At 39.9% G+C, this 1,144,286-nt stretch overlaps 67 protein-coding genes and 1 long non-coding RNA gene across 151 annotated transcripts; 39 read left to right on the forward strand and 29 right to left on the reverse strand.

The window, feature by feature from the left end:
- Nucleotides 1–364: 364 nt before the first annotated feature.
- Nucleotides 365–3,095, reverse strand: LOC122400781 (pescadillo homolog). Its single transcript, XM_043402434.1, has 8 exons — nt 2,959–3,095; nt 2,620–2,853; nt 2,036–2,543; nt 1,811–1,950; nt 1,437–1,696; nt 1,180–1,367; nt 959–1,122; nt 365–875 (listed from the first exon to the last, which is right to left on the reverse strand). Exons 1-8 carry the CDS (start codon nt 2,980–2,982, stop codon nt 612–614), a joined length of 1,782 nt encoding a protein of 593 aa, XP_043258369.1. The 5' UTR covers nt 2,983–3,095; the 3' UTR covers nt 365–611.
- A 155-nt stretch (nt 3,096–3,250) lies between these two features.
- Nucleotides 3,251–6,330, reverse strand: LOC122400768 (protein pelota). Its single transcript, XM_043402402.1, has 10 exons — nt 6,076–6,330; nt 5,695–5,762; nt 5,527–5,619; nt 5,295–5,445; nt 5,111–5,224; nt 4,895–5,035; nt 4,062–4,284; nt 3,798–3,990; nt 3,487–3,593; nt 3,251–3,401 (listed from the first exon to the last, which is right to left on the reverse strand). The coding sequence occupies exons 2-10, from the start codon at nt 5,733–5,735 to the stop codon at nt 3,301–3,303; spliced, it is 1,164 nt and encodes a 387-aa protein (XP_043258337.1). The 5' UTR covers nt 5,736–5,762; nt 6,076–6,330; the 3' UTR covers nt 3,251–3,300.
- Nucleotides 6,331–6,677: 347 nt separating this feature from the next.
- Nucleotides 6,678–11,002, reverse strand: LOC122400760 (DNA ligase 1). Of its 2 annotated transcripts, none has more exons than XM_043402389.1 (16): nt 10,833–11,002; nt 10,661–10,717; nt 10,391–10,471; nt 10,171–10,253; nt 9,722–10,074; nt 9,405–9,651; nt 9,220–9,343; nt 8,976–9,148; nt 8,692–8,915; nt 8,492–8,620; nt 8,292–8,431; nt 8,017–8,218; nt 7,724–7,930; nt 7,435–7,651; nt 7,139–7,374; nt 6,678–7,052 (listed from the first exon to the last, which is right to left on the reverse strand). In XM_043402389.1, exons 1-16 carry the CDS (start codon nt 10,850–10,852, stop codon nt 6,678–6,680), a joined length of 2,868 nt encoding a protein of 955 aa, XP_043258324.1. In that variant the 5' UTR covers nt 10,853–11,002. The 2 variants fall into 2 exon arrangements, with proteins under 2 accessions (XP_043258324.1, XP_043258323.1); XM_043402388.1 differs by having other exon boundaries at nt 10,391–10,474.
- A 259-nt stretch (nt 11,003–11,261) lies between these two features.
- On the reverse strand, nt 11,262–16,173 carry LOC122400822 (ubiquitin-like modifier-activating enzyme 1). Its single transcript, XM_043402495.1, has 2 exons — nt 15,546–16,173; nt 11,262–15,177 (listed from the first exon to the last, which is right to left on the reverse strand). The coding sequence occupies exons 1-2, from the start codon at nt 15,910–15,912 to the stop codon at nt 12,395–12,397; spliced, it is 3,150 nt and encodes a 1,049-aa protein (XP_043258430.1). The 5' UTR covers nt 15,913–16,173; the 3' UTR covers nt 11,262–12,394.
- Nucleotides 16,174–19,076: 2,903 nt separating this feature from the next.
- LOC122400727 (kinesin-like protein KIF12) lies at nt 19,077–30,145 on the reverse strand. Of its 2 annotated transcripts, none has more exons than XM_043402335.1 (16): nt 29,650–30,145; nt 28,217–28,421; nt 24,131–24,223; nt 23,944–24,022; nt 23,480–23,692; nt 22,909–23,046; nt 22,686–22,827; nt 22,290–22,384; nt 22,075–22,216; nt 21,539–21,657; nt 21,362–21,466; nt 21,158–21,287; nt 20,745–20,970; nt 20,537–20,675; nt 20,242–20,456; nt 19,077–20,012 (listed from the first exon to the last, which is right to left on the reverse strand). In XM_043402335.1, exons 2-16 carry the CDS (start codon nt 28,411–28,413, stop codon nt 19,661–19,663), a joined length of 2,385 nt encoding a protein of 794 aa, XP_043258270.1. In that variant the 5' UTR covers nt 28,414–28,421; nt 29,650–30,145; the 3' UTR covers nt 19,077–19,660. The 2 variants fall into 2 exon arrangements, with proteins under 2 accessions (XP_043258270.1, XP_043258269.1); XM_043402334.1 differs by having other exon boundaries at nt 20,537–20,690.
- A 3,431-nt stretch (nt 30,146–33,576) lies between these two features.
- On the forward strand, nt 33,577–54,818 carry LOC122400784 (unconventional myosin IC). Of its 3 annotated transcripts, XM_043402442.1 has the most exons (21): nt 45,902–46,069; nt 47,553–47,579; nt 48,316–48,535; nt 48,602–48,717; nt 48,811–48,881; nt 49,021–49,229; nt 49,558–49,740; nt 49,818–50,024; nt 51,171–51,433; nt 51,504–51,673; nt 51,745–51,899; nt 51,973–52,101; nt 52,176–52,329; nt 52,442–52,673; nt 52,762–52,992; nt 53,067–53,226; nt 53,296–53,541; nt 53,621–53,836; nt 53,912–54,012; nt 54,087–54,189; nt 54,269–54,818. In XM_043402442.1, the coding sequence occupies exons 2-21, from the start codon at nt 47,575–47,577 to the stop codon at nt 54,281–54,283; spliced, it is 3,186 nt and encodes a 1,061-aa protein (XP_043258377.1). In that variant the 5' UTR covers nt 45,902–46,069; nt 47,553–47,574; the 3' UTR covers nt 54,284–54,818. The 3 variants fall into 3 exon arrangements, with proteins under 3 accessions (XP_043258378.1, XP_043258376.1, XP_043258377.1); XM_043402443.1 differs by lacking the exons at nt 45,902–46,069; nt 47,553–47,579 and adding an exon at nt 33,577–33,902; XM_043402441.1 differs by lacking the exons at nt 45,902–46,069; nt 47,553–47,579 and adding an exon at nt 44,793–45,189.
- A 1,517-nt stretch (nt 54,819–56,335) lies between these two features.
- Nucleotides 56,336–57,762, forward strand: LOC122400840 (peroxisomal membrane protein 2). Its single transcript, XM_043402521.1, has 5 exons — nt 56,336–56,742; nt 56,835–56,930; nt 57,046–57,193; nt 57,272–57,391; nt 57,469–57,762. The coding sequence occupies exons 1-5, from the start codon at nt 56,645–56,647 to the stop codon at nt 57,541–57,543; spliced, it is 537 nt and encodes a 178-aa protein (XP_043258456.1). The 5' UTR covers nt 56,336–56,644; the 3' UTR covers nt 57,544–57,762.
- Nucleotides 57,763–59,391: 1,629 nt separating this feature from the next.
- Nucleotides 59,392–73,716, reverse strand: LOC122400839 (serine/arginine repetitive matrix protein 2-like). 3 transcript variants are annotated; one of them, XM_043402518.1, is made up of 10 exons: nt 73,579–73,716; nt 72,775–73,016; nt 72,371–72,475; nt 66,536–66,814; nt 64,445–64,570; nt 64,301–64,379; nt 63,442–63,497; nt 61,356–63,356; nt 61,104–61,274; nt 59,392–59,833 (listed from the first exon to the last, which is right to left on the reverse strand). In XM_043402518.1, exons 2-10 carry the CDS (start codon nt 73,002–73,004, stop codon nt 59,683–59,685), a joined length of 3,198 nt encoding a protein of 1,065 aa, XP_043258453.1. In that variant the 5' UTR covers nt 73,005–73,016; nt 73,579–73,716; the 3' UTR covers nt 59,392–59,682. The 3 variants fall into 3 exon arrangements, with proteins under 3 accessions (XP_043258453.1, XP_043258454.1, XP_043258455.1); XM_043402520.1 differs by lacking the exon at nt 59,392–59,833 and adding an exon at nt 60,221–60,823; XM_043402519.1 differs by lacking the exons at nt 72,371–72,475; nt 72,775–73,016; nt 73,579–73,716 and adding an exon at nt 69,606–71,503.
- A 206-nt stretch (nt 73,717–73,922) lies between these two features.
- On the forward strand, nt 73,923–76,341 carry LOC122400844 (exosome complex component RRP40). The gene is made up of 2 exons (XM_043402537.1): nt 73,923–74,474; nt 74,559–76,341. The coding sequence occupies exons 1-2, from the start codon at nt 74,284–74,286 to the stop codon at nt 75,097–75,099; spliced, it is 732 nt and encodes a 243-aa protein (XP_043258472.1). The 5' UTR covers nt 73,923–74,283; the 3' UTR covers nt 75,100–76,341.
- Nucleotides 76,342–78,608: 2,267 nt separating this feature from the next.
- Nucleotides 78,609–92,428, reverse strand: LOC122400843 (contactin-2). 7 transcript variants are annotated; one of them, XR_006259397.1, is made up of 8 exons: nt 92,347–92,428; nt 83,271–83,552; nt 82,179–82,469; nt 81,708–81,898; nt 81,504–81,633; nt 81,252–81,392; nt 79,865–80,164; nt 78,609–79,803 (listed from the first exon to the last, which is right to left on the reverse strand). XR_006259397.1 is itself a non-coding variant. In XM_043402533.1 (8 exons), exons 3-8 carry the CDS (start codon nt 83,311–83,313, stop codon nt 80,549–80,551), a joined length of 981 nt encoding a protein of 326 aa, XP_043258468.1. In that variant the 5' UTR covers nt 83,314–83,552; nt 83,759–83,875; nt 92,347–92,404; the 3' UTR covers nt 80,196–80,548. The 7 variants fall into 7 exon arrangements, 6 of the variants coding, with proteins under 6 accessions (XP_043258470.1, XP_043258471.1, XP_043258468.1 ...); XM_043402533.1 differs by lacking the exons at nt 78,609–79,803; nt 79,865–80,164 and adding exons at nt 80,196–80,733; nt 83,759–83,875 and having other exon boundaries at nt 92,347–92,404; XM_043402535.1 differs by having other exon boundaries at nt 78,610–80,164.
- Nucleotides 92,429–93,108: 680 nt separating this feature from the next.
- Nucleotides 93,109–97,085, forward strand: LOC122400895. Its single transcript, XM_043402630.1, has 4 exons — nt 93,109–93,130; nt 93,504–94,136; nt 95,782–95,939; nt 96,868–97,085. Exons 1-4 carry the CDS (start codon nt 93,109–93,111, stop codon nt 96,988–96,990), a joined length of 936 nt encoding a protein of 311 aa, XP_043258565.1. The 3' UTR covers nt 96,991–97,085.
- Nucleotides 97,086–101,014: 3,929 nt separating this feature from the next.
- Nucleotides 101,015–114,521, forward strand: LOC122400841 (protein retinal degeneration B). 9 transcript variants are annotated; one of them, XM_043402525.1, is made up of 21 exons: nt 101,015–102,161; nt 103,646–103,831; nt 104,821–105,157; nt 105,244–105,380; nt 105,899–106,016; nt 106,088–106,463; nt 106,555–106,760; nt 107,054–107,083; nt 107,624–107,671; nt 107,746–107,931; nt 107,992–108,154; nt 108,239–108,619; nt 108,693–108,979; nt 109,055–109,168; nt 109,281–109,543; nt 109,628–109,736; nt 109,802–109,958; nt 110,032–110,181; nt 110,253–110,433; nt 110,511–110,785; nt 113,778–114,521. In XM_043402525.1, the coding sequence occupies exons 2-21, from the start codon at nt 103,754–103,756 to the stop codon at nt 113,920–113,922; spliced, it is 3,741 nt and encodes a 1,246-aa protein (XP_043258460.1). In that variant the 5' UTR covers nt 101,015–102,161; nt 103,646–103,753; the 3' UTR covers nt 113,923–114,521. The 9 variants fall into 9 exon arrangements, 8 of the variants coding, with proteins under 8 accessions (XP_043258460.1, XP_043258457.1, XP_043258459.1 ...); XR_006259396.1 differs by having other exon boundaries at nt 101,016–102,161; nt 109,055–109,207; nt 110,511–111,232; nt 111,841–113,920; XM_043402522.1 differs by having other exon boundaries at nt 101,016–102,161; nt 109,055–109,207.
- A 2,950-nt stretch (nt 114,522–117,471) lies between these two features.
- On the forward strand, nt 117,472–118,395 carry LOC122400922 (RPA-interacting protein-like). The gene is made up of 3 exons (XM_043402693.1): nt 117,472–117,671; nt 117,775–118,003; nt 118,067–118,395. The coding sequence occupies exons 1-3, from the start codon at nt 117,543–117,545 to the stop codon at nt 118,393–118,395; spliced, it is 687 nt and encodes a 228-aa protein (XP_043258628.1). The 5' UTR covers nt 117,472–117,542.
- Nucleotides 118,396–118,559: 164 nt separating this feature from the next.
- On the reverse strand, nt 118,560–148,057 carry LOC122400921 (MLX-interacting protein). 9 transcript variants are annotated; one of them, XM_043402685.1, is made up of 16 exons: nt 147,806–148,057; nt 143,849–144,212; nt 130,653–130,759; nt 126,184–126,257; nt 125,268–125,393; nt 124,556–124,769; nt 124,257–124,352; nt 123,917–124,184; nt 123,304–123,859; nt 122,998–123,180; nt 122,193–122,337; nt 121,824–121,927; nt 121,065–121,528; nt 120,856–120,979; nt 120,638–120,767; nt 118,560–120,528 (listed from the first exon to the last, which is right to left on the reverse strand). In XM_043402685.1, exons 2-16 carry the CDS (start codon nt 144,193–144,195, stop codon nt 120,407–120,409), a joined length of 3,060 nt encoding a protein of 1,019 aa, XP_043258620.1. In that variant the 5' UTR covers nt 144,196–144,212; nt 147,806–148,057; the 3' UTR covers nt 118,560–120,406. The 9 variants fall into 9 exon arrangements, with proteins under 9 accessions (XP_043258620.1, XP_043258621.1, XP_043258618.1 ...); XM_043402686.1 differs by having other exon boundaries at nt 118,561–120,528; nt 123,304–123,844; XM_043402683.1 differs by having other exon boundaries at nt 118,562–120,528; nt 121,824–122,035.
- Nucleotides 148,058–149,302: 1,245 nt separating this feature from the next.
- Nucleotides 149,303–151,045, forward strand: LOC122400814 (dehydrogenase/reductase SDR family protein 7-like). The gene is made up of 6 exons (XM_043402482.1): nt 149,303–149,757; nt 149,850–149,993; nt 150,074–150,293; nt 150,359–150,443; nt 150,528–150,688; nt 150,756–151,045. The coding sequence occupies exons 1-6, from the start codon at nt 149,611–149,613 to the stop codon at nt 150,953–150,955; spliced, it is 957 nt and encodes a 318-aa protein (XP_043258417.1). The 5' UTR covers nt 149,303–149,610; the 3' UTR covers nt 150,956–151,045.
- Nucleotides 151,046–152,904: 1,859 nt separating this feature from the next.
- On the reverse strand, nt 152,905–154,820 carry LOC122400761 (transmembrane protein 11 homolog, mitochondrial). 2 transcript variants are annotated; one of them, XM_043402392.1, is made up of 4 exons: nt 154,759–154,820; nt 153,834–154,051; nt 153,419–153,754; nt 152,905–153,243 (listed from the first exon to the last, which is right to left on the reverse strand). In XM_043402392.1, exons 1-3 carry the CDS (start codon nt 154,779–154,781, stop codon nt 153,468–153,470), a joined length of 528 nt encoding a protein of 175 aa, XP_043258327.1. In that variant the 5' UTR covers nt 154,782–154,820; the 3' UTR covers nt 152,905–153,243; nt 153,419–153,467. The 2 variants fall into 2 exon arrangements, with proteins under 2 accessions (XP_043258327.1, XP_043258326.1); XM_043402391.1 differs by having other exon boundaries at nt 152,905–153,754.
- Nucleotides 154,821–155,886: 1,066 nt separating this feature from the next.
- Nucleotides 155,887–366,894, forward strand: LOC122400846 (protein outspread). Of its 6 annotated transcripts, none has more exons than XM_043402539.1 (17): nt 155,887–157,196; nt 211,893–211,973; nt 270,988–271,053; nt 342,823–343,011; nt 347,862–347,934; nt 348,579–349,118; nt 353,715–353,887; nt 354,054–354,194; nt 354,267–354,428; nt 355,210–355,382; nt 355,698–356,653; nt 356,717–356,873; nt 356,934–359,765; nt 359,839–360,118; nt 361,833–362,241; nt 363,880–364,035; nt 364,463–366,894. In XM_043402539.1, the coding sequence occupies exons 1-17, from the start codon at nt 157,056–157,058 to the stop codon at nt 364,609–364,611; spliced, it is 6,678 nt and encodes a 2,225-aa protein (XP_043258474.1). In that variant the 5' UTR covers nt 155,887–157,055; the 3' UTR covers nt 364,612–366,894. The 6 variants fall into 6 exon arrangements, with proteins under 6 accessions (XP_043258474.1, XP_043258476.1, XP_043258475.1 ...); XM_043402541.1 differs by having other exon boundaries at nt 361,833–362,144; nt 364,463–364,600; XM_043402542.1 differs by lacking the exon at nt 155,887–157,196 and adding an exon at nt 202,164–202,355.
- On the reverse strand, nt 284,338–286,641 carry LOC122400847 (peroxiredoxin-6-like). The gene is made up of 5 exons (XM_043402545.1): nt 286,445–286,641; nt 285,670–285,826; nt 284,913–285,130; nt 284,656–284,731; nt 284,338–284,480 (listed from the first exon to the last, which is right to left on the reverse strand). Exons 1-5 carry the CDS (start codon nt 286,525–286,527, stop codon nt 284,352–284,354), a joined length of 663 nt encoding a protein of 220 aa, XP_043258480.1. The 5' UTR covers nt 286,528–286,641; the 3' UTR covers nt 284,338–284,351.
- Nucleotides 366,895–367,191: 297 nt separating the features above from the next.
- Nucleotides 367,192–372,199, forward strand: LOC122400896. Its single transcript, XM_043402631.1, has 13 exons — nt 367,192–367,284; nt 367,643–367,785; nt 367,865–368,041; nt 368,203–368,496; nt 368,687–368,804; nt 368,913–369,076; nt 369,327–369,566; nt 369,714–370,080; nt 370,148–370,298; nt 371,072–371,269; nt 371,340–371,482; nt 371,559–371,777; nt 371,840–372,199. The coding sequence occupies exons 1-13, from the start codon at nt 367,192–367,194 to the stop codon at nt 372,197–372,199; spliced, it is 2,667 nt and encodes an 888-aa protein (XP_043258566.1).
- A 662-nt stretch (nt 372,200–372,861) lies between these two features.
- Nucleotides 372,862–376,108, reverse strand: LOC122400823. Its single transcript, XM_043402496.1, has 3 exons — nt 375,983–376,108; nt 373,389–373,538; nt 372,862–372,982 (listed from the first exon to the last, which is right to left on the reverse strand). Exons 1-3 carry the CDS (start codon nt 376,106–376,108, stop codon nt 372,902–372,904), a joined length of 357 nt encoding a protein of 118 aa, XP_043258431.1. The 3' UTR covers nt 372,862–372,901.
- A 17,106-nt stretch (nt 376,109–393,214) lies between these two features.
- LOC122400918 (RNA binding protein fox-1 homolog 2-like) lies at nt 393,215–718,179 on the forward strand. Of its 7 annotated transcripts, XM_043402678.1 has the most exons (16): nt 393,215–393,578; nt 458,195–458,239; nt 477,628–477,661; nt 518,720–518,763; nt 622,471–622,758; nt 633,045–633,308; nt 634,406–634,459; nt 651,959–652,051; nt 662,733–662,787; nt 672,526–672,546; nt 697,055–697,208; nt 700,259–700,322; nt 701,138–701,164; nt 709,392–709,561; nt 710,966–711,029; nt 711,710–718,179. In XM_043402678.1, the coding sequence occupies exons 5-16, from the start codon at nt 622,474–622,476 to the stop codon at nt 711,752–711,754; spliced, it is 1,296 nt and encodes a 431-aa protein (XP_043258613.1). In that variant the 5' UTR covers nt 393,215–393,578; nt 458,195–458,239; nt 477,628–477,661; nt 518,720–518,763; nt 622,471–622,473; the 3' UTR covers nt 711,755–718,179. The 7 variants fall into 7 exon arrangements, with proteins under 7 accessions (XP_043258613.1, XP_043258614.1, XP_043258612.1 ...); XM_043402679.1 differs by lacking the exon at nt 458,195–458,239; XM_043402677.1 differs by lacking the exons at nt 393,215–393,578; nt 458,195–458,239; nt 477,628–477,661; nt 518,720–518,763; nt 697,055–697,208 and adding exons at nt 539,960–540,649; nt 692,321–692,468.
- A 1,432-nt stretch (nt 718,180–719,611) lies between these two features.
- LOC122400916 (ATP-binding cassette sub-family C member Sur) lies at nt 719,612–733,885 on the forward strand. Its single transcript, XM_043402672.1, has 29 exons — nt 719,612–722,027; nt 724,506–724,766; nt 724,832–724,934; nt 726,364–726,591; nt 726,747–726,929; nt 727,007–727,153; nt 727,216–727,419; nt 727,484–727,621; nt 727,744–727,906; nt 727,995–728,173; nt 728,242–728,370; nt 728,443–728,677; nt 728,755–728,860; nt 728,936–729,197; nt 729,256–729,393; nt 729,462–729,704; nt 730,050–730,291; nt 730,359–730,424; nt 730,485–730,592; nt 730,679–730,773; nt 730,836–731,056; nt 731,173–731,394; nt 731,473–731,654; nt 731,739–731,910; nt 732,250–732,487; nt 732,558–732,873; nt 732,996–733,099; nt 733,159–733,355; nt 733,438–733,885. The coding sequence occupies exons 1-29, from the start codon at nt 721,807–721,809 to the stop codon at nt 733,615–733,617; spliced, it is 5,283 nt and encodes a 1,760-aa protein (XP_043258607.1). The 5' UTR covers nt 719,612–721,806; the 3' UTR covers nt 733,618–733,885.
- Nucleotides 732,011–741,376, reverse strand: LOC122400919. The gene is made up of 3 exons (XR_006259400.1): nt 741,139–741,376; nt 737,399–737,614; nt 732,011–732,109 (listed from the first exon to the last, which is right to left on the reverse strand). It is a non-coding gene; the product is annotated as an uncharacterized LOC122400919 (long non-coding RNA).
- LOC122400917 (cGMP-dependent protein kinase, isozyme 1-like) lies at nt 735,499–746,991 on the forward strand. Of its 2 annotated transcripts, none has more exons than XM_043402673.1 (14): nt 735,499–735,876; nt 742,657–742,814; nt 742,892–742,963; nt 743,335–743,585; nt 743,669–743,811; nt 743,883–744,020; nt 744,094–744,272; nt 744,356–744,603; nt 744,670–744,993; nt 745,068–745,299; nt 745,362–745,468; nt 745,605–745,844; nt 745,979–746,045; nt 746,419–746,991. In XM_043402673.1, exons 2-14 carry the CDS (start codon nt 742,701–742,703, stop codon nt 746,512–746,514), a joined length of 2,211 nt encoding a protein of 736 aa, XP_043258608.1. In that variant the 5' UTR covers nt 735,499–735,876; nt 742,657–742,700; the 3' UTR covers nt 746,515–746,991. The 2 variants fall into 2 exon arrangements, with proteins under 2 accessions (XP_043258608.1, XP_043258610.1); XM_043402675.1 differs by lacking the exon at nt 735,499–735,876 and adding an exon at nt 742,232–742,397.
- A 1,669-nt stretch (nt 746,992–748,660) lies between these two features.
- On the forward strand, nt 748,661–751,759 carry LOC122400808 (cGMP-dependent protein kinase 1-like). The gene is made up of 11 exons (XM_043402476.1): nt 748,661–748,895; nt 748,964–749,106; nt 749,208–749,345; nt 749,451–749,620; nt 749,683–749,927; nt 750,019–750,330; nt 750,519–750,750; nt 750,827–750,933; nt 751,017–751,256; nt 751,330–751,396; nt 751,479–751,759. The coding sequence occupies exons 1-11, from the start codon at nt 748,720–748,722 to the stop codon at nt 751,572–751,574; spliced, it is 1,926 nt and encodes a 641-aa protein (XP_043258411.1). The 5' UTR covers nt 748,661–748,719; the 3' UTR covers nt 751,575–751,759.
- Nucleotides 751,760–754,426: 2,667 nt separating this feature from the next.
- LOC122400856 (ribonuclease P protein subunit p25-like protein) lies at nt 754,427–775,794 on the forward strand. 3 transcript variants are annotated; one of them, XM_043402569.1, is made up of 6 exons: nt 754,427–754,549; nt 755,199–755,286; nt 774,965–775,075; nt 775,140–775,318; nt 775,388–775,498; nt 775,568–775,794. In XM_043402569.1, exons 3-6 carry the CDS (start codon nt 774,965–774,967, stop codon nt 775,785–775,787), a joined length of 621 nt encoding a protein of 206 aa, XP_043258504.1. In that variant the 5' UTR covers nt 754,427–754,549; nt 755,199–755,286; the 3' UTR covers nt 775,788–775,794. The 3 variants fall into 3 exon arrangements, with proteins under 3 accessions (XP_043258504.1, XP_043258503.1, XP_043258505.1); XM_043402568.1 differs by lacking the exons at nt 754,427–754,549; nt 755,199–755,286 and adding exons at nt 759,372–759,478; nt 759,726–759,728; XM_043402570.1 differs by lacking the exons at nt 754,427–754,549; nt 755,199–755,286 and adding an exon at nt 759,395–759,496.
- LOC122400853 (zinc finger protein 595-like) lies at nt 755,445–758,815 on the forward strand. Its single transcript, XM_043402564.1, has one exon. It carries the CDS (start codon nt 755,830–755,832, stop codon nt 758,638–758,640), a length of 2,811 nt encoding a protein of 936 aa, XP_043258499.1. The 5' UTR covers nt 755,445–755,829; the 3' UTR covers nt 758,641–758,815.
- LOC122400857 (peptidyl-prolyl cis-trans isomerase H) lies at nt 759,744–760,578 on the forward strand. Its single transcript, XM_043402571.1, has one exon. The coding sequence runs from the start codon at nt 760,024–760,026 to the stop codon at nt 760,576–760,578; it is 555 nt and encodes a 184-aa protein (XP_043258506.1). The 5' UTR covers nt 759,744–760,023.
- On the reverse strand, nt 762,068–764,647 carry LOC122400855 (tyrosine decarboxylase-like). The gene is made up of 2 exons (XM_043402567.1): nt 764,447–764,647; nt 762,068–763,551 (listed from the first exon to the last, which is right to left on the reverse strand). Exons 1-2 carry the CDS (start codon nt 764,645–764,647, stop codon nt 762,091–762,093), a joined length of 1,662 nt encoding a protein of 553 aa, XP_043258502.1. The 3' UTR covers nt 762,068–762,090.
- On the reverse strand, nt 768,293–771,545 carry LOC122400854 (aromatic-L-amino-acid decarboxylase-like). Its single transcript, XM_043402566.1, has 13 exons — nt 771,345–771,545; nt 771,155–771,268; nt 770,939–770,990; nt 770,793–770,863; nt 770,248–770,490; nt 769,995–770,120; nt 769,700–769,938; nt 769,283–769,457; nt 769,047–769,212; nt 768,924–768,976; nt 768,653–768,849; nt 768,497–768,574; nt 768,293–768,431 (listed from the first exon to the last, which is right to left on the reverse strand). Exons 1-13 carry the CDS (start codon nt 771,543–771,545, stop codon nt 768,293–768,295), a joined length of 1,854 nt encoding a protein of 617 aa, XP_043258501.1.
- A 180-nt stretch (nt 775,795–775,974) lies between the features above and the next one.
- Nucleotides 775,975–779,211, reverse strand: LOC122400754 (MOB kinase activator-like 4). 2 transcript variants are annotated; one of them, XR_006259389.1, is made up of 5 exons: nt 779,077–779,211; nt 778,242–778,615; nt 778,024–778,158; nt 777,716–777,928; nt 775,975–776,765 (listed from the first exon to the last, which is right to left on the reverse strand). XR_006259389.1 is itself a non-coding variant. In XM_043402383.1 (4 exons), the coding sequence occupies exons 1-4, from the start codon at nt 779,134–779,136 to the stop codon at nt 777,832–777,834; spliced, it is 666 nt and encodes a 221-aa protein (XP_043258318.1). In that variant the 5' UTR covers nt 779,137–779,211; the 3' UTR covers nt 777,422–777,831. The 2 variants fall into 2 exon arrangements, 1 of the variants encoding a protein (XP_043258318.1); XM_043402383.1 differs by lacking the exon at nt 775,975–776,765 and having other exon boundaries at nt 777,422–777,928.
- A 1,173-nt stretch (nt 779,212–780,384) lies between these two features.
- Nucleotides 780,385–782,016, reverse strand: LOC122400769 (acyl carrier protein, mitochondrial). Of its 3 annotated transcripts, none has more exons than XM_043402405.1 (4): nt 781,758–782,016; nt 781,231–781,302; nt 781,029–781,154; nt 780,385–780,629 (listed from the first exon to the last, which is right to left on the reverse strand). In XM_043402405.1, exons 1-4 carry the CDS (start codon nt 781,914–781,916, stop codon nt 780,450–780,452), a joined length of 537 nt encoding a protein of 178 aa, XP_043258340.1. In that variant the 5' UTR covers nt 781,917–782,016; the 3' UTR covers nt 780,385–780,449. The 3 variants fall into 3 exon arrangements, with proteins under 3 accessions (XP_043258340.1, XP_043258339.1, XP_043258341.1); XM_043402404.1 differs by having other exon boundaries at nt 781,195–781,302; XM_043402406.1 differs by lacking the exon at nt 781,231–781,302.
- A 440-nt stretch (nt 782,017–782,456) lies between these two features.
- Nucleotides 782,457–789,313, forward strand: LOC122400927 (TBC1 domain family member 9). 2 transcript variants are annotated; one of them, XM_043402700.1, is made up of 19 exons: nt 782,457–782,640; nt 783,362–783,528; nt 783,679–783,852; nt 783,930–784,026; nt 784,102–784,291; nt 784,375–784,451; nt 784,523–784,579; nt 784,650–784,854; nt 784,940–785,145; nt 785,254–785,543; nt 785,624–785,827; nt 785,901–786,232; nt 786,390–786,545; nt 786,624–786,809; nt 786,886–787,074; nt 787,234–787,396; nt 787,468–787,803; nt 787,878–787,999; nt 788,062–789,313. In XM_043402700.1, the coding sequence occupies exons 1-19, from the start codon at nt 782,597–782,599 to the stop codon at nt 788,278–788,280; spliced, it is 3,414 nt and encodes a 1,137-aa protein (XP_043258635.1). In that variant the 5' UTR covers nt 782,457–782,596; the 3' UTR covers nt 788,281–789,313. The 2 variants fall into 2 exon arrangements, with proteins under 2 accessions (XP_043258635.1, XP_043258637.1); XM_043402702.1 differs by having other exon boundaries at nt 783,933–784,026.
- Nucleotides 789,314–789,375: 62 nt separating this feature from the next.
- LOC122400928 (40S ribosomal protein S21) lies at nt 789,376–790,416 on the reverse strand. Its single transcript, XM_043402703.1, has 4 exons — nt 790,342–790,416; nt 790,198–790,255; nt 789,832–789,967; nt 789,376–789,746 (listed from the first exon to the last, which is right to left on the reverse strand). Exons 2-4 carry the CDS (start codon nt 790,245–790,247, stop codon nt 789,681–789,683), a joined length of 252 nt encoding a protein of 83 aa, XP_043258638.1. The 5' UTR covers nt 790,248–790,255; nt 790,342–790,416; the 3' UTR covers nt 789,376–789,680.
- A 590-nt stretch (nt 790,417–791,006) lies between these two features.
- On the forward strand, nt 791,007–806,970 carry LOC122400935 (ankyrin repeat domain-containing protein 29). 3 transcript variants are annotated; one of them, XM_043402717.1, is made up of 11 exons: nt 791,007–791,303; nt 795,445–795,540; nt 795,615–795,714; nt 795,801–795,997; nt 796,557–796,667; nt 798,069–798,167; nt 804,968–805,066; nt 805,143–805,241; nt 805,787–805,984; nt 806,118–806,213; nt 806,693–806,970. In XM_043402717.1, exons 4-11 carry the CDS (start codon nt 795,950–795,952, stop codon nt 806,888–806,890), a joined length of 948 nt encoding a protein of 315 aa, XP_043258652.1. In that variant the 5' UTR covers nt 791,007–791,303; nt 795,445–795,540; nt 795,615–795,714; nt 795,801–795,949; the 3' UTR covers nt 806,891–806,970. The 3 variants fall into 3 exon arrangements, with proteins under 3 accessions (XP_043258652.1, XP_043258654.1, XP_043258653.1); XM_043402718.1 differs by lacking the exon at nt 791,007–791,303 and adding an exon at nt 795,143–795,340 and having other exon boundaries at nt 795,445–795,714; nt 795,828–795,997; XM_043402719.1 differs by lacking the exons at nt 795,445–795,540; nt 795,615–795,714; nt 795,801–795,997.
- A 1,325-nt stretch (nt 806,971–808,295) lies between these two features.
- On the forward strand, nt 808,296–815,239 carry LOC122400897 (syntaxin-1A-like). Its single transcript, XM_043402632.1, has 10 exons — nt 808,296–808,715; nt 808,978–809,073; nt 809,169–809,262; nt 809,322–809,396; nt 814,223–814,420; nt 814,496–814,569; nt 814,650–814,787; nt 814,901–815,011; nt 815,079–815,141; nt 815,204–815,239. Exons 1-10 carry the CDS (start codon nt 808,683–808,685, stop codon nt 815,237–815,239), a joined length of 918 nt encoding a protein of 305 aa, XP_043258567.1. The 5' UTR covers nt 808,296–808,682.
- Nucleotides 809,479–813,716, reverse strand: LOC122400731 (condensin-2 complex subunit D3-like). Its single transcript, XM_043402341.1, has 2 exons — nt 810,010–813,716; nt 809,479–809,950 (listed from the first exon to the last, which is right to left on the reverse strand). Exons 1-2 carry the CDS (start codon nt 813,546–813,548, stop codon nt 809,479–809,481), a joined length of 4,011 nt encoding a protein of 1,336 aa, XP_043258276.1. The 5' UTR covers nt 813,549–813,716.
- Nucleotides 815,240–815,339: 100 nt separating the features above from the next.
- On the reverse strand, nt 815,340–817,052 carry LOC122400899 (lymphokine-activated killer T-cell-originated protein kinase). Its single transcript, XM_043402633.1, has 5 exons — nt 816,568–817,052; nt 816,268–816,501; nt 815,869–816,162; nt 815,572–815,799; nt 815,340–815,494 (listed from the first exon to the last, which is right to left on the reverse strand). The coding sequence occupies exons 1-5, from the start codon at nt 816,689–816,691 to the stop codon at nt 815,340–815,342; spliced, it is 1,035 nt and encodes a 344-aa protein (XP_043258568.1). The 5' UTR covers nt 816,692–817,052.
- Nucleotides 817,053–820,160: 3,108 nt separating this feature from the next.
- Nucleotides 820,161–824,843, forward strand: LOC122400752 (thioredoxin domain-containing protein 11). 2 transcript variants are annotated; one of them, XM_043402379.1, is made up of 10 exons: nt 820,161–820,765; nt 821,012–821,222; nt 821,542–821,772; nt 821,848–822,054; nt 822,177–822,374; nt 822,442–822,881; nt 822,942–823,251; nt 823,319–823,549; nt 823,639–823,832; nt 823,905–824,843. In XM_043402379.1, exons 1-10 carry the CDS (start codon nt 820,554–820,556, stop codon nt 824,401–824,403), a joined length of 2,733 nt encoding a protein of 910 aa, XP_043258314.1. In that variant the 5' UTR covers nt 820,161–820,553; the 3' UTR covers nt 824,404–824,843. The 2 variants fall into 2 exon arrangements, with proteins under 2 accessions (XP_043258314.1, XP_043258315.1); XM_043402380.1 differs by having other exon boundaries at nt 823,976–824,182.
- A 2,843-nt stretch (nt 824,844–827,686) lies between these two features.
- On the forward strand, nt 827,687–841,306 carry LOC122400779 (transcription factor stalky-like). Of its 2 annotated transcripts, XM_043402429.1 has the most exons (8): nt 827,687–827,984; nt 829,041–829,196; nt 829,913–830,364; nt 830,681–830,927; nt 831,812–831,997; nt 832,080–832,329; nt 832,450–832,649; nt 832,725–841,306. In XM_043402429.1, exons 1-8 carry the CDS (start codon nt 827,847–827,849, stop codon nt 832,857–832,859), a joined length of 1,764 nt encoding a protein of 587 aa, XP_043258364.1. In that variant the 5' UTR covers nt 827,687–827,846; the 3' UTR covers nt 832,860–841,306. The 2 variants fall into 2 exon arrangements, with proteins under 2 accessions (XP_043258364.1, XP_043258367.1); XM_043402432.1 differs by lacking the exon at nt 829,041–829,196.
- A 637-nt stretch (nt 841,307–841,943) lies between these two features.
- Nucleotides 841,944–845,809, forward strand: LOC122400807 (serine/arginine-rich splicing factor 2). 2 transcript variants are annotated; one of them, XR_006259392.1, is made up of 5 exons: nt 841,944–842,237; nt 842,442–842,585; nt 842,665–842,862; nt 842,951–843,040; nt 844,858–845,809. XR_006259392.1 is itself a non-coding variant. In XM_043402475.1 (4 exons), exons 1-4 carry the CDS (start codon nt 842,056–842,058, stop codon nt 842,955–842,957), a joined length of 531 nt encoding a protein of 176 aa, XP_043258410.1. In that variant the 5' UTR covers nt 841,944–842,055; the 3' UTR covers nt 842,958–844,850. The 2 variants fall into 2 exon arrangements, 1 of the variants encoding a protein (XP_043258410.1); XM_043402475.1 differs by lacking the exon at nt 844,858–845,809 and having other exon boundaries at nt 842,951–844,850.
- Nucleotides 845,810–846,004: 195 nt separating this feature from the next.
- LOC122400805 (lysophospholipid acyltransferase 7) lies at nt 846,005–848,592 on the reverse strand. The gene is made up of 6 exons (XM_043402473.1): nt 848,343–848,592; nt 847,408–847,679; nt 847,181–847,332; nt 846,900–847,108; nt 846,515–846,836; nt 846,005–846,443 (listed from the first exon to the last, which is right to left on the reverse strand). The coding sequence occupies exons 1-6, from the start codon at nt 848,552–848,554 to the stop codon at nt 846,249–846,251; spliced, it is 1,362 nt and encodes a 453-aa protein (XP_043258408.1). The 5' UTR covers nt 848,555–848,592; the 3' UTR covers nt 846,005–846,248.
- A 378-nt stretch (nt 848,593–848,970) lies between these two features.
- Nucleotides 848,971–850,451, reverse strand: LOC122400806 (28 kDa heat- and acid-stable phosphoprotein). The gene is made up of 5 exons (XM_043402474.1): nt 850,253–850,451; nt 850,015–850,112; nt 849,571–849,690; nt 849,373–849,503; nt 848,971–849,298 (listed from the first exon to the last, which is right to left on the reverse strand). The coding sequence occupies exons 1-5, from the start codon at nt 850,260–850,262 to the stop codon at nt 849,073–849,075; spliced, it is 585 nt and encodes a 194-aa protein (XP_043258409.1). The 5' UTR covers nt 850,263–850,451; the 3' UTR covers nt 848,971–849,072.
- A 188-nt stretch (nt 850,452–850,639) lies between these two features.
- On the forward strand, nt 850,640–922,489 carry LOC122400914 (ADP-ribosylation factor-like protein 4C). 9 transcript variants are annotated; one of them, XM_043402667.1, is made up of 6 exons: nt 850,640–850,700; nt 855,296–855,454; nt 901,288–901,363; nt 913,400–914,207; nt 917,827–918,042; nt 919,567–922,489. In XM_043402667.1, exons 4-6 carry the CDS (start codon nt 913,997–913,999, stop codon nt 919,761–919,763), a joined length of 624 nt encoding a protein of 207 aa, XP_043258602.1. In that variant the 5' UTR covers nt 850,640–850,700; nt 855,296–855,454; nt 901,288–901,363; nt 913,400–913,996; the 3' UTR covers nt 919,764–922,489. The 9 variants fall into 9 exon arrangements, with proteins under 9 accessions (XP_043258602.1, XP_043258599.1, XP_043258603.1 ...); XM_043402664.1 differs by lacking the exon at nt 850,640–850,700 and adding an exon at nt 899,349–899,405 and having other exon boundaries at nt 855,420–855,454; XM_043402665.1 differs by lacking the exons at nt 850,640–850,700; nt 855,296–855,454 and adding exons at nt 860,394–860,570; nt 899,349–899,405.
- Nucleotides 922,490–944,764: 22,275 nt separating this feature from the next.
- LOC122400900 lies at nt 944,765–949,529 on the reverse strand. Its single transcript, XM_043402634.1, has 7 exons — nt 949,495–949,529; nt 948,807–949,011; nt 947,703–947,960; nt 946,793–947,159; nt 946,360–946,589; nt 945,925–946,248; nt 944,765–945,079 (listed from the first exon to the last, which is right to left on the reverse strand). The coding sequence occupies exons 1-7, from the start codon at nt 949,527–949,529 to the stop codon at nt 944,765–944,767; spliced, it is 1,734 nt and encodes a 577-aa protein (XP_043258569.1).
- Nucleotides 949,530–952,007: 2,478 nt separating this feature from the next.
- On the reverse strand, nt 952,008–959,411 carry LOC122400798. Its single transcript, XM_043402465.1, has 4 exons — nt 959,033–959,411; nt 954,315–954,557; nt 953,727–954,110; nt 952,008–952,801 (listed from the first exon to the last, which is right to left on the reverse strand). Exons 2-4 carry the CDS (start codon nt 954,552–954,554, stop codon nt 952,061–952,063), a joined length of 1,365 nt encoding a protein of 454 aa, XP_043258400.1. The 5' UTR covers nt 954,555–954,557; nt 959,033–959,411; the 3' UTR covers nt 952,008–952,060.
- An 8,273-nt stretch (nt 959,412–967,684) lies between these two features.
- Nucleotides 967,685–969,274, forward strand: LOC122400803 (thioredoxin domain-containing protein 15). The gene is made up of 5 exons (XM_043402470.1): nt 967,685–967,807; nt 968,111–968,170; nt 968,244–968,458; nt 968,532–968,758; nt 968,844–969,274. Exons 2-5 carry the CDS (start codon nt 968,125–968,127, stop codon nt 969,196–969,198), a joined length of 843 nt encoding a protein of 280 aa, XP_043258405.1. The 5' UTR covers nt 967,685–967,807; nt 968,111–968,124; the 3' UTR covers nt 969,199–969,274.
- A 562-nt stretch (nt 969,275–969,836) lies between these two features.
- Nucleotides 969,837–973,735, forward strand: LOC122400748 (zinc finger protein 271-like). The gene is made up of 7 exons (XM_043402373.1): nt 969,837–970,485; nt 970,555–970,657; nt 970,729–971,057; nt 971,134–971,502; nt 972,110–972,464; nt 972,548–972,852; nt 972,924–973,735. Exons 1-7 carry the CDS (start codon nt 970,225–970,227, stop codon nt 973,470–973,472), a joined length of 2,271 nt encoding a protein of 756 aa, XP_043258308.1. The 5' UTR covers nt 969,837–970,224; the 3' UTR covers nt 973,473–973,735.
- Nucleotides 973,736–974,749: 1,014 nt separating this feature from the next.
- On the forward strand, nt 974,750–978,018 carry LOC122400901 (neuropeptide Y receptor type 2). The gene is made up of 5 exons (XM_043402635.1): nt 974,750–974,848; nt 974,921–975,330; nt 975,408–975,633; nt 975,696–975,898; nt 977,719–978,018. Exons 1-5 carry the CDS (start codon nt 974,750–974,752, stop codon nt 977,999–978,001), a joined length of 1,221 nt encoding a protein of 406 aa, XP_043258570.1. The 3' UTR covers nt 978,002–978,018.
- A 406-nt stretch (nt 978,019–978,424) lies between these two features.
- LOC122400718 (tyrosine--tRNA ligase, cytoplasmic) lies at nt 978,425–987,058 on the reverse strand. Of its 3 annotated transcripts, XM_043402320.1 has the most exons (9): nt 987,027–987,058; nt 981,300–981,343; nt 980,372–980,758; nt 980,038–980,300; nt 979,742–979,957; nt 979,472–979,666; nt 979,123–979,387; nt 978,909–979,050; nt 978,425–978,831 (listed from the first exon to the last, which is right to left on the reverse strand). In XM_043402320.1, the coding sequence occupies exons 3-9, from the start codon at nt 980,746–980,748 to the stop codon at nt 978,718–978,720; spliced, it is 1,572 nt and encodes a 523-aa protein (XP_043258255.1). In that variant the 5' UTR covers nt 980,749–980,758; nt 981,300–981,343; nt 987,027–987,058; the 3' UTR covers nt 978,425–978,717. The 3 variants fall into 3 exon arrangements, with proteins under 3 accessions (XP_043258255.1, XP_043258253.1, XP_043258254.1); XM_043402318.1 differs by lacking the exons at nt 981,300–981,343; nt 987,027–987,058 and adding an exon at nt 981,147–981,220; XM_043402319.1 differs by lacking the exons at nt 981,300–981,343; nt 987,027–987,058 and adding an exon at nt 981,091–981,220.
- A 7,981-nt stretch (nt 987,059–995,039) lies between these two features.
- LOC122400797 (snRNA-activating protein complex subunit 1) lies at nt 995,040–997,891 on the forward strand. The gene is made up of 5 exons (XM_043402464.1): nt 995,040–995,361; nt 995,616–995,913; nt 995,984–996,321; nt 996,387–996,540; nt 997,754–997,891. Exons 1-4 carry the CDS (start codon nt 995,219–995,221, stop codon nt 996,508–996,510), a joined length of 903 nt encoding a protein of 300 aa, XP_043258399.1. The 5' UTR covers nt 995,040–995,218; the 3' UTR covers nt 996,511–996,540; nt 997,754–997,891.
- LOC122400902 lies at nt 997,044–998,105 on the reverse strand. Its single transcript, XM_043402639.1, has 5 exons — nt 998,088–998,105; nt 997,765–997,889; nt 997,592–997,704; nt 997,351–997,471; nt 997,044–997,269 (listed from the first exon to the last, which is right to left on the reverse strand). The coding sequence occupies exons 1-5, from the start codon at nt 998,103–998,105 to the stop codon at nt 997,044–997,046; spliced, it is 603 nt and encodes a 200-aa protein (XP_043258574.1).
- On the forward strand, nt 997,794–1,002,899 carry LOC122400796 (testicular acid phosphatase homolog). Of its 5 annotated transcripts, XM_043402459.1 has the most exons (9): nt 997,794–997,926; nt 998,004–998,227; nt 1,000,452–1,000,504; nt 1,001,003–1,001,091; nt 1,001,416–1,001,514; nt 1,001,590–1,001,829; nt 1,001,910–1,002,095; nt 1,002,171–1,002,506; nt 1,002,589–1,002,899. In XM_043402459.1, exons 2-9 carry the CDS (start codon nt 998,124–998,126, stop codon nt 1,002,763–1,002,765), a joined length of 1,284 nt encoding a protein of 427 aa, XP_043258394.1. In that variant the 5' UTR covers nt 997,794–997,926; nt 998,004–998,123; the 3' UTR covers nt 1,002,766–1,002,899. The 5 variants fall into 5 exon arrangements, with proteins under 5 accessions (XP_043258394.1, XP_043258396.1, XP_043258397.1 ...); XM_043402461.1 differs by lacking the exon at nt 997,794–997,926 and having other exon boundaries at nt 998,066–998,175; XM_043402462.1 differs by lacking the exons at nt 997,794–997,926; nt 998,004–998,227 and adding an exon at nt 999,003–999,349.
- Nucleotides 1,002,900–1,003,000: 101 nt separating this feature from the next.
- On the reverse strand, nt 1,003,001–1,006,328 carry LOC122400795 (probable ATP-dependent RNA helicase DDX23). Its single transcript, XM_043402458.1, has 9 exons — nt 1,005,521–1,006,328; nt 1,005,117–1,005,449; nt 1,004,614–1,005,036; nt 1,004,406–1,004,532; nt 1,004,198–1,004,321; nt 1,004,018–1,004,133; nt 1,003,667–1,003,927; nt 1,003,412–1,003,586; nt 1,003,001–1,003,337 (listed from the first exon to the last, which is right to left on the reverse strand). Exons 1-9 carry the CDS (start codon nt 1,006,093–1,006,095, stop codon nt 1,003,114–1,003,116), a joined length of 2,358 nt encoding a protein of 785 aa, XP_043258393.1. The 5' UTR covers nt 1,006,096–1,006,328; the 3' UTR covers nt 1,003,001–1,003,113.
- Nucleotides 1,006,329–1,007,202: 874 nt separating this feature from the next.
- LOC122400730 (DAZ-associated protein 2-like) lies at nt 1,007,203–1,021,272 on the forward strand. Of its 2 annotated transcripts, none has more exons than XM_043402339.1 (5): nt 1,007,203–1,007,334; nt 1,016,535–1,016,609; nt 1,016,690–1,016,793; nt 1,017,462–1,017,626; nt 1,017,712–1,021,272. In XM_043402339.1, the coding sequence occupies exons 1-5, from the start codon at nt 1,007,319–1,007,321 to the stop codon at nt 1,017,883–1,017,885; spliced, it is 534 nt and encodes a 177-aa protein (XP_043258274.1). In that variant the 5' UTR covers nt 1,007,203–1,007,318; the 3' UTR covers nt 1,017,886–1,021,272. The 2 variants fall into 2 exon arrangements, with proteins under 2 accessions (XP_043258274.1, XP_043258275.1); XM_043402340.1 differs by lacking the exon at nt 1,007,203–1,007,334 and adding an exon at nt 1,008,486–1,008,909.
- Nucleotides 1,021,273–1,021,811: 539 nt separating this feature from the next.
- Nucleotides 1,021,812–1,022,568, reverse strand: LOC122400829 (protein FAM136A-like). The gene is made up of 3 exons (XM_043402505.1): nt 1,022,392–1,022,568; nt 1,022,089–1,022,229; nt 1,021,812–1,022,012 (listed from the first exon to the last, which is right to left on the reverse strand). The coding sequence occupies exons 1-3, from the start codon at nt 1,022,476–1,022,478 to the stop codon at nt 1,021,812–1,021,814; spliced, it is 429 nt and encodes a 142-aa protein (XP_043258440.1). The 5' UTR covers nt 1,022,479–1,022,568.
- Nucleotides 1,022,569–1,025,676: 3,108 nt separating this feature from the next.
- Nucleotides 1,025,677–1,028,625, forward strand: LOC122400923 (ATP synthase subunit beta, mitochondrial). 2 transcript variants are annotated; one of them, XM_043402695.1, is made up of 7 exons: nt 1,025,677–1,025,832; nt 1,026,611–1,026,811; nt 1,026,996–1,027,259; nt 1,027,337–1,027,680; nt 1,027,756–1,027,981; nt 1,028,082–1,028,311; nt 1,028,390–1,028,625. In XM_043402695.1, the coding sequence occupies exons 1-7, from the start codon at nt 1,025,727–1,025,729 to the stop codon at nt 1,028,558–1,028,560; spliced, it is 1,542 nt and encodes a 513-aa protein (XP_043258630.1). In that variant the 5' UTR covers nt 1,025,677–1,025,726; the 3' UTR covers nt 1,028,561–1,028,625. The 2 variants fall into 2 exon arrangements, with proteins under 2 accessions (XP_043258630.1, XP_043258629.1); XM_043402694.1 differs by having other exon boundaries at nt 1,025,681–1,025,832; nt 1,026,605–1,026,811.
- Nucleotides 1,028,626–1,029,048: 423 nt separating this feature from the next.
- On the reverse strand, nt 1,029,049–1,030,941 carry LOC122400819 (non-structural maintenance of chromosome element 4-like). Of its 4 annotated transcripts, none has more exons than XM_043402487.1 (8): nt 1,030,866–1,030,941; nt 1,030,448–1,030,567; nt 1,030,178–1,030,270; nt 1,029,977–1,030,107; nt 1,029,779–1,029,893; nt 1,029,411–1,029,701; nt 1,029,237–1,029,340; nt 1,029,049–1,029,165 (listed from the first exon to the last, which is right to left on the reverse strand). In XM_043402487.1, coding segments are annotated over exons 1-8 (915 nt in total). In that variant the 5' UTR covers nt 1,030,867–1,030,941; the 3' UTR covers nt 1,029,049–1,029,105. The 4 variants fall into 4 exon arrangements, with proteins under 4 accessions (XP_043258422.1, XP_043258425.1, XP_043258423.1 ...); XM_043402490.1 differs by having other exon boundaries at nt 1,030,435–1,030,567; nt 1,030,866–1,030,939; XM_043402488.1 differs by having other exon boundaries at nt 1,030,750–1,030,913.
- A 1,660-nt stretch (nt 1,030,942–1,032,601) lies between these two features.
- Nucleotides 1,032,602–1,040,041, forward strand: LOC122400755 (H(+)/Cl(-) exchange transporter 7). Of its 2 annotated transcripts, XR_006259390.1 has the most exons (14): nt 1,032,602–1,032,981; nt 1,033,072–1,033,246; nt 1,035,303–1,035,431; nt 1,035,528–1,035,726; nt 1,035,803–1,036,056; nt 1,036,146–1,036,323; nt 1,036,390–1,036,914; nt 1,036,976–1,037,145; nt 1,037,211–1,037,390; nt 1,037,476–1,037,685; nt 1,037,780–1,038,025; nt 1,038,093–1,038,173; nt 1,038,244–1,038,604; nt 1,038,686–1,040,041. XR_006259390.1 is itself a non-coding variant. In XM_043402384.1 (12 exons), exons 1-12 carry the CDS (start codon nt 1,033,088–1,033,090, stop codon nt 1,038,343–1,038,345), a joined length of 2,433 nt encoding a protein of 810 aa, XP_043258319.1. In that variant the 5' UTR covers nt 1,032,602–1,033,087; the 3' UTR covers nt 1,038,346–1,040,041. The 2 variants fall into 2 exon arrangements, 1 of the variants encoding a protein (XP_043258319.1); XM_043402384.1 differs by having other exon boundaries at nt 1,032,602–1,033,246; nt 1,038,244–1,040,041.
- Nucleotides 1,040,042–1,040,925: 884 nt separating this feature from the next.
- Nucleotides 1,040,926–1,045,518, forward strand: LOC122400756 (protein PELPK1-like). Of its 2 annotated transcripts, XM_043402385.1 has the most exons (3): nt 1,040,926–1,041,063; nt 1,042,483–1,043,099; nt 1,043,529–1,045,518. In XM_043402385.1, exon 3 carries the CDS (start codon nt 1,043,749–1,043,751, stop codon nt 1,045,012–1,045,014), a length of 1,266 nt encoding a protein of 421 aa, XP_043258320.1. In that variant the 5' UTR covers nt 1,040,926–1,041,063; nt 1,042,483–1,043,099; nt 1,043,529–1,043,748; the 3' UTR covers nt 1,045,015–1,045,518. The 2 variants fall into 2 exon arrangements, with proteins under 2 accessions (XP_043258320.1, XP_043258321.1); XM_043402386.1 differs by lacking the exons at nt 1,040,926–1,041,063; nt 1,042,483–1,043,099 and adding an exon at nt 1,041,396–1,041,442.
- LOC122400759 lies at nt 1,041,060–1,041,781 on the forward strand. The gene has a single exon (XM_043402387.1). The coding sequence runs from the start codon at nt 1,041,236–1,041,238 to the stop codon at nt 1,041,779–1,041,781; it is 546 nt and encodes a 181-aa protein (XP_043258322.1). The 5' UTR covers nt 1,041,060–1,041,235.
- Nucleotides 1,045,519–1,046,113: 595 nt separating the features above from the next.
- Nucleotides 1,046,114–1,046,931, forward strand: LOC122400785 (cyclin-dependent kinase 2-associated protein 1-like). Its single transcript, XM_043402444.1, has one exon. It carries the CDS (start codon nt 1,046,297–1,046,299, stop codon nt 1,046,573–1,046,575), a length of 279 nt encoding a protein of 92 aa, XP_043258379.1. The 5' UTR covers nt 1,046,114–1,046,296; the 3' UTR covers nt 1,046,576–1,046,931.
- A 981-nt stretch (nt 1,046,932–1,047,912) lies between these two features.
- On the forward strand, nt 1,047,913–1,049,193 carry LOC122400786 (diphthine methyltransferase). The gene is made up of 3 exons (XM_043402446.1): nt 1,047,913–1,048,522; nt 1,048,600–1,048,735; nt 1,048,807–1,049,193. Exons 1-3 carry the CDS (start codon nt 1,047,922–1,047,924, stop codon nt 1,049,168–1,049,170), a joined length of 1,101 nt encoding a protein of 366 aa, XP_043258381.1. The 5' UTR covers nt 1,047,913–1,047,921; the 3' UTR covers nt 1,049,171–1,049,193.
- Nucleotides 1,049,194–1,049,417: 224 nt separating this feature from the next.
- On the forward strand, nt 1,049,418–1,095,775 carry LOC122400728. 3 transcript variants are annotated; one of them, XM_043402336.1, is made up of 16 exons: nt 1,049,418–1,049,542; nt 1,086,038–1,086,256; nt 1,087,128–1,087,432; nt 1,089,688–1,089,759; nt 1,090,585–1,090,808; nt 1,090,889–1,090,986; nt 1,091,460–1,091,771; nt 1,092,027–1,092,413; nt 1,092,531–1,092,769; nt 1,092,842–1,093,122; nt 1,093,192–1,093,348; nt 1,093,430–1,093,632; nt 1,093,705–1,093,853; nt 1,093,923–1,094,234; nt 1,094,313–1,094,722; nt 1,094,885–1,095,775. In XM_043402336.1, the coding sequence occupies exons 2-16, from the start codon at nt 1,086,143–1,086,145 to the stop codon at nt 1,095,444–1,095,446; spliced, it is 3,825 nt and encodes a 1,274-aa protein (XP_043258271.1). In that variant the 5' UTR covers nt 1,049,418–1,049,542; nt 1,086,038–1,086,142; the 3' UTR covers nt 1,095,447–1,095,775. The 3 variants fall into 3 exon arrangements, with proteins under 3 accessions (XP_043258271.1, XP_043258272.1, XP_043258273.1); XM_043402337.1 differs by lacking the exon at nt 1,049,418–1,049,542 and adding an exon at nt 1,077,770–1,077,907; XM_043402338.1 differs by lacking the exon at nt 1,049,418–1,049,542 and adding an exon at nt 1,083,632–1,083,729.
- Nucleotides 1,095,776–1,100,511: 4,736 nt separating this feature from the next.
- LOC122400745 (RING finger protein unkempt) lies at nt 1,100,512–1,118,149 on the forward strand. 3 transcript variants are annotated; one of them, XR_006259388.1, is made up of 12 exons: nt 1,100,512–1,101,952; nt 1,102,217–1,102,426; nt 1,105,782–1,106,204; nt 1,106,276–1,106,499; nt 1,106,814–1,106,956; nt 1,107,036–1,107,212; nt 1,107,285–1,107,477; nt 1,107,566–1,107,837; nt 1,107,930–1,108,139; nt 1,108,231–1,108,386; nt 1,108,530–1,108,710; nt 1,109,005–1,109,145. XR_006259388.1 is itself a non-coding variant. In XM_043402367.1 (12 exons), exons 1-12 carry the CDS (start codon nt 1,101,894–1,101,896, stop codon nt 1,115,884–1,115,886), a joined length of 2,247 nt encoding a protein of 748 aa, XP_043258302.1. In that variant the 5' UTR covers nt 1,100,512–1,101,893; the 3' UTR covers nt 1,115,887–1,118,149. The 3 variants fall into 3 exon arrangements, 2 of the variants coding, with proteins under 2 accessions (XP_043258302.1, XP_043258300.1); XM_043402367.1 differs by lacking the exon at nt 1,109,005–1,109,145 and adding an exon at nt 1,115,869–1,118,149 and having other exon boundaries at nt 1,108,549–1,108,710; XM_043402365.1 differs by having other exon boundaries at nt 1,108,549–1,108,710; nt 1,109,005–1,110,010.
- Nucleotides 1,118,150–1,119,187: 1,038 nt separating this feature from the next.
- LOC122400715 (histone H3.3A) lies at nt 1,119,188–1,120,798 on the forward strand. Of its 2 annotated transcripts, XM_043402312.1 has the most exons (3): nt 1,119,188–1,119,326; nt 1,119,722–1,119,851; nt 1,119,936–1,120,795. In XM_043402312.1, the coding sequence occupies exons 2-3, from the start codon at nt 1,119,724–1,119,726 to the stop codon at nt 1,120,216–1,120,218; spliced, it is 411 nt and encodes a 136-aa protein (XP_043258247.1). In that variant the 5' UTR covers nt 1,119,188–1,119,326; nt 1,119,722–1,119,723; the 3' UTR covers nt 1,120,219–1,120,795. The 2 variants fall into 2 exon arrangements, with proteins under 2 accessions (XP_043258247.1, XP_043258248.1); XM_043402313.1 differs by lacking the exon at nt 1,119,188–1,119,326 and having other exon boundaries at nt 1,119,718–1,119,851; nt 1,119,936–1,120,798.
- A 1,506-nt stretch (nt 1,120,799–1,122,304) lies between these two features.
- On the forward strand, nt 1,122,305–1,125,665 carry LOC122400716 (histone H3.3A). 2 transcript variants are annotated; one of them, XM_043402314.1, is made up of 3 exons: nt 1,122,305–1,122,522; nt 1,123,632–1,123,767; nt 1,124,618–1,125,664. In XM_043402314.1, exons 2-3 carry the CDS (start codon nt 1,123,640–1,123,642, stop codon nt 1,124,898–1,124,900), a joined length of 411 nt encoding a protein of 136 aa, XP_043258249.1. In that variant the 5' UTR covers nt 1,122,305–1,122,522; nt 1,123,632–1,123,639; the 3' UTR covers nt 1,124,901–1,125,664. The 2 variants fall into 2 exon arrangements, with proteins under 2 accessions (XP_043258249.1, XP_043258250.1); XM_043402315.1 differs by lacking the exon at nt 1,122,305–1,122,522 and having other exon boundaries at nt 1,123,634–1,123,767; nt 1,124,618–1,125,665.
- Nucleotides 1,125,666–1,125,797: 132 nt separating this feature from the next.
- Nucleotides 1,125,798–1,134,508, reverse strand: LOC122400713 (nuclear distribution protein nudE homolog 1-A). 5 transcript variants are annotated; one of them, XR_006259382.1, is made up of 9 exons: nt 1,134,162–1,134,508; nt 1,133,312–1,133,502; nt 1,132,818–1,133,108; nt 1,132,594–1,132,730; nt 1,132,339–1,132,521; nt 1,131,435–1,131,562; nt 1,130,871–1,131,079; nt 1,130,586–1,130,656; nt 1,127,019–1,127,065 (listed from the first exon to the last, which is right to left on the reverse strand). XR_006259382.1 is itself a non-coding variant. In XM_043402310.1 (8 exons), the coding sequence occupies exons 2-8, from the start codon at nt 1,133,395–1,133,397 to the stop codon at nt 1,127,008–1,127,010; spliced, it is 954 nt and encodes a 317-aa protein (XP_043258245.1). In that variant the 5' UTR covers nt 1,133,398–1,133,502; nt 1,133,922–1,134,508; the 3' UTR covers nt 1,125,798–1,127,007. The 5 variants fall into 5 exon arrangements, 2 of the variants coding, with proteins under 2 accessions (XP_043258245.1, XP_043258246.1); XR_006259381.1 differs by having other exon boundaries at nt 1,133,922–1,134,508; XR_006259383.1 differs by lacking the exon at nt 1,134,162–1,134,508 and adding an exon at nt 1,133,684–1,133,883.
- Between the last annotated feature and the right edge of the window lie 9,778 nt (nt 1,134,509–1,144,286).

Raw genomic sequence — 1,144,286 nt, forward strand, 5'->3', positions numbered from 1 at the left:
GCGATTTGAACAATTGCGGAACCCACTTTGTTAATATTGTTTGTTTAATCGGAGAGTCTGTGAAACCTATCGCTCACTTTATAGGTTAATCGCCAAAAGCGTAATGAAGCAGACCTATCGATATATCGATCGAAAGTAGCACGCAGAGCCACATACGTGCGAACGATGGAAACTTTTGCATACCCCTAATAGATGTTAATGGCTGTTATATAAAAGTTTTGACTGACGCACTTACGAAGAACCGAAATGATGTAACTATTATAAATGGGAAAGGTTTGAATCAATGCTCCGGTTACGATTCTATAAAATCGATATTGTTGGGTTGAGTCATACGTAATTACCGTTTTCTCATGTGTACTTTGCTTTTCTTTTAACACGGTAATATTTGGCACTAAATGATCTTTATAACTTACTCGCTGATCCATGGGGTAATTCAGAAACTCGGAGGAAGAAGGTAACACAAATGTATCCACGCTATAGACTATCTTGCATCTAATCAACATAAAAGTACAAATTCATGATACTTAAGATTACTGTTGTGTACATACACATCAAAAACAAGTTTATTAAATATTATATTTATACGATAACTCTTTATTGTTATTTGTTTTTTATTTAGCAGATGTAGCTTTTCTTTGTTTGCGTTGCTCTTTGCGCTTTTGTTTCTCAGCAGCATCATGGAGACGCCTCTTCTTTCGGAGCAGCCGCATTTCTTTAGTTCTCTCCTCGCGACCTTTCATCATACTCCTGTACAAGTTTCGGTGTTTTTTCTTGATCATCCGTTCCCGAAGTCGATACTCCTGCCTCTCCTGACGATTCTTCTCCCATGGATCTTCTTTCGTCACCTGTCCACTTTTCACCTTCATTTCCTTTTTCTGCAATTAATAAACACACAGATGATAAATTAATATCGCGAGAACTTTCGTAACATTATATTTCACCGACGATAATAGCTAACCTTTTGCAACCGATCTTGTTGCTTCTCTTTGTCTATGTTTGACATCTCTTCGTCAGAATCTTCTTCTTCGCTCTTCACAGTTTCTTCGCCCACATTTTCTTCCACATTTTCGTCTCCTTCTTCATCAGCATTATCTTCTGATACTTCGTCGGATTCGCTTTCCGCTGATGAATAAAACAACGATTACTCTCCATTATAATATAATATACACGAAAACATACCATCCTTTAATTTAAATCCAGGGTCCAAGAGAGTACGTTGTTCTGGTGGAATGTATACTTGATCGTGTCGACTGATCGAGAATGGCGAAAGATGCGGCGGAAGTATACAGCCCATTAGATACTTTTCCACTGGCAACAATTCCCTAGCATTAACTGAATCAAAAACCCATTGTGGTTGTACATAATATCTGTAAGTGCGTAAAGCGATTAAAATGACTGGAAGTACCCATAAGTAAAACAAGGAAATCACGCATTACCTAGAAATATATTGTTTCGGCATCCTAGGTCTATCTACTATGTGATGAGTTATTGTTTCGTCGCTTTCGTCGAACGTTGCTCCGACATAGAGCAACTTATCCCAAGACACCTCCGCGCCAAAACAACGCAGAATAAAAACCAATGGTTCTCTTGGTACTTCTCTGTTTAAAAAAACCTTTAAGCCTTTGAACAGTGTTTTCAATTTTTTAATTTTTTCTGCTTCTATCCTGGCTTCTTCCAATTTTGTGGCGTCACCTTCCTAAAAAAATCCCATACATGTGAGTTTGCGGACTCCCAAATATCTGCAGCCTCCTTAAGGTTCGCCGACCACAATTAAATTCTAATAAATTATAATAATTTACTTCATAATTACATTTGAAAACTGATCCATCTGTAGCTCTTCATCTTCTGCATTCTGCATGGAAGGATCCAAACTATTTAATGGTACATTCAATGCACTTATTCTCTCAGACACGTATGTCTCCTCATCAACAAGCATCTTTTCATTATGTTCTATCCATAAAATATTAAATATTATACTAATGAATACATTGTTTTTGTAAAAACAAAAAAAAAATATAAAAAAAAATCAACTTACCACTAGTAGTAAATTTTGGTGGATAATATAAATTAAGTGTATGATAAAGTCTATAATTAACAAAGCCTAACAATACAATGTAGAATTCCACGAATATAGACATGATTTTAAAATCTACATCATCCTTTACTTGTGGTTCAAAACAAAAGTGATGAGGTACAATCCAAGTTATTGTTTGTCCTTTAATTTCAGCTTGATAATAATATCCTTTAATTGATACAAATACTTTGCGTAATGCCTTAGCATTAATCACAGCATGTAAAAACTCAACTGTCAATCTTCTACATAATAATGATTGATCTCTAGGTATACGATGAAGAGATGGAAATGTGCTAAACAAAAAACACAATGTCAAACAATCATCCAGATCTCTGAGAGCATCAATGAATGTTGGATAACGTTCTTTAACAATGTGATCTAATTTTAAAACAGGATGATTCCTTAAATGTCTCTTCATTTCTGAAAATTCTCTTAAAGCTTTCGCCCTAGCAACTTTCTTATTAAATATCTGAAAGTATGACATTTTGTTAGAAGTTTGAAAATTTTTATCACAACTTTTGCGACAATGGATCGATTCAATGTACCTTGTAGTCGCGTAATTTCCATATTATAGGTTCATGCAATAAAAATTGAATGTCTTTCTTGTGATATAGTGTTTTGATACCAGGCTCACCCTTCTGAGCTCTTTTACGGTTACGCGGTTCTCTTGGATATATACCTTTTAATATACATAATCGCCGAAAATCATTCAAGGAAAGCTGCAACTTTTTCAAAGCAGCTTTCCTTGACATAAACTGTGCTCCCTCTCCAACTTCATACTACAAATATAAAAATATTATGTCGACATTAACTTACGATACAAAATAACCTCAATTGTTTCAGCATTGTTATTTACAACAGAAATAGAAACCATTTTAACATACCTTTTTCTTCCCTATTACGACCATTCTTACTTGTGATTTTTAATACAATTAACCATTTAAAGACTATATTAACAAATTATAAATAAATTGTAGAAAGATTCCACGTGCTCCCCTGAAGAAAACTGTAAGTTTAGAACGTAGACTCAAGGATTCAGAAACATCGCATAGCGCCACCACGTGATGCTAAAATTAATCAAAATTATTCAGACCAAACAAAAAGTATGCATGTATGTAACGGGATATTTATAAAAAACAATCAGTATTTTTATTTTTAATATATTTTGATTGCGCACAGCACAAATTATATACAAAGTTATACGTTAGCACATTGTATTAACCTTTTTAATCATCTTCGTTTGAATCGCTTTCACCATCACTTTCATCTTCTAATTCTGGCATAGGAAAACGTAGAATAGCTGCTATGCCCGTAACTTGTTCTAATTCTAGGCACAACATAATTAAAAACGTTGTAAAAATGTTGAGTAATGCCAAAACTTAAGTTGTTAAACTAAAATACGCGAAACTTACGTTCGCCAGATACATGGAGACTCGAAAATATTTTCACGTCCCCGTTAGACTCTCTTACACTTTCGACTATCTCAACATATTCTTTTCTCAAAGCAATATCTTGACACCTGGATGTAGGGATTATTACGATAAATAAATAAGTAAAACTAAATTACAAAAATATATTATTTTAGTATTCATGACTTCTACGTGGATGCCGCGTCTAAGTTCAGCAAGTTTTGCTGATTGTTAGACACGGGATCCATCCGAAAGCCATGAATACTACTATTAACTCCGACCACGAAAGCTTTAAATCTTGATTATTTATTTACCTAAATAATTTGTCCGAGATAAGCAACGTTTCGACAGCTTGTGATTCGATAGCTTTATTAATATGCTTTTTTCCATAAAACGCTCTAGAAGGATCAGTTTGCAATATTGTATAAAATGCTTCCAAAGCTTTCACCTCGCCTGCTGCCTTCGTATCAGAGATTCGAGAGATGACAGCTGGTTCAGCCAGAACCTCTATTGTAAAAAATTACGAAAACATGTACCATTATATTTTCTTTACTTTCTTAAAACAAAAATTAATTTACCTTTTAACGAGTGTTTGAAACCGGAACTCGAATGGACAAGTAAGAATTTACCCTTATTTTCTAATATTACTTTGTTGTCTGTTTTAATGGCCTGTTGTATCATGTAATCCATATACTGATCTTTAACAAAACCAGGACTAGCAAGAATAATACATTTCACAATATCAAAATTGATGTGTCTCAAGATTCCTTGCATTATATTATCATAAAATCTTGCTAAACCCTAAAAATTATCTAATAAACTTCTATTTCGTATAAACACGATCAAAATTTATTTAACCCTTACCTGGTATTGTGGGATATTTTAACACCCTAACGATTACATTTATTTTATTCGTAGTTAACCCTTTGCACTCGGCTGCCCCTTCTGAAAAGATATCGCAAATCCAACAAACAACTCGAATGTCTTCTCTAAGGAGACACAAAGAAATTTTTGGTGACTATAAACGACAAAATTACGCAAATATAATATTTTTTAAAAATTATGTCGGCACCCACTGCCGCAGTTACTGCATTGCAAATCTGTGATTGTTTCAAACGTTATCACGCATTATAAAAATATAAGTTGTAAAAGTTTGATTTTTTTGTCAATAAATAAGTTCAGTAAGATTGTAAAGCAAATATCTGTTGCTGGTAACTGATCAGAGGAAAGTCTCAGAGTGCAAAGGGTTAATATTATGCTCTAGTATTTTGTATAATCAACTGCATAAAATAAAGACAATTATACGAGAAAGTTGTCACTTTTTATTTTTTAAGACTATATTTTAAGAGATTGTAATGTCTCACGATTCCAAATACGATACCGGTTAAAGGTTAAAATTAATAACTGAAACCTTTTCATGCTGTGAAACGTTTCCTTTCCTTTTTCTAGGAATAACTTGGTCTATTTTAGCACGTACTATTGTCATATTTGAAGTTATTAAACAAATATGCGCTATGCCTTCTTGCATCACCACAGCTGCAACATCTGCATTCTGAAGTAAAATATATAATTGCTCTATGAATGTGGTTTGTTGTTATTATTATTATTTTTATCATTACAATTATACCTGTGTAGGATCACATGCTGTATCAACTCTTTCCAAAGAAATAGAATCCCATTTAATTTTACTAATTGTAAATTTTCGATTTTGTTCTACATCCAATGTGTGATATGCTCCCATCTACAAAGAATTATGGTTGCATATGATGTGCACTCTTCATAAATTTTTTGGTAATTGTAAATTGAATTACCTTAACATGTTTATTTTCTTCTACATTTCTACCTTTCAGTCTTAAAACACATGCTTGTGTATCAAAATCAATGCCTTCCACAGATATAGTAAGGGTAGTCCTCACCCTATAATTATTAGAGCTACCAGTTGCAGATTCTGTTTGCACTTTCCTATAACAAATACAATCCAATATTAATCATTATGCTTTCTATCACTTGTTTCATAATAGTAAGCAACATTAACATTCATACCTAATAGTAGAGCAAGTAATAAGATCTCCTTCACTAATTAGATTATATGCATGCCACATATCTTCTGTATTTTCTGGGACAAGGGTCACACTCCTAATAATTTTTGTTCACATTGAATTTTAACAGTTCTTTGCTCTCAATATAATAGTTTATTACTAGTCTACTTACCCTTTTCTATCTTTATCAATATACTTTGATACAAGCTTCATTTTATACTATTTATTTTTATATTATATCTGAAAATGTAACACATTAAACGTACGTATAAGTATCGTACCAAGTTTAAACAAATTGTATTAACAAATACGAAGTGTATTAAAACTCTGAATTGGTGTTATTTCAATTTTGTAATAGACTTTCTCGTGATATTTTAAACTCATTTTAACGTATCAAAGAGTTAAAAAGAAACGAAGCACAAAACACAGAAAACATTTATCTAATAGTAATTACGAATCACATGGCATATTAAAATAAGAGCTGATTCATAGGTTAGGTTCGGATCAGTTCCGCTTAACGTTTCGTAACGTTTGAAGAATGTCACGTAATTACCTCAAGTATAATTGCACTGATTTGTATTTTAAAAAATCATACATTCCGTGTTTTACGCTTGATTGGAATGATGTAAAATAAATTGTGCCATATGTCAAACATGATACTTTTCCGCCGATCAACAGCCCCATTCATGGTTCGATTACCGAATTATCTCTAAATACAGGTTTACAGATGGCGTGTGAACGATATTCTACAAATTTAATACAACCAAAAATTCGTTACTTCGTTCCATTCGAGGGGAATACGGCATGCTAAACACATCCCCCTACTCTTTGACTAGATTCTAATTGCCCCACGTCCCACAGCTGGAAATATATAGCGTTCTTTAAGCTTTATAATAGGTTATGAATCAAATGCAAAAATGTTTAGTCTAGTCTAAAACACGCATATCTATAGTTTTTTAGTTTAAAAATATAATTAATATCATTATTTAATTTTACATTTTAATAAAAAATATTCTTTAAAACTGAATATTCATTCATATGACAATTTATAACTAATACAGACAATTTATCAAATGCAAAGTTTCCGAACATATAAATTTACATAATTTTATTTATAGTAACTTATAAAAAATTGTATCCTTTTTAGTGTTCAATCTAATAAAAATCTTCTTCTGCTGTATTTTTTGTTCCTGATGTTTGATTTTTGATCTGCTCTTGGCTTCTGTACATAGATGCTACTTGTTGCGCTGAAGTGGCTTCCTCGTTAGTTTTATCATCGCGAATGCGAACAAATCGTGGAAATCGCAAAGATATACCCTTTTCTGGGTCAACAATTCCACTGGCTGCCTTATGAACAGGCGAGACAGACAGGTCCGCGCATTTAACTTCCCAAACTTGAATAGGTTCGAACCAGTGATCGGGTTCTTGGGATGCGTCGTAACGATAGTATGTCTTAGTTTGAGGTATTTTATGTTCTTTAAGAAATTCAGTGTGTTTCTGAAGATCCTCTTCGCTAAATCCAGTACCAATCTAATCAAAGAAATAGAGGATAATACGATCGAGGAATTACACGCCTCTAATTGCTGTGAATTTATTGCGAAGTTAACGATATTCACCTTACAGATACTCTGATATTCTTCGTTCTCTTGATCATAACAAGCCAAAAGAAATCCTCCATAAGTTCCTGTTCTCTTTCCTTTTCCTACGTATCCACCAATAACCACTAAATCTAATGTGTCGCCTACACCATCCAAGTAATCTTTTTTGAGTTTTAACCAATTTCGAGATCGCTTAGCAATCTCGTATGTTGCATCCTGTTCCAAGGTCTTTACCATGAGACCCTCACAATTACCTGTTTAAATTTTATTATGTATATTTTGATACTTAATCACTTTTATATAAAGAATCTAACCTTTGACCGATTCGTCTAAGAAATCTTGTACTTCTTCCATGGTTGATGTATCTAAACTAGTTGCGAATTTCCATTCTCCTTCGATTTCTTGAAAGTTTTCTTTCAATAGCTCGCGACGTTTTATGAATGGTTGCTTCACTAACGATTCGTCATTTAAATACAGTAAATCAAACATAAATACACATACATGTACTTTAATATCTGCCTCATTTGCATCCTGTAATAAAAGAACGCATATAAAACTTCTGAATTAATTAACAATACGAACTCTATGTAAAGTTGATACTACTTTGCGTTTTCTTGTACTGAGTATTTGGAACGGAAGTATTTGCTTATTTTCATTATCCCATGCAACCGCTTCGCAGTCGAGTATACAACTTTTAATACTCTCCCCTCGTGTATTTTTGAATCGTCCTATAATATCAGGGTATTTACTAGTATTGTTCTCCTGGTTCCTACTGTAAATACTAATATCACCATTTTCAGCAAAATGAATCTGTAAAATATTTATTTATAATTAAACTTCACTCTATTTTTGACAGTATGTAATCACGATATTCTTATTGACTGAGGAAAATGAACCTGAGCTCTTTCTCCGTCGTACTTCCACTCGCAAGTAAATTTCAATCCTTCGAAACGCGTTAATACTTCTTGAACACCTTTCGTGGGATGTGCTAACATAGGTTTCATAGGTATACCAGGTGTGATTTTACATTTTTTCGGTAGCTCCTTAATTCCTTCTTTCAACAAAACTGGAACTATTTTATCGTAATTCGGGCACTCGCTAGAAAAATATGTCTCGTATTAAATATATTAAAATGTCAGTTCAAGTAATCGTAATAGAAGAAAACCATTACCAATATGTTGTTTTAAGAATAAGCGACGTCTCATCATACTTTTGCTTAAAGGAATCGCTCGACATACTTTTACTTGCATCTAAAACCTCTGGTGAAGAGCCCTGCTCTGGTGGAGTCATTGTACATGCCAATGCTAACGCCTAAAAATATTGATCGTCCATTAGATTTATTATAACTCTATATAGTATATGTGTACTTACTTGTAATACAGATTGTTCTGCTAGGCCGATTCGAAGCTTACCCGCTAAAGACCTGATTAAATATCTGGCTTCAGTGAAACGACACGCTACGAATAACGACTGAATTTTATCCAATTTCTTGGTTAAAGACTGTAAACAAAGATTACATTTACACATACGTGGAACTGCGACATATACGTCAATGTTAACAAGTGTCATACCGCAGAACCAGTCATTTGCGCTATCTCCTTCAATTTAGAGTACACATTAGATACTGTTAGTGGAGGTGGTTGAAACATTGTTCTTTGATTAGAACGACTACCCTCTGCCACAATACCTAAGTCCCCAACTTGCTGTACATCTACTTTTATTTGAGCTAATGTTCTACCAGTACATTGTGCAATAGCTTTCATAAGATTTGTCTCTGCTACACCCAATTCAATTCCTGGAACAGTTTTGCGTACATAAATCTTTTCCGGACAAATACATTTTTATACGCGTTTACCTTCGTAAGCGGGTGCTAGCTGATTGAGACACAAATATATACTTGGAAGTAAATCATTTGGACTTAAAACTATGACAGAACGGAAGTACTTCGATAAAATTTCTATTATCTTCAATCGCGCACTTGTTTCTTCGATCAATTCCAATGTACGTGTTAGCGCGATGTATGGTACTCTATTAAAAAAGGTTATAAAATAATATGTTCATACGATAAATAAATTATTAAAGAAAGATATAAAACATACTTTTCTCCCTGTTTCCAAAATGCATCATTTATTGGATGATATTTTGAGGCACTAGGATTATAGGAATGACTTCCAGGTTTCTTCTTCTCCCCATCATTTTTTATATTTTCTGTTTGTTTTGGTGCTAAAAAATATATATTACATTAAATATGTCGTTTCTTTAATATAAATAATTAAATATTTACCAAAGAAATTATGCATCTTTTTAATAGGCTTCTCTTTTTTGTCTTCTTTTTTTTCATCTTCTTTTTTTTCATCTTCTTCTTTTTCATCTTCTTCTTGTTCATCTTCTTCATTGTTTTCAGTATGGTCTTCAATTTTCTTATCAGATTCTTTTTCCTCATTTAAAACTTCTTCGTCGGATTCGTTTTTTTCGTTAACCAAACTGCTTTTTTTTCCATTGAGATCTAATTTTTTTGGACTATCTGGCATCTAATAATTGATGTAGTTAAATGTTAAATTACATTTACATTTGAAAAAATTGTACAATGAATGAACATACTTTCACTGGCAAATGACCATCTTCATCGCTGGAGTCATCAATGGGTGCTATTATTCTTGATCTTTTAACAATTTTCTTAGTAGCTTTTTTTGAACTTGTTTTAATATCAGACTTATCAGAAGATTTCGGAAATTCAGAATTAGGAGAGCTAGACTGATTCTCATTTCCTAAATCTGAATCATTCTCTATTTGAGCCTCATCAGGTGTCTCACTTTTTGTAATATTTTTCTTTTCAGTACTTTTTGATCTATCAGTCTTTTTCTTTTTTTTAGTACCACTACTTGGAGTTTTTGCTTTTCTTTTTTCATTTTGCTTAGATACTTCAGGTGACAATTTGATTTTAGGTGTTTTTCCTTAAATATTTGGGCAATATTAAAAGTATGTCACATGTAACTTATTTTCAATGAACTATTAATTGTGAAAATGATGCAAGTCATTTAACTGTTTACCATTTTTCTTTGACCGCGAAGGAGTCTTTGATGTGGTATTTCTCTTTGAAAGTTTATTTTCTGATTTCTTTGTGGAAGGAGGACTGCAACAAAATTATCATGAAGAAATGTGTACTATCAAAATAATATATAGAGCCATTATTCAAAATACTGATACCCATTCTGGAATCAATCATGTACATAGTATATTTTTGTAAATATTTATTTCAATTCCACTTACCTCGATTCGCTGTTCTCCGTGCTATCTTCCCTTTTTCGTTTAACACTCCCGGGACTGTCATGTTCATTGTCAATAACTTTGCTGCTAGTATGTATCCAATTAAAAACATTGTTTACTGTCAGACGCGAAACATTGTTCGATCGTGATACTTTATTCATACATACAATATACCAAAAACACTTAGAGCATACAGTTACCCGTGCACATGCCACAAGTTTGAACATAATTGCAGAATCTGATGAAACAACAAAGACTTAAATTATAACATACCTTGAATTACTTGCATCGCTGCTATCTTTCTTCGTAGTCGCTTTCGTGAAGAACGATCTATGATTAATTCAAAAAGAAATGAAAAACATATCAAAGAATTTGTATACCTATTAATTCGATACAATGCAAAGTTAACAAAAATTTAATTTCAATTTTTCGTCGTTTTACTTACGTTATGCTACGCTGTGCCATTTTCGCGCCGTTTCTAACCTTAGCATCGCACTGAACATCGTCTTTTCCCGCGTATTTCCTCCAACATAATCGCAGACATATTGAAATTTAAAATTTTAACGTACGCAACAATTTATTAACGTGCAAAATGAACAAATTTAAATATATAGATCTGAAAGTTATTCATTTTTATTACGCAAGTTTGGTTTTGTTTGGCAAGAATTTCATTGGGAAACATTGGAAAGTTGGCATTATTCTTTACAATGACAAACACAGCAAGTTTCTTGTAATTTAATATTAAATAAAAAATTGAACGATACAATTGGTCCATAATTAGAACGTAACTTAATCGTATTTTTGTAGTAGTTCGTGGACATTAAAATTTTTTTTAAATCAAATAAACGGAAAGGTCAGGTAACAAAAAACAATTATCGTATTTTTTGTTACTATATTTCTCATGTCTCTTGAAATCCAAACACATCTATTTATTATCTATTGATAAAATAATACAATAAATATCCGCATTATCCTAAAATTAACAAAATATCTTCCTTTTTTTTATTTTTTATTCCTTGGTCTAAAGTGTGCAACTCTTTTTTCGAAGCTTTTTCAAAATCGTGTTCTTACAAATTTAAATGCAGTATTCTTTGTAACAACAACCAGCCTTAGCCAATAGATCATTCGGTGTTCGAAAAATAAAGCGGACAAATTAAATTTATTGATAACGTATCGATTATATAAAGTCTTAAAGTATCAAGTCTGACAACAAGAGGCAAAAATGGAGTGAAAAAATTCGTGATTTTTTTTGTCTCTTTTGCTTACACGCGCCTGACAATACAAAGTAACTGTAAATAGAAAAAAAAAACGAAAATTCGACGGAGGCAAGATATATTTGCGCTCATTATTTTCACGTTTATCTATGGTCTATATTAACTGTGCTAGCGTTATTCGTCTAAGGATCATTGAGTTATCATCCAGTAATTTACATTCGATTCTATACATAAAGTTGTGAAGGGTGAGCCCTAAGAAAATTCTTACCATGACAATTCCCTTATGATCCAACATGGACTTAAATTCTTTAGTAGCTTTATTATCTTATTTTCTTTTTTTTTCATCTCAGAAACAGTATAGCGCAGATTCACTTGTACAAATTTTTACCCGCTTATCTTTTTATCGACAGTTTGAATTATTTAATATTATTTCTTTTTTTTTTATTCGAGAAACATAGCTGGCCGGGAGGCAAAAGAAACATATTAGCAACGAATTTATGAGTATCAAACGAATTAAAGGATCACAGGGGTGATAACAAAGAAACAGTTAATAGCTTTAAAATTGATTTTCAGCAAAAGGGAGATCATAGTAAGATAAACTCAGTGGATCCCGCGCTCGCTTCCTATAAATGCTACAAAGCATTGGCGATAGAAATGAATCTTTACTTTGAGAGCCTTATATAGACAAAGATTAATATTCTCCTGTACCATATTGTAAAATAGAAATTTGTAGAAATTACTACGGCTAAGTCAGTTAAGTAGACATGTCTTTATCCAGTGATTCCAACAAGCTTCAGGGCAAGGTGTAACGAACATATGGGACTTCCACGTCGTTACCATCAGAATCATTACAGCAGAGTTCGAATACCAATGCGCGTACATGGGGTTCTAGCTTCTTCTTTGATACCTTTTTCACTACCTCCGACATCAGAAGGCCCATGCGTTCCTGGCATTTAGGTTTAGCCATGAAGAACGAATAAAGCATACAGACACCCTGCGACAACATAGTGACCTCCAGATTGTGATGTTCTTTGAAGTAATCTAAAAATTCTTTGAGCGTTAGTTCTCCCTTTACTTCGAACCGGTCCCACAGAGTCCATTCTGTGTCGTAGTATTTCAGTTTTGGCGCAGCAATAGGTTCGGAAAACCCAAAGAATGGTAGAGCCAGATTGACAAATCCATTCTTGTAGATAGCCAAATCTCTGACGCCACGAGTTAACTTGATCAATTCGAGACATACCAGACCAGCCACTACCGAAGTGGTGGTAGCGATTGCTGGTATGATTTTACCAGCGATGAGTTTACTCTTATGCCTATCGGCAGGTGGAATTTTATAGTTAGTAGCACGGAGATTTGAGGCAGCCACGATAAAGTCTATGTGGAAATTAGTATCGTCATCCTTCTCGAATTCTTGCGGATGAATTACTAGACCATTAAGTTCCTCAACCTTTGGCAGTTCTTCTTGTAATTGATTAAGTCTCTCATGGTCGATATTTCCGCTGCCATTGGATACTTGAACCTGTGAGTCCGTCTCGGCGATCTTCACTCCAGACTTCGGCGTAAATTCTGGTACTTTCACGGTAGCCGCGATCCTAGCGATTTCTTCCCGGTTTCTATTTATAGGAATACTGTAGACTTTTGCTTTCAAGTTAGCAGCAGCTACAATATAATCTAAATGCAATGGATCGTTAACGTTGAATGTGAGCGGATCGGGACACCGTTTAGGACCAGACCAGAATGGTTGGCCACTGGATGTTACTTGATCAGGAGGAAAGTTGAATAGAAGTTGTCTAATCTGATTGCTATATTGTTCTTGCCAATGGCAACGAGCCCATGCGATACAATCTGCGAAAGTTTTTGGTCTTTCATCGATCAATGCCGTTTTAACAAATTCTAATACTTCTAGAGGTTGTACCCCAGGCAGTTTTAGCGTTCTGTCTACAAATTGTGGATCAGATATATATTGAGCGGCATTTTCCGCAGCCTGACGGAATAAACCTTCGAAATTATCTCTAGCCCATTGTAGAGTATGTTCTATGGCATTGGGGAAATTTTTTAATGTGCAAATTGGTATACTCTTTTCCGGTGGATCTTGAGAGGAGCTATAAGATTCAGTTAAGAATGGAACAACAACTTGAGTATTGCCTTTTGTACCTAAGGTACCAGACTCTAAAAGAGGTTTTCTATAGTATACGCAACGGCGGTCCATATAAATACGAGCATTAACGTTATCTAGAGCATTTGCAACTCCATCTAGAACCTCAAAGAAGTCATCGTTGTATATCTTTTCCGTTTCTGGACAAACTCTATTTTCATGAGCAATTACTTTCATATCTGGATTCATGCCTCTTATAACTCTAGCTGCTGTTGACGATTTAGATTGTTGGACATCGGATGGTCTGAATAGAAATTGTCTATTCAAATTAGATTTTTCAATTAAATCCATGTCAGTGATTGTGACACTACCATTCTGAGCACCAACACCTAACATTGCAAAGTTTTTGAGCAATTCGCAACCAATGGCTCCTGCTCCTACAACAAAATATTTTAAGCCTCCAATCTTTGACTGAAATTTACGACCGAAAACGGCGACTTGTGAATCGTAACGTGATCCGGTGGGGGCGCAATCTTCTTCTGTGAGTTCAGAACGATCTACGGGCAAACATTCAATAGCATCAAAATACAACCACTGATATATAGGATGGAATTTCCCAGAACAGGCCTTCATAACTTCTTGAGCTACGATTCCACCAATAGTAGCATTCATTGGATTCAAATTACCAGAAGATATCTTTGCAAATATTTCAAGCAATTCTACATTAATCTCAATTTCACTGCCTGTTTCTTCTTTCATTGCTTTAGCAAGAGACAAAAATTCATTTGCATCTTCTTGATTCCATGGTTTGGGTAGTTTCCCTTTTGTTTCTACGTAACGGTGCAACACTGAAAAAGCAAAATGCATCTGCTCCGGATAGTTTAATTTTCCGAAATCTGTGATTTGAAACTTGGAATCCTTTAAAGCCTCTGTCAAAGAAGAAAAACGTAGGGTCTTTGGCATCTTCACTTCTGTTACTATGCCACCGCGTATGTATTCAGAATATTTAGATGTATCTCCAATACTGAAAGTATATGGGCCAAGAACTTTAATTTTTATTGGTTCACAACCATTTAACTCTGTCATCCCTTGTACTTCAGAAAATGTGACGTAGTCACCATCTTCCATGCCGTGACGTGTGTCATCCAAACATGTGACAACACCTTCAATATCTTGAGAGATACTGGCAACCATTGCACTTACAGGTGGTTCACCATTGGTATCAACTACTGCAAATGATTCCCCAAAGTCACAGAACACTTGAGAGAAAAGACCTCTGGTATCTGCTATAATAAGTGCTATGTCATTTGCATGAGTAATTTCAGAGATGCGTAATTGCTCTTTTAATGGGGTTTCAGTCAGAACAACAACCTTGAACTTCTTGATGTAAGAATCTGTTAAAGGTCCAGAATAATGGCGGGTAGGGACATAATTATTGAGCTCGGACAAGCGCTGACAACAAGCAGCAGCTCTGTTTTTATCTGAAAATAAAACAATAAAAAATGCAGTTGTGCTCCATTTAACCATACGATGATTAAATACTATCAAAGACTGTAATTATTCAGATCTTCGTTTAAGGATAAAACAAAACTACGGTTGGTATGCAAGTGTGCTATGCAGAGTGTTAGTTGCAACAGTTTCGTATTTGTATTTACATTTACCAAGGGTCGCGTGTACATAATATTTGAAAACAATATTTTCTAACATCAATCGGCGCAACGATCGATTATATCATCGAAGTATCCTAATCGATCGGGGCCATTGAAATCCTGACGTCAACTCGAGAGAAAAAACTGTGGCCGTTAAAGGCGCTCACGTGTGTCCGTAATTCGCAGTTCCGGATGCTCACCTATGTCTGCTTCTTTGAGATAGAACTGCGAACCAAGGTCCGAGATCTGGCATAGCGCGTCATCGTGTAAGGTAACGGATTTGACGCCGCCGAGGATGACGTTCTTGGCGATTTCAACGCCGAGACCACCGAGACCGGATATCAGAACATCTGATGATGCCATGCGACGCATAGCGTCATGGCCGAGGACATAAAGCTGCCTGGAGTAAAGACCCTCATCGATTTCGGCGGGAGCCCGGGACGTCGAGCCATTTTTCGCCATGTCTGCGATCGTCGTCGAGTCGTCGCCTCCTCCCGTAGTGGCAGCAACGCGTCGCTTCTTGGCTGGGGGGTCAACGGAGCTCTCCACCACCTCAGCACTAGACATCGGACTTCACGGGGCGCCGTATTATGTCCGTCGATTGTTTTTTTCAACCCGGCCGACTGCACTTTAATAAAGCCCGTAAACTTCACCGCACGCCACACCGACCTTGCCACACGCGCCCGCTCTCTCTTTCTCACCGCACCTCTCTCCTCTTCGTCGCTTCCAGTCTACCCTTTCTAGACTGAGACCGCACTCTACCACGATACCACTGTCCATCCAAGAATGATTCTCGTTCTTTCATCCGCTCTGTTGCTGCTCTCTCGCAGTCGCACCAGCAGCGATCGTAGGTGTCGTCGATGCTTTCCCGATAAAGTGGGGATGAGGATTTGCACGCTCGGTAAAACAGCGAAACCGCCTTCTACGAACACCGAAGGTGTACCTTTTTCTCTCACGGGGAAACAAGTTCCACCTTTCGATATTCACGAAGTAGTACGTCATAGGGGATCGGGACAAAGTCACGAACCGATCATTTCTACGATTAAATTTTGTTGGTTGCCGTTTCTTTGTTTTCGCCTTTCAGTATCATCGGTTAGAGTTACACTGTGAATTTTGCGTTTGAACGTTGCACGTTGATTGGTTCGCGAAACAAGCGAATGGAGCAGTACGGTTGACGAATAGATAAAAACGATTGGTTATTCGACGTTTGTACCGATTGTGATTCCGATGACTCGAACCAATGCGTATTAGTAATTTGATTCTGATGTTTTAGCCAGCAGATGTTCTACCTTACATGGACGCCCTCTGCAGTACGCGTTACTCCATGAGCATCGTGGTCTAATCTATCAGTTTCTATGTTTCTGCTTATCTGACGTGGCAAGATACTTATCTAATAAATTATGCACGCGACGCCGGCAAATTATTGGCACGCAATTGCAGAATCGTTCGAGTTGTGTCGATAACGAGCACAATGGGTCACGTTGTCTTTTTATAGAGTTTTCTTATCGAAACATACACGAGAGACAATGTTTTGTACGTTCTTCTTTGTTTGAATGCTTTCTTTTCTATTGGATAGATTATCTCCAACGACGTCCAGTAACGAACTCAAGACTTTCAAAGTAATTAAGATAGGAACCAAGAAATTTCTTTTATTTTTTTTTAGTGGAAGTTTAACGTAGTATCGACATCTAGATCATTAGCGACGAAGCATTTTATATTGAACGTTTAGATTTTGTGCAGGAGATTTGTATCTGTTACGTATTTAATGGTGTTCTTTGTATGCCTGAAGTGAGGACATTGTTTGAGTTGATTCTATGTTTTCATCTTTGTGCTTGAATTTTCTGTATTCTTATAGGAGGTGTTGGATTGTTATTTGTTTGCAACAGATGATGCAGAAGGGTTCATCAAAAAACAAAGACTGATAAAACAATCAAATATATACTCTATTTCACATAAAGTGGTCCACACAAATGCAAAGCATTTTGTTCGAATAAAATCTTAGACTATTCGTAGAGGTAGAATTCAATAATTTGACCATGACCATTTGAATTCACGCCTAAATCTCACACACAATTATATATACTCTACATGGATATATTTCCTCGACTACACGTACTACGTTTCTTTGTTGCTTCGAAAGCGCGATGTTATTACATACGTGATTGAAAACAAATACTCGCCTGTCTCCTCTTTCGACACTGTTTACATTCGTATGTAGTGAATGTTCTTCAAAACAAACCTAATTTCTCTATATTCAGACTATAGAGTAGGAATAATATCTTTATTTTTTCTAAAGGTTATTTCAAGGTACTCTCGAGTCGTTTAAAAATTTAATGATGTATGATACAATTACGTTCATGGTCACAGGAGGTCAGAAATGAGATGAAATATAATGATCGCCTTCAACATATAGGAACAACAGAACCATAAAAAATGAACAAGAAATCAACAAAGAGAACTTATGCATCAATCTATAGTTGCAAAAAAATCCACTGAAGATTCGAAATGATTTATCCTTTCATATAATTTTACTACTACTTTATCATGCATCTCTTTGTTCCATCCATTATGCAAATTTGAAAGTAGGTACTCCTTGTTTCAGAGAAATAGGCAAGCCAGTATAAAGGAGCCTCTACACGATGAGACTTGCCTCGAGGCATGTCTCGAGACAAGCGATGGGTTTGAGATCATTTACACAATATGAAAACTAAAGAAAGTAAAATTTTATGCAGGGTATTCGGCTACCCCTGGGAAAAATTTTAATGGAAGATTCTAGAGGCCAAAATAAGACGAAAATCAAGAATACCAATTTCTTGATAGAGGCTTTGTTCAAAAGTTATTAGCGTTTAAAGTTCCGCACGTACTGAATTTTTTTCTCGAAAATGCGCAAGATTTCAGGGGTATGTCTATTCACCAAAAATGATTGTAATTGACCCCAGCAACCAAAAATAATTTTTTTAGGACTATTTGAAATTTTTTAATTGTGTCGAAAAATTTCACACATTCTCAAATTTTTTTCTAGAAAGTGGGTTGGATTTCGGGAGTATGTCTATTCACCAAAAATGATTGTAATTGACCCCCGCAACCGAAAATAATTTTTCCAGAATGATTTGAATCTTTTCAATTTCACCGAAAAATTTAGGCTACACCTGTCGATTTTTCTTAAAAATTCGTTTTTGATTTTTAATAATTTTGTTTGACGCTCTACAGAAAAGTTGTTTAATACTTTTTTGTAGGTAACCGTCAGCTCTACTCTCGAAAAAAGTTTCATTGAAATATGTTCGCTATTGTATGAGTTATGGCCATTTGAAAATTGAACCATTTTTGTGGGGTTTTTCTCATTTTACGGGGTTAAGGAACAACTTTTTGGATATTTTTGGAATTTTTACATATTCTGTATCAAAATACGCGTTGTTTGCATTTTGAAACTTTAAAATCCTCCAATCCGTTCAGAAGTTATGACATTTTAAAGATACGCATGAAATTTCGGGGAACCATTTCAGGCCTCAGCTTATATTTTCAGTAAGGAATTTTTTTCTCGAAAATGCATAGGATTTCGGGGGTATGCGTATTCACCAAAAATGATTGTAATTGACCCCCGCAACCGAAAATAATTTTTCCAGAATGATTTGAAATTCTTGAATTTAATTGTTAATAACTTTTTAACGAAGTTTCCATCAACAAATTGGTATTCTTGATTTTTGTCTTATTTTGGTCTCTAGAATCCCCCATTAAAATTTTTCCTAGGAATGGTTGAACACCCTGTATATTGCATAGCGACATCCTTTTTAAGTGTCAAATTTCGACCGTTGCTCGACTATTACATCCATCTCGTCTCCTCCCGTTATAATCATTCTCTTCTTTTGTCGAGCAATGTTCGAGTCCGATTTTACAACAGATACGCTACCCTACACGCGTAACTTTCACTGTCGAGCCCCAAATCTTCGAAAAGTTGACCGTGCATTACTGTATCCGCTTTGATGCCTGAAGAAATTTACGACTTCGCTGTATCGTGAAGACTACAGCGTACGAAGCAGAGAGTCGAATTGATTCCATATGGTTTCAAACCCATTGTTTGTCGCGAGCATGCCTCGAGGTAAGTCCCATCGTGTAGAGGCCCCTTAACATAAAAGCAGGAGTCGTGCTTCGAATGACTCACAACGAGGAAAGTGGCCTTGAGCGGCCAATTAAGTTTGATCCAACTATGGTTCGACAATCGTACTCTTCGCCGACCAACGCCGATGGCTGACCCGACCTAGGTCAACGTATCGAAAATATATCATCCATTACCATATTCAGCTGAATTTTTTTTTATTCAAAGAGGATGGTCCTCGTCGATTGGAACCGGACTTCCAAACGCTCTTTGCGTGGTCTCGTCCTCTTTCTCCTTTGTCGAGTGTCTCGAATGGACCGCGTCCTCGGGGTCCGGAGTCCCAAACGGCGATGAGGAGTGCGACAAAGGCGGGAAAGGGACGGTGGGAGCCTCGGATTCCGCCGTGTTCGGCGCAGAATTCCCTATCTCCAAAGAACCGCTGAGAATCGAATCCGGGGACTCGTTGTACGAATGATCGGTCGGTTGAATCGATTCGCCCAGAACGTCGATGGTCTCCGAGGGTCTTCTTTCCTCCGGGACCGTCGAAGTGCGACGCGTGTTCGTCTTCTTGTATCTAGTACCACGCATTCCTCCAATTAATGCATAGAATAGCAACGTTTGCATCGCTTAAGATAACACATTGTGGACAGAATATCAATGGCTGACTTCTAGTCCACAATGTGGACTATGGTATTATGTTTTTTCCAAATAAGCTACAGACAGTCGGAAAAAGTTATCGTCCCGTAAAATACAGAAGACCCACTTTATCGTCTCGGAACGTCGACTTATCGTATATAACTTACTGATTAACGTCTACCGGCGACATCGTTTGATCCGGACTCATTCTCGTCACGCCGTTTCCATTGTCCCATGAATTGTGTCGGCGATGTTGACTCTTGTCTTTGTAAGCCTCGGCTACGTTATTGTAACTCCCTAGAATTCTTCGTTTGTCCAATTCTTTCTGGATCTTTTCCGGCATGTTGCCTGCGGATCTGTACAATCCACGCCTGATAAGATCCTGGACATTCGACGTTACGATTTAATACCAAAAGAAAGATATATATGCATTTTCTTTTATTTACAGATGTTTCTACGTACGCTCGAAAGGGGAGTCGGTTCCACGTTAGGGTTGGTCCAAACGTTCGTCGCGCCAGGTGCGTTCTCGTTATTGTTGTCGTTCAACATTTCTGCCGAATAAGTAGGCCTGGCAGGTATGATCGGCGAGCGACAGCACACTCTGCGGTAATAAAACCTACGGGATTAATGAAATATCGACTGTCGCGGTACTGGAGTGTATCGTGCTTACGAGTTAACGTCCTCGAGCTTTTTCAGCAGCCTCTCGTTTTCTCTGCAGACCAGCTCCTGGTCTCGTATCACTTGCTCCCTGGTGGCGTACAATTCCGCGTTTTCCCGACGAAGGGCCTCATTCTCGGTGATGTAGGCGTGGATCAGTTGACTCAATTCCGATTGCTCCATCTCGGACAACTTGTCCAGGTCCACGACTGGCGGCGTCATTGGCACCTTGCTCTCGGCTGGGTTCATTATCGAATGTCGAGTAAGGAAAATAGAATTAATTCTACGGGATGATTCTCCCGCTGGATAAAGAACTACTGAACCAATATTATAATCAATATGAAAGTTTTTTTACTTTTAAAACCAATTTCATTTCTACTTGTCGACGGATACCTATCGATTTTTTTACTATCCATTCTAGATTACCTTTGGACTCGCTACGAATTACGTTTTGAGTGTCGCCGCCGAAATGAAGAGCCGCCTTCAGGTGCTCGTTTTCCGTCTGAAGAGCTCCCACCTCGCGTTTCAGACTGAGAATCAGAGCTTCTCGCGGATCCTGGACGATTGGATTTCGTTTATATAGCTTTTTTAGGTTTCTAAGCACTATAGAAACAATGTTTCCTCACTCACCATCACCACGATCGGTTTCGTGCGTATCTTCTTCACCCTCGCCGCGTACCTCAGAGTGTTCAACGTCTCGCTCGCGTTCGACCGAGCCGGTGAAACGCAGGCAATCTAAGAATCCAACAAAGTCTCTCAATCTAAGAATTCAAAATAGTATCAGAAAAATTAAATAACTCGATTTACCATCAGCGTGACGCCATTGCCTGCCAGGCTGTCTGCTAAAAGTTTGGTCAGCTTGCTGTCCCGGTAAGGAATATGGCCACCTTTGCGCTTTCCGTCGCTCAAAGAAGATATACAGTAACCTTTGACGGGGAAAAAGTGACATCACAAACACATTAATCAAACGTCACCGTAAGAAAGTTACTTTATTTTACAATGTTTCAAGGGCTTCCTATGTAACTCGTGCTATTTCGTCCGATTATCGATTGTCTCAAAGACGTTGACGTCGTGGGAAAAACTTGTGCCCTACCGATTCACTAGTGAACGACTGAGAGAATCGATCCTCACGAATGCTTCTGCATAATTAACGCCGTAAAGTTTCCGGACTCGTAACATTAAACGCAATTCAATTTCGCATTATCAATACGGTGCAATTTATATTAGCCGAGCAAACATTTAAATGTTACTCCGCGTAGGCTCGTCGCGCGAAGGCGAACGTATCAAAGAAAGTGGAAAATAAATATTTGAGGCATCAATTAATGAAAATTCTATGTTTGTACCAAGAACCATGAGACTCTTATTGATGTTGTTCGCTTCCTCTAAAGTTTTCCCCTCGCTCTGCGTCTTCTTTGTCATCTCGCTGCCCGCCAAATCGACGAAGTTGATTTTCCCTTGTTTCGATATGAACACACTGTTGTCCATCTATCGACAATTTTTAACGTAGTCTCATTTTTTTCAGTTTCACGGAACGTAAAACTACCGGGATTTTACTCACTTGTTGCTCAGAAGTGATGTTCACGGTGAGAATGCTGTGACTTCTGCTGGACTGTTCGTTCATGTTGTGCGCGCCGACAGATCTGTTTCTCATCCCTGAGCAGAAATTTGTTTTCACGTAACTTCGAATAAGGTAAATTCTATGATTTCTATCGACTAAGAATGTTTCTACAGGGTTAGGCGAGTCCTGGCTACTATTCAAAGCCCTGAAGCCCTTTCTTCGAGCATTCTCTAGACAGAATAAAAGAAACGATAACCAGAATGCTATAATTAGAACTGAATTTACTGCGCGCCTTTCTCCGGCGCCGTGAAAATGAGCTGTTGCGCGCAGGGGATCGATTAAAAGGGGTTAAAGTCCATCTGTCCAGGCGCAAAAGCGAAGATCGATAACGGATACCTTCTTCGAGAACCGCCAGAAGGTCATCAAGCTCCTCGCATTCGACGGTGAAAAGATTCTCGACGAAGAAGCCTCGCGTCTTTTTGCTCCAACGAACCATCAGAGGTTTTCTCGACGTGCCGGGATTCAACAAATCTATTACCTGCGGTCAAAACCGTACCGTGAAACCGGCGATCCGGCGATCCAGCGATCCCGCTGGTCGATTCGATCGATATTCACCGACCTTCTCATTGTAGATCTCTAAGAACGAGGCCCTCAACACGAAGTTGCACTGTTGTCGTTCCTGCAGGAGTTTGAATAGGTAGACGAAAGACCGGAAGACCAGACCGTTATCCTCCGAGTAATGTTTCATTCCGTCGAACTGTCGTCAAGTAGAAACACACATACATAAAACATAGGCGGTACAAAGCAAATACAAACAATGCGAATGTTGTACAGAAACGCATCATGAATATAAGCCACGAATAAGCCCTGTATTAGATGATGTTCAGTCATTCAGGATAAAAGCTAGAAATTGTTTGACCTTTTTTGTGGTCAGTTTTGGTAGTTTTTGTACATGTAAAAACGTCGGGTATAACTAAGAAACAAAACAAGAATCGTCTACTATATCATTATCTTATCTACGTACGCCGATTAGCATTAACTTTTCCACTACGTTGCTATCGGCCTTCGATGCAACCAGTTGCTTTAATACATTATTTGTTGTACCCTTTGGTAATTACTTCCTGGATAAAGTTTTTAAAAACGACGATTTCCTTGGAAGACACGGTCCTCTTCTACTGTCCCCTACTCACCATTTCTGGAGGTCCTGTGAGGGTGTGAGTTTTCCCGCTTCCGGTTTGCCCGTAGCAGAACGCGGTGCAGTTAAACCCTTCCACCGCCATTTCGATGAGCTTCTTAACGCCGGAAAATTGTAGTATGTCTTCCTGAGTGGCTGTGGGCTCGAAGACGACATTGTACGAAAATAGTTTGCCCTTCTTATCAGCGCTGCTTGGAAATCCATCGCACTAAGGTCGAAATTTACTGATCAACTCTCTTCTTCGATGTTAAAAACAACAATTAATAAACATTGTGTTTATAATGATATCGTTTTAGTTGTTTCAGGGTTTTAAAATACTTTTTATCGTAAAATAATTCTAACAAAGTGCAAAACAAGTTTATGTTTATGTGCAATTGCCTATGTTCCTCGAGTTTGAGCAGTTTCCGCAGCCATTAAACAGTAGCCATTCAACAAACGAAGATAAGACGGATCGCTTACGTATATCTGTCCATCTCCAGGAAACTGCACGGCCATATCATCGCCGGCTTTGACTTCCTTATTGCTAAGTGGACGAACTCTGAAAGAGAATAGACCGGTTGTAAAGTCGAATCGATAACGAAGGTTGTGTAACGAATTCCGTGTATTCCAAGAATGCAGTCGTTAAAGCGATCTTCGTTTTCGATACCTGACGACGACATTTATGTTATTCTCTGGAAGCAAATGTTTCGTGGCGATCACCCTTTTGTCACCGTCTACCAGCCTCTCGATGCTGCCGGTCCTGCAAACAGAATTAACGAAATCACTGTTAACAATCCTCACTCCCAGCGAACCAGAAACTAACAGTTTTCTGCACAGACGCAACATTCTGCTCTTTCATGAACGAACGTTTCAACTAGAGTAACCGTTCGCCTGTTTCGTGATTGACCTCCTATCATGGCGCCTCAATAATTGAGAAGATTCAATCAATCGGGCAACGCGTGACCGTCGAGGGAAAAATCGCGTGACTGACCAAATTATTTTATTATTTCGTTCGTTTTTACCGGGTTCATGCTATTGAAAAATCGTTGCGGCCTCTGTTAATGATTTACGAGAGTTTGATTGCTAAACCGACGAACCGACTGATTGACCGGATGAATAATGATCGGTAAACTCCTTGTTAATTGCAAATTTTCTAAATTTTAGTAGACAGTGGAAATTTTTATACAAAATCTATTACTCTGTAAGGTGGACTTGCAGCTCGGGGTTATAAGTTACCAGAGAAACGCGTTTCTATTCCTGTTAATTTTTTTTGTCGACATATTGATTATCATGTCAGTTTTCCATGTCTAGGGGCATCCCTAACACCTGTCTCAGATTTTATTCATTTGAAGTATTTGAAAGGAAGCTAATTTCAATCTTCAAAATTCCAGAAGAAAGGTATTTTTTTAAATAGAAATTTTAATTTAACTCGCTGCATTTTATTATGTTCTCATGCATATTTGTTTTTTCCAGGTGTCGTCGCTCGATCATATCTGCCGTTATTATGTCAAGGTAAAGTCTTCTATAAATTACATTTATTTACAACATACAATGCATCCTAGCCACGGTAAAAATCAATGCATTCAATTAACTCATTCAACAATTATTTAAAAGCGTGCAGGCCCTACGGTTTGCTCGTTCTAAACGTGTTAACGTTTAGCGAGTCACCCATTAATCGATTGTCCAGTTAACGCACAGTGTGTTTCGCGAAACTTTTTATCTGCTCAGATAGATTTAGTGTCGGTTAATGCACCTTGACGAACACGGAGACAGGAACTATACGTTTAACTATTTTATTATAGCATCGCGTATGACGTAACAGTATTACACATAGTACTATTACGCGATCAATTTCGCGACAATATAGTTTTTGCTTCTACATAGTTATATTATATTGCGGTCATTTCGAACGTTCGGGACTATAGCCGTCGTGGCTTATCGCGTATCCGCCATCGGAAATTACAATTATGTTAAAAGCCTGATAAAACGCAAGGTTTGCGCCGTTAAACGTCGCAGAGACAACAAGGACAACGTTGCAGTCGTCGCCATACGACTTCTGAAAATTTTCAATTATTTTAAGACAGTTGGTTTTCGCGAATAGCAATAAAAATTTTCGATAAATATTGGAATACTGCATAATCAAAATATTTGCACTATAATAATGCAAGGTCGCTACAAGGGAAGGCAGTTTTTTTTTATTGACTCTCCGTATGAGTCATCTGTCGTAAATCCTGCGTTTGTCTCATCCAGAAACTATCCTGGCGTATAGCTTCGTTTCTGTCGTGTAACAGCGTACTTCGCTGGCTCGTAATTCGTCTCGCAATTGGTATCTGGATTGCAATAAAAACTGATAAAATCGTCTGTCAGTATTATACGATAATATACTACGTGTCCGCGTAGAAAAGAGTCAATATGTATATCATTCGACTCTTTTTAATCTTTCTAGACCATTTCTTGGATTAGCCTTTTTCCACGAAGACTATCAGATGCACTTTTGGAAAAACTACTGTTGGTGAGAATGGAATTCTTTAAATTGGGAAAGGTTCGTTAAACCATTTCTTGTTTCTCAAATTGCAAATAACGTGACCAACGATGTAACGCGATGAATCCAACGCTATTACGTTGCCTCGACGGTGGTTTCCAAGCAACGAGATCTAGTTGTCCTGGTTAAGAAGATAAAGCATTCTTTCGCGGAGACTTCAGAAAATTTATGCATTGCAGAAGTTTTTCAGTAAACGATGGAAAATTGAACACGATACGTGTCATTCCAAGGATTCGTGTCTCACTTCGTTGCTTCAAATATTCTTATTTAAATTGCAGTTATGACAGTGGAACCTCGTAAAGAAGGAGGAATGTCGATGAAAGTATATAAAATGCAGAACTGTTACTTTTCGCTAATCGAATCAGGTCAACTTCATGATTAGATATAAACTTCTACCGGACACTTGGCATTTCAGACGACTTTGATCGTGGCAGGTAAAATGACTGGGCTGATACAGTTTAAATTAATATGTAACGTATATAAAATTCCATTATGGGATGCCCTGTACGATCGATGGATCAGTTCTGCGCGCGTCTATCCACGGGCAGCGCATTAACAACCTTTTTAACCGATTTTACGGATCGAAATATCGTTTTGCACGTTGGTTGCACGTATTCCTCGTGTCTGAATGTTAAGATCTCTTTACATAGCCGCGCGTTGACGATTGTCGCGATATTGACCGACAGAACAGAGACAACCAGGCAAGGTCCCGTAATCGATACACGACATCGAAATGTGTCGCAACTGCGACGCGTGTCTATCAATGTCCTATACCTACGTCCACGTGGGGGTGAGTTTGCACAACCACCCCTTTCCCACCGCCTGGAAAATGGAATCTAACGGCGAGTTGAAGTCTTCTTCGACACGTCACGTTGGACTTATCTGCGGCCTGGATCTACGGGACAATTTCCACGGAACGATTGCGTTCGCTTTCAAAGTATTTTCCCTTTGGCGCTGCTCACCGGGTGGTAATTCGCTTATGGAGATTTCGATTTCACGTAGATTTACACAGGACAATTTTTCTGCGTCCCGAAACGTTCTAATCGCGAAACACCATCGACGATTCCGAGCGGTAGCTTTCCGTTAGTCGATACTCTCTTTTTTTTTTCCTTCCCACCTTATTTAATATTCTATTTCTTCATATGGTGCAAGATATTTTTACTCTCAGGCGTTGTAGTGTATTTTGTACGCTAATGTAATATGTTGTTATTCGCTTGTTCTAGTGATTCGGCATTCCTCAGACTTCTATATGGCGAACTCTACGTAAAGACTTAGGTTTTCGTCCTTACAAGATCCAGTTAACTCAGGAATCGAAGTCTGCTGATCATTGTATGCCCCGTGAACTTGCTGATGGCTTTGCCAATAACATGATTAAATAAAAAATTCAACATTTCTTTATATCAATATCATCCAAGTTTCGCAAATATCGAAGTCTACATGTATACTTTTTGTTTTTTAGAGGGCGTCTTTACAAAATGCAAACCACTGAACCAAATGGAAAGTTTCCTTGTCCTGTCCCGTGTTTTCTTTCTATTGTTCTTAACAATAGTTCGATGTCACTGCAAATCCGATGCATATTCCCTTATCTCCGAGGATCAGAATGATAAGATGTTAATAATCGGAATCGAGCCGACGTTTATTATCTGTAAGTTTTTCATTATCGTAAAGGAAAGTCGAACGTTGATAAATATTTGCTTCTACAAAGACGACGATGCAACGATATTGCATGTTCGATATTTGTAATATTCATAAATTAATCAATAGCGAAACGTCATTTGAATAAACATTGACGTGTAGTCCATTTGTATGGTAGAAAGAACAGGAATGTTGCCTCGACTAAATATCGCCCACCCCTCATTGATTATTTCGAACGCTATATTACTTTACCGATAGAAATATTTAAAGAGATCGATAACATCGACGTGAATGTCCGTTTGCACTCTTCATTAACGCAAAACGGTGATGGAAATATTGATGTTCTGTCAGACGCTGTCAACGCGAATCATTGGATAGACTATTGGTGAAGATAGCGAATTTCAACTTCATGGTGTTGAAGTAATTTACGTAAATTTACCTACGCGGAATAGCTTTGGTTCGTACGATCGCAGAGGGTGTAAAAGGCTTACGAATGGTCAAACGAGGCGTCCGCAAATTAAAGGTAATTCGCGTTACGACACCGATATTAGGGACAGTGTGTCGACGAATGCTTACTCGCTTCCTCTGGACTGGAGCAAACTGCTTTTCACGACCCTCTTCGAGCTTAAACTGCTGCTCCTTCCCGGACTATTCCCCCTGGAGACACTGTGATCGATCGGACTATTGCCGCGCGATCTTCTTTTAATCTTCTTCGCATTTTCTTTTTGGGGGCTCTCGCCTCGGGTGGGCGACGGATTTTTCACAAGCACCATTCGTCAACCTTGAAATAAAAACAAACTTCTATGCAATCTATGGAATCTAGATGCTTTGAATTTTCATTTAGTCAATGACAAAGTACAGATTCCACTTTCGTTGACGCCTAAATACAGAGTCTAATTTTTTAATGTTTACGGAGTTTGGTGCACCAAATGCTCGTTATAATTCTAAGTACATCTATTCGACTACGTTCGAGGAGCAAATAAAAAGGTGTACAGGGAACAGAGTTTCGCTGATTTTTCGTTGAACGCGATTTCGTGCGATTCGTGTCATTCTCATGAAAACGTTCGCCGCGTATCGTCGCGAACAATTAGAAATGGTTCATTTTCCAAGGATCACAATAGTGAAAGCCATTATGTTTCTGACGAAAATTTATACAATACAGGCCAGTTAATTACCAGCGGTTGCTTACGGGACGAGGCCCCTAACGGATGGTAATTTCGCGTTACCATAATTGCAGCGAAAGTTCTGACTAATTGCGATTCCATAGAAATTCTAACTCGCGATCGATAATTGAATCGCGACCAAAGAACAAAGGTGAATTAGCGCGCGAGAATCCGCGAAGCATCAAACCGTTTCTTCTCGATTTTATTTAAATAAATACGAGATCATAATGGAAACGAAAGGGCAAGTGTTTCTAGCTGCAATGTCCCGAATCGGCCATTTCGCGATCTCGTTCCGGTCGGTTCGCTTTACACCTTTCATTTTGCACCTTTCCTTTTTACAACAATTAACGTAAACGCGCCCGTTTGCCGCGATTTTGAAAGTGAAAGCCAATAAGATCGGCGGTAAAATTGTTCCGCTCGAGTCGTTGTTTCGTGCACCGTTCGATAAAAAATCTCCGTTTTTCGCGTTGACAAATCGCATCGGGCGTTTAACGAGCGGATAAAAGCGACTTTAACGGATAATGAACGAAATGGTTCCGCGGCGATGTAATTTCTTTCAAGGCGACGGCGATCGAAGGGCAAGAAACTTCAAACGGGAAGCAGTAAATCTTTATCTCTACGCGTTTATTGCGTCGATAGAGTTTTTTTGCTATTTTTACTTGAAAAAATACTAAATACAAAACAGTCTCAGGATATTCTCTTAAGTATTTGCACGATATAACATTACGAGGTAGGATCAGATTCGTTTATACATGGTAGAGCTCTTTCGCGTGTTTAGCTTTTTCAAATAAATTTCGAGGAAGGTTTGAAACAATGGATCTGTAAACGGAAATGAAATTCGCTTACATTCGAAATTTCATGGATCGTTCAAAAGTGTTCCATTACTCGAACGCGTGTCACTGGTTCGTCGATCAACCCTCTGATAATAGATCGATTTCTTCGCTATCACTGGCCCTGGAGGATCCCAGAATTCTTATCAGAACCTTCTTCTTTTCTTATCCGCAAAGTGGGTACCCAATCAATTGGTATAAAACTCGAACAACCTTGTATTCCGGTTGGACAGCGGAAACTCGTGCAATAGCAACAACAGACGGCACGCTACTGACACTTGAGGGATGGTAGTTTCAAGGATGGGTGGTGGTTTTTCCTATAGTCGGCGTTGGCCACCGATCGAAACACTGTCTAATGTTGTATGTATATTCAGACGCATTCGTCGAGTCCTCTTCGCCCGCGCGACCGGTCATCGTCCACGTAGACGTCGATGTTACGTCAGAGTGAACTTGACACGTCGTGTACGAGGTGCACGATCGCCCTGGGTGATCAATGGGCCAGCAGCTTCAACTTGAACTTCCATGCAAATTGTGAGATAAAAATAGACGTTGCTAACGACTCGCGGGACAGCGGTAGACGCGGAAAAGGCATAAGTTCCTAAATTATTTAACAGTGTTTCATCACTGAAAGATTCATATTTGTCGACCTTGAGAAGCATTTCTACAAAGATCATGAAATATGAAGGGCGGAGAACATTCCAGGGATTTAGTTACCGTACGAAAATATTAGAGGGTTAAATATATTCAACGAATCGATTGATTTTCGTTCTCTTAGGGTTACCTTCCCTCGTTCCTCGTCGCTCGAGAGAGTTTGTACCTTAGTATTCTTGCAATTTCTACCACTTTTGTTGTCTAGATTAATTTTCTCTTGTTTTCTCGCAGCTCTTACGACTCTTCGACGATGCGAGGCACGAAAGCCTCGAGGAGAGGCTCGCTTCGAAGCTCCGAGAACAAGTTTCCCCCGGAGTGGACGGGGAAAAAGCCGAAACGAATCGTCGACGTCCAGAGTCGTTCGGGCCGAGAATTACGGGAGGATCCTCGCGGAAATGACCAGCTATAAATACACGGGAGTCGGCGCTGTAAACTTTATTGCGGCTCGTTTTCCGTCGCAGGTTTGCCCGCCGAAGAAAATGCGCGCTCTCGAAAAATTCCACGTTGCTGCAACCCTCATTCGCGAACGTTACGCTCGCTGGCAGTATTTTTAATGCGCACAGTGTGGTTTATTCCTGGCCCAAGACTTCGTTTCACTGTCATCCTCGGGACACCCTGCGTATGGTTACAAACCAAATTTTACCACCGTGACACGCAATTGTCGTGACTTTGAGTCACCGTATGTATTTTTTGATACTTGAGCGTAAACAAAAGGAACTTGTAAACGAGGGTAGTCCCCTGTCTCGTGCGTTTTAGTTACTTCAATTAGGAGGGTAAGAAATCAAGATCATCGGCAGTCACGTTTCGACCGTTATCTAACTAACGGTCACAAAACTACGATAGCGGTATTTATCGTAGTACTATGTAGAACACGCGTGGAATAATAATCGATCTGCTCTTTGCGCGCTTTAGAACGGGACCACCGGGGCGATGAAATTATCTGCGGGGACGGGCGAGTCTTACGTTCGAAAACTAAACGTAAAATGGACATTTGAAATTGTATTGCGGAGGAAGAGCAACGTCGTGGAAAAGGAAACGCGGATATTGAGATATTTCGTCTCGTTACAGGATTCCTGCGGAGCCGCAGTTGTCACGAGATTAATGATGGAAAGCTGATTACCTCGGAAGTACTTTTTGCCTGACTGCAACCTTCGGAATCGCGAGTCACCGGTAATTTCACGAAAGCAGGAAATTGTTTCGTGAGTTCGTGATATAAGTAAGCGACAGCGTCCTGCTAGGAGGACCTCTTAAGGTATCGTTAAATTACTCGGCAACAATTAAACGACTCTCTGCATTCTGGCTAAGTATCGTTAATACCTTGTAGGACGAGAACCATCGTATCTAATTCGTAACTATCTATAGATTATAGTATTATATTATTTATATACAGCGTTGAAAACAATTTATCAAAATGATAGGACTATCTTGATCAAATTGTAATTGATGAATATCAGCTGATGATCGTCACTGCAATCTAATCTTCCTAAAATAAAAACTGTCAACTGTCGTTGTGAGGTCGCGTCTACTATATTGATTATGAAGCTACGCTATTTGTGTATGATGTAGAAAACAAGGTAAACGTTAATATGATACTAATTTTATTCGCGATTAAAAGTTTATGTATATTTTCAGGTTCGACGAATTCCTAGATCTCGCGTGGCTGGAAGTCGTTACAGTAGCGTTCGAAATAACCGAGAGCAAAAAAATTGCAATAAATATGATTCGACAGTGCAAATTATTATTGCAAACCAGGGGATACCCGAGAGCTATAGGTTACTCCAGGGCGAAAGTGGCATTTATCGTACTTCGTGCCAACTTGCTTGGCTGACATTAAGCCGAGTACAGACGATGCAGCCTTAATACCGGTTTAGTACGAGGGATCGTGTTGCAAGTCAGTTACTTTTCATAAATAAATGATTGTTGAAGAAGGTAACCGTGACGTAATGAAGATTCATTTCGGCTAGATCTGGGTTAGTTCTCCATTAGTATGAGTTAGGTCTTAAATCATGGTTAGCTCCGAACGGTGTACCGAGTAAGTGTGCTCTGTACGACGATTGGGCTTGGATTTGGCCACTTCTGCGTAGGCGTAACATCGAACAATCTTTGCTCAATGAAAGTCCAAGTGTCCTGCAAATAGAAACGATTTTTGTTAGTTAAGGGCTATATTTTAATAACTGAGAAAGGGTAAGGTGATGCAAATATTATCGTAGGTGTATATATCCGGAATGGAAGAATGGGTTATAAGTAAATTACTGTATGTAAGGGCGATGCACATTTGGGCCTCCTAACGTAGACTTGCACTTTTCCAGCCCCGTTCGTCGTACGCAACAATTGGTTGCAAGGTATTATTGGCTACTTCGAGCATCTTTTTCTCGGTATTCCTTTAATCGACGCGCGATCGATTAGTTTCGATTTCTTTGCAGAATCGTCCCATAACTCTTGGAAGGTTCAGCGAATTCGCGGAAGCGCAACGAAGTTGAGCGCACTCAATTATGCAGGAAGTGCACTTAGGTCGTTAGGGAGAAACGTTTTATTCGACGAAAGGAAATGCGCGCGCGCCTTTTCATTCATCTAGATTGCCCCGTGAAACGCTTCCTTTGTATACTATATGACGTTTACTTCTTTTTTCTCTGCCGCGCCACTAGATATCGATCAGCTATTTAAACGAAGTTCTCGCGCGAGGTAATTTAAACCAATTACAGAACCGTCCAGTTTAACAATTCATGTAACAGTTGTACTTTTTTTACTATTTCAGCATGTACGCATCTCCGGATTATTATGAATCAAGAGACATCGTTCTGACGTAGCCAAGGTTTTAAAATATCCCCAAAATATTCTCAGGCGAGCGAAGCAGCGGGCAAAAGCTAGTTTATAAAAGTCTTTGGCCTCGATGTGCTTAACGTACAATCCCACGGATCTGTTTCAAAATATTGTTGATTTCGCCACAATTTCGAAACGGTGGTTTCGAACGTTGGCTGCGCGAGCACCATCTGCCTTCGGTGGAGGCGCGCGGGAACAAAGTGGCTAGATTTCCTTGTGATTTTGAAATTCCCCCGAAAAAAAGCATTCCCTTGTGCACTGGCGCTCGTGCACGGCTGCCTGTCCGTTGAAACTCGACACGTACACGCGCTTATACACACGTTGCACACACAAATACGCGGTCACACGGAGGGAATGGGCCGTTTCTCCTTCTCTGTTCTGCCTGCGAACGCGTTCCTTTTCTCCTCCACCACCTTCTTTCTACGGCACAGAGAGTTCCTTTAAGCCGGCAGTTTCGTGTGTTACACCGTGGCGTGTGCACACAAGATCATATAAGTTTACGCTCTGGAGGCAAACACAAAAGGCGCCTCGACATCGCCGGAACGAGTTCTCCAGGTGTCATCCAGGTGTACGTACGTCGATAGTTGATTCTCGATGCTCGTGGCTCGGATCGAACAGCATAAACAAAAGTAAAAGTAACCAGGAATCTTCTTTGACGAGTCGAACCACGCGATCACGAAATTTCCAAAGTGCACGCCTTTGTTTCGGTAGAAGCCGGTTGTGATCGAGTACTGTGATGTGACAAGTTCCGTGGGTGGACGCTGTGTCACGTTTTTGGAAAGGGTGATCCAGTACAGAGTAAGTTCAATCCCTATTTTTCGATTAGATCGGAAAGGTGTCCGAATCGTCACGTGGCTTCGAACAGGTGAAGAAGTTTCTAACGGTCGATCGCGACAAAATTCTATGCGGTTTCTTCTCAACGAACCGTTAACAAAGATCGATACGTATGACATAATGTCTCAGATGTTTTTTTTTTATAATAAACAGAAAAAGCAAGGGTCACACGAACCGTGCTTTATGCCATTGACATCTGGAACATGAGTCACTGAAACGAAATTGCAAACATCTCGTACTTTTATTAGGAGATGCACGGATTGCCACAGATGCGCCACGAGGTGGTCTGCAACATCGTGCTCAGTACATCTTTTTCTCGTAAATCAACTCTGTACGGGGTCGTTTTCGCGTGCAATTTATTTTCCAGTCAGTGTTCGCGACAGTCTCGAACAATTTCGCAACGTAAAATAATTTCCGTTGTGTAAAATGAAATTGACATTCGGAAGCAACAATTTATTACACGCAGCTATTTAAAGCAAGCACGTTGCAATTTGCTTTGCGATCTGTATTCTTGTATCTATTTTTCGAAATGTAATTTGTTATTCGTTACAGATTGTTATTGATTATAGTCTGTGACGTCTATAACGTTTTCAAAGTCGAAGCGTTGAAATATTGATGTATATTTAGAACTCGATTTACAGCGAACTATAATTGACCATGTGCGAGTGGAAGTTCGGTAAAAGGGTCAAGCGAGTTTATTAAGGCAACGTTCGAAGATCCCACTGAATCGTTGTCTGGTTCGACGTGTGATTAACGGTTTAACTGTTTTGATAAAGATGTCATTGGTCAGTCAAGGTTACTTTTGAATCGCCTTGGTATTATACTTTCAGTAGGTGTGCACGTAATGTGTGTCATTGCACAAAGAAAAATAACAATGTTTAAAATGTATGCAGGTAAAATAATTTTTATATGTAAAAAAAGGGTATTGCATTCGAATTATTCATTTTCACAAAGATAACGCTAATTTCTGATAATTTTTTTATATCAGTCGCTTATCGTGTTGTTTAAACATCCGCTACACCTTCAAGGGGAACGTGTCAAATAATTCTATATACAGGGTGTTCAACCACTCCTGGGAAAAATTTTAATGGGCGATTCTAGAGGCTAAAATAAGACGAAAATCAAGGATACTAATTTGTTGATCGAGGCATCGTTAAAAAGTTATAGAAACATTTCCGGCCATACAGTATATTTTCGGTAAAGAATTTTTTTCTCGAAAGTACGTAGGATTTCGGGGGTATATGTATTCACCAAAAATGATTGCAATTGATCCCTGCAATTGAAAATAATTGTTTTAGAACGATTTGAAATTTTTTCTTTCCGCCGAAAAATGTTACACTTGTTCGAATTTTTTTCTCAAAAGTGGGTAGGATTTCAGAGTTATGTCTGTTGACCAAAAATGGTTGTAATTGACCCTCGCAACCAAAAATAATTTTTTTAGAACGATTTGAAATTCTTTAATTCTGTCGAAAAATTTCACACATTCACGAATTTTTTTCTAGAAAGTGGGTAGGATTTCGAGGGTACGTCTATTGATCAAAGATGATTAAAATTGACCTCCGCAACCAAAAGTAATTTTTCCAGAACGATTTGAATTTTTTTTTTTCGTGGAAAAATTTAGGCACTGTCGATTTTTCTTAAAAACTTGATTTTCATTTTTAATAATATTGTTTGAAGCCCTACAGAAAAGTTGTCTAATACTTTTTTGTAGGTACCTATGAGCTCTACTTCAGAAAAAAGTTTCATTGAAATATATTAACTATTGTAAGAGTTATGGCTGTTTGAAAATTGGACCATTTTTATGGGATTTTTTTTCATTTTACGGGGTTAAGGAACAACTTTTCGAATATTTTTGGAATTTTTACATATTCTGCATCAAAATACGCGTTGTTTGCATTTTGAAATTTTAAAATCCTCCAATCCGTTCAGAAGTTATGATATTTTAAAGATTTGCATGAAATTTCGGGGGTGTATTTTTGGTCTCACATTAAATTTTCGATCGGGAACTTTTTTCTCGAAAGTTCATAGGATTTCGAGGGTATGTGTAATGACCAAAAATGGTTGTAATTGACCCCCACAAACGAGAATAATTTTTCCGCGAATGATTTGAAATTTTTTAATTTAATTCAGTTAATAATTTTTTAACGAAGCCTCAATCAACAAATTGATATTCTTGAGTTTCGTCTTATTTTGGCCTCTAGAATTTCCCATTAAAATTTTTCCCAGGGGTGGCCGCGAACACCCTGTATATCTTCAAAATACTGATCGATCGACATTAGTCTTCGATTTCTAGTACAAAAATGTCAACCCTCGAAAAAGGAACACTGATAAAACCCAGGCGTCTCTTTCTATGATCCATTGAATGTGATCAGTCGGTACGATCGGCTATCGATACATTGGTACTTGCTCGTTACAACCGACAGTGACGTTGAACTATTGTACCCATTGCGATAATACTTATCCAACATCGTCAAGTCAAATTTCTTCGATAAGGAATTATTATCGATGGTTCCATTAGTTGTTCATGAATCATGTCGTCAGAGTTTCTCAACTTATTTTTTTTTCGTTTTCTCCGACAATTTTTAAAACATTTTGACACAAAGTCTATTTAATTAACTACAAATTTTTTTTCGTTAGCAGGTGTCTAAAAACTCGGACAAAAAACGAAACCAATCAGTGTATTTGGTAACATTAATTTTTTGCCGTGACCGATGATCCCAAGAAAATATCGTGCGAGTGGCTCGTAAAAGATTTCAAGATATCCTCACGATTCTGCGAACCTACCAGCAAACTATCTTTCTAGGAAACCGTAGAGAAAGAACCGGGAGAAAAAACTGTGCATTGTTACTCTGTCGGATCGCGTTTACCCTATAACGTGAAACCTGTCTTCCACGTTTTTAGTTCTGTTCGAGGAAGCAGAGCGAACCCGGATTATAGGTCATTGTTTAGGCAAAGATTCTTGACCTCAAAACGTATGCAACTGTTCGAAATAGATATGAATAGCCACCAAGCCGTGATTCTCAGTACCGTTGCGTTTCAATCCTAAATTCGTAAAGTAAAATCTAGGGCTCTGACAAAGCACCGATCAGGAAGATGCCCTTAAAAGTAAAAGAAATTAAATATGTCTTGTAGTCGGTAATTTTTTTGTCTGTAGAACGTTTTCTACTTTTATAGCGTATAAATAATTTTATATATTGTGGCATATACGTCTGTATTAATTTCAGGATCGAGACCCACGTTTTAATCCGCACAGGGAGTTTAAATTGTTCTTAAGTTCAACAGTTTGAGGTAGACGACCGCTATGACTAATCTTTGAGAAGACAGTGTGGTCATCTTGACTCCACCCTGCCGGTTGAAGGTTGAAACGCTTGCAACTCCTTGAAAGAGGAGTAAATAACGAGAAAGAGGAACGTCTCACCTTCGCGGCGTCGACCTTTTCTTCAAAACGTATGCGTGTAGGCTGGTCAGTCGAGGCAAGATAACACAATTAAATGTGATGAGTCACGATAGTGGCTGCTGTGCAGTCTCTTTTTTTTTTATGGGGCAACCAGGTCTATATTCAACCAGGTCTATTAGTCATGTCCGGATGTGCCTTTTTCCCTCGACCAACTAGTTCGATGCATGCACCATGTCTGGTTTTCTAGATGAGGAGTTGAAGTGCTCGATACTCGAGCGTTTCGAGGATCGGAACCGCGATAGGTTTCCTCTAAAGTTAGAGAACTTAAATAGAATGGGTCGCTTCTAGTTGTTATCACCGTAAAAATAACGAAAAGTCAACTGTGAGATCTAAGTCAGAGACCTTGAACGCTCGGCGCTAAATGGTATCATTAGTACACTTGGTACCATTGGTATAGTCCGGGCCACGATATAGTGACGTCGTAAACTCGAATAGGTGTTAAAGTTTACACGTTTCAGCTCCCGAAACAAGTGAATTGACAGAAATACGAGCAGCTAAGAGCCTTAGACCATAGTCAGGGCCGTACAAAGAAATGTTTATCTAGTGTCGCCATTTTTAGAGGTATCGTAACAGGTAAAGGTCTTATTCGAGTCTTTAATATCTTAATTTACCTGCTTATAATATATGCATGTAGAAAATGAAAAATGGTAATGTAGTTACGGGCACAAAAAGACATTCAGAAAGGCACCCTCAAGTCCCACAACAGTAGTCGGTCCCAACTCTCAAGAGTTTAATTTACGACCTCGCTATATCGTGGCCCGGACTATACCAGTGAAATTTCGAATAAGCTGGAGCCTCGAAACATCCGAAGCATCTCAGTTATCAGAATCAAGTGGGTCGACGTCTTAGAATAATTAACAGTTTTGACATTTGTTTGCGAAGAAACAACCTGTGCACCCTGTTGTGTGCTCTAACAACAAAGTTTCCGCTAGCTGACCGCGTGCAGTGATATTTTACGGTTCGCGAATATCCGGTCTCGCCTCGCAAGCTCGGGAACCACTCGCGATAGTAAAGTTACATAACAACGGGCCTCCTTAAAAAGATTTTTATCGCGAACGCCACGTAACCGGTGTAACCGACCACTTAGTATTTTTCAAACCACTTTTCACTCGCTATCTATCTCTTTCTTCTTTTCTCTCTCTCTCTCTCTCCGACGTGTGACTAGTTCTCGATCTTTGTCGGTCGCACAAAGCTGCCTTAAAACATTAATGATCTGTTCGGCGAGGAATAATCGATATAAATTGGTTCAATGCTAGACGAGACACCTACACGCATACGCAAAGGAAGAAATTGAACTTCTTCGAACGCTTAAAGGTTAATTTGTATCTGTTTCGTAATCTTAATTACTGCGAGCCCGAGCAAACCTGTCCGACTGTTGACCGAATATCCGAAGATATGAAAATTGATTAATCTACCGACACGACGCCGCATATCCGCTGCACTTTCTAACTAGTGCGTATCCGGTGCTGTTACTTAGATCGACACCTGATAGTCAGGATCGTGTAATCTATGGTTTTTATATCATTTGTACGACTGATTGTTTTATCGTGTAAACCTGTGCATCTTTTCTTCCGTTGCAACGCATTGTACAAAGTATTATCTATCTTTGAGAAGAGCACGCGTGTGCTGTCTTTGGCTGTAAGATAATTCGCGACGGCCGTAGGGTCGAAGGGGCGATTTAATTCACAATGTACAGCCCCGGTAACCAGATTTAAACCGTTTCGGCGAGCCCGCGGAGGCGTAACCTTACGTTACTTCTCCGAATCTTCTCCGAAAAACCGGTTGGTCGGTTCTGATTCAGACCGACCTTGAGTCAGTCAGCATCGGGCCTGTGAAGTTCAGGGCTCTCAAGGTGCTCTGTCGTGAGTCTTAATAAGCACCGCGAGGACAGAGAAGCACCAAGAGGAACGGCTTCGTAGGACGTTCGCGGGGTACGCGGGAACACCATGTGTAATAATAAACCGAACTCTGGGCGCATGACGTCTCGGGACCGACCAGCGAAACGGTGGACGAACACAATAGGAATGAAAAAAAGAAAGAGGAATCGGGTTGGGGAGAGAGATGAGCGACTGATTCACCGAAATAAGCACCGATCTATTTTCGAGGCGGCTTTCGTACGATGCGGTGTAGGAAAAACACCCGGAGCTTGCGCGACATTTGAATCGGTCGAAACCACTCGAGCGACCATTAAAAACTACCGTCTTTTTTTAACGTCTTGTAGGTGTCATTGAGTCCACTCCAGTTTCACTTTCTCATTTTATTGTTCCCAATTAAGGCGTGGCAACGTAACGATACGAATTAATTTCCTAATTCAGTATCTTCCAATTATACATAAAAGGTACAACTATAGGAGAATGGTGACAAATGCGTAAGATGTAATAACAGAATTACATATACATTTGCTTTTTCTAGGAATCGAAGGTACTTTCAAATTTCGAGGACTTAGAATGAAATATTGTTGGTAGTGGACAGAAGTCTATTTACAGACAAGTTCTGATTCAACGAAGATCGTACGTTCGAATCCACGAGGAGGAAAATGAAAGACCTATCGTTCGTCGGATGGCACGTTACTCAATGGTCGAGTATAATGCGAAGTTAATGTTCTTAACGGACACCCAGTGTGTATGGTATAAAGCGTGGTCGTCTTCACAGTTTGTAACTCAAGTCGTTGACTTCTTGGCATTCAACGTGTTAGAAGAGTACAAAATTGAGATCTCTGCTTAGTTGCGGCCGCGTTGAGTAACACGCGCTTGCTACATAATTGTACGTAATTATTCCTTTCAAGAACGTGACCTCGTTGCCAAAAAACATACCTTCGGATTGCAATTTTCCATTCCAAAAATTGCATTACTCAAGAATTACACGTTTCTGAACATGGTTTATTTTACCATTCAGCGAACCGGAACCATGGCCTTAAATATTACGTTTGTTTGACGTTCCACTCGCGATTATTCGCACCTGGGTTTACATATCGAATCATCAATTTTGCCTAGAGCACCCACGCGTCTGCGTCAATCCTGATTTTCTTGCAAAACCCAGTTATTCATTGCTGTAATACACTGTCATACGCACGCGTCACCAATTATGTAATGACAATGAAGAACGTGTTTCAGGTTGGATGCAATCGTTGGTTCCAGAAAAAAGGTCTTTAAACGATCATTTGCACCACCTCAATTACGCGAGAATAATGGTCTCAGCCAATTACACGACACTTTTCTTGCGTGCTCATTGACGTTGGCAAAATAATCTGAAATCTCTCGTTAAAACATCGTGGGATATACCTTCCACCTTCTCTTACTTAGTATTCTTCGAATAGTCGAAGAAAATTTACTCGTCAAAGGGTTGAACTTGGCTTGCAGTTCAACGAAAGAGATTCTGAGATCGGTGTTACTCTTTGAGTGGATAAAATCGACGAAAAAAGAAATGGTCTGGACGTTAATTAATTCGTATAATGGAGGACGATCGCGTGCAATTAAGTTGGCATGATCGCGCCGGCCACGACCCGGTAGCTTTTACCGTTTCTGATCCCGCCGATTGTTTCTCGAGCGTGAAAGTCGTAAATGATTTCGTTTCGTCGTGCATGCATGCGTGCTCGCGCGAAACCTCACAGGCTAACAGTACCCGCGGAAAGGAAAAGGAACAGGGACCGGAAGTGTCGCGTGAGCCGCAATGCGGGACTCGTGCCTTCCTTTTATCGCGAGATAAGGGGAACAACGCTTTGCCATGCACTGCGAGTACAATAATGGACGCAACCGGAAATTCATCGATGGCGATCGAATGCGTGCCACGCGCCATCGCGAATTCGAAATGACGCTCGAACCAGGGATGGATTTGTTTCATCTTCTATGTAAGACGGAATGATCCTTCATAATTTGTAAATTTAAACCCGTTAATGGATCGACGAGTGCAATAGGTCAAGGAATAGTAAAATAAGGTTGGAGGAAACAGTGTGTGGTAGAAAGAATGCGAAAATAACGCAATTGGATAGCGTAGATAATAGATGAAGGAAGTAAACAAAGCTAAACGAAAGTAAAGTCAGGTACTAAGATACATAGGAAGTGAAATAGGATAAGGAGTGATATTTTGTATCATATAGGAGGTATAAATATGGGAGAGGATAAGGAATCTGGGGTTCTAAACTGTTAAACAGGGCAAAATAAGGGTCCTAATCTGGTCTTCCGCATCAATAAACTATTTCCTAGCTAACCAACTAAAAGTATCGATTGTTCGAGTAAACTTTCAATTTAGAAACACACCTGGCGAGATATACTTTCTGAGCAAACTACCGTGTTTCCTATCGCAGTTCGCGACTCTATTTATGGTTTACCAGTTATACATTTTTTATTTCCGGTGAAAACGACGAGTTCGAAGGTCGAGAAGTTTGCGGTGTTTGTCGGTGCAAGAAAGTGGTAAAATTATCATCCACGAGATGCGTTTACTATGATAGCGTCGCTATTGCTGGTCGAAGGCTGGCTCTAGAAAATGGAATAAAAAATGGTTTGTCGACGATCTGGCGCGATGTAGTGGAAACCCGTCTTTCTTCGCGCCAAACCTGGCAGCCGACAAAAGGTCGACCGGTTTTCGGAAATGGGTAATTTCTTCATCATAGCTATTCGTACACGCGTAATGCTCTTCACGCGGTTAATTCTTGTAATTTTTATTCGAGTTAATTACTTAAATCCAAGTGTGCTAATACCTTGTTTCCTCCACGATACAAATGAGTTAACATATTCTTTTCGATTCACAGTGCCAAATGTAAGCTGTACTGTCATTTTATTCCGGAGTGTACGTTTATATTGCCACATACAGCAAGTCTGAAGAGGTTGAAGTGGCTCGCAATTTGTCCGCGGCAATTCTCGCGAAGGTGACGGACAACCAGAAGGCCTCGAAGGCCCTTTTTCCTTTGAGTCATCGGGAGATGACGCGAACCGCCGACGAGCGTACGCGACCCCGTTTCAGCGATGAAAAACACCGCGATATAACCACTCGTTTACGCGTAAACCCACGACGCTAGAAAGTGTAGCCGATCGAATCGCGGAGTCGCGGGAGAGAAAATTGTTCGTCGGATTCACGACCCGGTTTTACAATGAAAAGCGAAACACACAGGTTGAAATCGATACAGAATCGCAAGAAATTCTCATAGCATTGCAAATTGTAAGACCTGAAGAGACTTTCAGCTCCCTAATTGGCCGAGTTAGAAAGTTCACTTCGAGGCTGATAAATTTAAGACGATTCGCGTGTCGAGACGAAAAACCGTGTAGCAACATATTAAAAAAAAAAACAGACTCCGCTTATTCTATCGACAGCGCAAGCACTCGCTTTTACATATCAGGAACAAGATATTTCGCGGTTCATCGTCACGTGGTCATTTCATAGATCGTGATCTATCATTCGAATCAAATGTTACCAAAATTCTGGTTGCAGAACTCATTTATCTACCCGCAGGCAACATTGCATGCTGTTCGTTTATTAGTATGGTGGCGTTTGCGTAATGAAACGGCAATTGAGCAACCGCTGGTCTATCGTTAATTGTTTCTATCGTTGGGAAAGTCGAAACAGGTCCCTGACGCGGTTTGCGCGGGCAGGGTTTCATTAAGCGTTAAAACGAGTCGAGAAACCAGGTGTTCAATTAATTCTTCTCCAGCGAAAGGTGAATATTTTTCCGTCACGAAGCGGAGGACGGCTGACAGTCGAGTCTCGTCTTTCGTACGCATTTCGCCGACACATCTCTGACGAGTATGACGGCATCGTGCATGACTAGACGGAACAATGAAAACCGCCTTCACAACGATTGTTCCTCCCCGCGTTGGCTTCACGAAAGTATACGCGGTGCTTTTAGCATAAGATCAACCGAGAAATTAGTCATCGAGCGAAAGGTCATGACCGAGACAGTGACTCAGATCTATTCCCCTTTTCGCGGAGAAGAAATATCGATACCCAACCGAGTTATAATAAGATCAATCGATTGTGTAGCTCCATCGTTCAGTCTTCTAGAGATACAAGCGCTATGACCTACGAACATGATTCACGACAATGGCCTCAGAATCGCTACAGGTGCTCGGAACTAAACGTAATGCTTGAAACACGAGATATTTTTCTATATTGTCTGGCGATAGACGAGACTTCTGAAGAGTGTCGCCGTAAATCGTGCGGTCGAAAATAGATATCGCGTTAATCAAGACTCGCGGAGACGTCGAACAGTGATTTTAACAACTGGTCTCGTCTCGGTGTATTTATATCATTCGTTCTGCCACGAGCCTTGGGTGCAAACCGAGTCGTTTCAATTTCTCCCGTTCGAAATTGCATTCTGTGTTTATAAAGTAGCTGCGTTTCGACGATCGGGCCGTAAATATCGCGTTTTAAATATGGCACGCTACTATGTGTCGGGTGTAAATTATCTCCAGACGTTCATGGCCGATTTTTCGAGCCACTCGAAATAACTGTTTCGGTGTCTCGTTATTGCACCGCTCGAAATAATTAGGTACACTCGTGCCGATGAGACAATCGGTATTTTAGAAGTTCAAAGACACTGTGCGACATTCGTTCTTTTAGGAGCAAGAAAAAAGAAATTCCTTACAATTTTGGTAAATCGTACGACCAAATTTCGAACAATGGTTCATTACGTACAATTAGGTCAATTGATCTGTTTGCCCGTGACGAATTTTTCTGTGCTTGAATAGATACCGCGAAAGAATTCAAAGAAGAACGAATGCCTTTTCAGGAACGGAATAGAATAGAAGTGACGCAAAGGTGTTTCCAATGGTAGGTAGATTAGCTCATTTCCGCGCGATGCGAAGAAGCTCGCGAACGACTGTACAACATATCGTTTAGGGTCAGAGGTTGAAGCGACAGCATTATGACTTCCGATTCGCGGAAATTGTCATGCGATTTAGAGACTTATTGAAACGGAGCTTGGCCCGAGTCGTTGACCCAGCAGAAAGGATTGATTAGATGCGACCAACAAATCGCGTCTCTTTGGTTGCCTTTCGAAGATCCGTCACAATACTTATTGAAGATATTTAGGAATTTCTGAGACGCAAAATCGTCATCGCGTACAAAACAAATCTTATAGTAGCAATAACTAAGATTTGGCATCGTGATAAAGAATTGAAAATTATTGTTAAACAACGTACTCAGAGTATGCCAAGAGGAATTCGTGCCAAAACCATCCTCTTTTTCCAAAAATAAAACCACGAATGCTCTGTTAAAACACAGTTACAAATAGTTTTTTTTTTTGTAAATTACTTATTGTATGTCTCAGTTTGTGTTCCGATAATCAGTCGTTCGAATAATCAACGTTCTAAGTAGTGTAGCTAATTCGCGTAGTCGATAAGACATTGTGCATAACGATTGCTTGGCTATACGCGCAACGTTCGTTTTTTAGGAAAGAATTACTGTTGGTTCGTAAATACGCGAAGAACGACAACTAATATTTTCCTTGCGATAACGAAGAAGTCATCGTACGTGCAGATTGTCTCGAGACGTAATTTCGTTAGGAGAAAAAACTGTTGTTTACTTTGAAAAAGAATCGAGTTTTGCATATAGACGATTCGACGAGCGGTCATCGATTGACTCCTCGTGTCGATAACGAGGTCACGAAAACCATTTACTTGAGAGCTTGTTGCATCTGTGTTTCCTCTCGGCACACTCGTACCAGTATTCTTGCGACATTCGTTGCGATTGCACTTAAATGGCCATTATTATTCTTCAACTGGAATCGGCTGTTGTTTGTCCTTCGAAAGAAACCAACGACTATATTATTCACCCTAGAAATCTGGGAACCATGAGACCAAGGTAAAATCCGTCTACCACATAAAGCTCGAGTCGAATCGTAAAGATAACCGTATCTTTTTTAATTACATTGTTTTAGTTGTTTATGTAATAGTCGAAATAGAAAAAGTACCGATTGCGTTCGATTGGCGAGCGAGAAACTATGGATAAGATGCATCAAGTTACTTTGAACTAGCATAATCGCGGTCGAAAGAAAACAAACGACGATACGATAACGATAAAGTGTTTGTACCAGTGAAAAATTCTATCGTTACGGTTTCGTTATTGCGTGAATCGCTTCTGAAAAATACGAATCGATTAGATTAGATTAAACACAGCTCTTTTGGCATTAATTAGGATTTAGATGTCGATTAAAATTGTTTACATTCCGATTTTAATTACGAAATGAATTTTTAAAATTAGCGGTAAGCCGTTGCTTGTGGAAACGAATAATTCAATTTGTTCTGTTTATGGCCCTTTCCGAAGTACAATTTTAATCTCTAATCTCGTTTCGATCAATGTCCATTTACCTTCGATTTGGAAAATGTTCCAAAATTTAGTATTCGATTGCTTTTCCGGGCGAAGATTGAAAAATTACTTGTATCGAAGCATCCTTGAAACTTTCGTTCTCGAAAAGACGAATTTCGATCTAGATCGAATGATTTCTCATCGGACCTCGTGTGGATTTGTTCCCGTATCAGCGTCGGATGAAGGAATGGTGGCGAGGAGGTAGGAGAAATCGCGCACCGTGTGTGATAAACTGAAGGTGGACACTGTTAAGTCATTCTTGAGTGGCAGTCGTAGGTGAATCGATCATCCGGTGTCTCGATCCCACGGATCTCATTCTGGATCCCCAGTGAGCGTGCATAGTCCACCGATCGCCCCTAAAACATCAAAAGTGCCTGTTTGTACAATAACTGAATGAAAAAAAAAACGGAAATGTGACACTGAGCTGTTCTCGCACCTGGTGGCTCGTTAATCTCCTTAAGTGATCGTCTGTGACGTTGTTCGATCGGCCGAACGAATCTTAACGAAATAATATTTTTAAAAGGTACCAAAGGGAGAAACAATTTTTAAAAAAATTGTGGTACAACTTTAGATTCGATCGCGAGGTTCAGTGATCGGTTTATCCTATTTCCACAGTGACGAATATTTTCTAAACGCGTCGCTTTTAAAAATCGAAGCTGTACAGAGCTCGTCTATGGGAAGAAATTGTAGAAAGAAAAATTATTTATTGGATTTATTCGCGCATGTAACGAACGCACGCTAATTTCGTGATATAACGTTCGAAAAAAATTCCATAACATGAAGAGTTACGTTGCACGCGTACGTACAAGTACCTTCTTCATTGATGAAACTGTGGATATTTCGATAATGATTAATCTTAACTCGATAAGGAAGCTCCACGATATAATTTTCGCTTAATTACGCTCGATTGGTCTATAAAAATTTTCCGGTCCGCAGATTGAACGATAACGCGTTTAGCTGATAAAAATCTGAATATGGTTCTCGATTAAAAAGACTTCTCGTTCGTTTAAAGGGGTATTCTACAGTGAACCTTTAAAAAAATAGCGAAGGATTAAGAATCCTTTTACGGGGGAAAAAATCAATATTCCCAGAGGTCTCGGCGATGACAATGACCGCGATTTGTCAGTGGCCTTTATGGAATAGTAACGACCCGTTGATTAATCGGTGCAGTTTTCGAGCGGATCACGTATATCTGTCCTTGAAGTTTCGTTTTTCAAATGTTGCATCGCGTCGAAACGGACACAAGTTGCAACAGAATTCGCGTGGAATCGCGTCGCGGGAACGTTCGCGTCAATCGGTCGCCTTTAATGTCGCGGTTTAATTGGTTCGAAAGAGGGGGAATTGGGGAGAATTAATTGGAACACAAATCGAAGCGAGCAACGTTCTTATGTAATCTTGCATTCTGCTAGGTGGATACCTCCGCTCTTCTCTCGGAAAGAATACTCGCGCAAACAGTTAGCAATCTAATAAAACGCGATATAAAAACCACTATGCAGCATTCGCGACGATAACTGGCGTCTTTCTTTATCAGTGATTATACACTGCCGTTCAAAAGTTTGAACCACCCTTCGATCTCTAAAATGAACATTTATCTTCGTACGCGTATAGTTTAGAGACGGCTGTTTGGCAGAGAGGAATTCGGTGCAAGGGATTCGATCGTAAATTGATCGTAAATCACTGAACGAAATCGAAATTAACTTTCCACGTAACTCAGCCTATCTTATCTCGCGATCGTTAAGTTTTCGCAGGGAAGCACAACGAGCATCAGTTGCGAGAACACCAGCGCCGGTTCCGTGCTTACGATAACAATAACGCGCGATTATTATTTAATTGCTTAATCTCTGTTGGATGTTGTCCAGGGATCAAGAACGACGTTGAAACATGGGGTGAGTGCGACTATGATTGCTGTTGTTAGACGAAACGTTCGCCGAATCGAATCTGGAACTGAAGTGAAATAACATTGAACGACACCAGATAAGAACAAAATTTTATTCGAAGAATGGAAAGTATTGGTAGTCGAGTGCGCGGTAGATCATTTTAATTCCGATGGATCGGATTCTCCTATTACGATTTCACGTTGTACGGTTCACAATTATGAATTTTCCCTTCGAAATCAGTCGATGGAACCGATCGACGATGTTCCTCTTCCGTATGGTGCTTTCTCCATGATGGAAACATTCTGTTTCGCGGAAAACTGTTATCGATGCAATATCATTATCGATAGCGCTCGAAAACCCCTACTCGTGGACGTCACATGATATCGAACGCGAGAAAGTGCGGACTCCGAGTATTGTTCGACCGCCGGAAACGAAATCAACACCCTGAACTTCAATGGCGCTTCACGCGATCGGTGTCGATTTTCCGCGTGCGGTCGCGCCGCGGTCTTCGATGACACGGATACACGTGACGCAAAAATCAGCGAAAATAAAAGAATGCCAAGCCCGTATTTATGCGTCAGGTGTTAACACACTGGCAGCAAAGTTGGGCGAATTTCATTTTCGAACAAATAAAAATGGTAGTTAAATTTGCAAACTATCGCAAGACATTTTGTCTCTTGAGTTTGAATTTTCTGCATGAAATTGTGAACACGTTGGGCTTAACTTCATCCTGGTAATCTTGCAGCGAGAAACGTGCGGTCTCCGGCACTGGAGGCGGTGTAAGAGGTTCCGGTAGGGCGCCGGAAGTCACTCGCACCAACACCGAGGTACGCAAGAACATGGAACGTGGTCTGCACGAACGCGACCGCGTCGGTGTCCAGGATTTCGTTCTCCTCGAGGACTTCGAGAGCGAGAAAGCCTTCATCGACAATCTACGAAAACGATTCAACGAGAACCTTATTTACGTGAGTAAAAGTTGATTGCGCTTCTTACATTTAAATATTCAAGGAATCGTGATACCTTCGTTACAGACATACATCGGCCAGGTACTCGTGTCCGTGAATCCTTACAAAAAGTTACCGATTTACAATCCAGAGACCATTCAGTACTACCATGGAAGGAACTTCTTCGAAGCTGCACCGCACATGTAAGAAACAATCATAAAATAAGCGATGTAGTATGTATTTTGATTTCTTCCACCAGTACATACTTACATTTATAAAAAATTCCTTTGTTTCAGTTTCGCACTCGCCGATACCGCGTATCAGTCTCTTTCGAAGGAAAATTTGGATCAGTGCATCCTCATCTCAGGTACGAAGCAACTTTGCTTTACCTACAAATGAATATAAGTATTAGACTAAAAAGTATTTTACTGCTGCAAGAATCGTTGCAGCAACGTGAACTTACTACGTCGAAGATAAGTTTAACGTTACTTGCACTCTTTGTGTAGGCGAATCCGGTTCAGGGAAGACCGAGGCATCGAAGAAAGTCTTAGAATTTATCGCAGCCGCTACTGGACACAAGAAACAAGTGGAGGAAGTAAACGATAAGTTGATCGGTAGCAATCCCGTGCTCGAAGCTTTCGGAAACGCGAAAACTAATCGGAATGATAACTCGTCCCGTTTCGGCAAGTACATGGATATCCAATTTAATTTCCAGGTACAAACGAAAGAACGTTTCGTTGTTTTTTTTAAAAAGCTTTTAGATTATCAATAAAGAAAAACTGATCGATTGTAGTAGAAGCATTACCCTTGATAAAGTGACACGCGATTTTTAAAATAATAATGATTATTATTAACTATATCTGTTGGGTTGTGTGGCAAGCCTGTTCACGTTTCTTTACAAGACTATTAACAACTATAAATTTTTAATCCATGAAGTTGTCTTTATAACCTGATCATATTTATTAAAAAAAAAGAGATACTATAAAACGGAGGCGTATAACATGATAAACGTCGATGTTTCTTCGATAACTTTATTTTTGCAGGGAGACCCAATCGGTGGAAATATCTTGAATTATCTGCTCGAAAAGTCGCGAGTGGTTCATCAGTTTTCGGGAGAACGAAATTTCCACATTTTCTATCAGCTGCTGGCTGGAGCGAGCGACGAGAGTTTGCGAAAGTTGTTCCTTAAAAGGAATTTGGATACATATTATTATCTTAGTAACGGAGTAAGTTGCTGTATTTTTAAATAATACAATTTTAATGGCACTGCAGAATGTGTTAGAAATTTCCGATTCGTTTCTAGACAAAGGGCACGGTAAACACTATCGACGATTCTTGTCAATACAAGGAAGTAATAAAGGCTATGAAGACCATGGAAATGACTCAAAAGGAACAGGATGATTTATTCGCGATAGTCGCATCGGTATTGCACATGGGAAATGTTGGATTTACCGAAGAAGATGGCGTAGCACAAATTTTAAAGCCAGCTTCCGTTGACGCTGTAGCTATTGTAAGTATGTAAGATATACAGGGTGTTCGGCCACCCCTGGGAAAAAATTTTAAATGGGGGATTCTAGAGGCCAAAATAAGACGAAAATCAAGAATACCAATTTGTTGATGGAGGCTTTGTTAAAAAGTTATTAACGTTTAAAGTTCCGCCCGTACTGAATTTTTTTCTCGAAAATGCGCAGGATTTCGGGGGTATATCTATTCACCAAAAATGATTGTAATTGACCCCCGCAACCAAACATAATTTTTTTAGAACGATTTGAAATTTTTTAATTGTGTCGAAAAATTTCACACATTCTCGAATTTCTTTCTAGAAAGTGGGTAGGATTTCGGGGGTACGTCTACTGACCAAAAATGATTGTAATTGACCCCCGCAACCAAACATAATTTTTTTAGAACGATTTGAAATTTTTTAATTGTGTCGAAAAATTTCACACATTCTCGAATTTTTTTCTAGAAAGTGGGTAGGATTTCGGGGGTACATCTACTGACCAAAAATGATTGTAATTGACCCCCGCAATCAAACATAATTTTTTTAGAACGATTTGAAATTTTTTAATTGTGTCGAAAAATGTCACACATTCTCGAATTTTTTCTAGAAAGTGGGTAGGATTTCGGGGGTACGTCTACTGACCAAAAATGATTGTAATTGACTCCTGCAACTAAAAATAATTTTTCCAGACCGATTTGAAATTTTTGAATTTAATTGTTAATAATTTTTTAACGAAGCCTCCATCAACAAATTTGTATTCTTGATTCTCGTCTTATTTTGGCCTCTAGAATCCCCCATTAAAATTTTTCCCAGGGGTGGCCGGACACCCTGTATATTCTAGAAACTGGGCCAAATTGTAATTATTTTCTAAAAACAGATACAAAAACTTATTTATTTTAGTTAATGTAATTCCTTACGTAATATTTATTTACATTTACTAAAAATATTCCGTAATGGGAAAACATTAACAGACAAGATAGTCGCTGCATCATTGATTAATTAACCAGTTCGTTATGAAAGCGATGCAAGTACTTACATTTATCGTCGTTTCGAGATATAACAGGTTTTGCATTTCAATCGACTGAAAAACCTGACTTTGGATAACCGCGTTATTTTATTTTGATTTTTTCGTGAACGAATCGAATTCGTTTGCAGTTATTGGGTTGCGACGTGAAACAATTAGCAGAAGCTTTTACACACCGTACAATTGACGCCCGTGGGGACGTAGTTGTTTCCCCGTTGAACAGAGAACTCGCAATTTATGCACGCGATGCACTCGCAAAAGCTGTGTACGACAGATTGTTCACGTGGCTGGTAACCAGGTTGAACAAATCATTGCAACCGATTAACAATCCGCGGCACAAGATGGTTATAGGAATTTTGGATATTTACGGTTTTGAAATCTTCCAAAAGAATAGGTACGCAATATCTCTGGAATTCAACGGTATTCCTGTCAACAACTGCTAATTGAAAATATTTTCCTGATAGCTTCGAGCAATTCTGCATAAATTATTGTAATGAAAAATTACAACAGTTATTTATCCAATTAACGTTGAAATCAGAGCAAGAAGAGTACCTAAGGGAGGGAATAACCTGGGAGAATGTTGAGTTCTTTAATAACAAAGTTATATGCGATTTAATCGAAGAGAAGTATAAAGGTATTCATTATTTCACATCTTTTGTTGTTAACTTTGGTTTAGTTATTATAGATATGATGCGTCTTTTACAGGTATAATATCACTGATGGATGAAGAGTGTCTTCGTCCCGGTGATCCAACAGATTTGAGTTTTCTGGAAAAGTTAAATGTAAATTTGAACAATCATCCTCACTATATAAGTCACATGAAGGCGGACTTGCAAACACAGAAAATCATGGGGCGAGATGTAAGTCTCGAATTGTATAATTTACTGTACAATTTATGGTTTCCGTTATCATCGATACACTCGTACGTTTTAGGAATTCAGATTAGTACATTATGCTGGCGACGTAACGTACAATGTTCGCGGATTCCTTGAGAAAAATAACGATTTATTGTTCCGAGATTTGCGCGAAGTGATGTCACATACAACGAATTCGATCACCAAGGTATATCCACGGATTTACTTGCGGACATTATAGTTTATCCAACTCTCTAGATCAAAAATGTATGTTTCTCGTAGACTGTGTTCGATGTAAAAGATTTAACTAGCAAGAAGCGACCAGACACGGCCATCACACAATTCAAAAACAGTTTGAACAATCTTGTAGAAATTCTTATGGGCAAAGAACCTTCTTACATTCGTTGCATCAAACCTAATGACTATAAGATGTCCAGTAAGTTCTACAAATTTTTTTAATTTGCACCTATTATCTAAGTTTGAAAGATATTTTCGCGCGTACAAAATATTATCGAAGCATGTCGAGTCATTTAAACGTATTATTTCAGATAAATTTAATGAGAAGATTGTGCTGCATCAAGTACAGTATTTAGGACTTATGGAGAATTTACGAGTAAGGCGAGCTGGTTTTGCCTACAGAAGACCATACGAACAATTCTTGCAACGTTATAAATCCCTGTGTCCACAAACTTGGCCTAACTATCACGGTGCGGCTAAAGATGGTGTACAAATCCTTGTATGTTCCCTTAGATTCGAACGTGATGAATACAGGATGGGCAAGTAAGAGTTACTCAAGCAATAATCATGTAGCTCTAGGATACTACACATTCACAGACACTTCTAAAACTGAGTAAAATCTTTCGTGCAGCACGAAACTGTTCATTCGATTCCCTAAGACATTATTCGATACAGAAGATGCCTTCCAAAGAAAGAAACACGAGATAGCAGCTATTATCCAGAGTAAATGGAAATGTATATTAGAGAGACGAAGGTACTTGAAAAAGAGAAAAGCGGCAATCGTTTTCCAAAAATATATTAGGAGGTGGCTTGCAAAACGCGAAGCTGAAAAGAGGCGAAAAGCCGTTATTACTATTCGAAGGTACTGTGAATCAATCATTTTTGTTTTTCTTGCTCCCTTTATATTTGATTTTAATTTTAAACAATTTTGAATAGATTTATCGAAGGATTCATCACGCGAAACGGACCACCAACTTCAATTAACATAGCTTTCATTGAATTAGCAAAATCCCAATGGTTAATTAAGCTCTCTAAAACACTTCCTTCTGGTGTTTTAAATAATTATTGGCCTCCATGTCCGTACTCTTGCCGAGAAGTAAGATACACATCTATTACTCTTACATTTAAAGGTTTCCGTTTTAAAACAACTAATAATAATTAACAGGCTTCCGAACATTTACGCATCTTGCACAAAAAATGGAAAGCACGAAATTATAGATTGGCTTTGCCAAAGGAGGACAAGGAGCATTTCGAATTAAAAATTTTAGCCGAATCTCTGTTTAAAAACAAAAAGAAATCATATGCAAAGAGTTTAGGACCAAGGTTCCAAATCGATCGACTCGGTGCAGAGCATAAAGCGCTAAGACAAAGTTTCATTAACAATATTCTTCCTAGAGATGAAATTATAAAAGTAAAATATTGTTATTTATTTGATGTTTTAATTAAAATAGCGATGATAGTAACAGTATTTCTTCTTTCTTTTTCTTTAGTACGCGACGCCTGTGATTAAATACGACCGACACGGTTACAAACCCCGTGAAAGGGTATTAATTTTAACAGAAAATGCGGTGTACATTTTAGACACTTTAAAAACATTTAAGCTTAAACATCGATTGCCTTACAAATCTATCGAAGAATTGGTTGTTACCGGGGAATCGGATAATGTACTGATAGTCAGGATACCACCTGAATTAAAGAAGGACAAGGTTTGTTCCTATTGTATTACTGTAAAATATACATATGTTATCTGACATTATTTTTTATATTCATATTTTACTTAGGGTGATTTAATATTGGAAGTACCTCATATAATAGAAGCATTAACAAAAGCAATTGATATCACTAATAATCCAAATATTCTGAAAATTGTTCATACCGAGTCGTAAGTATACGGACAAAAACAATTTAATTTGATCGTAACGGGTATGTTAATAATGACTTACGTTATTTATTTAGGGTCTCACATAAACTAGTCAGTGGAAAGGAAGGTGTAATTGAATTCAGAACTGGTACAACACCAGCCATTAGTAAAAATAGACAAAGTGGACATTTACTAGTGGTGAATATAATTTATACAACGTAAAAAAAATCATATTAAATTTTACTTCGTGACTTGTATTTACGTGTTCGTATTTTAGGTGGCCTCTCCATAATATCTCAAAGAAGTTTCAAACAAAACTAATTGTGTACTTAGAAGGAAGAGTTCAACGCGGAAAGTACGATATATAAAACAGCCTTAATTCATGTGATTTAGAATGGAAGACTATTAAGAAGAGATAATATATTCAAATTTAGTACATTTGTTGAATGATACTTGCAGTTTTGTACCTTGTTATGATGATGTCAGTTGTGTAAAATATCTTGTGAAATAATGTTTATTTTTGTAATTAGTGAATCACCGGCAAAATGGGAAACTTTCGCGAATGATACGAATTGTCTAACTATGATATATGGGTGCCTTCTTTAAAATTAATATCATATAATCGCACAAGAAAATAATTTATTACTGGACATCTTTCAGATGCACCTATAGAAAATATTTCTTTTTTCTATATTTGTATTGTATAAGTCATTGTGCCATTGATAATATTTCATGTTCAGAATTATCCTATGGAATATTGACAATATAAAATTAAATTAAACTAATAACCTTAATTGTTCAGAAATAAATAACTGAATTTACTCATTTCTCCTACTATATGTATATGTCCTTATTCTAAAGGTACATTTTGAATATGAGTAAATCTATTTTCCTGTCATTATTGTAAAATATTTCAAAACAAAACATTGCTATATTTTTAGGAAAAATAAATATCAAAGTTTGCGTGGTGTTTGTTGCTATTCATCTAATTTCTTTATAAGTGAATGGATGTTATAATAATGCAAAATTTGATATTATTATTTCTATTTGATGGTGATATTTATTTCAAATAAAATAACATTTACTTGTATGATAAAATACTTTTCATTCCTGTTAAATAATACAAAATTGTTTGTGAAAATACCTTTAAATATAGGTAACATTAATACTTAAGTAAGGAAAGCAAGTATCCCTTTTCTTAAAATCAACATATAATTTACATACTTAATTATTTCTTTTGAGAAGTAGAAGCTTTCCTTGTAAGAGACTTTTTTCCTTCCAAAGCTTTCTCCCGTAGTTCATCTTCCATTGCTTTGTTTACTGTTCTAGTAATCATTTGTTTCAATTTATGTGCCTCTTCAAACTTCTTTTTTTTAGGTTGTATGGGTGCATCTATAAACCAAAAAATTCAATTACGTTAATAATATATTAACCCGTAACTTTGCATTGATATTTGTAATTTTTGTTTAATATTTACTTTTTTATTTAATTAATTTTATTAAATTTATTAAAATTGATCTTTTACATATACTCTTTTACCCTTTTTCCGAATAATTATTTTTGTACGTTATTTTCGAATATACTAATAGTTATGGAGTCGAAAGTATCTAAATATTACTCACTATTTCGGCGCTGAACAGGAGGACTCTTTTTCTTTTTATCCTTGGCTTTTCCTTTCTTAGATGCAGGCAATTTAGCCTTCACTTTCAGTTTTCCCTGGGCCATTTTTTAAGTCTTCCAATTAATTTTGAAAAGTTACTCAATAGCAAACACGCAACATGTGCAACCACATGTGCATAAATATAGACAGGAATCCTTTATAGTTGCCATTTGAGGGAAATACGCCACGCCACAGCCGACTTCAGTACTAGTCATATTGAACGAGAAAGAATAAAATCGCGAGCATCTGATTTTATACTTGATAGGAAGAGTACACAGCATTTGTGTGTTCTGTCTATCCAATGAACATTTTGTATAATTTCATATAAAATTAATGATAACAAAAATTATTAATAAATAAATTGATATCATATCTATGTACTTATAAAAGTATGCGTTAGATAGCTATACCATTTTACTACACATTTTAAATGTGGATATATTCCTTTTATTAGCACATGTTCATAGTCTAACAAAATATTATTCCGTATATGACCTAACAAAGTAATAATAAAGAAATAATGTTGAGAATGATGTTGTTTGGCGTACCATATTCCCCTTGAACTATAATACTGAAATGGTCCTGTTTGTAATTACAAATTGTATACATAATTTGACCTTATTTACACAAAATATTCAATATGTAAAATTATATGCGTATATGATTGGCTATCGTAAAACTATTACAGTTAATTCATTTCGTACATACAACATCTAATAAGAAAGTTTATTACTATTAGAATATTTAGAAATGTTTAGAAATCAGTCGACTACAAAATAAGAGAAAATTAAGATTTTCTCTTTAAATTTCCTTTGACACGATAATATTTTCAAGGACACGTTAAATTATATATTTGAGTATCCAAAAATTAGCTTAAAAACATTGAAACTCAATCGTTTGAAACATATTTCGGAAAAGATTGCTTTTCAATTCCATTTTTTTTTTTTTGTATGCATCAATTACATGACAAACATACGCAAGTAGAAGTCAACAATGGCACTCTCAAAACCGTCAAACTTATTTCTTCACTTTATCGGTACTTATTTCGAGCAACTCTATATCAATCCTGTAAAAACTAAAGCGATTACCAGGTGTGTTGATATTTTTCTGATTAATGTGAACATTAAACGATGATTTTGCATAATTTGTTTATACTAATTTTTGTGATTATCATACTTTTCAGTTGTATTCTTGCAACTCTCAGTAATTATATATCGCAAAAAATTTCTGGGGCAAAGCATATGAACCATGACAGTTTACTCGCGTATGCACTTTTTGGGTAAATTTGAGTAAATTAAGATTTAAGTTTTTAAAGTATTTTACAGTTAGTAAAGTACTTTTACTTAATTTATGTACAAATTCTTCACTGTATCAAAGTGCCAATGTTTTTGTAGATTATTTTTTGGAGGTCCTGTTCCACATTATTTCTACACATTTATACATCCATTTGTGAAAAGTCCTTTTAAGCTTCTGTTGATTGAAAGATGTATATATTTACCATGTTTTCAAGCTTTAGCATTGTACATGTTATCTAGGCTTCAGGTAGACCTAATTTGTTATTTTATATGCTGATACTTTTCATAATTTAGTGGATCGTGTAACAAATTTATTTTGTTGCAGGGTAACACACATAAATATTCTTGTAAAGAGATGAAGAGATTGCACTGGCATGTAGTCAGTACAAATTTAAAATATTTAACATTGTTACAATATATCAATTTTAAATATGTTCCACCAGGGGTAGGTTTGAGTTTTCTTAAATTATTTCTTATTTGTACCCAACAAAATATATTCTAAAGTGTTCTTTAAACTTTCAGTTACGTGTTCTGATGATAAATTTGATTAGTTTCTTTTGGACCATATATATTGCACAACTACAATCATACAAGTAATGAGAATAGGGAAATAATATATTAATATACATATAAATTGGGTTTGTCAGCTATAAAGGTTAAAGGGACCATGTATATATATATAAAGGAGAATATATTTTGTATAAGGATTATGTAAATAATCATTCCAACTAGACATTTTATTTTGTAGTTAGAATATAGCAGACTATTTTGTAAATTTATACTATTCAAAGAATTTATAAATAAATCCTGTAAACGGTTTTGGGGAAAAATTAAATTTTTTAAGCTTTTCGATTTAATCACACAACAACAATACAGAGTATATTACAGATATAATCAGAATTTCTTCCATTTCAACAATGGTAACATTCGATGACTGTAAATTATGAATAATAAATATTACAGTCAAAAGCCATGGTGGGCAAAATTTAACAAGTTTTACTTTTTTTACGTTCGTATAAATAAATTTCATTTTACACTCTGTTAAGATATATATCATAAAATTTACTATTCAATCGACAGAGTGATGATTTCAGACTTTCCTTTGCGTTAATTTTATAAAACAATTTTGTGTGATAAGTATGTACTTATGTTTCAGTTTGTTTTTATAGATATGCATCAATGAAAGGTCAATATTGCAGCACCATAGCAGTTGACAATTCTTTTCAATAAAACTGACTCAGTCATTATGCAATAGCTAATTCTACGTAGTTTTCCCTTCTAATTATAAACAACGTAGACTTTCCAAATATGACTTTTAACCCTATACATACATCTTCAAGACTTAACTTTGAATAATCAAGACTAGTCTAATTATGTCTTTTGGTACGCTGCCTGGCCTTACAGCCAAGAAAGTAACTTTCTGACTAGCATTTAGATAAATTGAGTATTGCAAGTAAAGGAAAGTTTAAGAGTATAACATCACTTATACTTTTGTCTTGCCTTTAAAGTTGACTAATGACTAGCAATTTGTGACACAAGTAAATAAATAAATAAATAAATAAATAAATAAATAAATTAAATAAATAAATGTACAATTTTATCAATGTTGAGTATATAGAATGAAAAGCAAATGAGCAAAATGCTAAGCTTCATTATGCATTGTAATATCTATGTACAAAAGGAACAGGTGTAGAACATTGCACTAAAATATCAGTTACTTATCCCTTGGGAAATTGGTAGATAAATTGAAAGAATGCTAGTGTTTTAACGATTGATGGAATGTCTAAAATTTGACTAGCTGGTGTTTGTATAACAAACAATTACATGATTAACTAACTAATCACGCAGATGTAGAACTACTAACGTAGTTTAAAATGAATGTTTAAATAATAGAGTAACTATTGAATAATAATGCGAGATCTTAAAAAGCTGCAACCAACACAATTGATGATGTTTATAATCATCATCGTCTCCTTATTGCTTAAGTACTCAGATGAATGTAAGTTTGTAAAGAACAACATCACATGGAGACTTAAAATTCTCAAAACAGTTGAGAGACAACATAAATTATGGCAATAATATCCTTTAAAAAACAATAGTTTTACAAAATGTTGCCAAGATATTAATCCTAATATTAAAATATCTTCTTTGGATACTCTTGCACGTATACCTTTGAAATCTCATTCGAATTCAGAAAATTATAGAATGAGTAATTGACTAAAACTTGTCATTCTCAATTTTCTGTGGTTCGGTAAATTCATCTTAACAATCAATTATAAAATACATTGTACCTACAATCAAATCATTAATTCTTACTACCTAATTGAAATAAGAATGATGTTAGAGAAACAATATTGTTGTTAGTCGACAAGAAAATATTGTTCCGAGAAACGTACGTACTGAAATTGATGGCATTATGGACAATCACCACTGATGAGTATTATTAAGACATGAGATCAGAGGTGTAAATGCATATTAAGACTTTACAAAGACTTAAAGATCATGCACCAAATTTAGAATGGCATCTTCCCTTGTATCTTTAAATCATGCTTCCTAACACGAGAAAATACTTAAAATTCATCCGAAATGTGTCATGGGAATGTTCAACATCACAAACATGATTTTCATAATGTAGGACTGTTAGAAAAAGCATCAGAGGATCATGGTGATCCGCACCATTCCAAATCTGATACATAAAAGGAACGTTAACTGTCTTTAGGGATCCGCTTGATCACTTCAACGCGTGTACGATGGACTCCGACTCGGAGAACAACTTGATCGATGGCTTGGACTTGACCAATTACTATGTCTGCTGCTATCTGAACTACTCGGTGACGAAGGTGGTGTCGGAGTAGGTCGGTGATATGGAATTGGTCGCTTCCTGGCGCTAAAATGAATCGCCGTCAATATCGTGATAACAGAGTCGTAACATTTATACGTATTAATAAAAACACATTTGTTCAAATTCAGATAAACATATGGGCATGTTAATTGTGAAGACTGTTGAACGAATTAACGTATTATCATCTTAAAATCAATATCACAACTCATGAGTTAGTTTTCATTATTAATATTAATATTACAGTATGAGGAAAGGATGCGTGCAAAATAAATCGTGCAATGCAACAAAAAACAACATGCAAAATAAAAATGTGTCACTTACCTTGCACTAATGTATATCATGGAAGGCAGTGGGCCAAAAACGATTCATAAATCACAACAAAAGAAATATTGAACTAAAGAAACAGGCTTGCTTTATAGCGGTAAATACATTTTATTTGCGATCGACATAAAATAAAAGAGAATCTCTACTGTAAATGTTTAATTTACAATAATTTATGAGGGAAATACACACATGCTACATCTACATAATATCTGTAGATTGTTTGATAAGCAATTAGATACAAATGAAAAGAAAAAAAAAATACGGGGAGAAATCATACAAACATAAGTATACTTGATTGGCTTGAAACAAATTCGTGTATTGATGCGATTGAGTAAATACGCTTACTCCGTAAAATAAAGTAATATCAGGGTTCGCTGATTGAACATATCCGTTTACAGACTGAAAATTTATATAGCGCCTAAAATATTCTCTTAAAAAATTAGTGAAGTTATACTGATAAACTGGTAATATAATTATAGTGGCCACAAAGTTATAATAAAACAACAGGATCCGTTGCACTTAATAATCATTACGAACTAATATTCGCAACAGCAGCTAAACTGCTTATCTCGTATCTGCTATTTATTTATACGAAAAGAAACGAAATTCGATTATTCATCATGTTTACTACTACATGAACCGTAGGAAAGTAATAGAAACGTCTGTGCGAAGCCGTAACTTTATCTTCTATGCCTGTCCCTCGATCTGTCCCTGTAGGACACAACACAAAATGGCATTAGAATAATCAATCATACAAATCAAGAATGGTAAACTTATCGATATCGTCATTTTATGATTGCCTGCAATTTAATCAAAGTTTTCACGGGATCGTGAAAGGCACATGAATGACGAGAAATAACATAAAAAACGCAAAACAATAGTAGGTTGAAAGATAAACATTTCTACGACTGATGCAGTGGGCCTACGAAATTTGGTGCGCTGTAAAAAATCTGTTGCTACGTTTTTTTATACTACTGATCGGGATACCTACCTTGTGATACGGCGTCTATCTAGGAAACTGGGTGAACCATGGCGCCGTGGTATTGACGGAGAACGAGACCTGCTAGAAGCTGAACTGCTAGATGTTGAACGAGAGGACCTGCTAGAAGCGCTACTCGATGATCGCGAGGAGCTAGAGAAACTTCTACGACTGTGCCTTGAACTAGAGGTAAGAAAAGAATGTATTACGTTAAAACGTTTCGACGTAACTTGTGCAACGGGACTTGTACAACAACCTATTTACCTTAAAGAAGAACGCGAGCTGCTTCTGGAGCGACTTCTTTTCTCTTTTTCCCGCGATATCCTGGATAGCGATCGTGAACGACTTCTTGACTTCTTCGACAGGGATCGACTCCTTGACTTTTTCGACAACGATCGACTACGCGATTTTTTTGACAAAGATCGGCTCCTCGATTTCTTCGACAGAGATCGGCTCCTCGATTTCTTTGACAAAGAACGACTCCTAGACCTTTTCGACAACGACCTCGTTCTACTCCTGGATCTTGATTTTGCCGGCGAATGGGAGGGGGACTTCTTCGATCGCGACGGCGACCTCGACATGGAGCGTTTCGATTCCGAGGAAGACCTCGACCTGCTCAACCTTTTCGTTCTAACAGGGGATTTCGGTGATTTTTTGGACCTTGCTGGGGACGCAGGTGATCTGTGTCTAGGAGATTCCGATTTCTTACTTCTTGACGGAGAACGTGATTTCTTGTCCCTGGAGAGGGATCGCGAAGAACGACGTCTAGGCGATCGAGAGGATCGTTTCTCCAACGACATCGATCTTGTGTAGGACCTCGAACGTGATCTCGAATAGGACTTATCTCTCGGAGAATGCTTTCTAGAAGCTGGCGAACTCTTTTTCGAAGTACTCGGTGAAGCGGACCGTTTTAGTTTAGTCGCGTTGCTAAGTATAGGAGGTGGTGGCGATTCACTGGGAGAACGTAATTTTATGGGCGCTTCCTTGTGGGAGATCGGTGGTGAATGCGAGGACGACTGGCTTTCCGATGAATGCTTTCTTAACATAATTGGAGAATTCTTAGAGGTACTTGGAGACTTGGAGCAATGATTCGTCTTGGTTGTTATACTCGGTGACCTACAGTTCATTTTATTTAACATCGGCGGTAACGGTGGAGGGGACTCGCTGGGCGAACGTATCTTTATAGCTGCTTCTTCTCGGGTCAATGGTAACGCGGGTGAAGGTGATCTGCTTGATACTGGCGACTGAATAGCAGGTAGGTGCGATATAGGTGAGTTTGATTTAGACTTCTCTTGAACGGGACAAATAATAGTTTGTACCATTTTTGGTGGGTCGTTTGGTAATGCAATATCAAGTATGCTATCCTCTTTCTTCTCTAATTTGATCTTTACAGGACTAATTACTTTCTTCCCTATACTTTCCCTAGCTTTTGCAGCCAGTCCACTTTGCAAACGTTTCAGAGTATGCAGCTCCTTCAACTTCTCTTCGTCTTCTGGTTTCGGCTCGTCATCCGCCATGTCAGTTTCGTCTTCGCTGGAAGATCGCAGTCTGACCCTCGGCGTGATCGTTCGGATTTTTCTAGTCCTAGAATTCGATCGAGATTTCCGTTTAGTCTCCGGAGTTTTCTTTTGATCTCGTTTCTTCTTATCTTCCAATATGTGCTTGTACCGCTCCGGATTCTTTCTCACGGGAGAATAGCTCAAGGTGGATCGTCTAGATCTACTTCTCGTCCTGCTGCGGGTTCTACGACGTTCTCTCGATCTCTCTCGTCTGTCTCTCTGTCTCCTTGGTGACCTTGATCTTCTTCGAGAATCGGACCTTCTGCGTCTAGGTGGAGGCGATAATCTGCGGCGTGATCCATAACGATCGTATCTCGATCGACTTCTGCTTCTGGACACCGAGTATCTGTTGTATCTTCTAGGAGACCTTGACATCCTTCGTCTTCTTGGCGATGGATTGATACGCCGTGACCTTGAATATCTTCTAGGAGATCTCCCTCTATCGATTCTGCTTCTTGACGGAGATCTGTGTCGTCGTGGTGGAGGACTCTTGTGTGCAACCGGTGACTTCTCCCTCTTCTCCGGAACAACTTTTTTGATCGGAGAATCTTTCTTTTTAAGGGGTGGGGTTTCATTTCGACTTTTCTCTTGCTTCTTTGGTGAACGATTTGGCCGAGGCTCTTTTGGTGTAGTATCCCCCTCATCAGATTTTGTTTTTTCCACAACTTTATCAGATTTTACAGACTTCCTCGGTCTTTCTGGGGAGCTGGAAATTTCATCGATGTATATATATTTTTCGAAGCGCTAAAACGAGAATTTTGAATTAAATTCAAGGGATACTTCGGACATACCTGTCCGAGGAGCTCTCGGATGACTGATGCTTCCTCTTGGCAGCTACTTTTTTCTTCTAAAATAAGAACAGTACAGATTACTAAGTTAGACAATATTAGCTAGTGAACACCAATCATGCATATGTACTTGTCAGTAGGATAAAAAAAGATATCGCAATTCGTCAAAAACTTTCTGGAGTCTGCTCATTCGCTCTAGTAAAAGTATGTATTTGATGGATAATTTAAAATGTACACAATGTTCAGGCTGAAAATTGTAATATGTCAATAAAACATAAACATCGAGAAAATAGAGATCACAAACTAATACGTGATTATTATATGCACTAATTCTTTTTCGCATTGCACCTATATCAAAGAACAAGCAGTCTCCTATTATTACTTTCTCGTAAATGTGATGGTGCTTGACACAAAACGAGTGAAAGGCAACAACAATCGTAAGTTTGTACGAATATAAATCACAAATTATTATTACATTGAGTAGCGGCATATCTGGTACTCACTCAGGGAATATATCCTGTCAAATGGCGCTGATAATTACAAACAATACTGAGATTTACACTTTTGAAATAATGACTGTTAACTTGAAATCAGATAAAAATCTTTACAGAAACAAGCAATGAATCATGCTTATTCAAAGATAGGCAGCAACACAAATTTTTGATAATCCAATGTTAATTGACAACTAATCAAGGGAAAATGAACGCAAAGTAGATGTCACATGCTCCTGCTTCACGTGCTAAGGTATATATGGATATATATATATATGTATATATATATATATTTATAAATATGTATATGTATAGAAAGAGACAGGAAGATAGAAATTTCATATCTGTTTCCTTCGCAATATTTTTCCTACCTCGTGCTTTTCTTTTGCCTCTGCCTTAGATTTCTTCTTCTTCTTTTTCCGTTTCTTCTTTGATTCAGTTTCGGAAGAGCTGCATAACAGACAATTAAATCGCGTTAGAAGATAAAAACGCACTAATCCTCAAAGGAATATTACCTGCTATCATCTGAAGCTTCGCTAGAATCACTATCAGAGGAACTAGCCTCAGTCTTTTTGTGTTTCTTGTCCTTTTTCTTCTTTTTAGATTTATCTTTTTTCTTACTAGCCTTTGGAGATTCCGACCTAGGAAATACATTTATCATTATTCTACGAGTTTCGCCGAGCGACGGTTTAATTTTGTTGTTTTAATAATATTTATTTTTTAATTCTTGCAGTGGGCGTCTTCCTGTCGACAAGTGCATACCTTGTGCTGACAATAAAGAAAGCTGTAGTACAATGTATCCGTGTGTGAAACAAATACTTTGTTCTAATGATACAAGCTACCTGCTTTTAATGAGCTCGATCAAAGTAATGAATAAATATTTGAAAGTAACTGAGAACGCGTATTCTGATGAAAGTTTGCACCGAACTATTTCAGCATCTGGACAAGGTTTTAAAGTCAAAAATAGAAACTAACTTATACATACATGTATATGTATAGGAAATGCAGTGTGTAGACTTTAATGTTTATCGATATTAAACAGAACAAAATAAATTGTCTCTTTCTTTCACTGCAATCCCAAGTGAATTAAGTAATAAAAAAAAATATAAATACAACGATACATATACAGGTGAAAGTCACAATATTGGGCTATAGCTAACAAACCGACTACATAATTCGTTTATTTGAAAGATTTGGTTTTTCATAGTCATATGAGATGTATATTAAATTGGTCACGATAAAGCACGTATGTAAAACCACATCTTTCAAAATTTACAAAAGACAAGTATACAAAATATGAGGAGTATTGATATAATATGGGATTAGCATTACCTTGATAACCATCGATAGGGACGGACTTGTCAGAAAAAAATAGAGAGATGACATTAACAACAAGCTTTATCGATAACAACAACAAAGATAGAAATGCATGATTTACGCGTCAGATTGATTAACGTTATTTGTTTTTAAAAAAACCGCGTTTATTTTGTATGTTAAGTAAATGTTTGCCTATCATGTATACTGCTACTATTATCGTATTTTATGTAAGTACAACGTTTTGATTACGTTATGGATATCAGAGTATAGCAAACATTTACCTCTAATAATTGCGCCTGTAAGACGAAATACCCAAACATAAGGCAATGGACGAACTCGATTGTCTTTGTTTCTCAATACAGAGATTATAATGCTTTTTGAGAGTGTTTTGGAAAGTAGACGCGACGACCACACTTACCTACTGAGCCTACTCTGGGTAGGCACTCAGTCCTCCTCAGTTCTGTTTGAAACAGAGAAAGGTGTATGGGACATGAAATAGTAGGTGAGTCATGATTCAGTATCTGACAAGAGGTGTGTAGTAAGCAAATGAACGTGTGTGGACTTGCGGTAAATGAATAATTAACTGGGGAGGAGAGGAACTACTACAGGGGGACGTCCGTTCGGTCTTGAAGCCTGGATTCTTGTACACCTTAGCAACAGTATTCCATAAATAAATCAATTACATGTTCCACGATGCAGTCATTCACCTATAGTATATGTATTGCTACATTGTATTACAATATAACATAATATATTAAGTTGAGTAATAGGATCGTTCACTTTTCAGCGCGGTATGCAGCTCGAGGTGTGGTATTTCAAAACGCTGCTTATAGAAGCTCCAATGGATAAGCATATCGAGTTACAGAGAATGTGGAAGCGTTTCATGTACGGTATCAGCTTTTCTATTTGCCTTTGCCCGAACGAAGTCTCTTTTTTCAAAGACGTGCGATATTTACTTTTTAAATTGGACGCTGTTTTATTTCTGAAGGGAGTCTCGACCTGAATTTAGCGTATACATAACGCTTGTCGTTCCAAAGAAACGCAAACGAACTCATTACTCGACCAAATACATCGAATAGGTACGTGTAACTACTATACTATAGTATGCTGTAGTATACCATAATAATACTACTGCTACGCTATAGTATACATGTTGTCATTTAATATACCATAGTACAATGTAGTAATATCACTACTACAGTTTATCCGTGCTCCATTACTCGTTTATAATTAGCAACAACATAGAATCCAGCCTCCACTGACCCGTGCACCGTTACGTTGTCTTTTACCTTTCCTTCTTGTGCTTCTTCCCCTTTTTCTTTTTGGTCGTGCTGCCGGAACGTTTTCGTTTTTTCTTCTCCGGGACGGACGTCGTGTCCGGAGTAGGACTCGGAGTTCGCACCAGTTCGTACACTTTGCTCGCAGCAGCTCTCGCCTCTGCTTCGCGCGCGTGCCTCTCGGGATCTAGGCTACTTCCCTCCACGAAGAACTCCGATATTCCAAATGCCTCCCGTAGCTTAGCATTTTTTTCTTGTTGCGCCTCAGCAATCTGGTGGGTCTCCCGGACACTGGAACAACGATCATTATTCGTTTCTATCCGTAATGAAAATGTTTAAAACACTCGATGGACTCTGCTATCGCCGATCCCGATCCTCGCCACAACGCGACGCCTCAACGTTCACCGGAAAGTTTGCTTCTCGACAGTCGCTATCAAGAGCAAGGTTTCGACGAAACAAACATCCAGCACAAAGGCTCTGTTCGTGCGAAAGATCTCGTATTCTTGATATCGACTCTCGCGCGTGAAACTCTCGAGCGGACGGCAGACATTGCCATCGACCCGAAGGAGAAAAGCCGCGTGCACCAATTGAAATCCAACGCAGCACACCATATGCGAGAGCACACAGAGAGACCCAAGCGACACGTGATGATCGAAACTATTCAAGAACCCTCGGCCACTTGGTCGCGAGAAAACGAGCACGATCGACGTTACAAGTAGATAAAAATAAACACACTCGAGGGGGTTGGTGGCAGGACTTCGTATGACCTATTTCGATATTTTACAGGTTTCCTGGGTCCAAAGGAAGGCGAATTAGAGCAGGAGAATTAGTCGAGAGACGAGATATCGTACCGCGTCGAGATTTTCACCGTCATCGTCGCGCGAGCGGGACCCGAGGTGTTCACTGAGCTCGAGTTTCGCGACGATCCATAGAGACTGGCCAGCTCCGGCACGGAGCGCCGAAGGGTGCAGTTGGATGCCGTGGCTCCTTCAGACCGTTCGCGACGAAGGTTGACAAGAAGGCGTTCGGACAATGCGGCAAACCAGTGACATAACACTGGAGAGGACTATACGAGGAGAAATCGAGGCGGCCCCTCTTCTGCCCCGCGAGTGAAAAGCAGCAAGCAAGCGAGGCCGGGGTCGGTCGAGAGCCACCCCTACGCCAACGCTCGAGCGCGGATCAATACAATCCAGCTGTTCTCTTTTCTGGTATCCCTTTCGCGCCACTCGCCCGCTACACGCTCAAATTGAGGAGCCAACCGCTTGCCTCTGAGAGTCAACCCTTCTCCCCCCCCCGCGAAATCCCATCTGGGGTCAACGGGAAAATATTTTTTTCGCCCTTTAACCTATCGCTACGCCACCCTCCTCCACCTTCGGGGAAAGGTGTATCGACAAATTTATCGTCTGGTTAATTTTGTAACTCCCAGATGCCTGCAAGATGTATTTTCCACCTAACTCAACATCCTCCGGGTCCATCTGGACCCATGCAAACTGTTCAAGAAAATTCAACCGAAAACCTTGTACTGAAATTCAGATTTAGGTCAAAATGAACCCGGTGTCCGCCATTCGAGGTCTAAACAACCCTTAAGCTGTCTTTCTAAATTTTAGAGAGTAGTATATTTTGTTTTTTTCATCCTCTAATCTACCGCCACGACCCTGTTCTTTATCTCCGAGGAAAAGTCGATCGAAAAATGTATCGTTCGTAAGGGGACGCTACTGCTGTGCCATGAAATATTTTTGCCTTCCTCCATTTTATGGGTAAGGTTGCTGTACGATATATGTGTGTCCCCCTGTTAACGTGCAGCTAATATTTTATTCACCCTGTAATCTACCACTACGACGCCCTCCTCCATCTTAAGCGGGAGGTATACGGAAAAGTTCATTGCCCCGTTAATATTACAGCTTCGTGTATTTTACATAGGGAACAGTTTTGTTAATATTATTTTCTATAGCCGAGGGTGAAAATAATTTAATCCCTCAAAATACTGAAAACTACTCGGAAAACAGAAACGCAACGTTGCACGTTGCATTGCGATTAATTTGGTAAATTATGGGGTTTTAAAAGTAACAGTTGTTTATGCGGAAATGTTTTCCTCTCGCGAGGGATTGGGGATCAACAACATGAGTCACCCCCGAGCTTAGCATACAGAGGAAGGTTGTTTGCCTTTTAAATCCATCTAGCCCTTGTTTCCCCACCGATCCTCCGCAGAATTTAAATTTTTCAGCAGCTTTAAACACTACTTCTACCAGATATCAAGACACCTTTCTTAAATCTATTAAAAGACTCCTTTTTAAATCACAAGATAAGTCTATATATAATTGTGAAATTTCTGAAGATATACGTGAATCTGTTTTCTCAATTTCTATCAAAGTGAATGCCATTAGATGTATCAGATATCCTGGCAGATCAAATGGGGACGATAATCTGTGGTCAGAGGTATCCAATTTCACTAGTTACTCTTCTAATGCAAACATTGAGTATTAACCCAGATTTATCGATAAACTTGGCCCGTGCCTTCATCTTGTGACATCGAAACATTCAATTTTCAATTCATTACTGTAATACTATTATCAACAATTAGATCTATATTTCTATCTAAGTCTAAACGCTAATTATTGGTACTTCTATCAATTATCTACATTTACAGCTTTTTGTATTTAAACACGTGCAAGTCAAGTGTCAACGACAAGAAAAATTTCTAATGATTCACGCGGATCTAAAATGACCTCAGAAGATAAATATAGCACAAGTTGACCTAGGGTTAATACACAGACAATTGAAGAGCTTATTTCCGAAACGTTTTAAGTCAAACGATCGTACTTACGGCAATAGCGTGCGAAACATGATCTTTATTTGTTAAGTGTCTCGTAAGCTATGGCGCGTCTAATCGAATGATCAAACGTGAATCGAATGTTTATAAGTTTTCTGTCTACGATCAAGGTTTTCTAAACTTTTAAGGCTTCGAATCAGATTGGAAGTAATGCTTCCGCCATTTTATTGATTCGATGCGTTCTAAATCTCGTCGCTAGCTAAAATTCAATTCTAGACCGCCGTGTTCAATAAAAAACTTGAATAAATTCACCTGACGACGGAGCGCATGTTGCTTCGCCGTCCGGCGAGGAGGTGGAGTTGTATGCGCTGGCAGCAGCAACAATGCTGTCGCATCTGCAGCTGTGCGCGCTTCTTTCCGTTCGCCGCTTGTAATTTGCGTTTCCGGGACCGTTTGATCACTTTCTGCCGGTCCAGGAAAAAGTTCCCTCGCCATAGGGTTTCGAAAAAGGCGCGACCATCGGCGGGACCGCGTCCGCGCGCCGGTTTCAGCGGTGACACCGTCACAGACATAGTCATTCGTCGAGTCTACGATTCCGATAGCACAAAGATCCTTCCCCCTCTTCGTTGATTCTCTTATCGTATTAGCTCGGATCCAAAATAAAATATTAAACGTGGTACTGTAAAATTCACTTTTTCTGCCTACAATTACGTTTCTTGATCCCTCGATTAAAATGTAACTCGTTGATTTTTGTTCCTCCCGAATCTCCTAGATTCCAAACCCTTACAAATTGTTGTACGATCGATATAGTAATTCATCGACGTCCACGATGATCTAAAATTCCCCGGTCTTGTTGCCAATAAATCGTCCCGTTTCGTTTAGCATCCAATTTGTTGGGCCAACGGGAGAGCCAGAGGACAATCTTGCGCCCCTGAATAATTAACAGCCAAGCAATTAGACGAGCATTAAGCGCGATCGACCGCTAATTTACGCTAAGGAGCTCCGTCGGTCGGGCTGCACGCTGTGCAAGTAGTCCCGGCGCGGCTTAATCCCTTCTCGAGGGAAGCTTTGATAGTTTAGGAGGGCGGAAGGGGGGATGGGCGAGGGTGGAGGCGAAGGTAATGGCTTCCTCCCCCGATTACACCAGCACCGACGCTGCTGCTATTCGGAATTTCTGCTGTCCCGGCGCAAGAACAATCATCCGGCAACGATGATGAAAATGTCAGCTTCGTTTCTCGCTGGTTCCTCCTTCTTTTTTTTTGTCCCTGTCTCTTCACAGTTCGTTGATCGATTGTTTCTCTCCCAAGAGTAATCAGCGTTGAAGCAAGTTTCTCCCTTGAATCGTCCCTACTCTTCTACGTTCGTCTCAACTTGGAACCGCTCCATCAGCGAGAAGGTATCCTTGATTAATCTCTCTGTTGCACGATTCTCTCTTATACGTTCTATGTTTTAAACACTATGTGTATATTATATCGTATAGACGTATATATCTTAGTGGCTCGTGTAAGAATATAGCAATGTACGGTCTTATTCTAGCTTAACCAGACTAAGGAAGACTTCAGATCAGGCACACTATATCGTCTTACTTCTTGCCGTATACTGCGTATACAGGCGACAAAGTATAACGGTTTATCTTAATGTAATCGTCGATTTATCGACCTGGAGACACATGGATTTATATAGAAAAAAGTTGACCTCTTACGAATCTTTCGTTCGATCTGCGACACGTGTAGATCTTCTCGCTATTATCTTCGAATATCCTCCTTACTCGTTAGTAAAATTCCCATAAAATCCTTTCTCTTGTTTCTTCGGTCGATTAGCAAGCCTCTTTCTGCTGCTTGAAAATTTCGATGGATGCGTGTATCTATGTGCCTGAATCGAATGAAAATCGAGGTCTCGTTGATTAAAATATTCAAGATCTTCTTCAGACGAATCTTTCGGATACCTTAGGGCTACACTTAAACGCGATTACTTGTCGCTTACGGTTAAAGCTTAAAGATTACTAATATCGTTAACGGACTACACGCTAGTGGAAGACTTTTGTGATTTTTTTTTGTCAAATGTATCACGTAAACGTTACATGTTCCCTCGTTACTTGTTTTCTCTCGGCACTCTCGATTATTTCCCGACGATTCGTGCACCCGACGGGAGTCGTCGACGCGCAGCGTCGCAACGCCGGTCCATCCTCGCACTGAGGCGGAAAAGTCGAGTGGGATGCTGGAACAAACTCTCTCCCTCTCCGCGGTCCCTCCGTCGTCTCTGTTTCTCATTCCGTGCCACCCCCGTGTATCTCCCTTTTCGTGGGTGGCGCCGGCGCCATGGGGTACGTCGATATCGGCTGCGTAACACCCCTAAAAGCTGACCCGAGAATGCGACCGTCTCCACCCTCCAATAATATTGGGCTTAGCGGGAACCTGCGTTCCGACGAAGGGGCGCGGATGCTCGAATTGCACTTACACAACCGTTCGCTGTGAAAACCGTTCTTGCCTCTCGAAACCCCTCGAATCACCCCTGATATTTTTAATTTCTTGCGAATTTTTAGCATCTTCGTGCGTACCGGAACAATTTAAATAACAGACCGGACGGCACGGCTGAACGAAAGTTTTTGCTTGATTGGAATCCTTTTGTAAATCAAGGTAAAACGATCTTGGAAAGAGGAATCTCTTTTTTAATATTTGAACTTAGGCCCGGATACGTCCACGACGTTGAGTAAACATTCGTAGCTTCCCTTTCATATAAAACCTTACCTGTGGATCTTTCTGAAGGCAAGCTCTAGCGCACATAAGATACGGACGCTAGTCGTCTCGTATCATCTATGTACTATATATAGATACTATGATAGATTACCAGGGAAGTCACCGAAATTAATTCTTCGTTTTCGTACTGTCGTTTTACATGCTTAAAAATACAGTGTTGTATTATACATGCCATTGATTATTACAAGGGAATTTTAATATTAGACAATTTATTTTGTTTATTTGTTTTACTTAGTACCTAGCGTAAATCGTTAATATTACAGACTATAAAGGTGGACAATTTTAGGATGAAGATGAATAATGAACAAAAGCTGTACTTACTTAACGCGCCCAAATTCATCGCGAGGTACAGATGGCTTCGCGTCGCTTCCCATTAACATAGATCTGTACGATTCTACTTTCTTTTTTACTTCTTCGGTCGTAAATCTATAAAATATAACAAAGGTCCAAGTAAACAAATATCCTAGTATTAGTTGCATTGTAGATGGCAACCTATGCAGGAACTATACTGTGTGGGAAGAATATATTGAAGCCAAAGGTAAGCTAAATCCAATTGAAGTTTAGAATCTCATTTAGTATTGGGTTCACGGAGTCAGCAAAGCTTTATATTTGTTATATATGCTATTTTTTTAAGAAAATTTATTACTTTATCTGTTAAAGGCAGACACTGTATCGCAATAACAACAAAATTTACATAATATTTAAATAATTAAAATAGTGCTTACCCTTGTTCCTCCAGAATATCTGCAAATTCAGCACATTTAACTTCAACTTTTCGTTTTCTGACATGATCAAGAATTTCTTTATTAGGTTGCTTATTAAGTTGATCTAATTTTCCTTCATCAGTTTTGTAAGTAACCTTTTCTTTCGTTTTGCGTACAATTGCCCAGTTCCTTTGGACGTGTCCGTTGGTACCAGAACCACGTGGCGTCTGTAATCCAATACCATTGTACATCTTGTACTACACCTGCAAATATAAGATACCAAAAGTTTTCAAGATAGGGTTAACAAAAATATTGGCAATCAATGAATCAAGAATAATGTTTACTACATGAGTGATTGTAAATAATATTTACATGATAATTCAACCTTGTCCTTGTATAATTAAACAGTAATGTCTGTTAGATTGACACGTAAAGTTTTTGCTTAAACTTAAAGGTTTATAAGGAATAAAAATTTCAAGAAAGAGCTATACATAAGTTTTCGTGGTTGTACAACGACAAGAATAGGAGGCACGTTTCAGTAATGACAGTAAATGCATAACAACAGCAGTGGTTACGTTTAGAAACCTGAATAAAGATCCTCCCTATTATGACTGCGGAACAAAGTAATAAAATCGCATAAAATGTTTAACGTCGAATCTCGGCTAAATAGCAACGAATCGATCGACAATATGACGTGATTGAACTAATAACTTAGGAGGGAGCGGGAAGGTAGGTTAGAATAGAATACACGCAAATCAATTATCGATCCGGCGAGTGGTGCGCAAATCTTGTGTGGATGGATGTCACAATATCGTAGAACGTTACCTTTGCATTAGTAACACCCTCGACGATCTCGCTGTGCCATCCACGCGACTGTCGATCTTTCGACTTGTCTCAGAATAAAATTGATCAGTGAAAAAAACACAACGAGCACCACAATTTCCGTGGCGTACCGTTTCACGCGCAAACCTCGCGACATGTCGTGTGGTGGCGCCACTGTTTCCCATAAGCGTGGGATTTCCAGGATTGCATTAATCGCTCCATAATCGGTTCGCGCGGCAACAATATTATTCTACTCGTAGATCGATCCAATTGCAGAAATGACCTGAAATTTGATACTGTTATCATTGAAAGTAATTACTGCTTTCAATTAAAGCTTTATTTTATAACTGGAATTAAGTACAATTTTTATAATAAATATTATACGATCGAGTGTATCAATTAATGGAAATTATAACTGCGCAATCGCGTCTCATTTTCGAGCGAGCGCGCGAGAGCTAGCAGAACGCACTGGAACGCATACTGAATTTGTCACACGACAAAACGCACGTGGCGGTTGTAATGTAACCAAAAAGCTATGTTCACAAAATATACTGGCAATATAATTCTATTAGGAGATAATACATCTTTTTAATAGATATTGTTTATGAATATGCGTTAGTAAAATGTATCGATAAATGCTACACATTTATAACCGCTAATATCGAATTTATACTGTAACTCGAAGAAGTTATTTACCTTTAAAAGACAATGGAAGTTAACTTAGGAGATGTAATAATGCCTGGAGATATTGTAAAGGATATCGCAGAAGTTATGAAAAAGGAAACGATAGTTTTGGGACCTGGACTTCGTCGTGAAGTTGATACAGTTTACGCGTATAAAGCAGGCGTATTGAAGAAAAGAGATCCAGCCATATACTATGTAGATTGTTATCAGAAACGGTAACTAAATTTTATCTAACAAAGTTCCTTGTACTAGAGATGGGCTAAACGTTTATTTATATAACAAATAATTACAATTTACAGATACGTACCAAGTCGCGGAGAAAATGTAGTTGGTATAATAACACAAAAAGCAGGTGACATTTTTAAAGTAGATATAGGAGCCAGTGAACATGCATCTCTTTCATATCTTGCATTTGAAGGTGCAACTAAGAAAAATCGTCCTGATGTACAAGTTGGTGATCTTGTTTTTGCCAAGCTTCTAGTTGCCAGTAAAGATATGGAAGCAGAACTTGTATGCGTAGATTCTCATGGCAAAGAAAAGAATTTAGGTGCTTTGACTTCAGATGGCATGCTTTTTAATTGTTCTTTGAGCCTCATCAGAAAAATATTGAATCCCACTTTTTCGTTGTTCAATAAACTGGCACATAGTCAGGCATTTGAACTAGCAGCTGGAATGAATGGTAGAATATGGGTTAAAGCAAGAACTATTCAAGAAACAATAGCAGTGGCAAATGCTATTTTAGCCGCAGAATATGCTGCACCTAGTGACATAGAAAAGCTATGTTCAAATATTGAAAAAACCTTACTTTTAACGCAATCGAACAACATAGATGAATCATAATAAATAGAAACAGCCATCTGTTACGAATGATTATTTATTATACCAATATATTTAATGAGTTTTATAAATAAATCTGTATGATTTCTTATATGAAACCTGGCGATTATAGCGACAACCATCGTGACAACCATCGTGATAAAAATGTAGAATTAGAACTACACGTAGTACATACAGTATCATTATGTATGTTGGTCATGTACACTGCTATGATAATAGAAAGAAAATGCAAATATCACTACTAGTAATGAACTTCTATTAACGAAAATATACTTGAATTCTCATACTACTTGTATTTCTTATTCTGATTGCAATTTAATAATGAACATTATTTGATACATAAATTATTTTGATAAAAAATTAGAATAAATATTGAAAAGTATTTTCATGAAAATGTCATTATAAAGCACTCGTTTCTAATGATTTTGTAAAATATTGCTCACTATCAGTGTCTACATGTAAGTGTAAAAGTGAATAAACCGATTTTCGCTATATTTTCTGATATGTAGCTAGTATCTTTTAACTGTAGTGTGAAAGCTACACTCTAATGATAGTATCAGTTATTCAAGCACAACCTTGACTTTCTTTATTTTTGCCCCACAAAAATATTTAATCAATTTTTAAATCAAGCATATTACACAGTTTCATATTTTGTTTGTTCGTAATACAGATTTTGTACGTGATGGAATGTGCACTGTTTATAATTTATAAAATAAAGTGTAAATATGTTGGTATCGGGAAAACATTTTTCTAAACACTATAACCACATATAATGGCTATAGAATAAATTCATACAATAGTTAAAAACTAAAATAACACTGATTTAACATGAAGAATAATTCTAAATGTATGTGGAGTATTATTAGATTTTAAATAACAATAATCTGACACAATATATTTGGCATAAATAAAGTAAACTAATATAATCAAGAGTGCATGTTTAACAATTTATACAAAATATAGAAATAAAACAATAATGTGTAATAGTATATACAAATTTCGTTTCCTACCTATCTTTTTGTTTTTCTATGGAACAAACATTTACTTAAAGAAATCATCAAAAACGCTTTGGGTGTGATAGATAGTACACAATATGGTAACTTAACATAAAACTAATTCAAAGATTAATACTTATTTCGTATAACATTATTTCTGGAATTATCGTTATAAATCTCTTTTACCATCACTTAATGTAAGGATATAAAATTAATGTTATTACTCTAATAGACAATGACATGACAGACGTGTAGTTTTTACAAAAAGTAAAGAATTTAAAAACATGTTAGTATTTACAATTGCTTTTGTTTGTAAATACATGTTATATAAAAATCTTACATGCGAAACTGAGAAGAGTTAAAGCTTTTTGTAAAAACCACATTGAGTTTTTCTTTCTCTGGTATGTCATAGGCAGGCAATATGTATGTTAGGGACGATTCTTGGTGCTACCGGCAACCATTATTACTATTCTATGGTATCGTGCATTACTTAGTATATATTTCACATGAGTGTGCTATGCCAAGTAAATATATTAATGCAATACCTTTAACTACTAATGTGTAATGGTCAATGCTATGCACGCGTTGTGCTTAATAGCGTTTGTATTTTAGAGATGTCTAATCTTAGATGTGGAACAAAATTAAGTCAAAAAAATCGTCAGATAAAATAAAAATAATTTTGCAGTCAGTAATTTGACAGATTATAAATTTTTTGTGGGATTTATGTAACTTGTAATATAAACATAAAATATCTGCCATCATCACTGTAGATATAGATTTTAGTTTATATAATCTTCATCTACCTCATAAAAATATATCTATGTTACAATGTTATAGCATCAGAACAACTTTTTGGCATAGAAAGATAAAAAACATTCTATTGCAAAATTAAATTTAGTGGTGTGTTTTTGATTTCAACATTATTATTGCAGTCAATTTGAAATACCTAATTAATAAGAAAAAAAAAAAGAAAAAAAAATATTTCACATGATATTAACAAAATACTATTATATTATTAAAAAACAAATCGTGATCGTTACCTTACTCTTTAATGATATTACTTTAATGATTGTATTCCTAACATGATAAAAGTCATTTTATGAACATCCTATATTGCATAGGTAGATATGCAGATCTTCTACTGTATGCAATGGCAGAACCCTAAACACAGAAGACTAAGCTTTATTGTTAGTTCTTGTAGCAGCTGGTAGTTATAAGAATAATTTTTCATTTCATACACCAAGTTACATTTATACTTTTTTTTCATCAGGCTTCGCCATGTTAATGCTACTAAATGAAAAACCTATGCCTTCACCAGATAGCTTTGATAGAGACAATTAAACATTTAATTTATAGTACACCTATTGTTATATATGTCAGCAGAAACAGGTGATTATATTCGTAGCTGAATGTGCATGAAACGCGGTCGTGTCATGAAGTACTATAATTTGTTAAACAAAAAATAATCTCTTTATAGGAAAAGACTGCAATTGTCGCATATGCAGTACTGATTTTTAAGAATATATCACTGATCAAAATTTCGTGTTGTAAAAAATCTTTTAAAAGAAAAATTTCGAAAATGACATTTTAAAAGAAAAGAGGAACATGATATTCTACATGAAATACTCTTAACGAGCAAATCTACTAGATCACTCTTGAAGCTCGATATTATAACACAAAATTACCTATATGAATATGTAGATAAATATTATCATTGCATTCCAGCATAATTATTATTTATATAAAAAATTGTCTTTGCTTATAGCTAAAATATTATGATGCCTCGGCTATATAAATATATATATTTATATCATTATCATTATTATTATTATCATATTATTAATTTTCATTAGCGCGTATATATTTATATACCATTCACAACACAGAGTGCATAGTACGAAGCCGAACTGAATCTGTTCACCCCTATAAGATTATGCACAAGGGAGGAACAGATCATAAAGCTTCAATGTAACAACGCACAACCAATTTTTATACAACCTGCGTGCACCAAATTGCTTTTTGTCAGTTTCTCGTATTGACAAAAGCAAGACTTACATAATTGTTTTAAGTAGAATCGTTAAGATATTATGTTTCTGACGTTATGAGCTTTACTAATAACAGGTGAAAGACTAATATAGACGAGAATCAATTTCCACAACCATTTCCATATTCATCACTTGGAGTATTTTAATAGAAATTAATTCGAGAAAGAAATTAACGTAAAATAACATATATTCTAATTTTTCTTCTGAGAAGAAAATCATTCAAAATATTCACAGCAATCGTTAAAATAAATTTGTTCTTTTTTCTTTACCTACAAAATATCTCAACTCTAAACACTTGCTACTATAACTTTTCTATTAGTAATGAATGTTATGCAATGACAAACTCTGATATGGTACTACTTGTAAATTGTGGAAAATAATTGTATATTTTTTTGTACAGGAAGAACTCTTATCAAAATCATCAACCTTATTCATTGACTAAGTTAATTTTTGTATGTAACTTGAGTAGATGATAATATGTTTCATTACAAATGAATACTTGGAAAAGACCTGTTTTAATGATTGATTATCAAACATGATTCTATCAAAGATGATATCCAAAATATTTTAACTTATTCTACTTTTGCTCTATATTTACTGCTAACTTGAATGAAGTGATCCTAACCGAACTGCGTAGTGTCCACGAGTAATGATTATTTGCTGAATATCACGGAGACTAATGGATTTTTTGTTTTCCTACAACTTCATGTACTGAAACTTATCGTTTATGCAATTGTGCTATTTTGTATTTTGTAAGATTTCGTTTTTGATGAAATTTGATTTTTCAGCTTATTATAATTCAGTAGCAGTATTGCATTTGTTATTAAAGTAGTGCAAAAGCATGTTGAAGCATTAAACATTATTTGTATGATCACATGCAAAGTTAAAAGTATAGGGAATATAATGTCGCTATAAATAACGTTAACATAGTAGAATTATCTTTACAATTAGAGTACTATGGTCTGTACATTGTACACTCTCTGATTCGCAGGATTTTACCAGAAAGAACATACGGTGCATAATGTTTCGTAACGTTAAGTTCTTTGGGAAAAATATACCAAAATATTCTCTAAAAACAAGCGCATTCTTATAATAATAAATAAAAAAACAATAACCTTTGTAAAGACACAAAAAAGGAACTTTTTTACCAACGACTTCTGCACACCTTAAAACGGCAGTAAGCAAGCCTTTATCGTACCTCATGTCTAACGAAATCTCTCATTGGATGATCTGTATTGCTGACAAAATCTTACTCCTTGTATGATATTGTCCATTAAAATTTCGTTTATGCTTCATAGTAACGATTAAAAATAATTGTGTACAAAACACGTTACATTCGTGCCGAATGTAAGATGGAAGTTTTGCCACTATTAATGTCATGTGAGTTCAGTTTCCCAAAAATGTCGGTTTTCGTTCTTAGAATTACAGTCTTACCAAGAATATTTTTCGGCTTACAGGAGTTCTTTATTTTAAGCTCGATTAATGAGCAATGGCATATCGAATTATAGTGGTAGAACATCCTGGTAAACTTTCTCAAAAATATGCTACTCCGTTTCACAAAACTTAGCAGAGTCTTACATATGCTTTGAACACTTAACATTGTATTGTAAGTGAAAAATTTGCTTCCTTAGAACACTCAGAATGAACGATGTCAGTTCCTCAGTTTCCTGGTTATAAATATAAACAGGCTTAATTTCCACGATGACCGCCGTTACTTTTATCGCTTACCTGACTCTAAGTATTGCAACGCTTCACGGATTCGAGGCCTTTTGTAATCCCAGTTACTTACGTTTAAGGTGACACATAAATTGTGCTCAAGCCACTTGTTAATAAAAAAAGCCACAAAAACCTAAGTATTTAATCGCTAAAGTCGCCTAGGTTGTACGACGCTGTTATTGTTCAAACGTGTGGTTGTTTGGTTGTTGAAATTTTCGTCTTGTGGAATGTGTTCTGTTCTTTCGTCGAAAAATCCTGGATTCAGAATGATGTTGGGAACAAGTTCAATCACTTCCTGCTCCTCCAGCTGCGCTGCAATTCGGGAACGGAGATTAATTTTCATTGGTCTGGGCCACGAGTTATATTAGCTTCTACCCTCTCCCTTGTACCAGTATTTTGCTGGGCTATGTGCATATCTTGTATCTTATTTGTTATTAATCGAATATTTCAATTTAAAGGTAAATTTTATTTGTACATCACACGTAATTGATACGGAACAAGTAAATTAAACAAATTTTTGTTTAGGAAATTACGAATCGACACATTGCTTACCCAGCAAATGTATGTGCCATCTTTGACCTACATTTTATACAGTCAAAGATTTACTAATAGCACATATTATTATCTAGGCCATAATGCTCTATTACTATTACAATACTTTCTATTCATGGCACTAATCATTCTGCATAACAAATTTTATACAAACCACCAAAGCTTATTATTAATTAGAAACATAACGTATCTTACAAAATTAGTAAAAGGTAGGGTAATGAAGTTCCTTGTTAGTAGACAGATAGTAAGTTTGGTGGTTGATGAAGTCCATTCATAAGTTTCAGGTTTCATTCCTATAAGGAGTGTAAAAGGTGCTACTGACAGGCAAACTGTATAGAAAAGGTAAAAATATGTTATAGATTATTTTAGTGCCTTATGTTGTAAAGTGTTTAGTGCAGAAGTTAAGAAAGTGTTATTGTTAAATTTGTATCGCAAGAAAATTGATTAAATGCTAGTAAATTTTTAAAGTTAAATACTAGATAATTCGTCAAACGCTAATAAATTTGCAGAGCGCTTGCAGTAGGGAAATATCAGTGGAAGATAATTGGCACTGTATTAGAATAGCACTAAATTGATTGAAGGGAGAATGGCTGATGTAAAGAAAGCTAGAGATCAGGGCCATAGATAAGTTAAGTGGTTAGTGATGCTATCGTTTCTGCTGCGGATCTTCTCCACTAGATAAGTATGTTACGAATTTATATTCATTTTTAAAGTTAAATGATGTAGCATTATTCTACGTCGGTTTATTTGCGTGGAAGAAAGTGATTATTATCAGCAGAAATAAATAGCATGAAAGAGAAAGAGTAGAAGCAAAAGCTCTTAGATAAAGTTACCAGGAAATGCTTACAGGGTACTTTGCACTCACGATAGAGGAGGTAACAAGTACCTATACCAAGAATCATAAGTGTACCCATAACTATGCCTACCGCTGCCACCCAGACACGAGTGTCAAAATTTTCTACACCTGTTAAGAAATGTCTGGCAAGTTCTGAAATAATTGTCAATTATAAATAATAAGCTATAATATAATTTTGTATGAATATTAAATTATTTACATGCAGTTCATATTCCAAACTGTAACTATGTTCAAATTGTGTACCTAGTTCTTCGATACTGTGATGAGTATGACCTTCAACTTCAACAACTTCCCCTCTTCCTAGCTGATTTGTTGCCCACACGCGGAAAGAATACGTTGTGTTTGGCACCAAGTGATACACATCAATTTGCCTCTATAAACCCATAAGTTTAAGTAACAGTTGCCAATAGTAAACGATTTATTTTGCTTCAGAGAAAGGTCATTTACAGAATTTGGAGGAATGTGCGTCGGAACAATAGGCTTCCAGTCTTCTGGTTCTTCACCCACATTCGGTTTAAGACGATATTCGGCAGTGAAATCTATGATAGGATAACCACCTGTGCCAGCTACTTCCCAAAGAATATTTGCCAATATTGTAGATGGTTTTACCCATACATTGTGTAAGGCTGGAGGAGGAGCTGAAGATACAATAAAATTATAATTATTTTATACAGGTATCCCTCGAGTTACGCGATACTTGAGTTACGCGAATTTCGAGTTACGCGGTTTTGGAGCAATTTTATTTAAAAAGAAAATATATATGTAATTATAGATGAATGTTTTTAAATAAAAAAATATAGAATATTTCAGAGACTAATTCTGAGCCTCGACTTACGCGGAACCAATTAACCGCGTGACTCGAGGGATACCTGTAGTGTAAATTATTTTACCATAACTGTTAAAAATTTAACAGCTTACTTCTAACTTGTACGTTTATTCTAGTCTTGACAGCATCATGATCATCATCCAAAGTGCATGAGTAGTTCCCAGCATCATCTGTACTAACATTGATAAGTTCCAAAGCTCCATTAGGCTCAACCTTTAGTCGTTCAATTTGTCCATCTTCGCGTCCCTCCCTTATCCACATCATTCCAACAGATTCTCCTGAGTGTGGTAGTGCATCTTCTTCTGCACATGGTAAAGTCAAGTTCTGACCAATGTCTATAGCAACAGAACGTACTGGCACCAAAGTCACTGCTTCCTGCCATGCTAAATATCACAATAAATTATTTGACTAATGCAATTAAACATAGACTGTTTAATTAAACATAAATATAAATCTAAAGAAATATACTACAACTTAATAAATAAATAATATATAATAAATACTTAAATATATTTTAGTATTTCTTTTCATTAATATACTTTTTTAAAACGTAATTGTTAGCACAATTTGTTAAAAGATGTCCTATGGAAATGTTATTCTAGATCTGTTGTGAACTAACTTAAAATAATTTTATAATCATTTTTGACATAATAGAAAACTGTAAAGTTATTAAAATTGTATAAATAGAATATAAATGCGTGTCTGTAAATTCATTATTAAAAAAAAAACAAAAAAAAAGAATCAAAGCGTATCAAAATATTAAACTCGTCCGGGCAACAGATATGGTGACCGTCGCTCGTCGCTCACGATTTGGATGTTTACGATGCGTCGTGTAATTTAACATAAAGGGTATATATTTTGTTGTAAATAGTTGTATTTATTTCATAGAGGTATTCAGAACGTGCAATTTATAAAATCGAATAGAAAAATTAGAAATTGTTGCGACGTTCTGGCGATCAATGGACTTGGCGAAACGCAAGGATAAAGATCGCTCAAAAGGCAGATTAGACGTGTGCAAAAACAAGATACTCTGTTAAATTTGCATAACTCGACCCTGAATCGTAACGATCGTGCACTTAGCCCGATTTGCACGGTGCACGTATACAAGCGCACAAAGACCGAACATACAGTGTCACATTGATCGGCAGGTGCACTTACGCCTGAACGAATCTCTCGCTTCTTACCTGCCAGAAAGAGTATCAGCGTGATAATTCTATGCCGAACCATTCTGCCATATTAGACGGTCTTGCGTGGATGCATACGGAAACGTGTTAAGGACCTCTTTTCGGTCGCATCTTTTGATTGATTTATTTTTCACTTTTGAACGACGTTCAGTACGCGGGAGCTGTCAAACTCATCACGCTTCGCGGAACACCGCCCGTCCGGCGCTCTTTGGATTTTATTGAGTTGCCGATGCCGCGCTCTGGTGGCGACGCTACGAACCTTATCCGAAAACAGGGCTGCAACTACACAAAAAATGAAAATAACAGCTGTTAAGGCGATATGCGTATTGAGAAAACATTCTGATAAAAAACTTCGTCACAACTACCTCATCGCACGCGTTCGAATGCCAAGCAATTTCCGATTGATAATCGTTACGCTCGACGGGTTGGCGTGTCTATAATTGTTGACTGTTTCGAGCAATCGAAAATGTCTAGAAATGACTAGTTACCTCGTTAAATTGGATCACTGCACACGCGGGAACAAGTGCATCGATACTCGTATCATAGAACTGGTTGAATCTGCTTTACTGATTGAGGAAGAGATGCTCCATATTTTTTCTCTATCTCTGTTAGGATTAACCAGACAAAAACGATAGACACCTCGCAATGGGATAATCGCGGTAGTTGCGTATGATTGCTCGCGTTTGTATGTGTGCATATGTGAACGCTATTATACAAGTGAACCGATGAAACAAGAGGACTGGTTGAATTCTGTACCTGAATTGGTATGTATGTGCATGCATGCCGCACGCGACACACCGTACCATGATCGATTTCGTTTTTCAAAGAATTTAACAATCGGATCTATTGCCAACTACGTACTTCCGGTTATACAAAAACACAGATTGTTGGCTAGATGCGAATTATCTATTTCTATGCACCGAAGATCCTGATTTTATGTAACGATCAGAAGTAGACGGTCTTTTGTTGGTGATGGAACAAATGCTGCTTTATAACTGTGCGTTATTATCGAATATAATCGATGAAATATTATGTAAATGTATTTCATCGCGCGCAAGAAATTTTTCATAAATTGTAAACAATGTTTCTTTATTTTCGAGAAACTATTTATCGTAGTCGGGAAATACTTTGCTCTTCCGTTCGATTAGTTTTCTTATTCGCCGCGTCTTTAAAAGTACGTAATTAGAACGAGGCCCCGCCATAATGTTTACTGTCATAAGCGTCTAGAAACCAGTCCAAACAACATTGATCCTTTTTAAATCCATCGCTATTCACCGTTCTTCTCGTTTGTTTTTCTATGCAATTATTTATGTTGTAGCGTTATCGTATAATAACTAGAAAATTGATTATGTGTATGTAATTATGTCCGACGGATCGAATAACAACAATCTTCACGAGAAAGAGATAAATCCTTGAAAGTGTTAACGAATATGAAAAAGTTTGCAGAATATTTTTATTCGACAGGATAGAGATCTGGACATATAATCCGAGATATTGTATTCAAGGTTGATGGAACAGAAAATTTAACTTTTATGCAGAAAAGAAGGTAATGAATATTTGTTGAAAATCGTGCGCTATGCATCACGCAGATCAACGCTAATCCAGTTGTTTATTTTTGTTATATCGAATCAGCGTTTGAGGTCTTAGAATTAGAAAACCCCGCTGCGTCGCTGACGTTTCACCAGACGTTCTCCATCTTTGTCTATATGACGTAACTAGTGACGTCAACAAATTGGAAGATCGATCGAATTCAAATCTGCCTGGCCGCAGATCTTTGACATATACCTTTACGTTTCAATTGTTTCACGACAGAAATGGACAAAATTGTATTCTGCAAATAGATGACGTTTATTATACGGTATTTTTGTTTATCGATTTACAAGAAAGGAGAGTGTTAAAATAGTTTTTTATGGAAATACACGTTTTAAGACCATTTGGGCATGTCTATTAAAACGTTCACTGCTACCTCAGTTTTCTTAATCTATCTATATTCTCTACTACTATTTTTGACAACCATAAAAACGCTATTAAGGTGGAATAATTCGATCAATTTTTACCGGTAATGGTGTTCATTAAGCTTACCAGAGATTCAATGTACAAGAATAGCCTATAATCAGTGGCGCACCCAGAGGTGGTGCAAGGGAGCAGTTTCTACCTCGTTGTTACAAATATTCATTTCTTAACTATTAAAATTTAATTATACGCAACAAGAGAAGAATAAAACTCAGACGAGAATATCTTCGGGAACTATATGTAAGTAATCAAATTTTTCGAAACATCAAAATGTATCCTGACGAATTTGTTTCTGTCCATTTTCAGTTGCATCGCCGTTCCTAAATTTCTGGTTGCGCCACTGTATAATACACCTCAATGTCAGTGTAATGCACTTTGCTGATAATGAACCGTAAAGGGAGGTAATGCAATGCAGTCATACGATAGCTCGTAATCAGGGCAATGTAAATCCTCTTATAAAATCTATACCGCGGAGTCAATATCGGAAGGTTCGCTGAACTCTTATGGCTTTTAGTCCCGGAAACTTCAACTCTAAAAATAATTCATCGATATTCTCTCTTTTTTTCCTTTCCAGTCTCGTTCGTGAGAGCCTGGTTGATTAGAAGATCGGAGACCCGTTATTTATAGGCAGTTCCTTCGATTGGAACTTTATATTATCGCGCTTTCTTCTGCTACATTGCAACCGAAATCGTTCCAGTTTCCAAACGTCGAAACACTTCGAAAGAGATACGCTTCCTCTGTTTGCTTTCGAGCCACGGATATAAGAGCTGATAAACAGAGTTCATTCGCGGATGATATTTCGATACCTGGAAACCTGGCTCCGCCGTTTGCACATTGTGCAGTTGCAATTTGCGGTGGCGGTAAAGCTGGCGCGTTAATTGAGTTTTCCGAGAATCGATCTAATGCGTACGTGGCACGGATTTACCGATTGACCCTTTGCCGATGGACATTTTGGAGCACGATCGTTAGAACGTAAAGAATGCATGTCTAAAATGGGAACAGTAGAGTACACTGTTTCTTAAATTGAGGTTTGTGAATCCCTGGGGGTCCACGAACGTGCTGGTGGAGGTCCTCAAGCTCTCAGAAGATAACAATTCCTTATTCATTACTTTTCATTCTGCTTCTGTTACAAATAACATTGGATGGATGTTCAAAAGAAAGTAACTTTAAAACTATAAATTAATAATTGTTAATTAAATAACTAATATCTTTGTAGAGACAGAATGTTTGATGTTTCAACGCATACATCGTAAAAGATTTCACTTATTTCGAGATTAGTAGTTGACTATGAGTAACACCGGTTACACAATAGGAGAAAGATGATTGAAAAATTACACAGAGCGACGAACAGGAGATATTGTCTCTCTGGCAGTTTTTGATGTATTAAAACATTTGTGGCGTAGCTGTCTTTTAAAAAATTTTGTTCATCTTATATTAAAAATTTGTATAAAGTTTCACGGTGTTCCTAGATCGCGATGAGATACCACGGAAGATTTATTTGTTCGTTTCAAGAATCGACCGTGACTAATGCCGCAGTACACCAACAGGAGAAAGTTTATAAGAAAATTATTCGTTTCTTGAACGCTATTTGTGAGATTGGTAAGACAGTTGTACTATATCGTGTAAATGTAATAACGTCGTTAAGTGTTATAACGTCGAAGAAAGCGAGATCTGCTCCAGACGGAGCAAAAATATTTTACATCTACTTTACGAGTTCGTATCAGTACTCGGTGCAGAATAGGTTGGAAAAGGTTACGGGGTTTGTCGTAAAAAGCTAAAGGTGATCTCGTCGAACCTTCGGGCAGAAACGACCCGTGAAATCTACCGAATCATTAAAAATAACGAAGGAGCAATCGCGACAGGCGCGTATGGTACCGTTCTCGATATTTTGTGAACTTTGGTGACCAAAATGGTGGCCGCCAGTTTGGAGAATTTCGTGGCCCCGTGGTGTTCGTCGCGCAATTACACGTAAATTGGAACGTTCGTTAAAAAAAAATGAAAGGGCAAAGAAAGTTTTCATCGACCTAGTTCCTCCTTGGTACCGGGTTCCTAATTTCGTTGGTAGCCGAAGGATTTTAGCGCGACTTTCCAATTACGATCTCCCTTCTGAATGGAGAAAAAAAAAAGACTACCCTGCATCCCCGCGCGAAAACTCCTCGGTTTTTCAGGAGCGTTTCACCACCCGGCCCCGCCTTCTTCGCTCGATGTATGTATACACGTTTTCAGCCGGATGTCGGGCTGCTGGGAAACGGGGTATATCTACGGGCACCTAGGCCAGGAGAGGGTGGAAACTTCGACCCGTCCTCTCGAAATGTCAAAGGTTGCCGCGCAAGGCGCATCGACGTATCCCCGTTTTCCAGGAGCCACCCGGCGAACCCGATCCGATTCTTCCTGCTCTATCGTCGATGAATGATTATCGTCATTTCCATTACGCGTCCCTCGATCGTCGAGGTTCCCCGACCACAGCCTGGTCCTCCGTGATCGGAGAACTCCAAGCGTTTTTAAATTATTTCCAAACGAATGAAAACGATGCTCTCACAGTACTCTATAACAACGTTTCTCAAACTTTCACGGATTTTCTCGATAAACTCAAGTCCTTTCCACTTCGTTCGATAAAATAATAAACAAAACTAAATGTCACTCGTTTTACTTCCTTACACTGACTACTGGTCACTCTTCTACTTCAATGCATCAATTACCTAACAGTCCTCTCACTCAACTAACTTCATCGAGAGGATCATGCTCTTCGCTCGACTCTACTGCTTCATCTGTCTCTGCCCAACGACCTCCTACTCGTCGACCGGATTCTCTACTTCTACTTCATCTAAGTATTCAGCCCCATCGTTTAACTTCACAACCTCCCGCCGTCTGCTTCGTTGGAATCCCAATTTGCTTGCGGAGACACGTCCGAATGTTTTCATTCTAAAACATTCCTTTTATCTGATTTCCCGTGTAATTACTATTTCGACACTTTTACTTCTAATGAAACTTGATTGTTCATTTTCTCAGTTACATAACGTTCAGGAGCGTCTTACTATCTTTCGATCTTGTTAACTATTTTGTTCTAGGACCGAGACTAGTTAACTCCTCTGAAAAGAGCACTTAATAATTCATTAATTATTGCACATTAGAAGAAACAATGAATAAGTATTCAAACCAGGAAATGGTTGACAATATTTGATGTATGGACTTGCTGAATGTAATTCAGCAGAGGCAAGACGTCTGTATGCAAATCGTTTTCCCAATAGACGTCTGCTAGATAAGAGAACGTTTCAGAGAATACACGAATGCCTCTTGAACACAGGTTTGTTTAAAAAATAAGGCTCGAATTCGATAAACAGCTTGAATTTTTGAAAGATTGAAAATACTATTGAGGATGGCAATTTTGAGTACGCTCTATAAAGGTAAAACGTTGTACATTATTTAAAGAAAAAAACTGCCAGAATGTTTTGTTGTTTTTGCGCCTTAAAATAGCCTACACAAATTTTCGAAACATTCGGTCACACTGTTTGTAAATAATTTGATACTCTCATGATTTTATATACGTGTGCCACGGGTTCTGTTTCCAGAATTGTAATCGATACATTTCAAATAGGACGAGGATAGTGATCTTATTTGCGGTAGATTTTCATTGCCCAATTTATAGAAGCTACGAGGCTCGAAGCTAATTGTGTGCCATTAATTAGCGTCGATGCTTCTGAAAATCCGTGATCTCAGAACTGGGTCTATCTTGGAAACACGGTGTGTATTATCGCGTAAATTAATACGATGTCCTATTTACCGATCGTGTTTACTCTGAATGTATAAATTTGGTACCGTTTATTAAATTCGTCGATTGATTTATAATCGCAGTTCATTCGCGCTATATCCGTTGAATCAGTGACGCGTCTAAGTGTCTTTAGTGTCTGCTCTATCGACAGGTCTATTCTCAGAACTCTACTTCCTTGCTCCAGCTCTATTGTTAGAGTCCAATTGTTGCTTTCATTTTTCGTCGCTTGGTAATTTCACTTCTCGAGTCTCGCCAGTTCCAGTGGATTATTTTCACGTAAGCGAGCAACGCTGTTATTTCTCTTTAATGTTGGAGCATTGTCGCTTCTAGAACGAAGAAAACGACGGCCGCATAATTTATCAACGAGGTTCTTCTTATAGGTAAATATAAACAGGTTGTTCGGCCACCCTTGGGAAAAATTTATTATTTCTAGCCAGACATTAGATTTTCGGTAAGGAATTTTGTTCTCGAAAGTGCGTAGGATTTCGGGGATATGTCTATTCACAAAAAATGATTGTAATTGACCCTTGCAACTAAAAATAATTTTTTCAGAACGATTTGAAATTTTTTTTTTCGACGAAAAATTTTACACATACTCGAATTTTTTTCTCGAAAGTACGTGGGATTTCGGGGGTATATGTATTCACCAAAAATGATTGCAATTGATCCCTGCGATTGAAAATAATTTTTTTAGAACGATTTGAAATTTTTTCTTTTCGCCGAAAAATTTTACACCTGTTCGAATTTTTTTCTCGAAAGTGGGTAGTATTTCGGAATTATGTCTATTGGCCAAAAATGGTTGTAATTGACCCCTGCAATCGAAAATAATTTTTCCAGAATGATTTGAGATTTTTCAATTTCGCCTGTCGATTTTTTTTAAAAATTCGTTTTTGATTTTTAATAATTTTGTTTGACGCCTTATAGAAAAGTTGTCTAATACTTTTTTGTAGGTAACCGTGAGTTCTACTCCCGAAAAAAGTTTCATTGAAATATGTTCGCTATTATAGGAGTTATGGCCATTTGAAAATTGAACCATTTTTATGGGGTTTTTTTCATTTTATGGGGTCAAGGATCAACTTTTCGAATATTTTTGCGATTTGTACATATTCTTCACTAAAATACGCGTCGTTTGCATTTTGAAACATTAAAATCGTCCAATCTGTTCAGGAGTTATGATGGTTTAAAGATTTGCATGAAATTTCGGGCAAACTTTTCTAGCCAGAAATTGTATTTTCGGTAAGGAATTTTTTTCTCAAAACTGCGTAAGATTTCGAGGGTTTGTCTATTCATAGAAAATGATTGTAATTGACTCCCACAACTAAAAATAATTTTTTTAGAACGATTTGAAATTTTTTAATTTTCTCGAATTTGACCACCTTCTCGATAGGACATTACTTCAAATATTCCTCCCTCTATCCTCGCGATGTTTGAGAACGCACGGGAATAGCGTACTCCTTGAACTTTAAGTTTTACGGGAGTCGTAAAAATTGTAAAACGAACGAGAGGACTTCCTTGGAATTTGTACGATAATGTCAAAGGAGTTCGGAGTTACTTGGCGAACTTAATATATTACGGGTTTCGCGAAGGAATGGATTTATTGAAAGAAATGGATCTCGAGAGTCCTTCGTGCATGCGACATTAAATTACTGTCATCGGTTCTTTCATAACTCTGCTGCTTTGCGTGCCATTCTGCACTTTCGATACTTGGACGATGTCATTGAAAACTATACTTCACTTCTATCGATGGACCAGCGAACGTTCAACCAGTTGCAACGGAAAAATACAATATTTTTCTCCATTTGTCAGCTTTACGCGATGTTCGTTAAATTCATTTTTAATTGGGTATTTTCCTGTAACTGATTCCGAGACTTTTTCACCAAAAGCTGAGCTAGCATAGCAGATTCTATTAATCTTTAGCCAATTTCTTGAGTAATCGAATGAATTACTGCAAGAAGTTCCCCTAGACGTTGTACGTCGCATGTGATTTATATATCGCGATGCATCGTTCCATTTTAGTCGCGTAGTCGGCTTGTACGAACGAAGCGATCGTTTCGCAAGGAAGAAAATTTTCATACAGGAATTTTCAATATTTAAAACCTTTTTATCAACGAGATCGAACTCGTTAGTCATCGGTGATTGCTGCGTACTGTTCGTACGCGTAATAAAATATGAATTGCAGTAACCGCCGATATCGTATCGATCCATCCGGTTTTATATGAGAATTAAGAAAAGCGCAAAATGTAAACGCACGAATGGAATAAATTAATTTGTAGAGTGTTATTGGCGAGGAAAGTGCCTCTTGAACTACTTTATTTGCACGAACCGCGATCGTGAATTTCTTTTGAAACGCGTGGGAGGAAAAACTAACGAGAAAATAATTTTCCCAGTATCGCGCTTGTTAGCAAGGGTGTGATATACGATCGACTACGTGTTTACTACTCTCTACCGATCCCAGACACTCTGGCGCTTCGATAAAACACATTTTAAGCTACACATTGTCCCATTTGTCCTGCTATAGATTTATTCCCACGAGATGTCTCACGGATCCATTAATCTTATTTCGTAGAAATTTATAATGATCGCGTGTAAGAATTTCTTCTCAAAATATTTAGAAATACCGTAGAGTTAAGAAAAATATTGGGTCATCGTGTACAATTAGTGCATTTGTCCTCCTCAGATCGACAAAGATAAAAGTCGTACGAGAAAAACGAAGTTTATCGATTTGGCTGACGCATAAAATTTGAAATATACCAATTTAATTTCCCGAAACGTCATATAATGTGTTTTAAAGAAAAAAAAAGAGATTACACGTCATAATTATGTTTTGAGTTCGGTGTCTCTAACCAGTGTAAATGGCATAAGGGCCCTTGGCACTTTATTTACCTCATTTTTCGCATTTAACGAGCATTGCTACAATATAGCTGGAATAGCTTTTAAAGTTCTTGGTCTTATTATCCGTGTCTCTCGTCGCTTTAGAAACGTATCTATTATTAAATTTTTATACAACACACTAATTCGCCTGCGCCTTGAAATTGTTCATTTATCTGATATTACGATCGATGTTTCTGGAAAAACACAGAATCCTAGCCAATTTATTACTCTTGCGCGAATTAATTAACTGCCACGTTACGTGTTCTGATATTTTACAACACGTCGAGTTCTACGCGTCAATTAGAAACCTGAGATAATCTCTGTTTATTTATATATCGAATATTATTATCGATGGACTGCTCTTTTCATTAATAGGCAACAAACGAATAAATAAAGTCGATCGATAATATTGTACGCACGTACCTGGAGAGATCGCGTGTTGATTGCTCGAATCGCACCACGTATATTCCGCGAAACCGAGTACAAAACTTCGCAGCGAATACAGACGGAAGAGCGGAAAGATTGCTATAAATACGGTCGTTTTACAAACGTCATACAAGCTACGTTCGTCCACAGGAAGTCCGACTCTAGTCACGAAATCGAGATAACGCGAAAGGAGCGTTCCTGCTTCGTTCTGGAAAATGAAACGAGAAAATTTAACGAAATACGCGACCTTGACATACCAAATGGAAGCAATTAGATACGACGGGAGCAACGCGATTCACGATCATAGTTGTACGAGAAACAAAATGATAGTGTCGTCGACTTGCTCCCCAAATCGAATGTGACGCAGAGGAATTGCATTTGGAGTACTGTTTGGTATACCAAAGTATCTAGAAAATTACTAACGTTATCTAATTTGTAACATCGCATGCTTTCTATTTTGAAAAATTCCAAAAATTGTGATTTTCCAAGTACAAACAACTTTTCAGCTTGACGAGTTGAATCGATTTGTTATGTTACATTTGGAGAGAGGGGAGGAAAGCCTGTAGTCGAGGTATGAAAAATTACTGAAACGTATTCCGTGAGAAAAGAGTCCGCGTGCATCGCGATCGGGATTTAAACATCGCGTCCTCGAGTTGATGACACCTCGCGCAGTTTCCTTTGAAAGAAAAAAAAAAAAAAATGAATTAAAACCGGAACGCGACCTTATTCGCAAACCGACACGATAAAACAAAATGCAATATGGCGATGGTCTATCTCTCGCGTAGGTTAAATATCTCGTTGGCGTCACGCGTTGCAAATGCCAGCAACGTATTGCTTTCTTCGTCGATGAAGCTGAAGATTCCGATTGAAGACGTTTGGAGACGCGAATCGTTGGGAAGAAAATTGTTAACGATAAACGGAGGTACAATTGATCCTCTTAAAACAGTTCTCAAATAAACAGAGAATTTCCCGTGTATTATTTAGCGCTAGCGAAACGTTGAGTTTTCGTTTACTTTAATTTTAATCTAATCTGACTAGTCTAAAAGGAACGCGTTTCACGATTGCAAGCCCCTAACGGTATCGACACTGAGAACTTTTATAATCTTAACGCTTTCCAATCGAGCACGTTGGCGTCATTTGAAAATTGGTTTCAGCGGGAAATGTATCTGACGGTGTATCATCGAGGAACGCTTTCATAGTCGAACGCCAACGACGAATCGAATCGAAGAATTGCCCCGGAAGAAGGGTTTTCTTGCTCGGCAAGGGAACGTCGATTCCCTTGCAGTTCGCTTTGGCGACGATTTACCACACTTGGAAGTTCTCCAAGGCAATTTGTCCTTCGGTAGGATACGTCGGTCTGTGCACGAGGAAGTTATCGCATCCGACGACGAACATTTATTCCTTCGCGAACAATCCGGCTTGCAGGAAGTTCTCGTCGTGTGGGAACTCGGAGAAGGGCGTCTTATGTAGAACGACGTCCCGTCGCGATACTCTTTGCAATCATTTTTCCTCCGAGGATAGCTCCTGCAACAAAAAATCGCCGTCAGATGGGTGTCGCGATCAAACGACATCCGCACACCAGGAACCTTCCAAGAACCAATGCTCGAAAACGGAGTCTGACACGGGCTTTTTCACGAGCTTTCCCGTTGAAGAATGTTCCGAGCCATCGACTACGTGCACCACGTCGGTCGAGCATCCTTGCGACGAGTCCTGTCCTCCTATCGAGTCCGCAGACCCAAAGAACCGTTTTCGTTGCATGAACGTGGATGATTACTGCGACACCGCAGGTAACACTATCGGTTCTTCAAGAAAGCTATCCTCTTCTCAATATACACTGGTTCGAAAATGTCTCCGTGCACCTGGAGAAAATTTATTATTAACGCCGGTACAACGGATTTCAAAATGAATAGGATACTTCTTCCTAGAAAATTTTTCTCGCGATCGGTTTTCCAGCGTACTTGTAGGGTAGAGTCTCCTTTTTCCAATGATTCCCTAAAAGTTCCTGTACGATTTTTTCTCGCACTTCGACTATCGACCATCCACTGATGAGTCCGGATTTATTGGGTCGAAGATGGATAAATCTAGAAATAGTTAAAAAACAATTCGTAACGGTTATTTTTAAAGCTATTGTACAAGAATCTTCCCTCAAGGCCGAAATGGGCTAATTTCTACTACTGTCCTTTATCTATGTTTTTCTCTAATCAATAATTGAATGATTATGTTGTTACCCTCGAGGAACGTATTCTTTTTATTGCAATCCATTTTCCCGGCACGTTTATAATGTGCCATCGCGATACCATATCTGCTAATAGATGTGTATATATATACAAGTTATCACGCTAGATAACCGATATAGTTTAACAGCATGTTTGCCAGGTCATTCCGAATCGAGAATCTCGTGTACACTGTGAATCAACAATTCTTTTGTTTCTCGTTGCGTCTCATCACTTTTGCATATAAAATCTAAAGATGTTGTAAATTGGCAGCCTTTCGTCTGCAAACGCAATTCGTACTCGTTGCGAAACGTGACTTTTGACGAACGGTGCACGCGAGTTGGACCGAGATTGTTTGCACGGAAACGGTGCCAACTCAACATCGAACAGTACCTTCATCGAATGTTTTATTTCAGTTGTTGCAAAGAATCGGGAACGAACAACGTATTACAATAGAGGAACATTAATTTGTAAGGACGCAAACAGCGAGGTAGAATGACCCGTTGACACACATTTTTGAATCGTCCAAAATCATTGTTTTATAGACTAGACACGAGTTTCGTTATTATTTAATAGACGTGTTTGAAAAATATCACGTTTCAACGTCCGTATCCATTGAAATGTCCTAACACGCGAAGCGACGAGAAACTTTGCGGTTTGGGTAGCCGTCGTTGATATCCGACCACGTTGGTTTTCTCTCGCCGCTACTAGAATCAGATACGAATAAAATATTAGCGGTTTCCGCGTATCAAAACACGACTCGATATCGTGAATAAAAGTTGAGTGTAGTTGAGACGGGAAGTAGACTCGAGCATTATAGGCCATCTACGTCTTCGCCCATAGCTAGTGAATACCGTCACGCTTGACGTCAAGGTTAAACAATGCTTATCTCGATAACGGATAGAAATAGACTTATAATGGATATGACCTTTTTGGTCTAAAGTGACCTGGGAAATGTGCTGGAAAAGTTTATGGATCGCTCCGTTTGGCGTCCTGTACAAAAAAATCTTTCGACGAATGACCTGGGCTCATCATCGGGCCCGATACAATTAATTGTTTTATTTTTTCTGTGCACTTATAGATTTACTATTGTTTCAAATTACTGTAATTCTTTGGGGGTATTCATCCAAGAGTTGGGAAGCACGCAGAGTTGAATTTTTATCTCTGGTAATTGGCGACGAGACGAAGTAACGACGCGACCATGTTTGTACGAATGCAGACTCGCAGAAGGAAAGATTCTGGCGTTTCCTGGTGTTTTTCGTGGCGATGCCGGCATTAATAGTCACGTCGTTCTTCGTTTACAGAAGAGAAATGGAAAACAAAAAACAACCCAGACCCGAGTTCGTGGACGTTCCGTACCTGCGTCGAATAATTAAGGTGCCCCCTTTTCGTTTCATTCTGCAAAGATTTTAGCCAGCCGTGCACCGGCATTCTTTCCGCGAGCCAAACGGATTCCGCATGGAAAGAACGCTGGTTAGTACGCTATGAAAGGATTTTCATCGTTTTACGTACGATCGTTGTTATTTTTGCCATTTCGATATTCACAGCGGCTGATTTTCCTTTGGGACAGAAATCCTTTCAGTTAGTGGCCGAGGAAACGATTTCTCGTTGTTATAATAATCGCGTATATTGTGAAAACATCTCAGTGGAAACCTCTAGAAAGCAGTTGAACGTGAATTTTATCATGGAGAAAGATAATGAAGTAATTGATCTAATAAGATAATGATATAATAACGAAGTAGCGCAAGATTCGGCCACTAATTGGCGCGCATTCCTTCCACGGTAAAAGAGCAATAACTTTCGAAAACATGTTCTCTGTTAATTAGAATCAATTGACTGTATACATTTATTTCTACGCGACGAGTACAAGTTTTAAACCGACACTTCCTTCCAACGAAGCATGTTGTTCCGCGCATCTCGGAAACCGTAATCCGTTTGTGCTTCACTCGTCATAATCGATTAATGAAGTCTTACCGACTACGACCGCCTTCTTTGTCGCAGGAATATGATATTTTTTTTCTTTCTTCGTTCTTTCGGCCTCAGTTACACGTCTTCTTCCGTTTTTTTTTTATTCTAACAATCTCCGTTCCAACGATTCCGTACGACGTTACTAATTTATCTTTTTAAAACGTGTATATCGGAAACTTAGGAACGCGAGATTCGCGTAACGAACTATTCTGAAAGGCAGCGCATAATAAAATAATTAATTGAGGATTAAGTATCGTCGCGTTTGATAATATTGTGGAGATCGATTACGACACCCTCGTCTCATCGCTGGTGATTTATTAATATTTCTCTTCGATAGCCTTTCCCATGGGGCAACGGCGTACACACCTTCTTCCACAATCCCGTGCTAAATCCAATATCCCCGCACGGATACGAAGTGGAAGACCCAAATGCAGTGAAGACAGGCGAACCAAAGGATTAACGAACGCGCCGCGGTGCACGTAAGAGAAAAGGGACAATGAGATCGCTTTAACCGTGCGGGCAGATTCTCAGTTTTATTGTTCGTTCATTGTCCCGGAAATTGGCTCGAAATAGATCGGTTCGCCGACGCTGAATCCACCTGAAATTGTTGAACGGAAACGTATTATAAAATTTCTGTACGAATATTTGAACCCTTTCATATTCAGAAAGCTTTCAAATTGAGCTCGAGTATGCAAACGAGCACCGCCTAAAAGTATGCGTTTTCCTATGATGTTTCCTCTCGATGTTGCACGCTAAATTATTCGCAACGGTGCGGTATTCGAGTGCCGGATACGACATATCCGGCGGTTCAATGAAAATAACGCACCGATTATTGCCGCCTGACCGCATTCGATCTTTATAGATTAGTTCCTCGTTTCAACAACGAGCCCGATAGAATGTCCATTCTTTCATAATAGAAATTGTCGCAAAAATTATTTAATCCCTTGTTGCGTAATACGATACGATCGGAAATCCAATAAAGAAATTAACAGAAACGAATGCACACGGTCGCGTTGCAACGCGTCGCTTCGATACGATCTTGAAACGAAAAATAAATTGTCAACACTTTCCTACATAACAATACCTTGCTTTCTTTTAGGACAGAAACTACAGACCCGTGTTAAATTTGTCGAGGGAAATTTACGGAATTTGTACACGATGTTAAGACGTATTGAACCAAGACCTAATCAGTACTTGACCTACTCTCCGTAGAATGTAAACCTGAATATCAAACCACATTTATGTTCCCTCTGACACAATATAATTACATTAAACTATTGTACGTACACGTTTGAATTTATTTGTGCCATTTCACCAAAGTTAAGGGTTTGTTAAGTTTCTAGCGTCGCTTCTACCCTTTCTAACGTCGTAAAGAGTTTCAGATGTTGCGTATCGGACAATACGATCGTAAAACTAGGTTCTTTTCGTTTGTCGTAAGTTGAATGCGGAACATGTGGATCCTCTGAGAAGGTCAACGTTGGACGAGACTCCCCGAACACGTCCATGCCCCTCCTTTCGTCGCCCGGAGAAATCTTTCGCTTGCGTCACTGTACATGTGCATATTGTGACGGCAACTTCTCCTAATGTTCTTTGACGTCACAGACGTTTACTCTGGCCTAGTGGTGGGACTTTGAATCTTATTGTATGTTGCGGCACAGCCAAAGCGATTCGAATACGATGTTTAGAAACTCTTGATCGTTCTGGTAATCTCGATCGTATAATGTAAGTATGTAAAACATTGAATATTTATTTATAAATAAAACTTACAAGAGAATCAAGATGACCAATACACGACCAGGATTTTCTGATTTTTTCGCCATTTTATCGAGGTAATTCGAAGCGTTCCAAATTCCATCGCTGCCCTGGCCATTGAGGGACGGGAATATACTGGTGCGGGTTCGTTTCTCTCCGTTTGATTAATTCGAATCCGCGGAACAATATCCGGTGCCGGTTCGTGATCGTCCGAACGATTGTTCTAATTTTATGCCAGCAGCATAATAGCCTCTCGCATTCATTTGCTTATTCGCCAAAGATTAATGTGCTGCCTGTTCGGGATATGTACCTCGAAATATTGTGTAAAACAAAAATTTTGTATTTAGATGATTGGAATCTGCGTATCCCGAACTTTAAATGATAATACTTATTTTCGTATCCTCGTTGAAATTGTTGGAACGACAGAAATAATATCTTTATCTTGCCATCTAGCGAGCGTTCGCTTATCACGAACATTGTAGCTGCGCTCGTTCGAAGATTGGTGGCATTGGTAAAAAAAATCGATAGATTAAAGGTCAAGGTCGTTTCAAAGTCAACGCCGCTTTTTTTAAAAGGACAGTTCTACGACCTATCGTACCAGGTCATTCAAGGTCATAAATATTCAACGAGACCGTCTGGAAAGCAGACTTTGTAGACGAGTTTAATCGTAGGCGACCTTGCACAGAATGTTGATAATGCCTCTAAAAATAAAAATATAACTTTCTATTGAAAAACGTATTTAGCTTCGAAATGCCCTCGACCGCCTACGCCTATCAATTTCCCGCGGCTCGCTTCGATTCTCGTTTTCATCAATTTTTTCTATTCTATTCCCATTTACAGATTAAATCGCGAATAATCCCGCGTTCAGGTTTTATGAAAGCCTCGCGAACGAAGTCAGCAGGGCGTCTCGAAGACGAGGCCTTCGGTCAAATCCAAAGTACTTGGCGCGTCCTTGCCGTTAAAAAAGGCTGTCTCGAATTATTATTGAAACGATCCTCGAGACCTCTGCTCGAGTGCAATTTTTTTTGTCCTTTCGGCGTTTGAAACTTTTGTAAGAATCAAACCGCGCTTGTCTATTCATAAAATGTCTCTTATATCGCTCGGTTCACCGAAGAGAATGGTTTTTACCGTCCATCGAGCGCGACCCCCGGCGCTTTTGTGCGAAATCACAGGGAATAGCGCCTCTAACCTTTCCCCAATCTCTATCCTTTTGATAGGCGAATTTTATTCTTCCTTTCATCTGCCGTAAATAGACCGAACTCGGCCCGTCTCTGTATGTAACATTGTTGATTTCCACGACAAGTAGTATCGAGAGACCATGAGAGACAGAGAGAGAGAGAGAGAGAGAGAGAGAGAAAGAGAGAGAGAGAGAGAGAGAGAGCGAGAGAGCGAGAGAGAGAGATTTCTCATCAGACGGATTTCTCTCCGCTAATGTCAAAGGTCAATTTTGCCAGCGACGCGTTCGAACGAACCTTCCAGTTAACGCGGTACAAATTTCAGGGGCGTAACTTTCAGAAACACTTTGTATAATTGCACGCATGCCCTGTTACGAACATTCAGCCTCGATAAATGCATTTTATCTTCCATAATAATGCTACTACTTCGTTGTCGGTTTCGTGGCTGCTTCTGAACTTTGTACTTTGTTCCCGAACCGTATCATTAATCGTTTCTTAGCTCATTTTTCATTCCTCGATGTCGTTCTACATTTTCTGCTTGCTATTCGTTATCCTGCAATCATGATTTGTTCTTTTATTTGAGGTTGAGGTCACCTACTTAGCAGCGTAGCTGTGACTATGTTATACCGGTTATCTTGTTTGAGTTACTTCGTTAGTCATTGTACCTTGTCTAACTCGATACCAGACACGACGTATTATTATTATAATATGCTGTGCTTTTTTTGCTTCTCATAAATATGTATGCAAATTGTGACGATAGAATATACCATTCACAAGGATTTGGAAATTGTGAAACGTTGAATCGTTGGAAATCTGGTAATAGTTGAAGCCTTTTCAAAAGAACATCGTACGGAGATTTTAAAAAGTTTCCACTTTAAAAAAGAAGATTATACGATCAAAGAATATCGCTTGAAACTTTAATCGATTCTCTTGAAACGAGTTTTCCCGTTAATACAAACTCCAAGGTACGGAAGTTACTCTAAGTTTTAAACTACAGTGTACATCTTTTTCGCATTTGGCATGCAATTGTGCCACCGCGCGGCGTCGCAAAGTTACACAGAACGAAAGAATTAAAATAAGGTTCGCGCGACGTTATTTTTACTTCCCTGCGCCGATTACTAGCAATTTCCCTCGACCCTAAACCGCCTTCTTTCTTTACTCTATAAAAAAAAGTAATTCTCGGAAGGGCGTTTGAAAGAGTTGACGCGCGAGAATAAACAAGCCTCGTCCGCGTTCATCCTCTCTCCCTTGTTCGCGTGAATGACGAGCGGCTTTCGCGTTTAACTATTCAGAGGATAAAAAGAAAAAAAGAAAAAAAAAAAAGAAAGATCCTCGCCTCGGCAAGTGGCACGCTTCCCGTCCGTGGGTAGGATACAACGTTCATCATTTTAATAACGTAAAACGCGGGTGTGGGAACCGCATAGCCGCTCCCGAAACGATCCTTCGACCGGCCGATAGACGCGTGCATCTCAGACGGCGAACGTGCGTCGAGTCTCGCCTCCGCGGGAGTTCGCTGGTGTTATGGCGCATCTGGTCTCGCGTTTTCTTGCTCGCTCGGGGATCGATCAATAGGCCAGGGAGGCGACGGAGGCGGCTAACGGCGGCTGTCCAGCCAGTGACGGCTTCAGCAATTTGCATTGCAAATCATTCGTAATTAAGAATCTCGAGCAATCGCTTGAAATTCACCTCGTTACATCCCCGGTCTCCCTGTCGGCGCTAACTGCCATCTGCATCTTCCCCCGAAACCCGTAACAACCACTCTCGTAAACATTCGTGTTTTAACGTCCATGCAAACAGCATTTCAACGCGTGAATTTCTCTAGTACCTGGAAATTTACCTTTGCGTTAATTTCTCGGTTACGTAAATTTCTATGGATTAAAGTAGCAAATTGAATATCGAAGCTCGACGTAAGTAAGGAATTAAGGGTGCTCTGAGGAGACCCAAAGGAGGCGCCCGTGTTTGACGGCACTGTGTCCGGATCGCTGGGCCGCGGGGGCGGCAGGGGGCGCTCCGATTGGTCCAGCTCGATTTCGTGGATTCGAGAAGTCGCGCGTGCCAACGGGCCCGCCAATCGGAGCGGCCTCTGGCCCGTCAGTCGGTGGCCGCGCGTTGCCGACGTAACGTCGTGACATCTTTGTGTCGCGTTAACCCTTTCTTTCGACGAATGTTCCAACGCCTGCTTTCCTGTGCGTTGCCTTATCAAACACGTTTGACAGGAACGCGCAACATTGTTTCAGCTTTCTTCGTCTCGTTCGTTCTTTGCCAAGTTCTCTGCCCCGCCTGGCAAAAGAAAAAAAAAAGAAACAAGTGATATTTCGTAATCTCGTGTACCATGCGTGTCGGGGACTCTTGCCTGGAATTCGAACGATGTGACTGTGCAAAGTACGCGTGAAAAAGTCACGCGCGAGTGTCTGCTACTCGAGCGGAGCGACGACACGCTTCATGCACGATACGTTTTTACGGAAAACCTAATCGAGCAACGTCATTCGTGATAAGTACGGGCAGATGCCTCGATAATCATTCGTTTCGCGTCCTTTATCGACTCGGACGCTTGCCGGTCTTCCCGCGATTTGTCCGTACGAAGGTGTGGCGCGAAAAGCACGGTGCACCAGTGAGAGGAAGCAGGACGAGCGATCGCCTCGTTGCACCGACCACCAATCTGCCCTATTTCCGTGATGCTCAAGGTTAAGGAAACCCCTTGCTCGTAAGTACGTCGATGCGGCGTCGGTCCGCGGTTTCGCGTGCCTCGACGATTATTAAGATCTTAGTAGACATCGAGCCGGTGTCAAACCGTCGGAGACCTGTCAGCTGAGCTCGACGAAAACGATTGGTCCGATCTGACAGGTTGTGGCCCAATCGTGAACAGTGGTTCAAGCGTTGCGACGGACTATCGTGGATTGTAACTGTTTTTCAGTGCTGCAAAAAGACGAACGTTTTTAAAATTCGAATAGAAATTACGTTTCAATTCTTTTTTTTCTCGATCGTAACGCACGACACAAATTTTGCGCCGATTCTGCGATTAGAAATAAGCATATACTTAGTTGTGTTTGTTGACAGCAGTCTCTGTTCTATCGCAAGCGTGTTTGGATATTTGAGCTGTAAATCAGAGTAATTTTGAGTTATAATCTTTATCATCAGAGGTGGGATAAATTTTATTCAAGCAGCGTATGCGAATAAAATCGTACAACAATATTTGATAAAGTTTTTAGAAATAACAGATCGCAATTATAACTTTCTCGCCGAAGGGCAGCAATTTCGCGTAAGATTTTATGATCGACGTAGTTCAGGTGGGTATAAATAAGCGTCTTACGTAACATTTTGTTTATTGGTCTTTTGCAGCTCCGAGGAATCCGTATTCCCGTTTCGTGAGGCCGCTCCATTAGTATTTGTAGTTCATGAATTGCTTACAGCTTCGTGCGAAATCCAATATCTGCGTGACTGTTTAGCACTAATGTATTTTAGACGAGCCAATATACCTGGAATGAAACTAATTACTACGCGTTCGAAGAAAACTATTATTATTTTTCATCATTTAATATGCATTTAATGCACTAGGTACAAGGTTGTTAACGGAAAAAAAGTTTTTGAGTCCGTAATCTTTAAATAATCTACTTTAAAGATCAACAACAATTTCTATATTAGACCAATTTAACGTGCTTCTTGGTGATCCCATCGCGGTATTCGGAAAATGCAATTTGCTAATATTAATGACATTACTGAAATCGATTGTAACATCGTTATTAATGCCTACTGAACTGTCCGTGGCCGACCCCGAGCGAGGATTTGCGTGGAAACGTGCGGTAGAATCGCAACGATTCAGCATTTGACGTGCTTCAATTATAGACTGGGAAAATCAGTCAGTCGATCCACGGGGAGGTCTCTATTTCTAATGCACAAGAATGCACCTACAGATAGCCACGAGCTTTCGTGCTGCGCACTTTTTAATCGAATATCTGATAAAACGAACACGTATGTAGATAGAAACCTCCACGAATCGTTTCTAGGCAACAATACGCGCCAACCGGGGCTGATAACGCGCGACATTCGAGACGAAAGTTGATCGGATCGCTCGAACGGTAATTCGAGTAACATCGATCACCGTCCTCAGGGAAATCTTGATAATGTAGCGTTCTTTCTAACGTTCTTTGTGCGCCCTAATGGGTTTTGTTATTTCTTTTTTTCTTAAAGGATCGCGTCTGCGTTACCATGAAGTTGAACGACAAAGAAGAGACGGCAATCTTCGATCGACGAGTGTCTTTCACGAGAGCGGGTAGAAGATAAATAAGATCAGCAAAAATGTTGATAAAAGAGTATCGAATACCGTTGCCTCTCACCGTGGAGGAATACAGAATTGCTCAGCTTTATATGATTGCGGTAAATGTCTCAGAAATTGTACGATCGTCGCACAACCGTTCATCAGCAATTAGAGGATCATGTTTCGGTAGATTGGATCGAGTACCATTAACGGGAAGCTGGACCGTGTGTACTTAACACGTTCAGCGTTCAGATTAATGTCCACGTGGGGATTAGAAAGCAATAAAGATTAAAAAATATGTATTGAAACGCTCTGCTATAGAGAAGTATCGATTCCATTGAATTCAATAGAGGCAAACGATCTTTGTTTCTTGTTTTATTCCAATGCATTAAGACCAAGTTTTATTCCGTTCGTTTCTTTGCAAATTGAAAAAGCAAATTGTAAGCTTCGTTTAAAACGGTTTCAATGAATAGGACGCTGATGAGTGCAACGTAAAAAGAGGTCAGTTTTTGGTAAATATCATGGGTCACCACATTGCATCCAATTGCAGTAATTGCCTAACTAACGTGGCATGTCGAAGCTCTTAATGTATTGGATACCTTGCTCGAGGATAAAGTCATTTGTGTAAGTGATCGTCTAATTACTTTGATTGGTAGATGCGAAAGATTCTATTAACTGGCGTTTGTTCAATGCGTTTAGCGATAAATAGTTAATCGAGTCTTCGTTCAACACATTGAACCACCGACTAAATACATCGAATGTCTTGAGTCTTAACGTTTAATGAATCGCCCAACGATCAAGCAAACGGGCAATTAAAAGCGCGTTAATGACCACGTTGCTGTGTCTAAGACCACACAGTATCTGATACGATTTCAAACTGTCATTATAGAACAATTATTAAACCATCGTTCTTAATGGCTATCAGCATCGATTTAGATCTCGTCGATAACTTGACTCAGGCATGTTAAACTCATTTTTGTAAACAGATTAGCAGTTTTACACCGTTTTCAATTGTTTGACATGCTTGATTCCGGTGATCTCCAGACAGTAGCGTGTCTACTCCGCTTTTAAAGTATAGTTTATCGCAACGTCGTGTAATCGTTTGCAGAAAAAATCTCGCGTAGAGAGCCAAGGAGCAGGCAGCGGTGTAGAGATCATAGTAAACGAACCTTACAGCAACGGACCAGGTGGAAATGGACAGTACACACACAAGGTTTACCACGTGGGCCGTCATCTTCCGGAATGGTTCAAGAGTTTGTTACCGAGATCTGCGTTGATAGCCAAAGAAGAAGCATGGAACTCTTATCCTTACACGAAGACACGTTACACCTCTCCCTTCATCGAAAAATTCTCTATCGAGATAGAAACGTACTATTTTCCTGACAATGGCTACCAGGAGAATGTGTTCAAGCTCAGCGGTAGCGATCTAAGGAACAGGATCGTTGGTAGGATTCCACTGCTTATTCCTGTACCTAAAATACAATGACATTAAATATCGTGGACCTTTATCGGTTACGTAATTAAATTTCAGACGTAATCGACATTGTCAAGGACCAGCACATGGGCGACTATGTGAAAGAGGAGGACCCAAAGTTATACGTATCCCAGAAAAGTGGCAGAGGACCGCTCTCCGAATCATGGCTGGAAGATTACTGGGCTGACGTAAAAGTATGACTCTTCCGCAATTTAAACAATTTCTCCTTAGATGTAATTGGATTAAAATCAACTGGACGCTCGAGGCCACCGTGAGCTTACCCTCGCAATATCGTTTAGCTACCCTAATGGTCTAACTTTAACGTCAATTTCGAGTTTGACACTAATATGATCCTGTAACTTATAGAGAAGTTTATTTCTCAACGCATGAATACATAAACAGTGGCGTGGTCCCTACTTTATAATGCATACAATATGAGCTTGGCTTTAAAATTTTATCAAATAAAGCATCGCATGCAAACGTTCAAGGCCTGTCAGACACGTTTTCCATTATGCAATGAATCTCATATTGTAAAGATTATTTCTGTATGTATTGGAACCATTCCAGAGACCAAGAAAATTCGTAAAAAACATATCAAGTTGTATGTACCCAAGAACCACTCTAGTAGACCCCCTTCCAAATTCATCGACGATTTCCAACTGCTATTAACAAGTGGTAATCGATAAAGATACAGTGAGTCACTGTTGTTTAGGGCAAGCAACAGCCAACGCCGGCCGGGAAGTCGTTGATGTGCGCCTACAAGCTATGTCGCGTAGAATTCCGTTATTGGGGCCTGCAAACAAAATTAGAAAAGTTCATACACGACACGGGTCAGTATTATACGTAAGCACATTTTGTTTACTCGTTTCTCGGTACAGCTGAGCCTCCTTTTAAATTTCAGCTCTGCGGAAAACCATGTTACGCGCGCACACGCAAGCTTGGGCCTGGCAGGATGAGTGGATCGGCCTGACGATGGAGGACATCCGAGAAATCGAACGTCAAACTCAGCTGGCGCTGCAGCGAAGGATGGGAGCCGTCGAGGGCGGCGAAGAGGCCACCGAGGATAACCAAGATATGTCCACGTCCAACGCGTCTCCTCAGGACTCGGACGTCGCCATGACTTTAGCCGCCACCCTGGGAAGCATAGAGAAGAACGAGGACCTGCAGAGTCCGCAAAGCGTCCGAAAATCGTCCGACATACCAACGACGAACACGACAGGTAGCTCCGAAGGCGAGGTCAGCCCCGAAGACTCACCGACCGAAGTACCTGAACTCAGGTAAAATAGGATGTAAAATCAGGAATCTTTTTCGCTTTTCACGAACCCGGTTCGAGTTGCGTTTTATTCACTGGTTTATTCACTGTACCAGGAATGCCCTCACCGAGGATAAAGACGCCAAGAAAGGATGGAAGAAGAACAAAACGTCGGTGCATTCGCCCTGTTCGAACAAGAGTTTCGACATGCAGATAGCGAACTGGCGGATGGAAAGCATCGTCAGGGAATCCGAGTCGGGTAGCGAGGACGAGTTCTTCGATTGTCAAGGTAAAACGCCAGTTCATCTTGCACAGCATGACGGTAATTCCTTCCAAGGTTCTAAAAAGTAATACATTTGGCTTATGGAATTGTATAATCAAGCAAACGCATCGGCGATTTTCTTGGACACCGCCGGCTTTCTCTTTTACGCCGAGCTTCTAAACAAACAAATTAGAAAAGTAAATTTACGAAGGCAAATATAGAAACCGCGGTTCGTTCGGAAATTCGCATCGTGCGAGTAGAAATATACAGCATGAGCAGGTGTTAACGTTTTCTATTTGTTTTATGTGTACCCTCTCTGTTTCTTTTTTTTTATGTCGCATTCCACACTGCAGCTGGGTTCGTTATACCTATTATACGCGAAGGTAGGACACGTAGATGAATTTTTAGAATTACAAACATTTTAAAGCATCCGTTGGAAGATATATTCCAAGGATTTAAAGATCAACATTGACACTAGTGTTAGTATTGTTTACATAAGTCTCGAAACATTGCATGATTGCATCCATGCCTTTGCAATATACACAAAAAGAAACTTGTTGCACGACGATATGTACATATCTATGGAAATTATACATAACATTGAGCATGGAACTTCTAAAAACAGCTCAGCATGGCTACGCAGACTCCAAAAACAGCAGACCTTATCTAGAGTCGATACTTGAATTTAATGCAGCATAACGCTGTCAGTCTCCTTGCGTTACCGTTTCCTGCTTCTTGTGACGTCTATTCTAATCTGAGAGGGGAAGCATCCCGATTCGTGTTCTTCTAATTCCTCTCTTAACACGTGTCACAATTGTACAAAAAGGCACGATGCATAAGCAATGTTAAAATTTCTGATTACACAGAGGGCTTCGGAGATAACTCTTCATTAGCTAAATGGAGTTCTTTGGATCTTCTAGCAGAAGAGGAGGACAATACGTTCACTCCGACCAGCACTACGAACAAAGAAGGTAAACAATGACCAGTGAACCAGATATTAAATCTTTAACTAATGTTACGAGTGATTTTAACACCTTACTTGCAGACGACACAATATTCTCGCCTTCCTACCTCCAACGAATGGCTTGTGAACGTAGCAGTAAAAGATTGCAGATCTCGACATCGGCCAGCATCGACGTCTCGTGTCCAGCTTCGCCTCAACATTCACCGACCCATCATCCTTGCAAAACTACCGTGCTTCTTATCGTGATGCATGCTGGAAGCGTTTTAGGTAAGTAATGTAAATTTTAAAGATTGTTCGATCGGTCTCACAATTATTTGAATATTTCAGACGCCAACGTTGACTTGACCGCGAAGAAATCGGACATTACAACGTTCAAAGGAGCCTTCGAGTCGGTCATGAGACAACACTATCCCAGTATGGTTGGACACGTCGCCATTAAATATGTTTCCTGTCCCTCTATCTGTACAGAAGGTCTGGGTATCTTGTCCAGGTAAAGCTGAAAACCAAAGAAACGACCTTTTAAATAACTTGTATGTAGCGTTTCTTCATGGGAATCCGATGGTTTCTCTTTTAGTCTAAGTCCATATAGTTTTGACGTGTCACCTTCTTCTACGGATGCCCCTCAAGTGACGCACGACACTATCCCAATTGGTGCGATACCATTGTTCGCTAGTTCCACTCCTGAATATCAAGATGCTGTCTCGCGAGTCATAGCTGGAGCTAATCAAGTTTACCACGAGTTTATTAAAAGCGAAGAAGGCCGTGGTTTCACAGGGCAGATTTGCTTCGTCGGAGACTCGGTGGGAGCGATTTTAACGTTTGACGCTTTGTGTAGATCATCCCATTCTAGGCATAATAACGAAAACAATATTTTAACCAACCAAGGCGTCGAGAACAATGAAGACGGTAAACATTTGGCTGCACCGTCTCCTAGGAGAAAATCATCCGGCTCGAGGTGAGAGGTTTATTAGAGGTTTATCAGAGATACTGCCGTTAAAAGATACTAAACACATTCTTCTTTTGTTTAGCGATAGCCAACAGCTGTGTAAATTGGACTTCGATGTAGGAGAGTTTTTTATGTTCGGCAGTCCGCTTGCTTTAGTTCTGGCGTATAGAAAAATTTCTTTGGGCGGCGATAAGAATAGTAATATAAAAAGGCCGTTTGTAAATCAGGTGTACAACTTATTCCATCCTACGGATCCCGTAGCTGCTAGGCTAGAGCCACTGATCTCAGCGAAATTTTCTCTCCTTCCACCCGTTAACGTGGCTCGGTACCAAAAGTATCCACTCGGGAATGGCCAACCGTTTCATTTGTGTACGTATCGTCTGAAAATCGTTAGAATGAAATTACTGGTGAGAAATTATCGATCGAACGATGTATTATTTTTAGTGGAAGCAATTCAGACAAACCCACAACTATTTACCGATAATCTAAACATTCCAAATGTATCGATGTCTCACGTGAGGCGACTGTCCGATATATCGATTCACAGTACCATGTCCGGTATGATTGAAAATGTTCCTTTACAAGTAGTATCTAATTGTAAGTGAGAAGTAAATTATGATACTTAACGGTAGTGTTTGAAACATTAATATTACTTTGCGACTACTTACAGTAACGCAAAAATGGTGGGGTACAAAGAGATTGGACTATGCTCTCTACTGTCCAGAAGGTTTAGCGAATTTTCCTACGAACGCTTTGCCGCATCTTTTTCATGCTAGTTACTGGGAATCTTCCGACGTGATTGCATTCATTGTACGACAATTAGGGAGATTCGACTCACCGATACTTACTAACGAAGAGAAAGAATTAACTTCCTTCCGTCCAGGTCAACCTAGAGAAAAGTGGAATAAGAAACGCACTTCTGTTAAGTTAAAGGTAAATCGAAGTAAACAAAATTTCATATCGAGATACTCGAACAGGCGTCTGTTCGATTACACCAATATGAATTTTCATTTTCAGAATGTTGCTGCCAATCATAGAGCGAATGATGTAATTGTTAGAGAAGGAGCACCTCAAGTGTTGGTTGCTAGATTTATGTACAGTCCGATCGACGTTATCGCTTTAACAGGTGCGTTGAATATAATTTCATGCAAAACATTTATGAAACATACTTTACATAATCTGTTTTCACAGGCGAGAAGGTGGACGTACACATTATGAAGGATGATCCTGCAGGAGAATGGACGTACTTATCGACCGAAGTAACTGATAAAAATGGTAGAATAACGTATAAAATACCTGATGACAAAGCGTTAAGCTATGGACTTTATCCAGTTAAAATGATTGTTAGGTAATACGATTGATCTGCACACGAAAATAAAGTATCGCCAAGATGTGTTTAAAATTGAACCATCGTTTTTCAGGGGCGATCATACATCCGTAGACTTTTTCTTGGCTGTGATTCCACCTAAAACAGAATGTGTGGTATTTAGTATAGACGGTTCGTTTACGGCAAGCATGTCTGTTAGTGGGAAGGATCCAAAAGTTAGGGCAGGAGCTGTTGACGTTGTCAGGTACATTCGAAGCTGTGATATTCGAATACAAATTTTCTTTTCATCTACTGATCTGAGTGTGTTCCATCAAGGCACTGGCAAGAACTGGGCTATTTAATTATTTATATTACCGCGAGGCCTGACATGCAGCAGCAGAAAGTTGTTTCCTGGCTGTCTCAACATAACTTTCCGCATGGACTCGTGTCCTTTGCGGACGGTCTTTCGACGGACCCTCTTGGTCACAAAGCTGCGTATTTAAACAAACTCGTTCAGGTAAAAATAATTAATCTTCGTGCCGTGTTACACGCCAATTTTTACATTCTCTTAATAATTATTTTTTTTCTTCTCAGGAACACGGTGTAATAATTCATCACGCGTACGGCAGTAGCAAAGATATTAGCGTTTACACTGCAATTAATCTTAGGCCAAATCAAATTTTCATCATCGGAAAAGTGCCAAAGAAGCACCACACTCTGGCGACGATTCTTCACGATGGTTATGCCGCTCATTTAACCATGCTACAGGCGCACGGTGGTTCGAGACCTGCTCAGGGTAATGCGCGCATGGTGATCCCGAGAGGTCAGTTTGGTTTACCCGGACTAAATGCTTCTCTACGGCGGAGAAGGTAAGCTATCTAGTCCCTGAATACAATCAATGTGGATATTGTGTCTTATCAGCTTACACGTTGCCGTGATGTGGGAATTTTTAAGGTAATGATTCATTCGATCCTTGCTATCCTCGACGTTCAGATGTTTCGGTCGCCGCAGAACGCTGGAGGTGTCATGCGTGTGCGATAAGTGTTGTCTCCTAGAAAGAGGACACGCTGGCCGTGTGTAAGGCATTTCGGAGATTAATCAAAAACTCTATTGTCTGTACATAGATAACGCTGTATTTTTATAGCTGGACATACTGTGATGTCAGTATGAAAATTTCAATGCGAAAGTAGTTATTTCAGAGGTAATCGATGATGGTGCGATCTTCGTATTCGAATCGCGGCCGAATCAATGTTAACTAAAACCCGTGTATGTCGAGAGATTTCTCTATAAAAACAATCCTAGACTACGAGAACAAGGTACTTAAACCACGAATAATCTAAGTAGTCTTGGCATGGTATAATCCATAAGAAAACAAACGATATAGACCAGCGAATGTCTTCGATACTCTGGTTCGGTGTTTCTCAAATTTGATTCGAGTTTGAGAAACGCTACTTTAGTCTATATCGTATGTTCGGGTATAGAAATCATCCTTACGTGACGTCCGCTGTATACAGTAATAAGCAGCAGTTGGATCGCGACTACGTCCAATTTCGATTGGGAAATATTTCTGTAGTTGCATCTAGTACACACCACCATAATCTATGTACAGTACTGTCATCCATGTTGGTACACATCATTCTCATCTTCCCTTTTTCTTCTTTCGCTTTTTGCGTTAGAATGAGACGCTGCGTTTACGGATAGAAAGATAGCATTTTGATCAGTTCTGTTTATTATCGTAACCGTAGGCGTGCATATGCCCTTAACGTTTCACGTTGGATCGGCGTAACCTTTCATTTTCCAATGTTAGGAGCGACCTTAACGACAATTAATTTTTCTATTTATCTAATACGTATTTTTCATTCTCTTTAGCTGTTAGATAAAGAGTTTGAACAATGTTTAAAGCTTATAAGTTTCTTCCTTACAGGTACCTGTTATGAAGATATGTCTAGTCACGCAGCGTAGTCGATATCATGCTCTCGGTAAAAGCCGCCGCCAATTCTACGCTCAAACTTAATGTTTTATCTGTCAGCCATACATATGTCCAGTATTTATGGTTAATCAACATATGAGTGTCTAGATGTACAGAGACTAAACAGTTTTTTCGTTACCTCCAGAAATGGTCTGATCTCACTCTTTAACGACCAAGGTAAACCAGAGCCCCTTACCGCTTGAAATCTGTTAGGTGGAATGTTTGTGTTACAGAAAACATTAAGCTGGATCCACCACCGACGATCGAATCATCTTTCACTAAATAGGAGTTCACAAAAATTTTTATACGAGCACAATTGCGTCATAATCGAGCGTCTTCTTTTTCAATTTAAATTATTCTTTGCGTTTCGATTCGGTGGTAGATCGGGCTGAGATATCTGCTTGTACAAGAGACTAACAGCACGACTGAACATTTAATACAACAGAAGCTCTGACACGATGCACGATTATACTTGTGAATGCCGTTACAAAAACACTACGATACACGGACATAACGGTGTACCGTCGAATCGACAGCTATTTTCACTAATTCACGCGTTCTACAACTGTCTTTCAATATGCTTCTGACACGATATTTAAGTATCCTTTCTAGCTATGTATCAAAACCCTGCAGACGGAGCGGATATGCAGATCCTACAGCGACTCGAGCCACTCTTTACACACGGTATTGCCTCTCTTTTTACAATCAAATCGGTACTTGACTAAACGCAAACAATGATTGGGACGAGTCCGTCGCAAGTATCCCTAACGTATACTGATGTAAGAAACGAGGCAGAACTGTATTTGGAGCCAGTCAGCTTGTATTTTGAATTAGATCCAGCTGAAGGGACTTTTTCTTATTTCGTGTTTCATTGTACCCATTCTCTCTACTAAAGCAACTTCCATTGTAGAGGCTCCATTGAAGGAAATTGTTAACTACGTACGAAACAAATCCTTCCACAATGGAAGGTGTGCTCATACACATACGTTTGTTTACTCATTCAAGGAATGTACGAATAATCCACTCTGCATCGCTGTCATTCCAGACGAGACAGCCTTCATCGTCATTCGATCATTCATTCGTGCTTCTTTACTCACGGAGATGTTATATTTCTATCACGCTTTCAGTATTAACATCCAAACACGCCGCTAGTTCTTCTATGCTGTTAATCCATGTCCTCATCTGCTTCCACGTTCGGCGATCTACGCACGTCTCGTTGATCGATGCGGTATATTACTTGTCACGATTGTGCTACAACATATTTAAATAACGTTCGAGAGATCCTTCGTTGGAAGATACACGTCTTAGATTTAGACTCGTAGATTTTAGTCGAATCTAATTATGTTTAATGAAAAGTAATCGGGGACGATTGTCGATTTAGAGTTAGCAAGACGAAGCAGGGACCACTACGCAATGGATTTCGCTCGATAAGAAGAACGTTAACCGGACATTTGATTCTATCTAACGCTGGGAACTTGAACGACCGATTCAATTTCCTAGCGCGGTTTTGCGGAGAAACATCTACACGTCAATAAGCAACAATAACTTAATTCTTCAGGCATGATTCATGATAACCCTGCAGCCGATAGTAAATCAGACTCGTTTAACGCTTATCCTGTTTGCCAGTTTTTTAACAATTTGATCGTATCTTTAACTTTTGAGGGTGCTTAAGGAAACACGCTGCTCAGAACAATTATGAATATTTAAAAACTTGAAGATCAAAAGTTTGGTTTGTAGTCTTTTAGTGGCAAGCACGGTCTAATTATTCTGAGCAACGTAGTAGACGACAGACCCATATTGACTAGCAGTACGTTATACATGCACAAGTATATAAAATTTTGAAACGCACGGAGTTTATTCGACAATAATTTACTAACACCGACGAACGATAGCTCTTTCAGGCTGGTCAAGCGGGCAATGACGCAACCGATTCCAAGCAGGATGCTGTTGCCTTTGGAGAGATCAACGAGCGTCGGTCCTTCGATTTCGTCGCAGACTGGACCAGCCAGAAGAACCACGGCACCGGAGAAACTCTGACGATTCGCTCGCTGCCGGTCGTTCTTCGAGTCCCGGCACTGAACGATAACGTTCTATCGCGAGGATAGCTCGGATATAGCTCTTAACGCGCGTCCAACCAAAGAGAGATCCTCGTACGTTTCGACCGACGCGTGCTCAACGATCTAAAGAAGACGATTCTACTTTGTTACTCCACTTTTGTATCCTCTCTGTGTATACCTGTAAAGTTAAACGCCGTGGTCGTCGTTCGTGACGGTTCACGTGTACATACGAATCGCGAAATCATACAGACCCTACCCCTCCGCCACCCTCCGAGAAGGATCTCTCCGATCGAACAACGGATCGAACGTACGAGGACCTTCCTCTTCCGGCGATAATCCGCGCGATCAAAACTTTTCTACCGGCGTGACCAGACCTTTTTTTCTAACGACTTGGACCAGCGTCTCGCGAGCGTCGTGACGCGTATTTTCGACGCTCGCGCGATCCTGGGCCTCACCGAACACTCTCTGTAAGCGTTTCAGAGATAAACGGACGCGGTGTCGGCGTCCTTCGCAAAGTGATCGAATATGATCAAAATTTTTGATAAAATAGTCGGAGGATAAAGTGTCTAGTTCCTACTGTGAATGACGAATAAAAGGAAGCACGTTTCCCTAGAAGAGCACCGGATTTTTTAGAGTTTCGTTCCCGCGTAGTCCCTCGATCGGTTTCGCGATCTGCAAAAAAAGAAAAAGAAAAAAAAAAATAAACAAAACGTGTATGTACAATCATCTTTTACCGTAGTCGCACCGCTCTGTTTGTAGTTTGTAAGACGCGGGCAAATATTCGTTGAAATTGTTACCTGAATCTATTCGTTGTTATCGAGGCGAAACCGATATTAACCGTGACATTAACTGTTAGCGATAATTAGCGCGTAAGTCCTGTTAGTGGTCCGATCGATCGCCAAGATCCATCGGATGTTGCAAATGCATAATGTCGCGCCCAAGTTCCTTCGGTGCTATGTTATTTTCAATGTGCTGTCCGTATCGATTTCTAAAATGAACGGAGGATTAGATTATTTGCAAAAGTATAACACCGTTTTGTATGTTGTCTATTTGAGCAGTTTCGTGGATACGACAGGGCGTTTCCCGATAATCGTTGGTACAAAGACACTTCCCTCTAATCGCATAGTTCCGTGTGTCGTGCCCGACAAATGTAAATACGAACAAGGTGTACATAAGTCGCTGCAATGTTCATGGATAATGGTTAGAATATAATTTATTAGTTAGCCACGATCTTCGTCGACGGGTTTGCTGTCCAGATGATAATAACTGTAGCTATTCTCGCGTGAACAAACGGATAGCTCCGCGACGAAGGGTGTTGACGTTAGTTATCGATGCGTTTTGTCGACAATTGTGCGCTTAAACATTTTCCAATTAGATGAACAATTTATCGTCCACATATCGATCGAGGAAATGTATCTAATTTTGTAATTGGTAACAATTAAAATCATTGCGTCGCTTATTGTTATGACTAATTACTGACGAGATAGTTGCTCGACGCGATAGTAAAAGCTCAGCCGATTCGATCGTGTAAACCGTTCGTTGCAACGATGTCTAAAAAGAAACGCGTTTAAGAAACGATGCAACTTGATTCTTTGAACCTCGTGTCGCCGTAGACGATGGATCATTTCTTCTTTTCTTTTCTGAGCTGAGTGTTCCGATAGCAGACGAAATTAGATTAACAATTAATTAAATCATTGTTGTACCATCATTGTTCCTTGACTGTTTAAATAATATTGTAGTCGGTCGAAGATCTGCCATCGATCTAGTTCTGGCGTATGAAAAGATAAATCATGTATTATTACTCGGCGTTGTATACGCGTTGTGATGCGGTACGTGAAGCAGATTTATTAATATTAACCGAAATACTGACTGTTTGTATCGTTGTAAAGTGGCACGAGCGTAGTTCTGTATACAGGTACATGATATACTGTGTAGGTATATACATATACATACGTCTATCAGAATGTGTCCGTATACGTGTATATAACTGTGTATATGTATGTATAGGGTGTTTGAGAAGCGCGTAACTTTGTTGGATCGTCGACGGATCGTTGTTACAAGATTAAAAAGGAAAGAGTTCTATATGCAGTACTTGTATCGTTTATTATATATTCACGGATCTCAAACACTTTTTACAGCGTTCAGTTTAATACGTAAAAAATGTTAAAAGTCGTTTCTATGGATACCGAAAAGATTATTTATCAACGCCAGAGTTCAAATTATGTCAGACTAACCGGTAAAGTTATCCGCGAAATACCTTATACATATATGTATGTATACGACGACGTAAATGTTAAGATATATTATATATTTATTCGTAGACGTGACTGCAAAGATATTTTACTTATACGGATGAACGATTATTATCACTGGTAATAAGAGTTATATTTTTGTTAGCATAACTTAAATGACATGTTGTAATAACTAATCAAGAGTCATTGTTTTATATTATGCAACCTCGCTCTAACGTAATGATTGTTTTATATATCGTTGACTCATGATTTTCTTGATCAGCCTTAGCTGGAAAGGATTTCAGATATCTGAATAGAACGCCTGGCCAACAAAACTGTATTCCACTTTCTTCATTGGGTATTACAATAAATGATAAATCATTGTCGTTTAAATTGTACTCTGTTCATTGTTATTTAATACAATTTTTACATCGTGTTTACCTTTAACATACTATCACAGACGAGGTATACGAGTAGACCTTTCATCTTATGGACTTTCGCGGCCGAATCTGACTGACATAGAAGAATACCTATCTTTTATTATGCTAGACTCCAGACAGGACTGAACAGGTCGAGATCGAGACACGTCTCGTTCTCCGTCAAAGATGCCAAATTCAGTATCGGGTGCACTATTCACACTATGCCAGATCACACGTACGTGAGCTCGTAGAGTTTCGGTAAGTCGACAAAGGCAAACAACTGACGCATGCCCTCTTTCTCCATTCTTCGAAGTTGCCCGAAGTAATTTCGGACCGCCTCGTGGGAGTCGAGAGAGAAAGACTCACATGTCTTCTCGCTCTGGAACAACTGAAATCTGACCTTCCGTCATCGGCATACGATTTGGAATCTCGAGCCGAGATTCTCGACTGCCCAGGCATTTTTATTTGCCGACCTATGTAGGCGCACATAAGCAAAGTACCCATAATGAAAAAAAATTTTCTAAAATTTATTTCACGGAAATACACGTTTTAAGACCCCCTGATCATATTTTAATTATTGAAAAAAAAAGAAATTTTTTTTATTATTTCTATGTATGAGCGTACATATGTATATTATTAATACGATTTTTTAAACTCAAAATAATTATAAGAGCAAGAAGCCAAATGTGAGCCTTTCTCTTTCGACTCCCACGAGGCGGTCCGAAATTACTTCGGGCAGCTTCGGGGAATCGAGAAAGAGAGCATGCATCAATTTGCCTTTGTCGACTTTCCGAAACTCTACGAGTTCACGTACGCGTGATCTGGCATAGTGTGAGTAGTGCAACCGGTGCTCAATTTGGCATCTCTGTCTGATACTCCATACTACAGATTCGTTTAAAGTCATTCAAGTCGGATACCTTGCGTTTTCAATTTTCTGAACAATTTTTGAAATGATAGAGTTTACACAAGATATGGAAAATATCACATTAAGTCCAACAATGACGACGAAATTGAAAAATCGAGACATGGTGAATAAAATTAGACACGGGTCACCAAAGTTGCAAGAGATTCTTAGAGAGGTTAATTGTCTTGTCATTTTACGTATTTTAAAAACATCGAAAATTTAGTAGCAATACACTAGTTGAGACAATATAGTATGTTAATATTCAAATTCGATTTTAGAGGTGTCGGCAGAAAATGCGAGAGAAACGGGGACAATTGTTTAACAGAGGTAGATTCGGTTTAGAAATCAACTCGAGAAATGTACAAGATACGTTGAACGATATTGTACGAAATGAATTGAGTGATATCGCTGCTACAAATTTAGATCTAGACGTGAATCCTTTTTCTCATGAACCTCTTAATCCGGAAGAAGCACTAGAACTTGAAAGTGAAATTCTTGATGAAGAAGGTAAGTCTAACAGACCTGTAGTATTTTACATATATTTAGAATTTTACTATCTATCACTTACAGAACAATGGATTTTGCAAGAGTATGAAAGAATGTCACAAGAAGAATTAGAATTCCTAGCATTAACAGCAGATAGTGAATTTCAAGAAGTTATTTGTCCAATGTGTCAAAGATCTAATCTAACAGAAAACATAAATCAAATAATTTGTAATTCTTGCAACTTTATGTTAAACAATATCAGTTTGAAAAACTTGGGGAATCTAATAAATAAGTGTGTAAATTCTCATTCTGTAAAGTGTAACGAGTCACCTGGTTTCTTACCACTTTCAGAGAAAAATATGTGTCTATTTCTGGTTTGTGATAAGTGTTCAACTTTTACACCAATAATATAAATTGTGCTATTTTCTAATAAGTAAATAATTTATGAATTGTTCTTAAACTTAGAAACTTCATTGAAAAACTAAGAGTAACTGTTTCTATATTTTTATACAATTGTTGTTCAATGTAAATTATTACTAGTAATTTATTAACTAATAAAGTATTTAACAATAGATGTAAAGAAACATTATAAAAGCAATGTATAAAAAACAAAATTGACAATAGACACTTTGATGTCTGTATAAGACAATCTCAAACATGTAATATTTCTGTCTTATAAATAAGTTCTCATGGCAGGTTAATATAGGAGTACAAGAGGAAATGAATAAAATTTAAATTTTTTTTATGGAAGTAAACATCTGAATAACAGTACATGAATTTTTATATGATTATATGATACATATTGTACAAAAAAAAACATCCCTTTGTTGATTTGTTTATATTATTTATCACTTAAACATACACAATGAAAAATTGTAAGTAAAAGACATCTGCATATTGTAAACATTAATGGAACAGGCATTTATAAAATGTAAATTTTGTTTTAACAATTGTTACAGGAAGTAGTTTAAGTTGTTTCTGAAGATTGTTCACCGCTTACAACGTTCTGTTATATACAATTATGTAAAAGCAATAACATTGTTACAATATACAGAAGTCTTTTACATCTTAAGGTCTAATATTTGAACCTTTATAAATGATTTGTACATTATCACATGAAATTTCGCATTAAAAATTTCACATTTTATAACATTATTTGTATATAATATACTTTTAATTTGTGAGCAACCCATTTTTTATCTTCACGCAGTTGACTTTTTGTAATATAAAGTTTTTCATTATTCCAAAGTTATACTACTATGCAAATATTAACGGTTATAAATTTATTATATAAGGCAAAGTCATAATTGAAAATATTGTACAATATTTAGTTAAAATTTAACTGCATTTTTCACAGCAAGAAGGCATTAGTTTTTTATTACAATATAATTTCATGGCACCGGTTTTGATTAGGTATTTTGATACGTAGAATTAGTAAACTTTGAACAATCGTTCGCATTGTGCGACGTAAACAATTATTTTATGTGTCAATTTCGGTAAAAGAATATTCAAAGCTGATAGATTTTTTAACATAAAGTTACGTATATTTTGATTATTATAAAAATATACCGACAATTAATATATCCTCGGGTCCGCAATATATTTTTACAAATGTTTTCATCTTATAAGTAAAAAAAAAAAAACATTACTTAATGAAAAATAGAACAATTTCAAGAAACACTAATTTTTTTTTAACGCAACATACATTTTGTAAAATATTAACATTTTAGTCATTGCCAAGAATGTCATATTTAGTCCAAAATAAGCATAGTAGAAATTGAATGGAATGGTTTGCTCTACATAGTTTTCTTTTTTTCCTTTTAAATATTATGTAAACATGTAGGCAAGTACTACAAGAAAATTCAATGAGAAGAGAACGAACATATGTCACGAAAGTTTCGTTACCGCAATTTGTAAACGTAAATAATTCCTTAATGCCAAATGAACGTAAATAAGTGATGTACACAATTATGTAATAAATATAAATGTACTTCCAGCTTGTTAACATTCAATACGAATAATTGCGATAACTTATAGGAAAAAAAAATGTTTTTAAAATCTCAATGTGTTCCAATTTGTAACAGTCTGTATACATATATAATAGTTCATTAAACATCGTTCACAATTAAATTCATTTACATTTTCCCGCACTTTTTTAATGTTGTTACGAATCTTATGATCACAATTTTGATAAGGACACGGGGAAAATTGCACTTAAGTGTTTTCCATCCTCAACCACGATCGTTGCGGAAGGAAATCTGAAAGTCTACTATAAAAAAAGACCGGTTTAAGAATTCCTTTTCACGTAAGTTTCTCCTAGAACGACTTAAGCTACGGTAACTGTTTCTTTTCCTGCTCGTACGCGACTAAATCTTAAACGTGTATGCAAATCCGTTTGACGACGTATTTGCGTAACATAATTGGTCACTGAGTTGATCGTCGCCGTTCCGTGCGATTTACTGCTGCGAGTGCTTCTTCGGGTAGACGACCAGGATCTGATAGAATATCAGTGGCAGTACACAAATTCCTTAGGGAGTTCAGAACGGCTAAAATAATAATAAAAAAAAAAAAAAATAAAAAATAAAAAAAAAACAATATATAAGGGATAATAATATAATGTTAACAGCAAATCATATTTAAAATTTCTTGTTTTACCTGGTCTGAGATCGACGAGCGAGCAATGCTGCTCAACCCATAATATTGTACTTCTGTATAGATCCTCGATACTCGCTGTTGATACCGATGTATTAAAAGAAGTCATCAGAGGTTCAAGCAATATACTGAACTAATTATTTTGTCAAGAAATATAAATTATAATAATCGAAACACGTTAACGCGAATTCGTCAGAACTTCTTAAAAAGAAAAAGGATACAATCCAAAATTTCCAATTTTCTCGCGTACGCGTGCGCACGTACTCGTCGAACATCTCTTTCATTTTGCTAGTTCTCTGTCTAGAAACCGGAGCACCCGTCGCAGGAAGCATAGATTGAAAGTTACTGCAACAATATCCAATTTGTAAATTAGTGCACAACCTTCCAACCATTGGAATAGAAATTTTGTTCCTTGCGAGACTCTTGTTACCTAATCGACTTATTAAGGTACTCAATTTGACGACTTAAACTATCCATTTCCTCCTTCAATTGATTCCTTTCCGCCCTCAGCTGTCTGATATAATCCGCCCCTTTTTGCAGCATAGCAGCCTTGCTCAGTTTCGGGTTCGGATTCTGGCTGAGCTGCGGTATCAAGCTATGCAGCATGTCGAATCCGTTCTTAATGTTGTATCTGCGCTTTTGTTCCGCGTGAATATGCCCGACCCTTCTCTGTTCCTTGTACTGTCCCCGTTCTGGCTCGCCCTTTACGTAGACACGAGTAGGCGACAAAGGGCTTCCTATACTCATTGGACTGTGCAAAGGGCTGAGACTCAACGCCTGGGGGCTGTGCGCGTTGGAACTATCTTTCGGCGACCCGGGGCTATTTTGTGGCTGGTGTGCTTGGGTGGTTGTATTTAATAACATTTGTTGGCTGCAAGAAGACTGTTGCATTGCCTAATATGCAACAGACAGTTAAAGTATTATCGATTACATAAGGTGTGGTTTTATTATTGTCGATATCAATGTTATGTAATTCAATGCATATAGATGTTTAATATACATATATAACATATGTAACTGGCTGTGTTCGCGAATGCCCTTCGAAAAGTGATACGTTCAAATGCTTGCAATATGCGATCCTGCAGTCGGATCAAATTTAATTGAACGATGACTTTTCAGAGATCGAGAGGGGATTCAGTATCGAATCATGAACTGGTTATAAGGCGAAAGAAAATTTGTAAAGCGTTACCTGTTGTTGCAGTTGCGGTTGCGCTTGCACCGTAGATGTTTGCATCGTTTGAACAGTGACCGGCGTGGTAATATGGTGTGTGGTCGTCACCTGCGTAGGCGAAGCTGAAGGTGGAAGCATGGGTAAGATGTGTTTCATAGTGGTGGCTGTTTGGTTCATTGTCGGCATTATATTATCAGCCGGACTATTCATTGTGTATACACCAGATGTGTCTAAGTAACGATATTTAAGCTCTCATAATATTCTGTACCATCAAGAAAAGGTATAATACCATGTACGATTTCTCAATGATCGCGCATCAGCGCCGATACGAGTAATGTAATAGCATAATTATAACCGTGCAATTATTACGTTTCGTAAAATACATACTATTCGTGAGTAACTGCGCGAGCAAAACATTGTTATTTAGATTTAGAGCAGGATCGCTCGCTGCTGACACTAATGGCGGCGGGTGCATTCTCGGCGCGGTTAGAGAGGAGCTACTTCGAGATCTGTTCCTCGCTTTCATTTGATACTGAAACGAAACATGATCGGTAACGTGAGAAAAAATTCATTCCTTTACTTACGATAAAGAATTTTATATTAATTTTTTCCTAACAAGGGGAGCACACTGTCAGGATAAACGATTTCTGGACAGATTCAAAATGTAAGTGGTTGCAAAGATGAACAAATCCCAGAATAGTAGCCACTAATGGTCAGCCATTTTTATACAAAACGTGTTCAAAGCAACAAGTGTTCTCAACCATTGCCCCAGGCCAGTCTTTTTACGTTACACAGTGTAGTAAACATCATCCGTCTTTTAGTACAAGTTTTACGAGCATTCAATTAATGCGAGATATGCTTTACATAATTTATTCAACAAACCAAGTAGAAAATTCATGCAGACAACTTATGTAGAATTAACCGAGATAAACTTGAAATATTTTTATTTGTAAATCGTCGACCAAAAAAAGTTTGGAAACTATAGGTCCAGTCAATCACGGCGGTCGAGGACCACTCGAGATTTTAACAAAGTTGAGCAGACACGAACGCGTGAAATTGTTCTTTCTTAAAATGGCCGACTATAAAATATTCTAGGAGTCGTTTACCCTCGTTATCGTTTACTGTTCGGGTCCTAGTCCCGCTCGAAAAGCTTTCCCGATCGTGCACTCCCGTTGCAAATTACGCAATCAACCTTGGGTACAGCGAAAACTTCCTCCTTCTCCGTGCTCGAGGCGGTGGGCTGCGGTAGCAATTTGGCGGGTTGCGTGCTCGGCGTGGTGAGATCTAGGCCCGAAGGTCTGCACTGCAACAGTATCGGTGACTGGGCCGGTTGCTCCACGGAAACCGCGATTAGTTGTTGCGGGTGTGGGTGTGTCTGCGAACAGGCACAGTTAATGTTAATCGAGTTCGGTTTGCTAATCGTTCAATAACGATTTTCTCGTTCCGTCGATGCATTATTCAAACGAAACAGCGCGAATCATCGCGATATCACGAGTACCTTGAAATTGTTCGCGTTGAATTTGCATTGCTGCGCATTAAAGGTTTGCGGAAGACCGGAGAACTTGTAGCACTGCTGCGGTTGAACGACTTTGTACGGTTTCGTGGACATCGGCGCGACCGGTGGCAGGGGTCTGATGGCTCTGTGCTGCGTGGCTACCGTTGAATTCGTTTGTGCGAAGTTTTGCTGCACCGTCACCAGATTTTCGACGTGTCCAGCGATGGGCGAGATTTGATTCGCGTGAACGGACTGCTCGTTCAACGCCGGCATCTGCACCGGATTCTGGACCGTCGTCAGCTGAACGCTTTGAATCTCCATGGAGAACGGTTGCTGGGCCGTCTGCTGAAACCCGGAATTCTGTTGCTGGCCGGTTCGTTGATACGCAGTTTGCGGTTGTTGTTGTTGCTGAGACTGTTGAATCATTCGACTGTTTCTTGCGGAGTTTCTGCTGGATCTACTCTTCTCCCTGACAGGCTGAGTCGTTGGAGGCGGCGGCGGTTCGTAGGGCTGGTGCAGCGGGCTGTAGTTCTCGCCCAGCGCACTGAAATGATCGACACTTGAAATACAATTGCATTCCACGAATGAACAAAGGATCGACGGCGTGCAGACTCACATGCTGTTCCTGAACGTGCTCGTCGGTTCAGGCTGAGTATATATTTTAGCGGTGTACTGAAGATTCTGTATAGCGGTCCCTTGCTCGTCCTGCGGCAGCGTAGCCTGCTGCGAGGCCGGCGCATTTTTCACCGACGAATCCTGACCCAACTCGTTCATCTGATTCATGGGCGTCATCAGATCGAGATCCGAATAGTTCGAGTTCAGCGCGCCGCTTCGAAACATGTCGTCCTCTTCGGGGACAGGAGGCAACTTCGAATTTAAAAATTCTAAAATACGATCAATTAAATTATCGCCTAATAATTCACGCACGTTACAGCTATTTTATATTAATCGTTTACCTTGCAACGGTTCGAGTGTGTCCATAAAATCATCTAAATTCGGTTGGAGCGGTCCAAGACTGGGTTGTATAAAATCCGCCAGACTAGCTCCACGCGCTGCAAATCCAAACGAATAGTTCAGAACATCATTCGTCGATGCTTATGCATATTTTTTACATATACGTTTCCCTAGATCGTTCCGATAATTTTGCTTTCTTTCGTCCTCGTTCGTTATTACGGTGCAAGATACACCGGTGTCTCTTGGCGTTATTAGTTTTTCGAAACGTATTCTCGCGCATCAATTTTAATTAATGAGTTACCAATTTCTCTCGGATCGGGAAAGTATATTGGTTGATTCGAACTGATTGTTGAAAATAACGTATCAGTCATAAGGTCCATGTAATCCTCATCAACCATCATACTCTCTCCACCTGGAGTCCCACTGGTCCCTCCGTGTGTGTTGCCTATACCTGCTCCGAAGTTTCCCGAGGTTCCCAATCCACTGCCCCAATCTGACACGTCCATTGATTCCATCTGAAACGATCCCATTTTCTACTATGAATAAGAAACGAGAGTAGTCGCTGCAAATCCTCGAGAATATACATAAACTAGGAATACTAGTTGCGTTGTTAAATCAGTGATTTCCAAAGTATGGAACATCTTACGATGCAACGTAAGTTTTCATTAATACATCGTAACTAAATTGTTTGAGATTACATTTTTTGTAGGCATCCAAAATGTTTGGAAATCGCTGCGTTAGTTACGTGAGAGTTAGTTACGTCAACCCTGCTGTGTACTGTTTTGCGATGAATGTACAGGATATTAGAAACAAATATAAAAATTAAGCTTGACCTGAAATGGCTCTGATCATATTTTTTGTAGATCCATGCTTTACAAAATTTCTCTTTAATTTCTGAGCGTTTCGGTTGAACGAGGGATAAAGTTTAAAGTCGCGAGAAGTGGGAGTAATAAACAGTAGGGTTGCAGGAACGATAAAGTAAATTGTTTTAGAGTTGCATAATGGTTGAATACCATCTCGGTGCCATCCTTGTTCGTCCAGCCAAGGATCTTGTTCCGGTAAAACATACGCCATTTCTTGTATTCCGCAGTAACCGCAGCAAGTTTTCGCTTCCAGTATTTGCCCTCTAAGACCACCGCCTGATAAGAGATACCGTCGTTGATTTACACTTACATCGAGAGCATCTTGCGCGCGGGAACAACGAGACAACGTTTATTATACAGCTTTGGATTTCTTTCGCGTTGTGAACTCGCGATAAAGGTTTGCGCAATCTGAGAAAAACTATCGCTTCCTCGAAGGCATTTGAAATTTACTTCGTTGGCAGCGAGTTAACGCCTCGCGTATGCGATCAAATGATCTCGAGTAGTCGGATCTTGTTAATCGCTTATACAGGGTGTCTTGCAAATCCACGCGAAGGAGTTGTTAAACGCAAGGAGGCGCTAAGCAACGCGACAAGGTTTTTCTTCCGCATCCTTTATTTTCTGCCAATAATGATTTGTTCGAAACTCTTTTTTTTTTATTCAGTTTATGAGTTCAAAACACATAAATTGCAAGATGCTATTACTTCCTGATTAGGTATCGAAATTGAGTATGCGTAAATCGCGAACTTGATAAACAGGATATTTAAAAAAATTAAAATATAAAACCTGAAGTAATAAATAAGACGATTCCGTGTTTGACGATGACGTGTGCACACTGCTGAGTCACTAACATGCTGAAACGTCGTTCGAATAAAAATTTCACTCGTAAACACGAGATCTCCGTCGTTAAATTTCGATGCTCTCGCGTATCAATAAGACTGTCCGCTAGTTTTTGTTTTAAGAGCAACCTAACAATTCTAATTAAAAGAAGAAGAACCATGTCGCGTTTCCTCCTTCGTGGAGACAATCTGTATAACTCTAATTAATTTCTTTGCATAAGTGAACGTACCTCGGGTTTATTATGAGTATCAACATCCAACGGGGATGCGAACTGGCACACCAACGTGTTCTGCTTCAGTATAACTGAAACGACACGAAATCACATTGTATCGTTAACCACTTCGGTGGTGAGATTCGAGGGTTTAACACGCACACACACACATACACGCAACGCCACGTACGGAGATCCTGCAATCGTTATCCTACGTTCGTTAGCCGTACTCTTGGAACGCCTGTAGGCGTTCACCGCACACGACGATGCGCTCATAAGAGAGCTCGCAAACGTTTAAGTCGAGCACGATCGGAGGCTTGTCGCGTATGTCCATCGTGCCTCGAGTAAAGCTTATTTCAACGGCATGAAAGAATTGCAATTACACCCGCCACGTGGTCCACTGTCGTAGCGAGTGAACCAATCGGGTACACGTATACCGATTCAAAGGAACCACAACGAACTCAATGCAGTTCTAAAAGTAGCAGCCACGGTGTCTTTTTACCTAACAAAGCCTTTGTTCGACCGATTAATACGCCACTATTCCTTAAACCAGCGTTTCCAAAACTTCATTTCATAGAACACCAGTGAACCGTGACAAGTTGGAGTTGATAATAATTCATTTTGCGTATTTGCAGTGTAAAGCGGTATCTTTATTTTTTATCTCGAGTTACCGATGTATTTCAAATATATTGGCGCATTTTTTATAGACTGAATAGCATAGAAATGTATTGTTTGTTTATATCACGAGTTAGAGGCGTAATCTTTCTTTGGTTTGCAAGAACGACTGCAATTGTATAATAAAATAAAATAAAAACAACAAAAGATAATTTAGTTCTTACTGTTTTATTTCGATGTACATTCGATGACATTATATACGAAATAAATATTTAAACGACCAGCACAATTGACTTTGATGGAAAGAATCTCGGTGGCTGCATTTCTCGAAACGATAAGTGTTCCATGGGTTTAAAAGTTTGGAAAACGCTGCCTTAAAGGGAGTATTCTACTGTATAAAGCTATCAACGATTTCTGCACGTATCGTAAATGTAAAAAAAATACGTGTTACAATGGAATAGCCCCTTAAACTAACAAAGAAGATTGCATACGAACCCCCGTGTATGTATTCCAGACAATCGAACCGCAACACGTCGCGATACTCCGGAATAGTTAGCTTGCTTTTAACCTAAGACTACGTTCGATGTGGTCGGTGTGCTGGAACAGAGACGCGGACGTCCCGATGCCGACCTTACGGCGACGCATTTTGTAGCGTAGTCGCGAAATAGTCGCAAAAATGGCCGACAATAGGTAGAGACTTCCGCTTTCGACGAACGAACCAACTTCCTGTGGACGTCGACGCCGTGTGCCCTTCGTTCGACGCCTCGAATTTACCGTAGCTACGGGTTTGCAAGCCGATGAACGCCTATATTGGTACACCTTTTCAGAGAAAATCGAGGCGTTGTGACTTTAAGAAAACAACAAAACTCGATCGAAAGCCTCAAAGTGCATTCCATGTATTCGCCTTTAATCGCTTCCGTATTCGTAATTACTATAGATTTAAATTTTGCAATATTCTCGTGTTATCTCTCGACAACGCTATTCAAACGATGAACCATTATGATTCGCGCTCGGCAAATATACAAATTCGATAAACGGAACTAATCGACGTTAATCGATCAACGAACAATATTGAAATCGTTTGCACAGCCGTTTGGCAATGGCAGCGATTCATTAAATGTTCTGGCACCGCGATTCGTTTCCGTGTCAACGAACGAGGAACTCTTTTGCTCGAGTACGCGCGAGGAAAACTACACGCCGTCGATTCTTTTTCTTGCTCCGATTTTTACGTAACGGCGTCTAAAACGCTAAAGACGTTGTTAAGCAATGAACGAGACATTGCGCGTTACACAATCGGGCTAGGAACAACATCTCTCGTCGGCCACGTCTACCGATTCTCTGTGCTCCTAGCGATTTACGCGATCGAAAGTTCGCGGTCGCGACAAGACTGCAAAAATAACACCGGTTGGCAACGTTGTGATCGAAATGTCAGTGAACGCTGTTGCACAATTCCAAATCGTTTTATTTAAAAGCAGAAGACACGCGCTTCTTTCAAAATTTCTATCGTCTACGAACGACGTTCAGTTTAGTAAATCCTGGTTTTCCAGCGCACTATTCTCTGCGAAAACAAACCAGGCGAACATCTTCGACCAAGTGTCTGTCGCTTCGTTGATCTTCCGGCGAAAATACTCGCGAGTGTTCCTCGTTCGTTGGGCATAATTACGAACCCGTGAAGCGTTTTCGACGATCAGGCGTTGTCTCTCTAGTTTTACCTCGATTTTCTCCCGTGGTGCACTGATCCGAATCGAACGACTCGTGCCAATCGCAGGGGCAAACGAAGCGCGCGAGACGATCGAGACGGATTCGAAGTTGTCGAGTTGATCGAACGAAGATGGACGCGATTCGACGAGGGCAATTTAAACCGGGTGATCGGTGGTTTCGTATAACGAGTCGCAACGGTGTTCGCGAAACTGAGATCCCTGATAGTTTGATGGAAGAAAATCGCGAAGTAACCGCGAGCCAGCGATGCTCTGGCGGGGATTCTTTGTCACTGCCGTGTCACGTGCAAGATATTTTCTTTATCTCGCGGAACGCTGAAGTTGAGCGTAGTATCTTTCTCGTATCGTCTTATTTTCGCGCACGGATATCTTGAATCAATTTAATTTGGCTTTAGATTACGGGACTTTATCGCCGCCGCCTTTGTTTTTCGACGGGAAAAAGGCAGGGCTGCCGTTCTCGGACGGCAGGTGCGCGTATCCGTCATTTCCCCGAACGGTGATAATCGTTAGAAAATTACGCGCGAGCCCAAAAAAGATCGTCGACTTTATCACGATCAAGATACACGAAAGAACGCGAACAGCGAGAGCGAGGCGTTCGATGTTTCGAAAGAATTTCCCACGGTTGCGAAACGGCCACGATATCGGATCGTTTCGTAATCACGAATTTATCACACGTTACTAGAGAAACTTCTGCGCTCGATACACTAAATATAAGCGCTTAAAAATAGGAACGAAGGATCGAGGCAACTGGGACTCTTACGAATTTCTCTTCGATCGTTGAAGAATATCGCGCTCTACTATTGTTGATATCTACGTATTGTGACGATAATAGATAGGCGATATCTATTCGTCGAGTCCCTTTGCTTACGTCTGTTCTCGATCTTGGGCCGATTAGAATCGACAGAAATTTTATTTTGATCGACGCGAACTTCGGACCAAAGAAACTGGGGAAAATATTAATTTTGTCACTATGCAGCTTTGGACCGACGTTACAGTCCAGGCGTTAATATCGGTTTGTTTAATATTTAATTCAAGTCACCTTTGTATAATCGATTTTTCGTTTCGTTACGTCCGTTAATCGATGCAAGCTCCGAAATAGATTCGAAGCACTAATGTCGTGTGGCTTTACTGCACCGATACTTTAAAGGTAATGTTTAATTCAAACTGTGCCGGTCACCTTTACAAAACCGACCTCTTCTTTTACCACACTCGAAGCGTTATAGCCCAACTTAAAGCACGAAAGCATCTCGTGGTTCGTTCGAACGAAAAATCGACTTTTTTACTAATTAGAAAAACGACTGACTCGAATTTTTACGCGTTCGTTCAGAAAATTCAGCAATAATAAAGTAACATTTAAATCAAATTGAACTAGTCACCTTTGCAAAGGTGGCTTCTTTGTTATGTCTGTCGATCGATGTGAACTTTGAACCGACATGCTCGTAAGTCGAAACGCCGCGACGCGACCTAACGCGTCCAGTCTCGAAATATTAATATCGTCTGTCTTGTTTCCGCGACGACGACGTTTCGAGGGAAATATTTGATTCAAACCTTCACAACAAACGATTCCTTTTGTTACACACGGCGAACAAAGCGAGCTCCGACGCGACTCGAACTGATACACCCGGACTCCGAACCGTTAATATCGTTCGTCTCTATTTTGTAACAATAACAAAAGTAACGTATGTATAATTCAGGCTGAAGCAATCGACTTTTTCAAAAGAAGAACAAACTTCCACTCCTAATTGCGTCCGTCGATCAGCGACGTGACCCTCGAACCGCGACTGTTGACCATGGCGTCTCATCCGAGGATACAGAAACTCTCGTGTACGCGAGAATAAAAAGACCCAGCGACGTTATCAGCGCGACGTTGCGGGTTATCGTGCGGAACGATTGTTAAAGGTCAGCAAAATTAGCCATCCGACACGTTTCGCGCGCCGTCCACCATTTCCGGTTGTTTCGTACCGGTTTTTCTGATGTTCTCTACGCCGTTCAAAACAATTATAGAATCGTGGTCTTCGTTCATTGCAAAACACTTGATAAAATAACCAAGATTTTCTGCGATCGATGAGGTAACTTTGTTCCTTTTTTTCTATAGTTGTTTCGAAGAGGCACGTCTCGATCCGCGGATCGTATTTCTCGCGAGCGTTTTCTTACATTGCATGTGCCAGCACCTCCAAATCACGTTGTTCAGTCTGATCTTGTCCTTCCATCTCAGCCTGATTCCTTTGAACCGATTCCACTTGGGCGATGTCAATTTCTGTCTGGAACAAATTCAAATGCCCATACGTCATACCCACTGTAGGCCAGTCTCGAATAATCGAACGGTGACATTTATTAATAATTCATAAGTATTTAGTAGTCTTTCGCTAGCCGACCTCATCCGCGAACAGACGGAAAATCCTGATTCATCGTTGCTCGTTCGATAAACGTAAAAGCTTCAATAATAAGACGAAACATTTTGCAATAAACATGGCGAACCAAAAATGGAATTATGTTTTATGGTTGTAGAATTATATGGGGCAGCATCCGTTCCTTTGAAAATGCTTACCTTCAGGTAAACACGCAGGCTTGCAAACATATTTATCTAGGATAGTACCCGGAAGTTGGACGAATCTCTATTATAAATGGCTGAAGCTTGATCCACGGAGCTTTCGCCTGATAAATTTCAAAGTCATCGCGGAAGCTAATACAACTTTATCTCAAAGTTTCTTTGATCTCTGAATTTGTTATCCCCGTTACGAATCGATCGGTTAGGCAGTCAGACTTCCGTGAAAACTGGTTTTTCGAGATAGGGATCTTTATCTCCGAAACCAGGCGCTCGAGAAACTTTCGATTCGGGAAAAGTGCAAGGATTTATCGTCAAACGGTGTTTACTCGACCGTAACAAACGCTTTACCATTAGAAATATTAAAAGCCTTCGAATATTTCTGGCATTCATCCACAATTTTCAATTATTTCTATCGAATACTAATTGGAACTTAACCGTTGGCTGCACAAATCACCGAAATTCACGGATACCGTGATTTACGTTGAACCAAATCTCGGTTATCAATGTTCGCTGATACCATTGAGAATTCAACCAAGATTCCACTATGCACGTTTCGACAAATGTCACAGATGTTCTCCTTGACATAAGACCCTGGTCACATGAGCTGCTCTGCTAGCATTTTCATTCTTTTTGGTGCGACGATTAGATAAGAGACCAAAGAAACATGGCCAGAACGCGGAACACATCACGAACGACTTTATTTTGCGTGAGAATTCACGGAAGCATACCCTGTAAATAGTGCTCCAAGATAAAAAAAAGTGATAGATAATTAAAAATAGTCGAAAAAATATACAGAATATAAATATGAACAAAAAAAAATGAAAGTGGTAAAGTGACTTGTAAAGTGATTCACTTTCGTGAAAAAAAGAAACATTTGTAGGGATATCCAAGATTCGGTGGCACAACGTTGTTTTCGTTTTGTCTACATCGTTCTGGATATAATTAATATTTGTCATATTATTTTGAAAGGATATTGCTTTAAAGGAAAAAGAATCCTTAGATCGTTGAACGATGTATAAACTACTTGCATACGCTCGACAACTTCTAATCCGCCTCAAAACTGAAAGTGACTTCGCTTTTCTTGCACAAACTTTAACCATGAATGTTCAACGACTATCTAGAGGCCAGAAATTATTCACTTTGCAAGTTGGTAAACGGGTCTAGAAGCGGCGAACTATTCTTATCTCCGAAACTGAAATGTATATTACTACATATGATTTCTTAAGAAGTGACTTCATTCTTTTATCTCTGTCAATGAGGAGCTAAAAAATAAAAAATAGATTCCAATACAAAATGGATACGAAGCAAGCAAACCGTTTATCAGTCGAAGATCCTTGACCTAAAATTATCAAAATTAACGACGATTCGAATTTTTAGGAATGCAGTAAACGGGACAGATTTCTAACCTTCTATAAATTCTCAAACGTTCTGTAACGCAGCTATTCTTAAACGTTTCGTTTCAAAGAGCTTACGTAATTTTTACTTAATTATCAGGACTGACTATTTTGTAAATATTTTGTAAATATTTCTCTACATTCTTAAACTGTTGTTACTAAGTTCGAACGCATCAAAGAGTTCGCCACTTTAACGGATAACGATAACCAGTTAAAGATTCCATCACTATACAGGGTGTTCGGCCAGCCCTGGGAAATATTTTAATGGGAGATTTCAGAGGTCAAAATAAGACGGAAATCAAGGATACTAATTTGTTGATTGAGGCTTCGTTAAAAAGTTATTAAAAAATTTCAAATCGTCCACGGAAAAATTATTTTTAGTTGCGGGGTTCAATTACAATCATTTTTGGTCAATAGATATACCCCCGAAATCCTATTCACTTTCGAGAAAAAAATTCGAGTAGGTGTTTTTTCGGCGAAAAAAAATTTCAAATCGTTCTAAAAAAATTATTTTTAGTTGTGGGGGTCAATTACAATCATTTTTGGTGAATAGACATACCTTCGAAATCTTACGCGGTTTTGAGAAAAAAATTCCTTACCGAAAATATAATTTCTGGCCAGAAATGTTTGCCCGAAATTACATGCAAATATTTAAAATATCATAACTCCTGAACGGATTGGACGATTTTAATGTTTCAAAATGCAATCGACGTGTATTTTAGTGAAGAGTATGCAGAAATTCCAAAAATATTCGAAAAGTTGATCCTTGACCCCGCAAAATAAGAAAAACCCCATAAAAATGGTCTAATTTTCAAATAGCTATAACTCTTACAATAGTGAATATATTGGAATGAAACTTTTTTCTGAAGTTGAGTTCCTGGGTACCTACAAAAAAGTATTAAACAACTTTTCTGTACAGCGTCAACCAAATGAATTAAAAATAAAAAACGAATTTTTAACAAAAATCGACAGGGGTGCCTAAAATTTTCGACAAAATTAAAAAATTTCAAATCGTTCTGTGAAAATTATTTTTCGTTGCGGGGGTCAATTACAATTATTTTTGGTCAATACACATACCCCCGAAATCCTACATACTTTCGAGAAAAAAATTCTTTACCGAAAATATACTGTTTTTATAACTTTTGTTTTGAATTGTTTCTATAACTTTTTTACGAAGCCTCAATCAACAAATTAGTATCCTTAATTTTCGTTGTATTTTGGCCTCTAGAATCTTTTATTAAAATTTTTCCCAGGGAATTATTCCACCCGTACTGAATTTTTTTCTCGAAAATGCGCAGTATTCCAGGGGTTTGTGTATTGGCCAAAAATGCTTGTAATTGACCTCTGCAACTAAAAATAATTTTTCCAAGACGATTCGAAATTCTTTTTTTTTCACCCAAAACTTTCAACACCTATTTGAACTTTTTTCGAAACTGAGTAGGATTTTGTGGGTACGTGTATTTATCAAAAATGATTCTAACTGACCTCCACAACCAAAAATAATTTTTTCAGAATGATTTGAAATTTTTTAATTTAATTTTGTTAATAACTTTTTAACGAAACCTCAGTCAAGATATTGATATTCTTGATTTTCGTCTTATTTTGGCTTCTAGAATCTTCCATTAAAATTTTTCCTAGGGGTGGCCGAACACCCTGTATAGATAAGTAGTTTTAACTGTAAGTGCGTTTAATCTAATCTTAAGAACCTACTTATAAGTTATGAAGTTTAACACTCGTACCTTTCAAGTATAATAATTAATTCTAATTGTTTCGCCTATTCAATTTATTCGTAGCCATCATGGGCAAAATTTTTATTTAGTGGAAAAGGATTATAATTACTCACTGTACCGCTATATAAATTAAGATGATTTTTATTCAATATAGTCGTGATTGTGCTATCGTGCAATTGTACTCCTATATTTTTAGATATCAATGTAGTTATTTTTTGAAGACGACCCCCAAAAAAATGACTCGAAACATTTCTATCAATTTTAAAAACTATAGTGTTTTAAAATTCTGGTAATCACGTTAAAAGGGATGTTCTTTTTAGAAATTGCAAATTGCTATTCGGTTATGTAAGATGCGATTCCACACAGAGCACGAAAGGTTTTCAAAGCAATTTATCAGCAATCTGACGATAATACGATCGCGCTGGTTTGTCCAAACGGTTACCCTAACGTCATGGAATGGCCTACTTACTCCCCCGATCTTGAATCTCCATGATTTCTTTCTTTTTGGCTGTAACGAATAATGTTCAAAAATAGCCCTATAAGCGCGGTAGAGTTCGAAACATTTTGCAAATGTAAGGAGTCAGTGAAACGACGCACCCTCTTTCGCTTTCGAAGTGAACGATAATTTTTTCAGTTCAGATAAGGACGAAGCCATAATATTTATTTTACATTAAAGAAGAAAAAGTGTTCGATAGAATCGGAATCGTACACACCAAATTCGCTGAGTCCTACTTAATTTCCAAAACAAACAAAATGTATGATTTGAAAAACTCTGGATCTCGAAATAAACATCAACTGGAGCCAACTCTAAAAGGGAATTTCTTTACGTTAATAGATAATCAACGATTGTCGTTAATAATCACCTAGGTGTTATCGACGAGTCATGAAACTTGGCATAAAAAAAAACAGATAAAATACCTTACGTGATATGATTTTGCCCACTTTCCCCGATATCTATATCTCTACACTTACGTAACAATAAAAAAAAAAAAAAAAACAACAGAAAAGTAAGATTTAAATTCCTTTTTCGATCGAAAGAACCAGATCTCATTTACGTGAATCGTTTCTTCGAAAATCTAGATGTTCGTTCGTTCAGAAAAGTTCTGTGTAAAGTTAGGAGGGAAATGAACGAAAATAGAACGGGAACCTAGATACTGGAAAACGCAATAACAACTGTAGATAAGGCAAGATACGAAGAATAAGAAGCACAGATAAACAAGATAAACGAGGAAAAGCTCGAAGAATCGTAACGAAAGTTTCGTTCGAACTGGATTAATTAAAAGTTTCTAACCTTCCAAATCTATTCAACTAGTAAACGGTTTACCTGTGCATGGTATCACGTTAGTTACGATAATTAAATCGCAGTACTTTTGCAGATACGTCGGCTCGAAGTTGCCAATTTTATAAAGTGGACTATTTCGACCAAGCTTAACGAGCAATTCTGTGATTTATTCACAGACTATCGAAGCTGTTAGCACATAATAAATTCTGATATTATATCTACATTGATTTCACTAATACAGGGCAACTTTTTAAACCGTTGTCGATATGAATATAAAAATGTGTATTTTCCGTTTCCTTCGGCGAACGTTATCTATCAAACAAGATCAAGCGCCAATTACTTTTTTTTCTTCGTCGAAGCTTAAAGTGTATTAAATAAGTTTCTGTCACAATTACCTGCGATAAACCGCGACCTTATCAGCAAAATAATCATTTTCTTTTTTACGTGCGTGTTCGGTATTAATGTACTCGAGTCGAATAGACAGAATAACAATCATAATATAATATTATGATATTCCTGATTGCCCGGGTCTCTTATTACGGGATTCCCGCAGCTTTCGAGATTTTTATCAGGATTACAATCGCAGACTTTGATTCATCTTTGGAGATAATTTTTAAATACTCCACTAGTAAATCTGAGAAAAAATAATTAATAATTAATGACGGAACCTTCCTACTGTAACATTGAAGAATAAATTTTAAATTCTGGCCCTCGATTCTCCTAAAGACGTGTTTTCGGGAGGAAAAACGAAGGGAAAACGGAGTCTCGATTTGCACGAGTGCAGTCGGCGTTGCACGGATATTAACGCGGAACACAGCAACGTGGATGTCTGTGTTCGATGACGCAGTGGCCTTGCATGATAAAAGACACGTTGACACGCACTCGCGCGCATATAGGCCTTTACGGTAATTTAGCTCGATTCACTTTTTCGTGTTATGCGCGTCGCACGAGAGAAACCGTCACCCGAGAGACACGCGTTCCACGATCCCGCACGAGACCAGGCCACTCGATTGCCAGGAAAAGCCGAACAAAGTGTGCATACCGAGGTCAAATCTATTTCCACGGCACACGAAATTAAACGAGTACACAGAGCAGTATACGGTGCATTAAATGAAATAATAAACCCAAATTAGAAACGATCTGTTAGTCAAATAAACTGGTAAATCGTTCCTCGATCCCAGCGAATCTCTCGACTTCATTATTTTTGCCAATCTTCAACTATGACGTCCTTCTAACAACAAGAGAAATATTTCTAATTAAATGTGTCTAAATTGCTTGCGGTAAAATAATACTTATCTGGGTTAAGAGAAACTCTGAGAAACAGAGCAGAGAAGTCGAGCATCGGACAAGTATTCATTTTAAAAATGATGACAAAATACAGAAATAAAGACGGAAAACTGAACGTGAAGAAGTTCAGGAATGGCGAACAGAAATGACCGTTCGATATTTGATGTAGCAAGATTCCAATTGTAGACAACTTTTCGTTGGCTTTTGCATCGATCGATGATCGATACGTTATCGCGCGGGCAATCTTACGCAAAAATATTTATCTTTGATCTGTAAGCCCCAGTTGAGGACCCTCTTGAGGATAAGAAGCTAAAATTACGAAATACGAAACTCAGGTATTGTTTTTTAAAACTTCGCTCTAACTTGTTGGAATTGAAATTTAACGTGCTCCATAATTAAGATTGTTCTGCTTGATGTTTCATAAAAAATATTATTACGGTAATATTAATATTAAATTCGTAAGTTATTCTCGTAGCAGTTTGCGCAGTATCGAGCAATAAAGTTATTCGCGTGATCCTCCGGTTCGAGAAGCGCGCGCTTCACGAATGTTTATCGAGTGAAAATGCTTGTCGAAACGTCGAATTGAACCAGCCAACAGAAGGATTACGCGGTCTGGGCGTAATAACGTATGCAAACACGTGTTATAAAGTCTATTATCAAGTTAAATAAAGAATCATACGGCATTAGGGATGGCTCAGCAAGTGTCGCATAATTGTATGCGTTGCCACTTTTACGGCGGACGAATTAAGTTCGTGACAACGCAGAAATATACCGCGATATCAAACAGTTTCACAAACTGTATTTCGCGGCAAACTTGGTCAAATTTTGTTTTCGAAAGACGATTACAATGCAATTGAAATTTATTCGTTCGAGAAAATGGTAACAAAGAAGAATTGTTTAAATACTGTCGCGAAGCAATGGAAATCAAGGATATCGAGAACGGACAATCATTGGGCAGCTTGTCATATGCTAAAAACAGTCGACTGGCTAAACTGTTTACTCGCGATACATTTATTGCAGAGGTCAGTGGCAATTTGCATGACCGATATTACCATCTAAACATGTGCGTGTTCGCTTTTTAGAAACTTGGAAACAACTTACGTGTCCGAGAAAAAACAGATTTATCGCGAATGAAGATGCAAATCTATGAAAAATGAAAAAGTTCAAAGAACGAATAGATATATTTTTAATTTTAATTTCTACCTAACGAGTAACGCATAAATAGTCATTTATCATTTAATCGCTGTTCGAAATTATAGTTTAGATAAGAATTACGCCCATCTTTGCGCCAGAGGTGAATAAATAACTAGATGTTCCGTTTCTGCCGGGTCATACTCTACATTCTGATCGCGTTCGAAGCGTAACAATTAAATGTTTCGACGTTTCGATAGGTCTGTATTACGTTGCGTGAATTATTGTCGAGCATACTGATAAGATATTACATTCAACAACGATTTCGTGCAGATACGCGCTCAAAGAGATTCGAAGAGCAAATTCACCCGATCCTTTTACGAACGTTTTTACAATACGTTCCGTATGCACCTAATCTCGAACCGTATCGATAACCGTGCATTATCGCGAAGACTAACAGAAACTTATAAACTCTGTTTTTATTGTTGTTGTCTGACGAGCACTGTAAATGAAATTTACGAGCCTGTTGTTCAGGATGGACGCGTACGTTGCGTCATTGTGACAATTATATCTCTCTTCTCTCGTAGATAAAAATACATACGCCTTTTCACTTCGCGCGTCCAATTGCAGTTCCGACATAAATCATCATCAATCGATTAACCCTCTCATCGCCAAGACGGAACAATAATAGCGAAACGTTATCGGCGGAATTACGATATCGGTTCATTTATTATCCAATCTCGATTGTGGTTCCAATGCACCGGCATCGTTTTACTCGAATCCACGCCAAATTCCAGTTGAACGGAATAATGCATTTTCCGACACACAGCTACCACTGTACACTGTACAAATACGTACTGCTTCTCGATCACACCTAAAAACAGTTTTAAGAGTAAAAGATTGGGAAGTACGACCAAACTACGAGTGGACATAGTTAAATAGACGTTCGTAATTAGCTGTACGAAACCGTGTAACAAGAAACTCTTTGTTAAGAGTTTCTTAACTCTCTGTCAATTACTAAAGTTTTAACACCGAACTGTGTTCGAGGGAAATATAAAACCGATTGTTCGGTTAGCCTTGGAAGTTCAAAATTATTCACACGTGCGGTCTCCGCGGACAAAAGTGGTTCTTGATCGACCAGTTCTTCCGAATTATCGCTTACAAAATCTGATAATTATCCTTCGACGATAACCGAGCGGCATTAATGGGGCTATTTTCCAAACTGTTAACCCTCAGGGTTGGAAGTTTGCTAATTTCAACTCCCTAGTTCATTGGTAAGCGAGTTTATTATTATAAGAAATAATTAAAAATAAGAAAGATATTTTAAAGAAAGTATTTTAGAGCCAGATTAGCTAGTTGATATATTTCTTGGATGACTAATTTACTTTTCTTTGTAAACGCTATTTATTCAAGCGATAACTTCGCTTAGTCATCTTTTAAAAGCATTATCTGGTAATTAAGGGCTCTACTAAAGCGAAAATAAGTTTGACGAGCTCGATTTACAGATTTTATATAACTCGAGGGTCTTTAATAGTATCGTTTTATGGAAAGGGGTCACGAATGAAAAAAGTTTAAGAAGCCCTGCTCTATTGCATAATGTGCCCGATCGGGATCGCAAGAAGAATGTTCGTAAAGTTCACTCGGTAGAATTTCTAGAACACGTACCTAAGTAAGCAAAAAAGAATTTACGTCTCGAAAATAAAATTGATACGGTAGAACGTTAAAATTTATTTCGCGATTGTTGAGAATTTACGGATGACACTCGCGGTAATCCTCTAATCGAGAACACGCGTGACAAGTAAACACATTTGTTAACATAGTCACGCCTCCGCATGAAGCATCTCTTTCCGAAGAACTCATACATCGCGAATACAGCGTGAAAAATTCGATCGTGGATGTTTATCTACTCTCAAACTCGGCACATATATTCGTTCGACAATAGTTTGTGAATTTAACAAAGGAAGATGAATTTGACAGCCTCAATAAAGCTTCTATTATGTTTTTTTTTTTGCCCACAGAATGTTTGTAATTCTCGACGGAGATATGCAATACAGAACATTGTCTTTTGTTACGCAATAATCAATTCTGAACACACGTGCCTTTGTTCTACGAAAAAAATGGCTTCCTACTTGTATAAGCGCTAGCTTCTCAATCCCTCCTTAGAATTTCAACCTTCGGTTAAGCAAATTTTGTTTGTGCATACGAGTTTCGTTATAGGTGAATCTTTGTTGGAACAATTTGTGCATATTTCAGCGGTAGAATTCAGACAATTTAGCACAACAGTACGATAATAAAGAACGATAGTGTAATGCAAACTAAGTATGGATATATATCATTATCTATAATCATTTACTACCGTACAGATAATTTGTTTCTTGTTTTAACTTATTACGTAACAAAATTTAGTTTCCGTTAATGTTTTTAATTAATAGTCACCGTCTGTTAGATTTATTTTTGTGTGTTCTGAAGATGATCCAAAATTGGGACCTCGAGGCGTTATACAGGATGTCCCACGCAATTGGAACAGACTATACCTCCTAAACGGTTGGGAATAGAAAAAGATGTTATAAGTCAAAGTTAAATGGTGTCAGACAATGCGCAATATGCAACTAATTTTATACACTTTTGTGCATTGATGCATCGAAAAAAATGCAATTGAACCTTCTTTTTTAAATGGAAACCTACATTTTTGATTGCACCAGTCGGTGTAGTTTCTTATGCTCTACATAAGAGTACTAACATACTTATGCCCTAAACTTATTCGTTAGGAAGTTATCGAAGATTATTGTTCTGCTGCTTTACAATGTTCGTGCTGTCTTACAATGTTTCGCAACTGCTAATATTAGTCACTGTAAGATTAAGATTTCCTTCAGTAACTATTTACTACTCGTGTGCGACCGTTTGCTGTCCCAGTATTTTGAAATTATGGCATTTACGAACAGTGAAGCAGTTGATATGTTCATTTTATTTAGCAAATGCAATCAAAATGGTACCGAGGCCTCAATGCTGTATCGAGAAACGTATCCCAATCGGCAACAGCCCTCGCGTTCGTATTTTTACAAACCGGAGTCCAATTTACGTCAATACGGGTCTTTCCACAAACCAAAACGCGACGTGCCCAAACCAGTTGTTAATGATGAAGGTAGTGTGACAGTAGTGCTGGCGAACGTCGAATTAAATCCACATACGTCTGTGAGAGATCTGGCTAGAGAATGTGGAATTTCCAAATTCTCGGTTCAACGCATTCTAAGAACACAGAACTTTTATCTCTATCGGTTTTCTGTTGGGCAAATATTGGGGCCTAGAGAGGAAATCCGAAGAATGAACTGTTGTCGATATTTCTTACGACGTATTCAGGAAAATGGAATTTTTGTATTTCAAATCCTGTGTACAGACGAGGCGACATTTACGAACAATGGGATGTTCAATCGACATAATGAACATACATGGTCCGTTGAAAATCCACGCCTTAGAAGGAACACTAACAATCAAATACGGTACAGTGTAATAAATGTTTGACGTACCAATTCTCTAGCACGATACAGAGATTCCCCCAAGTGTACGGCAAAACATAAGGTACTTTCAACAAGACGGTCCTCCGGGACACAATTCACAGATAGTTGCCAGACATTTAAATAAAACTTATGGAGCGAAATGGATCGGTACATAAGAGGGCTGATCTTATGGCCAGCGCGATCACCAGATCTCACACCCCTCGACTTTTTTTTATGGGGATCTCTAAAAGATAGGATGTATTCACACCCCATTACTAATCTTGAGGAGCTCCTGCAACAGCAAGAAATATCCAAAATTACGGAAAGAGACATCAGGAACGCATTGAGCACCGTCAAGAAACGGATGGAAAGATGCTCGAATTGCAATGGAGGACCGCTCGAACACTTGTTGTAACGTAAGTATGTACTTCGGAACGCTTGCTGAGAAACCGAAATAATTCAGAGAACTTTTATCCTAATGAATCAGTTTAGGGCATAAGTATGTTAATACTTTTATGTAGAGCATAAGAAACTATATCGACTGGTGCAGTCAAAAATGTAGGTTTCCATTAAAAAAAAAAATGCACTTGCATTTTTCTGATGCAGCAATGCACAAAAGTGCATAAAATTAGTTGCATATTACGCATCGTCTGATACCATTTAACTTTGACTTATAACATATTTTTCTATTCCCAGCCGTTTAGGAGGTATAGCCTGTTCCAGTTGCGTGAGACACCCTGTAGAAGCTCGATTAAGACCGTCAAATTTACTTTCCTTTATATATTTATTTATAACCACGGGACAGAGATACTCGGCGCCTGACCGATTCGGCGTTAAAAATACTCGAAGACCGAGTGTCATTATTGATTTAATTAAAAGCCGACCGTATGCGGACCCTCGATAACAGTACATTCGCGAAACTGATTTTTCTCGCCACAAATGGCAAATGTAAAACATTTTTCACAAATAAAGCGAAACCACAAAATACAGATAAGTTTATTTTTATACGGTGGCGTTAATCAATTTTAGACAGTGTAATCTTTCATAATTGATCATCAGATTAAACTCCCCTTTTTTTGTCGCTATAAAAATATCGACTTTTGTTTTTGTATTTTCTTGAACGTATGCTCCCAAAATCGTTCTTGGAAATACCACGAGATAACGGAGATACAGATACTTTACGAAATTGTTTTGCAATAGAAATTAAGTTCCTTCGTTCGCTTTGCAACTACACGATATCTAGAAGAAAAATTAGTAGCATTTTTATTTGCTTTTATTTAAAAAAAAAGAGAAGAGAAATATGTTTATATTACCAGGGTGTGATTGTTGAGTCTGTAAGAAAATCTATATACTAATGATTTTTAGATATTATTCGGTTATAGAATACACAGAATACTATTAGTATATAAATTTACCTACTTACAGACAACATGGTTACTCAAACTTGGTATGTGACCCAATGACAAGCATGGTTAACTTCAATCCTCAAATAGCCGCGCTCATATTTGTAACATATTTAAATAGGCGCGAGGCAGTGTGCCAATCTCCGAGTTTCTTTTTTTCTTTAACTCTTTTCTCGGGCTAGAGTAATTGTAAGATAAAGTGCAATCTCTTGATTCGATAAACAAAAGCGTTAATAAGCGTTTGTACGCGCAACAAATCCATCAAACTGTATGGAATTAGATTGTCTATTACAGAGTGTTGACAAAATTCAGCATTTAAATGGTAAACAGCACACTAGGCTCGAGTAAAAGAGAAACGTAAAATTTGGAAGGTCGTTATCCGATCGATACTATTTTCATATTTTTTAAAAAATGTGTCAATTGTAGTAGATCTGTGGCTTCCAAAATAAAGGTTAAGTTTGAATAAAAAAAAGTGTTTCAAGGGTTCGATTCGAAAAAAAAAAAATAGCTTTGCAACGAGAACGGAAATTGCCGCAAAGTCAGCCACGGCTTCACCGAGGACAAGCTTAATTGCGATGTTGTCGTTTGGTTCTACGGCCTCTTCTTCATTAATTCAATTGTCTCTTATCAGCCGGAATGCCGGCGGTAAGGCATTTGTCCGGTTGCCGAGCTCAAAATACAACTGGAATCTGTACTGGCCTACTAATATCACGAAGGACCCGATTGCGAAAACGAGCTATGGGTGCATTGTTGCAAAACAAATCGACATTGTAAAACAACAGGACCGACGTCGTTACGAAACGCACGCACTTCTTTCGTCTCTGTGCGTCGTTATCGTGGTGCAAAGTACGCTCTTTCTTTTATTAAACGTGCAGAGATTGCGCCTGTATTCTTCCTAATCCACCCGAACGTTTCTGTGAAACTCCACACACGGTACGTAAACTAGACCAGTGTTTCTCATAATCGTGGTCCGCCAATCCCCAGCAGAAGGAAACAAGTACATTATACAGTGAAACGAATAATATTTTCCTAATAATTAGCGATACGATGTAGGAAAAACCGAGGGAAAAGAGAAACTCACCTGTAGGCGAGGGTCATGCACTGAAACAACTTGTTCAAGGACGTCTCGATGCTCAGCTGTTGAGGAGTCTTCTCGTTGCTAGAACTGCTGAAGAATCTCTGTTGCAACAGACCGGCGGGTGCGATGATCGCGAGTTTCACAGCTTCCTCGTCCGGTACGGGTACGGCCAGCTCGTCCTCGTCGTCCTGGGCCTCCGCCTCGAAATCGGAAACCATGAAGTGTCCAGAGTGTATAGACTCCCTGGAGTCCCTTCCGCTGGTCTCCTTCTTCTCCGTCCCAGGACGATGAAAACTCTGGCTGGGGGTCGTCATCATCAACGGTTTTCTGTACATCAGTTCGGCCTGCATCCCTCTTTGGTGGCACTCTGCGGATCAGAGTCGCGTCGAAACGTATACGCACACTCGAGGTCGTTTTATCGTTTACAGAATCGCGCTTTTCCCGAAACCGTTCTCAATGGTCCATGTAATCTATCACCTGGGAAACTTCTTTACAAATCTCAGCATCCCCTATTTCATATTTCATTACTTACTTCTCTCAAGCTTGATTTGAAGTTACCGTGATTCCAAAATATTTCTTTAACACAGTATCAATGATAATTGTATTACAGCCAGCACACTGTCGGTATTTTAGTATAGTAAATAGTATAGTGGTGTGGTAGATAATACAGTGTCAGTAACACTATCGATATAGCAATCTAGTTGGTAGTATAACAAGAATATATTAGGGTATACGATAATTGCAACGTAGTTGTCACTACAGTGGTATCATAGGCATTATAGCGACAGTATAGTAGCATTATCGTGTGTAGTATAGACATTGTATACTAACGCAGTAAACGATACAATAACAGTGTAGGAAGCAAATAAAGGATTGTTTCCGTGCGATCGGTCGAGCATATTGGAAAGATAAGGTGAAAAAAACTGGTTTATTACGCATCCACGATTTTCCTGTGTTCGATTCCTCGAGCATTCAGAAAGCGATCTCGAAATTTATACCGTGAGACAGGCCCGTTCGCAAACGTGGAACGAGGTCGCTTACGCGGAATTCAGTGGTATTAGTCGACCCCGTTTCGTGAAATCATTAGCTGCAAAGTCTATGCTCGATTCCCGATAGAACGAGTCCTTTCCGCCAGACACAACAAACCGTCTTTATCGAGTGACCGATAAGGTTAGAATGCTCCGTACAGTACTTTCCTATCGTTGCCTGTTCATTAATCTGAACTTTGTTTCCGCTCGATGTTTTTCCGTTCACCCCGTCACGAAACAATTTTTTTCACGATGCTTGCCGTTTATAAATACAATCGGAGAGTACGCGCACTTCCTGTCAAACACTTTCCATGCCGATGCATGAATTAACACTGTAAACAACTTGAGAGCCCGGTTGAACGACCGGACAAAATGGTTACAATCGTTGGTTTTGTTGTGTACGTTTCCATGAAAATGCAGTCGCGCGCCAGAATCCTCGATGGTCAATGACTTCTACGCGGGAACCGCGGTTACACTCCGCCTAAAATTAAACGCGATGCATATTTTGCGATTAATTCCAAACGCATACCGATATCGTTAATTATTTACCTTTCAACGCAAAACTAACGTACTAACGTAACAATTATGACTTGTAAACATTCATTGATTGTGTCAAGCGTCATTACTTCGTAACAAAACTAGTTGGAGGTTAGAAAGTTACCGAGTCTGGATTCCGGCGACAGAATTAATTAACGCGTCGAGTGACAATGTAGACAGCCACGCGCGTAATTACACAGATCATAAAGAAACTGGGGAAATGTAATCGATACAGAAACAACAGTATTCCCCAGATGTATCCTCGTTCCTTTTGCGTGGCTGTTGGTATGCTGTAGAACGTGTAAAGATAAGATCAGATGATTTACTCGAATAGGTCACGAGGAAATGAAACTTTCCACATATCTTAGAAGCTATACCAAGTTTTGCTACAACTCCTTGCCGATCGGAAATGTTTACGAAATTAACCGTTCGATAAAAATCGAATTTGCTCAAGGACCTTCGAAAGGCTCCTGCTCGAGCGAGGTTAGAATAATGTTCGACAGTTTTAATATGCGGCACGTGTTGCACACTTCTAATAAGCTACGCACAAACATTCACCGAGATACGTGTTACCTAAACATCTAACGGAAATCGAAGTCCAATCTAATCGACATCGCGCAGTCGGTATCGTAAATTACGAGTTAATCCATTATAACCGGTTTCGAGAATACGAGATTTTTCACCAAGTTATCGACCAGGCATTATCAGCTGACGATATTTCTCCGAGAATCCGTTGAAATTTACTAGCAGTATCTATCGTAACGTATTCTGCCTGCATGTTTCTAGCTATATCTATACGTTCGTGGAATGAATTTCACATCGCGCGTCAAATAAATTTTAACACGGTAATACGCGTGTATTGCTATAAAACGTTCAGATGTTTCGATCAAAGATGCTGCAGTTAATCTAATGGCGCCTATGATTTTACAAACATAATTAGCTAATTATGTGTTATTTTTTTTCTTATTAAAGCAGATTTATCTTGCTACAGTTCCATTCAATAATTTCTCTTAATATTCCACGACATTATTATCTTAAAAGTGTAATGCCCTTTCACCCCGGAGTCACTTCGTATCGGTAAGGTTAACCGCCTTATCCAATCGTTTGTGAAGGATTCTGTCTTTCCTTCTGGTTTTTAAAATGGCGATTACACTTACAGAAATGAAATATTATATTCTGGAATATCATTATTTTCGTCACCGTCGTTGAAACCGCGTAACGTAACCGTAGACTCTACCGATAATTCCTCTCTATCGATAAATTAGGAGAGCAGACAATTTACGCGATAGTGCAAGCAGCTAATATATTATGTCGTGATGTAATCGTATAATACGACGAGTATTTCCCCATTAGTCCTACTACCGTAATTTTATTTTCACTAGAGCGTCGTTAGCTTTTCTATGGAAGACATGTGTGTATATCTACCTCTTTATAAGACGGAAACGTCGACGTACATATGTACTTCCTTCTTTTTCTTTTCCCAATCTGTCTTGATCTCACGCTGACGAAGCGTCGAAGATAGCAATGGACTTAGTATTTCTTTTTTTTGCAAGACGCCGAGAGAACCCTTTCAAATGGGCGCATCTCAATCTCTTATGCAACCGTCAGTCGTATTTAGGAACTCGTCGCGGCGCAAACAAAAACATTCTGCTTCGCCCACACGTGCGCGTGCTGCGAGAAACGTGTTTTTTAACTGGGGAAAACATGGCCGTCCTGATTACGCGATAACAATGATATATTTAAGCAGTCTGTCAGAATAACGGAATTAGAAAAATTTCCATGAAACACGATAAGAAAACATCCAATCATCGAATACGATAAATAATATCTATCCTGAATTGTGGAATCATTTTGGTAAACGATGAAACAGCAGATGGTAATACACATTCGGTTTTACGTTCGTACAATGAAACTTTTCGATAGTTAATACCGTTAAAATATATACGAAATGATATACCGTTTTAAAGCGTCACGATGCATTTGGCAACGATACACGCATGGGCACCTGTCACGATAGAATACGATCTAAACTACTGTACTACGTGTACGTTTAACCTTATTTTCGTTTCTTCTTATTCGTTCTAACTCGCTTTAAGAAAAATATAAAAATGGTCTTGGTCTTCAACGTATTACTGACAATGTCTGTATTGCGTTTTTATTCTTCGCAGAATCCCGTGAAAATTCTTCGCGTTAAACATCGCAATTGAAATGCTGCGATTAATAAGATTCGTCGTTTGTTCGAAATATAAATTTTTGGACCATCGAGAACATGTTTGAAATGTATTTAATGGCCAGATATGTTTATTTCGCGGATTACGTTCACGTATGTGTAACACGGCACTTCTCGCAAGGGTCACAATTCTCCTCGTCGACTTTTTTTCTATCTCGCACTCACCTCTCTTTCTCACTGCGTGTCACCACTTGTCGTTGATACGTACACACCGTTGCAACTTCGATGGCAAATTTAACGATCCCCTTGTATGATTTATTTCTTCGATCTTGACCAATATCGTCGCACTCACACTCGCCGTCAGGCTGGGCCGCACGGCGCCGCGCCCGGACGAGGCCCGTACGCGTTATTAGACAGCATACGCTCGCTCATACTGGCAGTGACGCCATTTGCACGAATCCGCGTCTACGACGGACAACGGGCGACTCTACAGCGCAGTGCGCTGAGCGCACAGCTGACAGGGGCACGATTACTACGGCCAATCACGGAACAGTATCGAACGTAGTGCTGTCTTCCAATGAACGAATGAATGCGATCACTTTCAATCAAATTGCGTGCGAAATATTCAAATCATGAATAAACTTTGAAATACATATACTATCTTACCAAATACTAGATCAATAATATGCTAAACAGTGTAATAATAATATAGTGTTAATTACCATAACAGAATTAACATTTACAGTTTAGTAAAAAAATGAATATTACGACTTTATTTTTTACCGAATTATTCAACTTCACATTTGTTTTTCTCGTGTTAGTAGGGAAATAACGTAATAAGAATTCGTTGTACTTATTACGGAAAGCGATCTTCACATTTATACAATTTGGCGCGCTTTCTTGCAAATCAATTACAATAGTGTTAGTACATCGTGAATTCGCGCCAAATTTCCACCAATCGTAGTGTAGCACACATACTCACAATCGAACTAACGCGACCATTTTTAATTTCGTGTTTCCGTCGAGTTTAAAATGTGTCTCGATATTCTTTTTTGTTGATTATTAAAGTTTGTCGAAATAAACAGTTGTAGAAAACAATGTAAATCTAATTTGTGAATATTGTTTGATGAGGATTAACTGTTTTGGAGTTCATTTTCCATTTCCTAGGATTCCGTTCGTCCCTTTTCAAATCTCGGAGACCTGGCGATATTCACGACGAACAACTTTTCGAACTTAGCACACTTTCTTGAAATGTAAGAATGAATATAATACTGTAATATAAAACTTTTGTAACGCATAAGAATCTATAGAACTAAGAATATTTGTATGAAACATAAGAATATGTGAGCACTTCTACACTGTTGTATGCTTGATATATTTCAATGAATTCATTCCTAGTAATAAGAACTCCTTGCCTTCTTTCCTTGTACGTAATTCTAAATAATAAACTAAGGAAAGAGTCTTCAGTATTACATTTTTAAATGTTGTTCGATCGTTTCTCCGTTAAAATATAAAATATTAGAGGATCTTGGAACAGAAAATCGATATTAGGGTGTCACTAAATGTGTCTTGGAAAATTTTAATTATTTGCTGGAGTAATTAAAATATTAAAAATATTTATAATTTTAATTCTTACCGCTAATTATGCAACACTCTTATTCCATTCTGAATCGATAACGTTGGTATGATACCGAAATGAGGCTCTGAGTCTAAACAAAGCCACCAAAGTATGTGAGCCCACAAAGTACGCGAATTCGCTACTAAAGTTGTTAAATAAGCAACTAGTATTGCAACTAGTTGCATTTATATGTTACATAACTAAATAAATAAAGCAGAAAGTATAGATCATTTTATTTGCAATGCATTACCATGTGGCCATTTGCAAGTAATGCAAAAAAGGTTAGGTATCATTGATTCTACTGTCGATATCATTTTAAACTTGTTTAAAGGTATGTGAAACATTGATATCGAGAGCAATTAAAAAGTAATAATTCTGGTGCATTTGTTAACTTGTAAAAGTATTTAAAAATATGAATCAAGAATCGGTAAAAGGTTGCACATTATATGTCTGGTGGTTGTTCAAATTATTTGGCTTTCCAATAACTATTCCATGGTTGATATATCATTTATTCGATATCATGCAACAAAAACGAAAAAAAGCCATGCTCAGTGGAAAGGTAAACAACACTTTGGTTTAATTTTCCAAAATTAATATTGCATTTTTTTCAATTAAAGATGCCATGATTTTTATATTAAATTTAAATTTTAGGTTGTAATTATAACTGGGGCTAGTTCAGGATTAGGAGAAGCTTTAGCTCATATTTTTTACGATTGTGGTTGTAAAATTATTTTAATTTCTAGAAGAAAGGAAGAATTGGAAAGAGTAAAAAGTTCTTTGATAAATACTCATCACGTATGTTTGAACTCATTAAGGAATTTATTATTTACTTTCATTGTTTAGAAATGATGTATTCCATAATTCAATTTTTTTAGACAATACCTACTCATCCTCCAATAGTTTTACCATTGGATATAACTAATATTAATTCTCTGCAATCTGAAATGGGAAAAATAATTGAGATTCATGGAAAAGTTGATATTTTAATAAATAATGCTGGCATTTCTTATAGAGGGAAAGTTATTAATACTAATGTAGATGTGGATATAAAAGTTATGCTTACAAATTACTTTGCACAAATAGCATTAGCAAAAGGTAAATAGTGGAAAAAGTTTAATGAAAAATGTTGAATAGTTATTTAAAAATTTGTAATTTTATAGCTGTTCTTCCATTTATGGTGGAACGACAATCTGGTCACATAGTGTGTATAAGTAGTATACAAGGAAAAATTTCTATTCCATACAGGTTAATATAATTTGCATTTATTATTGTAATGTTACATAGATATATAAGATTTTTATATAAAAAAATTTAATATTATGATAACAGAACTGCATATGCTGCCTCTAAACATGCATTACAAGCATGGTGTGATGGTTGTAGAGCAGAACTAGCAAATCAAAATATAAAAGTTAGTGTTATAAGTCCTGGTTATGTACGAACTGCTCTTTCTCTTAATGCATTAACAGGAAGTGGGCAAGTTTATGGAGGTCAGTAAATTAGAAAATGTAGTTTTAATATAGCATAATTATTTACACAAATCGCATTTTATTGCAGTCATGGACAAAACAACACAAGAGGGTTACTCTCCAGAATATGTCGCAAATTGTACTTTAAAGGCAATATTAAAAGAGTATAAAGATGTATTAGTATCTCCAATAGCACCAAAGCTTGCAATATATTTACGAACTTTATGGCCATCACTTTATTTCTGGATAATGCAGAAGCGAGCAGAAAAGTTAGAAAAAGACGCGTAATTTTGTGTAAATTATTGTACGAAGCAGTGTTTTTATAGATTACTATTGTACTATATTCTACGATTTTATTATTTGTACAAAACAATTTATATTTTTATTTTTGTATTAATAACATTTTCTTTATATTACATATATTGTATAAACATTAAAATATGAATGATAATAAATTATGTAACTATATCAGCAGTAAGTGTACAATACAAAATTTCTTAACATAAATATTAAAAGGTAAATATTATTGGCGAATGAAAGAATCAAAATTATATCCAAACTATATTTTATTATGCCACTCAATAGTGGAATATGTTTACATTATATACAATTTAATACTACAAACATTTGAATGGAATTGAGATTGAAGCACTGTCAAACACATGTGTCATCCATTACTTGAAACGCGAAATATATTATAGCTTAATAATAGTGATTGCTAGTAATTACTGAAATTTAGTTTTGTAAATATAATAAAAATTCCAAAAGGATAAAAATATATAATTAAATGCGCCTAGATCAATTTCAAGCGAGTACAAAATAAATGCTTCAGAATGTTAAATAATGAAATCTTCTCAAGTTATAAATGACACAACAATGAACCTATCTAACATGCAGTTTATCAGAAATACGGTTTTACTTATTGATGTTTTATTATGTATCAATTCGTATATTAAAACTATACTGTTATATTATGACAAATATTTGGCTAGTAATTGAGACATTTACACTGTCGCACGTAATGTACATTAATTGGTATGAACTTTGTTGTCATGGCAGGATTATTAACACTTATTTATGCTTTTCCTATTTAGTAATAGTATTTCAAATTTTTATATAATATTTTCAATTATTGGAACACAAATTAATTGACATTAACTTTATTAAAAGTCAAATGTATTACACTCACATACTTTCTCACGCGACTATAATAAAGTATGTGCCTGTAATATGCATGAAACGATAGATAACATATAATAATAATAATAATATAAATTAATTAAATATCGAATTCACTGTTAAACGTATATCGTGTAAGAAAAAGATAAACTTTTAATTTTATTTCGAATATTCTGTGGTTGCTGATTTTATCTATATTTATTTTTTTAATATCAGAATTAAATAAATGAACATTATGAAACACAATTTCTTAAATAAACTTTTATATTTTTCTATATCTTAAAAAAGTGTATACAGTACTTAATGTCTTTAAAGTAGTAGAGTTTTTAGTTGTGAAAAGTGGCAACTTTTGTGCTATGGCTGTTATATAGCTACACATTAATTGTAAAAGATGTTACTTACTTTTTATAGTTCGAGATTGTCAAAACAAAAGTTTGAAATGCATTATATGTGATGTTATTCATTAAGTAGTTTTATAATGTATATACAAATACATGCAAGATTTTATTCGTACATTATTAGACTGAAAATTCTTTCAAAAAGTTTTTTCATACTAAATTACATAATGTGTGTTATTATACTTGCTTGCAGGAATGTTTGTGACATTTATCTTTGATATTCCATGTATTTGTGTATTGCATAATAAGAGTCTTATATAATCGATAGAAGTTCTGTGTATTATGTTAATTAACCCCTTCCCGTACTTTAACGTGTCTGACTCGTGATAAAGATTTTGGCCCAAACATGAATGTCACGAACCAGACTCGCGAACAGAAAGTTGGCCCAAACGCAAACATGACGAGCCAGGCTCGAGGACAGTAAATCACGATCGTGATTGAGTTTTAGTTCCTATCAGTACGCCACAAGAGTTGGTCACGATTCTTATAATCTTTATCGCTTGGGCCCGGATTTCGTCGAACTAAATGGCATGGGAAGGGGTTAACATGTATACCAAACAGCAAGATTAAAGGAATATACTCCTCAAAATATTTCAGATAGATATTACTTTTCTTAATGTGGGCTATACCTTTGGGTGAGAAAATCTAGGCAACATTTCCTTCAGTATATCATATGCAATGTATTCTATCTACTTTATTTACAATCTAAAAATATGTAATTCTAAATCCAACTTTCCAGGTGTATGGTTGTAATGTATAACTCTAAGAACACTTATATCAGTAGTTGTTTCACTGAAGTAATTATGTACGTGAATACGATTGCGTCTTTCATCGCATTAAAATTAACCATGACAATAGAATCAACAAGATGTAGATTATAGAGTAACAATGCAGAGCTTCGTGAAATATCAGATTTTATATTGAAAACGTTCTTAGAATAGGTTACTTTTAATCTGTCTTGTTAGATATTCCCCTCTCTATTGTAAAATCAGCATTCACCTGTGAGGTAGTGTCAAAACATAAAAAAAAATATAAACATAAATGAAAATAGATCCTTCGTGTTGCTCAACAATTCCCATTAATATATGTGAAAACATATCTGTAATTCTTTTTAATTCACAGATTTCTATGCTAGGCCTTATTACGATCATATATAATATATCGTATGGCCTACCTTACTGCTTTTTACAAGTTAGTTTCTTTCTTTTCAGACATTAATTGTTTCATTTAAATGCTTGGTAAACTCTCCAAGCACTAATGCTGACTGCTATAACTGTAATAGTTGTGTGAAGAATCCTTCTTCTTGTGTCATCTTTTCTTACAAGGAAGGTCGGAGATGATGGGCCTAAGACGGCTAACAACTCTACATGCGGTAGCTTACTTGTGTCAGTTTCAACTTGGTATTGGCAACAGGGATCAAACTGCCATGAAACAGTATAAAGTCCACAGGATATTACAGATATAAAACCTAGCGGACCACAGATATAGGGCCGATCACCCCAAATCAGACCTAAAAAATATGTAATAACACACATTAAATATATAATAATGCTTACAGATATGGAACATAAAATATAATCTCTATAAACCTGTAGTTATGGTTGCAAGACCCGACAGTGCTGCAGTCTTGTGAAGGCAGTTTCCTACTGCTATCCATCTGGAGGTCTCATCACCTAATTTAGATGGCTCGATAACGATTAAGCTACATTCAGATTCTAAGGCTCTTTCTAACTCATATTCGAATGTTTCATGTGCATTTTCATTATCATATACCTCCCTAATAATGGCGACATTCGAGGAATCATCCCTGTAAGAAATTAATATTTTTCGAAATAATTACTTTATTTAAATTATATGACTTATAGTTGTAATAAATATAATTATCATTGGTTTCTTTTTAATACCTCTAATACAATCATTTAGATATATTCAAATTATATTTAATATAAATTTACAATATATTTATATCGATTGTTTCGGTAATTTGAACCAATCTCTATGAACTTTATCATTCATTAATTCTTTTGTGTGTTATGTAAGATGTTGATTGGAACTAATCAGCGTCAGATTTGTTTGAATACAAATACTTTTGTAGCAGAGGTAACGGTATTATTCGCGTCGTTATATATTTAGATAAATAGAATTTTATCGAATTGTAGCAAAATCCGGTAGGTAATTAATATGTGTTTTAACATCGAAAATTTGTAGGAAAATTGACAGATGAAGTGAAAAATACACAAAAATAATGAATAAAAGGTTTAAAAATATTTTATCGCCGGCACAAAATTATTTTCGGTCCCGCCTTTACATGGAAATTTACGGTTTAGCAAAATTTTCATGGACATCTAGTAGAGATTATGAAAGATTAATTTCTCGAATGCGAGGGAATAGATGTGAGGTTATTTTATTTCAAAGTAAATATTATACCATCGTAATGAATTGCGTTGCCTACATTGGCGCTAGTTAGAGGTATTAGATTTCGTATATAAGCCGAAAATAATTTGGCCTACGAACCTGTCACCAGCTTCATCTACCATCTTTACAGTCAGTCTTCCAAACACTGGAACGTTGATCTGGATGAACCGGAAGAGAAATCTTGAACATCGAACCGGATGCAAAAATCAGCTGATTTTATTCAAGCCTTCGTTTGACTCAAGTCGTACTTCATATTCCGGAGTTTGTTCGAACGTGTTCCTTTGCAAAAACGCGCAATCTTTTTCTACAATTTTCTACAGAATTTAACTGAAATTGGAAGCGAACATGCGGTTAAATTATTCATCGTAAAGACATACGTAATTTCTAAATCTGTTTATACTTTTATATTTATATATTTTCTAGGATAAGTAACATTAAGATATGCTTTTTTCTATCGAGGATACTTTCTCAGAATTTTTGATATTCAAGATGGCTCAATTTTAATTCTAGCACTTTAACAGAATAAAAATATTAATTCCATTTGTTGTTTCATGTTTAAGGTTTTCTGGCAATTTCCATGGTACAGAATCTAAACGTAAGTTATCGGCATTTGCATTTGTTTCCCTTTTTACAAAAGGCGTCCATTAATACTCATACACTATTTTTGGTAATCAACCTTTCCTAATTTTCGACAAATTGTGCTAATCATGATTGTAACTATAATCAATTGAACGCATTAAGGTATAACATTTCATATTGCTCTTATTACTGATTCTTTGTCTGCTACTCTCATTTGTTTCAGATAGTTTCATCGAATATCCTTTGTTTATGTTATTAATCGGCCAGACTAAAACTATTTGGCAGTTTAATGCGTACGATTCGTTAAAAAGTATTTTGAAAAAGATCAACGATACATTTCATATTTATTATTTTTAGGGGGGTTGGGAGAGGAAAGCTGTCTCGCATTCGAGGTGATTTAGAAAAAATTGACGATAATTCGCACGAACGAAATACATAGTACGAAAAGGAAGACAAAAGAGAAACGAGAAATCGTTGGTTGAAATTCCTACGCCGGCGCTGTATTCCGTAGACAGAGGGAGGGACTAGTTTCATGGCGGCGTAGTAACGGGCCTTGGTATGCGCGCTGCGGTCGATCGAGCGAGAGTGAGCGCTGCGGACGGCACAGAGGCCGAGTTAAACGGGCCAGATCGCAGATGGACGTCCGCGGGAGCGTTCTGTCATGGAGAGCGCGACGCGACGTGTCGTAAGTGTGCTCGAGTGTCGTCGTCGTCGTCGTGGTCGTTGTCGTAGCCGTCGCGTGTGCAGCGTTTCGGGTCGCGTCGCGGGATTATCACAGTGACAGTCGACAGAGACAGGCGTGCGCGAGGATCGTGGTGCTCGTGGTGCTACTATCGATACATCGTGAACTGTGGCAGCCGAATAATTACATAGCAGCCACGTCCCTCTGGACCCGAGGCGGGTTCTCGAGAGACGGGATCCGTGATCTTCCATTGATCGAGCAACAGCACGCACGTGTGTTCGACGCTCGGTTCGTCAAACTAATCGATAGATCGGTGAACGGTGCTGTGACACGTTAACTACGGTGGGCGCGAGTGTGTCTTTAAATAGCTTGCTGTGATTCGTTGTGTCCGCGTACGATCCACGTGCTTTTTCGGAGCGGGCCACGGAGAAAAGATTGTCAACAAGAAGCACGGACCGTTGGCGCAGCCGAGCGAAGGAAAACGAGGACAGAGAACAGTCACCTGCTGTCGGATTCGGGACGAGCCTTTTCGCGAACGAATTGAGTCGATGTCGACAACGGTACGCGTGTGTTTCCTGCCCGCGTGCACATAAACGCATCGTAAACACGCGCGACTCGCTCTCGCGTATTCGTTACGAAATTCCGACCGGTCCTCGTTGTACGTTCTTCCTGTCGCATATGTAAACAAAAAGGGTGTCGGAACGCCGGGTGGAAGGTGTCTCGTTGATAATCGCGATACGCGATACTTTCGATAAATTGGAACGATCCTTTCGCTCGCGGTAGCTGAACCTCGATAGTCACGGTATACGCGAGGAGGAACGATTACTCGGAGCAGCGTGGTCCTCGCTCGGGACGGGAATACGAAATCCTGTTAACTCGATCCGTTAACGTAACGGGCACGAAGACTGGCCGGCGGAGTCGTCGACGGCGCGTACGAACCGTACGAAATCGCGCGTAAATAAAAGTTGTTGTTCCTGGGAGAAACGAAGGGTACCGGTCGCGCGAACAAAACAGCGGAAGAAGAGGAATCGGACACGCGGAGCGGGTTGCCGTGGCTCGTAACGGCGGACGAAGGGAGGGGGACAGGAGGCGTACGATGCTGTCCGGTCGTCGCGGTTAATTCGCACGTGTCGCGATGTCGGGCGGCACGGCGGCCGTCCGTGGCACCGGCGCCGAGTGCAGGAAGTTCGCGCCGAACATATTCAACAAGAGCAAGTGCAGCAGCTGCTTCAAGCAGAAGGAGGAGCACAGCGCGGAGGCTCTGGAATGCAACAGGGTGAGTTTTGCTTGATGGACTCTATCCGTCTCCTTCTTTCTTTCGCGGTGTGCGTGCATGCGTCTCTTTCTCTCTCTCTGTTTCTCTCTCGCGCCCTCTGGATGGATCGCGCCGTAGCTCTTTCTCTCTCGTACTCGCGCGCGTATATGTTCTACTGTCTCGCTCTCGCTCGCGTCGTGCGTACCCGGTCCATCGCGACCAAGCATTTTCTCTTTCTTGCTCGCCCTCGAATTCCTTGCCGCGTCCGTGATCGGGACCGGGTTGAGAAGGACGAAGGTCCTGTCGGGAGGGACGTCGAGGTTATGTAAGACGAGCGTGTACCGGTGAACGCGATTAGTATACGCCGGCGGAATGAATGGTTTCGAGTCGTCTTGCGATTCTGTGTTGTCTTTCTGTATTTTTTTTTCCTCTCGATCTGTATTACGTTGATACGGTTCTGTATCGCCATGGATCTTTTGCATAACGGTACCCCCGATGATAGATCACTGAATTAAAGGAAAGATATCGCGGGATTAACTGTTTATGACGTAAGCGAGCTCGACCATACCGACGCGTACGAACGACTTTACCTGCAGATTTTTCTTATCTTCTCTGACCGACGCACTTTTCGACGTGTAAACAAAGCAATGCACGGAGGTGTTTGGTTTTAATCGCAGAGTACCATACATCATTTTCTGACGCGTTAATTATTATTCGTATTTCGTTTACGATCGTAGTTTTTGTTTTAAAATATGTCGGAGTGCTAAATCATGGTTTTTATTCTTAGCTGTTTTAAACAAAGACGAAAGCCCATGCACCCTGCATTCATCGATTATAGGAAAAACGCTGGGCGAACTCGCATAGAACTTTATTATTTAAGTCGAGTTAATTTTTTTTTTCGTTGTTCGAACTCTCCGTTCGGAGTCGAATTGTAATTACTTGGTGATGTATAAATAAACACGCGAGGAGTAGCGCCACCACGACCGAGGACGTAAATACCAGGCGCAGCATAAGTTAGAGGATGTTGAAAAAAAGAAAAAGGAACGAGGAACTTTTATCGTGCTGTGTTTTTTCTTCCCCCGTGGTTTTTATTTACAACGGAGCCCCGGAGAGCCGGTCGATGAGCAAAATTGCCTCGTAAAAGGCGAGGGGTGGGGGGGCGTGTGGGTGGGGAGGGGAAGGAGGGTGGGTGCAAAATAAAAGCGTTAAAAATCAATTCACGCTGCGGAGCGTACGGTACTGCCGAATGGCAGCTCGGGAATGTATACGTATATGTTAATATCGTGGAACGGTTCTCCGTTTAAAGACCATCCGATAAGACGATATTGTCTTCTCGATCCTTTCGCCTTTTCCCTGATATCTCCACGATTATCGTTCCTTATCTCGTCTATCACGATACCTTTTTCGAGGGTTAACAAAGCTATTCAAAATGCTGTTAGAATCAATACGGATGCGCAACAAACGAACCAAAGGATGTTGCGTAAGCTCCGATCCTGTGCTTCCTTCTTCCCTTGAAATTGCATCCTCTCGCGTTACGCGTAGTCGCAAATAGACATAGTGGAGGCGTAGCGACCGACTCTGCTAGGAACATGTTCGTACATCTTTCAGACAACGACGAACTTATGGAATGGTGATTTTTGATCAGTTGTTTTTTAATATGTCTATATTTGAAAAATGAGATCGAGGGCCGCGTTGTAGGCGTTCTGGCATAATTCACTCGTTCGTAGAACACGGTAGAACGACGAACGGTTACGGTTCGTTTCGGATTTTTTCTTCCGGGGCCCAGGGCGAATTTCGTGCGCTCACAATGGGACACGTTCCCCGTCCTTTACGCCGTTGCAAATTTCGGAATGTCGGCAGCCTTGCGACCTGTTCTCGGTGCATTCCAGCCGTCTTCTCCCAGCACCCCTGCAACAGGCCCTTTCGAGAGTTGTTGGCTTGTCGGCTTTCGCCTGGATGCGGTATCTCTGTATCGGTTTATTCTCCTCCTCTCCCTCTCTGGCCCCATCTCCGGGGGCCACGTACCTCTCTTTCCCTCTCTTTATCCCCCTCTTGCTCAGCTGTCCCCCATATAACCGCAAATAACGAATGCATACGCAATCCAACCTTTCTTTGCTCCTCGGTCGCACGGTTCTTCGTCTCGTGGCTCGTAATTTGACGAGGAGAGCCTCGAATCGGAGGAATTTGACCTTTTGCAATCTTTCTCGCGGCCCTCTCCCCGAGATCGTTCGCTACGCTCGGACTATGTATCGTTTCTCGCGGAAGTTGCGGCCGGTTGCGTCTGGATAGCCGCGAAACGCGTGTTCCGCGGCGATTTAAGCCCGATTCACGGCGCCTCTGTGCACCGCGACCATCAACAGAAAATATTATAACAGAGGCGGTCGTAAAGCGGCTCGGGAGTTTTTTCGGTGGCTCGCAAACGATCTTTTTGTCAAATAAGCGATATTTTATTATATATAAAGAAAACAAACGCGCCGCTCTCGTCGGATTCCACCGGTTTTATTTTGGCGTGGCGTTTCCCCGAGCGTCATCAATTTCATTATTCCAACGGTCGACCGTTTGACCGACACGGGTAATCATCGAAACCGTGTCGAATAGTGTCACGCGGCGCGATAACGTTTTTACACAAAACTAATAGCATTATTAGGAGATCGAGTTTAATTCGCGCGAAACGCTTACGACCAATCCCGACATTTTTATTCCTCGAACGCGAGTATCGACGATTACACGGTTCGAACGATTCTTGAGCGTTATTTAAACGCCGCGAGCGTCGATCGCGGAGCGGAAACGCGGCCGCGATACGGACGCCTCGAGAGCCTATCTCGATTTCCTGCGCGAAACAGAACGGCGACTTAGAAAGTCCTCTCGGGGAACTTGAAATCATTAGGTAAACGTACCGGTTGGTTATTTAAGAATTGGACCATTCTGATGCAAACGCTGCTCTCTCGAGAATAGCGAATAAAAAACAACGCTGGCTACTTTTTGCACGAAAGCGACGAAGATGCAATTAGGAGACGTGTAATTTTGTTATCCTTTCGTACCGAATTCGAGATTGCTCACCCTTATCCCTCCTCCTAAGTATCTCGCTGACGTCTGTACTTACCATTCTCTTCCCGTTTATCTCCACTACTGTGTACTCGTTCCTTCGGAAATACTTCTACCTTTCTATTACTGTTCTTGCTCGAGTTTTTCCCTCTCGTCTCGCCTCGTATATATTCTTTAATCAACGACATTTTTGCTGGCAAATTATTGGGAGATAGTGGCCATTAAGGCGTGTCTCCCGAAGCAGTTGCAGATACTCGCGATGCCGCGCGGAAATCTTCGTTTTAATTCAGTTTCCTTATCCTCCAGCGGATAAAAACTCGTCGTTTTACGTTTTGATCGTTTGATATTCAATGTGACGCGTACCGTGAATTCGCGGTTCCGCGATAAAACCGATTACGCTCCAGGCGACAATAGTTCGCGATGATGTTACGGATATCTTCGGTTGCAAGTATAATTACGCGACGTCGATTCCTCTTTATCTTATCGTACGATCCCGAGCCACTGTGTGTAGCTTTTAAAGCACACGACACCTTCCGAATCCACAGAGTCGCTCAAGGTTAGCCATTAATTGTCGTTGCGAAACGGTATTAGTCACTGTGGCTGAGAATAGGCGAAACGAAACAATTGTCGCGGCTGTTCCTTTCGAATGGCAATTTAAACACATTTTACGAACACTTTTCTGAAATATTTAAATCGCTAACTCGTACACGTTCCCTGATATTTGTCTTGTTTTATATTATAAAATATATACAACGTGATGTTTTTTAGTTACTAAACAAAGAAATTTACTAAAATTTTATTTAAAGAGAGCAACTGCTAGTTGAGACACGAAAAAAACATTTTTAACGTAGAATTATGTGGATAACTTAAACATTTCTTTATCAGAGTTTAGTATCTATCATTTATCTTGGGTGCTGAAGTATTCTTGTTATATAATGTTAAACTATTGTTCAAGTTTATGTTGAGTGTATTGCAAAGAAACTCACGATATCGAATTTTTCTCATTTTAATCTCCTGAATCTCAATCGAGTTTCACAGTTCATATTTTTGTTACAACTTATTAACAAAGCATTTACGGATTTTTTGTTATATAACATTTTAGTCTTAGTTTTACTCATAGAACACACCGTTGAAGTGTGTACGGAAAAATACGAAACACTATGCATAATTGGGAAGGAAACTCGTGCAGATGCACTGATATTCGTCTCCTTGTTTCATAATTATAGTTCGTACGAACCAAAGAAAAAATTACAAATCTAAAAAATAGATATGTATTAGGCGTACAAATGAATAATCCAAATTATCTTAAGCAGTTATAAACTCAAGTTTAAGGTCAATAGATTTTCCCGCTCTATTGCGGTCGTATAGTGTTGACATATAGCTAGTTAGAACAAGAGATAGTTTAGCGAAAGGCCCAACATAACCTTGAAAAGTATTTAATTCAGTAGAATCGAAAATGGCAACAGATAAGGTGCCTATCCGACACTGCATTCTTTACGAATTCTAACAAGGGAAAAATGCTGCAAGGGCATGCGAATCGATTTGTTCCTTTCTCGGTGAAGGTGTTGTATCGTATGGTGTGTGCTCATTTTGGTTTAAGCGGTTTAAAAGCGACGATTTGAGTCTAATCGACAAACAACGCCCTGGAAGTCCTCGAAAGTGCGACAACGATGATTTGGAACAATTGCTTGTTGAGAATGCGGCACAAACGCAAGAAGAACTTGCAGAACAGTTAGGAGTAACCCGGCAAACGATTTCCAAACGCCTACGTGAGATGGGAAAGATCCAGAAAGAAGGAAAATGGGTTCCGCATGAACTCACTGCAACCAACAAAAATCAACGAGTGGCAGCGTGTCTTTCTCTTCTCAATAAGCAGCGCCGAAAGTCTTTCTTGCGGAAAATCGTTACGGGCGATGAGAAGTGGATGCTCTATGACAATTCGAAACGCAGAAAGTCACGGGTAAATCCCGGCAAAGCATCAACATCGGTTTGCAAAACCCAATCCCTTCGGAAAGAAGGTTCTTCTCTGCATTTGGTGGGATATCAAGGGCGTGGTTTATTATGAGATGTTGGAACTGGGTGAAACAATTACTGCGGACTGCTACTAACGTCAATTAATCTGCTTGAGTCAAGCATTGGGACGAAAACGTCCATATATGTACTGGCAAAGGAGAACGTCCAGTGAAATTGTTGCATGACAACGCCAGGCCACATATTGCTTCCCATACAAAAGACACCATAATGAGTCTTGGCTGGGACGTCTTGCAGCACCCGGCGTATTCACCAGACATTGCTCCATCTGATTATTACCTGTTCCGGTCGTTGCAACACGCCTTATCCGATATGCACTTCCAATCAGTGGATGAGATCCGAAAATGGCTTGACGACTTTATCGGGTCCAAAAACGTAAAATTTTTCCGAGATGGAATTCATCAGCTGTCTGAAAGATGGCTGAAAGATATAGAAAGTAACGGCGAATACTTTGATTGGACAATTCAATTTACTTTCTTTTAAAATAAACATTGAATATGGCTGAAAAAATTGGATTATTCATTTGTACACTTAATAGAATTGGGGAGGCGGATTCGTAGGAAGGGGTTAAAGATGGCGCGTGGATTCAAGGAAGAAGCGCTCAAGGTGGATGGCGTAACCGCGTTTGATTACGATTTTCTCGCGACTGGGGGCACCGAACTCGATTCGTGGTTTAATTCCCGGTAATCAATGGGTTCGAACGGACCGATCCGTTCCGGGTTCGCAAACGTGAGAAAGTGATCAAAAGTAGCCGTGCGCGCAAAGATCGAACGAGGGACGATCGATAAAAGCGAGCTGCGTATATACACGGTTCTGTTGCGTTGTTTCTGGCCGAGAGAACGGAGGGGCCCGCGGGCCACGTTGCGCCCGACCGGCCATTATCGGTCCGCGGCTCCGTATTTTCAGTCCGATTACTTCTTCGTGAGCGCCTCGGTAAGTGGCCGCCGAGAAATAATTTCCTGTGGCCCGATCGAGGGGCTGGAACAGCCCCTGAAATTTTGATCCGGCGAAACGATCTCCTCGATGCCTTACGGTACCCCCTTCTTTGCACGCCGCCGTGCGTGCATAGATATCCACGACTATAAGTCATCGTACGATTCGAAACGGAGAATGAATCCACGAAATTATGAGAATTACCAAACATAGACGAACTCCCCAGTCATCGATACGCTTTGAATTAATTTTTTTGGGAGCTTGATCATCGAAGCAAATTTGATTTTGTCTTAAAATTAGGAATACATGTAGGATCTAAACTCTGGGAACATAAAGTTCCCCGTACGAGACAAGTGTAACGATACTGTTCCCGTGATGGTTGTGCATGTGACGTTGCTTCAAGCGCTCGTGTAGCCACGCTTGCGCGCGCGCGCGTCTAATTAATTAACGGTGTTCACGATCAGGAGGTAATTCCTGATTTCCTGATTCGACCGTTGGTAATTAACGTGTGTTATTGCGCAATCGTTAACAGCGTATCTGTAACGATTTTCTTCCCCGGTTTCTTTTATCATTCTCAGATGAGATCGCTCGATGATGCCAGACAATGGGACACTCGCGCATACGCGACGCAATTGTTTCGTAACAGCGGCTGTTTTTTGAGACGAGACGCCGGCGAAACTACGATAAAAATAAAGTCCTTTCGCGGCAAAACATTTGCGATACTAATCTCGGGCAGGCGTTGCATCGTTGCATCGATCAGAGTTTTGGAAGTATGGGTATATGTACTGTTATATTGTTGACTAGGTCAAAGAGAATAGACAAAAAAAAAATAGTTTTCTATAGTTCGGTAGTGCCCTCTTACATCCCCAAAAAGCTCAATCCAAACGAACAAGAATTCTTCCAAAAAAACTTTCATCAATCATCGGTTCACAATCCCCCCTTAATGTTAGATTCACAGACATTGCACATATTTAAGTGCTATTTCTCTTTCAATTAGAGTATATGTATACAGGTTGTTCGGTCACCCCTAGAAACAATTTTAATGGGAGATTTTAGAGGCCAAAATAAGACGAAAATCAAGAATATCAATTTCTTGACTAAGGCTTCGTTAAAAAGTTATTAAAAAATTAAATTAAAATATTTCAAATCATTCTGAAAAAATTAGTTTTGGTTGCAGGGGTCAATTACGATCATTTTTGGTGAATACACATACCCCCGAAATCCTACCCAGTTTCGAGAAAAAAATTCAGTTCGGGCGGAACTTTAAACGTTACTAACTTTTTAACGAAGCCTCCATCAACAAATTGGTATTCTTGATTTTCGTCCTATTTTGGACTCCAAAATCCCCCATTACAATTTTTACCAGGGGTGGCCGAACACTCTGTATACACTTCGTTGTATACATAAAATCTTATCGTTTGAGACACAAATATTTATTTCTAGATTATTTACACGAATTATACAATTAGACGCTATCACAATTTTACAGATCACAGAATATGATCTACTTCACGACACGTGCCTACTTCTCGAATGTTCTCTATTCTCTTTCTTTGCATGTCCTGTACGCTCGCAGTACCTGACTCTATCGCGATCGTTACTCACAACAAAATCCAAATTGCAATTAAATAGTCTCCGAAGCTCTTAGAATTGGGTTCCCAGAAATCCAGCGTTAAAAGCTGTTCTCTGAGCAGTTTTCGCGGAGCAGAGACCGCTGTTTCGTTCATTTCTCGCGGAGGTAACGCGACCCGGTAGCAACGGTATTTCGCGATGGCGAAATGATCGCAAGCGGGACGAAAACGCGACGGCAACTTGTAATTTAGCGGCGTCGCGAAAAGCCGGAGTCGTTTCCGAGGAGGCGAGAAAGAAATATCAAGATCGTCGCGGCGATACGTCATACGCGGCGCACCACCGCGGATAACAGTACTTCGCTTATGGCCGGCGTCGTAAGCAAAGTAAATATATGCGGCTAACAATGGACAGGTTACGCTCGACCAACCCGGTGGAAATATTGTCCGCGTTCGTGGCTATGGCGAACACGCGTGGATAGGGACAATAGTTGCACGTTCTGTGAGACGACGAGCCCAAAATTCTTGCCGCCGCGACCTTCTGCATACTGATGCCCTTTAAAGCGACGCCGTATCGCCTTCGAGCGTCAAGCAAAACCTGCCACAGGGACTTCCTATCAGTCCTTATTTCCATAACTTCGATTCCTTCCAATGGGTCCTCTGCGTTATCCTCTGCTTCGTTGGCCTCTCGAGCTCGCTAAACTCCCGCCTACGCCCTGTCTCTTCTCTCGACCTCAGAGTGTAAAAGATTATGCTACATTTTCGAGGCTCATAATCTGTATGGAAGGCTTAATTTGTAATAAAGATCTTTTGGAGTTTCGCGGAGAATCAGGTCTGCGTTCTTTTCGCTAGTCAACTTTTCGTCGATGCATAGTACTTATCAGGACGTTTAAAACAGCGTTTTTTAAAGAGCTTTGAAGGAAAGCTTTCATTTACCAATTTGGTAAAAATAAAAAATCAACATTAAGTAATAATTCAGTTGAGATTCAGAGTCCACTTAACCCAGACCTCCAGATTAAAATTTATCCCCCTATCGAGCGGAACAGTGTCCGGGCAGAGTTCTTCCGCGGTCGAAAGAAGGGTAACGCAAACTCGTAAATTAAAAAACCGACGAGGGTACCTGCGATCATGGTTGCAGACAACGAGCATAGTTTTTCCATAGAGCGTGACGGTCGAGCCGTGGCCACGGTCCGATAGGAGTCGCGTTGAAATCCGCCGCGGCAGCGAACGTGTTAAAGCGGGCGCAAGAAAGCCTACGGTTCTATCTCCTCCCACGACGGTGCCCGTGTCCGCTTGGAAACGCGCGTGGCCATTTCTTCCCGTTGAACACAAACGCGAACAGGTATTTGAAGCTTTTTGCAATGTCGTGTTGCACGACACGACCTTTCTGTGAAGCGAGCCCGATAACGATCTCTATTGCCTGTCCATAAGATCATCAATAATTTGTCGTGACTCCGGCGAAAACGACGAACCTTTTTAACGTGAAATTTATGTCCGACTGGCACGCAGATCTCCGCGTTATCGACATCGCGGCGGTATACCCGCGTGTACAGATAATCATCGAATTATAAATTGTCTCGGACGAAGTATCCCGCGTGTCTGACCGTGTCGGGCTTTTCAAGCGGTACGTTTAGATCTCCCTTGGCAATTCCGAACAATAACCACGCGCCAAGGTGCAACGATCTCACTCGAAGCGTACACAAGAGACTCTGAAACGACTTTCAACTTTGAAACGCACATTTTCGATCCGATTCTTTCGACGCGGATCGAAACGGTAGGCTCCTAGCTTCGAAAAGTGTAAATCATCGCCCCGAATTCCCCTTTCGATCAAACAGCGTCGAACAGATATTTTTAAAGGAGACTTTGTCGCGCGTGATCGAGCTCGTCGATCGAGGGAGGTGATCGTTTTGTAAACACAGGCCCGTGCGCAGATAAATTTATCGTCAACAACTAGGAGTAGGTGATTCGTAACTACCTAAGCAGTATCCGAAACCGGACATTACGTTCCCACCGGCTCGATATCAGAAAGGGAACTGCAACGATCCTAATCTCGGTGCGTTTCGATGGCAACGATCTAACAATTCCGCAACCGACTACCGACATTGCGTCGTATTTCATATCGAAACTCCTATTCTTGTCCGCCAGGAACCTACACACCTATCGATGACGACGCTCCATCGAGCCGCGCGATCTAGAGGCGATCCAGAGGCGAGCTCGACCGCGTGATTAAGTTAGACTAGTGTTTTTCAAAGCGGGGCGTGTCTCGCGATCCGAGGGGGTGCGAATATTTTAAGATACTTAACTTTGTTCGTCCCGATGTGAATTTTATAAACATTCTATTCGCGTTAAGTAACTCTAAAATGTCGACCGTCGAGGTAATAGTTTTCCAGGATTTCATTTATTTCGAGTTCATTAGGGCCGCTCGTTTTCATTATTTGTTCCGTTACGCGATGCAACGACGAGGCTAAAAAAGCCCCCATTCGCGTCCACGAAGAGGCACCTTTTCGGCACGTTTGCCCCCCTTATTAACCTTAATGACCCAGTGTTGCTGATAAGTTGATTCGTTTACGGCGGATGGGCGTCCCGAACTCGTTAATTTCACGGTTTACGAAAATGTCTACCGTTGAAACATTGAGAGACTTGAGGACCAAAGTATTCGCAAGTCTAGGAAATGGTCCCAGGTTTGCAAGTGGACGTCGGTGTGGTCGCGTTCGTTATGAATCGGGCGTATAGCGATCGTTGATCTCGATCGAGCCTCGCGGACGAAGTTGAGACGTGCCGGTTGGAAAAAGAACGCCGCAGAAAATCGTAAAGACCGGGCATCCAGTTGTAACGGTACACCCGTAAGCATCGACGACGGAAAGAGAAAGAGACGAGCCCGGTGCACCAGGTATACGAACGGAAAGCTTTAAACGAAAGCTCCCGCGTCGCAAAGTTTTCTAGTGAATGGAGCACCGTCGGTGGCCGTCCCTTGCGGTGCATTCATCCTGGTTCGATAGCCCCGCGGCGATTAAGCGAATCTGGGAACCCGTAGTGGCCACCGCTTCTCCTTTCCTTCGAATCGAACGTTTTTCCTTGCACGGGTGTCTTCGCCGTAGAAGCCACGCACCTTACCTTTATAAGGACTTCATTGAAAACGCGATCGCCACGAATCTCGGACTGCTACCGAGCCCAGCTGAACACGGCTCCTCCGACTCTTTCATTCTTGCTCTACGGAGAACCAACGTGACGATCGATTCTTGGAAAACAATGTGGTACCGTTGTTGGTAACGCGAACCGTTCTTCTAATATCAATCTCGGATATCAAGCGATTTTAACGAGATCCGGAATCAATTGCCAATTGCTTCGAAAAGTTTAGATTTAACGTTCCTTCCAGAATGGAAGCCTTTATAGTTTCTATAACCCTTATAATCATTTGTTGATTCACGCGAATACTGCACATGGTTTGATCGATGTTTTTAACCATTCAATCCTACCATTTAAATGTTCTTTACTTGGCATCTTCTTGTAATTATTCACAGTCAGTCTCATACGTCATATCTTTCAATTTTGTATTTCGGTTTACCTTTGTTACGTATCTCTTTTTGTATTAATGGGTATTTAATCCCTTGAATAAATAAATAAGCGTGAGTGGAACGGAGATCTTCACATTTTCAGTTTAGTTATTAGCTTGTCGAATAAATTGGCTTCTCTCGTTAACTCTGTAAAGGGCCTCTTAAAAATGGAGGGGAACAGGTCGTCGCTATTTTTGCACCGTCGACTCTTAATCGAAAATAAAACGCCTGAATGGGCGATGTTTGGAGCAGTCGGTCGCGGTGTTCCCAGGAAAGCCCGGTCGGGTTTACGTCAATGAGCGATCTGTACCGGTCGACTTTACATTTACGGAGTTTCTCTTAACGAGAACCTCTCGTTCCCGGTAACGCGATTTCTGCGTAGCCGCGTCTCGGAAGGAGCGATCCCGACAACTTACCTGACCGAGGCGGTTTCTTCTTGCCCCGCCCAACGAACCTCCTATTTCTGATCTCTCCGCGAGTACGTTCTTAAATATGTATCCCTCGATTCCTCTAATCATCCGCGAAGCCTCGAGACTTTGCACGTTGTCAGTTTCTCTCACCCCTGAGATCTTTAAATTAAATTTGAACGAAGCAAACATAGTCCACCGCTAAAGCCAAACGGTTGAAAGCAAGTACTGAAACTAATAATGGTCCGCTGGATTCGAACAATGAATACGTTCAGTTTGCTATTATATTCTAATGTACCAACAAACTTTCCATTCCTTCGCGTACATTTCCAAGACAATGAATACTTTGTACGCACAGGGTCAAGGGTCTCGGAATTTAGATCAGCGATGCCTAACGACTCCCGGAGTCGGCTGCACCGTGTTGGTGAATCTTTTTCAAAACTCTGCCGTGAAATTGAAACGGTTGGCGATCGAGAGTAATACGAGAACTGGTTGTTGATTCGTTGAATTCGATAGGAATCGGCTGTGTCGAGGAACGAGGCCATTTCGGAAAAATGGCGGGATCCTGGCCCCGAGGAACCGGGAGTTTAAAAACTCGAATCTCGGGAGTCATCCATCTTTTTCCATCTTATAAGTGACCGAGGGGGGATCGAGTCGGTAGAGGATGTCCTTTCGGAGGACCAGCGATGATGGATGGTGAAACAGCGAAGCAAATAAAGCAGCTCGATTCCGTACGGTTCGGGCGACATCCACCTCGGAATCAACGCGATATTTTCGCCTTCTCGGTTGTTGGTATCGTCAACACCACCGTCGCTATTTATCGTCCGACGACGTTCGTTCTCCTGCTGACCACCGGCAATTAGCCTCACGGCCACGTCAAGGACATCCACTTCGTGATAGGCTAAACACAGGTCCGGCTGCTCTATGAGATATTGCCTGTCGATCGGTGACTCCGAGGATCGGACGGATAATTTGTGATCGTCGCGGTTTTCTTTCGTTCCCAGAAACTCCACCCTCCTTTGATCGCGCTCGATCACGAGATCTTCGTTCCTCGAAGTTGAAGTCGAAGTCGATCGGTTACCTTTTACGGTCGTCAATTTTCGACATCCTTCTTTTACGGGGCGTCTCGAAGCCTTCAGAATTCTCGCTTCTCGATAACGCGGTGCAGTGGACACAAGACATTTTTATCGATGACGGTGATCCGTATAATTTGCGAGGAAGGTCGCTTGGAACTTCAGAAAATAGCGAGGCTCTTTCGAAACTACGTCTCAAAAACACAATAGACAACGTCAGGCTCGCGAGTAGTTAGCATAATACGCATGCATTATATACTCTTGCTTGTTAGACTTATATCGTCTATTGTGTTTTTCGCGAGCCTTACAATCGTGGTAATATTCAACTTGAAAATGCGGAAATTTCAGTTTAAATTGTACTTTTGGTACCAAAGTAACGCGTTGGATAATCGTTTTGTTACCCATTGTTTTTCTATAAAATACTAGTCATGGCAGTCCACGACGTACAATATTTACCGCGACAAATGTCGCAACGGTTACTGTCACGGCCGTAAAAGTCGAAATTTTCCATCGCAGAGAAAAGGTGGGCAGAACGGTTGTTCGAGAAAGAAATATAATTTTTTTTGCTGCTCTAGCATATTTTAGAGCACTTTCTCTTAATTGTGAGATGCAAATAGAAGTTTCAACAGATTGGAAACGCGTAATCTAAAATAGCAAATAAAGATCGTGGTCTCGTTGCTCGAAAGTTTTGATCGTGAGAGGAATTTTGTGCATCCTCGATACGGGAAACGGAGGAGGGGAGGTCGAACACGAGTTGAACACGAACGAAGATCGAAATCGAACGGAATGCTTCTGTTCGCGGCGAAGATACGAGCTCGTCGTTGTTACCTCGCGTGGACAATTAACTTTGAACGTCCGGAGTGCGAATCGAATTCGCCGTGTTTGCATCGATACCGGTTCCCCCGCCAGCTATCTCTGCGATTAACGCGTTCTTTACGATCTCGATCGTGGTTTCATACGTCCGCGGAACACGTGCGGCCACGAGAAATAATCGTACATTTATGCCCGGCACGATTGGATAACTCATCAGGCAGAAACCGCCGCTACTATAAGCGCTTCCCCGTGTCGATTTATAGGTCGATGAAGTTCGATCGGGACGCGGAGGGGTGATTATCTGTAATCGAACGGGCATAACGTAGCGCCAGATCTCGTTTTCTCGATACCACCTCGTCTCTCTCTCTCTGCTCTTCTCATCGCCTTTATGCCGCTCCCTTCCTTTGCGATGTGTTGTAAACGTCCGGTGTTTATGTCGCGTCGTAAGATCCTACGTTCTGTGCCTCTTCCTGTGCAACCAACTTCCACGCTTTCTCGAGCAGTTTTTTTTTTTACTCCGTTTCGAGACCTACCCTCCGGGCTCTGCCCTTTTTCCATTCCTTTTTCGTCAACCGTTTCTGAGAGTTTCCAGAAGCGTTCCAAGAAGGAGGAAACTCCGGTCCCCCGACCTCTGGATCTCTGGCGTTCGTCGTTTCTCGCTGGAATAGATTCTTCCTAACAAATGTTAAATTCGAAAGTTTGAAAATTCTACTGGCAAAAGATCTACTCTTTTAACTCTTGTTTATTATTTATCTTGAAATAAACCTGCACGCCAATAAATATTTATCGGAACGATGAGAATCTATACGAAAAACGCCCAACTCCGCTTCGTATGCAGCGAGCTTGCACGCTTTCTCGAACCGTTCTTTAAATTCCATTTCGAGACCTGCCCTCCGGTTCTCCCCTTTTTCCATTCCTTTTTCGTCGGGGAATTCTGAGAGTTTCCAGAAGCGTTCGAAGAAGAGAAAATTCCGTTCCTCTGGATCTGGCGTTCGTTGCTTCTCGCTAGATTAAATTCAGGACTCGAGTTTCGAGGGGTTGGACTAGGGATGGGAGGCCTGCAGCCGTCCAAGGCGTTCGACGAAGTCTTTTAGCATACTTTATAAACCGTGCGTCCTTTTTTCTTTGTAAATTCCACAGCAGGTATGTTTTATAATTTATATACTATAATGGATTTCATACTTGTAACGAACATAAGTACTATGCTTGATACGAGGCCGTGTATTTATGGGGATCTAAAATTTGTAAATAAGAATTTTCTTTCTATCTTCGAGGAGCTCTGGGTCGATATTTGCGTTATATCTTCCACTTGTGTATTTATTATTAACGAAGCACCTCCTATGAATATATAACAGCAATAAAGCTTTCCACTAAAATGCTTTATTCCAAGTAGTTCGGGTAATAGGAATCGTCGCATGATTAAAAGTAAGAGGTAGTTCCCCCGTAGTTACAGTCCAGTAACCATGTGGTTAAACCACTCAAGGAATTGAATTCATTTTCCTAATTAAACCACATACTGAATCCGCGCCTAGAAGGTTGTCTTTATAAATCACAATTACGAAGGGTCTTAATTTGTATTAATTGATTACTTGTAAGTTTAACTACTCTTAAATTTAATACCACGAAGTATCAAGTAACACCATATACTTCTACATCAATACGATCTCTGGCAAATTACATAGTTTATGTTAGCCTCTCATCCTGTTATGCCTCAATCTACTTAAACATTATTTATAACAGTATAACATGGCAAACGTATATACGAAACCCCATCACAGAGTATAATATAATTGCTATCCTCTGCAGAATGCCTTGAATATAGGCCGTAGAACCGTGGTTAGTATTGTAAAGTGAATATGATCTGCAAAAGAGATAATTTGGAGTGCAAAACGTGTATTTAAAAAGAGTGCAAATGGTCCTAATGGAGTTCCGTCTTTTAAAAGTTAAATCTAGGCTCTTCGAATCGTCGTGAAAACATACTTTGAGTCCTCCATCGAATTAGATCGAACGTATCGAAACGGGAAGCTTCGATTCCGACGAATCGAGTTTATCGTCGACACGGGGCATCCGTAAACGATTAGAACGAATTATTTTCTCGTCCCGAGCGACGAGAGGACTCGCCAGGACGGTAGGTCACTCCCAGGATCATAAAAGCCAGGCTGTATCTCTGTTTTCCGCGGACCTTAGATCCTATCCGACCTTGCCGTTGGTGCATAAGCGATTTATAAATAATGTATGGCCGTTTATTTATACGCGCGCGCGTACGCGCGTAGTCCTGTGCGAAGTGGGCCGTGGAAGGAGCGGATCGAGCAAAAAGAAGGATCGCGAGAGGGAACACGGGATCGAGGGGGAGAGAAGAGACACGCGATTGCCCGTATTCGTTTTGGTCGAACGTGATTCATTCAGATGTTACGTCCGTGTGTGCTCTCTTTAAACCGGTCAACCGATACCAGGACGCGCTCTCGACCACGATTTATTCATTTTTCCGCGACGCTCCGTCACGGATTCTTCCGTTTCGCGTCCTCCCGGGACTGCTTTTCGGAGAATTCCGCCCGATGACACGCGACACCGACGATTTTCTGCTTATAATACACGCTGGTCGCCTTATTTGTCCAGACGCGCTCGCGTTGCCAACTCTCGGATCTCAGCCACCGTCGCAATTCCAACCGGGAAAACTCTTTCTCGCTATTTAAAGGTCTCGATCAGCTCGCGAGATCTTCACGTATTTACTCGATATTCACAAATTGCAAAATTTACTTGGAAAATATGGGATCGTGACGTTAGCTAAAGGCTATGGATCAAAATGCTTAAATTAATTTTCCATCATTAAACGGCAGTAGATCTTTCGAGGAACTTTGTAAAATTATGGAAACATTAAGAGAGAAAAAAGTAATTTTGCGCTACGACGTTTCCTTATTTCTGAAGTACGTTGGTGAAATGGATCTCGACGAAGGAAGATCCGGTCTCTAGCGCTCGCGTCTGCGCGGAGGAGCCCAGGATGAAACCGCCGATCGGTCGTACTCGCATTTCCAATGGTCAATCGTCCAAGACGAGGGCAATTTTTATGGCAAAAACGTTCACGCTTGGATGTGTTCCGATCGAAGACGTCTTCCCTCCTTCGCAGACGGTTTTTCGCGTCATTTGCGGTTCGATGTAAGCTACTACCTTGCCGTAATGACTCATCCTGCCATGGAGAAGTTGATCCTTGTCTCTCGCGCGAGCGCGACGTATCGGACGACGATCCGGCTCTCGAGTACCGTAATGCACGCAAGAAAGGGGCAGACTTGATTTTGTACCGAGGGCTTTACGACGTCGGACCCGACCGAAATCATCAATGAGCCGCGCTTGGGATCGGCTTGACCTGGCCTGGGCTCAGCGACAAAGGGACCAAACGAGACGGAGAGACGCGAAGCACGATAATGCCAAGAGTATCATCGCCTGGACGTGCTCCGTATGTAACCAAACCCACAACGGGCACGCAGGAACTCCAACACTCGATCGACGTGATCAATACTTGAAAGTACAGTTCTGTACCTTGCGCCTTCTCTGGAATTTCTATGTTAAAAAATGGGGAACGACTTTGGAAAAAGATAAAGTTGCCATGTAGCAACGTTAGAAAATTGCACGAATCGATGTGCTAATTATAGCGTTTACTATTGCACGCGGTCGTTGTACACTTGGAAATAAATTTTCTTTCAACGAACCGACGCGAAAAGCAGAGACTGTCAACGGCACAATGGAGGAGCGCGCTCGATCGTTCGCGATCGATAAAATAATTCGAGGCTCGACGCACCCCGTGTCGTCGGAAACCGAACGAGACACGTAGACGATCGATAAAAACGCTGATTGCATTCTTCAGCGGCGTGGAACGAAGCGAAGATTTTTTCCGTCTGTTACGTGAAGCGAAAGCAAGAAGAGATAATGCCTGGACAGGTTCCTGGGGCTCTCTTTCGTGCCACCGGGAGGTTCGATATTTTTCTCGGCACCGGAACGACCCAGTTTCGTAGTCGCCTCGCAGCACAGTGGGACAGAATTACCCAAAAACTAGCGAAACTACTAGGAAATTTAAAAACTGCACTGGATCCACGTATTTCCGTTTCTGGAAGTGTCCAACTGTCGGTGTTTCTGCTCGATAAGCTATCGAAAGTTATCTAATCGAAGCAACGCGATCGCGAGGGGCCGTTGATCTTTTAATAAATACATCAAAGACTAAAATTAATCGTTTTTTAGAGGCATTTTATTGCCCGGTGACACGGCTACGCCTCCAGAATCTTAACACTGGGAGCACAATCGTGTCGCCAATAAATTTATAGTTCCGTAACGAGTAATTTATCGGAGACAAGATTGCGTTCCCAGTGTTAAAATTCTGGAGGCGTAGTCGTGTCATCGGTAATAAAATGCTCTTTAAAGTCCATTCGTTTTAATTATCTATTAAGACAGCGATGGGTACTCGATACACTCAACTTATTTGTTATTTTCGGGGAATATTCAAAATAAAAAAATTGGTATTTTAAGGTATACGCGTAAAGGATTGAAGTTTCGTAGCTTTTGTCGATAGTTGGGCAGAGAGTGCGCCGCGTCGACCTAGTTTCTTCGAAGTCTTCTCGCGGCTTCGATCGTTCATTCTCACGTTCGTACGCTCTTCTGGTTTTAATCCCTAGTAGGACGCGACACGACGCCTAATTCTAATCTTCCGGCCCGTCGGATCCGCCGTTGTCCTCGGCTGTCTGAACGTGGTCAAACACGGAGTCGCGTGGGAGCCAAGAACTTTCCACCTGTCCTCGATCTTATCTCCGTCCGGCAAGAAGTCGGAGCGAGAGGCTCTCGGCGTTGCACGTGCATCGCTATGAATGGCACGGTGCACGCTGCGAACCGATCCCACCGTCGATCTACACGACTGTTAATTTCGGATCCGGCCCCCGAACTCCTTTTCTCGCGACCAATTAGAGTACGCGTCATCGAGGCGTTTTTTTTTCGACGCTACGTTACCGCGAAAACATTTATTCGACCGTCGTTTCTATATTAGGTCGAGCAGATCGTCTACTATAACCTAGACAAACGATCCGTGAACGCTTTCGATTTACCAAGGAAAAAAGGATCAGGATCGCGTTGCGTAACCAAGGACACACGTGGATCGTTCCTTGTCTCCGAGCGTAACAAAAGATGAGGTCAGAACTGCTGAAACGTTCGAGTATTACGTTTACGTTGGGAATGGGAACGGTCGTAATATAACAGCTCCGTTAAAAAACGTTTGCTTCACGGTCAACCGATCTTTCCCGATAAAATGTTTAAATCGAGACTTTTGGCTCGTAAAAATTCTTATTTCAACAAGAGATTGCGTATAGTAGCGACGAAAACGTGAACATACGGTTGAAGCTGCACGGTGTAACTGGTAGGGAAAGGTCATCGCAAATCACAGATGACTCGGCATCCATCATGCATGATAGAAAACGTGATGCTAATTTTCAAACGCTGCGATGTCTAACATCGCGGTATTCTAATCTGATCGTTGTTGTTTCTTCCTCAGAATGTCGAGTCGTTCTCAACACTTTGCCGGCGTCGATGCATCGCGCCGCGGTTAGTGAAAAATCGTCGTCTGTTTCGCTTCGTTAATTAGTTTCGTCCTCGTGAAACGCGAGTCGTTCGCCATCGTGACGTCACAGATATTTTTAACAGTGAACGTTCGTGCGCGTGAGGAAATATATCGGTAGCTGATGCAACGAGGTGCAAGCTGAAATATCTAACTCTATAGTTAAAAGAACGTGTTGAAGGCACAGAAGCTTGGTTCTTAACGCTTGGGTGTCGAGACGTTGCGTATGAAAAATCGTTGTCTTCTCCCTTGTTAATCGGTTCTGGGCCGCGAGACGAGGCTCGCCCGGTATCATTCATCTTCCAGTAGCATCGCAGAAACTGCTACCACCGGCGTGTACGTAACAAATATCGTCGACCTTCGATACAGGATCGAGGTGTTCCTGTAAATGAAAAACTGATCCCGAAGCGGTCGCTGGAAGTCGTTCCAGCCGTGCAGAAGAGGAGGGGGAGGTGGACAGGGACGCAGGGAGCGTGTTGAACCGCAGGACTTTCCACCTGCTCCGGATCTTATCTCGAACGATGAAACGCGAGTGGTGCATGGGTGCACGTGCACGCGGAGCGCAGCAGCCCTCGGCGGTGCATCCTGCGGCGTGAATGGAGGGCGAACGTGTGCGCGTGCGCGTGCGCCGCCGCGGAAGATTAATTAATATCGCAATATCGTCGGTCGTACGCCAATGACAAATTGGAGAAAGTGAGCGGCCCTCGCGGTGGCCGTGGCTCCTCCGGCTAGGCACGTCATCGTGATAAAGGAACCATAAAGGGATTATGCTCCGTGGAAACCTTGAGCGCCTCTATTACGAGAGGTCGACGTCTTCTCTCTTTCGATACCCGGAGAGAAGTTGAAAGTCCGCCGAGTCGACTGGAAAACCAGCATCGAATGGAAAGCGTCGCGAGAAAGGGGAGGCTAACAAGGAGGATACAGAATCGTCGGCTCATCGATTTCATTGAGATTTCGAGCACTGGTAGATCTTGCTACCTCATTTACAAATATACAGGGTGTTTAGCCACCTCTGGGAAACATTTTAATGGGAGATTCCAGAGGGCAAAATAAGACGAACATCAAGAATACCAATTTGTTGATTGAGGCTTCGTTAAAATGTTATTAACGATTAAACTTCTGCCTGTAGAACGACAATTTGCGAATAGATGCACGGGCGCGATAGTATTTCTCACCACAGGCGAGGTATATGAGTAGACCTCTTACAACTTATGGACTTTCGTGACCCAATCTGACTACCATACAGACCGGAAAATTTTTCGGCGAAAAAAAATTTCAAATCATTCTAAAAAATTTATTTTTGCTGCGAGGATCAATTATAATCATTTTTGGTCAATACACATACCCTAGAAAGCCTAACCATTTTCGAGAAAAAAATTCCTTACCGAAAATATAATTTCAGGCCAGAAATGTCACTCGAAAATTTCATGCGTATTTTTAAATCGTTATAACTTCTGAACGGATTGAAGGATTTTAATGTTTCAAAATGCAAATAATGCGTATTTTAGTAGGGAATATGTAGGCTAAGTTTTATTCTCGAAAATCTGACCAACTTTGGCGGAGCATATATACTAAAGTCGTATATGTATAATACAGTCGATAGAAGCAAATTTAGTTGTGATAGGAAAATGGGGAAGACGGGGTTTGAGAAGCACTGGTCGAAGGGTTAAAGAGTCTGTGGCGCTGCTTCGCTGCGGGTAGGGGATCTCGTGAGAATTCCGTAGGAGGGCAGAAAAGGAAAGGAGGGGGCGCGTTTCGTCCGGGCCTGCCAGTGGACTCATCAGTAAGGCTTTCTAGCAGGCCCTGCCTTAGACGACTGGGATATTGGGAAGTCGTTCGAGGAGTGTATATATAGCAACGGAGGGGTCGGTCGAGCGCTTGTGAGAGCGCGACCCCTCTAGTGGCGAGCATGGGAGGCGACGCCACATTACCCCCCTGCCAGTGCTAACGATACCGGATTAAGTCTACTATTTACAGGACTTATCGAATACTATGTACATTATCTACAGTTGTTCCGTTCCTCTGGGACTTGTCGTCGTCGTCGTGTCTTCGTATAGCGCCTCTATCTCGATTGACGATCACTGGAGATTTTTCTCTGATCCTGGCTAGAACTTCGATTCTATTGCCGTAGGATATTGCGTGATTTCTGGCTGCTGCGTGGTCGTTCTCTTGATCGTCTGGCGCGGCGAGTCGTCCTCGTGCCTTGCGCTCCTGAAGTCATCGAGCGTATATGCTGCTGTCCTACCTGTGGCCCCACTATGCGTGCTATTGCTGCTGCTTCGAATCCTGCCAATCTGTGTCCTCCTGGAGACGACGGCCTCGTCAGGTAGATTTGGTCAGGACCGAGCGATCGAGTGAACGAAAGGCCACCTTAGGAGAGGGATTACGAAAGAGCTATTTGCTAGTACGATTAGACACGGTTGTTCGGCGCTGCCTCCTTCGTCCTACGCTGCGTGCGGGTCTGCGGTTTCCTGGAAAATTCTCGAGCTGCTTCCTAGTTGTCCAATTCACCGTCCGGGTCACCAATTGTGGCGCTGCTTCGCTGCGGGTAGGGGATCTCGTGAGAATTCGTAGGAGGACAGAAAAGGAAAGGAGGGGGCGCGTTTCGTCCGGGCCTGCCAGTGGACTCATCAGTAAGGCTTTCTAGCAGGCCCTGCCTTAGACGACTGGGATATTGGGAAGTCGTTCGAGGAGTGTATATATAGCAACGGAGGGGTCGGTCGAGCGCTTGTGAGAGCGCGACCCCTCTGGTGGCGAGCATGGGAGGCGACGCCACAAGTCCCGTAGTAGCCGCCTCCGAAGGAGTCGCGTAATTCCTCGAGTCACGTATGATCGGTTTAGACGAGTTCTCGTGTCTGGTCGTTTTGCTATGGGAGGCACGCTCGATCCTCGCCTACGACGCGCGTTCCCACGTGAGATTCCACGCACACGCGCGTTGCGTAAACGCAAACACGATCGCGATCCGTTGGCCGTCGCGTATATCGTCGCGGACGTCGATGTCGATCTGGCCGCGTAGGAAGACGACCGTCGGGGCGGAAATGTCGCAGCGAAATTTCATCGCGACTCCGGTACTCGGACAATTAAGCAACGCGGTCGTAAAAGCCGATTACAAGTTCCTTACGAGCACCGTCTTTCGTTAATAACGATATTTAATCCAACGGCGTTCCCTCGAACACCTCCAGCCCCAATTTACGTTCGTGGCTCATTACCGTCACGGCGAACGCCTCGACGACAGTCTCTGAAACCGATAAAAGTCACCGGCTCGCTAATTTACACGGTCGTTTCGACGCGCGGCTAATTCGCCTCCTCTCGAAACGCAACGATTGCGCAACCTCTTCGACGAGGAAGCGTCGTAGGCGTGTTGCACCGGTGCACGGTCGTCGTAAACTCACTCGTAAACGGCCCAGCCAGAGCTACGCTACCCGGCGAGCGACCGGCACGGGGAACGATCCCAACCGGGGCAGTATTTTCCACAAAATCCACCGAGGACACCGCCGGTAATCGTCGAACAAGCCGTTCCGGAAATTTAGCGACGACAGGTGCCAGGGAATCGCGATGAACTTTAACGAGCGAACCGGTGCGCTCTGATTTTAACCCCTTCGCGACCAAAATTATCCCAAGATTCTAGAAAGCGTCGATAATACCAAGCTAAATTATTTTATATGCAGGAGAAACGGTTTATTATCAGTACTCTTATTTACTATTTGTTAAATTACTTGGATACGTAAATGGAAGTAGATCGTGAGTTGTTGATCAGACAGGAATAGGCGTACCGTGCGATTACAAGGAATTAACGTTTTCGTAATAGTTTCTAATCTTTCATTATGTCGTGTCGGAACCATATTACGCTTCGTTTGAATTTATACGCTGAATACTTCTCGGTTCTCAGTCGGTGAAGCTTCATTAAAGTCACGTGGGTCCGTCCGTGAAAAGATTCCCCGCTGGATGAAGACTACGCTTGAAAGAGTTTCGTTCGTGACTCTGTAATTACGAGTGCACTGTAAGGTTTGATCGAAGAGTGAGCGATGTTTAATTACGAGCCCCAAAGGTCAAGAATTGCATACAAAGAACATTGTCAATGAGGCATCCGAGCAACGGCGATATTGAAAAAAAATTTTAGCGAAAGGAAAGCGTGTGCCTCGACTAGCACAATCGGTACTAAACGTTCCATCTTGGAAACTAGAACTGAGCGTACGATTGTGAAAAAACTGGGAAAGTATAGGATGCGTCCCGATGATTTCATACGAGCGGAAAAAAATTTCCCATCGATTTCCTTCTGTGCTTTCTACGAGAAAGAGTATTTAAAAAATTGCATCTTGACCTAATGGAAGGACTCGAGTACAATGTAAGAGATAGTTCTTTTATGAGCAGTTTGCAAGGTGATCTCCCATTTCTCTGAAAATGGTGGCTGCGATCTTATCTGCGATCGAAAGTGGTTCGAGTAAATACGCGTCGCGCTCGATCGCCAGAAGTATTCCGGTCTTAATAATTTCCAAAGAAATCTCCACGCCTTTCTCTTGTCTCCATTTAAGAGTAGCCGGGCGACGAAGTGGAGCAGGAAGTGCCTCCGCGGAGCCTGAGAACCGTTTACCCAAGAGTTTCCTGCCCCGGGACTGCGAATAATTTTCTGCGAGCCACGGCAAATCCGATTGCCACGACGCCGCTCGAGCACAGGGACCCGCGATCGTTATCGGTTTCCGAAGAACGCGAATTTCACAACGGCGACGGAACGCTGGCTGCCGGCTACGCGACCAGCTGTTGCGAATTTCGAGTCGAGACGTTTAACGCACCCGTGATCGACAGATCTGTTCACGCTGCTCGAAAAGTCGTGCGCGGCACGGGAATCGCTAGATCAAGATTCCATCCGATTATAATTAAATGCCAGTTACTCGAACGCCGAGTGCAGAAAGATCGATTCACCGGCTCTCGATTATCTGGATATCCTCTGGATCGAGCATGTCGATCAACCGGTCCCCGATCCGTTCGATCTTACGGTCGGCTTGACCTTTCTGTTATTGTTTGTTTTATTTGTTTATTTGCGGGGAACAGGGGGCCTTTGCCATACGCGGCGGAAGGCGATACAATTCCTTAGTCACGAAACGAGTAATCGCGTTATCCCACGATTACACGTAACGTGATCTTCGGTGACTCTGGCGATCCAGGAAATAAGTTGACACGATACGATTAATAAAATATAAATTATTTAAACAGTCTGTAAGATGATTGGAATTTGGAGAAATTAACCGTAGTTGGTTCCTCGAGTAATAACAACGCAACGCTCCGTGAACAATCCGTCGAGATAACCGGTGGAATAAAATCACGGCTATTACGCGTGTTCCACGTCGTTCGGTTTCTCTCGCGGCGATTTATGTACCGCGACAGCGGTGTCCCTGTTTGGACAGTAGCCTAATTGTAGTTTACCGTAAATTGTGGCCAGAAGCGGCACGGTCGCCGTCGTTGCTACTTCCTGCAACCGTTCCAATGAACGCGATAATTCAGCCAGAACCAATCACGAAATCGAGCACCGTTTTACAAGCAACGGCTCGCCTCTGTCCACCAGCCTTTACCACTTGGAGGTTTCGCGTCCCGGAGCCAAGCGCGAGATTGCTGTCGTTTTTATTGTAGCCATTATGTTTGCCGGTCGCTATCATCAAGCGCTACCATTATTATCGCCAGCGCGCACTCGATCGTGTGTCGCCGCTGGTGAAAATTAATGATCATTTTCTGGCGCTGGTTCGCGATCGGCGCGCGTTTGATCCCGTCCAGCACGTATCGCGCCTTCCTTCTCTCCGACCGGGGCAATATTTCCTCCGAGACCTCGCGATGACAGGAAACGATCGTTCAGGCTCGCCCGTGACGCGGAGGCCTCGATAAATCCACGCTGTCCTCGCGATTTCTGTCGCGGTCCTTCGAGACGAATCGCGACCGTTTCACGCGCGAAATAGTTTACCTCTGCTACGTCCTGGATCGAAAGCGTTCGGCGTTTTACGGCTTAAGAAACGCTCTCGTATTGTACGTCCCACAAAAAATGAGCCTTCGGACTTCAATCGGTCGCGGCATCAAGAAACGCTCCGTCAACGTCCACTTTCGCGTGATCTCGCCGGACTATTTTAGAAACACCTTGCACTTTGTACAGTAAGCGTTGCAAAAGATTCACAAAACATATCAGAAATTCTATTTTTCTGCAAGTATACATTAGAAGATGTTTTGACGTTGAGAATCTCAATTAAAAATTTGATTACACCTCGAGAACTTTAAGATCGATCGTCTCGAAGACGAAGTATCACCACGGGAAAACTTAATTCCACGCGTTCGATTAACTTCTGCGCGACGAGTCGCGCGTTTAAACGTTATTTATGTTCGGTTTATGTTATTCTACGGTTATGCAAACGGGATAATAACGTAGAGAAGCGACGCGTGGACGATACGAGGACCGTTAATGGTATCGTCGATATCCTTTGGCTAAGCCTGCCTTTAGAATCTTTTTTTCTCGGACGGTAGAGTTTTCGCTCTTACTTTCTCGGATACCAGGCGCGCCGGTTTTATGGACAGGACAGTCGGAATAGTAATGGTGCTTAAGCGAGTTCCGTACGCGCGGTTTTTTTCATCGCGCGTCGAACGCGAAACGGCCGGTAAGGTTTATTTACGTTTAGACGCGTTGCACCGCGCGTGGATTACGAAAGAAGTGAAAATAGTCGTGCAGGGGTCCGCCGAAACGGTCCTCGGCTATGGAAAAATTTAATTAAAACGCCGCCAAAAGAGCAGAAGCAGCGACTACGTTTAATCCGTCGAGATAGAGGCACGTTCATCCCGATTTTCTCTCATACTCGCTTATTGCGAACCAAGCGACGAGAGGCGTTCGCTAATCGCCATAGTAGCGGGTTTTGCTAGGTTTACGGCTCGTGGTAACTGAAATTGATTTTATTTTTTCGTTGGTCGAAAAGGAAATTCAATTACTATCCCCTTAGTTCGGGGGAAATTATTTTAATTGGAAAATACCTTAAGGAGCTTAAATTGGAGCTGATAATATGCAAGGAATAAAACAGTTTTGTTTCCCTATTTGGTCGTTCGCGAAGAAAATTATATGGACCATTGGTTTATTCCTCGAAATGGTCAATTTGTAGGAAATAATTGAACTATTCTTCCGAAAGTGCAGTAAAGATTCAATGACAAGAACGCTATCTCGTACGTGTATCTTTAAATTATGTTAACGTTATCGCGTGTATTGAAAATCCTACGAATTCCCCGGACGACCCAGTAAAATAGTATCGGTACCTGGTCGAGACTGGAAAAGGTTGGATAACTGTAACGTAGATATCGGATAGATAGCCGTGGATATCGGAGAAAGCGTAATTTTGTCGCGTAGCGAGACCTAACTGGTCCACATTCTCCTCGTTATACGAACAGAATAACTGCGCAAGGACGTTGTTTAATAGATCGTTTCTACGGGACTTTAGAAGACAATGAGTCCATGATCCTTTCATGATATAAATTCTACTGAAGGTGCAGACCGATCCAAGGATAATTCATTGATCTAACGTTCCATAGAAAGGATCCGTAAGCTCCCTTGGACCGCCAAGAAGGGTTTCTCAAGAAAGTTTCCAACAAACTACCCTCGCGATGGTATTCTACGAACGTTGTATCGGTTCACGACTCGTTTCGACTCGGCCTGAATCGGTCATCGGTCAATAATGCCGCGACAGAAGAGAGTTTTGCGAGCGGAGAGTATTTGTCGGATGATTCAAAGCCGGTCGTCGGGGATCGGAATGCGTTCGGGGTAGAATTTTCGAGTCGTGACTTGAGAGCGTATCGTCGACAATCGCCGTCGACGGAATACGGAATCCTCGCGTTCTATAAATACGTTTTCCGCTGGCAAGACGACGCTGGCAAGGCCTTAAAACAAACGTTGGAACCGAACGACGAGCGCCAACGACGAAAGGATTCTCGAGGAATCGCGTGCCCGACGAAATTCGATTTTCTCGATCACCTGTGCGAAATAGAGTCACGATCGCGGATCGGGTTTTCCTCGAATTCGATCGTTCGTCGCGACAACGCCCGAATGGATTAGCAAAACGCAAATGAATCGCAGCCGCATATTTGCGTAGCGCGCCATCGACTCGTACGCAGGCCTGTTCTTTACGAGTTAATCCCCGTGCGATGCTGTCCCCCTCCTCGCCCGGTAATACAATATTGCCATAGATACGGGATCCCGATCGGTAATCGATAGTTTTGGCCCCGAGACTGCGTCTACCGGTGACTGCATTTTAGTCGAACACGACTGCGTTTCTCAGCTCTTTAATGTACACGCTTCGCACTTCCGTCGACACCGTTTCAGGAACAACGGTATTCTCTTTTCGGGCGTAGCGGAATCGACCACCCCTTACGTTTGCGCTTAGGAGAAAATTTATGGTAGAGAGTTCGAGTTACTAGTTAGAAGACTAAAATTCGAGTCTATAGCTGCTAGATTCATTGTTTACTCGCTCGGTTGAACTCTTATTATTCGTTTGTGAAACTCTTCACCGGTGGCTACCAGCGTGCAATCCTCGAGTACAAGTTACAGTCGCTCGTCGGCCATTATGGCGAACGATACCACGATACACCTTGGAGAGGCGGTTGGCCTGTTTCCAGAAAACGGTTCCCAATAATATTGATCCCTCGGGGAGGGCATCGTCAGGTGGTTCGCGGTCTCAGGACATTCTTCTTAGCGAAGTTCCTTGCTCCCGGTGAATCGATGGGAATGAAGGAAGAGGGGCACACAGCAGCGTGTTGGGAGAAACAACCTTTGAGCAACACGAGGTAGCAGGCTGCTGCGACGTATCTGCGCAGGGAGGAGACGAAGGGGTCGGAAGGGGCGGGGGAGTAAGACGAGAGGAGAGAAGGAACGAGCGAAGAAGGTGGATCACAGGAGGGTGAGGAGGAGCCAGTGAGATAGAAGGCGTCCTTGATAGACAGGATGCCCCTGCCTGTTGCCTTTCGTACCGTATAATCTTCTCTCTCATCTCATTCGGACCCTTGGACGGGGTGTCGGGGAACGATTTGCACCCGTGCCGCGTCGGGGGCAGCGGTGGCGTGTTACTTGGACGTCGAGTTGCTCGCGGGTCACCGATTCCCTTACAACTTGTCACTTTCCATGGACAATGCTGTGCTAGATCTGGCTAGACGAACAGGGTTTTTCAATTACAGTTTATTCGTAAGGATTTCGAAGAAAGTTCCAGTCCACCCGTGACCACCGTCACAACATTTACAAGACCGAGGAAATAGCTTGATAGTCCCATCAGTGCTATTCGTCGATTTCCTTTCTTCCCACGCGTTGAAAATCGACTAAAAAGCGTCGACGGTGGAAAATTTTCTCGCGATGACCTCGATGAAACGATCTCGTCGAATGGTGGATGATGTTCGGGGCAGCGAAACTAAGCAGGAAACGTAACTAACGCCAGCAACACTTTCCTTCGAATTAACAGCCGGCAAAAGTTTACAATTTGTTCGTAATTGCGACGCGGTTTTCTCCTCGTTCGATTCCGCGCCTCTTTCTCTTTCTCTTTCTCCATACCAGCGCAGCCTGTTTTTGCAAGGAAACAGGAATCGGTTACGATGTTGTTACCGTTATTAATGTTATTGACGAGTCGCGTTACGAGAAATTCCACTCGTACGCTCGCGGGCGAAACCTGCTTTCGACTCGTATCGTAGAATAATGAAGTTTTATCAGCCACGCCCACAATTGGGATCGCGGCGATCAATCTCTGATTCCGGTCTCGCGGAAGAGGTCGTATCGTTGTTTACGTCGGTCTCGCGGCGGAAAAATCGCGGCCGTTCCTTTTGCTCGTTTTTCCTTGTAAACGAGCACGAGTGTTTATAAATCATTCTAACAACATTCGAAACGGTGTCACTGTACGGTACATCGTTGTCCAGCTGGTTAATGGACCTTCCAAATGTTTATGCTTCGTGGACCGTAAATGTGTCGAGAATTCTAGGGCTCGAAATAAGTTAATTTCGTTCCGGTCGAAATATGGCGCGGTCAAAGTACGGACCTTCGAAGACAGCAGTTTCCAACGATGGTTTACGTAAATTGCTTCGCCAATCAATATTTCTCTCCGTGATCTTTAAATGTACGAACTTACTTTCAGCCATAGTGTCGCGTTAATCCCCGATTGTCGGTCGCTGCTAACGGATAATCGGATCGTACTTTGCATGGAAACGATCCTGCTCCCCTCGATTTCAGATTTCATTTCGCTTTCCCGCCTTTTTTGCGAGCCACGGTAACAGTAGCGTAACAAGAATCCGATCAGTGGGTGCGCCCCGTTAGTTGCACGGAAACGAGTTCCCCCCTCGTTCCCTTTCCTCGTTAGGTGTTTCCGACTCTGATACGCGCCGGATATCAGCGCGATATCGTTGCATGCAATTAGGAAAAACGTCGACCGCGACGCCGTGCACAGTTAGTCGTTAATTACCGACACCGTAAGGATTCCTTCCGTCAACGTTTCTAGGTAAACGATAGGCTGATATCAAACTCGCAACATCAAGTGGGACATTTTCCACCTGGTCATTCTAGAGATTATTTAAACAGTTGATATAAAATTGTTCTTATTTGCTAATTCTGTCTTTTCTCTTGTTTCAGGTAAGTCACTCGCACGCATCATACACGAATCCACAGCTACTTTCGAAAGATATTTCTCATCACAGGTATTTATTAACATAGGTAGTAGCTTCGAAATATAAAACACAGCGCGACAAGTTACGGAGCACGCATATTTTAATATTTTTAAAACGGTTCAACGAATTGTTCGCGCGGTAACCGGCGCGATGATCGTTAATCGATGCGATCGTAGGCCGTTCGTGGTTCAGTTTCACGGAAGAAAGAATCTATCAGCCCCATCTATAGATAGCTCGTTTCTTGTTCGTATTTTCTGGTCGCTATTAACGCTGACGATTTCACGATTGTAGCCTCGTAAGTACAGTTCTGGCAGACGGAATTCCATCTTTCCGTCCAACTGCAGATCGCTCGGATCTCAGCCCGGGTCGCTTGATTATAATCTACCCGGCCACTATGGCGGCATGCAATCTGAAACTCGACGGAGAAGCATGTCACTCGGCTGTTCGCAGCTGCCAAGGCCTATGGTTATCCCATCGTCGGACATCCTGTTCGTTTTGCTGGTCGCGGATCCGCGGAATCCCGATCCGTGGATCGGCAGTCAGCCACCAAGCTACCCCGGCTCTCTAGCTCGTAGATCGCGTCGATCGATAGATCTCCCCGGTCGCTCGGTAGCTCGGATCACTGTAATATCGACCCCTTGCCTCCGTATTCGCGCCGTCGAAGGGTCGGGATGCCAGAGAATGGGAGCTCGAACCAGACGGATGCCCCCAGGGTGTATTGAACTCGATCTCTTTAATCGTTCGATCCCTCGGCCGGGATTATCGATTGATACGTAACCGGTGAAATATTTGACTCGGTACCCGGAGGAACGCTGCGATCCTTTGCGTGGAACGAAGAATCTCGCCTTGGTGCTTCCTCGATGGGTTCTCCGATCGTTCTCAGATCGTTTTTTAAATAGTTTTCTCGGGCAGTTATTTATTTATTTACGCCTACGTTTCCTTCGTGACTTCGTTGCACATAATTATACGTGTTTCCTTAGGTTTCCGTAAAACTCAAAGTTTGCTAGGGCGAACCAAAGAATGATTTGTATTTAATAAATCCCCAGTGGTTCGCGACGATCGTGCAGAAACCGCTCGTCTTGTTTACAGAAAGCATAAAGCCCGAGTCTATTATCGTATAAATAACTCGGGATACTTTGCGAGCGGCGTGGCTAATACCTGACCTATAAAACCCCCGGCTTCGAGATGTTTACACTTGGCCATTTTCGCGTGAGTACCCTAGAAACGTTTTTGCGTCTCTCAATTGGCAATAAACGGTGGCAAAAAGCCAACCGAGGGAACAAAGGACGACTTCGGAAACTATCGGTTTCTATCGCGATCCTTTGGAAAGGTGCCATCGTCGTGTATTTTTTACCCCCAGCCGCGAGCGACTGTTATTGCCCTGTGCATCGATTCTCTCGACTTTAAAATTCTAAAGTTTTTAGGTAATATTGTTATTAGCACGGGGACCCGGATCGAGAGCGCAACAGAGTCGTTGGAAGAGCGTTTCGCGTGGATTTCCAATCTAGGTTCCATTCTGCGTGGCTTTAATCTTGCCATCAATCGCAATCAGTCGGGCCCACGAGGCGAAAGCAAAAGTATTCGAGCCCTTTCTCTGGATTCCCTTTCACGGATCGGTCTCCCGCCATTTTTCTCCCGGGGGGGCTTTTGTTCCCCGTGATCGAACGAGCTCCGCTAGATCCCCGCACCCGAGCAGCGAGCCTCTCTTCAAATTACGGAATCGCTAATACGGACCGTTGCGCTCCACAATGGGCTCTAGAAGCCATTTTTGTTTCTATTATTATACGTTCGTTCCACCGACGTCGATTTTTAAAATCTAACAAAATCTCAGGTATCTATAAAACATCGGCCTCGTTTTGTAATAAATTTATTTCCGTGTCTACGGATTGAAAGTTTCATTGGAGTGCACGTATTCTCCCTGTAACTATCGTTCGGGCTAATGCGCAATCACGTATCGGCCGATGGAGTCGCGATAAAAGCGCAACGACGATCGCGAGAGGCCATCCACCGATAAAATCCCGACCCCGACATTGTCGTTGCACGATGCGAATGCAGTTATTCGGCCTGGCCGCGATACAGTTTTAATAGGGGGTCCCCTGGTAACCGAAGTCTCGGCTCTATCTTTATCCAGCCGGGTTCGTGTCGGTTCCCCCTTTTCTTACCGAGTGCGTTCCAACCCGGTGTCCACTCGAGAGTTTTAATCTCGAGAGTCGGTATCGAGAATAAGAGCTCTTTCACGCGAACAAGCGGAAGAGCCTTCGTGCTGGAAGGTGCCGCGTCACTCTTGATCCTAGAAACATCGAGCCTCCGAGACCTTGTAGAGAGGCCTCGTCCACAGCCCACCCATGTCTCCATGTATTCTTTAAAACGAGCTAAAGTTTAGTTTTTCCTTTCGTAAAACTCTTTTTCACTAAGATGGAGTTGCCTTTTCTAAGTGTGTCGTGAAAAAGAGACGAGTACTTGTATCGGAGTGTCTTAATCTCGATAGCGTCTCTTGAGATCGAAACTCATCAGCGGATAAGGCATTTTTTGTTATCGATATTAGAAGCAAAAAGTCGCGTCTAGGAAGTTTTCCCCAAGCTGTGCAAATTTTATGAGTTAGGGCTTGCAAAAACAAAGTTTCGGTCACAGTTATTCGTTTTTACTGTCCCTCGGTTGCTAAGGGTCGCGTCCCTCAGAACTATCCGAGCGCACATTCCTTACGGCCATTGCACGCTAGAAGTTAAGTGGGTCCTCCAAACCCGTTCCTTTTATGTCTCGAATAACGATGAAGAGAAGGCTAGTTACTGGAGTTCCACCCCATCGGTGTGACGCAGTCGAGGGTAGATATATTACTCCTGAAACCATATTACATATTTCTCAATTGTTTTTCACACGGTCTCTGTCAGTCTGACCCCCCAGGGAATTTTATTTTAAAGGTTGAACTTTCTCACAAGATATTTTCGACGACTTCTGTAAATTTCGATTAAATATAAAAACGATGGAAATATAATGCGGCACCGTTCGAGTAGCGTACGATATCTGCGTGTGCACCAACGCTCCGGTGCAATTCTCATTCAGGTTCGGTCTCCTCGGTCGCGCACGTATGCACGCACGTACGTTTCCATTTAATTCCCCGTCCCGTCCCCGTCGCGACGCCAAGGTACGCCTGTCCGTGTCCCTGCGCGAACCGGAGTTCGTTACTGTCGAGCGCGAAACGATTTGCCCGAGACGCCGCGTGGCCAGTGGGACGTATGATCAAACAACACTTGACAGGCCCGAAGGACAACCGCAAGTGTACCGTCAGCCTGACACTCTCCGCCGTGCCGAGATTAGATATCGACGTTAACAATCGGGCTCGGCATGAAAATCGTCGTGCGCCGCGCCGCGCCGCGTATTGCACGACAACCTAAACGGTACGTTTCTCTCGCCGCGCCTATCTTATCCGTCTCTAATACCGCTGTAAACCTACCTAACGCCTCTAAACCCTAAACCCTTACTTCACATACCATCCACTTACCCTCTATAGAACTCCGGAGAGACCAGAACTCTGCGGGACGCCCGAAACTCAAAGTGTTTGGAGTCCTAATAGGTCCACCGTGGCGAATTTAGCTATTTCTACCTGCACCCCTACTATTTACCCTAGCAACGAGAAGCCAGTTTATTGAGTTCACAAACGGGGAACCATAATCTAGAATCATTAACCCTCCCGAGTCTTGATTCCGAGTACTAGGGTCTCTTTTACCTGGTCAAACTTAATAGACTGTCTCCAATTCCTCTGTGGCGAATTTAGCTATTTGTACTTGCGCTTCTACTATTTATTCTAGTAACGAAAAGCTAATTTACCAGTAGCCGTAATCTAGAATTATCAACCCTTTTGAGTCTTGTAGTGCAATTGGAACTAAGGACGTTTTCTCTAGGATCAGTTTCAATTCTTCTTTATTTGGGTGCGTGGGTTCTCTACATTCAGCTATTTGACACCACGTTTTCCATATCTTACATAGTTTACATTACTCCCTTTCTTACCCCTTTTCTATTTGCCTTACTCTAAACATATTTAGTAAAACTATAAAATAAGAACAGACAACCACAACGTTTCTTAATTTCTTATTGCTTCCCCCATGCGCAGGACATGCCCCGTTTCAGTCATAACATTGTAAAGGTCTGTTCTACCTGATGAAGCGTATAACTTAACAGTAACGAAATCAGCGACAAGACCAGCGATTTAGAAACGCAATAACGCAGAAATTGAATGAGAAACCTTATCCAGGAATACGATTTACGGAAATTGAGGTTGTAGCGAAAATGGACGTCCGAGGGTCATTGGGGTCGCGAAGGACGAGTATCGTTATCGAGGTTTTGCGCGGGCCGATGCTAACGAGGCTAGAATAATCCCGGATCGGGGTCCCCGGCTTCGGTATATATATTTTGATACTCTGTGGCGTGTTATCGGGGGCCGATTTAATAGATCGTAAACGTTTATCGTCCGGTCTGATCTCGACGGGGCCACGGGGATCAGCGGGGAATCTGGTAAATAGGGGAGATCGTGGAACGAGATCGCGGAGGGAGGAATTTCTCAGGCGAGGCCGTTTTTTCCCACGGATCGCGTATAGAGGCGGATCGCGCGATAAGACACGGTTGATTTGTTAGTTTGGCGTGGCCATAGGCGGGAGGGGGAGGAGGAGGAGGAAGGGACACGCGATACGCGGCGAGTCGCGGCTGTGTCGCGCGGACGCTGCGCCGACGAAGCGGTTGCAACGTCTAAGCCGATGGCCAAGCCTGCTATTCCTGTACCTTCTATACTAGACGGCGTAGCGCAGGGCAATGACACTCGCTCGTCCCTAGCCCGACTGGCTTCTTCGCGCTCGTTGCAGGTGCGCCTCCGCCTTCTTGCGTGCAACGCCCGACGCTAATTTAATCAATCCCCGAACCAACGCGACCCTGGACGATTCGAACCATCCTTGGGTCCTCCCTGACCCGCCTTCCTCCTCTCCTCGCCTTCCCATCAAATTGGAATAATATCAAAATTTAAACTCGAGTTAACCCTTGAATGGACTCTCAATCTCAACCGAATTATTTTACTTAACGTTGATTTTTACCAAATTGGCGAATGGAAATCAATTTTCAGGGCCGCAGTAACCCCAATGATCCACTTGAGGGTTATTAGAATTAAGTGGCATTTTGCCTGTCAAATAAATCACTAAAAGTGTATGAAAACATCGAGCGACCCAACGAAGGAAACGACCGCTCGTTCGTCGAGGGTTTCCGTTTCCAATTTCACGTGTTCGCTTGGCCGGTGCGTGCGCTCGTACCGCGCGGACGCTTCGATTTTTCCGGTGGACGGACGATCCTACTTGTCGCGCGAACGCGACGAATCTCTAATTAATGCCGTCGACCGCTCGGCCGTTATTAAATTTCCTTTGGCGCGCGGTCTTCGAGGATGTGCGTGTCGCCTCTACCCGCGAAGCAAATTGGAGCGGATTCGATTCTTCGGGATTTTTTCGCGCCACGAAAAGATCGTTTTCTTAATGATACGTCCGCGCGACCGTACGACGGGTGTTTTTTAATCAGCCTGTAGGCACGGTTCCCTGGCACGAGGCTTTCGCAGAATTGGCACGGATTTCTTTTTCTGCGGGGCCAAGAATATGTCAGCCACGGGGAGAGCTCATCGGGGAAAACCAACGTGTCAAGCTCCCTTCTGGCCGCACGTGGGCGTTTATACTTAGTTTCGTCATTTGGGTCGCGCCAAATTGCAACGGTGCCCGCCGCGACGCGTTCGTCGCTAAAGCTCCCGAGTGCAATAAACTTTGCATTCTTGCGTCATTGCGACCGTCGTGACTCGTAACAACCAGTTGTTTACCCCTAACGATGCCAGAGTCCACCTCCGGAACAATACCTTTGTTCTTCTGCGTTTATCGAGAGACGTTCGGCCACGGAGAATCGAGAGTCGAATCTTTTTTACCTTGGTTTTATCGTCGATAAACGATCCGAGGTATTTTCTAAACGAACACTGGTCGAGCAGATTAATAGACAGTCGTCGAAAACAATATTCGCGGTGTCGAATTTATACGGTTGCAGGTACCTTTGTCTTCGTTCCTCGGAGTGAGACCTTACAAAATCGTTGCTAGCACCTGCCACCGCCAGAGGCAATTAAACAGGAACGTTGCTTAACGCTTCTTATTAGAGGTTGCTCCCTGCTAATTTCTTTCTTTCCACGGAAAGATTTCCAAGCCGCGGTTCGCTGACCTCGCGAATTTCGTATCTTTCGTTAACGAAGATATTACGTTACGAAAAACAGAAATTTGCCTGACAGTTGCAGTATTAATTTCAATAACCAAATACAATGTGACAGTGGATTAGATTTCGAATGTGAATCCAAACGAACGCCTAGGATCGCGAAGCGAGGCGCTGCAATATCGTTCGCCGCTACCGGAAATTAGTTTCTCATCGCGGATAGGTTGGTGCATGCATTATCGGAGTCATCGTGCGAAACTGGTAGCAAATTGAGGGTTATTCGAACCACTGACTGCTATTTCTGCGTCACGGATCGCGATCGTCGGCCCTTTTTGTCGTCTCGTTTGCTCAGCGAGAGGTTGATGCAGCATCTTTTCGCCCTTAACGCGATCGACCCCCAGCCACGAGGAGATCCGTTCGTAAGGTCGATTCAATGAACCGTGCCGGAAGGAACGTTATCATTTACCATTCCCTCCTTACCCTCGATCCTCTTCGATTCACCCGCGACGCCATACGGCAACGTTGTTCTTGGCTCGATGCCAAGATAGGGCGCGATATCAACATCGTTGGAGATCATCCCGGCAGATACTAGGATAGACGCTGTTAACTGGCAATTTCGCGAACCAGCCGTTCTATTAAACGTCTGAAAAATCACCGCAACTACCGGTTTTCTGTGTCCCAGGCCAACGGCTGCCACCGTTTCCACGCGATCCGCTCCGCATACAGGCGATAACAAAAATCGCGAAAATATTAGCTTGAATCTCGAAACGCTGCGTTCTCAGAAAGCTACGTCTTTATTTGATCGAAGCACGACTTTTAGAATAATTCGCCAACGGGTTGAATATAATATAATCGAAATTCACAGAGACACAGAATATTTATTTAATTCCATGAGACTTCCTTTCGGGGGGCGTTTAATTGTCGACGAAAGTTCTGGCCTCCGAATTGGACAATCGCTTAATAAGACGGCGGCGCGGGTAATGAGGCCTTCCTCGAACGTTTCGAGAATTTAATTCCGTGTTAGGAAAGCCTACGACGGTTGCACAATTCTTGAATTCTGCGCGGAAGGGATTCTCGGTTAATAGTTCCTTGGAACATCATCGCTGCTGACACTGTGTACGTCGTGCTGTTACTCAATGTTGCTCAACGCGAGATTCGTCGCAACAGTTTCGTCAGAGGGTCTCCACGGGTTCACGGTGGGATAGATTTTCCCGAAACGGGGTCAAGATTCGAACGATGCACTTTTTAATCGACCGTGAATATCTCGTAATTATTGGTGAGAATTTTTGGTCGAGATCTTCGGTTGTATTGGAAGGCATCATCGATTATTTTATTGTATTTCAAATGGTCTTGCAAATTTATTAATACTCTGATAAAGTAATAGAATGATTTTGTCGTTACGGTCGTTCGTCCGGTTTGGTATCTCGGTCCAGCGAAGGCGTGGTACCTTCCAGGGTAGAGAGTACAGGTGGTTTCGAGAATGGCGAGTCTGGTCGGAGGAGGTCGGCTTAAGCGTGCCACTGTGTCAGTAACAGTACTCCTCGTAAAAGAGGCTCGGCCTCGGAGGTCGCGACCTGCGACCCGTCTACGTGATACCCCTTAACGCGTAACGAGCTTCAAACAGTTCTCAAAACCACCTGCCTGCAGGCCTATTAAAACCTCGCTAATAAGCCAGGCCGACCAAGGATGACCGCGTTTCGAGCCGAGATCGACTAGCGAATACCTCAGTGGTGGCCAAACCTTCTTACGATACGTATCGCCCGTCTTAAACACTCAAGAAGAAATTCCGTACCGTCAAATATTAACAAATGGTTCTGAAAATAACTGTTTCAACCTCTCGTGTATCAGAATTAAAATAGATAAACCCGGAAAAAATGGAATTACCATTACGGGATACTTTGATTCTTCCGTTTGTATCAATTCTATTCGATCGTCGAATGCTATTTAAAATTGATAATTGCGCTTCGTACTGATTTGTGTAGGCGTTCGTAAATCAAACGAATCGTAGAGGAGGCCTGGAAGAGCCGCAGTTTGGCCACCGTTGACATACGTTATCGTAGAACAGGGGTCGGCAACCTCCCGAGGCGAAAAGAATCGAAATTCCATGTTTGAGAAACGAAAAGAGCCACGCACGCACATAACGCGATATCCTTGTTTATAAACTTGTGTAGCGTCTATTCCTGACGCGACTTTTGAACTTTCGGAGCACGGTCATCGATAAATTGCACGATTCTTTCCTAGCTTGGATCTTCGAGGAGCGAATAAAATACCTTGCTTCTCCGATCTAATCGATAGTTGTGAAACGTAGGAAAACTAGGAAGGCGTAAAGCTCTTTTATAACAGCTAGTGTTAGAGGAAGACTCTGTTGCTACGACGTGTCTTCCTACGATTTTTCTACGTGCTTCCGTTAACGTAGACCCTTATTGTCATCCATAATACCTTCAAACCTTCCCGAATCATCGACGATATCGAAGGTGGTCGGTGGTCAGAGATCACCTAGGGAATTTCGGGGGAGGTGACAGCGTGACAGGTTGAGGATCTTATCAAACGTTCTCCCTGACGCGACGCCGGTTTGAAACGTGTCAATTAATCCCGGAATCGCGTTTGCTCGAGTCAGACGTTTCTCACAACGGACCGTGGGCCGATGACTTTTTCCAATCCTTCGTCCCCTCGGGGCCCATTGATTTCCATCGGCGAGTCTGTCTAGCCCGGCATCCCAGAGCGGTTCGGTGACGAAACTCGGGATACCGTATTAGACAGGAATCCGTGCAGACCGTTTCGAGGTCCAAGTCTCTTTCGAGTGAAAGGCCGAATGAGTTGAGAAACACGCGGACAGAGACAGACGGAAAGGCCTCTGATGGGAGACCAAAGTTGCCCAACTCTGGCGCGGCCGATACTGAAATTGAAATTCGAGAAACTCTCGTGAGAAGTTCGACGCGATCGGGACACAGGACTCCGTGCCTCGATCCTCGTCCTGGACCGGATTAAAATTGATATCGGTATCGCTTGCTCGCTTTCCACGCGGATCGTGGGGGCAAAATTGAATTCGACCCGATTCATTGACCCGCTCGAACCGTCACGACCCGTCGCGACACTGTTAACCGCCTAACGGTCGACGCTAACTGCCTGTGGAATCAAAGTTTAAACGATTCTATTCCTGGCTTCGCTGCATCGAGCCTTCGTAACAACCTCCAACGCTTTTTGTATTTCGCCGGCCGAGAAATTCGTCGAACGGATCTTAGCAATATTTTAGATAGAAGGAATTCGAGACAAATTAGTTTGGTAATATTCATTAAGCGCAGGAATTTCCTAGCAATTGTTTTCATATACCGTTTAAACTCAGCTCGTGCGATTCGACAAATTGCTACAATTACCGGGCGCAGTTATACGAGGAAACATTAGGAAAATAAGATACTCCGGGGTCTCTCTGTTTTCACTATGGGCGGTTTAATCATTGGTATAATGCCCGGTACATGATCTTTCTGACAATCTCTTAGATATATTGTCTCGTTCGATTCAACAAGTTACCAGAATCGCCTGCGTTCTATTTCATGGAAGGAAAGAGAGACGTTGCCCAGGTCTTTCTTGCCTCGAGCACGAGAAAATTAGTCTTGGAATCATGTTAGGCGCGCAATCTTGCTGGAAATCGCCTAAATAAGCTATCTAAAATCTAATTACTCGTTTCTACGACTACGGTCGCTGTATTTTATTCCGGCGATACTTTAGGAAGACTGTAGATCTAATTCCGTGTATCGACTATGAGCAACTCGGTCTTGTATCGTCTTAATGACTACATGATCTTGCTAACGTCTCGGATAAGCTGTCCGGAACCATCTTAGATGGCACTTCGATGGGTAGTTGCGACTACGATTACAATCCAGTACTGGAGTTGTTAAGGATCGGTGCACGAGATAACAGAAGATTCACGTCTGATTTATATAAATTAACGAAATCGAATAGAACGCGGAAGCATCGACCTACTCGTTTCAACGCGCTCGAACTCGCATATTCCATTTTATTTAATGCGTTGTACTCATGAATATACAAAATTTACTCTACAGGAAAATTATTCAGATCGGTGCATCTATAAAATTGCACTCTGCAACTTCTTTCACGTTTTTTTCTATTTTACTTCCATTTCCTCTCCGAGCAATTTTGTTATTTGCTGTATTTTCCTACGCAATAAAGTATCATCTTCGCGCTCTATCGAGCGAATGATCGAATTCTCCTTACGTACGGAAGAAAAATTGTTCCCATTAATCGGGTCGATGGCCCTCGAGGACGATTCGAGCCACTTTCCAGGCCATTTTTGGAGCCGAGACGCAACCGGCGCGACGTTTCCTTTCAAGGTTAACCTAATTCGACCTGCCTAATTACTATTTCTGTCTTGGGCCGCGCGAGCTCGTCCCCGTTGACGTGAACTTCCCTTTCGGGCTCGTTTAAAGCGCCCACGCGATGCGAACGTGACTTTATGCAGCCGGCCGCGCGCTGATCGAATGAAGATCGATATTAATTTGAAGTAACGGGACGGGAGGTTCCTTTGTGCCCGATACAAAGGCTGTTTTACGATGCGTGTCGTCGGTGTCGCGTGTATCGGTATGCAACGACGTCGTTCCGATCATAACGTTACTCGCGTTAGCGCTTTCAAATCGTTTCTATGACAATAAGAACGGAATTTTATTAGACTATCCGGAACGTAAGAGATTACAGGTTCTGTTCCTTTCGTGTAAGCGTTCCAGTGGTGTAGATCAAACGAATAAATACAATTGGTTCTGCACGAGGCGATTGTCTGAATTCGACCACTGTTTTATGGGCTTCTTTGGATGACAGTTTTGTTAACTACGCGATCCCAACGAAATACATTGACGTTTATAGTTTATGCCTCAAATTGTGGTCTCTCAACGTACGAAATTTTCATCGATTTGATAATGTTGAAGTAAAAAAACTCCCCATCCCACGTTGTTAGGATGTCGACCTTACAGGCGCAATAAAGCAATCGGGAAAACCCCGAGACTTCGAAGTCGCAGCGACTAGGTGTGTCGCAGGTCAAGCGTACCTGAAAAAAGGTTGATCCTTATATTTTGAACTTGCTTGAAGACTGCCGTTTTTCGGCAGTTCGACGCGACGAGTCGGCGCGGACAGGACACTGTAGAGTCCTGGGATATTTTCCTTTACACACAAATATATATAAGTTCTTTATCAAGAACTGTGTCTTTTTTTATTAAAGAAGAAGCTTTCATTAAATCATAATAACACTCTGAATAGATAACAGGGAAGTATTAGATTCTCAGGTTTCATTCAGCTATAAATGTAATATAGGAGATTAAAAGCATACACCAAATTTCACGCACCATTCATCTATCACGATCATCCGCCATTCGAGGGTTAAATTCAGCCAACAGTTGACGAACGATTTAAAAAATGGCCGCGGTGGTATGTACGGGGACTTTTTCTCGCAAACAATGGTGGAAAGCGTAAAGAGACAAAGTCGTACAGTTTCGCGTGGAATTCCAGCGAAAGTCCCGGTCCCCCGTAGGATCGGTGCAAGGTCTCGCCCATAGTTCCAGGCGGCGAACGGAACGAAAGATATTAAATCGGTTGGACAAACGTCGGGCCTAACGATCGCCATGTAGAAGGGAAAAAACGAACGTTCCGGTCGTCGAGATCGATCCCCGCGGTTCCCCTTGCGTGTAATTTCTTCGATCGTCTAAAAAGGGAATATTCCGGCGTCACATTACTCGTAATCCAGAGCCCCGCTAACGAATTCAACTGTCGAGTTAAGGTGAACGGGGCATGTAACGCTTCTAACGGTACCCGTGGTTCACGCATATCGTACGTAGGAGCACGGCCGCCGTTCGTAGCTACCGGTTCGATTGTTTCCGTATCGATTTCCATTTCTCTCTTATGGCGACCCTTAGGCCTAATGACAATGAAACGTATTGCCCGGCTCGGTCGTACACAGCCGGGGCCGGCAGAGTTATATTGCGACATTTTAGGGCTCGTTACGCTAGAGAGCAATTGCTGCGTGTTACCGCGCGAAACAATAAGGAACACGAAAAATAGACACGCGGACCAAACACACGGACACGCGTTTTACCTAAGCGAGTCTCCGCGTTCCGATCGGTTCGCGATATCGCGGCCGTTTTATTGGAAGCCTGTTAGCGGTCGGAAAGTCGGTTGCATATTATCCAGCGACTGAATTCTCTGTCTCGACTCGTCTATCGCCATACAACTATTTCCGTTCCTGATAAAATTAATTTAGGAATTATCGAGTAATGTGTCTCCGTATGTTTCCGCGGCTTTGATAAGATGGCTACGCAGTCGCGTTCTCCGCAGAGATTCACGGGTGAAAGTTTTCAGGTGTTCCGGGTGCTACGATCGCCGTAACGGGTAGGCATCTTTTGCAAAAATGTGGTCGAGGTTTTCAAGGACTGAGCGCAGCAGGAAGTCGAAGGCAGACGAAAGCGATACTCAGTCGGTGGAAAGTGGTCGCGAGGTCGGTCGTTTGGTCGATTAAGTTCTTATTAGAATTCCAACGACCGGGTGACCGTGAAATCGAAGTCGGTTGGCCGCGAGTCAAAGAAAGCACCGGCTTCGTACGAGATCGTCGCCAGTCAATGAGGATTCGTTTTCACCTGGTACCACGAGCCTGGCCTGCTAGCGTGAGAACATTGCTATTCGAGGTTCGTCGGACGAAAGCAAGAAACGAACCACTCTCTTATGCGCGCGCCAGGCTACTCCCGATTTTCTTGTTTCGCCTTCGAAATCGCAGTCGAGGCACGTCCGTTACTCTCCTCCTTTTCGCTCGATACAATTTCCACCGGGGTTCCTCGATTTTCGTCCATTTCTTAATCGATCCATGTACGAAAATTCTATTAGAGGATTTCTTGATTTCTTCTCTTTGACACTGACGAAACTTTCATCATACGCAGTAAGCATCCTCTGTACTATGTTCCCAATAGTTCCCATTGTACACCATTGCACTGTTACGACTTCCTGGTAAGTTTTCATACGATTTTATTGCCAGCTTCTTTTCCCCTGTAATTATTTCGTTTTTATACCGGCGGATGACTTATGCTTATCCTCCGTCTGTTCTCAGACCGTTTTCTACCACTTTCTCCGCAACGTCGGTCGTCAAGAAAGTGAGTGCTTCGAAGCATCTCTCGTTTCTTGTACCCGAGTCATCGACCCATCCACCTTTAATCGATTTGACACAAAAAAAAAGCGATACGTACATTCGGTCTGTCTGGAGTTTTTATTCGGGGCACTTTCATCGTTTCCGGAGAACATACGATGAATCATCGCGCTCTCGTAATTCGTATCGTCAAAATAATTCGCGATAATTTTTATCGGAATTAGTTTGAAAAAATGCACATTTTCACTTAGCCCATTTACTAGAATCATTCTCTGTCCTACGAATGCAGTTATCGTTGTTTGTTCGACACCAACATCGTCAGCTTTAGATTACGTTTCTCCGTATCTGTGTTAGGTGTTTACCGAACGTTATCTACAAATTTTTGTCACAGACTTTCTTTGCGATCTTACCGACTCGAATTCACTTCTCACAAAGTTTCGAATGTTTTCCAAGTCGCAGCAATTTTGCTGGACGTCGTTTATAAAATTTCGTGCACGTAGCGTCTAGTAAGAAAACGGTAAGATCTTACGGGGACAATTTGTCACAAAGGACCGGTTTGCTCCCGGAAGTTTGGCATCCACTCGTGGCACGAAAGTTTTAGGCGTGGCGTTATCTTTCGCGTCGAAACAAATTTTTCGAATCTTAATAGCACGCTTTAAAAAAGTATAATTCGATTTCATAGAAAAGTAGAAGAGGCTTCGGTAGATAGAATGGCAAATTATATACGCGCGATTCCTATTAAGGAAACGAAAAGAACCGAATGCAAAGGCCATTCGACTCCCGGAAGCCACGGAACATCGACGACCGGGGCCACGAAGGTCTCCGGGGAGATCTGGGTTCGGCGATCGTACGAGAATCGGTGAATTTCCGGGCGCGATTTCCACGGTCGTGTGACAAGGTTTCGATTTTTCTGTGGAAACGGAGAGAGAAAGATGGAGGCAAGCGTGTAATCGCGGCACACACGAGTCCCTGCAGTTGCACATTATGCCCCGTGATTGCCCGGGGCAACCACGAGCGGGAGGCACGGCCAGTCATTCCCGACAAGTGCGCATCACGACATCGGGGTCTACCTTATATATCCACCTACGTTTATATCCACCCACGTTTTCCACCTTATTCACCTTAACCCGCGTCCGCTTTCGGGATCTCTCTCACGGCGAGCTCTATCGCTCGAGGTCGGTCGAACCGACTGTGTGGGTCAGGTCAAGAAACCGCCTCGTTCCGCGAGATCGGTCAATAATATCGGCACCGCGTCGATCGTCCTTGACACGATTTCAACGCCTCGTTGTCCAGCGATTTTTCTCGCTTAGCCGCCTGTCGTGTGGGCAAACGTCGATCGACGAGTCGTAGATCTTCCAGGCTACAACAGACACTGACTCCATAACTGTTTCTCTTTTTCGCATTTTTGAAAATTCCACTCCAACTATAAAATGTTAATTTGTCCACTAGTTGGGTCTACTAACTATGATAGAAGGACCCTGGTCGACCGATCGCGTGAAAATGAAGCAAATGGAGAATCGATTGATCCCCCCTATCGGTGAAAGAGTCATTATTGCAGGGTGTCTCCGTCGAAACAGAGAAATCAGAGGGCTCGTAGCCGCGGAGGAGGTCCGGGAGGCAGAAGGCGGGCGCAAAATCGTAACGTATCATTATCGTGGCGAGGTATTCGTACGATTTACCGCCATCGATCATGCCAAGGGGACGCAAGAAATCGAAAAGCCGTGGCGCAGCATCGGTATCGGTACCGCGGAGAGGATCATTACGTTACGCAAGATTAACCCACCTCCCTTGTCTCTCGTTCTCTCGGCGTTCTTCCCAGACGCCCGAGTCCTTCCCGGCGTGTTACGTCGATTACTGGTCTCGCATGTTTTGCAACAACAATACAGCTGTGCATACAAATGCATACAAATAACCACGGCGCTGGTTAGCCGGGGCTCGGAAAGAATTACCCAAGAGAAGCGTTGGAGGTCGAAGACGTGGGATCGAACAGGCTGTTTCGACGCGGGGAAAAGGAGAGAACCAGAGGCCAGAGACCAGATAAACAGCCTGACGTTCGCGACCGAGGCAGAAAGAAAGAGAGGGCGAGATGCGTGCATGTGTACAGAATAATTACCAGACTCCCGACGACCATTGTTGCCACGCAAATTACTAACGAGCTACTGGAAGAGGTGAGAATGCATTCTGCGTGTTCGTCGCGAGAAAAAAGAAAAAAAAAATAACGAGGAATCGACGGTGAAGGTTGGGAGGAATGAAAAATATCGATCGGGAATGAGCGCCCCTCCACGCGGATCATTATGTAAACGCTGTAGCTGTGTCGGTTATTGACATTTCACGGATATTACGAGTCTATGCGCGATCACGTTACCGTAGCGTTAACTAAGAACATTCCTGGACAGGAGACAAACCTTTCTTTCGCCACGCATTCTATTCCCAGTTTCGTCGAAATCAGCTGACGATTCTTCATCTACGAGGATCGAGGGCGACGAGAGGACTAAATGAATACATTTGTTCCGTTGCAATTTCTTCATTGGAAAGTAAATATGCCATTCAACAGAGTTAATACTTTCCAAAAGCTATAATACTTAGAAATAATCTGAAGTTTGCTCAAAGCAAAGAGAAATTCAAATCGATATTGACCCGTGACATCTATAAATCCTAGCCGTGTCGCGTCCTTGGAAAATTTAATTACGAATATTTATTCACGATCTTACCGATGTTAGATGTTGCAATATTTTAAAGCGCTTAGAGCTACGAAACTATTGGACATCTTATATTCTATATTTTAGATTCATCTGCGCTTGAATTTATCACGTGCATCAGGTACGAAGAGATTAATAACACCCGGGCAAAAAACAGTTTATCATTACGATATTAATGCCATGAAAATTGTTTATACTCATTAACCTTCGCGTTTGAAGTCCAACTTCGTTCCAAGGATCTTCTCGAAGTACTTCAAAGCGACAGTCATCTTCTTTTATTACCACGATTCCTATTAACCCTTTGCACTCCGAGAAGTTTTCTGAATACAAGCCACCCGGCTTCTCAAAGGCAATTTCGCGTCGAGAATTAAAAGTGTTAATTTTTTTTATAAAATCGCGATAGAAATAGCGTCGAACACGAAAGGTTAAGAATCGACGGTGATATTTGGGAACAACGATTCACTCTCTCTGGATCTCGCCGATTCGTTTTCGTAATCGGCGTTTAAAAACGAGCCGCGCAAGGTGGCCGTCGATCTTTTGCGTAACCGGGCACAGGTGAACGCCGTTAACGACCGACAGTCGTTTCGTCGAACGGAGTTGAAAAGTTTTTCCACTTTTTTTTCTTTCTTTTCCGTCTCCCTCCGCGTTAACTGAATTCCACGTTGGCCTGTTTAGTCAAGACGGACGAGTTCACATTTCCCGGGCGGAGGTTTAACGACCACTTAATTGTAGGACTTGCGTTAAGAACGCTCTGTTAATTACAGCCTGCGTGGAAACGAAGCAATACGGTCCCCGTCGTGTGGGAAAAAGACTAGCATCTCGCTGGAAAAGTGGCGAGAAAAAAATCTGGCGAATTTCGACCAAACTACAAACATTCGTGAGTTTAAAATCGCAATGGTCGCGTTCGAGACGAGCTATCGCTTCTTTCTCGTTCCATATCGGTGGGATATAGTTCTCGAATAATCCGGTAAAACAAAGTTCTACTTATTTTAGTTATCGTAACACAGTTTCGCGCGTGCATTAATCTTCGGTAGAGATAGCGTCGATCGAGTCATCGAACAGTAAGCTGCAAACTGTTACGATTTATCTTCCGAAACCAGTGTCTATCAATATCTACGATTTAGAAATAAGTTTCTATTCTAACGCTCGGTAACGTCTCTTTTAAAATAAAAGCCAATATTATTCCATCAAAATTTCTGTTCCCGTTCGGAAGCTCGGAATAGTCGAACGTCGAAGGGGGTGAGTGTATTTATGGAGTCGCAGTCTACGAACGCTGTCATAAAATCTCAGCTCGGATCGCGTATAAGCGGAACTGTTAAGTCACGGTGGAAATTTTCGATAAAATTACGCCAGTGGCTTCGCTGACCCAAACGACGCGCTCAGCAGCTGTCGATGATTCGAGAAACTTTCGAGTCATTTCGCGTCGGTTCTTCTTTATCGTCGCCACTTTTACCTCCGTTCGCCGCGATCTCGACGAGCCATCCTATTTTCCGCGATGAATAATGGATCGAGGCGATTATTTAACGCGGCTTCCTGAATAGTAATAGACGCGACGGGGTCATAATCGCGATAAAGTATCGGAACACCGAGCTCTCCTGCGAGGAATTTCCGAGGCAACGACGATTCCTCGAGGTTTTCTTTGACTGTTACGCGGTCGCGGTGCTAATCGAGTAGAAAGTCGCTCGAAGAGGGAATCAATTGGCGTATTAAGGGGGTAGTCTAGACAGGATGCGGAAAAAGTAGGCCATCTTTCATATTTTACCAAAGAAGATCTATCGGTTAGACTCCCTGCACCATTGTTTGGATCTTGCCAAGTTGCGTGCATTTATTTTATGCAAAAACAGATTTAGCCTGTCATTTGCACAGGTGTGCAGAATGTAAACCAGCACAGAATTTCTATTCCCCGACGTAAACAAACAGAAGAAAACAGCTTCGTTAAAGAATTACATCGACTCGTTAACATTACATGGATCTACGTTTACCCAAGTTGCTCGTTTCTGAAGTTTGGTTTGAATTTTTCTCCGTGCAGCTTGTACACCGTACATTTTATAAATCTGTTACTACATCTGCGGCATGTCGCGCAGAACTGGACGATTGGAGCTGCAGGTAATTAAGATTCGTGTCTTATTTTGATACCGAGCGTCTCGCAGACATCGTTATCCTCGTTGGATTGGGTGTGGAGAGATCTCCAGATTCGAGTTTATTATACTTTATTTGGTCAAATCGACCGACGGCGTTCAACGACGCGATGATACGAATTAAGATTGCCCTTGGGAGCGTTATCTGCGAAAGTATCGGCGTCGAAGTTGCCAGCGTTTAAGCAATTGGGTCAATTTAATGCGAGCGGAAGACAATGCAATCTTCCTTCGATCAAAGTACCGAATAACGTAGTAAAAACGCCTGACAGAAAATATAATTTATTTCACTCGACGTTTTGACGAAAATAAACGCAATATTCCTTCTATCTAAACCGTGGTAACGATGTTTACGATATAAAATTGTTATCGAGGATATCTTTAGACACGGGAATGGCGTTCTTCGGAATAAATAATTTCGATTTTATTGTTCCACTCAATATGTTTCGAGCGACAAATACACGGCTGGTAGTTAATGGAAGGGAAGGATCTGGACGTGTCGCGGAGGCCTCCACTTACTTGTATCTATCCTTGTAAAATGTGATGCGCGATGCTTGAAACGGTCGTCCTTGAAGATCTCGCGACCCGTCTGCGGCGAACAGAAAAATATCGACTGGTGTGTGGATTTTCCACGGGTGAAAGGGTTCTGTTGGCTGACCAGAGGGTAAGGTGGCTTCCACGGCGTTCTTAATCCTTTCGTCGATCGATTTCTCGACGCGATAAACATCGGTCGCGGCTAGGCGGGGACAGGTTTCCAGCAGACGGGGGTTCGAGTGGACACCGGATGTGGGATACGCAGACGACGAGACGCGTGGGATTCCTGTGTGATGCACGCGAGCTCGGTGTCGAACGACCGACAGCGTCGAGCAGGACAGCTTTGACGACGTGTGCGCGGTTGCTCGTAGAATATTGCGAAGACAAATCGTCGATCGCGCCACACAGACCGCACACTTGCTCGATTTACCCCAAACGTATCCAAAATGTGCAATTAGAAAAACTGAGAACAGTTTCTGCAATTATAGGGATATTGCTGTTTACAATTATTAATTAAGCTGCTTTTTGGTCTTCAGAGCAGAACCAAAATTTGGAATTAGAAATTCTCGTTAGTAATTTGTTTCTAATTTTTGTTCGGTTTCGCTCCGAAAACTCGAGTACTGTATCAATTACTCGAAATTATCCCAAATAATTATCAGTTTATTCAGTTTTAACGTTTTCGAGGTCTCTAGAAATCACGTAACTTTATAGAAGCCATAGCAGTCGGAGCGTTCGTCGTCGTTCGACAGGAGATTTACGTTCCTCGCGAGAGAAACTCGCGGTAAATTGCTTTTCTCCGGCGACTTCGCGGGTTTCAGGAACCCTCCGGCGAGCAAGATTACGAGATTATCGGTAAAAATCGTCGAATCACTTTTACGCTCGATCATCGTGCCCCGGAAGAGGCGAACGAGCCGCGTTCGTAGGACTTCGTTAACGATGGATGTTCTCTTAAACGAAAGGAGGCTCTAATAGGGGCCTCCTCGTTATTGAATCTAAACGCACGACGATCTTTCATAGCTTCCTGTATTCTCATCGCGACGCTCGGTACGTGTACCGTATGCCAACGCCGAATTAACGTTTCGACGGCCGCTGTCGCGTACGCGCGACTTCGACGCTGACGCGCGATCGTGATTCAATTCCCTCGACTTGTGACTCCTCTTTCCCTTCGGTTCTTAAATCTTACATCAGCTTTAGTTCTTCTCACGTCAAAATCAATAAGTCGCAAAGTTACATAATTTTGATTGATTGATTAATGAAAAAATAAAATTGCGATCAGGGTGCATTAATCAGTCACATCTTGAATAAATTGATTTTAAGCGTTAATCGTCATCGACTAACTCTCGACAATATTGAAAAAATACCCGTAACATTGTAATTTAAATAATAATTGATTATTATTATGTTCAAGTAATAAAATTATTTGAACATAATTTTGAATATATTTTGGCATATTATTGATACATGTGTGACATATGTCACTTACATATTTTGACATGATCATCTGCAGTCTATATACTCCACCGAATATCTAACAAAATCGATAGGAATTTTGTAATAATCCGGCCACCCAGCGAGAGCGTTGAGACAAGAGTGTGCCAACGTCGTCGTTAAGATTTGACCGGGAGCGCGAAACTCGTACTCCCGCCTCCGCTCGGAAAGCGTTAACGCGTCGAACGGGATTGTCTTATTGGCCGGGCGTCGCCCACGCCATGCTCTGATTGGCTAACGAGGTGGCGAGCGAGCCAGATCTTTAATTGCCTTAATAAAGCGCAGCTCGCCGCCTCGGCGACGCTCGGTTTACAGTGCGTGCACCTACGCCAACGTCGGCGGGGGCCACCTTCGTCGTCTCTCGACCTTATTGGAGATTAGAGGCGAGTGGGCCCCGCATCTGGGTCGCGTTTAGAGCTTAAGGACTGGCAAGGACTCGGTCGAACCGTGTCAAGGACGACCTGGCGAGGAACCTGTGGACCCCTTCCAGCAGCCGATCAACCTGTCGTCCAATTATTGCCAATCGCGGGACAAGTGTCTCTGATTGCGCAACACCGTCCCAGCGGGTCGCTCCGCGTTCCGTTCTTTCGGCTTCGGATTAGTAAATCGGCGTCGATCGATCGTTCGACCGAGACCGGGACGATGGATGCTTAACACCTCGGCCAACCAAGAGAGATTTCTCTCGGCCAGCCTGTCCAGGGTTGGGATGATTTATAGAGGTATCGATGAAGATTGCGATATTAATTAGTATCGGCCGCGGCTCGTTCGTGGGAGCAGAGGCGTTGCTCCGAGCTATCGAATTGGGCCCGCGAAGTCGATTCAGATATCCCGCCGGAACTCTCGATGGACGTTGGAAATATGATTCAGCAGAGACACTCGAAAGACCCGTGAAGCTACTCCTAGCTTTACGACCGCTATTCACCGGGCAATATTTCTTAGTTTCTTGTCCCCTGGTAAACTCAAGGCGCGGAGACTTCGGTTTACGGGTCGTCAACCTGTCGCTAGCAGCAGGACAGTCGACTCCGAAGAGCTAAACTCGAGTTTAGAAGAATGATTAGAATCCTTATTAAAATATAAGACGCTGAAAGGCGTAACCCGCCCTTAATTTAGATCGTCGGCCATTGTTTGGTAAACATATTTCGTCCCGTTCACGGCGGTTGCCTGCGACGATGTTCTTCTCGTATCGTCGATCGGATCGCCTTGATCCCTGACGCTTCTCAGGTGCTAAAAATAAATGCTCCCGACGGTAGAAACAGCATTTCGATTTCCATTCCGCGCGTCGCGCGTTTCTCGTTTTGCATCCGCTGGCAAGCGCAATAAAGATCCGATGCGATGGTAAATCTGTCCGATCGTCGGTAGTTTTCCATCGCGCTTTTGTCCAATGGGATACCGTGGCTCGCAGAGACAGACCGGAAGTCAATTGTGAACGCGCGCCCGGCGACAGGAAATCAGCGCTGCCCGGACGGAAAGCTGTTAAACAGAGCGTAGATTCGACGCAATCGATTTGAGCCGACGAAATAAAAAACTTCCATCGAGAGCGTCGAATTATCTTTACGAACGGATCGAATGTCTGGTCGAGATTTCACGAGATCGATCCTTGGTCTAACCGCGACTTTGCTCGTTCACGATAGGCTTACTAGATTATCAATCCTGGCTCCTGTGTTCCCCAAAATTGAAAGGGTGAAATAAAATAACTCTACGATCACTGATTTTTGATCGTATTTAAGCCTGGTCTTGCGTCAGACTGTTTTATTCTACTTAAAAGCGAATAACTCGATTCCATTGCTTTGTTCTCCCGCAAGAGGAAAAATAAAAACACCGAAGGTGTAATATTCGTCGAAAGTGGCGCAAGACCAGCCGCGGCGAATAAAAGGTGTTATTTCATCGGTCAATTTTCATAAAAATGATCGCATAATGAATCTGCGCGCGCCTAAGATCGGTGAAACATAAAATACGCGTATTACCATTTATTAATATTTATAAGCCGATTAAAATGCATACCCTTAAATATTTCGACAGAAGAAGACTCGCATTACTCTCAAATCCAACACAATTGCTTCGTCGGAACTTTGAAAAATGGTCTGTTTAATATTCCCCTCGACGATGAGCCGTGATAATTGCATCGTCGAATCGATCATGATCCTAATCAATCTTGAACCGCGTATAGTTAGGTGAAATGCCTGTTACGTAACCGGGAAGATGCTACACGCTTTATCTCCTCGAATGTTCGAAATAAATTAGAAAGTTGTTAGGAATACGACTGTTTCAACTTGTCGAAGCGTAAAACCCGACACGTATGGTTGCATTAATCGTCTATCAAATAAGTATTCTTTTGAATACGATTTGATTTTCTTTTTTAACGATTGGAATTAAGTTTTCCAGAGATTTACAGTCGACGATTGGATCGAATGAAAGGCGTAGGGATCAATTTCGCGAGTTACCCTTAATTTTTCGAGAATAATCGCGTTCCTGGCGATCCCCCGCCAACGTCGAGTTTTCGCCTGAACGGTAGGCGAGCACGAAAAGAACGTAGGAGCGTATTTTCCCACGTACGATGAGTTTTTCGACGCTGTACGCGACAGTAACAAGCGCGTAAGCATTTTATCTCTGGTGGTAATTGCGCTCGTTGGAGAGAATCGGCTCGTCCGCGGCGCGTAAATTAGTTTATCGTAGACAAGGTTTCTGTTAAAGCGTTCACAATGGAATTCCGCGGTGTGCACGCGCGTTACCGCGTGTTTAGGCATCGGAGCTTTTTGTCGGTGTCCGTGATCTTTTGTTTAGCCCATACAAGGGAGCACCATAATTTTCTCCAAAGAAAGACGCGCTCGGGCACCGGGGAACGCAACCTCGAGCGCTGCCAGACCGACTTTATTTCTCCATAAAGCAGAGTGAATTCTCGTTCTTGCCTCTCTGCCCGGGCTGATGATCGCCTCGTTTCGTGATTGCCACGCACTGGAAAATCATTGTCAGCCGTGAAGACGTATTACTTTTCTTGCTTGGACCTTTTCTCTCTCTTTCTCGAGCCAGCTTTGCCCCTCGCGGTTCTCCTTTCACGAAATGCATGGAAATTTCATGCATTTTCTCTTTATTTCGAAAATTTTGACATTATCGAACCGTCACGTTTACGAAAGTCAAAGTTTTTAAATTAAATTTCGCTGCTCCAGAATTTCGCGGATCGTTTCTCTCGAGCCAAATTGAAACGAGAAACTTCCAAAGAAAAAGTACTCCATTTTTCGTGAAAGTAAATTAAGCGTTTCTAGTCTCGATATTGGTAACAAACGCGTCCAACTTGCTGAAAGTAACTGTTTAGGACAACGAAGTGGTTCGTGACGGAACGTTTCAGCGTGTAACGAACCGCGATGCGAGCATAGTCCATTGTGATATCACACGGCACCGTTAGCCATGTTTGAATAGGCTTCGAGTGGATTTCGATTCATCAACCATTTTTGCGAGAGGCGCGACAGTGGTAGAAATTCCATTCGTCTTTCTAGGCCGGGGTCCTTAATTCGCACTAGTGCGACACTCGAGCTGAATGCAATTAAGATTATGGCGTCGTTTCTCGCAGTATTCTAATTATCATATACTCGACGCGCTCTGTATTAATTACACCGAGTGAAATTTTTCAATTTCAATCACAAACATTTAACGTTACTTTAAATTTTCTGTAAACTTTCCGCAATCAAAGTATGTAATAAAGACGAAAGTAATATTTTTATTCGTCCCAAATTTCGTGGACTTAATTACGGACCACGGAGGACGATTATGGACTCGATTCGAAAGTAATTACAGAGCAGGGTTAAAAACCCCGTGGATGCGTGTTTGTAAACGTGCTCGCCCGGTGGATAGTGTGAATGAACCTTTATAGGCACGAACAAGCGAGGAAACACGTGAAATGGATGAGAGAGGAAACGCTGTCTGGCTCGGAGCTCTTGATGAATGACCGATTTAAGATTCTTCGGAGATACGTACCTGGCTCACGTGACTTTCCTTTCCACCTGAATGGCTGCTGCTTCTGTTTCCCTTCCGACGTCCCTGTGCCCTTCGATCCCCGTCCTCCGTCGTTTTTCCTGCACGCGGTAGCCCCTAAATCTTCGTCCAAACATAATAATAGAGTTTGAAGAGGATCCGGCGCGGCGGCGGCGTCGCCGGAAACTTTGATTAGACGCCGGTGCGTGGCGGATGGAACGGCCCGTTTCGCCAGACGGCAAATTGCTTTTTCGTGCTTTATATTCCGGTCGTGTTTCGCTCGATCGAAACTTTTTTAATAATCGAAACAACTTAACTTTTTTTTTCCACGAACTCGAAACGACGACAGTCCTTTAACAAATCTGCGGGGTAGTCGAACCCGGATCTCTTGGAGCAATTAGGCTATTTGGGGCCATCGACGATTACTTCTCCGCCGCCTCGTAACTCACGATAGTTCGTAAGTCGGTTTTTTCGAGTTATTTTTTACTGGTCGACGGAGCTGGATGGTCGAATAAAATTTCGACCCGGGAACGTAATGTTCGCCTTTTTTGCTCCGTTAAGTATCGCTCGGCGTCGGAGATACGTTTTTATTTCGGCTTACCTGGAGTTGTGCGTTCTTTTATTTTCGAGAATTATAAGTTTAATATAAAAATCGCGTGAAAGCGCGGCTCGAAACGTCGAAAATAAAGCGAGCCAGAAATGGCAAAGAAATTGCTGCGCTCCCAAGAAATATTAGTTTTAATAACATTTGGAGTTTCGTTCGTACAATTTTATTAATACCCTGTGAGCTTCACTTCTTTTTTTTAACAGACATAATAAATCGATGACCCGTGTTTCTTCCATACACGTGCGCGTAAATACTGACTCTGTCTTTTTGTTTCAGGCCACGAGGAAGATTTCAAAATGCGGATACCTGTTCGTCGCCCCCGGCTGGGACTTCTCGAATCCGCTGAATCGGACGAAGGTGAGCGAAAATTTCTCGATCGATGGTACCATTAACGCGTTCACTGTCGCGACGGACACCGGTGTCCACCATTCGCGTTTCACAAATATAGTTCGAAGCCTAAATTTGGTAGCTTTTCGGTTCCTTTCGAAAGGATCGAGCAGCTCTCGCGGAAGCGTCGAGGAACGATCGGAGGTGGAGATCGGAAATGCTACGCCGTGCCCATCGATCACTTCCGTTCCGACGCCTCGGGGCGCGCGCGGCGCGTTATCGACAGTCTATGATCGGCAGATCGTGTTACAAGATCGATCGAACCGCGCAATTTTCTCATTATCGAGAAAGCGAGGATAAGCGTGCAGAGCCCTGGTATCTTCCGCGCCGTCGACGCGCTGAAACGATACCTTTTTTTACGATTCCCGCCCCGTGCGCGATCATTCTTTCTATTAAGCCGACTCTCTTTCTTTCTCGTATTGCATCGTACGCGAAAACGTGACTCGTGAAATGTAAACAGTTCCCGTCGATCGTCCGGTTTTTCTTCTTGTTTTATATTTACGACCACGAACGGATCCCGTTCCTTTCTAAACTTTCTCCCGCGAGCGACGTACGAGATCCTTTAACGCGCTTCGTATCCGATTTTTATCCCCCTCCCTCCCTATCACGCGCGGATCGATAAGAACGAACCAACGATTTCGAAGTTAAATTCACGGCGGTCCAACTGGTAGCTTCGATCCGTTTCAACCAGATGTTTGGAGACGCGTGGAAAATTTTTGGAGCGTCGACGGTCGAGTTGGGTCCTCGAAAAATCGAGATTCGAATCGGAGGCATAGAGAAATCAATTCGTCGACTTGAACGGTGGAAACGATCTAGTCGGGAATATCGTGGTTGGTAAGCATTTTGCGATTCATTTGACGTCGCGTTGCACAGGCTGCGGGGTGCGAATTGAAACGATCGATTATCGAATCCCGTGTCTTTCTTTGAAGACGCGAGTCCACGGTGCGCCGACGAGAAACGCACGAGTAGAAAGCGGTTTCATGGATGACCGTGTTTGGCCTCGATCAACAGACTCTCCCTTGATTTTCTATGACAGCTGCGACCGGGCTTCCGTGAGTTTTTCTCGCGTACACGAAGAATCGGGGATTCCTCTTCCGGTTGCCCGGCCTCGGCTCTTCCGAGACGCGCTTTCGTTCGACCGTCGACACGCTTAATATTAAATTCAATTTCACATAGAACTCGATCGATATTCGTGCGATTTTATTCTACGATCTTCCGCCTCGGTATCGAGTTTCCAGAACCCTTTTCAGCTTTCGGAAACGAAGAAAGTTTGGCATCCAGCGTGCGTAGAAGCCAGATAAAATCAAAGGAGGTAAAATTCTTCCAAGGGTACGATGCAGATCGTACTTTCAGAGGTGTAGAATGCAAACGGTGGAACAAGCAACCGTTATTCCTGAATAAACCACAGAAGTGTACAGATACACGCAATAAGAAAGATAAAAAATTATGTTCTCCCGGGGAAAGGTCTCTAAATCTTCGAATTATCTTCGAGCCATAAAACCTTATCGCCGCAGCGTCTGGCCACGGAAAGATTGTTAGCAATAACTTCTTAAGGAAGCATTTCGGGGCGTAAGTTTACTGGAACTCTTTTAGTGCGTTGCATTTCCTATTAGATCCCGAGTCATTTAGTTTGAAGATCCTTCGTGCAACGCCCTCGAACCTCATCGAATAACTTTTCAAAACTAAGAAAATTCATGATCGCTTGCAACGATAACAGTGTTTAACTTATCAGAATACACAGAAATGACACAGAGGAGAAGTTATTCATCGTCGATTTCGAAATTAAAATCAACTTGAACCAATAACTCTGTTCGATTATCTTTTATTAATTTTTTATTCTTTCCGAAGTAAACAACAAAGAATGCTGGTAAAAAAGCTGCGTTGCGTGTTTTTCGTCACCCGAATTTGCATTTATTCGAACCGTGAGACGTTCCAACGGAGATGGGATTGAATAAATTTTAAATTTGAAGATTCAGCCGATGTGGAACCCGCGAGGTCCTCGACGCGATTAATTTCGGTTGTTCGCGGCCAAAGTGGATCGGGCGTAAAACGCCGTCCAGCCAATTATACAGGGTCGCAGTTGTTTCGAGAATTAGTCGTAAATCACGGTATGGACGGTTGCAAATAATAAACGGAGATCGAGGATCGTAAAATCGATAAATAAGCGTCCCGTGGCGGCGAGGAACGCGGAAGGGAGCGCGAATCGAGGAACGAGAGCTCGGGGCACCATTGTCGTTCCTCCATCGGGACTATCATCGAAATTACATCGAGCGAGACGCGAGCCCGTAAATCTCGGCCGTTTCATCGCAAGACGCCGGAGAAAGTGAATAATTAGAAGGCGCCTTAAGGCCTTAAAGGCCTTTAAAGATCGAGCGACGCGAACGGTGCGTAACAGATGTCGCCGCGTGGTACCGACTCCTTAATTAAGCGGACCTTGTTAATTCACGCGTGATTTTCACTCTGCCCTCGTTGGCAACGGCGGTGCACCATCGATTAGGCGCGTTGTTTCCGGGGTCCTTCGAGTTCGAGGGACCTGCTCGCGCGTGAAACTCAATGTTCGGATGGGTAAATATTGCTGTAACGCGGTTCCCCGTCGACTCGCCGAGCTTCCATCGTTACACGGTTCGTTACGAAAGTCGTGAAAGCTTGTCCAGGGGAGTTACCGAAATGCAAAAATGGCCGTAACTCGGGAACGAGGTCGCATAGGACGTTCATGAATTACGATCGAACGTACAAGTGCGCGTTGCTCGATTTTTTCTGCCCCTCGGATACCTTGTACGCGGGTTCGGCCAGTATCGAACAGCGTTTCGTTTGATTTATAAGATTTCGATCTGAAATCGTAATGCTAAAGTCATGTTAAATATGGGAGCAGCAAATCCACGATGCCGCGGCGAGTGCGTGCGCAATAAAATAAACGAACGTTCCGTTGGTCGGTTGCATTTGTGTCGTCGTAATGCCCCGAGCGATAAGGAGCAACGACTCCGCCGATAAGGCGCCCGTAACCTGGTCGTTTAAAACGCTTTTCGTTGCATAATCGTATATAATTAAGCGCGAGTCGCGAATTGACGGTTTCGTGAAAACGACCGCGCAACGGTAATAAATTCTATCCGCGAAAAACGGTTAAATAATATTGTCGCTCAGATAGCTATCGACCGATAAATGCGTTTAGAGATAATATTTGCTCGGAGAACACAACCGTATTTATTAGAAACGGGTTTCGATTACTTTTAATCTATCGACAAATTTTTGGAACGAAAGTGTATTTAAATATATTTACATAATAGTGGTGCTTAATCGGTATATACTAATAGCTTCTAAAATACGGTAAGCTAGGCGTACGAAAATTAACATCTTTAATAAATCGTTCCCAGTCGGATTTCACAGATCCAACGATCAGGTCTGAGTATATTCAGAGATGATGAGAATTTGTATTTCTCAATTTTTGCACGAATCATTTTTCGCTCCGGAATCGTGCACGGCAGATTTATTACCTGTCCGCGTCTGACTGACGGCGATTAGTTGCATAACAATAGTGACACAGCATATGTACGCGTCGAAAAACGAAGTCTGCGAAATCAGCATGTACGACTCGTTGCGTGGCTTCGATGTCAAAGCGACCGAAATTTGTTGATACGTGTCGCGATGTTTGGCTAAACGATTCTCGGTGATTGTTTCGTCGCGTTGCACCTTGGACTCAGAACGAAAATGTCTGGTTAACGTGTAAATCAATACCGCTTCTGGCCAAACATTTGTACGATTATGGTTCGTTAATTCCTTTCTTCGCGGAAATGAAAAAAAGTTCGCAAACGTGTACAATAATATTATACTAATTTTACTTGCGTTAAAATAAAGTGGTCAGGTATATTTTGCTTATTTATCTTATAAAATTGGTAGTTTAATATCGTGAGACCGAATCTACGCTACGCGATGGTTAAACAACAACGATCGGGATACGTTAACGCGGGTTGTTTCTTTTGGAAACGTTGCGTTGTTAAGCACACAGTCATTTTATTGCACAATCAGCATACACACGCATGGTTTATTGCGTAACCGAGCATACCTCATTGTTAGCCCGGCTCTTTGTAACCGAGAAAACAGTCTTATCAGGTGAAGAAAGAACGAGCACTTTCCTTTTGTCGGCTGACCTCATCCCACGCGAGGCATACACTACTGTCATAATAGAATTTATGTTTTATTAAGCTTGGACCATTACCCGACTTGGTGCCGTTCTAAACTCTCGTTTGCACTAGGTTTGCGTACGATCAGCGTATCTAGCGTTTAATCTAGCCTGAGCCAACTTCTGCGTGGTCCAAGATCTATTAGATCCGCGGAAAAGTACTCTAGGTCTCGGTAGAAACGGACAAAATTTTATACGAACAACAGATTCGTACGAATAAATACTTGTTTATTTTGTAGTCATTGTTTGTAGAATATACTGTCATATTTTGATCGATAAAACTTGGAACGTCCTGCGTAGGAGCTACGAGGACTACTAAATGTACCTAGGATGCTTTGGTCCAGGTTGTTCCACGCTCGGATCACGCAAAGTTGAGGCTAAACTAAGCCGAGCCCCTCTCGGTTTAGGCTATTTTCGATCTGGGTTACGCTCGGCCCCCAGTCACGTTCGGTTTCAGGGCGTAATACATAATTTCCATTATTTCCCGTCGATCGAAACTCTCCGGTGGTCTCGAAAGCCGCGTTTGCCCCAACTTTTCGTCGTAGACAGGATGTCAATCAAGTTCAAACAACTTCCGAACGACTAATTTTGCTCGAACGATTTTGATGCTCTCAATCGTAGTCGATTAAACATTGTCAAATCATAATCAAGCTATTAAACTTAGAATCTACTTGTACAAAATAATTGTTACGTACATAAAAAGTCGAGATATCGAGCAACGAAATAGTTCAGAAGTCCGTTTGACCGTTCAGGTGAATAAACATTTAATTATCAGAAATACCGTCTAGCCAAACAAGGTAATATATTATTTTAACGATCGTTTCTCGAAGATTTTATTCGAACAAATGTACCGAGCTCGGTGGAAACGAAGCAGAAGACGGCTCATCGACGAGTTTCTAGGACGATCGAACCGCGACCCGATCGAATTTAATTCTCGCGCGGTTGCGCCATGCCCTCCTTTAATTACCCAATTAACGCGTGCACCGCCTTAATTTGTTGCCGCGAACGAAACCGGCCCGAATCGCGTCCGGGGAATTCGCGCGCGAAGATATTTTCCCAGACGCGGAGCGTGAAACGCGCGAGCACGCGGAAAGAGGGGGGGGAGGGAAAGAGGGAAGAAATTGGCACACTCTAATGAACCTCCTCGTCGCTCCGGAAAAAATCGAGGCCGACCAACGCGCAAAATTCCGCGAATGACGTTAATTTGCATCATAATGGCCGACCGGACGCTGCCTTGTCCCTTTCTTTGCCCCCTCTCCTTCGTTTTCTTTTTCGTACAACGTCCCCGTTTTCGCGGAAAAATAAGTAGCGCGGCTCTAATGTTATGCTTTCACTGGCTGGCCAAGATCAAGGCTAGCCACAATGGAACCACGATGCATGCCCGCGAATAATCATATTAATTTCGACCGGGGAATCTGGAGCGCGACGCGACCACCGCCATTTTCGTCGCTACGCTCGCGAAATTTCAGATTTTTGTTGTTTGTTCCGTGGTAAACAGCAATTATGCCAACATCGTTCTTTATTTTTTAATAATATTTTCTTATCGTTGTAAAGTTCCACGCAATTCGAGCCTCGTCTTTCCCAATTGTATTCTCCTTTTACGTGACATAATTTTATAATTTATCGCGTAGCGATTTTCAATAGCAAAGAGAATGGCGCAACTCGACGAGCCACGCGTAATAACCCGAAATTGTTGTCGTTTTTCCCACTGTAACGTCTCCTTAAAGTTTGACGAGTCGTGAAACCGGGGTAAAAAATGGTTTCGAGGCGAGCGTTTATTCGCGAGCGATCCGATCGGAGATCGCGTTTTCAACGCCGCGTCGCTGGAAAGAAACGAGAAACAGCCCCGGTCGATGTTATTCCTCTTTCCACGTGATATCTAAATTGCCGCGCGATCTCCGGCGCAAGAACAGGTATTTCTTTTTATCGTAAACGTACGCGAGCCGTCGAGCGAGCGAAATTACTCGCATCACGCGAAATCGTCGGCAATTCCGCGGGGATTATCCGGGGCGAAAGGGCGGTTCTTCGACGTGGCTGCGCGCCAGCGGTATCAAAGAAGTTTACGAGTTTTTAATTGAACAATATTGAATGAAGACAAGTCTTCGAGCCCTTACGAGTTCTTGTTAAACATCCACGTAGATGGAAGGAGCATCGTGCATCTATCTACCGAGGCTTTAACGAGCGCGTCTTCGCCGTTACGACGACGACGACGACGAGGCCTCGTGCGAGCCCGGCTTAAGGCCCGCTTCTTGCAAAATGCATTTGCTTACGGCTCGTTCCCCCGTACAATGCTGTTCAAAAGTTCGTACGCTGATCGGTAATACCTTGTTCCAACGATTGGACTTCGAAACAGGTAGATAGATTTATTTACGACGCACGTTCGAGTATTTTCAATTTTTTCAAATCTACCCGATTCTTTGATCGAATTAGTAGATTGCGTTGGAAGATACTTTTGTTGTCAATAACGAGTATCTCTGTTAATTTTTTTTTTAGTTGCACGAGAAATTTAGTAACTGTCTCAAGATTTTTGAGCGCCAGTGTACGCCCGTATAAAACGGCGCATTATTCGCGAGTTATGCCGCGTACGCACGTCGCCGATTCTTTTTTTACCTCTTTCCTTTGTGAGCAGCCTCTTAAAGCCTTACGGCGGCCCTTCCTGCACGCGTCGTTCCTTTCTCTTCGTTTTTTCTACTTATTTTATTTTATTCTCTTCGTCGCCTCGGCGTCCCGGGACGCGCGTCACATGCAAATGCTGTTTTACGTCGGTCTACCGACGCGCTATCTAATCGATTCGTTTCAATATTTATTTTTTTAAACTAACTCAAACTCTATTCGCGCGAAATATGTATTGCTTCGTGACGCATTCTCACCGAAGGGATTTCAAATTTCGTCCTGACGTGAAGAATTTTTCTTCAAATTTCATCGATAGCTTCTTAGGATTCGCTATAAAAATAATGAAAAATACAAGGTTCACTCTTTGAAAAATTAGTCCTATAAATACTTATCTTGAAATCGTACGATTGTGGGACTAAAATGGAGGAAGATGCAGCGACGAAAAAATAACTATGCACAGGTAGGAATTCCCTTTCACCGGGGGGCGGCGTCAAAAAATGTAATCGAGTTACGTAAATCGAGCGAGAGAAAAATTGTAAATGAAACGATGTTGCATTAAGGTAACATACGTTCCTAATGGGTCGAAGAACCGTCGATCGTCGTCGAAACAAATGACTAACAAAACTCTGGTAAAGTGGGCGCACGGGTAACCAGCTTAGATAGAATACCGTGGAACAGTCGGCACGTAGCTCCAATCAAAACTGCTTTCTCTCCGTGGCCCGGAGGTTGGCATTACTGACCCGAGCGGCGCGTTCCAGAGATTGATTGCCTTATCGATAATTAGCCTGGCACGACGAGCGTGCCGGACCTTTGTTTCGCTTTCTGACCCTACGCCGCCTTCGATACGACTCCCGCGACTCCGAGGAATTCGAATCTGTGACGTGGAGATCGAACAGTCTTCGGGAAAATTAATTTCCATTCGCCCATCGAACGCCCAATCTCTGGTTCTTGAGATTCTTTCACTGTTTCGAGAATTTAAATTCTGTTTATTTTCGATGAAAAATAATAGTGCATGTCTGTGCAACCGAATACGAGACACACGTGTAAAAAATTTAAGGTCCTGGGAATCGTAAATTTAGCCCTTTCGGCCCGGAACACCATGGAATGAAAAATGAGTCGGGAAAGCCAGATATTAGCCAACGTGCCATCAATTTCGTTACACGGGTGCAGGAGGCGACGCCATTTATCAGTCGCGGAGTTAGCAGTTTCTACGGATACTTGTGTCCGGGCAAGGATAAAGCCAGTTTCTGCGTCTTCCGATGATGGAAAGCGAAACGAAGGCGAGGCAGTCCCGCGCACAAACTCCAACCATAATCGGAAACTCGACGCTGGTTACCGGAAAATTCAGTGAAAACGAACGGTAACACCTTTATCGCCCATTCTTTCCGAACGAAAATATTTCTCGAAGAAATTACGGTCGTGACTCGTTTGAAAAGTTTATCGAGAGACTTTCATTTTATCTGGTTTTTAGTATTTTATTCTGAATACGAAAGTATTATGATATCGATCTGTAATGCATCGGAATAAAGTAATTTATACAATATCACAGAGTATGAGACTTAAGAGAAATTTTGTGTACGATCGATTTGATATCCCGGCGTGCTAATTGAAACTCCGTTACTTTCTCTGGAAATTGTGCATTGGAGAGCCCAATGTAAAAGTGGTGAACGGAGAATGAATTCAGCAACCGTAAAATCAGCGTACATAACTGACAAACGGTGGATAAATTCAGTTTGCCGCTCATTGGGCATTCAAATCCTTCGCAGTGCCTCCGTGAATGATTGGCTTCCTTAAACGATCATTTTAAATTTACATAATTAGACAAGAGTGAAATTTCACGTTTTCTCCTGCGATTTCAGCTCGGATCGCTCGCATTATGCGTCGTCTACAAGCTGTGAAAATCCATTAATAGAAAAGCGAGGATGACCAGCAGAAATATAGTTTACACCATTGTATATTTAATTTTATCTCGGCCATTAAAGAATTGAGAAACCAACGGGTAAATAATAAACGATCGAACGCAAATGGTGACAGTCCCGACGAACAAAAATTACCAAGCGCGTCGCGAAAGAGAAAAATAAATCTGAAAAAATGCGCGTTATATTATAAATTAATATAAGGAAGCGGTATCGCGAGTAACATCGACAAACAAAAAATTTGGACCGTATCATTTCGGGCCCGGGCGTAATTGAGGGTCAATAATCTACGAAAAAAATCGAGTCTTGCGATCCGGGGATACAGGTTCCCGCAAATGGGATCCACGCGATCGATCGTCGGTTCGAATAGCCCGTATTTAAGTAAAGGGAATCGGGCCTGACAAGTACGGCGGAGCGTGCAACATGCCCGTTGATTATCGTGTACGGAAAAATGAGGTCAGAGATGATCCTTCTCTCTTGGAACATGTCGAAACGCGCGGATCGCGTGATGGGCTCATAGTTATGATCGTATCGAGACACACTCCTAATTTACGAGTCGAGTGCCCGGAGAAATTTCAGTTTCCTTCTATTCGAATTATGATTTCGCGTACGGCGAGAAAGTACGAGAAAACCGCGCGTAACAACGGCGTGGAAAGATTTTTTTTTTGGATAAGAAACGATACCGTTCGGTAAATCTCGAAGCGATCGATGCAACGGCGAAGATACGATCGCGAACGACGGTCAGGAAATGTTGCAACGATGGCTGACGAATACCTCGAATGCCTCAAACGCGTTCGAGTTCCGTGGATCATCGAGATAACTTTACAGCTCTCCTTTTACAAGCGCGTTAATACGATTGATAGGCAGCCACGATTGGTACGATTAGCGCCATTATTTAACCCGTGACACTATCAAGCTCGTTGCTCCAGTTCCCGTCCACGTGGGTCGACGAGATATTATCCCACACGCGCGATTAAGTTTTCACGGCGCGTCGATCCCGGCTCTCGCGACCCTAGATCCCCCGGTGTTTATTGTCGCGATCGACATAATTTTATGCGAACACCCGTTTCACCCGGAGATAACCGTGCCTTAATTAGAACTATATAACGCGACATTTCACCTTTCGACTTGCGAACAAGGCCTATAAACGTAGAGTTAATCAGTCGACTGCGTCCAGCAAATATACAGTGTCTATCCTGGCAAACATAAGGGATAAAATCTGTTCGTTCGAGACTTTGTTTTCGAGATAATTTAAAAGTTTGTCTGTCCAATACTCACTGTTTCTATTTCCAGTGAAATTTAAATCGTACTATACAGGGTGTTTGGTCACCACTGGAAAAAATTTTAATGAGAGATACTAAAGGGCAAAATAATCGGGAAATCGATAAAACTGGTGCAGTAGTGTTCCAATTATCCGGCACCCGGTGATCCAAATAATTATAATAGGTGGACAAATTTTTCGGTTAAATTAAGAAATTTCAAATCGTTCTAAAAAAATTATTTTTAGTTGTGGGGGTCTATTACAATCATTATTGGCAAATAAACTTACCCCCGAAATCCTATCCACTTTCGAGAAAAAAGTCGTAGGTGGTCAAATTTTTTGGCGAAAAAAAAATTTCAAATCGTTCCGGAAAAATTATTTTTTGTTGCAGGGGTCAACTACAATCATTTTTGGTGAATACGCATACCCTCGAAATCCTACGCACTTTCGAGAAAAAAATTCAGGAAGGTGGGCAAATTTTTCGACAAAATTAAACAATTTCAAATCGTCCTGGAAAAATTATCTTTGGTTGTGGGGGTTAATTATAATTATTTTTGGTGAATAGACATGCCCCCGAAATCCAACGCACTTCCGAGAAAAAAATTCTTTACCGAAAATACAATGTCTGACTGACACTGTCCGACTCCCCTGAAATTTCATGCGTATGTTTAAAACGTCATAACTCCTGAACGGATTGGAGGATTTTAATGTTTGAAAATGCAAACAACGCGTATTTTTGTGAAGAATATTTTAGAATTTTCCAAGAATACTCGAAAAGTTATTTCTTAACGAGAACTGTTAATTTAAATATTTCATTCTAATTTTTTGTTCGACGAACAACTGATAAGCTGTTGTTTATCTGTTATCGGTGATTAAACATTTTTATCCGTCGAGGAATTTTGAGGCTTGCACGAGCGACAAGGGATCGTGAGTCGCGATTTGTCGTAGGAGTCGTGCACGGCGATATTTGTAGGACGGGGACGCGGGTTGGTCATTATCGGGGCAACGATCTCTGGAAAGTGAAAATGTCGAGCGTTCTCTAAGCCAATTATGAGGACTTTATTCATCTGCACGGCTTCGCGCAACGGGTCGTGTGCCCCGGCGGACAATGGGATTACTCGAATCACCGATCCACCGGTCGACGATCGATTCTTTGATACATTAAACATCGCCGGCTCGCACGGATTATGTTTCTACGGGGATCCGTTTATCCCCGTTTGCTCGATACTATCTAAAAATATTCTGTCGCGTTTACGAGATCGCGTTGCTCGCTCGAGAGTCATGCCTGAAACGAATTCCCTTTCGACACGGTTTCTGCGAAGGACGGATTCGGCTGCGAGAGGCTCAGTGTCTGCATCCAGCGTTCACACTGACGATACGTGTAAAAAATAGATCGACACTTTTTTGTCGTTGGTCCTTCCTTGCAGCTCGTTCATTTTCGAACAATAATTCAGAAGCGGCGACTATGAATCAAAGATTCTCCGAACATTTACCAGTTTTTACTGAGAGCTGGTATCCCGAAGGAAAGCGTAGGTTTCGCCAGATGCGTCTGAATCGTTGCAATCGGACCAAATCGACCGAAAACGAAAGCTGCCCCGGTATTAAAGTATCCGTGGCGTTCGTTGGACATTTCCCAACGAAGCCTTGGAGCGGTTCTAAGCAACGCGAAGATATAGGCAGGGAACGAACACGACAGAACTTTCCGATAGGCCTGGCGATTTATAAAACGTTTCGCTGGTCTTTTTCTAGGCCCGAGTCTCGAGGCCCGTGAATCATGATTCTCGATTCTTAATGGGACACGGTCTCGCGCAGTTTCTGTTTCGTCGAGAATGGTCATGTTTGGTCGAGAACTCTTTCGCCAAGGTTGTACTCGCCAGGACACCGCCTAGTCGTTCGCGAAACGCTCTCGCGTTAAAGCGGCGACTATTTGGCCGCGGCAAAATGCCCACAATGTTGGTACACGGAGTGTGTGTCGTGACTTCATCGTCTGGTACCTCGATGCCGCCTATTGTTCTATGAATAGAGCTCGCCTATCTCCTCCGTTTACTCTATCCTATCCTTCTCTTCGTCCACCTTTCACCGTGGAACCTGGAAACGTTTTCGACCGGACGCACCGTGTCCCGAAAATTCACTTTTCCCGCGTCGACGTTTAACGGGAGAAAATAAAAATTGAAATTTGACAAAGTCCTGGTGTATTTTCGTGAATCGAGAAGGGAGCAGGCTCCTTTTCCCGAGCGTAGTCGCGTATAAAATGTCAAGACACGCGAGCCCCCGGCATCCACCGCGAGGAAAGAAGATCGAATCTGATCTGCGGTAATTCGATCGTGAAAAGAAGGAGACAAACAGGAGTCGACGGGGCGGTGTAGTTTCCCGCGACGCTTTGTCGTGAAATTCTTCGAGTAAATTACCACGCGTTCGTCGAATTCCACGATCTCCGTGTTCCCTCGAGCCACGTTTTTTGGCGATAAAAATTAATTTAACAAACGCGATCAAACCGCGAAGGAATCGAGCTAAGAAGATAAACACCTGTCGCTTTCAGAATTTGTTGCATCCAAGAACCGTTAAAGACAGTAAATTTAGATAGGATTATTAAATTGTACAAAAGTAAATACCACGACGAGTCGTGGGTACGTCTCGTGGACAATTCGAGGGGCCTGGTAGCGAACGCGCGAAATAACTCGGCAGAAATATCGTTGCACAATCGAAGTTTCTGTTGGGTAACTGACTCTCTTCGTTAATACGACACGATGGCGTTGCTCGGTACTGGGTGACTAGTTCGATCGGTAATTCGAGCCGGGAGAAGTGGCAAGAAGACCCGGAAGAGCGCAAGAAGAAAACCTTCGTAACAGGGCAGGAGGATCGGCTCCGCGGTGAATGGTGTACGATGCGATATTATCTCTTTGTTGCATCGCGGGTTGGGGTTAGACCTTATAAAGGATTTCCAGAAAACGCGACCGCACGATCGCGCCATCGATTATCGCAAAACCGATTTCAGCCTCGTAATTTACCCGAAAAAATCGCAACAACGATCGTCGAAACTTGGTATTAAATAATTCTAAACGGTTTGGTTATCGATTAACGCGTGTCTATAAATCTTCACAACATTGTTATTTAAAAATTTATAATACAGCACATCCGTTTCAAATAGTCTATTTTGTAATTTTGAAGCGTCCCACTTTGGGAAAACTTGGTTCCTGATCAACAAAGATGATTTGCAAAGAGTGGCTGGTTGGTCCATGGGAAAGGGGGGTAGAGCGACGAGGGGCAAAGAAAAGTTGTCGGAGAGCGTGTGAAAGCGTTTGGTCGCGAAAAAGATCGAAGATCGACGATTCCTGCGATACGCTCGGCGTACGTTTCGCTCGGCTACGCGTCAGCGGGTCGCGGGAGGACAATAAAAAGGACACGCGCCGATGGAAATGCCGAGAGCCACGGTAGTCGTAATTGTCCGTTTCTCGAATTATCGGCGCCGCTCGATCTCGATCGCCGTTTCAGGCCTTGATCGCATGCGATCCGTCGACGTGCGCGCGCAGGACGATCGCGGTCGTTCGCTGCTCCGCCGTCGATTTACGAACTCGATCGACGCGAACCGTAAGGATAAACCGTTGGAAAGCCTCTCCCGTGAGAGACTTTGATACCTCGCGAACGGTTGCTCGGGCTCGATCGAGTTTTTTCCGCGGGAATGTTCGCGAAACTGGGAAATCGACTCCAACAACATCGTGGATCATTTTACCCCATGCGTTGATAATATGACGGAATCGTGTCCTAGTCACTCAATATAAAATTTTAAAAGTCGAATTTCCAATTTATACCCGTGTACAGAAATAAAAAAAACAAAGTGTAATTATCGAGTCAAGCAGAGAACAACGAAAACTAGGTCTCGAGTGGCTCCCGATACCTCGTAACGAGAGAAAAGGAAAGAGAAAAGACCATTCCTGAGTAAATTCTCCATAAATTAAATCGAGGATCAATAACCTTCCGAGAATCGTAAATCGGAATGCGTAGGATTTAATTCTCGTGTTTTCCCGGTTTAAGCCCACGTGGTTACCGCGCTCGTAACTATATGCATCGCGTGGCTGCAATTTCTAAATAACGGCGGTTGAGATCGACGCCAACGGCGGTCCCCGAAACCTAATTATTCGATAAAATTCGTCTCGAAACGATTCCTCGGCGTCGTTTTTGGAACACTGTTCCGCGTGATACCAGATTACGGGATCGCGGTGAAATTTTGTGCTCGCGAAACCGCGTCTGCGTCTCTTGCGGAACGAATTCTTTTCTTTCGGTGGCGCGATTACCCCGAGATGCCTGCACTTTTTGTCTTGTCGTCGGCTTAATGAGCCGCTGAACTCGCGGGCTAATGCAAATTTTTCCGCCACGCGCGCAATCAATCACGCTTTGAACCGGGTATGGAAATTACATCTGTGATGTGATTAATGGAGCCGCGACGATGAGAGTTACAGGGTCCTCGCGTTCTACGCTCGAACATTTGTATAATATATTGCGGCTAGAAAATGGTAGCCGGATAATTGAAACTCGCGTCTTGCGGTGTCCAGTCGTCCTCGAGGACGATTACGTTTTTTCCACATATTTTATCGGCGATACCGCGCCGACCGCGTAATCTACGCGCTTTTTCTGCCTTTGTTCTTATTGTCGAGGTTAGGCTATTAACGGCCGTATCTCGCCGTTGTACCGTACGCTTCTTTTTTGCTCCGGCTCTATTATCTGCCTCGGGTATATTGTTTACTCGATGCTTCGTGCAATTTTTTCTTCGCGCAGCCCGACCCATTTAAACTCGAATATCTTCGAAATTGTCGACGACGCGTAAAAAATGCCTCGCAAGAAAGTTTTAATGGTTTCTGGAGGCACGTAATCCACCGAGAGTCACTTTTTGCGCCGGATCTTTTTGTCGTGGTCGTGTTTCAATTAAATCAAATTAGCCATTTATTACATCGACGAGTCTTTATCTTATTATTATCGTGTTCCAAGGGGGAAAGAGAGAGAGAACGCGTGCTATTATAGTGCACTTGGACCTCTTTCCCGGTCACAGACGCGTCTTGAAATCTTCGTAAGGCACGATTCTTCCTCTTTGTTCCCTCGGCGTAGCGGCTGGTGTCTTTTCTTGGTCGTGGGACAGTGGCCATATCCACGAGGGATCTGAGAGAGCAAACGGTATGCTAATTAGATTTCCACCTGCCAGGGGTTTAAAGCGAGACACAGAAAAGCAGCGCCCGGAACTGGCTCGGCTCGGCTGCTCCAAATAGAACGTTCGATAGTCCCTCGAACAACGGGACACGGTGTTCGCGAAATTGTTATTATTAATTGGAGAATCGTTCGATAGAAACCGAGTAATATAAACAAATAAATAGAGCATAGAATCGTATCGTATAAAACGTAGAACGCGGGGCATAAATCTTTCGATTTCACATCATAAATCGAGTCGCGGAAAAGATCGATGGCGTCGTTGGGCTCGTTAATATGCTCGTACGGATCGATACAATTAAATTTACCGTACGGCGTGCCTCCAGATACAGCAAGACGCGTTTGTCTTAGATTTCTAGCGGGAATGTAAAATTTAAATAGCACGAGAATACCTTGAGATATCGAGCGTTACTCTCCGTTTCTAAAGAGCCATTAAATCTAAACGAGACAGCATGAATTTGTAATTATGACATGTTATTGGAATAGGACAATCGATACGGAAAGCAATAAGACCCGGAGGAATTCGCGTTGCGCTTTCTCGATAAGAGCAGGTTGTCGATGTAAGGAGACCCGTAGCAACGAACAATACTCCAAACGTGGACGCGTCGAAGATCAATAAAGAATCGTTGCGTCATCGAAGCAACGCGTGACTCTATAAATATAAAACGAAAATTACAATATCGATTTAAATATTGCTTGAAAAATAATAATTGCATTAGTATAGAAATTGTTAAAATGACTCTCTTTTTGTTTCCCGGTACGCGCGCGCTATATCTTTCTTAATTGTATTTTTATTTAACTTGAGTTTCGTTGGACGACTTTACTGCACCTTAACGGAATAGGGGTAAAAAGTAAAAAATAAAAGCAGAAAGCATAAAATATATAATACATTGGCTACGACCACAGTGAAAGGGCGTGGTTCAGAGATCGCTGCTTTACAACCTAACCCTATTAGCGTTATTATATTTATGTTAGAAATAAACTACGTCGTTAGTTATAGGAGAAGGAGTTAACTCGTATTTATTCTTTTCTAATTACACGTACGGGGGGCGTTTCTGGTTGAGAAATGACCCAATTAACGGGTCAAGCAGCCAGTCTATTTCTTATCCCCCGATACTCGGTTCGTTAGACTCTAAATTATCCAGGAAGATGGAGGGCGAACGATAGATTTTGTAAGGGGGTCTTATCAATGTGTCGTATAATAGCATAAGGGCACGCGATGTCTCGAAATCTATTTATGGTAATTAAAATCCGGATAAACCGCCGGTCGTTCGGTAATAATCGAGCTCCCTGTTCAGGAAACTGCCTTCAATAATATACGTAATTGATATTGGAATTGGAGAAAACACAATTATAAAGGAAATCTTTACGCGCTATTGAAAGAAGAAAAAATTCGAGTGATAATTATCGGTTGGAGTATAAAAGTGTGTGTAAAATTATTTTAAATTAAGCTTACGTAGGAAACAAGAAACTAGATTACAAATAAATGTGACAAAATCGAGAGAGTTTCCTTTGTTGATCGTCAATATTTTTCATTCGTTTTTGTTCCAGTTATGGTAAAAAAAATTGTACTCACTGCGAAAAGTTTTATAGCTTCTTCGTCTAAGAATCTAATACTCTAAGGGTGAAATCGAGTGGCAGGAAAATTGCGAGTTCTGAAAGCGAGAGGCCCGAACGGAAGAAGAAACGTTGAAGATGGCGAAAAGTGCGATACAGCGAGAAAAGAAGCGACCAGATCGCACGAAGATCGAGTAACCGAGATAGGAGGATTGTTGTAACCTATTGCTCGTCGGCGGCGTTGATTCCGCAGATCATAATTTGCGCCTCGTTCTACCGGTGAAACGGCGTGCCGGAATGCCGTGAGAACGCGAAAAAAAAAAAAAGAACGTTTCGGATCGCCGCTCGTCGGTGAACGTTTTGCCATTTGTAATAGAAGAAGGTAGGCAGACAATCGGAGTCGTTGGGAGCAAATTAAGGTCGACGTCCTGCGCGGCACGAGCCGGGGACCTCGATTTTAAAATTCACTTTCATCAGAGTCGCCCTCGGGTGATGCCAGGTGCAGCCTGGCCCCCAGGCGGACGGCGTCCATTGCAAAAAGATCGCGGTTACAATTTTAATTACTCTTCCATCTCTTTTTTATTTTACGCGACCCTCTGTTGCGCAAAACTCGCCGCATTACGGGGACAAATTTTATTAGAATGGATATCTATTTACCTTCTTTTTCTGAATTAATCCTTAAGTGGGGACTCTCGATCTCAACTGAATTATTTTAAAGCAGAAATTTTCAAATAATTACATTGGCGTATATTATACAATATTAGTTTAAACTTGTGGAGGGTCCCAATCATCATCCACTTGAGGATTAAGTTAGTCTACGAATGGATTTAAAATTTGAATTTTAGCAACTAATTAATATTAGAGACGATAGCTGAGTTTTGAAAAAATCCAGTATTTTTTAAACTTAACAATCGAAACGGGTAGCAACGCGAGGCGAATGGCGGTGGGGGGCGCAGGTGGATAGGAAAAGGAGCGTCGAAACGTGTAAGCGCGATGGTCCGGGACGGAATTAATGATCGATCATTGAACTTTCCCCGGCGAAGCGGCGAGGAGAAACAACGGGGGCGCGAGAGACTAATGTTCCCATTATGTCCGAATGCTCGAGCACTCGCGACTCAATTCAATCGAGCGTGCAACCTCGAAAATTAGACTAGTAAATCACCGAGAGGGACTCAAAGAATCGATATTTCAATCGGCGGTGTCGGTGACGCAACCGGCATCGGGTCCATTTAGTCGTCAAACGCCGTTTCCACGACATTCCTTGTAAAACAAAGTAGCGGTGCGCGCGTAGTCGAGAGGATTTCGCAACCGAGCCGAGCCGAGCCACGCTCGCTGCACCTTCACGATTTATCGAGCCTCGTAACCGACTACGTTCTCGAAGTCGATTTCTTTCTGTCGTTCGTTTCGTCCGGTTACCGTCATCGGGAACCTCCCTAACGGGGCCTTTTGCTAATGACGAGCGTACCGCGTGCACGTACACGTACACGTGCGAGGCCTTATCCGATCGTACGTCCCCGACCGACGGACTAGGAGAGTGTCGTTGACGAGGAGACAGGTGGTTGCGCGTGTCCCCAACGGAAATAGAACACGGCGATTCCTCGCTATTCGAAACGTTAAAAATTATTCAGAGAGCAACGTTCGAAATGTTGGAGCGGTTTTCGGAAGCGTACGGGATTCGTAGAGAAAAAGAGGAAATTAATAATTGGAAATTTCGTGTAGCCACAATCCCAGGACAGTTAATTAGAAGGTTCTCGGTATTTCACGGTGTCCCGACGATGGATGCGAATGTATATCACGTTGACTGCCAGGCCAATAAAATTTGTCATAATACTTATTTTGTTATCTCATTGAAATTCATGAATCCTATCAAGATTTATTTTCTTTACCATCTAACCTTGAGAATTAATTTCTTTAGCTCCTTAGTGAAATGTCCTGTCACCCATATATGGGTGACGCGGCAGTCAATGTGATATACGTAAAACGACGTAACGCTGACAGGTTTAAAGAGTAATAATTTGCATAGCAGGACGACGCAGAAAACGATTCTTGCATATTTATAGAAGCAGCCTGAAAGTATTCCAAATTTGCAAAAATTCCGGGACCATTCGGAGCTCGAAGAATATACCTCGCGCAGAATCTCCAGAAGCTATCAAAGCTACTAAAATTGTATTACGAGATTGTACAAGGTAACGAACAACTATATAAAAATCGACTTCCGCGTTCAGAGATTCCGTTAAAACGATTATGAACCTAAATTACGAAGGCGTGCTCTGCCCTATTAGTATTCTTAATACGTTTGATATCGAAGGTTTACGCTCGTAAATAAAATATTATTATCCAGTAGACGCACGAAAAGATGCAAACACGTTCGCGAAAAGCCAGAAACCGAGAAGATTGGAATCTCCGACGTTTCTCCAGACAATTCTTAACGAGGGAAAGCCATTTCGTTTTTAACGTTCTTAAATCTGCCAGGGAGTTTCGTGCGTCGCTCATTTCGGCGTAAAATGCACCGTCTTACGAACGGCTCGATTTAAAAAAAGAAAGAAAAATAAAAAATCCTCGTTGGTCCTGGTCGCGAAGTGGTAAAGCCGAACTACATAAACCCGAGATACATAACGGTTATCGCGTGCGTATCGTCTCCTTTTAAGTAGCTTGGTTTCGTACGTAATCCGTTAGTGGCCCGAATAAATGTCATTCGCGACTCGCGAGCCGATATGAATTAATTAAAACCCGTGGATGCGCTGTAGGCGACCGGAGCGTCTCGTCCTCGCTACCGTTACTCGATCCGAATTAATTCCGATCGCCTGGTTGACTCAATTAACGCTCGATATTTCAATTATTTCTCCCCTTGTTACCCACCCCGTTGCCTCATCGTCTTCTCGTCGTTTCTTTTTCTTTCGCGTTCGGCTTTAATTAGAAGCTAATAGCTTTTCGGTCGATCGTACGATCCTAAATATGCATATTTATTCGGAACGTTCGCGGTCGTAATTTTTTCTCGCGTTTACGCTCCTAGCATAATAATCTTTATGGTTTGAAGTTAGTAATGCACAGTTTGGCGGGTTTGTTCGCGCGCGTTGGTCCCGGATAAGCGACAAAGAGAAGTCGAAGGGGGCAATTACCGTTCGTCCAAGCTTCCTCTTTCGCCAAACGCGAATCCCCGGTGGTTCGAGGAATCCGCCAGTCCGGTCGGCTCGCCTCCAAAGAATACAGTCCTCCGAAGAACAAAGTAGCGCAATGACTCTTCGGAAGCACGAATTGGAGTGGACTGGTGGAACGATGTAATATTGTAAAAGGGTATGGCTCGCGCGCGGTCGCTTTGAGACTCCGGCAGGAAGAGGAGGCAGCCGCGAGTGAGATCCTATCGGCTGATATTCAATGCGATATAACTCATTCTAGGTATGGACTATCCCCGGCTACACACCAACGCCGTGGATCGCGTGCACGTAGATCCCGGGATCCGTCGTGTACGCGGCCGGTTGTCCAGTCTATAAAGCTCCCCGGCAACGCGTACACAATTTAATTCGAGAATCGCGGAAAAGTTTCGTACATCTTTTGCCCAACCAACCGCGCCGCGGGTCGATCTTAACAGTCCCGATCACTTTCCATAGAAAAAAACATTTTTGCAAGCAAGTTCCTAGTCTATATTTTCATTCAGCAATTCGCGACTGGGGTTTTTTTGTCACAGATGAATCACTCTATCGACGCATAATTTTATAAAATTTTTTGGAAGAACTCTGGATCTCAAGTGTTTGTTCGAATAGATAGTATACTCGACTCCCATAAAAAATGCCAGTATCCACCTGATTTCTATCAATTCTTTGCAAAGCTTTCTCCCTAAGAATTCTAAGGCCACATGCTTCGAGGTAAACACACCAATATCTCCCATGAACGTTGTAGCCACGCGAATATCGTGGCGGAGTTAAACTGGAATGCCGAAGGATCGCGCTCGAATCTCGACATTCTCGAATCGCTTTTGTCAAGGTGATTCGGATGACAGGCTGAGTCATGCTCCGATCGAGGACTACATTCCACGTCAGTGAGATACGCGATTTCGCGAAAAAACGGTTCTGCGAATGAAAGTCACGCGCAAATTCTTTCCGAGCGTCGTGATTTTATTGTAATATCGAGCACGCGATTGTCTGGAGAACGTCGAGTCGCAGAAGAAAATCGTTTCCTCCTCGTGCAGTCTCCGCTGCAACCAACAACCGTAAGAAAAAGTACGGTGGCTGTCGATCGTTCTCATATTTAAATTGCGATTCAAATTTTATCAATCGTACGACCAGAAGGAGACGTAAGACGACCAGTCTGTTGGTTTGTAGATATTTTCTTACGGTACAATTTGCTCGAGCAAGAACAAGGAGAACCTTGTGAAACGATTCGATGCTTAGGAGAGAATTGTTGGGTGATAATACGTCGTAAACAGCGTTTAAGAATCGACGGGGAAACGGTTCAAGAAATTTCCGGAAGAATTGAGACATTATGGACGTAGCGGGACTGAATCGGCTACGAAACTCTTACAAGATCGTAGAATTCCTCCTCGTAAGAAGCTCGGAGGAGGTATCTAATGCCCTATTCGCGCGGAGATTTACGAATTTTTCCTCGAATGACTCGGCAGATGCTACGTAACTGCCTGGCTCTTCGCTAGTGGTTACATCACGGAGAATCGTGCAAAAAGATTTATCTCGTAGGCTGCTGTTAGGTAGTTGGAAACTCTTGACTGGTTAGGTCATCCGAGAACATAATTCGACGCGTCGATTACTGGAAAATCCGTTTCGAAGCCGTCTCGTTCCATCTGGGTCAGAAATGGGTTTATTTGTATACCTATTATTGAAACTATAACAAGTAAATACAGTAAAGGAAGAAGAGTCTGTTAGAGATGTGAGGACAGTTTTCTCGTTACGGAATAAAATGTCGATGGGCAGCAGACGGTAATTGGTTTTATCGAGAGCGTGGCACGCGAATCCTCCTTCCGGAAACGAAAACGAGATGTTACGCGAGCGCGCTCGCCTTGGAAAGGTCACGAGGAGGTGGCTGGAAAGGTCGTGTCGGTTTCACCGGTCGCGCAGACGAAGAGGAAGAAGAAGAGGACGTTAACGACGAACACGACGCGACGAGGAGAGACGAACGGACGGCTCGCCTCGACGAACGGTGAAAGCGAATCTCCATTAATGCTCCTCTTCGTCGACGACTTCAAAGCTCGTGCACCGTGTGTACGTGCATATTTAAGTGCACTGCCCCGGAGACTTCCGGTCAGCGCACCGCAACGCGCTGGAACACCTGAGGAGAGACGCGTTTGAAGAAGCTGATGATGGACATTGCTCCGTCCCGCGGTCATTAGCGTGTATTGTAACCCCTGTTCTTTGAAACTCGCCACTCGATCTCTTCGCGATCGGAGCTGGGAGCCGGAGAGATTTATTTGTACTTTCTACCGGAGAAAATTCCACCGGTGCGTATCGCCGCGATCGAAATTTAACCGAACAACGCGGTTCAAACGAAATTATATAAATTGCTCGTCGCGTCTTAAATATTATTTGCAAAAAGTACAGCTTCTGACAAGTTTCGTTTGGATCTTACAGTCGTAGTTCACAGCTGGCTGTATCCGAAATTCATTTTTAAATTAGAAAAATTGAATTGCTCTGGTAGAAGATTCGTACGTAATTTTGTAGGTCGCTGACCGTTTAAAATGTAGTTTATATGATGTAATCGGACTCCGTATTAATTCCTCCGGGTGTTGACGCGTCAATCGTAATCGAAACTTAGGCTTAATGTGCTGAATAAGTATACGAGAGCCGCGATAACGGCGTAGAAGCGCCGCGGTTTGGTCACCGTTGCTGTACACACATATACGCTCCGTTCCGGTGATTTCAATGCGTGGTAATAGCGATTCTCGAACCCCCGCGCGCGCGTAATCGTCTTGAGTTTCCAGGAGTGCCTCCTTTCATTCAACTCTCCGACCACCTTATGCAAACTATCAAATTTTACACACTCAAATCCGTTGAATCGATCTTCGTACGAACATTGAAAATATTTCCATCGATTACGAAAATAATCGTGTCATCTGTCCAATCGGGATGCACGACATAATGTCTCTGTTATACTTTTTCTATTACCAAACGTCTAAATTATACAATTTATAAAGTGGGTCACCATTGGCGGCTCCTTATCGAAAAGAATTCGAGTTTTCGAGATCCTACGGTTGACAATTCGCTTTTTGAACAGTTACGCAATACTGCACGCTTGGCGGCGTTCTCGTAGGCTGTTTGTAAACAGGATCTGGAATTAGGTGGAACGCCATAACCGAGATACGTGGAATCCGCCGTAGATCCTGTTGAACGATGGAGCCGCAGGTTGTAATCGTGATCCTTCGAGGTGGGTCTTATCTCCGTAACTGTACCCTGGTGCGCGGTTCGCCGTCGTCGTCGCGACTTATCCTCGATCCTCGAAATTCTGGCCACGCGACGACCATCCTCGTCGAGGACATGGATCCTGACGTCGAGTATGCCTACGCTACGTAAACCGTCGAGCAGGAATTTATTATGCATTCAGTGAAACTCTCGCGACTAAAGAAAGTGCCGCCGGAGAATCTGGACTTGCGATTCAGCCGGGTTCACGTCTCCCCGATCCGTAACCTTGTTTTAATCGTTGCTCGCGCAATTGAATCTGATAACTTTGCATTTATTAAGATTAAGGTTTAATTTATTAGATTTGCACCACCCTTCTAATCTTGTGAAGTCGTTTTGAATTGAGTTCGTGCAAGAAGATAAATTTTTAAGTCGTCTGCGTACAATAAATTTCCATTACAGGGGGAAAAAAAAGGGAAGGGTTGTGGCGAAAAGTGGCGCAGTCGAATTACAGAAATTCCAGAATGCGCGAACGCGCGGCGGGAGTCGATCCTTCGAGGTGGTCTTATCTGTATAACTGTACCTGTCCACGGCAGTCCGCGATTGCTCACCGCAACGACTATTAGTGATTCTCCCGTTAGGATAAATACGTGCCAGGCGCCACGGGATCGTAACGATTAATGGCCGATTAACCCGGCCGGGTGCGCGCAACGCCGTTCCAGAATTTCACGGAAAATTGCAGTTAGAATTCAACGGTCTCCCCAGTTCCTTCTGCCGGAGCGTATTGTTATTAACAGCGCGCGATCGTTAAACACGGTCGAGAAAATTGCCAGCCACGGTACGATTCTCTTTGTTTTGCTTTCCCCTCTGCCGTTTCCTCCCCGAAGTCGTGACCATCGACGATGGAAAATTCGTGTGTACAGTTAGCCGTGAACCGTAGAAACGCCATTGCGCCAGAGTATCGCTGTTATTATCATTTTTGTAGCGCGGCTCGTTAGACATTCTTGAAAGACGTCGAAACGATACGCCGTTTCCCGGATCTGTAATCACCGGGGACCCCGAAGCGGCTCGTTCGCGATGCTGAAACCTTGAATCGTGCAATTAACACCTCCCCGAGACTTTGGAACGCAAGCTCCGAGTCTCTCCGGGCACCGACTAGCCTCTTCCCGTAGGATGCTAGCGATGAGTGCTAAATTTAATGCACCAGTTCATTAAATCCCCGTACGATGCTAGGCTGAATCCCGGCGAAGCGTCAGGGGCGTCGTTCCTAAAGACAGCTTACACTTGGATATCTTCATCAGCGCTAACTTTTATGGACTGGTTCATTAAATCACCGTCCGAAGCTAGGCCGTAGCACCGGCGAAACGTCAGAAGACCCTTCTTAAAAGAAGCTTACACCCGGATGTCTTCATCGGGCTCTAGCTTTAATGCACTGGTTCATTAAATCACCGACGGATGCTCGAATACCGGCGAAACGTCGGGATACTCTTCGCAAAGAGACGCATACGCCTGGGTGTCTTCGTTAGTAATAAATCTAGCACAGTGATTTATTAAATTTCCGAGGTTCGCGCAACCTAGATTTAATGTTTACGGACCGAGGCTATTTACTTTCCTCGTTGAATATTAATCCGGTATTAGTCAAGGTTGTGTGTCTTCCTGTGGTATCAGGGTTACATAGACCGTTCATTAGGAATTGGTTTGTTTGCTTCCCCTATTTCAGCGATGAAACAAAGCTCGGAGAAACATGGAGGTCTCCAGGTCCGATCTGGCGGGTCTATTCGCGAAGTCTATTTGCGCACGGAGCACCTGGCCAGCGGGTCTCGGGACACGTAACGTATGCTGGCCAGGTGAGTCATTCGCGGGGGACGAAGAAGAACGGTCGTCGGCGACGGATCTAGGGGGGTTGGTTCCGCAGGTGGTTCCATCAGAGACTGCTCCGCGCGGAGTGGTGTGCCGGTGGACGGCGTCGGTGCCGTTGGCGGTGACGTGGTGGTGGTGGTGTTACGGTAGGTTATGCCTTGCATTCCACGCGAGGTCGACGAACCGAGACGAACGCCTGCATGCGCAGCCACGTTGCTCGCTCCTGGCCACTGTCCGGCCTGCCTTGCCCTTCCTTTCCCTTCCTGCGCCTCTCTTTTCCCTTTCTTTTCGTCCTTTTCTCGCCAGCTCCCCTCGTTCCACCGTCCATCGTCGCTGGGCCGAGCCACGCGGGACACTTCCTCGTCCTTCCGATCCTTCCTGGCCGCTCCTCTTTCGGGACCGTCGTCCTTTCGCCTCCGGAAGCCGCGGAACGACCGTGTTTACAAATCCCCATCTTTTATACTCGATCGAAAATTGCAATTTTTAGAACCTCAAAGCTTTCTAAAACGGACGCAATGCTTGGAATATTTTTCTTTGCACCCCTCCAAGAGACATTAAATCAAGGGGTCTACGGATCCTTTAATGACTTTTGAATCAAGAAAGAACCGTGTTTACATATTGCCATTTTTCGAACCCCAATGGTTTTCTAAAGCGGCGAATCGTTAGAGAAGGCAACGTTTAAAATATTTTTTTTTGAGCACAGATTAATTTCTCAAGTTTGAAACTCTTCCGATTGGACTGTCAATATCGGACTCGTTCCGACAGCAATTTTGAAAGCATGATCGATAGCTAGGCGGTGATCGACTACCAGCGAGGTGACCGGTACATAGTTGGGCGCATGTTAAATGAAATTACTACGAATGCAGTGCGGTCTGTGGCGGACGGGTTTCCACCTGAATGGTGGTAGCGAACGTGTTAATCGACACGTGATGTGAAAGTTGTAATAAACACATCTAAAGGTCGGAACGTCATAGCCGAGTACGACTCGCCTGATTAATCCTTTTGCGGATCGGTTCGAGGTGATTCAACATTTTTAAACTATGTATTTTTGCATTGCAAACGACGACGTGACGAATTCATTCACCTGCTTGATACACAAGGTGTTTCGCTACTTCGTTTTCGAGAAAATTAAGTTTGGAAGCGTTCGAGCATGATTTGGCTGGCGCGTCTGTTCATTGTTGCCCGTTTCTACTTGCAGCGACGAACGTTCTTCTCCAAGAAAGTCAGGCGTCCGCTTTCCCGTTTTTTACCGCCAGGAAAATCTAGATTCGTCCGGTCGAGCTAGTTTTTCCGGGGCGGTGTCATTATCGCGGATTAATACCGCGGCCTTTCACCGTCGCAGTTTTCCCTTTTCTTATTCTCGATCGACGCCTCTCGTTTCAAGCGTGTCGCCAACGTTCGGGGTGAAAGTCGTCGATTTTACCAATTATTGCGACGCCACGACCAATGCAACAGTTATTGGTGAAAATCTTTAAATACCGCGTAATGTGAAAACGCTAGAAAGTAGACGATTTCCAAGCATCTCTATAAAATCAACGTCTCAATTATTATCTTCGATCCGCTCTGTGTCATAAATCCGCTGTCGTTTTATAACAATATAATTTCGTTCTGGAGCGTGATTCGGTGAAACGCAAATTCGAGGCGACGAAGCGTGATTCTCGATAAAATAGTTTCCTGTCTGTTGACGATTTCTTCTCTCAAGTTGTCGCTGATGCGTTCGGTTTTCCACGAACGCGGATTTTCGCGGAGAAAGTTCCCGCGTCCCTGGCGTTTCAATTACCGTTTTCACCGTGGTTGGGTATCGCTCGTTTGACAAAGTTGCGCCACCAGCGCCGACAACTTCGGTAAATGACTGCAATTAGACGCACAATCGGTGCAATTAGCGTACCTGCGCGCTCGCAATTGCTATTCGTCACGTGCGTCTCGCGAGCCAGCGTCGAGTGAAAACGTTCGTCAGCTGGCTAAAACTAATAATCGCGGCTAAATATAACGGATAATTGCAGACGCCACGCCGGGGAGATTGATGACCGTGCCGGACAAAGGATCGAAAACAAATTTATTCAACCGCGCAAGAGAGAGTCACAGGTTATCCTGTTGAAGAACGCGGGCTTGACTTTTATTCGGTCGATGCATTGCTCACGATACGCTGCCAGAATAACTGTTCCGCGTTGTTCGACCATAATGGCAAAAATCGCCCGACGAATGGTGCTCGCGTACCGTGTTTATCGTGCCTTGAATTTATCTCGATATCGGCTGAAACGCATAATTACGCGGTCCAGTTTGAGCAGACGTCGGCGACTAGCACGAACCGCGAGCCCGATTATCTTTTTTTTCTTCTAAGAATTCTCGGTAAATAAATTGCAAATTATTTTACGATTTAGACGATAGAGACTTTTTGGCTCGCGTGGACAGGTCTCCTCGAGCTGTACAGTTAGAAACGTATACGAGACGCGAAATTAAAAGTCGGTAATTGCGGGGAAACGGACAAAACTGGTTTTCGACGGTAGAAGATATTCATGTATCGAAATTAATCATAGTTTCACCCGGAAGTCTTAACCGGTATCTGCGAATGGTATTATTTTCTATTCCCCCATTATACGAAATTTAAATATTCGATGGTCTTCTTCCTTTTCGAGAAATCAGGAGATTCAATTAACGGGTCACGAATTTTGTCAGAACCCTGTTGATAAATGAATCGCCCGATCGATTAATTAATTCAGCGGTGGTAATCGGGGCTGGGGCAGTCGCGGAAAGAACAAACAATCGCCGTGGACCGAAAACATTTATCTTCTTCGCGACGCCCCGGTCCGCGTTATTTTATTATCGCGGCCCGGACACGCGCTCCGATTATCTATCCGTTTCAAAATTATTTCCTCGTCGGTGAATATAGGCGGCTGCCTCCGAGAATTTCATCTCCGCGCTGTTATTTATCGTCTAATAAATTGTTGACCGATAAATAAAAGCCTCATTACGGGCAGCGGCGCGTGAAATGCGCGCGGGATGGAAGCGGCGTCGTGGAACAAGCGATCGTAATCAACTGTAATTCGACATCGTGGCCGTGGCGAGGCGCGAGCCGCTCGAATAAATAGAAACGAATCGCCGTGGCGCGCGATTTCAGTTCCGGCGATTCGCGTTTATCGCCCCGCGATGACTCCTCGTTCGATCAAGCATCCCACAGGCAACAGTTTACCGATATTTTGCCTAAAAATCAAATTTCGTAGAACCAGTAAGAGTTTGAGTCATCCTTTGACCGCGTTTGAAACATACGGACCGTCAAACTTGGTCAAATTTGTAAGGAATAGTGGATGTATATGTGTATATGCCTGGAGAGAACAGAAACGTCCGAAAGCGGGCGAGATTAGCCGAGCAGAAAAATGATGAGCGAGAAAAACAGAGGAAGAATAGGAGAGGATTAAAAGGGAAGCACGCACGTGTAGAGAGAAGGATATATTCGATAAGCTATTAATAAAGATATTAGGAAAGTGTTGGTATTTTTATTGGTGCGCGTAGCTTTATTAACCATCCTCGACAAAAATTACAAATTTTTCTGTTCCCCGCTCGGTTTCTCTTCTGGCTCGACGTTTCCCTTACAAATATGATGGAGTTGATAATGTGGATCCCCTACAACGACGAACGTGTTAAACAATAACACAGAACGCGATCGAAGAGACAGTGAGAGAGAGAAGGGGGGGAAGGATCGCGTGGAAATTAATTATCGCGCTCGAGCCAGCTCGGAGCTTCGGGACCTCGCGCCCCATTAGACGAACCTTTGTTGACCGCCGGAAAAGGGAATGGCATTTCCTTTTATCGTTCCTCTTTGGCTATCCAATTAATCGCATCGGTCCGCGGGAGCCGACAAAAGGATGCGATCGCTGAAAGTAGCCTGTCGAAACCGTAGAGGCCGGACTTCATGCGCTTTAGAACGGTTCCAGTCGGTTCTGAACGGACCCCGAGGCCACGGATCGTCCGGCAATTAAGCTGATTAAGAGCAATAATAGCCACGCGATAATTGTCGGGCCGTACGAGCAGCCTCGGGACGAATCAGCTTTCTGGAAATCGTAGCGAGATTCGAACGGTGTTCGACGATCGATTGCTGTTTTCTTCGGGCACTCGGAAAATTTAATCATTTTAGTCGAGATCCTACTAGGCGCAGAAATTATATATTTTATACAATGAAAATATTGTGTCGATGGGATCGAAGGTTCCGAGAATCGGTAACGTCATTTGCTGCGGAAAATAATTTGAGATCATCCTCCTGTAGCGAAGATTCGGTTTTATTAATTGCAGTAGTCGGTAATAAAAATGATGAATAATGAAGCCCCACGATTTGATCCTTGCGATACACCAGAAGGCACCATAATCTTACGAGTTAATTGATTCCTTCCTCGCGATCCATTGATAAGATAACTGTTTAACCACTCGAGAAGGAGCCCATGAAAACCAAAGTCATGTAATTTGCATATTACAATTTAGCGATTGACTGAATCGAGAGCCTGTTCGACTCGTCGACCGTGATCCAAAGCATCGGAAACACGATTGGGGACAATAAAGGGTTTCCTAAATCTTTTTTTAAATGATCAAACCGCTTCTCCAGGTTTCATTATCGTTCAAGATGGCGAAGCGTCTGGCGTTCGGAGCGCAGAAAAGAAAATTGCAAACAGTCGCTAAGTAGTCTGCTGTTAACCCAATTGCGATGTGCCAGTTTCTCTTTAATAAGATTTTTTAGTTCGGGCGAGAATAAACTAGGGAAAGTTGAATCGCAATTCTGAATTCTTGGAAGACGTAGATTTATGGAATTATTAGAAACTGTATCGTTGATGGATTGCTTGCTTAACGATGTTTTCACGATGTTTTGTATTGTAATAATTTTTAAAATCTTGTTCTTCGAGACGTTTGATCGAGCGTCGTTTTTGTATTCTCGTTGGGTGAAATACCTGGCCGAGCCTAATTGAGAGGCGTCGTTGGACGGGGAGAAGAGTTTATTGGCAGAACGAACGTCTCGTTTCCACATTCGAAAGAAGCGCGTCGGACGAATCCTGCACGTGCTCGTTTTCAATCAATGGCACCCTCGTAAGAGCACTCGACATTCTCCTCGCACGTGCCGATGGCAGTAACCTCGAAGACAATGACATGCCGACGACGAGCGCGTCGTCGCATGTAAATGTAACCTTTTGTGAGTCTATGGAAGACGCTGCGAGTCGCGCGAGTGAAAGGTGCGACGTGTCTCGATTCCGCCAGGCCCGAGTTCTTGCTTCTCTGGGGATTAGGAAATGTCAGCTGATGCTGCTAGACGCAAAACACAACTCCGTTCTGCACGCGATTCGTCTGTACGTAATTAAAAACCAACCAGAAATCGAGAAGTTACCACGTCGAAACCTATTTTTTGCCAATTGCCGATCGCTTGACTCGAAATTTGTCGCGATACATATTTTTGCTGTTTCGTCGAATTTCACGAATCCTCTCCACATTATTTTCTTTACCATTTCGCCTTGAGAATTAATTTTGTTTAGCTCCTCGGTGTAAATTACTGTTACTCGTGTTTGGTCAGCTAATGCGTTAACTCGTTGGCTGGCATCGAGACGTCAGAGACGGGCGAAATTTTAGACGAACAACGATTTTTTATTTTTCACCGGTGATAGTGGGCGGTCGCCTCGACACTAAATATACCATAAAGTGTTCTTACGGCAGAAATACCAGAAATCGTCGAACGCGTGGGTAAAAGACAAGTGCACTGACCCATTCCAGATTCGCGTTTCGAAAACAAGCTATTTCGGAACAAGGAGTCGGATTGTGTCGAAGCGAGTCGACCATCAAACTGGCACGATCTGACTCAGGCCGTCGAAACGCAACACGACTGGCGAGGGAACCTCGATGACCTGAAAATTCCGATTTCTTTTTACGAGAGGCGCGTATTCTTGGCTTGTTTTCAAACCCGAAGGTGAAATCACCTCCCGTGGAAACTTTACGCCTCTGTAAATAATAACGCCTGAAAATATCGCGCGACCGAAGCTTAGTTTGATCGTTCAGGGACATGAAGTAGTTTCAGCCATCGGGTGTCAGACGCTCCTCGAAAGAAACGGGATAACAGTTAAATTAGAAGTCCGATCTCTACCTTTAATTTTAACGCAATCGTTGCAAGATCAGTGGAGTTGCAAGGGATGGTTTCCAAAAGTGTGATCGCCGCTTGGAACGAAAATGGCTGTAGAGTGAAACAAAAGGGATACTATATTGCCAAGTCGCCATTCACCGGCGCTCGAGCGAGGAGTAACCTTCGATCCTTTCGCATCCTTCACGATTAGAATCCTCGTTCGCGCGAGACCGGCTCTGGTTATGCAACGCGATTCCATTCGACGGGGGACCGTTAATTTAATTCGCGCTTTCCACTTAATTAATCCCAATTACACGTAGCGGCGAAGCGGCAGCCGCCTACTCGCGCGTGCGCGTGCGCGCGACCGAGTACCGATCTCCTTCGTTGCGCGCATCCACCTGAGTGCCTCTTTAATCCGTAAACACCTCGGTATCCCGGCGGCTCGCGCGTTATTCGCCCCGATAAATTAATGACTGACGCGGTTATTGGCCGTTAAGTCGATTAATGATCCCGGGTTAACGAGGCGCGGCGTCTTTCCGAAAGCGTGGCGCTCGCACCTCGTTGCGAAAACGTTCGCAGCCCGTGCCCTTGGTCACGGCTCGCCAACGCCATTTTCCAAGGATAACCGACACCCCGAAAGCCTCGTCCTTTCCTCTGTTTAAACATTTTTAGAATAGGGATCGTATTTTTTAACATTTGCTCCACCTATCAAGATCCAAGAACCAACAATTTATTAAAAAAAAAGAAAGGTGTATATTTAATTCCCAGGCGTCTCAGTTTGAGAAACGTCGCCCGTAAACGATACGCTTAAGGACAAAGTCGGTATCGGGATCTCGGTTCGTATTAATTTAATAATTTTGTAACACGACTCGGGGCAGACATTACGAGATTACGCGAGTCGGTGGAGCCGCTTACGTCCCGATTTTTACGCAATGGTCGTTGGTTGCGAAGCCGCCTGCTCGGAGGATAATTGGCGGCGCAATTTTCGGTGCCGCGGCTCGCGGTTGAATTTTACGCGGTTCCATGGACAGTTTGTTTAAAAGTCGCCCGTCTGGTTTCCGGCCTCGGCTCGCGAGCGTAACGCAATCGTAATTTCCACCTGCAGCAAGCCACCGGTCGATTTGCATTCGCGTGCAACGGAGGCTGGCCGGCCGGCTCTCGGCGAGGCCTCTCGGGACCTGGACAATTAATCGGTCCGCCATGAGCTTAAAGGACTGTTATTTCGCGGCGTGTAACGCATTTAAATGAGGTTACGTGTCAGCCGCGGTCGTCTCTTTGCTCCGTGCTACGATAAGACCGTTTCTACGCTCGATTTTTCACCCGTTTTATTCGCGTGCGTCTCCTTTTTCTTTCTACCGCTTCCGCCGTTTCGTCCTCCTTCCGTCTCCTTACCACGATTTTAAGTAATTAAAGGGGTGGTTCCTCCCCCAAAGTCGACGAGTACCATTCACAAATATTTGTGCAATGTTCCTTATCGATTTCCCTTATCGAACAAGGGCTGAATGGGTCCTTGACGTAAGCTGAGCATCCCCCAACGAACGTACGCAGTCGCGTTGTTATCGGGTGTCGGATGACATTGTTTGGGGAAACGCCAGGGTTCGGGAGGACGTCAGGCGACTCAACTGGCGTCTTTGTTCCTGATGGATGCGACCACGGGACGGGGAAACCAGAGATTGCATTTGGTAAGAAGATTACGAGGAACCACTTACCCTCGGAACGACGCTATTTACTATTTCTGGGAAATGGAATCTCCCTGAAAATAGTAAGACAAATCTCCTCGGTGACTTTTCTTCGTAGATCGTTCCTTCTCGAGAAAACGGGAATGGGGGTGGGGCAGACAGTGGCCTTGAGCGGCCAATCGAGCAGGTCTCAAGCACAGTGCCCCTCTAGTATGTTAATCGAGACGCAGCGCGGGTAACGGCTTCCTAATCGCGGTCAGGCCCGTATCGAGCATCATTTTTAATCGTTTCGTTTCGCTTAATTGCTCCGATCGTCGCTGAAAACGCGAGAAGGCCGCCTTAACGACGTCGAGTTCCAGCGCGAGCGGATCGCTTAGTTGAAAGGAGGAACGGTCAGGGGCGGGGTAGAATTTAGCCGCGGCCCCACCGGGTAAAAATCAGGCGAAATTCCATTCCTTCGCGGAAAATTCCGAGGCAATTTCCAAGCAGCCCCGTCGTCCGTGTTTCTGCGCTCCGCGGGGTGCTTCCAGTCGAACGTAGCGAACGCGACCTTATTTAGCGCGCCGGGAATTCCAGCGCTCCCTTCCTCCGGGGAGCTTCTGCTTCGGCGCCGTGCCAAAGAATTCGCCCGCGAATTCCTGATGAATTCGTTCAGGTGGAATCATCTTGTTCCCCTGCGCGGCAGGACAAGCGAACACGGCTCGAACCGACGAGGATATCCGGATTTTCGGAAGCCCTTTTTTCATGAATACACGTCTGACGAGCAGCCTTCCTCCTCTCGTCGTTGGTACACCCTCTGTCGAGGGGGTAGGAAGGTCTTTTCTAAAACTTCAGTTGCAAAAAGTATCAATTTCACCTTACGTAGAGACATAACTGGGTCTGTGGGACCCAACGCATCTTCGATTGCTTATATCTCGGACTCTGTACTGCGTGGATTCAAGTGTAAACAATTTTCAAGTAAAGATATTTCTCATAAGTAAAAGATTTTCTTCAAATAATCATATCTCTTTATTGATGAGAGATAAAAGGGTTTTCCTCGAACTTTTTTCCCCCCTCACTCATCTTACAAAGACCTCAGGTCTCATAGACCCAGTTGTGCGCTTGAGTGTTAAAAATGTTTCCATTTTTCATGATTCGAGTAAACGTTGAGTGGTTTTTACTGGGAAATTTCGTTTCCTCGAGGTTGAAAGGTATAATTTATTTACGAAGAATCCAACATAAACGTAGACGTTGTATCGTCGCGAAAGGTCGGCTCGTTAGGGCAGCGGTTGGTGCAATAATTTGTTGCGTAACCGCGGCCGAAGGCGGTACCTCATCGGTCGTGTGTCGCGGCTCCTGCGTCCGGGATCTTCGGCAGCGTCCTTTAACCTCGAGTGCTCGTGCCTCGAGAGACTTTACGTAACGATCCCGAAGCGTGTTCGATCGGCTGCGCCGTTTGGCGCTCGTCACCCGTCCGGTGTGGTGTAAATCAATCAGTCAGCGAGATTAACATCGCAGACTTCGGACGCACGACCGCGCTCGCCGTTTCCATTCGAAGCCACCTGGCAGGCATTACGACTTCAGCGTCGCTGGAACGACTGGTTTCGCTTTGCGTGCGTGACACCTCCAGATACGGCCTTCTGCCGTGTCCTCCGAACGCCCATGGGCGTTCAACGCACGGTCACGCGTCGCTCGAAGTATCTACGGTACCTTGGAAACTGTCGAAAATATATTTATTCGTCTCGCTGCTTTTACCCCTGAATCTAAGTAGCTGTTAAATCATTCAGGTCTCCGTTTTACGAGTCGATGGGTGAAACAGGTACCCGGAGGAGACGTCGTCGAGTGGTTGTTCCAGAGAAAAAATTCCTCTTGGGAGTAGAAAAACGCGTTCCTTTAATCTGAAATGTTAAGAAGCGTTTTCCTCCTATCCTCAATTAACGGTAGTAGCACGATAGCGGGGAGTTTTTCAGGTGTCCTTTTATCATCGAGTATAGAGCCCGTTTTCTCCAAGACGACGATAGCCAGGACTGCGTGTATCGACCTTCCGTTGTCGACGATACGTCGGTGAATCGATAGTTCGACATGCCTTACACACTTTGCTACTTAGATCGTGTCCTCCTGCAGGACATCCCGGACGATAACGACCCCTTCGCTCCTCGGTGTCTATGCGGACAGATAAGGGCCACTTCTCACCGACGAGGAGAGGCCCTCTTCGGACTCATCCTTATAAAGAATCCCCGAGAATTGCCTCTAATTTTTGTCCGCTCCCGCGCAGTCCGTCGAACGCGACTCTTAAACCGTTCCACCGTCCAGGTTTCAATACTTCCTGCTCGCAATAATAGATAACCAATAAAATAAACGCATAGCAATTTATTCCTAACGATTATTCGATCGGACGGTTAAATTTTTGTTTACGAGCTCGACGGCACATAACGAAACGCCGTGTTCTCGACGCCAAGTTATTTTCCTTCGGCGGAGACCGGTGATTAAATTGTTTTTGTACAATTATTCTATCGCCACTAAACGGTGGTAAATAGAATCACTCTTATTAAAATCGAAACGTTTTTCTTCCATCCGTGGATTCCTCGATTAATTTCAAAAAATATTGTCGTCGGAAACCAAATACAAAATTAAGTATCGATGAAATATAGTCTATAATTGGTAACTCGTACCTCGTTTTCACCCACTTTCTTTGCCATTTTTCAAGACATTTGCAAGACGTTTGCAAACTACCTATTTTAGGCGATAAGTATGTTCCATAATAATAGAGTTCGCATCTCGTACGTGTTTTCCAAATGGACGTCACCTTTCATATTAAATTGGTTTGTACTCCATATTAATTACACGTTGCTATGTAGGTTAGAGGGTTAAATTTAATAGCAGACTACCGCCGCGTCTCGTTCTTTACAAGACACACGCTAAACGGAAATTAAAGTATAATACACACTGTTTTAAAAGCCTCGAAGCCTCGAGGGCTCGAATCTTCCTTTTCTCATGCAGAATCTAAGAATCTATTCCATCTCGTTTATCGTAATTCGTAATTTTTCGAGCTCGCGCTTGGATTTCACTGTTTTCTACGATTTCCTTTACGACTTTCCATCCCAGTACATTCTACTCCGTTCCCCCAACCCTCGAGTTACGAACGTCGTTGTGATATTTCAGTTCGGAGCCGCTGGTAAAGAATCGTTACTTATTGTTAGTATCGACGCAGGCTGTAACGTTGGGGTAAATAAAAATGATCCTCGCCAGTGGCAAGAAGTCCGAGCCCGGGACACGCGGCGTGCATTTTGTTTTCGTAACGTTTCGTTGCGCAATACTCGTTTCGAGCAATGTTAGCCGAGTTATATTACCGCGGTAATCCGACCGGTGGCATTTTATTAAGGCTGTATACCTCTTCGCTTCGACTCCGCGGAACGTGTCTTACGACTAGTAGGACGTAATGTTTACAGTTCTCTTGAAACGTAGTTGTCCGTGCTTACGATCGCCGGGCCCCGGTGCAATCTGCATAAACGGTTAGAGGCCGCGCTACCTGGAAGCTGAGTTTTATTCAATTAACGGTATACATCTTATTCCCGGAAGAGTTTCAAATTCTCCGTTTCTCGGTAAACTCGAGGCTTGAAACCGCGCTCCGTTTGATCCTTCCTTTTGATTCTTGGGCCCGAGTCGATCGTTACGCTCGATGTGTTCTACGCTCTTGCTTAGAAGTCTTCATTATAGCGAGGAGCTTCGATGGAAACGCCGACCCTTTGCACGTCGCTCGCGATACACAAATTATAATAGGGTGATTCGATAATCGGACGGACGAGAAACAGTAAAAAGTAAATAAAAATAGTCCAACCAGTTAATATATTTCAACGCTGTTTGCATTCTTATTACTCACTGTTTGAATCGTAGATAAGACGTTTTAATCAGATTGCGCAGCGACCAAGGAAAGATACTCGTTGTTAGTAATTGTACAATTAAGATAAAGAAAGATTAGTCCTGTGCTTCGTGGAATTTCTGACTCAAGAAAAATACATTGCCCATGTCTACAGTAGTAATTATACGATTTGGATAAAGAAAGATTAGTCCTAGAAGGAACTTCGAAGGTCCAAGGCGATCTAAAATTAGTTGACATTGCCCACATCCTCGTTACCAATTGTACAGTCAGGGAAAAGAAAGAACAGCCCTGGGAGGAATTTCGAATTCCTTATGATCTGTCGTTTTTTACGCTTTTTGGGATCTACGATCGAACAACAGTCACTTGACATTTTCCACGTCTGTGTTAATAATTGTATAGCAGAGAGAATGAAAGAAGAGTCTTCTAGAGTTTTCTAAGAGTTTTCTAGCCCTGGAAAGAGTCTCGAAGGAATTTCTGTTCGCATCCCGGACCGAACAACGGTTACTCTGGATTAATAATTGTGCGGTTGCGGAGAGTTCATAGCACGGGGGAATATTTCACGTGTGCTGTGGACGTTTCGGTGGACGGGACATAAAATGAACTGTGCTGTCCACGGTTCTGACCCGGGACTGGTCTTTGAGCGTTCTCACAATAGCAACGGGTTCCGTAAGAGCGGCGTTCGGGAAAACGTAGCGTTCGAGCGTATAATCCGTACGCGTTTCTTTACGGCGACGAACACGGAACGCCCGGATAGCCAATAATTCTGCGGCAAGACCAGACTGGGTACGTACAGAAACCGAGGGCCGGCGACACATTTATCCTGGGCTCTATTACTGAACACCGTCGCGTCGCGTCGCGCACAGGACGGGCCTCTTCCTGGTGCTAACTCGCATAATCGTCTATGCAGATCGGGGAGGCTCTTCCTGCGGCCGTGGAACGATGACGGCGAATGAAGGAAGCGGTGCACCGCCACGCGATGCAATACCAATTACAGCGCCGGACACGTTCAGCATGACGTACGGCCGATGATATTTTATGGAGCCGCGGCGACCGTGCCGGTACGGCTCGCGGAAGATTAGAAATCGAACTAATATATCACCGGCGTGTTGTGCCAGCCGGCTCGATTCGGTTTTCACGGTTGCGGCCGACCGTGATTTTAATTTTAAATGCGACGCGGCGAGGCCCTACGCGCCGAAGATAACCGTATTTAGTACGCGAATTAATTACCACGACGTTTTAATACGCTACGACGAAAAAATCCCTGATAGAAAGAGAGAGACCATACTACAGTCCACGGACTTATCCTTGCATCGAACTTCGAGACCTTTAACACTATTCCTACCACGACCGATCAAATGACCGGTTTTAAAATTTCGTTTAGAATTTCCTATATACAACGTAATTGCCTCGCCTTTAAACTTCACGACTTTTCGTAACATATACGTATAATACTTTTTTCAATATTTGCTTCTTTATTATTGTTTATTTTCTGAGAAAAATTTGTTGTCTGTCTTATCTACCACGACCAGTCATTTTACCGGTTGAACAATTTATATCTTTTTGTAACAGTATTATCTCGAAGACTCAATTCCAAAACTATAAAACCTCGGATTATCTATTAAAACCTTATGTATTATAACTGTAAAATAAATAAAATCATAACCGAAGGGGATACCTAGACGACTTGTCACGAATTCAAATCAGTAAAGTCTTGTAATTCGAACAGAGAGCATCAAAACGTGAAAGTTGCCTGGAGCATATTCGGCAGTTATTTATTATTTTATATTTTTATTCTAATATTATTCTACTCTTATGTTATCTGAATAAAAGAAGCTATATTTTTATACTGTAAAATTGGCTATTATCTTCATTCTATATTAAAAAATATAAGTTGTGCTGAAAACCGATCATTTGACCGGTCGTGGTAGGAATAGTGTTAAGAACGTCACAATTTTATTTTTATTTTTGCACGATATTAAACAATATCTCCTCTATAAAGAAGAACCACCAACCTGTGAACTATGCAAAGTGCCGCTAACCGTGGACCACATTATCTTGGACTGCAGAAGATACATAAAACCCATCTTGAAAGACAACCTGATAAATAACAACACAACCAAGAACCTCCTACGATATCTAAAACGGACAAAACTATACAACAGGCTATTAAATAACGAAATAAAAAAAAAATCTGAAATCTTCGAGAGCCATTTGCAGCTTGATGCAAACACAAGTTAATTCAGACGTTCGTTGCAAGAAGAATAAGAGCAACGTTAGCAGGGATTAAATTCTCGACGTTTCCTCGGGAGCGATGTTTTTTAATTGGGAGCAATTAGAGATCGAGTTATGGAACATAGGATATTTACGAGGTTCTAAAAGAGAAAATTGAATATTTGGTTCTCTCTTCCTTTCACTCTTCCACGAAAGAATCGCGGGGATCGAAAGGGACGCGCAGCTGCGACAAAAATTCTGACGCGTTCGTCTAAATCTAAAGATTTATGGGTTGTCGCGCGATTTTTACGCACGAGAGAAAATGAATTACAATGATTCATAAATCTCGACGGTTCTGTCGACTTTCGATTCCGATTTAAAATACGCTTCGCGCCGTGCAGCCTAGAAAATTTATATCGAGTCGCTCGCGTGTCGATAAAGTTTGCCATCTTAGAGGCGTCGAGTGGTCATTCTGATCCTAGGCAAATAGGAAGGCTGATTTTTCAAAACAATTTATTCTAGGACGAGTCGAGTTAGGTGGATAGTAGTTTTACGAAAACGTACGTGCACGATTTTCAATTATCGTTGAAGCTTTCTCCCAGCGATTCGAAATCGAACGAAGCTGCGTTTAATAGAGGCCAGAGGTACGATAATTTATCATACGATGAGTCGACACGAAAGGTGTAGAGAAGTCTCGCGATCTAGGATGAAACTAAGATTATATCAATTATAGTATCAGTTCCTGTATACAATAATTACTCGTTAAAATTTATAGATAAAGTTTGATTTTACGCGCGCTGCAAACGTTTAAAAATTCAGGTACGATCGTTGTAATATTCAACGATATTTATGTAGCTCGTAAAAGTGTAACTGTACACAGTTTCGTTTTACGTATATTTATTCTGTACGCGTTACGATCAAATAGAAGTTTTTCTAAAAGCTATCGTGTCCCCGATTTATAATACCGACGCGATTTATGAACTTGTATCGAGCATGTTAGCTTTCATCCATCTTATACCCAGGCAAGACCAGTGCAACGAAGTTCAGGAAAATTAAGAGGGCAACAGGACTTAAACTGAGCATCGAACTAATAAATATGAATGAAGTTACAAATATAAATTAACTTCATCTTGATGCATCATCAACTTCGTGAGATACTTCGCAAGATACCATCGTTTCTCTTAATAAGGAAGACTGGTTCTGCTTCCTCTGCAACGAAGCACGCGTAGAACGCGTGATTTAGTGGTTAGAATATGCATTATAAGTCCATGAAAATGATAAGGAAAGCACGAATCTATCACGTTTCTAACTTTAAGCTGAATATAAATACGTTATTTAATAATTATTTACATATGTAATCATTGACATAGTTGCGAGGTAGCCGTGAATATTAATGAACAATATTCCAGTAATTTCTTTGACCAGTGAAACGTCAGACTGGTCAAACTTCTTGACTAATCATTGACCTGTATTTTACTAGTAATTTAGAAAATTAAAAGATAAAGTACTGCTTACAAATAAAAATTTGGTCACAGTATCTAACATTCCACAAAAAACAGAGAAAAAACGTAACCGTTCTCACGAACAAACGTGACGAATAAATTGCTATACGTTGGCTTAATTGCCTATCTATTATTGGAGTAAAATTTTGCTCAAATCAGCCTCGGGCATTCTTGCCAGCTGCCAATGGTGTCAACCTGTCGTTGAAGAAACCTGCAATCGACTTTATAGCAGCATACAACAGTCCCACTCACTTTGTAATTGCGTGGACCGAGCCAACAATTTTAAACATTACTGGAAATTTAGATTTTTTAATGAGGTCGCTTTCCTAATTGCAAGGCTCGATTATCGTTTGGGCAGTAAAGTCAGCGATGGTTGTACAAATTATCGTGCAAAGAGATCCGTGGGTTCGTGGGTCCTATAGGGCCCCTAGTCTTCTTTCGTCCGGTCGCGAATGGTTGGCCACGCCGGTCGGATTCCTGTTCTTCGTTTCCTTCGATGCTCTTCGTCTTGTTTCTATTCCGTTGCTGGCATTGTCCTCCTGGCGTGAGGAGTAATGTAATGGGGCCCCGAACGAACGGGCCACGCCATTGTGTCGGGATTTATTGGACGCGGCCGGGGACAAAGGTTTGTCACTGCAAATTATGATTCGTGCACGCGCCCCTCTTCCCGCGACGAGAAAGTCGCTGGCCAATTACCGCCTTTCTATTTTATAGTCGTTCGAAACTGAGGATATCTATGTGGCGCTGCTTCACTGCGGGTAGAGGATCTCGTGAGAATTCCGTAGGAGGGCAGAAAAGGAAAGGAGGGGGCGCGTTTCGTCCGGGCCTGCCAGTGGACTCATCAGTAAGGCTTTCTAGCAGGCCCTGCCCTAAACGACTGGGATATTGGGAAGTCGTTCGAGGAGTGTATATATAGCAACGGAGGGGTCGGTCGAGCGCTTGTGAGAGCGCGACCCCTCTGGTGGCGAGCATGGAAGGCGACGCGACATTACCCCCCTGCCAGTGCTAACGATACCGGATTAAGTCTACTATTTACAGGACTTATCGAATACTATGTACATTATCTACAGTTGTTCCGTTCCTCTGGGACTTGTCGTCGTCGTGTCTTCGTATAGCGCCTCTATCTCGATTGACGATCACTGGAGATTTTTCTGATCCTGGTTAGAACTTCCATTCTATTGCCGTAGGATATTGCGTGATTTCTGGCTGCTGCGTGGTCGTTCTCTTGATCGTCTGGCGCGGCGAGTCGTCCTCGTGCCTTGCGCTGCTAAAGTCATCGAGCGTATATGTTGCTGTCCTACCTGTGGCCCCACTATGCGGTGCTATTGCTGTTGTTGCTCCAATTCACCGTCCGGGGCTGCCAATTGTGGCGCTGCTTCGCTGCGGGTAGAGGATCTCGTGAGAATTCCGTAGGAGGGCAGAAAAGGAAAGGAGGGGGCGCGTTTCGTCCGGGCCTGCCAGTGGACTCATCAGTAAGGCTTTCTAACAGGCCCTGCCTTAGACGACTGGGATATTGGGAAGTCGTTCGAGTAGTGTATATATAGCAACGGAGGGGTCAGTCGAGCGCTTGTGAGAGCCTGACCCCTCTGGTGGCGAGCATGGGAGGCGACGCCACAATGCTATCTTCTATGTTTATTTTGAGATTTACTTTGACGTTACATACCCAAAGAAGTTTCATCGATTTCTATTGGTCATTTGACCGATTACGCTAGGAATGGGCATACATGAAGTGTCGGTAGGTTTAGTGGTAATGAACGAAAGATATGTAAATGAATAACTGTGTTTCAAGAAGATTCATTTTTGGAGCGTGGAGAGTTCTCAGAAAATGGCGAGCAAAAGTCGTAGCGGTTAACGTGTAGCGAGCAGAAATCCTTCGATAACCTTTCACCCCGAGCTCCTTTTCCGAGCTGCATCCGAGTTCTCTCTCGGATGCAAATTCAAATTTTGCCGTCAAGGCAACATTCCGCCTACGCGGAGCTAACCTTCCAGCCGTCTTGTAATTTATCTGCGCCAGATACGTCGGATTTACGAAGGTGATGGCGTGGTCGAAGAAAGGACTCGTGATTCCCGCGATGCCGTAAGCTCCCCAACGTTGTACCGTTACGAACGACAAAATGAGAAATCGAAACAAAAAAAAAGAAATTTTCAATAACTGGAACATGAGAATACAGACGATCAAAGTTCTTTGAGCAGAGAAAGAAATGTTTGCTTACTGCTATTTACAATTCGATGATTGAATTTTCATTCCACGAGAAAGAAAATGTACGGGAAAAGAGAAAATGAAATTCGGTGGTGTAGATGTGGCGTCGCCTCCCATGCTCACCACCAGAGGGGTCACGCTCTCACAAGCGCTCGACCGACCCCTCCGTTGCTATATATACACTCCTCGAACGACATCCCAATATCCCAGTCGTCTAAGGCAGGGCCTGCTAGAAAGCCTTACTGATGAGTCCACTGGCAGGCCCGGACGAAACGCGCCCCCTCCTTTCCTTTTCTGCCCTCCTACGAATTCTCACGAGATCCTCTACCCGCAGCGAAGCAGCGCCACAGCATAAATAATAATAGTTGGTGTAATCATCGGATAGAGGATGAAATGCCCTTTAAAATGAGCGTTCGAACAAGCCGATAGCGTTACTAGTTCCAGAGATATGACCATTTTAGTTTCAAGTCGATGCGGTGGCTAGTTTCGGAGATATAAGGGTCCGAAGCGTTTGTTTACATTCATTGACGCGAGCGAATGACCGCGCGCGCGTACATAGAAACGGGTAGTAAATTCTTGGAAACACTACGCGAAACTGGGTCATGTTGGGGTAGGTCAGCACGATGCACGCGCGAGCGAGAGGCTCGACGCGACGCGTTAGACGGAGACAGCGATAGTCAAATTAAGAAACATACCCTTTTACATAAATTACGATATCTCGAAAACGGGAAGTCGGATCGTCAAAAACCAAAGACCATTTCAAAGAGGAAGCTTTGCCGTCGCTAACAATGGTTCAATAATGGAGAAAACACTAGTAGTTTTGGAATTGCAAGTTATTAAAGTTTTAGTAATTTCAATACGCGTTAGTAGTCCGTTTTAACACGGGAAGCGCCACAAGAGAATTTGTTAAAAATTACCTATTTACATAAATTACGATATCTCGAGAACGGGAAGTCGGATCGACAAAAACCAAAAACCATTTCGAAGGGGAGGCCTTGCCGCTTCCAACGACGGCTGAATTATGCATAAAGCACCAATAATTTCAGAACTGCACGCGTCTAAAGTTTTAGCATTTTTAATGCGCGTTAACCGAGCTTTCTAACGCGGAGAGCGAGAGATAGTGGAATTTTAGAAATTACACTTTCCTTTACATGATGATATCTTCAAAACGGAAAGTCGGATCGACATAAACCAAAAAATTATTTTAAAGGGGAGGCCTTTCCGCCGCTAACAGTCACTTAATAATTAATAAAACACTAGTAGCTTCGGAACTGCATAGATGTAAACTTTAACTATTTTTAATACACGTTGTCAATTTACATCGGAAGCTAACCAGAATTTAATACCATATTTTGTCCAGTCTTTTGCAAATGATGACCTGTTGTGGTAGATTTAGTATTAATTTTCAAAGTCAATTGATGTTTATTTCTTCGATGTACGTCACTGTGCGCCACAGCTTTCGATTAGAGCGTCCATACATATCAAACTATGCAGTGTTTACAAACTTTGCGTCCGATTATCTCGTAAGTCGCTTCTATTTTATATACAGGGTGTTCGACCACCCCTGGGAAAAATTGTAATGGGAGATTCTAGAGACCAAAATAGGACGAAAATCAAGAATACCAATTTGTTGATGGAGACTTCGTTAAAAAGTTATTAACGCTTAAACTTTCGCTCGTACTGAATTTTTTTCTCAAAAATGTGCAGGATTTCGGGAGTACGTCTATTGACCAAAACTGATCGTAATTGGCCCCCGCAACCGAAAACAATTTTTCCAGAATGATGTGAAAGTTTTCAATTTTGTCAAAAAATTTGTCCACTTACTGAATTTTTTTCTCGAAAATGGTTAGGATTTCGGTGTTATGTCTGTTCACAAAAAATGAATGTAATTGACCCCTGTAATCGAAAATAATTTTTCCAGAACGATTTGAAATTTTTTTTTTTTCGCCGAAAAATTTAGGCACCCCCTTGTCGATTTTTCTTACAAACTCGTTTTTTATTTTTAGTAATTTTGTTTGACGCCCCACAGAAAAGTTGTTTAATACTTTTTTGTAGGTACCCATGAGCTCTACTTCAGAAAAAAGTTTCATTGAAATATATTCACTATTGTAGGAGTTATGACTGTTTGAATATTGGACCATTTTTATGGGGGTTTTCTCATTTTGCGGGGTCAAGGATCAACTTTTTGAATATTTTTTGAATTTCTACATATTACTCACTAAAATACGCGTTGTTTGCCGTTTGAAACATTAAAATCCTGCAATCCGTTCAGAAGTTATGACATTTTAAAGATACGCATGAAATTTCGGGGAACCGCTTCAGGCCTCACTTTATATTTTCGGTGAGGAATTTTTTTCTCGAAAATGCGTAGGATTTCGGAAGAATGTGTAATAACCAAAAATGATTGTAATTGACCCCTGAATCTGAAAATAATTTTTTTAGAACGATTTGAAATTTTTAATTTGCCGAAAAATTTTACACCTACTCGAATTTTTTTCTCGAAAGTGAATAGGATTTCGAGGGTATATTTATTGACCAAAAGTGATTGTAATTGACCCCTACAACCGAAAATAATTTTTTCAGAATGGTTTGAAATTTTTAAGGAAGCTCAGTCAAGAAATTGATATTCTTGGCTTTTATCTTATTTTGGCCTCTAGAATCTCCCATTACAATTTTTTCGAACGGTGGCCGAACACCCTTATAAACGTATCCCCTCCCCATCGTCGAAGGCACGTCAGACGTTTTCCTCGTAATCGTCGTCGCGCAGAACGTGGCCACGTAGCAAGATGTTCGCGGCAGGTGTACGAGGAGAAAATTGCGCGTACGGCGGAAGAAAATTGCGCGCAGGTGTCGGGTGAAACTGCGCGCAAAATCGGGGACTACTTGACCTTTCGTCTAGGCGTGGCCGGTTAAATAATCGTAAACTGACGAATTATCGTGGCTCACGGCCGCCGGAGCGTGAAGATAAAAATCAGCCCAGTCGTCGACGCGTTGATCATCGTCTCGCCTCAGGTGATTTCGCGCGAACTATAGCGCCAGGAAAGCGGTGACCCGCGACACGCTTCGTCGTTTCAGGATAACTAGATCCATATCGTTTCAACGCTCGTTTGTAACTCGGCTCGGAAATTCCAACGGCGATTACTCGAGCTCTGAAAACGGGCTCCGCGTAACGAACAATGATCGACGACTTGCAGTTCCTGATTTGCTTTTTAATAGCTGCCTTTATCTTTCGGTCGTAATCTTCCGCGACAGGCGAACTCGTTGCTCTGTAACGGTCAAGAACGCTTTCGAGAGAATTTTATAAACGCTTTTGATAAGCTAACGTGCGTGGGATTAAAAAATGTATAAATCTGCGATGTCCATGTTACAAGGTAGCTCGATTTTCAGCTTTTACGCTTCATTCGAGCCCCTCCGATGCTTATCTATTGTATTTACCCGAGGTCTCGAAAGTTTATTCTCGCCAGAGATCTACAATACTTATCTTCAAGGTCCGCTTGACTCGTAGAATGCGAGCATTCAAGGATCATTCGAGTTCTAGAAACTTGCATCTCCTCGGGATCTACAATGCTTATCCGTTACATATAGGCTCCAGAATCTTCGTATTCTTGTTGCGTTCGAGGTCTACAATGTTCGTCTTTGTCCCTTCAGTCTCCAGAATCCGCGTCTCCACGTTCGAGATCTACAATGATCTCTGCGATGTTCGTTTTTCGGGGTTTGTTCGAGTCGTTAAAAAATTCATCCTCGTCGATGATTTATAATCGTCGTCTTAATTGGCGTGGCTCTCGCGGCCGTTCCCTTCGATGCGTTTCGTTTAACAAACGGTTTAATTAGAGAGCCCCGGCGATTTTCCCGCGGTGAAAACATCTCGTTGTTCGAGGTAGATGAACACGCCAGATATTTTGTGTAACCAGTTAGTCGCGGGAGCCGTACACGCGCCGCTTTCATCAAGGTCGTGGATTTCTCCTTCGACTCTCTTCGAAAACGCTGATAACGTCGAACCTGCTCGACCGCGAGTCCAGATTCTGCATTTTTTTCCCCCCTCAACCGAGACTGTCGTCGAACGATTTCACCTCTCACGATCGCGCTCGCGCGGGCTTTTATTTTTCTACGGTCCGGCGCGTGCAGATTTCCCGAAACTCGGTAAAAATTCGAACGATCGATCCATTAATATTCCGCGCGTAATTAATCGCTGGGAGAAACGAGGCACGACACATAAAAAATACTGCAAAAGAAGCTTCGATAACAAATCTTTGATTTTGAAAGCAGCAGTGTGCTTCGTCGTTTTGCAAATTATATTAATATTGTTATTATTTCTTAATCGTGTCTGCTATTTGTATGCCACGCAAAGGGCGATGTAAACTGTTTTTAAATTGGAATCAAATTGCGAACAGAGTCGTTGTATCCTTGTAATTTAGGGACTCTTTATGTTTTTTTATATTCGTTCCCCCTGAAATGGGAAAAGGAGAAGCTCGTTCCGCGAAAATTTAGCCTGGTTGCGCCAATTAGTTGTACACCGTTCTAAACAACCGATCGGTCTTCGGTTCATGCATCGTCGTCGCGAGATCGACTGACTTTCACTCGGCTCTCGGGGCCCTCGACATCGTACTTTCTCCGATGCACCTGTCCAACTTTAATTAAAAGCCACGGGACACGGTCGCGTCGTCGATCGTCCGATTGGCTCGTTACATTTCGGATCGATCGCGTCTCGATCGTGACCGCTTCGTCGCACCTGCTTCAGCACGCTTCGATCGGGATCGAGACGACGTAAATTGCATCGCGTAACGGCGGTCGGCGTTCCTCGAAAACTATCCTGATTCTCCGCTGGCGCTCAAATATTAATTATTATCAACGAATTCGGTTTCGGTATTGATATAAACACGTGCGATTTTTCGATAATGTCTTCTTAATTTTGCGCTCCATTCGATAAAATTGTATTTAAAAAATATTGGAATTGTAAAAAAAAATTTTTCTCTCTTGAATTTTTTTCTCGAAAATGCTTACGAATTCGGGGGTATGTTATTCACCAAAAATGATTGTAATGGACCCCCGCAATTAAAAATAATTTTTTTAGAACGATTTGAAATTTTTTAATTTCGCCGAAAAATTTGTTCACCTTCTATTATAGTTATTCGGATAACTGGATGCCCCGTTTTTTCTCAGAGGTGGTTGAACACTCTGTATATATCCTTACTGGAGATGATTCTTGTAACATCGCTAGATGGTTAGGAAATTCAAGAAAAAAAGAAATAAACAGACTGCAAAGAAAGACTGTTACGAGAGAAGCAATCAACGTTCAGTAAGAATTTATTACCGAGAGATTACGCAGGACGTCGCGGTCGCGACGATAGCCAATAAACGCACGCGCGATCGTCGATCTTTGATCGTTTAATCGCGGCTGCGGATTAGACGGCGGCGTCATCCTCCCGAGGATCCATCCCTCGCGGGATCGCGATTGGCGATCCAGGGACGAGCGTATCATGAGTTGGTCGGGCACCGATCGCGGGGGATACGGTCCGCGGGAGATAATCAGCCACCAGGAAGTCGAAGTGAAGCCGTAACGACCGATCCGATCGTAGATTATCCCGTCAAGGGAACCCGGGAGTTACGAGGAAACGAAGAAGGCGCAAGACGCGGCGGGGGTGTGTCGATCGGAAAAACACGGTAACGATTAATTAATGGACGACGTAGAGGACCGGTAGGTGGCTTTGCGATCGATCGATTTCCGACGGGAACGATGACGGTGGGTGTTTCCAGCCACCGACGGCCCGGCTAGATCGAACACCGTGATACATACGGTAAATTGATATATTCGCGCAACAGGAAAACCAAGCCGGTAGCCTACATTCTTGATAAGACACCGTGACTAAACGCTGGCCTCGCTACGCGAGTCGTTATGGATGGTTAAGTGGTTGAAGATAATCGATAACCAGGAAGCACGGGCGAAATTGGAACGTTCGGCCAACGTCGGGGATAGCAGATCTGCTTATCAAGGTCGATGAGAATCGACTACGGGGGAACCTCGACTCCCAGCGAATTTCTTTTCGTCGTTCGTGCACTGGCAATACGATATCCAACCTCCAGGAAAATTAAACCTCCACGCATTTTGCGCCATCTTGATCCTGATCGCCAAGGGATAACCATTTTATACTGCAACTCGCGCTAAATCGCTTTTATTGCAATGAGTAAATTTCAAATTCAATTTCATTCACAACGTTCTCCAGTATCTGGATCTCTGGGAGGCATCCCGGGAGATCGTCGGGAAAATAGGATGGGCAGAATTGTGGTTCTTTGATCGAAGAATCGCCAGGAGTATCGTCGGGTCACGTTACCGTTGAGGTCAGATTGGTCCCTTCAGCAACCTCGCCCATTCTCCGCGGCAACACGGAGGACTTCGGGTGATAGCGGCTGGTCTATGCATGGTAGCACGCCACGCTATGACCACGCCATGCGAGAATCGTGAGGTAAACACGGACACGGAGTCGAAGAAGATACAAGCTGATCGGTGACCAGGAAGTCGCGAGGGAAGTCGGGACACACGGTGCCAAGTTACAATGTCACGAACACCTTGGATCCCTCCTCGTCCAAACGTTTCCCTCCCACAATCCCTCGCCCCACAGATTATTAACCCTCGATTCGCGTTACTGGATCTACTTTTCAAAAATTTTATTAGGTAACACACTGGTCCACCTTCAACCCCTTGTCGTACAATGACGAGTCTGACTCGTTACAAGTTCTTGTTGTCAAGTTTCACAATCGTGAAGCTATTCTCTCGTCATCAAGTCTTATAAAACAAATCTATTCCTTTTCGTGGCCATATTTCTTGTACGAACAAATCTAAATAAAATTAAATAGTGTACGTTCTCAATGGATTAACTAAATAACAATTCATCTTAGAAGCAAATTATAATGAAAAAATGGTACTTAAGAAAGAATAAAGAGATCGATCGTTTTAAAACTGGTGTTCGCGACTCCCGAGCTTTTAATTCTTTGTAAATTCGCGAGGACGGGGGATCCACGCGCAGGTTTAATAGCGTTATCGGGTGCGATCGGCCGCATCCACGTACGTCGTCGTCCCCGGGTTCGCGCGATCCATTCCGCTCTAAATCCTGATCTTATCGTGCGACATTACGTGCATCTTCGCACTGAACATCAAGCGCGCATCAACGCGTCCTCGCGGTATAATAAATTCGTCCGTAGCTCGCGGAGCGTTGCTCAACTTCTCGTGGCCGGACCCCGTCGACTGGACCGCTTTCTAACTTCCGTAATCGATGGATCTCGAAAGGAACGATCGCGACGCGATAATGCGGAGGAGAACGGCCGAGCGGACCGGCGCGGTGATTTCAACGCCTGCAAAGGAAACGTTGCCGCCGGAATATTAAGTGTACGAGGCGACGATTACCCCGTCTCTCCGAGAATTATTTTATTCCGTCGCGGCTGGGGGTTCCTCGTCCACTCCACAGATCCACCCAGCCTTCGCATAACAATGCTGAGAAATGGAAAATTAAAACTTTCGCCGAGTAAACAAAGAGATCTTCGCGTCAAAAATCTCCTAAAATTCGGGCTACACTTCTCTAATTATTTTTTAATAGAATGCTTGCATTCTATGGTGGATATCTATAATTTACAATGAATATTCGATCTTTGAAAATGAAATCGGAAGCATATTATTACGATTTTTAAGAGGAAAATATAAGTTTCAGCATTTCCACCTGTTCTTTGTTGGATTTCCTAACCGTCTCACGTTGTTACAAAAATCATCTCCAGTGCCGATTGTTTATGTCTGGAGTTTTGGCCATGGGTTCTACGAACTCAATGGTGTTTATTATACAAAGATAAGAGTTCGTCGCTAGGGCGAACTGCGCTTCACTCTCGCCTTTCTTCAGTGAGTGAAGTCACAGTCTTCCAACAGATCTCTTACAAGGGGAGGTCATACCCTGTGAACCTGGGATTTCAACCAAATTTGGCAGAGTTGTTGGGGCTGATGTCCAAACGCATTCTGTAAAATACTAGACGTTTATGGCCAGCCATTTTGTTAAAAAATGGCCTTAAAGTTTAAAATTTCGAAGTTGTCGGATCGATGTAATTGTAGGTCTCGAAGAGGGGAACACAAAAGTCCAATACATTTTTGCCGTAACATCAATAGTTTAAACAAAAATTTGAGTTTTTGTGACGGGATAAATGCATATGTACCATGTAGTTGGAGCGTATTTTCAGAAGTCATGGTAGTCGTGGAGTTAGCGTCGAGGAATTCGGGTCGGAAGACTGGGGTTCGTTTCCCCGGAACTAGAACATTTTTTTTTTCTTTTTTTTCGCTTATTTTTTAATTTTTATTTATTTTTAATATCATGGAAAACGATGGCTGTTACAAATAAATAAAATACTATTATGGTTATAATTGTTTATTTTCACACATACTTACAAACATATTCTCATATATATTTACATCTCACGTATAAATAAATACAAAAATTAGATATTTATTTCATACGGGTTTCGCAATGCATCGTATCATTTTTATCATAAAAACAGGAGAAACATAATGGTTTCATACACCAAGCGCATGTTATAAATGCTTGTTCTGTACAGCATTTTTTATTTCTTAGGGCGTTGTAAAGTAAATAGCGCTTTTTGAGCGAATGCGTTATGCCCGGGTTGACCAGTGAAGGATTATATTGCGGTACGGTAAAGGAGGTAGAACCTAGGCACGGACGTCAATGATCGTCGCCGACTCGCGGGACCATATAGCCATAAAACATCTGCAAAAGACGCAAGGCAACTCTGCTGCATCGCTAATTCGGAATATCGTTTTTTCATCCCTAAATTTGCGCGACCTTCGACCTGGGGAGGATGTTTTGGGCACGTGTACCGCGACAGGCCTTTATTGCATTGCAATGTATTCAGTGCCAAGGTTCTTACCGTAATTTCATCCCCTGCGCGAAGAAATATTCCGTAGCCCTGTACGTGATGAGACAAAGCCACTACAGAACAATACCAACATTTGGCTGCCAGAAATTTCCCAAAAATTGGAAAGTAACTGTCCTCACCGGTGCGTTGACAACCTAGTCGCCGTCACCCTTTGTATCTACCTCTACTTTTTATTTCCAAGACCACCCCCGCTATTTTCTCCAAAAAACCCTCCCACGACGTTCCTAATAACCAATTGCAGAATTATATCCGCTCAAAGCTTTCCATCACCTCAAATAGCCTCCACCAATCAGGAATCCTCCGACGTGTAATTTTAAGTAAAAATTGTCATCGAAGTTAGTTCGTTCCGACACCATACCTCTTGCAACATAGAAAAAACGCGCCTTTTGACTACCGATTTACTGCAGACTTTATCTACTAATAAAATGGAATCTCAACCGTCTACTTCGGTCGCAGCAGTGAACGAAGAGTACAAAATTATTTGTGCAGACGCTGTGGATTTCGCAGTACGTTCCTTGCGGTCAAAAGGTTTGATTGCCGAAAAAGCATCCGGCACCATGACAAGTGCTGCAATTATAATTGGGAATGAGTTTCTCAAACGCATCGAAGATGCTATAGAAGGCATGTTACTTTGTGAGGAAGAGGTAGTAGTCCACTGTGAAGAGGATGAAAATGCAGACGACCAATTTGTGGAGGAAACTGGTCCCTACGAAGAAGTATCCAGCGAGGGAAGCAATACTGATAATGAATCTACATACAGCCCACCCGCAAAGAAGGAGAAAAGAGAAGTTATTTCGTGGGCTACCAAAATAAAAGCAGTAACCGCTGCAAAACTCCATCCTACGTGGACTTGGAAAACCATTCAGAGGAGTGTGACAAGGCAGGTGTGCTCTGCTAGCCAATTATTAAATTGGAAACAGGCAATTGAAAGAAATTGTTCTTCACATGAAAAATATCATGTAATTACACAGTGGACAGTAGACAGATTTCTCGAGGCTCGCCAATTGAAGAAGCAAGTAACTACAAGAATGTTGCAATTATGGGCTTTACAAGCTTCAAATCAATTTAGATCAGATGATTTTAAGTTCAGGGCTTCAATATCGTGGGTGAAAAAATTAAAACGGGAACAAAGAATAAAACAACGAAAAATAACGCGTTTTATATCGAAGAAAGATACATTAACCGTGGAAGACATTATGAAATCAGCACAGTTCTTTCAAGACCAAGTTCAAAAGATAATATCCACATTTCAAGAAGATTACATTATTAATACCGACCAAACTGGATGCGAATACAAAATCCAACCCAAGAGAACGTTAAGTATTCAAGGTGAGAAGACCACTGAAGTTGCAGTGGGGAGTTTAAATAAAATATCACATTCGTACACAGCGCAGTATGCAGTAACATATTCGGGAAAAATTTTGCCAAAAATATTTTTGTGCCTGCAAGAAGTTGGAGGAAATTTTGGACCACGGGTAGCAGTAGATGTTCGAAAACAACAAGAGGAATTAGGCAATGTACATGTCACTTGCACAAAATCAGGGAAATTGCAATCTGATACCTATCAATTATTTTTGGAAAATATATTAAAACCTTACGTAAAAGCAAATAAATTCTTATTAGTCATCGATTCGTGGGGTGGACAAACAAATCCAGCATTATATGACAGGATCTTTTATGATCCGGAAGATAAAAATATGGCTACCTGCACGTTAAAAGTGACACCACCAAAATGTACACCCATTTGCCAACCGTGTGACGTGTATTTTTTTAGACAGGTTAAGAACTTTCTTTCAAGACTCCAAAACGCCCCAATATTAATCCGCGAAAACAGAGAATTAACCAATAGACAGGATATAATAAAATTACATTCCATAATCCATTATCAATTATCTGCTCCAATTTTTACCGACATGATTAAATATGCATGGTATGCGTCTAAACTCACCCCTCCGAATCATAAAAAAGAAATCTTTTGTAACGTGAATCAAGTATGTTTTCCACACGACCTGAGAAATAAAAAATGCTGTACAGAACAAGCATTTATAACATGCGCTTGGTGTATGAAACCATTATGTTTCTCCTGTTTTTATGATAAAAATCATACGATGCATTGCGAAACCCGTATGAAATAAATATCTAATTTTTGTATTTATTTATACGTGAGATGTAAATATATATGAGAATATGTTTGTAAGTATGTGTGAAAATAAACAATTATAACCATAATAGTATTTTATTTATTTGTAACAGCCATCGTTTTCCATGATATTAAAAATAAATAAAAATTAAAAAATAAGCGAAAAAAAGAAAAAAAAACAAAATGTTCTAGTTCCGGGACACGAACCCCAGTCTTCCGACCCGAATTCCTCGACGCTAACTCCACGGCTATCATGACTGCTGAAAATACGCTCCAACTATACGGTACATATGCATTTATCCCGTCACAAAAACTCAAATTTTTGTTTAAACTATTGATGTTACGGCAAAAATGTATTGGACTTTTGTGTTCCCCTCTTCGAGACCTACAATTTAAAAAAAAAAAACGTCGATCCGACAACTTCGAAATTTTAAACTTTAAGGCCATTTTTTAACAAAATGGCTGGCCATAAACGTCTAGTATTTTACAGATTGCGTTTGGACATCAGCCCCAACAACTCTGCCAAATTTGGTTGAAATCCCAGGTTGACAGGGTATGACCTCCCCTTGTAAGCTTTATTAGACACACTTGGAAGGCACGTCTGCACAATTTGAAAGAAACATACAGAATGAAAATGTCAGTGAGGAAAAATTCGTCTCGTACCCTCAGACCCAATCGGTCCTATACTTTGTCTAAACAAAGCCAAGGAAGGGACACAGCTGCACCCTCTTGACTTGTATCTCGAAACGCGAAACGCAACATACGAGTCGATGGGTTTTGTCACGGAAAGAAAACTTTCTCTTTTAGAACAGAAAAACCAACAGTTGTATTCAGTAATGGAGAATACGTTTTAGACTAGGTTGTTGCGTAACCCTTTTGATAAAGAAATAATGTCAATCACTCAACCCAGTAGTTTCGAGGTTGAAATTGATAATTAAGAGAGTAAATGTATACACGCATCCGGGAAATGGAGTCGATACGGATCGACGACGCGTCGTTTCGGATCAAAGGGGGCCCTCGTCGATCGCGGCGATGCGAAATTCCGCGCGTCACCAATGACAAAGTAGTATGTTCATCTTTTTGCCCACCTTCCTGTCGAGGAAGCATCCCGTCCCGGATGATCGACGCGATGCTCGTGCGCCGATGAAACCAGAAGTCCTTGATCCGTGGGCGATGCAAAACGATCGTCGCTGTACCCGGAAGAAGGTGCGGTAGGTCAGCGTTCCGAAGTCGCCGAGCGTTCGATCCGTGGTTCTTCGTGCTCGACGATTCAGCCGTACGGAAATTGGAGCCGTTTCGCCAGCCACCGTCCGTCTCTGAAATTTATCCGACCTCTCCACGCAACCGGAACCTCCAAGTTCCCCGCGATCGGCAACTGGGTCAAGTTTGCCACGAGAAATCAATTAAAAATATTTATTCACGGAAACAGGCGAACAGAGCAGGTCGAGAAATGTTTACGATTGATTTAAAATTAATACGCGGACTTCCTTGGTGGCCAAAAGCCTTTTCTGTGATTAAGGACGGATTGTACTTTGTTTCGTCAATTTTGGACGTTATTAAGACTTCGTTTTCGATCGTAAGAACAGTTAGATCTTGACTCGAAGCGTTTCTCAGCGAACGAGAGTAAATGCTGGCGAGCTACCCGCTGTGCTTTATCGCGTCGTGTTCGCGAGAAAGTGTGGCCGACACGCGCGAGCGTTAAAAAAAATGGGCCAGTTATCTCGTTCGTAACCGTTGGCTGGGTGATTTTGCTCGTCGATGATCGGAACGAACGGAACGGGTCGAACCAGAAAGACGCTGGTGGGCGGTGTTAACGACCGGCTGTTCGAACCAGGAAGATGCGATAGGTCAGGAATATACGGGTCCCTCGATCCACGAAATTACGACAATATTCTTTCTTGCATAAACATTTCATACGCCTCGTCTTCTATTTACTCGATAGAAATTACTTGAATCACATTTCTGAATAGCTCCGATATTTCAAGTAAAATCTATGGTACGACCTGTATTCTACTTTGTTTATATAAAGATCGAGTTTTAGTGTATCTAATACCTGTTAAAAACACTAGTGTAAAAATAAAGGATACAGCACCGTGTCTTGGAGGGAACAATTGAGGTTTCTAGCAGAGAGGGAAACCAGGCGATGAACCTAATTTGTTCCGTGCCCGGGCAGGCTGAAGTGTTGTAATAACACCAGCAAAAACGTGGAGTTTGCTATCTATTTGCGTGTACGTAGTTCGAGGTAAGACACGACAGGTTCGTAATTATGACAGAGTCTACCAGGGAACTTAGGAAGGAGACAAAGCGTGAGAAACGATGTATTTCCAGAAAAGTGCAGCGCGCGATGAGCGACGATGACCATTCAACACTGTCATGTTCTTAGAGTACCTAGAAGTGCTCTTCTATCTCTTCCGCAAACGCGAACCTGGCAGTGACGATCGAGCCTCTTGTTCCCTCGCACTTTCGGGAGACACTTGGTTCTAAAACGCATCCTCTACGACGAATTCCACAAAAAATAATTCATTCTGGACCGAGTATTCTTCTAATCGTCGCGCGATATGGCTGTAAATTTCCCTCGAACGTCATGGTAGAAAAACAATCAGTACCCATCGAGCTATATCCCCCACAATTTTCTCTCCATTAACCTCCATAACGTGCAATTGGGTATCGTAATATAGCCGGCTATAATCTCACGGTAATCGGTGCGTCAGAGATTTAACGACGCGTCAAGTTTTCCGGTAGCGGGGAGGGCATCTATGTCGAGGATTTTCGCACGTCTCTCGGTTCCATTGAAGCGTAGAAGCCCTGGCGCGGAGGTTGCAGCAAGCGTTACACGAGGAAGAGATTACGGGGCTGGTGTTCGGGTTCCGTGCTTTCTCTTCCACCGTCTCAATCCTCCGGCATTGTTCGGGGCCCCGGCGTCGTCCGCTTCTTCTTCCTCTTCCTCCGCGAGAGATCTTCCCACGCACGTGCCGTGGCTCTCGCACGGGTCCGCGAGGGCCCGCTGAATAATTACCAGATGAAGATACCGCCGCCTCGTGTAGGCTGAAATCTCGCCTCTCTTTCCCCCCGTGGACGTGGTCGTCCTCTCTCCACCTCCTTGGCTAACGTCCGACGACCGACGAGGATTTTGCAACGGTACACGCGCGCGCCTAGCCGACGACGACGCCGTCCCCTCGCCAACGAGCAACCCACGGGGCCCCGTTCGACCCCTCGTGAACTATAACCGATCCGAGGGGCCCGCGAAAACCAGTCGGCACAGTTACGTCGGTAGCTTTATACCTGGACCGTTTCATTCATCGTCTCCAACACCACGATCGCGGTAAACTGTATCTTTAACCCTTCACTGGATAGTCTCAACTAATAATTGTTTAATATACATCAATGTAATTATTTGAAAATTTATTTAAGTAAAATAATTCGGTTGTTACATTTCGCTTATTGAACGACTAGTCGCGACTGTTTGACTCTTAGTAACAAGGTCTGTTTTTTTAACAGAGTTCTAACGTAAGCAGATACTGAATAAAATGAGATCCGAATGAAATAATATAAACTCTAGACGTAGGTTTTTCGGTGCTAAAGTTTTGGCCACAAAAGCCAGTCGAGTTTCAGTTTTTTATTCTCTACAGAAAGGTATTAATGCACCGACGTCCTAAATTCAACACTTAAAAAGTTGCAACGTTTCAAAGTTCGCTAATAAGTTTCGCATCGAAATGTTTGTAAACATGAGTCTACACGTAACGTTGATCGACAGAATAACGCAGGTGTCGCGATTACCATACTCGTCAAGTATCGAACAGGGTCAACAAAAAACAGTAAGAGACCAGGCGATCGAAATTTTATTCGCAGCACTTGTTTTTCAATTACGTAAGCTCGAGTTTACCTAACCCGGAGGAACTTTCCCGAGCGTTTTTACCGTTATTACGGCGCCTTGCACCGATAACGCGATCTCGCGTATCTTTGTCGGTGACTCGCGACGAACTTTGATGGAAATGATCGACCGGCGTTAAAATCCGTCGAGCTCTGTGCGGCGTTTACCGCGTCCGATCCGACGATTAGGAAACAGTCTGTTTAACGCCGGCCGTGACTACTGGGCGTAATGCGCTGGACTGCCGTCGTGCTGATACCACATTGTTAAACGCATTAGGGACGGCACATTTTCTAATGGACCTGGAGGCGTTTAGAAACAGCAAAGTAGAGTACGCTTAACGAAAAGAGATCCGAAGATCCGGTGAATAACCGTACGAAGCTTTCGGTGTTCGCCAAAATGGCTGTAACCATTATCTTTTAAAAATAAATAAGACAAGGGGTTAAAGGAGTTCCGTTCCTCGACAGATGGAACATTGTTCTCGAGATAGTCGATCGTAAAAAGCGGGTAGCGCGGACTGGATCGCGCGTCAGCGACGGTCGTTAATGAGCAGATAATCGAATGCGCAATAGGCTGCAAAGAAGTAAGTGAATAATGGATCTGGGTCACGCGAGGCGTACGCTCCGCGAAGGCCAGCCCTCGTTATCACCGCGTGCCACATTCCCGGGAGCGATTCAGAGCCGGATAATCGCGATCGTGGCGGAAAGCGACAAAACCCACGACGAAAAAGCACCTATTCGTTCTCGTTTCCCTGAACTTTCTCCGTGAATTCGTTCTCGTTGCGTCATAACGCGGTCCCCGTGGGATCATCGCGGGAATAAGACGGTCGATCGGAGCGCGAGCGTGTAACCGAGCGTCCGGCCGCGAACTTTATGCACTGATTTGCATACAATCGCGCCCCAGGAGCTTCCGAGCATTGCGATCGTCCCAGAAACGTCCTCCTTTGATCCTCGACCGTCAAATCCGCGAGACCGTTTTCCATTTTTCAGCTTCACACGACTCTTTCGCCGCAGAATTTTTCCGCGAAAGAAAATTCGCGAGCGAAGGATCGATATTTAAGGACGATTCTGACGAACCTTCGGAATAAAGATGTTTTAGCAATCATTTGTGCCTCTTCTTCTGGGAAATGTTACGGCCTCGCGAAGGGAGATACGAATGGGATAAGAGAGAAAAATTTGAAAACAACTCGGCACGCCGCGGAACGAAAGAGAAATCGCGACGATGGAGCCTCTTCTTTCCTCGAGCTTTGTTTCTAATTAACGGCAGCAGCGTGTTAATTGTCCAGCTGCCGCGTCGGGAGGCCTTAGAGATTCCTTCGTGTGGGTTGAGCAGGTTCAGCCTCGGGTTAAGCGGAATTCTTTTCGCTCGATGCAATAAACGCTTCCGCGAAAACAAATACGCGCCATCGAAAGTGAATTTTTTGCGTTCCTGCGTAGTCTTCCTTTTAACAATTTAGAACATTGCCATAAAGCTTGCCTCTCTCGAATAATTTATACCTGGAAACCAGATTTTTATTCCTACGCTTGGTATTTTGTTTGGTTTGTAAAATTATTGGCGCTTTTACCAACGATATCTTTGTTTTTGTTTTCAGAGGTGGCAGAGAAGATGGTTCGTCCTGTACGACGACGGGGAGCTAACGTACTCGGTGGACGAACACGTGAGTTTCGCACGCAAGAAGCATTTAATGCAAATTTCCGTATTCGATACCGACTGCAAGAGGCAAATCGAATCCTCTTAGGGAGTCTTTTCACCGGGGCGGCGCGTATTCGTACGAAATCCACTTTGCCGCTGACAAATCCGTTTATCGTCCTGATACGGTTTCGTTCGGCTCCCTCGAAAACGGTTCGCTACAATTTAAATTTTATATCCGGCCGAAAGCTGCCTTGGAGCAGCCCGTCGCACAGTCATCCGCTTGACGAGCTTTTTATATCAGCAACAGTGGAACACAATTGCATCCAAAACTGACGTTTCGAAACCTTGAAACATGGCCCAAATTCCTCAGAATCTTTTCACGATTCAGGTGGATGAACTCACTAAAATTGCAAAGCTTTTCTTCGAATTTAGCCCAAATTCCCGTCATTCGATCGCTCTAAAATTTAATAAGAATCTTTCGATTTTAAGGGGGCCAGGCAATCAGATTGAGCCCCTTTGTAAGAGATAATAAAAAAAAAAAACGGTTAGGTATAAATAATTTCTCTTTTACACGATGTTTGGGTAGCTTAAAATGTATACGAATACAAATTTTTCATTGCAAAATCTTGTCAAACAACCATGTAGCGAGCACTCAAACAGATACAAATTACTTTAATTTTGCAGTGATTTCTGCTTGACCACAGCAGAAATAATCAAAGAATTTCAAACGAATACTTACATTCTACATCTGCTAAATCTTCCGTAACTTTGTCAGTTTTGCGAATTTTACAAGCATTGAAAAGAGATAACAAGATTTTTAAAATTCGTCACAGTAGTTTCCCCCCTTAAGGGGCCATTCTACTTTGTAACCACGAAAAATACATGTTTCTTTGTGGGCTATTAAAGAGAGATTAATTCCGGGTTTTGTGGATACATTTATTATATATTTAACTATATTTACGAATTTTTGCAACACATAATATCTATTGATTACGCTGTTTTTGGTTATCAACGAACAAAAGTTTTTACGAACGTGATATCTTGCGAACAAGTTATTCGAAATCTAAAAACCAAAGACATTCATAATATACATAGACATAAATTAACATAGTATGTAGATAAGTTTGATTATAGCATGAATTACGATCTTTTCAAAAAAACGTAAAATGGCAAAATGGCAGTTATTTTACGAAAAAATACTGAATATTTTCATATATTCGGTTGCTTTTTTGTTAATAAAAGAAAAAGTATTGCATATATCGCAATTATCCTAGTTCATATTATAGGGAGACTAGTTCTATAGATACTGTATAAATTTAATGTTGATATTTTGAATAGTTTTCATGTTATCGTCTACGCAGTGCTGAAAAATGTAGTTTCGAGAAAAACAGCTTTAAAGTTTCACGTCCAGTTGTTATACCTGCGCGCGGTACATTTCAGCAGGTTATAACTTCGTTAGATTTCCGAATTTCAATTTAATATTTGGTAGACTACAATTACTACTATTTTCGAGACTATATACTAAAAAGAAAAGCGCAAAAAATTTCAATTCTTTTAATCCGACAAAGTAGAAAGGCAACTTACAGTTTTATGTCCAGTTATACCTGCGCATGGTACATTTCAGCAGGCTATAACTTCGTTAGTTTTTCAAATTTCAATTTAATATTTGGCAGATATATTTTCGAGGCTACATACGAAAAGAAAAGCAAGAAAAATTCGATTTTTTAAATCCCACAAAGTAGAAAGGCCCCTTAAAGAAAACAGTGTAACGGGGTTTGCTCTAACTTGTCAACGATACAATTGAGTAACACTGTCGCGAGTTTCGTCGCTCGAAGACGATTTCAGAGGACAGGATCTGGACGCACGACCGCGCGTCGCCTTTCAAGAATAGCGAACCGTCTGACTCCGGGAACGTTATGGCAGGCAGTGAATCAAACGCTGCCCCATGAAGCGGCTCCCTCGGAGTCTAGGAGTGCCAAAGGTCGAAGTCAATTGTAGTTTGCCGGCTCGTGCACGGCCATCGGCAGCACCATCAATAGCGTCAGCATCCAGCAACGTCGCTGGACGAGAAACGGCCGCGAATCCCGGCGTCTTCTGACGTCGATGGCCACGGTAATGCTAGAAACCGTCAGAATTGATTTAAGCCCGGACAGATGGCCAGGTAATAGGCGTCCCGTCTATTTCCCTCGCGAACATCCACGTTGTTCCGTGGAAAAGAAATTCGTTGGCTCCGTTACCTCCTCGAGCCCCGGATCCATTTTTACTCGTTAGTCGATCCCCCTCAGGGTAATTGGAAGCAAATCTTTGCAAAGGGGGTCGCTTAACCGGGCGAATTATCCTCGACTATTACGCGTCATTTGTAATAAATCGTGATACCGTGAAACGCCCTTTATTCCCAATAATTTCTAGCCAACATCTACTGGATTCGATGGTGGAAATTTAACCTTGGCTTCGAGATGGATTATTAAAATAGACGGGATGCATTGCTTCACTCGACAGCCTCAAACCCTTGTACGATTTAATGGCAAATATGTTTTCAAACGCATACAATTTAATTCTGTTTAAATTCGTTCGTAAGAGGAATGGTCACGAAAAAGAATAATATGAAATGTGTAATTTATAAGACTTGATGACGAGTGAGTAGCCTCGTGATTGTGAAACTTTACATCAAGAACTTATAACGAGTCAGACTCGTCATTGTATGAAAAGAAATTAAAGAATGAATGATGATGAAAGAATGAGAAAGAATGAAATAACGAACATCGTGTTTCGAAGGGGCTTAGCAATCTGTGGAAAATTGACCCTTTGCAGTCCAAGAATTCATTTTAATAGAAGCAAGTTGTCGAGAAGTAAATCGAGTGGCTACTGGAGTACAATTTTTTGACTCCCTTTTAACGATTATTAAAATTACGATTACGAAGCTTGCCACGAAGAACTTGCGACAAGGGGTTGAATAAATCTGCTAAAAATGGAGACGAAAGCTAGTATATTTAATCTCGTTGAGATTGTCGGGTCTCCAAAATAAATGTAGCAATAATGGTTGGTCCCAGGGGAGTTAGGCGAGAAGAATTCACGTTCTCGGTTATTTTCTGTTGTCCTTCGCGGAACGACGACGACGGGTGCGCCACCCTGTCGCAGAGGCGTCGCTGTGGACATCGTGCGCGCCGCCAGGAATATCCTGGTCTCCGACCGCGAGGGGTTTAATTTCAGTCGGTCGGGCTCCGACGGAGCGTAATTTTTGCCAAGCGTTCTATTATTGGCGGCGGACACGCGAAGACGAAATTAAAGTAACGACGTCCGATCGCGAAGGTGATACCCTGTTAAAGGCCCCGGCGCGAGCGTACGACGGTCGATTTCTGCTAGCCGGGCCCGACAACTCGGCCATCTTCGAAGCCAGATTAATGATCCGGTCGCGAGCCTTAAGAGGGCCATTCGTTTCGAGAATAATCTCGGTCGAAAAATGCGAAAAGATAATGACCGGCGTGCAGCGGATGCGCGTCTCTCCCCATTGGTACCGCCGGACCCGGAGTCGTCCTGGTCGTCCTTGAGGTGGAATGAGAAATTGGGCTAACGGGTCGGAATTATTCAGACGAAAGCCGCCGCGGATCTCTCGCGTTCGCTGCCATTGTTTCCACCGAACCTTCCACAAGAATTGCTCTTTCTTTTCACGAAGCCCTTCTATGACAACGTTTCTGGAGTATTACGTTCTTAAATATTATCAAAATATTTGATATTTCAAATGTTCTCGAACGAGAGGAAAACATTTATGAGCTGAAGTAGGATAAGCTTAGGAACATCAGGATCCATCGAGACCTTTTCAGATTTAATTGTAGCGAATTTTTGGGTTTCAGATCAACCAACTTGTGACGGTAACATTTCTCTTTTTATGAGTTTCAGTCAACAAATTTATTCCTCCAGAAGTTTCCTTTTCGATAGACTCCATGCTCGAAGATTTCCACAGCGCATTTTTATTCGTTGTTCACGATGTTGTATTTTGTGGTCTATCGAGAGGGTCGTATCTGGCGCAACTAATAAATAAATAATCAAATATGGGAGTTATCGAGTCTCGTTAGAATCGCTATCGGGATTCAAGCGCCTGGTCCCCGCCGACGACGAGGACCAAAGAGGGTAAAAGGTAGCACCACGCGTCCCATCTCGCGCATTTATCAACGTTCTTTAAACGGGACAACCCTAATCGGTCGATTCGCGGGCCCAATAATCGATAGTTAATTGGAAATGGCATTTCTCGAGGGAGCGGCCCCTCGATCGTCCGCGGTAGCGCGATACCAGCGAAATGGACAGCGGCGGCCAATTATGCAAATCCGCTCGCGGGAAAAGGTGGAACCAGCGAGGAATTAATCGTTCGAGTTGGAACGATTAGCTCTCTCCCTACCTCATGGAATACGCGCTTTCAATTACCGCGGATCTCTCCCGTCCAAGGACACGCCCGGAAAATTGGATCGCTCCCCGTTAATTGCGTCGCGAAAGCTTTTTCTTATTCGCCGATAACAAGATTTTCCCGTCGATACGACTCCATTAAATTTTACGATTGTTAAATGCTATATTTGTATATTCAGGTGTTCCCCAATGTTCACACCTCGGACCCTTACATTTTATTCTGTTCGTTAATGACATATCCGAAGCCTTTCGTTTCCGTAAATATTTATTGTATGCGGATCACTTAAAAACGTATAACTAAATGGTTATTTTTTCATATTTGTCTTTCCATTAAAAAAATTAAATATGTACTATTGTTTAACAAAAATTACATTCTAATGCATCTTGATCGCAATTTTATTTTTATATTAATCAATCAAGCGAAGTTATGAAACTTTATTTTTAGCGTCTCGGTTTTACCCCGGTCTCCCCTGCTTGTATCTTTTTTGTATTAACGGATATTTAATCCCGTGAATAAATAAATAAATAAATAAATTAGCAGTTTCTCTAGCGTAAAACGTGCGCGATGTAACGTTCATATTCCCCATTATCGATTCTGCGCAACCAGATTCGTCGTAGCGAATTTCTGTCCCCTAGGAAACGTAAGTAAGAAGTCGCGGATGGACTCGATCACGGAAATTCCAGACGCCCACGAGCCTAATCCCGTCTCGTCCGGAAAACCTGATATCCCCCCAGCGTTCGACGCTTCGAACGCGAAACGGTTTACGATCGTCGAGCATCGCAATCAAATTAAAGGCCTAATTGAAACCTCGGTCGCGACCTTACGGATCAGAAGTACGGCTATCTTGTCATCTGATCGTCCTACACGGTACCCACGGTGAAAATTAACGATCCTGTCTCGGCGCGTTTACACCTGCCAGCTGGCCGCGGGGTATGCGAGGCATCTAATTCCAGAATCGCGTTTGACCTTCCTTGAGTCGCGGCCTGGCGACGGTAACGGTACCGTTTCCCTTCCAAAAAGTCCCGAACGTTACCCGGCATTCCGACGTGGCCTGCCACGAAATACCGACCTCCTCCACGCAAAGAATCTCCGTTGTTTATCTGGTTTTCCAAATGGACGTCGAGGCTGGAGGGCAGAGAATCGACGCTTAGTTCCGCGCAAAGCGACATTATCGGGAAATTAACGATCCCGTCGCGTTTACACCTGGCAGCCAGTGGCGTGCACACGCTCGAACACACACACACACAGCCATCTAATTCCTGGATCGGCATTCTCTTTGCCCTTCTAAGGCTGGCCAACGGTGCCCGCCAACTCGACCCTTATTCCGGGCTATCTTCATCGCTGCGCGGCTATACTCATGAAAATACGTCCTGGTATCCCCCTGGACGATCCAGCACGTGGTCCCCGCGACCTTGTTCGGCTCGTTCGCGGTGCAAAGGTCCCCGCGAGGCGTGGTGTTGCGATTAGGAACCGTTTCGATCGTTACTCCTGCGTTTTATGGACCAGACAACGCGTCGAATCCCACGGTTCGAGGTAAAAGTCTAGCTATTCGGGGATTCTTAATTTACGACGCTCTTAAAGAGGGAAAGCGAGGGGTACTTCTTTCCCATGCATATGGGCTCTTTGGTTTTCCTTCGACGTGCGTCACGCGTAAGTCCATAAAATATAACGGCGATCCAATCGTGTTTCGTTCGAGTCTTCCGGAGATTCTTCGTTCTGGGCCTGCTGGTGAACCCATGAAAGTAAAGCAACCCTAGCAGACCCTGTCTTATAAGGAGAACACAGGACCTTCGGGTCACCGATTTCATTAAGATTTCGAGCACTGGTAGATCTTACAAATATCATTATAGGGTTAGATATTCAATATTTTTCGAGATATTTACAATTAACCCTTTGCCTTAAGATTTAATTTCCAACTGTGCGTGCCAAAAGCGACACCAAGGTTTGGCCCAGTAGACTTGTCACGTCTCTGAGACGTCTTATTCGTATTTGGCCCGGTAGACTTATCACGTCTCCGAGATGTCATTGTAAGCTAAGGGGTTAAGCTTCCATGCTCCTTGAAAAGTACTTGAATGGACGCCAATAAGCAAGAGGCGTAGCTCAGGTATTACGTGTCAGACCTAACCCAGACGGGCCAGCATTCGATTCCCCGTTCATGCAATTATTTTTAAATTCCCTTTCTTCTTTTCTGTATTTGCATATACAAAATATTTTATTTCAAATTAAAAGAAATGTATGCAAAAACATTTGTTAGCAGTCCTCGTTAAAACATTTGATAATCTGTCAAGCAGCATATAGGAATAGGTCGAGTGTAACAATTTCCAACCTCGTTCGTAGATATTATGATCTACGCAAGCGTCGAGTACTGCGCGCTAGGATGCCTCTCGAGGATCGTAATCTAGGAGCAAAGAAATGATTCTTTCGTTTACACCGGTGGAGCATTCGTAGCCGATCGGCGACTGTCGTCGAGCAGCCTCGACCCGAGCCTAATCCATCTTGCTTGTCCCCGAGGTCTAAACAGCGACTTCCTCGTGCGATAAAACGCTCTGCCCCTCGTAGCTGATGCAAACCGCCCCCCTCGCGGGATCTCCCGGTGCTCGGTTATCGCGGACAGTCAGGGCTTCGGGTTGACACCGGACGAGCCGCGGATTAAACGCGCACGTGCAACGACGCTCGGATGCAAATCCCGTGCACGCGTATCGGTATTAATATCGAATATGGGAAGGGGGAGGGTGGGGAGGTAGAGCACCGCGACGGTGGTAGCCATCGACAGAAAGCAACGGGAATAAAACGAGGAACGAGGGGATAATCGGACCGTGGTTGACGTACCGCGGGACGAGCAAACAGATCGTCCCGATATCTGCTGATTGGAACTTCTCGACGACCACTCGAGGGCGAGGTGGATCCTCGGGATTATTTTCTCGGCGTCTAGGCTGCGGATAAATCGTAGGGTACGATTTACAAACACACACGGGGATACAGATTGTTCCGATATATGCTAATTGGAATTTCTCGATGACGAAGGGCGGAGGGGGCCATTCTTCGTTTCCGAGGATTAGATTTCGAATAAAATATTGCGATCCGGGGACGCGTGTGTACCAGTCAAGGTGGATCGTTTCGACGAGGATTATCGGATGTGTCCTTTGATACTTCTCTATCAAACCACCGGGTAGATGATCCATCGAGGAGTATTTTTTCGCGCTCCGCGATGAAATTGGCCAGCACGGTTTACGGTTAGCCGCAATTAAACTGTACTCTAATAGAGCACGGACACCGTTACGACATTAACGCGAGCGAATAATCGACGAATCGTAGGTGGAACAAAGGCACCCTTAATGGTCGGCCAACAGATTCCCCGGTTATTATCGTGGATCCTATTATGTCACGGTTCATTAACATTTATCGTCGACGCAACCGTTGTCTCGCCCGAGCCAGTCGATGGCTATCGTTTAATTGGGGTCAGCAGCTGATTAACTTCGCGCTGGGATTGAGAATATATCGCCGTCGGAAAAGGGGTCATTCGCATCGTCGTTGATCTTATCGACATCGTCATCGACATCATCAGCGCGCTGTAACATTACCGAGCCGACGATGTGTTTCCTATTAGTCTCGGTCTTACGAATAGCTCTCCTCCGCCGGAGACGTTAATGACAGGATGAAAATGATAGGCTCGTCGGAGGTCTTGTTTGATCGTAAGCGTTATTCAGGCCCTGACGGTCACCTGCTCGGAATCGCGAAATCTTTTGTCGACCAAGCTCTATTAGACATTTTATCAAAACTTTCGTTCTTCTTCTGCTACGCTGCTGCCAAAATTTTTGGTCGTTTCTAGACGACCTTACGTCAGACTTGTTCGACTCTTTTAGATTTACGTTCTATAGAATCGGTAAAATCCAAATAATTGAACAGTGTCTATTTCTGAAATGTGGGAGGATGTAGAGGTAACAGGACGTTGTCAGGAGTCCGAAAATAAAACACCTCCTACTCTTAATAACTGTGATATATTTAAATAAACCGTATATACTAGTAGGGCGTGCGTGGGTGTCCGTGACAATCCTCGTCAAAGTCTTCGCTGTAACTGACTTTTCGCTGTTTGGCCGCAAGGCTCGTTATTCGATGGCCAGACCCGCTTGGCCTTGCCATTCCTTCGCCGTTTTCCCTTTTTCCAGTAAAGAACAAAACGGGCTACGTCATGGGCACAGCGGGTTTTCCCGTACCCTGTTCTTTCCAAGCTAAAAAGGCCCGTTAGCCTCCTACAGAAAGTTAATTTTCTTTTACCTTCTAGTATACAGGGTGAGGCACGAACTAGTCTACACGATTTTTCAGTCCCTTTCGATAGCCTGATATAAAAATGTTTCCTATCGAAGTTAATCAGTATTTAACCAATAAGAAATTACAGTTGCTTAAATTTAAAAACAAATTGATTTTCGATAAAAAAAATTAAAGCTACTTATATTTTTAAATGGAACTAGGTATTTTTTACGTAGAGGCGAATTCAACGACCTCATACACTATGATCGCCATAATATTTAAAATTATTCGATGATACATAATACTAAGACCTCGCATATGGACTAAACAAATGAACTTATGCAAATGAAATAACTTCGATAGGAACCATTTGTTTGTCAGACTATCGCGTCTGAAAAATCGTGCCTAACCCTGTATAAGTACCTTCGTCTGGTCGTTTCAACCATCTGCTGGGTGTCACAAAACTAGATTCACAGGACCATGAACGTTTAAAAACTCAGTACCGTTTCGTACTCTTGGAATTGTTGGATTATGGGACGTACGATTTTAAATGAAACAATAATAATTAATGGTAGAATTTCACTTTTATTAAAGACGTAAAGATATATCTTAGAGTTCCGTTCTCCAAGAGATCTGTTACTGAACTGTGCACTTCACCCGCAGAAGAAAGGCGAGCTTTTTTTCTTTGTATAATAAATACCATGAGTTCGTAGAACCCATCACCAAAACTGAAAGCGAAACTCCAGACATATACAATCGTCACTGGAGATGATTTTTGTAACAACGTGAGACAGTTAAGAAATCCAACACGTACCAAATTCCATTTGAATTTCTTAACGTATCCTTGCGTTGTTTCCCCAATAACGTTGAGGAAAGAAAGCAGAAAAAATTGCTAAAAAATCGTGTCGTGGAGTTTCAGTGAGAATCGCGACACCCAGTGGGTCGATGAAGAGCCGTCCGGATGGGCTGGCTGGTTTTCCGAGAAGACAATAGCGGATAAAGGCGAGCGGGCATTGGAACCGACGCCGGTTGACCGCGCGATCCGTCGCCTTTAACAGCGGTGCAGATAACAGAAGCTGGTACCGCTAGCGTGGAGATGTGGGCGCCTCCATTACCCAACTGTTCAACCTGTTCAACCCGCAATCAGACTCACGCGAGACCAAGCGAGCCCGACGACGACTTTAAACTAGACCGGACCAACGACGGGAGGCTATGTTTAATGGGCATCGTTGCCCGCGATTTCTATCCTCGTCTTTCTTTCTCGCGTTTGTTTCTCTGGTCGTTCGTCCTTCTGCGACGGTGTGCACGGTCCTCCGCGGTTAACAGTTAGCCGGAACACGGAAGCTGGGCTTTTACGGTTCAATGGAACGCGATCCTAGGCGAGCCGTATCGATCGGGGATCGACTGTCGATTCGACGAAATCGAGGCCTGCCGTCGGAGGCCGGTGCGTTCACGGCTCTGTGTTTTGCCAGATCGTTCAAACACCTGATTCTCCTTATTTCGTTAATTAATGAGATCTTTAGACGATGGACGACCGCCGTTGTCCTTTCACGAAGTAGCAATTAGACGAGCTTTACGCTAGAATCGTGAACGATCAAGCTAAGGCTTCTTTTGCTTTGAATTTTTAGCTTCGATATCAAGGTATATGTGTACACACTATTTATTTATTAACGAGAATAAACTCTTTAGTACAAAAGATGTAATATGTAAGGAATTATAAACATTATCCCTTATAAATTTTTTACTATACGTTGCAAGGATAATTTTAGACTTTCTAATGATTGTTCAGTTATATCAGTTTTACTGCGTACAAAATTTGTATGACTATTTCTAAATTCTATTTACACAATTCTGAGATCTAAACACTGTGCGGTAACTTTCAAAATAAAATAAGTATATCAATATAAGTGATCAAAGCAAAGAATATTTAAATATCTTTTATTTAATCTTATTCGAGCATACACTTAAACGAAATTTTATTTTTATTTGGATACAAGTAACATGTTACAGTGCTAACCAAAGTTCGAATTTATTCCTTCGTTGGTCCTCTGGCGGGATTACGGTTTAGGAAACTTGAAACGGAGGATTTCAACCGGGCCGGGGGGACCAATAGAAACCGTGATTCATCGCGTCGTAATTTGGGGCCCGATTTTCTGTGTGGTCGAATTTCCACGGGCGCGTAGGGAAAGGAAAACTTATCGTCGCCGATGTCGGGAGCTCGAACGACCGGTTGCACGAATCCCGCGGCCCGTCGAACGGGGCTGAAACTCATTTCGAAAATTCCTGAGGGAGAGGTATGTAATTATGTAGGAATAATGGACACCCTAGGCGGGCCGAGTATGTTTGGTCCAGCTGGCTGCGGGCAATCCGCTGAAACACCGGCGGATTTATTGTCCAGGTTGACGGCGCAGCGACGTATAAATTATGATTTCTTTTTCTCCGTGCAAACGTCTCCCAGATGCTCGTAACCGATACGAACCTGAGAACTCGTCGATCTTCTCGCGAATCCCGAACTTTCGATCAGTTTCGTAAAATAGAGCTCGAGGTAGTTCGTTTCAAAGATGGACACGATTCTCATCCGGAGAAATATTTCCTATATTCGGTACATTGACCGTAAAAAGACACTATCGCAGAAAAAAATTAAAAGAATAACGCACGTCATACGTGTTCTGGTATCGTATATCGTTTCGTGCGTGTCATACTTCATTGAACTTTCGTTGCACGCTAAAAGGATATCTCCGTCGTTCTTCTATTATTTTTTATCGAAATTTACGCAGCCTGACAGAAAAGTCGGTATTTTCGCGAGAAAATGATCTCGAAGGAACGAGGAATGCAGGAATACATTTGATTGGGTAATACGTGGGTGGCCTGGGATCCCCAGAGCAAAAAAAGAATTTTCTGTCGGGTAAGCCGGGTAAAATAAAAGCTGTGGCGAGAGGGGTTCGTATATTTGCACCCAGAATCGTCGAAGAAGACGGGTTGGGATGGCCAGGATCTCGGTGGCGGGAGATCCTCCAGGCTCGAAAGGCTTTTGTCGAATTTTCTGTAGCCTGGAGAAGACTGGTCGACCTCTCGTCGGCTGGTTTTTGTTCTTCCTTTTCCCGCAGACATCCTGTTGTCGTATTGCTCCCGTCCATTTGTGGCTCGATCTGCCGGGACGGGTAAGAAACGGTCGCGAGGATAAGGGAAACCTCGGGTGGGACGAGGTGTTAGCCAACCGCAATTATCAGTAATGATAGCTCCCCCTTCTCTGTTTCTAGCAGCGACAGTTATTCACCGCCATATTGATGACAGGTCGCGCACGAACGAATGTACGCGACCCCCTCGTGGATCGTCGAATCGTTTCGATTACGCGTCCTGGAACGCAAAATTCCGCCCGTGTTCGCTCTGGAATACGTTTCAGAGTTGTTTGAACCTCCAACGGTGTTCCACGTAGTTTTTTGAAAGTCACTCTCATCGATAATAATTTTTAAAATGACTCGTCAGCCAACAAATCGGCATTAAAAATCGACGTATTGTATAGCGCGTCTGTGGGGGGATTAAACTTTGACTCGTTGTAAAGAGAAATTTCTAGTCTCCTGTAGTCCAGTAACTGTGCTAAAATTTATTACACGGACTGTACCGATCTACCAAACGCTTATGTAAGACATGTGTATATGCAAGTCCGTGGGGCGAACATAGTGGCTAATTTTAACGACCCAGGCTGGCAAATCTATAAAAGGGATATTTATAGGTTCCTTTGGTATAGTGTTACAGATTTTCAAATTTACGTTGCTTTAGTGGGCGGAAAATAACGATCGATATTCCCATTTTACTCGTATAAACATCAATTTGCATCTGATACCTTTTGAGAAAATAACACTGGCAGAATGGTTCACAATGAAAATGCTTCTGTCCACCAAAATCTATTTCAATTCGTTACTTCCACGTTTTCGAAGCGAGAACCGTTTCTAATGTTTTGAAAGTTCGAAAAATTTTGAGAACACGTCGGAGCAACGATAAAACTTTTTTCTAACCGGGTGCACGGTTATAATGTGTGCGATTAGATACAACTGAGGAAACAAACTTTATCTAAGCACAATAAACTCGTTAAATATCGTGCACGGTATTTGTACAGAACTCGTACAATAAATTACGCTGGCGTGAACGACGCGCGAAATCGACTCGAAAATTAAAAATATACGATTCGTAACGTACCAAGTTATAAATAGCAATTACAGAAAAAAGTTTGCGCATAAGAGGCTTCGCGGAAGATTATATTTTGATTTTCTTGTAGGTTATCTCTGTTAGCGTCTACACTTCTAAACATTATCAGTACCATGATTTATTTTGTAGCAACCTTGCTAGCTTACTTTTATCTACATTACGAATTCTCGTTTACGAATTTTTATCGTTTTATCGACGCGGATTTTTGCGTTGGTAAATTTTTAAAAGTGAACTTTCTCGAAAGCACGGTCTCTGCTTAATCTTTCGCTTCGAATTACTATTTTAACAATTTCTAATCACTGTTTGAGATTTTAAAAAGAGTCTCTGATACTGATTTCTGGCGAATAATTTTATTTCGAAGCAAAACAAGATTTACATTTGAACGCGGTTCCATGCAACCTTGACAGTAACTACGAATATTAATACAAAAAGCGTGAGGGGCATCGTGTCGCATTATTTGCGGTCATTGCTTAATAATCCGTGGTTGTACGCACGTAGACTTTCCCAGAAGGCATCGTTACTTTGTCCACACCACCTGGGAAGAGCTTAGGCAGTTCCTCGTCTTTTACAGTCGGTAGGATCATCACTTTCTCGCCAGGCTATAACAACAAACAAAGTAGATTCAGTGCTCGAGTCGTTTCGAACCTCTTTCTAGAATGACTTTCGATAGAATTCCAGTAGTCAATGTGTCACAAAATTGATTTCAAAATATCCACCGGGGTATTAAAGGGTTAATCGAGAATTAAAACAATAATAGATCTAAAGTTTTCTTACCACCCAGTTAGCAGGGGTCGCAATTTCTGGCTTTCTGTCGACCAGCTGTAGCGAGTCGATGATACGGAGTATCTCACTGTAAAGTGATAATGATATTGTTAACGTGTTTACCATTTTTAAAAGATAAAGTTAAATTGCATTTAAAGGTCGACGTATATTTCCGTAAAGATTTATACACGTATTCTCTGGATTGTTTTTTTTTTTTTAAAGATACGTCTTCGATAGAAAGTTCTGGCTGGTAAAATAAGAAGACTCACTCGACGTTGCGACCGGTGGATGTCGGATAATGCATCGACAAACGCAGACGATGATCGGGACTGATGATGTACAATGCGCGAACCGTCATTGCGTTTTCTGGGTCGTCTTTGCCCGCTTCGTCGATCATGTCCAATTTGACCGCCAAGGTGCGATCGTGGTCGGCGATGATTGGATAAGGGAAGGAGCCGGGAATGTCTCGGCAGTAAGATTTAATATCCTGTCGAGCAGGAAACACGGTGAATTATGTGATCTACGAGGGGAATCTGTCCACGAATTAAACGCGAAAATTAGCGTCCTTAAACCAATTGTCGCGTGGAAAGATTTTTTAATATTCATTGGGAGCAAGCTGGGAATATTTCGATGAATTTGTTGCCCGGAAAATATTTTTACCGGATCGTTTACGGTTTGCAAAAGGCAGAGCAAGGTCTCGATCGTCGTACAGGCGTTAAACGTAACCACGCGTTCCTATTTATCAACACTCGTAGCTTATGTACGGACGAATCGAACGATCTGTAACCGTCTTCGGACAGTTTAATTATTCCGCTCGTGCAGCCAGCGATTTCAAACAGGAAAATAACATGACTAACCGCTTTGTAAATCACCGGTGTTGCACGATTATCAACAAAGGAACGAGAATCGGTAGCTGAATTGAATTTAAATTCTCGTTAATGGATTTCTTCGACGCATTCGTTCGATATCGGAATGTGTGTTTGCGTTGTGTTTTCTATTTTCGTTGAGAATATTTTTGTCGCATACGTTCACCCAGTCTACGTGGTCCTGCAGCTTGTCCACAGAATGGGCCAAAAGTTTCGTGTTCCGGCGTTCGAAATGAGGCTGATGGACCGCCAAACGGCCCAGCTCTGTGGTGCAAACCGGCGTGAAATCGGCAGGGTGGGAGAACAACACCACCCATCTACAGAGAAAATAGATATTAATTTGTTAGAAGATTTAAATGAAAAATTGAAAGCGTTATTAACGTAACGATATTACGTTTCCACCGAAACCGTACACCTAAACCGTTGTTTTGTTACATTTAGTTTGACACAAGCACTGTTCGCGATAAAAGTACGACCACACCGTGTCGTAATGGTTTAATTGTAGCGTTCGCGGTTACTGCCAAGGGCAGGTAAACATAACGGTTACACGTTGGAAGCAAAAGAACGATACTCTACGGAATTAAGTTTATTCGTTGGGTCGATTTTCCAACGAACGAAAGAAAAATACATATCCATCCTCTCGATTTAATTAAAAGAAGCGTGGGATCAGGTATCGTCGATCAATTTTTTCCCTGCTTGGAATTCTCTAATTTCCGTTACGTAACTGCGTCGACCTTTCAAGCGGTATTGCGTCATGAAAATCAAATCTAAAACCAGAAACCGGTCTCGCTGCGTTCGATTCTAATTTATACGTTAACGATTACCTGGTCGAGAGGAAAGTCTTTCGAATTGCAAACTCGAATATCTTGAAAGGTAATCGTTGAGAAATTATTTTCCATGTTTCGAGCGACGCGTAGAAATAAATAAAGACTCACGAATTTCCTTGCCACTCGTAGAAGTCGATGGGACCCTTGGTGGAGTCCGCGCTAAAGTTGGGAACGATGGAATTGATCCTCATGATTGACTGCTCGCGTAGAAAATTACTCTGGTATTTGATGCGACCACTTTGGACGATGGAGCGCGACAAACTGATCCCGAGTTGCGTTCGAGTGATATCTGTAGGCCAGTGGTGTCCACGGGTGGGTACCTTCCGCGATTTTGCCTCCCTCTACCCACCATGTGTGCCAGTATCAAGTTCATATCGGTGTGCAACTATTTAGCAAGGCCGACGTATGGAAGACCACGCGAATATTATAGCGCGTCAAACACGCGCGATCTGCGTGATTGGACGCCTTCGAAACGCTTCAGACACATCTCCTAATCAGGAGATCAGAATTGCGCGACAAAACTTTGCTCTTGCTCGAACCATTCAATCGAGATCGTATCTCGATTGGCAACTTCCGTTTGGATTGTCGTCGAGATTAAGCGGTATTTAATTTAGAACGTTTAAAACGATCTATCTCTTTGTATTCTACTATCAGAGTTGCAGATTCGAATCTATTTACAAATCGATAGGAGCTTATTGCTAGATAATAAGTTTGTACAGATCGTTGAAACCATTGAATTTTATTTTGTCTCAGCGTTAAATAGAATTGGATAGATCGTGCAACGAGAAATTTTATCGACGCTCGGAGCATACGTGTATGGAACGTTCTAGGCCCCCCATTACATCGTGAAAATGTTTATTACTTAATGATAATGTCACGGTAAAATAATATCAACGATTTCTATAAATAAATTCACGGCGTGTCCGGAACGACGAAATTTTTAATCGAGTATGCAGACCGCGTACAAATATACATAATTGCATTGTGAATATATGCAAAGTGCGCGCTCGTGGAAAATATGCAAAACGCGCGTTGTTAAAACCCTTAAAAGACGAAACGAATTTCCGCCAGTGTACCATTATTGTAATATTATTCTATTAAAACGGTGCCATTGATGTCTGCAATTTGCTTACAACCCGTTCTCCGCCGTTTCGACTGTTATGGGAATGTATCTACTAACAACAGCGTGCAACGTATAAGGGGTGTTCGGCCATCCCTGGAAAAAATTTTAATGAGAGATTCTAGAGGCCAAAGTAAGACGAAAATGAAGAATACCAATTTGTCGATTGAAGTTTTGTTAAGAAAATTAACAAAATTATTGTTAAAAATTATTATTAAAATTTGTCCATCTACACGAATTTTTTTTTCGGGGGTATGTGTGTATTCACAAAAAATGATTGTAATTGACCCCTGCAACTAAAAATAATATTTTTAAAACGATTTAAAATTTTTTAATTTCATTGAAAAATTTCTCCACTTATTGAATTTTTTTCTCGAAACTGCGTAGGATTACGGGGATATGTCTACTAACGAAAAATGATTGTAATTGACCCCCGGAATCGAAAATAATTTTTTCAGAACGATTTGAGACACATGAAATTTCAGGGGAATCATTCATTCGTGGTCGGACATTATATTTTTGGTAAGAAATTTTTTTCTCGAAAGTTCGTAGAATTTCGGGGGTATGTCTATTCACCAAAAATGATTGTAATTGACTCCCTCAACCGAAAATAATTTTTCCGTGAATGATTTGATATTTTTTAATTTAATTTTTTAATAACTTTTTAACGAAGCTTCAATCAAGAAATTGGTATTCTTGATTTTCGTTTTATTTGGGCCTCTAGAATCTTCCATTGAAATTTTTCCCAGAGGTGGCCAAACATCCTGTATACGCGGTGTCGTTCGAAAATCAAAAACAGAATCAGTTTTTCAGCGTTGTATCGCGTTTGAGTCAGTCGTATTCGGTCTCTGGTCGATGTTCCGGCGTTTCGTAGCAGTGGAGGGCTTCCGACGATTATGGGAACGCAGCGGGAGTGGACGGTTGCGTATTCGGATTGTTTTTTGTTCGTTTTATCTGCAATATTTATCCGAGCGGACGTAGCGATTATTCTCGTGGCTGTTGCCAGTCGATCCAGCCAACAACGCGCGTGGCCGACGCAAACATCGATGATAATAATTATCGTGTCACGATGGATGACTTTCTCGTTCGGGCCGTTGCCGGACCCCGCAACCGTGGTGCTCGCGGTGTGTACAGAGATATCGGATCGTTTGTCTCGGTCTGTCTGCCGCTTCCGTCACTCCGTTCCGCGGGATCACCGCCAGAGAACCCACGTAGTACGTCGTTACTCGAGCGGATTCCTATCAGTGACATGCAAATCGATCTCCCCGCTCGACCTTTGCTACGAAACGGACGTATCGCTGGTAGAAGGCGGTGTATCTGCTAGCTACGACGTACATATTTACGTATCGGTATCGTTACCTTCGATCTGTACCTTTCCAACCAAGACCTCCACCCTTTCGACCCTTGTTACAGTCCCTGGAACATCTATCCCACCGATACGGTGGCTCAACGTCTTTCTGTCGGGTCCACGGTTTGACATATACAGTACAACTTGCCCAAAACATTCCCCATAACTTTTATTACACGTCTCAATATCTAGTGGATATCTTCATCCATTATTTCGAATCGTAATAAACAGAAATATTCGATAGTTCAATCGAGTCGTCGGTGCAAACTTGCTCAAACTGTGCTCCATAACTTTTATTCGATTTTTCCCTGTCTAGTGGATACCTTCATTCATGGTTTCGAATCGTAATAAACAGAAATATTCGATAGTTCGATGGTGTATTTTTTAACACGTTGACTGCCGTGGGGATCACTGGTGACCAATAGTAAAAATACATAATTAAAGTAAATATCGATACTAATAAATTGTTCAATAACACTATTATTACTATAATGGTTTGAGGAAATTAATGCCATATAGAACGTACAAAAATAATTTTATTAATACATGAAAAATATACATATTATCTATGCATATTGCGACGAGTTGCATTGAAAGAAAAGGTGAACGAAAAATGCATTAAGCACGATTATACAATTCACCTTATCCTGTAAATAATATTTCAAAATAATGCATCGCCTAATAAAAAATTCTTGTTTGCAGTCAACCTGTTAAAAATACGTTGCAAGTTTGGCACGTTTGGATAAATATTATAGATTTAACCACCGAAGGTTGGAATACCTTGCGTCTAAAATCCGCTAAAAGAATTCTGGGAACCTGCTAGAGGTCCGGGGGCAGCCGAAATCATATTCGAGTTCACGAATCGTCGAACCAGGGCCGTGAAAAGGACTGTCCCCTAGGACAATAAGACGTTCGTGTCTCTAACGTCTCCCCTCCCCGTTCCTCTCCGTGGCTCATCTTCCTTTTGAAAACCGGCCCACGGCCTCCGCTCGGGCTTTATTTGCCCGGTGGTCCTGCTCTTTTCTCGTCCCTCCTTCTCTTCTTCTGGTCCAGATGCTGCACGAAATCACTGAAGTGTTCGCCCGGGCCCCGCCGTGGCGCCGAAACGAGTTTTAAATTGCACCGGGCCCGGGCATTTGAATGCGAAAACACGCGAGGATGCAAACCGGGCCGCCTAAACGCACCTGATCGTCCACTCTAAGTCTTCTCCTCTGTCTTTGCCTTCCAGCGTGCTCCACGCTACATACACGGTGGTTCCAAGTTCCGAATTTTTTTCAAATTTCGCGGGGATCTTCCCTTCCCATCTCGCTAATTTCGCAAAATCATAATGCTCGTAGCCACCGAAGAATTTTAATCAAACACTGGTTCCTTCGAAAATGATTCTCTAGGCTGACCTACCGTTGACCTCGACTCGTTATGCTCGGGATTCAGGTGGCCTGTTCCCAGAATCATTTCCATCTTAGCAGTAACATAACGTTCCGGAGCTACTGAAACTTCAAACCAGTTCCGATTCGGACCAACAGTAGGTTTCCTCGGATTCTTCGAAAGAATTTTATAGCCGTAGCGCCATAGTCAACATAGGTCGGTTCCTAGAATCACTTTCGTCTTTGTAATTTCACGGCAACACAATGGTCCCGGGGGACTACTGAAAATTCATACCGGGGCCAGCGATAGTCACGGTGCTTAATTCGAGTCCTCGTTTGTCCTCGCTGAATTTACGCGGTGTATTCCTCGAATCATTTCCATTTATAGTGTCTCCGACAGTTGTTGACTCGAGTTGCTTCACGCTGAATTACATACACCGGTCGAAAAAGAGGAATACTCGATTATTAGCACGATATTAGCACAAACGTCGCGAGCACATCCAATGGTCAATTTATATTATTCAACACATCCAGTTGGTGAAACGAAGAAAGATATAGCTCTTTCCTTTACGTAGCGTTGCGGCTCAAACGCCATCGGACATTATCAAGAACAATGTTTTGACTGATGCTTATTGTTTTTAATTCGTGACGAGGTTTGCAAACTTCATCAAAACGTTTCACTAAATACATCGCTAACTTCAAACGATGCGTGACTGAACCTGTTGGAACATGTTTGAAGTCCCAAGTGCAGATGTTTACATTATCAGTTTGAGCGAAATCTAACCAGTGGATGTATATGTCGAACGTAGCATGATGACTGATCGATCAGAATGCTTCGGTCTGAATCTGTTTGATTGTGTTATAGATGAAACGTGTTTGAACAGATAATATATAATAAATTCACCTTAAATGGATATTGCAACGAGTAGATCGGTTCTACGGTCAGCTACGGGGAGGAGGGTACTCAAACGTTGTGAAATCGGGGCCCGAAAATAAAAGTGGCCGTCGTCGAATTTATCGTTGGCGAAAATCTACAGCTGCTTTGAGCGCGCGTCGGCCGTAAGTCGTCCCCGGGGTCTCCAACCTCCGCGGCGGTGCTTGCTCGTTGTAAATCAGCCGGAACGCCGTTGTCGTCGTCGGATTCCGCGAAATTTGCGAGCCCCGTCCGGCTTCCTACGATCCGGCGGGGCCTCATAGATCCGCCGCGGGGCCGGACTTAGATCGGAAATTATGCGACAGGTGGCCGGCCGCGCGATGCTTACAAGGTTACAGTCGCGGCTTAATCCGAGTTACGATCTTGCGCGATCTGACCCCCCGTTGGGCCTCATTCGACAATTTTTTACCGCGGATTTTGTTCTCCGGCGACTTTCGAGTCGGCTAAACTGTCGCGCGACTCCGCAGTCTCCGTTAAGGAGGGTCGACTCTGTCGAAAAGAGTCCAGAAAAAAACATCTAAATAATTACTGTGGCGGCTCGTGATAACGAGAGTCCACCGATTATCCCTACTTTCGTAACCTTTCGTTCCCCGGCGAGCGGAATTCTTGTTCGTTTAACTCATTCTTCGGATTATAGCAATATTTCAGTCTTTGCGTTTGATAAAGCTTGGTAAATAAGTTTACTCGAGGAGCGAAAATGGCGTGAAATATTGATACGAAGAATAGTAATATTAATAGACTCTTGTCCCAATCTTTGCTTTCGAGTGTTTCACTCTGGCGATTTCCGTCCTTCGAAGTCTCGTCGACGATCCCGGAGTGGAAATTATGCGATCGACGGCGCGCTAATGCGTTCTGGCACGGAACGTGGCAGGGATTTAGAGGCGTGATTTTTCAATGGACCGTCGTACAGGTACGTTCGAGATAATTTACTAATGGCTGCGCGCGTTGAATCGTAATTAGCGTTATCTGCCTGCCGTTTGGAGGCGAGTCGAGTGACTCGTCGAGCAGAGAATCGTTTGTATCGATATCGGGGTAATGGAAACAAGCGTCCGGTCGGCGACATTAACAGCCAGCGATTTGCATACGTCCGTTTCGGAGCGACACGCGACGCGCTCGAGTCCGCGAAGCTTTTCGGAACATGTTTCATTATTTTCGGAGCCGCTCGTTCGTTCCTCCACGAACCTATTTTCACGCTGAACAGGAAACTACGGTCACTTGTTTCTAGTTTACTATAAACTATCCACTTTGTGGCAACATGTATCGAAGGAACGCGTCAAATTGGAACGAAATCGGTAGAGGATTAGACCTTCAGATATCATGGAAGCCAATTCTGAGAAGATAGTTTTGAGAAAAACGCATCTAAACAGAAGGATCAATACGTATACCTTCGTTAATTTTAGGAGTTCAATGATATGCTTTTGCACACATATTTCCAAGACTATATCCTTGAAGAAAATGCAACAAGAAAATCAATTTTTTTAGCGGTTTACAGTAGAAGACCTCCTCAATTGCGCAAAAATTCCACAGGATGTCGAGTCCAGGCGAAACTAGGATGGCGAAGGATTAGAATCCACCTTTGTCCTTCGAGAAACGAGCGATTCGCTCGAAGCGTGCACGCGGCTTTATCCGAGCGATCTATCGAGTCCGCGAACGGTTATAAAAGCCCTCGATCCTCCGTATCGTGCAGGACGACTCCCCGGAATGATTCGGCCAATCGGATCGCGGATGAAAAAAATTCAATTTACCGGCTGTCCGGGCTGACGAGGATAAGCCGGGAGATTTTGGCGCAGTCTTTCGTGCAAATTCGCCACCCCGGACGAACGGACGGACGGACGGCCGGGACGCACCAGATCATCCTAGATAAAGGAGGGAACGATCCTCTGGGGATAATTTTAGGCCCTCGCGAAACGCAGACGTCTTCGAGATGTTCCCCCGTGCGCGTCAGATACGCCCAGACCGGAGAATAACCCGGAGTTCTTTAAATTCTACGGCGAAAGCGATCTTTGAAGCTGCGCGGAACGTCCTGTCGCGTTTATTTGCTCCGACGAGCGGTTCGGAAGGTGATAGATGAGTGAAAGAGCCAACGAAAGGGAGATTAGTCGGATACCGTGCGACGACGACGCGCTTTCCAACTGTCCTGCTTCGCATAAAGGTCGCGCGACTGGTCAAATTCACGCGAAAATGCAAAAATCCTTATGCTTTTCCATTTCGTGATTCGGGGAAATTATTTCGATCACTGTGCCCAGCTTCTTCATGCAAACGATACCGTACGTGGCTCTTTTTTTTTGTTATGTGAAAGATATACAACTTTATTTTTGATAATAACGATCTATTAAAACATTGAGAGAAGAACTAAGTTTAACCAGACTTTCTCGAAGGACTTAAACACAAAGTTAAAACGAGACTCGACCCTTTGCACTTCGAATTATATTTCAATTTTGTTACCAGCAGCTCCGAAAGCTTTTCAGTGTTTCATTTCAGATTTACGTTAACTAAAAAACAGGGCAATTTAAACAAGTAGAGGAAGAAACAAATTCAATTAAATATCTGTTTTATTTACACTATTTGTTGAATATTTATTTGCTAAATAAATACAACAAAGTTTTGATATAAGTATGTATTTAATTAATGTGGTTTTACAAAACGAAAATGCTGTTCTTAGCTTGACCGTTTTCTGCTAACTGAGCTTGAAACTCGGAAATAAAAGAACGAGGAGTGCAATAAACGAGTGTTCTCCTCAGGTAGTACTGACCTTTGTAAGGGAGGAGACTGCACCAATGGATACAAATTTTCATTAAAAATACATGCATGCAATGTTTATTCTCAACACTATTGTTATATTTTATAATGTTCAAGTGTACGATATCTCTTTGGTTTAAACTTGAAAAAATGTCGAACTCGACAAAGTGTTAAGCCTCCCTCGCCAGCGAATGTTAGCAATTGCTGTGTTTTTAATCGCTGAAAACTCTTATTTCAATGGACCTTCGGGATCAGAAAGTTCAGGTACGTTGGCGAAACGTATGGAAGGGTTAACCCGAAAAAGTGCAACGCGCGCGAGTCAGCGAGGCGCGCCTGGCCCCGCCCCTTAATCGAATTTAACGGACGCGTTATTAAAACGAAAACCCCACGCGAGAGGCGTCCGACGAGAATATCGGTTCGAATTACCCGATCCGTTCTCGTTCGTTCGACGCGTCCTTTTTCGGGGCAGCGTCTCCGGCGGCGGCGAACGTCTTCCTGGAAGAACAAACGGCGGATTTCGATTGAAATCGTCGGTGCGTGCGTGTGCGTGTGCCGGGGATGAGGAGGGGTGGGTCAGGTAAACTGAATTCAGTGACTGGCAGCGAGCGAGTGGCAGCACAAAAGGGCTGCTAATTTGGCGAGGTGCTTCGTAACCGGAGAGAAGACGCGCCGCCAGAGCCTTTTCACTCGGTGATCAAAGGAGCGAGGGGGCGAGGGGTTTACTTTCGTGCGACGCGATGAAAAACTCGCAGCGCCCGGAAACGCGACCTCTTTTCAGACCTTTTTCACCGGGGATGAACCTTCTCGATTGTTCCTCGTGGATCCTTCGATCCTCCACGGACTATCTCTTCCACCAATCCGAGCTTCACCCCTTTTGTTTAACCCCTTCTAACCTTATCCAAAACTGATCCGTTGTATTCTTAATAATACTCTATTAACCCTTAAATGGATTATTTGTTTAAATGCTTAAATTAAATCTCAAATATATGAGAATATACGTAGTAAAACAGTGAAGCGTACCATAAGATGTTGTTGAAGAAAGTATTGTTCCTGGTCCATCAACAGAACCATAAGAAAGGCGGATAAAACGTTCAAGTTGTCGTTTGTGTTTAATGAAGAGACGTGTCTTTCAAATTTGCCAGAAATGTAATAAAAATGCATGCAAAGAACATTTAAAAATAATTTGTAACCACTGTTTATTTAAAATAAAGAAGCATCGTATAAATTGATTTCTAAATTTATTGCACTATAAAACAATTTTAAATAATCTGTTACACGGTAAGTGAAAGAGGGAGATGACTTTATGAATTCACTAAATTAAGATTGAGAGTCCACTTACGGGTTAAACGTCAGAATACTAAGAACTGGAATACTAGAATGGTGGAGAGAAAGGTGGAAATTTTCATTGGCCAAATTCGAAGAACTTAATTAACTGTGATCTCGAAACCCGAATGGCGGGTACAGGTTCGTAGGACGTGGTCGCTCGCGTTTAGACGCAGCACGGCCAATCAGCGGCCGTCGGTGTTCGTTCGTCCTCTAATTGCATCTAATTAGATTAGAAGGCCGTGTTGTCGGCAGACGGTGTTGATCGCGGTAGCAGCAGGTCGTCCTGTCGATCGTCCCTCGAATTAGATTACCGGCTCCGGGAGCTTTTAATCGGCCGATGCACACTTCTGCAACGGCGTTAATTGAAAGCTCGAGGTCCAATTATGCGGCCACAGAGGCACCATCAAAGGGGGGAGGGGATTCTTTTCCTCGTCGGGGCGCTGTTCTCCGGCTACGGTTGCATTTTCAGCGATGCCCTGCTGCCCGGTGCCCTTTAAATATCACCGATCAGACCCCGCGATTAGGAGACCTCTTTCGCGGATGAAATTCCTACGGACCTCCGACCCTTTGATGCTCCCAGCTCGTTTCGAAACAATTAATTTAGGCAATTAATTATTTCGCTGCTGGCCGCTTAGAGTTTCAAATATTGTATATTGCAAGGATGTCGGGGATAGTTACAGGCTTGTGATCGGATTCAGATATTTGGACATTTTAAAATTAGGATAAACTATTTGACACAAAGTACATAAAAGACATTATAAGTCTTTCGACTCCCATCTACGTATCATAAACAAAAAAGTCACCGACACGGAGGAAACCTATGTAAATACTCGCTCATCGATTCGCATTTGATCTTAGCCTAAACACTTCCGTCATCGACACCAACGATAACGTTTCCTTCTTAAGTCAACATTCCACGGTTAAGACATATACGCTAACATACATTTCTTACAACATGTTATAAATTTTATCGAAAAGAAATCATTACAACTCAATAAGAAAGAAGTCCCAGACAAATCACCGGAACTTGAAAATCATTTGGTAGACAAGAGTTGCTAACTCGTGCTAATTTCGAGGCAATTTTCTAGGGAGGATCAGAAGTCGATTAGAAGCGGGACAGGGGTCGATGGAACGCAAGGATGCGCCACGATTAGCGTCGAAGGAAGAAAAGAGGAGACCCAGCGAGGCGTTCAAAGTCGCGGCGCGATCGTGTTGCGCAGGATTTCCGTTCCCCTTGGATCATATTTATCGGAACAGTTTCGTCGTGTCAGGCGCCACGGAACGGTCAGAGTAAAACAGGGTCCCCTGATTTATCACGGTGAGATTCACACAGGGCGTCGCTCGGTGACTAGACGAGGGTTTTCAGGTTTCTCCGTGGGGAAAGGCCGGGCAAAAATCCTCGTCCATCCGTTTTTTCGCGCCGCTCTATGGTCTACTCGTATTATATCGAATAGCACGAGTCGGCCGCGGTGTTCCTGATCGCACGGTGTCCCTTACAATCGCCGTACAACGAGGCTCGCACCATGCTTCAGCGATCCCGTACGCGCTCGCTCGGCTATCTGTCGGACTTCATTAAGAGGGTCATATACCACTCTCGGCGAAGAAGGTCGGCCCACGGTACAGTTCGGAGCTTTCCTGATTGTGCGCGCCGACGGAACCGAGAGAAACATATAGTCGCGCTTTTTGACCCCAGGCCGCTCCTGTTAATTCCACCGTAAGCGATTTATTGCGCGTTTATGCGTTTCATCTTAACGCGGAACGAGCACACGAGTACTAGTTTTCGAACACTTTCGCGTGCAAAACTCCCGTGGGAAGCTTGAACATCCCATCAACAAAATTGGAACTCAATTCCACTGGTACCCTCTTATACTACACGTTTAGATGCTTGTAAACAGCAAAAACACAGTTGTTTTAGAGAAACAAAATAAAACTCCTCCAAACATCAAATGCTGTTACTTCTATTGAACTAGGTGCATCCGAAAGCATTTGTTTTAATTGCGTAACAGTTAGATGAACGATTAAATCCCCATTATAACAGTATTGGTGGCATACCTATCGAATTTAAGATTACTGAAACGTAACTTTTGCAAGTATCATCGTATTCCATTCAAAGTTTGTACGTACAGCCGTTTGTGTTATACGTTAAAAACTGAGTAAATTTTCGTAGAAACTCTATAGTTGGGTCAAGAAGAGGAAGACTATATTTGGGGGATGCGTTTTCCCATCGCGGGCAGGAAGCAACGTTGGACCTTAGGCGTCTAAGTCGCGACGTTGGTCGAAGTAACGACCTCTGGATGGTCCCGAGGCGGTCGGATATTTGCCTTAAACGGCGAACCGGAAGGCGTGCCGCGTCGTGGATTTTTTTTCCGCCGCGTGTCGGTAGAGCTCGACAAGGTAGCGAGGGAAAGAACCGGAGGAGACCAGACCCGCGTACGGCCAGGATCCGCGGGTGCGTGAGCATTGTCTCGACGAGACCGTAAATACTTCAACCCCGGTACGCTTTCGCCCGTCGTTGTCCAGGAGGGCCTGTAACGCGTCCGGGAGAATTTTTCTTAAGCGTGCCGAAGAATTCTGACCACCCAGAATCCGCCAACGACACCGATACGCGCCGACTCCGATAAAATATCGATTTCCGAGCGTCGAAGACACGCCGCGATCCTCGTTAATGTACGATTTACACGCGCCCCGCGCTCCGCGAAACCGATCGCTCGGTATTCGCGTGCTCGTCGATCGTAATTAAGACGGGACCAGAGATTTCGACGATCCTCCGACCCCGGAAACTGCAACGGAACGAACCTCTCGGCGAAACCATTGCATCGGTCTGTCTATCGATCGCTGTTTCTACTTATTTTTACGTACCATTACCTCGATAATGGATACGAATGGCTGTGTCACTGCCCTAGTACGCCACTAATTCAGTTATAACGGGGATTTAATCGTTTATCTAACTTACGCAATTAAAACAAACGCATTCGGATGCACTTAATTCGATAGAAGTGACAGGACTTGATGTTTAGCTGAGTTTTATTATGTTCCGATAGAATTTAAAATTATTGAAACGTAACTTCTGCAAATATTATTGTATTCGAGTCAAATTTTGTACGTACAACCGTACGTATTATACGTTAAAAAATGAGTAAATTTTCGTAGAAACTCTATAGTTGGTTTAAGAAGATGACCATCGTGCATATCCTTTGTACCTTGTCTAACATACTTGAAAACAATCCTAACGTTACAAGCATACCAGATGTGCTTTTTAGCAAAGAAAGATGCTTTGGGTAAGTCTCCCTCTGAAACGACGATTAATTCTGCCCATGGAAGAGCAAGGATTCCACAATTTGAGTTGTTGCATCGAGAAACGATAGATCTTATCGTAGAATATAGTCGAGTATCGACGAAAAGTATTCTCGTTAGAGCTGCTTAGACCGATCGGAGAATCCAAGTTCGAGGTCAAAAGGAAAAGAATAAGAAGAGAGAGAGCAGGGAACGCGTCGACTAGATAAAAGCGCGGGAACCCCTCGGTTGTCGTTCCATTTCCACGCGGGGACGTGGAAACGATGGCTGGCGAAGCTCAGAGGAAGAATCAAGGAGACCATTATCCGATGTACCGAGCATTCAAGCCGACCAAGCCCCCATTACCATTTATCCTGGCAGACCGGAGTGCCGGAATCGGAATTCGTACTTTTGCGGAGAACGAACCGGGCTGAAATTTATAATAACAAGCAGCCTCCTTGTTCCAGGGATCGTAATCGGTATCCTGGATTGCGAAGGATGCGCGTCGACGCGAATGAATCCTCGCGGAGAAAGTTCCACCACAATACACCTTTTATCGTCCTTTATCCCCGTGGAAGCTTCGAAAACCGCTTGTTTAAATCTCGATCGACGATTCGAGTAATTTCCCTTTTCTCTAGCGCTCCTTTTCTGGTCCCTTCCCCATTGTCCTCGCGACTCGAATTCCTCGCGGGAGCAACGAACTCCCAAGATTTAGGCTGATCGAGACTTACCGGGTCCGTTCGATCGACGTTTCTTTTTGCCGTTCGACGGGGAATCCGATCGTTGTCCTTAACAAATTGCATTCCAGGCGATCGATTCGCCTAAGAGAACCGCGGGGCTACGCGAACCTCTTAAAGAAGAAAAGTAAGAAGACTAATCGCGAGAGACGGCCACGGGGCTGGCGAGAATGAGGAAACCGCCTGGCAGACAATTAACGACGAGAACCGCCAGTCGACGGTTTTTACCGCGTTCCATCCTTCTAGCCGTGGATTCAGGGCCCGCGATGCCGGATAATCGCGGCCGTGGCCCTACGCCTCTCGTTCGTTCGTTCGTACGATCTTCGGGAGGGAATATTGCCAGCAGACACGCCATCGAGAAAAAGGGACCGCGGCGGTGGCTCTCGAACACACCGAGCGCACGATTTATCGCGTGGATCGCGCGAAAGTGCGCCGCCAACGGGAGAACCACTTTGTCTTTATGATTCCTTAGCGACGGACAGCTATGCCGCGCGTCCCAACCGCTCCTCGATAGATCATAGAACTGTTACGAGCTGTCGTCGACGAGCACCGTTCCGCTCGGGATACGCTTCCTAGCGACAAATCGACGCCACTCTGCCCAGCTAGACTGATTAACGCGCTAACGAACAACGCGCTTAACGACTCTACAAGAATAAATCCATTTTTCGTTGAACGACTGTTTTCGATTGTAAAAATCGCACTAAAACGAACTCGAAGGACCATCCTTTTCGAGGACGAAATGAGACAAATTGTTTTCTAGGTTCATTTCAAAGCTCGAGAAAAAATGTTTGGGTCCCAGTCTGTATAATCTATGAGTCTACTAATAATTAAACCGTTTCCTAATAAAAATCCGTCGCTTGATTTATGCCCAACGCCGTCCAGTTTAATCCGGATCCGTCATAGTTTGCGTCCAATTCGAGCGAGGTCTAACGCAATCTAGGTCCATTGTGGCTCGAATCCACTTGAACTTAGGTCAAGTGTAACCTAGATCCCGCAGAGTATCGCGAGCAAGAAGCCTAGACACGGTAGAGAATTGTAACTCCGATCTATCTCATTCCGGATTTCCAGCGATGCTAATTCATCTCGATCTTCGCTTTCGTCCGGTAATAAGCGAGTTCGAGGATCGAAGGGAGGAGCAGAACAACTCCGGGGCGGTTTCTTGCGCGAGGCAACGCAACCCGAAGGCGATTTCCAACTATATGCACCCGATTACCAGGAACAAGACCGGCGTTTCTTGTTTCCACCGCGAGCCAACGAGCGTGTTCCGGTCTGACCGATGATGACGACGGGACCATCTAGCCAGGTATCCGCTCCTCCTCGATCTCCTCGGCGTTCCTTGCCGTGGCGAGAATAAAATAACCAACGCGTACGCACGGGGAACCATCAACAACCAGGGGAACGATGTGATTTATGGAATTAATGGACCCTAATCCTCTGAACACAGCGGCCGGCACCTGACGTACGACTTCGTCAGCTTCTTCTTAGCACGGTGCAAATTGCAATTTCGGTATCTCCGCGCAAAGAACATTATTCCTCGGCCACGGGGATACCGAAACGCAGACAAGGAGCGATTTATCAGGATCTTCGACGACAACGCATCCGCAGATAGCGTTTTGATTATACCAGCTAACGAAACCGAAGTTATTAGCGAGAGACAACGAGCCTCCCGTAAATTGATCCATCGAATTACCAAAGATTCTACAGGGACGACAGGTGGAAGAGAAACGCTTTTGCTTCTGGAATACTCTCGAATACTTGTGTTTGGGATTCGAAACAGATCCGTTTCGACATAGAAAAATATTAGAGATTCGCTAACATCGTTTACAGATCGGTTTTGATTCGCTTGGACTTGCAACAAGACTTGTTAGAAACAGATTCGTTGCAAGAACTTGCATAATTTCTTCGCAAAAAAATACCAAAGAAAACATAAAAAGAATGTATTTTACAGCAGAAGACCTTCTTAATGAGGCTTTTATCCATATTGTGCAACTGTAATATATCAAAGGGTGTACAAAATAAATAATTCGTATCTTAAGTATTTCTTACATTTTTACATAGTAAGTGCTTTCTGCAGTTTGCATACCAATTATCAGGAAGGTTCTGAACAGTTATATTTATTCACTTTGATTAATATTTTAAGTATAATGCACGCGCAAGAAGAAGATACCAAATTGTTATAAAATAAGGAAACTATCCCCGCTGCAATCTCTCGTTGATCTTCGTAGCGGCCATAAATTTAGTAATAATTTCGTCCGATGAAAAACGATGACGAGGTCCTCCTGCCACCCACCCCGACGATTCCGAGGGAACGCGAGGATCGAGGAGGATAATCGGCTGGTAGCAACGAGGATCGAATCAACGCGTCCAGTCTGGCGCTAACAGAGAGAACGCCAGAAAATTGATGAGCGTCCAGCGTCGCTGGGCTCGCGTTTAAAATCGCATCTAAATACAATCAAAAATATATTACACGCCGCAGCTTCTACGTTGCGAGCGCGTGTTTTCCCGACTTATGGCCGGGAAATAAGTCGCCGGTGATCAATCGAAGGGCCGACAGACACGCGAGAGGGAGGCTGGATGAAAAGTGGCTGAGCTCCGCGGTTGGCGAGCGCACGATCTTAATACGCTGCACCCGATTCGCCCTGGCAAACGAGATATTAAGTGGAGGACTATAAAATATCGCGACGCACCAATTAGGATACATCGAAGCGTGTATCAGGGAAACGCGAAACCTGGAAACCTTTCCTACCTTTCGATCACGCTAAATATCGAACAAGGGGAGTGCAAGTCCTTCATTGATTTAGTCGAAACTTTGCACGTTTGTAGATTTAGTCATCCGGTTCAGATCACATCGATATGTTATTTTTTTATTTTGCTTAATTTATTTTAAATTATGTATTTTCATGGGCAAAAAATTAATACAAAATAAAAGATAGATTCTTTGGACATAAACCACAATAGTAATAGGTAATTATAAGTATTTGAAAAACTATTGAGTTGTTAAACGTGCAAAGTTTTAACTAAATCAATGACGTGTAAGTTAATATTTTTTTTTTAAATCCCCCCACTCCGTCGAATTTTTTCAAAAATGTAACACATACACCAAATTTCCCGAGTTTCTATCGAACCACTCCCGAGATACGAATCGAAATACAAATGTCCTTTTAACTGTCGCTCGTTCGGGACGAAAGAGTGCCGTTTGGACGGACTCGGAACGGCCGGATTCTATATGCAGCCGCCGACACTCGAGATCGAAAACGAGAAACAAACACCGTGTGGGATATATTTATAGTGTACGCTGTTTTCATAGTAACTCGCGAGTGACAGTCTTGAAACGAAGCACGAGGCTCTTCCTAAAATATTAAAAAACGCAGAATCTCGATCGACGTAAAACGTAAAACGCTCGGTTTTCGCGCGATGCTCGCGCTCCTTGCATGGAAGAAATTACGCGAAATGTAGCGTAATAAAGTATTGTAACGTATGGCCGCGGCGATCGTGTTTTATAACGTTGTGGGCGGCGCGTCGCGGCTAAATCTTGATCAGCGCCTCTAGATCCTCGTCCCTCGAAACTATACGAGCCTCTATCGAGCGACTATATTTTCGTAGTTTTAAGTGGAAAAATTAGAAACGTTGCACGGTGATTTTTAACGTTTTTGCGTTTATTCGCGATGTCTCTATCGTCTCGCGTCAGATCTACGTGCTTGTACGCTAATAATTCTAACGAAACGAGCTTTCGCGAGAAACGGGAATTTGTTGGTTTGTAGAATTCTTCTCGGAAAGAGTTCCGAAGAGTCCTCGTCGTATCGAGTTTTCGAGAACCAAGGCTCGAAGGATAATAAATATCCCGGTCGTTCCTCGCTTCTCCTTCTTTACGTGGCACGGTGCAGTTCGAACCATGGCGCGTTAAAGCGTCGTTAAAGCGTTGTTAAAGTATCGCCGTCGATTAATGCTAGCACGCGAATGTGGACCAGTGTTTCCCAATGTTACTCCTATCGATCTTCTAATTATAATATATCTTCAACCTAAACTTGCCCAGATTAACAGATTCAGAATCGAGTATCAATTTTTGTTGCAAAAGCAAATGGAACGCGAGCGAGAATTTACGAACTCGTACTAATTAAAATTAATGAATCCCCAATGGTAAGATAGTCCCATAATTCCTTGTTCTCTTCCAACGATGAATTCCCCTAGCGTAAAGAAACTGAAAATTATTAACGCGTTATTGATCGTACAATTACGATATCCGGTCGACTAAAATCGACGAAATAACGATGCAAGTTTGTTCCGCAATTTATCCAACTTCATCGTCGGGTTACGTTTCGTTTATTTGCTTGAAATTACAACCTACGCGCGTGTTCGTTTCCTCCCTCCCCGGCCGTTTACAGATTGAGAAAATAATCTTTCTGGAATCCCGCGAGCTAGCCACGAACCAGAACTAAAAACGAGAAGCTGCGCGAGGACGGGCTCTCTCGGTGCAGCATTGATTAACAAATTACAGGGGCGTAGTGCAACGAATTACACGAAACTACCAAGGCGAACGCAATTCCGCGGAGGCTTCGATATCGAGGCAAATTCAATATCGAGAATCGAGCTAATGGCCGCGGGTAACTATGAGCAATGATACCCCCGGTACGACTCCATTACAGAAATTAATCGTCCGTCGAGCGGACGGTGCAAATCGCTTTGGTAATCAGTAATCGCGAAGACGCGCCGATGCTCGCCCTCACCGCGTGCCAGATTTTGCCTCTCCTTTACTCTCGATCGTCGCTTTCCTTTATCCTTGGTGCACGCGTAGATCAGTGCCTCCCAACCGCAGGCTTCTCGATTCGCTTCCGATTCACATGGGTGGTCCTCGAGACTAGGAAACCTTGCTCCAAAATACAATTACAATATCAAAAGGCTTGCAAAAACGATCCAAACTTCTCGTCGACAGACTCAATCGCTCTAATTATTGTCTAGATGTACATTTGTTCAAAGTTATTCTAATAGAGTCCAATCGTGGTGACAAAGAAACGTTAACAGAGGTATTTTTCTAATACTAGTGACTAATTACTAAACCTACCGACGCTTCATGTATGCCCATTGGTACCAGGACCGGTCAAATGACCTGTAGAAATCACTGAAATTTCATTGGGTATGTAACGTCAAAGTAAATCTCAAAATAAACATAGAAGACAACATTAATAATAATAGGTGATAGTGTCATTGGATAGAGGATGAAATGCCCTTTAAAATGAGCGTTTGTGGAAGTCGATAGCTTTATTAGTTCCGGAGATATGACCATTTCAATTTCAAGTCGATGCGGTGGCTAGTTTCGAGATACGAGGGTCCGAAGCATTTGTTTACGTCGCGAGATCAATGGTCGCACGTGACCGTAGTAAATAGTAAACATTACGTCACTCGATCACTCGGCCAGTGGGTCAACGTGCGAGAAGGAGGTCCGAGCGCGTTAGACGGAGACAGTGATAGTCGAATTAGAAAAATTACCTTTTACATAAATTACGATATCTCGAAAACGGAAAGTCGGATCGTCAAAAACTAAAAAGCATTTCAAAGAGGAAGCTTCACCGCTGCCAACGGTGGCTCAATAATGGAGAAAACACTAGTACTTTCGGAATTGCGAGTAATTAAAGTTTCAGTAATTTCAATACGCGTTAGTAGTCCGTTTTAACACAGGAAGCGCCATAAGAGAATTTTTTAAAAATTACCTATTTTCATAAATTACGATATCTCGGGAACGGGAAGTCGGATAGACAAAAAAATTTTAAAGGGGAGGCTTTTCCGCTTCTATCAGCTGCTCAATTATTAATAAAACACTAGTAGTTTCGAAACTGTATGCGTCTAAAGTTTTAGTATTTTTAATACGCGTTGTTAGACTGTTCTAAGACAGTGAAAACTGAAGATTCTCTCCTTTTGTCTTTGCTATACATATATTTGCTATTTACATCGGAAGCTAACCAGAATTTGATACCAAATTTTGTCCAGTTCAAATATAAATCGTTCAACCGTTCAGATGACCGGTCTAGGCAAGACAGACTACATATTTTTCTCAGAAAACAAACTCATTGCATGTATACTATAAGACAAGTCGTGAAGTTAAATGTTTTATCAACTTTAGATAAAATAATAAATATTGTTCCTTATGTCGATGGCGTTGATCGGCGTGTAGTCTAGCATGTTTTTCCTTTGATCTAGAATAAAAAATCGGAACGACATTTTGTTCGTAATAGTACTACGCGTCGTATGAACTAACATCCTTCGTAATAATAATTATTTAAACTACGTTTATTGCATAATTAAATTATAAATTTCTAGGAATAGAAAGTACTATTATATCTTAATTTATTTTCAAAAGATCAAATTCTTTACATTGTAAGGGGTTGATATATTTATGATAGGCACTGCATCATGAACAAAATATCATTCGATTTTTTATGTTTTGAAACATTAAAAAGCACACGTGGAAAGTGTTAAAAAGTTTCATCGAACCCTTACGCTGTAAAAAGATTGTCAAACATCATTTCTCGATTTACCATTTTACACGAGTCACCCTCCCCTCGAAATGCTCTCAGTTGTATCTCGATTATTCTCGTTGTCGCCTTGAAAACTCTGCGAACGAAGGAATACATATAAATTATTCTCGGCGAGTGATTTATTCTAGAAAGCTGTTCGCGGATGTTTTTCCACGCAGCGTCGATTCGCTGTTCGATCGCGTAGCCGATGGGCGAATGACGCAACGAGCGCGTAAGAAGATGAAAAGGAACGGCGGGATTCGCACGACATTTGCTCCGCGCTGGGCACCGAAAGCTGGCTCGAGCCAGGAAGAGTTAGAAGATTCCCGGAGCTCTGCCACGCCGACGTAACTATCTCCGATTGCGTAACGGTGAAAATAGAGGACTGCCGGTGTCACGATCCGACCAAGAGGAGTCGTCGTTGTTGCAGGTGCTCTCCTCGCGTCCAGATGAATCACGGTTAGAACAACGAGCCCGACACGCGATCCACGGTGCACCGCTAACGATTCGAATTCTACGCGAATTCGCGCGACGGTTGCGCAACTATCGCGTGCGTGTCTACAGGGTGATTCTAGAAACTGGTACGATTTATAGCCATCCGCGGGTCGAAGAAGCATCAACGGAGGAGAAAGTTATTTCTTTTGGTGTCAAAGTTTGGTTTAAATATGCGAATCGTCGAGCACGAAGGACGTTACGTAATTTGTAACAGTAGGGAAGGTTGGCCAAAGAACCGGACGAGAGGAATTCTTATCGCGTAAAAGATACCTCGAAGTAAAAGGCATAGGTGGTTAAGTAATGCTCCTGGGCGTAGTTCGACGTCAATCTTTGTTCCCCTTTCGTGGTTGGTTCTCTTAAAAGGTATCGGAACGACACTCGCCTGGGCATTGCAGGAAGAACGAAGGAACACTCCTGGATTAAGGGGAATGTGGAAGTACGAGCAACCGGAATGTGGACATCGAGCAATTTTGCCCTGCGAAGGCTGACTCTGCAACGACCCAATACGACCAGGAGCGTTTCTTTTCCGTGGGGCTATAAAGATCACGCTTCCGTAAAGCGAAATCCATCTACGAGCCCGTAAAATGCGTGAGACTTTAGCAAAAATTCCGATCGATCTCGCCAAGCTTCGAATACCAACTATAATCAATTTGTTTTAATCTTTATTTAAGTGGGCTCTCAATCTCAACTGAATTATTTTACTTAATGTTGGTGTTGACCAATTTGATAAATGGGAATCAACTTTCCTTTAAAGCATTTACAGAATAATTAACTAACGGAGGATTATCAAATAATTGTTAGTTTAGGTAAAGAATGTTTTGCTAACAAGAACTGCTCGTAGAAGCCCTGGTGACTGGTACCCCGGAATCGTTAAATTCGCCCTGCGTTCTTGGGGACGATAAAAGGTTCTAACATCCCTTTTATAGGCGGTTACAACAAACTTTTAATAAATTTGTACCGTATTGGATTTAGTAAACATAAAGCCAGCGCAAGTACCGCCGGTGCAGCGTCGCTAGGCAATCGAAAACGAAGATTTACGAGCATTTCGGCGACGTCGAGAAACACACGGGTTACGACCGTGACCCCTCGAGGCTCGAAAGACGCGCCGGATGGAGACACCTGCCAGAGTCTGCGCGAAATCCGCTCGTAAAGATAGCCATCGCGGTCACAGGGTGTCGTAAGCGTGTCCTGTTAACCAAGTCTACGCCTCGTGATCCGTCGTTTTCGATAAAGGCACCGATCGTCCGCTAAATTCTATCGGGAAACGCGCCTCGTTGGCTTCGTCGCTCGGAAACTCGACCGTAACTCTTCCGTATCTCGAGCATTTTTACGCCGCTTGACGGTGCAAAATTTAACTCGAATAACAGATAATCGATAAACTCAACGCAATTTACTCGCGACGTTTATTTTTATCTTGAGATTTTTATTTAAATGCTTGAAATTCTTCGAAAAATCTATTTTTTCCCCAACCGACGAGTCTAACGAGACCCGAAATTCGCAATGAATTAACGCAGTCCCTTGTACATCTTTGATCTTGGAAAGAAACTAGAGAATTCCAGGGGCTCGGGCAAGAAAAAAGAATTTCACGGTCCGCCTTTCACGGGGCCTCGGATTTCCTGCTACGCCCGGACAGTTTCACCGGAAAGGCGATCGTCGACGGTGCGTTACGCCGCGTGGAAATCGTTGTTCCCGGTTTCCACCTCGCAGAGGCGAGCTCCGGGTAGTTTTTGCCGTACGCTGGGAAGACGACCCGATCGAACGACGCGGTCCTCTTCTTTTCCGAGAAACGCCGGCGATGGAGAACGTAGGGCTCCTGCAACGGGGGATAGGTTCGAGGATAAGTAGCGCGAACCGCGTGGCAGTAGGTAGACTACCGCGGCCCCGGGGGCAAGAAACTAGCGGCAATAATAATTTACAGTACTCTTTGCTCCGTGCTTGGGCTCCTCTCCGCCTCTTCTCTCGCGTTCTTTTCGTTCCTCCTCCGCTGCTCGTCTTCGTTGCCCCCAGTGGCTAGGTGGTTGTTGCGGAGCAATTCCATATTAGGAGTCGCGGTGCTCGGTCTACCGCGATGCGCGGGCTATTGAGACGTAGTTACCCTTACTTATCCTGTCGGTGCAACCGACAGCAACGATCCTGGCAAGAAGAGGACGAAGGAGCCTCGACACGTTTCTCCAGAAACAACCTTCGGGGGTCTTTGTTTCCGTTTCGTACCGATTTTCCTCTCTGTATTTTCGACACTCCGCGGTGAGACACGAACCGTGGCAGCTCGCGCTTACAAGGGTCGTAACTTCTTGACTCCATTTGTACGACACCGCGTTGTTATCGTCCCCTACCACGTATTACCGAGGAAGGGATGTTGGAAAATGAAATTGAGAGAATTAACCATTAACTATTTAATTGACTTGACTTAGGATTTGTGTGTGTGAAAGTTAAACAGTGATGTACGGTGAATGTTTCGATGTGACTTGGATAGGCGCTCGAAGATGTCTGTCTTCTCGTCTTCTGTCCCGACGCGACGTAGCCTTTTTTTTTGAATTTGGAAAATTAGGGGATGATTTTCGGCTTCTAATTGGTGCCTCCTTCCAGCCAATTTAATGACAGGTCTCCGGACACTCACCCATTCCGTGCGCTCGAAACGCAGTCCGTGCGGAGTGGGTAGTGTCCACGTGGTTCTTTTGGAGGAGGTGAAGAGGCTTTTCGCAGCAGGGAAAACTCCGTTGGGCTTGGGGCCCGAGACGTGACCCAAACAATGGCCATTAGATTCGGCCTCGGGCCACTTTGGCAGTTTATTTTTACGGTCCCTGCTGTTAGCCGTCGAGGACGAGAGAATGTTAAGGGCTGCAATTTCGATGACAAAAGGGAAGAAACGAACTTTAAAACTGAGGAAAATTATGACATGACCGAATGCTACGGTTTATGAGTCGTGACGGTTCCGCGACGGAACACTCTCCGTGGCCAGCTCTGTTACACAGGGTGTTCGGAATCGTAGGGCAAAATTCTCAGGAAGGTGGACAAATTTTTTGTAGAAATAAAAAAATTTTAAATCGTGCTAAAAAAAAATTGTTTTTAGTTGCAAGGGTTGATTACAATAATTTTTGGTGAATAGACATAGCCCCGAAATCTTACACACTTTCGAGAAAAATATTCTTTACCGAAAATACAATGTCTGACTGACACTGTCCGATTCCCCTGAAATTTTCGGTGCAATTAAAAAATTTCAAATCATTTTAAAAAAATTATTTTTAGTTGCAAGAGTTAATTACAATCATTTTTGGTGAATACATATACCCTCGAAATCCTACGCACTTTCGAAAAAAAAATTGTTTATCCAAAATATAATGTCCGACCATAAATGATTCCCCTGTAATTTCATGCATATGTTTGAACCATCATAACTAACGGAAATAACCAGTAATGGAGAAGATTTTTTTTTTGAATGAATCATAGTAGGGGCTCGAAATTGAGATGCAAAGATATGAAAGCATCGATGAATAGGAGGGGGAGGTTAGGTTCGTAGGCTCTCGGTATCGACGCAATCAGAGTTCTGTTTGCCGAAGAGTGGGCCGAACGATTCAAAGACTGATGGAGCGAATTAATCACGGGCCGGTTCACGGCTGGATAGAACCGATCCTGTAAAACACGCTCTATGAAGTCGTTCGCGCCTACGAAAATTCAAAACGAGTCGAGGGGACGCCGGGGAACTGGAACGAAGTGAATAATTCACTTTGTAAACTGCCACGATTCGCTAATATGAAATCTAAATTGAACGCGGTAGTCCGGCGTCTGTTGTTTTTGGATTTAACGAGTTGCGATCGAGGCGCTCGTAATCGTAAAATCAATTCGATCCGAGGTGTCGTCGGACGATATCCGAACGATTGATAAATCGAATCGTATCGTAACATCGGCAGACGATAACAAACCGTGGACGTCAGACGCATTCGATGTTTTTTACTGTGTCTATTTCGAGTCGAGATATGACGCCCCGAAGATCACGCAAGATTTTCTAAGATTATTTATTAAGAACAGTGGAACGATATTGATATGGGAAATGTTAGTTTTTCTCTTCTAAAAGAGAAAGCTTTCTTTCCGTGACAAAAACCATCGACGCGTGTGTTGCGTTTCGCGTTTCGAGATACAAGTCAAGAGGGTGCTGTGTCCCTTCCTTGGCTTGTTTAGACAAAGTATAGGACCGATTGGGTCTGAGTTCCTTTTCATTCTGTATGTTTTAATAAAGCTTAGTTAAAAGTTATTTCGTTCAAATTGTTTTTTTTTATTTCACCACCTATTTCCAATAAGAAACGATTCCCTTTCGTGGTTGTTAAATAGAAGTCGCATTCCAGGATTAAATGCGGTCGTTAATACGATTGAATCCTGCTTCTAATTATTGCGTTTTTAGAACACGGATAGGATAGCGCGTTCGCGACAAGAATCGACGCGATGATCCGCACGAACGCCAAGGGAAAGGATCGATCGCAACGATCGCTGGTGAGAATTTAACGATCGCCGGATCGGAATTAACGCGGAGGATTGACGCGCGTTTAATTATCAGCGACGATAAAACCAACGTTCCCTCCCACTCCCCCTCGTCTCTATCTCCCTTTCTACCCGGAAATTAAAATTAATCGCGGATTCGATTACGCTAACGCGGTGTTTAATGAAACTGACCAACTCGACGGCGTTGCACGATTTGTCGATCGTTATCGGCGGCTTTAAGTACCTACTCGGTATCCGGTCGGCTTCGAATTGAGAACTCCCGAGCAACCTTGGTAGTCATGAATGAAAGATTCCGCGTTTCCACGATAAGTTTATCGAAAAACCGAGCACTCGAGGTACGACGATCGCGTTATCTGAAGTTTTACAAATAAATAGTTTCCTGCAAGCGATTCGAGAAACATCGGACGAAAATAAAATCTAACCAAGATAAACGAACCCTGGATCGATCGAAACGATTCACGAGCAAGAGTCGGGGCGATGGGAATCTAAAACGAAACTCGTCGAATGACATAACAGAAATGTTCGTGGAACAGGCTTGTGCTTAATCGAAGCGTAGATCAGAGCGGCACGCAACCGTTGTTGCGCGTTGGTCGCGTGAAATTTCCATTCTGGCGAAATGATGCAACCGGCGATGAACGCGGACGTAATCCTAAACACGATTCGACGACAGAATCTGGAATTGCCAATAGCGAACGTCCCAGAGGTACCTGCTCGTGTTCGACGGCGTGTAACGCTCGATCCGTTGTGCAATCGTCGCGCGATTACCCCACGTGGACGGTTACACTCGCGAGTTTTTTCGCGCGTGCAAGTTTTTCGGTGTCTTTCGACGCTTGACGTAACGCGTGGCTTTCACCAGACCTCGTTCTAGCCTAACTGTGCCATCGTTTCCCTATTCGCGACCCTTTCGATCGGTTTGGTATTCAGGAATTGGCAGACAGTGGAATTGTACATCTACTTGGGTCATGATACCGTTTTCTTTGGTCAAAACAAGTCTGTTTATCGAGAAATCTTTTTAAGTATATCGTGTGGAGGGCTCTTGGGAAATATCGGTTTCGTTTATTCTTTATTTCTATTGGAATTGTAGGGCTATGGGTAAAATTTCAGTGGGACACGTTCACTATTGTAGGAGTTATGACCGTTTGAAAATTGGATCAGTTTTATGGGAGTTTTCTTACGGGGTTAAGGAACAATTTTTCGAATATTCTTGGAATTTCTACATATTCCTCACTAAAATACGCGTTGTTTGCATTTTGAAACATTAAAATCCTCTAATTCGTTCATGAGTTATGACGTTTTAAACATACGCATGACATTTCAGGGGAATCAGACAGGGTCAGGCATTCGGTTAGGAATTTTTTTAGGAATATTACGAATATTAATTTTTTGACTGAGGTTTCGTTAAAAAGTTTCTAAAAAATTAAATTAAAAAATTTCAAATCATTCTGAAAAAATTATTTCTGTTTGCGGAGATCAATTACAATCGTTTTTGGTGAATACACATACCCCCGAAATCCTACCCACTTTCGAGAAAAAAATTCGGGTAGGTGCTGAAATTTTTCGGCGAAATAAAATTTTTCAAATCGTCCTAAAAAAAATTATTTTCGGTTACAAGGGTCGATTAAAATCATTTTTGGTCATTACACATATCCCCGAAACCCTACGCATTTTCGAGAAAAAAATTCCTTATCGAAAATATAATTTGAGGCCAGAAATGGTTCCCCGTAATTTCATGCGAATCTTTAAAACGTCATAACTTCTGAACGGATTGGACGATTTTAATGTTTCAAAAAGCAAACTACGCGTATGTTGGTGGACAATATGTACAAATCGCAAAAATATTCGAAAAGTTGATCTTTGACCCCGCCAAATGTGAAAAACCCCATAAAAATGGTCCAATTTTCAAATTGCCATAACTCCTACAATAGTCAATATATTTCAATGAAACTTTTTTCTGGAGTAGAGCTCATGGATGTCTACAAAAAGTATTAGACAACTTTTCTGTGGGGCGTCAAACAAACTTACTAAAAATCAACTGCCTAAATTTTTCAGCGAAAAAAAAAATTTCTAATCGTTCTGGAAAAATTATTTTCGATTGCAGGGGTCAATTACAATCATTTTTGGTGAACAGTCATACCCCCGAAATCCTAACCATTTTCGAGAAAAAATTTTAGTAAGTGGACAAATTTTTTGACAAAATTGAAAACTTTCGAATCGTTCTGGAAAAATTATTTTCGTTTGCGGGGACCAATTACAATCATTTTTGGACAATAGACTTACCTCCGAAATCCTGCGCATTTTCGAGAAAAAAATTCAGTACGGGCGGAACTTTAAACGTTAATAATTTTTTTTTAACAAATTGGTATTCTTGATGTTGGTCCTATTTTGGCCTCTAGAATCTCCCATTACAATTCTTTCAGGGTGGCCGAACACCCTGTATATCGTTACTGGAGATGATTTTTCTATCATCGCGACACGGTGAGGAAATTCAATAATTTGAATTAAATGTCTAGGGAAGCTAACCTTGGGTCTCGACAGGGATACAAGCTGGGATTCGTGTTAATTCTAAAAATATTTCCAATGTGTAAAAGAACTGTCAGAAACAGCATCCTTGGAATGTTTCCTAAAAATGGTGTTTCTCTCCTGAGATTTATAGGAATAATTTGCTCGTTCGCGCAAAAAAGGGGCCGCGAAGGGCGTTAAAAAATCGTAGGCGTCGATTCGTCTGCGGAGTTCAACTACCCCCATGCAAAACTCGCCGGATCGAACGCGTGGAACAATTCAATTACAGGGTATCGCGGCAAGAAGCCTCGTTTCGCCGAGGCGACGCGACGTCCACGTACGTCTAATAACAGGTAACGGGGACTGTTGCTTCGACTTATCGATAGATCGTCGCCGCTCCTCGGACCCATTGTAATTTCGCCATTGGCTCTCGTGCACAAAGGGGGATAGATACACGTACCGGGTTGCGAAACCAGCCTCGATATTATCTCGCGGGGACGATTACGCGCAAATACGCGCGTACTTTCTAATTGCAAGAGCCTCCGCGGATTCGCGCTATTCGCGACGCCTCGAGCCCGCTTCGTGCACGATAAGTGAAAATCCTCGGGAATCCAAACTAATCCCTAGTCATCGGTCGAGCAAAAATCCCGATTAATTTATCGCCCAGCCGGGGCGCTGGAAAACCAGACTCTATAAACCAGGCTCGATAACGAAACAAAGTTTGCTCGGATACGTGGGATTTTTTGGTCGCAAAGTATCGGGTTAAAAATATGTGCACGTGTAACGATGCAAGTAAATACATCAGCCACCGATACGTACTCCCAACGTACATACATAAAATTTGTTTTCCAATATGCGTTCGATGGGCAGGAGAGCAATAAACCACCATAAATCGTTGTGTGCACGCGCACGGAAAAGAATTTATCACATTATTTACGAACTCGCGGTAAATATAAATTACAGAACGTGAATCGAATACCGAATCCACGAGCAGTGGTCACAATGTATTCGAGAAAGTGCTTTCGAACCTATCGATAATTACAGTTATTACCGCGATTTTGTTGTGAGCTATCGCCGGGAGCGCGGTTCGTTCTTATCGGTAATTACACGGTGAGAATGTAAATGACGATACCGTCCAGGGCGTCGTCGTTTTTCCTGTCTCTACCCGTTCGGGAAGGAAGATCGTTAGGGGGTTTGAAGAAACGCGCGATAGCGATCGACCTCGCTCCCGGATCGATTCGAGATCGAAACGATTTCCGTTGCCGCGATCGGAAACGTCGATAAGAAAATGGTAGCCTGGCACTTCTGACTGTTCGTTTAACTGTCCGTGGAACGAGCGGAGGCCGATTTTGGTGTCCGAAGACGATGAAATAACAGTGTAACCCGTTCGCGCGACCGGATCGACCGTTTCAGGATACCAATTTCGATCCAACTACCGCGACGCTTGAATTATAGCTCGTAGCAAGATATACGGGTGGGGGAAAAGTTTATTTATTTATTAGTTTTATCGGGAAACGCCCCCCCTTGGTGGAAAACAAACAAGAAACCGGTCGACGAACGCGACGTTTCCTACGAAATAATCTAAAATACTTGTACTTTCGAGGATGTGTACTGTTGTTTACGTTCTATTTCCAACGCTTTGATAAAGTTTTTAACACTAGAACGACTGAAACTTAGTATATTCCTATATTGCCCAAAAGCAGTCAAAATGATTGCATTGTGAAAGAATAACTAATGTGTAAAGAAATTTGTTTAAAATTGATTTTTAATATTAGGTTTTAATATTATGAATTTAGGGCGCAAAAGAAATAAAATAAACAACTTGTTAGAACAAGTATCACTGCATAAAGATTCGAATAACAAGTACTACTTTAGCTTATTGAGAAACAGCAACTTACCAAGTATACGCCCAAATCGACAATTTATCATGTACTTGTATGTTATAATGTGTCGGTAATCGAAAAAAAATGAAAACTGTTATTTCAATACAGAGCCGAGCTGGTCATATAAGAAATTAACTCAATTCAATAATAAGAGTCATTTGATTATTTAAAATTTCCCCAGCAGTCAAAATGACTGCTTTTGGGCAATATAGGTATAACACATATATATATACCGGAAATGAAGGAGGGAGAAGGTAACTACAATTATTAATAAACGCATTTATATGTTGTACAAAAAGTCACAAAATTCTAAGAAATTGTGTCATTATATACATAATTGTTCTTCTAATTGAAATTAAAAAGCAGTCAAAATGACTTTCTTGGGCAATCTAGTGTTAAATCGAGATCAATTTTGGTGGAATTGTCAATGGAAACACCGAATGATCCAAGAAAAATAATCTTACTCACTTTCCGAGAAAACAGCTCGCGAATCTTTATTCGAATCGCGTAACGTCCATGTCCATAGATCGTAGAATTTCAGAAGAAGGATCGAACCAGCCCTTTTCGCGCGTTCGAAATGGCCCCGGAAGGGAGAGAAAGTGGCGCGAGGAGTGGAAAAAGAGACGTCAAGAGAGATGGAGCGTACGAAGAGGAGCCCCATAGCGGAGAGGAGAGGCGTGACAAAGACTGCACTTAGCATAACAATATTTACTACTAGAAGAAACTTGAGAGACTTGAATATTCTATGCGATGGCCTCGCCCATGCGTTGCGCAACCACTCGCGGCGGTCTGTGTAATTATGCGTCGGAGATGGGACAGGACCGTCCATACGTCGGCGTCGCGAGGGCCGGGAAAGCAGACACGCGAGTATTGGCATTGTTCGATCGAATAAAATAAAGATTATCGGGCGTGATTAGCGATATTAAATCGAAATTACAACCCACGAGCGCGGGGAAACCGTTCCGCGTTCCGCGCTTTTACCCCCTAGAAAACAAAGTCGACGATCGAAACGAGAAACAACGTCTGCAAGTCGAATAAAAAGCAAACCGCCAGGAACCACAGCGAACTATTAAACCCGCTCGACTCGAATCGCGCGCAAGAAAACGACCGAGTCGAGCATATTATTAACCCTAGAAAGGATCCAGTACTAGGAAACTCCACCCAATTACGACCGTCTTGGAAACTTTGTTACGGCGATATTGCCTAGTTCTTTCGTTCTCTGATCTCGATCGAGGTTATTACCGATGCACACGCGACGTTTGTAAATACCGTAAGCCGCGTAATTAAAACCGTTGCTCCCGGAGAACGCAGGGTAAAACTAACAAAGGGCAAAACTATAATATATACAAGGTGTTGGGTCACCTGAAGGGAAAATTTTAATGGGAGACGCTAGGGCCTAAAATAAAACGAAAATCAAGAATACCGTTTTGTTGATCGAGGCTTTAGTTTTCGTTAGAGTCTTCTAACCAATTAGAATCACTTGTAACGCTATAGCGACGTGCTTGAAAACACTAAACGCAAGTAGAAACGACGAGTCGATTATCAGACAAATTTTTACAATTATCCGGGAGAAGTCTTCGGAGGGATTGGCGGAGGGTTTGAAAGGGAAACGAGAAAGGAGGAAGAAAGCTGTCGAAAGAGCTTTCTCTGTACATGGCCCTGTCCCACGCGTCGGTTTATTATTGTTCATTATCGGGGCACAAATTATAATCCGCAAATACCGTTTGGCGTTTATGGCGGCAGCCACCATGAAAACTAACCGGTACTCTTTATTCGCGGCGTATATTGTCGAAGCCGTCGTCGGGTCGAACAATGCGCTCGTCCCACGCCGTGGGTCCGCTCTGTTCCGCTTGTACCCGGGTCTAGGTGCCCCGCGAACAACACGTGTACGCTCCAACGACCGCGCAGAACGCTCGCGGAATCTAATTTATTGGCGCGACGGCCGCGCGCGAGAAACGAACGCCTAGACAATCGACGAGAAATTAAACTGGCCGACGCCGTGGCTTTCGTGGGCGTAATTGCCGGCGACATGGGCCAGCGGACCCGACGAATCGACCCTTGGGCCCCGACGGGCGCACCCACAATTTTACCAACGGGGGTGCAATTAAAAATTAACTACGCCCCGGCGAGACAACGTGTGTGCTCGTATACGATCTCGTTTCACGGTTACTTATTTTTCTATTTACGGCATTAAATAACCATTAACCCCTTGCACTGCTCTGAAATTCGGAAGAAACCGTGCCTAACCCATACGCCCGAATGATCGGAACTTGAAACACGATATGTCGATCGACGGAATATCGATATTTACGAGTTCGACTCGTGATATTCATGTTTTGACGATATGTCGATTACAAGTCAGATTCGTCTTATTCACGTTTGACGTGAAATTGAACAACGAGCCTGACTCGTGATATTTCAGTTTGGTCTAAAATTTTCATCACGAGTCAGACTCGTGAAAATAGTGCAAGGGGTTAAGGGGGTATTGCTGTCTAGATTGTCATTTTTTTGGCCTCTTTTGTGATTTGTTTTAACGATTGGTAGGCTGTTTTGTACTGAGATTTTACAGATATATTTACTCACCTTATAAGTATGTACAGTATTTTTTTCACCAAAAAATATTAAAAATTGTGGGAGGTATAACTTCTCGTTTAAATGCGTTTTTTTAAACTGTCTTCCATATTTCAAGATCTAGCAGATCAATTGACTTTAAAGGAGAGAATATTCAGCAGACACGTCTTTATCGCTGGAACTACAGATTTAAAAAAATATTGAGTTGTACTATTTTGTTTAATATGCTAGAGACAAAAGAAAGATTAAAAAATATTAATTCGAAACTTGAAGTACCGCCATTCATTTATTTATCGAGATTTTGACTTCTCCTTAGTTTCTGGTATAGCTATATCTTTTCTAATGAAGATAGCTTATCCCCCTCTGAATCGTGGAAGCTAGTGGAGTACCTTTTTCAGAAGAGTCATTAAATAAGAAGTTATAACTCCCACAATTTTTAATATTTTTTTCTGAACAAAATACTGGACATGCTTATAAGATGAATAAATATATCTGTAAAATTTCAGTAGAAAACAGTTTACCTACTATTACAAAAAACTCATAAAAATCTAATGTCACAAAAAGCCATTAAAACCACAAAAATCTAAAGTCACAAAAAGCCATTAAAATCACAAAATGTCTAAAGTAAAAAAGTCTAGGCAGCAATACCCCCTTAATACAGAAAGAGATACAAGCTAAGGGTAAAGTTACATAACTTTGATATGATTAATGTAAAAATAAAATTGCAATCAGGGCGCATTAGAATGTAATTTTTGTTAAATAATAGTACATACACAATTTTTTAATAGAAAGACAAATATGAAAAAATAACAATTTAACTGAATTTAACTAAATTGTTATTTTTAAATAGAGGCTGGTTGCAGAGTACAGCTTGTTCTAAATGGGCTCACGAAGGCTGCACTGATTGAGAGTGTTGGTTTGTCTCTTTCAAAAAGAGAAAGTTTTCTTTTATTTACAAAAACAAGAGGTTGCAGCCTTGTCCCTTCCTTGGCTTACTTAAACTAAGAATAGGACCGATTGGGTCTGTGGGTACGTAACGAATTTTTCCTCACTGACCTTTCTTCATTCTGGAAGTTTCTTTCGAACTGAACAGACGTGTCCTTCCAAGTGTTTCGAATAAAGACAAAGTTTAGTGTAAAAGAAATATTTGAACTGTATGTTTTATTTTTATTCCACCATCTATTTCCAATAGAGAGATCGAAGAACTGGATGAGTTTCGTTGTTACAGGTGCCAGGTGGTAAAAGTTAATTATTTTTTTTAAATTGTCGAACCGTAAGAAGTCGGTCCAAGTTGTTTTCGAGTCACAGTAAAATCGCTAGGATATCTTGTGGGAGGCGTTATGGAAGCGGCTCGATCTCAGGGAGCTTCTTCCCACAGTATTTTCAGGTTGGCGAGTTTTTCCGGCGTAATTACGTACGGTGGAACGGAAAAACGATCTCATTTCGTGGCTCGGCGGCAGTCTCGTTAGTAGGAGACCGATAGGAATTCCATCGAAGGCTCGCGAAGCGGACGCCTGGCGCGTAAACTCATCTCGCGTCGAGGCGCAAAAGGCACTAGGCTCGGCTCGCGTGCATTCCGTCACGTTACAGGGGAGGAGCCGCTTGCACCGCGAGGAAATCCCTGGTATTCTAATCAGTTTCTAGCCCCCTATCTCCCGGCGAACAGCCGACAAAGGCGCTTCGTGGAAATCGATGGATCGCCGCGACGCGTCGTACCGATCGTTAAAAGAACAGTGAAGTTCGGGGGTGGATTAGAATATTGAGCAGCGCTCGATCGCGATCGCAGACTCGCGCGTCGAATGCGTAAACGTATAATTTAACTCGGCTCCGAGCTAGGAAATTTCGTAATTAATAAATCTCGGTGGTCGGAGCGCCGTGGTTTTCGATCCCGGCGTGGCACAATTAAATTAATGGCCCCGTGTCCTTATTAATTGACTTCGCCCCGGTTACAAATTGCTGCTTTCGTTACCGCGATGGTGGCTAATAGGAGATCGCGGAAGGTCGATGTTAACTGGCAGTAACCTGACTCGACTGCTGAGGAGATCCAGGCGAGTGAAAAACTCGGAAACCCGAGGAAATCGGATCGAAGAAACTTGCTCGTCCGTGGAGGAGAGAAACGAACGAGAATTTCCTTCTCCGACCATTGTAATATTCTTTTTGTGGTCGATGGGTGAAAGACGACCCCGAAAACAGTGATTAGATCTCGAATTAGAAGCGTAACGCGCTGGCGGCGTACGGTAGTATCTTTGCTAATAACCAGATTGATTGTTTCAATCGCGGCCAGGCCGGTCTTCTTGGAGTTTTTCATACGACGTGCAGCCTAGCGCTCGAAAGTCGATTAATTGCGGTCGATGATTCTATCACGGCCGCTGTTAATGTTACGTTCGGAAGATTTATCGATGACGTAAATAATATGCAGACAGTCGTTCCAAGTGACGCGAGCGTTTGCTTATCTCGCGGCGAGTGAAGATTAATGCGCGTGCCGACCGGCGCGTGTACAGCGGTTAATAAACATTGCGAGAAATAATAGTAGGATCCAACGATGGGGCAAACCTCGAATCGATGCTCTCCGCTGCATAGCGTTGTCCAGTTGTCAAAACAAACAGTCATTTCAATCGTTGTCTGCGAATTTGACCGTGTTCCTAATTGTTTTCACGATTCTTTTGGAAATGTCGAGAAAAGGAAAATAAAGTGCACCGGATGAAAGAAAAATGATATTTAAGTCATATGAGCGAGGCAAATCTTATTCAGAGGTAAAAGAAATAGTGCAAGGTAGTCGATTTATGATTCGGAGCGTAATTAAAAGATTTACAAACACGTCAGGTACTAAAGAGAGAAACGGAAATAATTAATATAATGAAACTAAATCCACGAATAAAATTGCAAAAACAGCACTATTTGCAAAAAATTATAATAAAGATAGTAAAGACAAATCTATATAATAGATATTGTAGATACGCATAAAAAGGAAGTAATATTAACAATTTTTTCAATAGTTTTTAATGTTTTATATTTATGTCTACTATTGTATACAGGGTGTTCGGCCACCGCTGGGAAAAATTTTAATGGGAGATTCTAGAGGCTAAAATAAGACGAAAATCAAGAATATCTATTTCTTGACTAAGGCTTCCTTAAAAAGTTATTAAAAAATTAAATTAAAAAATTTCAAATCATTCTGAAAAAATTATTTTTGGTTGCGAAGATCAATTACAATCGTTTTTGGTGAACATGCATACCCCCGAAATCCTACCCACTTTCGAGAAAAAAATTTGGGTAGATGCTGAAATTTTTCAACGAAAAAAAAATTTTTCTAATCGTTCTAAAAAAATTATTTTCGGTTACAAGGGTAGATTACAATCATTTTTGGTCATTACACATATCCCCGAAATCCTACGCATTTTCGAGAAAAAAATTCCTTACCGAAAATATAATTTGAGGCCAGAAATGGTTCCCCGAAATTTCATGCGAATCTTTAAAACTTCATAACTTCTGAACGGATTGGACGATTTTAATGTTTCAAAAAGCAAACTACGCGTATTTTGGTGAGGAATATGTGCAAATCGCAAAAATATTCGAAAAGTTGATCTTTGACCACGCAAAATGTGAAAAACCCCATAAAAATGGTCCAATTTTCAATTTGCCATAACTCCCACAATAGTGAATATATTTCAATGAAACTTGTTTCTGAAGTAAAGCTCACGGTTACCTATAAAAAAGTATTAGACAACTTTTCTGTAGGGCTTCAAACAAAATTATTAAAAATTAAAAACCAGTTTTTAAGAAAAATCGATGGTGGGTACCTAAATTTTTCCACAAAAAAAAAATTTTCAAATCGTTCTGGAAAAATTAGTTTCAGTTGCGGAGGTCAATTTCAATCATTTTTTGCCAATAGACGTACCCCCGAAATCCTACCCACTTTCTAGAAAAAAATTCGAGAATGTGTGAAATTTTTCGACACAATTAAAAAATTTCAAATCGTTCTAAAAAAATTATTTTTGGTTGCGGGGGTCAATTACAATCATTTTTGGTGAAGACACATACCCACGAATTCCTACCCAGTTTCGAGAAAAAAATTCGTTATCAAAAATATAATGTCTGATCATGAATGAATGATTCCCCTGAAATTTCATGTGTTTCAAATCGTCCTGAAAAAATTATTTTCGGTTGCAGGGGTGAATTACAATCATTTTTGGCGAATAGACATACTCTTGAAATCCTACGCACTTTCAAGAAAAAAATTTAGAACGGGCGATACTTTAAACGTTAATAACTTTTTAACGAAGTCTCCATCAACAAATTGGTGTTCTTGATTCTCGCTCTATTTTGGCCTCTAGAATCTTCCATTACAATTTTTCTCAGGGATGGCCGAACATCCTGTATACGCTTCTCGATAGAGTATCGAATGTTCCAGCGTTTAGCAATTTTATTATTGCAAACGACAGGTGCAGTAGAATACTATAGTGGCACCATAATGACCAGGCGTTGGATGTTTATGCAGTTATCTGAAATTTTAATTTTCAAAAAACTACAGAATGCACTTAATATGCAACAATATAAGAAATACTTAAAGTAAGATACGAATTATTATATTTAGGGGTTGAGACAGCCCTCTGCAAAGCTTCCATTTCATTAATTCTATCAATGAAAATGTGAATTTGCATAAAGATCCGCAGTCTAGTAACGACAGAAAAGAAAGTTTCTTCCATGATCTTCCTGAAAAGCAGTCAACGATCGAGAAAAGGGTTACATAAGACAGAGACACGAAGAGGGGAGGTAACGACAAAATGTCGAGGCAATATTGCACGATCTCAGAGTGGAAAGATCGCGTCACGAGCCCCGAGGATCATCGGGGTGGTGTCCTTGATCCTCCGGCCTTTTTCCAGATTTCACGAACGATCGAACAGGGACGACACGATCGACCGTTGGCTACCCCTCACCTTTTCCAGCGATCGACAAAGATCCGTTCGAAGCGTGGAACATCGTTAACCTTTGAGATCATCCTCTCGCGCGCGCGTGTTTCTGCCAAAGACACGCGTGTGTCGTTGGATGCATTCCGCCAGGACGACTGCCTTTTCCCTCGCGGATAGAGGTGTGCGTACGCGCGAGAAGTAACGGGATCGAGGGATCGATCGCGCGCCGGAGATCGAAGGTCCCCCGAGATTCGATTCGATCGTGGAATGGCGAAGGTCGCCGGGGAAAGGAGTACCGTTTATAAGTTATCGATCGCGCGGGGTCCCGTGGATCGACGGAAAGCGCGAGACGGAGGAGGAGGAACCTCGAGTTTCGCAACGATCCTCCGGGCTTGGACGCGACAAGCTCAAAAATCCGTTTACGCGATCGTTGTTATGTTTCTTACCTCGCATCTGGATAAGCGAATGGCTCGTGAAGAGCAACGACTCAATTACACCCGCAGATATGGCCAGAAATCGTACAGGATATCGAATATCCGTGCCCCGATCGAGCATAGATCTCTGGGACAATGGTCCATTCGAAGAGTTGCTACGATCCGTCAACGTCTCATGCGGAATGACGAAGCAAGGATGGGAACCACGCACAAATCATCGGACAATGCAGCCAACGACACTTTGTAAATACGGTAGAACGCGTCCTAGATTTTCGTAGGCCAACCGATTAGTCCAGAACCCGGAGTCATCCTAATGATCATCCTGCAATCAATGCCCCGACCATCCATCGCTGTCTCGAGAAGGATTACGGGGCAAGAATAGACTACAAACGATCGAACGACTGTACACAACTTCTAAATGTCAACGTCCTACATTTTCTCCGATCGACGATCGATCTGAAACTGTAAGTCACTCTGTGTGTCAACAAACAAACTCTCCTGGCAATTTTAAATAAATTTATTCAAAAAACACATTCAAGTTTTCTACGGTCGTGGACGATTACTTTCTCGGTTTTAATGCGAACGATAAACATCAGAACGCTGCGTGGTACGATTATTCCAACCGTAGGACTGGCGGTATCGTTCGAATTAATCACTGGGGATCCGAGAAAATTAATTCGACTCATTGTGTGCTGGGCTCGAGAATCGACCGGCGCCTCCGTTATTTCATTACCCATGGCGTCAATGGAAGATCGAAGAAAATGGGTTACGGTGGCTGGGAAGATTAATGGTGCCACCTGCTCGCAATTATAGTGGAGCGCGAGCGAACGAGGGATCGTCCTTCTGTCGCGAGAAAATTCTAATTGGTTCGTTCGAGCTCGCGACGTATGGTATACGAAATATTATTACTTTTAACAGGATTAATCGGTGTTGAAAGAATACGTAACTCGACTGTATTTCGATTTACTGTTTCTAATATCAATCTTAAAATATTTAACAATCCGTATAACATTAAGTTATCGCAACAGCGATCAATTACTCGTCACCCTTAATAACAAAACGAGTAACATTGTTGATTGAATCTACGGGAGCCTTCCAGTTCCTGGCATCTAAGATTCTCGGCAAGAACTGGTTCAGCCATCGTTTCTTCTTCTAAACGAACTGCTCTGGCTACCGATGGCAAAAGTGCCACGTCGAATAGCGGATCATAATGCGTATCGAACAAGACGTCAGAGTCCAGGTGACGGGTGTATCAAACGATTGTCTAATTTTAAACTCGATTCCATTTCCGTTTCCACCACACCTGCGTCCACGGAATGATACGACAGGCGTCATTCAATGGACGGTGATATCCATTTTCTAGAATTTACAATTGGTCACGAAGAATTATTGCTACCGGTAAACGAAAAGTTGCAAAGGGACCCCGCGAAGTGGCTGAGAGTCTCGTAATGTGTATCAGAGTAGACATCAAAGCGTGTCCACGTTCCATGGACTCTGAACGCTTTGGTAGAACACCCAGCCGCGCTTCGACTTCCATTTCTATCATTAAATCGCCACAACAGTATTCTATTACATCCGCCGTTTGCAATAATAAGACGACTAACGACATCGACCGGACACCGCTATCCACATTCTGGCCTCTGGGATCCTCCTTGTACACCATCTCGGATATTATTGCTACTTCTAAACGAACAGCTGCGACCGACGACATCAAAAGGACTTAGGATCTCGTAATACGCATCAGGGTGGACGTCAGACCGTGTCCGCGTTAAACATTTCTCGGGTTCTGACGTTCATTTACAACGTTACCGCTGCAATCTGTTACACCTGTTGCTGGCAATAATAACACGAGCAACATTGTTGATCGAACCTAGACCAGGGTCTCCGGTTTCTACGATTCTCGAGAAAAACTGGCTCCGGTCGTTAGCTCTTCTGTTCAGACAGCGAAAATACCTCGTAAAACAGCCGTGGATTTCATAATCAGAGAAACTACTTCGTTAGAAATTACTCTTGAGTTACTTCTTTCAGGCCCTCTCGGGCGATCAAGTCTTCGTTTCGTTACTCTTTTCATGTTGTTTGAAATTTTTAACTAGTTTAACGATTAACTAATAACTAGAACGCACACTTTATTAACAAGAAAGAATATTCAACGAAAACGGACGAGGTTTGCTGGTCAGTTCTAGTTCCTTCGATTTCAAACTTCCAAGTTCGAATTATGAAATTTATCCGCAGACAATGTCCTCCCAGGATTAAGTTCCCCAGTTGTATTTTATGCAGAAAAATAAAGTACAATTTCGCTTCTGGAAAGTTGATCGCTGACCGACAGTTTCGTCAAAGTTTCGAGAGCGAATATTAAAGTCAGTTTCCAAGCAGGGTTTCCCATCTGACAGCGGGTTAATAGATTGTTACAAATAGTTATCACCTTATCACGGTTATCTTAACAACTTCGAGGGGCTGTTGGAGCCACAGCCACGCTGACGGGTCGAACAATGGCGTCCGGGGCCCTTTCAATTTTCCGAAGACTAATTGTTTTCCGCGATGAGTGATCGCCGCGTAAGAAAGCCGAGCCACGGTGTTCCCCATCGCGTAATGCGTGCTCTTTATTCTCCCTCCGAGATTATCATTAAGACGTTCCGCGAGAGTACCGCTGGTCCAGCGAGAGGATACGAGATAGATGACGCACAGCGAGGATGGCCAAGACGATTACGGGGACGAGGAGGAACAGACGAGGATGGCCTCGCCCCGTTCCTCTGACCAGCAAATAGCTAATGACGGGATTAAATGAAACTCACTTAACCCTACCGGTGGGAGGGAGAGAGGATCCTCTCCTCGAGACGACTCTCCCGTGACAAAGCCAGCCGACACAATCGATTTCAATAACTTCCGTGTTGAGGGGACCAGGCAGTCAGATCGAATCTTTTTATAAGGGCTTATTAAAAAAAAAACGATTGGGTATTGTTAGATATTTGGTGGAAATAGATATTCGCTGTGGTAAATGATCTTTATTTTTACACTGTATGTAGTAGGTACATTCGTCTTGTTTACAGAGAGAGTGGATCGCATGAACATAATCATCCTTGTTGCTGTAGAAATAGATAGTTGGTGATGTTGCCAAAAATAGCGGATACTCAACAGGTATAAATAATTTCCCTTTTGTAATGTCAGTCGGTGAAATTGAATAAAAATCGGGACGTTGGAGTCGCGTGAGGCTCGCTGCGAGTTTATGCATATTCATATGGTAGGAGATGGAATGCCAGTGATGTCCAATACGCGATACAGAATGGCGTGTGCGGCACAGTCCAAGTAGAGGCTATTCGCTCACGGTACACACGCACGTACCACGCGGTCGCGTAAATGCGTGATAGCCAGGACGCTGCACACGTAGTCGCGTACGCTCGAGTACGCCAACTACGTTTCCTGGTTGCCCTCGTGGCTGGGCGTGTCGCAATCCCGACTATGGGTATTCATGCTACGGCTACAACTACTCCTAGTTCACTGTATTCCAATATTCATCCAACATTTCAACTGTCGCGCTGATACGATTACGATGTGGATCGAAAACCTAGACTTCCAGAAATCCGAAGATGCAATCATCGGAGAATACAAAGATTCAACGATCACAAAGTCCTAATCCTCCATCAAGATTTGTTATTGTAATCAGCGATTAGAAATTTGCATTTTCAATGTGTCGAAGTGGTCCAAATAATTTGTCGAGGATTCGAAATCTATGACGGATATTCCAATATTCTTCTCATCTAACATTTAAAGATCCAACGATCCCAGTGTTTCGATAACCTGGTCCTCCACGAAGATTTGTTATTCTAATCAGCGATGAGATTTTGCATTTGAGTGGCCCAAATAATGCTGGATATTTCGAGGCACAATTTGCTGGAAACGACGGGGATTTTCGATGCTCGTGGAGCGTCTGTTCTCGCTGGGCTCGGACGATTTCTATTACGTGCAAGCGCTGCGATCATTACCCCCTCGGCACGGTAATGTTCGGTAATCAGGTGTATTTTAACGAGTAGCCGCAGCGGTTCGCGGCGTGCTAGATGCCCGTGCACACGCTCGCGCGGCCAACTTGCGCAGGTATACATGCAACGGCAGCTGAAATGCCATTTCTGAACAACGCGGGATCGTTGCACCCATCCGAGTGATAGAACTTCCTTCGACGACCAAGAATCGACCTTTTTTCTCCGCCACGCGTTCGCCAATTTATCATTCCCTCGCCAAAATTGTCGATCGAGTTCGAATTTCGAGAGCAAACTTATATTATTTGCAAGATCTTTACTCCTAGACTTGTTTAAAATACCAACTTGTGGAATTTTCCTACTGTTTTAATCGTCACCCAGTAGCCGTCTTATTTTTCTCGCGATTAAGTTGCAAACTAAGGATTAGGAAGAGATTGGAACCTCGTTCTTTCGCTCTGCTTTACGAAGCTTTTAAAAATGTAAAACGACGAAGAAAATAATTCAGGAAGCGTACGAAAATCTAAGTCACGGTGAAATACAATTAAATCTAACGAACGAGATCTATATCGCAAAATAAAATAGAAATAGTCGAAGCTAAAGTAACGTAGATTATTCTGAATCACAGATTAAATTAGGTGTAGGTTAGGTAGATCGAATCTAGGTACATTCTGATTCTCATTGTCGAGCTTTTCGACGTCTAGATCTAGAATGAAATTTATGTAAGTCCCTTTTTATCTAAAGACGTAGGTCTTCCTAAGCGTAATCCAAATCAGGCTCGAGCTTTCCTACGTCTCATCCAATCGAGGTCTGAACTTATTTAGATCCGATATAAACTAGACTCAGACTTATCTAGGACTCATTTAACTTGGGTCTAGATGTTCCCTGCGTCTATTCCAAACCGGGCTCGAGAATTTCTAGGTCTCGATTATCTAGGTCTAACCCAAACCGAGCATAGTCTTCCTCTGCACCAACTTGGCTCTAGATTCCTCGAAGCCTAACTGCACCTGAACCTGAATAACATCTTAGTCCAAGTCGAGGATCTAGATTTAAATCGACTTCAGTATTTTGGATCTAATAAAAATCTTAACGAAATTTAATTTAATTCAAGTGCTCTGTAACGATTCATTTAATTTTGTTCTTCGCTCAATTTTTAATTTCTGAACTGTTACGCTGGTTTCCGCGAAACACGAGTGCCTCGGTGTGCTAAAAAAGATGGCGGACGCGATGCGTTGAACTCGAAAAGCTACCGCATAGGTGGAAACCTAATTATAGCAATAAATCAGGACAATAAAGCATACGTAGCTCGTTATACTAATTAGGAGTATCGCGTTAGCAGTTCGACGAGCAAGAATGTATAACCGAAGATACGAGGTCGTCGACACACGGGCTCCCCGTTACAATGTAAATATCGTACGCAATGCACGCGAGGAACGTGCTCCTATTATACCTTTCTCCTTTTCTACTCTTCGTATCCTCGGAAAGAGTAATTAATATTAATGGGGGGAACTCGCTCTACCCCGTTTTTAAGCGCCGTTTCCAAACTTATCTCGAACTGCGACTCAGAACTCCGTGTGTCTCTGGGCAGAATGTTTCCCTCATAACTCACACGCGTTTCCCACAGTCTTCATAACGTAGCTTAGCGTTTGAATTCTCAGATAATCGAAAACAATTTTAAAACGCGTATATTTTCCCCGATTCGCGAGGGTCGAGCGTTCGAACAGAAAAGACCGACACTCTAGAAGGAACGTTTCGTCCCAACGATATCGAGTTTCTGGTCTAACGACAGTCGCGTTAATTACACGTTGCCTGGCGCTAATTACATCCGCGACGGTGTATGTGTGTGCCGAGAACGAATCGCGATTACGTAAAGACCGATTCCCAGCGTATCCTCGCGCGCGAGAATCGTAAAGCATCGTTCGTGCCACGCTCGAGGATCCCCATTGCCGGGAAAATCGAATGAAAAAGAAAAACCCGACTCGCGAGAGTAAAAAGAAAAGGCGGAGGAAAAGAATCGAGGCCGATTATCGGCGAGGTGGTGTCGCGAAGCGTTTCGCAAATAAGATTTCGCAGTCGCTCGTTTCTCTGGGAAACGTTGTGTCCGTCGCGAGAACAATGCCGCGACCCACGCCGACTGTGGGACACCACGGTCTCTAAACGCGTTGTCGCTCTCATAGAAACCGCCAAGCCAGGATAGACGACTAGATTTATATTACACGAACGTTATTACATATATATCATGTCAGAAGTATCAGCAGTGGTCAGCAGATGCATGCAAAGACCATCAGAGGCGAGCAGATGCTAGCAGTAGCAAGTAGTAATCATTATACGTTGCCAAAAGTATCATGAGTGATCATCAGTGGTCAGCAGAGACATGCAGAGGTAAGCAGTAGCAAATAGTAATCTTTTTACTTGTCAAAAATATTAGGAGTGGCCATCAGTGGTCAGTAGAGGCAAGCAGAGGTTAGCAGTAGTCGGTAGCAATCGTTATACGTTGTCAGAAATATTAGGAGTGGTCAGCAGTAGTTAGCAGAGGTACGCGTGATCCTGGCATAGTGTGAGAAAGTGGAATGAGGCGTCTCCGGTGCACCTGGGGCTCCGTCTGGCATCTCTGGTGCACGCGAGAACGACAGGTCTACCACCGTGGGCCGCGAACGTGGTCGTTTCGTTCAAGGCTTGTCTAGATTCGGCGGAAGATACGTCTTTCTTCCCGTTGACAGATATCGATTGCACCGGTCACTCGGGTACCTGTACTTTTAGGTGGGCTCCGCTCCTGATAGAACGCTCCTACAGGGTGGCCCGCCGTTCCACGACTCGTTCGATACCGTTAACCCACTTTTTTTATTATCATTATTCATTTATTAACGGGACTAAACCCTTTAGTACAAAAGATGTTGTTGAGAGTAAGCATTGCATGCATGTATTTTTAACGAAAATTTATATCCATTGGTGCAGTACCCTCAGGCACCAAAAAATTATTTTAGAGGGAAGAAAGACTCTACCCGGTTATATTTGTACCAGAAAGCAATTTGTGACGTATTGTATATAATGTTTCAAGAGACTCTGGCGGTCAGAGATTCCCTGAGAAACCCAATCGCCGAGGCTCTAGTATGCTTCGTAGGGCTTTCTTCCTTCTGGCCGCGATATATCGATTTCCGTGTCGCGGAAACCGCAGAATCCCCAAACAAGACCGACCACTTTCGCCCCAAAACTCCGAAACCCGAGACTCGCCGGTGTGTGTTCGGAGGAAGAAAGAAGAGGATGTTTGTGGTTCGTCATGTCGCTGGAGGAATCACTGTCGGCTTGAATTCCTGTCAAGCTTTCTCCGACCATTAGGTCCTCCATCCCCTGTGCACTGTACATTAACTCACGAAAACGCGTACGAAGAAACTCTTTAAATAGTCATACTATTCATCTTTAAGCATAATACATTCAACTCCAGTCTCTGGACTCTCTAAATCTTGAACAATTCTCCCTGTAACTGTACCAATATTCTTTGCGTTGAAATGCTACGCCGATACAGTCAATAAACTCAATATACCGTGACACGGTATTGGCAATCGTCGTTTATTTGATTTTCCCTTTGTTTAGTGAAACCAGGGAAGCCTAACTCGAACTTGTATCGTACTACTCTGAGAATCGTGTTCAATTACTTGGCCAGTCTTTGGCGGTGCAGAACGTGGAATAACGCTAATTTAGGATGATGCGAACCTTGCATAAATTGAATCATCAGATCGGAATTTACAGGCGGATTGAATAAATCTTTGGACAGGTGTAATTTGAGCCTGCCACGAATTGGACCGATTGCAGCTCAGGGCTACTATAATTGTAGTGTAATACGTTATTTTGTCCGAATATAACCACGTAGAACAGTATATATCTCAACCTTTACGAAGCACGACCCAAATTGCATAGTGGGCAGTTCTTTACGACCCACCGTAAAATTTTTAAACGAACCAGCCGATTTTATGAATGGATATTTGATATTGCACGAACTATACGCGACAGTAATTGCGTTTTAATGTACGAATTGCATTTTATGTATCCCGAGGCACGAATCGAGTCGAAAAATGTGAAACCGAGTACAAAAAATTTGCAATTTTGGGTTACGACCCAACATCAAAAGACACCCCCGTACCAGAATTCCACATCGAAAACACGATTGCAAACGATAATCGTGATATCGTTTCAACGTTATTAGCGTACACATTGATGGTATCGTTAGATCGCGATCCACAGATGGATTCAATAAAGCGTACGATCGGTGTAACTCGCGTATCGCGAACCATACCGACTGTGCAACTATAATCACAGTGTATTACGAACGCAACTTTGTTCGAATGTAATTGGAGCCCGTAACAACTTATGCCACCGGTTGACTTAGGGCTACCCGGGTGCTTCTTACAATGTAGATGAAGTACAACCCCGTGGCAGCCATAATTTAGATAAACGCTTCAGATAGAACTTAGGACCATCACGACTACGATCGCGCGCAATTTAGACGAAATTACAACCTGTAACTCGCGTAACTCGTATCGAGCGCTACTCGATCAGCCATTACTTAGGGGCTGGCATAACTTAATCCAATTATAACGTCGAACCGACGCGTCTGGCGCGTCCTGGCGGATTAAGACTAGCCGTAACCTGCCCCTCGTATTAGATGGGATCTAGTATAATCTAGGCTGGCAACAAATCGATCCTATCAGAATTCGATCGTACTAACTTGGCCGTAGATCGAGCTTCAATTTCGCCGTTTCTAATTTAGTCCTCGCGATTATCGATGCTGTAGGAGCTGCAATTTGTCGTTGAATCCCAATGAGCGGGCGCAGGAGGAAGGGTGTCGGTGGCTCATCGTTGCCCAGGACTCGGATGGGTTCCGGTTTTATCGATCGTTTTTCGTGGCGCGAGCGAGAGTCCCTCTGGACACCGGTGGGACCTGTTTCCACCGATGAAAAGTTACCAGATCGTTCAGCGTCCGCGACGATACGCCCGACTAGAGACCCCCGTTGCTTTCCCAGATGGAACTGGTCGACCGTGCGAAAACGACAGCGCAAAATCGCGGATACGCCATCGCTGCAACCGATGGATCCATTTGCATTCCATAAAACGCGCCCAAAATTCACTTTCGCAGAGAATTCGTAGAAAGCTCGCACTCTTCAAACTTTAGAAAATTTCAGAAGGCTACTGTAATGTATTTTACTCATCCGGCTAAATATCTTTGTTTCCTAAATCTTTACTCGTAAACACTTTGTCATCCTAACTCTAGCGTCCTTCACCAAACTTCCTAATCACCTTTTAAAAACCCACCACAGTTCCTTCAAAGCAAGCACTAAAGATCTGAATTCGTAACTCTCTGTTTCTAAAATAAATCCAACATTTGTCCAAAATAAAATAGTCGTTGAAAATTCTCGAAATAATTTCTGTGCAATACCATCCATTACATTTGGTCCATTTTAACCTAGACAATCATAATCGTTTCACTGTATACCATTTTTTAACGAATTTAGCGACACACCAATCGTCAGTATCGTAAATAAAGAACGCGTTCGAGCCGTGTTGTGTTTCTAAGTACCGCGATACGTCTCGATCGTTGTTCGTCTCCGTAAATTACGCTGACGAGAGTCGCTCGTATACGAGACACGGTACACGGTCAGAAACGAAGCTGGACGGGCCGATAAGCGTCGCTAATTTCCGTAAATTCGCCAGCGACTCTGACGGGGCGTTACGTTTTAATTGCCGCAATTAATTAGACCTGGACGGAGCCGACCTCGGTCCGTCGAGCTGGATCTCGCGCTGCTCGGAGCCTTGGACCGCTCGCTCTGGACGACCTTGCGCCTCGAAGAAGACTCTCTCCTCGAACTACCCGTAAAAATTGCTGTTAAACGGGGTAGTTCTTCGTTGAAATATGGAAATTCGAGCATAGGGCTAACGCAACATCTGTTATCATAAAATAGACATCATATTGGTGCCATATAGGCTTTATAAAAGTGCTGTGCACGTTGTTGACTTCTCTCTACAGTCTTGTGTCGGCAGTTAAATCGAATATACAATTGTAAACCAACATTCTTGGGGGTCAAAACCTTTTGAAACAATGTTGCAATCGATAAGACCAAGAAAACAACTGTCAACGGAAACAGTCGATGGAATTTACTCAAATAAGATGACACCAAGCGCGTTGACCATCTTTTCCCCCAGCAAGGGACCTGGGTAAGACGAAGAGGAGGCGTCTGAGAGTGAGAGAGAGGGTCGAGAGATGCGGAGGAAGATGAAGAGACTGCCACGGGGCGCGACAACTCGTGTTTTACATAAGCAGCGCGGATCTTATCTGCGGTCTGGTGCGCTCGGAACACAGCAACCGGGTCACGAAGAAGCCGGGTACGACCTGGACCAGCTGTTTTTATTTTTGACACTTGTCCCCTCTCGCCTCCGTATTGGTTCTTGCCGCGGTTTGCCACCTTGTTCGCGTTCTTCCTGCCCTCGCCTCGGCGGGTACACCGTTTTTGCCGCCCCGTTCGAGTGATCAATCGGGGGTTTCGTAGAATTTATTACGCGCGAACGGTTCGATTTCTTTTCGCGAGGCGCACCGAATATTCCGGACACAAGAGGGGGAACCAGAATTTTCAGAATGTCGCGGACGTATGTAACTGGCCGGGGCGTTAAACGTCTTCATTAAACGAGGAAGCGTGCATAAAATATCACCGTACACGCGGAGGCAAAGCACAGTTAACGGGTACCGTTACGGAGCTTAATTCCAATTTTTATAATCGGCCGAAAGGACTCGTTGCAAAGTAGCTACCTTCGAACGACTCGTAGAACAAGTTGCAGACGATACCTCGTAGCTAAGTGATTTCATACAACGGGTAAAAAAATTCAGCAACACGGTAATATGTTTGCGTAGACAGAAAATCTAAACGTTTCAACTTCGGTTTCGAGTCCTCCGCATCGGTTTTTGCAACGTACCTAATTGACGGTGATGGGAGATTGATCGACCGCTGTAACTAATGGTGATGGAAAATTGATTGACCACCGTAACTAATGGTGATGGAAAATCTGCTTAACGCTTGGCTGCGGTCAAGTTTCAACGTCCTAATTTATTTACGCGTACGTTTCGACTGCGTAGCTAATCCTCATCAACGCGGAGTAATGAAATAGCCTCTATTGACGTACATTTAGCCAACGAATATTAGCATGTTGCAAAGAAATCGAAAACGAGAAAGAAAATAAGGGTATTTTTCATGGCTTATTAACAACCGTCGATCGAGTAGGTGAATGCACCGTAACGACTCGCGTACCTTGAGAACGGTAATGGATGGGACTTTAGTTTTCGAATTATCTAACAATTTTTCTAAACGTCGAAGTAACCTTTTAATTAAAAATGTAATCTCCCGGTAACAGGACAAACTATGATAATATTAACGCGAGCATCGGACGCTCCAAAATGGTCGGTTCGCGTAGTCGAGCAAACCTCTCGAAGACAGGTAAATTAAGGTGACGAGGGCCTCCATTAAGCTCGATTTTCTAATCAGTCAATTTCCCACGCTTGTAATCCCGGTAGCCACGGAAAGTTTTTCTGCGCGTGACGCGACGAAGCTCTCGATTAGACGCGAGCGGAGCCTCCTTCGAGCGACAAAACATCGGTTTGTAAATCCGGCTCGTTACGAGGGCCGAGCTGATCGCTGACTGTAATCACGGCCGGGGAGAGAGTTAATGACATTCCGAAGGGGGCCGTTCGGAATAAATCAAAAAGCGTATCCGCGCGCGAGGACATCTCTCGACGGAACCCTTCCCCGCTAATAAATACGTCGTATGAACAAAAACGCCGTAGCAGGGCGGTCTCGTGTACATAACGACCGGACACACCGGCCATGATGTATCGCCGTGTCCGATGCGTCTGGGCCCTCGTGTGTACCTGGCATAATCCGACCACTATGTAGAGCACGTAAAGATCCACGTCGAAAACACTGCGAGCGATTTTATATCGAGACCGTATTCACAATATTGTGTCGAAGGAGCACCTTTCGAACTTATCGATCAAATTATTTAGCTTCTGATCTTTCCAAGTAGGTAATTATTTTTTCCTGAATGCGAGAATTATTCGAGTAGTTCGCCTATTAATTCTGCATGGTTGCGAGGGTGTATCTATGTGTTTGTGTTTCAAAATAAACATAAATAAATATTCTTATCCTCGAGAATGACGATCGTCGAAACGTGTATCGATAATTGGGACATTTGCTTGTTGGATGATTTGATATCTTTAATACTAAACGTGTATGCCCATTGCTACCAGGACCGGTCAAATGACCAGTAGAAGTAGCTAAAATTACATTGGGTATGTAACGTCAATGTAAATCTCAAAATAAACATAGAAGACAACATTAATAATAATAGTTGGTGTAATCATCGGATAGAGGATGAAATGCCCTTTAAAATGAGCGTTTGTGGAAGTTGATAGCTTTATTAGTTCCGGAGATATGACCATTTTAGTTTCAAGTCGCTGCGGTGGCTAGTTTCGGAGATATAAGGGTCCGAAGCGTTTGTTTACGTCGCGTGATTAATGGCCGCACGTGACCGTAGTAAATAGTAAACATTACGTCACTCGATCACTCGGTCAGTGGGTCAACGTGCGAGAAGGAGGTCCGAGCGCGTTAGACGGAGACAGAGATAGTCGAATTAGAAAAATTACCTTTTACATAAATTACGATATCTCGAAAACGGAAAGTCGGATCGTCAAAAACCAAAAAGCATTTCAAAGAGGAAGCTTCACCGCTGCCAACGGTGGCTCAATAATGGAGAAAACACTAGTACTTTCGGAATTGCGAGTAATTAAAGTTTCAGTAATTTCAATACGCGTTAGTAGTCCGTTTTAACACAGGAAGCGTCATAAGAGAATTTTTTAAAAATTACCTATTTTCATAAATTACGATATCTCGGGAACGGAAAGTCGGATCGACAAAAACCAAAAACCATTTTAAAGGGGAGGCCTTTCCGCTTCTAACAGCGGCTCAATTATAAATAAAACACCAGTAGTTCCGAAACTGTACGCCTCCAAAGTTTAACTATTTTTGAGACGCGTTGGTAATTTGCATCGGTCGTGGTAGATTTGATGTTAATTCTATTTGGTAATAGTCGCGTGGTCTCTGGAGTTCCTCAGTTCCGGAAGTCGATCAGAGACCTGAAGGCAACCACGGGACACAGTACGCGCCCGAGTCTTAATTTAATCGGTCATAAATCGCGATTTTAATTAACAATCGCCCGTCCTTGCTCGTTCTTTCTCCCAGCCGCGGAATAATTATCGTTCGCGTTTATGTCGTCCGAAGGTCCGCCACGGAAGCCAGCTTTCCGGTGGTCCGGCAACGTGGAACACGAATCAGATCGAACTCGCGACGAATTTATCGGTCCTTGGATTCCTCCGGGGCTTGCCAACGGGGACGTTTAATGTCCCGCTTTCGGGAATGCCAATTATCGTTTAATCCGTTCGCGATTCGCGTTATATATACGGTATAAAAATTCAAGGAATCCACTTCTGCGGGAATTCTTTCGGATACGTTCCCCTCGAATCAGAGAAAAAACATTTCAGATGATCGGCGTATCAATCGCTCGACGATTTCCGGGGTTGCTTCGACTCTGCTTTCGCTTAGAGTTTCTCTCAAAGAAATTATCTTAAAATTAATCGTTGCACCTTTACTCAACTTTACAATAGTTTCGTGATTCGTAAATTGTAAATTCACTATTTTGTTTCTTAAAAAACTGGAGCCCACGAAACGTATCGTAATTGAAAAGAAATACTGAAATTCGAAAGAATGGCCAGATTTTGGTCACTGAGGGGTTCTTTCCTCGCGATATAGATCGTTGATCGTTACGTAATCGCGGGGCACGTGTGCGGTTCGTAGTACGTGCGGTTGCGGGCTCGGCTTAATACCTCCCACGCGTAATGCCCGTCGCGCACCGGCGTTGTATAAACAAATAACAAATTGTAGTCGCCGGGCAACAAAGTGAACCGAGCCGGGAGCGCTGGACGGTTCACGATCGCCGTGTACGAACGTCAAGTGTACTTAATTGTACGGTCTCCATTCAGTCGTGGCGAGAACGCGGATAATAGAAAGTAAGACGCCAGGGCTGCGCAGCCTGGCTGGAATTTCGTCGACCGCGATCGTTTCTAAATCGCGGACTTTATCGCGGCCCCGAGGCTCTGCCTTTCCTGCAACAAACCGGGATCCCGATGATTTCGTGCACCGGGATAAACTTCCGTCCACGGTAAATCAGAAACCATTTATTATTTAGGCAAATCTGTAGTGGGATACAGTTGAATTATTATTAAATGGGTTTACATTCTTAAAAATAATTTCCTAACCGTCTTATGATGTTACAAAAATCATCTCCAGTGTGGACTGTATATGTCTAATGTTTCTTTCCTGTTTTGGGTTCTACGAACTCATGGTGTTTATTACACAAAAATGAGAGTTCACTCTTTACTCTCGCCTTTCTTCTCCGAATCGTATAGCTTACTGTAAGATATATTTTCGCGTTACGAATAAAGGCTACGTATTCTATGGTGAATATTGTTGTTTAATTCATCATACAACACATAGCCCTCCAATATCTAGATAACGGAAAAGATTGTACAGGTTAGGGGCCTAAAAATACTAGCGATGGTTGAATTTAATATGTAGGAAATTGTTCCCCTCTAATTTTATTTGTCGAATATTCTTTTCAAAAACAGAGTGTTCAGTGTACCTCGAAGGAACTAAAATTCCATTCTGCGTGTCTGATCGGGTCGATCTCTGGATCTCCGCGGGTACACGTGTCCGCGGGAATCGGCGCGTGATTCAACGCGCATAGGCGGCAATTTCTCTCGCGTTCAAATCGACGACATTATTCTCGAGCACGCGCGCCAATATTTCTCGCGGTCCTCGCGTGCAGGCAAAAATTTACATTTTACAAACGCTCGCCTCCCGCGTGCCCCCGCCGTTTAATGTTGCCCTTTCAGCCGCTCGCCGACGAGAAGATGCACGATTCGACGGGGGGGATATATTTTTTTTTATTTTTTCGTTATATCTCCGTTAACCAGCGTTAGCCGCGAGTCCTCTTGTTTCACGCGGCGCTTGATTAAGCGGTATAAGAGCCCGCTGACGAACCGTTACCGTTACCGGGGCTCTTTTATTGCGAGGGCAGGCTAATGAACCGCTTCCACCGCGGAGGAATCTACATTTAACAAATTTCGCTGCCCGCGCGACGGAATAAACGAGCATGCCGGATAATTTAAGGCGCACCGCGCGCGATGTTTCTCCGACATTAACGGAGTGTCGTTCCCGAATCTCGAGGATCGTTTCGAGCGTCTTCGCCCATTATTCGAAGCGCGTTACGTGCACGTCGCGAGTACTCGTGACTCGTAACTCGAGCGTGCTCGTTCCCTTTGAAGCGATAAATCAGCGCCCGGGACGACCCGCGTTTGGATAAACAGCCGGTGGAACTTTGAAATTCCTGCTCGATCTCGAAACTGCCCAATCGCGATAGTTCGATGAATCTACTTTGAGAGACAGCGAGGCTGTTACAACTTACGTAAAGTATATCGATAAAGGTGATTTTGCTGAAGAAATGTTGTTCTGTAAAACATTAGAAAGCACCACTATCTCCAAAGATGTATGTATAGCAAGCTAAAACATTACTTACAATTAGATGCCAATAATATACCAAAGAAAAATATAACATCTTGTGCTGCAGATGGTGTTATTAATATGATGGGGAAGAAAAATAGTTGCTTAAAATTGATGAAACATGAGAATCAAAAAATGGGAAACCTGGTAGCTAAAAACATTTCGCCTGTTCTAAACTGTAGCGACCGGTCGTGCGCACATGGGAAAGTTTTTCTCTCGTGCAAACGGCCCACGTAATTTACGACTCTCGTTCGTCGAAGCTGTTTTTGAGGAAGATATTTTCCAGACTCGCGTATCGAATGCGTTTAGTAAATTCTTTTCCTAAGTCCCTCAACAGCAAATAGAGACCGTCGTAAATTAGGGATTTTCGGAAGACACTCGACGCGTACCCATCGGAGTTTCGCCAAGTGGGCCCAGCGCGGGTGGTCCGAAGGAAATCTTGCAGTGAGGGCGCAACGTCGTCCCCCTCAATCACCACGCCGTTTCGAAAACAAGCACGCCGTGGGCGTAAGAAATAGGCGGTGATTTGGAAAAATAAACGGCCCTGATTGGAAAGGCCCAACGCGTGGGGTTAACCAATCAGGGTTGTTTAACAATTTTGCCAGTGCAACCGAGGGGTTGACATGGAGACGAGCAAAGAATAACTTCACTTGGTTTTGCGCGCTCTAACCGAAAACAACGGAAAAATAAAGAAAGTTTTGTCACCCCACTAAAAGTGTTTTCCTACAACAACCTATCCCAACAAAACAAAGTACTAAATTTAGTTACAATGGGTATCAATACTATTAAAGCTAGTGCCAAATGTGAACGTTTCTTCAAGTTATTTTGTCAAAAACTGTTGAGATAGAACCTCGTATTGCCCGCCATGTGCGCGTGAGTGTGTGTGTACGAATTGTATGTGTGCGTGTTGTCGTCGCTCGTCTTCCGATCGCGAGATGTTTTCTGCTGTGTTGTCCACCACGTGTGTTATATCTTATATTCACTAATATACGTATAATAAACATTAATAGTTAAGCTTATGATTACACAAGTGTATCTGAATTAAACCTAATCCACGACCAACAAAAACAAAATGAAAATTATGTGAGACCACTCGAAAGGGAAGTGCTTGAAAAGATTTATGGAACTACTTGATACTTCCAGTAATTTTTTAAGTGACAAACCTGAAATGAAAAATCTGTTAACGGTCGATGGTCAGGCATTTGTGAGTTATTTAGTCGATAAAATTAAAATTGCCAATTAATCTATCTAAAGAGCTCGTTTCTTTTACAATAAATAATCATAATAACGATGCAAAGTAGAGGTTTAGCGGTAAACTGTTTTCGACCTTGAAAGAGTAAAAATGTTGGTGTCGCGGGAAAAAGTGATTTAAAAGCTGCGCGTAAGGATGCTAGTCGGGTTAGGGTAGGTTGAGTCTGCGTCGCAAAGTGAATATAACTCCTCCGCGAACGGCTACTCGGCTCCTCGGACAACCGAGATCCCTATTTAATTTTCTTTCGCGTTCAGCGTCTGACAGGTGTCCAGTTTTTAATGCCGCTCGCGTCCCCATCGATATATTACTCGTCGCGTCAATCGCGTTCGAAAGGTTAATTGCCGTCCGGGACGATACTTTGTAGCAGTCACGACTACCGTTTCAGCACGAGGCATTTTTCCCGTCACCCTCGTCCTTCCCTTCCACCCCGGTTACCTTTAACGATCGTCCTCGTCGCCGTGGGCGACTTCGTTTGCACGATCCCCGGTCGCGAATCGCGGTCGACCGCCATTTTCACGGATCTTTCTTTCCTCTAACGACTTTCTACGACCAATATGGAGGGCCTATTTTTTTACCCAAGGCGACAGTAACCGGTAACCCGGCGGCCCGGTAATCGAAATACCTCGAATCGTTTGTTTATCGCGGTAATTCCTCGATCGAAGATGAAATTTTCCCCTCGTTTGTAATCGGTATCGAAGCCTCCGAAGTCGAGGCGATATGTTATAGTCATAAGAGATCTCGAAGAAACGTAATTGTGCAACATTTTTAGAAGCACACGATACTCAGGTAACATTTACTACAAATTATTTATAATATGCTTCGAGAAGAAATCTTAAAACCGACGCGAGCAGACTCGATGTCTCGATTTTACCACCGCTATATACATAATTGCAATTTTTTATGGCCCAATAAAGGCGTAAAACGCGAAATAAAGACTCGTCCCCGACGTCATCAGCGATCCGTGGCCTCCGAATCTGCGAAATAATCTGGGTAGATCGAGAGATACATATGTTTATGCGCCAATAAAATAACAGATTTCTATATCGAACGTTTCATCAGAATAATAGATCAGCCGGATGATCTTCAACTTTACGCTTGTCTCCTGTTTGCTATTTTCTTAACTCGATTCTAGTCGTCCGAGTACCTACTACAAAGCTAAAATGGCAAGTATAATAAAACGAATGGAGAATAATTAATCGAAGGTGTGTTCAGACGTTCTCGAGCCATTTACTTTCGGTTATAAAAAAAAATTTTTACAGGAATAACGCTTGTCTATTTTTCTCGAACCTCTCCGCGATCGCGTCGGCGATCTTTGGCTCGATTTCGTTTTACGAGGCGAGAACTATTCGTCGACATAGTAATAAGGCGCGATTCCCCGTGGAAGCACCGCGTTTACGAGTGTCGAATAGTCGCGGTCGTAACAGCGGCCGTCCACTTATCCGCCCTGGGAACGACGCGTTTCCGGACGGGGCGTCGCGACGGTCACGCACCGAAATCGGCGACAAAGTAACACCGGAAGACTTTATTCGACGCGTCGCGCCAACTTGTCCCGCGACCTGCCGCGGTTTTTACTGTCGCGCGCGTTACGGTCGCACTAAATTATACGCGGCCGTAATAAAACCGACGTCGAACAAATAAACGCGAAATTACGGCTGTCCGCGGCTTAGCCAGTTCTACGGGGCTCGTGAAAGCCATCGAAAATGGTCGATAAAAAGCCCGTTCTGTTACGTCTACCGTTTCCTGACGCTCTTTTTTCCACCGATGTTGTAGTAAAAAAAATTCATAGCATATGTCGTAGTTTTCGAAGAGAACCGAAGAAGGTACAGTCATCCAAATGAAGCGGTGCTTCGAGGGAAGACGTATATTCAAGTTTATGTTTCCTTGTTGTGCAATTAAAACAACGGAGACAAGACCAACGTTCCTGTGTCTGTTTTGGTTATTTTCAATTGCGAGGCAAGGAAAAACTCGTTGTTAGGCTACCTCAAACCCATCGATTGTAGCGATACCTGTCCAGTTCCGACCCTTCACAGCTTCGGAAAGTTCCCATTGTTCCGCAAAAATTCTGAAATCTTTAGAAGCACGTACCAGCAATAATCTCGTACGTCAGCCGATGTCGCAGCAGTCCCTTTTAAAATATTATTTTTTGGAAGTCACAGAAACTTTCTCCTTTACGATTCTTACGGTTTTGCAAGCATGATTTACAAATCTAGCGAACCTACGACATCGAGGCCAGTCCAGGTTCAATCCGTTACAAAAAATTCAAAATAAGTACCTCCAAGTACGGAGGCGGATCCTCCGTTAGAAGACACCCCCAAATGTTGACTCCCCTTCCAACGGGAGTTTTCGTCTTAAATACCACCGACAGACTCTGCGCACGCAGTCTTCTTCAAAAACAGATTTGTTGCAACATCACTTTCATAAACCCAAAAATATCTTTAACTGATTATTCTGTACATAGTGTTAAGTTACTTGTTATTATATAAATAAAATTAGATTGTGTTTAATAAGGTTACTCACAATCCTTCCGTCCTATTAAATCGTCGCGGAATTCGCGGAAGTGAATTTACATCTCGCTTTAATAAAAATTGCGATTGGTAGGACAGTTCAACACCTGCATTTTACAGTGCCTAAAATGAGTTTGAAAGTATCTCGTTGGGCGTCTTCTATTCGAAACTGTTCGAGATGGAATTAATCGTGTGATCCCGATCGACCCGGTTGCTTTTCTGTGTTTGTAGGTCCGCGTTCGTCGGGAAACGGGCCCGTTGTCCCGCGCTGACGTCGTTCGCGCGACGAAGGCTCCCGATCGTCCGACCATTACATCGCGCTATCGATCGCTATCGAATTATTATATTATTAAGTAAAATTGCACGGCTACCGTGCGCGATTACTCAATTAAGTAGCCATCTACGCGCGGATTATTAAATCATCTCTGGTCTAGACCCGTGATTAACCGTCGGTGCGGCCTTTTTGTTGCAGCCTGAGACGGTGCCACAAGCGAGGATCGATATGACCCGCGTCCTGGAGGTCGCCGCCGCGGAGGACGTCACCGGGCATCCTTACAGCCTCGCTGTGACCTCGCCCGAGGGCGTAACCTTCGTGAAGGGCACGTGCCGCGAGGAGACAAGATGGTGGGCCGACGTGCTTCAGGTCTACTCGAGGAACAAGGTACGCACTTCGAGCCTCCGCCATTTCTCGCGGGGCATTCGAATTTACGCCCCGTTACGAGCTTCCTTTCTCGAGATTTCATTTTCTTCGAGATCGTAAATAGAATTCTTTTAATCACGGGGCAAGAAATAATATTTACTCGTTCGTAGTTTGAATGGTCGATAGAAATACGAAGTGGAATATCGGAAAAAGGGTGCAGAAATATTTTGTTAATTTTTTTGAAAAGTCCATTCTGATGTCGAATAAATTCTAAAATGCAATCTTGTGTCGAGAATGTTCTTTCACGTTTGATCTGTTAACGAGTTTCTAATAGCGTGCAACAAAGTGGGCGAAAATTAATGCTCGAATCGCGTGAAACCGGACGTCCATACCTTTTTCTCCTCGTTGCGCGTCCAGCGATTTAAATTCGCGGCGCGGAGTGTCATTTTTCTCGAATTACACGGTCGTAGATCCAGTTTGAGAAAAGGAAATATTGATTGCCGCTATTATTCGTTGATTACTGTGTTCGAGTAATCATTGCTGTGTCCTTCTGCGTCGCTCTCGTTACGCGTTAATACCAGTTAATACCAGAAATAGATCTAACGAGGCCCGGGAACATCGATCGGGTACGCGTAATCGTCCGTGCGGGTACTCGAGACTCAACGACATGGATTGTAGTCATTCTCAAGCAATACATCCTAATTTTCTCTTACAAGAGAAGAGACAAAGAGAGGAAAGTGTATTTCCTTTGGCGAGAATTGGGTGAAACGAGGTGCTAGGTCGTCGAACCTCGTCGATCGTTTCTCACGCGCAGAAGAAGCGCTTTTCTATTCTTCGATCGATCATTTCTTACGCAATACGTCGAGTAATGCGGCGAATGACAGCGCCTCGACGACAGGATACACGATTCCCGGATCGATCGCGACGAACACCTCGGCGTATCCAGCGATACGATCGATTCTCATTGTTCCAACGTTGTCGTTAATTCCCTGGAACGCGCGTTTCAAATATTTCGATACGAATTATTCGAATGGAAGCTACCCAAAACAGAAATACGATCGTTCCTGATTTCTCCCAATATCGTTAATGGCAATAAACAACACTTTATTTCCTTAAGGGGCCTTTCTACTTTGTGGGATTTAAAAAATCGAACTTTTTTTGCGTTTTCTTTTAGTATGTAGTCTCGAAAATATATCTATGAAATATTAAATTGAAATGCGGAAAACTAACGAAGTTATAGCCTGCTGAAATGTACCACGCGCAGGTATAACAACTGACCGGGAAATTTTAAAGCTGTTTTTCTCGAAAGTACATTTTTCGGCACTGCATAGACGATAACATGAAAACTATTCAAAATATCAACATCAAATTTATACAGTATCTTTAGAACTCTCTATGGCATGAACTAGGATAATTGCGAAATATGCAATACTTTTTCATTTTTTAACAAAAAAGCAACCGAATATATGAAAATATTTAGTATTTTTTCGTAAAATAGCTGCCATTTTGCTATTTTTTGTTCTTTTGAAAAGATCCTAGTTCATGCTAGAACCACACTCATCTATATTAAGAATATCGTTGGTTTTTGGATTTCGGACAACTTGTTCGCAAGATATCACATACGCAGTCGGACGCCGTTCGTAAAAACTGTTGTTCGTTGATCAACAAAAACAGCGTAATCCATAGATATTATGCATTGTAAAAATTCGTAAATATAGTTATATATATAATATATATATATAAATATATATAATAAATGTATCCACAAAACTCGGAATTAATCACTTTTTAATAGCCCACAAAAAAATCACAAAGTAACATGTATTTTTCGTGCCTACAAAGTAGAATGGCCCCTTAATACGCTTTATTCAAGAATATACGTTATGGAATTAGCATCTACAGTGATAGTAAAATAAATCGGTATATAATTATGGACTCTATAGCTGAACGAATTTGAAACAAGACTCTTCTGTACATTTGAAGGTCCTGCAGATTCAAATGACCCCCAAAAGAGGGAAAAGCCCACCAAAGTGAAGTAGAAAGCAGTTAGGTTTAATATGGATTTCAAAATTTGTAAAATCGAAGGGATCTTGTAGACGAGAGATCGAGCTAGAGGTCGTCCGCGCCTAGTAGGCTAGTGGTTCAATTAAAATTAATTGAAATACAAACGCCCCGGTACAAAGCTAATCCTCGTGAGGCTGAATGCCTGTCAGATCGAGTGAATCGCTCTGAAATCGAATTGAATCGTCCCAGGGGGATTAACGAACGCGGTACGAGTCGCTGGAGCGTTCATTGTCCCTGTTTCTCTTGGTCCCCGCGTCGCCCGCATAATCGGCTCTATTCCAGCCACCGTGTGGCGAAAAAAGAAACGATCAGAAGAACCAGGCGGGGAAAGGAGCCCTTTGAGGCGCGCGGAACGACCGGGTGAATCGCAGAAAAGCGCCGATCGGTGGACGCGGTTCTGCACGGCCGCAACTCGCATTATTTCGAGCGGTAACGAGCGTGACGCCGCGACAGCTCGCGCTAATGATCGAGCATTATCGCACTTTTGCCGAGCCCGTTTCTTCTTTGCTCGCCTTTCCACCGCGACTCGCGGGAATTAACCCTGCCTGGCGAACTCGACGTTTGTAAACCTCGTACCGTCCTTATACGGACCACTCACGCTCTTTGCTCACCCGTAATCTAGGGTCAGGCATATCAACGAGAATCTAAACGCCGTCGAGTACTCGTTCCTCCACGCTTCGTCCAAATTTAGGTGCTAAGAAACGTGCAAGATACAGTAGTTCCTCATCTAACCCTTTTTTCAAGTTCAAATCAATAGATAACAAGTACACCGCAATCTTGATATTCCGTTCAGAGATTTTACAGAACTAATATCAATTATCTATGGTACTCGATAGAAAGAAAGTTTGTAAGAGAAGAGAAACTGTACGCCGTGTAAACGGTCTCTCAACCAGACGTCGAATCGTTTCGTAATTAACGAGTTAATTAATCGCGTTAGAACAGTATTGGACGGGCGACAGGTGTCTGTTCGTCGCGGGAATGCAACGATCGCCACTTTGTTTCGCGCGTCCACGGGCAGGTTTGCGATGAAAATAAAAAATAAGAAAAATGAAATGGAGGCTCCCCCCGTTTCCTGCGCGTTCTCCATTCTCGTGCTCGCGTATTTACGTGTTGGCGTACGTACGCGTCGCCTTGGCCTCGTAACGTAATCGTACGTTTGCACCGGGCAGGTCCACCGGCGACGACGAGGTGTTTCCATTTACCGATCGATCATTCCTTGCGTAACGGAATCGACAGAACGCGGCTGGCGATCCTTCGAACAATGCGTCGAACAGGCTGGATATACGCCTCGTCGTACCACGAACCGATGCTCGTTCGAATCGATCATTTCTCTCCAAATTGGACACCTTCCTTCGATTTTTACGAAAACAATAAATGTGTACTTGCAACACAAAATGTCAAAAATATTATTTTTGCAAATTCGATCCTCGAGTCGTATATTAGTATACTAGCATACTCCAATGGATTTACTTAAAATATACAGCGTTTTGCAACCCCATTACCTTTACACGCGTCGAGAATTCTCGGACTCTCTGGGCGTTGCTTCTCCAGAGCGATCGTAGCGAGTCGAGTCGCATTCTAGATGGACATTTTATTCCGGAACTATTACGATCTACTTTCGTTGACGGATCGAGCGTTATTATGGGCAGAAGCGCTATCGTCCGCAGTTCCGTCGAAATCACCTTCCACTGACGAGAAGATCGAGCGTTTATGGCTATCAGGCTTGGCTACGGTCGATTGAATCGTTCGTGTTCGCGTTTGTTCGGCATCGTCCGCTACACGGACCCGCGGTCTTATGAATTATGCACGCCGGGAAGAGCACCTTCGCGGAATATTATCAGTGTTACTCTTATCTGGCATTATTACGGCCGCCTACCGCGACCTGGTCGCGCGTATGCGTGGCCGCGTACTGTCGCCCACGTAGAAATTCTACGGCATTCCGTCCTCGAGTCGCGACGTCGTCGATGCAACCCGCGAGAAGATAACGACCACCATTTTTAATCGAAATCCGCGACCTCCGTCTCAGGATTTATTTCAGGAATCCATTTTTCGCCTTCTTCGATATTTTAAGGTACAGACCCGTAACGAAACGTTAATTTTGCTCTTTGTTAACTCCTTGACGCACGATCTAATTCCGAATAATTTTTCAAACGTATACGATTTAATTTTGTTTAAATTTCAACGAGATACGTTCGCTATTGTAGGAGTTATGGCCACTTTGATGGGGGTTTTCTCACTTCACGGGGTTAAGGAACAACTTTTCGAATATTGTTAGAATCTCTATATATTCTTCATTAAAATACGCGTTGTTTGTCTTTTGAAACATTAAAATCATCCAATCCGTTCAAGAGTTATAACGCTTTAAACATTTCAGGGAAATCGGACAGGGTCAGGCATTATATGTATATTCGATTAGGAATTTTTTTTCTCGAAAGTGCGTAGGATTTCGGGGGTATGTCTATCCACAAAAAATGATTGTAATCGACCTCTGCAACTAAAAAAAATTTTTCCAGATTGATTTGAAATTTTTTAATTTTGCCGAGAAGTTTGTCCACCTTCTGTTATAGTTATTCGGAATTTAATTTAATTTCCATCTAGATGTGCACGCGAAACGACGAATTAGAAACGTGGATCCGCTCTGACACTTCAATCTGTCGATCGTTTTTTGCGAAAGGGAAGATTCTTTTAATAGAATAATTCGGACCGTAACGGGAAGCGTAACATTTTGTGGGACGCCCTAATAACACGTTAGGTAAATCGGTTTGTACCGAACGAACGAGAGTGAATATTTTTTCGAAATGTTCCAGGGTCGACACAAGCGGAACGCGACGTTCCCCGGCGGACAGACGACCATTCTTCAGGTCACCCCGACCATCAGAAGTAAGTAATTCTTGCGCCATTAAAGTCTACTGTCCCTGTCACTTATGCGAGCGATAATTCTCGAACGACCGGCCAAAGGCTGCACTTTGAATGGATTTATGACGTAACGTCTCGTCGAGTGACAGTTAAATCGATGACTCTGTGCGCGAACGTTCGCTCTTGCTACGCTCGATGAATCGATTACCAGAAGGAAAAAATGGTTATCAGCGGGCCCGGCGCCCTATAAATAATTCTATCAACGTCCAGTTAATGAGAAATAAATTTTGAAACTCCGAATCCAGCGATGTTCCGCTCGTTGAAAGACGCGTTGAGTCCGTAAATTCGATCGAAATTGAATTCGTGGCGAAGAATCGCCGGGCAATTGAGCTATTCAGGCCATTGACAGATTCCTCTTGTAGGCTAATACTCTCAGTGAATGCCGCTGGCCAATTAACCCTCGACTGCTGGAACGAGGTCACAATGATCTACACTGGTTCATTCATGCGTCATATCTCATTGATTCTAACAGTGTATCTAACATCGTCCTCTACCGTGTCTCGTCTGAAAAAATCTAGACGCAAGACCTAATTAACAATTATAAACGAATTAGACTTATTTCAAACTAATAAAGACTGACCGATAAATTGATAAATAAATGATTTCAGGCAACACCCCGAATCCTCCGCGACCGCGTTTCAACAGCTGTCGCTCGGAGCCACGCAGCAGCGCGTGGATCCCGGAGACCAGCGTCTCGAGCGACCTTTGCCCTTCCGTGTTCTCGTCGTCGCCGTCCCTGGTGACCAGCAGCGTGGTGACGACGTCCAGCAGCCCCGCGATGAGCAACGGGAACGCAGAAACCAGCAACGTGTCGCCTCTGAGGAGCAGCACGCCCCTGGAGAACGGTAGCACCAGCTACCTGAGCCCCTCGACGTCCTCCATGAACGGGAGCGTCGTCAGCACTGTTCACTCCACGGCCTCGACCAGCGTCTCGTCCACCACGATGTCCACGTCCTCCTCTCTGACGGAGAAACCACCGATCGTACCCAGCGAGGGCAGATCCAGCTACAGGGATCAGCCGGCCAGCAGCGCCTCGCCACCCACCAGGGACAAGCTGAGGGCCGAGGACAAGGCCAGACGCAGGATGAATCAGCACGGCGAACGGACCACCATCGACACTGGGCCTGCCTGTCCCAGCGAGAAACTGGGTCAGTAGAATGCATCGTCAAGATTTTTATTTACCGAATTTAAATTTCCATCAAAAATTTGTGGGGGGAGTTCCTCGTATTAAAATTTTTAGAAAATAGACGCATTGTCTGCTGTAATTTTTCTTAAATGAAACCATATATTTTTTAATACTTCAACGTAGATATTGAAGCTTCTAAATTATTAAATATTTTGTAAACTAGTGGCTTTTTGGCATAAGTAATGCAGGACTTCTTTCTTACTAAATGTCATACGAGAGACAGTATTTCAGAATGGGGGGAGGTTTCCTAGAATTAGACACTTAAAATTATTTTTAAATCATTAAAAAAATATTTTATCCCTTCTATACTGCTTTATTTATAATTTAACAATATTAGAAATCAATATAAAACAACAAAACAAATAATATTATTATAATAGTCAACTGAAACTTTAGTTAAACTTTGGTTAAACTTTGGTATAGAATTTGAACAGATCACTAGACATAGTACAATCACAGATCTATAGGGGCATGGAGGATTCAAATTTCCACGTGATACAAGTTTTGATTTTAGTCTGTCGCTATCGAGAATTTAGAATAATTGTGAAATAGTTTTTAATAAAATTTCAGTGTTCGTCGAGCCTCTCTCTAGAAGTAGATCAGAGCAAGTTACTGTTCGAATTAATAAATATTGAAGCGTACAGTTATTAGCAGCGTAAAATCGTGTAGGCCAACGCATCGTTCACCAAAGAGGTTTGTAATAATTGTGAATCGTAGTCCGCGTTCCCATGAAGATCGGTCGACGTACTACATTTTAGATACATTCTAAATCGATTTTAAGTTTCACTTAATAGCGACGATTTATTGCCCGGACGTTCGAATAGAAATTTTATCGCGCTACCATTCGAGAGAAATTAGTTTGCAACAAGATCTGGTAACACGATTCGGTTCTACGGCAACAATGGTATCGCGTTCAATTGGTAGGGGAAACTGGGTCGTTGCAGCGGCGACGATGATTTGCGGCCCCGCGTTAAATCGTACCTGACCCATTTCCCCGTGACAATTGACGGTATAAACAAAACAGTTAGCGCGCCAATGGAGCCGGGGAACTATCCGTGCGAACATCCAGCTGGTTTTCATACTGATTCAGGTACCAATTAAAATTACGTCCCGTCCAATTGGGAAGTTATTGACTCGTCAGACCTATGGAATCGTCCATTCGTCGAACCTGTTAACGAGTTACAAGCTCTTCTTCCGAAAGATAATCCGTACGAGACGTTTAATGCTCGAAAGATTAATAACCCTAGGAAATATTCACTGCTTAATGAAATTTTCAAATTGTATTCGCGATACGTCACAGGCGGCTCGTGTCGTCCCTATCTACCGTCGATGTTGTTAACTTGTTTGATCCTAGGAGTCGATTAATCAAGTCCTTTACCGAACACGTGTTCAACTTCTGACGGCGCTCCGAGTTGCAACTTCCTCCACCGTTTGGAAAAGCAACCAGTGGATACAAATAACACTCATTTAATCAACGATCCTTTCATCCTCTGGTGCTTGTTCCGAACCTTGAGACGAAGTGAGACGAACCTTGTTCCCAAATCGACCGCGAAAACTCCCAGTTATAGTTGCAACGTTTCGATCTTGTCTACTTCGATGTTATTAACTCATCACGCACTTGGAAAACTAATTCAGCGAGATCCGTATTGCAACTGTGTTTGACATATGATATATCCGTCGTGCTACAATTTCCTCTTACAACGTTCTAAAGAAGAACCGGAATAATGTGTTTTAGAATTGCAATCTCGTTTCCAGTAAGTTGCAAGCTCGTTACGAGTGAGTCTAGTCGTTAAACCACAGAAACGAATTCATCGAGAGCCACGGTTACGCGACTCTGTAATCCTCGGCGAGCGCTCTAAACGGCGACCAGTTGATGGGAATAAGAGTGATATAATTTAATCGCCAGGGGAAACGTTCATCTTGTGGTTGAATCTCGGTAACTCCTAAGCAGAGTGTCTCTGTCATTACCACCATGAGATTCGTTGCGGCTGAAATTAATCAACGGCCGTTACCAGCGTCTGCTCGTTCGACTCCGATAGGGGATTCCAATTAAATCCAAAGGGGGTTTTCTACTGCGGCGTTCCCACCACCGGGTATCTCGTACGTGCTTTCCAATCGGCGATAAGTCAGCTTGTCGTTTCTAGTGAGCTACGAGCCTTTAATCGCGATATGATTCGCCCCGGCGAGCTCGCCAACGTTTTCTCCCCTTGTTCGGTTGATTTAATACACCTATCGTTGGATTCCGAATGAAATTTTACGGTTTCCCTGCTCTAACGGAGATACATAATTTTCGAAATGATTGTACTAGGAAGTGTTACTCGTTTCCCTTTCGCTGGCAAAGAAATCTGATCGATACACGCGCTAATAATTCACTGGTTGACCCGAAAACGCGTTTACGTTTTTGCGAGCATAAAATAATGGATGAAAAGAAGACACTGTACTGCTGTACACAATAATTAGACACCGTTCAAACTAAAATTTTTATTCTTTCCTTTCGCGAATATCATTCAGGGTTGAAAGCAACTTACTGCCGGACCTTTACTTTACATCGTTATTATGATTATTTACTATGAAAAGTACGAGCCCTTTAGATATATTAACCCCTTGCACTGGGCTGCCCCCTCTGAAGGGACGTCCAGCAAAGAATTTGGATGTACCCTCTGTGGCGCTGCTTCGTTGCGGGTAGAAACTCGGGAAATTTTCGTAGGAGGCAGAAAAGGAAAGGAGGGGGCGCGTTTCGTCTGGGCCTGCTAATGGACTCATCAGTAAGGCTTTCTAGCAGGCCCTGCCGCCGATAGCAACCGAGGGGTTGGTCGAGCGCTTATGAGAGCGCGACCCCTCTGGCGGCGAGCATGGGAGGCGACGCCACACCTCTAAGAGAACACAACGATATCATTGTTTTAAAGTGACAAAATACATAAGCGGAGAATGGACAAAATTTACTTGGATGTTTACTATCTATTTCGTAAGAAAGTGTGTGAGTTAGTAGCAGGTGGTCGAAGAAAAGTCTCCGAGTGCAAAGGGTTAATAGAATTAATGAAAGAGGTGCTTTGTAGAGTGTTGTCTCAAATATATTTCTGTAGTCTAATAAGAATACGCAAATTTATTAGTGAAAATGCAAGCCATCTAGAGTCTTGTGAGGCATTTGCCCGAATAATTCTGCGAGAAAGAAGAAGGTTGAATTATTTACGAAGCGGGGAGGTATCTTTGGGCAATCAGCGTTCGCCGTAAATCGCGGTGGATCGTTGGGTGGATGGCCAGCGTCGCGTTGCTGGTCGTTCGTCGGACGCCAATCTAAATGAAATCTACGGATCAGACCGGGAGAGCAGAGATCATGGCGCACCGTAGTGCCGGCAGATTTTCTCGGAGATTGTACGCACGCAATTACGCAACGACGTAGGAAAGGGAGGTGTAATAGCGCCGGGAGAATTCCTCTCGCAGTCGAAACGAACGGCTGCTGCCCCGGCCACGGGTTAGAAAGTTATCGAGCACCGATACTCGTCCGAGTTGTACGTCAACCGGAAATAAAAGCGAGTCAAAGGGCTAATTCAGCACGAAAGGGAAGAAGCAACCAGTGTTTGAAATTTTATGAAAGAACAACGAGTTCTGAACACTGTAGCAGTCTTCGAAGATAAACAACGATGCCATAATATGTTTAGATTATCACGATCTTCATCAATTCTAAGTGTTGCGTTTTATAAACTCACTTATCGTTGATCACTTGTTCTTTGTTATTTTTTCGAATTCGACTTTAAAATTTTAGGAAACAAAAAAAAATTGATTTTTTTTGCTACGCGAGAATCCCCCCTTGACGCAAGCTCGATCCGTGAAACGGGAAGTCCATTGTCGATCACGGCGAAGATCGGGCGTTCCCCGACGTGTTACGGGAAATCGTCATTAGCATAGTAATGGCGGTTAGATTTTCGATGGAGGATCGATAAAAACGCGGATAAACGAGGGAGATAAGGCCTCTCGCCGACGCGACGGCGAACGGGGGCCCTCCGGTTATTAATTAGTCGGCAGTCAATTAACGGAGTGGTCGCCGGGGCGTGCTGGGATCGCCGCGCCGGGCGTAGGTTCCACTCGGATGGAAAAGAAGTTAATTGGTTAAGCCGGCGACGCAGCGAGACGAATGTTTGATAACAACTAGCGTGCCATCGTCAGGCGCGCGTGTCGATGTTGCACTTGGTTGCTGTTATTCCGCGGCGACTTTCTCGCCGTCGCAATTATAATGCGCTACGCCATTACGGTGCTACGTCTTCCGTGTTCGCGGCAATCTCGGTGTTTTTCTTCGGGGAACGCCCTCCATCGTGCATGTTTAACAGTCGTTTCTATGAAATCGCCGCGGCGCGGTGCACCTTCGACGGTCAGGCATTTTTACCGCGCAAAGTATCTATAAATATACCGTTTGAGATAATTACCGCGCGCGGAGAACACGAGAATTATGAAACGACGCTTTCTTCGACGCTGGTCTTTGTTTTGTCAAGGTTAACGGAACGATAGACTTCTTTTCAAGCTTCACCGTGGCTCGGTGACAATAAAATCCCTGTTGCTTCAGACGACGACGCCTGTCGAAGAATCCTGCTGGAGCACGAGAGGGAGAGGGAGGGCAAGCTGCGGGACATCGCGGCCTCCTTGACCCAGCCTCGTGCTCGAAGGATCAAACCAAGGACCTCCGAACCCACCAGAGACGTCGTCGACGCTGTAAACGCCGCGTATCAGGACAAGCTCGTGAGCATTTACGAATATTAATATTAAACCCTTGGACTTACGATTTAATTCCATATAATTTTTCAAATCTACACTATTTAATTTTGTTTAAATTCTCTTGGATCTTCTAAGGAATCGCAAACGCACAGATTTCGCGTTCGATATTAACAATAATAATTCCGTACAGATCAGAGGAGACCCCGACGGATGCGGGCTGGACATTTCCGGCATCCGGTACTCCCCCACTTCCGAGTTGAGGGTCGATCTGCCCGCGGAGGATTTGCTGAACATCAAGAAGGGCTGGCTGATGAAGCAGGGTCTCAACAAGGTTCGTTCAGGCTGCCATTTTTCGTTTCCCGTTCTCACGACCGGTCCGATTAACGAATCGAACGTTGCTCAGGAATGGAACAAGCACTGGTTCGTACTAAGAGGCTGCGGCCTCATGTACTACAGAGATCCCTGCGCGGAAGATAAGGGTATCATGGACGGCGTCATAGATCTGAATACCGTTACTGCCGTCACGCCCCTTCAAGTCGCAAGAAATTATGGATTCCAGACTGTGGTGAGTGTGACTGGAGAATTCGCTTGGCCGGTGATTTACAGTAATTAACATTCCACGCGGACGGAAATCCAGTTAGGCCTTACGGGAGGAGCTGTTCTCTCGCGCAATGAAAACACGTGCGATGCAAACTAGTCTCGGTCTACATTGTCCGCGAATCTCGGCGGAAGGATTAATCAGCGGGCCGCGTCGGTTGGCTCCGGGAAAGGATTGTTAATTATTCGTACATTTGGAATTTCTTCTACCGATGTGTTAACTAAAACCTGCAAGAACCTAATCTTACAGAAACTAACATGTAATTATACGCTGTTATACAAGTCACCTAAACCATTAAATCTTTGGTTATGGAACTTCTTTGCAAGACATATTCTCGATAAAAACCCTTTCGAATAGAAAAATTTAACCAGAAGAATAACCAAAGCGATGGAAGCGGTCATCGGACTGGAGCGTAGATTTTCTAGATGGTCAACCGAGCAAAGAGTTAACAAGGATCCGGAGTAGGCAGCGTTGTAACTGTCCGCGAGAGCTATAGTTACCTCTACCGTGAATCAGCCAGCGGGCTCGCGGTTCAATTGGATCGCCGGAATTAACTTCCGTGCTTAGGAGTGGCTGGAAAAAGTCGGTAACTCAATTTCACGGTAGAACAAGTCGGACGTTCGCGGCTCTTCTCCTATTCGTGTCACCGATTCCTGTCGTCCGACTGTCCCGCTGATCGGCCTAGATAGACAATGGCGTTTCCGTCTTGTTACATTCTCGACGGTTAATTCTCTTACTTCTCTCCCAGGCCTGGGACGACCGGGGATCCACCGTACTGTCCGCGGTCACCGCTGGCATCAGGGCCTGTTGGATGTCCGCCATCAGGAGGGCCGCCAATCTTCCCGATCCCGACAGCAACGCCGACGCCCTCGCCGTCTGCCAGGACACACAGCAGGACAACACCCCACAGTCGCCTACCGCGTAAGACCATCGCAAACTAGACTTTAATACTGTAGGATTTGCAGGAAAACAACTTTTCGACTTTAAAAACTCTCAACTCACGACTCTTTCAAACGACTCTTAATATTCTCAACTCTAACGACTTTTCGACTCTCTCTAACTCTGCCAAAACGTCTCTCATTTCATTAGCTTGCTCAACTCACCGAAGCCCAAACAACATTCAACCGATCATTCGTTCTTATTTACACACTTATTATATAATAATATCCTACGACACCTATATTAGATTTCAGTACCTACGTTTGCTTCGACTCCAAGTCCATCTCTGCTCCCCAGGTCGATCACAGATCGCGAGAGGGATTCCGTGGTACCCTCGACGTCCGTGACTCCGCGATCGGTCCTGTTCTCCTCCGACGAGGAGTACAGAACAGCGTCGGAGGGTGGAAGACGGGAGTCTGGCGATTGGTCGGAAGTCCCAGTCTCGCCACCGTTGGTGAGGAACGGCGACTGGTCCAGCGCGCTGAAAGGTTCCAGCTGGTCCGACTCGGCCACCCACGAGTGGTCCGAGCTACCACCGTCGCCACCGTTGACCAGAACCGCGTTGTCGAGGGTGAAGGCGCGCTCGAGGTCGAGTTCCAGGTCCAGGGTGTACAAGAGAAGTCGCAGCTCGCCGCCCAGCTCGAGAAGGAGCACCCTGGACAGCGTGAGGTCCGAGGATCTCATGATGGCCTGCTGTGAGCTAGGCGAGGACGAGGAGCAGTCCAACGGTCATCTGCAGAGCAACAGCTGTCTGTCGAGCGCCAACGACAGCCCGTTGATCGTCGAACTGTTGGAGAACCAGGTGTCCCTGTTGCGCGACCAGCTGGACCAGAATCAGTCCCATCCGAGTACGCTACTAGTCATTATCGAGCGTCAGGAGAACGAGATCGAGAGCTTGAAGTCACAGTTGAACGCAGCGCGGGCGGACGTCGCGAACGCCGAGAAGGAGCTGTCCAGACTGAGGCAGCAGAAGGCCGAGGCTTCCATCAGAGAGAAGCAGGTGGAAGAGCTGCTAGGCACCATCCAGAGGACGGAGCAACAGAGAGACAAGGACCTGGACGATCTGGAGAAGATGAAGAAGATGTACGCGAGGGACAAGGAAATGCTCGAGTGCAAGCTCTTGGAGATGGAGGCGATCCTCAGGGAGACCAGCGAGAGGTGCGAGATGCTGACCAAGGAGCTCGCCTCGAGTCACAGGACCGTCGAACACCTGCAGACGGAGATAGCTTCCTTGAGCGACAGACTATCGCAAGGTGAGTTCAAAAAACTAGGTTAGATATATTACAGATGCTATTATCGGGTTTTGTCGGATCCAGGAATCGAAGAAAACGAGCGTTTGTACGGGAAGGTTAGAGATCTGGAAGAGAAGGGTGGACTGTCCGCCTCGAGGGAGCGTGGGAGGAGCTTTGACTCGCTCAGCGACTTGACGAACATCGAACTAGACCTGGACTTGACTTCTCTCGATAAAGAAAGGTACGCTTATAATAAGTATTAAGTTCCGTATGTTATTAAATTCGCGATCTTCGTTCGCAGAATCATGGAGGAGTACGACGAGCTACGAAGTCGGTTCGAGAAGGCAATCCTAGAGATCCGCGCAATGCGGAAGGAGCTTCGCGAGGCTCACGCGATGCAGGACGCGCTGGAGCTGGAGATGTTCGCGCACAAGCAAGACGCGGTTAACGTGAACGAGACCAACCAGGCCCAGGTCCAGCTGATGGCGGCGAGGATCCAAGACCTGACGAACAAGTTGGCGACCAGCGAGAAGCAGGTCAAGACGCTGAAGCAGAAGCTGACGAAGGCGGAGACCAGAGACAAGAGGCGATCGCTGTCGCTGAAAGGTCGCGAGTCCTTCCAGATCTCCCAGGAGATGGAGGACAAGTTGCTGGACCTGGAGAACAAGATCTGCGCGATAGAACGCGGCAAGAGCATCACCGCGGTGGTCTCGTCCGGCATCGGTTCGAAGGAATCAAGTCCCAATCCAAAGAAAGAGAAGAGGAGGGAGAGCAAGAATCTGGACCGCGCCAGACTGCGTAGGAAGTCGCTGGACAGCGCGACGAGCTCCGAGCCGATGAAGGTGCTGATCAGACTGAGCACGCTGGAGACTAAGGTCGCGAACGTTACCGAGAACATGGCCAGCGACGCGGAGAAGGACTCCAGCGAGTGCAGCGAGGTCAGCGTGTCCTCCACCAGCGAGGTGTCGCTGGAGATCATCGCCAGGTTGAGGAAACTGGAGAGAGTGGTCTCGAAGTCAAAGAGGAGGCTGGAGAAGTGTCTGGGGTCCACCCAGGCGGAGGACAAGGCGGAGAAGTGTTTGCGCGAGGTGAACGACATCCTGGACTCGTGTTTAGAATGTAAGAAAAGCCAAGCTAGCGCTCAAGCGACCGAGTCAGTAGGAGTAGTGGTATCTAGACTAGAAACTATACTTAAGGATAAGCTGAGCGAGCTCGCGGCGAGACGGCAGACCCTAGCGCAGAACAATCAGTTGGACGATAGGGAGAAGACGAAGCTGATCGCCGAGAGGGTGGCGTTCGAGTTCGTCGTTCTGAGGCAGATCAAGTGCGCGATCGGCCGGTCGTTCGACAGGAGCGCCGTTCTGAGTGAATTGGTCGAAACTAGTCAGCTTGCCTCAAGCCTAATGCGTAAGATTCACGGAACCAAGCCCAAAACGTACCAAAACACGAGTTACATTCAGTATCTTACTAAAGTGTTAGCGAATAAGTTAGTGCTGGTAGGCGGTATACCGGCGACGGAGACGACGACGAAGGAGGTGGCCGCCGCGCGGGCCGAGAGCCTGAATTTTCTGCTGCAGAAGCAGCGGGAGGTGAACGAGGTGATGCGACGATACAAGGAGACGAAGCTCAGGCAGCTCGCGGAGGCACTGGCCGCGGAGACGCTTAGCATGTCCGACCAGGAGGACCTCGGGAAGCAGGTGCAAGGCTCGAGCAAAAAGCTGCTGGAGGATCGACACATCCGCGAGGCGTGGGCGTTGGCCCAGGAGACAGTCAGCAAGGAGCTCGTGCAGGCCGAGGTGTCTCACGTCATCATGCGTTGCGGTCAGATGTACGAGCAGAACGTCACGAGTATCACCGACGCTTGCCTCAATTTCGAGGGCACGGAAAGCGTGACGCTGGAGTCCTGGATCGACGGAACGCAGACGAGGCTGCGTCAGGAGATGGAGCTCTCCACCCGCGAGCTGTCCGACGCGTACGAGGAGTGCCTTCGTCTGATGAAGAAGAACAAAACGTCGATAGAGGCCAAGTACGAGTCCAGGCAGCTTCTGACGGATTACGCGGACGTGGTCGCGCACAAAGCTTTAATCGATGCCAGGATCGGCCTTCTTCAGGAGAACAACAGACAGTTGGCTGCCTTCCCTGGTGAGACGTTCGTATCTAGTCTTATCCGAAATGACGACCTTCTATCGTGCCTGTTGGGGGATGAGCACGAGTTCCAAAGCGATCCGATCCTCGACGCGGAGTACAGTTACCTTTACCAGCAGTTCGGCAAGGAGTGCGAGGAGAGGATATCCGGAAAGCAGGGCTCGAAGGAGCAACTGAAGAGCGTCAGCCAGAGTCTACTCTGTCTGGAGGAGGACCTCACCGAGCTGGGGAAACGTTTGAGGGAGAAGGACGCCGTCGAGGGCGTCGTCTGGTCCAAGTCGGCGACTTCCGCGACCGACTGGTCGACCGTCTGCGAGAAATGCTCTCAGCTACGCGAGCAGATCAAGAAGCTGGGCGACTACATGAACAGCCTGTCCTGCAAGCAGTGCGACCAGCTGCAGGAAACCATCCAGAGGATAACCGCCGAGCACAACGACGAGCTGGAGACGCTCAAGCGCAACCAGGAGAGGGACATGATGGACGTGAAAGGCGAACTGGACAGTCAGAGGCAGTCGTTGACATCTCAGTACGAACAAGAGGCGGCGAGTCTGAGGGAGAAGGCCAGGAAGCTGGAGCACAGACTGAACGCGATGGACTCCGAACACTCGGCTCACGTGAACGAGCTGAGAGCTGCTTATCAGAGATCGATGAGCGCAGAGCTGGACACCGACGCGGAGACGCGAAAGAGGTATAAGGAGGAGATCAAGCAGCTGAGAGCTTTGTGCGAGAAAGGGTTGCTGGCGATGGAGAACTCCCACAGACGCACCATCTCTGAGATGGAGGAGAAACACCGACAGGAGCTGGAGAACCTCAGGGTGGAGAAGGAACAGGCGCTCTCGGAGGAGACCCAGGCCACTCTGGCGGCCCTGGACGCCATGAGGAAGGCCCACGAGCATGAGGTGCAGAAGGAAATCGCCAAGTTCAAGCAGGAGTTCCTCAAGCAGATGCAGGCTCGCGAGGACATCGGTGTGCTTCACAAGGAGCACGAGTAAGCGATTCTCCGTTTCGTTTGCTCTCGGTAAATCGACGATATATTAAAGAACACGTGTAACGATTCGCAGGGAGGAAATGGAAGAGATCAAGCAGGAAATTCTATCGTTGTCCGCCAAGTATTCCTCCAAGTGCGTGGAGACCGCGGCCATGGAGGAGAAAGTGGGCTCCTTGACCAAGCAGCTCGCTCAAGCGCAACAGCACATCATGCAACTGGACGCCCGCAACAAACAGCTCAGGGCACATTTGGTGTTGGAGACCAACGACACCTCCATGGATGCGATGCAGCTGCTGAGGGCCAATGAGATACCCGAGCCCAGAGAGGAGATCCACAGACTCCAACAGCTGAAGGTAACGATAGAAACCCGAGATCCGGTCGCAATGTAGATTCGTGGTTAACAAAATGTACATTACTAAATTGATTAACTCTCGCCCGCAATTACGTATATCATGGTGTTCCCCTTACGAGCTTTTCGCCAGCGTCGAGGACCTGGTCGTTACCGTTTGCCCGTTTAAAGTGAATCTTTACGCTTTTAGAACGCGGTACCCGACTGACGCAATTGTAAATAAACGATAACATCAGCTAGAGACGCACTTAGGTACAGCAAAGCTTTTGTGTTCGCAAGCTTCATACGTTTTTGATCCTCTACTGATCGGACACGCACTTTTTGCAATAGCTACTGATGGGACTGATAGTGCCCAATCGTGGTGACAAGTATAGTTAATACAGTGTTCGAAAATTGTTGTTGAACTCGTCCCATCGCTAGTTGTTGCACAGATGTACAGCACAATCACTTTGATCAGGTAAAATATATATCGTCCTATCAGTCGAGGTTTAATACAATAACCCGTAATAGTAGCCATTTGCAATTACTCGACGATATCAGTGGCCATGGAGGTTTTACTGTACCTACACTACCGCTCTGGAGTTTGGGTACACGTACGGGTAAGAAGAAAGTCTATTTTGCTGACGTATAACTTCCCTGATTACGATACGTCCTTTATGTCTTCCTCAAGTACCAAATATCAAAAATCGAATCTGGTTTTGAACGAGGTGTTCCAGTGTGGCTTCTTGTGCAGCATTATTAATAATTATATACCTTAAAAATTACATCAATAAACCTTCCATTCCCTTGTCTATATTCGTGAACGTCAAGAAGAAAATAAGGATTCGCTAACATTAGCATTTGTCAGGAACAGAAATTGGTTCGAGGATCCCTAACAAGGGATTCCCAGAATTTCGAAAAATTAAGGCACACCCAGGTACGTAATAAGTAATATTTTTTATTGTTCAAACTCGCTTTACAAGGTTAAAATTAACCCCTCAAATTCCACTATTCTTTACATAAGATACGTTCATCTTTCCATGTTTGACATTTCTGTTGATCGAAGGAAAAATTACTTTTGAAGCCGTTGCATACAATTTATAGCCAATCATGAGACTACGCACTCATCATCAAGTCTTATATATTAACCCCTTTCCGTGTCATTTAGCTCGACAAAATCCGGACCCAAATGGTAGGCGTCAACGCGCGGTTAACAAATCAGACTTATGCTAAACTACTTTGTAACAGAGATTATAAGAATCGTGACCAACTCTTGTGGCGTACTGATTTGAAGTAAAATATATTCATGTTTAGGCCAAAATCTTCATCACGAGTCAGGCTCGTTATAGTATGGGTTGGGGTTAAAATCAACACATTTTTCCATTCACGCGGTATTCGTAAAACAAATCCATTCCTTCTCGTGAAATGGTATACGTTTGAAAAATGATTAAATCATACGTCAAGGGGTTAACACGTCGACTGCCATGATGGTTCAAGTTTGATTCAGATCTGATCCTGTAAACACTGATTCCTCTCCCCACCTTCGTCCAAGTCACAATTAACAAGTAATCGTCCAGAATTGCAAATAGAAGTATTCAAACCCGGATCGGTAGGGTGCTCGATCCTCGCGAATACCATAGTAATTGTCCACCATTGACCCACCCAGCAGCGATTTAACGACCGTTAACAGCCCAAATCGGCCGCACTGACGCATATTATTTTCGATATTTCACTAACAGCATGGGGACGCCTTTCGTGACACGTTCGGCGCGGCGTCGAAAACTTCGTCGCTGAACTGCTCACCGGCGTACTCGCCGCAGCGTGTCAGAAGTAGTCACGAGTACCCTCTGATCAGACCTGGGGGCGAGGAGCAGAGATTAACCGTCGAACGGCCGAAAAGCTCGGTGTCCACGTCGCAAATGACCGCGGCGGACAAGCCAGCCGCGTTCTCGTACAAGGTTGAACGAATAAAGTCGGTCTCGTTGCCTTATTCGAGCAACTTGGTTAGGCCGGGGAGTAGTTCGGGCGTTCCATCGCACGATAGGAAAGAGGTGAGCTTAGGGCAAAAGAGTCAGGAGCGTAACGGTCTGGCCTCGCCACTTTGGGACAGCTTAAGACCCAGGAGCGGATTGCCCCATCAGTATCAAGGTACAGAAGAAAGATGAACCGGAAACGCGCGAAAGCAGGTGGTGGATTGCGTTTTCGATCCCCTTCGAACGACTCTGCTTCTCTAAAACCTTTCAAGTATCTGTTGCATTTGTTCGCGGGTACGTTGCATCGAATGTCAAACGATTCGTTGCTTTTTTTTTCCTTTTTTTTTTTTATTGTCGATGCTACTCTAGAGGAACGTTCGTTTCGACGAAGCCACTCTTTCGTCCGCGGTCTGGCATGCCAACGGGAACGATCTCTGTTTATCTCTAACAACGTGATCGGGAACGCGAGCATCGGGATAGCTTATTTTGTGATTTGTTGATTATGCGTTAAGGAATAGAAAAGGGGAGACACGTAAGACTAACCGGGTGCTTTCGTCTAGAAATTAACCGCTTACGAAGACATCGATCGTTGGCCTGCGGATTTTCTGCGTTTGTTATTCTTTTATTTTGTTTTACGTATCGAACGATAAATGTTCGAGGGGTATTTTAATAGGCTAAAATAAAAAATCTTGAAGAACATGTGTATCGAATTATAGTGTAATTGTTTCTAAAAGTTTAATAGAATACACTTGTTGGATGGATAATTTTAATACGAACGCATAAAATCCGCAGTCTGGATCGTTTACTAAATGGACTGCGCGTATTCGGAATTGACATGTAAGCGTATCGTTGCGCGATAATTTGTTTGTATGTGACGCGGATCGCTCGGTTCGAGTTTCCTAGGCGAGAGTATCGACCGTCAAGGATCGATATGGCTGCTAATAGTCGCTGTTTGTTAAGTATAATATGCATAATTGTACTACTCGAAGGTTGTCTAACCCGGCTACTTGCTAACTGGATACATGTACTATTAACGGTATGCAAAAGTAACGCAAAAGTAACCCCTGCCTTGTGACGAATGTGATTCTGTACTCCTTAATCGTCTAATCAACGCGTTAGCTGATTTGCTATACGAAACACTTGTCGACGCGTCACGGAAATGGCGGTGCGCAGAAATCCAACAGAAACCATGTCACGGACTCGTCACATTTTTAAATACGCTATTCTGATAGAACTTTTTGAACCGTTTTTACCGGGAACCTATTTTTACAACATACAGTAAATATATCACAACATTACATATCCCAACGTTTCTGCGCACTTCCGAGCATCAGCATCGAACGATGCGAGTATATCTTAACTGTTGGGAACATCTTAGATGCGTAAGGAAATCGAGTCCCTTGTTTTACTCCTCATATCATCTAGAAAATAATTGATAGCCTCCGACGGCAGCGGAGTTACTAACTTCGATCCGACTGTAACAACCAGAGTCTCTTTTTCAAAGTTTTCGATCGCTGCGTAGAGTAAATTGGGGTAATTCCTGTTCTCAAAACTTGAACTAAAGGTTAAGACTGTGGTTGGGACTGTTCATACACATTAGATAATAAATATCACTTTTTCTCAAATTGGGGTTGACAGAGGGTGGTAAACACAAAATGACCGGAATTACCTTAGCTTGCTCTGAAAGCACACAGACCACGTTTCCTCCTAAAGCGATTCGTAACTCTATTTGTAATAAGGGTAAGAAACAAAGCATTGAGCGGAATCAAGGCAGACGTGGTAATCGTATTTCGACAATTATTTGATACGAAAGGTGGCACAACAGAGATGCGAGTCGGCGGCTCTGGTACCCGGTGGCAGGACAACAAGCAAACTGAAAAGCAGCAACAATCGGAGGCTTACGGCCTCCGTGCCGACGATCCTCACACGTCCCGCCTCACCGCGGAACCCCCAGCTCTCTCCGTTGCAGGTCCGTTTCTATTCTTTGCGAATCTAGCGAACGTTTCATAAAATCACCGCTGAAATTCGTCCACGGTCGTTTCGCCACGCATTTCGTCCGCTTCTGCGCTTCGTTATTTTTCCAAAGCTTTTGGGGAAACTCTGGGTTTACTATATCAGCTCTCTGCCGACGAGAAGAGGATTAAAAACAAAAAAAATTTGAATTTTCATTCATTTGACAAGAAAATAATATGAGAATCGAGGACCATGAAAGCCAAACTTTGAACTCAATTTCGTTTCCTCTTCTCGTATGCCTAGACGAGTCGTATTTTTCTCGGATTCTCGGTTTCGTTGGTACCTGTCGCGACTTTCCAAGCTTGCTTAGAGTACTCAGGGGCGCGTAGACTCCAAATTCCGGGGGTTTGAACTCGCGTAACGTTGCGTGACTCTCTTTGCAGAGCTGATGAGGTCTCCAGCAGTGAGGTGGTCCAGCAGGAGTTGTCGCAGCTTGCCTCCCACACCCACACCGAGTTACCATCACCCGCTCCACCCCCCACTGCCAGCGGTGGGCATGGTCGCCGAGAGGAAGAAACGTTTCGAGCTCTGAATTCTGCCGCCACCTTCCGGAAAACTCTACTGCTCGTAGAAAACTCGCGATGATTTTCGTATGGTGCTAAAAACCGGTTGCTCGTTTGCGCGTCGAAGACCTACGATTCCAAAGATGGGCAAAATTCTTGACCAGAAATATCTCAAATAATATTCGTTCCTCGTCGAGTAAAACTTAGAATTTGTATTGTATTTAGTATTTTGCTCGTCTCTGCGCGAATTCAGTCGTCATCCTGTTGAAATAGCGTCTTCGAGCGTACGCCGACAGCCACACGAGTAACCCTTTCCAACAGATAATCCACAAGCATTCGTCACTGCCACAGCGATCGAGTTTCGACGGTAGAATGGAGCGAGACGTATTTTCGCGTTAATCGATACGGTCGTACGGGATCGAGCTCGTCGTCACGTGACAATATTGAGCATGTTTATCAAGTAAACATGATTCAATAGCCGGAACGAGGCTGGGATCCCGATGGATACGTTATTCGTCACGGTGAAAAATCGCGGATCCGATTGGACGTTTGTCCGTTTTCGAAGGGACTTTTTATCACTTGGAACTTTTGCTAAGCACGTTTACAAGGCTGCCGTGTCACCAAACGGTCGTCGTTTGATATGCATTTAGACTTTGATACATGAATTTTTCCGTAGGTGCGAGTAGTAGTCGTTTTCGATCGACTTTCGCGAGCGACGCGCATTTTTTCGGGCATTATTTCACTGTCAGTCGTTTCTCGTACCGGTATAGCGATCTCAGGAGACCCATCGGTTCTGTTATTACTGTAAAATCCATTAGTTATCGAAGGACACTATCCCTTTTCCGACCACAACAATCAGAAGTAACCAGAAGACGTAGCCGAGTGGTTTCGAGCAGTCATTTGTTTTTGGTTCAGCTGTGGTAAATATCTTTCTGCTTATGATCTGATGGAGCAATATATAGGTAACACAATTGAAAACTTATTCACAACTAGGCTATTTGCTAATTATCCTCGTAACCAGAAGGGTCGACAAACATTTCCTGAAAACTATCCCTGGTAGCGAGAAACGGCCAAAAAAGCTGCAGATGCGAAGAGAGTACAGTAGAACGCCAATCAACTGATTTCTTCAGGGCAAATAGTAAGAAACTGTTTAATTGATTAAATCCGTCTTAATACATTTCTTATTTTTATGTCTCAAAGAAAAGCTAAATTTTGTAGCATCAAATCGATAACGGTGTATGGTTTATTTTTGAGTCCCGAGTACAGGAATCTCTGGAAATATGGCCCGAAAAAGATCAGAGGACAGAATTAGGCGTTCTACGTTGCCGTACAAGTCATATATACAGGTGTCGTGATAGTTAAAACGCGTTATAATGCGTACGTGTATCGGTGTGAAAACGTACAAACGAATCTGTTCGTCGAAATCGTTGAGTTTGTCGAATTGCGCTGTGTTAAGTTCTGAAATCGATTTCGTACAATTGCAAGATCCGTTCGCCATCTTGTGGCTCTACGAGGGGGCTAATTTGAATCGACGATAGGCTCAAAGTTCGTCTTTTAGGGAGGCTTCTATTTTCATTTTTCATTTTTCATTTGTTGACCACCGTTGATCGCGACTACCTTTGTTTCTCCTTCGCTCCCTTTGTTTCTTATTTGTTTTGTAAAGTCACTCGATGTTTTGTAAAGTCGTTTAAAGCGGGGACACGAAAGGACCAGGAACGTAACATTTTCTGTTTCTTTCGATTGTTTTTCTGTTTTGTCTATTCTCCTCCCTTTTTCTTCTGTCTCGTTAATTCGTTCGATGATCGATAGAAAGTATTTTTACGCTTGTTTCGCTCTTGTTATGTATAGATTCTGCACATATGAATATTACGGCGTTGTCACGTTGCACTGTGTATTACCGCATTCTCTCATCGTGTAAATGTTTTTCTTTTTTTTTTTGTCGGATCGCGATCATTTTTTTGATGTTAATACTGTATAGTTTATGACATTTCAATTTAAGGAGCAAAGTATAAATAGCCTAGAAATTAACCCCTTCCATATGAAAGTGGATTGTTTATATTATATGTTATTATTGTATTTCTATATTATATGTCGTCGCGGTTCGTTCCGGTGACGGTGTCGCTCGACCTGTCGTGGGCGGCGTCGAAGTAAGCGAAAAAAAAATGAAAAATAATCGATAACAATACGATTCATTATCTCTTATGTAGAGTAATTACTCAGGATTGTTTAACATTTATAATATATTACGATTATACTTATTGTATTTGTATTATAATTTATAACAACGTTTGAAATAAAATATAGTAACCATTGACGTGAACAATCGCTGCTCAAATTCATTTGTTATAATTGTTTTTTATGTTACCTGTTAGCTGCAAATAACATACTTCGAATAATTTCAAGATAACTGTGTAATGCTTGTTGGTACGAAACATTTAAGGAGAGGATTCAAATCATTTACGATTCGAATTGTCGCGGCGAGCATTGCGCATGCGCGTGCACTTCCGACTTACGACTCACGTCGTACTTTTCGAACAGACGCCTGCTCGTGATTGATAGTCGTTGCTAGTGCGCGGTACATTGTGCGAAAAGTGATATATTTTATGAGAATGGAGCCGACGTTTCAGTTCTACTTCGAGGACATCGATATTATGCTGGCGAACGTGAAACGGAGACTGATGCTGCAAGACGAGACTGCACAGGTACGTAAATTAGGTTAAGAACTTGTCAACGACAATGCTCAGCTTATGGCGGGACACGCCGCGCGTAAGAAAGTTTTCAACTATTGAAAATTATTCATTTTCGAGGTCTTCGAAATCGTGTAGACATTTACAGTTATTAATAATACGAACGTCAATCGAAATTAAGCTAGAAAGTACTAGGTTAATACGAAATTTTGAATCGTTGACACTTTCATTTATCGATAAAAATCATTGAATTTTCGTTTCGTGATATTGCGTAGACAGTCTCATTTTGGAATTTAGATTAGGTAGGAAAGTTAGAATGTTATTTAGGACAGATATTAGATGCGATAGATTAGGAAGAGGAACAATTTTGCAGATTACGTGCGTCGAGCGAATATCTAACCTATTTAAAAGTGGTGGCGCTGCAGGCAGCGAGGAGGTTCTTTCGAAGCTGATAAAGTACGATGTGCTGTCGACGGTTTTCGAAATTATTCACACTCCCAGCGATCGTCTTCTCCCGTACGTTTCACGTTTCAATAATAATCACTATAGCAGGTTCTAACTTTTTCTAACAACCATACTCCCGTTACTTTAATAGTTGTATTCTCGACTTTTTGAGCTTGATAAGCGCCCATCAAAAGTTTTACGAACAACACGTGGTCATGGATGCCATGGACGCCATCTTGAAAGTCGCAATTTGCGTTTTCAAATCTCGGTGCAAGGAGACGCAATTATTAGAGAAACTAATTCAAGCCATTCACAATATAGTATGCAGGTAATTAAATATGAAAATTGTCGAGACGTCTTTGGAAGGTCTTTCTATTATTTTAAACGAAATAACCAGAACTAGACATTTGTTTTTATTTTTTAAACTATGTAGAAATTTCTATAGCATATCTAAGTGTTTATAAATATTTTGGAACATTGAATTTTCAGAGCAGTAGAATTTAACGTGGAACTGAACGCGGTTTGCGTTCCACGGCAAATTCTGTGCCTCCTGAAGTCTTTGATTTTGGACGATAAGTTGGACAAGAAATTAAAATTTCCCGCTGTTGCAGTGCTGAATGTCGTTCTGGAAAACGTGGACGTAGACGAGTTGGAAGACAGCGCATTCGAAATTTGTCACAAAGCTCTTAGCTTAATGAAAGATATTGTCGAGTACAGCGACGACGATGCCTCGATTACGCTTGCTGCAAACGCACTGTGTGCTGTTTGTGCTTCCGGTGCTCGGTGAGGCTGTGTACTTTGAGTTTAAAGTTACATATAGGATGTTTCAAACCAGGGTTGCAAATAGTACTCGTTAGAATTTTCAAGAAAAATCTATTATTTAGAGATTCGAGTGACCAAAGTCTATTGTTTCTAGTCAAGTTTATTTTCGAACTCTTCGTCGACAAAGTTTGCAAAAGATCGATGTTCTCAGGTTGTGTAAAGTAGACAGCAACGTCCGCGGAATTTTCGACAAAGTTCAGGAAAGCAGAGCATCCTTAACGAAGATGATCTACCAGGCGACGATGAATACTCTGATACCTTACGTTAAAGTAAGTTACGGGACGCGAGATCGGTGTCGCGTTACTGGACCGTCTCGATCGCGATGCAACATATTTAATTACAAGCGTCAAAGGCCCTTTTATTCCTTCGTTCGACAGAACACGGAACCGAACGAAACGGACGGGGTCAGATTCCACGCGAGCTTCGTGACTTGTCTGAACAGCCTTTACAAGCTGGCCAACTGCAGCCACGACAACTTGTCAAACCACTTGACCGCCAACGGATATCTGAAGTACTTCTTGCTTTTAACCGCCAGGCTTCCGTAAGTCTCGTCGTTTCCACCCAAGGGGAAATACAATGAAATTGATAAAATTTTAAATTCAGTATAAATCGGGGTTAGGTACACAGGGAGAATCTCGTAATTTGATGAACCTATAGCTCTGTTCTGAAGATAGAAAGAACCTTAGAAATCAATTTTAAAGCGTTGTTTAAAATATTTTATAATATTTAAAAGTCTGTTATAATGTAATAAAAGTCTCGGGCACGATTGATGGCGACTTTCACCGTTTTAGAGAAAATTTGCGCCGCAGCACTTGCGCGCTTCTGTCGCGAATTATAACCACTCTCGGCGATAAATCACTGTCGATTGGCCAGTGGCCCGGGGGCACGACAGGCTTCGAGAATTTAATGCACCGCGGACTGCTCGACTTGCCAAGAGACTCTCAACGGTGGGACAACGTCGTGGCTCATCGAGGAAACAGTGCGATCGCTCTGATGGTGTTAATTTATTATCATTACCATGGCACCAGAGAGTACGAGTTCCTCTTCATCTCAGGGAAAATGAAAGATCGATAAAGGGGAATACGAAAAATATCAAACAAGTTTTGCAATTGGGGATCTTTCCTTTTCCACTTTACGCCTCTTCCCCTTAGATCGAGACTCTAACTAAAGTATTTCAGGAACATGATATGTCTGAGGTCTCTGATCTCGGGGATCGTCGGTATCCCCAAGTCTGAGCAGATTTCGGAGCAACTCCTGAAGGTTCTGTGGTTTCTGTTCGCCGTTGCGTCTGTGTCGCATCCTTCTCCGAACTCGGAACAGGATTACAGCAGAGCAGCGACGCGATTGGCTGTCGCGTTGCAATACTCGCGATTGAACGATTGTTACACCCACCACATAGACCTGCTTCGCTATTGCTTAAAGTGTCCCGACGTTCCCAGGGATCTCAGGAACAAAGCGTTGGATCTCTGGCTGGTGGAGTCCGACGGGGACATCGAACCATTGTTGACGTTGGATTGCGATCAAGTCGTTCGACATTATTTATTGGTATCCAAGTTTACTATATCGGACCTTGGAAATTAAAGAACTATTTCAAGTTTTGCTTTGTACGTAGCTTGTCATACAGAATGGTTACTCGGAGAGGATCATCAACTTAGCCATGAAGGGAATTCGCGAGATGATACGCGTCGATAACGCCAAGGAGATCGCTGAAATTGCTTGGCATATGCTACCCACTCTCCTTTCCACCCACCGTCAGGACAAAGGTTCGAATATTTATCTAGAGACGCGACTTTCTGTCCATTAGATTTAGAATATACTCGCCATCTTATTCTGATTCCAATCTACTTCTTCATATCAACTTATTTAACTTGGATAGTTCGTAATCACATGCAATTTCCTCTGCTACAATTAGCACTTTGCACTCGGCTATCCCCTTTGAAGGGACATCCATCAAAGAATTTAGTTGCATCTTCTAAGGAAACAGCGATATTATTGTTTTAAAGTGATTATATAGGACAAAATACATGAGCAAAAAATGTAAAAAAAGATATGTTTGCTTGGAGTATTTACTGCATATTTCGTAAGAAAGTGATCGAAGAAAAATCTCCGAGTGCAAAGGGTAATATTCGTCAAGTATCAAGAAATTCATTTCGGCGAAAAAAAATTTCAAATCGTTCTAAAAAAATTATTTTTGGTTGCAGAGGTCAGTTACAATCATTTTTCATGAATAGACATACCCCCGAAGTCCTACGCAATTTCGAGAAAAAAATTCAGGAAGGTGCCTTTCTTCGGCGAAATTAAAAAGTTTGAAATCATTCCGAAAAAATTATTCACCGTAGTGTAAACGGTTAGTTTAATTTTGATATTACCATTTAGTCGGTCAGTGGTACGTATATTCGCGCGGATCTAAAACAATTGAGGCCCACCGTTGAACTTAATAGCGGGATCGTCGATCGCGATTCCTCGCGTGGAATCGGTGACCTGAAATCTTCTCTTTGACCAACCGACGACGAACGAATACGAACGTTGTTCGCAGACGAGCAAATCAAGGCGGTGCTGGAATTGACAAACATTTTTATTCCGAACTGTCTGTCCCCGAGCGTAAGGAATCGTTGCGCCGACAGCCTCGTGGCCATCGTGCTGAGAAGAGACGCGGACTTAAAATTGAGGACGCTGGCAGTGATGCAGTCGTACGTCCTGATGGTCACGTCCGCGACGTTCAAACCGTTCACAAGTAAATACTCCACGGTGACGTACGAGAGACGAGAGACGTCGAAGGTAATCCTATCTCTTCGAAATTGCAGTTTTCGAGAGGTGTATCGCGACACCGAATTTCTTGGAGGAGCTGCTCGTCCAAGGATTCTCCGAGGACACCCCGGAACTGTCGGCAGTATGTCTGAAGCTGATCGCGTTTATTATTCACTGCCAGGAAAAATCCTCTGTCAAAGTAAACATTAAATATGCACCCTTTAGACCAGACTATCTTCTCAAATAATATGATTTTGCTCCTGTGCGATCTCCAGCGCGACAAGTCGCTGACGATCGACGCTCAGAGCTTAGCAGACTTGCTGTTCAACGCGAGAAAATCTCTTCACTGTTCCATCAATGGGATGCAGCTCGCGCTGGAACTTCTCACGCAGAATATCGAAGAGCCAGCCATCAGGTTGGAGATCACGAATAGCAGCGATCGCGCGAATGGAGTTGTCAATCTCTACGAAACTCTGCACATGATGCATGGAAAAGTTAGGTCTCGTCACGCTGTCGTAGAGATTTTGTTTTGACCAAAGATAATTTTGTTTAACAGAGCGACCCAATGCAAAGGGATCTCGTGTACCAGTGTCTCGAAGGCGTGATAACTTTCTGTCACAAGCACGTAGAGTTCTTATTGTGCCACGTGTGCACGTCGATGAGCAACGATGGACTGGTGGCGAGCATTCTGGCCACCCCCTTGGTGTCCTGCCACTTCCTGGAGTTCGTCTCGACCTGGCTTCGCTGCAGACGAAGATACTGCAACGACGAAGCGCCCTGGAACGAGAGATCCCTTCGCAAGACGCCCTTCGAAGAGACTGTGGACCGAATCAGGAAGTACGTCGACGCCACGAGGAACTCCAGGACGGACGCTGGGTTCAACAGTCTTCTCTACGCGGTGGGTCCTCCCTTTTGAACGATATTTCTTCGATTTTCAGTCGTTCGTTACGAAGGTGATGCAAATTCGTCTAGAGAAACATCGAGTCTCTGCGAGCAACGATTCTGTCTTCTTCATAATATCACAAAATATAAAAATACGATGGGATTGTTTTTACAAAAATTTTGATTAGACTGGTGCAGACAATAACGACGAATATATTACTGAATTAAATGGAAATATATTTGTTACAATAACAGGGAAAGAAGGATTGCACCACAATCATAGCGAACGACTCGTTTATAGAAGCGATTGCTAGCTTCGACGAATTGTATTTTTAGCTGTCGCAATTTAAAGATTGACCGCAAGGGACTGTAATGGACAGAGGACGGACGTTTGTTTTAACAGTTTATTTTACCCGTGCAACATGGTTCGTAACATTACTTTAACATGGCAATACGTGCGTACAAAAAGTAGAAAAAGATTATCCAGGACGAATTTAATTCGTCCGCGTGTGACGCGTGCGCTTCTGTGATTCTGAAATATAGCATTAGTTTTGGTTTTGTATCCGCTAAATTATCGCTCTCCTCGTTCTAATCTCCCTAAATAATCGGAGCTGTTCGGAAGCGCTGCGCACCTTTGGCCTTTGCAATATTTTTTTTTTTTATTTTTGGATGGCTTTGAAATCGTTTTCGTCTCCCCTCCCGGCGTCGTTTCGACTTCTCGTCGGCCGGTCTTTCGTTACTTCCGCGGTCGTCCGTTGCGCTGCATAAAGCAACCCTTGAAGGAGTTCAATCTCACGTCGATCTCCCCTTCTTCCAGCTGAAACAAAACCACCCTCCTCAGATCACTCGAAACCTCACGTTCTAATCCAACTTGGAACACTCGCGGTCTATCTTTCGTCCATTTTGTTCAAGCTTTGCGAAAAAGACTGACTTTTTCACAGCTATGACTCAATCTTGAGGGATGAATTTTATTTAAAATTACTCTTAAACGTTTCCTCTTTAACACTACTTTAAAATCCACTATTCAGTGTGGAGAAAAAATAATATATACTCCAAAATATTATCAGAGGGGCGAAGATTTCATCCCTTAAATTTCTCTCACAGTAGCTAAGAGATAAATACGTATTTCAGATCGATCTATCGATTCGTAGAGTTTTGTTAAAATCAACGTAGGATAGCTTGCGAGTGTTCCTTGGGATCACAGTACAAAATGACGCGTATACCTGGTCGAACAAGTAGATCTCTTTGTAACAGGACGGTGACACGCACTCGCGGATGCATCTGGTTTTGGCAATACTGTTACTTTGCGGTGGAAGCATCTTGCAAGCGCCGCTTTCTTCACAAGTCTGCTCGTATTGCCTGAAGAGAAGTTCCTGCGGGGAACGTAACATCAGTTTTTAGTGTGTCTTCGTCTTCAAATGCGTTTCTATATCGAATTAAAGTTAAAAGTCAAAGTTTTCTATCGAATCAGTCGGGGATATCTGTTACTTAGCGAGCTCAAGGGACTCGTACGACGTGGAAAATATAAACGGCGCTTGTAGTTCGCGATAACTAGATAAAATTGAGCGCAACAATTGGTTCGAGCCTCTTCGGAGATTAACCCCAATTAATGTTGGCATGGAGTTCTATTATTGGTACCGCGGGCGCGTTCAATTTTCTTCGAAGACAGCCTCCTTTCTCCCGGGAGATCAAGTCGATGTAAAAATTAAATTCATTATTGCTACGAAACCCGTTAAAAATTTATTTATACGAGGGACGTAAAGGTTATAATTTAGTAAAAATGGCAAATAAACTTGTTACTTAAACGCACGTTTTCAAGTCACAGAGAAACATAATTTTTGTCGTATTCACGATGGTCTGACCACAGACTGTCCACTTCCCTTTACGCTTCTAAATTCTCGTACTTCACATTTTTCCACGCGTTATTTAAAGCACGTTCTCTTTCTTAAAATTTCATTTCCACCAACCGTGGCCCTCTGAAGTCGTAGCAATTTTTAAATATTTAGTTCTGCTTAAAATCGTCAAAGTAACATCCAAAGGAAGATGAAAAATTTTCTCTTTCGCGCGAAATTAAAAACCCATTCATACGATTAAATTTTAAAGAGAACACGTTTGTAGCAACTTCTTACAACGGGCTTTCCGGGAGCATGTAACGCGATAATGCAGATTAAGTAAAAATTCTACTCTTTTACCTTTGCTTCGAGCTCCTTTCGCAAGCTGTCTTCCATTTTAATTCTGTTATAAAAAAAAATAAATACGCAAAGACTTATGAGTCTTTAAAGATGGGTCTTCAAAGAGATCGGACGTAGATAAATACGATTGGAAGGAATTGGCAAAACGATGTGCATCGGGCGTAACAAGTTGGTGCAACAAGTGACGAAGAAACGAAAGTTTGGACACTCGTGTTTTCGACAGAGTAAACAACACTTTGAATAATTGATTCTAATTCAGCGAAATCTTTTTCCCATTGATCGACATGGTACTCTTTGCTCCATTCTGTCGCAATAACCGTATCGGCGACCGATACCATCGAAGCACGCTCTCGAGCACTTTGACTGTCTTCGGGTTAATGCCAAATCGATTTCACCCCTTTGGCGAAACCACCTCCGTTCCGTTACGTCCCCCATGGGAACGTTAAGTCGAGCTCTGCGACGGTCCAACATAATGCGTCGCTCAAAGGATATCGCAGGAATTGGATAAAAATTCGAAGCTCCATCGTTGACACGGTCATTTTGAAAGTATGGCAACAAATGCGATCACAGAGAAACTGGATCGCCTTTGGTGAATTGCTTGGAACTTTGAAATTTCGTTGCAATCGGGTAGTAAAACAATACAAAGCAATTTTCTACTCTTTGGAATTTATCAGTCCTATTATTCGGCAGACTATTTAGAACGTTATATTTAGGTTTAAAATAGAATAATTATAGGGCAATATTTTATTTAAAAAGCCGGTTCTAACGATCAATATGTGAAATAATTATCGCGATGGAAATGTCACGCATATGCACGTAACTTCGTTATTCCACACGATGTAGCTTGTATGATATGTTCACGTAAATTTATTATAGTCTGTAGTTTTGAAATTCGTACATCGATAGTCACGATAATCTAGAAATCGAGTCGACTTTGGAGAAACAAAGTAGCAGGATGTTGAAAACTTAAACGCGATTCGAATAATCGTCGCAGGTTAGGTTGATCCTTTTCCATGGGGGGATGTTAAGCCGATCGACCCTGGCCAACCCTCTTAATGTAACCAGTCGGTCCGAGGACGTTGCAAAAATCGGTTTGAAATTCTATTTCGCATCGAAATTCCTTTTTTCTCAAAGAACAACGGAACTATGCTTCGAAATAAAAAAAAAAAATGGAAAGATTGCAAACTTTATCGAGATCCAAACGACCGCCTTAGGTTAGGTCGACCCTCCTCTGAACCAACCCTCTTCATAATCGAATTACTCTCAATATACCGTGTCAATCTATTCGAAATTCTGTTCCACTCGAACCTAGACCCACCATCGAAGATTCCACCTTGTAAAATATACTTTCCACGTACGTAACTGTCCTCTACCACCGACCACAACAATCGTAAGAAAGTTCACAGAGCTCTGTTTACGAGATATCGTGTCGCACGTTCGTGGAATTCACTGATCGCGAGTATAGTGATCGCCACGCATTTGTGGAATTTCCTGTCGCGCTATAGAGCAGCTGTCCCGGTGTTTGGGGAAAAGCGCCACCCCCAAAATAAAGATCGCCAACCATAACCTCTACCAGCGATCAAACGCGTTTCTGTCTCGTAGTTCGCGGTTAGGGTTCGACTTACATTTTTGGTGGTCTCCTTGTACGGGTACTCGGGGAAGGTGAAGGTCTTCGCGTGGATTCCTGGCCCCTGTTGTAGGTGTCCGACGACGAGGATCAGACCGATCGTGAACGCCACCCCCGGCGCCATGTTGAGCAGCCGGCTACGAGATCAATACGAAGGGGTGGCGCTCGCTTACGTTCGTTTTCCTTCCACGGGCTTTTCTACGATGCGGTTGTAAAAATGCCGAAATCGACGGGGAGGATACGCGCCCAATCATCCCTCAATGAACCTGTCGATTCCCCTTAGCCGCTTGTCCCGCGAAATTGACTTTTTAAGACCCCCTATACGGGATCGGAGGGGGTCAACCGGAGAGGACTTTGGCGCTGGGGGCGACATCGACGAGGATTCGGTTAATCCCCCTCAGTGTCAGTTTTTGGCTCGGCCAGTCGACGAGATTCGGTTTTTATTTTCCTCCCAAATTGGATACTCGAGCCCCAAAAACGGTTGGCACTGCGGCTCGAGATCCATAATTCTACGGGCTAATAGTCGTACTTTGAATTTTCTTGCAATTAAATCGGTTAGACTTCGGTCGAAGAGGTTTGGACAACTCTTAAGTGGACTCTTAGTCTCAACTGAATTATTTTACTTAATGTTGATTTTTATCAAATTAGTAAGCGGAAATCAACTTTCCTTTAAAATATATTACACAATATTAGTTTAAACTTGTGGAGGCCCCCAATAATCCACTGAAGGATTAATGAAATTCGTTTCTATTGGATAATAAACTTGACCGCGAGGACCAGAGTTTTCCATATAAACCTGTAGAGATATGAGTTTGAAAATTCAGATGTGGCTAACATCCAATAACGCTCGAAGCTTTCCTTCGGTGCTCCGCATAACATTGTCTTTGATATGCAGAATCGCAAGGAAAGAACGTGTCAAGTAGCCAGTGCTCGTATTATTCGCGTTTTCATACCTTATGCAGCATCGTCGCAACGAAGTTGTTTATCCTCGCTAATCCTAATTGTTACTGTCTTTGGCAGTAATAATTTCCACGATGCCGGATTTTCAAAGCAAACTGAACGCGTTGCTGGCTTTAATCACAGCGAGCCAAGAGTATAAAGAAAGTTCCATTAAATTCTTTACGCTCTTTATACAGGCGGTGATTAAAGTAAAACGAATTTCGACTAATTCCAAAGTATGGGATTGGAAGAATTTATTAATACTGCAGAGACGAGACCCTTTCGCAATTAAATCGTGCTCGTCTGCTTCCACCAGCGGACTGATAAAATAATCACCCCGTCCGGAGTGACTTCTATTTACCATACAATTTTAATTTGGTGATCAACGCAAACAACGTTTCCCGGAAATATTTTGTTCGCGAACGAAAAAGTCTCTCGAATCGAAGCACAAATATTATGACTGCGTCCACAAAGGGCCCGCCGATTACCAATAATTTCGTATTAGTCGTAATCATCCCCCCCTCTGAAAGGAGGAGGGGGCGTGTAATCCGGCATCTCGTTAATCCTCCGACGTTCTCCAGCACGAGAACGCCCTCTAATCCTTTTCGGGAACGGTTGAAAAAATTTTCCACCGCCGCGGAGAAATCCAAAGTGCGTTTCCCTCCCCCTTCGAGAGCTGCGGCGCGTTCATCTTGTTTATCCGCGCGCTGGAATTCCGGGGAATCTGCTTTATCCGCTCGAAACAATATATTTAAGCTTCCTACGGCAGCAGAAGTATTCGTCGGAAGCGAGGGAAACGGAAGGACAACGAAGACGGGGTACGCGGGATCGTCTCGTCGAGCGTACGCTCGAATTCATCGATAAATCCGCAGCGTACCGACTCGTCTGTTTTGCATAAAACGCGACGGAGCTCGCGCAACGGAGCACGATGGCATTTATCGTCGCGATGCACGCGCTCGAACGGGACGACGTTTTTGCCAGCCGTTGCGCACCACCAGCTCCGCGTGCACCGAACCACCCCCCTGCTCCCATTAAATCGAGATTTCGGCGGTGATTAGCGCCAGTTTACCTCGCCCCCCCCCACCCCTCAGTCGATAGACTTTCCCGATAATTTTCCCTCGGTCCGAGGAAATTTCGATCCGAACGGGAACGTTGGTTTCCGCGGTTTCCGGCCGCCGCGTCCATCCATTCTCTGTCCCCCGGAACGCGTTTCCATGAAACTTGGCTTTCTTTTCTACCGCGTTCTACCCGTGATTCCATTTAATATGTCATTTTTTTCATGTCCACAGAGGCTATTCAAAATATTTAAGCACCGTATTTTGGGATTTCCATTAAACAGATCAGATTATCGCGTTTTTGGGGCAACGAAGATTAAAAATTCCGACGGTGTGCGTTTATCCGGAAGTACCATGTAAGATACGCGAGTACAATAATACGATTTAGCAATTTCCGTAACGTTACGCGATACGAGTGAAATATTATTTTTGGAAACTCTGTTTGCATACGTAATTCATACCGAAACAAACTTGGAATATAATATTCCGTTACCGTCACAAAATTTACTCTAAAATAAACGATAACTTCCTGTAAGAGCCGCTAAAGTGTTTCACGATAGTATACAAAATTGATAGTTATTTTTTGCCGCGAGAAGTATTATAAGACCTCTTAGGAGCGTCTTAGAACCAAAAGTTTAACCTTTGGCGCCTCAAACTTGTATCGATAATCAAATAAAATAAGATCGTTCGTCACCTGAGGAGAAATTTAAAAATTCAAACGTGTTGTAACGTGGGAAAAAGAAAATCGACGGACGAATTTGAAACGTGAATTAAAATTTTCGTGCGCGTCCGCGCGTAACCGAATATCCGGACTAATTAAACTTGGAGCGCCCGGAAACGGGAGAACGAAAACCGCGGACTCGAAGCTTTTTTCCGAAAGTTTCGACGTCCAGCGGAAAATTTGCAAAAACTCGAAATCCTGGCCGGCTTTTTAATTACATGCCAGGCCCCGTTCAAACAACCGAACGCAAAACCATGATGCACGAGGTACGCAACGTTTCCGCGCGAAATTCCATCGATTTATCGGAGACCGGGCTTCGCGTTGCTGTCTGGACCGATACGAATTTTTTCAGTGGACAAACAACGCAATTTCGAGGATCTTTCGATGTCTCGATGATTAAAATTGGAATTTATTACGCATTTACCTGATACATAAATAAACACGTGACTCCTTGAATAAAAGAAACACTCTGTATTTCTACGTCATTATCGATCTCCTCTCTCAGCTGTCTTCCTTTTAGATATCGTTTGTGCTGCAGATCGATTACAAAAACATACACAGACATTGCCTTACAATTTTAGAATATTACTAATCTATTTCTAGTACAATACACGTACTAAAAAATCGAAAACAGCATTCCTTCTGGATCTCGATCGTAATCTAACGAGTCAACGCGAGAAGCATCGGACGTTCCGTCAAGAATTAAAATTGCAATTCGCTCATCGCACGATCTTCCCGTGTCACTCGTAACCATACTTATTTACAAAGATTTATTTTACATTATCTCTTCATCGCGCTCGTCTCGTAAGTCAAAGCGAGCCGTCGTCGTTCCAGGATGTACATTACAAATTTTAATTACAAATTGTTTATCGTATGATCTTGTGTCACTTTGTAGCCCACGCAAGCTATAGTAAAGAGCTTCTATCCTTCGGAGCACGTCGGTCACGCGTTCCGCGTCGCGTGACAACTGCGATTGACGTTTCCTCGTTCAACCGTGAAATAATATCCGCATTGTAATTACCATGCAAATTCGTAAAACACCGCTTTGTCCATCGTAAGATACTCGATACTTCCCGTAATAAGCGTTTAGAAACTCACGACCGTTCTCCAAGGATGCGCGTTAAATAAAAATCTTTGTTTATCAGAGATCGTCGACTCTGTTCCTCGAGTTTTAACATTCGATTAACCCAGCGATCGGAGAAAGGTGTATTATTTAAATCCGCTCGTCGTCCGCGCTGGAAGACAGAGGCGGAAGTTGATTTAATTAGAGTGTAATTAAGTACCGGATGGCAGGCGGAGTCGGTTGATCTAATTGCAACGATTAAGAGAATTGTTCGCGCGTTCGAGCCGCCCTACAGGACTTTTTCGAATGGCTTTTGTTTCCGCGCAACAGAAACGTCGTCCGTTGGGAAAATTGCAAGTGATAAATTCAAAGTTTCCCTCTCTCTCTCTCTCTTCTCTACGTCAACGGTGGCCGTTATCAACGACAGAAAATAAGATTAAAAGCGTCGGGCACCGAAATCGTGGAAGCGAATTTAATTATCGCGTCCCCGTTGTTCCCACGACAATTTAACGACGAAGGTTAGTTTGCAAATTGACGGGGAAATTAAACGAACATTAACGCGGACGCTGTAACCATAACGATTCGGACGAACTTTTATTTCCACGTTTTTTTTATTCGATCCGCGAAACTCAGCAACAGGTTTTCGGAAAGCGCCAGAGTCGCGAGCTTTTTTTATTTATTTTGTCATTCGTTGCAACGGGTGCGACGAGTTAAATATTTCAGAACGTACGGCGTACGCTCGTCCATTTTTGTAAGATGTTTCGGTGCGTGTTTTTTCGTGAAAAAGAGTCTCCCATTTCGTTGTGTAATTATTACAATGTTTCCTGTGAGCGTGCTTTGTTTTTACCTTCCAGCACGGCGAATAAAGCCGTTGAATAAATAAGGAGAATACAATAAACACTGGCTGCTTCGGGGATAAGTGAGTCGAAACACAGGGGTCGGGAGCACGGAGGTGAATAAAAAGGATTGTTCGGTGTTTCGCCGTTGGGGTTGGTCGCTCTGGCAATTCTCCGCAATTGCGAATCGTAATTACGTCATTGCGGCCGCACGCGCGTCTATCAATATACCACGCGACCGGAGTTGATTTAACGTTAAAGCTATTACCGTCTGATCGTTCGCTGCGTCCAGCCGCTCGATAGCGTCGCCTCGGAATAAATTATTCGTTATTTTCGAGCCCGGTCAGCGTCACCAACGTCACCAGTGATATTTTATTTGAATATTAAACGGAACGCGGTGAAAATCGCCGGGGGAACGCTTTCTTGCTGTGAATGCTCCCTATTCGCAATTAACGCGAGTGGAGAATAGGTGTGTACGAAGGATTATACGCGTTGCCGGGCCAATGCGAGAAAAGCTGGCGGTAGAAACGGTAGAAAAAATTAATCCGATTGCTGTACGCGTTGGCGAAACCACACCGCTGTACAGGATAACTGAAAACGAATAATACGAGCATAGGGCGATTCTTTGTACAAAAATATGTCGAAAACGAGGTATAACATTTTTCGATACCAGGCCCCGTTTTGGAGGAAATCGATTTTCAAATTCCTTGGGGCACGCTGGTCCCCCAGGGCTGACCATAGCTCGATTTTTTTACTTGCGTCGGTGTTTTCGAAATTTTGACGCTGGTATCAGCTGTTTTAGCTGGGCGGATCTGGTTAGAAGATAGTAAGACTGTCGAAAAATAAATAATATTGACGTTAATTAATGTTTATATACTCTGTATAAGTAGAAATGATCGCACGTGCTCCAAGAATCTTCAACATTGATTCTTTCGAAAACGGCAGTTCGTATCGAATAACATTATTCTTCGTTTTTCATTTATTTTAACAAGGAATCATACTACTCCTGATTTTATGTTAGATTTCTTCTTTGAATGTTTTAAAACGTTGTGTTCAGAAGTTAAAAAATTAGTATGTAATTATCTCTGAATTTGTTCTATACTTCTAATTTATCGTCAGCGTTTTTGCAGGCTAATAAAATGTCCAGCAACAAAGCATCCGACGATTCTCCGCGCTCCGTTTAATATTCGAATAAAACGCGTCGTAACCCTAACTCGTTCAAAAGTAACGAGTAATTTTTCACCGGGCGTCTCTATCGATTCGAAAAATTAATCCGACAAGTGCACGTCGTTTTTTCCTCAAAGGAAAACAGAACATCGATCCGTGTCGCAGCGAATGTTTCGAGTCGCTTGTAAAAAGTAGAATGGTTATGTCTGCTCCCGACGCATCACGACTGCATTTCCTTTCCAGCGTATTGAAAAAGCAGATCGTTGGTCGCGATGTCGGTCGCGTATAAATCAATCTCGACGCGACGTGATAAATAGTAAAGTAATAGTGACACGGGCATCGGTTTTCGAAAAAGGGAATTCGTGTAACGGGCATTGGCGAACGGAATATTTCGTAGCGATGGGACCGAAGCCCGATGCGTCATCGGGAATTCGAGTAAAATCTAACGCGAAATGTTTGATATTTTTAATAAATCCATCTTCATTTTAAAAGACTGAATACTTACGAGGAAGTTCTGTGTTCTGAAAAATCTTTTCGTCTCGTTGTGGAATAATAATAATATATCTGTTGAAGGATCAACAAACAAACCGTGAAAAGAGTGAGGGAATTCTCTTTTAATTAAATCCCTGTAAAAGAACATAATTATTTATATCTTTTGTCATCCTCTCGTTAATTATCACATTCCAAATATTCAGATCATTTAATTTCCTCATGCACGAACGATTCAATAACTTTTTGCAAATAGAATGTCCCAGGAAAAGTTAATTATTTACAGCAGTGCTCGTGGTCGTAAATCAGTTATTAAATTCTGTTCATTAATTTCGTACGTAACTTCAACTTCTATTTTTCGTATCATATATTTCTTATTTTTTTACCAATTAGGGGAATAAAATATTTAAAATAAATGTTCGACGTTACGATTTATGTTTATTTTACGAAAGTTTCGTGGAACCGGACAATTTTGGTGGATTCGAACGGACGTGGGAGCATCGATCTGCTGACTTTTAGGGTCAAACCGGGGGTGTTACTGACCAGCACATCGACGAACGTCGATAACGTGAATGATTAGCTGCGTGAATAGAATCTCCAGAGACACTGGCTCGAGCTACGGTCGCAAGAAACACGAGAGACACGAGATATGCACTGAACTGCAGCGAATGCAACATGCAGCAGGTGCAAGGGGTTAGATGACAAAGCTCTCAAAGGATTTGTTTGGCCCCGCGTCAACGATTCCTATTATTGTCAATCCTTATTTGCTCTGTCAATAACGGGGGAATCTTGTAGCCACGTAGAATCACTGTAGGTGATGGTACTTTCTCGTTCTCCATAAAATAGATAAATCAACGACAGAGAAGAGCAGCAATGGGATCGAATCCCGATAGATTCGATAAAAGTGTGTCTAATAAAATATCGTGGATTTGTTTATGCATTAAGATAACGCCACTGTTGAAAAAACGAGGCGAAAGTTTCTCGAATGTTTGTTAAAAAATTCGTACCTTTGCACGCGTTATAATTAATCCCTTAAAATGGAACAGTATTTCTCGCTGTAAGAGAATTATTTATCGTTCGTGAGGATCAACTACATGAACTTTTATCTTTATTTGGGTTCGCGTCTAAATTTAATGGAATATATCGTTACGATCGCCGGCGTTAAAATATTTTTCCGCGCGATTCCATCGCCGTATCGCAACCCGTGTGAAATATCGGTTCTCAGTCTCTATCGGTAATAAATTATACAGTAAAATCGCCCCGAGCACTCCCGACGTTTCCACCGTTTCGTTCTGTTCCTTTTCACACAGGATATGGAAAATTAATTCGAGGATATTTAAAGCAGCGTTTAGAAAACGCGTGGTCGTCGTGCAATTTAGCCCCCTCTCCCGAGTCGTCGTAACGTTTAATGGCGTTTAATAGGCGCAGTTAACTAGCCCTTAAATAAACTTGGCAAACATGGTAATTTGTGGTGACGCTGGGCAAATTCTACTCGACCGATTATTCACTCGGTCTCCAATTAAACGCGCCAGACTGCACGATGCCCTATAATGATGCGTATTCCTGCCTCAAAGGCGTCCATCGCGTTGCACGTCATTATATTACAGCCCAGATCACGTGAAATTAAAATATAAAGGACGACGAATAAAAACTCTGCGCTGCAATCTCGTCCTCTTTCATGGCGGATCGCTATAGTTTACTGCTTCATCGACTTCGAAGAAAGCGTGCCCCGTTTCCGGTTCCAGTGGCGTGGATAATTTTTACGGAACTTTGTTGGAAACGTTGTTTCGAATAAAATGGTAGCCCGACCGAAGAAACGGGGGAACAATATTCCAAATGGAAATGAATATGAATGCGGCTCGGAGGATCTTGTCGTGGCACTTCTAACTTCGCTGCACACTTCTCTGGGCAGGATGGACGATAAATTTAGTCAAATTAACGTTCCGTCTAACGAAAACGGAAGATTGGGCGAGAGCCGGGTCAGAATATTCTCTGCGAAAAATAGAAAATCCTCGAAGTCTTAGCAATGAATATCAAAATTAATTCTAAATTGAATTGGTGTTGGCCTATCGTCGTGAGTGTTGTTTTTTAGCAATTCATGTTGAATCTCGTTGATGTATCGACACGAATGAATGTGAAATAAATTCTTAGACCGTGATGCAGGCAAATAATAATATCCAGAATGATTGTGTGTCTAAATTGGTGTTGACCTATCGTTGTGAGTGTTGTTTTTTAGCAATTCATATTGAGTCTCGTAGATGTATCGATACGAATGGATGTTAAATAAATTCTTGGACCGTGATGCAGGCAAATGATGATATCCGTAACGTTTGGAAAAGGTGTGTCTCTAATTGGGTGAGTTTGCCTTTTGTCGCGAGGCGTGGTGTATAATAGGAAGAGCGAATTCGAGCGATGCGGGCCGTTCGTCGGGTGCAGATACGGCTGGATGAAGGACGAGGCACATATTTCTGGTCAGGATGGGAATTATCTGTTTTAGAAGCACGAAAACGGCGGACGCGGAGCCCCGTGCTAGGGCGCCGTTTGTCAAACATTTGGCACGCCGCCAAATCCAGGCCCGTGTGCCACCTGACCCCAAGTGCAACAAGTACAATTAGGAAAAGCAGAACTTACGGGCGAACTGACCTGCGCACCGTCGAACCTCCCCCTCGTGCAATCGATATAGAGAACCGCGATAACGAAATTCTGCTGACCGGAACCCGAAGGAACCCGCTCGTTTCGCACGAACGGTCATTTTCCGGGCGGTTCCCGCGTCGAGATCGAACGCCTCGATATTAAACGCGAAACGCCACAGCGATCAATTAATTAAATTTCCCGCTGCCCGTGAATTTTAACGCCGCCGGGCCGTTCGAGCAATTTTTGTTCCGTTTATCGGGTTGCACGGCAATTAACTCGAATCGTACGACTTTGTACCCCCTACCGTGATGGAATTCTACCTGTTGGCACTCTCGATCGTTATATCTCAGGACCGTAACCTGATTATGCGTCTCTGAATGTTTACGAACGCGAGTATTTCGTTAATTTCACTGTGATATCGCAACGGGCCATTTTTATACAGCTTACCATTTATTTTGGTAATTAAATTCTTCGAAATTTGACGGTTGTTGATATTTAGCTGTTAATATTAATCCCCACGTTGAATTTGAACGCTTTACAGTAATCTGTATCGTGTAATAGGTGCTCCAATAGCGATTTGATACGATAACCTTTCGCGTTCGAGATAAACGAACCTGTACCGACGTAATATGCAATATATTCGTGCACACGGGTTATTCAACCGAAATATGCAAAATAAATATCCGAGGTCCGCCAAAGACGGAACAAATTTCGATATAAGCTCCACTCTGAAATCTCGCTGTTTGTTAATCCGTAAGGATCAGAGATTATTTACGAATTTCAAACTCTCTGTGGTACTCGAAGCGGACGGGACGATAAAAATTATGCCAACACGGTTCTGCTTTCACGTTGGTGGATATCGTACGGCGTTTACAGCGCGCACCACATACTACGCGTTGTTTAGAAAATATATTTTTCCCGGCGATCGTGGTAATTACGCTGCACGGTGCTCCGTCTCCGCGACGGTTTCGCGGCGCGGCGGAACTCTCGCGCTTTGTTTATTATTTTAATACGAGCAGTTATGGCCGCGTAAACACCGGGGACCGGCATAAATTAGCCGCGGGTCACGCGCAATTTTACACTGTCGCGGTATGCACGGGTCACAATTTGTTCGCAGTTGCAAACCGCCCCCGTGAAAACCGTTGAATCGCGCGCTCTTTGTTCACCTCGTGGGAACACGCGAATATTTCGGCGAACACTCTCGCTTGACGGCTCATTTCCTTTCCTGAAACCACCGAAAATTAAAAAAAAGTAGTTTTTAAACCGTACCGTGTACGAGAAATTTTATCGTAAAAGACACGAGTCAATTACGTCCTTCGAAATCATCTGTTGTAATAATAATTGTAATCAACTCGAGTATCGCGATAAATTTAAATTAATTTATATGCAGTACAATTTGCAATGAATAGGATTTGTCTTTTCATTTCCTTCCCCGAAACCATCAAAAATTAAAAAAACATAGTTTTTAAACCGGACCGTATCCGAGAAATTTGATCGTGGAATCCTAAAGACACAATTATCCCTTTCAAAACCATCTGTCGTAATAATAATTGGAACCGATTCGATAATTTATATGCAATTTGCAATGAATAGGGTTTGTCTTTTCTCCCCAGTTTTTTAAAAGTTGCCTAAATCCGGCTGCAATTTTTCGTTTCTCGGGATCGTAAACAATGCATCTTGCAGCGATTATTGCAGCTTAAGAGCCTCCTGCGTCTAACATTCGCAACAAATCACTTAACGCCGTAAACTCTGGAACAGGGTTTCGCGGATCGAACTCTCGCCGCATTTCCTCAGTTAGCGAATCTCATTACCGAAACGCATCGGCCGGCGGTCAGCGAGTGTCATATAAATTTGCAACACAATATCGCTTTATCATTGCCTGACATTCGCGGAATGAATTATGGAACGCCGTAGCCGTCAGACTTTGCTGGAACCGGCAACGAAATCGTTAAACCGACCGCGTGGTTGGGTCATATTCGACCCAGATTCTTCCTGTTTCGCTTTAGAAATTTGGTTAAATTAATGTTACATAGCTTCATAATTGTCTTCCAGTGGTTACGTGGGCGTAAAACAAAGTATAAAATTTATATAATTCGATTATTAACAGCATATAATATACAATTGCATGTACATATAAACAGATTGATTGTATAGGGATATGCTCGCGTGCGAACTGCCAGTGGCAATAATTGATTTCGTAATGTAAACTTTCGATTGTTCGATAAATAAGTAACGCGGGTAAATATTTTGCATATCGTTAACATTATAAATAATATGGGTAACGTTTGAAATTAAATATTGGTAGTGACGAATCGTGTCGCGATTCGAAGTATTTCAATTTCAGAAGTATTTTAGCACTACTGCTAGAGTTTGAAATAGGAAATTAGGAAATTGTCTCGATAAATCGGTACTGAAAAGACACCGTTTTAGCTATTAGGACAATAACTGAGGACGTGTCGTATCTCGATCAGAAGCTTGTGTCTCAAGGACCACGACGAAAGTGGTTTAGGGCTAACCCTCGTACACGGGATACAGGGGGATGCAAAATGGTCTGGGTAGAATTTAAAATGCGTCCTTTCGAATTCAGAGAATTATTAACCCCTGTGAAAGTGTTCCAAAAATTGTGATATCTCTAAAAATAAATGTTGCTATTGATTTAATGAGAAACTAACAGGTCTTGGGCTATAACGCCACGCATTTGAGGAAGCTCGAAAGCAATTTTCTCGAAGTTCAATGACACTCTCCGGAGAATTCGAGGCACGATTCCGCGGGATTCTAATTAGGTCCCGCAGACGCGCTCATGGCCCGACCCCGGCAGTATCAGTCGCAATCTATTTACAACCGTTCCCAGAACGAGGGGAAGTATCGCGAAAAGCCATCGGGGAGGCGTCGTCGTTTGCAGAATGTGAAAGGAATACGACACGCGACGCGGACTTTAGCGAAGTTATACGGTACGTGACGGAAAATCGTGTCAGTCGTACTTCGCCGGCGCTGCTCAACTTTCTCGCGAACGTTGCGACGGCTTTTTTCGAGCCCCGCAAAAGGAGACTTTCACCAGGAGGCCTGGAGCTCGTCTCCATCGATCCGTGATTCGAGACTTTTACAGGATACCGTCCTCCGCGGATTTTCCGTGCAATTTTCCACGCGGCCCTCGATATCCTTCGAACATGATCCGATCAGTAGACTTCTCGCAAAGAATGCTTCTCTGATTATTTACGGGAGAGAAATTTCTCGGAATCAGCACTGAAACGGAGAATAATGATCGCAGAATTAGTGAAAATTGAAATTAATTGCGCGAACTAGAAACGTAGAATAAAAATAATCCAGGTGTCTTGCACAGTTTTTTAATTTGAGTTCGAGGGGATAGAGATTAGTCACTCGAGAGCCGTTGGTAGGTTTACCCACTCGTTAAAAATATTTTTTGGCTCTGTTTCGAGTCTCTCCGAGTGCCAGGGAGCCAGCACAATGGCGGATGGCTGAAAATATTGGCCAAGTAGGCGTGCGCGACGAAAGTGTCGTTGTCGGGGCGAGTTTTCAAAGCCACCGGGGACGCGTAAAGCCTTTCAAAAGGGACGCCCGGAGCTTTTATTTCGCGGTTGAACTTTCTTCGTTTTCCCTTTTTCACCGCGAACAACGTACGAACGTAAACGGACCGGCAAAGATTCGAAAGCAGGCGAACGACAGGACCGTTCTTGGGCGCGCGTAGCAATCGTAATCGCTGCAATAAACGTGAGAAAGTAAAACGCGACATTGCCGTGGGAACATTTTTCTCCGCGAAGAAGCATATTTGTCGTCGTAACAGTGCCCGACGTCATCGTGCACGGAACAGGGGAAGTCGAAGAAAGTCGAGTCCTCCGCGGAAAATTGATAACTTCCGCCGTGTCGTGGACGTTCCTTTTGTCTGACGATACATACTGCCACTCGAAACTTTCGTGTAAGCTTCGATCTCCATAGAAACGAAGCCTCTTTGTGCACGCGTACCTCTTTCAGACGAATGTTTACTGTTTCGTATTGAAACGATAGAAAATCGGAATATAGAAATAGTCAAGGTTGATCAAAACTCAGCAGCACCGAGAGACAACAAAGATAATAATTCTAATCAGATGCGAGTAATCGAAACAACGACGCCGGTCGTAGAAAATAAAATTAGTGTTTGTCGGGGCGGTTGTATTTTTTTTTTCGTTTTCTTGTCGCGTTATAACGACAGCTTTTGTGCGAAAAGTTTTCCATTTGTCGGCGTGCCATTGGAAACGAATCGCGGGGTACGTGTTTGCGCGTGCATCAGGAAATGAATAATCCAACTTTCGGAGCGAGCCTCTATTACCGTGTCGAGTTTTCGCGTTCGAAATTTTCCTACCGCGTTATTCGTCGATTACGGCAGCGCTAATTCGCCGCGAAATTCGTTTTCGCTGGTCGTCGGATTAAGGCCGATATTCAATGTCGCGAAATCGACGACGTTATCTCCGCAAAACTCCGTTACACTTTCCTTGGACCATCCAACTTCCGAACGAAATTGCTAATTAAATAGCGTCGACTAATCAATTTAATCGGATAGCATCATAAAATTAACGTGGGAGGTGGAAGAATATTTTTCAATAAAGAATAATGGAAAATTGTTCCGTTTGCGTGGAATAAAAAACAATATTACGTTTGGTAACAGCGATGGTGCAATAAACTATGAAGATACTGTCAATGTGTGATCTATACAGCGTGTTCGACCACCCTTGGGAAAAATTAAAAAAAAAAGAGGTTCGAGAGGCCAAAATAAGACGAAAATCAAGTATACTAATTTGTTTATTGAGGTTTCGTTAAAAAGTTATAGATACATTTCTTAATTTTTTTCTCGAAAGTACGTAGGAATTTGGGAGTATGTGTATTCACCAAAAATGATTGTATTTGATCCCCGCAACCAAAAATAATTTTTCCAGAACAATGTGAAATTTTTCAATTTCGACGACAAAGTCCACCTTCTTGAATTTTTTTCTCGAAAGTGCGTAGGATTTCAAGGGTATGTGTATTGACTAAAAATGATTGTAATTGACTCCTGCAACCGAAAATAATTTTTTTAGAATGATTTGAAATTTTTTAATTTAATTTCTTAATAACTTTTTAACGAAGCCTTAATCAACAAATTAATATTCTTGATTTTCGTCTTATTTTGGCCTTTAGAATCTCCCATTAAAATTTTTCCCAGAGTTGGTCGAACACGCTGTATATCTATGGATCTCCTTCAGAAACTTAGTTTTTAAAAGTGCAAGAAAATATTACAACATAAATAGCCGCCCGCTAATGATAATAAATAAGAATTATTTACGTATACACGAGTCCGGTAATAACAATAAAATATAACAATATGCGCTATTCGGTTTGTTTTCCGATATAAATGCTATAACGTTTGATACGTGATTTACACTTGTAATTCGTCGACTTGTTACTAGTTCTGTAAATAAAAACAGCATAGGATGACGCTGAACGTATCTATAATACAATACTATTGCATAAAAGGAGCAAAATAATAAAAATTCTGAAATTCATTAAAAGTTTACCTGCCGCTGTGCCAAACGGATTCATCGGGTCAGAGGCCAAACAAAATATTGATTTTATTAAAATAAATTGCAACGGCTCGGTAAAATCCTGGCAAATGTGCAAATACACAGACCGACGTATGAATTTACAAGGTAAATTTATAAATAAGGTAATGAAATTGCCCCACCCCGAATCATCTTTTTAATAAATGCACGGTCCAAGCATAGCTGAACTTTTATTTAGAAAATTTATATCCTGCATCGCGTAGACCATTTGATTATTGAATTAACGTGACCCTATTTCGGAGCGAAATAATGCCAAATAGTAAATTAATAACCCATTTATACGTTGCAAAGATTTACAATCAAATTTTAATTTAACAGAGTCACCGGTTGACCAATATTATCTCTTTCCTGACAATTAAAGAATAAATTTTAATAACGAAACACGATATTTGCAACGCTCATAACTGTATTAACAGGAGGAAATAATTCATGCTCCAATTTGGTGGCTCCTTATTTATTCATTTGTCGACGCAGTTTGGACAGATATAAAAGTAATTAAAATAATCCATTTCGAGTCCAAGAATATTTTATAAGGTCAGACTTCTGCATTATATTTTCCTTCGCAAACTAAAAAATAAATGTAAACGGTAAAATTATATTTTATCATTCCGTGGTGGATGATTTATGACACTCGCAAGGTATCAACGACAAATAAAATTCTTTCGAGGTGGCGATTCGCGGTTCGCGAAACTCTGTTACGGTTTGTCGCGCTCGAAACCTAATTTCGATAGATTTTAACGTATGCCTAGCCGGCTAATTTCATTTGTGTCCCCGCGAGCGCATCTGCGCGTCATCGGGAACGCAATTATGCGCGTCGAGTTCTCATTATGGTTGTCGTTGAAGACAATATCGGCCGATGTAATTTGATTTCGCTAACAATATACGTAAACGAATGCGGCGGGACAACTAATACGGTGTCCAACGAACATTGGACGCGTGAATTTAGCGTCGACAGACTCGCGACTATGCACAATACAACCGTGTGCACACAGTATATACGTTCGTATACTATTCATGAATAGTAAACATCTGGGAAAGTTATTTTTAATATGGCGGTAACATGTCAAAGAAAATGAATAATTAATTCTGTGTTTGTTTCAACGTACGATCTTTTCTCTGAATTTAGTTTTCACAAACGAATAAATAAATAAAGAATTCCCATCGGTCAACGAAATGTGTCACGCAAGATGGAAAAGGGAAATTGCGAGCAAATTTTCATGAAAGAGAAAATCGCGTGCCTCGAAATGTTTCCGTGTTTTCAGAAACGTTATAACAAATTTGAAATTCTTGACAAAACCTTAGGAGACGGAAGAGATCGAACTGATTAATTTAACTTTTGCTTACGAATCGAATACTCGACTGTCAAATTGAGTACGAGTAGCAGCTGAGATCACCTTTTGAAGAGACGTAGTAATACGAACGAAGTTCTCTGCACGCGAGCAAGGGAGAGACGTACTACTACGCGAAACTCTCGCAGTGAGAACCGATGAGATAATTCAAGAGACTCTTAACTACAGTTGCAGTTGAGACTGGCTCTTGGATCCGAGGGAACGTAGTATTGTGTTAAGATTCATCAGCTGCAACGTCTGATTTGGAAACTCCAAATTCTATCTAAAGAAACTTGGCACTATATTAAGCTTCGCAAACATGTTTTAGGTGTAATCGTTAACATGGTTGAGTTTGAACGAATATGAAATACTGCGAACTAAACAACGTGGAATTACGTTACGCTATCCCCAGTTTATTATCTTGCAACAGGGCTCGGAGTTTTTCGAGTGTGCCTGGCAAGAAGATACCACGGTAAGAACTTTCAAGCGCACCTTGTTAAACAATGCAGTGCTACGTTACGTTGTCTAGCTTATTAACTTCGAGCATGACGTAAAGTTTCGTAACTGTACCTAATAAGAAGATAATTGAACAACGTAGTAGTACGTCGACCTCAGTTTTGGTTCGCAACAACACTTCTAAGTGAATCTAATAAGAAAATGTATTACGTTACGATATTAAATTTCTAATGCTTGGCTCCCTTCTAAAGAATCGATTGTAAAATGTTCGTGAAATTGTGTAGTAAGCATTTGAAGCTGGCCCAATATTGGGGGTCCATAGGCCCACGTCGTCAGTTTTACTTACAACTCCCTCCTGAAGAACTGGTGTAGAAAGCTCGTGAAGTGAATAGAAAAAAAAACATTCTGTAGTAGAAATCTAAGGGGGGCCCAATATCGGGGTCCATAGGTTGAGAGATACTCCAATATCATTATCATTTTTGTTTAGAATTCCCTCTTACTGATGTAAAAGAAACTCGCGAAGTGAATAGAAAAAAAGACATTCTGTAGTAGAAATCTAAGGGAGGCCCAATATCGGGGCCCATAGGTTGAGAGATACTCCAATATCATTATCATTTTTGTTTAGAATTCCCTCTTACTGATGTAAAAGAAACTCGTGATGTCAATGAGAACAAAATATTCTGTAGAAAAAACTGGGTGCCCAATATTGGGGCCCATGGGTCGAGAGGCGCTGGTCTGTGCAAAATACTCGACATTGTCAAGCATGGAGGAGCTGAAAATTGTCGTTTCGAAACGGGCTGTCGAAATGCCGTGAAACGGGGCCTTAAACCGGTCGAAAGGCGGGAATGTTTGGGTAGCGATAAGGCTGCGCGCGACGCAGCGACGGTTGCGGGCGGCCTTTAAGGTCGGCGCGAGCCAACGACGGCAGAATCGCGCGAGCCACTGTGCCAGTCGGACACGGAGCTTCGCACTCGCTACGATCGGCCGCGTTGTGTGCAACCCTTGTCGTGAAATCGTCGTGAAAACCCTGGGGGCATCGTGTTTCCTCCGATTTCGTCGCGTTTGTGCCCGTTCTGTGCTCTCACGGAAGAACCGTCGTCGATACCGATCAGTGATCACCGTTTGTTTGTTTGTTTGTTGTTATCGTTGCAGCAGTTATCGATTTCCGTTCTCTGGATCGAGTTCTTCGACTGTGCGCCTAGTTTTTGGTGGTGAACGACGATCACTGTGAACGAATCAGTGCGACCAGTGTTTACGAGGACCGGACAATTGGGAGCGGGCTCTAGGGATTCGTGTAACGAGGGTATCTTCGTCGGTGAGTCGATCTTTAATCTTTGAAATGCTTCAAATTCGCGTGTAACGTTAAGAAGTTATCTTCTGACCTCTTTCCACCCAAACAACGAGGATGTTTCTCCATCGATCCGCGGTTCGATCGATCGCTTCTGGCCAAGAGAAACCGCCGGGACAGGTCGACAAGTAGACCAACGTGTTTACGAGAACATATTGGAGCAGATCGCGGTATCTTAAACTGGTAGCTGTTGTCTCGATGGTTAAAAAAGTTAACGAGCGTCGCAGGAGCGTGTATCCAGACAGCTGTTCGCGTACGTCGAGCGCCAATTGCATCCAATAAGTCGTCGACACGAACTTGGCGCCGTTCGCGTTCGTTCGCGCTCGAGAACTCGCATTGAAATCACGACCTTTCGCGGGGTCAAGTGTTCGGGGCCGAAAGTGTTTCACCGAAAATGTCCTCCGGGGAATGTTGATCGATATTCATGGCCTCTGCAAATAAACAGACTACGTTTCTACGTTTATATTTGCTCGAATATTAATTCCTTTTTTCCAGATATTATAAACGTTGCACAATGTTGTGAGTCGTTAACCTCGTGGTTGGTTCGGAGGAAGAAACGGAATCGTAAGAGAAAATTGCGTGTCATTAGCATAATTGCGAAGCGTAGCAGCGAGTACGGACAAGGTTCAGAAATTTCACGAACGAACAACGACCTAGGGCAAGGGTATTGGCGAGCACTTTGGACCGTTGCCCTCGTGGCTGGTCGGTCGCGCGTGTTTTTGGTCCTCGAGCGGTTTCGTTCTTGGAAACCTGTGGCGCTTCGCGGAAACCAATCGGCTCCGGTGACTTTGGCCAAGACGGTACCGGACCGTGGCAATTCTTTTGTTCGACAAATTGGACGCGGTCGTATCGTGTTTACGCAATTTAAACGGCGCACCGTGACATCAATGTTTACAAAACGTCGAAACCGTCGCGTACCTCTGCCCGTGAAAGGATTTTTCGAGCAGAGGCCTGTCGTTCGGAACGAGTTCTCGGAGATTAATGCGCGCCTTTTTCCGCCTGTGCGCCAGACATTGCGAAAATACTCATGAATGCTGATCAGCCGACTAAATTGGGGCTCGAAAGCATGAAATTCGGATGCAGCCAGCCATCGAATCGTCGAAATCGACAGCAAAATTTTCTGCATTGATCGTTGACCAGTCTTGGACAAATTTTTATCGATATCAAATTTTATTAGATTCTCGAACGGTGATTACGGAATAACGAACCAACAGCACTTGGATTTCTTTCTTAGAAACCATAGAAATATATTGTTTCAAACGAAGGAATAATAGTAACGCCTGACAAATAAGTGCAGCCTCTCGGTTGAAAATAATTTCCCAACGGCATCGTAAACATTTCCAAATATCTTAGCGTGCAATTCGTTGCGTCGAACGTCGATGGTTCGCAATAATATTCAGTCACTTCATCGCTAGTCATTTCGTTTGCGCGTTCATGGAGATATAATAATTTGCATCGTGTCTCGGTGGAAAATTAGTATTCTATTTTTACAAATTTCGTTTCGTTGATATTTAAATCTGTTTCGAGAAAAGACGCAATACAGTGTCAGCGTATTCCAGCTTTAGCTTATGCAACGAGTCGTACGTCAATCGCAGCATCCTAGTTTCACCTTAGAAATCATCGAAATATCTCATCGAAAGCTGCTAGATATTTTTCGTCGAACAACGTACGTGTGCAGCATTGCCTTGAAATCCTTCGCTTATCCCAAAGAAGGCTTTGTCGAGTAATAAATCTTCCGCTTAAACTCCTCTTCTATCGAAAAGGAGTCGAACTTTTTTCTCCTCGCGAAATTGGTTTTTTTCGAGCTATCGGGCAGAACAATTACCCCGTACTAAATAGATTAAAGGATCTCAGTTTTACTCAGTCAGCCAACGTTTATAATTAATGAACTAGTTTTCTTAGAGAACATAGTGCTACGTCATTATGTCTACATCTTGTCATTAACGGAGGCTTAGCATTAAGTCGAACCATTCCAGCCTTGATTTAGAATACAATGTATCGCTACGTCGATGGTTAGAGACGTTTTGCAATCAGAGAACATTAGTGCATTAAATTGTTGCGTCCACGCCGTGTCATTAAAAAAGTCCCATTCCATCGAGCGATTCGGAATTACGTAATTGGCGCTTCCTTTTCCTCGAACGATAGAGCAGCCGTTGAAAAATATCATTTCGCGAGGTGGACACGAAAAATCGACGCGAGAATTAATATTGTTCCTCGTGTTGTCGTTGGAATTCCAAACATTTGACTATTTTTACTCACATCGAGGAAATACGATCGTAGAAAATTGGGTCGAAGAAAAAAATACAAGCCTGCTTTAGAGACCGAGTTTATTCCGAGATACGTAGTTCTCTGTTATTCGTAAATCAGAATATTAAAAATCTCGTTTAATATCGAACGTACGTCTGAAATAACTTTCGGTCATACTTTATTTTGGAGTAATTAAAATTCACCGTTTGCAGAATTTTTAAGGAACCGTTATTCTGCTATTGTCGATGAAACTGTGATGTAAACATGGTCGAACGAAGCAACTTTGAAAGTTCGAAAAAAAGGTTTTCCATTCCCGCGCAAAAAGAGAGCGGTTTCGGTGACTGTCGCGGAACCGGTATTCGCAGAAGGTCTTTCTCGATCGTATAAAGAGGAGATCGGGTCTCGATTCCCGTAGCGCATCGTCGAGAGAGACTCGATCGCGTCGTGCAAGAAGTTGACTGACTCGCGCGACCGCTCCTCTTTTGTCGACGTTCCAGATCACGTTCGACCGGATTTCTGAAGGACTGCTCGCTAATGTCGAAGGCTTGGCCGCGGTATCGATGTCCACGGTTTATCTATCCTCCATTTCGATTCGTCTTATCGCCCTGACGCGCTCTATCGTCTCGCCATTTGCTATCCGGTGCACTTGTAGCTTCGGAGCCCAAGAAATCTACAACCGACGCTCCCTCGAACGTAACGGATAGCCCCGATGCATCGCTCGAATAGCTATTTTATATCACTGAAATTAGAACGACGAATATACAGAGTGTCCAAGATTTCTGAGTAGCCTCCGTCTTTATTATCGTAACCACGACTTGGAAAATTTGGAGAAGCGAGAAGAAGCGTAAAAGTTTTTAGTCTGTTAGCCTCTTATTTTGCCACGGATCCCCTTTGAACAATTTTTTGTTGCTCGAACTTTTAAGCTGTTTAGTTTCCAGTTTTTTTTTACGGTTTCCCGGCGACAGGAAACTTTTTAACGAGTGTTTTTAATAAGAAAATACTACGAGGACTCCCTTTCTAACCCACTGTATTGTGTAATTCTTTTTTGTTCCGAGAGGAACCCCCGAGAGATCCTCGAATTCCAATTTGAGAAACACTGGCGTAGATCACAATCATTCGAATTTCATATGTTTTCTCGATTTTCATAAGTACTTGGTACTTAGGAGAACAAACAGGGATTTGCAATTTTCGAAAGAAGCGTCAAATAAATATTCAAGTGACTATTACGAACACGCAATATCCCGATTTAATTGGTATTAATTTAATATAATGATAATACCGTACAACGTTTCACAGCTTGACGCTCGTGCGAAAGTGCCCAGGCGGTGGACAGAAGTCTCAGTATGAAACTCGCTGCCGCCAAGACGTTAAAATTCATTATCGTTAAGTCGAGTTGACAGCGGCGCGCTGCATTTATTTTCTTCGCGATGCAGCTTCGCGAATCGAACAACACGCTCACGAACAATCTGCATCACGTTTCGTGCAATTTCTTAAAAATAATATTCGTAGTGATCGAATTAAAATTTATCATTCTTTGCTTCGAATTTATATACGAGAAAAAATCCCTTAAATTGCCAACGTCCGATGCAATGTAGTGGTGCAAAATGTATAGAAATTTGGCGAGCACTGTATGCACTGCGAAATATCGACGTCATAACGCACGTGTTCCCGTGCCGCGTCGAAAGTCATCGGCGTTCAAGGATTACCGACAATTTACCTCACGTCGTTTCGATGAAGCGAATAATAACAGTAATGCCAGCCACGGCGAACGGAGCGTGGCTGGTGAACCTTCAATCAAAGCAACCGACATTTTTCCTCGCAAATGGCGGCTGTCGTTCGGAGCGCGCCGACTCGCCCCCGTGAAAAAGGAATCGTTCACCGTGCTCCGCGTCGCGCCCACTCGCTCGACCCACGATCGGGCTCAATGTCTCTGCAACAAAATAAAAGTAGCCGAAACACCTCCTTCTTGCACCTTCGAGGGGCAATTAATTTTATTTGAAATCTCCAATACTTACGGTGCTCGATAAACAAAAGCGATGAAAATCTTTGGAGAAGGGCTAGGAGGCAAGTTTCTCGATCATCAGGTTTCTTCGCAAGGATGCGAAAGCTCGTCGGGGACGGTCATGTCTATGCAAATGTCGTGTTTCGCGTCGTCTGGTCGACGGATCTCCTCGGTCACGATCTCGGTCAAAGGAAAACAAACGCCACTCGGAAACTCTCCGTAGAGGTTTCGCGACACCGAGGATCGAGAGATCGTCGCGCGTCGAAGCGGAGCGTATTTAAGCAAATCGCCGTCCCGTGTCTCGCCCGCGGCGACGCTACGCTGTGTATAAAGCGACAATCAAAGCGACGCCGTGTCTCGAAAAGTCGGTACGAGACAGCCGAATCTCGCGTTATTTTTCTCGCGTCTTCCCCGGAAATGAATATCGTCGTCGAGCTGAGCACAAGACTTAAGGGAACGATCCGTGCTAATTTCTAATAAAAATACCAGCTCCTCGCGATATCTTAGCTTCGTCAAATTTTATTAGCCTTCTCGTAGCAGTCCGAACCACTGGATCTTCATTGATAAGATGTAGAATTATTATTTGGTAGGGTGAAAACTTGGGTCGGTGCCTCGGTGAAAAAGCACATATTTTGTTGAGATGACAATTCCCCCGAGGATGCTGAAGTTGATTGTCTGTTAGAAATTTTAATAAAATGCTTTGGAGTGCACAGGTTCGAGACGTCGAGCTTTAAGATTGAAAAAACTAGATTTGACAGAAGTGTTATTCTTGAATGTGGCCGAGGAAAGCAGCCATTGGGAGCAGAGAGCACGTTCTTCGGTCTGAGCGCGTGTCGACGAGTCCGTCCGTGCGTAGGCCGTTGCATCGTGCTGTCTGGTGCATAAACTCGGATGCACTCGCCGTGGCGGGTTTCAGCCAGGATGAACTCTATTGTGCAGACGATAGCTTGTATTTGATTGCAACTTGCGGGAAAACCGCGTTCCGTGCTCGCGCCGGGATGACTTTTTCGATCGACGGGTTTACTATTTGAACCGCGAACGTTTGATCGAACACGCCCGGGAATACGTAAATTGCGAAAATAAAAACGACTTTTCGACATCTCGATTCCTGTGGTTTCGGCTGTAATGTGTTGCACGATTTTTTAAAACTTTAATTATAAATTATTCGAGCGTAAGCCCAATTGCGACATAACATATTTATTGCGCTTTGGACTCGCTTCGTTTAAGCATAAATGGAAATATACATTTTGAATGCGTCCGTTTTCAGTTTACAGTTATTGACAGTCATTATTCTCGTTATTATAATTACAAATAGCGCGTCGTATCGTATAGAAATCTCAGTTTCCCCGTTAGCAAAAGCCCGGGAAGGTTGATATTTCATCCAAAGCGCGAAGCGAACGAAAATTGTGCGAGTTGCAAACCGATACCGGGCAAACTATCTGCGTCAAATCGCTCGGAAAAGCAACACAGCGGTTTGCAACTTGGTTCGAACTCGCATTTATCGATACCCCGACGAGGAAACAATGGATCGACGATGGGGAAAGCAAAGATTCGTCTTCCGTTCTGGGAGACAGGCACAAAGAAAATCGAAAAGGATAGAAATTATCGCGTCCTGGATGACTGCCCTAATCGACCTATCCAGGTCAATTAGCTGTCCATCTCTCCGAGTCCAATATTCTAAATGGCCGCCGCCTATACGGTTTACTTCACGTGCTCGTTCGCCAGGCTGCTTCGCTCCGTAGACTTTGAATTATAACTTCGAACAACGGTACGGACGTGGTTAAGCGCGAACAAAAATTCCTATAAAAATACCTAGTAGCACGGCTTTAATTTTTACATTCCTCTCGACTTTTCTTACGCTTAGATTAGTCCAGGATTATATTATACGGCATCTTTCACCTTTCCAAGGCGCCAATTTGCCCGGAGCCTCGTCCATCACTCTGTCATCCGTCACTTTCTCCTGATTAATGCGAATTCCACGCGTCGACTCGCGGCGTAATAAACCCCCTGTCGTTATACCGGAAAAGAGATATTCTCGTTCGCGGGGGCGGTTCCACGATGCTCTGTTTTCCGTGTTTTCCGGGGGGCACGTGTAACGAATTTCGAGGCTCGAAAGCGACAAGCTCGTTAAATATATTGTAGCTCGGTTCGGCGCGATTGCGAAACAAGCACAAGTGGTATCGATTAGCCCGTGTATGGATATAGATGCAGAGGCGACACGACGAGCCAGAGGCGTGCAAGCTGTTGCATTCTGGTGCATCCACGTTCGGTGCAGCTGGCCGTGAGTCCGCGCGCGCACGTGGGGGACCCGTCAAGGCGCCATTCATAATTTACGGCCCTGGATGGGATATAATAATCGAATAAAATTATCAGTTTCGCGGCTCACACCCTCCTATCGACTGCTAATAAGACCATTAACCATAAAATCGCGCTGATCTGTCGAAAGAGGCTTCGAAAGTTTCTTCTCATCGTGACTTAGTCTTGCTAGTTAAAGTTTGATCCACCCCCATTCGTTCCTCTGTATTTATTTTTCTCTGGAGGAAGTATGTCAAGCAGGATAAAGGGGCGAAATTCAATCCTTAAGTATGTCATAATAATATAACCTACCCCAATTGTTTCTGAGAATGGGGTTGCAGAATCCTCGATTTTCCAGGTGGCTCGTTGAATTAATTCCCAGCGATCTTTGATTTCTTTCCTCGACGGGCGTCTTTTGTTGCTTTTTTGCGCGCGCGAGGGAAAGATTTTTGGCACGGAGTATCGTTCGTGTTCGGTCCCATCGATCGGCCACACTTTTCGAAAGGGCGCGCGCGCGTGTTCACGAGAATGAATCGATGTGCAATAGCATTCGCGGTCGATGTGCACGCACGGAACTGCAACGCTTCGTAACTTCGTCTTCAGCGATAATCCAGTGTTTCTCAAACGGGACATCCTTGGATGTTTGCAACAATAGAGAAGCTTTAAAATTTCTGCACGCAATTTTGAATCACGTCAAGCTCGTTGAAACGAAGGCAAATACGTTTTCGATAACATTATTAAAGATATAATTATTCCAGGCAGTTTTAATCGAAAGCTCGATAACGATGTTTCAATATTATATTTAAACGGTATTAAATAAATCCCGGTAAACTTTTCCACGGTTATATTTATGTATTGCTTCCGTAAACAATTGCAGGGGAGGTTTAAATTGAAACATATAAAAGCATTCGCGTTGCATAAAAACTTCCGACTCGGGGGCCGAAATTTTTGCAGAGAACAGTTTTAAAGTACATTTTTATTATAATTTAATATATACTCCAGAGGGTTAATCAAATGTTTCTTTGCATCCAGGCGTGCTTTTAATTCCGTCTCGACCACTCTCGTCGTTCCCCATCGACGGTTTTAATTTATTAACAGGGAAACACGAATTCGTCCGCGTATTTAAAAATTTTTCGATGCTTTATTCGTTCGCTGCAGAGACCTCTAATTATATTTGAATTAAACGTACCGAAAATGTGACAATTTAAGACGCCACTTAGAAAACGCAGCATGCTAAACCAAGATCAGAGACGCCACAAATAATTCCAAAGCGATTACAGTGGCAGTGGAAATATAACAAATGTTCCACAAACGCATCGTAGTTTTATCAAGAAAGGGGAAAACAATATCAGTGATTAATCATTTTTCGCCCGTGTAAACTTGCCTCTACCAAAGAAGCAAAAGCTTTCGTAGCAACCTGAGGCTGTAGCAAAGAGGGTGGACGCACTCTGAATTATTCAGTGGAACGCAATCTTGCTTAAGGAGAAAGAAAGTCTCGCAAAGAACGCAGTACTCGATTTATCTCTGTAAAAACTGCGGCTAGAAAACCAGTACCTATAAAACTGTTTGGGATATCAATGTTGAGAAAGCAAGACTCTCACCAACAGTCTATACGGGGTGTTCTCTACGAATGGTATTTTCGAGCTCGACACCGTTTACCCTTTGGCGTTTCCGGGATTCGATGGGGTTAGAAACGCATCCTCGGGGTACCGTGTATTTTAATATCGAGCAACGTCGATTAGAGACGGAAAATGTTATTAGAATATCGCGTCTCTGAAGCTCGACGCAATTTACTTCGACCCGATGCGTTCTCGACAAAAGTCCCCGCCCGTTGTCGGGCGTCGTTGGAAAGCAGTTTCATAAAATGGGAACGCGCGAAACGAGAATTCAGGACGAGCGTCTCTCTCTTTCTCTCTTTCTCTCCGTCAGCTCTTATGCAGACACGTGACTTGGAACAGACTCGCGGATCAGCGACGGTGGGACAGAAGTTTCGAAACTCCGTCGAACTTGTCCGTACCGGAAGTGCTAGTATCGCGCGATCGGCATCCGGGACGATACTTGACTTTACGGTGGAACTTTGCGTACCATCAACGATCGCGTTTACACAGCTGCTTTCGACCACCTCGTTTCCTTCTTTCTCGTCATGTTGCATCGATTACTAACACTTTGGACGACGCCTCCGTGTTTACTCGTTTGTAAATTGCAACTACCCAACTCCTACGATCCAAATAAATTTTTTAAATCTCTTTCGAGATTCTCGAGTTTTCAAGTTACAGGCTCGATCCAGCAGTAATTCGCGACTGGACAGCATATAATTAGCAGTTGTTTAAGCCCAATAAAATTGATACGAAAGTATCCGTCGTTGCATTTAATGATACACCATGGAAGATACTGATAAAACGCGTATTTAGACGCGCGTTATGTAGATGATATTCCACCGGGACCAGTTTACCATAAATCGCGGTTCCGTAATGACTCCGTTTCGGTCCTCGAGTTTTTGTTCTCTTATAAAATTACCGCGGAGGACCGTGAAAATTAGTGGTCGACATTTTCGAAATAAATTCGCGGGGAACGTTTGGAACGTTCGATGTTTTGATTCTTTCGCGGTGACTGTACGCAACGGTGAAACCGCGAGATTATTGTGGCGAGACTGCACAGCGATTAATGGTGACTGTAACTTTTCGAGGAAGGTCTTTGTCGAGAAACCGTGGTTCTCTATTGGCGTCGTAAAAATCTTGTACTCTCTCTTTGCGTATCCATACGATTGTCAAAATTAAATAAAATGGAAGCTCGTTAATTTAAAATTAATTATCCAGATGGAGCGTACGATAAAATCAGCAAGAGATAAATTGAATATTATTAACCGTGACGGTAACGTACGTGCACAGGGGATTTTAAAGTCAATAATTTTTTGATTTATAACGCATAGTCGAGCGCGTGTACCGTGCACGCTACCAGCCAAAAGTATCGATTTTTCTCTCTTCCGCAAAATTTTTTGTAACTTTTCGAATACCGTGGATATTCAAACAGGTATTAAATCACGACATATATTTTTATTTGGAATTTTCTACTAGCGGACGGCTGGAAAAAAGGCTGGAAGGTGGTTTTTCTAGCTCAAAGCGTTCATTTTGCGACGCGGTGGAAAAACGACGAGCATCCCGAGGCACGTGAAAAGGGTAATATCGGGCAGATTTTGGTTCGAGCGGTCGCTCTCTTATAAAACCTATACTTCATTCGACGAGCGTCGTGTATCAACACGTGGGTACTTATCGGCGTCGAGTTGCCTGCTATCGGCGGTCTTGGAATACCGAAATGAAGTCGCACTGGCTTCCGGGGGGGTTCTCATAACAGCAGCCAAATGTAATTCCCGTTATTGCGTTGGATTTCCCAGACAGGGTCGCTGCTCCTTGGAGAAGATTCAAGCTCGTCGATTTCGTTCGTTTAACTTGTTCGAGATGCTCGAAAAAATATGAAACATAATAGAAATCGTCGAAGGAGTCGAAAAAAAAAATAGTAGCATAGCTTCCTCCGTTGAACAGGTCAGTCGATGGTTCCCGAGATCGAAGTACTACAACTACGCGAAAGTTTCTCGCATTAGCGAAAAACTTGTGATGTTAGAGTTCAAAGGGCGCTTCTTCTGGCCTTTAATGAGCTTCTCAAAGGCTCTCTTACTTCTGTTTTAAAAATAGCAATTGGTTTTTTATTTCGTAAATCGAATCAGAATTTACAAGTTCTCATGAAAAATCAACGAACGAGCGAATTTTCAGCCTGAATCGAGTACTATTTCGGACGTTTCGAGGTTGTTCGATCGGTCGTCGGAGAATTTTGTTCCTCGAATTTTCTTTTCCCCTTTTAGGATTCAAACGGGCGACCGGCAGACGCATCGAAGACGCGAGATGCGGGTTATAAAAAGTGCAACGAAACGGTTGGAAACCTGTTTCCCTCTTGTCCGAAAGGCAGCGAGAAATGTAGGACAAAGCGATAAAGTAAATCATTCGCGCGTAGCTGCGAGAGACACGAGACTGCGACGATAAAAGCGGGGAAACAGCGAGCCCGCGACGAAGATTGCCGATATATTATTACGCTTTTTACGACTCTTTTCACGCGTTCGCGCATCGATTTCTCCCGCCCTATCTGTATGCACCGGAGGCTCGATGAAATATGCAGAGGAACGGGGGAAAAATCTCAAAACCGATCTCTGGGAAAAGTCGGCTAAGCGAAAGAGTTCTGCTTTTATCGTCGTTTGATTATGCAGTGTCAAGGCCGCTCTAACAATCTTCTTCGATTGAAATTCGTTGAATAATCCATGAGATTGTCTCACGGTTTAATAGTTCCTAGGATATCGGTGCTCCCGATTTAATTGGTAGCTGGTTTTAATCACATCAATTTGCCTTTTAATTGTTATGCGATTAAAGTTTAGGGTTTAATAACCGCTTGCTGGTTGCATTGTTTCGCAAATTTCGTTTTTCTCATTCCGTTATTCCCTGATCGAGATTAAGAGCGCCTCTACGCTCGTCCGATAAGAAAATTGAGTAAACAACAGGGAAATAAATTGCGCCGCGGGGGCGTACGCGTCGCGGGAATTGTCCCTTGTCAGAGGAAAGTGGAACATAGGGAAATCTAATGTACCGTCGTTACTTTCGATCGATTACGGGGGCTGCTTCCTCGCGCACCCGGTAATAACGTAATTTGCGGTTCCTGAAAGTGCATCGTGGCACTTGACGCGCGCACGAACCGTTGCTCCTGATGCACTTCGACGTTGCACCCGTCAAACGAGGCGTGATTCCCTGAAAAGTTGAAAATATCGCGCCCAAATTATAGTTTGCGATGCAATTATTGCAATTTAATAAACGAAGATACGAGAGATCGTGTAATTCTAGGAGACTATGATCGATAAGGGGATTAAATAAAATTTGAAGAATGTAGGTAACGGGTACGCGAACTCGGGTTAAGTAGAATGTGGACGTCACGATGTCTGACCCGATACGACTCGCAATTTCTCATACGATTGATCTTTGATTGTCCAGCGCATTATAGCGCGCCCAGCGACTCCCAACAATCAAGAACGGGCACGTGTTAATGATTTCGTAACCGATTACGCGTATCGAATGCTTCGAACAATTGACGAATAGACTGATATATTGTATTCTACGATGATCAAGTATCGACATTCGTTTGTACTATCACAGACGAGGTATACGAGTAGACCTCATATCCAATGTGTTTTTTTGGCCCATTTTTATGAGGCTCTAGAGACCCATTACCAACAGGTTACACAAATGAACACAAGAGGAAATGAGACAGAAAATGAAATTACAGAAACATTTCAGGCCATAGATTATATTTTCGATTAGGAATTTTTTTCTCGAAAGTATGTAAGATTTCGGTGGTATGTATATTCACCGAAAATGATTGTAATTGACCCCCGCAGCTAGAAATAATTTTTTTTTATCGATTTGAAATTTGTTTTTTTCGCCGAAAAATGTAGGCACGAGAAGGATCACGAAAGGCCATAAAGTGAAAGGTCTACTCCTATACCTCGTCTGTGGTATTATGTCACGCGTGTACGTGTACCGTTTGCCATTCTACGTTCGATTAACAAAGAATGCTCGTACGTTGAATACCAAATACGAGACAGTTTCATGTCCCGTTTATCACACTTTGCAAATACGATTTTACATAATCTAATATTTCCCCCATACCCTTGGACCGGTAATAATCCAAAGGTTGACAAACGTTTGGACGAGGTGTACAACGAACGGTCTGTCGTGCATCACGAATACGAATGCGATCGTCCGGAGACACGCCAAGATTAGGTTCACAGACGAGAGGCTGCGGGTGTGCCTATCGTCTGAAACGCGGAGGACCGCTTGGCCCTTATCAGCGTCATGCACACGCGTGTCTACACGTGCTGGGACGGTGATAAGCGCGACAAAACGTCAGTGTTCTCTCGCGAACGCCCAGAGAGGACGGGGTTCCTCTAATCGCCGCGAACACCGAGACCGTCTCGTCAGTGTCCTTAGCACCTGCGTGCTCTCGACGACGAAGACGCCTCGTCCGGACAACCAGAGTTTACGATTACATCGAGGACGGTTGTTTAACCGAGTCTCGACACCCAGGAAAAGCGACTTTTCCCTGTGTTGATCATCTTTGACCTTAATTTTTTCCGACTACTATACTCGTACGTTTCAAATTCCCTCGCTTATTAATGATGACACATTTTAATGGAAGGTATTAGAATTAAAGAGAAAATATATGTCATGGTACGCTGTATTTCTCGCGAAGCATACTTTAAAGATGAGAACAGACGCCAAAAGCTACATACGCGTAGAATTTTTTATATTATAATTCCAACAGTCTGAACGCTCGCACGCGCGGACCATCGAGGAAAGTTTATTTACGGTTAATAAAGGATGCGTGGTTTCATTAAAAACGAGGGGAAAAATGATATCATTAAAATTTCAACTTTTTCCTCTATCAATTTTAATATTTCGTCCGCGCTCGGAAATGAGTTACAGCCTGTTCCAGTTTCGCGGTTAAAGTAATTAGCAAAACGTCGATCCAAAATGGCTGTGCGTCTCGGAACTGGATGCATCGCGTGAAATGTTTGGAGAAAACGAGGACGACACTCGAGATTCGGGTTACCAGGAAGCCTCCTTCGTCGCGAGGTCCCTCGAGAAGGATTTCTCGGTGGTTATTCGAAAGATACGCCATTCTTTATCTTTCCTTGACTTTGTAGCTGGCGGGTTTCCGCGAAATTGCGTTTCCTCTGGTTCCCCAACGACACTGGAGCGGTTGTAGATCTTGTTCAGTGCAAGGCAATTTGCATAAGAGAGCGCCAACGCTCTCGAGAGTTTTGTTCGCCTAATCCGGAATGAATTTCGTCGGTATCGTACACAGAGAACGTTCAACCGTGAGAATAACCGTGATTTGCGGGTCGTTTCAACGTAACCAGGTCTCGAGATAACTCATTCCGGGTGGAACGTTTTTCGTAATGCCGCGATTACGCGATGAAACACCACTAACGCGGTCTCCCGTCCACTGTCACCACACGTGGTGGGTCAGAATGCTTTTCGTCTGACAAATATTGCACCGTAATAGTCGAATCGTGACCCTCTTGTACACACTTTTTTATCGATACAGGACATAAGTTTGGGTCGTTGAGAAAATGCAGCGACGTCATGCTCGAGTTCCTTGACTCGCAGCTGCGAGAGTTATGAATTAGGGGAAGCGGGGACACGCTATACACGATTGCTTGTTGACTGGGTATCGATCGAAGTTGTAATTCCATGAAAAAGAAAAGTCTCGATGCTGTTGCAAGCGTTGCAAGACTTTCTTAACGACCCATTGCCTGACCTCGTTAACTCGAACTTTAAAATTTACTTTCGCGACCTGCGAACGCGTAATTACATTTTTATATGTTACGACGAAGGGACGAGTCAAAAGTGCGATATTAGAAGGAAATTTTGAATATTTGAACGTTACCAGGGGAAAAAATTTGACAGCGAAATGATGAAACATCGAAGAACCGTCCGTACGTGGGGAATGTCGGGTATCGTAGAATATGGAGGGCAGGAAAATATTGCGATGGAAATTTCCTAGATGCGAAGGGGCCGAGTCCGGGGAAATTGAGGTCGCAAAAACGTCGTGACCCGAACTACGCAAATTGAACGCAACGAGCGTGGTTTTCACAAGCGTTTTATAAACTGCGCGATATTTTCGTTTCTTCCGCCTCGAACGACGAACGATTTTCCTTCTTGGATAGGTAAATCGACTCGCGTATAAAGTATCGATCGAAACGTTTCGCTGAAGCGCCCTTATCGAACCGATAGTTCCAACTAGGATGCATTTTTCCAATTCGCTGAGAGCGGAGTCATCGATCCACTGAAACTTTTATTTGCCAATCAACGAATAAATCAAAAAGCCAAGTCTGAAAATGATATTTCTATTATTTTGGAATTTTCGGTAATTAATCCGCGACTGATAACGACATAATAGACACACAGAACGACCTGGATACGTGATTAACGACGACGAATGGGATTCCAGCGTTTCGTGTCCTAATTTAATACGCGAGAGCGGCTTCGACGTCGATGAAAACAGCGAGACACGAAATGTAAATGGGGAACGCAAATTCGCTGGTAACCCGAAGTACAAAGTGCTCGAGAAATTTGGAGTTAGGCGAGCGCAAAATGGTGAAGTTGAAATTTGTTTATGCAAAGTAGGAAACAGTGTCTGTCTACGCAGGACAATGTGATTGTTTACGGGTACGCGAGACAATGGTGTGGAAATGAGTTACAGCGATGTCGAAAGGATCAGAAAATAAAGGAAACGGTTCTCTCGCGGGGGCGTAGAGAATATTTCTTAAAGGTCACTACGTGCTTTCAGTTTAGAAAGAACACGTTCGAACGTGCAGAAAGTCCAGAAGTAAGATACTAAATAATATTTCTTATATCCTCGATTCTCTTTTCCACGTAGAATACCGTGTATTGCCGTCTGTGCTAGTTTTTGAACACTGTGTACACACGTAAACGACGCGTACAGGACTCGTAACACAGGTGAAAAGACACGGTCGACACATTGCTCTTTAGAAGCCCGCAGCCACGTCCGTAATGGATTCTAAAGCGGTAATTGGCAGCTCATAGCGCAGAAAGAACAATCGGTTTGCAAAAGTCGTGATATTTCGAGCCAGGTGTTCGTCGACCAGGTGCGTTTCTGTCGCGTCGAGTCTCTCTCCGAGCATCCATTCGCTTCGACTCCGTAAGACGTTTTCGCGTCTGACAGCTCATTCACGTACACAAAATGAATGGACGCCGCGGTGTGCGTGGTCGTTTTCGTTCGAGCTCTTTGCATACAACGCGTGTCGGCGATTCAGCCAGTCTGGTGCGCTTTCGATCAATGTACCTTTGCTTCGTGAAATTTCGTCGTTTCAAAGCGACCGTCGAAAAGTACCTTTGTGTGTCGTCGAAATTAATTTCGCTCTCGAACAGGACGAACACTACTGTTATGGATTCTATCGTTACGTTTCGAGATGAGATTTTCTGCTCGGTATCTTTCGCTTTTGGGACCAATTTTCTGCATCACGCGTTGTACGAATGAAAAACGAAATTAGCTACGCTTAGGCGTCGACGTTTCGTATTTCTAAATCTCCAGTTCATCGAATGAAATTAATCTTTCGGCAGAAAGTCAGAGAAATTTCTTTTTGTGGTTCGAGCTTAAAAATAATTAGTTTCTCTGCTCTTGATTGATATAACATATTCACAGATTCATTACGGTTTTACAGGGTGTTCGGCCACCCCTGGGAAAAATTTGAATAGGAGATTCTAATGGCCAAAATAAGAAGAAAATCAAGAATATCAATTTCTTGACTGAAATTTCGTTAAAAAGTTATTAAAAAATTTCAACACATTTGGTTGCGGAGGTCGATTACAATCATTCTTGATGAATATACATACCCCCAAAATCCTACCCACTTTCGAGAAAAAAATTCGGTAGGTGCTGAAATTTTTCAATGAAAAAAAAATTTGTCAAATCGTTCTAAAAAAATTATTTTCAGTTACAAGGGTTGATTAGAATCTGTTTTGGTCATTACACATATCCCCGAAATCCTACGCATTTTCGAAAAAAAAATTTCTTACCGAAAATATAATTGGAGACCAGAAATGGTTCCCCGCATGCGAATCTTTAAAACATCATAACTCCTGAACGGATTGGACGATTTTAATGTTTCAAAAAGCAAATTATGCGTATTTTGGTGGATAATATGTACAAATCGCAAAAATATTCGAAAAGTTGATCCTTGACACCGCAAAATGAGAAAACCCATAAAAACGGTCCATTTTTCAAACGGCCATAACACCTACGATAGCTCATGGATACCTACAAAAAAGTATTAGACAACATTTCCGTACAGCGTCAAACAAATTTATTAAAAATGAAAAACGAATTTTTAAGAAAAATCGACAGGTGGTACCTAAATTTTTCGACGAAAAAAAAAATTTCAAATCCTTTTGGAAAAATTATTTTCGGTTGCGAGGGTTAATTACAATCATTTTGGGTGAATGCACATATCCCCGAAATCCTATCCACTTTCGAGAAAAAAATTCAGGAAAGTGGACAAATGTTTCGACGAAATTGAATAGTTTCAAATCGTTCTGGAAAAATTATTTTTAGTTGTAGCGGTCAACTACAACCATTTTTGGTGAATACATATACCCTCGAAATCCTACGCACTTTCGAAAAAAAAATTCAAGAAGGTGAACCAATTTTTCGACATAATTGAAAAATTTCAAATCGTTATGGAAAAATTATTTTTAATTGCGGGAATCGATTACAATCATTTTTGGTGAATACACATACCCTCGAATTCCGACGTACTTTCGAGAAAAAAATTCTTAACTGAAAATATACTGTGTGACCGAAAATATTTCTATAACTTTTTAACGAAGCCTCAATCATCAAATTAGTATTCTTGATTTTCGTCTTATTTTGGCCTATAGAATCTCCCATTAAAATTTTTCCCAGGGCTGGCCGAACATCCTGTATAGTTTGCAAAGGATGACATCCCAGTCTATTGTGGAGAGATATTGAATAAATCCAAGTACGAAGTTAGTCTAGAACATAGAACACAAACAGTTAAGGACGCAAATATTTTTTCGCGTGTATTTTATATCTCTTTTATTAATATAACTATTTAAATCGCGTAGGAGGTAGATCTCCGGAGAATCGTGGTTCCTCGTGTGATTCGGATCGAGCAAAGAGCGCGCGTAGTGTTTGATCAATTTCGAAAGTCGACGGTACTTGGGGAACTACGGGGTAACCAAAATTCATAGTAAAACGCTCGGAGGCAGGCGAGGGGGGCGTCGCGACGCGTTCGAAGCGCTCGACAAACGAAAGAAACTCCGGCATCGCGAATTTGTTTAAACAGCGGCCCCGGAGCCGGTGCTGGTATATTGCGCCCGCGGTCCTTTAGCATTTGCCGCGTAATAAAACTTTTGGCTCGTTTTCCAACGGCCGCCCCCACGGCGCAAACGAAAACTTTCGTAGCGGAAACTTTAAGGTCGCGCGTCTCGCGACGTAGCCCTCCGTGCACGATGTAATCTTGCAAATGGACGGGGTTACAGGGGGCCAACAAATTGCACGCGAAATGTTTAAGACGCGCGCGGAAACGGACGACTGCGCCCGCAGATTTGGCAAACGTTGGCAACAAATTAACATAAACGTACGAGATACGCACGGAATAATATTTCTACTCGATGTTTAGAAACGAAATAATAAACATTGAATTGTTATTATTTTGTTGAATACAAATTTTCGTGTACTCAGATCATCGTTGAGCCTTTTGCAGGGCAAATGGTTTACTGGCCTTTGGTTTTAATAGCGTTATGAATAAAATTTAATTTGACCCCGGTGATCCCGGTTGTGATAATCAACGAAACAAACGCGCATATTTAATTCCGAGCATAGACTGTTCGTTTCGATGGACGATGAATCGACGTAGACGATTAGGCCGGAATTATATTCATGAGACGGGCGTGCAGCTGGCAATCAAGTTGTATCGCCCAGTATGAGAATTACAAATCTCTGACGTTGTGGATCGATTGGTTACCTGATGTATTCGGATTTTATTTGGGGCAAACGGTGTCCGTATATATGGTGCATAATGAGTACCCACGACTGGGGAGCAATTTTCTCGAAAAAGAATTTTCAACCATGATTGGCACAATATACGGAGCTTAAAACAGGCCACCTAATTATTTTCTCCAATTTCGAGTACGTGATTCGAATGCCTTCAAAGGCTTCAAAGACACACTCTGCTTGAAATTCTGCAGGCCAAGGTTGTGTCGAGAATACTATAAATACATTATAGACTGGCAACGAAAATATATTATAATTTAATTTCGAGATTAAATCTGCTATTTCAATGCTCGATTTGTTAACGTGTCTCTCGCAGTGCTTAATACCCGTGGAAGGCAATCGTTATGGCAGATAACAGAGGCACAATCGATATATAGAATTACAATAATTTAATCGCTTTGGTTCTAATTCCCCTCCGAAGATATTAAATTTAAATTATCCGCTCGAATTAACGAGGGCATACGATTAAAAATTAATAATATCGATCGTAGTTTAAAAAAACAAATCCAAAATGGACCTATAATTCTAAATAATTTTAGAATCGTAGGATCGATTACGATCAGAAACGGTTCTCGCGATTCTGAATCGACGCGACCATTGGAAACCGGAAGTTCGACAGCAATTATCTCCGGGGTCGCATACGGTGACCATCGTGCGCTAGACAAAAGCACCGCAATAATAATTCTCGTATCAGATAGCGGCGTCTAGTCCCGTCGCCGCCGCAAACCTAACCGAGATCAGGATCGCGAAATTAATTAGGATCGGAAGCGCGACCATTGCTCGATCGACGCGTCCTTTGCTCGGTGATTCGTTTTTCGCGAAAACTCAATTTGCCAGCGTATATATTCACGCCCACCGTCGGTTATCGTCGAACGCGTTTCGTATCGATTCGCTGGAACGTTTCGTAGATCGAATTGCGTTCCGGCCAGCCGAGTGCCCATCGAAATTTCCGATCGCGATCGTTGACGATAACGAGGCTCCGCCAGCATCCTGGGACGCACGGTGAATTGCGTCGATGAATGGCGCCGCGATGCTCGCTCCAAGGGGCATTCCTTTTTTTCCACACCGATAAAAAGCTAGATAATACCCGTGATTTTGCTGTATAAAGAATTTCGATGCACAACACCGTTCGTACGTTCGATCATCTTCGGGAAAAATTTGCAAATTTCCGTCTCGAAAGGGTAATCAATGTAGAAGAAGGGCTAAATAATTCCCTAATTGCGTTCGAAAAATCTATAGAGAATTTTATAATTGTGAAATAAAAGAAGGATCGATGATCTCGAAGCGCGAGTCTTTTCGAAGCGAGAATCGTTTCAAAGGGTCATATTTCGCAAGGTAGCTACGCTTTAACTCTGTGGATCGAATTCCAAACGGAGGGACGAGGAGAAGTGGAAATCGATGCGTTTTCAACGGAGGCTACGCGTCGCTCGGAATTGCGTGTAGATGATTTCATCCGTTTTACGTGAGTTTGCATACCTTGGAGGACGACGAGAATATCCTGGAACGCAGATCGAGCGCAAACTGCTTTATCGCGGCAGTGAGAATGTAAAGATCGTGTGATTGTTATAAATAGCCAAAGTTTAAATATGGAACAATGTATTCGTTGTTCTTGAAACATTTTCAAACATTTTCTTGTATCAAAAAAAAATGAAACTTTATTTATAAATAAGTCAAGTGTTCGTTTCCGATGGTAAAACTGGCCACTCTCTGGTCATTCTAGAACGTCTCGATCGTCGTGGATCTCGCTAACGACCGTCGGCTCGGTTTCCCCGGGGGTCTTGGCCGGCCATTTCCGGCGCCATTGTTCGACTGGAACGATCGAAAATCCGGTCGGTGGAGTCATGGGTCGGAAAAGTCATCGTCATCGCTCCGGGATCGTTTTGGACGACGATGAATCGCTCCTTTCCGCGGTTCCTAACGGCAATCCATCATCGACCGGTAACGAACTGTGCTAATAATGGCGTGTAAGCGTGATTGCGTAAAAGCCAGTCGCGACGAGCGAACCATTAGCAAATTGAACGCGATACGCGATTACTGACAGTCGACGTAGAGTTTCCTCGACCGCCGTTTACCGATCGACGATGTCTGGGCTCGATACGATTCCGACGCGTATTTAATTTCGTGGGCGTTGTTCTTCGTAATCGGAAATCCACGCTCGAAACTCTGCGTGATCGAATTCTGCGTTGGATCTTACGAGATCTCGAAAGTAGATACAAAAATGATTCGAAAACGTGGAATTGTGAGAGGTTTGTAGATATATTTCCTTTGATATTTAAATATAATGAAATTATTATTAACAAGCGACTAACTAAAAGCACTACCAGTGCCTTCAATCGATAATATCACCCATTACAAACCTAAAGGTTGCTTACGGAATGAAGTTTTCTTGAATGTTGTTTGGAGCATTCAGAAGCAATTCCAAATAATTTGAAGAAGAAGAACGCTTTACGTCGCGATGAAGTGAATTCTCGCACGAGTTTCGAGCAAGAAGTAGTTACGGACGTTCGTAGCCGGGCCTTAACCAGGAGAAAAATATTTCGGGGATCGGTAACGATCCGGCGCTCGAGTGTCATTGAACTACGAAGTAGTTAGGGTCGGTGGTCGTCAGACCTTGATCCGCTCGGAATATTCATTCGGGGAGACCGATATCGGTGCTATTTTCAGTATCGCGGACTAGCAAGATCCGACAATTTGAATACGATCTCAAATCGATACGGAATATTTAAAGGCCCCCATCAGACGGGGATCGTTGATTCGAGATAAAAGGATTTACATTACAGGTTGGTTTGCTCGCGTTAGGTCAGGCAAAGTAACCTTTGCGGTATAACAAATGCGAATAAAAATAAAATCGTCCAGAAAAAGCTAAGGTTTCTGCACACACCTTTTCGTCTACTCTCATTTATTTATTGCATCGCCTAAAATTTTCTTTTATCGAAGAGTGGTTGAACGGGAGTTGGAAACGCGATGGACTTAATTCTGCAGAGTGCAGTATCAATTCGTCGAGCAAGTAGACAGTTCATTTTTCACCCCCGTACCGTCGATGAAGAGCGATGGAACCAGGGGCCGCGGAAGGGATGAAATTTCGCAGTCGCGTCTGAATTAACGCGCGGACACGCCGGTGTGCAGTTTCGCGTATTATTCGGGCCATTAGTCGCGCTACTGTTACTGTTACGCGATCGCTGGCAAATTATTTCTAAACGATTGAAACGGAACAGCGAGCCGGGAAAATCCGATCGCGAAACAATCGGTGCGACACGCGGAACAAAAATAATTATAACGAAACGAGAATTTTTATCGAGATCGAGACTAGACTTCGAAAGTATTTTGTTGATCCAGAATACCGAGAATCTCGAAAATTATTTTTTTTATTAATGGAATGGAAACGATTCGTAGGCGTTTCTCGAAAATCGGGGTCGTTGGTACGACAATTTGGAGGGAAATAAGGTCGCGAGGGAAAGGGGTTTAAGATACGGTTCCGTGTGCAATTTGAAAGAAACGTCGTTGGTGCCCATCAGCCACGAAACGCGCGCGGCCCTTGGAAAATATTACGCCAGTCGTTATGCTCGGCGGCTTTTCATATCGAGAGAGAGAGCGGGAACGGGTCGGCCAGGTGAAACAGGGACACTCTGTTTCACGAAGAATGAAAAATGGCCGGACGTTTCTCGGTCGCAGGTTGAATTCTGCAAGCGGAGCCCCGCGGGCCAACGCTGTGTTAATGCACGCTGAGAGAGTCCGCATGCGAGTCGCCGTATTACCCGCGGCATATTACCCACAATGCAGTTAGAATCTATACGTAGACCGCGGTGACCACAATGGGGGTCAGTGACGGCATCTACGTGCCACGGTACCCCGGGAATAACCAGGGAAACGAGCAATTACTGCGGCTACCGGAGGGGCTGTGCGAATTTATGGCCCCGATCCCCTTGAGCAACCCTTCGAATGTTATCCACCCTCGTGGAATTACCTGGCAAACCGAATGCAACCTGCTCCACGGCCTGCTTTCTTATGATATATCGACGTCCCCTGTTTTGTTTCGCGCTAATTTTATCGCCACGCTGACCATTAACTCCTCCGACCCTCGTAATAAAAACCAAAAGCGTACCTGGGGCGTCTCGATCGCCGATTACACTGCTAAAACTATCAAAGGGACGAAAATCATCACTCAAAATAAGTTGAGAATTAAAAATAATTGCGCTCGACATTTCCGTACATCGTATACTCTAGTTTCCAACTTCGTACTAAAGTTCAATTTCAGTTTTTCTTTATTTAGGTGCGTAGATGCTCTACATTCAGCCCTTTGACACCACGTTTTACATTTCCTAGATAGTTCATTTACATTTTCTTATTATATATTCTTCCCTTTTTTATAAATAAATAACATGTAATAATATGTAGCGGCCATTGTATAGACACTACGGCCTTGCCATGGTATGAATGGAATGGAATGGAATGCAAGGGTAACTTTTAAGCTTTCTATTTTTCCATTTTCCCAGAGCCTTGTGCGAGCCTGGTCGTCCTGTTAAACGCTTGGCGATCAGAGCCGTACGAGGCACCTGTTTTCCTTCAAGATTTCGCCTGGGCCTCGGACCACCCCGAGCCGGGCCTGGCGAGCCTCTTGACTTTTATGACTCTCTTCCGCTGTAACTAAACTTTCTCTACACTAACAAGGAACCATCGCGGACGGTCCGGCTTCGATTTTGATGAAACTTTGTACACTTATAAAGCAGCCAAAAATAATCGACACGTATTTTTTTTTAGCTGCGGTAACTCGAGTTTAAGGGGTGAAACCACCCCTTGAAGTTTTGGCTCGAAACGGCTATCTCGAAAACGGAAAGACATACAAAAAAATTGTTAATGGGCAAGGTTGATGGTTTCTTATGTACAATAACATGGTGTTAAAAAATTTAAAAAAATACAATTTGTTTATAACAAAAAAAAATTTATTAACTTAATTTTTCATTTTATTGAAATTTTCATAATGACAAAAAATGACGAGCATTTTATTCCAAATCCATTGGTATGCGATTTTTTAAAATTGCCTCCTACAGTTTTGCAGATTTTGATGATTTACATCTTGCGCGCACATCCATTATGGTAGTAGCCGTTCTAACTTTGATTTTAATGAAGCACTGTAGGCTTGCACTACTTCTAGAGGACAAAATCGGGAAAAATACAAGAATACCAATTTGTTGATGGAGGCTTCCTTAAGAAATTATTAACGTTTAAAGTTCCGCCCGTACTGAATTTTTTTCTCCGAAATGCCCAAGATTTCGGGGGAATGTGTAATGACCAAAAATGATTGTAATCGACCCCTGCAACCAAAAATAATTTTTTCAGAATGGTTTGAAATTTTTTAATTTTGTTGAAAAATTTCACACATTCTCGAATTTTTTTCTCAAAAGTGCATAGGATTTCGGGGGTATATATATTGACCAAAAATGACTGAAATTGACTCCCGCAACTGCAAATAATTTTTTTAGAACGATTTGAAATTTTTTTTTTCGCTGAAAAATTTAGGCACCTACGCCCTGTCGATTTTTCTTAAAAATTCGTTTTTCATTTTTAATAATTTTGTTTGACGCCCTACAAAAAAGTTGGCCAATACTTTTTGTAGGTACCTATGAGCTCTACTTCAGAAAAAAGTTTCATTGAAATATATTCACTATTGTAGGAATTATGGCTGTTTGAAGATTGGACCATTTTTATGGGGTTTTTCTCATTTTGCGGGGTCAAGGATCAACTTTTTGCATATTTTTGCGATTTCTACGTATTCTTGATTAAAATACGCGTCGTTTTTGAAAATTAAAATCCTTCAATCCGTTCAGAAGTTATGGCATTTTAAAGATCCGCATGAAATTTTCGGACAACATTTCTGGCCATAAATTACATTTTCGATTAGGAATTTTTTTCTCGAAAGTGCGTAGGATTTCGTGGGTATATGTATTGACCAAAAATGATTGTAATTGGCCCCCGCAACCGAAAATAATTTTTTCCTGGAGGATTTGAAATTTTTTAATTTAATTTTTTAATAACTTTTTAACGAAGGCTCAATCAACAAATTGATATTCTTGATTTTCGTCTTATTTTGGCCTCTAGAATCTCCCATTAAAATTTTTCCCAAGGGTGGCCGAACTTTTTCAAATCCATTGGTATGTAATATTTTAAAATTGCCTCTTACAGTTTTGCAGATTTTGATGATTTACATCTTGCGCGCACATCCATTATGGTAGTAGCCGTTCTAACTTTGATTTTAATGAAGCACTGTAGGCTTGCACTAAATTATACAGTAACAAGTTTCTTAACAGCAATGAAAAGATTTTTTTTTATGCCCACCTATGACATTGTGGCAAAGGGGGAGCGATTTATAATTATAAATACATACAGTGTGTATACCAGGAGATAAAGATACACTTATTATTCTCATGATGTACTTGCTTTAAAATACAAATTGAATAAATAAATATTGTCATTTCTGCGGCTCGCCTATCATGCAGTTTACGCACGTTATCTAAATCTTCACTGTTGTGAAAGCATTCTGTGTAATTTGTATAATAAAAATACGTGTCAAATGAGATTAGTATGTGCATCTGTATCTCTGTTGTTATTAACATTCTTTCAAATCGAGACGGTTTTTGTAATAAACATGATAAAATGGGTATATTGAAATGGAGTTTGTATTATACCTTTTGATAACGTGACATATCGTAAAGTTAATTAAATTGATTGCCCTTGTCATGTGAAAATAATATTTGTTGGTAGATAAGTGGGTGAACTTGGATATATATATATTGCAATTAGCTCTTTATAAGCGTGTAGAACATTGTTGGTTATCCATACAGCCGAGGTGCCGATTCTGGGCATTTAAACGTTGCACTTATCCAGCCAATTTTTTGTTGCATGTATCCAGCTTTTACTGTATTCGGAAAGATGGTAAATATTAATCCTATTAATGTAATAACTTTACTGTCTGCTGCGTTTGTTGAGTGGAACCAGGGACCCACGCCAATTAATAGCGCAGAAGAAAATTTAAGGGATGTATTATTCGATTTAATTGTAAGAAGTGTCGAAGACACGGCATTCCTGGTTGAACATGAAACGTGTGTTGAAATGGACGGGACGCCTATCGACCAAGAAAATCAGGATGCTGATTTGAACTGGTTGTGGGTAGATGAAGAGGAGGAAAATAGGACACCGAATATTCCAAACATATACGAACAAGACGTTGTATGTCATTCGAATAAGGAATACATCCCATTCGAATATAAAAGGAAAGCTGTGGCGTACTGGAACAGCGGGAAGTCGAAGCGATTAAAATTAGACACCGTACGTTCCAAATTCCGTCACGTGAAATCCGAAAGAATGCTTCGTAAATGGGCTTTACAAGTTGAACAGGGTGGCACAAAAAAGGAAAAGATAAAACGTATTGCAGAGTATACATTTAATAAATTTATGGAAGCTCGGCAGTTAAGAGTAATTGTGCATGAAGTAGATCTACGGCGATGGGCTTTACAAGCGAGGGACATAGAAAATTTACAAACATTTAAAGCCGGATATACTTGGCTATATACTTTTAAAAAGATGTTTAGATTAGTGTCCAGAAAAATTACCAGATTTGTAACCACAAATATGGTAAATCGAGAAGACGATATTCATTTGCAATGCAGCGCATTCGTGAATGAAGTAAAATCATATATAGCCCGAAATGAACCACACAATGTTTACAATTCCGATCAAAGTGGTTTTAATTTGGAATTACATTCAGGGCGCACTTTGGCTGAAGAAGGTATAAAAATCGTAGAAGGAGGTGTTCAATCAGTGTCATCCACCACTCATAGTTAGACCATCCAGCCAACCATTTCAGCTGATGGACAATTACTGTCACCATTATTTATTGTACTGAAAGAGAGTACAGGACATTTCGGGCCGATTGTGGAACAACATTTATTTCGCCCTGACAATGTATATCTTGTAGCTTCAAAGACAGGCAAATTAACTACGGACCATTTCAAGACCTGGTTAAGAGAGATTTACTTCGCAAATACTGGGGCCGCAACAGTTCTAATTCTTGATTCCTGGAGTGGCCACTGTAAGAAGACGGTGAACGAAGTTACTCCCGAGGGTAAAAATGTAAAACTTTTTATAATACCAAAAGGTGGAACAAAGTATGTTCAACCACTGGATGTTTACGGTTTCCGCACTTGAAAAAATTTCGTCCGCCGATTTTCCGATATAGTTCTCGTTTTAAATCACGACATTAATCTCCACGCTAGGAATAATATAATTAAACTTCAATCTCTGGTCCACAATCAATTTTCATCGCCAAGGTTCCAAAATTTTATTAAATACTCCTGGTATAAATCCGGATTTATAGATGAAAAGCCAAATGCATTCCAGAATCCTGTTGAGTACTGCTATTCTGTTGAAAATGAGCCAACATGTCATATTTGCGGTGACGTGGCAATAATTAAATGCGCATGGTGTAAGAAATCTTTATGTTTCAAACATTTTTTCGACGAGTACCACTATTGTCGGAACTATATAGAATAATTGTTATACACACTGCATATATTTATAATTTATAAATCGCTCCACCTTTGCCACGATGTCATAGGTGGGCAATAAAAATAATTAATCCTTTCGTTGCTGTTAAGAAACTTGTTACTGTTATTATTACTCGCTACTTATTACTGTATAATTTAGTGCAAGCCTACAGTGCTTCATTAAAATCAAAGTTAGAACGGCTACTACCATAATGGATGTGCGCGCAAGATGTAAATCATCAAAATCTGCAAAACTGTAGGAGGCAATTTTAAAAAATCGCATACCAATGGATTTGGAATAAAATGCTCGTCATTTTTTGTCATTATGAAAATTTCAATAAAATGAAAAATTAAGTTAATAAATTTTTTTTTGTTATAAACAAATTGTATTTTTTTAAATTTTTTAACACCATGTTATTGTACATAAGAAACCATCAACCTCGCCCATTAACAATTTTTTTGTATGTCTTTCCGTTTTCGAGATAGCCGTTTCGAGCCAAAACTTCAAGGGGTGGTTTCACCCCTTAAACTCGAGTTACCGCAGCTAAAAAAAAATACGTGTCGATTATTTTTGGCTGCTTTATAAGTGTACAAAGTTTCATCAAAATCGAAGCCGGACCGTTCGCGATGGTTCCTTGTAAGTAGTTTCCAGTTTCGTTTTTCCGTCTTTCTGTCCTGTCTCTTTTTCTCTCCCTTTGCTATTAGGGTAAGGCCATGTATATATTGAAGGGAGTTTTAAGAAAGACGCTCAGTCTGTGAAAGACGTTGTTATAGCCAGTCTGAAAAGACGCGTTCATAACATCAGTCTGGTAAAGACGCGGTCGTGTTACATAGCCAGTCTGTTAAAGACGTCGTAACGCAGTCTGGTAATGACGTTTGTAATATTAACCTATGTGTGGCTAGAAACCCACACCCGCGAATAAACAGTTAACAATTGTGGGGTAGATCATGGAGTCGTTATTTTAACCACCAGCCCCCTCAAATATACAGGATGGGGCAATAACTATGTCCACCTTGAATATTTCCGTTATTTGTAATAATATGAAAAAATGTTATATACAAAACTTGCACGGTACAGAGGGGGGCACATTGTGATACAAACATTTTTGGTGTGGGTGGAGGCACAGAGGAGATTTCAAGGTCATCTTCATTTTTTTAAATGGAATGCTATATATTTTTTCATCAAGCTATCCTTGAAGGTCATGCAAGGTCAAATGTTGTAGTAAAATAAACTTTCTTACATTACAGAAAATGTTCGAAATGGTGACCGTTTGCGTCAATGCAAAGTTGCAGTCTTCGTGTCGCTGCATCACGTGCCTGTCTTATCGTCTCTGAACTTATTCTAGCACATGCTGTACTTCATAGATCCTTACTTTCGTGTAAACGAATGGTCTTGTAATATGGTTTATGTTGTGGTAATACATCGCGTGTAGCTAGAAATGTAAACATTACGGCAGTTAACAATGACATGAAATATCGGTAGTCGGTCTCAGTGGATTGTTAAATCAAGCAGCAGTGTGATTGTCAAAATGAAGTTTTCTTTTGAAGAACAAGTGAATATGATCCTCATTTATGGAGAAATGCGACTGTAAGATCTATACTGTACTTAATTTGTCCCAAATAGGATATGTGGTAGGAGAACATTCAGTAGGACAACAGTATAAGACGAGCGAGAGCACTCGAAGTTAGCGAATTGAAGAAGAGCAAGCATGCGTGTAAAATTAAAAGAGTCGGCGAGCGTGTCGATCAGAGTAGTACGGGTTTTGTGTTATGCATACATATTCTAATAGATAAATAAAAGTGTGGAAAAGTTCTTTTTATTTTACATAAACCTTACAGCGACAAAATTTGATAAGAGCTGCAGCCTTGTATGCTGAACGATATCCAAACCGTACATATCCTTCGCACCGAACATTTCAAAGATTGTGCAAAAAATTAAAGAAAACCGGAAGTTTGGGTACCCGTAAGAGCAGTCGTCGTAAAAGAGCAATTGACGAAAGAAATGAAGTTTCTGTTCTTGCAACTGCAGCTCGTAACCCGTAGATTAGTTCCCGACAGATTGAACGTGAATCGGCTATCAGTAGAAGGAGCGTACTACGAATCCTTGCACGACATAAATTTCATCCATACCATATTAGTCTCCATCAACAATTATACGGTGTGGATTTTATGAATCGTGTCACATTTTGTCAGTGGACTCTACAAAAAATACAAATGAATGAAACATTTATTTCTTTAATACTGTTCACCGATGAAGCTACCTTTACTAACCATGGAAATCTCAATTTGCATAATATGCATTATTGGAGTCCCGATAATCCATTCTGGTTATGACAAGTTGAGCATCAACGACAGTGATCAGTTAATGTGTGGTGCGGAATCGTTGATGATCAAATAATCGGACCGCATTTTATAAATGAACATCTTACTGGCGAACGATATGAACACTTTATACGAAACATATGGGGGATTTGATTAGAAAATGCACCATTAAACATTCGTCAATTGATGTGGTTACAGCATGATGGATGTTCAGCATATTATGCTCGGAGAGTAAGAGATGCACTTAACAAACTTTACCCAAAGCGATGGATACGACGTGGAGGATTAGTTTCTTGGCCAGCTCGCTCTCCAGACTTAACTTCATTATATTTAGATTGAAAAATGTTGTTTATTAAGAAGTACCCACTACACCAGAAAATATGAAACAACGGATAATTGCAACATGCGCTAGAATAAGTTCAGAGACGATAAGACAGGCACGTGATGCAGCGATACGAAGACTGCAACTTTGCATTGACGCAAACTGTCACCATTTCGAACATCTTCTGTAATGTAAGAAAGTTTATTTTACTGCCACATTTGATCTTGCACGACCTTCAAGGATAGCTTGATGAAGTTATCCCAACATCCGCTATCACATCGCAATAAAAAATATATAGCATTCCATTAAAAAAAATGAAGGTGATCTTGAAATCTCCTCCATGTCTCCACCCACACAAAAAATGTTTATATCACAATGTGTCGCCCTCTGTACCGTGCAAGTTTTATGTATAACATTTCTTCATATTATTACAAATAACGGAAATATTCAAGGTGGACATAGTTGTCGCCCCACCCTGTATAATATCGTGACGAAATCAAGAAAGTATCATAACATTGTAAAGGTTCGTACATCAAAAGTAGACATATTTTCACATTTATATTTAATACTTTACTGTCTTATCTTATTTTATCTTATATCTAATTTGCTCTGATAGCCTCTTCTTTTCTTTTTGCTTCTAATCCCATTAAAATTTCCACTAAAATTCGAATTTAATTCGTATAATTGGTACTCGCGTAACGAGTAATCACCGAAGTGGCGTTTGGTTCGCCCACGGTTTACCCGATACAGGTTATTTCCGCTAAAAACGAACGATAATATCTGAAATTTCCAAACGAGAATCATCGAGTTCTCAATCGCTTGATTGGGTTCATTTTCGTATGCTGGAAGTTTCGCGTAAAAATTACTGCGGAAATTCGAATTTATTTCCCCCGGGAACTCGTAATCATCAAAGTAGTACTCATCTAGTTTAATTGATTGTAACCGATACAAAATATTTGATATTTCGAACCGGTTAAAATAAACAGCGAAATTAAGGAAACGATTTTCTCCTGGAGAATTTTCCGTAGCCTTCCGTTGCAGTGGATTTCACAAAAAATTTGTTTCGAGGGGGGAGAAAAACAGTTTTCCCGCCCGTTTCACGGCACGATAACAAAGTTTTTCCCTTTGCTCGGGCGCAGTTCGATGGCACGTAGCGTATCGTATGTAGCGGAAACGCGGGAGTGAAAAAAAAAGGTACATCGTTGCTCGAGGGGGGCGCGAGGACAGATATTTCGGGGCGCGGATTGGCGTCGATGGCTTTGTTAGGGGCAGAGTTTTGTTAAACTCCGGCCGTGCAAACATTTCTCGCGTACGCACACACAGCGTGGGCGTCGGGGCTCCGAGCAATCGGCGCTTTTTAGCCGGTACGTGCGTATGCATTCGAAAATGAGCTCGATTGTACGTCGCGATGACAAAGCGGATACGCGCTCTCGCAGAAATCGTGGACAAAAAACTCGCCGGGACGGAAAGTTGACGTTTCAGCAAATATTCCCTACCCATTGTCGACCAACTAATTGCAACGATAATTTATATATTACTTTCCACCCTCCTACAGACTTTAATACGATTCGTTATTAACCGTCGACGCTGACCCGCATTCTGTCCCAATTACCAAACTTGTAGGTTGTTTATATTGTTGCTTCGTCTCGTTCTAAAAAGTGTATAATCAATGCGGTAGAAAATGTACAGGGTGTTCGGCCATCCCTGGAAAAGTTTTAATGGGAGATTCTAGAAACCAAAATAAGACGAACATCAAGAATACCAATTTCATTAACCACCAATTAATGTTTAAAGTTCCGCCTGTACTGAATTTTTTTCTCGAAAATGTGAAGGATTTAGGGGATATATGTATTCACCAAAAATAATTGTAATTAACTCCCGCAACCAAAAATAATTTTTCCAAAATGATTTGAAACTTTTCAATTTTCAGGGTAACAGACAGTTCTGGTCAGACATTGTATTTTCAGTAATGAATTTTTTTTTTGAAAATGCGTAGGAATTCGGGGGTATGTCTATTGCCCAAAAATGATTGTAATCGATCTCTGCAACTAAAAATAATTTTTTCAAAAGGATTTGAAATTTTTTTTTTCGCCGAAAAATTTGTCCACCTACTGAATTTTTTTTTCGAAAATGGTTAGGATTTCGGGGGTATGTCTATTCACAAAAAATGATTGTAATCGATCTCTGCAACTAAAAATAATTTTTTCAAAAGGATTTGAAATTTTTTTTTCGCCGAAAAATTTGTCCACCTACTGAATTTTTTTTTCGAAAATGGTTAGGATTTCGAGGGTATGTCTATTCACAAAAAATGATCGTAATTGACCCCTGCAACCAATTATCATTTTTTTCAGAATTATTTGAAATTTTTTAATTTAATATTTTAATAACTTTTTAACAAAGCCTCAATCGAGAAATTGATATTCTTAATTTTCGTCCTATTTTGGCCTCCAGAATCTCGCATGAAAACTTTTCCCAGGGTTGATCGAACACCCTGTATAATAAATTGCATCCGTAGTTGCATTTATAATACCTTGGATGAGGAAAATTTTCTGAATATATCGTCAAAGCTTACGGGCGTGAGTCAGAAGTCACAAATTTGACCACCATAATACAGTTTTCGTGTTCTAAGAACAAAGTTAATTATCTATCCGTAACATCCTATGGCCAGCTTTCGCAAATTAGTTCGATAATAGCGGAACGAAAACTAACAACATTGACAAGTCTCACAGAGGTGTTTTTTTTGTTGCATAGGAACACTTTGAATCGCCGCTAATAATCACGTCGAGATCGAGGACGATAAAATTTCTCGATCCCCGGTCTTTCGTCGTCGCTGGAAAAAGGGATCGACTTTTATTAGAGTTTCGTCGCAGTTCCCTCGAAATTGGCAGGAACGGTTCGTTAGTCGTTTTGCTCGTCTGGTGCTCGTTATTAGCCGCCAACCTTTCGGAACATGATTTATCGACACCATCGTCCGCCCGGAAAAGAAACGAACTTCGTTACGGTGGTTGTAGTCCGACTGCTTCGTAATTCAATCCGGTTCGCTCGATTACAAGGCAATCGTCGCCAGGGTTCCCCACAGGTCCAGACCGAGCAACGTTTTTCGAGGCAAATATTGTGCTTACAGAGCTCGTATCAAAGTTATCATTCCCTAACGTCCAACTAAAAGTAAATTCAGAGTGAATTTCGCTAGGAATCTTTTACCAAATTCTGACCATCCTCTGCAGTCGTTTCTTAACTTTGTAAGGTTGTTCCAGAACACTTGGAAGTTCAGCCTTAGCCGACTCTAATCTCGATTTTCATCGCTCCACATTAGTCCGTTTCGAATCGCGTTAAAATTAAAATATCGTGCTCGACGCTGTGTAATTATACGGTCGATACTCGCGTACTCGAAGGAAAATCGCAAGCTTCGAAGCTGCTCGGAAAAACGCAGCCTCCTTTCCACGACCATATTGCGATCGAAAAGTTACAAAATTGCGTTTTCTCCGTGTTCGGACCAGTTTCTAACGCGTTTCAGTTGCGCTCGCTAGACGTTTACCATGCAGAGTCGTTCGAAGCATACTCTTGCGAATGTTGTAGCCACGGAAATATTATCGTAGCAATTTCCAGAAGAAATTAAATTCTACTACGCAAATATTCCACAGAGATATAATATTCCGAAAAAATTCCTGTTTCTCCCAGACTGTTCTCTAACCTGTTACGAAATAAGAATTCTACGATTTCGAGTGAATTTCCCTCTAACAAGAATCCTGAGTTATTTTCCAATCAGCGTCACAGATAATCCTCGAGCGAGCCATAGCTGGAAGGTGTCTTCGAAACTTGCGAACGCAACGTGCATAGTCCCTCAATTCCCATAAACCGGTCGAAAAGCCTGCGGCCACAGGCAGATTCGATATCGTGGTCCCAGCGACGCCATCGCGGCTTCGATTCGCAGGGATCAATCGCGGACGGCCATCTTGCGGCGCGCTGGAACGCTCGTGAGGCCGTTCTTGTCTCCCGTTTGACCCCGGGACGAACTCCGAGATTGGCTTCGTTAAGGAAAGGCACGGAGCCCGTCGATGTCCGCACACAAAAACCATCGACAGTCGTACGTACACGGTGTACTTAATTAAACCTCAACCGTGTGTGCACGCTCGATCAGCCGAGGTGCATTAATCCGCGTCATCATCGTTAGATTCGTTGCGTCGTCGACGAGGCGTGCAAAACGAAACAGAAACTTTCGCGAGACTTTCGTGTCGCCAAACAATCGAATAAAAATGACCATACGAAGAATTTGATCGATAATTATTTTTTTTTTGTAAATGAAATGGAAACAATTCGTAGCGTTTCGCGAAAACTTGGACCGTTGATAGAATAATTTGGAGCGAAATAAAACCGAAACTAATTATTTCGTGGTATATTCCTTTTCGTCGATAAGATTACAAGAATCGGGTAAAATTCTCATGGAATTCGTGGAATGATAAATCCTCGAAAGAAAATTTTCGCCCATCAAAATATTTGCCCTCGATCTTCTCGTTCCTCATTGCGAGGGCCACGAATCTGCGATTCGACTAATTCAGGAATTCGAAGTTCCGGCATTGTTAAACCGGACAATAACTCGCATTCATGAGATGGGCTTAGAGTATAATGGCCATTGTTATCTGTCGTACACACTTATGGTTTTTGGCGTAAAGTTTGGAATGGAAAAAGACATTCGACGTAAGCACGATGTATAAAAATACTCATAGTGACTATTATTATGATTCATGATAGTTGTTCGCGCTCGAATATGCTTGGTGGGATTGCAATGTATTTGTGGTTGTGATGTGTGATTTTTAAAACGTTTATTTTACAACAATGGACTGTATATACATATATGTGTTACTAAGCGCGATGAAATATAGGAGGAACTGTTCCCCCGTTCTACGTTAAAAAATGCGTTCAAAATGACTGACTCTTCACGATCTACGAGTTGTCGCGTGTCTTTTCAGAGATCGTTACTCTACCAAAAGACAAATTAAGAGAGTTCTTCTCCCAAAAGACAAGTTAAGAATGACTTTCGTGTCCGGAGTTCGTTTCCTCCTCAGCTTAGATCCCCTCCAAGAGGTACACTTGGGGGTGTTTGCAAATTCCTCTGTGGAATCATGGCTCGATTGATTGGCCATCGACTTGGGAGAGGAGGACCCATTTTCCTGCCCCATTTCGGCAGAAAACTCCTCCTTCACCTCGGTGGTCCCAGGCCACCCTGACGAGGGTGGCCGAGGTTTCCTCCCCAAGTCGAAGGCCGCGTTAATTTACCAAGGAAGAAACGAAACTCGGGATTATCAACGCGACAAGAACCGTTGTCGTCGGTGCTTACATTTGGCTTCGACGACCGTACCACCCGCGGAACAATATAGCCCTTCGCCGGTCAACTCGAGTGTAGCGTTTCTTTCATTTAACAAAATTCTATTCTTTTACTCTGAAATTTGCCAGATGCGAAAGACTCGAAGACCTTCGCAACGTAGTACCGAGCCCGCATCTGACAACATAAAGGACCGGAAACAACCCGAATTGGCCAGCGGAATGTGCGTACTTTTGTTTCCCGAACAATAGAATATTTACCAGGAACAAAGTATTTATTATTCGTATTTAAAAGTTGGAGGGCGAAACTTCATTATTTTAATTAAATCAAAAATTGCGGAAGTCTCTTAAATCGTCTCAGACAATTTTTAAAAACACACACCTCCAATGTATCTTTATAAAAAGGGGTCTCGAGTGAAAAAAGTTTAAGACTCTGTTTGATAGGGTATCTCCAGGGAGTGGTGGGTTCGTAAAGAAATTACGCCAAGCTGCTCGCGTCTGAATCAGCAATAAAAAGCCGAGAGTAATGAAAGCAAATGAAGAGATCCGTGCGTCGCGGTCCGCAGGGCGGATTATGTCCGCGACAAAGTTTCAGGATACGTTTCGTAAATTGCCAATTTTCCTAGGGGATTCCCCACCAGTTTGGTAAAACGCGGCTCTTGGTCGAAGGATGCCGTGCGTCGTGATTTTCGAGGAAATTCCTGCGCGCAAAGGCTCGTCGTCGGTGCATCGAATACCTCGCGCGTTGGCTTGGCAATTATTATTGCGTCGCTTCGAAACGCCACGGGTCCCAGTATTATTAACCCGTTCGTTTCCGCGACGACCGGTCTATAAAGTTTCCGTGTTCTCCATTTTAATACAACGAAGTACAGGGGAACGTCGAAGTCTATGAAAGCTTTGGCCGACTCGATGGCGCGTCTCGAGTGTTCGTCTGGCAAAGATCCAGTACGTATTAACGCTGGTGGAACGACGTATGTGCTTTCGGGTAGAAAAAGCCACGGGCGACTTCGTCGAATTGGGTATAATTACTTTAAAACAGCCTTTAAACTGTTTTCTCCTCCGATGGATCTCTCCCGCGTATGCAGTGCAATTACGCTTTTAAATATTAAAGACACAGTCTCTTAAATGCAATTCTAAAAAAGATAAAGTTTATATCTTTTCAGGTACACGAGCGACTGGATTTTTTTATCATCCGTGAAACCCTTGGACCCTTTTCCGCGTCACCCTGTATTTAGCAGACGAGCATTCCAACGAGGGATGCTTACTCTGCCACGTGATTCTTGAAGTGAACTCTGTCGGGATTTTCGTCCCTTCGAGAACAACCCTTGTCCCTTTAGGGTGAAAACTGCCAGTGACGGAACATCCTGTAATTGGAAAGGCGAGTAATTCTTCCGTCGGTCGCCAATGCGATTTCTTCGGTTCTCTTTTGGGTCGAGGTTTTCCTTTGTCCTTTGCGACGAATTCGAGCCAATATCGTTCCATCCATCCCCCATCTAACGCGATTTCGATGAAATTCGCAGTGGTAGTTTTTTAAATTCTGTATTTGAAAATCCCTCGTTAGAATTTGGTCAGTCTTTTAAAAAACGAGCAGTTCGAGTCGATCGAAGGTTGAATTTTCGTGATTCCTCGATGGAGGTTGCGACTCCGAGGACCTCCCCGAGGTTGCATCGAATTACGAGGAAATTATGAATGGCTCGTTCGATCCCGGGATTACGTGTCATTAATTAAACGCCAGTTTGCCCGTTAAGATCGCGAGGCACGGGTAACTCCGGGGAATCGTAATTTCAACTCGCCTGGAACGAGCCACGGCAGCTCCCAGCGTGCTGGCGATTAATTTCCCCGAAGTTTACACCGCGTCGCCGCTCGACGAGCGTGTACATCGTTTCGCTTTTATCTTCTCGCTCGCCGAACTTTTCCGGACCGCCCAGAACTCGCGAAACCGGAGGCTGGCGAAGGCCTCGCCTCGTGCACGGCCACGACCTTCTATAAATCGGCGAATTTTTCCGCCAGCGAGGAAGCTTTTAACCGAAACACATCGAACTTACGACCGTCGACCAAAGTGCCAGCGATGGGATCGTTTTCTAAAGAGTCGGCGACAAAATATCATTGTTTTTTCTAGTTTTCCGATCACGAACCGTACAAGTTCGCGTAATAAGCGGAGATTGGAACGAGCTTTGTACGATCCCGGTGCTTCCATCGTCGTGCAAGAAGCGGCCCTCGAGATTGCCTTAATTCGTTAGCTTTTTTCGCGCGGAGAACACTCGAGACGCTTCTTACGCGCGCGACGATCTTTCATCCGATCGTCGTATTAGCGTCCGACGTCCTCCAGCCTGTATCTCTCGTCATACGACGTTTTTTACCCGAGCTTCTTTCGAGTAATATAGCAATTCGTTTAGCTAAACGACGACGTTGGTTATTGCGAACGCAATATAACACGTCGATCTATTTAAAAAAAATCTGCTCTTCTGAAACACGTGGCGAACGTTTACTTTTAATTGCTCTTGAAGAAAATATAAATTTAATTTGAATCTTGTAATCTTCCAATTTGTCAAATATTTAAAATAGTTTCGCCAGTACAGTGTTCCAATCGAGAAATTAGCAACTGTCTGACGACATTCGTGGTTTCTCAGCTGACTGGAGCAGACTTTTATCGGTTTCAAAGTCCCGAAACTCGATCGTCGTTCTGTGACATCGCGCGTTCTGCTCTCCGATCCGTGGCGAGTCGCGTGTTCGCCAATCGAAGGGTGAAATTAATATTCTAACAGTTTCCCCGATATTCCGGAGACCTACATACCCGGTATAATGTAGTTTCCGCCAACTTACCAGGAACTTTCCACTCGAAAGACACTTGGACCCAACAGGGACGTCTCGAGAATTTCGTTGGCCGACCCTCTGCTTGACCTTTGTCTTCGACGCGAAGGGGTTGCATCCTAATACCCCACGAGGAGACTTTCCGGGCAATCATTGACACGTGTCGGTCCAAGTTGGAAATGAAATTCCTTCGATGGCCCGGAAGGGAGCCTGATCGAGCGTTAACCTAATCGAGCCCGTGCTTATGGGAAATGACTGATCGGATCGCTCTTAACTCGCTCGTTTACGCCCGGTTATCTTCCGATTAATTTTCCCGACCTCCTTCGTCCATCGTTTAAAAGCTTCCGGAAGGGCCCTCTTCTTACAAACATTTTGGATAATTTTAGTCGTACACGATAAAATATACATTTTAAATATCTTTCGTGGATCTTCGAAGGAAACTTTCCGATTGCCCGAAAATTGTCAACATCTGTTTCCTGTTTCGTTCCATCGATGGACGAAATAACCAGAAAAATATCTCGAACCGTCCGTTCGTCGAAAGACGCTTTGAAGGATTACTTATATTTTTCATTTTTCAACGTTCGTTGACAGCCGACAGCATTTAATCCCTCTAGGAGAAATCCCTTGCAAAATTATTTCCACGTTCTTCGATTAATGGCGACTCCCATCAGATTCACGAAACTTGTCGGTTACCAAGAAATATTAATTATCCTACGAGTGGTCATTTTATGTAATTTCTATCTAAATTATAATTCGATGGAAAATAATTAAGAAGTTTTTCGCGATAGCAATCCGCATAAACGGACGATCGTCGGTGATTGGAGCTGATTCCAGGCGCGAATTAACGACGTAATTATCGCGGTTGGCCGTCTTGGTAGGCACAGTAAATTTGCACGGTCATTTTTCATCCGATAATTGGCGAGACGGTCTTTATCGACGAATGAAATTGCTCGTAGGCACGTCGTTGGCCGTCCACGAGGCGGTTTTATCGATGTCGCCGGTACGATCGGTTTTATCGCCGACAGTTTCTTGGCCGTGGCCGAAACGAAAGCACGATTTGACGATCGTGGCCGTTAAAGGGAAGGTCTCGGGGCCAAAAACGCGACAGAGATCTTCGATTTCCGTGCTCGCGTTGCGGTAAATCTCCTACCGGGGAATTTATGTTCCGGAAACCGGGCAAGTCGCGGACAAAAACCGGTCGTGGGACGCACCGATTCGATGATTAATGAAACTCCATCGGATTTATTTTTCTTCTCGTCGCGATCGTCTCGAAGTTATTGGGTCGCTCTCAATGACGTAAAACGTTCCTGACGAGTTACGCGATCCTCGTCCCGTGGGAATGCTCGAAAGCCATCGGTTTTAACAATGCACGCGTCGGACTTCCTAACACGCGATAGTGCGTTTAGAGTGCATGTTTTAATGCCACCGGAGACGCCACGGGGAACGCGATGCAGTCATTCGTTTAACCTTTAGCGGAAGCGTAATCGCGCGACTGGATATCATAGTGAATAGCTAATGAAACGATATAAACATCTATTGCTATTTTTATTTACGCGACTCCTCCTCAAAGTCGTTCGAAGGTCGCGTTACTAATTTAGAGGTCCTAGAAAACCACGGAGGAATTTTAAGATATTTTCTATTTCGAGAAAAATTTTTAAATCGAATTTTTCCTTGCGTGATTAGCGACGGAACTCGGATTTTTCGTTCGTCAAAGGTTCCGTTTGTTCCTTATTCGCCCAGGACTCGGAATTCCTTTAAGGACCCCGTCTCTTCACCGAGTTGAACTCGGATGGTTCTGGTGAATTTTTCTCTCGAGTGAGCTTAGAATAGTGAGGCAGGCAAACCCTTGGAGGGCTAATCCAAGGAGATAGAATCCGAAAGCAACGCCTTGATTCGCGTTTGCACGGCCCTCGGCAGTCTATACGCATCGCATGCACCGCGCATAATGCAGCTCGACGATGTCTGAGAGCACAGAGCATGCCTCTATTCCCTCTCGACAGAAATGGCTTTGTACGCTCCCTCGGCCACCCCCTGCCCCCGTCTTCCGTTTCGCCTGCTCGACCCTTTGCCGACCGCCGTCTGAGCTGAAACTTGTGTCGACGGTGTGCTGAACCAGTCGCCGATTCGCTGGTTAATCCGCTCGAAGCTAATATCGAATACAGTCTAGTCAATAAAGTGCGTTTCGATGTACGCTACCCGTCTCGATAGCTTTTTTCAACCACCCCCTAAACGACCTCGCATCGATTCGACTCTTAAAACACACTGCTATAGCCATCGTTATTTTTTAATCGCTCTGTAGAATCGCAAAATTAATTTTTATTATTCCTGGATGAATTTGCATTTAATCATCGTGTACTTGCACTCTTTTCTATGTAAATCTTCTTTTCGAATCTCTATAATTTCAAAGTTGACACAAGCCGACTGAATTTACATTTGTATACTTTTGTGTATGTTCTTTTGAATCGACCGGTACGCCCTCGCAACGAGCATAAATTGCAGTTGCGCTTCGGAAGTAACTACAACGCCTCAAACCTCACGCCAAATTGGACTATGAATACCATCCCTGACTCATGATTATTGCCAAACTTCACGACCATCTGCTAAATCTTAGCGTATTATCATCGAATAATCGCGCATATTACATTTCTATTCCAGCTCAGTGTCCCGGAACTAAGCAGTAATTTATTGCATAAATTAATAATACACTTGAGGAGAGATTGATATTATTGTAAAAGTAATTCCCTGAACCTCTGATCCACTATTATACGTGTCTCCGAGGTCACATCCATTATCTACATTTTTAAAGTCTGATTTATCAATGAAAGAATGAACCTGTAGGGTCCACGGGACGCTTCCACAGCGTGATAGTAACAGTTTCGATGCCCTCTCGGTCTAATTGGCCTAACGGAGAAATTCGTGAGCAAAAAAACGCTATAAAATTTTAATTACGCGGCCGGGTGTGTCTTTGTGCATCTACTCGGGCCGCATGGTCGCGCGTCGAGTGGTTACCGTCCGCAAAAACGGGACGCTAATGGGGAAAACTTTCGTTTCTGACGTCGGGGCGTCGGAGTTCGTGCGTCCCGGAAATTCGTGATTATTTTTTGTTGCTACGACCGATGCCGCGAACGAGGTCCTCTTCCGGAGTGCAAAGTTCGCCTTTTTATTCGTCGACCGCGCGCGCTGAGCCAACAGGGCTAAAAGCACCACGATGGTAATTGAAATTAATAGTACGGCTGTTTTTAGGAAATTTGTTGCCTCCCGTTAAGCGAAGAATAGAATTAGAAAAACACCAGGAACGAACGGGAATAATTGTTTTCCTTCGGCGTTCGTAAAATAGTGGCTGCGATAGTTTTTAGGAAATTGGTATCGATCAGGTTTTCGCGAACGAAACTATCAACTTTCGAATCGATATCGCGATCGGGTTTCGCGCGAAGCTTCGTTTTCATTCCGCTTCTCTTTGAGCTAAGTTCGCTCGGGAACGCATCGTTTATGATCGATATAATCGTATCAAGGTTCTAAGTAGTCCATTACAGGCGCCATAGTTTGCGTCACCCGGTCGAAGATTCTACCGTTCCCCTTAACGATCCTGCTGACCTAATTAGCTGTTCAGAAGGGGAGGCGAAATTCGTAGCCTGTCAAACGGGAGACGCGTACTCGATGCTCGCAGTAGAATGTGCCCGAAATATCGTGCATGGTCAGACGCGCGGTACAGTCTCTCACTGTCTCGAAACTCGATCGATCTTTCCATCTTTACTTTCATTTCGTTTCGCTCGTATAATCTCACGTTGCGTTAAACAAATCTCAGAACAGTGTCTACCAAATGAATCATCGAGAAAGCGTGGAACGAAGGGCAAATGGTATTTAATTTCCGATTTTGCAAAGTTACCGCTTCGAAATCTATTTCGACGATTGATCTACCCGTTGTCGCGCGTACAATGGTGCATAACGTGCCTCCCCCCTGCCCCTGATGCATGTGTAAAATCCAGTTTCCGAAACGTAATTGGGAAACGAATATTTAATCGCCCAAACTGCGCGACTCTGCTTGCCCTGGATCCACCGACTAGTCGAGTTTCCGCGCTTCGAATTTCCAGCGGTGGGCATAAAATATTCTCGAGACTTTAAGCTCTCAGAAAACGCGCGAAAGAATTTAATTTCGGGAGCAAGGGGAGCCTCGTCCGGGATCTTAGCGCGGTCTTTTCCCGGGGGCCATTGTTCCGGGTCGCGTCCCGGGTGTTGTTAGTTTTTTCGCGAAAGCAAATGGAACGTCGCGCGATCGCCTTTGTTCGCTGGCGATCCGATCGAACAATGCCCCGGCTAAATCGAATCCAAGAAGAAGCCGATGGAAAACGCCATTATATCCACGACGACCTCGATTTGCTTTTCCCCGTTGGTCGTTTCCTCGAGATCCAGTGCTGCCTCTGATGCGAAGGAAACGAGGACCGCCCTCGGGGAATCGAAAACACGGCCGATCCCCGATGTCCTCACGTAATTTTCTCGATGACAAATCCGTCGACCTACAAACTCGGAACTTTCCGTAGTATCGATCACTTTTAGAAACTTTGCTCTCTAATTTTACGACGAGCTTCGACGTCGTCGCGAACGTCCCTCGTGTGGAACCTTGTCCCTGGCGCGATCCTGCATCGCGTGACGAACACCCGCCATTGTTATATCGACCTTTTAAAAGCTTGGACCGCGGTTGGCACTTGGAACGAGCTTTTCGTACGGTTTCGGTTTCGTAGGAAGAAGATCGCGCGATCGATGGCCGATAAATTACGAGAGCCGAGTGGCTCCGGAGAACGCAGGTGCTGCGTGCATGCAATCAGTCACGATAGTGTACGTTCGTGCTATAAATTACGACATTACAATCGGAGAGGCCTCGATAACCCTGTAGGCATTCAATTATTCGTCGGTTATGGTTACAATATTCTCAGGCTTTGAAATCTCCACGTTTCGATTGTTTTTCTTGGATTTAATAATGCAAGAAGAAGTTGTTTTTTCTTCTACAGGACGAGGGCATCTTTATTCTAGCGGCATTACACGATACGCAATTATTTCTTCCGATAAGTTCCATCTGTCGCTGAAGTTTGCGCTTTGACCTCGGTTCCAAGGCGCTCGCGGAATTCATAATTCCTCCCCTGCGATCTTCATATTTCTGTGCAAGGAAACGCGAAGGAAGCAAATGGAAATTCCTGCCCCGAGAAACAGAATTTCTGAACGCGCGGGCACCGAAAGGATTCGCTGAATTGGTAAACAGAGGCTTCCTGCAGGGAAGAGACGCTCGAAGGAGCGTGCCATTTTAGCCATCGGCCAAGAAAACATCGCCTCGACGCTTGTTTCATTAAGACCGTTTAAGAGGATCTTTTACTCTAGCCGGGAAAATTCATTCTTTTTTACATTCACTTTCGTCGGGCTTTTGTCCTTAATAATGCATACTTAGGGTATTAACCTTTTGACTACTACTCAGTCAGTCAGTTGAAATTGATTGAAATTAAAAATTGGCCGTAGTCAAAGGGTTAAACAGAAGTTTAAAAAATTACGGAACAAAAAATATAATATTCCAATTCGTTCCCAATGTTCGCAAGTTTTTGAGGAGCCGAATCTTTAAGAAAATCACGCGATAAAGAGGGAATTTGTTTTGCTTGGGAGCCGGGGGGACTCGAGTTGAAAGAGCCGATGTTTCTTCCTTCCGATCGTTGCTCGCGTACTCGAGGAAGATCGCAGGAGTAATCAGCGCTGGAGACTCGTAGCCGGCGATCCAATGTAAACGTAATCACCGGGGCTCGGATTTTCCGAGAAACGTCCGTCCCGCTTTGATCTCGGCTCCTTTCGAGTCGCGTTCGCCCGTCGAGGACGACTCGCCGCAGGTGGCGGAAGGAAAAATCTGGCTTCCGCGGAGCGCCAGGCCGGGGCTCCCGTTGCCAAAGACATCCCGGTGGGTCCATTAACCTTCCGCGGGGGCCAAGCGCGGGACGGGGGAAAAATAAACAGACGGGAGTACCGTCGAACGGGGTTGGGAAAAGGCTCCGGACGGAACGGGGTTGAGGAAAAGAGGAAGGAAGGGATCGAGGGGGATGGGGGAGGGAGACAGCCAGTCCAGGGTGGTGATGGCGTGTCTGGATATCGATCCTGGCATCCGGGATGTTACCATCGTGGCCCCTTTGCGTGCGGCCCACTCGGTTCGACTGTGTGCGTCACGCTGACTCGTGTAAATATACCGACCGGACGAGGACAGGTGGTGAAAACAACCACGGGGGATGATTCCTTGGGCAAAATGAGTCGCAAGTGTGGGGCCATGTTTTTCCCTGCGAGGGCTCGTTCTCGAGAAACTCGACCGCGAAAACTCTTGGCGCACCCGTCTGACCAACGCTCGATATTTCTACTTGCGTTTGGAAACGTTGGTTTTCTGGCTTAATTTTGATCGTGGCTACTTAGGTCGGCGTACGATCGACAGGAAACGGTAGTATTTGTTAAAGAAATTGAAAACCTTGGGTATATATTAACGTAACATAAATCGAAATTAATTTCGAGAACCAAATAAGAATGTAGGTATATTCTTGTCGTAAACTGTATACTCGAGTTTGCTATACATTTATGTTATATTATATCCTCGGATAAACGGAAAAAAGGTTTGGTTACGATGCTCAATACCAGCCCTAATGGCTTGAGGTCAGACTTTGTTCCATAAATGTGAACCACCAAACTGGTCCACCCCTATTATTTTTGGCCTTAGTGGACCGTAAATATTTTCCCATGGTCGACATGATCCTTCGGGAGCCTTTTAAACGATAATACTGGATTATTTGCGCACGTTTTCGGCAAACCTTCCCTCGTGTTCGACCCCGTATAGTTTCCCCGATCAATGAGAGCACAAATACCATGATTATTTATGTAATCTTGACGAGAGTACTATAGAATATACATAACAGATTGAATAATATCCTATCATCGTCGCTGTTTATCTATTATCGACCCCAAGTAGAAACAGCCAATAGTCAAACGCGTCAGTACCGTAAATTTTTCAAATCGATTTCCTCTGAAACGAGGCCCCATATACAAAATTTTATACCACATTTTCCACTCATTTTTGCACAAAGTATCATCCTATGCTCGTCTGGTACCAACATCCCTCGTCCATCTTGAATACTCGTGGTGCAAAGACGCGTGTGCTCGAGTTGCTGCTCCGCGAACGTGGATGCTGTTGTTCCAAAAGTTTGGCTGCAACTCGACGGGGGAAGGAACTCTAGCATTTTGTGATTCTAGGAAGGTTGACAGCCTTCACTGTACAGCAGGGGCGTTATTGTTGCGGGAATCGTAAGCACGGGTAGCGAAACATAATAGCGAGCAGTGTGCGCGCACAAATACTAAACAGAAAATCGATTAGAGTAACTGAATTTACGTTCGCGATACACACGAGTCTGCTTTTGTTTCTTTCGATCGATCGATTCCGTTCCATGCATCATGTAACGCGTGAAATTGTTCGGAACATTAAAGAAGACTTTGATTTCGGAGAATACTTATTATCGAGGTTTCCTATAAAACTTTGGATCTTGAAAAAGGATCATTAGGGTCATTCCATGCGAAGTCGGACACTTTTCGGAGTACCATGTCGGATTTTGTTCTACTTTGAATATGTTGTAGTCTTTAGTGATATATAAACGTATCTCGAAGGATTTTTAAAAATTTTAAAAATTGTTGGTTTTACATCTGTTTGAAATATAGAGCTCACTTTTTTTCAATAAATAATAGCTGCTAAAGTAAGGAAGTTATAAAAATGAAATTTTAGGTACTTGTAGCAGACCCATGGGAGTATCAAATAAAAATTATTTCAATTAAAAAAAAATTTGTTTAACTATTTATTTTGCAATTGTTTACAACAAATGTCATTTTTTTGTAGCGGGGAAATATTTAAAAATCTGAAAAAAAATGGGCATATAGTCCTGTTTGTCCCCTTCACGGACCAAGTTTTAAAAATACGGACACTTTAAAATTGGTCTTATAAAAATTAATTGAATGGAACGCTGCGTCGCGTCGCGTCGTGACATGCTGGCTCGACCGGCCAAGTCGCGCAGTGCCTGCAACCGCCAAGCGGCTATACCTGCTATTGTTATACATAGGGTGTTGGACTGCTGGAAAATGTAACAGTTATTGGACACTCACTCTTTGTCAATGACACTTAGCATTATACACATTTAAGTTGTCAATATTCAATGGGATAGGATGTTCAATGTTCTAGTGGGATAGGATATGATGGGATGTGATGGGATTAGGTTCTGGTTAAGAAATAATGGTTGGATTGTACCAATGATCATCTACCGGATTAAATTGTTTGTTATAAAATTACTTACCTCATAACAGCTACAACTGTTGATTTTTCACTGTCTGAATAAATTCGGGCAGTTAAATGCGTTACTTCTTTAGTTGGTGTAAATAAGTGAAAATTGCGTGTTCCACAGATTGTTGTAGCCAGTCCACGCCTTTCCAGCAAGAATTCCGAATGTTCCTTATATTCTTCTTTTGAGTTGAATGACCCATTAGTAAGTGTAATTATATACAGAAAAAGTTTACCACATACTTTAGCGATATTTTATAGTTAATAATTATTGATCATTCGGTAATCATTAATCACTGCCTTCATCACTTCGGTAGCCGTAATCGTAAATCATCGATCTTATTAAGTTTCGATCCGCTCCTCGTGGCAATTATAGCCGCTGGAATTTTCTCGTTGTTAAGGTTGGTCGGATGTAACTCATCGACGTCGACGCGTTTTACGAGGAAACGAATCTTACGAGAGAAATACGATACGCGGACCGTGATCCATATTTATACGAGCGCCATTTAACTGAAATATGCAAAACATATGCGTTATGCAAAATATGCAAAATGTAACATATACTTTTAAACACCTTTTAACGACGAAACGAATTTCGATCCACGCCCCACTTCCATATTTATTTTTTATGAAAGTGTGCATTATAAAATCGCTCTCAAAAAAGACCTCGTAGAGTACTGTGAAAGTAACATGGACGAACAAACAAAGATATTTTACGAAGCGACGTAATATTTTTGAAAATTTCCACGGGGAAACTGAAACCTTGGAGTTTCGCCCCCTGGCACTCGATTATCTGCAATAAAAATTAGGGGCCAGTGTTGCTCGTTAGTTGAATTCCACTTCCGGTGGGCCAAGTTCTCAGACCTCCCGTTGTGTCTCTTAAAAAGCAGAGAAGTACACATTCAGACGCGAAACTGTACGCGAGATCAAAGGTCAGATTCTAATTAACCGCGGCAAAGGGTGAAGATTCAGTTTCACTCTGGCCAGAGGAGGGCCGAATTCCGGGAATTAAACGCGAAGGACGGTTGCGTGGCACGCATAATTAAACCAGGAGTAAACTCGTCGGAAATTTACGAGGCGGAAAAGTGTCTGAATAAAATATAAAGTTGTATTTCTTTTCACTGGTTACGTTAATTGTCCGTTATGCGAATAAAATTCTCTCGAAACTTAAATGAACAATCCGCGTGATCTGCCATTTAAATTCGTGATACGTAAAACAGAGTCGACTAAATTTTATCACACTAAATAAATTCGTTTCTAAATAAAATTTCTGTGTTCCTTGGCCAGAAATCGCGTCTGGCGCGTGGGTGTTCGCGAATATTCACCGATTGCATACTCGCGGTGCGGAATGCGGAATAAACGCATAACAAACAGCTGCGACGATTCCCACGAGCGTTGCTTAGATTTCGGGGGGAATTTGAGATACCCGATTATTCTGGAACGCTCGTGGCGTTAACGATTAATTTATACGTTTTAAAACATGTTCCTGACGTTTTCAATTTCACCCACTGGCGTTTCCCGTATCATAAATCGCGCGAATCCCCAATGTTTCTGTGAATTAATTTGAGGAAAAGCAAACGTTTCTCTTCCAACCGTTATATACAGGGTGTTCGGCCACCTCTGGGGAAAATATGAATGGAGGATTCTAGAGGCTACAATAAGACGAAAATCAAGAATACTAATTTGTTGATTGAGGCTTCGTTACAAAGTTATAGAAACATTTTCGGCCACACAGTATATTTTCGGTTAAGAATTTTTTTTCTCGAAAGTACATAGGATTTCGGGGGTATGTCTATTGACCAAAAATGATTGTAATTAACCCCTGTAACTAAAAATAATTTTTCCAGAACGATTTGAAATTTTTCAATTTTGTCGAAAAATTGGTCCACCTTCCTGAATGTTTTCCTCGAAAGTGCGTAGGATTTCGAGAGTATGTGTATTCACCAAAAATGAGTGCAATTGACCCCTGCAACTAAAAATAATTTTTCCAAAAGGATTTGAAATTTTTTTTTTCGCCAAAAAATTTAGGCACCTTCTCGAATATTTTTCTCGGAAGTCGGTAGGATTTCGAGGGTATGTCTATTCTCCAAAAATGATTGTAATTGACCTCCGCAACCAAAAATAATTTTTCCAGGATTATTTGAAACTTTACAATTTCGCCGAAAAATTTGTTCACTTTTCTGAATTTTTTTCTCGAAAGTGAATAAGATTTCGGGGGTATGTGTATTCACCAAAAATGATTGTAGTTGGCCCCTACAACTAAAAATAATTTTTCCAAAAGGATTTGAAATTTTTTAATTTAATTTTTTAATTTTGGCCTCTAGAATCTTCCATTAAAATTTTTCCCAGGGGCGGCCCAACATCCTGTATACACGATACAAAGTGTATTATTTTAAATTGCACACGATCGTAGGAATCCACGTTTTCTGTTTCATCGAGAAGCGACGAATTCTTCCCTCGTTAATTACGTTGTTCCCGATAGCTGGCTCAGAACTCCCGTTGGATTAACGATACAGCACGCTCGAGCAGCTCGTTCTTCGTGCTTAAGCCACATTGGACAAATTACCGAATGCACGTGGTATTAACACGGTAATTGACTGCGTTAGCCGGTTGTTCGACGAGCGTCTCGAGAGGGTTTCTTAATGAATCGTCGCTCCAACGGTCTGCTGGCGAAACCCAACCAGCCCGCGTCTCTTTCGAACGCGAACTTGGATATTTTTAGACCGGTGATCTTGGATCCCGTATCTATTTCTCTGCTTCAATTAACGACGCCAGCAATCCTCCGTCCCTCTTCTCGGGATTGTCGTAAAAATTCCACGATTCTATATTTAACGCGCGGATGACAAGAATTTACACCGACCAGCTAAATATATTCCTCGTGGTGATGTCTAAACGCTCGTCTATTTACTCGATTAAACGTTGCGTTGCTTTCATCAGCAATTTATTATTCGATTGACAGAGATTTATTCGATCATTTTGTATTTAAAGTGTCTCGTTCCACGTACTTCAATTTACCGTTATTTTTATCGTTCGTGCATCCGTCGAGTATCGTTAATCTGGGCGCTGCTTTTTAATTCAATTCTCGAAACAATACGCGTGTCAAAAGTTACGGTAGAGACCTGGTGTTCGTTTTGTTCAGCGGAGAACGCGTCTGACTGCAGACGGTCCGCTGTCACTTACAGTGTCCGTCTCCTTCGCCCCTCTCGCATTATGTTAGTCGTTTCATCCACCCTCGCTTTACCTTCCCTTAACTTCAGCGCGAAACACTTGAAAAACAAAAATTACTTCCGACGAACGTTCTTAATTCACTCTCGGAGAAGAATTTGAAATCGTACAATTATAAGTTTCGCAGTAAATAGATTCGTTTTCAGACATTTTCGCGGGAGAATAGAAATTGAAACGACTCGAGGATTTCAGTGGAACGTGTCGGCGAGGGTCGGGCGATTATTCCGCGAAATATCGAACGGAATCGGTCATTTTTCTCCTCGAGAGCCCTTGTTCCGGTATCAAAGGGATCGATCCGTGGGAAGAAAAGGATCGCGGTGGAAGCAACGTTTTCGATCGGAGTGGAAGCTGGCGTCCGGGATAAGAAAACGTTGAAAATTCATGGGCGAGGGCGCGTCGTAAAATCACCCTTCGCGATCCTGGCGTCGTCGACGACGTCGCGAAAAGTCCTGAAATGAAATCGCTCGCCGAGGAGAGACGATAACCTCGGTTTTCATCGACTTGGCCAGCCGCCAAAGGATCCTGCTTTAATATCGCGTGACACGTAACGCGCCCCAGCACCCGGGGAGGAATTTCGAAGAAGGATACGAGGTCAAGTTTTCCTTTTTGACAGCGGCTTGAAATATTACGTCGCGTCCGTGTTGCAATCTGTCCGTATCCTCTTCGATAAGCCACTTCTTCTGGCAGTTTATCAATAACATACTATCATTGGGCTCCTTAAAGCCGAAATTTTTTTATTTATTCATTTATTTACGGATTTGTACATAATAAGATTGCATAATATGTGTAAAAGTCTCGTTAATTGCATATGTTATGAGATGCAGTGTGTACTAGTGACATGCTTTTTGAAGGAATACAGAGAACCGCTAAAGAAGTCCAGACGCTGGTTAAACTGGTTAGCTTGGACAAGGATACGATTAATACAATTATCATATGTATAATGTCGTTTAAATGTTGGAATATGGAATAATTCCATATGATTTTATAAATAACTAACATATTGTATTAAACTCTAGTAAACCCTAATCTGGACAAAATTCGGTCATAGTGATGACAAGTAACTGGAATGGGACTACTTATAGGAGACGGTGTACAGAAATTTGTGGTGAATTCTTTCAATGCAGTCTATGTGGGTGTAGGGGCTCCAGATAGGGGAACAATATTATCAGATATTTTTCGAATAAACGAATATTCCGACGACTGAAAAAACATTCTAATATCGTGTCAATTATGGCCCCCCAGTGATGGACCGTTACGACAATGGGGGAAAATTGATCACTTCCGGGGCGAAACAAACGAAAGTTTTCGCGCGTCAGGATGAATAATACATAGGGAATTTTATCGTCCAGCCGGAAAATCGAAGCACGGAGCCCTCGTAGGAAATCCTCCGCAGGAATTATTGAATTTTTCTAAAGCTGTACGCTTTTGGTTCGCCGAGGGACGGTCTTGAACTTCCGATCGATAGCGTACAATGCATTCGTTGAGTTAAATCACCACAGGTTATTTCGTCGTTCGATGTACCGTACTTGGAGTACTATTCGGAATACCATTTAATCCTCCGTTGCTTGGTCCAGATTCGGAACAGATCCATAGAAATAACGGAAATGGAAATATTTACACAGAGCCGCGCTTAGTAGCCGGGCAGCCGCTATTAATAAATCTGGAATCGTAAATAGTGGATTTCGAATCGGGATCTCGGTGGAAAGTCAAGCGAAAATTGAATCTAAAATAATCGGTGGCGGGAAAAACAAATTATATTAGCGAACTAAATTTATTTTGAATACTCTGAATGAAATTAGGATTTAGTAGTAAAGGTCTACCAGTATTCGTATCATGAAACTATAATTTACAAGTGAAAGGGCGGATTTCTCGTGTCACGAACACGATATTATATTCTTCCTGCAGAATTCCATTCGAAGATTCTACTGTACATTTGCCTCTTATTGCTCCAAATGCACGTTGCTCGCTGAATTCGTAATTTCCACTGAAAGGTAAACGGCAGAAAATTGCGGGGTTTCCTTTAACCCGGTCTCCGCGTTGAAAAAGAAAATCATTCCTATTGACTATCGCGTAAAAAGAATAAATTAAATTCCTTGAATTCTATTAAAAATTTACGATACGTACGAGATTTCGAAACCTTTCTGCTCGACGAAGGGATCCGTATCTCGGTTGGGTCTGCACGATCGTCCAGTATAGTCTTCCCTGGTCGTAAATTCGGGGTTGCACGGACAACCATAAGCCTGGACGAACGTCGACGCCGATTTTATTGTTCCCGGGGAATCGTGTATTAACGATTCGCGCGACGAGCGAGCACAGCGTTTATTCAGCAATTACGCATTCGCTCGGTCGGATTCGCCGATTGTACGAATGTTTCGCGTTCGTTCGTCAAACTCGAAGCGCGACGATGTGTTCGCGAGTGCAGGTAAATTTCGTAATTGCCAGGAGCGTTTAGGTAGGAGCAATTATTCGAACGCGACCGAGCACGGACCTAACAATCTGTCGGCTACCCTGTTCGCGACGTTGTACGGGACAACAGACCGCGGGATTGGACTGCATACGTTATCGGGATAACAAGGGAATTAATTTCGAGCCGATTCGATCGTTACTTCGGCACAACTCCTTCGATTGATTCCCTTTAGCCTAACTCGAAACTCCACAACCGTAGAATCGCAATAATTTACACCTCGTAACCTCCTAAATGGTGTACATCGGGCAAATTGTTAGATATTCGGTGGAAATAGGTTGTGGTAATAAATGATCTTTACTTTTGTAATAAGTGTTAGGTGTACAAATGAATAATCCAAATTATCTTAAAGTCAATAGATTTTCCCGCTTTTTTGCGATCATATAGTGTTGTTATATACCTAGTTAAAACAAAAGATAGTTTAGCGAAAGGCCCAACATAACCTTGAAAAGTATTCAATTCAGTAGAATGGAAAATGGCAACAGATAAGGTGCATATCTGTCATTAATTCTTTACGAATTCCAACAAGGGAAAAATGCTGCAAGAGCATGCGAATCGATTTGTTCCTTTCTCGGTGAAGGTGTTGTGTCGTATGATGTGTGCGTATTTTGGTTTAAGCGGTTTAAAAGCGGTGATTTGAGTCTAATCGACAAACAAAGCCCTGGAGGCCCTCGGAAGTGCGACAACGACGATTTGAAACAACTGCTCGCTGAGAATGCGGCACAAACGCAAAAAGAACGAGCAGAACAGTTAGGAGTAACCCAGCAAACGATTTCCAAACGCCTACGTGAGATGGGAAAGATCCAGAAAGAAGGAAAATGGGTTCCGCATGAACTCACTGCAACCAACAAAAATCAACGAGTGACAGCGTGTCTTTCTCTTCTCAATAAGCAGCGTCGAAAGTCTTTCTTGTGAAAAATCGTTACTGATCGTTAATATATTCTGATCATTTGCATGTTTAAAGACAGAGTAATTGGTGATGCATGGTTTCCCCACCATAATCATCCTTGTTACCTTAGAAATAGATAGAACAACGAAAATATTGCAAAACAAAGGAGCGGTGAATGTTTATCAATCTGAGAAATATTCTGGGCTCCAATCATGAATTAAAAGAATCCTTTTCATCGTTGATTTATATTTTTCTTCCACGACATCTCGTCTTCTCCATGCTCCATTGGTTATTATTGGAAGAATTAATGTTATTCTACAGGGGGGAAAAAAATAAGTTAGAATGTAGCAAGATGTTCCAGTAAACAGTCACTAAAATGTTAAGTTTGTAATACTTTTTGAGGTATTTTTATTTACTTTCCAAGCACGAGTGAGCCACGTAAGGTGATACGTTGTACGTTCTGTATATTTTCTGCCAACGGGTCGCAATTAATTGCGGACGCGTTCGCGTAATAAACATCGCTCACGCGCCGTTTACGAGGAACGAAGTCAGCAGAAGACACGATCGAGCGCCATTCTCAATTTCGCGTGACGCGGGAAAAAGGGTGGAAATAAATCGAAGGCAGTAGAATCCCGCGTTAAAGACTCGATACGCGTCTCTATCGATCCCGCTCGACAAACGTAGCTAATTGAATGGAAATTAAACTCGACCCTTTCTGCCAATTACCAACCCTCCTCGAAGGTAGCAGTCTAAACAAAACTGTAAACCTGTAATTGGAATATTTTCATGCCCGATGGCTTCCAGAATTCTTTTAGAACAAGTTAAAATTAAAACATTTATAACTAGACTGCGGATCTTTATTCAAATTCACATTTTTATTAATAAAATTAATGAATCCGAAGCTTCGCAGGGGGCTGTCTCAACCCCTAAATATAATAATTCGTATCTTACTTTAAGTATTTCTTATATTTTTTACATCCGCAGTCTATTTATAACACTCGCGCATGGATTCCATATTATCGTTTCTTAAGCCCCAAATCAGTGTTTTATTTCAGTTGGAAATTTTTTAAATCATCGAATAATCTAGTCACGAGTTTCGCGAGGATGATCAGAGGCCCACAAAGAGCACGTGCCCTTTGAATAGCGGGGCATTAAAGGTTCCAGAAACGGTCGCGCGAAACTTTTCCAACGTTTCTCCGCGGGAACGCGAACTCTCGATTGGAGCTCGCGAAGGGAACACGAAAGTGCTTGGCGACGAGCCAGACCAACTTTTTTTTTCTCTCAACTTATTCCCGTAGTCCTTCGATTGATCGATTCGCTTCGGGTTCTTGGCGAGGAAGGAAAATTGAAAGGCGTTCGAGGAGGTGCATCGAGATTAGAGGGCTGGGATAATGGACTATTAGAGAGAGAGTCGGGAAAAGGATCTACTCGCGATTGGGATTTCATGCTGGATCTAAGAGCCACCTAATCTTATTATATCGGTGCAAAGTTCACGGGTCTCGGTGAACCAGGCGAAAGTTGTTAATCCGTGCACCGAGATGGTCACGATTCGATAAATAAATAAGATTCCAGCTGTTGTACGTTTCGAGCTTCCGTACAGATTAAATTAACGTTCTACAAATTGAAATCATTATTACCTCCGAGCAGAAATAATTGCAACCTCGCGGAGAACTGAAACGAAACGCACGGTTGTCGGCTGACCTACTTCCCTGTTACGCTTTATACAATTACATTTGTTTCTAAAAGGCAACGTAAAATCGTTTTAATCCACGCTGTTTTATTATTATTATACACCCCAGATATAAATAAATTCGTGAAATTAAATTTCATTCACTCAAACGTTGCTTTGACCGTTTTTCCAATTTCTTTCGACGCGTTTAGAATATTCTTGCTGTTTCGAAACCTTCGTCCAAGTAATAAATGACGAATCAATAAAATCCGCGGATTCCTCGAGGCGCGTTCCTGATTTTTCCGCGCGCGGAAAGAATACTTGGCCGTTTGAATTATAGAGACAAGCCTCTTCGGAACTCGAACCATTCATCAAACTAATTGTGCCTCCCGCGGTGACTATGCCGCAGCTTCCAAGAACCGAATTAATCGTTTTGCAGAAGTTAAACGGAAAATGCAGTCGCGACTTTATTGGATTGTCCGGTAAGTTCGTTTTTGTCCCGTGAAACGGACGAAACCGGAAAAAAAACTTCAATGTTGGCACCGTTGTAAAGCTTCCTCTATTTTCTTAGTCCCATTGTAAAACATTCTATTATTGCATTCTCAGATTAAATTCAGTATTATTGGTAATTTATTTTTAAACGCTAGAGACGCACAATTTTTAAGTACAGAGGCAAGCTTGAAAAATTTCTCTTTGAAAACAAATATGGCGACGATACACCAAGTTGTGTACAACTGGGTGTACATTAATAATTAACTTCGATGTTGGTACCATTGTAAAACCGGGTATTTCTCTATATTTTTCGTTCCATTATAAAACATTCTATCATTGCATTCTCAGATTAAATTCTGTACTATTGGTAATTTATTTCTAAACCACAGAAACACACAATTTTTAAATTCAGAAATACTGCGTAGAATTTTTCTTTGGAAACAAATATGGCGATGATGTACCAAAGCGCGTACAACTGGGTGTACATGAATAATTAACCAGTACTTTTTACTTTCCGGCAGAAATCAATATTTACCGTGGAATTTATTTGACAGTCGCGTTCGTTTCCATGGCCCTTTGAAGCCAGAAACTGGCGCGCGAGGATCGTCGAGCGTTCGAATGTTTTCCGGTTAGGCTTTGATCGATTATGCTTTGCAAACGTTTCCCGTATCGAGTCTCCAAAGGGAAAGGGAGAGGCCGACATTTCCCAGGCGCACTGACAACAAGGGCACTGTGTTAACGCGCCTTCTGCGGGGGAAATATCGTCGAGGGGTCGCACCAGAGACAAAACACGGTTTATTTTTACAAATTTTTTTCCCTGGTAACGATACACTGTGGGCAAAAATAAATAAAATCGCAGGTACGATGAAAGCCTAGCAAAATTACAGGAATTTTTTACTCTTGGATCGAAATCGTTGGTGATAACGAACGCTCGGGGGGAAATTTCACCCTCGATCGGTCGTCTTATTTCGTCTGGTCGATGGCGGCGGGGACTGTTGCTCTTGGAAAGTTCGCGGGGTTAATTTCACGGCGTGGCGAGCCTCTCGGCACGGCGAAACGATGCGTGACCCAGTTAACTTGCTCGTTTCCCGGTGCATCGACCTGGACGCGCATTCGTTAAGGGTGTTTCCTCGTGTCCCGACTGAAAAACATCGACTTTTAGCGTTTCCATAAACCCCACAGCACATTAAAATACCCAAGTAAATTTTCATCGATGTTCCAGACTCTTTCAAACAGTACTTCGGAAAATATACAATTTCTTTCGTTTTCATTTTCGATGTTAATTAAATTGTAGCGCAGTGTTCTTTGAAAAAATGAGGAATATCGCCTGGTTTTCGATGCGAGGGAGCCTTCTCGGTTTCGAAACGCGAGGCAAGAGCCATCGTCGACGGGTAAACGTCCCTTAATTAAGTTGTCCAGGCTCTCAGGGCCCGGCTGTCCGTCCAAGTTCTTTGCCCGCCGACTCCTGATGCGAAATCGATTCCCATCGCGCGGGGGTGGACGACATCGTTCCGCTCGGGGACGAGGGAGGTTCAATAAAAATTCCTCGGGAGCCCCGAGACTGGCAGGAAACGTCGTCGCGCGCCCAGACTCTGGAATCGAGGCGGGGGCAGACCGGAACCGAGAACCAGAGAGGAGTTTCGCGGGATCTCGAGTTCGTGAGAACGTCTTTTCGAATTCCGGGGGCACAATGGCGGCGAGGGAAGCTCGAGTCACGCGCTCGCGATGAAAATTGTTTCCCTCGATCGGTCCTGACTTCTACTTACGGTCCTGAAAAATCGAGAGTCAAGTTCTTGACGATTGAATTTTAATTGGTAACTTTGGTACCGATCGTTTGGAATCTTTTTATTATTTATTACGCGGAACCTATTGGTTCATTTTTTGTGTGAAACAAGGGATGGGTTTGTTCGATGTCTACTTTGTTATTAAATGCATTCCAACTGACGAAGAAACCTTGAAAGAAATTAATAACGACGGGTCGTTTTATATTATATGTGTCGGAATCCAGTAAAAAGTTTTTGTTCTCAAATTGAATGTTACTTCACGTTGTGTTAATAAAGTTATATTGGTTCTAATCGATATTTAAATTCAATGGATGCGAAGAATGTCACCGGTAACGCAAACGTGCGTCTGGTTGACGTTGACGTTTGATTGTGGCCTTTGAAGATAGTCGAGTTGATTGTCTGGTTACCGGAACGTTAAAAAAAAGAAGTATTCGAAAAAGAAAAGAATAGAATTAAAAGGGTTTCCAGACGGAAAGGACGTGCGGGAAAATTATAAACAGAATTCCTGCAAAGGACTCATCCGTTAACGTTGTACATTCTTTCGTATTGTTAAAGTGTTTGTGTGATAGTTAACAATTATTAGTTTATTTAGTTCAAAGATTTAAGGAAAAAAAGAAATGCATAGAATAACGAGACAAAGGCTTGGTCACCCTAGAGAAATGACCAATGAAACGGTTTCTCTGTCTGTTAGGCATGACATGTTGAGTACTAATAAGCCTAAAGTTTGAAATTGACGTTGAATTGGTAGATTTAAGAATCGACTTAATTAAACATAACTTCCATAACTTGGAAATTAATTCTAAATTGAGCTTCGTGTCATATTTATTTTCCACGTTTATATCGGAGTTAAATATTCATAAACGTGAACGAATAAATTATTCCGTTAACTCGCAATTACGAGAGACGAGAACCTTTTCGCCAGTCTCGAGACGAAAAGGAACACGTCCATAAATTTCCCGGGCGAGAATCTCGAAAAACGCGAGGATTTTCTCGTCGCGGGAATCACGGAAAAGGCCGTTCCTCTCCGGTCGAACCTCTCAGTCATCGAGGAACTAGCCGCGAAACTCGATAATACGATCTTCGGGCTCGACTATCGACGGTCCAGGTATAATTAAACAAACGGTGGAATGGAAATTATGCGGCCTGGGATCTGAATCGCGCGGCGGACAGGCCGAGATGAGAATTCCGCGATCGAAGCAATTCGCGACGCCTCGGAAGACCTTCCGATAAAAATTCCAGGGACGCAGGGCGTCGATGGTAATTCCGTCCTCGACACGCAGGAATTTCTCGCGATCGGTTCGAGAAACAGGGCGGATCGTTTGCGGAAGAATCGTATTTCTTCGTGAAAATCTTTCGCGGATGCTCTTTAACGTCGATCTCAGATATTCAGAAAATGATATAGAAATTTATGAAACATCATTTTCAAACACAAAGTTTTCGTGCTGGTAATAAACTCGAGACTCGTACTCGTTTTAGCCCTTAAGTAGATTATTGGATCCACAAGTTTAAGCTAATAATTGTTTAATATATGAAAATTTATGTAATCCTCCAGTAGTTCATTATTTTCTAAATGCTTCAAAGTTGATTTCCATTTACCAATTTGGTAAAAGTCAACATTAAGTAAAATAATTTAGTCGAGATTCAGAGTCCACTTAAGGGTTAAAAAATATTAAATACTCATTTAATCGTTTAAATAGCTTCATACGTCATTTTGTTGCATAAAAGTTGGCTCTGCTTTCTGCAGAGTTGCTGTACGGGCATTATGGGTTTTTATTCGTTGGAAAATGGGCTTCGATAATTTATGTGACGGAAATGGGGGTTGATATTGCGCGAGAAAGGGTTAACCGTGGCGTTTCCGGTAACGTTCGGACCACTTTGGAAGTATCCATCACGTTTCCCGGAATCAATTGCCCGGCAACGGACTCGATTTGTACAGATTTTCTCGCCGCGGCGTCGGGACGTCGTCTTTCGACGTCCAAGGCGTTCAAGCTCGCTTTCTCGGTTCCATTATCGCGGAAATAAACCGAGTTGCTTTACGTTCTGACAAAAAATCGACGCGATAAATTCTCGCGACTCGTTTCGGCGACGTTATTTACGGGCGTCGGTTTCGCCTACGAATATATATCGTTCGTTGCTGTTTATGGTCGACCATTTTTCCGCCCTCTCTGCCCCTAACGACACGTCGGACACTTTTAAGCCTAACAGGTGGCAGATTATCGGGCGTTACGCTCGAAAAAATATGTCGACGAATTCGCAGTTTATTCCTTCTGTATATTCAAGGGGGGGAGATTTCCGTTTTGCGATTTTTCGTCGAAATATTCGCGCAAATAACCGTTCGAGCTTCGCGGTACGAAATGTATTCGCGGAAAATAAAAATGAAATTAACGCGATCGCCGAATTAATCTGGACGCGTGTACACCTGATGTGTTATTGTTCGAAACGCAATAATACCATTCGAGAAATTTTTTTTATAAATTTTGTGCATTTTATTTGTTTGTTTGACGAGTAAACACCCTTTATGAAAAAGTGAAAAAAAGTACAATAGCGTTTATAACTAAATATACAAAGACCCAAAGACCCTAACAATCTGAATGCCTCCGCCTCAAAACTATTAGAGAATACATTTAAAAAATTTTAATCAGCAAGTGAGTTGGCTAAAGAAGATCGTGGATTTTTCTTTTAAATTCCTGAAAACGCATATCGAAGGCATTATCAAGCCATAATCACGATTTCACGAGAACAAAAAAAATGAATAGAAAGTATTATATTAAAAATCATTCGAAGTTGGAACGTTTTTGTGGATTGATTTCTTTCTCGAGAGGGCTCGTTTGGTCGAGATCCAATAGTCGAAAATATATACGGTGCAGCAAGAAACGTCGCAGAAGTTTGGCGTTGTTTCGTTGGTACCGTAATCGATTACCATATTTTTTACGACACACTCAATATACGGTCGATCGTATTCGCGCGGCTAGGATGCCCACGGAAATGGAAATGCATGCACGATGGCCACGCAGCTGTTTCGCATACGAGATACAAACTGTTCGAATTTCATGGAAACCTCTGCCCGCCGTCCCCCACGTCCAGCGTCGTCCTCTTTTCATCCTTCAAAATATCAATTCGTCGGATCGCGTTTCGATTCGGTCATGCTCCACCGTATCTCTTTCGCGTCGTCGAGCATATTTTTCCAACGGTTCCACTTCGTTCCTTGCAACAATTTTTTCGGTCATTTTGCATCCCCCTCGACAACGAGCAAATAGATTCTCGACCAATATAAATCATCTAATACAAAAATATATAATTGTACGAACAGAAAAATATTTTAATACACTCGAATAGGAGCTAACGAATATAAACACGATGAGATTCTTTAAATTAATGGGTCGATCGAAGATGAAAAAGATTGTTTTCGTCCACGTAGCGTCTGTAATCGAATCTCCTTGCACCAATTTTATTCGTTCATTTTGCAACGAGCAAATAGATTCTCGAGCAATATAAATCATCTAATACAAAAATATATAATCGTACGAAAAGAAAAATATTTTAATACACTCGAATAGGGGCTAACGAATATAAACACGATGAGATTCTTTAAACTAATGGGTCGATCGAAGATGAAAAAGATTGTTTTCGTCCACGTAGCGTCTGTAATCGAATCTCCTTGCACCAATTTTATTCGTTCATTTTGCAACGAGCAAATAGATTCTCGAGCAATATAAATCATCTAATACAAAAATATATAATCGTACGAAAAGAAAAATATTTTAATACACTCGAATAGGGGCTAACGAATATAAACACGATGAGATTCTTTAAACTAATGGGTCGATCGAAGATGAAAAAGATTGTTTTCGTCCACGTAGCGTCTGTAATTGAATCTCCTTGCACCAATTTTATTCGTTCATTTTGCAACGAGCAAATAGATTCTCGAGCAATATAAATCATCTAATACAAAAATATATAATTGTACGAACAGAAAAATATTTTAATACACTCGAATAGGGGCTAACGAATATAAACACGATGAGATTCTTTAAACTAATGGGTCGATCGAAGATGAAAAAGATTGTTTTCGTCCACGTAGCGTCTGTAATCGAATCTCCTTGCACCAATTTTATTCGTTCATTTTGCAACGAGCAAATAGATTCTCGAGCAATATAAATCATCTAATACAAAAATATATAATCGTACGAAAAGAAAAATATTTTAATACACTCGAATAGGGGCTAACGAATATAAACACGATGAGATTCTTTAAACTAATGGGTCGATCGAAGATGAAAAAGATTGTTTTCGTCCACGTAGCGTCTGTAATTGAATCTCCTTGCACCAATTTTATTCGTTCATTTTGCAACGAGCAAATAGATTCTCGACCAATATAAATCATCTAATACAAAAATATATAATTGTACGAACAGAAAAATATTTTAATACACTCGAATAGGGGCTAACGAATATAAACACGATGAGATTCTTTAAACTAATGGGTCGATCGAAGATGAAAAAGATTGTTTTCGTCCACGTAGCGTCTGTAATCGAATCTCCTTGCACCAATTTTATTCGTTCATTTTGCAACGAGCAAATAGATTCTCGAGCAATATAAATCATCTAATACAAAAATATATAATCGTACGAAAAGAAAAATATTTTAATACACTCGAATAGGGGCTAACGAATATAAACACGATGAGATTCTTTAAACTAATGGGTCGATCGAAGATGAAAAAGATTGTTTTCGTCCACGTAGCGTCTGTAATCGAATCTCCTTGCACCAATTTTATTCGTTCATTTTGCAACGAACAAATAGATTCTCGAGCAATATAAATCATCTAATACAAAAATATATAATCGTACGAAAAGAAAAATATTTTAATACACTCGAATAGGGGCTAACGAATATAAACACGATGAGATTCTTTAAACTAATGGGTCGATCGAAGATGAAAAAGATTGTTTTCGTCCACGTAGCGTCTGTAATTGAATCTCCTTGCACCAATTTTATTCGTTCATTTTGCAACGAGCAAATAGATTCTCGACCAATATAAATCATCTAATACAAAAATATATAATTGTACGAACAGAAAAATATTTTAATACACTCGAATAGGAGCTAACGAATATAAACACGATGAGATTCTTTAAATTAATGGGTCGATCGAAGATGAAAAAGATTGTTTTCGTCCACGTAGCGTCTGTAATCGAATCTCCTTGCACCAATTTTATTCGTTCATTTTGCAACGAGCAAATAGATTCTCGAGCAATATAAATCATCTAATACAAAAATATATAATCGTACGAAAAGAAAAATATTTTAATACACTCGAATAGGGGCTAACGAATATAAACACGATGAGATTCTTTAAACTAATGGGTCGATCGAAGATGAAAAAGATTGTTTTCGTCCACGTAGCGTCTGTAATCGAATCTCCTTGCACCAATTTTATTCGTTCATTTTGCAACGAGCAAATAGATTCTCGACCAATATAAATCATCTAATACAAAAATATATAATTGTACGAACAGAAAAATATTTTAATACACTCGAATAGGAGCTAACGAATATAAACACGATGAGATTCTTTAAATTAATGGGTCGATCGAAGATGAAAAAGATTGTTTTCGTCCACGTAGCGTCTGTAATCGAATCTCCTTGCACCAATTTTATTCGTTCATTTTGCAACGAACAAATAGATTCTCGAGCAATATAAATCATCTAATACAAAAATATATAATCGTACGAAAAGAAAAATATTTTAATACACTCGAATAGGGGCTAACGAATATAAACACGATGAGATTCTTTAAACTAATGGGTCGATCGAAGATGAAAAAGATTGTTTTCGTCCACGTAGCGTCTGTAATTGAATCTCCTTGCACCAATTTTATTCGTTCATTTTGCAACGAGCAAATAGATTCTCGACCAATATAAATCATCTAATACAAAAATATATAATTGTACGAACAGAAAAATATTTTAATACACTCGAATAGGAGCTAACGAATATAAACACGATGAGATTCTTTAAATTAATGGGTCGATCGAAGATGAAAAAGATTGTTTTCGTCCACGTAGCGTCTGTAATCGAATCTCCTTGCACCAATTTTATTCGTTCATTTTGCAACGAGCAAATAGATTCTCGAGCAATATAAATCATCTAATACAAAAATATATAATCGTACGAAAAGAAAAATATTTTAATACACTCGAATAGGGGCTAACGAATATAAACACGATGAGATTCTTTAAACTAATGGGTCGATCGAAGATGAAAAAGATTGTTTTCGTCCACGTAGCGTCTGTAATCGAATCTCCTTGCACCAATTTTATTCGTTCATTTTGCAACGAGCAAATAGATTCTCGACCAATATAAATCATCTAATACAAAAATATATAATTGTACGAACAGAAAAATATTTTAATACACTCGAATAGGAGCTAACGAATATAAACACGATGAGATTCTTTAAATTAATGGGTCGATCGAAGATGAAAAAGATTGTTTTCGTCCACGTAGCGTCTGTAATCGAATCTCCTTGCACCAATTTTATTCGTTCATTTTGCAACGAGCAAATAGATTCTCGACCAATATAAATCATCTAATACAAAAATATATAATTGTACGAACAGAAAAATATTTTAATACACTCGAATAGGGGCTAACGAATATAAACACGATGAGATTCTTTAAACTAATGGGTCGATCGAAGATGAAAAAGATTGTTTTCGTCCACGTAGCGTCTGTAATCGAATCTCCTTGCAACAATTTTATCGTTCATTTTGCAACGAGCAAATAGATTCTCGATCAATATAAATCGTTGAATACAAAAATACATAATCGTACCAACAGAAAAATATTTTAAAACTCTCGAATAGGGGCTAACAAATTTAAACACGATAAGATTTTTTAAATTAATGGCACGATTGAAGATAAAAAAGATAGTGGTGCACGTAGGGTCTGTAATCGAATCTCTGGGCGTCGATAGGCCCCGGCGTGATATCTATCGAAATGTTGAAACATTCATTTCCACGCGTTGACGCGGATCATGAGTTTCCACGATGGCTAAAATTCCATCGAGAGAACCCGAAGAACGCTCGGAACCTGGAATACGTTACATCATGTCACGTTAATGCCCGAGCTGCACGCGACGCTGTTCCGGCGTATAACACACTCGATTTAACTGCGTTTAGTTTTAAAGCCGGTCGCAGACCATTTCCCTCCCCCTCGGCGATACATCGAGTTCCACTTCCCGTTTCCACCTGACGGGACATTAACACCCGGTGTCCGCTAATGTGCGTTCTCTGTCGTGGAAACCGGCTTAACCGACGCCCCACGATCTATTCGACCAACGCAGACAGCCCCAAGAAACTGAGTCCTCAAGATCGTTCAACAAATTTCGAGATTGTCTAAACATTCGTCTACAATAGCGAGGCTTTTACCTTTTATTTTGCATGGACCCCTTCTTGTGGAATATCTTCCTGGATATTTTTAGTTTCGAGCGTAGAAAATTCTCGATAGAATTTATTGTATATTAGACAGATCTCTTAAAGATGCTGTAGAAATTTCGTCTTTGGTGCTGGATATCACTTTTTTGAACGGAATGGTGTGTTTTATTTTATTGCAAAAGTCGATGGACTAATGAATTCCGAGCATAGAAAGCGTCCGGAGTATATATCTCCTAAAATTAATAGCTTCCGAGATATTTAGCTGCTAATGAAATTCTACCGTTCAAAGTGCTATGTCGTGTGCATATCTTATCGTCTCGAACGATAAGAAGCATTAGACCTTGTCTTAACACTACCGTGGAAAGTGCATATCATGGAGAATTTCCTGTTCGAAGGAGGACGAGTTCGTCGACCCGCGCGTTCGAAAACCATTTCACATCGATCAACTCCGAAAAACAATTCGGAATTTATACTACTCCATCGAATTCTGCTGAAAAATATCGATAACTTCGAAAACGAATTGCAAAAATGCAGTTTCACGAGCCCCTTTAAACGAAAATAATAGCAGTTTTTCTGTAGCAGATTTCGGTCTAATTAAATTTATATCGCGGCAGGTTGTTTTGCCGGCATTTTCTTCAGATTTTCCGGGCGCATTCCAGGTCCAGGTATTCGCGGGAAATTGCACGCGACGTTCAGCGTGACCGTATCATTATTCACGTTGGCGATTAAGGCTGGGTGGGCAAAGTTTCGTCCCCTCCGCGCGATATAATTCGGGATTCTCTTGTGTTGTTTCAGATTTCTGCCAGCCACGTCCGGTTCCACTTTCCGTAGTGCTGTTAGGTGAGTGACGCTAAAGCGGGGATCTTTGATACTTAAGAGATTGCTTTTTTCCCCACCGCTTCCTCTAAAAATCGCTACCGAGAAGTTTCCATTTGACAAATTCTTTCTCAAAAAATGAGCTACGGTTCGCGCGGTACATCCGACGCGTCGTTTCTTTGTAACTAAGTACATAAACTGGAGCGAGTTGAATACGATTAGACAGCTGTCGAATGCGCCCAGATTTCTGCGCGAAAGTTCGCGTCGAAACTCGCGTAAACTCGGAATTATTATTTACTCGGCAAACTGCTTACGGCGTCGTGTCTCTTGTGCGCCTTCACGGCAAACACGGGTTCTTAACCCTTGGTATCGTTGCTCCTCGAACGAAACATACGCCCCCAAACCGTCATTTTTAGTAGCATTAAATCACGATCGATTAAAACAGACGTTTATTATATTAACACACGGTTTGCCCATGGCGCCGCGTATTTTTACTATTGGTCGCGTCGTCGGTACCGGTGACCCCCACGGCAGTCAACGTGTTCAATAGCCAAGCCTCGAATATAAATTTTCCTCGTTTCGAAGTCTCCTGATATTCGAATATTTAAGAAACACAATATCGCTCGTAGAATAATTGCCAAAAAGCGAGTCTGCGTCTCGTAAGAGAGAATTGCTGGATGTTTTCGCTGACGGGGAGGCTTGCGAAAACAGGGGGTAAAAATAACGTCAAAGGGAGTTTGTCCTGGGAAAACAACGGACAGCCGAGTCCTGGAAAGAAAATATATACATATACCCGCTGTCGCTTTTCCAACGGGCGAGAAGTTGCAACGGTTCGTGCAGCGTCGCGCGTGTCTGTCGCTGGATGGAAACGGGGAAAGGGGCAAGAGATATGAAAACGCGAAGTGCAGTAGAAATGATTGCATTTGAAATTGGTGGAACGAGTGACGAATAGCGGAGCGACTCCGGGGACAGTTGCGGGCGAAAATACTTTCCCTGTGAAACGCTGTTTTTAACGACGCGTCTGCTTCCATCGTTTTCCCTGCCGCGTTGCCGGGGTTTCCGCGATAAACACGACGATACGCTCGCAAAATATAGACTGGCGAACCTCCTTTGGGTCTACTTGGCGATTTTTAAAATATGCAGCGAATCGAGTTTCTAGATTTATTTTTAACCTGCCGTTTAAGTTACTTCTTCCACTGAAATTTCTCCGGGAGTTTCGAACCTCAATTACAACTTGGTGGCTGTGAGAGACGGCCAAGAGAGGTTGTAAATATTTAAAACGTTGATTAAGAAGAGAAGGTTCGTGGAGGCGATGATATACGAGGATGGTGGACGTTTCATTATTATTGTCTCCCTCGTTGCTTGAAATTAATTTCGTTGATTTTTATTGTAAAACATTGGATGTACGCCTTTTATTATTTATATCGTAAGAGAGCTTTATCTCGCAGGAAGATCGACGCTTCCCTGTGATCCAGTTCTCTCGTTTTATCCTGAAATAACGCGATGGTTGAAGGGAAAAACGTGACAGACGTTATCGAGAGGAGAACGTCGTAGAAGAAATCACGAAGTACATACGCGAGAAAAGAGAGAAAAATCGCGAAACAACCCTCGAAAGAAGCGACGAGAAACGCGGGAAAGGAAGAAAACCGAGGCAAAGAATGCATCGAGTCCACGAATAACCGACCACGTAACGTCGTACTTTTCATTCCACGATCAGCGCGTGCTCGCCATGGTAAAAAGGAAATCGAGACGAAAGGACTTTTCCATCCTTGGAAATTATATTCGACCGCGAGGAAAATTTATCTTCCTATCGTCGGTGAGAAATGTTACTTTCTGGAAAATGGACATCTACCTTCTGATGCGAAGAGTCACGGGGGTGGAATTTTAACAGAAATAAAATATCTTCCATCGCCAAACCTTTCATTGCAAATTCTCATGGATGACGAGGCGTTTCGAAAACAGTATTACGCGCTGAAATTCGGTACTGCAGGAGGAAATAAAACGATACACGGTAAAAAGAAGGTGGCCAGAGGATACAGGCGGGTAAAAAAGCCGGGGAAAATGAAAGGGTTGCTCGCGGAAGGTGCAAAAGGGGGTGCGAGCAAGCAACCGAGAGCAAGAAGAGTCCGCGTCGCCTTGCATTCCACTCGACGGCACTTCTGCGTCGTCGCCTGTTCCCTCTTTTTACTTCCGGTTGCGCGGGCTGGGTCCCCGGGCATCCTCTTTTTCACGTCGAAGCGAACCAAGGCCCCGGGTTCGACGAGCGTCGCTTTAAGCAGCCCGCCACGCTTCGACGGCCACGAAAAGCCGACTTCGCCTCGAACACCCTCGTTTTCGTAGCTGCGAGAACTACCGGGGAAACTGCGTCGCTTCAAACCTTGCTCGCGCGGTTTAATCAACCGCCCGGAGTCCTCCAACCGCGAGCACCTCGATTTCTTTGACTTCGCGATCGAAGTGGCTCCGCCACGGATCCGTTCTTCGACATATTTCGCTTCTTTTTCTCCCTACATTCGTTGCTCTGATTTCTCATTTCGATTCTAGAGAGGTTACTTTCTTTGGAAACTGAAAATTGAAAATTGGTATTTGGACAATACAGTAGAGAAATAATTCGGTAAGAATATGGTCAGCAAGTCTGTGGCGTTTACGAGAAAATCGAGTTTGAAAATACTTTCAAGCCATCACGTATCACGATTATTTTCGTTCACACTTTCGTGAACTGTAACCTCCCGCTACAGCAATCGTGAATACAAACAGGAGCTAAGTATTACAACGATTTCGAAATCGTCGCTATCCAAATAAAAGGGTGATACAGAAAACAGAGCAGAGATTAATTGAGTGCAGTGCATTTTCATAATTAAATCTGGTGATCGTAAAAGATTTGTAAATTTTGATACAGAAGTTCTTAATATCGAATAACAATAAACGTAATATCAACACATTTTCAAATTCGATTTTCTCGTAAACGAAGCCGCAAATGAACAAATTTTCTTTCTTTCTTTGGATTTATTTTTGTACGTAGAATCACCCTCAACCTGATGGTTACCACCTGTTCAGTAACACCCTGTATATTTGTGAACGAATCTTTGTATTCGGCAAGTATAGTTCGAGCGTTTGCAGGCTGGGGACTGTGCGATCGTCGCGAGTTTCGCCGATATTTCGACGGGAATAACGCGTACGAGACGTCGTAAAGCCCCTAGCGTCGCTTAGCTGAATGTCGCGTTCCTGGAGAACGTGGGAGGACGCGGCCGTTGGTTCCCGTCGCTGGCTCGACGATCCCTCGGGGAGCCGTAAACCCCGCGCACCGTGCACGGAAACAAACCGTAACCAGCTTTATGGGGTAACCGAGAGCCCCAGGCATCGATCCGTTCTCAATGCATGAAATTAAGACGTTCCCTGACGTTATCAGCGGTGCCGGTTTATCGCTGGAGGGCTGCATTGTTCGGCGACTGCCGGGGAAATCTGCAATGCGGATCAAACGCAACGCACCACTCTCCAAAAATTGCAACGAGACTCCCCCAGAAACAGAAATGAACCCTACGGTTGTGCCTTATAAATATCAGCTTCAGATAATTCTTAAAATACAAATCGTGTCCCTAAATGACACGTAAAATAGTACGGTGTTGTTTATTTAAAAAATAGTATTATTATAACGTGTAGGGTCGATGGTCCGTAACTTTACGGAGGGTATCCGCATCGTGCAACCGTGTCGCGAAGTGTATTGAACCGTGCGCGTTTCTGGTCTCTTGAGGTAAACAGTTTGCATAATAATTTCGTATAGGAGCGTGGTTGTCTGCAGTCGAAAGGAAAGGTCCTGCAAGCGACGGGGAAGGCCACGCGTCACTAGGAATAACTTTACGAGCGAACTCGTTTAAGACTTTTTCATCTCGCCGGCAGACGGACGTGGCCTCGGAGAGACCAGACTTTTCACCCTGCTTTATGCCAACGGATCTCTTCCAGCGGTTTCGAATTGTCATCCCTGTGTACAGAGCGTAATTGAATATTTTTGAAAATACCGGCGATATTAAAAAATATTCGCAGAATTCCAGCGTTTCGAGTGGATGGTGAAATAGAACGTATTGTTCCCCTTTTCCATTCAACGCGTTGATTTCAATTCATTTTCGATCGAGAAAACAATTTATAATACAATTTTTTCGAATAACAGTTCTTTCAGCGCATAGTGTCAAAGTAAATGTGAAAATAAATATGGAAGACAATGTTAAACATAGTAGTTGGTATAGTCATTGGATAGAGGTTGAAATGCCCTTTAAAATGAGCGTCTGTGGAAGTCGATAGCTTTATTAGTTCCGGAGATACAGCGATTTTAATTTCAAGTCGATGCGGTGACTAGTTTCGGAGATACATATAAGGGTCCGAAGCATTTGTTTACGTCGCGCGATCAATGGCCGCACGTGACCGTAGTAAATAGTAAACATTACGTCACTCGGGAACTGGGTTAGTGAGTCAACGTGCGAGAGAGAGGTCCGTTAGACACGCCAGACGGAGACAGCGATAGTCAAATTAAGAAAAATACCCTTTTACATAAATTGCGATATCTCGAAAACGAAAAGTCGGATCGTCAAAAACCAAAAAGCATTTTAAAGCGGATCATAAGCTTTGCCGCCGCTAACAATGGCTCAATAATGGAGAAAACACTAGTAATTTCGAAACTGCAAGTAATTAAAGTTTTAGTGATTTCAATGCGCGTTAGTAGTGTGTTTTAACACGGAAAGCGCCATAAGAGAATTTTTTAAAAATTACCTATTTACATAAATTACGATATCTCGAAAACGGGAAGTCGGATCGTCAAAAACAAAAAACCATTTTAAAGGGGAGGCCTTGCCGCCACTAACAGCGGTTTAATAATTAATAAAACATTAGTAGCTTCGGAACTGCACACATTTAAAGTTTTAGTATTTGTACCTTTTACATAAATTACGATATCTCGAAAACGAAAAGTCGGATCGATAAAAACCAACAGCCATTTTAAAGGGGAAGCTTCCTCGCTTCTAATAACGGCTGAATTATGCATAAAACACCAGTAGTTTCGGAACTGCATGCATCTAAAGTTTAACTATTTTTAATACGCGTTGTTTGGATTGCTTCGACAACGATTCTGAAAAAGCGCTGGGACGAAGTACGTAGCCTGGCAAATTTGTTTAAGGTATCGAGTCACCGTTTCTGGGCTTGTTTAAAAGTAGCGCGCTGGTTGCGTTACTTTTTCCTTTTCGCCTTTCTCCTCCGAGCGCGCATTAACGTAACAAGATTCATTTACGGACTCCCGTAGCATTCTTCGAGATAAAATTCCTGGAGGAAAAATCAGGGATAAGAGGAGAACGGTAACGATCCTACGTTCGCGAGCGGCGATCAACTTTTCAACTTTCTGGAAACTCGATAAGAAGTTCCTTGTCGCTCGAAGAGCATTCGAGATGGATTGTTTCCATTCTCGTCGACGACCGACTTCGCGAATTTACTCGTGCGTTCCGTGCCCGCGGCTAGGAAAACAATAATCATACCTGAACGCCTACCAGCATGATTAATCGTCTAATTGCTAATTGGCACGATACCCGGCGAACGAGCCTCCGTATTAAACAAATACGCTACCGTTGCCAACTATCGTTATGGGCGCTTATCGTAGTTTGGAGAACGAATCGATTGGAATTATATGCTGAATAGATACTTATGCAGTTGTAGAACGCCATGGGCGTGGAATCTAACAGCGCAGATCTCCAACGGAGAAAATATCGCTGAAATATCTTACACGCAGAATACGATAACGTAAATTAACGTAGACGTAGACATGTTACTGCAGAATACGAGAAGAGAGATTACTCTGCATGCAAGATACGTTTCCATAAAACAAGCTGGATGTAGAATATGATATCGTAAATTATTTAATACACGATCTATCGGTGTATCCGTAGACGATAATCTAGATTACTCTACGCGTATGCCAGCGTAGATTCTCACACGCGTACGATACGTTAGCACAGATTAGCAAACGAGTGAATTATGTTGTATGTAGATCATCGTAGACACAGGATACGTCGAACACAGGCTATTATTAGCAGCTGCGACGACAGCGTCGCAGTAATTCATTAAATTTCTTCATCCGTCGTGCATTTCGGATAAGCGGGTATTACTGCGACTGGTATCGCCTGAAAAATTCTTTGAGCATACACAATATACGCCAAGGATACCGAGTAGAATCGCGTCCTGAATATTCGATGTGTAGCCGTGTAGCAAGGCTGCATGGTCCGACAGAATTAATGCTCGAATAAACGACCATGCACGGTTCTTATTAATTTCGCGAAACGCCAGCCTCTGGTTCGAATGATTTCTTTTTTATTTCAGTGGGATTTGGCCCGATTACGCGACGGATTCGAACTAATTAACGCGACTATGCAGCACGCGATCGTGAAATTTTGCCGCGGTTTCTGCACAGCCACCCCGACGAGGACGGGAGACAAAGGGAAACAGAACCGAATCGATAATATAATAATCGCATTCATTCGATAATACTCTTGTTCCTGTCCATGTCAATGGAATACGCGATGGACATCCAAAAACGAGCACGGGGCCCGTTGGATATTCATAACCCGATATATATTAATTTATTTGGTCATTCGACGAGCCAAAAACAAATATGAATTCGGGAAAAACAGCGAAAAGAGAAATTTCTATATCAAAGTTCAACAAACTTCCCTCTTTCACTACGGTTGCAATCGCTTCTCATTGGTTTCTATCAATTTTCTGTCGATCCCCGTCGATCTTTCCTTTGTTGGTTCTCTAGCAATCTTTCAACAATATCATTATCGACTATCCGTCCAACTTCAGTTTTACACCATTTCTCGTAGCTTTCGTTACGTTACTTTAATACTAAAAAATTCGTATTTATTTAATTATCTGATCCCTGGAGACCAAGAGATTCCATCAAATTTTCAACAATTTCACAAAATTTCAAATTGAAAAAAGTTCTATTACCGGAGAGGTTTCATCAAACTTCCAGCATTTTCTCTGTCGGTTATCTTTCAACAATTTTTCCCGCGGACATTCTAATAAATCTTCGACAAGTTTTTCACCGACATACCTGCAATTCTATTACCGAATTCCCGTTGAACGTTCCAACAGTTTTACCGTGGAAATTCTGTCGAATTTCCAGCGCAGCTTTCCCGCGACGCGCTCGACCATCGACGACACGTTCCCGCATAATTTTCCTCGAGTTTCGTCGACAATTACGCGCTATCATATTAATGAGCAGCTACTGTAACCGGTAATCACGCGCTGCGTGGCTTGTTTACCGGATGAAACGAGATCCGCAAACTGCCGTCGTAATATCTCACGTATCGTTCGCGTATTAAATTAAATATCAAAATTCGCGATTACATGTATACAGACCCGTTTGGTGTTTCGATTAGCGGAACGATGACGATCCTTATCCTCTTGGCTTTGATCTAGAAGGGATCTCGATGGATCCTCCTGCTTAGCCACGCGATTAAACGCTCTGAAACCGTACAATCGGTACCCAAAGATTACTCTGGAGATTATCGAGATATTTTGAAACGGTGTTTCCAAAGATTCTCAAGTTCGAAAGATCCGACCAGGGGGAAAGTAAACGCGAATCTGTCGAGGCTGACAAATATTTCAACGGTCGCGATAAAACATGGCAAACTGGTCCACATCCCCTTGGACTCTTCTTTTTCCCCGTGTTTTTCCCTCGTCCGCGACGAGCTGGAAGAAGAAGCGCCACGAGAAGCAAAGGGACGAGGTAAACGAAGGGTTTACTTATTCTCGGATGCAAGTGCCGTTGCTACTTTCCACAGAGACGCTGTAATAACACCAGAAACGTCTACGCGGGTGAAAAAGCAGCGTTTCGTTGCGTAATCTCGCGCCGTGAAGCGAGAATCTTTCTTCGAACGTTCAAGAAATAATTTTTCCCGTTTTTTAATCACGCGGGAATTCGATCATACGTTCACTTTCAAAGAGTTCGCGAAGTAGGGGAAAAAATAATTCCACGTCCGCTTTTCTTCAGCATTCTCAAGCTGCTTGAAAACAATCCACATTTTCCTTTTAATCCCTCCAGACGTACGCGTTTTAAAACAGAAATTTCGCAGGTAAATGTACAAATGCACAATACGACGCGTTGAATTTCATACGTTGGATAATTGTCGAACAGTCCGTGAAAACTCGTATTCGCGTTCAAGAATCAACGGGCGAACAAAACAGGGGATTATTTAAATTCCCCGGCCGAGCGATTGCGAAACTTTTCGAAAGTTCACCGTTTGTTTCGGAAGTTTCGCGAAAAACTACGTATTGCTGCCCATTTGAAGCAGCGATCAATGATATTAAGGGAAACTCGGAGAATTAGTAACGAATCGAGCCCCGGAAATTGCGTGAACGCAATTATCCTGGGGAATATTAAACGAATCTTCGATTCTCGATTTCTTTTTCGTCGAAAATATTAAATTTTATTGAAAGGTCGCGATAAATACAGTTGAAATGAGCCATAGTTTACTTAATATAAATATTGACGAGCCATAATTACTCACAATATTTATTTCGTGGTGCAAATGCAACTTTTTATTGCACGGTTACTTATTATTCTATTTTCTGGTTTATCGACGAGGTCGTTTAAACGTTAATATTTGAAGCGTGTGCACGGTAAATAGATCTTTTTGGATTTCTGTGTACGAAGCACACGAGCTGCACCCCCGTCGCTCCTTTGATAGATACTGTGTGAATAGTAAGTTTAAAGCTGACTTGGTCGGTATTGATCGGAGTATTAAGTTTCCCGTCGACGTCGATACACGTCCACGTTCCCTCAGGAGTGCCAGGACTATATACGGTGCAGCGTGTAAATATTTCTCGGATCCAGGGACGAAGTACCAACCGTTTTTCCTCTGCAAATTGTTTTCTCGAGCCAGTCCCCTCGTTTCTTTCTGTCGAAAATAGGCTAAAGCGTCAGGAATTCGATCGAAATTAAATCTTAGGTTCTTTATAAGCCCTAGAAGGATTATCTTATAAAATTCTTCTCGCGCAAGGTTTCGTTTACTTCTCTTAAACTTTCTTTACTCAGAGTTATTAACGATAAAGGAATAACCACATTTATCTAAGATCATCCATCGTTCCTGATGTTCCTATGAAAAATTATACGCTACCCGAGGGAGGGTAATAAAGTATAATACGCGGGGGTTAAGGGTCGACAAGTGGAGTGTTTGTAGACGAAGTTTGCACAAGATCGAGATAAGTACGAAGGGGAAGATGGAACCCCGCGTTTCGCTCGAGAATTTCTTTTAACATTTTTCATCCTTTCGAAGACGATCGATTCGACTACGGAGATCGATAATAAATGAATTTCCCCGTCTGTAATTTCGTTACCATCGAACAAAAACGAAGTTTCTCGCTTAAAAAAAATTCACACACGATGGAGTTTTTTTTGGACGTGTTCGATCGTTGTGATTCAAAGACAGACTTGTTGGAATTCGAGCACTTTGATCGGGAGCGTGAAAATGTTTAATCAAAGTTTCATCTGTACATTTTTTCGCTGCACTGTTCGAGGACCGTTTTTTGGGGGGAATTTTATTTCGAAATCCATTTTCGAGAGTTCGAAACGAAATTGATGAGTTCGTAGTGTCCTTATAGAACAATATTCGAAAATACTGTCCGCGAAACTTGTTTAACAAGTAGCTGGAAAGCAGCGACTCGCCAAGTCGGTTGAACGATAATCAAATTAAGGTGTTTAGAATTTACTCGAGCATACTTCGACGGGAGAATTCGCAATTCTGTTTAACAGAGAATTTCCTGGTTAGGTTTGACTACAATCGAGCCTCGACTGGATCTCCAAGAATTTCCTTCGATCTCAGATCCTCGTTTGCCGCGGAAAAATTCGATCCGATCCTCCGTTCGGTGAGACTCGCTTCGAATCATATTCCGGGCACACGCGAAAGCCTCGACTAAGCCTAAAAGCGATTGAGTCAGTCAAAAGCTCGAAACCCTGTGTTCAGCGGTAACGCAGCCATTAATTTGATCAAACATTCGAGTACATGTTACAACCTAACGCGAATGGGAAATCAAATATTCTTCGTTACAAAATTTCCTGGATAATTAGAAAGTATAAAATTATCCTTACAACGTAAATTAATTTCTTTTGTTAAAATTTTATAAGCGAGAATGTTTGACCATGTAAAATCCACATTTGTAGTTACTTGCATATTACATCTTTTGTACTAAAGGGTTTATTCCCGTTCATAAATGAATAATAATAATAGTATTGTTATTACACGAAGCTCCAAATTGATATAGAGAAATGTTTTTTTCTCCAAAAAATATTACGAGAAGATTGGTAACCATTGATACGGAAATGATTTTCGAAATTTCCCCGCGTGGTCGTCGAATCGCCGCTAATTTACGACGATAATGAATCAATTTTACGGGGGAGCAATAATCCGGGGAACAATTTTATTGGGTTATTCGGGCACGGATATTCCGGCCTGCGTTGCGTCGCCGTGGAAGCTTCGTCCCAGTTTGTCGGTATTAATAGTAAATTGTGATTCGCGTTAATGTTGCGCGCTCCCGTGGAAATTGATATAAATGCGGGGGCGGAGGGTTGTTGCGTTCGGGAGGCAACGTTTGCCGACGTCGCTCCGCCTTGCATCGCGGCTGAAAACGCGATCGAATTAGTCGAGGGCGGTAAAGCAACGTCCCGCTAATGACATTACACCGACGATAATGTGATTAAAGACGAAGCTGGTTTCGCGATATTGCGGAACAATTATCGCCCAGAGACGGATCTTTCGCGAGATACCACGATAAATACGAAACAAATATCCTAACGTTTACTGGGATATTTAGAAATGCTCAAACTGCTCTTCTATGGGCTGCAAACACGGCAGTTTCTGTACTCGTCTGATTCGTTTCTGAAATCCCTCGTCGAAACAAGACTTTTAAAAGTATACGATTGTGGACACAAGTTGTTCCCATTTTTAAGTCGAAGAAATACACACCAGCGTTGAACTTGTAATGCTGTCAGCAAAGTGACGAGAGTACACTAATTGAAAAATATTGGAGACATTGCAATGAAGACTTTGACAATCGACACGATGTGCAGATTTTAGCGGGTTCCTATAACGCGATTATATCTCGGGAACGTCTGAGGATCGTTTCTCAATTCCGAGATAAATCTCGGACGTCGCGCTGGAGTCACCCGTTATAATGGCCCACGGTCCGTTTTCCCAGCAGTTTCCCTGAAAATGCACGAGCAATCGCGTCAGCAGAGCAGACGGAACCCGGAAGGAAGGAAGACGAAAGCCGACTGAAAGGCTGCACCCTTGACTGAACCCGAGCAAAGCATTACGAACTTCCATTATCCGTTAATCCTCGAACAATAATTGTTCGCTGGTATTATCGAAGCTGCTGGTGTGCCCGTTGTTGCGGAACGGTTGATAGAAAAGAAAGCAAATCGAGGACGAGCCACGTAATCTCGCGAAAATTGTATTCAAATTGCGTTAAACGTACTTCGATTAAGCTCGTTTCGTTGCATTCGGCAGAGAGAATTTTAAAACACGCAGTTGGAATTAATCGCTAAATGTATATGCGTGAATATTTCGCCCATCGTTTTACATTTAATATTTTTCTCGCGAATCCCGGAGCGAGCACATAATCGACAACATTGAGAGAGTTCAACACAAATTTCTTCGTCTTGTTGCTAGGCATAGTAGGTGCCCCATGCCTCTTGAAACACATAATTATGATGACTTGCTTATTAAGTCTTCGAACATTGCATAATGGAAGAAAAATTACAGATATTATGTTTGTAACTAAACTAATCAAAGGTCACATTTCATGTTCAACGATTACTCAACTGTTTCCTTTGTATATACCATCAAGATTTCTAAGAAATCTCTTTCTATTTTATTTTGAAAATTCCCACACAACGTTTGGATCTCAGAATTGTATAAATAGAATGATTACATTTGTAGTTCCTTACATATTACATCTTTCGTACTAAAGGGTTTATTCCTGTTAATAAATGAATAATAATAATATATTAGCATACCATGTATACAATGGATTCTTTTTAGTCACGATTCGAATCTTTGCATCGTCAACGAAAACTGTCCTCCAACGAAAATTGTTCCCGTTTAGTCGAAAGACCGCGTCTGCATATTTCACGCGGAGCAGTCGTCGCGACGAAACGGGAAAGAAACTGGAAAGTTATTTCGCCCGGGAAACCTATGACAGTCGTTTCTCTTCTCCGTTCACGTGGGCGCAAGTTACATATACACGAGTCAGTGATCGCGTGTGCGAGTATGCATCGATGCAGGTCTCGAATCGAACCGGCAAACGAGTTCCTTGAAACTTTCATATCCCGGCGTTCCTCGTGTCCTGGGATCGCGTTATTTTTGTATTTCGCGACACCCGTAGCCCCGGGAAATGCACCTTAGAAACAATTTCCTCCGAGAATTCGTCCCGCCAACGAGCACGAATTACCTTTGCATTATTCCTCTGCTCTTCGATCTTCGTCCAAATATTTAAAAGAAAATACGACCAAGAAGTGTACTTACTTTGTTTCGCTGTTTCGATACTTTTCCAATACCAAATTCAAGGCACGACATAGAATTGCTGGAAGGAAACGATCTTTACACTTTATAAAATGGCCACAGTTACCAATAGATTGCAGATATTTAACCTAACAAACGCTATTATTGTTTATTCCCCAATAAAACAGTGTCTGGATTAGGTCTGGGTTAGGTAATGATATTCACAAGAAAATACCTCGCGACGACCAAGAAGAATTCTTATTTCGTTTCACTATTTCAATACCTTTCTAATACCAAAAAGTATAGTCGAATAAGGGGGTCAAATGTGCCTTTGAACCTTTGACATATGATGGATCCATCGATAGAGCATCAGAAAAAAACATTCAACTGTACACAATTTTATTAATTATATATTTTTCCAATTTTCAACTATATGTAGGATTCTCTGGAAACGGGGAGGTTAAATAAAATGTAACCCGCTGGTATATGTACAATATATATATGTGTATCTATTATATTTTAACAACGCGACTTCTCGCACGCAACTCGCCAAGACTCTCCGACGCGAACTTGCGACGATCTGATCTACGCACGGCACGGTGCTCGTCTTAAGAACGGTTCGATTTAACAATCGACGATCGCCCTAACCGAAAAGGGCGATTGCACGCCGTGTGCAAACCACGCCGTGTGCAAACCACGACGTGTGCAACGCTGAACTGTTAACGGATTCCCAAACATATCGGCGCCGGTCTGTCGCAGCATGACCTGGTCGCCCGCACGCACACACGCACACGTACACGCACACGCACTCACCCCACATATATAACAATGAAAATCTATTTAAATTAATAAAATAAAAAAAAGATGTGCTTTAAACGGGGCGCGAACCAGCGTCAAAAAGTCTGCAGCGTATCCACAGTCAAGCATCTTACTGCACCATCGCACCTCTTAAAAACACTGCTGATACTTTTGAATATAACTCGCATAGCACCTTTAATTTCGTGACTTATTTTTGTTTTTCTATTTTACACACCGTTCTATTCAACATTGAATTGTTTATAACCATAGAATATATTGGGTTGGCAAGAAAGTGATTTCGGTTTGCACCAGTAGATAGCGTTATGTTTGTTTCGTTATTCTTTTGTCAATGTTAGAATTTTTTTCTTTTGAGATTTGGTAGTCGATACCTTTAGGTTGCTATAGAAACAAATTCCGTGTAATTTCGTTTACAACTGTCAGTTTACGGTCAGTTTTAACATGGAGTGCAAAAATAAGCATTTTCGACACATTTTACTTTTTTATTTTCATAAAGGCAAGAAAGCGGCTGAGGCTCACAAAGAGATATGTGAAGTTTATGGTGTTGATTGTTTAAAAGAACGCACGTGTCAGAATTGATTTAAAAAATTTCCTGGAGATTTCTCACTGAAAGATGACCAACGTTCTGGTCGACCTTCTCGAAGTTGATGATGACAACATGAAAGCCATAATTGAATCGAATCGTCATATAACTGTGCGAGACATTGCAAAACAGTTAAATGTATCACACACAACAATTGAAAATCATATAAGACGTCTTGGACTTGTTAAGAAGCTCGATATTTGGGTTCCGCACGAATTGAGAGAAATTCACCTCACACAACTAATCAATATTTGTGATACGCATTTCAAACGTAATGCAATTGACCCTTTTTTGAAACGAATTATCACTGGCGATGAAAAATGGATCGTCTACAATAACGTTAATCGAAAAAGATCATGGTCCAAGCATGATAAACTAGCACAAACCATATCAAAAACTGAGTTGCATCAAAAAAAAATCATGCTGTCAATTTGGTGGGATTACAAAGGTGTTGTGTATTTTGAGCTGCTTCCAAACAACCGAACGATCAACTCAGATGTTTACTGCCAACAAGTTGTGAAATTGGAGGAAGCAATCAAAGAGAAAAGGCCAGAATTGGCAAATCGCAAAGGAATCGTGTTCCACCACGACAATGCGAGGCCTCACACATCTTTAGCAACACGTACGAAACTATTGGAGCTTGGTTGGGAAGTGATGTCGCATCCCCCATACAGCCCCGACCTTGCACCTCGGATTATCATTTATTTCGAAGTTTACAAAACTTCTTAAATGGTAAAAATTTCAGTAATAACGACGATTGGTTTTTTGCTGTTAAAGACCAGAAATTCTATCAGCGCGGGATCATGAAGTTACCAGAAAGATGGTAAAAGGTCATCGAACAGAATGGAAGATATTTGGCTGATTAAAGTTCATTCTTTGTATAGAAAAAGTTGAGTTTTATTTCACACTAAAAACGCGAAATTACTTTCTTGCCAACCCAATAGTTATCCATTAAAGGGAATACAAAAATTCAAAGTATAAATTGCTTTTTCACGTGAAAAATGCCGAAAATATCGGTTTTTGATTTTTGCTACTACGGCGCACCCTGCCAAAAAATCTGAAAAAATTCACAGATATAATCAATGACAATATGCATTTACAGTAATTATATAAATCTAGAGTCTCGAAAGCTTCAATACAAAATCGATATTTGTCTGCGTCTTTAATTTTTCACGCCCAGAATTTGGAATCGCAAACTCGGACAAAATTCTCGAACACTTATCTCAATAACTACAATGCACCAGATTTTTTTCATAATTTTCGTACTCGATTAAATAGGAGAAATAGGCACAAATTCGTTAATCCGGATTTTCCCTGTAACTACCCTTCCGGACAAGATAGAGGGTTGAAATTTGGCTCAGAATGTTTCATTCTAAAGACGTTAAAAAATGACGACAGGTACTCTGAATTATATTATTTTTAATTTCCCAAAAGACAGAGACCCCCATTCTTTCAGACACCAAAAAAATAACACAAAATGTATTGTCCGCATAAATATTTATACTCTAGCGATCGAGAAGCGAGTCATTAACAGAGCAGATCTATTCTTCGGGAATCTCGGAGGCAAGAGATCGCGAAAGGAGCATCGCGGAAGTAAAGAGGTAACGAAGAACGATGGAAAACGATCAAACGAGCCCGGAAATCCACGGAATGTTTCCCCCTGAGCCTTTGTTGTTCCATTTTCTGAAACGTCCGCGGTTGCACCGACGTCTTCGTTCTTCCGCGTCCAATTAGTCGATGCAACAATGCAGCGGGGATGCATCGCTACCCCCTCGTCGTTATTCGCAAGGGTCGACGCGGCAAGTTTGCTGGGAGACGACGGCGTTAACAGTCGACGGAAACGTCGTTGTGGATTCGCGAGCTCACAGTGTCTGATAATTGGCAGCGTCGGAACGCGGGGGTGCGTCGTCCTGGTGCGGGTCCTCGGCGACGAACCTACTGGAATTAATCGAATGTTTTTCTCTCCGTCCCGTGAACCGAAACGACGCTCATCTATATTAATAAACGAGGTGTTGCAGGCCATAAGTGTGCCCGAGCCACGGATTTATGGCCGAATAATCGTCGCGAAATTGTTTCGCCGCCGCGGTTAGAAACCAACGGGGTAAATTACTCGCGACGCGACCTGATTTATTAGAATAATCGACGGTAAATGTTCGTGACGACTATGGGAAATAAACTCTTTTTGTAAGGGATTACACGAAACTATTGGAAAATATTTCATCCCCATCCAGAAGAGGATTTGAATGTTTCTCTGAAGGATGACTTCGTATTTTTGATGTTTGAATATTCCATGCACGTTTAAATATTTTATTGCTCGGTGCTTTACATTTTTATTCCGAAGAAAACAGCTTGTAACAGTGTTACAACGTAACAGTTGTTATACGTGACGCAATAACAAACAATATCATTTTTTCTCCGAGAATTTCGAGTGAAATTTCTAAAATTTTCGACGCTTTTCTCCCATTTTCCCTAGTCCTGGATAACCTTTAGCCCGAGAACGTATTCCTCCGGCCAATTTACGAGTAGCAACATCTTTTACGTGCTTGAATTTTCAATGCTCGGCTCTTTGATCGATTATCTTCTCGGTCTTCCACAGCCTCGCTTACGTTTGACGCTTCGACGGTCTTCTCCGGATACTTTGGACCATCGTGTGCCTTCGTGGTTCCCAAATGAGAAACTCGTCGGAAAATCTATTAACTTTTCAGTCCGCTTCGACGACCTCGGCATTATTTTTTATCCAAGTGTGCTAATTTTAATGACTTCTATGTCATTAATTTACTCTGTGAAAGTTTGTGCCATTTAGCAGGATTAAGGGAAGAAACAGTGAACAATTTCGTGAGCAAAAAGGGACGATAACCAGAATGTTTGCGAAAGAGGATTGCACAAGATCAAACCGAGTCGACGATAAACATCGATAGAGAGAAAAGAGCCAATCTTTTTTTATCAAAAGAACTCTTTTTCCCTCGGTCTCCACGGTTGGCCTTTTTTGCCGTTTCTCTTCTCGTTGTATGTAAATAAAAGTATATCCTGCGGAGAAACACTTTTCATTGTGTACTCCACGGAGCCCGAGGGCTCCTCGAGATCCTTCGACGGCGCTTTTCTAAATCAGATCCACCTTTGCGAAATTTCTCGAGGAAACTACGAGTACCCTGCAGCATAAAAAAACCAGAACCTATTCAGAAACTATTCCTTCCTTTTTTCAATAAATCAAAAAATAATACAAGAAATTATTTTCCTAGCATAAATACGTTTGATAATTTCTAAAATAGAATTCTAAAAACACTCGCTTGGAACCTCGAATTGCAATAAATTCTTCGCTCAGAAGACATCAGATCGAAATATTATTAAAAATTTACGATGTCTTGTTATCATTTACCGATATTGGAAATCAGAGTTTCGATTTTGCTGTGTAAAATGGCTATTTAGCGAGGTCCTTGGGAATTCCTCGCGCAGGATTCTTGCACCACGTGGCGAGGATCGATCGCTGACGGTGGAAGCCCGGTCCCTTCTCGTTCTTTAAATAAAAAGTCATCCCGTCGAGTCGATGGCGGTTATTCTTGGACGACAGGTAAACGAAGCCTGGAATTGTACGCTACGATGCCGACAAATGTACCAGAAATTACGGCGACCCGTTCGAAGCCGCCTTTTTACAACAATAACTGGTTAGTTTCCCAGCGACAGGGTTTTTCCTATATTTAGAGTCCTTTCCGCGAACAACACGCAGAGTTAACGTTTAATTTTATATCCAAAGCAGGCGTGTTACTCCGTTATTTTTCCCCATTGCTCGAGTTGTTCGCGTCCGCCCGGTGAATCGTGGATCTCAAACGGAGAACAACGGGGGAAATTTTTCCGCGGGTGGAAAACTTGGTCTCGTTACTTTCGCGCGACGCGACGAAAAACTCGAGATTACTTCTCGCGATGGAAGAGTTTCGCAATTTTCTACGTCGACCGTTTATAACGCGTTCGTCCGGTGTAATTACGAGGCCCCCCGTACGTGAAAGTTAATCAATCAGCTGATTACTCGCACCTGATATTTCGCACGAACTGAAATTTCCTTTTTTCCCGCGATCTCTCCCATTAAACTTCGTCCAAATACTCGGCGGTGAATTCAGATCGTATCTGCTCGGACGCTAATTCGCGTCGCGATTAAATTAAAACGTTCGATCCAAGGATTTTTCGAAAGCTGTTATTAACGGAGCTAACGAATGCGGCTGAAAATAAATTGAAGGCGAAGTAAAAGATGGAGGAACGTCACGAAACAGACCGAGAAAATCGATCTTCGATACGAGTGTTTCTTCCACGAATCGCGGATTTCTAAACATCGAGCAAAGAATTTTCCGGTCCCTTTTCCCGCGGCCTTCGTTAATTTTCTCGGTTTCGACGTCACCGGTCGATCGATCGCAGACGAGGTGGCCTCACGTTCAGCAAATATTGTTCGTAAGTCTCATCCCAGACGGAGTTTCTCTCCTCGAGGAGGAATAAATCCGATCGTATTCCGCCGCGGAGTATTTTCCCGGCAGCTGAAATCGATAAGGAAACAGGGGCTGGCGATTGTCCCTGTTAAACTTGCCCCCCGATATCTGCGGGGGTAATTGTTTTTTAAGAAGGGCCGTCGTAAAAATTCGTATCGTTCGACGGGGCTTCCTCGAACGGAAAACTTTCTTCGTTAGCCCCGGAAAGTTTTACGCCGCGGTCGAGTTACTTTCATTAAGATTTTTTTAATAAGAGGCATCGTGTTCCCTAACCCGGTTCTGGCGGGGACCGGATAATATACGGGGTAATAATTTCAAAACCGAGAGATTTATTTCGATAGAGAAACACGAAACGTCCATCTTTTGTGCCGATTTAAAATTTACAACCGTTCCGCGTTCAATGTTCGTTCCCTTTCGAAATAGCTGAGTAAACAGAATCCGGTGAAGGAACTATTTTATCCAACCTGTGGGTCGCTTAATAAACGATATCGTGCGTCCTTGGACGATTCCAGTGGGAAAATCGCGCTGCATAGAAGAGGATTCGCGCCGGAGTTTGCGACGCGCAATTAGCGCGAGCCACGCTGATGTATCTCGCCGGGCAAACAGAATTCTCGATTTCTTTGTTTGATTTTCCGGTAATCGTGCCCCCCTCCCCCCATGGTGCACAAACACCGGCGGATTTTTCAATTAGCAGCTCTTAATAGACCGGTTGTTTGAGTGGCGCGGATTCCCCGGGTATTGCCCGATAATTAACGAGAAATCGCGATGTTGTAAGTCTCGGTGGCCCTCTCGCGAATAATACGCTCCGTGGGACTGATCTACAGCGCATCTATTTTCGCGCATTAATGGCGTCGTCTCGCGAGATCGGCCAACTGAGCAGACTAAATAACTGTGTCTTGATATCGCCATCTTCGAAGCACAGTGATTTCCAAAAATGAGATACTCATTTTTAACCTTATTTTTCAGTAGATGGTACATGACTCAATGCATATAATTCTGTTACAGGTGTTCCTTGTGCTGGTCCTGTCGCGCCCTAAGAGTGAGTCACAATATGTTTCCTTGTTATATTAAAAACGATGCAAGCAAATCGTTTGTAATTTTAAGAGTACAAGAATTACTTACGTTGACCGTCAAAGTTAAGTATTTGTCTTCTATTAACCCTTAAGTGGACTATTGAGACTGAAAGTTTAAACACTTTTATGGGGGTTTTCTTACTTTACGGAATCAAAAAACAACTTTTCTATTATTTTTAGAATTTTTACATATTCTTCACTTAAATACGCGTTGATTGCCGTTTGAAACTTTAAAATCGTCCAACCCGTTCATGAGTTATGATTTTTTATATATACGCATGAAATTTCAGGGAAACAGGTCGACGTATGGTCAGACATTATATTTTCGGTAAAGAATTTTTTTCTCGAATGTGCGTAGGATTTCGGTAGTATGTCTAGTGACCAAAAATGTTTGCAATTGACCCCTGCAATTAAAAATAATTTTTTTAGAATGATTTGAAATTTTTTAATTTCGCTGAGAAATTTGTCCACATTCCTGAATTTTTTTCTCGAAACGGCGTAAGATTTCGGGGATATGTGTATTGACCAAAAATGATTGTAATTGATCCCCGCAGATAAAAATAATTTTTTTCGATCGATTTGAAATTTTTTTTCTGCGCCGCAAAATTTAAGCACCTACCCAAATTTTTTTCTCGAAAGTACGTAGGATTTCGGGGTACGCCTATTCACCAAAAATGTTTGTAATTGACCCCTGTAACTAAATATAATTTTTTTTAGCATGATTTGAAATTTTTTATTTTCGCTGAGAAATTTGTCCACCTTCCTGAATTTTTTTCTCGAAACGGCGTAAGATTTTGGAGATATATGTATTGACCAAAAATGATTGTAATTGACACCCGCAGCTAAAAATAATTTTTTTAGATCGATTTGAAATTTTTTTTTTTCGTCGAAAAATTTAGACACCCCTATCGATTTTTCTTCGAAATTAGTTTTTCATTTTTAATAAGTTTATTTGACGCTGTACGGAAATGTTGTCTAATATTTTTTTGTAGGTATCCATGAGCCCTACTTCAGAAAAAAGTTTCATTCAAATATATTCACTATCGTAAGAGTTATGGCTGTTTGAAAATTAGACCATTTTTAAGGGGGTTTTCTCACTTTACGGTGATAAGGAACAAGTTTTTCAATATTGTTAGAATTTCTACATATTCTCCACTAAAATACACGTTATTTGCATTTTTAAAAATGAAAATCCTTCAATCCGTTCAGGAGTTATGATACTTTAAAGATACACACGAAATTTCGGAGAACGATTATCTCATATTAGATTTTCGGTAAGGAATTTTTTTCTCGAAAGTGTTGACCAAAAATGATTGTTATTGACCCCCGGAAACTAAAAATAATTTTTTTACAAGGATTTGAAATTTTCTTTTTTTCACCGAAAAGTTTTTTGATTGGTTATGGCAGTCAGATTGTGCCACCAAGGTCCATAAGGTGCAAGGTCTACTCGTATACCGCGTCTATAGCGATACTACGCGCTATCGACGGCAATCCATTTATCGGCTGGCCACTATTAATGGTCCGTGCGTACACGGATTAACGTCAATGGACGTCGTGACGCTGGTCGCCGCGTGCACGCACAGGCGGCCCGACATTGTGGAGTTTTTGATCGTGGTCGCCTAATATCCCCCCACAGTCAGGCCAGTGGGTAAACTGGTTTTGGGGTTGAACATCCACGAGCCGCGATACCGAATCAACCGGTGCGGACGTTGCATTAAGTCTGATGGATCGTGCATAGTCGCCATTTTAGTTACGTTAACAATACACTGAGATTATCCGTCGACGACGGTCGAAAAGCTTCGAATGGTGCAATTCGCGATGCAGATTCTATCAACGAGGAATATCCAAACGTTCTGAAGAGGAATATATATTCGTTATTAATATCCAATGCTGGATGTCCCTTCAAAGGGGACAGCCGAGTACAAAGGTTTAACTCTCTTCATTCACGATTTTAATTTAATTTGTTACTGATGTTACACGGAACCGAGAAATCAAATACTGCCCTTTTGTCATTATAATTTTATTAGTATCCGTTTATTCGCCTACTTAAATTTTCTACGTGAAACTTGGTAAGGTTAATTCGATATTTAAACTAAAGCAGGTCAAAAGAACCAAGAACCATTCTACTGGTCCTTCCAAGTAGTATCGGTCGAAACCTAGTCAGACGCCGTCACGAATCTCAGGCTACTTAATCCGTGGACGGGTTTGTCGACGAGTTTTCCGATCGTGTCGCCAATTTATCGTGCCTTTATCGAAATTAGAGAAGGAAAACCAAAAGGCGGAGAAAGAAGGGCGCGACTGGTGAACGCAGATAAAACGGTCGAAGGGAAAAAAGGTAGGAGGAGTAACGGAGGAGGGGGGATGGAAAAGGCAAAGCTTTGCCCACAGGCGTACTGTTCATTTGCCTCTGACAGAACGGATTAAAGGGATTCGTTCGTTTCGCGGGCACATCGTGCCCCTTCCATCTCCATCGACCCCCTTCGGGGCGCGCCCTTAGTTTCTCTCACCCTCTTTCCGGGCGTTGGATTGTTTGCGGGCGTCGGGTACACCGAACAGAGGGTCTCTACGTGACGAAACGCGAGCAGAGGAGACCGGGTAAATGGAACGAGCTTTTACGCCACGCGATACGCGGCCCCTTCAACCCCCTGTTCCGGCAGCTTCTTTCAACCTCTCGCCAAGCGACGATTTCGCGTTTCTTTCCGAATTCGCGCTTTCGTTCGTTTAAAAGTTCCTCCGTCCAGGGATCCGTCGACGTTGCACGCGAGAATTAACCTCGTTACGGGCGAATCGAGCCTCGATCGAGCATGGCGTTCCTTCGAACCGGAAACGGTAAACGTCGCGGCTCCCGGAGGCCCTGGAAACGTTGAATATATGCCCGACAAAGCTCCCCTAACGATTAAATTAGCGGAAACGCAACAATTTTCGACGCTGTTGTAGGAATTATTTTCAGTAAATCACTCGTGGATGCGTATCGAGGTACAAATTAATTATTTTGAGGCGTTTTAGAAACGATAATGTGCATTATATAACAAATCTCTCTTACAATTCACAAAAACTCACGAAAACTCTCTCACTTTCCCCGAAGCTTACATGTTTCTTCGAATTCATCTCCTTTCACTTTATTTCGTTTACCTTAGACACAGTCATCAGCCATTGGAAGAACGCATTTACACGATAATTTTAAGTGGTCTGTCTCAAACTGCAAGTCTGTATCTGCAATAGATTCACTCGAAACATTCCTCAGCCATACCAATTAATAAACATCCGCACTACGAACAGCGAAAGAAGGAAATTTTTCGTCCAGAGAGAATTGTTTTGAAGGGCCAAAATAATCGTTTGACCCTCTTGTTTCCGGTTTGGTTTTAACAATCGAATAAAAGGGAACGTTCTCGTCGTAACGACGACTCTAGGTTTTACGCCGCGGAAATTAGGTGGCGAGGAAGAGGTCTTCAGCACCTCCGAAATTACTATTGCCCCGGAGGATCCTCTATCTGATCCCATTCCGCGCGAGTTCTCGCTCCGCCATTGGTTTCACGAAAGTCTGAGATCCCTTATCGAACGATAGCGGTTACTTTCGAAATTAATTCGCGAACCGTGGCACTCGAATCTCGTTAGTACAACAAACGATATTTATATTATTCCTATAATCGAATATCACCCAGAATCTCGTTCTGGCGACGCAAGTTTTTACGTCGAAGGTCAAGTTGCAAAGTTCACAGAAAGCGTATAACGCCACTTAATGAAAGGTCGATGATCTTCGAGGGCCTAGGGGACGCGATCCAATATTAAGTTGCCTTAATTATTACGATATCGCGTTGCAATTTTCTTAAAACACGACGAGTATCGATGTCGTCCCCGTTGCCAATAAACGTAATCTTCCGCCAGACGTTCTACGTTTCGTCGTGGATTGATGGTGACAGCGTCGCTAGAAAGATAATTAACTCCAGCCCGAAGGTCTCTTCTTCTTTTTACCGTCTCTTCCCTTCGTTGTCGATACGCGCTGTCCGTTTACTCGGGTTTCATTTTCCGCGGACGATCGCGAAATTATCGAGACTCGCCGAACATCGTCTGGATCTGTTAGCTAACCTGAGATCCACGGATTATTTTCCACGAAAGGTTTCACTCTTCGATAGAAATTAATAAAAGCGCCTTTAAAAAATTACTGTATTTTTATTCGATAACATTGTAGCGTTATTCGGGATTTGTTACGAATAAAATGTAAATCTAAAAATACTCCAGAGAAAATACTCATCAAAAGCTGAGACATTGATTGCATTTCTAGCGACATCGAGAGCACCAAAGCGCGTGACCTACAAACCCTCTGATCCGAAGATCACGACCATGTTTTCTACCCTCCAGCAACCACAAGGGGTAGGACTCGAAACGACCTCTTCGAATCATAGAGGATCAGGCAATCTTTCTCGCCCAAGTGATCCAATTTATTTGAAACCTTAACAGTTAATTTAACACGCACAATGACGATCGAAACAAATATTATCTTGCCTTGGAGCACAGTTTAATTGCCATGAGTTTAGAGTTTGGTTTATTTTTAAATCGAGTCAAGTTTTTAAAGGGTTCTCTTTATCATAGCGTTACGCTGCGCCGTTTCTGGCGTCGATATTTCGCTCCGATTGTCTTCGTATTCGTTGGAACGAACTGGAGGCTTCCAGTCGTTAACAGGGATCGTCGATTCAGCGACGATTACTTTGTTAAGCCCGGTCCGCGTACATTTTCGAACAGCGTAATTTAATTAAAGAACGACCGTCGGCGAGAAATTTCGTGCGAACGAACTTCGATAGTTCATTCGCCGTCGAAGTCGACCCATTTAGCCTCGGTATCGATCTCGTTAATCGTGAGTCAGTTAATTGTTACAGTAGAAGTAGCAGTCACTTACCGTGCTCGTAATATGGATCATTCGCCAGCAACGACGGTGTCTTTTCCGCGGGCGATGCAGATCCCGATATTATGGGCAATTCGAACTTTACGGTTGTTGGTCCGAGACTGGGAAAAATACTCCGCGGTTCTAACGTTTCGATTCTATCGGACTCGATTCATGTTTGCCTTGAAAACAAGAAGGAAACCCAATTACGGTTGCTTGTTTTCTTCTCGGTTCGACGAGCGAAATACTCTTCGATCCACGGTTACGGATCACTGAACTGCAAGTTCCTTCGGAGTATTGAAAATTAAAAATATTAAGGGGCCGTTCTACCTTGTAGGCACGAAAAATACATGTTTCTTTGTGATTTTTTTGGGCGGGCTATTTAAGAGCGATTAATTCCGTGTTTTGTAGATACATTTATTATATATTTAACTATATTTACGAATTTTTTCAACGCATAATATCTATTGATTACGCTGTTCTTGTTGATCAACGAACAACAGTTTTTACGAACGTGATATCTTGCGAACAAGTTATCCGAAATCCAAAAACCAACGATATTCTTAATGTAAATGAGTGTGGCTATAGCATGAACTAGGATCTTTTCCAAAAACCAAAAAATGGCAAAATGGCAGCTATTTTACGAAAAAATACTGAATATTCCTGCACATTCCCAACTCATACCTGCGAATCGTCTATCATGAATATATTATGTTCATGAAAAACAACTGATCCATTGGCGATTTCGCCCTGGGCATTTGGAACGGGGTCCATGCGACAAACGCAGGCCCAACACGGCACTGAAATGAAGGTGGTGGGGCACATTTGCCGTCCCAATCTGCTAGAGTATCGCTTACACCCCTCGGTTTTTCCTCAGATACCTACCCGAGGTCCCTCGGGCCGGATGGGCTTTTACTACCGGTTTCTTTTGTTCAAAACCGCAAAATCTCGAACTTTGAGGGCATTTTTCGACATTATCCCATCTGATATCGAAGTTAAAAATGGTATCAGTCGATTCGCCTTGGCGAGACCTTTCCAACGGTGTATAGCATATGCTGTACGCTCTTGGGTCAGTAAACCCCTCTATGACTTAACATTGTCCTTTCACGTCCAGTTGTTATACCTGCGGGTGGTACATTGCAGCAGGCTATAACTTCGTTAGTTTTTCAAATTTCAATTTAATATTTGGTAGATATATTTTCGAGACTACATGCTAAAAGAAAATGCAAAAAAAATTCGATTTTTTTAATCCCACAAAGTAAAAAGGCAACTTAAAGTTTTACGTCCAGTTATACCTGCGGGTGGTACATTACAGCAGGCTATAACTTCGTTAGTTTTCAGAATTTCAATTTAATATTTGGTAGATATATTTTCGAAACTACACACTAAAAGAAAACGCAAAAAAAAATTCGATTTTTTAAATCCCACAAGGTAGAAAGAACCCTTAAGGTGGCTCTAATACAGGGTGCGGTTATTATTTTAAAATTATAAGACAAAATTTATTAAAAATAAATACCATTCGTGATTTTTTACTGGCATTTGAAAGTTGAAGGGATTTTTCCGTAAAAGAAAAGAAGCTAGTTAACGTATCCAAAATTAAAAATATCAAGGTGGCTTTAATGCAAGTGGTTATTATTTTAACGCGGAAATATGCATTGCATGAAAATTATAAGGTGGAGTTTATTAAAAATAAATTCCATTCGTGATCTTTGGCCGTTGAAAGTTGAAATTTGAAGGGTTGAAGGGATTTTGGTAGCCCGCTTTGGCGTCCTTTGGGTTTCTCCGCGACGGCGAGGATAATTCTCCGTAAAGGAAAAGAAGCTAGTTAACGTTTCCAGGATATTATCACGGCCGGTCCTTGACACTTCCATTTCCCGTTTTCACGTCCTTTCGTAGCCCCTCTAATCCCTATATTCGCCAGCGGGATGGACTCGGGAGCCTGGCCGATCACAGTTTCGAAAAAGAGACCGCGCGAGAGGCGAGATCGGATCTCGAGGATTTAGCGAACGAGGAGAACAAATGGCCCCCGGATGCGAGAGAACTCGAAGATATATCGACTCCATGAAAGACGTCGTTCCCGTTCGTTTCCTTCCACTGGGTTAACAAAAACTTTAAGATAGAGCTCTAACAGTCTATTAACTATCGGCGGTCTGGCTACCCTTTCCGGATATTGTGGGATACTTGCACGTGGTATGTCGACTAATACCTTCTCGAAGACCTATTCCCTTCGAGGAAGCTAACAAATTACTCCCCGTCACGAATTCCTTCGAAATGCTTACTCCGATCTCTAGACTGATACCATAAAACAACCAAAGTGAAATTTATATTGTCCATCAGGAGTTCTCTGCCAACGTGATTCACTCTGTACTTTCCTCTTCTCATATTTCATTCTTAATTTCAATTGAAAAGCAGTGTTCGCGCTCGAAATGATTGTGGTTGGATTGAGATGTATTTGGTTCGTGATTTGAGAGTTTTTGAGGTGCTTATTTTTCAACAATAATAGGGTGGACTGTATAAATGTGTTATTGAACGCGACGAGCTATATGAGGAACTGTTCCCCCCGTTCTACTTTAACAAATGCGTTCAAACTTTTCGGAGACAAGTTAAGAGAGCTGTTCTCTTAAAGAACAAACTAAGAGTTGTTCGATCAAAAGACAAGTTAAGAGTGAGAGTGTTCGTCTCTCAGAAACCAAGCTAAGAGAGCTGTTCTCTCAGAAGGCAAACTAATAAGAGTGATTGTCGTATCCGGAGTTCGTTTCCTTCTCAGCTTAGATCCCCACCAAGAGGTGGTTTAGGGGTGGTTTTCTGATTCTTCTGTGGAATCCAGACTGTATTGGCCATCGACTTGGAACAGGAGGACCCATTTTCCTGTCCCATTTCGACAGGAAACTCCTCCTTCACCTCGGTGGTGGAGGAAAGTCCCAGGCTACCCTGGCGAGGGTGGACGAGGTTTCCTTCCCAAGTCGAAGGCCGCGTTAATTTACCGAGGAAGAAACAGAACTTCGGATTATCAACGCAACAAGAAGTTGCGTCTGGTTTGCAACCGTTTTATGGCTATATCATTCCACGTGTCGGCGATGGCCGTTGTCGTCGGTGCCTAGATTTGGCCTCGACGACCACCCGCGGAACAATATAGCCCTTCGCTGGTCAACTCGAGTGTAGCGTTTCTTTCATTTACCAAAATTCTTTTCTTTTACACTGAAATTTGCCAGATGCGGGAGACTCGGAGACCTTCGCAACGTAACCGATTCTGCATCTGGCAACATAGAGGACCGGAAACAACCCGAATTAGCCAGCGTAATGTGCGTATTTTTGTTTCCCGAACAAGCAGACCGGAGAAGAATAGAAATTTGCTTAACCAACGACGAAGAAATTATAATATTAATATCTGAAGGATAGTTTTCGAAAGGGGCCATTTTTGGTATTTGTCGAAAGTACATACACCGTGAGTCTTTTAGAAAAATTAAATCGCGAATGTAGTTTGCAATAAAGAACATGCAATTTTTATATTATGATTCACTCTATAGTCTCTATAGTCTCTTTTCATATTTTATTTTTAATTTAAATTGAAAACTCGAGTACTCGAACGTTATATAAATCGCGAGCCATCGCGAGGAAGACGGATAGCTCGAAAACTTCTCGTTGCCGGGGGTTTCTCTATTTTTCCGCGGAAAGTGTCGGTAATTTATCGAAACCCTCCGATTTCCCTCGAACAAACTTTCCACTCCCCTTCCAAGTGGTTTTACGCAAAGTTCGCCCCGCGAACGGGGAGCCGCGAAAATTCTGAAAGTCCCTCTTTCGTTGCTCCGGGTTCTTGTCCCCTTTCTCCGGTTTTTCGAGAGTTCCGTAACTCGAACGCCGAGATGCTGATTCCGCGGAATACACACAGAGTTCGGAATTTCATTTCGCGGCGAACGGATTCATTGGATACGGACGCATAGTTTGCGCAGAGATCCCTGTTTGGTAGGGATCTCCGATATAACTATGGAAACGTGTTACAGCGGTTCAAAGCTCGCCTGCATTCCTCCTTCGGGGAATAAAACTGTCGAACGGTATCGAGAATTTATTACAAAATAACTCATCTGTCTCCCCTTGTACGACACTGAATTAAAGTATCGAATACAAAGTAAATATCGTCTCTCGATAAATTCTGGAACTCGGCATTGTTAAACTGGACAATATCTCGTATTCGTGAATCAAGCTTGGAGTACAATCGAGGATGAAAAAGAGATATTTAAAATGCATATGTATTGTGGTAGATAAAATTGACAGAAATGAATTTTAAAGACATCGAACTATCTTATAATATAATATACAGTGACTATCGCGTGAATTTTTTACGATGACTGGATGTAAGGGAAATTCGTAGATGAGCCCTGGCCAGCTTAGACCAGTCTGGGAAGAGGATTTCTGGTTCGAATCTCGATCCTTTTCCTCCCTATAGTCGTCGGAAGAGGGATTTGCCGGCGGGTCTGAAGTTTCAAGTGTATTGCGAACAGTCCTGAACGACCACGTTGGTAAACCGCACTGTAGACAACAGCCATTCGAATCTTAGAGCCAGGGTGAGCGTCTGGAGAGTCGCATTGATTAGATCAGTCGTCAAAAGGCGCATCCGGGCACGTAATTCGGATCCAATAAAGTGGTCCTCGACGTCTCCATATTCTCTCCCTAACTCTCGATACAGATCCTCGAAAGGAAACTAATTCTAATTAAAAATTTCTCTCGATGGAAAATCGTTACGTGGACCAAATATTTTTCGACGACACCGAAGAGTATTCGAGTCGACTGATTTCAGCCCCATCGATCTGGATCGCGGCTCGTCGAATACGCGCCGGGGGAAATCATCGCGAGGAAATCGCGACGTTACGTAAATCGCGTACGGAATATCGCGTGTCGTTTGCATTGTTTCTTCGCGTCGAGATAGGGGAAGAATCGCCGCTCGTAACGCGGACGAGCAACGTTATCTTTCTCTTCCGGCGGAAGATCCACCCAGCGCTCGTCGTGATTTCACCTGGGACTTTGGTTGCATTTTTTTTTTTACGAATCCGCTCGACGACGTTTCTCCGTAATTAAAAATATAATATTGCCTGAAACACAAGGGGCAGAATTTCAATTTAAATCTCTCTTTCGTCTTGAGGGGGGAAAGAATTAAAGTTAGTTCCATTTACTGTACGAATTCAACCGAAACTCCATTTACGTTGCACGCTCGAAGCAAAAGTTATTAATTACAGCATCGTGCGCGCAGAATTATTACCGTAAATAAATTATTTCGAGGCGAGATCGTCCACCCTCCGGAGTGTTTTCGATTAAATGAAATTTTCGAACTAGATTATTTCGCCCTTTGTCCCGGGAGAAGTTTATGGATCCGTTCGTACGGGACGTGCACCGAAACTCGTAATCGAAACTGCATATCCAAAGCGACCTATCGACCCGACGTCGAGCGTCGCGAGGGTGGAGGGTGCTGTTTCGAGCATTCGTTCCCTCCAGAGGGGGGGGGTTGGAAATGTCTCGGGCCTTTTCTCCCAGTCGCCCCGAACATGCGCGAGACATTTTTCTATCGTTGAAGGACCCGCGGGAGGACAAGGAGAGGACAAAAGCGAAGGCGACGCCGGAGGACGAGCGCAGGGAGGGTAAAAACATCCCCCCTTTGGCCCTTTACGGCCGCGCGACAATGAACGGGAGCTTCCTACGTGCTGGGACAAGCCTCTCTCTTGGAAATAAAATGTCTTCGGAGACGCTCGCCACGGTCTTTCTCTCCGCGAATTCCTGTGGCGCTTAATTAACGAGGCGTTCGCAATTAGTAGAGGGAAGACCCATCGGAGAGCCTCGCTGATTGGTCAGCATTGTGTTGCGTAATAATATTGCCCTTTTGCAACGCGGCCCGCGAACTGTCTCGATCGTAGATTTAAAGTGAAAATCGAGCACAGGCTATTCTCTGGCGAAATAAATTATTTATTCGATAAACAAGATATTTAAAAAATGTGAAAAAATCCAAGGTGGTACAATGAGAGTTCGCGATCAAAGACGATCTATTTGAGAAACGTGAGAATATAAATGTCCTTGTTGGAGCATAAAAATTGTTTAATTTCAATAATCGAGGCCAGTGATATGTCCTGCAACAATTCTCCTAGACTGTTTAGATATCGTCGTGTATTTATGGTGCTGGTACATTTTAGTTATGGGTCCCGGAATCGAGACAATTGCTAACATCGTTACACGGTGGATCCGTGGCGCGATGCACGTCGCGAAACAGAGTAATTCGCATTCGCGCGGGGCAGGGGGTAAATTTATTTGTGAATAGATTAGGACAAGTTCATTAAGTAGAATCAGACTGGCGGAGTCAGCCGTGGGAGTCCGTTGGGAACGAAGCGATGTTATACGAACGCGATGTCGTGCGCGATACGGTGCTCGAACAAGACCGCAGACACAGGCCTCCGCATGCTGCATCGACGCCAACGAACAACCAGCTACAACAATCGTGCGTCATTATCACCCACTCGTGGGATTTATTCTCTTAACCAGGATAAATAGCGCTTCGACCGGCCCCAGACGCTGCTACCGCTCGTGTTCGAAACGATTTCTTGGACTACTGTGCCAGATTACGTTTTAAATAGCTCCTACCACTCTGGGAAACGAGCTCAATAGTAGTCTGCGATATCAGACTATCTATCGTAATGTTCTGTAAAATTTTATTCCACTCTGCGAGTTCAGAAAATAGGTCTACGTTTGGTCTGCTTGAGAAACGATATCGATGAATTAAGAAAATTGTTAAGGGTGGTTTTTCTTTGTTCTCGCTTAATCTGGTGTTAAAAAATATTCTTTTCATTTGATCAGAGACTGCAAGAAAAATTTTGTCGTAGAATTGCTTTTACGAGCATCACACGTTGAGAGAAATAATTTCGTAAGCTTTCCAAAAGTCCTCTGTTATCGTCGCGTTGAAGAAGGTCCATCGCGTAGGCGTTTCTTTCCGTGGAACATCCGCCAGGAAAAAGGGAGGATCGATGGTAGAAACCGGAAAAGAAGCGAGGAATCGCCGGTAACAGGGAGCTGTCTTGACTCGTTCGAGCGTAAAGCGACCGATCGCGTGATGGCCGGGGCTCTTTTTAACGACACGGACACGCGACGAGCGCACAAACGACAGCCGCCGTGAGAAAAATTGGATCTTCCGGTCGGCCAGTTCGTACCGGAACGTCGAACGTTCGCGGGTTACTGCGAATAATCAATAAACCGAGTGCACGGGAAACGGTAAATAGATGTATCTCCGTTGACCCGAACGACGGCAACAAAGAGAAAAAAATCGACCGATTTCAGATGGGATCGCCTCGATTTTCCTGTTCGTTTACGACCACCCTCGACAAAGACACCCGAGTGTGCTTTATCGGACGCGACCGATCGACCGTGGATGTATCGACTGTCGAACGAAATCTCGATCGTTTCGTTCGGTTAAACAAAAATCGAGCTCTTGGCGAAATTAGTTTCCCCAGCGCGTGCAAAGGACTGTCGAAAATCGTAAGAATAGAGATGGGGAAATTATAATATTGGTTTCTGACAGTTCTCGAAGGGGGCCATTTTTGGTATTCGTCGAAAATTGTAAGGAACCAGGGAAGAATAGAAATTTGCTTGACCAACGATGAGAAAATTATAATACTAATCTCTGAAGGACAATATTGGATATTATGGGATATATTCAGAGCGACATTCGTATAACGACAAACATTTATTAGTAATCACGCCTCGCTGTAGCAGTTGTTAAGACGCTGTCTATTGTTTTTTAAATATATAAGTATCTAGATTCTGGATATTCCCGAATCTATCGGGTGAATTCTTTTATACATCCACAGGTACAATAACGTCTATTTTACATTAGTCGTTTAAGTTTTGTATTGTATTTATAGGATTTCCAACAGACAATTTTCGAAAGAGGCCATTTTTGGTATTCGTCGAAAGTATATAGATTTAAACGCGCCTTTCAGAGAGGTTAGATCGTGAATGTAGTTTGCAATAAAGAACATGCTTTACAGTTATTTGCAGTAGTTTCTTTCCTCGCAAAATAGCGATCTACTGAAATCTTCCACGGAACTGGCGGTCGAACGGACGTCGGGACTGATTGCGAGAGAAAACGCAGGTCTCTAAAACCGAAGTTGTTGATGGTTCTTTAGCAGAGTTGAAGACGAGAGATGCTTCCGTGCTTCTTATCGAGCTCCGCCTCTTTTCTAACCGGTTCCGCGAGGTTACCGCGGTCCTTTTGTAAGAGAGAAGTTACACACCTTCTTTTCCGTGGATATAGGTCAAGAAGGACGGGTCCGAGGGAGGTTTTCGCCCGTGTTCGGCCATTACGACGTCGAACGTAAAACCGTTTATCACCCCGAACCCCTTTTGCATGCCTAACGACTGACTTCCATCGCTTTTTCCACCGCTGCGATCTTCCACTCAAACTCCCCAAGAATGGCTCCGGTCAGAAGTCGCTTAGAAATTGGCCAAACAATTTTCCCCACTGTCATTCGTTAACTAACATTATCGTTGTTCAGATAACACTGAAAAGAGACGAGTTACTTGGTAAAAATCGTGTTGGATCAAACATTTTGGCCCGATTGTTCTATTATTACACTTAATCGATGCACTTAAAGGGCAATACGAACCCAATAAATGTTCTCATTTATTTCACAAGTGGTTAATATTCGATTTGGTCGCCGTATAACTGAATACGTAACAATCCGATAATTGGACCATATTTGTGTAACTTCGTCGTATCTTTAAACACGGTACAACTTTCGATACTGTTCGTAGCAACACTTAACGCGATCCTGCGACATAAACAAAACGTAAACGCAATTATCGTATCGTTAAATAAATTTCCAAAGCACCCACGCGAGTTCATTAGATCGTATCGTGTTTGTTTGCTTTCTTTCGCGAACAGTAACTCTGTGCGTAAAGGGATAATAGGGCTCTTAATTCGCTGAATATACAAATTGTCCAATGAAATAATTTCTCGAATGCGAACTGCAGCTAGCACGGTTCCCGAAACTTGTTACTTTGGTCTCCGCTGTAATATTGATGGTGTGTTGCTGCAGCAAACCGCATGGATTAGTTTGGCGGTTTAACGAAACGTCGAGGCGGTCGTGGTGTACACAAAGGATCGATGGCATCGACGGCGACGTAAAATCGTTGGAAAATTTGATCAGCATCGAGAATCGACGACGAGGATGGCAGGAAAATCAGGGGGGGGGGGGGTTGAAAATGAAAAAGAGAACAGCGTAGAACGCGTTGCCCCGTTTCCATGCAATTTCACAGCGGGACGTGACGTTGTGGGAGTAGTACACCGTCAGTCGAGGCAATAAAATTCTGTAATAAGCATTCCTTGCCGGTCGCGCGACGTATTTCGAAAATGCCTGAACCAGCGATACCGCTTTTAACGGCGAATTTCAAATTACGACGGCGTACCGGAATTCTGTGGTACCAGTTTTACGAGAGGATCGATTCCCGTCGTTACTGCGCACGGCCACTGAGAAAACTTCGTCTGATCTGTTTCTGTTTCTGTATCGAGAGAAACGATTCGACTTCTAGCCCCCCTAAAATGCATAAAACTCAAGCTGATACAAAAGAGAATCGAATATCGAAGCCGTAGACTGCGTCCAAAAATGCTCGTATAAGTTTCACTTGGATAACAAGTCTTAAAAATGAAATATTTAACTGTGAAATGAACAGTGCAATAGAATATCATGTATTCTAACGAGACTATGAGAAACCATTTCTTGCAATCGTTCCTGTGTCGCGGACCTTATCGTGGCGCAATTTTCCAAGCATTAAGGCCGTCGCGGCGCGTTCGAAGATCGTTTTCACGCTCTCCACGGTTTTTACGCGTCAAGTTTCCGCAATGATAGGAGTCGTTAAGCCGCGGCGCGCGTCTCAGGATTCCTATTCAACGCCCGTTTGGCCTCCATGGATCGTTAGATCCTCGAAAGAATCGTCGTCGAAAAGAATCTTTCAATTTGCTCGCTTCGCGAGTGAGCTCCTTTTACAACTCGGAATTAAACAATTTGAAACCTAAGAAAGAATGTGCCGAGTGAAACAATTTTGAAAAATACTGGATTAGAATATCGATTGCGAGGAGAGGACTTTAAATGGCTGTGGGGGAGTTTGACTGCGGGAGAACAAAGGAGTTAATATTGGAGAAGGGAGTCGCGGAGAAGAGAGTCTTTGGAAGAGAGTTATAGAGCGAGAGTCGCGCGAAAAGTTAAATAGACTTTAGGGTAAATCGAACCTCGGAGTACAGGGTTCTCACGCAATCTACTTTCTTTCAATGTACACACGTTATAGTTTGAAGAAGTTTCTTCTCGCTACTGAACCAGTTGAAAATGGACCCTGTAAAATGGATCGTATCGTCATAGAATATTTCTAACAAATAATCTATTTGCGAAGACTCGATAGTCGTTCTAATTTCTCTCTTGGAGATTCCCGCGCTGGAATCCGGGGTACGTCGAAGAATTTGAAGGATTCGTCCCTGTTCGGTGAAGTTTGATAAGAAAATGGGCGCGCTTGACCGAGATGGAGAGGTATTAGGTGCGGTATCACGAGCCCCATAGACGGATCCAACGTTAATTAACGTCGGCGCGCGTGAGGTTCCGTAAATTCGTACTAATTGCAACGGTGCATTTGCATAGGTAGATCCCGCTTGATACGCGCCAATACGAGCCGAGAGACCCCACGGTTCATTATGCACAGGAATTATTGAAGCGACTATTGACGCTCGAAAATTAGAAAAAAGCGTCTACATCGTCTGGAGGATGACTTTCACCCTCTCGCGACCGTCTCGAGTTGCTCTAAAATATGAAAATATATTCATCTGAATGAAATCACTATGTTCCACTGGGAAAAAATAATCAGAGTTCGGTAAACCATAGAAAATTTTTGTTGGTAGTGAACTTCCGTTAACATCGATGGTCATTGAAAGTACAGTGCAGAATTATTTAAAATTACGTCGTTATATTAATCCTTTGCACTCGACTGTCCCCTCTGAAGGGACATCCAACGAAGAATCTCTGTACGATGATTATATTTCGTAAGAAAGTGTGTTTTCGTTATTAGTAGGTGGTCGAAGGAGAGTCTCTGAGTGCAAAGGGTTGAATACTACGTTGACTTTCGAACGACGTTTCGACACACTTTGTTAGAGATGCCCAGCGATTACAAACAGTTTGAAAATAATTGGATGGAACGTAATGGACCGGTCTTATGGCCCCGCGGGCCACCAGATTTAATACCACTGGACCGAACAGTGCAGTAATAGGGATTTATCACAAGTTTGGCTACTCCAACACTGCGGCTCGAGTCCCTTCGCGCAAGAAAGTTACGCGGGCGTGATAGATAGTGGAAGGCAGGTAATTTATATAGATGGTATATAACTTCCTCCAAGTAGGGATCCGCGAAGATTTGGTGCAACTTACGTCCAGAAGAGTCCGATAGCTATTAATTATGTCGATCGGTACGAGCCGGCCACCAGGATCACTGAGAATTCTATTTTATTCGATTCGTGTTTAATCGTTTCCATTAAAACATTCAAAGACTCCAAGATCTTTTCAATCCAGCAACCTCGTATACAAGCTAGAAATTATCAGCGAGCTCTCGTTATCGAAACATCTTTCAACCCCAATAATTTCGACTTGCAACTAGATTTGATGCTATCTTGGACACTCGAAGTAGGGATCCAGAAGAGACCGATAGCTATTAATTATGTCGATCGGTACGAGCTGGCCACCAAGATATACTCGCATATAAGCTAGAAACATCATTCAACACCAATAATTTCGACTTGCAACTAGATTTGGTGCTATCTTGAGCACAAAAAGTTTGGGTACTCCGCGACTGTCGCTTCGGTCTCTTCAACCAAATCCGCGCGCGATGGACACAAAGAGGATCCGTGCTGCATTTCGCGGTTTCACAAAGGGAGAAACTCTGAAAGGGAAAAGGTTCGCAAGAAACAAAGAGCCTCGCCTCGCGTTTTCTACGGTCAGGAGTCGCACCGTTTAAATATGGAAACATGCACCGGATCGAATTTTAACAACTTCCCCGTTGATTACTTTTAATTAACGCGAGTCCCGTAATCGAGACCGCCTGAAATTGCCGGTGCTAATTGCACCGCGTGTTCCAGCTGCGGACTACGGGGGCTTTCAGGGTAGACATTTCGAGCGCTATCTGATCCGCATACGAACTACAAACGAGTGTGTTCGTTACAGAGTGATCGATCGCGCTGCGAAAACTGTCTTCTTCCACGAACCGCGTAAAACATCGCCAACTGCGGTGCAATGCGGTCGCGGCCCCGCACTTTTCGTCCTTATTCCTTTACGGAATACTTTGGCCAACTTAATTGTCGAGCACGGCCTTTGAAAATTCATAGTGGACGATCGATACTTCGATGTATTCCCTCGTAAGAATAATTTCCTAATTTCGTTGGAGCATTCAAGGTCTGCACACTCTTAGAAAACTTTAGGTAGTATAATTTTCTAAATTCGCAGCCATTAGCTCGGTGTTATTCACGATAAGGAGTTCTTCATCGTGGATAACACCGATTACCAGGTCTCACCACGTGGAGCTGCTGCGAGTGGAGACCCGAAGAGAGATGGATGGAATTCAAGTTCCATCAATCTCCCTTTTACATTACTAGAAACTAGGTTACTAAACTAGAGTGATAGAAGGAAGCAAAGTTCCTTTGATCTTCTAGCTTAGTTGTGCCAAGCAATTATTTTGTTTAAAAGAGGGTTGAAGCTAAATCGTGGGATACGCGACGCGACGCGGTGCTAAACCGTGCTGCGGATCTTGGGATCGAATCGACACTGCCCTTGGTAGATTGATTTCTATTTCTAGAAATCGATCTATCATGGGCAGGCGATTAGATCTTTCGGGCGAACTGGACGGCCGATCACATGTTTCAATCGATGACCTGCGGTGATCGAAGCAAGGAACGAGGTACGCGAACCGAGTAGCGACTCCAAAGGGTCAGCTCGTTGCCTCTTAGCAAGTTTGATCGAAGGGGAAGTGAATCGACGCACCCGACACAGAGGTTCCCCATTTCCCCCAAGCATCCTGTTGAGAGCCAGCTGGACCCAACTCGGGATGTCTGACAGAGAGAGGGGAGTCATGTGTCGGGGCTACCGCAAGACAGGAACAAACCCTGATCCCCTCTGCGGCCGAAATACTCTTTCTCTTGGATCGTTTCACCAGAGGACGACAACTGACCTTTTGGACCAACTAAACGGCCGATCATTTGCTTTCTACATAAAAGCAGAGGTGATCTGAACGAGAAACTAGTTAATAAAGAATTACTTGGCACATACGAAGCTTAAGTCTAGTTTAATTCTACCAAGTAATAATTTTGTTTAAAAAAAGGGTTGAAGCTAAATCGTGGGGTATGCGACGTGATGCGATGTTGTACCGTACAGCTGATCTTTGGGATCGAACCTACTGCCCTTGCTAACTCGATCTCAATAGGTAAACGGATGCTGCAACCCTGAATCGAGGTTCTCCATTTTCCCAACGCACCCCGCCGGGAGCCCGAAGGACCCGACTTAGGTTGTCTCACATAGAGAGAGTACCTAAAACAGGGTCGACTTCCGCTAGAAGGTATGCGTTTCCGCAGAAAACGGAAGCTGCACACCTTTCAGCGAAGAACCATTTTCCCTCGATCGAGCTAACAAGAAAGGCGATTAGATCTTTTTGACCAGTCACACGGCCGATCACATGTTTCAATCGATAAAACAGTGGTGATCGAAGCGAGAGAACGAGAGAACGCGAAGCTAAGTGTTCAATAATTGCTTGGCACGACATAGAGAAATAATAAAGAAATCTTCGACGTTAATTTTAATACTCACGACGAAGCTTAAATCTAATAGACTTAGAATTAAATGTCCCTCGGCGGATGAATCCCTCGGCGGTTGTGACATTCTCCATCGATGTCCTTGCAATCGATCTGTAATAGATCTGATCTGAAACAGGAACTCATATTTATATTAGTATCATATTAAGAAAATTTAATTAGCACCATGCAATCCATCGATTACTAAGTAGGTAGTGGAATATTCTGTTGATGCAGTAGGGAGTGATCTAGATGAGAATCTGTAAGATGGATATAAGATAACCTAGCTAAAGAAATTTATGAAATTGACACATGATAAAAGAATGAAAATGTTATTATAAAATCACATTTAGTCAAAATGTCAAAACAATTTCACAAGTAATATCAAAATAAAAATTATAATTAATCAAGAAATGATGTCGATGTACTAGTCAACCAATTCTACGAGAGATAAACGAGCCAGAGCAATATTTTATCATACCGTCTTCATTCAATATTAGTCCATGTGAAAGACAAATACGAGTTCGAGAAACAATTGAAGAGCGGACAACAGTAAATGCTCGAGAACAATATAACCATTTTCTTTCAAAGAACAAAGATCATCGAAATAATATACCAACAAAAATAGCCAAGTATTCGAGAGAATATTGTATAACCTAAAAGAGGGGAGGAAACATCCATAATAACGAAACACACATGTGTAAATCAAACAAAATCAACTTTTCGTCAAACGAGAGTCAAAAGTAAGCTAGTAAATCAGTAGAACAAGAGAGGGGGGAAATTCAAAGAGTACTCACCACTGGTCATCACAATCTCACTATTGATCACCGGTGGTCAGTAGTGGTCACTGTTGGTCACCAGTGGTCAGTAGTGGTCAGTAGTAGTCCCCCTGGCTCTCCCTGGTCAGCTCAGGATGGTCCAAGGAACAAGCAACTAGTCAGGATGTTCACCCTCAGAGTCCGTTACAAGACTGAGAAATTTTGACCACGGTAGTTTCACATGTGCTTCCCTATGTAGAAAGAGTGGGGGGAGCAGTTAGGCGAGCAGTGAAGAGTCGACCATCTTAATCTTCAGTTCAGTGACCCAACATTTTATTTCGCGAGAAATTAATATTCACGTGAACTGATGGGCCTCTTCATTATTGACATACCACTTATTATTAAGAATTGTTTAAACTATTGCCTCGTAATAGTAAACAATGCTAAGTTTCAATTATAATCGTGTAATTTTCACCATCGTCGATTTGAAGTACATTGATAAAAACCCTATTCTGTTTCTTTATACAAACGAATCGAGGTCAATAATAATTAAACTGCGGATGTTTATGCATTCTCAAAAAACTACAGACTGCACTTAATATGCAAAAGTATAAGAAACACTTAAAGTAAGCTACAAATTATTATATTTTGGAGAGATAACCCTTTACAAAGCTCTCGTTTAATTAATTCTATTAATGAAAATATAAGATCCGCAGTCTAACAATAATACATACTACTTTGACAGTGGCAGACATGGTCCATCGAATATTTCTAACGATCAGAAGTGGACGAGTACCTACATATGTCATCCATTAATCGATTAATCGAAGTCCGGGGAAATCGTCTCCAGGGATGGTGTTAGATTCATTCGATCGGTGAATAGGGCAGACCGTTTGCACAAACAAGATCCCCCTTCGGTGTCGTTTCTCTCGTTATTGTCCCACGCGAATCACGATGAAAGGGACTGCAGGACGGGCAAAGTAGCCAAGGAGATCGAGGAAAAGGTGGCGAGCAATTGTGGCCCGTATCGTCTCTCGTTTTCTCTCGCGCGGCGTCGCTTTTATTGCCTTCGATAAATGTGTTTCCACGGCCGTTTCCCTTTGTCCTCTCGTAATACGACCCCCCCCCCCCCACCCCTCCAGGAGCTGACCGGAACCGGGTCCCCGGAAATCGTCGGGGAATCGAAACCGGATTCCAGACGTTGATCCACCGGGGGACAAGCACGCAGACTCCTTTTTACGGGTTCTTATTTTTGTCCATCCGCGGAGATCGGTGAAATTGTCCGAGAAGGTCCGGAACTCGATCTCCAGTCGTCGAAAACGTCTACGTTTCTTAATCGTTCTTGCAAAGAGACCACTCGACCTGTTCTCCCATTTTTGAAAGAAGCTAAGAAGCTAAGAAGCTTATTAAAAACTGCTATTTCGAAGATCTAATCTACCAGTTATGCAATTTGGATTTTGACCTTTCATTCTGCTTGGTACGCTTCCTCGATTTTCTTTTTCGTTTGGGGGATAAGGTAGTTGAATAAAAAAATAAAATCGTGAAGGATTTTTAGATGCTATATGTATAAATATAAATATATGTATAAATTTGACTGTTTCATTCGGTCTTGACGTGCAATTCGTAAATATTTGATTTCATCTAAAGTTCCATCGATAAATACAAGGTTGTCGGTGCTTTGGCTTCTATACTACACCCACAACATCACGGAACCACCGCCGTGTTTCACAGTTGCCCTCCACATTTGTTAACTTCAACTCCCGTGTTTGGTTTCATCCACGCTATTCGTCGTCCATCAAAGCCAAATGTATTAAATTTACTCTGACAAAATACTCCGTTTCGGAAACCGGAATCTCTATTTACCGCGTTATTTTTCCAGAAAAATCTCAAAAGTGTAATTAGCGTACTTCTTCGTTAGAAAGATTTTACGAAATAAATAATTATAAAAGTTGAAAAATATAATATTTCTTGCGCACAGCTGATCGTAATCGTTAATAACATTCCATGACCTATGCACTGCGAAGATTCGTCTATTTTTACCGGATGACTCCGTGATTTTTAACCGTTTTACAGACCCTGGCCAATTATTGCACGCATTTCATGGACGAAACTGGACGTTGAACGACACCGTACCGCACGGTAACGCATATTTAATTAAAGGGAATTTCAGGTAGGTTTGTCCCGTAACCGGCTTTGAAATTTAGATGCAAATCCCGTGCCGAGGGTACACGACTGACCCAGAAACGTCCACGGATAGTGGCTGGTCTTCTTTCCGTCCTTTTACCTCTCTCGTTTTGCTCGCCTTATCCCCCGTTCCTCGTGGAACGTCGCGAACTCTCATCGCCGTGTCTGTCTCATGCATTTATTCAGCGCAATTATGAAGCAACGACCGATCAGAAATAATTCTTTATCCCCCGCGAAAGGGGAATCTCGTTCCCATTGCGACGAATTATAACTACCAATAGGCCTAACGATCGAAGAAAATTCGAGAGCTCTCCAAATTACCCACGAAACCATTCCTTTTATTTTTTCGAGCGTTCGAAACAGGGCAAACTTGCCCAATTTGGTCGTTTCTAACCCATTTCTCGGTTTTTACTTCGCGTATTATGCTCGCGTACGATGACCACGAGCTCGTTGAAGCTGGTTTACGTTCCGGGGCTGCTTCCTTCTTGTCGGTACGATAAAAAGAGGAGCCACGGATGTCCTTCCGACAAGTTACTCCCGCAGAATTATAATTTAATGCACGAAGGCAACGTCTGTGTTTGTTCTGCGCTCGGTATAGATGCTGGCTGGCCACTCCGCTGCTGTATAAATAAAGGATAACGTAACTGCGTTGCAGAGGGTTTCATTAAATCTCCACTGAGGCGAAATAAACGAGCGCGAACGCTTACGTTGCCTCGTGATTTTATACGGTCGCATCCTTGAGAAATCGCACGAACTAGGGCGAGCTCCTTTTGTTCTCGCAACCACGGTGTTGGGATGCATTTGGACAGAGAGTGATTCGAGAATCTTGGGAATATGACTGGAAAATGCAAATAACGTTACGCTCTATCATTGTTTCCCGTGGTATCCAGAAAAGTCTTCGATACTCTCTTTCGTTACGAATAATAATTAAAGACTGTATATTTTTTTAAATTCAGAACCGAGCAATGAAAATTAAAATCCGTAGAAGAATGAAGTTTGCACGAGAATGAAATATAATCGATCGCAGCCTGGTCCATCTTCCTTTTCCCAGTCCTTGAGAAACGATATATCTGTGGTTAAATCGCTGCATCGATCGTCGTGTATAAATGGTAATCCATTAAGGCATCCAGAGGGATTTCGATTTAATGTTCCTTTCTCGCGACACTAGGCGACAGGGAACTAAAAATTTTCCCGCGAAAATCTCGTTCATCCGTGCCCTCTCCGGCGTCCTTTCAGCTTCCACGCGACGAAAGAAAGTATCGACTGCTCCTGGAATCCTCCGGAGTCCTCGAACGACGAACATTCCCAGGATAAAAGAAATTTTTCCCTGACTGATTTAATCCACGATTTTCATGCGCCCACGCGATGAAAAACCTCGCCATTTTCTTCGACGAAGCTGGTACTGCAAACTTTCAGTCGTATAGTAAACAAAAGTATGTCATACTACATGTATCATTCGTGGATTTAGAAGAAAACTTCCTCTTGTTTCTTTTCCTGATTTTCGAAGTTCAAAAGATTTATCAGATAACGTTGTTTTGTACGCGTAACGAAATGCACGTTTGCTTTCTTGGACGCGTACCTCACACGCCTACTTAAATTTGTATGAGTAGTTTAGGGGTTGCTTAGAGAAGCAAAGACAATATACTGTTCGTTAACACTTTATTTACAAAAATGGTAAAGCTGTTAGCTGACGAGAATCTTAGAATGTACTGTCTGAATGAGCGTTGAATGATATTTGATGGACGGAGTTGGGTTTGTGCGCTTCTCGATTTGGTAAAGGTTCCTGTTATTTTGTGGAAAGGTGAGATGCATGAATACTTATTGGTCGGTTATGACGAGGGTGGATCAGGAATGATCTTGAGGCGTGGCTTGAATGTTTAACACTAGAACTACCGACAATTATAGTGAATTTATTTGTACCAAATAAATTAAAACGATAGATACATAAAAAATATATGATGCAATGGAAATAAATGTATATTCACTTTCTTATAGAAAATTACAGTAAACTTTCAAAACTTCAGTTGAATAAATTTTTTACAAAGCTTATTAGAAATTACGGATGGGTCATTTTGACTACTTTGATAGTTCTAATGTTGAACATTTTGAGGAAATTTTGGTCGGTTAACCAGCAGGTAATGTTTATTGGGGTACTTAGCATGTGATGTGCAGCTGTCGAGAAAGTCTAAGTTTATGGGGACGGTTCTGGTCGCGAAAATACATGATTGCTGGGGTCCTAAAAATGCTTGATGGTTGCGACCTTTCGCCAGCTACCTGTGTTGGGCTCAAATGTTCTTTGTAACAGAATGTCCCGTTCTTAAAATATTTCGCTTCGCGACAAACATGTCGGTCCATTAATCGTTATTCCTACTTGCGTTGGCGTTTGCAAGAATTAACTCAGTGCCAAGCACAGTATTATTCGTTTCGGCTAGTTCCAACGAGTTACGAGACAACAGAATTGACGAATCACAGATGGTATCGCGTTAGAAAATTCCAATGGAAGTAGAAATAGCAAATATTGGTCAGACACGAAGCCAATCTTCTCGAAAGTCTCGTACCGGACGATTTTATCCCAGATTTTCAATCCATTTTTTCCATACAGAATCATGGTAGCTTGTATCACCTCCCGTAGATCAATTACAAAAATAACAAAACTCACGCGATAGCTTTTGTACCCTCGAAAGTTCACGACCATCCATACTGTTTGAAATATAGAAAATTTCTTTAGACTCCTTAAAACCCTTGTCTGCCTACTAATACGGATAATGGAGGGTCCGCTATATACCGGATATCGTGGAAAGTTTCCGGGGATCGTAATTAACGAAAGGGCGGCCAATCAGGGAGGCAAAATTCGATTCGTTTGTTCGCGGCTGTCGGACGAGTTTCCCGTGGGCGAGAGGGATTACCCTATTCGAACCGGGCCCCGCCACAAAAGAAAGTTCGTAATGCGAAAACTTGCGACTGAAATATCGCTGATTGCGAATGAAGTAAATTCTGCCCGGCCATTGTCCGCCATCGCCAGGGTTGATTCTTATTAAGTCATTAAACGGGCTGGAATAAGCTTCCACCCGGAAACTTTGGGATCAAAATAATTACTCGACACGACTTTCCATTGGAAACGTTCATTTTTTTATTCGATATAATATTTTAATCAGAGACCAACGAATTATTTTGCCCCAAGCGTTTTCCATCGCAAATTCAGGAATCGAACAAAGAAATATATTGCAAGACAAATTTGTATTACATCGTATGTATGAAATCTGTCGCTATTCAAGTTTGAATTTTGGGTTCGGTTGATTCCTGGCAACGTTATTCGCGAATGGACGAAATATCGAGTTACAGGCGGTTCCGGTTAATTGGAGCGCATTTCGGGGCTGGAACAATTTGGTCCAATTAAGCGCCTGTCCCATTTATGCGAACTTTCATACGGATAGTTCGAAAAATATAAAAAGGTGCTAATATTTCAACGAGATAGGAATTTTATTCCAGGGCAAATATAGAGTAGAATAATTAGAGAACAGAGACTTTTTCACATGAAATCGTCCCCTAAATAAAAATTGATGGTAACACGGTTAACAGATACTAGCTATCGATAATTTGCAGCGTTTCTGTGATGACGTCCGCGGCCCAAATTGCCATACTCTTCTTTCATTGGCTCGCAGACGTATTCACCCAGAGAGAGTTTCTTGTTCCCTCGGTTTCTGTTTGTCAGTTTCCGTAATTAGAGTCGAAACTTGTTCACATGTTCATTTCTGCCGCGGAAGTTTAGATAGCTTTCGCGATACCAAGACACGATAATCGTCGCGAAGACGTCGGACCAAGAAGAAGAGTGTTCGAACATTAAGGAAGTTGAATACATTGCAGGCTAAATTATAATTGTTCGCCCAATATTTGCGGATTACACGACCGGGCAAACCGAAACTTTTAACTGAAAGTTTTACACCATCGAAAGATTCGGATAACGTTCAACTATGGCTCAAAATGGGTCAAAGTTTGGAGACTGATATATTATTTTGATGGTGTATTAACCCTTAAGTAGATTATTGATCCTCTGCATGTTTGAACTAGCAATTATTTAATATATGTCAATGTAATTATTTATGTAACCCTCCATTAGTCCATTATTTGTTGAATGCTTTAAAGAAAAGTTGATTTCCATTTACCAATTTATTAAAAATCAGTATTAAATAACATAATTGTGTAATGATTAGTCATGCAAATTTTGTACACACTAAAACTGATATAATTGAACAATCGTTAGAAAGTCTAGAATTATCCTTGCAACGTATCTTGTTAAAATTTTATAAGTGAGAATGTTTAACATTTGTAGTTCCTTACACACTACATCTTTTATACTAAAGGGTTTATACCTTTTAATAAATAAATAATAATAATAATTCAGTTGAGATTGAGAGTCCACTCAAGGGTTAACAATGATATTGCTGGTTTGTTGGTATCGAATAAAGTATAAAATTTTACTAATGAAAAAAATTCTCGAAATTTTTTAAAATCGTTCCGTTTTGAAATTGCACGTATAAAACGGTAGAAGGGAAGATCCCACGAAAATTCGATACTTCGATCTCGAGCTCTGATTAGAGCGCAAATTACGTGATACATCGCCACGGGGGAAATTTCCAATTGGTTTTCGTTCTGTTTTCTTTTCGCTTTTCGAGTTAAACGCATCGACGGGGTCGGAAATATCGCGATTCGCGGAGAAACGCGGGGTTAATTATCGAGGCAGACGTATCCCCGGCGAGCGATATCTTCGTTATTAATTCGAGAGGCGGCGGGCAAATGAATTCGCGGGACAATACGATTCCGTTGTACCGCGCAATATCGGCCCAGCAGCCGCAGGATACGCGTGTCCCCTCGTAAATTTCAACGGACGACCTACATTTCGGATAACCCGACGGGATAACCCAGTTATCTGGGGAAACTCCGCGGGTGAGGTGTCGTTGGTATCGCGACCAACTTTTGGCCACCATTGTGACTGCCGTTAACCTTAACGAACCTGCTCCTTCGCCCTCCCACGCTTTCATCGAGGCAAACAGCCCCAAAATGTTGATTAATAACGTCGAGAATCCACTTTCAGGATCGCGTCATTGTGAAAAATTAGTAATATCGTATCTCGAAAAGAAAAATAATTACTATATGTCTTGTTGAAGATTGTTTTAGAAGTTATCAAATATCTACAAAAAGAATCCACGAGGCAAACAGCCCCAAACGTGGATTAAGAACATTGGAAATGTACTTTCAAAATCGCGTCGTTATGAAAAATTAATACTATCCTATCTCGAAAAGAGAAGTGTGTACTGTGTATCTTCTTGAAGATTGATTTAGAAATTATCAAATATCTACGAAACGCGTAATGAGTTTTTTCCGGCGCGTTTTTCTGGGGGAAAGTGGACGAAATTGGCAGTTTTGATCGGTGCAAGGTCGAACGAGGCACCCCTAACGAGGGACAACCTCGAGATCTGAAACGGGAGATGCAATAGGAATAAAAGGCACGCGAGCTATTGCTGCACGCGAGCCGAGAGGAAATTGGAAGGCGGCCGATGCGAGCACCCAGCGAAATCGCGATGGAAAGTCTTCCAACGTTTGAACGCGAATTTACTCGGGAAAAGTGGCAAATCTGATCGACGACGACGATGTTCCGCCACTGTTTTCGTACCTATCGCGATCCCATTCGCCGCGGGAACAAAATGTGGGTCAGCGTGTGCAGTCCCGCCCCCCTTGGGTTCTTTGAGCAACGGTCCCTTTCAACATTCGTTGCAAAACCTCTGACGATTCTCCAAGCGTTTTACCACACCGCGAACAACAAAAAATAAGTTCTGAGATTCTGTTATTTTTTAGAATATTCCTGGGCGTTTTCTTCGCGAAATATTCTGTTGCAAATAAATATTCCTAGCACGGAGTAAGTAATATCGGTTTTTCGTGTTTATTTTATTTCCGCGACGTTGAGAATTACAAACGTGAACTCTTGAGAAACCAGGCAAGTAAATTTGTTATTTATTTCGAGCCAGTGTTTCCCCGTCAACTTCTTAAAATTGTTAAATTAGCGACGAATGGAACGACGAATCGAATTAAATCCTGCGGCCGTGTCGTAACGTACTCCATTAGATCGCTCAATTTCCGTCTGGTTGCATTATTTAACATCGGCGTCTGGGCAACGCGGAATCAGACGCGGCCGTTTATTATTCCCTTTGGTGCTCGCCAATCAGCGCGAAATTTCCCGCGACAGGAATTCCATCTGGAAATCCACGCTGGATAGATGGCAGTCTCTGTGAATAACTGAACCCGGGTCGGGGGTCGTGCGCGAAATCCTGTTATCCGGCTAACTCGACGAGCGTAGAAAAATTCTGTTTGGAAAGGTCGTGAGGTTGATGTTTCCGAGGGCGGTAACCTTTTCGTGTGCCCTCGAGAATTCCCCGATCGAGTAGCCAGTGAAACTTTTGTCATTATTAACCTCAAGTTGATTATTGGGCCCTTAAGAAGTTTAAACTAATAATTTATTTATTTATTCACGGGATTGAATACCCATTAATACAGATACCGACCGGAAAATTTTTCGGCGAAAAGTATAAAATTTCAAATCGTTTTGAAAAAATTATTTTTAGCTGCGGGGGTCAATTACAATCATTTTTGGTGAATACGCATATACCCGAAATCTTACGCATTTTCGAGAAAAAATTCAGGAAGGTGGCCAATTTTTCGGAGAAATTAAAAAATTTCAAATCATACTAAAAAAATTATATTTAGTTACAGGGGTCAATTACAAGCCTTTGTGGTGAATAGACATATCCCGAAATCCTTCGCATTTTCGAGAAAAAAATTCTTTACCGAAAATCTAATGTGAGGCCAGAAATGCTTCTCTGAAATTTCATGCGAATCTTTAAAATGTCATACCTTCACAATGGATTGAAGAATTCTAATGTTTCAAAATGCAAATAACGCGCATTTTAATGAAAAATATATAGAAATTCTAATAATATTGAAAAAGTTATTTCTTGATCCCGTAAACTGAGAAAAACTCCATGAAAATGGTCCAATTTTCAAACAGCCATAACTCTTACAATAGTGAATATATTTCAATGAAACTTTTTTCTGAAGTAGAGCTCATGGGTGCCTACCAAAAAGTATTAGACAACTTTTCTATAGAGCATCAAACAAATTTAGTAAAAATGAAAAACGAATTTTTAAGAAAAATCGACAGAAAAAAATTTCAAATCGATCTAAACAAATTATTTTTAGTTGCAGGGGTCGATTATAAGTATTCTTGGTCAATAAACATACCCCCGAAATCTTATACACTTTTGAGAAAAAAATTCTTTACCGAAAATACAATGTCTGACCATATATGTCTGATTCCCCTTAAATTTTCGGTGAAATTAAAAAATTTCAAATAATTCTAGAAAAATTATTTTGAGTTGCAGGGGTCGATTATAAGTATTCTTGGTCAATAAACATGCCCCCGAAATCTTACACACTTTCGAGAAAAAAATTCTTTACCGAAAATACAATGTCTGACCATAGATGTCTGATTCCCCTTAAATTTTCGGTGAAATTAAAAAATTTCAAATAATTCTAGAAAAATTATTTTTAGTTGCAGGGGTAAATTACAATCATTTTTGGTGAATAGACATACCCCCAAAATCGTATGCACTTTTAAGAAAAAAATTCATTACCGAAAATATAATGTGTGGCCACTTTTGATCGGATCGAAGGATTCTAATGTTTCAAAATGCAAATAATGCGTATTAATGGCATTAAAAATAGCGTTCAATCATTTGAAAATAGAATATCTGCTTTTATAGATAATCGCACTGATTTGGTCAAATTATCGTGATACACTTTCCTTAATATTTCGAGTTTTACCTCTCCTAATTAAAAACTGAAAGTTTCGCGAGAACAGAGCCGTTTCGAGGCAATATCCCGGCGGATTTACGCCTCTTAGAGAGAAACTCGAAAATATCGCGCTCGATTCGGCAATTAAAGCGGCGATAACGACGCGACAACAGACTTAGTTCGCTTTTATGCAAATAATCGCCAGGGGAGAGAATGCTTTACGGTCGGTTGTTTCCTACGCGAGTCTCGAAGAGTCGGTAGAAAGGACGAAGTAATCCGTTATCGGAGGACTTTAGCCCCGATCCTTGGAGAAGATCCTTTCCCTGCTTGAAAAGCGAGACGCGAACAGGGTCTCGGGATAAAGAGCACGCGATCTTCTCGTATTTTGCTAAGAGAATAAGGACCCGTGGTTCTCGGCCCGAGGAGCATTTACTTTAACTTTACCCTCAAAGAATCCTTTTACTCCTCTCGAGATTCTCTGGTAAAATAGGTTACTCTGCAGAAGAACTATGGGAACAGATTTTCCGGCACTAGCCCCTGGCGCGTATTAACGAAGATACCAATTAAGAATCGCGTTTTATCACTGAAACTGATTGTTAATAGTCTACGGTTCGAAGCACGTTTCCTATCAAACATCGTAACATGTGAACAAACTTAAATTCATTCTCGATTTAATAAACAATTTACAATCCAATTTTATCGCAGATCAGTCGTACAATCGATGGGGAACAAACATAGAAGTTTCGATTTCGATTTCGATTTAAACGACGACGACGCTGGGGGCGCCGATTACACTTTTTCCAGGTCGTCGTAGAATCCTTCCGGGGGGCTAATCTCGATATCTTCCCGCTCCAGAGGTGAGACGCAATAACAATGAAGCCCCTCGAACGATTACGAGGGAACAGGGGTGCACTCTGTTATCACTTCCGACCGATCGAGCGCGTTATCGGGATACCACGATCGCTGATCGAGCCTGAAATAAAGTGAAAGCGCCAAAGATAGGGGCGAGATCATTCCAGGGGCGTCTGTAGTCGCGTGGCCGCCGATCCCAACGATTAAACGACAGAGGGTAACGCGAATCCTTGCAGAAAGATTTCCTATCGATCGTACCGCTTCTGATTTCCAAGTTGAAAAATATTTTTAAGCGCTCGTTGGCTTAGACTTGCTAGCTAAATTGCCTTGGACTTTTGTGCGCGCCTTTATTAGCGTTTCGACGTCCTCGGTGCTCAAGATACATTTATTTCTTTACGGAGGCGTATAAAAGATATCTCAGTTTTATGGCACGTGAAAACAAAGCGGGACAAAAATGTGAGACGCGTCTTTCTGGCTTAGAACGGAAGAATAGGTCGTAAGCTCTTTTACGTTCGGTCGTATATCTCGCCACTGCACGGGTCATCCGATCGAACAATGTTAAATGTTAGTTTCGTTCGGAAAAATAACGTCCTCTTTTCTTCACGCGAATAAAGTCGCTCGAGAAATTCGAAATACAGAATTGTTTCGATCGCGAATTCTTAGGGACTGTTCATTTGAAGCAGATTTATTTGTAGGCATTTGTGAGAATGCAGAGGGTGGTAAACGCGTTTGGACCCCGGATTATCGCTGTTCAGAGTCGTAGGGTGGCCAAAGCGCTTTTCTTTGACGTCTATTAACGCGTATAGTCCGGGCCACGATATAGCGAGGTCGTAAATTAAACTCTTGAGTGTTGGGACCGACTACTGCTGTGGCACTTAGGGCCGTACATGACATCTTGCTTGAGGGTGTCTTTTTGAATATCTTTTTGTGTCCGTAACTGCACTATCTTTTTCCATTTTCTACATACATATATTATAAGCAGGTAAATTAAGATATTAACACTAGAACTACCAAAGCAGTCAAAATGACCCATCCGTAAGTTCTAATAAGACTTGTAAAAAATTTATTCAACTGAATTTTTGAAAGTTTACTGTAATTTTCTATAAGAGAATGAATATACATTTATTTCCATTGCATCATATATTTTGTTATGTATCTATCGTTTTAATTGCTTTGGCACAAATAAATTCACTATAATTGTCGGTAGTTCTAGTGTTAAGGACTTAAGTAAGACCTTTACCTGTTACGATACCTTTAAAAATGGTGACTCTAGATAAAACATTTCTTCGTACGGCCCTGACTATGGTCTAAGGCCCTTAGCTACTCGTATTTCTGTCAATTCACTTGTTTCGGGAGCTGAAACGTGTAACTTTGACACCTACTCGATTTTACGACCTCGCTATATCGTGGCCCGGACTATACGTAACAATAGACTCGTAAACGTACGACGATCGCGTATAAACACGACAGCTGAAACGCAAGCCGATCGTTTACGAATTTTTTGTTACCCGTGGAATCGAATTTTCAATATTTGACTCGATGGCAAATATTTGAGATTGGAAGTGATACCGGGGAGGGGCTCGCAATGGAACGTCGAAACAATTTCGTCGAGTTTTGCTCGTCGGAAACGGACACGGGACTAGCAGCACGTTTTGCAAAAAAAAAAGAGGAAAAAAGATTTGTAATATTTGTGGAAGTCGGCAATCGACCAGCGGTTCGTTTGTAATATTGATCTCCCGTTCCTTTGTAGTCTGTTCTCATCTTTCCACGCGCTGAGTGCATCTCTGCATTTTTCTGAGCACGCACGAGCCCCTCAAATTGACAGATAAAGTAATTTTTTATGTTCGATGGATGAAACACTGTTTTAGAGGCCAGTTGTTCTCGATTTTAATATTGACAGTTTCGAGATTAGTTTAGAATTGTACATTCGATGCTTCGTAGGATGGACTGGTTTCCAAGAACGTGGCCATATTTTCCAGGGTTGAATTTTTCAGTCTGTCGTCCGCTGACTTTATCCTCTTCGCGCATGACGTATGCCGCTTTACCAGGGTTACGCGCGACTCCATTATTCGGGACAACGGTAGTTCGTGTATCCATTACCGCGAACACGACAATTCGCGGAGTTCAGCGATGTAATTACAGACGCGGCAGGTTGCGTCGCGCACCGGTGCACATGCCCGGAAGAAGAACGTTTCCGTACACCCCGAGATGGTACCCAATTTCCTGCTACCTTGTGTTACTTAAATTATTACACTGAGAAACATTACACAGTCGATAGTTCGATTCGGATTTCGAGCCTTCGAAAAATACAATTTTTCCACCGTGCAAAACAGATTAATTGGAATAGAGCGAATCGAATTTTGGCTACAGATTCCAAGGGAGATTCAAATCGAGCGAAACTTGCGAATCCAACGTTAAAAAAAGACTGTAGGTCGTTGTGGAAATTTTCGAGAAAACAAATCGAGACCGCTCAGTCACTGTAAAAAGCTGCCCTAGTTCACGCTAAGCGAAATTTAACGATTTATAGCGGCGGTGATCTTTAAATGACATTGAACTTAATTATTCATACGAGCACAGGTCGTAGAGATATTCGTTTTAGCATAAACGCTATCCTTACTGATAACCAGTAATTATGATTTCCATCGATGCACGTATCTTTTAAAAATAACGATGGACACGGTAATTAAATCTATCGAAGCCGCGATAGAATCTGCGAACGCTACCAGGATTACCATCGACGATGTTTTAATTTTCCCATCGGACGAAACATTTGTATCTAGTTAAGTAAGAATACGGTCATTAATCTTGCGCAGTAATCTTCATCAAGAAAGGAAATCGATAGATTCTGTTCTCGTTACCTCGCCAATCGCTCGCTTGAGGCCATCAACAAACAGAGCATTTTCTACTCATCCCTCGGTCCAATTACACCCGAACAATCGCGTGATGCTCGAGCTCGTTCCTCCAACTGCTTCACGCGCGTCCTCGTCGAAAATAAATTCCCCAATTTCCGGCGCACGCTCGCCGCGATCGCGGGGCCCGAATTAAAATAGAAATATTCCCTTAACGCGGTGGCTGCCATGGTAGTGACCGACCATTTCCTTCGAAACACTTACCATGAACGAACCCTGATACCCACAAAATTTTTACTTGCCCAAAATCATTAATTTCTCATTATTTGAATCGAAGTTGAGGAACATTACTAAAATGGGTGGCAGTCAGCGTGTTAATCGATGGCAGTTTTAGGTATAAAATTGTTTAAATTCTCGTGGGAACTATTTAAAACGTGGAAGTGGAGGATTCAACAAAACATCCCTTAAAAATATTATCCTACGCCATCTTCATGGAGGTACAGTTTACATTATGTTTGTAGATTTATTATTTGCTGGACATGGCTAGGTAAAAATTTGTTTAAACTCTCATGGGAACTATTTAGAATATGAAAGTGGAAGATTCAACCACAAAACACCCCTCAAAAATATTATTCTATTCCATCTTTATGGTGTCACAGTTTATATTATGTTTGCAGGTTTATTATTCTCTGCACGAATTCACTGGGACATGGTTAGTTAAAAAATTGTTTAAACACTCAGAGAATTATTTAAAAATTAGAAATGGAGAATACTACCCCCAAAACATCCCTCAAAAATATTGTCGTACTCCATCTTTATAAAGTTGCAGTCCATATTATGTTTGCAGATTTATTGTTTGTCGGATGAAACGACTGCACGAATTCAGTGGGGATATGGTTAGGTTTAAAATTGTTTAAACCCTCAGAGAACTGCTTAAAATATTAAAATGGAGGATTCAACCACCCAAACATCCCCCAAAAATATTATCCTACGCCATCTTTGCAAAGTTGCAGTATATATTATGTTTGCAGGTTTATTATTCTCTGCGCGAATTCACTGGGACATGGTTAGTTAAAAAATTGTTTAAACCCTCAGGGAACTATTTAAAAAGTAGAAGTAGAGGATTCTAGCCCCAAAACATCCCTCAAAAATATTATCGTACACCATCTTTATAAAGTTGCAGTCCATATTATGTTTGCAGATTTATTATTTGTTGGATGAAACGACTGCACGAATTCAGTGGGGACATGGTTATGTTTAAAATTGTTTAAACCCTCAGACAACTGCTTAGAACATTAAAATGGAGGATTCGACCCCCAAAACATCCCCCAAAAATATTATCCTACGCCATCTTTGCAAAGTTGCAGTCTATATTATGTTTGCAGGTTTATTATTCTCTGCACGAATTCACTGGGGCATGGTTAGTTAAAAAATTGTTTAAACCCTCAGGGAACTATTTAAAAAGTAGAAGTGGAGGATTCTAGCCCCAAAACATCCTTCAAAAATATTATCGTACACCATCTTTATAAAGTTGCAGTCCATATTATGTTTGCAGATTTATTATTTGTTGGATGAAACGACTGCACTAATTCAATGGGGACATGGTTAGGTTTAAAATTGTTTAAACTCTTAGAGAACTACTTAAAACATAAACTTGGAGGATTCAACCCCCCAAACATCCCCCTAGAATATTATCCTACGCCGCCTTTGCAATGTTGCAGTCTATATTATGTTTGCAGGTTTATTATTCTCTGCACGAATTCACTGGGACATGGTTAGTTAAAAAATTGTTTAAACCCTCAGAGAATTATTTAAAAATTAGAAATGGAGGATTCTACCCCCAAAACATCCCTCAAAAATATTGTCATACTCCATCTTTATAAAGTTGCAGTCCATATTATGTTTGCAGATTTATTGTTTGTCGGATGAAACGACTGCACGAATTCAGTGGGGATATGGTTAGGTTTAAAATTGTTTAAACCCTCAGAGAACTGCTTAGAACATTAAAATGGAGGATTCAACCACCCAAACATCCCCCAAAAATATTATCCTACGCCATCTTTGCAAAGTTGCAGTCTATATTATGTTTGCAGGTTTATTATTCTCTGCACGAATTCACTGGGACATGGTTAGTTAAAAAATTGTTTAAACCCTCAGAGAATTATTTAAAAATTAGAAATGGAGGATTCTACCCCCAAAACATCCCTCAAAAATATTGACATACTCCATCTTTATAAAGTTGCAGTCCATATTATGTTTGCAGATTTATTGTTTGTCGGATGAAACGACTGCACGAATTCAGTGGGGATATGGTTAGGTTTAAAATTGTTTAAACCCTCAGAGAACTGCTTAGAACATTAAAATGGAGGATTCAACCACCCAAACATCCCCCAAAAATATTATCCTACGCCATCTTTGCAAAGTTGCAGTCTATATTATGTTTGCAGGTTTATTATTAACTCTGGGGCCATACGGGGTGGCGAAATATTTTCGTAATGCGGCGTCTGCGAGCCCAGAGAATGGCTTAACGGTGATATTAGGTTCTGGATGTTATTATCGTCGGAAGTGGCCGGTTCGCCATGCCCGGGGAATTCGATAAGACGAAAGACTGCTCGTAAGCGATACAGAAATACGACGGGAACGTGAGACGCTGTTCTATGGCGCAGTTCGGAATGTTCGATGCAACGATACAGGGCACGTACTCGCCTGGTAGGTAAGCAATCGATTACCAGCGGGAATAAAAGTAATTGCTTTATAGTTCTCGAACCCGGAAAACGATGGCCAATTGCGCTTTTCCGGTGTTTCCGCCCCCAATCGTTCGCGGACCACGCTTTTGAGACTCGCGGCGCGATTTGTACGCGGGGGATGAACTCGTTTCCGGTTCCTTTGGCGCCAGTCTACCCGTAGGTTTAATTGGATTTTTCGGGGAACGTCTCTCGACCATTGTTTCGAATCTCTCAAACGCCAAACGGGGCTCGTAGTCGAAATGAATCGTGTAAATAACATCAACGTCGAGAATTTGTATTCCGTTGTCCAGGAATTTTCTTAGAAAAATTAATTCGTAGTAATTTAGCAACGTTTGCAAAGTGGTTTCGAGGAAGTCTAATTTTTACTTCCTAGAGAAGAGAAATCTTAAGTGGGAAGGATTGCATTGAGCGGTTCGTGGAGGTCCGAACGATGCGTTTTAATTGTTCGAAGAAACGATTAACGAGTTCGTTAGGTAAAGTCCTTCGTAATGGTCGCGGTGGATCGAACGAGTGCGAAATCTGACGAATTCGAAGCCAGATAATGATTGGAGAAATTGAAATGCAAATTGAATCGGGTCGGAAGAGGACACGTGATACAATGCGTTGAGATTCAGAAATACGGTGTAATAAATTATGATCTCGCTGGGCTGAACGAGTGGTCCAGCCCGTTGCACGTTCGCGAGAAAGTAAAATATTAAATTTGTTAAGTAACGAATTTACGATCGAAGTTTGGGATTAGACGGAATGGAGTTTATAACTTCGTCGGAGCGAGTTATGAGCACGGTGCACGTCGATTCGAACGGTTTGCAGAATTATTTGCGAGAGATTCACGAAATCGAAACAGGTGTGAGTGTTCTCCGGGGGAATGACGTAAGCTACCAAAATTGCAATGCAAACAGGATGCAAACAGGGTCGAAAGACGATACGGTGAATAACGATTTCTACGATCCCCCCGACGATCGTTAGAATTTCACGATTATTTATTTATCGTTAGTATTCCACGGTATAGAAAATATATAGATGGATACGGACCGTTATACGATCATATATGAATAGATATGAACCAGATTCCCGTTAGATACGAGCATATATGATTGAATATGGACCATGTATGAGTCACAAGTGGCCATATCTGATGTTATATAGGCAATGATATAATATATATACAGACGCATATGGTCGTTCGCCATCGTATGGGATTATGTCTGATCAAACGCGATGCTATATGTGCCAGTTAATGGAATCGCATATTGTCGAATAATGTCATACGCGAACTCGTATTATCTCCCGCGACTGCACGAGATCGTATTCAATCGTGTACTCCGTCCATTGCATGCGGAATTAGGCGTTTGCGAATGGAATTACAACGGAATAAGAGCGAATTGTAAATTACCATGGTCCACGAAATGTTTCCTTAATCCCGGCGTCCTTTGCTGCCTCTGACGGACGTCCCCAAGGCCAGTTTCATTAATCCCTTTTCGAGTCCACCGTTTAATCAACTCTCTCGATCGCAAGAAGCTCCGAGAACTGTTTCTGTTTCATTTCCTCGAAAGAGAAAAATAGCCTCTCAAAGACCATTACCTCGAAGAACGGAATTAACTTGCATCGGAGCTAAAAGAGTCGGCGGCGAAACAAGAAGCGGCAGACGAGGGGGAGAGGGAGGGGGGGATCGACTTGTCCGAGTCGATCGACGATCCTTGTTTCACCGGGGATCGAATTCGATCGATTGGCTCGAGTAATTCGAGTCACCGTACGTAAGAACCCCTCGGGTCTTCCTGAAAAGGATACACGCCGGCTCGCGGCGTTCCAGCTTGAAAAGGACTTCACCGCGAACGATTTATTATTCCTAGTCGACCTCGATTCCGTCGGCGATTTTCACCCACCTTTCTTTTTTTACTTTATTTACCCCGTTTTACCTTTGCCGGTTTGCTGCTTCTAAGTAACTCGACAACGCCGCTAAACGCTTTCGGTTTTCCGTTTCGGGTCCATCTTCGTTAAACAGAGAACAGACGCTTTAACACTAAACCTACCGGCACTTCATGTATACCCATTCCTAGTAAGACTGGTCAAATGACTTTCTTTCTCTCTTTTACGAGGTAACGTACTTCTAATTTTTCCATTATATGTATAGAAACTTATGCTTTGATGTTTATTCGTAAGTTATCCTTCTCTTTTATGTTAAAAAAATTTTTTAATTTTCATCGGATAAAAGATAAAACGCCCTTGTAGTTAGTTCTAAAGAAAACAATTATTTAAAAAAAAGTACTGGGTAATAATTACGCAAACACCCTATATACAAATTTAAATTCATTGTCAATTAAATAAACAATTTATAGTCCAGTTTTATCCCACATCAGTCGTATAATCAGTAGGAAGTGCTGAAACTACTCTGTGTACGTAGCGTCAAAGTAAATGTGAAAATAAACATAGAAGGCAGCAAAAATTATAGTCGCTGGTATAGTCATTGGATAGAGGATCAAATGCCCTTTAAAATGAGCGTTTGTGGAAGTCGATAGCTTTATTAGTTCCGGAGATATAGCGATTTTAATTTCAAGTCGATCGCGTGAGTTCGAAGGGTCTGTTTACGTCGCGAGATCAATGAACTCACGTGACGTAGTAAATAGTAAACGTGACGTCACTCGGTTACTCGGTCAATGGGTCAACGTGCGACAAGGAGGTCCGACGCGACGCGTTAGTCGGAGACAGCGATAGTGAAATTATGAAAAATACCCTTTTACATAAATTACGATATCTCGGAAACGGAAAGTCCGATCGTCAAAAACCAAAAGCCATTTTAAAGAGGAAGGTTTACTGCCGCTAACAATGGCGCAATAATGGAGAAAATACTAATAATTTCGAAACTGCAAGTAATTAAAGTTTTAGTAATTTCATGCGCGTTAGTAGTGCGTTTTAACACGGGAAGCGCCATAAGAGAATTTTTTAAAAATTACCTATTTACATAAATTACGATATCTCGAAAACGGAAAGTCGGATCGTCAAAAACCAAAAACCATTTTAAAGGGGAAGCTTTGCTGCTTCTAACAGTGGCTCAGCTATGAAGAAAATACTAGTAGCTTCGGAACTACATGCGTCTGAGGTTTAACTATTTTTCCATTGAACGGAACAGACATCTTTCAATTACTGTCATTTCATTATTTCTAATGGAAGATTAAATTAGAAACTGTGGAATATTTTTAGACAACCTATTTGTCGAAAAAAGTGAGAATGTTAATTACGTATTTAAATAAACTCACTTTAAATCTACGGAAGACGTATAAATTCTTTAATGGATCTCGGTATACGTAAAAGCCACGGTAATTTAAAATCTCCACTGTAATAATTTTAACAAAAGAATTACATAAGCGTACGAGAAACGATTAATTTTATTAAAATGGGTAGAATTTATGATTATTAAACTTCATGTAGAATTCTTGTACAGGATATCCCTCGTGGCACAGTAAGGAAAATATACAATTAACGTAATGTTTGATGCCACATAGAAAACTGAATAAAAAATTCTGGAGGATATCAATTTTTAGGAATCTAACAATAAACAAACCAAAGTGTTTCTGATCTCCACAGCCTCTTTAAAAAATTCTCCAATGAACCTCCTATTACAATTCACCAGCAAATTAAATTCTTGAAAGACACGATTAACATACATTTCTGATTTCTGAAAATTAAACCATCTTTATTAAATTTTTGTAAGTAAATGTCACATCCAACTCTATAATTCACTTTCGCAGTTTACTCAACTATCCTTTAGGAATACAAAGTAAATTTTTTAATAATTTTCATTGACTTTTCGTGTTGCTAATTTAATTTTTGTGATTTTATCTGCGCCAGTTAAGAAACTTACATAGACTTTACTTACAGATTACATACCGAAAATTACTTCCGAAAAATTGATTTTTTTGAAGTCTCACATGAGACTGCCTCCTTAGTATTGCTTCTAACATCGATAGTAGACGCGTCAGGACGCAACAAAAATATGTGGAACGTCTAGCGTGAAATGTTGGCCACTTTTCCTGGGTTGGAAAGGAGATGGTAACTTGTGGATGCCATGGGACAGATTGGATCATAAATCCCATGGCGTATGTGTGCACCGGAGGGCGTTGGTCGCGATTGCAGTCGGAGGTGCAACTGCGAGAGTGTAATTGGAACGGACGCGACGCGGTGTACGCGCGGGCTGCGACGCGGATAACGCGTCGGGATTGAAATTGAAAACCCCCGTGGCCCGGGCGTCGTTTACGGCGTCCGAAATTAAGCGCATCGACACGTACGGACTAATCCAATGACCGTGCCCCGGCGGCCAGCAAACCGCTGTCGGCTCGAGTTTCCTCAGAAACTCCGCAGAGGAACGCTCGTCGCGACGCACGTACGCTCGAAATTGCATCGTCGCGTGCGTGCACTGGAGCTCGTTAGACCCGTCGAATTTATTTTCCATTCACACCGGTGAAAATCACCTTTGAATCCGAAAACCGCCATCCCTGACATTCGAGAAAGCTAGGGGATTTTGGAGAACATAAAAATCTTACTTTTTCAACAAGACCAAACGCTAAGAACAAAGTGTTAAGGGGCTCAAATGTATAAACAACGATTTCTTTAAACGATTTTTATTTCACAAAGGTTAAACGATGACCTGACAGACAAATGCGAATTTGTTTTTATTTGTTTTATAATGTTTTCACTTACAAAGGGAAAAAACCGATTCGACAAAGACTCTCGCCCCATCAACAAGCATTCAACTATCGATCACTGGGCGAGACAACGTTTTGTCCGTCGATTTTCGACCAATTGCCATCGTCGCCTCTCCCGTAATTTACGTTTAAATGCCCTCCTCCTCCTTTGGTTTTTCCTGATCCCGATACGAATTTCGTGCCCTCGATTTCCATTTTAAATCGAATCCCCCGAGCTACCCCGAAATTCAAATACATTTTCCTAATGGAAAAGCTACGGAACTCGAGGATCGCAACCACCCTGATCCTCCATGTTTCGAAGAATCGATTTTCCCAAATTTTCGAATCGGAACGTCACGTTAATAAAATGTTCTTCGCGTTGCAGGTTGATCCACCCAGGCCAAGACGCCACACCGTCTACCCCACATTGTGAGTACGCTGTTTAATTATATCTTTCGAGTTAGCCGATAGGATCCTCGTCTTCTGGGTAACTTAACCCCGCTTCGGTAATTTTTAATCTCCCCATCCGCTTAATCCCACTTCATCCGGAAACGAGCTCAAAGGACGTTCTCCCATCGCCGGGCTCGAGTATCGATCTTCCGCGCCTCGCGATATTAATCTACTCTCTTTCGACAAAGGTTCGAAACGAAAAACGCGCGTCTTTGACCGCGACGGAGTCGCGAAAACGTACGAGAATTACGCGCGAACGCCTTCTCGTTCTAATTTTCGGCGAAACAATTTTTCCCCGGGGCGAGTTTTTTAATTAATCGCGGCGAAAGTTTCGCGGAAAGTTAACAGTTTCAATTACTGTAACAATTTTCATTTGGGGGAAGCCCTCCGTATCTAGCCAAAGGTAGTCGGTGTTTGAGTTTGCTCGGTGATTTCAATGCTCGCGAACACGTTCAATGGCGCGGTATTAGCAGTCTACTAAAGAGTATTTATTTGTTCGAGAACCAATTTTCTGATCGAAAGGAAGGGAACAAAGTTTATGGTGAATTTGATAAATCGCGGCTCTGTAATACTCGTGCAATTTAATTTCGTATTGGGGTTTCTCGTTTCGAGCCTGTTGGAAATTACAGAATTCGCACGACTTTGCAACGTCATGGATGAAATTTCCTCCATCGAGGATGAGTCGATAAATTTCAATTAATTGGATCGACGAATGCCAGCCGCGAAAGAAACGGGGAACGAACCGAAAATGGCCGACGTTAGCATCTGTCCGCCGGCGGCAAAGCCGGCAGCAAGAAAAGCAACTTAATCCTCTTACGTCCGTCGCGCTGCCGCGGAAAAATGGCGTTCTTTGGCTGACCTTAAACCCGACAGAAACACGAGAGAATTTCGTACCCGACGAGGAAACTACGGACTGGGAGACGCAACGTCCGCGAAACGGAGGTCGGGGTAAAATGTACAGCGCCCCGGAAAAACCGAGACGGTGAAAATGTATCTCCAGCTCCGGGTACGCTCCACGAAATCGAATTAAGTGTATTGTCAAAACAAAGAAGTTGCTTTTCTAATAAGTGGTCGGAAGAAACTTCCCCAGGCTCCATGTTTTTATTAGTCACAAAAAGTATACAGCGTTCTCTGTATTATACAGGGTGTTCGGCCATCCCTGGGAAAAATTTTAATGGGATATTCTACAGACCAAAATAAGACGAAAATCAAGAATACCAATTTGTTGATGGAGACTTCGTTAAAAAGTTATTAACAATTAAAATCAAAAATTTCAAATCGTTCTGGAAAAATTATTTTCGGTTGCGGGGATCAATTACAATCATTTTTGGTCATTACACATAACCCCGAAATCCTACGCACTGTCGAGAAAAAAAATTCCTTACCGAAAACCTAATTAGGTACCTAAAGGGTCTGGCGGGAAATGCATGTGAAAAGTGCCCCCAAACGGATTAGTTTGATTTTTGGCTAGGTATTACTTCTAGATATGTATATGTATAACTTTCCTAAATTTTCAACGAAAAAAAAGAATTTCAAATCGTTCTGGAAAAATTATTTTTAATTGCAGGGGTCAATTATAATTATTTTTGGTGGATAGATATACCCCCGAATTCCTACTCACTTTCTAGAAAAAAATTCAAGAAGGTGTGAAATTTTTCGACGGAAAAAAAAATTTCAAATAGTTCTGAAAAAATTATTTTCGGTTGCGGGAGTCAATTACAGTCATTTTTGGTGAATACACATACCTCCGAAATCCTGCGCATTTTCGAGAAAAAAATTCAGTACAGACGGAACTCTAAACGTTAATAACTTTTTAACAAAGCCCCCATCAACAAATTGATATTCTTGATTTTCGTCTTATTTTGGCCTCTAGAATACTCCATTAAAATTTTTCCCACGAGTGGCCGAACACCCTGTATTTTTCATATTTCATCCCTTGATGTACGATTTAATGTAATTTTTCAAACGTATTTAATATTGTTTAAATTTGTTTTTACAAGGAATGGTCGTCACGAGAAAGAGTACATTTATTTTACTGTTACCTCATGAATGTAAAAAAGTGTTGATTTTAATATAGAGTGAGGAGCATAATCACTAACCAATAATCACTAGTTTTGTATAGATCATTATTTACTGCTAAGAATATAGGAGAATATTTAAAAACAAACATTATAGTTATCTTTATCACTGTTAGAAGTGGCATAAGAAATTTTTTTAGCAGTTAATATCTTCTCGTTTAGCAATGAAAAAAAAGAATAAACTAGGTTTTGCACCAGTTTGTGAAAACGTTATTGGTTCAGTTATGCTCCTTACTGTATAAGACTCGATGACAAGTGAGTAGACTTATTGAGATGAAGAACTTGTAACGAATCAGATTCGTCATTGTACATCGTGTCAACGAGAAAGGAAGAACCTTCTCACTGGGTTCACTATTATGAAGTTGGATGAATGTGGTCTTCAATTTCCTTGTTTGTACAGCGATTTTTCAAGCACGATAGTTTGACAATACAGTGGAGAGGACGACATCGTTGGAAACTTTCCTACAAAGTAGACACTCGCCATTTCTAGTTACAATGGAATAAATTTACGTGTACAGAATTTTAAATGGGCCGGTTAAAGTAGGAAAAACAAAACACACGAAGTGTCTAAACATCCTTGCGTGACAGAGTGGAAAGTCAAGTCATTTGTTGCTTTCATTTTCTCTATACGCTCAATTTGGCGGAACGAAGACACATTGTTATTGCAATTTACGTAACAACGTCGACAAGAACGTCGAGTAAGATCGAGGCAAGGAAGCCCGGGGAGTCAAGTTGGAAAATCGAGCCATCGAATCGATCTCGGAAAACGCAATTTCCCGCGTACGCGCGCGCGTGGACCCATATTTCCCGGGCAATAAGGGGCGTAATTAACAAGCGTCGCGTCGAAATTACACACAGCCTCCGAAATGAACCCCCCGTCCCCGTGTTTAGGGCCAATTTACCCTCACTGTTAAAGTTATCGTCGGACTTTGTAACATTCATCCTACGGAAAGCGAGCGACGAAGTTCTTAAACGCGCGATCTTCGTGCAGGGATCGTCAACCCTCTGGCAACTATCTTCTTACGCCCAGGCTTCCGTAATAGCAAACAAGCCGTAATTATAAGCTACAAGGGCGGTTTATAATTACGCGACGACGTACGCGTCAAGAGCTTCGCTCGATTTTCTCGTCGAAATCGATCCCGGGGGCTGACGTGCCACGAGAAAATGCGCCTACGAGAAAACACGCAGAGTTTTCTAATTCCAATATTCGCAAACCATAGATTAAAAATTACAGATCGTCTCAATTTTATACCAGACTCTGAAGCAATATTTCAGACGTAGGATCTAATTTTTCGAGTTCGAAGTTTCTCTGATTTTTCTTTTAAGGAACGTGTACGAGTCTGGAGTCTTCGCGACTGGAAGGGGTAATAACGGCTACCCTTTAATAATCTCAGCGAGCAGCGAACCGGAAACTGCGGGGCGTAATCAAATCTGTGGTTCCTCGAATTGGATGAACTCCAGTACGCGTGGTCGGGTACGGTTTCCTAGAAAATTCGATCACTCGCCACGTGGGAGATTCGATGTTCCAGAACGAATTCTCCCGCTTGTAATGGCGACAAAATTGTTCGTATTATTATCATTGACAATATTATTAACTAGCTAAAAAAAATTTAACCCTTTGCGGACGAGAGGTGACGTTTCGCGCGGCAGGACGAATGGCGAGTGAGAGAAAATTATTTTTCTGAGGACTAAAAATCTGTTTAATTAATTCGTACATTCCCTACAAACATGTTAAAAGGTAGAGAAACGAACAGCCAGTTACACATTCGAACTTTCGCAAAATTTTGGTCAAGAAATTGAGAGGAGATTTTCGTTAACCACGAGATAGATCTTCAAATTCGACGTCCAACTCTGAAGAAATTCGTCTAAACGGAAAGCTTCATGTAATTCTTACTGGCACAAAGAAGGATTGCAAAGTTTGTTCTAGTCGAAACAAACCAGGAGGAAGACATGAGACGACCTATTTTTGTGATACATGACCAGATAAGCCAAGAATGCATCTTGGTCAATGTTTTATAAATTATCATATCAAGGGAAACTACAGATCTTAATTTTTCTAAAATTATATTCATAAAGGTGTGAATATAGATAAACTATTGAAATATAACGTTTTTGTAAGATCATTTAATTGTACCATGTAAGACACTCGACATATTTGCAGAAACCGGCTGAAAAAGTTAATATCAGGAATTATTTTCGAGTGCCAGAGAAGTTTTACCTGGACATTGTGTCTGAAAGGGAAACGTGAAAATGAATTGTAATTTAATTTACGTAACCCAGTCCGCGAGACTGAATTCCAGTAAGGTCGTGTACTCGCGTTATAACGTGCCACGAGCCCGAAGGTGGGCGTGAAAGTGCGTGCAAAACTAATGTGTAGAAAAATCGACAACCGGTGAGGACTAGTCGAGCAGCTGGAATTAAATGGAACGAATTAAATAACCATGAGGTAGCCGGAGACCAACTATCAAGGATAAATGGAACTTGAAAAGGCGTGTTGCTTGTCACTCAGGTTTCTGGTTGAGAAAGTCTAGCAAAATTAAATACCGGCCCGAGGCCAGGAATATTCTGTCTATCAATTTTATACCTCTCCAGATGATTTGAAATGTAATTTCACCCAATTTTTCGTAATCTTAAAACCAAAGTTTCACTGCAAAAGAGGCCCCAAAGTAAAATTTAAAATTGTCCTTTAACGAATTACAAAATTAAGTAAGTTAGTACATCGCCGTGCAACGAATAAATCGCAATTTTTCGAGCCGCGAGTAAATCCACGAAATCCGTCTCGATTTAAGGTAGCCTGTACGTGTCGGTTAATTAAATCCGGGGTAATTAGCTTTGTCTTGGAGGAAGATGGAACGTCAGTCGCAGGGATCGTACAATGGCTGTTTCCGGTAACGCGATGCTCTTGGCCAAAAGTAAATAGAAATTTACATAACGGGAAGAAAACGGGATCGTTTGAATACGGATTTCACGGTCTTTAATGTCGAAGGGATTTGAATTTCGTAGGGTGACCGTGGTCCTCGAAATAATTTTTCGAGCGTTTCGCGCGACTTCGCGACGACTGGAAGGGATGGAAGACGGTAGAAGCAAGTTTTTTTTTCGCGAGTGCTTCCTGAAAGGGATCAACAGAGCAGTAGGAGCTTTTCATTCTCCGGGGCTCCATTATACCCGGGTACCGAAGGCATCGGGATTATGAATAATTCGGAAGTAGGTATTTGCTTTTCCGCCTGCGCGTCTGAATTAATAAGAAGCCTTGGAAATCGTCGGTGGATGAGTGGACTTTATTACGGCGCAACGACTGCAGACGGACAACTTAATTTCTCCGCGAAACAGAGCGTTTCAGAGTTTTCGGCGACGAACCCGGTTGGCCGAGCGAAATTCGCAGTGAAAAGCCCGAATAAACTTCCTCTGATGACTAGAAGCACTGTCGTACAAAATCATCGCAATATTATACTCTTTTCAGAACATGGTATCGTTTATGGTTCCTTAGAATTTGGTGTTGTTATTTTGAAACACCCTGTACTTTTAATATCTCGCTATGCCTGTGTGCAATACCTTTAGGGAGAATTTAATATAAATGTCAGAAACTATAAATTGCGAGGTTTAAACCAGCCGGGAGGAAAAACCGTGGCGTACTTAGGGAAGAATGCTATTTAATTGCAATTCTTATAATATTAAAGTTAATAGTTGACTAGAGAAAATGATGAATAATTGACAAAATTACGGAGAAATCAAATTAATAAATTATTGAACGAATAATTTTATTACAAATGTTCATACGGATTACTTTACTGTAATTAGCTCTCAGTTAATGTAACGTAACCTCGTAATTTATAAGCGTGATAATTTGTACAGGTAAGAAATATTTAAAAATGAAAAGAAGTAGTGAAATATTGTTCAAAGTCGTTTGAATATTCGCGCCAGAGTGTTCTCTCTTATCGACTACCAATGGAGTAGTACCAAATAGTCCTGAAGAGGGCGGTAAGGAACAAGCCGTAAACGCGCGCAAACTGTTCGTACGGTTTTGTAATGTTCGACGTCACGATGCGTGCTCCTGGACAATTCATTTGGTCTTATCGTCAAAAATTGGCAGAGGAGATGATTAGAAGCATTCGTTTGCGGAATATTAGGATGACTATATCGCTGAACCAGGAATGGGAACTGTTGAACAAGGAAATTTGGGTATGTGGCCAGAAAAATATCAATTCTTTAGGAATCAAGACGACCGTACTTTTTCACTTGAGAATCTAGACTGTTCTTGGCCAGTTTAGTACCATATACGTCTTATTTTATAATATCCCTGGTACTTTTATGGATATTTGAGCAAACTATTGTACATAGAAAGTATGAATATTTATATTTAATGGACATATTTAGTAATATTTCCCTGACAAAGACCTCCGTAGTAAATGGAAGATTGTCAATGTCAGAATACGATTTTTACGGTACCTAGGTTATTTGTCAGTTATATTAGACATAGGATCGACTCTCTGTGCATAAGAAGTATGAAGATTTGTATTTCATGGATATATTTAGTAATATTTGTTTGACAAAGATCTCCGTAGTAGATGGAAAATTGTCAAAATCAGAATACGATTGTTACGGAACCCAGAGTATTTGTCAATTATATTTGTCATAGCAGCTAACTCTGTGCATTCAGAGGGGTCAGGGGACAGACTCTCAGGAATAAAATATTATTTTATATATGCATATTGTCCAACCGTAGTTCCAATTTCGATTCTCGATTGCAATTCAAGTCGATTATAATGCACGAATTCGAACACCAGATGGCACAGTTCGTAAAGACACGTGCCGCCCTCGATAGTAAGGAAACCAATGCTTCGAACAACAGTCCTCCTTCGTGCAGATTGTAGAAATTGTCCTTAATAGATAAGGTAGTTCCCTAACCGTGCAACAACTACATCCCAATTTCTGCAACAACTGCAACCTACGTACGGGGTATCCAGTATCCTACAGGAAACCTTTGTATCGACAGGATATGCATGTCCGTCCTATTTTATCAACGACAAGTAAAACAGATAATCGTATATTTGCAAACATTAGGAAATAACATCTAAATAATAATCCTCGAATGTGTATTGACATAGTCGTGCTATACATATGTACGAGCTATCAATCTCGACAAGTAGATCGAGATTGTAATGGAAAATATCGATTACTCACCGCACGACGCAAATCCACAGCCATTTTCCACAAATTACGCGACCTAACAAATTTTTATCGATCGGTATCGGTTTCTCGAACGAGATTAATACTTTTACATAATACTTTAGGTAACGATATGCTCATCGTGCGGCAACACGCTCCATCGAATAATTAAATGGAAGTAGATTGCAACAGAGAGACCGCTGAAAATAGTTTATTACCCTCTAAATTGTTTCCGAGGTACGATTCCCTTACGTCACCGAACTCGAGATTTTCTCGTTCGTACATTTATACTTTCCTCCCAGCAAAATCGTCGTCCATAAGCTTCTTCCCTCCCGTATAAATGGCAATCGATAAAAACATTCGAGTAGCTTTCTTTCGATCAACGCGATTGCGTCTAAATGGCGAAATGAATTTAAAACTTCGTCTTTAAGTTCCACGAGAATTGCAATCTAAATTACGCAAACTATGTTTCGCGTTAAACGAACAAAAGCATATCCGTCGTCTATTGTTCGAATAAAACGTAATCAATTCGAGTTTATTGACAGTTTACGGTTTAATTTTTTTCTTCGATTAAAACAGTATTAAATCGAACTGTGGCGCGACGCGCAGACCTCTGTTAATTTTTAATTCGAGCGCGAGGCGCTTTCGATAAAAATTCCGCCCGTGTTTTCGCGAACGTTTCAAAACGGAATGCTCGCCGGAGTATATTTAGCCGGAAAAATTGAATCGTTGCCAGGATACGGCCCTGTAATTCGATCCGCGCGTATGTTTTCGGGCGCAGAGGGCCCAGCGGGATCGCGGCCGGCCTCGAAATAATCGAAAGAATTCCATCTGGTGGCCATTTTAAACGTCCCCTCGTCGAATGCGAGCTCGCGTGCCGCGATATATTCCGGGTAGAACAAGATGAACGATAAGGGAAAAATTGAGGGAAGGGGGAAGATTATAGATTTCCTGCACCACTTCGGCGCGTTTCCTTCTTCCTCGATGCAACATCTACAGGAGTGCATCCATAACTTTTTTATTTCCACGTTCAGACGCTTTCTGGCCGACTGGAACTTTCCAGATGCGGACATTTTCCCTCGAAGCATCGGTCTTTCGCTCTTTCCAAACACGTGCAATCCCCTCCCGTAAACACGATGGCAACTAAGCGCAATGTGTTTTAAGTAGTTCTCGGAACCCTCGTTTAAAGGCTGGTTCACACGCTGTTTGAAGATAGATTTCCTAAATGGGACAAGAGTTCAGGAGATGAAAAGATACATATATTATAGTATTAAATCTTAGTGGATAACGTTCTTAGAGAATCTGGTTCACTACGATTATTGTATAGTACACAATGCAACAAAAATGGAAGCATTTAGGAGTCTTTTAGGCACAAAATGACCTTGAGCAGCCAACTTATATTGTTCATCTCCCACAAACCTGGTTAGATTTCCTAAATGGGACTACACTCCATTTGATGAGAAAATATATTATACTATTAAATCGTAATGAATAACGTTTTTAGAGAATCTGGTTCACACTGTAGTACAGATACGATTATATAGTACATGATACAACAAAAATAGAAGCATGTAGGAGTCTTTTAAGCACAATAGAAGTAGAGGTGGAAATGATCATGAGCAGCCAATTTATATTGTTCCTTCTCCTCCAAATCTGATTAAGTTTCTTAAATGGAACTACTGTCCAGTCGACGAAAAAATGTATTATAGTATTAAATCGTAGTGAATAGTATTCTTAGAGAATCTGGTTCACATTGTAGTGCAGATACGAGTATACAGGGTGTTCGGCCACCCCAGGGAAACATTTTAATGAGACATTTTTGAGGTCAAAATAAGACAAAAATCAAGAATATCAATTTCTTGACTGAGACTTCATTAAAAAGTTATTAAAAAATTAAATTAAAAAATTTCAAATCATTTTGAAAAAATTATTTTTGAGTGCGGGGCTCAATTACAATCATTTTTGGTGAACACACATACCCCTAAAATCCTACCCACTTTCGAGAACAAAATTCGAGCAAGTACTGAAATTTTTAGACGAAATTAAAAAATTTGAAATCGTACTAAAAAAATTATATTTAGTTACAGGGGTCAATTACAAGCATTTTTGGTGAATAGACATATCCCGAAATCCTTCGCACTTTCGAGAAAAATATTCTTTACCGAAAATTTAATGTGTGGCCAGAAATGCTTCCCTGAAATTTCATGCAAATCTTTAAAATGTCATAACTTCTGAACGGATTGAAGAATTCTAATGTTTCAAAATGCAAATAACGTGCATTTTAATGAAGAATATGTAGAAATTCTAACAATATTGAAAAAGTTATTCCGTGACGCCGTAAACTGAGAAAAACCCCATGAAAATGGTCCAATTTTCTGAAGTAGAGCTCATGGGTACCTACAAAAAAGTATTAGACAACTTTTCTGTGGGGCGTCAAACAAATTTATTAAAAATGAAAAACGAATTTTTAAGATTTTCGGCGAAATTATAAAGTTTCAAATCATTCTGGAAAAATTATTTTCGGTTGCGAGGGTCAATTACAATAATTTTTGGTGAATAGACGTGCCCCCGAAATCCTACCCACTTTCTAGAAAAAAATTCACTACGGGCGGAACTTTAAACCTTCATAACTTTTTAACAAAGCCTCCATCAACAAATTAGTATTCTTGATTTTCGTCTTATTTTAGCCTCCAGAATCGCCCATTAAAGTTTTTCCCAGGGTTGGCCGAACATCCTGTATAGTACATGATACAACAAAAATGGAAACATGTATGAGTCTTTTAGATACAATGAAAGTAGAGGTGGAAATGATCTTGAGCAGCCAATTTATATTGTTCCTTCTCCTCCAAACTAATAAAATCGTAGTGGATAACGTTCTTAGGAAATCTGTTTCACACTGTAGTGCAGATACGATTATATAGTACACGATACAACAAAAATGGAAGCATGTAGGAGTCTTTTAGGCGCAATGGAAATGTTTGAAGGTTCTGTGGGTCCAGGACTAGTGTGAACCAGGCTTTAAAAAATCTCTTGTACGTCCGCGCGCGAGAAAAGCCCGGGATCCAAGGGACCGTGTAAACACGTCCGCCATGTTTATGTTCGAAAGGTCTCTCGGAATTCCCGACCATGGCTACCGTCGAAAGAGAAACATACAGACAGGCATGGATTTGTCAGCGACGGGAACCAGAGACACGTGGTAATATATCTGGTCCGACAGCCAGCTGAAACCGATGGAAAAAAGCTCCAAAGCGTGTAATTATGAAATATCCAGTCTCGAACGTACAAACGCTACAGCACGGTTGAAAAAAAAATCGAAGTTTCGGCGATTATACGGGGATTACTGCAATTTTTGTCGTTACTCTAACGAATGATCGATGCAAAGATACGCGAGAATTCTACGACCACGTACGAGTGGGAGTTAGAGCCTGAATTGTTGATTGAAATTTACATAATTGAAGCGTACGAGTAGAAGTGGGATGATTTGATTCTTGGCCGCTTGAATTTATAATTAGTGTTTCCTGGTGACCCGAATTCGACGTTAGAGGAATGCCGTAGAATAACAAGTACGCGTGCTGGCGAAATTATGGAGTATTTTTATTTTTCACGCTGGAGGTTAATTCTAGTGCTTTACCTACTCGTGTATTTTAATTGGTATATTCTGCTACCGAGCCCTGAAAAAATAGCGACGATGTAGAACTTTACCCAGTATTGATCTAGAACGAATTTTATTAATAGACATAACTTCCGACCAAAAAGAATGCGTGCTGGGCTCATCCACTCTTCGTTGTAAAAGAAAACATGGCTCCTCCTGTGTCAATATTTCCCGATACCCTTGTCAAATTCTCTGTAATATCAGTGTATATAGAAGTCGTTTTTATTTTTGTTCGATTTAGATAGATATTTATTTCTTAGATATTTTATTTCTGTTTTTAAAAACACCTTTGCTTTCTATTTCATAAAACTCTGATTTTCTAATCGTTCCAACGTCCCTGCGTCTTCTAGCACAAAAGTAATCGCGAAGAGGGAGATCCGAAATTAGTAGACGGTAATTTTAGTCGACGTTTCTTTTCCCCGCGATCCAGACGCCCGGGAATTCGTCGCGACGCTTTTTACCTCTCGGCTGGATTTTATTTTGAATGCCACGAAACTCCCGGAGCGGAGCCCTGACCTTAGCGGGAGGCGTCGCGTTCGTTCGCCCCTCGTTGGTCCTGCGCCATTTTATTTTCGAGACTCAAACGTTAGACAAAATCCACCCTCTCAGAATCCTATTTGAATTACACAGACGCGAACTCCGACGCGATTCGTGTCTTGGAATCGATCTCTGGATCGATGGAACGTTATTTCGCGCTCGAGTTGCCATAACTTCCGCGAAAGTATCTTCCAGGCGATGGTCCGCGGTTCCACAAGGGTCAAACAGCGTAACCGGAGGCTGGCCCCGCGGCGGATGAAATATTTGCCAACGTTTATTGACAATTTCCCGGGGAACGTTAAAATTGAGGGAATAAATTGGCATCTAACGCGACGCCCGAGACGATGCAACGCCGCGAGACCTTTTACGATCCGTAATACCTCGTACCTATTAAAGGAACGCTCGTTACCGAGGGTCGTTGCATTTTCGACGAATTTGCCTAAGTGCACTTCGACCCGGGGCACGAAAATTTTCGCAACCGCGGCACCCGCGCCAGATAAGTAGAGGGGAGAACAATTATCATCGGTCGTAAGTCAGAAGCACCGTTGAAGCTGGAATTTTTGCGACCATTCCCTCGCCCAGGGCCAGATATAAATTCGAATGTTTAAACTTCGCCGTTTAGGGACTCGGGGAAAATTAAAATTTCGCTGACTAATATACAGGGCTGAGATATTTGCGAGACGGGAAATGGACGCTGCAAGATAAGACAACGAAACACTTTTGGTTGGAGTTTTATATAAAACAATTAATTCTCAAGTTTAGGGTCTGAGACAAATTTTAAGTCGTGTCTATGATCGTCTAAAATCAGAGTTTCGATCTCGTAACATTTTACAGTTCCCAATCTTGTACACGTACCTTTTAGAGTTTAGAAATATCAAGATACTGTAAGTGTAAATAATGTGTAAAATAAGTATTCCATCGTTTCATTTCGGGCTTGAAGAATTTTAACGCCACCCCTCCGGAAGTATAAGAGAGGAACGATTGAGACAAATTTCAAGTCCTGTCTATGATCGTCTAAAATCAGAGTTTCGATCTCGTACCATTTTACAGTTTCCAATCTTGTACACGTACCTTTTAGAGTTTTTAAATATCAGGATACTGTAAGTGTAAATAACGTGTAAAATAAGTATTCGATCGTTTCATTTCGAGCTTGCAGAATTTTAACACCTTCCCGAAAGTATAAGAAGCTTGTCTCTGGAGTCACTAATGAGACACCTTATTGGAGACTTATTAATCCCTTTGAGCATTAAATAGAAAGCTTCTGACATCCTATATATATACTGCTGGAAGCTGGGGAAGATATCGACTCGATCCTTGTCAAGAAACATTCTCTATCTTCCGAGGGGAAGGGACTCAGAATTTTTAATATTTGCGATTCGAATATTTCGCGGCGTTCATCGACGCGCCTCTGTTAACAGTTCGCAGGAGAGGCTCGGTTAGCTTGGCTATCGGGACAATTCTCTCTCGTAGTCGTCATGGAAACCCCTCTTGGGGATCTCCCTTGACGAGAGTAGGCAGTTTCCAGAGGTTTAGGGTGTAACATCCAACTCCCGGCGAACGACGTCGATCAAGGCGAACCTATTCCGTGCTGATAAATCTAAACGCTTCGTCCTGTCGTATGCCCCGTCTACCAATTTCTCTTCAACATCTGCACCTGTCTAATATCGCGGGGAGAATCGTCAAAAAATTCTTCTGGGTTTCATACCACTATCACGACGCTAGGCAGAGAAAAGAATTTGAATATATGGAAAACTGGAGTTAATAAATAAATTTCGAGAAACTTCGAACAGAGATAAGCGATCCCTTTCATTCGAAGACACGACTCGCTCTTACCGATCGATGTTTCCAGTTTTTTTCGAAATATTTTACGAGTTGGCTTCGAGAAACTCGTCTCGATCGTTTCCGTCGCGATAAGCCGACAGCGTCGAGATAAATTGGAGGAATTGGTCCCGATCCTTCGATAGTCCCTCGTTTTATCAAATCTTCCTCCTGTTTTACCCTCCTCCCTGCCCCCCTTTCGCGTCGATCGTTCGTCCCTCTTTGGAGGCGATCGGATTCGCGCGAGTCTCGTAAAAGCAGCAGAGATCGAAAAGATTCCGGGAAAAATCGAAAACTACCCATAAACCGAGATGTCACCGAGTCCCAGGTCCTTTTTTATCTCTGAAACTAACGTGTAATATAAAAAAAAAAAACAGTTGAACCTTCGCTTTATAAAATCTGCCGCGAGAAAAGCTTAAATTGCGCGACTAAAAATTTAAAAATCATGAAATTATTGCGTGAAACAAATATTGTTGGTAGGCGAAGGGGTTGTGGAATATTTGGTCAATGTCCACCCCTACATCTTATTGAGTCGTAGACCCGATAAATTTGCTCTGTACTCCTTTGGCCCGCGGGTTAGGTCAACCGTGAAACATTTATAGTGTCGCGAGGATGTATTGCAAGCGGTTGCAACGGTGGCGCATGTGCGCTCCAGCTGCAACGCACCTACGGACGCGCGTGGAGGGGTTCTAAAAATACGCGGCCACACCGAGTGCACTTGAAACTGCACCGACGGAGGCCTGGTGCCTCCGCGGAGAGAGAATGGTCGACGTCGATAGGCAATTTCACGACGCGACGCGTCGGGCCATCCCCTGCTCTCGTTGCAGGATCCTGGTTTTTCGTCTGTCGCTGGGCACGGTGTCTGGCGTCATCGACGGTTTCATCGTTTACGACGTAGATACCGTACAATTTTATGGGAATAATAAATAACCGAACGGAGGCCCTGGAAACTCGAACCCGTCCCTCCAAAAATCGGAACCCATAAACGAGCCCCGAATAATTTCCTCGTATAATCGTTGGAAATTATTTGCTCGTCGAATGAAGGGGTGGGGGGTTGGTTTCGAGAAACGTGAATTTATTGGCTCGAAAGAAACACCTCTGGAAAAGTTCCATGGGGAACGACGATGTCCTGTCCTTTGAGTTACGATGGTTGTACATCAACCTGCTGGGATGGAATGGTGGAATGTGATCGATCACAGATGGATATCGAGCGAAGATAAAAATGGTCCCCATCCCTTTGAGTATAATCGAAATAAATACGACGCATATTTCTGTCGGAAAGGAGACAGCAAATTTTTCTGTACTTCCTGTGCGTTTTATTATAATCGTGTGCTCCGTATTTGCAACTATTGACGGTATAAGGGAGTCCCTGATCCGTTTATAAAAATAAGAAATATTTAAACCTTCGCCAGCAAACAGAAGGCCCAGTAATAACGTAAAGTCGTAAAAAACTCCGTAGGAGTTTCCTCGTAAAATTTATATGCGCGAATTTATGCGCGCGGATAAGTAGATTTCAGGCTAAATAGAAGCGAACGCGAACGTCGGGGGCTTATGGTTTATTTATAAACAGCGAAACGGCACGAGTTTATCAACAAAAAATTACCGGGGCGGTAGCGACGACGCCTCGAAAACACGATCAATGTTTGCACGCGCCTCGTTGATCCTTGTGTACAAAAAACCACCCTCGAAGCGGTATCTACGCGTTACGATTCACCCCGTGTATCCTATGGGAAAGTTACAGCCTCCGTGAAATATTTGAAGAGACTCGTGTGGCAAAAGTCGAAATCTAATCACGGTTAAAAAATTTTAACTTTGTCCTTGATTCGTTAGGAAAAATTGTTAGAAGATTGTAAATAACGGAGATTTATTCGAAGACGATCTACGTAAGAAAAATTTTGATACCTGTAAATTATCGAGAATTGTTTCGAATAACGATTGTAAGAGATATGGTGGGATTGTGATATAAATCGCATAATCTGTGACACGTAGCTATAACACGGTACTGGGAACGTATTCCAAGCAGTAAAAGGATTTAATTTGAAACGAAGCGCTGGTAGAAATGGAAGCGTCGGACGGCTCTTATCGAATAATTTAACGTTCAACAATGGGGAGTGCCGTGCGTTCGCCTCTATCGTTATTATGATACTACAATCGTGTCGTTACATCGTATTGTCGGCTGTTACCACTGTGCAATACCGTAGGAGATCCATTTCCATCCGGAGTCGCGTCAAGCCGCGTTATTCTAAGCACCGTGGCTTTTGCACCCTCTCGCGTCGTCCCTTCGTTTCTATGGTGATTCCAAGAGGGATGTCATCCCCTGTAGATCCAACGACCGTCGCAGGTTGACTGTAGGTGCCGCGTATACGCCTTTACCGTAAATACGGGATGATCTATCAAGATCCCTTCTCACAAAGGAAACAATCTTTTCGGTGATAGTCGAAATATTGCTAAAACGTTGCCGTTCTAACTTAAAAATGTCCCAAACACAGGTGTCGAACTATCTTAAATCGTTTCTGAATCGAGTAGAGAGTTGCTTTTCTGTGAAGAAAGCGTATAATCGCAATTAATTTTATACAACGCGAAACTGGTAACGAGTTAATTTCAATACCTCCTTACTAATTAGGATGGCGAATGTAATATAACGAATAGTCGTTTCGCTAGATGGAGCATAAAATTGGGGCGAATTTCATCATTCAAATATATTGCATTCCTTCCAAATTTCCAATCGCTCATCGCGATGTGTAATTTCGTTCCATAGACAGAATGCTAATTTTACATTCGATCGTTGTTAAAAAGTTACTCGTATTTAAATTAATTCCAACGAGTATAAAATGCATATTTTGCGACTCGAAATTTTCTTCTGAACAGGAATATTATTCTAACGAACGATCGTCCGCAAGCACGTTGGATTTAGCGTCCCTTTCGTTAACGCCCAGCGACTCGGACCCCGGGAGCCGAGTTCAAAGGGCGATTGTGTTCGAAAACGGACGGCAAAAAGCGTCGTCGGACGGTTTTTAGCCCCGAGTCGCTCCTTTGACAGTACCCCGGGCCGCAAAACACGGATCGCCGTGACGATGGTAACGAGATTTCGCGGAAACGCCGGAAAGACTAACCATCGGGGGTGTCCGTTCGCCTCGATAATGCTAAGCCTTGTACTCGAGCGCGAACGTCGATGTTTCGAGTCGATTAAAGTCGCCTTCGAACGGAGGGAGGCAGGAGTCGATGCTCGGAAGCTACGTAAATATACGCGAAAAGGAAGTGGCGAGGCGACGAGGGTAAATTTATGGTCGCCTCTGCTGGCTGGACCGTACACGTCGAGGCGAATCGAAGCTTAACATCGGGCGACATTTTGTTCGGTAACAACGCGCGTTAATTTCTCGAAAATACGCAGGTTCCCTAATTTTTATTTTTTCCCCCCAAAGGAGAGAACGTACTCCAAAAACTACGACTCGATTCTTGATATCGAAACGCTAACCTCTTGACCCCCTACGGTTCTCATGACCTCGCCACGACGTCGATTCACTTGAGTCGACTCGAAACGATCCAGGGGGAGACACACGGATGAATTTAACGTTTGCGAGGCTCAATGAAGCCCCAGCGATCGCTGCCATTCGGTAATAAAGAAAATATGAAAATAGAACGAAACTCGAGTGCGCAGAATATATATAGTAAAGAGCATAACTGAAGCAATAATCACAAGTTTTGCTAAGAATATAGGAGCATATTAAAAAACAAACATTATAGTTATCTTTATGACAGTTAAGAGTAACATAAAAAACTTTTTCAGTAATTAATGTCTTCGATGAGTAGCATATTGCATTCGTTTGAAACTGCTAGATGCAAACTTATTGCTAAGACATTCCATGTAAACATTGTTGTTACGAACTGGTGCAAAACTAGTGCAAACGAGAAGACATTCACTGCTAAAAAAATTTCTTATGTTACTTCTAACTGTGATGAAAATAACTATGTTTCATACAAAATGATTTATACAAAACTTGTGATTGCTGGTTCTCACTGTAAATAGGCTATAGAAAATACGATCCATCGACAGGGGTATTTTATATAAGTTTACAAAATTTAAAACAAAATTCCGAAATTGCTTTTTGCTCCGTTTAAGTGTCAATACAATATCCTGCAACGGAGATAGTAATTTAAAAAAATGATTCCCGCACCCTCGGGCATAGATCTTGCGGTCTCCTCTGTTTCAAGTTTTTCGTTTCTCGTTCGGACTGGATTCCAGGGATATAAATTGTCGGGATTTCGTTGTCACCGGATACTTTGCCCCGGAAGTTTGCTACCCTCACGCAACGAGGGTCCAACGTAGGCGGATGTCGTAACGAAGCATCTTCGATCTTCTATCTTCGTTCTGTGATTATCTGCGTTTCGATCGTTCCATACACGAGATTGCGTAACGATAGAGAAAGAAATCGCGTCGTTGGAAACGGTGAAAGTTTCGTCGGTGCATCCGCGTGAACGTCTCGCGTCGCGACGCGTGCTGCCCGACGCCTTCGCCAGTAAATCAAAGGTTACAGCCGGAAAAACGCGCGGTTTCTGCGAAAAAGCATTTAAACAGCGTCGTTGTACGCGTGCAACGAGGGTAAGATTTTATAACAGCGTTATAGAATCGATATCAACTGGCTGGAGCTCACATGGTGCCCTTAGGCCATTGTTGTTTAATCAAGCCCCCTCCCACCCGTGCTAATATTCTGTTTCTACGTACGGTAAAAGTTCGATTATTGGAACACCGATTATCCGTACACTTAATTACCCAAACACCGTTTAACGGAATATTTGGTTATCGGAGCATCGATTAACGGGGACCGGTTCGCTTATACTCCCTCCAATAAGAATAGAAATACTCGAAATACTTTTATTGAGGATCTGTCGTTACGAAAGACGGAACTCAATCGCTTACATACAGAAGAAATGAATAGTTTATTGAAAAAATGTAAAAAGTATAGAACAAGACACGCAGACGAAAAACTAAGTGAAGAACTTTCTCTGCGATCAGAGTTGTCGCACAACTGACTCCAAATGGAGAAAAGCCAGGTTATATAGGCGTCGGCCGAATGGTCAGCAGAGACCCATGGTTTTTATGACCCGGCCTGGGCCGACGTTGAGGAGAGAAAAATCGCAATTGAGAAATATAATAATTCAAAATATATCTATTCTCAACAACTTTCCACCGTGTTCTGTCCCTCTAAATAATCAATCGTTATTCAAGATTAAAAAGAGAAGACGGTATCATTGATGTCGACATTTTTATTTTTACGATTGATACGCTTCGATCGGAAACAACTTAACCCGAAATCTAAAAACTGAAATACGACGAACGTGTCGTCACGTTTCTTATCGATTATGTCCTCCAGAATGTGGTAGAACATTCTTTATCCGTACCTTTGTTACCAGAATACTCCGCTACAAGGGTGGGTCTGTTATTCGAACATAACCTGTTCCATGATTTTTCTGAAATTAATTTTAACGCAGAAATGCTCGTGATTCTTATATCGTGTTGCTGGGAAACGATAAATTGACCCGCGTAACTGGTAATTTCGCGAGTTCTGGGTAATCTTATGTAGCGTCGGGCTTTCCCCGGAATCGAAATCCGTTCAGTACACTTCGATAATCGTTTCATTTCCTTGTATCTCTCTGGTGCACGGTAATATATGCGTAATAACGGCGCGCCACGGGCGTAATAACGAAGCTTCGATATTATACGCGCCGCCTGCGCTGGAACTCGATTGGGCCGTGGGCCTCTGGTTAATTTTCGCGGCGCACCATCGTAGACGCGTTAGATGCACTTTAAAAAACGAACAGAAACGAAAATAATACAATTTCGATTCCACCGTCGCTGGAACGCTGGACGATGAAAATTGTATAAATTTTTCTCCGCGACTCGTAATTACGGGTCGACGCTTTGGGGAATAAATCCGCGGTACGAGAGAAGGAAGAATATTATACAATATTTCAGGAGCACGTTCGCCTACATATTTTAACAAAATGTCCACATGTAAATTCTTGCGGTTTCGAATATTCAAATATCCCATTTATACCGTGCTTCTATAGCGTATCTAGATTATGCTTTACGCATTGCGACCAATTAAATTCCAAGATAGATTCGCTGACTTTAACCGATACGTACCAACACGCTAAGTGTTTAGCATTATGCAAGTGATTTACGTCCATCCGAAGTGACAAAATGAGTAAGCGGTTAAACGCGTCGAACTGACAGACATGCATTGAATGTGTGGCATGCAGACGTTTTCTTCAATGAATTGTATCTTGAATAATGAGGTTTGAACCACGCGTATTCACATAATACTACGCTGTTTACTCTATTTTTTCATTCATACGGAAACCAGTCGTATTTCTTTCAACCTATCGCGATTATATTTTTATAGTAACGTCTGTTACGAAGGAATAAGAAAAGTTGGTTTTTCCTTGTTTCGCGTAAACAACATTACGTTACGCTGAATGTTTTAGTAGCAGCGTGATATTAACGAGCAAAGAAGTTTCGAAGATGTCGTTGACTGTTAATTTATGTCGAGGGTACTTTCACGCGGATTATGAATCACGGGAACAATACGTTTATTTCTGCTCAAGACAAGATGCAGAGCTTGAAACATCTGCAGCCTGCGCGTGAGGTTCTGGCATTTCGCAAGCACGGACAGAAAAGGCAATGGAACGCTAATCGCGATGGAAACAGTCATGCGCCGCTATGAAAATAGAAAATATTCACGAACGATTCTTAATCGTTACAAACGAACAGAAGTATCTACACAGTGAAAAGTTTTGTCGTAGAATTACAAGTCCAAAAGATACACTTTGAGGTATTTAATTAATTAATTCGACACTGTATTCGTACAAGCAGAATTTAATTTTATTAATGTTCAACTTTTTTGGTCCTTTCAAGTCCAATGGCTCGAATAATTGTGTAATTATATTGTCAAATGATTCATTGGTTATTTGGACAACAAACAGTGGTCGTTATTAATACAATTTAAATAATAAAATATAATCGTACCATTACTCAGATATGCATTCATCCGAGAAAAAAAGGGAGTGATAGAATTCAATACATTTTTGCACCTAATTAATAGTACGTTTTAATCTTTTGCCTTGATTAATTAAAAAAATCGAAGAGCGCGTTTAAGTATTCTTTGAAGTATTATGAGTATACAATTCTGCATTGCATTCATCTTTCAGCTTTACCGATGGTTTCCAAGAAGTTTTAAAATCTTCCTTTGCTATATTTACAACTTTCCTTTTTTCTTTTATCATTCAACTTTAGCAACCTCTTCGCGAAACATTTATTACATTTTGTTTCCAAGAAAACGTTTAGTCGCATTCTGCACCGTAAAGTGACTTTTATTAATTATTTCTCAGAATGGCTGGACAAGATTTCCCTTGTTTCAATAAATTTAATATAATTTTCCTTCCGGTACACGAATACAACGAATACTTTTTTTCCAATTCAAATGTAATTTTACGATAAAGACTTTGAATAATATTTGTATTTTGTCGTTGTGCACGGTAGCGAGTAGTGCAATAAAGTTACGGCAATAACCATGAAAGTAGAAATAATATCGAAACGGTAGTCAGAAGTGGAAAACAATTATATAAACGTAAATTGATATAATTTCTATTCAACGACTGCATTTTTCGATGCGCAAAGCAGCGAATGTAAATTGTGTAGGAATAAAATGATGATGAAAAGCGAACCGCTGGCATAAATCTTATATCATATTGCAACGAACAACGAGCAGCATCGGCCGGTTGCCGGGCAGTAAATGTAACGAACGTTCGCGATAAATGAAACGTTTTATATTTCCATAAATTTCGCGTTCAACGGTAGAAGCCGATCAAAGCGAAAGGCATTTCGTGTGCATCTCGATCGAGTTTGATTCCCGTAGTGCAAATGATGGCCGATGCGCGGCGCTGGATGCGCAGTGGCGCTGCGCGCCGATGGCGCCGGCTAGGAGCGGGACCGTCAGTCGCAGAGGGACCACGCACGGTGGCGGTCGTGAGTTGTCGCAAGAGCGAGACACCGTGTAATAGAACGAAGGAGATAAAGAAAGACAGACAGATCGAGCGAGGGTGAGACGGAGACGGACGAAGGGGGAAATAGAAAGACGTAGAGCCGTTCGTGGGGCGTTCGTGGTCGCCGAGTACGCGGGTCCCGCTCGATCGTGTGCGCGTTGAAAAAGAGTTTTAACCTCGTACCGTTCGATTGTCGTGCGTCGTCTCGGTTCGTCCAGTGCGTGTGGATCGGCGCGCGCGTTCGCGTGTGTCCGTGTGTGCGTGAAAAACACCGCACGGGTCTCTCTCTCGTTACACTTGTGAGTCACACATACGGTTTCTAGTATACAAATATACGTGCGACGGAAAGAGAGAAGCGCGCCGGGTACGTCGCGTACAGTGCACGAAACCGAGAAAGAGAAGGGACAACAGCTAGAAGGAGGAGGCGAAGGAGGTGGAGGAGTGGCGGGCGAGGAGGGGGAGGAGGTACGGAGTGCTGGATTTGTTTTCTCGCACAACGGTGGAGCAAAACGGCCTCAAACTGTGGGGCTCTGGGGCGTTTTTTCTTCCTCCGCAAGGGATGTACTACCCCGTAAGTGACTGTTTCATTTTTCATGAATTCCGTGCGTTCACCGAGACTAGGCGGCAGGCCAGAGAGAGGGAGGCGTCCGTCTGTTTCTCTCGCTCTCTCGCTCTCTCGCTTACCCTCTCTTTTGCTGGAAACGTTCGAAGGCGTCGGTTCGATATGAGGCGCCAGGCGTACGGACCATGCTTACTTTCTATTTTCAACCTGTACCGAACGATTCAATTGTGCTTATTCGAGATTCGAGTAACGCGATTCAGACTTTCGATCGATCCTCGTCGCAACGATGGAAAGACGCGCACGAAACAGTAGACGCTCGCACAGTAGTTTGCTTTCGAAATATCTTTATTTTCTTGTTTGTGTCCGAGGCAAACGCGTTCCTCGTATCGTACGTTACTGAAATCTCATTAGTCGTTCGCGTCGTGTTCCGAAATAGGTTAGAAAAACCCGAATCGTAGCCTCTCGCTAGCACCTCGCTGGTCGGAAACCGAGTAGAGGTTATGTTCGCTCCGCCGGGGACTGCGAGCGAGAGGCAGAGAAACGTTGTGCAAAGAAAGAGTCGGTCTATTGGACGATCGTTTTAGAGTAATCGCAGGCACAAGAGAATCGTCTCGGTCATCTCGATGCTAGCAAAATACACATTGCGCGGACTACGTCGACTTATTTACCGCATTAAGCAACGCTTCCGCGAAAGAGAGGTTAGGATGCTCGGCGAGAGACACGGACAGCAGGCATTTCCAAGTGAAAGTAAATACGTTGCTCCGTAATATTCTATTAACTTTTCAAACAATATAACACGAATGGCCCCCCCCCCCCTCCCTCCTCAACGAGTTAAATCGATACGTTTCATTATCCTTAACGTCGTCACGTTGCAAACTATTTCCTGTTCTCGTTATAAACGCAACAGTCGTGTTCAATACCGTGTACGTAACTCGGGATATATTTTAAAAAGACAAATAACTTTATTCTTTGATTATGCGTGTACGAATCCTGTCCAGTAGAACGTAGACAGTTTTGAATAAATAAAGGAGTTTCTTATGTACTGTCACATTGCTCCGCAAAGTAAACAATATTTCTTACACAAAACCGAGACGTCGGAAGCATTACTGGAATATTTTCTTTTCTACCGGTGTTTATTATTGCTTTTAACACCGACCAAGTTACACGCGTGGATTACATGAATACATTCGCTTATACATTTTTCTTTCTTTGACAACATAAGTCATGTATAAAATAGTACACAAAATAAAAATTTTAAAAAATATTGAAAACAGTTTTATATTGTGTAAGAAAATAAACTTTTAGTAAGTTTAGTAAGTTGACAACTTTAATCGTATATAAAATTGTACATGAGATACAAATTTTAATAGTACAGAAATGCATAAATAGTTTATTTGTTATATACCAAGAAAAATATGTAACGCGTAAGTCGTGGGAAGAGCAGCAAAATTATCGTTCGCTTTCCTGTGCGTTTAGTAGCCACGAATCGGAGCAGGTATAGCCTTAGCATGCGTTTACGGAGCCCAGGTAGACCTTCGAGCGAAGGGAACAGGGCTTTCCCGGCACGAACCGGGCCCCTTGCTCCAAAGTCCCCCTTTCTTTGCAGCGGTGGGGTACCGGTGGATTGGGTTTCGCACACAATAAAGCGGGCCTTTTTCTTTCGTCCTCGATAGGTCGCTCGGGACGTGTACACGGTTTCCGAACGGCGATTTTCGAAATCGTGGTTCGAGTCTGTTTCATTTACACGACGTTTGAATATTTCATTTTCGTACCTATTGCAATAGAATCAAACCTCTTTTACGCGATCTCGTGTGTACTCACACGTACTTTCGTATATGCGTATTTAGATATTAACCGTCCGTAACCCCGCGTGACTCTGACGTCATACCCATTATCTCTATTTTTGAAGTCTGACTTAATCCTATCAATATGTATCAGTTATGGTCTCAAAGCAATAGTCTGGCCTACAATCTGTTTACAACTGTATTGTACGAACAGTGTAAACATTTTTCGACGCTCGATTTTTCGATTTTCATGCAATACATCGTATTGTACGATTCGACTCGCGCGGATAGCTTCGTAGCGAATTTAATCGCATAATTTCGGAGTCTTGCGTATATTGTGAATGATTTTACGGTTTACGATCGTAATCACGACGTAGGTGGCCATCGACGACGCACGTGCGTCGCGACGCGTATTTTTCTGTTCCGTCACGGCCAATGGAAAACCGAGAGCTGCGTTTTTGCGTTCACGTTGTCGCTCGATCAACTGCAACTCGACTTACTAGCCTAATTGACATTAATACGCGATCGTCTTACACGTTTCGTCTCCATTTTTTATTCCGCGAACGTTTGAACCGCGGTGGTTGCTGCAATTGGTGTTTCAACGAATAATAACGGATGATTAAATTTTTAAAATTGACAACGTTTGGCGTCAAAGATCGAGCAGATATTTTTGAAAATATCGACCAAGAGGAGGGAACGTTCATAGCAAGAAGCCACATTTCACACACGACGTCATACCTCCATTATTAATGAGCTGGTTCCTTTTACCTTTTGCATAGCTGCGGTGGAAATGTGTTCCTTTTGAATAAAAGAAAACCCATTTCATTTTGATGTATAGTTTTCCTTTGAACCTACTATAAAGTTGCACCTAGATTAAATCATTCTCCTCGTGTGTACTCCGTATAGCACGTTTCTCGATCGCTTCCTTCAAAAAGGACTCGATTACATTTAAATACCAATTTTCATTTCTAATATCACAGTCACCGAATCTTTCTATTTTGTATGTATAAAACAAAACACGTTTTACGATCAAATTTGTTTCGAATAAAGTCCAGGAACGAAAAAATCAGTAGGCTCTTGAGCGCGACAAAGTCGATTTACTCCGATGCGTGCACAAAGAATCCTCGTTGAAAGTTAAACAAGTAGAATCGATCTCACTGCAGGATACGACGAATTCACCGAAAAATCCCGTCCATCCGTTAATTTCCAACGCCCGTTCAAAATTCTCTTCCGTGCCCCCGGTGCTTTTCGAACAGTTCGCGACGTAAAAATAAAAAAAAAAAAGGAAACTTTTCTCTATGTCGTGCAAAAATTCAAAGGAGATTATAACCGTCATGAGCTCACAGGGTATTATACGACGACGTTAATCCGCTGGTATTACCGCTGCCAATTCCGCGGGGATAAATAAATGACAAAAAAAAGAAAAAGGGGGTTGGAAGGAAAATGGAAAAACAGAAAAATATCCCGTTCGGTCACGTTCTGTCGGCCTATTGCGAAAAAAAAGAGTCGCTTTTTAGGTCAAGCACCTCAGAGCGACGGGCGCGCAGCCCTCGCCATCCCCTGGCTACCCTTTCGCGTTTTAATATTATTTTCCCGAGGAACGGCCAATGAAGCTCGAACGGAAGTGGACGTTCTCGCGAGCCAACGTCATCTGGTACCCACTCGTGTCGACGTTGATTCCTCGAGTCTCGCTAATATTTTTTGCCTCCCTCCTCGGTCCTCGCGATCAGTAGCGGATTAACCCACATCCGGAGCCCTGGGAAGATAATATTGTGCCTTCGTCAGGCGAATTAAAAAATAACTTTTCCCTTAATTATAAATGCTGTAAGTTTGATCTCTGGAAATGTGCAAACAATTTATTTTTATTCCAACTCTAGCCGACCAGTGGTCGTTTTAGATAACAAATTATTGATCGTTTCATAGAAGCTGGTTTTTTTTCGGTAGTACATATAAGCAAACGTAATGTAATTTCTTTGCAATATTTCAAGCTCTTGGACGTTCATGGATCCATCCATCCCTCCCTGGATGTCCAGAGTTTTTTCTCCAGCGTATATTTTTAAATATAGGACAGAGTGGGCTATTTCGAGCTTGTATCGGTACTTTATTTCGAAGCAAACGATCGATCGTGTTCCCATCGACTGGCCCTTAAGCAGAGAACCACGCGGCTCGCTCAGTGTCCCCTCGCCAACCATCTTCCATCGTTGATGCAAATTCTCTCGAAAGGGGAAAGAAAGATATTCGGGGGTAGTTCGCGGCGTCGAGACACTTTCCAATTTGGAGTATGTTTCTGTAAAATCTATCACTTCTTTGTCAGGAACTTCAAGCAATTTCACTTTAAAAAACACACCCCTTTGTGAACCCACATTTTAGAGAAACTTAGATACTAAGAAAGATCGTAACGATATGCTAACAGCTATACATAACGTATTAATAAACTGCAAAGAAACAGACGTGTAACAGTAGGTGACTCGTAACAGACTAATCGTTGACGACGGTCAGTGATCCATACATCATTTAGAATACGAAATTAGCTCTACGCCGATGTACTTTCATTACACTTGTAAATTAACTTTGCAACTTAACTTTGCTACAATTTATTCAACGAATTTTGTTGTTTTAAATCCCCCGACGTTCAGCGAAAATTTCGTCCGCTTAATACCGGGCGAAACAACTTAATTCGTTTAACAAGAACGGCTCGAGCTGTTTAATTCCCACGAACATCCAACGACGCTTTAAATATTGGCTTCTTTCGCCCGTTGAACCGCCACGAGTAAGAGAAATATTTCAAACGGTAATTCATTAAGTAGTTCCATAAATTCTTACCTTTATTGCGCGTAATTTAACTTCCGCCTGCAGCCAGGCGGCGAGAAAAAAACGAAATGAATTTAACAAGTGGTGTCGGCTGCGGAACGTAAAATGAAACAATTCTCGGTTTGAGGAATTCGTGCTATCCTTTAGACGGTCGTTGCTTTCGTTTATAATTCGTCCCATAGTTTGCGGAAACTCGCCAACTTTCGACCGCTAAGCGATTCGTTTTTCTTTCGTTCGAATTGTCCTTGCATTGTCACCTTGCCATCGATACTACCGTCAGGTGATCGTTTAATCGACGGATTTTTCCACGGCTAACCGCATCTTTGGCGTCGTATTATCGTTTCGAGCCCCGCTCGGAGGATCGATTATCCTCGTCTTGCGTGATTTGTCGTTGGCGTGGATCGAGTTTCGACGGAAACGCGAGAAACAAAGATCCTCGCGAATACGCGCTTCATAAAATCGGAAAACAGCTTACCATCGAATAGATTGAAATAATTCTAAAGCAACGATGACTGTCTTTTTATTGGATATTTATCGTTCGAATAACGGCGAGTAAAATCGAATCTGGAGTTAACAAAGAGATATTAGAACCGACGAGTGCGGAAGAGCTTTCGAATAAAGGAACGAGTTTAACATTCGAGCGAGATTGAAAGTTACTCCGTGCGAAGCAATCGAAGTTCTCGTTGCTGGGGAGGGAAATGGTCTTGCTGTTTGGTAAAAGCTTCCAGATAAACGGTAAGTTGATGCTTGGGTCAGATGCGTGCGATTGAAAGTGTCTCTCGCGATTAAATCGGTCTGATATAATTCTCGAAGTTAAAGAACTATGCAAATTTCTCGGTTACTCGTTTTAAAGTTGATGTTTATTGTCTCGATGGTGAATTAAAAAATACCAGAAAGGAAAGAAGAACAGTTTCAGCATCGATTAACTATGGTAGTGCGTTAAACAATTCATAGTAGCGTAAGATACAATTAGATTTGTTATTTCAGAAAATTTCACGACAAATTAGGTCTCTTTCCATTAAGTTACGAATTTTATTCTCGTAGATCTGGAATCGACGAAGAACACAAGTTCCCAAGATCTTTGTTTGGAGGATGATCGATCCTCCGGTGGATCGTAGTTCGTTTGTTAATTCCGATCGAATAGAGGCTATTTTTGTTCCCGGTTTCCAACCCTCGAAGCTCGGGGTCATGCCCCGCGAGAGCACGCGAAATAGTTCGTGCGCGGTCGCGTGTTCGCCAGAGCTTTAAAGATCGCGCCTTCTCTTTTACAGCCTTTGGACAATTTTATAACGGTCGTCGTTGCCTTGCATTTAATGGTGCACAGGCCGCGTATCGAGGATCGTAATCGTTTTGGGAGTAATTTCGGAAAAATAAGCTTCGAGAAGAGGGAGTTTATTTCCAAGTTGGAAAACGTATAAAATTTCGTTGTATAAATTTACTGGCGAATTCTGTAGTCAAACTTTCTCGACCCAACAGTCGCATCCCGGATTAGGGTTAAACATGGCGGTGGTTGCCGGAGCCAAGCGCGTTAATCCTTTGCACTTGAGAGAAGCGACTCTCAACCGAACCTTTCAACGCCTGGATTTTCAAACAGAGAGAAACTGCTTCTTAATTACTTTAAAATGCTTAAAATAAATTTTTTTCAAGTAATAAATTAACTTCGAATAATTCTCTTAAAGATAGCGAGCTCGTGATTTAAATATTAAACGCGTAAAGCGTAAAAATCCCCCAGGTTTGTGTCTTGATTTTCCCGAATCCTGCGAAGTAAAGTAAATTAGGGGTTTGAAAGTCGTTTCTCGAGGGCAAAGGGCTAATAAAATTGCCGTGAAACATCGAGTCCTTCGAGGACGATGCGCGGTGCAGTAGCTGCGTTCGTTGGTCGATCGATCGAAGGAGCCCTCGAACAGAGAGGTCTCTCGAAAGCGCAGTTTCATTTACCTAAGCAGGCTCCTCGGGGACACTGTAACGCGTACTCTGTTCCACGGTTAAATTTAGGAGCGACTAATGAAACGAGAATGTCGTTACTCCGTTCTTCGATGGCTCGACCCGGCTCGAAAATTTTATAACCTACCGCGGGCAAGCCAAGTTTAATGCCAAAAGACGAACTTTCCTTTCGCGATAGCTAGTCGAGGCTCGAAATAAGCTTCGCCAGAAGTGATTTACGACCACCTTGCGTAGAAAACGGATCCATCTAATTGTGTAAGACGCGGAACTCGCGACGGAATATTAATTGTACGCTAGAAATATGAAAGACAGAAGCAGATTCTTGAACGGAGCCCAAAATATCGTTACGAACATTTAACTATTTAATCATTCGCTTGTTAGTTCGATATCGGGACTTTGCGTTGTAATATTTTTTCACAAAAGATTCTAAAACGCCAGAAATGTCGTCTCGCTTGTTAGAGGGAGAAAAGTTTGAATATTATGAAACGTTTCACGTGTCGTGCGCGATTCGAGGGACGTCGGAGAGGGGAACGCGAGCGTACAAAGTGGAAGGAAGTATCACTTTAAACTTAAACGACGCTCGGCGTCGTTAAACCGCGCGACGGATACGTGTCAAGGCCCTTTTTCTATGGACGATCATTGTTTTTGCGCCCGCTAGAAATTATCGCATATGAATACACTTAGCGCGAGAGAATTATTATTCGTGATTCTCGTCGAAAGAAAGTCTTGTTCTCCCCAGCGGGGGCGTCCTTTGTCCTCCGTTTAGAAAAGATGAAGGCCCGAGTTATTCCAACATTAAACGACCAGTTTACACCGTGCAGGTGGATGTAAATTCGATAGCTAAAAGATTTTTATATCCCGTTTCCGTATCGTCACGATAAGGGGGCGGAAGTTTAATTTTAAACGCGCTGCTTGAAAACTGCGATTCAGGTTTTATGTTTACCGACGAAACTCTCGCAGCGGCGTTATCGGTGGTAAATAAAAACGTAAATTATATCGAGTCGCTCGATTGTTTAGCCAGGAAGGGGGGCCTTAAATGAGAGGAAATACATGTTTATTCGTTCCGTGGACCGTGGGATAGCATTCCCGGAATATGAGTTTCTAGACTGGGCAAATGTTTGAGGGGTTCGCTTTTCAAATAGTCTGGCGACTGTCGTTTCGTTCAAACGAGGAAGTCAAAGGGATCTTGCGGGTTTACGGAAGTAACAAGTCGCATGGGGGCATTGTCATTTTTTTTTACGAGGAAAAATTTTCATTTTTATAATTCAATAGGGGAAGCGAGATTAAAATTTTGATATAACGATATTCGAAGACCAAATGACTCCATACTATAGGTAATAATAATCGGTAATTTTTTAGCGGTAGTTGAAATTTATTGAAATACCGTGGAGAGATAAACACGATGGAGATATCGTTGTTTGCTCGACCGAATTCGATCGTAGCCGTCGTTGCTCGCGAAAATGCAACAGCGAGAACTTCCGTTGGGCTCGTGTCCGCATACTGATATGGGAATTAACTTATTATGCCTTGGCACTCGTCGGATTAAGATTGATGATTAAATAGCGCAGCGTTAGCTATTGTCTTGCCGCGCAGGAGACACAGCGCGGTTGCATTATTCACGATCAACAGCAGGACGATACGACGGCGTCGCTATTGGCGTCATACTTCCTGACATTTGACATGTAACATGCCGGTTAATTTCGGACGGGTCAGTGCGTGTTATTTGCAGACGAAATCGATGGAACGTGTACTTTATTTAGACGCTTTAAATCGGGACCAATCGAACCTGGTTGCCTTTATCGTTCATAGTCTTGCGTGTCGTTTCTCTCATCGCTTTCATCCATTTTTCGATTCGGGTTTTCGACTGTATAATAATTACAAAATTTTCCCCAACACGTTGCACACGGTTTTCGACTGTATAAATTACTGTATACGTTGGCTTCTCGATCTTGGGAAAATTTGAAATTAAATTGGGAAAACATCACGAAAGACTTTGGATAATGGAATTATTAACTTTGGAATTCGTCGTCTCGTCCTTAGACTTGTGAGGTTATTAAAGAAAATACTGGAATAATATTTAGCCGACCAGGAGTAACAAGATGGAATAATATATAGGGTGTACGACCACCCCTGGGAAAAATTTTAATGAGGGATTCTAGAGACCAAAATAAAACGAAAATCAAGAATACCAATTTGTTGATGGAGGTTTCGTTAAAAAATTATTAACAATTAAATTCAAAAATTTCAAATCGTTCTGGAAAAATTGTTTTCGGTTGCGGGGGTCAATTACAATCATTTTTGGTAAATACACATACCTCCGAAATCCTATCCACTTTCTAGAAAAAAAATTCGAGCAGGTGTGAAATTTTTCGACGGAAAAAAAAAATTTCAAATCGTTCTGGAAAAATTATTTTTGGTTGCGGGGGTCAATTACAATCATTTTTGGTCATTACAACATACCCCCAAAATCCTACGAACTTTCGAAAAAAAAATTTCTTACCGAAAATCTAATTCGGTGTCTAAATTCAACGAAAAAAAATTTCTAATCATTCTGGAAAAATTATTTTCGGTTGTAGGGGTCAATTACACTCATTTTTGGTGAGTAGACACACCCCCGAAATCCTGCGCATTTTCGAGAATAAAATTCAGTAGGGGCGGAACTGTAAACGTTAATAACTTTTTAACAAAGCCTCCATCAACAAATTGGTATTCTTGATTTGCGTCCTATTTTGGCCTCTAGAATTCCCCATTAAAATTTTTCCCACGCGTCGCCGAACACCCTGTATATGATTAATTACCTAAAATATTAGTTTATGAGGAGAAAATTCCATTGTTATACGAAGAATGAGTTTTGCTCAAAGAAAATTGTCGTAAAGATTTCATAAAATAAAATCTTTTTGTTGATTGTTTTCAGGATTAATTCTTTTGACCAATTTGAAATAAAGAACATCCTATCTTGACATTATTCTTATTTTTAAATAAAAGTGCTGAAAATAAAGGAAAAATAAAGTATTTTAATGAAATTTGCCCAGCTCTGGCGTCGATAATAATAATTTGTCGTTTTAACGTTCTCCCATTAACGATACTGATAAAAATCCCACTTCTTTTCGATTATCAGACGATCGTTGCTCGTTGTTTTCATCAACGACTTATTGACTTAATCGATATTTATTATTTCGAATTGCCCCCTCCTTTAAACCCGTTTAATCCCGCGTCGCGGTTGTTCGTCACGCGGCGAAATTATAAATTCGGACACGCGTTACGGACGACGAGTCCAGAACAATGGAAACGTAAATGACGCCACGGTATAACACGGATGACATCTGTAACATAATTGTTACGTAGCCTTCCGGTATATCGCTAGAGATATTTAATTTCGAAGCGTATTTAAAAATTGGGAAATTCACTTCTACTTCGATTCGCGCATCAACGACCACATTTACCATTTCAGACTTACTATCGTCGAGTTAAGTAACCATTATGATTTCCATTCGTTAAAAAAAAAAAGATTTATGACGTTTTATCTCGCGATTTAACGCGTCGTTTGCTGTTGTCTAGTTTTCCCCGTTTCTTCGCGTCTTCCTATCGCGTTTCGATAATCGACGCTCTGGCAGAAATATCGCAGAGTCCCCAAACCCCATTAGTTTGTAACAACCCGTAACTATTTGTAACGAGTGAATAAAGAGAGATAACCGAGCGTGGTGTACGCTCGATCCACGGGGGGACTATTAAACGAGTTTACGAGTGGTACGGTAATCGTTAGCTTCGGTGCACGGGGTCGTAAAATTTCGAAGAAAAATACGTCGCAGGTGCAGACGATCGAGTCAACAGACTTGCACTCGTGGACCATTCGCGAGTTTCACCTTCGTTACCGCGGAAACGAATAAATCGAGGCGCCGCGACGGTATCAGCGACGCTCCAAGGCGGATATATTTATCGCGACGCATTTAACTAGCCTTTCGATACGTGCCAGCGACGATTCTTCATTTTCGGTATTTTTAAACCGTTTATTGTTAACGTTACGCGATTTGAACGTTCGCGCGTCGATCAACGCGCAGATTGATTCATTGAATAAGCACCGAGGCGAATGTAAATGTAAATCTAATCGCGAGAATTAAAAATCGGTGGTCGGGCTGGAGCTTGAATAATGCATGAACTTTAAAAACACCGGGCGGGCCGTGTAACGAGCAAAAGTGTAAAGATAAAGAAAACATATGGGTTTTATAACTCGCTTGGCTCTGGAAATAGGATTCGAGCTGAGAAACTGTAGAAGTTGTTGCTAAAGTTAGTACTTCGCTCTTGTTATATCAGAGAAATATGTACGTTTATAATACATATTTGTGTCGACACAAACGAGGATCTGTCAAAAGGAGACGGCTTCAATTTCCTTTCTTCGCGAATTTCCAACAACGACGGATCGTAGATGGTTGAGATTCCGGTTTACTGGTTTCGATATTCAGCGAAATACCCTTAACACAGTCTGTGGACGTAATCAGAAACCGGGGAAAACGTTGGAAAAATCAGCAGAGCGTTCCCTCGCGCCTCACTTATCCTTGGATCGTTGAATGCATTAAATTTATGTTTGCAACTCTAACGGATTGCAATCTCTGGGGCTTTCGTGTCGACCCGTTTTCATTTTTCGTTTTCCTGCACGCTGTTGACATTTTCCGGGACTCGAGACGCCGGGGGGAGGAATTAAAGCAGATTGATCTGGAAATAGTAAACGTTAGGTAATCACGGTTTTCGAGATTAGGTTTAAGGGCGTGTAAATTATTTATACGTGTAAGCCACAAGAGTGCGTACGGCACCAAGGACCTCCCTGACCGTTGGTTTATGGCACTTAGCCTGAGCGAGACCCGTAGTCGCCAAGGTTAGGGAAAGCGCTCAGTCGGATTGCACATGGCCCACCCTAGCGGAGGGTCCCGTTTTTCCAAATTGAGGAGAGAGGAGTCAGTCGAGCTAGGCCCGCGGAAAGGGGCAGTTGAAATAAAAGATAACCGTCCTCAGTAGCTCTTCGCATTTTTGTATACGCTTTCTGCCCTATCCCGTTTTCGACCATCCTTACATACGTTGGTTCGCTACGTTCGAACGACGAGTTCTTTCTCCCCCGAAGCCAACGGTACCAAAATGGCTGCCGCCCACTCGTTGCAACAAAGTGCCACAAACGATAGAGCATCGATAAAAGCAGACGTTGCGTGGAAGTTGGCATTCGACGTGTGTATTCTCCGACGCGTCGCGTTCGAAAACACACGGCTGTTGCGGTTTCGAGGCAGGGTCGAGGCTGCTTCGAGGTTCGGGGTTGCTGGCCTCCGTTACATTCGTTGCGGTTAATAATATTCTGTCGATTATCGGTGGCGGCGGGGAAATCGATCGCTAAGTCGGTTTCTCTATCGTTCCTGCAATTTATCGAGCCTCGTCGAATGCTGGAATCCACCAGTGCGTCGAATCGATCCACGATTTCTCTTCTTATACCCTCGCGATCGACAATTATTTCGATGTCCTGTAATTAAACAGAAGAAACTTACGATCGCCTCTTCCCCGCGTAAGAGAAACGATTTCGTCATTTATTTATTTGTTTGATGAAAAAGTGAAAAAAAGAGGAGCACAATTATATATAACTTACACAGAAGATATTGCATTGATCTTTACCCATCTAAATACACAAAAGGAGACTACAATGTTACTAAATATTCAAAGACACTAACAATCTGATTGACACTAAACTATCAGAGAATTAAAAAACTTTAAGTCGGCAAGTGTGTTGGCTAAATTGCAAATTCTGCTAAACGGATCAATAAGATCAAAGAGCATTCGATGGAGTTAATATGACGTAAATTTTTAGATCATCCACGAAAAGCAAGAATTCACTTGGGCTGAATATACAGAGTGTTCGACCACCCCTGGGAAGAATTTTAATGGGAGATTTTAGAGGCCAAAATAAGACGAAAATCAAGAATATCAATTTATTGATTGAGGCTTCGTTAAAAAGTTATTAACAAAATTAAATAAAAAAATTTCAAATCATTCACAGAAAAATTATTTTCGGTTACAAGGTTCGAATAATTTGAAGCCAGAAATGGTTCCCCGAAATTTCATGCGAATTTTTAAAACGTCATAACTTCTGAACGGATTGGACGATTTTAATGTTTCAAAAAGCAAACTACGCGTATTTTGGTGGAAACTATGTACAAATCGCAAAATATTCGAAAAGTTGATCCTTGACCACGCAAAATGAGAAAAACCCCATAAAAATGGTCCAATTTTCAAACAGCCATAACTCTTACAATAGTGAATATATTTCAATGAAACTTTTTTCTGGAGTAGAGCTCATGGATACCTATAAAAAAGTATTAGACAACTTTTCTGTGGGGCACCAAACAAAATTATTAAAAATCAAAAACGTATTTATAAGAATAATCGACAGGGCTTAAATTTTTCAGCGAAAAAAAATTCAAATCATTCTGGAAAAATTATTTTCGATTGCGGGGGTCAATTACAGACATTTTTGGTGAATAGACTACCCCCCAAAATTCTGCGCATTTTCGAGAAAAAAATTCAGTAAGGGCGGAACTTTATACGTTAATAACTTTTTAACGAAACCTCCATCAACAAATTGGTATTCTTGATTTTGGTCCTATTTTGGTCTCTAGAATCTCCCATTACAATTTTTCCCAGGGGTGGCCGAACACCCTGTATATCGTTACTGGAGATGATTTTTGTATCATCGCGGCACGGGGAGGAAATTCAACAATTTGTATTAAATGTCTAGGGAAGCTAACCTTGGGTCTCGAGAAGAATACAAGCTGGGATTCGTGTTAATTTTAAAAATATTTCCAATGTGTAAAAAAGCTGTCAGAAACAGTATCCTTGGAATATGTCCTAAAAATGGTGTTTCTCTCCTGAGATTTATAGGAATAACGTGCTCGTTTCTGCAAAAAGGGGCCCCGAAGGGCGTTAAAAAGAAACTTTCAAGAAAAAAATTTGGGTAGGTGTGAAATTTTTCAACAAAATTAAAAAATTTAAAATCGTTAAAAAAAATTATTTTTAGTTCCAAGGGTCAATTACAATAATTTTTGGTGAATACACATACTTTCGAAATGCTACGTACTTTCGAGAGAAAAATTCTTTATCGAGACTATACTGTATGGCCGGAAATGTTTCTATAATTTTTTAACTAAGCCTCAATCAACAAATTAGTATCCTTGATTTTCGTCTTATTTTGGCCTCTAGAATTTCCCATTAAAATTTTTCTCAGGGATGGCCGAGCACCCTGTATATTGCACGTCATTTGTATCGATGAACATTTTATTCGTCGTGCATAAAACGATTCGTCTCTATTTATTGTACTGGTTACAAAGAGCGGAGAAAAAAAAGTAATACATAAACACGCGAAAGAACATAATTTATGAAATGAATTTTCAAACGAGTATTATAAATACCGAGGATTATTCAGACGAGCAAGTGCATCGAGATACTGCAGCACAATTAAATAATTTGCATTTATTGAAACGCATCGCTCGCGACGATAGCCTCGAAATTTCGATAAAACGATTAGCTCTCGTTCCCAGTGATTTTCAGCGCCTAAACGATGCGTTTCGCGTTCGCTGGCGGCTCGTCAACCTTGGAATAATTAATTAATTAAATCGAGGTGCCTCGATTAGCGAGAACCGTGGAATTCTGTAACCGAGTGAGACTCGCACCAGAAAATAGAAAAGATGATCTCTTATTCTGCTCGAATTTCTAGCGCGGCGAGTGTTATTATTACACGTGTCAGAATATTAAAGTCGTCTGGTTTTTTCTAACTTGCAATAGAATATCAGTCCTCTTCTGGATGACAATTCAGATGTTTTTTCGCGGAAAGGGGCTGTAAATATCGAAAATAGAGAGAAGAGGGAAGAGTACAAAAATGTCTGCTCTTAGATCGATATAGATTTGTCGTTGAACCCGGTGGAAACGTGACTCCAGATAGCATCGAACTTTCGTGAACTCTCTCCGGGATGGTTTCTAAATTTTCGTTTTCGTCGTTTGAATTCGGGTCGTGGAGGATACGGGCGCGATTGATCTTCTCCGTTTCGATTAAACGACGCATCCATCCATGCTCGTTACGAAAACCTCCTGCGGGTACCAGTATGAGGACGGAAGATGAAACGTAAGAATTAAACGTCAAGCTGTTTCGGAGCACCGGCCACGAAAAGATGAACGAGTTAATAAAATATTATTATCGACAGCGTTTCGATTACGTAATCATCAAAGTTACACCTCTAAATAAAAAATAAACTTTCTATTTTCGATTTATTAATTTTTATTATATTCATTACTGATTAAAACGATGTTCGAAGGAGCAGGTTCGTTTGTTCGATTCAATATGCTTTAACAGCCGAGCGAATTCTGGTATTTTAACGCTTCGGCTTGAAATATTCGAGGAGAACGAGGAGAAATAAAGCTGAGAAAAAAAAATGAAATTTCTCCGAGCCCCCGTCGTCCTCGTTTTATTTCTTTATGAAATTTTTTCCCTCCCGCGTGTATAAATTTAACTCGTTCCTTTTTATATTCCTGGATATAAGTTCGAAGTTCCGTTACCTCGAGAGTTTCGAAGTCGAACTGCAAAATTACATCGTGAAACTTCTTCTTCCTTTCGAATCATTTTACCATGATCTTGACGTTAAATCGTTCTTTCGAATATCACCTTAGAACAATTGGTAAATCGTTTCTGGTTTCTCGCGTTATCGTTCCGTTTAGAAAATGGATGGATGTTAGCTGGCGAACGAACTTTGAAATCGTGCTATTTCGGGGAAAAAATGCCCGCGTACGAGTCCCGTGCACTCTGAATTTTCATCTCCGCGGGAAATCCCGACGATCCTTCGGCTGGATACGTGTAAACGCGGGATCCGCAGCGGTTGGCAGGGATCCAATGAAATTTCGCATCGACCGCACAAAAGCGCGTTCCTTTCGGCCGACATTTCGCGAACCCGGCTGCGAGATAATTTTTAAAAATCCGCTTGGCACCAGACACGGAAACCGAGGGGTTTTAAGGGGGTCTTTTGCTCCGTAACGCTAAAAAAAAAGCCGTCTCTTTCTGAATTTTTCTACTCAAACGCTCGCGATAATAGCTTTTTCAAGCTTTGCGTTTTTATCGGTCGACAAGATGTCTCGTAAACAATATCTACGATCGTGTACGCCGTTCTAAATAGCAGAATTTCCAGAAAATCTATCTCGTAACGCAATAACGGTTACGCCAACGGACTGTAACTTGCTTAACGATAGCAATTTCGATCGACCATGGACTGTTTTTAAACCATTCGAAAACAAAATTACAGGGACAACTAATTTTCGATTTTATGAATTCTCAAGTCACAAGATTTTAAGAGGAAATATTCGATTTTCTAGGCTCACAAACCACCCCTTTTGGTCCACATCATGTTTCGTTTCCGTGGATGAAAAATTTGCAAGAATTATTTTTAAATAGAATTACGTGTGTGCATCGACTACGACGTGCAGTGGAGACGTTTAACAGTAATAATTCGCGATTTTTCAGCGCTGGTAACGTTCAGGAAACTTGTCGTCGGCTCGAATCCTTACTTATGTTAATTGGGGAACACGTCGAGTTCGAAGGGGCGAAATTGCCGGGATTTTTCGAGGCGACGCGCACCCGGCTCTGCAATTAAATATTTCTTTGAAGTGTCTCGTTAGCGCCGCGGCTCGTTTCGCGCGTCGGCGTCGGGAATTCGGAGAACGCGCGATTTTCAACCCCGTTCGAGGCGCGCAGTTCTTATTATATATAACCCCTTCGTCATCGTGCTGGATGATTCACGTGCTGGACTGTTTTTAGATCGGGGATCGTCGACGCGAGCTGCGATTCCCGAGCATCCAACGCGCTCCTCGATACTCCCAAAAATTGACCCTGAAAAGATAGAGTTTCGATCTTGGCCGATGGGAAATAGGGAGGAAATTCAGCAACAGAAATCGCGTAGAAATTATTTACCCCTGAAGTAAAACTCGTAGTATTAAAATATTTGTTGCTTTTTCGCGGGAGAAAAATAATATAAATTCGTATGGGGTGAGTTTCAGTATCGAACAACGTAGGGTAGTGAATCTAATATACGAATAATACAATTGCAACAGTGGTACAGAGGAAAATGGAGAATAAAATAATTCTATAATATTAAGGAATATGTAACGTGCTAACAGCATAGTGTATCAGTAATATCCTCCTAGGAGACCATTATTGCATTTCATGCAAATTGATGTTTACTGCTTTCGAAGTGCAAACAATTTAGAACGAGGATTTCCGTAGAATAGCTAGGAGTTCTTTTCTGGTCTCCCGGAACGATTATGGCCCATTATCGCGAGACAAGGGAGCTTAATGTTAACCACGGATCCTAACAAAATGCTCGCTGTTCGATAATCGTTCTTTGAAATATCGTTGGTGGTCGTCGCGAGTAATTATCGCGACGATAAAATGGCTGCAACCGACAACTCGGTATTTAAAGAATAGTTTACGGGGGAGGGGACTCGGAAACTTTTAAACAATTTACGAACCGCTAATTACCGCGCGCGGCCATTTTCTGGACGACCTCATCGTTGTTTCAATTATGGCTATTAATTAATTTTAATTACTTTCCGCGTTAACGCGCGTCCGCTGTGAAATGGTAATCGATTGCGTTTCCAACGTTGGATGTCGCGGCATGCAATGTTTCCGTTATCCGAGCCAAAAATAATCGTTTCGGGGTGATATCGGAGCTTTTCGATTTACGGTTTCGCTGAAAATTAATACAAATTCGGATCGAATCGGTTGCGGGAAAATTTCTCTGTGTTAATTGTCTCGTACGCCGGTTACTGCAAGTGTATTCGTAACAAAGCGTTCCCAGGGTTTCGATTCGAGTTCGACTATCAATTTTTGGTAGCGAGAGTCGAACCTTCGATGTACAATTTCCCTGGACGGGTTCATCGATCGTAAAACAAATTTCTATAAATATATTGTACGCCTCTGGTACAAATCTTTGGAGTACATCGTGATATTTCAAGCTGGTTCGTTGCAAAATTGTCGAGTAATCGTTGGGAATTTAATATTTTCACGCGATACGTCGATCGACGAAAGAAGTTTCTGTGCATATTAGTCATTTGTTGTCGCGCATATCGCGTCCAGGCAATTTTGTTTCCGTAACTTTCGGCAGCTGCCGTATTTATGGACACTGGACAATTGATTTATGACTTTCAATACGAGCCATACGGTCCGCTACAGTCGAACGATGCTTAACCCTCTGCTGCATAATGTAACCGATCGGAAACCTAATAAAGACAATCCTGGTAAAGTTCAATGAGGCAATTTTACGGGGTTTTGAGCTTAATGTTTTGTTATGGGGACATCTGACAGCTCCACAAGTTCACCCACTTATTGTCCTCAATATTCTTTGCTAAAACTGAAATTAAAATTAAAATTAAAATTCTCTTGGAACCGACGATTTCGGTCGAGTAAAATTATTTTAAAACTCACATATCGAAGCTTGGATAAAATTTATTTTATTCGGATATGAGTGGCCCTGAAAGGGGTTCATGAAGTTCAAAAAAAAAAATGAAAAAATATATCCGGAATTCCTGTTGCTCGCGTTCTTCCACGTCGAAATAAATTTTACTCGTTCGAGATAAAGGATTTTGAATTTCAGTTCAGTAGCGATTGTTGGTTATGAGGTTGTCCTCGTGAATCATGTATTTCCGTTCGTCGAATTTGGAGGAATAAAGAATACCAGCTTCCTTTTGTATCTATTTTTATTTTATACAGTTGTATTGGAAATGAAAAAGAAAGATTCACATGAGAGATCACTGAACTTCAAGGTTTGTTTCTTGGTAATTGGAATAATTATTATTTCTCGTAGAACTCCGAGGGGTAGTTTTAGTCTTCGATTCCTATAAAAGGAAGCGTCGAAACTGGAAACTTCGCGATGGGAATTTGGTTCCAGCGAGAATAACTCGGCCAATTTCATGGACGCCTCGCGTTGGGCGAAAAATCGCGCGAAACTCGTAAACGCGTCGCGTAGCAAGCGCCAGGGACGACGAAGAAAAAGTCGAGTCTCGACTTAATATCCCCGGGCCACAACGGATTCTTTGTTGGCTCGCTGGGCGAACTTAATCTCTGGGCGCGTACGAGAGCGAAATGAAACCGCGCACGGTGGCTCCGAACGCTCGAAAAACGATCAAGAATACGTTTTCTCGTTGCTCGACTAAATTCTTTCCCTCGCCATATTAACTGCCGCGTCGTTTACGAGCAACAAGAACCTTTCGAAAAGCCAGGAGCATCAGAGACGTTGAAGAAAATGAATGTCAGGTGCAATTTCCAATTTTAAACAAAACTCGTGCAATCGATACTGAGATCTTTTGAGCAGGTTTATTAATGGAACTTAATGTTTGCTTCGACACGCGTGTGTTTGGTTTTATACCTACTGTGTACAGAGGCATTAGACGTCGAGTGACGCTCATAGATATTTATGTATGTACATACATAGTTATAGATGGATGGTTATTCTTCTGTATGAAAAATGTGAAAATCGATAGCTTTTTTCTATTTTCTGAATGAAAGTCGAGTTAAGTTATGATGATATTAAATTATTCGACTAGATTGCTGGTTTCAGTTTGCTTGGCTACGAGACTCCGTGCGGAAAAGCCCTGCGACGTGTCGTGGGCAATGTCGGTGCAGATATCGATCGGTCCGGGGTAGTCGCAGCTTCTCTTTAAGTCATCCGGGGCCCGGGACCACCCACGCATCCGCCCCTGATTCAACCCCCGGCCGTTCCCGCGCCCCCCCTTTCCCATTCCACCCACGCAGCCTGCAGTTTCATCCACCGAGGGCACCCTCGTCCATCTTTCCCTCTCTGTCTCTGCGTTTTCGCTGTCGCTGGTTCTCTTCAAGGTTCCGTCGTATCGACGCGCACAACCGTCCCTTTCCTTTCGATCTTCGCGCCCTGCTCGATTTTCCCTTTTTCCCCCCATTTCCACCACCTGGAACAGTCTGGTAAATTCTGTTCGATCTTTTTGTGGAATCGAGGCTGGGTGGAATTCACATTTGGGTCCTTTCGAAATGTTTTGGCTGATGAAAATTGTCACTGAAACTGGTTTTGTTAAAGAAAACACTGCTTATTTTCTACTCCTTCCAAAGAGTATTTACGAAATACTTTTATTACGAAAGTAGCATGATGGTAGATGCACCGGATTGAAGCAACCCCATACAATATTTATGCTTCCTGAGGACTGTGTTAATACACTTGGTAGTATCTTTCAAACAAAAACTGTCTTTCTGTTCTTCTATTTCAACAAGTAACAGAGATCGTACAAAAATGTATGGATAGTTGGACTTTTGGTCTTTCGAGATTTTTGAACGATCTACGATCTCTGTTGGGCGTCGTGAAATCTTTGACGAGGATATCGCGACACGGTTTCGCTCGTCGCGATCGCATAGAATGCGGTTGGTTTCTTTGTTAATGCCTGGAATAGCGTCTCGAGGCGTAATCTGTTATTCATAGTGGACTCTCCTCCTATCCCGCCCACGCAGTCTGTGGCCTCATCCGCGGGTGTTTCTATCGGGAGAGTTCGTTGAATCATCGCGTGGCCGTCTCCGCGAAGCCTTTTCACTCTTCGGGGGTCCGTCCTCGCCCAGCTTCTGGCTTTTGTCCCTTTGGTAAGACTTAAGTGCCACTCGCTGGGAGTATTTTCGATGTTCAGCCGAGAACTTGACACCGTTCTCGCCTCGCTTTCCCGTCCGCTTCGCGAATTTTCCTTCGGCCTTTGTTCGAACGGTGTTTGCCCAGGCGCGAACCGTATCTCTTCTCGCGTCCTTCGAGAATCTCCACGAAAATCTCCAGCAGAAAAATCACAACGAAACTCTGGATCGTTGACAAATTAACAATCTCGAGACTCGACCAAATATCTCCTCAACCCCTTGACGTACGATTTTATTTCAAATAATTTGTCGAACCTATACTATTTAATTTTAAATGGCCACGAAAAAGAATAGATTTGTTTCATGAATGCTGCTATGGGATCGCGGAAATAAAACTGCCGTTTAGATTTAGGAAATATTTTATTGGCCTATGCGCTGCGATGGTTCGCTCTAGACTGGGCCCATGCGGCCACACATTCACTCACATACATACATTCGCGAATTCAATTGTTTTTCACACTCATCCTTGTCGCTCGGCCCGGCGGCGAGGAAGTCTCTTCCTTACCTGTCGCCGGCCGCTACACTGCTTTAAATGTAATAATATGTTGACGTTAACCCTTGAGTGGATTATCGGGGCAAGTTTAAACCAACAATTATTTAATATAAATCAATGTAATTATTCGAAAATTTACGTAATCCTTAGTTCATTATTTGATTTCCATTTACCAATTTGGTAAAAATCACCATTAAGTAAAATAATTCAGTCGAGATTCAGAGTCCACTTAAGGGTTAATACATAAGACTCGATGACGAAGTGAGTAGCCTTATGATTGTGAAACTTGAGCTCCAGAACTTGTAACGAGTCAGTCTCTATGAAAAAGAGAACCGAAATATTTAAAAAAGAAATTTCGAACACCGAACAATATCGCGTGATGAATATTCTTGGAAATTATAATTGCTTCCCCGACAAAGGTGTGCGTGATTTTCGTAGAAGACTCTTGGAGGGCTCGGTAGCGCGGTCTCCGGCAATTCCGAGCGTATGAAAAATGAAAAGGCAGGAAGTGGCTGACCGGCCATTCTCCTCGGTGGCCGCAGCCAAGGCGTTTTCTGGGGTTTTCGCGTTTCCAGAAGGTTTTCCCAGCGAGAAGCCGCGAGTATCGATCTCTCAGCCTCGTGTACGAAATCTCCATCCGCCCCCGCGCTTCCCACCCCCGTGTGCTTCGTTCGTTATACTCGTTGGCGGGGTTCGGAGGGCGTGAGGGGTGGTCGAGACGTCAGGAACGGAGAAGAAAGGGTGGAAGGCTTCAGGACGACGAAAGCGGGAGAGTCTTGGACTGCATTCGTCGCTAAATGCGGTCCAAGATAATGGCTCGGGGTCATCCGCGGGGCTATCTGCCTTTGCTAGCTCCAAGATCATGCTTTCTCGGCTGCTACGTGACGCTCGAACCTTATTTATTTATTTATCCGGACCGCTCTTCGAGGGGCGATCCGCCAGTTTCGGATAAAAACGACGATTTTTATATCTTTCGATGTTTCCTCAACGATTCGACTCTTGGAAATACATTTTCGTAGAGGGAATAATTTCACAATGGACGAAGTTACTTTTCAATAAAAGAGTGCACTCTTGAACATGGACAACTTTTTATTTTAGATAAATACATAATATTAAGATACTAACGCAGTCTTTGCAACAATTCTGTCGCGTAATGGAGTCTAATAATAAACGAGTTATTAATGTAATTTGCGACCACAATTGCGAGAGATACGGAGTTGTTATTGTACGGCTTCTGTCCGAACTAGGAAAAATCTCTATAGAGCGCTAACGATCCAGAACAACAGATCGCAATGATCGATCGTCTCATAAATTATGCAATTTTGTTTAAACGATCGCAAAGTCAGTTATCGTGCAACACATTCGCGCTGTATGTCTGTGTAGCGAATCGATGCAATAAATCGACGCATCTACGGCCTCTTTTAGTTCGTAGTCGTTGAAAAAGATCAAGTTTTAAATTGAATCCCTTTATGTTCGCGATCGCGATTCTATATCTGCCCCGGCGAAAGCGCCGAAGTCCAAAGACCGTCTTCGAACGGCTCTCCCTCTCTCTCGAGATTGTTATAATAATGCAGTCCGTGGCACAAAAGAAGCGTATGGAAAGTGGTAGATAAGTTGCTGAGACCCGTATCATCGTTTAAGAGCTCGCGAAACTCGGCAAATTAAGTCTCTTTATTCTCTCTCGGTCGCGGTACGATTTTTCCGCGATGGGAACTCGAACAAAAGTCGAGTCGCGGACGCTTCTTCGCGGGTAATTGCAACACTATACTTACCAGGACAATTACACAAAATTACGCGACCACCGCAGGATGCTAAAGTATTATATTTAACGCGGGTGGCAAGTTTGAAAGAGGACGTTCACTGTTTTCGTTCCTTCTTTCGGTGCAGTAACTTTGCAAATGATTCGAGTGTCGTCAAATTTACCGTCGATAGAAGGATGTATACTTCTCAAAAGTTTTTAGCTAATTGTGCTGGGGAAAAAATTTTCATCTATATTTCAGCGAGTTCAGATCAAAGCTCTTCAAAGCTCAGAAAAACTGTTTTTAGCGTAATAATTCCGCGATGATTCGAATGTCGTAAGGTTTAGACACAATATGAAATTTCTTCTATTTTTTATTTTAGAAAACTCTCAGTGTTCTAGAATAGTCCTCACGGCGCGGTCCATATGTACAGTAAGGAGCATAACTGAACCAATAATCACAAGTTTTGTACAGATCATTATTTACATAATATTAAAAATAAATGACATATTAAATACTGGCATGTTATAAAAACCTTTAAGCGATCCGCGTTTTACCATGATTCTGGGGCAAGTGCCGTGGGGTTCATCACAGTCCTCTTACCAAAAGGCAAAGCCTTCTCCACTCCGTGGCCAGATCCTCCTAGAAAATCCTTATCTTACTACACGTGTCGTGCAGCACCATGACTTCGGGCCATCAGCCACACGCACGGTAACTTTGAAGATCGGCGATCGGGCTCCCTATCGCCGACAAATAAACAAAACATCCGCGACTTTTAGAATTCGTCGCGCCTCGAGTATCAACTACGTCGGCCCAAGTCTGATGACAGACTTATGGTTCCGGTATCGACACTTACGCTACTCTTGAGAATCTGGTCAAAGCCCCAAATGCATTAACACTGACACGTGCCACCCCTTGAAAAAGGAATTGACGCTAACAGGCAAGTATTTGACGTGGCACAAAACCGAGTAAATCTATTCTTTTTTTCATTGCCAAACGAGAAGATATTAAATGCTAAAAAAATTTCTTACGTTACTTCTAACTGTGATAAAAATAACTGTAATGTTTACTTTTTAATATTCTCTTATATTCTTAGCAATAAATAATGATTTATTAAGAAGCGTTTGGGTATCGAAAGGGGTGAATGTAAGTTTGAATTCGTTAATTTCCACGTCGGAAATGGCGTAAAAATTCATGGTCCCGTTGAGCGTTGTCGGTGCACGTGGCCGAATGGTGGGTCCAGCCTTAACCCGACAGATTCTGAGGACGGTCGTGCACAGGACCCCGTGTGCCGTTAGCAGGATTTATGGCCGCCTCGATATTAAAACGCAAACGTAATTTACGAGCGGGGCCGCGCACAGCTGCCGGCGACGCGGAGGCGTGCGCTCCGGTCTATCAATCGTGTTTTGCATGAAAAGGAGTAAAATAAAGCGACCGTTCCGCGGTTCCCACGTGCTACCCGAATGAGAATCTCGTCTGTCGACAACGAGGTTAACCGTGTACGTCGAACGTAACGAGCTTTCGTGCACCGAAACGATCACGGTTAACATTTTCGTCGGGCTTATTAACCTGTTGAAACGAACACTTCCTCGAAATACCATTCATCGTTGTCAATAGATTTTATATTTTATCGGGGTTGGTAACTTTCGTTACCTTAACCATCATCGTTCCAACGTTCCAATGTTTTTCTCCGCATAAAGATCAATTATAATAAAAATTTGGGACTACGAATTTCGGGAATTAAAACTGTCTTTATTGGGTATCAGGTGTGTTTCTCTGGAGAAAGGCTCGAACAGCCCTATTGGACGGTCTCAGAAGTATCGATGGCGTTGGAAGAGCAGAAATGTTTCGGTGAACGTTGTCGGTTCGATATCGATTTTCGCGGTCGGATCTTGGAAGACGTGGGCCACACGTTCGCGTGCGGCGACCGAACTAATTTCCATACCACGAGCCCGGGACACGAGTGTTTATCCTATTATGTTTGGGAATTATCTGGCGCGATAGCGTCACGATTTTCGGGTCGCCGTGGATGGCGGTATCGCGCCATTCGAGGGTTATCTTTATTTGTCGCGGTGGACGCGTTTATCTCGAGTCCCCGCGACTGCTGTACAAGGCCTTTTTTGCAATTCCCAATTAAGCAGATCCCGCCAGATAGTTGTTCTACGACTAATCTATGCTCTATGTTTTCTCTGTCCCGGGTAACCGTGATCTCTGGTAGCGATCGTACCTGACCGATACCACCAGCCACGCTTTCTACCGATATTTATTGCTTTACCAAGGTATTTGAGATTAAATATTCCTTTTTTTGCTATTCTACGTATACCCCGTGGAATTTAGGAGGATCGAACGATCGTTAAAAACCGATCGTAACCGAATCTTAATCCGGTCGAGCAACGATTTCGTCGAAAATACGTCCCTTGGTTCGCTACATTCGATCAGAAATGTTTCTCCCGGTCACATCGGTCCGTAACTCGAGTTTACTCGACCGCGAAACTAGCATTACGTCGGTCTACCGACGTCAAGTAGCGTGCAAGCTGATCGTAGAATTTTACAAATAAATCCGACTTGGCGAGCCCTGTACCGTCATCGTTTTTTAACTTGCCTCGCTCGTTTTTAAGAATTTATTTAGTTTTCTTATTCGAAACGTGGAGGTCAAGAAGATCCAGGGTCATTCCTGACCCATACCAAATAGAGTCTCGAGTCTCGTTGTAAATAAAAAATATAATATAAATAATAATATCCGGAAAGTTAGACACTGAAAAAATCGTGCTCGCGTGAAAACATTTTTCTATAATTAATATTCCATCGATTTCGTGCACCCGTCTGCGTAAAACGAAGGCTCTCTATTTTTCAAGCCTATTCTGGGTCGTTGAAATTCCACGCGATTCCCGGTTACGTCCCGTGAATACGCGATGTCGGTTAAGGGTTAAGAACCTTTCTTCTGTGACGCAACTACGTTTCAAGTCCTACTCCCTCGGTATAATGATCGCCTGGGAGTAGTTTACACGTTCGTGATCTTTGAATCGAGAGTCTTCAGACTTGGTATTCTAAGCGCCACTTCGCAGAATAACATTCGCTGTTCCTTCGTCGAATCCAGAATTTCCCCAACTTGCTTTAACGTTCTGATTTAAGACATTTGCGTTTACTTTTTTTATTGGTTTAAAATATCGGGTGAAAGGTTCCGTCGCCCGAAGGGGGTTAAACTGGTTGGAAGTAACTTTTTCTAAGCAGAGTATATTGGATCGAGTTTGCTCGCAAGTTCGCGTCGCGGCGTCTTCATTTTGTTTCTCGTCGAGTTCGTGATTCCTTCTCCCACCTCCCATTGCCTGACTCTACCGCGGAGCAGAATGCAAATTTCGTTGGCGACCAAGTTTGCAGAATTGCGCGGGAAATTGAACTCGCGTCGGCCGCTTTGAATAATTCAGAAGTTTACGAGTCGCGCGATAGGAAACTGGCGAAGGCGCGATAAGTTTCGCGATTACTTATTAAGGTAATTGAAAGTATTAGAAACGAATAGCTTATCTGTTGATACAAATAGAAATTAATTCCCGAAAATATTGCATCGAGAATCCTGATTTGTCTCTGGAAAATTTTTCAGTCGCATTTTCTCGACCCATTATCGGTTATTTTCGGATAACGTAATACACCTTTCATCGATCCACGCAAAATGGAACAGTATAATGGGATAGAAACGGTGGGAAATTAGGGATAATACGACGAAATCTAAATTTAGAAACGCACAGCTGGGCCGAGGCAAAGGCAAAGAATTTAAATAAAAAGGTCTCTCTTCCGGAAGAAAGAACATCGATACGTTTATCCAATCGTTATCGGGACATCGTAAAAGAACAAAAGCTTTGTAACGCTGTTCCGGCTCACACAACCCCGCGAATAAGCGTGTCGCGAAAACGATGCAAATACAAAGGCTCCAGAGAAAACTTGAACGTTCGTTGCACGGTGCAAAAATTGAAAATATGTAATCGTTTCTGTTTACGTTATCTCGATCTATTCACTTGTTACGTATTGGTAAATCTTAATTCGATTGCACGTGCACGTAGAGTCGACTTGGAAACATTTTCGTCGCCGGTAGTTCGTCATTTGGCAAAACGGATACGTCGATTCTCGAAGCATCGAGTTTCCGTGATCGACTCTCGCTGTATCAGCGGGAACTCGTATTTCAGGACTTTGTTGGGAAATTGTGGGGGTGGTTTTGCGCCCCCGAGAGTTTCCTAGGGGTTTCGATATTCGCTGGGAAGAGAAGTCGATGAAGCGGCTTGGAACGGAAGTTTTCGTGCGGTTTTTGAACTAAAAGAGCACGTTTCGGGCTGGGACTGGGGAATTTCTGGAAAGTCTGAGAGATATTCTGAATATTTCATCCCTTACGGTCCGGTGACGTGGCAAAGTTGGAGCTAGTTTTACCGGAAGTATATTTTGTTAGTTTATGGGAACTGTTCGTGGCGTTGATGAGCGTTTGCATATCTGAATAAATTTCTCCTCGCTACACGCTGTCGTTTCGAAATTCGACGATACCAATTTTAATGGTCTACCTCGAATCTTCAATTTTTTTCCAACAGATTACAAATTCCAATACTAATATTTGAGTTACTTAAGACGGAACGGTTGATTGCAAGAAATCAAGGGGAATTTACCATTTTTCCCCGTAGAACGGAACGATTTAAATACAATGAAGAATTACGGGTTCTCGCAGTGAAAATTAATGGCGTTTCAATTAAAAGCGAAGATAATCGAGAATCGGCCGTGCACCGGCGATGGATTCGCTCGGTCGCGATTAATTGTGATTGTACACAGAGTCTAGTACGGCTAATTGAAAATTTATATTCGCGTAACAACCGTTATTACGTACGATTACTTAATTGTAGGATGCATCGGCGATAATTGCGAACTACGGGCGTCGACGAAACTCGGTGTCTCCCGGCTCAGGCGATTAATATTAAATTGCAACCAACGTGTAACTTCAAAGACGCTGTTACGTCGTGGGTTTGCACTTTCCGCGCGATTCTCGTCAAACGGAAGCCACTCGACGCTGCACAAAGCTCTGGTCCCTCGCGAGGCGCACGCCGCCAGAGGAATGTCAATTATTCCGCGAATGGAATTTCTGCCCCCGACGGATGCAGAGCCGCTCGCGTGTTCCCCGAAAGATGCGGGAAATTCGAGTGTCTCGGTGGCCTCTGCTTTCGTTTGATGCGTTTTAGCTCGATGGACGTCGATTTGATCCGCGAGCGAAACGAGGGTGGAATCTTGGGGAAACTCGGGGCTGTTTGCGTGGAATCGATCGCTTCCATTCGTTACGCAACGAAGGTTATTTTAGAATTTAAATTATTTGGCAATAATTGGAAGCTATTTGGCAATCGATCGGTAATGGCTATTTGATTCATGCACCGTGTTAAGGAAACCACTCTGACGGCTGAAAATAGAGGCAATTTTCAAGAATTTTTTGGACGTAACTGTAGAAACTTTGTCTGATAAATGTTTAATGTTTACGAAAGTACATTTCTCGAACTAGTTCTTGTAAAAATTTTATATAAAAATGTTAATTATTATAGCTGTAATAGGAACCAGCGTGAGAGGCCTCCAAAAAATTCTTAGAAACGGGCAAAAAATCATTAGAAAGTCTAAAATTTTATAAGCGACAATGTTTGACTATGTACAGTTCACGTTCGTATTTCTTTACATATTTTCCCCCTTATATTAATTGAATGAAAGTTTCTTCTTTAAGGGGCCATTCTACCTTATGGGCACAAAAAATACATGTTCCTTTGTGATTTTTTTTTAGGGCTATTAAAGAGCGATTAATTCCGGGTTTTGTGGATACATTTATTATATATTTAGCTATATTTACGAATTTTTGCAACGCAACATATCTATTGATTACGCTGCTTTTGTTGATCAACAAACAACAGGTTTTACGAACGGCGCCCGACTGCGTATGTGATATCTTGCGAAAAAGTATCCGAAATCCAAAAACCAACGATATTCTTAACCCATTTGCATCATCGCTCTACTTAAGCTTCCGCATCGAAACATCAGCGACGTTCAACTGACGATAGTAAACAGCGGAATATTCCGCGCTTGGTGATAGTAGACAGTCGCGGCTCGCGGAATATTCCGCGCTTGGATGCAAATGGGTTAATATAGATGAGTGTGGTGATAGCATGAACTAGGATCTTTTCAAAACAACAAAAAATGGCAGTTTTTTTGCGAAAAAATACTAAATATTTTCATATATTCGGTTGTTTTGTTAATAAAAAAAAAAAGTATTGCATATATCGCAATTATCCTAGTTGATGCCATAGAGAGTTCTAAAGTTCTATAAATTTGATGTTGATATTTTGAATAGTTTTTATGTTATCGTCAACGCAGTGCCGAAAAATGTAGTTTTTAAAAAACAGCTTTAAAGTTTCAAAAACCTGCACGCGGTACATTTCAGCAGGCTATAACTTCGTTAGTTTTTCAAATTTCTATTTAATATTTGGTAGATATATTTTCGAGACTACATACTAAAAGAAAATGCAAAAAAAATTCAATTTTTTTAATCCCACAAAGTAGAAAGGCCCCTTAAATTATAAATATTGCGTGAGAGAGTTTATTAAAAAGTTGCAAGAAAAATAGAAAATAGCTTCATCTTCACGAGTTGCTTGGGGCTTATTGTGCAGTTTTCGGTGCAGCCCGAGTTAACTGTAATCTATTCAACGCGGAAATGAATGCTGCGGCTGCGATCGGTGCCTAACTCAATACTATTGATCGTTTATTAACGCAACACGGACCGATGCGTGTAAGTTTAATTGACCTCGTTGAGGACGGGTTACCCGTGCACGCAGATGGAACGGTGGTTCGATCGATTTTAATTATCTCCTCGTAATTATCTCGCGTTTTGTAACGCGATCGACGAGGAGACCACTGGAGGCGGAAAAAATGAGACGTTGACCCGGGGAAGAGACTCGTTTCTCGTAGAAAACTTCCTTGAACGATTATTAGAATAAGATTTCTAAAAATATACAGGGATAATACTTTCTTCACTGATATGAATCACTCTATCTCGCTCTTCTAGCGATAAATCGAGGCAGATCCCTTAATACGCGTGCAAGTATAATCAGCGATAAGATAGATGTATTTAAATATCTTGAATTTACGTTTCACACAATCGTAAATTCTACCTCCACTATAAAAACTAAATATTTTGTCATACTATCTCTTTCTAAACAATTTAAGCGATGGCTAATAAACCCTTGTTTGCCTAGTTTAATTACTCGACGTTCGAAGAAACGAATACCGGAAGTTAATTGCTGGTGGACCAAACTTGGGGAAAAAGTGTCCGCGGAAAAGTCAACAATCGTGTCCCCCAATTAGCTCGAAGGTACGATACAATGAAATGCGCGACTAGAATCGAGAAACGGCGATTAATGGTCGCTAGGGAAATTAATATCGAAGAAAAAACGCGAGTTTTCCGTAGTTTGTCCGAGAATTAGAGAACCACCGCTAGATTCGTACGTGCGTCGTAATCGAGACTCCGGAAGATTAAAATCCGACGGGTCCCGCGGAGAATATCGAAGAATTATGGCCCGTGGGGCCGGTTTATGCTCCTGATCCGCTTTGTTTAATATCGCTGGCAACCCTTATTTCCAACCATCGTCGTCGAGTTTTCCGCGTTACAGCGGGGGTTACGTTTCGAAATCGCAATTAAAGCACGACGATTAAGGCCGATTTGTATTCAAGTGGCGGTAATGAAACAATAATGGCGGCCGAGATAACCGTGTCGGGCGCATTCCTTCGTCCGTCATCATCATTATCATCCATTGTCATTACCGTGACGTTTTGCTCGTGCCAGTTTGCGTATCCCACGTGAGATTCATTATCCAATTTGTCGCGAACCCGCTGACACGCTTGGTGGCGGTTTTTCTTATGCGATTCCGCAACTACTGCAAATTGCCCGGTCGCGCGATTATACTTCCGCCATTGCGGGTTTCGAGGCCTCCAGCAGGGCTGATTCTCCAAATTTGTGCTGCATTTGATTAAAGTTCAAATTTTTGGCTGATAAATTTTACGAATTAGCGATAGGTGAGGAAATAGGAATTCGAACGTTCGTCGGTGTTTGAATATTAGTCGAACCTCGATATCGTTGAAAAATAAAATCTACGTTTTCGAATAGCAAATCAAGTTCCTTGAGCTCATCGTCCATTCTGAAATGTTGTTTTCAAACTCACGTGGAAAATGAAATACGTATTTAACAAGACCACTTCGGTAAGCAATGAAATTTTCTCAAGAAACATTCTCAAAGTTATTTCTAACTATTCGAAATATTTTCCGAGTCTTGAATAAACGCTGCGATATTTTCTCGTCCCAACGTGACGTTTTCCCGTGGCCCGTGGGCGTTTGACGAAAACCACATTTGTACGTGTTCGAGGCGATGTGTGTCATGAAGAATTAAGAACTTGTGTCTCGTTGCTTGTTATTATAAGGAGTACAGAAATAATTGTCCGAGCAAGCGGAATTAAACGTTTCCACTCTGCACACTTTCTCCGTAGTATGTCCAGCATTATAGTTACAGAAAACCTGAGAAAAATATTGTACGACCGGACGTGTACGTTTTGTTATGTAACGACCACGTATCGCACGAAGATAAACGCGATAGTTGTGCGTGACGCGGGAATAAAATTTAGTACGCAGGTAGAGATAAAATTAATATTCCGGTATGGTATGCGAATAGCTTCGATTTTGAGTCGCTTGAAAGAAATTTAAGCAGTTTCTAGCCTCTCGTTCGTTTGCACGATAGCGTTTCCGTTCTTGGTCTGGCGAACGTTCCCCGCGAAATCTGACCTGCGTTCCCTGAATGGGGGCTCCGGGTATTACTGTGACCCTGGAATTAAGCGGTTCCTCGCGAAGAAACCCGTTCATCAGGGCGTCCCTTTGGGCCTGGCTCTCTCTTTGTGAGAAAACGGGCGGCCGACACGATTCGCTCCGTGAGGCTCGACCCACGAAATTCTTCGACGAAACTCTCCGGCTCCGTGATCGCGCCAAACCGAAAACAAGACGACCAAGACAGCGAGGCTTCCACCGAGTGCAACGATTTATCCTACGATGAGTCGTATCTCGAATTACAGCGAAGCTCGTTGCCCTGGAAGCACAAAGTTTCGCGACTTAACAACAGATTCACGCGATCCGTCCACCGCGGGGGTTTCGCGTTCCATAATTAAAGTTTACGGGAACCTGTAACCACGACGAAGCTGTTCAACCGCGGTGTTAACGTTACGTGTTTGTACGATCTTGCATTAAAATCTCAAGTCGATCGCGTGGATAGTTTACTTGCAGAAAATTCGTAAGCACCTTCGGATTTTAAACGAGAATATTCGCTTGAAAAGTTTTGATATTGAGAACCTCGATATTGGTAAGAAAATAATCTTTCTCGATATATTCAAGATCTTTATTTTGTAATTATAAAAAACGCTTCGATACGTAATCGTCTGGTGTCGATGGAGTATCGGTCCCCGTCGTTGGCGATAATTGTCCAATCGTGGCGGGAAATCCTTAAGTCTGTGATCCCCGTTGGATTTCCGGACGTACGTGTTTCGAGCGCATGTAAATCGCGATCAGGGAATCGTTTCCGTCGGGGTAGTCAAAGGGACGTGTTCCATTTAATTGGAGAAAACGCAATCAACCGAGTCGCGTGATGCTCGGGGACAGGCCAGTCTCCAATTAATTTAATTAATGCCTCGTCGTTGTCATCGGGAATCCTGCGTGAATTTCGCGAGTCGTTGACTCCATTGCGAGCTTCTGCAGTTAGGCTGGATGATTCGAGAAGAATAATCACGTTCGTTTTACGTTCGAACAAGTAATGAGGAGATCCTTCCTTTTGGATAAATAATTTCAATACGTTCTCATTGAAATAACGTTCCAGTACAGATTTATTGCCATACAATTTCGAGGACCAAGACGGAGAATGGACGTCGTAGGAATTTACTTGGAACAAAAATTTACTTCGAGATCCAGTTGGAATTCTTTTCACGAATGTAAATTGTTGATCATCGATCGCGTTTGGTAGCGAGACATAATTTCGTTTCACTGGCGGCGTGTTTTTTTTACGACGTTACCACCCAATGTTGCTTCATAATATTGCCCGTCGTGTGCATCTTTATTGCGAGCTGGCTGCAGTCCCGTTGCAGCTGCAGTTGCAACGGTTCGTTGTTTCATCGTGCTTATCTTGTTCCCCTGCTCGTGGATCTCTCGTCTGCTCGAATACTCGATCCACTGTATCGCGATATTTAACCAAAATACGAATCAAACTTGTCGAATTCAATTTTTATCGCGTATCGTCGCTTATATTTTTCTATTATATCGATCGAACGCGACAAAAGCATTTCTCTCCGTTACCAAAAATGGCCAACAAAAGATCGCCGTGATTCGATATTTTCTAGGAAGATTATAATTGGAAAAATTCTTGCAACGTGTTTGTTCGTTCGTCCTCGACAGTATCGTACAAGGAAACTCCTTTTCCCTTGTGTCGCGATGACCAAATAGAGTGGAACACGTGTACAGGCGAACCGTAAGTAGAGCCGAGATTCACAGTCGCGATCGCTATGATAAGATACTCGATATCTCATTTATTTCGTTACGAGATTGCTGTACAGGAAGTTTAGATAATAGTAGACACGATCGCTTTATATTGTAAATATTCAAAGTTCGAAGGTTGCAATTCGTTCCAATGAAATGTACAAAGTTCGAGAAAGCTTTGGTTAACTCAGACCTTTTTCGTTTCTTCGGCGGGCCCGCTATTATCCGGACCACGCAGGGATGATTTACGAGCCCCAAATGGTCTAGCCAGGTTCCCTAATGAATGGTGTGCAGCCCCCGAAGAAGGTGGAACCGCTTCGAGTTCTCCCATCTCCGAAAATAATGCGTCCGTGGCAGTTTACAGAAGTGCATCCTGTTCAAGGTCGCTTCCCCCACCGTGAACCGCGCTGGGCGTGTCTTATTGCGTCATACTGTTGGAGTGGGGGATGCCTATCGATAACCTTTAACCAGAGCAAGTATGTTGATAACTTGATAGAAAAAATCTGGAGGTTTGGTTACTCCTGATACAACGGAATATAGTTTTCCACGACTCTCGTCTTCCTTTTCCCAAGCGGTCAAACATCCTAATTGATCGGGAGTATTCGATTTCGTCGAAATACGATATTCGATACGGTTTTCTCGTAGTTTCATCCCTGTCTCGCGGGGAAAACCGGTCGATCCGAGGGTTTCTTTGAAGAGAAATTGCATCTGCCGGCGGACACAGTGGGAACCGCGCGAAACCAGTCGGTTAGGATACAAGAGAAGAAATAACGAGCGAGACGAAACGCTGGTCGGACCAAGGGAGAAGAAAACGAGGCGGGGTCTATTGGGAGACCCTGTTTCGAGGCCAACAATCAGACACAGAACAGAGTTTCTGTCTCGAGACGGCTCGTGTTTCGAAGGACCTACGAAGAACGCTTCTATCCGCTTCCTCTCGTCGTTCCAGCCTCGAAATGGACCCAATTGTACGGTATTTTAAGGCTCTGTGGCGTTTTGGGACCCGTCCTTTTTCTCGTTGCTGGTCGATGGTGTGCTTGTTGCTTGTTTTGCGGCGATTCGAGTGAGTTTTATTTCCAACGAAACCTTTTTGTGGTTCTTTCACGCGGCTGAAGTGATTTTTGATTCGGGGAACCCTTGCTTTGGACGATCTCGTCCCCTTTCAACGGGATTATTTGGTCACTTTTGACGAGGAAATGCTTTGTATGATTGGTTAACAGCCATCTGTAGTTCGATGATTGATAAATTTCCGTTGAGGGAAAGAAACAATATTTTTATATTTTGTCTACGTATTCTTCGACCCCTGACCGCTGAAAATATGTAAAAGAATATTTGTAAATAATTGTATCAGGCCCCCTCAATGAGTTTGTACTTTTTAAAAGGGTAATGAGAAACTAGAATGCTTCAGTATCGTTCCTTGTTTCCTCCAGAAAAAAGTAATTATGCAAGGCGATAGTGTCGCCGTAGAACTTTGCAATTTGCCTCGTGTATTCGTCGATCGCCGGAATTGCGTACGTATTGAAACAACAATCAAACGTTACGTGGCGGATTGCTCAACGTCCTTTTGATTACGATGATTTTTATTGCACGTTTCTTTTTTTTCTTTTTCGTACGTGGTGTAACTTCAACCATTCGTGGCACCGTAATTTGCAACGATTACTTGGCAATTTGAGGCAATTACGAGTTGAACTCGCGCAACAGCTGCGAGCGGAACAACGACATCGAGATACGAAATCAAAACACGTGAGGGAAGACGAACGGTTTGGGAGCGTGCAATTTAAACGTAGAATTAGGAAATTTAGACGACAACTTCTTCCTCGATTCGTGACCCTTCATTTTGCTTCTATTCTTTGTCACTGGCTGAGGTTTCGTTTGTTGTAAATGCGATAGTCGTTTGCAATAATTGTTTCGTTGTAATATACAATAGTTGTGTGAACTGTGAGGATTGAAAGATTCATCGTAAATTTTATAAAATCAAGTTTTGCAGAGTGCTGTGAAACTATTTGTTAAACTAGTTGATGTTTCATTTTATTATATTTAATGACTTCGAGCAGTATTAAATACTTATTTCGTGAACCTTATAAATACAATAGTTGTGTGAACTGCAAGAATTGAAAGGTCCATCGCAAATTTTATAAAATCAAGTTTTGCAGAGTGCTGTGAAACTATTTGTTAAACTAGTTGATGTTTCATTGTATTATATTTACCGACTTCGAGCAGTATTAAATACTTACTTCGCGAACCTTATAAATACAATAGTTGTGTGAATTGTGAGAATTGAAAGGTCCATCGTGAATTGTATAAAATCAAGTTTTGCAGAGTGCTATGAAACTATTTGTTAAACTAGTTGATGTTTCATTGTATTATATTTAACAACTTCAAGCAGTATTAAATACTTACTTCGCGAACCTTGTAAATACAATAGTTGTGTGAATTGTGAGAATTGAAAGGTCCATCGTGAATTGTATAAAATCAAATTTTGTAAAAACTGTTAAATTGATCTATAAGCGTCTCGTGTCCTTCTTAAAAATTGTTTCTTTTACGAAATCGTGTTTGGTGTTGCAAGATTGCGGGTCACCCGGTACGTTGCATTGCTGCACCGGTTCTCATAACTGTCGTGGACATAAATACTCGCGCGCGTGGATTCGTAGACACGCGGCGACCAGGATTACCCGACCTCGGCCGACTGAAAGGTTCATTGATAAAACCGTTTCGCCCTCGTCGAGCTTCTGTAACCGAGGCTAACATCGAGCCTGTTTCTCTTATCGTGCAGCAGACGCGGTCACGGACGAACGAGGACTCGAAATTGAAAATCGGTGCCCTATGTCATTGCGTTGATAACGAAACTCACGCGGCCCTGTGCCAAAAACCAACGATACCGCGATCGAGACGATAAGAAACCTAAGGCCTTTGCATTTTATTTTGCTCGATGCATCGTTCTAAGCTGCTGCACAGACAACGTGCATGGTAGTACACATTTTTTGATAGGAAATAATTTCTCAAAATTAGAGACTGATTTTTACTCTCCATTAATCAACTAAACTAAAAGTACGTTGATTCAGGAAAAATTCTGAAAGGTGTATCCAACCCTTTGTAAATTAATGACGAACGCGTATAATACGTAGCTCGAAAGGGGCGCCGTTAATTAACGTCGACGCGATTATACGCGATAGACAAAAGAGCGATTGTGTCCGATTTTAAATTTCACCGTGCGATAACGCGAAGTTCCGGACTTTCTTTCGCCGCTGGAACAGTGTTCGTGTTTTCGTATAATTCCCGGAATTATTCTAACTGACGCTTTTTTTCTCTCTTTTTTTTTTAAAGGGTCCAGCGAAAATTGAGCGAATAAATTGGACGCCGAATAATGTGGCGAGCTGAGGCGATTTTTTCCCCCGGGTTTTTAACGTTCCGCTGGAAGAATGAATAGGGGTCGTTTCATGAATACGGTGGAACCCTTTGTGCCGCTACGTCGGGGTTGGCTCCGCCACCATATTTTACCGTGTTCAGTTTTATTTTAATCCGCGAGCGATATTGAACGTACTAGTTTGTAATAAAAGCGCATTGCCACGGACCCGTGACGGCGCGGAGAAAAATAACGCACGGTCGATGTCAGAGATTTATTCGCTATTTCGAACTGTTCGACGAGCGACGGGAGAAAACCTACTCGTTGATAAATATTATAAACGCTCCGTCCATACTCCGGCGTCGATCAAAATATTTTAATATGAGAGAATTTACAGATCACGAGCGTTTGGAAATTTTATTTCGCGAGATATAAATAACATTTTTAAATCAGTTCTTATTTCTACGTGAAAGTATCGCTGGAATTTTAAAGAATACAGTGTTTTCGACACGACTCGGCTAACAAAGTAGAGTCGTAATTGATTTCCGTTCCACATACGCCTCGGTTAAGATAGTTCTTACAAATTGGAGTAACTGTTCTCTTCGTTGCTACTCCTTTGACGATGGATGAACGAAATCCATCAACGGATCATAACTCCGACGATTCCGTTTAATCCCCGTAATCCGGAACCGCGTCGTTAAATTAGGTTCAAGGATTTCCCGAGGAAATCCCTTGGCGGCGTTCGCCAAACTGCTGGGCGATGAATTTTCATTAACGATCGTTCGTGCCGATTTGTTTCGCTATCTTGGCTATAGGAGAAAAATTCCCACCCACGTCCAAATTTCTAATAATATTACTAAATTCTTACAAATCGCTATAAATTATTTTACCTCCTTTAAACGTAAATTTGTAGAATCGCGTCACACCGAGCTTCTTTAGAAATATACATTCGATTATCCGAATAAGTATATTAGAAGGTGGACAAATTATTCAGCGAAAAAAAAAATTTGAAATCGTTCTGAAAAAATTATTTTTAATTGCGGGGGTCAAATACAATCATATTTTATGAATACACATACCCCCGAAATCCTAGTCAGTTTCGAGAACAAAATTCGAATAGGTAGACAAATAATGCGGCGAAAATGAAAAGTTTCAAATCGTTCTGAAAAAATTATATTCAACTACAGACGTCAATTATAATCATTTTTGGTCAATAGACATACCCCAAAAATTCTACGCACTTTCGAGAAAAAAATTCAGGAAAGTGCAAAAATTTTCAACTCGTTCTGAAAAAATTATTTTCAGTTGCGATGGTCAATTACAATCATTTTTGGTGAATAGATATACCCTTGAAATCCTACGCACTTTCGAGAAAAAAATTCATTACCGAAAATATAATCTGTGGCCAGAAGTGTTACCCTGAAATATCATGCGTATATTTAAAACGTCATAACTCACGAACGGATTGGACGATTTTAATTTTTCAAAATGCAAAGAACGCGTATTTTATTGAAGAATATGTAGAAATTCCAAGGATATTCGAAAAGTTGTTTCTTAATCCTGATTTTCGTCTTACTTTGCCCTCTAGAATTTCCCATTAAAATTTTTCTCAAAGGTGGTCGAACACCCTGTATAATTTTGTAGAACGTAAATGTTGATGAAGTTTCAGTTTTCGTGTAAGTGCTCGTAAACGTGCAGATTATAGGTAGAATAAAAATTAGCAGCGATTTTTCTATTCTCTGCATTCGTACGCAATGGTACCTCGATATTTGCAAGAAAATGGAGTCGCGGGTATCGACGGTCGCGAAATTACGTAGATAAGCGATCCCAGCGAGTTCTCGCTATTCATTCGCCACGTAATCGTCGATATCTCCGGCAACGATCTGCCACTGGCCCGAAAACGGAAGACTTCCACTCGCAATTTCACTTATTACCGAGCGATCGCTTCCATTCATCAACACAATTCCACGGACCGGGCGCGCACGCAAGAATACAAGCTGCATTTATCGTTCCGTGTCGCAACGGAACAACGACCGTGCCAGCGTAGTGGAAATATTTCAGTAGATCAAAGCGGACCTTTGAAGATTACCGTAGATCCTCGAGATTCTCGGTAGTTCGATAAATCTCGGTGGACATTGTCGTTTCGTTACTATCGGGGTCCACGACTCCCCATAATTTGCCATCGATATACCAAGCGTTCAACTAATATCCCTAAATAATAACTGAACAACTTTCTGTGAAGGAAACAACATCGAAATACTGTGGAGAACGTGCAAACGATGCGCTTGGCGAGTTCAGTGCGTCGCCTCCAACCTGTGAAAGATGGTTTTCTAAATTCATACCTGGTTCTTTAGAGCTGAAAGATCTCTCGTTGATAATCTATTTCGAACAACTCGAGAACGTTAATTTAAAATATTATAGTTTCTCTTATACGCTAATGGGTTCTTTTTATCAAAACTTTTGCATCCAACACAAATAGTAACAATAAAGAAACAAGATATTTACTCACTTTCGTGACACTCACAAATACTGCGTTTCAATCAATTCCGTACAATGATTGTAATACGCAAAAGAAACTTCTGAAACAATTGAAACTTTGCTATCCTCGTTTAAGATCTTACAAAATTCTAATCGAATATAAAAAATGCTTATGTTTACTTACGTTTCGTGACTTGTATGTAATAATCGGCGATTCGAGGGTGGTAATTGGTCGTTCGTATGGAAAGGGAATGGTTTTGGAGTATCGTAAGAAACCGTGGCGGATGTTTATCGTGGGCCGATTTGTCGGGATAAAAAGGGTTATTTACCGCCGAAGTACCCCCAGCGAGGGGCTGTTTGCTCGGTGGTTTTTGCATCGGTCCGGATAACGTCCGCGTTCCGGTTGGCGATAGATCGATCTGGCGACGGCCTCGCCGGTAAACACGAAGAAAAATGTCCTTCCATCTCGTACGGGTTTCGCGGACGGGCAGAAATAGCACGGCTATTCCCGTTTCGGTGGTGGCTGTGTTCGCCGAAGAAGGGACGACTCACTCCCGGTGGCCCGCTCGACGTCGCTTGGAGTTTTGCCAAATTGAGTTCTCCAGCGGCCCCGACCGACGACGAACAAACCTACGGACCTGTATATACGCGGTGTGTGTACGATACGCCGGTCGCGGGTCATTAAGATCGCGATAATTAAGGTTATCGGCTGCGACGGGTTATTCACTCTCTCTGTGTGGACGTCGTTCATTCCGCCGTTTGACTTTTCACCAGAATTCGCGCTATCCTCCACGGTGTCCCAAGCCAATTTTATTCGCAAATAAACATCTCCTATCGCTGGTTCTTAACCGTTTCCATGCAATCGTATCGGAAATAAATTAGAACTAACGTTGCACCGTGCAGCAATACTAAAATATTTCTCACCAAAGATAAGCAGAGAAGGAATAGTAGAATCCCCTGAGAGGCTTCCATCTTCGACATTTGATTCCAAGATGAAAGAGTCCTTTGGTCCGCATCTTAAATAAAATTTATAGTTTGATTTTAACCCTTAAGGGGCCTTTCTGCTTTGTGGGATTTAAAAAATCGAATTTTTTTTTACGTTTTCTTTTAGTATGTAGTTTAGAGAATATATCTACTAAATATTAAATTGAAATTTGAAAAACTAACGAAGTTATAGTCTGCTGAAAGGTATCGCGCGCAAGGTATAACAATTGGACATGAAACTTTAAAGCTGTTTTTTTCAAAACTACATTTTTCGCCACTGCGTAGACGATAACATGAAAACTATTCAAAATATCAACATCATATTTATACAGTATCTTTAGAATTCTCTATGGCATGAACTAGGATAATTGCGATATATGCAATACTTTTTCTTTTATTAACAAAAAAGCAACCGAATATATGAAAATATTCAGTATTTTTTCGTAAAATAGCTGCCATTTTTCCATTCTTCGTTTTTTTGAAAAGATCCTAGTTCATGCCATAACCAAACTTATCTATATGAAGGGGGGAGTCGTATGTGAATAATAGAAAATTTAACCATTTTTCTTAATTTTTTTAAAGAAAATGGTACATTTGACGTTATGATTCTTTTTTGCAGTTTACTTAGCTATCCTTTGGGAATACAAGATAATTTTTGTATTAATTTTTATTAACTTTTAATGTTGTTATCACGTCCGCAGTAAACATATGTTTAAACACTGGCGTAGGTGATTGCAAGGTTGACTAAATCAAAAAAATGAAAAAGATTTTTATTCGGTAGGTTTACAGTTATCGCCCGTGAAGCTTAAAGTAAAAATTGCAAAATTTCGTCGTTTCTTTTGCAAGTTTTTAATAAAAAAGATATGATAAACTCATTATAACAATTTGATTTTGGTACAGGCAAGAACTGTTAGTATGTGGAACAACGTGTAAAAATTTCAAAGCAATCGAACGTATAGTTTTTGAGATTTAACGCATTTAAAATCTACAAGATCATACTCAAGAATCTCAGCTCCACATAGAATTCCTTCCAGAATATTGGCACCTAGATGACAAAAACGCTCAAATTTCAACTTTTAATAACAGCAGATGTCTCTTAACTCTGTCGTAAACCTTTCGAAACAGTAATGTCTGGGCTGTACATGGTATCACCCGAAACAATGATTCCGGTAATTACCGCGAGGGTTATACCAAAAATTTTCTACAATCCACAATATTTGAATCTCTCAAAATTTAACAGTACATTTTTAAATACATATACTTCCAAAAAACGAAGCAAAAAAAAATTAATATTTTTGGGGTCTCACATGAGACTTTTCCCTTAAGAATATCTTTGGTTTTTGGATTTCGGATAACTTGTTCGCAAGATATCACATACGCAACCGGGCGCCGTTCGTAAAAACTGTTAATTGTTGATCAATAAAAACAGCGGAATCAATAGATATTATGCGTTGCAAAAATTCGTAAATATAGTTAAATATGTAATAAATATATCCACAAAACCCGGAATTAATCGCTCTTTAATAGCGTAAAAAAAAATCATAAAGAAACATGTATTTTTTTTGTCTACAAAGTAGGCCCCTTAAATGGACTCTCGATCTCAACTGAACTATTTTACTTAACGTTGATTTTGATAAATGGAAATCAACTTTGAAGCATTTCAAAAATAATAAACTAATGAAGGATTACATAAATTTTCAAATAATTATATTTACATATATTATATTAGTTTAAACTTGTGGTCTCAATAATCCATTTAAGGATTAATGTACTCGAGATTGAAAATAATCGACTAATTTATGCTCTTTTTCTGTTCCATTTAAGTGTCCAGTCGATTTGTGGTAGATCTACCTGCTCGATATCGTGAGTCACAGCCACTCTGGCAAATTTATCATTAACGTCAATTAATCGATCTCCGCTCGAGCGAACCGCTCGGAATTGAGATTTTAATTTCAGAAGTTGCTGATGTTAATTTCGCTAGAATTAACTATGAGAATCGCAGGAATAATATCAGTCGAATATGTAGAGATACTTTTCGAGAAGTGGAGATGAACGTTTGGGAAATTCTGGTTGGTCGGTTCGCGTTGGTAAGCGAACCGTTTTGACAAGAGCCAGCGTTGTGCTGTCAGCTAACTTTTTGACCTGAATTCGAATTCCACTCGAACAAATTTTGCTCGGCTCTATCAGCGTTAACCTGGTTATTTATTATTTATGAAATATTATATTCCGCGTAAAATGGCGCATCCGTATTTGAAACGAAATAGATATCGTAACGCGTTATTTTAACGTTTTTCGTATTTGGTCCGGAATTATTTGATTTACAGAGCGTAGGAAAAACGTGTCGATAAAATAAATATTGTTACGAAGCGCGAATTATAATTTTAGGATAGGGAAATGGGGAATATCGTGACGAGCGGAGTCAAATAATCGGGGAACGTGTATTTGATTATTTTATATTTTCATATTTAACGTACGGAACATACATTTTCTCAACTTATTTTTATATAACGTATCTATCACCTGCCCAAGATTGCGGCACAACGGTTATGTAAGTTCCACTGGTTTCTTAGATTATTAATTGGATCTTGCATAATGTTTCTTATTTTACTTTCTTAAAATTCCAATTCGCGCGAAAAGGTGATTTCTTTTTGCCTCCACGGTAGGTAGACACCCTAAAATTCATCGTGAATTATTAGAGTTTTATTTCTCAAAAACCAATGAACTAATTAACTTGAACACTGAGTTAATTTAAACCTCGTTCGTGGCTCTTTTGCATCCAAGGACTCGAAATAAAATAAAATATACTCTCAACCAGGAAATTTTCTCTGAATTTCCAACGACGAACTTTTCCACTCTAAAGTTCTAATCCTGGTAATATGGAACCCCGATTTCACCAAAGCAGAAAATTCATATGGGTATATCAAATAGTATAATACGTAGTAAATTCAATATTATTTTTAGTCTCGCGAAGACGAGAAACCGGATGATTTATGTAGCCACGTTCACGATTTTCTAATATGCTCCATTGGTGGTGAAAGTGTGCTCCGGGGCAGATATCCAAGAAATAAGACACTGTTTCAAATCTACGGAATTAATGAGAGTAGACTTTCAAGCCTCCGATTTAAAAAAATCAGAACAAACACCTTAAAAGTTCCGAACGTAAGCTTTTCGCGAATATATTTTCGTACGTTCTCCAAGGAAATAAAAAGATGTTCCACCCTGGAATATTGCTCCAGTCGACGAAAGAAAAGAGCCCAGGCTGTCAGGAAAATATTTTCAGACGACCTTCGGAAGGATCAATCTTCCACGGGGACCCCGTGTGAACGGATCCACGCGTCAGGGCGAAAATAATTGCGGGAACATGTGGCAGATAGTGTAAGTTTTCGTTTCGGAACCGGCAGCTGCGCCCGTTTGTCTTTTCGAGGGACGCGTTTCGGTTTTTATCTCCCTCGTCGTCGCCGCTAACGTAACATCTGGCACGGACGTGCACCAATTTCGAACTTTCCCGCCGTACCGTCTCCTTTCAACGAGATATTGTTTTCGAGCCCCGAGGCACGCTTCTGGATTTTTATTCGGGGTCCCGTCGCGAAAACGGACACTGTCGTGGCGTCCCACCCTCTCCCACTCTCGCAATAAATCCACCGGCGGACAAACGTCGGACTTGCGTTCCGATTTTCTTGGATCTTCGATCCCAAAATAGCTTCCAGTCACGTTCCACCCTGTAAATTTATTTAAACAATTTTTTTTTTAACCACTATACAAACAGAAACCATGTTAGATCTTCGAGAAACGGGGCGGCGTTTAAAAAGCTTTGAAGCTAATCGAAGCTTCGAGGTATTCGAGGAGGTAAAATTAGATCGAACGTTGTGGAACGTTTTAGAAAATATGAGAAAACGTACGATGCTCGACGAGGGCTCAAATATTTTTTTAATAATAGAAGACTTGTTCGTCGTTGATCGCAGAAAGATACGCGACCGAACAAAGCTACGAAACGGAGGACGAAAAAATGTCGAGTACCCGGGCTCGAATATTATTCGAACGAGGATTTCATTGAAGCGACGAAAGGGGGAATTTCTATCGTCGCCGGTTCTAAACCGACAATTTGTACACTCGCCGCGCAAGTGTATCCTCGCCCGACTACCAACGCGACGTTTTTGTCTTTGGTGCACGCTCGTTCCGTCACGCCACGTGCACGCCATAAGCGTACATTATTAGCCTGCCAGACGGCGCGCATGCGCGATGGATCCCCGGTACGACCAATCGGAAGCCTCGACGCGGAGGATGAATTATTCAAACTTTGGCCAAAGCCGTACCGAATACGGCCAAGAAAAACGGAAAACGCGAAATTAGGATCCCACGAAGCAGTTTCTAGAATGATCTAGAAAAGATATTTATTTCAACGTAACGGTGGACTTCGACGAATAAAAGGGAATATCGAATGCATTCTCAAAATGAGAATGTACGGAGAAACGATCGAGTGCAGGGACCTCGAAATATTGCAAAGATAGGATACTTAAATTGTCGAACTTTTCGCGCTAGGAAAGGAAAACAAGGAAACGGGAGCAGAAACAGATCCAGGACGCGGAAATTTAAAATTCAAATCGATACTGTGTTCGAGGTCAGCGTACGGGCGATGGTAATCCACATTTTAGATTAGGATGACTGTTCCGTTTTGCCAACTTTCGAGCGATTCTTAGTCGCTGAGTATCTTGGAAAAAAGATACAGAAATTCAATGGGACGTGAGATTTAGATAAGAAAGTGTGAAGGTTCGAAAATTTTTAGGTTTTCAAAAGAGAGATCATGGCAGATCGTGATAGTAATTTCGTAGGACGGTGAAATTGGGCATTGGTTGAGTCAGGAAAAAAGCGACACGCGAGGACGACGCGTTTTGGAGAACGTAGCACGAAACGAGGGCCTTCTTCGAGGTCTTTCTTCCCCACTCCCCCTTCCTAGGGGTCCTTTCCGTTACCTCGCCTTCTAGGCTTCCGAGAAACAAATGAATTTAATTCATGCATGGTCGACGTGGCTCGAGATTGGCCCGATACTGGCCACTGTGGGACAGAAACTCGTTCGAGGCTCGTTTCTTACTCGTGGAATATTTATTTCGCTTCGGATATCGAGCCTTGTCTTATCCAACATTCCGCTAGGCTTTGATAAACAATAAATTTACGAATTTTACAAATTTCAAATCCCATTCTCGAAGTCATCGAATTCGGCGACAGACACCCTGTATGTTTATAATTTATACGAATCATTACCAGGTTGTATATTTGAATATGCAAAACATGAATGAAGTATATTTGTTAAGCTAATTTCATTTTCCTCTTGGGACATTATCGCTTCGTTGTTTCAACGACACAAAGGGATTTGTGCTTTCATTGTTTGAAAGATTTCAACTAGCATTTCGCTACTTCGAATACAGAATTATTATTTTTCACAGTTGTTTCGCGAAATAAGGCAATGTAATTGTACTTCCAGAGTCTTTCTCTTTTGCATATGTTTCTATTTAAATTGGAATATTAATTGCGAAACGGTTTTCAGAACTCTCATCGCGAGAAGCATCGTTTCACGCGTCTACGTGACCGCCATCGATAAAAAAATATTATCACGCAACACCGAGATTTTCGATCCGAAATCCTTCGTTCGTAATTAATGAAAAGCCTAATTATACACCGTTTTACTTCATGCTGCCGTGATCGTTTCTAAGCGGCGTCTCTCCAATTAAGCCCGCGAATCATTAAATCACACGTTGCTTGTATTTTCGATCCCGTAATTATTCGAGCCGCCAATCCCATTCCTACGATACAATTTCCAACCCGCACGCAGTAGAAAATATTTGCGAAAAAAAAATTTGTTCACTGTTTTAAATTTATCCAGTGTTTATTCTACAAACAATCTATAACAAAATTTCTATAAGACTCGATGAAGTTGAACAAACGAAGCAACGAAGGTAATTAAGGGGCTCGAAACATTAAGATAATTTATTTGGATCGTGATTGAAATTAATTTTCGTTGTTGTTTATCGAGTCTGGGCGTTTAAATATGGTATATTTTCTGGTGTATCCTAATATTCAGCCGTCGTTGCAGGCGATCGCTAATTTTTCCACCGATTCGAACGGGCCTCGCTCACGCGGCAGCTTCTCAAGGCCGTTAATGAAGCTAATTGGGTGTAACGACATTCTGTCGTAAGCTCCCTCAGCTTCCAGCGTGTTCGACGAAACCCGACGTTTCAATCCACAGCGCAGAAGCCTTTTTCTCTGCTTTGCTTAAACGACCAACGCTAGGATCGTCGCGTTAACCTCACGCGCGGAAATTGTATGACTCGGATCTATTTTTCACCCCTTTCGGTCGATGGGACGCGCCACGAATTAACCCTTTCAAATCTGACGGTAACACGTAGTATTTTAACGTAAGTTATTTCCATTAGAAACGAGTAGTCCCCCAAAAATCCTATAAATGCTTGGGGGAGTTGCACAATGTATGGACATAACTTCAGGGGTGAATTTCGGAGTCCTTCCTTGGTCCACGCTCTCGAAAGCAATCTAAACTTTTAGTTATTCAGCATCCACGTAATGTAAACTCCCAGTGGAATGTTTTTACACTATCCGACGCGTGTACTCATGTTTCGTAAATCGATAGTACGGGTTTCAGAGTCGATTTTCTGAAAAGGTTGGTTTCAATGGCGAATTCGCAGACAGTTTAATACGGTGCTCGAGGAAGATGTGGTCGATCGATCGACCGGAAGCGAACTCGTTATACCACGCTGGCCGGTTCGGTAGTCTGGAAGTCATAATTTGTTGATGTTCCAGGCTCCCCTGGGAGCCGGTGGCGTGCATGTGCATTTCGCTAGGTGGGTTTCCCTCGTGGATACGCCAGCTTTTCTTCCTGGCGGTGTGCAACTGGGAAATCCTGCGTATTCGTTCCGCGCGAACGACTCTGGGGGTGTTTTGTTTTATATCGACGGCTCGTCGGGGTTCTTTTTACCCCCAGTTCGTCCAAGAGACGGCGCAAAATTGATCGGCGTTTTCATAAAACCAAAACGATTCAGGCAGCGAACAGGCACGAGCAGTGGTTCTTTTTAATAGCACACGAATAACGGTAGTTACGAAACGCGATCAAGGCCAAAGAATCGTTGCTGAGAAACGTTATTAATCAGTTTTTAATGTTATGTTTACCGCCATAATTAGGAACTGCGCGAAAATGTTGTGCAATCTCTGTACCAAAGGTTTTCGCGGTAACTTGCAATTTCGCCTCGCAATCTGATCATTTGAACGCAACAAGTACCTTATCGTATCCCGATCGATTACAGCGATCCTTTTGTTTAACATTCTTTAGGTTTAGGACGGGTTTCTCGATTTTTAGATCGTTCGAACAGAAATTATTACAGGACGGAAATATATTGGAGGAATTTTCAGCCTCGATTTTCCTGCAACGGGGCTCCACTGTATTGATTTTTGGTATAAATACCCTTCCGTACTCCGATTGCGATTGTGCTTGACACAGCACTTTATCTTTTACTTTTCATAACCAACAAACATAAATTATTTTACTCCTATCGATATTTAAGAGGGTCTTCTATTTGGTATTTTTTTATAAAGTAACTATGCACTTTGTTACATCGGCGTTTCGCGTATATGTTCAGTACTCTATCAGTAATATTCACAAATTTTTACAACGAGAAATAGTCAAAATTAGTGGCGGTACAGAAAAAGTGTTCAAAAGGCTTCCATGATTCCAGTCGTTCTGTTTATCTGAGTTAAAAAATTGATAATTAAGAAAATGGCAGCATCTTAAAGTTGAAACATCGATTTGTTTCTTGTTTTTAACTTCAGCAGGATAAAAAAATTTTCTAGATCTTGAGATATCACGAAAGCCAATTCAGAAAAGATAGTTTTGTATATACCTTTGTTAATTTTAGTAGTTCGATAATATGCGTTTGAACATACATTTCTAAGACTACATGCTTTAAGAAAATAAAAAAAGAAATCGAATTTTTTGGCGGTTTACAGTAAAAGAACCCCTTGAGTCTCGAATAGGATTCTCAGCTGGACGGAAATCCTCGAATCGCGAGAAAGAAAAATTCCCAGGGAAACGCGATCGCTGTGCTCCGCCATTTTGATACTGTTGGTCGGTTCGGTGTTCGCCATAATCGCGAGGAAACGAGGTGTACGCATCAACATAAAGAGAAAGTAACGCAAACTGGGTAGCGAAACTGCCCATGAAACCTGACCGTGATCGTAACGCGTAATCGAACCGGGATCCGTCGATCGTGCGAGGCCCCCGACGCATCGGTGACATAATCTCGGTGCACCTAATCACGGTCGTCCGTTACGAATGGTGCGTTACGTGTATATAGATATATTTGAGCCGCTTTCCGATGACGACGGTCGGTCGAGTTGCTTCCAATTGACGACGGGGAATCCAGCTGCGACGACGACGCTCGTTGCTCGTCGTTCGGAGCGGGTGGACGCGTGTGAACGTCGCTTAACGCGCTCGAGCACGGTCGCTGATCGTAGCGTTGATGGTTTTTGATTGGCCGGAAGTGACGTCACGACACGCATCACGACTCAGCGCATTAATCCTGCCACTGTATCTTCGTTCGAGCGTCTCGTTGGCTACGGTGTTTACTTTCTCCGTTGGTCGGTTGCCTTTACGATGATAACTCAATTTTCATCTATGCTAGCTTCATAGTCCAATTATTCCACAATGATCAACATCTCGAGTTTTAATCAAAAAGTATAGAAAAAAGTAGTAGAGATCAATTAGAGAGGTTTGGTGTCTACTTTTTCTTCTGATTTTTTTTGTCAGCGATAGGTAGGTTGTTTCATATTGAGAATTTACAGATATATTTACTCGTCTCACAAGCACCTACAGGATTTTTTTTATTTAAGAATATTGAAAGTTGTAAGAGTTATGGCTCCCACGACGAAGAAAGAGGAAACACTATTTTTATTCTCATCAGTCGGTACCACGTGTTATGAAACGCCCTTAATTAGATTTAGACCTGTGATATATATCAATAGCTCACGCGACCGATCGTTCCTATTTTTGATGTCGCGATCGCATATCGATGTTGCAATTGCAAAACAAAATTTGACCAGAGCTCGTAACGCGTGTAGTTGCGATTCCTCCGCGATTGTTGCCGCAAAAAGAGGTTTCTAGAATCACTGAAGCACTCTGTACGCTACGTGGGCATCATTATTATTTCTTGAGCAAACGTGGACACGTTTCGGGGACCCTCCTAGTTCGTGGGCTGTTCGCTTTTGATCGCAGCCAATTGCGTTTAATCCCGTTGAGCGATGCGCAACACCGCTCCATAGCGAGATGAAAGGTATATATATTTCATAATGCGTGTCTCGGGGGCTGCCAGCGTCATTCAGCTTCGGGATTTCATGAATTAAGGTTGTTCAACTTTGGACGGGAGCTTTGGGTCGAGTCGAATCAAATGTTGGATTAGTCCGGCGAACCAAGCCGAGTCTCTTTCAGAGACCAGGAGCGAGGAATAAGCCAGAGCTGGAGGATTTCTATACTATTGCTTGAAAACGACCATCCCTCGTTTTCGTTGAAAAATAAAAATCTGGGAACAATAATTATTTAACCGACAGCGCAGTGGGAAATCACTGAGAACAATTTACAAGGGTTGTATCTGGTCATTCAAAAGATTATGAAAATAAATTGACGTTTTGTTCAGTTATTGAACCGAATGGAAATAATCTACGGTCCTCTACACTTATCTCGTTGATCGTTCAAAAGTGAATAAATCAGGAACGAACTGATATCGTAACGTTTCGAAGTTCCATGATCTCACAATGGGGGTTCTAAATATTTTCCACCCCCTCGAAACGGAAAGTTTCGTCCATCTGTCGCGAAAACAAACGTTTCTTCTTAACCGGAGCGGTCCTAAGTAACAATTGTCTTGGACTCTTCAGCCTAAGGGTGTTTGGAACTAGACTTATTTATATAGGACGACAACACTTCAAGCTATCTTCCCTAAATCAACACCGTGCAGCACACCGTGTTATTTCACTAGACTGCAGTAGTTTGTAATGGAAATTGGAAGCAATATAAACAATAGAATCCTCGGTAATGGAACGGTTATCGCTTTAAGTTACCGTGGAGTTAGGTGTTGGCCTCTCGAACGACGTGTAAATGCAAGATTACGAGTGTTATCAATTATACCGATGTTTCTGGTATCGGTCCATTACGATATCATGCGATACTAATCCCGATTTTTATTTTCTAAGCGTTATTCAAATTTTTTATTCGCCATATTCCTCTGTGTTCTTCAATTTTAATTTCAACCACGGTTCTCTTTTCTCCCTATTTTTGCGTCCATTTTAATTCATTAACGTTTCAAGAGAATCTCAGGAAAGTAGACCGTACGATCGTTGAATAAATGATTCCGTACGCTAAAGTTGGATATTTTGAAGTTGCCTTCTCGAATTATAATAGAACGGTAAGATAATATCTAAAAGTTTTTGCCCGCCTTTCTCGACCACTAATTTTCCATTAGTATTTCAAATAACCCAGTTACTAGAATCCGTAGGCCTAGATATCGCCTCTGACGCGTAATTAGGTGAGCCGTGGAAATACGTCTTTAGGCGCGTTCCTTCGGGAAACGCAAACACGTTTAATAGGAGACAGTTCCATTTTCCACTTTCTGCGCCATCCATCGATTAAGTTTATATGTTCCTGCGGGTTTCGCGATGCTGCAATGGGGGCTTTGTTGATTGTTTGAACGCCCGTGTCATCAGCAAACGTTGCCACCGTTGTTTTCTCGTGCGTCGGGAAATCTGCAAACCATAGACCTTGCATCAAAGGTCCCCGGTCCACTGCCTTCTGGAACTCTCTAGCTTTGTTTGGTTGATACGATGATAACACGTTGTCGCTGTTTACTCTAAAACAGCCACGTCAAACTCGCTTTATACGGCCACTATATTCCCCTGACTACTTGCAATTAACATTAAAAATATTTAGCTGGCGATTTCTCTGTCAAGGACGGATTAAAATCGACCCAGGATCGGTTGGTCCAGGGTTACTACTATCTACAAACCTCAACACCCTCCACTTTTGTTCTCATGAAGATCAAAAATCCTCGACTCAAAGCGTTAATTAGATTTCAGTGAGAGGTACAGCGACCTCCTGGTCATTTATAGCAATCCCCGTGAAAGATAGCGAAGCAAAACGCGACACAGTTTATAGATTATGGCAGGAAGCGCCCTCATGGTGGAGTCTCGGTGATTTTATGCCCCTTCCGTTCGCGCGTTTTACGCCAGCGCTCACACGGAACGCTCGTTACGGGCCGCCACGCATTACTTAGCCTCGATAGAGCCGTATTATTTCGCACGTCGTAAAGGTCGCTGGGAAACGAACGCACATGCTCGACAATAAAATTTTTAATCCGTACCCGCGACTTTACGATCCCCCGTTCCGGCGATCCCGATCGATCGAGCGCCTCGAACCTGTTGACGGGGACAGACGAACTCCATAAAAATTTGATCGCTCCTCCGTACAATTGCAAGCACTTTTAATCGTATGGTCAACTTATTCCGGAACGTCTACAGTCAGAAAATATAAATGTTGCAAATTTAGCTCTGAAACTTTCGAAACGAAGATTTACTAAATTGAGAATCGATGAAAAATCTGTCAATGGACCAAGATTGTAGATCCATCTCTCAACTTTCCTTATCCTGTCGCGTGTTCCGAATCTGTTGACTGGAGCGGACGAGTTAACTTAATTAGCATCGCATTATGCGATTGCCCGGGCAGTTTACGAGCTCGCGATTCCGGGCTTCGTCGTTAGCCTCTTTTGCTAAAGGACGACAGATTTACGAGCTCTCGCGGGGACTACTCCATCACCTTCCGTCGAAATCGTCAGAAACGAGTCGGAGCCGTGCCGTGCTCGCGAACTTTCGACCTCAGACCGTGTTAACAGGTATCACCGGCGCTTTTACCGCAGATAAAATCACAGTTCCCATGTAACCCGGAAGAAGGAATTCGTTTCGATACCCGTGCACGCGACGTCGAAGAGAAAAGCACGTGATTTTAATACCCCCTCTCCTTGGAACTTTCAATCTCGAGCGATACGACTCGTTATGCAAATGGTTTCTGATTCATAAACGAGTTGTTTCGTAGTAGTCAGACGCGTGTGACACGTTCGCCGTTTTCAGGTGAATTCATTCATGAGCGTGTAGCATACAGGATAGAACAAAAGAAAAAGAATGCGTTTTATAGGATAGACCAATGAATTTGTTTTTTCTTATAATATTACACAGTGGCTCGATTCACAGATCCTTTTCGCACGAGCCTCGTACATCAACTCGACTCTTGGCTGCGCGCGTCGAAATCGCGCCGCTCTTCGCGACACTCACTCACACACACACAGACATACACAGGCCCCTTCCACTGATATCCTGCCTGACATACAACAAGCGTGAAAATAAGAAAGGTTTCGCGAACGTCTGAATCGAATTAATAAAAGGATTTAATATATAGCTCGACCTCGTTGTAATGATATTCTATGGAACAAAGTTTTCAAATTTCTTCTCCCTCGGGAGGCAGTAACTTTTTAAATTATTCGAACGCCGTCGTAAACTTTGGAGGTTGCAATTTCGAGGCCCCGGGACTGTATAAAATAATGGTTTTCCTTTCGAACGAGCCGGAAGAGAATAAGTAAAAGTAGAGCTCTCGAGCGTTTGCAAAGCTCGTTAGATCATGGAATTATCATCGAGCGAGCAACGAACAACGCGAACGGATTTCTGGTTTGCACGGTCCATTGAAAATCGGTGGCAGAAGTTTATGGGGATCGCAAATAAACGGTGCAACGCTCGGCTGTAGTGTTCCAGGATTACAGGCGAAAACGAAGAAGCGACGCGACGATCGCCGCGGGCGCGATCGAATCGGACGTTTCGCGCTAAAAATAAGCAGCCTCTCCGCTCGCGCGTAATTAAATTCGCCGAGTGAGAACGCGGCGACGCGTAAATCTCCGCGTCCCGCCGCGCGACATCCACAACATTGTGCGTACGCGGTTTTACGAGCTCGTATATACGTCTTAAAACCGTGTAATCCGCGGCCCTCGTTGCCCTCTCGACGCGAAATCGGTTTGGAAAAAAAGAAAAAAAGGGAAACACGAGACGGTAACGCGAGGCTGGACTCTGGCTACAGGTGAACGGAAACAAAATAGGCACTGACATTCTCGACAGCTGCGAAGCAAGAAACACCTAGGCGTCGCGCAGTCTTTGATCGATGTTAATATCGGATAAATTCTTACTGTCAAAGTCTAGACCTTCTTCCTCGAAAAAGACCTCGAAAAATTCGTAATTCTTCACGCTGTTCCAACGACCCAGATCATCGGTACGAAAAATCGCATTGGCGTAGCCGCGCGGAGCAAAAATTAGGGCACGCAAGCGTCAAGGGCGGCCAGAATCTTTGGCGGCGCTGCAACGCCGGTTTTTGCACCGTCGAGGGCGACTCGGGGGCACTGGTACACCCGGAAATTCATTGAAAGGCCAGGGGAAGGGGTATTAATAACGAATAGAAGCATACACGTACGCTTTACCAAACTTTATTAGACGTAGACAGTATATTTTAATGTTAAACGTAGCGACAAAAATATGTAGACGGTAGGTAGAGATCAATGTATCTTCTTTTCTTTTGTTCACTTTTTCATAAAGGGTGTTTACCCATTAAAGAAACAAATAAATAAATAACGCGGAGAAATGAAGATGTCGCGATTAGGACAGTTTGTCTAACACATTTCATTGAATGTGGTGCATACTCTGGACAAATTTCGAAGCAAAAGAAGGTTCCTATTCCCTAGAAAGAGGTTCTGGTGTCCGTCTCCGGCGGGAGAGCCTGTTTCGATTAGTGAAAAGTAAGAGTACGTGGTTTTGTTACTCGAAAAGGAGTAGAATTGGTAACCCTAACAGCAGGGGTGGGGAGGGGTATCGTCGGAGCAGTCGATTTGGAGGTTAGGGTCGCAATACGGCTGACGGAGGAGGCTGGGGACGCTTCGAGGCCGGTCCTGCGTCGCAGGAACCCCTTCCCCTCCACGGAACGGTCGAGAGAGCAGGCCTTTGTGAGGATGGCACCGTGCCAAAATCGCTCTGCGAGATCCCCTCGTAGCGTCGGCTACCCTACTAGCAGACCTGCGAAAACGAGCCCCGAAAACCACGTTCCATTTATTGTCCGCGTAGAAAACGTACGACGCCGACGCGCTGCCGCAAGCCGAAATAATCGAAGGACGACTCGCGCGTGGAAAGGTCATGGATGCCTACTCTTTCTCCGTCACTGCGCGCTCGCTGAAATTTCTCCTCGAGTTCCGGTCACGCGCCATTTTGGTACTGCCCTCCGTCTACTCTGAACGTCTCACTTCCACAGTAACTGAAAATCAGGGGCTGAAGAACGATTATAAACATTATTTTAATTAAACGGACGTGTTCGTATAATTTTAGCGAGGGAAAAATTTATTAAGAAACAAGTTTGAACAATTAAGGGATAGTTTAGGGTAGTTGGCGAGCATTCGCTTTTCGTAGCTTGAAAATTGAGTTAGTAATTTGCACATTTCTAGTACTCAATGCGTTCGATTGAACGTGGTGCATACTCTGAGCAAATTTCAAAGCAGAAAATGGTTCCAAAATATGCTTTATCAATATGCTAAATACACTTTATTTTCTATCGTTTTGTTGACGTTCGATGGAATTAAACAAACGTGTTCGAATAATTTTATCGAGGGGAAAATTTGTTAAGAAACAAGTTTAAGAAATGAAGGGGGTAGTTTAGGGGAATACAGTTGGCGAGCGTACGTACGGAATTAGCGAGCTGTTTTTAACTGGAACGATTCGAATCACGTTCCTCCGAATGGTTCTTATTCGCCCCTGGATGCCGGAAGCGAAACTTGGTTACAGTTTCGTTCATAAATCATCCAGGCTCCCGACGTTTTCTAATTTGTAGGCAAATGTCCAGAGAATATTAACAGGAATGTGAGTCGTTCCAGAATCGGGTCGTCGTCCCGACCAGATCCTTTTTCTCCGGGGAGAACGCTGTTGGTGGAATGTAGGTTGTATGAATTATTTTTGTTATTCGCGGACCACCTTCTCGAGAGGAATGTTTCTCAAGAAGAATAGAAAATCACCAAAAAGTCGCGAGAGATAAAAATACCCGTTTCTATATTGTTCATTTTTCCCACCAGTCGTTTATGGTTGATAAAACTCGGTATCTCCATATTTCGTGGCATAGAATTTTAAGTTAGAACTGATTCTGGAGTGTGAATTTAGCCATAGCTGGAGTCTCAGCGAGCTCGAGCAGAGACCGGTGCGTCGAAATTTTCGAAATATCCATCGAGTATTCAAATCCGATCAGCAGATCCAATAATTAATTTGAACGCAGCCTGGGCGTTACCGTTGGAAATTCGGTTGAGCGTTATTGACGCGAAATTCGCGATTCTATACACGGCAACGAATGAAAAAGGCTCGAGTGTCCGCTGAACCTTGATATTACTTTGTAAACGCTCTTATCGTCCGGGAACAGAGAGCACATTTTCCTCGACGAGATACGATATCGATAAGCGAAATGCTTTAAATATTGAAGAGTGGAAAGCGCAAGAAAGGTCATGGTTGCGAAATGCGCGTCGAATGACGCATTTTGGGGGCGGACAATTTTTGGGGAGTCTTCGCAATACTTCCAAACCCGTCGTTTTCCATTTATTTAACTATCTTTCATTTCTAGTAGCTCGACTCTTTCATCATCCTAATGTAATTTCCTTTGGTATCACGCTCGATTCGCTTAGTTCAGTTCACCCTTACAACTGCAATACTTTCCCAAGAATCTTGATACGACGTTTGATTCATCTCGGCGTTTCACGCGTCATATTGCCTCTCCGTTGTGCTTTTTCACGTTTACGTCTTCCATTTCCTTCTTGTCACATTTCATCAACCTCCTTTAAACTCGTACTTTTCTCCATTCTCGTTGGTTCTCTGTAGTTTATGGTCTCCATCTTCTAAACTATCCCTCTTGTTCAGACATAAAAAATTCGTCCCTTTTGCCTTATTTGCAAGGTCCGTGCCTCGAAGGATTCCATTTATTTAATTCGTTCCTCAATTTTGTTACTTCAGTAGTAACGGTTACATAAACTATTAGTGCTTGCAACACCGTGATGGGAATCAGCAATGTTGCAACTTGTAGAACGTGTATCGAGCACGTGGAAACCAAATACAATCACTGTGACGCGGTCGAATTGCGACACGAAACGATTCCCATTATGGTGTTACAAATTTCTAATCGTTTGTGCGAGTATTACGTTTTCAAGTACTTCTGAAGAGATCTTAAAATAAAAGACGAAACGTCGAATCTGAGAAACGAAAGAAGGATGAGCCAATAAAACTAACAAAAAACAATTCAAAGAATGATAATTTTAAAGCAATAGTGTAACCAACGATCTGATCACCAGGATCGATTCGTACCCCATTGTTATTTAAAAAAAATTCCATTCAAATTTCGAAGATGCACCGGAATCTGTATTTATTCTTTGTCCCCGCGATAAATAAAATTACCAACGAGGAGGGTTTCACGACCGCGTTGAATCGCAGTAAACCGCGCGAATACAAAGCAGCGTTTCGTTTATGCGCGGGACAAAAGAAGATCCGTTGTACGCGTCGTCGTAAAGTTTTGTTAATTCATATCGAGCTTGTTTAAACAGCGAGTGTTTATCGTCGCTTGAACTTCCAAACGTTTTTGGCCCTCCCCCCTCAGGAAGCCCGCAAAGAGCATTACGGGGTAGTAAGCCTTCGTCTTTGGACGATGAACCTTTTGTGCTCGGTGAACGCAAACGTTACGTTTCCGAACGAACCGACACGATGCTCCCATTGTTTCGCAGACTGAATAGAGATAGGAGATCTCGGCAAAGGAACGACGTTCAGCTACGCTCTTCTAGCTTCGATTCACCCACAAAGTCTTGATCTCGTTTAACCCTTCGTCGACGTTGACAAAGTTACGCAAACCTAAATCTAACCGAATAAACGAACGTTAAGAGGCCTCTAGCCAATTTTATTTAGACTTTTTAAGAAACGCAAAAGAAAATCTCGTTTTATCAATCGACCAAGGGTAATGTGTTCTTGCGTTGAGTGATCGAATTTTTGTTCTCGACTTATGACTTTCTTCGCGCCACCGTCGAACCCTCCGTTAGGGGTTGCTGTACGAGATTCTAATCAGGACGATACCAGGGTTAGATACCGCTGTATAGTTATTCAAATTTTATTCGCGAATGACAAATAAAAATTTTGTTATCAAACTAGGGATACTAAAATCCTCGCGTGACCCTCGGCGATCCAGCGCTTCTCAAACTGTTCGTTTGATATATCGAAAACCTCTGACTCTGTTCCTCGTAATTTACAGCTTACATTTCCATTTCTGTGCCCAACGTCGTGGAAAATCGCAGGTGCAACGAAATTTTTCCGGAAGCCCCTTTAAACGCTTCTGTTTTCTTGATTTATGAATTTCCTGGCCACGATAATTTCGTTTCTCCTCGAACTCGGTTGCGTAAATTTCCGTTCCCTTTCTCGCGTTCTCCCGTTCTTGTTGTTCCGTCTCGCAAGGAGATCTCGTAGGCTCGCTGGAGCACGTTTCCCTCGGTCGCGAGTAACTTCCAAACGGAGTCGAAAGTTCCAAATCGGATAAGGAGCTCCGGAGACGCGAGAAAGAGGCGTATTCACCGACGTATTACGCCCCTGGGATTTCTCCGTCGACGGAATTCCATTCCCCGTCGTCGTTTCGACGAGTGAATTGCCGATACCGTGTCGCCTGGAATTACGTAACGACGGTCCTGCACGACGAACACGATTTTCCAGAATATTTCACCCTTAAACTAACCGGGAATAAAATTTTTCCGTTCGCAATTTCGCCTAGGAACGACGACGGACACCCGTGACCGGCGCTAGACTTCACTACAATGTTAATAAGGCTTACGAATCTCTGAGCTCCAAGATTTCTACTGTTTCTGATCGATCTCCAATGGTTTCTGCTAATTTTCTATTCATTTTTTTGTGTAATTTGGCCATCTTTGCTCGACCTTGACACGCGAACCCCAGCAGTTGAAATTAGGAATTGTTCTCGAGAATTTAGAGCACGCGTCTATTTACAATATCGACGAGACGAGGGCCGTTTCGTCCTAAGTGATTGGCCAATCCCCGAACCTCGATTAATTCGCCAACGATTCCTCCCGAGCGAAACTACCGTTTCAGCTTTTACGATCGATCAGCATTTCCGTGTCCGGGAATAAAGCAGCTACGGGAACATGGTGCGACCTACGCAACAAAATAGCGCCCCTGAACCGTCCACCGTCAGGGGAGGATTCGAAAAGGGTCCATTTTCAAGGGGGAGGCACCAGAACTTTTACACGCGAACGATAATTCATTCAACCGAGCACCCGTGGCTCTCAGCCGTTCGTTCACAGTTTTGCAACTTTGTTCGCAGTGGAGGGGTGCAGAAATCGGGTATCTGTATTTGTGAATAAACCTAAGTCGATCAAATTATATTTAACGTCTGGGGGAACAAAATTATACGTCGAATAAAAGATTTATTCGTTCTTCTAGCAAAGAAAATAAATCCACTCGTATGCTCCTAATTTAATAGAAGTGTCAACATTTGATGTTCAACTATGTTCTATTATGTTTCTCTATAAAATAGCTGTGCATTTGTATGTTTAGAAGCATCCAAACCTTATTATTTAAATTAAACGTTATATTACATGTGAAAATTGTTCGTATTTTACTGGCTATTAGAAATCTTGCTTTACACTGATCAAACGAGTTTGTCCAGACGCACTTCCAGACGTCTTCCGATTGGTGGATCGCGTCTCGCCAATCAGGAGCTAGGGCCTCTCGTGAGTCTGCATGTAGAGACAGTCCGTCTGCACGAACAGAATCGTTTAAACCGTACGTCAGTGTTAATTGTGGCAAAAAGTAACAGTGTCTACTCGTCAGGGTTCAGAAATTCTTTTTCACGGGTAATTACTATTCTTAAGATCAGACAAATATATTTACACAACTCGTAGAAAGTGAACGTGATCTTTGATAGTAATCAGGGGGATTTCTGATTAAATCGGTGAAGAAGTTCGAGGGTAAAGTGGAACTCGGAGGTTAGGCAAATCTTTCCGTAATGGCGCGCAACGACTCTCGTTCGCCCCGAACCGAACCCTCGTTAGCTAAGCCTGTTGTTATGGTAAGAGGGTCGTACGCGTTCGCAGGATGTCACAGGGGTTGGTATTGTCCCTGCAGGCGAGCATTTTTATTTTCCGCTCGAGGAGAAAGCGCGAGCGCTCTTTACGCGCGCCGGCCCCGACACAATGCGACGCGGAGTAATTTCAGAATGGTTCCGCGGGGGTCACAGCTGTTAAAGAAACGCCTCGACTTTGGAATTTCCGGGCTCTCGAATCCATCCAACGCCTCTCGAAGACGTCTTCGTGGTGAATATCAGGGAAAACGTGGGGGACACAGTTTTTATTTCACTTGTAAACTCGGCCAACGCGATGTTTTTGCTTTGGGTTAATGGATTTATTTACGCGTTAAAATTATCTACGGTTGATTCGTGTTCCCGGTGCATCGTTTTTCCTTGGCGATCGCATGATCGTTACGAATTAACGCGCGCACCCTGTACTCGCTACCCCTGAAGGGTTCGCGTATACCGGGTGTCGTGCAACACGCGATGCGTCGTTTAGCGATTCGAGTCCAATCGCTGCACGTCGACATGTGGACAACGATTCGAAATTCAAATCTGCGAGCATTTTCGAACGTTCGAATCCCCAAATAATCAAACTCGGCGATGGTATCTTGTGTTTTTCGTGCACGTATCTCGCGATAATTCGTATCAGTTTTGAGAAAGATTATCGTCTCGTCAAAAGGAAATTATAGAAATCTCTCGTGACATTTCAGCGAAGTGACACATTTGATTTCTGTCCAAGACAATTTTGCAATTTCGCTTGAAATACAGAGGCATGACGCGAATAAAGGAGAACTGAAATGGCTTCGATCTTTTATTTCGTTGGATTTTCGCCGGGAATCGAATTCGATTAGCGATACCCGGCCTCTGTTTCCGACAAACGAACCGACCGGCCAGAACTTTTAATTACTTGTTTGCGTTATCCGGTCGAACAACGAACGGGTTCGAAGTCGAGTTTAATTTTCGGTGGACGATTCTTCCGCGCGCTCTTTGTCCACTCGGTGGAGTTTTCTTTCCTCGCCCCTTAAACGACGGGTTAACGAGAAAACTTGGAGCCTTTGTCGAATATTCACTGTTACCGCGAGGACATAATAAACATCCGGGGGAGGGAACTTTTAGAGCCTTTATCGAGCTCGATAACTGTATAGTTTGTTCCTCGTCGACTCGAAATTAGTGTCATATGCTTCTTTGTTTTTGTTACAGGTAAGTGTCCAGTCGATCCCTAACGTGATTTACCTGCCGGATACCGTGAGTCACATAATTCTGAGGAAATTTCTTTTGTTAACCGTTTGAGTCCCAAGCAGCGCGATCGCGCTGTTCAGATTTTATGTCGAGAAAACCCAGACTGACTGTCGAAGTCGCGCGCTCAGATTTACTCACGCAAGTACATCACACAGCTCCTTCTTTTAAAGTAAATAATACATTTCACAATAGGTACAATACTATAATAATAGTGCAATAATACATTACAAAATAAAATATTTTGTATTTCATTGTTATCTTCTCAATAATTTTTATCGAACAGGACTTGAAATATTTATAAACTTACAGTACGCGTATGTAATAATACAGATGTGCAAAACATAAAATAAAAGAAGCACTAACGCGCTGCTTGGGTCTTCTCGTACTCATTTAGAGAAAGCACGATTGCGCTGTTCGGGATTCTTCGACAGTGTTTTTTCAGTATCCCCTGGGACTCAAACGGTTAATCATTACGCGATTCAATCGACGATTATCAATTGCTGAAACGTACAATCTCGAATTTAAATTTTATCTTGAAGCGTTCGCGCGAGAAAGACGAAGTCTGCTCGAAGTATTGAATATAATTTGAACAGTCGAGGAAAATTGAGAATTGACCCAGCGAAGTATCCTCTATCGAAACGTTATTCTACTCGCGCGGATCCGACGTCGATTTCAGCATCGGGATTAGACAAAGAGGGGCACTCCGAGCACCTCAATGGATCACTTATTCAACAAAAGAGGAGAGATTCCGGCTTCCAATTCCGATCCAATAGTCCCAATAAACGATTCCTTCGTTCTTTTCGCAAATTCTGCAAGCCTGCTCCGTGCACTTATTACAGAATACCCGAGGGAAATTCGTATTTCCAAGATGCAAGATTGTCCATGTCGTACGGGCTGTTCCTACAGCTGCAAGATTTCGAAATCTTCGTTTGCACCGACTGATTCATCGAGATACAAATCAAATCCGAACAAAAGGCTCGTTGAGCGACGACGACCGATAAGATTCGCTCGTTCCTCCGCGGGGAAAGACTTTGAACAGAACTTTAAACGAAAAGGCAAAGAAAAGCAGAACCAGCAATCCTTCCAATATTATATTTGAATATCGCTATTGGAACATTGTTAGATAAGCAACTTTTTCGAAATCCATAGATCCCAATAAATAATTATTAAATATTTTTGTTGTCCTCTGTCTCTTGAAATCGATAGTTTTTCTAATTTTCCAGTTCGATGCTTCCCCATAGATTAATGGGATTCAGACTAAATGCGATTTATACTCGAGGTCGTTGCCCTGGGTATTTTCTGAAATTTGTATGCATCGACTTTGAAATTATTTTCCAGTATATTTGAATAAAGAAATTTGTTTTTAATGCCCCCGGGTATATGTAAATTGTCTTCCATCTCGCTACCATGCGCTGGTAAATTTTCTTTATCGAACCCCGTTTCTCCTATTCGCGATACATATTTTTCTTTTCGTCGGTTTCGAAAACGTCGCGTTTACTTTCGTCGGAAAATATCGTGTGTTTTTCGAAAACTTTTTTCTACCGCGTTGGTCTCGCGAGCAGCGAAACTTTATTTTAAAAAATCAAATATTCGAACAATATTTCACGAGTAAAATATTCGAGTCACCGAAGTGTTCGAGGATTCGAACGCGGAGAAATTGAACGAGTTGCCCAGCCTTAATGGGTGGAACGGACCCGTTCGGTTGGAAATAAAATTTCATTCGGGTTGTTCGTTCGGATTTTCGAAGGCGAGACGAGATTTTTCAATTTCCTGCCACGGCGTCGCGATCTCTCGTTTCTGTTTCGTTCGCCGGGAGACAGAGTCCTCATTTCCGGATGCATTCGCGAAGATAGTTTGTCCCCAGCAGTCAGAATTCATTTGCAGCAACAGCGAATTAATCGAATTCAGCGAAATACAGAAGCAAATATTGCGTAATTTTATATACGATCCTCTCGTAAATCTGTAAAATTATTTTCAGTCAGCGCAAAATTTGACCTTTTCGTCGATCTCAATGGTCTCGAGGCACGTCGTACGACTCACAGAGCAGAAAATAATTATAGATTTTAATTTTTGATATACAATTAGTACAATAAAAACCTTGACTTATTCTACAAATTCACGCCACATCGGGTTGCGACTCACGCGAGGATCGGGTTGCCTCTCGTTAGGGGTGCTTCAATTAGGAGCACGAAGAAGGGAAATTATAGGTAATTAGTATTTATTTTGGGCTCGAAATTATTTAGTCGTCGCTATTGTCTCCGTAAACATTTAAACTTTCACCATGGTTGTACTTCTATATACCAAATAAAAAAAAATAAATGGTCTTTGCATTTCGACGAATAAAATCGAACGAAAAAAATAAGATATATTTAAATTTAATTCGAAATTACTGTGCAATGAATACAGGCCGCAGAAACCGTGTCAATGAAGCGACGCATTGAGTGGGCGTGTAAATCGGAAGTTCACCGATCGAAACCCGGTTATATATCGAACTGAATTTCCGATTTACAAGCCACACGCAACACGTCGCCGTCGAGGCTTCCACGACCATAATCAGGGTCTTGTCGTTGATCGATTATATTTTTTAAACGAAGCATCCAAAGTTCGTTAAAATCAAAATATTATGAGTTACCATGACAACAAGTTTTTGTTTTCACTATATAAACGAGGCTTCGGTTAGTCTTTTGTCAACTGTTTTGTGTGATACACGTTACGTTAAACTGTTTTTTTTTAACCTCTGAAATGGAGAGTCAAAAAGTACATATTCGTCGTGTAATGCTTTGGGAATTTAAACAAGGCAATAGTGCTAAGGCGACAGCTGAAAAAATATGCAGTGTGTATGGTGAAGGACTAATAACTGATCGGGCAGTTAGAGATTGGTTTATAAAATTCCGTTCTGGAGATACGACCTTAAAAGACGAACCGAGGGCAGAGCGTCCTTCCGACTTTGACGACAACTTTTTAAAGGTAATATTGGAGCAAAATCCACGTCAATCAACAAGAGGTATAGCAGAAAGGTTGAATACATCACAATCAACTGTTAACCGCCACCTGGAGAAATTAGGGAAAGTCAGCAAGTTAGGAGTATGGGTACTTTGCAATCTCAGTGAACGGAATAAAGAAGATCGCATGTCAATCGCCACAAGTCTGCTCTCACGGGCAAAAATTGAGCCTTTTTTAAACAGGATGTAAAATGGGTTACCTATGACAATATAGTCCGCAAAAGACAGTGACTCGATAAGGATCAACCAGCCCTACCAGATCCGAAAGCAAACATCCATGGCAAAAAGATTTTATTGCGTGTATGGTGGGATTGTCAAGGAATAATTCACCACGAGTTGTTGAAGTCAAATTTAACGATTACTGCGGATAGATACGTTCAGCAGTTGCAAAGAGTGCAAGAAAAACTCCATGAAAAGCGTCCTGCACTCGTCAATCGCAAAAACGTCATTCTTTTACACAATACGCGACCACATACAGCAAGAGTGACTCAAGAAAAATTTTTGAACTTGGATAGTCTGTTTTACCACATCCACCTTACTCCCCGGATCTTGCCCCGACAGACTACCACCTTTTCTATTCCTTACAAAACTTTTTGAATGGAAAAACCTTCAATTCTGAAGAGCAAATCAAGCAAGCTGTCGAAAACTTCTTCCAGTCAAAACCAACCATATTTTACAAGGAAGGAATTGATAAACTGCCAGGAAGATGGGAGAAGGTTATAGATAATAGTGGTGAATACATAATAAATTAATATAATTTTGTTATTTAATGAGAGTGAAATAAATGTCTGATAAAAAACGGAAGTTACTTATGACTCGACCTAACAGTACAGTTGGAGGTCTCTCGCGTGATCGAATCCTCAACTAGATACGTTCTCCCCCGAAGATAGCGATTAAAATACAGTGGTAATAGAAGGTAGCCCTCGATAGTGACACCCAGAAGGGGAAGAGCGACCGATTCAGAGCGAAGACACAGTGATCTCGATACTCGTGAGCGTTGCTATCACCAAAGTCGATTATTTTTGGCCCCACGATGCGTGTCTTGGAATCAATACCGTCTGGAGAAGATAAGGATGCTCTTCGACGAGGGTGGCTGTCGCAGAGGATGCGGCGAGGACGACTCGAACGAGCTTGCGCGCTGCGTGAGATGGAGAGACAAGGTGGCGAACACAGGGAGGATCGAGTCGAAGGGAAGCTGCCGGTTGGGTAAATAGAGTAGAAAGGAATAGAGTGGAGCAAATAGACAGACTGAAGAGCAAACGGTGGAGGCGTAAGGAGGAACAGAACGTAGAGAAAGAAGAGAGTTGACGGAAAGTAAAATAAATAAACAGGGCAAAGACGAGTGGCGCGAAAGCTTCCTTAAATTATTGTTCGAGAACTGGATCGATTCAACGAGATATTAACGCTTATTAAAAATCTGCCATCGGCCTCGAATAGTATTTTATCGTTCCCTGGGAAGGACTCTAGCGTCCTAAGTGGGTGCTTAGTTCGTTTGGTCGATCGAGGGCAGCAACAGTTCCCTGTAAATAATTCCAAGAAAAATTCCGCGATAAGGTTTAATCCGTTGAACGGGCCGAAATAATTTCAGCTCCCCGGCTCCGTATTCCAGGATTATCGCCATTCCCCCTAAGACTGTTATTGCTTCACTCCACGGAAAATAGAAACAGCAAATGTCCCCACGTTCCTGGTACTGGCTCCAGAGTGCACGTTTTTAGCAAACTAACGTAGTTGGGACCAGTAATTGACGAGGCGAGGCCACTAACAGGCAACTTTGCGCCCTGTTTGCAATTCGATCGACTCGAAAACCTTGTCTTGAAACATTAGACGACAGTCTAACCCCTTCGTTAACGAGCTGAAAAAAATAATCCTCAGAGTTAGACGATACAGAAAATAAATCTAGATATGAATCCCGAATTTTGACAAATCATTTTTCTGTCAATACTAAAATTGATTTAACTGTCGTACAATTTTAATCTGTTTTATACTGGAAAATAGTGATAGAGATTTTTTAGCGGCCTTCGTTGGAAATCACAACCGCGCGCCATGTTGACTAGTTAATTGAAGCATTCGTTGTCGACCTCGTGTAACATCGTAGAACGTACTGTGGACTCCAGGCGACCTCTGATAAATTGCATTCTACTTTCGATGTTAATCCGAAAGCCTGGAGTATAATTCACGCTGTGATCCATCGGCGTGGAACGGTTCTGTGCAGTCGCAACGCTAGAAAACAATAATATTCAGGTTAATTAATTGCTCGACGATGGTATTTCTCGGAGGACGCGTCCGTTAGGATGCGACGTTTCGACCACAGCTCGCGTTTCTCCTCGAACGTGCTATTATATTAATGGGACACGTTTTCATCAGGATATACGGTACACACGACTGGGCGTTAATTATTTTAATTTGATTTTTCAAGTCGTCTCGTAGAACAGACGCTCGTAAATACATTCGTTGAAGTACACTTCGGGACAAAAAGATAGCACACTTCCAAATTATTGTAATTTCTGTTTATTAAACATTACAAATTCAATTTTTTGTATGTATATATTTTCAAACTGCTCTTATTGATATATATAAATGAAATGAAATGAACCTTCCTTAATCTATAAAGAAATGCAATTATTGACAAGATATAAAGGGACAAAATGATAGCACACTCAACGAAAAACTTTAAACAAAACAATTAATGAGTAAAAATCAATGCTTAATACATATTTTGTAGAACTTCCTTTACATCTAATAATTTCAATCGATCTGTTTGGCAAGGATTTATACAATTGTTTAATACTTTTTTGGCTAATATTCTCCCACTCGTCCAAAATGGACTGTTTTAAATCGTTAATATTTTGAAATTGTCTACCATTTTGTTATATGGCTCTGACAAGATGTCCCCAACAATTTTCAATAATGTTGAGGGCGGGGGATCTTGCTGGCCAATCCAAAGTACGAATGTTTTGCTGAAGTATTTCTTTGCCGCTTTCGCTGTATGAAATGTGGCATTATCTTGTAAAATGTACTTATTTCCAGCAATTCTTACAACATATGTGTTTAGTTGTTCATTTATCATTTCAATATATCATTCACTATTCACTCGCCCTTTTATAAATTTTATTTCCAAATGATTACGTTACCGCCTCCCCTTTGGTGATGACTTAAAAATTACTGTTCTTTTCTCAAATCATAGTAATAATCCAGATCCAAATTAAATCTTTTTTCGTCGGTAAATATGACTATTTTCCACTTTGTTGCCATATTCAGCAAACTGTAAGCGAAACGCTTTATGCTCTTTCTTTAACCAAGGTTTCATCTGCAATTTTCTTCGCACTAAATGCTTACATTTTTGTAAAACACGACGCACATTCTTTACATTAGCGTTTACACTAGCACTTTCTGCAATTTGTCTCGCAGTCATCCTTGAATTTGATGATATTCTCAATATTGCACGTCTTTCGCGAGTACTTAAACTTCGTGAACGACCGGAATTTTTATTTTTCCCGTAATTTTCGGGATTTTTTAATAAGTTCATAATAACCTTACGACTTCTATTTACAACTTTCGATATTTGTGCAATTGAATATTGTTCTTTCTTTAACCTCAATATCGTGTGTATTTCACATTCATTTAGCTTTTTTCTACGACCCATTTTTAACACTTTACTGCGTTTTTTTGTTAAATAAGCACGAAAAATGGTAGAGCACACATCATCAAACATTCAGTAACTTATACACAACTGACAAGTGCAAATTTGCTACTGTGCTATCATTTTGTCCCGCTTGCGGACCAAAATATTTACGTTTCCATTACTGAAATTCTGTTGAAGTAAATACTGCCGATGATATTCAGTACATTATACATATAAGCATGCCCATAGATGTGAACATATTAAAATATTCATTTTATTCAGTTTATAATAGCAAACGGGAGCAATTATAAGATGTGCTATCTTTTTGTCCTTGTGTGTAGGATTCATAGGTCGCGCTGAAAAGGTTAATGTTTCATTAATATATAAATTTTCGTTCAGTCGCAACTGTATATTAGGTGTACGTCGCATCGTAATAAACGTTTTTAATGAAGAAACATCACCGTGGACCGAGCCATTAATTAACCTAATCGTCGTTGTTCGTGCTGTAACTTAACCCTCTGTTGCATAATGCGCTCGAGTGGACGACGAAAACAGCGTGCGTTAAATTAATCCGTAAAGTTTCGCAGGATCTCACCAAAAGGAAATCAATCTTTTCCACTTTGCGTGAAGTTAAAAAACTTCCGGCGAGATCTCGGGGAAAAGTATTAAAATTTAAATACCGGTGGTTTCAACTTCGCCCGACCGGACGAACATAATTGTCCGAACGATGGCCGCCAAAGGAAGCGGAATTATTCTCGGAACTTTATTGTCGCGGTTCCCGTAACTTTCCGAGCGACTGTGCGGGGGATCCTCGAGGCGTAAAAATAAGAGAACGACTCGCCAGGGTGACGGAATACGAATTACGTGGGGGGGATGTTCGTGTCGCCCCTCGCGACGTCGGGAAGAAACTTATTCGTGAACACGTAACAATGATTAATGCGGGTTATTTCTAACGCAACGACCACGCTACCGCGAAGAAACCAACGCGTACTCGGTGAACGAGCTCGGAGATGGATATAGCAGCCTCATAAATATACGATGCGCGTCTCATTGACGGATATGCAGCCTCGCTCGTGTTCGATGAAAAAATAATCTCGTCGGCGGTCGTCCTCGTACCAGCGAAGCCAAAGACCGCGATAATGAACACGGAAAGACTCCTCGAACGTTGGAATAGTAATCTCTGAACCGCTCACCGTCATCTCGGATGCAAATTAACTATTTTAACCCGTCATCAGCACTCGAATGTCTCGGAAATTAGCAATTTCTTGATAAGAATGTACCTTGAGCAGGGTAGTTTTATATTTCTTTTGCTCTATTTAAGAGGACACGTCAGATTTGACGGTATCTGTCTTCAAAAGAACATTACGTTCAACAGATTGTCAATTATCGAATTAAGAATCGTCGAGAATTATTTCGTGGAATGTCGCAGACGGAGTTCGGTGCGTTAAAGAAAGGAAATTGACTTTCAAATGCACCGTCTGTGTACACAAAAAAGCTATCAGTGTCTTATTATGTCTCATTCGAAGCTACGCAACTTCAGTAACAGTTTCTCCCATTATTCAAATTAGCGAGAATATTAATCCTTTCGATATCGAGATTCGAACGCTGGTCACGCGCGTTGCGGAAATCCGGTAGTCGCGTTTATTGAACATATTCGTCGAATGCCGCACGTGCAAATATTAGCGAAAGGTTTCTAGCGAAACACGGTGTATATTTAACTTGGTTCCATTTTTAGTTGATACATTTGCAAGATTCCTCGACGAAAGCTCGATCCACGACTCCCGTATCTTTTCACTTTTTACTCGAAAGGCATATTCCTCTGCGCGCAGTATGTCGCGTAAATGGGAATTCAGAACAAAAATCATAGCTTCTAAACTAGTCAATTTTCGACCTAAGACCTCTTACACTGTTTTAAAGAGAATACAAAGATGCATCAATTGATGCACAAAAATTATACATTTTTGTTAAAAAAAATTGAATCGACCTTGATCTTTTGTTGAATAAAAATTGTTTTGCTAATTTGTACTACTGCAATTTCTTGTCTAGTGATTGCTGTGTAACTTTTGTTCGAAAAGTTTTTTTATTGGTTTAGAGGAAGTGCCTGAAAGATCGTAGCGATCATTTCGAGTACATATATGGGTGTTTGGGAAGAAAATCATAACTTTGCATCTTTGTAATGTTTTTCCGTTACTTCTTTTTAATTAAAATATAAAATAGATACAGAAATTCGGGCAGCTAAAATTAGCGTTAAATTAAAGTTTATGTGCCCTAAATTAATATGCGAAAAATTATCGAGATATTTCTTGGTATTTTTTTTAAACTCAATTCAAAGTTGGTAAATATTTAACATAAAAAATTGGGACCAATTGTTAATATTGTAAAAAGATTGTTTAGCTGTTTGGAAGGTACTATAATACTGTACATAGCTTGGAAAAATCAATCATATTTAAGAAAATGCACCGAAAATTACAATACATTTTTGGCATCATTTTCCACAACAAATTGATAAATTCAGTAAAAGTTATGTATAGTGTTAAAATCTACGTTCCTTTATTAATATTTTGGGATATAAGAATTTATAAAACATGGGCTTTAGTTTTTTGACTTTTGTTCATTGCTAGACACACTGTGCTACGATTAGAAGTTGTAACTACCATCAGAAATAGTTGTTTAACAGTTGTGCAATGAAAACAAATGCATTCGGATGCTCCTCATTCAATAGAAGTGGCAGCATTTGATGTTTAGCTAAGTTTTATTATGTTTCTCTGTAAAACAACTGTGTGTTTGCTTGCTTACAAGCATCTGAACGCTGTTATTAGCGTATTTCTTAATAATTAACTAATTTTTCTGAGGTTCCAAGCGCCGGTCACCGGTGACCACCGTGAATTGCAGTTGATTTCTCGATGCTCGCCGCGACGCTGGTTGTTTGGCGAGGGAGCTTTCTTTCCGAAAAACGTCGGAACCGATCCGTGGAGTTGTAATGGCGATCACGACTCCGCGCGGGCCAGGGTAGCGGCCTTCCACGACGGAAATAAAGTCACGTTCCAGAGGAGAAATACGAGCGGCCCATGCTGAATTCACTTGTCGTTGCCACATGCGTCGCTACTGGATGCCCACGCATAGGCGAGCCACGAACAGTTCCTCGAACGCGATGGCCGCGGTTTCGAACCGCCAGAAAGGGAACTCTGGGGCTAATAGACCGACGAATGAATAAATAAACGGCTTCGATATTGCTTTTCTGGCTCGATGGATTCTGAAAACCACGTTTACACCGGTGGTGGAAATCCAAATATTTATCAAAAATTAAACATTCTACCAACGTGAAATTTGTCTAAGACCGTCGACTTTTAATTTAAACGCCAATGTCTCGAGGAGTTGTGTCTTAAGTCGTTTTAGTTGAGAAGCTGTCCAACTGTTTTAGAAAGTAGTAGCCCGTGGGAGAAAGATTAGGGGAATTACTTTTCCGAAGCAAGATGGAGCGTAGTGTTTCGAAAAGCTGTTACGTCGCCGGGTCTTTGTCGCTTCCGGTTGGAAACACGAGGCTTCCGACGCAGGTTGTCTCGTGGTATCAAATGCTCTTGGTCTCCATGAGTGCACGAGTTACTCGTGTGATGTAGCTTAATTGGTTCATCCTATATATAGGGTGGTTCTAGAATCTGGGACGCACTATAGGTGCCATCCGAATGCAATTAGAAAGTAGCAGGAGGAGACAGAGTCGACAAATACGTTCCACTATCGAAGTTACTCGAACCGCAATTTCTTTATTATTTTTATCGATCCACTGAAGCAAAGTGCACTTTATTCAAAAAGAATAAATACATCAGAGTTTGTTCTGAGATTTTCCTTAAACCTAAGATTGTTAGAAATCTCAATTATCTGTTGCTTTATCGTGACGGTGTATCGTAAACGACTCCAGAAGTGCAACTCGACAAAAGTTGTTCTTGAAGAGCAAAAAGTAACTTTTCGAGAGCTACCGTTCTTTTATTATTTCAATCTGGAGTTAAATGATGCTCGAAGGATATCCACCGTGACAGGCAATTGCGTTCGAAGGAAACGGTGCAACTTCTTCATAGTGGATACTGAAAATCTCCTTGTTTTCTCATCAACCGTGTGCCAGGAATGTACTCGCGCACAGGTGACGCATTGTAGCGAGCGTTGCAAGTTCGTGCAGATGTCTGAAACGATCCCAGAAGTCGTTTACTAGTGGCCAAAGAAAACTTCCATCGTGACAAGCAATTTCCTTCGCAGAAGGAAGTGAATCTTCCTCCTAGTATTATGAGATTCCCAGGGGAAAGGAACTTGTGGGACACCGTGAAGGGAAAGAGATACTTTGTAGTTCCGTATTAAGAAAGTGTGAGGCAAGAAGATCCGTGGGAACCTCCTAACACTTGCAATATTTCCAGTTATTATTCGACTAATGATAACTGTTACCATTCAATTTAAAATACTTTCGAGCAGACAAAGAATCAAGTCTTGAAGATGGCGTCGCCCCTTAACTGTGCTCCAAAATGGCCGCCCGCAAGAGGATGAATCTTACTCCCATCGCCTCCCCGCAACGAAATTGAGGTATTCTCGGGTAACGGAACAGAAATTAGAACGTTTCGAAAGTGTGTTCCACGTGTTTTCGTTCACGGCTGCCATTCCGATCCGTTCTCGGATCGATCATGGCGACCTCGCGCGTTAAATACAGTTTTCCAAAGTCCCCGGGGACCCAGACCACAGAATCCCGGCCGTAGAAAAGGGCGGCTCTCCCTTGGACGTGGGGGAGGGTCAATCCCACGTAACCAGGAACCCGTCGATGGTAAAGTCTGGTCAATTGGTGTGAACGTACTCTCTGCGAACGCGTCCATTCTGACTCTCGGGGCTTGGGAAGAGCCCCTTTAGAAACGTTCCACTGGCAGCGGGCCATCCATTAATACGAATTAGAGTATTTAACTCGACGGGACGAGGAGACCCGATGAACGAGGAAGAGACGGAGATGTAACGACCGAGGAAACCGAGGGGCCAAGGGGGGCAGACGGAACGAGAATGGAAACGGTCGAACTCCGCGGAAATAAATTGCTCGAATCGCGACGATACGAAATTCTGCTACGATTCCAGAATTTTCACTTTTTCTCTTGCGCGTATAATCCGCGGAACGGGGGTGGATGGTAGCCGATACGGGCGCGTAAACAAATTACGTCGAGCAAATAATGGCTGTCTAACGGCGATGTTGCAACGTTACGTGTTTATTCAACGTTTCGAGGCTCGCGGTCCTCTTCAGAAACAACACGGTTTAATCTTCGTGGAAATTTCGTGCAAACAGACGATTTTTGCTGAATTATTTTCGAAAAGAAACAGTGGTCAGCGAGGACGACCAGAATTAAAATTTTGCAAAATCATCTCTATCGTCCTTGCACTTTTATCGTCCGTGATATGATAAACAATCGCTGGTAATGGGATCGAAGCCACTAAGTTTCATTTATGATATAATTTAACGTTCCCGGGAACGTCGACTGCGCGATTGAAAATGCTAGAGGCCGCCAGAGGGGTCGAGATCGAGGCGGATTGGCGAATTGTTAAATAATAACGGCGATTTCGTCGCGAACGAACGACGGATCCCGCAATCGGCTGAACGGGAAACGTCGAGGCAAATTCGAGCACGGTCCGCGCGTCCTATTGAGTAATATGACGGAATTGCAGCTCGTTGCAATCATTAAGCTCTTCACCCGCCGGCTGTAATTTATTTCGCTGTCTAATAAAAGTCGCTCGTCGCGGAATCCCCGATAGGATTGCACCGGCGATTGCGCCGGGAGAATTACGCTTATTCCTCTCGGTGTCGTTATTTTCAATTCCTCTTTACGATCGCGAACTTGATCAAACGTTACGTACACCCGATACTTTACTTTCTTTCGACGCCTTTTACGGCTTTCCCCTAACGTTTACTTTCCTCGGTCATCGTGGATTTACGGTCACGAACGGTCCCGATATTTTACGATCTCGATATTTCGCCTTTCGTTAGGAAATCGCTGACGAAACAAATATTTTTGTTACTTTCAAAGGGTTCGATATTAGATTACGGGGGACGACGAGATTTTTGGGTGCCCTGGGGACAGGGGTTTGGCAAGCTTTCAGCAACGAGGAAGTTGGACGTCGAGGGGTTGACCCATCTGTAAGGGGAAAATAAATTCTCTGATTTTATTTCTGAAACCTAGGAGCGTAGAGACGATACATCAGGTGATTATGGAAAAGATTCGCAAAGTATTGCACAACCTTCTAATACCATCGTTATCACAAGGACTTTATGGTCATTTGAATGCCCGATGCTACATTTTGGCATAGAGATAATCAGGTACCCAGAGATGTCGCCATTCAGATAGCACAGAGGATGCTGGAGCTTATTTTGGAGCACGATCCGGAGGATATCTAAATACTTGGGGTCCAGAGATACGCATTAACATTCGCGACCTATGCTAGCCCCCCGGTACGTATCCACCATGGCATATTGCGCTTATAATTGCACACTCATTTTTGTCTTCAGATTCAGCGGCTCAGACAATAAGCGGCTTAGGTATCTTTCTATGATGCTTGTTCTCTCCCACTTGCGTGTCTCCACCCTCTGGCTGTCCCTTTCGCTCTTCCCGCCTCCGTCTCTCCGGGGTCGTCCGCTATTGATTCCAGGTTTATTCTTGGCGACCCCGTCGCTTTGCTGTCGTCAAAACATCGAAAGCGAGGGGCGGGGTGGCTGCGTCGCGTTTAAGACTTTAACACTCGACGAGAGCGCATTGTCAGGAAAGTTTATCCCTGTGTCGACACCGCCAGGAACATGGCGATCGAGCACGAGGAGGTTCCGCTAGATACTTGAGGATATTAATACCCGAGGAATTTCGGTATGGCGGGACGTGTGAATGGTCTGGAATCTAGACAGGTGGTCGTCAGATGGTGATTAGGGTACTTCGAACGTGAGCATCCATGTTGGAAAACCGATCTTGCATGAGAACAGGATTCTATACGGAGGGGGTGCCACTAGATACTTGAGACGTGGCTTAGATACTTGACAACGTAGGTTAAACTGCAGTAAAATTCAAATATACCTACATATGGAGTGATAAACACGAGGAATTGGACCATTATTATGGGGTTTTGCTCACTTTACGGTGTTCAGCAACAACATTTTCAATAGTGTTAGAATTTCTACATATTGTTCATTAAAATAGGCGTTGTTTGCGTTTTGAAACATTAAAATCCTCCAATCCGTTCATGAGCTACGACGTTTTAAACATACGCAAGCAATTTCAGGGGAATCATTCATGTCTCTGGTCAGACATTGTAATTTCGGTAAAGAATTTTTTTCTCGAAAATGCGTAGGATATCGGGGAATATTGGTTTACCAAGAATGATTCTAATTGACCCCTACATCCAAAAATAATTTTTTCAGAATGATTTGAAATTTTTTAATTTCGCCGAAAAATTTGTTCACATTCCAGAATTTTTTTTTCGAATGTGCGTAGGAATTCGAGGGTATGTCTATTGACCAAAAATACTTGTAATCGAGCCTTGCAACTAAAAATAATTTTTTTAGTACGATTTGAAATTTTTTAATTTTGCCGTAAAATTTGTCCACCTTCCTGAATTTTTTTCTCGAAAGTGGATAGGATTTCGGGAGTAGGTATATTTACCAAGAATGATTCTAATTGAGCCCCGCATACAAAAATAATTTTTTCAGAAGGATTTGAAATTTTTTTTTCGCCGAAATATTTGGGCACCTATCCCTTATCAATTTTTCTTAATTTTTAATTAATTTGGTTGGCGCTGTACAGAAAAGTTGTCTAATACTTTTTTGTAGGCATCCGTGGGCTCTAATTCAGAACAAAATTTCGTTGAAATATATTCACTATTGTAGGAGTTATGGCCGTTTGAAAATTGGACCACTTTTATGGGATTTTTCTCACTTTACGGAGTCAAGGAACAACTTTTCCAATATTTTTAAAATTTCTACATATTCTTGACTAAAATACGCGTTGTTTGCATTTCGAAACATTAAAATCCGTCAATCCGTTCATGAGTTATGACGTTTTAAACATTTGCATGAAATTTCAGGGAAAAATGTCATATATGGTCAGACATTAGATTTTCGGTAAGGAATTTTTTTCTCGAAACTGAGTAGGATTTCAGGGGTATGTCTATTCACCAAAAATGATTGTTATCGACCCCCGCAGCTAAGAATAATTTTTTCAGAACGATTTGAAACTTTTCAATTTCGCCGAAAAATTTCTGCACCTATTTTTTGATTTTTAATAAACAGAACCATGGTGAATGTATCTTGAATCCTAATTTTATTGCAAGAATTTCGTCTTCCATCGCTCCAAAGGCACTTAACTCGTTTCTAGTGTCCTGTGGATCCCTTGGATCTTTGATATATCTGTACCTTTCTATATTCAGAATCTTTAAAGTGAAGTCAACATTCTTAATGATAAAACCAATGTTCCTCCAAGTACACAGATTACACCCGCAAGCCTAAACCACAATTTCAACAGTCGAAACCCGAGCTATAAGAGGCTGAGGTACCGTGTAATAGGGAAATTCCTTCCAAGACCACTTTTCCGCGGTCCGAGCACTAGATTTAGCGTGCATGCGCGGCGGCGCAACCTCGAATCACGACCTTCGCGCACTGTAAACGCAATATCGGTTCCCGCGTTATTGAACATGATAGACGTTCACGCCACCCTTCTGCCTCCTCGTCTTTATAGTCGGCGCGGATCGTAACGCGAATTTGCATGTGCCGTTAGTCCGTCGGACAGACGAAGGTCCTCGCTGGCGGAATAAATTTCCCTTTCCTCGCTGGCAGCCCGTTCCGCGGGCATTAATAAATTAGCATTACAAGCACGCGCTAAATTTCCATCTAACGACCCGCTTAATGGGTCCGGTGACTTGTTACTTACACCGTGTTTTAGCAATTAAACGTAGCACGATAAAGCGTGATCCGTGATATTGAATTCACCCTTAGAAACGTCAGTTGCACAATCTCGTGACACGTGATCGCGAGCTCCTCCGCCTTGTTACCTCTCAAAGAAAAATTGTACATACAGATTCATAGTTGAGGCCCAAAGCCTCTACTGTTTTTCAGTTTTTCAAACAAAGTACACTGTAAAATCAGTTTCGAGAACCCGTATTGTCGTTGGAAATTTTTAAAGGATTACCAATTAGGTTCCGGGCGATGCAGACATTACGGACGCTAGCACGCCTCGTAGACGGACGTTGCAATTAACGCTTCTTTACCCCGATGCTTCGAAGCAGCCAAGCTGTGTTCCGTAATTGCAATTCAAAGAGGTGATTACTTGTCACTCGCGTTGCTTCTACTAACGTTATCTGCGTCGGATGGTAATTGAGCTATTACAAGGCCACGTATCGGCGCAAATAAAACACGCGATGCTAATAGCGGCCAGTGAGCTAGAACAGAGAACCGTGACCAAATCGCCGAGACGCCGCGCCGTATATCTCGGGCGCTTCTCGTGCACGATACTCGTCTGATACTCGTCTGAACAACTACAAAACCACCAAATGCTCAAAAATAAATCGTGGACGTTCGTAGCGCGCTGGACACCACCCATTCCTGTCTGATCACCGACGTTCAGCTGCATTGGTCGCGTCCAGTACAGGAGAGGGGTTACCGCTCCAGAGAAAAAGAATTCGTTCCAATTGCATTGTAGGTTTTTTCAGGCCTTCAGAAATTTCGAATTTCTTCGTCAAGGATCCTCCTGAACCTGTTTGGCATAATTTCCAAAATGCGCCCTTTCGACGAGCACAATAATAATACGTTCGATCAGTTGCTTAAATATTTGATGGTTAATTAGTACGACGCCCACAATTAAAATTCCCCAACTCTCAGGCACTAATGACAGTTCCAGCGAGTTAGTTGGATTCATCGTGGTAGAATCGAACCCCAAGAGAGAGCGGTTGACGGGGAGAGGAGGTTCTCTTTCTCCGGAGCTTAATTTCTGCGGTCTGTTCGTATTAGTTATTCGACTCGCGTCGCCCCGACGACTTGGGATGCGACGCCCCCACACGGTCGGGGATGAGGCGTCCTCATTGTGTCGCGAACGACGTACAAGGATGACAAGGTGACTCCCTATCGCAATATTGATAGCGCAAGGCGCTGGGGAACCGGGGGAGGCTGCGCCCCCGAAGACGTAGATCTCTGGACGTGTCTCGATGCTTAAGTGCTTCGATAGTACCTTGGACACCTCGGCGTCATATATTTCTGCACCTAGGCAATGGGGAGTTCTCGATATTACACGCTTGGGAGGAAGGAGACTATAGGTGTTACGGTTATAGAGCTTATAAGTATAGACTATAGGCACCCGTAAAGTATCGTGGAGCAGCTCATAAGTATCCAGGCCAGAGGCCTATAACCCCGACCTAAAGGTCATGAACGTGTTCTATCAGGGGTTACTGAACTGGGGATAAAGGAACTCAACTCCAGCGCGATGCGAGGATCCCTGGACCCTTCTGTGTCACCCTGAGTTAAGGAGTTAAGCTCTGTTACTAGAGACACCTTGATTGCTAGGACCCTGAGTGCCTGGGAAAGATGAACGTGAACCCTAATTCTAGACATCCCAGTCGCTGAGTACTCTACACGTGCGGATACTTTAATGAGTTACTATTTGAGGAAGAAGGATCGAGCAGGGGAGGGGCCTTTTATCGTTCGCGTCCGGCGGTACTCGTCCACCGTGAACAACTCGACATGAAAGGGGACGCTAAAAAGAGGCGTGTCCTCGCACGAACAGGCAAACGCACCGATGGAAACACGCAATAAGGATCCGTTTACTATCTGACGCTAACGCGGTACAGTGAAAGTAGTCTTTCGAGAAGCTGCGATTCTCGTTAAGAGAGAATGGAGAGGCGCGTAGGAGTCGTAACGAAGAATCGTTTCACTTCCGGTCGACCAGTGGATCCTACATGACCACTGTAAGCATACAAATGGTGATTTTTAATATGAAAACTGACGCTGTTACGTCACTAGGTGTTAGTATCGCGTTACTGCTGCGTCACAACAACGTCAGCAGTACGTCAATACAGTGGTCATTTCCCATGGCGATCGCGAATTGCCTGGACGTCTGGCAGTCCCTCCAGCGTTCGTCCCATCTACCATCATCTGCTGGTGGTCCAAGCTCACTCGGTAAGGGGGTCCCTGCAATATCCGCGCCTCGGTCGATAACGCATCGCAGTGTGCAATAACGAATCAGTTGGCTCGGGAGGAAAATTAATGGTACATGCAACGCGTCTCGTTTTTCTCGGTTCCCGATGGTACGACAGAGAAACGCAAGTTTCCAAGGCACGTAATTGCCTGCGGGCCCAAATGCTCTTAGTCTCTGAATGATCCTGGGAAGACTAATGCTCCGAAAGGATCAAGATTTTAGAAAGGTTTTAGAAATTTCGAAGCTCATAATGTTCTAAGTATGAATAGAGTCCTAAACGAGGGTACAAGGGTCTCGTGGCCGCTCGAGGATCAGATTTGGATTTTGGGTATGGAGCTTCAGATTCTCACTTTGTCCCATCGAAAGAATTCCTTCGATTCTCGGAGAGGATGCATTAACGCTCGGCCCTTGTCCTCCCGTTTCGCACGCAATAACCATAAGCTCCAACTACGTGGACGCGGTCTGGTGCTCCCGGAGGAGAATGGTCCCCTGTATATTTCTCGCGGACAGTTCCAGCGATCTCCGCGGCGCAAAAAGCCGGACGTGGAACCGTTGAAACGCTTATTAGACGCAGAGTTTCCTCGAGAATCCGGAGAACGTTCGTATCGCGGCTCGATAACGACGTCCGCGTGTTATTTTTCGTCGTAGAACCCTCGTATTCGCGGTACCCGATAAAAAGTTCCCGTTAACGGGCGCTCCTCGAGACGATACTCACCGATAAAAAGTTCCTCCTTTATCGTCGCCGCGGACGGTGCAATTAAATTCAAGGACTACGTTATTAAAATCAGAGGGGGACGCCAAATTGCCAGGTTCGCGCGCGGAGCCGCGGGTTCCGGGGTCCTTCGAGCGCCATTATTCCTGGGGAACAATAAAGGGGTTGGCAAGAAAGTGGGTTAACCCGATGACACACTGCACCGTGGGCAATTAGGTCGCGGGGATCCCGTCCATCCCCTTTATTCCGTCTCCTTTGCGGATAGAGCCGCTCTTCCGCGAGATAAGAACGCGAGGAAAGAATCACCGCGATTCTTCGGGGTCGATTCCCGCGCGTTCATCGCGACCCTTTCAACAGCGGATCTCCACCGGTCTTCATTCTTTGTGCCTCTCAGCCCAGCATCCAGGGAGCCACCCTTTTCGACCATTGTCTGCGCCTCCCTTTTATTTTCCTTCGTACAGCTCGTTAGGCCCTTCTCGCCTATACTGCAGACCACTTCGCGGAACTCATCGAGACGCATTGCTTTCAGTCTGAAGCGTCGAGAAGCAATTTCTTGATCTCTCTCGCTGTTAACCCTGCTCTATATTCGTAATTATTTTATTAGTATCTCTGTTTCGTTGGCATTCCAAAAATCAGTATATATACCACCTTACAACAAACATTCTATTTTAAAGGGGATGTGGAATGTAAACAAACGAAGATCAAGAGAATTTCGGTAATTGCTCCAGTATTTTAAGTGCGTAGCATCGATTCTCCAAAAGGAAAGGTATCCAATATTTATTCGTGAAACTCTCGGCTATCGTTCCCGTAAATAGTAAATAGTAAATGGTTGGTTCGATCGGTGCAACCCGGTGGAATTGAGTTTTCGAAAAAAAAAGAGACATGGTGCGGGGGCATGTAACAAATGGTTTCCGGGAAACTTAGTTCCTCCGGAGGCACACAGACCCAGGGTATTTCGGAACAATCTCGTAAGACGAGCGGACTGGACAAACCATCTGTAACCTGTCTCGCGGGAGTTATGCCCGTGCTGTTTGTTTCTATTGTGGTTGCCAGAGAAATCGGTTCCATTTGCAGACCTTAAGGGCTACGGAATACTATCTGCATTCGTAACGCTTTTCCTACCGGCTCGAGATCGCTGACATCCTCCAGGTTACGTAATCGCGTTCGCCTTGTGTCATTTTTCTAGACGGGGTCGACGCAAAGAGGATAGATCCTTCATTGTTCGTGGTGATTCGATTGATTTGAACCATGTTATATTTTTTTCTGAGTTTTGGGACGCCTAAATCGTGGCGTTGAGGTGGGAGTTTGGTCACAAAAAAAAAAATAGAATAACTCTGCAGATGGGGAGGAAGCTTTCACTCTAGATTGCCGTGTACCCGAATAAGCGTATTGTCAGTTTTCGACAATAATCCGTTACTCTGCCCCCCCGTTTCTGGATCGTCATTTCGCGAATGAAAACATCCATGAAAGTTCGCTCGGCCGTCGTGCACGCAATTTATGCCGGGCGCAAATAATCTCTGAATAGAGCTTTCAACTGATTGCTACATATTCTCCCCGTATAGGACGGCATCTGCTTGGGTAATAATTAATTTCAGAGAACGGAACTGGGCCACGATCGATGTTTCAGAGATCAGAAACGGCCTCATCGATCGCTGGAACCCCGGAGGAACGATCATCCCCCCCGTAATAGTTTTCTTCGGATGGTTTTTTCTTTTCCCCGACCCGACGCCCGTGCTTTTTTTTTATCGAACAGCAAACAAAACGGGGCATTTCTAGCATGTCGCTAATCGCTGCGCGTGCAACACGCAAAATGATTTGCGACTTGTCCGCGGCATCCACTTTTAATACCAGCCATCGAGCCTATTTACCGTTCGCGTTGCGAAGAATGCATACGGGCACAAATCATCGTCTCGTCGCATTTAAAATGCAAAAATAAAGTGTTGTTTGGGTCGGCCAGATGGAATATTTATTTGAATTTTACTCGAGCGAGGGCCGGGTCAGAGCTATTTAAAGCGCACTCGCGAGCCTCTTGTGTGGCCGATCCGACGTCTAGGTACCACCGTAGGAATTCCGATATCTGCCAGACACTCAGGCATCTGGAGACTCTGATACCTAGGTGCTCCTAACCCTCCTACTCGCTTTAATGATTGAACAACGAGACCCTGACTGACAGGGTCCTCTGGTACCTTTGAACGACATTGACTACTTCGTAGATTCTTGCAACGAGTCCTCGTTTTTGGTATATTAGATCAAATCAACGTCATGGTCAACTATTGCTTCTCTTCAGGACTATTATATCAACTAACCCAAATTTCTGGTACCTTTGAGTAATATTGAATACCTCGTGGATTCTTACAACGACTGCTCGTTTTTTGGTATATTAGATCAAATCAACGTCGTGGTCAATTATTGGTTCTCTTCAGGACTATTATATGGGCTAACCCAATCTTCTGGTACCTTTGAATGATATTGACCATCTCGTGGATTCTTTGTTTGGTATATTAGATCAAATCAACGTCGTGGTCAACTATTGGTTCTCTTCAGGATTATTATATGGATTAACCCTTTGCACTTGGCTGTCTCTTTTGAAGAGACATCCAGCAAAGAATTTGGATGTACCCTCTGAGGAAACACAACGATATTATTGTTTTGAAATGATTATAAGCAAGAATGTAAACCAATATGTTTACTTGGATATTTACTATCTATTTCGTAAGAAAGTGTGTTTGAGTTAGCAGTAGGTGATCGAAGAAAAATCTCCGAGTGCAAAGGGTTAAATAAGAATAACTGTAAGGAACAGCTATCACTTGCAATTCGTTCAAGAAGAGGAAGACCAAACAAAGTCACGAAAGTTGATGGATCTTCCTAGAGTGAAGTCTGTTTTTTAATTTTTGGTAATATTTAGCGCAACATTGAAAGTTTTATGCTTGTTTTCGGGAAACTGCTTCGGTGGTCGAAATCTTAAAATGGTTAAGTGGAAGTATATCGACTAAACAGAGTTTTTTCTGCTTGCAGCACATGGTGCAGACAGGAATGGCTGCGCCCTACGGTGGGGGTGTCTTCCCCCCGCCGGTGAATGGTGTAGCGGGCGTCGTGGGGGCGGCTGGAGCAGCCGGTGAAGTGAAACCACCACCGCCAGTCCAGGTCAAAGAAGACAACAGCGGCGCGCCCCAGCAGCCACCGCCCAGCGGGCCCCAGGTGCCACCGCCAGCAGGTGCCCCACACCAAACAGCTCCCGGTGCACCCACCGCGGCCAGTTTTAGTCCCCCACCGCCTCCAAACGGCGTGGACCAACAGGCTATCGTGAGTTATCCTTTCGTTACCATTTTTATTTCTTTTACCTAGCGTTAAGACTAGTTGGAAATTACTCAATGTCGTTGGGGGCGGGATGTCTGTTGTACGGAATGAACTACATCGTCGATGGCACTAAAAAATGGTTCCGGTATAATCGAAGCGTAGAAAATGTAATTAAGCAAAAATTCATGAATCAATCAAGGGGGTAGTAGAACGTAATCTTTCGATGGGTTGGAATTTTGGGGGAGGAACACTGAAGTATTTTTGTATCAAGTTTCGACGCATATATTTAGATCTATGCTTGAAGAATATCCACAATTTTTACACGTACAAAAATATTCAATATCTTGGAAGTTACGGTAGCCTTGGTAAACGGTGCCAACATGGGCCGAGGACATTTCAGAAAATGATATTTAAAAAATACCACGTATATGGGTGACAGAACTTTTAACAGTGGAACTGAAGCAATTAATTCTCAAGTTGAAATGTTAGAGAAAGCAAATTTTAATGAGCTTCATAAATTTTAATGGGGTTACGAAGGTAACTACTACTACAACTTTTAAGTTGTGTAGTTTACAATTGTCTAAAATCAAAGTTTTGGTCTCGTAAACAATTTTACGAACACGAAGACTGATCCTAACTAAAGCCAAAGTTCTTATTTCCTTGGTATCTTAGAGTACAATTGACAATAACTAAATTCCCAGAAGCGATCAGTGAGCTTCTCAGGAATCATCTTCCGTTAAAAAAACGATTGACGTTTCATGGTACGATTGTAATTTTTGCAAGTCTCTCGAGAACTTTTACCAAAAATCTGAGAACCATCGACGGAAAATACGCAGAATTGGAGGTCGAAGTCTGCCGTTTTAAGACTGCAATCGTCCATAGGGACGCGTTCGCGAGCTTTTAGAGAATTCGAAACCCATCAGAGTCCTCGTGACCGAAAGATGTGCACTGTGGGGTCTGTGTCAACTAACCCGGGTGCCAGGAATTAACAAGCCGGGAGTGTCCCCGTAACGCTGACTCTCGTCCCCGGAATTCGCCCGTCTACTAAATTGAATTAACGAACGGAATTACTTTAATTAGCACGGTTAATTAGGTGGCTTTATGAGTCGTGGTAATTGCCGCGCCGTAGACCTCGTCGACGAGTTATCGCCGCTGTTATATCAGCGCCGGGCTCGAATAAATCTGAATTGTTCGCACGCGAAGATGTTCGGGATTTGTCCGGGCGTATCGAGGGGGTGAAAAAAGGCGAAAACGGGGGAGAATTTGTTTCAACGGCGATGATTTTCCGCGGGGAACAAACTGCACGGAAAGAATTCACGCGCGTCTGGCTCGATAAAGCCGTCTCTAATATCGCTCTGCTCCTCTGTTTGCATTTACGCGGCCGCGTTTAATACAGTACCACTGCGTTCGCTAGCTTCCCGTATTTTAAATCTCTTTCGGAATTTTTTGGTCAGCTTTTTAGCATCGCAAATGATTCAATTTTCATTTTTAAAGTTACCTTCAATTGGAACTGAATAATTGTTAATAATATAGATAGTGTAGAGGAAAACCCCAACTTCAAGTTGAGAACACAGATCGATAGACGAAGACGATGAAGTTTAATAATTCCTGAAGAATCTGAGACCAAAAACAGTGAACCGATTACTTTGTTTGACAAATTACGGTTGTACACTGTTCTTGCGCCCCTTTTGATAGCGTCAGGCCTTCCATTGGTATTAAATAATTGTTAATAATATAGATACAGCAGAGGAAACCCCCCACTTCAAGTTAAGAACACAGATCGATAGACGAAGACGATGAAGTTTAATAATTCCTGAAGAATCTGAGACCAAAAATAGTGAACCGATTATTACTTTGTTTGACCAAGTTACGGTTGTACAACATTCTTACGCCCCCTTTGATAGCGTCAGGCCTTCCATTGGTATTAAATAATTGTTAACAATATAGATACAGCAGAGGAAACCCCTAACTTCAAGTTAAAAACACAGATCGATAGACGAAGACAATGAAGTTTAATAATTTCTGAAGAATCCGAGACCAAAAACAGTGAACCAATTACTTTGTCTGATCAAGTTACAATTGCACAACGTTCTTGCGTCCCTTTTGATAGCGTCCAGGTTTTCCAAGGTGTCTGTTTTTGGATTCTGACGTAATCTCGCTGGAACGTGATCAGGAACCATGGATCTCTCGTCCGAGGAAAATCAGCGCGAGTTTTCCATCGCGTTGGTAACTTTCGTTAGAAATTCTGTGGGAGAGGCGTGGCGACTATGAAGGACGAGCAGTCGCACGATTTGGTCACGAACGACGACGGACAAGGACGCGCCATCAAAGTAGCTACCGACTGCGGTTTCGGTACACCGATTCGAGTGGCCAATCAGCGTCCCGTGACCTCGGTTTTACGGGGTCGAGTTCCGTCACTGCATCCGCCGGAAGACGGTCTCCGTGTGCTCTCTCGTTCCCCTCTACGAGAAGTGCAGAATGTCGACGAACCGGGTTTACACGGTCTAGTTTCAAACAGAACACTCATTCTCCGGTTTTTGGTCGTTCTTTCTCAAAGGATTTATTCTTTCTGAACATCGTGCTCTATAAAATATTGAAAAATCATCGACTCTCAATTGTCCATAACGTCTCGTTTTGCCTCTCCAGATAGGTAATTTAAGAGCCACTAATTTTTCAGCCGCCCCTAACATTTTTTTTATTCACAACCAGTTTTGAATCGACGTGGCTACGTCTGTCGTCGTGGCTACGATTCAGAGAACGTTTCGCGAGACGATGGTGTCTAATTAACCCCGCCAGGAGACCGCGTTTCGGACACGGTTGAACCGAGCGTGAAGAGTTTCGAACAATGTCGCGGTTCTGGACGGCGTGGTTGCTTTGTCCGCAGCTCGTCTGGTCAATTAACCAGCCCCGGTTAGTCAGCGGCTCGTAAACCTGCAGGCGCAGTTCGTCCAGGTCGCTTTCCACGCGCGAATTATCCCCAACGCACGCGGCTTAGCCTTCCACGATATTTTCGGTACCGCAAGACGCGTGGAAACCGGTCGCTTTAAAGTTACAATCGAGTTTTATTCGTCGATGGGTCCTTAAGAATCGTAGAACTCGAGACTTCGAGGGTTTGTTTCGAGATTGGGGGAGTCCGCGAGACCTACTTGAAAACTCGTATGGTCGAAATTTACTATGGAACCGGAGAATTTCGCGAGGAATCTGATAGGAGATTGGCAGACCTTTAGATATCTGCGTTGGAACTTGAGGAGCACTTTGAAATTTACCGTGGAACTTGGGGGACCTTTAGGAATCTACTTGGAAGATAACAGGTTTGAGACTGCCATTTTGAAACTCGCTGAACCTGATGGAATCTATCGTGAAGCTACCGCGCGAAGTCGAAAGTATGAGAAATTCATTTTGGGAGTCGTAGACGCGATCAAAATTTCCTATGGACTTCAACGGCTCCTCCGGTACTTTGCAACTAAAAGAGCAAAAGTGATTTTGCGACTGGAGAAACTCTTGGAAGTCTACTGCGCAAGCGGTGGATTTCGTAGTTACCCTCTTTGGGGGTTGGAAGACTTAAGAAATTGATTTTAAAACTCGCAGATGTCTCGGAAACCTGCTCTGTATCTCGAGAGTTTGTTAGGAGTCTACTAAAACGCTTATGGAATTAATTCTGAAATTTTCAAAGGTCTGTTGGGATAGGTTGTTGTAGGAACTACACTTCTTGTGGGGTGACAAATCTTTCTTTATTTTTCGTTGTTCTCGGATAGAGCGCGCAAAACCAAGTGTCGTTATTCCTCGCTCGTCTCCGTGTCGACCCCTCGGTTGCACTGGCAAAATTGTTAAACAACCCTGATTGGTTATCCCCACGCGTTGGGCCTTTCCAATCAGGACCGTTTATTTTTCCCAAATCACCGCCTATTTCTTACGCCCACGGCGTGCTTGTTTTCGAAACGGCGTGGTGATTGAGGGGGACGACGTTGCGCCCTCACTGCAAGATTTCCTTCGGACCACCCGCGCTGGGCCCACTTGGCGAAACTCCGATGGGTACGCGTCGAGTGTCCTCTGGAAATCCCTAATTTACGACGGTCTCTATTTGCTGTTGAGGGGCGTAGGAAAAGAATTTACTAAACGCATTCGATACGCGAGTCTGGAAAATATCTTCCTCAAAAACAGCTTCGACGAACGAGAGTCGTAAATTACGTGGGCCGTTTGCACGAGAGAAAAACTTTCCCATGTGCGCACGACCGGTCGCTACAGGTCTCAGAAAATGCTTTCGAAACCTACTTTGGAAGTGGAAGACCCGAGGAAGCGATTTTGAAACTCGAAGAACCCTTAGAGCGTTTCTTTGAGATTTGGAAGACTCGAGAAATTTATTTAGAGAATTATTAATTTAGAGAATATTTTAGTGCTCGTACAAGTCCACTTTGGTTTTAGAAGAGCTAAGAAATCGATTTCCAAGCTCTCAGGGGTGTTCTTTGGATCCATTTGGAATCGAATGGTCTGAAAAATCTGAGAGTTCCGTAGAAATCTATTTCGAAACTACGTTTTAGAAGCTCGTCTTGGGATTGCAAACTCTGGAGAGGGTGTGGTTCTGGACGAATCCATCGGGACCTGCAGTTTATGGAAATCTAGCACGAATCTAGGACGTCTCACAGGGAATTTCGAGGGTCGAATTCTTAGGATTATGAATTCCACCAGAAGATGTATTCCAGCTTTGAAATTTAAATGGCGGTTAAAGCTTGAGGAGCACTCGAGGTTCCGCTTTGTGCTTGCACAAATTTCAAGATCAAGTTTCAAATTTTTCCCCAGGAAGCTTCGATACCGTTTCCCCGGACAATGGGCCGATTTTAACGACCTTCGAGCGCTCGTTTTCGTCCAGCTACACCTCCCGGAAACGAATCGAGCGGCCCTCGAATTGAATTGCTTCCGTGCAGAGGCCGCGAATTAAAAGTTCCCTTTCAGCCGTGGCTCTCGTCTCGCGTCGCGTCGTTCTTTGACGTCGGAGCAAAACCTCAGACAGATCCGGTTTTCACCGAGGCTCGAGTGCGTTCCGGGAAAGTTCGCGAGCCGTCTCGAAAATTTCCAATTGCGCTTCTTTGCGGCCCCCGGGTGCCTCGTTAACCAATACAAAGTCGCGTCTCGAGCAGAAATGCCAGACGGAGCCCCAGATGCACCGGGGACACCTCATTCCACTTTCTCACACTATGCCTGATGACGCGTACATGAGCTCGTAGAATTTCGGACAGTCGACAAAGGTAAACTGACACATGCCCTCTTTTACGATTCTCCGAAGTTGCCCGAAGTACTTTCGGACCGTCTCGTGGGAGTCGGGAGAGACGGCCTCACATTTGCCTCCTTGTAAAGTACATAGCAATCATATGAAAAAGTTAAATGAAATTAACAATTTTTCATCTGCCAGCCTCTACTAGTCTCTGCTGATCTCTGCCTGCGTGTGCTGAACTGTGCTTGCCTCTGCTGGCCTCTGCTGGTTTCTACTTGCTTCTGCTGACCACTGCTTACCACTCCTAATACTTCTGACAACGTAGGAGATCCGCACATGCTGGCAGAGGTCAGCAGAGGCCAGCAGAGACAAACAGTAGCCAGTAGTAATCGTTATACATTGCCAGATATATCAGAACTGGTCAGTAAAGGCCAGCATAGACAAACAGTAGCCAGTAGTAATCGTTATACATTGCCAGATATATCAGAAGTGGTCAACAGAGGCTAGTTGTAATCGTTATACGTTGTCAGAAGTATTAAGAGTGGTAAGCAGTGGTCAGCAGAGATCAGCAGAAGCAAGTAGAGACCAGTAGAGACCAGCAAAGGCAAGCACAGACCAGCACACGCAGGCAGAGATCAGCAGAGTCCAGTAGAGGCCAGTAGAGGCTGGCAGCAGTCCTTTAAATAAAAAAAAACAGAGTTTTTTATGGCCAGTTCTTTAGGAGGATCCAGGGAGAAACAAACGACTGGGAGTGTAGGGGAGCAATAAATCCCCGTCAGGACAGAGAGAAATCTCTATTATTCAAGTCAGACCCGAGGCTTTTTCGAGACCCGGAACACGGAATCTGCGAACGTTTCTTCGCGGTTAACGCCGCTGAAAATTCAGACTGCCTTTTTACTTATTTAATCCCCCGTCGGCTCGAAGGGTGGAAAATTAAAAGGCCAAACGATCCTCGTATCGTGGACGAAACTTGGGAGGCTCGTAGAAACATCGTTCCAACGAATTAAATTAATAGAATTGCTTCGCAGCGGCGGATCGATCAATCTTCTTAACGATGAGGCATGCCAATTTGCGTCGTTAAAATTCCGCCGGGCGTCTTCGGGTAGGCAAATTGCTCGCGAGGAGCAAAGACTACTCTCGATTCTCGTTTGTCGGCTGTTAATTCCCTGCTTTGGTGCTCGAATGAAAGCGCGGGATCGTTTCTGCGGCGATTAATACCGAAGGTTTGATTTAAAGGGAACGTTTAAACCTTCGCTGGCGGTAATTTAACGCGAAACCTGCTATTGATCTTTCTAATGACACGTCGAGTAACCATTAATTTGATAAACGACGTTAAACACTCGCGTTTAAACAAGCTTCGGCGCTATATTTCGCCACGTTGGTGTAATATTTTCGACGAAAAGAATTAGAAAATTATTTCTGTAGCCTGCCTGCAACGCGTCGAAGGTGCAATTCGACCGAAGTTGAACGTAAACTGACGTTTATAACGCGGAATGAACATAAACTGGGTCGGTAAGCGTTTCTGTGCAGCCTTTGAAGCGCCGGATGGCTTTCAGAAATTTAATTCTTGAAGTTTACGTTACCCGCGAACCTCGTCGACTTTGGAAATTGTTCCGTGGACTATTATTTACGTCATCGCGCGATTGTTTTACACGCAGCGGAGCAATTAACATAGACGGTTTTGACGGGAAATTGGAAATTGATCGCGGCACAGGCAACTTGCGAAACAAAAAGTTGCTGGACGGACTCAGAAACGACGAATTTCGGGAATTTCGTTCGACAGCGACAAACTATCCGTCGAATCGAAATAATTTCGTCTAATTGGAACGAGTGTCCAACGATCGTAAAATTGTTTCGCGCGAACGGGAGGACACGAAGGGGGGCAAAAAAAAAAAAAGAATCAGGAACGACGCAATTTCGTTCGATTAAACGCGTCGCGATCGGCCTCGTTTCCGCGAGAAATTTCGATGGACGTACAGTTTCTGTATCTGCCCTTTTTTACTTTTTTCCCCCCCTGTCGGTCTATCGTCAGGAACAAGGCGAATTTTTTCAATCAAAGTTTGAACGACCTTCGAAGCGTAGTTTCCCGCAAATTGTCGGGCGTTCGAGTGGAAAATTTTTATTTCGTTACGAATGGCGACAACGTTCTGTCAAAGAAGGGACGAGGATTCGAAGGAATGGCGGTCGGGAGAGTCAGTTTTCCTCTGGCAAACTCGACCACCACGTGTTCCGGGTCTCTTGTCTCTGCAGCTCGCGAAGAAAGTTTTAATCCACCGCGAAACAAGTTTTACCGCGGCGCCCGATCGTATCCAGCCGCGTATCGACGCTCCCCGTAATCTCCTCCGGTGCGCGTCGGCGTCGATAGTCGATGAATAATTCGTGAGTCTCCTACGCCGAGCACCAGACCGGATATCTCCGTGTCTGACGCTCTCGCATCTAAATTTCATCGCGTCTACCGTATTGTCGGACAGAGGAATTAATTCTGGTTTCAATGAACCGCCTCGCTCCACGCGGCAGCCACCCCTTCACGTTCGAAACTATTTTATTCCAAATCCCATCCTAAACTTCTATTTTTAACCCGTTAACTGTAGGACATTATAGTTAACACGTTCTCTGTCCGGTCTTTCAGTGGCGTATTCAATAGCACGGTGATATGATTCATATACGGATCATAAACAGTGAACGTGCTTGTTGGGAATTCCAACACTTATTAGCGGCCCCCTTATTTAGTGAATATTAATTAAATTACTTGATTGGCAATTGGGCAAGTACCTTAGGGTACAAAGCAAACTGCCGTACTCTCAAGCCGTTGAGCACCGTACTTTGGGACTATACCTACCCCTTGGGACCACCCTCAGTGGGTGGAATTTCGAATATCTGAGGGCTGGCCCACATAGGATGGGCAGAGGTTTGATTGGATACACAAGGTTTTCACCTCCTTTTGAATATGTATAAAATCGCGGGGCATTAGACTTTCCAAGTTAGAATAACACAAGAACTCCATAAGAACATTGAAATTTAAACTGTTAACACATGTACACATTTGTAAATAAATTCAAGTGTTGTAAATAGTATTGATCTTCTATTTGCTAAATAAAACGGCTCCACGAACATAGTGAGAGCCTACAGTGTTGATATTTATTGCATTGCGATGAATAGTGAAGAAGTAATTTGGGGTGGATTTAATATAGAGCCTTTTGCTGAATCTCACCCATTGCATTGAGAGTTATCGTGTATTTTTGACATTAAAAATTTTGTAATTAGAATTTTATTAACCCTCACAAAGATTGAATGTGTTGATATTTATTGCGTTGCGATGAGTAGTGAAGAAGTAATCGTTAAGGGTGGATTTAATATATTTTTGCTGAATCTCATCCATTGCATTGAGAGTTATCATGTGTCTTTGACATAAAAAATTTTGTAATTAGAATTTAATTACCCCTCACAAAGATTGAACGTGTATTTCGTATATTTTGGACAGGGAATATTTTTACTTTTAGGGAGGTTCGAGTATTAACGAGGATCGGGTTGCACGGGAGGCCTTGGGCTTATCGAATTAATTGCACGGTCGCACAGTATATCGTCTCGTGAAATTCTGCCGTGCACGTGAAATATCTTCTTCGACTAACAATAAGTGTGTATTAATAGCGAGCGGGAGCGTGGCTCAAATTGCTTTAGTTCCGGTACGTGGCTAGCTCTCGTAGTACGGTGTCGAGATAAAGTTCAGTAGTCAGAAATTGTACGTAGCAGCTGGTGCTGCGTCTGACTATACGCGAGGCGTGTTCACTTAGGCTCGTTAGTAGCGTAAGGGAAGATAAGGTGGGCGCCGCGTGGCTGACCACTTACGGACGATTCTACTTGGAGGCTCCCCGAACAATATTTGTCTACCTGTCAGCGTTATGGATCCGAAAATAACCGCTCCTCTCCCCCCGTAAATTAATCAACGCTGAAACCCATGGACGCCTTAATGTAGATTAAAATATTTAAAAAATGAATTTAATAGAAAACATCGAAATATATTTTTGTATCTTCTACACACGACACCGTTAGGGATATTATAAAGAGGCGTGAGTAAGTCCAGTTAAATGGGGGTTGAAAAAAATAATGGCTGTCAAACGTCGGCAGATATTTCGTGCCGAAACGACCCAGAAATTGCACACCTCTTTGCGTAAAATTAACGTCGACGATCGTATCTTGGCTCGTGTACTTACCCACGCGGACCGTAAATGATTTTTTGCCGCGATTAGGGGAAGACTGAGTGGATCCAATTAACCAGGGGTTTTGAAATTTACCACCCTGCGAAACGGAATCGTTCGTCTTGTTGCTCATCGCGTTTTCTGATTCTTGTTAAAACGGGATTCTAGGTTGCAAACTCGAGATCGAAGTTAGGGGCGCTTTGCGCCCTATAATAGGACACCGAAGAAAAATTTTAACGCGCAAGAGAGTCGAAGCTTCGAGACTGCTTTAAATTTAAATACGACCTTTGACTTTCTGGAGCTAGAAATCGGATCATCGTAAAGTCAAAGGTCGAAGAGGTCTAACGTCGTGGTAACTTCGAAATATTGAAAATATCTGCGCCATTGTTATCGTTTGGAGTATCATAAATTATCATCGACGAGTGTTTAAAGTATTTGTTGAGGGATTGAGCAAAGTAATTCAAAATTTGGTGAATGAAACTTTCTGATGTACTCAACTTCACACGTCAATGTTAATGACGAGTGAATATTTGTGACCCAGGTCCCCGCTTGGTGCCCAGATGTGTCCTACGATACCTGACTCGCCATAAAACATCTAGCACTGGTTTTCGATGTTATTGCAGGTAGTAAAGTCATAGAACACCTGGATTTGAAGGGTCATGCAAATTTGAATGAATTTAATAATTAAATAGCCGTCTTAATGGCACTTGAATATAGGCAAAACTTGATTGTGTGAAAGGTCTGACTCTACATCCGCTGGCTTTATGAATTTACTGTTACGCTGCAATACAGAATAAATCGTAATTGTTATTTCGCGTCGTAACAGTATTAAAAATTAATTTGTATTCGGGTGTACGACTAACGACTGTTTTGTTTTTCGACGACAGTCGGAGGTGTTTCAGGCAGCGGTTGCAGCAGCGGCAGCTGCAGCTGCAGGCGGCGGTGGCCAACAACCAGCTCCAACACCGGCTGGGAACGAGACCAGCCCCGAAGGTACCGTCGAAGGCAGCACCTTGGTACCTGTCACTTCCGGCGCGACGACACCTGCGACCGCTACACAGGGTACCGACCTGAAAAGTCAGCCAAAACGCCTTCACGTCAGCAATATACCTTTCCGTTTCCGGGACCCTGATCTCAGGGCAATGTTTGGGGTGAGTTTCACTTTCCTCCCATTGGAGACGTTGAAGATTGTCTTTGAGTGGTGTTCGTTATGTGACATTCAGTTTTCTTTCGTCCGTAAAATGCGTTCTCACGATAGTAATACCATTAACCGCTTAACGTCCACCTAAAAATACTCAAGAGTATGATATCTAATCGTTAAATTTCTTTCTGGAGTTTCATTCGCCCCTAGTTTCGATTTCGAGTATCAATGGTACCTCAAATACATAACACTCCGCCTTGACAAAGTATACGATGTTTAAAAATGTGGTATCCAGCGTTTGGATTTCTGTTTAGAGTTTCGGGTTACAGCGTTAAGTGGTTAATCACGAGTTCATCCGACACTAAACGTTGATCAATAGCGAAATAATCATCGAATCTGGATACTATTCAGAGGCAATCTTTCCAGCTTCCCAGCATACTTCCTCTTTATCGCTTTGCACGGTTTAACTGGAATATTTCGATTATCCTCCTTCCGTCTGTTCTTCATTCTGCTTTGCGAGCATCGAGCTATCACACGAGTAAAGCCACATTCCTATGATTATAACGCTGTTCAAATATTTGATCGATCGTGCATACACTCAGGTATTTTGGGATTCACAAAAATGATTCTGATATTTAATAATGCTCTTTTGCGCATTAGAGAATGATATAACAACGTCTATTAAATGTAGCTATAGCAATTTTAGAATTTTGTTTACTCGATCTGTCTTTATTGGAAAAACTTATATAATAAAGAATGATATAACAACATCGTTCTTCGATACAAAATAGCAACTCGAAGTAATAGCACTATTAAATATTATTAAGGATAGCAATTGCGCCGTTATTTTTCTTATTTTATTCTCAAATCGGAACAACGTGGGAACGTGGCTTAGCGTTTAATTGCTCGTTGGAAACAAACGTTTAAATAAATTCTAAATCGGGGACCAATAAATGTATCTAAAAAAATAAAAAGAAAAAAATAAGAACGATATTTCGAGCAATACGAGGATTTATTTGTAAATCGATCGCGATTATCCGGAGAATGTTCACGGAGCATTCTGGTGGTAACATATTCTCGAGACAACGTTGCTTTTCTGTTTTTCAGCAATTCGGGCCAATCCTCGACGTGGAAATCATATTTAACGAAAGGGGAAGTAAGGTAAGCTCACGTCGCCCTTAGGCTGCGAGCCACCCCTGTCAACCCACCCCCGAAAATACTGTTAGATTTAAGCCACACTGTCGGCCCGAACGAAATCCTCGTCGCCGGGGTAAATTTGCTTCGCGCAGCCCGAAATCAACCCTGGCTCCCTTATTCCGTCGCTGGAACGTTAATCCACCCCCGATGCTCCAACCCCTTGGATCCTACGTATCTCGTGATTTCACGTGAAACAGCAAACCTTCCTTCTTTCTTGCCACCTACGAACCAGTCATCGAAACAAAATTTAGCAGAACTTGGCGAAGATATTGTTTCGAAATGAAACGAACTAGAATAAAATGGAGTAGACGACTTCGTCTCGTAACTTATTTACGCCAAACAATAATTCCAATTTTCGTTTCAAAGATTTCTCAGTCGATCAAAGGACGGTCCCTTCTCGATCATAACTTTTCCAATTTTCCTGCTCGCCTCCCACGACGTTTCTTCGTCGATCCTCTCCCCATTTTTCCCTGGACGACGCCACTTATTGGAAAAGTTCGCGCGAAGACGTATCCCGAGACACGAGGACTTCGCGAGGCCATAATCATTTTTTCGAGAAGACGCAGCACCCCCCACGGTCGCAAAATTTTAAAACAGTAAACTTTCGAGCAGCAATTCTCTGGAAAATCGAAAATGGAGACGCGGGGCGCTGCGTCTGCTCGTTCTGTGCGTTCTTTTGCAGCGCGGCGGCTACGATTCTCGGCGACATTTTGCGCAAACGGTCGCGAAATGGTGTCATTGTCGAACAGTTGGATCTCTGACGCGTTAAAAACACAGGAAAAATATTCTATCAACGTTCGAATACGTATTATAATTATTTTAATAGTCTTCTGAATATTTATTATTATTTACAGTTCTGGCATTTCGACCTGACGATAAAGTTTGTAATTTTAAAACAAAGTCGAAGCAGTGTAGCACAGTCTGGCGCGTTAAAGATACAACAGAAATATTCTATCAACGTTCGAGTACATATTATTATTATTTTAATAGTTTTCTGAATATTTATTTAATTCTGACATTTCGATCTAACGATGAAGTTTGTAATTTTAAAAGAAAGTCGAAGCAGTGTAGTATATTCGGACAACTCTAAAGAATTTCTGGAATTAAATCAAACGTACCAAAGGACATTTCACTCTCCAACCTCGTTTATAATTCTCGTTTCAAGATATGGAATGTTGGTCGAAGAGTATTTTTGGTACCTAGAAAAGGGCGACACAGAATGCGTAAGAAGAAGAGGCGCTTTGAGGATCCCAGATCCGAGCTGGGACCATTCTTTCGCGCGGGACAATGGCCGTCGCGTGATTCATAGGGATATTTCTTACACGTGGATCTTCCACGGGCTGTAGAATTCGATGAAAGGACGCAATCAGTACTCGAAATTCGATCTCGATCCTTCTCTCGTCGCAGACAATTACTTCCAATGGCCTTTCATATTTCTCCGCGACGGGCCTCGTCGATCCAGCGATGTATCAGCCGATCGCTGCGATTATTAACCCCGGGATTGGCCAGATTTCTCACGTGCTCTCGACAGAGCACTCCAGTTTCCACTTTTCTAAATAAAAAGAAATGATCATGTTCCATATGGAAGTTGACAGAGTTATTTATTTATTTCCAAATTCAGAGAAATTTTCATAGGCCCCAAGACCAGCTCTGCTCCTCAAATAAAATTGAAATTATCAGCCGATCGCTGCGATTATTAACCCGGAATTGGCCAGATTTCTCACGCTAGTTTCCACTTTTCTAAATGAAAAAAATGATCAAGGTTCCATGTGGAAGTTGACAGAGTTATTTATTTATTTCCAATTCAGAGAAATTTTCATAGGCCCCAAGATCAGCTCTGCTCCTTGAATAAAATTGAAATCAAACGAGCGTGCTCGTCAAAGCGGTTCCCAACGTTGGTGATCGATAGTGCATCGTTCCAATCTCGATATCAATGGTCGTCTCGAGGAAGAGGTCGTCGTTTGCTCCTCGAGGACGGGTAGGAAGTTCGTCCAAGGTTCCTAGATCTCTGGTTTCCGACCGGAATCGAACACGGACGAACGTCTGACGGGAGAGTGCATCTCCAATCGTCGCTCCGTTTATGCAAACACGCGGGAAAGCCGAAGGATCCGCGGGAAGAAAGAAAGAAAAAAAGGAGATCCCGGCCGAGAGAGACAGAGTTTGTCGTGCAGGAGAGTTTGAAATGCAAATAGGTTTCAATATGGATGACAACGGGTCTGGATAAGATCCGCAGTAATACATCGTGCCGACAGCCGGCATCCGGTGAGCTTGCATATTCAGCGTCTTTGCGTCAAGCACACTCAAGTGCACTTCGTCAAGCTCCTGCGGTTCCAGTAACCCAATAGGCTGCTGACGACGTCACGCACGCTCGTCCATTGTCCACTCGATGATGATGATCGAGCTACGCGCGCCTGGACAACGCAAACTCTCGCGATCCATCCACACTTTCGCTTGGAATTCAATTTTTTATGTACTCTCGACCCTCTGGATTTAATAAGTCTTTCAAACGATCGCTGTCGATTCTTCTCCTGCTCCACTTTCGACGCACGTAATTTGAAATGTTCCAGTCAGCCTCGAGGTTGAAGTTAATTCACTTACCAGGGATCCTTTTCGAACTTTTCCGATGGAGACCCGATTTGATTTAACTCGGGTTCGAATATTGCTTGGTTATCCCAGGATACAGTCTAGATTCGATTTAACCGCGAAAAGTTCTCTCGGTTCCTTGCCTCCAGACTTCGGGAACCGAATATCGGACTCCGATATCGATCGTAGAACTCTGCTCGAAACTTGGAGCTTAACGGAATTATAAAAACGTCGAGAAGGGATAAATTTTCATTTTTATTCGAAACTCGACCGTGCTTCAAAGTTCCAGGGTAGTTTTTTTACAACAGGTGTCTCGAGATTCTCGACGTTGTACGTAGAGTCAAACAATCCCCAAAGGTTGTGAAAGGCTTTGAAGGAACGGGTTGAAAAAGAATCGTGACTGAAATATGTATTCCCGTGCCAGTGTGTTTAACCGCGAAAGTCCAGCGTTCCCCAAAGGGTTAATTGGAGTTTCGTCTCTCTTTTTTCCTCCGCCCCGGGAGCGAAACTCCGGAAACTTTCGAGTCTATGAAATGGCGCACGGTAGAAGCTCTCTCTAGAGAGAAAACGGGGACTTTGCAACAGGGAAAGGCAACGGGGTCTCGAATAAAAGGTACGACCGCAGCGATTCGAGCGGAGCATCGTAATTGCATCAGAAATCCATTATTTCACCCGACTCGTCGCGAGTAATGATTTTCTGAAACGCCGTCCGCGTCGAGCTTCCAACACCGAGGACGGAAAAGTTCCGAAGGCGCTTTCTCCGTCGAGCCCATCCCGTGGAAACGTTACTTCGTAATCAGAAGCAGTTTTCAAGTTTCGAAACGCGTTAACGGGTGTGAAATTCTCGTCGATTACGAATCTTCTGTCACAGTTTTCGAGCGGTAGCCTCAAGTTGGCGATTAGTGCCTCTTAACGAGGACATCGATCTTGTCGCGAGACGTGTTAACGTAAGACTTAACCCTACTACGTAATCTCGTTAACGCTACTCCGCGTACAGTTGACCGGGAAAACAACTGAAGAGTTTAAATAAAAATTGAGAAAAATTCAATGTTCACGGTTCGAAGGGTCGCTCGATACGTTTCTTCCATCGAACGTCATCAGATTCTATTACGTTTTCCTCGTTTCGTCGATTCATATCCTGGCGAATCGAGGGACGAGACAAATCAGACAACGATTTCCCGACGAGAATCAAATAAAAAACGTCAGCCGGCTGTTAGGGTTCGTCCGTGGAGCAATAATGGCAACAGAGGCGGTACATTTCGGTTCGTCCAGGGCAGTTCTGACAGGAAGTCCGGCCGGAGTCGCGTCCGTCGAGCCAGCCAATCCCCAAATGGAATACACAGCTTTGCCCCGGTTACAAGCCTGGAAGTGGATTAATTAAACGCCGTTGACGACGGTTGTCGTCCCTGGCGGACGGCGTCGCGAATCCTCCGAATGCACAGGATCCCCCTTTTTCGTCTCCCAGGCGACGATCGACTTCGATTAGTCGCGACGAGTTACGCTCGCTGAATCCCGGTGTGTGCAACCTACCTGAGATAAGGCATCACGCTCCAGTTAATCCGTGAAATCTCCCAGGGAAACCGCTCTGCACACGTGCAGACCCTGAAATTACTCTCTGTCGCCATCTTGGACGATCATTAGAACCGTTTTCTGCTCGTAGGAAACGTTCGAACATTTTTATGTGGCAAACTGACCACTGTCCAGGTGGACGTTTAGGGGTTTCATCGTCAGAGACGTTCGTCTACTATTTTTTTTAGCAGAAATAACAGTTGTGGTGGATTCGAGATTTTTTATCGTCGTTAAAATCTCGAGGAACATGATATATATTGTAGGTGGAGGGAATAATTTTAAATCATCTTCCAAGGATGTCGATTCTCACGATATTTGTTCTTATTGAATCTTATGGGAATAAATGTTGATCAGTTGGAGTATCGAGAGTTGTATGATCGCTGTGAGCTTTCGAGGCTCTCGTCGCCCCTCAAAGCTTGTCACTGGTTGTTGTCGATCAGAGTTTCGTGTGTTCTATCGTCGCTGAAAGCTGCCACTGAGGAAGAGGATTTGAAACCTCTCAATATCGCTGAAGACTTTCATTCATAGCGACGATCCCGTTGATTCTTCGCCAATTAATTGGAAGTTCAAGGCTCGTGCCATTGGCCCCGATTCTTACAGCGAACATAAACGTTGCTCGATAATTCCTGTTTAATAAAATAGTAATGATCAAAATGTCGAATCTTCCGATATCGTCGATGGGTGCATTAGGATGATTGCTCTTCGACGTTGCCGATTAGTTCGAGGATTAGGCTCTCATCGTCGCTCGGAGCTGTCAGAGCTGGCCTAAAATGCTGTCGTCTAATTAAGATCGAAGTTCTCGGTCCAGTAAGCCTCGGCTCTATCGATACTTTACGTCAGGAATTAGGGGAGCTCTTGAAAATATTAGGAAAGTAAATAACGAGCGTCAATAGGCTTTTTTAAAATAGTGTTTCTGCACTGGCCACGAACGAAGCTTACGATTCTGGCGATTTAAGTTTAATTAAAAATACGGTGTTTAAATTTCTGAACGTTCGCGAGCAAGGCTATACAAAGGCGAGTAGGATTCTCAGAAAACCTATTTCTGTGCAGAATCAGATACAGGATTTGCAAGAAACAAAGGCTCCGGGCGGCGATAACGATAGAAATCTCCTGACGTCGAGAGATGCGATCTGAGTCTTTGTTCTTTAAACTAGCCTCGATTTTTAGCGCACGCCGCGCGAATTCGTAAGGGATCTTTAACACTAAACCTACCGGCACTTCGTGTATACCCATTCCTAGTAAGACTGCTCAAATGACATTCTATTTCTCTTTTACGAGGCAACGTACTTCTAATTTTTGCATTATATGTATAGAAAGTTGTTTTTTGATGTTTATAAGTTGATGTTCTTAGACAATGGAAATTGAAGATTCTCTCCTTTCATCCTTGCTATACGTATATTTCTTATTTACATCGGAAGTTAACCAGAATTAGGTACCAAATTTTGTCCAGTTTTTTTACAAAAAAAATATAAATCATTCAACCGGTCGTGGTAGGCAAGACAAACTATATTTTTCTCAGAAAACAAACAACAAGAATAGATGTGAATATTGTAAAATTCATTGTACGCATTCTATAGGAAAAGTCGTGAAGTTAAATGGCGCTAAAATAATATTGTGTGTTAGAAATTCTAAACGAAATTTAAAAAACGGTCATTTGACCGGTCACAGGAGGTTTATTGTTAAGCGCCGGGCAACGGGGGTAAACCTTTTGCGGAAAAGTCCGATAAATCGCGCGAAAACGGCCTCCGTTGCGCGTATAATTCCAAACGCTAGTCGACATTCATCACGCGTCAGAGATCCAGCGGCGACAATGGCGCGCCCTCGTCCCCGGCCGTTTGCATTGCAAATACATTTCGCGGCATTTTCACGGGAAAGAAATACGCGAGATATCGTAGCCGTCGCTTTTTAGCATTTAAGCGACCCGGGGATCCACGTGGCCGCGGAAAAACGCACGCGATCGCCACGGAAAAACTGCTCGAGAGACGCTTACGCTAGTCTCGGTTTTCATTTATTGTAATTAATTCTATTTTCAACGTTTCAACCAGCTGTTAGAGTCGTTCTCGATGAGCTTGCTATTTCTGAACGCGATTATTCCAATAATTAATTCCTAAACGCGTCCCTCGAGCAGTGGGAATCGGTCAGAGACGCGCAAAATTTATATAGAATCGACCTATTTCGTTTAATGGTGAACTGTCTGTCTGTTCTCCGAGTTCGTCTGTTATTCCCAATACGAAACTTTTGACTAGACAAGATAATTTTGGCCGTTTCTGGTCGAATCTCTCGATTCCCACGCGTCTGCCCGTGGCTCTCGCGAAGGACTTACCGCGCGAGAGCCACGCTCTAATATTAAGGTGAGCGAGAGAGTGATGATCGCGCGAGTCTGTGAGAGAGACATTTTCTCGAAAGCTTCGTCAATGTAAATGGAATGTGGCATCCCTAATGAAGTGCAGCATTTTGGAGACGAGATATACTTTGAGACCAGCGCGGAGGAGGGCGCCGATCGCGTTGCCAATTAATTCATATTTTGCAATCTAGAATTCGTAAGAATTTTATCGGAAAGAATCTAAAAAATTGAAGGCAACCGTTCGCCGCGCTTCTCTGGCGCTGAGTATGTGCCAGTGACACGTACATACATACCATAATATAACCAATGGTGTTAGTTCTCGTAGTTGTTAGACGAGCTATTGCATTTTTACTAGCTAGCATTCCGCATTTTATCATTATTTAGCTCCCATTGGTTATAAGGCAGCTCGGTGCACCTTGCGTAACTGTGTTCGCGGCTGCTTTCGACGAACTGTGTACGAAATAATTAAAAAAAACATCAATCCCTGATCCACCTCCCCCCTCACCCACTCGACACGTTGTCAGGATCCATGTTGCAACGTTCGCGGATCGCGACAGAGATTTATTTATTTTTTTTTTTTCCTCGATAACGTCTTCTCGTTCTCGGTCGCGGATCAGTTTCGAACGATGGACGCAGCAGCGGACACACGGTGCCGCCCGGTGAACCCGGCTGCCGCCACTTCCGGTCGCGGAGGAGACCCTCGGGAGATGCTGCCCATTTGATTTGATGAAACTTTGTCACACCTCGTTTCATCCGACGCTATATTACATCTAACCAACCTCCACTCTATGTTCCTTTATTTTTCTCTCTCTCTCTATCTCTCTCTCTCACTCTCTCTCTCTCTTTAACGAGTTTCCCCAAGGCGTTTCAAGGCCAGCACACATACGAATCAGCAGCAGCTAAAACAGAAACGAGATTACCACTGACTAACCAACTAGCGCGACTTTGCCTGTCCAACGAGTCGATCTTTCCGAGCTCAGACCTCTGCGTTCGAACTTCTCCAGAGACCCGTTCGTTCGGTCTCTCGCTCTCTCCACCACACATTATTATGGTTCACACACCGCGCCGAGTCTTTACTAATCCACCTGCAACGTATTGGGCCCGTAACACATGAAATGTCCCCAATCAGAGGGTTTTATTAACCTTTTACAAGAATTAAAAACATATTTTACAGGAACGTTTCGATTTCCTTCTGCTTCGCGAGTCTTCTAAAATCTTCTGTTTATCGTACAAGTAGTATCGCTAGTAAACTTTCACGCATCGCTAAAGAAATTTAACGAACCTTTATAGTAAGAGTAAAATAATTTTTCAAGGGACATTTCGCACGTTGCAACCCAATACAAATAGCATGATACCGTACATATTTATATTACCATTGCATCCTCCGAAGTTTCTTAAATATATATATGTATATATAACGAATATACGTATATGTATATTGACACAGACACACAGACACTTCACACGCATACATACATAGACACGTGTACATGTACGTACGTATCTCTATCTGATTGTTATATCATTATTATATATGTAAATAGTAGTCGCACGCTTTTGTCTAGGCGAGTCGAAGGTATTAATGAAAGGCCCATGCTTCTACCTCTTTTATTATTCACGTATGTGTATTAGGATAGAGAAATGCTGCTTTCGATCTCACAAACCGTTTTGTCCGGCGTTTTTTACAGTCTCACGCGCCGTTTTTTGGCTCTTCTCGTTGCAACAACATTATTCTCTCACATTCTCTCTGTCGAAACGTCCCCCCCACCTTCGACATCCTCGTCCAACCCCTTTGTCACCCCATCCCCCATCCCCTGCAGGGTGCAGAAAATACATCCATCGGATACAATCCGACTAATACTAATTTTAGATTCGTTCGTGAGTTTATCTCATCTTTTTTACCAACGAATTCTATTCAGTACTCCGTCGAGAGATAAAGTTCACTCCGGATCATTGGATCTCAGGAAAGGATCTCGCAGATATTATTTATAGTAGATTTTTTTGCACCCTGTGCGCAAGCTTGGACGCACGGTCTGGTCTTGGGAAAACCTGATCTTGGTTCGATTTCCCGGGGTGTTTAAAATTCGAAGGAAATTTCACGGGGGGGGAAGAGTCTCACGACCAAGACTCTGGGCCATAATGTCGAATATTCCAGCGGGGGTGGAGAATCCCTTTCGAAACAGACTCGTTCGAACTTCTTATCCGCGACGTTCGCGGAGATCGAACGTTTCCCCGGGTCCGGGAAGCCTTGAAACTCCTTGGAACCCCTGTCGTCGAACTCGTTGATGATCCATTGCGAACGAGAGAGAGATCGTACGAAAGAAGAGATGGATGGAAACGGAGAGAAGAATATCTCTCGTGCCACTTCCATTGCAGAACACAGACGCACACACTCCTTGTCTCTTGACTCACCCTTTCACCCTTTCATCCCCCTCTCTCTCTCTCTCTCTCTCTCCTCTCTCTCTCTCTCTCTCTCTCTGTATACGTGTGTGTGTGCGTGTGTGTATATATATATATTATGTTTATATATACATATACATATAATCTTGAAACTCGTATTGTTTTGTGCGCTTTTATATCGCTGTTTGCCAGCTTCGGTCACAAACTTCAAGTATTCTTCGAGTTCCGTCGTTTCCCTCCAATTTTCATCCCCCTACTCCCAACGCCTTCCCGTTTAATGCTACACGTACACGCACAGAGCATTAATTTATTCACGAGGACACACGACCGTATAAATCGTTCTTTACGAGGGTGGTGTAAATCTTAACAAGGAAAAGTTGCAAATATAGCTGCATACGTTACTAACTTAACGTCGAGTAAAAGTGTATATTTTCTTGTTGATTTAAAAAAAAACAGACGGTTCTCGTGGATTAAAAGTACGAGAAAATTCTGATTACAGGCTGTAGTTAAAACCGCAAGTTCCAAATTTCGGAAATTCGCGTAAAGCAGGAAATCGCTGCAATCGTAGGAAGAAATTGCACCGTGAACGGGATAAAATTTCCGTATCGTCGTGTCGAGTTTAGTTGTTGAACGGAACAAGAGAATGACGAAAGTGGGCACAAGTCCGCGAGCACATGATCTTATCGCGTCCCTAGAATAATAGTGTTATATTCCTAGACCCGTAATATCGTAACTACGTAATTGGACTTACATTGTACTACGTACCACTTGTGCGACGCGATTATTTCGAAAACCTTGATCTCCGCAGACGACAATGGAAAATAAACATGCACGTTTCTGAGTTAACGCGACTGTCACGGGAGGGCAACTAAACATCGCGATTAAATTAAGAATCTCGAGTCTAGATTTTGATAAATGGACTTACACCACTGTCGCGATAAACGGAGCATATATCGATAGTTCTGAAAGCTTAAATTCGAGTCTTTTTCGTAACGTAATTGATTCTCGGCGAAGAATTATTTCGCGAAATATCAAAGAAAGTGAAAAACACGGAGTATGGAATCCCCGAGCCTTTTTCCCCGAGAAATCGAGGCGATTTCTCTCCGCCAGCCCGCTCCTATCGACAATCACGCATTTATCCACACAACGTATGGTCGATTGATCGTTTGTCTTGGTTGTTCGTTGGATAGCTGTCTCATCTGGAACACGGCACACGCTCACACTCGGTCGAAGTAGTGTTTAACACCTTTTCTTTCCTATACTCTGTCTTGCCCACGTCTTGCACCTAGCTGTTAAGTAATTGGTCGATCATTGTTACACGCCACACGCGACGTTGATCACTTGTGTCGCTTCCGTACGTGTTCGTATCCCGTTGAAACCTCGTCAAATCGTAACCGACGTATTTATTTTCTTTTTCTTTTTCTACGATTACACCCGGCGGCACGCTAACGGCGACAACCGAGCCCGTAATACGGTTAATAAAGGCGCTGGTTCTCGGAAACTTGGCAGTCGACGATTAAGACGTGGCACGATGGCGTGAAAATAAGGTATTTCCGAGCCTTAATGCTCGGTCTCCAGACATTACGACCGCGGGAAATCTTCACCTCGGTTGTTACGTCGACGGATTTCGCGGTTGCGGAGAGAATTGGAGAGCTGTTGCGTCGCGTCGAGGACTCGAGAAATCGTTAAGGAAGTCGTTAACGATGGCCAACGACCCGTATAGCAAAAACAAAGCGCGATACAGGAAACGTTGTGGCACCAGACGACGGAACACGGACAGAAATCGTTCCATCCTCGCGAGTTCGATTCTTCGTCTCGAATCCGATCGAGTTACGCTACAAGTTTCGAATCTAATTCGACGCCTAAACCCTGTTCCAGCAGTTTCTAATCCGATCGAATCGGTGTCACGGTTCGAATTACAGGACTCGTTTGTTCGTACTCGATCCAATTAAGTACCCGTCACCGAACTTCGCCAGTCTCCTTAGACTAGATCCAGACGTTTCGTGGTTTCTGATTCAATCGAGTCATAGGTGGAAATTTTGTATTATTTGGCTCAGTATTCAACGTCGTAGGATCTCCACGCTCGACTCAGCATCCATTTATTCGTTTCCGCTCGAATCCGAGCCGCTGTCACGGTAATGTCCCGGTAATGAGACCTATTCCGAAGCTTGTTCTTGCCTTTCGTTCGAACCCGAAATATCAAAATCCACTGCCCACCGCAACGAGGCGGTTTCGTGGCCACATTAATCAATGTCCCGTGCTCTGTTTTCAATGTCTGAGCATCGAAGGAGTCGCGAAACAGGTGACCAACGCTCGACCGTGCGTTTTCTTCGCGCGTCAAGCCGCGGCTATTAATCACGGTCCACGGGCCAATTAGTCATCTCGCGATCGTATCTATTTCTCGCGACGTCTTACTTACACCGTGTCGTATCCGTTCCAACAGATCTCGCGTCGGTAATTGGCTGTGTTCGAGTCCTGTTTCTCGGAAACTCTTCCACGGATCTTCCTTTGAGAACTTTAAAAATACTTGAATCGTATAATTTTTACATTTGTTCGTTGTGTAATACTACTGGTAGCTAAAATAGATACTAGGTGTCTTGTAGATTCGAAGATTAATTAGGGTTTTTCGCGGATAAACGCTGTCCCCTGCATCAGTGGAGGATTAATGGCTGGAACGACTATGTTCCAATCTCCGAAATTTCTAAATCACTGCAACGACGGGTATGAGAAATCCCTTCGCGTTTCTCGTAATTACGTTCAGGTGTTGACGCGTTTAACCGCGCGTGCACGTCGCGGAAACTCGGTACCGCGCGATAATTAACTCCTAAGCGGCGCATAAAATATCATTATTCTCGCATCTACGACAGAGCAGCCTTGACGGTCGCGATTTCGTCGCGAGACAAGGGAAAGTGCACGAGAACACTTTTTCGCGTCGAAGCGATATCTTTTTCCATCGATGGTTCCTCGCAAACAGAACAAAATTAAAATATTATTAAAAATTCCAGTTAATAGATCTCCAATTCCCCGACGATAGGTATAAACGGAGGCTAGTAACTTCACAGACGAGGTATAAATCCGTTCAGTATTATAGGAGTCATGGCCGTCTGAAAATTGGACCATTTCTATGGGTTTTTTTTCACTTTACGGTATCAAGTAACAATTTTTTCCAATATTGTCAGAATTTCTACATATTATTCATTAAAATACGTGTTGTTTGCATTTGCAAAATTAAAATCGTCCAATCCGTTTATTAGTTACGACGTTTTAAACATACACATGAAATTTCAGGGAAACATGTCAATGTATGGTCAGATATGGTATTTTTGGTAAAGAATTTTTTTCACAAAAGTGCGTAGGAATTCGAGGGTATGTATATTCACCAAAAATAATTGTAATTGACCCCCGCAACTGAACATAATTTTTTTTAGTACAATTTGAAATTTTTTCTTTTCGCCGAAAAATTTCAGCACCTATCGATTTTTCTTAAAAATTCGTTTTTCATTTTTACTAATTTTATTTGACGCCCTACAGAAAAGTTGCCTAATACTTTTTTGTAGGTACCCATGAGCTCTACTTCAGAAAAAAGTTTCATTGAAATATATTCACTATTGCAAAAGTTATGTCTGTTTGAAAATTGAACCAGTTTTAGGGGGTTTTTCTCATTTTACGGGGTCAAGGAACAACTTTTCCAATATTTTTAGAATTGCTACATATTCTTCACCAAAATATGCGTTAATTGCCGTTTGAAACATTAAAATCCTCCAATCCGTTCAGAAGTTATGATAATTTGAACATTCGCATAAAATTTCCGGGCAACCCTTTGCCGTTAGGAATTTTTTTCTCGAAAGTGGTTCGGATTTCGGGGATTCGTCTGTTGACCAAAAATAACTATAATCGACCCCCGCAGCTAAGAATAATTTTTTCAGAATGATTTGAAATTTTTTTTCTTCGCCGAAAAATTTCGACATCTAAAATTGGGCCACTTTCAGTCCATAAGGTGTAAGGTCTACTCGTATACCTCGTCTGTGACAACTTCTCTAAAAATTTGCTCTATCAGATAACGAGTCCCACCATAACTTTCGCGGATCCTGCATTCTCGACGTCGTAAACTCGAACAACGTGCGCGATAGCGTAAAAAGTTGCGCTTTAACGTCGTTGGTGAACGAATTTCCGCTACGTGGGAAAGATTTCTTTCAAGAACGGTTCTTCGTCCCCGTGGATACGCTATGGCGGTCGTTAAAATCTAGGCTCGAAGAAACTGGACGCATTTTCCTCGCAAAAACGTGCATCAGGCTGAAATCCTCGGCGAATTCGAGTCGGTTGCACCTGTTCCGTGGCGTGTCAGATGAGAATCTTCTCTCAGAAGGCATAACAATAATTGCAGGCCGTGTATCGTTTCCGCGACGATTCGAGGAGGCCTCGTTGGCCCGGGCGATACGCCAGCTGATTAATGGCGAGCCTGCACACTTCCCTTGATACTTGTGCATCACCCGTTAACCGAGATCTCCCGAGATATAGCGCGAAAAACGCGCCAGCAACGAAAAATTTTTAGACAAAACGATGGTGTTTGGTTTCCCATCGATGTTTCGCCGTTTGAAAAAGGGCAATATTGTTCCCTGAAGTTTTCCCGATATTTCGGTCTACGTAGTATCGAGTTTGTTGGCTCCGATTTCGAGCAAAACTGTAAATAAATTTGATTGGGAATATTTTTGGAGAAATTCCGTCGTTTCGAACGATTCGAGGGAGAGTTTGTTTTGTCGAATTTCTGGTTCGACCAACGTCTGTTTCGAAAGATTCGCAAAACCAAGGATTAATTTCCTGAAAGAAGAGGAAGAGGTTGGCGTGGCCTGCACGCCAACCTCAATTTTCCGAAGTCCGATAAGGCTTTAAAGAGGTTTTCGTTCGAGATCGCGATCTCTCGTCGCGTGAACCTCGCCTGCAAACGCTCTTCCGGACTATCGTCGAAGAAAATTACCGTGGAAAGTGGGCGTAAACGTTTGGACAGTGTATTTTAGTCGAGCGTTCAGATGTCTGACGAGCATGTCCTTCGATTCTGCTCGCGATAACAACTGGACGTTCGTTTCCGTCAGTTGCAAATGTACATGGAAGCTACAAATACGAAATTAATTTCGTTTTAAATTATTAAAAATAAAATTTCCGAGTGTCTAAATTCATTTCGTTTCGTTATTTAAATATTCTGATTTATTGCAGTAGATGTTCTGTATTGGTGTTATTTGCCACGGAGTCGTAGAAAATCGGGAAATTCCAAAGTCCGCGTAAAGCTGGCGCTAGACAATTCGATGCACGTACTCGATATGGAGATCGATTCGGTGCCTATTCGATTCCCCTTACGTTTTTCCATCCGCTATATCGCCGGAGCAGCTTATCGACATTATGGTGATTTCCCAAGCGAGTCGTCGCTGGATAGGATTCGTCTCGCGAAAACTCGTTGAAAAGTACCGGAGGACCCTCTCCCAACCGAGTGAAAATATTCGTATTCGAGGCAACGGGTTTTATAAACATATTTTTGTTATTTTATGTGTTCTCGTTCTTCCCTGCGTTCCTCGCTGGAACGCGTGTTTTTGTTAGTTGATAGCAGAGGCGGAACAATGGAATCAAATAATCAACAACAAATGGATGGGGGAATATTTTTCTTGGTGTTTCGAAATTCCCCATTCGTTTCGACGAGTGCTTTGATTTTCTTGCGATGAAAGTTCCGCAACTGTTGTTATTAATTAATATTCAGGTTGTGAATATTCATTTGCAACGTTCAAATAGCTTCGATGGTTCTGTGACGTGTGAAGCAGTCGATGGTCTTTTCGATTTGTGCTACTACGTTTAGAGGCTCGATTCTCTCGAAAATTCTCGTTTAATTAGAAAATCTAATCCCCTTCCTCTCCCTCCGTGGCAAGAAAAATCCCCCAGTTTCCACCCTGAAAATTGGATCTCTAGTTTCTCAAAGTCGCTCACGGTTGGTGACTCCCAAAGTCAAAAGCGAACACACAATATGCTTGGAAAATCGGGCAAAGTGAGTTATCGCAAAGGTTTCCACGAGAACCCACCCCCCTGGCTTCTGTGTCCTCCAATTAGGCCGTCCCTCCCGAGATTAATTAACGAAACGCAGAGAAATCGTAGCTCGATTATTCCAAGGCAATTCTCGACGGAGCAATTCAATTTCCGCCATCGATTCGATTATGGTCCCCTAACGAAACGAGTTACGATGTTCCTTGAGGGGAACACCGTGCATTACGTCAGGGCCACCCCCCTTGGCAACTTTGCGTTCTCCTCTTTCGTTCTTCGAGGATGCCGTATTTGATTTGGCTTTAATATGATTTCTCTCAGCCCCCGATACGTAACCACCCCTGACAGCAACGGGGTGCCAAAGGGGCGCGAGACTCTCTTTACTTTCGCGAAACTCTGATTAATTTCTTTGAGAAAGAAATCGAGTAGATTTTGGACTCGACTTGTGGAACTCGTTTAGGATTTTACGGTGTGAGTGTTACGCATCCTCCGTTGATCAGAATCGAAATCTGAGAATCGAAGCGTAGGAATTTCGAAGCTTAAAGCCGTCCCAGTGGCTTCGACCATCCAATTTCTCCAGAGCACCGTCTCCGCGAAGCAAAATGAACAGATCTCACACACGCACACAGACACGCGCGCATCACACGCACCGAATTTAAATCCCGAACCGACACTTCCTCCTACCTCCCACTGTACTAACCCCAGTTCTCATATTTTTTAATTTCTTTTTCTCGAACACGCACCTATCGGTACAAGCAAGAGTCTTTAATGATATGACGATGACCATGATGACATGACACGATATGATATGATATGATAATGAGATGATTAATGTGACCATGACCATGATTTCTTACCATGATTTTATATTTACTTATTTGTTGCACGTTGTTTGGTGCGTCTCCGTAAGCAGTATGACGCGCTCGCAGACCCACTGGCAAAACCGACATTTCGGCTGGAATATTCTAATCGTGCTTCTAATCGTGATTTTATTTATCGTCAACGTTCCGTGGCCCTTCGACGCGACTTCCTTCGCTCCGATCGAACCGCGGTACCAAAATGGCCTTCCGTCTGTTAAAAATTTGTGTACAATTACGATCGTATTAATTCGTTTTCTGTTTCAAGAGAAAGTCACCAACGATCGGTCTCCGCTTGCTAGCAAGATTATTAACGATCCTATCGCACAGATTTTAATGTCTCGATGGGGTAGAAAAATGGACATTTCCCTTTGGAACTATTTTAACGCGAAACTAGTCGAGAATTTTTAAATTATATATTTCTGAAGTTCGTAATGCACAGGTTTTAGAATCTGGGACAATGAGTTATTGCTCCCCCAAGGAAGATACAACTAATTTCTATAGGAAAAAGTTGGATCCTCCTGTGGGATATTATCTTCTGATGATATCGCTTTTTCTTTCGATGCGACGGTGCAATATCCATTGTTTACTTAACTGGAACGACGCGCTTCCACATAAAAGTAGTAAGGTACTTTGGAAGATATTTCATATTCTATGGTAGAAAATTACTCCGTTCCAGCAGGTACACCGTAAAGTATTGCATTTTAAACGAACATACCTGAATGCATATAAAAAAATTCGCAGATGTTATTTAAGCAAAAAGAGAAGACTCGTTCTCCCAGTTTTTAAAATCATCCTGTACACTCGCAAAAATATAATCTAAAAATGCTACTGGAAACTGGTGTAAAGCTTTTCCTCGACTTTGTCTATTCAAATATTTTCGGTAGACACAAAGAGCTTCCCTTCGCTGGAAAACACGCTGTGCAGCAATTTTTGCTTATCGTTTTTTAAAATCGTATTCAAACAGAGAACTACGGTTTTTTCTAGGTTCCTAAAATTACTTTTACACTCCGTCGATCCGTATAAAAGTGTTCAAAGTTTCGGTTCGCGGAACGCCACAGACTTTACCCCCTGAATCAAGGGAACGAGTATCGATCTATTTCGATACGTTCTATCGAATAATCTCGGTGGAATCGCCTCGAGGAAAGAAGCACCCGCGGGACTTTCGTCGTCGTCGGTCGCGTCTCGAGAGAATCTCGAGAATTAATTAGCGCGGCCTTCTCGCAGACGGCCATTGTGCGCCCGAGAAATAAACGAAAGAATAGGTTCCAAGGGTGAATGGAGCAAGGGTGGAGCGACGGGGGCGAGAAGGAGGCGGGAAGGGTGGAAACGCGAAAACAAAGAAACGCGGACTCGTGAGAATTCGGCGCGCCCGCGGTCCGTTCGTTCGCGAAATCTTGAATGAAAAGACGTGGATATCGATTCGAATTCGATCCCCGGATACTCGGGAAGGTTTCCCGCGCGAAACGCGCGCCAAGCGCCCCAGCAAAATGGCGGTCGTTTCGACGAGGGAACGCCCCGAACGTCGGTGTTTACGGTGTTTCGTTTCCCCTTTGTTTCTGGTTATTCGAAGGAAAAAGTTTACGCAAGGAGCCCGAAATGTCGGTTAGGTCTGCTGGCCGTTTGCAGAGCGCTGGCAGTCTGTAAGTTGAGTTTAATGCATGTTGTTTTGTCTGTCCTTGCATGCAGGGATTCGGTTTTGTAACATTCGCAAATAGTGCTGACGCGGACCGGGCACGTGAGAGGCTACACGGCACCGTGGTTGAGGGCAGAAAGATTGAGGTGTGCATGAACATTCTTATACTTATATATATATACATACATATATATATGTATACATATCGCCATTAATTCATTTGATACACGATGTACTTCTTTGCAGGGGCATGCGAGAGGCGAGCGCGATACAATTTCGCGTTCGCCTCTCGCACGGTCAGCAGGCGACCATCACTCCTATCGCTTCCTCGGTATCTGTCATTAATATAACTAAGATTTCATTCAATAACATTTTCGGAGCGTTGGTCGCCTATTTCAGACTGATCTCTTAGCTACTAAGCCACGCGATCGATCGTGCTCGTGATCGTTTTATCTTTATTTTTATTCGTTTTGTTCGTCAAGTTGCATTCGAAGATGGCTTTTCTGTCCTATTCGTTCACGAGCACGGATCTCGCGTTTAATTTTAAGCGACAAAACGGTTCTGACACCGAGACTCGAGCCTCACGGACGAATCGTGCGCTAGGTTTCGAGATCTCGAATTCTGACGGAGCCCGGGTCCCTCGAGAGGAAAAGATTTGTTTGGAATTTTAAAGATCGATCGAATCGTAGAGCTTTGCTAATTTTTTAGCGTTTCGATTCTTCTGCGGGACGAACAGCTCCGCCAGAATTGATCGCGAGGCAGATCAATGGCGCGATTCGAAAACGAGCTCATTGAAAAGTAATTGAATATTGAACGTTCGGATATATATTGAAAATATCGAAGAGACGACGTGTCTGGCGATCACTTATCTATTGACGTTTCCTGTCAATATCCTGGGGATATCCAATTGATTACGATAATACGATGTCAGTTTGCGTCTAAATTTTCTGAATAAGCGCCTTAGTTTTTGATGGAAGGGAAAATTTAAAGTCTGAACTAGCCCGACTCAATTTACGCATTTAAAACAGCGTGTTACAGTGAATATGTGTTAGACTATGATACCCTAAGTGTTCTGTTAACGTATCAAAGAATTTTCGAGTTAAAAATAAATTATATTCGTAAAGAGAGTCAGCATTTGGCTGACTTGATAATGTATTATATTTTCGCTAGATCGCCAGGCAAATTCGCGCCATTGGCAATCTGCGTCGCGACGCCTCGAGGAAAGCGCGAGGCAGATCCGAGACGCGTGCCGCGCCACCGACGCGGACGTGCGCTAATTGATCGAGATACGCGTCGCGCCTTACGAATGCCTGGGAACATCGAATCAGACCCGCTTGTCGAAGCGAACGTGAACGTGTCCGCGTGGGTGGCACGAACCATGCGAAAGCCGACGGAAGTTGAAGGGGTGGACGCGCTCGAGACAAAGAGAAAAATCGATGCCAAAAAAAGTCCATAAAAAAAGTAAAAAAAAAAAAATAATAATAAGAAAAGAAACAACCGCGTGTCGAGACACGATGTATACACACGCACGTGCAAAAGAGAAAAGAGCGCGACTCGGCCAGCGAGCACCGACCAACCATCGCGCTGGTGGCACGAGAATAACGAAAACAATCCGATAACAATAATAATAATTATAACAATGCACGGAAACCGTGAGAAAGAAGTGTCTGACGCGAGTCTCTTGTTGTCCCATATAGAGTTCCTCTGTGCGCGGCAAAGATAAAGAGTAATGATCGATCGATACGATACGAATTATTGAGAGAGCGTGCAAGAGAGAGCAAGTAAAGACAGGATTGTCATGATGATCGAGAAAGAGAGAATTGTGATATAAACGGGCAAACGCTGAGCGAGGGACATTGACGAGGCCAAGTCGAAAAACGATCCCCGAACTGTCCGAAAAGGTAAGGAAACAATCACGCGCACGAGGAAATCGTTCTGAAGACGACCGACGCAATGTATAGAATGTATCGCCTCGCACTGCCCGCTCTCTCACACGATGTTACACGGGAATCGCACGACCGATTTCACACCGTACGCTTTTCTTCTTAACCCCCTATTTGCCGATCGTTTTCCCCCGCGAGCAATACTGCGTTCCGGTTCGCCAGGGAACTCGACGATTTTTAAAAACCATCGTTAAATAGCTTTATTTTCAAACGATTTCTAAAAGACATGGGTACCATGACTACAAACATGGCGGCCGCACGATCAGCTGACCGTGATACAAATGGCGGACACCGAGCGTCACATCGCGACTTTAATCGCTTATATCTCGGTAACGAAATTTTGAATCGCAAAATGATAGAGGACTTCTCGAGTTCATTTCGCGTGAAGGATTAACCCTGGTACAAAATTCCACGCTTTCGTTAACACCCGGTTCAACAAAACTTTATTTTCGTTATTTAAAAGAACGTAACAGTCTTTAAAAGTATACATTTGATATAATAATCGAATCCATTTACGTCGAGTTTCCCTCGCGTCGGTTCGATCTACCCCCGTCGCGTTTTCAAGCCCCGTATTTTCAATCGAACGTTCGCCAAGCGTTTCGCGCGACGATTCACCGGTGCTAGCGTTTAAGTTCGAGCGTAAAAATAAGCGAGACACTCGCGCGAGCACTTTCACCACCGGTGACACGAGACATTTAGCTCGAAACGAACAAATTCTTGCACCGAGAAACGGTTACGTTAACAATTAAATAATTTGCATTAATTTGCGTCACCGCGCGGTTGAAAAATCACGAGCCAGGATGAAATTTTCGCGTAACGCGACGCGAAATTAACAAGTTTTAATGCCCAATTACGGCGTTGCACCAGCTCGGCCGGCCTCGTATTTCTGTCGCTGCCTAATGAGCCACGGATAATTGAAATATACCGCGGTCCGCGGCGTTCTGCAAACTGGGAAAAATAGCGGGGCCGTTTGAACGGCGTAATTCGCCGAAAGTGAGACGAATGAACGTCCAGGATTTTTCTGCCACCTGTGTTCCTCCGTAACATTCGCGACGAACATGCTTGGAGGCTGTTTCTCCCATAAATTTCTAGCTTGGAATTTTGTACATAATACGAAAGCTAGAGGTCGTGGAAACTCAAAAATGGGCTCTGGGGAACCCGTGATCGAAGAAAAGTCGTTTTATTTACAGTTTTGAGACAAGCATCGAATTAACGAGACCGCGAATGAAAATTTGAGCACCGTGCCCGGTAAAAAGATGGCGGGAGCTTCGACGTCGGTCCTAACGAGGGGTTAAAGACCGTGACTGACAGGGGGTGAGCCAGACGTCTCACGTTTTAGAGGAGACAGGCCGACGACGATCCCTTTCGCGCACAGCTTTTTAATTGCCGGAAGGATTAAGGCGGATTTCAAATTAGAGGCATTTTTTCTCCCCCTGGGCTTTAATCCGCGACCTGGCGCTTCGGAAAATCGCGACTCGCTAAAATTATCCGAATATTCGTGATTCGATCATTCTGATACGAGGATTTTTGGGGTTGTTACACGCTGAGACAAAGCAATGGATGGTATTTAAATCGTCGATTCGGAATGTTCCCGAGAACAGAGACCTCGAGTGTGGTTTTTTGAGTCGTCCTCGCGAAGAGGAATCCGACGAGGGAGGGTTAATCGGCAAAAGGGAGTCTCAGCCCCCGATTCCGTGGATTAATTAACCTCTAATTTCCAACGCGAGTACGAGGTGGATCCTGGAATTCCCCGAGAGACCGTCTTCCGTTTCGCGAGGACTGGATCGAAGAAATTACACTTATCCCCGTGACGGATAAAGGGAGATCGATGGCTTCTGAAAAGGACCTCCGCGCTTCTCGTCGCCCTCGCGAGCGATATATCGCGGTCGTCCTCGCGAGCTTTTGAGTCTTGTAACGAGCGTGCACAATGCTCGCCGGGGAATACAAAGGACGTTCGTTAAGATAATGGGCCGGCGAATGGGGTATCTGGCGGTGTCGCGGGGGCGAGCGTTTCAACCCCCCTCTGTTAAAAGGTCCACGGGAAGTTTAAACTGGTTTAAGCACCGGTAGTAGTTAGCGAGAGCCAGCGCGGCCCGATACTCCTCGATTATCGAAGGTCTTTCGGCCTCGTTAGCGCCTGAATTTTGCACGATGGCTGAAAGCGTTGTCGACCCGGCCAACGACCAACCCCCCGCGCGATTCCTTTGTTTGCAAAATCCTCGAAACTTAATTTTTTATCGAAAATATTCGAAACCGATGTTTCACGATCGTCCTCGTTTGGGAAAAGAAAGAATCCAGCATCTTCTGATGTTGGAAACGTCTATACGGATCCTGGAATTCCTGGAACGGCATGCAGATTAACGACGCCGGGGCAGAATATTATTCGAAATATATTCGAGCCTCGATATCGAGACGAAGACACCGTCGAGAGGCTCGGAGCGAAACCGTCGGAGAAGTGGATCGTTGTTTAAACGAGCCGAATGAATAAACGATGAGCCCACCTATATGGAGGATCTAAAAACGTCGCGTAGGACTCGACGTCGTGACAAATGACAGCGACTTGGAGGGCCTGGAATTACGTCGATCGTCTCGAGAATGCAGATTAACGAGCAAGTATTCGACGAGACACGCGGAGAGCAAGAAAGTTCTCGCGAGTATTCCGGGTCACCGCGAATGAGAGTGATATCGATGAGAAGAGACTAAAAAAATAGAAGAAAATGAATAGTCACGAAGCGGTGTAACGTCGTCGAGGGTGTAAACAGCCTCGAGAACGATTTAAAGGATTGAAAACATAAAACATCGATCACTGGTTACCAGCAGGTGACATAAATAACAAAAGTTGAACGTGGAAGTTCCTTAGCCAAGCATTGCACACGATTCAAATGATCTCTGACCTATTCGTCCGTTGGCAGAAAATTGTCAATTAGCTCTTCCTGATGCGGTCGCGATAAGCATCAGTAATAAGATAAGTGCTCGTGATTGTCGTGAACTCCGACCTTCAATGCCAGAATATCACCGAGAACTTTTCCGTCGATGCTTCTCTCGGAGCAACAACAGCCAACCCTATCGAATTAGGATTCTAGCCCAGATCTGTCATCTTTCGAACGAAGTGGTTGCAACGTTTGACCTATCCAGGTCACCGACGGATTCCCATCGTACTGTATCTATCATCCGTGTAGTTGCACAGCCAACATATTACCCTGTCTCGACGTCGAATCGATTTCCCAAGCGTCCGAAGCTGGAAAGGCCAGCGGAGGCTCGAAGGTCGAAACTGATTAACGAGCAACGACAAAAACCGTCTCCACGGCGGCCGGAACCGCGACATTCCAAGAAGGCGGAAGTTCCACGGTGACTCGTCGACCTACTGGCGTCGTTCGCTGCTAGCGTAACGACAGGTGGCGGCAGATCGGGTTTTCGGGTTTAGCAAGTCAAATTTATGCAGATACGACCGACCGGAGGGCGTACCTGGATCGCACAAAATTTCTAAAGCCCGTGGACGTCGCTGGTTCGAATCGATGATTAGCAGAGGCAAAGATGTAGAATCGCACCTGCACGAAACAAAAAGTCCTTTTCCGTTTTATGATACGAGACTTCGTTCTCGAGGTGCGAGCAGTCGAAGTTTTCGATGTGCGACTGCCAACATGGCGGCCACATGTTCAGCTGACTCGCCTCGAAACTTTAACTGCTTGTATCTCGGTGTCGATGTTTCGGATTGCAAAATGGTAGAGGACTTCTCGAGCTCGTTTCGAGTGAAGAATTAATCCCAATAGAATAGTTTACACTTGGTATATTACGTTTGCACGTACTTTGTCATTGTTTGGAAGAACAGAACGCGCCCTGTATATTACGGTGAATTATGACACGGATGATAAGATTGCTAACGAGAAAAGTTCTCGTGAACCGATTACATCGACAACACCGTTGCACGGCGAACCAGTTTTCTTATTCATTACGGAGTTTACCCCAACGAATTGGCGCCGCCATCGCTCTTATCGTCCCGTAGTATTAATCAACATCGAGCACTTTTTCCTCGCCAATCCCGAGCACGCTCGTCGAAAAGTAATTCGATCGAGGACGAATTTTCTTATTATTTGCTCCGAGACAAGCTTGTTGATTCTTCTTGAAAAATGAAATAACATTCGTTCAATGCAGGGATGTGCAATCTGATCTATTTTTGTAATATTCCACCTTCTGTTGGACGCAACTCCAGTCGTTTAAAATTTGAGGACCCAAAATACCAGCCTTTCCTCTGCAATATTAAATTATACGAGTAACGAGCGGATGCAGTTTGGAAGCGTGGTTCGAAAAATCGATCGTCGAGCCCCGTCCCAGGCCGACCTAACGAGCCACGATTTACTCGCGGGCCAGTTAGATTTACTCGCTTCCTGCGTTTCAATTCAGATCGTGCTGATAACGCCGGATCGGCCGGAAATCGTGGATCGTTCCGTGTCAGTTCGGTGCCACGAACGGGTTCTCGCGACGCCTAAACGTGATCGCGAGTATTATTGCAACGTGGTTCCAGTTCCACGGGCCAGTTTTTGCAATTAATCGAACGTCGACGACGCCGATGACAGCGTCGATTGGAACCGTCGTCCGGGGCCAAGCGGGTAAGCGTAGTCTGCCATGCACAGGTGCCAATTGAAGCTTCGTCGCAGGTACAATGGGGTCCCTTAATCGGATCGATATTATTGCATCGGCGAACAAATGGCCACGCGGACGTTTATCCGCGCGAGTGACGTTGTTATTATCATTATGCCGACAGGAACCCTTTGGCAATAACGCGCGAACGGAATATCGAGGTATCGAACTATTCGATCAGCCTCGATAATATTAAATACGTCCGGACCAGTGGTTCTTAACGCTTTTAATCTCCACGCGTTGTTTTAAGGAACATCAGCCTTTCTGGGTTCTGCGTTTTCGTGATTCTAAACGATTCTATCGACGACAATTCGATGACAAAGTGCTCACGTCAAATGTGAATGTTGCTATTAAAGTCACGGTAAATTGATCGACTCGTGTAGAACATCGACTGAAATACATTTCCAATTTCATTATTTGAAACAATTCTATTGATTTCGTTAGTGGAAGCTTCGAGTCTATATCTGGCTAAACTCTGAAGCTACGAATCGAGGCAAAATAACGATCCATTCTCCTTTTCGAAAATCAGAGCGCGAGTTTGAATGGAAGATCGTGTCGGATCGAAAGTAGTTGTTTCGAGGAGGCAACGGTATCCCGCTTCAACGACAAAACGAAATCCTAAAAATTTGAACGAATTTGTACAGTTTTGCTATAGCGGTCGGCGAAAGAATAAAAATCGATCCAGAAACGGACAATAGAGCGACGGGGGCGCGTATCGCGAGTCTAATTTGCAAAACAATTGCTACGCGGATTTGCATGCGCGGGACCGGAGGCTTTCAGCGTGGACGCTTAATACGATACATGGATGGCAAACAAAGATTTCGGGGTTCATCCCGCCGTGCGTATTGTTTGTTATCCGTTGATGCGAACAAGGCAACGCGAGAATCGATTCCGAAAGCACAGATTCTGTCTGTATTCCCTGCCCGTCGTTTGTTTACTTGTTTGTCGCACGCCGATCTCGATTCTCTCTCCCGTATCGAACACGTGCCAAAATCTACTCGCTGACAGTAAGATTCGTCGCGTTACACTTTCGTAACTTTCTCCATTTAGTTTGCTCCAGAACGATTAATTCTTGTTTTCGTGCCCGTTGGCACAAACATACATTTTTGCATGAGTATCCACGCAGTTAGTATACTTTCGTAAATAAAGCGTGTAGAAACGTTCAAGAGGAAAAGCCTTGTTTCGTATCATAGAAAAATATTTCTAAATTCGACAAAAATTCGGCTTCTATTAAAAGACAGTGTGTATTTTCAGTATTTGATAATAATCTGACTGTTTTTATGAAGTTTCACACGTTCTAAGTGGAATAGTTTGTACCATTGTTTACGTACCATGTACTCGAGGACTATTAATATGGATGGAGGTTAGGTTAATAACAGCTGTACCTAGTTTGTGGCAAACGTATACTTATTTTCTCTCGTGTACGTTAATTTTCTCTTTTTCTTTTCTTCTCCTCTTCAACGAATACTTAATTTTTATCGTATACAATCTCGACACAACAAAGACGTATGTATTATTACTACCGAATATAAATCTTCTTGGCTTTGAAAAAGAACAACAGAGAATCGAGAAACGCTTAACTTTAATTCTCTTCGAAACGAATCTTGTTGGGAAATTTGAACGTACGACAATTTACAATCGCCGAAACACGATGTTGAATTTACGAGATGGGACCCTCGAAACGTTTTGTCCACTTTGTAATCCAATTGGCCGATTTATGGCCACCTTAAGACCGTAATTTCACGTCGGGAAAATTAGACACGATAGCTCGTTAGGTGCAGCAACGTTCGTTTAATCCGACCATAACTATAACGCAACAAAATGGCGACGTCGAATCCTCGTTGCTGGAAACAAGATCGTAAAATGCAAATGGCGCGATTGGCCCTCGCAATCCTCGGGAAAACCGAACAGAAGGGGTAGAAAAGGGGTAATTGAATGGTCCAAGGTACGAAGTAATTTCTACCGACCTGATGATACGAATATTTCGCTAGAAAAATACTCGAACCCCTTTTATTATGGATTCATTGACCCCGGAGGGACCGTAAGTAGCAATTTCAGCGGTTTTCAAGCCCCTGTTGCTCCTCTTGTTGGCGCACTTGTCAACACCCTCCAAAAAACGGTGACACGACGGGTCACGCGATGCAGAATAACGTGAACACGGATTCTAATAATCGAAGAGTCCGGTTTTCCTACCGAAAATAATCCACGAAGCGTGAAACGTTTTAAATTACGAAGTTTTCTGTGGCGATATTATTATTGCACCATTGTTATTACAATAAATACGTTGATACGTTTACGTAATTCGTTTACGAGCGTACGAAGTACGGAAGAACATCAGAAATAATAGGGAAATAAACCACTTCCGATAAATGAATTCTCCAATAATCGATACGCAGCTACGAAACAGGAAATACGCGGCTGAGGGATTATGGATATTAATTTCCTGGAATGACGCTCGTTTGCGTTCGAAACTCAAGAAGAAACGCTAGAAAGTGGAAAATATAACTATTCAATTTCTGTACGAGCGTCCGACAGTATTTTGAAATTTCGAAAAACGTCGAAAGCGAAATGTTTTTTTCCACCGAGAATGGAAACACAGGTGGCAGAGAACGAAACGCGAAACTGCAGCGTCGACGAGGCGTTTCCCCGGCTAGGAAAAGCGCGGAAAAGCGGATGGGAGTGCGCGATAAAGAGAGGAAGCCAACGGATAAAGCGAAGTCAAGCTCGCGGAGCTTCTCCGTTTCGCTCAGCGACGAAAGTGCTCGCGCGAAATTGAAATAATCGGAAATCGACGGCAACAGTCTCTTGATTTTTTCCCCCTCCCCACCACCGTTTCGTTTCTCAATCGTCACCGGGAAAGCAGAGCGCTCGACGACGATACCTTAACGTCTTTTCGCCTTTGTGTCGTTTGGTTTTCCTTTTTTTTTATTTTTCTTTTTTTTTAAGTCGAGATTGCATTCTATGCTGAAACGTTTCGAGATGATTCCTTTCACGTGCTCAGCTTTCCCGGAATTTAAGCTCGAAGGACGTCGATCGATCGCTCCTGACGCCCTGAGAAATCCGAAGGTTGCTCTTCGCGCAATAACGAATTGGAAACGAGACCTTCGAAGGCAGAAATTATTTAGGGCTTGAAAATTGGACGTGATTTTACGTTTGGGGCGTCGAAGCGATCGAACGAGTATCTTCGTTCTTGGCCCTGGAGACGATTCTTCGGGAAATACAAATTTTAAACTAGTATTTCGATGGTCGAGTACAAACTTGAATTATGAAAATATTTCGATGGAATAAAATAGTGTCCTGTCGTTGCGTATATTTCATCGTCTTCACGGCCAAGAGAGTTCCAGCAGGCGAAATCTCCGAGAGACTCTCCGAAATTCTGCCTGTTCCTCCTCGATAAGCGACGTTTAAAGCATTCCTTGAATTTAGAGCATGCAGAAGGTCCGATTCGAGGATTTGGCGCAAAGTTTCCCACGATCGTTTCGGGGTTTGACGCGTAGACATCGACGAGGCCGCCAGATTTTCGAATTCGATCGGGAAAGACACCGAGAGACATCTGAATTCAAGCGAAACGTGCAGCTGAACGTCGTACGCGACTCGCGAACTTTCGAAAACGTAACTTTTCGAGGACATCGAACAGAAACGGGAACAAAATATTAATGAAACGAGACAGCGACGCGCAGCTGCAACCATTTCCGACGACAAATTACTTCGACGCTCGTCGATCGACGCACAAACGTCATTCCGCGTGGCGATTTTTTTTTCTGTTTTTTTTACTGTCCACCGTGTAATTTCCACGAAAATCGAGGCGACACGCGGAAGAATTGCATCCGCGGATCCGATCATGCGTCCATCGACGTGCTCGCGATCACGAGATTCGTGCGTGGCCGCCCGAAATTGGCGTTGTTCGATTTTCACACGAACCACTGCGGTTCTCTTGTCATTTCGGGGCGAGGGGAGGGCAAAAAGAAACATGCTGTATCATCGAGACACTGCAATTTCATCGACAGCTACCGACGAACGCGAATTTGTTCGCCCTTCGACTCTCACGACAAAATTATTCGCGACTTCGAAGCTGAGATAGTTGATGTTGGTAAATTTGTTGGATGAAATATTCGAGCGGAAGTTGTCTTTGAAAATGCAGTCGATGGAAGGGCTGGCCAGCACGGATCTCGACGTTTATCGATACTAGAAGATCGGTTTTGGGATACGTTCGACGATTTCTAACGCTCTCTTCTTAATTCGACAGGTGAACAACGCCACAGCGAGGGTGCAGACGAAAAAACCACCGACGGTACCCAACGGTAGGTCCACGTTTATTTTTTACTTTGGTCTTGGAAACTAGTATCATCAAATTCTTTTTCACTGAGAAAACGTAGTACAGTGAAAACTCGATAAATGTCGCTACTCCGGGTCCGGTCAGCAACACTTACGGAATAGGAGAATCGTCTTTCGAAATTGATTGTAGTTTGCCGACGCTTCGAACGTAGAAAGAGTCAGTAGCTAAAGAAGAAAGAGGGACTGAAACTCGGATTTATCGCCCCAGTTTAAATATCCGCGTCAGTGTGACCACACTACTGCACAGAAGAAAGTTTTTTATTTTTTACTTTTTGTTAATAAAAATTTCACTATCATGTTGGGGAGATTTCTCTGATTAAAATGAGGCTAAACACGATATAAGTCGGTCAATATTTGGTAGCATAATATTGAATTAAATATTGTACTTGCGAGTCTTTCTCTCTTTATTTATCCTTCTTGTGCTGTCCTTTTCTATGTTCGGAAATATCAAAGAACGACGCATCGAGGTTCTGGCTACATTTATCGAACGGGAGGTAGTTATTTTCAAACGGAACGGTTCCACCGTTTCGTAAGTGATCAAAAACTGCAACACTTATGAAATAGGGGGTTTCGTTAGCTACCACTGTTCGATAAATGTACCAATCCACTGACCTTGCGAAGATACGAGTACACAATATTTAATTCAATATTATGGTAACAAATATTGGCCGATTTATATCGTGTTTAGTCTCATTTTAATTAGAAAAATCTTCCCCACATGATAGTAAAATTTTTATTAAAAAAAAGTAAAAAATAAAAAACTTTCTTCTTGTACAGTAGTGTGGTTACACTGACAGGGACATTTAAACTAAGATGACGAAGGCAATAAAGATTTTTAAAGAAAGCCGCTACGTCTCCGGTTACACTTCGCCTCACTGGTTCAAGGGGGATCCCCCTAGTGGTGGGGATAAAAATGTATCATTTATGGAACAGCTCTTGAGGGCATTTATCGAGTTTTCACTGTAATTTTCTTTGGCACTCACAGTGTCTCGAGAATAGTTCGAATCTAAGACTCGTAGCTTGCTTTTAACAACTAGCAATACCAAATGCAATTTTTTCATGTAACTTCTAAAAATCTAAAAATATTCCTCTTCACGCAAAAATGTATAAATGCCTATAATTGAAATTTTATTCTCACATTTCCTAAATTCAGTTAATATTATCACAAATGAAACTTGAATCGAGCTATGGTATGTATTATATTTGTCACCAGTGGAGTGCAAAGGGTTAAGATTTGAAACTGTTTACTACATTGATAGCAGTCGCTCTTATTTCAAACAAACTCGTAACGATGTTCTGTCTAATTTCTACGGGCTAAAACGAATTCTAAGCCGTTCCTGGACACGGAGTAGTCCGTCGTTGAATTTTCTGGGAAACTCCTGGTATCAACAGATAACGGAGAGGTCATCGAGCACAATTCATCGCTGCAAAATCCCCGAGATCGTACGGTCTCGCTCTAATCCTATCGTCCGAGCAATTGGCTTTAATCTAAATCTAATCACGATTCCATTGTGCGACCCCATTCAAATCGTGTCTTAATCCGGCTTACCAGATCGTCCAGTCGCGACCCAGGCTTGCAGCAAGCGCTCGTATTTGGCGAAAATTTAAGCGAGGTTTTCGTCTTGACCAGACGCACCGTCGAAAACATTAAATTCCGATTGCGTGACAATCCTCTACCTACTAGCGTTATACGTAACAGTCGATATCGATTAAAACAGATTTTTATATTTTATTTACCAAGAAAAACAAATCGACAAATATTAATTAACCTGAAATATCGTCGAAAGCTCGCGAGAGAAATTGTATTTTTTCTGCGCCTCGATGGTCGACCCGATCGAATCGACGCGACTTTTTTCCTACTCGAGCACGAGTCGCACGGTTATAAATAATCGGCACTCGAACAACAATGACGAACGTCGGCTGCCAAGTGTTTCCCAAGCTGAGAACCGTTCGAATAACCCGGATCGCGCGCGAGAACAGGCGACGAAAGCGTTTCTAATTATAGGGCGAATTCGTTAGTCCGTAATCGGACACTTAATTGACGCGCGGCCGTTCGAACCAACGAGTTCCAGCGCCACGGTTTCAGCCGCGTGATCGGTGGATTTTAGGAAGTTCGACCCTGTTTCGAAACCGAGATCACCGCCTCGACGCATGCAACGGTTCCCTCTATATCCTTTAATTACGTCGATTAACCCTGAAACCGAATCTTCGCCTGGTCTACGAAATCCCCCAGAGTAGAGTAGAGACATTTCTGGGACTATTTGCACGTGGTGTAAATTTTATTTTTTGAGAGTACAGAAGTCTACGTTATCGAGTTTTACAAATGTGGAACGATCGGAGCAGAGTTCTAGAGGTCTAGGGAAGATGGATTGGTTCTTTTTTTTTCGGGGAATCACGATCCTTCAAAGTCACGTGAGCGATTCAGCCCCGTCCATCGATCGATTCTCACCTGGTGGCGGCAATTCCTTAACGACCGCATCGGTTGGTGAAATTTGGTCTAGCATTCGGATCGCTCAATTATCCGCGAACTAAAGCCACGCGTACGCCCACACGCGGCGAGATTAAGGTCGACTTGGACCGTTTAACGCGTACCTGGTATGCATCGCCGAGGCTAACGCCTCTTAACGGTTGGCACGACTGGCATTTGCCACAGGTTTCCGTGCCGATACCGCGAGTTCCGGCCGACGGGATAGATCTAATTTTAACACGAACGTCAGTCGGTTCCTCGGGGTATCAACTAGGTAAGAATTGACAGCGGATATATTAGGTGTACAAATGAATAATCCAATTTTTTCAGCCACATTCAATGTTTATTTTAAAAGAAAGTGAATTGAATTATTCCATCAAAGTATTCGCCATTACTTTCTATAACTTTAAGCTATCTTTCAGGCAACTGATAAATTCCATCTCGGAAAAATTTTACGTTTTTGGACCCGATAAAGTCGTCAAGCCATTTTCGGATCTCATCCATTGATTGGAAGTGCATATCGGATAAGGCGTGTTGCATCGACCGGAACAGGTGATAATCAGATGAAGCAATGTCTGGTGAATACGCCGAGTGCTGCAAGACGTCCCAGCCAAGACTCATTATGATGTCTTTTGTATGGGAAGCAATATGTGGCCTGGCGTTGTCATGCAACAATTTCACTGGGCGTTCTTCTTTGCCAGTATACGAACGTTTTCGTTCCAATACTTGATTCAAGCAGATTAATTGACGTTGGTAGCAATCCGCAATAACTGTTTCACCTGGTTCCAACAACTCATAATAAACCCACGCCATTGATATCCCACCAAATGCAGAAAAGAACCTTCTTTCCGAAGCGATTGGGTTTTGCAACCGATGTTGATGCTTCCCCGGGATTTACCCATGACTTTCTGCGTTTCGGATTGTCATAAAGTATCCACTTCTCATCGCCCAAAACGATTTTCCACAAAAAAACTTTCGACGCTGCTTATTGAGATGAGAAAGACACGCTGCCACTCGTTGATTTTTGTTGGTTGCAGTGAGTTCATGCGGAACCCATTTTCCATCTTTCTGGATCTTTCCCATCTCACGTAGGCGTTTGGAAATCGTTTGCTGGGTTACTCCTAACTGTTCTGCTCGTTCCTTTTGCGTTTGTGCCGCATTCTCAGCGAGCAGTTGTTCCAAATCATCGTTGTCGCACTTCCTTAGGCCTCCAGGGCGTTGTTTGTCGATTAGACTCAAATCACCGTTTTTAAACTGCTTAATCCAAAATACGCACACATAATACGATACAACACATGCACCGAGAAAGGAACAAATCGATTCGCATGCTCTTGCAGCATTTTTCCCTTGTTGGAATTCGTAAAGAATGCAGTGTCGGATATGCACCTTATCTGTTGCCATTTTCGACTCTACTGAATTGAATACTTTTTGAGGTTATGTTGGGCCTTTCGCTAAACTATCTTTTGTTTTAACTAGCTATATGTCAACACTATATGACCGCAAAAGAGCGGGAAAATCTACTGACTTTAAACTTGATTTTATAACTGCTTAAGATAATTTGGATTATTCATTTGTACACCTAATATTAACGCTGAACTCGTAAATAGGAAGTATGTGGCAAAGACGAAAGAAGAAAATTCAGCTCCCACTGTCTCAGAACAATCCAAGAACGCGTAGTAAAAATAGTTAAAGTTTAGACGCGTGCATTTCCGAAACTATTTGTGTTTTATTAATAATTGAGCCATTGTTAGCGACGGCAAACTTTCCCCTTTGAAATGGTTTTTGGTTTTTGTCGATCCGACTTTCCGTTTAGGAGATATCGTAATTTATGTAAATAGGTAATTTTTAAATAATTCTCTTATGGCGCTTCCCATGTTAAAACGCACTACTAACGCGCATTGAAATCACTAAAACTTTAATTACTTACAGTTTCGAAATTATTAGTATTTTCTCCATTATTGCGCCATTGTTAGCGGCGGCAAAGCCTCCTTTTTGAAATGGTTTTTGTTTTTTGGCGATCCGACATTCCATTTTCGAGACATCGCAATTTATGTAAAAGGGTATTTTTCTTAATTTGACTATCGCTGTCTCCGTCTGACGCGTCGCGTCGGGCTCTCGCTCGCACGTGAGTCGCGACAGTCACGTGACCAGGAAGCGTAGTATTTCCAAGAATTTACTACGCACTGTTTACTATGGACACGCGTGCGAGTTCATTGATCTCCATGAAACGTAAACAAACGCTTCCGACCCTTGTATCTCCGTAATTAGCCACCGTATCGACGCGAAACTAAAATCGTCATATCTCCGGAACTAATGACGCTATCAACTTGTACGAACGCTCATTTTAAAGGGCATTTCATCCTCTATCCGATGGCTATACCAACTACTATATTTTATGCTGTCTTCTATGTTTATTTTGATATTTAACGTTACATATGGATTATACGACTGGTGTACGATAGTACTGGATTATAAATTGTTCCTCTGATTGAAAATAAATTTAAATTTGTATACAGGGTGACTCCACAATTACTAGCCAGCATTTTTTCATAGATAACTGTTGTCTGCAAAATTGACTAAAGTATTTGAAATAAAATTCATTTTCGAGGACGTTTTATCTTCTGATGGCGGAGACAAAATCTTCGCGCGTTTCACAACTAATCCCCGTCGAAACGCTCGACTGTCCTTTTGCCTATCTCTCTCTTTTTTACCCCGTTTCGAAAACGTCCTCTTTGCCATTTTCTTTGTTCGACCATCAGCGCGGATAAAGCGATAAGAGACGACAGAGTGAATATTCTAGCTGCTCCGGGAGTACGCGTGTACAACGGCCATCCCGAAAGAACTTCCTGCCGTTCTTGAAAATTTCATCCCGTCGTTTCGCTTTTACATCCATTTTTCACGAGCTCGCCCCCTTTATACGCGGCCATTTTCGACGCATCGTCGGCGAGGATCAACTCCAATTTACTCGAAACTATTAATTAAGTAGCTTCGGTCATCCTTTCGTTTATAAATACATAATAATATAGCAACGCTAGTTAGTTACAAATAACGTTCTAATTCGGAACGTCATCAAGGTCAAAGTGCAAACGGAACGACGTTAATGGTTTGAATTAAAACGATAGTCGTGTGCTTGATATCGATCGAAACGGACCAGTTGAGTGTATTTAACGCTTTTATTGACCCTAGAACACGAATATCGTTTCTAGTAATCGTACTTTATCGTTTCCCTTATGGTACGTTTTTTTTAATTTATTTCGATGTTTCAACTCGATTAAAATATTTTTCCTTGCTCACGTTTGCAATCTGCAAAGTTCACGGGAAGAAAAATTAGTCGACGTCTAAAGAAAGTTGGAAAGTCTTGTACAATCTGGGATTAAATAATTATTAAACGTAGATAGGTGGTGCTATGTGTCGTGTGTGTAACGTCTGGCACAAAATGTCGCGGCCTCTCCCGCTGGCACTCGATAACTTTTAATTCTCCCGCGGCGATGGGTCACGGTTTTCCACGATTTTATAGAACAGTTCCCCCGGGTCTAGGAAGGGGTAGGGAGATCCATCTAGTTTCTATGCCGACATTTCACGCGTTCCCCGACGTGTCTGTCGTTTCAAAAAGGCAACATTTCAAAGTGACTATTTCCGAACCCACCAGCGAATGACAACTCTGGCAAATCTGATCGATGATTTTTCGACGATGACAAATCGTCCAAGGGTATTGGTTCTTCGTAACAAATTTTATAAAAATCTCAACGAAGAATTTTGTATAAAGACAAGTTAAAATTGTTTATCCAGTCTCTTTAACAGAGGGAACCTTGTATCGCAATTTTTAACATTTCCTGGCCTGTGGAACATCCCCTAAAAGAATTACCATCATCGCCCTATACTAACTTCCACCAAATGCTCATCGTAGCAATACTTTTAGCGCGATCTTGACGCGTCCTACGCTCCCCAGAAGCTTTCACATCGTCGAAATTGCACGAAGGGGAAGGTTCCGAAACAATTTTGCAAATGGAGGCCGAAACATCTCCCTGTGGCCACGCCAGAATCACGTCGAAGCTCTCGAAAATCAACTCGGGAATTCCTCGATCTTTCAACCGCCACGAAACATGGGTTTCCTCGCGTCGATCCCGAGAAATAAACTTTCCAAGCTTCGTTCCTTTCGAACGATCATTCGTATTAAAAAAGCTCGCTCTCCTTTCGAGATCAGCACGAAAGCAAGATTTTAAATTCAGTTATTTATTTTTAGAAACGTATAGAACGACTCTGAATGCAAATCGGTTGATATCTTTCTTGTTCCGAGTTAACTGCTCCGGAGCAATTAAATAGCGTATCGTTCATCTCGACATAGTAATCACGACGGTATCGTTCGGACGAGGAATCGACTAAAAGTGGAGTAACACGTACGGTGTGCAAGTTCGTGTCTGATAAACGAGAGTTAAGAAGGACTCCCATGAGAAAAAATTGCTGTTTTTAAGGACACCCACCGAGGAAATAACCCTCGACATTCAGGCGATCGCATGTGTGCCAGTGGAGCATCGTATAGAACGGTTCCTCCGCGAAAACGGCATAACCGTTGTTTATCAACCAGCAGAATTGAGATTTAAATTAGACGGAGATATGCACGAGATTCCACGGACACCAGATAGCGTGTCCAGTTGCGGGTCGCCAGCGATACCCGGGGCTGGTTCTGGGCGAAATCGGAGGGTTGTCCAGGGGGGTTAAGGTTGGACGAATAATTCGCCACCTTCCGTTTCATTATGGCCGCATCGGCGGAGATACAGCCCTCTGGCACGCGATCCACCGATCAATCCTTCGAGCGACGTTCGTCCATCAAAGCTGACCATCCCGAAATCGCGACCCATTACGTGCACGTAAATCACCCTCTGTTATTGTCGCCCGCGCAATCTTCACAACGCGACTCTTGGACAACTGGAACTTAGGTTTTTTATAATAAAAACGAAATATAACGAAGGATCCTTTAATTTAACTTCTTCGAGGGTTCTTCGACATTTCGAAACCCTTCGAACTGTTAAGTTTACATAGTGGATTTGGGATAGGTCTGGGTTAGGACTCTTGGACGACAACTGGAACTTATTTTTTTTATAATAAAAGCGAAATATAGTCAAGGATCCTTTAGTTTAACTTCTTCGAAGGTTCTTCGACGTTTCGAAACCCTTCGAACTGTTAAGTTTACAAAGTGGGTTTGGGTTAGGACTCTTGGACGACAACTAGAACTTATTTTTTTATAATAGAAACGAAATATAACCAAGGATCCTTTAATTTAACTTCTTCGAGCGTTCTTCGACGTTTCGAAACCCTTCAAACAGCGAAGTTTGCAAAGTGGGTCTCTATTAATACCGAGGATCCAGAAATATTATAAATTTCGTTGATTCATCTTCCGCGAAGTCGATCCATCATGCACGCTGACCCATTGCCTGCGATGTTATAATAAATGCTGTAATTTTTCAGCTGTACGAAAATAACCGAGAGATAATAATAATGCGACCGTCCGAGAGACGTCTTTTGACGAATGGAGCTAACTCTCATGCCAGTGGGTCAGGTTAGCGGTTCGCGGAATTTCCATCGATTCTCGATACGGTTATTTTTCCTCGCAAGCTTTTCACGATCTCGTCGAGATAGAAGGAACAAAGGGAATTTGGGAGATTCCGTGTTTGCAAAGTCGGCGATAAACCGATGGATTTGTACGCGACGAATGTTTCTCGTTCCGGCAGATCGTTCGTTTTTATTTGAAATTCCATTATCGCGAGCGTGCAATCCGAATTACAAATGTCGATCGAAATTACCGGGCGAAACACAGGGCCGTAATTTATCCCGCTGCGGTGGGGTTCGGTGCCCCCGTTACGACATGGTAGCGATAAATTCGATCGTTCACGGTATTCATGAAAAACCGATACACTGGGAATTTACATTTATTCCGATACGATCTGTTCGGAGGCGTTCGCCGATTCGTCCTCCCCGCGAGGAGAAGATTTTTATTCGTTATTCGTGTCGAAGGATTCGAATTTCGTGTGATATTTTGTGGAAAATCGCGTCGCTCCGGTGACGTGAAAAATAAACCAATTTCGTAACGCGTTAAACACGATATTTCACTAGGAATAAAAATTTAACCGTCGATCGAATTGCTGGATTTAATCGTTATACATTATACGATGGAAGTTCGTTTCAATCACCAGCTGTCCGGTTGCTCGCTCGAAATTAATTTAGATATCTCGTTTCCCGGAAAATTTATGTTAATTCGGCCCCTCGACTCTGTAACCGATAAATTGCATTTTTATTTCGTTTGGAAATCTCTTTTGGTGTGGGGGAAATAATTTGTAGTGGTCGATGAGAAATTTTCTATTCACCCAAAGCTGAAAGAGGTTCGAGGAGGCTCGAAAGATATTCCAGTTAATGGATTTAAAAACGATGGATCCGAGGATCGTGAACAGGACAGTTTTTCGACGGAAACGTGACGAAACAATTTCAGAAATGGAGGAGAAAAGCCTGGATCTTCTCTCTGGGAGACAGACGCCTGGTTCCGGACTATCCATCTCGTGTTTCGCGCTGATATCGACACGCGGGATAATTTATTGCGGATCCCGAGGATCTGCTTCCGTGAGAAAACGCACTTGCAACCGGCATCCGTTGAGTCCCGTTGAAATAAAAGGCAATCGATCAGCATCCTTCGAGCTCTTGTTCTCCTTTGCACGCGATGTCGGTCGAAACCGCCGACGATAGGTTCTTCCAACGAGATTTTCTACGGGGGGGAGGGAATTGGTTTTCCATCGACGCGACGGGTTGGCCCGCTTCTTCCCCTTGGTTCGTCTAATCGATTGCCCAATTACGACGAGCTAATTGTAATCGCTGTTCCGGCGAATGTCACTTTAATCGAGACTGGAGCGTTTATCGAGCACCAAAATGGGGGACAAACTATTGTAGATTCCAACTCTATTGGAACTATTTTATAAATTGTAACTTCTGTTCTGTCGATCTCAGAAAGACAGAAAGTAGACTTTGGAATATTTAGCGAGTACTTCGATTGCTACTTCCAATTGACACCAATTATAATTAATAGACACTGAGATAAGAATTTCAGGTATCGTTGATCGGTGAATAAATTTTTCTATATAACAATGAGTTTTTGCAAACACTCCTAGATAGTAACTTTCATCACTTTAAAATAGTTTAAGATAGATTTTCAGAGGACCAGTGCTAACGTGAACGTTTCGTTTTGTTTCAGTGTGCGTACAGTGGCCAGAGGGTAGGTGCTTCCACGACGTGCCCGAATCGGCACTGCTGAATCTCTACTTCGAGATCCGTGAGAATTGCCACGGGTTCTCCTGAAGGCGATGATCGGGCAAAGGCGACGACAGTGACGACGAGAGACAATCATCGGATCGAATTGGTCCTAGTGTCGCGAAAGAGACGGTCTCGAGCACACGCGCACCGAGACCGAATCAGATAGTTCACATTTTCGTTTCTTTCTTCCCAACAGCCGCCAACACACCACGACCAAGCCAACAAAAAGACAGCCACGAGCCATAGAATCGCACGAATCGCGATCGTGAGAGAATTTTCTCCGATTCACGATCCTTTACTTCTTTTTTTTACAAATTTTTTTTTTTCTTTGATTTTCATTTCTCTGAACGCTGTTTCTCAGAGAACGACGCAACGCGTCCTGGGACGTCGAGTCGACCGAGTTCTCGTCTCCATTTTCCATTTTTATATTTTCTTAATTCCGAATTCGAGTTCCCAGCGACTCGATTGGCCCAGGTCGCGTTTCTCGCGTGGAGACGACGTTTCGTTTCGTCGTGCGACAGGTCTAGCACTGGCCCTTAGATGGTCCTCGCGAAAAAAGGCTCCGCTCTTGTCCCCATGACCCCCAACCTCACGCTCTGCCCCTCAGACCTTTTCTTTTAGGGTTCTCGATGATTCCAGCAGAACCAAGGTGGGTGTACAGACTTTATTTACCTACAACTAATTGCTCGTCGTTCAACCAGTTCGCGAGTACTGTCTTACTATTCTCTTCACTTTGTTTTTTCATTTATCTTACGTTTTCGTTCGTCGTGTCCCAACGGGCCCAGACTTATCCCACGTTTCTCACACACACCGACCACTTCTATTTACCGCGGACAGAATATCGTTTCACGCTTAGAAATCGAACCAAAGTTTCAGAATACTCTAACGATCGACGCTGTGGCCAGAATCGATCTTCGAAGCCAAGCATTCTTGATCCATCGACGCTAAAGCTCCGAGCCATCCTCGAGAAACCGAACGAAAGACACGAGAAAGGAAGTTTGATCATTTCTGAGCTTTCCTCGAGTCTATCGATCGGTTGTCTAGAATGGCCAGAAACTTTGGGAACGCATGCTTGTTTCTAAGATTGATTCGCGAGCCTCTTCGTTGCTCGAATATATATTTTCTGGGGGAATTTCGAATCTTCCGAAGCGTGGATGTTCTCCAGTTGCGATTTCCCTCGACGGGGAAAGAAGAGGAGACTGTGAGATCTTCGATGAAAGATGATTCAGAGCGATTAGAAATAGCCGCACGTGGGTAGCGTCTATCGGTCAGTGGTAGGTCGGCACGAGACAGAGCGAACCTCTAGTTCATAGGTCAACGAACCGACGATTCCTAATCGCGGTTGCACCGTGAAGGAAACTGCAGCGTGGACGTTGTGTTTACTCCGCGGAGCGAGAGGGGATGTTTTCTTTGGACCGGTGATCGATCATCGTTCGAGTTCTCGCGATCGAGAGGCCGTCGTCCTCTGCACCGATGCTGGGACTGATTTCCCAATTTATCTCCATTCAAATATTCCAACGAATTAACTGTAAATTATCGATAAAATAATTCCAAGCCTGAGCTTGTTCGACAGAAATTGAGCAGTGGTTGTTACTTAAATACATTTTGGTTGAAAACAAATGCATCTGACAATTTATTTTTAAATTTGTAAAATTGCTCTATCTGAAATTCTGAAGTACAGGGATTGTTTCCTAAACTTTATCTTCAGTACAATAACTCAATATGGAATTATTTAAATACCGAAATATTTTTTAAGTTAATTCGTGGTATTCGAGTGTACGTAAATATTCGAACGATCCCCAGCACTCGGTTTCGAACGCTCGCTGACGTTTCCGCGCGTGCATCCGCGAACGATTTAGACTGTAATGTTAATTTTAACGGAACCACAGGGTATTTGAAAGTATTTTAGCAACATAGAATTTAGGGCAGTCGATAGCGACGACATTCCATCGAACATTCTCGTTCCCCCGCGCTCGAACTTTATTATCCAGATATTTTTGTATCTATTTTTTTTTTTTATATATATATTCTACACTTTTTCGTGGAATTATTCGCCCCGTTCCTCGCCAGAACCGACGCAGGGTATTACTTCTAGTGATCGTAAGAGAGTTACCTCTTGTACGTAGACTGTAACCTTAGATTAACAGTATTACTCGAACGACGCGTTTCTACTCTGTATCTGGAAAGCCAGAGCGCAGATTTGGGCCTTATTCGAATAGTAAGAAAATTCAAAGGTGATGTTTGTTCCATCGAACGGGTCGACCCTCTCGCGCACGATATTCGTTTAACGCGAATCTGACAAAGTTAAACGATCCATATACTTCAAGCTCGGTTCTGTTTTTGTCGACATCGGTCACCACACTATCGATTTCCCGTCAATTCTGGACGGCTTCACCGCGTATCTCAGGTCGGATACGTGGCATTCCTCGCACGAACAGCCACGGAATTTGCGTTATGCGCATTGCTAATACTATTTACCTTCACCCAGATGGTCCAAACCGTCCCACGAACTTCAGAATGTCCATAACCTGGGCTCGAACACTTGGATTCGACCTTTGAGAACTGAATCTCCCTTTCTTCCAAACTTTCTGTAGAAAAATTGTCCTAGATCATCGACAGCAATACTCAGTTTTTCAATTTCTCAGTTCTATCCTTTGTCTTGAGGATCCTGGAAACTCATATCTCTCTAAACATCGAGATCATGGAAACGTGCTCTCAGCATTCCCGTACAATCAATTATCAGAATAGTTTCCACCACCCTCTTTGCGCAAAACAGATCGTTCTGACAGTGAAATGATCAAATACGATATTCAGATAATGGATGATCGAATCTCTACTGTATCTTCGGTTCTTCCGAACGCCTGATCGATTCACCCTCCGCGTCCTTCGTCGGTATCGATGGTTCTGAATGTCCTGATTGTGACGGAGGGCTGGGGGAGGACGCAGACACCCTGTCAACGATCGTATCGTCCAACCTCTCAACGAGAACGAGCCGTCGACCTGTCTGACGGATCGAACTCGAACGTGGATGTCCTGCGTGTCACAGAACTTCTGCTGCGATCCTAAGGGTTTCTCCTTATCTGCATAGCGCTTGGGATAGGTGCTCCTTAAGTGTACATCACCCTCTCTTCACGAAAGTATCTCTCCCTGTCGATGTTATCGTTTGTGGCTCCTTATTGGGGGCCTCGACACCCCAATAAATTGCATTCGTACATGGAATCCTCTTATTTATCTTCTCTGTCAAAGTGCTAAGAGATCTAAACTCCATCCCTAACTGGATTAGCCTCGAAAAACTGAACCAAGCTTGAGTTACGCGCCAATAACAAGACAGAACGATATCGATGAAAATAAATTGCAATATTTTATAATAGAATTTGTGCATCAAAGGGTCGAATTCCTTCCGTTCGTCATTTACTTTGCTCGAAATTTGTTATCCGTACGCGAATTTCGCCCATCTCTGGCAGAACCTCGTTTAATCGAGCTCGCGAACGATTAATGTGGATGCTCGAGCGACGATCCGCGTTTACCGGAAGTAAGAAGAGAGACATTCCCGTCAGGAAGAAGCTACACGTGGACACGAGGAGAACGATTAAAGGGGCTCGAAGAAGAGAGGTCTAAGGACAACGAGGAGACACGAAGTCGATAAAGAAAACGGTATAATTTCCAGGAAGAGACGAATTGAGGAGCGTGTGCGATACGCCCCCCTCCGAGACGTGGGATCGGTTCTCGATAAATTAAGTTCGATAGAGTCAACCCCCTCCAGAAGCTGGACGATGCCGATTATTTTAGATAGGATTCGATCTTCGCGGATTGTTGAGCCCTCGACGCTGCCAGGAGTCGGAAGACGGGAAATCGAGAAGATCGAGAATCTTTTATCGAGACGAAAGATTGGACAGAATCTGTTGGCCGTTCAAGGCCACCTCCCCACTCTCTTAGCGCGAACGGGGCCTCAACGATCCACGGTTCGCGTACAGACAGGGTATTGTCACTGTTTCTCGGTCCATTGTGTGTTCTGTCCAGGCAATAAAGAAGATCTTTTTCTATTTTATCAAATACCACTTGGAATTCTCAATCGTCCAATCTCGCGATCTCGATCCGCGTGGCATGCATCGCTTGTCACGAGCCTCCCTTTTTGGGTTTCTTTTTCCTCTCGATATTTTTTTTTAATCTGACCCGACTACAGACAGAGTCGTTTAATTTCTCTTCGCTTTTTTTTTAAATACACCGTCGAATGTATCTTCGAATTATATTTTTTTAAACGTTAACCCTTTGCCTCACGTTTCGATTCGACAATTTCTCTCTAGTTGGAACAAAGTTTTAAAGATTGTCTGTAGTACGGAATAGAGTCAGCTTTATTGCGTCGATTATTCGTTATAGCGACGTTAGAATCGACCATCAGGCGAACAATAGTGGGAGAATTCGAACGATTTCGTCGTGGTTTTTGCACGCTGATCGACGGGCGTCGGCGTCGAGACCCGTGCACGCTGGACAATCACGGAGAAACAATTCACACTGCCCCCCACCCCCACCCCGGGGAAAGTCGCGCGATAGCGTCGAGACGAAAACTACAGGACATCTTCGAGAAGTGTGCATGCTGTAGGCTTTTTTTGGTCTTGATTAGTGGCGTTTAGCTTTCAGTGAATAACAGTGACAATAAGAAGCCCGGAATCGATTGTAACCCGGTAGATGTGGGCGACTGGCGTCGAGCAATGGACGATTTCGAACGATCATTCGTCGTTTTCGCTTCTCTATTTCGATTAATTATCGACGCTCGAGTACAACGGCCGCGTTTGAAACGCTACTGCTCGACGACAAAGGTCCTCTTTAAGCTTGATTGACACGCTCGATAACGTATCTAGAAGACTTGTCACCGTTTGCATGCCACGTGTACTACCTTCTTCACACGTAATGTATTTTTAAGGTCGTTGCAAAACCGCGTCTCTGCCGTGTTCTCACGTTCTCTCTGTGTCGTTTCCTGCTCTCTGTCGGCTCTTGTGATTCGCTGCAGCTATACGCGATCGTTGCCCACCCCCACGATCGTTGCTAACCGATAATAGATCGACGAGGAACAGCGAGACGAAGAGGATCGGAGGCGCCTCGCTCGCGAACGATCGCTCCGGTGACCAAGAAAATTAGAGAAACTCTTATGGTCTGGATGTCGATGCAATTTCAGGCGTTAAATTTCATTGGAAAGAACAAAAGGCTTTCCAAATGTCTCTGCAAACGGAACTTGTTATGGTAGAGTAGAAATTTTAATAGAATTCTTGGCTGTTGGATCCTGAGCTCTTGTACGGTCGCTTTGGGCTTGCATTTCGAGCCTGAAATTTTTTTCTCTTAAAAAAAAAGTATCGTTTGAATATTCCTCGATGCAAAGTAGAAGAGCTCGGGCGTGTTTCGAGGTATATCGGCCTTTCCACGCACGTTGCACGAAATCATTTATGAACGAGGCGCCTCGTCCGCGGGAACCGTCCGCCATAAAAGTCAAGAAACGCCGGAAACGTGGAACAGGCGTCGAATCTCCGAATCTGTGAAGACGTCGAGGACTCGGGGGAATAAAAGGGAAGATCCTCGCCGAGCAGGAAGATTAATCCGGGCGAGAAGCGTTCGAAAATGAAGGTACGGCTCTCTAAAAAACAAAAAAACAAAAAAAAAAATAAAAAACAAAGTCATGGGCACGAAAAGACGAGAATCAGAGCGGATAATGGGCGGCCCCGTCCCGTTGACGACACACGAATTAGGAAACTGACGGAAAATATACACGTAGAACGACGTGACAGGAAGTTCGGAGGAAGCTAGGAGAAACACGCGCTAGATCATCGACGACCCCGGGATCACGCTCCTCTTTTTCTCCGAAGCCTCTGGTTTTCCCTTCGGAACGCTGGAGACGAACGGAGATCGAAGGGCCGCGGACGCTGACGAATGGAGAAAAGGATGGAGAAAGGTCGGGACCCTTTAGTGTCGAATGCAAAAAAAAAATATATACCAAAAAAAAAACAAAAACATATATATTAAACAAAACGAATCTCGCCTGTGCTAGCTTTTAGTTTCTAGGGTTTCCTCTGTCCGGTGGTAAAAGCATGAGGTATTCTTCGTACGTAATAATTCGTATGATTTGATTAATTTTTAGCGTAACGATTACTACCATTAACTCACCGCTGTGCCTACGTACCCCACCCCATCTCTCGTCTCTTCCTTCCCCTCTCGATTCATTCTCCACGGTCTCGATTAATCGATTAATCCTAATATCGCGGCGCACACTGCTCGCAACACACACGTCCCATGAGCACCTCTCGTGTCTTTCACACGTATCATACTTGTTCGATGAATAACTTGGCTGCAATGCAAATCTCGTTAATCTTGTGACACTTAACTTGACGCGTCGGTGCTGGGGCTCGAATCCTCTCTTCCAGTTTCGACGATCTTTGTTCCCGTTCGACGCTTTGGACACTCTTTTCCGTGGCGATTTAAATTTAAAAAAAGTGATTCGATATTCAGAGTTTCAGAACGAGTGATTTTACTCTAAAAGAAGAGACGGTCGAACAGAATAGAAAGTACACGTAGACCGTAAATAATGAAGCGATTAATTAAACGAGACTCTCTTATGTAATCGCTCGAGAACAGGTTTGGGAAAGCTAGTGGCGGAATCACGTTTTATCGACCTCGAGATTCCGAGACGACTATATGTTGCAAGATCCTGGAGAGTTCAATGCTTGGAAGGTAAACACGTTTAAATGGTTGATTATTCCAGGGATAATTAAAGTGTTTTCGCGGTTCGAAGATCATTGAATTTAGTAATGTTTGAATTATATTTATCGAGAGACACCTTTCGAGTCGAGTTTCTGAATAGTTAAAAATATACTAAAACAATTTTTTCACCAGTTTCCCGCGAAAAGAGTGTCCAGGATCGCCCAGTACGCGATTTCTCGAGCGTTTGGTGGTCGTTCGGTCCCGCCCAGCGTCGTTTCGCCATCTTTCCGTCGAATCGAGCCCGAGCAACTCGTCGATTCGTTTTAACAGATCGCCCACGATTAATACCCCGACCCGCTGTGGTTAAACAACAGTTGTATTAACGATCCAACCGCCGACGGTGCTCGTCGCTGGCTCCCACACACGTATTAATTAATCGATCCCCGATCCTCCCCGGACACTTTGTTTCACGTTTCTCCCGTTCCCCTCCCCTCCGTCGTACCTGACCCTCCCTTCGTACCTCATACGTATATATATACATACATACAATGTATAGATTTTTTTTCAAATTGTTACTATTACATATATATATAATAATCACGGTAATGCGCCACATATTCACTGGTTGATGACTGTCTCGTTGACAAAGGCCCGTACCTTGCCTGTGGTTGTGCTTGGTTGTGGTTGGAAAGCGGTTTTGGGAGAGAATTTTTTACTTGCTTCTTTTTTTAATAATTATTACCTTTTTTAATTTGCACGTCTCATGTCGTGGCCTTGGCTTGCCTTCATATGAGATTCACCTGTGAATACGTATATACATATACATATATACAAACACATATATATATATATATATATATGTATATATATATTATATAGATACATATATCTATACTGAATATGTACCGATATACGTATGCATCTATGCGCGTCGATCTCGACATTTTCGTTTGCAAAAACCAAATTAAAATTCTAGAGAATCGCGACGATCGACGCCCCGTATGGATACGTACGCTATATAGTATTGTTATTATATTATAATTTCACGTGTTATGGTACGTCCGTCCTGGCAGTCGTACAGAATTACTATATTATATTTTGCACCTACGTACACGTACGAGAGCTGAGTAGTGTGGATTGCGGAAACGATCTTGCGTTTCCTAGTGTATCTTACACGTACGTTTTTCTTTTCTTTTTTTTTTTTATTTTTTACTTCTTTTTTTTACGTTCTGTTTCCTCAAGTTTCGTTCTTTTTTTTTATAGTTTTGGTCTGTTCTCTATTCGTCGTTCTCCTTTCTTCTTCTCACCCGGTCTCCCCTTTCGTTTCGTAGCGTTCCTTTGAGGGTGGGAACAGAAGGGAAGAAAGGGAGAGTCGTCGCGATGCAAATTGTGCCGGCTAATTGCTCGCGTTTTCAAAAGCATTCGCGAGAAAGAACGCGTAACGAGGGAAGGGAGAAAGCATGCCCGTCTACCAGAGAACGCTTCCTTTCATTGGTTTTTGTTTCTACTTTCTTTGTGTTGTTTTTTTTTTTATTTTTCGAACGTAACGTTATATTCGTTTTAATTAACGTCTCCAGTATTCTCGCCCACCCTCCGTCTCGTAACAGTAATATCATCAACGAATTCTATCGCTGGAATTTTGTTTACCCCCAAACCCTACCTAACAGTACGAGCTGCCATGGCGGCACGGTCTGACGATATCTTGCATTATTTCTGTCTTCTTTTTATTTATTTATTTTATTTTTGTTCATTCTCTCGGTCACTCCTGTTGATCCGATCCGTTTGTCGTTCACGATTATCGTCACTTCACGTTAGTTTGTCTCTATCGACCTTCTCTAGTTTGTACTTTTTTTTTTTTTTTTTTTGACTCTTCGAAACTTTTACGTTCGTTTCCCACCTTTTTGTTATGATTTTTCTTTTTATTTCTCATTTTTTGGAACTGTTGTCATTGACATTAATGTTATTGGATCGTGGCACGGTGTGTTAGTTGGCGAGAGACATGACATAATAATTTTTTGGCCGGGCGAAGGTTGCTGCATGCTCGACAAGTGCCGCCTTTGATTTAGTGGTAACTAATTAATTCTCGTATCGCGTCGGTCACGTCGCTCGCTATCGATTTTGAAGCCGCCTGGTTCGAACGGGTTCACGAAACCGAATTTTGTCGAAAAGTGAAGGCCAAATTTTACCACGGAATACGAGTATCGTCGTCTACAGGGAAAAGAAGACGAATAAAATTTCTGAAATACTGTCTCTCGATTCTTATGCAAACGATATCGAGGTTGACTCGCGTATTTTAAGAACATTGCGAGCACACTCTTGAATTTAATATACGACATCGTGCGTTGTATTTTTCTGTAAGGGTGGTTTCAGAAAATGGAACACAGCTCGCTTTCTGGATAGACAAACTCGAGGAAAATGTCGAATCCCGCAGAGGGTAAATTATCGTTGAACAATTTTTCCATTTGATTTCTTAAATGGAACCATGCACTGAGTTTACGCGAATCGATTCCCAGTATTCTGCAAATAAAAGTATCAAAGTATTACTAAAAACGCGATACGTAACTTGATATATTTTATTTTACGTATTCCATTATACAAGATTTATAAATGCATTCACTCGATTCGTGTTAGATTCGCGTGTTCTCCAGGTTTCGCGTATTAACCGTGTTAGATCGAATCAATTCGGTTTATTTGTAAAATGAAAAGTGCCTGCACAGGTCTTGAATTCTTTTATAAATGAAAATTGATAACCCAACGAGATTCAGGATTAAAATCGGTCGCTCGAGTATAACTGCCGCGGAAACGAATAAAAAAAAAAGTTTTCTAGCATAAATTCTGAAGTATCTCGTAAATTTCCAACGATCTTAAATACTTCTGTTCGTAGAACGACGGGGAGATACGCGTAAAACGAACGGGTGGTTGCGTTTAAAAATAAGAACCGTTGGGGCCAAATAGAAATTTATATCAAAAGATAATCCCCCGATGCGGGATTTAACTCTTTCCGGCGTGTTTATTTTATCTACCCTTGGAAGCGAGCTATAGATGGTTCCAGTTTCCGGGATCGACGCGTACGGTTTGGAAAGAATAGTCCCCGCGTCGCGGAAAATCGACGATTAACAGCCGAGAGCGACGAAAGCCAGTGAAAATCGAGAAACCTCGCGAGCCTCGTCGCAGACACGCGTAATGTATTACACGTATATATATGTACACATATAAACAGTTCACCTTTCTTACTGGTTGTTTAGACTGGCATTCACTAATTAGTCTCAGTGCGTAGCCTTAATTAGTTACCGCTGAGCGTGCAAGCACCGCCAGCAATTAGTGGTCACCCTCGAAAAAGGGTGCGCTTTATTTTTCTCAAAAAGCTCGACAGATAATTCTTTCCACCTTGTAACGGACGGAAAAGGGGAACGGAAACGAACTTGTTTCCCTCCGCTTCCGTTCTTTCGTTTTTGTTTCGTCCTTTCGTTTACCATTTCTTTAACGATGGAGCACTCGCAGCTTTCAGCGTGTTACCGAGTCACGAGATAGGGGAGCACCGATTTCGGTAACGTTGTCGTTGTTTCTCAACCGCTTTTCACGGTTTCGTAACGTTCAATGGCCGCCACGACGCCCGCGGACCAGGCAAACACCACGGAAAAAAAATACGGTTCTCCGGTTAGTCTCGAGGACCAACGAATTACCATCGATGGTTCCCAGTCCTGACAGACAAATTTATATTATTACTAAATTTATAACAGTCTTGGTAGCATAGTTTGGAAGACACGTTTCATGCCCACGCGTTGAAGTTTCCAGATTACTAGAGTACGTGCATATTTTCTTTTTTACGAAGACTAATAGATTCAGTCACTTATCAACTCCAAGATTAATTTACAAATGTATGAGGATAAAGTCTTGCAACGAAGGATTAGAATGGTCGTTTTCTCGATTTCTCGAAAAGTGGATCAAATGGGATAGTTCTTGAGACGTCTGGGAACCACCGACCACCGAGATCCGGAAGTCACGGTCTCCGATTCGCAATCGTTCGATTATTATTAGACTCGAAAATGAGAGAAAAGTCCGGGAGAAGCTCTCGTTTGGTAGGTGGGGGGCGGACGAAAAGGAAAACGACGAGAATAGGCAAGCGGGTAGCAGCTAGCACGTATAACCATCGACGTGACCAGACGAGAAAGCAGTAAACTGATTTCTTGTTGTTCTTTTCTGTGTATCTGTACACGCACACGTACATACACCGCGCGTGACCACGTTATCACAGTCGAATTACGATAATGCGCGCGAGGACGTTGTTGCTTCCGTGTATCAGCACTTGGGAACGTGTTTTTCAATTAATGATCGTTCAGTAGGTAGTGTTTTTTTGGAGAGATTGTGGAACAGTAGAAGCTCACGTTTTATACTAATCTCTGCATCTACCTTTTTGCGTAATACTTACTCACATTGCTCGGAGTACAGTACCTTTTTTTGAATGGCTTTCGTACCGAACCATATGATATATTTATATATTATTATTATTATTATTATTATTATCATTGTTATTTCTGGAACGAATCGTTTCTTAGTGCATGGATTATGATCGATAAATACAGCTGTCACAGATGCCGAGACCGTTTGGGAGTGGCGAACCTTTTTGAGTCTTATCTGTGTAGCGAGAATTATTGTACTCACTTTTTATCCAGCGGGAATGCATTAATTTTATTTTTTTTTTCTTCATTGCTTCGGGAACGCGTTGGTTGCACACAAGGAACCAACGATTCCAGATTCTTTCCACCCCCCGACACGCGCGTACGACACGCCATTTTTCGTCGATGTTTACAACGATTCGAGAGGAAACTACGACAAAGGGTTCTGCGATTCGATTTTTATTCGCGAGATTCATAATCCCGCGTTGTAATAATTTTATCGCGTCACAGGTAACGTTTCACTTTGAAATCTCGACGCGTTCGCGAGCAAAATTAGCCCGAGTCACAGCCAAGTCTTTGTTCGTTGCTTAATTCCGTTTAACCGGAGTTCATCCTCGGAACCGAGATCCCGCGATCGCCGTGTCGAACCGCTTAATAATTCCCCGGGCTTAGAGTTACCGAAATTCTCGTCAGCCTGAGTTCGACTTCCCCCCCAACTTTACTTTGGCCGTTTGATTCAAGATATCCGGAAATTCGTGTTTTACTCTGCGTCGATTCTCTTCCCTCGAACTTCTGTTTGCCAAGTAGCATCGAGACCGTGGTCTTGCCAAGTTCTCGTCAGGAAGCGTATCCTTACGGCTAACAATGGCCCAAAGCTCAGTTTCTCCGGGATCGATCGACGGAAAATTAATAACTCGAGCTAATTTTACTTTGGAAACATTTTGAAATTTCGAGGATAATTTAATATTGAAACGTATCGAAATTAAATTCGGAATTTTTCAACTCTGTATCGGACCAAAAGAATTATTATTATTTCTTTGTCAAAAAATTCCAATCATTTCCCTTTTGGCAAAATAATCGAAACTTTTCTATTTCCAGTTATAATTTCTAGGGGTGAATCCTCGAAGTTTCGAACCTTAGTCCCACTCTTCTGAATTCGCAGTTGTATATAAATCGCGTACAATTTTAGAAGAGTTTTGTTTATCAGAAATCGCGCAGAACCTTTCGCGTAGAGTTCGTCGAGCAGTTTCTTTCGAGCCACTCTGTACATCCCGCGTCCAAGAGGGTTGATCGTGCATCCCGCAAGTGATGATCAACCCTCTCGAATCCATGAGGACCAGAATTGGTGTCCAACTGTTACCATCAGCCCCGAGAACGTTGACGTTACTTGCATAATTGCCACGAGAAGTACGTAATCTATACACACCCAATCACTGTTGCTTTATTCGTGGGTCATGCGACTGTGGTTCTAGTGCATTTAACTATCCAGCCCGGGGCTGTGTTCACGTCTGTCGATGTATGCTCTGTTTTAGCTCTACTTCTCTTTAACCATCCTTCGAGCCGTCCTTTCCGCTCCAAAGCGCCATTTTCACCCCTCCCAATCACAGATATTTTTCCCTAACCCAACGATCCCTCAGAGAACTATCTTCTTCACCTATCGACTCAAGATTTTAAAATCGACTCCTTAGAAATTTACCAAAACGACGGAGCTTAATGTTCCGAAGCAACTGAAACGTCTGTTAAAATTTTGCTCAGCCTCAAATAATTCGTCACCTTTGAGATCTCGAGTCTTTCGGGCGCGGATCGATTCGTCTAAAAAGATTCGATCGGATTCTCGTTAATCTCCGACGTGGGAGTTCGTTAAAACGGTTGGCTGGATCGCTGGGAAATTCAGCCCTCGTGCAAAGGTACGAGCAAAGCGCAGTCCACGGTGTACGTAATTTGACTTAATGACACCTTAAAGAGCCGCGAGTCGCGTGATTGCATTACGCGTAAAACGGACGATGAAGCTGGTTCTCGAAAGGGCGTACGCGAATCCAATTTTCCTGTGTCTGCGCTTCCCTCTGTTCCCGACTCGCATGGTCACCCTGTCTGTGTTTCTCCGCTGAATAATTCCACGAGCGAGAACAACGGTCCAGCGGTTCCCGTTTTATGCAGATCGACCCCTTAGCGGCGAAGGTGATGCAATCAGAATCGATAGCTTGGACGAAATATCGTCTTACGAAACGAATTGCGAAACCAAGCTCTGCATTCTGATCGTTGAATTTTATTCGATCGTGTCGATTGATTTCGATGTTAGTGGACCGGTTAAAATTTTTTTTTTATTTGTGTGCCCCATAATTTATATCGAGCTTGCAAGATAATTAATAGTTTGTATTCGAATCTCAAAGTGGGTATAGAAAAATTAAATACGGAATTGAAATTCATTTAGTTATCAGTTTCCAGATGGAGATTTTGTTTAAAAGGAAAGAGATTCGATTCAGTTCGGATATTTTTTTTTTATTCGTATAATTTATATCGAGCTTGCAAGATAATTAATAGCTTGTATTCGAATCTCAGAGTGGGAATAGAAAAATCGAATACAAGATTGAAATTCATTTAGCTATCAATTTCCAGATGGGGGTTTAAAAGGAAAGAGATTTGAATCAGTTGGGAAAGGCCGGAACTAATGAAGATCGATTCGCGTATAAATGGAGGCGATAAAAATATCGAGATTGGACGACTCGAATAAGAAAGTTTCACCGCGGCTAAGGGGTTAGTTAAAGTAATATCGAACGCCAGGCGTCGCGAGAACGATATTGTGCTTCGAAGTCTGAATCTTGATCGCGGTTCGAACGCCTACGAGGAAACGTCCTTTATAAAGAGCTTTCCTCTCTCGCGTTTTTCGCGGGCATAGAAATCTCTTACGCGGTTCACTGACAATCCTGCAAAGAACCGTCTGAAAAGGGGGGAGAGAGAAAGAAAAATTGTTTCCCGATGCAAGTTCGGGGAGGCTTTCGCAGGAAATTGGTTTCGAGCCACTCCGAGAAATAAATTCGCGGTGTTCCGCCCGTTGTATCGACTTACTTTTCACAGGGAAAACTCTCGAGGAGTATCCGCGAAGGAATTGGCGGATAACGAGGGAAAATGTACCACAATGGGGGAGAAAAAGAATCGTACGCGTCCATAGATCGCTGGACGCTTGGCAAACGCGGAGAAATTATTTGTTTTACTATAGTTAGACCACTTGGGTCTTGAAACTACCCCCAGAAAATGAATCGTTTTCGGGTCTAGGATGTATTTACATTGTCAACCCTTAAGTGGAGCCTCAATCTCAACTAAATTATTTTACCAAATTAGTCAATGGAAATCAACTTTCCCTCAAAGCACTTAAAAAGATAATGAACTGGTGAAGAATTACATAAAGTTTCAAATAATTATATTGTCGTATATTAAATAATTATTAGTTTAAACTTGCAACGGTCCCAAGAATCCACTTAAGGGTTAATTCTGGTTGAGTTTGTTTCGATAATTAAATAAATATCGATGAATGAACCAACAATTAGCAGAGCTACGAAGAATTAAGACGCGACTCGAGGTGAATTTCCCAAGCAAGAGGAGCAAGCATGCCAGTGATTTATGGTCGATGGAATATGCGACGGCAACAAAGAAATACCGAACGTTAGAATAACGTCGAAAGGGGGCGGAGAGGAGGGGAAAAGTTCGATGGAGGATGCCGAAAAGAATCGAAGGGGGTTCACGAGCGAGTGCGTTTCTCGCGCGGTGAATGACAGAAAATGGAGAGACGGGGGTCATGAACGATGGAGGAAGAGGGAAGGAAGGAAGGTTGGAAGGGTTCCGTCGATTGTCGCGTGGGGGTGACGCGGGAGAAGGACGGTTGAAAAGAAAGTGCAGGGGTGAAAGAGAAGAGAGAGAGAGAAAGAGCAACGAGAGTGGAAGCAGACACGGATCCGGGGGTGGATGCTGGCAGCAGCGCGTATTGATCGCTAGCAGCAACCCTGCCAGCCACCCCCTCAGCGCCATTCGGCGGCCACCTCGTCGTCGATGGAGTCTCCTCTCGCCCTACGAGGCTGCACCAGCCTCCGCGCGAATGCCTCCACGCTGGAGAATTGAATTCAATCGTATTAATTACTCGCTGCATCGCGGATCCACAACGACTCTCGACGTATCGTAAACCGATGCACCCTACGGAACCCCTACTCGATTCAAGGTTACACGACGGCCACGAAATTTTATTTGCCAACCTTCGAATATCAGGAGAAAGGATTTTCCTTCTTTTTCGGACCTTGAAATTTGAACCCTCGAGAAAACACAGCCTCGATCCTCGAAGTTCGAATCAAACGCGAAGTTTTTTATTTTAATTCTAATTTTCCAGGGGTTTCTCACCGAGGTGAGACACAGTATTGAATTTTCAGGCGTCGTTGAGTGTCCCGAGAATCAAGCTCGTCGGTAGAATGGCTTTGTTAATATTTTATTTCGCGTTTCGAAAATGTCGCAACAAAGGGAACCGCGTGCTCTTTGATAATTAATCCGCGGAAGTTTCACTGAACACGCACGTCGCGCGCGGAATCGATTTAATGGCCCGTAATTCGAGTTTGTCTATTATTCAAAGATCGTCGAACACGTTCGTGGATTTCGTTTTCAAAGCTGATTTCGCGGCGCGCGTTCTCCTTGTAATTCGCCCGCGACCACAAAGGTACGTCGCGTTTCCGCTAACGATGGAATTCGCAGCTGTTTCCCAAGCTAATCGTAACGGCCCGCTGCAAATGAATCTAATAACGAATTGAACGCGCCAGCTATTTGCATAATTAATTACGACTCAATTCAGCCCTGTCAATTATTCCATGTAATCGCGAATGATTGTCGACGCACGCGAACCTGGGCTACGGAAATTCCATCGATCCCCCGTACGTTTCGTTTGCTCGTTCAACGAATCAGAGAAAACACAGTATGTTCTACGAATATCAACCCCTTGACGTACGATTTAATTACAAATTATTTTTTAAACGTGTACTAGTTAATTTTGTTTCAATTCATTCGCACAATGGCCTCGTAAAAGAACTTGTTTTCCGAATACCTCATAATTGTGTAACTTATGACGAGTCAGACTCCTTATTGTATGACAATATTTAAACATATTTATCGAGTCAGTACTTTGGATCGCCTAAAACCAGTTGTGGATAACTTGATTAAATTATAAAATTCAATAAACTGCTCCACGAACGATACACTGATTCCTTTTTATAATGAAAAAAGTAATACATTTTTCGAATGCAAATTGAATTAAATTTTAAGGAGATAAGAATTTGTGAATCTGGATTTCTGTAATCCTGGAATAAATAAAATATCACGAATTTGATAGCGTTGCATTCGTGGTTCATAACTAGCGTTCGTGATTCGATTGTCGAGAGTCGAGGGCTGTGTTATTGGATTCGACGGTGAAAATTAAGATATTAGGATCGCGTTATGTGTCCTCTCGTGTCTCCTCTCGTGCAAAGCCACCCTAAATTCACTGATTCCCGCCCCGGTCGAAGCGATTCAGTCGTATTAATTACTCATAACAATATACCCTCGAGTTCTCGAGGCGTGGTTACGGGGAAGTTGGCTCAACGAGCTCGTTCGTTCGCTGTCCCTTCTGAATTTATGACGAAAACCATTGGAGGGACGACGAGAATGGCGAATATAATTGAAGACTCTGCCGCGCGAACGAATCCATTGCGATATCTGCCCGTACAACGGCATTGAAAAGGCTTTAAGGATACAACGGGTGAAACCACGCGAAATTTTAATTAACCGGCATTAATTAATAATCAAAACAAGACTACGTATCGACACGAGTCTGAATAACGCGTCTTCAAAGTAGCAACGTGAATTGGTACCTCGTTCGATTGAATATTTCTATCTATTTTCGTATCGACAATCTTTAACGAGGCAGCGTGCAATTAAAGAAAAAATTAAATACATCTTGAAATTTTCGATAATGCTTTACGATATCGACAAAGTTCAACGAAGCAGCATCTAATTAAGGTAAAAATTGACTGCCAGCAATTATCTTCGATCGGTTGCTCGGCAAATATCATTAAGAACGCGAACCGTACTCGCGTGCAGTGAAAAAAAATAATAAAGGTTGCGTTCGCGGGGAGAACGACGGTTTTATCGCGATCCGCGTCACGCTGATTGACGACAAATCAATAATAAATACAGTCGTAATTAGCAGTTCGGTGGTGTTCGCGAGTGAAATGCGTCGCGCATTCTTACGCGAATAAATCAACGTCAGGAGAACCGAGTCCACTAATAAATGCATCTATTGTGAAAACTATTATTTAAAAAAGTAACGCAGAAGATTCTGATTACGATCGTTTATTCGAATAATAAACCACGAATGACGTATGGAAACGCGAAATAATTTATCGTGTATTTTTCTGGATTCGCTTTCCGTCGAGATCGATCAATCACTTTGGATTGGCGAATAAATTTTAATTGTCGATAATTGCCAATCGACCCCGAAAAGTGAAAAATGAATCCTCGGGACGTGAACGTGATTCGATTAATTCGGGTCGTCGAGGTATCGAAGTCGATGGAATTACGTAAATAGAACTTGGAGGGGTACGGAATAGAAGTTTCTCGCAAGAAAGGAGAGAATCGATCGACGATTCGCGTCAGAAATGTTCGTTCCAGTTGCGATTTCCGGTTAAAATGGTCTTGATCTGCATTCTACGGAAACAAACAAACACCTGAAATAGAAACTACCCGCCCGAATTCTAAAACAGCTTGCGTTTTAGTTACTTATGTCGTAGTTCTCGCTGGATGAGAAATGTACAGAGCGTTTCGAAAGAAAGTGTTACACGAACCTTGAGGGGTAGCAATCTTACTGATAATATGGTAATAATAATAAGTCGTTACTACTACATGCAGATGCAGGTTAATATTTACATTTTCCTATTCCGTTTGAATAGAGCGTTAAACTTTGATTTATGTTTATGTGTAGCATGTATCTGTAGAGTAAAGGGCGAGATTCAGCGACAGGCTGCTATTAAATCTTCTAATCCTGTCGCGTTCGAGGTAACTAAAATTAAATGAAACTATAATAGTGGGTTAACGCGGAAATATTCACAATGAATTTCATTGGGGAGTAAATCCTAGTTGAGTTTCTGTTTTTTATTCGGTGGACTGTGCGTCCAAAAAATGTGTAAATCCTTTTCAGAACACCCTTGTGGCGTTGGAGATTAATTGGAAAAAGAGGAAGGGGGGTGAAAAGCGACGAAAAACGCGACAACGACCGACGATGAAATTAGCAATTAAACGAGAATAGCCCGAATTTAATAAATCCAAATCGAAATATTATTCCTAACGAACCGGAAGAACGGTCTAGCCCCGCGCTTTGCATGAAATTTGAATACGCGATTCCGCGGCGGTGTTAATCCGTTTCGAATATTCGGTTACATATCTCGTGTTACCTGCTACAGAGCAATTCAGTTGTACGAAACAGGTGTTGGATTCCATCTACAGTATCGAGACATTGCGTCATATTCAGGATAATCTACAATCATTGATTTTGAAAAAATTCGTAAGCGATGCGTGCGAGAAAACGACGAATAGACCAGACACGTTAGAATTTAATTTTTCAGACTGAAATCATTAATTTGAAAAATGTACTCGCTAACTGACACCAGAAATGCCAACGGACGTTTCTCAGTACCATTAAATTGTCTCGTGATCGTGGGCTTTTGTCCGTGACCGAACCGACGATCGGCCGTGAAGGCGAAAAAACAGTGATTAACCATTCGTTAGATTCGGTTAACATTTCCACCGGGAATACGGTTTGTCGTGTCACGGATAAAAATTCACGCGTCACGTAAGCGGATTCCTGAACGACAAAATGCCATTTTCAACCCCTAATCGGTACCGTGGATCGAGCACTCTAAACACCCTCCGACTTTCACGCGACAAGGCCCCCCGCCAAGCAATTAGGCGATTATTTGGGATTTTCGTTGGTATTCGATCACCCGATTGTTCGAACTCAAATGGGAAATTTCTAAATGATTCATGGAAATTTTTATATGCAAAAATGAGAGGGTTCTGATTGAGGTAAAGTTTGTTGGTTTCAATTATGGTGTTTCGTTTTAAATCTGCTAGAGAGGTAAGGAGTTGAGAATTTTGTTTACATTTAAGACTAGGTAGTTTTGTATATTTATTATTTTACAAGGTTTCGATCCTTTGTGAAAGCCTTTTCAGGCAGAAGAACGTACACAGCAGTTTAAACAGCATTTGTTCGTTCTTCTGAAAATGAGAGGACCAAAACATGGAACATTAAATATACAATTTACTGTATTTCCAAGTAAAATTTTTACTTTACTAACAACGCAAATTGCAACGTCTCTAGCAGAACGAGACGCCATAAATAGCTGTCACAGGCAACGAACGACCCTCGAGTGGATGGTTTCGATTTTGGACGGGGTTGATGGCCGAACAGTGACGGCGAAATGTATAGTCTTCGGGGACTTCCGGTCGTAATTAAGCGCGGATGTTGACAGAAGCGAATGCAACAGAGGATCCACGTTGCTCGAGGAGGGGTTGATCGGACGCAACGTGTACGATTATCGTCCTAGATGTCGGTCGATGTAACAAACTAACAGTTTCTGACAAAAACAGGATACAGGTTGCCGGCCATGCCGTGGAGCTGGCTGGGAGCAGCGGCGCCATCGGCAGCTGCAGCTGCAGCGGTCGCCGCAGCCACGGTGACCCCATCGCCTGCAGCTGCACCGCTCGTCCTTGCACCCAGGGCGGCGGCGAGACGAAGGTACAGAGACTTCTAAATATTCCGAATCCGGAAGTTGACGCGAGATTGAACGAATCCACCAGCACGATACCAACCCCCTTTATCCTCGTACCACTCCTTCGACACGCACAGTGTCCATTTTTGGAGAATCGATATCGAGAGAGTGCTCTATAATTGGAACTTAAATTCTTAAATTCTTTTTTTTCGGAGAAAATGAAAAATTAGCCCTGATTTATATTCTAAGCTTCTTGACAATTTCGAAACTATCGTAACTTCGAAGGCAATCAAAGTTCTCCAAACATTCGAGATCTGTGGAGCCATTTTGGGCTAAAATTGTCTTCGAATCGATCGCGAAGCGCGAGGTTTTTTAGCCGATTAATTTCGTTCCAATTGTAAAGCTTCTAAAACCAGAGTCTCCATCGAGTCTAAGAGATTGCCTAGAGGATACGGATCCCATTTTGCCTGGAAATTGTGCCAGATACGTCTCTGACGAAAGATTACCCCGAAGGGGATGTAAGTGTTCGACCACGTTAGTCAGCGTTCCCGTTGCCTGCTGACTTAATTAGCCATCATCGTCTAATGACCGCGTAATCGGTCGACCAGCCTGACGGATCACCCCCGGCGCGATTAGAACGAATTAATTAAAAGGATCTTCCATTTTAATTACGTCGTATCTGGTTATCGAAGACCTCGCTCGATTCTCGGCTAATTAAACGATCTCGCGTTCCGGACGCAACCGGCCAAGAATCTACTCGCAAAGCGACGAAAATAAAAAGTTTTAATTGCAACCGCGAGTTGGGAAATACTCGATCCTCCGTTTGGAAATTTATTTAATTTTTATAAAATCGTAGAACGAACTTTTCAAAAAGAAAATCATAAAAGGCCTCTTATTTGTTCGTATAATATTTTTCATCAAAGTTGAATATTTGTACGAGTTTACTGGCCGTGTCTGACCATTATTTATTATTTCTACTTCTCGGTTACAAATAAAAATTAAAGATATCGGGAAACGATTTGACCGTGGTCGAACCGTCAACAATTTCGAGATTTATTTCATTGGATGGCAATCTCCCAAGAACTGGATCACGATAGACCCTCCCCGCCCTTTCCCCGTTTTCTTACATTTCCGTTTTTCGTACGCTTCGCCCTTTCGATTCGTTGTTCTCGACATAATAACGTTTCGCCGATGACGTTTCCGACGTCGCGCGGCTAACGATACAGCGTCGAAGGGATCTTCGATTTCGAACGACGAAACAACGCAGATCCCACGCGCGAACCGGAAGCGAACACACCGGAAATGCCCGGGGCGGCGGTTCGTCGCATTGTCGCTGGCTCGTGCACCCGAATCTTTTCTTTTCTACTTCTTTTTTTGTTTCCTTTTTGTTTTTGGTATGTTCTCTATCCCGTTCACTGTACCCAGCCACCCACACCTTTGTCTTTGGGGCACGCATTATCGATGTTCCTCTCACGTAATTAGCGAACACCCGACACCGCCATTTAGGGCGGCGTTCGCGCGACAACTATCGATCTGTGGTCGAAAGCGAAACGGTACTTTTGCTCCAATTTTCTACTCAGAAATTTCAATCAAAAGAAAAAAAAAATTGTAAGACAAGTCAATAAAATGTCTATTAACGTTTCTGTCCTCCAGTTTGTGATTTTCAATAATTTAATCGTTGAAATATGAACTGTAATCGACAACGTAATGATTTTATACAGAATACTGTAGTGTCTATAGCAATATCTATGATTGAAGAAGTGTTTAAGAAAGGATATTAAATTCAAAAGTAAAGCTTTGGCTCACTAAAAGTGGAATGCAAACACGAGTCTTGGACCACAGATCGGAACTGTCGCGCTGGAATTTTGCTGTTTACCATTCACACGAACCCCTCGTTTTTTGGAATGCGCCTGCTGTAAATGCATCACGCTGTTAGTCTTGTTCTTCATGCACCCAACATTGACACGTAAACGTCCCCGGTGGACGTTTAACGTCCGTTCGAGTCGCGCCTAACATCACGTGCGACACTTGCACGGTAGTTTACTGTTAATACCTCCCGTTGTTGTTGTTGACTGTTGTTGTTACTGCTGCTCGTTGTACACAGTTTTGCTAGCCTAACCAGCAGCGCCAGTGTTTCACTTCGCACTAATCTATAAATTTCTCGAAGAGATCCGGAGCTGAGGAGTAGCTCCTAAAATTTTCAAACGCTTGATTATTTTTTTAATTAAAAGAAAAGAATAATTGTTACTTAACTTCTCTACTCGAAAAATTGAAATTACGAAGCAACGCTAGAGCAATGAGCTGGAAAACGAGGCTTTGGAAATGTTATTAGAGCGGATAGGTGTATTAGATAATATAAAAAATCTATTATCAAATCGGATTAAATTCACGCAATAATTAACGAAGTGATGACCCATGAGAGTGGATTTAAATTTTCATCAATTCCACCGACGATCGTATTAATCTATTCGCGTTCATAGAGTGTACAAAGAGTTCGAAGTAATATTTTCGATCACGGGAGAAATTCAAAAGCGAACTTTATTCGGTTGAACGAATCGGTAATCCTATTTACAAATCAAAAATGTCTATATGCTATTTAGAATCTATTAAAAGTAATGGATACCAAAAGCTCGATCTCTTCGAGAACGCAATGTAGAAGCGACGTTAGATCGCTGAGTCGAACGAGGTGACGGCGCAGACAAAAGGTAGGCAGAAATCAGTTTTTATTGCAACCGTGGGCGGATCGAAGGATCCATGGATCGAGACGGAACGACCCCGTTGAAGAGGCGATCTCTTCCTAATTGTCGCTTGAAACGACCAGCTTCCTCGTCAGGGTTCTCGAGCGACTAAAGCTCGTTCTTTTTACGAGCAATCGTCGATCGGAGCACCTAGGACCGTGCAACGGCGTTTTCGAGCCCGGGTGCATCTTGTCTTTCGCTTCCAGAAGCTTGTCTTCCCTCTCCGCGAGGCTGGAAGATCGTCTCGCCACGAGTTTCTCGCTCGAGTTGAACCCGAGCGACTCTGTTCGCAGCTTATGAGTCGGTGAAACGGAAGTAGCGGGTACTTTCCCGTGTTTACGGTTGCTTGAGCACTCGCCACGCGAAATGTAATGGAAAGTAGCGTCCTCAACCCGCCATTTTCACTCCAAAAATCAAACGAGAGTCTGGTCCCATCGAACATCGATATATATTCGAGAGAATTTTTATTGGAGCAATAGATAACTATCTGATGATGCACAATAGGCTCTCTCTGTTTCAGTTAGTATTATATTTGCTGTCTTATTATTTTCCATTCTTCTCTCAATTATACGTTTTATTATCAAACGTGAGTGTTGTTATTTCCATTTATTGACCCAGATGTGCAATAAACTGAGTTTGTTTCTTATGGAAATAACAACACTCACGTTTGATAATAAAACGTATAATTAAAAAAAAAAACACAGAAAATAATAATACAGCGAATATAAAGCGTACAAATCAAGACTAACCAAAACAGAGAGAGCCTGTCGTGACTGTGCACCATCACTATCAATGTATTAATCTGTGATATTTGAACGTGGATGTAAAACCCTTGTCCAAACACTATTGACGATCTTTCGAAATCTAAAATTAATATCTCTCGCGCTTCGTAGACTATTTTGTCAAAGAACGTACGAGAAGTTTGAGTAAAAAATTCTCTGCGATGGCGGGTCACGCGGACGTCAAACCGGATTTGCAATTCACCTGTGTCGTTCTCTGCGTCCACGTAGCTCGTTGACCCACATCCCTCTACTTCTATCCACTCGATTCTACGTGCACCCAAGTATGTACCCGCTACTCCCAGCGTGTCACCTGGCAGCCGGCTGTTCTTTGAACTGCGTCTTCGACCTCTGTCTGCTGTCTTGCAGACATATCAAGGCCACATAGATCAAAGAGCAAGGCAGCAGCATGCCGAACAGTATGCACAGGATCACCCTGCAAGCGAGACTGGTGCACAGTCGTCTGCAGCGATCCAGAAAGATCGCCTTCCAGCAGACTTCATCGTTTGCGCCCGGTTCCACGATCCTTTCATCGATCTGGAACCTGACCATGGAGGTTTTCGGTCTTCTCGAGGCACTGGTCCTCATGATCGATTTGGGCAACTGTGTCGCTTTGTCTGAACACCCGGGTAGTTGTTCCAACTCTTTGACGCACTCTTCGTAACAATCCGGAAGATCGACGGACGTCGAGAACACGCAGGAATCCGGATCCTCCGGTTGGGGCTCCTTCTCGCCGATTAGGAAACGCCACCACCTCCGAGCGATCTTCTCCAGTCTGTTATCGTTCGGTGTCATTATCTCCCACCAAATTCCTCGCGTCCAAACGGACGAATCGTCATCTCGTGCGTAGGATCCCTCGGAAGAACTCTTCCCCGAGGAAGGTCTTCAGAACGATCTTCTAGCGGTCTTCGTTCCCTGAAATTCGGTCTCAAGGTTTGCTAGAACCCTCGTCTCGTCGCCGTTTATTGTCTCAATGAAAAGGTAGCAAAATGGCTGCATCCCAGGACCAGCGAAACGGCACTGGCCAGACTCACCGTGTACCACGACGAAAAGGTAGGCTTGCATTGGCATGTGCGTCTGTGTGTGTTGTTGCAGCAGCGGCGCTGAGAGGTGTAGCCATCCAACGGGGAAGAGTGAGCGCTGCGAGGGCGGCTTTCCCGACAACCGCGGCCGCGTTGGCCCTCGCCAGGAACCCAGGGCCGCTCGCAGCTGCAGCCGCGGCCACGGCCCTGCATCCCTTCGCACCCGCGTAAGTAGAAGTCTTCGAGGACGCCTCGACAGACGATGATCCTCCACGAGGGTAACTCGATCGCGAATGGCTGCTAAAAATTTAACACGCGCTTCAGATTATAAAATTTTATATGCCTGATAATTGGACTATATCTATATACGAAGTGTTGAAAACGAGGAATGCAATCGCAGATCACTGGCCACACTTTATATTTGCGGTAAAATTCCATTCACTATTGTAGAAGTTATGGCCGTTTGAAAATTGGACCAGTTTTATGGGGTTTTTCTCACTTTACGGGGTCAAAGAACAACTTTTCCAATATTTTTAAAATTTCTACATATTCTTGATTAAAATACGCGTTGTTTGCTTTTTGAAAAATTAAAATTGTCCAATCCGTTCATGAGTTATGACGTTTTAAACATACGCACGAAATTTCAGGAAAACATGTCAATATATGGTCAGAGATTATATTTTCGGTAAAGAATTTTTTTCTCGAAAGTACGTAGGAATTCGAGGGTATGTCTATTCACCAAAAATAATTATAATTGACCCTCGCAGCTAAAAATATTTTTTTTAGAACGATTTAAAATTTTTTAATTTCATCCAAAAATTTCAGTACTTACTCGAATTTTTTTCTCGAAAATGGGTAGGATTTCGGAGATACGTGTATTCATAAAAAATGATTGTAATTTATCCCCGCGACGGAAAATAATTTTTTTAGAACGATTTACAATTGTTATGATGACTCTTATCTTAACTATCAAAGAACTAAACTCAATAAAAAGTAGATTAAATTGCGCGACAAATGCTAACCTCAACTGCAATGATAACGTTTGATGCGTCGAACCGGAGAGAGCAGCGATCGGGCAATAACGGGTATTTCGATCAAAAGAAATTTACACCTCGTTCTCCATACCCCGTCGACTGGTTTAATTATTAGGTTTCATAGAGTCGATCGACGCGGGGCAAAAATTCGGCCAATTTCCAGCCGTGCCCCAAGGATCATCGAGCGTCATCGAAACCCAGCCACGCGTCGAGTTACCCGCTGCGATCAGCTGCACGTGTCACGCTCGTTAGCACGCTTGTCGAAATCACCGCACCAGCATGCACCGATTTAACCTTTGCGCCACGTGAACAAGCACGCTGTTTTTTCCAGAATCCCCAATCGAACCGACGACGAACCGTGGTCCTTCTTCTCGCAAACGACTTTGATCGGTGACCCACGTGAACGCGACGAGGGAATTTGCAAAATTATTCTACGAGGTTATCGTAATCTGACACCTTCGCGACTCGCGAGAAAATCGAACGTCGCCACGATCGTTTCTCTCGCAATTATTTGAGACGACTTTAATAGTAATAGTAAATTAAATGAACGTGAACATGACTTTGAAACGATTCAAAGAAGTTTATCAGAATTTTATGCGCTCGTATAAAAATTTCAAAAGGCATTTCGCGCGTAGATAAATAACTAGTCATCGATAGAACAATTCCGTCACGGAAAGTAGAGGATAAAAGGACCGAGGAGATTTTTCACGGCGCGATCGGTCGATCAAGCTTGGAGAACTTTATTACTTAGGAATGAAAGTAACGGTCGAGACAGGTGATTCACTGGCACGGTTCAGTGACACGCGACGCGTCTGAATCGTTCGTTTCCCCATTCAGAGATCTCGTCGCGTCGTGGTTCAGGGCACCCACCAATCATCGCGTTTTCAGACGAAGGACCAGGGACGCCCCGTGATTTATGAATTACCGTTGACTTTACTGGAAACGCCAGATAACGAGCGACGAGACACAGTTAACGAGGATCAACCGGTGATGGACGAGAAAATTTAATCTAGCGTCCGTGAAACCGTTAACCGATCCCCGGTGTTCTCCCACGGAAGCAGAAAATTCGGAATTCCGTCGGAAAAAATTAATGCCGCAATGCAAATTCTGAAACTGTCGTTGTTCGAACAAGCATCGAACGATAAATCGAAATTAAATCTGTCTTGCCAAGTATTCAAAGGTAATTTAAACGATTTCAATAGTTTGATATAAAAATACTGTTCCAATTTCGTGTGATTTTTATTTTATACATCAATAAGTCTTTCATTCGACGCGAATAAAGTTTTATTTGAAATGCTTTTTGCGTTAACCTATCAGCATCGCCTCAAATATCGTGGCAATTAATTCACGACTCTGTTTATAAACGAATTCGCTGATTAATTCCACGGTTCGAAACGTCGAACGAAAAGGTTACAAAAATATTTAACCAGTTAGCCTCACCGACAAATTCTCTACGATTGTTTAAATAAAACGCGGCACATTTATTTCTGTGGCCTTTTCGTTTCGTTGGAACATTTGATTCGTGTGGAATTTTTGACATTTTCAATATCAACTCGTTTTTTACGATACCGATTGAGAATCGCTGATTTCGAGAGAGAAAATCGGGACCCCGATGGTGGACGGTAAATACGTCGACGATGAAAGACGTTATCGAGGCTCGAATCGCGTTTTCAGCCTCGTAATTTGATCGAGCACGGTTCTTTCGTTCTCGATCGAACGGACGAGAAATATTCGTCGAGTCCCGGGGAACAATGTCCCCTCGATGGAATGGTAAAGTTAAACCGGATCCTTCGATGCTGTATTGTTGGCCGTCGAACTCAAATCGAGTTTCAGGCATCGACGAATCGTCTGGAAAACAGAAGGCACCGACGACAAAGATCGAATTCCGTTTCAAATATGGCGAGTGCAGTCCTCGTTCGCTGGAATTTCGACTCCAGCTTCCGATTTTTGCCAAATGTACCGCGAAACGTCGAACGGATGGCTCGGTCGCGTCTGTGCAGGCATTCGAATCTCCAAGAAATCGTACGAATTTACGAGCATTCCATTTTACAGAAGCGTTCGCGATTGGTATTTTCTACAGGAAGCAGAATGTTGTCAATTTTGCAATTTAACAAAATTGCAACGAATGTACGGATGATTTGAATGCCCGCTCGAGAACGACGAAAATAAATTCAATTCTAGTTGCAAGGCATTCGAGTCGAATGTAGTCGATGTTATTTACGTTTGTGATTTTTATTTTTCAGTGTTTATTACGACCCGTTCCTAGCAGCGCACGCAGCGACGCAGGATCCCAACTACAGGCTGCAGGTGAGACGACGTTTCCCTGACTTTCCGTCGGAAATTGTTACCCGTGCTCTGTTTCCGGCACCGGCGCGCCCCGACGAATGAGTTTTTAATTAAATCGAGCTACGCCTCGGGCCTGATTGAAACATCAGCGCGGTTAATCGATCACCTTTCAGACGTTGCCGTTGAATTATCGGGAATTAATTGGTAAACGAACCCGCACGATCGTCGACCGTGTATCGATTTCTCTCGATATCGGCGAAACTTGACTTAGGGGGAGGAAACGGGGGGCTCGAAAAATCGAAATTAATAAGCATATCCGACTGTCAATTATGGGTCCTAATTTATTACGTCGGTGGGTTAGATCGTTATTGGAAAATCGTGAAATATTGGATTATGTTTCGTTCTTTTGTTTGATACCGACGTTACGAGGCAACGAAAAATTCTTTAACGATGTATTAAAAATTAATTAACTCGTGCCTATTGGCGTTCGCTGACTGGGTGCTGGAAAAACTCGATTAACGAGGGAATGAAAGGCCCCGTTTCCGTGCAACAATGGCAGCCCCCGGAGAAACGGTACTCGACCGAACGCGACGGGATACACTCGAGGAAAAATTTAATTGTTGCCGGACTGAAAGGCTCGAGATCGATGGACGGTTCGATCCGCGGCGCTCGAGGGCGTCGTCGATCGGGGAACAGAGCGCGCGGTATTCGCAAAAAAAAACAAAAGGAACAAAGAAATAAAAAAAAAATAATAAACAAGTGGAAAATAGAACAGAGAGAAATGAAGGCACAGAAATATATTGACTAAAGTCTGCAACTGTTCCGGACCCGTTTAGCTGGAATGGCCTCAAGCAACAGCTGACGTTAGTTGACACGTTTTGCCAGGCTTGCACACACACGCGAAACGCAGAGAAACCGATAACAATTACGCCGTTCCTATCACGTGCTCCGCGTTCTTTCATCTGTCGTACGCCTCTCTCCACCCTCGCCTGCATTGCATTTTTTTTCTCTCTCTCTCTCTCTCTTTCGACCCTTTCCGCGCGCGTTTTCCGCCCCGCGAATCTCGCCGAGACATCTGAGCAGATTAGAGAAACGCGGAAAATTCGCCGGAGGGGGAAAAAAAACGCGAACAACACGGGAGAAACGAGCAACGCTATCGTTCTCGAGCTTCCACGTATGAAAATTAATTTCGAACCGTCCATATTTGTTTCGCGAATACTCGCGTCAAAAACCGCGCGCGATGACCCCCGGAATTCATTTCGTACGCGACGAAAATTATCGGGATATTTTAGCCGGAATTACACCGTGAAATATACAATTGATCGTTTATTATTATTTGTATATTTTGCCTGTCACAATGGCGAATTAATAAATAGAAGTATTTGAGTACTGCTTTATTTTGACATGGTTGTTTTCAAATTGCTCCTGCCCAATGCATTTTGTTCAAAATTTGAAAATCAGAATTTCATTTATTTTAACAACATGAATTAAAATGGGGCTGCAGCATCGACTTTGTCAGAAAGAAATTTAATAAATATCACGATCGAACGTTTATTCTATTTTTTGATTCGCCACTGCGACTGGTTTGGTCGAAAGAGGGATCAAAACAATAACGTACCGCGCACAAATATTAACGAAACTACCGAATATTTTCCTACGCGTATGAATCAATTGTTTTTGTCGCGCGACGAATGAATTTCCACCGGGAATAAAATACGCGAAAAATTCTGATTCCTTTTTCCGTTTGCATTTTTGCGGAAAATGAGCGCCGCTCGACGCGTTCGAGCCTTCCAATACTTTTACAAAATCACGAAAGAACTATGGACGATGCAAGATCAATATGTCTAGACGTTTTCTAACCGATTTCACGGTTGTAATGAAATTTTGCAAAAATATTCCCCCGCGGAAATTCACTGAGAAGGGGATGGAAACGGTAACGGGGATCCAAGATAATTCAGTAACCCTGAAAGAATTATGTTTCCCCCCGTCAGAGTGAATTTCCAACACGAAATATAGCATTTCATGAATCAGAATTTTAGAACACGTCTCGATCCGTCCCTAACGTCGCACCCTGTCGCGTGACACGAAATCTCACAGCATGCCGTTGCATTTTGTCGCCTGATTTCTCGCGCTCCTTCATCTTTCTCCGCCTCTTTTCATACTTCTTCATCGTTTCACGTTCGAAGTCGACGCAAAACGTCGATAGCTCACGCACACGAAATCGATTTTAAGCGAAAACGCCGACGTCTCGGCCACCCGGTATGTCTGGCCGAATCTCTTTTCAGGTTTGCCGTTTGTGTTTCAGGCTAAAGCGCCCGCCCTGGAGGTAGGAATTTTAAGGGTTCGCCCCGTGAACTTTCTTCATCCGTTGTTTGTCTGTTTTTTCAAATCCTTCCCTCCGTCTTCTTTTCTTCGTACACTTCTGTCTTCGTTCTCCCTGGTTTTTTATTTTTACATTTGGACGCCGGTCAGGAGTGCTCACCGATCGTCGAGACATCGCTCGATCCGTGTTTCTCTGCTGATGTCCCGAATGTTTTTCTTTTTCTATTTTTTTTTACTTTTCACATCTATCGGTAAAGAGTTGCTGTTCCGTAAAACGTTCGATACTCGAACGATCGTGCACCGACTTCAGGCTCGTCGCAGCCCCTCCCCCACTCGCTTCTTATTTCTGTTCTGCGCTTCCCTCGAGTGTGTTTTACCCCCGTTGGAACGATGTAATGCATGCACTTTGTAGCATTTGATTTTTAGCGTTGTCGTAGAGTATATCTTCGATGTTCACGATCGGTAGATTTCACGAGACATTCATAGGAATACAGTAATTAATTATGGTTTGGCTCCCTCGAAGCGTACGCGGTGGAAGTCTTTTCAAGCATCTTTAATTTTATAAATCAAAGTTTTCTTGAATTGTAAATATCATACGTTTGTATCTGTCCCAGGTAGTTTTAATTTCTCGGGCAAAAAGATGACAAAGTTTCAAATCGACCCCTCTGCGCGCGCTTCGGCAGCAAATTTATGTTTCGCCGGAGGAATTCGAAGCGTAAAATAGTTGAAAACTTACCCGCCGCGAATAGTTTCGAAGCCGTGAATCGTTGCAATTTATTAAATGTCCCGAATAGTTCGCGTCGCGAGACATCGACGCGCGTAAAAAGGACGCGTAACCGTTCGAGAAAACATCCCCCACTCGAGAAACGTCGAGAGTTTCTTCGTGTTCCGTTTCATATTTTCCCGAGAATTGAAACTGGTGAGCACTCCGTCGATCCCGGCGAGTATTTTAGAAAGAGTTCTTTAGCTAGGTTAGAGTTTACTCCCATTTCCACGGACTCCAACACCCTTTCAGAATTAGTTCTGCCCAGCGACTCAATCGAGAATCCTGGTTCTCGCTTTCGACGAAAACGTCGACGGAATTTTACGATGACTCGAAGGTCTGATGATAAATAATAGAAAAGAATTCGAATTCTGTGTGCAAAATTTTTATCCAAATTAGCGAAGGTTTTAAGTGCTTTGACCGTCGAGTTTCGCGTGACTTTCCGCTCTTAGAAATCTTTCGCTCTAGATGGTTTCGTTGTGTACATACGTAGCTCGAACGATCGAGTTCGCAGACGATTGTTTACGACTCGGCGACAGTTTCATCCCTCCACGTAGAACCGTTTCCGCGGGAGTTGTCGCGCGTAGGAGGCATGTTTCCCTTAGGAACGCCAGAAACGGTTTACGACGCGTGTAAGTAATAAGCGACTTTAATAAAATTCGAGTTCGAGCCACGGGTACCCCGGCTGTCCTTTGACCGAGAATTTCTAATTAAATTTTTCAGATTGCAATATCGCGCCGTACAAAATATCTTCCGAGTGTACCATTCGTTTTTTATTTTTGCCAAAAGGAAGGTAACGGAATCAAACCCTGAAAACGATATTAAAATTGCTGAAATATCTTACGATGCTAGAAATCGTGAATTAGGTTCGTTTAAATTATTTTTTTACAAGTGCAATTTTTATCCCGATTCTCCGGTCTCGCGGAGCCAAAATGGTTTTTCGCGATCGTTCGCCGGGGGATGAAATTCTGAACGAAGCACGAACCCCTGAGGGGAGGGGGCCGATCTCCGACGTCGGAAATTTCGTCGTAAATTTCCTAGCGTCGCACGTGCGTCGAATCGCGGTCACGAAATTTTCGCGGCTAATTTCCGAGCGTTCGCGCGACGCTGGGCGTCGATTCCCTTCCGGTTGGGGAGGCGCGTTCCGGTCGACCACGAAACCGGACCCACCGTCGGGGATCTTCCTGCTCGTCGGAGGATTTACGAGCTTCCAGGAAGCAGTCGACCGCCTCGGACTCACCCGGAACCTTCATAAATCAACGTCGCGTCATTTCACGCGTACGACAGCTTCATTCCGACGGAGCTCGACGTCTTCGACGCTCGTAACGAGGCGTCGTTCGTATGTGGGCCACGTTTCGTTGTTCTTGGCGACCGGAAACAACCGGTTATTAGCTCGAGGGGAACGAGGGAGAAAGGGGTACGAGTTTCAATGAGTCTCTTAAAAGGGAATGAAGCTTTACTTTAGATGGAACTGTATTCGGTAATTATTTACTTCAGGAGACCTCAACTCTAATCTCAATGATTTTGAAATATGTTATTAGAAAATAAGATTCTGAACAATTCTTTCCTATACATACACGGTGTTCGGCCACCCCTGGGAAAAATTTTAATGGGAGACTCAAGAGACCAAAATAAAACGAAAATCAAGAATATCAATTTCTTGATTGAGGCTTCGTTAAAAAGTTATAAAAAATTAAATTAAAAAATTTCAAATTATTTGGAAAAAATTATGTTTGGTTGCGGGGCTCAATTACAATCATTTTTGGTGAATATACATACCCCTGAAATCCTACCCACTTTGGAGAAAAAAATTCAAGTAGGTACTGAAATTTTTAGACGAAATTAAAAAATTTCAAATCATACTAGAAAAATTATATTTAGTTACAGGGGTCAATTACAAGCATTTTTGGTAAATAGACATACCCCGAAATCCTACGCACTTTCGAGAAAAAAATTCCTAATCGAAAATATAATGTATGGCCAGAAATGTACCCGGAAATTTCATGCGAATCTTTAAAACATCATAATTTTTGAACGGATTGGACGAATTTAATGTTTCAAAAGGCAAACAACGCGTATTTTGGTATAGAATATGTAGAAATTCTAACGATGTTCGAAAAGTTGATTCTTGACCTCGCAAAATGAGAAAAACCCCCTAAAACTGGTCCAATTTTCAAACTGTCATAACTTTTGCAATAGTGAATATATTTGAATGAAACTTTTTTCTGACGTAGAGCTCATGGGTACCTACAAAAAAGTATTAAACAACTTTTCTGTGAAGCGTCAAACAAATTTATTAAAAATGAAAAACGAATTCTTAAGAAAAATCGTGCTGAAATTTTTTGGCGAAAAGAAAAAATTTCAAATCGTTCTAAAAAAATTATTTTCAGTTGTGGGGTCAATAACAATAATTTTTTGTCAATAGACATACCCCAAAAATCCTATCCACTTTCGAGAAAAAAATTCGAGAAGATGTAAAATTTTTCGACAAAATTAAAAAATTTCAAATCGGTCTGGAAAACTTATTTTTGGTTGCGAGGGTTATTTACAATCATTTTTGGTGAATAAAGCTAACCCCGAAATCCTACTCACTTTGTAGAAAAAATTCAGAACGGGTAGAACTTTAAACGTTAATAACTTTTTAACGAAGCCTCCATCAACAAATTAGTATTCTTGATTTTCGTCTTATTTTGGCCTCTAAAATCTCCCACTAAAATTTTTCCCAGGGGCCCTGGTTTCTTAGATATTCGCAAAATTCCTTGAGGCCCCTGAAGTAAATAATTAACCTGTTTTTTTTTTTTTTTTGTAATATTCTGGGTACAAAAGTGGAGGGTTACGAAGAAAGGATAATTCCCGGGTCCAGCTGTCTATCGCGGGTCCGTGAAATAAAATTTCCTCGATTTTCAATTTCCGGGGATCGGTGGAGGAGGCCTTTCTAATCGGGAGATTCATCTCACCGCGACTCGGACGTGTTCGACACAAAGGGAGGGCAATAAGTCCCGTAAAATCCCGGGTATTCGTCGGGAAAGGTTAAATAATTTCCGCGCAGAGCCAAACAGCTGAACAGGCCAGCGCGAGGGTCACTTGACCCACATACTCCCGCACGAAATATCCGGCCGAAATCGCGCGACGAGTAACGCGTCCCCGCGTTTCGGGAATCGTCAGTGTCCCAAATACCCGCGTCGATGTTTTTCTCGTTCCGCGACGCCGGATTTCCTTTCCACCCTCGTGGCTACACCCCCGTCGAACAACAACCGTCCCGGAGTCGCGGAAAACTTTCCGGCGCCGTCGAATCTCGTGTTTTCGTCGCGTGCACCCTCTCGTTACTTTCCAACCGCGTCGAGAATTGTTATTGCAAGTTTCGCGCCACCGGGATGAACGATCCGGACCGAAGTCATCCCTTGTTTCCTTCGACTATCTCGATTCGCGACTTCCGTGCAAAAAGACTCCGTATCTGTTACTGCAAAGTGGACAAAATTTTGATCCTGAAATTTCTTTGACGTTTTTACTACTCGTAAAAAAGATGGCTTTATTTAAGCTTCTGTAGCGCCTAGAGTATGGTGAATTTTAGCTTGATCTCTCAAGAATTAAATATTGAGAGCAAAAGCGGAAGTTAACGAAGAACTCGGAAGAGAGATTGAAATTGGTTTTTGGACGAGAATTTCGTACCATAATCTGTAGAGGAAGTTGTATTAATAGTGGAATCGCAGAAGCAACTGCCCTGTATAATTCAGCCACCCTTTCTTTTGAAAAAAATTTACATTTCTCAGGATTCCCCGACAATCCCCATTGTCTCGATTTCAGACACATACTAATATTTTACCCCGAGCCGTTTCGAGGAGGTCCATTATTTACGAGGAGTTCACTTAATACTTAGAAAAGAAACCGTGTCCGTCGCGGAGCAATCATTAATCACCCCTCTTTGAGAAACGCGCGCTTGTTCCGGAGAAGGGCGTTTCCACGTCGTAGAAACTGGAAATGGACCATTTTGTATTCCTCGCACTGTCGTCGGGTCGAAAAGAATCCAAAAGATTAGAATCACAAGAGTTCCATGCAACTCTAATTTAAATCAGTTATAATCACATTTTAGGTTTCTGTTGCCCTATTATTTAAATTCGCGAAATTTTAAGAAAATGGACGCACAGAAAATGGAGCGTTACGGGGAGGGAATTAATTTTAAGGGACGACGGGGATTTTCGAGAGAACCTTAAGGCAAACGAAAGTAACGACTTCGTCAATTATTCCAAGAAAATGTTCCGGGCGTAGTTTTCGCGCTGGACGGTGAGGTTTCGTTCAAGAAATATTAAAAATTCGAAGAGCTTTCTGCCGGAGGCCGAGAGTAATGTAATTTGGGGATTACCGGCGCGGGACGAGAAGTTTCATAAAACGGGACGAAAGTAAGAGCGGAATTTAATTTCGGTGTGCTTAAGTGCACTTCGCGGGGGCGGGGACAGAGAGAAGGAGAGAGAGAGAGAGAGAGAGAGAGAGAGAGAGAGTGGTGCTTCGATCGGTAGAATGGTAATGCCATGGAAATCTCGAGGCACCGAGGGGCGTCGCGACGCATCGTTATAAAAATAGAACTACAAGACCGTCCCAGAAACCGCGGCGATATTTCGAAATTTAAAATCGAAATTACCACTCGCGACCGCCGAACAAGAGACAGAATCGTCGTTGATTAATTGGCACTCGCGCGCGGATTCGAAAAGCGCGGCTCGAGTGCTTCGCAAATTTTCCGTTCGAAAATTTCATAAGTCTGGAATTTTCCGGGCCAAACGATCCCTCGAATCCAGGTTGTATCACGTTCGCGTAAAACCTACTCGCGAATTTGAATTTCATAGGCACAGGTTGAGCAACTGTGGAGTTTGTAAATAAATTGTAAATATGCTACGGAATGTATAGAACGTTAGTAGATACCGTACAAATTTATTTATGGACTTTACAATTCTTCAAATTTGATATGCAATCCAAAATCGTAGGTAGGATTAAGGTTGATCCTGCAATACTGTGAATCAACCCTATAATTACCCTAAAATTAGTTCCGTTACTAGAAAGTAAATTCTATAGCAGTTATAGTAAACCAGGCGTAGAAAAAAAATGTTCTGCGTCGCGTTAGAGAAGCTGAGCGACTCGACAGGTAAAGTTCTTCGATCGAGACATATTTCCCGAACTATGCACTTGCATTCTAGACGCATGCACCGTAGTTTCCCCTCAGCAATAGATGGTGAAATTCGCAGATGTACAAATCGTCGCTTTGAACGCGAATTTTCTCGCTATTCTTGATCCTTCGCGCAAATTATTTAAACGTACGTTTATTTCTTGTAAATCTTTACTCTGTCTCTGCTATATTTGCGCGAAACGCCATCGTTGCGTCGCGTCGCGAAAATCGATTTCGAGGAGCGAACGGTGCGATCATTCTCGCGTCATTCCCATGTACATAAGGCATTCCTGAAGCTTTGACCGACAGAAAGCAGTAGCTTCGACAAACGTACTTAGCCGAGTGCTCGAAATATTTGTCTACCCGCATCCGTGGCGCGTCGTCGAAACGGCACATTTCATTCTCGACGGGACACGGACACAAAACAAAATACAAATCACGCATGCGTGCTGCCTCGTCGATGCGCCGCGAAATTATGCTCGAAAGGGTCCTTGCAAATCTATATCGAGGTTCCAGAATGCTTCGAATATCTCATGTACAGCAAGAGAGATCTTCTCTAACTCGAACTCGTTCAATTTCGTGTACAAAACTGTCCCGATACTTGCAACAAAGTGACCCTCGGCACCTGTATGATCGAAAACCCGTTTAACTGCAAGAATCGAGGTGGTATTGTATGGTGGATGGAAAAGAGGACCTGGGATCGTCGATTGTAAAGTTTGTTGGTGGTTGCAAGGACCTTCGCGAGCCGGAAGGGAACGCGTTAGTGCCGTTTCTCCGCTAGGCCACCCTCTTCTGGTCTGTCTTGGAGCTTGCTTGAGCCTTGCATGGCGGGTCATGGTTCCTGTTTCAGGCCGCGGCAGCAGCAGCTGCAGCGACGTCACCGTTGCTGAAGACGCCCCTCTCGACGGCGCAGCAGGCCACCTTCGCAGCTGCAGCGACCTACACGGCAGTGGCTGCGCGCGCATACAACGCAGCTGCAGCTGCGGCACAACCGGTCGCAGGATATGCCGCAGTCGCGGGGTAAGCGCACCCACGTCGCTGGATCTCCTACGTTCCGAAACCCCGGGCTCCAGTATTCGCTGGTTCAAGGATTACGTTCGTCAGTTTCGACCCCTTCACGATCCCAAAACAACCCTGGACCATGGTATCTCCTTTCGAGAACGAGAGTTCTAAAACAGTAGCCCGAGTTTCCTGTTTACTTTTGGGTTAGGATTTAGAGAAGGGCGCCCAGAACAACTCCCAAACGTACCCCTTTTTATTTGGAAGAAACGAACTCTGAAAGATACGGAAGTTTTCATGTACTGGGACTTAATGGATGAATTTTGGCGGCCATTTCATCTCGGTATTTTATGTTTACAGTCTGAGGTTTTCTAGTTATTATTACTGGGAGTGTTATTTGGGAGAAACTAGAAATCGATGACTCTGGAGATAGACTTCGTTTAAATATTCAATTTTCTTAATTGGAAGGATATCCGGGGAAGAGTTAGATACGCGCAGTTTTAGATATTCCTGATACATTCCGCAAAGTGAGTTAAAGTACCGTGTATGTTACGAAACTGCTAGCGTACGGGAAAGAGTATTTTAATGGAAAAAGGATCAACGAAAAAACACATCAAAGAATAAAAAGCACAGAGTCACGGGTAGATGGGCTCCATACACGGATGAAAAATAGAAAAAACAGTTCCGCGAGCGGATAAAATACCACCCGCGCTACGCTGCCTCTGCAACAAGAGTTCGTTTTCCGTAATTGACTTTAAGTGACTGAAATTTTCGCATGTTTAAGAATTTATCTACCCTAAATGGAAGACAGACGCTGCTCGTTATTTCCTGAGCTTGTTCTGCGCACCATTCCCCCGCATCTGAAACAAAAATCATTGCAAAAACTTGAAATACGAATTCACAGCTTCTCCTTATCAAGAACATTCCAAGAACAAAGATCGACGTTACTCCAAAAATGAAAATTAGACTTAGAAACAGCACCTCGCTTCTTTGCACACATCTTCTCCCACTAACGTTAAACTTTAATTTGAGCAACGAGTACGTTGAGCAAAAATGAAATGAGCATGCCTAGGAACGCAATGAAACAAACTGGGATCGTGAAGAACGAACGACGAGCGCCTGTCTGGAGGAAATTAATAAACTAATCGTAGATGTTTGTGTATTTTGAATTGGTACTGCGATTTGCATACGAAGTACGTTCCTTGCAGACTAACGCGTCGTCGTGGTCGAGCTCTTAGGAGTCGCAGATATTTGGAGAGCCAGATCCGACCTGACAGTCCCGTCGAAAATCCCGATAGTCCTTAAACCTGCGTTTGTATCTCCTTTTGTCTCTATCCTTTACGTTTTATTCCTCAACAGCGTACCGTCACGGAAACGTACCGAAAAGTCGACGTTGAATGTTTAACGTTTTACTCGTTGTTCTAGTTACGGACGTGAATACGCAGACCCCTACATTGGACACGGCATTGGACCAGTAGCCGGCTATGGGGTAAATGGGAACTTTTATTTATTCTTAAACGATTCGTTAACTGCCACCTGAAGAGCCCTTCTGTTCGAAAATATTGTCATTTGTCTGTTCATTGAGTTGTTAAGAAAGATGGATCAAACTAATTCGGAGGGTTGAATTCTTACCTCGTCGTTCGTGGGCCAGTTTGATGGCAGTTAATTAACGAGACGAATGCACGGAGCAATCGATGGGTTAGCACAGATTACATACATTGTCTGCCCTTCCATTGGATTTTGGACAGCTTCGTGGGTTCGATGAACCCGGCCGACGCGTGCTGTAAATACCTATAGACGTTCGGTAAACACGATCCAGCGTCCATAGTGTGCTTCGCCCGCGTGTATTCAGTGTACAGGATCTCGACTCAGGGGAGAGGGTTAACGGTCGCCCTAGCCTGAATAACACTGCATCGAAATTGGCAATTGTTTGCGCAATAAATTCCATAATGGAACGTAGTTGAATCGATGAAAATGACAAGTTGCACGATCGACCAGAAAACGTACAATATTAATCTTTCGAGTACTAAATTAAATTGAAAGTTTCGACTCTGGTTCAAAATGTTAATTACGGTAGTTTACATGTTTTAGATCGTATAGAGGCGAGACAAAGTATTGATAGAATATAGTATTATCATCGTATGACGGAGGGACGAAATGTGTTCGCAGGCGACAGTATACAGGGGCGGCTACAACAGGTTCACGCCGTACTAAGGGTTGAAAGACAGCGAAGCGCGAGCCTTCCAAGTACACCGTTATACTCAGCAGAACATGACCAGCAGTCGACACAATCATCATCGTCATCCGCCATCGATCACGATCACCCCACGAAGCGATGCCTGGATCCTCCGCGCGTGCTGACGCCAGCCTCTTAGCGTCGAGTTTAGCTCTCGTCGATCGCGAGAACGCCTCGAGTTCGAGCACACGATCCGGGAACTGATCGAAATTGGACGCCAATCGACAGGATCGAGTCACCACCACGTGGCCCCGTGAATCCAGGAAGAATCAGGACGCTTCGAACTCGAATCTTCGATGCTACGAGTTCGAAGACGGTCCTCGATCGGGCATAGCAAACCGTCGACGAAGGTTTGCGATCGATGATCGTGAAAAGAGGGGGAGCACACGGGGAGAAAATTGGTAAAAATCAGCGAAGTAAGAGTCGGACCTGCTCGAGGCGCGGTAGAAACTTTTGGGTGCAATTTCGTTGGGGGGGAATAAAGCGAACAGGTCGAAAGGTCGAATCGTTAACGAGTCGCTTGTCGGTTAGGTCCGTCCGGAAGCGTGTTACGGAGATTCTCGAAATTCTTAAGGAACGTGGCATCGCTACGTCAAATCTGTCCGTTCGTCCCCGAGTTCGGACCCGGCAGCCATTCCAACTCTTCGAGAAACGACCAGGGCGGGGAAAACGATCACTTTGGTATACTTGGACACGTGTACGGTGTACTTGAACATTAGACACGAGTAAATACACAATTTATATAATACGGATGATTGATCTCTCTAGAAATCGATTGTAATTGTGCGATTCGTAGCTCGTGCGATCGGAAAATTTTAAATCGCGTCCCGGGGCTACATTTTAACGCGATTTTTCCGGGGATATATTTTAATCGCGTACCAGGCGTTGTATCATACGGCGAAGAATCGTACGAGAAATTTTGTACATAATTCATTGATTTCCAAGGCAGCGTCGCGAACGCCCAGGAAGCTAGGCGAGAAACTGGCGATCGATCGTGAAATCAGCTTTTCGCGTCTCTTCTGTTCCGGGCGTCTATATCATTGCATTTCGCGACATTTTTTTTTTTGTATTTTTTACGTTGATTAAATGAATATCGCGGAGTCTCAACGAGGCTCCCGTGAGCGCGGAATCTCTTCCTTTTCGCGTAGATCGTTCGTCGTGGGCAAAGATAGAGAGAGAGAGAGGTCTCGCAAATGGCTGCCGGAAAGGAACTCTTCCTTCGTGCCGACGAGGTAACGCGACTTCTGTGTTTAGTCGACGCACACTCGGTGATCCGAATAAGAATTATATGTGGAGATACGAGGAAAAAACGCGAGACCCTTAGGTAGAGCTAAATCTAAGAAGGAAAACGACGAGGCAGTTACGCGTGAGCGGTAGGGTTTCTATGCCAAATATGTGTGCGTGCGTGTGTGCGCGTAGATTCGTCGATCGAACCAATCAGGGATGAGAGAGGACACCTTGTTCTACTGAACGGGAGCTAGTCGAAAAAAATCTCTAAACGTTTAAAAAATTAAGACTATAGCGAAACCAATGCAGCTTTCTTTAATACTCATAATTTCGACGACGCTTCGAGGAAAGAATAATCGTTCGGGATACTGGATGACTTGTGAATCAAGAAGTTTCGGAGAACCTTGATAGCGTGGACACAAGTAGGTGTATTTCTCTGTTCTCCTGTTTTCTGTTCAGTTTCGCTGGAGGAACCGGAAACCACAGATCTTTGTATGGTTGTTCGTTTAGTTCGATAGTAGAGAATAACTAGAGGCTTGGCTAAATTTTTCTATATTTGTTCGTTATTGCAAACCTGACATAGAACCCTGATAGATATCTTTTTATCGGTAACTCCATTCTTTGTTCCTCTACGCGGACAGTGAGGGGAATCTCTGTCCAACTCTTTCATTGATACGAAATCTTGATAAAAGACGTCCTGTCACCAGCAGATAGATCTCGGAAGATTCTTTGTTCATTTGCTAAGATACTACGAAAGAATCTCTGTACAATTCCTTCGTTGATATAAGTTCACCGGCAGACCTTGCAATCTACTTTAATATAGAATCTTGAGAAAAGAAAATGAAGACGTCGTTTCAGCAGCTATATCTTGCTTTTCTGTTAATTTCCCCCAACAATAAAGAAGATTCTAATCGATCATACTTTAGATTTCACATGGTTTCGACGCATGCACGAGATCGATGGGTTCTTCGAGTCGGTAATCCGTTTATTAATATCGAAAACATAAATACTGGTGTAGATCAATCGGTACCACCTGGAGAATAAAATCTCTTGCTAATTTTACCGACTCGAGGCGCCACGAACGAACGCAATGTTAGAAAAGATCTCCTGTGTGCGGGAAATCCCCGAACACGACAGTTTTTCAAGCACGATGGAGCAACTTCCGGTTCCTCGACGATCAAAATATTGTAGAAACGATCTCCTTTGTACGGAATGAAAAATTTGGAGCGATCGAGGACGCGATCGAGACCTTTTTCCAGGAACCGATCCCTCGAAATCTGGAGCAATCTTTCGAATAGCCTCTCCAAGAATATTTTCAAGTTCCTCGATCTTTAGATCCAATCTATTAATTTACTCTGTCCACCGAGATTGCTCGTTCCTCGGATTCTTCTTTTACGTTATATGCACCTTGGAAATGAAATTTTAAAGTTCCTCGACCGTACACCGCGTTCTCGATCGCTCCGAAGCACTGATCTGTGATCGATCGCGAACGAGACACACGCACACGCACGCACGCACAGAACACTCCGTGCGGGAGTAACGCGAAAGGGAAATGGTACGCACATTGAGCCGAGTGAGTGATAATCCCTGTTAAATTCTAGTTAAGTGGAGATTTATCGTAATAAATATATACATAAATATATATATATATGTACACATACATATGTGTGTATATATATATAGATAAGCCGCGTAAATGAGAAGGAATGCGAGAGGAACGAGTGAATGAGCCTGAGAGAAAGATACAAAGATCGGCGTGAGATAGAAGCGAGATAGACGCGGCAGAAGAAGGGATATATAATACACAAAGAATCGTGTGAAATAGCCAAATATGACAAAGATGTTCTTTTCCGTTTTGTTTATTTTCTTTTCTCTCTACGATTTCTTTTCTGTTTTTTTTTCTTCTGTTTTTTTTTTTTACATAGAAAGCACGACAGGTAGCTCCGTCGAGGCTTAACGTTTTTAATCTAATCTATCGTTAGGATAGTTGAAACTAGGCTAGTTAACGAGGGGGCGAGGTCCACGCGTAGGTGGTCGACGCGGGCCCGCCAAGAGAGGAGAAAGCATATTCTCGTTTTTTGGTTTGCGTGTGCGAGCGCCAGTACATGTAAATAAAATAGAGGTCGTAAACGACGATCGATCGCATCGTCGAGCACAAAAATAATCACGGCGGAGTATGACGCGCGCGCGCGCGTACTCCCGGGCGCTGTTTAGGATCGCTGTACCAAGCGAACCTCAAAACATACTCATGATTCTTGTAAACGTTAAATTAACGAGCGTAGATTTTAAAGGTGAGAACCACGCGAGAATGGTGGAGAACGCTAGTGATACGAGAATTGTATTTCGCATCCTAAAAAAAAAGAACACCCCCGGGACGCGGACGGGGGGAAACTGGGCGAGATGATTCGACGCGATCGAGACACCCAACTCTCCGTGAAGAACGTTCTTTCCCGAACAAAAGGGTCCTGGCGCGAACGTTCCTCGCCGAACGGGACGTTTTTACTTATACGTAACCGGGGTCCTCGAGGACCCTGCATGCTCGAAAGACGATTGATATTAAAGACAAAGGCGGACACTGATATTAGAATCGTCCGGTCCGGGGGTAACGGCGCGTCAGGCTTAGGGTACCAGGCGATACATCTATCCCCTGTATATTGTACACTGTAATTACAATTTATACTTACTCGTAATCGATACCTTTATCGGTAGGCTATTACTACTAGCGGCTAGCGTAAGGTCAAGCTCAAATTCTAGGCGAGACCCGTCGTCTTCGCGTCTTATTCTTCGTCACGAGTGCACAACTCCCTCCACCGAAACAAAAAAAAAAACCTCATCTCCTCCTCATGATTCCTCTTCTTGTTCCGACTATCGTTGTTCTTTGCGCTCTTATTCGTCCCCAGATTGCGTACACAGGCCTATTCACGACCGACAACCGGGCTCCACCCAAATTCCCTTGTTTCCCGCGCCACCCCCTTCCTTCTTCTCTTTTCCGCTTGACACTTCGTTTCGTGACTCGGGGAGACGCCTCCGAGGAGCTGGCGGAACCCCCCGGACGCCCCGTCGAAACCACCGAACGCGCCGATTCTCCAAATTTGTACAATACAAAAATGCTCTGTTCGCTCGCGTTCTCCGAAAAGAACGATCAAACGATCGGTAAACGTATCTCGAATCTTGGAATTCGGCAGCTCCGGGTGCTCCGACAGCTATTCATTATTCCTAAGAAACGCTAAAAATTGTATTCAGCGAAAAGCAGAGGCGCAAGAATAATACACGATCTCCAGTTCTCAATTTATTGATCTGAACGAATGCTGAAAACGGCTTTGGTTACACTTTTTATTCCATATTCGCGCAGTAGAGATAACCAGTAACGATCAGACTAGACGTCCTAGTCCTAGTGAATTTAGTTGCTCGAACGTTTCACATAACTTTCTCGAGAATAGAATCTAAGAAGGTGTCTTGAGACAGGGAATCGGCTCGTCGGTGGCTTGGACGCCGAGGAAACGAGAAGGGGAACGTAATCCCAAGGAAAGCCCCCGGCAAAAGGCCCCGGTTTTACCGTAAACGCTCGACTCCAAAGCAGCTCTAGCGCGGGACTATTCGCAGTGTAAAATAATCGAAAAGAAAAAAAAATTAAAATACGATGATACGCACCGTAACGTTATACATATATAAATATTATTGATATAATAATATAATTAATTATTATAAAGCAGTACCGTAAAAGGGATTTTTAAATAAATAATAATTAACAAACAAAAAAAAAACAGTGGATCTAGACGACTACATTGACTAAACGTAACGACACATCTTTACGAGCAACATATCCTAGCGTACTAGGCGGGGGCGGTTTGAAGGCGGGAGCGATGGCGAACGCTCGAGATCCCCGGGGCGCGGTCTGGTCGCCTTTCCAGCGGCCCACGCACACTTCGAGATCCTCGCACACGGGCAAAATTTTCTTCGATAAGACGACGGACGAACACGAACAGTTAAACTTTTACGCGTTCGATTCCAAAGCGTGCAACGATTGTACCCCATTCAGACCGTAGCTTTAATTCGAGAGATACCTTTTTATTCGAACGGAAATTTTACCCTGACCAGCGTCGCTGGGGGAGGGTTGATCTCGTCGACGCGCGTCGGCCCCGCCCCCGTCCCCCCCCCCCTTTTTTCGAATTATCGCAAGACGAACGAACGGGAGAAATCGAGAAGAATTTAAGTAAGAGACGTAAGGGATGTTCCATGACATTAGGACGTTACGCTGAACTTAATTAAGTCTAATTATCTCTTAATGGCGGCGCGTGCGTGCGTCGGACCGGATGTTCGTCGCGTCCTCGAATCGACAGGCGCGCAGATCTCGATGTTCGTAACGTTAACGCGTTGGGGGGGCCGGCGAAACGAATCCACGAACGCGTGATTTTTTTGCGGACGAACGACGGGGGACGGGAGGGGATCGTCGCGAGAGCGAAATCCGTGAGACACGGAGAATCGCGATTCGCTGAGAGAGACGGTCGAACCGAGGGAAGGGGAAAGAGAGACGAACGACGAGATATAGTAGTAACGATTTAAAGAAAACAAAAACGTGGGGTATTCACCATGAAAAATGAAAAAAAAAAAATATGAAGTAAAGAAGTAAACATGATAAATAATAGAACGTCGTAAACGAAAGCTAAATGCCACCTGTTTTTCGCTTCTCTCGCAGTGTAAAATGGATTCGCGACGGGAGAACGCGCGCGAGCGTCAAGCTAATCCGGTTTCCGGTCGCGAATCCCCCCCCTCAGAGCAAAGCTGAGCGTATGTGACTGTTCACCAGCCCCGAGAATGCAGGGGACGTCACACGACACACGTACACACTCGATACATACTCTCACACACACACACACACACGTACACCACTCACAGATACCATGAGCGACGGGATAAAGAAAAATATTGCGTATGAAAGTCGGACGAACAAATGCTGAAAACGAGAAGAGACGAAAGGACAGGTACATAACGAGAGAACAAATGGATACGATCAACTCGAACTTTAGTTTGCAAAATACTGATAGGAGTACACGAGGTGTCGTTCAGGAACACCTTTATCATTGTCTGATTTGATGATATTTTGTAAGTCTGGACCAGTTGTTAGGTTCTTATTACTCCCATAGCGACTTCTTATGGCGTATTTTCTCTGTATATTGTCAATGTTTATTATTAAATATTTTTCAAATAAACCGACGTCGTTTCATTCTTGTTTCCAACCCCTCCCTTCCTCATCATTTTATCCTTGGGACGCTCGGTGAATGTTGGAGAATAAAATTGCAACTTGCACCTTTGAAATTTTTTATTCAAAATCTACCAAACCCTGAATTGCGAGAATATAATCTAGAGGCCACAGGGAGAAAGAAACGTTACGTAAAGTTTGTGGAGTTTAGCTAGATCTTCGGGAATCCGTAATATTACATGACACTCTTGAAAAACGACAACGAAGAAAAATTTACAAATCGTCTGAAAATTCCAAAGTTACAATTTTATTTATTTAATTGTCTTCTTTAGGTATATGGTATCGTGCTCGCGACCGAAAGATCCACGTTGATCCCATTCTTCTCTATCCTTGGACCACTCCGTCCGTTTCCTCTGGCTCGCGACGTGTCACGAGACGAGAAAAGAGTTCGAGCCAAGACCCGTTCGAAGGAATCCGCTTTTCTAGGACGGTCTTACGTTTCCGGTAAAAAGAAGAGTCCGCTGCCAGCCATGATCTTTTTTCTCGCCAGTGACTCATAGCGCACATGGGATCACCATTCGTTCTTCGGCATTCTGCTCACTGATCTGTCAGTAGTCCGCGGACCGTCAACCAGAAAGGACGCGTACTCGCCTCCTCTGGTCGAACGACGCGCACGTGCGTGACCAGGAACACTGACTCGAAACCGAACAAGTGGTTCCCGCCCTCTTGGTACTCGAGCACCCCACGAAATCTCATACAAGGTGCACCCTTAACGCGTTCGTTGCAGGAGGAGAAAATTTCTTTCCCCTCGGAAACGTTTCACATTCTTTTTTTTTTAAATAGAATTTGACACAGAAGGGTTCTGGAAAAATGGCACAACAAAAGGGTATCGATAGAGAATTAGTAGGTGATTTAAAAAAGGGGAAATTTCGAGGATCTATAGCATTCACCAAAATTGACAAATAAAGTTAGGATTTATCTACTTTGTAACGAGCGTGTTGAGGGGAACACCCACAGTGAAGAATTGTAAAAACTTTTTGTGTATATTTTTGACAAGATATTTGATTACTTAAAAGTATATTTCTAAAGTTGCATTTGGAAATCTGGGGAAAAACTTTTTTTCAATGAACGAATAAATTGCTTGGGGAGCGATTCGAATTCAGACAATAGATTGTTGGTCAATTGATAGGGGGTGTCTCAAATCTTTGTATTCCTCCCCTTGTATCTACAACTGAATAGAATATCTTTGCAATGAGTACTCTTTTTGCAACCATTAAATTGTAAACTTAAAGAGTTTCTGATAAAAGAGAACCCTTAATTTACCCCAATTGTATATAAATCCCCTAGCTTTCCATAGTCAGACTAAGACACCCCCTTAACATTAATGATTTTGACAAAGGAACCGGGTTTTGGTAAGGGCAACTCGTGGAAAAGACAGGTCGATGAATCATGGTGAACTCGTAATCGTAGAAATGTGTAAATACCACGTAACGCTGACAGTGTTCGTGCTCGCCACGAAGTAACAGAATACCGATTCGTTCATTCAGAAAAATAATTAATCGTACCCGTGATCAGCGATGTGCAAAATTCTAAATGAAAGATGAACAATAATTTCGTTACATCTCGCCTTATAACTAAATTATTGTGCCAAATCGATACGAACGAACATCGCGAATAAATTATCATAGGTATGGCTTATCGATTATCTATTATTCGAGTAAAATTCTCCCATCTCTGCTCGTGGTGACCAGTATTCGAACAATCGTGGCACGATCGTCGATCTCGTCGAATGATCGACAAAATTCGTGCTGAACGGGACTCGGGGAACGAAAAATGATATATTGAACGTCGATCGGAACCCATGCTCGAAAGTGATCGGTTTCACGAGGAAACGGAACACGTAAATCGCAGCGGGACGGTGACGTAACAGAAAAACGAAGCAACGGAGTCGTCGCATAAATTATGGTAATGAAACGCGTCAAGGAATACCGCCCGGGGACACGTAAGTCTAGTTTTACTTTGGGGTATTGCATTCGTCGTGGCGATTTTAAAAATTCAAATTAACATCAACATTATTAGGAATAAATCTCTTAGACGTATCTGCAATCTCGACAAGCTATATACAACTGATACTCCAGCCCTCTTGAGTGTATACTTATCTATAATAATGATAATAGTGCAATTATTAGTAACAACTATTATCTGTAATAATAGTGAAATACGTATTTCATTATTATTACAGGTAAGTGTACAGGATGATCGATCATGGATCGCGAATACAGCTTGAAATTAATGTACAGTACGATACAAGCAGTTTTTTTTATCGTAAAGAAAAGGAAAAGGAACAAAGTCGTTTAATATTTTCTGCAAAAAATAGGAATAATTCTAATCGAGTAATTAAAATTAGCTTATCGGATTTATTTGTAACCTATTATCGTGAAAAGTTATCTGCAGATAGCAGAATAACCATTCATCGATCCGCAAAAACATAAAACACTGTGCAGACGTCGATGAAAAGAGGTCGAAACTAAACAGATTAATCGTCCGTCGTGTTGTAATTCGCTTCGCTGCTGAAAACTTTTAATTGCCAGCAATCAATTTCTAATTAATCAGCTTTATCGTTCGCTGGAGATACAGATTTTGTTGTAGCAGAATTTTACTGGTTTCGGAGTTCAGATTTTACAACCAAATTGTTATTTCAGGATTAATGTACGACGCTATCGCCACCATTCGGTTGAAATATGGTTTTAATATGATTTCGAACGTGAACGCACTTTTTATCGAGAGCTATCCGACCGTAAGATATTTTTAGTGGGAATATAACAGCTCGTTGTCCAAAACGAAACACGCGTTTCTACGTTGATCCCATGTACCACTGATAGAAACTATCGACTGGTACCATAATTATTATTTGCTGGCCTTTTTAATCAGTAAAATAAATACAGTGTCTCGTCTATCTTGCTCGCATTAAATATCTCTGTAACAACCATTACATGAATAAATTTGTTTTCTTATGATCCACACCACCGTGTTAATGAAAATATGGCATCCCTTTAGAAAAAAAGTCGATAACCTTGAAGTTTCATAAAACATGAGTAATAAAAAAATATTTGCTTATCATAATATTTGCCCCAATCGAACAAACGATATTTTTACGGAAGCACAACCATGATTTGCATAATGTTTCCTGACAGCAGGAATAAAAATAAATTCTGCACCGTTCTGGAATAATGCATTTCGCGGAGCCCGTTCTAAACATCCTGCGCCATTAAATTATGTTTTCGCGCGTTCGTGAAATCTGTATCAGAGGCGAAAATAAATCGAAGACGTAAATCGCTGGAAACAAATCTAAATCTGGTCTATGAGAATGTACGCGATAATAAACCAGACTGTGAAAAAGAAAACAAGCAAGAGTATAAAAATCGAAAAAAACGTCTGGATCGATTCAGTTTAAAGTCAAGGTTCCTAATCTCGTAGCAAAGAGAGGCGTAAGTACGTAACGTGCACGGACACCGAACAAATAAACGATATTTTCAGGCGTTCATCAGAAGTATGCGTCGGAATCGTGTTATGGGACTCCGCTGAGAAAAACCCGCAGTTAAAATGGAGTTCTGCAAAGGATACGAGTTTCTGCGCGTGTTACCAAGGCCCGCGAGGCGAATCGTGTGGAAATGGCGAACGAAAAATGGCACGATCGCGCGGGTCGCCGAAAACGATCCCACCGACGACTGTCTGATCGAGATTATCAACATCTTCGTTCCTACGATCGCCATCCTCGTCGTCCTGATCGCCAGCCTTCGACTCAAATGCTACAAACCACGCAAGTAAGTCCGTACGATGAACCACGAAAGCATAAATTAATTTGTAGAGATGGTGTTTAAAAGCAGAAAATATTTGATTTATTTATTTATGGAAATGAAACTGATACGTCGATGGACTCTGATTGCGAGGTACATTTTGATTCGAATATTTGCTAGATGAGATCACTAGCAAATTACGATGAAACAAAAATAAAAATTCTTGACTTCGCGAACGATCCGACGTTAAGAGTTAAAGATAAATGCACGATTTTTAGTAGCAGGGAACGTATTTAGTCCGACGAACGCAAGTTCGAGCACGTGTTCAATTTATTCTGTAAGGAGAAATGCTAGTTGAAGACCTTCGGGGATTCCCCAGAGTTTCAAGTGGGACAACTTTCAATTAACGAAATGTTCCACGTTCGCTTTGGGATGCTCTATGATCCAGACTAGGACCACGTCCTATTTCGAACAATTTGCTCCAATTGACAGAGTTGGGCGTTACTTCGACGAATCCTCATCAAAGACCATTGTTCGAGTGAAATTTTATTCTATGTCTGCGTAACTTGCGGCTGATGTCATCCGTGTTTACTTATTCGGTGCGATAAGTCACTGTCCCTGGAGATTCAGTAATTAGCACGCGAGATGTTCTTGCAACGTATCTGTTTTTATTGCGTTTGCAAGATCGGGCAAATATTTTTAATCTGGTTATTTAAGAAGGAATTTTTTCACAGAAATAAAGAGTTTTTGAGATGCCATTATCTTCATAGTTACATTTTCATGTATTTATACAAAAACGAACTGGATATTTTGCCTTTGCTCGAACTACACCTCGAGCACGAGGAACTAGACGTCTCGTTGCTTCGAACGCTTAGAAATACAGTCGTCTGTCAATAATGAAAAAGTGTCACATAAATTCAGGTATGCAAATGGTTGTTTTACGAGTCACAGACATTGACATTTGCACATTAGCAAATTCCAGCAGTCTAGCAAACGTGTAAAGAATATTTGTATCGCTCGGGCGTGTCAGTAGAATGCAGACGATCATAGTCAGACATAGAATAATGAAAAGAATTCTTCAAACGCTAAACCTACAGACATCTTGGGAACACCAGTGTTTAGAGGAATTTTTTCAGCATTCCGATTCTTTGTTTTCGGCTTATCAACCACCCCTTTTGCAAACAACCGATCATCAACCAAAAGAATAATCGTTTCTCGGAAACTTGGTCGATTGTTTACTCGTGTTAAACAATGACTATGCTCTCTCCTTCCAGGAAACGGCGTAAAATATCCACGTTACATTTCTGACGAGTCTTACTTCTCCCATCATTCCACCCACGATCAAAATTTGTAGAGAAAGAATTTCTTTATTTTTATCAGATCCGTCTCTATAGGTAACGAACGTCAAAATCGAGATGAGACCGAGGTCGGAGACCCTAATGAAAACGTCATTGTTCCCGGAAACCGCGAAAGCCACAGAGAAACACCGCCCAAGTGCGTCGTCCGAGAGGCTCGAATTAATTAACCGAATAATTTACAACACGTGTACTCGCCAGCCACATGCTCTTTCCAAGTTTGCGTCACTCCGACCATTCTGGGAATTTCGATCGACTCGAATAAGATGAGCACGTGTGGTTTAATACTGTTATTAATAACCTCTACTGTTTAATTTTTAAGAATTTTGAACTCCTGAGTGAAGTACATTATGATCCACGTTTGGATCAGCGGGCAATCAACCTATCGAATATTTTGTATAGTCAAAACTATCATGGACATTTTAATATAAGTTCTTCGGAAATTAAGTTACACAAGATTCGCTGGTAGATCAATGGCCGTCGTCTCGAATTCGATCGGACGTTCCTAACGAACGCTTGATCCCGACCAGGGGATTAACTCGCGGGCAATTTCTAGGGATCAAGGAACGACTCTAGATCCGAACGAGCAGAAGTTGTCGCGCGACGAGTCCCGGGACGATAAATTATTACACGTTCGAGCGGAACGGCTAATTAATTTCTTCGAGCCGGACGACTGTACGCGCGCCTCTCCGTAAAAAAAAAAAATAAAATCGAATTCCCGTTTCATAAACGCGACGCGTTCGCAATTACTCAGACATTAATTTCACGATTTTTGTCGAGATACTATTCACAATTTCTGGATCTTACAGATCTCGTTTCTTCGGTACTTTGATCGATCACGAGCCGCGACGCGAATGACAAACTTCGAGTCAGGCTCGCTGGTTAGATTCTTGTTAACGCATTTATCGTCCAGGACGATTTTATCGGGATCCTTCTACTGAATCTACAGCGGCGGGATTATGCATAAACAGGGAAACGTTTATTTTCGAATCCAACCGTCAGCGACGTCATGAAATTTGTTTTTATTCGCCTGGCGACGAATTAAATAGAGTAAACATGTTTCTTTTCCGTTTGAATAGCAAAGTGATCTAGATTAATCTAGAATCTTATTCTCGTTGTGAAGAAAAAGAATTTTCTTTTGTTTTGTTAGAATCGTCGGTGAACTTTTTCCGTTTCACGCGACCAGGACATTGTTGTGCATGTTGCTTCTATTGGTACTTTTCACGGAGCTCTGCGAGTCCTTTCTGACGACCATTTCGTTCTCGTCGATCCTCGCGATCCTCGCGGTCTTCTCTTGCTGGATCCTTCATCGGAGGACCGAGATCAATGGCGGCTACGGGACAGTCTTCACGGCCGGAATTCTCGCCGCGATCGGGTTGTCGCGAGCGTGGAAATTCACCATTTTGTCCGGGTAAACGTCCAACAAATATTTGTCCATAATTAATGCGCATAATATCGAGATTTTAATCTGCTTAGGCACGGTCTGTCGATCCAGCATGTTCGATTTGCTACAACAGCCATCACTGCCGTTCTGTGCGGCTCCTTCGCCATCTTGGATTCTTACACGCTTTATCTCACGGTGAGCGACGTTGCTTATTGCTATAATTACACTGACAAATCGATCCACCGGGATGATAAAATTAACTTGAAAATAAATAAAATCACCTGTCTTCCTCGAAACGTTCGATTTTAAATTATAATAGTTAAAAATGAAAACTATCGATCGCTATCTGAGATAAATGAACACCGTTTCATTAAATATCGCATGAAAATGACTATGTTACTTGGAATACGATTTTTTGGAAAACTTGTAACATCTTAATCTCGATCCGCATCGTTCCCGTGTTCTTGGAAATGCGGTTTACAGTCGGAGCGCTTCTTGCTGAAAGTATCAAGCCAGGAATTAACGACAGAGCGGTACAACCTTATCGAGGAAAGCCAGCTACTTCCCAGTAACCTAGCGCAAATATTTGTTTTACATTTGCTCAGCTTGTTTGAATAATAATGTTTATTATCGCGATCGGGCGAGAGTCGGGCTTATCGAGTGATAACCTTACTTTTCCACCTCCGCGGTTCGAACTAGATCGCGAAAATAGATTTTGTAAGTTTCGCGTTTCCCTTAGCTTACACCCGATAACACGAGATTCCAATCTTCTGGATTAATTCTAATACTCTCAGTTTATTGTCGAAAGAATCCAAAGCGTACAACGGTATAATTAGATTCGATCTTTTTTCTAATTTAATTATACGCTGTATCTCGGGTTCTCGAACGTTTAAAATCTGATTCACGGACACTCTTATCGAGAATCGTATTCCCGCTCCATTTATTTCGCTAATAGGAACATGAAAAATATTTCTTATTACCGCGCACTAGGATCTTCTGTGTCCGCCACTGATTGGAGCCTTTTATTATTCGGAATCTAGCCTACATTTCCTTATCGCGCCTAAGTTATCCGCACCAGTGGCAACTTTTCTCACAGACCGATAACGAACTCGTAAAATAAACCTCGGTTCGTTTGTTTGTTTGTACAGGAAACTTTGCACGATGCTGGGAGCAAAACGTGCCATTTTAAAATTAACAAAAAATTTACGAATATCGTGTGTACCCATTATATAAATTGTTAAAAATTTCTTTCGCGTCCGCGTTACGAGACGGTCCTCTGATGGGTCGCGATCCCCACGGCGGAAAACACGCCCGATTTAATTAGGAAATTCTCGACTGGCGACATTTCCTCCTCCGTGCACTCGAATTGGCCGCGAACCAGACAGCATATTTCACGTCTAATTATAATCGCGTTAAGAACACGCCGCTTCGGGCACCCAAGTGTCTTCGATGGCTCGTAAACGCGGGATTCCAGGCCTGCGTTTGCTCCAAATATATTTCACGTGCACAGATGCACACCCGGCCCCTTGACCCAGTAAAAACAAGCATCCGTATCGTTCAACGAACCGTGCAAACAGATCGTTTTAACACTACCTCGTGAATCGGTCTAATTTTCTCTATCCAGACCAGACGAAAGCGAAGATACTTCATCAGGCGAGTCGAGGACGCCCGAACCGTCTACAGACACTCCGATTCTACTTTCCTCAACAGGATCACCTTCCATTGGGTAACCAAACTGCTTTCGAAGGGCTATGGCTTCCCTTTGGAGTTGCAAGACCTCGGGGAACTCCCCCAAGAGGAGGCCACCGGAACACAATTCGCGAAATTTCGAAGAATTTACGAGGAACACAGGGTAAAAAATTTAGAAAAATTATTTTTAGACACAGAAGTAACGAAACGAAAGAAATACCATGGAATACTCTTGGCCTTACAAGGGTTAAAATGATCTGAAACGCGCCAATCGAGTCTTATTAAAAAGCAAATTTCTTAAATATTCGTTCCCCGTAGAAGGATAAAAGGAAATTGTCCCTTTGGCGATGTTTTTGGAAGCAAGTATGGTTCCCCTTCGCCATTGGAGGCGTGCTGAAACTGTTAGGCGACGCCGCCACCCTCGTCGCTCCAATGACGATTTCTCGGATCTTGGACTACGTTTCTGCCTCTCAAAATGGCACCACGAGTCATCGCTTTCGGGTATCAAACGCACTAGTTCGTAGACTTCGATCTGACAAACTCTCGTCCAAATCTTGGAACATTTTGCGACCTTTCAGGGCACCATGACGTTCTCCGAGGTTCTCCAAAATGGCTACTTCCTCGGACTGCTCGTGTTCGTCTTCGCCATTCTGCAGAGCACTCTGAGCCAGGCCTCCACCCACATTCTCTGCGTCGAGGGGATCCGATTGAAGACTGCTCTTCAGGTACACACTCGACGCTGAACTCGACTCGACTCGAAGACTCTCATTACGATTTGGCATCGCAGGCGTTGCTGTACGATAAAGCTTTGCGTCTGTGCTCGTGGAGCATCGACGAAGAGGAGAATCCACAGACGGACAAGGAGAAAGAGCAACACAGGGGTTACCGAGCCGGTGACATCGGGACCCTGACGAACCTCATATCGGAAGACGCTTACAACGTCATGAGCTTCTTCTGGATCGGACATTACACCTGGGCCATCCCGTTAAAGGTAACTGGAGGATCTCCTTAAAGCTTCCATCGTTTGGTGATTCATTTGCTGACATTAATTTCAGATCACTGCTATAGTCTTCCTGCTCTACACAAAGCTGGGCGTAAGCGCGATCATAGGTGCACTTTGCTGCATAGCGATAGTGACGCCGATGCAACTGGTGCTTGGGAAAAAGATGTCGGGGAATTTCAAATTCGTCGCTGTACGTCTATTTTTCTTTCGTAAATCCAACAGACCCAATTTATTTTCTTTCGTATTTCTACCCAACAAGTGCAAGCGTTGAATTAATTGAAGGAATTTACATAATCGAGGAAACTTCTTTAGAAAGGAAGCGACTCCAGATTGCGTCTGGTGAACGAAGTTCTTCAAGGAAAGAGGCTGGTGAAGCTCAGAGCCTGGGAGGACATCTTCGAGAGGAAGATAAGGAAAACAAGAAACGACGAGTTGAAGATGCTGGACAGAGATTCCTTTTACTGGACCCTTATCAGTGAGTTCGACGTTTCTTTCTTTCCTTGCAAGATAATTCTCTTTCAATTAGAGTAACGAAGGAATGATAAAAATTGCTCTGTGATTAGATTTTCTTACCCACGCCTCCTCGGTTCTGATGACGCTCTTCACTTTCGGCGCCTATTTCTGGCTGGAGGAAAGAACCCTCGACGCTGGAAACGTTTTCGCGAGTTTGGCTCTGTTTTCCCAGCTCACTGTACCGCTTCTGATCTTTCCTGTCATGATTCCTATCGTCATCAACGCTATGGTGAGCACAATTCCATCGACGTTACAAAATTTAGCGATAAATTTATCACTCTTGGTCGTTTCATTCAGATTTCCACGACCAGAATGGAAGAATTCCTTCAGCTTCCAGAGATCCAGAACGTCCTGCCGGATCCTGGCGACAGAAAAATGGACGTCGAGAACGAATCGTCTCGGACGAACTCTGTGGACGAGAGTACTGTGAGTCGAAGTACACTGGAGAAAATAGATGTAGATTCGATAGGGGTTGGTTTGAACTTCGAATACTTCAAGGTAGAAGCCACGAAGGTGCACAGCACCGCGACTTTCGGATCGCTGGACAACATCGAGGAGGACGAAGAGGATGGCCAGTCCTGTTGCTTGAGGGAATTCAAGCTCGACATAGATTCTTCCGTGGACACGGTGTTCGAGAACGATTTGGATATACCGGTGCTTCGAATGAAATCCTGCACATTTTGGGGCACGGACGAGTACCAGCTATCGATCGCTGGCCTCAGCTTTCCTCGTGGTAATTTCACTTCCACTTGTTTTCTTGTTTCTATTTTTTATATTGTTCGAATGAACGAGTCCCAATTTCGTCTTCAGGTCAATTGACTCTTATTGTCGGAAAGACTGGCAGTGGAAAGACTTCTTTGTTGCTGGGAATGTTAGGGGAGATCCAGAGCACCACTGGAACGATCGAGTGGTCCAAGTAAGCGATCCCAAAATTGTCCATCGTTCACCAATGTTTCTTGAATATTTTCTTAACGAAACGTTTCGGAGTCAGAGGTTCGAGGATCGCGTACGTGGCTCAGAAGCCTTGGCTGTTGAACGCTACTTTGAGAGACAACATCCTCTTCGGATCAGCGTACAGATCGCGGAGATATCGAAACGTGTTGAAGGCTTGCGCCCTGCAACCGGACGTCGACATACTTCCGGGCCACGATTTGACACGAATCGGTGAAAAGGGAATAAATTTGAGCGGCGGACAGAAGCAGAGGGTGACCATAGCCAGAGCTCTCTACAGCGACGCGGATGTCGTTATCATGGTTAGTTGAAATCGATACGAAAACTTTCACGCGATGATACTTCGATGAATATTTCTAGGACGATCCACTGTCCGCGTTGGATCACCAAGTCGGTCGACAGATCTTCGATCAAGGAGTCAGAAAGCTTCTCCTGAGAAGCGGGCGCACAGTAATCATGGTCACCCATCGTTTGGAATTATTGTCCATGGCTCATCAGGTATGCTGATCGATTTAACGCAACGTAAGTACAGTCGTGATACATGATAAATAATCCTGAACGTCCAGGTGATCGTTATGGACGGTTGTCGAGTTCGAGCCGTGGGCACGAAGTCAACGATCGAAGAATCGGACCCGGAATTGGCGACCGAATGGAGGCAGGCTGCAACTAGACAGACTGATGAACGTCGTAATCATAGAACTGCCAAGGACAGGTGGTCTCTGGTTAGACTGATATCTAGGATCAGTATTAACGTGAGGAACAAGCAAACCAGCGACGGATCGTGGATCACTGATCAGGATGCTCACGTAGTAAGATCTTTCTTCGATTTGATCGCCTCGCGTGATTTCTCTTTTCATTATTTAGAAACAGAGCACATTGTTTCCGTATTTCAAGCTCTAAACGCGGTTCAGAATCGTTGTAATATGAAGTTACAGTTCTGTGCGCGATTATGTTATCCAAGTGACAAATGTTTCCTCCCGTGAATCCAATTACTGAAAATGGCTACCGCCGTACGGTTAAATCGATAGAGCTCGAACTATAACCAAAGTTGCAAATCTTGATCCAACAGGCGATTGCCTTGGCCGTAATTGATGATCTGTTTCCGTTTAACGATCGATGGTTTGTTCAGACTTGGAATAATCCTTCTTTGCTAGAATCCACCTGTCTTCGTGCCGTTGAGAATGCGACGAGGCAATCTTTCCGGATCGAGATACCTGGCCCCCGATCTCATGGACCTTCCACTGCCCACGGAGGAGTGGAACATCGCGAAAAAACCGTGCAAATCTTATGCAAACGCTGTTAGGTCCAGCAGCCTTCAACCTCGAAGACAGCCACCGCTCGTTCTTAGACAAAACAGCACTCCGACTATACTCGAGAGTCAACACGTCGTTTCTAGGTAATTTAGAATCTAATTTACAGAACCGTGAATTTTCTATCGATCATTACATATTCTACTTTTCCAGGAAAAGGAACAATACTTTCGACAATGGACAGCCGAGCAACGTTTTGAGACAAATATTTTCTGGCAGGTTGGTCGCTCTTATTATGGAACAGAATATTTTTTTAATAATTTTTTTTATAATTCACAGAATTGCCAATGTACACCCTGACGAGACGTCGTCCAACAGGGAAAAAAGTGTCCTGCGTAGGTTGATACCATCCAGTTCCAACAGACAGGTTCATTACAGTGTCAAGAAGTATGACCAGTTATAACGATAAATTTCTTACTTTATTTTGTGGTAAAAAGAATTGAGTAAACATTACCAAATAAATTGTGCATTAGGGTCAACCAAAATCTAGAACATGACCATTTCCCGATCAAACGATTGCTGTTGAAGGACTCCAGGGAAACCGACGAATTCGACGAACAAAAAAAGAGTTAGTAGACGATCGAAACGGCCTCAAAGGGGAGACAGAAATATATTGAAAGATTGTTACAGAAATTTATGGTATGGAGGAGCACGAAGATTCTTACGAGGACAGAAGCGGAATAGTCACGAGAACGATTTGCATGGATTACACGAAAGCTGCTGGTTGGATACCAGGATTAATTTACATAGGGGTTGCAATTTTCTGTCAGGTCCTTCGAGTTTACACGGACCTTTGGCTGAGTCGATGGACGGATCAGAACAACGAGAATTTCGGCCAGGAAGACCAAGATGTAACGTTGATGACTGTTTACATTCTTCAAGAATAGATAATCGATGAGACCATTTAATCGATATTGCGATATTAGTTTAACTAAGTTCTAAAGTACATCGTTGTGGTTCATTTCAGACACTGTTCTACTTCAAAGTCTACATAACCCTTTCCATGGGCTCCATACTTCTATCTTTCGTATGCAACGTCGTGGGACAATGGACGGGAGCCAGGGCGAGGAGAAAGTTACATGAAGAAGCTATTTCCAGGCTACTGAGAGTGCCAATGTCTTTTTTCGAGCACGATCCCGTTGGTAAAATTTTGAACAGATTCAGCGCCGACATGGGTGTCATCGACAAAGTTAGTAACTAACCGATAAACGAACAAATATCTCGCGTTTACGATAAAGGGATAACGTACAATTTTTACATTCCAAAGAAAATATCCACGTCCATCCAAAGATTGACGTTCTTCGTTCTGTTGTGTGGATCCGCGATCATAGTGAACGTGATTATATCACCGTGGTTCCTCGTCGCTGCTCTTCCCACGTGTGCTGCCTATTACATGGTTCAAAGATATTACAGACAAAGCGCGAGACATTTGCAAAGATTGGACGGCAGGTGTGCAATTATTTTTTAGTATAGTCCATCTTAAATTGCAGATAAGAATGTACAATAACTGGATTTCCACTTACTCGATTTCAGCACTCGATGGCCAATCGCCACGCACTTCTCTGAGACCCTCTGCGGCCTCCCGACCTTGAGAGCGTCGAAACAGGAAAACCGCTTCGTGGAGCAGGTGATGGTCTGTCTGGACACCAACACGAACGCGTTTCTGCTTCTGAACGCGAGCAGTCGATGGTTGGGAATCGCGCTGGTAAAGTATACTTCCCGAATCACCGTGAGGTCCCAATAAAATTGATTGACCGCTCAAAGCCACTGACGCGCAGTCCCCACGCGTTACGAATCCGGAGACCAGCGAGGCCAGAGACCCACAACCTCCTCACACTCCTCCATACTTCTCGAACTGTCCCGACTTTGATCGACGATGCCTGAATCCGAACGGAGGAACCCATCTGTAATAAAAATGGAATAAAACGAAACATAAATTTCACAGCATTTTTAAAATAACCAGTTCCAGCTCGCGTAATCTTGAGTGGCCAATTATGTAATCTCGTTTCGGACATAGCCAATGTTTATGACGAACAATTTTTAGGACTACCTAGGCGCAGTAATCGTGGTCACGGCAACGTTTGCAGCGTTAATTTCCGCACAACTGTACCCGAGTCGCGTGACCCCAGCTCTGGTTGGTCTCGCGATTAATTACACCCTCCTGGTACCGATCTACTTAAATTGGGTGGTGAAATTCACCGCGGAGATCGAGATGTACATGGGTAGCGTGGCGCGAATTTCCGCGTACAGATACGCTCCTACAGAAAACTATCAACAAGAGGGTAAACGAAAAGTTTCTGAAAGGATTCATCGATGTTTCTGTCTCAACGACACCTGGTGCACCTTTTCCAGGCTTCCAGGTTCCGGACGATTGGCCCAGGAGAGGCCAGATCACCTTCGAGAATGTTTCTCTGAGACACGATTCGCAAAGGGAACCAGTTATCTCGAATCTGTGCCTGAGCATTCCAGCGGGTCAAAAGATCGGTATTTGCGGGAGAACCGGAAGCGGAAAGTCTTCTACGGTGATGGCGCTTTTTCGACTGCTGGAGATCACTCAGGGACGCATTCTGATCGATGGCGTAAACGTTAATCAGATTTCTTTGACCGTGCTGCGCTCGAGGCTCTCGGCGATTCCTCAGGACGTGATCATGTTCAGTGGCACTGTTAGGTAAATTCTAATTAACCGACGAGTTCGGGAACTTCCGAGTTCGTGGCGAGTTTCCCAACTCTGTGTAACGTTTGGCCAAGTGTTTGAGATGGGTAAACGTGCACTGTCATCGACGTTTTCAGAGAAAATTTGGACCCCCGTTCGGAGCACGAGGATCGAGAACTCTGGGATGCTTTGGAAGTAGCGCAGATCAAGGACGTTGTGGCTTCGCATACGGAAGGACTCGGTGAGTGAAAATTTAAAATCAGCGAAATATTTAATAAATATGATTCTTGGGGTGAATAGATTTCGAAGTGCGCGAGGGGGGTGAAAATTTCTCTTCGGGGCAACTTCAGCTGCTCTGCATGGCGCGCGCGATCCTCCGGAAGTCCTCGATCGTCGTCCTCGACGAAGCAACCAGTGCTCTCGACGCGGCCACCGAGAAGTCCCTCTTGAAAGCAGTTTCGATCGCTTTCGAGAACAGAACTGTGATTGCTATCGCGGTAACTACGCGTCGATTACCTTAACGCTCTTTGCATTCGTCTCCAAGGAAGAAATATCGTTCGTTTTACGATTATTTTGCAGCATCGAGCGACAGCGTTATTGGATTGCGATCGAATAATAGTCTTCCACGAGGGTACGATCGTCGAGGACGGTTCCCCGATGGATCTAACGAGGCGACAAGCTGGATTTTTCGCGAATATGCTGAAATCCACCGAACAGTATGTTCCTAGGACTGATTCGAAAAAGAAAAGGGATTGCTGAAGAAGATTACGAGTAGCTACCTTTCGACTCGATTGTGAGATTTATTTTTGATAACGAAAATAAATGTGTAATACACACCAACACGAGTCGTTGAATTACTTTGTATATTGTAGGTGTATCAAGAGGGTCGTTGATCGATCTCCATGCATGCATTTCTTAAACTTTTTTCACACCTTTTTAAGAAACCGAATTATTAAACGCCTTCATCGTGTGCAACACATGATTTTAGGAATGTAATTTGTCATTCTTAACGTAATTTATTATAATAATCGCTACACGATTTACATAATAAAAAATATATTTTAATAAAAGACATGGTTTTTAATATTGTCTGCGACTTTAATCTATATACCTTCTATTTGTTGTTCGAAATATTTATCTAGATAAGAATTTCTCCCATCTCTGGATTAACTTTCGAAGAACGCGAGGAACGAAGAACGATCCTATTAGTAACCGCGAAACGTACTCGAAAAAGTACGCTCTTATCGTGGAAGTATAGCTTAGCAATCTGCTCGATAATCTACTGAAAGATAATCCAATGGAATAGTCCATTAGCAAACTGTTTTGGCGATCGTATCGATCGTAGATAATTACGAGGTTACTTAATGTGTACTGGTCGCCTAAATTGTGTCACTCCAAGTTCTTTGGTTCTTTCGTTTATCTAATGGTGAATGTATGAAATGACTAACGAAAGTACAGATGAAAGATTGACGAACGATATTCCGTTTTCTGCGTTCTATAAATACGTTAAGCCATCGTTATTTTGATTAAAACCACCACGAGGCATTTTAAACCGTTCCAGTATGATCGTAAACCATCATCGTTACTAATTAAACAGACTCATTTCTCGCAATAAAACATCCATAAGAAATAATATTATGCATTCATGAATTACGAACTCAGTTTATTAGTGTGCAATTTAATTACTCCTCTGGCGAAGGAGCAATTTATAGTTTGCCTTGTAAGGTGCTCTACGAAAGACATTAACGCGATTTACGTGCACGGTCTCTAAAGAACTACTTGACCAGTCGACATCAATTAAAGACAAAACTAAAAGATTAGAAAAGAAAGTACTTCTTTTCTTTCAGAACCGTTGCAACATTGAAATGGTATTTTATCAATATTTCTTCTATTTTTATATTATCTCAAAAATATCGATGGCTTGAGGGCATCTTTCGTGTTTCGAGAGTGCACGCAGAAAAGACATGTTTTTCTTATCGCATCGTGCGTCAATCTAATTAATCAATCAGCGAAAGTACGTGTAAAATTTGAGGAAGACCCGATCTGCACTTTATTCGAAAAAAATTCTCAAAGATGAATCATTTTTCGAAGCATTGCCTATGACGTAACATAAGATTGTCTAATGTAAATATTGAAAATATTTCTTAAAAGCTGTTTGTACATTTAATTCGTGGAAATAAAATTAATTTCCATGAGAAATATCGCCGGTAAGGTAACATAACTTCCTAAATATGCAAACTGGATCACACAGCGAGCATTAATTATTCCCAACAGCATCGTACACTTTCTCAAAGAACAAAAGCCTTCGTCGAGAATACCAGCAGCTAGGAATAAAGAAATTTCACTTCGATCGAACGAACCTTGGAAATAAATCATTTTGTTTCTCATCTGTTTTAAAGTTCTGCCCCGTCTCGGTTTAGTTAACATTTCTACAATTTAATTAAAATGAATTCTTTCGACAGCGACAAGTGCGAATTTTCGCGACACGATTTAGGCAACTTTCCCCTAACAGATACCGCCGGTCAACGTATCGCGACGGATAAAGTGTCAAACGATAATAATTACCAATACCCCCACACACGTCGTATCAACGATGGAAAACGTGCGCGTGTTTTTCTGCTAGTGGCTTCGAGACCTGCCTGTCGATCACACGCGCGGCGTTCGCGATCGAAAGTCCATCGAATCCACGGATCCGTTTCGATCCTTCTGCAGGATGTCGACGTACGCTCAGACCTTCGACTTTCTGCCTATTTCGTCGACGGTTCGACTTCAATGACACCGGGCTACGCTTTCACCTCTCGGTGCCTCCTCCTAGCTGCGCAAGAAAACGCGCGTTAAAAAAAAAAATGAAAGCGCCTCGTTGACTCCGAATTGCTACCATCTATCAGCCGTACGCGTAATCGTGAACCATTGATACGGACAATGAATCTCGAAAGCGGACTCCGGACGACGCGCGTCGACCCAAAACTTTTGTGAATCGACGAAGACCGTTTCAGGAGTTACAAGACACCTTGAGACGTGAGTACTTCCGGCGAACGGTAGCGGACGTCCGTCTTTTATTTTAATTCTAAATCGATAGCTTGTTTTACGAGAATCGTAATTGAACTTTTTGTGCCTCGCTGTTTGTTCGCATTCTCAACGTGTAAATAGACAGTAATGGCCTCTTAAAACATTTAATATATTTTAATGAATACATTTAAAAACGTGCTGTTAACAGAGTATGTTAACAATGGATTAACTACGATAAATATATTTTGTTAAGTAATAATAGCTTTCACAGTGACAGATAGAACTTGACGATTAATCTAGAAAAAAATGATAGTGAAAGGGAAAAGTATCTTTTCCTCGAGATCATTATGGATCCGTGAAAAAGCAGGACACGCGTGATCTCCGGATGAGGTTAGATCAAAAACTACGATTCCCCGGTCAATTACATGAAGTGTATACCGTTTAATTGCAATGTTGCTCGCGGAGACGCGACTCCTTGCGACACACTCGCGAAAGAACTGGAGCGCGAACGTTTTTACTTGGTCGCTGATTCACCAGGTAGCCAGGTAATCGTAATTTTTATTACGTCCACGAAGAGTGAAGCTGTCACGAGCTGTTTGACGATTATACCTTTCTTTTTGTCTTCTTCGAACTCGACGGTAACGAACGTGCACACAATATTTTAGAGTTCATAATTTTATAATCTGTAATACTCGAGATGATCTAGACCACGTGAAATTCCATTCTTCTCTTGAGATTTTATACAAAATCTGTCCCATTGCTTTACCTGTTGTATCTAGGTCGGAAAATAAGTAAACGATGTAAAACGGCGTGTTCGTAGAAACAGCTGCTTCGTCGCGATAAAGGACTGTCAGGTTCGTTGTAAAACAAAGAAAAGCGGCTTAACGATAAGAGACTAGCGTTCCGAAGATAAGAAAATAGAAACTAGGAAAACCGGTCGGCCATCGTTGTCTTCGAATCGCAACGTGAATCAGTGATCGATCGATAACGATCTAACGGTGATTATGTATTATGAACGGTTTCTCGATTCTGATTCTTTTGTATCGATTTCAATTAAACGTCGAATATTTGTAATGATCGCTGACGCACGCTCGATCAAAAAAGCCTATCGATGAAATGCTGTGAAAGATCGATCGAACGTGATTGGAAAACGATGTTCGTGATTCGAGAAGCTCGTTAAGTCTTTAACGTAAACACAAAATCAGCTTTGTCAAGGATCGCTCGGTAACGAAAGGAAACCGAGCGAAGTCAGTAATTCAAGGTCGACTTTTTCTCTTGGCACTTCCACGATACGAGAATGCGGGAAAGCCTTGAAAGACTCGTGGATTATTAATGCAAAATAATATATTCTTGGCCGCGATTGCGATATCTGTTCTTCGTAGATCTCGAGCTACAACGTTTCAAAATGTGAAACAGTTTCGAAGACCGGGCATTTCTCGATGCAATTTAAACAATTACTCAAAAGCAGATCCACCGACCTATTTAACGAAACGAGAGTAGGACTCATTAGATAAGACGACCGTGCGTGTACCTGCCTGTTGACACTGCGTCTCTTTGTTATCGGCTAGATAAGATTTCTGCGTCTTTGTCGAACCTGAGACATCAGTTTCACACGTGAATTCAGCGAGTGCAGCTGATATCGTCCATCTCCCAAAAATTGCATCTTCTCACGCAGTGTTCGATCCACGCCAGAATAGATTTACCCGCGTATTTCTACTGTTATCGGAGGATCCCAGCGTCCGTCGATCTGTAAGTTTAAAAATCTGTGAGTTTAAACACTTCGTCGACCGTGAATCACGGCGTACTGAACAAGAAACATCAATAATAACGAAAAAACGATACGTTATGCTTCGTTAAAGGCTTCCCGTATGCACTGGCGATTTATCGCTTGTATCTAATCGATCAACGGAAACGACATTCGTCGTCAGATAAAATCGTGCCGATAGTGCGTTGCAATTATATTTCGACGAGAGAACGTCGATCTATAATAGATATCGCTTTGAGCGTGCCGCGGTTAGGTTGAGTCCCGTTACGCAATTAACGAGTTAAAGCAGAACCCAGACGATCCGCGAAACGACTAAAGAAACGAAAATATTGACACGGCTGGCACGAAACAATTTATGATCGCAAAGTTTCGTGCTTCAACGCGTAAACCGTGGACGACGATCATCGAGCGAAGCTCGGTGAATTCGACCGCGATAAAGCAATCAAGGTAAACGGGGCAATTTAAAAGGAAATTAAACGCGATAACGAAACGAAAATATTAGCAGGGCCTAAAAATAGGCGGTGTACGTTCAGCCAATGGAATCCGTTTCGCGGGTGACGTCTAACAACCGACCACGTGGTCGTCTATTACGCTCGAGCTAATTACACTTGCGAGTCGCAGCTGATTAAACGGCGACGGTGACTAAAGGCCACTTAAAACGATGTTACAACAATGTTTTTTTTTATGGAGAACAATCGGTTTCGAAACACACGCACGAACGTCGGTGAACGGTCCCAAGCACATGCTAATTATCAATCGCGTTAACGCGGAACGCGTTTTGCCAATCGTTCGTCGGTTTTCTGGAAAACAAAACCGTGTACATTATATTTTAGTGAGTCTCGTGCATAATTAACGTTCGAGAAACAGAACATTCGGCAGATCGTTTCGCTGGGATACAACAGAGACTCGATTCGTTCTACCAAGTATGTAACAACTGTTTTTAAATACAATCATTACAACATATGGATATACGTTAGAGTGTCAAACAGAGTATTAAACGTTTGTGAGTAAATTTATATATCACGATTTTACCAATTATTTTCATTTAAAAGAGAAACAAATAAACTTGAACGTATCAAAATCCATCGTATCATCGTACAAGAAGATGGCCTTTGTGGATAATTAATATTTCCATTCCTTCCTCGAGTACGATTTGCTTAAACAAAAGTACACAGAAGCTTACGAAATGGATATTTTGTCATCCGTAAATGCCAACTCCTTAAGGGGTCATTCTGGTTTATCGGGCCGAAAAGTGAGGTAAATTCTATGATTAGAAAATTCTAATCATTAGTAAATTCTACGGTTAAAAACGCTGTTTTTCTTTTACGTTTCTTTTAACCGCTGCCATTTTGTTATTTTTTAACAGAAATTGTTCGACGAGGTACGGGCGATAGCGACATTCATGCCGATTAAAAATCATGTTCATTTTCTTCTTTCAGATAACCCTGAAGACTGTAATCACCTACGCCAGCAACTTAGGTTTTTTTTTCAGTGTTATATTTACGCTAATAGAACACTAACAATAATAATTGTTTATGTATAACAAAATATTTTTCATAAAGCCAAAAGATAGTACAATAAATACTACATGTATTTATTTCAATATATAAAGTATTTAAATCAGAAAAAATTCATAGAATTTACCTCACTTTTCGGCCCGATAAACCAGAATGACCCCTTAAACAACGTCGATGAAAATGGCGTCGATAGATCGTAACCGAACTAAACAGTGCCGGCGTAGCACGCAACAACTATCGAACGCAATAGATCTTAGCCTTCCCGTAATCGAATCCGCCATCGCGGCGATAATGGGCCAAAGGAACAGATCGCTATCGTTTCTTCGTTAATTTATCGCGTTCATTGCGTCGCATACCTGTCGTTCGCCGCGTTCGACCGGCGATACTCGATGTTGTGCAACGAAAATTACGAAACGTAACATCCTCGCGATTATGTAAAAAGAAACGAAAAAGAAAAGGCAACGGGCGACAAATATGCCGCGACGCTGCCCGGCGATGACGGCTTCAATTATTGCCAATCTTCGACATAATTACCAGCCTCTAACGAGACAGGAAACGTTCCTCCGAACGAACACTGGCGCAGTTAGATGCGATCGCGAACGGAAACGAACGATTTTACAGAATATCGCTGTTTCACGCTTGGTAATCGAACATCGGACTAACGACGAAACGTTCAAAGGGTGAAAATTATTCCTTTTTTTGTATTTTAAATCTCTAAAGAATTGAAAAGTATCGCTTTGCCAACGAACGATTCAAGAAGGCGACACGCCCATTCGAAATTCACAAATAATTTCCACAAACAAAAATTGATTCTGGCAAAAATATTCCCGGATAACGAAGAAGATTATCGTGGGGCAATGATTTCTAGGAACGCGCTCGATTTGCCTGCAACTTGCTCAACAAACAGGTTGTAAATAACATTTGTGTAGATCCTCCTCGCATAACTAATCAAACATCGTTATCGCTCTTTTAATACCGTACAAACCGACCGTGTTCTGCGTAAACGAGACTTCGGTACCACTTCGAGAATCTCTTTGTGTTTTTTTCAATCGTTGACAAATAAATTTTCTAACGATTCTTTCTTCGATCGATAAACTTTATCTCCCGATCGGATTCGAGCTTTCGAAACGAGGAGGTATCAATTAATTTCGCCTCGCGTTGCATACACGTATGCACGTTCCCCATCGTTCCTTCTTGAGTTACTTAAGCGAGAGGCTATAGCTTTTCGCGAACGTGCAAATTTTTTCCGCCAGCCGAACGCGACTGTGTCGAACCAAGACGAACGAAGAAAACGCGATATCGCCCAGTTCACGATAAGATCGACTACAGCCTTCATTAACTTCGACGTTCGTCAACGACAAGCGACTCGGAGATAATCGTAGGAAATTACGTAAAGGAACTGGCTCGAACATCAAACCGTTCGAAACGGACTCGTCCAAGAAATCCTAGAAACGCGAGAAATTTTTATTTCGCTCTTTAGATACACAAAAATTCTGTCACCACCTCTAAACTTGAGGTCCAGATTCTTTATTTATAGTCAATTTTGTTAATATGCAGCATTTAAGACTTCTGAAAGCCCGTAAATGAAAAGGAAATCGGTAACGATGTTTTACATTTCGTGTACACAGTTTTAAAAATAGTGTTTCGAAAAAAACATGTTTAAAGTTTCACGATTGTACCGTACGTGTGTATGGCTGGCGCTAACGGGCCATAAGTTGTACAGTAAATAAAAATTTCGTTGTGGAACCGCTCGTATACTATTTTCAATGCTTCAAAGTTTTTAAGTTCCGTTCCTCTTAATTCTCTATTACGTTGATATGCAAAATTTGCTGCTTAATACCTTACGTGTTCTTGCAGGTATAATTTAATCCATTAAGATTTGAAAAAAACCAGAGTGTCGAAACGTAAATTTAAAAACTATGTTTGATGGCTTGTACCAACTCGTTATAGACGTCGTATAAGTAAAATAAAATTTCGATTAGTATCTACCGTCATTATTTTAATTAAACCCACAGTAGTACCGCGTATCACCTTCACCTTTAACTGTTCGCGTGTTTCGTCGAAATATTACGTTCCATAAATCACATTGAAATATCTTTCCGTTTTATTACTGCCGGGCATTTAATTAGTTTTAATTCGCGCTTTCCCGATTAATAGTCTGTTAACGTTCCCGATTTTCATTCTTCAATCTTCATTTTCACCGTAACAACGAACGGAAAACAGACCGTTGAACGTTCCTAACAACACTGGTATGCAGTTTTAAAAAAAGGACTCTAGTAATACTCCGTTATCATTATCAGTCGTTGTATATACAGATAATGTGAAAAATGAAGGCGAAACACACAGGGTTGTGAAGAAACATAAAAAAAAATAACGAAAATAATGCTCTTGTCTGAATAATTATCTACTTTACGGTAATGGTCTGTTAATAATAATGTATGTAACTTTCAGTAGTCCGTCTAATCAATTATGATATGGAAAGAGTGGAAGAGGTTTATATCTCATCCTTTACTTTATCACACCAACTGTCATCGACATTCTGTACCAAAACTTACTATTAAGCACACGATCGTTAAATAAATAACACAGTAAAGCTGTACTTTCGATTTTCCGCCCGATTTCGTCGCTTCTTCCTCGAATCAAACATGGCGGATCAAGTTCAACGACGATTTCCGTACGAAAAATTCGATCACGATCGTCGAGGAAATTTTTCAGCCTCGATAGCGGCGAGAATATACCCGTCGCGGGAACGTGCTAATACGCCGTGACGTCAGCGAACATTATATCGTGCATCGAACGTGATTAGCATAAGCATGTGACCAGGAGTAGAGCGTGCCGCGTGCTCGCCGCGAGACTTCCGTCAGCGGTGTTTCGACGATCCTCGATCGAAGAGGAGGAACGGAAATAAAGCGTGCACGCGCTCCGGGATCTAGCGTCCGTCGTTCAGTTTCAGCCTCGCGTCGAAGCGTCTCTTAAGTAATCCGTGCAATTACACGTCTCGCGGTCCGCGCCGCCAAATATTTGCGACTATTCGCGGGCAATAAAAGAGACGCGATAAAGCGTTAAGAATTCGTTCGCGAAACCGCGCTCCGTGCAAACGATAAGCGCGCCTCTTATCTTAATTAACGACGATCGTGATCGGGACTGCGACCTGCGGAGAATTCGAGTCGTCGCGCGCGAATCGAATCGAACGGGCCTCGATCGACGCGTCGTCGATCCACGAGAAGAAATAGTTACCGGAGTTAAAGGTGAAATTAACACGCATCAACATTCGCGGGCATCGATTGCACCGTAGATCGCACAAAACAATTAAAATTCGATCGATAAAATATTGGAAGCTAACGACACCGTTATTCTAATCCATACAAGTGTTTCGATATTATTAGATTCTTGCAGGCGTCAATGTCCTGCTCACGGAACGCGTCATGATTATACGATATAGTTTCTATACGTGACAATTTGGTGATTAATGGATTATAAAAGGGTGATTCCGTCGGCGTGTTTCAGGTGTTAAACGACCGTGCTTTCGATATGCCCTGGACGAGGAAAGTATGATGATGTTTTCGTGCTTTCCGCGACCAAGCATCCTGGGACAGAGGGGTAGCATAAAACTCACCCCTCTGCCAGGCACGGAAGATCCGAACGGCGTGATCGGAGTGAGGATAGTAAGCGATTTCTCTTCGTAGATGCGATTTTTTAGCAAAGAACGCTCGGGTGATCGTTGGATTTTGTTCCCTTGCAGAACGGAAACTTGAAGAGCCCGGTGGTGACGAGCTACAAACAATCTGGGGAGCCGGATCTAACTCATGGCGTGGTGAGTAATTGAAAGAATACTGTTTTTATTAAAATTGTGAAAAGAAGGCGCGACCTATCCATCTGTCTGCTCGGCTGAAATGGAACAGTGCACCGTCATGCATAAACCATATGCAACGTGTACCTAATATTCTAATGAAACGTTTTCCAATAATTCATGCAATCGACTAAAGAAATTAGCATAAAATTGACTTTTTAAACTCCCATTAAGGAAAACAAGAAGTTATTAAAGATTGTGTACGAACAGTTTAATGATTCTTCCACCTGTAAAAAACTCACCAAGTATATCTAATACGTAAACAAAAGAGTATGTTAATTAAATCCTTATGGAGGAACGTCAACTAGTGAATAGCGAGATTCTGTCTTTTGCAGATACGATCATTACCTGGCGTCGCGGTGTCCAATGGGCCCAAGCCAATCCTAAACTCCACCGGGAAAAGCAAAGCACCGCCCCCGCCTCGACAAGCCAACAATCATCTTTCGACTCATCACGAGAACGATCAGGAAGATGTCAGAAACTCCGAAAACTCTGATCAGCCCACGCACAATCCCAGGGGCGGTGTCATCGGCAGGACCCCGACGCCACCCTCCGCCCCAACCCCCGTCTACGAAAAGGATACGAAGTAATTTCTGAAAGAAAAATAATTATAATCTAAAAAACAATAGACGATACAATTGAATTTGTAACCGATTCTTTCTGCTGCAGATGCAGACGACAGATCAAGAAAGCCATTTTGGAGAACGAGTTCCTTGGAAATCTCGAGGACAATCAAGTGGAGGCCCTGGTGTCCGCCATGTACCCGAAACAAATACCGCCGAGCACTTTGGTGATTCGAGAGGGCGATATAGGTAACGCCTAATCGATACATATTCCGATAACGAACAACGATCTAAACACTGATCTATCGAAAACACTTCAGGCTCCCATCTTTACGTTTCGGCGGAGGGGGAGTTCGACATCTATCAGGGCAACAAATTCCAGACGAGTTTCGGACCAGGCGTCGCCTTCGGGGAGATTGCTTTGCTGTACAACACGAAAAGGCTACGATCGATCAGTGGTAAATCGCGTTACGATCAAGCAATAAATTTATTCGCGATAAAGGTCTGCATCGAGACGATTGCAATTTTCAGTGAAAAAATTCGGGAAAGTATGGGTGCTCGACCGATCCGTCTTCCTCACTATAATGATGAGAACCGCCCAGGAGAGGGTAGAAGGCAACGTCCGGTTCCTTCGACGCGTTTCCGTTCTCCAGAAGCTACCGGAGCCGAAAGATCACCTGCTCGCGAAGATTTCGGACCTCATCCGCGTGGTACGTCCCCTAAATTCCAATGGTCTTGGTAAAATGTTCTTTTAAAACCTGCAACCATCAAAGAGGTGATACGTTTCTTCTAGGAATTCTTTCCTGCTGGGGCAAAAATAGTAAGGCAAGGAGAGAAGGGCGACAAGTTCTACATAATCAGCGGAGGCAACGTCAGGATCACGAAGGACACCCAACACGACGGCGAAGAGGAACTGGTGGTCCTTACCAGGGGCCAATATTTTGGAGAGAAGGCTCTGTACGACGACGAGGGTGAAAATCGTCGACACGCCAACGCTATCGCGCTCGCGCCTGGAGTCGAATGCTTGACCTTAGACAGAACGTAAGTTCTCTTCCTGGGATCTCGTTACCTCAGCTTCCTATTGAGATAAAATTAAATTAACCTCAGGTCCTTCTTCAACTACTTGGGAGGTCTCGACGAGATACGCAACAAAGACTGGGTGGCGGAGTACGAGAAGCAGAAGAGATCGTTGACACCGAGAAAATGGACCAACGAGTACTCGAAAATCACTCTGAACGATTTAGAGACCAGAGGCACCTTGGGGGTCGGTGGATTCGGTCGCGTCGAGTTGGTCACCCTGCAATCGGATCCCAACAAGAGTTTCGCGTTGAAGAAACTGAAGAAGAGGGTGATGGTCGAGCAACAACAACAGGAACACGTGTTGAACGAGAAGCACATCATGCAAGCCTGTGATTCTCCATTCGTATGCAAGTTAGTAAAATTCTGTTCGATACGATCAAACGAAGTTCAAATAATTTATATTCGATTCTCGTACTCGTGTCTAGGCTCTATCAAACGTTCAAGGACACTAAATACGTGTATTTCCTGATGGAGGTGTGCCTTGGCGGAGACTTGTGGACGTCCCTTCAGAGGAGACGATATTTCGACGACGGCACCGCACAATTTATGGTCGGTTGCGTGGTGGAAGCTCTCGATCATCTTCACTCGATGAACATCATCTACAGAGATTTGAAACCAGAGAACCTTATGCTCGACACTCGCGGATACTTGAAGCTGGTAAGCTTTCTACGAATTTAAATTACTTGGTATTTAAACGTAACCATCGATCATTCTTTCAGGTTGACTTCGGTTTTAGTAAGAAGGTCGGACCCCAAAAAACGTGGACCTTCGCTGGCACGCCGGAATACGTGGCACCGGAGATTATTTTGAACAAGGGACACGACAGGCAAGTGATTTCAAAAATGTCGAGAGAAATGTCCTTTCTTTGACTGATCATTCAACGTTTAAAAGAACTAGGGCACTCCTCTTTGCATCTATCTAGCAATTTTGAACTGATCGAACAATTTGTTTCGTGCTCGAAGGGCGGTGGACTATTGGGCCCTTGGGATCTTGACTCACGAGCTACTGGTTGGCAAACCACCCTTTCGAGGCTCCGACCACATGACCACTTACAACAAAATCCTGAAGGGTATCGAGGTGGTCGGGTTACCGAGTATCGTCAGCAGGAACGCGAACAACTTGATCAAGAAACTTCTTCGTCTGAATCCCTCGGAACGTCTCGGGTACCAAAGAAACGGCATCCAAGATATTCGAGAGCACAAGTGAGTTGTTCGCAAGTAGAAACCACTCAGACCCTGTAACACTACACACGATTTTGTTAACACTGTGCAATGGGAGAACTGTATAACTGTTGAAGAAACTACGAACTTTTTTTAACGAAATTTTGTTTGTGCAGGTGGTTCCACTCTTTCAACTGGCAGTCCTTGCAGAGACTAGCTCTGCCAGCACCGATTGTTCCAACGGTATGAAACGTTTGCGAAATATTTGTGAAATTATACTAAGAGATTACGGGCAGGAAACATAAGACAGTCTTTATTAACTCCGATAACCAACGAATAAAAATGAAATATCGTAAATAATTGCATGACTAACGCTGGAAGACTCTACAATGGAATAGTTAAACCTCGTAATTTTATAAACGTGGTATGCTTCGAGTGGCAAAAGTATGAGACCATCCAATAAGATTGTGCGTATTTTGTTTCACAGTAGATTTCTTAAATAATTTTTGGCAAACTTGAGAACAGGTACCTTATTTTTTCCAGCCCGTCATCGTGACGTGATTCCTTGGGATTTCTATAATTGTTGCTCGATTTCGATGATTTTGATTGTTTCCAGGTACGGAACCAAACCGACACGCGAAACTTCGAAAGGTATCCACCGGATCGCAATATTCCGCCTGACGAATTCTCCGGATGGGACTCGAGCTTCTGATGGGGAAAAAAAATTTACCCGATAACATCAGGTGTACGTGCCTTATCCGTCGAAAGAACGATAAGAGTGAACAAATCGTGGAAGTGCAGTGAAAAGGATTCTTTCAATGACAATCGTTAAATACAAGTCTACCGATAATAGGATTATTGCTACCTTGACCAGATTTAGTTATCATCGACGAGTATATCAAAAAACTTTTAACTGACCTATTACGTGCTGATTAAATTATAATTGCCACTTAGGATCGGTTTGTGTCACGAATTTGATAAAAGATGCTTAATAGTATTTGCTATTGGTCATTCTGCCATGAAAAAATCGAATGTTGTTTCATGAATATTCTCTGTCTCATCAAATTCGTTATACAGGATGTTCGGCCATCCCTGGGATAAATTTTAATGAGAGATTCTAGAGGCCCAAATAAGACAAAAATCAAGAATAATTTGTTAATTGAGGATTCATGAAAAAGTTATTAACGAAGAAGTAAAGAATTTTTTTCTCGAAAGTGGATAAGGATTTCGGAGGTATATTTATTCACCAAAAATGATTGTAATTGAAAGTAAAAATAATTTTTCCAGAACGATATAAAAATTTTTTTTTCGCCGAAAAAAGGCAAATTAGGCCCTCTCAATTTTCCTTAAAAATTCGTTTTTCATTTTTAATTCATTTGGTTGACGCTGTACAGAAAAGTTGTTTAATATTTTTTTGTAGGTATTTATGAGTTCTACTTCCATATTAAATTTCAATGAGATACCTTTACTATTGTAGGAGTTATGACCGTTCGAAAATTGAATCATTTTTATGGAGTTTTTCTAACTTTACGAGGTCAAGGAACAACTTTTTCAATATTGTTAGAATTCCTATACATTCTTCACTAAAATATGCGTTGTTTGCATTTTGAAACACTAAAATCCTTCAATCCGTTCAGAAGTTATGACGTTTTAAAGATACGCAAGAAATTTTGAAATTACATTTCTGGCCTGAAATTATATTTTCGGTAAGGAATTTTTTTCTCGAAACTGGTTAGGATTTCGAGGGTATGTCTATTGACCAAAAATGATTGTAATTGACCCCCGCAGCCGAAAATAATTTTTCCAGAATTATTTGAAATTTTTTAATAACTTTTTAACGAAACTTCAATCAAGAAATTAATATTTGTAGGATGGTTAAGCGGAAAAACAATCTAATGTTTGTAAAAAGACTTTATTTACGTAAGTTGTCTCCAAGGAGTCCGGACTAAGACTAGCCTTTGCCTTCACTCGGATCTCCTTAAAATACCCATTCACACACATACTCATACATACACAACCTGGCCCCGGAGGCACGTGTTCGGTGACACGTGTTCGATGACACGTGTTCAATGACACGTCGGTACCGATTGTCGGTAGCGGTGCCGATTGTCGGTAGCGGTGCCGATTGTCCAACGGCGGCATGTATAATTGCCTACATATTCTTGATTTTCGTCTTATGTTGGCCTTTAGAATCTCGCATTCAAATTTTTCCCAAGGATAGCCGAATACCTTGTATAACCCGACTCGATTGCGCAACGTCCTTGTATATGCACGTTTAGGTTTCGTAGACAAAATACGTGTTCTAAAAGATACTCCGACGATCGAAAACAACGATATTTACAGCCGTTATTGTTACAAATTGATGATAAATTTATACCTGAATTAATAAAAAGTTTAAAAAATGTGTGCGTAAATACATGCGAGTTGACTATGGGGAAGGGATTGAAATTCATTTCTAAATCTGTTGGTAATGTTGCGAGTGACACGAAAATGGTAATGGGGTTTCGAGACCCCAGAAAAATGGACCGAAAAAATACATTGGGTGAAAGATCTACTCGTATACCTCCTCTGTGCTGATACATTGAGTTCAATAAATACTACTATGATAAAAACCCTTCCAAAAAATGCATTCATTTAATCTGACGCAAACCCTCGATAACATGATACTTATCGATTACATCTGTAATCTTTGTTGGTGACAGATCGACATTGCAATTCGTTAGAGATAAGATCAATATGCTTTATCCTTCCTATTAAATGTCAGTCTATCATAGATATTCTTCGTACTAGTTTCACACAAAGAGATTTACAAATTTTTACTCATCTTCTATGTTAAATTTTGTTCTCGACTCGTTGTAATAATTAAATTATACTCGATAGCGTAAAATAATTATATATTTCGTCGAGAAACGTCGCGATGCATAATCTGTGCTTTCGAAAGGGCTTTCGAGCCAACATACATTTGTTTGGGTCCAAGAGACGTGTCAGCGAGGAATGTTACAGGGATTTGTCCAATCAACGAAAACGTGGTGTCATCGGTGAAGTAAACCTGTCATCCGACACACAAATCAACGCCTTCAAGAAGGACGAAAAGTAAATGGACAGTTTGTAAATTATTTCCCTCGTTCGCCTGCGAGTACAACAAATTCAATGAATTATAGGACAAAGGAGCTCATCAGAGGCGCCATTCTGAAGAACAAATTTCTGAACGATCTCGACGAGTCGCGAATAAATACCCTCATTTCAGTGATGTATCCCAAAAACGTTAAATCCAATACGCGAATAATCCACGAAGGCGAAACTGGTAAGTGATCGATTCGCGAATGCAAAGAAACAGGGATGTAAATCAGGTTTAACAATCGTTTTATAGCATAAAGCACAATTAATCGTTACGTATCGGGTTAGGTTCTCACATGTACGTTTCGGAAGAAGGCAACTACGAGATCTACGTAGACAACACGTACCACGGGAGTTTCGGCCCTGGAGTTGTTTTTGGGGAACTGGCCCTGTTGTACAATACGAAAAGACTGAGCTCCATCGACGGTACTAAAAATCTAATGCTCGACTAACGAGTCTAAAATTTCTATTAGTTAGTTGCGAACTAAAATCTGCCGAACTCTGCTGACGAAATACTCGTTTCTTCCTAAGTGGTTACGAACGGAAAAGTCTGGGTGCTTGACCGACACGTATTTCAAACGATAATGCTGCAGAGCAACGAGGAGAACGTGCAGTACCATCTCAAGCTACTTCGTAAAGTCCCGATATTCAAAGATCTACCAGAAGATGTGCTTCTAAAAATATGCGACCTAATAACAGTGGTACGTATGATATCGTGCAAAGAGTTGAAAAGATCTATGAAGAATATCTATTGCGTCCTTAGGAATTCTATCCTGCGAACTCGTACGTGATACGGGAAGGAGACTGGGGTACCAAGTTCTTCATCGTGAACTGTGGAAACGTGAGAATCACGGCGAACAAATCGCACGGGATGGAGGAGGAATTGACAATACTCAATAAGGGCGATTATTTCGGTGAAAAAGCATTGTACAGCGAGGACGAATCGCGCCGAAAGGCGAACGTCGTCGCGTTGCCTCCGGGAGTCGAGTGTTACACCATAGAAAAATCGTAAATTAAACAAAGGATTCGTTCTAGTACACACTAGAATCCGAGTGTCAAGCCTAGTTTATTTATCGTGACTATGTCTGTTCCGTGTCAGAGTGTTTCAGAATTATCTAGGCGGATTGGACTCCATCAAAAACAAAAACTGGCTGCATCACCAGGAGATGCACGTACCCGACGACTGGGATCCAAAGTTCCAAAAATTGACCTTGTCGGATTTAGTGGTCGAAGGAACGCTCGGGACTGGTGGCTACGGCAGAGTGGAGCTGGTAATCACGGAGTCTATGCCCTATACTAGCTTCGCAAGGAAGAAGGTAAAGAAGTACATGATTACACAGGGTGGCTTCCAGAAGATGATCTACAATGAGAAGAATAACTTGAGACTATGTAATTCGCCCTTCATCTGCAAGTAAGCGCAAAGAGGCTAAGGTCTATAAATCTAGATCAAAGAATCTAAGTTGAGTGTCCTATAGGACTTAGTTTAAATGTTTCTTGACCTACAAGGACCTTGTAAATAGCGATTATTCTAATCAGAAATATTAAAAATAAAACATTCATATGAAGATTAGATTAATTAGTTTGGAGTAATTCTTACAGGTTGCACAAAACTTTTAAAGACAAAAGATATCTCTATTTCCTAATGGAGGCGTGTCTCGGTGGAGACCTAAGGACAGCCTTGCACAGAAAGGGCAAATTCGATAATTCGTCAACCCGATTCATCATTGCCTGCATCGTTGAGGCCCTGCATCACCTTCACTCGCTCGGAATTATCTATCGAGACATGAAACCTGAAAACATTGTGATCGACAGCCAAGGCTACCTTAAGCTTGCAAGTTCCTCGATATACCTAGACCAAACTTTAACTATTTCGTGTTTCTAAGCTAATTTAAAAATTTATTTTACAGACCGATTTTGGGTCCAGCAAAAAGATTTGTGGTTATAAAACAAGAACTTTTGTAGGAACGCCGGAATACTTGGCTCCGGAAATTATTCAGAGCAAAGGATACAACGAGTATAAAAATTTTTATAAGGAATTTGTAATATTTTATTTTACGAAACGAATCTAACGAATGTCTGTTTCCTCTTAATAAAAAGAGCTGCTGATTATTGGACATTGGGAATCCTCACGTACGAACTACTTCTAAATCGAACACCTTTTCAAGATGTCAACGACATGGAAATGTACAACAAAATAATTGAAGGTTTTAATGAATCACTTGTACCGCCTATCGTGAAAAATACAGCGAAACAGTTCATCGCATCTCTGCTGCAGAACGATCCCGTTAAGAGATTAGGTTATCTGCGAAATGGTGTTGTTGATATTCGCAACCATAGGTATACGATCATGCAGCTACGAAATGTGTTTACTTTTTGTGAATTTATTGATTATTTATCGAACTAATTTCAGATGGTACCATTATTTCCCATGGCAGGAATTGCAGAAACAAACGATGCCTTCTCCCATTGTGCCGAATGTAAATACAAATCTATGAGGTTATGAAAAAACTCGGTGATCATCGAGGAACTATAGCTTGACGATAATTTAATTATTTACAGGTTAAGAATCACCTCGATCTAAGAAACTTCGACAGATGTCCACGCGATTATACAACAGCGCCAACCGATTTCTCCGACTGGGACACGAATTTTTAATTTAACATAAACTCACTACACAGTGTATTTTCTACTAGTTAATTTTGTACATAGATATTATGGAATTCCTTCAATTTGACAATATTTAAATTATAATTTTTACTTTGTACGAAAAGTTAAAATGTGTCTTATATTACTCACTTTGATACTTGAAGCTGTGTCGTAATATATACGCAATTACATAAAACGAAACAGTATTCTTCATTCATTCATTCGTCGATAGTAATTAAATGTCGATAGGAAAAATACACGTACCTTATTATCTGTAAAACTGCCATCTTACAAACACATTCTTGATACTTGTGCTCGAGGATGCCTCGGGTAAAAATTATGACTGCAAAAGATTCAAGACCAAAATTTAATTATCAAATGATTTATTATCGTTATACTTTTCCCTATTACTGTGCGAAGCATCCGTTTCTCGATATATCTCGATCTATCATACGATTCATAAATAATTTTACCAGTCGAAATATTTTATGATGTACATTTTAATATAAGTATTATGAGAGTTGTTCGTACACTTCGCGGATGAGACGCATCTGCAGTGTGACTCGTCAACGAGGGTCGTAAATCGTCTCGAATAAATTCGACACCTGAAATAATACGAAGTACTGATATCCCTACGTCCTGTTAAGTCGGTCGGAATTAATTAGGTTGAAATGATTGTTGGCAAAGTGTGACGAAAGAAGAATATACAGTGAGTGTAAAAAGTATTCGTACACTAGTCAATTTGAACAAAAACTTTGCAGAACTTTGTTTATTACAAAAGTATGTTAACAAAAACATACATACATATTCTTAGAAATCTCTGGAACAAATGTCATTAACAACAAATTATTTATTTATATTTATTATGAAAATATTAACAAATTTCCAGAAATTGGCGTGAAATATACGCGTAATAAGTATTCGTACACTTCTAAATTTACAACAAAAACTATAAATTTTAGTACATAAACGTAACAAAAATCAGTCTATTTGCTATTTTAGTATCTAGTGGGATTTCCTTTAGATTGTATAATCGCTTTAAGCCTTTGCGGCATTGAATTTACTAAATTTTTGGTTATAGTACTAGAAATTTTGTTCCATTCCTCTAAAAGTGCATTTTTTAAATCTTGTTTCGAAGAAATGTGATGGTCTCGAATTTTTTCTTCAAGATGACTCCATAAGTGCTCTATCACATTTACGTCTGGAGACTGTGAAAGGATTTTTAATTGCTGCGGCACATTATATAGGATCCACTGACGTGTATTATAAGCATTATGCTTTGGATCATTATCTTGCAAAAATATATAATTGCCCTGTAACTGCATTTTATTTGCACTAACCTGAAGATGCTCTTTTAGAATATCGATGTACATTTTGTGATCCATGGATCCAAACTGTGACTGATCCTCCTCCATGCTTTACGGTCGCCTTCAAATTTCTTTTTTCGTACTCGGTATTTTTTTTCCGCCATACTGTACATCGTCCATCTGACCCAAATATGTTAAATTTACTCTCATCAGTAAATATAATACGGTTCCAGTGCTCCATAGGAACATTAACGTACTCTTTCGCGAATTGCAATCGTTTCTTTCTATTAATTTCATTTACGAAATATTTCTTACGAGCTACTCTGCCGTGATATCTTCTATCCCGTAAAAAATTACGCACTGTGCTACTGCATACATTAATGTCCAGATCATTTTTAAGTTCAGCTGTGATTTTCACCGCACTTATCTTTGGATTTTGCTTTATTTTTCGAATTATCCATCGGCCGGTATACTCATTTATTATTCATTTACGTCCGTTTCTTGGATAATTTTTTTCAGTTTTTCGATCGCCATATCTGTCGATGACTCCTTGAATCGTGGACCTTGGTCTATTTAAAACTTTAGAAATTTCACTCAGTGTTTTACACTTATTATGTAAATTTATAACAATTTTCCTTTCTTCTTCAGAGATTTCCTTGCGTTTTCGTCCCATTTTACTGATAATTTCGTTGATAATGTTTGAATTCGGGATACTACCTATACCGACAGCGTCTCCAGAGATGCTGATGCTAAGTATGTTTACATATCATGGATTATCTTGTAATCGTTCTATGTGGAATGTTACGAATCAAAGACTGTACGAATACTTATTACACGTATATTTCACGCCAATTTCTGGAAATTTGTTAATATTTTCATAATAAATATAAATAAATAATTTGTTGTTAATGACATTTGTTCCAGAGATTTCTAAGAATATGTATGTATGTTTTTGTTAACATACTTTTGTAATAAACAAAGTTCTGCAAAGTTTTTGTTCAAATTGATTAGTGTACAAATACTTTTTACACTCACTGTATTTATTTTGTTAGACACGGTAGTTGTAAAATGCAGAACAGAACAGTGTATGAATGATCGCGAACGTTGAGGATATTAATGTTTGAACGCGTGTTCGTGAAAATACTTTTGTAGTTGTTCTACTGATCTCGTGATATATTTGTTAAACTCTGATCTCTCGGCGATCGGGGCCCTGGCTATATACCCCTGGTCCCGATCGTCTTTTGGTTTTCCTTCGCGCCGGGTGCAAAAAGTCTTAGCGCATGCCGTGGAACATTCTCGGACCTTCAAGGACCGAGAATATTCCGCGATACGTGCAGTCAATCGATTTTGCACCAGGCCCGAATCGGTTGCACACGGCACCGTTTCTAACAATAAGTAATATATAAAAATATTTGCAATTTACTATTTACAGCCTCGAATTGCTGCTAATCCGTGTGCTATGGAACAAGAGTATTACCAATAAATTTACGAGGTTCTCCTGATGAAAGGAAGGAGAAATACAATCGGCGCTGATTCGATCTGATTGTGAGTCACGTAAGTAGTCTGCCCGCATTGACAAATTTCGACAAGTTTTTTTTCTGTTGAAGTGTTTTCCCGGAATTACCGTCCTTCCCAGAACTACGACCATCGTTCGTATCCTATTACCGAAAATATAAGGTCAGTGACACGAAACGGAAACGTTCTCAACGACTGTGAATATTTGTAAGATCTACTCTTATACCACGTCTGTAGTAGGAATACAGAACAATGGTAGAGATTGTTGAAACAAGCTAGACAGAGCAAAGGATATTATATGTATACATTAGTGTGTATTTACTAACCTTTATTAATATATAGACCTTCGGCAACATTCATATGTAACTTTTGTAAACATTTTATTCTAAAATATATAATTATCAACGATTTATGAAAACTTCTAACGTTATTAGTGCTCGCTTTATCGTCCAGATCTCGAGTAATCGATTCCTGAGGCTACGTCGATAACATTCATATTCGCTTCTCTTCGATCGATTTTTGAATTCCAAAATAAAAGCTCATGTACTTCGGCAGTTTTTATAATTAAACTTTTTAACTTTGTTTATTTGCTTTATAAATGCAAAACTATAAACATATTCCTATTGACAATACGCCGAAATTCATACGTATTCCGTGCATAGTAAAATAGATTCAAATTGTTCTTTTACTATACAATCTGTTCGATAAGTGGTCTTAATAGCATTGTTACTTTAATAAACACTAACTTGTACCTAGAGCGTGGTTTTAATGTAAATATAAATGTTATTTGTGTGTTGTGAAACAAATAAAGTGTCATAAGGCGAAAGAAGATTATCCATTGGGAGAGAAAAGGCTTATTCGTAGAAGTCCCAAACGACATCGTAACTGCAACAAAATGGGTAAGTATAACATACTACTATAATAAATATTTGAATGTTTATAAATTTGGTTCATCGACTCTTTTGAAGTATCGAAATATCAACTTGTTGGGCATTGCGCAAAGTATGCCGACAACTTCAGGTGGCGCACGATTTGGTGCACTTCTGTGCAAATAACCTCGTTACACCATCGTTCGAACGGTGGTAAATTTACAAATTTATATAATAAATAAATCACGCGTGCTGGATTAAATTCCATAGTCATGCTTTTACAAGAGTAATTTGACTAATATAGAAATTCCATATACGTAGTTTCGTACGCAGTTAATAAAGATAAGTCTTGACGATACGCCGTATTGGATTACAGTGTGAGAGAGACAAATATACACTACGTTTCTTAACAATACCAATAAAGGAAACACAATAGTTTGTAATGCGTTTACGCACATCGGCAAATACCGCTTGGGTATCAGTGGTGACAGGACCTAACTTAACATGAGGTGAAACTAGGTCTATAAAGATTTTACTTAATACATTTCAGTCTTTAGCATAACATACTCCACAATGGAATCCCACGAAAATGAACAGTACGTTACATTTCCTCTTTCTGGGGTACACGATGGTATACAAGATAATATTATATCTCATGAGGAGATATGTGAACCTGTTGATGAGTGTGCCCTTCAGGAAGGTCTTACAGAAGTATCCGTTACGGATGTCAATTCTGGTATTACAGAGGCACAAGTTGCTGTTGAAATTTTAACGGAACATTCTGATGAGGAAGATGAAAATCGTGTAGTGTATCCTATATACATTAAACAGGAAGAGCAACAGCAATACACATCTGGAGACGATGAATCTATGGCTGTAGAAGCCCTACGACAACTTGGTGGAATGTATCCATGTTTTGATGATAAAAAAGTATCTTGTCCTAATTGCACAAACCTTTTTACACAAACTGAGATGGCCAAACATCATACCACATGTACCCCTACTAAATTATCTTGCATGACTTGTGGGGAAAGATTTGAAAGGAAAATGGACTTGAACAATCATATGGTTTGTCATCAAGTGGATCGGCCGCATGCTTGTAGAGCTTGTGGTAATTTATTTCGTTCAAAAAGCAGCTTAAGGTGTCATATGTTAGAAGTACATCAAATAGAAAGACCTCACAAGTGCACAATATGTGGAGCAGATTTTCAGAGGCCTTCCAGTTTATCTAACCATATGAAAATTCACACGTATGTTGCTGGACGTGCCATCATGCAATCACAGGGTAATAGTATATCGCAATCCGAAGAAACATTTAGAAAATGGCCAGAAGATATGACTGAATCCCAAAATAACCAAGTGCCATCTTCATCTATACAAACTGTTCAGACTTACGATACAGTTAATTGGACAGTTCCATCTTATAATTTTCACAGTGAACAATCAACAGTAAATACTATATCCAGTCCTCAAGAAAAAATAGACACTCTACATGAGTTTACTGTGATGCCAAATGGAGAAGTTACACAGTTTGAATATACCCAGCAAAGTAATATAAATAACCAAGTCAATCAACAATACAATCTCTCTTTAAACTCATTCAATAATACAGATACAATGGTAAAAGTTGAAACATTATCATATAATAGTGAAAATAGAAGAAATTATGTAGGAATTGAAACAAATGGTACAAAGCAACATACTTGTAGACACTGTGGAATTAGTTTTTCTCGCGCAACAGCATTGGTGTCTCATGAAAAAATTCATGCATCTAAAAATTGGAATATGCCAATTGAATGTGAATACTGTGATAAACAGTTCCAAGATGGCAATCATTTAGCTACTCATCAAACAACTTGTGCAAAAAAGATAATGCAAAATAATATAGAGCAAGGTACACCTAATAATAAGTGGGGTAAACACTCGTGTTCCGATTGTGGTAAAAAATTTACAACTAAACAGAAAATGTTCAGGCATCAATGGATTCACAGAAAGAAAACACATTCCTGTGAGGTATGTGGGACACAGTTTGAAAAACAGAATCAATTGGACGAGCACAGATTATCAGCGCATCCGGGCGATTCTCCGTTTACTTGTACAGAATGTGGTAAAAGTTTTGTGTCTCGTCAGGGACTTTGGGAACATGGTAGAACACATGCTGGAAGTCCTGCCCATTTTCATTGTGACACATGCTCCAAAACATTTTCATCTAGACAGGGTTATTTAATACATCACAGAACTCACACTGGAGAGAGACCATATGGTTGTAAATTTTGTTGGAAAGCATTTAGAGATGGTGGAACATTAAGGAAACATGAGCGTATTCACACAGGAGAAAGACCGCATGTTTGTCCTCTGTGTTCAAGGGCATTCAATCAAAAGGTTGTTCTCCGAGAACATGTCCGATGGGTTCATGCAGCTGGGAAAAATGAAACTGAAGTAACTGGACCTCCTTTCTCTTGTCCCATATGCGGTGCTTTGAATCAAGATCGCGATGAATTATGCGCGCATATCGTTAAACATTCTGATCAAATGATAGCAGAAGCAAAAGCTAAAACAAATAATAATGCCCCAAAACCTAAGCCAGTTAAAAAAAAATCAAAAGTATCTCCAACTACTAGCTTGCAAGAAAAACAGGGGGCTGTAAATCGTATGATTTCTAAAGCTGAACAAAATGAAGCACTTTTGTCTATCACAGAAACGGATAAATCAGACGACCAGCAAATTTTAAATGATAAGCAAAATAGTACCTTTCTCGTAGTCACCACGGAAAAACGGAATGAAAATTATATTGCAATATCAGAACTTAAACCTGATAATGTACAATTGATAGTTAATGAAAAACAAGATGAAAATATGCATATTTCACAAATTAATCATAGCCATGGGGAATCTTTAAATATGATCACTATAGATAAACAGAACAATGCAGCTCATGTAGTTTCCATAAAACAAAAAGGAACCACACTCCATCCTACGACCAGTCATAGTGAAATAACTACAATGCATTTAATACAAACTTCAAAACAAAATAATACTTTGCACTTAATATCAAAACAAAACGAATCATTACCTGTTCTAACACTACCAAATCCTCAGGACCATGAAAACTTTTCCAGTCAAATTGCACAAATAAATAATAGCGATATACCTATGGATATGGTAACACATCATTCAACTAGACAAGATCAAAACGTGAAAGATCACAATGAAATTGGACAAGAATCATTAATGCAAGAGGGAACATCCCAGACAGCTGTAATACAAGTTGTACAGTATCATCAACACGAAAGCGACGACGGAGACGAATTAGTCTGTGGTATTTGTGGAGAAGATTTTAATGACAAAACTGTGTTGATGGAACATGTTAAGATTCATATATAATTACTGTTAATTTCTTGCTATCCAAGTTTGTGATATTCTTATGCTATTAATGTGACTGTAGGAAATAATGAACTTGAACACTTTTTGCATTGGAAGAAAAAAATGCTAAATACAGCTATTTAAGTATTATTTCCAACAATAGTAGTAGAGCACCAGTTTTCTATGTGTCCTAAAAATGCACTGATATTAAAACAGGGAATTTTCGATTATATTTATACATTTTTAATTAACACGTTTTTGATTTATGATTCCTTAAATGCTTTTGCACAGTTAGGTTGTACACTATACATGTGGTTAAATAATGTACATGTATTAAAATAAAATTGCATAGATGAAGATTTATATATTATGCAAAACATATTAATAGTTATGTTGAGGAAAAAGAAGAAAAACATATCGTAAAAAAGTAATTTGAGGTTTAAGTAGTTCTGCTTAATGCAGTTTTATAAATTGTTTGGTCTTTTGAATTCATGTATCGATTTATGATACGTAAATTATAACTGATCCAAATGCCGCATGTAATGTAAATTATGAGGTGCAATAAGAAAATAAAGTGCATTTTATTTTCTACATTTATTTTTTACTTTATATCACACTAAAACATATTTTTCTTTAGCGCATTAACAATTTTCAAGGTATACATTTACGTAATAATTGGCTCTTTTATGTTTGTATTGCCGCGCGCTTTTCCAACACAGAACTATGAAACAGTCACGTGTTGTTGCCGGAACGAAATACAAGTGCGCGTTATTGTACGAAATAAACAATTATATTTTGTAAATGTATTTTATAATTGTTATGTGACGTGATTGCATAATTTTAATAACCGATCATCAACGTTCGATTATTTGACAAGGTAAGTATCAATATTTACTAAACAATGATAAAAATAGGTTCTACATTCATGTGGTTTTGAATCTTACAAAATATGATATACTTATTTATTTATATTTAAAATTCACATTAACAATATAATGTGAATTATGATGTGCAACGGTTAATATTCCTGATAATTTGTAATTTAAGTTAAATGTTAACCTATACTTTGCATTACATTTGTCTCGCCTTTTTGTTACCAGTACGAGAAAGTGTTCAGCTAATGTCTGACGTGTTGTATTTTGAATTGAAACATAAAGAATACTTTATATAAATATATCACAATAATATAACAAAAACTGAATTTTAAATATAGTTCATAAGGTGAAAAAGATATATTTTAAAATAAAGAAGTTTTAACCTCAATCGTATAACGCGTGGATATCTGTACAAATTAAAGAGGTTATGTAGCCATTGCTTGGCTTTACCGGTCAAATAATTCTGAAGAAAACAGTACTGAAATAAAATAAAAAACCTTACACGAACTTTTAATCAAAACGCGCAAATATGCCTACATGGAATCAAATTCAAGCTCAACTTCGAAATCCAAACAATCCGGTGGTATTTTTCGACGTGTCTGTGGGTACTACTGAAATTGGTCGAATGATTTTTGAACTTTTCGAAGATGTCTGTCCAAAAACATCTGAAAATTTTCGACAGTTCTGTACAGGAGAGTACAGGAAGGATGGTGTACCTTTAGGTTTCAAAGGTGCCATTTTTCACAGAGTTATTAAAGATTTCATGATTCAAGGTGGGGATTTTGTAAATGGTGATGGTACTGGAGTCATAAGCATCTATGGGGGTGGAACATTCCCTGATGAGAATTTTACATTGAAACATGACTCACCTGGATTATTATCTATGGCTAATAGTGGTAAAGACACTAATGGTTGCCAGTTTTTCATCACGTGTGCAAAGTGTAATTTCTTAGATGGTAAACATGTTGTTTTTGGAAGAGTTATTGATGGACTCCTTGTTATGAGAAAAGTGGAGAATGTTCCTACAGGACCAAACAATAAACCAAAAATTCCTGTGACAATATCACAATGTGGACAAATGTAATAGCTAATGTAATATTAATTTATATTTTTATAAAGAATGTACATGTAAAATACAAAAATTTGTATTATATTTTCATAGAGTAAAAATGATGTTCCAATGAAATACCTTTTACCAGTTTGTAAATGTTTACAGGAATTATACTTGAGGAATAATTAGAAGCTATATTGGTAATTAATGATGTCTGTAATTACAGATTCACCCTAAAGCTATTTGTATTTTATCTTGCCTCTAGGTATCGTATAATTACTTATTAATACAAATTGGCTATCAGGACTTACTTATTGCTACTTAATATCTACTTATACAGTTTCAAAAGTTATGAAATTACACTTCTATTAATGAATTGATAATAATACGAAGGTATTAACTGAAACTTCATGCACGATGCAGATGAAATCAATTGAAAGAATTTATTGTTTTACGAACTTCGATTTTATTACGTTAGATTTACATACGAAATAAATATTCCATTTCACAATTTACACGATATTAAGCTGGATAAAAATCCAAACTCGTTTAGAGAATTAATACAATCTATGACTCGGTTCAATTTTTTTGGAGGTGAAACATCCAAAGTGAAGACGCACATATGTACGTACGTATGTAGTACGTGATCTAACTCTATACTTAGTATCGATTGACAATAATTCCAACCGTAAAATTTTAGGTCATTCTTTCATATTCCGATACAACGATCTATTCAGAAACTATTATATATATATATGTATATATATACATACACAGTTCGTTCATTAAATAATTTAACGTCGTGTCTCTAAGATACAATCGATGTACTTAACAGTGAGTCTTATTTTTGCACAACTACGTATTAATTTCTAACATGTTTTTAATTGTTACACGAATCGATAAATTGCTTATTCTATGTACAATTATTTCATTTTCATTCCATTCGATACGAAACAATTATTTTAACGTCCCGGGAAATACATCCAACGCATTTACAAAACGATTGCGATTCCCGCGTGTGCGAAACGATGATTATCGTCGGTGCACAATCACCGTATTCGATCGATTGCGGCATAAATACGAAAATAAAATTCCAGTTGCACTTACGTTGCGTAAAATCGTGCATGGAGAGGCAAATTTTCCCAAACGATTTGCCAACGTCTCGTAAAAGGTCCGACATCCTCGGCAAATCGTCAAAAGACATCTACCAGCGTCGCGTACGATCAGCCTACCGATACTCTACATCAAAAACACTATCGTGCAATTGTAACATTCTCAAAGTTATTTACGTCTCTCAAGTCGAACCACCGTTACCAGCACCGCTTCCTGTAAAACAATTATATATTCTCGCAGCTGCGACATGCCAGACAAGAACGGCCGGTTTCGAGAGCCTTCCCTATCACACAAATCACGAATCGTCCGGATATCATCATCATCGGGATCGTCACGACCTGAAACAACATTACACCGATCATCATCGTCAGCAGCTCACGGCAATGATAGCAACTGGTCCCTCCTCTTGGGCACCGTGAGCTGTGGCGCGGTCTACCTGCTGTTGCAGAAAACGTCTTCCTCAATGGTCTCGACCTGCGAGTTATCGTCAACGACCATGATGGGCGTCGCGCCGTCGTGGAGGCTCGACTTCGAGATGGACCGTTTGTAAACGTCCCTGGTGACGCTTCTGGTAAAGCTGAACTTCCGCACCAGCTTCTTGTCCAAGGCTGCTGGACTTTTCGGCCCCTTCGCCCGGAACTCGTCCTCTGTGCCCTCGTAATGCGCCAGCATCACCTCCGTCGCGTGTTCCTCGATCACGTCCACGGCGTAATCGATGTCGTCGTCGGTGGCGTTCTCCTTGATCACGCAAAACCTCAGTATGTACTTGCCCATCACCCTGGCCGGTATCATGTGAAGTCTACCGGACGCGTTGATGTTCGCCAACAGCTCCTGATTGATCTCGTCGCTCTCCTTCAGTCTGAAGCAAACCAGACCCACCCTGACGTCGTTCGTGATCTCGAACCTTTTGTCCTTCCTCATCAGCGTCTCGAATCGTCTGGCGAGCCTGATGTGGTTCCTTATGTACTTCTGCAGCCCGGTGATCCCGTACGATCTCATCACGAACCACAGCTTCAATGCCCTGAAACGTCTGCTCAAGGGGATGCCCCAGTGTCGATAGTCAATCGACTCGCCCGACCTGGCGTGCTGCAAATACAAAGGATCGACGACCAGTGCCGACGTGAGCTTCACCCGATCGCGCACCCAGAGGCAGGAACAATCGAAGTTGACCAACAGCCACTTGTTCGGATTCGTGTTGAACGAGTCCGCGTGCTCGATGCCGGCCATCAGCGGCCTCATTTCCGGGCAGATGAAGGCGTTTCCAGCGTAAGCGCCATCCACGTGCAGCCAGACGTTGGGATAGAGCTTGCACACCGGACCGATCTCCACCAGATTGTCGAACGCGCACGATCCCGTGGTTCCGAACGTGGTGGAGACGAAGAATGGCACCAGACCGTTGGCCACGTCCTCGCGGATCGCGGACTCCAGCCGTTTGCCGCGAAGTGAGCCTTTCTCGTCTGGCTCTAGGACGCGAAGCTTCACCAGGCCGATCATCGCTGCCTTTTCCACGCACGAGTGAGCCTCCGTGGAACAGTAGGCCACCAAACGCGGCAAAAAAGCCGAGTCCTCGGTGTTCGGGTCCTGTTCCTTCAGGGTTCGGATCGCTTGGGTGCGCGCCGCCAGCATCGTGACCAGAATACACTCGGAGGCAGACCCTTGTATCACTCCGCCGCCCTTCGAGGTCTTGTGCTCGGCCAGGAACCCCGGCGGAAGGTCTATCGCTTTGGCGTACCAGTCGAGAACGATCGTTTCCAGTTCCGTGCAGGCAGGGCTGGCCGCCCATGAAAACCCTATGCAGCCGATCGCGTCGGACAACATGTCCCCGAGGATCGAGGGGAACGAGTTGCCCGCTGGAAAGTACGCGTGGAATCGTGGATGTTGCCAGTGAGTGATCTGGAAAATAACGGGGACCCATCAGCGAAAGGGGTTGGTCTAATTTGATTTCTAAAAATTTACTTGGACTGTGTCTGTTTTATTTCAAACACACGTAGTTAAAAGGGAAATTCGCCGAGGCCATCTTTAAACCGTGAAACTCAGCGGAAAATTTGTGCAAGGGACAGATGCCCGACGCATCGATGTCACCGTCTCGAATGCATCTTTACCGAGTTTTAAAGAGATTTTGATCTTCGTTCTCTGATCTGTTGTGTTTTTGCAACGATAGTCTGGGAGGCATTGTAGTAAGCTATTTGCATACACGATTATTTCTATATTTAATATATATACATATATGTTTTCTTAAAATCACCGTATAATATGAAACATTTTATTTTCATCAAATTTACAGGTCGCTTCTTCGATAATTGTTATACAGAATGGAACATGTAAGATAAGTCACTCAGAGAAGCTATTTATTTTTAAAGATAGAAAAGAATGTGGCAGAAGTTATTTAATTTCATGGAGAACGTAGTGTGGTAACGCTTTTTTTGGTTCCAGGTAAAAGTGCCGAGGACATTGCAATTTAATATTTAAAAGCGTTGGGGGAAATATGCGAAGAACTCACTGCCTTAGGACAATATTCACTTCGAAACGAATGACAAATTTATAAAAAAAATCAACGATGTTGTAACAATTAATAGGTTAGATTATAAATCTTGAGGTATGGTATTCATGGCCAGAGGGCGTTGATAGCTGTCTTAACAAGACAATTAGTCTGATTACTTAATTGCTGAACCGAGTCGTTGCGCGTCGATTTACGGCCGCTTTGCTTTTTACTATTTTTTCGTGTTCGCGAATATTATTAACATCAAAAGAGGTCGGAATCAATAATCGAGCCACGGCCGGCACTCACCCCGGGCATTATCTTGCATTCGACGTCTCGCATTATGGCGTCCCATGCCTCCCCTTTCGCTGGCGCCTCCTTGGGCAGAAGGGGCCTCAGGTAGCCGGGGTCCACGTTCGCAGTCACCCTTTTCCCTTCCAGGGTGCGAAGGTACTCGCAGATGTACTCTATCATCTGCTTGCCGCGTACTTGAAACTCATCGATGTTCATGGTAGTCGCCGGCTGGAATAAAATTTCGAGCAAACGATGCAATGCGTACAATCGAGCACGTATTTGACGAACGTGTACGTGATCGCGGCAGTTTTCGGCGTCTTTTATCGGGACGTGAAATTAAATAAACGTCACTCGCGGAATACGTTGTGACGTAGAAAATAATTTGAACGAAACAGCTTTTGTATTCCCAGATTTTGATGCCCAGTGTCCACTGAGAATGTTCTCTAGTAGACACAGATATTTACAGTAAGGATTTTTTCACTTATTTTCGATATCCCAAGGGTAAAACTCCGAAGTGTAGAACGTCTATGAGAACTGGTGACTACCATGCGATAATTTCTGAAAGCTTTGCATTGGTCAATGATAAAGAAAATAATGTACAAATTTGGTAGATAGAGTATCAAAAACTTGAGAACTGTTTTTCGTACGAAACTCCGCGTCTCTATTTACAGTAAAATCGTAAAAGGCATTTCTTATCAAATATAACCGTTCAAATATGCATGTTCAGAATTTTAGTAAATCGTGTGTCTCGAGTAGCTTCGAAATCGATTTTCTGGAAAACGAAACCACGTATGTACAAGGAACTTCTGATCCGCGTTTCTGATTAATTTGTCCACGTAGAATCACTTGCGTCTAGATTCCGAAGCCGTTTAGATACGTCGTTTCATCACTGAATACCGCTAGAAAATGCTTTTCTTCGTCTGTTTGTCGCTTCGACAACGTTGATCGGGTTGTCATGGGTCCCGAGTGATCCAGCTTCGGTCTCTAGCTACTCTGTATATTTTCGATCGTTTCACTCACGTTTCTCTATTATCGGACGAAAAACTGATCCACTCGATGCCTCGGTTACTCGTACGCCGCTGTTCGAATCGTTGTGCGCGACTCGGCTTCGGAGGAAACGCGTAACAGGTATGCCCCGCGTCGTAACAGAGACTGGTAGCACCGGTCAAAGCGCCGGTCAGTTTTATTGCGCGCCTCCTCTTCGTACATCCCTGCTTCACGCGGATAAACTTGAGGCGGTGCTCCGGCGATCGTGAAAAATTTTAATTTACCTGCTTCATTCTAGCCCGCGACGCCGAGCGTCCACCGTGACGGTTATCGAACGTATCGTCGCTCGAAAATGGAGCAACGCCGTTCACCCTCTCGCAGAAACTTTCGCAAGGCATTCGAACTGATCGAATTCTCATCAAATTATAAACATCCGACGGTGTTTCTGAACTCCAGTAATAGACAGTTCAATTCACCTGAAACATTTATATCGCCATTTCTTCGAGTCGAGAAGACGTCGTTAAAGTCCGACGCGTTTCACGCGTTACTGTTCGACCTGGTTCGCGGAGAACCGCGGGGAAAACATTTTCCACGCCACCATGAGCCCTTTTATCGACCGGCCCGATGGTGCTATTTTAATTGTTGAAAAATCGATTCACCCGGCGCGAATCGATCCCGAAAATTTGAACGAAAATTCGCGAGAAGGGTGGCCGGCATCAATGGCGATGCGTCGGGGATGGGGGGTCGGTGCTTGAATAAGCCAGCGTGTTGTCGATGATGCACGGGGAGTAAACTCGCCCCCTCCTCCCCCGTTTATAAATAGACGTTTACTCTTCACCTACATTTACAACACCCCGTAGGGAAGCGGTGACAGGTCACCGCTCAATCTTTGTAACACACACATGCAGACCGGCGTGATCACCATTTTCTCTCGTCGCCACCTTCACGCATGATCTGCTCGCGTCCGTAGCTTTCGAATTGGATTCTCGGCCGAGGGTTGCCGATCGCCGCGTTCGAATTAATTAATTTCACCAGCGACGGGACCCTTTTCTATATTCGAAAACGATTCGCTTAAACGCGAACGCTGATAACGAACCTCCAACCGCGTCGCCCAAAACAATTAGGGTTTCGCTATTAGTGACAAATTGGAATATTAGAGATAAGAGGAAAAGAAACTACTATCAACGCTTATTCCGGTCAAATTTCGACGTCCCAATTTATGGTATTAGCTCAAAAATAATATCTTAGGTATTGAATTAGTAACAGAAAAGAAAAACAAACTTTGTGAACTTTCATTGTTTTTTTTTTTATTAACACATTTCTAAATGTTGTTACGATGTTCTTGAAAGGTCCGTATGACAGTGAAATGTACTTTTTACAGCCCGGAAATATTGTTTTTCGTAAAGATTATGTTGGCAATGATTTTATGGACTAAAACCTTGGCTTTTCCAACGTAATAAAAAATTTATTTCGGTTTTTTAATACGTCAGTCGTGCAGATGCTAATCTCGAATGATAGAGACTTTATACTATTGGATATTATCGCATCAACCCAATCTTCTGGCAACTCGACGCATAAAATGTTCATGTTGCAAACGCTATTATACTTATTCGTTCCGTATTTCGTAAACGAAGTCAACTCTTCCAACCTACTTCTTTCACTGGTAGCAAAGGTACTCTCTGCTTCTAACTTGTACATATAAATAATTCTGCAAGGCTAGATACGTCTGTAACTGTGTTTCAATATTTCTGTATCACTTAATGATATCGAAGCTAAAAAAAAGTATACGTTTAAACATCTTTCCAACTCAGAAGATAGACTACCTTTTTTTAATAGACAGTTACCAGAATTTACTATGTGTTTCTATATAAAATACCCATAATGTGTGTTACCAGGGGTTGCGGTATTCTAATTGAAGCAAAGGAATTGTTTCGCCGTTGTAGCGATTCGTCGTGTACCCAATTACTCAACATTCCCCGACGCGATTATGCTTGCGCGCGTTTCGCTTGGCTTAGCATCTTTCGGCGATCACGTACTCGCGCGGGACAGTCGTGACATGTTTTGCGTAAACTAATCGAAAGCGTGAATTAAAATAGAATTGGATCAATGTCATGGATACTTGGAACATCGAACGCGAAAGAATAAAGAACGTGGCCGAATGAACGAACAGAATCCAGGTGCATCGGTCACCCTAGTGACCCCAACCTTTTCGTTCTTGGGACGAACGGAACTCTTTATGACCTTTTTTTCATATTCCCGTGATGCGAAAGTTTCCCCATTTTCGTTTCCTTTTTTCTCATTTTTAGCCTAATTTGCGCGCGCGATCAACGGCGGCGACCCGTGCTCCGAGGGAACGGTGTAATAATCAGAACGACGTTTCTTTACTTCTGAAATCATTTACTATTGACGTAATGCACGTCCTTTGTATATGTATATAGGTGTGTATGTTACAGGTGTGCCGCGTGGAACATGATTCCGTCGCGATCCAAACAGAGCACATTTATATAAACAGATCGATAAGCAAGTAAAGAAGATGTACTTGTATTTATCGAGCGCCTCTTTCGTTGGCGCGTTTGAGCTACTACGGTCGTCGGGGACGCGAAATTTATTCAACAGCTACTACAAAGTTCGAAAAACCTCTAATGAAAGACGCAACGAGAATTGATGCCGGGGGACACACACATATTTAAACGAGCCATCGATCGATTTCAACTCCGTTCGTCGTCTGTTCGCTGAGCAATTCGGGGATGTCCTTCTCGGTCCACCTCCTCGTCGATTACCGTCGGCAGTATCTGTTCGCAAAAATTCCATTCTTGGTCGATGCACCTGAAGAAATCTTAGAAAATAGCTGGACGATTTGGGGATTGGGGCGCTTTACGCCCTGCCATTAGGCGATCTTCCGCGAGACGGTGAACCGGAAGGCGATGGCTCGGGGCTGCAACCGTTGCTACTGCCGCGACGACTTCCGGTACTGCCTGCCTTCAGGCGCACCATAGTGTCCAGATGACGGAATCTGAAAGAACTGCCTCGTAAGTCTGTGTCTAAACCGAAACGTGTTCACGTCAGGAATAAAAATACCTGAGAGATAGTTCGCTCGTATCAGCAGAGTCCTTCGCTTGCATCAAGTAGGCCAATGGCCACGATATCCACGAACGTCTGAAACCACGGATATTGGATCAGTGATTTTACCTAATCAGTCATCATTTTTGCTACAGTAAAGTGTTCGAGTCTTACGACGCGGGATGAGGATTCGATCCAATGCCACCGATCGTTGCCTGCGTGTCCAATTTCACGCCCGTCCTGTTCGGGGTTTTCGTAAATCCTGGCTGAATCGCAGGATCGGACACCATGCGGACGAAGAAGGACCTCCTTTGCTCCAAGGTGGCTTTCCTTTTCTTCTCGCGGATGTCTGCCAGCTCATCCATCACGTCCTGTAATTCAACAAAAGGGCATGAGTACTTTGAAGATTCTTAGAATCTGGAACAAGAAGGATCGTCTTGCTCACCTTGGACTCCAGTATTTCGGACAGATAGTCCGTTATGATGCTCCACGCTATGTCTACAATAAACAGATAATCGAAAGTTAATGCACGTAAAAATTGCGACAAAGGAGCAAAGAGATTACACACCGACGTCATTGCCAGTGGCATTTGGCGCAGCCAGCGCAAAACGAATCGTAAAGCGTTGATTCACTCTCGCTGGCACCATGTGCAGTTTCCCGGAATCGTTGATAGTACTCAAGAGCTTTTGGTTCAGCTTGTCGGTGCCCTTGGCGCGAAAGCACACCAATCCCAGCTAAAGTATCAAAGTAAATCGTGTATAGAATCGATACCGATGGTAGTAAATCACAAAGATCGTGACTCACCACAACTTCGTTGCAAACTTCGAATCTCGAGTCCTTCTTAACCAGGGCCTCGAACCTTTTCGCCAACTCGATGTGGTTACGGATGTAGGCCTGCAAGCCGGATATCCCGTAATTTCTCATAACGAACCACAGTTTCAGGGACCGAAATCGTCGACTCAGCGGTATGCTCCAATGTCTACGGTAAAGTTAAAAATTAATTTTGGAAAATGGTAGCTTGTATTGTAATTGTACCAAGAACGATTGTATTATTTCCATTAAAAAAATGTGAGAAAAGTATTCGATACCAAGAGTGGGAACTTTAAATTTCAGAACAGAAGTGGATTTAAATATACAGTTAGGAAAAGAGAAGGCTCAATCGAAGAAACTGAAGTGCTATGGATATATAAAATCCGACCAAAAGGGCACTCCAAGCGTCACCTGTAATCAATGGCCGTGTCCGCGTGAGTGTGCTGAAGATAAAGCGGATCGACAACGAGCGCGCTGGTCAGCTTGAACCTGTCCCGGACCCAGAGGCAGGAACAGTCGAAGTTAGTCAATAGGAATTTATTGGTGTTCGTGTTGAAGGAGTCCGCGTACTCGATGCCAGCCATCAGATACTTGAGCTCCGGGCAGATGAAAGCGTTTCCCGCGTACGCTGCGTCCACGTGCAACCACACCTGCAAAGAGGAATCTTAATTCTTCTGAAAGAAGAACGATCGAGGACTGATCGTACGCCTGGATATTTCTTGCAGACTGGCCCTATCTCCTTGAGGTTGTCGAAGGAACAGCAAGCGGTCGTCCCGAGTGTCGTGGAGACGAAGAAGGGGATGTATCCCTCGGCTGTGTCAGCCTCGATTGCCTGACGATCATCAAAGAGTTGTTAAAATATGGACGATACCATTTTCAGCGCATTTTAATATGCAATCACGTGGTCCGCGAAGTCTGCGAAGATTACAAAGAGAATTTTGTATAGCTCGTCACGGTACCTGACGCAAAGTTTCACCGCGAAGCACGCTCTTCTCGTCGGGCTCCAGAATTCGCAGCTTCACAAAGCAGATCATCGCGTCTTTCTCGACGGAGCTGTGACTCTCCCGGCTGCAGTAAGCCATCAGCTTCCCGAGAAGGGCAGTTTCGTCCAAGTGTGCATGAGCTGGCGACTCCTTGAGCCTCGCGATCGCCTGCGCCCTTGCCGCCAGCATGCACACCAGGATGCATTCTGAGGCTGAACCCTGTGGTACGATTCGCGAGAAAGAAAATTGTTAAATATTCCGTTTGACGAGGATCGTTTTATAGGAGACCGAGAAGCAACTTTGTCTATGCAGGTTCAAAATTAAATTTTGAACTAAAATGAAATTCTCTTTGGTTACCTTATGAGAATATTACGGCAGCGCCTGTGTAAAATAGTTCGTTATCGAATGCATTTTTTATTAGACTTCAACGTTTCGACCTGAACGAAGGAACGTGATTGCAAACAGTGTTCCAATTTTGAAAGAATAATTCATAAAAGGGAAACATAGAGTTGAGATTTTACCTGTATTACACCCCCTCCCTTACTACCAGGGTTAAAGTAAAGGAAGTCCGTCGGTAGACCGATGGCTTTGCCTGAAATTCAGATGATATTTTGAATGCTCGAATCGTTTCCCAAGATTTACGATCAATTCGAAGAAGCTGAATTACCAAACCAATCGCACACTATCGTCTCGAGCTCCGTGCAGGCTGGACTGGCCGCCTAGAACAAATAAGACGTCGAAATCTACGGTTGATCGGACAAACGAATCACCGATCGATCAGTCAAGTTTGACAGAGTGGCGTTCAGCCCTGAACTTCGCGAAAATTGAGTGTAATTATCCGATCATAGAAGAATAATTTTTCTCTAATAAATCTCCGGCTCACCCATGAGAATCCAATGCAACCTATGGCGTCCGATAGCATATCGCCAAGAATAGATGGAAACGAATTTCCGGCCGGGAAGTACGCGTGAAACCTCGGATGTTGCCAGTGGGTGATCTGCAAAAATGGTCCCTCGAGTTCTGGACATCGAATTTTTATAAAAAATTCTAAACGACCGGTTCTCTTCGCTTACTCCGGGCATGATTTTCGACTCTACGTCCTTCATAATGTCCTCCCAGGCCTCGGGCTGCTGGGGTGGCTCCGAGGGTAGCAACGGTCTCAAATATCCGGGTCCAACGTCCGGTGTTACTCTTCGGTTGTGGATATTGCTCATAAACTCGCAAATATATTCCACCATCTCCTTGCCGCGCGCACGGAACTCCTGAATATCCATGGTGGTCCGTTTCACTTCCTACCAGCGGTACCTTCTGATCAAATTACATATCGTTTACTCGCACGATTTTCAAACTTTGAACCAAGAAACGCGAAATTCTTGGACTTTAACGAATTACCTAACACTGATCTTACTTCGTCACTTTACTCTCGACACTGAAGACTTCCGGTGGCCCTCGTCCTGTTCACTGCAGGCACAGGCACTGTTCTTCTGATAAGAAAAATTAGCGATCGTTCGAATGGTAAATCGTTGGAGGGAATTTCGTGGTCCCCGGTGCGTCGTCCTACCTGTTGCTAGTCACAGCGAGGAGGATTGCGCGTCCGATCGGTCCACGTTGTACGAGCCACGACCGAACAATCCCGAGTTTCGCTTATCAGCGCGGATATATCGAGGATCTCGGCAGCGAGAAGTCTTGGACTCGTGCGCAAACGCGTCCTTCCACGAGGATCTTCCTCGCGGAACCCCGTCGAAAGGACGAGCGGGAGAGGTGGGCGGATCTATGCACGGTCCGGGGCAATTTCCGTCAAGGGGATGCTTGAAATAGACACGCGGGAAGTCATCGTCTGGCTGAGCCATCGCGAGCTCATTTTTGTCGTTCCTTGCGGAACTTTAACGACCGTCACGGCCACCGTGGGACGATCGCACCGGTTATAATACAGCTTTCGATCCGCCACGATTCCCCGTAATATCCGTCGTAAACGACGAGATCTCGCTACCGTGAAGCGACTTCGACGAAAGTGGCTCGCGGAACTTCATTATTTGTCGAGTCCCATACTGATTCTATCGCGCAAAGACGCAAAACAGAGAATTAAGAGTACGCGTTACGCGATGAAATAAGCAAGAGGGGTACCCCAAACGCTGAATCATCGAAAAATCCCGCGAATTCGTGATCTGGGGAAGGATCTCAAGGGCTGAATTTCGATCGACACGGAATTCTATTCTCTTCGACGAGGAAACTTCTCGAAACGGTTCTTCGTCGTTCATTCGCGACCGAGGCATCGAGCATCTTCGGTACGAAAGAGTTGGCCACTCGAACAAATTGGAAGCGGTGCTTCCAGCAGCAGCCCGCGATGGTTTATTACGGTGGGAAAAGAGCGCGTAGGCATCGTTAAGAAGGTGTCAGACGCAGAATGTCTCCGCTACTCAGGCTCCCGCTGTTGATGATGGTGTACCGAAAGCAGTCGGAATCCTTGACCTTTTCCCCGCTTTTTTCTTTTTTTTTTTTGCAGAAACCGCGGCACATTAACGATATCTCCGCATCGTCGACTCGAAATTAGATTCTTTCGTTCCCCGGATCGACGCGAAACCGAACAAAAAAGTACCTTTCGGGAACGCGACACTTGAAACTTATTCACCGACGGTGAGCAACGTGGCTCTAGAATCGGACGAGTCACCGACTACCCCTTTTATCGTTCAACTCGGTTCTTTAAATATCGGTTAGAGGTTGCGAGAGTCACTATTTAACGATGCAGACTCGGTGACCACGACTACCTGTGACCACACGCTAGACACGTAGATACGAAAGAACGATATAGGCCAAATAATGATTTCTGCCTAGGTGCGGAACTAGGGGTAGTTCCATGGAAGTTTACGGTTAAATGTTTAAATGGAATCGATCGCTTCGTGGATGTCACTGTCTGCCTAACGAAGTTTAGGGCTGCGTATATAGTGGATAGAAAATTTATGACGTCTGTAATTTCGAATTATAATTCTCAAGATTTATTATAGGGTTATAGCATAATACCTGCCTCGTTACGGTGTCCAGAGACTTAATACGCCGTCTTCAAAGCCGGTATACGTAGTTACACCCTTCGTTAAGAAAAAACCGTGTCGTTCGTGATAAACAAGGTTTTATCGGTCTACTGGAAACAGAAATAATAGAAGGAGGGGTGGATATGGTTCAACCAGTAGAAAGGTCGGTTTGAAAAAGAATTTCGACTCGTATTCGGTCAGAAGTTTTAGTCGGTCCACGTATGTCTGACCCTAAGCAAAAATTACTCGACACTGTCCACATTCTACTTCAGGCATGTAAAACGCGCGGCCCACTTGACCACATTATGAGCATTATTATTTGCTCGGTCTTTCAACGGGTTCACTGTTACCCCATTTGTTCAAATTATAATGCCAAGAATAGAAATATTCGATAATTCAATGGTGTACTTGTTGTTCTTTCACTGATGTTATAAAATATTTTTTAGAGCTCGAGTCTCCCGTTTCTTGGGACTGTAGACGTGTCTCAGGAATTATTTAACCGATCGATTTGAAATTTAGTGCACATGTAGAATAGATATCTATTTATAGATCTTACCAGTCTACTGGTAGATAAATTTTTTATTTTTTACTGCTCAGGCTCTAGACTCCCGATAGCCGAGCTATCGTCTTCGACCCTCGCCACGCCTCTTCCGATTCTTCCATAATATCCATGAGTCCTCGAATTAGTGTAACGAACTCGAAAGTAGCCAGTGGCGAGGCTGTTCGTCGGGCGGTTCGTGCCGCGTGAGGTGAAACGACGCCCTTTAGGGATAAAAACGTTCATAATGCTGGAATGCAGAGGCGAGGGACTGCCAGGGGTGCTTAATAATGCAATATGGCGTCTTAGCGTCGCGGCGCTATGCCGGCTATGCCGCATACCACCACCATATACGCCTACACAGCGACCCCCTTACGCCCCTTGGAAGAAGCAACCAGGAGGGGGATGTACCGTGCAATCGAATGCTGATTGGAAAATATCGATGCGGCTTTCCGCAACGAGGAACCCTCCCCCGACCGTCAGGTGCTTTTTCCAAGCTCGCCTCGGAATTCCAGAAATTATATCGGACGCCAACTTTCGAGGAACGTCCCACTTCCTGCGTTAACGATATTAATTGATCATCATCGAAACGAGACTCATAGGAGTCGCGATCGTCGAAGAGTCGTTCGAACGATCTCGATACCGTCTGATCTCACGAGGAATACTATTCTCATTTAGAATTTCAAGTTTGTAACATCTTATAAAAAAAACTCAGCGACCCTCCAGCGACCCTCGTTTTAGACTTTATTAAGATTTATACCTGCATCATCGTCAGAAGGAAATTGTCACTGAATCGACCTAAAAACAAAAGAGTCAAAATTGAAGATCAAGTTCAACGACCCTAGTAATCCACAAAGATTTAAGTTCACATCACCATGAAGGAACCTTCATCAGGCAGAATGTTCTGTGCAAGACTGTACAAGGTCGATCCAAGTTCCATGAATGGTTCTGGTGGTGCTTGCGAACTCGTGACCTACTGGTAGAGAGACGTGGTGTCTCGCTCTCACTTAAACCTTAGACCATTCCTGCTATTATTTTTCGAAGAAACCCGAGGAAGATCGTCGAAATTGTCCACGAAGTCGATATTCCGAACCAAGAACGATTAACATTGCCGATTTCGTTCTTTCAGATGGGTAGATCAAAGTTGAAGAGAAAGAAATGGACGAAAAACTTGGAGGACGAGCCAGTAGACTCAGGGGTACCGATACCGAATTTACCGGCGAAGTTTCTTCTGATGCACGTACGTTACGCTACGACGAAGAAACGATAAACAGAAATTTCGATATTCGATCGTAGCTTTTCAGGTGAAAAGCGGCACGAAGATCAGAAACGTTCTTGGACACGCGTTGAAAGAGTTTCCGAATTACGGAAGCGTCGTGTGGACCGCGGCGGGCCAAGGGGTTGGAAAGGCCATTTCTTGCGCGGAACTGTTTAAGAAGAAACACGAAGGACTGCATCAGATCACGAGATTACGTTACGTTCGGTCAGTCGTAGAAACGGGGATCGATGGAGATGCATTTTTATTTGCGATTAACCGGGGTGTGAGTTGCAGGTCAAAGAAGTCCGAAGCGGAGAACAAAAATGGCGCGAACACGGATACTCGCCACGTGCCGGAAATACACATTTTACTGGCGAAAGAAATAAAAGATACGTCCGAGTCTGGGTATGATTAACATCTTCTTACTTTCGATATCGGTTTACAGTGGTTTTTCATCGTCGCGTGCGAATATAGTTATCAGGCGCCCGACGATCGCGGAGAATTCGTGAACGATGAAGAAATGAAAAACACGAGGAAAGGTAGGGGACACGAGGCTGGTGGTAATGTGACCTGCATCGACGCCGAGGAATTCGCGGCAATGGGATTGAGAATCGGTCAGAAAAGACCAAAGAAAGAGCAGCAGGCGGAAGCGCCGCCGAGGAAAAATAAAAAGCGGAGAAACAATGATCGATAACGAAAGACAGAAGAATATTGAACGTCGTTGTAAAAAATTAAAAATAATTTAAAATACCCTATTGACGAGAATAACAAGTGTTCCTTTAATACAACCGTCTCCTCTGAAAGTATTATTGCACTTTAAAATATTGCAAAGTATTCTAACGTTTGTTAACGGTCCACAAAAATAGAACGAACATTCGTATTAAGTAGAAAGTTTATTCCTTGTCGGTACACATACACATTCGTTACAGAAGTAATCGTACAACGATATATTCCTGTCATCTCGGTCTCTCCGTTAATGAACGTACATATTTCAGTTCTTATTTACAAATCATATATACAATGGTCCAATAAGCGTGCAAGAACATCGAAAACTATACGTAATACATAGTACGATCATCGAAGTGCCTTCTGTGAAAATTCATTTGCAAACCGTAATAGTGCACACTACGATTTCAATAACAGTAAATTAAATTAAACAACCCGTGTTGAGTAGCCTTTGAATATTTATTATTCTAGAGCTACTTAACATAAGTTAAATAAATTAAACTGTTTAAGAAGTTTTGGTTGCATCTTTGTATCCATCATTGGTGAAACTGGGAGACAGGATACTTTACAATTTTCTGAACGCTCTTTAGTAACATTGCATCAAATTCTTACAAGCTTACAAAAATCTCTTTAATCGAAACAAAAGACTGTAGATATGACAGTACATTTGATTCTTTTAATTTTACATTAATCGCTGATGAAGGCTATCTATTTAGAGCTTATGTATTCGGCAGTGACGTGGATAATTATCCGGCATTAATATTGCTTTGCTCGGTAAAAAGATCGGAGAATACTTTTAACTGCGTGTATTCAGTGACAGTAACAACGAGTACTTGTATTCCCCAATTTTATCTGTTTAAATGCGAGAGCCCCGACAATGTGGCAGGACTGTAATCATTTCTCTTACATCTAACACTTCAGACAATAAAAATGTAACTTCTTTGAACTAGTAACAATAAGAGAAAAATCCAACATTATGGATTTATTAACACGAGAAATAAATATGACATAATTAAGCATACTACTACATTTATTACCATCACTGCCATTAGTGTGCTATATAACAGTTTATCTAATATGATTACGTTATTGCGATTATGATTATATCGTACCAATGAATTGTTTATATTGTAATAGATAAATCTACTCTCTCATCATGAATTATATGATTTAAATAAAATTTGCAATTCTATTTCTATTAATGTATCAAAACTTCAGTCAACTAAGTGTCTTATAACGACTTTACTCTTTAATTTAATTGTAACTTATACTTTATCCAATGTACTTGTACAAGGTACTTCTTCATTTAGTTAACGTTAAAAATAAAATCAGAAATGAATTGGTTTAAATAAAATACTTCTGAAGTTAACTATAATTATTTAAATAAAATCAAACATTTTTACAGAAATTTACAACGCTATAAAAATAAAAACATGACATATATAGTAATAGAAGAAAAATTGGACTTGAATTTCTTGTTATGTATTTAACACTTATATAGGTGATAATCACTAAAGTTCTGTTTTCAAAACACTTTAAAATTCATTTATTATATTCAGAATATAAACACATAAAAAGAGTTGCTTAATAATATAGCGACGAGAGTTTACTAATACAGAATTATTTCGAGTTTAATATACTGTAGAAAATATACCGAGTTTTATTATGAGAAATATGACTTTGTATGAAAAGACTAAGTGATAGTTTGTTCATGTATTCGGTTATCTTGTTTATTTCAATAATAAACAAATACTGTAAACGCGGTCGCTAAGCATGAAAAATTGCTTTGTACAATTCGTATTAAAATGATTTTTATTCTTAATCTGATAGAGAACAAGAAATTCTAGTGACAAATTTGCAAATTCACAATGCATTTTAGATGGAATAATTACTGACCAACTTTCAATACTCTTGCCGCGTTAGGAACTGCGTCAAGAAGTACTTCGGCAATACCAATGATCTCTCTAAATCTGACAAATCAACTTTGGGCAATATACATAAACATTCAGGTCCTAGGCTTCACTTTCTGTTGTTACATCTTCTTCCATTATCGGTACTATCAAACTATCTTTCGACATCAAGCTATATTTTGTTACAAATGCAGTAAACCTATATAACAAAGAAAATCATTCACGATGATCAAAATAAATGATTTTGCAGTCATAAAAATATTTACATATATTTAAAATCCCACAATTATTTACCTGTGACATAAAAATGTCTCGTGCTCAAATTCATCAAATATTATTTTATGATGGTAATATGCATGAGAAAAGATTCTATAAACCCTGCGACTAACAGATCCAAGTTTAGCAACTGAAGATTCCTTAATACTCACTCTGGAATAACATTTTAAAGTACAAATATTAAGTATCATATTACCCTTTATGTAATTTCCTGCAATAATGTATCAATGAGATACCTGCTAGGAAAGTATTTGTTACTGTTAAGCAAACAAGCTGCTCCATCAAGTGTATGCCGTGTATAATCAATAGCTGGACATTCTTTGGGCGTTTTGTGTGCAGCACACAAAAATATCCATTGTTCAGTGGCTGTCATTTGTGTACAAGTTTCTGGATGACATTCTTCTTGTAGCCTAACTGTTAAACCATTCAATTCCATACAAAATTGTCTGAGGTGTTCATATTTCCATACTGCTTCATCTTGTGCATCCGGCATTTTGAGTATCAAGTCAACATTAGATGGCTCTCTTCTAATCATCTGTTGGATATATTGTTGCACAGCCAGGGTGCTGTCCATTTCTTCAAATGGTTCATCTGGCCACCTGCAGAAGTCCTTTAAAAAAGTAAAATGTTAAACTAGAAAAACATTGCAAAAAATAAGATATCTAAATTTGATGTACAGCTCTTCATGATAATACTGTATCATTATAATTGCACAGAGACCGTAATGCAATAATAATACTCGATTATTACCTGTCGAAATTTGTATATTTACCGTTTAGACGTAACACAAAACAGAATACGCTTCTAACACATAAATAACCTAAACTCATGTTAAAAATGACAAAAATCTATGCTTTAATGAATACACAAAGTAATGTACACAGATTAATATGTATTATTAGGGTGTAAACAACCGCGTTTCGTGTACGGTTCATTGATTTTCATTGCATGTATCAAGAATGCGTTCGAATATTTCTGCAAGTACATTGCAAAGAACTTAATATATGCCAAACAATTGAACGCAAAATGTGGATACAACAAATCGTTAACAAAAACAGCATCATTATTAACCTTTGCTTTTGTTCCGGGCCTATTTCTTCTGAGGATCGTAGGTCCGTCCGCCATCTTCATTTTGCCAGTTGTTGCACTCGATCAGCGTGCACATTCGATCGGATCAAATAAAAAGATCTGGTATGTCGTAATGTCGGCCTAGCGAGTAGCGACACCATACCTCTGTTACATAGTGTTACGCTATCACGTGAACGTAAGTTTAATGCACATAGCGCCACAACGGGAATTAACTGTAACCCGATTATTCACCGTCGAGTCCAGAATCATGTAACTGCGTTTAGTTAAGAGCGAATTTCAAACGGACCAACGTATTATAATAAACAATACGATCGTATATTTTTCAACGTGGGCGATCAAGCTGGGGAAGGTAGAGAGAAAGGAAGGCACTTCTTTTCAGACACTTGGTTTATTTTCTAAAGGCCGCGTCGATGTCGAGATTCCATCGTTCCTTTAGTTTATTGTTTAGTCATTACGGACCGTGACCGTTTAGCTATTTCCGATAAGAGTTTCAATGGTCTTGACACGCAGCAGGGCCTCGCGACACTTCACTTCGAGTTTCGTTTACTCTCACGAGGGTCATAAATTTTCTTAAGGGTTGCTTAGGCCGCTAGCCTCATTTTCTCTCTCGACTCCCACGCTCTCTCTCACGCGCGCCGCTCCAACATAGCCGCGAAACCTCCACCTCCACTCGGCTCGGGGGTGGATCATCGATCGAAGACGATCCGGATAGAGGGAGCAAAGCACGAACCCCGATTGGACCAGGACAATCCAGAGGGAGGATCAAGGAATATTCCAGAGAAGGGATGAACACCGAGGACGACGAGAAGATTTTCCGCGGAGGGGCAGATCGATTTTGAGAGTCAACAGAATTGTATCTTTAACCAAGCTTAAGACGAATAAACTTTGATCAATCTTTTCGAGCAATCAATAGTAGTTTGATTTTTGCGCGCCTCGCCGAGCAGAGCGGGTCAGCGCTCCACGGGCACCAACCCACCGTCCTTTCTCCCCAGACCGCTATCTCGGGACGTAACAATAGTATCATTATGCTTTCTATTCGAAAACGATGTAGAATCTTTCTAATTAAATAGGAACGATATATATAATATGTATATATATATATATATAAATACATCGAAATCTGGTGATATTTCTATTTATAATTTTATGAATTGGTACAGGATATTAAAAAAATACCATTTTACTCTAATAAGTCGCTTTATTTTGGTAACAATTATTTGTCTATATACAGGAAAGATAGTAGTAAATGGTTGCTTGCAAAATAATATTAAAATTCGATCGTTTTTCTGTTGTTTGTACAATGCTTCAGAAATGAGAAAAATTGACTAATGCATTGTTAAAAATGACGAAAACGTTTAATCATAAACATCTTCTCTATCCCCAACATAGCGCACTATATCCGCAGGTCGCAACAGTTTTTCTGCATCCATATCTGGTATTTCAAAACCAAATTCATCTTCTATTGCCATTATAATTTCTACATGATCCAAGGAATCCAGGCCCAAATCATTCATGAAATGGGAGCTCACAGTCAACTGTACAGAATTAAAATTATTGGTTTATAATACACATACAGAGACATTTAAACTCATAATGATCAAATTTAATTATTTTCCAACTTTTTTTTTTAATTTTTAATTTTTTTTTTGTATTGGAAGGTTTGAAATGAGTTAAATTTGAAGACACTACGATTCAAGCAAGGTGTTAATTGATCATTATATTTCTGAGAAGTTATCTATCAAGATATTTTGGCAAACATAAACTAGTAACAATGAAAATTATAAGCTCTACATTGCACAATAAATTTTAATCAAGTATAACAACTTCATATAGCACATCCTTTATATGGAAATCATTACTGAAGTGTACAGTAATTGCAAAAACATCTTCACAAGTATCTTCAATAATATATATATCTTGTGATAAATAGATACCTTCTTAGGATCAATTTTATCATAGAGATTGAGTACTAAAAGTACTCTCTGCTGAATATAGTCAAGTGTTAGAGGTGGCTTATGGCTGTAGTGACGCACCTGCTTGACTCGAGTGTCCCTTATGCCCTGTAAAATAATACTTATAGAAAATATATATTTTATAAACCTTATCAGCAGATATTTTATCATAGGCTGCAACCACTTTTAACACACGTTCTTCAAGCTTCTTACTTTTGTCATCTGTAGAATATGAGCGAATATTCTTAGTTTTTACCTGTATGTATCAAATGATTCTCATATTATTATTATTATTGTTATTATTACATAAAATTACGTATATAACCTCAATATATATTTCAAAATATTCTTCAATAAAATTATATAAATTCCAAGTGATAAAGACAGAAAAACTTCGTTATTTCTACTTAGTGCAAACACGTGACAAGTGTATTTCGAAATATAATCAACATCGATGAAACGAAACCTAAACATCATTGTCACGAGAAAAAGTTTGTACCAGTTCGCATGTATCGAAATCAATTAAAACTGCAGCAACTTAAATTGAATCCTCCGATTAAATAAATATCATACATTTAAGAAAAGTTTTATTATTCTGCGTCTGCCAAAACAGAAATCATTTCAGTTACATAATATATGAATTTAAAACGTCGTACAAACCATGGGAAGAAGTTCATAAGAACTGTAGTATTAGAAGTACCCAGTGTTTACCTGTCTTATATTTGCAATGGCACTTCGTCTTTCACAGTGGAAAAATCTCTCATTTAATTGAAGTTGTGTGACGACGCCTCGTAAACAAAATCGACTGATCGAATTTCTAAGGGTACCGGTATTTCTCATCAAGAGACGGGCACTAGTGAGAGACGCCATTTTCTCGACGACGAACAGAAAATGCAGCGACGGACTCAAACTATAATCGCGTTCGTGAGTCTACCGTGCTGCAGGTGTCGTGTCGTACTATCCCATTGAGTTATCGATTCGTATGAGTTTATCGTAATGCTTTCATAATTTGTCATTAGAGGGCTACGAATGATTGCTAAGTCTTGCAGGTTCTCCAACAGCGTCGAATTAAAAAAAAGCATCTTTAATAGCATGCCACAAACCACGCTATTTGTAGTAATCTTATTCATTGTAGTGCATGCAAAATACATTTAATACGCCAACTAAATATTTTAAACACAGTATTTCACATAACGTGACAATGGTCAGCAGTTTATACTAAATTTGTTTATAGGGATATAAAAGATATGTCACTAAATAAAAGTTGGAAAACTTTAGTTTGATATAAAATTAATTTCCAGACTATTTTGGCCAAAGGAATAAGGATAAAATATAGTAACATTTTTATTTGAACGCATGGCGAAATTGTCAGGATCAAATTACTGGCGACAGTGGCGACAGATTATTCGTAGTGGAGTTCGTATTGGTATTTATCTTCGACAAGTATTTTTTTTCTATTCGACAGCCAGCGTATTTTACGACTGTCTTGGATAAAGCGTGTTTGAATTTGTATCGTTAGTGCCATATGTACTGGAACAACGGTGATCAATATGTGGGTGAAGCCACAAGAAGTTCTACTGGCAAATGCTCTCTGGTAAATTAATATGTATATACAATGCCCGATGTTCTATTATAATTACTGTTTACATCGTGTGTCAAAGACAGCTGATAGTATTTAGCATTAGAATTTAAACGGCTTTCATGCTTTATTGTTGCCAAAGCTTCACTACCTTATATACGTTTGATTGTAGCGGAAAACGGATTCCGTTTACACGGATTTTCGATCTGTCCAGCGATGTTATTTGTTTACATTTTGACGGGATACCGTTTGAAATTAAATTACGTTTCTGTCAAATGATCATGCCGCCCGAGAACTTTACATATTCTCAAAACCTTATGTCGGTATACCATTTTTCTTGTTATGATACATGCAATATGAGAATACGAACTGTGATGCATCGCGTGTCGGAGATAAGACATTTATGCTATATAGTGAAATCACTTTAACAAATTATCTACGAGATTGATTCATTCCTCTTCGGTGTTCTACGTTTATGAACTGTAAACTGGAAGTGGAAAATATAACAAACTCTTTTTGCTGTATTATTGATTATTTAAGTGAATGTATTGTAGTAGAATTTATGAATGATAAGTTCTATATTTTCTTCTGTTCTTCTTAGAAAATAAATAATAATATGTACAAGAGGACATAATAATTGTTTCTAGCAAATTTTGCTTTATTAACGCATTAAATCTATGGGTCTTTGTAGAGTTAAGGTTGAAGGATTTGTTTTGTTTTTATCTTAATTACATAGGGTAACAGAGCAGGCAACTGTATACTTTGTTTTACAACGTCGTAAGGGGCATGGAAAAACAAGAGGTCTTAGTTCTATATTGGTAGGAACAATGGATAGTGTCTTTGACACTAAACCCCCACCTTTCAGAATACTTCATCAAACACCATCATCAGAAGTTTATTGGGGTAAGATATTTTCTACAAAGAAAACATATATATAAAGTATATATTGGAATACGGTATAAAGAACAATTTAAATGCAAGACGGTCTGTAAAATTTGATAGTATAAGTGAAAAAATGTATAGCAAGGAATTTTATTTTTAACATACATATAGAAATTGCCTGTTCCTTGACACATGAAGAAATCTTGCAAAATTGGGAATGGCTTCACTCCAATCTGATGGATACTTTAACATCATTTGATACAGAAGAAGAAATAACTGAATTTGTTTGTTGCAAAATACAATCAATTATTGCAAGCAATGTTCCAGATTGTCAATTTGTAGATGGTAAATTGTTTATCAGACAATTAACTACAAAAATTCAAGTTTTTTTTCTAACTAAACAAGAATTGTATTATTCACAGAAGAAGATCCAGAATCATTTAAAACTGTGTCTTTCAAATTTCATCAACTTTTTAATATACCAAAAGAAGATAAATTGGTCAATTATTATTCTTGCAGGTATATATAATCAGGTTGGACATGTATAAAATTTGTATCAAATTTAGAAAGTGCTGTAATATTATACCTTTTTAGTTATTGGAAATCTCGTTTACCTAGACAAGGATGGTTATATTTGTCTATAAACCATATGTGTTTTTATGCCTATATTTTGGCAAGAGAAACAAAATTAATTATAAGATGGGCAGATATTACTGAATTGGGTAAAACCAATTCCATTCTGTTTCCTGACAGCATACGTGTTGTAACAAGAGATAATAAAGAGGTGAATATTTTATTTATAATGTAATATTCATTACTCATAATACTTTATTTATATGGATAGAAATAATGTAGTTTTATTTGCAGCATTATTTCTCAATGTTTCTTCACAAATCTGAAACGTATGCATTAATGGAACAACTTACAAATATTGCTATGAAAAGGTAGCGTTATCTGTAATAAAAAAATTTTAAAATTTAAAAAAAATTTGTTTAATATTATTAATTTGTGGCAGGCTTATAGATGAAAAAAGTGGATTCAATGAAGACAGAGAACTCTTGAGTAAATTAAGGTAATTCGTAATTTTAATATGTCTGATTAAAATTAGTTCGCATTAAGTACAATGGAAGTTACATTTCCAGCAAGAATGTACCTAAAAAACCGTCTTTCCTAAAAAGAGATCTTGATGCGCGAGCACACTCTGAAGCTTACAGACTACAGTTCAGATTACCAGGAAATGAAAAATTGGATGGTAGTATTGATGTTACTCTATGGACACCATACAATAAAAAATATGTACGGGGAAAGATATTTTTGTCTCAAAATTACCTTTGTTTTGGAAGTAAGGTAAATATCTGAACAAACATACTTATATACAAATATTTATACAGATACATATTAACATTATTCAATAATGTTTATGATAATTTAGGTAAACGGATTGGTAAGTTTAGTTATACCATTGAGGGAAGTAAGGCTCGTAGAAGCTGCTGAAAATCAATCCAGTACAGGAATAGATAAATCCATTTTAGTAACAACTGTACGACATTCGTCATTTTTATTTGCTCAGATTCACGACCGAGATTTTGTTGTTCAAAAGATATCTGAACTATTAGCAAAATCTAAACTATTGTCTTTGTAAGTTGTCACGTTGTTTACTTAATATTATTATTTTCAATGTTTAATAATGTTAATATTTAATATTGTTCATATTACACCCACCCAGTACACTTTATTTTTAAATAGGAGTATAGATAGTTTATATTCCCACAACACATTGCCTCACAAGGATAGTAATTGTGATGACGTTAAACCCGTTACTCAGTGGAAATCTCAACCGCCATTAATGACTTTATTTAAAGCTCCATTAAGTAGCGAAGCGACATTAATTCAAGAAGCTAAAGAGAAACAGTGGGAGCTACATTTTGCTGAGTATGGAAGAGGTATCACAATGTACAGAACAACAGAGACAGCAAAGCTGATAATTCAGGGTTTACCGCAAACACTCAGGGGAGAAGTTTGGCTTACGTTTTCTGGTAATGTTATAAATTGAATAAAAATAGTAACAGATCAAATTATTATAGACGCAACAAGCATCGGGTTTATTCACTTTTAGGTGCTTTGAACGAAATGGTAATGAATCCTGGTCTTTATAAGTCTTTAGTTGATCAAGCATTAGGTAAATCTTCCCAAGCAAACGAGGAAATTGAAAGAGATTTACATAGATCATTACCCGAACACCCAGCATTTCAATCCGATACTGGTATTAGCGCATTAAGAAGAGTTCTTTCCGCGTATGCTTGGAAAAATCCACAAATTGGTAAACAAATTTATTTTTTATAATTATTTCAATAAAAAAATGAGAAATTTCAAGGTTAACTTTATTGGGGCAGGTTATTGTCAGGCAATGAATATAGTAGCTTCGGTTCTATTAATCTATTGCTCGGAAGAATCTGCCTTCTGGCAGTTATGTAATGTATGTGAATCGTTGTTACCCGATTATTACGACAGAAGAGTAGTGGGTGCTCTTGTTGATCAAGGTCTTTTAGAGGAGCTAGCTGCTGAGTACTTATCAACCTTACACGCTAGATTACAAGAACTTGGTCTCATTAAAGTTATATCACTTTCATGGTTCTTAACGATATTTTTAAGCGTTATGCCAACCAGTAGCGCAGTAAATATAATGGATTGCTTTTTCTATGACGGAGCAAAAGTAATTTTCCAGGTATAATATTTTTATGCAAATACAAACGTACTTTCTGTTCTTTAATTAATTTTTGCTAGTGAAAGTATTGAACTTTATTGATATCCTTTCTAATGAATACAGAATAAAGTACATACAGAAGAAATTTGAAGTAAACAGGTATTTCTTCCTGTGTCAGATAGCATTAACAGTACTGGAATGGAATCAAGATAAATTGCTTAATTGTCGCGACGATGGCGAAGCAATGCAGTTATTAACAGATTATCTTGGAGGTGTGTACAATGATGAGGGACCTGTACTCCATAGGCCAGTTGACAGTGGTACTCCTAACAGAGTAAGAATAATTTCATGCACGAATTCCATGTATATAGTTAAATATAAATTCAGAATTGCATATACATATTTATTTTAGAGTATATCTGTTCAGACTTTAATATACGAAGCGTATTCAAGATACGGATCATTGACTATTGGTAGAATAGAAAGGCTTCGTTTGAAACACAGACTTAGAGTAGTTCAGAGTCTCGAAGATGGTATTGAGAAAAACGTAATTAGAAGTGTAATTGTTGATAAATACATGACAATGGAAGAATTACAGGTATCATTAATATAACAATGAATTTATACACATATAAAATACATAAGTCTATAAAATTAATGGTATCGATATTCAGGATTTGCTAAATTTAGTAAGGGAGGAATTAATGAGTCAGCGAAAATCCGAACCTGATCGCTACGATCCGACGCAGCCGCCATATGAAGCGTATAAAATAGATTTTGAATTGTTTAGAATATTATTCGGTGGTTTATCTCCATGGGGGAAATGCAGTCAAGCTGAATCTCTTTCTGCCCGGTTATTTCGTGTAAGTCAATTATAGTTATATACAATTTCAACTATTTCTAATAAATGAAAAAAACTACAGTATAAAACATTAGAGAATTGCAATCTACGCGTATCTTAATTATATTGAATAAGATCAAGCAAATACAAATAATGTTCATAAGTACTATTGTACTACCAGTTAATGGATCGTAATCGCGATGGTCTGTTAAACTTTCGGGAATTAGTACAAGCTCTTGGAATGACGGCTACCGCCGATTTAACGCAGAGATTAAAACTTTTGTATACTCTACACTTACCACCATTATTGACACCTATTGATTTCGAATCGCCAATACATTCTGGTAAGTGCTGTTTGATATTTGAATCTACTATGACAAAAAAAGTATTAACCTAAAAATACGATTAATTGAAGATGGAGCAGAAGTAGCAGCAGAAGCCACGGATTTCTTTGACAGTATGGAACAAAGTGTGGCGTCCTTAGAGATGCCAATTAGCATAGCAGAAGAACCAACTATGAGCACTTTGTCTCGGTCAACGAGTTTAAACAGCCAACAAGGAGATCAATCATGGGAAGTTCAAAGTATGGGTAGCTTACGTTCTATGATAGCGTCTAAAGACAGTCCGTTGGATCTTAAAACCGTGCCAAAAATGTCTCAGGGACATTTTATATCGTTATGGAAAACTCTTTATGATCTGTTTCCGGCACAGCCGGAGGAACAAGAAACTTATCATTGTATAGCTATAATAGGTAAATTATAGGTCCCAAAACACCTTCAATACATCGCGTCGTCAAATAAAATAAATTTATTTTCCTAAATATAGGTACGCTTTTGCTTCAATTAGGTGATGTCGGCAAAAAGTTTTATGTCGATCGTGACGAGTCTGAAGATAGTTTGCTTTTAGCTGCTACTGCTGCTCAACCAGCATCTTCGATTGTTGAACGAGTATGTATTATTTATATTAATCATATTGTTTTATAACACAAAAAGCAAATAATTATTTTTAGTCACCCGATCGCAATGGAAATCCATCAAGCGCAACTTCATCCGCCGATCCCGATTGGTCAATAAGTGTTGAACAGTTCCTGGCATCTGCTTTAACAGGTCAAGCTATAGTAGATTTTTTTAGTAAAAGGGCAGATCTTATCGAAGCTATTGCAACCCTTAAAAATCGTCGATTTGATCGTGTTCATTCCTTATCGGACACTCCCGTGTTAAATATATGATACACATATTCTTCTGTGTATAAAAATAGCGTAAGATATATATAAAATTTGTAAAGTGATAGATTGCCTTGGATAATTGACCAGCAATTTCATTTCTTAAGGAAATTTTTACATTCACAGCTAATCGGCTAAACAAATCTTAGTTTGAATGATAGGTTGATAATGCGAAAGAAGTTTTTGTAACGGAATAATAGCAAAAGTAAATCAGAAGAATAGTAACTCGACGCGGAGATTCAAATAATTTCTAAATTTCACAAAATATCACTCTTATATCTTTCACTTATCTTAAAATGACATTATGTATCGAAAACGTCCAGTTCTTTAAGCTTACAATATTCCTTTTTAGTAAGCGTATCTATTAATACTATATATACCGATTTATTATGTAGACAAAACATGATGTGATTAAGAGGTACATGTCTCTTTTTTTAAATATCATTAATCTTTGAATACATATAAATTCATTGGCCTACTACTACAGTGATGTATTCATTAAAATTGGAAGAATGAATTATGCAATAGAGTGTACTCAGGGTGAATACTTTAAATGCAGTTCCATTTACCGTTTAAGATATTTCATGCGTGAAAAGCAAGTTCCCAAGCAGTTGACATTAATATATAAAGAAAATATTTTTTAAAACTAAATTGTCGAATATTTATTATATACAATACTTTCCTAACTATTACGTCAATAACATATGCACAAAATTACATACCATCAGTTAATAGACATATTGCTTAATCTTGTATGTTTATCTTGTATACTCGAGTACCATAAATCTAAACAGTACAATTTTCATAAAAAAACTTTGCCAAAATTATTATAACAATACATTGCTTGGCTGTCAGCAGCTATAGTAATAATTCGTGTACAACAAAACAGGATTTTAAAACAATATAATAGATCGAGATTGTATGCAATACTAGGCATTTGCTTAAAATATTTAATAACTTGTACTAGTCTATAGAAGTGAAAGTGTTATGAAATGCATGTATGATGCCAAGGCCAAAATTAAATACGTGTTTTAATATATTTGGGAACATTTTAGTTGGATATTAATATTTGAAACTATAGTTTCTTGGCATATGCAACTATATTTTTAAAAATAATTTTATTTTTATATAACTGAAAGTTGCATAACAATAATTTCTGAAACAAAATTACGAAAAGGTATTATCCTACATAAACAAACTATGAAGTATTCCAGATTTTTCTTTCTGTATAATATATGTATATAAAGAGTCATTATTTCATATGTGGAACTATCTGTACAAAGCATATAATAAACGGTATATACAACAATGCTTTCGTAAATAATTGAACATCAACAATAATTAGTATAATGATACACATTATTTAGGTTTTTATAATTTTATTGAAACAGTAAAATTATCTTACATTAGAAATTTTTTGGTAAAATACCATCATTTTTTGCAAGGCGTACTAAACAATCGTCAGATTCGCCCTGAAAAAATTAAGAAATAACTATTATTCTAATGCAAGATATTAGAAACTTTAATATTAAATATTAGCAGCAATAGATAACATACCATACGCCGAATAGCCCCACAAATTGCATACATTTTTTGGGAGTCAGTCATACGTCCAGTTTCAGGATCAACATCAGCTAAGCTCAGCTGAATAGATGCATGATCCTTGGCATGAATAATACGATTGCTCGACGAGCTAAAAAACAATTTATTACATGTAATTTAATGTTAACCTATCACCTTGTTTGCTTACAAATGTAATGATATAGTCTGCACTTTTATAGGTTCACTCTTGGTATCGTAATTTCGTAAATTTTTTTATTTATATTTACAAAAGAGCTGATATAAATGTTTACAAATTTTCTATGAAAAAATCAAACTTGTTCCGTTCCATGACAACGCATGTAAACCACGTGCACCGCTTACCATTTCCTCGGGATATACAAGTCAACAAGTACTCCGTTGTCGTTCTCCATTGTTATTCCTATAATAGAAATTAAAATGTAAAATCTGTATCATTTTGCTACGAAATATTACGCTAGTATTTATTAATTTGATACATTTCCTCACTTTTGTTTGCTAGGTGTATGCCGTAAAATGGCTCCAAAAGGTAAGGAACTTTTTTCGACAACACTGCGGATACGTTGCAAAATGAGTAAAGCGTACCAACATTGTCAATAGATTTTAATATGTCCCTAAACATTCTGCAATATTTTTGAAATTTACTACCAGAGGGCTACGAGTAACAAATCAATTCTCATAAGTTCTCAACAACTTTAAAATCATTCAAACAGTGCTTTCATCAAAGTGCTTTCCTATAGCTCATAACGAAAGTTTTATTTAATTATTTAAGTACTTATTCATTTGTATAGAATATTAAATAACATTTTCAACTACAATAACTTGTTGCTTTCTGCAGTTTGCTCATAAACGCGATAAAAAGATTCATATAACCCAAATCTTACAAAATTGTTTTTCGAGTGGGCGCCAAATTAATGTATTTATAAAATCACTTATCTTACGAATAAACTCTGATTCAAACTTATGTTATTCTATATTTTTAAAAGGATTTACTATTGTATAATTTGAAATTAAGAATTAAGAATATAACTTATCAGTGATGGAATAAAAGAACAAAATGCGTGGTAGGTGGCACCCCCAAGTGGACATTAAGGAAAACGTTCCACGACTAATACTACGATCGCACAATTCCATCGGGCATTCGGTGACCGAAGTCGTTCGGTAAGTCATGACGTTCCCGTGTTGTGTCTTCGCGTTTCGTAAACACGAGAGAACGTGTTAGTGGTCACGCGCGTTTTAAATAGTCTGTGATACAAGAGTGTGTCTAATGTTGGAACATTGTTCGTAATAAACACATTGCAATTGACATGCGACATGCAACCGTAAGCATGCTCGATACACTGCAATGCAATTGCAACATTAACGTTAAGTGTACTCATCTGTCCGTTATAAGAACGAAACGTTGACCGTGCGAATTGTGCTACACGTGCACGTTGAACATGTCTATGAAGGTAAATCCCTTTTTCTATTCAAATCTGATCGTACGCAATCATATATGCTATTTTTTATATTGACAACATTTTAAATTAAATATTACAAATCACTCCTCCGAATATAATTCAAATTAGACAAAAGGACCCGCTTTGTGGTAACCCGAAGTACTACTTTAATCATATTAATACATTGTGCAGGAAGACTCGCTTTGCACTTGGATTATCGGTTTCTAGAAACTAAATTTTATATTAATTAAACGTGACGTGGTATAGATATCGCGCTCAAAATATTTATAATCAATTATGGAATTCATATTTTCGAAAAGGTTGTGATTCTTAAAACGACAGTCTTTTTTCCTCGGAACAGTTGTTCACATGTTGTATGAGCGCCAACGTATGCGTACGCGGAAAGTAATTAACGAAAAATTGTGTTTATCGTAAATGGTTACATTACGTTCGTCGTGTACATAGAGAACTTAGAAATAGGTGAGATAAGGAAAACATAATAGAGAACTGATGTCATTCATAAGCATAGCGATAAAGTTTCGAACACTTTACTCTGTTGATCAAATGATTAACGATGATTACATTGTGACTCACCTTGATACTCGCCGGTAAGATTTGCAAAATCCCAATGCGATTTGAAACATGCTTCTTTCATCTTCGAAAGACGTACAATCTAAATGTGAAATCGATTATGGGTATGTATTTCATGAAATTGTTTTGTTTGAGCCTATCCGAATTACGATGTGTTAGCGTATTAATTATTGCAATTAGCGTAAGTGGACAAAAAATTGTAGTGAAAGGCGCGATCCTCACTTTTACACCGTGCCAGTTTACCCACTTTGTGTGAGAGACAAAGATAGTGCAACTGTAGATTTGCGTTTTCTGTCTTTCAAATGCAAGGGGCGGAGCGAGGTAGTCGAACCAAATAATATAGTGGGGATAACTGTGCTCAGTAACCTTGAATAACCAATATTTTCTACGCTGAATGTAGTTAACACACTACGGACGGATCACGAGATATCTCGTGTTTTTATTCAATTTAATCACCGTTCAAAGACTGATCATAAGATGTGTTGTCAGCTAGTAATATTGATTAGTCTATAATAAGTGATAGAAACAAACATTTTCTGCATGCATACACATTGAGCACAGATTGAAAAATTTAATTTCTGTTATGTAGTGAAAAAAAGCAGTGAACCAAATAATTATTTTGAATGGAACTTTTCTTTTTCTTGTATATTCTACATGAAAAGTATATTATATAAGACTGCACTACTTTTATATAAATTTAATATTTGTAATTGTTTATCCAAGTCTTGTAAATATGGATACTCATGAACAGAATGACAAAATTACAGAAATATTTGCAGACAATTTATCTGATATTCCAAGTGAAGATGAAGATGTGAAAGATTTAGATATCTGTGAGAATGATTTTGATTCAGAGTATTCACAAAGTGATAGTGAGATTGTTAAATCTGAAAAAAAACATAAAGTAGTAATTTCAAGTATTTTTAAGTCGAATAAAGTTGAAGATTTTTCTCATGAACTTGCTCATGATTTGGCATTTTCTTGTAAAGATGATAGTTGGTCAACAGTGGACATTTTACCAAACTTGGAAGAGTTCAAAGGTAATTGGGGGGTCACAGTTATACCATCTGAGCCTAATAGTATCAATGCAGTAACAAATATTATTTTTGGTGATGATTTATTTGCAATGTTTTGCAACCAATTGTTTGTATATTATAATCAAACATCAGGAAAGCACGAAGTGATAAATAAAATATTAAAATGGTCTATGGTTACTCCAACAGAAATGAGAACATTTTTAGGCCTCATATTACTAATGGGACAAACAAGAAAAGACAATTGGAAGGAATATTGGTCTACAGATCCTCTTCTAGCTGCTCCAATATTTCCACAAACAATGAGTAGAAATCGATTTCAACAAATTTGGACATTTTGGCATTTTAATGATAATGAAAAGATGGACAAATTTTCGTCCAGGCTCTTTAAAATTCAACCAGTTCTGGAATACTTTGTCAACAAATTTAAAACGGTATACAAGCCAAAGCAACAATTATCATTAGAGGAGGGTATACTTACATGGAGGGGACGTTTAAAATTTCGGACATACAACCCCTGTAAAATTACAAAGTATGGTTTACTTGTGAGAATGGTACGTGAAAGTAATACAGGTTACATCTGTAACATGGAAATTTACAGCGACGAAAGAAAAAGTTTAAACGAAACTATTCTATCTGTACTTGGTCCAAATCTAGAATTGTGGCATCATGTATATCAGAATAATTATTGTGAGAGTGTTTCAATTGCAAGTACTTTATTAGAACATAAAACAAGAGTGTGTGGTATAATCAGATTAAATAGTGAATTACCACAGGCTCTACAAGATGCAGTATCTACTTTAAAAAAAGGTGAAATAGTATTTCGAAGAAAGGGTGATATACTAGTGTTAGTCTGGAAAGATACAAGAGAAGTAAAAATGATATCAACCATCCATGATGCTTCATTTTGTAATACGGGAAGAAAAAACAGGGATAGTGGAGAAGAAATAATAAAACCAGTGTGTGTTGTACAGTATAATGCATATATGAAAAACATTGATCTTGCTGACCAATATTTTTCATACTGTAGCATACTCAGAAAGTCAGCAAAATGGACAAAAAATGTAGTACTTTATTTAATAAATTGTGGTCTTTTCAATTCATTCAGAATATTTCAAACACTGAATCCTCAGAGTAAAATAAAATATAAACAGTTCCTTCTTGTTGTGGCAAGAGACTGGATTACACCTAAAGGAACAGAAGACTTAGTAGATCTAGAAAGTAATGTTTCTGGTCCATCAAATGTTAGTAATAAAAGGCCTCCATGTAAAGATCATCCACAAAGATTGTCAGGTAACATGAAACAGCACATTCCTGTGAAAATTCCATCCTCAGAAAAAAAGAAATTCCCTACCAAGGTTTGCAGAGTATGTGTTACTCATGGGAAAAGAAGCGAAACACGCTACATCTGCAAGTTTTGTGCTGTCCCCCTTCATATTGGAGAGTGTTTTACAAAATACCATACCTTAAAAAAATATTAATATGTAAAAAATATTTGTATATACGTGAGATTGTATTTTAATACGTAGCTACTAAGAATAAGTGTAACCATCATTTTTATATTAAAATTAATGTTTAGTATGTAAATGTTTTCTTAAATGCGCGCAAATAATAATTCATTTAAAATCATTTGGGGTATGAAAATACCCACTGAGCACGGTTAGCGACAAAATCTTTTATACAGGGTGTCCGGCCACCCCTGGGAAAAATTTTAATGGGGGATTCTAGAGGCCAAAATAAGACGAAAATCAAGAATATCAATTTGTTAATGGAGGCTTCGTTAAAAAGTTATTAATGCTTAAAGTTCCGCCTGTACTGAATTTTTTTCTTGAAAATGCGCAAGATTTCGGTGGTATGTCTATTCACCAGAAATGATTGTAATTGACCCCGGAACCGAAAATAGTTTTTCCAAAACGATTTGAAATTTCTTTTTCCGTCGAAAAATTTCGTACCTTCTCGAATTTTTTTCTAGAAAGTGGGTAGTATTTTGGGCGTATGTCTATTCACCAAAAATGATTATAATTGACCCTCGCAACCGAAAATAATTTTTCCAGAACGATTTGAAATTTTTGAATTTAATTGTTAATAACTTTTTAACGAAGCCTCCATCAACAAATTGGTATTCTTGATTTTCGTCTTATTTTTGCCTCTGGAATCTCCCATTAAAATTTTTCCCAAGGGTGTCCGAACACCCTGTATACAATCACAGATTCTGGAGACCATAAATTGTAAATGGTCGATTGAGATCGAACGAGATTTTTTTATACAAATCGATCGTCGTATTTGTCGCGCGTCGACCTACAAACACGTATTGCTAGAACAAACTAGTAGAACGTTTCACCGATTTCCGACGTTTGGTCTATCTAAGGAATAAAAAGAAAATATCGATGCCGTACGAGAGTTAAAAAACTCATTTATCTCAAGGTTTGTAAAGTTTTAATATGAGATCGCTAATGGAAAAGAAATTCGGAATAACTACAGCTTCAATTTTCTAATTTTATCGATTCACAGTCTAATCGTGATTTCAGGTGTATCGCGATTAGCGTGGCACGCGCAATGGATTAAGCAGCTCCGATTACATAGTTCCGTTGATAGGTTACTCATGCCAGCTCGACATTCGAAAGGTGCTCTGTGTTCTAAAAATATTTTAAAAGTTCGAGTCGCGTGAGAAGCGGAGAAATTGTGAAACCGCGCATAGTTTCACAAAAACGATTTCAGTTACAGTCGAACGAGTTCAGTTCATCCACCTTCCTTGATGATGATTGCCTAATCGATATACAACTGGCAGATGGTAGCGAGTGCGTTTCTCACGAGCGGTAAAAGTGCAAACAGAAGTAGAGAATAGAACCAACGTTCATCCCTCGTATTTTATTCATGGTTGTAGGAGCATAATATGAAAGTTGACCTATAGACACTTTTAAAAGCAAATTCCAAACTTCGAGAAGCGGCTACTTGCAAGTTACGCGTCAGTTTTATCGAGGTTTCTGTATAAATTATAACAAACTTACTGCAGCAGGATAAGAAACGCTTGGTATGTTCAGAAAAATAAAAATTGCTTTGGGGTACAGAAAATCGAATAAGGTAATCAGGCTTACTTTCTACTTAACTACTATGTACACTTAAGCTACATCGTATTCGTGCACAAAATTGATAGTATTTCATGATAGACAGGAAAATTCTATTAAACTCTTATAGGAACTTATGTAGGCTACCGTTTTGCTTGAAAGAATAATGATATTATAAGTATTTAATGACTGTAAATTACGATCATTATTGTTTAATACTGTAAACTACCGAGTTATTGAGCAATTGATCGAACTGGGACAAATATTTTTATTTTTAGTATGTTGTGTAAATTTCCCAACGATGCAATGTGACGATAACGTTGTTAGAAAATTGACAGATGTCGCAGATCAATATCGATTTGAATTTTCGTTTCTTCAAAGCAAAATGTCGTAAGAGTGAGTTTACGACGTCCCTCGGAGTGGGGGAAATAGCCTCGAGCGACCGAAATGTTTGGCGCCGACCTAGTTTCGATAACTCAGTCATCCCTACGTATCCTTGCCCGATCGTTCGACGATCGTTGTTTCCGCACGCGACAACGAGTTTCCTTTTTATCTTTGCTCTGTTCTCATTTCAGAAAGAGTCTCCTTGGGACGTGGAATTGCACCTGGCAGCTGCTCGCGGCGACGCGAAGCGTCTTCGGATTCTGTTGGACTCTGGACGCGTTCACGTGGACTGCAAAGACAAGGTACAATAGCCCCTCGTTAAAACTTTCGAACTCGAATCCGCTCGGAACGTTTAAACGAATCGATCTTCTTTACCGCTGTTCGACAAAGGAAAGCCCAAACTTGTCCAACTTTTTACTCAGCCGTCGTCGAAGCCACTTTTCTCAGTCTTAGCAAGATACTTTGCTAGAAAATCAAGAAACTCGTCTGCAAATAAGTAGATAAATATTGCAGGGGATGATTGGATGCGTTTTATCGAGGGGCAGACGCGACGTTTTAACGAGGACAGTCGTTCGTTTTCGCCCGCACGTCGCTACGGGCGTCTCGCATGTAACCCTTCGTACAACGAAGAACAATTCACGAGGCGCCGGTCTCTCGGTGGGTCGGTCGGGCTCATTATGCAAACGACGCGGCGTTAAAAGGAGCGAGCAGCTCGTGCAACGACGCTCCTTGTCGCGAAAGTGGTTTATTAGATCACGCGCGGATACGCGATGCTCCACTTTGGCGACGCCGATGGACTCGCGACCGACACGTTCGAAGGGAATTTGGAATTCGATCAAGCTTTACGATCTTCCGGCTATTTTCGGACCCGAGGACTCCTCGAGTAACGTCTCTTCTGTAATTCGCAAACGATGACTCTGATCAACGAGGTCGTTGAGGACCCCGTCGCGGAGTTGCGTCAATTGAGGGAACCTTCCCAACAATTGGCTCGTTACCACGACGAATCACGGGGCTCGGAGAGTTTGGCAAAATATGAAACGCGAGGAGGAGGCTCCCGGACGCACTAGAAGAGATCGAGCGAGTTACGCGACAGATTTACGAGGCTTAATTGCCCGTTCAGCAATGCTCGTTGCAAAACTCGGACCGTTTAGATCAATTAGAAAGTAATGCGCCGCTTAGTTCTCATCGTGGATAACGTACCGAGTCGCGATTGCGTCTGATTGCAGCTCTGTCACAATGTGATCGATGAAAATCTTGTGGCATCGTATCGAAACTGGGTGAAATTTGAAACGAAACCCATCTCTGGCTTGAGATTAAAGTGGAATGTTTTGGTACGGATAGCAACAATGTCGGGAAAGGTTATACGTGCCAGTAATTATGAAAGTAGAGTTAAACTTTGTTGTAACCACTGCTCGTTAAAGTTGTTTGGTACGCTGAAAATAAATAGCGGGTCACAGGTCAATGATGGTCGTAGGTCTAAACATTTTGTAAGTCAACTTAGAAAGTATATATTTTAATTTGACGATAACGTCTACTCGATCCCTGGAAAAGCACCAGACTATTTCAGTTCGATACAGTAGGGCTAAAGGCTGGAAATAGACAATGTGTATTTTATCGAGCCCTGGCTCGAGTTTAGTAGTTTTGACGAAATCGATTCGCGTCAGTTTCGCCAGCAAGTCGTTGACCCTTCGTTTTCTTTTCAGGATGGAACGACTCCTTTAATATTGGCCGCCGCCGAAGGCCACATTGAGGCAGTCACCGAATTGCTGCAACAAGGGGCGGATCCTAATGCCAGAAGGCTGGTAAGTCCTGACCGCGCGTAGCCGAGCCATGAATGAACTCTCAGAATGAATGAATCTCGCTTAGCACGCGCGTGTCCGTGTCCTCGCAACCCCGTTACCCACTCAGCGGAAATAGTCTTCCTGGCGACCGAAACTTGCAGATTTAGCTGATTTATCCTTCCGTAATGCAGTTTCAAGCGTTTCTCCAGACGCTCAACTTCCTTATTGACTCTAGGAAGTCAATAAATCTTTCCTGACGTCCGACCTCGCGTACCTCCGCATTATTTATTTTATTCCCTTCAACAATGCAAGGCGTTTCTAAATAGAACGGTCAAACTGTGTCATTCTATTCTACTAGTAAAACCTTTTTTGTTTGGTAGTAAGAACGAAGAAGACCTTCAGCATATGTTGAAGCGTCAACGACTCCAACATATATTTTAATATTCACGAATTGTGTCATGCTATCTAATATATGTTATTACTGTGTATACGTAGGTAATGAGTACAATAACTGATAACGTTTACGCGTTTATCTTAATGATCTTTATCCCAGAGATACCGAGTATTATTAGCTTCCGATAACGAGCTTTGCAAATTACGCTCACGTCGATCGTAATCTCGCGCGCAGAAAAAGCAGTACGTAGTCTTTCTGGTCTCGCGACTTTTTCGAAAATAGAAACTCACGAGACTCTTTCGTCCGGCCACAAAGGGCCTGGCGAGCAAGAGAGAGTCCACCGAGACACAAAAAGCTCGCTCGCAGCATCAAGCACCAGGAAGCCGTCGAGTGGCCCTTTTTAAGTGGCTCCAGCGAGGATTTATCGTCGAGCCCACGTCTTCTTGGTGTCCCGCGCCATCGAGAATTACGGTATTGTATGCAAATTCGACCGTCGCGACTTTGGGGGACGGAACACATCCGGCTAGCCTTCGATTAAAGGAAAAACGATCGCGCGATTTGTTAAATTAAGTCATCATTGGGTTTGTGCGAAATAGCCTCGGTTTCCAGTTACTCGTCTGTAATTCTATTAGGATTCGATCATTCGGAATCGCATTCCGTTAGAATTAGGATTAAATTCCACGAGATTGAAACGCGACGCGTCTTCTCGCCTTTCTTTCACCTTTTTGTTAAGATGGTACCGGTATGCAAATGAGTCGAGATGTAGGAGCCGCGAAAGGGGGAAAAAAAGGCGAGGCCGGAGAACGGCGTTTCCGGTTTCTGAGATTGAATCGAAGCGACGAACGCCGTCGACAAAAGAGGACGAATTACGCGAACGCGCGTCCAAATCGCTCGATGACCTATTGCACAACTGATGCGATCACCGAGTTCTAGAATTATTTTCGTTACTCGTATGTGAAATTACTGATGACGAAATGCTCCCGTTACGACCATACCATTATCCGACGATCTTAATAAATTCCTAATGCGAGTTTTAATGCATTCGCAGCCGCTGACGTATGTAATTTTACTTCTTTCATTTCCACAAGCTGTGGAGGCTATTAACGCCAGTACTGTAACTTTTCATATACGGAAGCTGGGGAAGCGGTTTTCTGGATCGATCACTGGCTAAAATAAACGTTAACGAACAGACGAGATAAAGAATTCATAAGGGAGAACCGCAATTAGCCGCGAATCGTTCTGCTTATATTCGCCAGTCAGCGATCAGAACTCTCGATTGAATAGTTAAAAGATTAAGGAACTAAGATCTTCTAGATCCACTGTCGATTAACTTTTTACAGATTGCAATTCGATCGAGACTGGGTTGTTAGAGTAAATGGTGGAGATAAGAAATCTCTTGCTACTCGCGAGGGGTCACTGTACTATGCAAAAATCCTAGGAACTCGAGGCACATTTATTTCCGGTATTCCAAGAATATGAAAATACGCGCATGGCAGGATTTTATGTGTTCTCTTGTAGGTAAATGATAAGCGGGTAATGTTCTCGTAATCTTTTATGTATTTCTTCGATGCGTTCCAACAACCATAACAAATTGTATGCACAGTAGTACTGGTCAAATACGTAAGCGTTTTGTTTTGATTCTCTTAGTATAATCCAAACGGCGACCGTCAAATCTACTTATTTTCTACAAAATATTTTTCTTTTCCTTTCTGTTCCAAAATGAACCTTCAAATTGTCACCGTCGACGTCCTGGTCAACAAAAGGAGGTCGAAACGTTTATATTCAAACAGATACCTCTGCCAGATCACATTCATTCTTATTTTGAATAATTCATCACTGTTCATACGATACGTTTCGTAGCTGCCTATTTGCAACTTACTCTCGCAACGATCAACGACCTATTTCCACAAATATCTTCATTGTTCGTTTTTAATTCCAGATCATTTTTTTCTCTCTCTCCAAATCACGACGAATTCCGACCAGACGCGCTCCAAAGTGAAACCCGTAGGACTAATTAGAACAAAATCTCAATGCTCGTTGAGCTTAAGGTGTTACTGGCTTAGCTCTCGCGAAGTCGCGTCCCGGCCCTAATTGCGAATTGATTCACGTCGGTCAATTAGCCACGCTCGTTCTACAGTTTCTAAAAACCGCGGCCTGGTTACGTTCGACGAATATTTCGCCTCTTAAATGGCCTTACGTGCCGACGTACAAAACGAACGCGCGCGCGAGCATGATTCAAGGTTGCTGAAGCGAAACACCGCGTTTGTGCGCGGGTTCGCGTGTTTCCAGGGCGTTTTAACGGCGACGTCTGCCGTAATATGCAACCACCGGCTTGCAACAACTCACGCGGAGCATCGGGGATCGTTTGTAAAACCGTACGATCGACTTAAACACGCCGCGGCAAATTGCCCTCGGTATCGGCTCGAAAATCGTGCGTGGGCGTTCGTGACACACTGATCCCTCGTGTTTGACCTCGTTCGGGAACTGACTTTCGATCGACCAAAATGGTCTTTACAGTCGTCCGGGTTTACTATTCCCCGGATTGCATCGAGTTTCACGAACTTTACCATGGAAAATCGTTCGTCGACGACTCTGGTTTGCTCGCTGACGTTTTTTAATATTTTCAGATTCCTCGGGTATATTGGACGTTTACCAAACTTTGCGAGCGTTCATCGGAATTACAAATCGACGGTCGTGGCACGCGAAAACGCGTTGTATCGTATAAACGCGCGCGCGTTGAAGTAGCGGCGAGCTGGAAAGCAGATTGCGGCAGGAAGTAACGAGTTCATTATAAATCGCCGATGCCCGCCATCCATCGAAGCATCCTCTACGCTGAACGACGTGCATTAATTGGTACGGTCGTACGGGGCAGTGGACGGTAGAAGTGGTTAACAGCGAACTAATAAATCGAATCAGGCGTAAAGAATAGCGTTCGTGTGCAATATTATTACGTTAAATTTTAAGAAGCACGAATGTATAATCGACTTGGTAATCTCTCGAATTTGAAACGAAATCGTCGCATTAAGAGACACCAGATCTCCTTCGAGAACTGGTCCCTCGACCTGCAGCACGCTTCATCGCGTCCACGTAGAAGGCGGACGGGAAAAAAATGCGTGACCGCGACGCGACTTTTGCCGTGACTAGATGGACAGGTTGATCGCCGTTATAGAATTTCTGCGGTTTGTAATGGATAGGTATTATGTCCCTCGACTCGACACGGTTCGAAGAGCACCGGGACTCCGTGGAACGTGTAGCACGACGGAGGATTGATTGCATTGGCGATCTCTGGCTGGCCAAAAGCGAGTAACGTCCGACAAAGGGAAGGAACGTAGACCGGTGTACGGCTAGAGTCGAACGACGAACGGTATAGGACTGTTTTTGGTCGATGATCGCCGATGCTTCGAGACAAGAACAACGTCAGTGAAAGTACACGTATACCTGCTGAACGAACAGGTCCAGTATGCATCGTCCTGGACTGTTCCTTTCGGGGATATTCGTGACACGCATCGGCACTTTCTCTCCTTTGCCGATGAATTCCTATTCAAACTTGGAAGCTTAATTATGCTTATTTATTTCGGGGATGTATCGAGAATTTATATTGCTGGGTGGTCGCTGGCTACCATATTCATATGTATCAGTGGTGACCAAACCTTGTCAAACCTCCAGAGACTCTTGGAATAGTATTTCATACATAGGGATAATGTACCAATTACTGCAGTAGTGCGTTATGATATTTATATAGGAGCCATAGTTTGGCTACAATTGATACATGCGAAGGTTTATTACGATACCTCGCCTTCCATTAGCGTGTTGTTTCTTCTAATGATATTGGCGTTGCGTCACAGTCGCGACAAAACCGTTCGTGTTGTAAATTACCGTCGTGAGAGCTAGTTCAGAGTTGAACAGTGCGGAGACGATGATGAATAAGACGTGACGTTTCAGCACTCACTTTGTATACATATTTATAACTCGAAACTGAGAACCTAGTAGCTATGTATGCGATCACGCGATATTTTTTCTTCTCCTTTATAGTTTTGTCAACCTTTTGTTGATGATTGATAAATTGCCAAGTGGAATGTTCCTTTACTTCGACGGGAATAGGAAGTTAACCCGATGAAACATCAATTTTACATATTCATTAGACGATATTGCAACGGTTCTCCTGAGACGAGGACACCTCTGCCCCATTATAACGGCCTCTGTGTCGCGACAAGGCGGCAGGATGTCGCTCTCGCTGTCAATTTCCTGCAGAGTATTACCGTCATGGCAAAAACTGTCCCCGAGACACAATTGCAATAACACAGAACAAATATGAAAGGTATGACAGGCGGCAATAAAATTTGAAATTCATGGCCGGTTCGAACCAGTCTCGCGTGTGCATGCGGAACTTGCGGAGAACGTAACATTTAAATGCCGAATGCGCGCCGCTAATTATTCGGTGGCTAGACGTGTTTGACATTTGAGATAATCTATCGATGGAAGTTTTCGAGCGTTTCTGACTTTCTACATTGAATATACAGCGTGTTTGGCCACCCTTGGGAAAAACTTTAATGGGAGATTCTAGAGGCCAAAATAAGACGAAAATCAAGAATATCAATTTCTCGATTGAGGCTTCGTTAAAAAGTCATTAACAAAATTAAATTAAAAAATTTCAAATCGTTCCGGAAAAATTATTTTCAGTCGCGGGGGTCAATTGTAATCATTTTTGGTGAATAGACATACCCCCGAAATTCTACCCATTTTCTAGAAAAAAATTCGAGATGTGAAATTTTTCGACAGGAAAAAAAAATTACGAATCTTTTTGAAAAAATTATTCTTGGTTGCGGGATTCAATTACAATCATTTTTGGTGAATACACATACCCCCGAAATCCCACGCACTTTCAAGAAAAAAATTCTTTACCGAAAATGTAATCTGTGGCCAGAAATGGTTCCCCGAAATTCATCATAACTTCTGAACGGATTGAAGGATTTTAATGTTCCAAAATGCAAACAACGCCTATTTAAGTGGAGAATATGTAGAAATTGTAACAATAATGAAAAAGTTGTTCCTTGACACTGTAAAGTGAGAAAAACCCCATAAAAATGGTCCAATTTTCAAATGACCATAACTCCTACAATAGTAAAGGTATCTCATTGAAATTTTTTTCTGAAGCACAGCCCATGACTACATACAAAAAAGTATTAGACTACTTTTCTGTAGAGCGTCAAACAAATGTATTAAAAATGAAAAAGAAATTTTTAAGAAAAATCGACAGGGGTAGTAGGTGCCTAAATTTTTCGGCGAAAAGAAAAAATTTCAAATCGTTCTGGAAAAATTATTTTTGGTTGCGGGGTTCAATTACAATCGTTTTTGGTAAATAGACATACCCCTGAAATCCTGCGCATTTTTAAGAAAAAAATTCAGTAGAGGCGGAACTTTAAACGTTAATAACTTTTTAACAAAGCCTCCAACAACAAATTCGTATTCTTGATTTTCGTCTTATTTTGGTCTCTAGAATCTCCTATTCAAATTTTTCCCAGAGGTCGCCGAACACCCTGTATGATAAAATGTATAGTACACATTGAATACTTCGTGAAAGCAATCAAGATTATTGGAGCATTTCTTAGAAACATGTATATATATTCGATCTATTTTGAATGAGGACGCACTGTCGGTGTTGGGCTCTGATCGCTGTTTTCTGCCAACTACAATTTTGTGACACGGTGACTTCCCTTAAGATCACTCAACCTCCAGGGCGCCACTCAGACACCCTGTAACCTTTATTTCTCAACAATCTTGCTCTTACTCGAGACCTTAGAAGTACTCTTCTGTTCCTCCAGCGGATCAAAGTATTTCATTGTCTCTTTCACGGCATCTATTTTCAAGCGACACCTTTCTCTTCGTTCCCTGATAATTATCGTCCAATATACTTTCTTTGGAAATTGTCGCACCCCCCTCCCCTTCCGTCGGAGCCTTTCAAGCATTTCAAAGTCGAAGAGCGTTCTTGTTCGACGGCTGGCGCTTCTCTCGTAGAAATAAAAATGCAGATATTGATCTCGCGCTCGGTTGGAAACCGGGCAACAGACGCGAACACCGAGTTATTTTCGAATAATAAAATATACAGGCTGCTCGGATGAAGAACAGACGCAAGAGGAACACCTGTTCCCGAACACTGTGTTAACTCCTATGCCTTCTCTAGTATAATTTTAAATCGTTTTTTAAAGAGAGATTTATTTAATCGGTCATAAATTTTTTAGTGAAGGGAATCGGCCACTCAACGACTCCTTTTTTCGTGCTCCCGTTTAAACTTTACTGCTTTAGCGCAAAGTAGAACCAGTCTCCTGCTTCGTGAAACGCTTCGTCTTGCGTTTTTTCCCCCGGGCCATAAAATTGTAAAGCGTCTTCCACCAAAAACGTAAGCACTTTTATCGCTTTGCATTTTTAGACCGGCACCACGGCGCTTTTCTTTGCCGCCCAGGAGGGCTACATGGACATCGCCAGCCTACTATTGGAGCACGGTTCCGTGGTAGACTCCTGCAGCATAGTAAGTTTCTAGAGAAACCAAAAACCGCTTAACGAAGCGTGAAAAGGAAACTCGACGGTTTCTGGTGCGATTGCAGGACGGCGGTACCCCACTTTTCGTCGCGTGCCAGTGTGGTCACCTGGACGTGGTGGAAGGCTTAATCGAGAGGGGCGCCAACCCGAACGCTCACATGAAGGTAAAACTCGCTCGAGTATTCGCTAGAAATTAGCGAAAACCTCGATTAGCGAAGAATGAATGTCAAAAGAGTAAATGTAAATTCAAAGAGTGAATTTAATCTTATCGGGGCCTGAAGTTAATCACTACAAGATAGTATAGAACAAAAGTTATATAGAATAACGAATAAAAAGATTTAACTGCTTCTAACACACGCTGTAGACTGTTGAAAGAGCACTCTTCAAGAGACATAGGAAGAAATTTCTATAAACACATCGCCGAGATGCTAATAGTGCTAACACCTCAAACAAAAGAACACTTTAACAACAAAATTCCCAAATAACACCTTCCTCTGGTTACTAAGAAGAATAACTCCTTAACCAGCACCGTCGACTGAACGATCCCTGCATGTTAACCAGAACTATTGGCCGTTAGTTGGAACCATTTTTAAAATCCGATTTTTAAGTGGACTCTGAACCACCTAAAAGTCAAGCATGTTGTACCGCAAAACGTTTAGAAGATTCGCAAGAAGAAAAAATGTATAAAAAGCAACAATTGGTTAAACAGGACGGTGCCACGGCGTTGTTCATAGCCGCTCAAAATGGCCACGTGCGCATCTTGGAGGTCCTCCTGGAGCACGGAGCAAAGACGGACGCGGTGCGAACCGACGGCGCCACGCCTTTATGGATAGGAGCACAAATGGGACACGATCACGTCGTGAGGAGGCTTTTGAAAGCTGGTGCGAAGGTCGATGCCACCAGACACGTAAGTCTCGCGAATGATCGGAGAACTGGCAGGAATCTGGATTCCGTTATCGAGGCGGCCAGGAGAACGATCGGTCGGTTCAGAGTGTCCTGGATGCGTTCAGCGCTAATTGTTGTTGCACCTTCTTTTGTAGGATGGAGCGACACCGCTTTTTAAAGCGGCCCATAAAGGCCATACCGCTGTCGTTGGTGAGCTGCTCAAGTATCGTCCATCGCTCGGTATTCTTCCAGTAAGTAAACGTATCTCTTACGCTGGAATCGAATATTTTAATTAGAGAACTAAGAAGAATTCATCAGTGAATTACACCCCAACTAGGATTCCTTTATATAGTGAGGGTGAAATATAGGATTCTCCCTGTAACGTTTGTGTTAAATAGTGCTTTATTCAAGTAGTACTTTTCAAGAATTAGGCGTTTCCCAGACTTCTGCGAGGCGGAGCACGTTTGAGCGTCGAAGGCCGTTAAAGGCTGAATTCAGTACACTTCTTTTATACGCCGTCGAAACAAACTCTATTAGCTACTTAAGGCCATGGAGAGTTTATCCCCACCATACCCTTTGATTAACCCGTCGCGCAATTTGTTTCCTGAATAAACTCAAGTTGTAACAATAGGAATTTTGCAGAGATGTACCGAAGAAATCTGGAATCGAAAGTTCATCGACCCAAGATGGGAAACAATGTCATTTAATGAATTACATAACATTGTTTCAGAACGGTGAAAGCGCGCTACACGCAGCAGCTTTAACAGGACAAATGACTGTTGCAAGGCAACTGGTAGGTGCAGGAGCGGACCCTCTACTTGTGAATCAAGAGGGTGTTACGCCTCTTCAACTGGCTGTTAGGCACTCGCAAACGCAGGTCGCCAATTATCTGAAGGATAAAGTTAGAGCACGAACGGGAACGTCTTAGCAAAGTCCGCGTTTCTTATCCGCCCAGTAAAATAAAAATTAATATACAAAATAACAGAAGAAAAACTATAGACCTGTGAGGGAGAGATCAGTATTTCTAAAGAGAATATAATATATATATATATATGTATTATATATATATATATACACATGTTACACGTTGGATGTACTATATTAGACACTTTATACGTAAAGTGATCGAGTAAGTGCAATCTTATTGTATTCCGTAGCGTTACAAGATTGAAATGTAAACGGGATTTTAAACAGCTTTGTGCATTCTATAATGTAAAATACATTATAATGCATTCTCTTGTTGTACATATTTTACCATGAACTTTCAAAGCACTTTTACTGTCGGTGTAGTGTGTTATACATCCCGTAGAATTGTTTTTAGAATAGAACTATATATTTTGTTAGCATTGAACTCGTCGTTACATAAAAATCTTCAACGTTAACGGATATAATATATACCTTCGAATAATACAATCGTTTTGTTCTAATTGAGAATTGTATAAGACTGATTGATTTGCCTTGGAGAATACAAAATTGAATAATTTTGTAGTACGATATCTATTTCTTCCTGTTGATTTATATACTGTAAAGTTAACGCAGTACGCACAGTTAAAACGTAAGAATTTAACAAAGAAAAAATTAACCGCTTAACGTTCTTTTTTTTTTTGTTGATTAAATCTACTTATATAGCTTTTATATTGATTGTACTTTTAAATGCCCAATATGCATTATCAGAAGATACTTGGGTTAGAGCATTAAGCGGTTAAGTTTTAAACTTATGCTGTAAGATGATACTAAGATGTTTTATTTGAATATAACGTTATGAAATATTTTATAATTGTTTGTTTGGTGTTACTTTACAATGTAATAAATACATATACTGTTTTCCCAAGGTGTTAATGTTTATTTACATTTGCAGTGTTGAAATAACAAGTACTTATTCAGAGGGTTTAAAATTATATAAAACATATACTCAGTATATGTAATGTTATACATAAATATCGAATATTTTTACTTTGTATGATATCACAGATTAGGTAAAGTTTTTGCTGTACATATTAATACAAAAATTATAATCAAGTTTGAAGTGTTAATTACAAACATTTTCTTAATTCTATACAAAATAGTTTATTTGTTATATATTAAATATTATTTTTTATTATATACAAACAAGGTCATTAAACATTTTTTCTATTTAATTCAAGCAAAAAACATCATTATTTTCAACAATCTATTTTTTTTATTCACACTAATAAGCTAAGCTATACTTTTGCTCTGAATTCATTTGCATAAATAAGCATGTGTACATATTAATATTTCCACAAAAAAGAACTTGTATCAAGATGTATGTACAAAGGTTCGAAATCTGTATCATCCTAAAAAAATGAGTCACTGTGATAAAGAAAAAGAATATTACTGCTGTAACAAAAACAAAGCTGAAAGTACAAGGCAAAGGTGCATAATTCATGTCAAAGTCATCCTTGTATCCCATCTGCTAAGTGTCTGTTTCCTATTTCATTTTAAATGCAAAACATCTTCTAGTTAAGGTAATACAGTTTAGCTGAGAAGTGTGTCAAACAGTTCAGTACAGGGACTAACCACAAATTTTAAACTAGTTTTCGCAAAATGAACATAATCAATTATAAATTAGAATGCCTATGTCTCGTTGGTTTTTATCAATTATCTTTGTTACACTGATAAGATAGTATATAAGACACACATCTTATGTGTCGGATTCATAGAATTATCAGTTACACGCTGATTCTCAAGCAATACTCATCATGGTCCGCGATCGAATGTCAGAGTTACGCGCTGTTAGTATTTTATCACTCAGTATAATGAAGAGTTAAAACTATCACTTATATTGCAACATTAAATTTTATAAAATTACACGTGAAAACGTTATTCACATTAATGATACAAACTATAAAATATACCGCAACAAATGCTGAAACATAAATAACTTTAGTTTGAAAAGCTAATATACTCTTTATGTTCTTTAAATATTATTTTCAGTGCTTAGTTTTCTAATGAAATACAGATGTGCATGTAATATTTATATCTACTTATATTTAGGGTCAAACGGGTAGCACTACATTTGGTAAAGGATTTTTACAAGATGTACACATCAACATATCTCAAAATAGAAAATTGAAGGAAGTGTTGGATGAAGTATGTATTCATACACATATGTACATAGTTAAGTCACCATTCAAATATCACAGACTTTAAAATTGGCAGTAGACATATAAATAATATTAATACAGGTTGAAGAAGTTCGTGCATTAATACATCTTATTGTTGAGAATACTTCTATTGTTAAGGATTTACATAATAATGTTCTGTCACACACAAATAAAGGTAAGAACAAAGTACCAAATGTTTTCCATATTTCATAATTAATAATTCTCGTTTTTCAGATATACAAAAAGAATTGGAAAATCGTACGTATGCTATTTCACAAACATCATTTCGCGTCCAACGAAAATTACGAGGTATGTAAAATTTTTCTTTCTACTTCTATAAATTGCACCATAAAGAAAAATAAAGGAACAAAAATACTTTGCCTTACCTATCCTAATCAGACTCACTATCATCTTGAATTTGGGACTTGTTTATATCTACTGTTTTATGTTCAAAATTGTTTAATTTTTTTGCATTTTGAAAGAAAGTAGAAAGTTTTCTAGCCTTTAAAACATGGTCCACTAATGTATCACTAATGTGAAAATCAAAACAACTGGATGACTTAGGTGTACTTGTGCTTGGACCAGGTTGTGAGGGTGAAGGTAGTCGTAAAATTGGTGTTGAAGATGTAGGATGCCAACTGTCTAAAGAACTAGTTGGTGAAAGTGGAGGATAAACGTTTGTAGATGTACTTTTTGAGGTTGACAATTGAGAAATTGAAATACGTTGTAGCCGAACTGAAGGATATATGTTGTGTGTTTCTAAATCTGAATTCTTGGTTAATCTAATCTGATTACTTATTTCGGTTGGCGAATTTTCTTCTTCATTAGAGTTCTCATCCTCACAACTGACATCTCCCACTTGCCTGAAATACGTTATAATTAGTAAACAATTAATAACATATTAAACAGTATTTTTATATACCTCTTGAACTGTTCCACTTCTTTTTCCAAATTTGGGTATTCATTCAATATATTCGACAACTGATCTTTGTTATATTCTGAATATGTTTTCACCAAAAGTCTTTTCACATCATTTTCCAATGGAGATTTTAAAACTGATAATTTTTGTCTTAGTTTTATTAATAAAGGTAATAAAACTTCTAAACCATGTTTTTTTATTCCTTCAATAATAATGGTTATTGCATTAGCAGCTGGTGTCATTGTTTGAACTGTAGATTCTTCAGATTCTTGTTGATCATCTTCTCCATGTTTGTGAAAAGATGATAATCGTAAACGATCATTACCAATTACATATAATGCATCCCTTAAAACACATGCTCCTTCTTCTTTTTTAATATCAACAGAATCAACACAAGTTCCGCCAAATATTTGACTAGTTATTTTTACAAGTAACTTTATCTTTGCTGGAGGATCTAAATGATCCAACATAAAATCATAAATTGTTCGTCGTTTATCTTCATTTTTTTTCCCAGAAAGTGTTAATGCTCTTCTTTCCTTTTCACGCATTCTTTGATGGTAAATTTTGTGCTGGGATTGATAATTGTTATAGTGATATATACTTTGTAAAAATTGTTGTGATATTAACGTTTTATTCTTTGTTAAAAGCCTCTCTTTTATTAAGAAAATTGTTAATTCGCGAATCATATTGTCTGAATCTGACAACATTGTTAACATATGAAAAAAGAATGGACCCTTAATTTTTACATAATCTTCAAGAAGAAGCTGGATGAATATCACCATGATAGCTTCTCGAACTTGTGGACTTGAATCCTTCATACTGACACACATGTCTGGCAAATAAGGTTCAACTAATGCGGTAAATCTAATGCAAATATCAGCTAAAGCCTTTGCAGTGTTTATTTTAACAGCAATTTCAGTAGCTGAATTTAGATTTGTTTCCTGTCTCATTAATCTACCAAATATTGGTACTACTTCTTTTGCAATCTCACGATCCCGCACTGCTTGCTGACCAAGAATAATTACAGCTGATGCTCGTAACTCTTGTATTTCTTTTATTGCTTCTGGTAGAACTTCCCATTCTAGAAGTACCCCTTGTAAAATTCGTAATGTTAATGGTGAAATTTTGTAAGTACACAATAGTGTAGAATGTCCTAGAGTAAACATAGCTTTTAAATAGTTAGGTGCAGCTTCTACAGCCAAGTTTTCATTTTTTAAAATTTTCGTAATTTCTATTTCTGAAATCTTTATTAAATTCAGCATATTTGATTCCAGTAAATTATTACCCCTGGGATTTAAATACTGTATTATATTATGTATGATGTCCAAACAAATACTAATCAAACCAAAGTTGATTTTAAATTCCTGTATACATTTGTAAAGGTAAACATGAAGACATTCCAAAACATCATTATCCAAGGACTTCCATGAATATTTTAAAACTTGCAGAACTAAACTTGTATAAAAATCATTCTCTTCAAAAATTTCCTTGTAATTTGAAATGTATTTATTCATGTTTGGCAACTTGATATTTTCAGCCAGTGCAGCTAAAAAAATCCATGCTCCTATATTATTGTTTGTTCCAATATGAGACTGTATGTTTTTTACTACAGAATTAGTAATAATACCAGCTTTAACCCATAAGTTACAAGCCTTGGATAAATGTTTTCGCATTTTCATATTAGTTAATGTATTTAGAATATTCCATGGTAAAGTACTTCTTGTGGTATCAAAACACATAGAAGGATCTACTATTCCGTTTAATAATAACTCCTGTAAATATTCTAGTACTTTTTCTTGTACTTTAATTTCTATATCAAATATTTGTGGTACAACAGTTTTTGTCCATTCATCCAGAAGTTGAGAATTATCTGGGAATTGTTGTAAAATTTGAGATAATACTTGTACAGCAAATCGTCGGACCGTTAGTGTTGGGTCTCGACACCGGCGACTAATTACAGGTATTATTTCATTCATCAATGCTGGAAACATTAGAATTAAATTTCTATAAATCTGCAACGTACTTCGTCGTATCATTGCTCTTTCATCCTCTATTCGTTCAATCAGCATGTTTATTAAAACATTTGAACCAGGTAATACATCAATGTCTTTGGATAGGGCATCCTTTATTTCGTCGAACGAAAGGAATTTCTTATTTGGATCAGACTCTCTAAACATAGTTTGTAGCATTGCCTTGTCTATTTCATTATTGGACTCAGTAAACTCTGCAATTATTGCCATGGCTTTTCCTCTCACCATACTTGAACAGTCCATGCATCTACTTAATACAATTGCAAGGAATATTTTTTTTGCTTGAATCTTTAGACTTTCATTCATATTGCATTCCATCAAAAAGGATTCAATTAATAACTTTCCAATTATCTCTTGAGCAAATATTCTGAATGGTATTTTATTATGATGTGATAATAGTATTACATTTTTAAAGGCTTCTAGTATAATATTTTGTTTACATATTCCAAAGAGTTTTATCAGTACACTAGCTTGCTTTTGACGAGCTTCAAGTCTGTCTGGGTAATTCAGCATTAAGTGCTGTATTAATATTATAATAGCAGTTTTTGCATCTTTCTCATATGCCTCTAATAAAACTTTTAAAAAGTTAAAAGTACATTCACGTACAGTTGTGATAAATTTTACTTGTGTGTCCATATGACTACATAATAAACGAGGTAATACATATTTTGCAATAATTGTTATAGTAACTTTAACAGCTCCATGCTTACTATCACATAATTCTTCCAAAGCCAAATAAGCATTTTTTGTCAATGAAATTTCTGTGGTACCTTTTTGTCTAATATTACATTGAAAATCTACACAATCATTTTCTACTTTTGTAACTTCAAGCAATCCATGAATAGTAATATCTAATGATTGTGCATGATTCTTAAACCAAAATGATTTTATCATCATAGTAAAGCTAGAAATGATAATATTCAAATTTTGCATTAGACCTTTTTTTTCACTGGGTGAGAGGATATTATCATTTATTGATTCATCACTAATATTAAAATCATCTAAATTCACTGCTTTGTTACGTTTTTTGTTAGGCGGTTGTAATAGCTCACAGTTTACTCTCAGTGTTTCAATGGCTCTTTGATACAAGTTTGGATGAAATACATTAAATGCATTGCTACCAGGAACAGCCAAAAGTATGAAATATAAATTAGTTGCATACAGACATGATTGCCTTGAGTCTCTCTCAGCTTCTTTAGCCTGGCCACTTTTTATTATGTAACCCAATATAGGTAAAAGAGCATGCACCTTAATATCCATTGAAATTAATTTGCTCCAAGATATATCAGAGTAATGTTCCGAGTCATTTTGACTGATACCCTTGGCTAGCCAGGTTTTTACAGCTATACAAGACTCATGTAAAAGCAGTCTCATGCCTTCACTCTCCAAAAACATGAGGTACTCATCAGGTGGTTCTTTGAAAAACATAAATTCTGCATCCCAAATGGATTGAATCCAGTCTTCACTTAGATCACTCAATTTAAAATTGTCAAATATTTTTAGAGATTCCATGGTAACAACTGTATTCGATTTAAATCATTTTAAAACGAAACTACAATTATTATCACATTTCTTTAAATATCTTGCAAAATATAAACATAACCTTAACTTATCACGCGATAAAGAAAATTTATAGTCTCAGGTTATCATTTTCTGAGCGCGTATCGATAACAAATTTGTAATTCGATTATGATGTACATTAACAGAAAACTTTATTGAACATTTACTGAGGAACATCTCGCTCAAAATATAAAAAGTTCTACAAGGGACTCTGGCGTCCATTCGAAAGCGGGAAACTATCCAACCAATTAAATTCGTTGCAAAGTGCAACGTAACTTTGCACGCAACTCCCACACATTGTACATTTTTTCTAAATATGATCAGAAACTAGTACATATATAATTTATATATCATACAAATAATCAGTATCCTGAATAATTAATCGAGAGTATTTCATAATTGGATCATATTATGCAAAAAATATTTTAATTAATATTAGCTTATATTTTGCGCGGGCAAAATCATTTATAAAAGTATATGTATTAGGTCACGTGAGATTAAAAATATCGTTACTAACTATAACTTTATGAAGAAACAATAATTTTTCATTGAACGAGTTTTTCAATTACTTAAAATTTTACTTTATTTTGTATAAACTATTTAAATATTTTTATACATTTTTATAGAAATGGGAAAGGAAATTGCTGCCATTGATGATTTAACACTATCAAGTGCAAGAAATGGGCCCGTGCATATTCGAATTAAAGCGTTACAATACACGTCGATGTTACGATTGTTTTCAGAAGTTATGGAAGAGTACAACACGTCTATGTTGAGATATCACGAAAAATGCCGTTTACTTTTACAACAACAAAAAATGTTAAGTATGTTTTCACAAAAAGTTTCAAATTATTTTCCGTTACCTAAACTCCATGTTATTCCATCGTTTACTTTTTTAGTCAGGAAGCATATCACAAGAGAAGAACTGGAAAAGCTACTTGATTCCCACGAAAATAGTTTATTTGTTGATAATGTAAGTATTCAGAATGTAGATATCTCTGAATTACTATTTTGTTTATAAACGTAAACAGACTTAAACTTTTTAACTATTAGATTTTAGAAGATAGCAGAATTGCAAGACAACAGTTATCAGATATACAAAGTAGACACAATGACATAGTAAAATTGGAAAAATCTATTACAGAAATTAGGGACATGTTTACTGAAATGGCATTTCTTATTGAAAAACAGGTAAGTGCCAAAGAATAAATAGAACTATAGTAAGTATAGCAATGAATTGCGTAAATCGAGAACTCGCTGTATTAAAAATACATCCGTTTGGACTTTAATTTCTTTTTGTGCAGGGAGAACAATTAAATAGCGTGGAATATTTTGCTGGTAAAACTGCAGATAATGTTGATAATGGTCGTGCCGATCTTAAGAAAGCAGAACAAAGAAGTCACAGACACAGAAAGGTATTTATAATACAAAGTAAATATATATTTAGAAAAATAACTACACTAATACAGAATATTTTTCCAGAGGAAAATGAAATTTGGTATTATCATCAGTATAATAATAATTATTTTTCTTTTAATAATAGTCGTCCTTTTATAAAAAAAGAAACAGAAATTGGTATAAAAGTGAAAAATTTATTATATGAACAGTGGCATTCAGTATTTTTAAAAAAATGTTATCACTAAGATTATCAATAACGTATTAATATATGTATAATACTTACAATATATATAACAATAACAAAGTTATTCTTATGAAAGATAATTCAAAACAGAGTAAGATCATTTATTTTTTTTTATATATATAATTTTCAAAATATTTTAGAATACCTTTAGCACTAGGCCTAAGATTATGTTCACTGGTAGTGCATGCAAAAAATAATTCAAGTACTTTTTCATATTCTTTTCCTAGATTAATGGCAGGTAATGGAGGGCGTGTACCTATAATTATTAATGTATTGTATTTGATTTACTAACTTTTAAAGATGGCTTTAGATATATGTTATTCATGTACTTACCACATATAGCATGGGTCATTTTTTTAAGAAAATCAATGCCCTCATCTTTATTGTCATGTTCACTAGTTTCCAAATCAAGTGTTGTTTCCATTTCTGACATTGATTCCTTGAATGAATCATCATCAACTGTTTCTATATTTCCTACATGAGGTGGAGACAAAGCTATCATTTCCCAAACCACAAGGCCATATGACCAAATATCAGCTTTATTTGTAACTGGACCATCCTCTGAGAAATAAAATTTTATTATTTTCTGTTATAATTATTGGTACACATGAATTCTAAAACATGACTTGCCAAATATTATTTCAGGTGCACTCCAACACTCTGTTCCTACATATGAAAAATCTCCTTTTGAAGTGTCTATTTCTAAAGATTTTGTAAGTGGTACAGACACACCAAAATCACAAAGTTTAACTATGCTGTAATCCTCAGATAGTAACACATTATAACTTTTTATATCTCCATGTAAAATATGAGCAGTGTGATGTAAATATTCTAATCCTTTTACAATTTCATATGCAATTTTTAATATGTCTTTAGCTGGAAACTGATCATCGCCAACCTCAAGTTTCTCTTCTATTCTATCACCTGAAAAAATCATATTAATTTATTTGCTTTTCTAAGCTTCTAATCAAAATAAAATAATAGACACATATTAAGTACGATTTTATCATATAATATATTTCCTTATACCTAAAGAAGTGTCCAATTTTTCCATTGCCAAACATGGTTCACCGTTTGCAACTTCGGTGAACGCCCGAAAACCGACAATGTTTGGATGATCTAATTTACGAAGTATTTCTGCTTCAAATCGAATACGTTCGTTATACTTTCTATCTTCAACTTTGTGATTTCTTTTCTTTATTGCCCATGGCGATCGAGCGAAACCAACCCTTGGCGATCGTTCCAAGCTAAATACAGCAACACCTGGCAATGTATTTGAGCATTAAAATAATAGAGCATTAACAAATTAAACTAATTGCACTTATTTACCACATCCATAACCTATTTGTTCTAGAAACGGTGAGGCTGGTATTTTAATAGGAGTTTGCAATTCTGGATTATCTTGCATTCTACTCTTGTACTTTTTCGTCGTCGGTGTTCTAAATTCAGTCATTATATTGCTATTAGAAATAATAATATTTGATTTAAATTCAAGGCGTCTTGTAACACATTCGATCACACTCAACCCGTTACTTTTGAATTTTCTTAATCTGACGCTCAAGTATTGCCAACTTAAGGGGGTAAACACAAATAATGCAGCGCGCTGTATACCGACAGTACCGACACAATCTGGCCCGAAATATGGGTTTACGGGCCAAGATTTTACGCCCTTATATGAGCAGATTTTGGGTCGGACGAGGGGTCATTCGAAAGAGGAAGGTCCAATGCAGAGCGCTCTTTGTCAGATACTCGCTGTTCTTTTCTACACTCGCCGCCTCCAGTAAGCGTCAACAAAGTATCAAGAATCATTTCTCGTCCACACTACAGCCGAGTGTTGAGTAAGCTGGGCCTGAACATTTCTTTACACATTCAGAATGGTATATGGCAATAGCAAGCAGCTCCCTCGTCTGTGCTTCAGGCAGCCGCATATCTGCCGATATTACCATTTCTGTGCAGAGAATAGCTGTTGTAACACAGACGAGATATATGAATAGACGTCTCACGTAATGTAATTTTTCGGCCGGAGTTTCTGGGGTCCCGGGACCCCATTACCATTTTCGTGTCACTCGCTACGTTATCAACAGATTCAGAAATTAACAGAAGAGGAAGTGAGACAGAAAATAAAATTACATAAATTTTATTATTTTTTAACGGAATTAAAGCTGTAGGGTCCATCATTGGACATTAATCGATTAATTTAATTGGAGAAATCAATCGATTAAGAGTATTTAAAAATTTCAAGATTATTAAAATTCATAAGGATGTATTTCATTGATACGTACACCGCAAATTCTCTATTTTTTATTTTAAATTGTAATACATCATTTATTAAAAAAATAACTCGGCAGAAACGTATTTGCGACTCGAAATCAGTTTAATCAGACTGTGCATCGGGGCCCCGGAAACTCCTCATTCCTCGCTTTCGCACACTATGCTCAATTGCGTGTACGTGAGCTCGTTGAGTTTCGGAAGAGCCGAGATGAACAGGCTGATACTCGCTTTCCTTCTCGCTCTTGCATCGCTGACGTCCTTTACATTTCTCGAAAGCAAGCCTGGCATCGCAACCATTCGAATCGTCAGTAAACGACAAAAGCCATCGTGACTGACAGACCTTACATTTCTCGAAATCGGACCTGGGCGCTTTTTGAAGATTCATTGACTTTCCATACGAAGCGACCATGCGTTATATACATATACATGTTATACATGCTAGGAACTATAAATTGTATAACTTTCGTTGTATATCTACTTTCTAATAACATGGGAAAATTTTAAAATATAAAAAAATGTAAGAATACTGTAGAATTTTTGCAATGGAGAATTATTGAAAGAAAATGAGGTAATTATTTAGAAAAGGCCGGGTCTCACCGATTTCGATGATTTTTGAATATGTTGTAGAAATCAACATTTTGAGCAACTTTTTCCTATACATATAACCGCCGCTCGGCCTTAGTTTCCGAGATTTTTCTTCAAAAAGATCGCTACTACTACAATGAATTCTGTCTATATGTACATATCTGTGGCTCTGTATTGCATCAGTCCACGATCGTTGCTTTTTTCTCTTGTTTGTATTAGTCGGCATAACAACCGACGACAAATAATGTATAATGTGCCGAGCTAAATCTAGTTCTGCATTGTTGTCAAAGGTTCGAATTTTCTGAAGTATGGAACTCGCCGAATACATTATGTAGGCTATTTAGGTGAATTCTTCTTCCGTCGACAATATCATGCTAATGATCTAATAATTAAATTTGTCGAAATAATGGCTGAAATCTTTCCCACTTCTGATAATATCAATAAAGAAAATTGAATTAGAAAATGAATGCGTGGCCGCCGTTTGGCGGCCGGCTACACAAATCGAGTTTTTAAGCACAGCTGTTATACGCATTCATTGCCGGCCGCCTCGATGTATCTATAGAAAATAAAAAATAAAAATTTATTTCTCATAATTTTCTATGGTATGGTAAATTCTGAAACAATTCCCAATATACATAGCAGGTTGATTTATACATCTTTCACAATAAAATGTTGTTTGACGTCTTTCTCCTGGTGTTTTCCTGTCGGAACAAATAATGCAGTCCCGGTTTCTTTGGCCTACATTTGGAATATGTAGCTTATTATTCATTCTATTGTCCGACAAAGAACGTTAATTTATTTAGATTATAACGAAGATAGCAATAGGAATGGTTCGACTTTGAATGAAGTTTCGATTTTACGTTTATAGTTTTTTACGTTTACGTTTTATGTTCTTTATGTTAAATAATTTCAGTAAACATTAAATAATATAGTTTATATAGTTACGTTTATTGTCCACGTGTTTGAATCCGACCATACGCCTCTGACCATCATCGACAATCCTTCCACTTCCAACGTAAAAACGGCTGATATATTTCTCATTTTAATAGAATATTTCCCATTTTAATAGGAAAGTACAGGAAAACATGTGTTTCTTAAAAAATTGCGGTGAAATCAGTTCATTCTCCTTAATCACTAATAAACTTTCATGTCCCCTCAGAGGGGACGACCGAGTGCAAAGGGTTAAAATATGTTCATAAAATATTATCGTTTTAAAACGTGTATTTCCGTAAAAACAAATTTTTGTAATTTTTTCTTCATTATGGTATATTGCTTATACATTGTATATGCCTACACAGGTCAGAAAGTCAAAAATGCCTAGGCAGTCGAGAATCTCGGCTCGAGAATATGCGAGATCGAATTTCAGCTGTGGTGAGAGCAAGAAGGATAGACTGACATTCGCCGCCTTTCTCGAATCTACGAAGCTATACGAAACGCCAAAACTCATATACAAGGTGGTTGGCATTAGTGTGTGTGAGTGGTGGGGCAGTTCCCTTTGGGCACGGGTCTGCCGTCTGATAATACTCCACTGTCTTTTCCAATCCCTCCCATAATGAACTCACATGGATTTACGTACCCCCTCAGCTGGCTGCCCATCAATACTAATTCAGTGCCTAGTTTCTCAACTAACCGCCATTCATGAGAAGAGGCCGCTAAAATCAGCTCCGAATTTTCAGGTCGGTATGACAGTCAGATTCGGTCGCGAAAGTCCATAAGGTGAAACGTCTATTCATATATCTCGTCTGTGGCAGAGAATAGCTGTTGTAATACCGACCTGCCGAATCGGCGAGGTCACGTGCCGTGTCTACCCCCTTAATATCAATATTTATATAAGTTATTCAACATTTCATGATTGTCATTGCACATATAACGTGTATATATTTCATCTCCTCTTACTTTACGCTTTTTATTGCTTTTTATATTTTATGATTTTCATAAACAGCCAAACAAGGGATCATGTAGCTAGCTCTCTTTTTACCCGATTTCAGTACTTTCCTGACGCCTTTTACGACGCGCATGCGCTAAAACCTTGCCTGTCAGATAGTCTCTATCTAATGACATTGCATCTAGCATTTCAGTCGTGCGACAATTAGAAGATTGTCGAGAAGGAAAAGGGGATGCGTTTGGTGTATTATATTCTCCTCAAACGGAACAAATTAATGGAGCTTTGTGTTCGTCACTTCACATTGTTTCTAACTGTTTCTGTCAGTTCAAGGAAAGTCCAATCCGATGTTATTTTTTTCTATCGTGTATTGACGATATGTTGACAAGCGGTCAGCTGTTTCCGGTCTATGAAAATACAGGTGGTTCAATAGAAACCCACGAAAAACCCGGCTAATTACTTTTAATTAAATAAGTGGTAGTTCGTCTGCTAAACCAGAGTATATAAAGAGTGTGTGATGAAATTTTAACGCGTGGTAAATTTTCCTCCCTTAATTTCCTTTCGGTTGTTACGGATAATGTTGAAACAAGAGTTTGAAGCACGCACGCCGAGAAATGCTGATAACTCGCACACGAGTACACCAGACTCAGGAAGTAACGACGTGGCCAAGGAGTCGAATCAGAGGCTTGCGATAGAAGACAAACTGGCCAGAAAGATGTTTCCGTACGCCAGGGAAATCTGTTTTTTCCTTGCAGTCACTTTTACCGCCTTGACCGCCCTTCATAGCTCGTAAGTTTTAGGTTATGTCAATTCTCTGGTAAAAAATTCATTGTGATTCAACGTGACATTGGTTTCGTGCTAAAAGTAATGTAACATCCAAGTTTTTGACATCGTGGAACAGATGTTCTGTAACTTGAAAGTATTATAAAATACAAGTATTTTTCGACAATAAAAGTCGATTATGTTGTTCTTGGTAAATTACATTTTATACATATTTCTTTTACATGTTATGTACATTTATTATTTTTATTGTAGACCTCCTAAGATATCAAAGCCACCGTCAGCTAAACCATTTTTTAATCAGAGCTCGATTGTCTTAGATTTTTATAAAGGTCATCTAGGAGCTATGATAGAAAGAGTTACTGAAGCAGATTTTAGTTTTGTTATGTATTATGCTCCTTGGGATGCAGAAAGTCAAGCAGTACGTCCGGAATTTGAAAATGTTGCTCAGTATTATCGCACACAGGTATAAAAAGTATTTATAAAATTGACTCATATCATTGTGTACAGAGTAATTTGCAAGCAAAAATTGTATAATCTTTTAAACAGACCCTTCAAAATTCAATTTGAATCTGTATAAAATATATATTATAAGCTATCTACAACATCGATACTCAGTTGACAACTAACTTGTGTCATTGATAGTTTTACTTTCTCTAGATTATTATATTATTTGTAGATTGTTTCACATTTGATAATATAGGTAATTCAATGTTTGCAGAATATTCTGCATTTAGTTATATAGATTAGACATTGTAAAATTAAAAACAATGTTTGAATTTTAGATATTTTTTGCTGCTATTAATTGTTGGCATCCAAGCTCAGAGTGTAGAGCTCAATATAGCAAAATTCAAAGTTATCCATTGTTAATGCTTTATCCATCAAGGGACTCTGGCATTGAATACAGGGGTATTCGTACTTGGCCATACATGATTCGTTTTCTTAATGCAGTCATGAATCCAATTGTTAGAATAACTCATACAAAACAGTTGATAGAGTTATTTGTGAATTATGATGTAAATATGAATAACTAATTTGTAATTCTAGATTGCTTTAGAGAAAAAGAAAATAATTTATTATTGTTATTGTAGGCTGTGGTGGTAGGTTATTTTAATTTCACACGGTTGGATAGAACTCCGGGTTACAGAGAATTTTATAATGCTGCTATACGTGTATTAGAAAGAGATCCTAATAGAGAGCTGGCGTTTGCTATCGTCACCAGTGCATTGTCTAGTGAAAGAGACCATAATGTTTATAAATTTCCATCTGCAAATTTGCTCATGTGGAATGAATCTTTCGTAAGTACGAGAAAACATTTTATATTTACATGTATGCAATGGTATAAATACATGGGATACATAAAGCAAAAACATTTGCATATATAGCACAATTAAATGAGTTTGAGAATTGAAATGTGTAGAGGTATCCAGAAGACTCTGAATGGACTTCCGAAAACATATTAAATTGGATTAGCAACTCCATTCATCAATCAGCACTATGGCTTCAGCCTCCTGGGATAAAATCACTAACATTAGCACCATATTTGAAGGAAGGACCTGTACTTTTTCTCTTCACACCTCGCAATCCTTTACACCCTGAAAATTACAATTACAATCTGGTGCGTAGTAAAGTAAGCACAAATGCAATCTGAAGGATATGTAATAAGTATTACATTGGTCCTTTAGATCAGAGAAATTGGACTGCAAGATTATGTCTGTGTAGATAATCTGATGGCTAAGAATATAATTGAACATCTCAGTTTTAATCGTCGCACAGCTATTGCCAGGCATTTTGAGAAAAGTAGACAATGTATTAAGCTCTTAAAGGAAAACAAAAATCAGTCAAATGAATCGACTGTCAGTGTTTCTATTCAACGGTGGATTAATGATAGTTGCTGTGCTAATATTGTCATGAATAAATGTTCTGTATGTAAGAAACTTGAATTAAGCAATGCAGAAAGAGAAGCGTCCGTTTGTAAGCTTGTTTCCAATAAACTTAATCATGTATGTAAAGGTGCAGATATTTTTAAAATTTCCACCATGGAAGATCTGCAAGAGAAATACGATGTCTGTTGTAATAAGGATTATGTAACAGTAAAATTACAAGAAGGATCTAAATTTAGAAGGTACAAAAATGTTTAACTTAAATATCATTCTTTAATTAATAATTTTTATTTTATTTTTAGCCAAAGATACAAGACATCGTTAGTTACAGCAAATGATTACGATATACGATCTGCAAACGCAATAAAGCAAGCATATTTAAAACAAGATTGTAAAAGGTGGATAACTGGAAACAAGTATCATCAACCTGTATTTCCACGTGATTCCCCTGAACATCCTAATATAACTCTAACTGAATCAGTGTGCAAAATTAATAAAACATTGGCATTGATAGCAATCGATAGTTTGCATTATTTCCATTTTGCAGAAGGTCTTGGAATAGATATTCTAAAGAAGAAAGATAAGACTGCTGTTGTTATATTAGATTCTGCTGTAAGTTTTATACTTTTGTTTTGTCTTTGTATCATTGTGTATATTAATCTGTAATTATTTATTGTAGCATGAGAGTCAATATGTCATGCAAGGCGATTTTAATCGATATACACTTATACAATTTATAAATAATTATACTGAAGGTTTTTTACAACGTACACTACGGTCTAATAATTCAAGGCGTTTTGTTCAAAAGTTTAAAAGCAAAACCAATTGTGAAACGAAAGACGATCAGAGTATATGTATACCGGAATTAACGACAGAAACCTTCTTAAGTACTATTTTAGATCCAACAAAGGTAACTTGAATGAAAACTTAACACGCTGCAATGGTATATAATAAAACTATAATTAAGGAATATATTAACCTTAATGATTTTTCTCACAGGATGTGATTGTAATGTACTACTCTCCTTATTGTGCATTTTGTAGTGCAATCTCTTATATATACTTAACTGTGGCTCATTACTTGCGCGAAATGGATCATCTTTTATTTGTAAGAGTTGATGGTGATAACAATGATCTACCATGGGAATATAATATGAATCGATTTCCATCTATTCTTTTTTTTCCTGCTAAAAGGTAATTAAAATTAAGTTGATTGTAATTGATTTTTATAGCAGTTTTACTATAGTAAAATTATCTTTATTTCAGAAAAGAGGATAGCACGGTGTATCCGTTTTCTCTGCCAATTACCATTCCTAATTTCATTAATTTCGTTTTAGCGAATTTAGATGGAGATTCGCATGTCGAGGCACTTGTAAATATTTGTCAATCTGGAACCGGTGAATTATCAGATACGTGTATTGTTCGAACACGTTGGCTGTGCCTAGATATCATTCAACAACTACTTAGAGATTATCGAAAACTAATAAGACACGTAAACTTATTAGGAAAAAAGAATGCTAGGAACAAGAGAAAAATCATTTTACTAAAGCTGGCACATATTAAGGATATACACTTGATATTAGGTTCCACTACCGATCTCAGAGAGGATCAACACAAAGTAAAAGTTATCAGGAAAAAATATAGAAAATATTATAAAAGTATTAGGTTAATCGAATTAGATAGTAAAATGAATAGCCATCAACTTGAAGAAGCTATTCTACAAAAAAATGTTTTTGAAAGAAAAACAATTAAAAGCGAATTGTGATATCAATTTAATAATAGATATTTTCTGATAAATGTTATGTTATTTAAGTTCTTTAATGACCTCATACTAAATGTACAGTCTATACCTCACAAAACTTTGTATTCTGCAGAAGCAAAATGTGTCCTGTTGAAGTTTGAATGTCTTGTGCAAATGAATATGATAATATATTTAAACAATTCTGTGTTGCTTTTGTGAGTATATGTTCAAAAAAGATGTACGTTTTTTTTATGATTTTGGTACAGAACATTCCTTTCTAATACTCAAATTGAATATTTACGTACACCTACGTCTGGAAAGATCTTCAATTTTGTATGATGCGAAATAAATTACTTTAGGCTATTATATTAAGGTAATCGAAATGATTTTAGTTTTTTATTGATAAATTTATAACATTTGAATGATTATAAGACAAAAGTGATAATGAAGATAAATTTCAATTATGGAACAATGCAAAAACTTGTGCACTTATTATATTACATATGGTGCAGAAAATTTCTGCTATATACTTGTAAAAATATATGATAGTAAACATGATTTTAACTCTTATTTTATTTAAAAAATTTTAGTAAAAATTTTTATAAAAGGAAGATATTTATAGTTACTATTCTTGCAGAAATTTTCAGTGCATCATAGTTTTATGCGGGGCGTGTACATGCAGTAGAATTACTCATCATTGATTAATATTCATGATGTTTAATGCTAGAATAGAGAAATAAAATTCATACTGTCATAAACCTAAGGTAACAAGAAATGACATATGTAATAAGCTTTAATTTTCAAAACTTGTTTTTTGAAGTGTAAAATTTAAAGAAAACTTAGTACTTTCTGACTCTCTAATGTGAAATAAAAATTCAATTCTTCTATGCCCTATCTTCACCTAGTATGCTATGTAATTCTAGCATACGTTTACTAAAATATGTGTTACTTGTACATTTGTGTAAATATTGTTATACACAATAATAATAAAAACTATATGTTGATATATAAAAATAGTGTAAACAGTTTGATGAATAATAATTTACTCATAATTATATAATAAAGAAATGCAAATAATGAGGAAATGGAAAAAAGAAACATTAATACCTGTTACAGTAATTTCAAGGAAAATTGTAGAAATTTTAATATTATTTTCTAGTTGGACAAGAGGAGTAATGGACAGTATAATGTATTAAATAAGTTATACTATGACTCATTGAACTGTTCAGCACTGATTTTGTTCCCATTTAGATATGTTATTAAGCAATAAAGCTTGAGAGATACGCATTTTTTTATTTGTACTGAATCTCCAATTTTAGGGGTGAATTAGCCCCCCTCGTAGAGGAAACCGCGAACGATGGAAGGGATGAAATCGGTTATTTCGTCAGGGCACCATTTTTCATTTATAAATAAGTTGGTGTGATATAGGTAGATGTACAGACAGATAAGTGAAATAAAAAGGTAGACATAATAGGAATATTATATAATAATTATATAAGGTTTTTGTAATTATAACCTGTGATAAGATACGTTATCTTAAATTCTTTGTATATATGTAGTAGTATTACATAATAATTATATAAGGTTTTATATAACTATAACTTGCGATAAGGTACGTTATTTTAGTAATGATCGTTATTTTAAAGTAAATAATTTTAATAAGCGTTCGCTTTATAATACATGTTTCCACTATAATATATTTTATCTGCAAGATATTTGAAATTTTTGTTGATAAAATAATTTTCGAAGGGCTGTTTCATCCCTTAAATTTGAGATTGGATACAAATAAAAACGTATATGCCCATATAGATTTTAGTGCTCAACAGCATATCTCAAGGAGAAGAGTGTCGGATACTTTGATAATGCTCCTAGCCAAATTATAGATTGTAGTATCATAACCTTATATGTACGAAGATCGGATTAAACGCGTGATAAAATAGCGTGGGCCGAAAGTGGCCGATGGGTCGCGTAATCTTGCGTTAGTCATTCCCCCCGTTTGCCTGATTTATTTATGGGTTGGGCTACTTATTCGATGTAATGAAATTCCTAGTAAAATGACGCGTGATAAGAAACCTGTTTCTTCTATCGATTCACTTGCTGATCTCTGATCAATGCATGACACTGGACCAAAGAATTGTTAAGTATATTCTTAATAGTTTTCATAGTATTTACAATGGTGTCAGAATATCATTTTAATTCAGTATTATTGATTTAGCTGTAAAATTCTTTACTTATAATATATGTATATCATATTACATTATAATCGATCGATTCAGAACAGTTTTCAAAATTTTGTATACAATAAGATGATTGATATTTAAAAAATGCATTTAAGAGATTTTACTTTGCCGCCTTAGCAATAAAGTACAGTTATGTTTTACGAGATGCATAGACACGAGAAAGGCGTATCTATTACGTGAATATAAATAAGTTAAACAACTGTAATTAGAAAACTGGAACTCATATCGGTTTTCATTAGAAAATCTAAAGTATTATTAAAGATCATAACAAATCTAAATAATCAAATTCACGATATGACTGAGAAACTTCTTCATTTTAACCGTGTATTTGCAGATTCTGATAACATTTCGCACTTTTCGCAAGTTTAATTACATAACAAGTGTAACAAGAAAATCAGACGATTCATAAAAATGGCAGAATTAAGATGGCGCGATGCTTGATCTGACATTATTAAACATTCCGGTGAAATAGTATTTCAAATACATACATACTTACGTTCAAGTACTTACTCACGTTCGTATTTATTTATTTTTAATAAATTATTTTAAATAAAACAGGATTTCTATTTTCAAAGCGTTGAAAATAAAGCACTATTTTAAACATTTGAGATGTTTACATTAAACTCTCGCTCGACTAGAATTCTTATCGTATATTTTACGTTGCTAGACAATTTCCATTGCCAAGGTATAAGATAAAGATAAGTTCATTCATCGTTACGTTGAGGAAAATAAGACATATTAACCGTAATTGTTCTACTATTATTTTCATATCGGTATTTCAAAAAAATAAAATAAACGAAACATTTCCACTACTCGAAAGAGCTTATTTTAAATAAATCGATATTTCAATCAATATCAAATAACATTATTGTAAATAAAAGATTGAAGTATTACTTCGAGTGGTTTAATGTTTCTTGTTCAATTTGAATTAAAATTTGTCCGACTCCGATCGTCAGCCCCTCCTAGCGGCAGTGATCGCAAAACGAACCCAAAGAACCTTGGCTCCTTTGGAGCCTCCCCTCTATGTAGAATCGTAACTGTATGACTGTGTGTACTGTGCCGCTGACAATGAGCCGCGGCGGTGACTGTGATAAGTGATCGCGTACCCTTCCTCGTCGCTAAACGCGTAGTGGCAGTGGAGAAAGATAGTACGTCGGCCAAGGAAAGAGTCTACCTCTTGATGACTCGCGCTTTACGTAGGGCGCAACGTAGCCGGAGCTCACAATTATGTTCGATGTACCGCCCAAGTTTTACGAGCTGTGTCGCCTTTGTTTATCGTCGGACGGTGTCAAATTGTCCATATTCAAGGAGGAGGGCGCCCAGCGGAACTTCGCCGACAAGATACTGACGTGCCTCTCGATTACGGTGAGTCTTGTTCAGAGTTTTCACCGGGTCCTCGTGCCGTAACGATGATAAATCAGACGCGACCATCTGTGGTTCTCGCACCAGTAATGTGTCTCCCTCTCTCTCACGCGTACTCCTATGTCTCTTGCTTCGTCTTACCCAGTCTGCCTTCGTCTACGTTGGTCATCGTCTCTGTTTCTCTTGCTGTCTCTCAAGGGTGCGTATGTGTATGTGTATGTGTAAGTGTGTGCGTGTGTGTGTGGTGTGTGTGTGTGTGCGCGTGCCACGGGAGAAAGTTTGGCAAGAGATGTGTCCGCGAGATAAGCCGACTACTCACGGGGGCATTTAAAATGGCAGTGATAAGCTCTGCTCCTCGCTTGTGCAGAACTCATGGAGAGGGGAGCAGCTCCTTATTTAGTCGGCCTGTTATCAGGTTTCACACGCGGATTCCACGAGTCGCTGTCACATTTCACTCTGCTCTCTGCGTGTTATTATTCTTCTCCCTGCGTGTTTCATGATTTCTTCTTGTACACAGTTCAATCTGCTCTTCTGGAGGAAAGCTCTGCTTCCGTCCAACCTACTTTAAACAAAAATACTTCCTATTCGGCACTGCTGTCTTTACTATAAATCTGCGTAGGAACTATACCGAATTACGCATGTTCGTATTTTGTTGGCCTTAAAGTTGAGAAATTATTATTTATCGTTTTAAATGAATCTGGAGAATTGTTAAAATATTATAAGTTATGACTAAACGATCGATAAACAAACGTAATTGTTTATCATATAAACAATGTTTATATTATACATTCTACTATATATATTATATACATTTAAAACTTCACTTTATTTTTATATCATCAGTTTTTGTTTAGTTTGAATTCTAAAAATAAGCTTGCTACATGTAAATGAAAGAATAAATTGAATTAAATTTATTATAAAAACATTATTGTCATTAGTGTTAGTAACATAATAAGTAGTAGAATTATTTAAGTTGTAGCAATGTAAGACCTTTGAAATAGAGATACAAGAATATTTAGGTTGATTGTAAAATCAATCTAGCTATTGCAATTTATTCAGGTAAAAGATGGGGATTCTTTGCCACCAATTATTTGTCACCGATGCGTGTACAAATTGGATGTACTGCACAATTTTCGTGAAGTGTCACACAAATCTGATGTCATACTCAAACAGTACCTGGATTATGCCAAGCAGTTATCATCACACGATGATCAGGTATTTGTTAAGTAGTTTTTGCATGCAAACAATGAAAATATATTGCAATGTTTGTTAAGAGGAGTCATTAGATGATATAGACGTATCATTTGTTAATTCAAAAATAAAAATTAGACTAATATACCAACGGTAGTAGTAGCCATTTGATTCCAAGTAATGATGCAATTGTGAATGTGCAATGTCTGATTGTAGATAAGAATGCTTCAGCACATCTGTATACCATATATTCCAAACACATTTGTAATACGTGTAAGATACCATTCATTTGCTTCTGTACCCTGATATGACACTAATTATATAAGACATTTCAAGGTTTCCTTTGATGCAGTCAACTTTAACCTTATCAGTTTGATTCTGATTGTCTTGTAGAAAAAATTTTACATGGCTAATTATTTTCTTGCAAGTTAGTTCTGAACAGGTGCAAGGTACAAATGTCAAGATGTTATCTTTAAGTGTTTGTGTTAGATGAAACCTTGTGTGAAATCAATAAACATGTGTTTATGTGTATTTTGTTAAAAATTAAATGCGAATGTATTTCTCTGGATTTACTTATTATTGTTAAATCATTTAATTGTACGATAAAATTGTGTTTTGTTGTTTACATTACAGAATACTTTATTGTTTTCACTCGCATTGATTGTACTAGTTTGATGAAAATATAAACTATAAAGTACTAGCAAATATTAGAAAAACAATATTGATTTGTTTTGTTTCAGAAGTCTTTCTCCACTGCCAAAGTAGCAGGTTTAAGCCCACTACAGTCATTTCTCCAATTGAACAAAACATTGTTCAATGAGGAGCCTAACTCTCCGGCCAGCATTAATCAAAACATTATACCTCAGACGCAAACGCATCATTTGGAATTACGCACCAATGACATGCCTGAGCATGACAACGTTAAGTGTGAACCAGAGGATGACACGTATTCAAACAGTTCCGATCCAGACAGATTAGAAATAGAAGATCGGGATGAGCAGGATACAGAAGGGGAAGAAAATGGTTATGATATGACCATTAACAAGAGAATGAAAGTGGAAACAAATTATGAAGAATCGAAACCAAGTACCCCTAATCACAGTCCAGTGAATAGAATGGACACACCAGAGAGCAATTGCTCAGATACAAATATCGATCAGGAAACAACAAAACTGTGGCAAGCATTAGCAAAGTAAGTAATACATTTTTAAATTCTTTCTATAGTGTGCGTTTGCAAAAATATTTTGTATCGTGTAAAGTTAATAAGAGTGTAAAGAAATAATATATCAGTGTTGAGCGTTCTTATTTATTTAGTAAATACAAACTTAACTAATCTTACAGTCCAAACATTCAAACATGCTTTTGTATGCTTAACACATTATGGTATTAAATGAAATATTTGATTAACTACAAAACTGTTTACCATAGTATATATACTTTTCCATCATTGTATTACTACATCTATGTAGTATTTGAGCAACACATCTTTTGTTTTACTTTTCATATAGCAACAGGAGTTTGGAGATTACAAGGACAAATGGTGACAAACTCAATAATGGATTTACTGGGGAGGCAACTAATCTTCTTCGTTCTTTAATCAACAATAGACAAATTGGTATTACTGCTGTCGATTCTGACAAAGTATCGCCACAAATTAGGTTTTACAGGGACACTCAAGGGACAACAATCGAACGTACCATACCCGACTGTTCTATTCTCGGCAATCGTACTAATGTCTCGTGTATAGAAAATAAGGTTTGTATAAATTACAGTATTATATATAATTAAATTTTTATATTGTGTCAATGTTTATGGTTGTGGGTGTTTTAAAAAAAATTCAAGAATGCTGTATATCCCTCTTGGCCTTTCCAAATATATTTTTAAAATAAAAATAATAAATTGATATTAATGTAATTTTAAATCTTAGTACATGTAAATAGAAATAAAATCTGACTTTCTTTCGAAGTTATAAGTTCAGGCAAAATTTTACGACTTATGAAAAAACGGGAAATCTTTGCTTTCGTTTATGTTCATTTCCTTTTGATCCTGATCTTCGTGCAAATAAAGTTTTTCCATGGGAAGTCCTTGCAGTTTATTCAATGCAAATACCAGAAGAGATCTGCAGGTATAGAAAAGAAGACAGATCAGGTGACCCTTGGGTGTCAAGGGATCCCTTTGGGACTATTCAGGTCCCATCTGCTTGCAGGTAAGAAACGTGGTAGGCCTTGTAGATAATAGATAACTGAGAAGTTCTTTGTGATAGGCCATAAGCGCAAAGCCCACCATGTCGACCCACTGTTAACAGATGTTCAGATAAGTTTGGTTTCTATAGATTTTAAAACGTGCTTTGTTCCGCGCAAGGAATTCTTCAATTTTGTCTATAATAAGAAACAGGGCTGGTAGTATCCTTTGTGTCACTTTCTATTCTATTGGCTTTTTGTCCTGATAAGAAGTACCTGTAAGGAATTACTGCAACTTTTCCAAATCCTTGGAAAAGTACCTGTATCGACCGAATTTCAAACTACAAATGTTCCGCATTTGTAGTTGAGTTTAGTCGACTAGAAATTCACATTTAAATAATTATAATATATATTTAATTTATGTAATAATAAATAAATGTTTTTTTTTATTGTACTTAGGGTACTTCCATGGATAGCAATCCATCTAGCCCCGCCAGTATTGGACGAAAAGAAACCAAGGGTCGTAGAAAACAAAGTTATCCCAGTAAAGCTCCTATGAGTCCAGATATTGTTAATTACCAACATGAACCTAATGAAGAACAAGCACAAGATTTTACAGCATGGACCAACAAAATGAAAGTTAAGGTATGTTTGTCGATATAAAAATCGCGATCACGAAACACCATGTTTAATTTAAATATATTATGTTTACTGTTGTCATTCGTAGGTAGAGGATCAAAAACAACAATTTGATCAACACAGTGGTAATATGGCAAAAAAGGTTGACATGTCCTGCACAAATTGCGGTACTATGACCACAACTATTTGGAGAAGAAATATGAAAGGGGAAATGGTTTGTAACGCTTGTGGACTTTATTACAAACTGCATGGAGTAAATCGTCCAGTTACCATGCGAAGGGATACGATACACACGCGTAGACGTAGACCGAAAGGCGAAAAACCAACGAGGCATAGAAGTAAGAATTACAGTTGTTTTTATATCTTATATATATTGTGATTTATATCTTATATATAGAATGTGTATTATAATAATAATAGTAATGATATTTGTTACCTGTCTTTATTATACTTTTCAGAAAAAGGAGATACAATTTTGGCACCGCAATCAGAACAAATGGATGCAGAAAGTGCAGACATGTTAGCGGCCCTACGACGACAAATCCAGCCCCATTTAATGATGGCTGCGTTAACGCCACCGCGTTTATCTGGTGCCCATCCACCACCCCCCGCCGCTCAACTTAATTATTCCCTTCCTTTACCTAGTTACATGATGCACGTAAGTATCAAACGATTCAATGGCCTATGATCGATGGAGTATAGAATTGTCTATCTAATGTCATTTTTGTGGCAGCATGTAAAAGCAGAAGGACGAGAACAGTGTCATTTATCTGCGGAGGCAGAAGAAACAGAAGAGGGAGATGAAGAGAATGTTTCGGATGTGCCGCTGAATCTAGTTGCGACGTCATTATCCGAAGAGACACACTGAAACACTTTGGCCAGCTTCAGAACGACTTCGCTAGGTATATATAACAAAGAATCTCTAGACAGGGTAGTCTGTCCAGTGATACACAGGGCGTAGAAGACGAGATTGTTCTCCTTCTCCTTTTTGCCACCAGTTCTCGTCCATGAATACCCCTTATCAGCTCTCTGTTCTCTCTTTTCTCTCTTTCACGGTCTCGAGAATTTGAGGTGGTAGAATATTGGGATATATTTCCCGTGAGCTACCAAGCCCGTGGTGCAGAGCGCACGAAGGAACGATGATATTAAATACGCAGTATTAATTACGTGGTTATTCAAATTATGTACATATATATACATGAATACGAAGAATATTTTTATACAAAATTTTCTACGCTTGCAGCTAGAGAGCGACGGGCGATCGTTGTACATACACGCGCAAATTGTTCTTTCGGTGTCGCACGTATTTTCGCGTCGAAAAAATGGTGGTCGTTGTCTGTTTTCTTAGTGACGTAAGGAAATCCGTCACCAGTGAAAGTGTCTAGAACGGTGCTAGATTTACTGTTCGGGAAAGTTTAGAAGTAAAATAAGAAAAAAAAAGGATTAGTCACTAAAAGATATTGACGAACAAAATTTCACCGTTTTGTTCCACGGGCTTTTAGCTGTCAGTGACGTAACAATCATAATACTCTCGTTGTCTTGCGTAATATTAAGCTAAAAACGACTCGGCTGAACTCAACTAGTGAGCAAAAAACATGTATTTTTTAATCGGCTTTAATAAGGAACGTAAATGTTTCTCGGGTTAAGAAGGAAAAGAATAATCAGAAAAACTAACAGAACAGAAAACGGTTGCATGATGTGACAAATGTTTACTAAAATACCCGATACGTACTCAGTAATTTGAGCTTCGTCAAATTACGTTTATGCCAGTATCATCATATTCTAGTGGCCTTTCAACGATTTATCATTTTCCTCTTCCTTGTTAGCTCTTATCTTGCATAGTAAGTGCAGATAATTTACTTACAGATAAAATCTTAATTTAGACGATGTAGGTACTTTTTTTACATGAGCACGAGACTGCCGGTGTAAACACATTTAATACTGTTTCTACCTTTTACGTATTATCTCCCCCTTTCCCATTATGTATCGGAAGGCTTCTCGACTGTTGACGCAGTCATCAATAATTTGTACTTAATAGGCAAAGCAGCGCACCACCATGTAAGCTAAGACTCCGAAAGCAATAAGAAACGCGATGGTACGTAGGATAGATTGTCGTCATACAATACTCGTTGACATGCTCTCTCGACGACAATTAACAAACATACAAGAATTTCAGGAAGTAATACTTAGATAACATTCACTTGTATGCCGGATGTTAAAAGTAACAAATTTTATTGCTCCACAGCTACTGTAGGCATCCATAAACCTCGCAATCTTTTCAAAAATTTCTTCCTTAACTCTTGTGTTATTGTATGTCGTGTTAGTCTTATTTTGTTCGTATTATAAAACAGGAATCGATATCTCGATGATGATAAATAGAATTGCTTGTTATCGAGCATAATAGGATCAAACTTTCGATTTCCGTCATTGATTAACCCATTATTTCCCTAAGGGCTATCACTGATCTATTTTTTTCCAGAATGTACAGATCTTGTGTTAATAAACAGGTAGTAAGCAAACCTAAATAGCACATAATACGATGGCCAGTGCATCTACTCATGTATCGTTATATCTAACATTGTATACCTAAACAACTTTGCCAAAAATAGATTTAGTCTATGTAACATAGAGTATAGTTAAGGGCATACGATAAAAATTAATGTTTTATCTTTCTCTTTCACGTCATGCACAATATTTACACATTTCTCCTTCATTTTTCCCCTTCTTGTGTGTCTTCTTATCAGTGATATCTCTTGGTCAGCTGCTTTGTAGAGCTTTTAAATTTGCTTACAGTAATTTGTGGAGCAACTTAGTGTTAGTCATTATCAAAGGAGCCTTATAAACGCACTCGTATATGTATATATGTTATATATTATTATACGAGTTCAATCGATACCACAAATCAGTGCAGTTTCTTTTTTTGTTCGTTCATCTTTTTTAAACTTAAAGGTCAGTTTTTATATACATTGTATATATGAAAATCAATGATTGGTTTAAATGATTTACATTGTGTAATGTTCTAGTTTCAATTAATGGGGAATAGTATGTATATAATGTATTTAAGGAATAATAATATACGCAATGTATTTCAAATCTACTGGAACTTAATTTCTAAACGAGAAACACACTGTGAATGTGGTATCCCAATATTAATAACACGAGTATTGGAGGAAGAGACATAAGCGATGATGAGATTTCTTACTAGTGCGATCCGAATTAGAGGTCGCTAAACTTCTCTCATGCGTCGAAATGATTCTTCCATTTAGTACGTATTCAATATATTTCTTGTTTCACAAGTAGATCGAAGAGTGTCATCTTTTAAATAAGTCTTGAAAAACACAATCTTTGTGTCTTACTTGCTTTCGCTACAGGAAGAGTTTAACAAAAAAAAGGATATTTATTTCAGTCTTTTTACATCTGCTTTTCAAACATCCTGCATCTTGTTTATTATTATAAATTAAACGATTTAGCCAGTTACAAAAAATAATTTATAAAGTTTTTTAGTTTATAATAATTGGTGAGAAACGAAATTTAATTTGCAAACGTTTTCCTGCGTTAAGTGTGACACTTATTTAAAAGATACTTACCGTTTTTAAGCTTAACATCTCCTTAACAGGGAATGAAACTGAAAGTAAACAGGTATTAAAGTACGTAGGATTTGATACTTTGTCAGTCCTAGATCGCCAGTTTTAAATTATGTTGACAAAACATTGTGTAGCATACCATTTTAAGTGTACCATACGCGAAGAGAATGAATTAATTTATGAATAACATCGATAGAAGAAGAAAAAGAAATGGGCAGTTAATTCGTTAGGCATTTTTTTTTCTTTCAATTATACATTGGCTCGTAGTAGTATATTAAACAACATAGAAACATAACTATTATTATTCTTATATATATATATATTTTTTTTTATTATTATTACCAACGTAGGCGCGTAAGTAGAATATAGGTTTGAGCTCTCTACTAATTCTGAAAACTAGACGATATTTTTTATAATTATTAGAAACGAGGAGTCGAATATTGCTATTATATTATGGAATATCAGTTGATTAAACTATAATGATAATATGTCCTTTTTTCAAAGTAAGATTTAGTTGCAAGGTCGCCACTCGAATGGCTCGTTTTTAACAATGGTAAAAAAAAAAGCTGAGGCTTCTTATAGATTTTTTTTATGTATCAGTATTCTACGCGTTTGACTTTAGCTGTTAAGAAGTTTTAACCAACACTACTTAAAATGATCCCCGACGGCGAGATTTGTCTTACTTAATTATTAAATTATTTAGTTATCTTCTCCGTTCCCTTACCTTATACCCCACCCCAAATCCCTTCCTTGTTTTTGTACGTCTATTTTTACATAAGCGATCATCCCTGAATATTATTTAAACTATAATTTATTGTATTCACTGTTTTTTGCACCGACGTTTGCGTAAGACATTTGGCAACGACTGGCTTAATTTATTGTTTCTACATTGTACTTTATATACGAGTTTCACTCTTTTTTTCTCTCTTTCTTTCTTTCTTTCTTTCTTTTTTTTTTACAAGTAATAAGTTCGTATGATCAGGCACTGCGCGCATATGGTCATTTCCTCCAGAGACACTCGACATATGCTGTACGAGATGCGGACGGTCAATGCTTTAGGTGCCTTCACCTGGCGATTTAGTTGAATACAAATGTTCAAGTAATACTACTAATAATAACAACAACAATAATAATGTTAATAATAATAGTGTGTACAACGTGCGTGTACACGACTAACCGCTATTAACGCGTGAACAATTCCACCGAGTCGTTCGCTGTTACGATTCGATCCAACAAGATTGTAAAGTTCTGCTTGCAACCCATTGGCTTGATAAGCGTGTCTCTAAGATTTGCATACCTCTACGGTTTCGCTGACATGAAAAATCTGATTTTCTACACGATGATCGACAGTTGAATCGCAGACGCGAACTTAATTGTTAGAAACTCGGCGATGCTGTAACGCGGAGCCGGTGGGTTGGAAATAGATCGTAACGACTCGAGGTGCTTCGCCACTGCGCGGTAATAGCACGAGAGCTTGTCTTTTTGTAAAGCGACCGTGACTACGAAGTATCTCGTACAATAATGAACAAATGTATACGAAAGCCTCGAGGACGAGAAGAAGAAAACAAAATGAAAACGACGCATAATTGTACACGACAAAGAGAAGGGGTTTTTGCGAAACGATAAAGGAGGGCCATCGTCGACGCCCTGCTCGTCGAGAGAGTAACTCGCGGGGTTGCATTAAAATCACCGACGCCGTATTTGTCGTAATGTATTTTCAATGATACATTCATGCATTCGTTTCGTAAAAAAATCTTCATTCTACCGATTTATTACGATCGTCTCGAATTCCTGTAAACTAGGATTACGAACTTACGTTCATGTGAACTTTTTCTTCTTATTTTTAATGATCGCGTGCTATCGAAGTTTATTCATTCAAATGATTGGTAAACCTTACGTTTAGGGGAGGCAGCTCCGATGACCTTGACCTTGGCATACGTTGTCAAGGTCACCTTCCTGAGTAACATCCAAGAGGTTTTAGCCGTCGCTCGTTTTTTATTAAAAAATTATTAGCATATAAAGATGAACACAATTTACAAGATAACATATTTATTTAAATAAAACGATTATATTAAAGTATATTTTATTAAAAATGCGTGTTGGTATTAGTTAGTATAGTTTTAAGAAGAGGTCTGGAAAACCCCCCCGGTCAGCGAAACGAATTTAATATGATACTGTTTAACTCGTGGGGGATGTTTTATTTTATGCTCTGCAGGGCTCATAGAACTAATAACTTTTTAATAAAAAACGAGAGGTAGCTATAACTTTCTGTGGGATGCTCAAAAGTGTAACCTTCATAAACTGTGTGAACGTCAAGGTCACATTGAGTATACGTATACGCAGCATAAAAAACGAGCGACAACTAAAACCTCTTGGATGTTACTCAAGAATGTGACCTTGACAACATATGTCAAGGTCAAGGTCATCACAGCTGCTTCCCCTAAACGTAAGGTTTACCAAATGATTTATTACGGTAAAATCTGTTTTTGTCTCAAACAAAAAGACTCATTGTTGACACAATACGATGAATAGAGTTCTAATGTAACATCTTTCACATAACAGATGCGTTGTTAGTCGTTATTTATGTTCGTGATAGTCGGTATCGATGAAATTAATTGGCATTAACCATCTACATTGTTGGTGAAACGTTCGTTGGTGATTTTAATGTAACCCAACTCGCAGCACTGTTCCGTCCGTCTGCTTGACCCATGGGCGTTCTGATTTCACACCCGGGTTCCTCCAGCGGGACTCCTAAGTCACAATGTATGTAACGTAACTCATAAGTAACAGAAAATGGAACAATAACGCAGAAGAGGTATACGCGTGAACGCGCATTGTGCAGAACACGCAAACCGAAAACGCCAAGACCCCTTCCCCGGTTCTACACTGAGTATTAAATTTGTACTAATCGACTGAGTATTATTTTTATATCGAGCGTAATATTAATGGATAAATTAAATGCGAGGCGGAATGGTTATACCGTACGGTGAAATCTGAGAGAATTAAGTAAAGCAGTGGTAACGATGCGTTTTTTTCTCTTGTTTTTTTTTTTTTTTTAAAGAGGAACGAGAAACGGGAATACGATAATAGCGTACCAGTGGACCATTCCGTTCCGAATGAACGAAAAAAAAGAAAAAAGAACGCATGTGTCTGATGATTGTGAGTGCCCTGATTACAATATTTTGTATACAACCGTGAAAAAAACCAAGCAAGCAAACGAAAAAAAATACAAAAAAAAAAAAAGTGAAAAACTAGAAGCAACAAAGAGGAATATTATAGCGCGGAAGATTGTAATAATGCGAAAGTTCGTAGAGCGTTGCGGAGCTATGGTTGGCCAGAAGCTAAACTTAATGCTGATGGCACGGAAAACGCGTCATTAGCAATAGCGGGAAATAAAAAATTACTTTTGTATCCACGATCTATGACATAAGTTAGTTCGAGCTAAGGCCAGCAGCTGTTGAGATTATTCAAGGTTGTGTATATCATTATAAGTATTTTGAATTGTTGAATAGTAAATAGTGTAAGCGGTGGCTTGAACGGGGCGACGTCCCGCGCCCACGGATAAACCAAGAGACGTCGCGTCGTCCAAGTTCGGTCTCAAGTATTCAAATGTCAGACTTGTTTTTCCCTCATAAATAATGATAATGTTTACCCCGTGCGATCGACCTGCTGAGTTTACTTCGTCCGTGTGTTTTATACAGTCTGTCCGTAATCTCTAATACAATCGGAGAGAAAACGATCTCCCGTACAAAAATAAATCAAGAACGTAGAATAAAATTTTTCCGCGCAAGGTTTCGTTTTCAAATAAATCGGCTTTGAAGATTCTCGACTCTTGCTTCAGTACAAATCACCATTCTCTAAAGATTCGACGGTTCAAGTTTGAAAATAAAGCCTCGTACGAATCAGTTTTGTTCTATATTTACGACTTGTTTTTGAGCCAGAGGTCGCCTCTCTTCTTTTTTATTCCATTCTGAATTACAAGACTCTCTGTACATACATATATACACACACGAATATGTAGTGTGCTTCATAACATTTACTTAATTCAGTGATGGACGAAGACATCAAAATAATGAAAAAAGTTCATATAAGCATACTGTTTGTTTCTAAATTATAGTTACTTTGTGCCTCGGTAATATATAGCTGCTTATCTTCATAAGAAATGCTTGAAATATCCACCTCCAGCTTCGATACAAGCTTGTAGTCGTCATTTTATAAAGTTTCTTAATCTTTAAAAAAACTTCAAGTATTTCAATGCTGGTAATAGACATTGAGTAAATAAATGTTTCAAGTGACCCGGAAAATAGAAATACATTGTGATTAAATCTTAGGAACGAACAAGTCAGGCCATAAATCCTGCACAATCCATCTATTTATTAGAAATCGTTCATTTAAGAACTGGTTACTCGACTGAAACGTATCAGTGTACTGTCATGTATAAACTACATATAATATACATCTAATGGAACTTCTTTCAATATCTCATGTAACTGATTACTCAAAAAATTGACGTAAGATTGATTTATTAATTCTTCGTTAAGAACAACAAGCAATTATTGAACATTGTATATAAATAATTTAGTAGGATCAGTTATACTAGTTTCATTTGTAACTAAGAATCAGTGGAGTACAAAAATGGTTCTAATTCGGGAACAATGTCAAATAGAGCACATGTTTATATGGTGTTTTTTTTTCATTATTTTTATATCATCTGTTCGTTACTGAAGTAAATAGAACATGTTATGAAACACCCTGTATAAATACATATTTTAATATCGTGCTGTAACGAACCGTGGGTCCTGCACACGGAATCGTTGAGACGTTTTAATTTATAAATATCGAAGCACATTATACAGAACCTCCCATGACAGGTGTACCTAACTTCGATTAACTTACGAGTCTAACTTGAAACCATCGGATGTTATTTTAATTTCTAACGTGTCTCTCTCATTCTATCCTATTTGTCCGACTCTATCTTTCCTAATTCAGACTAACTTTAAATCTCTTTTTGTATTGTAACGATAAGCGGAAAGCCTGTTAGACATTTTAAGCTATTTATTGGGCTCCTATGTGATTTGTTGGAAATTATTTTGAGATAACTTTTTCTCTACTATTTCCGAGACGACACGTTACGCGTAGAGGCCAGCAGCGGCGGTTCGTTGACGAATATTTCGAATGAAAAGTAAAAAAAAAAAATTGTAAAAAAAAAGAAAAGAGAGAGAGAATTGTGATCACTCGACGTCTCTTATTTTGCGCCTACCGCCTAGCTAAGTCAAAGAGTATTGCGCGGAACTGTGTTTGTTGACGCGTTTGCCTTTGATTTTCGACGATCAATTTTCAGTTTGCGAGACGAAAACCGCGAGATGTTGTTTCAATTTTTCGCGCGAACATGTCGACGCAACAGACACAGGCGATCAGCGGGCAAAGGACCAAAATGTACAACAATTACGTTTGCCCTTTCTTACGGTTGGTACCGATTCGTTTTTATAACGTGTAATAAAACGATCGAAGCTGTAGTATGTATCGGAAGTCCGAGGATTTTTAAGCGATGTTGACAGATTATTTTTTGGGGAGCATCTAATTGCAAGGGCATTGTTGTGATACTACAGATGCAGCTTCATTGAAACTTAAATAAAAAATAATGCGTTAACGATTCGTTACGATTAATGTTTATTACCATTAACAGCGAATATTGTATAAATTTAATTTTTTTATATAAAAATTTACTCAGAAACGAAAAAAAAAAGAAGATCTTGTCTGTTTATGAAATTATGTACCATGGTACATTATTTTTTGTGTAATGCAATTCAATTTAGAAAATTGCTTTATCGAGTTACAAAAAAAGATACTCCTATTTCCCTTGTCTAGTAAACAAAACAAACGTAGCGTAGATAGTTATTCTTTGATTCGCTTCTTTCTCGTGAATTAAAATTTGAAATTGAGCGGAAACAAACAACGTAAGTCATTTTATGTTTTATATAAAATAAAGATAAATGTGTTCGTAAAAAAAGTAATCTTTTTACTTTTATAATATATTGATTCTTCTATAGATCCGCGTATAAATTTATAAATTTAATTCTTATTAATAACATCATAGCAAACTTAGCGGAAGAAATATTAATTATGGTATAATGGAGTATATTCGTTGGGAAAATTAACGTTTACATTACGTTTGATTATTGTAATGCATCTAAGAAGATAAGTAGTAGTTTTCTATCTAAACAAACTTTATTCAAATGAATTTAGGAGAACAATTTCTTTCACAGATAAGTTTCATCGGTTCGCATTGAAAGAAATTTGAATCATGTAGTAGGAAACTTTATTTACGTCATTTCCCACCATATTGCGCGTAGTTCGTTCTTCCGTCACTCGCCATCTTGTCTTTGACGTGAGTGGACGCGTGCCATTTAATCTGAAATTAATATTTCCGATTTGAGTGTTAATTTTACATTTCTGGAAGTGCTCAACAATTAAAAAGGCATGAGTTACGGCAGGCCACCACCTCGGATCGACGGGATGGTGTCCCTGAAGGTGGACAATCTGACCTACAGAACGACGCCCGAAGATCTAAGACGCGTGTTCGAAAGATGTGGCGAAGTCGGCGACATTTACATACCCAGGGATCGTTTTACTCGAGAAAGTCGCGGATTTGCATTTGTCAGGTAAATAAAAAATCAAATTTTTCTTCGTATTTGTTGATGGTAAATTTTACGAAGCACAATATGTAAGCATGACGTCATCACGCTGTTTGAGTAGATACACTTCAACTGGCTGATACCAACAAATGTTGCGTGTGTTCGTCGCGTATATTATTTATTTATATATAGTGAAAAAAGAAACAAAATCTCATTTTTGCGAATTTTCAGATTTTACGATAAACGAGACGCAGAAGATGCGTTAGACGCAATGGATGGAAGATTGTTGGATGGCAGGGAACTTCGAGTGCAAATGGCACGATATGGTCGACCAACTTCTCCACATCGAAATCGTAGTAGCCGACGTCGTGGAAGGTAATTTATTATACAAGTATCTTGCTTAGTTTTTGTAAATCTTTAAAAACTGTAAATTTATCACAAATTGTTTTCATAGATCACGCAGCAGAAGCAGAGATCGCAGACGGTCGCGTTCCAGATCACGTAGTAGATCTAGGAGTCGCGATAGAGATCGTAGGCGATCCTACAGTCGTAGTCGCAGCCGCTCACGTTCTGATAGTAAGAGCTCGCGTGGAAAGTCTCGTTCTCGCAGCAAGTCTCCAGACAGACAAAAAGACAGTCGTTCTAAATCAAGGTATATCTTTTAAATGTAATTACAGAATAATATATTTCTGTTGCAATTTTGAATAAATATTCACTTTATGGTATCTTTGTTTATACAGGGACTGAAGTAACTGAACCATATGCGAGTACGACTGTGAACAGATGCACGTGCCGCGAGTGCAGAATTATCGTTTCTTGAGAACGAAAAGGTATTCTATTACCCTCTATACCTAGAGCAACACTGTCGCACGTTCACATTTCTTCTATCACTTACATATTAATTATGACGACGCACTTCTTTGGGTTGAAAAAGAACCCAAACTAATTTTAATGTAATGTATCTAGACCATGAGTTTTAACAAACTCATGAAGATTCTCGTTTGCAAGTTTTCATAATTATTCTTACTTCGTTAAGTGACATTGTCACAAGTAAATGTTTACTTTGATCAGAAGAAAGTAAATGTATTCTGTTTTTCACAAACAATGCAGCTGTTGTAACAACTAAAACAGCATCTTCTGATCATTGAATTTAAGTTCATTATATCCTTAATAAGAGTTTTAGAATGTGCACTAGCACTATATATTTGATGTTTGTTTCTGCTCTGAACGAACAAGTAGAATATTAAACTTTGAAACTAGAGCAGAAAACATTTGAATTTACACTTGATGAATAAAGAAAAAAATTATTATTAGTTTGATCGTAACAAGGTTTTTTTTTACGTTGAAGTATAGTGTGCACAACTTCTAGTACTCGTCGGTTTAAGTCGGTTATAAATGATAGAAGTTTCTTCCTTTCTTCCATCTTTTCCATTTCTTCGATCTTGTTATAACTATTTTACGCCATATGGCATATATAAGTAACAGCAGGGAAGCACCTATTTCCATAAAATGCCCATTATGAAATTGTTCGAACCAAGCAAGGTGGATTAGATATTCCTGGAAATACATCAGGGTGTTGATGTGTAATGGTATAATTAGCAGGTAATGTAAAACGTGTGCGGTCGATTGAGTCCGACTTCTGTACAAATTTTTGAATTCATTTTTAAATTTCAATAATTCGCTGATTTTCTATTATTTACAACTAAAACTCTGCCGATCTTAATAAACCAAAAAGAAAAGTTGAAAATCGTGACACATACGAATTATAGAAATAAGTTCTGCGTTTCTGTAATAGTATACAGATTTATTTATGTAAGTTTGCCATTTATAATAAAGTGTAATAAAATGCAGAAGACGGAACTGTTCGCATAGTTTTAGACAGTGATTAAATACTAAGTATATAACTGTAGGCAGTCCGGCCAGTCGTGCTATCTCTAAATTTATTTGCTAAAACTCGTTTTGCATGATAGTCGATTATTTGAGTTTAAGTAAAATTTCATTAATCTTCAAATAGTAATTTGGTATAATGTAAAACGTGTAAATATTACTTATCTGTCTTTTTAACTTTCATAGAGATCTATGTTCCGTATATCCAAATGTTTAATATCTATAATCTTTTCAAATTTTTCAATATTTATGTAGTATATTTATGAATTTTGAAGTACTCCACCTATTGAGAATAAAAACATTGTAATATTCACAAGTAATATTGTGATCAGAAAAATAATAACAGTAACTCAACACTCTGTTAACAAATTTTTAGTGAAGACCTGATTATAGTTGCATATGCTTCGATTAAGAAATATTCCACACCTTAATTGCTAGAATAATACTACTCGAAATTTCCGCCGTATTTCTAAATTGAATATTAATAACTCTATTAAATTTAATAAAATTCGATTCTGCATAGAATAAATGCTTTAGGAATTAATTTATTAGTTCGTTTAGGTATTAGATTTCAATAAAAAAAAAAGTTAAGATTATTAGAGTATGGTTTAATATTAGCATATTTTCATTTATGCACAATCGGTCGCGAACGTCAATATCTTCGAACAAAAGAAAAAAAAAAAAATGTTATCAAAATCCTCACACACGGATATGACACGCTTATTCGTTGTAACTAAGTTGTAATTTTATGGTGCCACAGGCGGTGGAAAGGAGTGGCGTGGCGAGTGTAGCCGATGATGGGGTAGCTGAGAGTAAGCAGTAAACCGAGTAGCAGGGCTGTAAGCAGTTTGCAGTAGCGAGCGGTTGGTGGTCTGGTGAAAGCAGGTTCGCGAGTCGATCAGGGCGAGAAAAAGAGAGAAAGTGTGAGCGAAAGCTGTCTCTCTGGGGGGTCGGCGTGCAGAAAATTGCAGAGGGTACGGTCGAATGCAGAGAAATAAGCAGAGAGCACAACCAAAGCCACGCGGTTGCTGGTCTCGGCCACCGTCCGGTTTGCAGGTAGCACGTGAGCATCACCAGACCTCGCGAGCAACAACTCACATTTCAACTGTTACGTCTACCAGTTACTTCGCGTGTTACTTGACGATCACTTCCAGCAATGGCGTTCATTAGAGACGAGCGTGTACTTTGCTCCCATCTATGTAGGTCAATTCGTAAGTTGTACGAGGTTAAAGTCGGCTCTTTAATTACTTAATTACTAAATATCTTGGTAATTATTTGAGACTACCGTCTCGTGGTTCAAATTTACTTCTTATTTTCATTTGAAATTGTTAAATTTGTTGTTTCGGAGATACAATAATTGCTGATGAGGCTACAGACGATATCAATTCAATTCCATAAGATTTTATTTACCTTTTGTTATTAATCTTAATAATTTTGGGACGAATAATTTTATAATACAACTGTTTCAAGATCTCCGCGAAACAAAGTACCTTTTCCGGCGTAAATAGTTTTCGTTCGCGTCTATGAAAATCTAAATTTGATTGATCATCGCTTGAAACACTTGCCGCCACTTTGTATATAATTGGGAAAGTTGAGTGAGGGTGGGGGATGGAATCCTTTCGTTTTTCCTGTGTTTCTTTTTCCAGGTATCAGCAAACGTCGATAGAGTAAGTATTTTAGAGGTAATGTGGTGTTGGAGTATACAGACGATTAATTTCTTTTTTTAAAGCAAAGGAATGAATCATTGTAGACAGATGGAGGATACGATCAATAAAGACTACCATACTAAAACAAATGGAATTTTTTATTATTTTTGATTTACTCATTGTTATAAATGGAAGAATAGAAACCCTCTTAATATCCAAGAGCATTTTCTTTACGTTTTCTAAATAGCGTCTATGGAAGTAATAAGAATATTTTCATTATCATATTGACTAGTTCAACCATAGTGTACAATGTGTCATACGTACGTTTCTTAACAATCTAATTGTAGTATTGACATATTGATAAATGTTACTATAATTCGTAAAAATTCAATATTTAACAAAAAATACCCTAACCTATTTCGAGAGATTTGGAATTAATTCGTTTAATTAAAAATATGTGCATGCAGCTTTAAACACTAACGTAGCAGATTATTTGTTCTTATCCTTATTCTATATGGGTTTTCGCTTTCAAAAAGCGGAAAATTATGTAAAGTGCGATTGCTACACCATGTCCAGCAAAGTATACGCTTTTGTAATAATGTAATGATTCTCCAAAATCTAGCAACAAGAATGGTACTCCCAAGTATGCCATACAGGTTGTTTTCTCATACCATAAAAGCAACTGCCATCCTTTCTTAGCCTGAAAATAAATGTTAAATGAATCGAAATTGTAGTCGAGAATTTTAAATAAATACAGGAAGTGGTACTTACCAAGCTATTTTCTTCGCTCTGTTGATAAAATTTCATACCTATATCCTCGCTCAACAAGAATATAGGAATTTGACAAATGCAGATATAATAACCAGCTGACCAACCGTGCCAGGCAGCAGAGAGTGTAAAAGTGGCAAGAGTTCGTAAACTTTTATATGGAAACCTTTTATATACATAAACACCCATCCAATATTGGATACATGCATTCCATGATTTCATAGCTGTCCTTGTGGAATGACATTTTTCTAACTTCCAAACGTTCATATTATATACGGTATCGAAGTTGAATTCTTTATCTTTCAATTTGTCTGGCACAGTAGATCTATAGAGTTTGATTGATTAGTTTTTGTTTCGGATTTAAATAATAAAAAAAGAATGTACTTACAAAGTTTCAATAGTTTTATAATCTCGTGGTCCTAATCCTATTGCTGGTTTGCTTTCTACAGGATACGCTCCGAGTCCAGCCATTTGGCAAGCACATTCAGCAAGAGCCATACCAATGTACATTCTTAATTTAAAGGTAAGAAAAGTGGGATACATATAAAAGTATCTGTACAAGAAGGCCCGCTCTGCAAAGTCCTCTGTCAGAACATACTGAAATTTAAAAGAAAACTTTAAAATTACTAATTGTATCTATTTTTAGTATTAACAAAGTAACGATATTACTCTGGTAGGGTATAATTCACTTAACACGAGATATAATACAACATAACATGCAATTTGTTTAAGTTTATACAATGTAAGAGGCCATGGATCCACATATTTGGAAAATGGTCTATGCAAATGATCCCAATATGTTCTGTATCGATAATATGGGCCTAAAAGAAAAAATATTATATTTAATGTAATTGAAGAATCAGCTTGATTAGAGTTAACTATAGTATCAGAATTACCAGTTAAGATTCCCATGTAGCTAAAACCATAGTGGAATACATCCAAAAATCCAACATTTTTTATTGCTTCAGAATTCAATCCTTCTGGATCATTAGTTGGGGGATTAGTAGCTGAATTTATTTCAAAAGCTAATCCAGATAATTTTAATGTTAATATCATGAGAACAAGATTCGTGTGAGATGGCGATGTTGGTAAACCAACATAATCTCCTAATCGAAATATAAATAGTAAATAAACGAATGAAAATGTAAAGCTAGCCAGGTGACATTTCCTGTAAATAAAAATTATTAAAATTTAGTATTAATGAAGTTCTCATTTAGGAGAAAAGATATGAAAAATAATATTTAAGAGCTTTTAAATAAATTTTTTTTTTTAAACATAACAATATGTCAAAATAAAATATAATTTGTCAAAAGATGCCTTTTAATATTCTTTAATAATAACAATTGAAATTTATATTTGGTCTATGTATATGTATATGAAGTCATTAATAAGGACAAATATCATGATTTGAATAACCAATGCAGCAGTGTCTAAGAACTTGAACTTTGACATTAACACATTCGAGTATCATCAAGATATTGATAATCCTTTGATGTTGAAATTGCTACTGTTATTAATTCTATGCTTTCAGACAAATTTCTGTCAAAAAAGCTCTGAAATATATTTCTATAATTTTAGTCAAACACATAATGAAACTTACTTTTATTATTGTATACTGTGATAAGATCAGTATCAAACGGAAAAATACATATCAAACAAATAGCAATTATTAATATTTCTAGTCATGCAAAAACATTCTACACAAAATTAGCACAATTTTTATATAATGTTACAACACTCTATTAACAGGATAAAAAATATATTAGAAGAGTTATAAAAAATAATCGTATGTTACATTTATAAAATAAAATAAGTTATCGAAATATCGTACTTTGACGAGAGCTTGGTTATGATAATCGTATTAATCAGAGTACAGATTATAGGGTGAATTACATGACGTCCAGAAACGATTGTAGCCAGAATGAAACCCATGATTGTGCACATCCATTGTTTCACGTTGATACACTCGATTTTTCTGTACAAATGACCGACAAATACGCAGAATAAAAGTATTCCAACATAAATGACATCCGCCCAGAACATCGTGTTGGCTTAACTGCAGAAGCTCGACTGTCTCCTGCTGTCTCCCTTACTGTATTGTATTTCACTCTGCATAAAGAAACGCTATAGGTAGTCTAAAGGACCTTTGTACTTTGCAGTATATCGCTCATTATTAACTTGTTAAAATTTATTCTGTCGCATTGATTCGCATTTTTACGCGCGTTTATTAAAATGTAATTTCTAGAAATATTTTCAATCTAATTATTACATTTATTTTAGATTGTAGATAAAATAAACTATATTATTGATTTTTATTCGTTCGTAGATATAAGAACGAAAAATGGATTGTGGGATAAGTGGTGGGAAGTAAGATAAAACTAGCTTTACTTCAATTACTATAATAATTGTATTTATACAAACAAAGACATCTTAATCAAACGCATATTATAAATTGCGTGAATTGATTTAGTCAAATAGTATCAATATGAAAGTAGAGTTTGAACTGCTTGCAATGTTAATGTAATAGAAGCAGTGACAAAATATTTGTAATTGACTCGAATTTAAACGTCATAGGATTTTTTGCCGAGTGCTTTTTGCGTAAGCTCCGTTTTCTTCTGTTGAGCAAGTTCCTTCTGCTTCTTTTCAACTTCCCGTTTTTTCGCCGCCTCTTCTCGTTGTTGTTTAATTATGGCTAATCGTGCTAGATCTGCGCGAGCTTCATCGGTTTTACCTGCAGCATGTAGTTTCTGATAATTAGCATACGCTCTCTGCTTTTCTAATTGCTCTCTACAAAAGACAAACTCATTAATTTTAAAATATACAGGTTTGCTGAAACATTTAATTTTATCTATTGCTATTACCGTTCTCTTCGAGATAATTCTGGTTTTTTCAAGGCTATAGTCTTATTTAATTCTGATAATTTTTTTGTTTTCTTTTGTACTCTATTTGGATTTTCAACTTGAATTAAGTTTTCTACACCTTTTGCCTTTCCCTGTAAATATATCAAATATAAAAATCACTGTTTCTTAATTATTAGAAATTTCTATCTACCGTATTACCTCTGCTTTAGATTCTGATTCTGAATCACTTTCACTATCAGTTTCTGAAGCACTAAGATAAGGACTTTTAGGTTCTTCGCCACTTTCGTCGCTGGAGTTTGCATCGTCACCTTTACATTTCTAAAAAGAACAATTTCATTATAACTTTTAGATAAGAAGCATTCAGTCCGTATTAATGAATCTTCATTTACCAGCTTCTTAAGTAATATAACATTTATGCAATATTTTCAAAAGGGCAAACGCGAGAGGAAGGAGGCAGAATAGATCATTTTAGGCCTCTAGAATTGCTTTGGACTTTAACAAATTTTTAAGGTTCTGCTTGATCTTGCAAATGAAATATGCACCAACATATAGTATTGTGTTCCATCAAATGACAGTTCGACCTTACGTACTTAACAATAATATCTAAGCTGTCGTACTGTCGATTAACCTAAAAATACTGACTCTCATATGGAATTTTATTTCCTCCTGACGTCGCTGCTCCTCCAACTCCTCAGGATTAGTAAAGTGGCGATTCCGGCCTTTGTGACCGACAAATTTACCTGCAAGAAAATTGCATTTGATCTAGATTCGTTCTTTGAGGTCACAAAGTACGAAATTGCGTTTTCCATTCGATAAAATGTGGTGGGGACAAGGTAGAATATCTTTTTTAAACGAAAACTGTAATAATTTATGCGCTTACCGCGCGGCATTTTTTTGGAGCGAAGGCTTGCAGCAGTCTAAATAATATTTTACAGAAATTTGAGACGAGTATGGTCTTTTTTTTACTACGAAAGAACAAATTCGTTTGATGTCAGATCAACACTGCCCTGCTGCTGATTTCAACGTCAACTACAAGCCAGTGTGGCCAGATTCAGAGATGCCAGACGGAGCAACGGAGCCCCGGGTGCACCGAGGACACCTCATTCGACTTTCTCACACTATGCCAGATCACGCGTACGTGAGCTCGTTGAGTTTCGGAGAGTCGACAAAGGCAAACTGACACTCGCCTTCTTTCTCGATTCTCCGAAGCTGCCCGAAGTAAACGCGATCGCATTTGGGACTGTAGATAATCGTGATTGTAGATGTGTGATAATCGTACACGTTCGTTAAATAAGAAAATCGAGAAGAGAATCCGAACTGATCCGAAGGTGAGTTATCAACCTGTATTTACTGTATCATTTTTTCATTTCCGCTAATATACAGGGGGTTCCCGGGTTAAACCGGAAAACTTTACGTATGAATCGAAGACCGTAAAACAAACACATTTTTCCTGTAATAATATATGCCCAAATACTTCCTTCAAGAGATTCTTTCACGTACATTAATGCAGAAAATTGTTGTATCTATTACTCTAGATAACTGTAATAATTACATATATGTGTATGTTGTTCAAAATGATTGCTTCCAGCTTGGAGACGAGCATTGCACTTATCAATGACAAAATAAGTAGTCTGTCACGATTTACTGGATTTCGATTTAAGATTTATGAATTTTGATAACAAAATTTTACATATACATATGCATATTTCAAGGAGCAATAACAGACACCTGTTACATAATTCACTTCGCATCAGAGATGCCAGAAAAGCACCGTCGGGTGCACACGCACACATGCCAGATACGCGTACGTGAGCTCGTGGAGTTTCGGAAAGTCGACAAAGGCAAACTGACGCATGCCCTCTTTCTCGATTCTCCGAAGCTGCCCGAAGTAATTTCGGATCGCCTCGTGGGAGTCGAGAGAGAAAGGCTCACATTTGCCTTCTCGCTCTAAACAACTGAAATCCGACCTCCCGTCAACGGCATACGATTTGGATTCTCGAGCCGAGATTCTCGACTGCCCAGGCATTTTTACTTTCCGACCTATGTAGGCGCACATAAGCAAAGTACCCATAATGAAAAAAAAATTTTGTAAAATTTATTTTACGGAAATACACGTTTTAAGACCTCCTGATCATATTTTAATTATTGAAAAAAAAGAAATTTTTTTTATTAGTCCCATGTATGAGCGTACATATGTACATATATTATTAATACGATTTTTCAAAATCAAAATACTTTAAGATTGAAAATTAATAAATTAAAATGAGATTCCACTCTTTACCAGTATTGTGCACGCTGTGGTATTTTTCAATAAGAAGAGTTCTTACTTTTATAACATAAACAAAACAGTAGAATTAATAATTGCAGAAATTAATTAATAATGATTTTCCTCGATTGTTTTGAGATAAACCGTATCAATTTGTTATGACAAACTAAATAGAACTAACTAGAAACAAAGGAAAAGTGATCCCGTTTGCCAGTTTAATACAAAGTATGGGTTGTATCTTAAATTTTAAAAGGACATAGTCGAATATTTTTAAAGGTACAAAACATAGCGTTTCATTGTAGAACAGTAACATAAGTTAGCAGGTAATGTCATAAAACTGTTTTTCCCAGCTATATCCCTTTTTACCTGAAGTATAAGGTAAAAAGTACGAGCTACAAGGTACGACTATCCGAAAATCGTTCACATTTTATCAATGTAAATGAAGCGGCCTTTCCATCAGAGTTAGATACAAAATTTTGTTATTTCTGTGAAAACAGAACTTTCATTAGATGTAGGTGGTGCTTGAAATTGTTATGTTTTCACTGTTTTTACGAAAAGTACCATCCAGATTCATGTACTTCGTACATTGAAAATAACATATGTTAAATGTAATCGGTTAAATTTAACTTTAAAAAAAAATATTCGAAGGTCAGACAAAAATATAATGTCATATTTAGTGTACGATTAAAGTATGATTGAAAAAATAAAAAAAAAAAGTTCAAGCAGGGTTCGAACCAGCAGAGAAGAAGAAGTTCGGAACTTGCAGGCAAAGACCTCATCACTTACGCCACGCTGGTTAGTAGTGAAGATAGTTCTATTTCTGAAAATAAGTACCTGTAATAACTTTAATAATATCTCAAAGTAAAACCTAACCCAAAACCTGGTACCATTCCAACTTTTCCTTGTTAGAAACGAGTTTTCAATTTGTCTTAGCGAAAATCGCAATCACATTTTGCACATTATTCTAAAACATTTGTGGTATTCGTTTTCAATGCGATTTAAGTAAGCATGTAATGTATAAGATTTCATTTAATGTTTTCTTTTCTAGAGAAGATAGAGAAAAAGTTTATATAATTTTTTTTATATAAAATTTAATTCGTCGTGTTTAGGTTTAAGCTGAAATACGTTTTAGAGACTGCGTCTCGAACGTGCGTTTTGTTTAGATCATTATTATAAGATAGGAATAAGGAAGGGTCGACTTTGACTGCAGGAACGTCACTCTGTATCGAACGTTAGTCGAGAGCAATCACAGTTTTACGTTTACGTTTTATGTCTTTCTTTTATGTTCTTTATGTTAAATAGTTAGTAAATATTAAATAATATAATTACATCGTTACGTTTAGTGTTCACGTATTTGAATCCGTCCACACGCCTTTGAAATGAGAACATAAAACTTAAATGTAAAGTTTCATTTAAATTCATTCAGCTATTTATATTCAATCGTATTAATAATATACATATGTGTGCTCATACATGGGAATAAAAAAAATTTCTTTTTTTTCAATAATTAAAATATGATCAGGAGGTCTTAAAACGTGTATTTCCGTAAAATAAATTTTACAAAATTTTTTTTTCATTATGGGTACTTTGCTTATGTGCGCCTACATAGGTCGGAAAGTAAAAATGCCTGGGCAGTCGAGAATCTCGGCTCGAGAATCCAAATCGTATGCCGTTGACGGGAGGTCGGATTTCAGTTGTTTAGAGCGAGAAGGCAAATGTGAGCCTTTCTCTCTCGACTCCCACGAGGCGATCCGAAATTACTTCGGGCAGCTTCGGAGAATCGAGAAAGAGGGCATGCGTCAGTTTGCCTTTGTCGACTTTCCGAAACTCCACGAGCTCACGTACGCGTATCTGGCATGTGTGCGTGTGCACCCGACGGTGCTTTTCTGGCATCTCTGCTTCGCATTGCTGCTTCATACTTCTTTCCGTTGTAGGATATCGATAGGGATATTGGATATCTGTCAGAAATTTGGACGCGAAAATACACGGAAACTTTGAAATAAGGATTTATTTTAACAATAAAAATACAATTTGTAATGTGTCAGAGGTTTCGCTGTACGAGAACGAATGGTTCTTGGCGTCGTTTTTGAAGACGAGGCTTTCCCTTTGCCTTCGTATGTACTTGCCTTTTCATTGGTTCCCCAGTTAGGGGTAGTAAATCCTGCGTTTCGAAATGCATTCGCAAGGAGTGTTTCCAATGACTTTGCTACCGCGCTTTTCATGTAGCTGTCGCTGCAATGTGGCCAGATTTGACACGATTGAGTGCATCGACGTCGACACTAGAAACGACAAACTTCCTTAGCGCCTAACGGAGTGGTGGGGAAAGCCACAATATGATCAGGGGGTCTTAAAACGTGTATTTTCGGTAAAAAAAATTTTCGAAATTTTTGTTCGGTATGGTACTTTCCTTATACCTACACAGGTCGAAAAGTAAAAATACTGGGGCAGTTGAGACTTGGAATCGGATGCCGATTGTCACGAGGTCGAATTTCAGCTGTCGTAAGAGCAAGAAGGAAAAGCTTACACTCACTTTCTTTATCGATTTCCCGAAGTTACGCGAACTACCGAGCTCACGTACACGTAGCTCGTGCGGTAGTATATGTTAGCTTTCCCCACCACTCCGCTAGACTTAGACGTCGAGGAAGTTCGTCGTTACTAGTGTCGCCGTCGATGTACTCAATTTTGCCAAATCTGGCCACACTGCTACGAGCTCTAACGGCATAAAACCGTTGAATAGAATATTTGCGAGTATGGTTAGTATCATGCATCATTTTACTGTTACGTCCAAGGACAAGTTATAAGCACATTGATAAATTGAACATTATTTCTTTAAGAATAGAAATGTCGAGAAGTATTTAATATTTTATTTAATGTTTATAACAGACCTATGCTTGATTATATATCGCAATTACATGATAATAGGCGGTAAATATTAATATATCTTAAAATAAGTAATTTTTATTACAACCTTGAACGCATAGCTTTTATACATATATGTAGTTATGTAATTTTATCGTAGAAAATTGTTTTGATTGAAATTTTTAATTTTTGTCTAGTATTTTCTTATCTTGTATGATATAGTTCATGCTTTAATGCAATTTAAGCATAGGACTTCTGGAGAAAGTGTGTCCATGGATTTAATAGTAGCGCATACGTCAAAGAGTAGAGATACTAAGAGGCGTAACTCCCTATTTAGAAAGAGATGAAATTAGACATCTAATTTAAATGTCCATTCGGTAATAATCGGCAAACTTTGTTAAAGTTGAAATATTTAAACGTTGTTTATTCTGCGATAATTCTATGTGGGATTTATCCAAATCTAGTTTCTAGCGTGATCATTGTTTTTTAAAAGCGGGAAGTGAGTTTCATATATTCTTACACGTCTATTGTTTCGTACATGTTCATTGTCGTTCATTTAAGTGAATTAATTCTTTTTCTTTAGTGCTTACGTTTCTTTTTTTATTTAAGACGTATTAATTTTCTGTTTTTTGAAAGCATTATTTTCTTTAAGAGTGTCTTTTTATTACTATAATGCGCTTCAAAATAGAAGGTGGCCATGCGTGCCAATGGTTTTCATGAACTACTGAACATTCTATATTTTCATTTCGCGACATTCAATAAATCAGTTCTTACGCGAATGTTCTCATATGTTTACAGATTTAACGACAAATCATCCATTTGCCAATAATCAGATGCATTTGGCACGGACACAAGGTTTATTAGATACAATTTGCAAGTCATGCTGCCCATGAAATTTCAAGCGGAAACATCAAATGCGAACTTCGTCATGCAGCTGTTCGAACTTTACATTTGCAGGTACTCTATTAACGTTTTTAGTTTGAATATTAAATCCTTTTTTTTCCATTTCAATAACTCATTTTAATACTGGAATATTTGTATTTCTTACCAATTTATTGTTATTGAAATTTAAATCCAAACTTTAATTTCGGTTAAAAATTGTTGAACAATCAAATGAATTGAATTGAACAATTTTAATCGTCAGATTGATTTTTCACGATTTAAATCTTTTAATTATAATGAATATGTTTTATTACGTTTTTTGTATATGTTTAAAAATATATTTGCATGCATTTCGATCTTAAGTTTGAATAATATTGGCAACAAAGGATAGCTTTGTGATCGAATTGACGATTGAATCCCACAACCGCAAAACTAACAAATAAAGGCAGAGCTTCAGAGGACCATAATAAATTATTTGACGAATCGAGGTGGGCGTTCAGTCTTCCTTTTTTCTCGTTCATTGTGTTTGGCTCGATCGCATGAGTGAAAGACAGATTGTTCGAAGCCGGTCGCTGTTGGATTACATTCTTAGACTTCAATTTGTATTATTTAAAAATAATTGACTTGGACCGTCTGCCGCTTCTTAGGGGGACCAACTCGGAATGCCGACAGCCTATAAAATCGAAGCCAATATACGGGGTGATTCATTTAATTTTATGCCTTGTTCCTATTTCATTAATTTTGTATACAATATTTTATCAATCTGTTATGAACTATATCATACGATATACAGATCATAAGTCGTGTAATATATGAAATATAATATATTATGAAATACTATAAACAATATCAGTTGGATCTTAACAAGTTTTACAGTTTTTCATCAACATCAGAAATTTTGTAGAAATATAAAAGAGAAATACAAATTTCCATTTTTATACTGAACATAATTATTTTTGTGGATAAAATTTTGTCTGTGCTCTGTTAAAAGATAGTCTTTTCATTAATCGATATTTGCAGAAAGATTTTGCGCCATTAAATTCTCAGACACCCCGTAGATGTTCCAAAGAGAATTCGGTACGTAGGTTGTCTCGTTTCCATTGGAGGACCGTTCAATGAACGGTGATCCTATTGGCGGTTGAATGCGCCGTGGCGTTGACTCGTACCGCCGTCTGTCGGCGCTCCACGAAAATAGAATATAGTTCAAGATAGCGGGAGCCAGTCTGTTTCGGGTGTTTGGGGTGGTCAGATGTTGTGGGGCGGTGTTCGTAAATGTCAACCGGCAGACTATTGTTTTGTTATGCTTTGATGTCATCCACTTACACATCACGGTACCGAACATCAAGTTATTCTTAAGTGTCTCTGTGTAACAATCGACCGCAGCATCGTTCGAACTGTTCGTTCGGAAAAGGATACTCTCGATCGGTCTTCCGAGTGTCCCGAAAAGTGTGTCAAAGTTGATGTAACGTGTTCTGTGCGTCCATAGTCAGCATAGCTGTGAAGTGTCTCCAGGATTTCGGATACATTCCCATAAAAAAAATGGTGAGTTACGAATGTACTAATTATAAATTTCGCAATATTTAAATCGTGGATTATGTAACACGAAAAAAATAAGTCTTCGCTTAAAAGGAAACAATTGTGATTATTAATGCTGATTCTGTCAAGTGTTATGTGTCGGTACATCGTGGTCCATTGTTAATTCGTTGGCAGGGTCGCACGATTGAGATGGCGCGTGAATGAATCTCTGATGGTGCTTGTATATCGTGTGACAGCTTTGTAGAGTAATCAAGGTTATTACGTTCCTCTCGTCGTGCTTTATGAATGAATGTCTGTACTTTGTTCCCTTTGATCCATGTAAAAATTATCCAAGTACCATCGGATGCTGCGCCCGATAGAAAATTACATGCACATCTACGCTGTATTTTCGGTTTTCTCTGCCATTTATATCCATGGATTGAATTATTCCGAAGATTCGAACTATTTCGTGATTGTTTAAACGTCTATTAGCATCTTGACAAACTTATTTCTGTGAACTTTGTGATGTAATGTCGGTACAAGTGTATTTACAAGTTCATTTACAATCTTATATTTGAATTATCCCTCAAAACATTTATTAATACATTTACTACACGTTGACACAATTTTTATGTTCAAAATTGTGAATTTTATTCGAGCTTTTAAAGTATAAGAGCTCTAAGAGCTTTGTTTTCGGAGTTCAAACATTTTCGGCGTTTTTGTCGGATGTACTCTGTAGAGTGCATTTAGGATTCAGTTGGAGTCATTGCCACGCTTTATAAATATTCAATCGTTCTATAAACACGACTCGTGTTGCTTCACGTGCAGTTTCATGTAGCATTTCTTATGTGCTCGTTATTGATATACTTCCGACGTGTCGGATAGCGTCTACAGGAACACACGAATGCTCTCGTAAACTCAGAACTTCCCTTACTGGGGACCCACAGATAAGGGCTTTATACCCTTCATAGAGCTTCGTGTCTCGGTACGCGCATCATACGTACATATATGTATATACTGTGTATAACATATACGTATATTAAAGGTATTCAAGAACCTGAAATATCTGGACGAATACCCGAAAATTCCGAAAACTCACTAACCATTTATGTTCGTTTGAATGAATACATTCGTGGTTTCGGTAGCTGGGTTCTCGAAATTTTCGGGAATCCGACCCGACCCGATCCAACCCGACTTGTCCCGAACATTGAGTTCTTGTACACCCCTAACGTATATTTACGTATACTTGCACACAATTCCCGATGTGTGGACCTTAGGAGCACAAGGTCCTATCGCATAATTACAAACTTAAAGTAGGCATTCAGTTTAAACAAGATGCTTTTTACCGTATTAGTGCTTCTTAACATTTTAACGCTTCTTGTTCAGCCAACGTTCAATCTTGAGAGTCATTCTTTCAAGATTCGATCTTTGAGAGTCACTCTGAAAAGATTCAGCATGGCGACAACGGTTTTTTGTTATGGAAATGAATAAATAAAATTTTACAGTCTTATATGAATATACTTCCATGTTATATGCCGTTCCGTTCTTGCTAATATCATGTTAAAATTGGATAATTTTTTCAAGACTGTTAATTGTTCAATTAGTGGTGAATCTACAGGGTGATGATCCGTTCAACTAGAAATGGTGGAATATTTCACGGGGGATATGACAGTTATGAAAACGATGTTCTCGTAGAAGGTGTTTGGTATACAGAAGGACGATTCAAGCTTTCGAGGATCCAAACCTTAGAAATTATAAATAGAAATAGAAAAATTTAAGTTTTGATGATTGTTTGATGACATTTGTCAACGAGTAAAGAAATCGCTTGAAGCAATTAAGATTTGGATAATACATTTGTTTGATTAATGGGGGAGTTCAAATCACTCACAATTATCAAAATACTCACGATTGTTCAATGACCGGTGTCCTGGCTACCCAAAGCGTGTTATTCGAATAAGTCAAATATAAAATGATGATTTTGCTTCCATGCTTCCCCTGAATTTTTAACGTGTATAATTTTGACACCCACAAACCTTAACTATAATAATTACTGTTGTATTCCTACAATGAAATAAATTAGAAAAAAGGAAATCCGATTAGGAAAATTATAAGGCAGAGAGCATACATACAGGGTGTTCGGCCTCCCCGGGGAAAAATTTTAATGGGAGATTCTAGAGGCCAAAATAAGACAAAAATCAAGAATATCAATTTCTTAACTGAGGCTTTATTAAAAAGTTATTATAAAATTAAATTAAAAAATTTCATATTGTTCTGAAAAAATTATTTTTGGTTGCGGAGCTCAATTACAATCATTTTTTATGAATACACATACCCTTGAAATCCTATCCACTTTCGAGAAAAAAATTCGAGTAGGTATTGACATTTTTAGACAAAATTAGAAAATTTCAAATTGTTCTGGAAAAAATTATTTTTAGTTGCGGGGGTCTATAACAATCATTTTTAGTGAATACACATAGCCCCGAAATCCCACGCACTTTAAAGAAAAAAATTTAGAAAGATAGACAAATTTTTCGGCGAAAAAAAAATTTCAAATCGTTCTGGAAAAATTATTTTCGATCGTGAGAGTCAATTACAATCACTTTTGGTGAATACACATACCTCCGAAATCCTTCGCACTTTCAAGAAAAAAATTCTTTACCGAAAATGTAATCTGTGGCCAGAAATGGTTCCCCGAAATTTCATGCGTATCATCAAAACATCATAACTTCTGAACGGATTGAAGGATTTTAATGTTCCAAAATGCAAACAACGCTTATTTAAGTGGAGAATATGTAGAAATTCTAACAATATTGAAAAACTTGTTCTTTGACACCGTAAAGTGAGAAAACCCCCCTAAAACTGGTCCAATTTTCAAATGGCCATAACTCCTACAATAGTAATCTCAAGAGGTATCTCATTGAAATTTTTTTCTGGAGCAGAGCCCATGGGTACCTACAAAAAAGTATTAGACAACTTTTCTATAGACCGTCAAACAAATTTATTAAAAATGAAAAAGTAATTTTTAAGAGAAATCGACAGGGGGTGGTAGTACCAATATTTTCGGCGAAAAAAAAAATTTCAAATCGTTCTGGAAAAATTATTTTCGGTTGTGGGAGTCAATCACAATCATTTTTTATCATTAGACATACCCTCGAAATCCTAGCCACTTTCGAGAAAAAAATTCGAGGTGTTAAATTTTTCGACAAAATTAAAAAATTTCAAATCATTCTGGAAAAATTATTTGCGGTTGCGGGGGTCAATTACAATAATTTTTGGTGAATAGACCTACCCTCGAAATCCTACCCACATTCTAGAAAAAAATTCAGTACGGTCGGAACTTTAAACGTTAATAATTTTTTAACGAAGCCTCTATCAAGAAATTAATATTCTTGATTTTTGTCTTATTTTGGCCTCTAAAATCTCTCATTAAAATTTTTCCCATGTGTGGCCGAACACCCTATATGTATATCGTACTTATATTTGCACATACATTATTGTACATTATTTAAACTATTTCATATATTCATGAAACAGAAGTGGATCATCATAATGGCCTTCATCCTCGTCTTCGCCACGTTGAATAGGCTGAAAAGGAGGGTTAGGTTGGTTGGGCTTGCTGTTTCCGGATTTAGGGGGGTAAGGGCGAACGAGACAGAAGAGATGGAAGGTAAAGCAGGTACATACATTTGGTACGACTCTACGGAAATACATCGTAATTTTTTTTCTGACTTTCCTGCTTCCTCATTCCTCAAAATATGTTTCTGCACAGCACCACCTCCTCTTTCACCGTTTGCTTTAGTCTCATTGTCTGTTTCATAAAAGGGTTCGTGTCGTAAAAGAAGTCAAAAGTAGTCTTAAATTATTGAAACTCTTGACAGATTGTGCAATGTCAATTCATTTTCTAGAACTCCTTCTTCTACGTCTTCTTCCTCGTCATTCGGCACTTAATCAAGATCACTCGTCTCGATGTTTCGCTAATTCTTCCGATGTGGTGTCCATTAGTTTTTAAATATTTCTAAAATTTATATCTTCAAAATCCTTTACGCATCATTTTATTTACGTAAGTGTCGTTTGGCAGCCAATGTCTTCTGTAATATCGACTACGTGGATATCACACGAACACTTTGTTTTTTTTTCACTAACTACCATCATCTCATAAATACGTGTGTTCTTCTTATTGTTAGTTCGACAAGGATAGAATTCGTAATTTAATAGGAGAAAAATGAAATTTATTTGTTCAGGGAATATTTCGTGTTTTTAAAATACCAAGAATAACAATTGTAACAATTTGAGGGAAAATAGGAGTAATATCAAAACTCGAAGCGGAGTGGAATCTAAATTCTTAAATAAAAATCATCACAACGATATCCCATTTTTCATTTTGAATTGAGACCAAATAATGAAACTGTTACATTTAATATAAACTTTGTCCAATTAGAAAAATTACAAGAATCGGTACCTGCAAAATTTCCGAGATTATTGATTAGAAACAAAATAATATTTTATCATGACGATGTCAGAAAATTCATATCACAAAATTATTTACGGCACGCGAAGAATTGCATTCTTGAGATTTCATACAGTTTCGCCGTAATAAAATGTGTTCTTGTTGGGTATTTCGTGGAGCGATTTCGGCGCTTTTGATCGCGGGGTTATTAAAGCGGGAATGTGGCGAATTTGGTGTCAAAATTTTAACGTAGCGAAACACGAATACTATCGGGGAAAAAATAAATATTATGTGGCGAGTATCGGCGTTATTGAAGATTCAAGCGGAATGCGAAGCTCGTGCCATCGTGGAAGATTTTTCATTCAGAAGTAATGGATTTCCAATAATTACGCGCGCAACTGAACTGTCAAAGAACGATGCATACACGTGTGACCATCGGGTTAAAAGTCAAAACTTGGACATCTTGTCTATTCTGCAGCATTAAAGTACTGTTCATTTATGGACAACGCGATTAACGTTAATTTCAAATCTTTTATCATAGATGTTTTAACAATTTGTAATTCTGAATCCTGAATCTTCACTCTTAAATGTAATAAAACTGTTTGAAATTGTTAATTTATGTGCCCCGATATCATGAACGAATAATTTAATAGATTAATACTCACGATCGTATTAAATCGATTTAAAAATATTAAGTTAGAGTTATATTTTAAAATCTTTTTGTACAGAATAATTTTTTTACTCTACTAAGAATACTTCTGTATGTAACTTTTTTTTTCAAAGCGGAATTGGGAGTTATTATTTTTTTTATTACCAACATAAGTTTTCCAATCGATTCCTCAAGCGGTAATTATAAGTAAAAATGATGTCGTTGTGTTAAACTTTATTTAGCTATTATTTGGGTTTCGACTTGAATAAGGTTGGGAAACACTGCATTAGTGGAAGAACACCACTCATTCCTCTGGATATTCACGTTGTGACCGTACTCTGGCGGCGAGTACGGTCCGGGGCAACTGGAGGAAGAGTTTGTCGCCGACCCGGTCGGTTAGCCGGAGTTCATGACGGAGAGTGAGAAGAGTAGACGGTGTGGCGGTTTAACAAGATTTATTTGTGGACGATTACATGACGTTTATAAGACGGCATGCGGCTTACGAACTACGACAGTTTAAAGCTAACGGAACTTACAGTTAGTGTTCGACGGCGGTACAGTTCGGTGAGCGTCTTGGGTCGTTCCGGCGGGACGGTTCGGGGAGCGTCGGGTCGCTCGGGTGGTACTGTTCGATGAGGAGAAGAGTCAGGTATCGTAGACCGATGAGAAAATGACGAGCGGGACGGCACAGGCGCAAAGGGACCACTTCGCACGTTTGATCCTCAACATTCGTAGTCCACACCATTCGACTTTAGCGGCACACTCTTACATACAGTGGCTCACGAAAGTGTTCGAACGCATGCAAGAAATAAATGAAACGAAAGAGATATTTATGTTAGAGTTCAGTTTCGAAGATAGCATCTTAATAGCTATTAGACACAAGTATCAGGATAATATGTACAAAATTTCAACTCAATTCAACAGTGTACATACAGTGAGTGTAAAAAGTATTCGTACACTAGTCATATCACGGCAGGGTAGCTCGTAAGAAATATTTCGTAAATGAAATTAATAGAAAGAATCGATTGCGATTCGCGAAAGAGTACGTTAATGTTCCTATGGAGCACTGGAACCGTATTATATTTACTGATGAGAGTAAATTTAACATATTTGGGTCAGATGGACAATGTACAGTATGGCGGAAAAAAAATACCGAGTACGAAAAAAGAAATTTGAAGGCGACCGTAAAGCATGGAGGAGGATCAGTCACAGTTTGGGGCTCTATGAGTGCGAGCGGGGTTGGATCCCTCCATTTTATCGATGGTATCATGGATCACAAAATGTACATCGATATTCTAAAAGAGCATCTTCAGGTTAGTGCAAATAAAATGCAGTTACAGGGCAATTATATATTTTTGCAAGATAATGATCCAAAGCATAATGCTTATAATACATGTCAGTGGATCCTATATAATGTGCCGCAGCAATTAAAAATCCCTCCACAGTCTCCAGACGTAAATGTGATAGAGCACTTATGGAGTCATCTTGAAGAAAAAATTCGAGACCATCACATTTCTTCGAAACAAGATTTAAAAAATGCACTTTTAGAGGAATGGAACAAAATTTCTAGTACTATAACCAAAAATTTAGTAAATTCAATGCCGCAAAGGCTTAAAGCGATTATACAATCTAAAGGAAATCCCACTAGATACTAAAATAGCAAATAGACTGATTTTTGTTACGTTTATATACTAAAATTTACAATTTTTGTTGTAAAATTAGAAGTGTACGAATACTTATTACACGTATATTTCACGCCAATTTCTGGAAATTTGTTAATATTTTCATAATAAATGTAAATAAATAATTTGTTGTTAATGACATTTGTTCCAGAGATTTCTAAGAATATGTAAGTATGTTTTTGTTAACATACTTTTGTAATAAACAAGGTTCTGCAAAATTTTTGTTCAAATTAACTAGTGTACGAATACTTTTTACACTCACTGTATATAGAAATTAAGAAGCATTTATTATATAAACGTACTGCATGAGGGTCACGTAAGTGTTCGAACGCGTGGAATTTATTGAAGTAAACATTGTTTTGCCTCAAAATATGTAAACATTTGTAAGTTGATTCCGTCTCTAGGCATCGCATGGTAAATTCTATGTCGTTAGTTGTCGATTATCGTGTGTTCAGTGACAATGAATTCAAAGAGAACAGACACGCAAATATGCGAAAGGGAAATTATAGTGAGGATGCACAAAGATGGAAAATCGTATCGAGAAATAGCTAAGTGTGTAGGTAGAAGTGTGTCCACAGTCCACTATATTATAAAAAAGTTAAAAACTGAAGGTACAGTGATAAACAAACAGCGTGCAGGCCGGCCGAGTAAGTTAAGTGCAAGGGAGCAGAAGATTGTTGTTCGCGAAATTAAAAAAGATCCGACTATTTCGGCAACAAGACTTGCTCAAATGGTTAGTGAGGATTTTGGAAAAATTGTTCACCCCGAATTATGCCGCAGAATACTGCAGAAAAATAATTTTAATGGTAGAGTACCAAGGAAGAAGCCATTCATCAGTAAAGCGAATAAAACTAAACGATTAAAGTTTGCAAAAGAATACGAAAGTAAGGTTGTAACTTTTGGAACAGAGTTATTTTCTCCGACGAAAGTAAATTTAACATATTTGGGTCGGATGGACAGCGATATGTGTGGAGAAAACCGAATACGGAAATGAATATGAGAAATTTATGCCCAACTGTGAAACACGGAGGAGGTTCGGTTATGATTTGGGGGTGTATGGCAGCAAGTGGAATAGGAAATCTTGTATTTGTAGACGGTATTCTAGACAAGGCCAAATATTTACATATTTTAAAAGACAATTTAAAAGAAAGTGCTGTCAAATTAGGCCTGTTAGAAAATTTTTACTTTCAGCAAGATAACGACCCTAAGCACAAAGCCAAGATTGTTATGCAAGAGTGGCTATTATATGTATAATACACCACATATGCTGCATACACCAGCTCAAAGCCCAGACATGAACCCCATCGAGCATTTGTGCGCCGAAATCGGTAGAAGATTAAAAAACCACAATATTTTATCAAAGGATGGATTAAAACAAAAAATATTACAAATATGGAATTCCATTGAACCCACAGTGACGGAGAACTTGGTGCACAGCGTGGGACGACGTCTAAGTGAAGTAATTAAGGCAAAAGGAGGTCCAACCAAATACCAACGTAGTGAAAAATGTAAATTATTTCTTCCGTTCGAACACTATCGTGACCCTCATGCAGTACGTTTGTATAATAAATGCTTCTTAATTTCAATACACACTGTTAGATTGAGTTGAAATTTTGCACATATTATCCTGATACTTGTGTCTAATAGCTATTAAGATGTTATCTTCGAAACTGAACTCTAACATAAATATCTCTTTCGTTTCATTTATTTGTTGCATGCGTTCGAACACTTTCGTGAGCCACTGGAGGCGTAGTAATTCCGTATTTTCGAGGGAGATAGTACTATTATTCGTGCATAACTTTTCAGGAATGAAAACTTAAATACGGAAACTGTGCTCTATTGTTAATAGAAGTCAATTATTTTTCCTTACATATACAGGGTGTTCGGCTACCCCTGGGAAAAATTTTAATGCGGGATTCTAGAGGCCAAAATAAAAAGAAAATACAAGAATACCAATTTGTTGATTGAGGCGTCGTTAAAAAGTTATTAACGTTTAAAATTGTGCCTGTAGATAGGCAACCTGCATACAGCTGCGTGCGCGCGATAGTGGTTCTCGCTCAGCATGAGAAACTCTACTTACAATTAGCGACGTATCGACAGCCTTACAGTTTTCTGAGTGAGAATCACTATCACGCGTGCGCAGCTGTTAGTAGATTGCCGTTCTACGGGTGGAACTTTAAACGTTAGTAACTTTTTAACGAAGCCTCAGTCAAGAAATTGATATTCTTGATTTTCGTCTTATTTTAGCCTCTAGAATCTCCCGTTAAAATTTTTCCCAGGGGTGGCCGAACACTCTGCATACAATGTATCGATAACGACCGGCGTTAAGTTACACTTGACACGCTCGATGTTCGAAGCCGCTTGGCATCTAAGAATTGGCGAGGATAAATCTGGTCATTTAAGTGGTCAAAAATCCGATCACTTGTGTGGGCGCTACTGTAATACTCTGCCAACACCGCGTGTGGTTGACGTTATTTGGCAGGGCCCGAATCGGAATTGAGGATGGACGGCGAGCCGCAATAACTTAGGGCTGTTACGAGCGCGAGCGCGAAATCCTGGATTCGATAGAGGGCAGTACTCGACCGATGGTTTTACGTATGGTTAGGAATGAGAAAGGAGTTCCGGACGAACCAGGGGCTCTATACCCTGGGAGCCAAGGGGTTAGATTTATAAGAAAAATGTATAGTTTCACGGACGAACCAGGGGCTCTATACCCTGGGAGCCGCTAGAAGGAGTGGACGAACCAGGCGTTATACCCTGGGAGCCACGTAGGTTTTTAGAATGTTTTTAGGATCTTACTCTATCGTAATGGTATACCTCGAGCGGTAAAGGTGTACCGGGTTTGTGAGATACCCCTAGTCTTACTGTTAATAGGATTCAGGGTTGTGTTAAGTGAGTAATGCAAGTGAGGATAACTACTTGAATATATTCTAGTCGATGTCAATGGTCAATTAACAGAGCTAGTACTATTGCTAGGTTGCTTTGACGGCGAAAGTTCTATGTCGGCTTGTACGCGGCGCGTTCGCGGGAGCTACTTTTCGATTAGTCTAATGAACACTCACTAATAAAACCGCTAAGGTAGGTACGTTGCTTGATGGGGTTTATAGCCCGATCTTGCCTCGAGTGTCAAAGTAACGTTTTGGCGAGAGTTTTATATACTAGAAATTGAGCCCTTACAGTGGCGGGGCATTACCATATAAGGTAATGAAAATTGGGCCGGGTGCTCACATATGACATGAGTTAACCCCGTTCGAGGGGTTGTACGCTAGATGATCGGGCCTACTCCCACGCCATCAAACGTTTCGGTCCCATGCATGAGTGATATGTAACAGGGCTATGGAAGGTAGTGCGGAGTTAGCGAGAGCGACCGTTGTTGGAAGGAGCGAATCAATGATCTGCCAACCCCGCGTATGGCTGACGTTATTGACAGGGTCCGGGTAGGAGTGTAGGATCGAAGACGAATTCTCGAATCAGTGTGGCCAGATTCAGCATAATTGAGTGCATAGACGTCGACACTAGAAACGACGAACTTCCATAGCGTCTAACGGAGTGGTGGAGATAGAAGACATATGTATGCTACCGCAAGAGCCACATTATGTGAGATTGGCACTTCGCTTCAACTTTGGGAAATCGAGAAAGAAGGCGAGTGTCAGCCTTATTCGATCTTAATCTGTCTTAAGATTTATATAAAACGGAATAATTAAAAAACTACAAGACTTGTAATCGTCATTATTCGTGAGCTGATTATGCACAAAATCTAATCAGACCTTGAAACGAGAACGTCAAACTTACCACCGGTTGCGAGGACTAGGGGCTGTTCGGGGGGAGAGGGAATATACGCGTTAGAACGTTTCGACGTTTTAGACCTGTTTAGCGAAAACAAACGATTATAACATGTCTCGGATGACAGCAGCTGAGAAAACAATCGTCTAATCAGTCCGCATCTGTTACTACACGAAATCCGAGGGCTCGTAGGTGTCGTGTTCCAAACACGGGATTTGCCTAGCATCGTAACAAGCTGCTTTCGCTGGCGGGAACAACGTCGGAGAATGCCGTTACCGAGTGCACGTGGCGATTATAATCGTGTCTCGATACGAGGGCGCCGATTTCCAGACGAAGGTGATTTCTCGCGCTATCTCAGATCAGCTACGGCCAAATGGGATGAAAACATTTTGTTAAATCGATTTTCATAACAGGGTTCGTTCAAAGTCAGTATTATAGGTATGTTAGCGGCAATGCATTTTCCAAGAGAATCGAAAGTAAGGACCACCGAAGGACACTCAGTCTACGATAGATTTATGACAGAGTTTTGGGGTGCATGTGGCCTAAAGAGCGAATGAGACTAAACAGGCCTGGCGTCGGGCGACGCGATAGCGGACAACCGCGTTGGGTCTCCAGCTAGCGCGTGTCAAGGCATTGATTGTTCAGGGATAGAGAGAGAGTAGTTAAAAGAGGCAGACGACCTGACGTCGTACTGCTAGAAAAATAAAGACTTTGTCCTGAAGGATCTGGCCACGGAGTGGGGAAGGCGTGGGACCTTCCGGTAAGAGCACTGTGAGGAACGGCACGGGACTTACCCCAGAACCGTCAAGGGTAAAACTTCTAACATCAGAAGCGGGATAGAATCTAACACGCGAATTGATCAAAGTGTTATCCTGATTTACAGGTGTGGTTGTTGTGGTGCGTTGACCGCGATACAATTCAACACGTGTGTGTGTGACGTGCAACTATCTGAGACTTGACTCTATTCTGTGTTTTTAGTGACTTGAACCCTTTTTCTAGACTACTTTAAATTTAGTTGTTACGCGTGCTTGTGAACAATTTCGTTTAGACAATTGAGTGTGTGGTAATGGCGAATTCAAGCGAAGGAGCTACATCCATTGAAACTCTTTTCCGTAAATTTATGGAAAGTTATGCGGCAAGTGCAGTTCCGACTATGTCTGCCGAAGGCTCGACCAAAGAGGTCGACGCGATTCCTGAATTCGGGGGTGAGGATGTTGGTGAGGACGCCAATAGGTGGTGCGACATTGTCGAGCGAATTACGGAAAAATTACCTTCGTCAAGTCGATTGAGTCTTGCCACGCATGCCTTATCCGGACCCGCGAAGAGGTGGTACAACACGTGGGAAGGCAACCCTAGAACGTGGGTCCAGTTTCGCGAAGACATTTGTTCGTTTTTCGTTTCCGAGGACAGGTTGTGTGATCGTTTAATGCGTGCCGTAAATTACATTAGCGATTCGGCCAGTTCATACTCCGAATACGCACGGGAAAAGCTAAAATTCTACAGTCAAACGCAGATACAATTTAAGCAGTCCGAGCTGATCAGTTTGGTAATTGGGCATGTGACGGACCCAACTGTGCGACAATCACTAATAAACGCGCGTTATCAAACGACCGCGGAATTGTCGATAGGGATGGCCCAATTCACGAAGGCTAAAACCAGTCAAGCAGGGGGGCGTGAAGCGCGCGAACGACGAGACGGAAGAGGATCGTCATACCTACATAAAAGGTGCTATACCTGCGACAACGTGGGGCACACGACCAAGTTTTGCCCGAAACGACCACGGTTGGACAGGGGTCATACGCCAGAAAGACGCAGGTCACCGAAGCGCAGCCCAGAAAGACGAGTCGTTACCTGCGCCTTTTGTTCCAAAAGGGGGCACGCGGAAGATAGCTGTTGGATCAAGCAACGTACAGCACATGAAAACAACGGTTCAGGTAGAAAACCTGACCTAACCGCAGCAAACCACCAGACAAATATTTGTTACTCGATAGAACATACACTCACACCCATTCTCCTACGTGACTCTCTGATAAAAGACAGTCTTATAGACAGTGGAGCAACTTGTTCCCTCGTTAAAGAAGGGGTAGCTCGACGGGCTAATTGCAAAATAGAACCATACGCGACCACCATTAGAGGGTTGTCAAGCTCTGTTGCCACGACAATCGGGAGTACGACGGCTGTGATCCAAACAGAAGGAGTAGCGGTCGAACTGGACCTGTTTGTTGTTCCGGAGGATGCCATTCCGTTCGACTTAATAGTGGGCAAGAACGTATTAAGCAATGGAGGAATACGGATCGTCACCAATCCCGACGGCACGACGAAGCTGCAACGCGTCTCGGAGATCGAAGAGGGTAGACAAGAAGCCGATCTACTTTGCTGCGTTGCAGAGGGATTAGAAGGGAAGACACGCGAGGACCTGATGGAAGTACTAAAACGATACGAACACATGATAGTAACAGGAAGCAAGGTCCGAAGCGTAAGTACCGGGGAGATGCGAATCGTTACCAAGGATAATCGCGTGGTGAGTTATCGACCTTATAGACTATCCATTACGGAAAGAGAGAAGGTTCGGGAAATCATAGCGGAGTTACTCGAAAACAACATTATTCGGGAGAGTACGTCGCCTTACGCGAGCCCTATTATCCTGGTAAAGAAAAAGAATGGCGAGGATCGCATGTGTGTGGACTTTCGGGCTTTGAATAGATTCACGGTGAGGGGCAGGTTTCCGTTACCTTTAATTGAAGATCAATTAGACCGGTTAGGAAAAGCGAAACATTTTATAACACTAGATATGGCGTCAGGATTTTATCAAATTCCAATTGCGGACGATTCAGTAGAAAAGACAGCATTTGTAACACCTGACGGACATTATGAGTTCCTTAGAATACCGTTTGGGCTTTGTAATACACCTGCCGTATTTCAGCGCGCGATAAACAAAGCTCTGGGAAAATTGAGAGACACGATAGCATTGGTTTATATAGACGACATACTGATTCTGGCAGAAACGATTCAAGAGGCGCTCCAACGCTTAGATATTGTTTTAAAGGCACTCGACGATTCGGGATTTTCATTGAATCTAAAAAAATGTTCCTTTTTTAAAACACACATAGAGTATCTGGGGAGGGAAATATCCGCGGACGGCATTAGACCAGGGGCGGGGAAAATTAAATCTCTGTTAGAGGCACCCGTACCGACCAACGTGAAGCAGGTTCGACAGTTTATGGGACTTGCGAGCTATTTCCGCAAATTCATACCTGAATTTGCAGTGCGGACGGCGTGCATTACAAGGCTAACTAGGCAAAATGAACCGTGGATTTGGAGTAATGAACAGGAGGAAGCGCGAAGATATATTTTACAACGCTTGAGCACAAAACCTCTTTTGATTATTTTCGACCCTCGAAGGGAGACGGAGCTACATACCGATGCTAGTTCTATTGGCTATGGGGCAATTCTGTTTCAAAAGGCGGAGGGTGAACTTAGAGTCATAGCATATTATAGTAGACGCACGACACCCGAAGAATCACGTTACCACTCCTACGAATTGGAGACATTAGCGATTGTGAATGCACTGAAGCATTTCCGTGTCTATCTTATAGGGATCAATTTCAAAATTGTAACCAATTGCAATGCTATAAAAGCCACCAGTACAAAAAGGGATATCGTGCCGCGAATTGCTAGGTGGTGGGTCTTTCTGCAGGACTTCACCTTTGAATTAGAATATAGAAAAGGCAAGCAGGTAGAACATGTTGACTACCTGAGTAGGAACCCACGTAGAGATTACCGAGTGGATTTTGTTTGCGAGGGGTCCTGGTTAGAAGTAGTACAAAAAAAAGACGAAGAGACTCAAAATATTATAAGCAAAGTACAATCAAATCATACCATCGCGTCGGATTTTGAAATAAGAAACGGAATTTTGTGTAGGAAAATACGTAGGGACACCGGGCGGATAATATATCGTAGTTTTGTTCCTAAAGGAAGCAGACTTGCAGTGCTGCGTCTGTATCACGATGAAAACTGCCACGTTGGGTTCGACAAAACATATGATCGTGTAGCACAGAAGTATTGGTATCCAAGGATGCGTACATTTGTAAAAAAATATATCGATCATTGCATCACTTGTATAGTCTCCAAGCGCCATACAGGACCGCGTCAGGGATTTTTACATTCAATACCGAAAAAATCGTTACCGTTTGATACTATACACTGTGATTGTGTTGGTCCATTTGTTGCTACCAAAGAAGGTTATCAACATATTTTAATAATCGTAGATGCGTTCACAAAATATATACAGTTGATACCATTAAAAACTTTAAGCGGCACGGAGACATTACAAGTGTTCAAAGAAAGAATCACTTTGTTCGGAATACCGCGCTTAGTAATTTTAGACAGAGGTACAAATTTCACATATAAACCGGTGAAGCAGTTTATAGAAAAACATGGAAGTGAGGTACATTTCATTGCTACCGGGGCTCCACGGGCCAATGGGCAAGCCGAGCGGTATGTGGCAACCGTAACGAATCTCCTTACCGTAGAAACAAAAAAAGGGTCAGAATGGTCGAGCAAGTTGGCTAAGCTAATGCTCACTTTAAATACAACCGTACAAAAGTCGACTGGATTCGCGCCTAGTAGATTATTGTTTGGATTAGAACAGGGCTCAGGTACTATAATGCGCGCGGAAGAAGCATTACCACCGACAAATGAGATAGTTGATGTGCTTAGCGACAGAAACGTGGCAGCTAAACGACTAGAGGAAAACGCGATAGCTCAGGAGACTAGATTTAATAAGGCACGCAGGAATAATGTTGTATTCGAGGAGGGCGATACAGTATTTCTTAAACCTGCTGATGACAGGAGAGCGAAATTACAGGATAAATACATAGGCCCGTTCACCATTTTAAAAGTCCTAACAAACGACCGCTATGAAATTTTAGGGAAGTCAGGTAGACCCCAAACGGTTCCCAAAGACCGTTTAAGAGCTTGGAGGGGTGATTGGCAAGGAGACTTTGAAAGTGAAAATGAAGATATCGAGTCGGTTTAATAGCCGTGTTAGCGTACGCAAATATAATATTTTGTTGTTTAATACTTTAGTGTTGTAAACTATGCTAAGTAGCATTTCGCTTATTACGTTTCTTTTAGTTGCATTAGTTGAATTGTATTTATGTACTCCTTATGTAAAAGTATGTTTATTTCGATGTGCGCTAGTAACTTAATATTGTAATAGAAATATACAAGAGCTACTTAAAAGAAATGGTTGAGTAATTTACTGCATTATACAAAATTATTATGAGATGTATTTGACTATTGAGATATTACAAGATACATTTGGTTGCATATTGTTATTGGTAGCACAAGCATGATCACATACTCCGTAAAGCGCGGCATAGCGTCGGTAAAGGTGACATGCGTAGAGGCTGCAGATTAGAAAAGAGTTGAGTAAAGAGATAATATACAGCACATTCGCGAACTCCGTAAAGCGTAAAGACGTCGGAAAGGGCGATGGGAAAGATGATCACGAACTCTGTAAAGCGCTGAGACGTCGGACTAGGTGACATCTGATTGTGTGGTGGATATGGCCTATATACAGCATGGAATGTACGATTGTCATATACTGGTGTGAAGTGCATAGTAATCAAGTGGGTTGCAATTGGGAAGTAAAAACAGATGTGCGAATGGATGCTTCCCGAGAGCGTGATGCATGTCAGATTGGCCGTGTTAGCGGCAATGCATTTTCCAAGAGAATCGAAAGTAAGGACCACCGAAGGACACTCAGTCTACGATAGATTTATGACAGAGTTTTGGGGTGCATGTGGCCTAAAGAGCGAATGAGACTAAACAGGCCTGGCGTCGGGCGACGCGATAGCGGACAACCGCGTTGGGTCTCCAGCTAGCGCGTGTCAAGGCATTGATTGTTCAGGGATAGAGAGAGAGTAGTTAAAAGAGGCAGACGACCTGACGTCGTACTGCTAGAAAAATAAAGACTTTGTCCTGAAGGATCTGGCCACGGAGTGGGGAAGGCGTGGGACCTTCCGGTAAGAGCACTGTGAGGAACGGCACGGGACTTACCCCAGAACCGTCAAGGGTAAAACTTCTAACAGGTATGTACGTATACGGCTTATTGACAGATTAACGATATTATCGATACATCAAATTATCGATAAGATTTTGTTATTATCGATGTTCATCGATAACCTTACCTCCAAATTATTATATACGATGTAATTAACCGTAGTCACTATTTAATAAATTCAAATGAACAGACTTAATATCTCAGACATTACAGGCGCAATAGGAGAGTGCAATTAAAGTTAAAAAAAGTAAATCATTTTTCAAAGCAGTAGTGCAATTTTGCGATATTTTTTGTTAATTACTTTTTACCTAAACATCGTCTCGAGAGAGGACAATGAAACAAGTAATTAAACTTGATCCCCGGGGGATTCTTTTTGTAAGTGAATTTTAAGCGGCACGATTTCGTCCACTTAAATAAACGGAACAGTCAAAAGAATCCAAACTGCAGGGAAATGATTTAAACGAATTCTACAGAGTGATGGGGAGGGGAGGGGTGTCTTATATTGATGTATAGATAAACCAAAGTCCAAAAATAACAATTATGTTAAAAATTTCTACGAAAAAAGTTTTTAATAAATAGTTGTTTATTACTTAAGTTGAGAAAAATAATCGCGTATTCTAAAACAAATAAAATATTAAAAAAAAAACTTGATCAAAAAATGTCGAATTTTAAACTTATTAGTCACACTACACTCGTGTACGAACACTTTTGCGGGCAACTGTATGTAATAAACTTATCATATTTTAATAATATTCAAATACTTATTAATAATTTTACTGGTTGTGTAGAAAGTGTTTGAAATGGTCACCTTCAGTTTAGATGCAATCCTGCAGTCGTTGAGTCATTGACTTTCTCTATCTTTCAAAAATTCCAGATGTTTGTCAGATGCGTTGGCAGCCTTGTTGTATACATTGAAGAAGTACTCCAACGCTGGAAATAGGTGATAAATAAACAATACTTTTCAAGTAGCCCAACAAATAAAGATCAAGTAGATTTAAGGCCTTCTTCCTTTTAATAATTTGTGGAATTGATTATACAGGAAATTGATATAAATTAGACCTGTTAATTTCTCTTTACAGAAAACAAGGAGTTATTAATTATTGCACACAAATAGTTTAGTAGAGTCAGTTATGCAGGATGATACAAAAAAGGCTTCCTAACTTTTGAGGTAGACAATATGTATTTGCTAAACGCAGTAGAAAAGTTCGAATAAATATGGATCAAAACATTAATATTTATAAAGTTGTAACGAATATTTTGTTAGCGTGAAAGGTCTTGTGCCGTATAGAAACAATGTGTTGCGTTCCGTGGAGGCAAAAATCGATAGGAGGCACGTGTCACGGATCACTCTCGATCGTTCTCGGTTGTTCTTGATCCTTCGAGAACTGGCTGTTGTTTGTTGTTGTTGCAGACGTGATCTTTGGATGCAACTCATTGCTCCAGGCTGCTGCATTTTGGGTGTTATTGTAGAAGGTAGCCTTGTCTACTTCCTCTCTGGGACAAAAGACCCAAAACAGAGTCAGGAACCACTCAGACCTCTCCTACACAGCCAGAAACTTATTTAGATATGCCCAGGAAAGCCTCGACACACCACGTTCCCGAGCGGAAGTGCTCCAAGAGTTTCATACGTTATTCCCTAATGGTTTCGAAAGGATCAGAGAGGAGGATGTATTTGCTATACTGCCCAGTTTGAGGCTATGAATTTAGAAGAATGGACCTCAGCACTGACCACCTTTCTTGATAAGCAGGGTTCAATGGCAGTAAGAGACATAAGCCAGGGAGCTAAAGCGCAGATGGCTTCTATGCTCGAGATGGCAGGATTACCTCAGAGTGACTGGGGGCTACTATTGAAGCCCCCAAGAAATGATTGTGGTCATCCTTGAGGGCAAGGTGTCTGCAGAATGGTAGATGTATGCAGATACCAGGGCTTTGGTTCTGATGTTTTGAGAAGGAAGTTTACCCAATTGTGGGAGACTGAGAACACCAAGGAGAGAAGAACCTTTCGATTAAGCTGTAGGATTGATTGAGGAGAGAAGTCAGTGGACGATAGCAACCAAGAAGGTCTTACTGACGATCTTCACATTTTAGTGTTAATTTACTTAAATAGACGTGCAGTAACAGGCAAGTTGCTGGCTAAAAGTGTCTCAGATTTTATAGCAATAATAGAAATGCTATGTGATAAATACGAGCTTCGGCAAATAAAGTCAGCGCTATTTTCGCCCAGATGACTGTCACCCTACTTCACAAGAGTTATGGCAGATGCATTGCGAACGTGGAAGAATTTGGAGTGCAGCCTACTGCACTCGTTTCTCCAATGTTTCCATCAGTAGTAAGCAGATTAGCCCCTAACCGGAGGAACAAATAGAATATGAATCTTCAACTGGTCCTAATGGCCATATTAGTTGATAATGTCTTACACTCAAGGAACAGGGTCACGCCCCTGGACTTGATCTGGTCCTTTTATTTAGCTACCTTTGATTCTTCAGAACCCAAATCGGCATTCAGGCATGAGATATGTATCGATTTTGGTGTGATAGTGGATGGATCAATTGTTGGTATGCTTCTCTCGTGATACTAACTGATTCTAATTGATTCTAACTGATTCTGCTTGGTTCTGACCCGAACGATCGGGAGCTCTGTCCTTATATGTGTGTCCAGTACGACGCAAATCAAAGCCGCTTCCTTTGTCGCTTGCCGCCTTTCGGCTCGACGGAATAGTATGTATGATTCTGCTATACAGGATTCTACGTGAAAAAATAAGAAAACAATTTGATATAACATTTCTTTTCCCAGTATTCCGTTTTTGAGAAAATCGACTTTAAAGTTTGTTTATCTTTGTGAACGATTTAGTTGCCGTCCATTCTTCTACCGCTGTTGTTTCCGTTTGAACATATAAAAAATTAATTACCAGCAGAAACACTGTACTGCTTTAAAATGTTCGTAAGCACTATCTCGGACGGAAATAACAGTGGTAGAATAATGGACGACATCGTATTATTAGATTCAAAAGTCGGCTGTTCTGTGTTTTGACGGCCGACTATTAGTTGTACATCAATCTTGAACACTATCTAATAGTCAGCCATGGAGACCGTCTATTAGTTTTGCTTATATTCTCGATACTAATAGCTGGCCCTACCGAAAAAACCTACGTATTAACCGCTTAATACTATTCTAACCTCAAAAACTCATTTGAATATTAGCCATTCGCCGTCAGAACAAGAGTTTTTGTAGTTCACAGTATTGCCACTAGGGGCATGAAACTATACAAGGTATTCGGTCACCCTTGGGAAAAATTTTAATAGGAGATTTTAGAGGCCAAAATAAGACGAAAATCAAGAGTATCAATTTCTTGATTGAGGCTTCGATAAAAAGTTATTAAAAAATCAGATTAAAAAATTTCATATCGTTCTGAAAAAATTATTTTCAGTTGCGAGGGTCAATTACAATCATTTTTGGTGAATAGACATATGTTCGAAATCCTACGCACTTTCGAGAAAAAAATTCTTTTACGAAAATGTAATGTGAGGTTAGAAATATTGCCCTGAAATTTCATGTGTATGTTGAAAACATCATAACTTCTGAACGAATTGGACGATTTTAATGCTTCAAAAAACAAACAATGCGTATTTTGGCGAAGAATATGTAGAAATTCCAAGAATATTCGAAAAGTTGTTCCATAACCTTGTAAAGTGAGAAAACCCCCATAAAAATGGTCCAATTTTCAAACGACCATAATTCCTACAATAGTTAATGGATTTCAATGAAATTTAGTTTGGAAGTAGAGCTCATAGATACCTACAAAAAAGTATTAGACAACTTTTCTGTAGGGCGTCAAACAAAATTACTAAAAATCAAAAACGTATTTTTAAGAAAAATCGCAAGGGGCAGGGCAGGTGCCTACATTTTTCGACAAAAAAAAAATTTCAAATTGTTCTGAAAAAATTATTTTCAGTTCCGGGGATCAATTACAAGTATTTTTGGTCAATAGACATACCCTCGAAATCCTACTCACTTTCTAGAAAAAAATTTGAGGAGGTGTGAAATTATTCGACGAAATTAAAAAATTTCAAATCGTTCTGGAAAAATTATTTTCGGTTGCAGGGGTCAATTATAATAATTTTTGGTAAATAGACATACCCCCGAAATCCTACGCACTTTCGAGAAAAAAATTCGTGTAGGTGGACAAATTTTATTAATAATTTTTAACAATAATTTTGTTAATACCATTTTAACGAAGCGTCAATCAACAAATTGGTATTCTTGATTTTCATCTTAGTTTGGCCTCTAGAATCTCCCATTAAAATTTTTCCCATGGATGGCCGATCACTCCGTATTTTGAAAGTAGAGGTATAGATTGACCACTAGCATATTCTATTTTATGCGATTTTGTTATTACTTCTTAATTGTCAGACATTTATTTTGGAAGAGGTTGATTACTGGCTAAAGGCCGACTACTGGTACATTTACTCTAATTCGTTTTTCCGGAAACGTCTACAAGTACTGTATTTGAACAGCACTGATCGGGATCCGCCCGAACTCTTTCTTTATTTGGTAAGTTGAATCGAGTACATTTTAGGGTAGACCGTGACAAATGAAATACAGGGATCGTGAACGTGACAGGGAGCTCGGAAGAAACAATGTGTCCTCTGTGCAGCTAAGCCCATTCCCCAAAAATCGTGGCTCGGCAGTTTTGCGACGAGTTGGAGATACAGCTGACCCCCCTTTTGTTCGCAGTATAGAGAACGTAGAGACGAAGGGTAAAGAGAGTGGCGAATTGAACACTGACTCTGCATCTCCATGCTCACGCGGTCGACAGAATCTATTTATTCGGCGTTGCGCTTCACGATTACGGGACTAGCGACGATAACCGGCTGAAAGTTCCCAGATTGCTTTTACTCCGTAAATACGCCCAGCAGTCGGCCATCGATTCGACAGCAATTTCATGACAACTCGAGTGTTCCTTGGTCAGCGTGTTTGCCGAACTATTTCATCACGAAAATCGTGAAAAGTCTATAAACAGGAAAATTAAGAATGGAGGTCGACCAAGAATAAATAGAAACTGCTGATTTATCGATTTATCCAAGTTTCTAATTAAAAATTGTATTTACCCTTGCATCAATAATTAAAATGACGAAACTTGGATTTCTTTATAACAGATGTGAGACATAAACGATCCCGAGAAAAGTCGACAGATTTTTCCGAAATCCTGTTTCTAAAAATTTAAATAACATTGCTTTATCGCATAGTTTAATCGCCGTCGGATAAAAACGTGGGGAACTTCCATTTAAATCGAAGTCATCGTAATGAAAATAGAAGTGTCATGGTTGTATCAAGCGTGATCAGGCGATAATTGGTACGTTAGAACAGTTTATTCGGATCATCCATCAATTCAAAGCAACGGTAAATTATCCATGGGGACTTTTGTTTCAATTTTCGCGACACGAACGTATGGAAAATCAATATTTTCGGTCGACAGGACGTCACTATTTGCAGACAGAAGTGAACGAAGCAAACGAACAAATGTAATCCGATCGCGCAATTACTCGTCGTTATTCAGCATGATATTCGTTCGTGGTTACTGAGTGCTTCTTTAAGCTTTCCGAGAGCTGTTCTTGAAACTGTGCGATGGTGAATAGCGTCGTGTATAAAACATCGTTCTCTGTCTCTCATTTTTGGTCGCGTGGCTGCGCATCGGAAAGACACTACCGACGCCACTGGTTCGACGAATATTCCGGCGTAATTTCTCCGATTTGAATAGGAACAAGCAAAGCTCGAGTGTAGCGCTTAATACGGTGCCATGGTAACTAGGATACAGAGGACCCGGGTACCATTTGTTTAGACAATTTAATGGTCTCCTGGAAACGACCGACGTCGTTGCCGTTGTCGACGTCCCGTGTAAGGATTGGTTTGGTTTGCACGCATGCGCCCCTTTGCCAGTCGATAACACCACCGATACGGCACAAGCACCGAGGCAACCAGCTTCGTTGCCAGCTGCAACATTGACACGCACATCCACAGTGCTGATCTCCAAGCCAGCCAGTAAACTCGCAGCTACCGGTGGACCAAACATTGCTTTGTATCACCTGAAACGTACCAAGGGATGCCATTAAAGATTAGGAGTTGTTGAAACTGCCGAAACTCTTGTATCTATACATACATATGTATATTTTGGTTGGTCTTGAAGACCTAGGTAATTTTATAACCTAACACTTTCACTACCAGGAAAGTTTGGAAGATTTTCGATACGGCCCATACAATCTTTGATTTTTGATTCTTTATAAAATTATTTCTTTTTAGTTGTATACAAGGTGTTTGACCACTCCAGAGAAAAATTTTAATGGAAGTTTCTAGAGGTCAAATAAGACGAAAATCAAGAATACCAATTTGTTGATTGAGGCTTCGTTAAAAAGTTATTAAAAAATGAAATTAAAAAATTTCAAAACATTCTGAAAAAATTATGTTTGGTAATAGGGGTCAATTACAACCATGTTTGATGAATACACATACCCCCGAAATTCTACGCATTTTCGAGAAAAAAATTCGTGTAGGTGGACAAATTTTATTAATAATTTTTAACAATAATTTTGTTAATACCTTTTTAACGAAGCGTCAATCAACAAATTGGTATTCTTGATTTTCGTCTTATTTTTGCCTCTAGAACCTCTCATTAAAAATTTTGCATTTCAAAATAATGAAGTAAGGTGCCTTTGTAAGACAGCAACGTGATCTCTCGTTAATGTTTGCTAATTGTTATCTGTGTTAGGCTTAATTATAAGTAAAAGTGACAAACACTGAGTACGAGTGATCTCTCTCAATAGAGAGAAATATCCAACGTTTGTTTATTTTACAGATTTTAAAATCGTTCAGAAATCAAAGTACATACGTAGCTCTTTTATAAATTGCATAATTTTTTTACGGTAGCTCGACTTAAAAATAACGGAGGCCGATTTGTTAATAACGTTGTCTTTTAACTCGTTCACTTAATCATTTATTATGCTTCTGTATACACAGACAAGCTACGGTTTTTTTCTGAACGAGGATTTAAAAAGTTTATAGGGGAGAAAGTTGAATGAGGGTTATATTTTTGCAACGATTTCTCGCACGGGTATCGACCGTTTTAGGGCCACATAATAGAGATTAGAGAAGTGAATAGGCTCCCATTAGCTGCCATGAAAGAGACTTGTGTGGAGCAACGATTGTACTTGAACATTGTCCAGCCACATTCATACAAACGTTCATTTTTCGTTCGACTTTCTGTCGGCCGTTTATTCACGACGAACTTTAATTCGGTTATTAGCATTTCTACTCGTGGAATTAAGGCTTGTTGAGCTTCTCGAGACACTCTGCGCGCAAAAGGTAGTATGTGTGTTCCGAGAACAATAGGCCTTTTTTATGTTTCTTAGTTAGAGCTCTGCAGCTATCCAAGTTTCCTATTATGGCGTGTTAGTTTAATGAAAAGAAAACGTTTACTGTAACTTGGTTAAATTGTTAGGAGGAATGTTTATAAAATAGCCTGCTCCCGTTATTAAAATCACTCTATGAACTATATCTACTGTCGACCTCGTTGCTGGATTTATTAACTTACGAAAAAAACCTTTAATTAGACACGAGTCCATTAAACTTTAAAAGGTACATCGTTTTACTGTACCTCGTCTTTCTTTATTTTTACATATGATATACAGGCGTGGTAAGAATAATTTTTAATCAGAATTTAATTTTAACGTCTGTTACACGAGAATTCCCCCTTAAACAGAGATGGGTAAAATTGCATTCGAATAAAGATGGCGAACAGTTGTATTCGTTAACACGTTCACCGCCAGATGGAAACTGTACAATTTTCTGTAAGACTAAAATTTTTATTTTATACCATTGTAAACTACGTAATCTAAAATTTGTTTCGGTACAAATTCATTTCTCTCCGCATCTTAACTTGGGAATTAATTTTTCCAGTTTCATAGTGGAAAATCCTGTCATCCATGTGTGGGTGACGTGGCAGTCAAAGTGTTAGTTGCGAAATACTTCGTTTCATACTTCAAATTGTAATTGTAACGAATAAATAGTCGTTCATCTTTCGTTCATTGTTCAAAATTTTTATTTAGATAAGTTTTGCTCGTCTCTGGTAAAAGACTCGAGAACAAGATTGCATTGTCTTGACGAGAAGAGGCTGTCCAAGACAAGAACCACCTGTCGCTATCGTTCCGGTCATGCAAATCAATTTTCATACGCGACCGTGCGCGTCCATCCGTTCAGTATCCATATGCAACGTGTTCCAGCCACTTTTACACCTCGTCCGTTTCTTTCTCCATTTTATTTTCATCGTATCTGTTCTTACGATTCGACTCGCTCACGAGCGTGTCAATTTTTTTACGATTCATTACCACGAAGACGGTGAATCGTAGGTGTTTAATTAAGAAGTATCATCGGGGTGCTACGATGCGTGTCGTTTTCACAAGACGGAACCATCGGATTAAATTTCTTCGAATTCGTGTTCGTGCTTCTCTTTCTCTTCTTTTTATCGGTGCCACCATAAAACACGTTTCCCAGGCCACAAAGTTTCACCCGGACGCGAAAAATACGTAGCATCGGTTTTCTAAATGAAATTTATCGTCGGCCATTAAATTCGTGAACGACACAGTCGTCTCCGTGCGCGTACGAATTCGTTTCTGAATATCGAGAAAGTTTTTATTTATTTTTTTTTTGTAGGAGGCGAGGATAATAAATTTTTCGCGAAAGGCGAAATCAACAGGAACCGACCAGACGCGAGTAATTGCAAAATTGCTCGCGACGGCGGTGAATCCCTGTGCCACAAAAGCAATCGCGATTTATTGTTCGATGACGGTTTTACATAATAAAGGAGTCTCGTTTCTAAGATGTTACCTCGCTTTCACTTCTCGTACGCTGTATCAATTTATTGATGCAGAAACGTAGTTACGCCTCGTAAAAATTCACACGTGACACGGTCATGGATAGTTGCAGGCATTCATCGTTCGGAGGGACTTTGTTTCGATCTCTCGTCTCGTTGTTACCTAACGAGAAAAGAAGAAAGGAACGAAACTTGTTATTGTGGGGTTATTTTTATTGTGTGGTATGCCTGGTGAGTGAGTGGGGAATGAATGAGTGTGGATGTTGGCAACGCTGGGGCGCGAGAGGGGGACGCGCGGAAGTCCCATGTATGGAGAGAGTGTGATGCACACGTGGAGAGAACATTGTGAAAAATATATATACGTTAATTTATTAAACAGAAAGAGGCTCATTTAATTTGACTACCAAATTCCACCCACAGTTATGTTCCTTGACGAACGCTCGGTCGAGCTTGAACGGGGCTCCACAGAGAAACGAACGATTATAAATAGATGGTAAACTTTTATTCTAATTAACTTGTATGTATTTATTAAAAATTTTCATGCATAAGAAAGGTCATACATAGTTTGCCATTTATATTTTGAAGATGGCATTTCTTTGTATTCGCGAGTATATTGTACACGATGTATATTTATCTTAATAGCTTTGATATCTTCTAGACGATCGTGGATACTGCTTTCCAGATATCTCCGCAAGAAAAAGTCACGTATCGATAGATCGAGGGATCTTAATAGCCAGTTAATGTCGTCTCTAATCACCTTATGGAATTTGATACTTTCTTTTTTGAAAACGACGACGGAATTGAGATGATTATAACGTGTGCCAGATATATATTTATGCGTTTTAAAGTTTTATGATCACAGAAATGTCACGCTGTTTTCGAATTACCCGGTGTTAACCCCACCGAATACTGTGCCGGAGTCACTTCTGACTCGTCACTTTCCTCTCGCTATTGCGACTGACTACTTTGTGTTTACTGTGTCGATCGATGGTACTATCGCTCCGCGTACTCACTGTTTTTTTAACAGATCTCCCTGTTCTTTTATTCCTCCTTTTCTGCTTTCGATGCTTGGTCGATGCTCTGATTCGCTGGACTAATTTTTTTAGCTATAGGTTTGCAAACAAGAGAGATAGAAAAAAAGAAAAAGAACATAGAGTTTCTTTTACTTGTTTATGAGTGTTTCCAAGTGGCCTCATTCCGTTCTAACATTCTATCGAAGGAAAACGTATTCCTTCTCCTGCGATCGTCAATATTTGGTACATATGTACGCATGAGCTCGAGTTTCGAGCAAGAGAGTATTCACGATATTGCCTCTATTAATAATTTCGTACGATTAATATTGTTCTGCATAAACTGGTTTTTTTTCAAATAGTCTTAAAGAAATCAGAAATCCTGATATCGTTGGTGGTATTTCTTTATAACATTGGGAACGATAGGTATTCGATTCTGTACACAGGGTGTTCGGCTATTCGTGGGAAAAATTATAATGGGAGATTCTAGAAGCCAAAATAAGACGAAAATTAAGAATACCAATTTGTTGATGGAGGCTTTGTTAAAAAGTTATTAACGTTTAAAGTTCCGCCAGTACAGAATTTTTTTCTCGAAAATGCACAGGATTTCGAGGGTATGTCTATTCACCAAAAATGATTGTAATTGACCCCTGCAACTAATAATAATTTTTCCAGAACGATTTGAAATTTTTTAATTTTGTCGAAAAAGTTCATCTAGTCGAATTTTTTTTTCGAAAGTGGGTAGGATTTCGGTGGTATGTCTATTGACAAAAAATTATTGTAATTGACCCCCATAACTGAAAATAATTTTTTTAGAACGGTATGAAATCTTTTTTTCGCCAAAAAATTTCAGCACCTACTCGAATTTTTTTCTTGAAAATACGTAGGATTTCGGGGGTATGTCTATTTACTAAAAATGATTGTAATTGACCCCCGCTGCTTAAAATAATTTTTTCAGAACGATTTGAAATTGTTTAATTTCGCCGAAAAAGGCACCTACCCCTGATCGATTTTTCTTAACTATTCGTTTTCCATTCTTAATACATTTGTTTGACGCGCTAGGGAAATTTTATCTAACACTTTTTTGTAGGTGCCCATGAGCACTAATTCAGAAAAAAGTTTTAATATATTCACTATTGTAGGAGTTATGGTTGTATGACAATTGGACCATTTTTATGCAGTTTTTCTCATTTTGCGGGGTGAAGGATCAACTTTTCCAATATTTTTGCGATGTCTACATATTTTTCACCTAAATATGCGTGGTTTGCCTTTTGAAACATTAAAATCGTCCAATCCCTTCAAGAGTTATGACGTTTTAAGCAAACGTATGATATTTCAGGGTAACATTTCTAGCCACAGATTATATTTTCGGTAACAAATTTTTTTCTCGAAAGTGCGTAGGGTTTCAGGGCTATGTGTATTGGCCAAAAATGATTGGAATTGACCTCCGCAACCAAAAATAATTTTTCCATAACAATTTGAAATTTTTTATTTCCGTCGAAAAATTTCACACCTTCTCGATTTTTTTTCTAGAAAGTGAGTAGGAATTTGGGGCTATGTGTATTGACCAGAAATGATTGTAATTGACCCCAGTAACCGAAAATAATTTTTCTAGAACGATTTGAAATTTTTTTTCCGTCGAAAAATTTCACACGTTCTCGAATTTTTTTCTAGAAAATGGGTAGGATTTCGGGGGTATGTCTATTCACCAAAAATGATTGTAATTGACCCTCGCAACCGAAAATAATTTTTCCAGAACGATTTGAAATTTTTTAATTTAATTGTTAATAACTTTTTATCGAAGCCTCCATAAACAAATTGGTATTTTTGATTTTCGTCTTATTTTGATCTCTAGAATCCCCCATTAAAATTTTTCCCAGGCGTGGCCAAACACCCTGTATATCAATATATGTATTAGTGAAATATCGCTGCGAGTGAGAAATGACTCTGTGTTTATTAATATATCGTTCAAAGAGATGTAGAAATATATTTGAATAGTGTCAAATATTGTTGTAAGAATACATCGTACAAATGTTTTGCAAATATCGATGTTTTACATCTCGATATGTTCCTCTGCGAGTGTGCACTAGACTTTCGAGAAGATAGTCGGTATCTACGGTTCGTGTCCTATATACTCAATTCATTATGTGCACGGATGCATGAAAACCGAGCATCGCAATTTCACCTAATTTTTCCAAGATGCACTTCATCGACGAAATAAGACAGATATCGATTTCAAACACAAAAGTATAACGACAATTTAAGCGCCTGAGTTTGAATACTTTAAAATCGTGCAACACGCATCGTTAAAGAAATAATGAATTACTAAACTTTTAAAACGCCTTGAGAAATCAAACTCTTTATAATAAAAGGACCATTAAATAACAAAAAAAAAAAAACGTAGAATTCGCTAGCCATAAAATTAGCAAAAATGATGTGTATGTATACAGGATGAGTCTCGTAATTGAATCAGATATAGATCAATAAATAATAACGATGAATAAATAGATTTGTTTAAAATATAGAGAAAAATTGTAACGAGAAATCTTTTAATAATTCTCTATTATTCTATGGTACTATTATTTTCTCGAGCGCAATTGTACTTTCTTTTAAATATTAGGTTACATAATTATTATTTCCTCAACCTGTTGCACTTTTCTTTAGTAAACTTGCAACTGATAAAATTGTATAAAATATGAAATAGCATGTATTAGATATTTATGCATAATTTTGTGGATGCTAAGGCAGTCCCTTTAAAATATATTGCTGTACTCCATACAATGTGCATAGCATTATCTAAAATAATCTGCTACAAATCTATTCGCTAAGTGTATTCTTTTAAATAGAACGTTTTGTAGTCTTTTAATTAAATCAAAATTAATGTCTTAATGAATGCCTCTTTCTTTCGCGGCGGTTTATACTGTTTTTGTATCGAATATGTGGTTGCTTGCGGGTGTTGAGATAGCCTTTCGATCCTTAATTGCGGGCGATAGTGTATCCTTGGAGTTGCCACAGCTTCTACTTCGCGATCTTCAAGGCTATATCTTCTTTTTCTCGTGTGTCTGTACGCAAGAGTAAGTTTACGGGTCGACAGGTACGTTACATCAGTGTAACGGTATGTTATCGGGCATCATCCCGGTTGACTGCGTCACCAGTTCTCCAGGTGAATAACACGTTGAAACAGAACTCCACGATAATCCTTTTTTTCCGGTATTAATTTCGGTGACATCTTCGGAGACACGCATGAAATCATAATTACTCGCTTCCTACATATCGTTGGGTTGGTACGATAACGATGCAATTGCACAGGAGGATGGTAAAAACGGGTCAAATTTCACTTAGATATTCTATAAATCTCAAAGTATTATGAAAGTACAATTATTTATGGCAAATGTCGCAAGAAAGTTACGAGAAAAGTAACCGAAGTTGATGGTCCACCGAAAAAACTGAATTGGAACTCGTTGATTTCAAATGGTGGTAACTTCGAAACGAACGCAATTGAAATGTAAAAGTTCAAACACTGAAAAGTCGCAAACCAAGTCACAAAATTATTTGTAATTTATTTATTTAAAATTATAAGAATAAAGAAATGTTCATGGTTTATACAATTATTCAATGTAATTTTATTAAATGCACAATTTGCTTTTGAATCTGATGACTCATTTCTTTGAGTCTTGGAGAATGATTCAGGAGAGAGTAATTACGTGATTCTCTAGGGAAAATACTTTTTCCGTTCCTTCGCGTGACAAGTGACTTGAGAGTCAGTGACATAATCGTTAATGGATGCGAAATAAACTGTATTCGCAAAACTCATTGTGGAACCTGAAATCAACGATAATTCCACATCATTCGGTTGTCATTGGCCGACGACAAGCACGAGTCGCTTATTTTCTGGATATTAAATAATACAAAATGTACGAAAATTACAGTGTCGTCGCCTGTGTTCCATCTTAGTTGCATCTCTCATATTTTGTGACATTATCCAATAGCACTTTGTAAAGTTAAACTTTACTAGAGTTTTTTGGGGAAATTTTAACGTGAAACGAGGCATTTGGATCTTTCGTAACTCTAGTAAAATTTTCTGTATAAATAACTAAAGATTTCTGTATGTTTCCTTGGGGAAATTTTAATTCAATTTTCTTAGGAAAGTATTAATTTAATTAATTATTAAATCAATTTCAATTCGTTATCCTCAAGTAATTTCAGTTCGAAAGTTTGAATTTCCCTGAATAATTCCAATTTAATTCTCTTGTAATTTGTAATTCGATGTCTAGATCGTCTATGTATCGTCTGTATATAGAATTTCGTTATAACTGGAGTTCGAATACAAACGTTTCCAACGTTTCTTTCTTCAATTCTACCGTGAACCTTTCTGATTTCCATTCGAGAAATGTTCTCAGATTCGTATCATTCTTCGTCGACAATGGAGGAGACTCGCCGTTATGCAGATTTTCTTGCAAGAGTGTAATCTTCTTTATTATGCGCGATTTCTCGACAAAAACGATTTTCCAGGAAAAAGGTTCCTCCTTTCGCTGCTGGTCTCTGCAATTACGATCCTCTCGCGGCTTGTAATCTTCGATCCTTTTATAATTTCTGTTTTTCAATGTCTTTTCGCCAATTCAAGCAGTTTAACCTTTAGCACAGTGGTTCTCAACCCATTCAAAAATTCTTAATGAACATATAAATATATTGTATGTTAAGAAATTAAAATGTGATAGTATATTCTTCAAGGAACAATCAACTTTTCGACGTTGAATTTCCAGTGGATCCTCAGAATATACAGGGTGTTCGATCACCACTGGGAAAAAATGGAAGATTCTGGTGGCCAAAATAAGACGAAAATCAATAATATCAATTTCTTGACTGAGGTTTCGTTAAAAAGTTATTAACAATTAAATTAAAAAATTTCAAATAGTTCTGGAAAAATTATTTTCGATTGCGGGAATCAATTACAATTATTTTTTGCAAATAGACATACCTCCGAAATCCTACCCACTTTCGAGAAAAAAATTCGAGTAGCTACTGAAATTTTTAGATGAAATTAAAAAATTTCAAACCATACTAAAAAAATTATATTAAGTTGCAGGAGTCAATTACAAGCAGATTTGGTGAATAGACATACCACCGAATTTCTACGCACTTTTGAGAAAAAAATTCTTTACCGAAAATCTAATGTGAAATTAGAAATGTTACCCTGAAATTTCATGCTAATCTTTAAAATACTAATCTTCAAAAGGCAAACCACGCGTATTTAGGTGAAGAATATGTAGCAATCGCAAAATTATTCGAAAAATTGTTCCTTGACTCCGCAAAATGAGAAAAACTCCATAAAAATGGTCCAATTGTCAAACGGCCATTACTTCTACAATATGTTTCCATGAAACTTTTTTCTGAAGTAGTGCTCATGGATACCTACAAAATAGTATTAGATAACTTTTCTATAGGGCGTCAAACAAAATTACTAAAAATCAAAAAGGAATTTTTATTAAAAATCGACGGGGGGCAGGTGCCTAAATTTTCCGGAAAAAAAAAATTTCAAATCGTTCTGGAAAAATTATTATCGGTTGCGGGAGTCAATTACAATTATTTTCGGTGAATAGGCATACCTCCGAAATTCTACCCACTTTCTAGAAAAAAATTCGAGGTGTGAAATTTTACGATGAAAAAAAAAAATTTCAAATCGCTCTTGAAAAATTATTTTCTGCTACGGAGGTCAATTACAGTCATTTTTGGTGAATAGACATACCTCTGAAATCCTGCGCATTTTCGAGAAAAAAATTCAGTACGGTTGAAACTTTAAACGTTAATAACTTTTTAACGAAGCCTCCATCAACAAATTGGTATTCTTGATTTTCGTCTTATTTTGCCCTCTAGAATCACGCATTATAATTTTGCCCACGGGTAGCCGAACATCCTGTATATGGGTCTCTTTAGACCCATATCTTACATTTTGCAATACGTACGTATTTAGACTTCTTACCTATAGTAATTTAGAATATTTGTTTTACCCATTTGTTAGGAGACACAGATCCTAATTTTGTCCTAAATATTTTTCGATTTTATTAATAGAATATATATTTTATTAGTCCCTTGCTCTTAAAATATTAATGAAATATAAACGGTCATAGAGTGCATAATGAATACCAGAAAAATTAACGGTTTTAAAAAATAAAAAATAAGTGTCATCTGGGTCCAAAAAGACCCCACCAACCGTCGTGCGAAAAACAAAAATATTCGATATTTTAGTGGTGTAGTTTTTATTTGTTAGAGTTCCTTACAACACTAAAATTATTTTAAAGTTTGTAAGTATTAAGGTTCGCTGGTTACGAATGTTTAAAAGAAAGGCTGTAAAGTAGAAGCCGCCGGTCATCGGTGACCACCATGGCAGTTAACGTGTTAATTGCACGTTCAGCCGTTTGTGCCGCGGTTTTTCTCTAGACTTGGTTACAGAGTTTCATGTAATAATGGCGAGGGTAACGGGAACGAGTCCAGTTTACCGGAAAAATAATAATCGCGTATGCGTAAGATGCACGCGGAAACTACAATTATTCTACGGCGTGTGTGCATCGGTGCAGAATAAGTCGAGACACCGTGTAGTGCTCGTTGTATCGTAGAGTCAATAGATGAAACTAAAAGTTAAACAATTCTTCACCCGTCACGTACAAATTTAAAAGCGAATTACAAGTTACAGAGTTTCGATCAGTACAATAAATATGAATTGATCTCGATATTAATGATGTTAATTTAATTATTTACGGATTATATAAAATACATAATTTTCAATATATCGCTAATATGATATTCGTAATTTATTCGAGACGGGATCTAGCATTTTGTTAAATCAGTATGACGTCTGCAGAAAACAAACATTGATTAAACTGTTCTGAAATTGAGGCACTTTTAATCATTTATACAAGTGCAATACGTTTGTATGAAAAATTGTTCGCATAAATTATTCGCATTGTTCGTTTGTCCGTTCTCGACGAATTTACAATGCTAATTCGAACACTTCCCTAGACTGGTTACTGCAATTTCAATGAAATAAAAATGATTGAATAAAGCAGGCGTATTTCACTTGTATGAATTCAAGGAATTCCTCGTAGAATTTTCTATATACATATGTATGCAGTTGCGTTCAAACTCCATACAGTGTAAAATAAATCACTTTGACGAACGGTAGCTTTGCACTTTTCCAACGAAATTACTTCTTGTTTATGTAACTGTATTCGCTGCCAATTTCCTGGCTCTTGATTTAAAACATTTTCTACGCTGTCGTTTTTCTTTCCTCGTTTCAGCAATATTTGTTTTTCCTGCACTCTTAAATCTTCATCGTTTGTCTTGTTTCTATTAAGCTAGGCTTATCATAATCATTGCATTCTGGTATTTTGTATAACTTGAACCTTAAGGTTTGGATTTTTAATTTTTCCTTAAATTTCCGAACTTCTGCATTGCATAAATTAATGGAACATAATAATATTCTATTACTCTACCATTAAAGTGTTTCGATTTCTTAAACCATTTTGTTACTTGTACGATTTTTACTGAAAATAGTATTAAATAGCATATTTTCAATTTTTTCATTCTATGTTAGGTTTTCAACTAAAAACCAAGCACAAAAATTAATCTCATTCACTGGTCTCCTATTCTGGCGGAGAAAGATGCTATATCTTGCTGCTTATACAGTAATCCCCCCTATAATACAGTAGATTGGTTCCGCGTTATAGGAAAACGCGTTGTACGAGAATGCTCGTATGACCCCGTATAACGCGTTATGTACAAATGATTCACGTTTAACTTTTCTCGTTAAAGGGGGCTTAAATCGAATATTAAGGAAAAACTATGTTATGAACGAAATATGTGCGTTTTATTAAAATCAAACTAAGAACATTTTAAATAAAAAACTTATACATATGTAACTAAAAAACAGCGAACGCGAAATTGATTATGAACTGTACAAATCATAAATTTCACAGTACAGAAATATAACTTGGGAAATCCCCGCGTTATATGGGGGAAAACACGTGTTATACGAGGGGCATGAAAACGCGTTATAAGAGTACCGTGTTATAGGGGGGATTACTGTATTCCCTCGTAAGATTCGGTTTTCTGTTTATACAAAGATCCAATAGGACCTCGCATAAACACAAGGGAGATATTAGTCTCCAACGTCACAGTTCGTTAGCTCTCAGTTTTTTTGTTCGATTGCAGTTCAGTTCTCTTGTAAAAGTCATACTGAAAGGGTGTCTCTTCTAAAGCGCAGTAAAATAAAGTGTAACGTTTATTGAAAAGCTAAATCCGAGTATTTTATTTAACACTATATTGCCCAAGAAAGTCATTTTGACTGCTTTTTAATTTCAATTAGAAAAACAATTATGTATATAATGACACAATTTCTTAGAATTTTGTGACTTTTTGTACAACATATAAATGCGTTTATTAATAATTGTAGTAACCTCCCCCCTCCTTCATTTCCGGCATATATATACTATGTGTTATACCTATATTGCCCAAAAGCATTCATTTTGACTGCTTGGGAAATTTTAAATAATCAAATGACTCTTATTATTGAATCGAGTAAATTTCTTATATGACCAGTTCGGCTCTGTATTAACATATATTAATTGAAATAACAGTTTTCATTTTTTTTCGATTACCGACACATGATAACATACAAGTACATGATAAATTGTCGATTTGGGCGTATACTTGCGTATACTAAGTTGAACATGAAGACTCACAAAGATTAAATGCAACCCATTCTAACAAACGCAAAATTTGTCAAGTACGACTTTGCCACAACAACAAAACAAATAATATATGTAAAAAATGTCAAAAGTATGTTCGCGGAAGATGTACACGTAAAAAGATTTCCACTTTCATTTGCAAAAAATGTACAAATAATAATGCATAAGTTATTTTTTTTTGTCCAAGTGAAGTAAATTTTTTTTATTGTTAATATTGTAGAATTTAACGAAAAGGATTTATTTGAGGAACAAATGTACAAATCATATAATTATAATAAACGAATTTGGAACACACAAATTAATAATTAGCAACATAAATTAAAATCACATTAATTGACAACACAAATTAAAATCACGACCGTCTTTCACAATCACTCGTTTCTCACTCCCTGTTGTCTTGCTGTCCCTAGTAACCCCTTCTTTCTTCAACAAAACACTTTCAACCCTTTTGCACATAAATTAACATTGAACAAAACTACAGCGTGGCACAAATATTCAATACAAATCTCCTACAATATTTACTAATAACTTTTTATATAACTGTAAATAATATAAAAAATATTAAAAATTAATTTTAAACAAATTTCTTTACACATTAGTTATTCTTTCACAATGCAGTCATTTTGACTGCTTTTGGGCAATACAGGTATATACTAAGTTTCAGTCTTTCTAGTGTTAATAACCAATTTCTAATATTCTAGTCCAGAGTTTCATTTTCTTTATCTATTTAGGGGTTTTTTTACAAAAAAAATATAAGTTTCTTAATTAAATAGAATTTAAATAGAATTTATTTGATTAAATAGAATTGCAACACTTGACACAAATCACCTGTCCAATTTTGCGGCTCGTTAAAATTTTTACTCCCCGCGAACGTGTTAATCCCAAAATTAATCGAATACGCAAAATAATAATAATTTCACAGTTGAGGTTTATCTGCGCTGTAATATGGTACGAAGGGTAAACTCGTGGATGAACGTAGATAAAATTTCGATTCGCGTGAACGCCTGCGGCGCGATTAAAGTGGGTCGCGAGTGTACAGCATGCAGTAGTAATCGCCGATCGTTGCTCGCAAGAACTTATTATGAACTTGTTACAGATTACGCCATATTCCAGTAACGATGCTGGGCATTTTTCGTGTATCGGTTCACCTCGATACTAAATTGCCGCCTTTTGCTATCGACGTAAAAAATCGGGACACCCTGGTTTCTGTTCCTTTGTGCCAGATTACACGATCAATGAAAACGATTGTTTCACTTTTACGGTGTCGCGCAAACGGATTTCTCTCGGCTCTTGTTTTCGACGAGATGCACGGACAATCGTCTGACGATACAAACTAAAGTATAGCGATTTCTAAAATATATGTACGCTGTATTTCACAAACTCACGTTATATGAAACTAAAATCTAACATAAAAAATTGGGTTTCGAAAGAGGAACAAAACTATAATACACAAAACTATAATGTGCTTATTACAAGTATCGACTCTACACTCTAAATTATTTTTCAATTTTGTCGCCAATAATTCCCTAGTATTTTAAGCGTATATCGTTTGAAATTTACTTCGAAGGATTGGTACTTATTTTGAACAATTTTTTTTTACTAATTATATTAAAGATTGCTCTCAAAGTTGTAATATATAGTTGTGGAACTTCTACATTTTTTAACTCAAAAATAAAACAATTTCAATTGATAAAGGAAAAACCAAATACAGTTGTAAACATGTTTTGTTTACATTTTTCTTACAGTAATTTTTAAGGGTACGATATCGTTTGAAACAATTCCCAGAACACAAATCTGGTTTTCTTTTGCACGTTTCACAAAAACTGCTTTCTATAGGGAAATTCAAAAGGCGTATGGCCGCTATATAGACTTGGAAGAAAAGTACATTGAAAATTCGTATTTTTATTAATAAAATTAATGAAATGGAACCTTTGTAAATATAATAATTCGTATCTTATTCTAAGTAATTCTTATATTTTTGCATATTAAGTGCATTTTTCAGTTTCTCGAAAATTCAAATTTCCTATAGAATGCATAAATACCCGCAGTCTACTAACAAAGTAGAAAGTTGTTTTCTTGGCAATGGATTTTTTTATGACGCCAGTTCTAAAATTTCGCAGAAATATAGTGGATATTATTAAATTACTGAAAAAATATTTATGGTCTAAATGTACTACTGAACGACGTTCCTCAAGTAATTTGAATTGAATCGCAGTGAAATTGAATGGGAGCCAATCTACTTTCATGGCAGTTTGTATGAAAGTGAACACCCGTGGCTTTCCCAGGGACAAATACCGGTAATTCAGTTATTTGTCTAATTAACACTCGTGTTTCTCACGAATGGCACCGGCGAACGTTTTCAGCGCATAGTTGCGTGCCACGGCATGGTCGCATTAACGCGTCGCCGAGAATCCCTAGCATTTTCTATTATTAAACGGTACTAGCCTTGACACAATACCAAATTGTTCTTCGAGAGATCGTGGTTTCCTTAAATCTTGCCAAATTGTTGGTTTCATTTCAATATGGCCTAGAGTATTCACGATATTGCCTCTATAAATAATTTAATTCGATTAATATTGTTCTACATAACCTGTTTTTTTTTTTCAAATAGTCCTAAAGAAATCAGAAATTCTGATATCGTATTTCTTTATAACGTTGTGAACGATAGGTATTCGATTCTGTATACAGGGTGTTCGGCTACCGGTGGGAAAAATTATAATGCGAGATTTTAGAGAGCAAAATAAGAGGAAAATCAAGAATACCAATTTGTTGATGGAGGCTTTGTTAAAAAGTTATTAACGTTTAAAGTTCCGCCAGTACAGAATTTTTTTCTCGAAAATGCACAGGATTTTGGGGGTATGTCTATTCATAAAAATTGATTGTAATTGACCCCCGCTGCTAAAAATAATTTTTTCAGAACGATTTGAAATTTTTTTTTGCCGAAAAATTTAGCGATTTTCCTTAGAAATTCGTTTTTCATTTTTAATAAATTAATTTGACGCGCTACGAAAATGTTGTTTAGTACTTTTTTGTAGGTATCCATGAATTCTAGTTCCTCTCAAAATTTCAATGAAATATATTCACTATTGTGGGAGTAATGGCTGTTTGAAAATTGGACCATTTTTATGGGGTTTTTCTCATTTTGCGGAGTCAAGGGTCAACTTTTCGAATATTTTTGCGAATGCTACATATTCTTCACCTAAACACGCATGGTTTGCCTTTTGAAACATTAAAATCGTCTAATCCGTTCAGGAGTTATGACATTTTAAAGATTCTTCAGGGAAGCATTTCTGATCTCACATTAAATTTTTGGTAAGAAATTTTTTACTCGAAAGTGCGTAGGATTTTTGGGGTGTGTCTATTCACCAAAAATGATTGTAATTACCCCCTACAATCAAAAATAATTTTTTCAGAATGATTTGAAATTTTTTAATTTTATTTTTTAATAACTTTTTATCGAAGCCTCAATCAAGAAATTGATACTCTTCATTTTCGTCTTATTTTGGCCTTCAGATTCTCCTATTAAAATTTTTCCTAAGGGTGGCCGAACACCCTGTATAGTTACTCACAAATTAATGTTACATTCATGATTATCTATTATAATTTATACTAGTATAAACCTTGATTTCTACTTCAAATTAGGTCATAGTTAATTAGGAAATCATACACAGTTCGTATAAAAATGTATTATTTTACTTAAAAACATACACAAAAGTATCCGCCGAGAATCAATATTTGTTCCATGAAAACTTATTTAGAGTACATTACTTTGTGTGATATCTTCGTGATCCTATTACATGTACTAATCTTTTATGTATTGATTAGACTAGGTGTTTTTATCAAATTTGCATCTATTTTGTTCTTTTTGTTGTTAATATATTTGTTAACATTTCTTTGAAGGTTAATCTATGTTTTTGTACAGAAAGATTTTGGTACATTATAAGGGATCCATTCTGTTATAACTCTTGTACAATGTTTGAGATCATTATCTTGTTGGAGGATAAAGTTATTTTATAATCCCAATTCCTCAGCACTTGATTTAAATTTTGTTTTAACATTTTGTTTGTGCATTATCCATGATGTTTTAGTTTATTGAATTATAATGCAAAGTATATTTATCCAGGATTCTACTAATATAGATTATAATGCATAATTTTGAATATAACATTAATTAAATAAGCAAAATATGTTACACTTATAAGTTGGCTGGATACTTTTGTAACTGTATTATTACAATTTAATTAAATATACTACTGTAATTCCAAAACTACGATTTTAGCTGTGAGATATTTTCTGCACCGTATTATAGTAACTTTATTTTTTTTATGTTAAGCAATATTCATTTCTTTGGTCATTTTTTTACCAAATCATCCTCAAAATTCCATTTTTCGAATGAAACATATTTTCATATGTGGTGTACCAATTTGGCTGTGACTCACTGTAGGAGAAAGTTTCCTTTAGTGACCTTGTTATCTATTTGGAACCTAAAAATTTGAAGCTAATTAAAGATCAGTTATATGAGGCGTGCGCGTGTAAGATGTGTATGAATGTGTACGAGAATCGACAGAACGAAGGCCACAGTGACGGTACGAATCTTTGATGTAAGCGTGAATGGAAACAAAGAAATCATGTGGCGTGATTTTCGAGAATCAAGCAAGAGAGGAAAGTGCAAAAAGGAAAGAAAGAAAGTCGAGCAAGCGGACGAAAGAATGTGTCGAACGAATCAGCTTAAAGGCGAGACGAACTAGAGTGGACAGAGTTTTAAGAAACGATTAAATTGTATATTGGTAAACCTTTTTCTATTTTAAATCCAATTGATATCCATAGTTATAGAGTGCTATGTTATTTAATAAGAATACACGTGTTGCTTAGCCAGAGCAGTGTATTATAAATCTTTTTATTTCCCTTTGTTTTAAAGGGTAAGACCACTGTAAAAACCTGAAATGAAGCGTCTTTTTGCAATTTGTTTTTTTGGATGGATGGAAAAGTAAGAGGATAATGATATTCAAGAATGTTATTAACCATGTTGGTGAGTGTTAAAACAGAAATATTTATTCAAAAATAGTGCAAAATGACGATGCTGAAGCGAGGCGCGTTTTGAATTTGAAAAAAACAAAAAATTTTCTCTTAATCTACATAAGTATAGCTAGAGAAATACGTAGAAGATCTTCGATAAGTTAATTTTAACATTATTTCTTGACAAATGATTGCCCCATTTTTTGTACGAAATTGAACTTTCTACTTCAAAAATCCCCTACGTATTTCTCTAGCTATACACATGTAGATTAAGAGAAAATTTTTTGTTTTTTCCACACTGCGTGCCGCAGAGTGCCTCAAATTCATAACACGCCTCGCGAAAATGGCTTCAGCATCGTCATTTTGCACTATTTTTGAATAAATATTTCTGTTTTAACACTCAACAACATGGTGAATAACATTCTTGAATATTATTATCCTCTTATTGTTCCATCCATCTAAAAAAAAATCGCCAAAAAACGCTTTATTTCAGGTTTTTACAGTGGTCTTACCCCTTAACATCCCTCATCCTTCTCTCACTACACGAACGCCGTCTCTGATATATCGAGTCTAACCAATCGATAGCTCGAGGATCGATCACCCTCTCTACATTCTAATTATCAAAAGACCTAATAATCTCGAAATGTAACTCGGGTCTATCGGAGAGTTTATATTCGTTGTTCCTATTATTCATTCAAAATCCATAAATTTAACTTCGATTCAGGATCAACTCTAGATTTCTATCAAAATTCTTTTACAGAATCTTCGTTTATTCGATCTCTGTTTTCTTATTTGTAACTTCTCAAGAAATTCATCCAGGCTTAACTTTTGCGTTTGATTTTTCAAGCGGTTCTCGTGACTTATCTGGGAATCATAGCTGTATAGTGCTATTATTACCATCGAGATAAGGGGTCGGAGAACGATGTCGACGGATTGTACGAAACACTGGGCGAGTGTTATCAGCTTGATCGTGAATTACGAGGCCCACTTGTTCGGTAGACTGATTTCCCCTTGCCAAGTCCTGCGTTCCAGATACTAAACCGACGTTTAATGTTGGGGAATAACTTTTAACTGACGTGTGTAACGGGGCTCGTACTGTTGTACGGTCTATTATTAGTTTCGGTATCCTCCAAATGGTACTACGATTAACATTAATTTCCGCATAAACGACAAGGGTGGCCTGGATGATCCCAGGCGAGAACGAATTTGCAACACACGGGATCGAGTTTCGCTCGCCGCAATTGATATTTTTTCATACTCGTCGTTATATCTTCCCGTGAATATTATTAACCCATTAAAGTCCAAATTATTTTTTTTTTTCAAATTTCAAAATTTCGCTTATTCAGATTTATTAGTAACCTTGCCCTGAATAAGAAAATATTTTCAAAAATTTTTTCCATCCTCACATTTTTTAATTTTGACCTGCCCTATAAATAGAACGCTGGGACTTAATGCTATCAGAATTGCAAGTGTATAGTATATGTATATGAAAGTATTGAAAACAATTATAAACTGAAATATTTATTTAAAACTAATAAAAATACATTTATTTCTTATGATAATCTATAAAACAATTTTTACATAATGTTACTGTACACTTTCCACAATATGTTAGTGGTTTAGCTTTGCAACCCTCTCCTTGACATCGCCTCTGTTTTTCACGTTTTTCCATGAAATGTCCTTTTCCGTCAAATCTTACGTCCGTGAATACTTTAGAAGCTGATGTACATGGTCTTCCTACTGTAATTCTTATATTTAAAGTTAATTTTAGACAGGAAACTGCTACAGATCGACGAAATTCTAATAAACTGATATTTGATTTATCGACTCGTTTGTAAAGAAGCCATGAATTTACTATTGCCGTATCAATTAGTCTTGTGAAAATTGGCCAATACCACTTCTTAGCTCTGATTTTAGTGGCATACTTTCCGACAAACCAGTCATATTGATCCATGCCACCCATATAAGTATTATAATTTTTCAACACTTGTGGTTGAGAAATTAAACGTTTTTCTTTTATCTTGCGATCCCATCTACTGACTTGTGTGAGAGGTTCTACATTATCAAAATTAGATGCAATAGTTACACATTTATTGTCATTCCATTTCACAAATAGTATTTCCCCTTTTACATCAAATCGAAAATCGTATGATCCTCGAGCTTCTTTACCAAGAAATTTTGTATCTTTTATAGGACACTTCGATAATCTATTTTCTCTCAATGATCCCGTTGCTCGATGTCCACATTTCTGTAAGTGTATCAATAAATCTCTACTAGTAAATAAATTATCAAAGAATATACAATGGCTTGCAGGGTCAGAAATGCAATCTAACATATCAAATACTACTCTTGAACCTGAGGTCAAGTCTTCACGCTCATTTTTAGCGATTGTTTTGGCAGTACACAGGGTGTTCGGCCACCCCTGGGAAAAATTTTAATGGGGGATTCTAGAGGCCAAAATAAGACGAAAATCAAGAATACCAATTTGTTGATGGAGACTTTGTTAAAAAGTTATTAACGTTTAAAGTTCCGCCCGTACTGAATTTTTTTCTCGAAAATGCGTAGGATTTCTGGGGTATGTCTATTCACCAAAAATGATTGTAATTGACTCCCGCAACCGAAAATAATTTTTCCAGAACGATTTGAAATTTTTTTTTTCGTTGAAAAATTTAGGTACCTAATTAGATTTTCGGTAAGGAATTTTTTTCTCGAAAGTGCGTAGGATTTCGGGGGTATGTATATTCACCAAAAATGATTGTAATTGACTATCGCAACTGAAAATAATTTTTCCAAAATGATTTGAAATTTTTTTTTTCCGTCGAAAAATTTCACACTTTCTCGAATTTTTTTCTAGAAAGTGGGTAGGATTTCGGGGGTATGTCTATTCACCAAAAATGTTTGTAATTGACCCCCGTAACCGAAAATAATTTTTCCAGAACTATTTGAAATTTTTGAATTTAATTGTTAATTACTTTTTAACGAAGCCTCCATCAACAAATAGGTATTCTTGATTTTCGTCTTATTTTTGCCTCTAGAATCCCCCATTAAAATTTTTACCAGGGTTGGCCGATCACCCTGTATAAGTCAAAATTATAACAGTATCCGCTGTTAGCCAAATTGAATAGGTTTTCCACGTATAAATTGTTTCAATGAGTTGTGTCCAAAATATCTTACAATCATTTCATCAATTGACAATTCTTTTTCGAAAATTCCATATTTTTTTAATTCACTATTTATCATTCTTTGCATTTATATTAAATTTCATAATAAATTCACAATTTAATTTTTACATACATAGTTCATACATTTTGATAACGCTAAGTACCAGTGTCCTATTTATAGGACTGCTACATAAAACTTGTAACCAATACGAGTTTTTGCTAAAAATAGATAAACAAACTTTACAACAATCTTGAATAATCATTCCTCAATAGGAATAACACATTAGAAGATAAAAAGAGTGACGATATGGAGTTTTTATGATTGAGTTTATAATTCGAGACAAAGTAAGAAAATTTATGCAATGTTTATAATTTTTGTATTAAAAAAATATTGGTAATATAATACAACAATAATTATAATTTAGTTTAATACACCCAAAAGTATATATGGTAAATTTTTCATTTAATTTGAACCAATTTTAAGGGTTGAAAACAAATAAAATACTCAGTGTCCTATAAATAGAACACTGGCTTATAATGGGTTAATTATTTTATAACTCTTTGTTCGATTATTTTACCTAAAGGCAAAGATGCTTGTTTCTTTGACCGGTAAATGCCCGGCCAAATAACTTGTAGAATTTTAAAACCTTTCGACCCTACCGTCTGCTAAATATTTGAATTCGCTAATAAAATTTACAACCCTGCACGACCACCCATTATTTTGCTACCTTTATTGTTACTTTTACCTGCCCTTTACGCTTACCCCTAAAATAACCGCTCTCCTACTTTTACCATAAAAATATTCCCATCTTCGTTTTCCTTCCAACACTCTTGATTTTGAATAATTCAAACAACAAAGCATACAACACACTACCAATTAAAAAATCAGTTTTTCACGACGTTAACAAATCGTGATACTTACCGCATCGAACACTTTTAAAAACTGTTCTTTTTTTTCTTAATTGTTGTAGTATTCTTAACAAGAGGATCCTCGATGCGGTGCATCGTTTACTTTTACGAAAAATCGGCCCTGGATAGAAGAATTTAGTAAGTTTGTAAGAACAAATTTAATTTTAATAAAATTAATTATTTTTATTTAATTTTGTTCGTATCGAGGTTTCGACTGTATGTTTTTATGCCTTTAGGAAAATTTTAAACAATCTCTTTAGAACAAATTTAAATTATCCCGAAAGAATTACAATTAATTAATAATATTTTCACTAAAATAAAAGAAATACAGTCTTTGTTATCCGTGTCGATGTAGTGCTGTAAAGTAAACCGAGGGATCGTTCGAATGATCGATTTTAATTTTAATTAGATGAACGGATAGCCAAAGCGTTCAATTATCTCGTTATTTAAGCTTATCGTAGCGACGCGGATCAATTTGTAACGATTAGTAGATCTTAATTGCTCGAACGTGTACGCTCTCAAATCGGGAGAAAAAATTGCAAACTCGAAGTAACTTCGAGGAATGCTGAGAGATTAGCCTAACTTACTTCGGAGCGGTGTTCGAATAAGATCGCGGCGTTAGAAACGAACGAAAACGCGGCGTAACGTTCCCATTTCGATAGCACGAACGCGGCTGGAAATTCTTCGCGTGCCGTGATGTTACGTGAGCTCGGGAATTGGTCTGTAATTTACAGTAAAAGTGAGGCAATTGAGTGCCGCCTCGCGGTCGACATCGTTCCAACGATTTACTTCTTGGAACACCCTTTCTCGACTACGGAAGTCCCCAGACATCTGTAAATGCCAATATGGTCGAACGCAGACTGCGAGTCGACGATAGAACCCTACCGTCGATTCGTTTCACCCCTTGGATCTTTGCAAGAACAAGGCAAGGCCTTCGTGTTACCGATTTTGTTGAAACTTTGCACATTTGTAGATTTAGTTATCAAGTTTAAAAATATACAAGGTGTTCGGCAACCACTGGGAAAAATTTTAATGAGAGATTCCAGAGGCTAAAATAAGACGAAAATCAAGAATATCAATTTCTTGATTGAGGCTTTGTGAAAAAGTTATTAAAAAATTTCAAATCATTTTGGAAAAATTAGTTTCGGTTGCGGGGGTCAATTGAAATCATTTTTGGTGAATAGACACACCCCCGAAATCTTACGCACTTTCGAGAAAAAAATTCGAATAGGTGAATAAATTTATCGGCGAAATTAAAAAATTTCAAATCGTACTGAAAAAATTATTTTTGGTTACAGGGCTCAATTGCAAGTATTTTTGGTCAACAGACATACTCCCGAAATCCTACTTAGTTTTGAGAAAAAAATTCCTTACCGAAAATATAATTTCTGGCCAGAAATATCTGCAGGAATTTTCATGCGAATCTTTGAAACATCATAACTTCTGAACGGATTGGACGATTTTAATTGGAGAATATGTAGAGATTATGAAAATGTTGGAAAAATTGTTCCTTCATCCCGTAAAATGAGAAAAACCCCATATAACTGGTCCAATGTTCAAACGACCATAATTCCTACAGTAGTCAATGGATTTCAATTAAATTTAGTTTGGAAGTAGAGCTCATAGATACCTCCAAAAAAGTATTAGACAAAATTTCCGTAGGACATCAAACAAGATTATTAAAAATGAAAAACGAATTTTTAAGAGAAATCGACAGGGGGTGCTTAAATTTTTCGGCGAAAAAAAAAATTTCAAATCGTTCTGGAAAAATTATTTTCGATTGCGGGGGTCAATTACAATCATTTTTGGTAAATACACATACCCCCGAAATCCTACGCACTTTCGAGAAAAAAATTCTTTACCAAAAATATATCGTGTCGCCGGAAATGTTTCTATAACTATTTAACGAAGCCTCAATCAACAAATTAGTATCCTTGATTTTCGTGTTATTTTGGCCTGTAGAATCTCTCATTCAAATTTTTCCTAGGGTTGGCCGAACACCATGTATAAAATTGCAGGGCCAGATGATCAATCATTTTTTAAATATTAATAATTAAAGTTTCATTATTATCTACAAATATAATTTTAATCTATCGATTGTCAACTATCAGTAGGTCTCAAATTCAATTTCTGATAATTACACAAATTTTTTCTCTTAATATAGATCAAGTTGAATAATGAAGTTCACACATAAAAATGTTAATTAACTTTTAAATAAGGTGTCTTTGTATTTATTAAAATGTATAACGTATATAAAAATATACAAATTTGGTATTGATAATTGGGTGAAATTCTACGTCCACGGTAGCTGAAAACAAAAGAAGTATTAAAAACCATTTATCTCGCGAATGAAGAAAAAAATAAAAAGTTTACAATTATTGTTCTGTGTAGCGATGGTACTTGTTGTAAAAACAATATAAACAAACGGTCGCTATGAGACAAGAAAGGTGAAAGAGGGGTGGGAGAATGCAGACTAGAAAGACTAAAATTGTATGATACAATGATAAAAATACAGGAAATCTTGAATTTTTATATGTTTATAATAATTAGTACCATTTCCTGTTTCTTATGATATAAAGAAAGATATTTTTAATAATTACTAGTCATTACCGAGAACGCGAGTTATTCAACGATTATGCAACACTGTCCACGAAAAAAAAGAGCAGTGTTGTTTTCTATAAATATTCAGAATCTGGACGTGCCGCAGATTTTAAAATATTCGACCTCGAATGTACGTGGAGCAAGAGGACGACGACAGGTAACGCTTAACGTGCACGTGCAAAAGTAGGCAAATCAAATTTAAATCGGGAGAGGCGAGAGCGAAGATGCGGTCAGAGAAATCTGGCGTTCTGGGTCATCGTTCAAGCACTGTTGCTCGTTGGTCCTGATTCCTTCGAAGAGGAGCCCAAAGAGACTAATTTTCGTGGTTCGATATTATTAGACACATTTGACATACAGTTAGTCACGAAAGTCTTCGTATGCTATTCGTATACAAATGCTGTGCCGCTTTTCCTCCATATTTTGCCTCTTTCATCCGCTCCAAAAATATTATACTTACTTTCGTCGGTGAATTCTCTTTTCCAAAATTGTATATTTTCGTTTTCATGTTTTTTTTGCGAATTCAAATCTCTTCGAAGGGTTGATGTCACTGACTAAGGGTTTCCTCCGCGGCACATGACCACGATGTCCAGATTTTCTTAATACTTTGGCCGCACGTATCACGCGAAGACCGTTGTTCGTCACCACTGATATTGTAGACCAAAGTGAGATACATGAAGATGCTAGGAATATTATTATAAGAAATTATAAATGTAACCTCAACAAACGTAATAAGTTGAATGTATGATGAAATGGTAGCTGATACAGTAGATCACGTAAGTACACGTGACAGTGGCCAACGTTTGCTAGCTCGCAAAGTCACGTATACGTGACAGTGGCCAACGTTTGCTAGCTCGCAAAGTTACGTATACGTGACAGCGGCCGTCAAAGTGTTAAAATTCTTCAAATATTTTCAGGGTGTACTGTTTTCCCAAAATTATTATCTACTTCCGCGGCTGTTTTTGGAGCACTTACTTTTGGATTTTGGCGAATAATTTACAGTACAGATCGAACATCTCTATCACTTAGGATTTTAGGACGATCACTACGTGTTTTATTTTCATATTTACCAGTTATTTTGAATTTTGTTATTATGTACTGAATAGTAGAATGTTTTCAGTCCACAGTGTTGGCAATTTTACGTAGAGATTTCTTCTCCTAATACAATTTAACAATTAATTCCCGTATTGCAACGCTTCTTTCTCTTCTACTAGAAGCACACGTTGTCGCTAAATTATTGTTACACATCATTTAACTGAATCACGACCTCATAATAACGGAAACAAAACATTATCGGATCAGCCCAGGTATTATGTTTCAAACATTTACTAAATTTATTAGATTTACTACGTTCGTATTTTAGTGTACGAACAATTTTCTGACATACAGATTTCGTTTTTTCCTCATTGTATAAAATATTCTTAAAAAAGCAATAAATTTGTGTGTAGTTTAACACATTCGCTGCCAAGCCTATATTATATGAAGCTATTCCCATTGCCATATATATTTTGAGTGGTATTGTTTACCAAAGTTCTGTTATTTCTTGGTAAAAGCACATATATTATCATACATAATCATTTACATGCATAAAATCAAAGACGAGTTTGTGCAACGAAAAACATTCGCAAGGAGACTCGATATTACTCCATTATGTATTGGGCTTTGTTTTACAAATCCTATCATAAAGATAATTAATAATATGTGATTATGTTGCTATAAAATTTTGTTATAAATACACGATGAAGTTGATTTTTGGTTAATTTAAATCTGTAAAAGATCATTCTCTTTAAATAATAATTGATGTATAATTTTTGTAATAAATTTTATTTGTAGTATTTTTTTCAAGTTTTTTACATTTGTATATTTATGTTTGTGGGCAAAAAAAATTTGCTTATTCAAAAGCCTATTTGTTATAATATATTGAAAGTAGGACGAGTATACTCGTCTTGGCAACGCATAACACCCTGCCAAAGACGAGTATTAATTAATAATATTATACATAATAATAAATGAATATAATATCATACGAAATTGTTGCTTATTTTCTTTAAAATTACTATTTTAGGGGGTGTACAAAGACATTCGTGACCGACAGTACGTCACTTGCATATTTTGACATATTTTATTGACTTAAACATCCGCGATTTAGATATTATAAATGCATTTTCTCTTATATAAAATTATAATATGTTTAGTACATTTCCCTATCAATCATGAAAACAAAAAAAAATCGTGGAAGACTTAAAAACATCGACAAATATGCAAATTCTGGTAGCGTAGTGGATAAAAAAATGGCTAGGCTGGTCGAGAGAAATGGTGCCAACTGAGGATCGACAAATCACCGGTATCAGTGAACGGTATAGGAGGAACACGGCTCCGGAAATAGCTGGTAAATTAAATAGGGAGCTTGCAATAGAGCTTAATGTACGCAGTGAAAAGGGGCGTACAAGAAACAGGCTACATGGTCGAATTACCGCCAGAAAGTCATTGCTACGGCTATGAGATAAACGGAATTGTTTGAAACGGGCACAGCATAAAAATTGATCGATTGCCCGATAGAAAAGTGTTCTTTGGATGGGTGAGTCGATGTTTGAAGTTTTCGGTACAAAGGGACGGATATTAGTCGGGAGATCAACAGGCGAACGATTGTCAAAGCGACGCATTTTACCCTCAATAAAACACGGAGGAGGATCAGTGATTGTGTGGGTGTGTTTGGCGGATTGTGATGTCAAAGATTTGATAAAAATAAATAGGTGTTAAACAGGGTAGTGAATTTATTACAAATCGATCGAAATCTGATTTTTTACGAGGCCTCGAAACTCTCGAAACCCAGAATTTTAACCTAACTTTCCTTTCTTCTTGCAACGAGCATTTATTTTGTTAGGACTACCAGTAATTTGGCATGGTTCCATTTTTTGTAATTATGTGGGTGTGTTTGACGGGTCGTAATGTCGAAGATTTGTTAAAAATAAATAGGTGTTAAACAGGGTAGTAGATTTATTACAAATTGGTCGAAATCTGATTTTTTGCGAGACCTCGAAACTCTCGAAACCCAGAATTCTAACCCAACTTTCCTTTCTTATTGCAACGAGGATTTATTTTGTCAGGACTACTAGAAATTTGGCATGGTTCCATTTTTTGTTGGTTTTATCTACTGTTCTCTATTCGCATATTTCTATAATTTGGTATAAACTGGCTTGTGTACACGTGTAGAATGGAAGGTTTTTGTCGGGATGAATGCTTGAAATGCAACGATGACGTCAGACGTGCCAGCATCGATAGCCGCTAGCTGGCGTTAGTTTAAGAGGTTTGTTTAGTATTAGTGTAGAGGGGTCGTCCGTCGAGAGGACTCAGAGGACGAAGGTCTTTTGCCAGTTCGTTTCAGTTCCAAAGCGAAAGCTGCGAAGAACGCGTGGCATTGTCGTTATACAGTTATATTCTTAAACGATTCATTTTACATTTATCACTATATTACTGGGTACGTGAGATTCCTGTATGCCAATAAACGTTTATATTTATATTAAGCCTATATTGTAAACTATTTTTACAACAGTTTTCTTATTCGTTTATAAAATACATAAATAAAATTAATTAGATTCGATCGCATGCGAACGTTTTCGTTCCGTTCTTGCGTCGCTTAATGTCACTGAACACGTTTAACCTAGAAAACGTTCAAACTATAAATTTCAGTTTCCGTCAAAGCAGTGCATTTTTTAATATCTCGGCCGAGTCGCGCAGTTTGTCGATCGCAATAAGTATTTGTTATTATCGTAGTGGTATCGATAAATTAAAACGATGAAGCGCACAGTGAACCAGAAGGAATAGATGAAAAAACCAACGAGTAAAAGTATTGGCAGCAATATCTGTAAACTGCATCTGGTGCATGTGCATCTGCATTGGCTTGCATCCCGACCCACTTTTATCTCCTTTTTTCTGGACCAGTCGGCCGTATCTGCCAGCAGGAACATTTTCAAACAAGCGTTCTCTCATTTTTTTTTCCTTTCAGGGATAGAATGTTTCCTGTATCGACACCGAACTTGCTTTCTTTTTTCTTCGGAAATAACAATTTTTTGGTCGCGCGAGAGATTTGTGTTTAGATGCATCGATGAATTTTTATGCGTTAAAAAAGAGATTCGGAACGTTCGTCCCGTTATGAGACATCAGAAATCGTTGATCGCTACACTAGATAAGACATTACAAAAAGAAACGGACGTAGAATATATTTATGCTTAAAAAAGTTGTTGTTAATTACTTATTAACACGCTCACTGCCAGATCAAAACCGTATAATATTCTGTAAAAGTACAATTTTGATTTTAAACCATTGTAAACTACATAACCTAAAATTTGTTTCAGTACTTATTTTTGTAACTTTGTTAAAATTCACAAATTCTATCCAAATTTATTTCCTTCGACGTCTTAACTTGAGAATTAATTTTTTTAGTATCGTAGTGGTAAATCCTGTCACTCATATGTGGGTGGCGTGGCAGTCAACGTGTTTATAGAACAGAAATGAAATTGCACAAAAAAAGCGAGTTTTCTGTGAAGTTTGCAAACACTGTAATTATAGTTAAACTGGAAACAGAACGAGAACCTCCAAGCTATAGTAAGTAAACAGACAAAACGAGTGTTATGTGTTTGGTTTACGGTTTATTGGCTTAGCTTTCTATGACTCGTGTCCCTTGCGGTCTTAGCGCTTACCGAGAAACCTTAAATTCATTTCAGTACGTTCGGATTACGTATTTCTAGTCTAGATCAGTGTTTCCCAACCTTTTTTGGATCATGTTCCACTTGAATGTCTCGAAGATTTTTATGGTATAAAAATGTCTGTTAGCACAACAAATAATAGTGTTTTTCCCTTATATTGGCGATGAAGGTGACAAATGCTACATAGTAGTTCTCTAATTGTCCCCTGTGGCGCATTTGTTGGGAAACACTGGTCTAGATTGTCCATCTGGAGGAATTTAATAGGGATTTTTACTTTGTCGGGTAACAAAAATTGAATTCTTTATTTTATATTTTCTAAAAGCATGCACAGTTAAGGATGTACAGTTTAAAAATTCTCTTCAAAAAATTTATGAAATTGACGAAGTTATGAGGAGACAAATTTATAGATATAGATATAAATAATAGATACAAATTTCTATCTGTTATCCATTAAATAAAAATTAAAAGTTCAATTATAAAATGATATATTTCACGACTAAATGTTCGATCGAATAAATGATACAAATATTTTGCTACACGTTGATTATATTGGTTATCTGTTAAAAATTTTAAAAACTTAAAAATCATACGATCCCATGGGGAAAACATCATTGGTAATTTGCTTATTGTCAAATTGAGACAGATTATCAACATTGTGGAATTGTTAGTAGAATGAAATAGTGAAAAACTTTTAAGCGATCACAATACATATACATATTACATTAAAATTCTACCAATTTTAAATTTGGTGTGCGTTATCTTCACATTTTAGTTATGTTTCTGCTTTCACAACGAACTCGTCGTTAGAGGAAGCAGACGCATAGCTGCGAAATTACGCGAAATTATCACATAGTCGCATAGAATTAAATTGGAAAATAACGGAGGAGGAGAGAGACGCATCATCGCGCTGGGGTTCGTTAGAAACTAAGGACAAAAGCTACAAGTTGCGTCATCGGAGAAAATGGATCCTCTGAAACAATGGTCGCGAAGATGAAGCCGAGAAGAGGAAAAGTGTAGATAATTCGTCGATTTTACTCGTCGCAGATAGTTGATTACACTGTCCAGCATGAATTTTATTTGCAATATCTACAGGATGACTTTTGTAAAGTTTCACATCCTAAACACGAATCTAGAAACAGAATTAACAGAATTAAACATGAATTTTTGCAGAAGCTACAAAATTTTATAAAAACAAATATAGTAAAATGTTTAGGAAACACCAATCTTTCAAGACTAAATTGACCTAGTGTTTTTAATTTGTACTTAATTTTTACAGAAATTCTTGTTTTTCAGAAATTGAGTGTGATTAGTTCTTAATTTTTTTAACGTTTTAATATATTAGTTAAACTTGAACTTCAATTTGCAGCGATCCCTAGTCGTCAACTGTTAGCAAATATTGTTAATGGCAATGCAAACTATGACGAAAAGTGAAAAACAAGAAATTAATTAATTACAGTACTTTTACGTAAAATAGAAAGGCGTAAAGTTATTGAATATTCGTAGAAAGATTCGTTAAAATTAATATCATACGCCGTGCCTGTTTATTGCAAAATATGAAAAAGATTTTTATTTGTGGGACAGTGCTATCAGGCGTAATTGGCTCTCGACAAGTATCCTCGACTCTATAATCGAATCGATACGTTGCGCACAGCGATACGGAAATTGAACGTTCGATTCGTGGCGAATGCGCGGAAGTTGAAACGTAGATTCGATCGTGACGGAAATAAGAATAAAGGATTCACCTAACTTGACGAAAAAACTACGCTAGACACCGGAAGACGCGGACAATAGACAGGAAGAGTAGCTGACAGAACGGCTCACGATGTCATATAAAACTAAACGTTTTCTTTTTCCACCATTGTAACATACAAGATATTTACTTAGCAATGACAAATACTTAAGGGGATGATTCTACGGGTCGCAATAAAACGAAAATCGAAAGTAACGAAATTGCATTTGAGGTTATGTGTTCAAATTATTAACACTAAGTTTATGGATACGTCAATTTGACGTATTAAGATTTTAAACCTAACGTTACAGAACTCATAAATATTATTTGTTAGCAATTTATGTTGGATTTAATTGATGTAATGATATGAATATGCACTCTAATTAAAAGAAACATTGCATTTTAATGTAACTGTTGACACAGCGAATTTCAATAAAAATATACGCAACGAGTCTCCGTAAACCTAGTGTTAATTATCAATAATACGCGAAAGAACTAAGATTTCTTACATTATTTATTTATTAGAGAAGTTATAGAAAAAGCTTATATAACTTCTATTAGTATAAATTATATTTCTTACGTAAAATTTAATTGTGTTTGAAATTTATTTAAAATATTCTTTTAGGTTAGATTTAATAAAGCTTTAACCTTAATAAAGCTCTTTTACAGTATTTGAATTAAATGTTATTATATATAGAAATAACGGATGGTATGCTGTTGAATCAAAAGGGAAAATCGTCCATGACACCATCCTAAAGTAGATTCGACGGGATAATGAGTTTCAATTCTCCCTCCGGCACCGGTTGTTGCACGGTATTATTCTTCCTAAAAATAGTCTGGACGGCTATTTAACCGAGAGATAAAGCGGAACCATCATCGCAGACCCCGTGATTCTACGATGAATAAACGTAGAAAACAGGCTCGTGTCGTGCGGTCGTCCTTTCTTTCGATTATTTATGTTACCGTACTTTACGATTACCATTACTTTCAACCGGTTCACTGATATTTAACAACGGATTGTAACTGGATAGAAACTGCTTTCCGAAGTCTCTTGGAACACACCTTGTGTGCAACTTACGTACATATCGTTCTCAATAAATGAACAAGTACTGAAATTGTTTAGAACGATCGTTATTACACATTAGAAGTACATACTGTTAGGACAATGGATTGGTATTTTTAAGGTTATAAGTAATGATTGACCAGGTTTTTAGTTTTATCATAATCTCATAATGTCCTTTATTACAATTACGCACAACTGACTCACACCGCATGTATTCTCGGACTAGACTGAACTAGTTACTAGACTATTTCAACTTGAACGCCATCTGCTGTGAGAACTTATACCTAACTTAACCTTAATAGATTTCAAATAAACACTTCCTATGGTTTTACGAGTATTTAAGAGTATTGTATTTACAGACGGAAATATACATTAGTTTGTAGTCATACTACAACGCGATGCGTATGCTTTGCACATGATCTTCGAGTCGCGTTAATAAAAGAACGCGTGCGGGTAACGTAGAAAGAAACGCGTAATTGGTTCGCGCGTGACCAATAGAAGCACGGCGCCAAGACCGCGAGTTTTAAACTTTGTCTAACATATAGGATGCAGAAGTTTGATTTTTTTTCATAAACAAGTGCTATAAGATTGTAAAGAAAATATCAATCGAATACAATAACTGTTTCTAACGCTTTGCCATTTAATTTGAAGTGATTCATTTTTCATTATTTCATAAGAAAGTGTGTTCAAGTTGCTGGTAGGTGATCACAGGAAAGTACTTAGCACGAAGGGTTAATCGTCGCTCATAATTGGCTCTTATCTGGAGCAATTCTGTTGTCAGATGGTGGATTCTTAGAAACATTATCTCTTTCATACACAGAAAGTCTCAAGTTTTACGCGTTAAATTGTAGAAGCTTATTCTACAAATGGAAACAAAATAATTATAAGTAGATTAACCATAAACACTTGCTTGGAAAGTTATAAGCATATATTGAACGCAACACGAAATATTTTATATTTGGTGTGACTACTATAGTGGTTAGTGATCAATTTGGCATAGACTCGTAACAAATAATTATTTCTTATGGCATTGCTATTAATAATACTGACTATCAGGTACGCTGAATCGTTTTAAGACAGCAAGCATGCTGATATACAGATAAGATAAAAATGATTGCTTGTCATATTCTGTAGTAAAAAAATTCATTATCACGTTGACTGTTACACCCATTTTCCCTATCTTGAGATACTGTTGACATTTTTTCAAATTACAGCGTAACAACTAGATACATTCAATAGTTCAATGGTGTACTTGTTATTTTGTAGTATGCCAGTAGTATTCTATATAAACTATATATTAAGTACTATAATACAAATATAAAAAAAATGATATATAAAACATACATAACATTATTTTTTATAATAATAATCTATTACAACCTTGAAAGAAACTCCTTAAGAACAGAAATTGTAGGAAATGAAATGAAAAAATTACTTTTCCTACTTTAAACTTAAGCTACAATACGAAAATCATGATTTAAAAAAAAAAAAACTACCTATTTTGACTTCCGAATGATTCTCGAACCTCTCGTATAAACAAACTTTGAATATTTGTTTCTATTTCACTCACTCTCAGAGTTTTTCATTTTCGCCTGCAATGCGATCTAGACCTAACTTAACCTAACCCTCCCTCAATAACATTCGCGTCGCGGAACCGAACCAGCGACCATTAGCGAGGGACTATAGCGATTTTTACACTTTTTTAGTCTAACTTTGCAGTGCTACATCTCCGTTCTTATTTATCGTACAGAGTTTAGTAAAATCTTATTTCATTCGTTGGAAACTAGTTAACAAGATATTATTTCTGAATAATTTCAAAGATATGGTGCAATAATTGGAGGACTTTGCGCATTTTAGCTTGTCATTGTATGGTCTCTGAATTTCTTTCTACAAAATGGCGTACACTAAATTGACACTGAAATGCAATGATTGATGCAATATTGCCGATTGTTGTGTTCTAATTAATGTCGCTCGAAAAACTTCTGGGATTGACAGTAGCTAGAGAAAAAGATCAAGAAGAAGAAAAGTCCAACGATCGAACGGAGGCATCGTTAACGCGTTTCTCCTTTCATTTTCAGCCGGTGCGGTACTGATCGTGGCCTCGAAGCGAGTCCTTTTACGGTGGGGACGAGCATCGAAAGCGGCGACTACCCTCCCTCTTCATCCTCGACTTTGGCCCACAGACACGAAAGGCACCCGACTGGCGAACGCGAAACAAGAGAACGTGGAAGGAAAAACGTGAAGGACAAGGGATCAGGACGAAAGAAACATTCGGAACTTAGACGCCAGGTATACAGCATGGAATAAAGGAGGCGAAGTATCGTAAACGAAACGAGAATTTGGGGGAAGGAGATTCTGCGGCTATGGCCAGGGTCGGTTGAATCCGGGATCGAGCAGAGGAGGAGAGTGGGGGAAGATTTCGAGGGATATCGAAGTTAAGGAAACATAAGACAAGGCCACGAAGACGTCGTAGAGTTTAGAAACACGAAGGAGGCTGAAGAAAGATATTGGCAGCTTTTCGTCGTCGAAATCTTTCAGAGAATAGGTAGAAATTTATTCCTGGGAATAAAACAGAGACAGGGGCTAAATGCGCGATAAACGGAGGACGGTGTAACAGGGTTAGGAGGAGTTGGAAGCGTGATCTAGGAAAGAGGAAGCTGTGCTAAAGGAGAGGAATGGGTGCTGGGATGGGCAGGAGCGGCACGAGCGGCGGCCTCCTCGAGGCACTTCCTACAGGAACGCCGCTCCACGTGGCCATGCTTGGCCTGGACAGTGCTGGAAAAACCACCGCCTTGTATCGGCTCAAGTTCGACCAGTACCTCAACACCGTACCCACCATAGGCTTCAACTGCGAGAGGATTCGTGGTGGCATCGGCAAAGCGAAAGGTAAATCAATTTTTATCGTCATTCGGGAGATTCTAGAGGCCAAAATAAGATGAAAATCAAGAATACCAATTTGTTGATTGAGGCTTCGTTAAAAAATTATTAACGTTTAAAGTTCCGTCCGTGGTAGAAACATTTCTGGCCACACAGTATATTTTCGATAAAGAATTTTTTTCTCGAAAGTACGTAGGATTTCGGGGGTATGTCTATTCACCAAAAATGATTGTAATTCACCCCCGCAACCAAAAATAAGTTTTCCAAAACGATTTGAAAGTTTTTAATTTTGTCGAAAAAGTTCATCTACTCGAATTTTTTTCTTGAAAGTGGGTAGAATTTCGGTGGTATGTCTATTGACAACAAACTATTGTAATTGACCCCCACAACTGAAATTAATTTTTTTAGAACAGTATGAAATCTTGTTTTTTCGCCAAAAAATTTCAGCACCTACTCGAATTTTTTCTCGAAAGTGGGTAGGATTTCGGTGGTATATCTATTGACAAAAAATTATTGTAATTGACCCTCACAACTGAAAATAAGTTTTTTAGAACGATTTAAAATTTTTTCTTTTTGCCGAAAAATTTCAGCACCTACCCTGTCAATTTTTGCCCCACAGAAAAGTTGTCTAATACTTTTTTGTAGTCACCCATGAGCTCTACTTCAGAAAAAATTTTCATTTAAATATATTTACTATTGTAGGAGTTATAGCCGTTCGAAAATTGGACCATTTTTATGGGGGTTTTCTCACTTTAAGAGGTCAAGGAACAACTTTTCGGATATTTTTGGAATTCCCACATATTCTCCATCAAAATATGCGTAGTTTGCCGTTCGAAACATTAAAATCGTCCAATCCGTTCTGGAGTTATGGTGTCTCAAAGATTCGCGTGAAATTTCAGGGTACCATTTCAGGCCTCAGATTATTTTTTCGGTAAGGAATTTTTTTCTCGAAAGTGAGTAGGATTTCTGATCTATGTCTATTGACCAAAAGTGATTATAATTGACCCCTGCAACTGAAAATAATTTTTTTAGAATGATTTGAAATTTTTTTAATTTTGTCGAAAAATTTCACACCTACTCGAATTTTTTTCTCGAAAGTTGGTAAGATTTCGGGGGTATGTCTATTGACAAAAAATTATTGTAATTGACCCTCGCAACTAAAAATAATTTTTCCAGAACGATTTGAAATTTATTAATGTAATTTTTTAGTAACTTTTTAACGAAACCTCAATCAAGAAATTGATACTCTTGATTTTCGTCTTATTTTGGCCTCTAGAATCTCCCATGCAAATTTTTCCCACGGGTGGCCGAAACACCAGTTATAACATAATTATTTATTTTTTTACATAGCTGTACGGTAAACAAACTTAAAATAGATACTAAAATATCTTAATCAGTAAGAGAATCTTTAAAATGATCGATACATAATGGAACATTGCAAATGTCACATTTGAAAACAGTTTCTGTTCTAACTGATATTGATTTACATACAGTGCATTGTTTACATGTCCTTTTTCCTTTAGCTTCCGTTGGAGGTATTCGCGTAGGAAAATGGCGACCAGTGTATCTCGTTATTGAGCTATTGGTAAATAAAGTGTCTCTAGTCTTTTCGTTTTTACAATATTTTTCAATAATTTTCTTCGCCAATTTTTGTTTATAAACATGGAAAGTTCGATCTTATTTATTCTTTTTGAATATTCTGCTTTTGGTGATAAGCAACAGCTATTCCAAATGGGTTAAATGTTTATTATTAACTGTTTTTCGCTCTCGTCTCAAATGTACACAAAGTTAATCGAACTGAAATAGAATGCAAATTGTGAATTGAAAAAATAACAAAGAAGTTGCATTCCCATCAAGAACCTTGGTTGCTAATCATAAAACTATCAATAGTCTATAACACATTCGCTATACAATTAAGCCCCAACAGGATGAAACGTTAACACTAAACGTATTTACACCTCAGTCACGTAATCACTGAGGATACTCGGGACACGTAACCATTACGCGGCAAGGATAATGACGCTAACACCGCAAAAACAGTTATTACTTTTATCGTGTACGCGTCAACGAAATAATTCTACGTCAGTTTCTTACGAGAGTAGATCTTTCGCGTCCCAGAAACCTGGTGGCATCGATCGAACGGGAAGCTACAATTACTTCGAAGACTTTCTGCTTTTAGTTCCGTTGCTTCTTATTTTATAGTGTTTTGTTGCAACGACTTACGGTGGAATGCAGTTCCTAGAAGCAAAGTGGGTAGTCAAAGTTTATTCGACTCATCGTAGTTCGTTGAGAGCTTAAGAAGCACCATTTTCTAAACAAGTGTCATGTAAAAGTAAAAGGGATTATGTGTACTTAGCAAACTCTGCTTAAGATAATAATGCTGTTACAGAAAGCCGTCGTAAAAGTTTCTTCGTTTATCCGAAAACCATCTCTGAGAAAAGGGGAAATCGATTAAAACTAATAGAGTAGTTGGTTTCGATGGTAATTGGTGATTTAAGCGATTGAAGTGTTTAAAAAATTGTAGTAGAAATTATGTGGGATACTCTGTATACTCCCATGTTGTCCATTTAATAATTGCCAGAATAATTATATCATGTATGAACGCACGTACAATCAGTCCCATAAGTATTCGCACCCTCGTTGTTTGTAAGAGAAATTTGTGGAAATCAAAGGATGCATTTAAAGTTTTGCAATAAATTTTTTATTATAAATGAACACATGTATAAAGTTTATTTATACCAAATTATAACAAAATTGGTTAACTAATAACAAAAGTGTATTGATTTTACTCTGCATAGTACATAATAGCAGTCCACAAAAGTATTCGTACCAGTGTAGATTTTGTCAAAAAATTGCATATTATGGTAACTTTTTTATTTTGTATTAATTTTCTACTATTTCGTGGGTCCACCCTTATTACATCGTTTAATCGTTTTGGCATACTTTCTACCAGTTTTAAAGTGATATTGCAATACTATTCCAATCTGACGCTCTTCTAGAGTAGTTTCGGACTTCTTTCGACTCATTTTTGATTACTGATGTTATTTTAACACAATTTCGAACTAGACTACTTTGTTGGCGCTCACTCGACCAACTGTGAACTGTGGAAATTATTTTTGATGAGAAATGTCATTCGAAACAAAAGAAAATCGACTTCGCTAAGAATGGTACGAATACTTTTGTAGACTGTTATTATGTTCTATGTAGAGTAAAATTAATATTTTTGTTATTAGCTAATCAATTTTGTTATAATTTGGTACAAATAAACTTTATAGATGTGTTCATTTATTGCAAAAAGTTTATTGCAAAATCTTACATGCATCGTTTGATTTCAACAAAAATGAGGGTACGAATACTTATAATATTTAATATACGAATACGTATAATACTGTGAAATATTTGTTCACAGAATAGTCTATAATTTTGCAAACTTGTAAAAACTTGCTTATTTAAACCGAGACTTTTGAAGATAAGGTACGAAGAATGGTATGAGCTTGACAGAAATTTATCATTTTTGCACGTCGACTAAGCGATCGTTATCCTTCAATTTTACATCCTACCCCTTGACGTGGATAAGGGTGGAAGTAAAAGAGGGATATAAATGGATTTCCATATTGGTCTATCGCAGGTGTGAATTTTCTCGTATGGGACGTGGGTGGACAGGAGAAATTACGACCATTATGGAAGTCCTACACCCGATGCACGGACGGTATTATCTTCGTCGTTGATTCGTGCGACGCAGAACGACTCGAAGAAGCGAAGATGGAGCTCACTAAGACAGCCAGGAGCCCGGATAATGCCGGTGTGCCCATTTTGATCCTGGCCAACAAACAGGATCTGCCAGGTAAGACAGTTTCATGCATGTATACATACGCTGGTGCCGCATTTCGTTCGAAACAGTGATAATCGTGGCCTCTTTTAAAATCAATATCGTTCTTAGCGACAATTGTGTCTCCACAAGTAATATTAATTAAACGTTTCTTCACCTTTGTCCTTGTACATCGTTTCTCGTAAAGAGAATTTAAAATGCAGCAATGCTTGGATAACTGCGAGACATTTTCGATTGGATAAGTGAACGGTAGCCATCTCTACTACTGATTGTGAGAGGGAACTCGACACATCATACGAAACTCAACGTTGAGTAGTGTAACATAATTTGGGGTCGAATATCGGTGAGACAATACATAGTGCATAATGCAAAAATGAAATTTCTTTATTTTTGTCTTTTTTTAAATGAAACTTCTACCGATGTATTTGCGAGAGTGTTCCGATTAAAACAAGACCAAACATGATATAATTTGTTTTTAACCTACTTCTAATAGAATATAAAATCGTGTTATATACGATTAAATACGCAAATATGATTTAAGTTATATCGTGTTTGGTTTTGTTAAAATAAGAAAAATCTGATAAATTGGTAAAGGTCCCATTAAGAAAAAATAAAAAATAAATAAGTTTCATATTGTGTTATTTTTATTTGTCCTTCATTAAGGCTTGTGCTTTTGAACTGAACTGAACTGGGAACTGAAAATTATTTCTCGCAGTTATCCAAGATTTGATGTAATTGTTTCATACTGTACTTGTAACATCTTCGCTAATAAAATAGGATCGCTTTTAAAGTTTGAACAATGTAAGAATAAGTGTCCGAGAAAACACTACTGTATCGAAAGACTTTGAAGACACTTGATCGCAATTTATAATCAAACATATTTACATTGTAAATCACAGTAGAGACATTTGTTTTTGTCAATGTGTTTCTTTTAATTGTCTCGAAAAATGTGCCTAAGGAGGCTTATCAAATTACAGAGACAAGTACTACAAATATAGTATTCTTTATAACATAATTAAATCCGTGTATTGAATAGTAGCGTAAATGTGCTAGTAGTGATTATTGTTAATAAATTATTTTCTAAACATTTTATATATTCCTATATTCGTTAAAGTATGCACTTTAAAAATATGTGATATGTGCAATCACACTTCATTGTAAACATATAATCTAGTAGGTATACTAATACTGAAGTAAATAACAAAAGTATAATATTCTTAATTCGAAGACTAATCTAATACAAAACCTCATTCTAATCCAACTCTCGTTCGTTTTATTCTCTCTCTCTCTCTGAGAACCTCTCTACGTATACATATTGTACATGTATACATATATCATATTTCAAATGTGTTGCCCTCACCAACTGCGTACTTTCGACAATTGGCGCCAACATTGAAAACCAATGCCAACATTGTTTCATCTCAACACTTACAGACTATTATTCATCGTTCCTCGCATACCAAGAAGACATCTCGCGTTTCTCGATCGCTAGTCTCGGTTCACTCCGACTGACCAAATCATGTGACTCGCTGTCTACAGGTGCCAAAGAAGTGGGCGAGCTTGAGAAGCATCTGGGCGTCCTAGAACTGTCGGGAATGCCGGGTAGCGCGTGCATCAGAGTGCAACCAGCGTGCGCTATCACGGGCGAGGGCCTCCACGAAGGGTTGGACACGCTGTACCAGCTGATCATAAAGCGACGCAAGCTCGCCAAGTTGAACAGGAAACGGGCCAGGTAGGCCAGGACTTCGGAGGACTGCAATTGCGTCTTCTGATATTGTCAGTCGCGGACAGTCTCTCCTTTGACGACAGCTACGCCTTCCATGGTGTCTTCTTCTTCGTCCTCCTCGTCATCGCGCAATGGCGACGACCACGAGGTGCTCGAGTGAACGTGCCCTCCTCTGTACGTGGACAATTGTTTCTTGTCGGGGAACGTCCTGGCGTTCCTGACCATCACCTTTTGCGGACCAGTGTTACTCGACGATGCTGGCGGGGCAGCAGGTGTTTTTGGTGGCACAAACCAGGTGCTGGGACTCGTGCAACGTAAGGTTTCTCAGATTTTACAAAGAACCTTCGTCTTTCTTTGATCGAGTTCCATTCCTTGGAAGGGAAGGTGTTAGGGGCATCGATGGTTCATCGTCGAAGAAAGAACGCGATCCAGACATTGGCTAGTTGGTTGTGTCAATGGATGGATCCAGTTGGCGTTCGGTGTCTGTATTTTGTATCGAACTCGATGGATGGGAGAAGCTTCCTACCCTCTCCGAAAGGGATGTTATTATAGCTTTGATGAAGGGTATAGGCAATTTTTGCAAGAACGGAAGAGAAACTTGTTGGCCTGAATCATGGAACTCTGTGACCGGTTGTTTTTTGGACGACAACGAAACAAGTGCTTCTTCGCTGCTACATAGAAGCTCTATTTTACCAAATTCTACACCGCCGAAGCGTTTCTCGGGAAACTCCACAACGACGGTCTGCGGATTTCCAGTTTCTTGACTCGTTGTCGCTTAACCCTCGCGCCTCGAATCAGACACGGAGAACGGAACGTTGCCTATTTTGCTACCGAGAAGAGGCCCAACTAGAGGTTCAGCGACGACAATATCTTTATTGCTAACGATGACGATGTCGAATCATGTTAACGTCGACGGCTCGAGCGCGGGAGACCAAAATGATACAAAACAGAATATAAATAAGTAATAACTTCTTCGAACGCGGATGAAAGGGTAGATCCGTGAAAGGATTTAAAGAAATATATTGGAGGAGTAGTTGGACATCGGAGCCCAATTTTTTACGATCCGCGTACATTGACGATTTTTTACCCGGGGCTCCGATCGAATAGTAGAAATTGCTTTCGTAACGGGAAAGTGATAGAATTCCGGTAGACCATTTTTGCTACGCAGGGGAATCTCTAACAATCATATTCGATTATCGTGCTAGAAGAAGCTCGTAGTATACGTCGATAGACCTCGAGGCGAATCGTGGTACCTAGGAGTACCAGCGATGACCGTGCCTCTTCAGATTTTTGCACCTTTATACGTTGTACGTGAGAAAAAAAAAATACTACGATGTTCCGTCGTGGCCTCGCTCGAGACGATTTTTTGTAAAACAGATGTGATAACAGCCCACCTCATCTCACCACCTGTGATTAGGGTATCGTGTATATTTGTACTCGTTGTCTATCGTGCTATCGTAGCCCAGGAAGTGGAGAGACGAGCTCTCGACGTAGAAGACGCGAACCGATTGTTTTGAGCTTCGTCGGAAATTATACATATCTCGAGGATGTCGAAAAAGTGCTGCTCTAGGCAATTGTTGGATCAAAAGCGTGATATATCGTTTGTTAGGATAGTTAAAGGATATTAATTGCGATTAAATTTACCCGATTCGATGCGTTACGTCAGGCATGCCCAACGTCCAGACTTGGGCAAATTTTATCTCTGAATACGGAACTCGATTTCGTAAATTAATTTTTTAAAACAAACATCAGCAAAAGCTTGTTCACGAACGAAACGAAAATTTTTGTTCGTTGTTCGAATATAAAGTTTGCCCAACAAGGTTCGAGTACTTGACAACAAGCAGCGACGAGTGAAGATCAGGTGCATACTTTGACAGCAGTAGCAAGTATCTGTTCTCGTTTGCGTTTAAATCAAAATGCTAAACAAACGTTATAAGAAACTCATACGTGTTAATGTACTATTTACATTACGGTGGATCACTGATTATCAGCGTTACAAACTGACGTTACTATCATTATAATTACTACAAAATGTCAACCACGTAATTTGTACATAAAAACTAGCATAGCAGTCACCGTGTTGGACAAACAGATTTTTCTGAAACAATAGATTGTTCATTCATATAGATATTATAATATCTGTTTTCCTTCATGGGCCTCCGTTAATTACATATTATTCGTCTGCTTTAAACCAGTCAAATATATTCGTATTTGATATCATTTTTACCTCATTTGTACCTCATCTTTTATTCGTTTGTTCGCTAATTTTGCTGCTAGTTGGAGAGTGCCCTGATTTCCACATACATGAGCTTCACATGCATACCCACGGTTCCTTTGCTCGCGGAAGGTGTGATTTAATTGCCCACGGAAGTTATTTGCTCGGCATACTGGAAAGTATTCGTACCTGCATCGAGTTGGACATGCCTGTGTTATATGTTCGAGCGTGACTCAGACGGTTTCGCGGGTTTATACGTCGCTTAGCAAGAATACTGTCGAACAATGTTGTTTTTTTAGGCAGACGCGTTCCGTCGAGATTTTTGTTATCGATTATTTAAAAGTTCGAGCAAACTGTAGAGCTCAAAACGGCGGGTGCTCGTGTTTCTTGCCAGTGTGTTTCCTCAACAGAGTCCCATTATCGTACGCGTCCCTCGTGCGGGCAATTCTTATCGACTATCATCATCAAAGGACATTTTCTGAAAGTCAGAGTTGTATGCACGCGTGTTAAAAATATGTTGGGAATGTTCATCGTATACAGGGTGTTCGGCCACCCCTGGGAAAAAATTTTAATGAGAGATTCCAGAGGCTAAAATAAGACGAAAATCAAGAATATTTTTTTTTCGATTGAGGCTTTGTGAAAAAGTTATTAACGTTTAAAGATCCGCCTAAAGTAGAAACATTTCTGGCCACACACATATATTTTCAATAAAGAATTTTTTTCAAAAATGATTGTAATTGACCCCCACAAACGAAAATAATTTTTCCAGAACGATTTGAAATTTTTTAATTTTGTCGAAAAAGTTCATCTATTTGAATTTTTTTCTCGAAAGTGGGTAGGATTTCGGTGGTATGTCTGTCGGCAAAAAATTATTGTAATTGATCCCCGCAACCGAAAATAATTTTTTTAGAACAATTTGAAATTTTTTCTTTTCGTCGAAAAATTTCTACCCCTGTCGATTTTCCTTAAAAATTTGTTTTCGATTTTTAATAAATTTGTTTGACGCTATACGGAAAAGTTGTCTAACACTTTTTTGTAGGTAACCATGAGCACTACACCAGAAAAAAATTTCATTGGAATATATTCACTATTGTGGGAGTTATGGCCGTTCGAAAATTGGACCATTTTTATGGGGTTTTCCTCACTTTACGAGGTCAGGGAATAACTTTTCGGATATTTTTGGAATTCCCACATATTCTCCATCAAAATATGCGTAGTTTGGCGTTCGAAACATTAAAATCGTCCAATCCGTTCTGGAGTTATGGTGTCTCAAAGATTCGCGTGAAATTTCAGGGTACCATTTCAGGCCTCAGATTATTTTTTCGGTAAGCAATTTTTTTCTCGAAAGTGTGTAGGATTTGGGGAATATGTATAATGACCAGAAATGATTGTAATTGACCCCCACAACCGAAAATAATTTTTCCAGAACGATTTGAAATTTTTGAATTTGTTCATAACTTTTTAACGAAACCTCAGTCAAGAAATTGATATTCTTGATTTTCGTCCTATTTTGGCCTCTAGAATCTTCCATTAAAATTTTTCCCAGAGATGGCCGAACACCCTGTATTATGCTGAATTTCCAGTTATTTTCTAGGGTAGAAATAACCTGGCGCCAAAGTGTTGCGTACTTCGAGTGCACTCCAGCGTGTTTCATGCGTAGTAACGCGACTTAACGTAGTGCAAATTCTACAATCAGTCGCCTTCCACGCGATAGAATCGTTATCTAATCCTTTAGGCTATACCTTTTTTCATGCAGCAATACCTGGAGATTACTGTCAACACAAACCATTAAAGCGATAGAATTCTTTTAATGCAAAACGACTTAAAAAAATGTCACCGTTACGGACCTGGTTTCTGATCATTTAAAAATAACTGTCCTCGTTTTTTTCTCGCGTAAAATTACTCAAATCAAAAAATTGTTGATCATTCGTCCAAGTGCATTTATTGAAGGATGCAGAGGAAGCAATTTCTAATCAACTACATCGTATCAGGAGCATTTCCTGATTAAGTAAATGAAATTCCATAAAATGCATAATAAGTCGATGGATCAATATTTTTTTAGGGTATTTTACTATGTGTTATCAAATGTTACGTATTAATTTCAAAATTCTTATTTATTAATATTTGATATAAATTTTTCTCGTGTTAGAATTTATTATAGAATATTTATATACTAAAGTGATCAGGAATTGGATTAGTTTTGCAAAACTAAAACTTGAAATTTGTTTAAAATGTGCAAGAATATTTTATTCTTGATTAGTTTCGTATACTTGCGTGAATTTATTATTTTGTTTTCAACTCTCGAAGTACGTTCAGTTCCCGAAGGAACGAGGGTGGTCAGCATAAGAATTGCTCGCTCGGTTTAGAAATATTTTTACCGCAAAACCTTTTCTGTTTTTGCATCGTAAAAACCTCAAAAAAAAAGAAGAAAAAGAAGGAAATGAATTCATTGCGAGGAATTCTGATTTCATTCGGTGTTCTCGTGGCCCTTCCTTCGTTTAAATATTCCCCCATTCTGTCCTCAAACATTCAAATTTCGCAACTCACAGAGAAAAGGAAACCCAAAGAATTCAAGAAGTCGCTGTTAAATATCGAGCATAGACAATGAACGCTCAACAGATTCTGCTAAAAGTTAAAAATTCATTGGAACTAAAATTGAATAACTTCGTAACTTTCCTTTAACATTTCTACGAGAGCCAAGGAAATACGTCATATCGTTCGTTATATTGACCGGAGTTTTCCACGGATTTGAACAAAATAAAAGCAATCAGCGAAACGAGAAAAACAATTACAAAAAGACGAGGCTACAAAATGGACGTCGGAGTCGACCGTGCGAGGAAGTCGATGAAAGTTTCCTCGTCTCGTGAAGCAATTACTTTTGCTACAGGAGGCGAAACAATTAATAGTTTCTTGCTGGAGATGATTTCGTTTGAAGGTTTCCGAGACTGGAATGAAATTCGAACGCGGGCAAATCGGACGAGGCAATTTGACTGGTTATTTATTACAGCGCACGGATCGATATTCAGCCGAGAAACAGAGGACAACGTGAAACCGGAAGTTGCGGTCTGCGGCATACGATATACGCGGGGCACACTCGTTATCCGGAAACGGAGATATTCTCTATCGGAAGTCACAGCACAGTCTGCTTTTCATAAGGGGAGAAACCACTGTGACGGTTGAAAATAAAAGCAATTTTCAAGAATATTTTCAGGGTTAACTTTGAAACTTTTTTTAATAAATGTTTAAGGGGCCATTCTACCTTGTAGGCACGAAAAATACATGTTTCTTTGTGATTTTTTTTTTGCAGGCTATTAACACTATTCCTACCACGACCGGTCAAACGACCGTTTTTAAAATTTCGTTTAGAATTTCCTATGTACAACGTAATTGCATCACCTTTAAACTTCACGACTTTTCCTAAAATATACCTATAATACTTATTTCAATATTCGCTTCTTTTTTTATTGTTTATTTTCCAAGAAAAATTTTTAGTCTGTTTTACCTACCACGACCGGTCATTGTACCGGTTGAACGATTTATATCTTTTTGTAACAGTATTATCTCGAAGATAATGCAGTTGTGGCATGATTTTAGCTGAAAAATGCCTTCCAGAGACTGCTTTAGGCACTTCCAAGTGTTTAGAATTATTATAACTGTAAAATAAATAAAATCATAAGCGAAGGGGATGCCTAGACGACTTCTCACGAATTCAAGTCAGCAAAGTCTTGTAATTCGAGTGGAGAGCATCAAAACGTGAAAGTTGCCTGGAGCATATTCGGCAGTCATTTATTATTTTATATTTTTATTCCATCGTTATTCTATTCTCATTTTATTTGAATAAAAAAAAACAATATTTTTATACCGTTAAATTGGCTGTTATCTTCATTCTATATTAACAAATATAAGTTGTGCTGAAAACCGGTCATTCGACCGGTCGCGGTAGGAATAGGTATACGTGAAGTGTCCGTAGGAATAGTGTTAAAGAGCGATTAATTCCGGGTTCTGTAGATACATTTATTATATAATATCTATTTATTACGCTGTTTTTGTTGATCAACGAACAACAGTTTTTACGAACGTGATATCTTGCGAACAAGTTATCCGAAATCCAAAAACCAAAGATATTCTTAATATAGATAAGTTTGCTTATAGCATGAATTAGGATCTTTTCAAAAACAACGAAAAATGGCAAAATGGCAGCTATTTTACGAAAAAATACTGAATATTTTCATATATTCGGTTGCTTTTTTGTTAATAAAAGAAACAGTATTGCATATATCGCAATTATCTTAGTTCATGCTATAGGGAGACCAGTTCTAAAGATACTGTATAAATTTCATGTTAATATCTTGAATAGTTTTTTGTTATCACATACGCAGTGCCGAAAAATGTTGTTTCGAGAAAAACAGCTTTAAAGTTTCACGTCCAGTTGTTATACCTGCGCGCGGTACATTTCAGCAGTCTATAACTTCGTTAGTTTTTCAAATTTCAATTTAATATTTGGTAGATATATTTTCGAGACTACATGCTAAAAGAAAATGCAAACAAAAAATTCGATTTTTTAAACAAAGTAGAAAGGCCCCTTAATGGTTACGAAAGAATATTTTTTGAACTACTTCTCGTAAAAATTTCGTATAAAAATATTAATTATTATAGACGTAATAGGAGAGGTCTCGAAACATTTGTTGGAAAAGGGCGGACGTGTAATTTTTCACTGCAAATTCTAAAACAAGAAATCATGCAATTTTCTTAAACTATAAGACAGCAGCTTCAGTTGCACGTAGGGATTTATAAAAATAATAATTTATTATAAAATGAAATTTTGAAGAAAAGATGTAAAAAATCTGCGAAAAAGTCAATATTTAATTTAACACCGCGTAGGAACTAATTATTCGTTCTTCATTCACAAGCTTTACCACAACAGAAATAATAAAAGAATTTCAAATGAATTCCCGAAGTAAAGAGTAGTTGGCTTCAAGCGTTACGTGTATTATATTTTTCACATCTGCTAAAACTTCTGCAACTTTGTCATTTTTGCGTATTTTACTTTAATATTTTAGGGTAGATAGAAAGAAAATTTTGATTTTTTCAATTCGTCAGAGTGCCCCAAAGGGGAAAATAGAAAATGCTCCAAAATGAAAACAGTTGCACCCTTTCGGTGTTCGATGACCACAAAAAGTTATATATCAGTTCATTGAACTAGAACTACCGACAATTATAGTGTGTTTATTTAACCCAAAGAAATTGAAACGATAGATAAACGAAGAAACATATAATGCAATGGAAATAAGTGTTTATATATTCTCTTATAGAAAATTACGATAAATTTTCAAAAATTCAGTCGAGTAAATTTTTTACAAGTTTTATTAGAAATGACGAATGGGTCATTTTGACTGGTTTGGTAGTTCTAGTGTTAAGATTGCAATTTTATGAAACTTGATATAAATCAAGTAAATATGTCATTAACACTTCAAGACAATGTTTTTCCCCCCATTTAAAAATCTGTTCTTAATTTGCAAGATCTTAATCGTGTCCTATTCAGTTTTCTATTATTTTTAATCGCTGTTGGCACCGATCCACGTTAAAGTCTTCTAGGAATTCTCTTTTGTTGAGACTTTTCCTGAGAAAAAAGGAAGAAATCGATAAGAATACAATGAGTCATAGCCGGTAACGATGTCGTGTAATTTATTATGCGATTCGGTTTTGTTGCGAAAACACAGGGCTAGCGGTCACGCGATTTTGGAATATTCACGAGAACCGCCATGACGAAGAGCGATAAGGAATCGTTAGCACTTTCGTGACCATGGCAGAAGAAAATGGCTCAAGACCCGTGTCCATTGTTGGTACGCGAATATGAATAAAATAAGAACGAAGGAAATAAAAGACGCGATGAGTTAATAACTCGGGAAACTAGAGACGATGATGATGGAAAGTACGTGTTATCAGATAGCGACGAAGTGATATTCTATATTGCGAAGATAGAACGCGTGAAATGGACACTCCTTCGTATTTTATTCCTTGAAAAATCCAACAACTTAGATAGCGTTCCTAGAATTTCAGTGTGTTCGTGCATGACACAATATTTGTCGCTGCAGAGACTTCGGTTTCATTTTAAAAGTATTTTTTAACGTTTCTATACCGTGTAAACATTCTATTTACAATGTACGATATTTTATCCAACGGGAATTCAAGAGAATATTAAAATTTCCACAAGATCTCATTTTTGAAATTCTGCCATTGAAGTATGCAAAATGGAAACTGTTCTTTTACACTTTCTTGTATGAAATATTCAACGTGTTCCTAAGATATACATTTTAGAGTCCAAATATGGAAACATATCTTTTCAAGACGAATCAAGACAAAAATATTATAAATCTTAATTCTACCCAAACTCTGGAAATTTCAGTTGGACCAAAAGTTTGAAAAATAAAAGCTTTACGATAAAGCAAATGATTATAATTTGCAGATCAGAAGCAAGAAGAAAGATTTACAAATTTTCAAACATATTTGCAAGAAGGATAATACCCAACAAATCCTTAAACGTTTCAAAAATGTTAAATTGTCACGATGAATCGTTTATTTGTTTAACGACACGGACAAAAATACAAATATCATCTGTTCGTGACCTTTTAATAATTTGGGAACGAAAGAGCGAAAAATCTTTGTTTCCTAGGATCAACATCCTTGTTGCAGTTCTGTCAAACGCAAGATCTTTCCTTTTCACGTTTGGCCCACTTCCAGCGTTGCCCTAACCCAGTTCCTCTGAACTTCCGGTGGCACCGATCGTCGCCACCGACAGCTGAATCACGCTAGTGTCCTATTAGCGCGTCCTGGTCCACGTTTTGGCTTGGAAGGGCATCGCGAACGAGAACACACGATCCATGTTTGTACAGATGCAATGTAAAGAAAAGAAAAAAATGAAGAAAAATTAAAAAAATAAAAACCGAAACTAGAGGAAACTCTAACGACTGTAATGAGTGACGATGCTAGTCGACCCGAGAATTATTCGAGAAGCAGGAAAAAGAGTTACGATGACGAGTACGTCTAGCGTACGCCAAAACGAACTTTATACTGTAAGGATATTTTGTAAATAGGCAACCAGAATGTAAGTTTCATGGAATTTCTCCGGGTTGGAAGATGGAGTTCGCCGGAATCGAGAAACTTTCAATGGAATTTCAGATTAGGACTCAACAATATGTAATAATTTTCTTTTGTTGTTAGAGAATTTGACGATGGTCAAATGCAGCCAAGCACTAGCCAAAATAAACTAGTTAAAGCAGTTAAAATATAAAATATAGGTATCCTTCGTATAACACGGTAGTTTAATTCCTAAAAAATGTAGTTTCTTCTTTATAGCTAATAAAAATATGTTTATTATTGATTAAATATCTATTAATGTTAAATAATGCGTGGTAATCTTTTTCTTTATAGTGATGATAATGCTAAGCATAAATAAATGGGAACGTTCTGTTTCTGGCAGAGTGTCCTCTGACTAAGTTTTCTTCAACAGAATGGTTCCTGTGCTTTGCTCTTCCAAAAAAGCTGTTATTCTTGTTTGTTCGCGTTTTCTTGATAGACTTTTATAGAATTTTGTAAATTACTATTGGATGAAACGTACCAAGTGTTACTTTTATGTTAGTTTATAAAGTTACTTCTGGATAGACGAGATCATTCAGTGACTGTTAAAAAATGTATAAAAAGTATTGATTTATAAAAATGAAATTGCTTTGAGAATGCCGTGTTATACGGAGGATACCTATAATAAGAACAAAGCAATACAGTGTTATTAGAGATTAATAGCTGTACTTTCGTTTTATAAAAATAACTGCTGGAAACATCCATCTATTTCGAGCATTATAATATTTAAAGTATTTCATTTTAGAGATGATTGAAGTATTTTAAAAATTTTACTTTCATATGTGATATGTTATTAACAGCTTTTTGTATAAAAGTTCTGTTTTAATAAAGAGAAACTGACATGTTTATATTTATAGTTGTAAGCAGCTCTTTTTGCAGTTATTATATACTCAGTAGAAAGGACTTTTTCAGTGGAAGAATGATACTTTTATACATGAATGAATTAAAATGAATGATGCAAATTCATTTTGCTGATTCCAGGCGAATTTCCTAGCCCGAAGAAGGCCAAAAAATATCTGTCGAACATGGTTGTTGTTTTTATATCGACTTGTCGTTCAAAATTCTATTGTATACTATACTTGCCCTTGTTGTGTTTTATTATCTTTCGATATTTTATCTTGTGCTTCGATCGATAGATTACATATTTATGTATTATACGTACGGCTAACCCATAGCGATGATTAAATAACAGCGAAGTAATCGAACGCAGAATTGTAACGAACGTGCGTGTAAAACGAGAAAGAAAATCGTGTTTTTACTGTAACGAAAACAATTATTATATTGTCGTACGTCCTCATGCCGCTTGAATATTCGTATATTTATGTAGTAGACTCGCCAGTTTCTTGTGTGTGCGTGCGTGTGTGCTCATCGCCATAGGTACACCAGGCGAATGTTGATTATACAGGGACAATTTCGTTCCAGCAGACTGAATGGATTCTTTTCGACTATGAGCGAGAATTTTTCCAAATAAATCAGCTAATTCCGTTATGTTTTAATTGGCCGTTTGTTGTTTGTTATTCTACCGTCCTTGCCGCGCACAAAATCCAATTAAACACTAATAACAAACCTAACCGGAGCTATCTCCATTAGGGTGGTCCTTATTTTTCGACCATAAAATTTTTTGCACGCCGCCCCCTAAATTTGTTCCATTTCATGAAAAAATAATTTGTGCAAAATTTGAGATCGATTGAAGGTCGGGAAGACGTGGCACATCGCATGCGAAGTTTTGAAATAGAAGTAACCGCTCGCTAAGCGTAAGGAGTGGCGTGTTTCTGAAAATTTCAATGAAATATTTCATATTTTGAGGACTGTAACATAATTCTTTACTTATTTAGTATTGTTCTGTTCGTACGTGCATTAAAACCCAAGTTCCATTTGTACAATATAAGACTATTTTACACTAAGCCTAACTGACCCGTAGCAGCACCGAAATATGACATACAACGTTGGACACTGAATAGACGTTGAAAGACCCTTAGTCTTGAAAATCCAGTCACAGGTGCCCAGGTATAGAACTCGGATCCTTCGTAAGTCCTGAATCAGAACCCGTTACGCGTACTTAGGTACTCTCGGGTCTTTCCCCGTGGGCCTGGGTGAGTCAGGCTATGGTCGCGTTACTCATCTGACAGTCCGACTCGCCCAGGTCAATATTTTTCGGCGTGCGGAAGTGGATACCTTCCGCTGTCCACGCATTTTCATGCCGACTTTTTTCGCGCGTTTTCGGTGTCGCTAGAGGGACGTGATTCTCTGCGAGGGCTGTATAAATAACCCTCCAAAGGTCTCGGGATCTCTCACTCTTGAACAAGCCCTCTGAGGTACCGTGTCGTGAAGTTCATCATTAACAGTCTACCTTATTCTGTATATTCGTTTGATTCGTCAATCAGCGAGAATCACCATTTTGCGAGTATTAAAATATTCATTTCTCAATCACACCTCAGTTCAAATAAAAAATGGAAACCAGAAGAGAAAAATTATTCCTTCTTAACTACGACGAAACTCAAATTATTGGTGCAAAGTTACCGTCAAATGGACAAGTTTTACGCGTATTATTTTATAATCTGCGTAAGGTGAAATTAAATTTACGATCAAGTGCTCACTTAGTGATAAAAGAAGTCGAGGTTCTGTGGGAGAAAGCGCGAATTCCAACCCGAAAATTAGATCGGAGTATTGAAAAAGTGGAATCTTTACACCAAAACTGGAAGACATTACAGAAGACCTGCAAACGCCGAACACCACTGCAGGAAAAACGGGAGCATGATTTTCTGGAAGCATTGGATGACCTTTTCGATATTGCTCATGCTGACGCTTTGGAAATGATAAACATTGCAGAAGACAAAGCGTTCCTTATAAATCAAAGGAAGAAAGGACGAACCGGTTCAATGGTAGGAAGCGATCGCAACTTATTCGAGAAAGAAAGCAGAAAAATTCTTCGAGAGGAACAACTAAAGTCGAGGCGAGAAAACTATGAAGCAAATATACATGGTATGTATTTTTATATAGTTGTGTAATTTGTTTTATTCAATATTACCTATGCTTCTTTACTAATATATTCTTATATGTATCATTTAATTAAGAAGAATTAGCGGAATTAGAAGATTCATCATCAATTGAAGATGAGGACGAGGTAATCGAGGATCCTGTGGAGCATCGTATGGAGGATTCCATGGAGGACCAACCAGGTCCGAGTAATCCTAAAAAGAAACGCGGCAAGCACAATTTTATAACACCCAAACTTGTGGCGACCATGGACAAATGTAAAGTGAGTGATCGTGATGCAGTCGCAATTATAATAGCAACAGCTCAAGCTCTGAACCATAATGTCGATGATTTGATAATAAATAAAACAACTATTCGTCGCTGTCGTACACGTTTGCGCGCTGAGAGAGCTACGTTATTACACATTACATTCAAACAAAAAGAATTCAATACAATTACAGTACATTGGGATGGAAAGATGTTACCATCATTAATGGGTAAAGAACAAGTAGATCGATTACCGATAATAATATCTTTCAATGGAAATGAACAGTTGCTTGGAATTCCAGCGATTTCTTCAGGCACTGGAAAAGAACAGGGCAATGCTGTCTATGATTTACTTTATGAATGGGACCTCATTGATAAACTAGAAGCACTTTCTTGCGATACCACAGCGTCAAATATGGGACGATTACAAGGTGCATGCGTAATTTTGGAGCAAAAGATCGGGAGGGATCTTTTATATTTGCCTTGCCGACACCATATTTATGAGATAGTTTTACGGGGCGTTTTTGAGGAAACATTGTGTAAATCTACTGGACCTAATATTCCCCTATTTAAACGTTTTCAAGGATCCTGGTCTCAAATCAATAAATTAAATTTTAAATCGGGAGTTGACGATCAGATAGTTCAAGAGTCCGTTGACAATGTAGCAGAAATAATAAACTTTGCCTCATATACATAGTTTGGAATTTAAGCAACCACGAGAAGACTATCGCGAATTTCTAAAATTATCAATAATTTTTCTTAATGGAACAGTTCCAAAGTTTTCCTTCCGTATACCAGGAGCATTTCACCATGCTCGATGGATGGCCAAGGCTATATATTCTTTAAAAATATTTTTATTTCGGAACGAATTTGTTTTAACAAAAGATGAAAAAAATGGAATCCGCGACATTTGTATTTTTCTGATTAAACTGTATTTGAAAGCATGGATTAAAGCTCCAGTTGCTGCAAAAGCTCCTAGACAAGATTTCGAGTTTTTAAAAAACTTATATGCATATAGTGCAATTAATAAAAATGTAAGTCGCGGAGCATTGCATAAATTTTGTAATCATTTATGGTACTTAACACCAGAAGCGGCAGCGCTGGCCTTTTTTGACTCCAACATTACGTATGACGCTAAAAAACGGATGGTAGTAGCTTTAGATACTCTGAATGATACTGACGTCAAAAAATTAATAATTAGTTCGAATAATGTACCTCAGTACATCAACACTGGTATTGAAGGGTTTGTTACCCAAAAAACGTTACAGTTTTTTAAAAGATTTGAGATACCCACAGATTTTATTAATAAGGATCCTTCAGAATGGGAAAATGATACAAATTATAATATTGGATTAAATATAGTTAATAATTTAAGAGTTGTTAACGATTCGGCCGAACGAGGAGTGAAACTTATGCAAGAGTTTAATAATGTACTATCGCGAAATGAAGAAGAAAAACAAATTATACTGCAAATAATTTCAGATTACCGAAAGCGCTATCCAGACGTAAAAAAAACTACGTTAATGAAGAATTTGTAAATTGTTTTTAAATGCAAGTATTAAAAAGTGTGTAAATTCAATATCTGTGCTTTCTTTTTTTCACCTATTTATGATATAATATTATAATATAATATTCACAATTTCATATTAAAAATACTATCTTCTTATTAAATATAAAATATTAATGACGAACATTCCTACATTTTTTAAATTAATATTATTATTAACTTGCAAATAATATAAGAAATAAATTAAAAGAATGGTCACTTTCATTAAAATACATAAAATTTAATATAATTAATTAAAACGATATAAATATTAATTAGTTATTATGTTGAAAAAATCATACTGTAGCACTATTATCGTAAATATTTGTGCACAAAAAGAACGTTTAACCATAATTCTAATATTTTTCTTCATACCTTTCCGTTCATACGAAATCTCATATTTATTGGAACTTTAACGCGGATGTGCCACGTCTTCCTCTTATCCGATCAACTTCATCTTTTACGGGAATTATTTTCTTATCCAATGGAACAATTTTAGGGTGCGGCGTAAAAAAAATTTTGCAAAAAAATTTTCACCAAGAGTAGCTAAGGACCACCGTAATCTCCATACTATGCAGAGTGAGCAGATCATCTGAATAACTCGCCTACCTTAAACGACGAGTCCCATATTTTTGGAATACATCTTATACAGGGTGTTGGAGATTCTAGAGACCAAAATAAGACGAAAATCAAGAATACTAATTTGTTGATGGAGGCTTCGTTAAAATGTAATTAACGTTTAAAGTTCCACCTGTACTCAATTTATTTCTCGAAACTGCGCAGAATTTCGAGGGTATGTCTAATTCACCAAAAATGATTGTAATTGACCCCCGCAAACGAAACAAATTTTTCCAGAACGATTTGAAACTTCTTTTTTTCGTCGAAAAATTTCACACCTTCTCGAATTTTTTTCTAGGAAGTGGGTAGGCTTTCGGGGGTATGTCTATTCATAAAAAATGATTGTAGTTGACCTCCGCAACCGAAAATAATTTTTCCAGAACGATTTGAAATTTTTGAATTTAATTGTTAATAACTTCTTAACGAAGCCTCAAACGACAAATTGATATTCTTGATTTTCGTCTTGTTTTGGCCTCTAGAATCTCCAATCAAAATTTTTTCCAGGGGTGGCCGAACACCCTGTATATGTATATTAATATCTGGCCAAAAATTCTTCCATGAAATTTCGAACAAATGTTTAAAAACACAGAACTTTTAAACAAACTGAAGGATTTTAATGTTTGAAATTTAAAACAACGTGTATTTTGGCGGAGAAAACTTAGACATTTTAAAACTTTTGGAAAAGTCATACCTTGGCTCCATAAAGTGAGAAAAGCTCTATAGAAATGGTCCAACTTTCAAACGACTATAACTCCTTCAATAGTGAGTGTATTTCATTGAAATTTTGGAGGGAAGTAGAGCTCATGGACGCTTACAAAAAAGTATTACACAACATTTTCGTAAAACATCAAACAAATTTATTAAAAATCAAAAACGAATTTTTAAGAACAATTGATAGGGGGTGCTGAAATTTTTCGACGAAATTAAAAAATTTCAAATCGTTCTGAAAAAATTATTTTCAGTTGCGGAGGTCAATTACAATCATTTTTGGTATACACATACCTTCGAAATCCCACGCACTTTCGAGAAAAAAATTCTTTAACGAAACTATATTTGCACATATTATTGTATTTTCTCACAGATTTCGCCGTATATATTTCCTTTCTTGTTTTTCTTTTCCCATGTATCATTCTTAACCAAATGATTATCTGTCGTATCTCAATTATTTTAAACATTTTCTCCAGCCTACAGTCTGTTCTTTCCGTTTCATTAGACTCGTTAACCAAATGTTTTAATATTGCATAATTTCTCTCTCACAGATTTCTTTCAATTATCTACGATCCAATACGTTATTCTTTTCTTCCAGATTTCCACATCTTACCCTGTTTATTCTCATTGTTATTCTTTCCTTGTTTGCTAAGATCTTCTAAAATTAAACTGCATATAATGTATTTATATTTATACCATTATATTTCAAGCTTTCTATCCTTACTATATTGCACTTGTATTTGTATCTCCTTATTTCTAACGAGGAATATTCGCGGAGTGTTCCCGCTCGCCATTTTGAAAAATCATTGCAAGCTTATATAAATTCAAGTTTATGAGTTGAATTTACTCTTAAAAATTTCGCAATTATGAATCTAAAATTTTTAAAGATGATCATTTTACATTTCTGATGGTTATCATTTACGAGAACATTCGTTCGCGTAAATACAAATTAGTCGCAGTATTTCAATCTCAGAATTTTTAAAATCGTTGACCGCCAAGTTTTCTAAAGAATAATTCCTACAATATTTAACGTAAACAATTAAAAAACGTCTGAAACAGCCTAAAGTCTAGAGTGCACAAGGCAGGAAATGTGTCTAATTATTCACGTGTTTCAACGAGAAGTTCCTGAGATGCTATCTAATATTCGTATCCTACAATAACGCAGTCTGTTGTTCAAACGCGCATTGTTTCCATCGTAATGTCTCCAACTTTCTACAATTGTTTCCGCGTGCGTTCACAGAATTCTCTCTAACGAGACAATATTTTGCAGCCTGTTAACGCGTAGACATACGCTTTCCACACAGGGCGAATATTATCGACGTTTGTCTGCAACAGAACCGAAACTCGGGAATCGCGATAAATTGCAAATCGAGTTTTCTTTGCACGAAACAAATAATAATTTCGATTTTTTTTGCTCACTAACAAATCTGAGTCGAATTACAGTGGGTCACAAAATTGTTTGTACGCGAAAACAAAATTTATTACTGGTATTTTAACAGCTTTTTCTTTTTGTTATGTAATTATATATAATTAAAGCAGAATTCTTTGATAATCTTCGTACATTGAACAACGCAATCTATTAATATTGTAATTTGCTTAAATTACAATAATCGTTTTACTTCTTACAGATTTTAAATTAATCTTTTTCTAATTTTTCGTTTTAGTTATTCCTACAGATGCTCGTTTGGATTTAAATCTAGTGACTGGAGAAGTATGTATCTATCATTTGTATGTAATATTATTTTTTACCTTTTTCAAGCTTATACAGTTCTAACAATAAAATTAATAATTGGTAACACAATGATAATATAATAGAACACAAAACTAAAAATTAACAAGAAAACATAAAAACGAAATATTATCTATTTATCTTTTTCTAGATTTAACCGAATAAAGAAAATTTTATGGGCAACTACAGTGGCGAATATACGTATACTTAAGTACAGTTCGTACTCTAATATTAATTTTTTTTGTATTTTTATAGAACATATAGAACAGTGTCAAGAAATTATTTTTAAGAAGTTTCGATTTTAATACAAATGTGTATAGTTTTTTCTAGTTTTGTGTGTATTGTTATTACATATTCTAAAAGTTGAAATTGTTTATGAAAACTGTATTTCTTGGTTTTATAACGGATAGTTATTTAAGTACACTTAAACCAATATGGCATTAATGTTTCCGGACACTTTGGTAAAAATACAAACAATTAACTATATTAAGAGACAAAACGCTTTGTTATATCATAATATAGACTAGAATCTTCAAAGAAATCTTATTTAACCATTCAATATATACAGTTTCTAGTCAAATAAACTATAATTTTGTTAACTTGTACTTAGATATGTAAGTTAGATATCATTCGAAAGATTTTGATGTCAAATAATACTTTTTCTATGTTCTAGGCCCTCCTCCAACCTTCCATTTCCAATCCGGAAGTTACGAATACTTCTCGGAGATATGTCAACATGAATATACATATACAGGGTGTTCGGCCACCCCTGGGAAAAATTTTAATGGGAGATTCTAGAGGTAAAATAAGACGAAAATCAAGAATATCAATTTCTTCATTGACATTTCGTTAAAAAGTTATTAACAATTAAATTCAAAAATTTCAAGTCGTTCTGGAAAAATTATTTTCAGTTGCAGGGGTCAATTACAATCATTTTTGGTGAGTAGACACACCCTTGACATCCTACGCATTTTCGAGAAAAAAATTCAGGAAGGTGGGCAAATTTTTCGACATAATTAAGAAATTTCAAATCGTTCTGGAAAAATTATTTTTGGTTGCGGAGGTCAATTACAATCATTTTTGGTGAATACACAAACCCCCGTAATCCTACGCACTTTCGAGAAAAAAATTCGAATAGGTGGACAAAATCGACAAAATTAAGAAATTTCAAATTGTTCTAAAAAAATTATTTTCAGTTGCGGGAGTCTATAACAATCATTTTTGGTGAATAGACATACCCCTGAAATCTTACGCACTATCGAGAAAAAAATTCAGGAAGGTGGACAAATTTTTCGACATAATTAAGAAATTTCAAATCGTTCTGGAAAAATTATTTTTGGTTGCGGGGGTCAATTACAATCTTTTATGGTGAATAGACACACCCCTAAAATCCTACGTACTTTCGAGAAAAAAATTTGAGTAGGTGGACAAATTTATCGACGAAATTACAAAATTTCAAATCGTTCTGGAAAAATTATTTTTGGTTGCGGGGGTCAATTACAATCATCTATGGTGAATACACATACCCCCGAAATCTCACGCACTTTCAAGAAAAAAACTCAAGAAGGTGGACAAATTTTTCGACAAAATTAAGAAATTTCAAATCGTTCTGGAAAAATTATTTTTGGTTGCGGGGGTCAATTACAATCTTTTATGGTGAATAGACACACCCCTAAAATCCTACGTACTTTCGAGAAAAAAATTTGAGTAGGTGGACCAATTTATCGACGAAATTACAAAATTTCAAATCGTTCTGGAAAAATTATTTTTGGTTGCGGGGGTCAATTACAATCATCTATGGTGAATACACATACCCTCGAATTCCTACGTGCTTTCGAGAAAAAAATTCTTTATCGAAAATATATCCGAGTGGCCAGAACTGTTTCTACTGTTGGCTGATCTTTAAACGTTAATAACTTTTTAACGAAGCCTCAATCAACAAATTAGTATTCTTGATGTTCGTCTTATTTTGGCCTGTAGAATCTCCCATTAAAATTTTTTCCAGGGGTGGCCGAACTCTTTGTATATACAAATGCAAAATTATTATATTTTTTAACTGAGTTCGCTATGTCGTAGTTCTATTGCAAAATTAATTTAGATGTCCAAAGAGAACCGGAAAAATTAATATATGCAAGACATTGGTCGTATAGTGATTGTCGATGAATAGACGATATAGTTTCATATAGGTCTATCTCGTTGGGGAAGAAAATTTGTATAAAAAAAAATAGATGCTCCGTCGATGGAGATTTACAATAAAGGCAGTGTTTCTATGAAAGACAACCTTGTTCGAGACATTCTGCATCGAGATTCGCGTTACACCGACGACGTACTACACTTTTTGCCGACGTACGCTTCTGTGTCCCATATTGCAGAGGCGACACAATGTTCGCGAATCGGGAGCATTGCGACGCCATCGTCTAACGAGCCTTCCGGTAATTACATCGCTGCATGCAAACTTTCTACGGTGAATACACGCGCGGATGACGCGGCGATGTCTAGCTGAATACGCGTGCGTTTTATCAGACGGCTCGATCTCTCTGATTTTTGTAATTAACAGACGTGTCGGATTTAACTGTCGCTGGTAGAAACTTGCGGCGGCGGTGAAACTGAATTTTTTATAAAAATCGTTCGAATCTTCGCAACGACGATCGAACGTTGATCGCACGTTGGAAGAGTGAAAGTGAGGCACGTTTCCGGTTTAAGAAACTGATCTTCCGATCGGTATCGCGTTTAAAAATAATTTCATTCAGGAGGTCATTGTTACTCGACGTTGTTATTTTTTAATAGGAAACCATTACGGAACAGATTCCACGTTTTCTTTCGAAACAATACATTTTCCTCAAGCTAGTTGTCCGACTAATCGGTAATGCCCCAGAATTTATTAGGAGAAAACAGTGTATTTGGCGTTATTTGTGAGCTTTATAAGATGATACATTATTATTAATTCCATATATGATCAGTGTTTCCAAGCATTTTTAGCGTTGATAGCATAAATATTTCTGTTCAAGTCACGTCATTTTCTTTAACTTTATTTATTTATTTGGCTAAAACCTAAAATCACTTGCACTGAAATCCGATTCACCGATATAAAACTCATCAATGTAGATATGTATCAATTTATAAACACTGTATTGTGACATCAAAAGTGTATAGAAATATGTTGTCGTTAGTAGGGTAAATGTGCTAGTAGTTGGTTACTTCAACCTACGTGTGATTAATGTTAATATATTATTTTCTAAACATTTAGAGGCCGTCTATTAGTTTTGCTTATATTTTCAATAGTGATAGTCGGCCCTACCGAAAAAACGTACACATAACCGCTTAATACTATTCTAACCTCAAAAACCCTTCATTTGAATATTACTAATTGCGTATTTAAATTATTAATATTTAAAACTTACGTTTATTGATGATAGACACTATTTTAGATCCCTGCTTCTATTACTAAATTCATTAAAATTTCGTCACGCGTTATTAACTAGCTCATCGCCCTTAGAACAAGAGTCTTTGTAGTTCACAATATTACCACAAGGGGCATGAAACTATAATACTGAAAGTAGAGGTGTCGATTGACCGCTAGCATATTTTATTTTATGCGATTTTGTTATTACTTTTTAATTATCAGACATTTATTTTGGAAAAGGCTGACTACTAACTAAGAACCGACTACCGGCACATTTATCCTATTAGGAAAATGTATTCGACATTTCTTGTAATATCAATGTAATTCATCATATGAAGTAGTTGTTTAGAAAAGTCTAATACCAGAGTATCAATTTCAGTTCAATTCAATTGCGTGCCTGATCACTGTACTAATTATTATGTAAAATTGATAAAACGATTCCAGCTATTCTTTCAGTTGCCTTCTGCTGATTTGAGTTGGTGGCCTCATTGAATAGGATCCCTCCTTCAGAATCCTGGAAACAGAGGCCCCTTTGAAGCTGGCTGCAGGCGTGTTCATCGTGCGTGCACGGCGCAAATAGCTACATCCGTGCGCCACGTGCCGTGCATCTTATCCACAGACAGAGAGAGAAAGAGTAATAATCGGTCTTTGCGAAACAACGCACTCGAGCTCCGATCCCCTGTTTTCTCCGTCGCTCGTGCTGGCTGATCCGCATGAATAAGTAGCTTGACGACAGACTCGGCAGGGAGGAAGAAACATTTAACGAAATGCTCTAGACGACGCATCGGCCGATTGTTATTGGCCGGATGAAGGTAATTTCAAGGTTCGAGAATACTCCGTAGGCCAAAGCAAAAGCAGACAGTCGTACTGTCCCGGAACTTTGGAAAAATATCGTCTAAAGTAAAGTAATTAATCGAAGCTAATAGCTCTGCCAAATTTCTATTTTTACGAACCCCTAGAACGGTTCATCGAACGTCTTTATTTAGCAGTGTACACGCGCGCTTTTAAAACCAACGAGGAGATGCTACTGCTAGTTGGTCGTCGATTTTAGTGAAACTTTTTCTGGTGATTTTGGACCAAAAATAAGTAGACACATATCCAAGCATTTTTGCCAATGCTCGTTATTTATACAAATATTTAACGTTTAATTTTTTTAATGTCTATGTACATTAATTTCTTGAATCAATTTCGAGGAACAGAATTAGCTTCGTAACGCCAACGTTTCCGCTTAAATAAACATTTTTCTCATTGTTATCTTTTTTTGTTATTGTATATTTATTTTCTGCCTATTTATTTCTTTTATTCTACTTTCCTTTTTTAAAACAACACATTTTTGTAATATTACTAATTTTTTTCTTAACAAATTGTATTAATACAAAGTTTAATTTTGATGTAAAACCAATACAAATACGTTATATACATACAAGATACATCTGTTTATAAAGGTATAAAAACATTTGTTAATTAAACATCGCTTACAATTAATTGTTTTTTCTGCGAATACAAAGCTTGGGCTTATACAATGTATCTCAAAATCAAGAGGAACATTTTCGACAATGAAAATATTTCTTTTATTAGATTTTGATATAATAATAATAATATTTTGGTATTTCTCTATTAAAGAGATGGTAGTATATTCATGGTATCCAACAAAGTTAATAACAAACACATCAGTTTTTTACAGAAAAAACTGTATACGTAATAAATTAGCATTTATTATACATTCACGCTGTCAAAAACACGCTGTTTACGTTTCGTCTGTTTTTATGATACATACCATCCCAAGCTTTGTATTCCAACAGAAAACAATAACAATCTGTCTATTATGTATACAGGGTATTCGGCCACCCCTGGGAAAAATTTTAATGAAGGGTTCTAGAGGCCAAAATAAGACGAAAATCAAGAATACCAATTTGTTGATGGAGGCTTTGTTAAAAAGTTATTAACGTTTAAAGTTCCACTCGTATTAAATTTTTTTTCTCGAAAATGCGCAAGATTTCGGGGGTATGTCTATTCACCAAAAATGATTGTAATTGATCCCCGCAACCGAAAATAATTTTTCCAGAACGATTTGAAATTTTGGAATTTAATTGTTAATAACTTTGTAACGAAGCCTCCATCAACAAATTGGTATTTTTGATTTTCGTCTTATTTTGGCCTCTAGAATCCCCCATTAAAATGTTTCCCAGGGGTGGCCGAACACTCTGTATAATGCGTATTTGTTTAGAGACTTGAACTCTGCATCCTACAGTCAATAAGCGGCTGATATACATACGATCATAGCTAATTCTATTAATCAAAGATAATTCGAGAAACTAATATACATGAACATTAAAAAAAATTGAGGCCTCGTGGATTTCCATAGAAATCTGTGTGTTTTATGACTGTTGTATTCAAATTAAAATAATACATAATAATACATGCATGTACAGGGTGAGGCCTTTAACGCGACGTAACATTTTTCATCCCTTTATAGTCCTTTGACAAAAACTTTGTTACAAAAACTGAACAATGTGAGGCGTACAATAGATGTCGATAAAAAAATTTTGTTTTCTCGGTAAAATCAAGATTACCTTTCATAAATAGGGTCGCTTATTTTTGTACCATATTGTGAAGAACATCAAAGCGAATTTAAAGCACATAATACACAATATTTTTATTAACATACCGACTCGATTTACAGTACTGGAAATGAGAAACATTTAGTTTTTCGTCGTATTTGCACGCTCTGTTCGAATTGTAGGCGGTGCAACATGTGCACCGAATGTGAATATATTTAGATGCACATGTGCGTACAGTTGCAGCAGAAAGTGCAAAAGATAGGAAGTTTTGCGTGCAGACAAAGAAACTTTGGTTTCGTGACAAGTTCACGCGTTGTACTCGTCTTAAAATGTTAAGTAAATGCCATTATGCGTTTCGCAAGTGCTAAAGAATAAATGACAAAGCAATTTAGTAATCGGTACAGAAAAATTATACGTCGACGCTTATCAATATTAGAACTATCATGAAATGTATTGTATACTACTCGTAAAAATTTATTCTTTAACACGTTGAATATCAGGCAATGGCCCGTGTCATTCTAGGTGTATCTTCAAAGAATTTAACTTTTCAAAATAATAAAAGAAAGAAAGGAAACAAAAGTAACTCGACAGGGATTCGAACCCATTATCAAAAGATTCGCAGATAATTGCTCTACCAACTTAACCAAATTCCGTTCTCTCAAGTAAAAATTGATTCTTTTACTACATTTATACCAAACTTTAAATCAAAATATCTCGAAAACGAAGGCTTATTATGAAGAAACCTATTAGAGAGTTTATATACTAGGTATAGTATACTATAACTTGGACCTGCTATCGTTTCAAAAACAACGCCCACGACTGTAAGGTCCACTTGTTAGTAAGCCTCGGAGAGTCAATCTCAGACGAAATCCTAAACACAATATAATTAAATTCAATACTATCGTCGTTTGACATGCTCAATGATTTCGTTTAAGGTCTTTCGATCAGCTTCCCAAAAACGATCGATCCAACGCAAAAAGAAAGTTCGTTAAAACAGTTGCCAGAGCGACTGAAAGCTCCCTTTCTGAATACCGAAAACTTCCTAATCCTACACTATGAAAACCGACGGTGTGGACCTGGAAGAATGGCTGCCGTCCCCATAGAAATCGGCTCTGCGAAGCCCTGATTTTACATACTTCGAGGAAACCTTTCGAGATTATCCCCATGGTAACGAGGATTGCTCGGTGGTAGACTGGCTAGGGTACTTTTCAACGAGCTAACTCCTTCTTCCTCTTTTCTCCTCATGATTGTCTGTCTGTTTTCAGCCTTCGTGCCACCGAGATTGTCTCTCTCGTTTTCGTTTTCCTTTTTTTTTAACACGCACATCGACCCTCGACACGAGTACTTTGCCCCTCGCCACCTTCCTCTGGTCCTCCCGCGCTATATTATTCACTATTCATCTGTCCGTGAACTCTCCGCCACTAGAGAAGGCCTTTTGTCTCGCGCTATCGAACGGCTGCTTTGGATTACGCCAACCAACGTCTATGTATGACTTTTTCTGTACCTTGTCTCCTTTCGTGTTGCTTTTCGTACAACAGGGATTTAGGATCTTAAAATATCATCGTGTTTGGGGGTGAATCTCTTGGGAAAAGGGGGGAGTGGGTGGGGGAGCTCAACCAAGGACGAAACCCAGATTCCCATAGAATAATAGATTTATAATTAATCAATTAAAATAAGAACGGTTTCAGAATGTATAATTTATAAAAAAAGAAGTTACATGATTTGCAAGGTATACGAAAAGGTTATATCAAATGCTTCAAAAAGCTAGAGAAGATTACACGTACCCGCGTTAATAGTTCTCAATCATTCCTCTTATATTCGTGGCATTGTCACAAACGTCAATTTCATTGATCAATTGCTCGAAGTTTCCTTGTCTTCGTCAACAATGGTTTCGCTATTTTCGCTGCTGTTTCGACGTCTGTGCTGGAAAGTTAGGTCAAAATCGTCCGGAAATTGTGAACGATAAGTGGTGAAATCCTCCTGTTTGCAGTAGTTGGTGAAGAAGGTTAAATACTGCCACTCCTCGTGGGTCGGTTCTGGAGGCGGTGGTTTCGGTTTAGCTCTTTGAGTCGTTGGCTCAGAACGCCACATTAAAGGTCGCATCTTTATTGCCGGCGGCTTCATGACACGCTTCAAGGATGCCAGTAATCGTAGCATGAGCTCGAACTGCAAACCAAAGGGTACCATTACTATGAATTCTCATTCGACGAATGCACTTTGCGTAAATTCGACAGTTACAAATAGTCTGGAAGTCTTAAGAGTTATGAGACTGCAGGTGAATGCCCTTAACACTAGATTTACGGGTATTGATCGCGCGTATATTTATTGATATCTTTCATGTTGACAATTACCTTAAAATACGATTTTTCTTTTAATTAGAATATGTATTCTAGCCAATGCATTAATCAAATTCAACATAAGTTGTTAAAAAATAATATTTACGCGTTCTGCAATTTTAAATATGGAATCAGACATCCGTCAAATTAACGGATTCCGTAAATCTAGTGTTAAATATCAGAAATCGAAGAATCTAATTCTTTGAGACTCACACTCTACAAGCACGTAGATTAAGCAAATGTATAAACTCAGTAATTACATAATATAAAAACTACTTGATTCAAAATTTGCAAATTAATTAGGTGAACCTACAGGTCAATGATTATGTGGGGTCCTGTTGATGAGAGATGGAAAAGGAAATGAAAGGGGAGTGTTCCGTCCCGGATGTGCTAGTGGACTCGGTCGAGGAGCGATACGTGTACATATACAAACGGAAGATTGGTCGGTCGCTTGCGAGAGGAACGGTCCCTCTGGTGACAAGTACCGGAAGCGATAGACCCCATAATTACATATTGTGAAAGTTACTAATTTTATTAAAGGATTTTACTACTACAAGTCTGGACGATAGAAAGTTCAAACCTTGTAAGCTTGCCTATCAAATAATCCAACAAACAAAAATTTATAAATTTGGGGAGACAGAAAAGTTATCTTAAGTACTATTTATAGAAACAGACCTTTTTGGCTGCTTCTTCAGTCTCCTGCATCGCTTTGAGCTCCTGTCTAAAACCTTCCTGCTCGCAAACTTTAACCACGTCCGGTGGCAAAGTATCCAGTTCCAAATTGAGCTCCTCGTGAGTTTTCTCTATCCATTTCATCATCGAGAAACTGTCCAGATTGGCATCGTTCGGTGCGACACAACTCTCATAAGCATCTTCGATGAATACTTGGAAACGTAGTACTTCCTCGGAGCAGACGGAATCTCGAAACATGCCTTCCAGAAGCACGTTCGCGTACCTCTCCAATTCTGCCGCTCTAGCTTCGAATTTGCGAATAGAACTCTAAACGAACGATCACAGATTAATGGTCTCGAATTAAAAGTAGACATTAAATCATTTTGGTATTAGGTCTGCAACTAATTGCACGTAATTGTTTTCTATATGGACGGTTACTTGATGTTCGTTTATCTCGTTGACGAGTTCGTTGATTTCCGACTTGATCTGCACTTCAGCGGTCTCGATTGTCGTCAACATCTCGGTCATCGGCTCTGCCAGGGACTCCAGATGAATCAGCGCGTTCAAGTTCTGCGTTGCTATCGTTCTAAATACTCGAATGAGATCGAATGGATCCTCGAAGTACATTTCAGTTGGACCTGCTTCCAGTACATCCTGCTCGAATAACTCTGAAAGATGTAGATGCGTCGGTAGGATTGTCTATTTCGAAAACGTTTGGCGGGAGGCGATGGACCCCAAGCATTAAACCACGGTAGGTAGTTTTTTTGGCGTTGCAAAGAGCATGTCTAGTTTCTTTAAGTTTCAGGTCGAGTTACCATTGAAGGCGTCGCTCGAAGAGAAACAAACAGAAAGGCATGGTGGCAATAATCACCTATCAAATTGTCGAGTGAAGCAACTTCGTCGATCATTCTGTATCGGCTGAATAAATCGTCCACGCTGCTGGAGACGATGTTCTCGTCGGATCCAGACCGATAAATCCAGTCGTGTTTCGCGCGCCAAGAAATCGGAGACACTTGATACAAGAATCTCTGGCACATCTTCACCATCCTCCAGCTTTCTTCCCAAAAATACACGTCTAATCTGACCTGACCGTATTCCTTGGAGAGCTTGTTCCTCTTGTCGCTGATTTCCTTGGTCAGTCTCACTTCGTTCTCAGCCTGCACTAAGATCTTCATGCTCTCTTCGTGATCCTTGGACAGGAACTCCTCGAAACCACTTACGTATCGACGATAACGACGCTAAAAACGAAACGTAGTAAGGGTTTTTATTACTTATTAGATCACCTCGATTCGTGCAATAATTTTCATTCTCGATTTCCTGCATTAATTGAGGTTCTACTATGTGTCATGATATGCATTTTTCTGGAGCCTTGCTCGAGTTATGGTACGAATATAAAACAGCTTTTTATTAAGATTGTTTGAAAAATAATAGAGTTGAATGAAATTTGTACTAACTTGTTCTCTATTATCTCCCAATAAAAATAGTAATGTATTGTTTATGCATAAAAAGAACGAATAATTATTATATGTAACGTCTCTTTCCTACCTCTATTTATTTTCAAGTTGATGAAGTTGATACTTCTGAAGAGTGATCGAATATTTTTAAGAATTTTACCTGTGAGTAAAGTTTTCATAAAAATTGGCATGTAACAATAGAGTGACGTTTCTCGTAAATATTTCATTTAAAAAATAATGAAGGGCTTTTATTTGCTTTTATATTATTGCTAAATTGAAATCTTCACGAAATTATAACAGTACTTTAACGAAAGACTACCGGAATACCTTTATTGTGTCCAGTCTCTTCTGCTCTTCCACAAATTGCTGTTCTATACGAATACAGTCGTCCAATGCTTGTCCAGCGAGCAGCCTAGTCTTGAAGATCTCGCGATTATCGTCCACATAATCGTGTACAGAAAACTTTTCTTTCACTACCCTGCCAGAGAATCCTGTGAAGAATTCTGGATCTACGTCGGTGATGGCTATCGCCTCGTCCAGGTCTTTATGTTTCTTAGCTTCTAATTTTTCGATACTGACGTCAACCTTGGCAATATCAACAAACTTGTGTAGCAATTTGTAAGGGTTTATTCAACATCAAATTATATTATTTTTATAAAATTAAACATATTTTAAGTAATTTAATAAATTTTATTTTATTATGCTAAATGTGTACATTGCTTTTGAAAAGATAGCAAATGCAAGTTATAGTATATACTTAGTATCAAAATACCTTAATAGCTTTTTTCACAATTGGCCTTCGTTTTCGAGATATTTTGATTTAAAGTTTGGTATATGTGTAGTAAAAGAATTACTTTTTATTTTACAAAACAAGATTTAGCTAAATCGGTAGAGTGATTAGCTGTGAACCTTTTGGTAATGGGTTCGAATCCCCGTCAAATTATTTTTTTTTTCTTTTATTATTTTAAAATGCAAAAATATATTTTATTTATTATGTACATATAAGATAAATATTAAAGCAAACAATCCTTAAATTTTTAATATAAAAAGCAGTAGTAAGTACAGTAGTAAAATAGCATTATATTTATATTCTTTTTTCGTTCCAGCCGAAAACTGTTCCGGCTGCACAACTCGGGAACTTGTGCTCCAATTTCGATGATACAAAAAATAAGAATGTGTGTTTTTAAATGCTCTTTATTATATCAAAGTTTCTTTTATAAAGTTTTGGTATAAAGTTTATTTTTGTTACGCACTGTACTATAACTTGCACCTGCTATCGTTTCAAAAGTAATTTGCACGATTGTAAGGTACCCTTGTTAGAGACGTAGTCGAAAATTAAAGATTGACGTAATACTTTTGAAAATAACTAGACGTCAGAATGTTCTTTTGTATTTTTCTTTTTTTAGGGACAAATGAAATTGAAATGCTTACGCGAAGTGCCCGTAAAAGATCGTTTTTCTGTGCAGTTGAGGTGACGCCTGTCCTCCGCCCCATGACCAACGAGTTCTTCGCTTTCCAGTATTGAAAATAAGAAAACATGAGCGAGCACGGGGGGTAAATGAACGGCGATTGCTCTTTGTTGACGTTCCTCGCTTCCCCCAAGTGTTCATGATCTTTGGTGAAGTAATACTGTGTTCTATATTACAACAAACATTACACAAATAATTCAAGTTTGAATATTTCAATATTTTTTTTTTAAGAAGAATTTCATAAAGCACACATTAAACAACAATTTCAAGTAACTCTCCAATCTATACTCTATAAGAGAAAGTAGGACAAAACGACATGCCTCTGTTTTTTCATAATGCAATGATGCAATGAATTTTGTCTAACGCTTGGTATTGGTTAGAAGCCATTTTGAGATAAAGAATAGACGCGAGCACTCGTTAGTTTATGTTTAAATGAATTTTAAAAATGTTTTGCTCAAACCAATCAATATTATGTTGGTAATTTGAGCATTGCCTGGTATTTTGATGTTTCGATCGATCGTTTATTTTACATTGAAGCAGCGGAACACCGTATTTATTAAATATACTTCGACGAAATATGAAATACATGGATCCAATGCAACACCTGAAGAATTTTTCAGGCTGTTTGTCGGTCATCTCATCCCTCTTACGGTTTCTCCGGCCGATTCGACGCGGTTTCGAGCATCTTGGTGCATCTGAAATTCTCCGTTTATACGCCTCGTGCATTATTCAAGCTCAGCTTTTCACCTGCCAGATCATTTACCTGCGTCGCTCTTGAAAAGCTCCCTATTATCTTGCGTTTTGCTGCAGGTCAAAGTTACGAGAAGAGTCATATTTGATCCTAAACATTGCAAATTAGAGATCTCGTATTCTTTTTTTAATCAAATTCATGACAATTGAGATAAAACGAATTTTTCTATATCAATACCGCGTATAGCGTGGTCTGATGGGACAGAAATATAATTACTCCCTGAATTACTATAAATTTCTGCAAAAATATTTGTTTAAGAACCACGTGATTCATATTCGTTTTCAAACTACACAATTCCATTATAAGTTCTTATTAATATCTTTTATTTGTATCAATAGTTCTTATTAATAATTTCGTTTGTATCAATTATTGCTATTAACGAAGACATGAAATTTTTAATTTCAGGGTCAATTAATATTAATATTCTACCAAAAAATTATTTAATCGTTAGTTAAATCATATGAAATTCATTGCAATTTCAAAGTACACCAATCATTTAATAATTACTGTACGTAATAATAATGGTGATTATTTGGACTTGTCGACAGGTCTTCCAACAATACACATTCAAATTGTACAAAATTCTAGCACGCACGAATTTCACGTTTCAAAGTGGACCAATGGAAAGTTGATCTGCAAAGGAGTCATATTTTCGATACCTTAAACTACGTGTTATTTGAAACATAAAACGTGCTACTTACATCTCAAAACAGTGACTGGATTCTCTTTGCACCGCTCGATGGAGCCGCGACGTTGAAAATAATAAAAATGCGAGAGACAGTTCGATAACCAGCCACCTCTTGCAATAGCTGTCACCATTGGTAGCACGTTAACGTTTTGTTGATCATCTGTTGTCAAGTGGGATTGTTTGACATGCGCGTTTCACTTCCGAGAGCACTTTGCCACGGATCACTGTCAATTCACTGTCTGATAACTTTAACAAGGGAAAACTTTTTTCTCCGGTGCTGGGTAATAGATTTTACAAATTCATACAAATTAATTTAACTGTTTGATCGAATCCTGAAATTTTTTAAAATATACAAAATAGAGAACTGTTAGAAATAGAATAATAAAAAGAATTTAAGTAAATTGTATATTGTTTAAATTCCTTTTATTATGCCACTAATTAGGAATTTTACATTTGTACAACGAAATTAAAAACGATATAACGTACTAGCGTGTAACAATTGTTATACAAACGCTGAAATTTATTGCACAGATAATAATAATAATGTTACGACGTTATTTCATCCTGAATCCCATTACCCAATATGACGTCGCATCTGCAGTCAATTTATTCAATAATATATTGACTTCCCGCGATTTGGGTGAAACAAATGTCGTAACCAAGAAAATAAAAACAAATCGTCGCTTAATCGAATAATCGATCGATTTATGCCTAATACTTACGTAAACGTGTTCTATCACGAACAGTTTTATATTCTATCACGAGAGATGATCATATCCCATTCCTTATACAACTATAAAGACTACTTAATGTAACTAATAAGCTTGAAAGCTTCAGGATGAAAAAATTCATAAACTTATATTAATAAATGTTTCATAAGTGAACAAAGAATTCCCACAATGGTTCAGAAGCTTCCAAATATCTTCTGCTTGACGTTTTGTCACCTTGATTCTTCACGCGAACCATTCACAGTATCTATACAGGGTGTTCGGCCACCCCTGGGAAAAATTTTAATCGGGGATTCTAAAGGCCAAAATAACACGAAAATCAAGAATACCAATTAGTTGATGGAGGCTTCGTTAAAAAGTTATTAACAATTAAATTCAAAAATTCCAAATCGTTCTGGAAAAATTATTTTCGGCTGCGGGGGTCAATTACAATCATTTTTGGTGAATACATATACCTCCGAAATCCTATCCACTTTCGAGAAAAAAAATCGGATAAGTGCTGAAATTTTTCGGCGAAAAAAGAATTTGTCAAATCGTTCTAGAAAAATTATTTTTGGTTGCGAGGGTCAATTACAATCATTTTTGGTCATTACAATTACCCCCGAAATCCTACGCACTTTCGAGAAAAAAATTCCTTACCGAAAATCTAATTAGGTGCCTAAATTTTTCGACGAAAAAAAATTTCAAATCGTGCTGGAAAAATTATTTTCGGTTGTGGGGTCAATTACAATCATTTTTGGTGAATAGACATACTCCCGAATTTCTACCCACTTTCTAGAAAAAAATTCGAGGTGTGAAATTTTTTGTGAGATACCCCCGAAATCCTGTGCATTTTCAAGAAAAAAATTCAGTACGGGCAGAACTTTAAACGTTAATAACTTTTTAACAAAGCCTCCATCAACAAATTGGTATTCTTGATTTTCACCTTATTTTGGCCTCTAGAATCCCCCATTATAATTTTTCCCAGGGGTGGCCGAACACCCTGTATAACATACTAGTACTGAAAGTACTCTAAGAATTACTAACGATAGACAGAGACGAAGGGTGCGTTATCCATAGCTGATGGTGTATCCCATGGAGAGCATAAGAGTCTCTTTGATAGCTGGATGGAGCTGTTTTTCAATGTATCTGGTCAAGGCCTGGCTGGCACCTCTCAAAAACACATCCTCCATTTCTCTGGCTACATACTCTTTGGACTGCCAGCCTCTGCTGTCATTCTCCAGATCAAATGGAAAGACAATGTCCAAATTTTCATCGACATACAGCTGCCTAGTCTCCTTTGGATCATCGTTGTCAGTTGCATGATAGTTATACTCTCTCTTAAAATTGGTCTTCGGCCCACTGTTGTTCGACTGTCTCACAAACTTCTTTGTAGCGTCTTCCAAATTCTCCTGACATACAGTACAATTGTAGGTTTCGTTCGTTTCGAGCTTCTTTTTGGTTAACGCGGTGACGAAATCTTGAGGAGTGATTGTTGCCGTTGATCTGGAAACTCTCGTTAAATAATAACCGGTTCCCTTGTTGGTTTTCACAGATCCTGGAAAGCGGAGAGCCCTCGAGGAACCTTCGAGAAAATTGGCTTTCAAGAGATCCCTCCTCTCGCGGGATGGTGATTTCGTAAGCCAAACATTTTTCCGCCAAATGCCCAATTTTGAAACTAGTGGACTCAGGAACCGAGACTGATGAGTTTCGTCCGGAATGACAACATCCACTTCCTTAGAAACGCCCATCAGCTGACGTGGTTCCGCTGCATCGTGGTCGTTGGTTGGTATCAGAGATAACACTGTCAACTGCGGAAAGTATTGATTGCTTTATCTTCAGAATAGATTAGGATGTTGAAGTTACATGTTAGCATCAACGGCTTTCTGAAAAGGATACGCACGCGTCGCGGATATACAGGATGATTCTTCGGCCAGTATACTCAAAACGAACGCCACTGCCATAACACCGCAACGAGAATTCCGTACATGTTTACAGTCGTGTGACTCGATAAAGAGATCTGAGTTTATTTCAGATAAACTTTTCAGGAATTCGTAAATACATAGACGAATTGTTTTTGAATCTATGCATTATTTATCTATTTCTTATCAAATTGTGGGGTCCTGTTGATGGGAGATAGGAAAGAAAAGGAAAGGGGAACATTTCATCCCGGGGTTGCTAACAAAGCCTCCCCTAGAAGCTAGGATATTTAATCGGTCAAGGAACGTATATGTATATACAAATGGAAGGTCGATCGAGCGCTTGCGAGAGAAACGATCCCTCTGGTGGCAAGTATGGGAGACGATGGACCCCACAAAATTTTGTATTCGAATACTCGAACACCTCAGCGAATTAAATATTTAACAAATATAGTTCTTATTTTATTTGTATTTAAATAGTATGACCTTGACTGTAATCAAATAGTTCCAATCCTAACGCATGTATATAAATTTATATTTTATATACACTTTTATATTTGAATAATAGTTTTCGGTTACTCGAATAATTGATGAAAGTTTACTTGATTCGAATACTCGTAAAATATTTGTCAATTGAATCGACCGAACAGTCTCAATTTTATTCTGAACGAATTATATCCACGCGATGCAAATACATAATATAATTGACAAACTATGTCAAAAGACTAAATGCATCCTCTAGGCCACAAGTCCCTATTATAAATTGTTTCAATAGTCGGACGGGACATTTTTTTTTTATTAATCTTCTTATAATTACCTCGTCGCGAGGCGGATAAAATGGCGGCCATTTATCTTGTCTCTTGATCTGTTTATCTAAGCGTCGCGTGTGACAACCATAGGCGTAAATGGAGGCAAATCTTGGTTCCAGGAAGCTGGACTCTGTTCGAATTCGCATTTGCCCTCTGCCGCGGGCAATAGGGTTGGTCAAGAAATCGATACCAGCTCGTCTCAGTCTCAGAGTCATCTTGCAAGATTCGGTTGGAATTGGTGGCTGATGGTTCCGCGGCGTCAGTGACACCATACCAGAAACTGAGAGGTCGTTGAACATCACTCGTGTTTGGAGAGAGTTGTTACTCGGTTCGTAGACGCATTTCTCTACTCTGGCCCACGGGTTACCAGTGTCGGTGGCACTTTGTGGTAGCTAGAAAAGAAAAATAGCAGTTAGATTTATTTAAGGAATTATTCTCCTTATCTTCAATTTATTCGTTAAGGGAACAAATATCTCTGACGTTTGCACTGTTCTTTACAAAAATTTTTTACAATTCTAAGGTAATACAAATTACTGTAAAATATTTTCAGTCTCTCCTAAGTGCTACAGTAATGCAATATATGCAATAAATATTACTTTAACAGCAATCCGTGAGACTGACATCTCGAGTGGTACAGAACGGAGTTCTTGTTGATAAGACGTCCCCGCCTCCTCCTCTTCCTCCAGTCTGTTTCTTCTAACGGAGTCTCTGTGAAGCGCATCCAAGGCACGTTCCAATCTTCCTCCGCAGGTTTCCCAATTTCCAATATTTGTGCGAGCGAAACTGACCGACGAAAACATCAACAACAAAATCGTGGGTACCTTGAACGCCGACATTACCTGTGCCAACGATAAATAAGATTAATATCAAAAGTCTCGAGGAACAGCGAAACTTTGCTTGTTGCATTGTGCACAAATGGATGGTGATGAAATCTTACATTACTTGAACATCTTAAATATCTCCATCGCTTTTGTAGTATACAATAAGTACACGCTAAAGCGTTTGACCTAACACACTAGTGTTAGTACTAAGCAGCTACTGCGAGAACTGATCTTTCTTTCCTCCTACAATACATTTAGTGTATAATCATAGTTGCAAAATTGAATGTAAGTTAAACAACGCCATGTGTACTCTTTTATGAAAAAAATTTCATTTAATGTGTTAATATAATGCAGACTATAATGCAGACTAAGTCAAATATAAAATAATGGTTTTGCTTCCATGCTTTCTCTGAATTCTTTAACGTATACGTATAACGTATATTTTGACACCCCAAAACCCCAACTATCACAATCTACTGTTGTATTCTTACAATAAAATAAATTAGAAAAAAGGAAATCTTATTAGGAAAATTATAAGACAGAGAGAATACCAAAATAAGACGAAAATCATGAATATCAATTTCTTGATTAAAGCTTCGTTAAAACGTTATTAAAAAATTAAATTAAAAAATTTCAAATTATTCTGAAAAAATTATTTTTACTTGCAGGGGTGGATTACAATCATTTTTAGCGAATACACATATCCCCGAAATCCTACTCCCTTTCGTGAAAAAAATTCTTTACTGAAAATATAATATACAGGGTGTTCGGCCACCTCTAGCAAAAATTTTAATAAGCGATAGTAGAGGCCAAAATAAGACGAAAATCAAGAATACTAATTTGTTGATGGAAGCTTCGTTAAAAAGTTATTAACAATTAAATTCAAAAATTTCAAATCGTTCTGGAAAAATTATTTTCGGTTGCGGGGGTCAACTACAATCATTTTTGGTGAGTACACATACCTCCGAAATCCTATCTACTTTCGAGAAAAAAAATCGAGTAGGTGCTGAAATTTTTCGGCGAAAAAAAATTTTTCAAAACGTTTAAAAAAAATTATTTTCGGTTGCGGGGATCAATTACAATCATTTTTTATCATTACACTTACCTCCGAAATCGTACGCACTTTCGAGAAAAAAATTCCTTACTGAAAATTCAATTAGGTGCCTAAATTTTTCAACGGAGAAAAAAAATTGCAAATCGTTGTGGAAAAATTATTTTCGGTTGCGGGGGTCAATTACAATCAGTTTTTGTCATTAGACATACCCACGAAATCCTGCCCACTTTCGAGAAAAAAAATAGAGAAGGTGTGAAATTATTCGAGAAAATTAAGAAATTGCAAATCGTTGTGGAAAAATTATTTTCGGTTGTAGGGTTCAATTACAGTCATTTTTGGTGAATAGACATACCCCCGAAATCTTGCGCATTTTCGAGAAAAAAATTCAGTAAGAGCGGCACTTTAAACGTTAATAACTTTTTAACGAAGCTTCCACCAACAAATTAGTATTCTTGATTTTTGTCTTATTTTGGCCTCTACTATCGCTCATTAAAATTTTTGCTAGAGGTGGCCGAACACCCTGTATAGCCAGAAAAGCTACCCTGCATGCGTATGTTTAAAACATCATAACTTCTGAACGGATTGGCCGATTTTAATGTTTCAAAATGCAAACAACGCGTATTTTAGTGGAGAATATCTAGAAATTCTAATAATATTGAAAAAGTTGTTCCTTAACCTCGTAAAGTGAGAAAAACATCATAAAGGTGGTCCAATTTTAAAACGACCATAACTCCTACAATAGTGAATGTATTTCAATGAAATTTTGGAGGGAAGTAGAGCTCATGGGTATCTACAAAAAAAATACTAAACAGTTTTACCGTAGCGCGTCAAACAAATTTATTAAAAATGAAAAATGAATTCTTAAGAAAAATCGACGAGGGGTGGACCAATTTTTCGAAAAAATTAAAAAATTTCAAATCGTTCTGAAAAAATTATTTTTTGCTGCAGAAATCAATTACAATCATTTTTGGTGAATAGATATACCCCCAAAATCCTACGCACTTTTGAGAAAAAAATTCGAGTAGGTGGACCAATTTTTCGACAAAATTAAAAAATTTCCAATCGTTCTGAAAAAATTATTTTTAGCTGCGGGGATAAATTATAATCATTTTTGGTGAATAGATATACAAATTGAAATAAAACGACAAATTGCCGTTCTACAGGCGGAACTTTGAACGTTGATAACTTTTTAACGAAACTTCAATCAACAAATTGGTATTCTTGATTTTCGTTTTATTTTTGCCTCTAGAATCCCTCATTAAAATTTTTCCCAAGGGTGGCCGAACACCCTGTATAATACAGACACGAGTAGGATCACAACCACGTATCAACAATTTTGTGTAACTCAAAGGCTCGTTGTACATACGTCTATAGATAAATAAAAGGTGGTTTATTTATTATTAACGAAACTTTTGCTGGTCAGACTATGGGATTTATTTATTTATGTATGTATTTATCAATTGTACACATAAATATGATTACATTTTGACGACTTGCAAAAGGCAAAGAAGACGCAACTACGTGGCCGATGCTATTAAATTATTTCCGCAGGCATATCCTGTAGAAACTCACTGAATTCGAGCCGCTGAAACAGAGCATGAATGCGTCTTCCTTCCGTTTGTTTCAGCGACAATCGGGTGAAACGAGGAAGCATAATTCGGACGCCCTGTTTAACGCGAGTTACCTTCATTATGCTTGTTGATTGCAATTAATTTTCTACAGTCCTCTATCACGATACATTTCATCGATTTAATAAAGCCAATACTAACAAGAAGTCACAATGCAATATAAAAAAATAAATTACAAATTCTGTAAGACCAATACCGCCAAGAAAACAGAATCATCGCATTTTATTGATGTTAATTTCTCTCGTGTTTAAGATACTGTACTTCCGATTCTCCATATTAAAATTCGTTAATAATGTAGTTTCAAATTATCTTCATTACATTCAACTGCTGTTCATTATTGTCAAACATTAAAATCAATTCTTTCAACTCAAGAATTTTTTTAATAAACTTAACGAATTTTTCAGCAACTCTTTTAATTCGACTTTCATAAACAGCAAGGTTCGATGATGGCTGTATTCTGCCTAAGTAGCTCTATCATCGACCAGGGTTGATACCTTATCATAATACAAATCCCAGAGTGTCATAAATTTCAACCCAGAGATGGTTGATCTAAAGATGGAAAAAGAAAGGACCGCCATATTTCCAAAAGCAAGTGGTAATTACATTTGTCCTCGAGTATGGAAGAAGCAAATGTGCAGTTCTTTTAAACGCAAACAATCTCTTACGGATGTATAAAAATATGAAAATTATTTTTAAAACGATAACAGTTAAAGTATTGCCTCTTGGTACGATTTGTTTTTCCTATCAACCCGGAGATGATTCTTATATAACCGAGCATCGAAGAATTGTATTAAAATTTGGAAACGGGAAGAAAGCCCTGCTACCAATTAACTACTACTTCTGAACAACTCTTCGTATCGAATGCTGGCTACTATTCGCGAGCGTCGAAACGGCCCGAAGAAGTTACAGCGTGGAAAACAATGCACAATTTCTCAGCCAGAGATGCAGTGCCAGAAGATTTCCCAATTTCCTAATTGGCCGATATTGAAACACGCTGCTGCGTATATAATAGTGTGTGCCCATAGAAGCATACGCAACATTCTACGACTCCAGATACGAAATCTCATTGTTTGAGCAAAATGAATGAATCTCGGTTGTATCGCGAATAAGGCCAGCTCCACCAGTATTTTTGTATGCTAATATGAGCGAACGGTGTTGATATCTCATTTCTAGACGCTTTCGCGCTCTGTTAGCCAGCAGAAACAATGCATGATGTAGGATTTTGTAATATCTCCCGTGAATTCGTGCGTACGCATCGAACATCTTTCTAACGTTAGGACATAATTTATGGAAAATCCCAATGTTGGTGAAATATTTTCGTGAAAGCAAGTATTTACTATTTAATGAATCAACCGATTAAAATTCTAAAGACAACGGAACCAGTAGTAAGTTTGACTGGCGATCTACAGATTAACAGACACCTGCTCTATCCACCGAGCAATTTAACCTACCGATACAATTTCTTTTTTTAAATCTAACATCGAACAGTTATTGCACGCAATACTATACATTAAGAGTAGTTATTAATTGTTAGCAATACATAATCAACATTTCAATTCTATGTGATTCGGTTGGTTGAAGACATATGCAATAAGTAATCTTGTATGTATCCACATACTTTCCTTCTTCTTACATTGAATTTAAAATGGCGAAACTTGTCCATTAATTTGTAATTAAAATATAAGAGGTTTTCATTCAACTCGATGTAAAAGTTAAAAGAAAGTTGTGCGATTACTATCGATAAAAGGCAGCGGCAACATGTACAGTGAAGTTCGAAAGTGAAAAATATTAATTGAACTTTAAGTACTTACTGATGCCTCCGAGCGTGATTAATTGTTTCCAATAGTTGGGCAAGTCTTGTAGTTTCTTTGGAAGATGAGAATAGAGTATTCCGTTTGCGCCTTCGAATCAAGGCAGATCGAATAACAATGAAAGTGGCTGGATACGCGCGGTGGCTCCTACTTGCAGGTCTTCCTTTCCTTCTTCTTCCGGCGGCGTATGGAACACGCTCGAAAGCAACGAGTTTGATCATAGCATCGCGTGAGATTCGCGGCATGAATTAACATTTCGTAATTTACAAGCGAATCGATAGTAACAATACCTTCGTCTGTAAACAGATAACACTGTCGTAGCCAATAAGCGAATCCGTGTAAATTGACAAAAGTTCCTTCATTGCGCGGAAAATTTTCATTCGGATACACTCATTTAAATTCTCGAATAACGAATAAAAGATAAGCAACTTTTTATTCCTTGCTGGTTGAACAAAAATTAAAATTATAATTAGAAAATGGCATTACATCTCATGAAGGCATAAATAAACGCGTCAATAAACACTTAAATAATTAATTTTCTTCGTTTTATTTACAAAATTTAAGACATTTACTTTACAATTATTTTTTTAAGAGTAATGTGGGAGAGGAGTCGAAATTACTAGGATAATTCAAAATTCTTTCTGAATATTTTCCAATTTTGTATCTTACAATCCATTTGTTCATTCTCTCACAAATGCATTTTTGTAATAAACTTCGTTCGTCTTGTTATGTAATGTGTGGATTTGGATACTAGTGAGAAACATAAATATTTTAACGTTAGTTTAATCTAAGGAACAATCTTTACACACGCGCTGGCGTTTAAAATTACATATAAATGACAAGTAAAATCATTAACCGTTATTTATCACAATGATCGTAATTCTTTCATTTTGAATTACAACGTGATTGTGTGAATTTGCTCGCTGTGATCACAATTTTTTATGTTCATTAAATTATTTTTTATAAAATACTTCGATATAACTTACATATAATATAAATTTTTAATTTACGCTACGTTTTTTACGTATAACGTAAATTTATTTGATTTAATATTAAAAATAAAAAGTAATTCAATTCTCTTTCCCCTATCTTATATGTATCAATAATTTCAACATCATAATATTACTCGTTTAAAATATTTGTGTAAAAGGGCAAACAATTTCCGTTATGTTTATACATGTATACTATTATACATATATAAAGGTTCGCAAAATTCCAATACATTACTTAACTATAATATGAAATGCAAATAATAATTTGAAAAAAAGTCTTACAAATTTAATATATTGATTTGTTAATTGACACATGTTATATAATTCTATATACATTACATTTTTTAGCTATAGTGAAGAGATATTTGTTGATATTTAAATAGATCAAGAACGATTGTATTCGTTCAAAATGTACAATTAAGATTCTTTAAGAACAGCGAATGCTGTACTATTTAACACCATGATAGAAATCACTATAGATTGAAACAGTTTCAATTCTGACGATGCGTGTATAAAACTGTTATGTCCTCCATCAGCGATCACGAAAAATCACAGTCACTGAAAACGAACGTGATCGAATCATTCATAATTCACAAGTACCTGTTCTAACCATCGCTATTAGCCAACACCATGCCGCGCTCGTAAGTTGGGGAATACAGGTTTGTCAACCCAAGTGTTGCCAACTAACGTTATTATTACAATCACCAGAGATGCTAGACGAAGTCCCAGATGCACCGGGGACCAGAGGTGCCAGAAAAGCATCGACGGTGCCCTACTCATACTATGCCAGATCACGCGTACGTGAGCTCGTAGAGTTTCGGAGAGTCAACAAAGGCAAACTGACGCATGCCCTCTTTCTCGATTCTCCGAAGCTGCCCGAAGTAATTTCGAACCGCCTCGTAGGAGGCGAGAGAAAAAGGCTCACATTTGCCTTCTCGCTCTTGAACAACTGAAATTCGACCTCACGTCAACGGCATACGATTCCGAGTCTTGACTGCCCAGGTATTTTTACTTTCCGACCTATGTATGTAGGCGCACATAAGCAAAGTACTATAATGAAAAAAAATTTTGTGAAATTTTTCTTACGGAAATACACGTTTTAAGACACCCTGATCATATTTGAATTATTGAAAAAAAAGAAATTCTTTTTTATTATTCCTATATATGAGCGTACATATGTATATCATTTCAGATATCACTTCTGATACATCTGGCAACGGCAACGTATAACCATTACTGCTGACTTCTGTCAACCTCCGCTGGCCTCCGTTGACCACTGCTGACCACCCCTGATGCTTCCGACAACGTATAACGATTACTACATGTTACTGCTTGCCCCTTCTGGCTTCTGCTGGCCCCTGCTGGCCCCTGCTGACCCTTGCTGGCCCCTGCTGACCACTGCTGGCCACTGCTGGCCTTTGTTAACAACTTCTGACATGATATATATGTATTAAAACATTGTATAATGTAAATTGATGGCAATAAATGATATAATTACAAAGAATTCTATGTGTTCTCATCATTTTTTACCTTTCTTTTCCTCTTCAAATCATTACCTTAGTTATAAGATACGTGCCACCTCTTCCCATATCATGTCCTCCCAATAACAAAATCTAAAATGAACCTAAAACCGCCACCGTCATACCTAACGTCGATAAACGATACTTATTCATTTATTCAGTAACCATCAGCTCTTGTACTTGCTGCCAAAATCAAAAATTCATTTTTTTCGTCAAAAAATTTTTGCTCGAAAATTTCGCCGATTTTGCAATTCAGATTTGGCCTTGACCTTCACCTTGACCTTGACCTTGACTTCAAGGCCATTCGAATTTTTAAAAAATTCTGGACACTTTGGGAATCCAATTTTAACCGAAAAAACGGTCTCTTAAAACTAAGGCAATGATTTGGAGAGAAAAAGAAAGGTAAAAATGATGAGAACACATACAATTCTGTTAAATTATATCATTTATTTCCATAGATTTACATTATACAAGGCTTGAATACTTATACATCATGTCAGAAGTTGATAACAAAGGTCAGCAGTAGTCAGCAGTGGTCAGCAGTGGTCAGCAGAGGCCAGCAGAAGCCAGCAGAGGCTGCGAGAGGCTGGCAATAGCCAGTAGTAATGGTTATACGTTGCCAGATATATCAGAAGTGATATCTGAAATGATATACATATGTACGCTCATGCATAGGAATAATAAAAAAGAATTTCTTTTTTTTCAATAATTCAAATATAATCAGGGTGTCTTAAAACGTGTATTTCCGTAAGAAAAATTTCACAAAATTTTTTTTCATTATAGTACTTTGCGTATGTGCGCCTACATAGGTCGGAAAGTAAAAATACCTGGGCAGTCAAGCCTTAGAATCGTATGCCGTTGACGTGAGGTCGAATTTCAGTTGTTCAAGAGCGAGAAGGCAAATGTGAGCCTCTCTCTCTCGACTCCCACGAGGCGATCCGAAATTACTTCGGGCACCTTCGGAGAATCGAGAAAGAGGGCATGCGTCAGTTTGCCTTTGTCGACTCTCCGAAACTCTACGAGCTCACGTACACGTGATCTGGCATAGTTGAGTAGTGCACCCGGTGCTCAATCTGGCATCACTGCTGGGGACACCTCATTCCACTTTCTCACACTATGCCAGATCACGCGTATGTGACCTCTTAGAGTTTCGGACAGTCGGCAAAGGCAAACTGACACATTACCTTCTCTTTCGATTCTCCGAAGCTGCCCAAAATAATTTCAGACCGCCTCGTGGGAGTCGAGAGAGAAAGACTCACATGTGCCTTCTCGCTCTTGAACAACGAAAATCCGACCTCACGTTAACACTAGATTTACGGAAGCCGTCAATTTTACGGATGTCTGGTTCCATATTTAAAATTGCAGAATGCGTAAATATTATTTTTTAACAACTTATGTTGAATTTGATTGTTGCAATGGCATGAATACATATTCTAATTAAAAGAAAAGTCGTATTGTAAGGTAATCGTCAACATGAAAGGCATCAATAAATATACATGCGATCAATGCCCATAAATCTAGTGTTAACGGCATATGATTTGGAATCTCGACTGCCCAGGCATATTTTCTTTTCGATCTATGTAGGTTCACATAAGCAAAGCACCATAATGAAAAAAAATTTTGTGAAATTTTTCTTACGGAAATACACGTTTTAAGACACCCTGATCATATTTAAATTATTGAAAAAAAAGAAATTCTTTTTTATTATTCCCATGTGTGAGCGTACATATGTACATACATATATTATTAATACGATTTTTCAAAATCAAAATACTTTAAGATCGTAAATTAATAAATTAAAATGAGAGTCCACTCTTTGCCAGTATCGTGCACGCTGTAGCATTCTTCAATAAGAAGTGTTCTTATTTTTATAATATGAACAAAACAAAAGAATTAATTTTTACAGAAATTAATTACTAATGATTTTCCTCGATATGTTTTGACATAACCGAATCAATTTGTTTTGACGAACTAAATATTATATGCCATTTTAATACAAAGTATGGGTCGGATTATAAATTTTAAAAGGATATAGCTGAATATTTTCTCAGGTACAAACATAGCATTTAATTTTAGAACAGTAACTTGAGTTAGCAGGTAATGCCATAAAACTCTTTTACCCAGTTATACCCCTTTTTACCTGAAGTATAAGGTAAAAAGTACGACGTATAAGGTACGACTACATTTACTTTTGAATTTTCCTACAGATCTCCGCTGGCCTCTGCTGGCTTCTGCTTATATTTCTGACAACGCATAACGATTACTACTGACTTCTGTCTGCCTCCGCTGACTTCTACATATGTATATTATTAATACAGATATATTATTAATACATTGAGTATAAATGGCTGAATGAATTTAAATGAAATTTTACATTTACGTTTTATGTTCTCATTTCAAAGTCCGGTTAAACTTTGACTATAATCAGCCTATGGATAATAATGATTATACCTCTTGTTTTATAGTTGTTCCGATACATAGGCGTTATTTATAAAAAAATCTTTTAAATGTTTCATATAAATCTTAGGAAGAATTAAATTTTATGTAAAAAAAATTAAATAAACTTTATCTCTATTTTCGCTCGCAGCTTTATTGCCTCTCGCTCAGCATAGCTCGTGATAAAATCGACTGTGTTGCAACACTCCATATTATGAGCCAAACATGATACAGATTATGGCCCAAATATGACAAAAACAATCCCACTCATACTAAAACTAAATTCTGTACATTCTGTATAACTGATTAATATTTGATGCTTTTAAACGAATTAATGTTTCGGATTCTCTTCTCGCGATTCCGCCATCTTTTATCCGACTGAGCGTTTGTTTCTGCGCATAATAAATTCACTGGCTAATTATGGTACATACACGCAGTCACAAATTAAATCTTAAAACAAGAGGTTAAAGATGACAATCACCACATTGTCACAATAATTGCTTATGCATTAGTATGTCTAAGTACAGAAGCAGATTCCTTATGACATTCCATCTCCGGTGTAACATCTGTATACACAAAACAATCAACCGTCGCAATCTTAAAATTCAAGATCAGTGATACCAGGCGAGAAGAACTTATGAGTCGTAGATTATTCCGAGAATAAGAGTATAACTATAGTTTATAGAGTTGGTCCACTTCACGTCGGTTCCTTTGATCGTATCGCCAATGTAGCCATATTGTTTTAAAAAGTTTCAATGAACCTATAGTAATAGCATTAACTACAAAAGGATCGATACGAAGCACTAATTTCATGAAAAGAAATTTGAAAGAATTACAAATTTTATTGTACATAAATATAATCATTATTTACAATTGGAATATTAGAAACATGTCTAAAAAAATGTATCAAATAAGTTAATTCTATATAAAATTAACATTTTATATATTAATTCAAAATCAATACGCGTGTCTCCAATTCCATAATAGAAATTTTTGTTTTTAGATTCCGTAATCCCCAAGGAAATTCTATTATCCTTATATCAGAGATGCCAGAAAAGCACCGCCGGGTGCACACGCACACATGCCAGATACGCGTACGGGAGCTCGTGGAGTTTCGGAAAGTCGGCAAAGGCAAACTGACGCATGCCCTCTTTCTCGATTCTCCGAAGCTGCCCGAAGTAATTTCGGATCGCCTCGTGGGAGTCGAGAGAGAAAGGCTCACATTTGCCTTCTCGCTCTAAACAACTGAAATCCGACCTCCCGTCAACGGCATACGATTTGGATTCTCGAGCCGAGATTCTCGACTGCCCAGGCATTTTTACTTTCCGACCTATGTAGGCGCACATAAGCAAAGTACCCATAATGAAAAAAAAATTTTGTAAAATTTATTTTACGGAAATACACGTTTTAAGACTTCCTGATCATATTTTAATTATTGAAAAAAAAGAAATTTTTTTTTATTCCCATGTATGAGCACACATATGTATATTATTAATACGATTGAATATAAATAGCTGAATGAATTTAAATGAAACTTTACATTTAAGTTTTATGTTCTCATTTCAAAGGCGTGTGGACGGATTCAAATACGTGAACACTAAACGTAACGATGTAATTATATTATTTAATATTTACTAACTATTTAACATAAAGAACATAAAAGAAAGACATAAAACGTAAACGTAAAACTGTGATTGCTCTCGACTAACGTTCGATACAGAGTGACGTTCCTGCAGTCAAAGTCGACCCTTCCTTATTCCTATCTTATAATAATGATCTAAACAAAACGCACGTTCGAGACGCAGTCTCTAAAACGTATTTCACCTTAAACCTAAACACCTCACTCGATACCTACTCTAGCTTAGACTAAACACTCCTATCGACGCAAACGATAACGGTTCTCCTAGCCACACACATACACTCCTTACAGATTATACCTCTTGTTTCATAGTTGTTCCGATATATAGGCATAATGTATAAAAAATCTTTTAAATGTTTCATATAAATCTTAGGACGAATTAAATTTTATATAAAAAAAATTATATAAACTTTTTCTCTATCTTCTCTAGAAAAGAAAACATTAAATGAAATCTTATACATTACATGCTTACTTAAATCGCATTGAAAACGAATACCACAAATGTTTTAGAATAATGTGCAAAATGTGATTGCGATTTTCGCTAAGACAAATTGAAAACTCGTTTCTAACAAGGAAAAGTTGGAATGGTACCAGGTTTTGGGTTAGGTTTTACTTTGAGATATTATTAAAGTTATTACAGATACTTATCTTCAGAAATAGAAATACACTCAACAACCAGCGTGGCGTGAATGACAAAGTATTTGCCTGCAAGTTCCGAGCTTCTTCTGCTCTGTAGGTTCAAACCCTGCCAAAACAAATCCTTTTTTTTTATTTTTTCAATCATATTTTAATCGTACACTAAATGTGACATTATATTTTTGTCTGACCTTCGAATATTTTTTTTTTAAATTGAATTTAACATATGTTATTTTCAATGTACGAAGTACATGAATCTGGATGGTACTTTTCACAAAAACAGTCAAAACATAAAAATTTCAAACACCACGTAAAGGGTATAGCCGAATAAGGGGGTCAAATGTGCCCTTGAACGAAATGTGACATACGATGGATCCATCGATAGAGCATCAAGAAAAAACGTTCTGTGCCACTGAAAGTTTTGTTTTCACAGAAATTACAAAATTTTGTATTTAACTCTGATGGAAAGGCCGCTTCATTTACATTGATAAAATGTGAACGATTTTCGGATAGTCGTACCTTGTAGCTCGTACTTTTTACCTTATACTTCAGGTAAAAAGGGATATAGCTGGGAAAAACAGTTTTATGACATTACCTGCTAACTTATGTTACTGTTCTACAATGAAACGCTATGTTTTGTACCTCTAAAAATATTCGACTATGTCCTTTTAAAATTTAAGATACAACCCATACTTTGTATTAAACTGGCAAACGGGATCACTTTTCCTTTGTTTCTAGTTAGTTCTATTTAGTTTGTCATAACAAATTGATACGGTTATCTCAAAACAATCGAGGAAAATCATTATTAATTAATTTCTGCAATTATTAATTCTACTGTTTTGTTTATGTTATAAAAGTAAGAACTCTTCTTATTGAAAAATACCACAGCGTGCACAATACTGGTAAAGAGTGGAATCTCATTTTAATTTATTAATTTTCAATCTTAAAGTATTTTGATTTTGAAAAATCGTATTAATAATATATGTACATATGTACGCTCATACATGGGACTAATAAAAAAAATTTCTTTTTTTTCAATAATTAAAATATGATCAGGAGGTCTTAAAACGTGTATTTCCGTAAAATAAATTTTACAAAATTTTTTTTTCATTATGGGTACTTTGCTTATGTGCGCCTACATTGGTCGGAAAGTAAAAATGCCTGGGCAGTCGAGAATCTCGGCTCGAGAATCCAAATCGTATGCCGTTGACGGGAGGTCGGATTTCAGTTGTTTAGAGCGAGAAGGCAAATGTGAGCCTTTCTCTCTCGACTCCCACGAGGCGATCCGAAATTACTTCGGGCAGCTTCGGAGAATCGAGAAAGAGGGTTAGCGTCAGTTTGCCTTTGTCGACTTTCCGAAACTCCACGAGCTCCCGTACGCGTATCTGGCATGTGTGCGTGTGCACCCGGCGGTGCTTTTCTGGCATCTCTGGTTGTATTGATGGTGTATTCACATGAAACCTCGAAGGAAACAAAAATTGTGGGAGTGAACCAACTGTATAAGTGCGATAGGGATGTAAACACTCGTGAGCCTTCTTCTCTTGGATAGACTGTAAGTTATATTCCCTCACTCCCATTCCCAATCGGAGGAGAAATTCCCAAAAGTTCTTCTCGCCTGGTATCACTATTCGAGACTTTAACAATCGATTAAAGTCGATTACTTGTCTGTTCTACGATTGGGGATCAAAATGAAAATAATGCACAAATTTGTTTGTCATGAGTGTTATGCTGTAAATCATGTCGTTACTATGATTGTTCGTTAAATATCTTGCGTCTGTGTAAAGACATTTAAATTATTCATAAATTTAATGCACTTACTTTCAATTCTTGACAAAAACGCGCGTGCGATTTTTAGGTTATGTGCATAAGATGTACGCTTCTACGAGGAACTTGTGTTTATTTATCGTAATTTTAGGTAAGACAAGCCATGATAGTTTTTCCACGATTCACCAGTAGCAAGCAGATTTTAATTTTCTTCATTTGTTTAGCACAAATGATAAATGTCTTCGGTCGGATGGACAAATGCGAGTTAACACAAGCAATCCTTTTTAAAAATCCGGATCAAGGACCCGAGCCTGATCCAAACGAAGAAAAAACTGTAGAGGAGAATAAAACTGTTGAATCCAATGTGACAATGAACAATTCTACCTCTAACACCACTAAAGTTAATTGCTTGATGGATAAAGTTTATGGGCCAGTAGAAGTAAGATTTCAAAGTAGTTGAATATTTTATTTATAAAATATACAAAAATAATTATATATATTAACTGTTACAGCTTGTCAATGTAACCAGGCTAATGAAATTATTAATCTTAGAACCTGGCCTAACAAATAGAAGCATAAATAATAAGGAAAGTAAACTGTTACCAGGAACATGTGTAATAGTATTATTTTATGCAAGATGGTGTATATTTAGTAGTCAAGCTGCACCACATTTCAATGCATTACCACGTTCGTTTCCACATCTCAAAGCAGTAGCAATTGATGCTATAAAATACCAACAGTAATGCTTTAAACTGTTACATTACATTTGAAAGTAACATAATGAACATATTTCATGTAAAATTAACATTTTATTGTTCTTACAGCTTCAATGCCCAGTATGGAATTGTTGGCGTTCCCACACTGATGCTTGTTCACAATGGGAAACCAGTGGCAAAATTTAACAATACTGTCTACACTCTAGAATTTTTTGCAAGATTTATAACGCACATAACTAATCTACAACCAAATGGAACATTATATGTTACGTCTTCAGATTCTTCTGGTCCTGTTTCCAGTATACCTTCAAATGAAACAGATTATTGTCTAGTCCTTTCATGGGTCTTTATCGCTGCATGTGCTATTTATTTTACATTGCAAAGTAGATGGTGGCAGCGATTTGTAGAATTAGTCCAGAATACGTGGCGCGAAAGTAATGCACAACATGAGCATGCTGATTAAGACATTAAAAGAGACTATTTGTTGTTCCATGTAAAACTACATGGTTTAAAATACAAACTCGTGGTATTAAAAGATTAAATTACGTGATAATATTTGTGGTAATTGTTAATTAAGACAATGTAAATATACTCTAATAAATAAGTAGTATAAATATTGTTTAGAAAACTGGTTCATCATTATCCATAATACCTTGTATTATTTGATTTTGTATGTTAATTCATATATTAGTGTACAATAGCTTCGTATATATTTAAAAATAAAATAATCTTATCAAAATTTGCGATAAAAATTAATAATTCAATTATTAATAATACTTTTTTTAATATAAAGTCAAAAATTTGTCAATAAATAATTTGCCTTTAAAATGACAGGAAGTTTCGTAATTATAGGTTATTTAAACGGAACCTTATGTTCCACGCTCCTTTTGTCAATTGAGTATCCAATTCACTTTCAACTAGTATCAATAACTTCATATTGCAACACGTACAATATAATATATTCAAAAATCGAGGTACATACGATAGAATTGTGAATATTCACATCGCAGTAAAATGATAATGTATTTCGTAAATGAAGCTCGAATTTGACCTCGATAGTTCTACACTAAGCTGATATGTAATGGCCGACTTCGTGATTCACTTATCACTTCCCTAACTTCATGATTGTTGTGTGCGGCATTTGTTTGCGCTGAAGTTCGTCTCTAATGAGTTTTGTTATTGCGAGATCGAGGTGTTATTTATTTTCGTGTAACGTAATTGATTAGGAATAAGTAGACTTTGTTCGGGAAAATTAAGTCCTCTGTGGGAAAAATATGATATTGTTCTGTCTCTGGATACGTTTATGCAATTTTACTGATTTTTGTGATTCATCATCAGGTTAGGATCTTAACAGCTAGAAGCCGGCTCAGTTTTTTAATTAAGGCTAGAGTAAACGAACGTAAAAATCAAGTTAGGTTAATATTATAGTAGAGGGTCAGATTAGGGTCAACAAAGACCCCGTATAAGGTCAAATTTAAACGAAAAAGTTATGGGATCATTAAACCTTGTTTGTCCAATGTGTTGTGGTGAAACATTTAACAGTCCACAGTCATTAAAGTACCATTTATTAAGTATGACAGACAACCTATATTGTCCTGGTTGTTCCCAGCGTTCTGACTCGGTCATGGCACTCATTCAACATTTGGATCGGTGTGGACAAAGTGTTGATTCAGAAGAACCACCTGAATCAGAGCATGAACCTAGGCAAGAGACTCGTCAAGAATCAGAACCAGATACGGAGGTTTTAATGGTTTGAACCAAAATAAAAGTTTCTATGTTTGCAAGTATTTTAGTTTTTGCATGACAATTTTAATTTTAGAGCACAAATGTTGAAGAAATAGACCAAAGTTTTCTAGCAACTGTAAATGACAGTGGAATTATGATAGTTGGTGGGCCCCAAACAATACAAGTTGATGAAAATGGTGTGTAGAAATTTTAATTTAATATATGTTAATTCTGTTTATTTGATTATTCCTTCTAACAAAAATATCAGGAGAAATTAAAGTCATAGAAAAAATGGAAACTGAAGAAATAGAGCAAACACAAATGGAGAAAAATTCTCTAGAATTTGAGATAACTGAAAGAGTTCCTAATACCACTAACAAAGCAGAAGGAAAGTCTTTAATTCAAAATCAGCTAGTAACTATTACTGCTTCAGAGTCAGATGATAAAAACAGAAATAAAAATGTAATCACTATTTTACCCGATGGCTCAGAACTTCTTGATGGAAACACGGGTGCTTTGATAAATATGGATCATATAAATGATGTGGGTGAACTAGATGAAGATGGACTGTTGCATGTGAAGCAAGAACTTTGCGAGGTACAAATTAAAATATCCATTAAATACAGATGAAACTCTTATAAAGTACCAAATGCATGATGTTTCATGCTTACAGATGGAACCAGAAGCTGTTTATAGCTGTACTAGTTGTGACATGAGTTTTAATTCTGTTGTGGAACACATAAAACAATATCACGATGGACAAGAAGTATTACTTGAAATAGCTGATCAATTGGATGATTTACCTACAGTATCTGCATCTAATGCTTTAACATCAGAATCTGGAAATGTAGTTAACACGCGAAATAGAAAAGGCATGAATACTCTTCGTACAGAAGAATGCATAGACAGTGAAGGAAGACTGTATACACGAAAAGTAGTGCAAATAGAAAGGTTTTGGGACAGAACTGCAGCTCAAACACCGCTGCAATCTACAAAGGCACCAATGATTGAGAAGTTCTTTTCTAATGTGGAAGGAGTAAAAGTATGAGAAACCTTACAGTAACCAGCACATATTTGAACATCATGATACTCCATGCATTACAGTTTTGTATGCAAAATTAATATTGATTTAGCGAATTAATTCTTTTTAAATGAGTTAATATTTTTATAAGTATTTTTATATATTTACTTCAAATTTCGAAATTTTCATTACTTGCAGCAAATAATTCAATTCTTCTTAAAGTATCAAATTATGATTATTATGATTGAATATACCCAACAAATTACTGAAATTACCTATGTACATATATTCTTGGTGTAAAAATATTATTAAATAGATATTATTTCTTTTATTATTTATTATATTAATTCGTTAGTTTCATATTATGTTTATGTACAAAACACCATAATGTCTGAATATTAATGCGAGTTACTATACATCAGTGAGGAAAATCCTGGTCGCATTAATCTAAATGCACTGTCACCGCTAGCGGAGAGAGAACAATATTTAGAAATACATTATGTTTAGTGAAAGAATGCGGTTTTATGCGCATCTATCCTCGAATAGTAGGGCCAGGTTTTTTCACAGGATGTATTTTCTCTTAAATCCTAACAGCTGAATGTTATTAAATCATGAAAATTAATTACAGGTACGTGAGAAGAGATTAGCAGAAGCACCATTGAGAATGTACAGATGTAATCAGTGCCTTCAGCAGTTTTCAAAACTAGGAAATTTTCGAGTACATGCGTGTCTACACGGTCATAATCGTTGTGATAATTGTGATCAAACGTTCGCAACACCAAAAGCGTTACAGCTACACGCAAAGGTACATGAAGGTGAACCAGATCCAAATCAGAAAACTTTTGTGTGTGAAACCTGTGGTACAGAGTTTTGTTCGCACAAAAGCTTGCGTTTACATTCTCGAATGCACGCGCCAGTCAGAGCAAGACACGTTGACGCACCGGAGGGAACACCTAGTGCGACATTCACTTGCCCTGAGTGTGGTAATAATGACTTTCCATTTAGTCATGGTTCATTATCTGATTTTAGTAACTATTTGCTCTTATTACGTATTAATTATTTGTAGGTAAAACGTTAGCAGAATCATACAAAGAAGCACATATGTCATTGCATTCCGGTGACTCTGTAACGTGTACAGTTTGCAATAGAAAATTTGATTCTGCTGATAGTTTAGCGATGCATGCTGCGGTGCACACGGAATTTAGTCAATCTCATTCACCGACGCCACCTACCACAGAAACTACAACTGTTGAACCTCTAGAAAGTCAAAAGCCTTATCAATGTCAGCACTGTGGTCGTAGATTTACAAGACCTCATGAGAAAGTGAAACACGAGCGCATTCACACTGGAGAAAAACCACACGCGTGCGAAGTGAGTATAGCGAAAGAAATACAGTTCTTACAAAATTCTGATTCACATAAAAAAATAATCTATCGTAACAGGTGTGCGGTAAAACATTTCGAGTTTCCTACTGTTTGACCTTGCACATGAGAACACATACCGGAGTCAGACCTTACGGATGTCAACACTGTGGCAAGAGATTCAAAGCTTCTTCCGTATACAATCATCATTTACTCACACACGGAGAAGAGCGTGCTTACACATGCCCGTATTGTCCGAAAACTTTCAAAACACGTGTTCAATTAGCAGGCCACAAAAACAGTCATACAAAGCCTTTTCGATGCACAGAATGTTCTAGACCGTTTGCGTCACTTTACGCCGCACGTGCTCATATCCAAACTCACAAAAAAGACAATAATTTGAAGTTTAGTTGTTATATTTGTGGTGCATCATATGGTAGAGCATTTGCGCTGAAAGACCACTTGAAACAGCATGGTCAAGATGTACTAGCTCCGCCGGAGCCAGCTAGGGAGGAAGAAGTTCACGAAGGGGAAGATTTTTTGCTTACAGAAGAAGTTGAGGAGGATGAATTGGTTATCCCATCGCCACTTCCCGTTGCACAATCATCGGAAGCCGAAGACACGGAATGAGACTATGAAAGCTAGTCAAATATTTGTTATAAATTGTAGTTTAATATTGTTCAATATATCGATAAATATGATGACTGATGATTCCCTATTTTACGTAGTGTTCAAAAACTATCAACAAAATTTCTATTCACCCATTGAATTATTATAAAACTTTAGTTCTAAGGCTGAACAAGCGATATTCTAATATGAACTGCTGTGACTAGGATTGATAGTATTTGTTTGTAAATAACATACTACGGATTTATATATCTTCCTAGATATTATGCGAACAGAAAGTGTTAAATGCGAATATCAATTGTATTATGAAAAAAACTTATAGTTTTATTGTGCCTATTTAATATATTAAAGTAAATCAAATTTATATTATTTAATTGGTGATTTGTTTTAACAGTTGTTTTATTGTGGTTGTAATTACGAAACGATTTTTCGCTTCTTAATTTTTAACTATGTAATGATAATACCAACAAGAGTGCATAGTAAAATGAAATTACAAAATACAATTTTGGTTTTAGGTAGAAAGAAGAAAAAATCTAACAAAAATCAAAGATTAATTTTAACATTAATTTAATTTCTAATAGTGTTAAAATTTATATCTATAGAAATATAGGTGTATTTGTGTAAACTGTTTTATAAAGAATCAATAATTTTAATTAATTTTATTCATTTAAAAAGATAGTATTTTTTATCACTGAATGAAACAAATTCATTTATATATTGAAATCATAATTTGTATAGTTTCCATATATTAAAAAGAAGATATATTTTACCTTTTGAAAATTATAAGATATTTATCCGGATAATTCTGGATATGACTGATTAGAAAGTAATCTGCCAAGTACAAATAATACGAAGAATCTATTATAAAATATAAAATATGAAGAATAATACAACTAGACAAATTTTTCTTTTTCTTTAAACGTGCCAAATTTATATACTTGTATATAAACAAAGATGAATTACTTCAACCATGGCGAAAATTTATTATACATTATTGTACGAAGTATAAATGTCTGTATAGAATACTTTCGTGCACTTTGTGTACACGTTTGTAATTAAATAAAACATAAGAAATAAAAACATTGTTCAAATAATCAGTGATCCATCTACAATCTAGATTTTTTCTTTAAGCTTAATATTTCTAGAGTTCATCAGCAACTTCGTCGATAGAGCTGTGCAAACAGGCTTACTTTTAATGCTAATGGACCATCTGTTGTACCTAGATTACGTCTTGTACCAGTACTCTATCAGAATTCATGTCGTTTTTGCGGTATAATAACATGGAGTTTCTAGATTTTCTGAATAGAAGTATTATTTTAGACGTCCAATGGAATTATCATGTAAAACACAAGTACGAAGTCACCACTATTAATTCGGAAGTATGACTTTTGATTAAACAATTTACCCTATGATGTATTTGCGATATAACTGATGAATTGGTGAATTCTTAGTGGGAAGACATCGACACTAGCAAGCATCAGTTTCCTTCGGAAATTTGGGAAATAAGACCTACGTGGGAAGTGATTCTGAAAATTCTCAGTACTTTACCAATCATCATAATTGGATCATTAGCCAATAGCGGTTTAATCTACGTGATAGTCAAGGAAAAGTCTCTGCGGACTACAACAAATCTCTTAATTGTGAATATGTGTATTGCAGATCTGGCCACTTGTTTGATATGTCCATGGATGTTTTTCTGCATAGACATATTTCAGAACTATATTTTGGGGGATATTGCTTGTCATTTGGATGGATTACTGGTGCATGCTCTAACTCTTGTAGCTGTTTTTAATTTGAGCGCAATCAGTTATGATCGCGTTTCGGCGATTGTCTTCAACTGTTCTGGAAAACTGACAAGAAGGTGGTATTATAAAATATCAATAGCATCAAAAGTTTATACAAAGGACGTGTATACATCGTTATACTTTTATGTTGAAGGACGACACGTATTTTACTATTTGCTACTTGGATTTCTGGTATAGTTGTTGCCCTTCCCTTAGCCTATTTTCGACGATATTATGAAAGGCAATGGAAAAATTATTTAGAAACATATTGCACTGAGGACACCGCGCTGGTCTATCCATACTGGCATATTTTTGCGGGTTTGAGTGTTTGGGCACCATTAGCCATTATGGCAATATGTTATTCAGCTATTCTTATCAAGGTATTAGTTTACATTCTTTTTGTGTCTAATATAAAACTATAATTTTGTACAATCTATTACAGTTAGATCGCTATGAATCACAAGCATTGAGGAGCAAATATCCTATTATAATAAAATACAAAGGAAGAGTAGCACAAATCCTGGCATTTATAGTTTTGGCATTCATCATATGTCGTGCACCGTTCACTGCTTTAATAATCAGAAGGGCACAATTACTAAAGGAAACACCTAAACCTGGACAAGCAGAAGCTATGTACCCACTCTGGTAAATATTTCTCTAAAGCTGTGGGGCACACGAGCGTAAAAACGACGTGCGTTGCAACGGACGTCGATTTCCCGACCGTTACAACTCCATTCACACAAGCGTTGCTACTTTTGCGTCAGTTGGCCAAGAAACGGCAGAAGATTTTGTAATAAAGACACACATATTTCATTCCACGTTGCAGATATTTTATTTTTATCTTTGCAGTCCCCCTTAGAGGTGTTCCATAATAACTCTCTTTTTTGGACTTCATTGATTAACAATTCTCCATCAACAATATTACCGGTCATTTTTGCGTAAGGCATGAAATTTAACGAAATAAGGCTAAATGTAGAACTATCACGATAGCCACCTAAGAAGTTCGACGCTCGTGTGGTCTGCTTCATTTGTTTCAAAACAAAGGAAAACGTGCCTCGACGTATCCCAACGAGCGTTCTAGCATAAATAGATACATAGGAACGTCGATGGAAAATCAACGCACGTTGCAACGGACGTTGAAAGCGACGCACGTTCGCAGTTTGTGGTCTCTAATATACAATAATGTATTTCTACAACGGACGTTGTAACGTCCGTCGCAACGCATGTCGTTTTAACGCTCGTATGCCCCCAACCTAAAACATGAAGTAGTATAAATCTATACATGTATACAGGGTTTTTGGCCACCACTGGGAAAAATTTTAATGAGGGATTCTAGAGGCCAAAATAAGACGAAAATCAAGAATACCAATTTGTTGATGGAGGCTTCGTTAAAAAGTTATTAACAATTATTATTTTCGGTTGCGGGGGTCAATTACAATCATTTTTGGTGAATACACATGCCCCCGAAATCCTATCTATTTTCGAGAAAAAAAATCGGGTAGGTGCAGAAATTTTTCGGCGAAAAAAGGTTTTCAAATCGTTCTGGAAAAATTATTTTCGGTTGCGGGGGTCAATTACAATCATTTTTGGTGAATAGACATACCCCCGAAATCCTACGCATTTTCGAGAAAAAAATCCAGTACGGGCGGAACTTTAAACGTTAATAACTTTTTAACAAATTGGTATTCTTGATTTTCGTCTTATTTTGACCTCTAAAATCCCCGATTAAAATTTTTCTCAAGAGTGACCGAACACCCTGTGTATAAAATGAAAGGTCTGACTCACTGACTCATCAACGCCCAGGCTAAGCCCTTGGACATAAAAAGCTGAGGTTTCCTTTATGATGTATACAAATAATAAGAAAGGATATTCCGAAACTCAACCCCTAAAGGGGTGGAAAGGGGTTGCAACGTTCGTATGAAGAATATTTTATTTGTGGTCGGATTTACTTGAAACTTGGTCTTAATGCTCTTTGACATAATTAATCACACTTATTCCGATTCTTTAAAAAATTCAACCTCTGAAGGGGCGAAAAGGGGTTGCAACGTTTGTATGGGACATATTTTGTTAGTGGTCGGATTTACCTGATACTTGGTCTAAATGCTTATTGATACACTTATTTCGCATTAATGTTGTCTTATTTCTGTAAATGGATCTAGAAACTTCAAATTTAACATGTAAGTACGTAATTATTATCTTATCACTAAACCGTTGGAATGGTGTAAATACGCCTAAATATCGGTATGGGTGTCGTTATAAAGGTCTTTTGAGACGTTAATTACGAAAATGGTATCAATTTTGAAATGTAAGATGGCGACATGACATAAAATTAAAACTCTATAGAGGTGAATGGGGGCTTAAAAGGTTTTATATTGAAACAATATCTATTTCCGAGGGAACTAAACGGTTTCCTGTACGAGCGAAGCCGTGGGCAAAAGCTAGTAATACTATAATTTGCATTGCAGGTATATTAGCAGATACCTGGTATTGGTTAATGCAGCAGTAAATCCTTTATTATATGGCTGTAGCAGTAGTTCTTTAAAAAAAGAATTAGCATTGTGCCCTGTTATATCTTGGCTTATCCGTAAAAAGATACAGGAGGAATTGAAACCATGTAGTGTTTCATTATTAAAATCGGACCGTTTTCATTGTTTAAGGCCACGATCTCCTTGTATACGAATTAACTATAGTGAAAGAAAAATACCAAACATTTCATCTACTATCCATATGCACAAATTTACATTCTAATACAATTTAATTTGATATTGTAACTACAATAGTATCAATAAACGAATGCATGATAAATAATTTATTACATAGTACAGCAAGAGCAGAATAAATATATTACGAAATATCTTCTAATAAATTTACAAGGCGTTTACTTTTAAGGGTGATTCTACAAGTCAGATTAAAAGAAACACCAAAAATAAAAAGATTATTTTAGTCTTCGTGTCTAAATTAATAATGCTGAAAATATGCTAAAAAATCAAAATTTCTTTGTTTCTTTTTCTTTACAGAATCAGATGGAGAAACTCAATAAATATTATTTTTTTAAATTATGGTTTAAAAAGTAATCATGAAAGGTGCAAAATATATTTTTCTATAACAATAAGTTTTTCAAAATTTTTGTTAATACACTACTTTCTTCATTGAAATGTAAAAATATCGCGAACACAATTTCGTTATTCTTCATTTTCGTCTTATTATAACTTGTAGAATCACCAACTAAAAAGATTACCATCTGTATGTAACCACTCTATATAAAATCTCTTGCAACAACGCGCTTATTTATTTTTGGGACTGTACTTACATTTGGGAAATACAAAACCGTAATGCTAACAATAAAGTAAAATAGAAAACATATATTTAAATATTAAGCACTTCTGTTTAAAATATTGAATTATCATCTGTCCTTTTACGAGTAAAAAATGAAAATGCTCAGATACCTGAATATTTGAAATGGATTATTTAATTGTTACGTTTTTAAGAGTGTCAGTTGTAAGTTTCCCACCGCTTGCAGTGAATAAAAGATTTCCGCTCCAAGATGCCTCTCCATTACCATTTACTACAAGATCAACCTGTATGAAAAATTAAATTTTAATGGATTATACGCGTGCAACTTTTGATTTCATAATACAAAAAGTAATAAAAGTACTTGTAATTTTTCCCACACTTTCTTCTTTGGATTAAGTACAGCATCTGGTGATCCATCTTCATATCCTTCCACAACAATTTTTTCGCCCGGAGTACTATCTACTGGGGGTCTCAATGGTTCAACTTGTTTTGTAGGTAAATCTCTATAATTAAAGTGAGATTAAAGAAAATGTATGATGCAATGAAAAAAAGCCATTAATTGAACTGAAACATACACTGATGCACATAGAACCATTCCATGAGACTGTATGCCTCTCAGATTTGCTGGTTTCAAGTTTGCTAGAATAACTACCATTCTATCTTTCATTTCTTCCAATGGTACATAATTTACAAGACCGCTGACTATTGTACGAGGCCCAGTAGATTCCCCTAAATCTATTTTTTCTACATAAAGTGAATCCGCATCAGGATGTTTTGATACTTCAACTATCTTCCCAACTCTAATGTCTAGCCGAGCTGGTGTTAATTCTTCTACAGCTTCTAAATGTTTAACACAAATTTCATATTGTTGTTTAACCTAATAAGTCGTCATTCAATTGTCTTATTTTATATTTTAAATATTACTTTGCTTTTGTGGAGGAGAATATGCGCGACTCGCCAAAGATTGTAACTTTGAATTTGCCTCAAATTCTTTTCTAATTGGACCCAAAAGTTTGTTAATGTAAACTTCAGTTGCATTTTTTAGATCCCCAGGATGAATTTCTTCTTTAGCGAATGCATTCTCCAAATCCTCGTATTTGTCAAACGATATATCTCCACCTACGCACGAATACTCATTGTTGATAAAACCTTATATTCCAATAAACTGGAGGAAATGTTGAAAGTTATACACACCAAATTCAGAAGTTCTTGGTACGTTAAAAGATTCTCCTTCTTTTAACAAACAATATATAACATGCTTGATAAATGAAAGAATTCCATTGTTGGTAACATTGCCAGGTTCACAAAATGCTTTCTTTAACTTCTTTTTAACTGCTGCAGGATTGTCTAAAAGATCAATCTTGGAGTCATCCTCGGAGGAGGACATTTTTGATCCCAGCAATCCAGGAACTAAAATAAAACATGTTTTTTATTGTTCTAGCTTTAATAGATATATTTTACTTTTAATATTTTGGCATTATTATATATACTCATTGGATTCATTAAATGGATGCGCTTTTCATATCCAAGCAGTGGCAAATACTTTTCTGAGAAAGTAAAGATTTTTCTTTGGTCTACACCACCAAATTGAGCATCAACCTTAAGGTACTCCTCATCCAAAGCTTGTAATCCTGGATATAATAATCCAGAGAGTAAAGGATTAGCAACTTGTTTAACTACTTCAGCACCAGCTTTTTTTGCATCGTGTTCAGTTACAACAGAAGTTAAACGATAAACATCCAACGTATATTCCCTTGAGCAAGAGATTAAATTTAATTAATACATCTTTTAATTTATTTAATATATTTGTAAGTGATTTCTTACTTGGACAATTGATAATCAGTTCCTGTAACAAACTTTAGTTTGTCTAAAGGTACATCAATAGACTTGAGCATTGCTTTGATAATTGCTTTGTAATACTGAGTACGAACTTCAAGAAGTTCCCAAGGTGCCTTCATGTTATCTAAGTATGCATGAAGATCAGCAAATAATATAGTAACTTCTGCTCCAGCTCTTAAAAAGTCTGCTATTTTGGACATTGGTGTAAAGTAGCCAATATGGGGTTTGCCAGTAGTCGCAGTACCCCAATAGATTTTTACATCTCGCTGCTTTAAAATACTTTTAAGTTTTTCATCACCAAGCCACTCAGCCAAATTTCTAGTGATGAGTTCATATTTTTCTTCCCACTTTAATTCTACCATTTTTGTCACTCTATTTAAACAGTTTATAAAATATTTAATAAGTAAAAAAACTCAATTCTTTAATCAAATGACACCAGTATGCCGACCACGTGTCTAACAAACTTGTCAAACGTATGGACATAACCACTTAATGCATAATCAGATTTATATCTTTATTTTTTCTTATTACAATATTTTAATAGCGGATAAAATCAATCTAATACTATGATCTTACAACAAACACAATTTTATTGTTACAAAACGGTTAAGACAAGTAAATATAAAATGATTCAATACGAACAAATGCTTTGGCAGCTATTGAGAATAAAGTGACTTAAAATTACGATTATAACAAATTATTACCGATAACTGTTTATCGGTAATATTAAATAGTTGAATATTCCAATGAAACTAATTACACTGTGTAATTTCGATTCGAATTCCAAAATTTCGTGTAGCGTGAAATCACACGGATCTGACGAATCGCAGGCATATGAATATGTCCTAAGGTACAATCGACCAGACTAATTTGTGCCGCCTAGTGAAGAGTAGTACACAAAGATGATACGTACCACGTATTGACATTAGTTCTTTTCAGGAACTGCAGTAACGACATCTATGAACATTTATTCTTATATTCGCTTTATAACTTTATATCAAGGTAAATACAACAGAGTACTTACATCATAGATGCCAGAAAAGCACCGCCGGGTGCACACGCACACATGCCAGATACGCGTACGTGAGCTCGTGGAGTTTCGGAAAGTCGACAAAGGCAAACTGACGCATGCCCTTTTTCTCGATTCTCCGAAGCTGCCCGAAGTAATTTCGGATCGCCTCGTGGGAGTCGAGAGAGAAAGGCTCACATTTGCCTTCTCGCTCTAAACAACTGAAATCCGACCTCCCGTCAACGGCATACGATTTGGATTCTCGAGCCGAGATTCTCGACTGCCCAGGCATTTTTACTTTCCGACCTATGTAGGCGCACATAAGCAAAGTACCCATAATGAAAAAAAAATTTTGTAAAATTTATTTTACGGAAATACACGTTTTAAGACCTCCTGATCATATTTTAATTATTGAAAAAAAGAAATTTTTTTTTATTCCCATGTATGAGCACACATATGTATATTATTAATACGATTGAATATAAATAGCTGAATGAATTTAAATGAAACTTTACATTTAAGTTTTATGTTCTCATTTCAAAGGCGTGTGGACGGATTCAAATACGTGAACACTAAACGTAACGATGTAATTATATTATTTAATATTTACTAACTATTTAACATAAAGAACATAAAAGAAAGACATAAAACGTAAACGTAAAACTGTGATTGCTCTCGACTAACGTTCGATACAGAGTGACGTTCCTGCAGTCAAAGTCGACCCTTCCTTATTCCTATCTTATAATAATGATCTAAACAAAACGCACGTTCGAGACGCAGTTTCTAAAACGTATTTCAGCTTAAACCTAAACACCTCACTCGATACCTACTCTAGCTTAGACTAAACACTCCTATCGACGCAAACGATAACGGTTCTCCTAGCCACACACATACACTCCTTACAGATTATACCTCTTGTTTCATAGTTGTTCCGATATATAGGCATAATGTATATAAAATCTTTTAAATGTTTCATATAAATCTTAGGACGAATTAAATGTTGCAGTAACTTTTATAAGACAGGGTCTTTAGATTTATTACGGCACACACCTTATTCGGAATTTCGTTACACTCTTGGAGTTACACCTGCTCTCGATTATGCTACGCTTATTCTTATCCACGCTGCTAGGCACGCCGCCTGTTTATATACATTCTCTCTCTCTCTCATTCACACTCGTCTCATTCACTCGTCTTCGCATTCGTACAATGTCGCGGGGTTTTCAAACAGTCCACAGTTCGGCCGTCCTGAGTCGATCAACGCCCTCGTTGCTGGATCATGGTTAATCGGTTTCTAATCCCATTTGGCGTCGTGTAACGGGACGTCGGTAATTCCCTGCCTTAGCTACCATTTTCATTCGGTCCGCTGAGATTATGCCACTGTATTCTCTGTTGCTCTGCTGTTCGCCTTCAATGTCGGCTACAAGATACCTGTCGTTGCCTAGAACCTTTTTAATTTCATAGGGCCCGCGGTATTTAGGGCTAAGTTTGCGACTTCCGCCGGTCGCTGTGGCCTCGCTTCGGATAAGAACGATATCTCCTTTGTCGTACAAACGCGCTTTTCTTTTATGTAAGTCATACTGTTCGCGCATACGATCGCGGTTCTCTTCCAGGAGTTCCGCAACGTTTCGACGCTCCACCTCGTTTCCTAAAGTTGAGTTAAGTTCTCTAATCTCGCGAATCAACGGGTTATCATTCGGTCCTGACACTTGATACGCCAATACGACCTCGAACGGGGTGCGTTGCGTGACCCTGTGGCGCGTGTTGTTTATTGCAAATTGTATTTCGTGTAGCCGGAGGTCCCAATCGTCGCAATCCACCCCTTTCGTGGTCGTCGCCAAGCAGTGCAATATTACCCTATTTAAACGCTCGATTTGACCATTCCCTCTTGGCGTCGCAGTTGCAATTTTTACGTGCGTTATTCGGAGTTCTTCGCAAAATTCTTCGAACGCCTTCGCGGTGAATGCGGTGCCACGATCCGAAATGACACGCTCGGGCCGTCCGTAGTGTGCCAACACTTCGCGCAAAAATTGTATCGCGTCGTTTGCGCCGCTGTCTTCTACTGCCTTCAGAACGGCGTATTTGCTAAAACCGCAGATTAGCGCAATGATATATCGGTTATTCGCTGTCGTAACTCTAAAAGGCCCTAAGTGATCTATGTGTACGCTATGGAAGGGTCGATCTCCCTTCGACAGTGGGTGTAGCAACCCTTCCTTTTTCCCTGTCGGCGTTTTATAATATAGACATGGAACGCATCTATTTACATAACGGGTTACAAAATCTCGCATGTGAGGGAAATAATATGTTTCTTCTAATTTCGCCAGTGTTTTGTCCACGCCGAGGTGTGCGACTGCACGGTGTGCATCGGATACTACATCAAATCTTACATCGGTTGGAACGTATAATCTCCAGATTCCTCGGGTGGTCTCGTATACGCGCGCCTTATACATAGTGAATTGCTTATGCGTTTTCTGATCCCCTGCTTCTAATTGGTCGCGGATTTTTAGAATGAGCGGATCCGCCCGTTGCATTGCCGCAACCCAGTCGGTGGTGATGTCAACCCCTAAAACGGGTAGTCCTGCTAGTGGTACGTCCTCGCCTGGTTCGACGGGGTTTCTACTGAGTGCGTCCGCGACAGAATTTTGTTCCCCCTTATGGTACTCGATTCGGTAATTGAATTCGGATAGCTTGAGAAACCATCTCGCGATTCGTGGGCTCATCTCGCGCTTGCCTTCTAATAGTTTTAGACTATTACAATCAGTGCGTATCACAAATTCAATACCGATTAAATATACCCGAAACCTTTCTAATGCGCAGACAATTGCTAGAGCTTCCAGCTCATACGAGTGGTATTTCGATTCTTCCGGCGTCGTCTTTCGACTATAATAACTTATTGGGTGCCATTTCCTGTCGGGTTGTTTCTGCAGTAATACCGCCCCGAGTCCTCCACTACTCGCGTCCGTTTGAACTTCGATCTCCGCAGTAGGATTATACATAGCTAAAACAGGCCTCGACAGAAGCCTTCGTTTTATTTCCCGGAACGCGGTGTCTTGGTCTGCTCCCCAGTTAAACGCCCTACCCTTTTTCAACAAATCTGTGATTGGATTCATAATAACGGCGAAATTTCTAATGAAACGTCTGAAGTAATTCGCTAAGCCTACGAAGCTCCTCACGGCTTTCACATCTCCCGGAGTAGGGAACGACTCAACGCTTCGGAGTTTTCTGCTACCCGGTCGTATCACGCCTGTCTGTATCTCGAATCCGAGGTATTCGAACTTGGTTTTCAAAAAGTGACATTTCTCTAGCTTTATTGTCAAATTCGCACTCCTCAGCGCCTCGAAAACCTGCCGTAGTCTCTCAAGCCCCTGCTCTATGTCTTTTGAAGGTATCACGATATCGTCGAGGTACGCCATGGCTACGCGGTATAATAATTTAGCTAAAACTACATAGATTAATCTCTGGAAAATAGCCGGGGCATTGCAAAGCCCGAAGGGCATACGCTTAAACTGGAAATGCCCATCCGGCGTGGTGAAGGCTGTTTTTTCGCGTGACTCTTTGCTCATTGGCACCTGAAAGTAACCGCTAAATAAATCTAAACTAGTATAATACATGTTTCCCTGAAGCTGATCCAGCTGATCGTCAATTCTCGGCAACGGATGCTTGTCTCGTACGGTGTTTTTATTTAAAGCGCGGTAGTCTATGCACATTCTGACTTCCCCGCTCGTCTTTCTTACCAAGAGTACCGGACTCGCGAATGGCGACGCGCTATCTTCGATGATATCCGCGTCCTTGAGTTCGGATATCGATCCCACTTCTGAAATTGTTGCAGTAACTTTTATAAGACAGGGTCTTTAGATTTATTACGGCACACACCTTATTCGGAATTTCGTTACACTCTTGGAGTTACACCTGCTCTCGATTATGCTACGCTTATTCTTATCCACGCTGCTAGGCACGCCGCCTGTTTATATACATTCTCTCTCTCTCTCATTCACACTCGTCTCATTCACTCGTCTTCGCATTCGTACAATGTCGCGGGGTTTTCAAACAGTCCACATAAATTTTATAAACTTTTTCTCTATCTTCTCTAGAAAAGAAAACATTAAATGAAATCTTATACATTACATGCTTACTTAAATCGCATTGAAAACGAATACTACAAATGTTTTAGAATAATGTGCAAAATGTGATTGCGATTTTCGCTAAGACAAATTGAAAACTCGTTTCTAACAAGGAAAAGTTGGAATGGTACCAGGTTTTGGGTTAGGTTTTACTTTGAGATATTATTAAAGTTATTACAGGTACTTATTTTCAGAAATAGAACTATGTTTACCACTAGTTAGCGTGTCGTGAGTGATGAGGTCTTTGCCTGCAAGTTCCGAACTTCTTCTGCTCTGCTGGTTCGAACCCTGCTTGAACTTTTTTTTTTATTTTTTCAATCATACTTTAATCGTACACTAAATATGACATTATATTTTTGTCTGACCTTCGAATATTTTTTTTTAAAGTTAAATTTAACCGATTACATTTAACATATGTTATTTTCAATGTACGAAGTACATGAATCTGGATGGTACTTTTCACAAAAACAGTCAAAACATAAAAATTTCAAGCACCACGTACATTTACTGAAAGTTTTGTTTTCACAGAAATTACAAAATTTTGTATTTAACTCTGATGGAAAGGCCGCTTCATTTACATTGATAAAATGTGAACGATTTTCGGATAGTCGTACCTTGTAGCTCGTACTTTTTACCTTATACTTCAGTTAAAAAGGGATATAGCTGGGAAAAACAGTTTTATGACATTACCTGCTAACTTATGTTACTGTTCTACAATGAAACGCTATGTTTTGTACCTTTAAAAATATTCGACTATGTCCTTTTAAAATTTAAGATGCAACCCATACTTTGTATTAAACTGGCAAACGGGATCACTTTTCCTTTGTTTCTAGTTAGTTCTATTTAGTTTGTCATAACAAATTGATACGGTTATCTCAAAACAATCGAGGAAAATCATTATTAATTAATTTCTGCAATTATTAATTCTACTGTTTTGTTTATGTTATAAAAGTAAGAACTCTTCTTATTGAAAAATACCACAGCGTGCACAATACTGGTAAAGAGTGGAATCTCATTTTAATTTATTAATTTTCAATCTTAAAGTATTTTGATTTTCAAAAATCGTATTAATAATATACATATGTGTGCTCATACATGGGAATAAAAAAAAATTTCTTTTTTTTCAATAATTAAAATATGATCAGGAGGTCTTAAAACGTGTATTTCCGTAAAATAAATTTTACAAAATTTTTTTTTCATTATGGGTACTTTGCTTATGTGCGCCTACATAGGTCGGAAAGTAAAAATGCCTGGCCAGTCGAGAATCCAAATCGTATGCCGTTGACGGGAGGTCGGATTTCAGTTGTTTAGAGCGAGAAGGCAAATGTGAGCCTTGCTCTCTCGACTCCCACGAGGCGATCCGAAATTACTTCGGGCAGCTTCGGAGAATCGAGAAAGAGGGCATGCGTCAGTTTGCCTTTGTCGACTTTCCGAAACTCCACGAGCTCACGTACGCGTATCTGGCATGTGTGCGTGTGCACCCGGCGGTGCTTTTCTGGCATCTCTGACTTACATATATAGAAAAAGCAATAAACACATCTGTAGCATTTAGGGCAAAAGAGCTCCAGGCTCCAGGTAGCGCTGCCAGCGTGGATCGTCCTCAGGGATGTTGACGTGGTCAGGAAGTTGGAGTGGTACCACTAGCCAGGTCGGTGTCGCCGAATATTTAATTTTATTCATGTATTAATCGTTATGTTTATCCATTGTTAATTATTACATTCATTCAGGTCTTAGAGAGTAGCATAAGAATGCTCCTGGGCGCGAAGTCTCGACCAGCTACTCAGCCAGATACTCGGGGATTCCGAGTATTGTAAGAAGACTCAACACGAGGTGGTGGCCTCCCACTCCTCTGGTTACTCGGAATTAAGCAAGAAGTGTTAAATAAAAAGAAGAGTCTCCTCTCAAGAAGGTTTGCAAAATTCTCACTCGAAGTTCACTAAGTTCACTACTAATTCACCCGGTTAACTTTGTTAAATAATAGTTAATAGGCCGCGACGTCGCGAATCATTTATGTACTTCAGAGTTGTGCAAGGGCTCATATCTGACAAATAAATCACAGTAATCTCATTTTATTGGTAATTAATTAATCCCTTTTCCCCAATCCAATTCTCTGAATGGCAACAGCATTTTTATCAAACATTAAATAGAGTCTTTTAGTATTCTCTTATTCAGTGGGTTATTGAGAGTCAAAGCCCGTCCACAATGTTTAAAAGAATACTCAAAGATCACAGCATATCTTACTATTCTACTGGGCTACTGAGCATCGCAGCCTGTTTGGGAAAATAGTAGCGAATCACCGTATTCTTTATAATTCAGATGCTAAAGAGAACCCGCCGTTCCGGTCGACGCCAGCAAATTCGCCGTCTTACGATACTCTTGAACCGGCTGGTAAACGCCGACCAGCAACTGCTCGAAGTCTGGGCTTTGACAATTGTTACCGCGAATTTCGTCGTCCACCCGCAACGCAGCCTTGTCGCAGGACCCGCGACGCCAACCTGTACGTGGGAAAGGAGGCCGAAAGAGGGCTGGCGGGTAGTGTCGGACTCTTACCGACTAAAACCCCACGGTGACCATCTTCAGGCGCTTGGTGGGGGCCGGGAACTCTAGTGACACATTACAGAGTCCTCTGTCGCGCCCAGTGATGCCAGAAAAGCACCGTCGGGTGCACACTCACACATGCTAGATACGCGTACATGAGCTCGTGGAGTTTCGGAAAGACGACAAAGGCAAACTGACGCATGCCCTCTTTCTCGATTCTCCGAAGCTGCCCGAAGTAATTTCGGACCGCTTCGTGGGAGTCGAGAGAGAAAGGCTCACATTTGCCTTCTCGCTCTTAACAACTGAAATCCGACCTCCCGTCAACGGCATACGATTCGGATTCTCGAGCCGAGATTCCCGACTGCTCAGGCATTTTTACTTTCCGACCTATGTAGGCGCACATAAGCAAAGTACCCATAATGAAAAAAAATTTTGAAATATTTATTTTACGGAAATACACGTTTTAAGACCTCCTGATCATATTTTAATTATTGAAAAAAAAGAATTTAAAATTTTTTTTTATTCCCATGTATGAGCACACATATGTATATTGTTGTATGACTAACTCATAAGCCAACATAGATACCGCACTAGAATCATCCTTACACAAACATCCCAGTCATAGGTTCCAAACTCCAGCCTTTCTAGCCTCCTGTACCCGCTTACTCATCCTGTACCCGGTTACTCATTCCGTACGCCACCATTGTCACCCTCAAATATATAAAGGACGCACATTTTTGGACTCAAGTCAGATCTCTGTAGTTTGTACTAACGTGCGGAACTTGCCGTAACGATCGAATAAAACCACCAGTCTCTCTAGTAAAGTGTTGTTCTTAATCCCGCAACCCGGGATCCAACAATATTATTAATACGATTGAGTATAAATAGCTAAATGAATTTAAATGAAACTTTACATTTAAGTTTTATGTTCTCATTTCAAAGTCCGGTTAGACTTTGACTATAATCAGTCCATGGATAATAATGATTATACCTCTTGTTTCATAGTTGTTCCGATATATGTATAGGCATAATGTATAAAAAATCTTTTAAATGTTTCATATAAATCTTAGGACGAATTAAATTTTATATATGTTATACAGATGCGTAGAATGGAATTAGGAATTAAGAAATACGCAGGGTATTCGTATACATGCTTTATTCCCGTTCTTTCAGCGTCGGAAAAACAAATGAGCCCGTCCTGGGCCTAGACCCTCGCCTTTGTCGTCAGCCTTCTCCCCCATCGGTAGGGGTGGGAGTGTTGACGGACGAAGGCCAGACGCGGTCCCTTGCCAGCGCCTCGGCTTGGGCCTCGCCTTTTCCCGATGCCTTACATATAAAAAAAATTATATAAACTTTTTCTCTATCTTCTCTAGAAAAGAAAAAATTAAATGAAATCTTATACATTACATGCTTACTTAAATCGCATTGAAAACGAATACCACAAATGTTTTAGAATAATGTGCAAAATGTGATTACGATTTTCGCTAAGACAAATTGAAAACTCGGTTCTAACAAGGAAAAGTTGGAATGGTACCCGATTTTGGGTTAGGTTTTACTTTGAGATATTATTAAAGTTATTACAGATACTTATCTTCAGAAATAGAAATACACTCAACAACCAGCGTGGCGTGAGTGATGAGGTCTTTGCCTGCAAGTTCCGAACTTCTTCTGCTCTGCTGGTTCGAACCCTGCCTTGAACTTTTTTTTTTTATTTTTTCAATCATACTTTAATCGTACACTAAATATGACATGTATTTTTGTCTGACCTTCGAATATTTTTTTTTAAAGTTAAATTTAACCGATTACATTTAACATATGTTATTTTCAATGTACGAAGTACATGAATCTGGATGGTACTTTTCACAAAAACAGTCAAAACATAAAAATTTCAAACACCACGTACATTTACTGAAAGTTTTGTTTTCACAGAAATAACAAAATTTTGTATTTAACTCTGATGGAAAGACCGCTTCATTTACATTGATAAAATGTGAACGATTTTCGGATAGTCGTACCTTGTAGCTCGTACTTTTTACCTTATACTTCAGGTAAAAAGGGATATAGCTGGTGTTACATGGTAACAATAGTAATTATAAAGGGACCCATGTACGCCCGTCTTGAGGTCCAAAGAAACAGTGCCGTGTGCAACTGATTCGGGCTGGGTGCAAAATCGATCGACTGCACGTGTCGCGGAATGTTCTCGGTCCTCGTGGGACGAGCCGAGAACTTTTGCACCCGGCGCGAGGGACAACCAAAAGACGATCGGAACCAGGACTATATAGTACAGGGCCCCGATCGCCGACCAGCAGTCTTAACAAGTAACTCAAGAGAGACGGAACAAAAAAAAGACCGCACTGTATAGATTAATAAATTTCAACATAGTTAATTGCCTTTCAATACTTGCACCAAACACAAATATTTAAGCGGTATTAAGTTACCGCTTAAAGCGTATCACCGATCCAATAAGTTAAGTGTACGCGTTGAACAGCTGGGAAAAACAGTTTTATGACATACCTGCTAACTTATGTTACTGTTCTACAATGAAACGCTATGTTTTGTACCTTTAAAAATATTCGACTATGTCCTTTTAAAATCTAAGATCCAACCCATACTTTGTATTAAACTGGCAAACGGGATCACTTTTCCTTTGTTTCTAGTTAGTTCTATTTAGTTTGTCATAACAAATTGGTACGGTTATCTCAAAACAATCGAGGAAAATCATTATTAATTAATTTCTGCAATTATTAATTCTACTGTTTTGTTTATGTTATAAAAGTAAGAACTCTTCTTATTGAAAAATACCACAGCGTGCACAATACTGGTAAAGAGTGGAATCTCATTTTAATTTATTAATTTTCAATCTTAAAGTATTTTGATTTTGAAAAATCGTATACCCAAAATCGGGTACCATTCCAACTTTTCCTTGTTAGAACCGAGTTTTCAATTTGTCTTAGCGAAAATCGTAATCACATTTTGCACATTATTCTAAAACATTTGTGGTATTCGTTTTCAATGCGATTTAAGTAAGCATGTAATGTATAAGATTTCATTTAATTTTTTCTTTTCTAGAGAAGATAGCGAAAAAGTTTATATAATTTTTTTTATATGTAAGGCGTCGGGAAAAGGCGAGGCGCTGGCAAGGCACCGCGTCTGGCCTTCGTCCGTCAACACTCCCACCCCTACCGATGGGGGAGAAGGCTGACGACAAAGGCGAGGGTCTAGGCCCAGGACGGGCTCATTTGTTTTTCCGACGCTGAAAGAACGGGAATAAAGCATGTATACGAATACCCTACGTATTTCTTAATTCCTAATTCCATTCTACGCGTCTGTATAACATATATAAAATTTAATTCGTCCTAAGATTTATATGAAACATTTAAAAGATTTTTTATACATTATGCCTATACATATATCGGAACAACTATGAAACAAGAGGTATAATCATTATTATCCATGGACTGATTATAGTCAAAGTCTAACCGGACTTTGAAATGAGAACATAAAACTTAAATGTAAAGTTTCATTTAAATTCATTTAGCTATTTATACTCAATCGTAATAATAATATACATATGTGTGCTCATACATGGGAATAAAAAAAATTTCTTTTTTTTCAATAATTAAAATATGATCAGGAGGTCTTAAAACGTGTATTTCCGTAAAATAAATTTTACAAAATTTTTTTTCATTATGGGTACTTTGCTTATGTGCGCCTACATAGGTCGGAAAGTAAAAATGCCTGGGCAGTCGAGAATCTCGGCTCGAGAATCCAAATCGTATGCCGTTGACGGGAGGTCGGATTTCAGTTGTTTAGAGCGAGAAGGCAAATGTGAGCCTTTCTCTCTCGACTCCCACGAGGCGATCCGAAATTACTTCGGGCAGCTTCGGAGAATCGAGAAAGAGGGCATGCGTCAGTTTGCCTTTGTCGACTTTCCGAAACTCCACGAGCTTACGTACGCGTATCTGGCATGTGTGCGTGTGCACCCGGCGGTGCTTTTCTGGCATCTCTGGACGCAACAAAACCAAGTAAGTCTAGGGAAATTTTCTTTTACCGATGCCGACAGAATCACGACGTAATCATTAATAGCGGTCAGAGATGCCAGAAAAGCACCGCCGGGTGCACACGCACACATGCCAGATACGCGTACGTGAGCTCGTGGAGTTTCGGAAAGTCGACAAAGGCAAACTGACGCATGGCCTCTTTCTCGATTCTCCGAAGCTGCCCGAAGTAATTTCAGATCGCCTCGTGGGAGTCGAGAGAGAAAGGCTCACATTTGCCTTCTCGCTCTAAACAACTGAAATCCGACCTCCCGTCAACGGCATACGATTTAGATTCTCGAGCCGAGATTCTCGACTGCCCAGGCATTTTTACTTTCCGACCTATGTAGGCGCACATAAGCAAAGTACCCATAATGAAAAAAAAATTTTGTAAAATTTATTTTACGGAAATACACGTTTTAAGACCTCCTGATCATATTTTAATTATTGAAAAAAAAGAAATTTTTTTTATTAGTCCCATGTATGAGCGTGCATATGTTGTTGGATCCCGGGTTGCGGGATTAAGAACAACACTTTACTAGAGAGACTGGTGGTTTTATTCGATCGTTACGGCAAGTTCCGCACGTTAGTACAAACTACAGAGATCTGACTTGAGTCCAAAAATGTGCGTCGTTTATATATTTGAGGGTGACAATGGTGGCGTACGGAATGAGTAACCGGGTACAGGATGAGTAAGCGGGTACAGGAGGCTAGAAAGGCTGGAGTTTGGAACCTATGACTGGGATGTTTGTGTAAGGATGATTCTAGTGCGGTATCTATGTTGGCTTATGAGTTAGTCATACAACAATGTACATATATTATTAATACGATTTTTGAAAATCAAAATACTTTAAGATTGAAAATTAATAAATTAAAATGAGATTCTACTCTTTACCAGTATTGTGCACGCTGTGGTATTTTTCAATAAGAAGAGTTCTTACTTTTATAACATAAACAAAACAGTAGAATTAATAATTGCAGAAATTAATTAATAATGATTTTCCTCGATTGTTTTGAGATAACCGTATCAATTTGTTATGACAAACTAAATAGAACTAACTAGAAACAAAGGAAAAGTGATCCCGTTTGCCAGTTTAATACAAAGTATGGGTTGCATCTTAAATTTTAAAAGGACATAGTCGAATATTTTTAAAGGTACAAAACATAGCGTTTCATTGTAGAACAGTAACATAAGTTAGCAGGTAATGTCATAAAACTGTTTTTCCCAGCTATATCCCTTTTTACCTGAAGTATAAGGTAAAAAGTACGAGCTACAAGGTACGACTATCCGAAAATCGTTCACATTTTATCAATGTAAATGAAGCGGCCTTTCCATCAGAGTTAGATACAAAATTTTGTTATTTCTGTGAAAACAGAACTTTCATTAGATGTAGGTGGTGCTTGAAATTGTTATGTTTTCACTGTTTTTACGAAAAGTACCATCCAGATTCATGTACTTCGTACATTGAAAATAACATATGTTAAATTCAATTTAAAAAAAAAAATATTCGAAGGTCAGACAAAAATATAATGTCACATTTAGTGTACGATTAAAATATGATTGAAAAAATAAAAAAAAAGGATTTGTTTTGGCAGGGTTTGAACCTGCAGAGCAGAAGAAGCTCGGAACTTGCAGGCAAATACCTTGTCATTCACGCCACGCTGGTTGTTGAATGTATTTCTATTTCTGAAGATAAGTATCTGTAATAACTTTATTAATATTTCAAAGTAAAACCTAACCCAAAATCGGGTACCATTCCAACTTTTCCTTGTTAGAACCGAGTTTTCAATTTGTCTTAGCGAAAATCGTAATCACATTTTGCACATTATTCTAAAACATTTGTGGTATTCGTTTTCAATGCGATTTAAGTAAGCATGTAATGTATAAGATTTCATATAATTTTTTCTTTTCTAGAGAAGATAGAGAAAAAGTTTATATAATTTTTTTTATATGTAAGGCGTCGGGAAAAGGCGAGGCCCAAGCCGAGGCGCTGGCAAGGGACCGCGTCTGGCCTTCGTCCGTCAACACTCCCACCCCTACCGATGGGGGAGAAGGCTGACGACAAAGGCGTGGGTCTAGGCCCAGGACGGGCTCATTTGTTTTTCCGACGCTGAAAGAACGGGAATAAAGCATGTATACGAATACCCTACGTATTTCTTAATTCCTAATTCCATTCTACGCGTCTGTATAACATATATAAAATTTAATTCGTCCTAAGATTTATATGAAACATTTAAAAGATTTTTTATACATTATGCCTATACATATATCGGAACAACTATGAAACAAGAGGTATAATCATTATTATCCATGGACTGATTATAGTCAAAGTCTAACCGGACTTTGAAATGAGAACATAAAACTTAAATGTAAAGTTTCATTTAAATTCATTTAGCTATTTATACTCAATCGTAATAATAATATACATATGTGTGCTCATACATGGGAATAAAAAAAATTTCTTTTTTTTCAATAATTAAAATATGATCAGGAGGTCTTAAAACGTGTATTTCCGTAAAATAAATTTTACAAAATTTTTTTTTCATTATGGATACTTTGCTTATGTGCGCCTACATAGGTCGGAAAGTAAAAATGCCTGGGCAGTCGAGAATCTCGGCTCGAGAATCTAAATCGTATGCCGTTGACGGGAGATCGGATTTCAGTTGTTTAGAGCGAGAAGGCAAATGTGAGCCTTTCTCTCTCGACTCCCACGAGGCGATCTGAAATTACTTCGGGCAGCTTCGGAGAATCGAGAAAGAGGCCATGCGTCAGTTTGCCTTTGTCGACTTTCCGAAACTCCACGAGCTCACGTACGCGTATCTGGCATGTGTGCGTGTGCACCCGGCGGTGCTTTTCTGGCAACTCTGATAGCGGTTACAACAATTCTCTATTTTAGTTCGTGATGTGGGCCGTTAAAAAGCGCTGTTTAACGGCTAGGAAAATCTGGTCCGAACGACAGTGCTTATCAACGATCTTCCTTCTTATTTCTGTTCTAAACTCAAACAAGATTTTAATTTTGTTCTTAACAAAAGTCACAATAACAAATAGCTAAATAAAACAATATATTATCATTATAATTTTTAACGAATCCTAACAATAACAATAATTGAGTGTTTTTAAGAGTTATAAATGGCAGCAAGTAAGTCGCTGATTTTGAGTGGTTTCAAGGAAGATTGTGAACGCCTGATCTCTCGTTTCGAACAGGAGAATGATATCAGATTTCAAACGTTTTGCGAAATTTGGAAAGAGATGAAATTTTCACTGGTGTTTACGTAAGTCTTACACGCGATTTTATGAACAATGAAACGTTAAAAAAAAATCAATATTTAAATCGAAGTGGGATATTTGTATATTTACAAAAACTTTTTGTGTATATTCAAATAATTTGACTATAGTTGCATCATACTTTCTAATTTCTATCACGTATATAGGAGTTGGGAACGTGAGAAACAATTATTATTATTTAAGAATGAATAATGAGTCTTTATTTAATATTATTTTATTTTATATTTACTTGTGTTTCCAGTGGACACCCTGCATATATAGAATTATTACAATTTTGTGAAGAAGCTCTAAATACGTGCAAAAAGTTTCTTCTTTTGCCTCCACGTTTTAAAGAACGCATTGGAGGATTGTATCTTTTATATGGAATATATTATAAAATGCCAATAAACCAATTTAAAATTAGAGTTAAACTAGATGATTGGCGAAGTATTATGGAATTGCATGCAGAAATAAAAGAAGCCGAACACTTGGATGCCAATTATGTGTTATGTAAACTAATAGCAGACAATGCATTTCATTTTTGTATTTTTGATAAGGAGGTATTTTCAATTGAAATTCTGAAATATAAATAATAATTTATAGATTCTGTTAATGATTTATTGTTTTTAGTTTGGGCTGGAAAAACATTATCGTACAAAAGATGCACAATCCTTCAATCCATATTCAATATTACCAACACTAAAGGACTTGACAGACAAACACCCAATGCTATCGCAAATTGACGAATTAAGTAAAGTTTATGAAGAAAAAAAACAAGCATTGATATCAAAAAATAATTCAACAGCTAGTTTAAATTTATTTAAAGCAGGTATTGCTGAAGAAATTATTAATGATATTCGAAACTTTGAAGAACAAAGAAAAAATCAACAGATGAGAAATATGTATGGTCCTGAAAGGTCTTGTAGTGCTTCAACTTCAAAAGAAGGACATAAAAAATCATCTCAGACGTATGTACATTGATATTTAAAAAAAAGAAAAGTAACTGATATGATATGTTTTTATTAAATTCTAGGAAAGGTACTTACAGAAGGAAAGGACGGTCGCTAATTGATGATGGTTTCCAATCGGATTCAAATGAATCTGAAGTAGAAATATTAGAACTTGAAGATTATGACTCTGATTTAGATTCTGACTAAAAGAAAAAAAGAAGTATACATCTTTTATCTGTAAGTGTATTATCTTGCAATAATGAATAAATCGTGGTACTTCGTACACTTAATAATTTGAACAAGAACTAGACTAAGAGGATGATATTTGTATTTAAGTTATTTTTTATTGGAAAGCATACAAAATAAGTATAAGGAACAAGTCAGTGAAAATATCAATCATTTCAAATTTATAGAAACTTTTTATAGAATACATTGTACTCTATTTCATTGTAGCTGTTTTGCACAGGTTCTAAATGAAGACAATATAATTAAATTACTAAACGTGCTTAAAATGAAATTAAAATAAATTTCTGAACTTCATAACTGGAGATAATCTATCATAGGTTTTGAGCTTAAGTCACTTTACCAGAGATTAGTTCCAAAGATGTAACTTTTCATTTCCATATAGCTGTATGTATATTTATGATGATAAAAGTGAATCTATATACTGGATGCGATAATTACGTCGTTCTGAATAAACTTTTATGAAAGTCACAGTAATAAATTCGCACCAGAATTTCTTAATAAACTTTCAGTTGATTGTTGTCATCAAATCCAGCACTATGACCCGCGTTTCGTACAATAAAACTAGTCCCGTCGTAATGCATGCGTCGTTCACCACGACGCACAAAAAGATGAGATGTTTGACCCAGAGAAGCAGTGCAATGTAAAAACGGCGTTGTTAACGAAGCCGTTCCATTACTAGGCGATGTACGTAACTGATACTTGTTACTATTTCGTGCGATCCTATGAAAACGAAAATTCACATTTTTATCTTATGATCTACTTAGTCCCATGTTTTAGAATTACTGTCAGTAATTGAAATACCTAACAAGACCATCAGGTGTTTGTGAAACTCTAACGTTATTGATAACCCAATTCTCTACACCTTCATTAGTCAACCAATACTGAGCTGTATTCAAAGCCGCTGCAGCTTCTTGCAAACATGCTGAACCATGTCGGGAACGAGAGAAAAAAACGTTTAACGAAAAGTCCTGAAAGTTAACATTTTTATTTAAATAGTAATAACAATGTCGAATAGAAATGTATTTCTTTTTTTATACCTGACTCATATCCGAAAACGAGTCTGTAGTCGTTCTTGTTCCTGCAGTATCTACTAAATAAACAAGGGCGCACTGTTCTGAAGTGAAGCTGACCCCTTTATACCACATTTTTGCATACCTAACAAAGGACGATAATATTTGTTAATGGTACTTTAAACATGTTATAGATGCCACTAACTTGTTATTGCCGTGGGCGTCGTGGGCTAAGATTTCAACTCGTGATCCATACTGATATATTCTTCCATTAGGATGTAGTAATGCTGCAGCTGCTCCAGAACCGCTTAACGATAGCACGATGTTATTCTACGCTGACGATAAATGCAATTCAGATAAAAATCGTGTAGGTGTTAACAATGTTATTTTTCCTATTCATAAATAGAAACTCGGATCGTTCATTTCGAATTCCTTTCTGTCTAGGGTGCTTATTGGCGGTAGAACTCGAAGAAGGAACTTCATTGTAAAGCAGAAAAAAGGAGATACCTTGAAATTGATAACTCTAACCGCACGATCGATCGTCATATCAACTCGGATTCTATTATGAAGTCTCAAGGAAATGGTTCCATGCGTCGTAGCGACTATGGCAGCATCGGTATCATGTTCTCTCCAATTTTCTGCGTAGACACACGTTTCTTCGTAATACGGTAGAATAGTTTTTGAGTTCCGTGGTTGTCGCCAAAGCGCTGTTGAATTAGAAAATGCTGTTGCATTGCCTAGACCACCCCATTGCTCTGATGGAGATGCTTCAAAGTATTTGGAAAATTCACTGTATCGCTAGAAAAAAAAAAAAGAAATCACTCATTAGATGGAAACTTTATAAAAGATACAGTATGATAAGATAAATTGATGCTAATTCCTAAAATGAATAGCTAACCTGGAAAATACTTCTAAAAGTACCTGAAAATTAGATTCGTCTGTTTGCGCGTGATAACTATGCGTTGTGTAGAGAGATCTTGGTCGCATTGGTACAGTTGAAGTAGTTTGATTTTGAATTGCTGGCATGGAACATGGTTGTTGATTTGCCACTTGTGTTCCTGTCTGTGTGTTGCACTTTTGGATCTCTTTTCGATACTCGCCGCAAGGAGTTGCCATAGCTTTTGCCTTAAATTAATACGATACATAAAATTATTCTCTTGAGACACTCATACGTAAAATAAAAAATATTTCTTTACTTATCAAGTATTTCATAATTAACAATTCACATAGTTTAAGTTTTCAGTTCTGCTTTAGTCTACACTGTGCAAAATTATTAAATGACCACCTGTGCAATCAACTAAACTATATAGTCAGTTCTATTAACAGTTATATTATAAAAGTTAAATATACTACAATTTTTTGATAAATATTTTAAATGAATTGTAAGCATGCTAATTATTACTAATTAAATTGTACAGTAATTCTTTTGAAAGTGAAAGCAGAAATGAAAGCTTGTTAGTAAGCAATTCATGAATCATCGACTGAAGGACACCCGGTTAAAGAACCGGGAAAAAACCTTGGAATTGGCAGTAGCGTTTTTTTGCTTCTTGCGACGGGATCTCCGCGGTTTCGACACCGCCGTTTGACCACCCTCGTTTATGTGATCCACGGCTGAAGCGGTTTACGATCTATAAGCTTAGATTCTTCCAATGAATTCACGTCTTAGACGGGTTTTCGGTGCTTGATCTTACGAAAATGCTCACATATGTGACTTTGTTCTAAAAACTTTTTGTTTAACGTTTGGAACTCCCGTGGATCGCGTTAAAGAAATTCAAGACTCGTAGATACTTGTAAGAACTTATATCAAGAATGACGCGAGTTGGCTGATATTTTGATAAAACAAACGAATGTCTTGATTTCTCGTTGCCCTGACAATAAAAAATGACAAGAGACTGAATTCAGAACAATTCATCAAAATGAGAGTAATCATGTTCTTTTGTAGATTCAAACTAAATGATTTACTTAATATTTAATTATTTTTCTGAGATTTTTATATCTATGTATTTTTTACGTTTGTACAGCACTACATTTAGTCAGTATTTGATTTGAACTAAAAATATAATTTTGGAATCATTTAATTGCAACTGTTTCATTGTCTTCGACTTTTCGCTTTCGAATTACGAATCGATTCGTCTTACAGCAATGTTTAAAACTTTTAAAATTTGTATTTAATTCTTTTCAAAGTTGTTTCTACCAGCTAGTGACTAATAAGGACAAAGATAAAGCTGACGATTAGTGACAAGAAATTATATAATTGTCATAGTAAATTATGTATGATTAAGTATTAGTATCATGCTGCACCTATATTCGTATTTCATTTACAATGAGTTAGTACTCGTTCCAATATTTGTATTTTCTTTTTTGTGTGGTTTTTATAAACGGAAATTCGGAAACTTCGAAAGTTGCATTTTTTACTTTGTAATTTGATGTAGCATTCATAATGAATCGGCGATAGTACAAACATTAACAGCGTTACGATATTTGAAATGCCTTGTAATATCGCGTCACACTCTCAAGGATAGTAATTAAATTGCAATATTCTTTCTGCTGTACAGAGTAAATCATTAGTAGAATATAAAACTCAATAATAAATTTTAATATACGGTATGAAAATGGAAATTACTGCAAGTCAATGAGTTTATTACATAACTACGTAATTGTCACTTATTTTCTGTTTTCCTTCCAAACGAATGCATCGTTCGTGTTATTAGAAACTTAAAACGAGAATAAAATTAGTCGATTTAAAATAATGAAGACAATAGTAAATTACATAGAATTTTCCTATAATTGAATGAGAATTCAATGAGATTATGAATCTTAATTCTAATTAACATGAATCATAGAATAAGACACTTTTTTGTTAATATTTCATTGACATATATATTTTTTCAGATTCTATGAGGTGTTGACAACGCGCGAAGAATCAGAATCGACGCACGTACAAGGTATATATATCTTTTATATATTTTGCACCATAACTAACATCAATAGAATAAATGTTGGACACTTGAGTACATAACAGTCTTGATACAAGTAACATTGTATTGTATAATACTGGTTCTCATATGGTGGGGGCATAGGATTTATCTTGGTGACACTTCTTAAGGCCCCAGTACGCGACCGTTCTGCACGTGTAGTAGCTCGTGGGAGTTCATTGATAAATGGAAAACGGTTTTCGAAAAACTTCTACTTGATAATTTTTAATAATGATCGTTCTTAAACTCCTGCTCTTTTTGGATGTTGTCTATTTAGCATTAGGTAATTGTTCTTTTTTTTTTCTCGATAAGTTTAGAAGATACGATCTAGCTTCTAAATGTTGACAGAAGAATTCAATACCGCACATAGTAATCTGTACTACTGTAATTATATCAATATAATTGAATATTTAATTTCCTAAATGTTCTTCGATTGTAATTTAATGTATAATACTTTTTGGTTTCTAGGGTCGCTTATGGCACTCGAAGATGTCGCAACAAATAATAAAAAGGATGATAACAAAACTCGAGATACTACTCTTCGACTAGTAATAGTGGTAAATACAAATGAAATATATTAGATTAAAAAAAAATTCATTTGACCTTTATTTTGTCTTTTGATATAAAGTTTGACGTATCTGTATAGTTCTGTTATACGGTTTTACGGCTGGATTAACGTTATCATACAATCAACAAAAGTGTTGGATTTTACAAACCCATTTTGTTGGAAATAAATGTCTCATATTACTTTTTACCTTAATCTTAAAATTAGTAGCAATGATGATACAAAAATTACACGATTAATAAATGTATTTATTTTATATTTTAATAGCTACTGTTGCCTCTTAATAATTGTGAAAATAATAGAAACAAACTTGTAGGTAATGCGGCATGGAGAACGGGCACCGCAGGATACCTACCCAAATGATCCTCACATCAACAATACGATGGAATCTTATGGTTGGGGTCAACTAACAAATGTAATACCTTGTTTAAATTCTTCTTTCAATGCACCAATATTTGATTTAATGTTACATATCAGAACTTCCATCTAGGAAGGAAGAAGAAGTCAGTACAATCAAGGCCTCTACCTACGAGATCGTTATGATGACTTTTTGGGTCAAATATATAGTCCAAATATATTTCATTTACAATCTACTGCAGTTGATCGTACAAAAATGTCTGCACTGCTAGAAGCAGCGGCTTTGTGGAAACCAAACGAAAAGCAATCTTTCAAGCCTGATTTACCATGGCAGCCAGTCACTTTATTTTATCAACCGCGATCAGAAGATACGGTCTGTATTTTGTTTTATAAGATGAACAAATTTCATTTTAAATTCAAACTAATTTATTCTACATCTCTATATGTTTATAGTTGATGTTAATATGGGACTCTTGTCCGAAGTATACTAAGCTACGGCACACAATAATGAGTTTACCAGAGGTTCAAAAAGTTCAAGATGATAACAAGCAATTGTACGAGGAATTGACGAACTTAACGGGTATGGTAATTTCAACTCCCGATGACGTCGGTTCACTTTATGGAACATTAACAGCAGAGGTGTGCTTGTTATTTTTTCAATATCCAAATGTGTTTAAAAAGTACCTTCTTCTCAATGTAAATACAATGTTTTAGAAACAAATGAACTTAAGTCTTCCTGACTGGACTAAAGATTATTATCCCGATAAATTGATACCACTTACAATGTACGACTTTCGACTTAACGTGTTCAATGATCTTCTTAGAAGACTCAAGGGGGGACCTTTTCTAAAAAAGATTGTTACTGATATGTTGGCAAAGAAGGATAATACTTTAGAACCCGAAGAAAGAAAAATGTTCATGTACATCGGGCATGACAGTACCATTGTAACATTGTTAGATGTTATGCATGTATGGAACAACCAAATGCCACATTATAATATCATGACTATAATCGAATTACATGAAAACAAAGATGGATGGAATGTTCAGGTGATAAATAATCTTTGTATTTTATGTAATAAGAAAAAATACAAAAGAATTGGAAAGTTTATTTTTATCCTTTTTTTCACAGATATTGTTAAAAAACTCAACCGATCATGAACCATATTCTCTGACTATACCAGGATGTACGACAATTTGTCCCCTTGAAAAATTTGTACAGATCTTGAAACCAATGATACCAGACGACTGGGAAGAAGAATGCAAAGTTGAGAGGGGCTATACGCTCCCACCTGCTCCACTTCCTTGATTATAATTATTTCATAAATTAAGCAATATATTATGTGATTTATATAATTTCTTATTATATTAATACAGGATATTAAATAAAGTCAAACATAATACATATTAACGAAAGAGAAATGATACTAGAATCCTACTTCGTTATAGGGAGATGAATTTTTATAACAAGAAAAATTATGTATACTTTTCATAGTATAGATTTATTTTCATAGTATGTATTTACATTTCATTTATTTCGTTGACATGCATACATTCCTATTCTATTCACACACTATAAAAAATATATACCTGTATGTAAAACACCAATAGAACGCTTCAATTATAATCAAATTTGTGCAATTAGATGTATATATTTTTAGGCAAATATTTTCTCCTCTCGACGTTTTTTTGTAACTACTGTGCCTGGTTTATGTTGAGCATCCGGATGGTTCAGTAACTCAGGAGGGCAAGTAGATATCGGACTTGCAAGAATTGTTTGCTTCAAATCATAGAACAAATGACTGTCATCCTTCGTACAAAATGAAATAGCAAGACCAGCCTTTCCTGCACGACCAGTTCTACCAATCCGATGTGTGTAATCTAGAAACAAATAAGCATCCGCATATTTTTCCATTTCTTTTCTTTTTTTAAGATAAGATGTATTAATCACTTACCTTCTATAGTCTTCGCCATATCATAATTAATGACCATAGATACATCCTTAATATCAATACCACGGCCTGCGACATCAGTAGCAACTAAAATATCTTTACTACCACTTTTGAGAGATGCAAGTGCATATTCTCTCTGTTCCTGTCCTTTACCACCATGAAGAGTACAAGCATTATACTAAAACAAAAGGAAGAATAATGAACAAATATTTACGATTTAAAGTAGTGATATGATAATAAAATTGAAAATAAACGTACGCCTAGTTTCTCTAGACCTCTTGCAAGAACATCAGCACCCTTCTTTTGATTGACAAATATAATAACTGGTGGTTCAACACCTCTGCTGAGTATTTCCATCAGTTTCTTGCGTTTATCAGCTTCGCCCATTATATGAACAATCTGTTCAGTTCTTTCAGTTGGCTTACCGACACTACCAATGTATACAACAGCGGGTCTTCTTAAATAAGTTCTTGCTAATCGTTCTACCGCGGGTGGCATAGTTGCTGTGAACATCACGGTCTAAAAATTTAAAAAATCGTACAAATGTATGTTTTTTTATGAATTTTTTATACGGAGACAAGATCTATAATATCGAAGAATATGTCTTACTTGTCTGTATTTTTTCTTCGTATTGTAATTGGCTAACAATTTTTCTTCGTTCTCTGCATCTTCGTTATCCGGTTTTAGATTTGTAACTGGCATGTACTCCAATATTTTTTGTACGTCTGAAAATTTGCATTAAAATTAATGTTTAGCTATAGATACAAAAATCTATACCGGGGTACATACCTGGTTCAAATCCCATATCTATCATTCTATCAGCTTCGTCTAATACAATATAGGTACACTGATTTAAAACTAAGTATCGATTTTCTAATACATCTATTAATCGTCCAGGTGTGGCTATTACAATCTGTAATGATAACAATTGATTTAAAATTTACAAAATTCTGTGCTATGTGCAGTAGATAATTTTTATAGTGTGTAAAATTATTACCTCGCAACCCATTCTCAGTCTAAAGCCTTGTTCTTCTCTCGAGAGACCACCTACAACAACAACTGTCCTTATACCTAATGGTTGCCCAAATTTGTTAGTCTCTTCTTCAATTTGTTGGGCCAATTCACTGGGAAAATATATTTTACGAATATTAACTTGCCGAATTGAATTAATAACTACCAATTAAAAGTATATATATTAATATTACCGTGTTGGTGCTAAAATTATACTATAAGGACCTTGATCTGCTTCTTCTAATCTTTCAATTTTTGGTAAGCTAGTAATCCACAGTAATAGCGGAATTAAGAATGCTAGAGTCTTTCCAGAACCAGTTTCAGCAACACCAATAATGTCACGATTTTGAAGTCCAATGGGAATGGCTTGTCTTTGAATAGGAGTTAGATCTTTGTATCCCACTTTATCAATGATATCAAGAATTTCTTTTGGAAATCCTGATTCTTTCCATGATCTAATTGGGTCGGGTATACGTCCTCCCTTTATTGTAATGTTATAATCTTCTCTAAATATACGCCAGTCTCTCTCTGTCATTTCATGAAGAGCTTTTTCTGACCAGTGTCTGTCATCCCACTTTTGCTTTTCTTCTTTTCGTTTGACTTTTTTCAATCTCATTCTAAGAAATAAAAGAAAATAAAACATATATAAGAAATATTACATTTCCATAAATAATTTTCAATTTGAAAAAATACCTACTTTTCTTGTTCCTTTTCTGCTTCTGTTCTTCGTTTTTCTAAAAGTTCTCCATAGAATTTACTCTGATCTCGTTTTTGTGCTTTAATATCTATTCCAGCAAGATTTCCTCTACCAAAGAATTGAACCTGATGTCTTTCCTTATAAATACTATTATAATCAACAGACGTGTCTTCCGAGGTATCCCAATCAAATACAAATTTTCTGTCATTTAATCTCCTAACTCTCCGTTTTTTCTTTATCAACCCTAAGTAACGCTCTTTAATAGCTTCTACTTCCTTCTCCTTATCTTTATCCTTGATCTCATCTTCCCTTGTACGTTGACCATCCCTGCGCCTATTACATAGCTTATTAACAAAATGTTTGTTTCCTTAATGGTGAAATTTACATACTAAAAAATGATATACCTATCTCTATCATCCCAATCTCTATCCTTTCCAGAACTTTCATTGTGAAAGAAAGATTTACGTATTTCCTCCTGTTGCTTTTTTATAGCGTCGACTTCTTCCTGTCGTTTTTGCAATGCTAAAGCAGCACGTTCCTCCTTGCTTAAAAATTTTGGTTTAGCACGTGCCTCTTCCTCTGCTTTCTTTTTAGCTAATAATTCTTCCAAACTGAGAGGTTCCTTCTTTGGAACAGGTTTTGTTTTCTCCTCCACTTCTTCATCCTCTTTTTTACTATCGGTCTTGTTTTCTTTTTTATTTTCATCTTCAAGGACAAATATAGGACTTGGTTTTCGCTTTTTCTCATCCTTTGACTTGTCTTTGGATTCTCGTCTTTCCCTTGACCTGTCCCTTTCTTTTTCACGTGATTTGTCCCTTTCTCTCGATCGTTCTCGTGATCTAGAACGTTTTCTGTCTTTTTTTCGATCCTTCGATCGGCTTCTTGATCGTCTTCGATCACGTCGTTCTCGTTCCCTTTCACGATCGCGATCTCGTTCACGCGATCGACTTCGTCTCACATTTTTTTTGTCATGAGCCATAATAAGCTTTCTAAACTTAGTTACTCAATTTGTTTATTTATGGCAAACAGAAAATGACTTTTACAAACATAGAGGTTAATAAACTGAAGTTTTAATGATCGATACCATTCTAATGAGGAGTAACAACACAAACATTTCACATCCTTACATGAATAATTGATTTTTATAGTTACATTTTTTGTACTAAATTAAATTAAACCTCTAATATTTTGTTATTGAAAGTTATTAAGTGTCAAAACAATTTTCAGTGTATGATATAATGATAAGTTATTAAATAAAATAGATTTTTACGAATCACGTATATATGCAAATAATTGAAATATGTCACTAATTCGATACTTTTCTTCTATTTTTAAATAGTAAGTACAATAGAATCTATTGAATAGATTCAATTTACAATCAACAACTGCATACGCCTGCACACCAATAAACACTGATGCATCTCAATGTACAGTGTCGTTCACAGGACAATATGCACTACATAAATGTAATTATATTGTTGGTTGCCTTTTCAATGCGGACGACATAAAGGTGTAATTAAATTTCCATAAACAGCATTTGCATAATTTTTAATTCAGATTGTGAACGAATGTCATAAAGTACTAAAAACTATTACCGTTTTAATAAACAAAAATGGGTACACAAAATCCATTATAAACATGCACTATATAAAATCTATACAACTTATAACGACAAATTCGAATTCGACTAACAAAATTAAATCTAATGAATTTTTAATATTTCCTCTAGTAGTAATAGACATTTGGAAATGTTATATAATTTTTAAGAATTTTGTGTTTAAAAAAACTACAGTATAATGAATATTCTATCATATATAATAGTATAATATTCTATGTAGATGTTATTATGAAGTCTTAGTTCACTTTTTGACGATTTGCAATAATGTGCAAAAATATCTATGTCTAAAGAAGTTTCGTTGTGATAAAAAAATGACTTGAAAATTTTGTAGTCGAAACAAAAATTTATTGAATTTTTGGCGGTCAATCATAAGTCAGTGCTTTGCATTCATTGGGTAGTTGCGCGTAAAATTTTGAACCAATAAGATCGAAGCATCAAGGGAGCTACGGGCAGGCTCAATAAAGGGCGCTAGTGTCCGTCAAGTGTCACAGCCGTTGCTCGTCTCCTCAGTATTGTAACTTAAATCGGTGATTTAATTAGGAATAACGTATTTTTTTCTAGAATTTGTGAAACTTTAAGCAATAATGACCGACAAGAAAGGTAACTATACATCGTAATCGCGCAATACGACTAATAATATGTGTTACACCCGTTAAGAGTATCTCGTGTTTTCGAGTCGAGAATATACCACTTGTCACTCGTACGGCGGAGAGTTTTTTTATGTTAGTAATACTATTCGACGCCTGTGAAAAATGGTGCACGTCCAAATTCGATCGAAACTCGTATTTTTATTAAATGAATTTACTCTCGTCTTCTTACGATGAGAAAAACTTGAATATTTCTGCTCAGTGACAGATAAATCAATACCGCATTCTATGTGGGAAATACAAAATGGCTACCAGAGTTCGTCCTGGATAATTTTCGCGATGACTCCTTATTAAAAGTCGAATATCACCTTGAACGCAGTAGTCTTTATCGCGACATTATCGATTTTATTCATTTTGTCTCAGGTTTTACTTTATAATGCACTTTTCATTGGCCCAACTAATATGAATACTCAAGAACGCATTATGCATATATTCACAAATTGTACGTTTGGAAAAAATGTATTGAGCGACGAACAGTTGAACGCTATTGGAGTTTACTGTATGATAGTAGTTTTTTTTTGGGAGTGATGATTAAAAACTCTGTTGCAATTTAACGAATAAAATATTGGTAGTTATGCTTTTGATACTAAAAATGATATTAAATTTTTTATGTGGAACACTTTTTTAAACACAAAGAAAATATGAGTTTTTTTCACAATACACACTATAGTGAATACAATAATTTGTGAATAAAATTAAAATACTGCTTCTTATAGATATTACTTATACAATAATGAATTTAGAAAAACTAAAATGTTCTGTGATCAAATTAGTCAAAATATTTTGTGATATTACTTTCTTTAATGAATCGAATAAGTCAATGAATTTTAAAATTATACCAAGAAAGAATTTCTAATTAAAGATTAAAGATGACTTATGTTTTTATGTTTATATTTTAAAATAGATCTCTGGAAGTCATTTACATAGATGCAAAGATTAATCTAATGAATAATTCTTATCCATCCTTGAAAGATTTAAAATATATGTTTAAAAACTTGATTGTCATAATTATGTTATTTCAGTGATTTATTGTTTCAATTCACAAACAACATATTTTTGATAAATATCAAGACAAAATTAATTTGAAATGCTATTGAATTTAAATTTTATTAACATAATGCAAAGTTGATCCAATAGGAAAGTGTTCTGCATTGTTTGTGTTATCGTTCTAAAAACTCTGTCGGTATCAAAATTGGATGGTGCAACATTGTTATGGGTATTGTCAATGATTGGCATACATGTGGCAATATTCGATCTACGCTCCTGCAGAGAAGTTATTCTATAACTCGTACGAGCGAGATACATAATTTAACGTCACTGCAGACTTTTTCGAGTTTTGTACGTGCATATGAAAATATTCAATTGACGTACAGCTCAAACCACTACACCATTTTACAGTAATCCACTGTCGTATTTGATTAACAGCTCGGACACTTATGCGATTATTCCTAATTCAGTCCGCTCTGTTCCTAAGGCAGACGCATAATTACAGAGCATAACATTTAAGGGATGTGTAAAAGTTTAGTCTGTAAGTAGATCAGTATATACTGTGTTAACCATACAACCAGAAATAATACGAGAATCGAGGATTATACTGGTGCAAATCTGCGAGCGTATTACCGTGACGGTATAGCCGCTAAAAAACCGAAGGATCGCGCCTACAGTTGTGGCTGTCAATATGTTTGCAGCGGACCATTACAAAGACGATTTGATCCCAGTCAGTAGGTGGAGCTTCGGAGACCGGCGTTCGCGCAGCCTAAGCCACGTATCTAACCTCACCTTACTCTATATATTACCTTAACTCACTACGTGTTTATATACCAACATATATTACGTATACACACAAATAAATATATATAAATATATATATTTATATTCCACCAAATATATATATGAAGATATAAACGCACCGCGCGCCTCCCGATTCAAAAAGTGAAAAGAGTGAAATGTTGAACTTTAAACAGCCTTTGTTTCCCGCCTTAAGCCATTCAGGCGATCGAATTTTGTCCAGTCTCTTCCGGTTCCTCGTGTCGTTAATTTTGTTGGCAGATCGTAGTACCAACAGATCGTGGACCTGCCTGATTCATAGAAAGAAAACAGTGAGACACGAATACCACAAAGGAATCTTTAAAAAAACGTTACGTTAACAGAATAAATCTAACAGACTAATACCAGTTTCCTAGTTTTTCCAGGACTACGTTGATTATATTAATGTCACGATCGGCACATATTACAGGATCGAGAGAATCCGCTTCATGTGTTGCATAAGATCGCTCGTTGAAAATCTGCCGGTCTAATGAAAACGAAATATAACGCACGAGTATGCTCGAATACGATCGAAGAACGATTTACACTTCTGACCGCGTAAGATTTAATCGCGGTCTTCTTAAGTGAAACCGCCGCCTCGCGGTATATTGCAGAAAACTCGTGGAACAGAGATCGTTTAGGAACATGGACGGGGATCAATATTTGTAAGTCCTTTGAGACGAATGCGTTTAAATACGATCGAGACTTATACTTTTTGAATTGGAGACGTCGGCTGCTATATATCCAAATCAATATGAACGTAAGATATTGATATGGGTGTACAAATATTTCGTACTGAGACCGTGGTATTGGCTGATTGCTTAATTTATTCTCTTTTTTGCCCCCACTTTTTTTCATTTTTTTTTTACAACGCCCACTGTGCCTCTCGTGGTTCAGTTTTTAAGGGATAATTTCGGTCGAAAGGCACAGACCGATTCCTCTATTCGTTGTACCAAACAAATTAAGTTAAATTTTCTTAAAAACAATTCACCACGCGACGACATGGTGGGCTAGCGGGGTGGACACGAATGCTGTATCTAAGCTCAGCGTATTTATATGATACTTCTACTCGATAGAAACTTGGTAGCTCACTTTTAACAATAGTGCATGTTGCTTCGGCTCGGGCTACAAGTTTCTCATTTAAAAAAAGAAAAGAATCAAGCATATATGACTCGATCGGTTCGCGATCAAGCGGCTAGTTAACCGCCATTTTTTTCTTGCTTAACCAACGCTACGAACCAAATCGGAAGAAGACTAACGATGATAGAGACGAAACTTGTGGTCGGTTCTGCACGTGTTTTTAGTCGATATATTGAGAAAAATATACTTCTTCTTTTGATAATAGTAGTGTATTAGCTTATTCCTATTTAATTGGACACAAACAGAGTAAGGGAAAATAAAAAAAATGAGTAGCGTATATACGTAATATATACGTACACACATGCATATCAGTACCCAGTGTGTTTCTCGGTAGTAATGTTAGCAGTTTCTATTCGCTCTACAGAGAAACAAAGAAAATAGGATAATCACGATCGTGCTGTCGAACAGCAAAAGAAGAAAACTATGAAAATCGACACCAAAAAAACATGCTTCGTCGGTAACGATAGAAATCAAAAACGACGACACATGTTTGATAAGTGTTCGTCGGGTGTGTTCAACAAATACGGAGAGAAATTTCGAGCAAAATTGTGTTTGCCTGCATCCTGATCGGTTTTATGTGCAAGTATATACATATATACATAGCTATAATGATTTTTCACGTATTTGTATTTTAGTTTGCATGTTTGGAATGCATCGGTAGTGGCACGCGCGACGCGCGAGTACCTTTCCATTGTTGAAATTTATTCTTCGGTTGTTTTTAACCGATCACGCGACGAAAGTGAGAAAGAAAAATATAAATTTCGTGGCTACGGATTTGGTTTTGAAAGTTGCTCGCGCGTCGTATTACAAAGCATGTTCATAAATATGTTGTGATAGATTTTTCCATGATTCTATCTTTACGTTGGCTCGCTCGTTCTCTTCTTAACTGTTAAATTGTTAGTGTTTTCTTTTTATTTGTGAACGTTAAATAGTCACATTCGATAAATGATAATGTCGCGGGAGAAATAAATGTTAAGAAGGTATCGAACGAATTGATTTCGTCGTTTTTTAATCGTGTAGTCAAACAGTTTCGTAGTGTCTTTGGAGTCGATACAGAGATGTTCCTATTCCTGTTGTGAACGAGACATCGAATTCATTAACATTACGGAAGTTTTATCTTTGGTTATTTGAAAAGTTCTCGAGCAATAGTCGATAGACGTGCCGGTTCAGATTACGTGTTCACTTGTCGCCGCAAGATCATAGGAATCTCTCGAGCATTTTTGAACTGCATGTGCATGTTTGGCAGAATCTATCATGTATACTGTTAATAGTGAGCTTAAGTATGAGATAGCGATTCGACGATACTGTGTAGTCGAGTGTCGTCGAAAATGTCAAGAGTGCCTCTAATTTCTCCAGACCCAGCGACCTGGACCGATATTTGACGAAGCGAATCGATCAAAAATATCCGAACATACAATAAAAACTTAAAATAAAAGTTTGCCAATGATACAGAATCACGGTAATAATTGTTCTATAAATGTGTAGAGAAATAACATTTTTAAATTATAGCTTTGAACAGCATTTTTTGATCATTATAAAGAATATAAAGGAAAATTGGTAATTATTTAGATGTTTGCCCTGATCGCCGATTTTCATGACCTTGAAATATGTTGTCATGGTCATGGCCTTACCAAATATAATATACGAAATTCTACTTGAGATGGTTTCACATCACCATCTTACAGCGTTTCAAATAGAATCTCATCTATTATACCAAACCATAACTCACTCCAATTACTTTTTCTTTCACCTTTTATATATTGTATCGAAAACATTTCGGCCATCATGTCGAAAAATGCCATTATAGGCTCATTAACATCATGTTGACGTCGGAATAAAAACTCAGCTATACAGGGTGTTCGGCCACCCCGGGGAAAAATTTTAATGGGGGATTTTAGAGGCCAAAATAAGACGAAAATCAAGAATACTAATTTGTTGATGGAGGCTTCGTTAAAAAGTTATTAACGTTTAAAGTTCCGCCCGTACTGTATTTTTTTCTAGAAAGTGGGTAGGATTCCGGGGGTATGTCTATACACCAAAAATAATTGTAATTGACTCCCGCAACCGAAAATAATTTTTCCAAAACAATTTGAAATTTTTTAATTTTGTCGAAAAAGTTCATCTACTCGAATTTTTTTCTCGAAAGTGCGTAGGAGTTCGGGGATATGTATATTCACCAAAAATGGTTGTATTTGACCCCAGAACTTAGAAATAATTTTTTTAGAATGATTCGAAATATTTTTTCGTCGAGAAATTTAGGCACCTACCCCCTGTCGATTTTTCTTAAAAATTCGTTTTTTATTTTTAATAAATTTGTTTGACGCTGTACGGAAATTTTGTCTAATACTTTTTTGTGAGTTTCCATGAGCTCTACTTCAGAAAAATATTTCATTAAAATATATTCACTGTTCTAGGAGTTATGGTCGTTTGAAAATTGGACCATTTTTACAGTGTTTTTCTCCCTTTACGGTGTCAAGGAACAATTTTTCGAATATTCTTGGAATATCTATATATTGTACACTAAAATACGCGTTGTTTGCCGTTTGAAACACTTAAATATTACAATTCGTTCAGGAGTTATGACATTTTAAAATTCGCAGAAGCATGTCTGGCCTCACATTAGATTTTCGGTAAGGAATTTTTTTCTCGAAAATGCGTAGGAATTCGGAGGTATGTGTAATGACCAAAAATGGTTGTAATCAATCCTTACAATCAAAAATAATTTTTCCAGAACGATTTGAAATTTTTTAATTTAATTTATTAATAACTTTTTAACGAAGCCTCAATCGAGAAATTGATATTCTTGATTTTCGTCTTATTTTGGCCTCCAGAATCTCCCATTAAAATTTTTCCTAGAGGTCGGTCGAACACCCTGCATGTATCGGTAATTTCTTCAGGGATACGTTTTATTAATATCCTGAACGGTATATCCCCCTTTTTTTCTATCAACGAATACGGATAAAATTGCACGACTTCTCTCGCGCGTAAAACGAGATCGTCGATCATCGCTTGGTCGCTGGGATCGTCGAGATACGAGGACTATTTCATCGGAAGCATTTCGATGAATAAAATCGTCTAGCAGAAATAGATGGGCCGCGGAACCGATGAAGAAACGGGGCAGGATTCGCCCGGTTTCTCTCGCGAATACGGGCGAAACTTCGAAAGACAATACGACTCTGACGAAAAACTGGGTCGAACATGCTCATTGGGACAAATCAGGCTTTAAGAACGGGACGAGGAGAAAGACCGAGAGGAAATGCGTGCATGTACGAGAGAAAGACGGGTCGAGGCAAAGAGCAGCAAGAAAAGGGGAGGCGGAGAGGGAGAGACTGAAAAAGGGAAATTAGGAGAACACGGAGAAAAAAAAATAAGACACTTTTTAAAGTTACCCAGTAAACTCGTACTAGCATATTAATATTATGATCAATTGTTATTGGATTCGATGATTGTTTGCACCGTGGCACTGACACATAAATTTATTATTCGATTGAAAACTGAACCGACCGGTGGATCCCAGCGAGCCTTCTCTTTCGCGATCCGATGAATTTTGGTTAGCGTCGAATTGCCGCCAACGAGGCGGAGGACGAAGGAAACTGTGCCGACCTACACGCGCGATAATCAAGAGCAATATAACGTAATTCGAGAATAGCTCGTTTCCACGCGTTGGACCAGTATTCAATTATCATGGACAATTTGGTGTGGGCTGACGTCTATGTTAGAGTACAACATGTCCATCCACTGCTGCTGGGCCCGAGCTGTTTATTGTACGCAAGGTGATAAACACGTTTAGAAATTCGGGAATAATGATCAACCTGTAACCGTTGGGGACGAATTCGCTTCCTTTAAAAGATCGCTGTATTAGAAATCGAGCATGTCTGTCGATTCACTTTTGCGTATGCTAAATGGCGACGGTGCAGAGCGTAATTTAGTCTACTAAAAAAGAAATTGGGCGTTCTCGCGATTGCCAGCGAGAACGAGTGGTCGAATGAGGCTAACGACAGAAGAAAGCTCGCGGCAAAATTCGTGCGAGTAGCGCCCAATTAATAATATATATTACGCAATTACGAAGAACTTTTAATCATGTTTGACTTTTATTTATGGATATTTGCAGAAATTTGTGGTTTGCTGAATCTTGTCACAATTTTTTGAATGTGTGGAACTTGATATACATAAACATATGTGTGTATATATGTATGTGTATATATATGTATATATGTATATGTATGTATATATACATATATATATGTATGTATGTTGAATATTACATACATATATACATAATATATATATATATGTGTATATATATATTTTATTTTTCTTATCGTACCACTGTACTCATTGTATAAATTACACATTCACCGCCCGAAACGAACGATAGTTTTTCGGTCAACCGAGCGAGAATTGAGTTTAATTGGATTATTTGTACGGTTATCAAAAGTGTTTCACTTATTCGAATCTTGATTATTGGGCTTGTTTTTAACATCACTTTTTGGAACAACCCATTTACCCCTTCTTATCCCTGGCTTTATTTTAGCTCTGTTTTTGTCATTTCTTTTTTTTCGATATGGTCGAACCTGAACGATTCACAACTGCGACGAAAATGTTTCAACATCCGTGAAAGTGTACTTCAGTTTTTCATTGTCAGCCTTATATCACGTACAAATAATTTAGAATAAAACAGGATCGATCTTCCGACTGTGTTTACTTGCAAAAAATATAAGATCGTGTAAAGTAATTAGCTACAATTGATATCGATATTCCTATTCGTAATTTATGATAGCAGTTGATAAGTCTTCCAAGGTTCGACTATTTAGACGAATGTATTTGGCTTTTACCTTGATTGCGTAACGCTATTTGCTTTGAGATCGGTTTCGTATTATATCTTAGTTTTAGAAGTAAAGGTAGGTCGATTTAACGCGAGTTTTCATTTGAGAATAGTTTCTCATTTTCTTGTTTTTATTGTTTTTTTTTATCTCTCTTTCGTTTTCATTCTTGGCCGACTTCTGACGATTCTTTTGACTATCAAAACATTACATATAATATTACTCGTAGTGGCTGTATTGTTAGACTTGTTTGTAAAACTTTTATGTGTATTTACGTTCTAAGAAGGTGAAAAGAATTCGACGGGCTTCAATTTTTTTTTTGACGCGGATTTTTCTCTTTGTTCTTTTTTCTCTTGGCACGTTGCCAAAGACGTTGATTTCACTTAAAACTAGTGACAAGATGTACCACAGATTGCTCCATGTCAGATTTTAAATATATATATATATATATATGTATATATGTATATATTTATTTTTATATATATATATATATATATATATATACATATATACACACATGTGCTGTTGTTTATTTGTTCACGGTTAAGATACCGAAATTAATAGTTCGCTAAGCTATTCTCAAGTGTCTCGCTTTCAACTACGTTTCTATCGAGAATCCTCGGGATTAAAATCTTTGATATACAGTGTTGATTATTGTGTAATGATTCTATAAGAACAAGAAAGAAATTTCCGTGAATATGGATTTTCGAAAGAGTCGTAAATGTTTTTTACTATCAAAAGCCTGTCTTGTACCAGTGCAGTTTACACGGATGCATTATAAATTTTCCGATACATTATTCGCAGTTGCGATATTGCTCTAAACTATCGCGAATGAAACTGACTTGGAAACTGCGGTAAACTCAAAAGGTAACAAGAAGGCAAAAATACAGTTTTTCGGTTATTTCTTTTCACCATTATTTAGTGACTAACATTGTTTGAGCTTTGAATAGTACCTTGATAAAAACGGTGTATGTCATGTGTAAGATATACTTGGGTGTGGGAGTACCACTTTTGAAATCGAGAAGTTTTCAACGCTCAGTGAAAGATTGTTGCGTTACATTTACTCGTGTATGTCGAAATAATCTGAAATTAAGCCTCGAATAATAGTGTAATAGCTAAAATAAATAATATTCGTTATACAAAGCGTCGAAAACCTCTCGATGCCGATGTCACGAGTCAGATGATCCGCAGAGAACGAAGAAGAAACTAATAGGATGTAATATGGAAGATTGAGAAACGATTAACAGTTTCAGCGTTTTCTGTTGATCTCTGAAACGTGTCGTCCCTTGTCCTTTTTGGCAGTGGTACCACGTACCGTTGGCTTAGATCGAACCTACGGCCAACAAAATGAACGGACCTGCATTTTCCATTGCATGTGTTACAGCATACCCGGTGACACCTCATCCACCAACAGGTTTTGTCCCTGCGCCGACACAGCCTGCTACCTACGGTGGTGCACGTAAGAGAATCATCTCTGTGTTTCGATGCGTTGATTCGATGAGGTTTTAATGATCCGATTGCATGCGAACTTTACAATAGTTGCAGGTGCCGCACCGTATGGAGTGTTTCCTAATCAGCCACAACTGTATGCAGCCCAGGGCCCACCGCCGCCGACATATGATCAAACTCTTACGCATCCTATGGTAAGAATTTTTGTTACACATTCTAGGAACTATCAACTCGGTTCGTTTCATGTATTTCAATCTTTCAACCAGTAGAATATATTCAAAATGATTCATGTAGGTCTTTTAAAATATTGAATCAAATTGATTGTTAATAATCGTTTGCTTGAAATTTCATGTATTATTTCTTTACGTCGACTTTTCCATATTCCACCAATAGACGTGGTTACAACTTCCAAGTTTCACTCATACAATCTGCTTATAGAATGTTGCTTCCGTTGAACTGAAAAAGACAGCAGACGCAATAGTCGAATTTGGTTACACATTCTAGGAATGTAACTATAGTAGGAAATTAAACCAGAACACTTATTAGGTGTGTTAAAAAGTTCTGGCATTTTTTGCTTAACTATCAACTCGGATCGTTTCATGTATTTCAATCTTTCAACCAGTAGAATATATTCAAAATGATTCATGTAGGTCTTTTAAAATATTGAATCAAATTAATTGTTAATAATCGTTTGCTTGAAATTTCATGTATTATTTCTTTACGTTGACTTTTCCATATTCCACCAATAGACGTGGTTACAACTTCCAAGTTTCACTCATACAATCTGCTTATTAAATGTTGCTTCCATTGAACTGAAAAAGACAGCAGACATAATAGACGAATTTTTGATTATTTTGTGCAGATGTATCAACCAATGTATGGTCAAGGATACCCAGGATACTTAGCAAATGCATGTTATCCTACATATGGGCCATTACAATATTATCCGCCGTTAGCTGCAGCTGCAGCATATTATCCTGCAGCAACGATGCAGCCTCCAGTTAGGCCCCCCACAATTGTGATGCCTGTAAGTTATTGAGATTTATTACATGTCTCGTAATCCAATATTTTAAGAGAATATTAATGTATTGTTGGTTCTTTTTTTTTAAAAGAATGGTTTCGATGCTACTAATCGATTCGATAGTATCTCACAACCCGTCTTGCCACCGCCTCCGACAGTTCCAAACGCCGCCCAACTAGCTGCAATGGCTAGTCACAGTGTGGCTATATCGCAAAAGAAAAACTTCCTAGGAGGAGGAACAGAGGGCGGTTACACCTTTTGGTAAACCATTATACCTTTTGTGAAACACTAAGTTTAACAAAGGCATTGTTGTCGAGATGATCCATGTAGGCAAATCTGATTTTTGTGTTAGAGTTCTACTATTTTCACATTGGGAGCAGCTATTAATTAGTATACCTTGAGCGCGGACCGATCGTAAATCAGTACTTTTTTAAACGGAATTCGCAATGTTTTCTAGAGTCTATTAAAAAAATTCGTTCCTCCAGTCGGAAACACTTAACTATATAGAATGGACAAATATGATCGGTACATACATGTGGTTTTAAGATCGTAGCGATCGGTCTGTGCATCGAATGTACTACGAAATTTAATAGGAGGAATATTAACAAAGGAATACTCGTGCGACGCTGGTCATACGATTCCAAAACTGTTACTTGAATTAACTCGAAAAAGACCAGAAGTATATTTTGTAAAGTAACGATACGTGGAAATTTCATAAACCAGCGTGTTTAATTAAAAATACGTCATGGTCTTGATGGTGATTTCGCGAGAACGATCGAGCGATACATGAATTTGTTGACGTATTTAAAATAGAATTTAAGAAGACGGTAATTATTTCACTAGATAAAACGACGGATATCAATTTAAATTGTATGACTGCCACAAAAATCTTAGGATCAAGTAATTTCAGAACGTAGCACTGCAAAATACATTTAATATTCCAACGTTATGAAATTTAAAACATTCCCAAGTATGTTTTGCTCGATCTTTCTATAGTTAACGGCTGCTATATTCCGAAACGCACGAGATGTTCCATTTTTTAATTTAATAAAAGGGTCATTGAGCGCGAGCGAGAGTAGGGAACACGGTGGTTGTTCTTCTTTTTAGAGTTAGCGGGTGAATACGTGCACCACTGGATGCGAGTTGTCTCATTCGCCTACAGGGATCGATATTCAAAGTGTGTTCTAAGCCTTTTTTAAGTGCGACTTGGTTTTCTGCAAGGCAAGCCGAAAAGCAAAGGGGCTGCTCACGTTATTTCTGTTACTTTTTACACGACTACATTTTTTCGAGATTTTGTTTCACTCCTGGTGTTCTCCAGTGAGGTTTCTTTTCCAAAGTAAATTCTTTACTTTGTGAAAAAAGATCATTATGGGTAGCCCTAACGTTTAGAGAAAAAAAGAATATGTACGTGATAGGAGCCTGAAGAATGCGTGAGAGTCATTCGTGGTTGTGAAGCTAACACGCTTTGTATTTTACATTCGACGAATATCTGTTATCATCCTTTTTATTTTGATAAGAATTTTAATCAAGTTCGAACACTTTGAAAGGGTTTCTTTCCAACATCATTAGATCATGCAACAGCAACACTTTTTATAACTTAAAGGGTGACGATCATGCTCAAGGCTCGAGTGCCAAACAGCAGAAATTAAAATTATAAATACCGAAGATTCTCACGTATTCGACGACTTCGAAGATACTTACTACTCTACCTAAAAGTACGCACTCTCTTCTTTAAAATCAGTAGTCTTTCCTTCTAGTTGTTTGATGTTTCTTTTTTAAACGCAGATTAGCTAGGTCGGCTAACAAAGTTATTATTTAATTGAAATGAAAGGCTTGTCCGCGGCGCACGAATTTCTTCAAGCAGGTTAAATTGTGCTTTGATTGAAACAGTTACCATGTAGTAATGTTCGAGATACATAACCAGGCGTTTTCTCGTTTCTAGATAGGTATCCAAACATTCGAATTATACCACTGGTCTGAGTGACATCTAAAGCAGTACAAGAGACATCCATCTAGAAACGTGTAAAAATTTTACAAAGTTTTTCTTTAAAGGTGTCTAATAACTGTATGGGAACTGGTTTCGACCGAAGCTCGCGAAGGAAACAAATAGTTGACTCAATTTCAAAGTACAAATTGAATATCCATGTAAGTAGAGGAAAAATTCGTGACGACGTGGTTAAGCCTTATGCCAGCCATATTAGGCGAGTTGCAATGATGATACGGTAAGCAATGCAGCGAGTTCGTAACGCCTACGATTAAATACAATGCAGAATTGTTGATAACAACAATGTAATATTTTCTGAGAACTTGAGACCTATTGTAAAATTAAAAAGACACACAAATTACGGCGATCATGAACTAGTTGCACAGCTACGAAACAAGTGTTTTGCTCCGCGATGATCACAGCATATAGTGCGGTGTGAGCCTGCTGATAGGACACTTTGAATGTTCCATTCTGCAGGTGCACAATTAAATACGATATTAATTAAGCAATGAAGATCGGAGAAACTAATTTACAATCGGTGATAGCTTAGGATAGGACCAAGAAACGCAGTTCTATTTAGAAATTTTTCGAATGGGTGTTCCGGCAAACTTGACCAGTACTCTTATATGTTTCGCATTGGACTTTACAAGGATGGACATTTAATTAGTCCTGTCCATGGTATTCAAAGTCATTTCTGCTCCGCAACTGGAAATTAGAGCAAATTACAATTTAATTGGATACAAATCAAAGTGATTTCTATTTTAGTTTAAAACTTATTAGTTGAATTTCTATAAAATATTTATTGCTTGAAAATTGTAAATTTTACATCCATTTTTAGAGCATTGTCCGCATTTAAATTTTGCGCTTAAGCAAAAACTTCCAAAATTTGATATACTGTTCTTTGTATTTTTGTGATATCCGATTACCTCAAAATCCGAACCAGAATTCGTAGGTCTATACTTGTCTTGTTTTGTATCGTCGTCGAATCTAGTTCAATTTCTATGAGGAAGAAAACGTGTGAGCAATAATTGGAACTGAAATTTGTATGAGGCGAAACGCACGACTGGCCAAATTTGTTGCCACAGCGCCGTAACCTACGTTCACCTTGTACCTTCAATTCTTTTTCTACCAGGCGTATCTACAGCTACTCACATATGACCAGCGTTTGATAAAGCAGCGCGTAATCTCAATCTTATTAAAAAAAAAATCTAGTCCGAAGAGTCTGACTGATTGGGATACAAAATGTTACATAGACCTTTTTTTTCTCAATCCGTGCGACGCCAGGTGCGAAATATACCGCAGCATTCACTTATACCTCGAGACATCTGAGAAAATTGACATTTCCCAAAACTCATGCCATTCCACTTAACGACATTGAGCCACAAACGACACATGTACGAGTCATATTTAGGAGTTTTGAACAAGCGCATGGCGAAGAAAAACAAAGTAGTGTCGTTGTTCGAAATGTAAACACTCGTCGAATGTTTGCGAATTTGCATATCGGCGAAGGGCTGCCTCTACTGCTAGCTACTTCGCTTACCTTTATATTGCGCAATAAATGCACCGAGCCACCTTAATCTTTGCAGCTACGACAAGAATTGAAAAGGGATTGAAGACGAACACTGTACATTAATCTTCAAGAACAAATAAGAAAGATATAAAGCCCAATGTCAACTTTCATAGAAACTCGTACACACGAAGAAACAAGTGAACTATATTGTGTTGATATTTATATTTAAATTATTATTATTTAAACGATTTATTTGCAGATTTCTACAGTTTAGATCAGAATTTACGCGACATATTTTGACCGATTATTTTGTATCGAGCGAGAGTGGTGGGAAGGTTTTATATCATGAAAAAAGTGTGCAATAAGCGTAATGTCTATTGTAACAATAAAGAAATGATATTAATTGCAACGGTGAATTTGTTATTACGTTGAACAAGAGAGAGAAAATAAAGAGAAACAAAAATGTACCACTGCAATCATCAAGTGTACTAGTTAATAAATACTATGATCATGGAATTTGTTATTTCTTCCCTCCTCCACATGCACATATTTTTGCAACAATTGCGACATACACTTTAATGGGTAGGAAGGATCGCCGACAAACAATTCCATTAAATATTTTGAAAACAAATATGTTGTAACAATAATAATAACAATTCTTCTTAATACAACTAAAATAGGTATTTCATTTTTGTTACTATTCATAATTTTTATTCGATAAAACATGCTTCATTGTTTGTACTAAAGAAGGTAAACTATCACAATAATTGTCTACACAGATTGTGGCACATTTTTGAAAATCGTCATTATACTTATCGATTTCACTTTGCCTTGGGTTTGGACCCATTTTGTCTTTTATTTTATCATTGCAATCCATAACACATCTTTCTAACCGATTCTAAAAAAATAATGTTTTGTATTTAATATATTGACTTACAGTTAATATTTTCTATCTTTAAAAATTAAACATATACCTGAGTTCTTACTACTTCTCCTTGAATGTACTCTTGAGCTTTATTCAAAGAACTACTGCAGTTTCTTACACAATTATGTACTTTCTGTATACTATAAGTTTCATTATCACAACAAGTTGCAGCACATCTATGCATGTCACTCTGAAATTAAACACTCGTTGGTATATCTTAATAATTTCATAATTGTTTATAAATTTTGATTTCAATAATCAATTTTTAAATGATTTTATAATATTAGAACATTAGAGGTAAAGCATGTTCTATGATATAACCTAAAAATACTTTACAAAGAATTAAATGTACCTGCATTTTTCTTAGATACGATTTATCAATCTCCTCCATCATTTCATTAATACGATCTTCAACCCGTCTTCTTTGTTCCTCAACCATTTTATACTTATTTTTGTTCAAATGTACTGCTATTGAGATAAAATAAAACGGAACAACCGGCTTTTTCAGGACTCGTGGTCTACCATCGATACTATATATTAGAAAGACATCTTAGGTTAGATCAGAGATGCCAGAAAAGCACCGTCGGGTGCACACGCACACATGCCAGATACGCGTACGGGAGCTCGTGGAGTTTCGGAAAGTCGGCAAAGGCAAACTGACGCATGCCCTCTTTCTCGATTCTCCGAAGCTGCCCGAAGTAATTTCGGATCGCCTCGTGGGAGTCGAGAGAGAAAGGCTCACATTTGCCTTCTCGCTCTAAACAACTGAAATCCGACCTCCCGTCAACGGCATACGATTTGGATTCTCGAGCCGAGATTCTCGACTGCCCAGGCATTTTTACTTTCCGACCTATGTAGGCGCACATAAGCAAAGTACCCATAATGAAAAAAAAATTTTGTAAAATTTATTTTACGGAAATACACGTTTTAAGACCTCCTGATCATATTTTAATTATTGAAAAAAAAGAAATTTTTTTTATTCCCATGTATGAGCACACATATGTATATTATTAATACGATTTTTGAAAATCAAAATACTCTAAGATTGAAAATTAATAAATTAAAATGAGATTCCACTCTTTACCAGTATTGTGCACGCTGTGGTATTTTTCAATAAGAAGAGTTCTTACTTTTATAACAAACAAAACAGTAGAATTAATAATTGCAGAAATTAATTAATAATGATTTTCCTCGATTGTTTTCAGATAACCGTATCAATTTGTTATGACGAACTAAATAGAACTAACTAGAAACAAAGGAAAAGTGATCCCGTTTGCCAGTTTAATACAAAGTATGGGTTGTATCTTAAATTTTAAAAGGACATAGTCGAATATTTTTAAAGGTACAAAACATAGCGTTTCATTGTAGAACAGTAACATAAGTTAGCAGGTATGTCATAAAACTGTTTTTCCCAGCTATATCCCTTTTTACCTGAAGTATAAGGTAAAAAGTACGAGCTACAAGGTACGACTATCCGAAAATCGTTCACATTTTATCAATGTAAATGAAGCGGTCTTTCCATCAGAGTTAAATACAAAATTTTGTTATTTCTGTGAAAACAAAACTTTCAGTAAATGTACGTGGTGTTTGAAATTTTTATGTTTTGACTGTTTTTGTGAAAAGTACCATCCAGATTCATGTACTTCGTACATTGAAAATAACATATGTTAAATGTAATCGGTTAAATTTAACTTTAAAAAAAAATATTCGAAGGTCAGACAAAAATACATGTCATATTTAGTGTACGATTAAAGTATGATTGAAAAAATAAAAAAAAAAAGTTCAAGGCAGGGTTCGAACCAGCAGAGCAGAAGAAGTTCGGAACTTGCAGGCAAAGACCTCATCACTCACGCCACGCTGATTAGTGGTGAACATAGTTCTATTTCTGAAAATAAGTACCTGTAATAACTTTAATAATATCTCAAAGTAAAACCTAACCCAAAACCTGGTACCATTCCAACTTTTCCTTGTTAGAAACGAGTTTTCAATTTGTCTTAGCGAAAGTCGCAATCACATTTTGCACATTATTCTAAAACATTTGTGGTATTCGTTTTCAATGCGATTTAAGTAAGCATGTAATGTATAAGATTTCATTTAATGTTTTCTTTTCTAGAGAAGATAGAGAAAAAGTTTATATAATTTTTTTTATATAAAATTTAATTCGTCCTAAGATTTATATGAAACATTTAAAAGATTTTTTATAAATTATGCCTATATATCGGAACAACTATGAAACAAGAGGTATAATCTGTAAGGAGTGTATGTGTGTGGCTAGGAGAACCGTTATCGTTTGCGTCGATAGGAGTGTTTAGTCTAAGCTAGAGTAGGTATCGAGTGAGGTGTTTAGGTTTAAGCTGAAATACGTTTTAGAGACTGCGTCTCGAACGTGCGTTTTGTTTAGATCATTATTATAAGATAGGAATAAGGAAGGGTCGACTTTGACTGCAGGAACGTCACTCTGTATCGAACGTTAGTCGAGAGCAATCACAGTTTTACGTTTACGTTTTATGTCTTTCTTTTATGTTCTTTATGTTAAATAGTTAGTAAATATTAAATAATATAATTACATCGTTACGTTTAGTGTTCACGTATTTGAATCCGTCCACACGCCTTTGAAATGAGAACATAAAACTTAAATGTAAAGTTTCATTTAAATTCATTCAGCTATTTATATTCAATCGTATTAATAATATACATATGTGTGCTCATACATGGGAATAAAAAAAATTTCTTTTTTTTCAATAATTAAAATATGATCAGGAGGTCTTAAAACGTGTATTTCCATAAAATAAATTTTACAAAATTTTTTTTTCATTATGGGTACTTTGCTTATGTGCGCCTACATAGGTCGGAAAGTAAAAATGCCTGGGCAGTCGAGAATCTCGGCTCGAGAATCCAAATCGTATGCCGTTGACGGGAGGTCGGATTTCAGTTGTTTAGAGCGAGAAGGCAAATGTGAGCCTTTCTCTCTCGACTCCCACGAGGCGATCCGAAATTACTTCGGGCAGCTTCGGAGAATCGAGAAAGAGGGCATGCGTCAGTTTGCCTTTGTCGACTTTCCGAAACTCCACGAGCTCACGTACGCGTATCTGGCATGTGTGCGTGTGCACCCGACGGTGCTTTTCTGGCATCTCTGGGTTAGATCAGTAATTGTACATGCATGTGCAATTATATAATCACAATCATTCGTAATTGGCGGGTTGACATTATAGACAATGTGAATTGAACGAATACTTTCTATCAATCAGATTAAAACACAATAAAGGAAATGACAAAATTATAATATTTTTCATGAATCAGATTTTAATGATTAGAAGAATCATTTTTTTGCAAATCTAACAACAGATCTGAGCATAATCAAAATAATATTATTTAAAACTTTTGCTTTTTTAAGTAAATCATTTTGTAGTTTACCGTAATGTTATTGCAGATAAAAAGTTTAAGATGCTGTTTTAAATCGTTATGCTTATTTTAAATTTGAAATAAATCTAGCTCAACTCTTTCATAAGGAGCCGGCTTAATGGGGCAACGGAGGAAAGTCGATGATCCATAATCATAAACTGCGCGACAAGTATGCGTAGAAATGGTTTCGTATAGAACGCACGCGCAAATAGTATAGGGTACGGCCATCGAGTCCATACGAATCAGAGACCATTCCGGTCGCCTTTCTTCACTTGACCGGCCAAGATGTTGAACGCTGTAACGAAAGCGGCTGCTGGAGCCTTGAGAACCGTCAAACCTACTCTTCTTCAAAATGAAGTTCCAAAAGTATGCGGAGTACTATCTGTAAATAGTGAGTATTACAGCAAATTCGTCTTTTCATTCATTAATTGCATTTTTCATCATTTTGATATTGTGCATTATATTTAATAGACATATCATAACAAAAAAATTATTGTGTAATTAGCATCACTCTGTATAGATTTCCACCTTGTTCTGACAATCCTCACCAAGTTAACGTTGTTCTTTTTTTTCGAATTGACATACAAGCTAAAGAAAAGGAAGTGTATTGATTATATAACCCGTATTATTTGACCGAGCCGCAGTGTGATACCACTGTGCCAATATGGCGGCATTAAGGTCACTTCGAATAATTTTTTACTATGCTGAAATAATTTACTTTATTAATATGATTGCAATTAATATTTTTATTGTGATTCGAATTTTATGTTTTGGTTCTTCTTTCTCCTATTAGTATCGTCAGTCATCTCTTGTGGATAATCAATTGTCCATATTTTTTCACAAAAATTTGTAAATCATTCTTTTTATTCTATCAATACGTATTTTATTTAAGATTTAAAAGATATTCACGGTTAAAAATTTGAAATTTTTAGTCTTCTATTAAAGTATACACATGCAGTTTGTATTATGTAACTTACCTCATAAGCATTATCTAATATTATTTTGTGCTTATATTAATGATTATTCTATGCATAATTATTCTATATGAGTGTGTATTTTATACAAAATGTTTAAACACCAAATATATAATTTTAAAGCTTAACAAACAATGATTTATCATATACAAAGATGAATAATTAAAGAGAATGTTTATTTACAATTAGGTAGAGATTATGCAAAAGCTGCAAGTGGTAAGGGTGGTGCACAAGGGAGAGTTGTTGCTGTTATTGGTGCAGTTGTTGATGTACAATTTGATAATGAACTGCCACCAATTCTTAATTCATTGGAGGTCCAAAATCGGAGTCCCAGATTAGTCCTTGAAGTCGCTCAGCATCTGGGAGAGAACACAGTACGCACCATTGCTATGGATGGTAATTTTCTTTTTTCTTTTTGTAAAGTTTATATTGTAACTTAAATATACCTGTTTAATTATAGTATAATGAATAAACTTTATCATATAATGGTAAACTTTAATTATAGTATACTGAAAAAGTAAAAATAATGAACATATTTTAATTTAGTATTCCTATAATGCCATTTATTGTAATTATACAGGTACTGAAGGTCTTGTCCGTGGCCAGACTGTTTTGGACTCTGGATATCCTATTCGTATTCCTGTTGGCGCTGAAACTTTGGGTCGCATTATTAACGTTATTGGTGAACCAATTGATGAACGTGGACCTATCCCTACTGACAAACTTGCCCCCATCCACGCAGATGCTCCTGAATTCGTAGAAATGTCAGTCGAACAAGAGATTCTGGTAACTGGAATTAAGGTCGTTGATCTTCTTGCTCCCTATGCTAAGGGTGGAAAGATTGGTACAGTTTATATCTATACATATATTTTCATATTGCAATTTAATTTGTTGGTATTTATAAATGCTATAATTAAACAGGTTTGTTTGGCGGTGCTGGTGTTGGCAAAACTGTACTGATTATGGAGTTGATTAACAATGTAGCCAAAGCTCATGGTGGTTACTCTGTGTTTGCTGGTGTGGGTGAGCGAACACGTGAGGGTAATGATTTGTACCATGAAATGATTGAATCTGGAGTCATCTCGCTTAAGGATAAGACCTCCAAGGTAGCTTTGGTGTATGGACAAATGAACGAACCACCCGGTGCTCGTGCTCGTGTCGCCTTGACTGGTTTAACCGTCGCTGAATACTTCCGTGATCAAGAAGGACAGGATGTACTGCTATTTATTGATAATATCTTCAGGTTTACTCAAGCTGGTTCGGAAGTATGTTTAATCGTCATTCTGTTGTATTACCAATTTAAAACTATAATTTTTATTAATAATCATTAACTTGTCAAGGTATCTGCCTTGTTGGGTCGTATTCCATCCGCTGTGGGTTATCAACCAACCTTGGCAACTGATATGGGTAGCATGCAGGAACGTATTACGACAACCAAGAAGGGTTCTATCACTTCTGTGCAAGCTATTTATGTGCCTGCTGATGACTTGACAGATCCTGCTCCTGCCACCACCTTTGCTCACTTGGATGCTACTACTGTATTGTCCCGAGCTATTGCTGAACTTGGTAATTATAATAATTGTTACTTTTATTCTAGTGGAACTCGGAAATAAAAAGAAGATTGTAAATTTTACCAAAAACTAACATTATTCTTTAATGACAATAGGTATCTACCCTGCCGTGGATCCTCTTGATTCTACCTCCCGTATTATGGACCCCAACATCATTGGTACTGAACATTATAACGTTGCTCGTGGCGTGCAGAAAATCTTGCAGGATTACAAATCACTTCAAGATATTATCGCCATCTTAGGTATGGACGAGTTGTCTGAGGAAGATAAAATCACTGTAGCACGTGCACGTAAAATTCAGAGGTTCTTGTCTCAACCATTCCAGGTATATAAGTGTTGTTTTATTGATGTTACGCACTTTTATTATTCTTTTTACTAATCATTGTCAACAACTTTTATTTAGGTTGCCGAGGTGTTTACCGGTCATGCCGGAAAATTGGTACCGTTACAGGAAACTATTAAAGGATTCCAAAAAATTTTAGTTGGCGATTACGATCATCTTCCAGAGGTCGCATTTTACATGGTCGGACCAATTGAAGAAGTAGTAGCAAAAGCAGAATCGTTGGCTAAATAATAAGTCAATTCACAGTCATCGTAATCATGTCATTATTAAATAATTAAAACGATCTTCTAATAATACAGGTCTGCTTGTTTTTTATCTATCAAAAATATTTACATTTATTCAAGGGTATAGTATCTGAACAAAATTACAGAATGGTGGTTAGAAGATTGTTTTTTTCTTCAAAAATTCACAAATGCATACAAAATTATTGAGAACATCGTGAACATAATTAATCATAAGTTTTACATAATTCCGTGTAATTTTGTTCAGGATGCTCTCGTTTATAGATAAAATCGATAAGCATATTGTTATTATTTAACATATACATAAACAGTGCAGTATATGTTAGAAATTAATAAAAATTTTACAAAAACGTACGGATACATATATATTTTGAAGGTCCTCCGTTTTCGCAAAACTTTAGTTTTTAATTTAGGTTGAAATTAAAAAAAGTACAAATAGTTTTAAATGTGAAAAAATATATTTATTATATGAAACAGGATCGTGGTATAAAATAATGCTGCTATTTTTATTATATGCCATATAAAAATGAAATATTATATTTCATTAACAAAATCAATCATAGGTTTTTCCAACTGATAAATATTTTTTAACATCTGAAATAGAAAAGACTCATCAGATGTGGAAAAAGCATAAAATTACAATACTTCACGAACAGTAGTAATACCTTCCATTGATCCATGGTTAAATCGAGAACATTTTGAATGTTCAGAATTGTCCTTGCTCTCGTATCTTTTGTGCACGATTGGACAACCAATGTTCCAGAATCATCTATAATTAAAACAGTATAGTATTAGATGATAGAGTAAGAACTATATTTTTAACAATTATACAAAGTTACCTTTTATTACTTTTACTTTTCCATCTCTGACAAGAAAAGATATTTGCAGAATATTTTCAATTGTCTTTCCAAAGTGAGTTGGATGTAAAATCAGTTGAAAAAAGTCGAGAGGTTTATGGTGAGTTCTACAATATTGTGTAATAAATTCTTTCACTTTCACAGTTTGTTCTAAACCTTGATCTTCTTTATCAACTGTATCAACATTTCTTGGTCTTTTTATCTGTGCTGGAATTTCACTAACTACTGACTTTCTTTTATTAATTTCCTTTTTTTCTAATGGTGCTAAAGTACCTAAAGATAAACGAAAAAACAAATTTATTATTTTTTAATATTAAGTATGAAAATTTAATCGAAACATTTCATTGAACCTAATAATGAGCTATATTGAGGTGTTGTTTTAAAACATTTTGCAGTTTGTGTCTTTAGAAGTGACCAATCTGGTAATTCTGGCTCACAATCTGGAAGTAGTTTTACATATTGTACCTATATAAAAAAAAACTATTAAAAGTTTATTATAAAAACAATAAATAAGAAGAAAGTAATATGCTCATTATTCTAGTACATACCACTTTCTGGGCAAAGTCTATATGATTATAAGAACACACATTTCTTGTTAAAGTTCGGGTACATTGTTTTAAAATTTTTGAAGATATGCTCATCATTTCTGAGTCCAGTAATACTTCTTCTTGATTATGTACTAAAAATAACATTACAAAATCATAGATAGAAGTATACATAAAGCAAACAAATATTTGAAAACTATATACTTTTTTCTTCTAAGCTTGTTTCAGAGTTTATGTTGTCTGTTTCTTCCATGCATGATTCCAAAGTTCCTATCGTATTGTCACTAACTGTTTCTTCTGCAAATTGTACATTATTACTTGTTATAAAATTCAGAAAAATATATAATGGAATGTAATGTACAAATAAAACACAAACAGAAATTAGTTTATGAATGAGTTAAAAATTTATAATTTATTTATCATTAATAAAATTTGTCCAACTGTAAGTATACACTATTTACATAAAAGTCTTACGAAGAGATTCAGCTCTTGTTATCATTTTCCTTAAAGTTTCTTTACGTTCTTGCGGGGATCGTAAAAGTGATGGTCTATCACTTGAATTAGAACTGCTGTTAGACATTTTGATCTGTTTCACTGAAAAATTGTATGTTTATGATAATTCATGATATGAAAATTCAATTCTATAATATAGCAAAAGACACTAAAAACTTTAATTTGTAAAAATAAGAGTAGTAACAGTAATAGAATCGTATTATTTATATATTATTAACCTCAATATAAAGTGTAAACAAATTTCAATAATTTCTAATACTTGCAATTAACATCTAATGAAACAATTGTTAATAACTAAAAAACGTTCGTAATAATGTCTCCATCGTTCTTAATACAATTATTAACAAAAACTTGTCAACGATTAATGAACAGTGCATACTACTCCGAACTTCAAACGATGCATTCTATCACACCCGTGACACGGACAACTAGGCAGAGATGTCAGATTCAGCACCACTACTCGACATGTCAGATCACGCGTACGTGAACTCGTAGAGTTTCGGAAAGTCGACAAAGGCAAACTGACGCATTCCCTCTTTCTCGATTCTCCGAAGCTGCCCGAAGTAATTTCGGACCGCCTCGTGGGAGTTGAGAGAAAAAGGCTCACATTTGCCTTCTCGCTCTTAAACAACTGAAATCCGACCTCTCGTCAACGGCATACGATTTGGAATCTCGAGCCGATTTTCGACTGTCCAGGCATTTTTACTTTCCGATCTATGTAGCCGACATAAGCAAAGTACCCATAATGAAAAAAAATTTTGTAAAATTTATTTTACGGAAATACACGTTTTAAGACCCCCTGATCATATTTTAATTATTGAAAAAAAAGAAATTCTTTTTTATTATTCCTATGTATGAACGTACATATGTATGCGTGATCTCATGATCTAGCATAGTGTGAGAGAATGCCTTCGGTGCACTTCTGGCATCTCTGCAGCTAGGAATGACTAGAGATGGCACAGTTTGACGGCATGCAAAATCACTATCACTAAATCGTGATTTAACTTCATTCACAACTGTGATCGTAATTCTTTAGTTCGGAGTTATGTGCTTGTATGTTCACTGTGAATCACAGTCTGTGATCACTAGACTGCGGATCTTTATGCAAATTCATATTTTTATTAATAAAATTAATAAAATAGGAGCTTTGTAGAAGGTTGTCTCAACTCCTAAATATAATAATTCGTATACTACTTGAAGTATTTCTTATATGTTTGCATGTTAAGTGCATTCTGTAGTATTTTGAGAATTAAAATTTCCCATAAATGCATAAACATTCGCAGTTTAGTCATCACAGTTCTCGATCTTGATTGAATTATTTTTTATAAAATACTATAATACATACAGCTTGGATATAATATAAATTTTAAATTATGCTACGTTTTCTGCGTATAACGTATATTTATTTGATTTAATATTAAAAATAAAAAGCAATTCAATTTTCTTTCCCCTATCTTATATCAATATTTTGAAGGGTAAAATATTCATCTCGATGTCACATCGTAATATTACTCATTTAAATAATAGTGTAAAAGTGCGAACAATTTCTGTTATGTTTATACATGTATACTATATTATGTATAAAGTCTCGTAAAATACCAGTACAGTACTCCGATGACTTGAAGCTTGTGGAAAGAATGCGGGAGAAGTAAAAGGGATGCACGATTCTTACGCACACGTTGATCTCTAGCTCCGCTATTCGTCGCGGCAGTTACACACACATGTGGACTGCCTGAGAGCAAGGGAGCCAGATAGATAAATAGGCTGTCCGACTCCCCTTGCTCCTGTGTCGTTCCGCGAGACCTCAAGTCAGCGGACCACTGTACATTACTTAACTAAAGTAAAAAAATATTTGTTTATATTTAAATAAATCAAGTACGATTATATTCGTTCAATATTTACAACTGGATTCTTTTAAAACAGTGATTGCTGTACTGTTTAACATCATGACAAAAATCACTATGAATTTAGAGTTTTAATTTTGACGACGCATGCAAAGAACAATTATGCTCTCCACGTGATCGAATCATTCATGATTCATAAGTAGCAATTTTAATCAGTTCCAGCCATCTAGTGATAACGAGCGCTTGCGCATTCTACTATCAGTAACGAACTTCCGGAATCGCGTAAACGAGTGCTTCTCAACCTTCAATCTTCATTGTCCCTCATAAGCGAAGTATGTACCTGTATATCTGATAAATAGACAAACAACTTCTCTTAGCAATACAAACTTGATCAAAGTAAGAATCCAATCAACTGAAATAATATCCTACAATGAAGAAACGTCAGGATTGTTGAAAGTTGAGGACCATTTTTATGAAACATGAATCATAACATTGATCACGTGATTGTCAGTATGTATTGTCAGCACGCGGTAATAGCACTTTCGCACACTATGCTCGATCGCGTGTACGTGAGCTCATAGAAATTCGTAAGGTCGAAAAAGGAAGGCAAGTGTCAGCGGTGTTTTTCTCAATGATATTACCACAGACGAGGTATACGAGTATGATATTACTAACAAAGAACGAAGTACTTAAATGTACAGCAGCGTGATAATTTTATCGACCTTAATTTTGTGATTGAAGTGACAGTATATAAAGAATGACGGATTTCTTGACGCATACAAATGTGATGATAAACAGCAGCGTCGAAGATAATGTTGACAATTATATAAACAACGAAGACGACAGAGAACGGTTGTTGAAACCGAGGAACAATTTTGCGTCGTATTCAAATGATACCATCAATGTTAGATTTCGGGTAAGAGAACCGTACCAATATAAGTATATACGCTATCTGTCTAAGTAAAATTTCAATTTTACCTTTGTTTTGCAGCATAGCATAATCTAATTGACACCTTTTGTAATTGTTCACACGTTATGACTTTTTGACCGATTCCATTATTTTATCAAATCAGTAATAACCAAAAGCAGTGTTTACACAGTTCTAAATCTCTACAGAAAATAAAATTTTTATGCGTATGTATGCCTACTTTCTTTGTCTGTTTATTCATTCTATTTACGTTTTGAGAAGATTAACGTGAATACCTGTCTCATAATTAAATTACGGATTTTTGTGCTGCTAATACATGTTCAAATATAGAAGAAATGTACCTACAATATATACTCTCTGACAATACTATAAGATACTAGATAAAACCACGCAAATCTGCGTTGTAACAAAAAAGGAGGATGGTTAAAAATGGTCAAGTTTGGCCCTATCTGGAAATGAAAAATTTGTACAGGACCGTTTACAGTGATATCTAAAGAACAAAAGTTGTCCTTATCATTTTGTTGAGAAACAATGAGAAAATTGTCAAAAATGGATGCAAACATGTGAGCGTGACAGTGATCAAACTGACCTAAATATTAGGCTTCATCTTAATCATCTTTAATTGCTGAATATTCTTCAACATAATTTATGAAGAAATTAGTGGGCAAATGAAGTGAGGATTAAATGAGGGAAACAAAAATTTTTCTCACAACGAGATAACTCAGCTATGCACACTGCAAAAGCAATAAAAGCTTATTTTCAAAGAAAAAGAATAAATATTTTATCATGGCCTGCAAGATTTTCAGATTTAAACATGATGGAAAACTGTTGGGGAATACTCGTTAGAGAAGTGTACTCAAAAGAAAAGCAGTTCAATAATGTAGAAGAGTAAAAAATATGTGTTGAAGAAGAATGAATGAATATAAAGTAAAAAACGATTAAAAAATTGTATAAATCAATTTTGGCAAAGAATGTTAGAAGTTATAAAAAAACAAAGAAGGCAATTTATATGTTTGAAAGCTGAACATGTGATAAAATTGCAAAACAATGTGATTGTTGTTTTCAGCTATTACCGGTTTAGTAAAATGATCAAATTGGTCAAAAAACCATACTGTATGAACAGACTGTCATCATTCATGTATTTTTTCTACTTCAATTTCTTAAAATTAATTGCAAAAGTAAAATTAAAGATCTGCTTTGCATGGTGCAGAAAATTATGTATATGGTGGTATCACAAAGAAACCGAATTGTATTTGATAATGCGAGTCCGCGATTGATAATATTTAGTGTCTTTGTTGACCACCTCTATGGATAATGGAACAGCAGTTTGTCAAGTGCCATTGATCTGCAATCATTGTGACTTTAATAGTATATTATTTAGTAAAGGCGTGATTGTATCGAGTTGTGATTTGGTAATGAATTTGAAATCAGAGCAAAGAGCAAATGTGAAATTTTACTCTTTCAACAGGTTTATGGCAATGTTACTAACCAAAATTAATATATTAAGCAAAACTTCACATTTGCTCTTTCAACAGGTTTATGACAATGTTACAAGACAAAATGAATGTATTAAGCAGCATTCTCACTTTAAAAGTGGTTAAATGTCACTGGAGGATGAAAACAAATCAAGAAGACTAAGCATTAGCGCATCTGATGAAAATATCATTAAAATACAGGAAATTGTTTGTACTAATCGTTGAATAATCATCTTCAATATTGCCAAAACACTTGATACGTACAGTTAGTCACAAAATTATTGGTACGTACAGTTAGTCACAAAATTATTGGTACATACCAAAAGTGATAGGAATATAAAGGGTTAAAGAAATAATAAAATAAGAAAAGAATAAGAAAGTATAATGTTAGACCATGAACTTATAATACTATGAAAAAAAACAATAATAACATTCGATCAAAAGCAACTTTGTAGTCAACATGTTAATAAAATTTCGCCAAAGAAGTCCGGTTTCTTTTTGATATCATTTCGTATAATCATACGATATTGTGTACAATTTTTAATTCTTCCTCATTTTATTCTTGATAGAATGTAACATACAACCAGAATGGCGGGTCTTTGCAAAATATCAAAGAGATACTTTCGCACAATTCAGGAAGACTGAATTCGGAAGAAGTTACTCCTGGAGCCACTAACTTTTTATCAGCTAATTACGAGGTAACTTGTTTCTGTATTGTTTAAATACTTTTATTGTTATTTTTCTATTGTGAAGTGGCATTGGTTGTATACATCTTACTTTTTTTTTTTCTTTAGAGTTTAGATTATGATCCCTGTGAGAATAATGTTCTGCAAGATGAAGAAAGGATAAAAGGATATAAATTTGTAGTTCAAAAAAATTTTGCCAGATGGTTCATTTTCTTATTGATAGGGATCTTCACAGCTCTTATAGCATGTTTTGTACATATTTCAATACATGAATTAACAAACATAAAATATGGATGGCTCAAATCTTGTATCCTTTGATATCACTGTGCAAGTGTAAAAAAGTATATATAAATTTAATTATTATTCCTTACAATTAATAACAGATATGGATCAATGTGTATCAAGAAATTGTTTATGGCTACCATATTTAATATGGTTAGTTCTAAATTTTGTACCTGTCTTAATAGGAGCTCTTTTAGTATCCTATATAGAACCAGTTGCTGCAGGTAGCGGTATACCACAGGTGAAATGTTATTTAAATGGAGTTAAAGTACCTCGAGTTGTTCGTATTAAAACATTAGCAGTAAAAACAATTGGAGTAATTTGTACTGTAGTGGGAGGTCTGGCTGGTGGGAAAGTAATTATTGTTTGTTATTGCTCTTATCATTATTTATTATTGAATGGCATAAAGAAGTGTTTCCATATGTAATACTATTGTGTTTATAGGAAGGACCTATGATACATTCTGGGGCTGTGGTAGCAGCAGGGATATCGCAAGGAAAAAGCACTACATTTAACAAAGATTTTAAAATATTTAAATACTTTAGAGAAGACCATGAGAAGCGAGATTTTGTGTCAGGTGGAGCAGCTTCTGGTGTATCTGCTGCATTTGGAGCACCAATCGGTTAGTAATAGAAAAATTATAATTAGTATAATAAAACTACGATTTAATTGCTTAAAAATGATTTAGGAGGAGTATTATTCACTATTGAAGAAGGAAATAGTTTTTTTAATCAAAGTCTAACATGGAGAATATGTTTTGCCAGTATGATTACAACGTTTACATTAAATATTGTACTTAGTACATATTATGGACGAGTTGGTGACCTTTCTTATCCGGGTTTGCTAAACTTGGGAAAATTTGGCTCAATGTCTTATCAGATTTATGAAATTCCTCTATTCATGTTAATGGGAGTAATAGGTGGAGTTCTAGGCGCTTGTTGGAATTACATAAATTACAAAATCACCTGTTTCCGTCTCAAATTCATAAAAAGAAAATGGCTAAAAGTAGTAGAAGCTCTTTTAATAGGTGTACTAAGTGCAACAATAGGATTTATAATGATTTACATGATAAACGACTGCAAACCATTAGGGAAAGCCCCCGCTAAATTTCCCATTCGGATGTACTGTAATGAAGGCGAATATAACGTGGTCGCAGCTTTATGGTTCCAAACACCAGAAAGTACTGTACGATCTTTATTTCATGACCCTAAAGGTACGCTGCTATATACGTAGAAGATGACGGACTCCGTATTTAACAAATGTTTTGTTTTTAGGCTCTCATAATGACACAACTTTAGTCATTTTTGTTATACTTTATTTTTTCCTGGCTGTTTTCACCTTTGGTCTGTCTATGTCTAGTGGACTTTTCATTCCAACTCTTTTAATTGGTTCTGCATGGGGTAGACTAATAGGATCGGGTCTTTCAAAACTTGTCCCCAACAACGTAAGAAAATATGAATATGCAAAAGAAATATTGCATGAAATATGAAATTCTATATATTATTGCAGGTTATTTTAGATCCTGGAAAGTATGCTTTATTAGGTGCAGCTGCCCAATTAGGCGGAGTAGTTAGAATGACAATAAGTTTAACTGCCATACTCATAGAAGCTACTCAAGGAATATCTTTCGGTTTACCAGTTATAATAGTTCTTATTATGGCTAAATGGGTTGGGGATTTTTTTAATGAGGCACGTGAATAAGTTAATCATTGTTTTATATGATAAAAGAGTATTTACACACGATCGAAATAATATTTTTTTATTCGTTTTTTAGGGAATTTATGATATTCATATACAAATGGCTGGAATCCCAATATTACCATGGGAAGCACCACCATTATCAAACAACATATATGTTAGTGAAATAATGAGTCACCCTGTGGTAACACTAAAAACAGTAGAAAATGTAGGACATATTGTAGAACTTCTTAAATGCGTGACATTTAATGGGTTTCCAATAGTCGATCCCCCTAATAGTGATCAGGTAATAAATTTTGTATTTACATTTTATTTTATATCAAGAACTGTTATATTTTTGTATCATTATATAAGATTTATTTTTGTATTTTGTTTTTCAGATTGAAATACATTCCTATGGTCACTTTCGAGGTCTGATTTTACGTTCTCAATTAATAGTATTGTTGCAAAATAAAATTTTCAATGAACAAGCTGATAATTGGGAAGCAAATTTGAATATTAAAATGTTCAGAAACGAATACCCTAGATATCCAACGATCGACCAAGTCACTTTAACTGAAATAGAAAAAACTTACACAATAGATTTGAGGCCTTTCATGAATCGTTCTCCTTACACATTACAACATGTTAGTTAATTATTACTATTCTATTTATAAATTAAAAATTGTAGTTTATATTAATCTTCTTTTTCAGTCTGCAGCATTACCACGTACATTTAGACTTTTTAGAGGGTTAGGTCTTCGTCATTTACCAGTATTAAATGACACAAATGAGGTACCAACAATTAATGTATTCTAAAACAAATTGTATCATAGGAAGTATTGTATTTTTATATTTTCTTTAGGTAATTGGAATTATTACACGAAAAGATGTTGCCAGATTTAGGATATGGAGACATAGAGGAAGAATGGGATTAGATGAACTTTTAATTACTAATAAAATTTAATTTTAAATTTCTTGACAGAAATAAAAAACTTTGATAATTGTTTCTATTAAAAAATTTTTAATGATACAATATTACACTTATTATACTTTTATATAAATACAAAAAAGATTTTTAAGCAATACGAGGCTAAAATTTCATGGAAAGAAAAACATCAAAGATTTAAGCATTACAAGAAACATAAATTAAAGACAAAGTATACATAATATTAATTATTTACAAATAATTGCCAGCCCAGCCATGACCATAATTTAAAAAAAAGGTATACTGGAAGAATTACTAGCAATAAAAGAAAATAATATTCGTATGATGAAATGTACATGTTTGTTTATTTAATTTTTAGAGTGGTATTCTGCATTGTAAACATCTCTAGTGATCTATGTGATGTAATATCCGAAACGTTTATATACAACCTGGAACATACAAAAATATTTTATTGTAGAAAACAATACAAACAGTAAATGAGAATGGCATTGAATCAATAATATCAGTATCATCTTGTATATTACGAATCTGGTATCGAACAGTATCAAACAAAATCTATGAGTTTTTAGAAACTGTGACAATGTTGTGTACCCTTAAGAACTACGTAGTTTTACATTTCGGTTGTAATGGTTTTTCTCGTTGGAGTGCCTATAAATAACTAGGGGTGTGCGAGATCCCGATCGGGAGGGGAATTTTTCTCGAGATCGGGATGGAATCCCGAAAACATCCGTGATTCCTTCGAATTTTCAGGATCCCGAAGCCATTCGGAATTCCCGAGAATTTCAAAATCCCAAAAATGTTCGGGATTCTCGAAAACGTCTGTGATTCCCGACATTTTAAGTTTCTCCATACTTCCAACAATTACCAGAATCCGAAAGCCATTGTGTTCTCGAAGATTACATATTTTATTAATCGGAAATGTTTATGTTAGTAATATTGTAGAAAATAATTGCAAATTTCGATAATTCTGACAATGCAGAATTTTAATATCGGTAGATATTTCTGAATGGATAGTCAATCACACAATTGTGTTTCGAGAATCCCAGATATTATTCTATATCCCGTATATTCTCGGGAATCCCGGATCTTCGCGGGATTACGTGTATTTTCGGGAATTCCGGATATTTTACGAGAATCCCGTACACCCCTATAAATAACATACAGTCGGTATGATTGCTGTACTAATATAGGCCTGACGAACTTTCTTTCCGTTGCGAGCCACTCGACTAACCTTTCAGCTAGCAGATTCCCTCACCTGCAGAATGCAAGTGATGAGAGTTACGGTGTGTGTGCGAAGTATGTTGCGGTCGTGACGCTCGAGTGGGAAGAAAAGGCGAAGTGTGGCCCATGGGCCGCCAGTTCGTCAGGCCTGTACTAACGTATTGTACTTGTATAATTACGAAACAAATTTTAGTTAATATAATATAAGCAAATGCAAAATTTAATATGAAATAAGTAAAAAACTGTTACAAGCTCTGACCCTGCTAAATCCACATGAACTTTAGCAATGCTGTTTTACCATTCTAATCAAAACACTGTTATTTAATATTTAACCATGACTGAATACAGATCTGTAAATGTTAATTCTGATATGGTTAAATGTAGATGTATACTCTTGTAATTTGTTGATCATCATGACAAATGCTAATTGAACTGGAAACTGAATAAACTGAATTCAAGTTGCTTTTGTACACGATTAATAATAATGGTTGGAAGAGAAACACATCTTCTTTTATATATGGAATGATTTCTCTGATTAAATTTTATCATTATCCAAAGTTGTGTCTGTCTTTGTTACTTATTTTATACCGATTGGATTCTACTTTTTTATTTTTTCATATATTTACAATAGTACCAATATCTGTTTGATACCGCATGATATTGATATCGACATAATTTGTCACAAAAATATCTTTACTGAAAACTGATACCAAGTGTCTGAAATTTTGATACCTATTGATACTTTCTATGAAATACAGTAATAACTAATTGCTTGAACATTAATATGTAATCGTATCAGTTCAACCACTCAATATAACACATTTCTCTATACTTGCTTCTGATTTCTTTTATCTGTATTTATCAATAGATTCAAAATTTGAACTAAAAACTATATCTCGTACAAATCCAACATTTATTTGCATAATTTTGGTGTACAGAATAATGCTGCGCATATGTTGTGAAATTTCATTAAAATATGCATATCAAATATATTTCGATAATTATACATCTCAAGTAGTCAACATTTTTGCTAGTACTTGTCAGTGTTAAAAATAAGTGTGTATATATATACGCGATCGCACGCACACGCAAAAAAAAAAATTTGTTAGCAGTTACAATTTCGTAGCTTAATAAATGATGTTATGGCCAAATCATTGTGAAACGCAATTCCCACTAAAATTATGTTTAAATTTACAAAGGCTTATTTACATATACGGAATTAATCGTAAGTCACTATTTTGGGAGTGAATCACCTTGAGACAATAATACATACAGAGAAGAAGATAGCTATACCTTCTTAATCTTCAATAAAACAAGACTAGAAATTTTTGACGAAATTGTATTAGTATAAAGAGTACATAGTGAAGTCTTACGTGCAAGTGCGACGATCATTTTCTTCTTATCAGTGTTTGTGATGATTGCAAATATTTGAAAATAACGAGAAAGCAAAGAACTTTATCAGAACTTAATGTAGACTTTCCCGTCCAGACGCACGTGATTCAAAACTTCTAACGGGTCTGTATAAAATGATCCATCATTCTTGATTGGTTTCTAAATTGATTACACTTTACGCATGCGCGTAAAACAATTAAAAGACAGGAAGCCAATTCAAATAATTTTTTAATTGTACATTTTGTAATTTTTGTAAAAATAAAAAAATAATTGGAAGAAAGTATCTGAATAGAAAATGAATAGGTGCAAGTGGAGCAAATGTAAGAGTACATTAAAAACGAACAAACAACCTGATTCAACTAGGGAAAGAAAGAAATGCACAAGTAAACCTCTAACAAAGCCTCATGAAACAGAAGATAAAGCTATAATTCGGAGGTTTCACGATGCACAAAGAATGGCTAGATTTAGAGCTAGAAAGAAAAAGTCTTTAGAGGAAGCAAAGGTGCTTGAAACATTAAGTTTTAATAAGCTTTCTGTAATCGCAAAATTAAATCAAAAAAACATTACATTTGAAACCACTAATTCCATCATTACAATATCAAATACAGAACAATTTCAAACACACTTGCCTATGCAGGAATTACCAATCATTGTACATACACCTTGTGAACAAAATAAATATTCTCAGTTATTGGCCATTATCAAGGAACTAGGAAAAGATGTTAGATTAGCATATGCTGGTAGTAAAATTTCAGCAGAAAGATTAAAATTAGGCATTGTACAAGCAAAAATGCTGATCAAAGAGTGTTTATCAGAGATAGAAATTAATTTGCAGCAATAGTTCCTCAACAAATGGATATAGAATTTTTAATAAACAGATAACTTATTTTTATGGTCTTCATAAAATTGTATATAGTAAAATTTGTAATTTTAATTCTATATAGAAAAATATGAATTATATAGAAACATCATCTTCTATGTAAAAAATTGCAACAATTGTAAAGAATATATTTACTGATTTCATTTGTATGAATTGATAATAAGAGCAATCTCATGTCTTAATATGTATACTGTAAGTGTCAAGTATACGAACAAAAGTAATAGATGAAATTCATTAATATAATAACAATAATACTCCATACAAAAATACGAATAATAATAATTGATAAATATTTTTAAATAAAAGAAATCAAAATACCTCTAGTAAATTTTAATAAAACAGTCAGTTTGCAAATAATGGACATAATTTCTTCAATTTACCTAACAAAATATTAGAAAATGGTGGAAAACTTAGACACGAATTTCCTTTTAAAACAATCCTTATTATTAATTATTGTAGATTATTTGAAACCTTGATCGCACCAAAATATTTTCATAACTCGCAAGCTCTTCAAAAATACAAATCCTCTTGATGAGTTCACCGTAAGTGACTCTCACCTTGTCTGAAAGAACCGAAGTAAACCCGTCAAAATTTTCTCATTCCTTGAAGGAACCATTCTTTCAAAACATTAAGAAAGTTTACCGTAAATTGAATATTTCCAGGGAACGATCATCTTATCGAAGAGATAGAAGCGTGAGATCTCCATTAGTGGAGACGATAAAACAGCTGAACATTTCGAGTGTTCATGGCTCTTTGATAATGTGTCGTGTATTTTAAGACGCGGTTGGTTTGGTCAATTATTTTGCGGTCTCTCAGGTCGTACACCTGTCCGTCGTGAAGTTGCAGACGGGAGTAGGAAGGGGTTATGGTCAATAAACGCAACGTCACACGCAGCCTATCGGCGACCCCGCTTGGCCCCTTAAAGTGGCACCCAACGAAAATCTTACATGTCGGCCGATATTGCTTTTGTGCGTTTGTCTCCGGGATATCTTGAGAAAAATCGGACTAATTTCCATAGGAGCGGCATTGGCGGACGCGTTCCACTGCAAGAAAGATTCGGATGTAAAATCGGATCGGTTCACGACACGGTTTAGCTTCACGGTGAATTAATTGTGCGTTTCAATGAATTGACCGAATTGCGTCCGCCATTGTTGTGATTGGTGAACGTTCCAGGAAGACGGCGTTCTTAGATTGGTGCGCATGCGCGTCGTGTGCTACTTGACGACGCTCTTCTTTCGAATTTTGGGAGACACGCACACATAAAAGCAACGTGACACAGGTAGCTGATACGCACACGCACGTATACATATCCGTATTTCGAAAACAGTATTCGCCGCTCAATTTTTGCGCACGTGCTATGGAATTTTTTTTGAGTTCGTTACCCGCGTCTTTTTAGATGTCGGAAATCGAATTAATTTTTACGTTTTTTTCACTTGCTGTAGCAAAGAAAGTGGTTAACGGCATTTCTCAAAGGAGATCGCCAGACCGATGCTCTCTTTTTCTACAAGTGCAATTAAATTTTTAGTTATTGCCGTTAATAATCTGGTTTAATGATAAATTTTATCCTATGATAGTTGAATGATAATTAGACATAGAAATAATAATCGGTGCTTGCTACGCCTAAAAACATGTGAATTAACTCTTTGTCATCTTTCTGAAAATCTTTTGACAAACAAGTTTTAATTTACTGTATTATTTTGTGTTACAGGTAATTTGTAATATTCAAATGTAACGTAAGAATTATATTGTATACAAAGGTATACGAACAAACATTTAGTCAATATCAAGAAAGGAGCAACAAAATTGGCTAAATATTTAGCCAAAAACGTATGCATAAAATATATTTTGTGAAAAGTTTGGTATTTAAAACTTACGAAAATGACAGATTATATAGATGATTGTACTTATGCTGTGCATAATTGCATGTTATGCCTAAGGCTAAGAGAAAATCTTACCTTCAAAAGGTAAGGGAAATGCGAGAATATAGACGGCAAAAATTAAGATCAGAAACGATTGAAGAACGTGCTGTGAGATTGTATACTGCTGCAGAAAGAATGAAGAACGCCAGAGCAAAAGAAACAGAGGAGCAGGCAGCGATAAGAAGAATGCAAGAAGCTCAGCGTATGGCTAGGCATCGTGCTAAAAAGAAGCGTTGTTTGGATGAAAATTTGGCAAGAGAAATTTCAAAAATTGCAGAACTTTCAAAAATGCCGGATGCAGCAACGATAGCTCAAATGTCAGAAATGAATATGAATAAAATTTCTGCAGAGCTGAAGCAAATGATGGAAAGGGGAAAAGTACCAGAACATATAGTTCAAATGGCTCAACTTGCTGAATTCAGCAAAATGACTGAATTAAATAAAATGTCTCAAGATATGGCTAAAAGGTACGAAATGGAAAAAATGGCAGAGTATGCCAAGACAACAGAATATATAAAGATGCAAGAAATTGCAAAGATGTCTGAAATTGCCAAAATGAACGAAATGGTGAAACTTTCTGAGATGGCTAAATACAATGATATAACAAAAATTAACGAGATTGCCAAAATGAATGAAATGATGAAGATGTCACAGATGGCAAAAATTAATGAAGTTCAAAGAATGAACGAAATAGCTAAACTAAACGAGATGGTAAAGATGACAGAAATGGCTAAATATAATAACGACATAACAAAATTAAATGAAATTGCACAAATCAACGAGATGGCTAAAGAAATTGCAAAAATGAATGAAAAAACAAAAATGAACGAAATGATTAAAATGGCGAATATACAAAATGATATCACAAAGATGCCCGAGTATTCCAAAATGGCAGAAATGGCAAAACTAACAGAGTTAGCTAAACTAAATGAAATAACGATAACAAAATTAAATGACCCTCCGCCACCAAAGGTACCAGAAATTCCTCGAATCCCTGAACCTGTGATCACTGTGCCAAATCCACGAAATTTGCAAAATGTTCAAACTGTTCAAGTAGCACAGGCTAGTCCATCCAGTACAATAAACTTTCCTACTGTACCTGGTCAGGGCAAATATGCTCAGTTACTGGTTATTATCGAAGAACTAGGAAGAGACATTCGCCTTTCTTATGCTGGAAGTCGCAGTGCAGCCGAGCGTCTTAAAATGGGTATTCAGCATGCTAGAATCCTTGTACGAGAATGTCTACTGGAAACAGAACATAATGCACGGCAATGATCTGCCAATACACTTAGCGAATAGATTTTTAGCAGATTATTTTAGATAATGCTATGTACATTGTATGGAGTACAGCAGTATATTTTAAAGGGAGTGTCTTAGCATCCACAAAATTATGCATAAATATCTAATACTTACTATTTCATATTTTATACAATTTTATCAGTTGTAAGTTTAATAAAGAAAAGTGTAACAGGTTGAGGAAATAATAATTATGTAACCTAATATCGCTTTAAATAATAATTGAACTGATTTTTAGAAATAATGTACACTTTTGTGGATGCCTAAAAGAAATTAATCAATTTATAATGCATAATATTGGGTATAAATTTAAAAAAAAGAAATTCTTTTCTCCTTTTGATTTCGTTTTCTCTATTATTATTGGAAGGGACTTAAAGATCACCATTTTCTATGCATAGATACAAATCGTGAAGGATTCGTTCCTTCATATTAAGTTCTAATTTAGTAAATAGGAAAATAATATTAAGCAGAAACAATTTGTACACTGAAGAGTCTTCATTTATATTTTCTAAGGAAAATGTATTACATTTTTGGTTAAAACTATGGATACTTAGGAATTACCTACAGTATAGACAGAAAAGATTGATCAAACAAAACGTACCTATGGAAAGTATAATCCTTGAATATAACTGACTATAAGGTATATCTAAATAAAAAAAAAAAAGAATTTTTTACAGTAATGTGTATTGATTTCATACCCTTAATTAATTTTGCGTTGATCAATTTAAAATTAGCGGGAAGAAATTGCACAATGTAGTTCATACTTGATCCTCTCATGCGCCGTTTAAGCTTCGGGTGATTACCATATACATATGTATTGTATATTGGCATAAGAATGCCAGAGGTAGAAGGTACAAGGCGGTAATTTCATGAATTAACTTGTAAAATATTATACTTCATTTTTATTTGTATTTATTTATTTATTCTGTGAAATATACATTCGTTTTTCATTATCATATCGTTAAAGGTAAGTTCTGCGACATAAAATAAAATTATATGTTTGATTTGAGGTTATATTTATGAATTCCTTAATCTTGTATTACAAAGATTATGCGGAAATATATGAAACGTACAAGACTCAAAGGTTCTCGTTTTCTCTAGTTAAATTTTGCTCAAGTTTTCAATCAAATATAAAATTTACCCAATGAAATTGATATATTAATCAAATTGTAAGAGTTATTTTGCAATATTTGGTTATTTATAATTTAGATCTCTTTCATAAATTATTTGTTAGGATATTTATTTAAGAAAAAGTTAGAAGATGGAAGAAGAACGAGGAAATGTAGAAGTTTCAACAAAGATCACAGAGCCGTTACTGAGTGTACCAAATCCAAGAGCCCTACAGCAAACTGTTCCTTCTGTACCTGGCCAATCAAAATATATACAGCTACTTAATGTCATAGAAGAACTTGGTCACGAAGTTCGACCTACCTATGCTGGCAGTCGTACTTCTGCTGAAAAAATTAAACGTGGTATCGTACATGCACGTATTTTAGTTAGAGAGTGTCTAGTCGAGACTGAGAAAAGTGCTCGTCAGTAAAATACGTATTTTATATAATTTGATACATATCGTTCAATTTTAACTGACCAAGTATTCCAAAAGTACTTAGATATAAATAATGATAAAAGCACAAACTTATAACATACTATTATTAAAAATGAAATTGTCCGAACCAATTGTGTGAAATGCGAGAACCAGAGTGCCAATTTACCTACCTCAGGTTTGAACCACATGATAATGGTCATTAATTGGAAATCTAGCATAATTCAAAAAAAGATGTTTGCACATCTTTGTATTTTTATAAACATATTTAAAATGCATGTCATCGTAATATTTATTTTATATTTTAAAAAGTTACTTATTAGTTTCTACACTGCCAAAGAGTACAATGATATAGCCACTAAATGTAATAATTTATTAAAATTACAGAATATAATTGATTTTGTACAAACAATCAATATGAAATGTTTTGTAAACATTGCTCTTTTAAGCATAACTAATTTATTTTGAAACATTGATCTGATACATTTTATCGGATTTAAACACAAGTACAAATATACACGAGTCCTTTGTTAGAACAACGTTTTTTAATATCTATTAAAACAAACTAAAGTATCCTTACATGGATTATTGATAGTACAAACATGCTTCCCAAATATTATAGAAATAAGTATTCAATAAAGAATCTAAATGATATTAATATAAGTATAGTATATATTTGTAGTAAGAGTGCTGTAATCATAATGCTGTATATTTGAATTACTAAGTATTGTGAAAATATTTAAAACGTGAGAATGAAGAAACAAAGTTCCTATGATACTTAAATTTGCTCAGAATTGTATTACTACTCTTAAGAAAAAGTTAACCAATGACCATGTATTGTTCCTGGTGATATGATCTCAATGATAACAATATTCTTTTGACCAAGATGTTCATTATATATATGACAATACAATTTATGAATGTCGTATTTTCAGCATAAGTATGTAAGTTACATGAGTTCAATGTATATTTATTAAAATTTTTTAAATTCTTACAAAAGTAAATTTTGCACGAGATGTTTTTAAATAAATTCTATTTCATGTTTTTAATAATAATACTAATAAACATCATTGAAAATAATATATAATTATACATGTCTGTATTCAAACAAACAATTGCGAATTTGTAATACATTAAAAATTGTATGTCATATTTATATAATTTCCATTAATTGTAATATTTATAGTACAAATAAAGATATTTCTGTATTATTCCCATAATACCTCTTTTAAAATGGTTGTATCCTTCATACTTTATAAATATCTAAATTTAATCTTGCCTTTATGTAAAAAGTGCGTATTTATGAACCAAAAGATTGTATGTTACAGATTAATGAAACGATCATGTTCCACACTTTGGATAGCTTTGATACTGAATTTTCTGCTGACTCTATCGAATGGTGCCCAGCAAATTCTTTCAAAGATATATTTGTATGTGGAACATACCAGTTAATAAAAGAGAATGAAGCAACATTGGACGAATCGGAGGCATTGAAACGCCTAGGACGAATCTACATGTTTCGTGTTGTGGACAATGGATGTCTAGTCCTGTTACAAAAGTTAGAAGTACCTGCTGTATTAGATATGAAATGGGCGCATGTTATATATCAAAATAAAATTTTATTAGGCGTTGTCAATTCATTAGGCTATTTACAAGTATATCAATTAAAAAACGATGAAGGAAAAGAAGCTTTACAATTATTAACGGAGAAAAAAATTTCGCACGATGAGGAAGTAATTGCCTTATCTTTAGATTGGTGTACTGGAAGATGGATGGATAATAACGATTCGCATTCAAAAATTGTAGTCAGCGATTCAAAAGGATTCGTAACATTGTTTGAAATAAACGAAAATGAACTTAACGTAATTAATTTGTGGCCTATGCACAAATTTGAAGCTTGGATTGCTGTTTTTGATTATTGGGACACAAATGTGATATATACTGGTACGAAATAATTATCTTAAAACTATCGCTAAGAAACTATTACTTAAATATTTTTTAACAAATCGATTGCACTTAAGGTGGCGATGACTGTAAATTCCAAAGTTTTGATACAAGAATGGGTACATATCCTATAATTTTGAGCAAAATTCATGGTGCTGGCGTTACGAGCATTCATAGTAACGCAAAGAAAGAGTTTTTATTATCAACTGGAAGGTGGCGTATCGGAATAGTATAATAATTTAACAGCAGTTATAATTTTTGACTGTTTATTTACAATTTTTCAGTTACGATGAAACGTTGAGACTATGGGATACAAGACATTTAAAACGACCCGTTTCGGAAACCAATCTTGGTGGTGGTGTGTGGCGTTTGAAATGGGATCCTTTTACACGAAAATATTTGCTTGCCGCTTGCATGTATGGCGGTTTTAGAATAATTGACTGCGAGAGAACAGATGCACCATCTGTTATTGGTGAATATAACGAGCACGAAAGTATAGCGTATGGATGCGATTGGTCCTTTTTAAACAGTGCAGAAATTGCAAAACAAATACTCGGTACGGAAGTACAAAATGTCTCTCTGATCGGTACCTGCTCCTTCTACGATCACGTTTTAAAATTATCTGTGACGTATTTAAATAACGATTAAAAACATTTTTAATAAAAGAATGAAAACGTATAATTTTGTCAACGTATTATCCTTTTTTCTTTAATTAATTTGAATACACGTGTTACCATTTAATTTTATTTTGTTCTTTTGTTAATGATAATTAGTTGATTTAATAAAATACTGCGCATGCGCGAATAAAATTAGGGATCTCGACGTAGCTGTTCGATGGACATAGAATAGTTACAGGGCTTGCTGGAAGATGGCAATGTTGAAGTGCGAGCTGCATTTCGCCGCGGCCAGTTCGATAAAAATCAGTCGTTCGCAGGGGCTGTTTTGGCATGGTGTCAATGCTGTGATTACTGTGACGAGTTCGCGTGCAATTCCGCGGTAAATTATCACTGACCAGTCGCAGTAAGTACATGCACGTTTCGTTTAAAATTTCGTCCAAGTCTTTCGTTTTTGATCGTGTCTCATGGCATTATGAATTTTTCTCGCCGCGACAAATAAAATCAGCTGTAGAACAGTGCATATCCTGTCCCTGTGGAATGACCTAGAAAAGATTTGGCGCGTATCCTTGCAAAATTCCCGTAACTCTTTTCGTAAATCCCTTCGTGCGGAAGAGCATGGCATCAAGGTTAGAATACATTATTTGCCACGATATGTTTGTTGGAAGATGGTAGAACAGCGATTTGATTTCTTTGTCATTAGCGAGACTGTTTGTAGAGAATTTAATCGAGTTTCCAGTCTGTCGCTGGACCATCGATTCATAATACTCATTACCGCATTCACCCGTACACGATCGTTGTGCAGTTTGAAGTAGTTTCTAATCGTCGACATTCTACGGTTTGTCGTGTTACAACGTTTAATTAAAATGTTATTCTACAATCGAATGAATTCTTTTGATAGCCTACGTTTACACTATTTAATGTTCATTTAATTGATTATCGAAAACAATTTTGTACCAGTTGTACCCGTACTTTATTTACACAACGATTCGAATAAAATTCATTTTACTCAACATGTTATTCTGAACGAGTGTTGTGATATGTGTTTTGGAAAAACGTTCACAGTGCCATTGCAATGTCGTTCAATCGTTTGCTTGCACAAGGTGGGGTGAAATAAGAATTCAGATCAACCATTACCCATAAATCAACGCCAAGTTTAAAAGTTCTTCGTGTCACATCTACGTCTCATTGTCTCGGAATTAATGCAAATACATATAATTGAAAGAGGAAATTGGACCACGGTATAGTGCGTTTCTTTATTCTTTGAATGTATTAGTGTCGAGCGTGAAACTCGTTTGACAGTTACACTTCTTGTTAGACTCGGTAAACGTTACTCAACAGCATATTAATTATTCTCTGCAGCTTTTGATCATTAATTCATACACGATCTAACGGTCTCGACCGTTATTCGTTTTTTTTTTTTACTATTATTTACCCGTTGTTTAACACTTAAAAACTACCTAATTGAATAAATGGCGTTTACACTAGGATTTTGAAATTAATTTCGTGACTATTTCACTTCGACAGATTTTTAATTGTTTTGAACTTCGAAATTTTTTATTAGTATTTGTTCAGTTAACAGGAAGTTAACTATTAAAAGTGTGTGGTTCTAATGTTAAGACGTGCAGAATTTCTGTAAAAGTAAACTAAAGAAATTAATAAAGATAATAAAATAAATTATGGGCATTGATCATGAGAATTAAAGACCACCTTAATATGATTTCTTTTTTCGACCGACTAATCGATTTGAATTAACCGCGCGAAAAGGTGGTGTGCAGGATTATATATATAGTGAAGCCACATTTCCTTTTTGTCAGGTATTAGTGTGTTCAGAGATTATGAAATCAAGGACAAGCAGGATATAGTCAGTGATTAAAGGTTATATTACTTACGGTAGCTAAAGTTTATTAATCTTTCTACTCAATGAAAACAGGGCGTTGTCTTTTCAAACCTTCCACAGCATTTGTCGTTCTTCGTGAAAATTAAGAAAAAGGATCTCGATTCTCTCGTATGTTTCACGGTGATGTGTGTCTCATCGCATACGTAGGTGTTTGTGTTTGTACGTGTGTAGTATACGGTTTAATCGATTTCATGCTGTGCCAACGTTATCACATGAAAATGGAATGGTAGAATGAGTAGGACGATATAGAGACAACAAAGTATCTGCTATAATTTTAATAAATAATTGTTCCAGCGGCATTTTTGATAAAAATATTAGATTTCACAAGTCTGTGTATGTTCAAGTAAATTTTATCGATGGTAAATATGTATGTACGAAAACCACTAATCCTCTACGTCAGTGCTTTTTATTCCACAGACTCATTTTAGTGGTTTAATAGAGCTCATGAATTTTTTTTCCAGAATAACGTTCTTAAAAATTAATTGACTCAATGTTTTACAATCAGTATTAGAATATTCTGAGTAGCTTAAATATTTTATCTAGATTAAATCTTGCATAGATCGTTTCATAGGACGAATATAAGTTTTTTCTCAAGGAACCACGAATTCTGAGATTTTTTAAGTTAAACTTCAATTCTAGTAAATGTTTTGTTCTAAAATTAACGATTTCGTCATTGGCTAGGTCTGGCATCTCCGATACAATCTATATTAGACAGAAAAGAATCGAGGATGTACGTTTTAAGGTATTTCCAGGCAAAGTATATGCAAGGAAAGTAAATATTTAAAATTTCTATTTGCAAGTTTACGAATTTTTATTTCAAAATTTTTTCAAATTCATAACTTTGCACCTGTGTAACATTTTTTCTTTTTTTGTTTTGATTCAAATACAAAACATGGAAAACAATTTTATATTACTGAAATTATATTAATTCCAATTATGATTTGGATTAGGTATTGCTACTTGCATTGGATGATTCTCTATTTATTTTAACAGTATTCGATCAGAATTTATAAACAGTGAATTAAGTTAATTCTTCTTAAAAATTTCTCTAGAATTTTTATGGGTATTGCTTTATAATCAGCCTCCATGACTTCACATATTTTTTGCTGAGTATTACTAAACTTCAAATAATATCAATTCCATGAAATAATAATTTATGTAAAGTAATATATATATGTTGTATCATTTATCAGTTTTTTTCTTGTAATAATTGATAAAGTGATGCCTACTTTGTATATCAAATCATAATACCGTGTAGTTAAATTATAGACATATTAGTAATGATTTTTATTATTTTTTTCATTTCGGACAAATTTGGGTTGTTAAAATTGATGTTAAATTAAAATTTAATTTATCTTTTTATGTTAAATATATACAAAAGTCAAGGAGATATTTATTATTATTTTCCTTATAACTCGATTCAAAGTTGATAAATATTTAACGCCAAAAAATTGAGATGAATTGTTAATATTGTGAAAAAATTATTCAAAAACTTGAAAGGTGCTACAGTGTTAAATATTGAAAACACAAACATTCGGTAAATGGCATGTATTTAAAAAAAAAATATACCAAAAGTTATAATAAATTTTTGGTATTATTTTTGTCAACAAATTGAAAAATTCAATAAAACTAATGGATAGTATTAAAATCTACATTTCTTTATCAGTGTTTTAAGATATAAGAATTTGTAAAACATAGACTTGAGTTATTTTTATTTTTATTCATTGTTGGACACACTGTTCATTGGGTGGAAAACAAAGAGCTACAGGTTGTTCTAGTTTCTAGAATCACTTTGTATACAAACCAACCATCACTGAAAGGCTACCTGAAAGTCAAAGATTATCAATGGTTCGTCTGAATTTCTATTAGGGTGAAAAAGAAAGAAGAGAATAAGCTAAAGTGTGCAGGTATTTCGTGACCAATTGTTCATGCAACCGTCCAGCGCAATTACGCACTCGATGCATCCTGCTTCACATCCTTCGCGCGTCATAATGTCCCCTTTTTTCTGCTTTTTTCCGATGTTCTTTGCGTCGTTGCATCCTCGTGGATACTTGTGTCGTTGTCACGTGTGCGCCGACCGGGACACGTGTCATCGAGACGATTCATTCCCAGCCGATGCCTCCTGGAGATTCCGCGACGTTTCAGATCTCTTCGAGCATGTATAGCTTATCTGTAACGTCCGGATAATAGTAAAATAAATGTATAGTCCGGGCCACAATATAGCGAGGTCGTATATTCAAGTAGGTGTCAAAGTTTATACGTTTCAGCTCCCGAAACAAGTGAATTGACAGAAATACGAGCAGCCAAGGGCCTTAGACCATAGTAAGGGCCGTACAAAGAAATGTTTTATCTGGTGTCGCCATTTTTAGAAAGCTATTTTTAGAGGTATCGTAACAGTCTTTAATATCTTAATTTACCTGTTTATAATATATGCATGTAGAAAATGAAAAAAGATAGTGCAGTTACGGACATAAAAAGACATTCAGCCTCAAGAGTTTAGTTTACGACTTCGCTATATTGTGGCCCGGACTATACTATTGGAAGACGAAATGTTGAGACATTAGACACAATCTAAACGATGCACCATTTAATTTCCTAATCCTTCCACTTTTCAAGTTGTTGGTTTTTATAGGCTAACGTGGAGAAGAAAAGGATGTTCAATCGTTTTTGGAATGAGAGTATAAGATGCAAGTTCTAGTGTACACCTACTGTCACAAAATACAAGAACTTGTCACAATAGGCCTTAGTTTTTGAGAAGTTTGAGTTTAACCATTTGCGGTCCTAATGTGACTCGACATCACATTTCGAACGCAGTAGCAATTATTCTAACAAGGGGGCCTTACAGCCATGGAAATTGCTTCTGGAACGATAGCAGGTGCAAGTTATAGTACATACTTAATATAAAAAAATCCTAATAACTTTCTTCCCAATGATCCTACGGAAAGTTTGGTGTGTATGTAGTGAAAGAATTACTTTTTACTTTACAGAACAAGTTTTGGTTAAGACGGTAGAGCAAGTAGCTACTAGAAGCTTTTGGTAGCCGGTTTGAATCCTCACAGAGTTACTTTCTTTCTTTCCTTTATCATAATAAAATGCAAAAATATATTTTATTTATTATGTATACAGGGTGTTCGGCCACCCCTGGGAAAAAATTTTAATGGGAGATTCTAGAGGCCAAAATAAGACGAAAATTAAGAATAGCAATTTGTTGATAGAGGCTTCGTTAAAAAGTTATTAAAGTTTAAACTTCCGCCAGTACTGAATTTTTTTCTCGAAAATGGGTAGGATTTCGGAGGTATGTCTATTGACCAAAAATGATTATAATTGACCCCAGCAACCAAAAATAATTTTTTTAGAACGATTTGAAATTTTTTAATTGTGTCGAAAAATTTCACACATACTCGAATTTTTTTCTAAATAGTGGGTAGGATTTCGGGGGTACGTCTATTGACCAAAAATGATTGAAATTGACCCCCGCAACCAAAAATAATTTTTCCAGAATGATTGGAAATTTTTTTTTCGTCGAAAAATTTAGGCAATAGATTTTTATTTTTTTTATAGTTTTTTAAATCTACCCCTGTCGATTTTTCTTAAAAACTAGTTTTTTTATTTTAATAGTTTTGTTTGACGCACTACAGAAAAGTTGTTTAATACTTTTTTGTAGGTACCCGTGAGCTTTACTTCAGAAAAAAGTTTCATTGAAACATGTTCACTATTGTCGGAGTTATGGCCGTTTGAAAATTGAACCATTTTTATGGGATTTTTCTCATTTTACGGGGTTAAGGAACAACTTTTCGGATATTTTTGGAATTTCTATATATTCTACACTAAAATACGCGTTGTTTGCCGTTTGAAACATTAAAATCGTCCAATCCGTTCAGGAGTTATGACATTTTAAAGATTCGCAGAAGCATTTCTGGCCTGACATTAGATTTTCGGTAAGGAATTTTTTTCTCTAAAATGCGTAAGATTCCGGGGATATATGTAATGACTTAAAATGATTGTAATTGACCCCTGTAACCGAAAATAATTTTTTTAGAACGATTTGAAAAAAATTTTTTTCACCGAAAAATTCAAGCACCTACCCGAATTCTTTTCTCGGAGGTGGGTACGTTTTCGGGGTGAGTGTATTAACGAAAGATGATTGTAAGTGATCCCAGCAACCAAATATAATTTTTTCAGAATGATTTAAAATTTTTTAATTTAATTTTTGAATAACTTTTTAACGAAGCCTCAATTAAGAAATTGATATTCTTGATTTTCGTCTTATTTTGGCCTCTAGAATCTCCCATTAAAATTTTTTCAACGAATGGCCGAACACCCTGTATATGTCATACAGTAGTAAAATGTTATTGCATGTTGCATATATTTTTCTATATTAATAATAATTCGTTTTGGTTATTATCAAATAAATTCTGTATTAGTCATTCGTATCAATGAGTATCGACGCTTATGATTTTCGAACATATTCCAAATACAGAATTTACTTGATAATGATTATGATATAAATATAATGATACTTTACTACTGTACTTACTACTATTCTTGGTATTACAAATTAAAGAATTGTTCGCTTTAATATTTACGTTATATATGCGTAACAAATAAAATATATGTATTTTTGCATTTCAAAATAATAAAAGAAAAAAAGGAAGCAAAGTAACATGGCGGGGATTCGAACTCACCACTTTGTTAGTCTTAATCAAATCTTATTTTGCAAAATTTTAAGTAATTTTTTTATCATGTGCGTACCAAACTTTAAATCAAAATATTTCGAAAACGATGGCTCATTGTGAAGAAACATATTAGGGTTTTTTGATACTAGGTATATGTATACTATAACTTACACCTGCTATTTTTTCAAAAGCAATTTTCACGACTCTAAGGTTCCCTTGTAAGAGTATTTCTTGTAATACTATAATATTATAAAAAATAGACGGTCATTGAGATAAAACACTGAAACCTGGGATGGGTACACATCGTAGCCAAAATCGTGTGACTCCATTACGCAATTGTTTGACTGCAACGCCGGTAGAAAATTCGAAGAAACGTCTATTTACGTACGAAAGCGGGTCACCGGCCTTTCGCGAGATCGCTGAAAAATTTCAAACATTCGATACTATTATCGAAAATCATTACTAGCCAGCTAGATTTAAAAAAATTGTGAACACTATCCGTTGGTTCTCTACAAATAGGAATAATAGAGAAGTGCAGCATGTTTGGAATACTGTGAGTAATTCGGAATATCGAAGTATGTATCTAGAAAATTACTTTATCGTTATCTAATTTCAAAGTTGGGCAAAATGTAATCTGATTACATTTGCTACGCTTTAAAGATTTACAATTATGATTATACTCTGATTGGATGATAGTTACCGTGCGATCACAGTAATCGTAACTTTTGTCTAATTTGTAACACCGCAAATAGTAGGGACGAATTATCTGTTAATGTTATTTGCGAAAGAACCGTGATTCTGATATTCTCATCATATTTTAATACAAGTTATAAGTAGATAAGGTCGTTATTCAAATTTGTAATCGAAATTTTAAATTATTTTTTTATCTCATTCCTGGCTGGTCGAGGACATTTCGCAGTTTTATTTCAGCCCAAGGAAAGATTTTTGCGAAAACGAACAACCGTAAAACGCGGACGCTTCCAACTGTTTCAGTGGGAAAACCGATATTGTCCTCTTCCTTTCTTTTTCTGTGGCCGCAACGAGGCCGTCGTCGATTTTCCTGGGAGCCAAAGCGAACCATGCGAAACCCGAAAAAGAGAGAACACGGACTTGGAAAGATGAAGAACCCGTGCATGCCAGTCAGAACTTTGCAACCATTAATGGGTACCACTTCACGGTTGATCCAAGAAACGGTGGTGTATTTCTATGAGAATCGATTTGTTCCGCGAGCCAACGGGTCTTTTATAGATCTTCTAGGGAAATAATTACGAATAATGATTCTTTAATATCCGACGAATATAATTCAAATATTTGAGTATTAAAACGTTTGACTAATATTGGATGTTCATTCATTATATTTTAACACGTATAAAATGTTAGAATAGCCTGCTCTTTAGTTATAACAGAGTTTTACTGTAAGTAACAAATTTTTCAGCAAATATACAGGGTGTGTTCGGCCACTTCTAGTAAACATTTTAATGGGAGATTCTAGAGGCCAAAATAAGACGAAAATCAAGAATATCAATTTCTTGACTGAGGCTTCGTTAAAAAGTTATTAATGATTAAATTAAAAAATTTCAAATCATTCTGGAAAAATTATTTTCGGTTGCGAGAGTCAATTACAATTATTTTTTGTGAATAGACATAACCCCAAAATCCTACCCACTTTCTAGAAAAAAATTCGAGAAGGTGTGAAATTATACGACGAAAAAAAAAATTTCTAATCGTTCTAGAAAAATTATTTTCGGTTGCGGGGATCAATTACAATCATTTTTGGTGAATATACGTACCACCGAAATCCTACCCACTTTTGAGAAAAAATATCGAGTAGGTGCAGAAATTTTTCTATAAAAAAAAATTTGTCATATCGTTCTAAAGAAATTATTTTCGGTTGCGGGTGCCAATTACAATCATTTTTGATCATTACACATAACCCCGAAATCCTAGGCATTATCGAGAAAAAAATTCCTTACCCAAAATCTAATTAGGTGCCTAAATTTTTCGATGAAAAAAAAAATTTCAAATCATTCTGGAAAAATTATTTTCGGTTGTGGGAGTCAATTACAATTATTTTTTGTGAATAGACATAATTCCAAAATCCTACCCACTTTCTAGAAAAAAATTAGAAAAGGTATGAAATTTTTCGACGAAAAAAAAAATTTCAAATCGTTCTGGAAAAATTATTTTCGGTTGCGGTTTCGTGAACAAAATTCAGTACGGGTAGAACTTTATATGTTAATAACTTTTTTACGAAGCCTCCATCAACAAATTGATATTCTTGATTTTCATCGTATTTTGGCCTCTAGAATAGAGGTCACCAAACACACCCTGTATACAGGGTGTTCGGTCACCCCTGAGAAAAATTTTAATGGGAGTTTCTAGAGGCCAAAATAAGACGAAACTCAAGAATACCAATTTGTTGATGATACAAATATTAGTTTGTGAGAATTGTGATTTTGCACTATCTGCAAGAAACATGATATATTAGGACGAGAGATGAGAAGTATTTTCGACGCCTTACAGCTGCAGTAGACCAGTCGTCACCCCAGCTGATTTTCTGAGCCCGTACAATCTAGCGTAATTCAAAAGTAGTTGGCGACCCTCGCCATTTGAGGGTACACCTTCAAGCTCTGAGGGTGACATTGTTATACTAGACCCTATACCTACCTACACGCTTTTTAAGAGTTCAGAATGCACCCCAGTATGTTACGTGGCACGATCCTAGGCGTCTACCGTTGATGGCCAGATTTCAATAGAACAATAGTTTGAGTAGAAGGTCGGCATGTAGCGTAATCTTGTTGAAATCACATCTCAGACAAATCAAATCCACGCAATTTTCGCCAAAGAAAAGATAAAATCATTGAATGGTAATGCTCACCAGTAACAGTTACATTTATACATTCTTCCTCGTATTGAAACAAATATGGGCTAATGAGTCCACTAGCCAAGAAACCATAGTACAACAAATATTATCGGTTCTTTTAGGAAACATGAAAAATATACGATCATTGGTTGAAAAATGTGTTTATATCTAACTGTACACTGTATTACATCTCAAGAAATATCTTTGATTTAGTCTAAAGAGAACTAAGAATAGACTCGTTCAAAACTAAAGATAGTCTCATTGAACGTTGATAAGGAAATTACGATAAGTTGGTAATATTAATATGCGTGATTCACCGGATGCCTCTGCAGAGCAGAGGAGCGTGGGACGTAAACGTCAGCACGTCGACGACTGTATGAAAGTGGTGCCGGTGTACATACATATAGTGCCCAACAAAAGTAGTCACACCCTGACTTACGTTGTTTCTAATAACAACACGATAGACGTTTGTTCAAATATTCACGTGTTTAATTTATATATGTTATAATTATAAATATAACTACATATACGCTAAACATTAATTCCCTAGTCGCTTTTATCAAAAAATGAAAAACCTATCTCTTAATCTAATACAATATTAATATATTATGTTTGTCTCGACTTACTATTTTGGAACCAATTGTTAGTACGTAAGTCCAGACTATGACTGTTTTGCAGTCTAAGGTCCTAACCAGGGTGGGGCAAATGGGCACTTGCTCTCTTTTAGCTATTCGTAGATAAATCAGTTTTTAATTTAATTTTGTTTGAAAATGTTGAATCGGTGTAAAAAAAATTCTGATAAAAATGTCGGAATTTACGGGCGAATGCATTATAAAACGTAGCCTGTGACAATAATTTTGTTCGGCACTGTATGTATTTCGTTGTAGATTGGATAATGGGCCCTTAACAACGCAACGTAACGTTATATGTGGACAAGCAGCAGAACAGCAATGGTTGAGAGGGAGAAAGAATCGGCTGCACGACGTGTAAACTACAGATAGAAAAAGAGGAGAAAAGTAACGTGAGCGTAAACGACACGCTGAATGCATTGAAAGAGCAGACTGGATTTAAGTGTCGTTTCCACCGAGCTGGTCCTGTTTGAACGAGTAGACCGATTCTCTTTCCGCACGATAGTAAAGCCATTGCTTGCCGCTCGAAGCTATTTAACTCCTTCGTAATATGAATGCCCGTGTAGGTACTCGAATTTCAATGGAACATTGGGATTTCATTAGAAACTTCTAGTCTTCGCCAACAGGCGTGTTTGACTTATCAGAAAGTGTTGTCGGACAGTTTTTTCATTATTAATGAAACGTAAGGGTGCGTCTCTGGGAAAGGTGATCTATACACTCTGTCGGTAAGAAGAAACCAAAAGAAAACATCATTAGAGCCATTGCACGTTAATATCAAACGTGTATTCCCGAGACTGGAGTAAAAAGGTTAATTATTTTGAGTTTGATAATCCCCTGGTACTAGTGAAATCCCTGTGTATACTTTTATAAGCCAGGGGTGACGAACTGGTGACTCGGGAGTCAGTTGTGGCTCCTTCCTCTACTTTCATGTTCTACGCATGCGTAGAAAAACTGCCCCCACTATGCCTAATTGGGGGCAGTTCTATACTCTACAGCGTTGAACGAAGGCTTGCTGAGTATCTAAGTGATAAATCTGATGGTGGGAGAATTAGTTGGCTGATAGTGGGACTCCCGTGACTCTCGACGGGGAAGTTCATCACCCCTACTATAGGCATTGACCTTGGTACTCCAAACGTCGCTACATAAAACTACACTCCGCGACAAAAAGGTAGCACGCCATATAAACATAACTTTTACAAATTTGCGAAGCAACGTAATATATTGCTTTTGGGTTCTGTTATTTCCTTCGCAGCAGCAACACAATTTAATGTCTTTTTTAAAATTGCAAAATGGTTCATTATATTTTTTAAGACATCATAAAACACTTTAAGATTACGATTTTCCAATTTTGCAATTTAAAAAATAAAGCAACCTTCTTTCCTCAAATTCTAAGATGTTGCTACTTTATAACTGTTCGGTTTTTCGCTACGAAAAATTTCCGTTAATTTCACAAGATCTCATTACCGAAACAAACACGGTACTAATACAATATTAAGTATTATATGGTATGAACAGTTCGACGATTTGAAACACTTTGAAACTGTGCTATCATTTTGATGTTTATGTTTACAAATGTAATTTAAGTCAGCGAACAAAATGGGCAACGTTTATACCGAACAAAAATAGTTTAGTTTTAACTAAAAATTGGTATGTAATGTTAGAACCATTAGTATTCAATGACATTTACGAAAATTCACAAAATTACGTAGTGTATTATCTTTTTATCGTGGAGTGTACGAGTCGATATTAACAAAACGTGAGGGTTACATCTTTGAGGGAGCTGTCTATAGACAGCTGTAAGAATCCTAAGCTTGCTTAGTCATAGTACGCTAGGGTCAAGAGGGTCTCCCAAACCCGTTCCTTTTTTACTTGGATAACGATGAGAGGGCTGGTTTTTCTCAGTCTAATAACTCTCTGGTAGTGGTGCGCCGCGAGTAGATCAAGTTCACGGTCTGTGAACCAGAACGTTGTACAGGGTGATCCACCTAAATTACTTGAAAATCGTTTTTTCATATGAAAATGTATAAAAATAACGTTCTTTTTTAATACTCTAAGAATAGCAATGTAGAAATGTAATCATACAGAGAATAGAATACATTTAACGCACTCTTATCTACCGGTAGTTCACTTCGCACGGTTTTGTTTCCTTCCGCGCGGTGTATTATGCTTGCATGAATGTAAAAGTTTCAGTGATCTTGTATAATTACTAGCGGTTACACTAATTTGTCTCACCAGTGACTGTTGCTTCGAATGCTCATTTGCTGTATTTACATTAACTAGCCATTCTATACACTCTTTAGTGTTTGTTTCACATTATTAATGGTATTCGATGAAAGTGCTTTTACATTTATTTTATTTCTAGAGCCATGTATTTTTATATTATTTTTGTAGCAAGTTTCGAAGCTTTGTATTTCTAAGCTACTATTTTACAAAATACATTTATCGTAGTTAATTCATCATTTAAACCAAACAATCGTTATCAACGGGCAAGAGAAGTATATTTTCAATAGTACGTTTATTCATATATTTATTATAATACAATTGAATCGGTGAGTTAAAAAACAATACAAATCCAAAGTTAGCTATTTTAGAAAAATCTTAAAAGTAATTGTAAAATTGATAGAACTACACTTAGGGATTAAAAACAATCTAAAGGAAAAGTACGCTGCAACTCAGAAGATTGTGAAAAACAAACATTAATTTTGCATCCTCTACTTTGAGACTAGCGATTCTGAAACTTTCTATTTTTCTAAATTTATCCTTTTAAGATGAAGTCTGATAACAAATTTCTTCTTTCTTTCTCGCAGAATAACAGTCTGTAAATAAAAAATGGTATACATTTGAAGAATTATTTGTGATGAAATCATACGTCAACGAGTTAGGAATTAAAAACGAAAAAATTTAGTTTTGAATCGATACCAGGAAATATCTCTAACAACTTTGCCAACCATGTTTATAAAGTTATTTACTACTCGGTAAGCAAGAATGTTTCTCTTTTATTGTCATTAAGAACAAATCAGAGACTCGATGTTTTGCAACGAACAAGGCGTCCCAAAGATTTGAAAACGAGAGTTTTGAAAAACAATACATACATCGATTTCTCAGCGAAAATCCTTTGTTGCTTCTGTTTAATATGGCGGCTGTTTGCCTCATGGGGTGAATTTGACGGCCGACACGGCGGAATTGAGTTAAGGCACGCACACTCAAACACGTTCTAGTACTTATTCTAGAAAAAGCGTACGAACAGGGTTGCACGATGCTCTTCGAGGCACCCTTTAGTGCAATCTTCGAACGTGCGTTTTTCACTGGGTGAATAGTATGCAGATTTCTTTAAAGAGTCAACGAGATAGAGTACGTGTTCGTCGCTTACAAAAGGAAGGTATTGGTAGCTTTCTGGGAAAATGGAATTGAAGACTCTAACACACTTTTCCTTTAGAAACGGTCTAATGCACGAAAGAGCTAAACAAAATTTTATTGAGATAACGGATAATGGATAAAAATCAGGATTAACATTTTATTTGCCATAAATATTCGAAGAAAAATTCATCCCAATGAGAAATTTTTCGTTAATATAAGAATTTATCTGTGAATTTATTGGAATAACTCGTTCGATACAGTAAGACCGCATAAACAGTACTGAATGCTTAACATTTTTTCAAATTTTATTTTTTAAACCTTATCATATTACCTTTACAATTAACTTTTCTTCAAATGTTGAATCAGAAAGTTTATTGGTTTTTGGTAGATTGGTGCATAAATCAATAACCTCTGTACTTATGTATGTAAAGTGTTGTTCTCTTGAAGATTTGCTTAGTCTTGCGCCTGAAATGATTAACTACTATACATATAGGGAGTTCGGCCATACTTAGGAAAAATTTTAATGGGAGATTCTAGAGGCCAAAATAGGACGAAAATCAAGAATAGCAATTTGTTGATTGAGGCTTCGTTAAAAAGTTATTAAAAAATTAAATTAAACAAATTTCAAATCATTATGAAAAAATTATTTTCGGTTGCAGGCGTCGATTGCAATCATTTTTGGTCATTACACATATCCCCGAAATCCTTACGCATTTTCGAGAAAAAAATTCCTCACCGAAAATCTACCATGAGGCCAGAAATGCTTTCCTGAAATTTCATGCGTAACTTTAAAATGTCATAACTTTTGAACCGGTTGGAGGATTTTAATGTTTCAAACGGCAAACAACGCGCATTTTGGTCAAGAATATGTAGAAAATCTAACAATATTCGAAAAGTTGATCCTTAACTCCGTGAAATAAGAAAAACCCCATAAAAATGGTTTCATTTTCAAACGGCCATAACTCCAACAATAGTGAATATACTTTAATGAAACTTTTTTCTGAAGTAGGGCTCATGAATACCTACAAAAAGGTATTAGACAACTTTTCTGTAGGGCGTCAAACAAAATTATTAAAATAAAAAAACGAGTTTTTACGAAAAATCGACAGGTGCCTAAATTTTTTAACGAAAAAAAAATTTCCAATCGTTCTGGAAAAATTATTTTTGATTGCTGGGGTCAATTATAATCATTTTTGGTCAACAGACATACCTCCGAAATCCTACCCATTTTCGAGAAAAAAATTTTAGTACAGGCGGAAGTTTAAACTTTAATAATTTTTTAACGAACCTCAATCAACAAATTGCTATTCTTGATTTTCGTCTTATTTTGGCCTCTAGAATCTCCCATTAAAATTTTTCCGCAGGGGTGATTCGGGGAAGAAATAAAATAAATGATAGCGTTTGGGCTCGTGTTCCTTGTCTCGTGTCCTCTTAAATAAAACACCGACACCTCAAAGGTTCGAGACCACACCAGAATGCGACGTAATTACAAAAGTGTCGGTAGTCTTTGCTAAAGAAAAGTCTGTCGCGTCGACAAACGAGCCAACGGCGTGGCGATATTAAGAATATTCGCAGCATCCTACAGTATAAAATGTAAAGTAAGAAATACCGTGTCGATATCTGCAATAGTATAGAAGAAAAGAGCTTGTCGCTATACTAGCTTACACTCCCTAATACTAGGGAGTGTAAGGTCAGATGCAGACGAGCGGGATTAAAATTACAAAGATAGGGCAAGACCGACGTACAGTGAGTCACAGCCAAAATCGTACATCACATATATGAAAATGTTTCACTTTAAAAAAAAAGTTTACGAATGATTTGGAAAAAAAGTAAGGCAGACATATTTGTAGGATTAAAATTGTAATTTAATCACTTAGTCAGAACTCGCGAATTAACAAAACATGGAACAAGGAACTTTATTAACACCAGAACAAACACCAAACAAATAATATTCACTAAATCGTTATAATCGTAATCACAAAATCGTTATAATCGTAATCACCGTCACGTACAATCGTTTCGTCGTCGAATCGACCGGCAAAAGATCCCGTTGCCTTCTCGACGCGTCCTTTTAACCCTTTCCCGTCCCAAACATCCGCCGATTCCATATCCGGAGAAGTTTCCAGAACATTCCCGTCGTTTCGCAACAACGTTCCGTTACCATACTTCATACATTCATACATCCAATCATGCAATCGTTCAGGGTCGACACATTCACGCAATTCAATCCTTACCAGTTCCACATCCGGTAATCTTTCCCGAATGTTCTTAACATTTCCAAACATTCCATCTCTATGGCCAACGCACTCATACATTCAATCGTTCAATTAGAGTCGACACATTCAGATCACTCAGCCGTTCTTCACGATCGATACGAAACGACGGAAAACACTCGTCTCCTACATTTGTTAATTCGCGAGTTCTGACTAAGTGATTAAATTACAATTTTAATCCTACAATTGGGGGCTCGTCCGGGATAGACAACGATCAGAATTCGCAACGGTACGAATTAAGGAGCAATAATTGAAGACTGAATATTACGAAATGGATGAAAGGGATTTACAAGATCTTACCACGGCACGTTTAAAGGAGATACTTAGAGAACAGTCTCTCTCTACGAGTGGAACGAAGAATGAATTAATTTCAAGATTACTTGATCATGGCATCGGCGCGGCAGCGGTCGTCATCGAGAGTGTACCGGACAAGGACGACTTAGAAGGCCCACGAACTCCTCGCGCTCCGGCTCAGGCCGCTGAGATAGAGCTGCTAAAGCTCCGGCTGGAGCTCGTGGAAAGAGAGAAGGAAGTGGCCATTCGAGAAGCAGATTTGGCAAGACGGGAGCTGCAGATTTTTCGAGCAACACCGACGAGCAACGTGCCGCGGCCGAAGAGCACGGAGACGGTGAGCACGACTATTGAACCCCTCCGTATGGGAATCACGGCGATCGCGGAGCTACTGGGTAATTATAATGGTTCAGAGGGTACATTTGAGACGTGGGCAAGGCAGCTTCGGCTTTTACGCAGTGTTTACGGATTACAAGACGATGCGTGCCGTGTACTTATGGTGACCAGACTCCGCGGGAAGGTGCTTGAGTGGTTTCATTCAAAGTCTGAATTTATGACGATGCCGTTTGAAACTTTACTGGGGTACATGGAGGCGATGTTTCACCAACGACCCAATCGACTGGTAGCAAGACGACGGTTCGAGGAGAGGATGTGGCGACGCGGGGAAACGTTCGCCGATTACCTTCACCAGAAGATAATCCTTGCGAATCATATTTCCATCGACGAGGGGGAATTCATCGATTGTGTCATCGATGGAATACCCGATCCCATCCTACAGGATCAGGCGCGTTTGCAACGGTTCAACTCGAACGCCGATTTGCTGGAGAGAAGGTGTGGCAGCTGCGGCGAGCGAGGGCATCCGACAGCAAAGTGCCCGGCGCAGGACAGAGGTCGTAAGTGTTTTCAATGTAATCTTTATGGTCACATTTCGCGCGAGTGCCCGACGAAAAAACAACCCGCGAAAACCGTCCTTGCTGTCGTAGAAGCTGCAGAATCGATGTTTAGAAAAAATGTATGTGTAAATGGGTGTGTCGCGGAAGCTGTCCTCGATACGGGCAGCGACGTATCTTTAATTCGAAAAAATGTGTACCTTGACATCGGGGCGCCGCGGTTGATAGCAGGGGAAATCCGGCTACGGGGTATAGGTCCGCGAGAATATCGTACGCTTGGAAAGTTTAACGCGGAGATTGAGATCGATGGGGAAATGCGCGGAACCACGTTGCACGTCGTAGAGGATCGGGTGCTAGGGCATGGTGTTTTGCTAGGGCGGGATTTTATAAATACCGCGGAGTGGTTAATAAGAGACGGAACAATGAGGTTGATGAAACAAGCAAGCGTGCAAAGCATCGCGCCCGAGATTCTATGCGTGGACCAGAAATACGAGCGCGACGTGGTCGACCTATCGCACGTTCGAGATACGAAGGCACGGAAAGAAATAGAGGAGGCCGTGCGCGATTACAAACCCGTCGAAAGCCGCGATGTCGGGGTAACGATGAAAATTGTCGTGAAGAACGAGGAGCCGGTGTATCAGCGTCCGAGGAGGCTATCTCCCTCCGAGAGGGAGGAGGTTAATCGTCAGATCAGCGAGTGGATGCGCGATGGCATTGTGCAACCCTCTCTCTCGGAGTACGCGAGTCCGGTAGTGCTCGTTAAAAAGAAAGACGGTGGTATGCGTTTGTGCGTCGATTATCGCCTCTTGAACGCGAAAATCGTCCGTGACCGATACCCCCTCCCACTAATCGAAGATCAGCTGGATTGTTTACGCGATGCGATGGTTTACAGTACATTAGATTTACGAAACGCCTTTTTCCACGTGTCGATCGAATCAGAGAGCAGGAAATATACCTCCTTTGTTGTGCCTGATGGGCAATATGAATTTCTGAAAGTGCCTTTCGGCTTATGTAATTCTCCCGCCGTTTTTCAGAGATTCGTGAACGTCGCTTTTAGAGACCTCATCGCAGATAAGATCGTCTTAACGTACATTGACGACCTAGTTGTGCCCGCGAAAAATTATGAAAGCGCTGCTGAACGGTTAAAGGTCGTACTTAAGCGGGCAGCGGAGTGTGGTCTGGTCATTAATTGGTCCAAATGCGAGTTTCTTAAAACGCGGGTAGAGTACCTCGGGCATATAGTGGAGGGGGGCACGGTATGTCCGTCCGAAACCAAAACGAAGGCGGTGGCACGATTCCCGACTCCGACAACAATAAAGCAAGTGCAGAGTTTTCTTGGGCTATCTGGTTATTTTCGGAAATTTATTCAGGAATACGCGGCAATGGCACGCCCGCTAACACAGCTGTTAAAAGCCAATACGCCTTTCCGATTTGGGGAGGAGGAGCAGAACGCGTTTCAGTCGCTCAAGGAAGCTCTGCGCCGAAAGCCGGTTTTGCGAATATGTATATCGGCCCGAAAAGGAAACAGAGCTTCACACCGACGCATCTATGTACGGCTACGGGGCGATATTGCTACAGCGCGACAGCGAGGACGGCGCGTTTCACCCGGTATACTACGCAAGTGGGAAGACCACACCAGCAGAGCAACGATACCCGAGCTACGAGCTCGAGGTCCTGGCGATTGTGAGGGCCCTAAAGAAGTTTCGGGTCTATTTGTTGGGCATTCGATTCAAAATTATCACGGACTGTCGGGCGTTCGCGCTGACCATGAGGAAGAAAGACCTCTGCGTCCGGGTAGCGCGATGGGCACTTTTGCTGGAGGAATTCGAATATGCGATCGAGCATCGGCCGGGAAGCTCGATGAAACACGTTGACGCGCTAAGCCGTAATCCGACGTCGAATTGTCTCGCGATTGAGAGTGGGGACAGCATCACAGCGCGAATTTGTAAAGCGCAGGAACGCGACGATGGCCTGCGGAAAATTATAGATACTGTTAGCGAGCGGGGAATCGACGGGTACATGACAAAGCGGGGGCTCCTTCTGCGTGAGGTAGACGACGAATGGCGTATCGTGGTGCCCAAGGACATGCAGACGCAGATTACGCGAAGAGCGCACGAAAACGGACACTTTTCCGTCGCCAAAACGGAGGCATTATTACGTCGCGATTATTGGTTCCCCGCGATGCGGGAAAAAGCGGGGAAAATAGTCGATAATTGCGTGGACTGCATTCTTGCTGAACGTAAGAGGGGGCGGCAGGAAGGGCTGTTGCACACGATTGAGAAGGGGGATCGGCCCCTCGATACCTATCACGTTGACCACCTCGGCCCTCTTGCGTCCACCAAGAAGCGATACGGTCATATTCTGGTTGTGGTGGATGCATTTTCTAAGTTTGTATGGTTGTACGCCACGAAGTCGACGAATTCTGTAGAGGTTGTGGATCGGTTGAGAAAACAGGCGGAGATTTTCGGGAATCCGCGACGAATCATCTCGGATCGGGGCACAGGACGTACAGTGAGTCACAGGACGTACAGTGAGTCACAGCCAAAATCGTACATCACATATATGAAAATGTTTCACTTTAAAAAAAAAGTTTACGAATGATTTGGAAAAAAAGTAAGGCAGACATATTATTGTAAATATATCTGTATTTATTGTGTAATAATGACAAAAGAAATGAATCTTGCTTAACATAAAAAAAATTAAGTTACTATAATACGGTGCAGAGAACATCTCACAGCTAAACTCGTACACATTAAGAATATTGTTTTATATTTAAATTAAATTAAAAATTAGTACTTTGTAGGATATCCTCGGCTGCATTCTACGGCATGTAACCTTTTTGGCATTGATTTTATTAGATTTTGTGTAAAATCGGGTTCAATTTTTCTCCATTCTTCTTCCAATGCCTTTTTTAAATCATTTTTATTAGAAATCGTATGTTTTCTAATCCTTATTTCTAATTTATGTGAAATATTTTCAATTACGTTAGGGTCGGGTGATTGGGAAGGTGTATTGATAACTTTCGGGCAGTTATATAATTGCCACGTTTTGACAATATGCGACGTATGTTTTGGATCGTTATCACTATAAAATTTAAAACAATTCAAAATTCCTAATTTTTCGACACTACTTTTTAAATTCTTTTTTAAAATATTCAAATAATCAAATTTGTCCATGTTGCCTTCAATAAATTCCAAATTTCCTGTTCCAGTAGCTGATATACACCCCCAAACCATCACTGGCCCACCTCCATTTTTAATAGTAGGATTCATATTTTTTATTTTAAATTCTTCATTAGGTTTACGTCATATAGTAACTTTGCCATCTGAATGAAAAAGATTAAATTTGCTTTCGTCGGCAAACATAACTTCTTTCCAAAAACTAAAATCCTTAGGTAGATACTGCCTCGCAAACTCTAGTCTCTTTTTTTTATTTTTATCGCTGACAAATGGTTTATTTCTTGCTGTACGCCCATGGAAATCATTCTTTCTTAGTACTCTTTTTACAGTTTCTAGATTAACAGATATTTGCAAACATTTTTCCACCTCGTTCGACAATTTAGGTGCACTCAGCTTTGGATTTTCTTTGATTTTTCTAACTATCCATCGGTCATCTGTATTCATTCTTCTCTGTAGCGTTTAATAATGTATTGGGTAGTGCTAATACTTCTACAAATAATTTTTGCAATTTCTCGATAGCTTTTACCATTTTGAAAGTTCTTTACAATTTCTCGAACCTATAGTGTCGTCTGCTTCATTGTTACTGTTGTTACGATTTATTTCCTTGCTTCGATGCAATACCACGTTTACTAGCAAGTTAAAACAATGTGATCTTCTTTTGTTTTTGATTTTAGCTGTGAGATGTTTTCTGCACCGTATTATAGCAACTTTATTTTTTTTATGTTAAGCAATATTCATTTCTTTTGTCATTACTACACAATAAATACAGATATATTTACAATATATGTCTGCCTTATTTTTTTTCCAAATTATTCCTGAACTTCTTTTTTCTAGTAAAACATATTTTCATATGCGGTGTACGATTTTGACTGTGACTCTATCTATGTCTGACTTGGTTGTTTTGCAAAAACAAAGAATCGCAATGGCGATGCGCCGCTCGTGTGCATTTAGCGTAAAGCTATGCCGAATCGAATAAATTAACGAGAACGCTTTCGATAGCGTGAAATCTTGTTTTCACATTCCTTTAAAATACTCTGTTCTGTTAGAATCATCGGAACGTTGGCGTCTCCTTGGAGTACGAGGACTGGTGCGTTAGTGTCTGAAGTGCTTTCCACCCTGCTGACGCGCGAAGAGAAACTCTGCAAGCGGGGAGAAAAAGGAAACTCCTCGCTAAAATTCTCTCCGATAATTTTTTCACTCCCGACACATACACACACACGATATATATTCTGACGTGGGAATCGATAAGAATCTTAGGTCCACGAACTCGCCTCTGAAAGCTGGACTCGAACATGAAACGATTTGCGGTAACAGAATTTATAGCTCGTGTGCTTCCATACTTCCAAGCAGGAATCGAAAACAGTTATGATATCGGTTTCATGATGTTTTAAGGTTATAGATACAGCAATCCCTTGTTACTGTTCGCTAGCTTGTCAACGTTATCGAGGGAGGTACTTGCTAATTGCTAACTGTTATTTGTGTTGGGCTTGATCGCATTACAGGCGAAAGTGAGAAACACTGAGAGTGAGTGAAACAGAGAAAAATGTTCAACGTTTGTTTCTACTACAGGTTCTGTAGTGTAAAAGTGTATAATTTATCTTGCATTCCTTTTCTAATTCTCATAAGTATAAATATGATCTTGTTTGGTATCATTTCTATTGGAAAAAGCTCAGCAACGCGATTAAACTAATTTCATAGTTATAAATTAGAAAATATAACAATTTTATTTTTTTCTTTCAGTGATTCATTCGTATTGTGTCATTGCGCGAGTTATATGTAGGTAACATGGACGCTCGTCTTGTCGAAGCAGTTTTAGGAATTGCGAACAATATCGAGGGAAACAGTAGCAAACGTTACACAAGGGACCACTGTATCTCGGCTTCGGTTTCTGTCTTTGAAGACTAATATTACAACGGTTTTAAAACTGTTATTAAAAGAGCACTTAAGGAGGTCTTTTACTATAAACCGCCACATAGTTCGATTTTTTTTTTTTTTTATATATCTCAAGATCTACTTGACCGATTTCGCTCGTGTGTCGCTATAGCCCCTAGCACGATGAAGTCAAAATCATTATTTTTTCTATGTGTTTTTTAGCCTGCTAAAGTTAAAAACAACAAAAAAAATCGATATCTCAACTTCAAAATGCTGTCATCTTTTTAATTATCAATTTTTTTTCTATCCTGCTACCTGCTGTAGAACAATATGTATATTCTGATTTAGAATCTCTTTCGTATTTTTTGTTGAAAAGAAACACAACGACTGGAATCGTGGAAGCCATGAGAACACTTTTTCAACAATTTTGATTGTTCTCGTTGGAAAAATTTGCAACTATTATTAAAAGAGTGGCAACTATATGTATATGAAACACGCTGATGCAAGGAATTGCATAGGTTCTTTATAAAAAAAATGCTAAAGAAAACAAAATAAAAACACGTTTTACAGTAGATGACCCCCTTAATGTGTGAAAACATGACTCTGTAACTAGATAATTTAGAGTTACTGCGAGTTTAAATTTTGTAGTCCAAACTGATCCCATGAATCATCCTTTTGTATTAAAGGGACAACATTCTGTAACAGAAAGTCAAATTGAATTTCGTTTGTTCTTAAATGATTGTTTAAACTTCTTGGATCTTCTGTAGCAAGGTTTTTTAATAATTGCGCGAATGAACCCAATTATTCACGCCGTTGTAAACACAGTTTTATCCATCATCGAAGAGATCAATGTTTTTTCTTTTTTCTAATATTTTACGACACTCTTCTACAAGGACCAAAACTTATTAACTTCCCGTACTTTAGCGAGTCTGACTCGTGATGAAGATTTTGGCCCAAACATAAATATCACGAACCAGACTCGCGAACAGAAAGTCGACCCAAACGTAAACATCACGAGCCAGGCTCGCGGACAGCAAATTACGATCGTGATTGAGTTTTAGTTCCTATCAGTACGCCATAAGAGTCGGTCACGATTCTTACAATCTCTGTTACAAAGCAGCGTGACATCAGTCTGGTCTGTTTACCGCGCGTTGATGCCTACCATTTGGGCTCGGATTTCGTCGAGCTAAATGGCATGGGAAGGGGTTAACTAAATTTTGACACTCGATACTTTATTCGTCGACATTTTCAAAATTAAACAGGTGTAAATAGTGCATCCTTCATCTTTCACTTTCGAGATGGATGGCCATCCGTGACGATCACCTAAAGCGAGAAAGCATAAATTCGTCTCGAGACCTTTGGTCCTCCGTAAAGAAATAAGAGCGAAGAGAACCTCGCGGAACGTAAAGTTACAAAAACGATAGCGGAATACGGGAAAACACGTTGTTCGTGTGCCAGTCGCTAGCGCACAGAACGAAGCACGCGAGAACCTAGATGCTCGCGCGGTGCATAAAAGGGAGTATGCATCGTGCCAGCTTCATTGTAAGGCACTCTGGTCGTCTCGTTTTGCCGTGAGGCCGACGTGCACCGCTTTATATGCGACGTTCGAATTCAGTGCTGACAAAAATGAGATTCGTTTCTTGCTTCGATTAGCTGATTCGAGTGGTTCGTCGACCCCGACGACACAAGAATTTTTTATTCCCTCTCGATCGCTCGCTCGAAGGCCCCAACCGCGTGAGAAAAATTAATTTTCATCGACTAGCTCGAGGCGACCGCCTTTCGCGAAGTCTATTTCGCGTTGAATCGATCACTTTTTTTATACGATGTCAGAGATTTTCTTCGAACAAGGATACAGTTGTTCTTGTTGTAAAATATAACGCACTGTATGAGATATAGTAGTATATTTAAAAGAAAGAAATTACATGTGGTTACTTTGTGAGCTCGTTAACGACTGCCCAATATTCAGTGCAGATCGGCATCGCGGTGCTCGCGTACGCAGCGACGCCAATCGTTCGTCAATCGGTAATGTCGGTTACCGACCATCAGTTCTTGCTCCTATTCGTGAACTATGAGAACATTTACTGTACAGTAATCCCTCTCCAATGTTCACCGACTCACAAGGAACCATCGCGAACGGTCCGGCTTCGATTTTGATGAAACTTTGTACACTTATAAAGCAGCCAAAAATAATCGACACGTATTTTTGTTTAGCTGCGGTAACTCGAGTTTAAGGGGTGAAACCACCCCTTGAAGTTTTGGCTCGAAACGGCTATCTCGAAAACGGAAAGACATACAAAAAAATTGTTAATGGGTGAGGTTGATGGTTTCTTATGTACAATAACATGATGTTAAAAAATTTAAAAAAATACAATTTGTTTATAACAAAAAAAAATTTATTAACTTAATTTTTCATTTTATTGAAATTTTCATAATGACAAAAAATGACGAGCATTTTATTCCAAATCCATTGGTATGCGATTTTTTAAAATTGCCTCCTACAGTTTTGCAGATTTTGATGATTTACATCTTGCGCGCACATCCATTATGGTAGTAGCCGTTCTAACTTTGATTTTAATGAAGCACTGTAGGCTTGCACTACTTCTAGAGGACAAAATCGGGAAAAATACAAGAATACCAATTTGTTGATGGAGGCTTCGTTAAGAAATTATTAACGTTTAAAGTTCCGCCCGTACTGAATTTTTTTCTCCGAAATGCCCAAGATTTCGGGGGAATGTGTAATGACCAAAAATGATTGTAATCGACCCCTGCAACCGAAAATAATTTTTTCAGAATGGTTTGAAATTTTTTAATTTTGTTGAAAAATTTCACACATTCTTGAATTTTTTTCTCAACAGTGCGTAGGATTTCGGGGGTATATATATTGACCAAAAATGATTGAAATTGACTCCCGCAACTGAAAATAATTTTTTTAGAACGATTTGAAATTTTTTTTTTCCCCTGAAAAATTTAGGCACCTACGACGGACGGCCCTGTCGATTTTTCTTAAAAATTCGTTTTTCATTTTTAATAATTTTGTTTGACGCCCTACAAAAAAGTTGGCCAATACTTTTTTGTAGGTACCTATGAGCTCTACTTCAGAAAAAAGTTTCATTGAAATATATTCACTATTGTAGGAATTATGGCTGTTTGAAGATTGGACCATTTTTATGGGGTTTTTCTCATTTTGCAGGGTCAAGGATCAACTTTTTGCATATTTTTGCGATTTCTACGTATTCTTGATTAAAATACGCGTCGTTTGCATTTTTGAAAATTAAAATCCTTCAATCCGTTCAGAAGTTATGACATTTTAAAGATCTGCATGAAATTTTCGGACAACATTTCTGGCCATAAATTACATTTTCGATTAGGAATTTTTTTCTCGAAAGTGCGTAGGATTTCGTGGGTATATGTATTGACCAAAAATGATTGTAATTGGCCCCCGCAACCGAAAATAATTTTTTCCTGGAGGATTTGAAATTTTTTAATTTAATTTTTTAATAATTTCTTAACGAAGCCTCCATCAACAAATTGGTATTCTTGTATTTTTCCCGATTTTGTCCTCTAGAAGTAGTGCAAGCCTACAGTGCTTCATTAAAATCAAAGTTAGAACGGCTACTACCATAATGGATGTGCGCGCAAGATGTAAATCATAAAAATCTGCAAAACTGTAGGAGGCAATTTTAAAAAATCGCATACCAATGGATTTGGAATAAAATGCTCGTCATTTTTTGTCATTATGAAAATTTCAATAAAATGAAAAATTAAGTTAATAAATTTTTTTTTGTTATAAACAAATTGTATTTTTTTAAATTTTTTAACATCATGTTATTGTACATAAGAAACCATCAACCTCGCCCATTAACAATTTTTTTGTATGTCTTTCCGTTTTCGAGATAGCCGTTTCGAGCCAAAACTTCAAGGGGTGGTTTCACCCCTTAAACTCGAGTTACCGCAGCTAAAAAAAAATACGTGTCGATTATTTTTGGCTGCTTTATAAGTGTACAAAGTTTCATCAAAATCGAAGCCGGACCGTTCGCGATGGTTCCTTGTCAGTTCTGCGACGCGAACATTATCGAGGGAGCGTTAACGTTACTCATTTTTAAATTTCGTTTTCGTCGTTACATTATTTTGTGAATTTTTCATTTCATTTCTTACATTTTTTGTTCTTAACCAGTCGGCTGTGTTTGACGACTATATCCGTCATGCCTAAAATTTAGTTATCATTTGCTGTTTAAATTGTAATTTTAATAAAAATTAAAATATATTCGTTTTCAATATGTTTAGAATCTTTGGAGGACAAAACGAAATAAAACAAACAAGTGCGCGCTCTGAAAAGGGTCGCCACAGCTGACTGGTTAAGAGCTTCGCTCAAGGTTTTAATAGATGATTATTATTATCAAAAATGTTATGTATTTTTTATATATAATCATTTTTTTGTATTTGCATTACTGTCATAAAAAGTACATCATTTATTTTGCATTCCTTTTTTAATTCTTACTAGTGAGAGCAAATATGACCTTATTTTGGTATCAATTCCATTGAATAAATTGCAAAAAATATAAAAATGTTATTCTTGTCTTTTCGATGATTCATTCAACATTGACGTTCATGAATGTCTCGTCAAAACAGTTCTAGGAATTGGTGGGGATGACTTCGCAAACAATATCGAGGGAAAGAGTAGCGAACGTTAGCGAGGGACCATTGTAAATGAGAAAAAAGAAACATGTTTCATATCAATACTTTTCATTTATCTTTATTAAATATTGTTTACTACATTAGACTACATTTATTTACAAAGAAGTTTTGTCTCTCATTTAATTAACACTATTCCTACCGACACTTCACGTATACCTATTTCTACCGCGACCGGTCAAATGACCGGTTTTCAGCACAACTTATATGTTTTAATATTGAATGAAGATAATAGCCAATTTTACAGTATAAAAATATAGTTTCTTTTATTAAATTATAGAATAACAATATAAAATAATAAATGACTGCCGAATATGCTCTAGGCAACTTTCACGTTTTGATGCTCTCTGTTCGAATCACAAGACTTTACTGATTTGAATTCGTGAGAAGTCGTCTAGGTATCCCCTTCGGTTATGATTTTATTTATTTTACAGTTATAATAGATAAGATGGTGTAAGAAAATCCGAGGTTTTGGACCACTTCAGATATAGTCCGGGCCACAATATAGCGAGGTCGTAAATTAAACACTTGAGGGTTGGGCCCGACTCCTGCTGCGGCACTTAGGGCCGTACATGACATCTTGCTTGAGGGTGCCTTTCTGAATGTCTTTCTATGTCCGTAACTGCACTATCTTTTTTAATTTTCTGCATGCATATATTATAAGCAGGTAAATTAAGATATTAAAGACTTGAAGACTGTTAAGTATGACCTTTACCTGTTACGATACCTTTAAAAGTGGCGACACTAGATAAAACATTTCTTCGTACGACCTTGACTATGGTCTAAGGCCCTTAGCTGCTCATATTTCTGTCAATTTGCTTGTTTCGGGAGCTGAAACGTGTAAACTTTGACACCTACTTGAGTTTACGACCTCGCTATATTGTGGTCCGGACTATACTAGTCTGGCAAATAAACACCGTAAGGCCGATAGGCGAGTGAGAATTATAAACACTTGGTAGTGCCTAAAGCAGTCTCTGGAAGGCACTTTTCAGCTAAAATCATGCCACAACTGCATTATCTTTCGTTTGTAACGACTTTATAGTTTCGGAATTGAGTCTTCGAGATAATACTGTTACAAAATGATATAAATCGTTCAATCGGTAAAATGGCCGGTCGTAGTAGGTAAGACAGGCTATAAATTTTTCTCAGAAAATAAACAATAAAAAAAGAAGTGAATATTAAAAAAAAGTATTATACGTATATTTTAGGAAAAGTCGTGAACTTTAAAACTATTCCTAAAGGTAGGAATAGTGTTAAATGAGAGAAATGTTTAATTCTTGAAAATGTCGTGAAATCGATACATTTGGATTCTCAGCAACACTTTCCCTTACGGTAACAATATGCCCTTTGCTTCTTGCACTACGTTCACACGTTGAAATGTATTGATCAACAACTGAATCAGCGGCTATAAATTTTTCTACTAAACGACGGATTGAATGCTAAACGAGCAACTGTATTATACCCCTCCATGATTTATAAAACACTGAATACACTCAATACGTACAAATATCGTGCGATTCAAACAAGTGAATAATAAATATGGTGGTTATGAAAATTGATAATTCCGTCGCTTTTGTTGGAAACACTAATATAAGAATCACTGAAAAATTCGACCAGTAGTTTCAGCCACAGTGCAAATACGCGTTACGATCGGCGGGAAACGCAAAACTGGAGCCCGGGATATTTCCAATAACGATTTCTCTGTATCTGGAGCACCCAGTGCTCGTTATTGGCGGCGATTACTCGAGTTCGCCAAAGGAACAAGGCTCCCCGAATACCGCGTTCAGATATCTCAAGGAGGCCTTTTAATAACTGCGAAATACGCAACAACAATGGTCCGAGCCGGCATGCCGCAACATGATTTTTACAATTCAAATACTGCCTTCAGTAAAGAGAGAACGCCGACAATGAAATAAGACCGTTCGATCGTTTAGCAGCTGTCGATTCAATTTGCCTTGTCTGGGAGAGGCTTAACGGGCTTGTTATCAGTTTTTATTAAACCAGTATGAATGCATCTCTTATCGGTTCGTAACGAGATTCGAAATAGAAACGAAGGATCGAATATTAGAATCGAGTGGAAGTAGAAAATTAATTTCGTGATGCCGTAACGGAAAGAAACGCGGACATCTTTATTGCGTTGGTTCGAGTCGTAAGTAATTACCCTTTTCTCGTACCAACTTACACCGCTGTGTTTCTAAACATTGTTTCGTGCAATGATATCTTTAAAAAACTAAGCTTTTTTCATTAATTTATTTTTTATAAATATTTGTCAAATTTGTAAGTATTGCAAAACACTAGAAAATATAATAGTTTTGGTAAAAATAAATTCTATATCCATCCACCTCCCATTTACAGTCTTTGAGGTATAATTTAGTAATTTAGGTTATCGGGTCCGTTCAAATTAAACCGCTGCTGATAAAAAAAAAAATTACTTTTTTTATTTCTTTACTTCGCGAATTTCAATCTGGCCTGTTTATGGCGATCAGTGGCTGTTGCTTCTTCATTCTACGTCTTTTTAAGCGTTTTAAATTATTCTGATATTTTATACCAGATACTGGCTACGCTTCTAGCCTATACTTCACGAAAGAACGAGCGACGCGGAATACGAATGTCAACGCGAAAAGAAATCGTGTCGCGGATTTCTCCGGGCACATTTGCAACAGCAGAGAATCGCGTTACAAAGAAAATTGTTCACGAGCCATTTTCTACGTAGTATAGTTCCGACTTTCCCGAAGCGAACTGTGCGTACCTCTGTTGTAAATCCATGAACGGACTTCGTTCATTCCATTTACATTTTTACCGTCCGATGACACGCAACTCGATCTTACACTCGAATCTAACCTCGTCCGCGACCCCGTTATCAAACCGACGTTAGCGTATTTTTACGAGGATCAATTAACCCTTTCACTCTCTAGTCGTTCGAGGCTACTTCCACTTGCCACCGCTGAAGCTCCTTCAACCTCCTCGGACGAATCATTTTTCTTCGAAATGAATACAAATTTAAGCCCTGTGGATGAACGAACGCGCGAAAAAGAGGCGACCGCGAAGTTTCGCGAGAAAGAATACTTACGACTCCGCTCAAATGCGTTCCAAGTAGGTTGCCGAGAGTAGTGCGGCACGCCTGGCTTTTTTGACCTACTTCGAAGCTTGCAAGCTCTCGTAACCTTAAAACAGCGCCGCTATTCCAGTCTTGTGCTTCTAAAGCCCGCGTCGACATTTGCCATTCGACACTGATCGGCACTGTCGAACAATTTTATGTTACGGTATCGTTGTAAACGTCTACGTTGCAGCCCGAAATCTTCCACCTCATTTGCCAATTTATTTTTCACCATAAATAATAATACATTGAAATGGTTTGCTTGAATTTTGTTTTTATGAGTCGTTCGTTTTCGAAATATTTTGATTTAAAGTTTTGGTTTACATATAATAAAAGAATTTCATTAATTAAGTTTGTTTTATAGATGTGGGTAAGTCGGTAGAGCAATTACCTACGAAACCTTTGGTAGTGGGTTCGAATCCCCGCCAAGTTACTTTTTTTCTTTTATTACTTTGAAATGCAAAAATATATTCGATTTGTTTTATTTCATTTTTAATACAAAAAACAGTAGTAGCATATACTTTTCTATATTAATCATTCGTATTAATCATTAGCAAGTAAATTCTGTATTAGTCATTTGCATCGTCAGTATCAACACTTATGATTTTCAGACATGTTTCAAATACAGAATTTACTGGCTAATGATTAATATAGAAAAATACATGCTACATAAATTGCTATTTTACTACTGGACTTTCTACTGTTTTTTATATTCAAAATTAAATAAAACAAATAAAATATATTTTTGCATTTCAAAATAATAAAAGAAAAATAGTAACTAGGCGGAGATTCGAACCCACTACCAAAGACTTTGTAGCTAATTGTTCTACCGACTTATCCATATCTATCAAATAACTTTAATTAATTCTTTTACTACATATGTAACAAACTTTAAATTAAAATATCTCTAAAACGAAAGCTCATTGTGAAGGAACCTGTTAGGGTTGTTTTATACTAGGTATACAGGGTGTTCGGCCACCCCTGGGAAAAATTTTAATGGAAGATTCTAGAAGCCAAAATTTGGGGCTTCGTGAAAAAGTTTATTAAAAAATTAAATAAAAAAATTTCAAATCATTCTGAAAAAATTATTTTTGGTTGCGAGGGTCAATTGCAATCATTTTTGGTGAATAGACATAACTCCAAAATCCAATGCATTTTCGAGAAAAAAATTCGAGTTGTTGCTGTAATTTTTCGACGAAACCGAAAAGTTTCAAATGGTTCTGGAAAAATTATTTTTGTTTGCGTGGGTCAATTAAAATCATTTTTGGTGAATACACATACCTCCGAAATTCTATGCACTTACGAGAAAAAAAATTCTTTACCGAAAATATAATGTCTAGCCAGAAATGTTTCTGTAATTTCATTTTCAGTCTCATTTCTTCTTGTGTTTATTTCTGTAACCTGTTGATAATGTTGCAAGTGGCTCGAAAATGGTAATGGGGCTCCAGAGCTCCAGAAAAATAGGCCGAAAAAATACATTAGATGTAAGGTCTACTCGTATACCTCGTCTGTGATTATACATTATGTAAAATAAGTACCCGGAATTTGTAAATAATACCTCAAATTGCTTACTTAACCCCTTGCACTATTTTCACGAGTCTGACTCGTGATGAAAATTTTAGGCCAAACTTGAATATGACTCGTAATTGACATTTCGTCAAAACATGAATATCACGAGTCAAACTCGTAAATATCGATATTCCGTCGATCGACATATCGTTTTTCAAGTTCCGATATTAGGGCTGATTCCAATCATTCGGGCGTATGGGTTAGGCACGGCTTCTTCCGAATTTCAGCGTAGTGCAAGGTGTTAATCATCCAAATTTATTTTGTCGCCTTCAAAGTAGGCCTCATCAGAAGCAATGCACGTACGCCAATTACAATATTTACTGTTTGTTCATCTGGAAGGAATTCCAAATGAACAACATTACGACAATCAAAGAAAACAGTGAGCATGACCTTAATTTTTGAGCGACTTTTACGCTGTTTTTTAGGGTTTGATTCATTTTCTAAGCGATATTCCGAAGATTGTTGACTTGTTTGCATATCGTACTCATAAACTCATGTTTCGTCATCGGTTATGATGCGTTTCATGAAGGTAAAGTCACTAGAAGCTCGTGAAATCATGTCTTCAGCAACTGCTTTTCAATGTTCCTTTTGCAGAAAATTCAGCTCCTCCGGAACAAGTCGTGCAGCGACACGTCTCATGTCCAAAACTTCAGTTAAAATGTTATGCACGGACATGTTAGACATTTCCAGTTCATCAGCCACCTCTCTAACACTCAGGCGACGATTATCGATGACCATTTTTTGTTATCTTTTCGATGTTTTCGTTAGTTTAATCCATTGACGGTCGGACAGCACATGGCAAATCTTGCACTTCTTCTCGGCCCTCTTTAAATGCCTTGTACCATTCGTATGTTTGCGTTTTTGATAGGCACCACTTACGATAGGCTTTCTGTAACATTTTTAACGCTTCGGCACAAGAAATTTCGTTAGAAACGCAAAATTTAAGGCAAATTCTTTGCTCGACAGTTCTTTCCATCGCAAAAATCGCAGAGTACACGCGAGATCGACTGGTGTAAATAACTGCCGTGAACACACTGGTCGTCATATTGCAATCAAAAGCGTAACAACTGTATACAATGTTGCCTACTTACATACAAAAATTTGTTTCAATACATGCACTGTGGGATTTGAAAGTGAGAAATTCCGGGAACTTATTTTACACAATGTATTCCTCGTTTTCATCACTTGATATGTAGGTATAGTCCAATTATCCGGCATATTTGATTTTCCAACATTGCCCCAGTCCCAAGTATGCCGGATAATCAAAATTTTACTGTACTTCGTTTTCCCAATCTGCATATATTATTAGGTTTCTCCATCATTTTTACAAAAGACACCCATTTTTCTCGCATAATTTATCCTTTTTTCAAATTAATCAGTTTATTAAGTTTCAGAATTATCCTGCTTCAATCTCCTTGTTTTCTTCAATACTTTCGAACTTTATAATTTTATCATCGCTTTCTTAATTCTAATCGGTTTCAAGAAAATCATCGTTACCAATTTCGTTCGGTACTCGTTCTACTTTTTAAAATACCTCTTCGTCATTTTAGTCTCTCTAGATGAATCGGAAAAATAATGAGGATATTACAAACTTACGAACTTCGTGTGTATTTTTATGAAAATGTTGGACAGGGAAGTTATTACCGGGATCCAGAGATCAATTTGTATACATACGTTTCGCCCATCCTCGATCAAGAGCATATTAAGGCTCAACGAATCAAATATCATTGGAGCAACAGTCGATCTGTACGTTCCAATCTCATTTAGTGGTTCTGATATTCAATCCGGCTACGCGTCGCGTACACGATAAACAGCTCACACTGTAATTACACGTTGCGATTATTGTAGAGTATCATGCTCCAGTGCCAAGAAGGGACCGACAGTTCTATCCTTACGTGCAGAAGAGACATTGTTCTGCGCTGGCAGAATACCAACATCGTCTCACATTTCCCAGTGGGACAAGCGCATCTCAAACCTGGAAATAATCTGTACACGGTGTACTTCCTGTCGTTTAAAGAGACTTACCGAGGTTGCCGCACCTCGGGTTGTACCGTCGCGTTGCGTACCATATTGTCCAGAATCCGGAAAAGAGAACACGAGAGGCAAAAGACACTTTGCACACCGGGTGAAACAAAAACAAGGACTCTTATTTACTAGTGGCGCGTGGGTGCTCGAAAATACGGGTTGGATCATGTTCATTTTACATTTCATTCACTTTACTCGATATATGTATACTTGTCACGAGAGTTTCCATACTAATGAATGATGGATACGATGCTATCGTTCTCCATCACTCGACCAAATAAATATTCGACACAACACAGTTTGTAGACATTGCAAACTCGACCAAAGTAATCTAGCCACTGAGTAATTATTTCTGCCTAAACGGAGTAAATGAACCTGCATTGAATGATACGCAACCCGAAAATAATAATTGAAGTTTCTCATCCTTTTAAATATTGTGCTTTCTACACTTCGATTTAAAATAAAACAATTTTTTATACTTCATTACACCACAATTATGAAAATGCTTTTAGGCTTAAAACTTTAGATTTATGAACAAAATTTTGCCCCGCGTCGAATAGTGGATCCCAAATACTATTTTGGATACCGAATATTATCATAAATAATGTTGAGACCAATCTCACGACACGCTCAGTTATACAGAACGAGTCACCTAACGCGATCGCCTTAAATTATTTATAAACCGTTATTCGAGAACTCGAAACTTTTTTTTATTTTTTTATGATTCTCAACTCTCGAAACCCAAGTAGACAAGCTAATGACTACAATATTATATACGACACAGATTTTACCACGACGTGTAGCCTACATAAATAAAAAAGATACGTTCAGCGACGGTGAAGTAACAGGGATCACGCGAGGCTGATCAGTAAGACGATTAATTAAAGCGAGAAAACCTCTGCGAATTGGAAGGTAAGAAAAGAAATTGTGAATTCCACGAAGGAAGTCAGTGTAACATGAGTATTCCGCGTAAAAGTAGATCTTATTCGATGCACATGCCGGCCAGGACGAGCAAGAACTGGAATGCTCAGAATGTTAATCGTTTAATGGGGTATAATCGGTTAATGGGAGTCTGCATTCAACCGAACCTCTCACACGTGCCAGATGATCACGTTTGCCTCTTCTGCCTGTTCGTCTGTTTTTTTTCCAAGCGACAAAAATACTGTTCTTTTGTGGCATTGTTTTAGAAACCATGCGAAGAAATCCAGAAAAGAAATGAATTTCTGTTTGCGCATGGACTTGCTGGAACGAAATATCAAAGATGTTTCGAACCATAAAAGGTTAAGCGAAATTTCTATAGTGTCATTAAATATATTTCCCTGGTTGGTTTATTAAAACAAAGTGTTTTATTTATAAAATCAAAGTTTTACATTTTAATAGTGCGTTCTACCACCATTCTTCCTGATTGTTTCAAAAATTCTATTATTCATACTATTGTTAATAATAGTAACTTAGATTAATAATAGAATCTTTCACAAATTTTACCGCACCCTGTATAAATACAGCAATGCTTGGATAACTGCAAATCATTTTCGATTGGATAAATGAACGATGCTTATCCCTACTATGAAAAGGGGATTCCTTTTGACACATCAAAAGTTCAACGTCGAGTAATGTAACCAGATCTGAGCTCGAATATCGGTAAAACAATACATACCTAGTACATGATGCAAAGTTGAAACATTTTTCTTTTAATAAAACTTTTACCAATGTATTTGCAAGAATTTCCCGATTAAAATAAGACCACACACGATATAACTTGGATTGTATTTGCGTATTTAACACTTCGAGTACTGTGCCGGAGTCATTTTTGACTCATCACTTTCCCCAAGGCACGCGTACAGTACTAAGTATCGCTATTGCGATAGAGATAATTGTATACAGGGTGTTCGGCAACCCCTGGGAAAAATTGTAATGGGAGATTTTAGAGACCAAAATAGGATAAAAATCAAGAATACTAATTTTTTGACGGAGGCTTCGTTAAAAAGTTATTAACGTTTAACGTTCCGCCCATACTGAATTTTTTTCTCGAAAATGCACAGGATTTCAGGGGTATGTCTATTCACCAAAATTGATTGTAATTGACCCCCGTAACCAAAAATAATTTTTCGAGAACGATTTGAAATTTTTTTTTATCGAAAAATTTCAGCACTTACCCGAATTTCTTTTCTCAAACGTGGGTAGGATTTCGCAGGTATGTGTATTCACCAAAAATGATTGTAATTGACCTCTGCAACCATAAATAATTTTTTCAGAATGATTTGAAATTTTTTAATTTAATTTTTTAATAACTTTTTAACGAAGCCTCAGTCAAAAAACTGATATTCTTGATTTTCGTCTTATTTTGGCCTCTAGAATCCCCCATTAAAATTTTTCCCAGGGGTGGCCGAACACCCTGTATATCTGTATTAATGAGATGTCGATGTGAGTTAGAAATGATTTCGGCACAGGTTGCGATGTCCAGTGCACGGAGGGTTAATGATTTTATTTTTGTTTTCATTTACGTAAAATGTTCACCAATATATTTGTGAGAATTTTCCGATTAAAATAAGACCAAACACGATATAATTTGTTTTTAACTTACTTCTAATAGAGCGTAAGATCGTGTTCGCGAGTGCCAAAAGAATGAGTTATTGTTGCTCGTTAACCCTCCGTGTATGTATTGGACTTCGCAGCCTGTGCCGGAGTTATTTCTGACTCACACCGACGTTTCACTAATACAGATATACAGGGTGTTCAGTAACTGGTGGTACAAGCGAAAAGAGGGTGATTCTTCATGAAAAAATAAGTCTAAAATATAGAATAAAAATTGTTCATGTGAGGCTTTGTTTTCGAAACAATCGGCTTTGAATTTTCGCCGGGTACGCGTTCACTTAATCATGTCTTGTTATAACGGATCTCGCTATAGATCATTATCTCGATTGAAGTTTATGTTGATAAACACTTCCAGTGTCATGGAATTGTTTATTGACTTAAACTTAAACTTAAACTGCAATAATACCCATCGAGACAATCATCTATAGCGAGAAAATTCAAAGTCGATTTTCTCGAAAACAAAGCCTCACATGAAAAATTTTTATTCTATATTTTAGATTTATTTTTTCGTGTAGAATCACCCCCTTTTCGCTTGTACCACCAGTTACCGAACACCTTGTATACAATTGTCTCTGTCGCAATAGTGATATTTAATACGCAAATACGATCCAAGTTATATCGTGTTTGGTCTTGTTTTAATCAGACAAACCTCACAAATATATTAGTAAAAGTCCCATTAACAAAAAGTAAAAAGTAAATAATGTCCCTCATTCGCTGTCCTTTTTTACGTTCGGCAAGAATACAAAGCCGAACCAAGCTTATCCAAGATTTACTGTAAATAGTGAAATATTGTTTGAATAGTAGTCAGAATGTTATACAGTAGCGACCGCAACTTTCGTTCCGCGCCCTGATAGTTACACGGTTTCCCAGAATCATGCTAAATCGCGATCCCGGGTCTTATTTTTCGGTTCATAAGAGCGTGTAAACGATCCGAAACTCGCAGAGGTAGAGAGAGAGAGGGATCATGGAATAACCGACAAATTGAATGTGCAGAGCGTGGAATGATAAATGGTGGCGACCAGCGGCATGGTGTATGAGGAGATAGTCGGAATACGGGGCAGCTGACCCCAGCCGCCACGCACGCTTTTCACGCGCGAGATGCCCCACAACTTAAACAACGCTTCCGCCAACTCAGCCAACACAGGACCGAATCACCAGGCCTACGCACAACAACCTTATCACCGACAGAATGGAGATGAACTCCAGCCAGAGGTACATATCGTCCAGTAGTTGTCGCTACTCTGCTATAGAGAAAAGCTCGAAAAAAAATTAGGACCAGGACTATTTGTAGAATTTGTTTGTGTTCGAATATTGGAACACTTCGATGAATCAGATGCTCAACGAATATAGTTTGGGTACTATTGGAATACTTGTCTGTTCAAATAATAGTCAAATACTATTCAAATATTAGTGAGATACTTGGGTATCGAAATATTGTGTACATAAATCAAGTATCTGGATATTCGTAATGTTTGAATAGTATAATTTAGACAAGTAGTCGCAGCTTTGGTACACATGTATAAGTTATTCATATTTCAGCAATTATAGCAAACGAATCGTGTTCGAAGCATGTAGAACAATTACAGTTTAGAAACATGAAAGTTAAAGAATGGAAAAAACTATCTCACAGTCGTTTAAGGTAGCACAGCATACCTAATGAGAACGCTGGGAATCGAATTTCACCTAACGTTGAGACGTCTTTGCTTGAACTCCCATATTCGACATTTCTTTCCTACTTGTTTTATTTAACGTCTCCGTCGCACAGTTCAAATATATAAATAAATAATCCACTATTTTATTTGAAATTCATTGCTTATTATTCTCAATACATGTATGCCGAAACTCGGATACGCGTGTGCTTATTTTTGCTTTAGAATCACCAAACAAACCTGTAACATCTGTTTCAATTCATTGTGCTCTACATTTTAATTCCGGTTTTATAAAAAGAAAAATTAAGGAAAACAATTGTCCTATTTGTATTCTTCCCGCACGAGCAAGACGGTTGTGTTTGCTATAGCTCTGTAGTTTTCTTAATTAGTTAACACTGTTTCTAATTAAATGATACTTAAAAATACACTTGCAGAAGGAGCCGGTGGAGTTCGACACGTCGCATCTGCGCGGCGCACCGGCCGAGGTCGAGGCACTGGTGCACAACATCAAAGAGGTTGCGCAACAGTTTCTCTACCACTGGAGAACATTTCCTATCGTCCTTCCGCCGTCGCTCTCCACGTGTGTGGAAGGAGAGGACACGCTCGCTAGAAAGAAACACCACCTGAGGGACCTCTTCGTCGCTCCTAGCTTCGACGAGTTGGATTCAGTAGCCGTGGACAGCAAGGGTGAACCCAGAAGGTTGACCAAGAAGCAACTGGAGAGCATCAGTAAGCGAGGGTAGGTTCTACCGTACAACGAGATGTCGTAGCGTTCCTCTATATCTGTAGATAGCAGTAGAACCAGAATCTTGAGCTCCTATCACGTCGTTGACCCAACGGTTGCAACACGATCATTGGTGCAATGTATAAGTGGTGTCGTTTAATATTTTAAAACTATTAATAACAGATAATGTTCAGAATAGTTTTGGTGAAGTAAACGGTAAAGTTTGAAAGTCTAAGAGTCGATGCTTGTTACACAAAATTTAGCGGGTAGGTGTAATAAGTAAAAGACAATCATCGTACATCCAAACTTTATTGAATATGTAAATTAACAAATTATAATTTCATCAAATATGTAAGTAAATCAATTGCAACAAATAGCATGTTAATTTTTTTTAATTTCATTGTAATAGCATAAAATTATAGGTGATCGAAATTAAGTAAACACTATAAATATTTTTTAAAAACGATAATTATTAGTACTTGGTACTGTAACTTTTTGTTTATATTACTTATTAGTTGCAATTCGGATAAAAACTCTGCTTATAAAATTCATTTTTAAAGAGGTGTTGGAATATTTAAGTACGGAGAAACTCGTGAAGCAGTTCTAGCTCTAGTTAAAATTAGATTGATTGCAATAACTTTTGACAATGTAAATTTGAAAAGCAACGAAGTTGGGCTTCAAATACTAAACTGCATATTGAAACACTGATCAAAGAAAATGTACGTATATTGTGAAATTTATTGAAGTTTTGAAGAAAGTTTTATAATTGTAAGAATGATTGGACTTGTTGTTGCAACTTATGGATTAATGACACCCATTCTTTCCGTAACAAAGCTTCGAGACACAATACAGTAGTCAGTATGTTCTTTAGAATTAGTGGTTAGCCATTTTGATGTGCACAGGTATACTTCACCTGTCTAGAAGGTCGCCAATACATACTAATGTTCACAGATATCTGTTTACTAGGCTTGTATGAAGCTCTCACATTGCATAGTCTCTTTTTAGGGTATACGAAACATATTCGTGTTAGGACAGTTTGTAATATCTTTTTCATCAATACGACGTTAACAAATATCGTTTCGCATAAAATTTTAGGAACAAACTCATTGGCTTTAGTTTTCATCTGATGCTATACAGAATCGTCGTAATTAATAGTATAAATTGAGTCAGGTAGATTCTATGACTCGAAATGAGACGAAAATAAAAAATAATGAAATTTCGTGGAAAGCTTCGTTTTCAAGAAAATTGAATTTTAACAACCAATCGGGGAGATTTCTCTCATTGTGCCATGCAGGATTATGCGTTTACAAACACACAATCAAGCGTATTTATATTAACTGTATCCGACCTAAATCAAATAAAATATTAACGGTAACTTGATAGTAATCAATTTTCGTGATATATACATATAATTCGTAAGATTCTTTACTTGCATTTAAGAGAAACAGTTATTTATAAATTATTTACTTAAGGAGAAAATAATTTTTGGTAGCATTGATATAATTACGCACGAAATTGTATATTTAAACATATCATATGATCATATTCGAAGAAGTATTAAATTAATTTGAATTGTAATTATAAATAAATCACAATCAAAAATAGAATCTCCGTAAGCCAATTTGTACCGTGAATTACGACTCATCCTATACAGGGTGTTCGACCACCCCTGGGAAAAACTTTAATGGGAGATTCTAGACGCCAAAATAAGACGAAAATCAAGAATACCAATTTGTTGATTGAGGCTTCGTTAAAAAGTTATTAACGTTCAAAGTTCCGCCTGTAGAACGGCAATTTGTCCACCTACTCGAATTTTTTTCTCGAAAGTGAGCAGGATTTCAGGGATATGTGTATTGACCAAAAATGATTGTAATTGACCCCTACAACTGAAAATAATTTTTTTAGAACGATTTGAATTTTTTTAATTAAATTTTTTAATAACTTTTTAACGAAGCCTCAATCAAAAAATTGATATTCTTGATTTTGTCTTATTTTGGCCTCTAAAATTTCCCATTAAAATTTTTCCCAGGGTTGGCCGAACACTCTGTATAAAAGGGGGACAATAAATATCAAGGTAGATGATTAAATACACGCTTAATTAAAAGTAATTCATCCGTGTGTTCAAAAGTCAAAGAAGTTGAAAAAAAACCAAAAAATTGTCCACAAACCAAACGAAATAAGGATAGCGAAGAAATTAAACCCCTAATCGGTGTCTCGTTTCGAAGAAACTGTTCTTTTGTGTCTGATATATTTTAACAATTTTTGTAAAGCTTTCAGAAGGAGAAGTACGGAAAACCGAAGAAGCTGAATGCCACTCAATTGGAGAGCATTCGAAGATGCGGGTATGTCATACACCAGCGTCACACAATATTCAAAGCAACATTGACTGAATGATGATCAATATTTTGTACAGTGGCTTAGAGATTGAAATCGCTCATTCTCGTGACTAATCAATGGACGATATCCCTAAAACAATTTGTAAATGCCACACAGAACTAGAGACAGCATGATTCTCATCCCCTGTTTCAAATTCACTTTATGCACTAGACAAAATTCGAATGTTCAAAATAAGGCATTGTCAACACACAATCGACACAAATCGTGCACAATTCATGCAAAGGTTTGGGTACTTAGGATCGATACAGCTGTTAACAAATAGCTTTTAACATGTTTGCGTCGTCGTGTATCGTCACACGTACAAGGCTGATTGCCGCATACCTAAAATAACAGGGTGGACCTCTAACACAAAAGCTAAAAAATTCATTGTCGGCGTGAACGTGTTAAGCAACTGTGGCATGACGCGGATGTACATATTAATTTGTGAGATCTTAGTTGTTACAGCACAATATATGTATGGTGTAGGTTACTCTTTGTTTCTAGTGTTAGAATGTGCTTGTACTGTAGCAACCAATTTATTGGCTTTAGTTCTACCAAAGAGGATAAACAACGTAATAGATTAATGTTTCACATAATCGGAGGAACTGCGATTGTACAAAAGTTTCGGGGATTTCATTGAAACAACATTACAACATATTTTCCAAGAAACTTTTGTTCATAACACGTGTATGTTAATGTTTCATTTACGATGTAGAAAAGATTCTGTATCTAGATTCTCGTCACGTTTTCGTTCTTGTGCCGATTGCCTTCATAGGCGATTCATTTTTCAGAGAATTCGAAGTCGATTCAATAAATTTCGCTGGTCAAACCCATCGATGGAGATTAAGCGGTCTTCTTCAACGTGGAAGGGACAGAAGACGAGATGCATTGCTTCGAGATCTTGCTTTGGCGACCAGATTCCTTGTAGTTACGGCAAAAGCTAGACTAGTGTCCCATTGCTTCAGTATTTCACAGTCTCTGAAATCATTGTTAACAGGCTTGTTACGGCTGCTTGGTAAGAAATGATCGTTTCCTTAGACTTGTATTTACTCTTCGAATGCTATAATCTAATACAATACGAACATTTATGCTTAGACATAATAATTGGAATACCGTCTCTTCAAGCACACAATCTAGATGCTAAAATCAGGGAAGAACGTTGTCGGTATTTGGTTGCTGAATTGGTGTGTAGGGTGAGTCCACTTTTTAATTGTATTGGATCATCCTAAAAGTTTCCGTGGTTTCCAACTATTCATTTTAAAACAACATAGCTCCACTTAAATTCAATATATTTATTAATAATTGCTTTTCTTTACCATTGTACGGAGATGACTCCACGCAGTATTGTACGAATTGCTAAGATTTTCTGACAAATTTGCACAAGTTCTTCTAGGATTAGCCTCCACTAATTCTTTTAAAGAACCATCTATTGGACCATCATCCTTGCACTGTAATCATTAAGTGCTAAATGTGTTCAATAAAACAATACCAACTAGTGACATATAACATGTCCAATCTTCAATTATATTTGTATAGTAATTTGGATATCTGGTATTACAGTTGGATGTATCAAAAACCACGAAAGCATTCAGGATAAGCCAATATAAGAACACTATTTTTTTGTAAATTAATAATAACTCAATGTATTCTTATGTTACGAGTGTAGCCAGAATACGAAGATTCTCTAGAACTTCTATGTGGTTTCGTTCGAAAACAACTTCGACGAGCAACAATGGAGAAATTCGAAGTGGAAAGAGAATTGTCGCAACTGTTGCCTATTCCGGTTCCTTTTGTATTTGGAACGCCTGGCGGAGCAGTGGTTGACCTTAGATTATTTAGCAGAGACATAATCAGAAAAGTTTTACCGATTCTAGTTGCTATTTTGGAGAGAGAGACGCGAGGCTGGTTTCTTCATTTCAGAGAAAGACTGATATCAGAATTGAGAGCGCGGAAAAAGCCAGATGAACAGATTGAAAAGGTATAAACTACTAAACATTGAAACTAATTCCGAACTCGGAATATTGAAAATGAATTAAGTTATCTAATTAGTTTTAGCAATCGGCTTAAGTTTGGCTATACTTTATTTCGTCACTACATTTTCAAATATTTCGTTCTTAATAGATGATTGTAAGCTCATTAAACAAATGATAATTCATTATTATGTTTATTTAATAAACACAAATACTACAGAAAATAAATATTTTCTTTAATTACGATTGAACGTCACCTTTAGGAAGTTAACGAGGCTGTTATGCGAGAATATTTACAAAGGGTCTTTTCCAACATTTTGTCGCATCCGGATATACTTGACCTTGGAAGCGGAATCGCTCAACTTCTGGTCCAACAAGCACAATCAGTTGTATTAATGCATCGAGCCGTAGAAACTGTTCAACGTAAACTGTTGCAAACTAAGGAATCGCTAAGACGTCATATCGAAGTGGAACGCCCAGTTCTCTCGCGAATAGAGCCCTGGATGCGTGACAGGATGAGAGAAGTTGAAGATAAGTTCATAGAAGAGTGCGAATGGAGTGCACACGAAGAAGCACTCACACTCTGTACTCATCAGAATTTACAACAGACGGTTTACTTTCTTAACCGTGATTTAACCTTTATGAAAGAGGTATGTAAAATGGTCGATTTCTCTGTCCAACAAATTAAAATCTTTTTTCGAGAAGCTCTACTAGAAACACGTAGTGGATATTTACTTTCTTTGTACGTAAATGTGATATATTTTTAGCGGGAACCGGTTTTACTGAAAGAACTGCGCAAAGTCAAAACACCTACAAGGAGCTTCCAATGGCCAACTCAAATATGGCTGCCGAAGAATTGGATCGTCAGGCGTAATTTTCAAGGCCAGTCTGAAGTTATACCAACGGTGCTAAGTAGTACTCCGACATCCATTACAACACCTCGTGCTGATCCGAGTCAACCAGTCTTCTTAGTCGAAAGGGAAATCGTACACACAACTACAACAAGGTTCGCAATAATCGGACTATCGGAATTTAACTTTATTAAGATATTAACTGATTCTAAAATATTTCTGAACAGATGGCCTATGTGGCGATGGATAAACTATGTAGCTAGGACATGGTGTTGGACGTGGAATGCAATGTTCTTATTAGGCGTAGCAGTGCCGTGGTGTAGTCCAGTCTCTATACGAGCTCTGTTACTTGTGCAACCTTTTACTCCTGATCTAGAATTAAGTCAACTAAATGGTACCCTGTTTCCCAGAAAGTCATCTCAAATGCCCACTCTTTGTTCTCGATTGATAGCTCTTTGGAGACACATTAGCAAAAATCGAACACATTTTGAAACGGAACCGGATACTGGTAAATTCAATTCAACTGTGCTTCTTAAAAATATATTCGTTAACTAATTTATGTCTCGTTGTGTCGTAGGATTTATTGGAAAAGGAATGACAAGGCATTTAAATAGGCTTTGGAATTATGGTATCAAAGGGCTTTTAGGAACACTCGTGATATTGTTTATTTTTCCTGTTATGTGTATACTCACAAGTCTGGGATCTCTGATTATTGCACTTACTGCAGCTTTGTGGTTCGTTAATTAACCGTGTTACGATTTCTTAGACATTTTACGATTAATTTAAAACGCTAATATGGTCTTAAACTATTTTAGGATGCCTTTAATTACTTTAACATTGCACGCATTCATGGCACTTATAATGGATCTAGACAGTCCAGAACCAGGTCGGAATCGATATTTAGTCATTATGGAAGCGTTAATTTGGAATATCGGTGTACAAGGATGTCTACAGCCAATCGCAGCATTAATTGTAGCTTTTATTTTGTGTCCCATCATTTCTTTTTTGATACTTACAGGTAATTAATAATGATAGCTAATAATTAATACATGTTCTTCAAACTTACATCAAATATGTCGTTACTTTGCAGTTGCTGTCATACGTTACTGGATTAGAGTGGTCTGGGACACGGCTATGTTTCATTTAGTAATAAAGAACAGGGGTCGTATACCTGCCAGCGATAGCTTTGTAGTTAAAAGGATAGCCGGGCCAGGACTAACATCTGATTATTACTATCAAGTATGCGTCGCAGATAATCGATAATAATTACATTGCAAATCCCCTAATTTTCTTCATTTTCATTTATAGATTAGACCGGAGCAAGCATTAGCTGCATTTGAAGCGAAACTAGAGTTAGACGAGTTACTAGCTTTCCAGCAAGAAACAGAACGTTTGATCACACAACCGCAGAGAGATTTTACTCAGTTCGTGGAAGCCTGTTTTGGCCCATTTGCTGCTAGTCTAGCTAAAACAAAAGACCCGTATAAATCACTTGAAAAGGAAGCTAAAGATTTAATTGCTATGTTACATGAAAAATTGGATAGACGTAGAAAAAATTTACAAACTGGCCTCGCGATGGTCGTAAGAAGTAAAATAAAACTTACTACTTTTGATTTGAAGGTGATTATCGTTTGAAATGTTTTCATTTTCGAAAATTGTTTATGATTTTGAATTTACCAATTTTCGATAATGATGTAGGTAGTCATACAACAAGGAGCTCTTATGCTAGAACGTCTCTATCCTACTCATGTGTTTGCGAGATTATCAGGAAACGAAGAAGATTTTTGGGAAAATAAAGGTTTAAATGTCGGTGACTGGGCTGGATTAGCAGGTCTCATGTATGCGGACATTTTCAGTTTAAATTTCCTTCAACCTCTTGATGATACAGACACAAAGTTCAGGCTAGAGCCTCATTCAGGGGTCGATTTGTCACGTTATACAGATATGATTCATAGTACTGAACTTGGTGGTATCAATGGACCAGATTTACTTGGAGCTGTTTATGCACCACGTGGAAATATACAAGTTTATAGCCCCTATCTGGAAGTTTCCGCTTTTAATCCGCGAGCCAAGCAAACCAGTAATAGCAGAAAATCTGACAAACGATGGTAAAAAATAATCTTCCGTTTTACTTTTTATGTTAATCGAGTTATTTTTATCTCTCCAGTTTTAAACCTTTTCGTTTTTACGTGAATCTTTTGTTGATTAATATTGAAAACAACAAACGAAACATTGTGTACGTAGAAACGAGAAAGTTGTTTATCTTGCAGCGACACTGGAGGACTTTTAACGTCAACAAGAATTAAAAAACGCACAACGTCAACAAACGGTACAACAGAAGTACGTTGGCAACCATGGAAGCGACAAATACGTCCTTACAGTGCGGAAAAGTTGCTCATTCCGCTTCCTATTCCGCATCCAGCTCATATAGCTGTTACTATTCACAATCGCGACTCCGAAAGCCCGATTCCACTTGACTCGGAACTCTGTCAGAATATACTAAGAGCAATTGAAGAATCGCCAGGTGAAATGTCCACCGAGTACGTTAGCCGTTACAGAGGAGCGGCGGATTCTAGCTTCGATTCAGTAGCTTCACATTCTTCAGTTTCTATTGAGACTGGCTTGGATAAAGACAATGAGACACAAGAAACCGCCACGACCGAAAAAGAGGGTGAAACTTACCATTGGACTCTATCTAATTGGGGCGGTGGTATGACAAGAAGAAGAAATAATTCTGGATCTATAAAAGTCGATTTAGCATCTCCAGAAGACGTTACTCTGGACACAGATACCACCAGAGTGATGTTCAGTACATACGGAACAACTGTTTAAATTTAGTTCACTGTTACATCAGGTAAATATATATATATAATAGGTGCGAATAGAAATGAATAAACATAGGTTAAAATCAGTAGAGTTAATATGATTTTTTTGTCTACATAATTTTATAAATTTGCATTTATTTATTCGACTTTTATTCGTATGAGATAGATTAAGTAAAATTTTCTTTGTTAAAAGAATTTTAAATTCAAACTTGTACAATCCATTTTAGTAAAAAAAAAGGAACACTAAACTTACGAATGCAAAACATTGTAACGAATTCAATTAAATTGCAACCGTATGTTGTTCTAATGAATCTTTAACAAGATTATATTCAATAACACAGCCTGTTGCAACGAATAAGAAACATTTTTTAATTTTTCAATTATGGTAATGTCTTACAATACCAGTAAATATGATATTGCAACACATCACAAAATGTATATAAATATATGAAAATTTCATAAAAAATATAAATGTGTGCCTGTCATAGCACATTATTAAAATCATCTTATATCATCAATTTACAAAAGAAGATCATACGTAAATATTAAAATATAATGATTATTAATTGTTAATCTTGAATAGGCTATCTTGTATTCAACAATTCGACTCATACATTTTCTAGTCATTCTCAAAATAGTATACAATTATAAACCTGCAAATATAAGATTAAGATTATAATTATACATAATTTCTAGAATTTTCTTTATATCTCTTATTTCACTCTTGGATTAATTTTAAAATAAGTTTCTAAATGCTTCCATACTGGTCTACAGAACTTCCCTTAAAATTTACCATTGTTACTGCCAAACTGTTCTCCATGTATTTATATGTTCAACTCTCTTAACTCTGGCATACTTGTACATTGCCACCTCTGTTTACATTGCCTTACTGTTGCTAGAAGGGTGCTCAAATGTAAGAATATTAATTTACTGTTTTGGAATTTGATATACTAGTAGCCATGTTTCTGTCTTTATAATAGTTTTATTGCTATTTCCAATGTAGTCAACAATTTATTGGTATACACTTGCTTCGTATGATTTAGTCCTGATATTAGAAACATCCCAGTTTGACAATATAGTATAATAAATTATTTTGTTTAAATAATAGATTATTTTTCTAACACACAAGTAAAATTAATTTTTCAATATTTAATAAAAAATCAAATATTTTAAAATGTAGTTGGACCAATTTTTCAATATCCGAGGTACATAAGTATAAGAACTAATTTTCAGTATGGTATGCAGTTGATCGGAATTCAAGTTTCATTAATTTATTTGTTCTACTTATTGTAAATATTTTAATATTTTTTATATACTTCATATGCTTATATGGTTTACAACCTAACATTTGTTCACTTGCACCATTTCTCTGCAATGTATAATTCTAATATTAATCTCACATTTATAGATTTATAATTTGCAATTATTCTAAAGATGATTTACAAACAAATAAGATCAAAACGTTAAGTGAAGATAATTTGTTCAAGACCGACAATTAATTATTATTTATTTACTATGTTAACAAGCATAGATTTTAGTATTCGAATAAAATGTTTAGCAATGTTAAAATTAATATACAACTACGTATCATGCACTTTTACAATACATTACTATTGTTTTCATTGTAGCGACATGTCATTTTTTATGTCCAATTAGACATCTTATAAATCCATTCTTAAAATAGTCGTTGATTAATTGAATTAATCAGTGGCTATTATTAAAAGTATTAATTTTTTTTTTAAATTAAATAAACTCTTGTGGTTGATATAATAATAAGTATAGGATGCTCATCTGCAAAGTCTGGGATGTCATTACAAATTCATAACTTTTATGTATACAGATTACAGACAGAGTCGAGTAATTAGAATTTTAGTGTATGAATGATCAACGCCATTGAAAAGCCTCTTTAAATCTATGTTTAAAAAATTATGCAACATTCATACCAATATATTGTATATAGATAGTTAATTGTATAAATAAACTTGTTAATGTAATGATACCTCTAATACATTTTCTTGTTATTTACACTAAAGGCAATTTACGTAAATACATAAAAGTTTGCTCTCTTTCAATATTTACATAATTCGTACAAGATAGAGTCATAGCATTATTTCGTTTGGAACAATTCATAACATTTCAAGCTGCCAGTATATATATTTATCTTTAAGATTGTGTGAATAATTTACATTATTCTTTAAGGTATACAAACAATATTCAACAAATTTTGAATCATTATCAATTACATATTATTATTTGACTAAAATTCAAGTTTCAAAATTGTTAACTAGAGACCTTGTATACAATAACCAATTCATCTCAAGCAAATAATTTAATGACTGTAAGCATTGCTTTTAATGTTTTTCAATAACATATTTTGTTAATTTTAATAGAAATACTATTAATGTGTACATACACACATACATACATAAAGGGATTATACTACATATTTCAATGTCAAGTAGTTGGGTTTTGAATTGAACTTTAATCGATGGTGTACAACACTAAATACGATGTCTTCTACTATATTGAGAATGTTAGACCATATTATGGAAATACAATTTAAATAATGGAAAATGTGGATATTATAATGTCTTAAAATTTGGATATATTCATTGAAACATGTAGGAATATATCCATATAAATTTAAAGTCGCACAATATAAAATATATTAATATCAGTCGTCAACGTATTACAAGAAATTGTTTCTATTTACATTATAATATTAAAAAGATCTTGTCTGGATACAATTGAATAAAAAAGGCATGGAATTTTTAAATAGTATAATTTTTTTGACAAACAAATACATGTAAGGTACTGTCTGTGTTTAAAAAGTACATTTTACAGAATACAATGAAATAGAAATTTAAAAACTACTTACTGAAATCTGATAAAAATATATTTATAATAGATATAGAATCCAGATGTCATGAATCATAGAAATCATCATTAAGCGATAATAATTATACAATTGTCCTTTTTGACCAGTGTTTGTTTGCCGTCAAACTGAACTAAGTAGTACTTAAGAAGCTCAGTGCTCCATTTTTAAAGTGGGGGCACATATTGCAAATTGCCTCTAAATTTACTAATATAATGCACAAGTCCATCCAATGGAAAACATCCACTGAAAATACTGTTATAGTTTTTAATAACTATACAGCTAATTAATAATTGCATAATATCCATCCAGGAGTGCTCAATATTAGTACGAACCTAAGTGTGTCTGATGGCAAACAGAATAATGCAATATATAAAATACGAAATCTATTCTAATGAAAATATGCATGAGTGTAACATTTCTTTTGTTTGTAATCCAAAATTAATTTACTATCATTGAAAGAACTTTCCTTTATATGCTACTTTATTGTATTGGTCTTTCGTAAATAATCACAAATAATATCTGTTAAGTGAAACATATGTCTTTTTACTTCAAAGCATTGGAAATTGAAAGCTTAATGCCTGCACATATTAATTTCTTGAAACATAGTTTTGGAAATGAATTATAACTGATTTCTTATAAAAAAGAAAGCATATAATGCAACTATTTCAATAGCAATATAAACAAAAACCGATGTACATTTCGGAAATTGTAATCTGCATGTTTCAAAAGATTAAAAACCTATGTTCACAGAAGCAAGTGATTTTAAAGTGAAAAATTATAGTAGAATACTCTAATCTTATTACTTCTTACAAAAAAAAATAATGCATAAGTGGAATAAAATTAGTAGTACATATTACAATAAGTATGAAAGTTGTAGGGAAAAATTGTATCATGAATGTAGCATTAATCAAACATGCATACGTACAAACCAAATGTGTATTATTTTCATATACTGTAAAGCCATTATATTTTTATCAGTTTGATAAATGGTTCACATTTAGTTTGTGTCTAGGTATGTCATTGTACTACAAGATTTTATTTAAATATTGTGTAGACAAGAAAATAATTGTACAAAGTCAAATGAGTTGCGAACAAAATTATAGAACATTTGTAATATTATTGAACTGACAACAAACTTAAAATTATATCTAGTTACGAATTTATATAGGAATTTAAATTTCATGTAGATGAATTATAGCGCCAAATGTCTACTACTTACAGTCAGAATACTACTTCTACTATAAATTTTGATTGTAATAACTATTATTACAATGTAAAATTGTATAAAACTATTATTATTTACATCAAGTATTTGCGTAATGTAAAATATTAGCCGTACTGTTTACTTACATTTCATTACAAAATATTTCTTATGACAATTCTTTTCTTTTTTGTCACAAACAATTATTTATATTATTGTCGTAATGTAATTAAAATGCCTTCATCTTCTACTGCACATTTTTAATCATTGTATGTATGTTTCTTCTCAATATTATCATATTTCTTTACATTTTTGTATACATTAAACATAAGTGTGATAAAAAAAACGCGTACATTTTCGTCAACATCCTTTTTTATACATAAAAAATTGTTAGAAAAATCGGTAAATTTCAAAGAAAAAAATGTTCAAACTATGCAATAAAAACAGTATATACAATGTAGATAAGAAAAGATAGAATATATTAAAAAATAAACAAATAATTTTATGCTGTAGTCTCGATTTGTTTTTAATTTCGAATGTATAAAAAAAATGATTCTGTATTTTACAATCATAAAGATAAATATTTACAAAAAATAGCTACTATTATTGTTATATTCTCTCCGTCAATATTTTTCTAAAAATAATCATTCAAATATTAATATGTCTGACGAATCATTACAAGTCACTTGTTGAACATTCTGGACAAAAATTGTTGCATATTTTCGTTCTGATTGGCTACAGCTCTATGCTCTGATTCGCAACAAATATGTAATTGCGCATGCTTTAAGAAATGGCATATTCCAACATACGTATCGTTTGAGCGGAAATTGTAAATCTTATAGCAGTTTCTTAAAATATAATAAAAACCATTAAGCATTATTCGATTAATAAGTGAAACATATTTTATAAAATGTTCATCTAAACAAAAACAAAAGTTTTTAAACGATAAAGTACAGATTTGTATGTAATGCGTTTCATCAGGAAGAGTGGGGGTACAGAAAAGCGTATCACTTGTGCCTCACAAGTTAGTGTTAAACGTTGCATATCGCGGTTTACGAATCACGAAACGTGGTCCGACAAGTTTAGACAATCGTCATCAAAGAAAAACTGGTGAAGCTGACCGTACTCAACACAGGTATCTAAATATGTATCGGAATAGTTGCGAAGAGGCGATAAGAGATCATACATACACGTAATCTTTGCTATAACGAAACTTACGTATCGACAAGTAAACGTGCTTGTGATGTTGAAATACGATTGTGTTAATAAAACGAAGTTTTGAAACACGTAAGATCAGTGACCAAAGGAGTAATGTAATTTGAAGTTAGTACGACGTCAAAGTGAAAGTGAGACACGAAATCGTATTTTTCCATTGAAACTACACTCATGCTACGCTTATATTACGATCATCAACATGTGCTTACGGCGAAGAAAATAAAACCACTTATGATTTGATTATTTTTGCGACATGATATGACTTTAAAAATAATATCAGTTAAAAATTGTAATCCCATATACAGTACAAATTTTTCATCGGATAAATTACATCATCCTTTTAAAAGAAATTACACGCCGATACGATTATGCGTTCTTGTGACAGGATAAGCATCGCATACATGATAACAAGGAACTTACTGAATCACAGTTAAGAATTTATGCAAGAAATACAGAACAATATAATAAATTATAAAAATTGTAAAAAACAATTGACATTGTAAAATAGTTAAAAAACAACATGATATGAGTAAAATATGCGTATAATCAGTGATATTTGATGTATAAGAGGTATCAAAAAAAGATTAAGAGGGAGTCATCGGTGTTTGCAAAAGGTACAGTTACACGTTGCCGAATCAGATTCAGTGAGAACGTAGCACAGAATCGGAACTCTCGATCGAAGTCGAGCGCGTGTAATCGATCGTTGTATTTTCGACGTGTGTTCCCCTTTTTTACACTCAACGGAAGAGCGAGGATATCTACCACGTTTTGAGCGATCAAAAAAATGTTACAATCAATAAAGTGAATAATTCTCAATTTTTTTTGTCTCAAAACACCGGCATTCGTACGAAAGCGTGTTTATGTGCGGGCGAACCAAAACATCAATGACCTTGAAAGAGGAACAGTCACGTGACCGTGAGAGAGCACGAGGATTGGATAGTCGAGGCGCATATAATGTGTATTGCGCCGTGCGCGCCCTGCGTCCCGCATTCTGTGTCCGATAGATGGTAGAGGTTTAGCGGGGAAAAGGGGCTAAAGCAGACTACGCGACGGCAACGACGACGACGACGACGAGGACGACGAGAAAGACGAGAGAGAGTGCCGTTCGCCCGTACGTTCGTGTGTGTGCGCGCGCGTTGCTCGGTTGTGTTGCCCCCAAGATGAAGTCCGACTCTAAACCTTTGTTGACAGCTCAGGCGGAAAAGGCGAATCATTACACGTAAGTAAGCGCCCGCCGGGCCGGTCGCGTGCTACGTGAGAAAAGTGAGAATAAAAAATTGGAAGCCAAAAAGTGCGTGATTCAAAGTGGAGTGCAAACAAAAAAAAATAATACGTACATGTATGCTACGTAAATAAATAAATACTAAAAAAAAGGGAGAAAGAAAACGGAAAAAGAGAGGGAGGGCCGCGAGCAGCGCGGCATCGACGCGCGCGTCAAAAACCGCCACGAAATAATGTGTAGCTCTGTGGATTCGCATTCCAGATACTTGAAGGAATTTCGCATCGAACAATGTCCCCTCTTTATACAGCGCAAATGCACACAACACCGACCCTTCACGTGCTTCAACTGGCACTTTATGAACCAGCGGAGGCGTAGACCGGTGAGAAAGAGGGACCGCACCTTCAACTATAGCGCCGATAATTATTGCATCAAGTACGACGAAACCACCGGCATATGTCCAGATGGAGACGAGTAAGTTTATCTGTCGTGTAAGCCTTACTAGTGACTTCCTTTCTCGACGGGTCTCTCTGCCAGTAGAGTATCCGCGATATGCGATATCTCGTGTAAAATGCATCGATTTGTCGTCTATCAGTCGCTGACCAACAATATTAAACTCTCTCCGTTTTGCTCTACCTTTCTCTCAGAAACATTGCAATTTCTTAGTTTCAGCATGCACGGTTCCGATGAGACCACCATGCACCAGTTACTTATTTTTTGCTTTCGACCACTCGCCTCATGTATACATACGCGTACATAAGCGAGTTAGAGGTTTCTCTTCGTGTAAAGCGAAGCGTATTATTTTCGTGTTTAAGAATCGTAGGTAAACGAGTTCTCTGCCACTATAATAAAACAGCTTCTTCAGATATCGTCGGAAATCGATGTTTGTTGAGGGAAAAGCAGCGGTCGCTGTCGCGTTTCTTTGTGTCGTTGACACGCGTGTGCTGTAATATGTAATATGCATCTGCGTGGTAACGCGTAAGAACGTAACGTTTCGTCTTGAATAACCTATGTAACGAAGAGGAGGCCAATTTCGACGTAACTTTCGAGAGTCACGCGCGCACGCGTGTGCGTACATGACGCCACGCATGTATATGTGAGACTCACGAACATTGAACATTGTTGCACCCGCGTGTTGGATTTGCATACAACGAGAAAGCAGTATGGAAGTAGTAAACGTAGCCATAACAGTTTTACTTATTTACTTGCATTTTATGACGATTTTTGCATTTATTGGTATATTTCTACGACGAAACGCTCTAATTGCTACAAGACATTCATTGTCGCGCTACGTTCCCGATGAGAAATTGTTAATGTAGTATATATTATGTATAGACGTATACGTTACTCGGTGTTCTATGTTAACAAATTCGTTTAATGATAGCCATGTCAATGATCCGCAAAGAATGAATCACAAAATTAGCACGGTCTGCATTTCTAGAAATAGTAGGTACAATTCAGTTACAATGTGTAAATCTTCAGAATGTTTCAATCGCCCCTTATGAAACCACCATTCCAGGTATTGCATAATTCGTAAGCTTTCGCTTACTTACAGGTACTATTCAGGAATAAACTCGCCTGCACGAGATGACATATCTCTGCGTTCTTTTTTTTTTCATGTCCCGTACGGACGTATTATTCTTTTTGTTTTATTTTTTATTCTATATTTATAATTCTTTCCTACAGATTTTATTTCTAACAAATTTATTCTAATTTGGTAATTTACATTTGTTAATAATATTCGATTTAGCTAACATTAAGATGTTTCTAATGATATTTATAGATTTTTCGGATTTGATTACCGCATAGAACACGCGAATCTTCTTAAAGTGTATTTGACCTAAATTCTATGCGTCTAAAGGAAAAAGAAAAATCAAAACGTTACGTTGACGAATAAAGTTCAATACTTTTACTAGCAATCTACGAAATTATAAGTTTACCAAAGTTTTAAATGTAGAATATTCTAAATTAAATCAGTGAAATCAATGTTGAAAAATTAAATTGAACAGTACATCGTAAGTCATGTCCACCTTCTTCTAAGTGTATGCTTACATGTCGCAACCGCCATTGCTCGCGATAGATTATACCATACCTACCTACCGTCGGGTGCTAACCTGTTGTCATCCATTGTAGATAACCTCAACGAAGCTAGGCAGAAACTTCTTTATAGATTCCAACATAGCTACAATGTCTTCTATAGCCATGTTTTACGCCGCCCAGAACGTAATTTCCCCCCAACATGTTTTGTTACGCATTAATTCATTTAATTTACGTATTAGAAGTTGCCCTACATAGAATTTCGTCTATTTTTTTTCTTTCGAAATTTAAGATATAACGGAAAATAAAATACAAAGGAACTTATTTACGACGTCGAGGTTACTGACTCGGTCTTATTTGGTTCTAGATATCTGTAAAGGATACAGAATGAAGGTCATCGTTTTTTATTTATTTTGTTTTTAATTCGTCAATATTAATTCTATAATAATCATTTCTCAAAGGTGGGGATATATATCTTTTTTATTAATATTACAAAAAAAATAATTTGATTTAATATATTTTGTAAACAATAAAACTTAGAAAATACAAAGGAATATGTCGATTAAAAGTTGTTCAAGAGGAACAAGTGGAATTACAAAAATTATCAATAAATGCATTAAACGTATTATCTATTAATGAAAACAAATGTAACCAGTTTTTCATGGCTCTTAAAAAACCGAAAACAGCTGGTTAACTATTTGCATAGAGGTTCATTTAAAAATTGTATTATTCGTAATATGAAGAATATTTATGAATCATTTCTACGTTTAACTTTCTACGATATCGCACGCGAGATTAGATGAATGAATAAGTTTCTACTGTTCACTTGTTATTAACTTAAATTCTCGAATGTTAACACTGGTAGTAGTTTCTAACAGAGACATTTGGAAATAAAAGACTGAACTATAATAAAAATACTTTTATACGATAATATAAAAACAGTAAATTACATATTTTATTGAATGTAATTTATTTAGATAAAGTTTCGTTCAGCTATTACAGTCGTTCGTCATTCTATGTTTATTAAGAATAACTTTTTCACTTTATAAATTAATATAGTAATTATATATTCATTCTTCTAGTTTCGAAAAATGCAACTTTTTACAATGTTTGAACACAATTTGCCATTAAACGACTGGCAAGATCATATTTTATGTATAATATGTTAATGAAAACACTCGCGATTGGTTTTCCCTCCAAAATATCGCAGCGTCTCATGTTTCCAAACAAAGGAGCCTACTGATATTGATTTTCTCTTACGTGACATGGTGGCAACAAAGAATTATATGTAGTATCCTTGTTGCTACACCGTAAAAGAACATTGGTACTATGATAATGCAATTATCGCGCAAAAATTAAAAATATTGATACAAGGTCATATTTGTTTTTGTAATAAAATTTATAAACTTTTATTTTTTAATATTCTTATATATGTTTTCGTAAATCTGTAGATATTTCTAGTAAACTCTAATCACGAATTTTTTAATTAAGTTTTAATGGATTAATATTTTGCACAAAATGTGAATTCGTGCATTACAATAAACTTTTTATAAAATAGAGTCTGATCTTTTACAAAGTCTTTTAACTTTTTTTATAGTATCCAAAAATTATTGTAGAAATAAAGTAAATGAATATAAATAATGGTAAATAATTTAATCAATTTATATTTTGATCTATATGTATCAATCAAAAATTGTTTCATTTATTTTATCTTTCTATGCTTTATTTCTGAGACTATGTAATTTATAGCAACATACTTGCAATAATTTACATAAAATGCTTTATTAAACAGGTGTCCATTTCTTCATCGTACTGCTGGAGATACAGAAAGACGTTACCACCTACGTTATTACAAAACTTGCATGTGTGTTCATGATACGGACTCACGTGGATTCTGTGTTAAGAATGGACCTCATTGTGCCTTTGCACATGGCAATCATGATATTCGACCACCTGTCTATGACATTAAAGAGATACAAGCATTGGAAAACCCTGATTCTGATCCCAATTCATCGTCCAATGGACCAAACATACTTGATAAGGAACGAAACTTAATGAATGAAGATCCTAAGTGGCAGGATACAAATTATGTACTTGGGAATTATAAAACCGAACCTTGTAAACGCCCACCAAGACTTTGTCGTCAGGGTTATGCTTGTCCACAGTATCATAATAGTAAAGATAAAAGACGTAGTCCACGTAAACACAAGTATCGGTAAGTAATAAATAGCAATCGTTTTACATAAAAAGAAAATTTTCTTCAGCTAATAATTTTATTTATTTTAGATCAACACCTTGTCCTAATGTAAAGCATGGAGAAGAATGGGGTGAACCAGGCAATTGCGAGCAGGGAGATGCCTGTTCATATTGTCATACACGTACAGAACAGCAATTCCATCCTGAAATATACAAATCTACAAAGTGCAACGATGTACAACAAGCTGGTTACTGTCCGCGCGGAGTCTTCTGTGCTTTTGCACATGTTGACCGTGAGTGTACCCTCATAAATCGTACGTAAAACACTTATTATTACCTTAGTAAGTTCAAAAGATTCTTTTCACATTTGTTTTGGCTTTAATCGTAATACTTAATCGCTTTAAATGCAATTTGTTGCAATAATTTTAAACGACGCAAACTTTTATTTACTAACTTACAAGAAACTGCTTTTCGTTATCGCTTCTATGTAAAAGCATTTCAGCATTTATTTATTTTTGAGGATTTTATCTAATAAATGTAGGCGTCTTGTAAATGATAAATTTAGTATTCAAAATTGCTTCTCAAAATTGATATATTGGGACGTTGGTATGGTGTGCTGATGGAGCAGTGTTGCCAACAGAAGAAATGAGCCTGGCGAGGGACATGGCAGTACCTATAGAATGTGGCACCAATCTGGCAGATATTCTCAGCAATGCGCTTCCGCCTGATAAGCGTACTCATGAAAAGGATAAACCACTTAGCGATAGCAGTGTAAGTTTTTAACATTATTGTGTATCTTGATGAAAAGAATTTATTTAATTATTAATACTATTAAATGCATTAATTGTAGAATGGAAGCGGTGAAGTATCAGAATCAGCAAGTACTAGTAGTATTGGTAGCAATAGTTCACACAGCAAAGCTCCTGGTGCTCAACTTCATAACTCTAATTCCAATACTACTGTAAATACTTCCAATCAACAGAAGTTAACAAGTATACTTTACAATCCCAGTTCTCTTATTCAAGTTGTAAGTTTTATCATTCTAAGTTTGAAAATGGTTGTTAACAGTGTGATAGTAACTAATATCAATATTAAATAGGGTGAAATACGAAAACAAATGGTTGCTATAGATAGTGATCCTTTATTAACAAAAGCTGAAAAAGCACAACAGAAACAAAGTCTATACATTGCTTATAGTTTAAATGGTACATTGGGTAGTCATTCATTAGCGACTACTGTTTCGCCACTTTCAAGTTCATTTTACCCAAATGACACTGTGGAATCTGTAGTAGGTAAGTTATATTAAATATTAAAGCAAAAACAGGTACATACATTTCTCTTTTAATACATACCATTAATTATGTTTTTCTGTACTTTTAGGAAATGCATTAGATGAGTTACATCTAGATGATCCTTTAAATTTAGTAGAATCAATTCATAGGGATACTAATTCACCAATTAGCAATTCAATATCAGCAGGCCTAGCAAGTTCTGGATTATTGGGAAGCTCTGCTCCAGTTAATATTCCGGGAATGGCAGAACGTTCTGTTCTTTCTAATTTTTCACCATCTACATCCAGTCCACTTCAGCAACTACATTCATCTGGTTTTCTTACCGGGTCCAGATTTTCTCATCAAGATTCGATGGAATCGGTAAATTTGTAAATTCTTGATATTAAATTTATTGTTAAAAAATATTCCAACGTTATTTTAATATTTTATTTTTGTTTTTCAAATGATTTCAGACAATGCCATTTATGAATCAAGTATCAGATCCATTTAGCAATCATATTTCACAACTTAGCAGTTCAGCTTCTAAACTTAGTGGATTTAATAGTAGCTTATTTGATTTTACGAATCAAGGAATGTCTCCATCTCGTACACAACCTCTCCCAGCATCTCCATTGGTAAATGCATTTTCCATTAGTCCGAGTAATACAGGATCTTTACCTGAGGTTAGATACTCCCCCAATTTTTTATCGAACACCATTGTTCGCAAATAAAACCACAGAAAAAGATAATCCGTATGTAATGACTTAACTGTAGGTACAAAGGCTTAGAGAAGAATTAACGTCGAGCCGCGTTCAATTAGCAACATGGGACGAACGAATTAATCAAGCTAGAGCAGCTTGTGCAGCATGGCAATTAGAAACTGAAGAAGCTACAAATAGAGCAAGAATTGCTGAACAACAGAGAGACGAGGTAGATATTTCGTTCGGTTAATATATCAGGAGTTAAAACTGAAATTTTTATGTGTTACTTAATTAGTAACACATTTTATGTTATCTTGTTACAAATTGCAAATATTTAATCATTCTTCTGTGAATTATATTCGTAAATATTAGGAATATAAATTATTGACAGGCCTTATTGAAAGTGAAAGCATTGACGGCCGAAAATGAAGCATCTAGTGGTGGCCCATACCTTCATACTCTAAGAAGAACAAATGAACTCAGATCATTATCGATAGCTGCATTAAAATCAATTCAATCGCAGCTCCGTTCGGATCTTGAAGAAGTGGAAAAGGTAAAACAAAGTTGTCACGCCGGTTTGAACAGCTGGTATGACGGGCGATTCTCAAATAATGATTAGCTTATCGAAGAGGATGCGAAAAAATTAATTTCCACAACAACTACTACTACTACTACTACCTCATCTTCATCACACTATTCTCTTCTATCGATTAATCTAAAGTTTTTCATGTTACTCTGAAACGTTTCAATTGGCAATCAAGAATCTTTCTGATAATCGTGTAATTAATCTTTGCGACTACTTCGATTAATGGATACACTATAGGTAGCTCAGTCGTTGCCGTTACAGGTGCTGTACAGAGAAACGGCAACAAAGTGCATGGTTTGTGAAGAACAAAATCGCACTGTTACCCTCTCACCCTGTAACCACTACGTGGTCTGCTCGACGTGCGCTCCAAATCAACGAGAGTGCCCGTACTGCCAGACTCCGGTTGTCTCCACGAGTTAGGTCTGAATATTTTGTTAGAACTCCCGTTGTTATATCTACGCTCTTTCTCGGCAACAAGAACAAATATCTCAAAACCCTATTGCGAGTAATATTAAAACTTCATATAAAGCTACTACTTCGAATGCGATGGTATATTAAATGAACAATTAAAAAAAATTTGTACTACAGTACACGTATGATCGCAATAGAAGAAATGAAAGAAATTACTGAAATATATAATCTGACTATCGCCAAAGTGAATATGGATGTGATAAGACTTCGTATATGTACGTAGTCTCTATTTGTCATACTTTTTGTGTCAACGGTCATGCTGCTATATAGCTGTTTATAAAGATTCTAATGTCACATCCTTTAAAGTAAGTATTCATATTATTGATCTTGGAATGAAAAAATACTTTGTTTATTATATACATAATTCAAAATACATTTATTAGCCAGAGTGCTAAATAGTTAGCATTTATAATACGTGTATGTACGCCAATTACACACTTGTGGCGCGAAGAAAAAGAAAACAGTGTACTCATACTAATGATGGACAAAGTTTTGGGACCTCTAAAGTATATATTTGTTTAAAAATTGTAATACCATAATTAAGCGCAACAAAAATAACATGTCCCACGTATAATATTTATGGGATGATTTTCCTCAATTGCTGAGCTGTTAAACGTATGTCACGTAAAATGATATTTCTATTGTATTTAAAACTATATTTAAATAGGATTTTTCAATTGACCCGTACTGACGGTAATGATACAAGTATTAACAAATTTTATATCTTTGGTTGAAAAGATAGTATTGATGGAAGGTAGTACTATTATATAAGGGACATATAATTTCTAGATTTTTATATAAAGTAATAAAATTGCTCATATTTATAGCAAGAAATAAATTGGAATTCGTAAAGGTGTATTGAAAAAATAATACATTTAACAATTTCAATATTGAAATAAACAAAGATACATGTATTATTTCGAGCTTCTGACACTTTTATTGTTCTCTTGTTTTTGTCCTTAAATCTATATATATATACATATATATATTTCACCTTTTATAATTTCTATAAAATATACTCAAATTATAATTCATAAAAAAAAAAAATTTTATACTTTGGATACATCGAAGAACATAATAGTAGTTAAAATTTTTATATAAATGTGCTTTACTTTCTCTTTATAGCTAATAACATTGATTATAATATATCATTGTATACATTTCATGCTTTTCTGTATACGCAGTACACTACTTTTTAAAGTTTAAGTATGCTTAATATATCTAATTACATTATATATTATTACTATTGAAATTAAACGCTACATTTAATAGTGTGTAATAGCAATGAAGAAATATAATCTATAACGAGTACATTACTAAATTAATTGAACTCAATGTTTGTGTTGTAACTTTTTACATTTTAGGTATAAGAATATTATGAATATCTAGGATTTTTCAATTTAATCAAAAGAAAGATACGATGGTACTCATATTTATGATACTAGTTGTATGGTGTGACATACGTATTACAGCTCAATGTGTCATGCAACTAACTGTGCATGCCAATTAGCTTTTTTCAATAAAACGCATGAATTGCATTTGTATACCGGCTCTATGAATATTTTTATGTTGAATATGTAGCTGGTAATTGCTATTATTAAATTGACTATACATTCATGATGAGAAAGGTAAAATATTGCCTAAAAAATGACTAGAATAGATAGGACATTATCAAATTTTTTCCTCGTAGATATAAAATGTTACAATAATCAATTTTAAAGACTATTATTTAATGTTTACATTATAATTAAAATTATTTTAAATGTATAATACCCTGCACAAATTACACTTTGAAGAACAAGCATGTATTTTTTATCGTTAGCTCTAACTTTTTTCAAACAAGTCATGAATCTTGTTAATGCAAAACTATATTCCAAATAAACATAAAAAAAATACGTTATGCAAATTTAACTAAACTAGCAAAGGGTATTATAGCAAACTTTACTTAATTATTTAATTATTTAACACTCAATAATGAAACATATTGTTTCTTTTTCTTCAATTACCTTCATAGTTTAGTATCAAAAGTGAGGCCAAAAAAGAAATAAATGTTTTTATTAGGTCCGTTTTTATTACAGATTATTAATATTAAAATATAATAGATGTTACTACAAAAAAATACAATTTGTGTATATCATGGTATAAACAATCTACCGGCGAAATGTAAACTCTGAAAGAAGATAAAAAAGCAAAAAGGGAATAAAATAATTTTTTATTCCTTGGTACTAACAAAAATCGACAATTTTGCGAACAAATTGATCGAAAAGAGATATTGTTGCAAATATAAAGTATATGTTATATTCCATTTAAGGTGTGATGAATAAATAAACAAATATTTTAATTTTCCTCGAGATCGTGCATACCATGATATAAGTTTCAAAGTACTATTTAGAATTTAATCAATTTAGCACTGTAATAATGCATTTTTAAATGCATTCTTTATAAGTACACCAATACGACGGTTCGGAAAAGTATTTATCGACGCGTTCTTTGAATATATTTTATCTCAAATACTATTCTTATATCCCGATTCTTTTTAAATCGTGTCAATGATATTATAAACGTTATATTGTTATTCTTACATACAGAAGCTTCAAAATTTTCACTACCTTGTGATAGAAATAGTAGAAGATTAAACAATTAAAACAACTAGCTCGTTAATAACGTACTTGTAAAGAATGCTCGTTTCACCAATTTCCCGTAATCATAATGTTACCTCTATAGTATTTAAATGATACCAATGCCGAAATTGAAGATGATTTTATTTTGTAATTTGAAATCAAAAAAGTACTTATGTGCGAAATAGGATATTATAATATATAGTTGTAAGGCAAAGAAAAATCTTTTTTTATTTTGTGTAACATTGAGGTAAACCTATGATTACAGTAAGTTGTGTGAAAATCTAGGAAAGATATTCTGAAATTATATAATATTAAATATTATAAACAATTACAATATACATATACTATTTTACTTATAACAATAACATGATTAAAATATTAATTAGTAAGAACATAAATTATTATGAAAGCAACAAGTTTAATTACAAAATAGGGTAATAGGAGAGTAACAAAATAAATTAATTAGCTAATATTGTGTACTAAAGAAAACATACAGTTGAATATTTATATAGTACTGCCCCAGTTGTTGGTTTCAGTGATTGTTTTCATTTCAAAGTGATTTGTATTTTTGGCACATATAATGATATCTAAATTTAGGCGTTAAGGCATTTTTTAACCATTGATTTGTAACAATTAATTTTTTTATCTTACTCCAGTTTAAAATTTATACATAGTCAGAATAGTATGAACAAATACTATAATACGATGTTTGGTACATTGAATTTCCTAAATATGAAAAAATAAAAAATATATTTATAAATTACTATAATACATTTATATGTTTAACGGTAAAGTCAGTTGGATTTCTTTGAATATTGCACAAAGAAAACCAACAATAGGGCAGATCAAATTGAATAATATATTTTTGACAAGTTACAATAATACAAATACAAAACGTTACATGCTCTGTTTTGTGCGAATGATTCTTCTCCTGTGTTGAACATTGCTGAAGTCAGGAGAACCATATTACGAACGTTTATTTATGTACTAGTTGAACGTTACAGAGATTGCCTGTTGTTTCATTTTTTTCTGTAGATTCGTGATCAAAGAAAAGGGCAGATGGTTCTCTAATGTCGTAGAAGAATTATCTGCACACTCCAGAAAGCAAAACATACACATAATCATTAGATTACTGTACAATAAATAAATTGCATAAAATAGTAATATGTAATATTTAAAAACAAATTTGCTGAACATTTATATTACGATTTATAACTAAAGATACTTGCTATAAACCTGTATCATCTTTAATCACTTGTAGTTTTGATATATGACTAATGCATTTGTTATTTAGATAGTAGCAGTACGAATTCCGATAAACGAGTACTCTGTCTAAACAGAAATTGGTTTTTATTCATCGTGAATGTGTTCTTGTTTGCAACAGTAACTGCTCAATATTCTGAAACATAGCGATACCTTCCTTTTCTTTTTGTACTAATACTAATTAACATTTTCCTTTTAATTTTCTATTTTTAATATCTTTTCACTTATGTTCTTTCTTTTATTCTGCAAACGTGGACACATTATGGATAATAATCCGATTTGTAGCGTCTCGTATTATTGCAATTATTATGTAAACGTATGCTCCTTGAAATATTCGTATAATTGTCCGTTATAGTATTGCAAAACTGCTTAGATTGTAAACTCATGTGTATTTTAATGTGCGAGCTTTAATTGGCGATTCCCTTCAATTATGATAGCGATCTCTTTCTTTTTACGGTAATATAGTTTTTATCAGACTGAAATTAACACTGACGGACACAAATAAAAATCTAGTTCTGCAGTACTAATGTCTAAGCATTTTTGTATTAAATACGAGGTAGCAAATGGCTGTACAACTGTGATTATGTAATAACAATTTCTCTACTTAGATCTTGTCATTCGGTATGTTGGTATCTACGAAGATTCAAATATTTTGCATACGAAAAAGAAGGCTGTAAATTTTCAATTGTGTGATCACATGTTAAGGAATCTTCGACACGCATCTTGTATAATTGAATTATAGTGGTATTGATAATTACCTAATTGTCAAACTAAAAAGAAGCATTTGCCCATCTGAGCATAAAATGTGGCAAGCCCATACAACTTTTGGATAACATTAATCAAACTATTTCAAATTTATAAGAATCGTGAACATATTTAAATTACACGGAAGTTATTTCATTCACATTATTTTGACATGTTTTTATGTACTTGCGTTATAATTCTTTGCGGTCATGGTGTATTGTCTTTACTTGTATTTGAATTTTTAAAGTCTAAAAATGAAATCTCATTGGTACTTTAATTTGAATGATGAGCAATGTTAAAAATACTTAATAAAAAGATGAAATTTCCTACTATTGTATGTAAATTTTCTTGCAGAATATATCAGTCATTTGCATCCTCATATTTTAATATTAATGCCTCGTGTCAAAATAATGTCAAAGAATGTTATAGTCGCGAGTTTTTACGATTCTTTTAAAAATCAGAGCAGTTGATTATTCATTTTGTCGGAATTAATAATCGGTGGTTCCATTTAATTTCGTTTAGTTTCAAGAATTTGCATGAAAGGAACATAAAAGTAAATAAAAAAGGCAGCAGTAACGTGCACAAGGTACAATCTTTAAACAGTGCCATTTTCAAAAAATTTATGAAAGTAATAAAGTTACGTTCTACGAGAAATGAATGTGATCTGTTAATGTTTCTAATTTCTATAGATAATTCTGCATTACTTCATACGACGGAGGTTGAAGCTATTTCACGTTGTTTATAACTTTGTGTTGATCTCGTAAAAATGATAAACGTATAAAGCTTGTCACATTGTTAAAAAAAAAAAATGATATTCAGAGTAACTAGTAATTATTAACACATGTGTATTCCTAAACAATGTTAAGTTAACTCTTTGAATGTGTAAGTGATATTGAGAACAAATTCAAAATGTACAGCTCCATCTGTGTTTTAATATTATAAAGGTAAAAGAAGAAATAAAATATATTGATACGCAATTTTTTATGTTTATAATAATAAATCAATGAAGCTGTGTTTTCAATTTGCTGTCACATCAATCGATCGAATGTACCTTAATACAATAAGTTGAAATTGATATGGCACTTGCATTTTAGTAAACCCTGTGAAACTTTATTCAAAAAGTTATTGGCACCGACTCGATTTCCGCCCTTTAGGTATGCAGGATTGTGTGGAAACACGCCCGTTAAAATATTTTAATATTTTCGCAATATTACAACACCGTCTTCCGGTACAATAATATTTGCATAGCCTAAAGTACAGTAGTAAAACAATTTTAAATATTGTGAAGAGAAAATATTTGTAAATTCTATTATTGAGCTTGTCATGTATAGACATCGTTTTTCTTACAGTGCAAAGAAACAAATCTAGAAACGTTTAACATAGACAGAAATGGTATATTCATATTATATGAAGCATGTATATTGCGATAATAAATATTTTACTTAAATTGAATTGTTGTACGAACGAAAAAATATTTTCTGAAACTTGAACATCCCATTTTCTTAAAATACAAATCCAGCAAATAATACAAAATGGAACTTTTTAGCATAAAAATGAAAAAATGGGAACGTCGCTCGTACAACACTTTTCCAGGGTGACCCGCTTTGTTACAATGTTCTAAACTGAAATACAATATAATGTATACTTTTTAAAACATCTATTCTATAAGATTCGGTAGAAATAAAATGAATATAAGTTGTCAAAGTGTAGATGGAACTACAATATGCTATTACATTGGTATCATATAATTACAATTACAAATGTTAGAGTTATTATAGGAAAGTAAGAATCTGGTGAAGTTTATAACAGACTTCTTTGACTAGGCTTTGCCTCTGTATCATTTTTAATCTATATTATGTGCATTATATACATTACAATTATCACATAATATAATAAGAATGTTATTGTTAACTTCGTAAAAATTACATGTCGAAATTCATTACTATATATAAATGTACAAGATGTTTGATCATTTTCTGTACAATTTTTTAATAACTTATATTTTTTATGCTGTATGTTTATACAGAGAACCAATGTAAATTGAAGAACAAGCAACACAAAAGACCTCGGAAACAAAGACGTCCGTGGTCACCCTGGCAAAAGAATACAAAATAATTGAAACAATATTTGCAAGATAATAATGATAGACTATAAAGTAATTTGTAGATATCTGAAATTGTTCTGGTTGTAGTTATTTCTGTATGTGTATTTTATACGATTATTGTAATTGTGTGTATTCTAAACTCATATCATACTAGTTTTTCTGTGGATTTAAATTTGTATATGTATTTAAAAATTATCGTAATTGATGTGTACTGAAATTTGCAGAAGTTACGAAAGAGACAGGCAAAACTCCATAATAAAAAAAGATAATAATTCAAATTGAATACTTCTATAAAATTAAATAACTATATTTGATACATAATATTTATGTTGATATATTTGCTTAGTCTATAAAGTTCAATTTCAAAAAGACAGTTAAAAAGAAATATTTATATGAGTGGAGGTATCATAAAAATATATATAACGAATTGGTTTCGTATTAAATAAAGTCTCGAAAACACTAAACGATGCCCGTCTCTGTTGCATAACAAAAGAAAAATTGTAAAACTCAGTTTCTTTAAATTGAAGTTCATCAAAAATGCTGCCAGTAATAAAGAACAACCTATCGATGGAAGTGTGCAAACAACCAGAAACATAATTTTTAAATGATGACTGTATAGTAATATCGTATACCAAGCAAATTGTACAACATAGTATTTTAATATAGCGTTTCACGTTATAATTCAATTTTTATAAAAGCAAATGGATTTTTCCATTCGACTTTAAAGACAAAATATTCCTTTCAAAAACATTTTGCTTTCCATTTTACATATTTTATAATCCAAAAATAAATTGACTTGAAATTTTTAGTTGCATCCAGTCGATAAATTGCTTTGTTTGATTTGTATGTTGATGAAAACATCATTATTAATACTTGCAAATTATGAGTGTGATGAATTAATTACGGGTTACATGTATAATCATCCAAGATAATTTAGAGATACTTTTCACACTTGTAATTTGTAATTGCATACAATTAAACACGAAAACACATTCTATTATTCTTTCATTATTAATTGTTGAAATGTTATTTATGATAAAGTCGAATGGTAAACTGTATATCATATAGTTAACAATGTTTGGTATTCAATAACAGAACAAATGTTTAGTGTTATAGACCATATATGTCATTTAAGATGTCAAAAAGTATCTTATGGATGCTAGAGAACGAAACAATGTTTTGTAATTTACTAATAATATTATTATACATTAAAATTGCATTTACTTGTCTAGAATTTAATGTAAAATGCAAAATTGCCGGATCGGTTGTTCGTCTCCTCATATATTTACTTTCTGTGAACAAAAATACTGAAGATATTTTTACATTTATGTATACATATAAACTTTTTAAATAACTCTTATATGTTTCACTTACAACAATATTGTTTTATACAATTTTCTATACAATAATTGAGGTATATTCGAAAATTTCCAAATAATTTTTGTCTTTAATATCAAAGCTAAGAAATTTTTAAAATTTTAGTTTTTTAAATTGTCGAACAGGTACATATTTTATTTGTTTCGAAATTGTTTTTTTTAAAGATGGATACAGGTTCCAATTAAACACATGGTTTTTGTAAAAATCACGGTCCCCTTTCTTTATAATACAAAATAATTTCATATGATAACACAACGTAATGTCGACGTTCCAATCAAGAATCTTTTATGAAGTACAAAAGTAATATGGGCTTGCATTTTAATCTCTATGTCCTGCCAAAATAACGCAAATTATTCGCAAGCCAGTAATAGTGTTTGCTTAACGTTCAAATAAATTTTCATATCTGGTCGCATACCGAAAGAAAGATTGTAATGAAACGTAAAAAAAACATGCAGTAAGAATTTTCGTTATCGCGAACAATTATAGTAAATTCTAATGAATGTCAGTACAAATTGAATAATAAAGAAAAAAAAAATGCATTATTTGCGTGCAACTGAAAAAAAAAATATTAACGACTCGTATTTTTGGCAATACAATTTTAAATAATGATTAAATTAGTGTAGTAGTAGCTAGAATATTAGTAAAAATAAATTTTGTTCTAAGATTTTTTCGATGACTGAAAGTTTATACATACATATGTATGTGATTATATGTATATGAATAATAATAATGACGATGACGATGACGACGATGATATGATAATAATTATTTCATGGCGTAATTTGTAGAACGAATGTTTATTATTGCTTCTTATGCTATTATTAGGTAGTGGATTATAAAGATGAATATTGTAAATCAATAAAATTGATCATTTGAAAAATAAACTATATTGATAACTTGTGTATCATGAGTTAGTACAATAATTTTATTTAAATATAAATTTTCAAAATACGTGTACCATATTAATAACACAGCGATTTCAATCGTTACATACATAACGAAATACAAAGAAACGATATAAAATGTAATTAGATTTTCATACAACAATGAATTATTGCTTTTTGATAACATTTTTCAGCTTTATTGTTAGAAATTTCATTTTTGCAGTTTCTTCTTTGAATTTGTTAACCTTACTTTGAAATAGAACATCAATGCATTATAGTTCTGAGAAATTACGTGTATAATTACACGCTATTTCTTAGTATTTCTGTAAGTATTGCTTTAAAAATTTCATACTTTACTGAGTACAATTTATTTCTCTGCCAATATATATACGTTGTTAAACTTACATTAAATTTGTTTAGAAACATTCATAGATACTAAAAATACGAAATTTTCATGCAATAATTTAATAATTTTTGTACAGTACAAGCGTGACAACGTGTTTTTTAATTTATTACTTCTATACATACCATCGTAACTTTAATTCGTGCTATATAAGTATCATTTTATACCGCGAAATATGTATTACTTTTCAAACAAAAAAAGCAAAATTTGTTTAAAAATTAAGTTTTATTATTTACATTAGTATGAATCACACAATCACAAGCATGAATCAATACATAGGTATGTATGTAGTTTATTAGTACTAACTTTAAAATGTAACATTATTGATCAGTACTGTCAACGTGTGTAATATTTATATATAGACGTATAGTAAGTTCGATCTTTATTTCTTAGAAAAGAAGACAAAAATTCAAATTGCGCTTCCCGGTATTATTGGTGAGCATGTTTTAGATAGGAAGGTGCGGCATCTTATCTTAATAATTGTAAACTTGCAAATTCCGTAACAAATACGTTTATTCGTCGAAATCTGACAAATCGGAAACCGTGTTACGAAATAACAACCAATCGAGTGATGTGTATCTAACCACAGTGCTGTCGCCTATCTTCCACAAGACCAAACTGCGTTTCGGTAAAAACAGTAACTGACATCAGTTAACATCATTGAACGAAACAGCGTGACGTATAGAGCGTTCCTGTCCTAATTGGTTGAGCATCAGGTACGTTAACGTGTTTCTTTTCATAATTAAATAAATCTAAGTCATCTTAATTTTTGCATTCACGTATATCAGTTATAAATAATACGTTTTAAGAAAGTTACAATGATTTTCACGGTTACAAGATTCTTATGCACATCGATGTTACATTCACGCCATCCACCATTTTGTTTATTGTGTCCGCTTTTGGAGGGAAACTAAAACATCTTTTATGTGAATTATAATATGTTATAAATCGGTATTTCTAAAACAAAATAGTATATTTTTAAATGTCTATACAATTAATTGAAAAATTACAATGTTATTTTTCATGAAATATCGACACCATTTTGTTGTTACTCAATTATTTTCTTTACTGAATTTGACAATCTTACATTTAAAATAATAAATTTTTATAGATATGGCACGTACCAAGCAGACTGCTCGTAAATCAACGGGAGGTAAAGCTCCCAGGAAGCAACTTGCTACCAAAGCTGCACGAAAAAGTGCACCGTCTACAGGCGGAGTGAAAAAGCCACATCGTTACAGGTAGAACTATTGTTTAAAATTTAAGTGTTCAACAATATAAACAATGAAAGTACTGTAATTCTGATAATTTTATTTCTTTTATAGACCTGGTACTGTAGCGCTCAGAGAAATCAGAAGATACCAGAAGTCGACTGAATTACTGATTAGAAAATTACCCTTCCAACGTTTAGTTCGTGAAATTGCACAGGATTTTAAAACCGACTTACGTTTCCAGAGTGCTGCTATTGGAGCACTGCAAGAAGCTTCTGAAGCTTACTTAGTTGGACTGTTTGAAGATACAAATTTGTGTGCAATTCATGCCAAACGTGTCACGATAATGCCTAAAGATATTCAACTAGCGAGACGAATTCGTGGCGAACGTGCTTAAATATTTTATAACGCAAAATTCTTAAATTTTTCTCTAATAAAATTCATTTTGTTGTCATATTCTTGGATGTTTCCACAAATGATAAACTTCATTACAGTTGAGTTCTTTTCATGAATCATTATTGTAATTGACACTGCCAAGCCTGTTGAAAGATAAGATACAGGAGTTAGAGTATATCTATTAATCATGCCTAGTATAGAAGAGTACATTTATGATTTAATAATAGGAGTATTCACAAAAAGCACAAAGCGGAGTACGTAGTTCGTAATAAGTAGTAACACGTCACTACGTAATTAATACTTGATTATTATATAATACATTAAGTAAAGTAAGCGATATAGAAGCAACGTAATATGTAGATTTAATATTTTTGCAGAAGAAACTAGTTGCACTCACAATGTTTATTTTATTATTAACACTTTTTTTCTATTACTGTCGACTTACAATTTAAGATAGATTAAATTTATAATGTATTGTGAAATTATTGATATATATATATATATATAAATAGGTATACTTAACATTGTAACATTTCATAAAATAAGCTACAAAAATTCGGGATATCATTGAATTATATACTAAGAGTGCTGTCGATTTATGTTACTAGTTGTATTTGCATTATAAAATTAACTTGTCTCTGTGACCATGAAATTATTCATTCTTAATTAATTTGTTAGTTTAGTAATTGTAATGATAAAGGTAAGACATGATTTACCAGTTTTTCAATTAATGTAAATGATTTATAGAAATTTTCAATAAACATGTATTATCTTGAATAAAAAAGGGTATTTAATATATTTTTGTTTTATGCGGTTTATTAATTTACATTTGTGAGTAACTCCATAATATGTGTATAAAATTAAAATGTAAATTAAAAATTTAAGGTTATCTACCTTTTATTGAAATTAATTGTTAATTAACTAAATATTGTAGACATTTTATGTTTAATTTAATAATTAAGGGCTGTTATGCAACGTAAAATTTGAAATAATCTAAAATTACTTAATTTTAATAAATTTCTAAAATAATATGCATACAATATAGACAAATTAGATGACAGAAATATAAACCCTTACATTTCAAAAATAAAGTAATTTAGATAATAAATTTTTGTAGAATCACCATTGCTCTTAGTTGACATTGTATTAAACAGATTGATGTGGCTGTTAATTGTAAATATTGATTCGAAATTTATTCAGTTATACATTTTAAATATAGCGTAAAAATTACACGTTCGAATGCAATTATGCGCACATTCTACCAACATTCGGTACAGCAATTGGTATAATAGGTATATACCCGATCGATAATTTATAATCGATATGAAATGGCATGCCATATCATAGAATAAGCATTTTTATATTATTCATAATAATCTGTAATGTGTATGTGTATGTTTACAAAAGTTCTCATGCAAGTTGCATTTTAATTTCAATCAGAATTAATTACCGGCATGTATTACGCCAAATTACAAAATTATTCGTTGATAAAATCAAGTAACGTACTGTACAATTTGGTTTGCAATAGTTCGTTATAGAAAAGCGTAAGAATTCGGTGAATTTATCAGTCAAATATCGATACAATATTGTTTACATTGAGGCACGCAATGGCGTCTACTTTTTCGAGTCGAAGAGTAAAAGAATATTTACAGTCCTTGAGACAATAGTTTGGCATCATTTCAATATATATCGTCAAAGGAAAACATTATTGAAATCACAATCTCGTTAGGTACGAAAAATAAAGATGACGTTCTTTGCAAAGTTTTACAGACGTCTCACATTTTTCTGGAAGTTTCCACGACAAAGCTGATTTCATTGCAGATGGAATTGCACGAACAAAGTCACAATGTTCGTGCATGCAAGGGTATAAATTTAGACGTAGTATCAAGCGTTACGTACAAGAATATAGTTTTCATCGATATACCTAAATTCCAAAGGCAAATATCGATAAAATCAAAACATCTATCGATCGAAGCATTTCCGACGACAATGGGAAGACAATTATTGCAAGTAAAACGAGGTTGCTGAGAGTAGTATCATGTATATTACAATTGACAGGGTTCGTCTCGGTTCGCACTCTAGGCGTAGGAGACTGAGCCAATCGCACGTTCCATGTTATGAGGCTCAGCTGCTATCCGACATCCGATTGGGTACACCGCACCGCGGGCTTACGTGCCTCTCGCGATTTAATTTCTAGGGGGTAGGGACAAGGGAGTCGTGACTTGGGAGAGCGTCCACTGCCATCGAAGTATAAGGAAACAGATAGTGCTGGCTCTCGCTTCTCGTAGAATTTTTCCTTTGAGAGGTATGTAAACTCGTTAAAATTGTATATCATCTTCGATCACGTGCAATTACCGATGTCAACGAATTCGCGGGAAGTGTAATGTGCATCGAAGAAAATTAAAAGTGTCGGAAAATTCGAGTTTTCACGTCTGAACACAACGTACTGTCGCGTTGCCTCCATTTTGCAATTGACGTTCGTGGAGGGAATCGTTCACGAGCCTCTCTCGCAGCCGACGTTCGCGGCTTCTCTCACGGCGAATGTCATTCGTTTGATTCTGTCGCACGGTGATTTCGTTGCCGAAAGAGTAATCGTAGGTTGTGAGAATTAATAGGAGTCTGGATGATACATTTTTCTCATTAGCGTGCATTTTTTCCGCATCGATGCAAGAGGAACGAAAGTTTGTGCATTGCGCAATGCGCAGCGTTCCTCGGTGCACGGTTTCTCCGTACAAACAGCAACGGATTCTACCCCCACTCTCGTCGTCCCACCATCTTTTCTTTCCCACTCCTAAGCTTCGTTTACTCCAGATATCGATATACGCTCTTTAAAATAGTTTTTCCCGCGTTTCTCGATCGTTCTGTTTGTAGTGGGATATCCCATCGCTAATGCTTCTTCTTTTGGTATGTATTCCAAGTGAAATACATTCATTCCATTAATGGTAAATTTGGTTTATAATTTTCTTGGGCTTTTACGATCCTTTACTATTTTATGTTCCCCTTTCATAAAATTATTTTGATACAATTTGAAATTCCTCAATCGCAGTTTTAACATGACACGTTCTTATTTCATTTTTTGTCAAATAACTTTAAGAACATTCAAAAGTTAGACCAGTTTATCTTTTACTTGTATCATTTATTTACAAAGAAATTGTTGATTAAATAATATTAACATCCTACACACACACACACATATATATGCAACTACACATTGCGTGTGCTATACAATTTTCTTTCCTCTATAATAAATCTTATAGAAACAAGGTACAACAAAGGTACGATGTATAACGTAGTGCAAAGGGTGAAGGTCATGAAAACAATGTATTGTAAATATTGAATTGTAGAAAATTTATAACTAAATTGCTTTTCCATTGTCAAAAATGTCTATCATTAACAGAGCTTGTATTGCTTTAGGTTGAATCATGGCACGTACAAAGCAGACAGCCCGTAAATCAACCGGAGGTAAAGCACCTCGTAAACAGCTAGCCACAAAGGCAGCACGTAAAAGTGCCCCATCTACGGGTGGTGTGAAAAAGCCACATAGATATAGGTAACTTATATATAAAACGTTTTATATTTAATATTCAGAGTATCCTAGCATCAGTGGTACAATTAAGGAGGGGGTTATACCACATAAAAAAACAAATAAAATTAAAGGATTACATTATTTCATTCGAGGCTTTGTTGTTGAAAAAATTGGTTTTAAATATGCACAGAGTACATGTGCATTTAATTATATTTTAGATGGATAGATAACTAATAGTAAAGTAATAGACTTCTATTATCTTTTCTGCACTTCTGTACACTCATGTTGACAAAACCTCCCGAGCATGAATCGCAATTTCATTTATTGTCTTAGTATGTTATTATCTTTGATTTTTACTAACCCATGACCTCCAGATTTGATACTCCTTGATTTTTGTCTATGGGATCATATTAAAACAAAAGTGTATGAGAAGAAATATAATCAATTATGTTATCAAATATAATTCAGAGAGTACAGTTGTGTATACAGCATAATGAGTAATTTTCAATAATTTTTGTATTAATTATGTTAGTTTAATAAGTTAATTACATATCTTATTTTTATTTAAATCCACTCTAAATCCATAAACAGACGTGAATAACACGGTACATCATGTTGATACTAATGATATCGGTGCTATTTGTATTGAGATCCATCCATCTAAGCCATAGTTAAATGCGTGCGTACTTGGTGAATACTTATAGTTGATTTTCTCAACAACGAAACCTCAAATAAAAAAATTTTATTTTTTATTTTTGATTTGTTTTTTTATGTAAAATCACCCCGTTCCCGCTTGTACCACCGATGCTGGGACATACTTGTGTATAATAATTTTATGGTTTTTAAAGTACATGATACAAAATGTGATTTTTAGACCAGGTACAGTCGCTCTTCGAGAAATCAGAAGATACCAGAAATCAACAGAGTTGTTAATCAGAAAGTTACCTTTCCAACGATTGGTTCGTGAAATTGCACAAGATTTCAAAACTGATCTGCGTTTCCAAAGTGCTGCAATCGGAGCATTACAGGAAGCATCCGAAGCATATCTGGTCGGTTTATTTGAAGATACCAACTTATGTGCTATCCATGCTAAGCGTGTTACAATCATGCCCAAGGATATTCAGCTGGCTCGACGAATCCGTGGCGAGCGTGCTTAAATAATATGTAACTCCCATACATACCATTTAATACTATTACTATTATTATTATCATTCGTAACAATCGTGGATGGAGCATTTTCATTCCAGACTACATATTATGTTGTACTCCACAAAAATGTACATGTTGTAACACGTTCATCCTTTACAATAGATACATAGAATTCAAAACTCTAACAAATCGACCCAACATGTTACAAACTATTTTCAAAATATTGATAGTCTTCATTTTTCGCCATCATTTTCTATTAATATGGAGACTTACTTCGCAAAAATGATCGGTTACAAATGTTCTTTTGTTTAATTCACATTTTCTATCATTTTAGACTTTGTCTGCAAAGTATAAAATACTTACAGACTAATAATTTTGATAAAAAAAAGAAAACAAATTGTTAATCTTCTCAAAAATACTTTCAAAAATGAAAAGCAGTAGTTTTAGTTTTTCATTACAACCCTATTTTATTGATCATTATTACAATACACGATACCATTGTTATCATTACTGGTATACTTACATAGCAAAAATGTGTATTAGAAAATAAGACAGTTTCTTTATAGGAATCCAATGTAGTGTTTACTATACTATACTAGAACTCCGGTTGCATGAGAATTACACAAGATATTTCAATCAGCCAAGTACTCATTGTTCGTGTAAAGATAAACGTTTCATAAATAAATCTTCGAAATAATATTAGCTTACCTTTCTTTATCTTGTAAGTAATCATCGCTTAACAAATTTGTTGCTGGGAGGAATTTTAAGAGCATTAAACATCAGTGATTTGAAGACTGTTTACAATATCTTTATTTTACAAATAGTTTAATTTACTTTCACAAATTTATGTTATAAATATTATGTAAATTTTTCTATTTGAATTTCAATTTCGTTTGAAAGTCAAGTTCACAATTAATTTGGTATTAGCATCAAACGATTATAACTTCGATTTAATAATTTGTATTATTATACATTAAGCGGAATCTAGTAAGAACTAACAATTTTTTCTTATTAGATAATATACTTTAATTAATGGTGTTAGTACGTTTTCTACTTTGTATAAATATTTGGAGATCTGATGCTATTTAAAATTATGCGTGTGGCATAGAAGCACACAGTATAGTATATTGAAATATATAGTTCGGTAGCTTTTATATGTTTTGAAGTATAAAATTGAATTATTTCACGACACAAGAGAATATTCTTTTATAAGTGTTTTTAGTTGATTTTATTTTATTTTTTTTTGCTTTTATTTTTATCGTTAAATAATTTAAAGAAATAAATTTTTTTACTAAAATATTTTTTGCTTCCAGTACAAAATAAGTTTGGAGTTACATAATTAACTTTATTATTTAAGTTCATCTATTTTACGTTCTTTATTTTGCTTTTTCACATATTTGTTATTTTTCAACCAATTGTGTTTCGAACTAAAATATTTTCCTAGGGAGGGGTCTACGTGAAAGATCGAAACATTGATTAAAATGAACTACGCGTCAAATTTTCTCGCAAATCTTTATTTTCTTATTAGTCTTGTTGCCAAAATAAAAAAAAAAAAACAAAAATTTATTTCTTCAAATTATTTAAAGAATATTCTTTTGTTATTAAAAAATAGACATGTATTGTTATCTAACTTATTATAAAAGCTAAATTTGCACTAGACATTACAGTATTATTTCTAATCGCAGCAAAGTTTGTAATTGTGTTAAAACTATCTACTAAAAGTAAGAGTTCACAAATTATTAATTTAATATCATTTGTGAATATCTACAGAGCAATAACGTAATCCTACTACACATATAATAATCACGTTATCGACTTTATACTTACAAATTAAAACATTTATTTATAAATTTTTGTCCTTACTATCGTCAAGCACATATTTAAATTGCGATAAATGAAAAAAACAAATAATTTCTACAATTTGTGATGTCCAAGAAACGCAAATTAAATAATTAATAAAGATAAATAATAAATAAGGTGATAGAAATAATTTTCATTCTATCGTAAATTCATAATAAATTAATAAACGAGATTGAATAAAAATACGTAAGAATTAACAGGAATAGAAGTATGACGCACGAAGTTATAATTTATTGTTGAAACATTACACGTTGTTTATAATCGAATGTGGTTGCTGTTGCCAGAGGCAAAGCCTCGAACTTGCCGTCTAGTCCTAATTAAAAAATTCAATATTGCTTTGTTACCATTTTACACTTAGAAGTGTGATCTATAGGAGTTTAACAGATGTTTATTGAATCAGCGTTTCCCAATCATATTTTTCAAATATTTCAGACATTTATTCGTAATCGCGTCAAAAAATTGTTCTCTTTTTTCTCAAAACATACGTCTTCATTTCACATTTGCTACTTAATCACTTAAACTGTAGGTAGCTGTAATATTAGAAGTACAATGAAAGATTGAGAAATGCTGCACATGTTTATGGATCGTGCATAGACTGTACAACATGCATGTTGATACAAGTAAAGAATAGCTTAATGATTTGCAATTCATGATACTTGTTCCTTCAAGGTAAGCCTTATTTACATTAAATAATTAATGTTATTGCATGATCCACACAAAACTGGGACAAAACACGGGTACTATATTGTGCAATTTAAAAAACATTTAAGCAGTTTGGTACCACAAATACAATGGAAAGTTTTATTGTATACACTGTACGGACATTAGTGACAAGAGATGTAAAAATGACATGTAAATTTCATGCAAGGAGAATGTTATAAATGTAGCAATTCACATTATGTCGCGTGATAAATGTTGATTCCTTTGATGCTATGTATATTTACATTAACGACACATCATCGATGACCTTGACATGTATGCATGAGGGTACTAATTAATTTTTCCAAATGTTTCAATCAATAGTCGTTTATGATCTTCGAAACATACTTGTCTCAATATTAAAATTTTTACTGTTTTCAGTTGCAGTACACTACATTTATGATTTTTTGATGCGAAAATATGAGTAACAATTGTTAATTAAAAAATTATTAATAATTGTTCAAATATTTGTCACGTAATCTTATTCAAATTTAAAATATTCATGTTTAAATGTTTCGCTTCACTACAGTAATGAGTCCATAGTATACAAAAAATGGAAATCTTGAAAATATAACAAAGGTCGTCCAGTTACCGGACAGAGAACATTCAATGATTTCTAGCATGACACTAATACAATATACATTAAGTCAGTTTGTGGTTGTTTTTTTAAAAATATTGTTTGATATCAAGACTATTTAAAATCGTGTAATTGTTAGCGATGAGGAATATTTATATGAACGTGTAAATTATAAATACAATTTCATAAATTCTGATATTAATGCTCACACACAGTATATTGAACGAGCATATGGCGAGATATATAAAATAACTAATATTCCTCAATCTGGCATGTTTCAACAATGTTATACGAATTACATATATTCCAGAATTTATATTCTGAAGAAAATTTGCGTTTTGTAAACACATTGATGCATTTTTTAGTATCTGATAATATTTGGAATTGTTTATAACTTTCTTCGTGTATTCACTTTTCAATTTTTGATGGTTATCTAAAAAACCATTAAAGACCGCTGATTATAAGTAAATATTTAGAAAACTAAATCAGTACTCCTCGCCCCCGACTATACATGTGTCAAGGTCAAGTTCATTGGTGAAATGTGCTAATGTAAATAATTATAATATACAGGGTGTTCGGTCACACTTGGGAAAAATATTAATAGGAGATTCTAGTGGCCAAAATAAGACGAAAATCAAGAATACTAATTTGTTGATGAAGGTTTCGTTAAAAAGTTGTTAACGTTTAAAATTCCGCCCGTACTGAATTTTTTTCTAGAAAGTGGGTAGGATTTCGAGGGTATGTCTAATGACCAAAAATGATTGTAATTGACCCCCGCAACCGAAAATAATGTTTCCAGGATGATTTGAAATTTTTTAATAACTTTTTAACGAAGCCTCAGTAAAAAAATTGATATTCTTGATTTTTCGTCTTATTTTGGCTTCTAGAATCTCCCATTAAAGTTTTTCCCATGGGTGGTCGAACACCCTGTATATGTATAATATTTTTTTATTAAAAAACGAGTTTACAAATGAAAATCTAATTTCCTATAAATAAATTTTGAGCATGAAAAGTAAACATTTAAATAATTTATTATAGTTTGAACCACAAATGTTTCTACGATTTATGGAGTCACTTTCAGTCTATAATCAATATTGTTATAATGTAATTGGACTCTTTTTGGAACAGATTCACTATTGTAATTTATTTGTATATCATAAAATTGACAATATGATTGAATGGTATTGCAGAAGCCACGCGCTCACAAAGTGTACAATAAGTTATTTACAAATGTACTTATATTATTACATATTTAAATTTTCTAATTTATTGCCACGTTTTGCTATATATGAAATTAAATAATTTTATTATATTAGAATACGGTATAGTTGGCTAGATTCAATGTTTACGAAAGTTTTACGATAACATAAAACATCCTGAAATTCAGTAATTCCAGTGACTCGATTTAGATTGTAAAATACACAATTTCTAAATGTCATCTGTTTTGAAAATTATTTTTTATGTATCTTTACATACATATGTATAATAATGACGAAAGATTTTCGTTTTTTTTTTTATTATTATACAATACACATAATCTTGTGATAAAATAATAACAATTAACTTAGTGAAGCTCCATTATGTGGATATGTAGAAAATTAAATAAATTGATCGAGAAAATATCAATCTGATATGTCAAAGGTTTCTAGCTAATAAAGTCATTAATAATTTCAGTTATTAAACATTTAAAAACTTGATTGAAAACTAAAAAAATAAAAATATATAAATACGTTGTTTTTACTTGTACAATAATACATCTATCTGAAATTATTTAAGACTTCCATTCCTAAAATTCAAATTATTAAGACCATAACAGATTCTAATAAAAATATTATGATATACTTTTTGCATCACAAGGAAGGAGTTGGATAACTAAATGCAATTCGCTTACACAAAATATACATTTATATCAAAATGCGGTAAACGACGAAGTACGATTATGGAACTGAAGGGAAGCATTAAGTGATATTAAGAAAACTAATATAAAAACGTGGAAATATTGCTTATTTCCTATTATCGTATCGATTAATTTTGATCGCTTCATCTCAGAATCTTACTAATAACTAAGCCGCAGGATACTTTACACTTAGGACAATATAAAAAAGAATGCTCTACCTTAACAAGTAGCGCAAGCGATAAGACGAGCTATACAAAAAGTAATGCAGTCTTATTAAATATTTTGAACTTTCAGAGACTAAGACACTAAAGAACTGGGATCGTGGGAAGCCTTGATAATCCACAAATTCGTATCTTTAACGTTCACAGGAAGCACTACATATGTAAAAAAATGAACATAAAACTAAGAAGTACAATTGATTTAGTAATTATCATGTATCACTTTAGTAGAATTTTATAAAAAATCCCTTTATTAAAGGGATGAGATCAAAAATAATTTCTCAATTTCAAGAGTTACAAATAATTATAAATAGATTTAAAAAAATTTTTATATTAAGATTTGTTGATACATGATATTCATTTACTACAAATACACGCAGTGCACAGGGATACTGGGACAATGATGTAATTTTTCAAAATTATTATGTTGCTGTAATGTTACCTGTAGAGATCACGAACGGCTTGATCCTCTCGAGATGGATTTTGACACGTGTTTAGCTTATTCTCCAATGCCTGTGTTGATTAAATAACTATTGTTAAAGAATATATTATCATCGTACGAAAAAGTTATATAGCCAGAATTTGTATGTTTAGGAAAGATATCATAAATAAGTTTTTACTGTTGGTGAAACTAACTATAGGTAAGAGAATCATATAGGAGAGAAGAAAGCGTGATGCGTACAGAATGAAAATATGAAATACGAAGCAAAAGAAACCAAATAAAGACCTGTATCGTAAAAATGTGGAATATAATTTAACGGTGAGGTAGTATGAACTTGGTCAGCACTTGGTTGATTTAGGTTGCTGTTGTATACATTGAGTAGGTGTGTGAGCCTGGACGGATGGTAAATCGGTAGGTGTAGTGGAAATTGTTTTTTTCCCACCCAGACAAGTGCACTTTACCCTCCTACACTCCATGCAGACCCACCTGTTAAGCTACCAAAATGCCAGCTACATCGTACTACCAGTGTCAACGACTAACGTAATACTAAAGGATTTTGCACAACAGGCATAAATTTTAATATATTTTACAAAACACATTGCAAAATATTGTTCGATGTAAAACAGACGATATTTGGAAGATATTACAAATGAATTTCGTCGAAAAGGCAAAAAAAAATTTGATATAACTAGAGTAATCGTCTAGTACCAAAAATAATATTTACAACTGAAATTAATTTTCAAAATTCAAACGTGTACAAGCCATGCTACAAGCTACTTTTATGTGCATTAAAAGTGTATTTGAAAAACCTAAATAACATAGTACGAAATAAAATATAATTATACTTACGCCAACTTTCCTCATAAGGTCACCAATCATATTCATTGCTAATATTCTTGTGCATGGTGCCAATGGCGGATTCACATTATTATTGTTATTGTTGTTCCCAGTTACACCCCCTACAACTCTGTTTCCAACTAATTGCAAATAAGAAAATATATAAATTACTACAGTTATATGACAGTAGAGTATCGAACATATAGAAAATAAATGAATAGGGGTGCGCGGGTCCGAAATTCAGGTTCGAGCCGTCAAAAAATTGGTAAATTGAAGCATAGTCCAATAGATTTCGGGCAGACTTATGTTGAATGATCCCGAAACAGTTTGGTTGGTTGAGATATATCGGGCTCTGCCCAAATCCATCACTTTTTTGATGGTTCGAACTCGAGGTTCGGGTTACCCGCACACCCCTATAAATAAAATATTACTATGCAACAATACTTTCATAGTAAATAAGTAGAAGTTTACATGCAAGTCAGTTACAAATGTGTGTAACTGTTTATAAATTAAAATAAAGAACAAGTTTGTTAAAATAATTTTTATTCCATTGATAACAACAGTATTATATATATATGTACAGAAAAATAGAATTAATTAAAGCATACAGAAGTATGTTAATGAAGCGTGAAAGTTAAATCAAACGGTTCATTTCAGTTAGTCTTAAATATTAATAAATAAACAAATTTATATATTATAGAAGGTAGAATCTCGGGTAATATACAAAAAAATTATATATGATAGGATAAGGTAATTAAAGTTATAGTTTGCATTTGTTTCTTGTCCACGATTATTATGATTCGTTAGACATTAATACTTTTCTTGCTGATTGTTCATTTTGATAATATTAAAGATCATCTTTTAGATCCAAAGCAAAACATGCGCTTAGTTTTATGAAATGTATTATGTATCTTACTTTTTAGTGGTGAAGTTGTATTACTTGGAGTTATGGATTGTTGTACTATTGGGCTAGTAGGTGGTATGTGAGTTTCCAATTCAACTTGCAGCTTATTACTATCAACATGGTTACGAACTCTGTCAGCAGATTTATCGTTATCTGGTTGATGCCTTTCTTGAACTTGAATTTCCTGTTTTAAGTCTGTAATAACACGGACTATTAAAATCAATTTATTCATTTGTTTACTAAAGTTTTATCGATTATTTATTCTACCTCTAATTTCATCCATTAGTCTCTGTACTATAACTTTTAGGCCTTCTTTTTCATCAAGTTCCGATTCCAATAACGCATTCTTTTCAATTGCTAAATTAAGTTTGGCTTCAATCTCCTCTTCCGTTACCCTATTTATCCTACAAAGTCCAGTTAATTATAATGAATTGCCCATATAATAACAGTGCAAGTATTTTGGTAAAAATACAGATATAATTATTGAATACCTGTGAGCCCTTTCCAAGTCATCATTCTTTTGTTCTAGTTCCCTTATGTACTTTAATAAATGATCGTGTTGCGATTGTAAATCTTGAGCTTTTCCTTGAAACATTGCACAGTCTGATGTCTGTTGGTCTAATCTTGTTCTCAACTGTTCCACTTCAGTGGCAAGTCTTGTGTTTCGTTGTCGTAATTCTCTATTAGCTTTTTCTGCTTGTTCCAATGATACTTCTAATTCTTTTTCTAATAATTGTGAATTTTCTTGAAATTCTTCCAATTCTCTTTCTACATCTTCTTTTCTATAATTTTAGCATACAAACTTTGAATTTTCTAAACATAAATTTTAATATGCGATAGTATTCATAGTTAGACATTTGGTTAAATATCTTTCAAACTATCTAAAGTTTAAAGTTATACAGGTTATTGTAGAAATGCTGTATATTAAAATCAACTCTCGTAAATAATATTAAACATCACATAGCGTAACACAATTGTAATTTACCTCCTGTGTATTTGATGGGCAAGATCCATCCAATACTGAACTTCATCGTCTTTAGACACAAATTGTGGAGGATCGATATCCATCATTTTGAAAATATATTTGTAACTCTATTATATGAGTTTTTGGTTTGCTGTTTTAAGAATAAACCACAGGTACAGTCTGTTTTATTTTATCAATGGTGTAATGGCATTCTGCAAATAAACAGATATACTTAAGATTCTTTAAAGACTGAGAGAATTGATAAGACGAGAAACGAATTCTTAAAAGCGAAATTTGAGCATCTACCGAGGTTCTCGTGAACGAGTACGATCTATATCGTACTCGTCACGGTGAAAGTTACATTGCTTCGATTAAAAAGAAAAATGTAATTACCATGCGTACCTACGCATCTGTAGCACGATCGGTGCAACGTTAATCTAACCTACTATATAATAATAATAATAATGTTCGATCATAAGTGTGAGACGACAGAAAACGATTGCCGTATCGCGGAATCAGTGAATCGAATAAAATCGTAAGTGACACACACCACCAGCGTGAATTGTTTTACGCGTAGTAGGAATGAAATCGAACTTGACACGCGAAAATCGCACGACCCGAGAAGACTTACGTGTATCGTGTTGGAAGGTATACGCCAGCAAACGACAAACGGTCAAACGTAAATAAAGCGGTCACCAATTTAACTGATGCAAAATCGTTTAGCGATAGTAATCCTGAATAAAACTTAAAGAAGTCGGTGCAGGCGCATAAAGATGATGTCGCCTTAAGATGCATATAAATACGGAGGACCTTGAGAAAGTGCTAGCAGGTGAAACGTAGCGGGTGTCGCGTGCGACACAAATGTCATTACCGTGGAATTACGAATCACTGGTCCGAGGTGGTAAAGTGGAAAAAATATGAGAAATCTATTCGTACAAATATAGCGAACACATCGACTCCACGATACGATAGCCTCGGAATAAGATCCGTGGCTAAATTGTTAGTACGACCAAATGTTGTTACATCTGCCGCCTTTTGCGTGCATGCGCATTGAAAATGTCGTTAATGAAGTGTTTGATCGAGCGACAAATGGTGCCGTACGGGCCCCCGTTTCACTGTTTTCGAAAATTAACCAAAAATTTGTAGGAAATCGATAAAAATCATAACGTAAGATTAGATATAGATATACATTTCGTTTTATTTACAAAACGCCCTTATCCGACAGCAATTTCACATCGTAAAATAATGCAATAAACAACTCAAAGAGAAATATAAGAACAGGAAAAGATGAAGAAAATTGAAAATGTTAAATATAGTAAAGTTTCTTTATACGTGAAAAAGATCTTTATTCTTCAAATACATAAAATTTATATTCCCCCACTACAGATACCCCTCTGCAGAGATGCCAGAAAAGCACCGCCGGGTGCACACGCACACATGCCAGATACGCGTACGTGAGCTCGTGGAGTTTCGGAAAGTCGACAAAGGCAAACTGACGCATGCCCTCTTTCTCGATTCTCCGAAGCTGCCCGAAGTATTTTCGGATCGCCTCGTGGGAGTCGAGAGAGAAAGGCTCACATTTGCCTTCTCGCTCTTAACAACTGAAATCCGACCTCCCGTCAATGGCATACGATTTGGATTCTCGAGCCGAAATTCTCGACTGCCCAGACATTTTTACTTTCCGACCTATGTAGGCGCACATAAGCAAAGTACCCATAATGAAAAACAAATTTTGTAAAATTTATTTTACAGAAATACACGTTTTAAGACCTCCTGATCATATTTTAATTATTGAAAAAAAAGAAATTTTTTTTATTAGTCCCATGTATGAGCGCACATATGTATATTATTAATATGATTTTTGAAAATCAAAATACTTTAAGATTGAAAATTAATAAATTAAAATGAGATTCCACTTTTTACCAGTATTGTGCACGCTGTGGCATTTTTCAATAAGAAGAGTTCCTACTTTTATAACATAAACAAAACAGTAGAATTAATAATTGCAGAAATTGAATAATAATAATTTTCGATTCTTTCTCGGGCAGTCAAACCGATCAGACGTGTTGACAATCGCTCGCGAGTTCCTGTGTTTATAATTCAGCCTACTGTGCCGTGTCGGTGCGCGGATCACCACACAACAACGTTAGTGCTATCGGTGAGCCTTCTGAATACAGAAGACCCGTCATGGAAGTCATGGAATTTGAAAATATAACGAGCCATACCCAAACCAATACAACAGTTCAGCCTACAAAATCGTATGCATCAGCCACGGTAAGCAGTGTTTTTCCAACCAAGGATCAGGCAGTAATAATCGACGTCATACGAATCTGTGTTTACCTCGATAGTAAAACAACAACAAAAGCCCTCGTTTCCAATTTCAAATCACTGCCCATCAACAATACATCCACCTCAATCAGACCCCTAATAAATCCATCACAACGAATTATTTTGTCCAACGTTTCTCCTACCATACCACATGACTACATCGAAAAAGTACTAACAATCCATAACATCAAACTGACCTCGAAACTATCCTTCCTCAGAGCGGGACTACAAGACCCCGGTCTTTCCCACATAATGAGCTTCAGAAGACAAATTTATATAAACCCAGATGATGTCCATAAACTCCCCGAATCGTTTCTAATCACGTACGACGACACACAGTACAGAATTTTTGTATCTACTGACAAAGTTACCTGTTTTTTGTGCAAACAAGAAGGGCATATTGCAAACCAATGCAATACTCAAACCGAGACACCGATGTCAAACACATCAGCCAACAAGGAAACGAGAAATAACCTAACACTAAACGATACGGAACCAACGTCAAGCGTCAATAACTCACAATATAACATAGACTACACAAACGAAAATCCAACCACAACCGAAATCAGCGAGATAGGAAAAGACCCCAATGTCAACATTCCAGCCAACCCCACTACGGCTAACTCCAGCGCAGACAATAACCAAATACTTGCCATTGCAAACCCTCAAGCTCAATTAAAAAAGAGACCACTATCAGACACCTCAGAAGAAGACCAACAGACAACAAACAAGCCCATCTCAACACCCGTAAGACCATGTGTTAACGACTCTAATTCAAACGATAAACCTGCACCCACCACTATGAAAAAGAAACCCAAACGCAGCCAATCACTAACAAGAATCATCGAACAAATAGACGACATTCTAAAACCAGCAAAAACAGCTCTGGATGACCCCTCAAACCATCTTATCCTTAACTATTCTCAACTGAAAAGTTTCCTGGAAAATGCTATCGGCACAGAAAACCCAAACATTATCGCGAACGACTACACTTCTGACAAGAAAGCATTAATACATATGCTTTACCTAATCTACCCCCTAATGCAAGACCAAAGAATGAAAAACAGACTACACCGATTAATCAAAAAACTAGAAACAGAATTCGCAACAGCAATCTCACTACAAACCATCATCTCGAAAGAGGGGAACTCATCCTCCCCAGATCCAAAACCCCTATAAACCCAAGACACCAACCAAACATCCATTATGTCACTACAAATTATCCAATGGAACTTGAATGGTTTCTACAGCCGACTCGAGCACCTCCAACTACTAGTCGAAGAATTTCAGCCACAAATAATCTGCCTACAAGAAACTAACTTCAAAAACCATAATTCAGGTAAAATCAAAAACTATAAAACATATTTCAATAAAACGCAACACTGCCCACGCAAGTGGAGGAGTCGCCACCTTTGTCAGAAATAACATCCACAGTCAAGAAATAACAGTCACATCCAATCTAGAAGTTATCATCACTAAAGTAACATGCCCTAAAGATCTGTACATATGCAATATATACCTACCGAACAGCCATCACTTAGATGAATCCGAACTCACTCATCTAATAAACCAAATTCCAAAACCTTTCATTATACTTGGCGACTTTAATAGCCACAATATCCTCTGGGGATCTCATAAGACCGATTCGCGAGGAAATTCCATGGAAAAAATAATAAACTCAGCAAACCTCAGCTTACTAAACACTAACGAACCCACTCACTTCTGTTCGGCATCCGGTCGGTTCAGTTCAATTGACCTATCCCTATGCAGTCCAACAATCACTCAAGACATTACATGGAACACAGTACAAGACCTATACGACAGTGACCACTTCCCTATAATGGTGACATGCAAACTAAACCGAATCACTGAAACTAATAAAGCCCCAAGATGGAAATTTCAGAAAGCTGATTGGGATATGTTTCGGAAAGTCATATTGGACTCATCTTCCCTGCTCATAGAAATAAATCCAACAAACTTGAACTTAGCACTCGAACACTTCTCAGAAGCCATCATCGCAGCAGCCAGTGCAGCCATCCCGAAGACAAAAAACAACACCAACGCCAACATCAAATATAATCCATGGTGGAATGAAGAATGCTCACAAGCTGTGAAAGACTGCAAACATGCTTTCAACCGGTACAAAAAACACAAAACCGCAGAAAACCTTATCAACTTCAAGAAATACCGAGCCGTATCCCGTAAGATCACAAAGGACAGTAAAAGACGATCATGGATAAACTATACCTCAACTCTTAATCCACATACCCCTCCCTCAGCAATTTGGAAAAAGATAAGAGCTATCAAAGGTTCAAACCAACACTCCTCAATACCAGCCTTAAATAAGGAAGACAACTCTATCTCCACCGACCCAAACGAAATATCCGAAATCCTGGTAACGACTTTCCAGAAAAACTCCAGTGACTGCAACTATTCAAAACAGTTTCAGATCTACAAACAGAAAACTGATTCTAACGCGTTGAAGCCTCCAATCATAGTCCAAGAAACACCTTACTCCTCCAACCTAAATTCTCCTATCCAATTTGATGAACTGCTATACTTCCTAAACAAATGCTCGAATACTAGTCCCGGACCCGATGGAATACCCAACATCTTCCTTACCCATCTTCCACAAGAGGCGCTTAACTACATACTTGCAATATTCAACTGCATTTGGTCCCACAACATCTTCCCAACCAAATGGAGAGAAGCGGTTGTCATCCCAGTCTTGAAACCAGGCAAAACTCCAACGGACCCCAACAGTTATCGACCGATTGCTCTAACAAACACAATGTGTAAATTAATGGAAAAAATTATAAACTATAGACTCCGATGGTACTTAGAATCAAGGCACCTCATCGCTAAACAACAAAGTGGCTTTCGACAATTTCACTCCACATGTGACCACCTAATAAACCTGGAAATGAATGTATGCGACGCGTTTGCTAATAACCAGTATGCAACAGCTGTTTGCTTAGATATAGAAAAAGCGTATGACATGGTCTGGAGAAACCGAACCCGAAGAATTCTCCAGAATTTTGGCCTTTGTGGAAACATCCTTAATTTTATCAGTAACTTTCTATCTATAAGAACTATCCAAGTTAGAGCCAACAACGTCCTATCCACTACAAAAATTCTAGAAAACGGAGTACCTCAAGGCTCCGTCTTAAGTGTTTCGCTATTCCTAATCGCTAGAAATGACATACTGGACAACATACCAGTCCCGGTCAAAGGACTTTTATTTGCTGACGACTTAACCCTAGTATGCAAAGGAAGGAACCTTCATACTACCCAGACCCAACTACAAGAAGCACTAGATAAATTGCAGAAATGGTCACTCACGTCAGGGTTCAAATTTTCTTCCACCAAGTCTAAAATAATTACCTTCAGCAGAAAGAAACAATATGCGAACATAAAACTAACTCTCGATAATTTGATAATCAAGGAAACATCCTCTATCAAACTATTAGGATTAACATTTGATTCTCAGTTAACATGGACACCTCATATTAATAAACTCAAAACTGATAGCTACCAACGACTAAACATACTTAGAACAATAGCTGCAAATAACTGGGGAGCCGACCTCAAAACCCTACTCCTAACGTATAAGGCAATAGTGAGATCAAAACTGGACTATGGATCAATCATATACAACTCAGCCAACACCAACATAGTAAAGAAATTAGACCCTGTACACAACAATGCTCTCAGAATAACAGTGGGCGCCTTCCGCACTAGCCCGATCAACGGCATCCTTAGTGAAGCTTCAAAACCTCCATTACGAATTAGAAGAAAATACTGTGGGATGTGAGTGTGCGAGTGCGTTGTTGTGTGAGTGCGTGAGGCGAGTGACCGGAGTCAGCTGTGCGAGTCGATCGATTGGGTTATGAATTGACGAATGCAGAATGCGTGTGGCTTTTGTCAAGGGGGCTTGTGTGTGTGTGCGCGTAGGTGAGTGTTGGGTAAGGAGTGACCGAGGAGAACGATTGGAGCGATTGAACGGGGCAGAGCGAGTTTGTGTAGTGCGAAGCGATTATTTTTCGTGTATAATAAAGTTCTTGTTAAGAAGTTCGTCGCGTTCATTACTCTCACAGTCAGCTATATCCTACAAATTTGGGGGCTCGCCCGGGATTTATTGCGGGGAAAAGTGTTCGTGACGGAAGTGAGTCGTGTTTGTGTTTTGTGATAAGCGATAGTGGTGTTATTTCGAGTATGGAGAAGCTCCAAGACCTGTCCGTGGTGCGGCTCAAGGAGGAACTGAGGAAGTTGGGTTTGTCCTCGTCTGGCGTGAAGACCGAGTTGGTGCAGAGGTTGTTGGCGGCGGATCCGAGCGGATCGTTCGCATCAGAGGATGCGACCGAACCGGGAGCATCGAGGACGGACGAAAGCGCTGGCATTTCCCGCGAGCCGGTAGAGGTGGGTGGCAGCGAACGGGAGATGCAGCTCTTGCGGCGGGAGAATGAACTCATGAAGCGCGAGCTAGAGCTGCAGCGTCGCGAAATGGAGATGCTGCGAGGGATGCAATCTGTGGGGGCAACGGCATCGGTGGAGTCGGGACATAGGAGTCCTCGGGGGAAAATGAGCATCACGGCAATTGCCGATCTCCTCAATTATTTTGATGGCGACGGGAATCAATTCGAGAGGTGGGAGAAACAGTTGACGATGCTCCAAACGTCGTACGATCTGGCCGAGTCGGAATGCCGAATTTTGATAGGTTCGCGATTGCGTGGGAAAGCCCTTGATTGGTTCCACTCAAAGCCGGAATTCGTGTGGGTGTCAATCGGGCAACTTTTGGAAGAAATGCGATCGATGTACCACCATAGACCAAGTAGGACAGCGAGGAGAAAGCAATTTGAGCAGCGTGTCTGGAGGAAAGGGGAATCCTTTGGAGAATACTTCCACGACAAAATGATATTAGCGAACCGCGTTCCTATAGAGGAGGACGAGCTAGTTGAACAACTGGTTGAGGGCATTCCGGATGTGACCTTGCAGAACCAGGCCCGCATCCAACGGTTTGGGGATAAATCGCTGTTGCTCGCGGCATTCGAGAGGGTGCGATTAGATGCGGCTGGAAAATCGCATGTATGGAAAAGCCCTGCGCCGAGGAGAGAAGATCCGGTGAAGCAGGAGGTACGCGTGCAGCCCAGCGAGTCGGTAAGGAGGTGTCGTAGCTGTGGAGGGAAGGACCATGCGTTGGTGGACTGCCCGACGAAGGATAAGGGGAGGAAGTGCTTCCAGTGTCGCGAGTTCGGGCATATATCGGCGTATTGTCCGACCAAAAAACCAGCGGTTAGGGACAGTTGCGGTGTTAGCGGAGACAGCGAGAAGGGCAAGTATTGCAAAGACGCGCGAGTTAACGGGCATAATGTTAAAGCCTTGATAGATACCGGTAGCGACATAAGCTTGATGCGTGCGAGTAAGTATGTCGAGATTGGTATGCCGGAATTGACTCGAAAAGAAATTATTTTCCGCGGGGTAGGGTCGGTCAATCATAAAACTTTTGGCGAATTCGAGACAAGCATCGCGATCGATAGCGACGTATTCGGAATAAAGGTCAACGTCATTCCGGATAGTCTGACAACGCACGATTTAATTGTCGGAACCGACTTTCTAAGCGAGACGGAAATTACGATTAGGGATGGGAAAGTTTCGATAAAAAAACCTGTATCGCGATGTGACCATGCGGAGCGCGGAATTCTGAGCATAGACTGTGTTTACGAATCGAACAGCGTCGATTTATCGGATATTCGGAACGAACAATATCGAGCTGCGGTGGGGCATTTAATAGCGGCGTACAGGCCGTCAAAAACTCGTGAAGTGAGCGTCGAAATGAGCATCGTGTTAAAGGACGACGAACCGGTCTATCAGCGTGCGAGGCGTTTGTCGCCAAAGGGGAAAGAGGAGGTGCAGAAACAGGTGGAAGAATGGCTGCGGGACGGTATTGTACAGCCGTCTCTATCGGACTACGCGAGTCCAGTTGTGTTAGTGAATAAGAAAGACGGTGCGAAAAGACTATGTGTAGATTATAGATTATTGAATGCGAAGATAATTAAAGACCGCTACCCCCTTCCCCTAATCGAGGACCAACTGGATCGCCTGCAGGGTGCACGGGTTTTCAGCACTCTCGATTTAAAAAATGGTTTCTTCCACGTTTCCCTTAGCAAGGACAGTCGGAAATACACGGCTTTCGTGATTCCCGATGGGCAGTTTGAATTTTTAAGAGTTCCGTTCGGGTTGTGTAATGCGCCTGCAGTTTTCCAAAGGTTCATAAACGCCGTATTCAAAGAGTTGATCGCGAAAGGGGTAGTGCTGTCTTATATGGATGACCTTATTATACCTTCGGACGGGTTCGAGAGTGCGTTGGAAAGTCTGGAATCGGTATTGAAAACAGCGGCTCAGTATGGTCTGGTAATTAATTGGAAGAAGTGCGCTTTCCTACAGAGACGGGTCGAATTTTTAGGGCACATTGTTGAGAATGGAAGCGTGCGACCGTCGGAGAAGAAAACCCTGGCGGTAATTAATTTTGAAAGGCCACGAAATATTAAAAACCTCCTAAGTTTCTTAGGCCTGGCGGGATACTTCCGGAAGTTTATCCGCAACTATTCGGTTATAGCACGACCGTTGACGGACTTGACGAAAGCGAATCGCGAATTTGTGTTCGGGGATAGGGAGGAGTGCGCGTTTAAACAATTAAAAATGTCGTTGTGTGAGAAGCCGGAGCTGCGATTGTACCGGGTGGGAGCAGACACCGAATTGCATACCGATGCATCGAGTGCCGGTTACGGGGCGGTTCTTTTGCAACGCGATGCGGGGAACGGCGCTCTGCATCCCATATATTATGCGAGTGGGAAGACGAGCGAAGCGGAAGCGAAGTATTCAAGCTATGAGCTGGAAGCGTTAGCCATAGTGAAAGCGGTAAAGAAATTCCGAGTCTACTTGTTAGGTGTGCCGTTTAAAATTGTGACGGACTGTAGGGCGTTTGCGTTAACCCTCAGGAAAAAAGACTTATGCGTGAGGGTGGCAAGGTGGGCACTTCTCCTGGAGGAGTTCCAGTATGTAATAGAACACAGATCGGGGAAGAGCATGCCGCATGTTGACGCGCTCAGTCGGCAACCGTTGCCTAATTGTCTGGTGGCGGGTCGCGAAGAAGAGGGGCTGATGGCTCGGCTTAGGCGAGCGCAGCATGAGGATGCTCTTCTACGAAAGATATTGGAGGCGTTCAAGGAGGGGAATCTGGATGGCTACGTCGTGAGGAACGGGATCTTGTTTAAGGAGGTGGATGACGAGATTCGGTTGGTGGTGCCTGCGAGTATGCAGTCACAGATAGTCAGGCAGGGTCACGAGAGGGGGCACTTCTCAGTTGGGAAGACATTACTCCTCGTGCAGAGGGAATATTGGTTTCCCAACATGAGGTCAAGGGTAGAGAAAGTGGTGAGAAATTGCGTGCCGTGTATCCTAGCGAATAAAAAACAAGGCAAACAAGAGGGTCTGCTACATCCGATAGATAAGGGGGACGCACCGCTACTAACGTACCACATAGATCACTTGGGTCCGGTGCCGTCGACACGGAAGAATTACAGGTATATATTCGTCGTAACGGATGCATTCAGTAAGTTTGTTTGGTTGTACGCGACGAGGTCAACGGATACGGCCGAGGTCGTGAAACGGTTGGAAAACCAGGCGGCGATATTCGGAAACCCAAGGAGAATAATATCGGACAGAGGGACCGCGTTTACGTCTCAAGATTTTAAGCGGTATTGCGAGCGGGAAAATATTCAGCATGTGAAAATAGCGACTGGTGTACCACGAGGGAATGGGCAAGTGGAGCGTGTCAATCGGACCCTTATCCCACTGATAACAAAATTATCCGCCGTGAAGCCAGAGGAATGGTTTAAACATTTAGATACAGCGCAAAAATATATAAATTCGGTGCCGCATCGGAGTACGGGAGTGACACCGTTTAAAATACTGTTTGGCACGGACATGAAATTACGAGAAGATCCAGCGATACGCGAAATGCTGGAGGAGGAGGTAACCGCTGTGTTTCAGGAAGATCGCGACGAATTACGGGAGAAGGCGAGACAGAAGATATCGCAGATTCAGCAGGAAAACAGAAGAGGCTTCGATAAAAAGAGGAAGAGAGCACAGCGCTACAGACAAGGAGAGTTGGTGGCCATACAGCGGACGCAGTCCCACCCTGGGGCAAAGTTTACGGCAAAGTTCCTCGGACCGTTCGAAGTCACCAAAGAGTTGAGGAATGATCGTTATCTGGTGAGAAGGGTTGGCGATCATGAAGGTCCGCTGCAGACTTCAACGTCGGCCGACCACATGAAGTCGTGGGTCATTGATGATAGCGGAAATGAAGACGACGAGGAATTTGAAGGCTTGAATGAATCGATCGACGACACCTGAGGGCAGCTGTCATATTCAGGACGGCCGAGTGTGGGATGTGAGTGTGCGAGTGCGTTGTTGTGTGAGTGCGTGAGGCGAGTGACCGGAGTCAGCTGTGCGAGTCGATCGATTGGGTTATGAATTGACGAATGCAGAATGCGTGTGGCTTTTGTCAAGCGGGCTTGTGTGTGTGTGCGCGTAGGTGAGTGTTGGGTAAGGAGTGACCGGGGAGAACGATTGGAGCGATTGAGGTGTGCGGAGTGTTTTCGTGTAG

This window comes from Colletes gigas, unplaced genomic scaffold (genome assembly GCF_013123115.1).
Source record: "Colletes gigas isolate AHSC1104 unplaced genomic scaffold, ASM1312311v1 Colletes_gigas_Sc00020, whole genome shotgun sequence".
NCBI classification, from domain to species: domain Eukaryota; kingdom Metazoa; phylum Arthropoda; class Insecta; order Hymenoptera; family Colletidae; genus Colletes; species Colletes gigas.

Coding starts and splice junctions, on each gene's coding strand:
- LOC122400752 (XM_043402379.1), top strand. CDS start 820,554: ATGTTGAAACAAGAGTTTGAAGCACGCACGCCGAGAAATGCTGATAAC. Junction 822,375..822,441: donor AAAATTACAATTACAATCTG/GTGCGTAGTAAA, acceptor TTGGTCCTTTAG/ATCAGAGAAATTGGACTGCA. Junction 822,882..822,941: donor GAAGGATCTAAATTTAGAAG/GTACAAAAATGT, acceptor TTTTATTTTTAG/CCAAAGATACAAGACATCGT.
- LOC122400730 (XM_043402340.1), top strand. Junction 1,016,610..1,016,689: donor TGCTACCTACGGTGGTGCAC/GTAAGAGAATCA, acceptor ACTTTACAATAG/TTGCAGGTGCCGCACCGTAT. Junction 1,016,794..1,017,461: donor AAACTCTTACGCATCCTATG/GTAAGAATTTTT, acceptor TATTTTGTGCAG/ATGTATCAACCAATGTATGG.
- LOC122400805 (XM_043402473.1), bottom strand. CDS start 848,554: ATGTTCTGGGCGGATGTCATTTATGTTGGAATACTTTTATTCTGCGTA. Junction 847,333..847,407: donor CTACATGGGAATCTTAACTG/GTAATTCTGATA, acceptor TTTTTCTTTTAG/GCCCATATTATCGATACAGA. Junction 846,837..846,899: donor TATAAAACTATTGAAACTTT/GTAAGTACATTC, acceptor CAAACTCTATAG/ATCTACTGTGCCAGACAAAT.
- LOC122400727 (XM_043402334.1), bottom strand. CDS start 28,413: ATGGTGCTTGTGAAAAATCCGTCGCCCACCCGAGGCGAGAGCCCCCAA. Junction 23,047..23,479: donor TCACAGGACCTCCAGAAATG/GTGAGTAGGGGA, acceptor ACTTGACGACAG/TTCGACGGAATGAAACATTA. Junction 21,288..21,361: donor CGAAACCGATCGTGGTGATG/GTGAGTGAGGAA, acceptor CCAATCGTCCAG/GATCCGCGAGAAGCTCTGAT.
- LOC122400896 (XM_043402631.1), top strand. CDS start 367,192: ATGGAGCCGACGTTTCAGTTCTACTTCGAGGACATCGATATTATGCTG. Junction 370,081..370,147: donor TCGTTCGACATTATTTATTG/GTATCCAAGTTT, acceptor CTTTGTACGTAG/CTTGTCATACAGAATGGTTA. Junction 370,299..371,071: donor CACCCACCGTCAGGACAAAG/GTTCGAATATTT, acceptor CGTTGTTCGCAG/ACGAGCAAATCAAGGCGGTG.
- LOC122400854 (XM_043402566.1), bottom strand. CDS start 771,545: ATGGATATTCAGGAGTTCCGTGCGCGCGGCAAGGAGATGGTGGAATAT. Junction 771,269..771,344: donor AGTCGAAAATCATGCCCGGA/GTAAGCGAAGAG, acceptor CCATTTTTGCAG/ATCACCCACTGGCAACATCC. Junction 770,864..770,938: donor GATAGTGTGCGATTGGTTTG/GTAATTCAGCTT, acceptor TCTGAATTTCAG/GCAAAGCCATCGGTCTACCG.
- LOC122400806 (XM_043402474.1), bottom strand. Junction 849,504..849,570: donor AATCAGAATCTAAAGCAGAG/GTAATACGGTAG, acceptor ATATATTTACAG/GGAAAGGCAAAAGGTGTAGA. Junction 849,299..849,372: donor GAATTATCTCGAAGAGAACG/GTAATAGCAATA, acceptor TGTCTTTTGTAG/AGAGCAATTAGAAAAGCAGA.
- LOC122400927 (XM_043402700.1), top strand. CDS start 782,597: ATGTGGGTGAAGCCACAAGAAGTTCTACTGGCAAATGCTCTCTG. Junction 783,853..783,929: donor AGATTGTCAATTTGTAGATG/GTAAATTGTTTA, acceptor TATTATTCACAG/AAGAAGATCCAGAATCATTT. Junction 784,452..784,522: donor ACAAATATTGCTATGAAAAG/GTAGCGTTATCT, acceptor AATTTGTGGCAG/GCTTATAGATGAAAAAAGTG.
- LOC122400900 (XM_043402634.1), bottom strand. CDS start 949,529: ATGCTCGAAACCGCGTCGAATCGGCCGGAGAAACC. Junction 947,961..948,806: donor ATCTTTTACGGGCACTTCGC/GTAAGCATTTCA, acceptor GATATTGCCAAG/GTTGACGTCAGTATCGAAAA. Junction 946,590..946,792: donor TTCACTCGACAATTTGATAG/GTGATTATTGCC, acceptor TACATCTTTCAG/AGTTATTCGAGCAGGATGTA.
- LOC122400718 (XM_043402318.1), bottom strand. CDS start 981,220: ATGCCTGCGATTCGTCAGATCCGTGTGATTTCACGCTACACGAAATTT. Junction 979,388..979,471: donor TTCTCCTCCACAAAAGCAAA/GTAATATTTAAA, acceptor TTAAACATTTAG/AAGCTGTAGAAGAATTAACA. Junction 979,051..979,122: donor ATGGTTCTATGTGCATCAGT/GTATGTTTCAGT, acceptor CTTTAATTATAG/AGATTTACCTACAAAACAAG.
- LOC122400768 (XM_043402402.1), bottom strand. CDS start 5,735: ATGAAGCTTGTATCAAAGTATATTGATAAAGATAGAAAAGG. Junction 5,620..5,694: donor ATTGATAAAGATAGAAAAGG/GTAAGTAGACTA, acceptor AAAAATTATTAG/GAGTGTGACCCTTGTCCCAG. Junction 3,991..4,061: donor TTTCAAACACTCGTTAAAAG/GTAAATTAATTT, acceptor TTTTTACAATAG/AGGTTCTGGCTGAACCAGCT.
- LOC122400918 (XM_043402676.1), top strand. Junction 633,309..634,405: donor ATCTCAGGGCAATGTTTGGG/GTGAGTTTCACT, acceptor TCTGTTTTTCAG/CAATTCGGGCCAATCCTCGA. Junction 711,030..711,709: donor GACCAGTAGCCGGCTATGGG/GTAAATGGGAAC, acceptor ATGTGTTCGCAG/GCGACAGTATACAGGGGCGG.
- LOC122400922 (XM_043402693.1), top strand. CDS start 117,543: ATGATAGAGTTTACACAAGATATGGAAAATATCACATTAAGTCCAACA. Junction 117,672..117,774: donor TGCAAGAGATTCTTAGAGAG/GTTAATTGTCTT, acceptor ATTCGATTTTAG/AGGTGTCGGCAGAAAATGCG. Junction 118,004..118,066: donor TGAAATTCTTGATGAAGAAG/GTAAGTCTAACA, acceptor TATCACTTACAG/AACAATGGATTTTGCAAGAG.
- LOC122400786 (XM_043402446.1), top strand. CDS start 1,047,922: ATGTTCCACACTTTGGATAGCTTTGATACTGAATTTTCTGCTGACTCT. Junction 1,048,523..1,048,599: donor CACAAATGTGATATATACTG/GTACGAAATAAT, acceptor ATTGCACTTAAG/GTGGCGATGACTGTAAATTC. Junction 1,048,736..1,048,806: donor TTTTTATTATCAACTGGAAG/GTGGCGTATCGG, acceptor ACAATTTTTCAG/TTACGATGAAACGTTGAGAC.
- LOC122400856 (XM_043402569.1), top strand. CDS start 774,965: ATGGGTAGATCAAAGTTGAAGAGAAAGAAATGGACGAAAAACTTGGAG. Junction 775,319..775,387: donor ACGAGATTACGTTACGTTCG/GTCAGTCGTAGA, acceptor TGTGAGTTGCAG/GTCAAAGAAGTCCGAAGCGG. Junction 775,499..775,567: donor AAAGATACGTCCGAGTCTGG/GTATGATTAACA, acceptor GTGCGAATATAG/TTATCAGGCGCCCGACGATC.
- LOC122400756 (XM_043402385.1), top strand. CDS start 1,043,749: ATGCCTAAGGCTAAGAGAAAATCTTACCTTCAAAAGGTAAGGGAAATG.
- LOC122400728 (XM_043402336.1), top strand. CDS start 1,086,143: ATGCCCCACAACTTAAACAACGCTTCCGCCAACTCAGCCAACACAGGA. Junction 1,091,772..1,092,026: donor CAGATGAACAGATTGAAAAG/GTATAAACTACT, acceptor CGTCACCTTTAG/GAAGTTAACGAGGCTGTTAT. Junction 1,092,414..1,092,530: donor ATTTAACCTTTATGAAAGAG/GTATGTAAAATG, acceptor ATATATTTTTAG/CGGGAACCGGTTTTACTGAA.
- LOC122400829 (XM_043402505.1), bottom strand. CDS start 1,022,478: ATGGTTGAGGAACAAAGAAGACGGGTTGAAGATCGTATTAATGAAATG. Junction 1,022,230..1,022,391: donor CGTATCTAAGAAAAATGCAG/GTACATTTAATT, acceptor GTTTAATTTCAG/AGTGACATGCATAGATGTGC. Junction 1,022,013..1,022,088: donor GAGAAGTAGTAAGAACTCAG/GTATATGTTTAA, acceptor TTATTTTTTTAG/AATCGGTTAGAAAGATGTGT.
- LOC122400928 (XM_043402703.1), bottom strand. CDS start 790,247: ATGGAGAACGACAACGGAGTACTTGTTGACTTGTATATCCCGAGGAAA. Junction 789,968..790,197: donor TTGTATATCCCGAGGAAATG/GTAAGCGGTGCA, acceptor ATTGTTTTTTAG/CTCGTCGAGCAATCGTATTA. Junction 789,747..789,831: donor GTGGGGCTATTCGGCGTATG/GTATGTTATCTA, acceptor TAATTTTTTCAG/GGCGAATCTGACGATTGTTT.
- LOC122400797 (XM_043402464.1), top strand. CDS start 995,219: ATGGCAGCAAGTAAGTCGCTGATTTTGAGTGGTTTCAAGGAAGATTGT. Junction 995,362..995,615: donor AAATTTTCACTGGTGTTTAC/GTAAGTCTTACA, acceptor TTGTGTTTCCAG/TGGACACCCTGCATATATAG. Junction 996,322..996,386: donor CATAAAAAATCATCTCAGAC/GTATGTACATTG, acceptor ATTAAATTCTAG/GAAAGGTACTTACAGAAGGA.
- LOC122400917 (XM_043402673.1), top strand. CDS start 742,701: ATGATGATGTTTTCGTGCTTTCCGCGACCAAGCATCCTGGGACAGAGG. Junction 745,469..745,604: donor TTGAACAAGGGACACGACAG/GCAAGTGATTTC, acceptor TCGTGCTCGAAG/GGCGGTGGACTATTGGGCCC. Junction 745,845..745,978: donor CAAGATATTCGAGAGCACAA/GTGAGTTGTTCG, acceptor TTGTTTGTGCAG/GTGGTTCCACTCTTTCAACT.
- LOC122400796 (XM_043402459.1), top strand. CDS start 998,124: ATGAAGTCTCAAGGAAATGGTTCCATGCGTCGTAGCGACTATGGCAGC. Junction 1,001,092..1,001,415: donor CTCTTCGACTAGTAATAGTG/GTAAATACAAAT, acceptor ACAAACTTGTAG/GTAATGCGGCATGGAGAACG. Junction 1,001,830..1,001,909: donor AACCGCGATCAGAAGATACG/GTCTGTATTTTG, acceptor ATATGTTTATAG/TTGATGTTAATATGGGACTC.
- LOC122400844 (XM_043402537.1), top strand. CDS start 74,284: ATGGAAGTTAACTTAGGAGATGTAATAATGCCTGGAGATATTGTAAAG. Junction 74,475..74,558: donor GTAGATTGTTATCAGAAACG/GTAACTAAATTT, acceptor TACAATTTACAG/ATACGTACCAAGTCGCGGAG.
- LOC122400798 (XM_043402465.1), bottom strand. CDS start 954,554: ATGTCGGCGTTCAAGGTACCCACGATTTTGTTGTTGATGTTTTCGTCG. Junction 954,111..954,314: donor TCTCACGGATTGCTGTTAAA/GTAATATTTATT, acceptor TTTCTTTTCTAG/CTACCACAAAGTGCCACCGA. Junction 952,802..953,726: donor TTTATCCGCCTCGCGACGAG/GTAATTATAAGA, acceptor TACTTTCCGCAG/TTGACAGTGTTATCTCTGAT.
- LOC122400857 (XM_043402571.1), top strand. CDS start 760,024: ATGCCTACATGGAATCAAATTCAAGCTCAACTTCGAAATCCAAACAAT.
- LOC122400759 (XM_043402387.1), top strand. CDS start 1,041,236: ATGAATAGGTGCAAGTGGAGCAAATGTAAGAGTACATTAAAAACGAAC.
- LOC122400754 (XM_043402383.1), bottom strand. CDS start 779,136: ATGAAGATGGCGGACGGACCTACGATCCTCAGAAGAAATAGGCCCGGA. Junction 778,616..779,076: donor GGCCCGGAACAAAAGCAAAG/GTTAATAATGAT, acceptor ACTTTTTTAAAG/GACTTCTGCAGGTGGCCAGA. Junction 777,929..778,023: donor GAGACATTTTTATGTCACAG/GTAAATAATTGT, acceptor TTTGTTATATAG/GTTTACTGCATTTGTAACAA.
- LOC122400841 (XM_043402522.1), top strand. CDS start 103,754: ATGTTGATAAAAGAGTATCGAATACCGTTGCCTCTCACCGTGGAGGAA. Junction 105,158..105,243: donor TCTAAGGAACAGGATCGTTG/GTAGGATTCCAC, acceptor ATTAAATTTCAG/ACGTAATCGACATTGTCAAG. Junction 107,084..107,623: donor TATACCTATTATACGCGAAG/GTAGGACACGTA, acceptor ATCTTCTAGCAG/AAGAGGAGGACAATACGTTC.
- LOC122400895 (XM_043402630.1), top strand. CDS start 93,109: ATGGCGATGGTCTATCTCTCGC. Junction 94,137..95,781: donor TGATTACTGCGACACCGCAG/GTAACACTATCG, acceptor GTACGAATGCAG/ACTCGCAGAAGGAAAGATTC. Junction 95,940..96,867: donor ACCTGCGTCGAATAATTAAG/GTGCCCCCTTTT, acceptor TCTCTTCGATAG/CCTTTCCCATGGGGCAACGG.
- LOC122400807 (XM_043402475.1), top strand. CDS start 842,056: ATGAGTTACGGCAGGCCACCACCTCGGATCGACGGGATGGTGTCCCTG. Junction 842,238..842,441: donor CGCGGATTTGCATTTGTCAG/GTAAATAAAAAA, acceptor GCGAATTTTCAG/ATTTTACGATAAACGAGACG. Junction 842,586..842,664: donor AGTAGCCGACGTCGTGGAAG/GTAATTTATTAT, acceptor TTGTTTTCATAG/ATCACGCAGCAGAAGCAGAG.
- LOC122400814 (XM_043402482.1), top strand. CDS start 149,611: ATGAATCAAGAATCGGTAAAAGGTTGCACATTATATGTCTGGTGGTTG. Junction 150,294..150,358: donor ACAAATAGCATTAGCAAAAG/GTAAATAGTGGA, acceptor GTAATTTTATAG/CTGTTCTTCCATTTATGGTG. Junction 150,444..150,527: donor AAAATTTCTATTCCATACAG/GTTAATATAATT, acceptor TTATGATAACAG/AACTGCATATGCTGCCTCTA.
- LOC122400847 (XM_043402545.1), bottom strand. CDS start 286,527: ATGAGGATCAATTCCATCGTTCCCAACTTTAGCGCGGACTCCACCAAG. Junction 284,732..284,912: donor TCCACCGGTCGCAACGTCGA/GTGAGTCTTCTT, acceptor ATCACTTTACAG/TGAGATACTCCGTATCATCG. Junction 284,481..284,655: donor CGACCCCTGCTAACTGGGTG/GTAAGAAAACTT, acceptor TTGTTGTTATAG/CCTGGCGAGAAAGTGATGAT.
- LOC122400731 (XM_043402341.1), bottom strand. CDS start 813,548: ATGGAATCTCTAAAAATATTTGACAATTTTAAATTGAGTGATCTAAGT. Junction 809,951..810,009: donor GAAGTGGAACAGTTCAAGAG/GTATATAAAAAT, acceptor AACGTATTTCAG/GCAAGTGGGAGATGTCAGTT.
- LOC122400853 (XM_043402564.1), top strand. CDS start 755,830: ATGGAATCCCACGAAAATGAACAGTACGTTACATTTCCTCTTTCTGGG.
- LOC122400760 (XM_043402388.1), bottom strand. CDS start 10,852: ATGGCACAGCGTAGCATAAC. Junction 8,621..8,691: donor CGCAAATGACTGGTTCTGCG/GTATGACACTTG, acceptor CTTTGTTTACAG/TCTTTAACCAAGAAATTGGA. Junction 7,053..7,138: donor AATATCAGAGTATCTGTAAG/GTGAATATCGTT, acceptor TTCTTTGATTAG/ATTGGTACTGGATTTAGCGA.
- LOC122400779 (XM_043402429.1), top strand. CDS start 827,847: ATGTTCGATGTACCGCCCAAGTTTTACGAGCTGTGTCGCCTTTGTTTA. Junction 827,985..829,040: donor TGACGTGCCTCTCGATTACG/GTGAGTCTTGTT, acceptor CAATTTATTCAG/GTAAAAGATGGGGATTCTTT. Junction 830,928..831,811: donor TCTCGTGTATAGAAAATAAG/GTTTGTATAAAT, acceptor TATTGTACTTAG/GGTACTTCCATGGATAGCAA.
- LOC122400902 (XM_043402639.1), bottom strand. Junction 997,705..997,764: donor GACGCCCACGGCAATAACAA/GTTAGTGGCATC, acceptor GTCCTTTGTTAG/GTATGCAAAAATGTGGTATA. Junction 997,472..997,591: donor AGACTCGTTTTCGGATATGA/GTCAGGTATAAA, acceptor GACATGGTTCAG/CATGTTTGCAAGAAGCTGCA.
- LOC122400855 (XM_043402567.1), bottom strand. CDS start 764,647: ATGAACATCGATGAGTTTCAAGTACGCGGCAAGCAGATGATAGAGTAC. Junction 763,552..764,446: donor AATGCAAGATAATGCCCGGG/GTGAGTGCCGGC, acceptor GTTATTTTCCAG/ATCACTCACTGGCAACATCC.
- LOC122400846 (XM_043402539.1), top strand. CDS start 157,056: ATGTCGGGCGGCACGGCGGCCGTCCGTGGCACCGGCGCCGAGTGCAGG. Junction 211,974..270,987: donor ATCCGCTGAATCGGACGAAG/GTGAGCGAAAAT, acceptor TTTTGTTTTCAG/AGGTGGCAGAGAAGATGGTT. Junction 343,012..347,861: donor AGGTCTACTCGAGGAACAAG/GTACGCACTTCG, acceptor GAAATGTTCCAG/GGTCGACACAAGCGGAACGC.
- LOC122400819 (XM_043402487.1), bottom strand. Junction 1,029,702..1,029,778: donor TCAATATAGCTCATTATTAG/GTTCAATGAAAT, acceptor GTTTATCTTTAG/GTACTTTAGCACCATTAGAA. Junction 1,029,166..1,029,236: donor TAACCATGGATCAATGGAAG/GTATTACTACTG, acceptor TTTCTATTTCAG/ATGTTAAAAAATATTTATCA.
- LOC122400935 (XM_043402717.1), top strand. CDS start 795,950: ATGTTCAGAAAAATAAAAATTGCTTTGGGGTACAGAAAATCGAATAAG. Junction 805,242..805,786: donor ACCCGAACGCTCACATGAAG/GTAAAACTCGCT, acceptor TTGGTTAAACAG/GACGGTGCCACGGCGTTGTT. Junction 806,214..806,692: donor CATCGCTCGGTATTCTTCCA/GTAAGTAAACGT, acceptor ACATTGTTTCAG/AACGGTGAAAGCGCGCTACA.
- LOC122400839 (XM_043402518.1), bottom strand. CDS start 73,004: ATGTACAATGGTATTGGATTACAGACGCCACGTGGTTCTGGTACCAAC. Junction 72,476..72,774: donor GATATTCTGGAGGAACAAGG/GTAAGCACTATT, acceptor TATATTTTATAG/ATTTACGACCGAAGAAGTAA. Junction 61,275..61,355: donor AGCTCGCGTTCTTCTTTAAG/GTAAATAGGTTG, acceptor TCTTACCTCTAG/TTCAAGGCACAGTCGTAGAA.
- LOC122400843 (XM_043402531.1), bottom strand. CDS start 83,313: ATGGTTCGGCATAGAATTATCACGCTGATACTCTTTCTGGCAG. Junction 82,470..83,270: donor GCTGATACTCTTTCTGGCAG/GTAAGAAGCGAG, acceptor TGTGATATTTAG/CATGGCAGGAAGCAGTGACT. Junction 80,734..81,251: donor TCGTGAGTGCAAAGTACCCT/GTAAGCATTTCC, acceptor TTTTCTATACAG/TTTGCCTGTCAGTAGCACCT.
- LOC122400916 (XM_043402672.1), top strand. CDS start 721,807: ATGGAGTTCTGCAAAGGATACGAGTTTCTGCGCGTGTTACCAAGGCCC. Junction 727,907..727,994: donor CTTTTACTGGACCCTTATCA/GTGAGTTCGACG, acceptor CTCTGTGATTAG/ATTTTCTTACCCACGCCTCC. Junction 728,174..728,241: donor CTATCGTCATCAACGCTATG/GTGAGCACAATT, acceptor CGTTTCATTCAG/ATTTCCACGACCAGAATGGA.
- LOC122400899 (XM_043402633.1), bottom strand. CDS start 816,691: ATGACTGAATTTAGAACACCGACGACGAAAAAGTACAAGAGTAGAATG. Junction 816,502..816,567: donor ACAAATAGGTTATGGATGTG/GTAAATAAGTGC, acceptor ATACATTGCCAG/GTGTTGCTGTATTTAGCTTG. Junction 815,800..815,868: donor TGCACCTGAAATAATATTTG/GCAAGTCATGTT, acceptor TTTATTTCTCAG/AGGATGGTCCAGTTACAAAT.
- LOC122400784 (XM_043402441.1), top strand. CDS start 45,086: ATGGCCATTATTATTCTTCAACTGGAATCGGCTGTTGTTTGTCCTTCG. Junction 48,536..48,601: donor TCAACGAGAACCTTATTTAC/GTGAGTAAAAGT, acceptor CCTTCGTTACAG/ACATACATCGGCCAGGTACT. Junction 51,434..51,503: donor GAAATCTTCCAAAAGAATAG/GTACGCAATATC, acceptor TTTTCCTGATAG/CTTCGAGCAATTCTGCATAA.
- LOC122400803 (XM_043402470.1), top strand. CDS start 968,125: ATGTACGCTTCTACGAGGAACTTGTGTTTATTTATCGTAATTTTAG. Junction 968,171..968,243: donor TTTATTTATCGTAATTTTAG/GTAAGACAAGCC, acceptor TCATTTGTTTAG/CACAAATGATAAATGTCTTC. Junction 968,759..968,843: donor GATGCTATAAAATACCAACA/GTAATGCTTTAA, acceptor TTGTTCTTACAG/CTTCAATGCCCAGTATGGAA.
- LOC122400715 (XM_043402312.1), top strand. CDS start 1,119,724: ATGGCACGTACCAAGCAGACTGCTCGTAAATCAACGGGAGGTAAAGCT. Junction 1,119,852..1,119,935: donor AAAAAGCCACATCGTTACAG/GTAGAACTATTG, acceptor TTTCTTTTATAG/ACCTGGTACTGTAGCGCTCA.
- LOC122400795 (XM_043402458.1), bottom strand. CDS start 1,006,095: ATGGCTCATGACAAAAAAAATGTGAGACGAAGTCGATCGCGTGAACGA. Junction 1,005,037..1,005,116: donor GCAGAAAAGGAACAAGAAAA/GTAGGTATTTTT, acceptor TTTATTTCTTAG/AATGAGATTGAAAAAAGTCA. Junction 1,003,338..1,003,411: donor TATGGCGAAGACTATAGAAG/GTAAGTGATTAA, acceptor ATTTGTTTCTAG/ATTACACACATCGGATTGGT.
- LOC122400921 (XM_043402683.1), bottom strand. CDS start 144,195: ATGCAGGCCGAACTGATGTACAGAAAACCGTTGATGATGACGACCCCC. Junction 122,036..122,192: donor CGCGCAGTTACTCACGAATA/GTATGTATTTTA, acceptor ATCGTTACTTAG/ACACATCTGGTGTATACACA. Junction 120,529..120,637: donor GCTCGTCGATCTCAGACCAG/GTAAAACAAGAA, acceptor TTATTATTTTAG/CCGTTCTGAACTCCCTAAGG.
- LOC122400914 (XM_043402667.1), top strand. CDS start 913,997: ATGGGTGCTGGGATGGGCAGGAGCGGCACGAGCGGCGGCCTCCTCGAG. Junction 914,208..917,826: donor TGGCATCGGCAAAGCGAAAG/GTAAATCAATTT, acceptor GGTCTATCGCAG/GTGTGAATTTTCTCGTATGG. Junction 918,043..919,566: donor CAACAAACAGGATCTGCCAG/GTAAGACAGTTT, acceptor CGCTGTCTACAG/GTGCCAAAGAAGTGGGCGAG.
- LOC122400897 (XM_043402632.1), top strand. CDS start 808,683: ATGGTCCGCGATCGAATGTCAGAGTTACGCGCT. Junction 814,570..814,649: donor ATAGTTTATTTGTTGATAAT/GTAAGTATTCAG, acceptor TTTAACTATTAG/ATTTTAGAAGATAGCAGAAT. Junction 814,788..814,900: donor CATTTCTTATTGAAAAACAG/GTAAGTGCCAAA, acceptor CTTTTTGTGCAG/GGAGAACAATTAAATAGCGT.
- LOC122400840 (XM_043402521.1), top strand. CDS start 56,645: ATGGCACTCTCAAAACCGTCAAACTTATTTCTTCACTTTATCGGTACT. Junction 56,931..57,045: donor CTCGCGTATGCACTTTTTGG/GTAAATTTGAGT, acceptor ATGTTTTTGTAG/ATTATTTTTTGGAGGTCCTG. Junction 57,392..57,468: donor TTAAATATGTTCCACCAGGG/GTAGGTTTGAGT, acceptor TTAAACTTTCAG/TTACGTGTTCTGATGATAAA.
- LOC122400923 (XM_043402694.1), top strand. CDS start 1,025,727: ATGTTGAACGCTGTAACGAAAGCGGCTGCTGGAGCCTTGAGAACCGTC. Junction 1,025,833..1,026,604: donor CGGAGTACTATCTGTAAATA/GTGAGTATTACA, acceptor ATTTACAATTAG/GTAGAGATTATGCAAAAGCT. Junction 1,027,982..1,028,081: donor CCGAGCTATTGCTGAACTTG/GTAATTATAATA, acceptor TAATGACAATAG/GTATCTACCCTGCCGTGGAT.
- LOC122400808 (XM_043402476.1), top strand. CDS start 748,720: ATGCATAATCTGTGCTTTCGAAAGGGCTTTCGAGCCAACATACATTTG. Junction 749,346..749,450: donor AAGACTGAGCTCCATCGACG/GTACTAAAAATC, acceptor TTTCTTCCTAAG/TGGTTACGAACGGAAAAGTC. Junction 751,257..751,329: donor GTTGATATTCGCAACCATAG/GTATACGATCAT, acceptor AACTAATTTCAG/ATGGTACCATTATTTCCCAT.
- LOC122400713 (XM_043402310.1), bottom strand. CDS start 1,133,397: ATGATGGATATCGATCCTCCACAATTTGTGTCTAAAGACGATGAAGTT. Junction 1,132,731..1,132,817: donor GACTTGGAAAGGGCTCACAG/GTATTCAATAAT, acceptor TGGACTTTGTAG/GATAAATAGGGTAACGGAAG. Junction 1,131,563..1,132,338: donor TACAACTTCACCACTAAAAA/GTAAGATACATA, acceptor ATTTGCAATTAG/TTGGAAACAGAGTTGTAGGG.
- LOC122400769 (XM_043402404.1), bottom strand. CDS start 781,916: ATGGCGTCTCTCACTAGTGCCCGTCTCTTGATGAGAAATACCGGTACC. Junction 781,303..781,757: donor CCATTGCAAATATAAGACAG/GTAAACACTGGG, acceptor TGATACATACAG/GTAAAAACTAAGAATATTCG. Junction 780,630..781,028: donor ATAAAATTGATCCTAAGAAG/GTATCTATTTAT, acceptor AATTCTGTACAG/TTGACTGTGAGCTCCCATTT.
- LOC122400748 (XM_043402373.1), top strand. CDS start 970,225: ATGGGATCATTAAACCTTGTTTGTCCAATGTGTTGTGGTGAAACATTT. Junction 970,486..970,554: donor CAGATACGGAGGTTTTAATG/GTTTGAACCAAA, acceptor TTTTAATTTTAG/AGCACAAATGTTGAAGAAAT. Junction 970,658..970,728: donor AATACAAGTTGATGAAAATG/GTGTGTAGAAAT, acceptor CAAAAATATCAG/GAGAAATTAAAGTCATAGAA.
- LOC122400761 (XM_043402392.1), bottom strand. CDS start 154,781: ATGGTAGATGAAGCTGGTGACAG. Junction 154,052..154,758: donor GTAGATGAAGCTGGTGACAG/GTTCGTAGGCCA, acceptor AATTTCTTACAG/GGATGATTCCTCGAATGTCG. Junction 153,755..153,833: donor TCTTGCAACCATAACTACAG/GTTTATAGAGAT, acceptor CATATTTTTTAG/GTCTGATTTGGGGTGATCGG.
- LOC122400745 (XM_043402365.1), top strand. CDS start 1,101,894: ATGAAGTCCGACTCTAAACCTTTGTTGACAGCTCAGGCGGAAAAGGCG. Junction 1,106,500..1,106,813: donor TGAGTGTACCCTCATAAATC/GTACGTAAAACA, acceptor CTGATGGAGCAG/TGTTGCCAACAGAAGAAATG. Junction 1,108,140..1,108,230: donor ATACAGGATCTTTACCTGAG/GTTAGATACTCC, acceptor ACTTAACTGTAG/GTACAAAGGCTTAGAGAAGA.
- LOC122400901 (XM_043402635.1), top strand. CDS start 974,750: ATGGAGTTTCTAGATTTTCTGAATAGAAGTATTATTTTAGACGTCCAA. Junction 974,849..974,920: donor TCACCACTATTAATTCGGAA/GTATGACTTTTG, acceptor GTGAATTCTTAG/TGGGAAGACATCGACACTAG. Junction 975,634..975,695: donor ATTCAGCTATTCTTATCAAG/GTATTAGTTTAC, acceptor AATCTATTACAG/TTAGATCGCTATGAATCACA.
- LOC122400785 (XM_043402444.1), top strand. CDS start 1,046,297: ATGGAAGAAGAACGAGGAAATGTAGAAGTTTCAACAAAGATCACAGAG.
- LOC122400755 (XM_043402384.1), top strand. CDS start 1,033,088: ATGACGGATTTCTTGACGCATACAAATGTGATGATAAACAGCAGCGTC. Junction 1,035,432..1,035,527: donor TTTTATCAGCTAATTACGAG/GTAACTTGTTTC, acceptor TTTTTTCTTTAG/AGTTTAGATTATGATCCCTG. Junction 1,036,057..1,036,145: donor GAGGTCTGGCTGGTGGGAAA/GTAATTATTGTT, acceptor TTGTGTTTATAG/GAAGGACCTATGATACATTC.
- LOC122400823 (XM_043402496.1), bottom strand. CDS start 376,108: ATGGCGCCGGGGGTGGCGTTCACGATCGGTCTGATCCTCGTCGTCGGA. Junction 373,539..375,982: donor ACAAGGAGACCACCAAAAAT/GTAAGTCGAACC, acceptor CGTTCCCCGCAG/GAACTTCTCTTCAGGCAATA. Junction 372,983..373,388: donor AGATCTACTTGTTCGACCAG/GTATACGCGTCA, acceptor GTTTTGTTTCAG/CTGGAAGAAGGGGAGATCGA.
- LOC122400822 (XM_043402495.1), bottom strand. CDS start 15,912: ATGTCTAGTGCTGAGGTGGTGGAGAGCTCCGTTGACCCCCCAGCCAAG. Junction 15,178..15,545: donor TCTCAAAGAAGCAGACATAG/GTGAGCATCCGG, acceptor TTTTATTTTCAG/ATAAAAACAGAGCTGCTGCT.
- LOC122400781 (XM_043402434.1), bottom strand. CDS start 2,982: ATGGTCGTAATAGGGAAGAAAAAG. Junction 2,854..2,958: donor TCGTAATAGGGAAGAAAAAG/GTATGTTAAAAT, acceptor TTATATTTGTAG/TATGAAGTTGGAGAGGGAGC. Junction 1,697..1,810: donor AGATGGATCAGTTTTCAAAT/GTAATTATGAAG, acceptor GGATTTTTTTAG/GAAGGTGACGCCACAAAATT.
- LOC122400716 (XM_043402314.1), top strand. CDS start 1,123,640: ATGGCACGTACAAAGCAGACAGCCCGTAAATCAACCGGAGGTAAAGCA. Junction 1,123,768..1,124,617: donor AAAAAGCCACATAGATATAG/GTAACTTATATA, acceptor TGTGATTTTTAG/ACCAGGTACAGTCGCTCTTC.